This window comes from Rhyacophila brunnea, unplaced genomic scaffold (genome assembly GCF_057557595.1).
Source record: "Rhyacophila brunnea isolate RB1 unplaced genomic scaffold, BYU_Rbru_1.0 scaffold_18, whole genome shotgun sequence".
Classification (NCBI taxonomy): Eukaryota; Metazoa; Arthropoda; class Insecta; order Trichoptera; family Rhyacophilidae; genus Rhyacophila; species Rhyacophila brunnea.
Window position 1 is genome coordinate 25,436,799 of NW_028232837.1, and position 1,153,433 is coordinate 26,590,231.

General features: G+C 33.3%; 15 protein-coding genes and 2 long non-coding RNA genes across 25 annotated transcripts in view; 10 read left to right on the plus strand and 7 right to left on the minus strand.

The window, feature by feature from the left end:
* Window positions 1-4,508: 4,508 nt before the first annotated feature.
* On the plus strand, window positions 4,509-72,349 carry cysu (peroxidase homolog). Its single transcript, XM_085945170.1, has 12 exons — window positions 4,509-4,585; window positions 8,222-8,312; window positions 39,771-39,962; window positions 40,144-40,340; window positions 44,386-44,559; window positions 59,939-60,017; window positions 61,058-61,203; window positions 62,500-62,741; window positions 62,847-62,979; window positions 64,017-64,479; window positions 66,977-67,123; window positions 69,179-72,349. The coding sequence occupies exons 2-12, from the start codon at window positions 8,281-8,283 to the stop codon at window positions 69,330-69,332; spliced, it is 1,959 nt and encodes a 652-aa protein (XP_085801296.1). The 5' UTR covers window positions 4,509-4,585; window positions 8,222-8,280; the 3' UTR covers window positions 69,333-72,349.
* Window positions 72,350-82,832: 10,483 nt separating this feature from the next.
* On the plus strand, window positions 82,833-92,777 carry mRpL1 (mitochondrial ribosomal protein L1). Its single transcript, XM_085945195.1, has 8 exons — window positions 82,833-82,960; window positions 83,179-83,231; window positions 84,902-85,032; window positions 86,158-86,371; window positions 86,831-86,998; window positions 88,788-89,021; window positions 90,100-90,197; window positions 91,176-92,777. The coding sequence occupies exons 1-8, from the start codon at window positions 82,942-82,944 to the stop codon at window positions 91,348-91,350; spliced, it is 1,092 nt and encodes a 363-aa protein (XP_085801321.1). The 5' UTR covers window positions 82,833-82,941; the 3' UTR covers window positions 91,351-92,777.
* A 3,693-nt stretch (window positions 92,778-96,470) lies between these two features.
* On the plus strand, window positions 96,471-96,827 carry LOC147073385 (protein CFDP2-like). The gene has a single exon (XM_085945642.1). The coding sequence runs from the start codon at window positions 96,471-96,473 to the stop codon at window positions 96,825-96,827; it is 357 nt and encodes a 118-aa protein (XP_085801768.1).
* Window positions 96,828-97,141: 314 nt separating this feature from the next.
* Window positions 97,142-98,002, plus strand: LOC147073386 (uncharacterized). Its single transcript, XM_085945643.1, has one exon. It carries the CDS (start codon window positions 97,142-97,144, stop codon window positions 98,000-98,002), a length of 861 nt encoding a protein of 286 aa, XP_085801769.1.
* A 3,902-nt stretch (window positions 98,003-101,904) lies between these two features.
* twin (CCR4-NOT transcription complex subunit 6-like twin) lies at window positions 101,905-620,813 on the plus strand. Its single transcript, XM_085945481.1, has 11 exons — window positions 101,905-102,026; window positions 106,020-106,329; window positions 114,440-114,615; window positions 598,145-598,213; window positions 608,452-608,609; window positions 610,486-610,640; window positions 611,867-612,018; window positions 615,508-615,771; window positions 615,857-616,034; window positions 617,793-617,932; window positions 619,308-620,813. The coding sequence occupies exons 2-11, from the start codon at window positions 106,028-106,030 to the stop codon at window positions 619,382-619,384; spliced, it is 1,671 nt and encodes a 556-aa protein (XP_085801607.1). The 5' UTR covers window positions 101,905-102,026; window positions 106,020-106,027; the 3' UTR covers window positions 619,385-620,813.
* Window positions 108,670-260,455, minus strand: LOC147073388 (uncharacterized). Its single transcript, XR_015070479.1, has 4 exons — window positions 259,102-260,455; window positions 249,996-250,109; window positions 109,145-109,517; window positions 108,670-108,766 (listed from the first exon to the last, which is right to left on the minus strand). It is a non-coding gene; the product is annotated as an uncharacterized LOC147073388 (long non-coding RNA).
* LOC147073389 (uncharacterized) lies at window positions 192,946-204,889 on the plus strand. The gene has a single exon (XM_085945264.1). It carries the CDS (start codon window positions 193,319-193,321, stop codon window positions 195,074-195,076), a length of 1,758 nt encoding a protein of 585 aa, XP_085801390.1. The 5' UTR covers window positions 192,946-193,318; the 3' UTR covers window positions 195,077-204,889.
* On the minus strand, window positions 268,878-271,252 carry LOC147073390 (uncharacterized). Its single transcript, XR_015070485.1, has 3 exons — window positions 271,177-271,252; window positions 270,623-270,828; window positions 268,878-270,198 (listed from the first exon to the last, which is right to left on the minus strand). It is a non-coding gene; the product is annotated as an uncharacterized LOC147073390 (long non-coding RNA).
* LOC147073391 (uncharacterized) lies at window positions 495,188-497,550 on the minus strand. The gene is made up of 3 exons (XM_085945491.1): window positions 497,435-497,550; window positions 496,455-496,549; window positions 495,188-495,570 (listed from the first exon to the last, which is right to left on the minus strand). The coding sequence occupies exons 1-3, from the start codon at window positions 497,439-497,441 to the stop codon at window positions 495,223-495,225; spliced, it is 450 nt and encodes a 149-aa protein (XP_085801617.1). The 5' UTR covers window positions 497,442-497,550; the 3' UTR covers window positions 495,188-495,222.
* A 10,867-nt stretch (window positions 620,814-631,680) lies between the features above and the next one.
* Window positions 631,681-634,073, minus strand: mRpS24 (mitochondrial ribosomal protein S24). Its single transcript, XM_085945486.1, has 3 exons — window positions 633,946-634,073; window positions 633,561-633,753; window positions 631,681-632,911 (listed from the first exon to the last, which is right to left on the minus strand). The coding sequence occupies exons 1-3, from the start codon at window positions 633,976-633,978 to the stop codon at window positions 632,622-632,624; spliced, it is 516 nt and encodes a 171-aa protein (XP_085801612.1). The 5' UTR covers window positions 633,979-634,073; the 3' UTR covers window positions 631,681-632,621.
* A 5,261-nt stretch (window positions 634,074-639,334) lies between these two features.
* Window positions 639,335-892,054, plus strand: Cad99C (cadherin 99C). Its single transcript, XM_085945473.1, has 31 exons — window positions 639,335-639,882; window positions 697,680-697,743; window positions 768,859-768,927; window positions 833,721-833,784; window positions 859,395-859,497; window positions 865,349-865,414; window positions 866,128-866,306; window positions 868,984-869,106; window positions 870,210-870,473; window positions 871,318-871,467; window positions 871,989-872,207; window positions 872,356-872,550; window positions 873,398-873,535; window positions 875,714-875,863; window positions 876,635-876,749; window positions 876,862-877,064; window positions 877,381-877,521; window positions 878,339-878,468; window positions 878,564-878,724; window positions 880,321-880,494; window positions 880,746-880,955; window positions 881,230-881,478; window positions 882,256-882,351; window positions 882,908-883,061; window positions 884,385-884,680; window positions 884,823-885,050; window positions 886,044-886,309; window positions 886,927-887,154; window positions 887,790-888,034; window positions 889,208-889,607; window positions 890,703-892,054. Exons 5-31 carry the CDS (start codon window positions 859,410-859,412, stop codon window positions 890,830-890,832), a joined length of 4,998 nt encoding a protein of 1,665 aa, XP_085801599.1. The 5' UTR covers window positions 639,335-639,882; window positions 697,680-697,743; window positions 768,859-768,927; window positions 833,721-833,784; window positions 859,395-859,409; the 3' UTR covers window positions 890,833-892,054.
* Window positions 892,055-903,225: 11,171 nt separating this feature from the next.
* On the plus strand, window positions 903,226-940,643 carry LOC147073394 (uncharacterized). Of its 2 annotated transcripts, none has more exons than XM_085945520.1 (25): window positions 903,226-903,445; window positions 920,271-920,478; window positions 922,891-922,980; window positions 924,010-924,078; window positions 925,572-925,697; window positions 926,734-926,945; window positions 928,427-928,553; window positions 928,902-929,026; window positions 929,142-929,348; window positions 929,930-930,028; window positions 930,180-930,476; window positions 931,277-931,744; window positions 931,846-932,007; window positions 932,116-932,313; window positions 932,535-932,679; window positions 934,307-934,567; window positions 934,791-934,924; window positions 935,120-935,389; window positions 935,710-935,925; window positions 936,087-936,375; window positions 936,689-936,874; window positions 937,026-937,256; window positions 938,563-938,732; window positions 938,966-939,187; window positions 940,185-940,643. In XM_085945520.1, exons 2-25 carry the CDS (start codon window positions 920,292-920,294, stop codon window positions 940,329-940,331), a joined length of 4,638 nt encoding a protein of 1,545 aa, XP_085801646.1. In that variant the 5' UTR covers window positions 903,226-903,445; window positions 920,271-920,291; the 3' UTR covers window positions 940,332-940,643. The 2 variants fall into 2 exon arrangements, with proteins under 2 accessions (XP_085801646.1, XP_085801645.1); XM_085945519.1 differs by having other exon boundaries at window positions 903,297-903,445; window positions 922,891-922,989.
* Window positions 940,644-947,286: 6,643 nt separating this feature from the next.
* Window positions 947,287-972,401, plus strand: LOC147073395 (AP-1 complex subunit sigma-2-like). Of its 3 annotated transcripts, XR_015070431.1 has the most exons (6): window positions 947,287-947,381; window positions 948,782-948,960; window positions 951,883-951,991; window positions 952,672-952,809; window positions 971,229-971,665; window positions 971,733-972,401. XR_015070431.1 is itself a non-coding variant. In XM_085945076.1 (5 exons), exons 1-5 carry the CDS (start codon window positions 947,379-947,381, stop codon window positions 971,271-971,273), a joined length of 474 nt encoding a protein of 157 aa, XP_085801202.1. In that variant the 5' UTR covers window positions 947,287-947,378; the 3' UTR covers window positions 971,274-972,401. The 3 variants fall into 3 exon arrangements, 2 of the variants coding, with proteins under 2 accessions (XP_085801202.1, XP_085801203.1); XM_085945076.1 differs by having other exon boundaries at window positions 971,229-972,401; XM_085945077.1 differs by lacking the exons at window positions 971,229-971,665; window positions 971,733-972,401 and having other exon boundaries at window positions 952,672-952,839.
* A 12,404-nt stretch (window positions 972,402-984,805) lies between these two features.
* On the minus strand, window positions 984,806-1,101,530 carry LOC147073396 (diacylglycerol kinase theta). 6 transcript variants are annotated; one of them, XM_085945474.1, is made up of 19 exons: window positions 1,101,180-1,101,530; window positions 1,037,180-1,037,259; window positions 1,030,556-1,030,658; window positions 1,028,347-1,028,567; window positions 1,026,294-1,026,462; window positions 1,019,983-1,020,204; window positions 1,013,134-1,013,412; window positions 1,010,036-1,010,291; window positions 1,007,973-1,008,193; window positions 1,006,236-1,006,448; window positions 1,004,721-1,004,855; window positions 1,003,514-1,003,688; window positions 1,001,988-1,002,136; window positions 999,472-999,642; window positions 999,083-999,224; window positions 997,602-997,763; window positions 996,713-996,869; window positions 995,624-995,731; window positions 984,806-986,369 (listed from the first exon to the last, which is right to left on the minus strand). In XM_085945474.1, the coding sequence occupies exons 1-19, from the start codon at window positions 1,101,316-1,101,318 to the stop codon at window positions 986,268-986,270; spliced, it is 3,204 nt and encodes a 1,067-aa protein (XP_085801600.1). In that variant the 5' UTR covers window positions 1,101,319-1,101,530; the 3' UTR covers window positions 984,806-986,267. The 6 variants fall into 6 exon arrangements, with proteins under 6 accessions (XP_085801600.1, XP_085801603.1, XP_085801601.1 ...); XM_085945475.1 differs by lacking the exon at window positions 984,806-986,369 and adding an exon at window positions 988,044-988,259; XM_085945476.1 differs by lacking the exon at window positions 984,806-986,369 and adding an exon at window positions 990,244-990,528.
* A 2,837-nt stretch (window positions 1,101,531-1,104,367) lies between these two features.
* On the minus strand, window positions 1,104,368-1,129,358 carry LOC147073397 (synaptic vesicle glycoprotein 2B-like). The gene is made up of 11 exons (XM_085945482.1): window positions 1,129,019-1,129,358; window positions 1,125,132-1,125,341; window positions 1,124,067-1,124,229; window positions 1,122,016-1,122,194; window positions 1,120,924-1,121,108; window positions 1,120,509-1,120,726; window positions 1,117,381-1,117,531; window positions 1,112,237-1,112,351; window positions 1,106,964-1,107,123; window positions 1,106,378-1,106,505; window positions 1,104,368-1,104,617 (listed from the first exon to the last, which is right to left on the minus strand). Exons 1-11 carry the CDS (start codon window positions 1,129,101-1,129,103, stop codon window positions 1,104,559-1,104,561), a joined length of 1,653 nt encoding a protein of 550 aa, XP_085801608.1. The 5' UTR covers window positions 1,129,104-1,129,358; the 3' UTR covers window positions 1,104,368-1,104,558.
* A 4,775-nt stretch (window positions 1,129,359-1,134,133) lies between these two features.
* Window positions 1,134,134-1,151,410, plus strand: LOC147073398 (WD repeat-containing protein 36). The gene is made up of 8 exons (XM_085945480.1): window positions 1,134,134-1,135,227; window positions 1,135,973-1,136,142; window positions 1,137,794-1,138,030; window positions 1,142,292-1,142,471; window positions 1,143,417-1,143,612; window positions 1,144,814-1,144,892; window positions 1,150,206-1,150,368; window positions 1,150,653-1,151,410. The coding sequence occupies exons 1-8, from the start codon at window positions 1,134,284-1,134,286 to the stop codon at window positions 1,151,354-1,151,356; spliced, it is 2,673 nt and encodes an 890-aa protein (XP_085801606.1). The 5' UTR covers window positions 1,134,134-1,134,283; the 3' UTR covers window positions 1,151,357-1,151,410.
* The window catches only part of Ndc1 (Nuclear division cycle 1), a 4,296-nt gene continuing 2,253 nt past the window's right edge, over window positions 1,151,391-1,153,433 (minus strand). Inside the window, exons 1-2 of the mRNA XM_085945484.1 lie at window positions 1,151,915-1,153,433; window positions 1,151,391-1,151,876 (exon numbers count right to left, since the gene is read on the minus strand). The exon at window positions 1,151,915-1,153,433 is cut by the window's right edge and continues 2,253 nt beyond it. The gene's annotated coding sequence lies outside the window, so the exon portion shown is untranslated. The remainder of the gene's footprint in view (window positions 1,151,877-1,151,914) is intronic.

Sequence of the window (1,153,433 nt, forward strand, 5' to 3'; positions counted from 1 at the left end):
CTGTAATTGAATACCACTTCTAAATATTTGCATAATTACTAACGTTTAGCTATTGCAGGTGGCAGATCAGGAATAATACGTAATATATTTTTTAGATACGTGATCTGCTTTAAAAATAAGCCCTTTGACTATATTATTAATTATCTTGTCTTTTTTTTTTAAGAAAATGTGTTTTGATACATTCCACTAACCAGGAAATAAGTTTATTTGAATGTTATGTTATATTTTTTTCTTAGTATAGTTTCTGTTTAACTTGCTTCGTAGGGTTTTCAGTTTTTTACTATTACATCTCTCTCTCTTATATCAATGGTTGGTTTTCACTATTGTTTTAGTTTATGTTATGCAATTATACCTCACTAATTCTTTCTTGACATTTGTCCTAAAAATGTAGATTTTACGGCGCGGAAGTATAGAAAAAACATCTTACAGTAGAGGTAGAATATATGCAATAGATATATTATAAGACTATAATATGAGCCTTTTCAAGTAAACCATGCTATTGGCACCCGTCCTTATATTTAACATTCTATTAAGTCGATTTTTCAAATCTGTATAATAAATAATTACCATGCGGACCTGTAATAATGCTAATAATGCGAAATAATCTGAGATGCTATAATATACATAACGTCATAAATTAAAATTGTGATAATATTGTTTGAAATAAAAACTTCTGTATTCAATTATTCTATTATAACTATTAAAATGAATAAATGTATTTATACATTAAAATATTAAATGTTAAGCAGAGATTGGTAACCTTATTATTAACATGAAACTGCATTTTATTAAAAAAAAACCTTGTCAATTATTGAAAGCTTAATAGTTAAAACTAACAGTTTAAATCCATTTTATGTAATTGCCCTAAATAGAGATGTGTACAACTTTCATGACTAATCGATTCTTGCATGTTGCTGTGATTTTTGTGACATTTGAATATTTCGTTCATTTATTCATCAATAGTTATTGACTTTTATACTTATTAATATATTTCATGTTACTAATAATCAGTAGTTCAGGAAGTATTGTCTTGGTATTGGTAGTACCAGAAAAATAATCTTAAACTTTAAAAAGTTTAGTGTAACAACTTCAAACAAAATTTGTCTTTTATTACTATCAGTTGAACAAATTTATTAGATAAAAATGTAAAAAATATGATTTTTTAAATAAGAATATTATACAAGATTTAATAGGAAAGTGATGAAATCAGTTGAGTTGAGTTTGGTCAAATTTAAGAGTGCAAAAATATTGTCTATAGAAAATTGATTATTTTTTACTACAGGCAACAACAAATCTATGTGAAAAGTGCAAAAAACACGATCTTTCATTAAAATTTACATTAAATAGAATTGAATCATAAAGTCGTGTTTTTTCCATAATTTGGCAGTTGAGGATACAATTCTCGTCTTATATACACCACAGGTGCCGTATTGCCGACCTCTGATTGTTTCATATATTAATAATATTTCGTTATAAGTTCATAAAGTGTAAACACACAACACAATAATCATCAATTATAATGAACCCTGATAAGAAAGATAAAAAACAAAAAGCATTTTTTCAGAATTTAGAAGATAAAATTCAGAGTAAATGTTAAAAAAGTCCATTTCATAATTTTCGAGTTAATTGAGGGCGCACCAGTGGACGCGGACGCCGAGTTTTCGACCTCTGATGTAAAGAATATTTTTTTATTATATGAACTAGCCAATTATTTTGTTATGATTGTTATGAAATAAAATATCACTTAGCAGCGGAATAATATTTAATTTTGTGTTATCACAGGTGTAAAAAAATGACATAGGTTCCTACAAAATAATAATAACATTATCAATTTACTTTGGCGCAGTCATTTCATTCAACTTACAAATTGTGACCATTGAGAAAAAAATTCGCACGACATTTTGTTACTGCACAACACGAAAGAAATTAACTTAATAATTTCCATAGCGTGAGGCCTATTAAATAATTATTTTGTTATAAAGATCACATGCTTATGACATGTGCGTGCCAAAAAAGTGTTACAAAATTTAACATTTTGAATGTCATCAAAATAGTCATCGGTTTCGTCATTCATAACATAAGCATGTCATACACGATATTATAAACCGTGTAATTAACTGTAATTTTTAAAATATCATGACATCACGGTATAAAATATTTAGGCTACATTTTTATCAATGTCCCAACACCATTGTTGTCTACTGTCGTTGACCAAAACATGCCAAACAGGGTAATAAAAATTCAGCGGAAAAATTCAAAATTCTCTGAAAATTAAAAAAAAAATCGAATTTATGTATTTTCACATCACCAAATATTGGCGCGAAACTGATGATTATGTTGTGCGTGTTTGCTTAATAATTGTCTCTCGTCTGTAGTTTACTACTTTCCAGTAGCTGTAAATTGCTTAAAAGAGGTCGACAGTGTGTAAGGGATCTAACTCATTCAAATATAAATATTTACATTTTTATATTAAGATCAACATTTTATGCATGTCACAGAGGTACTTACATATTTTCTACTACTCGATAAATGATTCTTGATTTCCCGTCGATGAAAATATTTATAAGATAATAAAAATGGATCTTAATTTATGTAAGTACTAACGAGCAACCTGATGCTCCTAGCGCGTTCTCGATCATAAAAACCGATTCGCCACGCATTTGGTTTACTTTGTAATTTCTTCTGTATATACATCTCTCCCGAGATTCCACGCCTTAGGAATCTCAAAAAATAATGATTTGTCATTTGGTAAACCCAAACAAATTACAGTTAATTATTATCATCTTGCTTGTCTGCCTCTAGCACAAGTCTAGCTGGACGATAGGTCTATAAGACTTCTCATTATTACATTTTGTTTTGAAAACTTGTTTTAATAATTATTTTATTCATAAGCATCGCATTATAGTATTATATTATATAATCTAAGGCATCTTTTTTGACTCAGCTGCCTGCTTAGTATTTTTTTTAATTATGCGTAGGAGTTCGTATATTAATCAATAAAAATTAATGATAGATACAGTCGAGATGTTTCAATAACTAACGTGGGTGTCTTTTTGTATTTAAGTATTACATTTAATAATAAAATAATATTATCAATAAAAAAACACTACTTATAATATTGCTAATAATGCAAAAAAGAAAATGCTTTGCTAAACGATCTGCATATGAAAGAATAATGGGCGTATGTCCATAATAATTTATTAATGTATTGAAAACATTTTTTTTAATTCTCCAGTATTTTACCTGAGTAGCTATGCTGGCTATTAATAATGAATTAGGATTGAACTACCGTGAAAAGCCTTCCACTGTAGGAAGTATAAGAGTCAGCCGATGAGGTACGCTTGTGCGGGGCATATAGAGTAAACACAATATCTAGAGGATGATTCGGCTGTCAAACCGTTGTAGTGGAGTTATACCACGAAAACGCCAGTTCTAATTAATACATAATCATCATCTACCCTTTTCAATCCACTTTTATACGAGGGCCTCCTCAAGTTCTCTCTACGACGAGTTTTATGTCGTTTTATATTTTTCGTGTATTATCGCAGTGATGCAGCGCCCATTCTGCCTGCAAACTATTATGTCCAGCTCATCTCAACTTAAGCGTTTTGGTAGTGGCATACTACTGTACATATACCCTTATTTGTTTCAGTACCATTACCTATACATAAAAAGTGCCGTAAAATAGATTATTATTACCCAATCAATCGGCACTTCATATACTTGTATGTATAAATTATTAAGAGTCCAGCAATACAATAATTTACTATTTACCGATATAACCGATATCAAGCAGCCATATAATTAAGTCGCATAATGTCTTATATTGTGTACAATACTTAAAAAAGAATAATATACAGGCAAAAGTAACTAACCAACCGAAGCAAGGCGTCAAAAGTGGCCAGTTTTATTTATTATTTATATGAAATGCATTATTTAATACCGACAATACTGTGAAATATTTCGTAATAATTCAACCATACTAAAATGTCCTGGATTTGGGTCTAGTACGGTTTGGCACCGGACAACTGGACGCCACGAAATTCGAAAATAAATAGACGTTAGGTACTTATAGGTACTTTAAAAAAAATATTCAATATTATTATTTATATTTCAATGATTATATTATGATTTAACAGTTGGTGAGAATGTAAATATGCAGACGTAAACATTGATTTAATCGTGCATATGTTTAAGTTCCAACGAAAATAGGGTTTTTTATTTTATATAAAGCCTTAGGCATGGTAATTCTCAATCCGCGATAAAGAATACATTATATTAAGAGTAAAATGAATTCAAACTACTAAGTAGTAGATAGAAACTGATTAAAATACCTCGTCTACACGTGTCTACGACAGTGCGGCGTCCAATTGTCCGGAGGCCAGTCGTCCCATTCCCCCTGGATTTGCTATCAAGACGTTTGACATTTGTAAATATTGACTGACAGGACTCTTTCTTCTTTGTTTTTAATAAGTTAATGTCTGACATGTTTTCTCTTCTTTTTCCAGTCCGTACGATGGCCAACACACCTGTATCACATATGACGCTGTCAATGCTGCGTACATCGAAGCCCGAAAAAGAATAAGTAAGTAATTCTGTATAGTATTAAATTGAAAGAATATGAGGCTTCGGTGAAGCCACTGCATTATGTATATATCGTAAATATATGTTTGCTATGGAAACATCATCTTTCTATCCTGGAATTTAAAGTTCACTCCTCAACTTACTAATTACCCGAGGAAAATCAACGGAATATAGCAGATAAAGACGACGAATTTCGTGATCGGAACGAGTACAGTTTCGTCAAATTATTCCGGATAGAAGACGATAGAGTGAAGATTGTCTTGATGATGGCTGATCTCCGATAGTGGACAGTATGAGAAGAAGATAGATCCATGCCCTAAATTTGAACACACTTTAAATAAAAGCATGTATATTTACTGGACCCAGAATTCAGAATCGAGACCGACGATAGTTATCTTTTATATATTATGATGTTTTATAATCTGATGCGATACAATATCATGCGAATTATAAGTACCGAATCGTAATAATATCTAAGACCAGTAACATTTCACACAATGGTCTGTGCGTATAATACATTCTATTGTAAATAAATTGTTTATTACTGTCGTTTTCACGCAGGTATTTAGGTTGAACCTATTTTGAATTTATTATGAAGCCAGCACCTACTGAACTCGAAATCTATATCCGTTTGTAGTTTGTACCTAGTAACTGATTCAATGGGTACTTACAGTAAGTTATTATTTATATTTGGCTCACGATATTCAAATGAGATTTGAATTATTATTAATTGCTTATTAACTATCATACCTCTTAAGTATATTATTATATATTATAAAAATAATAAATAATGTAACAATAACCAAATTCGATTAAGCCTCAATTACATTGAGCTTCTTTACGAGCTGTTTATTGGCGAATTTACAATCTGCCTGTAAAGTCGCCCAGTGTAATCATCGAACAAGCTAATAAGCAGGTTGTAAACACTCCACCGAGAAAAGTAAAGTTGAAAGCCGGTCAACTTGACACGCTGCACGCCGGCGTGTGGGCCTACTGCGTCTGCGCAGTAGAGCGCATTACCAACCTCCCGGTAAAAAAACGAACTACGTTCTGTCAAAATAGTCGCTGGCTTGTGGTTTCTCAGCGTATGAAAAGTTTTGTGTGTAATCATCAAATCGCAGTAGCTGAATCGCCCGCTTTTAAATTCGCCAACAAACGGCTCGTAAAGAAGCTCAATATTAATTGACGCTTTAGATAATTATACAAAATAGTTCCAAGACCAAAACTTTTGAGGAAATATTTCTTTTATATGACTGTTTCCCATTCCAATGAGTCTATTTTATACTTATCGACCGCTAAAGTGATAAAGTGATAAATATTATCAAACTTAGGGTAGGTTTGTATCAAAGTATTAGCACTTATTGTAACAATTACAATTACAAATATCTTATTGTATTTGTATACAGTTTTCTTGAAAATTTGTTCAACGATTGTAAAAAAAAGTCGAATATAATTTCATGACGGTTATAATATTGAAGCTCGATTTAATGTTTTATTTTTTAGAATAATCAAACATTAAAATTTTAAATTTTCATTTTACATAACTTGTTTCATATATTTCGCCTACATCTTCAAGTATAAGACGGTAGTGATCATCTGGATTGTATGTATTTAAAATTCGTAGTGCTTACTTATTATTATTGCCAATATTAATAAAGAATAACAGATTATTAAATGATTCATTCTCAATAAACTACTTTTGAAAATGTCGCATGACGTGTCATTGTAAAAAAAAATCAGAAAATAAAACATTGTATCATCCATTCAATATTTTTGTTGTCCAGAGGTTGGCAACCATGTTCGTTTCTCTTGTGACACAATAATTATTAGAACCTGTTATCTCTTTTTAAGTTTATGACAAACAATAATATAATGTGAATATAAGCTTTTCTCACTAAAAACTTGTTCACCGGTGAATTTGAAGAATTCTTTCCATGTTCAAAGTCGAGAGCTTTTTTGAAGCTTTTATTTTTCTCGAGCTTTAAAGTTCACCATTTCTGATTATTTCTCGAGACGGGTTATCTCGATCACAAGTTTTAGACGCAACTCACGCACTCACGGTTACCGCATTGCGGACCTCTGATTTTGTATTTTTTTAATATAAATTATATTAATATATACGCAGTGACTTACAAAAGTAATCTCTTTAATTATGCGAAATACGTTGAAGCAGGTATTAATAAATTAGCATAAGTCATCGCACTTTATGATGTTAATGGATTGCGTGGGTAGGCTACAATCCGCGTACACATTATCGAGAGCAGACCGATCATTGATCTTTGATTACCGTACTTAGATATTTAAATAAAACTAGCCTCAGGCGAGTCGATCTGGTATTGTTTAATAGTAATGACGTATTGAATCTTGGTCTGCAGAACTATAATTTGAAAATATATTATCTACATGGCATTGTTTCACTTTCAATAATTTGCGTGCCAGATGTAAATTTCTTTAATTATTATGTGTTCGATTGGTACTAATAAAGATGTTAAAAAATATATTAAATAAAATTGAGTATAAACGTATGAAATTAAAGCAGATAATCTCTGATATACTTAAGCGTTGGCCTATAGCGTCGTGGTCCCCAAGTTCAAATCCTGGTTCTGGCAAGTACACATATTGTTTTTCAATTTGTGCATGAGTCATAGTATGGATCTAATAGGTTGAGCAAGTGGCTGACACCCATTTCTCGTAAAAACCAAATCTGTTAATACAAAAAAACCTCCACTCTATTAGAATCGGACATGGTCGAAAGAAAAAAGAAAAGAAATATTGATTAAGTTAGCTATAATGGCATTCGTATGCTTATTTACAAGACGCCGTCCTCTTTTTCGATATTGAAAACCAATACATTAATCATTATTTTTGAATTGAATAATCATATATAAAAAAACTAGAAACCTAAACAAAGAAACATATTACTTCAAACTACGCAAACGCGAGCCGCCATTTTGTTTTCAGGCTTGCCAAAAGAAGAAGAAAATAATTAATATATTATCAGTATAACCACACAATATACAATCGTTCAATTAGAAAATCGAACTGCTTTCAAAATTTCTAATACGGAATGAGTCCAGATTATTTAGTACCCACAATATATTATGTTAACTATTATTTTTAATATATCGCCATATCAGTGGCGTGGGGTCCATGGATGCTGTAGATATGGAGGTTCTTCAGAAGAACTGAGGAATTAAGACGAGATACTATTATGCAGATGTGTATTATATTCGAATTAACTACATATTTCTTTTATTCAACGAATAATTTACAAGATTTTAAGAATGTACCATTCTAATTATTGAACATACATAATTTATTTTTTATTTAAAATTAATCGATTTAGATAATCTTATAGAGGCATTATTTATAATATATTTAGCAAAGAGCAATAAATACTGTTTACAATTTAAACAGTATTTATTGAAAAAAAACACACAAAGAAGCTTTACATAATTATATGTAGCATTGTGTGTATAAATCGAATACAGTAGACTCTCTAGAAGGATTATGACTCGGAAGGTCAAAGCTACTATTTTTCACCGATAAATAAAATATGTTAGAATCATTTAGTATAGAAAATAATATATACTGATGTCTAGAAGTATATTAACTTGTTGTTTTTTTTTCTTTTCAGATGTTGCAACACCAAAAGGAGATTGGAAAACCGAAGATATTGCCAGTGTTGGAGAATTAATGCTGGACATCTCAATCAGTCTTGCCAGAACGTGAGTTATTAAATTTATCAGTCATCTATTTTGACTGACAATTTTATTGAGAGAATTTATTGCATTGCTAACTATATTATTATCTTATGGCGTTACTTATACTATTTTAATAATATATTACGTTAAATTAATTTATTATGATAACAATCATTCAGGATACAGCTGCTGTGAGTATTTATGACTTATTTAAATAGCAACCGGGGTTTATAAAATTAATAACCGAACGACCTTTATAGTTGATTTAAAATAGTTGTATATACTTTATCTACTAATTCTAAATATAATTTATTTGTTCATTTAATGTCTAATAATATATAATACGACATCTTGTACAGGTGGCCAGTGTAAAATATGTGACTTAAAAAATAATTTTTACACAGCTATTTTTTCTGTCAACTATTGCGGATATTCATTGACAACTCAGTGAATGATTTAAAAAAACTAATTGACTAATAACTTAAATAAATTCAAAGTAGGTAATTAACCATAATAGAGAGCCATTTGAATAAATTAAAATTTAATAAATATTTTGTGGGTAAAAAACATTTGCAAAATAACTTAATTTGTGTGTGAAATATTCCTTCTCGTTCATTTGGATCTCATGATTGAAGATGACAACTCGGATGTTTCTTCAAGGAGCCTTCTCCAGTCATCTCGGTATTCACAGCACGCAGGATCTGACTAAATACTACGAAATTAATCCAGGTCATTGTTTACTCTGCGTTCTGTGTTCAAATTACTTAAAAGTACGGTGCCGGCAAACTGAAAATAGTTTGTCTCGACCATAAATACTCGTTAAAAATTGTGATAGTTCTCGTAATCCAATGTGTAAGATATAGTATTATGTAATTTACTCAAAAACTGGACTTTCCTATGATTATTTTACTTCTACTTTTTTACTACTATTTTACTATTATTCTCTTCTTGGTCATTCCCTTAAGGCCGAGGATGGTGACTACCCTGAAACTCAGTAATTTTCTAAACGACCAAGATTCTCCACCCTCTCGGTCCTGTGCTTTTATCAGGGTAGAGTGAAGGCGACTACTCAGTAGTATAGGCTCAGTACTACAGCATTATGGTCATTTGGTTTAATGGCCTGCTGTTGTGTTGTAAAATAAAAAGAAACATACAGTCCACTGATCATGAAGGGCGTTTTTTGTTAGATACGCCATAATATACACCCGAATGGGTCTGGGGATCTTTAATTCAATGATAGATGAATAAAACAATTGAAAATCGCGTTGCTATCATTAGCATTATATATGGAAAAGATAGTTATTAAATAAATTATACGTGTATACCATATAATAGTATAGTGAGTCCTTAAAATAATGAGGAACATTTTGCAAACCATGGTAAATATTCATAAAAGACATTCTGGCCATTTGGTTGACTTCATTAACTATTAATTCTTAAAACAATACTTTTATATATGCAAAAAATTTTCCTTGGTAGTGGTAAAAATATATGACATGATTAGGTACCAACTTTATAGGAGGACTTAAATTATAGTTTCCAGTTTAAAGTTCTTTATAAGGATTCCTCGCAGGATTCAGACATCTTTTCGTATATCGGATTGGATGAGGTTTCTACTTAGTATTCAATTATTTAAATTCAAATAGGATCCGAATCATTGTAACACATTTGATATCTATTGTTGCAATACTTTACAATGCGTGATATCATAAACAGTGTTGGGCAACAAATACAGCAACGGAGTATGTTCGCCGCATAAGCAAATTAGATGAACCGAAAGCAATTATATTTAACATCTGATTCAAACTTCGCAATACTACGTGATACTTCACGCATCAAGACTGGTTAATGAAACATGTTTTGGCTGCATATTAAAAGTGATTCTGACAGAGATGAACACTAAACTTACCGTATTGAGTAATAATAATTATAACATTACGGCGCGTTATCTGATCACAGGTGTTAAGCAGGTGGATTGGTTTGCAAACTGTTTAATCATGTAAGATGTAATATTTTAACTGATTATATGAATCGACATAATTCGCTCTGTTTCACAATTACATCATTTAACTTTTTAATAGACTAAAAAAATATTTCTACTAATAACGTTGATTTATAGAATACGTCGAATTTAGCCGTAATTAAATTAATTTAAACGTGTAAATGTTTGCATTTTGTTTTCTATATACTTAATGTATCTAGACACGAACGATACCCTTATGTCGTAATCAACTACATAAACGTAACTAATTCAGGTACATGCCAGTCCATGGCCGATTATGTTTAGGCCGTGGCACTGAATTTTAAATTATGACTGTAGTGCTAGTTATTGGTTATCTTCCAATGTAATGCGTTTACTTGTTTGCAGTTAATGAAGAGTTTCGATTGCATATTTTGTTACTTAAATTAATACTATTTATTTCATTATGCCACAATCACCATTTTCTACATATGCATATAATCAATAACTAGCACTGGCATAGAAGTTTACAGATTCGTGTCACGATTTGACATCAGCCATAGTATATTGGCCGGGGTGTCGAAGACCGCATTTCGGTGGTAATGCTGTCTATTTTGCGAGACATTTTCGTTGATAACTTTGAATGCAACACAGGTCACCTTAAATGAGAATATTCAATTATTATTTTCGTCTTTGTCTTAGTTATTATCTAATTAATAGTTAATTCATGATGGAAGTGTTTTTTTTATAAACAAATAGATGGGTACTAATATTTTAAGAAAAACCACGATAATATTTTTTTAAATTTATTTATGGCGAACTGTATACCGGGTTAAATTAAAGTAAATAACGAAAAAATCCGCGAAATAGACGGCACCAGGAACCATCTGAAAGCGCTATTCAGTATTCGGCAACCGGCCGACACATAGTATGGCTATGTCACCCGCATAGAGATGTGCAATTTCAAAATCGATCGATTCAGATTTTTTTTTATTATAATTAAATTTATTTTTAATCGACTCCTTATAAAACTTATTATACAACAAATTTCATGGAAAAAATAATAAAATCAAATTGTTTTTGTTTTTTAATTCTATTGAAAATAGCGTTTTAAGAGTTTTTCTGAGCAGTATATAAGTTATGATTTTGTATTACTTACTTATTAAATATTTATTTCTAATTTTGATCAATGATGTGTTAGATAAGCATGTATAATAATAATATAATATACAATCGTTAAAAATCAAATCGGCTTTAAATGAAAATTGTTTTTGATAATTTAAAAAATATCGTCTTTTTGAAGAATCGATTTCCTTACTTGAATAATGATCTATTTCAAGAATCGATCATTTTGTAGGAATCCAACAACGAACGCTTGTAAAAGAGCTTTCAGATATCACATAATATTAAGGCTATACCTCAGTTGAGGCATGGTCTAAAAAGATCGTGGCTAGGCGATGCGCGGATTGTGCAAATGACGCGTGCCGAACGAAATATAATTTGTCATATAAATCCAACATGCGTCCATTTAATGTTCTGTTTATTGTTCTATTAGTAACAATAATAATATATTCATTGACATGTTTTCTTTTTCAAGTAAGTGGGTAACGCTTTTTAGTCATCTTTACACGATTTAAGAATTAATACCCCCGTCGCCATCACGAAATAAATTGACGTGTTCACAGCTTGACGTTCGCTCTCGAAAATTTCGTCGCACCTATAGTTGAAAATTATCTGCCGTTTCACTGAAGTACCGTCTTAAACATCAATTTAAAATTAAAATACCTAGAATAGTCAATACCTACTTTAATAAATTAAATTAAACGTGATATGTTTTTCTGACCTTTAATCACCAACTGTCTAATAAATTATAAAACATTGCCATCGTCTAATTAATCTGAACCACAGTACTAAATAAATATCGACTCATCTTTTTTATCCATAGATTGCTCATTAATATTATTTTGTATCACGCTTCGGTAATTAAAATCACATAGTCTCCTCATTAGTGTAACAGCTATTCATTGATTTTATGGAGAAATAATAATGTTACTTATGTTATTGAAAATAAATAGCTTTTGTTAACCTTAACATAGATTATTAACAACAAACTATTTATTATCTGCCCATCTTAAAGCAATTACTATTGAGAAGATTCGCTTAATAATAATAATTCAATGAAATAATGTTAATATATAATTAGGTACTATGTTAATAAGTAAAGGATTAATGAGATGACGTTATCTTATTTAGTATATTATGTATTTATGAAACACTGATCTTGTAAAATCAATTATTCGTCTCTTAAGGTCTATAGAATAATTTAAATTATCTTCTGAAGAAATTTTCCGGAGGTCAAAGGTGGGATGTAGTGCAATTGGACGTCTGAAAAAAATATTGAATGTACATTCTTTTTAGAAAAAAAAACTTAAACTCGACCCTGTATTCGTCCTGTATGGTCAATATATCAGTGGCGAAGGGTGGAGGTAGGCCGATATAAATAGTGCACACTAAACTTTTTCAGTCATACATATTTGTTATCATTGAACTAATCCTACAATCTACACATAGTGTTCGTTAAGCCTCAATTAGATTGAGCTTCTTTACGAGCTGTTTATTGGCGAATTTAAAAGCGAGCGATTCAGCTACTGCGATTTGATGATTACACACAAAACTTTCCATTCGCTGAGAAGCCACAAGCCAGCGACTATTTTGATGGAACGTAGTTCATTTTTTTACCGGGAGGTTGGTAATGCGCTCTACTGCGCAGACGCAGTAGGCCCACACGCCGGCGTGTAGCGTGTAAAGTTGACCGGCTTTCAACTTTTCTCGGTGGAGTGTTTACAACCTGCTTATTAACTTATTCGATGATTTCACTGGGCCACTTTACAGACAGATTGTAAATTCGCCAATAAACAGCTCGTAAAGAAGCTCAATGTAATTGAGACTTTAATTTTTAAAATCTAATTAAGCCCTACGTAAACTAAGTCATTATAGATAATAGGCAAAATTTTTCGTCTATCAATAAAATATCTAAAATTATTCTATTGAATCATACATCATTTTAGCTATTTAATAGATAGATGTATAATATTTTTTTCTACTGTCGTTTGGCTTAGGCAGGGCTTAATGATTAAAAAAATTAACTAACACCACCTGTAATTCTTAATTCAACGAAAACAAATAAGTATGACTGAAAAAGTGTGCGATATTTTTGTCGGATCGCCCAACTATTATGGTTTGGTATGGCAGGGTTTAAATGAATTTTAAAAACTAACCAGCACCTTCTGCAAATTGTATTCTTAGTTCAGTGAAAACGAATAAGTATGACTGACAATATTTAGTGTGCACTATTGATTTCGGATCTTAACAGCCTACCTCCACTCTTCACTACTGCAATATATTACAATAAAGAATTTTACATTCCTTAATCTTGTGAATTATTCGTTGAATAAAATATTCTAGTATTTTTTTTAAATAAAATGCCCCAAGTTTCAGTTTTAATTATTATATTTCCGGACCTGCATGAATGAAATAATTATCGCGTTGCTTTTGTCTGCATTTGTTTATTTATCAATTAAAATTGGCACGTAGTATGTTTTCATATAACATGATACAGATACATTTAAATAATTACATGCATCTTGAATGAGATAATTTCGTTTTTTTTTAATTCAACAAAATATCCATGATATACGATTAATTCAGTTTACACCTCAGGTTCAGATTATCTGTCTATAAAATACAGAATGTGAGCAAGTGAGTAAGTAGCTATCCATACAATAAATACTCTGTCATTTTGACTTATGTTACTGCTTATTGTAGTAGAAGTAGAGTCTCGTGATTTGTCATTGGCAAGTAGTGAAAATTATGACACCGATACAAAATAAGATAATTGCCTCGCCTTTACTTTGTAAAGGCGTGCATCGATTCTGTCACCGACATGTCGATTAGTTGAACATCTTTGCGAAAATACACACGATGCAAATCTTTTGAGGGACTGATTACACCTTCAATATGAAGCCATACTATATATATACCGACCGTGGCGTCTATTTAGTAGGATTTTTCGCATTTAATTTCGAATGCGACCCGATATACCGTATATAAAAATTGACAATTATTACTTATATTTAAAGTATTCTGAAGGTATAAGATACTTCGACCGGATTGCATGATTGGGTTGGGATTTCGGCCCTCTAAATCTAATTCGCCGGACACTGACTTCTCATACCACGAGTTCCGAGGTACCGGTGAGATCACATTGTATTGACACTGATATGATGAATTGTAGTACAAAAAATGCTTGATTTTAGAGTAACAAAAATGGGCAAACGTTGAAAAAACAGTCTCTAAAAGACGATGCATTAATTCATAAAAATTAAGCTGAAAGTAATTCAGCATAATTTTAGATTCTCTCAATCAGTCAATACTATTTCTAAATACAAATAATGCTAAAATAAACCAGTGAAATTGGTTTTATTGTAACTAAGTTGTATTAATATGTTGATGACATATTGTATAGAATGATAATTTTGTATACATAACAAGCTCAAATTTTCCGTAACTAGATCACACTATACTAATTCAAATGTAGATATAACTTTCCGCAAAAGGATTGATACTGTCAATTTATTATAGATAGATAGATATACTTACTGTCAAAAACATTAAAGCATCATAATTTAACTAACAATATTTAACTAAATCTCATATCACATTTTTTTTTATTAAGGAAACAAACAATTACATATTGATTACAAAAATTTAAAATATAATAATGAAAAGTTATTGTATACATACGTAAAAAATAACAACGAAGTTTCAAAAGGCTGCACAAAGATTGCGGTTATAATCAACTCACCACTTTTCAATGAGCCAACGTACAGCGTATTTTTTTTACTCATTATCAAGTAGTGTAATAGAAAAATATTATGTACCCCTTCAATTATCTAGTCTTCAAAAAGTGAACTAATAATTTGAAATTAGTTAGAGCATCGAACCTCTTCGGAAATCCACCGATGTGTGAAGATTGCCTCAGTTATTGGGTAAAGACCATCATTCGCGAGGATGACTGCCCCCCGATTTGACACGCTCACGAGGCGCATGGTCTCGCGGTTGCATCACCACCGTCATGCAGAGCCGTGGCGAAGTGGTAGTAGGCACCGCGGAGGAACCTTGACATGGATAATCCCATTGAAAACAGACGTGATTTTAACTAACTCATGTGATCGGGAATGAGTAAACAAAACATACTAGATCTAGTACCAAAACGAATACCTACTTACCGGTGGTTTGACTTGGTAATTGGGCAACGATAATGTACACTGCATTATGTATCAGCAATAATTAGTATTCATTGAATATGCTTGTCAAGTTTTGACGTTAAAAACAGTTAGTAGGTAGAGCACTTAAAAAAATTGACTCTAATGAATAATGAGATATAAATAAATAGGTAGGTAGTAAAAATTGACGTGACTTGAAAACTGAACCAAAGAAAACTGCACCGGCAAAGTAATTTCATATAATTATACTATTTTATTTTATTAAATTGAAAGATAATGGATAATCATATTGTTTAATAAATTATATTTTTGTATTTAGGTCGGAAGAGATAGGAAAGATTATATTCTTGCTAGATCCGACCTGATGATGTTGGTTAACGATCGTTTGCGAAGGCGATGCCGTGGTCTAGCACATAGTATTGTAGAGATTGGAGAAAATACCGTGAAAGGATCAAAAATATACAAAAAAACTTTGCATAATATTAAAAATACAATATAGTCGTAAGACTTTTGTTGTAGGTACTAAAATGGCGAATTTGTGCGCTAAGGAGAAGCTGTTGCCTTTTACAATTTGATAACAGAGTACGATAATAAATTGATAGTACCATAATGTCGGCATTCGATACCCCGATCAGTATCCTTTTAATTCGATACCAGTACCAGATATCTTTAATAGTTATAATAATATTTAATTGAAAATTGCTCGCGTTGGTTACATGAATCGACAAATCGTCAAGACTTAGTGTAGTGACATAGAGCGCATTTGGGCGCCTTAATAGTAATAATTACAAGATAAATAGAACTTTTTATATACCACAATTTTAAATTTTCTGTAAAATCATATAAACTTAACAATTCTATGTATTAATAAATACTTTTTTTTGTACTTGATAGAAATACTGAATAAATATAGAATACTGAAATGTCATTTTGACATTTCCTATTGATTTCCATAGTAACGCACGTATATATTAATAATTTAGTTGCTAGGACCCCCTTAGCAATTAACTGAAAATGAATTCAATTCTGCTTAAAGATGGCTAAAAGTATTAAAAGAATGCATTGTCGTCGTTTTCTGATATATTCTTCAAAAGTTTCAAATGTCTAGCTAGTCGGGAAATTAGTTAAAAATCTTCAATCGTCCAATAAAAATCTTGGACAAACAAGAAAAAATTGTACTGGACAAACAATAATACGAGCTAGTAAAAACGTGGTAAAAATCTTATTCGTAAGTGACCCCTCATTGTATCTTAAACATAAAGCTTTCAACTCGTGAGTACTACCTGTGCTCACATTGCACATCAAGCAATATGGCACTTAACGTAAGAGATGATCGCAACGTGTATAATATGTATGTTGGGTGTAACATGGAAAGACAAAAAATCAAACCAATTGATTAGGAAGCAAACAAGAGTATGCGATCCGATTGGTAATATACAAATGTAATAGTATAGTGGTAAGTACACAAGAGACGCCTTTGAAGCCACTGTACCGATGAACTCGACAAAAATTCATCAGATTTACGTAAAATAAAAGAACTAGAAACCGATAAATCTAAGAAAAGCCTTCATCCGGCAGTGGATCACTCCCGGTTGATGATGATTAATACTAAATTGACTGTCGTGCTCAACAAAACTTTTGCGACGGTAAAACCATTATGAATTTCTCCGACCCATTTGGCCAACTGTTTCGTTTCATTGACATATGGAATACAATCGATCTAAAATAACGTGATATAATGCGGTGGTAAGTGCACCACAAAATGTCATTCAACGCGTTATTATTTAAAGTAAAACGAAATGTGTGTCAGTGAGCTCGATTAAGTGCCTCCTAAAAAGGTCAAGGTAGGCAGACCTTTGGTTTGGTGGAGTCGTTTCTACTCAGCTACCACTGGAAATACTTCTTTTTCCACTACTTGTAACGCGTGGGCTGGCTGTCAATATTGCCTTTGCTCTCATTTTTATTACCCAATGGTACATATATTATTATTAATATGGAAGGGCCAGTTTGTGTATTTTATCAATATTATATTACTCATCATCATCAGTTGGGTTCCACTGCTGAATGAAGGCCTCCTCTAGCTCCCTCTACCCATCCCGGTTCTAGCCGCCGCGTACAATCAGCGAATTGTATGAGTTCGTTTATCAAGCGGGTTTCAGGGCGTCCTTAAAACACAGACGTTCCAATACATGACTGATTTTTTTTGGCATAATTGTCTACTCGCCGAGCAACAAATTATTGTCCAACCTATTGTTATTTTATTTGCTTAGCGACCTCTAGCACATCGCTGTTATCTGTTTTTTTTTCCATTGGTTTCTTTTGTGGTCTTTCCGTGATATTCATAACATGCACCTTTCCATGGTATATTGCGCTACTCATAATTTTTGATTTCTCTCACATTAAGAGTTCATGTTTTACTCGCATACCTAAGTGAGTATTGGTAGTATACATTGGTTGAACTCTTTTTGCTCAAGGCATGGTGGGAGATCACTTTTGAAGATACTATTCAGGTGCCCAAATGCACTCCATGTCAGCTTGGTTCTGCGGACAATCTCGTCATGCCTACATATATTCTTGTACGAGTTAGACGTAGTTGTTGACTTGCTTTATTTGAGTGCCATTGATAAGGATCGCTTTTGGTTCAGCAAAGCAGTTCAGCATTACCTTTATCTTTGAGGTACTTATCTTGAAACCTACCTACTTTGCAGCTTTCATTTGGAAGCTCGTCCGCAAAGACAACAGTCATCGACAACGCCCACATGATTGAAGTATTTCCCGTTAATGGCAATTCCACCGTTCTTCCATTCATCTCGCTTGAATAGGTAGAGAGCTTTATTTTATAGATATTAGTCGTCACTAATGCAGTAAGCAAATAAATGACCCTCATATATTATGATAATTATGTATTCACAGTGGATTACATATACATAATATATTTTTTTGAAACAGTGTTTCACATTTTTCCTAATTAAGAGACACGAACTCGAAAAATATTTTTAGAGCATATTTTTGGCATAAGTTTGATTCTTCAGTGTAGTAATATTACCTACTCAGATATGCATCTTTGTAGTCTCAATGGTCTTGAATTAATGTTAAAAATGCCACGTTCGTGTGAAAATTCGGAAACAATATAGATAATAATATTATTTTCATAATATTCTAAGTGAAATCATGTGTTTTGGTGATTAAATCGCCAACACATTAGTTCGATAGTTCAATGCCGAATTAACATAAAAACTAGAATCTCCAAAGCCTTCGCTTATTAACATATGTTAAAAGAAACACGTGTTATAATGCACGTGCATAAAAAATAATGGCATTTAATAACAACTCTCATCAAAGATTCGATTTTCAAATCGGTGTACTCAACGTTTACATTATATGATCGGTTAAGCTGCGTCTTGTTAGCTGCTTTGAAATGTTAAACATATTTATTAATTTCAATTATTTTTGTGTTATTATTGAAAATAACGATAATTAACGTATTAAACTGGTCAACTAGTTATTTTAACGTTGAGTTTATTGATATTTAATAATATGTGTAGGCAAAGTATGCTTTCTATATTTCCACCGTCACGACTTTTATAAATAGTTTTATTTTATATAGGTGGTACTTATTACTTTGTCGGCTTATTTTTGTTACTTTGAAAATAGACGACATAAAGTTTTGGCGATCTCTGCACAAGGGTAAACAATATAACGAAAAAAATATTTGTATGCTGTTAGGCTCGAAGAAATAATTTACTAGGTACTTTAAGAATTTAATATAACATCTTTATTAGTTACATTTATATGGTGATGACAGATATTTAATTATAGAAAATTGGCAATAAAGGGATGAAATAACCTTTCTGCATTACAAAACATCAAAAACTGGTAGGTCTAGGACGATTCGGCGCCGGGACAACAGGGTGCCACGCAATCGAATGAAATTCGAAAATAAATTGACGTTCGTGAATTATAGGTACTTTTAAGATATATATTTAATAATATCATTTAATTCTTTGCGAGAATTTTAATATGCACATATAAATGATGATTTAATTGTACATTTATATTTAAGTTCCAGCGAGAAGAGAGTTCTTTTATTTTTATTTAAATAATCAATATTAAAAAAAACATTATGTTAAGAGCAAAATGAATTGAAACTACTAAGTAGAAGATAAAAAATGATTAAAACTCCTCTTTTACTTTCTGTATAAAATCGTAACGGACGTCGATTTATTTGATTCGACAGTGCGGCGCCCAATCGCCCTGGCGCTCAGTTGCCCAGCTTGATTAAATCACGTTATCTCATTCATAATAATGCATCGGCTTACGTTAAAATTGTTTATCATTAAATTAATTAATTTACAAATATAACAAATTATTATTATTATATAATATATATATATATATATATATTATTATTATTATTATCTCAACAACTGTCAATGGCTAGATGAGTAAATTAACTTGAATTTGCTTTACCTCTTTTAGCATATTGTATGCAACCAATCATGGCCCCCACAAGGGGGGGGGGCTGACAGGACTCGAGCCTAGGGGTCCGGGCTCTGGAGGGGCCCGGCGTGGCGCGACTACCTTATAAGTGAGATAAACACACATCACAAATTTGCTCCAATGGTAAAAAAAAATCGTCTGTGGCGCTATTCTACTTTATGGATATTAACATTTTAAGATATGTGATTATGTAATGCAAATTTTGATTATTGTGTGAAAACTTCATATCTCAAGTGGATTTATTCAAAAATACAAAAAATACACTGAATACCCTTACCTGGAACACTATTTGGAAAACGTTTCTGTAGAGCGTCACACAGCTTTTATCCCTAGCAATAGGTAGAGGGGCCCGACAAAGATCCTGACCTGGGGGGCCACTTCAGGATGTGGGGGCCGTGCAACCAATCGTGTTCAATATCTCCAATCTATCAATAATCGAGTCACACGGTCAAATACTTGAAGAGTTTATTTGAGATTTAAATTGCAAATTTATTATTTCACCTAGTATCTCAAAAGCTTCGATCTATTTTAATATTCCCTGCATTCTGCACCATGTTTCCGCTGCTTAAATTTAAATGAAAAAAAGTTCTGTACGAGGAAAGACGTAAATGGATTTTTTTTAAATGTGAGAAAGAAGCAACTTTATACGTGGCAACATACAACTCATATATAACACCTACCGATGATTGATGACATTTGGGCATGCGCTTCACGTTAATCTGTTATCATATTACAGATAATACGTACGTACGTCGGAGTGATTAGTGTCCGCTAGTATTTTGTTTGTTGTAACGGTTACAGCAAAAAATACCTTTCGATGCAATTATGCTGTTACGTAAAGGAGATATATAATAATATAATAGACATTGAGGTAGAACAAGTTCATAGACTTTAGGTGTTATATAATCGATTCTTTCAATCGCCAGAAACCATTTTACTTACTCATCAGTCACGTAGATATAATATCGCATTAGTTTTTTTTGTGAATGGAAACACTCTACAAGCTTCTGTTATATAACTGTATAAAACTACGAGTTTTTCATATTAATTTGACTTTGGCTTTCGTATTTAAAACCGTGTAGTTGGAAACGTTAAATTCTGTAGATAGTTACTAATGCGGTGACAAATATCAAATGCGGTGATAAATCATATAACATTTTGGGGGCGGTCCGGTTCTCCAAAGATAGATAAATTAATAATTGTATATAAATTCTGCAACTATATTATTATAACCATACCAAATTATTCATTCGATATAAATAAATAAAAAAAAATCGACCATGTCCAATCCTAATAAGTTCATATGGGCCTCCACAGAGTAGAGGTTTTTTTTACAAGAAATGGATGTCAGTCACTTGCTCAACCTATAAGGTCTATACTCTGAATCATACATAGATTGAAAAACAATATATTGTGTACTCGCCAGACGCAGGATTCGAACCTGGGACCCACGACGTTATAGGCCAACGCTTAAGCCGCGCAGCCATCGTGGGTTATTTTATACATATTATATAAATACATTAAAACTAAGAATTATTCATACATCGCTAATTCATGTTTTAGATAACTTATAAAACTATTATTAAATGGTAAAAATATTTATAAAATAATAATAAAAATATGAAATCATTCATTATGTTGTCTTTAAATAATTATGAGTTCATTTTCGAACTACGAATTATTTTAGTAGGTATTGATAGTACGTATTGATTATTTAAGATACTTTAAAATATAAAGTATCAATAATTCTAATAAAGTAAATGCATCGTATTATTGATTAATTTAATAAAACGCAAAAAATAGTAAATACTTATTCTACTTTTAATAAATAAATCTGGACCGGTTTCGTCCGCCTTATAGGGACATTTTGGGACAGTTGAAAATGTCCCTCTGAGGCGGACGACACCGATCCAGATTTATTTATTAAAAGTGGAATAAGTACTTAAAAAAATGGGTTTTATTAAATTAATCAATAATACAAAGCAGCCCCACGATTAATTGACAGTTAATACAATAAAAGAAAAATGAATGCATCGTATTATGTCGCAACATGCACCTAATAACACCACTTTTCCCCTTCAGTCATATTTAATTTTAAAAATGAAATGTATTTTTAATGGGCAGTAAATTTGTACTTGCAAATTCACCTTATTGCCCATCCTAGAAACTGAAATATTAATTTTCTTTAATATTTGATTGCAGTGTTAACATTAAAACTACTGTAATATTGAGTATTTATCAATGGAAATATTTGTTGGCTGAATTTCATGAATAGTAATCATCTATCTGAAATATCTATATATTTTGCGATAGTATAAATTTATGTAAAAGATAATCTACGCCACTACTACTTAATTGTTTTAACCAGTGGAGCGCATTTTTAAAATATATAACGTTTATTCTCAACATTATTATTAATTACTTATTTTTTAAAGTTGAATGCTTGTTCATTCAAATATTTAACGTCCGACATGATGAGTATTATGGAATAATGACATAATTTTTGCATTTTGAAGACCGATTACAAAGATTATATTTCGTCTAGTATATGCATAATTATGTATGCCAAAATAATATCTGAAACTTGCATTTGTTGCAAATTGATTATACTATGTTATCAATTAATTGCATTAGCATGGCCATTTAGAAATCGAAACATAACGTATGTCTTATACCGAAATCAAATCATTCACATAATAATGCACATAGAGCTTATAGCTTATAGCTGCCTGGGATACAATAAACCGATTCAATGAATGTACATATAAATGTGAAAAAATACGAGTGCATTACGTTATACTTCCTTAGAATATTTAAAAATGTATACTAATGATATTATACAATCTTACAGTTAACGAATTTAAACACATAAATAGTAACTAAAAACGATACTCCAAAAACTTGTCTATCTGTTCAAAAAGCATTCAAATAAATTGTTCTAGCTTCGTATAAAATTGTAGTCAGATATAATATATGGAATAAGTACCACATGGGATGTTTTATTTCAATTTTAATAGTAGTACTACTGGTTTATAAAACTTACTTTGTGTTATACACGTAATGTTTTCATGAAATATTAAAAAAAAAAAAAATACGAAACTGCACTGGTTTTGGTATCCTGAGGCATAATGTTGCGTATTCTATTACATCTTAATTCATTCATAACAGTGGGTTACAATTATATAAACAGTGCAATAGATTGATTTAAAATTTAATATTCTAAATAAAAGCAAATTTATTCAAATATACATATTATTAGATAGTTTTACATGCATAGAGTATAATAATTTACCATATTGTATTCTGATGACAGATATAATAGTGGCTATTTAAAACATACATTATCAATTATATTATATATTGAAAAGCGTGAGAACATGAATATATTATGGAAAATAAATTGTTTTTTTGATATGAAATGTCTTTGAATCAACATTATGTAAATAAGAACCGTATAAAATTAAGTAGTACATTTATCAAATACGTCCGAGGAAATTATTGTTTATAAACTATTATTGTTTTTGTATCGTATCAGTTAGTAGTGGTTATCTGAGCTGATAATTCTCACAATATAGGCAACTGTGATAGAACCCTTGGATTTTTTTATTAATCTTATTTTCAGCATATCCTTTTAATTATGTTTTTATATATTGATTATTTATAGTATTAGTATATAGTATTTGTTTTGGTAAAATCCTAGTGTTGATATATTTGTTATTGAAGGCAAATTTTTATGCAGACCTATCTTTCCAGTTACGAGTTATTTAATCCCATCTAGTTATAATTATTTTACAACGTTTTTATTAGCTCGTATTCCGAGTAGTTGTTTGTCCAGTACAAATCTTGCAATTGATTTTTAACTAACTTCCTGACTAGCTAGACATTTGAAACTTTTATAATATATCAGAACACGATGCCAATGCATTATTTTAATACTTTTAGTTATCTTTAAGCAGAATTGAATTCATTTTCAGTTAATTCTGTTTTGTATGGAAAGTTATTTCAGAAAAATCCGTAAAAAGTAAAATACTATTATTGGTATTATACGTGCGTTACTATAGAAATCAAAATGAAAATGACATTTCAGTATTATATATTTGTTTGTTTGTTAGTTTTTTTATTTACTTCATAAATCAAGTACAAGTTTGAGCATATTGAGCATAATGATTCAACAGAAAATTTAAAAACGTTGTATATAAAAAGTTCTTTTTATCTTGTAATTATTTATAGGTATTTACTGAAAATACATAATATATTATAGTAAAACTAAAAATATTCTCATTTCAAAATGCTCTCTTGTAAATCTTTTGAACTCGAGGATGTTGATTCGAAAGACCATAGTAGAAATTTCAGCGAAATTAGATATTTATGTGACTTTGTTTAGATTATCAAAATGCATCAGTAAGATAATTCAATGACGAAGTTACAACTATTGTTTGGCCGAGTAGTTTATGAAAAATAAATTATGAAATCAATAAAATGGTTATTTTAAATCACTCTGCAGTAATGTTGCCCTTTTGGCTTAAAACACTTGAAGTATATACCGCATATAAATGCCATATTTCTTTCTGCAAAAGATTAATGGTTTATTTTCCGTAGCCTGGAAGTTATGTACCTGTGTCCATTTCGCGTAATACATTGTTATTGTTTAATGACCATTTTGCACTATTGCACGAATATGTAGTAGGTATAGCGCGCTATCTTTCGATCCATAAAACAATAGACTTCCTGATCTATAAATTTATAACAAAACACCAAACATTATTCTATCACTGTTCATGTTCTATTTTGTATTCTATCTTATGCTCGGTCTACACTCACATACTGCAGCTGGACAATAGTTGCAGCAGTCAACTGCAATCTGCTAATTTTCCATACATAATTTCGTGATCAACGTACATAAGTAAAATAAAACAAACAACACACGTTATTGTTTTAAATCTCTATAAACCCATATACCGGTCCGAAAAAAATATGCTGAAATTTACACTACTAATTCAAAATAAATGTTATGGATAATACAACTTAGGTACTAATTTGAGACATTTTTCACAAGGTATAATATATTATACTAAGCAAATAATATGTTTTTGAAAAAAAAATTGAACAATAAAATATAATATGCACAGTCTTTTACCAATCTCAAGAAGCGCATTGGTCATTCTCGAAGCCTTCGCTTTTGGGGTCTGATACGCTAGACACGAGCATACAGTTTTGATGAGATTCCATGACTGCTACCACGCAGGCAATAATTGAGAGGTGGATTGAAATTCATATTTTTATAATAATGGAATTGGAAACTATGCAGTCAAGAAGAAGTGGCCTACGACCTTCAAGGGAGTAAAAATTGAGCCTGCTTTGAAGAAAGTGGGGTTCGACGCGTGTCGAACGAAACATAATTTGTCATATAAATCCAACATGCGTCCATTTAATGCTCTGTTTATTGTTCTATTAGTAACAATAATAATATTATATTCATTGACATGTTTTCTTTTTCAAGTAAATGGGTAACGTTTTTTAGTCATCTTTACACGATTTAAGAATTATTACCCCCGTCGCCATCACGAAACAAATTGACGTGTTCACAGCTCGGCGTTCGCTCTCCGATTGCCAGCGAGTCCAAAATTTCGTCGCACCTATAGTTGAAAATTATTTGCCGTTTCACTGAAGTACCGTCTTAATACAAACCTCCACGCTGTGCAGGCCCATATGATCTAATTATGATCGACATGCTTGAAAAAAAAAGTATTCTTTATTGAAATCAGGTAAATATGGCTGACCATATTTTGTAATTTTGACTCAAAACATTAATTAATTCATTTACAGCATTAGAATATCTCGAAATAATATGAAATGTTAACATACCTACTTGCAGAGGTTAAAAAAATATTTGGAAAAATACCTCAGTTGCGGATTGTTGGGAAATTTCGGCGATTAATTTGATAGCTTAAAAAGCACAGTGTGTGTTGTGTTTTTTTAATATGTGTATATCTGAAATACTTATTCTAAATCACGTATAAAATTAGTTACCTATTTATTATGTTAAAATAAAGACGTCTAAGAAAACTCTTCTGGGTGTGCTCTAAAATAAACTTGTGGAAAAAATATTGGGTCGCGATATGTCAAGTTTGTAAAATGCTGGTCTAGAGAGCAACAAGTAGATTAAGCTACCTCAGTTCAACTAACAGCGTACCTATAAGTCGAAGAGGTGAAAGTGCTTGCGTACAACTGCCACGGTTCACCGTTCGTTACCGGCCGCTGCAATTTCGTTTTTATTATGCAGAGCCTCAACCTCGCGAAGTTATTATAAATAGCATTATAAGCCAGGTGGCTTAGTTATATCACAACAGGTGTTAAATGTTACAAAATCATCTTTTTTAATATGATTGTGCAAAAAATGGCCGTCACAAAGGTGTTGAAGAAAATCTTCTTCTATTAATTGTGAATGATAAAATTGTCAGTCAAAATGTGGCGCTAGTTTGGCTTTTACAGCTGACAGTTCGAATAATATTTATTAAAAAATAGAGACTAAACATAAAACACACAGTGTTTCGAGACACTATTTTTCATAACTAAATATTGTTCGGGCGGCCCTCGTCGTGCAGTGCGTAAGGCGCTTGCCTACCACCCGAGAGTTCCTGGGTTCGATTCCCGGTCAGGACACACAATATTTATGTGTTTTTCTCAAAGCCTGGGTGTTTGTGATTGTTCAAAATTACTAACAACCACCTTGTACGAAAAAGCAAGGACATGGTTATTAATAATTCTAAAAAAAAAACTAAATGTGGTTCATTCGAATGGTATATTTACGAGAGTATTATTATGTGTATTTTAACATTACATAAATATTTCGTTATTAAAAGTTTTTTAAAAGACATGGCAAACAAAATATCATTTGGTTTGCAACGATTATGTCGAATTATCAAAGAAATATAAGTTGTTATTGTATTCCTACTGAGGATATTTTTGTGGGCTGTTATTATTGTATGGTTCGAATGGGGAGGGTAGACTAGGTAACTCCGGGCACTAACCTGTAGTTGATGGTGGGCAGAGGAAGTCTTACTCACCCACACACTATCATGAATGTATCACAACTTCACTCGTGGTTTTGGTGAGTATGCTCTACACAGGCGTGGGGTCACCATGTAGTTCGTGGGGCTTATTGATTTTGATGAATTTAATTGTTCAATTGTATCCTTGTGACGGTCAAATTGGCGCTATAAATGGCATGTTTTAGGATTTTTTTATAGGTATTTAGACATAATTGGGGCAAATACCTACTATATCCTAATAATATTCAACTATTAATATAGCAGCTGTGTTATATTTAATTCGCTTCAAAATTACATACTATTGCAGTTTTTTGAGACTATTTTCTCTTGAAGAGCATTGATTTCTCTAGATTTTTACTTCGTAAGTAAAACTTTGTGGAACACAGACGCTGGACATCAACCTGCACCATTTATTTTTCACGTGTTTGATTATAATTGTAATAGTAAAGTTTCAAAAAAATTGTTTTAAAAACTTAATTCTTGCACTATATAAGGAAAGCATATCAATATCAATGTCGAATCATAAAAATAATGAAAAAAATTGTGATAAAGTAACCATGCTATATCGTGTATAATAACGGCTATATATTGGCTATACGGCCGGTTACCGGTGGATTACTGATCATTTCGTGACTAGTGTATAGCCTTCACAAAAATGAACTGGATTAATAGATTATTAATTAATTGTTTTTCTAATCAACCTAATAAAAATAATACTACAAATGATTAAGGTTCAACCGGTGCTACTCTAGTGGGAACAATTTTTTATCATTTTAAAGTTCTATTGAACTATTTCAGTTCCGTGTTCAGTTCAGTTTAGTTCAGATTCCGTGGATATGTCCATAGATATATAAATATAAAATATATGTATATATACCCTGCCTCCATAATACACTGAGTTTGATACATTTTGCCGTTTAGAAATGCCTTTGTACAAAATACATTATTATATTAAGTATTATTATCAGGTGGTCTGACTGCGTATGTCACGCACTCAGCCAATTATATTATGAACTTACAAGTCTGACAACCATTCATGGCGTACCTATATTGTATTTTATGTCTACAGTTCTTAAGCACCTGGCTATCTACAGGTATAGCCATATTTTACCTGTGGTTATAGTAATAAAGAACAGTAAGATATGAGAATGGCAATACGATTTCCGAATCCGGTTAATATAAAATAGACGTTTGATTATTAGGTTGAATTGGAAAATTAATAGCTACTTACGAGCATTGGTCGCAGAAACTGAAGAATTACTACCTAGTGTACGACCCTGCTCACCATTTCTGTCGTCACCATCATGACTGAGGATAGTGATCATTCAGGAATACTGCTAGGATGAACTTTCTCCATACCTCCCTATACCCTGCAACCTTTGTCATCGACCAAAAGGTTTTGCAGCGAACTGTGAAGCAAAACAGTTAAACGCATTGAAAGCAACAAGTGAATTTTTCATGCGCCATTTTTTGTATTATACTTCAATCCAATCTTCTGACGTACACTATAGATACACCTCAAGAATATTTTTTTCCAACATTCCATGAATAACGGAATATCACCTGTGAAGGATCTTGGCATTAAGTTTGACAGTAATCCAGCGCTATAAATAATTGATTCCGTCTCGCATAATTTCAGAGTTTTTTCGGATGGTCGGTATAAAAGCTCTTTATAATACTTTAGTTTGAAGCAAGCTTGATAGTTTGTTGGTCTATTGTTTTGGCCCTGCATCAGTTTAAGTACACTCTTATGTTGGAGAGGGTTCAAAAAATGTATGAGACTCCTTTACTTAAGACTGTATGGATATTATCCGTAGTTTTATCCAATTGACTTTTTCTTAAGTTTTCTTACACACTGTCGGAAATCTAGGTGGATACGCCTGTTTTTTTACTAATGAGAACTCTCCCATTTTTAGTAGTTTTGACATATTGTGTGTTCCTGATAGTTATCTTTAAAATCGGGAGCATCAATTCCAATATGCAAAACTAATATATATTAATATATTATAATATTAGTATAATGAAAATTGTGAGGGCAATAACTATGTTCAACAAAATCGCTTTGGAGATTGATATATTCCAGTTGCGTGAGAATGAGTACCTATAGGAGGACGTTGTTTTATAAATTATTAAAATATAGTCTTCGGTATTCTTCCATGTACTTTGTTATATTTGTATTATTTACAATTCTGAGTATGTATGTTTTGTATAAATATTTTGAATTCTGTTATTGGTGCATATTTCTTTGTTTTTTTAAAATAACTTAATTTTAATGTGCAGTGTTGTTTCCATAAAAGCACCCATGCAATACGCAACCATGTGTAATAGTACAGTAGGTAGTAAATTAAAATACTTTGTGCAATATTTTGTCCTTTTCAGTATATACGTTGTATATGCACACCAATTTAATGATTTTTCCTATTTAAGGTATTTATGTAAAACTAGAATATATTTGTTACATTATGTCACATATATATAATGCATGTCGCAACAAAACATTGAGCTATAAACCTGTTATAATGTGCATAATTATTTTTAATATATGCACTATAAATGCCTCGGGATAGACTAGACACAGTGCCAGACAGTATAGAATTAATGGGAAACGTTAATCATATGTGTATGGTTAAATAATTTTAATTAGTGTCCTACTTATTGAGTATAATATAAAATTGTTTTGTACGGGGTCAAATTATTACATACATTAAAATTATTCTAAATCAAGATTGTCAGAATTGAATGACTAAACGTATAAATATCTACTGCATATTGTAATATTATTTTGAAACTATTTGGAAATTATTTCTTGATATTCTATTATTTTTCTTTTGTCGTGCGCTTAAAAGAGATGCGCCTAAGCTCTTTCCACCTATTGACCTCGTATTTTACACACGTTAATTGAAAAAAAGCAACATACTAAATTGATTTAGACGCAGGATTTAAACGCTAGACTCATGGAATATAATGAGTTCGTTCTAACCTTTCATTGTGTTCGTAAGTGGACGTAAGTATTCATTGTTAATTTATCGAGTCAGGGCGGTAGTTAGGGAATCCAATCCCGAGACAAAATTCTGATCCCGGGATTTTGGGATTACAATTTGACAATCCCCATTTTTTCCATTGTTAATATAAAAAAAATATATTTACAAATAACATTGATAAAATAGGTCAAAAATAAATCTAGTATAATTTATACTATTTAAGACATTTATTGTTAATATTGTATACGTTCAATCTTGGAAATACATAAGTTTAATGGAGTAAATAATATTGTAATATAAATAATAATGTGAATTTAATATGAGATTGCTGTTTCTGATAGTAAAGACTTAATTAATGGGTTAGCGAGATTTAAAACAGTAAAGTTAATCATGGTGTACTTATGGCCTTTCCGTTTCATAAATCTAATTAGTCAGCCAAATATGAAACTGCCGTAAAACGTATGAGATCACGGTGGAATTACTTTGTTAAAAGTGCGAAACATTGTTTTTTTTTTAATCTTTCTCATTTTTATTAATTTATGTGAAAAAATAAAATGAATCGGCAACTCACACTCATGGGTAATAAATCAAACTTCATTCAAACTTAGTTTATTTCTAATGTAATTATTTGTTATTAAAAGTATTTTTTCTGTTATATTTTCGTTTTTATTTTATTTTCCATAAAAATTGATAAAAAAATCAATCCCGAAAGTTTCGGGATTATGTTTATCAATCCCGGGATTCATATGTATCGAAATAGCTCAGGATCTCGGGATTGGAATCAGTAGAGGTAGTTAACTAATCCGATCTGGGAATATCAACGGCTATGGATAGATGAGTGACTCCATGATGCTGTCTGGAGGCTTGAGGATTAAATAATATTCTCTAAATTTGGACAGAAAGAGGACAGCATAATCTGTCAGTACCATAGAAAGGAGGATATCAGTAATCAGCTAATTATAGTATTTTGTTTACGTCACCAGTATAATATGAGGAAAACGGGAATTTGCTACATTGTATTCTTTCAAAAATTAATCAATTTATGATTTAATATCATTGATTGATTGGTCCAATATTTATCTAAAGAAATAGGGACCGAAATATCATGATGTTTTTAAATGACTATGTTTTCGATTGCATTATATATTTGTTATTTAAAAAAAAACTGTAATTCGCCTTCTCATACAGATTCTTGTGAATGGTAAAATTAATAATTGAAAATATAGTTGTGTTTTTGATTATCAATAATTGGAAAAATATCATGATATTTTGAAATAACGTAGGCCTGAAATATGTGTGCAAAAAAATGATTGAAATTAATACCGATAACTTGCAAAATAAATCAATAATAAAGATGGAAGATAAAGTGTTGTTAATTAAACTAAGACAAAATTTAATTTACTCCTAATAGTATTTATGACTTGTAAAAATATTAATTGGATGTTTGCTCATAAGTAATCAATAGATACGCTTATTTTAATGCTTGCCAAAATTTAATAACAGTCCACAAAGAAAAGTGAATAATTAAAAAAAACTCTTTAGGAACGTCGGCCTAATCATTAGTCAGCGAGTACAGACTATCTACGTAAACACAAACCAAAAATAATAAATACTTTTCAAGTCACAATAATCGTCGTTGTAGAACGGATTTTAACGTATTGATTAATGGATGGAGTAAACACGGTCAGCGTGTTGCCATTTTATTAATGAACATAAATTATTCTTGGTATGCTTTATCAGCGGTAGGTACGTCCGTTTACAATTAAAAAACTGAAAAAATAACGATTATGTAAAGTTTATATGGACTATTAATTTTTAATCACTATTTTATTGTGCACTCTGCATTACTTTTGTTTTATTTAAAAATGACAAAATTTTTAATCGTAGAAAGCAACGTTATCCTGTTAATCACTGTTTTTCTTGTACGTATAAGCATTGTCAACATTATAAAATGCATTTGGTCTTCAAAGCATATATTATATTATTGCATCAGTGTCCACTAAATAGATATTATAATGTAATGTTGAGACATGACGTGTTCTGAATCTAATCAAGGAATTGAAAGGTGAAGATGTCAGATCAATGTTAGATTTTTTGGGAAAACATTCTATCAAAACTCCATATTTGGAGCAATGGACCTCCCCAAAATTTTTATAGAATATTTTGGTATCAGTATTATCACATGAGAACCTATGTAGATTATATACTTGTACAAAATATAAGATTACCAAAACAGGAGAAATATAATATACTAGCTAGTAGCTAGGAAACTTACTTTATCGTATTATAGCAGGAAGGGTATTAAATGTTTGCACTAGAAAAGTAGGTACTTTTTGTGGTAAGTTATAAAATAGGTCAAAATATCGCGACATTTTTTAATTACTCACGTAATTTGATTGATATCGAACTGTGAAACGTATATAGGTAATTTATATTCTAATATAGATTATAGATGGCGGATAATTTATTGTAATTTATTATTAATTAATATTGTACTAGAACAAAATGATTGGTACTAATATTAATTATATTTTTAATTATAAGTAAGTATATTGTATATACGTATCTTAAAATACAAATCAAAACGTCGTGACATTTCCAAATTGGCCAGGACTAAATTCACAGAATTTGATTGACACAATAACGGAATATGTACTTACAAAAGTAATTGATATAACAGATGACAGAATGATAAAATTGTTAATTTGTCCTAGAAAAATTCGGCGCACTGCGGCGTCGAAAAGGCCTTGTCAATTAGGATTAGTAAAATTGACAGACAACGCAAGCCGTGACTCGTGACCTGTTGCTATTGAATGAATGATAGATTTATCGTATCGATAAATGCAGTGGCAATACTTACGCAAAATATGACCGAGTGTCAATAGACAATATAGAGTAAGTAATGGGCTGGACAGTGGCGTGTATTATTTTTTTTTAATAGACGAAAATTAATATTCATGAATTATCTACAAAATTTAAAAACTCGTACTGTAACATTTATTTACTAATTTCAAACAGTCATATACTACATTACATTTAAAATTATATTAAGAACTAATAAATTATTCTTATAAAGAAACAATATTATTAATAATAAAAGAGTAAAAATAAATAAATGACAAAAAGTGTAATTTAAGCGATACAAGTACCCACATATATATAAACTAACAAAACAATAATTAAAATACCTCCTCTAGTCCCCTGGTTATCTAAAGAGTACCCAAAACAGCGACTGCATTACTTCTTTGGATTTTTATTTTTATTCACTGTTTCGGGTAATCAGTTGAACGGTACTCACCTGTTTTATTAGCCAAGTGGCGACCAATCTCAGCCATCGTCTTCAAAGTAGACAGTGACCCAAGGTCCAATTGTCTCAAAACCCAGGGACAGGCAGTCATATTTTTTGGCGTTGTTAGACTCAATTTAAAATACACAACTTGTAACATCAGAAACAGAATTGGAAACCATTAGAAAAATCCATCCATACGAGTATTTTAATTTTAGCAATTAACTTCAAATTAGAAAAATGTGGGTTCGAATTCCACTCATTTTTTTATGAGGTTGTTTCAAGTTTTCAATTAGGAATTTTACATTTATCATTATGGTGTATTCAGTTATCAATAAAAATAATTCAATTAAAATACGTACTTCCAAATTAAACTATCTTTATTTATTCAATGAATAACTGATAAGATATAAGATTGTAACATTCTTCATTGAACACACATATTTGGCATCTATATTGAAAGTAAATAGTATATAATAAACCACTGATTTTAAACGGATAATTCACAAGATTTGAGAATGTAACATTCTATATTATTGAACATACATAATTTGAAAAAGACTCATGCATAATATATCTACTAAAAAAAAATAGAAAGAAATACAACACCTGACGAAGAATATTATATAAATAAGAAAATTAAAACTTGACAGTTAATCATTCGTTAGAATCAATAATTCCACAACTGCATATTTATTACACGTTTCAAAAACTTATTATGAAACAAATTAATACTTTAATCATAAATGGAAACTAAATGTATAAATAGGAAAAATTATCGGTGCTTTAGTTCTAATAATTATTACATTACATGTATTTATAATATAACCATAACACCAATAAAACAAAATGTTGTTAAGTATTTCTGATTTTAGTAATGTATTATGGAATAATTTCATATGGACCCCACTCAAAAACGGACGCCAATGGTACAGCATGAATGATTTTCCGACATTATTTGATTGAGAGGGCACGCTTGACCGATTTGTTTTCAAAATATTAATAAATTATTATTATTCAACGAATTTTTATCTCATATTAATCAGATAACTTGCACACCTAGAAATATATTCATGTTAATATTATTATTTCATAATCTAAAATATTTTAAGTGTAAATTCGTGACTGAGTTAGTTTCAAATTTTATTAATATCTATTTATCATCTAGTTCTAGTTTTAGATATTTATATTTTATCAATATTGGTTTTTGCAACACATAAAATATGTATTACATTTATTCTTAATTAAAAGTCATTACGGCCAAAAATAGTTCTGTAATAATCAAGAGTTTTTAATTATTATTTTAGTATTTATTGAATGGCTATGAATAGATCTTTGGCAAATAAATTATATTGCAATGTTTTCAAATTACGAATCAATTACAAACTACAAATTAAAGTTTTACCGAATATATTTCACTCATTAATTTTTGGCGAAGTTATCTTATGAAGATATTTTATATTAAGAAATACGGATTTATTCTAATTTGTATGGAAAATAGCAGCAATATAATACAGCTTAATAGTATACCTAAATAAAGTTATTCAATTTGAATATTATAATATTATGTTTTATTCTGAATCGATCGAAATCTGTCCTAATTGTTAAGCTCAAATTATACTGGCTCTCACGCTGATCATCTATCTATCCCGATCGCGAAATGTGGTTTTTGGATCGATCATTCCCAGGAGTCGTGAACGATTACCGTATTGTAATCTTTGACCCAACTACCAGTGACTGAGTTGTCCGCAAAGGATTTATTCTATTGTTATCCACCACTTCAGGGAACGATCAAAAATGGCAATTCACGATTGGGTTTGATCGGGGCAGGTGGTGTAGGAGTCAGTGAAATTTTAGTTTTATTAAATTGTGTGTATGAATTATATCTATACCAATGTCTTGATGATATGGGGTATATAATGTTAATACTAATATAGTGCATTTATGAGTCTGTAGTCTCTTGGTTACAAATAATACATTCATCCAGTGCAACTTTTACCACGTAAAAAATCACATACTTATATGATTTCTCGGCCCCTAAGAAAAGCGCAAGTTAAAAAGTCGCACTCAATATATATAGCGTGCATTGCAAGTAGGCTCTTTGAGTCAGTGGTCGACAAACTGTCAATTGCTGTATGGTGTAGGTAATATAAAAATAAACATTTTTTCTGAATTTATGCGGATTTTTTTTTCATAGCTTAGTCGTCAATTTTAACATAATAATGACGTATGCCACCGCTGTAAAAATACAGAGTCTCCTCGTACATCGTAATTTAGTCGTTGTGAATTACAATGCTAAATTTGCTAAAACAGTGGTCGTAGAGACATCAGAGGGGATATAATTATTATATGAGAGCCCCCAATAACAACAGCGAATTAAAACTTTTAATAAATTGTATTCTAATAATTACTATCCTTGTTTCTTGCTCTCTAATATCATATAACCATCAATAGTTTTCCTAGTGCATACAGATGAATAAATTGTCTTAAAATTTAAATAGGTATGCATTAACCAATTTATTCTAACTACGTGAATAACTGTTTTCAATATTCTATAAATCAGACATTTTTCAAAAATAATTCCATGAAAAATTTCGTATTATTCGTATTTATTAGTATAATAAATATGTATTTATTATTATATGGACGAAGTGTGTGAAAAATAGAATCACTAAAAAATTTTTGCCTGCTCTAAAGACTGCCAGAATAATTCCACATTTCTTTTATTATTTCGTAATAAACAGATAAATACAGATAAAAGTGACATGTGGGTCACCATCCAAATTTTATACGCCGATTTTATTGTTAATCTAATTTAAAATAAATTAATTGTATCGGATATTTTTTGAGAAATGATATAAATACATATTATGTGTATGTATTTATAACTGAACTCTGCCTACATTGTAATAAATATGATTATTACATAGTTTATATAACCCTTTCTGGAAAAAGTACGCAGTTTCCTGTTCATATAGAATGGTATATACTGTAAGAGCGTAGATATGTCAAAGGTGTGAAAGGGTATATACACTCAGATCAAAACATTTAAATATGATATGTTGCTATGAAAATAAAAACAATAGTAATGTATATATAGAATATAGTCAAATATTAGGAATAACGCTCGCATAATATAAAATCATATAAATCCATAACAGAATTTAATTCTTTTTCATAGATATGTGGTAAAATGTTCCTTCTTACACACTTCTTTAATTCTGAGTCTTTCAAATATATAACTTGTTACTTTTTTCCATAAAAATTCGCCTACTAAAAATAATTGCAGTTAAACGAGAGAGTTACTTCATAATGTATAACTTCAATGTCTGGAAAGCTTTAAAGTTTATCGAACACTGCTCCATATTATATATCACAGCCTCCATTTACGTCACAAGGCATCGAGTTTACGCAACATTCATTTCGGTGGTTCATTCGACCGCTACCTTGGCTCTCTTTTTTAAAACGCTTTACAATAATAATAAACAATTTACCTGCGGGCGGTTAACGCCGCGGCAAAACGCACCTGTGCGCCGCATTATCTGTACCGGTGGCCGCGAAAAATGCGACCAAGCTCGCCGCCTTTTATTTCAACAATGCTGTGTCGAATGTTTATTATAGTAATTGATCTAGTTACTTAGTGGAGATTATAGAATTTTGCCAGGTAAAAATAATTAATTACATATATGATGATTTGTGATAAAGCATTATCCATTTAACACGCAACGCAATGTAGTTAACTGCGCTAGTTATATTTTTGACAAGGCTATTAAATATACCTTCGTATTATTATGTAGGTATACATATTATATATAGATAGTGAATAGTGATAGAGAGACTTTCCTTAATATGGTCCTCAAATAAAATGACAACCTGGTGAAAGTGGTATTTATTTAGATTGATAGTTGGTGAAGATGCTCCCTCCAAATAAATAACTTAATGTGAGAAGGCCGTCGGATGGTCAAATGCTCAAATAACAATCCTCAGACATGAGAAAGGAGCGTTATGTAGGTATATCATTCTCCTCATCGTGATCACTCTGGAATATGTACTGCGAAATTCTCTTTTTAGAAAAAGATGTTATTAGCCATGAATTAAACAAATATTGAAAAATCAACATGTGGTTTTAGCCAGACGAATGCTATGTCAACAAATCCAATTAAAATTAATTAATTGCCATAGAGTGCCATTTATTAAAGAATTGTCGCGTTATAGGAAACTCACCTAGTGTTCTAAAAAATTCCAATATCTACTTAATATTTCATTGGCTGGCTGGGCAATAATGTTATTTTTTACATATTAATGTATTTAATTAGTAAGTATATAAACAGTAAGTAGGTAAATATTTTTATGTAAAATATTTCTATTGCTTAACAATAATTATTTTAATATGTGTGTGTCATGGCCCGTATATCCTAAAGCGGGCCCCCGGGCTATGATTTTTTGTGGGCCCCCCTAACTACTGCTAAGGGTAAAGTCAGTGTGATGCTCTAGAGTAGCGTTTTCCAAATGGTGTACGGGGTAAAATTAAAGTGTTTTTGAACGATTTTTTGCATTTGTTAATATATCCATTTGCATTAAAGAGTTGCCAAATATCGACACAATGCAAATTGCATTACAGAACAACATATTTTAAAATAGCAGTACTATTTAAGCAAAATATCTCCACAGGCGCCTTTTTTACTATTAAAGCAAGTGTGTTTATCTCACTTATCTGGTCGAATCGCACGCCGGGCCCTCAGGCTAGAGCCCTGTCAGCCCCCACTCTAGGTACATATTGCGTGAAAATATTGAAAGGCTATTCCTGGGTTACTAAATAATACCATTCAAATGAAAAAGTGCAAAACTTATATCAATTAAATAAATAAATCAGATGTTTTCTATGTTATAAAGCTTTTCGAAGCTTAGCGATTTCATTGAACATTCATAATAATAGCTTAAATATATTTAATAATAAATATGTAAGTACGTATTGCGATATAAGTAATTTCACATCTTCGTATAAATTAATTAGCCTGTTATTAGTATAATAATATCGCAATAAATATTTAGATTACATATAATCATCGGATTATTGATTCACATCGATTAGGTAAGCTCGGCCAATTAAAATCCGTTTTTGGATGCTTGTAGAGATAGATGTAAAAAAGTTATAGATTGTTTGGCACTAAACTAATTGGCGTTTGTCGGTTAATAGCGACTTATTGCGTTATTAGTATTACTTTGAATCTTTATTGAATTTCATCACACCCAATTTCTCATTTATTCATTTTTAACATCTCCAAAGTAATCATATAGTTGGCCATAAACAGTTTTATATAATCTTCCAAAATTAATTTACATCCATTCTGGGAAATTCAATTAAGCACATTTATATTAATAGTGTTTATAATATTATTATGAAATACTTATCGTGTATTCTTTGAAATATTACCTTGCATTGATAGTCTATAAAATGATATTAATGGTAAACAAATTTAAATAAAAACGATAACATAAAGGTAAAAATTTCTAAGATAAGTGTTTAGTAAAATTCGATCGTTAGGCTATGCAACCTACATAAGTGAATCAACCTTCATGACGTTTAGTAATGATGATCAGATACAAGTGGCTCAGGAGCCAGAACGTAGAGATTTACTGATACTTGGTCATTGAATCGGCACTAATAGAAGAACAATCGATAGGTAAAATAATTGTAATAATTATTAGTATTAATATAATTATTATTAGTATGTTTTACATCTGAAATCTCATTGTAAATACGTCATCGTCATAGATCAGAACTTTATCGTATCAGTGTCGATTTAAATTAAAATTTATGAAAAATGTCACGACTAATAATGGTGAAGAAACCTCTCGTCTATAAAGAGTCTCACGTGAAATGAAGCAAAAAAGGACCCCATATCTATTAATTTTCCCATACATTCTGAAGGAGAGTTTTTTTTATATTTCATTGCTTATTGCGATTCAACTATCTTTATTGGGAAACTATAGAAGCCTTCGTCGGGTTTTGGGCATCATATACAGTAACCACTCGTGAAATAATCTAGAAAAAAAACTACTAAAAGAAGTGAAGATAATAATATAAAGGTTGGTATCAATGTGACACACAGCTCCTGTTAAGTACAAGCAATTTATGTTGAACAACATGATGTCTTAGTCATTAACTCACAATGTACAACTAAAATGTGTAAACCATTCAGATAGACACGTAGATCAAAGAGACTTTACCAAAATGAAAGTATAATTTGTTACTATTGTCATCTCTTCCTTTACCTTCCAATTGCGCCTGGTTTATGTCTCGCTTCACAATGCGTACAAAATAATAACAGTCGAAGAGGCTTTTACATCCTGTTGATTGATTGATTATGTCTTTATAATAACTTATTAATTAATTGTATATTTATTTCTATTCCAGATATGGACTGACATACGAAGACATCGAAAAGGGTCTTCCATTGATCGACACGTCGAAAACTCTTATTCGTGAAGTATGTCCACCATTCTTGTCCCACGTGGAATGTCGCGCAGGAAAATACCGAAGGTTCGATGGACTCTGCACCAATTTGGATCACCCTACCTGGGGAGCCGCCATGACACCTTTCCAAAGGTAATATTGTTAACTATTTGTATAATTTGATTGGATGGCAGTCGATAGCAATTAATGCATTGACTAATGTTAATTCTTTTTAATAAATTTCATTTGTAAATCGGCCTGATGGCTTTGGTTAATTTTACGTAAAACAAAAATCCAAAATGGTGTATAATGTGATACTATCTTGACATTCTAGATTGATTGCTCCACTGTACGCTGATGGAATAAACGCCCCCCGTGTGTCAGTAACCGGGCGTGACCTTCCGCTTTCGAGGATAGTCTCCCGCACCATGCACCCTGACGATGGCTTCCACGACCATGCTGGCACCGTTATGGTCATCGCTTGGGGACAGTTCATGGATCACGATTACACCCTCACCGGAACGCCATTAGGTAAATGTTTGTTTAACTAATATTACTCACCCAGAATGGTGGCAACAGGGCATAACCATTCCTGTAGATAAAAATTCTATGGAAATTTCATAAGAAAAAATTGTACATATGTTTTTTTTTATTATCTAGTAACTCTTTCAGTAGGTAATTTTAAGCTATCCTTAAGTCCTTAGAATGTTGTTATGATTTGACTTAAATTAACATAACGATATACTTCATTATTAATTTAAAAAATAATAATAAATAATCTCGAAAACTAAATCAACGACTTCCATTTTTTTCATGAAAAATCTATTAGTTAAGGTTTTAGATCGATAGAATCATTAGAACCATGTTTGAAGTATCAGATTGTCTCCAAATTTTAATAAAAGTAAAACTTAGTAATCGTGTACCAAACTTTAAGTATCAAGGTATACAAAAAGTCAGTGAAAATTGAGTGAGACAGAAAAACTAATTATAAAAGTGTTACTGATTTTATTAGCTGTATTGTTTTATAATATAACAGGATTTTTTTCTCTACTAAATAATTTTTTAATTATATTTTATGCAATTTTCCCTGACCAACCCAGATATGATCTCGTTAATCTGACATCAGTAACTTGTGCTCATTATGAAATTTCCATATACTTTGAAAGTGAAGTGAAGTGAAAATTCTTCAATTATATTATCAGATAAAAATCTCCAAGCTATAAAAACAGCCTTCGGTTATCAATAATTATAATTTTCATTTGCTATGAATATTTTTGCAATACAACATTCGGTGTATGAGGAATGAATGATTCATCTCGCACAACACTACTTTTGCGCAATTTACGTACCGTATGCGATATACCCGAAGCAATTTTTACCACGAAATAAGTAAGTAAGTAGCCCATACTTAAAGCCTCGTTTTATAATTTGATAATTGGTTAAGTACGAGCAGGTACCTACGTCTCTTTTTACATGTAAATATATCAGTGACGTATATATACATAAATATTGAAAGGAGTACTACAGTTTTTTTCAAACTATTCAGATTTGGATAACATAGTAATGGATCGTTTTATCTTTTATTGAAAGGCATTACGAAATAAAATTGTCGAACAACATAATATATTTTCGCCACTGTCAATTAAATATCATTTATGTTTAAATATTTGAAGTTAACATAAATATAATAATTACAAGATAAAAAGAACTTTTTATATACAACGTTTTTAAATTTTCTGTTGAATCATATAAACTTGACTTGACTAGCTTAAACGATCAAAAAAATTTGTACTTGATAGAATATAGAAATATTACTGAAATGTCATTTTGACATGTCATATTGATTTCCATAGACGCACGTGTATATTAATAATTTAGTTGCTAGGACCCCAGACCCCTAGCAACAAATAATGGTGTCGAAATAACTTTTCATACAAAACAGAATTAACTGAAAATTAATTCAATTCTACTTAAAGATGGCTAAAAGTATTATAAAATGCTTTGGCATCGTGTTCTGATATATTATAAAAGTTTCAAATGTCTAGCTAGTTGGAAAGTTAGTTAAAAATCGATTGCAAGATTTGTACCGGACAAAGAACCACCGGACAGGTAAGACGGATGGGCGGAGGACGTAGGACGGATAAGAAAAAGATTGTAAAATTGAAAATTATTATATTAATAAAATTAATTTAATATTTAATGCAACTAAATAATGCGAATAAATCATTTTAAATTGACTGCTTTCGTTAGTGAGTTCACAGTAAAGCATCTTTCACACGGATATTCGAAGTGACTTTAAAATAACTAGTCATATTTTAATAAACCATTAATTCTTTTATTGAACGAAAAATTCACAAGATTTTAAGAATGTAACATTCAATATTATATTGAACATAAATAATTTCGAAGAAGGCATTTCATTTAGGACCAACTAGTTTAAATTATCGTAATTGAGTAGGAGGCCTGTAGCTTAATTGGTATAAATCATAGTGGCGCGATACCAGTGGATATACGGGTTCAAATCCCGTCAGGCGTCGTATTTTTTTTATATGATTTTCTGGTAGGTATATATCTTACGTGGTTTTAAGTTATGTATGTCCACTAATAACATTGTTTTACCGCTCGCATATATAGTATAGGCACGTGATTTATTATATAAACTAGAAGAGTCAATTTCAACCGTTAAACCTACTACACGACATTGAACTAAACATAATATTATCAAACGAAGGACCAACGATTGTGTAATACCTAGCTCTTAAATGATTACAAGACAAAAATAACTTTTTTTATACAACGTTTTTAAATTTTCTGTTAAATCGTATAAACTTGACTTGACTAGCTAAAACGATCAAAGAAAATTGTATTTAATAGAAATAATACTGAAATGTCATTTTGACACTCATATTGATTTCCATAGTAACGCACGTATATATTAATAATTTAGTTGTTAGGACCCTAGCAACCAATAATAGTGGATTGGATTACGGATTTCTTCCGAAATAAGTTTTAATACAAAACAGAATTAACTGAAAATGAATTCAATTATACTTAAAAATGGCTAAAAGTATTAAAAAAATGCATTGACATCGTGCTCTGATATATTCTAAAAGTTTCAAATGTCTAGCTAGTCAGGAAGTTAGTTAAAAATCAATTGCAAGATTTGTACTGGACAAATAAGAATACGACATAATAAAAACGTTGTAAAATACGAAATATCTAAAGAAAATATTTGTATTTTTGCAACGTGTAGGTACATGCCTGTTGTCAAAAGGATGTTTTTTTAAATCTTTTATATGAAAAAAATAAACCGATATTCGTATTATGTGGATCATTCTATAACATATTACCACACGACGAATTAATAAATTAAAATAAATGAATTGTACTAAATCATACGTACTTCAATATATTGTATTTTGAACGGATGTATTTCATATTCAGATAAGAATTAAATTATTTTACATTGATAATAAAATAATCACATTGCAACTAAATTCATGTGTTTTTTGAAAAATCTTATACTCGGAATAAAATATATCTACAATTTATATTTTCAAAATATAATAATTTTATTTTATCAGATGACTGCAATATTCTTTCACAATATTCATTGTAAAATAGTAAAATTAATGTCATGTAAATTCAATTATTGTAATCAATTTCAAAATAGTCACAACTTTAAAATGTACGCCACTGTTATTCACAGATTACTTATCGTTGCTATTGTGTTATTGATATTCACCATGACCCAGTGATGGGAAAACTGTACGTCACGTGGACTTTAAAGAAAAACAATAACAAAAATTTGAAATATAAATTATATATTTATAATGATTTGTTATTATAAAGGGCAACGTTGTATACATTAATGATATTTCATTCTGTGATAAAAATCATATTCACACGAATTTTCATTTAAAATGTTAAACAATCATATTAACTGACTTATCAAAACAATCTTCAAACTTTAATCTAATGACATGTTTTTATTTTGCAATATGATTAATTATTATCAATCAGTAATCAGTTGAAATTTAGTCTTACCCATTCGTTTGGTAAAATTTTACATTGCAAAATATTGATAAACTATTCTGAAACTTTCAAGTACTTACCTATATAAAAAACAGACCAAAATAAATTGGGTCTATTCAATGATTTATAATCAACTATTTCTTTTATTCAACGAACAATTCACAAGATTTAAGAATGTACCATTCTAATTATTGAACATACATAATTTTGAAAAACACTTTCTGAGAAAATATGTTATAACCAATAGAAAAAATCTTTTTGAAAAAAGTAAGCCACCCCACCCCGGCAGGGATCGAACTCTGCATCTCCCGGGTTTACGTCCCATCCGCGTATTACTTCTATGCTACGCAGTGACATACTAATTGCGACAAATTTTAACTATTGGCCACTCTTAATACATTATGTATGTAATGGCATAGTGTATGTTAAAGTATTCATTTAAAAAAATAATTGCAGATAGAGATATAACAATTTCATCGGTGTCATAGTACCAATACTTTTGAGGGACAAATATATTAATACTTCTGTTTTTTTTCACCAGATCCTTTCAATCGTAACGACCCTGAGGAGTGTTGCAACAGACCACCACACCAGAAGCATCCTTACTGCAACGAGCTGAGGATCCCAGACGATGATTACTTCTACCGACTCTTCAATATTAAGTGCATTGACTTCGTCAGAGGATTCCCATCGCCGAGAGCCGGCTGCAGACTAGGTAAGTTACTTATAGGCATGTTTATTTACAACATAATATAAAAATATCATCAGGTGAAGAACTATATCCGTCTAGTATATTATATTGTTAGATGAAATTATTCTAGGAACAAAGGTTGGCTGGAGTGCTTGTAGTCTTCTGAATATTGTCTTTGAAAGAGATCTCCTATTGTGCCTAAAACGTTTTGCCCGTAATTAATCAAATATGCGTGCAAACTATAAACCCTCAGTAAAAATGGATGCAGAAATATGGTTTGGAGAGGTACATACTGATACCGAGAAGAATGGGTGGAGAACTCACATGTATGCTGGCAGCGTTCTTCACGAGTATCACCTTGATTGAGGGTTGTGTGGACATCAGGACATATAATTCAAGATAAAACACGTCTTTGATTTGACAATTTCCCTGCACAGGGACGTTTAATTACATTAACTTTTCAGACATTGGTTGGATTACATTATTAATTACACTTAAAGGAGTCTTAGATTTAGCTATAGCACAGTCACTATGTGGGAGCACGTGTTTGAACACATTAGCCAAACTGGCGCGAAGGCGTTTTATCGAGGACGCGACGCGTGGTTTTGAGGTGGTTATAGGGATTATTATTAACACAATAACGGGGAAAGAGATTCACTAATTTATCATATTGAGACAAGCGTGGCCAGGCCACGCCGAGCGCGTGGTCCTAGACACCTACCACTCTCCCGGGAGAATTTGTACTGCCGGCAATTATCTACGACGGATCTATGGGTGATGAGACAAGAGGGAGGGGCAAAGGGATGAAACAAAATTACGGTAAATTTTTGTTTGTCTCTCGGCAAGTTACCATTTTCTAGTAGCTGGGCTTAGGTACTCGCCCTTTTCGCCGCTGTTGAAATGTGCCATGATGATGTTATTTCGTAAATCAGGGGTAGTGAACCCTAATTCGAAGGCGTTTGATTAGGTTGTGGATTTGTGATTTGAAACTGCGGGCCAGGGGTTTTTTCGTCTGGTGACAATACATAGTATAATAGTATAACCAACGTTCCCTCTAAATTTTCTATTGTGTGTGCGGATCACAAACGCATCTGTGCAGCGGCGCAACTAGGATTGGTGTCACCCGGTGCGGTAAATTTACACTCCCCCCCCCCACCAACAAACACAGATACAATAATTTTTAAGGTATTTATTAATTTCAGTGATTTTATATAATAATAACACTAACAACGATATTTTTTGAAGTAAATAAAACATATGAAATAAAGAAAATCGATATAAATATCCTTACTATCATCAACAATTAATGTTTGAAACCGAAACTTTCGTCATTCGTCAAAAAAATCTTTTTTAATCACTACATTAATGCATTCGCCCGCATAATTTTTACTTCGCCAGCTTTCGGGAAAATATATGTCATTTATTTTTATAGCCAATAGTACATTATCAATTAGCACTTTGACTAGATCGCAACCAGATTTTTTGCGCTCGGCGATGTCAATCCTATTCTTTCGTTCTTCGGGTGTTTCCGTCATTATTTTCAAAAGTCCACCTCTTTTCAAGAAAATTTCTTCCGAGAAATGAGTCGAAGAATTGTGCATGTAATAGTTTCGTGCATTCGAGCAAAATTAAAATCTGTCAAAGGAAACTTTCTTTTACAATATTTTTGTGAGGACTATGCGGGGGATGCAAACATTTGTGCGAACACATTTTGGTAGGTGTGCGCACGCACACGCGCACACCTTACAGGGAACATTGACTATAACGCGATAGAACAATATTGATTATTAGGAGAAGGAAATATACGAGGATAAAACGGTGAAATAGAATTCGCTAAAAATCGTTTTTCCAATAGTTTAACAATTGGATGTACCTATATAGCTTTTGCTACTCAATTATGTATACGTTTTTGTAATAAGTATAAAAAATAATTAAACTTTTAGATTGCAACCACGTTACGTAGTTAATATTATTTAACAGTCAAACGATAGTTGATAGCATTGAGCGCTGCATAAAATTGGTATGAAATAAACATATTTTTTGTAGTGGAAATGCCTAACAAAGATTGATTAAACGTGTCTAATGGTGAATGAATGTTTAGTTGCAATGATCAGCGATGGAGTGCGACTGTAATGCATCGGCCGTGAAAAGTGATACAAAAAAGTACATAACAATATTATAAATAAATCATTTTGACGTTTTATGGTGGATCACTAATACTATAAAAAGTTAAACTTTCAAAACAAAACGCATGGTTTATAATATTATATAATTAAAAGTATAATATAGAGGTCTATGCTGCGTTCTGAACATAACAAAATGGTTTTTTGTGACATTTAAATCATACAAAATATCCACTTTGTGTCTGCTGTGTTGGCTAATCCCTCAATATTTTTGCGATCTCGCAAAAAATGACATCTGGAAGGTCATAATACAATGGTGAACTACAATAATCACTGTATGGGAGTAAAATTCACACGTTCACTTGATATAAAATAAAATCTAAGGAACGGTGATTACTGGCAAGTCGCATTATGTACGCATCACTTAGGCCAAAAGCTAGCAACACAGTATTGTCACTTCACGTGACCACACGATAAGCTTGTATCACAGGCAAAAGACGTGTAATGTCGTTTTATTTGGTATTTAAATATATCAAAACCATACTGGAGTCACGTCATATGTAATAACATGTTTATTTTAAATGTTGGAAATGTACACATTGATCTTTGTTTTAGTGGTTTTGAAGGGAGCTACAAATGTTACGCAATTGATAAAATATTTTTGTAGGTTGTCAAATTTTATTATTAAATGTTTCGATGGTTAGAACTCATGTGACATGCTGATAATGTCTTTCTGCCTTAAGAGTAAAATAGTTTATGAAATGAAAAGAACTGATTTTGTATTAGGCATCTAATACATACCTAATATACTATTTTTAATTTATTGTAAATATAAAAAATCAAAGCTCCACGGTAGAGTCATGCTAGCGTGCGTTATTCTGTAACTAAGGGTGAGGGTTTGAATAAAAATACGTGTGGGTTTTTTCGACGTCCGTATTATTTACAGCATGTATTCAATAGGTTTGGTGAATGATTAACAACTGTTTCACGTAAAAAGTGTGTTAATATAGGAAACCTCCACTCTATTAGGAGTTAAAATAGTAATTTACTTTTACTAATAAGTACTTTCCTTAAGTCCCTACTATAAATAAAATTGTCTCGTCATATTTCATTTACAGACCGTGTTGTTTATGTTTTGTTTGATAATAACTTCTTTCACTGCGATATAAAATCGAAGGCGACCAAAATCTCTCCATTCTCTTTTATTATTTTCCCGTTAATGATATGGTTGCCCAGCACTGCACCTCAAAGTTTTTTGAGCGTTCTCCTTTACAGGGATATTCAATTTGGGGTTATGATATTATATTATTGAAGTATGTGTTGTTACTAACATAACAATGCATCAACAACACAATATGTGACGTGATGTGATATATTTGAGAAAAATTTAGCGTTCATTTTTGTAAATTTGTATTTGCACTATTCAGTGTACAAAGACTCCATGAGACCGCGTTCAAATCGTGGTATTTGGTATATATCTACTAACTTGGGATCAGTTGTCTGACACTTGCCATGATTGTAACATAAAAATCATTAAAATGTATCCCCTCGGTATTTTATTGGTTTGTAGGTTAGGATAAATATGCAATAATCCTCTTAGCTCCTCGTCTGTAATAAAGAATTTTATGTTACATTCTTGATACTAATATATACGATTGAAGAGATCGTGTATGAATAAATTATGTAATATCATTTCCCGCAATATTCCCGAAATTCAATAACGACTCGGAGCTTTCTGTCTATATGGCCTGTATAAAGATTTCAGCATAGTTCTTTCAATTAAGATTGAAAGACTGTTCTGACCACATTATCTTCACCGTATGAATGATAATAAACCTTTAAAATAAGTAATATTGGTTAATCTAATAGGATGAATTAGAAGGTGTAGATGTATACTACCGAACTGAAAACTAGCTACTTTGTATAGGGGAGTGTGTAAAAAGCTATGACCTATTCCAAATTGCCATACTCTTGATCGTGTCTAATGTATTTTACAATGCTTTTATAAGCTCGTATTCTTGTTTGTCCAGTACAAATCTTGCAATCGATTTTTAACTATCTTCCCGACTATCCAGACATTTGAAACTTTTATAATAGAACACGATGCCAATGCATTCTTTTGATACTTTTAGCCATCTTTAAGCAGAATTGAATTCATTTTCAGTTAATTCTGTTTTGTATGGAAAGTTATTTCAGAAAAATACGTAAAAAGTAAAAGACTATTATTGGTTGCTAAAGGGGTGGTCCTAGCAGCTAAATTATTAATATATACGTGCGTTACTATGGAAATGAAAATGAAATGTCAAAATGACATTTCAGTATTCTATATTATTTGTATGTTTCTTATTTACTTCATACCAAGTACAAGTTTGAGCATATTGAGCATAGTAATTCAACAGAAAATTTAAAAACGTTGTATATAAAAAGTTCTTTTTATCTTGTAATTATTATTCAATATGTTTTATATGATATAGGCAGCGATTTTTATTGATACACATTTTGATGTTCTAAAATTATTTTTTTTTCATGATTCTCATAGTGAAAAGGCCTGATGCAAATAAAATGTATACTGGATGCATAAATGTATCAAGTACCTACTCTCAAAGGCGTAGATGCATCGTTCCGAAGTGAAAGTAATACATCTACACGAACCATTCTATAACGAACCATTAAATTATATTATGGGTTTTAAAATTACGTAATCCTATATTATTATAAGGGATATTATGTAAGTGGGTACGTTTTAGCAGAGATAACGGCCAAGCTGTAATTATACTTATCAAATAATTTACAAACGTGAATCATATTGGTCACCAAAATATTGTTACCTTTCCTGTTGTCTGGTTTTCTTCGAGTAGGTACATAATGATGACTTTAACTTAAAGAGTTTGATTTTTTTAATTGAATGTAAATACCACGTGGACAGTTTATTGTGTACATTTTTTTTAAATGACAATTTTCCTCACTGTTATAATACATTGTTTGATAGTTTCATGGTTCACCATAATATGCTCTTACTCCTTCATTCCTCGAATTTTCGGGTTATATTCTCAAAATATATCTGAGAAAAACGAAGAATATAAACTACCTACATACATCAGGCCAAGACCAAGTTATGATAGTGTAAGAAACGACACAGTGTAATAGTAGTATATTTTTATGCATTGAACTACGGAAGTCACCACATATTATGATTTTAATAGGTGCATTATTTTAAAATACAGATATGGGGCTAAAATACAAGAGCTGTATGTCATTGCTACCAAAACAATGATTAGATGGATCAAACGTGAAAAAAAATACACTTTTAAATATGTTGATAGGATCGAACGTCTTGTTATTGACGGAGTAGATCAGAGAAAGCTCACTTGTACTTTTTTTTGGAATGGCCATAATGCTTTTTTGACTGTTATATCTCAGACCAAGTAAAATAAAAAGATGGAATGTTTCTAATGAGAAGATAGCGCTAGCTGGAGAAGGGCAATGGAAGAGGCCACAGCTCGAATTAAGCTGTAACGCCATCGAAAGAAGATGAAACATCTTCACAAAAATACTACTAAATATTTTTCCAGATAATTTAAGTCAACTCCAAGGGTTTACAAAAGTGAACATTTGCTATAAGACGTGCTATCCACTATTTTTATTATTTCAAACGGGGCAGACCGTTTTACAAGCATGATAATAGCATGGTTAAATATTTTTCAACCAATCTATGCCAATAATTTGAAAAAAAAAATACTACTACCACTAACTTTCAAATTATGTGTAAGTATTTCATTGTGCACTGCGGATAATTCCTAGCAAACTTTTCACTATTGTTGCCCGAATCTGTTGAAAATCCGGAAGCATTTCGACACAACTTTAAATTCACTCCAACAATCAAAACTTTCAATAATTATTATAAAATATTCAATTAATAGATAAATATTAAAACCATTTGTTAGATATCGATGTTATTTCTACTACTACATACGTGACCATTTTGATCATGGTTTACTTGTACCAAACTAAGCATTCACTTTATAATACAAATGTAGCTCTGTCCTGTAACCATAGAGTTACATTAATACTTTTATAGCTCCGGTGAAATGACATACTCTTTCAATTGTGTACATAGGTTAAATAGATATTCTACCCAAAACAATATTTATGTATAATATAGATTAACACTGCCAAAAATTTCGCCATATTAATATAAATATATAACATACATAATTGTTAAAATAGCTTTTAAAGATGATGGGATATTTCAATGCGCCGATTTATAAAATAATAATTATTGGGTAATTGTGCCGCAGAGGTGGACTCGAGCTTTTATAATTATTTTTTTTACAAAAACAGTTTATTCCATGCAGACAATTATAATAAATACATTTTTCTGTCGGCGCATCGGCTTTTCGATCCAATAATCGTTAATTGATAATTTGAAATTTGAAATCTTCATACATTTTGATACACCATTATCACAAACTAAGATTATATGAGGTTAGGGTAGCATAGATTAGGTTAGGTTAGGTTAGGTTGATTTGGTCTAAAAAGAAAGTTGGAAAATCTCATGTCCACCTCTGCGGCACATTTACCAATTATTGTTCTGTATTGTTCAATTCAACAACACTATGCTGTAATACTTATTGAAAGTTAATAAGACACCGAGGTGCTTGGTAAACTCTAAACTCTTTGCGGAATGCGTTAATTTAACACATTAAAGTTAACCTTTATATTATCTCTAAATTAGGTTACACGTTTCAACATGATTGCTATAAAACTTAAAACTTAGACTTCTTGCACACTGGATATCCACTTAATAATATATTAATATTATTATTATTATCGTAGGTACGTGGAGTAAGCTTGCATGTGTTAAATTTATAATATTTAGTTTCTACATTAGATATCCTCAGGCAAATTGATTTCTCAGCAGCCCCGCATTTATTACTGTCAACTTCTATAAACCAGATTGCATTACTTACTATTTGCAAGATAATTATTTATAAGCTTTATCTACCTTCCATACGCATAATATGTATGGTTTCACAGAATAATTTTGGTAAGGTATCTACTAAAAATAAATTCTAAAATATGTTTATTTAATTATAATTATTAAATTGTAAAGAAACAGATAAATAAGTTTTTAATTTTAAAATAATGATTACAATAAATTTATTCAATATTATTTACGCAAAATGCAGTAAATTATGAGAGTTGTCGGAATCTTTCCATGATGGTAGTTTTAAGTAATGTTCAATAGTATTTCCTTGTGATTTAGTGGATAAGCAAGTTTGCTTTTAGTAAATACATCGCTAGTATGTTGTGTTTTGTTTATACATATGAAGGAATTTATATATACCACACCTCCCAGGCACTAGGTATTTGAAAGACGGTGAGAGAGGACAGGGTGACGGTACACCTTTACGGTAGGACAGACAGGCACATATGACTGGGAGTAAATGGGCGTATTGTGTAGTAGTTGCACATAAATCGATGAATTAGGCATGTTAAATATGAAATACTATTGAATTTTTGAGGGTTAATTCTTTCTTTCTTTCTTCCGACCATGTCTGATCCTAATAGGATCATATGGGTCCCCACAGAGCGGAGGTTTGTATTAACAGATTTTATTTTTACGAGAAATGGATGTCAGCCACTTGTTCAACCTATTAGGTCCATACTCTGACTCATACACAAATTGAAAAACAATATGTGTACTTGCTAGACCCAGGATTCGAACCTGGGACCCTCGACACTATAGACCGGCGCTTAAGCCACTCGGCTATTGTGGGTGTTAATACTTACCGGTGAATACAGCCAACTGCAGTAAAGAATCCATCATACAGCGTCTAAAAATCGAACAGACAGAGGATTTTCGGTTATCGGTTTTGGGAAATTATGTTGAATAACACCTTTTTGTACAGAGATGGAGCTTAAATATATGAAAGGGGTGGTCAAAACAGACCACTATAAACATATCACATAAGCGTGAATGTTGATAGTTTTGATACGTGGGAGCAAGAGATACCAACGTAAAAGGATTGTTGTAATTAAAATCGAAACCTGCATAATTATTTCGCCCTACAAAAAATTGCATCTGCTTATATTTTTAAATAAATGGTTCCAGTATTATGACTACTAGATTTAATACAAACACAGAACACTTAGGTAGGTACGATTACGTCAAAGACAAATTAGAGAAATCACAGAAGACTACATTTGGAGGTAGATTGAACATCTCGGTTTTTGAATATTATTTTACGAATAGTCATTATACAATCAATATTATCGAAAAACTGGCAATGTGTGGATTTAGAATTATCCGAAAAATTGTGGTCAACCCAATAATTCCTTCACAATCAATGTAAAAAGATCAGATTTCTAACATACGTAATATTACGTCATATGCCTTGAGTTTCTTTTAAATGATTTTATTAACAAAGTTTTTACTGACCAAATGTCATGTCATATCACTCATAACCTACATAGTAGTGTTCGTTCCGAGTTGCATACATGTAAAACAAAATTGGATTGACTTAAAAGGGAATCAAGAAACATTATAAAAACATATTCATTCATGTACCTACCTACCGTTTTATTACAAGAACATTTATCAAATACCAATCTACTTTTCGTTATCTCTTAAATTTAATGTCGACTTGAACGGAATTTCATTTTAGTCACATTACAATATGATTATTATAAATATACCACATAAGTGTAAGTTTTAATAGAATATTGGGCATAGTCGATAGGGCGTCAAATCAGAGAAAACGATGCATCACTGTTGATGCAAGACTTGCAATAGTGTAATAACAACCGTATCAATAATCACAGTTTTCCGCCTAATTCCTGCACTAATTGCAAATTACATTATAGATGGTTAAATTTTATTATTTTTCTTTGTCGGGCCCTAAGGATCGTGACCCGGATAATTTAGCCATCGGTCAGTCTTGATAACAGCTGGGTTGACATTGATGATTTTAATTCCTCCATTTGAGTTACCAAGGTTGTCTTCTGCATGCTGCGGGCTGCATGACAGAAAATTGAAGCGTCCAGCGTAGGCAAGCTGAAGAGAGTCTGTCTTGAATCTGAAGTTTTCTGATGATTTATTTTTGTTTGTCCGTTCGGTCATACGAGACTGTCAAAATTCGATTCGAGCACCGTAATTTAAATGTAACTAGCAACTGCCTTTGCTTTGCAAAAATCGGCCAAGTCCCGAAGGCATATTATGTGTACATATACATATTGGGAGAGCAAGTGATCTTACTAGGATTCTAGAACAATTACCCCCTGGACAAACCACCCTGGACTATGTTCTAGGATAATTACCCCCTGTTCAAAAACCCTTCGCGCAAATAATCCCGTAGATATTAGTCCCTAGTAAAAAAATAAAAATTATTCAAATAAAATTTCCTTGATACATCAAACAATGGATACAAAAAAAAATGTTAGACCAAAATACCAACAAAGGCTTAATTTGTATAAAAATTTGACTGCAAACGTTTATTATGTGCACTGTAAGTGTATTTCAGAGTAAAAGAAAATATGATGGACACGCCTTACTTAAAATCTTAACAACTTGCTTAGTTAGATACATCATAATATTGTAGTATAGTAGGACTGTTATAATAAACATGTCTGGAAACTAGATCATTCTATGTCCGAACCTTTCCAAGTTATAATGCTTTATTAAAGTATTGGATAGCGACTTGTAATACAACTTTCTATAGTGAAATAGAGATTTATAAACACACTTTAAAGGGAGTGCTATTTTGATGCAGTATTATTAAATATGTACTTAGGTCTCTCTCGTAATCACTTTCAATTTTCTTTTGATATCGAGATGATCGACTAGTTTCAAAGAAGTAAAGTTAACGATTCTGGTCATAACGTAATTAATCTGTCAATCAGTTATTTTCAAGTAGATATATATCTTTTTAAAAATTAACTGGTATTTATCATTGATTATACTATACATGAGAAAAGTATTAATCATCGCTTGTCGTTTCAGAGAATTTTTCAATAGCAAAAAAAAACTGTGAGAATTGGTAATTTTTGAATTCCGGAATCCCGCGATTAATAAAAAACAAGTGAAATTTTCGATGTTTGACACCAACATTAATAGTAAGTAGTACTTTTTTTGATTAATGATAATGTTTATAAGAATTTTTGTGTATATTGCATATTATTTTTGTTCATATAACTCCGTGAAAGTTAGGTTTATCGTAAATATTTTACTGAAATTTTAATATTTTTTATCCTATTTTAAAAGCCAACGGGTTTTTTTAATAACACTACTTTAGTAAAAATATTTGAATTACATGACCACTCCCTAGTATACGGTATTGACATTAATAATGACATTTATTACATAAACTCAAACTGACACGGAGCGCATTTGGGCGGGCGTCTGAATAGAATGAAAAGTGACTTCCTATTGTGTAAAGTGTAAAATGTTCAACAAATCCGTATTACCCGATCTTACGTATGCATAGGTGGTACTCGTAGTCCAGTGCGTAAGGCGCTCCAGGTTCAATTCCAGGTGAGGTCACAATAATTATATGTATGCGATTTTTACAAATCGTGAGTGTTTATGATTGTTTCGCCTATATTACTGATTACACTACTGTCATTGGGCATCATGGCCTGTTGTAGTGTTAAAGAATATAACATATTATTTACAATAATTTTAAGTTATTTATATATGGTATGGAAAGTTGCATGTTGGGCATAACGCGGAAAGATCATAAAATAAACCAATGGATAAACGGGCAGACATGAGTACGCGATATAATAGAGGTCGCCAAGCTGATAAAATAGCAATGGATATCCACATGTACGCTTTAAAACACGATAGATCTTCGAACTTATAAAATTCGGTGGATGTACGTGGCAGAAAAACTAGCGATCTAGTGGAAGGAGGTAAGGAAGGCGTTTATCCAGTACTAGATTGAACGTAAACTACTGTACCTGTTGTTAATAGTTTAGCATGTGAGCGAAACTCGTGTAGGAAAGCAGCTTTTATATTACGTAATTATGTGTTAAAACACATTGTTTTTCAATTTGCGTATGAGTCAAGAGTATGGACCTAATAGGTTGAGCAAGTGGCTGAAATCCATTTCTCGTAAAAATAAAATCTGTCAATACAAACCTCCACTCTGTGGAGGTCCATTTATGATCTTATTAGGATCGGACATGGTCGGAAAAAAAATTACTTGGTTAATACTAAGTGATTTAATAACTAGGTAATCCATATTAACAATTATTATATTATACCATCCCAATAATTCTTACCGAAGAAATTATGTATGCCAATATTATTACTATAATAATCCTATAAAGTTTTCCAATAATTACAGTTAACTGACATTCGTTACACTTTGTCGGTATTAGAAATACGCCACGTTAATTAAGTAGCATATACTCAATATTAATTACGGCATATAGCCTGCAGTCCGCGGCTTATTTATCGATAGATAAATGTTATAAAATAATAATATTTGGGTAGTTAATTAAAGTGCGATTGGATCATACATAATAAATTGCGCGTAGCGAAACCTGATAAAACAATTATTTATCCTATGTGCAAAATGTGAGCTCGTTTCAACTAAGTGTGTGATTAGGTTATATGCTATTTTGTAATGTTATGGATTATGCCTTAAGCTCTCACGTATGCATTTATGTGCATTATAATATGGAGTTAAGCAATTTATGTGACATGAGCAATGCCTACTTACAATATAACATAGTAGGTATATTATAATGATTGTACAAAGTTTATAATATTATTCTTCGGAAAAATTGGTGACATAATATATAATTGACTGGTTATTCGTTTAAATTTAATAATATGAATTAAAAGGAGGCTCATAATGGTATCTATAAATACCTTAAATTCTACAGATTATAAATAAATACATAAGTCCGCTCTATATAAAACCGTTGAGACCAGAAGTATACTAAGGATAAAAAACGTGGGAGTAATTTACAGAAACTACCGTTTTTGAGTGCAGAATCTTGCGAAATGCGATGTCATTATAATTATTAGCTTTTTGATGAGCCTGGCATTGTCAGAGTTATCAAAAACTCAACGTCTGCAAAAGGACGAGCCTCGTTTTTCATAATATAGATGAACAACCATTAACAAAGCGCCTATAGTGTAATGAAAGATGATGACTTCGATGGCATGATGGCATATAAAGAGACTAGTGAACGCTGGGCGTAGCTAAGAGGAGATGAGAAGATAAAGAAGTAATTCTTATTAATAATCTAATAATATCGCCTGCTTCTTTGGCGAAGTCTGTATTAAGGATGTTTTGTTTATGAAACTACTTTGACAAATTTAATAAGAAAATCAAGAAATACCAATCGATAATTAATTGGCTCACACATATAGATTTGACGCAACGTTGTCCAAGCGGTAGATAAGTAATTTAGTTGACAAATTATGTAACTAAATGCACTGATGCATACAAGAAATAAATAGTTTGTGTGAAATTAAATTGAGAGCAACGCAACGCTTTTTGGCTGAATTGTCATTTGATAATCTATTAAATTAATAACATAAAAATCTAGGACGGTCGATGTAATATATCATTTATCCAAAAGGTTGATATTTGCAACAAACGATTTACTATGTAATAATAAAATTGGTGAATTCACCTAATCCCTCAGTTTACTGGTATAGTCTCATGTTTTTACGGAATTAATTTATATACGATTTGCCAGATATGAGTGTTAAATCGATATCAAGGTTCTGATTCAATGAATGAAATGTTGTTTGTGTGATATTGATAAAACAATTTTCTTGAGCATTTTGAGTTAATATTATGTTGAGGTCCCGTCGATTCTCGGTGTTTCCTCGGGGTTTTCTTTTCTGATATAATGAATGATGTATGTATGAAATTTTCGCGATGGAAAATTCAATGAAAATACCTTTAATTATTCAATTGTTGCGTTAACTAGATGTCAGTCATAACTATTAATTCATATGAAACTTCATTACGGTTAGTGCAGACCGCTTTATCTTCGAATTTTAGAATATTTAATCGTTTTTATTGTTCAGTTAAAAATCTAAAGATAAAGTTTGGTTCATACTCAGTATTTATATATATTTTTTTAAATACATACTTAATGTTATTTCTCACTCACTTTCAATAGTTAAGATCGATTAGCGTAGCATGTTTACTTCAATGCCGTCTAAGTATCGAAGTATGTTATGGAATTTATGCAATAAATTTGCATTTTACAATAATGTCAAATTTATATTCTGTTAAATTGTTTTATTAGAATTTAACCTCAATTTAATAGGTACTAGGCATAATTATTTAATACTCATGTAAATAATATGTGTAAGTGAGTACGGTACAGTATATTATTTATAATGATACGAGTAATAACGTGATATGTGGGTATTTTTAAATAAATCTTTCTGAATTGATTGGAGTGGCATGGATGAATTTGAAGGTACCTATATAAAAGGATGGTATTAATACGTAGGTTGATGATTGAATAATGAGTTTGATTGTATTCACGACGATATGAATTGAGATGGTCTAAAGCATGGATGGCCAACCTTTTCAGCAGCCGGGCCAGATTCTAAAAATGAGATTTCCTACCGGGCCGCACAACCGATTTTTTGTATTATACAAAACAAAAAAGAAATTATAATATATTATAAATAAATATTAATAAAATAAAACAAAAATCAGAATCAAACATATTAAATATAAAAATATAAATTTTATAGATTAGACTTTTTTTGAATAATAAAAAATAAACAAAATAACATAAAAATAATAAATTTTAGTGAAAAGTTTGATTTTGTGTGGCAGAACATCAATATCGATATCGAGTGAGGTTGTTCCTACACGCAAACAGTTTTCCAAATGCACATTAGTGATTCTTATTCTCACTTGGGATTTGATAATATGCTTCATTCGACTAAAAAGCTGTTCACACGTGTAAGTGTTTCCAAATAGCGAAGTCATCATTAGAGCAGATATAAACAGCATGTTTGGAGAATGCAAATATGTTTGGTAAAACTCTTCCAAACTGACCTGATGAAATTTCTCCTTTAACTGTTCATCGCAACATATTTCACAATGTTCTATTTGTAAATTTCCCGGTAATAAATTCACGTCTACGGAGAATGGCGTTGCAAATGCAGAAAAAGCACACGGTGCTTTTTAAAATCTTGAGCCAATATCGAATCTCAATTTGCGAAATTAGCACATCTAGCGGCAGCATATGAGATTATTTTTATTTTCTCACTGCTCCACGGGCCACAAGTTGACATCCAGAGGGCCAAGGGTTGGCCACCCATGATCTAAATCTAAGGACTCTAAAGTATATTTTTCAAGATAAAAAACCAATAGACATTGTAATTATTATAAGTTTGCGGATGGGTAGAAAGAAATATTCCTGTTTTATTATACCTATTATGTTCTAAAAACATGAGCAAAATCGATTTATTTAAAAACAAAAATTTTCGAAATGTAGAAATAGGTACCATAAAATATAACAAAAATATTTGTATAGGTTTTTTTAATACATAATTATTATTATATTCTCTTTTTACCACCACAAAAAGCCATGAGACCCAATGACATTATTGTAGAGAAGCAGTTATTTAAGTAGTAGTATTGAAACAATAAAACACCCAGAATACGAGAAATATATTGTGACTTCGTTGGGAATCGAACTCAGTGCCTTACGCACTTGACTACGAATCTACGATGGACGCTAGCCTACTAATAATTTTCATACAAACTGAGGGAAGCTGTATGAGTTTATGATTGCATATTATAAAAATGCTATTTCTATAATAATGGAATTTTCTTTAGCAATTTTGAGCTTCTATCATTTGAATGGTTTATTCGTCATCTTAGGACGAAATTAGTTTATGTTGTTCCTTTTTCAAATTTTTCTCCTGTAACGTTACACATTATTTCTATCGCCTATTCGATTAGCACTCTCGCCATAATAAACATTCGCTACGCCTTCTAATTGGATTGTGGTAGGCCCGCACAGAGCTACTGATATGATCACATCAACTAAATACCATAATACTTGTATGTCTACTTCAAAGATAATATTGTTATAAACTATTTATTGTACCAATACGATTTCTTTTCTTGGTCTTATCTCCCTATTTCCGCAGTACTCTGATCAATATCTGATCGTAGAGATCGACATTCACTTTGAAGAAATAAAGTTATTGCATTACCAATAATCGGCGTATCTCATCTCGGCAATGCAACTAATTCAATTTATTTTTATTTCCCCAGGCTCCCGCCAGCAGTTCAACACTCTTACCAGCGTCATTGATGGAAACACCGTTTATGGTGTAACGGAGAAATTCGCAAGGTATGTTATGTGATTTTATTATATCGCAATGTTTTCAATTAAAGTTATGTTAAATAAGATTATATTTAAATTGCATGCCCATAAAGCTAGTATACTAAACATCCTTTTACTATTCACTATGTTTACCACTCACCAAAATTGTACGTTGTAACTTTAACCAATGTCGACTATACTTAGGCCGGCGCACGAAACTGCAATTTAATGTCGTAGTGCTAGTTGTTGCTTATTCTTCGAATTCACTATGGGAAACTTTTAATACATTAATTAATTTGAACGAAGTATTCAATCTAAAATCTTCATTTACTGCGATTAGGTTACCGTATTGAATTCACAGTTAAGCAATAACTCGCACTTTGAAGATTATAGATTTCATATTTCGTTCATAATAATTATTAACGTATTACCATTTTTTTATAATATGAAACAATTATAATTTTTGTACTGCATTCGAATTATAAGTAATGATTATCACTACGTTCGAAATTCAAAATTTCTAAGCCTAAGTATAAACGGTCTTTGTCTGGACTTAAAAGATAAGTCCACGTCAATGGTTTCATTACACATAGTGTGGTACCTACACTATTTGTACAGGTATAATGGAAAAAGTCTTCAAGCTTACGAAACTAATCGTAAATCCATGTTGTGTCCTTTAGACTTATACATATTAGTGGATGTGTATGTCAAGATTTTAAATATGTTAAGGCTCATGCTAGAATATGGTTAAAAATGTGATTTTCTTATTGGGGAGAGCGAATCACATCCTTAAAAGAGACTTTTCTTCTATTGAGACCATTTTAGAGCCATTCCTTTATCTTTTGCATAAAAACGACTTGAAACGATAGCAAAACTACAGCTACATAATATTAGTATACGATAATGTTATTAGATGTTTACATTTGATAAAATATGGAGACATCGATGATTACAAAAATGCGACTTTTTTATTAATCTTATACTATGTATTACGTTAAACAAATTTGTGTGTCAGTATTAATGTATAAAACTTAATATAAAATCGATTGTTTATTATTTAATTTCAGGAAACTTCGTTCCGGATTCGGTGGATTGTTGAGGATGAACCCTGTATTCGAAGAGTACGGTCTTAAAGACTTGCTGCCACTTAAGCTTGACATTCCTGATGAAGGTTGCACCAGACCTAACCGATCCATGTACTGCTTCGAAGCCGGTAAGATAATAATACTTAATACATTGTTTTATTTTCATTAATATTCCTAATCTCAATCAATATTTTTTGCATGAGTGCATAAATCGAAATTGAAAATATTAAAAAATCAACAAAGAGGTGTTTAAATAAGAAATTAGTAAGTATGTCATCTATGAGATTTTTCAGTAACTGTTATATGGATAGCATAAGAAAACCTTCATCTAGCAGTGATTTGACGTAATGAAATATTATGCCGGGTACTCATTAGCGAGCCGTAACTGTGACCGTTGCAGATACCAGTGGCAAAGACTCCATACTAGGCGATTATTTAAAGCCTACATTACTAAGAAAAATATTTTTTAATTGCATATTGACATATTTATATACTTAATCACTTCATTATTTTATGTTATATAAAAATAAATTATTTTGCCAACGGGAGATGTCGTATATGTTGGAATGTATTACAGTATTACACAGTTTACAAAACAACTGCAAAGGTATTAAAAAATATACCACAGCGCGCCGTAAATAAATAATAAACGCCGCGACGTCTCGACGTAAATAAATCTCCGATTATGTGTGAAATAATTCTGAATTTTTTTCGTATGGACTTTACGTCTCGTAACCTCGGCAAGTCTGCCGATTTGTACGAAATAAGGTAAGCTCCTATCGCATAGCATAAAACATTCGCGCATAATAATGTTGTCATGACTGCGCACTTTGTCCAAAATCATTAATAATTAGATAATTAAAAAAATAATTTCAACGGCGTTCAATCGAATATTAATAAATAAGTAAGTATAGATTGTTTTTATAAATAAAAATATATTTTATCTAATGATTTTTGATGGGTGTACATGTTTTGAAAAATACGTAATTTAAACACATCGCTCATTTTTATGTCGTCAATGAGTTTTTGAAGTTTCATTGAATTAGTGTGTCGTTGTCATTTACTAGTGTGTACCTATTCATTAGTAGTAAATATTGCACTATTCTCGTAAGTATACCTGACAAGTGTGCTCGTTTTATCAGATCTCCACAGCCTACCTCTTTCCAAAAGTCACCCTTCGCCACTGGCAGATACAGTAACTAGTATGGACGCCAAATAATTAGCTCGCGACCCTAATAAATAATTATTTCGCACCTTTGGTTACAGTATCTGGAACGGTTTCAGTTACAGCTCGCTAATGAGTATCCGGCTTTAAATGTATAACTTTAACAGATTTGCTCGCATTTCTTTGATAATCTCATTGATATACTTACGTTTTTTTTTTAAATATATTTCGATACTAAGTCATTCTTCTTCTACTCCAGGTGAAATCCGTGTAAATGAACAACTCGTACTGACATGCATGCACACCCTGATGGCCCGTGAGCACAACAGAGTAGCGAGAGGATTGGTTCATGTGAACCCTCATTGGGATGACGAGACGCTCTTCCAGGAGTCCAGACGTATCATCATCGCACAGATTCAACACATTACCTACAACGAGTTCTTGCCCATCCTCCTCGGAAAGGAAGTCATGGAGAAGTTTGGACTTCTTTTGCAGAAAGATGTAAGTATATCGCCTGTCAGTTAATTTCGAAATTTATACAAAACATTCATATTTATATTTGTAATATATTTATCTTAACTGACATTTGCTTTTTTAATTATTCAGGGTTTCTGGGAAGGATATGACCCCAATATCAACCCCGCTGTCATTGACGCCTTCGCTGCAGCTGCTTTCAGATTTGGTCATTCTCTATTACCAACAGCTGTCGAGAGATGGTCCAAAGCCCACAAATTTATTGGTAAGTTCTTTATTATTATCTTCAGTTGAAATCGGAATTAAGCGTATTACGGGAACCACTATAACCTAAAATCATATTTTCACTATGTTAAACAAATGATCTGATGATCACATCCATCCCTATTATAGTGCACAAGAAGAAGGCACTTATACCAGGACCTTAGGTTAAATGAAAATGTTTGTTTTTCATTCTCTACCGAATAAATACAAAAGGGAAAAACATATCTCCTTCTTTGGCATGATTTCATTCATCTTGGAATCGTATCGCGTATAATTTTTAAGCCTTCTCTCTACGCCTTGGCTCCATTTCCTTGACCTGGCATTCATCGACATGCAGGGACTGTGTCAATGGATAATCAGTGGTAATTTGAGAAGCCTCAGAAATATACATAATGTCCTTTAGAAATATCTTCGACCGAGTGGAATGGTATCTGTCAGTATTGAACAACGGTCTAAGTTGGCAAAATTTAAAGTTAAGTTGGAGAATTCCTGACGCCATCTATGAATCAAAATTAGTACGTACCTACTATCGTTATCTGCCTTGATTCAAGTTTCAAAAAATGATAGCCATTATTGACAGAATACCAAAAACACCTCGGATACGTAGTTATTACAAAATATCTGCATCCATGATACGAGTACCTACTTGATTCAATGGTTATATTAGTTAAGCACTCGCTAATTATATTATGCTGTATGTGAGTTCAAATTCCACTCGACTTAAAATTTCACCAAACACTTTTCTAATAGATAGGTATGATTCTGATGAAATTCATTTTGATTTCGAGTATATATTTATTCTTTTTACCACTATAATAGGCTATGAGGCCCAATCACAATAGTGTAGTGAAACAGTAATGTAGATACTAATAGAAGTGAAACAATCACAAACACCCAGACTGAGAAAATATCATTAATGTATTGTGACCTCACTGGGAACCGAATCCGGAGCCTCCGGATGAAAAGCCAGCGCCTTACGCACTGAACTATGAGGGCCGATAATCATGCAATTAACATGTTGTATTATTATTCTTCCAGCCTCTAAGCGTCTTTCCGATTTGATTCGTCGACCCTACGATTTGTATCGCGCTGGTGTCTTCGATGAGTACCTCATGGGTCTGATGAACCAAGTAGCGCAAGCCATGGATGACTCAATTACTCAAGAAGTTACTAATCACTTATTCAAAAAACCCGGTGCAAGATTTGGTATGGATCTTGTCTCCTTCAACATGCAGAGAGGCAGAGAATTCGGACTTCCTGGCTACATGGAGTTCCGTAAATTCTGTGGACTCCCCGGAGCCAACAACTTCCAAGAATTGTTCGGATCTATGCCAAATGAGACTATCCAGAGATACGAATCGATCTTTGATCATCCTAGTGATGTTGATTTGTGGTCAGGAGGCGTTTCGGAAAGGCCTCTTCCAGGATCTATGCTTGGGCCAACTTTCGCGTGTATCATTGCTACCCAGTTCTCGTATTCAAGAAGAGGAGACAGATTCTGGTAAGTTATCAAACCTTCACATAATACCATTATAAATCCTTTTAATTGGACTAAATCATAGATATTGAATAAAACATTCCTGTAAAGAGGTGGAGCCTAAACGTATGCAAGTGTTGGCAAATAGAATGCCCAAGGAATACTAATGTTCACATAAACTTTCATAAACTACTATCGTGGAAATATAATTCCATACAAAAGTTGCATTTCCATTAGACGGTAATTGCCTTCAGCGATTGTTATAAGAAAATCACGTAATGTTCCATCTGGAAGAAAATTCAACATATTCTTTTGGACTAAATGGTGTTAAATAAAACGTTCTCTAAAGATGGAGCCCTAACACATAAGAATAATCAATTAAAATAAACACGATATTATATCTATAGTACCGATTTATTTCATATAATTTTATTAAAATCATGACCGGTATCGTTCGCTTAGCAGGACATTCTCAACTGATAATCTCTTGCTTAGCTTAGGACCATCCAACACGACACTGCAAATTAACCATCGCATTTTACGCAAATTTGCAGTATCGTGTAGGGATTGATGCTAAGCAGACTAAACTGGTATTGATGTTTTACACTGTACTGTGAGATAAGAATCTAATAAAATACATATTGTATGTTTTATTTAAATTGATGCGGTTTTTATCGAACAAGAATTTACAGCGAAGTGAAGCAGAAAAACAGTTATTAACTTTAATGTTTATTGAATTAGCTGCAAGTCATGTCGCATTTCATATTCATTTCTAGCAATATCCACATTCAATTTTGTCTGAGATTTGTTGTCCACGGACACACTGATAAAAAATCGTTAGCTATATTAATCATTAATGTATCAAGCCTTTTTTTTATAGAATAAACCATTTTTATTAAAATTAGTCAAAAAAATATTTAAATCGTGTAATGTCATTTATGTACGGCCGCCACACTCACAATTCCTTCTAGATATCGGTAATTAAAAGTTTAAATTCATAAAGATTATATCAATAAATTAAAACGTCTAATTTAGTTGAAGAAACTGACACCGATTTATTTGCTTGTAAACATGTATTTAGCAACGCATTATTTCATTTTCCAAACCTTCAATATTATTTAATTAAATCTCGGAGAAAGAAAACTTTCTCTATCATTTAGTTATTGCCCCATTCACATTGAGTTATCAAAATGGCATTTTTCATTAGAGATAAACTCAGGGATTGACAAGAAATAATTGTTCAAACAAGTAACTACACAGAATATGACGTTTACTATTCTATGAGACTATTTCATATTACTGACAGGTCTCAATGCAAGTACCTGTGTGTACAAGCTAGCTGTCGATATTTCAATTAACATGACACATTCACATTTAATAATAAGAAAGTGTGATCAACCTATTAGGTATATTATGTGATATTGTTGTAAACATAATTTCAATAGAGGAATTCGTTTTTGATTGAAATGCATGTATATACTTAACAGGTTGGTTCAGTGATTTCCGACCGGGGTTCTGTGAGCTGTGTCAGGGGTTTGGCGAGAATTCGCAAAAGCTTGCGAAAAAAGTATAAGTACTTGATTTTGATTATAGAGAAAACAAAGTTTGACTTGACCTATTTTTAAATAATGTAGTATTTTAGACGTACTGTTTCGTCAAATGTCGTGTCATAAAATATATCATTGCAGTAGCGGGAGTTTTACTCGTGAGGGGAAATTTTGAAGTAGCATGGAATGAAGGAACACAGTTTTCAGTAATGACCGACGCCGCCTACTACGCACTGCTCATTTTATTTTTATCAACGCATTTAACACTTGCATGTTAGTGTTACAGTTCTAGTATTATATAAACCAATTATTTCGGTGTGCAGATTGCAAGAAAATATATTCAAAATAAATATTTTCAAATACCACATTTGCATATAATAACAATCATGTGGTTCACGCCCACGGTGGCCGCGCGACAAAAGCGTTGGATTATCATGCCGTGGGTTCCAGGTTCGAATCCTGGGTCTGGCAAGTACACATATTGTTTTTCAATATGTGTGTGAGTCAGGGTATGGACCTAATAGGTTGAGCAAGTGGCTGACATCCATTTCTCGTAAAAACAAAATCTGTTAATACAAACCTCTACTCTGTGGAGGCCCATATGATCCTATTAGGATCGGACATGGTCGAAAAAAAAACAATCACGTGGTTAATATGAACACCTTATTTTTAATAAAAAAAATGTTATTGTACCATTTTTTATGTTAAATATTAAATAAATTATTGTCAAAAATCTTTTTTGATCATTAACATACCTAGATGCAAGTAATCAAATGAGAAGTAAGCCTACGTTAGCACATCTCCTTTTTTTGTGTTTTTGTGCATTGTTGTTCGGTACGAGTTTTCATCCTTAAGTTTTTTACTAGGTGCGTGTCTCTTGTGATTGTGACAGCGAAGCATAAACTGATACCTAAATACCTTTTAAAATCCATATCATCAGTGAGTATTCTAAATTGGGTAATAATTATTTTCAGGTATGAATTGCCAAACCAGCCATCATCATTCACACCTGAGCAGCTCCTAGAAGTAAAGAAATCGAGATTATCGCGTGTCATCTGCGACAACACGGACATCATTGACACCGTGCAAGTCTACCCCATGGTTCTGCCTGACCATGAAATGTAAGCAATGATAAATAATATTCTTCTCCTGAGCCACCATCATTATCAACGAGAGTCGATCCAGGACAAGATGAAAGTTTCCCGTATAAATTTATCATCTTTTCGATCCCTAGCAAATGACTGCCATGCACTTCCACTAATCAAAAAAAAAGTATAGAATACTGATTTTGAATTTAATTAGGTACCATCTGTTTTAAGTTGATTGTTCTTCCATTTAAATCGCGACTCAAGATTTGCATTTCTGAATTTTCAGGCACTATGTAGATAAAATTCACGTATGGTAACTATACAACTGAATAAATTAATACAGAAAGAAGCACTATTAAATTTTTAGGCTTTATATTATGAGACAAATTCTAATACCTAAGTGTCAATATACTAAATTTACGGTTTCACGTGGCTGCGACATGTGACCCAAATTCCAGAGACTGCGATACTCTGCAACCGTGTAGCACAGATGCACGAATCCCATCGCCGTGACTGGCCCTCCCTCACTCTGCATAAATCTGCGCCCTTCATATCTCATGTGGCATGGATTGCGGAACATGGTGTTGGACCTATGGGAATATCGGGACTTTATCCTTCCCCTGTGCAACGCTGCACATAATAAAAGAAAGTGGGGTTGGAATAACGATTGTCAATATCCCGGAACTATTTTATTAAGCACTACACCAGTGGTGGCGAACCCACGGCACGCGAATGTTTTATTTTGAAGAGAACAAAATACCCATAATAATAATGAATGACAGATCGCACTGTACACAAAATAGCAGGGAAATACTCATCAAGAATCATCATTACATTCATTATGTTTAATAAACATATAATTGTATTTATAGGTTGGTCCTTAGGAATTATGCGTCACATGTAATATTATCGCAGTAATCTCATCAGGCAGCGGGAGAAGCAGCTCTGCAAATTTCTAATTTTGATCGATCTACAATGCTTTAGTCTACTGTAGCCAGAGAATGCCTCATTTGATCGGAGCAATTCTGATGTCAATTTGTGCTTAAAGAACCAAACTAAGTAATATAGTAATAACAATTTCATTTCTACCCGCAAAAAATGGCTGTACCAAATAAGAAACAAAAACTTGGTGGAGCTAGTATCTAGTAGTAATTCTGACAGACAGTTTCAAAATTAGTGGACCAAAATATTTTTAATAGAATTCTTAAAAACTACTTTTTTCTTATGAAACTTCTCGGCACGTCAGAGATTCGAAAAATAATATTGCGAAATTTTGACACGCGTACGTAAAAAGGTTCGCCAACGCTGCACTACACCATTGGTTCTTATAAAAAGGGTCCACTATCATAGTATATCCCATTATTGTGGTATACCTACCTACCTAGGGATTGCAATACCGCTATTTCAAAACCGGTATTCCAGTATTTATCAATACCGAAATACCGGTTTTAAAAATCCAAAACACCAGAATTTTCGGTATTAAGAAAGCACACTCGTTTACGTTTTTGAAAATGAATTATAAATTATGTACTGCTATAATGCAATTATATTGAGTGAATCCATCAGAGGAGAAAAAATAATAAAACAAATTTCATCAAATATATTTATATGAGTAATTGTGGCGATGAATTATCACAATATTATTTCGAAATAGAAAACATCCCTGACAAAAATGGTCAATTATTCTATAAAAGTTGAATTTAAGAAGCTTTTCCTGAAGTCGGACTTATTTGCACTTGATGAACTTTTGAGGGCTTTAGTTAAAATTATCAATATATTCAAATTATTTGTAAAAAATCACTAGTTCTACAATTATGATCAACATATATTTTTCAATGTCAACATAATAAATGTATGTACTTATGTAGGTTTTTGCTACAAAATAATATTTTTAAAAGATTTTAATAGTTATATTTATTGATAAGCACCTACTTCTGTTTTTTTTAATGTTTAAGAAATACCGGTATTAATACCGGTGTTCAATAAGAAATACCGAAAAACCGGTATTGCAATCCCTATACCTACCGTTTGCATTGATCATTCAATCATTTATTAATAATCAATTCTTACCTGAAATTAAAATTCTAGCAATCCAAGAGTGCCATGCAGAAGTGGCATCCTGCCATCAATAGATTTCAGCAAATGGGCTGACTACAGCGGCCAGCACACCCCCGCAGCCAACCCCTACGTGAGTAACTTTGGCTTCAACAACAACTTCAAAAATTACCGGCACGGTAAATAGTAGACCGAGGCCATCGCAAAGAGATCGCACAATCATCGTGAAGTTAAATTATTTATTCACCACAAATCACATATGAAATAGAACACGGATTCTATACACGACGTCATCAGATCAATGAATTACCATTTTAGTTTTAAAAAGTCAATTTTATAAGTTTTTTCCTATTTCTTTTTAGCTAATCTTGATATAATCATAGTATTATTCAAATCCTTCTTTGCATTTTCTTTCTTCTTGGTTTTTCATTTCACTTTTTTTTTCTTTTTCATTACACTCTATTGGTTTTCTCAATACTGTTTCAAATAACCTCAAAAACACACATTATAATGTGGATATTTACTTATCGCTTATCAGCTGTCTGCAAATACATCTTCAAATTAATATATCAGTTACTTTCTGCTGAAAGTAATAACCCAATAATTTTATTGGGCTGCACACAACATAGACCATTTATGTTCAGGAGATCGCATCTAAGTTTTAATGTTTACGAAGTGAATGCAAAATGTCTTACCGGTGCTGATATGCGTTTTATGCCCCGAAAGTTAATTTATAACTAAAACATGTATATTGCTTTATTTTTTCTTCAAAACTATGTAGTTTTGATTAATTAATGCATCAATGGGTACACAAAATCTTGCTTACCTTTGCGTACAAATTGTACAGGAAATATATATTATTATTTTGATATCTTACCATAATTTAAATATCTTTTTTGTAGATGGAATAAACTCTCAATCTTATTTTAAATAAAAATATTTTTAGTTGTCTTTACCTGGGCTTCGTATATAAAATTATTGATACATTTCTATACCTTTATTCAATCACATAACATTGTCTTGTTACTTATGCTTATGAGCCTTTAAAACTGGCGCTTTTCCGAAGCACTCATTACACGGCGCTATATATGCGCGTGAGCCTAAAACGGTGACGTCACTTTCTTTACTGGAGAGTCAAGTATGAATACGTCTCAGAATGTATGTAAATAAGAAGCTTCAGCCATCTGATATTTTGTGCCGCCACCATATGGCGCTTTTTCAAACTCCTGTTTGAAATGGCTTCAAGTATCCAAAAACGGTTCTGAAATCTTTTCGTCACAAAATTTAACCATTTGTATCAAGCTTTTTGTACGCCTGGTCTCAAATCTAATACGGCACATAACATACCTGTCTTATAAGTTGCAAATTAATTTATTATTTTGTTGCATTATCTCTACCGATTCTATATTGACTGCTTTCAGTAATTAAAACGACAAACATACAGCATCATAATTAATAATACTGGCACTATTTGCATTCACTTCGGAAAAATTATCTCAGGAAGTGAACCCTGAAAGCTTGGCCACACAAAAAAATAAATATTGACACAATATTAATTCTTTCTTGGCACTGTGTAAATTTCTCGACAGCTCATATTTTCGTATCACAATAATATTCTCTTGATACTATGTTATTTTCGTTTTGATTTTTATTTCTTAACACAGGGTTCTTTTTTGAAATAATATTTTTTTCCTGAAACCATATTCTTTCCTTGACACAATGTTCTTTTCTTCACACAATTATTCTTTTACAGCAAGTTGTTGAGGAGGAACACGAGCCTATAGTTGTATTCAAGTAAAAAGCACGCTGCGACCTTCTTCTTCTTCTTCTCTGCTTCACTTCACCTTTTATTTTCTATTTCACTTTAAACTTGCACACTTCTGTAGCTTAAAAACATTATTTATATTACTGTAGACCCTAAGTTAATTGCTTCCCTTTTCCTTCTTCCTTGTTTTCTATTGTTTGCACGAAAATGCTTCAATATATTCTATCTCTATACTGTTCTCCACTAAATCTCAAAAATCTCAAGTTTTCACTCATAAACCGTTTTTCATAAAAGGCGAAATAAAATATGAAATTATTGAATGTCACGATTTCTTGGAGAATGGTATAGCTCATAATCCATCTCTACCTCTTTATATCGTTTCATTATTATTTAATGTCATCTTAAACATCGTACTTTTTCATTATTTTCTAATTTTATTATTCTCATTATAAATCAGCGATACTCAACCTTTTTTAGTCAAATCACACAACTATCCATGTGTGTGTAATTTCTGACAGTAAAACAAAGTTTACTAGTTTTATTGTTTCGATAAATTTATGAATAATAATTATTTATTTGTACGTTGAATTTAGTAGAAACCCCTATATATTGTAAAAATATTGGAAACATTTTTTCTTATGGGTTAAACTGTCTGATCCTAAAGGACCACATTAGCGCTTTAGACGAGCGGCAAAACGCAGTTACGTACGTACCTTAAAGACATAAAATAAAATCTATTTTTCATTATTATTATAAACTCAAAACAAGTTTTTTTTATACATACTTCACTTAGAATATGTAGATGAAAAATCACAAAATTGGACAGTATCGCATATTATAACCAAACCATATTCTGCATCTTGCAATATAGCCACAATTTTTTCAATTGCTTTTTCTATTGCAATCATTTGTTAAAATTAAAAAAAAAAAACTGTAATACTAAAAGTTTATACTAATCCCTTCATTTTACAGTCAAACTCTTTGGTAGCGTCTCAGCGAACTGCGGTTGTTTTAAAATTCTTTTTGAGTAAATAAGTCTTGTATGGTAACGACAATTACGACCGCAATTTGAGCTCGATGCGAACGCAAAATGTGGTCCGTGCGGGGTTTGCCTTTGCAGATAAAAGGTAAAAGGTTGAGTATGGCTGTTCTAAATACTCATCTATTCATTTTAAGGTTATTCGTAATATTTCATGAACACCCAGTGTACACACAAACATTTTATTATTTTAATTAGTATTTTAGAAACAAACATTACCTGCCATCATACGAATAGAGGTTGTGAATGACGCAAAAATTATTGAATATTATAGAGTTGGGCAGATTATAAATACACATTTTAAATAAATAATTAAAAAATAATAATTATTAATTTCGAATGTGTATTTTAAAAACACTACCATATTTTTTTAAATAAATAACTCCTTTGTGCATATTTTGCCCACCTCTGCCATTTTTTGTATAATTATTATTTTTGTGTACAGTTTTTTAAACATTTTATATAAAATACCTGCATTGTACATTATTTTACATAACATGTAAATATATTTTTTTAAATATAGTATTTTTAGATATGAACTTTGATTTTTATTTGTTGCACCTGTCAGTAACTATCTCACCTACACTTCACCATAGTTTTGTAGTAAGTAGAATATCACGAAAGGGTAAGTTAATCTCATTTCATCACAAACATAAATAGTACTTCACCAGATTTGTAGCCATACTGTCGCATGACGTTGTGCGGCCAAAGCCGGCCGTTTTGTAAGTAGTGACACAGTAAAATAGTGGCAGAATTGAAGAACGCATTCGACAGATTTCAAAATAATCAAGAATATCGTAAATACACAGAATTCTAATAAATGTATAGCAGCGTCCATGTCAAAGAATATTTTTTTTTGTAAAAAAAATCAAAGGATATTTTTTATCAAGTGTAAACAAATCGTAGTAATATATATTTTTAACAGTCAACTACAGCTATCGCATAATTATGTATTTTTTGTTAGGGTGCTTCTAAACCGATCGCGGCATTTTACGTTACTTTAATAGTATAATATTTCATTTGAAATTTAACAAGTTAGTGCTACCTGAATTTAACTTCCGAATTCTGTGTGGATACGCTAAAATAAATTTGACTATTTCGACAGATGCTACATGCATTTTTCAAGTCTGTCACATTAATTTCGACAATTCAACGGTTACATCTGACCATAATTATGTAGTATAGTATTTTCTGTTATTATATTGTAGTGTCACCATTAATTATATTATTATTTTTCCCACAGTAGTAGATATACAATAGCACGTAGAAAGAAATGAAACACCGAACTTATGTATACATGTTTTGGACAATATAGCATCATGTGGCCTACAGCGTATTTATTGGATTTATTTTAGGCCGATGAGACAAAGGCAAGTTTTGTCAACAATACTGAGGAAGCTGTCACAAAAGTAAACACAACAGAGCCAGAGCCAGTGACCAAATCTACAGGCCACGTCAAAAATGCCCTCCGCAGAAAACGTAGCATTATTCATTTACTGAAATTTAATGACACCGTCCAGAAAAATGCTACGACTAATAAAGATTTACATGCAGCCGCTATTGTTGTAACACAAGTCACAGGAACAAAAAAGAAGAAGAATAAATATATTGCAACGACGGAAGCTGCAGTACTGCAAGACCAAAGAGACGAGCTTACGCCCCAAGAGTTTACACCAAAATTGATTACAGAAAACGATGATTATAACTACGTACCGAAGACAGATGAAAAGAATAAATATGAGGAGAAGGTAAGTCAACTGCAAGAAAAGGAGCAATCGGACGACGAAAGCGATAAACCAAATCATTATAATGACGAAAAGTTTGTTCCAGATGAACAAGAAAATACTTCGAGCGAAGAGAATCAGGAGGACGAAGAGAGCTATCAGCCTCTATCCTATAATCACGGAGAATACTCAAGCCCGTCAAGTTTTGATAATGAAGAACTCGTTGAACAGCCGGTCCTGGGATACGACAGACCATCAGAGGGACAATCAGATATTCCATCTAAACCTGCCGACGAATCCAAGGACCTCAACGACCAACACAAGGAACGCTGCCCTCGAAATCGTAGAACCAGGCATGATGACGACGGCTCTGGATCTGGTGAGAAACTTGTTAGCAGGGTTTGTGAAAATAGTAGTGGAGGCCTGGAAAGGATAGACGACCACAGACCAACACCGAACGATATTCAAGTGCCAACGATAAAGCTGATAAAAAAGATAAAGTTAAAGAAAAATATACCTAATCCCACATCTAATAATGCAAAGGAACAATTTGAACATATCCCTCTTGACTATAAGCATGATATTGTGCAAAAGAAGGAAACAGAAAATGCAAAAGAAAAAGGAAAAGAGGAAAAAGAAGAAGTAAAAGAGAAAGAAGAAGAAAAAGAAATAGAAGAAGAAGAAGAAATAGGGGAAGAAGAGGAAAAAGAAGAAGAAGATAAAATACCTGACGGTTTAAATGAAATAATTTTAGAAGACACAACCGTTGATATCGATGACATAAAATTGCCTGAGAGTATTTTTGGTCAATACAAACACGCGTTTTTGGAAAACTTACAAGAAAAAGAAAATGATGATGATTATTCTGATGATGATAGTAATGAAAATGATGATGGTGATAACAATTCTGGTGAAAAAACTAATTCTGAAGAAAGTGACAGCAGTGAAGATGAATCAAAAGAACAAGAAGACGATACAGGAGATGTCACAGATGGTAATAAAGATAATAATAAAGACGACGAAAGTTCCGAGGTTGAAGATGACGGTTCTTCGATACCAGAACAATACGGCAATTACAAAAAAATCAACCAAAAAGATCTCGATGAATATGAATTTTACCCAGGTTACTTGGCGTTTGACGCTGCTAGGAAAAAAGAGAACAAAAAAAGTGAAGAACTAAGATTGGCAGTAGATGATGATGAGATTCGAAATGCACAGCTGAAAGATGCCGTTAGTGTAGTGTTGCAACAGAGCAAGAAAACTGAAGAAGAAGTTGGTTCCGACGATGATCCAAAATATAATTATTTCTGGACGCTGGAATACCAACAGCCGGCTTGATTAGATATTCGTTACTAAGTACTCGTACCTAAGTTCAAAATTGTTGTTACATTTTAGAGTGTTATTTCGTTTTAATGATTATGATTAATTTATTACCATTCGCTATTGTTCCTTAAAACATGACTTTAAAAAAATATAAAATTAAACACTTTGTATCAAGACCGTCAGTCAGTACAGGCCGTGGTACTGAATAGCGAATTCTAATGATAGTACTAGAAATTGATTATCTTAGAATGCAATGCGATAACTTGTTCGTAACAAATGTAGATTTTAGAATGCATATTTCATTCAAATTATTACCATTTATTTAAATATGCAACAATCATCATCTCCTACAAACATTTTACCATAATATTGCATGCAAAGTATGAGCAATAACTAGTACTGCGATCGAAGTTTACAGTTTCGTACGAGTGCCACGTCTTTAATATTAGGTATATTTAATACTCGCCCATGCTTTATGTATTGTGTCTATCAATGCCGCCATCAAAAACTCATGATATCATCAGAAGTAAACTATTCATTCATAAATTTTAATGATAAAAAATAAAAACCAAACATAGTACATATTCGAAGGAGCGTAGCTATGAACTAGCGCACCGAACCTAATACCTTCTCTATCCAGGTCGCGGCACGAAACTTTGATTTTTGTACTAGTTACTGCTTATACTTACTTCGAGTGCAAAATGGTAAACTATTTGTAGAAAATGATGATTGATTCATATTGAAAAACACGAAAAATACGAAAGAAATGCAATCGAAAATCTTCCTACCATTGATGCCCGTCATGCAATACCGCGGCAAACTACAGACGACCATGCACCCAACCAAATATTACCCTGCTGATCCATTGACGTGCAAACGTGCCTGCGATGTTTATCTTTATAATACCTATTATATTATCAACAAAATCTAATAAAATGTTTTTGGGTGAGCAATAATTTATTGATGCCATCACATTAGATATATTTTACTACGTTTTTATCAGCTCGTATTCTTGTTTGTCCGGTACAGATTTTTTCTTGTGTATCCAGTACAATTTTTTTTCTTGTTTGTCCAAGATTTTTATTGGACAATTGAAGATTTTTAAGTAACTTCCCGACTAGCTAGACATTTGAAACTTTTAGAATATACCAGAACACGACGACAATGCATTCTTTTATTACTTTTAGCCATCTTTAAGCGGAATTGAATTCATTTTCAGTTATTTCTGTTTTGTATGTTTCGGAAAAAATTCGTTAAAAGTAAAACACATGGTCGCGAAGGGGGTCCTAGCAACTGAATTATTAATATATACGTGCGTTACTATGGAAATCAATATGAAATGTCAAAATGATATTTCAGTATTCTATATTTATTCAGTATTTCTATCAAGTACAAAAAAAGAGTATTTATTACATAGAATTGTTAAGTTTATATGATTCAACAGAAAATTTAAAAACGTGGTATATAAAAAGTTCTTTTTATCTTGTTATTATTAGATAGTGACTTTATAAATTAACAAACCGACGATGGTTTGATGTACCTACTCACAACGTTTGTATAATTTTATTGAAATGATGATCCGGCTGTTAAAAAAATTACGTAAAAATGACACTTCTTCCTATACTTTTAAAATATAAATTTGTGCATAATCGCTAGTTTAAGTAGTTGACATGCCACGGTCTATATTTTTTGAATTACCCAATCGTTACCCATGCTGGCATATTTTAAGTCTTTCAAAATGCGTCAGATAGTCAAACGAACAAAAAATACGACCAAACTGCCCAACGACGTCAAATTGTTCTGAGCCTACAGTTTTAGCTCGTCGACATGAGTATTATTTATGTCACATTCTGAAATTTCATAATTTGTAAAATTGTTGTATGCTAGCCATTAGCGGCTGCAGTCACACTACCGCAAGTTGCCGAATGCACGCCGTAGATTGCAGCAGACTGCGGTAACTTGCGGTGAATGTTGGCGATTTACGATGTTGTGGGCGCCGTCCGTGAAGTCTACATAAGATAATAAATTTCGACTGATATTAAGATGTTAAAATTGTTCCTTTTCTTTTGAATAACTTCGCACGAGAGAAAAAAAACTAATAAAATACATGTATAGTCTCGCTAACATTTTGTTTTATTTATCACAATGACCTGATATTTTCTGATTTGGCGGCACTTCAAGCAGAGTTCAAGTAAAAATTGGCTAAGCTAAAATCTAGAAAACAAACCGCTTAAGTAAGTATGTAGGTACTTAATGTTAAAAAGTACTTTAATTATCGGACAGTGACTCTCGCTGATCTCATTGACAAAAGCCTATAAGATGACATCATCAGACGTGCTTATTGTCCTCGCAGGGGTGCTGCCCCTCGATATGCACGTCTCACTATGAGGATCGATCACCCTCTTGAGAAGGATCAACACCAACAACGAGGGCGTCCATATAACTTCTCCCCCGAGATCTGAAGACATACCTTACAGGCATACTGTCAGCACGTTAGTCTACAACTCTACAAACTAAGACCGACATACTGGGTGAGATAGTTCCTGACGGGCTGTGATGATTTCGTAGCCAAGCAGCACGGTTTTCGTTTGATAGGATATGGGCCGGAATGCACATGCGGGCACGACCATCAAGACGCTGGACATGTCCTTTGGGACTGCCTGCTGATGGGATCCGACCAAACGGAGCTGTTTGCCAGTGTCCGTCCACACACGGGCCCAATTGGCCACGTCGACTTGATATCGACCAAGGGCAACTTTGAGGCATTTGAAAAGTTTGCTTCGTCATATGGAGGACGGAATAATTCCGTTCCCTCCTTAGATACATCACTCCTGATTCCTCTGAGAAAGATAATTGACAGAGCAAGTCAAGATTCTTTTTTTATTTTCTAAACTCTTTCTTCAAGCACCAAGGTGCATGGTTGCAACATCACTACCGTACAGCTTCGTTTCGGGACAAGGAAGTGTGGCACTAAAATATTTTCATTCTGACAGGTTTAATAACGGAAGACGGCCGTGCACATATCGTGGCTGTATATAGGTACATGGCGGGTGGCGATAGTGTAACTCAAATCATGGAATAATTAAGTTACTCCAGATCATTACACCAGTCAATTCTTGACTGGACATGGTGGCTTCACTGACAGACTCTATGAGCTTAGTTAGGTAACTCAGAAATAATGGGGACTGAAATACCTAACGGGTAAGGACTGTAAGGAGTAGCAGGTAACCGATCTCGAGTAAGGAATAAACTTAAACACGTATCAAGAATACTGACAACTGCTCTCGGTTTATGCATTGACGCTCATTTAATATTGGTATATTACACACACTATTGCAAGTGCATAATGCGTGTTTCATTTTCGTAGGACACTCATGCATTCAAAACCCTTCATCAAAATGTGGTGTATTGAATATTGCTTATCGGAATTTATTTATTATCTGTTCTGTGAGCTTGATATTCTTACCCGTTCATGTTCATGTGGTGGAGAAATGCAGGATACAAACCACACCGTCTGGGAATGTCCTAAAAGTGTACAGAGAGGGAAAAGCTGCTCAAGTCGGTTAGTTAGATTAGCTTTAGGCATAAAGCCCACCAAAAGCATCGGATCGGGGCGATCACTGCGAAGTAGGCCCGTGAAGTGTAAATACAACCGAAATGACACTCCTCCCACCCGCGCATTACCCTTCACCTATGTAATAAGAGGCACGAGAAGCACAAAATAATTATTATTTTCAGCGCCTCTCATAACAAAGCAATACAATTATTATTTTATTTCTCGGCGGCTTGTAATTCACATTCACGATGACATACTTCTACTAGCAATATATCGCATACCCAGCAACTAAACAATAACTTCTTTGATATTAAAATAATGGTGGCGCCCGTCTATCGACAACGCGTCCAGAAGCGGATAAAATAAAATAGCGCACGCCCCTTTTAATTGCCGTGTTCAATGGGCTTTGACACGTTTAACAACGTAGTATTTTCGTTAATTCGTCCCGCTGAGAAGCCAAACAACGCGTGAATCATGGGGCAGGTGGGCACAGCGCTTCGTCAAAACCAGTGTGCTCTGTCATATTTGAACACGTTGTATTTTCGATGATTCACATTGAATATGCGCGAGCGCCCCGCACGCCCGATTGTACATGCCCGGCGCCTTAGGGCCCATCAAACCAGACCGCAAGACCTGTTTACCACAAAGGCCAATTTTGTTGCATTTAGAAAATTTACGGCATCAGTTTTGTATTAACGTTTTGTATTATCAGTCAAAGCACATTTTAGTACAATATGTCAACCTCGGTATTGGGTAACTGTTCTTGAGACATTCCCAGTCATTAAAAAAAGATGCTTTACATCCAAATGTAGGGTCCCGTGATACGTCCAATTAAAACCGGGCGTGGTGCTGGGTGGATGTCGTTTGGTGAGTTCATTCTTAAATGTACTAATTTCAACGATAAAACTTGGATATGTTGAGATTATATTTTACACTAACTACCTACGATGAGTGGATATTAAAAGACTTAGCCTTAGACCCTAGCGGAAACGACCTGGAGTCAGATAATAAAAGAGGTAGGTTATATGGAAGATAAATGGAAAGGTTTATAAAAGTGGAGTAGATTGGTGTGAAACATGAGTCAGTGGAAGATACTGTTAAGGAGGCTAAACACAGCCTCGATATGACGTGGCGCTAAGAAAGACAACAAAGAAATATGTAATCGATCGAACAAAATATGGATCCATTTCAAATCATTAAAAGACATAAATTGTAGAATATGCAGGTAGTATACATTGTAGGAATACCCTGTAGGGAGGTCAATACCCTACCATCCACATGACTCGGCAGGAAACCATTAATTTATAATTACAATGTATCTTGCAACATAATATTTGTTGAAATAGCAAAATAAGCGATTTATGTGAATCAATCAATTTTTAACAGAAAGCTAATTTAGCAAAATAATTCAACGATTTATCATGATATGCACAAAATTGTTTATATGAAAATCAATCTTGCCTAATTATTAAAACTGCTTAATTGTTCAAATTAAAATCAACTATTTATAAACGAGCCATGCATTACACAACAAAGCATGATTATCAAAATATTCAAGTAGTGATAGCAGCATTTTCTATTGTATCGAATCACTATAAAAACACTAAGTACATGAAAACAATATGTCAGTCAGTTATCAAAGATTTAACCGTAATGTTATCGTTCTGCTCCACCCGATCGACTTCGGAATTCGTCAGAACGCATAACCGTGATTTCATCCATCTAAATTATAATCTGTAACGTACCTGTAATAATTAAATTAATATTTATTTGGAAGGAGATAATAAAACCAGGGTTCATTTCATTCACGCATCACTCTTCTTATTATTGGAGTCAAACAAACCTACCCTGCCTGTTCCTTATTCCATCTCACTTCCGATAACCCTACCATCCGCATGACTTGGCAGGAAACCATCAATTTATAACTACAATGTATCTTGCAACATAATATTGTTAAAATTGCAAATCAAGCGATGTATGTGAATCAGTCAAATTTCAACAAAGCTAATTTGGCAAAAATAATTCAATAATTATATTAATCAATTATTTATAATTTACAAAACGATTTATCATGATATGCACAAAAGTTGTTTATATGAAAATCAATCTTGCCTAATTATTAAAAACTGCTTAATTGTTCGCATACTCGTGATTTCACTTAGCTAAATTATAATCTGTAAACATATCTGTAATAATTAAATTAATATTTATTTGGAAGGAGATAATAAAACCAGGGTTCATTTCATTCACGCACCAAATTCTGAGATATTCATTTGGGAGTCAAACCAACAAACAAACAATATAGCGCCACAAAGTCGATGATTTGAGGCAAGCGTTTATTTCATCGGCAGCGGTCGATCTTGGAATGACTGGTAATGTTTGGCGAAAATCGCCAGATAGTAGAATCATTGCGCCTCCAAAACATCTTAAGTCATTGCGCAGATTTTTCATAGTTCGATTGAATGCTTCCAATGCGCGTTTGTGCGCCATTGTGCATTCATCCAAGGTGATGATTTTACTTGCTACCAAAACTTTGGCCATTGCTGAGCGTTTCGTGATGTTGCATATCGGTTTTTCAGTCGTTTGAAGGTTTAACGGCAATTTCAACGCTGAATGAGCCGTTCGGCATCCTTCTAGCAACGTGGCCGCTATCCCAGAAGAAGCAACTGATACAGCAATTTTGGATCTCGCACGAACAGTGGCCAAAATCAATGACATGAGGAATGTCTTCCCAGTTCCACCGGGCGCATCGAGGAAAAATAAGCCACCATTTCCATCATCAATTGTCTCCATTAACGTATCGCACACTTCCTTCTGTTGGGGGTTCAACAGTGATACATTCGTTCGAACTGATTGGTTCAATGCATCTCTATCATATTCACGTCCACGTTCCAATTCTCGATTAAAAGCGTCGTACATTCCACGATGTGGCGTTGGCATTCCTAACTTGACTAACAAACTACCGCACATGAGGTAACACGTCATGTCTTCGATCAAAAGCAAAGCCTGGTTATGTACCTATCTCCTCATTCACCTTGAGATCGGGATTCCCTGAACTGCCACGAATTCGACGTAAAATGTCTTGTACTTGTTCCACAGTTCAGGTGGATTCGATGGGAAGCATGTCGAAATAATGATAGCAAATAATGTGCGTATCTGACTTGGAGATGCAGAAACAATTACTTCAGCGATTGTTATGTTCCAATGAGTATCGTTTTCAAGCAGTTAACATGCAGCACGAAATGTTGGGCACATTACACCATTGACAGTTCGAGGTGATTCAAATGATGTCGGCCCACGAACATTTACCAGGAACAACCGCAAGTAGAAGCATTCGTCATTCTTCGGATGAACTGTGTAAATGCGATCAAGAGCATCAATAGAACGCACATCCGGATGATCAGGAACCGCATCGCCTTGCTTCCAACGTTGAAATTTCTTCGATGAAGCGTTCCAATTGTAATAACGTGGTATCTCAGAGTAGAGCAACGTTCGTGCAAACGGATCGCTTTGGCAAATCGAAAAGAAACTGGTCAATGTTGTCGCTGGAGGTGTTTCAGCACGTTGAGCAATATTCGATGGGTTGAAATAAACTCGTTGACCATTATCCAAATGAACCACCAAATGTACGACAGTGGGATGACGTTCATGAATGGGGAATGAGAAAATATGCCAAATCGCTTCATTGCAGCTCACATATCGACCAACTTGATAGTGTGTGATTTCATCGTTGGTATTGGGAGTTTGAACGCCAAAAACCGCCATTATGCTGCCTTTGGTGACATATTTGCAAATCTTGCTGCTGTTAAAATATCGCACTTATTGCAACAATAAAAACCAACTTCGTGTAATTGTTACAATAAGTGCCAATATTTTGATACAAACCTACCCTAAGTTTGATACTATTTATCACTTTAGTGTTCGATAAGTATAGAATAGACCAACAGAAGTACTTTTATTGAATTAGAATACAAAAAATAATGATCATTCTATGTATATTTTCTTGGAAGTTATGAGTATTCGTTTAAAATAAAAATTGTTTTTTGGCTCTCCTGAACAATTGGGTATTTGGCATTTGCATCCGTCTGCCTCTGAGGTACAGATATATACAATGTAAAATAGGTACCAATATATTTTATGTCAGGCACATAAATTTCCACCAACTAGCCCATAATCAGAATTAAATTATAGGTAGGTACAAAAAATTAATGAGAATAACAAAAATAACCAAGTATACAAACTATTCTAGTATTAAGTCCTTCAGTATGTCAGATGTCTATGATTTTATGGTTATCTATGGTATTCCTAACCTCCAATATAAGCTGTCAGTGAAAATTTATATGAAAACATTATTTATTTTATAATTGTAATACTTGTTTGTCAGTGAAAATGTCTTCTCTACTATTGAGTAAGTTATAAAATCAATTGGCATATTTAAATACGTATCTGTGTATTTAATATCTTCGACCGGATACTAATAACCTAACTTATATACATACAGTTTTTCATTTCAGTAATTATTGTAAAATCATCAATGTAGGCTTTCACCTAAATTATAAATTATAGTAGGGTTTATTTATCACTGTGTAAAATGTGTAGTTTAGTTGTATTTTTTATTATTTCCAGGAAACATATCAGCTCTAACAAAGGCGTTAACCATAACGAATTATTATCCTCAGGTAAGATTTTTATAATTTTAATTCTTTCTAAAATGTTATAGACATGCCTCTATAGAGGAGAATTAACGATCCGGGTCCCTGCTGATGTTGATAATTGAAATTTAACGTCGGTCGTCACTCACGGAATCACTGTATTCAAATTAGTTTATTCCTGATACTGTCCTGAAGTAAGAATTACCTGAAGCGGGCCCCCAGGCTAGGATCTTTGGCGAGGCTCCCTACCTATCGCTAAGGATAAAGGCAGTGTGACGCTCTACAATAGTGATTTCCAAATGGTGCACTCGGTAAAATTAATGTGTACATTTAGTTTCTTTTATTGTGTTAACTGTCAATTGATGGTGGAACTGCATTGTATTATTGATTAATTTAATAAAACGCAAAATTTTTTAGTAAGTACTTATTCCACTCTTTAAAAAAAAAACAAAAAACGTGTCGTACAACCACATAATTTTAAATAATAACATTGAAGGAACGACGACTTTACTATTAAAGAAAATTTGTAATAAGTGTTTATCTCACTTATCTGGTCGACTCGCCACTCCGAGCCCCTCCTGAGCCCAAGACCCCAGGCTAGAGCCTTCTCAGCCCCTCCCTTGTAGGGGCCATGCTATCTACGCATAACTATTTGTTAGTTGGGAAAGATTTATTCATTCTGTCAGAAAAGAGACATGTTTTAGCACAATTAAAGGTAATTTTATAGTACTCCATATCGTCATTGTGGCTAAGGTATTTTGAGACCAAATACCAAACCTACTTATTTTTGGGGTACAGTAGGCTGTTAGGTTTTTGTTTGATTTTTGAATCGAAAGATCTTAGTTACAATGTTACAACATTGTTATTTCTGGTACTATATCTGGAACTGCACAATTGACCCCCAAGCATTCCAATCGTAAGCTGCCTCCCCAAGAGTCTAAGGCAAAGTTTTCTCAGGGCTTAAGTTGTTTACATTCATCGATTTGATTTTAGAAAAAGAATATGAACCAAAAGTAAGAACAAAGTTGAAATTTTTTTTTTACATTATAACCCTTTTTTCTATCTCTTTCTCTTTATGCTTAAATGAAATGAATGCTTAAGAAAAATAAATGAAATGAATGCTTTATGCTTAAATTAAAAGCGAAAATGAAGCTGAAAAATGGTTGAGTATTAAGGCGAATGATTCAATTTTTCATTTTTATCGATCTTCACGCTTGTACTCTGAGAATTATTTGGCAAGGTCGTAAAACCTCCTTGCATAAATGTTATGCGCCTTAAAAAAGCATAATATGATCTATCATTATTTATTTTAGAATAAGTAGATTAACAATCATGAAGTAAGTAACCAAAGCAAGATATTAAAAAATGCTATTATAGCAGCGTGCCATTTTTATTTTTAAAACCATGTATAACGCTGCCTCAGAGGGTATTTTTTTTACTATACTATACCAAAAACATTCTGAATTCGCTATCAAGTGTTGTAATATGAAAATTATATGCCGACACATCACCATGTTGGATCCAATGAGGATCATTTCGGTCTCCGTAGAATGGAGGTTGTATTACAAACTGTGAAGAACAGTGAGCTCACGCAACGAAACTTGCTTCAGCGATTTTGATTGGCAAACGACAGAAGACTTCATCTGCCAGAAGAAGGGTTTCTCAGCATCTTTGTTAAAGTTTAATTTTTATTTTAGAGATGCATTAGCCTATCAGCAGTTGACTTAAGAGCCCGCAAAGGAACCAGGGAAAAAGCCTTGAAGAAGAAAGTTAAGGTTGAAGTAAAAAAAGTTGGATTTATACCACATAATCAAAGATACAACAGAAAGTAAGCACAGCACACCTTTGATTTTACTATCAATTATTTACTTAAAACTTATAATTGCATTATATAGTGAACTATGTCAATGTGTTCTTTCACCTTTTTGAGAATGTTCCTTTGCTCTTGAACTTACAATGTTTCTCTGAGACAATTTAAATGGGTGTCGGCAACAAATGACCGTAACATTCAAGCCGTGCAGAATGACAAACCACCCCTATAAAAATCACCCAATAATCACATTGTGTAACCGTGACTTTGGCCACTGCAGATGTGTCTATTATTAGACATGCACACATACGTCATACAGTGAAACCCCAATTTTACGTGCCCCAAATTCATTTTTTCCCATTATTTCTGTATAGTTTTTGCAGCCCGTTTCACTTTACTACATTTAATTACAGGCTTTAGGCTTTTATTTCCTGCAATTTACAACTGATCTATTCAAAATCATTTAATAAAATTAATAATTCAATTTTTGCTCACATTCAATCAAAATTAAATGCATGGCAATCATTAAAATGAACATTAAGGCGCAGACACATAATATTAGCATTTCTTTTTATATATATGTCTGCAGTGTCCAAGGTCAAGTTTACACAACATAAGTGATTACTTTAGCCATCATGGTTACACGGTATTGTGCCATTCCCCATTTTCGCTCAAATGTTAGTCGCTTATTGCTGACATTTTTTGTTTTTATTGTTTACATATTTTTCATGTTTTGTTTGGTATTTTGTGTTATATTTGTTGTTGATACTAAGTATTGATGACGTACAAGATGAAACCTTCAAATAGTTTTATAATATTGAAAAAGTTGTATATAAACAAGCCAAAAATATGCATCAAACCAATTAGTATGATTTTTTAATAAAAAAATAATTAAATTATTAAAATTTTTCAATATCCCCATTTACATTTTCCCGTATTTATGTTTTTTTTTGCCAGTCAATCCTAAAATGTAATATTGGGTTTTCACTGAATTTACATGGACAAGCCATAACGGCGATGCTCTATTTTGTACACTAATGCCTGCATCTTCCTGATCATTGCTAAATTTAGCCTTGCAAAAAATTCCAGTTCTTGTAATAATATGTCCTTTGTTTCGCAATTGTCATATTTGATTTATTACAGATTAAAGATCCACCAGTTTGATAGGCATTTGTCAGATGACCTCATGCCTTTACCGATAGATGATGTGTGGATGTTCAAACATTACCGATCGAATATGTACTCCATCGCTGAGGCAATCCAATGCCACAAAGAGACACATCACCCGACAATGTACTTTACTCCAAATGCGTATCTTGATGTACATATTGAGCTTAACATGGCTGGTGAGAAAAAGGTTTGTATTTCTGATGTTAGATGGAATTAATGTGTCGACTGAGGGTACTTAATGAAATTTGATTGTAAATTAATTTATGTCTTGTACATACCATTAATTTCATTTAAATCTAAAATGGATTATAGTTACTTATGTAGTTTTACTAGATGAGCTAAAGTATCAGCTATTTCGATAGAATTAATTTTTTTCCAAAGAACGCGGTTGATTTCGTCATGTGAAACAGTTAATTTATTTTAAGAACAAAAATACAATGCACAGATACTTGGAGGTGCGCGGGTTTTAAAGATTTTATCGGAAAAGGCATTTGGACGCCAATAATTCGCGGACCACCGGTTGAAAAATACTGCACTAAATTACAAACAACACTATGAAGTCCCAGCCAAGTTATAATGGTTCTGGATTAAATCTATTTTGTAAATGATTGAATTTAAATATTTTAATGAAATTTCTTTCTTTCAGAACAAATTCGTCAATAATTTTAATCGCATCTGTCTGATGCCACACGCCTTCACACAAGAGGAAAACAGGAGCATTCTTGCATTCTGCAAAGACGCAGAGCTGCAGGAACAAGCCATGGCTGCTGGAGCCAAATATTCTGGAGGTCTCGAATTAGTCAAGCGTATTCAGGTAAAATATTCTTCATCATTCATTGCTAGATTAAGGCATCTCCATCTTAATATTCTTCTCAGTTATATTCAATAATCGGTATTTGTCGGCTGGCGCAATAGCTGGCCGTTGCTAGTAATCTTTGACATCTCAGGTAGTGTAATTATTCACCTCGAAAATTGAGTCGGTAGCAATTGCACTTACCCACGATTTTCCTTGACGCAGAGGACGCAACCAATTTGTCAGAAGATTGAAAAGGGGCCTTGAAACAGTTCAAACCAGTCACACTTATTAAATTATTCCAAAAAACATCCGAATGTATTTTTCAGAAATTTCATATAAAATAATACGCAAAGCATAACAAAATCCCTGCAACTCACGTTAAAAAGACTGAAAAGAATTTGACCACTTATATAGATATGTAATTACGTACACAAAAAAATAAACCACTCATATTATACTGTGGCATCTTGTTACTAGGGAAGCGATGCTACTTTTAGCAGGCATATTGGAAGTTAGAATTTAGGTAAGTATGGTTTTTATTTTATTTTTAATCATATATGTCATAATCATATGTCTGTTGGAATCCCACTTGTTTCAACTAATATTATGTTTCTACTTTTGAGCTTTGAGAATTGGTCTCGGCCGAATCTTATAGGTACATTGCTACAACCGCGTTAGTGAGCAGATATGGCAGCCTTCGGTGATTGAAGTAATCATGAAAAGACGCTTCACGTTGTTAGGACAAGTGTTCTGGATACCGCCAGCGAGTAGACATTCCGTACCCTTGTGACACAACCTCAAGGGTTCCTACCTCACCTAGCGCCGGTGCTACAAAAGCGATCTACGCACTGCAGGTCTCACATGGCGGGAGGGACTGAAAGAAGTGAAACAACCTTGTGCCTGCTCTATGCCCTAGCACTGGGGCTTGACAGGGTGAATTAGTAGTACAGTACACTCTCAGTAATCCGCCGCTCGATTATCCAACAACTACTATAATCCGCCGTTATTTTTACTAGTTGAAAGCACAAAATCAAGCTCTATAATTCGCCGGTATTCGATCGTCAAATTCAGTAGTCCGCCGGGTACAAGTATATAACGCAGATGAAACGGGCTTATTTTGGAAACTTCTTCTTCGTGTACTCACTTCACGAAGAAAATGTACCAGGGAGGAAAGTGCCTAAGGACCACATCACAATTGTCGTGCTCCAATGCAACCGGGACACACAAACTGAAGCTTTTGGTCATAGGGAATGCCAGGAGTCCTAAGCCATTCGACAGTATCTGCGTCACTGAACAACTGGTTATATCAAGTTATTTACTGTTTAATATTTAGTTAATAAACTAAGTTTATAAATAATATTGTATAATTTAGTAAATACTTGATTTTGATTACAAATAAAACCGTAATTTGCTAGTACATATTTCCCAAAAAAATATTTTTACGAAATAGGTACCTGTTTTAATGTTTACCATATTTTGTATGTATGCACTATAATCCGCCGTTTTCACTAATTGGACACTTGTCTGGTTTTTAGGGTGGCGGATTACTGAGAGAGTACTGTAGTAGTATATTACTGAGGCTTTTCAAAATTTTGTATTTTCAATTACAGGTTTTCAAATAATGAATCTCTTGCCTCTATCGTTGTCTATCCAGTATGAAGTCCCTCCTTTTATTTAGCCTTAGACAACCCGACTGTCATATCTCCATTTTTTATCCTGCTCTTCAGCTGAAAAGCCTTCTTCAATGTCTTAATATCGAGTGTAAAAGGAAGCTGTGACGCTGATATTATAATGTTGTTATTTTCAGAATGGTGACATGAAACTCGACGAGTATGATTTCATTATCGCCCATTCAAATATCCTGACGGATCTGGTTCCTCTGCGAGGTCTGATGAAGAAAAAGTTTCCTAACCCAAAAGTCGGAACCGTTGGCAGCGATGTCATCAACATGGTGACTAAGTTTTGCAACGGTGTACGATATGCGGCCGCCACCAGTGAATACCAAGAGAGCTTTGCCGTGATCGATGCTCACATCGGGCAGGTATATTTTTCGAACATTTTTATCGTCATAATCAAATTGCAGAGCATTTCCTTAACTCATTGATTGATATGACACATGATAACTCGCTGGTTGATTTACTCTGGTAGAGATACTTTGGTCTATCATTCTCATCCATCCCATCATGCTGAGAATATTAGAATATTATAGTCAACGTGATTCAATAATCATGGATGAGTGACAGAATGTTTGCTTCTGAACCTGTGGCTAGCAGGTTCGAATCCCACTTCTGCCAAATTCACATTATCTTTTAATGTATTTGGATATAGAGCAGGGTACGTGTACCGCATAACATGTAATATTCGCTAATTTGAACAGGGAACAAGAGATACACAATGTGACAGGTGCCTAGGCTTTACAATAGGCGCAATCTAAACAGATTCTGCTATAGCAAGCATAATCAATTAGCCTATACCTACTTCATGTGCACATAAAAAGTTCTCATCTGTGTATATCGATGGTTAAGTGGTCCGATTATAATACAACAATGGCGAACCTTTTCAAGCTTATGTGTTAATAATCTGAATTAATATTTGTAATTATAGGTGCTGTGCTAATATATGGATATTGGGGGAAAATATAAATTAGGAACATTACCTTAGCTGCCCTTTCCAAAATCTCAAAGACTTTTTTTTGATGTGACGCTCCGAGCTACCTGTTAAATATAAATCGGGGCAGTGGACTTACATGAAGCTATACATAGAATATGTACCTACATATCTTTTGTTCATTTGGAGGACTTACCGGATTTTAGAAATAGACTCTTCATATCTAAAAAAAAATATTTTAAATGACAGCTTTGGGTACACTGCTGAGCTAACCAAAGTTTTGAATTGTGCCCCATTGTATTGATTGCACACATGATATTTCAGGGAAAAAAACGCTTAAATCGAGTATCTATTACAGTTCTGTGAAAATGTTGCTACATCTATAATTAATGTATACATAAATAACTGTCTGAATGTTCTCCCATATGACAGATTAAATATCTTCATAGCTGATCTATCTTCACTTACTATTATTGTTATGAATTCAATTATGATACGTATCTCTATTTCAGCTAAACATGGACAACACACAATTAGAAGAAAACATAATAGCATTAATCAAAGATGTCAATGACGGAAGACCGAAACGTGCTGGAAAGTTTATCACAAGGCAAGTTTTACAGCGTAACGAATAACTCTTATTCATCTAAAAAAATGTTTTTTTAGTACAATTTATTACATTGTCAACTAGTTATCTATTTGATAAAATTGAGCAAAAGACAGAAATACTAATATTTTTTTTTCGACTATATCCGATCCTAATAAGATCTACATACATCAAAATTGCCTATGTTCAATAATTAGAATGTTACACTCTTAAATCTTATGAATTATTCATTGAATAAAAAAAATACTTAATTAAAAATTATTAGCAAGTTCAAGTAAGTTGTAAGTAACAACAAAAAATCTTGGAGTGATCCGTGACGTCGGTTAGTAATTAAAGTAATACCTACTTTGATTTAAAATACAAAAGCTGATCGCCAATAGTAGCTCAATTTGGAAAGCTCTTCAGTGAATATTAAAAAGCCAATAGTTTAAATTTGTCGTAATTAAGTATGACTACTTTAGCATAGTGGATTATGTGCATGGGCGCGATACCCGAGAGATGCAGGTTCGATTCCTGCGTCTTACTTTTTTCAAAAAGATTTTTTCTATTGGTTATAATTTATTTTTTCAGAAGTGTTTTCAAAATTATGTATGTTCCTAATAAGATCATATGAACCTCCACAGAGTGGAGGTTTGTATTAACAGATTTTTGTTTTTACGAGAACTTGATGTCAGCCACTTGCTCAACCTATTAGGTCCATACTCTGACTCATACGCAAATTAAAAAACAATATGTGTGTGCACCCACGATGGCCACGTGGCATAAGCGTCGATTCATGGCGTCGTGGGTCCCAGGTTCGAATCCTGGGTCTGACAAATACACATTTAGTTTATCAATATTTATTGGTCCAAATAATTCAATGACATCAATGTTACTTTCCTAAAATGAACTAATTATATATTATGAACCCTTTGAATAATAATTGATGTTCCATGTTATCTGTTTGCAATCGAAAATAATTTTCTTGTATGTTTTGTTCAGATGCTATTTGAAGTGTCCACCGGGCGACGAACAACTGAAGATTGATCCATTCCTGTTTGTGGAGTCAGGAGAAGTATCCGAATTGCCACCTCAAACGGAAGAAGATCAAGAAGACAGTGATGCAGAAGACATTGAGGAAAAAGCTAAACAAACGGCGGCGGCAGCAAACGCATAAATTTTTATAAAATCTGAATTTTTAATATGAATGAACTTAGTTATGAATAAAAAAAAAATTTGAAACACCGTTTTCTTCATTTGTTATACTGCCGTACTAAGCACAGAGGCCGTAACTGACGTATTTAGGTATTTTCATGTTTTGATGAATTTGGATTCAGCAGAGTTTTTGTATAAGATCGGTAAAAAAAAACCAGCCAAAACTGCTATATTTCCAGAGAAAATTGAGTTTTTTAAAAGCCGTATATACGCAGTATGAGGAAAAACACGATAAATACTAAGCGGTTCGGTCGTAACTAGCATTTACTAAAGGATTTAAGACGTATCTGACACAGATACGGCTAATATCCTTTAGTTTTTTGGACTTAAAGCCGAAATGGCCTAGTATCGCTGTTGTTACGGCCAAATTGCTTTAGTAATAATACCATATTTCGATTGCTATTGCGTGACTGCAAAAGCCGCATTCAACATTTGACTGTTACTCAGTGTGAACCTAATGATTCTATAACCGTGTATTTGATTCGTTTTTTGTTGATAACTGCAGTAATAATATCTTATATTTGTTTTGAAGTGTATTATTATATATTGATTACTTCGATTTTGGTTGATTTACGCAAGTAAATTTTATATTAATTTATGAGTTACAATAACTTCTTATAACAAATACATCTCACGGTCAAGTTTAAGTTATGGTGCCTCCGGTTGCGACTAATAAAAAAATATTATGAAAATGGTTAGTCATCAGTTAGTTTCATCTACTTGACCTCATTTTTATGTTTTCGTGGATTGGCACTGGGATTATTCTATATTATGAAAGGTGGCAGCGAACCTATGTATTTATTGTTTTCATAAATAGTATTATATTAAATGTAATAGGCATCATGTTTACAAATAGAAATTGTTGAAAAAGTAATCTTACTTTCAATACATAAAATAAATAAAAAGCACACGGAAAGGCCATATTTGCATGACATGGTACAAGTTATCGCAAATAGAGGACGAAATACTTTAACATACAAAAAGACATTTTACGGACCACTGATTGAATTGAACTTCTTATCTGCAAAAGTATTAAAATCCAGTATACCTTTTCCTAGTATTATTAAAACTTCAATTGGATTAACTAAAGAAAAAAAAGGTAATATTAAATCTAAATTAATCCACTCTGGAAAAGGTATCATTCCAAATAACCGAATGAAGTTTTGGAAAGATTTGCCTGTTAACTCTTAACAATTTTTAGACAAAATACTGATTCATATGATTTTCAAATCATTTAAGTATATTATATTGTTTTAGTTCTGTTTTTACTTATTTTAGACATTAATTACAACTAATTACTTTCAACTTATATGACTGCTTTTCTGTTGTTTGCTATTTTTATATTTATTTTAAATAAATTGTCTTCCAATATAATGTTAAGATCATAAACCATATTATTTTATTATCCTAAAGGAATACTAAATATTCTATCCCATTTACTCCAGAATTCTTGTGTGAAAAAAAGATATCTGATATTAATGGAGGGGAAATGTAGATACGGCCATATTACCTTAGTACGCTCTAAGAAATGCTTTGTATGAAGGAGGCCGTAAGTGCATTATTTATGTGAAAAATGACAAATATGGGATTTTTAAGGGATGTTACACCAAAATAAAGCATTATAGGCTTATACAATAAACCAAAAGTTCTACAGTAGAAGCAGCAAAAGTAAAATAATGTGTGAGCTCGTTTCTCCCACTTGCCTAAAATGCAGATACGGCCTCTGTGCTTAGTACGGCAGTATATTCTTTCCCCAAAATGATTTGCATGTTATTGACAATAGACAATTAAAAATACGTAAACATCACATTATACTATACCAGGTACCGATAGCGAAGGATGTAAACTGTTAAGATCCAACATATATAGTGCACACTAAACTTTGTCAGTCAAATGTTTGTTTTCATTGAACTGACTACAATGTGTAGATGGAATTTCTTAGTTTTTCAAATTCAATTAACCCCTGCCTAATCCAAGCCATATGTTGTAGATAATAACCAAAAAATATTTATTTATCTATAAAATATCTAAATACCATTAAACCAAACTTAATTTTAGATATTCTAAATATAGAAGAATACTTTTTTTATCGATTATGATTTGGTTTAGGCAGGGTTTAATGAATTTAAAAAAATTAACCAACACCATCTCTAATATGTATTCTTAATTCAACGACAACCAATAAGTATATATGACTGAAAAAGTGTCCACTATTTTTGGGGTTGAATTTAAAAACTAACCAGCACCAGCTGCAAATTGTATTCATAGTTCAATGAAAACGAATAAGTATGACTCACAAAGTTTAGTGTTTACTATTTATGTCTAATCCAGCCTACCTTACCCCTCGCCACTGCCAAGTACATAATATTATGTCAAGTAGGCAGTGATCTACTTGTATCAAAACTGGCAATAATCTACCACACTCTCCGATTGCCATTTTTCAACATACACGAGCATATTATAATTATATTTGGTTGAGCTTATGGTAAAAATAACAAATGATAGTAGTTCTTCTTTAGTGCTGAAATCTTCAAAGACCTTATGAACAAAAATTATTATCTGAGCCTTGTCACTGTAGATTTGTCCCTTTTCTCTGCCAAAACTCTACTCCGCGATGGTAAGAGGAATTAAGCCTCAGTTTAAAATGTGAGGATTCACATTATCTCTTTCTCTCACTCCTGTAACAGACCGTGAGTGATACAGTACGAATCAAATGATACAAAGAGTTCACATGCATCCTCACCGTTAATTTTAAAAAGACTTTCACGTAAGCTGGTTAGGGAAATAAAAATAGGAATGGTTAATGCTTCCCTTCCAAAATCTCAAAAAAAATATATCATTACAATTGGACTATCACGACTCGATTCTTTTCCAATTTCATTTAACTCATCCCATCCCACTGATCCTTCTTTTGTGTTGCTTCAACTTGAATGACCCTTTCCCGTCCCATCAATTTGGGTGAAGAAAACTGAGAGGCACTTAAATCTTCTTCTATCATCACAATTCCGTAAAAAATACAATCCTAAAATACTTTAAATCTTACTCCACTACAAAAATACCACAAACAGTCTTGAAAAATACTAAAAAAAACAATCCTAACGCGTTTAAACGCAAGAAAGATGACCAAACACGACGCATGGCACATAGCTCTGTTGGGATTTTCAGACGGGGAGGACATATAGCTAGTGCTATCTTGCGAGGTCTACCACAGTTAGCCAAAAAGATATAGAAACGTCATAGCTCTAGTGGCTTTGCATTGGCGTGTATACATACATTATTTATTTTTCTCATTTCCTCAAAAAATGGCACTTAGCTCCATTAGTTTTTCCAGTCTTCAAATAGTAGTATTAAAATAAAAATTGCTGTTTTCGACCGCTATTCCGGTGTTTAATTTCTTCACTTCCAAGTCCCAAATGACAGACAATGTCCAGCACCAGCATACTGAGCGAGGAGAGGAATGAACGAATTAGAATATAACAATATCGCTCTTAGGAAAATTCAAAATGATATTAGAAAAACATTAAAAGATTCCTGCAAACAAACCATAATCACAAATTTTCTTAATAATAAACACCTATTAACATAATCACTGCTGACCTTTTAATTACCACATTTAAATAACACGTTAATTATACCTAATGGCCAAATACTCCAAACGTGCCAGTCACGGGTTAGCACTAAATGAGTTTTAAACATGTTGAAATAATTGTCTACTTTAGAAATGTATAATAATATTATGTAGTAAGGTGAATCGGGGTAAGTGTAACTTTGGGGTAAGTGTGGCTACTAAGATATCTCAGTATCTACTACGAATTGGATGATGCCATATATGTAAAAGTGATAGCAAAGTCACTGATTTATAAAAATAATCAGAAATGGTGTCGATACCATGTTTTTTGAGGTGAGTACACGGATTATTCTCCAGACGACATTTTGAAGTTGACGAGCGAGATGGTAGCTGTTACTAAACTATTTTTTAAAACACGGAAATCGGCACATTGTGGTTGTAAAATTTTGTGAGTATATGTGTTTTGGTACCTTGCTTCACGTATTGTTATTGTTTTACTTATTGATAAGCATTTTAAGGCTTTAATCGAGTAGACACACTTTCCCCACGAAAGTAAACGCGTGGGGTAAGTGCACCTTTGTTTTGTGTCACACTTCCCCCATATATTTTCTATGAATTCGCATAGTCATTATTTTAACTAGTGATGGGACACGACGCATTATTTATATTGATCGAAAAAATGTTCGTAATTGAAATAAAATGCATATAATTTCATTATTATAGTTTTATGTTAGCTAAGTAGGTACTAGGAAGAGTGAATGTGTTTCAATTTAAAACATAAATTTTTTAAATAAATGCTTATCTAACATGTGATAATTAATGAGCATTTTTTCCACATGTAAATATAAATGAAAGACAGATAAAAGAGCTTACGACCAAGAAAAATTACAAAAAACATGTGTAAAAAAACAACCTTTTGACAGGATATGAAGCCTCTCGGTTGGATCTCCAACTTGTCGTGGTGAGGAGGCTAGCGCGTTCCGAGGATTCGTACAGCTATGCTGGCGGTGGTTTAACTACCGGAAGGGTCTCCCAAGCCAGACAGGTCTATGATGAGGAGCTAGACTAAGAGGGATCCACTGGAGGAAGGCAGCAATTTCTTTAGTACTGACTAAGGGTAGTGATCAAGGGGATTGGAACAGCCTTAGAACAGACACTTGAAGGCGATAATGAAAACATTATGAACGGTTTCAATATTGCGATGTGGAATGCAACGGGAAACCACCACATTAAAATCCCACGAAAACCCAAACACGCAACATCAAAATCGTAACAGTACGTCAGGTGATCCGGCTGACACCCGGCGCCACGCAGGGTCCAGGCCGCGTGGTGTGAAATTGGTTACTGGGCACACGGGTGTGATTTATCAGGCAACGTGTGGGAAATCAGATACTGGTAAATCGGTCACGAAAATCACAAATAAAATAGGTACATGGAACGTAAGGGGACTTGTATAACACCCCGGAAAGCTCGCAATCATCGAAAAAGAGATGCAGAGATACAACGTAAATATAATGGGTTTAAGCGAAACACATTGGGAAGGATCCGGACACTTCGAGACTGAACTCGGCAACATGGTATATTGTTTAGGACAAAACGAAAGTCGAAACGGAGTAGCTTTTATTGTACCACGAACTCTCCGAGATAGTGTCATTGGATACAATTCGATTAGTGACAGGATAATAACAATAAAGCTCAACGCCCACCCATGTTTGCTGAACATTATACAAGTATATGCGCCTACAGCTGCATCAACAGACGAGGAGAGCGAAAAATTTTTCATGGTGCTAAGAAGCACAATCCAAGAAATACCCAAAAGAGAGATCACCGTTGTTCAAGGCGATATGAACGCCAAAGTCGGAATACCATGAACGACAATCATGTCAGAGAGTTTATCGGTAAATTTGGACATGGCAATCGCAACGCAAGAGGTTATATACATGGATCTCACCTGCTGATCGCTATAGAAACCAGATTGATTTCATAACAATAAATAAAAGATGGCGGTCATCAGTGTTTAATGTACAAACCTACCCAGGTGCAGACTGCGGTAGCGATCACCAACTTCTTGTTGCCAATTAATATGAGACTAAAGTTGAAAAAGACTAAACGATGTGAGAATACTCGACCGTTTATATTTAACGATACTACGACATCGCAATTTAGCGAGGAGGTGAATCGTAAAATGGCATCACTATACGTAGACCCCAGCGACAATGTCGAAACAACATGGAATAAGTTGAAGGAAGCCACCTTATGCGCGATGGAGAAAGTCCAGAAACTCAATAACAATAAGGAACATACAAAACGTCGCAAGATCTGGATATCTGATGAAACATGGGAGGCCATACAAACAAGAGCCGATCTTAGAAATAAGGGCCTTAATTCAACTATACAATATGCAAGGTACTCTGAACAAAACAGAGTTGTTCAGCGACTCTGTCGGCGGGATAAGAATCTTTTACTCAGAAATAAGTGTGAAGACATCGAAACCCATGCTGTCAGAGTAGAAACTCGCGATCTTTTCCAAAAAGTGAAAGAAATTACAGGGGATCTCAAGAAAATGAACTGGGCCATCGAGGAAGAGGACGGCACACTACTTATGGAGTTGGATAGGGTCACGGCAAGGTGGAAAACAAATTGTGAAGCCCTATACAGAGATAGAGAAGAGGATGATGAGGTGGTTGACGTACGTATCGATGAGCAAGAACCTGAAATACTTTTTAGTGAAGTGATAGAGGCGATAAAGAGACTAAAAACCCACAAGTCACTAGGTGGCGATGGCATAGCTGCAGAAGCCTTAAAAAAAGTCAATGATGACGGAAAAAGAATCAAACATCAATTATGCAACATGATCTGGAAAAGTGGTGTATGGCCCAAGCACTGGACAGAGTCAATTTTGGTCCCCCTGCACAAAAAAGGTTCCTCACGTAAATGTGAAAACTATCGAACAATCTCACTTATTCCACATGCAAGAAAGATCTTATTACATATAATCAGCAGACGTCTGAAGAATTTCATCGACCGACAAATACCCAAGGAATAAGCAGATTTGTTATGGGCAAGGGAACTCGAGAGCAAATTCTGAACATCAGACAACTAATTAAAAAATGCAAAGAGTTTAATACCCCTATGTGTTATGCTTTATTGACTATCAGAAGGCATTCGACTGCGTAAGATGTAACTGTATGTGGAAGGTACTTCTGGAAATGGGAGTTCCATCACACCTTACCTGTCTCATCAAAAACTTATATAACAATAGCTACACAAAGGTAAGAGTAAATAGTGCGTTTTCTGAGAGTTTCCGAACCGAGAAGGGAGTTCGTCAGGGTTGTGTTTTATCTCCCCAGTTATTCAATATATATAGAGAACATATAATGTGAAGAGCCCTAGATCATTGGCAAGGCGGAATAACAAGTGGTGGCCAGAAAATAAATAACTTAAGATTCGCAGATGATACCACACTAATCGCTGCTGATGAAAGAGAGCTCACAGAGCTGCTACACCGGGTAGAGGAAGAGAGTCGCAAATACGGCCTCCTTATTAATAGGAATAAGACCAAGTTAATGGTTGTTGATCGGGCCAACCTTCTACCAACACCAAGTACACTCCATAACCTCGAAACAGTCGACGAGTTTGTATATATTGGATCAACCATCAGTGGAAAGGGCGGATGCGAAGCGGAAATAAGAAGGCGCACAAAGATTGCAAACAATGTGATGACACGCCTTACCACTATATGGAAGGATCGGGGAATTTCGATTGCCACAAAAATGATGTTCGTGCAAACATTAGTGTTCTCGATATTTCTATACGGAGTCGAGTCGTGGACCCTGAAGGCAAGAGAACGGAAGGCAATTGATGCCTTTGAGATGTGGTGTTGGCGCCGAATGCTTCGCATTTCTTGGACGGAGCACAGGACGAACCAGTCAATCATCCAGAGACTGAAGATAAAGGAACGGCTCTCGACGATATGTCTGAGAAGAATTCTGCAGTTTTTTGGACATATTGTCAGGCGCGGACCGGACAACCTAGAGAGACTGGTAGTTTTGGGTAGCCTCCAGGGAAGGCGAAGTAGAGGAAGAGCGTCTGCGCGATGGAGCGACCAAGTAAAAGAGCTGACTGGGGGCACCATCCATTATGCCCTGAGAGAAGCGGAAGATCGAGAAGGATGGAAAGTCTTGGTCGCTCAAAGGATGGCGAAATTTAAATGTGGTCACGATCCTCAGCCATGAGTGCACGACCAAGAAGAGAGAAGCTGCGAGAAAATACGGCATCCACGATCTACAATTATTATTGCTCATGTTTACAAAAGTAGAGAAGACAGTTTTAGCAGAAGTACAATATCACCCAAAGAGATTGAAACATCTTTGGCAGAACATTTGCATACGTTGGAAAAGCATGTCTCACAAAAAAAGTAGTCCTCGAATTAATTGGACAGTAAAAAAAAATAATATTAACACACCGTTTAAAAACGAGCTACCCGGACACAATTGGTTAGGGTATCGATAGGCTTCATTAAAGGAAATAAGTTATCATTTAAATATGATGGTTACTTAAACCCTGACGGCTAAAATTATTAAACATGGAACATACTTTGCCCACTGATTCTCTGAATTTAAGTTGTCCAAATTCGAAGGAAAATAAAATAAAATGCGGGGCACGGGCCACACATCATTCCCGAAGCGCCGTTCGCGGCCGACTGAAGCCACTCCGGCCCACGCCCCGCTGCTTTCGTGACTTTATTATTTTGTTTTCGTTACCACTGCCAGTGCGATGTTTTCGTTACGAATCCGCCCGGGCGGTCAAGACAGAAGCATGTTCCATGCTAAAAAAAGCAAGCAGTAGAATATGTTCGCAAAAAGTTTGCGATCCTTTTGTAATCAATTGGTACTATAACTTGTCTTATTAAACAGTACAATCATCAACCTGAATTCAATAGATTGTCCACAAAGGATATTATATAATGTTGACATAACAAGTTTTTCCCATGATCCTTCAAAAAGTAAACTCGTTAGTTGCACCGGATTTCCGTCAACTAGGATAAGTTAGTTAATAAAAATACATCTTTTTGTTTCGGGACATCACTATCGCTTCATACATATATTTTATTTATGAAGCGATAGTGATGTTATATTTTAGCCCATTTTTGTTGAAATTATATACTGTAGTTTTAATTCAAGACTCAATACCCATTAAATGAAATATTACCTTTTTATGCATGTAATAGGTTATGGTTTTGAACTACTTTTGGAATAAAGATCAATTTAGATACACTTACCCCAATATTGGGGTAAGTGTAACAAACTGACTAGTGACCAGAAAATATTAAAATGTCATATTATAGGAATACATACAGTGGGTTCCTTATGTACCTATTAATTGTAATGCTTTTGTAGATCCTATGCTAAAGTATTAACTGTTTAAAACACCCCTATTCATCATGAACCAGGTTGAAATTCATCTCATTGAATTATATGTCATACTTACCCCTACTCACCTTATTTCAAAAATAAAAAACCATTGTTTGGATTATCCGTGTTTTTCATTTACCATGCCGCCACTCCCCACCATTAATTACCCCGGATAATCGGGAGTCCACAACAATAACAAATACAATAACAGGTGGACACAATTATACTATTGTTAATAGTAAGTACCTAGGTATCACAATATACAGTGGAGTGACAAATCATAATATTATGTAAGTAGGTAATGATATGAATACATACAAAAAAAAGTTGGTAGGTAGGTACTTACCTCATCATCATCATCAGGGGCGCAACAACCCGGTGTGGGTCCTGGCCTCCTCCAACAGCTCCCTCCGCCTGTCCCTATCCAGTGTGGCCGCTTTCCAATTTGGTACCCGGCAGTCACTGGCAGCTCCATCCAACCAGCGAATCTTTGGCCTATCTCTTCTTCTACGTCCTATTGGATTGCTGGGCATCACTCTCTTTGCCGGTTCATTGTCATTCATACGGTGCACATGACCTAGCCATCGCAGTCTCCCAATCATAATTGATTGAACTGCGCCAAAATTTAATAAATTTCAATAATTGACATATTTTTTGGGTTTTGTTAGCCTGTAAATATTATTTAACAATATTTTATCATTGTTATTTGCAAATATTTTTACCTGTTCATTTTTTGTACCCTATGAAGAAAATAAAATTAAAAAAATTAATCATACATATTAGTTTTATTTCGTAGTTCTGGTCTCAAAATGGTTAAGTCATTAGTAAAAGTATGTTGAAGTGCAAATCAGCCACTACCACAAACATTCAATAACATAAGCGCCACTTTGAAAAGATGAGATGCAAAAAAATAATTGTTTTTTTGCAGTAACAGAACTTAAATTGCTTGATTTTGAATTGCAAATCTAAGAACAAATCTAATAGGATGTGAATACAATTGAAAAACACTAAAAAAAGTGTAAATGGGACATTAAAATCGTTTTTTTTTAATACTGAACAATTTGCATTTGTGGATAGTGTATGCTTGTATACCCCTCACTTGATCCCTCTAATTATTTTGTAGTTTTCCAGAGTCGAGCCACCAGATAAAAAGGAATTTTATAACGATTGTCTTAATAGAGATTCCATGAATTAATAATATTATAATTCAAAATAAATCATTACAAATCCATCAGTCTTCAATCTTTTTGAAAGATAGGTACCTAGTATGTTATTTGCATTTTTCGATGTGGTACAATGTCACCCCTTTTTACTGTTATAATTTTATTATTTTATAATAGAAACCGTAGCATCGAACGATAGTTTATTAGTTTTATTGAAAACATTTCATTTATTTGTTTATTTCAAGATGTTTTAATCACATGATTAAAACAAAATGTTGTTTATTAATTTATGCTGTTTTACGATAATCTGCTCACTGCTCGGCGAAATGTAGTTACCGCGAGTGGCCGTAACTAGTCGCTGTCAGCGCTGCAGTCGGTAAATGGACGTTTAGTGTAGTGTTTGTCAAGGCAGTGCCGTTGTGTGTTTACTGTGTCAATTTTCGTATAATATCCTCCTGATCAAAAGTTTTAAGCATTTTAGAGGTAGATGAAGGTATGTTGTATCCAAAAACTCATTCCCGACCTCTCAATGTTCTTATAAGACCCTCAAATTCGATTTCCCAAACCATCACAAAACACTGTTGTATCGAGTCAGCTGTACGGTTTCGGTGGATACGCACTTTTCTGTTGCTCTTAGCATTCTATATTTCACTGGAAATAAACACACTAAATGTCTACGTAGATACCACAATAGTTTATGTGGTCAAAAGTTGACATCTTATTTTCCCGCACAAGCGTCGGGTGGCCACTGCGTCAAGTCAGAGGTTATGGGAATGCTCCACATTTTCTCCTTGACTTGTTTTTACCCTATTTTTAAATAAAAATTGTATAAAACGTACCTAAATAGGTTACCGCACGAGCAGGGCACGACATTCACCCTCCCTTATCTCATATTTTTCTTTATTATATCAATTTATGTCCTTAACCTTTTCCCCCCAGGTCAATGGTCTCTGATTATGAAGCCTCAGGCCATACTCTAGTTTGTTTTTCTTCAGTTTTTATGGTAATAAACCATCATTCACGCTTAAATAACCATTGTTTCGTGACATATAAAAGATATTTTCAATACATAGCAAGCAAAACATTCAGCTCGGTTTGTTTATTTGTTTACTTAATGTACATGTCAGAACTTGAGGTTATGCAAATTTAAACAGTCTCTTTTTATGTTTAAACAGCTATAATTACACACGTCACATCTTTTAATTGCAATGAGTCTATTTACAATCATATTTCACGTTTTAATTGGGATTAAAATACATTAAATTGTGACCTTTTTGCCATGTCAGAATAATAAAAATGTTTACATTGATTGAAGAATTATAACCATTAAGACTTGTTCCTTCAACTGTTCACTGATACTAATTGATGTCACATAAGACCCTAAGCACCATAAACTCTAAATGAAACCAATTTTGTTAATAAAATTATCCAATGACTTTTTTTACATATATTTTGACCAATGAGCAATTCCCCTAAATTCATTGACAGACTGCACTGTCAACTACATAAGTATGAATTGTTTGACTTCTTACATTTTGTACCTATAATAAATCCTATCCAGCTCATTGCCATTTCATCAGCTTGACAATCCATCATACCTACCTATTATAAGAAAAGAAAGATAGAAAAATATATAATATACCTACATACAGTACTCAATCAGTAAGTAATCCGCCACCCCAAAAACCAAACAAGTGTCCATTAGTGAAAGCGGCGGATTATAGTGCATATATACAAAATATGATCAAAATTAAAATAGGTATTTCGTAAAAATAGTTTTTTTGAGAAATTTGTACAAAGTACCAAATTACGCTTTTATTTATATTCAAAATCAAGTATTTACTAAATTATACTATTTATAAACTAAGTTTATACACTAAATATTAAATAGTAAATCACTTGACACAGCCACTTGTTCAGTGAGGCAGATACCTATTCTTGAATGGATTAGAATTCCTGGCTTTCAAAAGCTTCAGTTTGTGTGTCCCGGTTGCATTGGAGCACGGCATAATTATTGTGATGTGGTCCTTGGGCACTCTCCTTCCTGGTACATTACTTTATTCGCGATGAATGTGCGTTTTACGAAAGAGAAGTTTCCAAAATAAACCTGTCTCATCAGCGTTGTATACTTGTACGCGGCGGACTACTGAATTTGACAATCGAATATTGGCGAATTATAGAGCTCGATTTTGTGCTTTCAACTAGTAAAAATAACGGCAGATTATAGTAATTATCGGATAATCGAGCGGTGGATTCTTGAGAGTGTACTGTACATATAATTAATTACATTCTTTTTAACACTACAACAGGTCATGAGGCTCAATGATAGCAATGTAGTTAGTAATAGAAGTGAAACAATCAAACACCCAGATTTGAAAAAATCACTTAAATATATTTTGACTTCACACCGGGTTCCGGAGCTCCCGGATGAAAGGCCAACACTTCACGCACATACTCTTGTCTACCTCCTTTTCCATTTGTATCTTTTGTGGACTATCTACGTTTTGCCTAAGATGTACCTTGAATGCCATTTTGTGCTACTACTTATTTTTGGATCTCTTACATTGACGCACACGTTGGTCTGACACTTTACGATCAATGGACAGTTTGATAATGCATGATATCTTATACATACCTTTGTATTCACATTCGTCTGAGATAGACGTAGTTGTTGATCCACATAAATTTCAGTGGCATTGATGAGGAGCATTTTAGGGTCAGCCAATTAGTTCATCAATACTTTTGCCTTCTTGTTATCTTTAAATTTACTTTGCGGCTGCTATTTATAAGCTACTGCATCCTTTCCTATCCTAATGGCCTTCATAGACTCTCATCCATCAGCTCCAGGGCTGATTCCCGGTGACATCGAAATACATTATGTGATTTACTCAAAGCCTGGGTATTTTTATGATTGCTTCACTGCTACTACTACATAACTATTTCACCATTATAAGTATCATGGTTACGGACGGCTTAGTGGCGATCTGTGTAACTACAAATCCTGCACTTTCAGGTATATATATATATATATGCCGTGACATATATACAGCCCTATGAAATCGAGGACGCCACGACAGATTGGTTGTAGAATACTTTTAGGTTTTGGAAAATTGTGAGATATTTGCTGCTAATGGATATTCCTCTTTTATCCCAGTCTAATTTTCTGAATAGATATTTCAGTAATTAATTTGTATGAGATCGTATTGCCCCACTGTGAGTACTTTGCCATTAGGAAAACTTACTTGAACGATCTCAAATTAACTCTTTGAAGGAATGGCATTTCGGTATGATTTTCAAGTAAATTTTTACGAAATGTTTGACACTATTATAAATATTATTGAGAATAATTATTATTGCACAAAAATTTGTGTTGTACAAGCAAAGCGACCTAATTTAATTAAAAATAATAATAAAGAAATTACTAAGTGCAATATCTGCATCTTTTATTAAATTTAAGAAAGTTGCTTTTTTTTCAAATATTGCCAATTTCGTATTATGGGTTACTTATTGTTATTTTATAAATTGTGTTCATGTATGTATACTAAATTAAGGCAAAAATAGCCCAGTAGGTCAAAGTATACCCACTCAACAAGAAATGAGGTAGAATCAAATGTTTTGAAACATTGTTTTTGTAACGCTGTTGAAACTGTGTTATTTTGTTTACACTGTATTTTTATTGTATTGCCAATGTCTCATTGTATCCGATTTAAACTTGAATATTTTGACTGCTTCAATGAAACTAAAAATGTGGACATATTATACCATTCGAGAGGTTTTCAGATTTTTACACTAAATTACTGTTTTTTCTTCCTTCAGCTGTTAGGAAAAAAAATATATTAAACTACTTACTTAATTCATTTGTTTAAAGAGCAATACACTTAATAATACAGAAATAATAATATTATAATATCGTCACTGTTCTGGCAGAAGACACTAATTTGAAAAAATGACATATTGAGTTAGTTATACCAAAATGTTCCTTATTTCAAACTTTACCGTCTGGAAACCTTCTTAATAAATAAACAGTCTTTATTTTAAAGTCATCCTTTTTACGATTACTTAATAAACTCACATGATAGACCATTTCAAACATTTTAAGAACTTCAAAGTCAAATTACTCAAAACTAGTATTCTCCAGTTAGTGTGTTCTGCCAGAGCAAAGACGGTATAATATGCATGAGAAGTATTAATAGATACCTAAACCTTTAAAATAAATGGAGAAAGCAGATGTAAAAACAGTAAAAATTTAACAGTAGATTGTTACAATGGTATAAAAAGTGACCTGTTTTAGTCCTTGGATGGGAACATTCGTAAATTACCCCATATTGGGTAAACATATTTTATCAAAAATGAAATAACACCTATTTTCTGTGAGTGATAATGAAATGCTGGAATGCCTCAGTTCAATCTGGTTTATTAATTTTTGTCAATGGCGATTGGCAACACTTTTGCAAATAATAAAGACTGATCGTTGACGTGATTGCAGGTACTAGCATGTCCCGCAACAAAGACAAATACGAGGCGGTCAACCGGCGGGCGTACAGCATCATGTCGGAGGGGGAGCGGGCGGGGGGCAAGCGCTCGGCGTGGAGCGCCCTGGAGGTGACGGGCGGGGTGCGCAGCCTGGCGGCCCCCCTCTGGCAGCTGGCTCACCTCACGGCGCTCTACCTTAACGACAACTGCCTGCAGCGCCTGCCGCCCGACATTGCGCGCCTCAACTCCCTCCGCACCCTCGACGTCTCCAGCAACAAGCTGCGCAGTCTACCCGCCGAACTCGGTGACCTCATACAGCTCAGGTGATACATCATAAATTCTCCGGAACATATCCATCTACAGATGACTTGACAGTCTTGGGATGAAATAATTTAATAATAAGAGAAATACCACGTTGAGTCATCAGCGAAATACAATTATTTATATTTAAGCCCGATTTGATTCAACTATCGGTGTGAAAGATTGTGTCGAAGACTTTACGTAACTATGGTTGCTGTGTCAATACTGTCAGTTTGACATTTGCCGCTATAGTGACAGTCACCTGATTTTATTCACTATTCGAAAAATAATATGTTAGTGAGTACAATCAGCGACTTGTTATCCAAATACTATTTCCAATAGCTTCCACTAAAATATGTAGGAAGACTGTTTAGTGTGCCAAACTAACCAATAGATATTTTTTTGTTTTAAATACTTATATTTTTTAACATTAGCAAGAGCCACACAACATAATATGCTATGAACAATTCTAAAAAAACGTCGAGACGATCGATTCGGTACCAGAATCGCTATGTGTAATTGCTTTTTAAGGCTGACAACTGCTCTCGGAAATCGGCGTGAGGCGTTGGGTCTACGAATCTACCCATGTAATCAGGACATACTTTGTATGTAAATAATTTGGAATAGTTTTCGGAACATATCTACATATTTGAAGAAATTCTTGAAATAAACTTGGACCAAATGCGAATTGAACACATATAAATCGCATTAGGGTCGAGACCTTTACCAATTAAGCCACCTGTTGATCTTTATTAACAAATACATAGCTGAGGTATTATTCATTTCATCAATTGCATCCAATTTTTATAATTATAAACCAACATAATAATAATAATATTACTTCTAGAAAAATTAGAGAATTATACAGAATTTTGGGGCGGATATGAGCAAGAAGAAGAAGAAGAGAAACATACATATTATTAGAAAAAATCTTGTCCAAGGTACTAATTTATCAAATTTATTAAATCAAATCAATATTGGTGACCATTTTTTGTGATTTTTTTAATCAATGTATTGATTCGTAAACAACAGTGTCAGGATCACTTGAAATTTTAATCTAAAGATACTTGCATTTGCTAATAATTATTTTAATAATCATGCGCCTATGTTCAATAAAGAATGCTACATTTTTAAATCTTATGAATTAAGCATTCATTACATAAAAATGATATATGAAAGTATCTAAAAGTCAGTCATATTTTTCCTTTATTAATTCTTTTTATTTTTTTCATTGACGCTACAATCTGATGTGCATGTTGGGCACCTCACAAAGAGGTTTCTAAACAGATTTTTTTTAATGAGAAATAGATGTCGGCCACTAATTGCTCCCGTCTATTGGGTCAATACTCTGGGACCAAATGCACATTGAAAAGTGACATGTGAATTTTCCAGACACGGGATTCGAACCCTGTGTCCCACATCATCATAATCAGACATGTACCCTGAGTCCACTAAATTGCACGCAGACGTAATGCTCTTTAGTCTGGATGCAGTGAGATAACTGCAATATATAATCTGAAATAATTATCCAGTATGAGTATATTGTAATAAAATTAGTCGTAGATAAATAAACCGCTGCATATTGATTGGTTATAGCTCAGCAACCGATGTATGTGTAGTATTCGACCCCTATCGTTTACTTGCAAAGACGTGTAATCTGTTAAGTAACTAGGTAATGTAATTTACAAACTCCAGCTATCACGTTGTTCGTACAATGACAAATTATGACGGTACAAGTGAATTTTAAACAAACTACTTCTACTTAATATTGACAATATTATGTTAACATACTTACCTAATTAAAATTTTAAACATTACAAAATTAAAAACAATTGTTATATCGTAATAAAATTAAATTTCAAATATTAGGTATGACTCGGCAACCCAAGTACATATTGGTTGTTTTGTATCTAACGTTGCGGTCTCACGACAGTTGAACGTCGGCCTATAATGCTTCAAATACATTATGAAGCACGTCGCGTACTGTCATGGCGACAAATTTAGTCTATGGCAGGGGGGGGCAAACTTTTTGGATGGAGGGCCAAATTCAAGAATTCAAAATGAGTGGCGGGCCGCAAGTAAAATACCATTTTTAGATATACACTATTTATTATCACGAAAAATAAACATTACAAAAAAATTAATTAGAAGAACGAAACTGTTTTTTTTAACATTTTTTAAATTCAGGTGTTAATTTTGTAGTTGATATTCTCAAAACTGCTTGTAAATGGGCATCGGAGATATTTGATCGTAAAGAATTTTTATTGAGGTTCATGATCGAAAATGTTTGTTCACATATATAGGTTGATCCAAAAATAACGAACATTTTTCTTGCATAATCTTTAAGTTGGTCGAATTTGTCTGAATTAAGGGCTTTGTAAAATTTGGAGATTTCTTCACGACGATGCAGTTCTCTTAAATCAGTGTCACACTGCAGATCAATAATCTTAAGTTGTAGCTCTGTCGGTACACCATGCCCCCCACATCTTGACGCGGGCCCCAAAGCCAGGGTCTTGGGCGGGCCCCCTACCTATCGCTATGGTTAAAGGCAGTCTGACGCTCTCCAGTATTGTTTTTCAAATGGTGTTCGAGGTCAAATAAAATTCAGTGTAATTTAGCGATTTTTTAACACAGTATTTCTCAACACGTCCCAACAACTATATGTTTTAAAATGGTAATAAGTTAGAAGTAAGCTAGCGCCGCAGGCGACTTTTTTTGCTATTAGAGCAAAATTAAGATGTGTGTTTATCTCATTTATCTGGTCGACCCGTCACGCTGGGCCCCCCCTGAGCCCGGGCCCCTAGGCTAGAGCCCTGTCAGCTGCCCCCTTGTGGGGGCCATGCGGTACACTATCAATATCTATTGAAAATGGATTGCGTACTATTGCTAAACTTGTCTCAATTTTTTGGAAGTCACCAAATCTTTGTGAAAAATCGTCTTTCAGAGCTTTAATAATTTTACCATATTATTCAAATTTATATTCTGGTATATTCAGCAACTTCAAAGTTGGAAAGCGGTCCACGTTATTATTCGATATTTGTCGAAGGATTAACTTGAGTTTTAATTGAAATCCAATCAAACTTTTTACCATATCATGGGCATATATTTTTTTTCCTTGCAACGCGGAGTTAAAAGTATTTAAATATGTCACGATGTTCAACGTCGAAAATATTGGTTACATAGTGTGAGACGAGACGCAAGGAAGACGTACCTACTGAGATAACACATTTACGAAACAACAAATTCTTCAAATTTTAATCTATTTATTGTCAATATTTCTTAAAAAATTATAAAAAAGTTATTCGTAATCAGAAGTACAATTAAAAAGAATTTTTCCATAGAAGGAACACGGTGTAGGATTTTTTTACCTACCGAATGTTATTCAAAACTCAAAACCGCCAAATGGGGACTTACGCGGTGTTGTTTCTTAAAAGACGATAATAATTTGCATTGACTTTATTGCTTGCGCGACTACTGGGCGACCAGGTGTGGCATGCTCCATATAACTGCATGCATCGGTCTGGTCTCGGCGACTGGTCTCGAGACCAGAGTCGCCTGGTGTGGCTCGGCTCTAAGTGTCAACTGGCTTCGATATTATTTGTTTTCTAGCTTTCTAACTTCTACTTTGTTAGCCCAGTTAATTAAATTAAATTCTGAAAACGGTGTTAATCTCGTTTGTAGTCTGATGAAATTTTCATTTGTCATCCTCCGAAAAGGCAAAGTTATCATTTGAGTGTGGAAAGAAATTGAAGACAAGTCATGTGTATTCAACCAATTTTATAAATAAATTTTTGAAATATTATTCTGTAAAACACTGGTGGCCACACATGAGAACCACTGTTCTAGAATAAGTTCTGTGGAGTTCTGGATTATTGTTTGTTTGTATATCATTGTGATTCTTTTGGGAATATTATGGCAGTGGTTTCCCATTGGGTTTTGCACTGCGTTGCACCACACCTTTTACAGTGTGACACGAGACATACTGCTACCCACTGCTACCCACTGCTAAGATTTAGTTTTATTGAGCTTTAACTCTTCAACCATGATCTGCCACAAAGCAGTAGTACATGTTGATGGTCTATGGGAGGTATTTTATTTCTCTCATACCGGTCATTTCTGACGAAGTTTCTATTTATCATCCGGGGCGGATTCTCTATGAGCTACAGGTTCCCCTGAGAGTTGTAATTAATAAACTGAGAAAAACTAGCCACTGTTGGGGACAATTGTAAAGTTTGCATTTTTATTATCTTACTGTGATTGGATACTACCATTTTATTTGTAATACATAATGTTAATGGGTCAAAGATTTATTTAAATAAAATAAGCCATAAAATATAAGATTAGTGCTTGTTGTTTATTGAATGTTTTATTAGCAAGATGATATTATTACACTAAAGGTCAATCAAATTGATTTGTTTTTGTTATTTAATAAGTGTTTTTGTCAAAAAATTTACTAATAATTTGTTTGTCTGTTTGCATGCATGCAAGATAGGAAATTCAAATCAATTTTAAACTGTACCAATAAATAAATCGACACTATTCTGACTTATGTCACCCATCATAGAGCCGAAGATAAATAACGCATTGCGTCGTGGGTTACGGGTTCGTTGAGTGAATATCTAACAATCAATCGTCATGAAATATATCGTAAGATACTCCACAGTATCGACGTCCATTTATACATACTCTTCCATCCTGTGATTTACGTATTACATATTAAGAATTGTTAGTTTAATAGAAATAATAATTGCAATAGTCGAAATATCAATTAAATAGACTGCGGCAAGTTTAACGTGAAGCGTGGCCGTTTCGAGACCTACAATACTGACAATCCTTTCATAATACACCGCAGCGCCACGATGGCGGCCATGACACTTCAACTTATAATTTTCGCACTCTACTTAATCCGTATTCGTTTAATAACAATCAGGACGAGTTTCGCCCACTCAAAGGGATATTGTTCTGATCATTATTAAATTATTACATTGTAGTACTAGAAACGTTGATTGCTGACCAATAGTTTTCATGTCGTTGTAGAAACCTTCCATTATACCTACTTATTATAAAAAAACTGTATATAAATGTTTATTTGGATGAACCATTCATTGTATGGAGCGACAAAAACCTTGTTACTATGCGAGTTCGTTTCCTCGTAATTCTATATACTATTACATGAAATTTTTGAGTAAACTATTTTTTTATTTAATGAATGTGTTCCGCTCCATACATATATTTTTTCAAAAATATATTTCTTATATCGACTGCATAATCTGCAAACCAGCTAACTGCACTTTTCACCAAAATGAGATTTTGATGGCATTTTCTTATAAAGCATGTTTTCTATGCTCACACAAAATTTCAGATTCGTAAACTTATAAATAAATGCATTATCGTTCTTCACACGAAACAGCCAACTGCAAATATGGATAGACGCTGCATAAATTGCTCTTTATATAAATATTGTTAAATTATTAAGTTTTTTCTCCGGTTAGCCAGTTTGCAGGTTAAGCAGTTGATATGTATGTTTCTGAGAGCAAACCTGAGTTTTTATTTCCCTGAACAGTTTCAAAAATAGTTCTTTTGCAGTATTGCAGTTACACCGATGATATAAATTCTTTTATTTCGAATACTATGTCTTTCCACCATGAGTTGGCAGTTACCACCATTAAAGTAGTCAATTTATTCATTGGTTACTTACTATTATAATAATTAACAATACAATTAAACATAATATATATACATGGTATTTAAACCACACAATTTAATAGCATCTGAGGTGTGTGTTGTCATTTACATAATTTGTAGTCTGCATCTATGTAGCCAGATTTTCTCACCTTGGTGTTGAACTGACCTACTCTAATTTCAAAGATATTGGCCTAAGTGACATTAAGCTATGCTGAACATTACGTCGTAATCGGCGACTTAGTGGAAGTGAGAAATACAACTGATATGTTTATTATTAGAATGTCTTAGTTAAGCCTAACTTAACATTGTCATCTCTACGTTTGGCCATTGGATATTTACCATACAATTTGGTGTAATAAACAAATATTTTTAAATACGCCTGGCATAGGTCAGTTCACCTGTAATGTCAGTATAGTTTATTTCTTTTTAAAAATGTCTGCTTTATTAAAATGAACAAAAGACAATCTACTCAAATATCATTTCTCACTCAGATTGAATGAATCATCAATGAGTTTGCTCTAGTATTATTATTGTTATTATTTTTTTTAAATATAAATAATAACACCTGTAAGTTAAGTACCCAGTGCAAATTTACACTGCAACATAAATCAGATTTCTCCTGTGCTTTGTGATTTATTTTTGATCCATATTTGTTCACCTGAAACCAATGACATTATTAATAGACAACGCACTCAGTACAGTAGCTAGCAAGTAAATTTGCGCATAGCGACATTCGCACATGTATAGGTAGACGTCACGCAATTTCCATTATGCGATATCACGCATAGGGAATTTATAGCAATATCACCTTTATTGTAATGGCATTAGAACAGTGTTTCTAGTGTCAATGTTAATTTGAGCGACCCCGTTCGAACCGAACCATTCGGCAGACCCGACAAAAAGCACCGGGAATTTATAGCAATATCACCTTTATTGTAATGGCGTTAGAACAGATTATGCCATTCGGCAGACTCTACAAAAAAGTGAGTGTTATTTTTTTTCCAGATGCTTCGTCCATATTAATGTCATTGCCTGAAACGGACTATTATATTCCTTTGTAAAATGAATACTTACGTTTCATTCAATCTCTTTGAAATATAATAGAATTTCTCTTGCAATTCAGCTGTTTTGAATTTATATTGTAATTATAAATATATCGCCTTATAGATATAATAATAACAAAGCAAACTTAATTGCACGATAGTGAGGGTTTTTCAACATATGAACAGGCCAGAGACCAACGCCCTCATATAGGAACGCTACCTCTGAAATGGATTGATCCTAGTATGTGCTCAGTAAAATTGTCGATGAATGCATTATGATCTTATTTGGAATTCAGGTGATTCTAGGTTTGCAATCTTTGAAAATATTTGAAAGTGAAATTGAATTAAAACTTGAGGTGCAGTGGTTTGGAGAACTAATAGCACGCAATACATTGGTAATTCTCACATCGCAACACTAACACCGAGGTCGTGTCTCAAGTAATAGTTGTCGGTCTCTAAGGCTAATGACTAAATTACCTATGTTTTATTTTACATTGCATCATTTTGTCAAAAAATGCAAGATGTCAACAGAATTTTAAATTTACGCAGAGTCTATTCCATGAATTGTTAGTTTGCAGAAGTTGCAAAAATGACTTCTGAACAGTTAGCGAAGCATTGACCATTTCGAAACATGGTTGACTTTTATCGAAACCAAAACATTCAGATTATGATGTAAATAGCTATAACTGCGTGCAAAAGGACAGACCGCATTGATTATTTTACATACATACCGGTCAAGTATACTGAAACATAATTTTAAGAATATTTAGATGATTAATCACAAAAATGATGTACACCATACCTACAAAATATTTAAACATCAATTCCAAAGATGCCGCCAATTTACAACTTACCAATTACAGTAGTGAAACAATCACAAAATCACATAATATTGTATAATATATTGTGTCTTCACCGGAAATCGAACCAAAAACCTTTGGTGTGAGAAGCCAGTGCCTTTCGTATTAGACTACGAGGGCCACCAAATGATATTCACTCTGGATAATCGTACAGATTTGATATGAAATGTCTCATCTATATTTAACAAATTATTATCAGTGAGGTTTGAAATTTTTTCTCTGCACTTATGGAAACACCTTTATGCGCATTATACAAAGCTACTTTCAGGTTTAACCTAACTCACTGCACCTTGGTGATATTGGCGATAGAGCTGCAAGAAGAGCCCAAATTACCTTACGAAGTGTCAATACTATGTTTGGGATAAAAGCCTATCCTATATTACGCTAAAAGTAAACCAATAATTAATTAATGCTGATAGCATATTAAAAATATAAATTATTATTATTAAGAATACAAGTAACTTAATTCTTAAGTATTTTCCCATTTACTAATCATAATTTTATAAAATATCAACATAATAATTTTGTTCGACTTTTAATTTCAGAGAGTTGCTATTACACCACAACTACCTTAGAGTGTTACCTTACGAACTGGGCAAGCTTTTCCACCTTCAGATCCTGGGCCTTCACGGAAACCCGCTCTCCAAGGACATCTTCTCCATCTACGGGGAGAATAACGGCACACACAAGCTGCTTACATACATGCTGGACAATCTGCAAGGTAAGTGATCTAATCTTTGTATACTACTTCATATTGTTAATCAAATAAGTAAAATATGTCCGTTTCAATTACATGCTGGATTTAAATGAGTCCATTAATATCATTTTCCTCTGACTCCCACGATTTTACTACTGCCAACAAAAGTGACCCCGAACATCGAACATGATCATAAGTAATAATATAAAATGGTTTTATGCCATAACAGACACTTTTTTTACCTTTTCACTCTGTAATTCATATGGATAAAATGATGTTTTCTGGTCATAATCTATAGGCGTTTACAGCAAGCATTGCCTTTAGGGAGTAACTGATTCAGATAAAGAAATATCTTTTTTTCTATGATTTAACCGAGGCTTTGACTGCGACTCGCTGTCATATCACCTCTTCTCTTCTAGAAGGGGATCGGCCGATCAGGTCCTCACTCCAATTCTGTTAAAGAACTTTACAATTTTGCCAAGCTCTTCCATCTTACCCACCGCCAGGGCACCTTTCAATTCGTCGACATTCTCAAAGATATCCGCAATTCGCAGCTGTACTCTGTGTCGTTCAGATTTAGGGCATTGTACTGCTATATGGGTGGTTCACAATAATTATGGATCAAGTCCATCAAATTGGCACCTGAGATATTTGGACCTATAGTTAAAACTCCTTTTGTAAAATTCATGAATATTTTCACTGTAAATACCATACTTTGATAGTACATGGATCAATTAAATTAAATAGTCGAAACATAAAGTATATTCAGGTTTTATTAATATTAGCAAATACCTCTTTATACTGCTGAAGGAACTATCAAAATGGACATGATTCACATTCAATTTGATGTCTTCTCAACACTAGTACCTATTGCCATTTATGCGAAAAATTGTAAAGCTACGATTGTGATATTAACACACAATATAGAAATCTGTTTTATCTAGCCACTAAAATAAAAAAATCGAATTTTATGAAAATTGTATTTGATCCATTATTATTGTGAAACACCCATATGTACAATGTTCCCCAAAACATCACATTCATCACAGAGCTGCGAATGTGACTTGCTCCAACGACTATCTCCATCTGGATTATCCAAAGTACCCGCTCTCCAGTTTAATACCTCAAGCATGTGGCAGTTTGTTCTGATTCCTTTTGCTTGTTGATGATTGTCCATGTCATCCTGCTAATATAACCAGCATTCTCTCCCAATCATACATGTTTGAACTGTGCTGACAAGATATAAACCATAAAGCAAATATTCGTTTGGCCCAGTTGTATCATCCCTGATAAGCCCATAGGGTGGAGAATTTTATTTCGTAAAAGTTTCTTCATCTTTTGTCTATGTCCGTCTCCTAGGTGAAACATGCACCACGCGGTGCCTCCATGTAATGCTCTTAATATTATGTTGCATGTGTGCGTAAAAAAATCCAATTGTAATAATATTACGGCTCAACTGATTTTTACAGTGTATTATATTATAATTATAGTCATCAAAAAAATCAGAATTGAGATGACATAGAGTTGCTAGATATATAAATTAAATCTAGAATCAGTCATTCTATTTTATTATTATAATTTTACAAATGAGGCCATTATTTAAAAAAATTAATAATGCGAACCAATTAAGTTTTCAATTCTCTGCTGAGAAGGAATATTGCTTACAACAATCCCTGTCGCTTGGCCAGCCTTCTTGGGTTTTCCAAGATCATGCCAGCATCCCATAGGTCTGTGGTATACACGCTGGATGATATTTAGAGGCTTTGCAAGATGGCGGACTCTGGTTGACTTAAAGAACAGGCAGGCCGGGTTGAAATTCTCTTGAGGCATCCATAGCATGTGGCCAAACTAAGTCCAACGTCACTTCTTCACTCACAATGTGATAAGAGGTTGCATGGTTTTACTTTGTGCAATGAAATTTGATCTTCAACATCCCGCTGCTTCAATTTTTTTGTTTAATCGATAATCCTTATCATGTGAAATTTTCAGTACCTGCCTTAGCATTGCACTAATGATTTTAACACATTGATCACAGTCTTATTGTGTATCGTAATCTTTTCGTTTGCTTTCTTTCATCTTAAAAGCAGTATCTGCCACATAAATCTGTTCTTGAAACTCAACCTAATGATAGTTGTCAATCCGTGTCTGCTCCTTAGTTGTTTGGCTGATATTTTGTTTACATGAGAATGTAAAATTGACTATCGAATATTGATTAGGTATGTCATGAACTCTGTACACTCAACCTCTCCGTAGGCCTCTTGCCGTTGTCCCCGGTCAAACTGAGCGTATTGTCCTACATTTATCTGCGGTCTTATTTTAGTCACAGTCACGGTGGCCGCGCGGCTTAAGCGTTGGACTATTAAGCCGTGGGTCCTGGGTCTGGCAAGTACACATATTGTTTTTCAATTTGTGTGTGTCAGGGTATGGACCTAATAGGTTGAGCGAGTGGCTGACTTCCATTTCTCGTAAAAATCAAAATCAGGATCGGAGTCGGAAAAAATAAAATATTTTAGTTATTTTTTAATAACTTCTGCACCATTTTGGATTGAAATCAATAGTAGCACATTTGAATTATTGGTGATATTACGATTTTGATTGTCCATGTATCAATGGTCTGATTTCTTGTTGGGTTCCTTAGAATTATGAACTATGATAACTATAACTATATACTTAGAGTATTTTCTCTTCTGACCTAATATGCCTGAAATTCTTGAACTGAAATATTCAACGGATCTTTGCAACGAAGACATCAGATTGATCCATTGTGGACTAGTGGACAGTATACAATTAAAGATTATTAATTTGAATAAAATTCCATGAATAAGTAAATTTTTTCTGATATTATTCTGATATTCTGTGCCGGCTAGACGTCAGCGACCTGCCTGCGCAGTATAACGATTTGCCTGCGTGGTATAAACTTTTACAGCGCTTTTCGGTGCTTCCGTTTCCCGTGCATACACGCGGGCTTCCCGATACAAACCGGTTTGCGGAGGTAAGCTTGTCGTAAAGTATGAGCGTCTAACCGACGCTTTAGAGGTTTACTCATGGAGCGATAACAGATAGTATTTATATAACTTAATTTTATTTTCGTGAAATGAAAATATGGGTAATTTAATTGTAATTTGTTTTTACTATTATTGACATGTAAAACTGGAATTAAAAGGGGTTCGATGCCTGTTTTCTTTTTAAAAATATAAAAATAAAATTATTTTACCATTAAATTAGTTTTGCTGAATTAATATGTGTATAATATAGACCTCGTTCTGACAAACTCGATAAAGTATTCATCATTCTCTGAATTGCATCTTCTTTTTGAACTACCCATTGCGTTTGCAAATTAAATTGATGAAACGATACGATGAGCCAGCTGCATTACAATTCAAGCACCCATGCAATGATAGTATAAGCAAAAACGACCACTGCGATGATCAAATTTTGATATTTCAGCCATTATGCGTAGTAAAATGCATAAAACATAGAAACAAGTTCGATGATCGTATGCGATTCACAAACGCACTAGTACAATCACTGTCATGTAATAACATTGATTCAATTTTTCCTGACAAGTAAAAATGGTATCATTTGATTGTACACATTCAATTCGGTTGTGATCATCGCATAAGTAAAATCATACCTTTACAATAATTCCATTAAGAAAAGATGGTCACAGTTATTATTTTGTTTATTTACACAATATCGAAATAGTTCTAGCGAAAAGGATAGTGTGTTTTTAAATTATCTTCAAAACAAAAACGTAAAGAAAAAATATAATAACATAACGACGATCTGTGAGAAATAAATGTACAAAATTTTGTGGCAGTAATAAAATGTATTTTTTCTAGACCCGGGATTCGAACCCCATATCCACCCAAGACATACCCACGGCTAAAATACATTTCTTGTAAAAACAAAAATCTGTTGGAACATTCTCCACTCTGTAATATATATATATATATATAAATATGATCTTTTTGCGATCGGACATTTAAAAAGAAATGTTGGTTTTTTAGTATATTTAAGAAAACTAAAAATCTAGTATCACGTCATACTGACATACTATTTTTGACAAAAGGTTTGAAACATTTATGCGGAGAAATTTTTACACATGTGTGCGTCCTCACTTTGGAGAGAACGTTGTGTAACATGACGTCTCATCACATCTCCTCACGGGGAACGACACCGATTTTCACTTGGGGTGTCTATTTTCTGTTTACAATTTTTTTATTATATTTCTTTACTACGGGTTATGGCGGATAACCTCCAGGTAAATTTTAATGATCCGTTTATTCTCCTTGTGTGTTTCACATGATTCACAACAATAATCTAATCGAAAGTGCGCCAAATTCGAATATCTGTATTATTTCAATGTTAAGTAGGTACAATGATTTTTGGCGTCGATATGGTTTTGCAAATATTTTGATATTTTCGTCATGCGCTTTAAAAACAACCCAAAATGACGCATGATGGTAACAATGCTTATGAAAACGAAATTACTTATGGTTTAATTGTTGAATATAATATGATAATACATAGTTGGTATTAATATTTATCATGGGTTGTTGATATTCTGTAGAGTGTAGGTATACAATCCATTTTTTCAGTAATTCATTTGAATGATATTTGCATCAAATGGGACATGACCTAATAATCATTACATTCAGGCGCTGTGCATCACAATTTAAGCTACGTATGCACTCACTAACCAATGATGAAATTTCCAAACATCTGAGGTGTCATATTAACTTACATTAATATTGGTGAACTTTTGTAATTTTGAATTAAACTATTAACAATAAAATTGTATTCATTAAACATTCCTTAAACTTGGTAGACATCCAGTCTGGTCTATACTGGTCATCTACTGATCCAGTCAGTAGATAGCAGTCTGGATGGTCGGAGTTGACTGGCAGGTTGAATCTTCGGTGGTTACATATTGTCATCTAGAATACTAGAGCTGCCAGTACAGATACTGGCACAGGATAGAGGGAGGTTGAGGAAGTTCTTGGAGATGGTAAGGATCCACCCTGGGTAGTTCAGTTTCCTAGACAGCGTCAGGAACTGTGCAATTTTTTATGTAACAAAGGTACTAGTATTCGGTATTAATTTTATAATTGACCCATTTTTTCAATAAAAAATGCGACATTCTTAAATCATGTGCATTATTTGGAAAAATAATAAAAAGATATTTTGTAATATATTGTTTGAAAAGGTCATTGAATAGTGTCAAACGGGCTCATTAACCCGTAACCGTTCCAGATACTGTAACCAACTCTAGGTGCGAAATAATTATTAGGTTTACGAACTAATTATTTGGCGTCCATACTGGTTACTGTATCTGCAACAGTCACAGTTACGGCTCGCTAATGAGTACCCGACATTAGAAATTTGTCTGACACTGACCAGAATACAAGATATATAAAATGATATCTTATCCTACGAATTATTCATACTTCACTATTCACTTCAGCCTCAAAGTGCAGAGTAAGTATAAAGTCATACCATTTATCTTTGTCCTTTGCATCCTGGCGTTTCAACCCTATAGTACTCCCTATTGATGCTCTGGTAACATCAGGGTAAGAAGGGTATTGTGAATATTATTTCTCAAAATTGTCGATCATGAAATGAGCAATCGGTTTGATATGTCAAAATAATAATTCTTATAACACATTGAATAACCAGATGGATGTTTAATGAAGTTTCGAATTTATTTTACAAAAGTTTTCTAAGAATCACTTGTAAAAGCCAATGGCCACCAGTGCAATATAGTCAACTGACATGCATCTTCTTGGAAATATTCTCCATCTACCAACATAATATTATTTCACAACTAAGCTGAGGATGAATCATTAAATTATGTTTTGTTTGCAACTAAATAATATAGCGCCGTGCATGGATTTACTGGCACCAATAGCGTGTAAATTCAACTATCGCGATAATAATTGTTAACATGTAAAAGTTCTGACTGTCTCGTCCATCTCATTCTTCAAGCGTAAGTGAGTCGCGTTTTTGTCGCTGTGTGGCGCTATTTGACTGGTTCGGACAGGACGTAAAAATCGGTAAACATCAAAATGCTTTGGGCGGTTTGGTTCGTTTTTTTCCCGGCAGGTTCGCCACTCGTTCTACTGTACAGGCGTACAAGTTCCAACTGTTGCGTGAAAATTCAGAAGATTCTGAATTTTTTTGATCCATGCATGCAATCTTGCAACTTGCACAATAATACGTGTTTACACGTCTTGCATTTTCTTGTTATGGCCGCGATAATACATACTGTCGGCAGTAATTCCATGCACATATAAACGATTTTTATTCAATAAATAATACATGCACAAAATTTAAGAATATTCCATTCTTTAGAGTACATATATAATTTGGAACACCTCAGAAACATACCGATTAGAAATAATATCAGAAAAGTATTTGTGCCGAACGGGACTTGAACCCATAACCATCGCAATCCTGGTACTGTTTTACTCTACCAATTAACCTATCACTCCAAAATTAATGTGTTTTTTAAACTTAGACAGTATTGATGACAGTCATTTTAAGTTTATGGACAATTATTGGTATTAATCTTGTTTCATAGATGGTGTCTGGATTTCTCTAAATTTTAGTTTTAACTTACTTAAGTACTTACTAGCAGTTATTTAATACATAATCAATTCTTCCAATGGTGGCCGTAAGCTGTCTACAATCTCTACCTAATTTTAATTTCTTATAATATTTTTGCTACATCATCAGTAGTAAAACCGTGGGTAAAAATGTGGGTCTCTGTCAACCCCGGGAAACGTCTCCTCTTTCCTTCATCTGTCGCAAGCTCCGTCCACTGTCTGAGTCTTGGTGATGCTATGTCTCTGTCTACACAGACTAACCACCCCAGTTAAGGTGTTCGAATTCTCTTCTTCCATTTTGGTCAGAGAACAACTTCTTGGGAGTTGAAGTATAATCCATGCACATTGATGTTTTAATCAACACGTATATCTGCGTATTAAGACATCCGTATTTAGGACGGTTTCTTCTCCCTCTTTCTTATGCCCGTTGAACGGAGGAGTTTGTCAATGCACCACCATACTGTAGCAACTAAGTTTGAAAGTGGATGGTATGTGTCTGTTACTTACAGAATCAAACTCAGATATGTATGGATAAAACTGCAATAAACCACATGGTTTGAAATTTGGTTTCAAATGTATGAAATTGATTTTACTGATGATTTGTGATGAATGATTTCTGATGTACGTTATGTTATTTTACCTACCCACTTGGGTTGTTAATAGCTAGTTGGGTCTAGTTAATTAATTAAATTGGTGTTCTTGATCTACATTTATGGATAATACTTTATTATGTCACTGACAACTGTAGCCAAGGCTTCAGCGAATTATAACTCAAGTTTTTTTATACCTTTCTTCTTCTTTGACCATGTCCGGTCCAAAGTTGGAGTATATGGGCACCACACTGCGCCTCCAAGAATGCATATCGCTCGTCAGTCTTCGTGCGCCTTCCCTCATATCAGCACCCCGTGGCCGAGTCAGGTCTCGAGCGTTGCTCCTTCACTCTCAAAGTTCATCATTCATCCAGTCATTCATTCTTCCCACACCTTTCTCATCAGATCAAACATCGGGTGCCAGATTGCCCTCAGGCTGTACTTGGGGAATCTTTCTCCCGGTGTTTTTTCCATCCTTGGGCATTTACACATCCGATTTAATCTCGCGTGAATTAGCGAGCAGTCAGAAATATCAGACGGTTAGGGTTCAGTGGGGGCGGGCGGTTTAGAAATGATTCTTCCAAATCTTCAGTCAGATTCTTTTGCTCCAATGGGGCCGCGAACGGTTTTGGAAGTCAGTGATCGCCTGTCGCAGTTTCGCAAGGATTTCCAGATATCGCTTCTGCTCTCTACCTCCACCTTATCTACCCATCTACCAATTTGTCTGTTTTTCTGGCGCTTGTCAAGCCGTGGATCGCTTGTTTATCATATCTTAGTCTGCCAGTCAGTCCGGCAGGTTCTATTTCCTCGTTTCTCAGGTAGAGTTGGCAATTGCCATTGATAAGGTGTGAAAATAAGCAAGTTGGTTAATTTTTATGATTTAAAAAAATATCTAGAAACCAGCACTTCATAAAAATAAGTCTTTTAACAATGTTTTTCTTAGCTCGTACTCTTATTTGTCCGGTACAAATCTTGCAATCGATTTTTAAGTAACTTTCCGACTAGCTAGACATTTGAAACTTTTAGAATATCTCAGGACACGATGCCAATGCATTTTTTAATACTTTTAGCCATCTTTAAGTAGAATTGAATTCATATTCAGTTAATTCTGTTTTGTATGAAAAGTTATTTCGACACCATTATTGGTTGCTAGGGGTCTTGGGTCCTAGCAACTAAATTATTAACATATACGTGCGTTACTATGGAAATCAATATGACATGTCAAAATGACATTTCAGTATTATTTCTATCAAGTACAAATTTTTTTGATCGTTTAAGCTAGTCAAGTCCAGTTTATATGATTCAACAAAAAATTTAAAAACGTTGCATATAAAAAGTTATTTTTATCTTGTAATTATTTAATATGGTTATGCGAGAACACGATATTATATTGATGAATAATTAATTGCTTCGAAACTTATAAACCATAAAATAATATATGGTACAAGAGGCCGGCATGTTAATTTTTAAGGAAACAATATACGTTTTTTATGAAAAATTTTAAGCTGTCTGCGTTGTCGAAAAACGTTAGAGTTGAGTTACGCCAGATGCGTATTTTGCTGGCAAAGAAAACACCAAGTTTATACCGTTGCTCTCAGGACTTTCAGTCTGGCTCGCTTTCCAATTTCGTCCCAACGTTTCTCACTTTTATACTTAGCTCGATTTAATCTTTTTTAATATTCGTATTTTTACAATAAACGAAAGTTTTTACTGATAAAAATAAAATTGACATTAGCACAAACGAAAGTGCTAAAAACGGGTTTTCATTTATCAAAATAAATGTAAAATTCTGAATCAAATCAAATCTGAATAATATAGTATCTAATTATTTATAAGTAGCACGTGCCTAATAAATTATTTATCGTAAATTGATAGCCACAGTAGAGTGGGTTCGAATCCCGTCGGATTGGTAAAATTCATGTTTTTTTTTTTTAAATCAAAATCCACGTCTTCCCTAAATAGCGGTAGGGCTAATGGCTTTATGTAGAATTATGTAGAAAAGTCAACTGCCAAATTTTTGAAGGTCTGCCTCTATATTGTGGAGAAAGCGAAGGAAAGTAAAAATTGTTTGTTAATACATTCAATGAGTATGTGTCTAACTTTTTGATCCAACCTTTTTGTTTGTAGGAATTCTTGAAACATTCTGTAAAATATCGGGAAGTCCCTACCCTAGCTGACACAATAATATATCAAGTTCGACAGGGGTAAACAAATGACAGACATTTCCACTTAACGTCTAGCTTACTTGTCGCGAATAAACATTGTAATAATTGTGAATAATATATTCTTTGTTAATTTAAAACAACTATCAAAAAATTGTCTAACCATGCTAAACTTTCAGAATGTTTTATTAATTTGTCGCTTGAAAACCTTGATTATTTTATTTTCACTCAATTATAAAACAATGGTCTTTACTTTTTTCGCACACTTTCGAAAATTTACGACTACGTATTTGTATATACGGCTGCTTTACATGTGCAGACCGTGTGCATAAATCCTAAATATGGAAGCTGCATTATATAGTTCAGATAATTTTAATAATCTGGGAATGGCCTAAACCAGGGGGGGGGGCAAACTGCGGCCCGCGGGCCGCATGTGGCCCGCCGGGTATTTTTTTGCGGCCCGCCATCATTAATTGTACTTCTGATTACGAATAACTTTTTTATAATTTTTTAAGAAATATTGACAATAGATTAAAATTTGAAGAATTTGTTGTTTCGTAAATGTGTTATCTCAGTAGGTACGTCTTCCTTGCGTCTCGTCTCACACTATGTAACCAATATTTTCGACGTTGAACATCGTGACATATTTAAATACTTTTAACTCCGCGTTGCAAGGAAAAAAAATATATGCCCATGATATGGTAAAAAGTTTGATTGGATTTCAATTAAAACTCAAGTTAATCCTTCGACAAATATCGAATAACAACGTGGACCATTTTCCAACTTTGAAGTTGCTGAATATACCAGAATATAAATTTGAATAATATGGTAAAATTATTAAAGCTCTGAATGACGATTTTTCACAAAGATTTGGTGACTTCCAAAAAATTGAGACAAGTTTAGCAATAGTACGCAATCCATTTTCAATAGATATTGATAGTGTACCGCATGGCCCCCACAAGGGGGGAGCTGACAGGGCTCTAGCCTAGGGGCCCGGGCTCAGGGGGGACCCAGCGTGACGGGTCGACCAGATAAATGAGATAAACACACATCTTAATTTTGCTCTAATAGCAAAAAAAAGAAAAAAAAGCGGCGCTAGCTTACTTCTAACTTATTACCATTTTAAAACATATAGTGGTTGGGACGCGTTGAGAAATACTGTGTTAAAAAATCGCTAAATTACACTGAATTTTATTTGACCTCGAACACCATTTGAAAAACAATACTGGAGAGCGTCAGACTGCCTTTAACCATAGCGATAGGTAGGGGGCCCGCCCAAGACCCTGGCTTCGGAGCCCGCGTCAAGATGTGGGGGGCATGGTGTACCGACAGAGCTACAACTTAAGATTATTGATCTGCAGTGTGACACTGATTTAAGAGAACTGCATCGTCGTGAAGAAATCTCCAAATTTTACAAAGCCCTTAATTCAGACAAATTCGACCAACTTAAAGATTATGCAAGAAAAATGTTCGTTATTTTTGGATCAACCTATATATGTGAACAAACATTTTCGATCATGAACCTCAATAAAAATTCTTTACGATCAAATATCTCCGATGCCCATTTACAAGCAGTTTTGAGAATATCAACTACAAAATTAACACCTGAATTTAAAAAATGTTAAAAAAAACAGTTTCGTTCTTCTAATTAATTTTTTTGTAATGTTTATTTTTCGTGATAATAAATAGTGTATATCTAAAAATGGTATTTTACTTGCGGCCCGCCACTCATTTTGAATTCTTGAATTTGGACCTCCATCCAAAAAGTTTGCCCCCCCCCCTGGCCTAAACTGTGTACGTAAAGGGAGAGCTACTCAAGTCGGTTAAACCTGCTGTTGGACCTATCAGACCTTTCCGACCTGGTCGCCACAAAGGCTAGTTTTATTGCATTTAAAAAAATGTGACTTCATACGTGTCAATGTGTATTTACCATTTTTTTTTTTTTTAATTTTGCCTCATGTAAATTCAGTCAAAGCACACTTGCATATATGGCGTCTTGGGTAACTGCTTGCGAGACATTCCCAGTCATAAAAAAATACCGGTGCTTTATATTCAAACGTAGGTGATACGCCCGATTAAAACCGGGTGTGGTTTGGTGGGGCCATTAAGTTTAATGTCAAATTTTCATTGATTTTTCTTCGTTTGTTTTTTAATAGTTTGTCTGCAAAAATTATGTCAGGTTAATGCGGTGGCACACTAACCAGAAAATTCGTTTTGCGACTGTTGTATCTGTACTCTTATAATATATCAGTTAACTCATAGTGTATGATAATAGTAATTGTTATTTTCCTCGCAAATGACATTTTTTCACTCGAACTTTGCGAGTGGGATTTTGAAGGGATGCTGATTTAACCACGGCATCCGCCCGGAGTTTAATGCAGCAGTAATAAATAAAACCCGAGATAAACCTTCCGCCCGACCCTTGTCCGTCCCGTTACGGAGACGTGATCCATTTTGTTTTTCGCCTCTCATTCTCCGAGACGGCGGGTCAGTTTGTCAATGTCCGTGTTCTCTTCTCTGGCCTTTGTGCGCGCTCAATGGGATCGAGATTGCCCGCACACGTCCTCGGGTTGTTACGCCACGGCACACGTGAGCCGGCCTGCGACGCGTGCGCAGGGCCGGCTTCGCGCCACCGGCCGCCTGTGTTAATGATTCATAGAATATAATAACATTCTTCTTCCATTGTACTAGAGGTGGGAAAACTGGTCGATTTTGAAGACGAAGCATACTTAGGTAGATACTACCAGTATAAAAAAATACTTAGTATCGAAACTTGTTCCAAAATACTTATAAGTATAATATAAGTTGAAGTGTCATGGCCGCCGTCGTGGCGCTGCGATATATTATGAAAGTATTGTCAGTATTGTAGTTCTCGAAACGGCCACGCTTCACGTTAAACTTGCCGCAGTCTAGAACGTTTGGCGTCACGCGAACTTGTCACCATTTCTGTCCTTCACTATACCAACTTTACAACGAGGGAGGAAAGTGTAAACCGGCAAGAACCGTGTTTTATTTAAACATATTTTTTTTGTCAGTACTATACGACCCAAAGCCATAATATATTTCCGATACAATATTTCACGGTGAAGTATGATACGGCGAACTGCATACGTACAAGTTTCCGGACACGCATTAGGTCGGCATTTACCATCGATATGATACTACTGTATGAACGATTGTTTTGTACACAAATTGTGCGTCACAAAAATCGTTTTGTGATAAATAGTGCGATCAACGTGATGCATTCTAAAATTTCATCTTTTCCCGAGTTATCAACTGTAAAAAAGTTTCACATAATTCTCATAAGTGGCGATAAGCTTGTTTTGTTTGAAAAGGAAAATGGACACGCAGTCTACAAACACTATATAGACGTGAGCTCCTTACTGTATTTTAAAATTTTATTATATTCACTGTCTTCAAATAAACTTCGCATCTCAATTAAATGGCAACTGTATTCAAAATCATCTGTAATCGGTATTCCACATTGTATTCGTAGGTATACTTGTTTTTGTATATTATATTAATACATTTAATCTATTGTTGATACAGACGTTATGAGATCTTCGACTGTTTTTCTCACTCAGGTTAATCATAGACAACATGGATACGATACCCTCCATAAAATAGCTATTTATACCGACGGGTTACGACTGAATTTAGAGAAAAGGTTTTATTTTCCTTCCTTCTAAACATTACCCTTTTAGTGTCCCCTAGCGGCGGTCCTGGATGTATGCGGGTATGTCCCGTCACGGGAAAATCGCTTTCACACGACGAAGGGTTTACGTATTCTATGGACGTCCGTCACGGTGTTATGCGACACAAAGACCACTTTTAATCGCATTAATTTATTTTAAAATGTTCCTATTATATTAAATACTTTTATTCCCGTCTTATTTTCTCGGAATCGGTTCCTATTACGTAAGCATTTTTATAACGAGTAGTACGATAGGAACTTTCTGTATAGGTTCTTGTATACTTGAAAAAATATCAGAAGGAGTCCTAGGTTCTTTTGTACCTAGAGGCCAAATTGGACTGCAAGTTTTGATGGCTCGGAGACTTGTCTTTCTGAGGGACGGTCATATCTAAGGTTTATACAATAATCATTCCAACATTTTTGTCTTTCACCGTCATAAAGAAATACTCAATTTCCCATTCGTCTTAAAAATTATCGTGTCCGAGAACTTGTGCATATGCAGTTCGCCGTATCACACTTCACCGTGAAATGTTATATCGGAAATATATGGCCGTACATTAAAGACAGTCTAACCTCTGTAGTACCTACCTACTGACATAAAATTCATGTCTAAATAAAATACGGTTTACTCTTTACAGGAAGATAGCAGCAAACAAATTTTGAAAATAGCCGATATACCTACTGGATTATTTGCTAAGTTAGTTAGGTTTTCATTAATAAATTCATGAATTTTGCCAAAATCAGCTATTAAAATTGATTTAATGTTCTTATTGTATCTAATAAAATTGGAGGCCTTATAGTATACGGTTATCTCTTTCCGATAAGAAAGCTCACGGCGAACTGTGCCACGGTGAAATGTTTCACGTACAATTTACATGTAACCAAAAATTATAAGTTTTGCTCATTGCACTCGTTATCAAACTATTCTCCTACTGTACAAAGAGCCTACTGGGCAACAGTAATGTAAAACTACGCTTACATTTAAAGCGTGTTTACATGTTATATTTCTCTCACTCCTGCAGCAGGTCGTGAGTGACACAATACAAATCGAGTGATATGACGAGCTTCCTCGAGGTTAATTTGACAACTACTGTCACGTAAGGTGATCACACGGAAATAAACATAGAAATGGTTAATGCATCCCCTTAAAAATCTCACTTAAGTCATATTATATTGCATCTGAATGTTTAGCTACACTTTTTATGTATTGCTTCAATTGCCATCGACCAAAATCCATTCCGTATATCCATTCCATATTGGTATCACTTCCAAAACCCGTCAAAAGCATATGAAAAAATATTACGACTTTCAGAAACCGATGAATTAAAAAGCTAATGTCGATTTTATTTTGCTCGTATTAATTGCAAATAAGAGTTTATCGCACAGAACATATTAATAAATAGAATTCCGATAGGCCATATCCCAATACAGTACATTTTGACGCAGGGTTTTGAATCTGTGATTGTCCAACGAAAATGAACCAAGCAGTATTGACGTGCAATATTGAGTGTTCCAACCATGTTCCAACCTTCAATACACCAATATTAAATGAGCATCAGTGCATAAACCGAGAGCAGTTGTCAGTATTCGACGTATGAAGTATTCTTGACACGTGTTTCTGTTTATCACGTATTCTTCCACACTCGACATCGGTTGCCTGCTTCTCCACGCATATTAGGTATTTCAGTTCCCATTATTTCTGAGTTCCCTGGTGTTTTGGCGAATAAAGATAGAAGCATTGTTTTATTTTGAAAATAAAATACCATGAAAAAAATTATGAGTTCTGGACATTTGGAAATATACGCCTTTTAATGTAATATCCGTACACACTGCACAGACAATATAATAAATTTATAGTATACATCTACATTAATTAAATATTGTATGTTAAAATTCAAAAACATAACTAGCTCTAGCTATACCTAAATATTTTTGAAAATAAACCTATACATATATCTATTTTGTCTATTGAGTCCATCCTCATGTAACACAATATTATTGGGTATTCTTCGAACCAGGATTCCATTTTTAGGCAGTATTTTTCAAAAGTAAAACTATATAGCATTAAAGAACACGATTCTTGTCGGTTCACACTTTACAGGAAGCCAGGAGCAAATAAATTTAGAAAATAACCGATATACTGGATTATTTGTTAGATTAGGATTTTATTCTTGAATAAAATTGATGAATTTTGCCAAAATCAGCTATGAGCATAAATTGAATTAATGTTCATATTGAATCTAATAAAATTGTAGACCGTATAGTTTACGGTCATACTAACGTACATATGTAACGTAACATAGGTATATACGAACTGTGCCACGGTGAAATAGTTTACGTACAATTTACATGTAACCTAATAGAACAGGGCATGCCCTGTGCAGATACACTTAACATGCATATTCTTCGATTGAACAAAAATATAATACTATTAACCGTGATTTATCATTTTGTTTAAATCTAAATTGTCGAATATTATGTAAGTAGTCTCAAAAATATTGATGCCTCGATGTTCTCTCTGTCGGACAATCGAAGATGGCCGGCAATAAAATTTTGAGTAAAATCCCGGTTTGAAATAATAAGAGACGCGTGAAAACCGAATCGTTCCTCTCGGTACTCGCCCGCCTCACAACTGGGCCAATAGAAAGTTAAGTTACCGCTTTCAGATTTTTTTATTATCGGGCACGCGGACCGGGTGCCTACAGTTATTTCGACCAAGCCTGAGATATGATTTATTCATTTCTGCGATCGTGGTTCCGTGCAGATTAGGAGCATATTTTTTGCGTGAGATTTATCGGATGACGCCTCTGTTGCACTGTTGTGTGCCATTGATTTTACTTTTGATGCTATCTTCGGATGTTATTTGGCCTATTGGTAGTATCTTATGAATAGGGCCCGGATTTATATGCTAATGCATATTTTGTTAGGGTGTCTGCACAGCTACGAGAGATGCGCAGAAATCCGTTTTGAAAGACACAGAATCCAAAAATGCATATTTTAGGGATTTTGCATTTATAGTTTTTTTTTTTTTTTAATTATTTTATCGAAATATAACTAAATTAGGTAGGTAAATAGTTTAGATGCACTTGCATTTTTTTAATGGCATCCCCGAACTGTGGATTTATCAAACAGTCAACTCGGGCACCTTTATTTAAATTTTGCCCAATTACCTCTGTGGACGTTGAGAGGTTGTTATTCGCATATAAACGAAATACTGACCGATTTGCGGAAAAATTTAATGTCTAAACACATTGAAAAAAAATATTTTAACTTATTTTTTCGGACAAAAACACAGCAAATAATATTTAGGATTAGTTAAGTGTATCGTTTTTGATTTTTAAGCGGTGTTTCGTTTACATTGCATTTCTTATTCAATTATTTTTAGTTGTAAACAAACTTTTTGAAAATTGTAATTGATTAACTTTATATTGATTACTTGTGTTTTTTTGTTATTGTATTAGGTATATTGATTAAGATTATTATTATAGATATATATTTATTGTTATTCGATTTTATATCAGTAATATTGGGTAAAGTGAATATTTACATTTTTTCCCATAAAAATGTACATTTTTAACTGCATATTTCTTCGATTTTAGTGCATATTTTAATGATTTTAAGGGCATACGTGCATGCATATAATCATGTTTTTCTTGCATATAATTCCGCTCCCTACTTATGAACGTTATACTCTATTTGTACGGAGTTGCCGAATTCTAGTGGTTTTAACGGTAACACTCGTCGTACTCGACGACCACTGCATGTTTTATAGATAATATCGCCGTAGTTTAGTGCAAGATTCGAATGTGAAAGAATATATCATTGACATGAGTGTATATAGAGCACTGAAAACTATTGGTTACTTGCTGTTTCAAGTCGTAACGTAAAATTTCATTAATATTTACCGGCGCCAAGATGCCACTCGTCCAAATCTGCCAAATCGTCCTTTACCCGCCTTGGTCTTTCCATATCCTTTTTTCGTCGCGGCATATGCGAGACATGTATGCATCAGACATTCGTTAAGATGATACATCGGTGAAACGGCAAGATACATCGGTGAAACGGCAAATAATTTTCAACTATAGGCGCGACGAAATTTTGGACTCGCTGGCATTCGGAGAGAGAACGTCGAGCTGGGAACACGTAAATTTGTTTCGTTATGGCGACGGGGGTATTAATTCTTTAATCGTTTAAAGATGACTAAAAACGTTACCCATTTACTTGAAAAAGAAATCATGTCAATGAATATATTATTATTGTTACTAATAGAACAATAAACAGAATATTAAATAGACGCATGTTGGATATATATGACAAATTATATTTAGTTGGGCATGCGTCATTTGCACCCGTAATCCGCGCATCGCCTAGCCACGATCTTTTTAGATCATGCCTCAACTGAGGTATAGCCTTAATATTATGTTGTAAGCCATAACGTACGCGTATTTATTCGGCGCCAATATGACAATCGCACAGATGTCTAGGTGTCCAAATGGCGGCAGTGATAGATGTCACCAAGCATCGTAAGATGGAAGTGTTTTGTCGTATCTCTCGAATCATAGCTCTCGTTTGGCGGACGCTCGTAACAATTCCACTCTAACGCTCGCTCATGTTGAACGGGATGACTTGTTGAATTCTTTCGGCTCCTCTTCGTCTGCATTTCTACGAGGCGCGATGATTTCACGTTGGCGCAGGTAGCGTTTGTAAATCGAACCGTACGATTTACCTTTACGTAATTCGATCTTTTTCAAACACTGTCAACTGTTACACGGTATTATACTCATCGTATCAGAACGCATTTTCATTGAAATAAATACCAATGAATATAGAAACGTAGATATATTTGAAAAAAAAAACGACAAAGATAAGACTTTCGACGATTGTATTCTTTAATTCTAATAGAAATGCAAATTAATGTGTAAAATCTTGTCTGCCATAGGTTTCTTAATACATAACCATTTGTATATAGTTATTTAATTAGATACTGTGGACTAGTTACCATATTATTTAAATAGTAATGAGAAGATGTCAAACTTTAAAATGGCCATAATTTCACAGCAGTAAACATCATGATATTTAACCTGGCGGACGAGCGCTCTAACATGAACAGTTTAAACTGACTCACGTATTCTTCCTGCAGATTTTACACTCAATGTTATATGATAGGGTGTCAAATAAAGTATTCAAAATATTGTTTAACAGTGTCTACCAAGTAGGTAGGTACCTACCCACCTAAATGCGAGGTTTATTATTTTTATTTATTTATTCAAGACGTTCATAGCATGGGATTTACATTAAGACAAAAATATTACCCTCACAAGAGATAAAAAGAGAATATATTATATAATTATAAACATAAGTACAATTTTATACAGAAAAATAAAACTTCGAATACAAATTACATAGCACGTCACTGAAAATGTCTACGTCTTTGGGCAGCGCATTGACTAGTCTTGCACCTCTCGCTAATGGTGCCTGATGGGCTTGACACGAGGAAACGGTTCCGATCCAGAAAAAATCATGACTGCGACCACGTAGATAATTGACATTCGCATGTAAATTCAAATTCTTTCGGACACCAGGATTGGAAACCATCCCTCGCGATAACAGGCAAACATGTTTCAAGAGCATAAGTGACCTACGAGATTCAAGTGAGTGAAAAGTAAGCATGCCTTGTAGAAAGGAAGTCGGAAAATAATCATTTGACGAATGAATCTGGAAGTCACCCAACTATGGAAGATGCTCCTCTTTAATAGACCGAATGGGAAAATGATCAGGCGATCTAATTTGAGGTTCTTAGATTGTGTTGAAAGAAACACAGCTTCTCTGAGGCTAAGGCAATGAAGGTAGTTTGGGCCAGACTCGAGTAGAGTCGCTTCCTGCAAGTGGCCAAGACCCGCAGTGGGTTGTAATATCGATACATGGTGATCCAAAAACATTGATCCAGTCACGGGATTTAAACATATTATATTATATCGCACGGATTTACGGGCATATCGCCTACTGCCATTATTATATTATTATTATAGTTAATGGGTTCGACAAAAAATTATATTGATAAATTATTTGTTTTTTTAAGTGAAATTTAAATTTTAAATTGGGTATATGTATATAAGAGTATAATCGTATATTCCGCTCGATTTCAAGGCCTCAAACTAGTCCGACCGATACCAATGGCCCGATATCATTCTTCTGCGCTGAACAAAAGATGTGTTTTTTAAAGATTGTTTGTTGTTCATGCTAATTTTTCTTTCATTACCTCGCTGTATTGAGTATTCTCATGACGTCCGCAAAAACAGTCAAATCCAAAACAAATAATTGCCCCAGAAAATCGCGCTCGGGGATAATGCACAACACAGTGGTCGGAAAGTTTTTACTTAAGAAGTATTAGTATTAACTGTTACTACATCGTAATTTGGACGTGCCGAATTGGCACGTACCTACGCAGCTTGATTTGTGGAATTAACTTCTTTTTTTTGGAGAAGCACATGAATTTCTATTTAGAAAATTATTTTGAATGTTATGGTAGGCGGGTAGTAACAAACCGCCTTCTGGTTCCAGGTGAATACGGGAGTAATTGTAAGGAACGGTTAGTATCGGGATAAACATTAATGTTTTGGAGAATTTTTATACGGTGGTAAATAAATGTTAAATTTGAGTCACTTGAAATGTATTTCGATGGGGAGCGTCCTAAAATGGCGGTATCAGTACTTATGGTATTTTTTCGATAGCAAGTCTTCCTTTTAAATTGCTTTTCCAAGATTATTAACGACTTAATTATATTTTTCATACATTAAGCGCAATAGAAAGTAATAACAAAATCTTCATCAATATACCTACTCACTAAGTCAGATTCTGCATTTGAATCAAATTATGTTATCGTCTATCGAGAAAATAATACTTTCTCGGGAGATAATAAAAAGACCTCACTAAGTCAGATTCTGCATTTTAATCAAATTATGTTATCGTCTATCGAGAAAATAATACTTTCTCGGGAGATAATAAAAAGACATGTTACCGAACAGTCAGTGCAACTAAACGTAGACCATCCGCAAGTGATGTAAAACTGATTAAATTTATTTCGTTATATTGTAAGATTGCAGTTCGAAATATATGCGTGTTAGTCAACAACAGTCAACACGAAATATACGCCTGTGTGCCAACCCAAAATAAAAAAAAATGTAATTGAAGGGTGGATTACAAAAACATTTAGGTAGGTACATCAGTTTTTTCATATTTGAGATAGGTATATGTAATTTTTTTTAATGTTGTCTATATCCTCTCATTAACCGTTATTTCAAAAACAGCACATAACACGAGTTAAAAGGTGTTTCTAAAGTTCTAATGATCATTATTTGTCATTGAAAATAAGCACATATATTATCTAGTATCATGTCAAAAGAAAAAAATCACTATTCAAAAGGAAGAGATTATATTAAGTTTTTTTGCTCTCCTGTAAAATTGTTCAGTTCTGACATTATGTTGTTTTTGTAATCCACTCTTCAAAAAAGGAGATTTTATTATAAAACAACTACAAATGGTATTGTAAATAGTAATTGACACCCACGGTGGCCGCGCGGCTTAAGCGTTCGACTATCACGCCGTGGGTCCCATGTTCGAATCCTGGGTCTGGCAAGTATACATATTGTTTTTCAATTTGTGTCTGTCAGGGTATTGACCTAATAGGTTGAGCAAGTGGCTGACATCCATTTCTCGTAAAAAACGAAATCTGTTAATGCACACCTCTACTCTGTGGAGGCCCATATGATCCTATTAGGATCGGACATGGTCGAAAGAAAAGAAAGAAGACAAATGGTAACCTGGTAATGATAGAGAGTGAATAAACAACTACATAATCATACATCTCTTCGTATATCATGCTGCCCTGATTATTTATGAAATTTCCTGGCGAATTATTATCCAATATTATAACTTGCCTTTGGGTTCAAGTTTCGGGTTAAAATATTATAGCAGTTGGTTTAGTTTTAGTTTGAAAACTCTGCATAGTTGCCGCTTGGTTGCTAATCTGTGGTCTGAATAGCGAAATGTCAGCCGCTACATCCAGAGCCGTGAAATCGGATTCGCTCGGCGAATGTCGCCGATTGTTGCCGGCCGATTGTCTGCCTCATCTGCATATTATGGACCGTGAATACGAGTGCGACTATGATTATTGTATTTTTTTCCATCTGAGACGTTCGCAAATGGTTGACATATTCTGGTACCTAGTAGAAATTGCAAGATGTTTTATATGTATTTATTTCAATGGTACCTATATGTTATATGATCGTGGATCGGTCAACCAAACCAATATAAAAAAATGACTATTAGTTTCAATGTCGGTTATCTCTAAGTCATCTCACGAAATAAATATACATAAGTATTAAAAAAAATAGATTACACGCAGTAGATGGTTCTCGGAAAATTCACTGCCGCAGCAGTGGAGCACGGACAAATAACTGTTTTTTTTTTTTTTTTTAATTTAGGGATTGCTTAGTTGATTAGTTTCTTTATTTATATACTTATCTATTCAAACTCAAATCATTCAATCGCATCTAAACTAAAATTATTCAAAATTCTAAAGGGTAACCTCAGTCATTGGCTACAACGTGATATTAAAAATAATCCTGAAATCCCAGGAATCCCCTACATCCTGAAGCGGTCCCCCAGGCCAGGATGTTTGACGAGTCCCCCCCTACCTATCGCTAAGGTTAATGGCAGTGTGGCGTTCTACAGTAGTTATCCTCAAGTGATATTCCTTGTATTTTTAGCTATTTTTTGTATTTTTATATAAATCTACTTGAACTATTGAGTTGTCGGAACTCGGCTTCTTATTATAAAGTACTGATTGCGACTCCCTTTTGTGGTAGCCAAGTAATAAGCGACCCTCCGCCATATTGCTTAAAAAGCCATTTTTATTAATCAGGCAACACACTAAAAATAATTATAAAATAAAATTATACGCGCGAATTATCATTTAGTTGTCAGTCACATATTTTAAAATGTTAATAATCTTAAGACGGTACTTCAGTGAAACGGCAAATAATTTTCAACTATAGGTGCGACGAAATTTTGGACTCGCTGGCATTAGAAGAGAGAACGTCGAGCCGTGAACACGTCAATTTGTTTCGTGATGGCGACGGGGGTATTAATTGTTAAATCGTGTAAAGATGACTAAAAAACGTTACCCATTTACTTGAAAAAGAAAACATGTCAATGAATATATTATTATTGTTACTAATAGAACAATAAACAGAATATTAAATGGACGCATGTTGGATTTATATGACAAATTATATTTCGTTTGGCACGTGCCATTTGCACAATCCGCGCATCGCCTAGCCACGATCTTTTTAGACCATGCCCGAGGTACCTATAGCCTTAAGTATAATACCACCGCAGGGGACTTTTTTACTGCATACAAGCTGCATAATATTTCAATGCTCAGTTGTTATTTCACCATTCGGACAGTCGTGAATTGTTAATTATTCTTCAATAAATGCATTTAATTTATATTTTAAAAACTGGACGCGAATGTGTTATGGTAATACGGTACCTGTGCATTTCCGTGCCGATGAATCGATTAGCGAGTAACTTTTTTCGACCTACGACTATTTTGCATGTTAAATTTTCTGTTTGACTTTCACAAATCGATTGTAGGTAATTGCCACTTTTCACGTTCCTAATTTATTGTTGTTTGTACTCAAAATTCTAGTACGGAACAGTTCTCATTTGTAACATAGGTAAGCTACTTTTAATGATGTTATTCTAAATATTAGAATACAAATTTAAAATTATAATAATATGATCTTTTGTTTTTTCACTAAGTTTGTTTAGTTAGATTCACAGAACAGACGAATGGCTACCTACCAAGTAAGCTTACAAAGGAGTCTGTTAAGAATTGTATTTGGGGTACTTTTGAATACTGTAAAGCTCAAATTCAGACTCTCAAGCTGATCGTTTGTGCTGATTGTCCCCAATCGTGAAATGACACTTTGGATCTTTCACTGTAAAAGTGGCTAAAATAGATTAATTCCTTAATAATTTCCATCGTTCATTCACAGTTAACACAATTAAAGAGGTTCATTCATATTTTTCACTCATCACTCAATCGACGGGTGACAGTTGGTTCAACGATTACCTCGAACTGACGGTAAGAACTCGGCGGATTTTAGGCCGTACCCGTGATCGTTTATTGCCCCTCGTATACCTACCACGGTATGTCGCTAACTCGCCTCGTGTGCCACATAGCCATAGATCAAACCTTCCGAGAACGGCGACCCAGTGTTGCTTGTGAAGACCGCGCACCTAGCGACAGTCGCGCGTAGCCTTCGAAACGTGTAGATATTTGAATGCGGCGATCGGCGAGCCGGTATAGGAATGACCAATTCGTAGGTGCTTGTATGCGACTTCGACTCGGAGCCCGAGAAGCATGCAGCTTGTCGATTGCAACAACAGATGTGTTTTTTAAACGAAATAGTAGCATTCGACCAATCTGCAGTGCTCCATTTGGCAACGTGTGTTTTGTGAATAACGATGACGTCACATTGACGTATTCAACACGTTGTAGGCGGACGAGTTTTGATGTGAGAGCCGGCTATGACTGCATTTTTCCACTCACCGATCGACATAACCAACCCATTAGCTTAACCATCTATACTGCCCTCCTTAGTAAAAGACAGAGTTTTTGGTTTTAGTGAAATGAGAACCCAAGTTTAAAACTACCGTTTTCTCTTATATTATGTAAAATAATTGCATTGTTTTGACATAATATAAGAGAAAATGTAGTTTGAAACTTGGGTTCTCATTGCACCAAAACCATTGTCTTTTTAATTAGCAGGGCAGTATATCACATTGCGAATTCTTGTCTACCTCCTTGTCCATTGGTTTCTTTTCCGGTCTTCCCGCGTTATGTCCAACATACACCTTTCCATGCCACGTTTGGTTCACTTACAATAATTATCTGTCAGCGATAAAATAACGGAGAGTTCACCACCTACGGTGAGATTTGTCTAACTACATAATAATATTGGTTATGATTTCTTTATGTGTTCATTCAGATCATAACATCGCAATATTCATTGTATGTATTATTATTGTTAGTGTGTTTTAAAATGAAGATTAATGATTCATTTTATAAACAATTTCACATTGCTATATGATCGGGCAATCTATCATAATCATATCATTGCTATCTTCGAATTATGCTACAATCCATCAAACATGAAATTGCGGAGACTCGATTCATTGAGATTGGGGCCATGTGTACCTATGGATAGACATATGATAATGCCTGCGAATCAAACGCGCTGATAAATGGCCGGCTTAATAAAATGCAATAGATATTTGATTCAAATTATTCCGAATATTGGCCCATTTAACTGAATTGATGTCGTAAAAATGTAAATTCAAATAATCAAAAGAAAGTGAGATATAACGTTGTGTTTGGTTTTTTAAAACTTAATCTACTCTCCAACAAGAAGATTTAGGCAAAAGCCGGAAGGCGCTGTTGTCGACTAAATGGGAGGAGCTTGTTAGTTCACAGTTTTAACACGTAGCCAAGAAGATGTTGTTCGAGTATATACACATTTATTATGTACAAAATTCAGAACTATTTCATTTCACGTTTTAAATATTTTACGTGAGAGTTCTTTGAGACAGTTTACCTCAATAATTACCTATTCGGTAATTATCCCACGATGGACGCGCGGCTTAAGCGTCAGATTATATTGTCGTGGGTCCCAGGTTCGAATCCTGGGTCTGGCAAGTACACATATTGTTTTTCAATCAGGGTAGGTACTTTTGTATTTTGAATTTAAATTCTAACCGATTTCAACGTATCGATCACAGTTAACATATAGTATCAGGGGCCATTTTATACCTATATAAACAGGCTTAAGCGTCGGCATATAGCGTCGTGGATCCTAGGTTCTAATCCTGGGTTTGGCTAGTACACAATATATTGTTTTTCAATTTGTGTATGAGTCAGCGTATGGACCAAATATGTTGAGCAAGTGGCTGACATCCATTTCTCGTAAAAACAAAATCTGTTAATACAAACCTCCACTCTGTGGAGGCCCATATTATTCTATTAGGATCGGACATAGTCGAAAAAAATAAATATTTGTCTTAATTTATCTGTATCGCTTATATGTAAATGTGTAGCTATGAGAGAGCAAGACTGAAAGAAGACGTATTAAATGGTGTAAGGTGAAAGAAAAGTTATACGTAAATTCTTAATTTGAAAAATAAACTGATTACTGTCTTAATAGTTTGACAGATATTTACACTGCTGTACTAGCATATCAAGTATATGAATATATAGAAAATAATAAACGACATTACAATTAATTTATGTTGCAGAACTAAGCCAAATCCAAGAAAGTTGACAGGTGGCACTGCTACTTGAATTATTTTTTTGGTTATTTGTATATTTTTTATATTGAATGTAGGTAGGTACCTACGTACAAAATTTTATTAGAAATTTTTGAATATTGGTCTCTTCAAAATTTCATTTATTTGAAACCCGTCGCACATCGACACCAGATAATATTGCTATTAGGTACATGCGCGTCTTAATGAATACCACAAGTTGCTACTTCCGATGAACCAATAAAAAAATTCCCCGAATATGGCCACGCTTTCTTGTTTGTCGGTCCATTTGTACCTATATGTTTTCGAACAGGGCACACTGCACTTTTTCTACAATTAAGAATAGGTACATAATATTGCTGATGTTGTTTAATTAGTTAGATTTTTTTTTAAATTTCATTAAGACCTGCCGAACCAAACCATAATTGATTAAAAAATATTCTTCTATCTATAAAATATCTAAAATTATGTATAGCTTAATGGCATAATTTTAAATATTTTATAGATAAATGATTATTTTTGTTTGACTATTTATCTACTATGGGCTGGATTAGGCAGGGTTCAATTGAATTTTAAAAACTAACGAACACTATCTACAGTCTACACATTGTAGTCTAATTTTAATAAAAATAAATACGTTTGAGTGACAAAGTTTAGTGTGCACTATTTATGTCGGATCTGTCGGAACACCCTACCTCTATCCTTCGCTACTGGTATGCAGAAATACGGATAATTGATCGCACACTTATTGTTTTATAAAGTATTGGTGATTATTCGTTATAGTAATATTCTGTATTACTGTTACACGCTTTTTGTTCAACAGGTAATTAATTACATAGGTTACTACACTCATTCCTTAGTCACACCCTACGAATAGGAAAGCTAACAACTAATACTTACCTGAAAACTGAATATGTTACCATCAGCCGTATGAACGTCCAAATCCTCCGTGTAGAAAAAAAGGCATTACTTATTATCATGGCCTCTACACCCTGAAGCGGGCCCCCAGGCCAGGATCTATGGCTGCCCCCCCTACCTATCGCTAAGGTTAAGGACAGTGAGATTTTCTAGAGTAGTGTTCCCCATGTGGTTTCCACGGAACCCCCCAGGGTTGGGTATTCCGTGTATTTTTAGCGATTTTTAAATATATCCAGTTGATTTACACTGATCGTGAACTCCTTTTGTGGTAAGTACCCAAAGAACATGAAACCCTGCGGCATATCGGATAAAAAGCCATTTTGTAAGTATAGTCAGGAAACACACTTCAAATAATTATAAAATGAAATTCTACACTTGAATTATCATTTAAGTATATCAATCATCATATCATATAAATGTTAATAATCATAAAGGAAAATAGCGCCGCAGGCGAATTTTAATATTAGAGCAAACTTGTAGTGTGTGTTCTTCTCATTTAGCTGGTCGACTTGCCACGCCGGGCCCCCGTACTAGAGCCCTGTCAGCCCCTCCCCCTTTGTGGGGTCATGCATATTATTACCAATTGAAAAAGGGTATTGTTTTATAAATCTTCAAGCATTTATTTATTTATAAGTTTTTTTTTGTTCCTATGTTGGTCGTTCGATAGTAAATTTGAATATACTTAGGTACATAAACTCGTAAATTTTTTCGTATTCATTTAGTGTCTCGTTTGGTTGCTTCTTCACTCGTCGCGCAAGAAAGTGTCTTCTCCAGGTCGCGATGGCAGACGGAGCTTCTTACTCTTGCCTTAATAAACATACCAGGAAATGTCAACTATCTTCGTATGGAGTATTATACATATTGTTAGATTACCGGTCACTCCGATACAGGTTTTTGTCAATTTTATTATATTTCAATTTTAATGCAATTAATATTTTACACTTGACCGAATTACAGGAACCGATCCCTATCTCGCAGACTGATTGCAAAATATTAGAGATCAACAGGGATCGCGTCGGTTCCTTTTGAGTATTCGTCATTTTTTATCACTACGATACTCGACGGGTATTGGTCTTCTTCAGACACTTTATCCATCCCGGACGATTTCGTATCGCCGATGAATTTTAATCGTTAATTTTTAATTTAAGCTCACTTTTAAACGTCAGTCTTGTAATAGTCATGTTAGTTTTCCATGCTCCTCACTCACATGGGCACATTTTTACTGAATAATTCAATTTAGACGCAGTCAACGCACACTTGATTGCGTGGCGACCTCAGTCTTGAATAACTGCTCCTGAGATATTACCAGGCGTAAAAAAACTGCCAGTGATGTATGTCCATTGTATTCATTTATTCCGTGAAACAGTAGGTATTTTACAATCAAGATATTTTACATACGAACAGAATTTCTTGAATCAGTTTACAAATAACTGTCTTATTGTTGTTTTTATTTAATAAAAACAACAATACAATGCAGTTCCACCATGAATTGACAGTTAACAAAATAAAAGAAAATAACTGTCTTTGGTGATAAATACTTACATGATAATAGTAACTGCCGGCTACTGCTCCATATGAGAGCACATGTGTAATGTGGGACATCCTATTTGCTAGTGAAAAATAATAATATTAAGATATTGGGAGTTTTCAATATTCGTTTCAATATTAGGTACCTACCTACTACATAAAAGTGGAAAATTATCATATTTATCACAGTTTATAACAGATAACTTCTAAATATGTATGTTAATACAATTTAGGTTGCCCAGTCCACACGCAGGCTTGTTAGATACGCATTTAAAAAAAAAATATATGTTTCACAAGAAATTTGATGATATTTGATCATAAATCGTGTTATGAATAGGGCCACATCAATACATTGCATATTATGTAGAAGTATGAAGATTTAAAATTATTATAATTATCCAGGTGGCCAGAATGTCATTTGAAATTTGTAGACAGTTTTAGTGAAGCAACAGCCTATATGCATGTATAAAAATGAATCAGGAACTAATTAATCTAATGATAATGATATAATGAGTGGCGAAGGGTGGAGGTGGGCTGTTAATATCCGCCATAAATATGCACATGAAATTTTGTCAGTCATGCATCAGTATTTGTTTTCATTGAAATAAGACTACAATTTACAGATGGTGTTGGTTAGTTTTTAAAATTCAATTAAACTCTGCGACACCAAGCCATAATAGATAATAGTCAAACAATACTCGTCTATCTATAAAATATCTACAACTATGCAATTCAATCATTCATAACTTTGGATATTTTATAGATAGAATAATATTTTTTATCTAAATGAATTTAAAAAAATGACCCAACAATACAATGGTAGTAATATGTATTTTTAATCCAACGAAAAAAAAGTGCGAATGAAAAAGTGTGTACAATTTTTTCGTATATTATTGTTTGTTTTAGGCAGGGTTTAATTGATTTTTAAAAACTAACCACCACCATCTGTAAATTGTAGTGATGGTTCAATAAAAACAAATACGTATGACTAATAAAGTTTAATGTGCACTAATTATGGCGGATCTTAGCAGCCTACCTCCACCCTTCGCTACTGAATGATAGTAAGATTATATTTATTTGTTATGCAAATATAATGTAATTCATTAAATGTTCATTCGGTAAAATATGAATAGCGCATTTAAAAAATTAAAGTTGCATCTCAAAATACTGATTTTGGTTTAGAATAATGTTATAAGTACTTAAGTATGCAGTACGACATCCTATACCCGCGGCTCTTGTATTGAAAGCATGTGGCCCGCGCTAGTCCGGAAAGTGTGCCATCGCCCCACTTACCATCATAGTAAAAGAAAAAACAACAATCAACCATCGAGCTGCAGGAAGCGGCGCGAAGAGATCCAACGGTCGCTTTGCTTCTTTTACACGTTCCATCTAGCACCTTCGGTAAATACAACACTTTACCCACAGATAGACATTTTTGTATTGTTCAGTATTAATGCATTCATTCAATAGATATTGTTTGACGCCACAATTCGGCATTGTAGATAGATCTGTCAGATTAATTTTGCTATTAGCCGTTATGGTATTGGTTTTTTTTTATTTCAGCGTGAGAATTGGGCTACATACTAAATTATAGAGAATTTATCTATCGGTAAGCGATATCTATGCAACTATATTATAATGAGCTCAGTATTAGGTATTTATTTTATCGTCTTGTTATGTAGATACAATGGAATAAACCAAAAATTTAAAAAAAAATCACACATTCTAAATCTATATTATGAAATGATTTGAATAAATCGCTGGCGTATAATAGTGGCGTACGGTTCGTAGATGCCTTGAATACAGTTCATCCTAAACATATTCATATAATTCTCGTATTACTAGCTGTTTTGATGAATTAAATTATTTGAAGAGTCCGTCATTGTCAGAACTCATTGCGGCATGTCTCTGGAAACTTGTACGTATGCAGTTCGCCGTATCACACTTCACCGTTGTTCAATGTTGTATCGGAAATCATAGCCCTCACATCCTAAAACGCCCCCCCCCCGGCCAGGATCTTTGGCGCCCCCTCCCTACCTATCGCTAAGTTTAATGTGTGACACAAAACAGAAGCGTTTTCAAAATTGTGTTAGAGGTAAAAGTAAGGGCCTTCGGCTTATTTTTAGAGATTTTTGTAGTTTTAATACATCTACTTGAATTATGTAGTTGTCAAGTATCAACACAAAACAAGCTGTCCAAAAGAGACTGTCCAACCTCTTTGGGTCGCTTAGTACTGAGATAAAATTCATGTCTAAATAAAACACGCTTCTTATCGGTTTATAGGAAGCAGGAAGGTTAGGTTAAGTTAGGTTTTCATGTGAGGTGATTCAAGTTTCTGGTGATACACGAAAATGTGCACAATTGGGCAGCCATTATTACAGGATTTATAATAAACCGTCATATGATGGGGCGGATATGGCCAAAGAAGATATGATGTGTGGTATGCATGGCCCCCACAAGGAGGGTGGGGCTGACAGGGCTCTAGACTGGGGCCCCGGCATGGCGGGTTGACCAGTTAAGTGAGATAAACACACCACAAATTTTCTCTAATAATAAATAAAAGATTAGAAGGTATTAAGCGACGAAGACATCATTCTGTTGGGCGTTAAAAGAAATATGGCGAATCGAATACGATATGTAAGAAAATGTGGATTTTAGACGTCACGTTTCTCTGAAATAATCAGATATTTCACAAATTTGTTCAATTCAATCGGTAGATAATTTGGCAGCGCACATATCTAGGTGAAGATGTAAAAATAACAATAAATTGTCACTTAATGAGCAGTTGGTGCGTTTTCCAAAATTTCTTAGGGTAAGTACCTATATATAGGAGATAATCGTCACGATTGGAGTATCATACTATGGCGTAATGGTAGTGCGTTCTTCTGATAACCGAACAATCGGTGGTTCGAATCCAATCGAGTGCGTTAATTTTTGTGTGAAAAAATAAATTATGTGTTACATGTCACACGCCAAAAATACACTCTGATCTGATTTTCCAAACGCGCCTAAAGAAGTATAACTTCAAAAATTCTCATCCGGCGCTATTTCACAAGTGTTTCCTGACTAATAAAATTGACTATTTTTATCCAATGTGATAAGGGGTCGCATGTTACTTGGTTATCTTATCACAAAAGGGGGTCGCGATCACTGCTTCATAATGTAAAGGTGCCGAGAGCCGACAATCCGAGTGGATTTATTTAAGAATACCAAAAATCGCTAGGAATACACGGAATACCCTTTATTTTACACGGAACCCTGGGATTCTACGGAATACCATTTGGCGAACAGTACTGTAGGTAGAACATTACACCGCCCTTAACCTTCGCGATATGTAGGGGGACCTTCCAAACATCGAGGCCTGGGGGTATCTTTTTCGTCATGTTAGCTACTTTCTGACTATTTATCCTAAGTATTTTTTCAGCTTCACTTTCACATATTATTTAAAAATGAGTTTCTTCAACATCTTTGGTACCCACCAAATTAATTATTGGAAGCGAAATCATGGTCAGTCATTCGTCACCGTAATGGCCTGGTTAAGCCACTTAAAACTTTAGATATACGCATACCTATATCCTCGATCCAGACCGCTTTTTGTATAGGAGCGTACGCAGTATCAGGATTGAAAATCAAAACGGGGGGTTGAGCGGCGAGATAGGATCGCGGGGTCACGGTAAATGAGCCCGTTTCCGGCCGAAAACACGCCGAGTCGCGCGACCGATCCGCTTAATAATGTCCATGACTGTCTTTAGCCATATTACACGTGGCGATCCGGATTAAGACCATTTATTGCTCTCTCGTGTGGAAGCTCTGTCCACTCGCAATACGAGACTCGTAAATTATAATAATAAAATACGTTGAAGTACATCCGACACTGGTGTCTGGACACCGGTATCTCTGGACACTGCATATACATATAAATAAATGCGACACACGTGTGTCTCCATCTGAACGCGCCGATTCTTTTATGTGTAAATGCAGCCTCGCGAGACACCGGTGTCTCGTGTGAAACGGCTCTTAGGATGGAGAGGATTCAGAAGAATTTCGTGAGGCTCCTTTACTTGTAGAGTAAGAATGCTATCCTTGGCTTTATCCTACTGACTTTCTGTTAGGGCTTGTTTACACGGACTTACTTATCATTAGTACTCGCTAGTCACCACTAAGCTAGTTTAAACGCCGAGTTGAGTAGAGTTTACACGAGTTGGCAACTAAAAGTGTATTAATGGCACGATAGCAAAATACAAAATATTAATTAGGTATATAATTCTTATTTGTTACTGAACACTAGTTGGGCAAGAGTTGTGACAAGTTGCGAATAGAGTTATGGTGGGGGTACGTACTAACGATTTGTAGATTTGATGTGTTTCTATTCCTTCCATTTTTTACTAATGATTAGTAGTATTCGGTCTGTTTATGTATATCGGTATTAGTGCGAGTAGCGAGTACTGATGACTAGTACTAAGCCGTGTAAACAAGTTTATATACTGTAGTCGTGTAGTCTAACCTGGAGAGCGCCATGAACGAATTAACTCGCCAAAGTTTGAATGTACTGTCAATCCACATGCGATAGGTATAACTCGCGAATTCATTGTCAACATCACGTATATTTTCTGTCTATTCGTGTATATTTTTAAGGCAACATGTGTTTTTCGTATTTACTTTATTCCAAAAATAGCAGTCCTACAGATATCCACATGGTAATAAATTTAATTTACTTGATGGTAATATTATCAGAAGAGATCTATTTGGCTATGTATCTTTCGCGGACCCGATTGACAATCACTGTTCTAAGCAAATGATTTTGTGTCTAAAAATCATTTGCTCGTGTTGAATAAAAACGATTGAATCTGCCAGACGCGGAATTCGAACCCACTACCAGATATTCTGTCACTGCGGGTGGTTTAACCCTTAAAAAGAACTTCATTACCGTCGTCGCACAACCGGAGTCGCATCCTACCGTTCAGTGCGGTCTTCCACCATAATAATGCCCATCATGGCTTTGAATGTGGCCGCTCTTTCCGTCGTGGCAGCGTCAAAAACAAAGGAAACGTACCCACCGGAGAAAGTCGGCCGGCTTTCGAGCGCGGGCGGATCACGCAATGGATTTCGAGTCCCTTTTCGCGCTGCCGGCCGGATATTGGCGCCGCTAACGAAGCCCTTTGTATCGCCAACTGCCTGAGAAGTGAAATTTCGTTAAACTCGACGTGTCCATCACGCTAACAATAAGTACAATCGAAAAATAATAATGTAAAGTCAATCAGAACTTACTTTTTCATTGTGTTTATTTGCGTTCCTCTCCATATCGGCCATACCTACCAGTGGCGAAGACTCTCATTATTAGGCGATTATTTAAACTTTAAAGCATACCTTAATAAAAATTAATTGTATTGTCAGTTACAGAACAGAGGCATTAATACGTAATGTAATAGTTGTCACAATATATCTATTTACCTACAGATGCGCTGCATTGTATATTTATCACCAATGTTCGTGAGTACAAAGGTTGTAATAATCTGTGCGTAAATATATATATATATTTTAAAATATAATTTTGTGATATCCAATCGTAGACTTTTTATAATCAGTCTTCAAGTAAATATGATTTAATTAAATTTTAGAAACACTCATTATTTATTTTCTTTATTCAACGGTATTATTTTACTATATTAATACTATCGACTGAAGGTACTTGATGGAATTTGAATTTAAATTCTAATGGATTTAAGTTTTGTATTATTTTGTACTTTATACACTCACCAAAGGTAAACACACACTGATCGTGTGTTTACCTTTGGCGAAGATGCCGAAAGGCGAAACCCGAGTCCCAAAAAACGACTGAAATGGAATAGTACAAAACTTAAATCCGTTAGAATATTATTTTACGTTGGCATTGGTGTGCACCTACCTTTTCTATGTTTTCATTAGTAGTAATTATTAGTCTTCTTCTTATCGTGACATCCCCTAGCGGAGATCGGCCACTATCAGGGCAATGTTTGCCTTATCATCTGCTACTCGGATATTAGTTTTAGTATCATCTTCAAGTCCCGTATAACTAATAAGTAGATACCTGACTACCTATCTATGCAATGTGACCCACTATTCCAGGGTTTCTCAAATTTTTCCTGCGATAGAACACACAAATCCTGAAATTGCTCGGAACACCTTGTTTATTATGTGAGGTAGGTAAATAATACATAACTAATTAATAAATTTTAAAGTTCTTAATGTTTTCGATCCTTGAATTGCAAATCTTCTTGATATCGGGCATAATATTAGATTGTTGGATTCCTATATCTGGTGAGACGTCCAAGCCAGTTCCTGTACTTTGACTTCGTTGCAGCATAATAAGAAAATCCTCCTTTGCATAAATATGTCGGACCTAGTACTTAAACGAACGTAAAACAATAATAGCTTGTTTTGACACACTGGGATAGGTACTCTTCTGATAAATTCGCGTAAACACCAGTGGTCTACGGAACATAGTTTGAAAGCCCTACACTAGCTTACTTCCTTTCAGAAGTCACTCTTTACCACTTCGTCATAGAAGCGTACGCCGTGGCGTGACAAATGTAAGGTGGCCTTTCAAGTTGGAATATTACTCCTTCTTTGTCATGATCTCGTGACTGAGGATCGTGACACAAATGATTTAACCGTTGAACAGCCTTCTCTCCTATCGACGTTCTATTCTTCGAAATACAATATCTGTGTAACTGATTAATTACTGCAATCATCTGAAACATCCATCTTTTGCTCTAAAATTCTGACACGGCACGTCTAAAAGGTAAGATAGCGCAGACTACACATACGAACACCAGCAACCCTTATCACCGTTAGGCCACGCGCATTCGATAACCACTCGTGGATGCGGCAGGTCGTAATAACTCCGGCGAGCACCCGTAGTTATGTACATCGCCCGACTCAAAGGGCGGAGTGTCTGGGAATTTATCCGAAAAAGTGCGGGGGTCCACTGTCGAAGCGACGAGAAGTTATATGCCGAATAAATACGGAGGTCAGTGGCGCTAAATTTAATAATAAAGGATTTTGCATGTTTTTACAAATAGACCCCATCCCAAACCATTTTTCTGTGTGCGCGCCTGTGGCTGCTATATTTGTGCAATATTCGTCCAATAATGTATGACCAGGCAGAATGCAAATAATATTGTAGTCTGCCATAGTTTCATACATTTCGTACCAGCCAGCACCATGTCATAATGATGGATTTACAAACACAATGTACTTGTTCAGTAATAATTTATGAACGCATGGGTGGAAAAGGCGATTCGTTGCACGCACATTCCTCGTTATTTCACTCTGATTCGATCTAATTGAAAGGGATCCAAGGGAATGTCATGGCGTTTATATATATTTATAGCGACAGGTAACTTTAAATTCTGGCAGTTTAATTTTTGTTGACATATTGCGTGCGGTATCTTTTGATGTAACATTTTTGGTTACAATTAAATTGTACGTAAAACATTTCACCGTGGCACAGTTCGCCGTGGGCTTTCTTATCGGAAAGAGGATGATCGTATACTATACGGTCTCCAATTTTATTAGATTCAATATGAACATTAATTAAATTTTCATAGCTGATTTTGGCAAAATTCGAGAATTCAAGATTGAAAACCTAACCTAACAAATAATCCAGTATATCGGCTATTTCCTGTAAAGTGTAAACCGGCAAGAACCGTGTTTTATTTAGACATGAATTTTATGTCAGTACTATACGACCCAAAGAGGTTGGACGGTCTTTAATATACGGCCATATATTTCCGATACAACAATTCAAGGTGAAGTGTGATACTGCGAACTGCATACGTACAAGTTTTCGGACACGGAAAATTTTTCACCACAACTTTCAAATATATTATTTTTACTGAACACCTATTCGATAGACGATTTTTAAAACTATTAAATTTACTGTTGTCATTAATTATTGTTCCAAACTAAAATATACGTTGAAATTGCTGTTTTAATGGAAAATAGCTTGCTTGCAAAGCTTGAAAGAGATACTAACAAATAGCTAGTCCCACACCTTAACACATTTGCTCTCATGGAGAACAGTGACGAGCAGCTAGTCGTGTCATTCAATTAATGTATTGTTTATGTTTATACTATAATATGAATAGCTTGAACTAATTGATATGGCATGCGTCGTATCCACAGCATCTATGGACCGCACACCACTGATACCCACATTTTTTGAGTCGTTTTAATAATGAGCATCAATTATTATTTTTTCTCTCAAGGTGCATAATTAACCTGACGATCAAAATGTCAATTGTGATGGCAATATCTTGTCGAATATAATTACTTTAGGTATCGATATATTCCACTAAATATGTGAGAGTGAGGGTAGGTGGACGTTGTTTTATAAAATTCTTAAGAGGATTGTGTATTTTCTTGTACCTTTTATGACTTTCTATAGTTTGTTTGCCAATTGAAAAATTGTGATAATTTGAAATATTTCAGCCCATCTATTCTATACACAAACCTGCTATCGGCGGCTATAGATTTATATAAGTTAACCGTCTGAACTGTCTAAAAGTGCTATTTTAACAGCACCTCTCTTGGCTGTGTTAACTTTTAGAGCGAGGTAGTTTTGACAGTCTAGACGGCTAACTTATTGTAACAATTATAATACCTCAATACATAAATAGGTAAACTATCCTCGATAGAAGAATAATTACACTGGTTTTTTAATGTAAAAAAACGCATTTTACCACGACCGCCCGGCTGTTGGTTCCATGCTATGGATCCAAAGACACGTTGAAAATAATTATATGAGATCGCTGGTCCGCGATCCACGGCTTCATACGCGGACACTTTACCACGCGTCTCTTGAATTTATTGCAAATTATGTATCACTGAATAAAATTGTCTACGCATAACATGGACTCATAAATTACACCATAAGCCTCTACCGCTATCCATTTTCCACTGCAATAAAATATCCACTATCAAAAGGAAAAACGAAAAAAAGTTAAAATTGCTTTCGTGTATTGTCTCTCATAAAAAGCTTCCACGAGTAACGCGAGCTTTAAAATAGCTTTCATATGAATGGAAAGTAAAAGCAATAATTCTATATAACAAAGGAGGCGGGTAATAAAATTAATCTCGGTAATTCATCATTAGGCTGTACGGGGAGTACATTATTATTAGAAACTTAATCCCAATAGAACTTGTAACATGGTGAAGCGACCAGTGGCGAAGATGCAATAAGATATTTTTGCGAATCACTGCAATAGGCGTAGCACTTGATCACGTATTGTGTCAGTTATAATATAAATACGACATCCGCGTCGTCGTCGTCGTGACGTGGCCCCAAAAAAGATCGCATCGCCATGCAGGCGACGATGCGTCAGTCCGCTAATCAGTATGCGCATCCTTGTCGCTTGACCGTCGAGAGTCGAGACCGCGCGGTCGCCAGGCGTCACCCGATACACTTTCTCCGATCGCGTCTTTCTCTTTCGTTTCGCGACTGCCAAACAACGCAAAGTAAACATGTGATTATATTATCATTATATGTTTACTAAACCAGTGGTGTTCCGAGGAATAAATATGTTCAAAGTTCAGAGTAATGATATTTAGAGAGCGCCTATTTTTTGGCAAAATGAAACCGTGTTTCTTGCGTACCTATAGCGCACAGTAGAACCTCGATTTTATTATTATCAACTTAACTATGAAACGTTATACCATCGTGTTGCTTCTCAGTACGGCTACCAAATTTAAACACAACAAAGTTAACAATAATGTTCTACTAAATCTAAAATAACTAAAAATAATTACTACTAACTTTATATTTAACACAAAAACAATAAATGTCAGCAACACGTGCTCGCAGTTTTCAAATTAATGTAATCGGTCAAATCCATATTTACCGGCGACGTTTTCAAAAAGTATTTATTTCAGCCGTAGACATTCTATCGTAATATAATACATATAACGAAGATACGAGTACAACCGTGCCGAATGCTTACTCACTCGCACTTGTGGTTCGTTTTTGTTCAGGCCCCGGTTCAAAGTCATTTTTCATATATTTTTTTTTATTATGTAACACTACTTAGCCGGGTCGCATATACAAACTCATCTCGATTGCAACATGTCGAAATTGTCGATATGGTTTTGGTGGCATTCACAAAATACTTACAAATTACTTAACACAGTCAGTGAGTGCTCAAAACACGCCTGGCACGTAGCCATTAGAAACATATACATTCACTGCTGACCAGTTAATTATCATGCTAATTGCTACACGCCAGGCGTCTTCAGCACTGACCGAGTTGTGGTAATTAACTGGTCAGCAGTGAGTGTGTTAATGTACTGCCGCATACAGCGTGAGTGCAATATTTTTGATTGAAAAAATCTTCTGTTGCATGCAATATATTTCGAAGCACACAGCATAAATGTCACATGTGTGTAGTTTAAATAGACGCCGCTACCACTCAGAGTCCATAAGTACCTACTATCTTCCATGCTATTACAGTAATTCACGTGTTCGCCTCATGGCTGCGTGGGGGGGGGGGACTGTAAGTGTCAGATCACGAGCAAAAATGACAAGTATGATCATAAATTGCACCAAATTCCAATTTTTTGGATGAGCATGCTTTAATCTCCTGTGGCGCAGTCCAGGTATCTCAGACTTAGCCGTTCAGGTATTTTCTTGCTTTCGGGGATTGCGTACATACGAATTGCAAAAAAAAAATGCCGAATTAAGGTTATGGTTTTTTTCTATTCATTTTATTTTGACTTTTTATGTGCACGTCTCTGGTGCGATGATCGCTAGACTGATACCGGTCGGTCAGAGGAGAAACTTTCGCGAGCCGATATTATAATCCGGTGACCCGATTTCGATCGCAGGAGACTTGACGCTTGTTAGTAATGTTTATTTTCCTGTACCAACACTGGCGCCTTTGTTTGCTTCCATATTGCATTATTTGCCTTCGCAAGAACGGAAGAGAGCTTATCTCTCTACATCCGTATCCAAACGGAAGAAAGTCACGAGAGTTGTCTTATAAATTAAATTATTTGATTGCATTTAGTGCATTTATTTATGTATATTATTTGCTGCATCTTTTATCCGTGGGTCACTAAACTTTACTGCCAATCTTCCAATAGTTTGGCAACTCTTATTTAATTGTAATATGCATTCATAGATAAAGGTATATTATTAAAAAAAGAGATAAGCGGCTAGTAAAACTTTTGCAATTCAACAGTCAACAATATGTTAGTTCTTTGCGAGAGTTTTGTATGAAATATCATTGTACCGATTGAAGAGTGTACCTATTACAAAAAGAACATAATAAATGTCTGTACTGAACAATTTTATAGGAGAGCAAAAAAACTTAATAGAATCTCTTCCTTGTGAATTATGATTTTTTTCTTTTGGTGTGATACTACACAATGTGTGCTTATTTTTCAATGAGAAATAATAATGAAGTAACCTATCAGAAAAATATGTAATAGACAGATGTCATTTGACTTAATTCTGATGATTTGCTGAATTAAAAAAAAACACCTTTGACAAATCTCAAATATAAAAAAAACTGACATATATTGTTTATGTAATCCACCCTTTGATTGCTTACATAGGTACATTATTTGCGAAAAATGCACGCACGTAAGAAAGGGTTCAGGAGGTCTCGCTGCTGTAGCGACGAGGTGCGGCAAGGTAATCAGCGTGGGACATGCTGCAGACACGTCATTCCGGGAAATCTAGCTGCTGGAGTACCGTTCCTTCCCGTTTCTAGTGTCTACTGTTTTGACTTCGGACCATTACACCAGTCAATTCTCTACTGGACACAGTGTCTTTGCTGTCAGGATCTATCAGCTTGATTATGTTTTAGTTTTTGTTATTTATGACAATATTTAATTTTGCTTCAATGCCCTCCATTCTCAACTAAAAGTCTTCAAAATTTAGTTAAAGCACACTCGGGAGTTTGACGACTTCAGTATTGAGTAACCGCTCCTGAGACATTCTCAATAATGAAAAAAATACTGATGCTTCACACCAAACGTTGGTTCACATGATACGCCCGATTAAGACCGTGTGTGGTTTTGAGTGTCCAGAGAGTTCGGGCAATGATATGTCGCACCCGCAAGTGGTAGTCGTGTACGAGCAGCCTAACATTAGCAGCATTTTGCAGTAGACTGCGGCAACTTTGCGGTGAATGTGTGGGCCGAGTTTAAGCGTGTCAACGAATAGAATTTCTCTATGCTTTCATTTTGACAATAATACTTAGTAAATGTCGCAAAACATTTCCCACACGTTGTGTGCTATTTTCAAGTTGACATTTAATAAAATACTGCATCTTCTTGTGCTACGAACGTATTAGAATTAATGTGAAAACGTCTTTACAGAAATATCTTGCGCAAGAATGGTTCGACCTATTTTGAACACCGTTGTACATGGTATATTTATACAAAATAAAGTCAGTTATTTTCCACCCCTATTACATTGACTATGTTCTGTATATAAATGATAAATTATTTTATGTTCAAATTGTCAAGTGTGTATTATTTTACAGTACATATTATAATAATAATGTGTTATGTGTACCTACGTTATATACTTTGTTGAAAAAGAAATTAAAACACAACATCTATATTACATAACTTACTAGTCACAGTTAGGAAATCCAATCCCGAGCCAAAATTCTGATCTCGGGATTTCGGGATTACAATTTGACAATCCCGGGATTGGCATATTTTCCATTGTTAATATAAAATTTTGATAATTACAAATCACATTGATAAAATCAGTCAAAAATAAATCTAGTATAATTTATACTATTTAAGACATTTATTGTTAATATTGTATACGTTCAATCTTGGAAATACTTAAGTTTAATGGAGTGAATAATAATGTAATATAAATAATAATGTGAATTTAATATGAGATTGCTATTTCTGATAGTAAAGACTTAATGAATGGGTTAGCGAGATTTAAAATAGTAAAACAAATAATCATGGTGTACTTATGTCATTTCCGCTTCATAAACCTAATTACTCAGCCAAATATGAAACTGCCGTAATACGTATGAAATCATGGTGGAATTACTTTGTTAATAGTGCGAAGCATTGTTTTTTTCCAATCTTTCTCAATTTTATTAATTTACGTGAAAAAATAAAATGAATCGGCAACTTAGACATGGGTATAAATCAAACTTCATTCAAACTCAGTTTATTTCTAATGTAGTTATTTGTTATTAAAAGTATTTTTTTCTGTTATATTTTAGTTTTTATTTTATTTTCCATAAAAATCGATAAAAAAATCAATGCCGAAAGTTTCGGCATTATGTTTATCAATGCCGGGATTCATAGGTATCGAAAATAGCTCGGGATCCCGGGATTGGAATCCCTAGTCACAGTAGAACCGGTAAGGCGTCAATCCACGCAATAGTCTGGTGTACGGCTGAAACTCCTGCGGGGAAGACATACGTGTTACATGACTCCACGATTTGCTTCGTGGTATAAATCTCACCACACTCGCAAAGTAGGGACTCTTATCAAACCCCACTTGTGTATCATAGAAGTTCATCTGGAATGCCCTCACCGAATTTGGGTCAGACACCCGCTATATTTCCGTGGAAACCCAAAGTCAGGAACCTCGTCCAGCGGATCTTCAATTAGACAGGAGTTACTCACGTATTTTCTTAATGTGAAGCAGCTCCTCTTCTACAATCCAGAAAAGATTTCTCGAGCGAAGACGCTTCGTTAATAAAGACGTTATGTTAGCATAAAGCGGGAGTTTGCGTTTTTAAAAACTTTTTTTATTCTACCTCAATGTGGCCATGTTTCGTCTTTAGTATCATTGAACGCACAAGCAGACAGGCACAGAACCGAAATATACTATATATATAAATTATATAAATATAGATACATTCAGATTAGGTACTGCTTAGACTAGATTACGATTTATTGTGTACTAGTATCATGAATAAAATTGTGATGTTCACATAAAATCCATAGTTTATGATGTTTTTGTCCAACATCTGCTGTATAGGGGATCTAGATATTCTCACGGTGACCCTAGTCCGTGGGAAGATATCGCAAGTGAAACTGATCCCTTTGCAGTATTCAACCTATATTGTGCATGTAGTGAATGTAAAAAAACTCTTGATTCAGACGCCATACCGATAAGTTATGTAAAATACCTGATTTTACAATTTTCAATTAATTGAATCCAATATAAAGTATTTTAATTAGATATTTAGAAATTAATTATTACTAATTTTAGATAATTATAGCAGCCTGGTCAACAGTGATATTACAGTGCTTATCACTCGGTATTCGTCAGATTTTTTACGACACGTGTTTCGATCTCATGATGAGTATTATTAAGTACCAAGTGACCGAACTACAACTTGTCGAAATCAATAAGTATATCGTTTGGTATTTATCCAAATAACGCTGATTCTGTTATTACTGAAAAATGGAATTATTAAATACCTTTCAATTAACGAATATCTTGGTTAATTGTCTACATTCTACGTGTCTGTATGAGCACTATTATAGCAAATCTGTACAGAGAGTACGGTGAAAATTTTCCGTTCAAAACGCGTTAATTATGGCGTAACATCCAATAATCGCTCATTACTATTCACGCCACTCCGATAACAATCGAAAGAATTCATGTCGCTCTGCAATCCGTTTGTCTCGGTCGCAACAACGCGACAAGAGGCATCCTCATTAACCCACTGGGTACTGCGTAAAAAGCGACATTGATTGCAATTATGTCATTAGAGGCTACTACATAAAAACCACCGTAATTGCGTGAAACGCGAACGTCTCAAGACAAACAGCCATATCATTTAACGGTTTAGCACGTAACAGGCACTCGGCCATCGATGGAAACTGCACTCGGTTAGATGTCATATTGTGCCTAATTGAGTATCGTAAAGTAAGGTCAATTTTTATCGTAATGCAACTGAAAAATGCGACTGAACATAAAATTGTATTATGCATAATACTATTGCACAATAAATTGTTAGTAGCGAATCATTTTTCGGCATATTGCGCAATCACTTTCAAACGGAATTTTGATCGCGAGGGATACGTGTTTGGACATGGTCGCGATGAACGGAAGATTAAAAAAACAGTTTAAAATATGCAATAAACTGATAAAAATAATTACAAGATAAAAAGAACTTTTTATATACTTACAACGTTATTAAATTTTCTGTTCAATTATTATGCTCAATATGCTCAAACTTGTACTTGATATGAAGTAAATAAAAACAAACAAATATAGAATACTGAAATGTCATTTTGATTTCCATAGTAACGCACGTATATATTAATAATTTAGTTGCTAGGACCACCCACTTAGCAATCAATAATAGTGGATTGGATTACGGATTTCTTCCGAAATAACTTTTCATAAAAAACAGAACTGAAAATGAATCTAAAGTATCAAAAGAATGCATTGGTATCGTGTTCGGATATATTCTAAACGTTTAAAATGTCTAGCTAGTCGGGAAGTTAGTTAAAAATTGATTGCAAGATTTGTACTGGACAAACAACCACCGGACAAACAAGAATACGAGCTAATAAAAACGTTGTAAAATACATTTTGTTGTGCGTTGCAAAAACTTTCCGTTAGACGTATCGGTTTAACGCTGACTCCACTCTTTATAACGATTTCTGGCACGTGGCACGTGTCAAAACAAGTGCGGGACAAAACATAAAATTACAAATCATTCGCGATTATAATGAAATCTCATTCGCCTGGGTCGCGATCTAATGGAGTTACTTGTATTACACTAACCTTCAATATAACGATCAATGTGATTGTGCAATATTTGTGAATGTTGTCTAATCACAAAACTCACTTTGTTATATTAATTATAATTAGACTTGCTTGTCTACTCAATGGTTCAAATACATGTTTCGCACATTTCATTAATTTGTGCGGCGCCGAGATGTCCGTAGTCCATTTGTACTGGCGTGGCGAATCCTCCTAGGTTGCATAATCATCCATAGTGTTCAAAAAAATCTAAATGTCATAGATCTGTTTGAAGCATGAGCTTCACCAAGAATAGTAGGTACCTACTGACCTGTGTATTTGTTCATATTTAAATAAAACTCCTAAAATTAGTTTAATAATATATTTTTATAATTTTAACCGGGATTAAACTTGTGCGAAATATATTTACGATTTGCTGAGTCAGAATATCTCTGATCTGTCATACTTATGCATCAGAATACCAAACAAGAAAAAAATAAACGCTCGATTTTTTACACATGTTTTACCGCTCTCTCTATCTTCACTTCACTCCAATGATTCTATTAAACAAACATTACTGCGTCCTCATAAGTTGTAAAACAGTGATCATATTACTATTATCGTGACGTGCTTCAACGGATTTACTAATAATATGTTTTCTCCGTAGATACTATTAGGTACACTACATTGTAGTGCAGTGAATGCTACTTAATATGAACATCGGTGTTTTCTAAAACTATTGTGGCTATACCCATACACCCCATTTAAAGTGTCAATATAAGCGGCCTATAGCGAAACAAGAAACAATTCAATCTTGAACTTGCGCAGATGCGATTTCTTCTAGTACATACGATTACATTGGGCGAATTAAATTTTGTAAAAACTATCGCATTTCACTCGTATGTGGTAGTTTATATGTTGATTGATGTATCTTATATGAAGGCCCCTCGTGCTGTAGGTATACTTTACGGTCGAAAATCATTTATGTATACGAGTAAGCCTGAATAATCTGTAGGGTTTGTAGGAAATGTGTATATGTCATTAACATTGCATGTTCACATAAAGTATATGAATGCCATGGAAGAGTACGTATTATTATAAATCGTCACCGTTTTAGCAAAATCATCTATGTGTCACTTTTATCAAAAATGACTTTTAAATACCAAGTCATTCCTTATTTTTTTCTCTATATGCCAGTAAAATGATCTATGTGTTGGGTAAACTCGCTCCGAAGTTATTTCAAAAAATAAAAAACAGCTATGTGTAAGGTTCAAAAACCACGGTTCACAAAAACAACTATGTGTATATTATAGTAACATATAAGTAAGATGGTATTTTGATATCGAGAGTGTAATGTTTTTTTACAGTTTGGCTACACATAGTTTGTTTCTATGTTATATGCTATGCATTATGGTCTTGCACGACGGTTTGAAAGATGCTTTCTCAAAAAGAGAGACAGGAAATATTCAATAATTTCTGGAAGATGCCTACATGGTCAATAGGGTAGGGTAAATTAATTTAAAAGTTGGATAAACAACTACAAACGTCTCGATGACAGTGGCCAATTGAAAGCAACAATGACAGGTAATAAGAATCTGACTGAAGATAAATAATTGGTAGTGCAACCAAAACTCAAAACGGAGAGATTTGTGGAAAAATGTTACATTATGGTTGGATCTAATTCCAAAGTTCCCAGCCATTATTGCAGAGAAAATACCTCCAGGGTGTATGTGGAATCGTGTTTCCGATCCAAAATACAAATGCATGATGCATATAAAAAATGGTCTCTGGAAAATGGTCATAAAGCAGCAGAATATACTCCAGTATATTTACCACCAAAAAATCAGTATCCACCAACTACGTAAAGATCAGTGTGCCATCACTGCCATCTGCTGTAGTTATAAAATGAAGAATGTTTCAGAAATGGAATACAATAGCCACATTATTAAAAAAAAAAAAAGATGCTAGAAGACCAAAAATGAAATGAAGGAGAGTACCAGAAGTATTACTGGACGGTTAGTAATCACAATGGATCTCCAAAGTGTGCTGCTATGTCCAAAACACAGGCACAAATGTATTATAAACAAAAGCTGCAACTACACAATTTCACCATATACATTCTTCATAATGTATCTTCTAATGAATTTGTCTCATCTCATCGAAAGCAGGACAATACAATGAAATAATTCTAATATCGGATGGGTGTGGATATCAAAACCGAAATAAATTATTCGCTACTGCTCTAAGTTATTTAGAGAGAAAAAACATCGAGATTCAACAGCTTTTTCTGGAAAAAGGCCACACCATGATAGAGGCTGATAGTGCACATGCCACCTAAGAAAAGTATTTTAAGCCTCCAATATATTCACCATCTGATTATATAGCACGTATGCGGCTAGCAAGACCAAAACAACCTTATAAAATTAATGTCATTGATTTTTAATTTTTAAGAATTATGGATAAGATTAAATCTGGATTAAGTTCAATCAGACCAGGAAAACGAATCGGAGATCCTGTTGTATATGATATTAAAATGTTACAGTATCTACCAGATGGAACAATCTTTTACAAACTCAACTTTATCAGTGCAACCGTTTGACTGCCTTTGTAATATATATAATGAATCATTGCCAATATCGCAGTCGAAATACATACATCTTCAGGAATCACCACTATTTCTACGATAACCTAACATTTAAACCTGCTAATAGAAAGTAAACGAACTTATAAATATAATATCATCTCACTATTGCATTAATAATTAATAAAATGATATTGCAATTTATCACTAACGCACTATGTATATTTCAACTATTATTTATGTAACAGTTTTTCATGAATTTATTATTATTCAGATTTTGATGAATAAATTAAACTATGTGTATTTACAAAACGGTCAAAACAACTTATGTGACATCACAAACTGTATTTTTATTATTTTTGTATTAAAAATAAAAGATTTTTGTAAACAAAATAATAATCTTAGACCATTTTCTTATTATAATAAAGCATTCTTCATAATTTTAATGTTTAAATGTAACATTATTTTTTTATTCAGTTTTATCCTTCTCCTGCACAATTTGAGAAAGTGCACATAGATGCTTTTGCTAAAACGGTGACGAAATATCGCCGTTTAAAAATTGTGAGCTAAACAATCCTTGGCTATAATACTATAATACCACTTTTTTACTTTACTTCACCCTGTCACGCCCCAGTTGTTGGGGTATACGGCAAGTATAAGGTCGCGCCACTTCTTTCGGCCCATCGCTACGTCTCGCGATTAGCGTCATCGCGTCGCGTAGCAGCGCGTAGATCGCTTTTGTAGCATCGGTGCAAGGTGAGGGAGGGTCGGCAACAGCGACGGAACCCTTGAGTTAGTACCACGAGTGTTTGTAACGCGGTTGTATCAATGTACCAATAAGATCCGGCGGAGACATCGATTCTCAAAGCTCAAAAGTCAAGACTTTTGAAGCTTGTTAAATACCATGTCCCACAGCCATGCATTGTCACACGGAACACGCGCTCGTTATACAAACGACACTTCGTTCTCAGCCTTGCTTTTTCGTATAAGGTGGTTAGTAATTTTGAATAATCACAAACATCCAGGTTTTGAGAAAAACACATAAATTTTATGTAATCACCGGGTCGAACCCAGAACTCTAGGGACTTTAGCTTTAGATTTTTCCATTTCTTAGTGTTAATAATGCCAAGTGATTTTAAACGTATACCTACATCTGTATAAAGAAAAATAGATATAAATCAAAAATCACTGTAAACCTTGTAAAAATCATTTCCATAGTAAGTAGGTACTTACTGAACGGTGAGATTTACAGAATGGAAGCCGGATCATCCATCTAGTTTAGTGAGTAGACGAAATATAGTAAATAATAACGCCTTTGTCATTGTAATATCGTAATGTAAATAGATATACCTACAGGTAGGTGAGTAGGTAAGTACTGGCCCAGTGCAATGTTTTGAATTTCTCACCTGACTTGTTTGTGACTCAGAGCCGCTCTAAATACTGCCGTGAGCCACTTCACGAAAATTTCCTATCGACACGGATGGTGCCCCCTCGCGCCGTGTCATATCTACCTTAGGTACATATCGTTGCGAAGACTGCCCGTTGGGCGGGGGTAAACAAGTATACATAACGAACGGAATAACTATACACTTGAATGCAATAACTTGGATACCAATTGGGAGGGCGATAACTATGTTCAACCAAATTGCTTCGGGTGTTGATATATTCCACTTGCGTGAGGGCGAGTTTAAGTGGACGCTATATTATAAATTCTTACAATGGGTCTCCTTAGCAAACTCGGTGTACTTCTTTGAATTTCTATAGCTATATAATTGTATTTTCACTGCTTTTGTATATGTTTATATTAAGTATGTTCTCTTTTTATATTTTCATTTTTATCGCTTTTATTACCTTTTTCTTCTTCTTTATAACAATGTTTCATGTCATGTTGTGAACGTCTTAAACTTATAATTTGTAATGTCCACAATATGCTAAAAAATAAATTGAATTGAGACGATCGTTTTATTCCGAAAGTTTCCGAATAAAAACTAGGTATTTAGGTAGGTATCTACTGCATATTATTATGTTCGGTTCATTTTTAAATTTTCAAATGTTATATTGTATACACGCTTCTAAATCTTTCTAAGTAGGAGTTGGTTATGTTTATGTCAATAAGAGTTACGCTTACAAACCAATAATTTAATTTTGTTTAAAGATGATTTTATTTACGTTTATAATAATACATCATTATTGCACAGTTTAATTATTCAATTGTATTAGGTATGGTTAGCTAATTCTTGGGTTTATTTTTAGTAAACGTTAAATAATCGTTTTGTATCGAGTCTTCACTAACTTCACACTTTAGTTAAGATTGACTATTATTATACATGAAGAAATATGAGTTTTTTTACATTAGATATAACACTTGCCAGCGATCCCAGAATGCGTATCATATAGTATGGTTAATTTGGCATGTATAGTAAACTTAGTTATCTCTGCACGTATAAGTGTATGAATAATTCGTAAATAAAAAAATTAACTAAACTGTATTTCTGTCCCGTCGTCCAAAGATGGCATCACACGTTTTTGGGTATCCCCCCCCCCCATGGTCACATTGCATGACACAATATCCTCCCCGCTTAAACTGTGTCGCATTTTAACCCTCCTCCATTTCTTAAAAAAAATGTTGAAACTATAGATTTTAGTGTGGGATCTCGGTGTTTATATTTTGTTAGTTTTATGACGAAAATTTTTCTACAACAACCCCCGCCCCTTACCCCCTCGCCGTTAGGACATAAGTTTATCCGACCATGTCCGATCCTAATACGATCATATGGGTCTCCACAGAGTGAAGGTTTGTATTAACAGATTTTGTTTTTACGAGAACTGGATGTCAGCCACTTGCTCAACCTATTAGGTCCATACTCTGACTCATACACAAATTGAAAAACAATATATTGTGTACTAGCCAAACCCAGGATTAGAACCTAGGATCCACGACGCTATATGCCGACGCTTAAGCCTGTTTATATAGGTATAAAATGGCCCCTGATACTATATGTTAACTGTGATCGATACGTTGAAATCGGTTAGAATTTAAATTCAAAATACAAAAGTACCTACCCTGCTCAGTCAATAGTAGGTACTTATTAATTTTCCAATATGTAAGCATTTACTGAAGCATTGTCAAGTAAAATGTAATACTTATTTTAATTCACTTGGCCTATTGTTTCTTTTTAACGCGATAATCAGCGGTCTGTGTAAACATTATCATCACAATGACTATTCGCTTGATGGAAAGTTGGCTTCTCAAAAAAAGTCTTTGTGAAAATTAAAAACGTATCAGTGCGCAAAAGAACGTGAGTGAAATGTATGTCTACGATAAAAATTAGGCAGGCACTTACTTTTTGGGAAAACGGTGGATAATTTCTGTTTTTTTATAAGTTTTAAAATCTATTGTCGATCATCGAAAAGTACGCCACATCTGTTGGATTGTCTGTTCTACTCTATTGTTAGAATCTAACTAATTTGACACTGTAAAATCTAATGCTGCCGAATTCATGACAACGATATTATTTCCTATGAATTTGTAAAATCAGTGAAGAATTATGGGTAAAACATATCAGGTGTAAAACAAAATGCTTTCCCAAAGTAATCTCTTATCAACGTTCATCTCATGTTGCTTTATTTTATTTCTTTTCTTATTTTATTACTTATTTTATTATTAAGTCACATCTCTCTGTATTTTTATTTAAAAAATTGTTAACACTTATTTTATGTCATGTCGTGAATGTTTTAAATTTGTAATTTGTTATGTTCATTATATGTAAAATAAATAAATAAATTTGATTTGATCTCTCGTAATTTACGCAAAACCAAATTATTGTCTTCAGATAGTGCCGAATTAATGAGATGTTACTGGATATGTCGGATATGTCTACGCCTACGCCATCCATTCCAGAGTTGTATTTATTTATCCAGATTTGAAGACCCATTGTGGTGGCATATCTATACACGCAGTCAAACCATCTTATCTTGGGTCATCAAAATTTTCTTTTTTTCTATCAGAATGTTTGGGTGATACGTTTCATCCTTCCATCTCACCTTAAACAAATCCGCTATTCTTGACTTCGTAAAGAAGCGATTCGCCAGACACAATTTTCTTATGCTTTTTGGGTTCTTCCTTTTGAATGTCTGTCGTTCTTTGTGGGGCTAACATTCTGAGCCAGAATGACTGTCTTATGTAATTATATAACTGACGTTTGGTCCTCCTTCTAATATGACTTCACTTGAAGTGTTTTTCGAAAACTAATTGATTATTTTTGTTTTGTTACAGGTAAGATACGTTCCATCTATCCACTGATTAAATTTGGCATCTTTACTGATAAACGGTAAGTCATAAACATAGTTTTATGAAATAAATTAATATCGTGTTATTATTATCTACTTACTCTCATCAGGGTCTTGTGAAATTTCTCTTAATTTTTTGGAATGAATCTTTTAGAATAGTTTTTGTTGACACGTGGAGTTACTTTATTAGGGTGGCTTTAATGGTCTTTTTTATACATATATATTTGATGTAAGTAAAGCATGAATATTTTTTATGCCTGAATGTCTCAGCAGCAATTACCCAAGACTTAGGTTGATATGCACTCAAGTGTGATTTGACTGAATTTACATGATTAAGTTAAAAGTGCCCACGAAAGATAGGAACACATAGAGGCAAAATTTAAAGAAGAAAAATGGTAAATGAAAAACTATTACAAAGGCCTATAGTTTAAATTTGTCGCAATTAGTATGTCACCTTGTAGCATAGAAGTAATGCACGGACGGGGCGTAAACCCATGAGATGCAGGGTTCGATTCCCTGCATCTCCCTGGGGTGTCTTTATTTTTTCAAAAACATATATATTTTCTATTGGTTATAATATATTTTCTCAAAGGTGTTTTTCAAAATTATGTATGTTCAAAAACCTATTACAAAACTGTCGAACAATCTAAGTAAAGAGATCTTCACGTTGACATCATGACATTCATGACGCCACATTTTTTTTTAAAATGCAACAGTTCGATGGTCCGATTACGAGTCATTTGCAAACTCCAATATAATGTTTTACCAAGTATATTTTACTATGTAATGTATTAAGTGAACTTTACATTAAATGTATAACGCGCGCGATGACAGGATAGTTTTAAAAAGTGCTACAACCGCGGATATCTTATGAAATGAAATATGGTTTTATTATCAATTGTACAACAAATAAGTTTCAAGCGATACTCCTTTGTGGTAAGTATACAAATATTTTAACTGTATCGAGTTTGCCACCATCTTGTTAACTTTTCTTCCCTTAAATATTTCGGGGTAACTTCTGGAGTATCGCCGCACAGTACCGGCGATGTGGAAAACGAAACAAAAACGTATAATAGCGGGAGGTCGGAGGGTGAGTTTTCGCGGCGGACATCCATCACGGTGAAACAAACAGAAAACAGACAACCCGTTCTTTTATTCCCTTGTTATACCTACTACTTTGCTCGCCGCACACTGTATTATACTCTCGGCGCGGCGACCAGGACCCTTTCAGCCGCAGAATAACAAAAGTAGAGAATGGTTACATATTGTGTATTTTCTTTATGAGAATAGACTTTATAAGCCAGTCATTAATGGGGTGAGACATGCAGTCATGGTAATACATACTACGAGTTTTGAGTAGTTACTTTAGTCAAATAATATACCTACAACGATTGTGTAGTATTGTTAGAATAAGTAAAAACTTATAACTGTACCACATACAGTAGTGTATGATGGGTTCGTATGGGGACGTATTCACAAAAAAACGAGTATGGAAAGTCTACATAGAGAATATTACCATAGTTTTCTTGGGCCAATGGGCGGGTGCTTTTAATATTTTAACTATAGAGCTTTTCCAACCAAACACTTGAAAGTTTTACGGAACATGATATACTTTCCCGTAATGAGCAAAAGTTTCCAAATATTAACTCTGTAACAATGGAAAAGATGATATTTGATAATTGCCACCAGACGAACAAGATGCACTTTAAAATTGTATATTTTCAACCGTTTTATTATTATACTGACTGCAAGACTAGTTTTGGAAATGTTTATATAACATGTGTGTGCCACCTTGGATAAGGAATAAAATTGCATAATCAGTAAAATTTTGGTGAAAACTGGACAACATGATTTTTGGAAATGTCCGAATCATATGTAGTATATACTGTCACCACCATGATAATACGCCGGTGAGATTTTTAATCCGATGCATTGTTATGTTTGGAATAATTATTTCAACTAAACAGGCCATCTTTAATTTTATAAAATTTGAGTAACATGTAGTCGTTTACACATAGGGCACAAAAATGTGAACAGGGCCAGGGCGAGCCAAGTCGGCCGACACGTCCCTGTCAACAATAGGTAGGATAGATATTTGAATTTATAAAAAAAAATGTAAGTAACTTTACATTAGATTCAGACAACAGACACTTTGTGCAACTTCGTTTCGGAACAAGGAAGTGTGGCACTAAAATCTTTACATTCCGACACTTTTATAGCGTCATGGAACGCGGCCGTGCACAAATCGCGGCTGCATATTATACATGCCGGGTGTAGATGGGGTAACTCGAATCATTGCTCCCCTCCAGTTTTCTAACAGTATAATCTTCCCACCGACGCTCAGTCTTTCCATCGAGCATCTTCTTTGAGATAAGGGAATTCCTCATCAGTTGAGTTTTCCTATCTAAGTCAGAGCATTTTTGCATAAGGCCCAAGTGGCAACTATCTCGTTTAAAGGAATTTAAACAAAACTACATTTCTCTAACCATGGCTTGTAGCATACCTACTTGTTATCCGTTCTTATCAGTTCGAAGTATGTTAAGGGCTTTCCATGCACAATACTCAATCAAGACTGACACCGGGTAAAGTAAGGTTACCCTTCGCAAGTTAGTATTACCACCAGCGATGAGTTGAAACTTGAAACGTTTAATACTCGTATATTTGTTAATAATACTTTCTCGTTGATTTATCTCCAACCTACGCTCAGCTGTTCGTCCGCCCATCAAGACACGTGAGCCACTCTGAAAGTGCCCACCCCCACAGTAATACATAATTTCTCTCTTTCTTCTATGCTAAGTCCACTCTATTATATTAGTCATGTGGAGCGCGTGAAATCAATGATGGAAAATATAACTTATTTTACCTCCCGTCTGTATAGACACTCGGCTACTTTTGATTAGTTTTCCGTAATCCCCGTGAAAAGCCACCCCGGCTCTTCGCTTGATTGAATATTACCTATGTTTCTACGTAAGACGTTCGTAATCCATTGAAAGTATTCCTCAGTGAAAAGGGAATTTTTTATTCAGTTTTTCTTTCCCACACATAATATATTTTCGTGCATGTATGTAGGTTGATATGTATATAAAATAGTATCCGCGCGGGTGATGTTTTTATACGGATTTCCAGTATATTATGTCTTATTTTTTAAAGACACTCAAATTTATTAATCGAGGTGGCATTACAATAATTTCACACAATACGGTTTTAACCGTACGGAAAAAAATCGAACGCTAAAAATCCGAATCGGCAGCAAGTTCACGCTATTTTCACACTATACGGTTTATGCCCGGTTTTTTCCGTCACAAACTCATTTTGTGGTTGAGTGTTGTGCTGATCGTACGATTTAAAACTGTCTAATCTGAAAGCGTGCATTAGGTCACGTACACTACTGAGTCATTGGTGGCCGTCCGGGCGCCGTATATATAGTGATAATGGACGGCTGCTATACGGCGCCGTTTCGGTTTTTAACCGTCGCCGTGTAATGTGAAAAGGACCATGCTCTTCTTCACGCTACTAAAAGAATGTCGCCGTACGGTCAAAACCGTATAATGTGAAAAGAACGTTACTTTGTAAAATTCAAGGGAAAGGCTTGTAAATAGGTACATAGGTAAAAAAATAAGTACAACCATATCGTATAATTTATATATAATTCTGTTAGGTTCTCCTATCAAATATCTGAAAATAATGATATCCATCAATATATAATTAATGTTCTTATTGAGTCTAATAAAATTGGAATATTACTGTAACAGGAACGACTATACGGCTATCTCTTTCAGGTGGGACAGCTCATGGTGAACTGTGCTACGGTGAAATGTAATACGTACAATTTTCATGTAACCGTTTCTGTGATTACTACTGCTATATTGTGTCACTATCAACACTACACTACTAATTAGGCTTCGTCGTAGTGTTAACACTCCGTACATAGAAAGCCCTAAACAGACTGAGAATCATGGTAGGGCGCACACGAGACAACATGGTGAAGTGGCGGTTCTCCGATGACCAAACCTGCGAGTGCGATGAAATGCAAAGTTTATCTCACTATCTCATGCAAGGCTTGCCTAGTAAGCTGCAATTTCGACGAGATCCTACAAGCCGAGGAAAATGGTATTGCCTTCGCTAATTTTTGAAGGGACACATTGCAGCTATTGAAGAAGTAGTGTTAAAAATGGTCCTTGGGACGGAAACGGTGATAATTTAAACAATTTTTTGCAAACTAAGTAATTACTTCCACTTGACCATGTTCCATTACGATGAATCTTCCTATATTGTAGACGTAGAGCTTTGTCGTGGCGTTAATGTCATACCTAGGTAGGGGTTATACGCTGGACCGAGCCAGTGCTTCCACATTGATGCCCTGCGGCCGCCGAGAGCTCCGCTGGCTTTATTAAGTCTGCCATTACACTTTCAAAAGTCATTCTATACTTTTCAAAAGTTAAATCGTTTTTTTATTATTCGTACTTGGATTCTTTTATGAATATAAATTGCTTTCGTTAATTTCTCTATCTCTCCAGAGTGGGCGCTCATTTTCGTGAAGTGTTTGGTCTTTTCGAAGCTTTAGTATTGATTATCAACTTCAACTCGGTATATATTCAATTAAATATCTAATACCAGATAGGTAAACCAGCTCGCCCCGTACACATTGCGCGCATTCATGTAGGTACATGTGAATTCATTGAGGTGTCCACATACACCCACGGCGACACACGCGCCATGTGTACAAGGCCGTATTCAGCCGGCGCGATCCTTCAGTCATCGACGAAAGGGTTCTTCTTCCTATAATAACTTAGGGATTGAACTGAGTAATAGCTTTATTCATATGTTTATGCCCAGTTTTCGATTGTTTTCAAGGTAAAAATAACATAATTTTATTTGTTGACAAACTACTCTCGTGGCGCAGTGTGTAAGGCGCTGGCCTTTCATCCGGCAGCTACGGGTTCGATCCCGGTCAAATCACAATAAATTTAATTGATTTTCTCAAAACCTTGGCATTTTGAGATTGTTTCACTTCTATTACTAAATACACTGCTGTTTCATTACACTACTATCATTGGGCTACTTCGCCTGGTGTAGTGTTGTACAGAATATATCGATGTTTAGTGCAAAGATATGTTTCAGTTTTGTATTTTTTCAGAAAGTCTTATTTTAAAATTTTAGTTTCATGAGAAATGGACATAATAAATTATGTATTTGAAAGATAGAATATCTTCTCAAATATTATTTCTATTTTGACGTACAATATTTTTACAGAATAAAGATACGATGCACGTTGACGTTTTGTGTATGTTAACTCAATTTCGACAAAAAGTGGACATACAATATCTTTGCATGTATGCATGCATGTAAATAAACGAATACATTAATAATATTGACGAAAACTATCTGGAGAAGTGTACCTACTTATCCAAACTCGCTGTGTATGTTGTAATAATGCTGCGATAGATATGGATTTAAAAAGTTTTACATTTGCTATCAGATTGTACCAGATGTAAAAAAATATTTTAATTTATAAAGTAACGTAGGTACATATTATTATTATGTATACGTCTTGTCTTTTGTTATTATTTGAATTTCGAATGTCTGTACTGTTTTCTCTTGCGGATTCAATTGTCAGTTTCTCTTTCTCTTGTTTCTTTGTTGTCAAAAAAGAATGTCACCGATCATTACAGCCGTCTCATCATCATCATCCGATCCCATTCCTCGAGAGACGTTTATTTGCTCGTGACGTAAACATTTCACGACCGCCTAATCGAATTGAAGTACTCAAAATCGGGGTTGAGTCGTGTAATAGTGTCTCCACAGCAATCTTCCGCAAACTCTATTATTGTACACTAAGTAAGTATTTCGCAAACAGAATCAATTACTGCATTTTCCTGTCAACAAAGTAATGCCTTCGAAACCCGCGGAGTTATATCAATTTGTTGATCTACATTTGCGGAGTTAATTGAATAGAACTCAGTGGATAATAATGTGTAAGTGTTCGTTTGAATTGAAATTATCTGCCAACTAGATCACGGTTAAGATGATAATCGTTTTTATATATTATTATTCTTATGAATGGTGAAATGAAATTTTCTTTTTTTTGTGTGTCTGAATTTATCTGCCATTTTCATTTATTGTATTGATCAGTATTCTTTCTCAATAGTTTCGACTATTGTTTGTCATTGGTTATCTATAATACGTACACATCTAAACTATGTAGTACAGCTTCTGTATCTAGTTTAATCGGTATTGTTATTGTTATACTGTGGCTTTCTCTCTAGCTGCATATTGACTATCTCATCGGAAAATTGTGCAAAGGGCTAGCCAGGCAAGGGTCCTTTAAATATTTTCTTATTCTTTTGACCATGTCTGATCCTAATATGGGTCTCAAGAGAGTGAAGGTTTTTATTGACAGATTTTTGTTTTTTACGACAACTGGATGTTAGCCATTTTCTCAGAATATTAGGTCCAAACTCCAAACATAAATTTAAATACAATGTGTGTATTTGCCAGACCCATGATTAGAACTTGGGACCCACGACATTATAAGCCGACACGCAAGACGCTCAGCCTTAAATATAAGTCCGATATTTGCATTTCATTTATTGTACTTAATATTTTAATTACTAGTTATTAAACGACGAAATATTAATGAATTTCGTCGTGATTGGGTATGGTGCTGGTGGTTAAATTGTTGAAGCACATTTGTGCGAGTACGATGGATATGGGTTCGAGTCTCACCCGGCATCAATATTTTTTAAAGTTTCTCAGGTGTTTCTGGATTAACAAAGCTCCCAACTTTAGTCGGACTAATGGTTTTTCTTAGTAATCTTGATAATTGTGTTACAACCGAAATAGCTATGGAATAAAACAATATTGTTAAAGTGAATATTATTGATAAATAAATCACAATAGTTAATAATTGATTACATGTTTTTTTTCTGAGGTGTTATTCAGTAGATATTTAATAAAGAATGCTACATTCTTAAATCACGTGCATTGTATTTTATTTGAATAAAAATAGTTTAATTAAAAAAAACTAATTAATAGTGTTTATTATTTTGCACGATCTTGGTTGTGCAGTTAAAAAATGCTTCAGCGATAGGGAAAAAATGTGAATGTTCGGTGTTCAATATTTTTCTAATTTTGCCTAATATTACAGTCTCAATTAAAGTAGTCGAGTCCATTCTGGATATTTTTAATATAATCGTGGCGATCATGGCACAAATGTATATATTTATGGTTTGAGGGTTGGAAACCTTTCTTTTGCACTGCGGCGTTAGGTCATTTTTACATATTAAAAAATATACACAATTGAATTAAACTGAATTATAATCGATATACTTACGTATTATGGTACCCACAGGCCATCTCGTTTATTGCTCGTCGGATGTGAAAGTGATGTATACAGTATACATCACTGGGTGAGAATTTTCTCGACCAGTTTAACTCTCTTGTGTTCAATAATAACGTCGAAGTTCGTTCATGAAAGTGATTCGAAAAGTAGCGACGGTCAACTAGCTGGATGGAAACAGTTGTTTTAATCAACGTGGTATTTATATTATGATAGTTTTAGTTTTCACCGGTAGAGGTTTTGATCGAATATAAATCGATTTCGAATTCCGATCGCATTTATTTAACATGGCATAAATTATTCGCATTGTGTATTGAATGGGTCTGCTTTTATCACCTATATCTAAGCTAAGTAATTTCTAGATTGTATCTTTGGTGCAATTTCACTCCGTTTATTTAGTAATATTTTTTTATTCAACGAATAATTCACAAGATTTAACAAATGCAACATTCTTTATTGAACATAGATGATTTGAAAACACATAAACGAAAATATATAAACCACTGGAAAAAATCTTTTTAAAAAAAGTCACCCAGCTGGATACGAACTTGAACTTTTCAATTTTGTTCCGTCCTGTTGTTATTTCTGCTGATGTAAAAAAAAGAAACATAATGACCTCTCTTTGATCGGCCCTTCGGGTGAAAGTCACTTGATCACTTTTAATAGTTGTATTTTGGTCGCCGGTGTGGCGAGAATTAAAAAAATATTTATCCCGAATTTTTTTCGTTACAACCCTAAGAAGTAATATGAGGGATATATTAGCTAAGTATGCATTTTCTAACAGCATGCCTGCAAACAAAAGTCACCACACGTCTCTGGTATTTACACTCAATAAAGTTTACTTACTATTCTATTATGAATGAATATCAAGTAATTGAGTGTGGCGAGTATTAAGAAGTATTTATCCCGAATTCGCTTCGATACAACTAGAGTTGGGTATTTCCCGAGAAAATCGCAATCTCGAGATTCGGGATTTCCAGAAAAGAATTCTCGAGAAATCGGGATATTTAAAATAAAACTTGTAAAAATCCTAAAATCTGTGAAAAAACAGACTAATTCCAAAAACATATGATTTTTTTTTATTTATGTAAGAAGAAATAATTTAAAACATTACTTATTAAAATAGAATTTCAAAAAACACAGACTGTAAATCGCTGCGTCTGACAATCGCGTACGCTTTTGAGACACAAAATTCACTGATTCCAAAAATTGCGCTCATTTTTATTCGACATTGGCTTAATTGTGTTAAATGCCCCGATCAGTCCTTGAATTTTGTGTTTTATGTACACTTTTTCCATATAGAAAATCGTTTTTTCAATTAATATTTTATAATAAAGAAAACCCGAATCTCGAGAAAAAATTCTCGAGATACGGGATTTCCCGAAATGTTAAAAATTACCATTCTCGAGATTCGGGATGGAAAATCCCGAAAATTTCTCGAGACTTCCCGAAACCCAACTCTAGTTACAACCCTTAGTAGTAATATGTGGCAAATATCGGCATGTATGTATTTTCTAACAGCATCCCTGCAAACAAAATTCAGCACGTCCCTGGTATTTACGTATATGAATGAATACCGAGTGATTGATATTTTTTTATTTATAAAAATACTCTGATATAATAATATAAATCCATTAAAAACTCAATGTGTGATGGGTTAATGGCGTGCATCCGATAACATAGTGCGATTTCTCAAAAGCGTTCACTCCAGTTGTCGCCCGGGCTGTGAATTATATGCACTACTTTCTCCAGTGCTAAAATGTCACGTAAACTACTACTCAACCCAACTGATAAGATTCGCGTCGGTCGACTTTCTCGCATCAACATTTTCTCTTAATTACTCACAGCCTCCCATTGTATAGCTCTGGGCTCGCCAAGCGTTGTTGGCCAAGGGCCGTATAATAAATTTAGTTATACATTTTCTCAAACTCCTATATTTTTAATACTTTCAAGATGGAATTATTGACCTGATGTCCGCGTAGCATTAGAAGGGTTTGTAGCACGTCTAGGCCCATCTCAATAGTGAAGTATACCTGGTAGCTACATTCCGGCGTTGGACAAAATTTGGCGCCAAAATTAGGTAGTTCTATTACGTAGTTCCTTAATATAATATATATTTTTAGTGGTGTATAAATACTTAATTAAAGTAGATTTTTGGAATTATCAAATGTAATAAAACACATTTTCAGTCTTTGTGTGTAATGTGGTGTATTATATTGGTATTGATACTTCAATACATTGTGTCGTTTGTTAACAAATATTACCCTCACAAGAGAGAAGAAGAGAATATAATATATACATATAATAATAATAAAACATAAAAAACCATACTTAAGTACAATTTTATACAGAAAAATAATATTTCGAATACAAAATACATAGCACGTCACCGAAAATGCCTACGTCTTTGGGGAGCGGATTGACTAGTCTTGCACCCGTTGCCAATTATGCCTGATAGGCTTTACACGAGGAAACGGTTCCGATCCAGAATAAATCATTGCTGCGACCAAGTAGGTAATTGACAGGCGCATGTAAATTCAAATTCATTAGGACATCAGGATTGGAAACCATCCCTCGCTATAACAGGAAAAAGTGTTTCATAATGTGTGTAATATAGTTTGAGGGACCGAAATCTAAACGGTATTTTATAATCGCCACTTTAAGCCCTCACGATTGAGGTATCTATTTATGAAGAGCTCATGGCCCTCGGTCGTCGGTCTGGAGAGAAAAAATTATAATACGAAATTATACATTTCACAATTGCGACGTATAACTAAACTTCCTATTATTAGTTGGCCGATAGTCAATAGATACTTTGTGTATCGTTTTTTTTTTCTTTTGATAGTCAATAGATACTTTGTTTATCGTTTTTTTTCTTTCTGTAATATTATATGACATTTCTTCTAGAAATATGTTGTGAGTGGATCGCGGGCCGCATTTAGACGAACCATGTAAAATTTACCTTGTCGGATTGATGTATAGTTATTTTTTTATTAGCGGCCACTGTGTAGATTGCTAATGATTTTATTCAGTGAGATTTTACGCCACAATTGTGTGAACTTAGGGAACATTTCGGGCCATTGTTTTTAAAAAATATGAAAGGCTTTATATTATATTAGGTCCATTGAACGTTTCAATTATGAATTGTCTATTATTTAGAAACAGATTTGACGATTGTTTTGTTTAATTCTCAAGTCTGGGAGATAGTTACCTAATTTAACAAAATTAATTAACATGATAATAATTAAAGTGAATAATTTATACATTCTGAATTCAACAATACATACATAAATTTTTCGTGATTTTACAATGAAGCTTAAAGTAGTAAGTCCAAGGAAATGGCAGACTTTTTGTGTCATTACACATTGGCGTTTTTTAGAGGCGTCACGAACGCCTTAAAACGCTGGCATACGCGTGAAGTCCCAAAAGTGACGCCACTTTTGCGTCAATTAAAAAAATGTCAATATCTATGGAATCTGAGGAATAGTTTGTAGTCATTCGCCCAACCCATATTACGTGGATCTAACACACATGGCAAGCTCTATCAGCTTGGTATTGTTAGCTGTTCAACATTTCCATGTGGCGGAGAAATACAGAATGCAAATCACATCCTCTGGATATGTTCTAAAATGTTTTCGAAAAGGGAAGAGCTATTTAAGTCGGTCCAACCGGCCGTTGGGCACATCCGGGGCACTTTATTGTATTGTCTTGGTGCTTCTGTGATTGTTTTATTACTGTTACTACTATAGTTGGGCTCCATGGCTTGTTGTAGTGTTATATAAAAAAAACACAATTTTTCGTAAAATATTTGCTTTTTCTTGTGTCACGTAAATTTGTGTCGAATCTCACTGAAGATGTACGGCTATAAATTGTATGTCTAAAGGAGTATATTGTACTAATGTATTGTGAGTTAGGGAAGCACTGAAAGTCTATTGTTTTAATAATATATTCCTAAATTTCGTGCAAAACTGCCAACGTTGGAAATGGGAATGTTATACTTACCTATTTCTTTTCCACGAAAATAATATTTTGATTAATGTAGGCACCCATGTAAATAACTGATTTTCGAATTGCATGTGTGCTGATACTACAATAACATAGTATAATATACGAAAATCGTTAACACAATACAAATTCTTTGCTAAAACTTTGCCGCACGGTTTAATATTTGCGGCCGGATCTTGCACAATAATCGAAGCGTTTTGTAAATAATATTAGGTACTACATTATTGGTCTTTGTGCGCGTGGGCGCAGTAACTGCCCGATAAGAAATTGATCGTTCGCGTATGAACCGTTCGCCGAACACGTGGGAAAGTCGTTTCCGATTCGACTGCGAGCGCAACGCTATTGCCGTGGGCCGGTCGCGTTGGAAAGCTTTCTTGCACGTGCAAAGGAAAATTATTATTGTGCAAGTCGTTCATTGGTTGTTGTGAATCTTCGGTTACAAGCGCCATTGTATAACAATCATATTCTGAGAATTCAATTGAAGGTGTTGGGTGGGTCATGGCTTACTTTTATATAGGGGTATTAATTATGTAGGACGCACGAAGGTCAATATTGGTAAAGCACATTGACGCGCATCCGGTGGATGCGGGTTCGAGTACCGACGGGCGTTGTATATTAAAAAAATGTTTAGAGTGTTACATTTTCAAATCTCGAAAATTAATCGTTGAATAAAAAATAATTACCCATAGAAAAATAAAATATTTTGATATATGTGTTTGGCTCACATAATCAGCTTTATCAAGTGTGAGTAGATTGGTAGGTACCATTATTTTACATTTGATAAGTACTGTTGTCAATGTTGTGTATGGGGGGGGGGGGTTAGAACAAGTAATGTGAGAAAGTAACAGCTTATACAATTTATATGAGAATATCGCAGTCAGGGGAGTAATTAACAGAATTTAAAAAAAAAATATTTGTATTTAAGAATTTTAAATTATTATCTTTTAAGCCTATTTTATTCGCGTGTAAAAAATCAATTAAGTACTTATCTATCTACCTACCTAAGGCCCACTATAATAGACCGTGATGCAAAACTGTAAACTTCGATGGTAGTGCTATTTATTGCTCATTCCATAGTTTAAAAACTTATAATTATTATGATTAGGTGGTTTACAAATTCTGAAAAACATAAATGTTTCTATTTCTTTATTGAACATAGTTTTCTTCTGGCAGCGCACGTGATTGTAACCTACATTTAGGGAAGGTGTGTTACACATTCAATCTAAATCGCGATCCAGATTGAACGTGTATGCCTGCATTATTTAAATATTTTTAAATAATATCCTGTATGGGTTTATGAAAAAAGGACCTAATACTACCGCACTAAGTTTCAAAGCTTTTTTAAGTCGTAATATGTTTTACTGCCTTAATAAAATACCTATCAGATAGTAGAAAACTAGTTACAAAACTACCAGAGATTTTCCGCGAACATTTACCATGAAACCGAGAGACCGCAATAGAATTGGCGTTGTTGCCGAATGTTTCAAATTTCTTGGACAAGAGCATCGAACGAATCAGTCAATTATTCAGAGGCTCGAAATAAAGGAACGGTTAAGAACAATATTTCTAAAAGCTTTGTTTCATTTTATTAAATACTATGTTCTCAGCGAAGAATTGACAGCGAAGTATTGACAGCGAAGTTTACATGCGATTTGCTATAGTAATTGAATCGGTCAAGTAAAAATAGCGCAGCTCCATTTATTGAAATGTGACGTATTGTATTAGAATTAGGTTATTCAACAACCTCAGATGTTTTCATTGCTTAGATTGAAAATTGTGTAAAACCTAGTATATTCATTTTAAATGAAATTATTAGTTTAATGAAACAATTGTGCTATGAATAGGCGGACTATTGTATTAGAATTAGGTTATTCAACAATCTCATATGTTTTCATTGTTTAGATTGAAAATTGTGTAAAACCTAGATACTATATTCATTTTAATTGAAATTATTAGTTTAATGAAACAATTGTGTTATGAATAGGCGGACAAATTAAAAATCCCGTACGCAGCAATAAATCCCCAGACATTTTCCCGGTTGCGCAATACGGAAAAAATATTAATCTCCACGCCATGGCACAGTCCTCGAAAATAATCCTCTAGGGATTACTCGTGAACGCAGAGTATTTAGTAGTTCGTGATTTAAAAAGAAATCCCGAATACTCATTTTGAAATACGCATAAATCTTTTAATATCTAAAGCTCGCCGGGATATAAAATCTTGCAATGATTTTGTATACATAGACTGCGGTTTTTAATGTAGTTAATAATATAACTCGCAAAATCCTTTTATTCAGTAATTCGTAAATAGCTTATAATATGGCTAAGCTTTTGCGTGTGGCTTAACTAAATACGTGATGAAATTAACCAAAGCTTTTAAATAATAACTCATTCCTCCGCGGGGATTTATGCACGTTTTCGAATTAGGGACAGCATACCCGGGATTAGTATTTTCGTCACCGGGATTGTTAAAAATATAATATATAATTCTATAAGTAAAATATCTATCAACGTAAAATATAACTAACAATCTCGGACGATACTTAAGTACTCTTCACTCGGATTATTATTAGATTATAATATTCAGTCGATATCAGGGACGGCTCTTGTATAGGAGCAAAGGTGCACTGATCTCCCAAATTATTACGTAACTATGTAATAATAAGTACGTATTCAAATACCTACATATTGTATGAATTAATTATTGTAAAATATCTTTAATTTGTCGCCCGTCTGCACGCATAAAATGCGCGTAATTTCTGGCGGCCTGCATGTATGCGTAGGTACGTCCTTCGTAGTATTAATTGTGCAGGAGAGAAATCGAACCGCCTGGCGATGATTTTTTTTTCACGCTGCCGATAATGTGGGCTCAGTTGTGATCTTTTTTTATTTCCGAACGTGCAATATTTACCTCACTTGGGACACTGTGCCTCCCAATCTGAGCTTACGAGCGCAGACGACATTTCACGACAATGCTGTGTTTGACTGGCGCGAATAATAACAACTCACAAACGCTTTTGAAGTCGGTACAAGATTCCCGCGTAATATTTCAAATTATTATATTATTATTTCGTACGTTATGAGGTAAATGCTACGTTGTTTGCCATATAATATTGAATCGATCAAAATATCGATTAGAGTGATATTGTGTTCATTAAGTTAGGTGTAGCAATCTCAACATACAAATACCAACTTTATAATTATTTTACCTTTAAAAATGAAATAATTTTATTATGCCTAGAGCAGAGTAAACTTGTAAGTAAGTAATTGATAAACTATTAATAACCTTTACATAATATAATATACATACTACAATTTTTTACGTACCTACTTATACTACTCTAAGAGAAGTAGTTATTTAACAAAAGCGTTACATTGTAACAATTTCTACAATATTAGGTATTTCAATAGTGTATGTGGAGTATGAGCGTTATTTTGAACGTAAAAGAGGATAAAATATTTTTTAAGAAGATGAACAAAGCAATTTTCCAATGTCAATTATTGAAGAAAAGAAATATAAATTATTCTATCAAATACAATATTCGTGTTACCGAAGTATTTTTCATTTTGAATACGTCTTTCAAATCAGTCCCATTTGGAGTGCAATTCTGGAGTTGAGGTGTACAAAGTATTAGCAATTTTTTAACAGATAGTAACTATATCCCGTTGAAAAATCACCGATCCGTAGTATTTATCAAAATGATACAGCGCGTAGGTATATGCGGAGAATGTGGGATGAAAATAACCGAAAGGGGAGTATAAGATATGCCCAAATTGCGTCAGTATGTGAACTTCAACCGACCATAACCCGCGTACTACCTATCGGAGCTACACAAATGAGGAGTTTACGGCTTTGTACCAATGACATATTGTCTAAAATACTTGCATCAGTTATAATTTATGGAAGTTAGGAGTGTCAAACGTGGAAACTACGTTGGCACATATGAAATGTATTACAATAAAAATCGAAAAGAGTTTGTATGCCTTTTGCATCATACCTATCATATCCAGAAGCTTGGACTTTATAACTTTGACAATAAATAAATGCTGTCGGTGAATGTGAGCGTCGTTTCGTTTCTCAACCCCCCCCCCCAAGATGTATTATATATTTAAGCATAAGCCTACCTCCACTCTGAAGGCTATTGCCGATTTTTTTCAATACCACAAAAAGGAAAATGCATGTCTTTGCATGCACTCCCTAATTTTATGATCACCGGCCGCCACTGGTCGATATCAAACAGTTCACAATTAACCTGTCAGTTAAAGTAGTTCCACTCATATTGTGTTAAACCTAATATGACATTAAACTATTAAATAAACATAGATAATTAAAATTTTGCGCATTATTTTTTGTGTACCAACGTTGTTGTAGTAGGTACTTATATAAAAAAATGTGCATACGAAACATTTTGCTAAAAGACATTTAATTTTTTTTTGCAAGTATAAAAAAAGTTTTACTACTGTGTTTGACCTTAAAAATAGTAATGTACATTCCTATAGATACCTATTCATTCTTAAGCGCCGGCTACGCGCTCATGCTTTACCACAAGCTTACCTGCGCAAACCGGTTTGTATCGCGAAGCTCGTGTGCATGGACGGGAAAACTGTAGCTCGCGCAAACCGAAAAGCGCTGTAAAAGTAGTTTGCACAAACTGTACCGTGCAGGCAAGTCGCTTCCGTTATTTTACAATTTATGTTAACATGATAATCGTAATTTCTATCATTTTAACGTTCTTTTAGTCGCTTTATTTGTGTTATATTTATATAATTAAACAAAAGTACGCAAAAAAATTGAGAACTCCCAGCATTTCGAAATCAATAAATCTAGCGGGATTCCGGGATTGCACGCCCTAATTTAAATGCATGTCTACTGGGATTCGAATAATCCACGTGGGCAGGCTTAACATGTTTGAATTCCTATAACGTAGTCCCAGACTCGATTAGTCTATTATATCATGATGTATGCTATCAGGTATGGATTTAATTGATCTCTCTTTAATCTCGTATCTCTTATATCATATTTGATTTCCAATGGATATGTTTTACATTTTAATTGGATTATGAGATAGGGCACTACCCACTGCCTGGGTGTGTGATATGTCGATGCTCGGAGGTAAGTATTATTTATATTCTGTTTGTAACTGTTGTTTGGCTTTTGATTTACAAATTAAAAATGCACTAGTTGTCTCGTTCTCACATTGTGATACTATCTTCCACGCCTATTTGCTTTAAGGCCATGCATTAGTTGAGGCACGGTCTAAAAAGATCGTTGCTAGGCGATGTGCGGATTGCGGGTCGCGGGTGAAAATGACGCCTGTCAAACGAAATATTATTTCTCATATAAATCCAACATACGTCCATTTTATGTTCTGTTTATTATTCTATTAGTATCAATAATAATATATTCATTGACATGTTTGCTTTTTAAAGTAAATGGGTAAAGTTTTTAGTCATCTTTACACGATTTTAGAATTAATTGGCCCGTCGCCATCACGCAGCAAAGTGACGTGCGTCCGAATCCACGTTCTCTCAATGAATGCGAAGCAAGTACAAATTTTCGTCGCGCGTACAGTTGAACATTATTTGGCGTTTCACTGATGCGTCACCTTAAGCACAATGCTTTATACAGTAATATCACGATATTGATTTTAATAAATTGCACCACATAATAAACTATTTTTATTCAAAGTATACTTCACAATATTTGAGAATATAACATTCTTTATTGAATATACGTCAATTGGAAAACACCATAGCGGGACTGGTTGAGCTTTTTAAGTGGACTGTAATTATTTTAAGGGAGGTTGAGGTGGTCGGATCTAGTGGTAGGGGCGATGGAACAGAGTGGCAGACACTGACCTTTGTGATGATATATGATGGCTCCGTGGTCTGGTTTCAACTATTACTCGGGCGGTATCGTTGTTTTGGATCACCCGGTTCGTACACTCACGCACTTTGTGATACAGCTTTGTGGATTATATGCGAGGGTGTATGAATGATGATGATAGATGATGAATCAATCTGTATATATTGAGTCAATCACTTAAGCGACGGAAAGCTATTAGAAACCCGCACGCCTCCGCTGTCGAGATGCAACTGAATGTCTCTTTGCAACACGGTCTCTCATGACCCGTAATTGCTTATTGATTGTCTTGTAACAATAACACTGGGGATTAAGAGGTGGGTGAAGAGATAAGGAGTGGAATGGGACTTTAAATGGCCCAACCAGGGACTATTATATACACACGGCGGCTATCGACGGTAGTTTATCATATGTATGTATTGAGGCGGTTAATTGTTACAATAAGTTAACCGTCTAAACTTTCAAAAAGTGCTATGTTTTAACAGCCCTTTTTGGCTGTGTTAACTTTTAGAGCGAGATATACAGTTCTGACAGCTTAGACGGCTAACTTATAGGTATAGAATATACCCATAGCTATAGGTATATAATATATGTACATAGGGTAGGTAGGTAGGTAGGTACTTTTCATATTAGGTAGGGTAGGGACCATATATGAGAAAAATAATGCTACATAATTAAACACTAAATCAATAAATTTAAAAAATATATATTTAATTTACATCATCAACGGCTTATAGCCTGCAACAAAATAGCAGTTCTCTAAATAATATGCATTTATATGGCCAGTTACGGTTAAAATAGTACTGCAAATTAAATAAATAAAAAATAATAACATTATCATAAGTGTAATGAGAAACAGTTAAACACCCAGATGTTATGCTTCGAATCCTACAAACACGTGACGTGTGAAATTATATTCGTTTGAATAACTTGATTGGTATTAATTCTCTTGCCTTGCTCATAATCATAAGTAAACTCTTGTAATTATTTCGTGGAACAATACGTATCTTCTTTAGGTCACGTAGCGATATAAATAATCGACGTACAGTTGCATCTGGACCAGTGGCGAAGACTTCCTATTTGTACGATGTAAACGATTCGTAACCAAACATATTTTACACTTGGACTGTAAACTTATAGGTTGATAACAACAGAGTTTAGGTTCCCTATCTCCACCCGCCATGCAGGACGCCTTCCATGTCGCTTAAAACGTGTCTGGAGAAAGGCCTGGGAAAGGGTCTGGCCCAGCTAGTCTCGGTGACATTAACTGTCCTCTGTATCCGCATACTGAATATCAAGATTTGAATTCGATTGTGATTCTACTGAGGAATCTGGATCAACCGGATTAACCTCCTCTCCGTGTTTATATTAACTACCTCTCCAAACCAATCCGCCCCCGCACCACACTCGGTCTTAGTCAAGCGCTTCGTTTGGTGTGAAGCATCAGCAATTGTTTACGCCTGGGGCTGTTTTAGGAGCAGTTGCCCAAGACTGAGATCATCACGTACTCAAGTGAGCGTCGACTTGAGTTTACTGAGAGTTAATTTAAAAAGTTATCAACTGTGTATAATATTCGTATCTGTAGCAAACTATTGCCGATCCATTTGCAATTGAATGATAGGGAATTTCGGTTGTTTTATGTTAGCATCGCCATTCATAACGGGAATTTTTTGACAGAAATAATCTAATCTAATTAAAATTACATAGAAATCACTATTTGTACGCGTACAAGTAAATCGATTCGCATTGTTTATAACATTGGCTAATGGTGATTGCTCGATTCATTGAAAAGTCAACGTAAATGCTAAAAATCATATACCTACTATTGAGCTTCGAGGCTGATCTGGACCTGACAGGTAAGATGGACATATTGAAAAACAGAACTTTCGTTTTTGTCCGTCATTCGTTTACGTTGCTACGAATATTGGTGCGTAGTTTGTTACGATATAACAATGATATCTATAATATTATATATTATTATATTTTTAATTAAAATTATTATCTTTTATTTTTCTATGACTGGAAAAGTTTCAGTTTGCGATACTTTACGACTTACGTCAAAGGACCAAATATGTTATCGGATTTTTATATTTTTGTTAAAAGTAAGTAAGAATATTATAAGATACATGTATTTTAAAATGGGCGACAATATCTACTATTTGCGGACCGCCAGAAATTTTCTGCAGATCGAATCTGAAGGATTTTATTGTATGATAAATGATAGTTGTAACATTCATTATTTTATTTAGAAACTTATCTTTAGAGCCAAAAAACTATCTGAAAGGAAATTGCGAAATCAAAATTAACTGAAAAAATCAAAATGCTCAACACTTATGAGAAGCGAACAAATCGCTTTATATATTAAAATTAATGTTGCTCATCCTTTGTGAAATCCTATTATAAATAGTCGACATGATAAAATGTATTATCTTAATGATAGTTACGTCCTGGACGTTTAATCGCACAATATTAATGTATACATCCACAACTTACATGTCATACCTACATGTCACAATATAATGTAAAACTGAAAGTTACACGAGCACCTATTAAAAGGCGCTCATGGACGCTGGACGGTATTGTTGGGGGCCTGGAAAGCACACTGTTGTTTACGTCATGTTTACGATAACGTGCAAGGAAAGTGTTTAATCTAAACCAGTGGTCGGCAAACTCATTAGTCAACAGAGCCAAATATCAACAGTTCAACAATTGAGATTTCTTTTGAGAGCCAAATTTCCTATGTAGGTACACTGTTTATTAACTTAACAAACTTTAGTTAAAGATTTAAGCTTTATTTAAGATTTATTTAAACTATATGTAGGTACACTGAATGAAACTTGATATCATACTTAATAATGATCTTATTTATTAATAAAAATTAAATTGTACGTAGGTATCCATAAAATTAAATCATGACAATGAGTTACAAACACTCAATGTGAATAATAACCTTGCATCACCATGGAAAGTTTGGGTAAGTCAGGTAGGTATGTATGATTATGTTTTTAATTTTAAGTCTTATTGATGATTCCAGGTTCTCATCAATAAGATGACTTCTCAGTTTACTCTTGATTTCCTCTCTTAGAAATCTCTTTACTAACTACAAAACATGCAATATTAACATTGTTGGAAGATTGTATTCAGTAATTAAATACAGAACTTGACTCTTCCAAAGTTCCTGCACTGCTTTCTTCCTTGCATCACCGACAGGATATTAAGTGCTAAATGACGCATGTTTAGTTTGTAAAGTGTCCCTCCAAATTTGACTTCTTGTTATGCGCCAATTTTTACCGACAAATAATACAGGTCGGTAGGTAGGTCATTTAAGTTTTGAATAAACGCGAAAGTCTCGGTCCATTCAACTTTAAATTCACGGTTTTCGTATTTTTTCCGTTTTTTTTTTGTTTCTTCTTTGTAGCCATGTAAAATAGGGCAGAGGGCATTTGTGGCAGAGCCGCACTCAAGGGGCCAAAGAGCCGCATGTGGCTCGCGAGCCGCGTTTTGCCGACCACTGATCTAAACTAAAGAAACGGCTGTATGTCAGTAGATGTATGAAAAATAACGAAGTATTCAATTCAGTTTATATCAACATTGACTTGTATAAAATACATATACGAATGCACGAAGATAACAGTTTTCTAAGTTGTATGTAAAAAAATGATTGGACCACGTTTTGCATTTCTAGAGCAAACGATTTATCCCAAAAAATGTGTTATTGGCAAATACTGATTAAAAAAATAGGCAAATTATAGTTTATGTGGTAATACCTACTGTTAATAGCTACCTACTTATATTAATCGGTCATTTTGTGGCATAACTACAAAAATGCATGTTTTGAGTTAACACTAGTTTCGATAATGCCGTAATCATATTTATGCTCTATGTCGTAGGTACTTATATTTCAAGATATAATTCAGTAAAATATGCCTTATTTAACGAGTTTCATAGCAGCAAAATCTTTATTTGCGTTTATCTCAAAACTCTGTTATTGTAGATAGGCCCCTGTGATCCTAAACCCTTGAATTTGGTTTGAAATATTGCTCGCATATGATATCAACATAAGTGAAATGAAGATGGAAGATACACGGTAAATTTAAAGGAATGATAAACACATGGGAAAATACAAATTGTGAAGGGTGGAGGTAGGCTGCTTAGATCTGACATAACTAGTGCACACTAAACTTTGTCACTCGAACGTATTTGTTTTCATTGAACTAAGACTACAATGTATATTGTAGATAGTGTTTATTGGTTTTCAAAATTCAATTAAATCCTGCCTAATCCAAGCCATAGTACATACCTAATAGTAAAATCATATTCGGTTATCTGTTTATTGCATTAAATCATACACAATTTTAGATATTTTATAGATAGACGACTATTTTTATCGATTATGGTTTGATATATACAGGCTTAATGAATTTAAAAAAACTAACCAATGCCATCTGTAACATGTATTCTTAATTCAACGAAAACAAATAAGTATGACTGAAAAAGTGCGCACTGTTTAATATGTCGGATCGCCCATAGTGTACCTAAACTATTATGCTTTGGCTTCTGCATGGTTTAATTGAACTTTAAAAACTAACCAGCACCATCCATCCGCAAATTGTATTCTTCGTTCAATGAAAACAAAATATGAATGACTGACAATGCTTAGTGTGCACTTTTTATGTCGAATCTTAACAGCCTACCTCCACCTCTCGCCACTGATAAATACCTACCTCATCGTAATAGATGGGGACATTTTATTTGCTAACCAGTGTCAAGTCACATATATTTAAGAATTTATCTAATATGCCAACACTTCATATGTAACATGCATAATTTCGAAAACATAGGTAGGTATCTACTTATAATGAAAATATTTCGCAAAAACGCTGACGCCGAGGGGGACTCGAGTCCGCATCTATCGGATCCTGGATGCTGTTACTCAACATTTGCATGGTAGAATTATATGTATTATAAGTACATACATATATTAAATTCCACAAATTAATTATTTAGTGATACTTACCTTGTTTTAATTAAATATAAGTACCCCAACTTATTATCACATTAAATTTACATGTTGAAACGATTGGAGGCAATTTCAAATCGATTGCATCAGTATAAGAAGAACGTTGTATGGGGGAACCCATACTTGGAGCTCAGGACCGCTCATAATATGTTTGAATGGAAAGTAATGTCATCGCAATACCTGAAAATCTACTGTTATCAATGTTATCATTTTCAAAGGTTCATATTGCCTCCTCACGCTAAATGTAAACATTTAATGTTTTGACATATTCACAGTTTAATTTTTAATGCAGGAGGGACTGGTGTAAAAAAATATTTAGAATTTTTTAAAAAGAAGACTTTTAGAGTACCTACCATTCTTATTTAGTATCTTACTCACATTTGAAAAAAAAGTGAGTGGCGAAGTTAACATTAAAATACTTTCTAATATAGTTGAATTAATAGCTATTTTATTTATACAGACTTGAAATTTTGTATTCATAGTATTTTAATTAATAATCTAAATTTTAGGAAACCAATTTCTACACCAGTCAAAACCGCTTGAATACACAATAAATTAATAAGCATATTATTAAAACTACAATAGACTAGCTGTGCTGTCACATTTTATATCTGCTCGTCAAATTTCGAAATTTTACCAAGTATTTCTCATCAATATAATACTGTCTCTAGAACTGAACTCCCTATGACTTGTATTATAGGATTATTATTGAAATAATCAATCTTAACATAACCCACGCGTCAATAAAAAAAATTGAATCCACTTTCACTCGTCAATAATCAATAAATCATTTATATAATTTTATTATGTATTTATTTATAAAAACAAAACCATTGGTATTATATTTTATTGTCAGGGTTTAGTTAGAGATAGCCACCTTCTGGTGAGAAATCATTCTTGTACTTCAGTGTACATTTTTTTTTAAATCTTTGTTGTTGTTTTTTTAACATTTCGAAAGTAGAGTATCCGTGTCTCGTTATGCCCCGTGGGTTTTATGTTTTGTTGTCGTTCTTTGTGGCATATCTGCTTGTTGAAAATTATTGGATTTCAATAGAAGATAACAAATGTGTGTGGACATGTTCGAACATTGCCTTAATTTTGCTACGATATAGTCACCATATTTTTAAATTATATTATACTTACTGTAAATTAACTTATGATTATATACAGTACATAAATTTACACGTGGTTGTAGTTTCTGTCTTATAAATGCATCAATAAATTTTTATCATCATCTGCCTGGATTTACCCACTGCTTGATGAAGGTCTATCTAAGCTGGTTATACTTCTCGCGTTGCCACATACTTCCGAAGAAGTTAATTATTTTGTCGGCCAACTACGGCGTCTATGTTTACCCTTTGAACATTATTTTATACCTATTGGGGTTGGGTAACACTAGATGACTCATAGAAAAGATTAATAACATACAAATGTGTAAACCCCATGTTTTGAAACAGCTTTCGCTGTATTACTTTAGGAACGTAAAGCGTTCAAATATGGAATGCGTGTTTTGTTTACCGGACAAACTTTAATGCATATTATGATACATACGTAACTATTGAAAATAACATATTCTTTAACACGTGTTTAAGTTTATCTCATATTTCTCCATATTCGACATCTGCAACCTGTTATGCCACACCCGGTAGGGTAAGCCAGTTTCTATTAAGTTTGTGTTCTCTGGAATGACTAGATTTGTCCAGCGATCGTCCTTTATTAAGAGAACATTTCCATGTGGGATTTTTAGCGAACTTGCATATTTACTATTTCCAACAATTCCGTTTTTTGTCGTTACGCCTTATGTCCAGCATGTCATATCACTCTGTGCAACTTTTCATTTTCTGAATCTCTCTTTTACGAAAGGTCCATTATTCGCACTTATATGCAACTACGGAAAGTACAAACTGGTTAAAAATTGCGTTTTAGGCACAATGGGACGACTCAGTAGGATACACGCATGAGACAGTCAATAGATACCAATTTAGCGTAGTTTTGTTCTGTGAACAATTTCATCAATTATATTATGTGGATTATAGTTTCGGCTTTTTATGTGAATTTTGATCAACATTACTAAGATCGTGTATATTCTTGGGATTCAGAATATTTCCAATAATTAATTGAATTGCCATGTAGTTACTGTAGGTACGTAGAAGAACTCTGTTAACTGGCAAGAGACAAAGTTTTGCGTTAAATCTACAGTTTTGAGTTTGTGACTAAAACTATTCTGATGATAGCTTTATATCCTGAACGCCATTAATTATTCTAGTAACTACCTATACTTTAAGTCAAACAAACGTTTTTCAAGTTGCGACTCTCCGCCACATTACATTTGGTTTACTAAACTCAGTTTGATTTCTAAATGCTACTACTTTTAAATTAGCATTTATCATTTAATTATTATTTTAATACATATGTATAATGTAAGTTGCACTTTTATTAATTTTATACTGAGGTAACTAGTTACCTCAGTTAACATCTAAGAAAACCCACGAGCAGGGAACCCGTTCCCCAAACGATACAAATAAATAAGTACAAATTTAATATCACATCATTTGAAGTTTCGTTAGTTAACCTTGTACAATATATTAAGGATCCGTCAAGTACAGTAATTTTTCGTGTAAACAATATTTATTACAGGATGTAAATAAATTCATAGTTAATGGGAAATGCTTAACTGGATTTATGACTGCACAATACTTTCCATTAACAATTTTATCCCGTGTATGATAAGATACAACTACTGTAAATATTGGGACTAAGTATGAATAGTTAATTAATAATGGTCGTTTTTTTCTTTTGTCTATGGAAAATGTCCAACGTTCCTCGGTAGTAAATTGTTGTGGCTCACTCGTCGGCTGACTGGTGACTGAGAATGCTTTCATTAACGGAGGAGCTCAGATCGAAGCATATTCGGCGTTCCATTTTGCTCAGGTGTCGTAAACAGCGGGACGCTTTGAAAAAATAATGCTACTTGCAATAATTATCTCGAGGACTCGTAATTAATTATAAATATTCTGCTTTTTAAAAGGATACAATATATGAACATAAATAAATTAACTGCAGGTAGCAGTGGGTTCCTAATTTATTTGTATAAGATTGTCTGTGTATGGTCTTATAACATCACCATAGCCTATTGAGATCCTAACCTAAAAGATTGTTTTTTTTTTTTTAATATAATGAACAATCACATATAATCGCACAAATAGAAAGTCAGTAGGTAAGAAGTACGTAGCGAAAGCAAAGACACGAAAAGCTGGTCATTTTCTTTTTTATTTGCGAATAATGCTGCCAAAGCAGATAATATTAGTTTCCCTCTAGTTATGTATAATTTCAAACCATATTATAATCGTTTTGAAGTCGCTATTAAAACACACACAGTATTCATCAATTGTATTGTACAGTCACATATTTTAAAATGTTATTAATAGTGCTGCAGGCGACTTTTTTACTATTAGAGAAAATTTGTGAAGTGGGTTTATCTCATTTATCTGATCAACCCTTATCCGTGCCCCACTTGATCACGGGCACCCACGCTAGAGCCCTGTCGCCCCGTGGTCCAAGCCGTTGAATAGTCAATGAGCGTCTACCACCAGTACTGGTCATATGCACCATCAACGAAGAAGACACTATTATTGAATGTTATCAACTCTTAAAGTGGCAAACAACAGTATCAACGCGATATGGTAAAATCACTGTAACGCCGACGGACTATGTGGTTCAGTGAATGACCACTCGTGCAGGGCTCGAAATGGACCGGAACGCACCGGAGCGCCGTTCCTGTTCGTGAAATCGGTAAAATTATCGCTCCGTCTCGTGGAATAAATAATTTGACCGTCTGAGCTGGATAGGCCGTGATAACTTTACTACGAGGGTGGGTCAATAAGTCCTTAGAAAAGCCGACAGGTGGCGCGACTAGTACTGTAAGCGGTTTGTTTTCATGCAGCGGCACTACCGATTCAGTATGCTGCGAAGTTTCAATCAGATTGGTCGGGTTGTTGTGTGTTTCTCGTACATTTAAAAAAAAAAATTGCTTGTGGAAAATGGAAAAATGGAAAATGGAGAAAATTGAGTTTAGAGCTGTTATTAAACATTTTAATATAAAAGGGTTAACAGCAAAGGAAATAAAAAATGAGTTGGATTTAGTTCACGGCATATCTGCTCCTTCACCTGCAACTATTTATAACTGGTTAAATGAATTTAAACGTGGTCGTACATCAACAAAGGATGAACCACGCTCAGGACGTCCTGTAGAGGTGACTACACCAGAAATGATCAATAAAATCCACGATATGGTGTTAAGTGACCGAAGATTAAAGTTGAGTGAGATAATTGAGGTTACAGGGATCTCAAAAGGTAGAGTCATTTCTATATTACATGACAAATTGGGCATGAAAAAAATTTCTGCAAGATGGGTGCCGCGTTTGCTCACAGTCGACAATAAACGCAATAGGGTGGTGGCCTCTAAAGCCCTGTTGTCGCTCATGCAACGCAATCCGGATGAATTTTTTCGTCGCTTTGTGACTGTAGATGAAACATGGATACACCACTATACTCCCGAGACGAAAGAACAGTCAAAGCAGTGGATTGCGAAAGGCGAACCATGTCCAAAGAAGGCGAAAACCGTAAAATCAGCTGGTAAGGTTATGGCTACTGTATTTTGGGATGCACGTGGAATTATTTTCGTTGACTATTTGGAAAAAGGAAAAACAATAACAGGGGATTTTTATGCATCTTTATTGGACCAGCTAAAAAACAAAATTGAAGAAAAACGGCCTCATTGAAACAGGAAAAAAATCCTCTTTCATCAGGACAATGCCCGTGTTCACACATGTTTACAATCAATGGCTAAAATTGAAGAATTGAAGTTCGAATTGGTCGACCACTCACCGTATTCGCCAGATTTAGCCCCCCCAGTGACTTTTCCTTTTCCCAAACTTAAAAAAATGGCTAAGTGGACAACGTTTTTTTTCAAATGAAGAAGTCATCGATCGGACAAATGCTTATTTTGAGGACCTTCCGAAAACTTATTTTTCTGGCGGTTTAAAAAAAATTGAGAAACGTCTAACCAAGTGTATTGAGCTCCAAGGAGATTATGTTGAGAAATAAAAAAAAAATACAAAAATAAAAACTGTTTTAATGCTTTTTTCTAAGGAATTATTGACCCACCCTCGTATGTAAAAATCTTCAGAAAACTGTCGAGCGCTCCGGTTCGTAAATTTTTCCATTTCGAGCGCTGCACTCGTGGTATCCTTAGTGTTTAACGAATGCGTCAAGCGACTCAACTTATTCCTCGTCGTTGATGTAGGTACTATTAAAATACTACTAAAGTACTAAATTGTACTATTCCATTTGGGTCGTTTTTTGCTTGGCAATTCTCAATTGGCAACAACTAGCAATTATTAATATTCCTTGGATTTTTAACCCTTTCGTCCTTTGATCGAATTAAGGCATTGCATACGGATCTCAGTCTACTTAGGTACTACTAATTAAAAAAATATTTTAAAAGTAAAAATTATTGAGAATATCTGCTACATCGAAAGCGGCGTACGCATGCTGCAGAAGGGAAAAGAGGGGAGACAGCGGTCTTAAGGGTGGGAAGCGGGGGGAAATCGAGGGGTGCAGGCGGCAAGGCGGAAAGTGTGCCGCGTCTGACAGGCCCACTTACCGGCGCGCCGCTCAGGTGGGCGACCGCTACAGCCCATTCAGTTTACCGCCGGCCGCCAGCCGCGACGGTCCTCATTTTACGAAATCCCACACTCGAATGTTGACGCTTGACGCGCAACAACAACATCGCGCGCTACCTCAACATAAACAAGTTCGCGGGAGTTACTCGGTTCGGTTCTAGTCAACGCAGTGGGACGATAGATATCTAAACGGACAGAGATTAATCCACAAAAGTTGAAACCGTCAAAATTCGTGCTTTGTGAAAAGTCCTCAGTTAGCCGAGAAAGTGAACGGAACTAACAATCATCGCGGGATCAGATACGCTGCAGAAAATGGGTTAAGTGACTCGATTCGACCCGCATCTACAAAACATGAGCCCCGCCTCCCAGACGGGTGGTCTTCACGTCGAACGATACATCGGAAGCTGTCTCATCTCCAACTCTTCCCGTGCTCACGCCTCACCCCATAAATACGGCCCAAATTATGGCAACAAGATTGATAGGCGAACATCGCCAAAACCACCGCATTTCGTCCCGGGTCCTGGAGTCTATCGCCCCGGGTATGTCGCATCAGATGGTCTCTTCAGGCCGCCGCCTTACTGCCAAAACCAAAATAATTGGGCAGGCGTACCTCTCATATCGACTGCTGGGCGAAGAAGTAAGAAACCTCAGCCGATGAATCAAGGCCCACCGTTCCACCGGCAACCTATGCAACCGATTAATGGTGGAGCTTGCGGATCAGAGTTTGCTGAAGGAAGACACCTGCCACTTTCGAGATTGGCTTTGCATACGCAAGGCGCTCCTCTAATTCTTTCCCGTCGATACAACACCCGAAAGCAGAATCAGTACCAGCATCATAATCTTGGCCAGTATCCGGCGTCCCCCGCCTGCCGTCCTCCTCCTCAGCAAGATTTCACCACCAAAAAACTCCGAGAAGGAAATCTGCCGAAGGAAAACAGATTCGAGGGTAAAGATCAAGCCGTGGTCGTTGCTAGAAATAATGCACATCTTGCTTTGAATATGGATTCGTTGAGCGTAACGAGTGATGAGAGTTCTGGCTCAGCCAATTCGGAAACATGTTTACCGCGCATTATAAAACCGAGAAAAAGGCGGAAGAAAGACAGGAAGCCCCTCAACGGAAACTCGCAAGAGAAAGCGGCCGACGAGGGAAAACCCGACGAGGATCAGGTCACTGATCTAGCCGGAGAACCCGCCGTGTCCTATTCGCCGATTCGGTATGACAGATCAGACTCTAGTGTTTTCAGTTGCGTTGCTGGCCTGAAATCAATCGACTTTGGCCAGTCTTTCCGTGATAGTTCAGGAAATAGTGACCGTCTCGAAATAGTGAAATCTGAAAGTAGAACTGATGATTCTCAGAGATTGCGCGATGCCTGTGACGAACCGAAGTTGCATCACAGTTTCGAAGAGGTCGACGATAACGAATCAGACGATTCATCGTCGCTGTTTGAGGCTATTCGGCTATGTTCGCCGGCCGTCTGTCAGTGTAGATATTGCGACCCATCAGGACATTCCATCTGGGATATAGACCAACACTGTTACTCTCCGTTCCTTACGCCTCCTGCTGGTATAGAATACTCAGCGAATGGCAAGAATCAGTTTCCTGATAAGGATACGCTTTTAAGGAGAAGTTGGAGCGAACCGTGCTCAGGATATTCAGTCGAAAATCTACGCATTTCTGAATACGATAGGCAATCAACTCCGCATAGATCTGACACTGATATACACAGAGATCGATCTGCGACTCCTGGTGTGGGTGTTATTGGTGGCGGAAGACGAGGAATTAAGTCTTTGGAATCTCCTGAAGTTATGAACGACTGGAAAGAAGCAGAGCCACCGTGGTCTGGATCGATTCCGGACGCCTTATTCAAATCTTCGTCCTCGCACGGAGTCAGTCTAGAGGTGTCGTCTGCTATTGTGACTTCGTTGAATGGACACAGGGATTTGGAAATCAAGTTCTTTTCCACGTCCCCTTCTGCAGTGACCAGCGAGCGTACTTCTTTCTTTTATCCTAATCGTGAACAGAAACCGTGTGAAACAGAAGTGATTGAAAATGTTTTGAAGTGTGGTGAATCGACGACGGACCTACAAGCGGCAGTGACTGTCCAATAGGCTTATTTCTAAAATTAAGTGACGAGAAAGAGTGATGTAGATTTTTTTATTGAAAGTATAAACAAAATTCGTACACGCAATGTTTGTCGACAAAGTACCAGACTTGGCATGGTTTGTGATGAATTGATACAATACAGGAGTCCGATTATTTCAACACAGCGTCTTCAAGTGAGTTAAAACATTAGGATAGTGCATCTATATCTGCTAACAATGCAAACAATATTTATAATACAAACATATTAAAAAAAAAATGTTAAAATCGTTACTAGCAAGAAAAAATTATTAAATAGTTCACTTTAAGACGCAGATCACTACCTTAAAGCAGACAAAGCCTAATAACCAGACAATTATTTAAGTGTTCATGAAACCGATTGAAAATTTACTTAAAAATATGTCATATTTTAACAAATGTTATTTGATAAATGTAAAGTGATATTTTTGTTATAAAAACATTAATTTATTGATCAATTAGATCTTTCTGTACATCGTCGGAATTTACACATTACAAGTTTCCTCATACTAGACACATTTTTAGATACAATTTCACTTAGGGTAATTCTGTATTAAGGTAGTGAGAAATAACCGAACGAATTCAGTGATTTAATTAATCAATTAGCTTACTACAGGTTGATTTTTAATTAATATAACATATCCCGTTTTATAATCTGGCCGATTAATGATAATGTCACCAGTCATCACCGATATACTGATGCATCCGTAGACGGTTTATCTCGCAACTTATATCCGTTCCGTGAATGAAGAGCTGCCTTTTCTCTCTAGTTCAGTAGGTAAAATTAACAACTCGTTGAACACCGACCCAAATCCCACTGCTAGTTCGAGTTTCAACTGCGGATACGATGATGTACGGTGCGCGAGGTAATTATTAACCCATCGCATCTAATATCCAATTGAATACAGTCTATTATTTAGCGTTCGTATCTTCGGAGTTATTGTATTTGCCTATTTTGCAATCTCTCATGCCGACGTCGATGTGAAACGGTTTACCGTACTTACTTCTTGCCCACCTGGCCCGAATAGGTGTACTGTCGTAATAAATCTGGAGCCGAGAGGTGAAGTGGGCTGTTTTAAAAAATTCAACTTTTCCAGTTGTGGCAATTTACTTAATTATTTTGAAAAAAGAACAGAAAATTACTACAGTCGGGGATTCCAACACGCATCTTTCACTTTTCGTGTGAAATGTCATTGCGAATGCGTGAAATTAATTCAAATTCCGATACTTATTTATAAGAATGCCACATTCTTAAATGTTTTGTGTAATAAAAATTTAACCCTGACGCCATCTAATAAAACATGTTTGCGATATCATTTCTATGATTTAAAATATTTAAATAAATAAATAGGGATGTGTATTGTACCTAAATAACAAAAGAATATTAATCTATGTCACGATTAGAAAAATGGCATTTTAAGATTAACCTAATTTACCTCTCGGGTGCACAATTAAAGAAAGCATTATTGAGTATTTTTTCGCAGGAACTTACAAATTTTCCAATCGTTACGCTACACAATTTTTCAAGTTGCATAATACATCTTGAATCTAATATAAAACGAATTGTCTTCCCAATAAATATTTTCAAAATCTGTAGTTCAAAGTTTCTCCTGTATATTGTGAAAAGAAATTTAATGGTAAAATTACCGAATCTGACTATGGAATTCCATCATTAATAGTATGGATTGACCAAAGGAAAGATTTCAGATAACTATGTGAAACTGAATAATATACCCATCTCGAAATTATCAATTTTTCACTATCTTAAATTTACCTCAGATTACAAATATTGAATGGCCAATAAAAATGTGCATGTCACCACAGTCTAATAAGTATGCGACATTGAAACTACTTGTTTTACAACAGATCAATACATAGAATTACATAACATCTCAACGTTCAATTCTCGGTAGAAAAATATTTCCCACTAAGCGAAAGAAAATTGTATTTTAATTAAAATATCCGGACTTAGAAGTACACAAAACCATGCATTATTATTGAAATTTCAACTGATTTGTGTAGTCTTATGAAGACAGCTATTTCTAGCGTCGATGTGTTTGAAATAAACACGAAACACAGTGAAATATGAAATTGTTTGAAATCAGATACATTCATTTTTTTTTATATTAGTTTACTTTCTCAGGCCGCTTACGATAGTTTGAAAGTGTGTGTAAAGTATATAAGCATTGAAAATACATTTAAACGTAAAGCTACAGCAATTTACATCAATTTACATGCATTATTTTTTGGTTTAAATGCACAGCAGTTTTATTAGAATAATAAAATTAGTTATTTTATATTTACCGGCTGATTGGCATGAGTGGATTGCAGATGGGCGAAATAAAAAGCAATGATTACATACGGATATATTATTATCGTATTTGCATACCATACGTGGCAGTAGTTATCTTGTAGGTATCAATTTTGGAAAGCCATGCGGAATAGTTTGGCTCACCTGTGACCCTCCTCTTGGCAATATACCCCCTGCGTGAAAATTAAGAAATCTTTCTTATTTCGCGTTATGCATGCACTGTGCGTTAGATAAGACTAAAAAATGATTTACACTATCACCAGAATTTTATGTAACGCATTGACATCCTTGGTTATCAGGCGAATGATTTAAATTTTAATACTTATGTCGGAAATGCACTGTAAAAATCATTTGATGTCATTTTTCGTTCTGTATTTTGGTACATAAGTCATCAGTAAATTTAAAAAAATGTGATATTTTCGACATACATCATTGAGTAATAATATCGCAAAGAAAACTAAATACAATACTTCTTATTCGTTAAATTGAATTTATATTTAATTAATCCAAGTGATAATGGATATCAGTGAATTGAATGAACCATGCGAAGGTACATTGCAAATATAAATTTCTCTGATATAAAAAAATTTTCTCGTTTTTATTGTAATATCATTTAATTTGGTTAACAGTCCTAGTAATATGAATCAACGTTGTGTTACAATTTATTACCTATATGGGACATTACATACAATGAATGTTTTCCGTATATAACAAATCGCATGTTAAAAAAAAATATTATTAATGGTTAGGTTAGGAAAAATGTACCTTGCCAAGGGAAGGGTTACGGTGTTTTTCTTGATGGGTAAGAATTAAGTTTCTTTCGATCGAGTCGAGATTTTTTCCCGCGTTTTTTTTTTTACAAAAAAATGTTATTTCACGACATGCTCACAGCTCGCGGGATTTTTTTTTCTATTTGTTTTTAAATATTTTTATTCTTTTATTATTTTGTAGCTTGTGGTTTTTTCGTTATTTACTTCTTAATATATTTTTTTTGTTTATTCTTTGGTAGGACATTTTAATTTTCTTTACACTGACGTGGGCACGTCATATTATACGCGTAAAGCGCTTGTGATTCGAAAATAGTCTATTATTAATAATTAATTATGCACCTAGCAAAGTATGATAATACTTCCTAAGTTAATTTCATTAAAACTTCATAAGAAATACATGAAATATATGCATAGTTTTCGTATAGGTATTGAGTATATATGGTTGCATACAAATATGTTTTTAAAATGTTCCATTATATTTAATATTGGAATGCGCACGTATCTTTTCTAAGGTCTTGAACACACGGGCGATTTTAATGATAGATTATCGAATCACAAGCCTTTCATTTTATTTAAGGTGTTTGTTTAGTTTTATTATTGTTTTTTTTGTTTCGCTTTAATATTCCGCGCACGCATTGCACTGGTGATAATAAAATGCCACACTTATATATTATAATATATATATGGCGGTAGAATTTTCACTTTCGTTTTGCTAACGGTGAAGTAAATGAAATGGTTTACAAGTTGGCAATGCGAGTAATGCAAAACTACAATGTCATTTAATCGAATGTTTAGGACGCAAAATATACGATGGAATGGGAATATTTGATTAACAAATGCGCATAGTCAGAATATCTATCTAGTTTTTTTTGTTAGTGATAAAAATCATTTTAAACTTTACGTTTTACGAGTTAGACTGCTATATGTTTACAGATCAAGTGACATCTCAACAGTGAAAAAATAATAGTTATTTAAACATATGCATTTATGTATGTCTCTGAGAGTGTGTTGAATTGCAATCACGCTGCTTCTTGACGAATATAAATATTAAAAGTTAAATAAATATTAAAAAATACAGTCTCGCAATAAAACTTTCAGTTTAATCATCCTTTGAGAGCATTTTGAAATTAACGCTGTTGCGCGAATTGCGTAGGGGAAAGTCTGTACCCTAGGGAAACACAGTATTTCCCATTATCTAAAATTGTTTTATTTTGATATTAAAAATGCCAATAAATCAGTTCAAAAATAGTAAATATTTATTATTGTAAATAAATCCACGCATTGTACCCACCAAGGGACATGGCATAGTATTGTGCCTAGGGACATATTGAGGTTTACTTAAAAATGTTATATTTTAAATATATCAGGAGTCTCCACATGTTAAAAATTACAGCACAAAACTTCAGATGGCTTTACGTTATTTTTGTCCCCCCAATGTCTATTAGATCTGGTACTTTACAAAATATGTATTCGGAGTGACGTCAATAGTTCATATTAATACATGAAATAATGTTGGGCTTCAGTCTTTAGGAACCTATTTTATTTAAATCATAATTAGTTATCTTTAAAAGTCCATTAGAAGACAAGACCATGTTTTCAGCAAATAATATTTTTTACATTACGCTAGTTTTAATTATCTACAATATTAAAATAGCCGCACGCGTAGTAAAATAATTTTGTTTAAATAAATTCATTCACAAAATGGTAAAAAAATCGTTTTGAGTTACCTATTTTTTACTTCCTTTGTTACCAGCTAACTCTAACAGTGGCATTGACTGTGGGGTTAAAAATATTTTCCCCATGCTCTGCAAGTTACGATACTTAGGGTTTCTATCACTACGATATATTTTTTCCCTACATATTTAAGAACAATCAAGAAGGGACGTAACTTGAAAGTTAATTTTTTCGGTTTAGAAAAAAATCTTGATCTGTAAACATATAACAACATGTACATATTATTGGTGTTGTGTACTTATGTACCTACATTCTGAATTCCTATCCATTTTAAATTCACAAAACATTTCAGAGTTATTATTATATCAATTCATTTATCAAATTCTGTTGCTATTGTATTTGCTAGAAAGTTTTTTTGTTGGCTCCAGAGTCTCTGATCCAATGGTACGTTATTTTATTATTCATCTGTGGCCGTTGTACTTACGTACACACTGCAGTGAAGATTTATTTATCATTAGTCATCGACGTTCAATCAGAAACCTGCGGTAAAAGTCTAAAGACCGACGCGATTAGAAAAAAATCTAAACTATTTGTAATTGGTTTAAAATTTGTAAAGATAACTACTTTCCATTTGTTCCATTCGGTGCGTGTAGTATCACATCGGTGTGTTATTTATATAGATAGGTACTTTCTCCTTGTATATTGAAGGCGGTTATCTTTAAACACTTAGGTACCTACTGAATATTTCCGTGGGATAATATGAGCCACTGGATTTAATACCTTCTACCTCTACCATGTCAGATTGCTTTTGTAGCATCGCTTTTGGATGAGGGAGGGTTGGCCACAAATACAAAGACGAAATTCTTACTCACTCTCATAATTAATAAAAATATTTATAAATCTTTTTTCGAAAACCGGTTGTAAATTAATAACGACATTATTTTATTTTGGCTTTTGCTATTTTAATAATTATGTATTCCCACCATCGTTCTAACTTAAATTAATTGACATTGTAAACACAGCGATAACCTAACGTTACAAAGCTGAGTTTTCAGGACTTGCACTTTGCACTTTCGGCTGGCGAAAGTGACAGCGATTAATTATAAATGCTTAAACGACCTATATTATTTCCTCAGCCGAGCTTTCGCAGTGAAAAAGCTCTCGCTTGGAATCTCGCCGCGACACGATCTCTTCGGACAGACAACTATTCTGTTGCCCGAACTTTACTAAAACTTAGGAAATAGTATTTTGCGAGAGATGAATACTTGTATTTTTTATATTATTATTATATATGGAAATTAATGGTAAATATTATACGGGTGGCTCGAGGGATATCGAATACGTTTTCATTGTGGACTTCTCGTTGAGTGGTGTTAAGTGTATTTTGTTCGCTTCAGTACGTGTGAAAAGGTGACTGTCTCACCAGTTACAAAGTGAAAGTGTGCATCGTATTTTCACTTGTGCTCTCATTTTGAACTTTAAATATTTTACTCTCACCAATTATCAATACCAATCGCCTTTTTATCAACTATAGAAACTTCTCTAAAAGCGTCCATTATACCTATGCTTTTTTGTTTTGTATTTTTTTTAAACTATTGTGTAACAAATAACAGTAAAACCACAACTCAGTGAATAAAATAAAACCATGGATTTAAAATCTCTACATTCCTTTAAACATTTGTAAGAGCTTTTGGCCTCTTAAATCGACTGTTATATCGGTCTATGGTGCATATTCGTGAGTATAAGCTGGTATTATTCTCAATTCGCCTAATAGTTTCACAATGAAATGGATATAAATATACATATCACACTTATTATTTTAATAAACATTGCTTATGTTGAAGAACAATTTTTTTTTTAAATTAACATTTTTTTAATTTAAGTTTTTGTGATATATATATTTTTATGTCAAGCCGTCATCGATTTGGTTGATAATATATTTAAAAAAGTATAGGTCTAATGCATACTTAACGAATGTCTTGATATATATATATATATATATATATATATGTACCTCAGAGCAAGAGTGCCTCAAGTCCGTTTTGGCCGAAAGGTACTTAACTACTTAATTATAATCATTGGATTAAACAGAAAACCTTAAAATCATATAGCCGTAAATACAACATTAAGTACCTACATAAAAATCTTACATTAGCATTTTCCCTAAAGTGTTTATCTTTAGAGGCTCTCATGTACACGTAGGTATTATTATGGAGTTATAACAAGTTACTATTGAAATAATTTATCAATATCTTTTGCAATCATTCTTACCTTCTCGATATAAATAAGTAGGCAGTGTTATTGCACATTTCCAAATAAGTTTATTATATGCATTTTTAAATCTAATCGGTAGAAGGCGTTCAGTTTAATACCACCTTACGGTAAGATGTTATGCAATGAAAATGTATCCGCCAGTTCTCGCCATGTTTCGCTAGACCCATGTTGCAACTTAGAGCATATTTGCAAAGGAAGATTCGCACGATAATTCCTTTTGACATTTCGCCTGTTTTACAATATGAGCATTTGAAAGCGGAAAAGGCGTAAGTCAGTTTGGTTAACATGAACATGGCTGGTTTTCACAATAATATTATGTATACCGGAAACATTGAAAACTGAAATCGTTTCATTCAACTTCGCACAGTATTAGCATGATGACATTTTCATCAATTTTATTTATTTCATTTAACGCTTTGAACAATATTATGGGATAGTTTAATATTTTTTATTATTTTATCAAACTTTTTTTTGTAATATATATTAATATACGTGGATCAGTCGTATCCATATATTATATTGTTTCTCGTTAAAAATCTAGTATGCTGAAGTAATTTTACATGTTTCCTTTATTCGAGTATGTTGACATACATGGTTTCAGTTTTCAACGAATCATCTGTACGGTTTATTCTATTGCATTCGCGTTATTTTTTGTGTTAATTGGAGCGATGTAGATGAGTACTAAGTCGGCAGTGTCCACACAATGGCAACATTTGTAAACTATTAAGTTTTATATAATTATATGTTTTATATTGGTTTGGAAAGAAAGTTTTGGTGTATTGTACAATATTAAAGTTATTTATGCTGACCATTTTGGGTTATATTTTGATTCTCAGAACGATCCAATTAAAAATGTAATTATATTTGTATTGCCAAATAGATGTCAACATAAGTAATTCAAATATTATACAATTAACATAATCGTTGTTTTCAAATCATTATAATGGAGTTCTACCTAGCTTAAAAAAACTTTTATCAATACATTTTTTCTATTTTAATTTTGCTGTAGAACCACTCTTGGTTGAAAATATGTATTTTATTGATAATTTGAAAGTTGTATCAGTATATAAATAAATGCGATTTGTGGACACTGCTGATTTTGTTTTTACATTACCCAAGTGATATTTTGTGTGGTAATTTCAAAAATAATATTTATAGATAAATACTCCCAACAATTATTACTCATCTTTCATTATGGATGGACTTCCACGGTTTCAGTTTTCAAATGCTCACTTTTTTAATAAGCTGTATCATATTATTGTATTCGGGCTACTTTGTGTATGAATTGTATGGATGGATGGTGAAAATTTTATCATAAAAATGTTGTTAATAAGAAGCGAGGGAGGTTTTAAAAATACTTCCGTGGACGTGTACGACTTAACTTTTAATTATAATCCAATAGCCGTAGTGAGTTGCGCTTAATGCAGAAGATTAAAATGTATATAAATAAACATACAAGTTATTAAAATAATACCTCGTGAAGTTTTATTCAGATATTAATTCGATAGGTAAGTGCACATTCCTTGTATGTCCAGTTTCTTATGTTTTGGGAAAATCGAATTTTTGAAGATTCGAGTCGATTGAAAATTTACGGTGAAATGGACATATTATGTATTTTAATGAGTCAATACCTTCCCAATTTCGGCGATATTAACTCACTTTTGATAAAAATTGGATATATAATATTTGTGCACTAACTCATCATTATATTCGATATTCTGATATAAAAATAAACTTCATTGTATAATGCATTTATTTAGTACCTAATTAAAAAAAATATATTACCTACTCTTTACAAAAAAATTCAGTAAAAAGCAAAGTTCGGCCAACCAGAGTTTAGTATGACTTGTCACAAAAATTACCCTTGAGTACTGGAATACTCTATTTTCAATGTGATATAAGATGGAAATAAAAATGTCACTAATTGAGATTTAATATTTTACTGATGTAACGAATTTCTCGCTGGCAAACCTTTATAAAATGTTGTCCTAAAGAAATTTTAATGTGGGAAACCAATAGAATTTTATATTATCACCAATTTGTATGCATGTTGTTTGAATTGATTTTTTGATACATCTCCGCTCTATTTGTGACTGTTAAAGTCACAGATTGGCTTTGGATAATTATGCATTTGAAGTAATCGTAAGGAATTTTTCTACTTATTTCAATTATTATTCGGGTCTAAAATAATATTTTTGATAATAAAAAATAATTTTAAGCTTTTGACTAAATAAATATTCATATCATAATCTTTCTTATTGTAGATTATATCCGAAATACAAAGCAAACCTCGCAAGTCCTCGTTTGTATGCAGTGGTGAATACGATGTTTCCAAAATTTAATAACATTAACCCATTGGCATAGTAATAATGTAATTACTGTTGGTGTAACATTGTATTCGGTACCTATCCTATTATTACTTAGTCAGTATCTCTTTCGAAAATCTTTAGCGTCTTTTTCGTCTATCTCACAATGTATAGTACATAAGTTGAATTTAAATGCATAATTGTCATTAGCCTAGTTGTAAAAGCGAGATTTGAATTAATTTTTATTTTCATCGTATGAGTAAGTACGGTCCACGGAAATTATTAACTGGAATTAATTGATTGTCGCTATTATTTGTGTTTGTTAATAAGTGTTATATATGTTTAATTTACGTAAGTCCTTACGTTATTTATTGTATCTACATGTCGTTTTTAATGCTCTTTAACGGCCTGCGGCTGTTAACAATAAAAATAATATTTTGTTGAAAATAAACCCGTTCGTTCATAAAATTGTTGTTTCAATCACTTCCCACCATACTTGCTGTTGTGTATCATTAATTTAAAATGCATTTTCTTGCATTTCCTTGTTTAATGTTATTTTACCTGCGGCGTTTCTTTGTAATGCTGTTTGTAATTAATACTTACTATTATGCACACATTTATTTAATGCTTCTGGTATATAATATGTCATTTTCCGACAATGCTTGTAGGTACATTTCTGATTTTCAACTAATGATAAATGTTTTAAAATTGTCATTAGATCTATGAAAAAAAATCTCATTAAACGACGCGAACATTATTACCTGATCGGCAGTATTTATGTCGTTATGACTAGGGATTGCAATACCGAATGAAAATATCAATACCGGTATTAATACCGGAATTCGTTAAAACGTCAGTACCTACTTATCAGTAAGTAGGTATAGCTATTACAATCTCTTTAAAAACATTATGTTAAAGAAAAAACCTACCTAGGTAAGTACCTACATTTATTATAGTGAAAATTACAAATATGTATTAATCACAATATTGTAGAATTGGTGATTTTTACAAATAATTTGAATATATTAATAATTTCAACTAAAGCCCTCAAAAAAATAAGCGCGGCTGCAGGAAAAGCTTCTTCAATTCAACGCTTGTAATTATAATAATAATACTTAATTGAACATTTGTTATTTCACCTATGTTGGATTCAGTCAATATTTTGCATTTTATCAGCACATAACTTATACACTCAATTGAAAAAGAAATACAGTACAAACTAATGAAGAAATAATATTAAATTCATCGTCAAAAACGTAAACGAGTGTGGTTTCTTAATACCGAAAATTTCGGTATTTTGGATTGTTAAAACTGGTATTTCGGTATTAATAAATACTGTAATACCGGTTTTGAAATACCGGTATTGCAATCCCTAGTTATGACGTGTATTGAATCACCTACCCGACTGAAGTTTTAAATATTTAATTGTTCGAGTGTTTAATAAAATAAAAATTCAACATTAATATACAGTTGGGTACATTAAAGGAAAATAAAATTAAGGGGGACGTATTACGCAAAAAGATCAAACTACATCGATACCTATTATCGGTATCGGTACGATGGGAGAGGTAAAAACATTGGGAATTTTAATTTAATACATTGGACGCTAAAGACGCGCCTAGCGCGTAACGATTAAGGTGGCCATTCGATATAATTAGCATGTTATTTTAATGTGGTAATTAAAATTCGCGATGATGTTACTCCTCTCTCCTTCTGTAGTTTGACAGAAAGTACATAGCCGGTTTTGACGACACAACGGTGATACATATTTAAATTTAGAATTAATGACATTAAAGGAAAATAAAATTAAGGGGGACGTATTACGCAAAAAGATCAAACTACATCGATACCTATTATCGGTATCGGTACGATGGGAGAGGTAAAAACATTGGGAATTTTAATTTAATACATTGGACGCTAAAGACGCGCCTAGCGCGTAACGATTAAGGTGGCCATTCGATATAATTAGCATGTTATTTTAATGTGGTAATTAAAATTCGCGATGATGTTACTCCTCTCTCCTTCTGTAGTTTGACAGAAAGTACATAGCCGGTTTTGACGACACAATGGTGATACATATTTAAATTTAGAATTAATGCCATCTTATCTGAATATTTTTTTTCTAGGAGTTGGTTCTCTATATTAAAGATACGCTAGTTCTATTTCCCGTAAGTAAACTATATAGTTCAGTGCATAATATTAAATAATATATACTTACTATTTACTTGAAATAATGGAAAAACCAGTGATATTGTTTTCTAATATTAATACTATCGACCAAAGGTACTTGATGTAATTTGAATTTAAATTCTAATGGATTTAAGTTTTGGCTGATGGTTTGCTTGTTGTTTGATAGCTTGAATGAAAGACCTGGGTCCCAAGATGAGTGTAAAAATAAAATTTATTGTATACAACCAAAACAAACTATATGCTAAACTAGGGATTAACTAGATTGAGGCTATAGTCCGAACAAGCCACTAGTTTAGTAAGTATATATTTTTGACAAATCAACTAAATTTATTAAATATACGCCACGTTTCAATAATAATATTCTTCCATTCAAAATTAATTAAATTGGAGGTAATTAAAAAAACTAGTAAACGGGTAATTATTTAATTAATTTGAATGTAAAATTTTCACTCTGCACCTGTGTGGCTGCGTCGTTATTTTCAATGCGTTTATTTCTAGATTCAAAAATACATCATCATGACCAAAGAAAGCTATCTGCTTCTTACATAATTTGATTACATAACTCCATTAACTCTTGCGCGATAAGCAAATTGAGATTTTTGTGCTTACGTATTTGTAAAAGAATGTTTTTGCGGAAAATTTTATCGGAAGAAGGTTCGCGCAAAAAAATATTATATAAAAAATTATGTTTATGAGAAAAGGATTCAACAAACTCGTCTGCAATAATTAGTGTGTTTTGTGTAATGGACAGTTGAAATTGTATTTTATTACAATCCCATCCAAGATGTTTTTAAATGTATTATCTAAATATTTTTTAATTAATTTAGTTAGATAACAATTTAAGATTGAAAACAGAAATTGTCTGAACCTAAAGCTAACCTATAAAGTTGTTATCTAATACCATCTTCAGTTTTTTTTCACCCCTGCCAAGGAAAATGTCTTACGTAGGTATGTAAAAGTATTGTTTCCACAATTAATAATTGTTGAAATCATCCAAATGACAAGAATGTGTCTTCTAAAACCTTCTGTTGCCCATTATTTTAAGGAACCACCGTACTATAATATATTAATATCTACGTATAATTTAATGAATAACTAATTTTTCACTTGCGTCCTGTCCTAAGAGTACTATTATTATTCAGTAAAAAAATATAAACTCACTTAAAAAGTCAGTAAAATTGTGTGTAGCTCGTTTCCGTCGTATTGACATTTTTGTTTGCATTGATGTGTACTTTGTATTTCTGTTTTTACTATCGGAACCAGATATACATAATAAATATTCATCTTCGATCCCATTATTTTGAGTTCACTGAATGACCAATTTGGTAACCGCTATCAAATCTGAAAACACGCCGCCGAATTCGGAATAATACTGTCCCAAATTTGATCATCACGAAGAATAATATCACGTGTGCACGTGTAAGGCGGCGGCAGGAACTCCTAATTTACTAATGAGGTTTGTATGTTGAAACCTGTTTTTAACGCCTTTTCAGGAAATTATTTACAACTTACTAACACGATTGATTTATATTGCATAATCCCGGGGTGAGTTATTCTTCTCATTTATTATATTGTCACCTATAGTGAATTACGTTGAACGGCAGATAATTCGTTATAATTTCGATTCGAGGAGTGGAGTGGTAAGTAATTAATTGATAATAGGTACCTACTTCACTTTCGATCGGATCCGACCAAATTCATTAATTATTTCGATACTAATTTACACATTCGTCAAAGCACATTTATATGATAATTATTCAAGGTTATGAAATTGATTTTTGGCTCATTGAAAGGGGCTCGAGTTGCGTTGGAAAGTTATATTTTGAATTGGATGCTCGTTAGCTTGGTTAAAAGATGACAGGTTCCTTATCAGGTATAAGAATGCGAAAGCGCATATGTTAACAGCTTTGCTAAAAACCACGAATTTCAAATAAAAATCAAATGGGCTCTGCTTATTACGATGGTAACAATGTATTCGTATTTTTTGTTTATAATTAATTACTAATGATCTATTATTAGGTTCGACAATTTATTATACACTAATTATTGAGTGTATTAGTATTGATAATATAGGGGGTTTCTTTTACAAACACTTTAACTATGCATAATTTGTTTGTTATATTTTATTTTACTGCGACCCTTGACTTGATGGGTAGGTAATGGAATATTTACCTACTTTATTGTATTGATTTGTTATATAAGTTAGAATTAATAGTATTCGTGGCCAGTGTGTATTTGCCTTTTGGCCATTGTACACAGCGCCTGAAGATGCCGAAAGGTTAAACCCGGGTCGCAAAAAACGACTCAAATGGTAAAAAGGGTACAAAACTTAAATCCATTAGAATATATATTTTCTATAAATTTAGGCAGGTAGTATTGTTCCCTTTTATTATTGCTCTCTCATTTTACCTACAAAACTATGTATCGATAGAAATCATTCGTGACGAAGACGCAACTCGCCTGTCTACTCGGCAGACTTTCCACATGTCTTCTGTACTTATATTTGGTTCTGAAAATGTCTTTCTTAAATTTATTGACACACATCGTACGTGACGAACCAGTTAATTCCTTAGGCCATCTTTCTCCCAGTGAACCGTTGAACTGACGCAGGTCGCGGGATTATTTCCGTTTATCTGACAGGTGAAAGAAGACGTGAGTTAGTTAGGACAACTCAGACACCGCAGTGACGGCGACGATTTGAAACTGCCTACCTTCAATCGATATATAAATAATATAATATAACAAAATATAAATAAATACTCTTATGTGTCTTTATTTTTTGTATCGTTGTGGCATTTGAACAAAATATTTAAATTAATTTCCTGCATATGCACCAACTTTTTCATGTAGTTATAAATGTGACTATATAAAGAATACGACAGAATTAGATTGTTTCATTGATTCTTCCACATTATTTTATAGCAAGATCGCTTCATATGCATAAACAAATTTCGCATTAAATATATGGAGATAGGTGTATAAAATATTTCTTGAATTTCCACAGGAAACAGTTTAGCAGATAACATACTTAAATAACGTACAGCAAACAATCTTTCAGTGGCCGAATTGGCAGAGCGAATATCGGTCGCAGAATAGATCCCGGGGCTGGGCGAATAAAAATACATGTTACGCTAACAACAATTCCACGAAAAAATGTTAATTTAACTTTCACGTGTTAATTTACTTACAGCAAACAATCTGAAAAATATTGTCTCTGACGTGTAGGGGTAGGTATACATATCAAAATGGACTATATTTTTTTTAAATGCGTATAATACCTAATGTCATTTGTTTATTTTGATAACATTTCAAATTATTGTAGTTTCATCACAAATAATAGCATAGCTGTTAATTTAATCATAAATTTTTAATTCAGGACTCCTTTTAGCTATCTGTGAATTCTTTCAGTTTTTTATAATAAGTATACTTATATTGGCTTATATGGCTGCGAGACGTGGACCCTCGACACGAGAGATGTCCAAAGGCTAAGAGTCGCACAGCGAGGCATGGAAAGGTATATGTCGGGCATCACGTGAAAGGACCGTAAGGGAAACGAATGGGTAAGGAAGCAGACAGGAGTACGCGATCTAATAGACGTTGCCAAACAGCTGAAATGGAGATGGGCGGGGCACATTGCTCGCCGAAAGGACGGCCGCTGGACAAATGCTGTCATCCAGTGGTACCCAAGGGGCACGAAACGGCCACAGGGTCGTCCTAAAAGCCGCTGGATTGACGAACTGGTAAAGTTCGGCGGAAATACGTGGCAGCGAACGACACAGGACCGAGAGCGTTGGAAGAAGCTTGGGGAGGCCTTCATCCAGCAGTGGATTGACCCCGGCTGATGATGATATTATATAATATATAATGTTTTTACATACTTTATTGTATTGATTTGTTATATGAGTTGGAATTTGATGTGTTCGTTGTCGGTGTGTATTTGCCATTGATGAGTGCACATAGTGCTTGAATATACTGAAAGGCGAATCCCGCGTCGCAAAAAACGACTCAAATAGAATACTACAAAACTTAAATCCATTAGAATTTAAATTCAAATCCCATCAAGTATCATCGGTCAATAGTATTAATATTATATATATTTCAGTTCAGGTAACAACTGTTCTAGTATTGTCACGCTCAAGAAAAGTTTGGCCAGGCACTGTATTCTTTCTGTTCATCTTCTTTTTGTAACCCTATCCGTTACCGAACGTAGTCGATGATATTGCCAATATTTTCCATCTACTGCTGAACAGTAGAGAATACGTTTTATAACTATGTACTTTTTTGTACTTTTTACTACACTGATACGCCTCTTTGCCTCTTGAGCCAGGACGTTTTTCTTTTATTAGTGCCTCGTTTCCCAGAAATCTTCTATTTTATAATAATATACAGAAGTGGATACTTCTCGGAACTCTCTACCATGTGACTTATTATACACGAAACAAGTTATTATTAATTGAAGAATTACATGTGCAATATGAATATTGACCAACATAAACGATGCGTTTATTTAAATCTACCACATGGATAGTATAATGTGCAAAATCTACGTGGGTATTCGCGCCTATAATATTATTCGCTTTCTCACATGTTTATTTTTTGTCGCATATTAATTATTATTCAAAAAAAGTCACGCTCGCTTCGCCACTGGGTCAACCAATGTTAGCCGACCCGCTGCATTTAATTGACGAGCTTTCACTGCTCGAGAGAGATCTCTCACCTGGGTCGCGCTAGGCACTGGCCACACGTGGATGTGTGCGTTCCGTCTATGTGCATAAATGTAGTTGTTTCAATAATATTTTATAGTATTATTAAATTTATTCAACACAATCATTTATTTTTTTACTTTTTTCTATTTAATACAAAATACGGACAAGATTTAAGAATACTAAAATGTTATTATTGAAAAATCCAAGAAAACTTACTGCTACCATCGTAATAATACATCGATAACACGTGTTAACCGACGTATTATTGTTATCGCAATTGATTGACCAAAACAGAGCCAGTTTGATTTTTGTTTGAAATTTGCGCCTTTTTAGCAAGTCGCTAATATGAATTCTTCCGAATTATTATACCTGATATGAGGTCAGTCGTCCTTCGACCACAGTAGCAGCGTGATTTTTTTTGGGCGAAAAAGCGTGTTGTGATCTCGAGCCCCTTTCAATACATATAAATATGCTTTGTCGAATTTGTACATTGGAACCGAAATAAATCCCACCATAAATTAATTAGGTAGGTACCTATTGTCAACTACCTACCCCTCAAATCGAAATCATGTCGAGTTTTACGCTATTTACCGTAAACTAATATTTTTACCAAGTGTCACACTATCTATTAGTAAAAAAAACTAGAATTAATGTACACCAAGTGGGATTCTAACCTGACACCTTTCACTGTCCGGATGAGTGCTGTTATTCTTAGCCCTATTAGGGAGTATATTAATTACGCAAATGAAAAACACATTTTGTTGAAATCTATTCTTATTATCTGATCTGTAAAGAGTTTTTTAGTTTCCGATTTTATATTGTTGATCAATCCCATAATTGCAAGAAAATCAAGGCAATTTTTGGCATAATTTATACAAAATCTAATCCCGAAACATATTTTAACATTTTCAATACTGGAAGGTATATCGGTCCTATATGGAATGTAGGCGTAGACACACATAAACAAAGCTCCAGTTTACAGATGTGCATGCTTTCTATCTGCTAGAGCTAGAAAGACAAATTGGTCACATCCATGGCCCCCATAAGAGAAGGGGGCTGACAGGGCTCTAGCCTGGGGGCCCGGGCTCAAGAAGGGCCCGGCGAGGCCAGTCGACCAGATAAGTGAGATAAACACACAGCACAAATTTGCTTTAATAGTAAAAAAAGGCGCTATTTTCCTTCGATAATGTTATTACTTAAAATTATATGGTTATACGATACAATTTTTAATTGTGTATCGACACTCGACAACTCCTTAATTCAAATGGATGTATTAAAATATACAACAAAATACACTAAATATACACATTAATTTTACCGCGTACACCAAATGCTACTGTAGAGCATCACACTGCCTTTATTCTTAAAGATAGGTAGGGGGCCCGCCAAAGATCCTAGCATGGGGGCCCGGTTCAGGATGTGGGGGGCATGGTCACATCATACGGCATCCCAAGAGATATATTCTGCATTTTACCGTTCAATGGAAGATTTCTTTTAGGCGAGACCGAGACCTTGGCAGAAGAAAACCGCACTAGATTAAGAATCTCATAAAGTAGTTTGAGCTCAGAACTACATCCCTGCTTAGAATAGCGTCAGACAGAGAAAATATGACCAAATTATCGCCGACGTCTCCGATAACAGATAAGGTACAGAAAGAATAAGTGGAAAATTCATCGTTTTCTGATGTCTAATAAATTTAGGAAGGGGTGAGTACATTAAATTTGGGGAGTTCTACCGCTAGCAGTGGTTTGATTGGCAAACCATAGTACTTGGTACTTCCGTGAAGAAAACTTTCATTTTACCGTTGGTAAGTGAGTTGTATATATCCATAGCAATGCATTTCTCATAGGCTGTGGTTACTTTCTTTCGAAACAGGCCCTTGATACAATTTCTCTTGTCGATACGTTATAACATTTTTATTAACTCAGGCAGTAGGAGTTTCTCTTATATCACATCGGTGCGTTGGATAATATTAATAAATATCATTTGAAAAGAACGTAATTTAATCACCGAGCGGTACGTGGCCACGACTGCGAGCCGTCATTAAAACAACCTGCCTCTTGGTCATTAAATGGATTTTTATTAAATCCGGATTATACAGATCTGCGATATATAAATACGAGGATGATTTTTTTCTTAATTAATTGTGGCAAGGGTTTCATCCTTATTATCTACTCACCAAAAGTTTATTTTACGGTTTTAATCGTTTTAACATTTTTGAAGTAGGTACCTAACTGTAATCTTTGTCAATTTAATGTACATTCGTTATAGATACATACCTAACAACAAAATTGGGGTTGCTAATAAAACCCATTCGTGTGGAATAAATACGTAGGTAGGTACACAGTGTTCATGAATCAGAACTTTATATTAAAATTTCATCAAGTACTGTCAGTCTGTACTCTTGTATTAATTTACTGCCACGAAGTGCAATATTCGCCAGCAGCTAACTTTGACCTCTTATCATACCTCTAATAGTTTTCTAACAATATAAAGAAATGGAAATACTCCGATGATCCTTCTGAGGAAACTGCGGAGCATGTGATGCTCTGTTCACTCTTTTTACTAATCAGCGCCATTGATCGTGACCCCCATACCCTGAAGCGGGCCCCCAGGCTAGGATATTTGGCGCCCCCCCTACGTTAGGGTTAAAGGCAGCGTGACACTCCACGGTAGCGTTTTCAAAATGGTGTCCACAGTGAAATTAAGGGTATTTAGTATATTTTTGTATTTTTTAATATCTACATCCACTTGAACTATTGAGTTGTCGACTATCGACATCGACACACAATTATTATAAATTGCGTTGCATAATCACAAATTTTAATATATGAATATTATCGATTTAAAATAGCGCCGCAGGCAACATTTTTCCCATTAAAGCAACAATTGTGATGTGTGTTTATCTCACTATCTCATGCAAGGCTTGCATAGTAAGCTGCAATTTCGACGAGATCCTACAAGCCGAGGAGAATGGTGTTGCCTTCGTCAACTTCTGGAGCAACACATTGTAGCTATTGAAGACCCGACACGATGAAGAATATCTCACTATCTGATCGATTCGCCATGCCGGGCCCCCAGGCTAGAGCCCTGTCAGCCCCCTCCCCTTTGTGGGGGCCATGCCATCGATGATATGTTTAAAGCGAATGTCTTAGAAAATTTATCCTTTTCTGTCGTGTCATTGCGATAGATGCGCCTAACCTAACCACACCTTGACCACCATCATTGCCGCAATTTTTTCGTTTTAAACATATCACCGATTGTGCAGCTGGATGCAAAAGAGCGGACAGATCACCAGAGTGACCACATTTCTTCAAATTATTTTTAGGTTTAGTTACTTCGGCTCGTATCCGAAGCTGCTAATCCTGCGTGTCCCCAGGTGGTAGCTTCTCGTCGGGCACCACTTGGAGGTTACATGTAAATTGTACGTAAAACATTTCACCGTAGCACAGTTCGCCGTGAGCTTTCATATCGGAAAAAGATACCCGTATACTATACGGTCTCCAACTTTATTAGATTCAATATGAACAATAATTCAATTTTCATATCTGATTTTGGCCAAATTCAAGAATGAAAACCTAACCTAACAAATATTCCAGTAGGTATATCGGCTATTTTCAAAATTTGTTTGCTGCTGGCTTCCAGTAAAGTAAAAACCAACAATAACCGTGTTTTATTTAGACATGAATTTTATGTCAGTACTATACGACACAAAGAGGTTGGACAGTCTTTAATATACGGCCATATATTTCCGATACAACATTTTACGGTGAAATGTGATACGGCGAACTGGATACGTACAAGTTTCCGGACACCTCATTGGGAAGGCTGTATAGTCGTATCTCTTGCTCCACCTCGCTGAATAATAATTGCATTATTATATTTAATGCCACATATTAGTAATAACTGTAGCAAATTAATTATAACGCAATAGTAGCCACCTGGTAGCTTTTTAAGTTTAACTAATTTGTTAATATTATAATGTTGTAAAATATATATTTTTCAATAAATAACTAATTTAATACTGCTGGTTCTTTATCATCTGCATAAATTAATACCATTTCATGAATAATTAAAACTTTCTTATTGAACTCTAAAATCAACTTCATTTGAAACGACATAAATAATATTGAAAACGTATTTTGATTAAGTGAGAGTTAAGAGGTAGGTTTATTACACTTGATTTCTTGCAAACTTTCCTGCCATCTTGCTAAGACACTGATGGACAACCTTTTTGATAGTAGAGCCGATAGCCAGAGATATATTATAATTAAAATATATACTTACATAACTATATATAAGATTGGTATTTTCTACTCTGTTACGATGGAACTTAGTATCAACGTTAGTGAGATTGCTGGCACTGCATGCTGGTGACAGGTGTCATGATGATGGGTTCAATATTTCTGGTTGCTATCTTTCATGCACCAGGTTTTCGACACATACATAACTGGTCTTATTAGAGTTTGTGCAAGATTCCTTTCAAGTGTCGGTTCAATGTCTTGTAAAGTATCACTTTGGTTTGGACAGAAGCGACATTATTTGTTGCTTAGCACAATTTTTATTTTGATTTCGATTTCTATGCTGCACTTCATGTTTATAGAGAATCTCAACTAGGAAAATTAACCACACATTATAGACGTGCAATAGTGTGTGTTGCAACCTTCAAATACACCAATATTGAATGAGCGTCAGTGCATACACCGAGAGCAGTTGTCAGAACGAAATATAAGCGCATTCTTCACACGTGTTTAAATTTATCCCATATTCTTCCACACACGAGATCGGTTGCCTGTTACTCCACACCCATTCGGTATTTCAGTTCCCTGGACTCGCAACAAAATCCAGTCTAGTCATAGGTACCTTAGTAACAGGTATTCTAGGATTATCTATATTCTGGGTATTCGACTTATTCGGTTGCTTGTAATAAATTTCATGACATGCCGCCGGTTCTGCACCACTGTGCTAAGAGAAATGGTCAGCGGCGATGTGTCTGACAACAGTCATTAATTTTATAGTAAAATGATGGCTATTAGCATTTCATTTTGGTTATGTTTATTTTGTCTCAATATTTGTCGGGTTGTCATACCAACCTTGTGCTGTACATGTTAACGAAGCTACCTACCTACTGTCGATCACTATCGTCGTTAAGATTCAAAGGTCAGCAGAAGGCGAAGAACAAGTTTGGTGGGTCAACATCCTTATATGGTGAAAACTATTATGGAGTTCCTTCAGTTTGGATCACACATGTTGTTAATTGAAAACAGTAACCTTACATTTTGATTTGTCTTGTTTTAGATATCGTAAAAAGATTTATGGTAAAATTAGCAATACGCCCACAATCATAACGCATAATTCCATGTTAACCAATTAGGCATTCGAGAATCTTCGCATTGGTATATTGTTTGGAATCTTTGTAAATAATTTGGTGTTTTCGCCCTCACCAATTCGGTTTTCCTAATTACGAATGTTGATGTGATGTCGAGGATGAAAAGGGCCAAAGGACTAAACAAATAATTAAAACCTAGAAACTTGGCATATAGTTGATCCAACAGTGCGAATGGTGGAGGAAGGCTGTGGAGATCTGACATAAACAGTGCATACTAAACTTTGTCAGGCATAGTTATTTGTTTTCATTGAACTAAGAATACAAGTTGTAGATGGTGTTAATTAACACCTGCCTAAAGCAAACCATACTAGATATTAGATAAAAGATATTCTTCTATTTATCAAATATCTAAAATTATGCCATTAAATCATACATAACTTGACGTATTTTAAAGATAGAATAATATTTTGTATTATTATAGTTTGTTAAGGGGGGACATGCTCGTCGAAGGTCAAAATTGAGTTTTTATTGTATTTTCAAACCATGATCCTGGACACTCTTTAAACGTTGTAGATAATCTATTTATATAATTTTGAAGCCTTATTATCCTTTATAGTTATTTTAAACATTTGATGACTGCGTGAAGTATTTTTGTTACATAAAATAGTATTCTTTTAAACCTCTCGCTCTAATGTTTTAGAATATAGTCATATTTCAGTACATAACTGTGCAGTGGTGTTAAGATTTTTTACATTTATTAATTTTTAAACGCATTTAATAAACCATTAGCATAATTTATTACGAGATAATTTTTGTAAAATATTCACGATAAAAAATTATTTTAATAATCTCTGTGATCCCAAATTTGACAAGAATTAGGCATTTTATTATTCAAAAAATCGGCAAGATTAACACATTTGAAGATAATTCTAAAGATACTTATTATAAGCTATGTCTTTGACCATTCAAGTGTGATAAACATCTTATGAATAATGATTGCTTTATAATAATTATTGACCTAAGAATAAGGTAGTGTTTTTTTGAAATACGCCATTTCTTTTGTCATTCTCCAGTGGTTAAGCTACAACATACGGCCGTAGCCATAAATTGACAAACTATAATTGAAGTAAGGAGTAAAATGATATTGACGCGCGTGTTTGAACATGTACCGTTTAAAAAAAAATAAAAAAAAATCGGTTAGGTACATGTTCAAACACGCGCATTAACATAATTTTACTTCCTACTTTAATTATAGTTTGCCATTTTATGGCTACGGCCGTATGTTGTAGCTTAACTACTGGGGAATGACAAAAGAAATGGCGTATTTCAAAAAAACACTACCTTATTCTTAGGTCAATAATTATTATAAAGCAATCATTATTCATAAGATCTTTATCACACTTGAATAATCAAAGACATAGCTTATAATAAATATCTTTAGAATCATCTTCAAATGTGTTAATCTTGCCGATTTTTTGAATAATAAAATGCCTAATTCTTGTCAAATTTGGGATCACAGAGATTAGCAATATAATTTTTTATCGTGAATATTTTACAAAAATTATCTCGTAATAAATTATGCTAATGGTTTATTAAATGCGTTTAAAAATTAATAAATGTAAAAAATCTTAACACCACTGCACAGTTATGTACCGAAATATGACTATATTCTAAAATATTAGAGCGAGAGGTTTAAAAGAATACTATTTTATGTAACAAAAATACTTCATGCAGTCATCAAATGTTTAAAATAACTATAAAGGATAATAAGGCTTCAAAATTCTATAAATAGATCATCTACAACGTTTAAGGAGTGTCCAGGATCATGGTTTGAAAATACAATAAAAACTCAATTTTGACCTTCGACGAGCATGTCCCCCCTTAAGGGCAGGGTTTAGTCGAATTTTAAATCCAGCTCCAATTTGTATTTTTAGTCCAATGAAAACAAATAAGTATTAGGTAATAGAACTGGCGTTTACGTTGTAGAATTCCATTATAATGGTTTTGAAACAAAGTTATTTTGGTTATTTTTATTTATATTTAACAAAAATAACTTTGTTTCAAAACCATCACAAGTAATTATGACTGAAAAGTACACTTTCTACACACTACAGTGTGCTCTGTTTATGGCAAATCTCCACAACCTACCTCCACTACGCATTTCGAATGATATGATCTTTACTTTCGTATTATTCAAGAGAAGATTTAAAGTACCTGTGTTTGGGGCTTCACAGAAGAACGTGCTGCCTCATGAATGTCAAAAACGGATTTGATCGAAGCACTCCATAAAATCAGTTTACAGTAACGACATACGACGAAAATTTGACCAAAATCATCGATAACGGACATGGTACAGAGAGAGACTTTATGTCTTAGCAGTATACCAAACAATGATGTATAAATTTTTCAAGAGATTCCTCGTTGACTTTGTGGAAAAAATCACTTGGTATTTTCTCTTCATGTATGCAAATATTATTTTAAGACACGTTTTTCTTTCCTAAACTTTATCAGCTGATACACGAGCGTACAAAACTGTTTCAATTTATAAAATTTTTCATGAAGCTAATGTAATTTTCATGTTCTGAAAAAATGTTAGTTCTGGGCTAATCTAACGATATTGTTTTCATTCACTTTGGTATTCAATGTTCACAATCTTTGCATACTTATTGTGTATCAAAATTTAAACGTTTATTCTAATATATTTTTTCATTCAACTAATAACTCACAAGATTTAAGAATGCAACATCCTTTATTGAACAATATTATTGGTACATTGATTCAAGCCACAAAAGCCAATATCACCAAAATTGGAAACAGCGATACAGTTGCATGGCTATTAGTTAGTTGCGTCGGTTACAGGTGGCAAAATTGGTAAAGCGCATTCTCTGGAATCCGATGTAAGGAGGTTCGAGACATATACATATTATGTTTCAGAGGTGTTTCCGAAAGTTTATTCTTTTGTTTAATTTATTTTATTCGGAGTCTGTCATAAAAGAACTTCTTTTTGCCATTAAAAGTTTTCTTTGATTCCTAGATTATACGCCGCCAGACGTAGGCGCAACATACTTAAACATTATGATAAATAATCATCTTCCCGATCAGTCGTTAAATATGAATGCTTGCGGAGGTTTCCTATACACTTATCTTTACGATATGTCAGGTATTGGAAAAGACATCCATTGAAATTTCATGCCCCATCAATAGTAATGTCTATATTTTCCACACTCGCGTCAGTACTACAACAGACTAGAGATCTTTATCGGCTTTTCGATGCGCGAAACTTAGTAGTCAGTCAGTCGGATCGTATTACACCGGAAGATCAAACCTAGCTCGATGATAAATCTCACTGACTCATAGGATTGCAAAAAACGTATGAACTTTTGTATTAAAACTGTTGATGACGATTTCAGGTACTTTTTAGTGTGGTTGAATTGGCGACCATAGAAAACTTAATATCGTCCTAACCAATTGTCGTAACCCTCGAGTATGAAACTGTTCAGGAAGTGAAAAAAACTGTGGCATTGGATTTACTTATTATTTTATTACAAATTGAGAATTTTCTTTTATTGACACACCAGTGGCTTACGTTTAGAGGGTTTTCAGCATTTGGCTGGAATAATTTTTGTCAAGTTACAAATGGCTTAAAAATTATTTTATTTTGATATGAAATATTTTTTTGGGATTTACGATAACTGGGATGTACAGTGACGATATGTTAGGCATCAAGATCAGGCATAGACGACGGCATAAGTACATAATGCGGCGGCCTATTTTGAAACGCCCAAGATGGTCGAGCGGCTTAAGCGCCGGCTTATAATGTTGTGGCTCTAAAGTTCGAATTGTGTCTGGTAAATACACATTGTTTTTTTTTAATTTGTGTTTGGTGTCAGAGTATGGACCTAATAGGTTGAGCAAGTAGCTAACGTCCACTTTTCGGAAAAAAATCTGTTAATACAACCTCCACTCTGTTGAGGCCCATACTAGTATGCTCTTCTCATACTTTACCTATTGTTACTTGTGATTGTTTTATCTAAGCATTCTAAAAAATGGTTTGTGCATTGTGAAAAAAACTTTTTTTTATGCTTCTGTCACTAATATGCATTCGTGTTTTTAAACTAAATCTCACACCTAGTCTATCCTAAAATACGCATGTACGTGAACAAATGAACATTGTCCAAGTACGTTGTTGACTGCCGTAGTGCAAAAGTGTGATACTTTCTACTAATTAATCTGCACTGCGAAATGACTAACTAACTTAGTTATGTAGGAAAAAATTAAGTATGAGCAGACCCAGCTGTTCAAATTCTGTCTACATTATTTATTTAAGAAAACAGAACATTGTGAACATAGCACATCAAAATTTAGGACGTTCACAACATGACATTTATATTATAACAAATATTACTCTCATAAGAGAGAAGATGAAAATAATAATTAAAATAATAATAAAAAAGAAACATTTTATACAAAAAAATAAAGTTTCAAAAATAAAATGCAAAGTACCTACATCATTGAAAATGTCTATGTCTTTAGGGAGTGCATTTATTAGTCGTATAACACAATCGCAAGGCACTGAGTTCTCATCCGTGGGCTCACGGGTTCGATTATCGGTGAGGTCACAATACATATTGAGTGGTTTTCTCAAAGCATGGGTATTTCACTCTTAGACTTCTGTCATTAAGCCTCGTGAGTTGTTGTAATATTTCAAAAAGAATATCGTGAATAAATTGTCTTCATCGTGTAATACGTCCGTCCCATCAGACAGTCGACGCGGCTCGGTATCCGCGCGGCGATTTCTCGTTCACGTATTTAGAAAGTTGCCTTACCGCTCTACATTTTTGCTCTATGTCTTTTTTCTCGCTTCGTATCTTGTCATTTTGCTATCAGTGTGATTGTGATTACTGTTCGAATATACCTCACCGAAAACCGCGAAACCTGCCTAAGAAATTATTAGGCAAACGCGATGTCATAAAAAGTGTCGCCAAACCTTTATTGCTTACCGATACATATTGGGTAAATTATAATTTTACGATAAGACAATTTCCATTATTTATTTCTATTATATTATCGTTTATTTCATCTTGCATTTTTTTCTTTCTCACAATTTGTTGTGTTTGTAGTAATATGTACAGTTTTTTTTAACCTTTTCTTCTAACTGAAACCTTGTGGGGTCTGATAGGCAGACGTCGGTTTCCTGGCTAATTATATTTCTAGGGTTGGGGCTTGTAACTACATTAATGCCCTTTCCCACCTGTAATTTCGCTTTTCAAACAAGTCTTTCAAGGGAAAACCCTCTTTTGAATACTGTCCTTATGAGTCAAACAAATAAAACGTAAGCGGCTCTCGTGGTGCAGTGCGTAAGGCACTTGCCTTCCACCCGAGAGCTCTGGGTTCGATCCCGGTCAGGACATAATATTTATGTGTGTTTCTCAAAGCCTGGGTGTTTGTGATTGTTCAAAATTACCAACAACCACCTTGTACGAAAAAGCAAGGACATGGTTATTAATAATTAAAAAAACAAACAAAACGTTGATCATTTGACGGGATGGTCGGGTTGATTGAAGTTCTGGTAATCCTAGAATGTTCGATGAATTCAAACATGTTCGCGCTGTTGCATCAGCAGTACTTATTGTGTCATGAATCTCCGGGTGATTTCTCATGTGTCCAGAAGGACCGTTTTTTGAATTGCTACCCACTGTGCGAACAAATGCTTCTTCAATGTAAGTGGCATTAAGGTGTCGCTGAAGACACTAATGGCCTTTCCGACCTTTTTGACTTGCTACAGTTTTTCATTTCACCGTAGTACCTAGATTCAGGTTTTTATGTAGTTCCTCCACAATAATTTAAAAAAAATGTTGCTCATCGGTATAACAACTTGCACAAATTCATTCAGTCGCGATTGACTAGTCCTTGGGTAAACCATGCCAGGTTAGCTAGCCAATCCAGAACTAGCTGATACTTGTAATCCAAAGTATTTAACAGTATCTATGTAGGTATAGCATTTACGGCTAATTCTTGGTGCACCGTTTTTGTCATGCTATTACGATGCTTCAAATAGCTCACACCAGCTTCTAGTTGGACATCCATCTCTGGTTATTATAGTATTTTTCAACATCGTATTATGATAATATATTTGTTGTAGTTACTGGATGCGATAACTTTATCTTGGATTGCAATAGCCGTGGTACCGTACCTGGTGTCCATGAGTGTCGAGAAGTTCCGTTTCTTTCCCATGCTAGGATGATAATATCGTCGGTTACTCTCTTGGTGTCAAATGCATGTTGTGCAAGATTCAGACGAGTGTGAAAATTGCTCACAAGCTAAATTTTATTTCCAAGGTTTTTTTAATTGGGTAGATACTTCATTATTTACGAATGGATTAAAAGAAAAATGTTGTTTTGTAAATATGACATTATTCACAATTTACAAACTAGACAAACCGATTGTATTAAACGTCAATTTATGGTGAAATTAAGTGGTCATGCACAATAATTATTGTTTTGTTTTAATGTCAAGGTGATTAGTTTTTTTTCACTATCACAGTAACTTAGTAGTACAAGAAATAAATGCTAACTTAATTAATAACTTAGTAGTAGTTTTGCTTGTGGATTTATCCGTACGGTAAGTAGTCATTGTCCCGGTATGCCATATTTGTTTTATTTCCCATCTCGACTGTGCGCTTATCTTCATCTGGCATTGAATTTATTTAATAAATTCTTAAATATTTTCATGCCGGCTTTTCATATTCGACATTCCATTAAATTTTCCCTCCGCTTATTCCAGACCCGCCCACGCATTCATCATGCGACATGGAGTTTTCGTACATTTTTTTATATCCGTTTCAGCTTGCACTCTCGCCGGATTTGAAAATTCCCCACTGAAAAGCCTGTCGTTTGGCGCCCGCTTTGTTTGGCGCACTTTTCTATTACTCGCGTCTTCTTACTTCTTTTTATTTATTATTTTTTCAATACGGGAGTACGGTCCTTTCACTTTTGTACGGACCTGTCGTCATTCACGTATTTTTAATTTCATGTAATTGCTGTATTTTTTATTACTAGAAAAAAATATTACAATTTTCCCCATTATGTGTTTTATTTAAGATTATATTGGTTATGATTGTGAATATAAAATTATATATTTTTTGTAGAGAAGTTACGTGAAATATTTTCTTTAATACTACAGCACATCTTATTACGGGAGTGAACTGTATCACAAAAAATGGATTCTGACCAGAGCTGTTGGAATACCCAACATTTTTAAAGGTTTTATTCCGAGATCGGTTCTAGTAGAAACATCACATTGGGTTAGGTTACATCAAGTAAAAAAATATACCTCCAGGGTTCGGTTCCGGTCCTAATTATACTTAGCTATATATGTAGGGTTTATTATGGATATTTTATTTTATTTTAAATCTGAAAAGATACAATTTTAATTGTTCGTGAATGCACGTAGTGCCTGAAGACGCCGAAGGGCGAAACCCGAGTCGCATAAAACGACTCAAATAAAATATTACACAACTTAAATCCATTAGAATTTAACACCAAAACTCAGATAGGTTCACACTGATAACGAATACAATTATATAATAAAATAATACAATAAAGTTTTTACCTACTTTATTGTATTAATTCAATATATAAGTTAGAATATTAGTACATAGTGCCTGAAGATGCGGAAGGGCGAAACCCGGGTCGCAAAAAACGACTGAAATGTAATAGTACACAACTTAAATCCATTAGAAAATAAAATAGAATTATAAAAACAAAATACATAGCGCATATTTCACAAGAAAAATACTTCCCATACCTAGATACTAACATGTGTATCAATCATGCACTTCTAATCGTACGTCCATTTAAGTAAATCTCTTTCGGACATTCTTCGCATTTTATCAGTTTTATTTAGCGCTCGTCGTTTTAGGCGTCCGTATGTCAGTGATTAATTATTTCGCAAAATGAAAAATAATTTCTCCCTTACAGTTGTGCGCCTAGTAATTATTTAAAGCGAGACCCATTTACACCTTTACGGACCCACACACGTTTGCCATGGCAAATTAATCACAGCTCTAGCTTCGCTGCCAGCAATTTGCCAATTTTGATTCCGCAACTAGGGTTGACCAACGCATTTTTGATTTGATTGCATTATAAATACATATTGTAATCATGCAAAATCGGACTATTTCATTTTCTTGGCAATCAGATGACAGTACCTACAGCTCCCTAACCTGGACGGATCGTTTAAATGCCTTGGGCATTGGGCCATTTACGGATGTTGCGTAACTGAAGAGAATCTCATTCTGCCTCCTCTACTCGATGCAGTGTGAGCTGGAGTAAATTTCTCTTCTCATTGCGGTAAATGTAGCCGAAGTTGCATCGTTTTTGCTCTTAATGGTAGCGATATGTTCTCTTGACATTTTTCCTGAGATCAGCCCAAGAAATCTTCCAAATAGCCACATCTCGGAAACCTCCAGTTTTCTGATGGCCCGTTTTTTTAATTTCAAGGTTTACAATTCGTAAAACATACGGATGCAATGAACACCTTTCTCCCTTCTTCCAATTCCCAGACTCATGTCTTGGATGCAGAAGACGTGTTTAATATTTTGAAAAGTGATTCTTGCCATTATCAATTTTGATCTTCATCTCATGGTCTAGGATCCAGTATTCCTCTCTAGAGTCTAGACGGCAGCCGACATGTATTACATGGGAGTCTCAATCTATATGATGCCAGATTACTGACATGTGGGAAATGTTGACGCGCCAAACGATCCAAATTGAATTCTCACGATCGGGGGTAATCGGTGCGGACGATTGCGAGGACGGGCGATCGGATTGTGAGTATGCCAGTGTAATTTGGCCTTAAATGATCTAATCCCACAAATACCTAATAAATCTACGAGTTATGTTGTTAGGAAAAACGGATGTTGTGCCGTAGGTGCACCAAAATTATAGTGGGTATATCCAGGAAACGTGGCTAGAAGAAGGAGCCTTCGCTGAATGTCATAAGATGGTATGTATTTAACAGGAGAATTATGAATGCTCTTCCAAAACAATTGCAGAGTGTCGGCGCTGGATCTCCCAGGATGAAGGAGATTTTGAAGAAGGCTATAATTATTGATGATTACGTAATCCCAATACACTTACAATGTAATATACAATAATATAAAATGATACATTTGAATACTACCGCCAAAGAATTCATATTGCTAGGTTTCAAAATGATTTAATATGTCTGTTATATGAACTTACCTAAACTCTTTTTGTTTTTATAGCCCATCTTATTTTATCTCTCCTTCGTGACTTTATCGAATACTCTGCCCATGTCGAAATAGTATTGTGAATTTGACTTTTATATTACTGTAACCCTGGTTTTTACTCTGCGCGGCATTCTCGAGATGATTGGTGTTCTGAATATCTATTTCGGAGGTGGAACACACACAAACTGTCAGAGGACCCGCCGTTTTGGGCTTACGTTTTGAATAATGCCGTGCAATCTTCGCCAACTATTCAGACGATAAATCATAACAACTTTGCACAATAAGACTATTACCAAAGCGGCCGAAACAAAATTCGTAGCATTGTCTGTTTAGTATTAGCACAAATTTATAATTATTATGTTTTGACTCTTTGGATGCTCACGTTATCTCTCGATTTTGACGAAATCGTTCACCTAGCGATACAATATAAGAAAATCATTTTCTCCCTACGATTCAGCCAAGGATTGGAGTACCGAATGAAAAATCAATACCGGTATTTTGGTATTTCATATTGAATACCGATATTTTTTGTTAAAACTCCGTCAACCGTTAACTTTACGTAAAGTTTTATCCAGAATCGAATGAAAGCATATTGTAGTTATTGCCAAATTTTGTACATTGCAAAAGATAGATTGTTTTGTTAATATTTCACTTTTGTCGGATGATTCATCAGATATTGTTTTTTTAAAATACCGGTATTTCAAAATTTTAAAACCTGTATTTTGGAATCTATGAATACCGGGATCCCGGTTTTCCCAATACCGGTATTGAAACCCTTACTCGTAGTGTTATCGCTACTACCCAAAAACCATTTTTTCTCCTCTTGGTTCTCTACATATCCTTATCAGTCATCCCTCTATTTTTTCTTTGTCTGCGGATCATAAAGTCATGTCAGCACACAATTTTGTACACAAAGAAGTACGTACATGAACAAATAATGTTTACCATTTATGCGTAGCTAAATGAACTCGTATAAATGGTACCTATATAATAATGGAGTATTTATTTGTATATAAATTGCATAATATTTTTACCTGATTTTGGTACATCACTTCTGTTCCGACGATTTTGGAAAGCCATTCAATTTTTAACTGATCGCAGGTTTTATTGTAAATGTTGGCGTTTGACAAAGGACAATGTATTTCAAACAAAAAATGTGAAGATTAAAATCGTCCTGCGAGAAATGAGTCGGTGGGAAATGTGCAAAATTTGGTCCCTGTAATAAAATGTTGTTCATCATCGTTTAGTATATTTAGGAAAAACAAATATCTGGCATACTATAAACGGAGGGAACGCTGCTCTCTATCCCAAACCACCAAAGCCTAGGACTAGTCGACTAGTTGTTACTCACTGATGATGTGTAGCCACGATATTTGTTTCCTGTCTTCGGCTCGGATGCCGTCTACATTTTCCTGCATTATAAGTTGGAGTCAATTATATTTATCTTTGCTGAAATTATGGATGAAGCATGCAGCTTTTCTGCGTTTGATGGTAGCTATACTTTTTCTCAAATTCATTCATTGTCTTTTGCATATGGAATACTGTTTGATTGGATAATGTGTACGATATACTTTGACACCTTGTCACTTGTGATTCACAATTCTGAAATTAAAATGTGGCGTCTAGTAGGTGCCTAACTAAACTGCAGATTTCGGCGAGACAGTTCAGGCTACTTGTCAACATAAATATGACAACTGACAAGGCATCTGGTAAATATTACTAGGTATATAACACGACGACACCGTAGTTAGGTTAACTAAAGCGACACACCTGTTTCTGGCCTATATCTATTAATTTTTTTTTTATTTATAGTAACACAAAATAAATGATTATGTTGCCAACATGGTGGACTACTGGCATTAAATATTGTGTTTATTATTTTTTGCGCGTTCCTTTATTGTCGTAAAACTATGGGAACTTATATAATATTATTTTCATGTTAGATGCTCTTGTATTATTAATAATATAACGATAATTTACCATGTAAATGTATAATTTTGCTAAAGCGTGACATATGATTCATTGTTTTGTCGCACACTGGTAATTTAATACTTAGGTACAAAAGAAACTTGACGCCGTGTATCTTATTTTGTCTCTAGTTTATAAAAGATATTATATCAGAAATGGCATGTTTGCCTAATGCTATTTTTTGTTATTTTTTATGGTTATGTTAAATGTGATGTTTGAGATGTGGGAGCCCTGGGCGAGTAGTTGTTGAAGTCCTTTTGATATCTATCATACTCTTAAGTTTGGTCTGCAATGAATCATACACTCGACTTTAGCAGCTAGATGTTGTCCAGAATGGTCTATGTTAAGTTGAGGTCGTTTATGAGACTGGCAAAGAAGAGATGATGGGTGATAACGCTGCCAAAATGCTACTCTGTACTGGAAGGTTACATGTAAATTGTACGAAAAACATTTCACCGTGGCACAGTTCGCCGTGAGCTTTCTTATCGGAAAGAGATGACCGTATACTATACGGTCTCCAATTTTATTAGATTCAATATGAACATTAATTCAATTTTCATGGCTGATTTTGGCAAAATTCATGAATTCAATAATGAAAACCTAACCGAACCTAACAAATTATCCAAGTATATCGGCTACTTTCAAAAATTGTTTGCTGCTGACCTGTAAAGTGTAAACCGACAAGAACCGTGTTTTAATTAGACATGAATTTTATGTCATACTTAACGATGCAAAGAGGCTGGACGGTATATTTTCGATACAAAATTTCACGGTCAAGTGTGATACGGCCAATGACAAATGTTATTGGATACGGTTAACTGCATACGTACAAGTTTTCGGACACGGTACTGGATGGGTCCAAAAGTAGCTGTACCCAATTTATTTTCATTCGCGTTCCAACGCGTGCGTGCTACCTGTGTTTCTGTATGGCTGGGTGTGTGATTTGCCATCTTCCAATAATCTCGATTTTGAGATTTGTGTCTCCGCCTAATTTATGACCGGTATATTAAATACATGACGTATGACATACTGACAATAACATTGCGATTATATGTGATTGTTTATCTACATATTTTAAATAGTGATAATGGTAATGTATGCAATTAGCTTAGTAACCGCTTACATATTATTTAGACTCTGTCTCTAAAATATAAGGGGTCCGTAGAATAGACGTATTTTATCCCAAGTGTCGTAAACATAATCTTGGGTGTTATGAAAACTTAATAAATATATAAAGAAAATTGCACTGTATTATTTAAGAAGCGAAACGAATCTAATATTGGCATGTTGGCAATAATGTCAATTCAGTTTCAGAGTTCAATTGACATCCAGAACAAAGCAGGTCTGTCCTTTTTTTGGAGTCATAGGCTGCGAAGATTTTCAAAACTGCACACGAGGAAGCGACAAAAATGCGACTGCCGTATGCAGCAATGACCTTCTTTAACTTGGCGAACAAGTATTTTACACTGTCATGATTTTAAAAACATGGTAAAGGAATCGGTTGGACCCCGAAGGCAGTATCTAAATTGCTCTGACATTAAAAATACCTACCCAATTTTGATGTTGTATTAAAAATAAAAAATAAATTTTTGCTGCAAAACCTAAAGTGATAATGTTTTCAATGAATTTCATGAGTTGCCTAACAATATTTGTTTGAGCCAATTTCCTGTTAGTAAGTCATGCCCATATATCTCCCGGAGACATTTAATTTAGTGCTGATCTAACCGAAAAAGCAACAACAATAAATAGTTAAATCAATAAATAAGACCCACAGGGTGGCCGCGCCTGTACAGACCGTCCGCTCCAAAGCCACGAGTGACGTTGCGACATAACCGTGACAGTGCGTGAGTGAATGTGAGGTAAGAGTGCAAGACTTCAGCTCACCATAAACAAGGTTGGTGCCCGGAGTTCACACGTCAACCCTACCCATCCGAACAACTACAATAAATTACAATCCACTTAAATTCTCGCCAATATTTCTATTCATTTGTGTAATATTTACTAGTTACTACGTTTATACATTGTTTATTGTTTCACATACCTACTTACATACTTTTCATGCTTATATTCTCTATATAAATATGGATTCTATAAACTATTTTCATAGTAAGTAAATGCTATTTTTTTGTTATACGAATTCTGTAGAATTTAATAAAAAATCTAATTTTCAATTGTAAGTAAACAAATATATTTTTTTGGGGTAAGATCCAAAAAAGTTCCCCGACCGCTGCTATATATATATATAGTAGGTTTATGTGCTATAATAATATATAAAACAGGATTTTTATTGTGCTACTATTTTCCTTAATAATTGTGATACGTAATAAATAACAAACAAAAATAGTTCAAATAAAGAAACTCACGTGAAACATCGAATTTAAATGAGGAATCCGTGTATCGAATGTTAAGGCCAATAATATCACAATATATCAATACGACGGTTTTATCGAGTCTCATTGATGAGTTCCTCATGGCTGATATTATATGCTATGGATAATGTTGTTCGCATTCTATTCACTCTCAATTTTGATCAAAATTTGTACGTAAGATTTATTGACATTTTCCAGTGAAAACCGGTTTGAATTAATATTAACACTATCAAATTTATCATACATAGTTTTATGGGCATTTATGACCCGAGAACCGTTTGCTGCCCAGCGTCGTTTGGAATCTACAATGTAAATTTATTTAAATGCTAATGATTTTTTAGGACCAAAATACTTGTTCTCGAAAACCTTGAATTTATTGCTACTACTTACATAACAATATACATAATATTTAAGCTGACGTTGACCATAGTTAACTGGACCCTAAACGGTACTTAAAATACATAATATGTATTGAAAATCCTCAAAAAAAATGCTTGATTTTTTTTTTGAACGGATTGGGATGCAAAGTCACACTGTTCGGGTGAGTTGCTCTTATCCTTTGAGTTATCAAATTAATTTTAATAAAAAAACGCTATTTGAGGTGTTTCAAACTCACAAAACAGATAATAAATAGAATTCCGATAGGGTAACCAATACAGTAAAGTTTGACGCAGGGTTTTGAATGTGTGAGCGTCCTACGAAAATGAATCACCCATTATAGACGTGCAATAGTTTGTGTAATACACCAATATTAAATGAGCGTCAATTCATAAACCGAGAGCAGTTGTCAGTATATTCGACGTATGATGTATTCTTGACACGTGTTTAAAATTATCCCGTATTCGTCCTTACTCGAGATCCGTTGCCTGCTTCTCCTTACCCGTTAGGTATTTCAGTTCCCATTATTTCTGAGTTCCCTGTTCAAACCCCTCCAAGGAAAGGCAACAAGCTGATTAAACCAAGGCAATAATAACTAATGAACTGGGGAATGTTGTACTTCTGTCCTATAATAATGAGTCCGAGGTTCTTGATTTTCTCTCCACTCTTGACACTAGTTGTATACCGTGGCATAAAGAACGTCGGACGACCTTCAAGTTGTGCAGAGAGTGTCCCACGAGCAACTTCCCAAAACATTGGTTGGCATGCATCTTGTGTGTGCGTGATTCCTATGTTGATGTAGTTTATTAAAAGACAGCATACTTTTTAAAAGCTGAGAAACTTTCCCTTGTAGATACCAAGTCGCAACAGCTGACCGGCTCTACTGAGGGTCGGACCAACCTGGGAGGCTCTTCCCTGTCCGAGTTACTGTAGTTTTAAATTTTTGGTGCCACGTATAATATAACATTGTCAGTCCATGAAATTTTGAGGATGCGTTTATTTGCATGGTTATATTATAGTAGTACCTATATACATTTGTATATTTAGAGGATGTTTATACAGGATACAGTACTATAATGGTAAGGTGCTATGTTTTTTTGGTCCTAGTATGTATAGGTACGGAGTGGACGTATGAACGCTTGCAGAAACAACAGCGCCCAGAAAAATTGAAACTGTCAATGTCCATATTCACGCGCCGCATCAAACGGAATGACAAAGTTACGAATGTCGGGATGATGTCGAGGATGAAAAAGACCAAAGAAATAATCAGAGAAATAAAAAATAAAAATATTACATTAGTAAACATGAACTCTCAGTGGCGAATTTCTTTGACGCATATGACGCAACCGGTTCGTCAGTAAAATAAAATATTTGGAAGCTACAAATAGTTTAAAATCAGTCATAAAGTTATTAAATTATACCAAATAAGAAATAAAATGCGTTTCTACCTATTTCTCATAAATTGAATGTCAAATATTAAGTACCTACCCAAAGAATAAAAATTTATGAAATCTATTTGTCAAATACTAAATTATTAAGAATACTGCTGTATGTTTGTGACTTGTATAAAAAGAGTCAGCTCCTGTTAGTAGTTGGTCAGACAATCAGACAGTGCGTCACTAAACGCGCCACTGGAACTCTGCCATTCTTGGTCGTGTTGACATGTCCCTTCCTCAATTATATTTTAGAAATAGGGAACATCAGTTTGTTCTTTCAAGGCACAGAGCTAACCTGCCATTGGTAATGCCAATTTGGCGGCCAATAACTGTTTACCACCAAATCGCTTATAAATTGTTAAATTAGGTTCTACTTAGCTTCGGCGTTTTACTTTATATTATTTTTCTAATACTGTTTATTTATTTTACATGCCATGTTGTGAACGTCTTGACATTGTTATTTGTAAAGTTTACTATATATATATAAAGAAATAATTTTGAATTTGAAAATCATCGGCCACTACCTTCATTCTCAAAATATGTGTTAATCAGTCCCAAATATTTTGTTTCTGATATTGTCCGCTGAAAACGAGACCTATGGTCATCCCAGTGAGAATTACAAGCAAGTAGAAGTACGATTTTTTTCCTGTATCTGATATCAATCTGTTTTTTCTCTCTCGTATTAGAATTTAACGTTTTCATTAATGTCTCTCTCATTGTAGCTACATGTTAAATTTACGCTTTGTTTGTTTTTGATCGAATCGATGAATGAGTATTATGTTACACGAGATTAGATCAGTTGTTCCCGCCATACAAAGACACTGACTAGACTTACAAAAAAGAGATTTTACTTAGATAATAAATAATAGCTGATACTCGTGACTTGTGGTCTCACGGAATCTTAGGATTTGATATTTTATAACACACAATATCAATTATTCTTGTGAAATACATATTTGATTAAATAGGCTGGTTGTTACATACTGAGAACGCATTTTGTGACGGGCCCTCATATCTGGATACACAACCGATGTACAAATATAAATTTATTCAGTTTACATTTAGTGAAGTTAGTGAACGTAACAAATCCAAGACGTTAACAACATTAAAAAAACAAAGAAATAAGTGACGATATTAGTAATACTTAGAATTTAGATTAATTAATCAGAAGAATAAATACAAACACCATAAAACATAAAACACATAAAATCACTTCATAGCGGAATGCTTTATCAATACATGAAGCAATTTGGTTTATCATTCTCCGCCAATTGGCATTATCAATATGAGGTTAGTTCTGCACTTTGGGATAACAAATAACTGATGTTTCTGATTTATATTCTATTCCATCAGGAACGCCAAAAGTAACAACGTTACCTACCGAGAATATTAGAGTTCTCATTTACACCGCGTAAAAAACGGTCGGAGAAAAACGTAGTCATTGATAGATAATATCTTCTATCTTCAAAATGACAGTGTGTAAACATACCTCTTGCAGAAGTCAGTCAGACGAAGTCATGAATTGTATCTACATACTGTTCTTTCCTCAACTCAATTTTTAACTACATAAAGCCGTACTTCAACTGATGCGGGACCCAAAAAATTTACCCAATCTCAAGTACGCTTTGCAATAATAACTTATAAAGAATTTGTAATACCGTAGTACACGAGAAGTACGCAAAACGATGCTCATCATTGGTATCAGATACCTATCACCCATTGGGCATTATACGAAAAAAGCCCACACCGGAGCGTAGAGGCAAGATAAATAATACAAACTAAAATATTAATGGTTCTATTAAAAATAGTAAACATCGTCATGTTATTACGCATTGGAATAAACTCGTGTAAAATTATAGTCAGTTAACGTGTGAGGTTCATGAATAAAAAAGCTGGTGCCCATAATTTAAAGACGATTTCTTTTTACGGAAATCCGTTTTCCATGCGCGGCAATTCCGCTCCCGCTGTTTGATCGCGCATTTAACGGCCCCTTTATTATTTTCACAAAAGCTTTAAAATTAACCAGTGGTGTAGGTAAACTTATACACTATTGACTACACTGTCGTTCTTAAGCACAAATGTATATTAAATTAATGTGCGTGTGCCCTCCACGCTCGGCAGAAGTAAAGCGTATTTATTTAGAGTGCAAAAACGGTTCGAATGAATTTTGTTATAACACAAAACGTGTAAAGATTATCGACTTCAATTCTTGAGAATCGAATTCAAGAATATTTGATTCTTGAAATTTTCGCGATTGGTTTATTTATTTCTCGAGAAATATAAATCCTTACAGTCCTGTTTTTTAATCTTCTATTCCGACCTTAATTTTTATGCCTGGTAACAATTTCTCGAATTCTCGAGATATCATCGACGATTTGTCAAGAAATGAGAATCTCGAAATTTCCGAAAAATGTTTTTCGAGAAACGAAATCTTTTCTCATTATTTATTTATCACAACCTCTAAAACATGCCTAATAAAATACGAGTACATCAACTTTTATTTTACGATTTCCACTGATTCGCAATCTATAGACGAAACGATTAGTGGTAGAATTGCATTGCAATGGTTTTTAAACGATATTTGAGATTTGAATGTTTACAGCTGTTTCGGGTTATAAATTCACCATCTGAACGTTACTGTAGGATCTACGGGTTAGAACGTTCCGAAAACAACAAAAAAAAATGGTGTGTGTACTTATGTACGCGCGGTAGAAGTTATACTTCTTTCGCGTAACAAAACAAAATATTATTGCAGAATGTACCTACTTTGGAAGAAAAAAAATCTCAAAACCTCTATTTGAAAAACTTAGCAAACCACTATTTCTACCACCTTTGCTTAAACAGATGACTGTACATCTATTTTCGTTAACAATAATAATTTATTACAAATCAAAAGTAAAATATAGTCTATGCCCTATTTAATAGTTTAGCTGAAACGTGATATTGGCTTTTGTGATGAAATAATTATTATTGTCTTCGATTATTATAAACCGCTAATAAATAAATTGACATGGGATATCTATACGACAAATATTATCCTAAACTGTAAAAATATGTATTTTTGTGTATGAAGTGTTTAAATATTGTACATTTACAACATACCATTGTTTGAATTATTTAGCAACTCAACATTCACAAGATTTATTTATTTATCGATACATAATTTTACTCATAAATAAATGTTGCATCATTCAGTCTTTACCCAACCGGCCCAAGCCACAGCCCTCGATATCACAGCTGAAAATTACACACCTCCAGCATTTAGTGCTCGGCCGTCGTGATTTGGCGGGCGCGGCGTGGCGGCGTCTTGCGAAACTCAAACGTATAACCGTGTGTATTATGCACCAAAAAAGACACTGTCTGCGAATATTTCACACACGGTTATACGTTTGAGTTTCGTAAGACGCCGCCGCGCCGCCTCCGCGCGACCACTACGTTCTTGCACTTAGAACACCCGAACGTCGCCGCGCAAAATAAATTATGTTGCATCGGCGGGCAAAACTTCCGTCCCACGCCAAATTAATGTGTTACATTTGCGCGCGCAACTTCGTCCCACGCCAAAAATACACTCTGATCTGTTTTCCCAAACGCGCCTGAAGAAGTATAACTTCAAAAATATATAAGTATTCAAATCCTCAAAACGATTAATTGACAATTTATAACATATAATAGACCGAAACCGTGTTATCTCTTTCGAGATAAGTTTTTGTTCGTCTTCCGGTTAATTTGAAGAAGACAAATAGTGTATTATCTAAGGTTCTACAGTCATAAGATCCTTATGTTGTACAGACCAAATTTAACGTTCAGTCTAGGTAGTTGATACCATAAACTTGACATATTGTGTGTATGTGTATCGACGTCACTGATAATGAGACCCCCTCTTCGTTCCCGCCTCTCTCACTTTGCATCCCGAATGCTGTTTGCCGACCATTAAGGGCGAGTGGGTGGATATAACCGCTTCCGCCGCTATCTGCCGCGAGCAGCTCGCCACTTGAGACCCTCTCTAGCGACGCACCGCTTGTTCAGCAAGTGCCGAACCGCCCTAATCGCGATTTATTAAGAGGTCGTTTCGATGGAAAACTACGTATGGAGTGAGTATAGACGGATGGATTGGAATTGACGATACAGCTTTGAAGGGTCTATGTCCTGAGGGGTAGCAAAAATATGGCTAAATAGGATTTTGAAGATAAGCCACATCATAGTTCACGCGATGAAGTTTCACAATATCTAGTTTCAGGTGAAAATATAACCTAGCAAGGAACACAGAATTAATGGGAACTGAAATAAATAACGGGTGTGGAGTAACAGACAACCGAACTCGAGTGAGGAAGAATATGAGCATGACCCCCATAAGAGAAGGGGGCTGACAGGGCTCTAGCCTGGGGGCCCGGACTCAGAAGGGGTCAGGCGTGGCGACTCGACCAGATAAGTGCGATAAACACACATCACAAATTTGCTCTAATAGCAAAAAAAAGTCGCCTGTGGCGCTATTTTCCTTCAATAACGTTATTATTTCAAATTATGTGCTAGTACAATACAATTTTTAATTGTGTATTTATAATACTCGACAACTCCACAATTCGAATGGATGTATTAAAAGATACAAAAAAACACTAAATATACACATTAATTTTACCGCGTACACTTTTTGGAAAACGCTACTGTAGAGCATCAAAATGCCTTTATCCTTTGCGATAGGTAGGGGGGTCCGCCAAAGATCCTAGCCTGGGGCCCGCTTCAGGTTGTGGGGGGCCATGAATATGAGATAAACTTAAACACGTGTCAAGAATACGTCATTCTAAGCTTGTCCTTCGTTCTGACAACTGCTCTCGTTTTATGCACTGACGCTCATTCAATATTGTCGTATCTGAAGGTTGCAACACACACTACTGCACGTCTATAATGTTTGTTTCATTTTCGTAATACACTCACACATTCAAAACCCTGCTTAAAAATGTAGTTCATTGGAGTACCTATATAGCCTATCTGAATTATATTTATTAATCTGTTCTGTGTAACATAGTCACCCGATGCAAAATACAGAATTTTGTCTTTTTTTTTGTTTATATGGCGACGAATATTTGTCGGAATGTGGTTTGTTGCGGTGGGTACATGTACATTGTACTTACTTATTCTTATTACGTTTCGCCGTATCACAGTTAACAGTAAGCTGTCGTCCCGGAAAAATATGGCCGTATTGCAGTGTGATCAAAAAATGATGCATTGATTTGTTAACTATATTGCAGACAGTAATGTTTCAATTTTATTAAGTTAAATAAGAACATTTATTTGATATTGATTTGAATCAAAAATCTCATATTAAGAAATTGATATCTACGTACCTACCAGAATTTTATATAAATTATACGATACGATTATAATTTTTATTTACTTACTATATAGGTACCTGTTTTATTTATACCCTTGTAGATCGGTTGTTTTTATTACGTTTTATTTAGACATTGATTTGATCTCAATACTATACCGCCATATAATTCCATACAACACCTCACGGTGAACGATGATATGGCCTACGTAAAAGTTTTCGGATACGGTGTTGACGTATAGGTAGGTACATATTTCAAATAATAACACGTGTGCTTAAAATGAGATAATCGAAGTTGTGAGGATTAAACGAATTAATAGGCCGACTATATTAAATAACCCAATATTACGCCGCCTTATATTTTATTGCGATACTTAATCTAAACCTTGCTGGAAGCGTTTTACCCAAAGATGTTGAAGAAACCCTGGAGCCTAAACATATAAAAATCAGGAAAAAATTACCTGTGGTTCGTGGGACATTTGATCTTATAATATTCTATATTTTAATAATATTCTATCTATGTACCTATAATTCATGTCGTTATGTTGGATTGATATTAATCTGTATAATTAAATTAAAATTAATACTAAAAAAATGATGAATTCAAACAAAAAAGGCATTGATTTGTATTGATATTGATGAAACCTTCTTGGCATGTTTTTATTGTATCAGTTTTATTATTCATAGATAATTTGATGTAAAACGTAAATAATGTTTATACAAAATATCTGAAAATAACATGTTTTTTAACGCGTTCAATTTTCTCTATCGTTACAAAATGAATATTTTAAATTATTTTACAAGATTTCGTAACCTCGTGTTCAAATCTGCAATGCTTAATTATTGCGGACCACCTTGGCGGAGAAATAGCCAAAGGTCATCCCTTATAAGGTACTGAAAATTATCAGAGTAATTATATTCATTTAACCACCTCAGTAAACCTGATTTAGACTGTTAATTAGATTTATATCAAATGTCAAGCGAGAAATTGTATTTTTGCGCTGCGTATATTTCGTTCCTCTAGAATTATGAGTCCTTTAATACATTTTGACAAGAAGTTATTCAAAAGTAAAAGTGTTAAGAATAATTACCATTTCACAAATTTGATTCGAGTTACAGCTTCACAAACAGTTAAAGTTTTCCACCCCCTTTAGAACATTTTCATTTTGTAAATTGACAAGTCAAACACAGGATCACACCACAGATTCTCATTGAGGAATGAAGGAATCCAAGTGAACCAGTAACCAAGTTGACTAAATCGACTTCAAAGTTAAATAATATGATGTAAATCATACATACCTACCTCATCGTTTTAAACAAGGTAACACAAAAATAAAGGAAGTGGGTTATTTTCTGGTAAAATACGAAGTTTGCAAGTTTTGCAATTTGAGACATTTTTGATAATTTACAATTTAAACTGTATTAATTAATAAATATGTATCTGAAATCATTAAAATGAAAAATATATTTTTATTTTAAGTCAAAGATAAACTTACAATTAAAAAAAATGTTATAAACTGTGAATTTATTAAATGATCCCATCTTATTATTTATTACATTGGTATTATTTTATGGTCATATTTATTGTTAAAATTTAGTTTATTAAGTTTTCTGTATTGTATCAATGTATCAAAGAGATTTTTGACTAATTCAGTTATAATATTTTTTTATTTATTTAAAATTAAAAACGATTTTTACAAAAATATAAATGTGTATAACTTGACATCCTTTTATTTATATCAAATCTGGATGACTTTAAATCAAGTGTTTTAATGACGACAACTCAGATCAAGACATTAAAAAGATTCGTACGTTGATGAAAATAGTGTAATTTTCAATAATTTTTATGTTGTTTGCGATGTTTAAAAAACATCACTTTATGCCAGGTGCGTATTTCGCATGCTAGAGCTAGATGCCTGCCTAAAAATACTAGATCTGCCAAGAAAAATGCCTAGTTGGCAACGCTGAATACACTGATGATTCCGTGATATTTAACAATTGATAAGATATATTATTCTTTTATACATGCGGAGACTCATTAGATCACAATATTACTCCGTGATACATCTGTCCAATCGTGTGTCAAATTAATCAAACGAATGTATTACCCAATAATGAAAATGGTAATTGAAAACCACAATACGATTCTATTTACTGTATTTAGATGATTTAGAGATTTTCGTGACTAATATACATAGTAAGTGTAGGAGACGTTACTTTCTCAACGCCCATTCACATTAACTGGTTGTATGTACATTCTACATGTTGCCTGATGCTTAAATAACGATTAGGAATGTATTTTTATTTAATTCTCAACAATTAATCAACACTTCTCTTCAACACCGTTGTCTACTTCAGGAGTAATTTGTTATAAGTGTGACAAGGCAGCCTTCGCACGTCTAGTGAATATATTATTAAATGGACGTCTTGCCGCTTTATATATATAAGTATATATTTTTTTTCATATTTGGTGCGAATCTGCGCGGATAAGTGGGTCAGGGAACGCACATGGTCGGACTGTGATATACTGGCCTCACGCACTCACTGCAGTACCATGCCCAAAAAACTCATCCAGTCATCAATCAGTCAAACTAACTAAATCATGCCTATGATAATCAATTATCAGGTCTTCAATAGCCAATCAAAATATTTCCCTAAATATAAACATTCCTATACAAAACGTACTAAAAGATGAAATACTACCATTATACTAATTTATACATAAACACGAAATAAAATAGGCACTAAGTGCCCGTAAATCGAATAAAAATGTGAGTAGGTATACAGAAATTTTCTAAGTTCCATCGCCAATATCCTAAATGCATGTCTGATACAAAACGTAGGTACTAAAAGATGAAATACTACCATTATATTAATATATAAGTACACTTGAATACACAAAATAAAATAGGCCTTTATGCCCGAAAATCGAAAAAAAATGAGTATGCAGTATTCAAAATTCATGTCTAAGTGCGAAAACAATATATTATTAGGCTTCTATGGATATTGAAAAATGGCTTTGGGTGTAAGAGGCAGCGTGATTATTTAGACTTATTTATGTATTAATTATTTAGACTTAGGTCTTCGTTTTTTATATAAAGCGAGGCACTTAATTCATTTTTTTTTTTTTTTTTTAATGAATCGGTATTGCGACGTAATGCTTTTCTAACATATCGTTGTTCAAACGTGTATTTCTTACAATGTTTAATGATTATAAATTGTATTTTTCTTCTTCTAAGGACATTAAGATTGTATGTTAAATCTATTAAGAAAGTTATGAAAGAGTGTTTTTTTTAAAACCCCTCTAGGTATGTTACATTCTGCTTTTTGGTACTTAGTGCCTATTTTATATTGTGTATTCATTTGTTAACATTGAAAATAATTCATTAATTTTTTTTGTTTGATACCTACGCACCAACCGAACGGTAAGTCATATTATTATTTTGTGAATTGTCAACATATTTGGCCGCCTCCAGCAGATTCATCCACCCTGCCCGTTCCTCCACTCGTAAGTCCATTTGTAGGACATCAAGCCACTGAAACCGTGGTCTTCCGCACAACGTTTTCGCAGACGGTGAGTTTGATAAATGTGATCATAGTATCGTCGCCAGGTGTCTTCCAACCTAATCCAATTCCAATTATCAATTATTATACTACACTAAACGCAATTCAATGCTGTAGGTATTATAAGTTCATTAGTTTTCCTCTATGTAATAGTTCTAACTCTTTGTCTGACACTGATTCGCTGGACAGTAGTACAAATATCGTCTCACTCAGTTATTAATGTGAAAGTGAGAACGCATTAATTTTAAAGTGGTTGCACTTTCATTGTTTATTTGTCTCACACTAAGTGATTTGACATTTCGCCACATCATTCCGTCACTCAGTGAGACAAGAGAGATCGCCTCGTTCCGGTGTGGATGAATCCGATACTCCAGAGCCCGAAACGAACGGAAATGGCAATCTAACTATCTTTGTTGTTTTTGTATACATTTTTTTTCACCTCGCACAAAACGAATCATCGATTTCGTGCTCACTTGACCAACATTTCTGTTTTTTTTGTGTGTAAAAAATCTGGGCCGTGATTTGAGATACTAAAATCTGAGCAAATTTTCTGAATGTCTCTCCGGGAGACAATAATATTTCTCAAATAAGCTAAGCTGCTCGTACATAACTCGTTTGATTTCGTTCGTAGATATTCAAATTGTTTTGCCAAAACGGAAACTGATCGCTTGACAATCTCATGACGTCCATCATGTTTTGCTTCGTAATTTTTTTTGTTTGTAATTTAATATTGTTCTTCTATTGAAACCATTCAGTAATACTTTGTCCAAACGTATAACATGAAACTAGACAACAACTGAAATATTAAAGTTCCTTTGTTTTTTACAACATTCATAGCGAGTAAATAATTGTAGATATCTTAACAATTTTCTTATTTTTAATTGTGTACTTACAAAATTAAAACGATTCCAATGTGTAGGTACATGTCTCGTCAATTACATACGTCGTATAATATGTTTAAATGAATGGACATGCCTAGTTAAATCCGAAATCAATCACAAATAAACCATCGAACCTGTTTACTGCATGTGCGCGTCGCGCTCTATTTGTCTCTCTCTAGTGATGCATACTGTTGTTTATTTTTTTTGCAAGCTATTTAGCCGTTCGCTATTTATTTATTATTAGGAACCTTTTTTAGCATCAGTTATTATCACCAATTTTCATATAATTTGCACACGTGAATTATCTACTATCGAATTAATAATCATCCAGTGTCCTGGCTTCCTTCTCTCTCCATCTATCATTATCCAAAGTGGGCGCGTTTTAATTTGGTACACTGAGCATACAAGTCATGGGTAAGCTCCGTCTAAACAGAGAATTTTTGGCAAGTATAATTTTATGCTTTTTATCGGTTTGGTTTCATGGATATCATCAAGTTCATTCTCGTCCATAACTGTAATTGATTAAACTGCGCTGCAATCTTCGTACAATTAGTAGAGCTCGAATTGATTGACCTATAGAAGGGAAATGAAAGTGTCAAGGGTTGGCTCGTTTTGATGAGTTAAATGTCCAGATGAGGACAGTTTTTTATTGCGCCTTTTAAATGGCTGTGATGGACCTAGAACCAGAGCGTTGGAGCGGAGCTCGGAGCAGGAGCACGGAGCAGTGGAGCAATGTGGTTTTACCCGGAGCACCGAAAATTTGTAGTGCTGTTTATTTTTTTTTATTATTAAATTTTCGTCCTATAATCCGATGAAAATATTATATTTGACACTTTGCAACACTGTAGTTATTTAAAATACAGCAACACTGCCGAGTGATAAATAACCTCACTTTTTTTATAGAAGAGGCAGATAATGAAAGTCGATTTGCTGCCGGAATTTTTGTTTAATATAATTAATAATGAAAATTACGAATAATAAACATTATTTCAAAACTACTTATTTTTTAAAAAAAAATTAGCATTAATTGTATATGTACATATAACACATATTAAAACTTTTAACCCGGAGCGGAGCGGAGCAGACCCTGGAGTGGAGCTGGAGCAAGTATTAGGTCCCGGAGTGGAGCTGGAGCGGAGCAACTCAAAAAAGGGTCTGCTCCAACGCTCCGCCTAGAACCATATTTTAAATGTGTTTAATCTTTGGATACATATAATATACAACTTATGAAGAAAGGAGATCTTTACAAACTTATTTTATTTAGCCCTTCTAAATTTGGTACTGAAAAATTACAATTCTGGTGAAGTAAACTTACATATTATCATTCGTTACTCAAAATAACTCCATCGAAATTCTCCCATTTCTCGTAGTAATCCCGGGGGCTGTAAAATTGCGCCGAGCTTACGGGTGATATTTATTCCATGCTCAAAGTGTTTTACCGTCCTAGAAAATCTGCGGTCGGTCCGTGTTTCTGCATAAAAATAAAAGTAATTTTATATTCTTCTTTCTCTCTTTCGCTTATTTCCGCGAGCCACAGGTGCGAAATTCAGCCTGTCGTTGGACGAACTTAGGCGCTATACGCCAGTGATGTACCACAATGTTATCAGTGGGCCAATTTTTTCTATTTTTATTGTTCGCGGACCGCACGTGAGTAGGCACAAGTAAATGGCGCGAATTACATTATATTTTTTGATTTATCTATCTGTCTATCTGATAAACTTAGATCAGTACTATTTAATGCATGATAGAAAACGTATCATATAGAGAGCAAAACATGGAGAGGACGTTTTAAAATAGGTAAGGTGAGAGAGAACAATATTACACATACATTATATACATATTTTGTTGTAATCGAGTCGTGGAAAAAAAATCATAGGTAGGATACTCTCATAATAGTTTGAAAGACGCTTACAGTGTAGTACTAACATATTGAGTAAATATTATAAAGTATTGAACGACATTGCAATTAATTTGTGACAGATTGGTGGAAAGGTATAAAACAGCATGGTGTCATATTATATATAGGACTCACGAACATGCTCGATTGAAATTGAAGAGATTTCGGTAGTGCATAAATCGAATTAAAAGTGTTAAAAAATCTACGGAGTGGCGTTTGGATAAAAAAAAATGTGTGATCCAATACTCAACAAATAAAATTATTATGAATGACAAATGAACGAGTTTGAATCAAATCCAAGCATGTTGACAGGTTTGCACTGCGACTTGGTATTTTTTTCTAGTTATATAACCTATATTCTATCTGGCTGTCCATTATCTTCGAAGCAGATATATTAACAATTTTGCACATTCATCGTTATATGTGCCGCGTACTAAACTTTAGCGAAAGCAATGTTATTCCATACTACATCGTATATCGTTATCTCTTGGAGTATAATAAACTTTATAAGTTTATAATTGATAATTAAAATCATTTTACCATGTTTCACTAATAACCTATTAACAGTAATTATTGTGATTTGCTAGGATTTTTACGCATATTTAACCAAGTGGGTGGGCCGAGAGTTGTGTATTACTGCTCTACGCATATTTGGGATGTTTCCTAAAAAATAGCTTACTTGCAGGAATCTATATTACCTACAATGTAATGTCTGTCTAGATTTATGGTCGGTAAATATATATTTTTTTTTTGAATTTTCGCTTGCGTTGGACTAGCTGGAGAATATCAGGGAAGCCGTTGGTTGTAGGTTTGATTCCCGCGTATTATGGCGAATTTATATAATTACTTGTTTTTTTCTATGCGTATTGTTGTTTTTATTTAATAAAACGCAATTTTTTATAGTACTTATTCTACTTTTAATTAATATATTAGGACCGGTTTCGTCCGCCTCAGTGGGACATTTTCAACTCTGAGGCGGACGAAACCGGTCCTAATATATTAATTAAAAGTGGAATAAGTACTATAAAAAATTGCGTTTTATTAAATAAAAACAACAATACAATGTAGTTCCACCATGAATTGACAGTTAACAAAATAAAAGAAATTTTTCTATGCGTGTTTAGATCAAACAATAGTTGAGTGAATCGTTAAACATTTCTTCCGATATATTCCATAGAATACAGTTGCTACAATCTACGATGCGAATTGCCTTTAAGCTAAGTTAATCGTTTGTCTTACTAGTATTTTTACTTTCATGTATTCAAGCTCTATCCTACATTATGTATAGTAAAGGTCCTCTCAGACGATCATTTTAGTCATCCGTTCAGTCTCAGTTGACAGTTCAGTTCGGTACGCTAATGCATATTTACGTATTTTTTTATCCACTAAACATGAATATTATTTTTATAATAACTTTATAAACATTGTTATAATACAGTACTTACCTATATTTGAAGAAATAATAATATTTCAATTAGTAAAAAAAAATACGGCAACATAGTAATTTATCCATCAACTTAAATGGCAACTCTAAAAACGGATACGATAACGGCCGCTTCAGTTTTGCATTTACGTCAGTTTAACTGACAGCTCAACTGAAACGGAGACTGATCGGCCAGTAAAACTGATCGCTTAAAAGTATAAAATATGCGATAAAATAGCCTGATTTATAAATTCACAATGGGGGTCCACTTTACATATCCCTGTCATTTGGCCATCGTTGACGAAGAAATCTCACCTTACCTCAAGGAAGGTTAATATTATGTTTAGGTATATGTTAAATTGCCGCCCACCGTCGTTCTACAAAATCGAATGAACTATTTTAATCCACAATAATATCAGATGTGTTTCTTATTTAATTGAATCAAAGAATAACCCGTTACGGCTTGCGATAAATCTTCATAAACGTGGGTTAGTTAGCGCACGTCTGAGTGTAACTGCAATTAATTTTCAATTTCACCTCCACCGCGCTCGAGGCCATTTCACTTACTCGTGTGTAAGTAATAATAAAATGTATCGCGCTAAAAATATTAATCTACATATACTCCCGTACATATAAGGGTTTGCAATACCGGGATCGTGAATCCCGTTCAACACCATTTTACTGATATATCGGGATTAGTTTTTATAAATAAGTATAATTTTTTGTTCAAAAATAATCTCTACTGTAACCTATAAAAATATTTTTTATCGAAGTACTACGTCACCATGTTGTTTTTAATTTATCATATCAATAATAATGTGTATGTGTGGCTACTTTTATAACCTCGACAATGGCTTTCAACGTGTCTTCCAGTAGTACAGTTGGACGCAGAAAGCAGTGATTAGTGCGCGGTCGGTAAATTATATACTATTCTTCATATTGTTATCCTAGGTTTTGGTTATCCCCGTATTAAAAATGTGAATTTGGGAAAACGGACATGTTCTCGTAAAATAAAAGTGTTAAATCTAACACAAATGTCATCAATATACTTTCACTAAATTGTACTTGATCATACCAATAAACTGATATATTATTACCAAGAGTGTGTTATTTAATGTGAAATTACTCGGAATGATTTTTATACAATTGTACCAGACTAAAAAATATATTTTGGGTGAAATTTCACTGATTCTGTAATCCCGGGACTGAATATTCTGACCGGCATTGCAGTCCCTAGTAATATCGTAATTGAGTTGTGTGTTTATTTATTTTTTATAGCGGACTCACCAAAGTAGTGCTGTTAATATTATTATCGCTGCGGAGCGTTTAGTTAAGAGTATTTTTTGTGTGCGAATGAACGTTTATCACAAATTGATTCTATAAGTTTAATATGTAATAAAAACAGTTATTGCTGTGTGAATACTCACAGGTTACAGCAAATTGGACTTTCGATTGGTGTCTTGTGCGAAGAACGACGAATAGTAAATTTAATTTTATCAACTATAACTGTCAATTATTCTTGGTGTAAAGCCATGATGACATGATATAAGAAGCTAAACAAAATTTATTATAACCTATAGCACTGATACGTTTGTTAACATTCCTATTTTTGATAGATTCTGTCGATGCGATGTTTCTAGGTATTGACAGTTTTAAGGGTGGAACTTAGAACAACGTTTCTCAATTTATTTTAGTCGCAGAACAGGAAATAATTTCTCGCTGCGATTTTTTTTTCTTTGACTTCAAGTCTGAATTCCTCTAGAAAATCAGCAAGTATTGGAATGGAGTCTTATTATTTTATCTACGCAGATTGTGTCAGAAACATACAAGTCTATTTGCAGAAAATATGATCCCGGACTTTTGAATGTAAAAGCACGACTGTGTGGTGATTACACATATCATAACTTATAATTTTAAATCATCGCAAATTTTATGGTCGAATTTTAATAAAATCGCTAAATCTGTTCACCTTTTAGTTAGTAAGTTTTATGTGTGATTGAGATATATTTTATACTCTTCTTCAATTCTTTTGTTGAAATCATAAAACAGCTACACTCACTGAAACCCCTTTGGGGATCGCTGCCTTAGAGAGTATTGTGGAAAATCGACATTTATCGAAAATTTGTGTAGTTTTCTTCTCTTTATGTACGAGGGTGGGTCAATAATTCCTTAGAAAAAAGCATTAAAACAGTTTTTATTTTTGTATTTTTTTTTTATTTCTCAACATAATCTCCTTGCAGCTCAATACACTTGGTTAGACGTTTCTCAATTTTTTTTAAACCGTCAGAAAAATAAGTTTTCGGAAGGTCCTCAAAATAAGCATTTGTCCGATCGATGACTTCTTCATTTGAAAAAAAACGTTGTCCACTTAGCCATTTTTTAAGTTTGGGAAAAGGAAAAAGTCACTGGGGGGGGCTAAATCTGGCGAATACGGTGGGTGGTCGACCAATTCGAACTTCAATTCTTCAATTTTAGCCATTGATCGTAAACATGTGTGAACACGGGCATTGTCCTGATGAAAGAGGATTTTTTTCCTGTTTAAATGAGGCCGTTTTTCTTCAATTTTGTTTTTTAGCTGGTCCAATAAAGATGCATAATAATCCCCTGTTATTGTTTTTCCTTTTTCCAAATAGTCAACGAAAATAATTCCACGTGCATCCTAAAATACAGTAGCCATAACCTTACCAGCTGATTTTACGGTTTTCGCCTTCTTTGGACATGGTTCGCCTTTCGCAATCCACTGCTTTGACTGTTCTTTCGTCTCGGGAGTATAGTGGTGTATCCATGTTTCATCTACAGTCACAAAACGACGAAAAAATTCATCCGGATTGCGTTGCATGAGCGACAACAGGGCTTTAGAGGCCACCACCCTATTGCGTTTATTGTCGACTGTGAGCAAACGCGGCACCCATCTTGCAGAATTTTTTTTCATGCCCAATTTCTCATGTAAAATAGAAATGACGCTACCTTTTGAGATCCCTGTAACCTCAATTATCTCACAACTTTAATCTTCGGTCACTTAACACCATATCGTGGATTTTATTGATCATTTCTGGTGTAGTCACCTCTACAGGACGTCCTGAGCGTGGTTCATCCTTTGTTGATGTACGACCACGTTTAAATTCATTTAAACAGTTATAAATAGTTGCAAGTGAAGGAGCAGATATGCCGTGAACTAAATCCAACTCATTTTTTATTTCCTTTGCTGTTAACCCTTTTATATTAAAATGTTTAATAACAGCTCTAAACTCAATTTTCTCCATTTTTGTAAACAAGCAATTTTTTTTTAAATGTACGAGAAACACACAACAACCCGACCAATCTGATTGAAACTTCGCAGCATACTGAATCGGTAGTGCCGCTGCATGAAAACAAACCGCTTACAGTACTAGTCGCGCCACCTGTCGGCTTTTCTAAGGACTTATTGACCCACCCTCGTAGTATTTAGAATTTAGGTGATCAATGGAAACGCGTGTGTTATCCATATCGAAAGTCATATGGTGGTTAATGGCTATAAACACGCCGTCATGTTTCATTTTATGTTAGGAAACTCAAATTTATTAATTAATCACACTAAAAATGTGCTTAAAACGCCTTTAAATATTTTAATATAAACGTTAATCTTTGATAACGACGTTTGTTTGTACCTTCTTTTGGTCTAGGAACATTCTTCGCCCACAATTCTTCCCGGTCGTAATTCTTCGTCGTACCTATATATTAAAAAAATATTTTTACTAAATGTGTACATAAGAATTAATTAGCAACTATTACTGAATTCGTATGTTGGATGAGTAAGATTATTTACTTTCGAATCATATATTTAAACTCTTATAACAAAAGCATATTTATATTTTATATAGGTAAACACATGGTCAATAATCCCAAGTCACACTATTTATGTAACATGATGTATGTACACGAATCAGCTTTTGACAAATGTAAAACAATCGGTTATAGTTACTATAAAAATGACAACGGTATGTACCAACTTATATTCATGCGGCGACGAATTATGACCGAGAAGAATTTCAGACGAAGAATGTTCCGGAAACAGCTTAAACATGTCTGATTTGTACATTATAGTGTATTATCGCTCATCTGTCACAAGTCTACGTCAAACTGTGCTTGTTAGCAGCTGATTGTGAAGAAGCCGAGTGGCTTCTATCGAATTGAGATCTTGGCATTAATTTTTATCTGCTCGCAAAAAATCTCCGACGCCCCTCATGCGAGACGAAATACAATACAATCCAGCGCCTTACTTTCGCGCTAATTATTCTTTCTTATATCGGTGTTAATAAACGTTTTTACTTAGGCCACGGTACGTACTTATTTATGCGTAAATATGCTTCCATTTTAATAAACTTATCTTAATCCTAAACCCTTCCCACGGCTCTGTTAGCAAATATAACAAATGTAAATGTCTATATATATTTATATTCTTATAACACTACAACAGGCCAGTGGCAAAGGGTGGAGGTAGGCTGTTAAGATCCAACATAAATAGTGCACACTAGACTATCAGTCAAACGTATTTGTTTTCATTTAACTAAGACTACAATGTGTAAATAATAGTGTTTAAATTCAATTAAACCCTGCCTAATCCAAGCCATTGTAGATAATAGTCAAAAAATATTCGCTTACCCATAAAATATCTAAAGTGATGTCATTAAACCATTCATAATTATTTTAGGTATTGTATTGATTGAAGAATATTTTTATCGATTATGGTTTAATAAGGCAGGCATTAATGAATTAAAAAAAAAACTAACCAACACCATCTGTAATATTATGTATTCTTAATTCAACGAAAATAAATAATTCAATTCAATTTCAATTCAATTTATTTATTTTTACATATTGTGGACATTGCAAATTATAAGTTTAAGACGTTCACAACCAGTGGCGGCCGGGGACAAGAATATGAGGGAGTGCAAAAAAAACTCACCTATTTATGCAAGAAGTCCCCATCTTCCATCGATTTTGAAAACACGTCGATAACACGAACATTAAAGTCTGGTGTTGACGATATCAATTGTTTTTCTATACTTAACATCGCAAGAGCATTTAGCCTGTCTTGAGTCATTGTATTTCTCAAAAATTACTTAACCTTTTCTAAAGTTGAGAAACAACGCTCACTTCATACTGAAATCATCGGGATTGTACAAATTATTTTTAATAGGGTAACACTTTTGCCAAATACTTCCAGTAAATTATTATTAGTGAAAAGTTGAAGTAGCAATAATGCTCCAACAGTAACGTAGAAATCTTCTCTACTGTATAAGACTATTAGTTCATTTTTAAGTTAAAATTTGTCACGTTAATAATAATTATTCATTATTTATAATTAAGTATTAAATTACCCGATTTAAAAAAAATTCATTTACTAAAATATAAAGCCAGCCGGCTAGGTAGGCGGCTAGCTCTCTTCAGTACACATTTTAAATATACGTATGATTTTGAAATGATTAATGCGAAACATAGCTGATAATTTGGCATAATTCGGTCGCGTTGTTTACGGAACTCTAACTGTGACCACCGATTTTTAAAAATTCATTGCGTGCAGCCGCATTGTAGATATGTTTCAGACAATGCATATTTACATATTCCCCAAAGTTTTAACGTTGTCCATCGAGTAATAAGATAGTTATAATAAAAGTTATAAAAAATAAATGTCACCTCCGCGCATTGCCAATCTGCCCCTATGTTAAACGTCGAACTGCAAAAAATGATATAAACTTTGCAACGAAGGAATTTCGGCACATTTAACATGATGAGTGACATGCTTATTGAACATATTTAAGCCGAAACGTCGATATTGAGTGGGAAAAATCAATATCTTCGGTATTTTCTTTAAAATCAGCCCATGTCAGATTCAAATCGCAGAACGTTCCCGCGACACGACAGTGCTGTGATCTGTCATATAAAATCGCAACTTCGTTTAATGAATGCATTGTCACGATACCTACGATGACGTTATTGCATTGAATCGTCGATTTATGCTCTAAATTCCCATTGATGACATTCTGCCGCTACGGCAGCTATCCAAGGTAGGGTTGTATCAAAGTATTAGCACTTATTGTGATCCGAAAGCAGTATTTATACTTACCCACCTATAGAATAGATGATGCGCCGATGTGAATAATAATTGCTTCATGAATTCGACTCGGAAAATTAATTCCCATTAAACTATAGGACAGTGGGTAGTTATCGACATACTACCTACACAGTTACCTACCTAATGATAAGGTTAATGATACCTACCTAATCTCAAAATGACCACGAAAGAAATGGGGCCTTTTTATCGTACTTACTTACCTATCAAAATAGGTACCACCTAATCTCAAATCGACCACGAAATAGGGCCCCATTATCGTTTCAAATAAGAAAAATTATAAATAGGTAGATAGGTACCGTTCAATGAATGAATACCTGGCTGAGCTAATAATGTCGGCCAATGTAAACTGTCATCCGTCTCGATGTGAATCGCTCATTAAAATAACGATGAACAATAATAATTCCACTTGTAAAATTCTCATTCAACGACAGTACCTATGCTCCATTTCCTTCTTATTGAATAGATACCTACCTACCTATCTGTACAAAATAAACGTAATAGTAAATATTATAAGTCCTATGTAACTAGGTACCTACTTCAATACGACAAACACTAGGATAATTAATTGTTTAAAGCTACCCACCCACCTACGTCTACAATTCTACACCTAAGTACCTATTTATTCTCAATAACAGCGTTTCTGTGAAATACCCACCTGATTAAAAAAATCAACAAGCTGAACTGAACTGTGTGTACATCAAATTTAAGATACCTACCTATTGAAACACTAATAGTAATAGGGTAATCTCAAAATGAAAATAAAAAAATTAATCCACCAACGTTAGCATAATAATATCGGCGAAATCGGTGAAACCGGGAGCGGTTTACGTTGAACTAAACTTACTAAACTAACCGTTTGATAAATAAGTCGGGAATATGTTTTTATTTTTGCACGGCATGCATCGACATGACATTAGTCATCAATAATTAGGCTTCCAACTATATCTCGACGCGTGGCCTAAGCGCTTGTGTTGGAATATTTATATCGGCCAGTGTATGGTTTTATTGTCCGAACGCCGAGTTAAGCTTTGTGTACTATGGCATTAGGTACAGGCAACCTCCTGAAGAATTAACTTGGAAAACATCATTTCCAACGAAGATTCATGTAGTCTTATAGAACTTTGTTGGTTTTGATTCTACTAGCCTCATTTGCTGTTGTGAATTTTTAAATGTATGCGTGAAAAATAGTGTAAACTCAAGGTACACTTTGAATTTTGCTCCTTGCCATGTCTCACCGATGGAGGTATGTGTATTAGTCGCGTCTCATTGGTGTAGTTACGTGTGTATTGGTAGACGGTGGCGTTGCGCGTCGAAATCACTATTGCCCGAATGCGCGCGGAATTTAAAATGATTGATTTCGTATAAGTTTTCGATATCGCATTTTTTGGAATACATGGGGGTTGTATATTATATATTTTTATTTAATCGATGATGGGAGTGCAGTGCACACTTTGCTCCTTTACTAGAGCCGTCCCTGTTCACAACATGACATAAAAAAGAGATAGATAGTATGTTATTTAACAAATATGTACACACAAAAATATTAATTATAAAGGTACATGGAAATACACCGGATGAGCTAAGCAGACCCTATTTTAAAAATTTATAAAATAACGTCCACCTATACTCATCCTCACGTAGGTGGAATATATCAACACCCGAAGCAATTTCGTTGAACATAGTTATCGCCCTCCCAATTGGCATTACCAGTGGCAGGTTGGTTCTGCACCTTGGGAGAATAAACAGCTGATGTTCTCTATTTCTAAGATAGTTATCAGGGACACACAGGTCAACACTGCCCAGAATGGCAGAGTTCTCATTTATACCTCGTATAAGTCGAAAAAAATACATAGCTAAATAAAGATTTCTTCTAAATTGCAAACTGCAGTATGTAAGCATGCCTAAAAGAAAGTCAGTTGGATAAAGCCACGGATAGTATCCGTACAACCTCAAATAAAGGAGTCTCAAGTTTGACTGTGCACTATTTTTGTCAGATCGTCCATACTCCATAGCATGCCTAAACTATTATAGTTTGGTTTAGGCATGGTCTTCCCCGTTTCCCTTATTTTTGTGTTGTTACCTGGAATGAACGAAGGCAAAGTCGACTACATTCAAGCCGGGGCACGAAGCTGCAAATTTCGATCGTAGTGCTACTTGTTGCTAATTCTTCGAATGCAATATGGTAAATGATGACTGTTGTAAAATGGTAATAAAATTCATTAATCAATTTTAACGCAATATTCATTTACCACATTGCATTCTAAGATAATCACTAATCAGTAACTAGCACTACCTACCATCGTAATTCTTTATTCAATGCCCTGGTCTGACTATAGTCAGCTTCGGGTAAATGTTATGCCGATTAATATTAATTACTAACTTACATATTAAAAAAAAAAAATGGCACCTATGCCTGGCTGTAAATAATACACTTGTAAAAATGACGTTAGTTACAAGTAAGTAAAATCGTCCAATTATTGGAAAGTTGTTAATGCGTTAGTAATAATCTTGATGTATTTAGTAATAAGCACATCACTGCTAATGTTCAAACAAAAATCCAACACTTAAAACTTTCTAATAGGAACCTGTGCAATTCGTCCGTACTTATAACTGATGTCATTTTGATGATATTTTCATCTGATAATTTAGTAGGTACAACATAATAGCCAACCAACTGTAATCATTGACAGTTGTATGTACTCTACACAATGACATTAACATGGACGAAGCACCTGGAAAATAAAATGACACTCACTTTGTGTCGGGTCTGCCGGATGGCGAAATTCATATTTTAATATCGGTATCCTACGCTCAAATGAACATTCTGCTTGCAAGCGGTCTGGCGACACCGCTGGGTCTGCCCATACAATCTACAACGTCTAATCTCCGAGAAGTCGTAAGTAACCTAGAATCTGTTTCTAACGCAATGAGTAATGACACTAATACGCCATTACAATAAAGGTTATATTACTATAAATTCTCGAAGCTTGTATCGCATAATGGAAATGGATACGTCATATGGTCACGTGACGTCTACCTATACATCTGTGAATGACTTTCATGCACAATTTCTCGTGCGCGCCGATATGAAGTGAGTCGTCCATTTAATATGTCATTGACTCTACATGAAGATATAATAATATGTAGCAGGTATAGCCTGAAGATGCCGTCAATAAGCGAAACCGGGGTCGCAAAAAATCTTACTACAAAAATTTCAAGTAAAATTTAGTATCAGTGGTAACATATAAATCATTTTTTTCCAATATTGTGATATTACTACTTCGTAATTCACTGCATTTACACGGAACGTATTGCGATAAATTGTAAACTTTATCAATTATGCGCACAGCAATAGTAAAATTATTAATTATTTTGATAGTATGATAAGCTTGTTAAAAACTCCAATTTAAAACTACTCGGAAGTTCGTAATAATAATTTAGCTCTCGTGAGAATTTCTTCATCACTTAAAAGACTTTGACCGCCTTCAAAAAACGTCTTCACACCCCTCTGTCTCGCCACAGAGATCCTCTGTCTTTTTCTATACTATCTTATCACCTCGGTTTAGGTTTTTTTGATGATATATTGAAGATGAGCTTTTTGGGTCGTAATTAAGACATGGTCTACCTACGCAACGGACTAGTCCGGCCCGTCCAAATTACATACGGATTTAAAAAGTAGACCGATTTACAGAGTGAAGACATGATTCGTTTAGAATGTTAGAATGTAATTTATCCACATTCACTTGTAGATTATATTAGTTAGATGTAGGCGCGTGAACTTCCACACGCACCTCACCACTCCACCGCTGCCAACCGGCCACTTTACCTCTTCCTCAGTGTAACATGCATCACAGAGAATCGCGGTCACTCCGGAATTGGTACTGTGACATTCTGGATCTGCCTTCACCAAGTTCCCTATCCACTGCAAGCCTTGTGGTGGATTCTATCGGTTTCTTACTATTTGTTTTTCACTTGGCCACTCCACCTCACCGGTGTTCGCCCTTTTGCTAGGCACATTGCCAAGAACCTTAGGTACCTATTCGTGATGAAATCTTGCAAAATTTTTGAGAATCTTTATCTTGCAACTTTGGATGAAACTCATCTAAATCTGCATCAATAATTGAAGTCTATAAGCTTTACAAATTTCCATCAATATTGGTCCAGTATTTTTTTTAGTAGTAACGGAACAATAAAACCACAGAACAGATTAATAAATAGAATTCAGATGGGCTATACCCAACACACTACTTTTTGAAGCAGGGATTTGAATGCGTGAGTGTCCTACGTAAACGAAACACGCATTATGCACGTGCAATAGTGTGTGTAATACACCAATATTAAATAAGCGTCAATGCATAAAATGAGAGCAGTTGTCAGTATTCGACGTATGACATATTCTTGACACGTGCTTAAGTTTATCCCGGATTCTTCCTTACTCGAGATCGGTTGCCTGCTTCTCCTTACCCGTTAGGTATTTCAGCTCCCATTATTTCTGAGACCCCTGGTTATTTACTATTTTGTTTCACTTGGCAACTACACATCACCGGTGTTCGCCCTTTTGCTAGGCACATTGCCAAGATCTACACATTCGTGTTTTATCTTGTATCTAACTAAATCGGCACAAATATTGAAGTACTTATATAAGCTTTAAAATTTTAATTAACGGCCCACATGCTCAGCGTAGGTCAAAATTGAGCTTTTATGGTATTTTCAGAGCATAACCCTGGATATTCCTTAAACGCTGTAGATAATCTATTTATATAATTTTGAAGCCTTATGTGAGCAATCATTTGTGATCCCAAATTTGACAAGAATTAGGCATTTTATTATTCAAAAAATTGGCACGATTACACATTTGAAGATAATTCTAAAGATACTTATTATAAGCTATGTGTTTGACCATTCAAATGTGATAAACATCCTACGAATAATGATTGTTTTATAATTATTATTGACCTATTTCCCAGTGGCTAAGCTACAACATACGGCCGTAGCCATGAATTGACAAACGATAAATGAAGTAGGGAGTAAGATCATGTTAACGCGCGTGTTTGAACATGTATCGTTTTTAAAAAAATATTTTTTTATCGTAAATGTTTCACTATAATAATGTCGACATAAATTTTACTAATGGTTTTATAAATGCTTTTAAAAATTAATAAATATAAAAAATCTTAACACCACTGCACATGGATGTACTGAAATATGACTATATTCTAAAACATTAGAGCGAGAGGCTTAAAAGAATACTATTTTATGTAATAAAAATACTTTATGCAGTCATCAAATGTTTAAAATAAATATAAAGGATAAAAAGTCTTCAAAATTATATGTACCTATAGATTATCTACAACGTTTAAGGAATGTCCAGGGTTATGCTCTGAAAATACCATAAAAACTCCGCTGAGCATGTGGCCCCTTAAGCAAAAAGAAAACTATATATTAAGTAGGTAGGTACTGTGTTTAGGTATGAAAAGGCAAATATTTAAATATCACTGACAGATATGTATTTATTAGTACTCATCAGCAACATCTTCTTGGCTACGTGTTAAAACTGTGAACTAACATGCTCCTCCCATTTTTCCATTATAAACTAACAAGCTCCTCCCATTTAGTCGACACCAGCGCCTAGAAGCGTAGCCATGAAGATGTTGCAGAAGAGTAAGGATAAAGATTAAAACAATTCTATTCTATATAAGTTTCTTTTGCGAAGAATGAAACTCGAAGTGTGATAATTTACAATTTTGGCGATTTATGCCGCTATAGCCTCAACCAATTGGCAATGTAAACTGTTACACATTGTGCTCATGAATAGTATCATGATTCTCGTTGAAACCCGTTGATTTTCTATACCCGTTAAACTTATTTAGGCAGAGTTAACTACTTCATAGTACCGAGTGAGATTGCGCTGTGCCCGTTTTATTCGGGCAGTCAGTTATTTTCGGTGACCACTGCTCTGCGGTCTGGTGGTTGCGTCTCGTTTGCCGCTATCTCCGGCGTTATCTGCCAACAGTTGAATTACGTTGGATGCGGACCGTTCGTCGCCAGCGGGGATTTAACGCATTGATTTATATTGTTATTTTAATTAAAAATGCTATAGTTGTGTACGGTAACTTTTCAATGAATAAATTGTGGTAAAACAAAATGTTCTACCGATTTCGCCTAATACGATGAATAGCGTTTATTTTGATGTTTTAAAATCTGCTTTTTTTAAATTTATTTATATAGTTATTTAAAAAAAAAAAAAAGACACGTTGAACAAATTATTAATTCAACACGTTCACAACATGACATTTAGAATAAAAAGTATCTACAAGTAAATCAACTAGAGAACAAAAAGCAAAAAATAATTTTATAGAAAAGAAATACCTACAATTAAAAAAAAACAACAATAATTCAAAAAAAATACAAATTAAACAATAAAATAGAATTTGCATCGCTGAAAATGTCTATATCTCTAGCTAGGGAGTGCATTGATCAGCCGCACAGCCCTCGCTATTGGTGCGCCTGGTGAGCTGACATGAGGAAACAGCTGTCACCCAAAATGAGTCATGGCTGCGACCACGCATGTAATAATTGTCGGGTGCATAAAAAATCATATTTTCTATAATACCACATGAGAGCAAGGAAAAATGCTTTAAGAGCCGATTGACCTACGTAGAGTGACCTATGAGCTTCAAGAGAATGAAAGGCGAGCATGCCGTGAAGAAAGTTAGTCGGAAAATACTCGTTTGAGAAGCTGTCAAAAGGAAAATAATTATATACTTTAAAATAAAGATGTCGAATAAATGGATAATTAATGATCATATTTACTATTTAGCTTAGATTGTCAATACTACGACAGATTCCTAAACATAATACAATCTAGTTAGCAGTTGGCACTGTTAGCTCAAGTTCATTTATTATTCCATACATAAGAAGTAAACAATGAAATTGCGTGTGAAACTATCGACATCTTGCAATATTGATTTTATTGGTATGTACCTAATCGTAACTTATTGTATGATAACAGTTAGCGCCGCACTTTGGATCTATTCTGCTACCCGAAAAAGTTCGGTTCAGCTGCACTTGTCACAACGACGACATCAGACGCCGTCCTATGATACGTTCATGGTTGATTTTCCTTGGATAACGAGTTAGAGAACTTTATTTGTCCTCTCATGTGCCACTGTAGTTGGTTAATTTTGATACTATGCATAAATAAATATGAAATAGAAAATATGTATGATATGGACGTATTCAGTTTACTCTGAAATGTTCAGTTTATACCTTCCTATACGAATAAATTACTACGCGTTACTTGGGAGTTACTGTCACTTATACTCAGTCTTATATACCTACTATACAATCTCACTTATTACACCAGAATATGTCAACTACATGAACGTGAATTTGCTAAATTTACTTCTATTGTCATGTAGGTACTTAAATACATAGGCAGAATTTTCTTTTTTTAACGAAAACCGATAATGATGAATATTCTATGCCTAATGGGTATTTAATAATTTACAGGTAAATTTGCATTCCCATAACTTGATAGATAGTTAGATACGTTTACAACATAAATCAATCATTCTACTACACTAATTAATTCATAGTGTTATATTTAAAAAATAACCACAATATTGCTACGTCGTATAAAATGTTGCTCTCAATAGATTTCAAAATCGCGTAGGACAGATCGTCATTGTGTGTGTTTAGTCGCCTTCTGACGACGTATTATTTGCTAATGAAATCAGTTTTTCATAATCGATATTTGGTAGTTGTATTGCAGCGATCGGAAGTGTCGCCCACCCGACCTGTCCGAAGCTCTTTTTGCCACTTAATTTTTGAATATTAATTGACAGTTCATTTTCAATTCGACCATTCATAAAGCGATTTTTGAATTTAAGGGGGAAGGTGTTCCATGTCAGCTATTTTCTGGTATTTTCAGAGGTTAAGCCTGAATAGTACGTAAGATTTGTAGAAAAACTATTTATATCATTATGAAGCTTATTCATCGTCAAATATTTATGTAAAACATTTGATAACTACATAAAGTATTTTTATGACGTAAAATAATATTCTTTGAAACCGTGAAACGTGATAATTGAGAACGAAGCCATATTTTTGTGACATTAATAGGCTGTGATGATGACAAATTTTTCCCTTAATTATTATCTCAAACGATTTATTATAGATAGTTGTAATGTTATAAAACATAATGTAGTAAAATATATTCAGTATAATTATAATATTTGCAGTTTCTATTGGTTCTAAATCTAATGGAAGCGAGTGGACATTTTGTTATTTAAATATGCTACAATTATAGACATACGAAATAATATAAAGCTACGTATCAGAAGGTTTATCATTAATCATTGAATAAATGATGAAATATCTTGTTAGTTATAAATTTGTAATACTAAATAGAGACCTTTTTAAAACAACTGTTTCCACGAAATATTCGACCATCTTGATATCCGCCAGACCCACCTGCGAATTGGTGTATGATGTATGGAATCTTTAGCTGGTATTATTTTAACTTTATATGACCAAAAAAATACGCCAACACACAAGTATTGTACAAAAATATGTTTATAAAAGTGAATGCTACAAATTGAACACAAAAATAGGCGAAACAAACACAAATTCGAACATATTATTCAAAAGGAAAACATATTTTGACATTTGAGGACAAAACAAAAAAAAATCTGAAGAAATTTGTATTTGCGTCAATTCTACGTTATGTCATACTAAATCATACATTATAATTTTTAACACTGTTGCAATCTATTTTGCCTAATATTGCAACATAGCAATCAGTTTTCTGTCCCTTTCTATAACTATCTCCCTCTACATTCAAAATAATTATGATTGTAGTAGGTATGTATTTTATAAATTGTGATAGATTTTATTTTATTTCAGTGACATATATCGGGTCGTCCAGTATTGCCATATCTACTAAAATATTATTGAATTGATATTTTAGTAAATAAGAGAATGAAGTTTTTCACCATTTGTATCTACTATTAGTTTTACTATTTTTATTTAATAAATAATACACATGAGGTTTTACGAATTTCACATTTGTTATTAAACATACTTACATAATTTAGAACACCCCAAACACATCGCGAAGTAAAAATATCTATATTTTTTACTTAGCCAAAATTATGAATCAACATAGGTTAGGTACCTACTGATGTTTATATTACAGAAAATTTAACTTTTACTAAATTATGAATTTGCGAGATTATAATAATACAGATGATTTTAAAGAATACTTTCATCAAATAACATAATAATGGATGCCTGTACTTACATAATATTTTCCAATGTAATTTTTTTTTTAAAAACTAACTTTAATTTCGAAAGTTTAGCCTGGCAATACTATGAACGTCATTTATTTCAGCGGGAATGCGAAATTTTCATCCTCGGTTTTTGACATAGGTACCTAACAATATTATCACAATTATTTATATCGATTGTACTTACAAAAAATGCCACGAACTCACTATCCGATGGCTGGAAGTTCCAAAAAAAGACGTAGGAGAAAAGATGGAAATATTAATACATTAAAAACACAAAGGTTTGAAATTATTATTTTATAATTTGACATAATTATACATAGTTGAAAAAACCACATTTCACAGAAAATTTTGGTTCACAATATTTATTTATCTTGCAAAAGGAAGTTTTGCGTATTACTTATTAATACACACAATTAAGTATAATGATCATTTGTACTTATATTATTTTTATATTATGTTTGTGCCATGTCTTATTCGAAATTAGTGTGTCTGTGACAAAAATTATAATCTGGTACAATAATTAATAGCAGCTATACATTTTGTTTTCTGTTAACTATCTACTAAACTAATATTTTTGAATGTATTATAGTATTGATATATTGCCGAAGACTATGCCTGAGCATGGAAATCCTCAAAGCATACTACCTGAACCAGAATTTCATCCCACATTTGAACACGAACACGAAGAATTTATTATAGAAAATGAAATTGAAGATTCAAGCCCTAAATTCCGTGTAGAAGGCCGTAGAATTATAGACTTTTCATATTTTTTCCAACAACTTCAATTAATTAGCCACCATGATTCTCCATTTAATTGTAATTTATCACATTTAGAAATTTTTGGGGAAAATCGGGATAACTTTAGTAGTACATTTTTTATTCAATGTAAACTTTGTGGTAAAAAATTAAAATTATATACCACTGAAATGAACAAAAACAAAATGAATCTGTGTGACGCATTTGTATCCAGTATAATCAGTATCGGCAGTGGATTTTCAAATCTGGAAGAAATGTGTTCAGCAATTGACGTACCATCGATTACAGCAAGAACATACAGAAAGAGTCAACAGAAGGTGTACGAGTGGTTTGAAGAAACCAAAAATAAGAGTATGGAAAACGCTGCGAAAGAAGAGCGACAACTTGCAATCGAAAATGGTGACGTCGATTCTTCTGGTATTCCCATGATATCAGTTGTTGCAGACGGCTGTTGGTCGAAACGTTCATACAGATGCAATTATTCCGCAGCATCTGGCGCTGCCACGATCATTGGTCAAAGAACCGGAAAGATTTTGTACATGTCAGTGAAAAATAAATATTGCGATTTGTGCGCCAAAGCTAAAAATAAAAATATCCCTGCTCAACAACATAAATGCTTTTTAAATTATACCGGTCCGTCAGGTGGAATGGAATCTACAGCAATATTAGAAGGCTTTAAAGAATCTATTAATACACATGGATTGATTTATTCAAAATTGATTGCTGATGGAGATTCCAGCACATACAAAAAAATTCTTGATTGTCACCCTTATCCGAATGTAACTGTCGAGAAAGTTGAATGTAAAAACCATTTAATTAGAAATTATTGTGGCAAAATAGAGGCATTAACCAAAGACACAAGATATCCCTTGAATGTAAGAAAAATCATTGCGTCAAGAAAAAGACGTCTGCGGAAAGCCGTCATAGGTGCAATCAAGTATAGAAAACTACAAGATAGTACTTTCGAAGAAAAGGTTATCGCTCTGAAAAAAGATTTATTTAATGGACCGCACCATGTTTTTGGAGACCATACTTCTTGTCTACCATATTTTTGTACAAATGAACCAAATACAGAGGACATGCTTGATGTAAATTATGTACCAGCATTAAAAGAATGCAGTCTATTTTCTCAATTAATGATATATAATTCTCGTTTGGTGCTAAATTCAAAAAGTTTAATTTATAATTTTTCTACTAATATTTCAGAATCTTTTAATAACATGATTGCAAAATTTGTAGGCGGCAAGAGAATTAACTACTCTCAAAGACAATCGTACATGGGACGATGTGCAGCGGCGGTAATCGCATTTAATACAAATAAGTTACATTGCACAATTCAAAAACAAGTTTATAAAAATAGCCCAAAAGCCTTCATAAATCGCTTAGAATCAAGAAGGTTGAAAATAAATAAAAAAAAAATAGGAAAATCTTGGCGAAAACCAATACATACTGTTCCTTTATCTAATCCAGATTATGGAGAGAGTTGCCAAAAACCTGATATGGACAAAAATCAATATCAATTGTTAAAAGAAACTTTTTTGAAAAAACTCAAACTGACAAACTATGAGAGGAGGGATATAGAAAGACGCACCGTATTACAATCTGAATGTGCAGAATGGCTAGAAAGGCGACGAAACCTTCTTACTGCCTCTGTTTTTGGTAAGGTGTGTAAGCGGCGAGAAAATACAAAATTTGGGCCTTTGGTAAAACGTTTATTATATAGCCAATCATTAGCCAACGTGAAAGCGGTAAAATATGGTAAAGAAAATGAATCAATAGCTTTACAACAGCTTAGTGTACAAGAACGGATTAAGATTGAGAGATGTGGATTGTTTATCGATGATGTGTATGATTTTATCGGTGCAACGCCAGATGGCATCAGCGATGATGATACAATTATTGAAATAAAATGTCCTTTCTCAGCTGCTGGAATAAGTGCAGATGAAGCTATTGTACAGAAAAAAATTAAATTTTGGAAAGTAGATAAAGACAGGAATATGGTAATAGATAAAAATCACGATTGGTACTTCCAGATTCAGGGGCAGCTTCATATTACTAAGAAAGATGTCTGTTTATTTGGAGTTTGGACGGGACATAATTTTCCTGTTAAAATAGAATTAATCAAAAAAGACGAGACATTTTGGATTGAAAAGATTGAAAAAAAGATATATCACTTTTATATGAATTGTCTACTGCCAGAAATAGTAGATCCCAGAACCAGTAGATCTATGAATATTAGAGAACCAGAAAGGCTGAATTTCTAAATTTTTATTTTAAATTTTATTATGCTTAATATATTTTCAACAAGTCTATATTACATCACTATTTTATAGTTCATCAAGATATATCTAATTTACTAATATAGTTTACTGTTACGAGACACCCAGAACGAGTGTAATTTTATGAAATTCAAAATAATATGTATACTTACATCTAAATAATGATACCTGATCTTGCTGGCGATTCCACTGCGCCATATTTTGTATAAGCATTCGTCTCTGCAGCCGTGAGTTTTGGTTCCGTGTAAAAAGTACATTTTGTTCTCAAGGTCAAAAACCAAATTGGTTGTGCCAATGGCTTATAACCATTCCTCATAAATGATTATAACTGATATCACCTCATGATCAGTGCCACGCACGAGTTAACTCGCGGGATCTTTTAAACGTCATAACTTCTGAATGAACTGTTTGTGTATATTTTCTTAACAATATTTATCATTTTAGTGTGAAAATATTCACGTTAAACATGTTGATTTGGTAAATTTTCACAAATATTTATCATTCTATTCTTATTTCATATTTTTTAAGGGATTCATTTTATTCCAAAAATAACTGACCTACAAGTACCCACCTGGTAAAAATTGAATTTGGATTGGATGGAATTTCCTAGTAGATGTTCCAACTAAACAACATGACGCTTTCTATATATTATTTACTGTTAGTTTTGAAATTATTGTATTTGAAATAAATAATGTATCAATAATACACATAGAAATCAATAGATATATAAAATAGATATCACAGTTTAAAAATCAGAAAGATCAATGCATATTACCATTGTTTATGTTACAATATAAAACAACATTTATCATTGAACGTAGGTACCAAGAAAAATAGACTTCATTAAAATGTGTCAATATAGTATATACCCGATATAATTATATAAATTATTATATTGTTAATTACTCTGTGGGGTCCATATATACTGCTTCAATTGTAATTTAATTTTACAGTATAATTATTTATGTTAAGTACTTGATTTACTTATTATATGTACAAATGTAATATACTTACCTACTTATTAGGATATATCTTGGTGAATTTTAAAATAAGAGGAAATTAAATGGAGGTCATCGTGTCTAACTAGATGTCTAACTAGACGTTGTTAAGTCTTATATAAATATTTATACATTATTAAATTGTTTTTCTGTTTTTTATTGATGTAAAGACATGGCATGTATTATACATTATAATTTTTAACACTGTTGCAATCTATTTTGCCTAATATTGCAACATAGCAATCAGTTTTCTGTCCCTTTCTATAACTATCTCCCTCTACATTCAAAATAATTATGATTGTAGTAGGTATGTATTTTATAAATTGTGATAGATTTTATTTTATTTCAGTGACATATATCGGGTCGTCCAGTATTGCCATATCTACTAAAATATTATTGAATTGATATTTTAGTAAATAAGAGAATGAAGTTTTTCACCATTTGTATCTACTATTAGTTTTACTATTTTTATTTAATAAATAATACACATGAGGTTTTACGAATTTCACATTTGTTATTAAACATACTTACATAATTTAGAACACCCCAAACACATCGCGAAGTAAAAATATCTATATTTTTTACTTAGCCAAAATTATGAATCAACATAGGTTAGGTACCTACTGATGTTTATATTACAGAAAATTTAACTTTTACTAAATTATGAATTTGCGAGATTATAATAATACAGATGATTTTAAAGAATACTTTCATCAAATAACATAATAATGGATGCCTGTACTTACATAATATTTTCCAATGTAATTTTTTTTTTAAAAACTAACTTTAATTTCGAAAGTTTAGCCTGGCAATACTATGAACGTCATTTATTTCAGCGGGAATGCGAAATTTTCATCCTCGGTTTTTGACATAGGTACCTAACAATATTATCACAATTATTTATATCGATTGTACTTACAAAAAATGCCACGAACTCACTATCCGATGGCTGGAAGTTCCAAAAAAAGACGTAGGAGAAAAGATGGAAATATTAATACATTAAAAACACAAAGGTTTGAAATTATTATTTTATAATTTGACATAATTATACATAGTTGAAAAAACCACATTTCACAGAAAATTTTGGTTCACAATATTTATTTATCTTGCAAAAGGAAGTTTTGCGTATTACTTATTAATACACACAATTAAGTATAATGATCATTTGTACTTATATTATTTTTATATTATGTTTGTGCCATGTCTTATTCGAAATTAGTGTGTCTGTGACAAAAATTATAATCTGGTACAATAATTAATAGCAGCTATACATTTTGTTTTCTGTTAACTATCTACTAAACTAATATTTTTGAATGTATTATAGTATTGATATATTGCCGAAGACTATGCCTGAGCATGGAAATCCTCAAAGCATACTACCTGAACCAGAATTTCATCCCACATTTGAACACGAACACGAAGAATTTATTATAGAAAATGAAATTGAAGATTCAAGCCCTAAATTCCGTGTAGAAGGCCGTAGAATTATAGACTTTTCATATTTTTTCCAACAACTTCAATTAATTAGCCACCATGATTCTCCATTTAATTGTAATTTATCACATTTAGAAATTTTTGGGGAAAATCGGGATAACTTTAGTAGTACATTTTTTATTCAATGTAAACTTTGTGGTAAAAAATTAAAATTATATACCACTGAAATGAACAAAAACAAAATGAATCTGTGTGACGCATTTGTATCCAGTATAATCAGTATCGGCAGTGGATTTTCAAATCTGGAAGAAATGTGTTCAGCAATTGACGTACCATCGATTACAGCAAGAACATACAGAAAGAGTCAACAGAAGGTGTACGAGTGGTTTGAAGAAACCAAAAATAAGAGTATGGAAAACGCTGCGAAAGAAGAGCGACAACTTGCAATCGAAAATGGTGACGTCGATTCTTCTGGTATTCCCATGATATCAGTTGTTGCAGACGGCTGTTGGTCGAAACGTTCATACAGATGCAATTATTCCGCAGCATCTGGCGCTGCCACGATCATTGGTCAAAGAACCGGAAAGATTTTGTACATGTCAGTGAAAAATAAATATTGCGATTTGTGCGCCAAAGCTAAAAATAAAAATATCCCTGCTCAACAACATAAATGCTTTTTAAATTATACCGGTCCGTCAGGTGGAATGGAATCTACAGCAATATTAGAAGGCTTTAAAGAATCTATTAATACACATGGATTGATTTATTCAAAATTGATTGCTGATGGAGATTCCAGCACATACAAAAAAATTCTTGATTGTCACCCTTATCCGAATGTAACTGTCGAGAAAGTTGAATGTAAAAACCATTTAATTAGAAATTATTGTGGCAAAATAGAGGCATTAACCAAAGACACAAGATATCCCTTGAATGTAAGAAAAATCATTGCGTCAAGAAAAAGACGTCTGCGGAAAGCCGTCATAGGTGCAATCAAGTATAGAAAACTACAAGATAGTACTTTCGAAGAAAAGGTTATCGCTCTGAAAAAAGATTTATTTAATGGACCGCACCATGTTTTTGGAGACCATACTTCTTGTCTACCATATTTTTGTACAAATGAACCAAATACAGAGGACATGCTTGATGTAAATTATGTACCAGCATTAAAAGAATGCAGTCTATTTTCTCAATTAATGATATATAATTCTCGTTTGGTGCTAAATTCAAAAAGTTTAATTTATAATTTTTCTACTAATATTTCAGAATCTTTTAATAACATGATTGCAAAATTTGTAGGCGGCAAGAGAATTAACTACTCTCAAAGACAATCGTACATGGGACGATGTGCAGCGGCGGTAATCGCATTTAATACAAATAAGTTACATTGCACAATTCAAAAACAAGTTTATAAAAATAGCCCAAAAGCCTTCATAAATCGCTTAGAATCAAGAAGGTTGAAAATAAATAAAAAAAAAATAGGAAAATCTTGGCGAAAACCAATACATACTGTTCCTTTATCTAATCCAGATTATGGAGAGAGTTGCCAAAAACCTGATATGGACAAAAATCAATATCAATTGTTAAAAGAAACTTTTTTGAAAAAACTCAAACTGACAAACTATGAGAGGAGGGATATAGAAAGACGCACCGTATTACAATCTGAATGTGCAGAATGGCTAGAAAGGCGACGAAACCTTCTTACTGCCTCTGTTTTTGGTAAGGTGTGTAAGCGGCGAGAAAATACAAAATTTGGGCCTTTGGTAAAACGTTTATTATATAGCCAATCATTAGCCAACGTGAAAGCGGTAAAATATGGTAAAGAAAATGAATCAATAGCTTTACAACAGCTTAGTGTACAAGAACGGATTAAGATTGAGAGATGTGGATTGTTTATCGATGATGTGTATGATTTTATCGGTGCAACGCCAGATGGCATCAGCGATGATGATACAATTATTGAAATAAAATGTCCTTTCTCAGCTGCTGGAATAAGTGCAGATGAAGCTATTGTACAGAAAAAAATTAAATTTTGGAAAGTAGATAAAGACAGGAATATGGTAATAGATAAAAATCACGATTGGTACTTCCAGATTCAGGGGCAGCTTCATATTACTAAGAAAGATGTCTGTTTATTTGGAGTTTGGACGGGACATAATTTTCCTGTTAAAATAGAATTAATCAAAAAAGACGAGACATTTTGGATTGAAAAGATTGAAAAAAAGATATATCACTTTTATATGAATTGTCTACTGCCAGAAATAGTAGATCCCAGAACCAGTAGATCTATGAATATTAGAGAACCAGAAAGGCTGAATTTCTAAATTTTTATTTTAAATTTTATTATGCTTAATATATTTTCAACAAGTCTATATTACATCACTATTTTATAGTTCATCAAGATATATCTAATTTACTAATATAGTTTACTGTTACGAGACACCCAGAACGAGTGTAATTTTATGAAATTCAAAATAATATGTATACTTACATCTAAATAATGATACCTGATCTTGCTGGCGATTCCACTGCGCCATATTTTGTATAAGCATTCGTCTCTGCAGCCGTGAGTTTTGGTTCCGTGTAAAAAGTACATTTTGTTCTCAAGGTCAAAAACCAAATTGGTTGTGCCAATGGCTTATAACCATTCCTCATAAATGATTATAACTGATATCACCTCATGATCAGTGCCACGCACGAGTTAACTCGCGGGATCTTTTAAACGTCATAACTTCTGAATGAACTGTTTGTGTATATTTTCTTAACAATATTTATCATTTTAGTGTGAAAATATTCACGTTAAACATGTTGATTTGGTAAATTTTCACAAATATTTATCATTCTATTCTTATTTCATATTTTTTAAGGGATTCATTTTATTCCAAAAATAACTGACCTACAAGTACCCACCTGGTAAAAATTGAATTTGGATTGGATGGAATTTCCTAGTAGATGTTCCAACTAAACAACATGACGCTTTCTATATATTATTTACTGTTAGTTTTGAAATTATTGTATTTGAAATAAATAATGTATCAATAATACACATAGAAATCAATAGATATATAAAATAGATATCACAGTTTAAAAATCAGAAAGATCAATGCATATTACCATTGTTTATGTTACAATATAAAACAACATTTATCATTGAACGTAGGTACCAAGAAAAATAGACTTCATTAAAATGTGTCAATATAGTATATACCCGATATAATTATATAAATTATTATATTGTTAATTACTCTGTGGGGTCCATATATACTGCTTCAATTGTAATTTAATTTTACAGTATAATTATTTATGTTAAGTACTTGATTTACTTATTATATGTACAAATGTAATATACTTACCTACTTATTAGGATATATCTTGGTGAATTTTAAAATAAGAGGAAATTAAATGGAGGTCATCGTGTCTAACTAGATGTCTAACTAGACGTTGTTAAGTCTTATATAAATATTTATACATTATTAAATTGTTTTTCTGTTTTTTATTGATGTAAAGACATGGCATGTATTCAAAGTAATAACAAATTAGCTGTGTACTATTTATTTAACTTATATTAAAACCCCAAGATTGATTTCGTCTTACGACATATTTTATTCTTCTAAGTTTTACTATGACATTGTAATATGAACCATGGATATAGTATAGTACTTAAAAAAATCAAAACTGGTAATATATTATTTCAATATTTAATAGTCAATTTTCATTTGAAGTCAGCATTTAATTACTGGTATAACACATAATTATTAACTGATATCTACAACTTCAGATGGACAAATTAATTGATATATCATATTATCAGTTTTCATTTCCTTTCAACAATGTATTCATTCTAGCAGCTATTTTAAATATCTTACTAGTTTTTATGTCATGGCACCTTACAAAGGCTCCGAGCAACCGTATACTGAGCTTCGAGAACAGATGTTTACGACGGATACTGGGTGTGCGGTAATTTTAGAAGTAACGGGAGATAAAAGAACGCACCAAATAGCCTCGCATCACGTTGAGAGTGAATACGCAACTTTGTACCTGGCCCGGCCACGTGCTGCGAGTGCCTGAAGAGAATCCCAATCTGGTTTGCCTGTTCTTCAAGCCAACCGGATTCCGGCGTCCTGGATGGCCGCTAAATACTATCTATATAGCATATCTGGCGGAGTTACGGGCTGCTAGTATGACCTGGAACGATGCAAAAAAACTAGAGTGACAGAGATTCTTGGAGGCGCCGCATTGTATCCATATGCTGCAACTAAGATGCAGATATAGCCGAAGAGAAGAATTAATATACAGCATCTAGAAAACTTAAAGTCTTTGAAATGGTGTTAGAAAGACAATGTTTCTAATATCAAAGTGATATTGAGGATGAAAAAGAAAAGACTTGGAGAGTAAGCTCTACCAAATGACATACCTGATATGATACAAGTAACTGATATGCAAAATTATATTATATTTTAGAATATTATGAATCAATTTAGCAACTTTTATATCATTATCGATAATAAATTTAGTGCAAAAATGTAATTATAAAATTGTTTTATTTTTTAAATATGTATGCGAGATAGACATAGCTATAGGTTACAAACATTAGTCACTTTATATTTACCTTTTGTAATTGTACTATTAAATCTATAAAATGGGTATATATGCTTGATGGTCTACGTCATAAATAATATTATATGAATCACGCCATGTTCGGATCGTACGCCGAAAGTCGGATTTATTTCATTATTAATTAAAAGATTTATTTCATTCCATCTTATTCATATGAAACCGTCGACAAGCAAAGATCTCGGTAGACATTTTCTCCATCTGCAAAAAACATAACATATGAACTGTTAATAGTGTGATTTTTAATCTTTTATAGTGTGCGACTGTTTGAAGAATGGTAATTAAAACGGATTAGTGATAATACAAAGCATCAAAAAAGATTGATTAACTAAAATAAAGTAATCAGGTAGGTAACATGTTTAATAACAACTAGAACGCCTTAGATTATATCAAACAAATAAATATGAAATCACAGGCATTCTCGCAATAACCTCTAAACTAACCACGCAACTAATGTAGACTAAGAAAACAATAAATTAACACTTGAATAATATATGCAAAACACACAGAATACTACTACAGTAATAAATAACATAATATTGTACTTACAGATAGTGTTTCTTATTCCTGATATAAAACACAATTCCTTCGTTAGGTATCTTGCAATTTGCTATCAACATAATCTGACAGCAGAGAGTTTTTTCTATTAGTCTATGGCCAAAAATACGGATTTACTTGGCCGGCTAAAAAAAAGATTTTAATATAGCAAGAACATTTTGAATATGCGACAAATAAATAAAAGTATATATAATATAGTTGTTAAAAAAATCTGTGTACATTATAAAATATATTTAATATTATAAATACATATATTTTTTAAATTCATGTTATAATTTGTAAACGACGAAGCACGTCAGCTAATACGCATAGTAAATGTTTAAACTTTGGTAATCAAATTCGAATGTGACAGAAAGAGAAAGAAAAACTTTTTAATCATATTAGCATGCGTAAAAGAGATGTAACATAATATCACTTTCACTTTAAAAATCATACCTAGTATTCAATGTCATAGTTCAACTTTAAATGAAAAAACAGAAACTCTAGGTAAGCATGTGTGCCCTTAAACTATTTATAAAATCGGATTGTCTGTCTTGGTCCGTTTGTTCGGTTCGTTTGTTGAGACTCGCACAACTTGTAGACTAAAATGTTTTTACGAATTTAGTAAACTTTCATCTCGCTTCCCGATATCCAAAGCAGTCTATAGTCAGGCCGCGGCGCTAAATGGTGAGATCCGAATTTAGTACTAGTTATTGCTCAACTTCGAATGTAATGTTGTAACCTGTAACGACATCAGTCTTGGGTATCTGGTCCGGAGACATTCAGACATCAAAACGCTCAATTAAGACCGAGTGTGGTGCGCGGCAAATTGGTTTGGATGGGTCTACATTTGTATTGTTCGCGATAAATAATGTTTTTCGCTTGTCTATTTCGTTCATATTAATAATTATTATGGTATTACCATTTTTTTTCAATATAAAATATTCATCAATTTTATACATATGGTTTACAATCATTATCGCAAGCGATCGAAATTCACAGTTTCGTGGCTCGGCCTGCATATAGTGTGTCAGTGTGTGCCTTTTCGGATATCTCGAAAGAAGCTTCTCGGAAATAGCGCACTTCAACAATATGAGGTGAGATGCGGGTAGAGAAGTGCGCACCTAGAAATCGAAAAATTAATAATACGAATCAGCTTTTTCTCATACCTATTAGTTGTGTGTAACAGCGGAAGATGTTCTTCTATATATACAGATGGAGCCTAAATGTATGAAATAGAAGGAGGAAAAGAACCACTTTCCCACTGATAACAGTTAGCTGCAATTGACTTATCATTGCACGTTCATTCGCAGCGAAAATCACACTACTGCTATTACATTTATTTGTTAATTTTCACGGTATATAAAAAGACAATTCGTCACGATGAGTAGATAAGCAGCCAATAATTTACACTTCGGCATTATTATATATTTGAAAAATCCTGTAAACTTTGTGTTAAACCGTTTATAACTGCACTTGAGTAAGTAATCACAAAAATGACCGCCATTGCTTGAGTAAAAAAATCGGAATGGCAACTGAGCGATCTTAATATTATTGTGGAGTTTACCATTTTAACTATGCTGCATGCGCTTGTCAAATAATTTCAAATGTCATAATAGAAATAACGTATAAGACTCATTTTATTTATAGTGAAAATGCTTTGGTAAATGCAGACCTATATTGATATTTTGTCCGAGTATACATTCTCCCATACAGTAAGATAGATATTAATATTAAAGTGGCCACGTTGGTAAAATAATAGGTCAGCAGAGGTATGTAACAATCATCTCCAATAATCTCCATAACATTCTACGTGCATTTTTACAATACAATTTGCACATCCACCATATTCTCCCAACGTTCTACAATCAAATTATCATATTTTCCGCGGTCTACAAAATCATTTTTATATGAAACGGTTTAGTACAGAATATTATGATCTCCGAATGAAGTTTGATTAATTCTTTAGCTTAAAATCGAGAGAATTCTATCGCTAAATAATTGAAAATTCATAGACAAGATGAGAAGAAATCTTAAATAAATAATAATTTTAATAAATTTGGGGATGACCCAATTCTAATAAATACATTGACGTATGCCATTATTAAATAGGTAGGTACGTAGTTTCAATCTTCTGGCGGTAGCACTAACCGAATTCATATATTATTATTAGTCAGCTCTTCAGTGTAATTCGAACATTTTTTGCATAACATCTAAAAGGTTGAACTGGATTCGTAATGTCCATAGTTTCTCATGATTGCGAGTAAAAGTCCTTTTATAAATTCAAACCTCGCTCTTCTCATCTACCTAATATTGTATGTGTGTCTGCAAGTGCAGAAAGCCCCAGAAAACATTTATCTTAATGTCGTACAATTGTAATGTATCAGATGCTACCGACTTCCGCATTTACCCCGCAGGACGCAGACACTCGTACTTTTCCGGGTACTTAAGGCCGTGCATTAGTTGAGGCACGGTCTAAAAAGATCGTTGCTAGGCGATGCGCGGATTGCGGGTCGCGGGTGCAAATGACGCCTGTCAAACGAAATATTATTTGTCATATAAATCCAACATACGTCCTTTTTATGTGCTGTTTATTGTTCTATTAGTAACAATAATAATATATTCATTGACATGTTTTCTTTTTAAAGCAAATGGGTAACGTTTTTAGTCATCTTTACACGATTTTAGAATTAATTGGCCCGTCGCCATCACGCAGCAAAGTGTCGTGTTTCTGGCTCGACATTCTCTCACTGAATGGCGAGCGAGTCCAAAATTTCGTCGCGCCTACAGTTAAAAATTATTTGGCGTTTCACTGATGCGTCACCTTAACATAATACCCAGACATTCCTCACATTTAGTCTAGCGATACACACATTGCCTGCAGCTAAAACTACTAGTGCTTACATACGAGTTATTGCGATATGTCGCACGAGTGGTTACGTGAGTGCGCTCGTGGCCTATCGGTTATAGTTTGAGAGGAGTGGAACCAACACTTTAATAAGGCTATTTGACAGCTAAATCATCCGGGTCACGAGTCTCAGACATGAAGTCTTGACTAAGAGGAAGAAGAAGTATCATTCCATTCACTTAAATAATATGTATTTATTCTTTCTGGGTGGGGGGGGGCGGTCCGAACCCGAAACCAATTGTATGCGCGCCTTAAAAGGTTATGTTTAGTTGAAATTGTTACGCCTTGGTGTAAGTCTACGCTTACGTTGTGCGCGGTAACTACCCGCTGCGGATTTCATTTCCTTTACTGTTTGTATGGGACGACCGCACACTCTGCATAGCGTGCTATGGATTTCCGAAAATCTTCAGGTAGCCGATGACACTTTAACTTCCACTCGTGACCCACCTATTACTTACCGCGTCTCGTCATTTTAACCGTAACCTCCCGCACTTTTCGCCGGGTACATTCCCTGATCCAGTCATTTCTGTTATTCCAAGTTCGATTCCGGGTGATATCACAATACGTATATGTGATTTTCTTAAGTCTGTGTGTTTCTGCGAAGGTTTCACTACTGTAATTTGTATTTGGTTTGTCATTAAAAACACACATACCTCGTCTGTCTTGCCTTGTCCCACTGGTGGGATGCTCACATATGAGTCGCTGCGATTAGTTGCACATGCAAATGAATATCGTGTGCGTGTGGCCTTAGTTGTGATTGATAGCTTGAACTATTTTAACGTATTCGATAATAGAATTGAATTTAGGTAGGTACGTATTTAGTATTTAATTGAATTAGCGCAATAATACGCAAGGGTGAAAATGTAGCGGTATTTACTTAGTGTTAGATAAAAAAATAAAGAAAAAATATATTATATTCGACGTTAGTTGATCGATGATATAACGCGGCAATTTATATGTTTCGTAAATATTTAATTTAATCAATGTCTACTCTTTAATAAATTTCTGAGCCCTGCTACATTTTACTTTGACTAATAGGACAGTCGACACCCGGCGTTGCGGAGGGAGTATGATATTTCGAAATTGTTTCCTCAGCACGCCGCAGCCTTATATTCCGGCAGGCATAATTGACTGCTGCAGTCATGCATGCTTCAATTTAGAACCTGAGAACATTTGCCACCCGAGAAATGGATCGGCAAACCGCTAAACAAAAGGATCTGAGTATACTACAGTTTACTCTCGGTTTACCCGGGGTGGATGGGAAAATCGATTCACCCAATACCTAATCAATTTCCCGATAATCGAACACACCAATACATTTATTCAAATATGATTTTTCGTTTACTAAGTCGAAACCATTCACAGTTTCTAATCGTTATTTTCTAACTGGGAGAAAATATTTATTGGAATGCTTTCTTTTCCGAGTACTTACTACTATAAAGTTATTCCATGTAATTTTACTATTAAGTAAGTAGGTAAGTACTTATAATTACAGTGAAATGAAAAAAAAAATGGTACCTAGGTAGGTACATAGTTTGTGTCCCGCATCTGATGAATGACTTATTCCATTCACGCGGAGGAATTCTTTTTATATAGCTATAGTAATTATCATCACCTTCAGCTTGAATCTATCCACTGCTGTGTGAAGGCCTCTCCAAGCTGATCCCACTTCTCTCGGTCCTGTGCGTTGCGTTGCCACGTACTTCCGCAAAGCCTAATCATTTCATCGATCCAGCGGCCAATAGGTCTACTTTGCGGATTTTATGTACCTCTTGGGTACCACTGGATGACTAGATTTATCCAACGATTGTCCCTTCTTCGACCTATGTGCAGCCCATTTCCATTTGAGGTACCTATATGTAATAGTACCTTGCAGATTTTTTGTACCTCTTGGGTACCACTGGATGACTAGATTTTTCCAACGATTGTCCCTTCTTCGAGCTATGTGTGCAGTCCATTTCCATTTGAGGTACCTATATGTAACAGTAATAGTCAGGGAAAATACAGTATTTTTTTTCAATAATAAATCGAATTGGTACGTACATAATATGTTACAATAGATTAATGTAGTACCTACCTAGGTAGTATTATAGTGAAATATTTTCAATAAAAAATTATATTGATAATCTCTGTGATCCCAAATTGGACAAGAATTACGTCCGTATGTTGTAGCTTAGCCACTGGGAAATGCCAATAGAAATAGCGTATTTCAAAAAAATACTACCTTATTCTTAGGTCAATAATTATTATAAAGCAAACATTATTCGTAGAATGTTTATCAAATTTGATTGGTCAAAGACATAGCTTATAATCAGTATTTTTATAATTATCTTAAAATGTGTAAATCTTGCCCATTTTTTTAATACTAAAATGCCTAATTCTTGTCAAATTTGGGGTCACAGAGATTATCAATATAATTTTTTATTGTAAATATTTCACTATAATAATGTCGACATAAATTTTACTAATAGTTTTATAAATGCTTTTAAAAATTAATAAATATAAAAAATCTTAACACCAATTCACATAGACGTACTGAAATATGACTATAATCTAAAACATTAGAACGAGAGGTTTAAAAGAATACTATTTTATGTAATAAAAATACTTTATGCAGTCATCAAATGTTTAAAATAAATATAAAGGATAATAAGGTTTCAAAATTATATAAATAGATTATCTACAACGTTTAAGGAATGTCCAGGGTTATGCGCTGAATATAGCATAAAATCTCCATTTTTACCTACGCTGAGCATGTGGGCCGTTAATACAAACTTCCACTCTGTGCAGGCCCATGATATGATCTTATTAGGATCGGACATGGTTGAAAAAAAGTTTATATATAGGTATTATGTTTATAATTAAAGTGTTCACTTTCGTATTTTCATTACATTTAATCAGCCGCCTAGGTAACGCGACTCCGGTAATTCAAGAGGCAGCTGTATCCAAGTATTCTTATGCCATACCCACGTCTTGTGTCTTGAAGAATCGGTCGTGTGCGATGGTGATTTTGCAACATGACGTTTCAAAACTGCTTATTGCTTCCTGAAACCGACATAATGATCGCAATGATTGTCATTATTGTATCCATTATCTGTCCATAAAACAGAAGTTGAAGCCAGTTTGTCTATTAAAATAATGACTTTCAATAATTACATTAGTGATATGGTAAATAATCAAACATGTTTAATGATAGATAATATCAATTTAGATCATAATGTATTTAACTCAGCCGAAGTAATTACAGCATCGTCGCTAAAATTATTGATGTGCTACTATATTTTCAATATTAGTTTATTGGTATTTTCAAGATAGATGTACTTACAGCATTTACTTGGTACTCGGTAATTCATAGTATTTTATAAAATAAGTTTATCACTTGGTATTCACCATACACTAATTATCAAGTATACATAAACTACATCTTTTATTCAACGTATATTTCTCAAGATTTAAGAATGTGATATTATTAATTATTGAACATATTTAGTTAGGTACATAATTTGGAAACACATTTAGAAATACATATTAGAAACAAAATTGAAAAAATAAGGTGCCGGACAGGACTCGGATGTCAATGTGCTTTACCAATTTAGCCACCAGCACCCTACACAATAATTACGCCGAAATTAACTTAACGGTAGGCTGTTAAGTTTCGAAATAAATAGTGCACACTAAACATTGACAGTGATTTAATTGAACTAAGAATAAAAATTGCAGATTATAATATGTTAGTTTAAAATTCACTTAAACCCTACATAAACACCAAGCCATAATAGATAATAGCCAAAAAATGTTTGTCGATCTATACAATATCTAAACTTATGCCATTAAGTCATACATAATTTTAGATATTTTATTGATAAAAGAATATTTATTGTATATTATGGTTTGTATTAGGCAGGGTTTAATAAGTTTAAAAAAATAAACGAACACCATCTTCATTCAACGAAAACAAAATAATACGAATGACTGAAAAAGTGTACCTACACTATTTTGTCAGATCACCCATAGTATACCTACGCTATTACGGTTTCGTTTAGGTAGGGTTTAATTAATTTTTAATAAAAACTAGCACCATCTGCAATTTGTGTTATTAGTTCAATGAAAACAAATAAGTATGATTGGTAAAGTTTAGTGTGCACTATTTATGTCGGATCTTAACAGCCTACCTCCACCCCTCGCCACTGAGTCATAGTCCCTTAACCCTGCCGAAACTGGGGAGTTACCTATTACTACATATGGTTCCGATTTGAGATCCCGAACTCCCGAACTATTTTCGATACCTATGAATCCCGGAATTAGTAAAGATAATCCCGAAACTTTCGGGATTGATTTTTTTTATCAATTTTTATGGAAAATAAAATAAAACCGAAACAGAAAAAAACAGTGTTTCGCACTTTCGTGATAAGAATTTGAGAAATGGAATAAATAAATCAAGAAACATTTAGTTAGACGTTTCTACCAGAAAATGTTATTCTGGAGACCCACTGATCACGGGGGAATCACCTGATAATAAATAACCATTTTTTGCTACCTTACGCAATCGTAACAACATCAGAAAAAACTAAAAAAACTAACACTTATTGTCATTTATTGTCAACACAATATGTTATTTTTTATTTTAATTGAACTTGTATTTGTTATCTTTTCATAAATAAATAGAACTGTTTTGCTCTCACATTATTATTTATATTACAATATTATTTACATTTACTCCATTACACCTATGTATTTCCAAGATTGAATGTAGATATACAATATTAACAATAAATGTCTTAAATAGTATAAATTATTTATTTATTAATTTTTGACCGATTTTATCAACGTTTTTTGTATATATAAAAATTTTATATTAACTATCGAAAAAATGCCAATCCTGGGACCGATCCCGGGAACGTCAAATTGTAATCCCGAAATCCCGGGATCAAAAATTTGGCTCGGGATTGGATTCCCTACCGTTCTGATCTACTGGGGAACTACCATATATGGCGATACACCCAGCGATAGAGCTCTCAGGAGCCAACCTCCCCAAAATACATTGTAGGTCTAAACAGACATCCATGTGCGTATAACTAACTGTATAACATGGAGTTAAATTCCTATCCTTTATGTGTGTGCGTAGAACTGCAAATCGCTGAGGATGTTGTTTAGCCATGCAAACTGTATGTCTTCCCTGGGGGGCTTATCCACCAAAAAGATGAAAGCGTTATTATGCTATTCCGGTACTTCTACAGTGCTGTTGTATTGGCGATGTCATGTTGAGTTTATGACAGTGACTGATGCTGTCGTCTATACCCAGTGAATCAATAACACAATATCATTTTGAAACACTCAAGTCTCTGAATTTTCTAAGACCACTGCGCTAAATTAATATTTTTCTTACAGATAATAATGTTTTGATTTAATAACATTGTTTGCCAAACCTAGATTATCATGTACCGGAAAGCGAATGATGGATACTTTCTAAATCGTGTCTGGCTAACACGATTTTTTTTTATTTTCCAAAGTAAGTCAATGCGATATTTGACACAGAGATGAGACGACTCTTTAATTGTTTGCATAAGCTCTATTTGCGTACCTATCCCGACTTTCTAATCGACACAATTATTCATCCAATTTGAACCGACTTCTGCTCTGTTTATTAAATTTTGTCATACTTTCTTATGTCGTATTTATTTTTCGCTATCTATTATTTCAAATAAAACAAAATATATTATAGTATTTACTTAAAACACACAATTTCATCTAATCGACACAAAAACCAGAGAATTAAGTAGGTGTCAATAGTACATATTATATTTTGTTTTATTTTATTTAAAACAACCTAATAATATTCCAACACCAAACACCAAAAATCGCCATTTGTTAATAGCATTAATGTGATACGGTTACTTCTTAAGAGCATACAGCAGTGAAACGGAAAATAATTTTCAACAATAGGTGGGACTAAATTTCGCACTCGTTGCCAATCGGTGAGCGATAGTCGAGCTGTGCGAGCACGTCAATTTGTTTTGTGGTTGCGTCTGAGGAATATATTCTTAAATCGTGTAAAGATGACTAAAAACGTTACCCATTTACTTGAAAAAGAAAACATGTCAATGAATATGTTATTATTATTACTAATATAGCAATAAACATAACATTAAATGGACGCATGTTGAATTTTTATGATAAAATATGTTTTGCGTCGTTTGCAAAATCTACGCGTCGCGTAGTCACGATCTTTTTAGACCATGCCACTTCAGATGTAGTAACCTCAACTTAATTGACCCTCTCTTTGTGGATTAGGCCGAAATCGATTTCTGGCGGTCTTATCGCAAGGAGTGGCTGCAGCGCTGACAAATATTATATTATCAAGTTTTATTTAAATAGTAGAATCAAATCATTGCCCAAACTAAGCACACAGTGTATAACAAACATTTTACCTAGTCTCAAATTCCATTTACAACCACGATGGCCGCGTGGCTTAAGTGACGGTCTATAGTATCGAGGGTCCCAGGTTCGAATCCTGGGTCTGACAAGTACACGTTATATTGTTTTTTAATTTGTGTACGAGTCAGAGTATGGACCTAATAGGTTGAGCAAGTGGCTGTCATCCATTTCTCGTAAAAATAAAATCTGTTAATACAAAGCTCCACTCTGTGGAGACCCATATGATCCTATTAGGATCGGACATGGAATAATAAAAATAAATTCCAAGAGACAATTCAAACAGGTCATTCAAAATAATTATACCAAAATCTTAAAATAACTACAAAATCACTCCACCTCAACATCAAAGGGCCTTTAATATTATAATCCATTCAACAAATACGCACTTGTACGCAAAAAAATAAATTACTAGGTAATATATATTATACATATTCTTCAATAATAATTGTTTATAGAAGGGTAAGTATATTGTTGTTTTTACTAAGTACATCGGTAGTAAGAATTTGCGGATTTTATTTTTTATCGTAGGGTGGCTCAGAATCAGTTAGTGCCTCGGGATTCCAAGTGCCACTAGCCACTGCACTTTTTTACCGTAGATTCCACGAGAGGATGTATTAATGAACGTCATATCATCCCACTGCAAACCCAGCATCCGCCGCAAGCATCTGTTCTTGAAGCATTTAATACTGCATTCTGTTGAATGCTTATCGAGATTAAATTTATAAGTGTCATACCTTGTGATTTCCGTACTAGGTATTGAAACTGTCGACACTCTCGAAGTTCTGTACGTAGCTGATCAAAGAGAAATCTGGATCGGGACATGTGCTATTTTTCACACAAATGCGAGACGGATATCATTATTATTATTTGCTTGCAGCGTGTGTATTAGCTCTTGAATATTCTGAATATACTCGAACCATAGATGTGACGATATATCGTTTCAAAAAAACTTACCTAATCAACTGAACTAATGCAATAGTTGTAGTGGACAGTGGACTTGTACGGTCGCGTCTAATACGTAAATATGAAAATGGAATAAGTATACAGTGTATACATCAACATTTACTCATTAGATTAGATTAATGTATTCTACTTTATATTGCTTATATTCCTTGTTTAATATTTTTACAGAAAGCTACGTTCGGCTTTCTCTGTCGTAAAACATTTATATTTCGCAATAATCTGTTTGAATCTTATTTTATTAAGTATATTATTCCCTTGTAAAATATGAAAGTCTTTCTCATTTTTCGTTTTCCCATCTGGCAAACATAATCAAACCAAATTGCATTGGGTACAATAATCTACCTTGTTAGCTTATATTTCATTTTTTTTTCACTTAATAAATTGTTGATTTTGCGATACTAACTCATAAATGAAAATTTTGTCTTGACGATATTGGGGTAGTGGAAAACTGATTTTTTTCTGCATACGGTCGCTATCTTAATAAGTTGTATTGTTTTTCTGAAAATTAGTTTAATATGTATGTCATAAGAATTATAGTTGAGGACAACGTATGCATGGGATACTTTTTATGCCCCAGACAGGTCTATAAGATTGTCTACAATTAACAGGTTTTACTTTGACACTATATAAAAATTCTTATTTAATCTGTTTTTCCGACAAGAAATATTTTCAGTGGGTACTTTTGCGAAAGCACTTGTATATAATGACTTAAAGGTAGTGAGTAAGTACATATCCTAACCTAACCACTGGTATTATCAAATATTATATATTTCCAAACAATGTTCAATTTCCTAATTCAATCCAAGTTGCCCAATTTGTACCGATTTTCTCGAAATACCTATTTTGTTGCCAACAAGAGATATATGTAAGTAGGTACTCTGTATTTATATAATATGTAGGTATGCATATATTTTTAATTTATTTTAATCATACAAATTCAAAAAAAATGAATGATGGGACGTGTCAGATCAGTTCTTATTCAGTTTTGTCTTCCTATGATATTGAGGTTTTGGGACATATCTCTTTAAATATTTAACTCTAATTCAAATACACTCTACTTTGTTTTAATTCGAACAGATTACCGTTTCGGCAAAATGTTGATCGATGAAAATTCTGTTTATCTCAACTTTCTATCGTATAAGTGTTTTCGTACAAATTATTGGGGAAGATTGATTTTATGATAAAAAATTTGGAGACGGACGCAGAAGGTTTCACAGTAGGTAGGCGATGATATCCATGCTTATACCAGAGTTCATGTTAATATCGCAAAGAGAACGATTATATTACTAGCAAGGTGGGCCAATAGTATGTAACATAATACACTAACTTAATCTCTCATTTTTATCAAGGGATAACAAACCTGGGCAGCGAAGGTTTTCAGGATGAATTATTGTTATAGCGACCAATAACCTTTTATTAGCAATTCGAATAGCCCTAATAAACCACAATTTGACCCGAAACGATAATTCAGGAAACTGTATTACCGACACACTATTTCTTTTCTCTTTACGATTGTCGAATTTCTTCGTTTCTTCATAATAGCGCTTTATAACCCGTGTTGTGTTTATTTTGGAACTGAAATATGTTACGGGAGCGATAATTACGCACACTTAAAATGTGGTGCGTGTAGTGTACCCAATACGGCGCTTTTAAAACTTTTACTTTGGGGCAAATGGGGTGATTCTTATTCTCAGCAAGGCATACTCTCCAGTCAGTGGTGTAAATATTGCCGGGATGCTGTTTTTTGCACACAGTACATTCGATGGCCACCGCCAGTGATAGACAAACAATAAGATTTCTTTTTCTGGTGATGTTTTATTGTCAGTAACTGTGGGAAACCCATTTTTTTAAAGGCATTTAAAAATTTCTTTCTTTTTTTTTACCTTGATAATATCATATGGACTTCCACAGAGTGGAGGTTTGTAACAGCAGATTTTTGTTTTTATGAGAAATGGATGCTACCCATTTGCTCAACCTATTAGGTCCATACTCTGACTTCAACCACAAATTGAGAAAAAAAAAACAATGATATGTGTATTTGCCAGACCCAGGATTCGAACCTGGGACCCACGACATTATAAGCCGACGCGTAAACCGCGGTGGGACTTTTGCACTCCTGGCACAGTGACTTGGATTCCGGCGTCGTCGCCGACGGATGTGCGAATGAAATCTAATCAGAGAAATACATATTTTGGTCTCATCGATTTTACTCGGTAACTAATTGAATCTAATCATAATAGTTTTTACAGTTCTCATGAGAAAATATAGGATTACCAACCAGTCTACTTATAAATGATTTTTTTAAAACATATTTTTCATAAATCACTTTATTACAATGTTGTTTTTTATTTATTTATTTAATAAGGAAACAAACAGTTACATTTTGTTTACAAAAATATGTTAAAAATAGAATAGTGAATAGTTTCCATAACAACCAGCAAAGTTTCCATAAAAGTTAAAAAGGGTTCAAAATTCTGCTAAAATTTTATATGAAACATGATTATTTCTATGACTTTTTCAATTTCAAACAAATCAATGCTTTGTTTTTAACTTTTTGTAGAATCGAAGTTTTATTAGTATATACATACTTAAATCGAATCGATCTTTTTACAAGAATCTAACGTCTCCATCATGTCTGCCTCGCCCTGCAGCATAATTACACGGGTTTCTAAAACAGATTTCTGTTCAACAGTAAAAAAATCGAAATCAATTACAGTTTCAATTTTACTTCCATCAAGTAGATACATAACGTCGATAGTATTAATTTTTATTGAATTTTATCAGTATTTTAGTAATTTTCAGCTGTTGCTAGTTGGTATTACTAAACTCAATGAAGAAGATTTTTTCCTCGAAGGTGTTTAGCCTTCGCTATCAGCATCACACCTCATGCACAATTTTTTTTTAGTGGATCGCAGTTTCGGAAACGCTGGCGTAATCAATAAGAATGTTTTCCAACGTGCGCCGCTATTTTTAGTTACGACCTACGACGTTTGTCGAAATTTCGATCCGGAGTGCGTTTATGTGTTCAGCACTAAATTATTACAACCTGCCACGAACTACTCAAGAAATTTATATTATTATTTTAGAGTTTCCCCCGTAAACTTCGTTGTGCTTTTTGATACAGCATTGAGCACAACTTGACGTAGGTACCTACTAAAGTTTTTTTGTGTGAATTTTGGACTTATCTACCCAGTATCTATCGATGTAAGTACCTATAAAGTTTGCCAAGAATATACAACTCCCATAATATGAGCTCAGCGTGTATAATATCACCAACTATTGCGTATATAGTTGGTACCTACCCCGTAAATTTATCTGAAATATCTGATATTTTACAATGTTTCTCTGCTAAGTATTATTCTGTTAATCAAACGTTAAATTCGAATTCTACTAAACTTTGATGTACTATATTCCCATTAGTATAGTTAACTTTTAATACAAATTAACATCGTCACAAGTCTTCATTTTAATTAAATAAATAATTTTATTACCTACTTTAATTTAAATCTACTTATATAAATAAATCTTTCTCGTGCAATAAATGGCAAACAATATCGACTACGCCACTGTTGAGAGTAAATCGTGAGGCAGATATCAAAATGTAATGGGTGTTTGTTGTCTGATTTTTAAGAGTAGTTACCAGAGATCGTTCTGAAAATAGATTTATAACGCAAAACTATGTGTCAATTAACAAAAAAACTTTTATTTGAACCATTGTACTTAATGGAGTTCTACTTCATTTTCAATTTCATTAATTTTCAAATAGAAGACGTGTATTGGGAATAAAATCATATTATAGAAATTGGACGGATTCGTAACATTTTTTTTCCCTCCGTGAAATGGATTTTGGCCATGTACTCAACCTATTAGGTCCGTCATATTGATAAAAACATGTGAATTTTGATATACCTTGGATTCCAATCCGTGACCTACGACTCACCAGGCGGATGCGTTATCACCCAAAGTAAATTGGTGACTAGGTACATACAAATCATATCATTTGATTTTTTTCATTTTGCTACATATGAACATTATTTTTCTTCTACGTCATTTACTTTTTCGATATATCATGCTAAAACCTTGTCTTCCTACGCAATCTTGCGATCCTTCCGTCTAAATCGTATTTTACTTGATTTTCCAAACAAGCTTATTAATTGATACGACCTCACAAGACGGGAATATCCAACATCGTTTACTATAGGTATTACGTGTCAGATCTTTGTAGAAAGCTTTATAAAACGAAAACTTACAATGTAGCCACCTATTCAGTGAAAATTTAGCTGAATATTATAAAATGGTCAAAGAAATGTCGAACACACTAAATTTAAACAGCTGTCAAAAGTGAACGACACTTCCGAGTGATGTAATTAAAACATTCAAATAATCGATATTGATACAATGATATATTGCTACCTGCTAAGTAACCTATTTTTCCAACCCACTTAAGATGCTATAAAAAGAAAAGATGTCTCATAACAAAACGAAAAACGGTCGAATATATTGTTTGGTTTTGGTGATAGTCCAATCGCCGTAAATATCGACGTCATCAATTCAAGTTTAGATGGACACAATAAAAGGTTGTTTAGAATAAATAATAATATAATATTAGTGACATCTGTTTCAATATTTCTTTACGTGGGTATTGGTGTTGCGCGATAGGGTAGTTTGCGAGACGCTGGTGGAGGTTTTCCATAAATAAGTCGACCCGGTAGTTATTTATAGGCTTTTCCGCTAAACGATTCGATTGTTTTTCTTTTTCTTTCTTGACCGAGATTACCACGTACCTATGTAGCAATTCTTCGAAACTAAATTTACTTGCTGCTGCACTTCATCAAATTTTATTTATCCGTGGCAAAAGTGTAACTGAGTGTAACTTTTTTTCGCGCGCTGCAAATATAATATTTTCCGAATCACATATAGCTAATGGCATCGTGTTACAGGGGTTCTGGCTAAAAATGCGTATTAACGTGCCATTTTATGTGTATAATAAAACTTATTTACATTTTGCGCGAGAAATTGGATACGTCACGTATACATACAAGTCTACTGCTACTGCCGAGAATACTGCTCGTGTTTTTCTCCATTTCATGATTCGACGTTTTCTATTGTTTCGTGATAGTATTTTTTGTTGCCATAATAATCGTCAGAATTGACCGGATTTTTTTGTATTTATCCTTGTCGGTGTGCCATTCTTTTCTTCTACGCGCTGTTATGAGAGCCACACGAAGAGAAATCCACAGGATTTTCTCTTATTACTGGGAGTTGGGAGCTTCCTGTTTGTTCAACGATTCTCCTCTGACTTTTAGTCTATCCAAATTACCAATAGTCTTCTGCGGGTATCATTGATAGAGAATCGGTGGTTTTATGTTGAGCCAAAGTGGCTGTGAAAAACTTCGGAAAAGTTTACAAATGAAATAGGATGCACACACGCCTACGTGTTATTTATATTGTTAATGTTACGGTTTAACTTTGGATCAAGACCTGAGGATACCGAAAGCAATCGCAGGTTTTAGTCATTTTACAAAATATTGGGGAACCCCTACCTGGCTGACACATTTAAGCTATAGAAGTGTGAACTACAAAAATATGTGTAAATAGTTATTGTAAACTTGGAAAAGTTCTGCCATTGAACAGACTCAAAATGCCGTCACGTACCGTTTTTATTGTCAAATTTGATGTTACTTGCGTAAGTATGCGTTACATTTTACTATTTTTGCGTACCTAACTATATTTTAAATGACTACATGCAAAGAACACGCTTATGTAAGAATTTAATATTTTGAAAATGTATTGGATCGTAGAATATTTTCTCAAGTTGTGTTATAATATGGTCCCTAAGCAACGCCTAACCTGCTTTCCCACGTGTATTATTTTAAAATACCTAACGTCACATTAAACATTTTTACAACGTTTTTCTTAGCTCGTATTCTTATTTGTCCGGTGGTTCTTTGTCTGGTCTTGCAATCTTGCAATCGATTTTTAACTAACATCCCGACTAGTTAAGACATTTGAAACTTTTAGAATATATCAGAACACGATGCCAATGCATTTTTTAATACTTTTAGCCATCTTTAAGTAGAATTGAATTCATTTTCAGTTAATTCTGTTTTGTATGAAAAGTTATTTCGACACCGTTATTGGTTGCTAGGGGTCTGGGGTCCTAGCAACTAAATTATTAATATATACGTGCGTTACTATGGAAATCAATATGACATGTCAAAATGACATTTCAGTATTATTTCTATCAAGTACAATTTTTTTTGATCGTTTAAGCTAGTCAAGTTTATATGATTCAACAGAATTTGAAAAACGTTGAATATAAAAAGTTATTTTTATCTTGTAATTATTTTATTTTAGTTTCAAGTTGTATCTTTTTCGGAAGCTTTCGCGAATTCTCGCGGAACCCCGGGCATACCTCGCGCAGTCGCAGAGTTCCGCGAACCCGGTTAGGAATCACTGGTCTAGGCCCTGGATAATATTTTCAAAATATTGAATTATTGGCATAAATAATAATATTTTTGGTGGTATTTAGGTACTTTTAGTAGGTACCTACGTATGTATTAAAAGTGATAGTATACTATAAATAAGTATGTACCAACAATGAAAGCCAGCTGAACGTGATGGTTCGTAAGATTCTGTTGTTGGGTAGGTAGGTACTTGTGAAACCATCATCTATCTATTCCTATTGGCTGTTGCAATAATATTTTCCGATATGAACTCTCATTGTTTGCGAAATGGCAATTATTGTGAAAGTTGTATGATTTCAAACAGACCATCGTTTTGTTTTGACATCTCGCCCTTTTGTATCAGAGAAAAATCTGACCAGTCATTTTGTATGTAAGTTGTAAGCAGTCATCATGCTTGCCATTTAATTCTTGCGAGAGAAAAAAAAACTTTACAAAGTGCAATGGTGAGAGTTGAAAAATTTCCTTTCTACGGCCGAATGTCGTGATTTACAATGCCATCGTCACTTTCGGCTTCGTGCGTCTGTCAAGCGATTTTTTTTTAGATTTTTTGCCATTCACTTTTTTATGTGAAAACACTCGTTGGGTCAATGTGACAGTATATATTTCCTTCTACAAATTGTAGATGTAGAAATATTGAAAAAGAAAGCGTTGAATTTAAATACCATTTAAGCTGCTTCAAAAAGATGGAGAGTGCGGCACAGACAAATTAAGGGAAGTCCAGCTCAGTGGTTCTCACGTGAAATTTTACTGTGGCCACACAATAATTGACATTGACAGTTAGTTCTATGAAACGTCTGGTGGCCTGCCAATTTTTAATTTTATTTACTAAAATAATGGATCAATTTATTTATAGACAAGTCCATTTAATAAAAGACATTTGAACATCTATCAATCTATTTATTATGTATAATATCTATTTATTTAAAAATAATGCAAAAGGAAATTCCTCTATACTCATTTTTCCCAATGCGAGCCGCATGACTGCTTCTAAGTTTACGTGTGTCAACTGGCTTCGATATAATGTTTTTTTATGAAGTGCTTTCACAGTATACAGTAGCAGGAAAAATCGACAATACTAATAAAGCAATTGTTGCCAATTCTTTGAATTGACTTGATTCTTGGTCAATGTATAACTTCAATATTGAAATAAATACATTGAAGACTATATTAGAGATTGTACAGGAGTGTTTATTAAGTTTTATACTTAACTATGTCTTTTATTCAACGAATAATTCACAAGATTTAAGAATGTACCATTCTAATTATTGAACATACCTACATAATTTTGAAGAGCGCTGATGAGCAGGTATTAAAAAGGCCAATAGATAAAATTAGTACGTTGCCTTGTAGCATAGAGGATAATGCGCGGACGGGGCGTAAACCCAGGAGATGCAGGGTTCGATTCCCTGCCGGGGTGGGGCTTACTTTCAAAAAAAAGATTTTTTCTATTGGTTATAATATACTTTCTCAGAAGTGTTTTTCAAAAATTATGTATGTTTAAGTTTTATACTTTCTTTGCTTCGATGTGACGTGTAGTGTTTTGTACCGCGTGGGTTCTGTATACATAAACGTACAGTAACCGAGATGTAATATTTCAACACGAATTCCATTAGTTTTTACCAAGTATTACCCAAAACCAATTGTACGCAGCACGATAATCGTCCATATAAACGTGTATTTTCCCTTTCGCTTCGGTCTTATTATTTATTATACATTATATTTATTTTTTGCATGTGTCATTATTGAAAACCGCCGATTTCTTACAAATAATAATGAAATATAAATACACCGTTCGGGGCACAAAAGCTCGCGTGCCCGGTTAATCGTAATCGTTTCACCTGAGCTGTATTACCAAATTCAACTACTGAAAATTACTACCTGCGCGGATTATAATTGACTTTGTTGTTTACAGTAAATACTATGGTACAGTTTTTTTTCTTTTGTATATTTTTTCCTTTATAATTTTCATTCTTCCATCACGCGCCTAGTCCAGCGTTTCTCAAACTCATCTTTGGAACTCACCGGGGCGACGTCATTACTTAAATCCAATTTTCTTCAATCTTTAAGGAAAATCGACACTACTCTATATAAAACCCTTATGCAATCAGTATAAACATATGGATTAGAATGCTGGTCGTTCAGCAAACAGGGAGAGTCTTGAGTAGAATTTTTGGGGCAGTTCAAGAAGTTAGCATTTGTATAGGTTATGAAGTATACTGCCATTCTAAGGAAGAAGGCAGTAATTGACTCTCACACACTTTCGAGATAAATGACATACTTAATGTGTTTTTTTCATACTTTAGTACTGTGCATTGACAAAAATCTAGTAATTTTTATTAGTAGGATGTTAAAATACAAATAAATAAATAATAAACAAGCGGTAATTGCAATAAATAGGTGCAATTACTGGCTTTTTGCTAAGAAATTTGTATTAATTTAGCAGATGTCCATTTTTTTATTAAGGATTTTAACGGTATTTTAGTGATAATACTGATTTTAAAGTGAACAGAATATATAGCTTTCAAAATTACCTAACGATTGGCATTCATAACTCAATTTCACAAATCTTGCGAGTTACTTACTGCCTTCTTTCTTGGAAGGGCAGTATAATGAAGAGCTGTAGATATATACTTTATGGGGACGAAAAGTTTACTTGGCATATGAAAATGCACACTGCTCTGAATCGGCCACGTGCATGTAATGATGAGTTGTAAGTAAAGCGGATTATGTATGCATTCCTGACGGCAAGAGAAAACGTAGACGTAGGAGATTTAAAAATGATAGGCGGAAGCAACTGGAAAGTGTCGGCACTACATCGTTAGGATGGAAGAAGAGTTTGATATAGGTCAAAACTCCTACCCGCCAAGGGTAAGGGTTGTTGTTCCATAAAATATGATTTTTGTAGAGAAACGGCTCAACGCGTTTTCATCGGCTTGGTTGACAACCAACCACCAACATATTCCGGCAAAAGCAATATTCTGTGACAGAATCAGAGTATTCCGTCAATATTACAGTTTGGGAAACGCTGGGCCCCGATCCATATATCTCAGCCGAGCGGCAATAACAGTTTTGTAATGTAATTATTATTTTACCTGTGCGCATACCTGCCTCGCTGCTCTCCAGTATTGCCTATGATAAATTTAATAATATTGCATCGGGCCTACACAACTGAACCGACTAATATTCTGCGATGGTTAACCCACTGCACGCGATATTTTTGTCACTTGGTTTTTGTTGCATTGCTTTAATCTAGTTTGCAGTAAATTACAGCTCACAACCGTTTAGTTTTAAGTTAGTCGTGACTAGGTTTATCGAGAGATTCGGCGAATGCTTGGTCGTAATTCATGTACATTTATAAAATGATTATTTCACTGGTATTCACCCCACATAAATTGCTTGTCTGTCGCTTTCTCACATTGAATAGCGCCTTTTCAACCCCCACCATAGAGTAGACAATTCAGTAAATCCTCGATATAACGAACTAATGCGGGTGAGTGGGTGTCCGTTAAAGCCGAGAGTTCGTTATAGAAAAACAAACAAAATCCTGTTTATTCGTCTTCGGATGATAATATATCCTGATACCCGTTGTGGAGTGACGTTAATGTTCAATGAGGATACGCTTGATTTCGGTAATCCTGTTTTATAAAATAATTAAATTTTGTGTGCACTTTTGAAGTCTGCTCTTTTTTTTAATCAACCCTTTAAACTTACGAAACTGTAATAGTTAAATTTCGTTATCTGGCGTCAATAAATGTTATGAATGTTATTAGACCCTTGGATTTAAACATGTATAATATTAACAGGATATTTTTAACAACTTTCACATTTGACCGGATATTTTGTCCGTTACATCCGAAGTCCGTTATATCGAGGTTCTACTGTGATCTTATAATTTTACATTCCAAAAAAACAATAACCATGCGCATCTTCGGCGCAGTTAAGTAACAGGCAAATCTTATTTTAAATTCAAATTTTTTTGAGTTTTGTAATATAGTGTGTACCATTAATAAGTGCGCATAATGCCTGAATTTGCTGAAAGGCGAAACCCGGATCGTAAAAATTACTCAAATGGAATATTACAAAACTCAATTCAATTATAATTTTTATTCAGTTTCCATCAAATACTCCAGGTTAATAGACTTATTTTGATATCAGTGATAGATAAACAAAGCAAATGAAAATAGCATTGCTGTCGTTCGCATTATGCATTGAAATATACTTATTAATTATATTATACGTGCATATTTTATATTATGGTGGTTCCTTAAAATAATGTGAAATATTTTGAAAAGCCTGACAAAGATTTATTGGAACTAAAAGACCTTCTGTCCATTTGAATAACTGTATTAATTTCTCGGCAGTGGTAAAATAATGATGAGATTAGGTACCATCTTCCTAGGGGAACTTTAGTCAATCTTTTTCTATTATTGTTACATGAATAATGTTTCTAAATAATGAATTAACAAGAATATAGATATCTATTCATAGGCATTCTTTGATGGGCTTTAGGCACATACTAAAATATTATTTTCATTAGTAGATTTATCCAACCGTATCTTGCAAACGACTGTATGTAGGATATATAGTTTTGTATTACCGATTGATATGATAACCTTAATTAAAATACGCAGTTAGGCCCCTGTAATCCTGAATCCCATAAAAAAAAACATCTAATTTTGATCTAAAAGATTCTCATTCACTGAGGATCATTCTCGCCACACCTGGTTTGAAGAATGTGCTCACTTACCATTTTGTTTCGTGGCCGAACTCGTTTTGTAAGGGCAAACTGGTACAATTGTCAGTATTAATGTTATTCATGGAGTCTCCTTGGGTAATTTATTTGTTGTGCATCCACTGATACGATTTTATTCCGTTCGCACTTTTGACAGATCGCTTCGTGCTATGAATTTTTATCACACACAAGCGTGGCCTTAATTGACGAAATCATTATTTGTAAGCGTTTAGCTCGCTTTGTGAAAATCTTGCAAAACGTATCTCTCATTATTTCGTTTTTTTTTAAACTTCAATTCGAGTATTTCATCACGCCAGTCTTTTCGACATTATTTTTGACCGACACTTAATTCAGTATATCGAATTTCTACAATATAAGGTACCTACCTATCCATCGAGTTGTACCTATATGTAATCTTAAATGGTCCTCCATATACAACGGGTCCGATATAATTATAATGTTTTGTGAAGAGGGGTTGTAAAAAAATATGACATCACAATACCAACAAAATAAAACTCATTTTTACGTGACTTATTATATTATGGAGGCCGCGTCAAAGATATCTAAACCCGTGTGATGTCATTTATGGACGATCCCTTAGCCGTATACATCGAGGGAAATTTGACAACCTCATTAAATATGTGTTACAATTATCATAATTCATTTTACCTTCCATAAATCGTCTTAATAGGTTCTTGCGTTAACAACGGCATCGTTAGTATCTACTAAATTTAACGCGCTAATCGAGCCGTGTTGCGGTTCTTATGATGTTGCCAACTTCACTGTGTACATGGCTTATGTTCCCATTCAGCTTTGCCAAATTGAAAGGATACGCAACTGCCGCCATGGATAATTTGGGCACAATATTCAAACAACCAATCAACTCATGGAGATACGCCAACTTACACCGATGCGATGAACAGGTTATGGCACAGTGGTGAGGTTCAACCTGAGGGAAGATGGTGGATGTTCGTAAGGACCGCACCACATCACAAACCGTCAAACGCATAATACAAGAATACCAGGCGACACCGACATGGTGGACCTTCAGCAATTAACTTGCTGAATTAAACATGGTCATAGATAGACTTTATATAACCTTAGCTCAGCGTTTCTTAAGGTGATTCATCAGTGAAACGGCAAATAATTTTCAACCATTGGCGCGACGATATTTTGCACTCGCTCCCATTCGGAGAGAGAATGTATAGCTGGAAACACGTCATTTTGCTTCGTGATGGCGACGGCCGTAATAATTCTTAAATCGTGTAAAGATGACTTAAAACGTTACTCATTTACTTTAATACTTTGGACGCGGAAGACGCACACGGTGCGTAATGACCAGGCGGCCGATCGATGTAATTAACGTGCATTTTAAAGGGGGTAATTAAAATCTCATTATCTCTTCAGCAGCGAAAGCGTTAAAAAGAAAACATGTCAATGAATATATTATTATTGTTACTGATAAAACAATAAGCAGAACATTAAATGGACACATGTTGGATTTATAAGACAAATTATATTTGGTTTGACATGCCTCATTTGCACCCGCGACCCGCAATCCGCGCATCGCCTAGCGACGATCTTTTTAGACCGTGTCTCAACTAAGGTATGGCCTTAACGTTTTTGATCTGCGACCCAATTGGACATAGTTATGCAGAAAGTAGCCAGTCCACAAAAAATAAAAAAAGAGATATGATATAGGTCAGATGCGAAAAGGTTTTCTCTACGTTCTGCTGAAAATAGCCAAGCCGCAAAAAAAATATTCTTGAAATAAAATACTTTTTACATTTTTAATATCATGGTTGTTGCTAAAGTGCCATTATTTCAGCTCGACATTATTGTGGACTGTCTACTTTCTGCATAACTTCGTTCAATTTAGTTAGGGTAATAATTTTGGTTCGCGACCCGAGATAAAATAAATAAAATAACACGTACTGACAAAAAATTATGTTATTTTAATAATATATACTAAATACAGTTTTGGTAAACTCCTTGGTAGCTCCTAATACACGACACAAAGACTGGATCACACGACATTGCATTTTCAAAACAATCACCAAAATCGATACGTACAAAAAATAATACATTGAAACATTTATTTACAAATTACATACAAATCTTGTATGCAAAAGAATGGCAAACGAAATGCAATAAAAAAAATACGACTAAATAATAATATGTATGTATATTTTGATTTGTTTGTCAGTTTGATTGTATTTTAACAAAACGCGATGTTCACTTTGGCAACATAACTTCTTCAGGTGAAAGTAATTACTGGAAAAACTACTTTTCTTATTTTAATGAATGCTTCCTCTTACATTCACCTGTAACCGGAGTTAAATAATACACAGTACACTGTTCTTTAACTGCAAGTAATAAAACAACAATAATATATTATCTAGTATAGATTTTAATAATATTTATGAATTTACCTAGTTTCGATTCATTTATTCATTATCAAGCAGTAAGAATAGTAGAAAATTATAACACTTTTCATCAATAAAATAAAAGTTTCTTTGTAATTAATTATAATTGAATCAATTAGCAATGTTATTTAAAACTAACTTAATAAATATAATGAATATTCATGGATACAGCGCAGTACTGGCATATCGAATAAATTTATTATTATTATTCCATGTCCGATCCTAATAGGATCATATGGGTCTCCACAGAGTGGAGGTTTGTATTAACAGATTTTATTTTTACGAGAAATGGATGTCAGCCACTTGCTCAACCTATTATGTCCATACTCTGACTCATACACAAATTGAAAAACAATATGTGTACTTGTCAGACCCAGGATTCGAACCTGGGACCCTCGATACTATAGACCGGCACTTAAGCCACGCGGCGCATCATAGTAGATTTTAATAATATTTATGAATTTACCTAGTTTCGATTCATTTATTCATTACCAAGCAGTAGGAATAGTAGAAAATTATAATACTTTTCATCAATAAAATAAAAGTTTCTTTGTAATTAATTATAATTGAATCAATTAGCAATGTTATTTAAAACTAACTTAATAAAGATGATGAATATTCACGGATACAGCGCAGTACTGGCATATCGAATAAATAGAAAGTAGTAAAAACATTACAATGTGACATTTCTGTTGCAGAACTTAATTACACCCACGAATGTTGATGGGTGGCACTGTCATCTGGTCGTTTTTTCTAGTGATGAATAACTAATTATTAAAAATAAATAGATAATAAATTCTGATTCAAACGTACCCGTCATTGCTGCAGTGTCAATAATTTTTACATGGATTATTTTTATACTTTTACTATTTTGCCGAAACACGTAAAAGATTAAAAAATCCCTACTTAATGTATAACGGAATACCATCGAACACTTCCTGTTTCCGTATTATGATTTTCTGCAATGAAACTATGTAAGTAGGTATGTCAAAGAGAAGAATAATTTATATTGCTAAATATTATTCGGACTTATGCAATAACTGAATAAATTTTCGTTGCATTTCCGTGATTGATGCATATTTTTTGTACTCATTGACACCTAGCGTATTGAGTAATAATTTCCAATCGTATTTTTATCGCTTTTAAATTTTTACTAATTTTAAATTTTTTTATTTTATGTTTTTTTTGTGACTGGTAATTTATGCAAGTCAAAAAAGACACATCAATTATGATGGCGGTTGGCATTATCCACCGGTGAAAGTTTTCGCGGTACTTTAAGCTCGTTTGTTTAGTATTGTTGCGAAACTACGTCCGATCATTAATTCGAGAAGAAGACAGTATAATGAAATGATTCAGAAGATGGGAAATGTTGACATTAATAATTTATGTCTCTGATTATGTGTTGTGATGTATTATAATATTAACTCATGATTTCGAAAAGCCTATACATTGCTACCAACCGAACTTTGTTTCCCTTTTTTGAATGATCCCTAATTACTAGGTATCTGAAGTGTTCAAAATACAGTCAAGTATTTAACGAATGTAGGTCAGGGACCCGAATCATTCTGCAACAACATTACCAAATCTGATCCCGTATCCGGAAACTTGTACGTATGCAGTTCGCCGTATCCACACTTCACCGTGAAATGTTGTATCGGAAATATATTGCCGTATATTAAAGACCGTCAAACCTCTTTGGGTAGTTTACTACTGACATAAAATGCATGTCTAAATAAAACACGGTTCTCGTTGGTTTACACTTTACAGGCAGGAAGCCAGCAGCAACCAAATATTGAAAATAGCCGATATACTTACTGGACTATTTCTTGGGTTAGGTTAGGTTTTTATTATTCAATTCATAAATTTTTCCAAAATCAGCTATGAAAATTGAATTAATGTTCATATTGACTCTAATAAAATTGGAGATCGTACAGTATACGGTCGTCTCTTTCCGATAAGAAATCTCACGGTGAAATGTTTTACGTACAATTTACACGTAACCCTCTTATCCAGCATCCCATCGATTTGTTTATGGCGACGATATTCTTATTGATGCTGAATGCATCCAGCAATACTCGATACAGCAAGAGCGGTTGAATGTCTTGTCGTAATCCACGTAATGGCACTGTTCAGCTCTTGGTTTTGCTGGCGAAGGCATCGAAGGATGTGGATTTGGTCAGTTTTCAATTTTGATTTTTTAATTAACACTTTATTGAGGATACACGCCGACGTTTTTATTTATTGTCACCTGCCAACAGTAAATTAAATCAGGTATCTAATAAAACACGAATTCCGCCGTCAAGTTACCTGCCAATAGCTGTTTATTGACGTTCCACCTGTGAAATTATCGACAGCCAAACTGAAATCGATCCTTATATGAGCCATATAAATAAATAAATAAAACGTGTAACCTGACAGGTGCGCTTACTACTTATAGATAGACGCGTTATAAAATTGATTGTCTCCACAAGACTTTTTATTACGTTAAATGAATTAATCTGTGATTTTAAAATCAGTTTGTAGACAGTTTAGCTAATATGTAATTAATAAACATGCTCAAGTTTCATAGTCAACAGATTGATATCCTTATCCCGGTATACCCAGTCTGGGTTTCAAAAACTCTTTCGGGAGCTTCTTGAGAATTCACACAAGCTTGGCCAAAAAACTCTTTAATTACGTCTCATTTTTCATTTGATTTTGTCTATTCTCTAGGGCCTAGGCTCTGGTCTGATTGAACGCCTTAGTAAGATTGTATTGTATTAATAAGCATTTAATTCAAAATTAAAGCAGATAAGACCTCGCAATATAAATTATTACTTGATAAGTGTCTCATTGGTTTCTGAAACAATCGTTTTCAGGTTTATATCATTGTAATTTTTCACACGTTAAATATAAAATAGTATAAACTATCAACATACTATACCGTAAATAGTGTAAATCGTTGGAAATGATTGTGTGATCTTAACAAACATTTACTGGCAGGCACTGCGATGTATGTAAGATATAAGACATTGAAGGATTTACTTGTTATTGAAAATAGTTTCACACAGTTTATTATATATAATAAGTAGTTACGCCAATTTTGTTAACCATGTCATTTGGCTTTACACATTATTGCTAAATCATGTTTGTTACAGACAATGGAATTCTCATAGTTATACGATGCATACTTTTTACTATATTATTTAAACATTACTTAATAATATATAATTATTATACACTTTGAATTACATTGTTTACAAACCTTCGTATCTGAAATGGAGTCATTTAAAACGATTAGGTCAAGAAATTACTATGTCAATCTGTCACGTCCCAGCATCGAAGCATAGCGCGTTTTACCATGTCAGATCGGCAACGCGTAGATAGTTCTTGTAGAATCGCTGCAGGGTTAGACGGGGTCAGCGAAGACGCCGGAATCCGTGACGCTTTGTAACTAGGGCGCGGATTGGCATACTCTCACAGCCAGCCGCCGCGATTGAGAACCGCTCGTACCCCGTATATTCCTTACTGCGTTTCGTCGCTTCCACGTCTCGCTTGGATTCCAGTAATGCACATTGGTGGGATGCTCTTACGAGTCGTTGAGTAATTGATACAATATTGATACAATAAAATAATAACATCAGTAATTGGTTATCGAATGGCTTTATCTACTTTCGAGGACCAAATTCTGGTTGTACAACGCGTGCATGCTACGTGACTCCTTTATATCTGCTGGATGAGCAACGCAAAGCCGATCTTACCAAGGTCAAGCAACGATTATAATTTTTTTACGTCTGTCCTAATAATCGTGGATCAATCAATCATTATCCTAGGGGTTTTTTTAATATAAAATAACTGTTTAGTTTCCATGCAAAGCAATAATATAACGTGATTTTTTATACAAAAAATGTTCATTGTAAAATGCATAATATTATGAATCATTGTGCAATTTTTTTGGAAAGAAATCAATTCAATTCAAAACCCAATAAGGATGTCGATTGATATCGTAATTTGGAAATGCAGAAAATAATAATTATAACTGTGTAATAATATGTAGACAGGTACTTATATTATGAAAGATTTATACTAAGTATTTCCTGTTATATGAAAAAGTTCGCTTCTTGAAGGCCACATTAATTTGTAATCTAACCGCAAACTAGTCAGTCCTGGCTATTACATTATACAAAATATCATTTCGTATCATCTGTAGGTACATTTCTATGGGATTTATTTTATCCATTTTATTCTTTATTTATGGTGTTGATGTCAATATTGGGACCATACCTAAATTTGATTTCATATAAATAAAAAGGATTTCAAGTAATACACATTTATATTTTTATAAAAATCGATGTTTTTTAAAATAAATATAAAAAATATTAAAACTGAATTTGTCAAAAATATCTTAGGTACAGCATAGAACACTCTAAATTTTAATAATAAATGTGACCATAAAATATAATATGTAAAATAAGTGGGATCTTTTGACTTAAAATAAAAAAAATATTTTTCTTTTTAATTAATAGATAGGTTAGAAATTGTAAATTATCAAAAAATTGCAATCTTCGTATTTTTCTGCTAGGTGCCTCTAGGAGGTAAAGACATCGTCTTAAATAAGTCGTCTTTCTAATGAAGCGACCACATCGCCTGCTTCATGGAAAACAGCCACTGCACTCAACAGTAAAGTTGTAGTATTTGTATTGTTCCTTCATTCGCCGCCCCTATGCAATGCACTGCTACTAATCACACTCTAGTCCTAGTCACTGATAATAGGGTCAGCTTTTCCTCGGTTTTGCAATTTGCCATGCGTGGATAGTTAGTTCTTGTACCGCGAAAAAAGGCTTTTCTACCGTGAATCTTGTTTATGTCCCAGAATCTGTACGGGTCACTTTTAAATTTTGATAGCATTTAGCTCTCAGTACATTTTCGGTGTAACTACTCACTAGAAAACTTGTATACTTACATAATATTTATTTATTGTGATGTCATAAAATTAGCCGGCTTGATCAAACTGAGCGAATTTTTGAAATAAAATAAGACTAAACTAAATCGTGTGAAACAAGATTTTTTCAACTTCTAACTAAATGGACGTGTTTATTGATTACATTTCAACGGTGAATTGATTGATATTGCTATCTTTCCTGTACCTAAACCGGCCATTATCCGTTCACGGAAAAATGTTTTAACTTTATTAAATAAATATAATCAAGAAATTTCGAAATACACCCGGAAGTTACCGAAAAATCATTAATTGGTGCATGTTTTATTGGTTTACTTAACAGTGCTAATAAATAGCGCTGTTACAATCGATAAACAAACCTGCCCACTTGCCACATCATACCAGAAACGGTGTAATTAATATTTTGTTTAATTGACCTACCTAATATTAACATAATATAGTTGTATTTATATTGAGTCATTTTTTTAAATTTAGAGATAACTATTGCGTGCAGGAAGCTCAAAATTGCTTCATTTTATTATGTGAAATATTTTTTTTTATATTATAGCTGTAGTTTTAAACGGTGGTATTTACTGAAACCTACCTCTTCTGGTTTCCTTATATGCTGAAGAAATACACTTATGGATAATAATTGCAACATGCGGCAGATCTAGTATTTATTAATTATACTTTTAATGGCGTTAAATTTGGCTTTTTGGGATACCGTTTAAACAGTTTAAAATTTCTCATAAAAGTTGCAATTGTCACAAAATAATAATATAATTTATATAAAACAATACAGACTGTTTTTTTAAGTTGATAGTTATTTCGGTTGTAACACCATCATCAAGACTACAAAAATAAACGACGTGTCTACGATTACGTATAAAACTCATAGAATGAGATTAAATGATTTCTTTCCCACCTTAGAACTTTAACCTGTAGAATGTAAACTAATTGTTTTGAATAGTCTTAGAATGAAGGAGAGAGATATTTCGTCTCATTCTATAAGTTTTATACTTAAGCGTAAACACGTCGTAATTTTTTGTACCCTTGATAATGGTGTTATAACCGAAATAGCTATCGACTTAAAAACACTGTAACATTTAATATAATTTATAGTAGGTACGATAATTTTGTAAAATGGAACTCTACAAGGTAAATCCCGACTCAATTAAATGTAATTCTTACTACACCAGATTTGCTTAAAAATTGACATGCTCGACTATTTTAACGAATACAATAACTTGAAAATACGATATTTAAACGACTCCTAATTTTTGAACCTTCATTATTTTCTAGTTGAATGACTTATTGAATGACGAGAAAATGGTTTTTATCTCGTGAAAATAGTGTTTATAATATAACGCTTTTTTTTTTAAATTTTAAGTCAATCTTGCATTTCGTTATGGCAATTATATGTCAACATATTTTTGTCAATGACAGTTCGAAACACTTATTGAATTTCAAGCATTCGGTTACCTATTTATTTATTAAAGACCATTACCACACGCACATTGACAATTACGACAACATCGCATATAGTTCAAACTGTCACCGATGTATCAAAAATAAATATAGGCTGAAAAACTAGTACTCAATTAAGAATTTTCTACACACTTTGGCATACGATTTTCATTCGCTATACTCCATCTTTAAAATGATTCCATATAATAATAATAAAGTACTTATATTGAAAAGCTTTCTGCTGCATATACCGTATACATATTGCGCTGTGAAGAAATAGCGAGTCATCACTTCCGCTGTCGCGGAAGCTCACCTCCTTTCTATATTACAGGTAGGCTGTTGCACTGGTACTTCTTTTGTTGTGAGATAACGCGTGGAAACATGCCTGCATACGTACCGAGTGGGCAGTCATTACCAGGCAGGTTACATACAGTTTATATGCAAGTTATGGAAACTGGGTCCCCCGCGGTGTATTGTTTCGACTGCGCCCTCATCCGTTCTTAAGTATAACGTGTGGGTTTTAAATATAATATACTACATTATTAACTTAGTCTGATTTCACATCAGTCAATTTTCATGTGGCCATCTCTGACTGGTCTTCAGAAATCACCAATTTTACTGTATTGTGTTGATTACCAATTAGGGATTGCAATACTAATACCAGTATTTCGGTATTCCCTATTGAATACCGGTGGTATTAGTGAAATATATTGAAAAAAAAACAGAAGTATATACAAATAAATATATCTACATATATATTTATAAATCTCTAATATTTTATAGCACGTGACATTGCTGGTCTTCAAGGGCGTTGAAGGGCCACGGAAGTAAATCAGACATCGCGTAACCCGACAAAAAATACAGTCATGTTAAACATTCTACATTAATTAATTTGTTTCCACTTTCAATACCGAATATATCGGTATTATCTGATTTTTAAAACCGGTATTTCGCTATAAAAAAAATACTAGGATACCGGTATTGTAATTCCTAGTACCAATCATGGTTCCCGGCTGTTAAGGTGGGGAGTAACTTTTTTGCAAAACCTATAATTTAATGCATTTTCAATGGATAGTACTTTTCATTATTTTTTTTAAATTTTACCTTTATAATCGAGATCTATTTTAGCTTTTCCAAGCTGCCAATCGAAAGTGTCCCCTATCAGTCAAATTAATACGCAGTTGTTAGGTATTAATTACTATGTCATTTTTATAATTATATTATTGTCATGCTTATAATGTATAGGTATTTCACGCAAATTGTATTCATTATTTTGTTTTCACATCTGACACAGGTATTTAAAAATAAATAAGACCGCTTAAAAACGTATTTTTACAACGTTTTTCTTAGCTCGTATTCTTATTTGTCCTGTGGTTCTTTGTCCGGTACAAATCTTGCTATCGATTTTAAACTAACTTCCCGACTGGCTAGACATTTGAAACTTTTAGAATATGTCAGAACACGATGCGAACGCTATCGCCATCTTTAAGTATAATTGAATTCATTTTCAGTTAATTCTGTTTTGTATGAAAAGTTATTTCGACACCATTATTGGTTGCTAATTGGTCTGAGGTCCTAGCAACTAAATTATTAATATATACGTGCGTTACTATGGAAATCAATATGACAAGTCAAGTACAATTTTTTTTGATCGTTTAAGCTAGTCAAGTCAAGTTAATATGGTTCAACAGAAAATTTAAAAACGTGGTAGGTATATAAAAGTTCTTTTTATCTTGTAATTATTTATTTGTCATCATCGCTAATAATTATTCTCAATATTTTTAATAATCATTGTTAAACTGTGTAGCATTTTTCTCTAAAATCAAAGCGATAATTCTATTGATCTTTTTTATACAACGTTTTGTTTTACATTATTTTCTAATATGACAGGATAATAATATGCCAGCAGTAATTAATCTCAATAACGATCGAACATCAGACTGCACACGTCGTAATATTTTCCGCCAAATTTTCACACAAGGTGACCTGCCCTCGACCTATGTCTGAAGCAATACTCCTTTGTATGCGATATGAATCTCGAATTTATGAATAATATTACGTGTATCATCTTTGACATATAGCACGTCTCGCATTGCTGCACAATTGCGAGCGCAAGGACATTTTTTTTTGCTCACTCAGTCAAGTGCAAGTACCCGCCTACATGGGATGCCAGTATTCAACTGTGTTTTCATATGCGGTGTAATATTTCACGTTATAATTAATTCCATCGCGAGCTATAAGGAAACGCACGCGAAAAAGAATCTCTATATAGGCTTTATGGCGCATTATGCGGCATTGGCAGGGCTGTCACTATTCCTGAGTTTAACAGGGATAATGAGATACTTGCATACTTGCTCGTATGCATATACCTACCGATTTTTCCTTTCAATCATTTTTTCTACTTTGCTGTTAACTGGACGCAGTGGTGAAGGGTGTATGTAGGCTGTTAAGATCCGCTATAAATACTGCACACTAAACTTTGTCAGTCATAAGTACCTATTTGTTTTCGTTGAACTAAGACTACAATTTACAAATGGTGTTGGTTAGTTTTTAAAATTCAATTAAGCCCTGCGAAAATCAAACCATAATAGATAATAGTCAAAAAATACTCATATATCTATAAAATATCTAAAATTAGTTTTAGGCAGGGGTTAATGAATTCAAACAAATTAACCAACAACGTGTGTAATATGTATTTCTAACTCATCTAAAACAAAGTTAAGGTTTGGCAAGTTTTAATTGATTTTTAAAAACTAATTAATACCATCTGAAAATTGTAGTCTTAGTTCAATGAAAACAAATACATATGACTAAAGTTTGATGTGCACTATTTATGACATATCTTAACAGCCTACCTCCACCCTTCGCTACCGACTGGACCAGTGCACTTGTACCATTCACGGAGGTTCTTAAGCTACTAAATACAGCGTCGTCCTCGACTACGTTTAACATTGATCTTTACATGCATAACAGGTTGGGGAATTCTGTACTTTTGACTTCTCATAATATACAACTTCTCGGTCATTTCTCATTCGTTTGAGGAAGCCAAATTATTTTGTCACCCGGTCAGTCCTAAGAATTTTGGGGATGCGTGTATACCTACTGCCACATCTCGAAAGCCTCAACTCTTCGTGACCCTGGTTTAGTCTCCATACCTGCATATCATAGAAAAGGATTTAGAAATCGCAGTCTAATTTTTAGAAAGGCTCTAGGAAAGGAAAGAGAGCAGAATATTCTTATGTCACATGTAGGTACTTAGTATTGAATAAAAATATGCAATTCACTCGGTTATAGTTCAATTACTTCAGACTCGTACGCAGGAGATCCGTTGTTGCCTTTGAATGAGTTGTCAACCCTATCAGGATTCTCTGCAGCATCATAAAGTTGATGTGTTTTTTGGCACAGCAAGTAATAATAAAATGAGAAGAAAGAAATGCATACACGTCTTTTGTGGTGGTCATAAAGATATGGGCATCGCTCGAAAAGATTTTTATGTGTGTTGAAGATGTTACGTTCTTATTGGTTTCATAAAATAATATAATGCTTGAGGATTCTTTAATAAAATATATATGAATAATGCATTAAAAGGTAATTAATGTATGTACACAAACCTTATTCGCCATACGACACACCAAATAGGAACCGCAGCCAATCGTTTTTTATAGTTATATTTTATTATTACCGTTTTAATAATGCGTTTTCTTTTATTTATTGCAGGTAAGAAAATGGTGGACATGTGCCAAAAATTAACGTCGGTTATTCATTCGAGACTTCTGCAGAAATGCTTATTACCAGGTATGTAAGTATAAAACTAATAATGAATCCAAATAGTACCCACTCACATGGTTATAATTAGGGATTCCAATCCCGGGATTTGGGATCCCGGGATCCCGAGTTATTTTCGATACCTATGAATCCCGGAATTGATAAACATAATCCCGGGATTTCGGGATTGATTTTTTTATCAATTTTTATGGAAAATAAAATAAAAGCGAAAATATAACAGAAAAAATACTTTTAATAAAAAATAACTACATTAAAAATAAACTGAGTTTGAATGAAGTTTGATTTATACCCATGTGTAGGTTGCCGATTCATTTTATTTTTTCACGTAAATTATTAAAAATGGAAAGAATGGAAAAAAACAATGCTTCGCACTTTTAACAAAGTAATTCCACCATGATATACGTTTTATGGCAGTTTCAAATTTGTCTGACTAATTAGATTTATGAAGCGGAAAGGCCATAAGTACGCCATGATTATTTGCTTTAATATTTTAAATCTCGCTAATCCATTCATTAAGTCTTTACTATCAGAAACAGCAATCTCCTGTTACATTCACATTATTATTTAAATTACAATATTATTTACTCCGTTGAACTTGTGTATTTCCAAGATTGAACGTATACAATATTAACAATACGTGTCTTAAATTGTATAAATTATACTAGATTTATTTTTGACCGATTTTATCAATTTTATTTGTAAATATAAAAAAATTATATTAATAATGGAAAAAATGCCAATCCCGGGACCAGTCCCGGGATCCCGGGATTGTCAAATTGTAATCCCGAAATCCCGGGATTAGAATTTTGGCTCGGGATTGGTTTCCCTAGTTATAATATGTGAACATCGGGTCTTTGCGTCTTAATATAATATACGTAATGTATCTTCACGATACTTTTTAGGATAGTTCATACTCTCATGTGCAGTCAATTATATATCACAATAACGATGCCCGGGATTTTGTCACTAATTATTTTCTATCACTCCGCGGAGAAATTCACCTATCCCCTCCCCGGTAGACCTACCTGTTTTGCACGGCGTTCACACAATATAATATTCTAATTAATTAGTTCAACATTTTATTTTCTTATTATCCCAGAGATAAGTGAGTAGGTAAATGAATTGTTATTTAATGTTATCGATAAATTGATCATCATTCGATAAATCACAATAATTACAGTGTTATGTAATAAACAGCATAGGAAACGGCGCTTTTAAATTAGAGCCTTGCATCGAAAAAATATATGGTTGGTATTTCCTATTATATGAATCATTTCAATATACCAGCGGTCAAGGATTATTCATTCAAGAGGTGCAGCCTAGTTCTTCATGCAATTAATATTCAAAATGTTTAGATTATCGTTTCTACGAATACGAATTCGTGTTACAGCTATTTTTTTTACTCGCCCACGCTTTTGTAGTTTCACACTACACACAACGACGTGACGTGTCGACCACTATATGGACGTCGCACTGTAGTATTGAACGATTATTGGTACTATATTATAATTGAAAGACATGTCGGAACGATCTTGAACTTGAAAGTTTGTGGATAAACAAGATAAAATTAAGCCCTGCCTAAACCAAACTATAATAGATAAAAAATATTATTCTATCTATACAATATCCAAAGTTATGTATGATTTAATTGCATATATTTTTAGATAGACGAGTATTTTTTGACTATTATCTATTATGGCTTGGTTTCGCTGGGTTTGATTGATTGATTGCTATAGTATAGTGAGCGTCCGTTCGCTAGGATATTTATTTATTTAAGAATACAAAACATTGTAGACATAACAAATCTAAATTCAAGACGTACACAACATGAGATTTACATTATAAGTCAAACATTACCCTCACAAGAGAGAAGAGAATATAGAAAAAAAATAATAACAATAATAATAATACCAAAAGAAATCATAACAGCATATCAAAACATACTTAAGTAGGTAAAATTTAATACAAAAAAACATAATTTTTGAAAACAAAAAACATACAATTTTATACAGAAAAATTCAGTTTCAAAAACTACTTATAGCAATTTATTTATATACTATATAGCGTAGAAAACTAGAGTCTTCTCTGTGTTATTGCGGATAAACAAGATAAATATTCTTGTAATATACAACGGGTGACTTACAAAGTGGAGGTATTTAGAAACAAATATTTATTAGGAACAGTTTTACATCATTTTTTAGCTTCGTCCTAGACTCAGTGCTATTTCGCTAGCTTTTGCTTCCACAATTTTTTCCCGTCGGTAAGTACCTAGCCTATTTTGTTTTTTGTCCGACCTTATAGATGGTATTGGTCGAGATTATATAAAAAAAGTTGATTTGTCAATTCTCGAGTTATGAAATCGTTAATGAGAATCACGATAACTGAAGATTTTTTACCAGCAATATAATATAAAAACATTGAGTCTCGTACGTCGGGATTTAATTTGACAGATTTATTTTTTGGAAGGAAAAAATGAGAAAGTTCTCGAATTTGATTTCGGGCGGGAAAAGATTTTTTTGCTAAGAAGCAATTAAATAATCGAGAATCAAATAATTAATTAAATCACAAGCTCTTTTTCCCGGCCTACATTTTTTTTCTTATCTTTGTTTCCAGATTCTTACCAGTCGTCAAAAATTTTCTTGCATCTCAACATATTGTAATTATTCTCCTTTATCTCGTTTCAAGCAAGTAGCTCTGCCATCCAGACCCTCGCTAAAAACGTCTCGCCTGACAGTTCATATCCTGGAATAATTAACTCTCGGAATACTACATAGCATATTTATCACTTTTTTATTGATTTGTAGATACCTAAGTGATATGTTAGAATAGCCCTGCTGGTATACTGCGTTGAATTTTTATCGCCCGAAGAAAAGAGCCACCGATGCATATATAGGTCTGTCATTTTAGACAGGTATCGGCATATTAATTTTAGATTATCTGGAATTATAAATAAACACGAGTATACTGCGAAAACCTCTGGTTTACAATGTTTTTGATTGATTTTGAAAATTTGTAGATTGTTTTAGCCACGCCAAACTCCTGTCATGAATCATCCGCGTTGGCACTGCGTAAAATTTGCATCACTTTTTTTATTATTGTTCCCCTTTGTTCGCACTTTCATTCCGATGTTGGGGCATTCATTGTTTTTGTCCGTAAAAAAGTGCGCTCACTGCCTTTACAAAATGTATGTAAATTATCATTATTGTCGAATAGTATGGAGGTGGAATAAAAGAAATGTACAGTTACCCCGACCGTCGAGCCGCAGCGCATACTGCCACAGAAGACAGGAACCTTTTTAGAGATTAAAACTATATCATAAGAAAACCAACAAATAAAGTTTTACAGTAGGTATTAAGTAGATTCATAATATTATCTTCGTTTCTCATTTATTTATTTAAAAAAAAACTGGTTCTATTTAAACGAGTTCGATAAAAATAAATATACCTATCAAGAGAGAAGAAAACAAAATAAGAACACAGAACATCCCCGACAATGTCTTGGGAAGCGCATTGACTAGTCTTACAGCCCTCGCTAATGGATCAGTTTTGACCCAGAAGAGGTCATTGCAGCGACCAAGTAAGTAATTGATTGCTGTATATAAATTCAAATTATTTAGGATGTCCGGATTGGAAACCATCCCTCGCGAGAGCAGGCAAAAATGTCTCAAGAGCAAAAGTGACTTACCTACGAGATTCAAAGGAGTGAAAAGCGAGCATGCCTTGTAGAAAGGCAGTCGGAAAATAAACATTTGAATGATAATTTAAAATAAAGACATCGAAGAAAATTCTTCTGGACGTATGACGTTTGGATTCTTAATGGTTTAGCTTGTCGCATGATACATCTTAGAAGCTTACTTGCACGTAGAGCTGCATACGTTATGTACGAGTGAAAAGATAATGAAGAGTCAAAAATTATGCCAAGATCTTTTACCGCAAGTTGACGTTTTAATGAGTTTTTTGGCACATAGGGGTGGAACGTATTATGGGATACGTTCACCATATCGGATAATGTGTGGTATGGCTCAGACGTGTATCATGGGGATGTAGTAATCATAGCCCCGACATCCTGAAGCGGGTCCCCAGACTAGGATCTTTGGCGGGCCCCCCTACCTATCGCTAAGGATAAAGGCAGTGTGACGCTCTACAGCAGCGTTTTCCAAATGGTGTACGCGATAAAATTAATGTGGATATTTAGTGTTTTTTTATTTATTATAATACATCCATTTGAATTATGGAGTTTTCTAGTATTGATACACAATTAAAAATTGTATCTTACAACTACATAATTTTCAGGAGATTTTTTTTTACTATTCATATTTGTGTTTATCCCACTTACCTTGTCGACTCGCCTCGCCGGGCCCCAGGCTAGAGCCCTGTTGGCCCCCTACCCCCCCTTGTGGGGGCCATGGTAGTAATCATTACATTCATCGAAAGATTACCTGCATCGACTGATCGATTTGAATTTGCCAGTGCAAGTTATGCGCTTCTGTCTTTCACAGTTTAAATGACATTAGCTTTTTATACACAAATATTGAAACTTGAAACTGACATCTTCTTTAACACACGTTTAAGTTTATTCCATAATTCTCCAGACTTTATTTATACCTTTTTACGGCCTTGTCTAAAAGGTAACCGACTTACTTTTATTATTTTTGTCCTATAGGACTTTTTATCAATAGATTTCACTCTTATAGGATGTGACCAGCACGCTACTCATCTTCTTGATTATTCTCTTATAATAGAGCAAGCGATGCCGTAATTCCATAATCGAGTAATGTTGGATGCGGACAGGACCCGAAAATGAACAATTTTTTCCAGGGATGATGAAGTTTTCACCTGATTAGGTTATAATATGCAGCTCCGTGCCCGCTGGTTCTCAAACTCTAGTTCGTTCGCTGGCTAATATTATTTCGGCGAAAGTCACGGCCGTTTCGAGCTCGCATCGCTTGCAAGGCCTTCTCGCAAGCTGATTTATTAATTCTTGATTTTATTTTATTATGTAAAACATGTCACGATCGGAGCGTGCACCGCGCCAAGTTAACACGGCGTGCATGTTTAAAAAATGTCTAAATGCCTCTTTTCCGCTCGGGCTGAAACACTATTTTCATACACGGCCGAAACGCTGCTTTGTTATGTGTAGGTTATACCTATTACACAAAATATGTTCAGGTGTCAATTTTTATTCTTGTAAACGTTATGTTTTAACTTATGTCAAGCCACTGGTGGGAATGTCAAACAAGTATCTATACTTTTCATCCGATGAAAAACCGCTATTGATACTCTTAATTTGATACCGGTTTTATGTCACTAGCAACTGGTATAGTCAGGAGGTTTGAAGTAAATCTGTGGCTATTCCTATGAAATTAGAATCTAAATCAGTGAATACACAATGTTCTGTAGACCCACCATTTATTATTATATTTTTGTTAGGTACCTATATATATATTATTACTGAACCCAATTTTAGTTAGGTATATAATATATGTTTACAAACGACACTTGCACATTTGGATACAGTTTGATAAAAACAGTAAAAACTTATAAGTATAATAAAATAGAACCATCTCCAAATATTTCAAAGTGCTTACTGTTTGAGATGAAATCAGCATGTTATGAATGGCAAAAATATACCTACCTTTATGGATTTATGAATAATTATAATACAATTATTGTAACCGGTTCTACATCGGTAAGACCCAGAGGGTCTTTAATTAATATATTATGATTAACGAGTTCCTATTTAGATTTTGTAAACCACTTACTTAAGGGTACCTCATATTTAGAAACTAATAATAGTAATATTAATAACATATCTATTATTAATTGCCAACATTTAAAAAATCTTATATAGGTACTGAATGAATAATTGGAATTTTGGAAAATGGATTAAACAGTGTGATGCATAAATATTGTAATAGATACCTACATATTTTTTTTATTATTAATTTATCCAGACCCTGGTTGAAACATTGGGCGGGTAGTAATTTATGTTGATATGGCTTGGTGAAAGGTCTATTCATTCCTGCTTAGGACGGCCGATCTTTTTCGTTGGGATTTTTATATCGAATGCATGAAAATTTTGCGTGAGCTGAGACTGCGCCTGCGCCGCAATATGCGCTTTCACATGCGTAATGTGTACATTTTCGATATCGGCGGCACATTTTATAACTTCATACACTAGAAAAACCTTTTCTACAATTTTCGATTAAACTATTCCTAAGGGTACAGATTCAACTACGTTTTTGGAAACACCACAGTGTCATAGTACCTAAGCCAAACTCTATTAATTGAACTGGCGTTAACGTGGTAGAATTCGATTGTAATAGTTTTTATTAATGAATGTCGTTCATTTAATAACAAAATGGTTTCAAAATCATCTAGATTGCTCGTCTACCACGTAAACGCCGGTTCAAATAATTAACAGAGTATTTGTCTTAAATGTCATTTGAGTAATGTTTGAAATATTATACAACCGAGCTTGACATTAATAAAACTTTAAGCTTTTCGGAGTCCGGTTTCGAGGTTTATCGAAATAATTAAATGAAAGCATATTTTGTGGTTTTGACTTGTCGGTTATCTAGGTACCCAGTAGTTACAAAAACAACGGTATTGGTAACGAATAAAAGAAATTTTGTCATTGTTTTCAAATAATTATTGTGTTGATCATTTATTCAATGGAGAAAATAACGTAGGCACACACGTCAAAATCTGTCATTCATTATTATTAACATGTACCGTAGCATCGTACAATGCGCGATAATTAATTGTTACTAATTTATTATTGTGTATGGATAATATGAAAAATGTTCATATAACTATTTCGTACAGCGCGTGCCAATTGATTTCCATTGTCGAGATGGCCCACGTGAACGATAACAAAACACGTAACTGTCCCATTGTGCGGCGATAATAATTGTAATCGGCAATTGTCAACCTTTTGTGTTTTCCCCTGCCTATGCGTTTGATGGTTGAAACAATTTGACGTTTCGTATAGCCGATAAAGTCTGCCGATTAACGAGTATTTGATTCGTGGCTCTCTCCGCATATTACTGCCATCACTTATTTTACGTTAAACTGTTAAAGTTACATCAATCAAAAATATCTTTTCATACCAATAATATCTGATTAGTCACCAATTCTGGCCGATAGTAAATACTAATCCCAATGCATTGCTGTAATGCATTATATGAAATAAAAGAGACTCATGAAAATGTAAATGAAAATTTTTTGTAGGTATTTCCAGCCATAAGAATGTCACACCATACTTTGAGGTATGTAGGTACTGCAGACGATCAATTTTACAACGTTTTTCTTAGCTCGTATTCTTATTTGTCCGGTGGTTCTTTGTCCGGCACAAATCTTGCAATCGATTTTTAACTAACTTCCCGACTAGCTAGACATTTGAAACTTTTAGAATATATCAGAACACGATGCCAATGCATTCTTTTAATACTTTTGTCCATCTTTGAGTAGAATTGAATTAATTTTCAGTTAATTCTGTTTTGTATGAAAAGTTATTTCGACACCATTATTGGTTGCAAGGGGTCTGGTGTCCTAGCAACTAAATTATTATCATATACGTGTATTAATTACTATGGAAATCAATTTGACATGTCAAACTGACATTTCATTATTATTTCTATCAAGTACCTACATTTTTTTTTGATCGTTTAAGCTAGTCAAGTCAAGTTTATATGATTCAACAGAAAATTTAAAAACGTTGTATATACAAAGTTTTTTCTATCTTGTAATTATTAGTTATGATTCTTTAGGGCTAAAATAGATTCAATCGTAACACGAGTTTTCTTTTCCTACTCATGTTTCTCATTGTTTTCATGTACTCGGAGACAATTTCAATTAAATAATTCGCCTCTCCACGAGTGTGATGTTACCAGAGGTTTTCGAGTTAACTGCGTATGATATATTCTTCCTTAACTGGTTATAGATTGATTCTATATAGACACTGTAGCAATATTGATATACAAATACATCATTGGGTGTGAAAAGTTAACTATCAGGAAATAAACGAGAAAAAGATGCCTGCGTGCTTAATGGGCGCAATCTACGCCCATCAAACGAAAGTTTTGTGTTCAAATATAATAACAATAAGTATTTTTATTGGGTATTTTATGCATGTAGGTATGTCAATGAAACGAAATCCTATCCTGTATGTATGCATGTATGCAAGTATATTGATTTGACTGCTGACTAGATAATTACTTTTTAATTACCACATTTAAATTGCATGCTAATTATATCGAATGGCCACCTAATCTTTACGCGCTAGGTGCGTCTTTAGCGTACAATACGTACCTAGCAGTGGCGAAAGGTGGAGGTAGGCTGTTAAGGGGGGACATGCTCGTCGAAGGTCAAAATTGAGTTTTTATTGTATTTTCAAACCATGATCCTGGACACTCCTTAAACGTTGTAGATAATCTATTTATATAATTTTAAAGCCTTATTATTCTTTATAGTTATTTTAAACATTTGATGACTGCATGAAGTATTTTTGTTACATAAAATAGTATTCTTTTAAACCTCTCGCTCTAATGTTTTAGAATATAGTCATATTTCGGTACAGAACTGTGCAGCGGTGTTAAGATTTTTTACATTTATTAATTTTTAAACGCATTTATAAAATCATTAGTATAATTTATTACGAGATATTTTTTGTAAAATATTCACGATAAAAAATTATATTGATAATCTCTGTGATCCCAAATTTGACAAGAATTAGGCATTTTATTATTCAAAAAATCGGCAAGATTAACACATTTGAAGATGATTCTAAAGATATTTATTATAAGCTATGTCCTTGACCATTTAAGTGTGATAAAAATCTTATGAATAATGATTGCTTTATAATAATTATTGACCTAAGAAGAAGGTGGTGTTTTTTTAAAATACGCCATTTCTTTTGTCATTCCCTAGTGGTTAAACTACAACATACGGCCGTAGCCATAAAATGACAAACTATAATTAAAGTAGGGAGTAAAATTATGTTAACGCGCGTGTTTGAACATGTACCTAACCGAATTTTTTTTTATTTTTTTTTAAACGGTACATGTTCAAACACGCGCGTCAATATCATTTTACTCCCTACTTCAATTAAAGTTTGTCAATTTATGGCTACGGCCGTATGTTGTAGCTTAACCACTAGGGAATGACAAAAGAAATGGCGTATTTCAAAAAAACACTACCTTATTCTTAGGTCAATAATTATTATAAAGCAATCATTATTCATAAGATGTTTATCACACTTGAATGGTCAAAAACATAGCTTATAATAAATATCTTTAGAATCATCTTGATATGTGTTAATCTTGCCGATTTTTTGAATAATAAAATGCCTAATTCTTGTCAAATTTGGGATCACAGAGATTATCAATACAATTTTTTATCGTGAATATTTTACAAAAATTATCTCGTAATAAATTATGCTAATGGTTTTATAAATGCGTTTAAAAATTAATAAATGTAAAAAATCTTAACACCACTGCACAGTTATGTACCGAAATATGACTATATTCTAAAACATTAGAGCGAGAGGTTTAAAAGAATACTATTTTATGTAACAAAAATACTTCATGCAGTCATCAAATGTTTAAAATAACTATAAAGAATAATAAGGCTTCAAAATTATATAAAAAGATCATCTACAACGTTTAAGGAGTGTCCAGGATCATGGTTTGAATATACAATAAAAACTCAATTTTGACCTTCGACGAGCATGTCCCCCCTTAAGGTTCGACATAAATAGTGCACACTAAACTTAGTCAGTCATACGTATTTGTTTTCATTGAACTAAGGCTGCAATGTGTAGCTTGTGTAGGTGTATTTTTAAAAGTCAGTTAAACCCTGTGTAAACCAAGTCGTAATATAAATAGATAATAGTAGCAGATCGCCAATAACATACCAAAACTACCATGGTTTGGTTTAGACAGGGTTTAATGGATTTTTAAAAACTACCCTACAGTGTCTTCACATTGTAGTCTTAGTTCAGTGACAACCAAAACGTATGACTGAGAAAGTTTAGTAAGAAAGCACTATTTCTGTCGGATCTTAACAACCTACCTCCACCCTTCGCCACTGCTACAGACAAATAAATACCCCCGGATAATTGCAAACGTCTTTGGCGGAGAGGGTAGGTAATTAAAGTGAAATAAGCCACCGAGTTTACCAATCGTGATTAGTTTCCTCCACTGCTTAACCTTTTCCACTCGCCTGTATATTATGCAAACCATCTATCTTATTAATTTTACCTATCTATAGATATTCAATGCAATGTATGTATGTCCATTTTTATATTTAGCTTTACGTGTTGTACTTAATCTTTTATGGACCTGTTTTGAGTTGTATCATTGTGTGTGCGCTTCTGCGCGAGGCAGCGAGGAAACGGAAGCCCGCGTCGACCGATTAAATTATTTAAAAGCCGACCAAACAAAACTCTATAAGCTTCGCTCTGGATACTAAACCATACATACAAGTACTGTGCTTTAATAGTTGATAACTAATAAAAAATATAAAATTAAAAAAAAATATATTTTCAATATTAAGATTTGTTATCTAATTTATTACCTTTGAGTGTAATATTTTTAAAATCCTTGTTGTGTTTATATCACATATAGGTATATTTATAATTATGTGAGATACATAGGTCCAGAGATCATATTATAGTCCTTAACTCCACTATTTTGTATTTAATGATACATTTTCTTTATGTATACCCAAATTTAATATTCCTTTCCAAGATAAATTTTGAAACGTGAACTTGAAGTCGTGGAACTTATATTGTGAAAAAAAATTAAATCGCGTATTCATGTCTAGATTATAAATCGTCACCTCAATATTACAACTAGATAACTTGATTTTTACTGTGTTGAGATAGATAGCTATTGAATATGATTCTACATTTCATTTTCTACAAAATGATAAAGCTAGGTAAGTCAGAAGTTAATGGGAACTTTATTAATTTTGTGTTTGAAAATATTAGATAACTTTAAAACCATAAATGCATTAAATAAATAAAATAATATATCTACAATATTTTTTCATACAATTGAACATTATTTAATTCTTCCCAATTAGACAAGCACAATTTTCCATTTTTATTTTAAATAATAATTATAACCTAGATTTCCAAAGAAGACCAAATCAGAGTTATCTAGTTCTAGTATTGAGGTGACGAAATGTACTCCTGTTAAAAACAGGAATCCATGATGAAGCTTTTTCTGAGATTCTAACTTTACAAAATTAATAAGGAAATGTACCCTTGATAGTACGTAAGCAATTTAGAAAACTTATACAGATTTGCATGTACCTTATGTACCATTAACCTTATGTAATTCTACCTCGGACGATATTGTTATTAGATGAGTTATCTTAAGATAAACATTTCGAATATAATTATCAGTGTACCCGGAAACAACAACCGTTTGATTGGGTTTGATTGAACTGGGCTTGATTTCAAAACATTATTCACGTAATAGGGGTAGCAAGTAGGGATAGCATCCCCGAGGGCCGAGAGTTCGGTATTACATGCTTATTCTTGATCTCGAGATTTGTGGAAATAAAAATTGCATGTTCTCGTAACAAAATTGTTGACATTTTACACAATTTGAGACATTTTTTTTATTATTATGAATAATTCAGATGTGTTACGATTTCCTTCATCTGACTAAAATAAATACGTAGGCACCTATTTGCTTTACCACCACCCGTCACGTTTCCATATACCGTGGCGTAAACATTATGCCGTGTCCACACTGGCAACCTAATTAAATTTTACGACAATTATCATAATTGCTTAAGAAATTTTACGATAATTATCATAATTATCGTAAAATCTAACGAGGTTGCCAGCAACTTGTTGCCAGTGTGGACACGACATTGCGCCGTTGAAAGTTGTAGGTGAGAGATGCGAGTAGTGGCGCGTTTACTGGCGTTGACTGCTTTTCAGCCTGAATCCAAGCTATCTACTATAAGAAATGTAGATATATAATATTCGCAAATTAGGTCGTAATTTGCTGTCTTGCAATCCATAATCTGCTTACTCTAACACTAACGGGACGATACTGATTTCAACATTGTTAAATGATAGTTGAACGTTTGTTCTGTGAAATCAAAATCGATAATATTTTTAATAAATCATCAAATTGTTAGAAATCTTCTTCTTCTTCGGCCATGTCCGTCCTTTAGCTGGAGAATATGGACACCACACATCGCCTCCAAGAATCCCTGTCGCTCGCCAGTTGTCTTGCGTCGTCAGGTCATACCAGCATCCCGTAACGCCACCGTATAGGTACACTCTATAGATAGTAGTAAGAAATGCGCATCTTCTATAGATATTGTATTTATTTAATAATTTTATAACTGGTTTGTAGGCTCTATTTTAAAATTTTCAACGAATCGATAGCGTCATTTGCGTCAAAGAAAATCGGCGCCGCCTTCAGCACCACGTGTGTATCTTATTTATTTCTTTTGCTTTGTGTTGGTATGATGGAAATTAAAACATTCATTTAAACAACCATCACGTCAAATCTTAAAATATTAGAGGCGACGATACATTACCGTCATCTTGAAAACAGAAGGACTCACTAATTTAATATTGTCATTTATGTAGAAACTGACAGTTTTTTGGTAAGTATAGATACTGTTTTAGTTCACGAAATTATGATTTTTTTTGAATAACAAAATATCGCAAACTGGTTTTTCCTAATTTTCATTCTCTGGCGCAAAGGTCAAGCGGGATCCCGGGATTGCAACCCTTGTAGCAAGCTGTGTGAGCAAGTAGTCGGGGCAATAAAGATTACGTATCATACAGGTATTATCGTTCGGTTAAGCATTAGGCTAATCATAACTTTATGTCCCATAACACTCCACTCGCATACGGTTGACGCCGTGGAAATTGTCAGATACCATCTATGATAGGTTTATATTTTACGCTGTCGTAAAATTGCGTGTTAAATTAATTGCACTAACAGTGAGATAGGTACTTAAATTTACCTCTGAACGCTTACGAATCAGAAAAATTGGAATACTCAGGTGAAGGATAAATCATAAAATGTTATTAATAATAAGTAGTCATTCAAAAATTATGTTACACGTTTTTCGACTCCCCTGTGACAATCCCGTCTGTGTACGTACCTGTCATAGTATCACCTTTAATAAAATTCTTCCTTCATTTGATCGCTCCAGCGCATCGATGCTCTTCCTCTTCTTCTCTTCCCAAAACCACCACTTTCGACATGTCCAAAAAACTGAACGAGAAGAACCACAGCAGTTTCAAGACCTGGAAAAAGTTATCACTTACTTATTATGTAAACAAAAAACAACAGCGGATGAACTTCGATATAAATTTATTTCCCAAAATATTGGATCTAGTTTAAATTTCGCGAGTGGAGAACTACAGGGTTCTAAGTGTTTGTCCTTGGAGAAACAAAAGTAACAATGAGGCAGCTTAGAATACTACTTCATTGTTGGGTTTGTTTTTTCAAGGACGAACACTTAGAAACTTGTAGTATTCGGCTCGCGATTTGTCAAGAGTGATATGAACATATGATTCATTGTATTTACATTGTTTAAGGGCTTCAGCACAAGTTTATTTATGGAAAAGCTCATCTGATCCACTATTTGAGCCTATTGATTTCCTACAACTTGGCTATGAGTTACGAGAAAATAATTTGTATCCAAGACAAATGACGAATGAACCTCTACCAAATTATTTAGTTAAACCATGCAAATGTAATTCTAACTGCCGTACATTATCATGTAGTTATAAGAAATCGGCTTTGACATCTATATCATTGTGCAAATCTGTAAGTAGTGTTTGTAAAAAATACTTATAACAGTTTGAACACTTGACTTGTTTTTTTTTTTAATAAAGTGCACTTAGTGTGGTTAGTGGTTATCGTTATTTCATTTATTCACCTACCTATATGTGCAACCTAAACTGTTTCAGGATTGACCATTATACTAAAACTAATGTCATATGCATATATATGGTAAAGAAACCAATCTGGGTGATTCTATACATAAATATTACTAAATAAAATAATTTAAGCCAAGGAGGATCCTAAGAATCGATAATTTTGAACACATTGCACTACCTGCTATTTTTATTTTTTCAAATGCGACGAACCGTTCTACGACCATGCCTCAATCAATCCCTGATTCGGTCTTGGTTTTATTAAAGAACTCAACAATTTTTGGTGGATTATAAGAAAAAAAATTGACCACTAATATCGCCTGGCAACATCGACATTATATATCTTTGTGACCCCAAAAACCCATTCCAATTGTCAGAATGCGTTCCTCATATTATGTATACGAAAAGTTTATGGGATCCTGCACTATTATCTAATTATTACGTATCGTCAGTTGTTAGTTTAATTTTTTCTTCTTAATTTTGAAATGGGTTTCTGGGAAAATGTGGTGTTGATTTTTACACTTTTTTCGATAGGCAAAAAGGTAAGTGTTGAAATTTTATTTTGACAAAATCTAGCGTTTTTCCTGCCAATGAGCTTGTTTTTGTACCCCGCCTGGCATGTATTTGTCAACGACATGACAACACTGCCGATCAGTCGTTCGCTCACCGATTTCAAGTAGTAAGATTCTCGATTACAAATATTATAAAGGAATCGTTAAAAATTATACAAATTCGAGGTACACCATCATAATAATATTACAGTTATTATTATAAGAGTGTGATAATCAGCATATTCTATGAATATTTTTTATTATATTGAACCGCTTCAAAATTTACCCATGAACCTCTGAATTCTAAAATGGTGGAGAAAATTTCAATGTTCAATAATTACCGTCTGATTTAATTGATTTTCGATTTGGGCAAGTATTTTATAATGTTGAATACTAATTCTAAATTTCTTTTATTGTGTTAACTGTCAATTCAGTGGAAATGCACTATATTGTTAAGTTAAATTAATAATTGATACTAATTCGAAACTAAACTTGACACTTTATATTCCATTCCAATTTCATACAATATCACGATTGTGGCTGAAATATCAATTTTCTATCGTCTATTTTTGAATACTATTCCAAATTTAAGACAGATATTTTGTAGTTTTATTGTAGTGTATCCGTGAGTTACCAAAATGCCGGCGAAAAAATAGTATTTAGTTTTCTGATTGGATTGATTAGGTTTTAAACAATTACAATTATGTGAATAAAAATCTTTAATATTGCTTAAAACTTTGATATATTAAAGGATTTATATTATTTCGGAGATCCTTTTTGGGAACGCTTTGTGTATAGATGCGGTAGGTACATCTAATGCTCGTGAAGGTGACGCTACACTCTACAGAAATGTGCCATTCTGATATAGTAAAGCTGAGGACTCAGCTGTTGGGGTAATTAAATTATAACCGGTAATTAATATTATTACAAAGGTGAATGATGTGTGTTATTCAAATTCAGGTAACGGTCATCTTCGAGCGCACGCGTCGCTGCGCACTGCTGTTACGCTGTGCCGGCATAATGTTTTCGATTTCCACCGTATTCAGTAGGTAATCTACCTATTGTATTATTCTATAACTATAATACATTATTATAATAAGACAGTAAGCTGGGGTAACTATTTCGGCTGGGCTTTGGCCGAGGTAAAAGTTTTGTAACAATAATCAATTTAATTTGAAAATAAATACATATTACCTTTAATAATATTTGTTTTTACACAGTGATTCGGTTACAAGGTCTTTACATATTATATCCTAGGACCTAGGTCTTAGAGCATGCTTAAAAATATAATAATAATATTGTATTAGCATGACATTTTTTGGATTTCAATTTGCCGAATATCGCTAAACTTTAGATAGTAGAGGGAGTTAAAATCCCAGCGTGATCGATAGATAGTTGAGAAAATATTTAGTAAATTCTTGTACCTATTTAAATTATATTTTACGAGTTAAGGTACGCGTTGAATAACCGTTTAATATCGAGTATTTGACATAGCATAATACACCTTTACGCACACAAATTATTATACAATCGTTTTGGCCCTACACAATTGCAGGCTATACCTGGATAAATTTACTATGTAGTTTGGACAGTAGATACACATCGTAAAAATTTGCGCGCTTTAATCAAAGCAACATTTTACAAGATTACGCATCGCTACCAATGTCGAATGATGTCGGTACATGTAGGATACCTATCACAGAGGAAAAAAAACTTTTTAAATGGTTTTCGATGAACTATCTATAGGTATATTGTATGCCAACTATAATGGGTAAGTATGTACAACTAATGTTATATGCCATATTATACCCGTACAGGTGTTTTAGTACTATTTACCAGACACGTTATCCTTCCGGCCCGTGTGGCTGGCGGGTGTCCGTCGCCGCTCGACAAACGGGAAATCCTCGGAAAAGATGCGTTTCCGCGATTGGCCACCGATGACGTCACACGATGAATGACCGCCGCTTTTTTTATTGTTTTAACACAATATTGATAGCTGTTTTATTTCAATGCAGTCAAATAACTATGAGGTCATTAACTGTGCCACAGAATTGTTCCGAAATTATCGTTATTTGGTTATTTTATAATGTTCCGTTATTTTCTAGTAGATACTTACCTGCACATTTAAAATATATTTCTGATTATCTCATTATAAGATATTAATCATTAGGACCGCCATTAAAGAAATGCCCGTAATGCTACAGTAATTCTGATTCGATTATTTTAACATATTTTTCTTTACTTTAATATACCGACTTAATAGTGTTATTTTTTTCATGAAATTATAAAAGATCACGCGGAAAGCCTATATAATGTACGAAAAAAATCTGAATTATTGTTAATTATTAGGAAGTTTGTGCCCGTGCCACGCAGATAAATATTGCTTAAAGTTCCCATATAGAGTTTGGTATATACCTAATCCTATCATTATTTATTTCCCACTGTTAAGGATTGTCTTTCCTGCCCATGTAAAAGTATGATTTCCGTGTATCCAGGTCTCAAAAAATTTGTTATCTAAAATCTATCGAATAAAAATAATCATTATTCTTAAGTTATTAAGAGCATACTTCAGTGAAACGGCAAAAAAATTTCTACTATAGGTGCGACGAAATTTTAGACTCGCTGGCAATCGGAAAGCGAAAGTCGAGCTGTGACCACGTCAATTTGATTTGTGATGGCGACAGGGGAATTAATTCTTAAATCGTGTAAAGATGACTAAAAAACGTTACCCATTTACTTGAAAAAAGAAAACATGTCAATGAATATATTTTTATTATTACTAATAGAACAATAAACATAACATTAAATGGACGCATGTTTACTTTTTATGACAAATTATGTTTTGTTCTGCACGCTTCGTTTGCACAATCTTCGCGTCGCGTAGTCACGATCGTTTTAGACCGTGCCCCAGCTGAAGTATAGCCTTAATGTAATTTACCTTAATTGATCGTAAAGTAGATTGCCTCTTGATTGGCGGAACACGAAGTATCTCAGGTAAAACGTAGTCATTGACGAACCGATAGCTTAATAACGAACGCACTCACTCACCTGGAAAGTGAAAGACCTAAGTTCGAGTCTCACTAGTTCCAACTATTTTTCTAAAATTATTACTTACATTCTTGTTTCTGACATTTTTTATGCAATACAAATGTGTTGTTGTATCTACGCCTTATTTGATGATAGGTATATTAGATATATAACTAGATAGCTAAATTATCTGTAAATTCGTAATCATAGGTATACCGACTCGTGTGTACTCAAACCCCAGGTAGATGATGGCAATATTGATTTAATGAAGTTTTCAAGAGTGTCTTCTACATTTACAGACCGAAGTTTCTTAATACGCCGGTATCTATATCGCGAAGTTTTCTTTTGTCGTGTTATGCCATAGGTCAAAATCCTCGGGAAACTAATAATAAATTCGTTGAAATCAACTCGGGGCGTATCATTTGCTCGTTCGCTTTCTATTTTTGGAAAACGGAGCTATTTTTTTATGCGGGGTAGAATTCTGTGGCATTGATTTCTTTTTCCGCCATATATCTTTTTGCCCTTTGCGTAACATTTTGTTGAATTTATTTTCGGGGGCAGCGAACAAATGTTTCAAAAATAGGCAATTGAGTAAAAGATTAATGAGCTCATTTTTTTCTGTATCAATATAAGCCTCGCTTTTCGGAAGGTATTTTTAAAATATGTGGTATTATTTTAGTGTATTTTTTTAAATCTGGAGTTATACTGCGTCATTCCGTAAAATGATGTGCATATTGCAAAGCCAGCAAGGCTAAAATCCAGAAAAAGCTTTATGGCGATAATGACGTTAGAAGATCGACTGTCCGCATGGGAGGCGAACCTAGCCTCTGAGGGTCTCGAAGATTGGGTAAACCCAGCAGAGCATCTCCCATCCGGAGCCAGTCTCAGGTACTGTACATAAATAGCCCTAAACAGACTGAGAACCATGGTATGACGCACCCGTGACAACATGGTGACATTAATGGGGGGGGGGTTCTCCAATGACTAAACCTGCTATTGCGGCGAAATACAAAGCATGGAACACCATTTTCTTGCAAGGCTTTCCCAAATAAGCTGCAATTTCGACGAGATACTACAAGCCGAGGAAAATGATATAGACTTCGCCAACTTCTGGAACGACACATTGTAGTAGCTATTGAAGATCCGACATTAATTCCAAAGGCTTGTGGTATACGGTATTTAAATGATTATTATAAGTCGTCCTGGCAGCACAGGATAGGGACCTGACAAGTTAAGTTACACATACTGAAAGTATAAATTGTTTTGCCTTGACCCCTGTCGGTATCAGTGATATTTGTATCGGGTGTTTTATTTTGGGGAATGGGACGATTTGGCACCGCGAACTGGCCTCCGCCGATTGGCCTCCGGTAATTGGCCGCCGGTACAATCGGACGCCGGCCCAATTGGACGCCGACCCAATTCGACGCCGACCCAACTGGCCTCCGGGAGATTGGACGCCGCACAGTTGAATTAAATGCGCAAAGGAATAGACGTACGTTACGATTTGTTGGAGTAAATAAGCAAGTCAGTTTAATATGCTTCTATCTTCTCAGTAGGTGTACCTTATACATTTCGCGCTTGACACATTTTTAATATAGATTGAGAAAAATTATTATGTTTGATGATGTTTATTAAAAGAAAATAATTTTTCCCTCGCTAAAACTTAAAGATGTGCATAATCAATTAATTTATTGTCTATACATGGGTACTTATTTATATTTACAACAAATATTTAAAATAATGTTAGATGTTAGAATGAAAATTACATTATATTTCAGCGTTTTATCGACTTAATATTATAATCAAGCTTAAATATGTATATTATTATGCATAAATGCGTATTTTAAGATAGTATGAAATTACAAACAAAATATTAAGTAGGTAAGTTATCTGCTAAGTATAAATGTTTCAGTAGTTTGATTGATAAACTACTTAGGTACTGGGTGCCGGACGAAATCCCGAAGGCCGAAATCCCGAATGCTGAAATCCCGAATGGCCGAAATCCCGAAAAATGAAAAAATACAAACATCAATAATTGCGCAATTTTTGCAAGAGAGACAAAACCCATTTTTTGTGGAAATATAAAAAATGTAAAATACAAACATCAATAATTGCGCAATCGTTAGCGCAATTTTTGTGAGAGAGACAAATCCCATTTTTTCGGAAAATGGGTTTTTCTGATTGCGCAATTTTTTTCAGGAGGACCATTTTGTAGAACGAATGGATTTTATGCATCTTACAAAAATTGCGCAATTCACGATTGTGCAATTATTGATGTTTGTATTTTACATTTTTTTTATATTTCCACAAAAAATGAGTTTTTGTGTCTCTTGCAAAAATTGCGCAATTATGGATGTTTGTATTTTTTTTATTTTTCGGGATTTCGGCCTTCGGGATTCCGGCCATTCGGGATTTCAGCGTTCGGGATTTTGATATTCGGGATTTCGGCTTTCGGGATTTAGGCTTTCGGGATTTCGGCCTTCGAGATTTCGTCCGGCACCCAGTACCTAAGTAGTTTATCAATCAAACTACTAAAACATTTATACTTAGCAGATAACTTACTTAATATTTTGTTTGTAATTTCATACTATCTTAAAATACGCATTTATGCATAATAATATACATGTTTAAGCTTTATTATAATATTAAGTCGATAAAACGCTGACATATAATGTAATTTTCATTCTAACATCTAGCATAATTTTTAATATTTGTTGTAAATATAAATAAGTACCCATGTATAGACAATAAATTAATTGATTATGCACATCTTTATGTTTTAGCGAGGGAAGAATTATTTTCTTTTAATAAACATCATAAGGCATAATAATTTTTCTCAATCTATATTAAAAATGTGTCAAGCGCGAAATGTATAAGGTACGACTACTGAGAAGATAGAAGCATATTAAACTGACTTGCTTATTTACTCCAACAAATCGTAACGTACGTCTATTCCTTTGCGCATTTAATTCAACTGTGCGGCGTCCAATCTCCCGGAGGCCAGTTGGGTCGGCGTCGAATTGGGTCGGCGTCCAATTGGGCCGGCGTCCGATTGTACCGGCGGCCAATTACCGGAGGCCAATCGGCGGAGGCCAGTTCGCTGTGCCAAATCGTCCTAGACCTAGTTGTAATAATCATTTGAACCAAACAGGTTAATTTTAACATGAACTAGAATTAAAAATATATGACATATAAATGTTAAACATATCGTTATGCACGCTTTTCCAGTTATTCCTCTACCGCGTTATCAGTTGACTGTTATCTGTCAAAATAATAGCTAAGAGAAACATAATATACTATTTTAGAAATGTGAGATACTAACCGGTTTTACCGCGGTCTTTTCTGAACGTTTTATATACGTAATGTAAATTCAAATAAAAACATTGTCACCACGTTGAAATTTCTGTTTTTAAACAATTAGTGCAGGAGGATCCCATAGATTTTTCGTATACATAATATGCGGAACGCATTCTGACAATTGGAATAGGTGTTTGGAGTCACAAAGATATATAATGTCGATGTTGCCAGGCGATGTTAGTGGTCAATTTTTTTTTATTGAGGTTTTAATTATTTTTTCTTATAACCCATTGAAAATTGTTCTGTGTTCTTCAATAAAACCAAGACCGCATCAGGGATTGATTGAAAATGCAATAATTGTCGTAGAACGGTTTGTCCCATTTGAAAAAATAAAAATAGCGGGTAGTGCAATGTGTTCAAAATTATCGATTCTTAGGATCCTCCTTGGCTTAAATTATTTTATTTAGTAATATTTATGTATAGAATCACCCAGATTGGTTTCTTTACCATATATATGCATATGACATTAGTTTTAGTATAATGGTCAATCCTGAAACAGTTTAGGTTGCACATATAGGTAGGTGAATAAATGAAATAACGATAACCACTAACCACACTAAGTGCACTTTATTAAAAAAAAAAAAATGTTTAAACTACTTTAAGTATCATGATCACACTTTTTACAAACACTACTTACAGCTTTGCACAATGATATAGATGTCAAAGCCGAATTCTTATATCTACATGATAATGTACGGCAGTTAGAATTACATTTGCATGGTTTAACTAAATACTATGGTAGAGGTTCATTCGTTATTTGTCTTGGATACAAATTATTTTCTCGTAACTCATAGCCAAGTTTTAGGAAATATGTTGTGAATGGCTAAATCGGATTATCGTAAAAGTTTGTTGAGATAACTAACTTCAAAGGTTTTTTTAACAATAAACAAATCGAAATCGATCTCCGGTGTAAATTTAATGAGGTTGCAAGCAACTTATTGCCAATGTGGACACGGCTTTACGATTGAACGAATTTTCTACATGATTATTTGGAATGTAACCAGCGATTACATGGCAATGATCGCTATTGAAGTTGGTTTATGTATAAATTGTGGAATGCACTGGAATCCTACAACGAGGAGATCAATTCTCTTATCATAGATATTGTGCACACGTTAGAAATATTTGAAGTTACGGGTTCTCCTAATGTGAAAATATTAAGCGACGCCGTCTTGTTTAGTGCACTCTACGTAGGTATTGAAAGATGAAAAACATATCATATTCAACCGACTACAACAAATCATTTATTTATCTCTGCCAGACGTCGAAATCCGAACTACGGTGCGAGGGATATCTGACTGAGTGTTGACAAGAGAAAGTTTTGCCAAAAATTATAACAACGATGGATCATTATGCTAAAATGAAAAAGCACGTCGTCCGCACTTTAATATACGTTAAAAATATCAATGGTTAAACAGAAATTGTACAGTATGTGGCACCCGGCTGTCTTCGTCTGGGAACAGTATGTATCACTATATTATGCTACCTTACCTTGTCATATGAGCTCTTATTATCTACTGATGCAATTATAGGTCTAAAAAATATAGACACAAATTTGAAATTCATTGTGTTTTTAAGGAATTGTGTAATTTTTGTGTCACGTTGTCAAATCTAAAACGAGCTTTCGTCAATGTCAAAATTATTCCAACCGCCACTTTCCGAGCTTTCGTTTTGTTTAATTTGTTCAATTTAAATGAATTAGATTTCCATGTAATTTCGTATTGCGCTACGAAGCTACTGTTATGTGGGTCACCCAACTATATTTTGTTTCGTGGCAGCAAATCACAACACTGAACGGCGTCGCGTGCTGGGGTAGAAACAACCCTCGCCGAAATGTCCAAAATAAATAATACGAATTTATTTATTCGATACCTATACCTTTGCCTCTTTCTCAAACACGTTTATTTCGTCGGGCGACCCGCTCAAATGTTTTCTTTGTGTTTTTTTTTTTTTTTTTTTACTTTTACATAAACGATTTACTGCATAATCAAAGTGGCTCGGTTTTATTTTGTTGACTATGTCGAAGATTACATACATATTTGGTTTTTGGATATGTTTACTTATTTATCGTCGGACTGTGAATAAATTTGCATAATAAAGTTAAAACTATCCACTGAGGGCATTTGACTGAGATACGTAATAGTATGTATAGTAAAAGATAAATGTCTCAAAGACAAAAGTGATGAGGAACTGTTTTCGGACAATGCGATTATCTGTATTTTTGGCACCCAACTCGAGCAAGTCAGCAGCTACGTCTATCTCAGACAGCAGGTGTCCATAGACGGAAGCATGCACGATGAAATTGCTCGAAGAACAAAGCTGGGATGGAGTGCTTTCGGACGTCTGCATGGTATCTTCAAGAGTGACCTACCATTATGTCTTAAGCGTAGGGTGTTCAACCAATGTGTGCTACCCGTGCTCACGTATGGCTGCGAGACGTTGACCCTCAACACGAGAGATGTCCAAAGGCTAAGAGTCACACAGCGAGGCGTGGAGAGGTGCATGTTCGGTGCACGCGAAAGGACCGTAAGAGAAACGAATGGGTTAGGAAGCAGACAAGAGTATGCGATGTAATAGACGTTGCCAAACAGCTGAAATGGAGATGGGCGGGGCACATTGCTCGCCGAAAGGACGGCCGCTGGACAAATGCCGTCATCCAATGGTACCCAAGGGGTACGAAACGGCCACAGGGTCGCCCTAAAAGCCGCTGGATTGACGAACTGGTAAAGTTCGGCGGAAATACGTGGCAGCGAACGACACAGGACCGAGAGAGTTGGAGAAAGCTTGGGGAGGCCTTCATCCAGCAGTGGATTGACCCCGGCTGATGATGATGATGTATAGTAGTAGGCGATCAATGACCTTTTTTCGTCAGTGTAAGAATTAGGTAGCAACTCATTTAAACTATCGCACAATCGTTGTATCTATAGTCAGCATATTCTACACGCGTGACATTATTCGATGGGACCGAAACGTTCGAAGCGCAATAATGAAAAGGCCAGCAGATTTCTTTAATTGCAAACTTCATCAACAATGAATGACTCGCAATTTACCGAATATTCATGCATATAATTAGCGGGTTCATAGTTGATGAGTTAGTCAGTCTAAATACAATCAATCAATCAAGTATACATCTTAATATCAGTCCGATCAGTAAGCTTAGTGTCAGTCGCTCCACATAGTATTCTATTCCACCAAGCTAGTGTATCCGGAAACTTGTACGTAAACAGTTTACCGCAGGACACTTATTCGTGCGTCGCAGTACGTGAAACATGAGTTTGTGTAACATGTAATCAAATGACGAGTTTTTCGTTGAACATTTCACCGTGGAGAATATTTGTACGTATGCTACATATGGCGAATATTATGAGATGTCTTTACTAGATTAGGTATGGGTTAATCTAATTGAAACGGTAGGTACTATTTGCAAACTATCGCCGCATTTTGTAAGATACGTACAAATGTATTCCACGTAACTTACATGTAACCCCGAGCTCGGACCTCGGAACAGTATAAGTATTGTAACATAACGCTTTATACTGTTGTACCGACTGTTTACGTCTGCAAATAAAACTCGCTCCTTCATCCATCGGAGCAACCACCGAATCTCGACTTCTCATCTCTTCTCCTGACGACTCCATCTACACCTCCCTTATCATCATTCCCAAAAGTATATTATATATTAAAACGAAAATGAATTTTTGTGGTATGAAAAATTGCTCGTAATTTATCAAATCTTGCCAGAACCGGAAGCGAACTATGGCAGCGGGATGTATTTTGATCGATAATCGCACCGTAGACTCGTAGGAATTGAGTCGTCAAAATTTACCTACATCCAGTAAAGTTGTAATATAATACTGTTTTTTTTTTAAGAGGAAACATTAACCGTTTCTATTTGTATTTCCTTAATCAGCTTACACGAAAATCGTTTTCAAATTAACTACGAAAAATCCCGAGTGACCTCATCGTATTACTTGATTCGTAATGCATCACTTACGACCTGCTGCAGGAGTGAGCAAAAAAATGTGAATCCCCTTACCGTCGCGCATTAGGCTCTTTGCACAGTTTGGGAGTAGTTTGACGATGAGTGCAACGAGACCCAAAAGAAAACCTAAACTTTCACGACGAATTTCGGGCAACTCTGGTCTCTAGCTCGACGGCGATTTGTCAGTTTGGTGTTTTATTTGGTTATTTAAAATTATAAAAAAACTTTGGAAATAGAGATTAGTCCTGTTGATTTACTGTGAAATATCATTGAATCGTTCTGATGTCTAACTATGCTAGGGGACGATATTATGATATTATATTGTATTTGAAATGAAGATTTCACCGCGATAAACGTAAATTATTGCTTCGTAGGTAGTACCAGTAGTACCTAATTACCATTTTTACGTCAACACCTATTAATAATAGCGTAACAGATTTACCATATGCACTGTTTCGTGCAAAAACCAATTTTTTTACCGTATTTTTAAACGCACCGAATATCTACCTACCTTCGCGATTAATAAGTAGCTAGTTACTGTAGTTAGTGTATTTGAATAGTATATTATATCTTTTTGTGTAACTATCGAAATAGCTACCCAATATTTATTTTCATAGTTTATTGATTTGTTCATGAGAGTGGTCCATGTTTCGCATGCTTGCATGATTACGGGGAATACCTACCGTGTTTTAGGCATAATGGGAAGTCACCTTTGAATACAGTATTCAAACGGCCAAAAGTACTCCAGTGGGTCTATTCTATGCTTATCGACCGCTAAAGTGATAAAGTGAAAAATATTATCAAACTTAGGGTAGGTTTGTATCAAAATATTAGCACTTATTGTAACAATTACACGAAGCCGGTTTTTATTGTTGCAATAAGTGCGATATTTTAACAGCACCTATCTTGCTGCTGTTAAAATATCGCACTTATTGCAACAATAAAAACCGGCTTCGTGTAATTGTTACAATAAGTGCTAATATTTTGATACAAACCTACCCTAAGTTTGATACTATTTATCAATTTAGTGTTCGATAAGTATAGAATAGACCCACAGCTCAGCGTTGATGTGCGAAAAAAATATCAAACATGCATATTATTATGCATCCATCTATGTAGGTATGTGTAGCAGTGGCAGTTGGCGCAGGTAGGCTGTTAAGATTCACCATTAATAGTGCACACTAAACTTTATCAGTCATACGTATTTGGTTTCATTCAACTGAGACTATAATGTATAATGTACAGACGGTTTTGGTTTGTTTTTAAAATTTAATTAAACCATGCGAAAACCAAGCCATTATAGATAATAGTAAAAAAGTATTCGTCTATAAATAAAATATCTAAAATTATGCCATTAAATCATACATAATTTTGATATTTTATAGATAGAATAATATTTTATTCATATTGAGTATACGAGTATAGTTTGGTTAGGCTGGGCTTAATGAATTTACAAAAAAAACAGACATGTTTAATATGTACCTATTTCTAATTCAACGAAAACAAACAAGTATCTATGAATGAAAAATTGTGCACAATTTTATCGGATCGCCTTCGGATTTTCTTAATTTTTTTTTAAAAACTATACAAAGTATTAATGACAAAGTTTACTGTGCACTATTTATGTCAAATCTTAACAGCCTACCTCCACCCCTCTCCTATGATGTGTAGTGGTATTGTTTGCTTGTATTGAATCAGGCATTTTCGCTGACAATTCCAATACACCCGGAGTCGCATATGGTGCCATTGTATACTGATCTACCTATACCTTGCCGGATAACCGAAACATCGACGTTGATTTGTTGCATTCGTGTAACATATCCTATTAATCACGCCGTTGAGAGGCAATAGAAATAATGCGAACTGTGAGATTAAGGTAAGGTTTCCACACCATTGTCCCGAGATTTAGGCCATCAGCTGGCAACAATATCTCTGAATGGATGTTTTACTTTTCGCGCGATTCCCACGCCCACCCTCCGTCAGCTGTTGGGCCTGTGCTGCCTCGTTTTCCTGTTACTTTTTGTTTTTCGTATCGAACAATATCTCTCTCTGAATGGTTATGATAAGTTTAACCTTTTAAATTGTACGAAGATTGGAATGTATATTTTAATTGGATTTTGGATAAACTAAATCGCTTCGTATCTCGACGCGGTTGCTTACAATAGTGTATAATAAATGTGCCCATCTAATTTTGTACGTCTTTAATGTTGTTATCATCATTAACATTAAATTTACGCCCATCTTTTTCCCAGTTCCTTAATAATTGTTATTCGGGACCAAACGATCAGGCACGCAGAAGGTCTCACGGATAAAAGAAAATTAATCACTGTGTACTAATTGAAATCAATAAAAGTGTATCCAGGCACCTAAGACGCAGTGTGTTCAAAAAATAACAAGCGTTTAATGTTTATATTGTAAATATACCTACCTACCTACTCGAAATATGAACTACAGTCGAACTTGGTTATTACGATCACGGAAATAGCGAGATCTCGGATGTAATGAGGAAACATTCGTTGACATTTTATTTTATGATTTTCTCGATACATTTATTCAATTTTATAACGAGCTACTCCTCGGTATACCGAGGAGCAAAACTGTTAATGTATCGACCGTTTAAAAACATTTTCGACTCTAAGCAATAAAATCCGACCGGGCAGTTAACTAGACCGATGCCATCGGGATCGGATTACGTTTATGATGACACTGGTTAAGTGTCTAAGTACCTAATTGGTGTTTTCGCCGACAACATTGAAAAAGTATCCATATATGGTTGAAATTGTATGTAAAAAATCCAAGCTTTGTGAAGTCAGTAGGTACCTACCAACATTACAATAAACAACTTGTTTTGTAGTTTATGAATGCCATGCTTGTTTCGGGGATTTTTACGATGGTTTTCAGATTTTTTTATGTTCTATGCTTAAATAGAACGTGGCGCGAAAATGTTGTATAACGAGTAATGCTTATATCGAGCAAATTCAGTCGGTCCCATATTCCTCGTAATAGCCAAGTTCGACTGTATTACTTACTAATCGACCAATTTTCAGAAAAATGCGCTTGAATTTGAAAACGTCAAAAAATGTGAAATTAAAAAATTTCATTGAAATATATATATGCTTTTGAATTAAGAAGGTCTCCACTAGCCACTTCTATTTTTACGCTTGTATCCCATTGTGTGGCTGTTGTTTTTGGCACATTGCATACTTAAATTATTTTCAAGAGATATTGTAGTAAACTTTTTAGTATTAATACCAATACGAACGCCGCTCTAAATATGACGAAAATTGCTCAGTTTAGCAGACAACGAATATTGCTCATAGTAAAACGGTTGATACTTAATTTAATCTTTAGCATTAGTAAGCTTTTTTCAGCTTCACTTTCATAATATAAAGGCTACAATCTTTTTATAAGAACCTTTTAACTTAAAAAAATGTCACTCCATTCCGATTCATCACCATGAAACTCGCTCCGCTGACCTATATTCTCATTTCTTCGCTTTTTTCACGCTCCGGCTGCCTCCGCATAACCCGCACGCCTCACGTCTTGCCGTCCTCGCAAACTGCACGCGGTAGCGAGTAGCGAACTGGGACGTCGAATGCAGCGCTGAATCCGCCGTGTCACTCCGAACTGGTATTCCGTGTCTACGCGAGACGTTTGAATCGGTTGACGGGCGGGGCGTACTCTCTACTTGCGGTAGTGACTTACTAGACACGGTAAAGCAGTCTGTTACGCTGCAGTAATGTAACAGTTTTCGTGATAGGCAGTTAGCTATATACGTATTTATAAAATCACATAAAGCTCTTAATTGACACCTATTAATTAACTTACCTAGATAGGTACTTTCTTCACCCTGTTACGCTCCAGCATCGTAGCATAGAACCAATGTCGAGCCGATTTCATCAGTTCATCGTATGGTGCATTCCGCCATGTGAGACTTGCATGGCCCCCACATCCTAAAGCGGGCCCCCGGCCAGGATCTTTGCTCTACCTATCGCTAAGTTTAATGGCATGTGTGACGCACAACATAAGCGTTTTCAAAATTGCTTTACAGGTAAAATACGTAATGGCCTAAGTTTATTTTTAGTGATTCTTTGTAGTTGTAATTGAAGTAAGGAGTTGTCGAGTATCAACACAAAAGTATCAATAATTGCATGTTACAACCTCATTTTTTTAAAATGTTTTTTTTTTACTATTAGATCAAATTTGTGATGTGTGTTTATCTCACATATCTGATCGACCCGCCACGCCGATCTCCCCCCCCCCTGAACCGGGCCCCTTGGCTAGAGCCCTGTCAGTCCCCTCCCCCCTTGGAGGTCGTGGAGACCTGGGTTGGCTATGGCGACGAATTTCGACAGCTTTATCACGATGTGCGGAATGAGAACCGACGTTTTAGCTCATGAAATCGAATGTTTGTAACGCGGTTGTAATAGTGTATTCCCAATATTCGGTGTAAACATCGATTTTCAAACCTGAAAAATCTAGATCTTTGGACCTTGTTAAGGTACCACGTCTCGTGCCTCTTGTCATGTTAATCTGCAATGCGGTAAATCTATTTTAAAGCAACTCTGAAGGGTGTGCCAGGGTTGCCATGATGACGGAATCCGTCCGGTTGTGCCCCGTCAATGTATATATCGCACCGTGAGTGTAAAACCATAGCAAGTGCAAATTTTTCAATTTCGAGATTTAAATGCAAAACAACTGCAAAAGTCATAAACTTGATAATGTAAAATTGAAGTTACTGCAAACTTAAAAATGTTCATTAAAAAAGACAGATATTTGGGTTTTACAATACAAAGATTTACTTCCATTGTTAATGTAAAACCATAGTATCTGCAAATGATTATCCATGACTAATTGTGAAACCCGAGCATCAGACGCATTCTTTTGGTGAATGCAATGTGGCATTGTTTTTATTATTGTGATAGCAGGCAATTATTGAAATGATTCAGTGTTAAGACTTTGATAACGCATCCAGACGTATTCTACAACACATTATTGTTTCCTTTGATTCAAGTAATGTAGTGCAGTGTATTTTGTTTTTATCAAATATAAGTTTAAGGATTCGAATGATGGTGGAGTTAGCTTTAAAAGCTGAAAAACTTCTAAAAAGGTAAGACTTTGTGATAAATATTATACTAAAATGATATACAAAACTAACCTTAATATTATTATTGTTATGAAACTTATTATTATCGACTTATCTTATGTACCTATGTATTTATTTTATGCACCTACAATAATAAACTCTTTCAATTAACACAACAGTATATCAATCAGATCCATGATATTTTTGTTTTTGCAATGTTACAGATTTTCAAAAATGTGACAAGTACATTTCCTGATGCTGAAGAACCCATGTTGGATATAGATAAGGATGCTGCTGGTTTGCAATAGGAACAATACCCATTATAATATAGGCTTTTTTCAACCAAACAAGGACCTATGTGACTTTTGTGAAAAATATAAAAATTGCAGTAGCGAAGAGAAAAATATAATTCAAGTTAAATAATATATGACATTCATCAAAAAAAATAAACAATTATCGAGAACACAGAAGGCGAAAGACGAATAAAATAGTATGTTGCTATAATCTGCAGGCCGTATTATCAACACCAAATGCCCAGATATCAGTGCTATATTATAAAAGAAAGCTTTCAACCTATAATTTTACCATCTTACACACATTAATAATAAAAATGGTTACTGTTTTGTTTAGCATGAAGGGACTACAAACAAAGGGGCCAATGCAATTGGTTCTTGTGTTGTAAAATTTTTGGAAGATAAATCAATTGGGAAGGAAGTCATTTTTTATTCGGATAATTGTGCCGGACAGAATAAAAATAAATTTATTACAGCAATGTATTTATACGCCCTCCAGAATTTTAATATCCCAAAAATCACACACAACTTTTTGGTCGTAGGACACACCTAGAACGAGGGTGACTCTATAACACTCTTGCATAGAGAAAATAGTCTTAAAGTCAGGTCCAATTTATATACCAATACAGTGGATTCCAGTGATTCACTGGAAATTGGCACTGACGAAATTTTTGATTTTCACAAGTTAGCAAATGAAATGGGCAATAATTTTCAACTCAACGAAAATAGTAAAAAGGTTAGTTGGGTAGACATTTGCGTTATTGAAGTGAGGAAAAACAATCCTTATTGCCTGTTCTATAAAAATAAGTATGAAACAGAAGTGTTTGATGTAATAAATATTAGAAAACGTCAGGGCGGACGTCAATCAGTACAACCTCAACTACACAAAGCATTTATAAAACCACCTCGGATCTCCGAAGCAAAATTAAATGACTTGATTTCCCTATGTTCATCAAAAGTGATACCAGAAATACACCATAATTTTTATAAAAAAAACTTTCATCTACACATTTAAATACAGATTCAGATAAAAATTGACGTCGATAAAATTAATTATAAAAACATTACAATTATTGTAATTTGCTATTTTTATTTTGGTTTAAAATTGTATGCATCTATTTTAATAAATTATAGTTAGTAAGCTTAAAATATCAAAATATTATAGGTAAATATCATTCTTGATTTATTTAATAATAATATAATATATTATATTATAATGGTATTACCAAAGTTCCCAATAAAAATCTTACTGCAATTCAGGTAACTGCGAAATATCAACATTTTCTATGCATCATGAAAGTGTAAAACCATAGCAACTGCTAAAACTTGTAATCTTGATGGATTTATATGAAAAAAAATAAAATTAATAAAAGAACATGTCATAATGTATACATACACCAAATATTATCGTTTTATTTTAGAAACTCTATTTATCCTGACCAAATGAAAACTTCAAACCCTTATATCTCCAAACTATGTAATTTGCACATACGTTGGTTTTACACTCACGGTGCGATATATGCACTTTGTCATGTTTGCCAGGTCCTCAATAGCTACAGGATGTCGATCCAGAGGTTATTAATTAAAACACTTGCACAGCATATCGTTGAAATCAGCTTTATAAAATACAATAAAAAAAACTGATGTAGGTATGTGCTAAGTAAATCATTTTCTAGTTTCCGAAAACAATGGCGGGGTAAATTTACAAACTTAATTATTTATAACATGGTGTTATATCGAACGCGAGTGCCGATCAGAGAAAGACTGTCACCTCTCTCTAGTTATGAAGTTTTTTTTATGAAACCTAGCATACTAAAATGAAACTGCAGGAGATATCTGATTTTAAAAATTAGGTTACATGTAAGTTGTACGTATGCAGTTCATCGTGGGACACTTATTCGTGCGCCGCAGTACGTGAAACATGAGTCTGTATAACATTTTATCAAATGACGAGTTCTTTGTTAAACATTTCACCGTGGAATACATTTGTAAGTATCTTACAAAATGCGGCGATAGTTTGCAAATAGTTCTGTTCCAATTAGATTAACCCTAACCTAACCTAGTAAAGACATCTCCACATGTTGTAGCATACGTACAAATATGCTCCACGGGTGAAATGTTCAACGAAGAACTCGTCATTTGATTAAATGTTACACGAACTCATGTTTCACCTACTGCGGCGCACAAGTACCTAAGTGTCCTGCGGTGAACTGTTTACGTAGTACAAATTTCCAGATACGAAAAAATTAAGCCCTTACCATGATGTTTGTTAGGTGTATGACCCTTACCGATGCAATACAAATAGTATGTATAATATACGACTATATCCGGATTATGTGGTGTAAGCTGAATTCTAAAATAATCTCATAGAAAAACAATATTGTGAATATTTTGTACAGCTGATTGATAGTTTCCTGAGAATATAAATTGAAAGTTAGTCTTAGCAACCTTGTTAGCAATAGTTTATAATAATAGACCAAAACGGTTTTGTATATTTTAAATTTAAACTATAAAAAAAAATTATTACTGAGACTCGTTAAAGCATTATTATTATATCACTATATTCAAGGACTTCTATAGAATTGTGTCTAGATTTAGCGATTTCACACTATATAACATTTATGTATACTACACATGCCGTGGGAATTCGACGATTATGTTATTATAAATTAGATATGCAAATACTATGCTAAAATTTGTATGCAAAGCGCATGCATACTGGCCGTGAACCGTCAAAAGATTTTCATCTTTCGGTTTTTTTTTTTTTTAATTTTATTGGACAAAGAAAAGTAAATCTTTTTGACATTTACAGACAAAAGACAAAATGCTATTAATCTTCATGTCGACTGCGTAAGCATATAGAAAAATATTAATTGTATACCTACATACGGAATACGGATCTAGATTAGTAAAATCGTAGAGAAATCGCGTCAAAAAACTAGCATCATTAATTCTAGGTGCTAATAATGAAAATCGATCTGTTCACTGAGATCTATCCAATTTCACTGAATTCTATGGATTATTTCGAACATAATTTATGACTTTAAGACGTGTGTTATTTGTATAATTACAATGGACCTACTCCAGAGTTCAGTGTGTTAATGAAGGTTACATGTAAATTGTACGTAAAACATTTCACTGTGGCACAATTCGCCGTAGAGATGACCGTATAGTATACGGTCTCCAATGTCATTAGATTTAATATGGACATTAATTCAATTTTCCTATCTGATTTTGGCAAAATTTATGAATTCAAGAATGAAAACCTAACCCAACAAATAATCCAGTAGGTATATCGGCTATTTTCAAAATTCGTTTGCTGCTGGCTTCCTGTAAAGTGTAAACCGACAAGAACCGTGTTTTATTTAGACATGAATTTTATGTCAGTACTATACGATCCAAAGAGGTTGGATTGTCTTTAATATACGGCCATATATTTCCGATACGACATTTTACGGTGAAGTGTGATACGGCGATCTGCGTATGTACAAGTTTCCGGATACGGTTAATGAATACGTATGATGGCGCCCTAACTTTAAATAATTAAGTACCACGTGGACGCTGCGATGAAATACAAAAAGGGTGGCTGAAACCTGAGGTTCTATTAATGATTCTGCGTGAAGGTCTTCATACTTGAGAGAAGAAGTAAGTTTTGTATCTTAAGATGGATTTAGGTTCAATCTAGTTATCATTATCATGCTAGGTAAAATTTTCCTATCTGTTTTTTTTTAATAAGATGAAAAACTAATTTATTATATACCTACTAATAACTAAGTCAAACATTTGTCATGGATTACACCGAATCAGTTATAAATAATTCATTAAAACTAATTCATGGCATTATTTGTTACAGGTAAGACACTTCTGATCCTGCGATTAGGTCTAATACAACTACTAGATAAGTCGGTGTGGTCTGCTCCTAAGCAGTAAGTAAGTTATATTTATTCAATTACATGTGTATCTGTATATTATTAATTACGTAATTCACGCGTTTGAAACATATTATGAAAAGCAGTAGTGAAGTGACGTGAAAATAAAAATATATCTAGAATTCCATATCATTTATTGCAAACAGATCTGCAAATAGCTACTAACGCGACTAATATACCTACGGTACTAGAGTGTGCCGTGCTCATGATTTTTTTTTCATGCAACGCGATCGATTTCGGGTTTATGCCACGTGTGTGGCATATTTTATACAATTTTAATAAACTATTTTGTTATTCAACGAATAATTCACAATATTAAACACCTTTCAACCATAGTTTATTAAATTATTAGTAAGTATGTAGGTACACGTACGTTATAACTATAATTTGGAGTGTTCCTGATACCGGTCAGTAATTAAAGTTATTGATAAGTCCTTTGATTTAAAATATAAAAGCCGAATGCCAAAAATTGTAAAAAAATTAATCTGAAGCGTCCCAATTAGATAGGACGTACGTTACTTTATTGGTAGAACGCGGGCTTCGAATCCCGATAGGCTGGGCCTCGTATTTTTTTCTACTTTTCTCTATTCTTTTTCTATATTATGTTTCTGAGGTGTTTAAAGTTAAATTATGTAAGTATATACAATTGCATAATATCATTGTCTGATGTTTTAAACGTGTATAGACTTCGTTTAACGTACATACCTACGTATTCTGTAGCGTAGCAATGTCATCTTTATGTTTACATACGAACTACATAAGTACCTACGTACGTACTGAATAAAAAAAAACCCTGGGTACTTACTTACTGATATGTTTCAAATTGTTATCTGCCAGGTATATACTCTAAAGTAGGTTAACGTGAACGCCGCAATCTGCTTCCCGCATTAAAACTGTCTGTCAAAGTGACGTCAGTAAATCTGGATTTTCCTACATATATTATGGTGTTAAGCAGTGAATAGGTATAGAACTCGAGTAGTTTCCACGAAAAATATTTCACTATCAAATTTTGTTTGATTTACTAGTTATAATAAAATCTCGCTATCATCTCAGGAAAGTCAGGAAATATTATGGAAATAATGCCTTTCATCGCTGACTAGTATTCGTTGACTGCTGAGTAGGTACAGTATTTTCCCGTGCCCTCCACTCTTATTCTGTTGTCAACCATAAAGACCGCATTCCTTGGAATACTCGTTCGTCATCTCTAGGTATTCCAATCCCGGGATCCCGAGCTATTTTCGATACCTATGAATCCCGGGATTGATTAACATAATCCCGGGATTGATTTTTTTTATCAATTTTTATGGAAAATGAAATGAAAGCGAAAATATAACAGAAAAAATACTTTTAATAAAAAATAACTACATTAGAAATAAACTGAGTTTGAATGAAGTTTGATTTATACCCATGTATAGGTTGCCGATTCATTTTATTTTTTCACATAAATTATTAAAATTGGAAAGATTGGAAAAAAACAATACTTCGCACTTTTAACAAAGTAATTCCACCATGATATCATACGTTTTACGGCAGTTTCATATTTGTCTGACTAATTAGATTTATGAAGCGGAAAGGGCATAAGTACGCCATGATTATTTGCTTTACTATTTTAAATCTCGCTAATACATTCATTAAGTCTTTACTATCAGAAACAGCAATCTAATATTAAATTCACATTATTATTAAAATTGCGTATTTCCAAGATTGAACGTATACAATATTAACAATAAATATCTTAAATAGTATAAATTATACTAGATTTATTTTTGACCGATTTTATCAATGTTATTTGTAAATATAAAATTTTTATATTAACGATGGAAAAAATGTCAATCCCGGGACCAGTCCCGGGATCCCGGGATTGTCAAATTGTAATCCCGAAATCCCGGGATCAGAATTTTGGCTCGGGATTGGATTCCCTAGTCATCTCTTATTTTTTTTAAACCACAGATTTTATTCAAAGCACTACATACGTAGATTTTTTTTTGTAAAATGTAGTATATATATATGCCGGGAACACATTAGTGGGAACTGGCCTACTCTACTAGTCTACTGGTTGTGTTATTATAGGCTACAGATCTGCCACTGGGACAGCTGGACGGCGCACTGTCGAATTAAATAAATATACGTTCGTTACGATTTGATACAGAAGGTAGAAGAGGAATTTTAATGATTTTATATTACTTAGTAGTTTTAGTTCACTTTGCTCTTAACATAATATATTTTTTTTATTGCGGATTGAGAATTACTATGCTTGGCACTTAATATAAAAATAAAAGAACTCTCTTCTCATTGGAACTTATACATATGCCCAATTAAATCATATTTACGTGTGTTTATTTAAATTCTCAGAGTATTAAATCCCCAACCATGCCCGATCCTAATAGGATCATATGGGCCTCCACAGGGTAGAGGTTTGTATTAACAGATTTTGTTTTTTACGAGAAATGGATGTCAGCCACTTGCTCAACCTATTAGGTCCATACCCTGACTCACACACAAATTGAAAAACAATATGTGTACTTGCCAGACCCAGGATTCGAACCCGAGACCCACGGCGTGATAGTCCAACGCTTATGCCGCGCGGCCACCGTGAGTGTTAAATAATAATATATAAATATTAAATATATATTTTAAGTACCTATAATTAAGGATCGACCGTTATAAAGTACTCTGCTTCAAAATCGTTTCCATGGCGATTGCTTTTACATTAAATTTATATCGTATTAATCTTTTCTGTGGATATATATTTTAAGAATAATCAAAAATAAAAATAAAACAACGTGAAGCGTACCTACCTACATCTTGAGTTTAGAACGTTTTCTAGTATTCTTTGAATTAACTTTTTAGTATATTAAATAATTACAGATGAAAACGTTCATAGTTTTTTTCTAATTTTATCTAGGTACCGTATATAGATACTGATTAGGTACTTTGGCAAAAATAAGATATTAGTAACAGGTTAGTGTTTCCAAATTAGCAGTTCCTTTCATACTAGGTACATAGTGATTACAGAAATGCAACGCGCTAATTTTTTATACACATGTACACGTTGGTGGTTCACATAATATATTTACATAAATAATATTTTTAAATCTCTGCTGCATGTTAATATTTAATTACTTCATAACGCTTACAAACCATACAGGTATCAATCGGCCAGCATGTCCTTGCTCGTTGCAAATTTTGTATTAATTTTTTTCTCTTGCCTGTACTCTGTATGTGCAGATGATAATGTTTGATTCTCATATTATCATTATAATAGTTGCAGGCGCTTCGATAAACCGATCACGTATCTGGCCTTTCGCTCAATTTTATTGCAGAACACGCCCATGTCCAAAGCTATAGTAATTAAGTCGAAGCGAATATGATTTTGTATTCCTTTAGATGTAATTGGAAGCGAGAAGAACTCAATGCTCGAAGAGTCCAAAAGTAGATACCTATGGTACGTATATTCAGTGATGTCCCGTGGGGGTAGGCAGATTGAGCGTCGCTTGAGGGCGGCATTTACTTGAAGGGCGGCAAATAGAGGAGAATCATTCGGTATATATAGAAATAGGTACCCGAACTAAGTAATAACAGAAATATCTTTCCATTAAAAAAATCAGCTGAATGCTTGGAAATAAAATGTATAGACATATATGACATAGAAGGTTTAACAGGACTGTAATTTTTTTGTCGGGTTCGCGATGTCTAGTTTACTTCCGTTGTACTTGTACGTCACGTCCTTGATGACCTGCAATGACACGTGCAGATTTGCGAATTATATTTTGAATTATAGATAGGTACATACTTACTTAATTAATTTATCCAAATATTTTTGCCGGTCACTCGCGAATTTCGAAAGTTTTCAGGTGTATTTTTAAATGTAAGTATCTGAAACCGTGGACTCGCAATACTGTCTATTGAAGTAGAGTTGGCATTTAAATTAGATTTAGTGGTATTATATTTTGTTAGTAATGTTTGTATACAACACACTTCTTAGATACTGGAGTCATGAAAGGATGATAAAAAATACTGTAAGTATAAAGAATGGAGCGGCATTTTGGCGCTGCCGAGGGGCGGCATTTTCTCTAGGGACGTCACTGCATATATTCTCCAATTTCGGCATAACCTGAGATAGACAATATTACGATACTATTGGAGACAAACAGTTTCTTTATAAAATTAATTAAAATCTAACAGAATATTCACAAACAAAAATTATCGATGCAAAAGATAACAATGAGTCTTCAAGAGATTAGAAATTGTGTATTGTTTGGTAATAAACTGTCAGTGAGAAAGTGAGTGAAAAGCTCATGATTACGATAATCCACGTGAAAAAAAAAGTAGGTACCTAACGATAATGAAAATACAATGATTGCCAATTCACGTGTAAACACAAATTGGTAGAAAAATAAATGTGATGATTGATAATTCATATAAGATACCTATAATTTGATTGTATGATTATCTTTGGTGTTTTCATCGCCCCAAGTATTAATATGACTATGCAACTGTATTAGGGGGTTATAAATAATTGGCTATACATATAGAAACAGGTCGGGACGCGACTAAAGTCGGAAGCCCATGCTCTATATTATACGAGGGTGGGTCAATAATTCCTTAGAAAAAAGCATTAAAACAGTTTTTATTTTTGTATTTTTTTTTTATTTCTCAACATAATCTCCTTGGAGCTCAATACACTTGGTTAGACGTTTCTCAATTTTTTTTTAACCGTCAGAAAAATAAGTTTTCGGAAGGTCCTCAAAATAAGCATTTGTCCGATCGATGACTTCTTCATTTGAAAAAAAACGTTGTCCACTTAGCCATTTTTTTAAGTTTGGGAATAGGAAAAAGTCACTGGGGGCTAAATCTGGCGAATACGGTGGGTGGTCGACCAATTCGAACTTCAATTCTTCAATTTTAGCCATTGATCGTAAACATGTGTGAACACGGGCATTGTCCTGATGAAAGAGGATTTTTTTCCTGTTTAAATGAGGCCGTTTTTCTTCAATTTTGTTTTTTAGCTGGTCCAATAAAGATGCATAATAATCCCCTGTTATTGTTTTTCCTTTTTCCAAATAGTCAACGAAAATAATTCCACGTGCATCCCAAAATACAGTAGCCATAACCTTACCAGCTGATTTTACGGTTTTCGCCTTCTTTGGACATGGTTTGCCTTCGCAATCCACTGCTTTGACTGTTTTTTCGTCTCGGGAGTATAGTGGTGTATCCATGTTTCATCTACAGTCACAAAGCGACGAAAAAATTCATCCGGATTGCGTTGCATGAGCGACAACAGGGCTTTAGAGGCCACCACCCTATTGCGTTTATTGTCGACTGTGAGCAAACGCGGCACCCATCTTGCAGAAATATTTTTCATGCCCAATTTGTCATGTAAAATAGAAATGACGCTACCTTTTGAGATCCCTGTAACCTCAAATATCTCACTCAACTTTAATCTTCGGTCACTTAACACCATATCGTGGATTTTATTGATCATTTCTGGTGTAGTCACCTCTACAGGACGTCCTGAGCGTGGTTCATCCTTTGTTGATGTACGACCACGTTTAAATTCATTTAACCAGTTATAAATAGTTGCAAGTGAAGGAGCAGATATGCCGTGAACTAAATCCAACTCATTTTTCATTTCCTTTGCTGTTAACCCTTTTATATTAAAATGTTTAATAACAGCTCTAAACTCAATTTTCTCCATTTTCCATTTTTCCATTTTCCACAAGCAAATTTTTTTTTTAAATGTACGAAAAACACACAACAACCCGACCAATCTGATTGAAACTTCGCAGCATACTGAATCGGTAGTGCCGCTGCATGAAAACAAACCGCTTACAGTACTAGTCGCGCCACTTGTCGGCTTTTCTAAGGACTTATTGACCCACCCTCGTACCTTTACTTATATATAAATTTAAATTAATATTATAATTAGTCACTTTAGACTGAATATAATATGACTGTTAAAATACAACGTCAACATTGATGAAAAGAAAAAACCTAAAGCATCTAACTAATTTTCGGCTAGGTACTAAGGCTTCTTATGGCAGAACATTTTTCTTGTCCAAATTAGGTGGATATAGTTTTTAAAATGGGTATCTACCTTCCACCATATATTATAAATAATTAAAAAAACTACTTTTGGTCAACTCGCGATGAAAAACAGTTTAATCTTATCCGCTCCGATTTTCTTCTCGCGCGTAAAGTAAAATAAATAAATAAAGGGAACATTTTAACTGACAAGGTGTGTGAAATTATATGAAAAATTATGTACGTAAGGTACGACTGTATATTCATTTATCCAGATAATACATAATGCAAACATTAGTTTTAAAAATATAATAGTAATTATTTGCATATTATTATAAAAATCGTGACCTCAGTCGTAAGCTAAAAAGAGACCCGCTGCAATACAAAAGACTGCATTATTATTAATTTAAATTTTAATATGCGGTCCGCCATCTTGTCTTTGTTCGCACGCTTTCCAGATCTGCGTGTGCACGCTCCAATCGTGATGATAATTAATAAACAGCTTGCGCAGATCAAAATGCAATTTTCGCACCGTCTCGCTTTATAAATTCATTAAAATTGTCGTTTTTTGCTTATCTTATTTTCTATCTACCCACTGACTTTGTGGCAAAGTTTACGTGGCCACTAAGAGTAAGTACCTAGTTACTCTTGAATAACGTTCTGTTGTGTGCACTTGAGAATCTGCTACTGTTGCTTTTTTTAGTAGTTATTAATTGGTGCCCGCAGTAGCGTGCTGTTCATATAGACAAAAAACACTGCCTGCCCTTGACTTGTGATATTTATTTTCTTAAAGGTTGAAACTAATATATTATGTCAGTTTAGGTTGCAATTGTGCGCAAAAAAATCAGACGGACATACACAAATATTAGGTTCGACGGCAACTGTGCATAGGAACATAGTTCCAGTCACTCCCGCACGCACAGATGCGACTTAAGGGGGGACATGCTCGTCGAAGGTCAAAATTGAGTTTTTATTGTATTTTCAAACCATGATCCTGGACACTCCTTAAACGTTGTAGATAATCGATTTATATAATTTTGAAGCCTTATTATCCTTTATAGTTATTTTAAACCTAACCTAACCTAACCGTTTTTTTTTAAAACGGTACATGTTCAAACACGCGCGTCAATATCATTTTACTCCCTACTTCAATTATAGTTTGTCAATTTATAGCTACGGCCGTATGTTGTAGCTTAACCACAGGGGAATGACAAAAGAAATGGCGTATTTCAAAAAAACACTACCTTATTCTTAGGTCAATAATTATTATAAAGCAATCATTATTCATAGGATGTTTATCACACTTGAATGGTCAAAGACATAGCTTAAAATAAATATCTTTAAAATTATCTTTAAATGTGTTAATCTTGCCGATTTTTTGAAAAATAAAATGCCTAATTCTTGTCAAATTTGGGATCACAGAGATTATCAATATATTTTTTTATCGTGAATATTTTACAAAAATTATCTCGTAATAAATTCTACTAATGGTTTCATAAATGCGTTTAAAAATTAATAAACGTAAAAAATCTTAACACCACTGCACAGTTATGTACCGAAATATGACTATATTCTAAAACATTAGAGCGAGAGGTTTAAAAGAATACTATTTTATGTAACAAAAATACTTTATGCAGTCATCAAATGTTTAAAATAACTATAAAGGATAATAAGGCTTCAAAATTATATAAATAGATTATCTACAACGTTTAAGGAGTGTCCAGGATCATGGTTTGAAAATACAATAAAAACTCAATTTTGACCTTCGACGAGCACGTGGGCCGTTAATCAATATGTATTTGAAACGTCAAAAAATTTAAGTGTTGTGTTAAGTAATAAAAGTACATTTATCAATTGGAAAAATACCAGAACAGTGTTTCAATTGAATGGTTGAAACGTTGTAAGTCTATACTCTATACTAGTCTATACGGTCTAAGTGCCACAAAATTCTATAACATTGTTTTACTTCAATACAATCTATATGCCAAGCCTAGTGATATTCTGAAGGGTCTAAGTTCCTAACATCATCATTTTTGTCACACAAATACATTGAAATATAGGCGGGGTATATGTGTCCCTACATACCCCTCTACATGTTGCTGTGGACTCATTTCGGACATTCGCTCGCTACAGTGTGTCCAGTAACCCCCGTTTCACACGCAGCTAGTTTTATCGCTGCGATAGGAATCCGCATGACGATATTCCGTCAAGCGTTGCTGTGGAGTATGGAACTGAACAACCTTTACATTAGATCGACACGAAGCGGAAAAAACCCCCGCTTCAGTGTAATGTGGAAGCTACTATTTCATTATTCCATTTTCCACTGCAACCGCTTGACGGAAAATTATCGGGGCGATAAAATCCGCTGAGTGTGTCGGGGGTGACTGATAAAAAGATTATACTTACATACTAATTATATTGATTTCTAAGTAAGTTCTGCATCTAATATAATTATAATAAATATGCAACTTTCATATTCTACTAATTTAGAAATGTTCTTCTTACGACTTTGTCTTAAAATTCTCTGCACCACACTGGGCAACGGTGTAGCAATGAGTTCTTATACGAAGGTGGTGTTTTTTTATAGTTTGCTTCTCGCAAGTGTTATTTGAATATCATAATTAATTAATTAGAGTCTACAAATTGCACACTTACTGTTATAATATGAGTCACTGAAGTTTATAGGACTCTCTTCTTTCTGTTCATACTATACGATATCGAAACTTTTGAATTCATCCAATCATGCAATCGCTATGTATGAAGTTCTTATTACTTAAGTAGGTGATTGGATATTTGCATATAGAAAAATAAAATTATAGATATAGGTATTTATAAAACAATAGGTGAAGCCGATTTCTGAGAATGGGTGCAGATTGCTTACAGTAGACATAGGTAACTAATATCAATTAATAGAACAATTTTCTCAGAATTATTTATCAATCTAAAAGTACGAAGAGATCGATTGAAAATGAGGTAATTTTTAGTGTTATCATTTTCATTGACTAATACTTATAGTAAGTTGTATTAATTAAAATAAAACTCAATATACCTATAGTAAGCTCGGTAGTTTTAATTGAAAATAAGTCATAGTCTGAGCGAGAGAAAGCGATGGAATAGGTTAGGGCTAGACGTAAGCGAAGTCGGGAATAGAGACCGTAACAATAAACAAATTCACGATGTGTAATTCAGTCGCACTAAAATAAATCATATCTGCGCCAATTCAAATTTGAATTGTTCCACTTATTTTCAGTCAGGAGTCAGGATTGATTTCGTTCGCTTCAAAGGGACACTGTCAAGCGGACGAAACCGGTCCTGACTAATATTATAATAAGTGGAACGAGTACTAGGTAAATACACACATACACTTATGTTTTATTTTAAATTATACAATGTATTACCGTCATGAATAGACAGTTAAGTTAATATTGTAAAATAAATTATAGGGTTGTGTGACGAATTGTCCGTCTTGAAAAAATAGCACCATGCCGTGTTCGGTATTTACCTACTATTCTCGGAATTGCCTTAAATTTTATGGTGAATTATTTCGGTACATTTTTATACAGAAACACTATACAGAAACCATACACCTGTTAATTGGACTTAATCTGAGTCCAAGTTAAATGTAATATATTTGAAGGGCGTATGTACTGACGCATTGAAATATGCTATATGTACCTCAGGAACAAGAATGGGTACATAAAATGTTCAATGGCGAATCGCTTTTGCCGTACTGATGGTGTTACTGTCAATGATTGATTCATGGCACCTAGGCACAAGGCATGTATCCCCTTCATATGATGGAAGTATCTCTATGAGTGTTTGGCGATACTATGTCGACCTATGGAGGTTGCGCGACCGCCAAAGGCCGATTGAAACATGTTTGATGGTGACTTTGTCACATGGACCGTCGTCGATTCCTTTCAGGGTCGTGGCGCTGATTGCTAAAACAAATAAGAGGATAACAAGAAAACATAAAGTCGAATAATATTGCAAAAGAAAGACCATCCTCTGAGAGCAGATTGCTCTCGGGAAAGATACGCGTTCTGGTTCTCGGCTGATATAGTTCCCTCGAGTAGCATTTTATCTTTTATTACAATGATAGGTACCTATATAAAATGCCGGAGGAGATAACGCCAGGTACAGAAGCGCACAAGGGTTATAGGTTTACAATTATCCTGCCATTTGTAGAGTAGTAACGGTAATTAACGCTTCGGATATTTTTATATTTCACTTGCATCGGTGTGAGTTTAGGACGTTTAGGTAGACCAGGCAACTCAGAAATAATGGGAACTGAAATACAGAACGGGTAAGGCGATAGCAGGTAACCGACTCGAGTAAGGATGAATCCGGGTTAATCTTACACACGTGTCTAGAATACGTTTAACGTCGAATACTGAAAACTGCTCTCGGTTTATGCATTTACGCTCAGACACTCACACATTCAAAAGCCTGCTTCACCATGCGGCGTATTGAATATAGCCTATTGGTATTCTATTTATTATCTGTTCTGTGAGGTAGACGTTATTTTAATTCTCTGTATACTCTTAGTAAAATAAATTTGAATTTAAGACGAAATGAATTTACAAATTTTCACAAATATAGATAGGTATATGCGATTAATTTCACGTAAAGAAAATTACAGATGATAGGTATCTGCCTTAGTTTTAATTAAAGTAGTCTACCTGAGTCTCTCACGTGTAATAATATCAAATTAAGCGACTCGTTTGATTTGAATCAATTACCCGTGTGATTGCGCGATGGAGATTCTAATATGCAGATTCGTTACTAGTCATTGATTTTCTTTTCTTTTTTTTGTACCATTCGTTTAATTTATAATTTATTGCTTTTCGTGCAATGGGGATTTAGCATTAAGTACCTATCTGGTTGGCATTAAAGCTGCTCGGCCCCATTTCAATCTGACGATCCGGTCTTGCTCTATTTGAGTATTTGGGGAAAGAGAAACAAAACAAAGAGCCACTAATTTTCATTCGTTAAATGGTTATATAAGTTATATATAATTATATAGAAACTGGTAAATACCAATGTCTGAGAAGAATTCTGCAGTTTTTTGGACATATTGTCAGGCGCGGACCGGACAACCTGGAGAGACTGGTAGTTTTAGGTAGCCTCCAGGGAAGGCGAAGCAGAGGAAGAGCGTCTGCGCGATGGAGCGACCATGTGAAAGAGCTGACTGGGGGCACCATCCATTCTGCCCTGAGAGAAGCGGAAGATCGAGAAGGATGGAAATTCTTGGTCGCTCAAAGGATGGCGAAATTTAAATGTGGTCACGATCCTCAGCCATGAGTGCACGACCAAGAAGAGAAATACCAATAGCGAAGGGTGGAGGTACGTTGTTAAGATCCGCCATAAATAGTGCACATTAAACCTTGTTCGTCATACGACTCATACGTATGTGTTTTCATTGAATTAAGTCTACAATTATTTACAGATGGTGTTGGTTAGTTTTTAAAAATCAATTAAACCATGGCTAATCCAATCCACAATAGTTTTGGTATACTTTGGGCGATACGACAAAATTATGCACACTTTTTCATTCATAGGTAGGTACAACCTACTTATTATTTGTTTTCGTTTGATAAGAATACATATTCATATTGTTCGTTCATTTTTTTTAAATCATTAAGCCCTGCCTAAACCAAACTATAATAGATAAAAAATATTATTCTTTCTATAAAATAACCAAAGTTATGTATGATTTAATTACATGATTTTAGATATTTTATAGATAGACGAGTATTTTTTGATTATTATCTATTATGGCTTGGTTTAGTTGAATTTTAAAAACTAACCAACACCATCTATAAATTGTAGTCTTATTTCAATGAAAACAAATACCTACGTATAACCAACAACAATATGTAATGTGCATTATTTATGGCGGATCTTAACAACCTAACCTACCTCCACCGTTCGCTACTGGTATCTATGTAATTTTTGGTTATCAGAAATCTCCGCGGCAAAGATCTTGAAAAAAAACCTTCTTCTATCTATAGAGATGGAACCTAAATGAAATTTAAGCAGAAAAGGGATAATATATTTATATGTACATAAGTATATTTAAAATATATACTTCAGTATATAAAAAAGATTGATTGATACTTTTCGGATAAGAGTTGTTGTGATAAATAAAATCAATTATTTTGAAGACCATACCTCATATCAGATCGTCACTGTAGGATTGGTTTGTCGAAAAGACCAAATGTCAAATGTTCAGGAGACGAAAAACAAATTTGAGTATCCTATATTTAAATACATGAAGGTATTTAAATTGTTGTTTTTACAGCATATGAATGCTGTTTTCATTACAAAGCAATTTAAAGAAAAGGATGGTTCTGGTCCATTTAGATACAAAAAATCATTCTGCATTAAAATGTCGATTTCGGCAAAAACGGATATTCGACAAACCAATCATATAGCGACGAGATGTCACCGCACCCTACTGCTGCGTAGCTACTCGTATCTTTGTCTAAACTAGGAATAAGTTTACGGTTGACGGTTAATGTGTATTATATTTATTTTACAATGATATCATTAGAAATCGCACACATTTTGATTTAAACATCCGGCAATAGTGTCATCGCAAGTCGTAAACACTTTATATTGACTTTCAAAGTGTCAATTAGTTCAAAATAATATGAACTATTGATGAAACGCCCGTCCGTTTTTGGTTACCCATCATTTTTTCTCGCTCGGCGACGAAGAGACTCCGACGGGCGGTCGTTAGCGAAACCTGGCTCATGTGCGTGATACGAACAAGTTGGCGCGGATTTTTATCGGTTCCTAATATTATTAAAGTAGCTACCTATACATTTTTTTTTAAATGCAAAACGACATAATTTATGAACCTACTCGGATATTAAAGACTATTCACACTGAAGTTGGCTCGACTCCTTTAAATCTCGTAAGGCAGAAAAAAATGTTATGATTATTTTTTTTTTCGACCATGTCCGATCCTAATAGGATCATATGGGCCTCCACAAAGTAGAGGGTTGTATTAACAGATTTTTTGTTTTTTACGAGAAATGGATGTCAGCCACTTGCTCAACCTATTAGGTCCATACCCTGACTCACACACAAATTGAAAAACAATATGTGTTCTTGTCAGACCCAGGATTCGAACCTGAGACCCACGGCGTGATAGTCTAGCGCTTAAGCCACGCGGCCACCGTGGGTGTTTGATTATTACAAGTAACTAATAAATATTTTATGAACTTATCAACTTTTTCTTCGTACCAGTGGCGAAGGGTGGAGGAAGGCTGTTAAGATCCGTTATAAATAGTGCTCACTATATTTTGTCAGTCATACGCACCTACTTACTTAATAATATTTATGTTGTTTGTTTGGTGTCTGAGCATAAATTGTGTAGGTAACTATTTGCATAGAAACAACAATGGAGATTTTTTATTCCCTAAGAATATTGCAAAAAAACCCTGGAGCGTTATGGATCTTCATAAAACTTTTTGAAATATTGGCAGGTAGGTATACGATGTTTTTAATATAAACATGTTTTGTTAATATAATCCAATTAGGTAGGCACCTACCTAATATTTGGTTCCCATTACCCACTGGGTACATGGGCAAATCAGAGGCACGTTTTTTTCATATATGTAAGTATAGTAACTTCATACGTCGTTTTACACAATCACTGCGTACCATTTAATTAATTTTTAATTACCACATTTAAATAACATGCTAATTGCATCTAATGGCCGCTTAACGGGGACACGGCAGCCGTGTCGTCCGCGTCCAATGAGTTGTCGTAACGTCACCCTTCTCTATTTCATTCGATATATTGTCTTAACTTCGGCGGGGACTTGTCCGCGCGGCGCTAACATCATCTCATCATCCGCCGCTCGGTCAGTAGGGCAGTGGAACGACGCCGGCTGGCGAGTAGAGCCGGTACCATCATCGTCCACCACTTACCAGCCGGCCGCTGCAGTAGGTGAGAGAGGCGAGTGCAGGCTTAGCCGCTCGGCCGCTCGGCCGCGTCCGGTTCTCTTTCTTCGCCGGTGGACGCGAGACGCACTGGCGCACGGGACTCTTGTCTTTACCGGTCGTCGGTGCATGATGCATCCGTGGACCGTGTATTATTCGCCTCCAATCGGCGGTGTCTTCGTCATAGTTTGCTGATGGCTTATCGCTTATCGATGCAACATATAAATCAAACGGGAAGAAAAATCTTGAATAAAAAGATATGTAGGTAGGTAGAATGTTTATTAAGGAAACTTGACAACCTAGGTATAATATATTATGTCAGCTCTATATAATCAGTGACGCCCGTAGACAAAGTGCTGCCCTTAGGCATATTTAGAATGCCGTCCCCTTTCATATTTAGTCTCAAATTGTATGCAAAATTGCTCGCCAACAAATACAACAAAAATCTTGAAAAATACATCCATATCATCTACCTACTGAGTATTAGAGCATTTCTACGAAACCTCCTCTCAAACAGCCGTGGTTTTAGATATACGTGGAGGTCTGAGGAGCTGACAAGTTTGGAGGCACCCTTGTGATTTCTTTGATCCTATTAATTTGCCTCCCGTTACAATTCGCCGACCTCAAGCAATGTATGATCTGCCTACCTACGAGACGTCACTGTATAGTGTATATAAATAATCTCATATTTATTAGGTATATTAAATAACGTCAGCGCAAACTAGAGTAGGTACCTACCTAGGTACTGTTACCGCCTAAAGCATGGCATCCTCCGAGGTTCGACGGCCATGAGGCCTGAATCATCATTGGGCGGATACATGCAGACATGAGCAGATCGACTACGGAACAGAATTTTTTTATACGCTGTAACTTTACTGTAAATGTACCTATTCCGAACAATAAAAATGTAAGCATGTCCCCGAAAGAAGAAGCCAACAGACGATAACCTTGACATTACTTCATTACGGGGGGGTCCAGAGCAACCTACGCCCCCCCCCTCTTTTCGGAGGTGACAGTACTATACGCTTTATAACGTTGCACTTTTTACTCAACGTACCTATACCTCTCTGCCTGATTACCTCGCATAAAATTTGATCAAATTAGGTATATCCACTTGTATTCATACATATAAATGTAGTAATAAATAAATAGATTATACATATAATATTATGTAAAAAAAATTGAATATATTACATCATTTTCATCCAAGAACCGGACTACACAGTTATAAAATGGCAACTCTAATTTCTGACCCTGAATATAACATTTAAATCTCTCTTTAAGAAATCTCATTTCTTGACATATGTACGTTTCGTCTTATGTCACTTCATTTAGACTTTGGGTGCCCATAAAAATATCTTATTGGGGGTCTCCGATGACCAATTCTATAAGTGCGGCGAAATTCAACGCATGGAGTCACAGAATGGATTAATAAGAAAAATGTTATATACGAAAACCGAAGGCAGTTTTGTATTAAGTCTTTATGGAGGTCGGGGCCGTAGTTTCATTTAATAAATACAAATCTCCCTTAATATCCTCAAATGTAACCAATATTGGACGCCCATTTTCGTTTACGTAACAAACTTAAATGCATGTTATCCATAGATGTTATATACAGACACAAATATCGAAAATAACATATTTAACACGTATTTCAGTTTGTCTATTGGGTAACCTTCCACAGGCACATCCAGAAGGTAACCCATTTCCCATATTTTCATGTTTCCTTCTGGGGCGACGCCATGTAGGAATTTAAAGGAACCCGGCGCGACGAAGTAGAATTGACATAAAATCTTATAGCTACCCCAGGGTTGTGTCTCATACTTTTTGTTTAGCATATAATCGATACCTACAATACAATTCTTCTTCTTATTGTGCCATCCCCTAGCGGAGGTCGGCCACCATCAAGGTGATCTTAGCTTTGTCGTCTGCTACTCGGAACAGTTCAGTGAAGCTGCACTCATACCAATCACAATACAATATGTCACGTAAATACAAAAAAATCCTGTACAATGCCCATATTTTACACTTTTACAGTAGGTAGGTATACCCATGATGATCCCTATCGTAGTGTCAATCGATGTCTAGTCGAGAGCCCAAAATTACCTACGTCAATATTCGAGACGGCGGAATTAGTTTTCGAGGCCTATCTATTTTGTTTGACAAGAGAGAACTTTTGAAGTCTCAATAATAGTTGAAAAAATCAAAGCAAATTATTGATATTACAGTCGGTGATATTCATGAGAGCGATTTAATATTTTCAAATATTTTCATTCAGTAGGTGCAGACGTGCTTCTCTCCTTTACTTAAATTATGCGATTTTACAGGTTTGAATATTTAAAATATTCAATTGGTAACAATTATAATGTATACGCCTACTTCTGTTAGATGATGACATATTCATACATATATATGTATACCTACTTTATTATACAATTTCATTGATTTCGGTAGAATATTTTCATCTCATAATGTATTTAATTACCTGAGTATTCATGTTAAAAGAAATATCCATTCACTATCATTATTCATTGTGGTTATTTATATCTGCGACTGGATTTATTTATTTATATTTCCACAATAAAAAGCAATACCTGTTATTAAAATGATGTAAAAAATGACAAACGGCTCCGGCTGGTGCAATATTAAATTTTGATACGCTCTTCGAGTATAAAGGTTAATCGTTTAAAAATGGACGGATTTTATTTAAGTATAAAAGAATCGAAATGAGTCAGTCGACAAATTCAAGTTTATCTTTATGTCTCCATTTCGGCAATTATTGTGCATATTAAAATACTCTTCGATTGAAACATGGCTACTAATAATTGAGGTTTCACACACATCTTAAGTTCACCGGTTAGTGATATTCACAAAGATATCTAAAGATGTTTCGGAAAATTTGTATTTTTATACATTTTTAAAGTACTTTATCCCTAAAGCTACTATCAGTTTTCTATGATAAACTTTATCGAGTATTTCTAGGTAGGAGTGAAGATTTTAAGTTTAAAGTTATATAGGAATATTAGGTTTATTATAATATTTGTATGTACCTATGTCTTGATTTAACTGTCTGTAACGCATGAGAGAAAACATGTTAATTTGTAGAAGAGAGCGAGAAGATAAAAAGGAGAAGACGTATTAAAATTAGTAAGCTGAGAGAAAACATACACGTATACTTACATGTTAAATTTTAAATATAAACTTACAGGCAAATAAAGGAATCGTTTAATTTGATCAGATCGTGAAATAAAACAAATCATTTGAGAATCCCATAGTAGTTTGACATATGCTTACAGTGCAGTACCTACACTACCTACTAGCATATCGACTACTATATTATTATAGAAAGTATTTAACGGTATTACAGTTAATTTCTGACAGATTGACGGAAAGGTATATCAAAAGTATGATTTTTAATAGGAAACACGATTTTGAAAATGATATAGGTATCTTTGAAAATATCAAAATTTCTATATGAATATGCTTGATTCAAATTTAAGAAATCTTGGAATTGGATAAATCGGAGTGAAAGACAAGAAATTCGTGCGTGAAATAGTACTCGTACATAATAATATGTTAAAAGGACAGCTGATGAACAACCAAATGATATTTTTTAAGTAAAAAAATACTAAATAAAATACAGGTTTGGAGACCTCTTTGGGTGTTGAAAATACAGCAATAGTTATGCATTCAGAATATTTTTACACCTTAATTGACGCTTCGGTTGATTTTTTACGGTCAGATTGTAAAATTTTAGGATGTTGGTGCTTTTTGAATAAGCGAGACTGCCTAGTCTGCATCATAGAAAACTGCCATTGATAATAATTATGTTTTTTCCTGTGGGTTAGGTTATAGTGGTTAGACCCAAGACCATGGCCCCCACATCCTGAAGCGGGCCCCTAGGTCAAGATTATTGTCGCCCCGTGTAAAAACAGACGCTCTACAGAAACGTTTCCCAAATGGTTTTCCAGGTCAAGTTAAGGGTATTCAGTGTATCTTTAACGATTTTTTTGTATTTTTCAATAAATTCATTTGTGTTATGAAGTTTTAATATTCAAAATTTGCATCACACAATCACATATTTTATAATGGTAATACTCTTAACATAAAATAGCGCCGCAGGCGACTTTTTACCATTATAGCAAATTTGTGATGTGTGTTTATCTCACTTATAATGTAGATGCACCGCGCGGGGCCCCCCAGAACCCGGGCCCCCAGGCTAGAGCCCTGTCAGCCCCCCCCCCCCTTGTGGGGGCCATGCCCAAGACCCATTATTTGAAAAAGAAACTTCGCTGTAAATGGCAATTTACTTTTTTAATTTGCCTAATAATAGATTAATTTATATTTTATACTTTATTTTGGTGTTCCCTGCCCATCACAAAACATGACTTCGGCTGAATCATAAATGTAATATAATAATTGATCAACTTAATGCGTGATTTTCAAATGCGGAGATTTCCTCGTTAGATATGAATTACTGCAAGTTCCATCATTCAATCGCTAATTATTGTAGTGTTATTATTTTGTTATTATTTCATATAGGTATCGCCTCAGCGTTCGCCGATAAAATCCAGTCGTGTGAATCGTACATGTGCCGAACATATTATTATTATATTATTTGTTATTCTAGGTTTCTTTGTGGGCATGCTCGATTCACAGCTACTGATTAGGTGCCTACTCTCTCTTCGCGCGGATAACTGTTTCCAATTTCCCTTTCGCTTGTGCCAGAGTTCGTACATCTTCGACTAGCGGTACTGGGTACTTTTGATTGTATCGTTTTAATTTACCTAATATTCGCTACCGTATACTGTTGTAGAACCATTGTGGATTAAATTAAAATAATTACAATACGATTGTGTAGTATTATAAATAGCAGGGTGCAACTATTGAATTTTACAGTATCCACTCACCATTATAATTGTATCTCAGTGGCGAAGGGTGGAGGTAGGCTGTTACAGTGCAAACTAAACTGTATCAGTCAAACGTTTTATCAGGAAAATTTGTTTTCATTGAACCAGGACTACAAATTGCAGATAGTATTGGTTAGTTTTTAAAATTCAATTAAACCCTGTCAAAAAAGTTAAGTTAAGAGCTTAATTATAAAAAAAAAACCAATTATTAACAATATGAAATTCTACTTCAATGCCTAGCTATTTTTGTTGTGGTAGGTACCATTATCAAGACTATCAATTTGATAATGGTTTTGCAATACAACTGACTTGTAACGTATAGTTATAAAATGGAATTCAATTAAGTAGAGAGACCGAAAACTATAACTTGAAGTGCGGCAGTTTGGAGACTTCATAGGTCGTATTGCACCGGCAATACTCTCGTCGCGACAGTAGTGCCATGGGCGAGTCTCTAGTAATCTCAATTAATCTGAGCCTCAAAAACACACATAAGGTAGGTACATGTAAGAAATTTTACAGAAATAATCTTGAACCGCCTGGAATTTGAATATACAACTTTCACTTATCGTACGATTGCTCTATCCATTAAACTACTAAACATTTAATTGCTAAATACGTTTTCTCAGGTATTTCCACAAGTTCATAATTAGGTGTTCATATAGGTATATCACTGTGAATAATTATTATTAGTCTAAGTCTAACATAATAATGAAAAACTGATAGAATATCTATAATTCAATACCTCACTAAATTAACATTATGTAAGTAAGAAAACATCAAACATTAGAAGAAGGAAGGTGTTATGTTGTAGATAATTTGTCCTCACATTTGCCCCACCTACTATTTGGTTTCCTCTACACTCTACAGGTATGTATAATGATACCTTTATATTGTGACCAACTCGTCATAGTGCGGGATGTGGTGTGAAATAACTAGATACGAGGGTGGGTCAATAATTCCTTAGAAAAAAGCATTAAAACAGTTTTTATTTTTGTATTTTTTTTTTATTTCTCAACATAATCTTCTTGGAGCTCAATACACTTGGTTAGACGTTTCTCAATTTTTTTTTAAACCGTCAGAAAAATAAGTTTTCGGAAGGTCCTCAAAATAAGCATTTGTCCGATCGATGACTTCTTCATTTGAAAAAAAAAACGTTGTCCACTTAGCCATTTTTTTAAGTTTGGGAAAAGGAAAAAGTCACTGGGGGCTAAATCTGGCGAATACGGTGGGTGGTCGACCAATTCGAACTTCAATTCTTCAATTTTAGCCATTGATCGTAAACATGTGTGAACACGGGCATTGTCCTGATGAAAGAGGATTTTTTTCCTGTTTAAATGAGGCCGTTTTTCTTCAATTTTGTTTTTTAGCTGGTCCAATAAAGATGCATAATAATCCCCTGTTATTGTTTTTTCCTTTTTCCAAATAGTCAACGAAAATAATTTCATGTGCATCCCAAAATACAGTAGCCATAACCTTACCAGCTGATTTTACGGTTTTTCGCCTTCTTTGGACATGGTTTGCCTTCGCAATCCACTGCATTGACTGTTCTTTCGTCTCGGGAGTATAGTGGTGTATCCATGTTTCATCTACAGTCACAAAGCGACGAAAAAATTCATCCGGATTGCGTTGCATGAGCGACAACAGGGCTTTAGAGGCCACCACCCTATTGCGTTTATTGTCGACTGTGAGCAAACGCGGCACCCATCTTGCAGAAATATTTTTCATGCCCAATTTGTCATGTAAAATAGAAATGACGCTACCTTTTGAGATCCCTGTAACCTCAAATATCTCACTCAACTTTAATCTTCGGTCACTTAACACCATATCGTGGATTTTATTGATCATTTCTGGTGTAGTCACCTCTACAGGACGTCCTGAGCGTGGTTCATCCTTTGTTGATGTACGACCACGTTTAAATTCATTTAACCAGTTATAAATAGTTGCAAGTGAAGGAGCAGATATGCCGTGAACTAAATCCAACTCATTTTTCATTTCCTTTGCTGTTAACCCTTTTATATTAAAATGTTTAATAACAGCTCTAAACTCAATTTTTTCCATTTTTCCATTTTCCACAAGCAAATTTTTTTTTTAAATGTACGAGAAACAAAACATCCCGACCAATCTGATTGAAACTTCGCAGCATACTGAATCGGTAGTGCCGCTGCATGAAAACAAACCGCTTACAGTACTAGTCGCGCCACCTGTCGGCTTTTCTAAGGACTTATTGACCCACCCTCGTATATTAATTAAATAATATTGCTCGCGATCAACAGTTTGGCCGTCGGTATTAAACGCTAAGATCAATAATCATCAGTTGCTTTACGACTGTTCGATGAGCAATGAATCCGTTACTCCGTGAATAGCGAACCGAACTGCTCATACCTCTTCTGGTCAGATCGATGTCAGCATTATCAGCTGAGCGTGCCAAATCACGATGGTTTGCTTGCAATACCTACATCATTTCTTATGATTTTGGCATACATTTAATAACATCTACGGTTTGTGTCTAATTTTTGAGCCAGTTTCTGCGAGAGACGACGTATCTGTAACATTGTTGGTTATATTTTGTATTGTATGAGCTTCCCATACGATGTATTTATTAATAATAATCTGCTCTACTAAACCCAAATGGAAAATACCATCAAATAAACCAGAATATTACTTCTCTTTGTGTTTCTCAATGGCTACTTAAATTATTTGAGCTTTTTATTCACTTTCTGAAGAGGTTTCTTAACAAATGTTGTATCGAGAAATATGTGTTGGCAATGTCATGTATTAAATTCATAGTCTGTCATATGAATTTACTCAACCCGGACTCGATCCCAAGACACAAAACTTTATAATTGGACACCACAGTACACAATTATTGAAAAGATAAACATGTGAAATCCACACCCCATAGACTAGGCCTTCAAAACCAGATTTAGTTTAATTACTTTAACATTAAGCACGCTGAGTGTCCGAGTGTTGAATGTGCGTTTCGTTTACGTGAAAAACTTTATTACGTATAACACAGACGTAACTATTTAAATTTAAAATCACATATTCTTTATCGAATTTCGAGAATTAAACCTAACAGCCACACCCAGAAGGCAACCCACTCCCTTATTGTTGTGTTTCCTGGTGGGCATGTTCTCACACTCGTCTATCGCGGATATAAAATTATTTTTCATGTATTTTTATCATTAATCAATACTCGATATAAGTATCGGTACTCAAGATTTAATATTGTTTCATTATTTTTATTAAACATATCTAAATAATATGTAGCATCCTCAGAAACATACATAATACTTATTAAGACCCTGGAAACAACTTGAACCGAGAAGGATTTGAATGTACCTACCAAAATTCGCATACCTACCTACTAAATAATCCATGCAAAATCTGATGAAATCGCATCAACTTGTCTAATAAGTAAACAACCATTTCATTCCTTATCGGAGCGTATGGGCCTATACAGAGTAGATGTGTACTAGATCAAACACAAATTGAGCAAAAAAACATGCATCTCTTATCCAGTTGCGGAATCGAATCTGCGATCTACGTCTTGAGGGACGGTCGCTCTAATTTTACATAACGCAAACAAAATAACATTAACTACACTGTCCCGTAAAGTTTAATGACATTCATCATCATCAGCTGAGATCAATCCACAGCTGCGTTAAATGAACAATATGGTTATTTGGTGCCCTTTGCTACCACTGTATGACTGCATTTGTCCAGAGATAGAAGCAATATGTCTAGTCCATTGCTATTGGTTTCTTTTGTGGTGAATTCGATATTTTTCTGTTATAAATATTCATTAATTAAAATCAAACACAATGTGTAGTACTGATTAGTTTATTATTAACTTCAGGACATTGTCAACTGGTTAAGAATATACAATAATATAGATATAATACTTATATACCTACAAACTAATCTTAAAAGGTAACCTATTTATTGAGGATATAATAATTAATTTAAATTCTAAGAAATTCACGGATCAAAAATAAATCAATTAAATTTTATCTATTTTAATTTTGAATTGTCAGCACATAGATTTTTACATTTTGAAACCATCACAGTTTTTATATTTATGCTATCTTTACACAAAAAACACACGATAAAGTATCCTGAAATTCCGGGTCTTCAGCATTTTCAATTCCGGTATTTGGAAATCCCTCGGGGTGTGATTAGAATAGTATTTTTTTTTAAATCGATGAAGGGAAATTAATTAATAATTGGACACCTTTACTATCTAAATTGACTGTTGGTATTTACCGACAAACTTACCGCAGTATTTTCTTTTATTTCTGACGCCAATTTACACCGGAATCACATTGAAGTCGCCAAAAATAACACGTTGTCGAAAATAACAATTCCTTTTCTGGAAAGTAATTATCAGGTCTCGACGTCGAAAATAGCATCATCAGAAAGTCATTTCGATTTCATGTGTAATTTTCAGAATTAATTGGCAAATCTCGCATCTTCTTCCACGAAGCACCTTCTATTTACATGTTGTTGTTTAGCTTCATTACCACTCTTAAAAGTGTAATGAAAGGTACTTTCTCTTTGTTAATAAGTAAGCAGTTATATGGTCGTTTCCAATCTCCCTTTCTCCACAATACTCTTCGGTACCAACTTATAGTAATGAGTGCAATACCTATATTTTGTATGAATTCTTGTTTCCGTGAGATATCGCAATCATAAACAACCCATGATGCATATTATTACAATTGTACCTAAACACGTTAATCGCAAATACATACGTATCATTTTCTTACACTTAGATGAAAGCCTTTCTAAGTCGATTCGATTCCTCTTGGTTATATGCACCTATTGCTTTGCCATATACTTTCGCAGAATTTAATTATATCGTCGATGCAATGCAGCCGTTTCCAGATAATTATTTTTCCAAATCGGGATTTAGGTGCAAAAAGCCGGACAAATTAATGAAATTTCACTTAATGGATCTCTAAATTTTTTTTCATTAATTTTAATATAATCATCTTTTTTTATTGATTATTGTTTTCGTACGTGTCGTTTCTGGATACTCACAATTAATTAATTTAATAACCTTTGACTTTCTAAACTAACAAAAAATGCAAACATAATATTTATTTTTATACCATGTAAATGGGTATAATTATTTCCTTTGTTTTGAATTATTGCATCTGTTGCGAATCACGAATACCAATTGACTGATGCGAGAACATAATCATAATTCAAAAATTGATGTTATTAATCACACATAAGATTATATTATAAAATGCAAACATTGATGCTCTCCTCTGTTGCATTGAAAAAAAATAACCACCAATAAAACATTTTCATTTAAAATGTCAAAACATTTACGTCATTAAAATTATTGAAAAGGTTTTTTTTTGTATCGCGGTTAGAAAATTCTTGACAGAATATTTTAATAAGTACATAAGATTTTTTTGTTAGATCGCTCAAGGGCTCTTGGCCAGAAATAATTATTATTTGTTTGTACTATTTCCTAAATTATTGATCTCAAGTATTTTGATAGTATTTCGTTTTGATGAATTAATCGTTTTGCATTCGGTAAAGTAGTTTTTTTATGTTGTTATTATTAAGTTCTTAATTGAATATTTGAAATGAAAAAGGGCCCAAGCAAGGAAACCGTATTTTAAAAAATAATTAATTAATAAGTGTGGCCTCACAAAACAGATTAATAAGATATACATGTGAAAGCCAGTTGCCATTGACCAAGGTTTTATTATTTTATGGCTGTCAGGACACAAATCGCGCCGACTGTCCTCAAATATTGAATGCGCGTTTTATTTACGTGACAAACTTTAATTCATATATTTATCCACACTCGAAATCCGTAACCTGTTATACTCGTACCACACACAGTAGGATAAATCAGTTCCTGTTACTAATATTATGTTCCCTGATTTAAAAAAAAAGACTTGGGAAGAACGGATCTTAGAGTCAGTGAAGTAAAGTTGATTTAACCAAATGATTGATTATCTACTTTTTAAAAAGTTCCATTTTATATGAAATATACCCATGCTCTTGCAATAAAACACACTACATTTTTTACTTACGAAAACAGTACATTCTCCCATAATTATAGTTTTCGATCTGTGCTGTGTCTTTCGTGCAATATTTTCATTATTTGTTCATATAACGTTGGATTGCCATATAATTCAAGGTTTTAGATCTCGTTAACTAATAAATGAGTTGACCCGAATTAAAGAGCTAACCTAATTGTATAGTAATTCTCAAATCTTTATTTGATTATAACCTGACTTTGTTAATGAAGGTCTTCATCAAAAATGCCACGAGTGCAATGGCCACAATTATATTATGTTTTTCTTATAGTATTTTCATTAATTTTCGTCTGTTTTTTGTTCGTTCATATTTACAAGGTAATTTTATAGTAGGAGTATTACGTATTTTTCCATGTAAGGAATATACAGATTACATAGACTTCTGATATTGTTTGTAGCCGAGTCTGAAAATATAATAAATCAATTTTTTGACTATATGAATAGTTTTCCCCGCCGAGCATTGCACTACAGTAGACATATCAGCAGTCGCTATTACGTATCATCAGATATGAATATTACAATAATGTACGAATTTTACTTTGAAAGCCTGATATGTAGGTACAATAAGTTTAAATCGGGACTTAAAGAGGTTTATAAACTCTGGTCACCGAAGATGAATAAAAATATTTTTTTATTATTTTGGAGTATTAAAGATCTGGATCGACAGCAGTTTTTTTGTTGTTATTCTAATTTGAAGTTATGGAATCTTTAATACTCATACGAGGGTGGGTCAATAATTCCTTAGAAAAAAGCATTAAAACAGTTTTTATTTTTGTATTTTTTTTTATTTCTCAACATAATCTCCTTGGAGCTCAATACACTTGGTTAGACGTTTCTCAATTTTTTTTAAACCGTCAGAAAAATAAGTTTTCCGAAGGTCCTCAAAATAAGCATTTGTCCGATCGATGACTTCTTCATTTGAAAAAAAACGTTGTCCACTTAGCCATTTTTTTAAGTTTGGGAAAAGGAAAAAGTCACTGGGGGCTAAATCTGGCGAATACGGTGGGTGGTCGACCAATTCGAACTTCAATTCTTCAATTTTAGCCATTGATCGTAAACATGTGTGAATACGGGCATTGTCCTGATGAAAGAGGATTTTTTCCTGTTTAAATGAGGCCGTTTTTCTTCAATTTTGTTTTTTAGCTGGTCCAATAAAGATGCATAATAATCCCCTGTTATTGTTTTTCCTTTTTCCAAATAGTCAACGAAAATAATTTCACGTGCATCCCAAAATACAGTAGCCATAACCTTACCAGCTGATTTTACGGTTTTCGCCTTCTTTGGACATGGTTTGCCTTCGCAATCCACTGCTTTGACTGTTCTTTCGTCTCGGGAGTATAGTGGTGTATCCATGTTTCATCTACAGTCACAAAGCGACGAAAAAATTCATCCGGATTGCGTTGCATGAGCGACAACAGGGCTTTAGAGGCCACCACCCTATTGCGTTTATTGTCGACTGTGAGCAAACGCGGCACCCATCTTGCAGAAATATTTTTCATGCCCAATTTGTCATGTAAAATAGAAATGACGCTACCTTTTGAGATCCCTGTAACCTCAATTATCTCACTCAACTTTAATCTTCGGTCACTTAACACCATATCGTGGATTTTATTGATCATTTCTGGTGTAGTCACCTCTACAGGACGTCCTGAGCGTGGTTCATCCTTTGTTGATGTACGACCACGTTTAAATTCATTTAACCAGTTATAAATAGTTGCAAGTGAAGGAGCAGATATGCCGTGAACTAAATCCAACTCATTTTTTATTTCGTTTGCTGTTAACCCTTTTATATTAAGATGTTTAATAACAGCTCTAAACTCAATTTTCTCCATTTTCCATTTTTCCATTTTCCACAAGCAATTTTTTTTTTTAAATGTACGAGAAACACACAACAACCCGACCAATCTGATTAAAACTTCGCAGCATACTGAATCGGTAGTGCCGCTGCATGAAAACAAACCGCTTACAGTACTAGTCGCGCCACCTGTCGGCTTTTCTAAGGACTTATTGACCCACCCTCGTAACTTGTACATATCAATCACATACTTAATCAATAAAATAGAAAATACATATTAAGAAATCATGTATCCTTTTTTTTAAATTTATAAATCATTTTTTATTGATGTCAAGTCAAATGTAAAAAAGGGAGCTAGGTAGATCTCTTTTGTTGCAAGGTCTTTAAATATGATTGGCATTATCGAATACGTGGTTAACTCAAAACACGCATTTTTGTAGTTATGCCCCTTTGATCATAAACCCCCCCCCCCCTGATTGGTACTGAAAGGGTACTAGACGACTACAGAGATGCACTGATAGACGATTTTATTAAGTTCGATGGATGTCCGTGGCACCGAAGAAATAGTGACCGAAAAGAGTGGAGGGAACTAGGTGGGGGGCCCTTATCCATCCGTGGATCGACCCCGACTAATCATGATGACAAATAATATTTGTTTGCTTTCGTAGTAGAATTTTGTTATTTCAAATTGCTTGTAATGTATTCTTTGAATACCTGGTGTTAATTACTTACTGAGTTTTAATTATGGTATGATAATTTAATGTTGTTATTAGTGTTATTGCTAAAGGTAGGTACTAAAGGCGAAATACAAGTAGTAGTGTCCCGTTAGAATCTTTAGTACTTCATAATATCTCCATGCAACTGTGTAAATACATGAAACAAAATAAATAAATCTGGACCCCAGAGTTAAAATGTCGTCACTGACAAATTTGTGTTTTTAGTTTTTATGTATTTTACGCATTAGGTTGTCTGTTTCTATCAATTGTTATATTTACATCACAAAACATATTTGTAATAAGCAATGCATGTCCGGTATACTGACTGTCGCTTTTTGTACTTCTGTTTTAGGACTTGACAAGATATTTGATAATAGTTATTTATAGCTTGATCAAATCCTTATTATGTTTGCAAGATGTACGATTAAAATTATTAGAAATATATTATCAACTATATTAATAAAATAGTTATTTGCGATCTAACATAAATAAATTGATAAACCAGAGATAAAGCAACCCTTATTTTGGTTCAAATCAAATGAGAATGGCGTCTAAGAGAATCACCTCGATGCTATTTGTATGAAATAGAAACTGATTTTAAATTCGACCAATAAGGGCGTTTTTGGATTTAGGCATCATTTCATCTAAAAGTATTGTAAATTATTAGCGAGTGCAAGCACTTTTTAACTAAGAATTGAAGCGATCCGGATGTCGGTTAGTAATTATGGCACTTAATTAATACCTTGATTTATAACACAAAAACCGAAGTCAAAATAAACGCAATTTGATGTATCCAAGAAAACATTGGTTTATGCAAGTACGATACTTTACCTGTGGGGTCCGTCCATAACTACTTAATATGATAACATCGGAACTATGCCTGCATTATTATTGTGAATGGCAGAACAAATAAATACTTAAAAACTGCGCTACTGTCTGTTGAATAATGCGCTGCATTAATGCAGTGAGTAACTCGCCACTCTATACAAACCAGTCACTGGAGTGTGTGTTTAAATATTTAATCATATTCATTATTAATTATTGTGGATCTGTGGGAATTCGGGTTCTTTCTTTGAGTTGGCTAATTACGGTGGCTGAATGTGTAAATGTAAATGTTGGATCTCACGCTTTCACCGTATCAACACTGTATGTAGTACGTAACTTACTTTGCTTTTACTACGTTGTCTAGTGCATTCATTCATGCGAGGTATATGGTGTTATTTTTCTAGAGCATAAGCTCTCAACATTTTCCTAGTCGCGACCCCTTTTATTATGTCATAGTATTTTGCGAACCGCAGTCACGTTTTCGTAAAAATATATTTATGAATAGTGTAATAACGGTCAATAAAATAGAATTTTACCTACATATAATTATCACATTTATTCATTTTATCAGTATCCGTTTGTTTACTGTCAAGCAACATGTGCAGTGAGTGACTTTGAATTTTTATTCTAATTCATGAAAGCTTGTTAGTTTCTACTACTCCATATACCAGTGGCGAGGGGTGGATGTAGACTGTTAACATTCGACGTACCTAAATAGTGCACATTAAATTTTGTTGGTCATACGTTTTTCTTTTTATTGAACTAAGACTAATTTCCGGATGGTGTTGGTTAGTTTTTGAAAATCAATTAAACCTGCCTGAACCAAACCATAATAGTTTTTGTATATTTTAGGCGATATACTTACTTATTTGTTTTCGTTGGATTAAGAATATTACACATATTGTTAAATTGATTAAACCCTGCCTAACCCAAACTATAATAGATAAAAATATTATTCTATCTATAAAATATTCAAAGTTATGTATGATTAAATTGCATTTTATTATTTTTATAGATATAGTATTTTTTGACTGTATATTATGGCTTTGTTTTCGAAACTAACAGTTTTAAAAATTAACAAACACTATGTACACACTGTAGTCTTATTTTAATGAAAACATGTATGTATGACTGGCAATGTTTCGTGTGCACTATTTATGGCGGATCTTAACAGCCTACCTCCACCCTTCGCCACTGCCATATTATACATTCCCATGTTACGAAACTACAAATTCATGACTTTAATTGTTTTAACTGATAATTCAAATTGTGCAATGAATGGGTACGGTTATTTTATTCACCATTAAATTTTATAGAACTAATTTGCATAACTTATTAAATATTACTTTACTTACATATATTATGTAGGTACATCTGTTTTGTGTACGCAACGTTACATAATATTATATACGTAGAATTTATTTAATGGGTAAATAAAATTGTATTGGAATCGATTTTCTAATAATTAATTATCATCGTAAAAACAATAAATACGAGTCGAATCAGTCGTCCCTAATTGGCAAGGTGTTAAATAATCTCGAATAGGCACCTGTTCAATGCGTAAAATGACTTGAAATGAGAAATCATATCATTGTATTCTTATGATATATTTCGCAATCTCTGTAACAAAAGAAACCTTCTAATACGTAATGAAAGTTATTTTTACTTAGCGATTAATTGTGTACTCAGTTTTTTTACAATCACCGACTGACATTGTCTTGGATCTGATGCCGAATTAGGCTTTGATAATATCCCTCATAGTTAAAAGCCAATCTCATATTGTTTTTTTTTTGTTGAGATTAATAATAATGTGATTGTTGCTAATTAAGAAATAAAACTATCGGGTTTATTATTGTCGTGAATGGTAGGGGTTACGTAAATATGCATGGTTCACATTTTTTTAAAATAACGAATGGATTACCTATCGTATTGTCTTAAAGAAAAAGTTACCTATTATGCATTGTATATATCAATCATAGTTGATATAATATACTTAATACTTACATTACACTTTGTACCTAACCGTTACCCACATAATTATGGATCAGTAAAAGATATCTTATATATTGCATTATTATATCAAGGAATTTAGAGCCGTTTCACCTGTGGCAAGCCACCAGCGTACATATAAATCAACGCGAGACTCGTGTGTCCCCGTCGAAACGGGCCCTAGTCTTTGTGTAGTGACATAGCATTTCATTCTTCCCTGATTGTTTTTCAGTTACCGCCCGACCAAGTTGTTCCGCTGACCTTTATACTAATAATTTCTATTAATTCCAAATTGTAGATTCAATTGTTATTTTTTACGGGGGCGAAAATCCATGCAGCCCTTTTGTAGGCGGGTCTCTCGCTGTTGTAGGGGGAGACCCCTGTTACAGAATATTTTTTAAATCTATAAATTTCATTTCACAGATCTTTTGTCATATATTATAAATAGAAGAGGGAGACGCCGTATTGTTTGGCTCAAATATGTTCGAGGTTGGTACGAGTGCATCGTCACCGAACTGTTTCTGGCAACTGTCAATAGACTGAAAATCGCTTTGATGGTTGCGTACTTTTTATAGGGGATAACAGACTTGCTGGATAATCATCGTGCTGGCTTTTTCGTACTTCCGTCATTTTTTTTTTATCCCATGACTTATTTATTAGTTGCGAAATAGTACCTAACTTCTGTCAATTTTTACTGAAAACGATGATCATAATTATGATATTTTGAAATGTTTAAATTTTATTTAATTTTCAGAAAATCTCGTAGTTATGTACCTATTTTACGTTAGATCACTTGGTTAGTTTTTTACCCTATCTGCAGGGCTATTATAACTACTTAACACATAATTACGTATTCAAGGCGAATTCATAAGCGAATATTTAAGTTGGTACGCATGTCGTGTGAACCGCATCTCTTTTTTCGCAGAGCTCGGCTAACTTCGCGTGGACTCGTGCAAAATCGCCGCATCTCAATGCTCAATATGTAATTGTCGTACTTTATCTCGCTCTAAACCAGTTCACGCGATCATCTCGACCCGCGTTAAAAAAGATCACGCCTGACAGTTAATATCCCGGGATAATTAACTGTCGGAATACGACATATAATTTATATAGGTTTTGGAGTTAAGTACTTCTATTGCATACTTTTATCAATGTGTATCAATGTATCGTGTGAACTATGAAAAAAGAACGACGAAACAATAAGAAATAGTAAAAACCGTTTTGTTTTGTAGTATTTTGACAAATAAAATGACACTTTCATTTTTTTCGTATTCTCCGCTTAACTGTTAATCAATTGTTATTTTATTCGGGAAGTTTATCCACCGTCGCATTTTGAATAGCAATACAAATAATGTCTTGACAAAGCGCAGTCACTGGCATCCGTTTATTTTTATTGAGCAATTACATCCACTGATTGTTTCTTTCAATTATTCGTCTTCCGTCCTCTAGTTAGTTGGACGTTGGACTTTGTCTGGGCGAAAACAGGACGTTCGGTTAATTGACTGCGCCACTGGGAGGGTGCATTGGCGCGACAGAATATCACAGGTAGGACGATATTTCCATAAAAAATATTTGCATAATATGGAAAATATCTTGTAACATAATTAATATTTTTAGTAATTTGTGATAGTTATGTTAGTTTCCTCATAATCAATCATTTGTCTGTTATCAGTACTGGCATGCTCCAATTTATATATTCTTTCTTCTGTGTCCTTTTTATCGGAACACTGTTAACATGCATAGAGATGAAGTAAAAGAAATTTTCTGTTTGCTATGTTTGGTAATATACCTAATGCCTATTTTTCAAAAACTACGATATGATTTGTGTGTATGATTAATTAAACCCTGGTATAAATTAAAATAAAACACAGTATGTACCCAGTTTTAATTCTACATTTATTTTATGTATGCGTATGATAATTTTTACCATGTTAAAATTTAATTTTTTGTTCTAAATATCATGATAAACAACAGTAAATCGTAATACTTTTAATTTAAATGTGAAACATTATAAGTAGGTCTTTGGAAGTAATCCTTAAAAAACTCATTTTTGACATTTAAAACCTACCTAGCTTAAATCTTATCACTAAAATATACAAATCACTATTAATTTGCCGCTCCTGTAAATTTGTCTATATCTATTGACTTACGATAGTTTACCTTTAGCATACAGATCGAATGATCGGTACGGGTTTCGTCCACGTCAATGTGGCATTCCTCAAACAATAATTCTTCATAACTTATTCTCACGTTATATAACTTAAAGTGCAAAATTATTATGAGTATATTAAGGCTATACCTCAGTTGAGGCATGGTCTAAAAAGATCGTGGCTAGGCGATGCGCGGATTGGGGGTCGCGGGTGCAAATGACGCATGCCGAACGAAATATAATTTGTCATATAAATCCAACATGCGTCCATTTAATGTTCTGTTTATTGTTCTATTAGTAACAATAATAATGTATTCATTTAAGTAGGTACATGTTTTCTTTTTCAAGTAAATGGGTAACGTTTTTAGTCATCTTTACACGATTTAAGAATTAATACCCCAGTCGCCATCACGAAACAAAATGACGTGTTCACAGCTCGACGTTCACTCTCCGAATGCCAGCGAGCCCAAAATTTCGTCGCGCCTATAGCTGAAAATTATTTGCCGTTTCACTGATGTATCGTCTTAATGTTTTCTGAAAAGCTTGATAAATTTAATTGACTTATTTAATGGTTTCTTAGAATATTTAATAATTGTTTATCACTATTTTCTTCAGTAAATAACTTCTTTTCTTCTTCTTTAAATCTGTTATTATAAATAACCGTAAAATCGTATGCTTTGTTTCAGTTGAAAATGCACCATTGAAACGAAACAACCGATTGTGATCATTCAAATATTTTGATTTACTACCTATTACACATTCTGTTTTATTTTAATTAATACATTGTCTTTACACTAAGAAGTGGCAGTAAACAATATATAAAGCTTTTGATTAATGTTCGCTAAAATCTCAATATTTCCCCATGGTACATCAACTCTGTCGATTGACGACAACGTGTATTCGCCACATTAAAGTAACAGGACGTGAATTTTCTATTCAGCTAACGCAATTTTTCTTCATTCTTCAGATTTTATTTAAATGCTGTTTTCATTTACCAAATAATTATTTAATCAATTCTTCGACGAAAACTGTTTGACAAATGGATATAGTGGTTATATGTAAATTGTACGAAAAACATTTCACCGTAGAGCATTTCGCCGTGAGCTTTCTTTTCGGAAGGAGATGACCGTATACTATACGATTTTGACAGCTAATTTTGGCAAAATTCATGAATTCAATAATGAAAACCTAACCTAACAAATAATCCAGTATATCGTCTATTTTCAAAATGTGTTTGCTGCTGGCTTCCTGTAAAGTGTATACCGACAAGAACCGTGTTTTATTTAGACATGAATTTTATGTCAGTAGGTACTATAACAAAAATAGGTTGGACGGTTTTTAATATACGGCCATATATGTATTTCCGATACAACATTTCACAGTGAATTGTGATACGGCGAACTGCATACGTACAAGTTTCTGGACACGGGATATTATTAACTACGTCCCTGATGAAATTCTCACATGTTCATCACAATATTAAAACATCTTAAATAAAATTCTTATTTTTCGCACGCCACTTGGGGAACGTAATGTACCAAGAGAAGACAATAATTATTATTACTTAGTTTTCTGTTTCCCAACTCGTCGTCGAGCGCCATAACAACCGACTACCGTCAGCCAAGACATCTTGCGACACGAAACACTGGCTTTCTGAAATAATCCGCAACAGGTTAATTTAAACCACGGTGTAGCTACATTACCTGCAGACTCTACATAGAGGTCGATTCACCTAACAATTCCTCCCACTCACGAAGTTTGCTGAAATACACTTGATAATATTTTTCTTCTGAGTGGCATAATACTTCAACCGTTCTTTGGATTAGAATCACTTGTTTATAGTTGTTTGTCTCCGTGTTCCGCCATATGTAATCCACCCGTCAATCCAGATTCAACGTCGCATCTTCGTCTTCGATTTGAGGAAGGGCTGCATGGTTCCCTTTTTTATCCCCTCGTTACTTTTACATTCATGCCCCACCAGTGCTGGTTTACGGTCATGGTCAAGTCATGGCACCTTACGGAGGCTCAGAGCATCCGTATATCAAAACATATATTTGTGACGAATACTGGGTATGCGATAGTGTGGGGTTAAATTTCCTACATGAAACGAAAACATGCAACTCATTACAAATGCTAAATTTTAATACGTATGAGATAAAATTCTCCTCAAATGCTGCAAACTTATAAAATATGTATATTAATTCATGTGCATGTATCGTCTAAGCCTGTTGGGCAGTTCATTCATACGTTTTGAAAAGTACACCGAGGGATTCATACATTTTTTTTATATCGAATATATTGAAAATACTTCCCTGCGTTGATGGGGAAATGTGGGTCTAATTTAGGATAATATAATATTTACTTTTTAAATGCTGACATACTTTAATTACAAAACAAAGGGAGCAAACAATTAGATTTTACGTTTTTGTATTTCTGGAATAGTTCTCTTAATGCGGTCTTTATTTACATATTAATTTATTTATAAAAGTAAAGTTTATATAACATATATTATTTTGAAAAAAAAACACTTTCTGATATAGTATATAATAACCAATAGAAAAAATCTTTTTTGAAAAAAGTAAGTCACCCCGACGGGGAATCGAACCCTGTATCTCCCGAGTATGCGCCTCATCCGTCGCATTACCATTATGCTACGGCGTGACATACTAATAGCGAACAAATTTTAACTATAGTATAGTATCTATATTATACTATTTTAGCTACATCTATAAAAATATTGGAGAAATTCCACGACGTCGGTTAGTAATCAAAAGTAATAGTAATATATACCTACTTTGATTTAAGAAACAAAAATCGATTGCCAAAGTAGCTGATTTGGAAGGAACGCTGATGGGTAGGTATAGTAATTGACCAATAGTTAAAATTTGTTCGCTATTAGTATGTCACGCCGTAGCATAATGGTAATGCGACGGATGAGGCGCATACTCGGGAGATACAGGGTTCGATTCCCCGTCGGGGTGACTTACTTTTTTCAAAAAAGATTTTTTCTATTGGTTATTATATACTATATCAGAAAGTGTTTTTTTTTCAAAATAATATATGTTCAATAATCAGAATGATATATTCTTAAATCTTGTGAATTATTCGTTGAGTAAAAGAAATAGTTAATTATAAAGTTTATATATCACTGATGTGAAAATCATGTCTGCAAGGTTTAATGAGGCGAACTGAGTATCAAGTAATAATAAACAAATTTAATATATTTTGAATTCTAATGGATTTAGAATATTCCATTAGAATTTAAATTCAAATTCCATCAAGTACCTACCTTCGGTCGATAGTATATTTTGGTCTACTGCAGTATGGAGATTTATATTAAATCGGCAGACTAACCACAATTACAAAATTCTGTATACGTAACGTTTTTCATTTTTCAACCGGAATCATTCCGTGAAACGGAGTCTACAATTTATTATTATTAACTTTCTATTTTATTTACACCTTTGTTTGCTCTGGCCAGTTAAAAATGTTTTGAAATAGATACCATTTAAAAGACGTCAGTAAATCATAATCATCAACATGCTGTCAATCCGGTCTTGCACACATGCCCTCAAGTTAAATGTAATATTAAATATCACAAGTCAGTTTGGTTGTTGAAACAAATCGATTTTTGAAAGATGAATGAATCTTCTGTCTATTACATTGTTGCAACTTCAAAATATTCTTTATCTTAAATGACTTTCGTTCAGTTTTCATTACGATCGTATGATCTGTAAAGGTGAGTCATGAGTCAAAATTATTGATGGTATTATTATGATGTGTACCTAGGTATATTTTCTCCATGGTGTATATATAATTACTGGATGAAAGGCTTCGCAATATTTTATTTGGGAATTTTTACACCTAGGAGCGAGGACTGTCAGAATCGTTCTTAGCTATTTAGCGGTGGAATTGCTGTTGTTACGAATTACGAAAAAAATTCAACACACGTACAATAAAAACGAAACAATGATGCGGTTCATCGATTGTATATGTACGTTATACGTACGAATACGCGGTCATCGGCTGCCAGGCATTTATTACGGCTCTCCATACGCACGGGCACTATCGACCGACCGCATTATTGTTTCGTTTTTACTGTACCTACGTGGTAAAGACACGAGTCATTCGCGAGTATTCACGCCAAACCAACCAAAAATCCGTGCAAGGATTTGAAATGTTTACAATTTGTACGTACGTACGAAATACATATTATATTAAATTGTATTCATTGTGACATCTAAAACATAAAGAACGTGGTGCCATTTCGAAACCTACTAATTTTATTGCCAAATATATTTAAAAAAAAAATGACCAAGTACATACCTACATAATAATATAAGTACGCGCAATGTGTTAATTAATTATTCAGTTAACAATTAAATTATTTGAGGTTTATCTATCATTATTCAATTTATATTGTGCCGTTTTGCATAGTTTTACAATTCTGGATATTTTATTAGATGATATCTATCGGGAAATGGTAATTAAAAAAAAAATAGCCATGCTAGTGATCGAGTGCGACTAATTAAGAGTTTAAGACCTGCCATTGTACTTTGTTTTATGGGTGTAACCATGTTTTCCGGGCTTTTATGTAAACTTCACCTTTAAAATCAATCCAGGATCCAATATATTTATTTAAACACACCAATCACCAGGCACAGAAGCACCCACGCATGATAAAATCATTTATTTCGTAAATCTTCTGAAACACATAGATCCCACGTCATACTAAAGGTCGCTCTACTTTTCTTGAATACGCTAGTAGGTATTATTGAAAATCAACATTTGTCGTGAGCCTCTTGCACACATAACACGTCTAATCATTTCAAAAACATAATTAATTCACAAAAACCTCAAAATCTTGTCTATACAATAGTAAATTTTAATACTAGAAATCATACTTTTTTTTACGTAAATTAAAACTTGGTTTAGTAAACATTGTAAAAAAAAGCGAGATGTAATAGTGACAATAGCTAGAAGCAGGACAGGGCATTACAGTCTCAACGAATCATTGTACAAAATTAAAGTGGTAGCTAGCCTTCCTTGTCAGTGTGGGCATCCCACTCAGGGTCATAATTATCCACATTGTCTGGCAATGTGATGCCTATGACCTGGAGAGAGAGGTGTTAATGAATAAATTGGGAAAATGCAGGTTATACCCTCCTTTCACGATTAATTCGTTCCTGGCAAAGCCAAATATTTTAGTTATGAAAATTGTACATGAATTTCTCCAAAAATGTAACGTAAATGTCTAGTATATTGTGTAACAAAAATGTAATTCTGTATTATTAATAATGTAACTATTTATGTCTGTAGTTAAAAAAGTATATGTATACTTTTGTAAACCATTGTAAAGCAGAATAGCCTTCCATTCATAGAAGAGCTCAATTACTTCTAAATAAAGAAAGAAAAGAAATGCCTCTAGGAAAAAATAATGTTTGGCTTTATGTTTATGACGATGAGAAAACATTGCCTTGCGCACTGTATTACGAGGACTGCCAATGGACATTGTCTTATAACTTTATCCGTATAAAAATCATTCAACTTGATACTTCAAACTTTTCAATCTTCAAAAAAATGTTATAATGTCTTTTTTACTCGACCTCTCAGGCCAAGTACCTCCCTACGTGCTATTTCGTCTTGTGTTTTTTTTTTATCTCAACCGTAATGAAGGGTGAAAATCTGTGAGGCCGGTCACTCTGCGTTTGATATGCAGTACGTGCCGCGTTTGAGTGTGCCATAGCATGTAAGGCGGTTGGCGCCCTTAACCTCGCCTCTCCTTCTTCTTCACCGCTTTGTAGTCAGGACGGTGTGGCTCCACATGGCCTGCACGTCACATTTTTATTGCAGCCGCGCCTAACACCGCTTTGCCTTCATCATGCCAATCAAAATACACTTGTCTTTACTTCAAAAGAAGGCGTCTAAAGTTGTCAATTTCTGTGTTTCCCTGGCAAGTCGTCAGTTTTGTTATAACCGAGGTAATCACAATTGTAATATAAGTATTACTGTACTCTTTAAAATTATATCTTTTAACAGAGCTACCTATTTAAATTTTGAAATACTAATTTTAAACATTTCAGTTGACATACATAATTAATATACATGAATTGTCCAGATAGTTTTCATAACATAAAAACCTTTGTATTGTAACTTTTGATCGAATCAATTGTAGATACATAAAAGTATTGTTTCTATTAATTTGTTGTGAAACAAATGCCCACAAGAAAATCACTGCATACCTAATTGCAAAACAGTTTTATTTTAATTTCGTATGTCTAGTTTCAGGTTACAATATCATTATCAAATTTGTCCAATAAACGTGCCGTCATTTGAATTTAGTATCGGCCCTTAGTTCCTGTATCAACATGACATCATTATATTTACCTATTATCCTAAATCAATAGAATAAAATTATTACGTATATGTTATGTCTTTATGTCAACTGGTTTATCGGAAAAACGTTGATAGCTACTTCGGATATACATCCGTCACGATAGTTTTTTTTAAAGCAAATATTTAATAACTCTTTTCAATTTCAGAAATTTGCTATGATATGCCGTCTTATTTTCGTGGAAATGATGTTACGGGTAGGTAGTCATTTGCTTTCTATATAGTTTTAGAATACTTAAGGCTATACTTCAGCTGGGGCACGGTCTCTAAAACGATCGTGACTACGCGACGCGAAGATTGTGCAAACGACGCGTTTAGAACAACACATAATTTGTCATAAAAATTCAACATGCGTCCATTTAATGTTATGTTTATTATTCTATTAGTAATAATAATAATATATTCATTGACATGTTTTCTTTTTCAAGTAAACGGGTAACGTTTGTTAGTCATCTTTACACGATTTAAGAATTAACTCCCCCGACGCCATCTCAAAACAAATTGACGTGTTCACAGCTAGACTTTCGATTAGCAGCGAGTCTGAAATTTCGTCGCACCTATAGTTGAAAATTATTTTCCGTTTCACTGAAGTATAACTCTTAATGCTTATGACATGACAATGTAACATTATTAGGTTGATTGTTTTGTATGTGCACACGCTTTAGATACAGACTTTAGAATATAACCAAAGTACAATTATTATTATAAGAATGATACTCATGATTTACATTCCTAAACGATATATTTTACATTTTTACAACTAGATACCTCTATTTTATTTACAAATTTAAGTACCTACGTATTATATATATATATATATATATATATATATATATATATATATATATATATATATATATATATTATTCAATCCTTCCAGCAGTGACATGGACGCAGTCTTTGATGTATCTTGTTGTTTTCGATTAAAATGCTAGATTTTTCATTCTTCGAATCGTATTCCTATGCAAATGTATGTTATCATGTCGCCAGCATGTCACTGATTTTCCCTGTCTGAAGCGCGAGTACGTCTCCCTATGTATTATTCAAGATTATATCATACGGCAGTGGTATTCGAACAGTGAGCTGCGACGACCCGGAGTACCACCACCAATTTACATGGACCCCGCAGGCCGTATCAAAAATTGTATAATTCCTAACAGTCTTAAAGTGCCAATTTCGCAATGAGAGAATTTAGTATATTTGCAGACATTCCACATGCAGCCGATGTAGGTATGTCTCATCAAAGTATCGAAGTGTAGGAATATATTGTAATGAAAGAGTAAATGTTATATTAACTCAACCATTAAAGACTGGGGAAAAAAATAATAATATAGTATATATATGGAAACCGAATACCTACACATTTTTTGTTGTTGTTTAATACTGGAGTTTGCGGTAACTATTTTTTACAATAACTCTAGATATATCTTGAAATCACATGAGTTATTCGTGGACTAAATTAGCATAGGTACTTAGTACAATATATATTTGATAAATGGAATGTGCAAACTAACACGTAGGTACATGTTGAAATCGGGGGAGAATTTTAGCCTTCAGAAAAAACAATATTACAGTGAAGTTATGAACATGATTTGATAGGGTGTCGTTAGAGATTACGTCACTTATTTTAGGGTTAGAAGCATTTAGAAGTCATTAGCAAACTGTTTTTTTTCGATTTATTTTATTTTATTAGTCTCGTGCCAACGATACGTTGTATTCAAACAATAAACAATGCGGTAAATCAGTCTTGAATTAAAATTTGTAATCTGGTCATCCGTGAACGATTTTATTAAGAACACAATACTCAATTCACTCTTGAATAATGCAAAACGGACTTATACAGTCCAGAAACTATTGCCGTCTGTATAATATTAAAATTGTATTTGCCATAGCTGTTATATTTAATTGTCATGTTTAATTCAATTGTTTTGAAAGAGTTTTCTTAGAGATTTATTGCTTTATGTACCTGTATTTATATTATTCAGAAGGGAATTATAAGATCAATCAAGATGTCTGTATGTTTTGTGTTGAATTGCGTAGTAACTAATCGGTCTCGCACATAGGCATCCAACGCAACCACAGATCGTCAAATTTATTTAGGTATGTAATTTAGTTGATATCCCCGATCACACGTTGCTCAATTCATTGGTGCGCGTTGAGGCAATAGAATTGACACTTGGATTTATATTAGTTTTGTGGTGGACGCGTCACGTTTGTCGCTTCGGGAAATGCAACATGTCGAACGACCGATACCTACCTACTAGTTTGGCATAATTTTATCAAATCGATGACCGATCGATGTGAGATGTCTGACAATTACATAATCGGCTTTGACGGTTTACTCTATTGTTTTACGGCGTTCTGACAATACTATTTTTTGGAGTGGGTGAGCTGAGCCCGTGTTTATCACACAGTTTCTTAAATCTGAGAATCAAATTTTGATATATTTACCCTCTCTTTTTGTTCCTTTGTTAAGTTCCTTGCAATAGTTGGTTTTTATTAAAACTACAAACGAATCCCAATTCCACAGACTTAAGTTTTTGTGAATAGGGCCACGGTCTGCTGAGCTTTCCCTACTTTCTTAGGAAAAGATTTTAATCGTTTACTGATGTTCAAAACTCAACCAGATTTGATGATCATATTTACCAAAATATATCTACATCAGAACTTGTTCTATTACGATGGTGTGAAGTGTAGGTACACGTAGACATATTGTGTTCTACAGAATTATACGTGATATCGACGGAATTTAATCTAGACAATTTTGTTGCGTTGACATCGTTTTGATTGATTGTGTGAGCTATTCTCTTTTAGGTAGGTACAGATGATTTCTTTAGAAAATGTATTATTAATCTATATCTATAAGTATGGATGTTTGATCAGCACGTGTATTCACAAAATGAATATGTATGTCGAATCGCAAATGCCTGTTTATAAGCACGCCTATTTCACATAGATAGGTACGTCAGTTTTCCATGAAAATGATTCAAGACCGCTTTAATATTGATTCAACCCAACATGCACGATTAACTTACGTGATTTATTCTCCTGTCTTCATTCGAACGAATCTCATCAATTCGTAGGAAACGTATTCTCGATAATAACACTCGAAACAACTTCCGCTATTTGCGTTTGCCTTATTTTTTGCAATAGTTTTATCTGCAGATAGGAGCGGGGGACCAGTTGTTTTAGCGTACAAAGCAAAAGTAATGCGCCCTTTATGTGATTTTTTACATAATATGTAGTTAGGTACCTATAATACTTACATATTTATATTAAGGTCGATAGTGCACGATTTCTATTACCACAATTATTATAATTTACAAAATATATATTTTTAAACATAATAATGCTGCTTATCTATTTACCTACTCATCTTACGTACGCTCAGTTTACAAATTCCATTTCCATGAGTCCATTTTACGTAAATATATATATAAACATGTGGATGGTCAGCTGACTGTCGCTCAACATGGTTTTCGATCTACTCGATCAACAGTTACCAACCTCAATACATGTGTCATTAGTGCGTAGCATTCTTGAATATGGGTCGATTATCTGGTGTCCCTATGAGGTTTCCTATAAGCTTATTTTAGAACGCGTCCAGAAGAATTTTCTTCGATGTCTTTATTTTAAAACATTCAACTATTTTCCTTCCGATAATTCGTCAGATGATTATTTTCCGACTGCCTTTCTACAAGGCATGCTTACTTTTCACTCTCTTGAATCTCGACGGTCTCTTCTGCTCTTGAAACACTTTTGCCTGCTATCGCGAGGGATGGTTTCCAATCCTGGTGTCCTGATGAATTTGAATTTACATGCGCCTGTCAATTACCTACGTAGTCGCAGCCATGATATATTCTGGATTGGAACCGTTTCCTCGTGTCAAGCCTATCAGGCACCATTCGCGAGTGGTGCAAGATTAGTAAATGCGCTCCCTAAAGACATAGACATTTTCAATGATGTACTTTGCATTTTGTTTTTGAATCTGTATTTTTCTGTATAAAATTGTACTTAAGTATGTTTTGATTTTTTTTCTGTATTCTCTTCTTCTCTCTTGTGAGGGTAATGTTTGACTTATAATGTAAATCTCATGTTGTGTACGTCTTGAATTTAGATTTGTTATGTCCACAATGTTTTGTATTCTTAAATAAATAAATTCACTTTGAGAGCTTTTACACTAGCAAACGTACAATATTATTAACGATTGTCTATTTTATTGATAATATACCCAAACCCGATAAGCACTTTCGTTATATTGGTAATTTAAGGTTGTTTTAAATTATTTTTGACTTGCATAAACTGCGTCCAGTTCAAGCTCCTGAACGTTTTGTCCTGAACACTAAATTTTCGCTGACTCTCGACATATAAGGGAATTATCAGTATTTATTTTTTTGGCATTCATCTTTTGTTTTGCATCCCAACTCGGACTACATGTGGCGACTGTCCCTCTCAGAGACCCCGTGATTCGCCTCCAGATTTGTGTCTTTGTTGTCACCGTAATTAGCCGTTTCATTTGTATATACATATTTTACATTTTGATTTTGTTGGTTTTGTGACGTCACATTTTATGCATCCTCTTCCCTCATATAATTTCATCACAACTATGTTGCAGTGTGTAAGGCGCTGGCCTTCCATCCCAGAATTCTGGGTTCGATTCCCGGTAAGGTCAAAATATATTTACATAATATTATAATATGTAAATTCTTCAAGTCAGGCATTTTTACCACTATTATTGGGCTTCACGGCCTGTTGTGGTGTTTACTTAAGAAACAAATTAAAATAATATTCCCCCTAGGGCGTGACGTTATATATGGATGACCCCTAAGGAAATTGGCTTTGATACATAATCAATGCTTGTATTATTGTGCATAAGACATAGGTATAGCTAAGGGTCTCTTGATTTATAATATTTTTATTCCTTGGCCCCTTACTCTTTATTAATGGTAATGTCTTTCGTATTGACTATTTGCCTGCGTTTATTTATTGAGGTTTAAATTCGGTTTGCGGAAAATGGCCTCAAAAAAGGTATTCCAAAAAAGAAATAAAAGCCCGGTCACGTATGACCACAAAAGCGTACGCCGAAAAATAAGCGTGATTTGATACCAATGGCAATATTTTACTGATTTGGCGTAAATATAAATTTTCCACATCGCAAAACGTTACTAAAATAACTAGGTATTATGATTTGTTTTTTTTTTCGATAATTTTCCGTTCGACTTCTTTCGACTATGAACTTATTTTGGGTTGATATTAGATACGCTGAATAACCGGACGAATTATAGCATGGCGGTAAAATTTCAGAATTAAGTAATGAAAAACAATTTCACCTAAATTTAACTCAGCATGGTGTTAGCGGCTTCCAGGATACGTAGCCGCTCCTCTCTGCTGCAGGCCCGTTCACTACTTTGGGTTAAGGGATGTGTACCTATATCTCTTTCTACAGTGTATCAACCGCAGTTTAAGTTTACCGACCCTATTTCACTCTTCTGGTATACTCAACACCTAGAGGCGCCTCTTAAATGGTTTGAATCTGGTGTCTTCCATCTTTCAGCCGGTCGCACATCTAAACTCGTCTCGACTCTTAACACGTACTCGAAGTTTGTCGTTTTTATTTTGTCGGTATGTATTCACAAAACACATGTAACGTATACTTACGCACACATTTAGAATACGACATTTTAGTTTGAAAAAAAAAAACAGCTGGTGTGATACTCCGAGGTTGTTGTAAACGAACCAATTTTACTCGACATATGACATAGGTATAATATTAAAATGTCGCATCGGCACATGTAAAAAGTCTGCTTTTTTCATTCGTTTCGGCTAGCCGAATGACATCACTGTCCCGATATGTCCTCACGTGTGCGTACGGAAGACGGTTGCAGTATTTTGCCCGATTACATTATACATACATACCCACTAGAAAAAATCACTTTTTAAAAAAATACGACGCCCGATGGGATATAAACCCGTATATCCACTGGTTTCGCACCATAATTATGTAGTTACTTACGGAATCAGAGAAATAGTGACAGTGCAGCTTTTATAGAGAAAACATTGTGGGATATAAACCCGTATATCCACTGGTTTCGCACCATAATTATGTAGTTACTTACGGAATCAGAGAAATAGTGACAGTGCAGCTTTTATAGAGAAAACATTGTAATGCATGTATATGTAATAGTAGAAGTATTAAAAAGTGCGCTGTTTTCTTAGGTGTAGAATTGTAGATTGATGAACGACTATTCGGCAGACAGGGAGAGAAGTGAAATCAATGGGTCCGTGGTATCAGGTAGGTATATGCACTACGTTAAAAAAAGTGTTAACTTATGAAGAAAACTGCCACTAAGCATTGAATTACGATTGCAGTCATTAGATACTATAATTTTCAAATATCCTGAGATGCCCGCTTTGAACGTCTGTGTACGAGAAAGCTTGATTGATAAAATAATATTAACCGTAAGCCATTTTTTATGTGAGTCTTTCTAATAAGTCATAAACATTTACAAGTGTGCTGCCGAGTAGTTTATTTTCTGGTCACGGTCTACCGACTACGGACTTCGTATAATGTTATTTTGTTTGAATGACTTTTTTCACCTGAGCGAACGTTTTGTTTCCACTGCCGACGTGTCTCTCTTCATAATGTCTTTCTTGTTGTTTGTTTACATCTGAGAGCGTTTTGATAACATACTCAGTGATACGCTCCTCCGGGAATCGGGCAGCCGAACCTTCGCGTCATCATGATATGGTATGATCCCGACAGCTGAAATCACGAATGAACAACTTTACAATTGATACATTTCTCGAAAGCCTTATATCGTAAATGGTCAAAATACGTTAAATAAACGAATGGAGTGTTAGTATGAGTAAAGGGTATCGGGAGAAAACAATGATAGTCACATTTTTTTGTGTTTTGAGTTAAGTATGCAAATATGTATATTTTCATTGTGCATTTAACAGACTTGTTGAAAACCATGAATGTTGATACAAAAATTACCAGTCTGGCCGGGGGGCCCGCTTTAGGATGTGGGGGCCATGACCCATTCATAAATTATACCTATGGGAGAAAACAACAAATTTCTTACTAAAATTATAAGTAAGTATATAAATATGCTAATACTATCGACCGAAGGCACTTGATGGAATTTAAATTCTAATGGATTTAAGTTTTGTACTATTCCATTTGAGTCGTTTTTTGCGACAAGGGTTTCGCCTTTCAGTGCCTGAAGATGCCGAAATGCGAAACCCGTGTCGCAAAAAACGACTGATATGGAATAGTACAAAATTTATTTCATTAGAATATAAATATGAGTTTTTGTTATTCTGTTAAATAAACCTAATCATGACATAAAAATGATTAATTTGTTTTATTTGAATAATTCCCATATATACCTACAGTTTTATACTATAAAATTCAATTATCGCAATAATTACATTTTTGGACAATGATTGTTTTCTCCCGATACCCTTCAAGTACAGAAATACTACGAAATAATTTGCTACGCTGGGTGGTACTAACTACCATTTTTTTATATAATATATTATATTACAGACAATTCTATATCTGTATACGTCAGTGCAAATGGCTCGTTTTCAATCGATCTATGATTTTGTTTTTAAGATGGTCAGGAAATTGCTTACCATGCCTCCCTTGGGGATACGTGGATGTATCTTCTGATGTTATGACCGCTCGATGCATACAGCTGCACCATAGATGATAATATGTTTAAAGCCAATGACGCAGTCATCACGGTGGCCAAAGCGTGGTTGGGAAAGATTTGGGTGCATCGCTCGCACGGACATGACAAGAAGAAGAATCGATCGATGCTGTTTCTTCTTCTTTTTGTGACATATCTGTCATCGGACGTCGGTGATAAGTTCGGCCATTTTGTTTTAGAAGTGCCAGCACAAATTAACTTTTTCCAATTATCTTCGTTTGCTAAATTAGTTTTTATGGTTGCTCTTCGTGGTTTTTCTTTGCGGAAATGGCGTCGTTAGTAAAAATTTCCGCGTAGGTGGCACAATCGAAGGTTATAATATAGATATATATATATAAATATATATTACAATAGGTACATACCGGTTTGGGAATTCCACGAAATGTATTCTAGTCAATATTTTTGTTATTTGAAATATCCCATATTACGTATTAAGTCATGCTTTTGTTTGTAGTCAACTTAAAGTAAGAGATGTTTGTTTTTTGTCTCGGCATTTTTATTCGTACGTTCTGCGTATTTTTCAATCATTATTCCCTGAATTTTCTTTACAGTTTTCATTAATTACTTACCCCTTTTACCATTGTTTATACTCGTATTCCTCGTATTCCTATTCACGGAGGATCGTGACACATATAACCCCCCCCCCCCTCCACCAACCCGTCGTTTAATTACTGCCATTCTTCATTTTGATGTTGCACTGATTTTTTGTCAAACTTTCATTGACGCGTTTGCGATAACTAAAAGTTTTTTCTCTTCTGTTTCAGGTAAGAGATGTTCTTCTATTTCTGTTTGATCTGAGGTGAGTTGGCTTATTGTAAGAAATTCCTATTTCATAATTTTATAAAATTAATATATTTGGTATAGCTACCTAGCACCAACTACACCTATCTACATTTTGCAAATAGAAAATTGTTTTTCTCTCTCTATGGCTATGGTATTGAATTGAATGCGTTGCTATACTCTTCGTTCTCCAAAACGTTGTTTCACCATATTATTATAAACATCTATTATTTCCTTTTCTTCATTTTTTTTTATTTATCCTGTGGCTACCTATCCAAATAACAGTTTTTCATTATTCAATACAAAAAATGGCCACATGAAACGCAATTTCGCAAACGTGAGTGATACACTCTGGCAATGTGTCTAAAAACCTTGCAATCTCTTATTCAATGATTAAATTCAGGGAATCGAAAAGATATGATTATTAATTGTAAGAGTGTTGATCGTCAATTTGCATCCTATATTGTAAGGCACTGGCCTTTTATCCGGGGGCTCCGGGCCAAATTCCTGTAGAGGTTACAATACATTAATGTGATATTCTCCCCACACTCATTGAGACGTTCACATCGGATAAAAATCCCCATCTCTTCTGGGTTGTCTTGCATCTTGAGATACCGTCCCTCAAGACTTGCTTGTCCAAACGTCAAAAGGCAGGTTCGTGCCCTGGTGAAAGTTATTTCCACTTTTGGGTAAGTACAACTGTCTTCTATATGACAATACACTTCTGTCACCTTCTTGAGAAAACTTGAGTCTTATGTGTTTTGAATAAATATAATTCGAATTCATAAAAAATCGAGGGTGAAATTTATATATTAAGTATGTATAAGTAGGTGGCCGCGCGGCTTAAGCGTTGGACTATCACGCCGTGGGTCTCAGGTTCGAATCCTGGGTCTGGCAAGTATACACATTGTTTTTCAATTTGTGTGTGAGTCAGGGTATATACCTAATAGGTTGTAAAACAAATCTGTTATTACAAACCTCTACTCTGTGGAGGCCCATATGATCCTATCAGGATCGGATATGGTCGGGAAAAAATGTATTTGAATCATAGCAGACAGTATCTTCTCAAATACCTCATTTGGTTGTTCAATGTTTGTGGTTGTATTGTGTATAATAACTCAATTTAAGTCAAAACTGCACATACAAGCCCATTGATCGTGCGAATACTTTGTATGAGCCTTAGTCAGATTTTGGCAGAGGTTATTGGAATGGTAGGAAAACGTTAGAACGAATAAAATATTCATATTACTTTGAGCTAAGCGATTTATTACATAGAGTTGCTATTATCTGTCCACTTTTGTGAAACGTTGTATACGATCTAAACCAATATCAATTTCTAATCGGGCCGGTGTATTGTCAAGCGGATATGGAATTATGTATTATTTGTTACGTCAAATGGACCTCAACTGAAAAACTGCCAAAATCTTGTCCAGCTTTTTATAATGGGTCTCGTTTTCCATTACATGATTACAATGATGAGACGCCGCAATATTTGATATACATATATTGTTATAAATTATAATTTTATTTTCTCTACCCATATTTTAAAAACTCTATCGTTTGTAAGCTAAATATTCTAGTTATGCAATAATAATATCTATTCGACAAAACGTAAAACGTGGTTGGTAACTATACCAGATAGTTCTACGTGTATTTTGACAATAAATTTCAATACAACATATACTTATTTTTGATAATTAATTTACATTATAAAAACCAATGGAGGAATTGTCAAACTCTTCCATAGACCGGAGAAATAAAATAGGGTGATAGGCCTACTTCAGCGTTTCCCAATTTATTTTAGTTATTGACTTTATTATTTTATCCAGCTCAGAGGAACGCTTTAAATATTTTAGCATAGTGTAATTTCTTTTTCGGTCTTTGCAAATTTCTTCTTCATGTTGGAATTCTTCAAGTGTGTTGTATACTCGAATGTTGGAAAAGAGCCTTATTTTGCTTCATAGTTTCATTCTATCGCACGCATTAAAAATGTTCAGCTTTTTCCATTGAGTGATAAACATAACAACTTCATTTAATTTTGTGAATATGTGATGATAAGATAATATGCAACTTTATGTAGCCATTTTTTTTGTTAATCGGTCATATAATCAAAATTGTCTAGAAAATATGCCGGCAGTGTTCAACGAGGACTTTACTTGTAAATGCAGAATGGTGATTACACAGATTTTCACATATTTATCCAAATTGTCGTGTCGTATGGTCGAATTTTATCAATTATCAATAATCGAGACCGCTTCGTCCAGCAATGTGATTGAAACGATTTTAGTTCATCTCTTTCTTCCCTTGATTTTTAATCAAATCTTATTTATTATCTAGGTAACGCTGACCCATAGATAAACAAGCCGAGGACAAAATAATGATCATAATATACCTACCTACCAAACAAATATACTCCCATCAACGGCAAATATGGCCACCGTACGGTCTTGAAATAGTCCACGATTGGTTGCCCTTTCTGATTTCTGTGTAAATTAAAAAAAGGGTTGAATTAATTGAATATGATTGGTGAAAACTCCATGTTAAGGAGAAATAAATTTTGTAGAGGAAACGTACCTACCTACAACTAGAGTTAAACACACTAAAAGCGTTTCAGTACGATCGCTTAACTTCTACGTGTGCCTTTATGGCGTGGACACTGAAGGTAAGATAAAGGAAATGGGTTGATGTTTTTGAGATGCTGTGCTTGAAGAAAATGCTCTATCCAATTTGAATACGGCAATTTAATTTTGTGGACTGTATGTATTGGGGGTGCAATTTCGACTACAATGAAAGGGGTTACGGGGAGTATGGACTAATGGATAGACCATGGGCTGGCACTAGAGTCTGTCTTCTATAAGCTGGCGTGCCGGTTCCCCCCCCCCCCCCCCGCTTCAGCGTCCATCTCGTTGAAAACTGGCAACAGTTGAACGCGATGGCACAATGCTTTCCGTGTGACGTGTACGCCGGTTTATAGAATACAGACTCTAGTCATAAAGATGCTACTTGTATGCGGCGATCGCGCTGATTCACCTCAAGAGTCCTTACGACAAGGTGTTGAATATGTGAATTGTGAAGACATGTGGAGAATTTAATTTCTGATTTGATCATCTCTGGCTATATTGTTAAACAGGTTGCTCATCTCTGGTATACACAGTACCTACAGGTAGTCCAAATAAAATTTAGTTTTCAAAACTACAGTCAAATTATATTTTTTTCTCAATAAGTAAATAGTGCGGTTAGCGTGATAGGACATTTAGGAAGTTGCTAGTTGAAATCACCGGATGCTGTAATATTATTTTAGTGCAAATAATGACAGACTATTTTCGGCAAAGCCAGGAAAGTTTCAGCGGAAAAAATCGTAGACAGCTTTTTGCCTACACCGCGCGGCACTTTCTGAGGTGAATGCCACCACAAATTGTAATTAGTAATTATTATTAGGTATGATAAAAAATCCTCGCAGCTAGGATTTTACGCAGGTAGGTTGTTTTGATATCAGGCTTTGTGAATATTAGAGAAAATGATTAATTTGGACACGTCAGTGCTGTCGTGCCGCCTTCAATATAAAGGCCTCACCTGGTCGTAGTGTACTGTGATTTTGGCTACCTTTACCTCTCTGGGCTCTTGGGTCATTATACCCTTGATTAAGTGTGTTTATTTTGTGTAGCAGATTTTAAAGTATGCGCAAAAGATGTGTTTCAAAAATACTTCAATGAAGATAATATCTGAAGTCGATAAATTATATTCTCTAGAATAATGCAAGAAGAACACATACCTCGATGATCCAAGTATACGTATAATATGTCTGGCATGCAGTCCTCAATACATAATAATTAATTTAATACATAAGTTATTAGCAAGTGCACGGACGCTAACACTAATTTTGATAATAGTGATGCCATCTACGGATCAAGTTAGTAATGTTGTTTATTTAAATTACAAAGATGGTATATACATAATTGTAACATTTTGAGAGATATAGCTATTGTTCTGACTTAGGAAGACAAGAAAATGTGTGGTAAAACAAAAACTCGTAAATCTCGAATTCTCGAGATTTTCATTATTCTTTACTCTCTGAATTCGAAAATTGAAAAAAAGACAAGAAATGATCACCTCGAACCATTATTGGCGGAATTTAAAAATATAGCGCAGTTATATCATAATGCAAGGTTAGTAGTTATTTCGCTTGCTTACTGGTAAGAGCTATCGCCCGGCAAGCAAAGGACATATTGTGTTTTCTAGTATTTTATATGATTCTGAGACTTTTTAAAGTTATTTTGTTCTATTAGTTTAGTTCAAAGGTTGTCGTAAAACGGAGGTAACTATACAATTTAGATCATGTTAAGTTGATAACTCAATATATCTCTTTCATTTTTGAATCCGTTTATATAAATATTGTAAGAAACATTTCTACGAGTGAAGTCTATGATGATTTAAAATAGGTGTATGGGTATAATTATTATTTGAAAAAGAAAAAAAAACTACTTGTGTGATAGTTGCTTATTCTTGGTTCTTTTGTGTAGAGATTTATGATATCATCTCGTTACACACCTTTAATATCATATGATTATTTATATGACATTGCATTCTCTATAATATCCTGTTGTCTTCTCACAATATGATCCCCTAATCTCACCTCAAGAGACAAGTCACACTGCAAATTCTATCCGCCCGTCACTGCCGCGTGATTAATGATATCGACTTAAAAAATATATTAAGTACGCCTAGCTTTATAATTGATAGGTAAGGATAAAGCGTGACTGTACAGACAGGTGAATCATGAGCCTAACATAGTTTAGTAAGTTCAGGTTGTTGTCTTATTTTATTTTATTATAACATTAGCAAAGACTTCGCTTGTGCTTGTCGCAATTTATCAGACTGCGATCGTTTTGGATTCGCTACTATTTAACCATACAACGTCGTTATTTAATTAAAATTTTAATTTACGTATTATTTTTTGACATCGTTTACTTTTTGATACATCAATCATTATTGCATTATGTTTTTAAAAGTATGCGTAGATACCTAGCGTTACGCAATGCAGCAATTCGAGTAGGTACCCACTCATTTAGTGCTGACAACGCAACCGGCGCGTTTGCATTAGTTGGCCATTAGATATAATTAACATGATATTTAAATGTGGTAATTAAAAAGTAATTAACTGGTCAGCAGTGAATGTATTAAGGATGCCTATTGAATTTGGTAGGCCGTGGGCCGTGGCAGATAAATGAAAGAAAGTCCTAACACAGCCATATTTACAGGATTTGAATTTGAATTGTGTTCATCTTCAGTATTTTACTGGACACAAAATATTGAAATTTACTCTTTTATAATATATATTTAACGAAAAAAAGACAACGTGCATTAAAATTTATGTAAAAAGTATTGCTAAAGCGCGGTTCCAACTCGGGTTAGAATATTCTATCTACTGTCTCGGTAGTTTTGCGTTTAGCGTTTTATCAAAGAGACCGTTTTGCATCTAGTTCAGCGCGAAAAAAATAATGAATTTAGGTACTTATACAAAAATACGTCACTGTAAACATGTCTGCCTTTTATACTTACAGCCTCAGGTTTTTTTGACAATACGTGTTTAGTCATTTGTATGTGTTGTATGCATGAAATGTACCTTACCCAAAGCCTTTGTTAGATTGTGTTATGTACCTATTGCTCGTTACGTATTTGTGGAATTGGCTACGTGCCGTCTGGTTGACGAAGTGGACAATTAATTTATAATACCTACAGACGTGTCGTTGCTAAATATATAATATAAAATAATGAAGTTATTATTCAAATACGTTAATAGTTGATCGTGATTATCCTGAAATGCAGTCATCTTCTGAGCAACTGTTTCTCTCGGGGTATAGTGAAGGTTGCCCCCAGGAATCTTCTTCATTTGGTCGCTCTTCGTCTGCTTCGCCTTATGCTAATGCACCCACAGAACAGATTTTGTGTGCCCTGGTTTCACCATATAAGGATGGTATCTTGCGACCAAAATATACACATTACCTCATTTGAATCAAGATACTGATTTTCTGTAGCATGTGAGACTAGGGATTGCAATACCGAATGAATACATCAATACCGGTATTTCGGTATTTCTAATTGAATACCGGTATTTGTCAAAATATTATAGAAAAAAGAAGTACCTACCTATCAATAATTATAACTATTAAAATCTATTTGAAACACTATTTGATAGCAACCTAAAGTACCTATCTACCTTTATTATATTGAGTATAGACGTTTGTAAATAATAGATCATAATATTTTAGAAGGGCCAATTTTTACAATTTTTTTTTAAATTACAGGAAAATTTCTGTGATATTCAACGTTTGTTGGATGTACTATCAATGTTGGATCAATAGATAGAAAAAATTTAAATATTTGCCACGATTTTTTTCTTTTTCGAAATATGTTAGCATATAAGAGGATTTTGTTTTAATGTTATTTAACTTTTATTGGTTTCAGTCAATATAGTTTCGTTTTGGCAGCATACAATACGGTAGTAAGTAATGAAAAATAACATAAAATTCAGTCTTGAAAAACATATACGTGTAGGTTGCTTTCTACTGAAAATACCGGTATTTTAGATTTTTGAAACCGGTATTTCGGTATCGATTAATAATTAAATACTGGTTTTGAAATACCGGTATTGCAATCCCTATGTGAGACCACGATATTAAATATCTAGAATTAAATACCTTATTGATAATAGTTTTGAAAGTGTAATAGGTACGTTCAATCAATCTTACGTTTTTAATTAACCTTCGTGTATTCCTTACGGGGTGCTTAGAATCCCCAAACAATCTTTCTTGTGTGGCTCACATATACCGATCCAATCACGTACGTATGTCGCTATTAAGAAGTTGATACTTTGTCCAGAGTCCTATGATCGATCTGTACGTATTCGAAATCGTGTGCATCTTTTATACTTCGGTTTTAATATTCTCGTCCGAATAAGGAGTGGTTCGTAGGAGTTGTGCATAGGTTCCATTAACTATACCTATGACTTGATGAAACAGAGGGTATTTTAAGGGCATATGGAATTATAGAGAAGAAACAATAATAATATGATGATTTAATAGAATCCACAAGTACTTGTAATAAAATTAAAGTGGCCTAAATACCAGTGGCGTGCTGTGACTTTTCTTTGCAGGGATACTGTTGAAGAAAATACACTATAGTATACCTACTATTTCCTAGATATATCTATTTAAAATCTTATAACTAATTGAATCTTGGCGGGTGGCCGATAAAATATAGTGTCTACAGTTGCAGCATGGTGCCTATATTATGATATATTCTAAAAAATATTTAATTTTTTTAATTTGAATAACTTTTAGAAGATGTAACGACGACCGAGCAGCTTACGCATCGGCCTTTAATGTCGTGGGTCCCAGGTTCGAATCGCAGATCTGGCAAATACACATTGTTTTCCAATTTGTGTTTGGAGTCAGAGTATGGACCTAGTAGGTTGATTGAGCAAGTGATCTTTTTTTTCGTAGAATCAAAAAAAAAATCTGTTAATACAAACCTCCACTCTGGAAGGCCCATATGATCATATAAGAATCGGACATGATCAAAAGAAGAAGTAAAGTTAAATCAAATTTACCGTACGATTGCATATTAATATTTATTACTTTATCGACTATTTCTGGGGGTGCACCGCATCTGCTGCATCTATGAACCGCACTCCACTGCTAAATATGCATAAATTAATAGTTGAAATTGCGATCTTATAAAAACTCTTTATATTTATTTTTTATTTGTTTTACATAAAAATAATATGACTGTGGTCTGGTCGGGAGAGCGGGCATCTGTGACGCCTTGAATTGCACGTTCGATCTCGCGACTGGCCACACTTTTTCAATGTGAGTTTTAATCCAGTGCTAGGACCTAATGGGTGAAAATCCGCACCATTTTGTGAAGTCATATATCCTCAGCTTTTTACTGTAAATGGTTTTACTTCTCACTTTATGACACACTTGAGAACGAGAGTGTTTGAATCTTATTATGTACCTATTTAAAATATCATTCTTATCACTTACTCTCACATTCACAAAATGTATCGTTAATCTTTAATGATTAATTAAAATAGTTACTTATTAAAATTCGTTCGTCAATTTGGCGCACATTCAAAATGTGCCACCCTTAGGTAGGGCATTATCTGCCTGACCGTCCGGGACGATATTGAAAAAAACTAATACATTGGCTCCTTGTATCCGTATTGCAAGACTTTTCAATTTTGTCCAGTGATCCATCTGTCATGACTCATGATATTAACAGTAGGAATTCTGTAATACGTATGATGCCCCTCCCCTACCTTTACCTTATTCAGCGCACACCACTAGCCCACATCGCCCACTACTTTGATTTTCCTAATAATTGTGTTTTGTATAGCGTTAAATCACGTTCTCCTAGTATTGCTTAGTCATTACAAACCGCTCTGTTTATCATTTATGTACGAAAAATTGTTTTATTTTACCACGTTTTTATTAGCTCGTATTCTTGTTTGTCCAGTACAATTTTTCTTGTTTGTCCAGTACACATTTTTTCTTGTTTGTCCATGATTCGTATTGGACGATTGAAGATTTTTAACTAACTTCCCGACTAGCTAGATATTTGAAACTTTTAGAATATATCAGAACATGATTACAATGCATTCTTTTAATACTTTTAGCCATCTTTTAGCAGCATTGAATTCATTTTCAGTTAATTCTGTTTTGTATGGAAAGTTATTTCGGAAAAAAATCGTAAAAGTAAAAAACTATTATTGGTTGCTAAGGGGGTCCTAGCAACTAAATTATTAATATATACGTGCGTTACTATGGAAATCAATGTGAAATGTCAAAATGACATTTCAGTATTCTATATTTATTCAGTATTTCTATCAAGTACATAATAAAGTATTTATTAATACATAGAATTGTCAAGTTTATATGATGCAACAGAAAATTTAAAAACGTGATATATAAAAAGTTCTTTTTATCTTATAATTATTTTTTCTTTAATACTATAAAAAATATATATGAACGTACAATCATATTTACCTTTATAATATCATGGGTTGTGATATTGAATGGTTAGGAAAATCTTGAACAAATATATCAATTCACACGAAAATTTATAAGGCTTTGGTAAGTCAAATGTCAGAACACACGGCAGAGAGCTTTCTCCAGACGCCATTCCCTGTTTGTCGCGGAATGCCGAGAGAGAGTGAGCTAAGCCGTGGAAAAGACTAAATAATCCAACTGTTGATTTATATCGTGAGGTTACAGCGAGAAGAATAATAATGCGCTAGTAGGATTTAATGTCATAAAAAATAAAATCAATGAAATGCTTACAATAATTTGTAGGTGGGGAGATAGTGCTTTTATCAATTACGTTTTTGTGGACATCGATAACTTCATTTTGCGCCGGTATCGACATTAACATATTTTCGAGCATAATTACAGCTATTATTTAATAATCCCGGATTAAGGAAATACTTATAAATTAATCTCTGGATTTCAATTCCTAAGTATGTGCATCGGTAATTTGTAACTAACGAGCTTTCGCTGTTATCTACACTTATAATACATTTATATATTAAAAAAAAAACTATATGCCATTGCCGTACTTTTTAAATAATTGAATTTGAATAACATTTAACTGATTTATGGTACCTAGGTGCTGTCGAATAAATAATAATGTTAATATTATTATGTCGTTGTCCCTACATTAGTAATTTCCTAACGTTCAATATTACTTTGCCTTTGCGTCGAACGTCGTTACAGCTTGTAATATTATTTTGTCATGTATTCTAATTTACAAGGCACAGATAAGTAAGTACCCAATAGTAAATGACAACGTGGTTTCCTTTTCGTAACATTAGCTAGGTAACTCTCAGAACAAACATTCATACAACACCGTGGGACCAAATGCATTTGAATGCCTTCGCGTCTGTTTTTGTGTCGTTCATGTAAAACCAGATTTAGATTCTAGTCAATATTGTAAATATATGTATGTACTAAAATAATTAGATTTACCTGAGGCTTATGACATAAATTTAGTCAGATTCCAAGCATTAAAAATACACGACTTCTCATTGTCACACTGTCCTATGATATATAACGTTCTTCGGTACATGGCATTATGAACACGGCGCGGCGCCTTAAAGAATCATTATTACTCGCTAGTCTTGTGTGTTTTCAGGTAATGCCAATATTCGTTAGTTGCGATGTATACACTCTGAATTGTATTTAACGACCTTCTAGGGCGCCAACTCGGATGACTCGTAACAAAATGCAAACTCTCTCGAGGCTTCTGTAGCAGCACATGGCTGCGCCAAGTCCAGCGTCGTTTCTTCTTCGACGATGCAATGAGAGACTGCAGGATCAGTTACTGTTGTTATCTCCTTATAAATCTTAAGTGACACAGCTATTTTTATTACAGTGGAGAATAGATACATTATCATTCTAGGTTTTGTGTGCAGATACTCAACTCACCAGATTAACCCCTTTTTAGTGAGACTCTTCTGAGTTGTTCTGCCCCTCTCGAATTATATTGGAGAACTTGACAATTTTAGTAGATTCTTCCATTCTCCCCGATGTCTGAACACATTTCAGTTATTTGGCGTTTTTAAATATATCTTCTGCAAGTCTCAATTATTGTATTCCATCGTAATAAAATTTGGTGGATTCTACTGTATCTATTCAGTTTTATGCCAGAGAGTTAGCCATCTGCCAGGCTCCTCCATTTGTATTTGAAACGTGGTGTTGGTGACAATCGCTTCGAATTATTATAAGGCATTGGCAGAAGAGAGTGAATTTCTTCCACTACCAATGTTTTCATATTCCTGAATAAATAATACATACATACCTATAAATATTGTTTAAATAATTTAAATCATCTCTGTAGGTATCTCATATGCATTGACTTCGGTAGATACTTACCCAATAAGTCATTTGTAACTGTTAACAGCAGGGCTTTGCCTTTCACATCTTCACAACTTATAAATCAAGCCATTCTTCAATGCAACAAATCTTTTAGTACCTACTGAGTTCCCGAAACTTTTTTTTTCATCTTTGATGGTTGGATTTATCCAGCCGAGATAGTTAATCAATTATTCATCAGCTGCTCCATAATAATTATCGTCAACACTGTCAGCAAGAATGTTAATGTCATTCAAAGCTTCTTCTGAAATTGATCATCCTCCATACGTGGGATTACGACAACGATCTCACTTGCCTTATGTATCGCTATAATATCCGCCGTCCTTATTTAAACTCTGAATTTCTTAATGATTAGTATTGTACCTAATTAGGTCTTACCTACCCAAAAATTCATTCATGAAATCGAAATCGATCGTAATTAGTGGCATCTGACTCTAACCGTATCGCCAATCAAATATCTCTATTTTCAAAGTTTAATATAAATTATATTAAATTCTCTAGATTGGTTTATTAGTGGATAGCAATTTTAGTTGACTGTTAATTCATTTTAAGTCCCGCTTACTATCTCGCCGAACTAAAAGCACTCTTTACAAGACACTTGTAAAGCCAGTGCTCACCTACGCATCGGAAATCTGGACATTAACTCTGCGAAATGAACGAGCCCTGAATATCTTTGAAAGAAAAATTATCCGCCGTATATATACACCGATCAGGGATGGCACCAATTGGAGAAGAAAATATAATGCTGAGCTCTACGGGCTGTACGAAGATTGCAGCGCAGTTCAATCAATTAAGATTGGGAGACTGCGATGGCTAGGTCATGTGCACCGTATGAATGACAATGAACCGGCAAGGAGAGTGATGTCCAGCGATCCAATAGGAGTAGAAGAAGAGGCAGGCCAAAGATTCGCTGGTTGGATGGAGCTGCCAGTGACTGCCGTATTCTGGGGGTACCAAATTGGAAAGCGACCACACTGGATAGGGACAGGTGGAGGGAGCTGTTGGAGGAAGCCAGGACCCACACCGGGTTGTCTCGCCCCTGATGATGATGATGAATTTTAGTTGACACACCATTTATCTAAACGAGTTGTCCTTTCTTTTAATTCGCAGAAAGAGACCAAAATCTTTTCTCCAGCAATTATTCGGGTATTATTAATACCATACCGTATTGTGTGGGAACCGTTTTAAATTTAATTCAAGTGCAAGTACGTTGTAATAAAAAAAAATGGTGAGATCCTGATATCGGTTAGTAATTAAGGTAATATTACTACTTTGATTTCAAATACAAAAGCTGATTGCAAAAAGTAACGCAATTTAAAAAGCGCTACAGAGAATACTAGTAAACTCTGTCGCAATTAGATAGGAGCTATACCATTAATTTATCATTGTTTTGGAAAATTCTTTATTAATTTAAAGCTGTTCTAATAAATTTAACTCGTGTCCTTTGTTACAGTATGTAATATAGGCATATTTCAGCCCCTATAGTGTGTGATTTTTATCATTCTGGAGTTTTCCAGGGTTTCCCATTCGTGTTTCAACCGAAAATATTATTTTTATGTGAATCATCTAAATTCGCGTATATATTTATGAGCATGCATAAATGTGATGAAAATTTAAGACGTTTACACCAATACATGAAAAATATTATTATGTTTTAATAAAAGTAGCAATTTAAACAGCGACATAATATACATAACCAAAAAAAGAGAGTAGGTAATACAATTTTAAATAAATTGATATTAGATAGGTACATGTAACACGTAAGTAGATATGTACACCGAATGAGGTGAATATGGGTAGGTAGCATGTTTTAAGATTATATTAAAACAATATCCTCCTCGACTCAATTGGATTTATATGCGTAGGTACCTGTAAAAAAAATAATACTCCCTCCCAATTCTCTTCTGTTAGGTCTGAACCTTAATAGAACAAACATATAGATTAAACCTTACACCAATAAAATATCATCTGCTATTATAGGTCCTATTATATATACCAGCACATGTCATATTTTCTCGGTTGGACGACTTCGGTGGGCGGGATACGTGCAGCACGTGGATTACTGAGAGTCCTGTAAACAAATATTTTGTGAAATCCCAAAAGCGAAAAGTCGTTAAACGTCCTAGGATTCGACAGTTGATGGTGTAAGACGTAGGTATATTACGTTGATGCTCGGTGCATTGTAGCTCCAGGAGTCCCGTAGGTACTTGTGACGACGGGGACTTACCATGGATTGTGGAACTAAAAACGTACAGTAACAATATTGTGTATATTATAATATCTCTACCAGTTTTAGCGTAGGTAAGTAATTTCGGCTAATTTTTACTTATCCCTTGCTTTACTACCGTTTCGTGAAATTCTTAGTATGTAGTTAAACTATACTTACCGCTTAACACCCACTCTTCATTTTACGACCTCCTTGATTGGCGGTCTTAATAGGTCACAGGTACTACATGTCTACGTAATATATCTTACAAATTTGTGGTTAATGGGTATTATTCTCAGCACTGCTAAGTTTTTCTTGCCAGATCAAGTACTTTTGAATAGGCATCTTTAGAAAATACGCATATAGCATAATAATATGGCGGTATATCTAACATTTTCAACATGGCAATAGCTTAAAAACTAAAAACTCAAAAAGGCTAGAATATTATTGTGGCGATCAACGGTCCTGTGAGAGCAAGCATTATCAGCAAAATCCGTGACATACGAGTACGAATCGATCGCGGAAATATTAATTAAGTAATTATTTTTATATAAAAGTTTTGAAACGTCGACAGCAAAAACTAAGATTGTTTAGTACATACTCTTTAGCATACAGATTTCACACGAATCTAATTACCAATTTCAAATAATAACTTTTACCTCAGTAATATTTATTATGTTAAAATGAATTTCTCACCTAAGGCATGGGATACTCGTTGTCAGCATAATTCAGTCATGAGGACTTCAATAAATAAGCCATCACGATTGAATGAATATTTCAATCTGCTTTTATTTTGATCGTGTAACAGTCACTCCATATCACCAAGCCTCGGATTCGTTATATGAAACAGGGGTAAGGGTGATTTTTACATAAAATTGTTGCTCAATAATTCCATTTAAATTAATCATCGGATATATTATACTATTATTAATACGCATCTGAATAGATTCCGTATTATATTTTTAAAAAAAAAATGTATTCAATAATATAATGTTTACCAAGGTTTTTAAATTTATTGACTCTTTCGCATAAATACGAAAGTCGCTTTTCCATGTTTGTGTTTCCTCCAAAACACATTAATTACTTAGCAGCATTGCATTTAAATTCAGAGATAAATTTATATGGTCTCATATACAACCGAGCTCTATTATTGATTTTTAACGGCCTGCGAACAGATAATGAAAGCAAATTTATTCCGCGGAATAGTGGGTAAATAGTTTAACAGGGATTTGCGTTGTTCACTTCAGCCGTGTCCCAGTAAGCCTTTAATCCATTTCATTCCATAGCTCGTATTATAAATAGTTTGTGCAAATGATTTTACTAAATGAATCGCATCTAAATGTATATGCGGGCTAGCTGTTTCGTAGTTCCAGGTACATACATTTAACTGGTTATTAATAAAATTTATCTACACTTGGTATATAAAAAATATTGTCACTGGGACAATTGGACGCCAGGAAAAGTGGGCACCGCGCTGTCGAATGAAATAACGTTCATTAATGAAATAAATAGACGTTCGTTACAATTTGATACAGAACGTAGACAAAGAATTTTAATAAGTTTCTATCTACTACGTAGTAGTTTTAATTGATTTTTCTCTTAACATTTTTTTTTACTGCGGATTGAGAATTCATTATTCATATAAAAATAAAAGAACTCTCTTCTCGTTGGAACTTAAGCATATGTACAATTAAATCATTATTTACGTGTGGATATTTAAATTGTCGCCATGTATTAAATAATATATATAATTATTAAATATATATTTTAAAAGTACATATTGTATTATAATTGACGAACGTCTTTTTATTTTCGAATTTCATTTAATTGCGTAGCGCCGAGTTGTCCCGGCGCCGAATCGTCCTAGACCCAAAATATGTAATACAACACAGCTTGTTTTCATAGTTTATCAAGCAAGTACACATTAATTTCATGAATTTTCAAAAAAAAATGTTTTATTTTTACAGTCGACCGTGTTACAAATTGCAATTACTATTTTCTATTCAACATATAATGTGCAAATAAATATATGACGAATATTATGAAACTTTCAGTAGGTATGTGGAGAATACACAATACACATACCTAACTACTCAATACCACATTGACCACATCTGTAAAACAGATAATTCCGTGTCTAAAAAAATATGAATTCTTTTGTTCCACAACGCGTGTGTAATTAATGTGTCTAATTTATTTGACTTGTAGGCAATAATGAAATATTTCTTGATGTGGCTTAGGTATTTTGTTTCATCCCCTCGGCGTAGCGGTACATGGCTAATAAGCTTGTTTTGCCAAACGCGATTACTATCCTAAAGTATGTACGTTCAGATCTGCACTGTAATACAAAGGCGATTTCACTATCTAATTATTAGCTTTAGGAATATGCCAAATTATGCAAAGTATTTGTTTATCTCCAAAATCCTAGACATTCTCCGAGGGGTGTTCATCTTCGTGATGGTGATTATTTGTTATCGTAGCTAATGAAACAATCGAAAGGAGCATTAACATACTGTTTGAAACTTCAACTCTTGCCTACTTGGTACAATTTAGATTAAGATAGCAAATTAGATGAAAGTTTCGAATTTCTAGACGTTCCCCCGAGAGATATTCGCCGTTAGCTTCGAAAAGGTTGAGACCTTCTCTCTCGGTGGTTAAACTGTTATTGTGTGGCGCAGTCGTCCTACGCGTTTCACTAAATCGTTGTTTGGTTTGTGTAATCGAACCAACAATCAGCGAGATAATTTAACTACCAACACTTATCTACTGTGTAACTTTGCTTTACTAAAATACCTGCTGGCCGAAAGCCTCCATGCCGTTCACTTGTTTCATTGTTATTGCGTTTAACCTGCTGCGACCTATGCAGACGCCGGCGATTCGTGCCCGATATAATATTACGCATTTACATGCGATTGTTAATAACATAACTAACATCAATCAACCAAATTGAGTCGGCGATCAGGCTGGAACTAGCCTTTGACTGTCATTATCGGGATTAGCTGCAATTTAGCTAAGATTAATACATATATTATTTTATGTTTCTGTACATAATTGATCACCTTTACGAATTGTAAAATCAACAGGCAAAATGTTCTGCCTGTGAGCCGTTTTTGAGAGGGGAATACGGCAACCCCCAGTCTTAGCAAGTAGATACCTGATTTTAAAAAAAATGCCGGAAATACTTTCACTAGGTACATTTTTAAAGATGACGGTGAGTATTTTTTGTCACCAACATTTGTTTTTTTTTTACTTAATTTTTAATAAGTTTTTGAAGTGAAACTTGTTTAGGCGTGACATGACAAGCGCGAAAAAGGCGCGTGCATATATACAACCGTTATCGAATAACGCACGATATGCAACGATTTATCATTATTAAATAAAGTGGTCAGATGCGAGGTTAGGTGCGAGAATAGGGGTAAGAATAGTTGTCTCAATTTTAAAATCTGAACAAATGGAAGCTGAATAAAATTTTGGTAATTGTGCCGCAGATGCTCGCATGAGATGTTATGACTTTTTTTTAACGAAACAGTTTATTCCATGTAGGCAATTATATTAAATATCTTTTTCTGTTGTAGCAGATGCTTTTCGATCCAATAATTGTTAATTTAAAATTGGAAATTTTCATACTTTTTGATGCATCATTATCGCAAACTAAGATTATATTAGGTTAGGTTTGGTTTGGTCTAAAAAGAAAGTTATAAAATCTCATGCGGGCATCTGCGGCATATTTACCGAAAATTTTTATTAAACACAAATAATGTTTCACTTCTGCCGCGTATGGTTTTTACACTCATATTTTATATAGTTTTTTTATTTTATTGAAAGGCGAATTGTCCTGAGGTGCTGCGAAGTAATGTGCTAGCGGGAACGGGAACCCAGCCGCGATCGATATGTCCATTGATAGGCCGAGCTACGAGGGTGGGTCAATAAGTCCTTAGAAAAGCCGACAGGTGGCGCGACTAGTACTGTAAGCGGTTTGTTTTCATGCAGCGGCACTACCGATTCAGTATGCTGCGAAGTTTCAATCAGATTGGTCGGGTTGTTGTGTGTTTCTCGTACACTTAAAAAAAAAATTTGCTTGTGGAAAATGGAAAAATGGAAAATGGAGAAAATTGAGGTTAGAGCTGTTATTAAACATTTTAATATAAAAGGGTTAACAGCAAAGGAAATAAAAAATGAGTTGGATTTAGTTCACGGCATATCTGCTCCTTTACTTGCAACTATTTATAACTGGTTAAATGAATTTAAACGTGGTCGTACATCAACAAAGGATGAACCACGCTCAGGACGTCCTGTAGAGGTGACTACACCAGAAATGATCAATAAAATCCACGATATGGTGTTAAGTGACCGAAGATTAAAGTTGAGTGAGATAATTGAGGTTACAGGGATCTCAAAAGGTAGCGTCATTTCTATTTTACATGACAAATTGGGCATGAAAAATATTTCTGCAAGATGGGTGCCGCGTTTGCTCACAGTCGACAATAAACGCAATAGGGTGGTGGCCTCTAAAGCCCTGTTGTCGCTCATGCAACGCAATCCGGATGAATTTTTTCGTCGCTTTGTGACTGTAGATGAAACATGGATACACCACTATACTCCCGAGACGAAAAAACAGTCAAAGCAGTGGATTGCGAAGGCAAACCATGTCCAAAGAAGGCGAAAACCGTAAAATCAGCTGGTAAGGTTATGGCTACTGTATTTTGGGATGCACGTGGAATTATTTTCGTTGACTATTTGGAAAAAGGAAAAACAATAACAGGGGATTATTATGCATCTTTATTGGACCAGCTAAAAAACAAAATTGAAGAAAAACGGCCTCATTTAAACAGGAAAAAAATCCTCTTTCATCAGGACAATGCCCGTGTTCACACATGTTTACGATCAATGGCTAAAATTGAAGAATTGAAGTTCGAATTGGTCGACCACCCACCGTATTCGCCAGATTTAGCCCCCAGTGACTTTTTCCTATTCCCAAACTTAAAAAAATGGCTAAGTGGACAACGTTTTTTTTCAAATGAAGAAGTCATCGATCGGACAAATGCTTATTTTGAGGACCTTCCAAAAACTTATTTTTCTGACGGCTTAAAAAATATTGAGAAACGTCTAACCAAGTGTATTGAGCTCCAAGGAGATTATGTTGGGAAATAAAAAAAAAATACAAAAATAAAAACTGTTTTAATGCTTTTTTCTAAGGAATTATTGACCCACCCTCGTATTTGCGCGATGCCATAAACAAACTCGACGATTCGCTCGCGTTATTAGTTATCCCATGTGATACAGTCTTCCGTGCAGGCGAGCGCCGTTTGGGAAACGTATTTTCGTGCCCGCGTTTTGTCGAAGCCTGCTGTAGGTAACCAGTCAAATGATATAGCTGAATTACCTATTTATGCTAATGTCTCTTGTTCGATAAGGGCTTTCTGGCGAAATTTACGCGCAGTATCTATCTACCAATGTTCAAACATGCCCATAAAGTTTGTGTGGCATCGGAAAACTATGGAAAATTTATATTCTTGGAGTACTTAGATATCTATTTCCCGATGAGCTATCCTTAATGGAAGTGTATACGTTGCAATCATTGACTTACTAATGTACACTCTTAAGGCAGAGTGCCTACGATGACTGGTAAACGTTAATTATTCTAATGGATTTAAGTTTTGTACTAAAGTTTTGTACTTTGTACTTGCGACCCGTGTTTCGCCTTTCTTCATTGTTGCTTCCACATTTACAATTAGGATCATTTGTTATACCTAAGCGTAGGTACATGGTAACCGGACAAAACAGCATGACAAAACAGAACAGCCAGGGGAAAAATGAAACATTAATTGTTGTGGATTCTATTTAGGTTAGGTTAGAGCGAAGCCACACGGGCGCTGCGTCGCGAGACCGCTGTATAACGACTGCGAGCGGAAGTGAGAACGTACCGCTGTTGCGTACTCACTCCCACTAGCAGTCGGAATACAGCGGTCTCGCGACGCAGCGCATACGCAGCGCGCCCGTGTGGCTTCGCTCTTAGATTAGGTCATAATTTCGTTGTACCTAGTCACCTATTCATTTTGAACATATTATATGTATTAAGATGAAATATCCTAAGCTTGAAGGCAACACCGAGTTAAGTCCCGTTTATTTGAGGCTTTCTTGCGATTAGGAATGCAGAAATTAGGTACTTATATAATTTGATTTATTATGGCGTATTGAAAATCTGTGCTATTAAAAATCTATCAACATAATAGAGGTAGGACAATTTCAATAATAGATTTATATTTTTCCTGAAAGGTCATAGTTATATTTATCGTTGTTCTGTTTTGTCATGTAACTAGGTACACATAAGCAGGATAAGGATGCTGCATATAAACGCTTTTTTGCAATATGCACCCTTAATTATTGCAATGCAGTGTGAATACGATTTGTAATCTGTCTATAGGCAGGGTTGTTTACGAGAGCCCTTTTATTATTCATATTATGTAGTAGCCATTAGTATGTCAATAGTTAAAATGGTTAATTTAATCAATACTAGAAAGCAATCGTGACGTCAAATATTGTTTGATATTTTTGTTTGCAATTGATTGCCGCATGTCAATATAAAATATCGTTCTTTTGAACAATATCCCGACCGCGTTATTTGATTATAGATGATATTGATGAGTATTGAATGCCCCAACCGATAAGAATGCGACAAACACGAGGAATTAGTAGGTACTAAACCTAATTCATAGAGGAAGTAACCTAAGAATAGTAATTTATTTTGAAGTTATACATTAACATTACACAGTATATAATTAATTTATGTTTGGATGTTACTTGTCTTTTTTATTATTTATTAGGAGTCACGAAGATATTTGGCAGTTTTAGTTTTAGTGAGTTTACTTCACAGCTCGGCCGTTCGGCCCGAGAAATGCAATAAACATCGATACAACATGTATCGATCCATTCAATTGAGATTGCAACCTAATGGGCAATAAAGACTGTAGAATAAATCTTTTCACACCGCATGACAAGTGATCATAGCAAAACACCTTTTATTATTCATATTATTATGTATGTACCACAATAAAATGCAGCGAATTGAAGTTACTAATTAATAAATAAAATAAAACAATATAATACTCGTATAATATATTTATTGCACATATTTTAATAACAATCTGTTTTCGTACGCTTCCACGGAAATAGGACACGTCTACCATGGCCCCCACATCCTGAAGCGGGCCCCCAGGCTAAGATGTTCGGCGGGCCCCCCTTCCTATCGCTAAGGGTAAAGGCAGTGTGACACGCTGCAGTAGCGTTTTCCAAATGGTGTACGTAGTAAAATTAAGGTGTATTTTTGGCGATTTTCTGTATTTTTAATATGTAGGTACATCAATTAAAATACAGTTAAAAATTGCATCGTACAACCAAATATTTTAAATTATTAATATCAATGTAGTAAAATAGCGACTTTTTTACTATTCGAGCAAATTTGTGATCTATGTTTATCTCACTTATCTGTAGACTCGTCACGCCGGGCCCTTCCTGAGCCCGGGCCCCCAGGCTAGAGCCCTGTCAGCCCCCCCCCCCCCCCCTTGTGGGGTCATGCTGTCTACTGATGCAGACTATTTCTTAAAAGTTTTAATATTTTTTTTATAGTAGTATAAACTATAAATATCTGTAATATTGTATACGTTGTATACGTTGTATCAGTTGACAATATCCCATTGATGCGGGTGAAACCGGTCCTAATTATTATTAAATTATGTACCTATGTGCAATGTGTACTATTTGCATATTGTGTTTTTTATGTTATGTAATACAATGTCTTTCCACCAAGAAGTGACAGTTAACACAATTAAAGAAAAAAATATATATAATCCCAATGTTAAAAATACGTTAAGGGCGGACGTGCTCAGCGTGGGTCAAAATGGAGCTTTTTTTCTCTTTTCAAAGCATGATCCTGGACATACCTTAAACGTTGTAGATACTCTATTTATATAATTTTGAAGCCTTATTATCCTTTATATTTATTTTAAACATTTGATGACTGCATTAAGTATTTTTATTACATAAAATAGTATTCTTTTAAACCTCTCGCTCTAATGTTTTAGAATATAGTCATATTTCAGTACATAAATGTGCAGTGGTGTTAAGGTTTTTTACGTTTATTAATTTTTAAACGCATTTATAAAACCATCAGTATAATTTATATCGACATTATCATAGTGAAATATTTACGATAAAAAAATATATTGATAATCTCTGTGATCCCCAATTTCACAAGAATTAGGCATTTTATTATTCAAAAAATAGGCAAGATTAACACATTTGAAGATAATTCTAAAGATACTATTTATAAGCTATGTCTTTGACCATTCAAGTGTGATAAACATCCCACTAATAATGATTGCTTTATAATAATTATTGATAAATAAAGTAAACGATAGGAAAAAGAGGAAAGTAAGAAATAAACTTCTGATCTCTGAAAAGAAAATCTGAAAAAAGAAAAATCATAATATATATACATATTATATTATTAATACAATTGTGCAGTTTTCGTTTGTCTGCAAAATTGTATGCTAATGCTTTCGTCAATCTACGAGTTTAATAATACACAATAAATATAATAATATTTTGTCTTGCCAGAATGTCTATCCTAAAAGAATTGATACTTTAGTGATCAAATTTGTTCATTAATTTAACATTCTATGTCGTTGTTTATTTTTATTAACACCATCATAAAAATGTTGACAAGTAAATATTTCGTTTACAACATTAGCATCCTGTCTTTTATACACTGTAAACAATCGGTCTTGAAAATAATAGTCAAATTATACGATATTGTTATTACCTTCCCAACGACTTTTTGTAGGTAATGCTGAATCTTGTCTTTTTTGTTATATCGTACAACCTTAACTATTATAGTTTTACGATTCCGGTCGATTCCGCTAAAAAACTGCCAAGGTTTTGCAACATTAAGTTTCTGCGGTATTCTACTTTAAGGATAAACCCGTACGTGAGTTAAGTAAGTCCTCTACGCGGTTTGGTAATATTAAATTCGCGAAGGCTAACGAGTTCTGTCTGTTTTATCGCGCGAACATTCCACCCGTGAGAACGAAAGGATTCGACGATGCCCTGCCCCGTTTTGTTACAAAACAGTGAGAGTGCCTGTTATATAATACTAAATATACATATTCAGAATATTAGGTAAAAGATCTCGAGTTCTTCGATTCCTCGTAGCCGGACAATTTCAGTCAATACACCCTCCTCCATCCGCCGTGTATGTACAGCCGTGGATTATGCACGGCCGCCTTCCACATCGCTGTATTGCAACATAATGAATATTTAATTGCTTACATTTCGTCCTGAACGGAGCCGCACGGGACCGATTATTTGCAACCATGCACCTCGGAGCTTGCTTGTATTCTTCTTTCAGTTAATGTCTGCTCTTTAGTTGCATCATATCAACACCACACCACGCCTTCAAGAATCCCTGTCGCTCGCCAATCTTGTTGCATCTTTCCAAGTCATGTAATTTAGCGGTCTATCAGGACACCGGAATCAGGCTGACTTGAATAACATGCAGGCCGGGTTAAAAAAAAACCTATCGAGATACCCGTAGTAACTAGTCGAGCCAGGTCCAACGCCGCTTCTTCACTTTCCATGTGACGAGAGACAACATGCACAGCACTCTTATTTCTTGGTTGCTCCTGAGCCTTCATAAGGTATCATGAGACTCACTACGGTAAAGCAGCAGGTGTCATTTGGTTTTAATAATCGAGAATAACCATACGTCCAGCCACTCCCATTCGGATAGTGAGCTCTTTTTACGAAATGTCTCATCTCTCGATGTTTTTTAGCCAGTCGCTAAACAGAGAAAACCCCGGATAGGGACATAATAAACTATTACGCAAAACGTTGGTTTTCTTTGGGTTGATTTTCAAACCTACTAATATTTTTATTTATTTATATGAATTCTACACTACTAATTTTTAATCCTACTTTATTTATACGGATAAAGTTTTTAAATTACCATCATTAACAAAGTTATACCTAATCATTTTCAATTATAACGACTGTTTGCAACTTCTGAAAAGTCAGTTAAGTTTTCGTTAACTGTAATATCGATGGCCCGATGGGTTATTTCAACATAGACTCGGTTATAGTCACTGTGTGTTAATCCTATCGTATGCTTTACCATATTTTAAAAACCTTGCTTTACATAATAGAGATTGTATTTTTATATTACACTTCACATCGGTAATCGAAAAATGACAGGCTGATAAGTCAGTTTCATTAAAATCGACCTGAGATAAAAAGCATCCGGGTGATTTCAATAATAAATCATGAATAACACTCACATTTAATTTTATTTACTGTAGTTGGAATACAAATCTAAATAAAAAGGAATAAATTAAATTCTAGAGGACGTAGTATAGTATAATTTACATGTTAATAATAGTATTTGTCTGTTTCTGCTAGCCAGAGCGTCGTTAGGAATGAAAACTTTGTTTCATTCAAGTTATTTAGTGCCCAGAGTAAAAAGCTTATGTTTACTTACTTGAATAAACACCGACAGTTTGACATTGGACATTTAGCACATGCTATTGCGCTGTATATTTGAGTAGCCTAATAAATACATCTAAATTGTGTAAATGCATTTTTTTGCAATTTATTGCATTGATTATATATAAGACCGTCGTCATATCGAAATTAAAGTATTGATGCCAAGCCAAAGTATCGAAGTATAGAAAATTACGAAATTCTTTATAATCGAGTCGCGAAAGAAAACAAATGACAATCATTTGTATTAGTTTGACAGATAAGTAACAGTGTCGTGTTTTTAAATTATATTTTCGATGCAATTATTGAGGAAATATGCTTTTGATTCTTCTTTTTTAATTCTCTACCACTGCCCTGTTTAAGGATTTAAATATTTTGCCAGAATAATAATTCTTTTTTTTTGTTAACATATCGAGTATATAGTAAGTATTAAGGGGAGGATTATACCTACAGAGGCACCTAGCGGAAAAATACGAAGCTTGTAATTATTACATTATATTTTATGGTCATATTTATTATTAAAATTTAGTTTTCAGTTTTTCATTGTGTACATTTTTGACTAATTCGTCGTTTTAATATTTTTTTATATTTATTTTAAAAACATCGATTTTTATAAAAATATAAATGTGTATAACTTGAAATGCTTTTTATTTATATCAAATTTTATTTTAGGTATGGTCCCAATATTGAAGCTAGATTCACCATTCGGCATCTTAGGGTTTTACTATATAACAATTTATTAATATAATAGTACATGTTTTATTTGTTGCTAAGAAGTCGGTAGGTATGCGAAATATCTTATTTTGTATTCGTAATATTTCAACAAAGACATTTATGTTTTTTGTTAAATAAAACAGTAAACATTACGTTCAACTTAATATACCTATGTTGTAAAATAATACTAGCGATACGTAGCAGGAATATCTTTTTATTAGATTGGCAATTAATAGATGTATTTTCAAAATTTGCTGATAAACATAAATGTGAGTTAGGTCCAGTTACTGTTTTTCATAGAAAAACTGAAACGTCAGAATTGTTAATTTGTTGATTTCCTTAGCAATCGCGTTGGTATACCATTCAGAGCTTTCCATTATGTATATTATATAACATCTTTGGATTAGCAAAGGATAATAACAACACCCCCTCAACGATACGCCACTGCGCACTTCGTTGATGAATTTTCCTAGCTCAGTCGGTGAGGGGTTATTAATAATAACGATGTTTCCTTTTGAAAAAAGTCGGTAATGACTCGGTTTATTTTCAGTATATATCGTCCAGTAGATAATATTTTTACAGGCCAATGTAGGTGAAGGCGGCAGACAAGTGAACGTGACGACCGATTACAGCGAACGCGAGAGATATTTCCCACCCGTAAGTAAACGGGATGCGAAGCTCTCACCGGGGAGTACTTCGGCGTTCAAGAAGCGAAGAGATGAGCGGCGAAACTGGTGCGACTGGTCCAGAGTGTTTGAAGAGAGGCTGCTAGTAGAGAAGATGTTGTTCCCGAGAGATGATCCGGTAGACTGATAAAAGTCTCTCGGATGCGCCCTCTTTTATAGCAGCCTCCCTTATTCTAATTGGTCCAAAGAGATAAGAGGGGGTGACCAAAGATTCTAATGTGTCCGTTAATTCGTACTGCGTAATATCTCTTGTTTATTTAATAGGAATTTACTGGTTTGTCAGAAGGACCAAGTATCAAGAGATAATATATTCTGCGCACGTGGATGGATATATTGACGTTATAAAATATCGTCTATCTAATTCTATGGATTTTATATGAATTTATTTAGAGCATTTAAATAGCTATCTCCGGCATAAACTCGCGGTTTTAGTCTTATGCCAGGAGTAAACACACGATTTGATTAGCGTTTAAATTACATGCATTTACAACTACTTACTAGGTACCTATTGACATAATAATAGGTCCTGTAATTATCCTCCATCAACCCTCACATAAATATTTGTGATTTTACGACGTAAACCTGTCTGTTGCCTTTACCTTTTACAATTTTACATTTATAATGATAACAATTTATTCTTAAAACTACGTCTTATATAGTAATATGAAATAATATTTTATTATTTCCAACAAATAGCAAAATACTACTTCTCGCAAAGGAAATTCGGTTTCAATGTCCAAGGGTATATCGATCGGCGATATGCCCCCACCTTGCCCGATTTACATCGCTGTCTCTTTCCCGCGCAGCTATATAAGGTCATGATTTTAATTTATTTGATCAGAAATTGGCGAAGCCCGCGCTGGTTGCAATCAAGAATTTATGCGTTCTTAAATATGCGAATTTCCTCATGCTTTATATTACAGACGATAACTATACTAATTATGAACACAAAAATCGAATAATATTTCATAAAAATTAAATTTAAAGGACTCTAGTGAAGTAATAAGTTTTTCTTTTTCGTGCGCGAGACATTTTTGCGTACACACCGACGCACACACACCAACGCGTTGGCTGGTGTTGCCATGTTATACATTAAGTATGGCCATTTGCAGCATTCTTACATACTTACACCGACGCGCACACATACCCGCGCGTTGGCTGGTGTTGCCATGTTATACATTGATTCTATGATTATTAGTTTAATTATTAACGAGTTTATAGATGGAAATATCATTCGATTAGTGTGTTCCACATAACATTTTATACATCTTATTATTACCTCTCGCTACTGCATTCGTCTCTTTATTTTGACAATCATTCTGGCCCATTTATACTAATATACAATTACATAATAAACTTATATCTAACATTTTATATTACATAATCACAGGTTTTATCTTATGGAACAAGGCAATTAACATACGTCATTCTTGCATACTATATTACCTTGTTCGTAGCTATCGACGCCCCGTTCGATATGTTTATATACCGAACGGGTAATACAAAACCTGCGAACAGACAAACAATTATATATGATTAGACAAGGAAGCGTCTTAGGCGTTTTACTAAGCCGTATAGTTAGAGATCAGGTTTACATGTCGGCTTATTACTAATCAATTTATTAGGCGAAGACACCTACCTACAGGTAGGTGGTGACAATAACTAATATTCAATATAATTTTATTTTATTTCGAGCTTTTCTCATGCATGCATGGGCATGCATTCTCAAGCATGGGCTTTAAGCTTCCAATGCAACTTCCGCTATTAAGACTGCGCAAACAAACTTATTTATTGTATTTACGTTATCCTGCAGTTGCATTCGCAGTTTATCGTTATTTAAATGTCAGATCGGTAGCAACACTTTTGAACTACTCGCTCGTTTGTTTTGTGTTAACTCAACTGCGGACTTGAAAGCGGAAATCATTTTGCTTCATTTAAAAAATATGGAATCACGTCTTTTTTTTCAAAGATTGATTCATGTTAATTGTATTATATCGCATTTTTTTTATTGAGATAACTATTTAGGTTGTCATACCATTATCACGATTATGCATAACGAATGTATTTTATAAATTGAAATGGATGTTTCAAGTGATAAGGAAGTCAAGGTGGCTGTGTAGTTCTAGTTTTTAGAGCAATAGAAATATATGTATTATTTTTTTCAGTTGTAGAAGCAGTGGACAAAGTGAATGTTACCGTCAGACGGCGTCAGGGGACTATAATATTATATATTAAAAAAATAACTGTATTTTCATTAAAAAAATATATTAAATTCTATAGGATATTCTTAGCCCATTGGAGACAATCGGCGCCAATTTGAAGCCGCAATATGGAAAATGTTTTATTTTTAACTTTTAAATATTTCTTAAAACCCCACACATTTACCTGCATATTATAAAAAAATAGTTTCAATACACAAGTTTTGAAAAAAAATATTTAAATTAATCATAATATTAAAGTTGTAGCATTTTTAGCACCTAAACTCTTGTTAATTTACTACAAAATTTAATCTGGCTGTTGGACTTGGTCCACGTTTTCCTCCTTTTCTGTCTGTATCCAATGGGTTAAGTCGATATCTATAACAGTTTTAACACCGTTATCAAGACTACAAAAATAAACGGCTTGAGTATACCTAAAACTCTGAGTGGCAGTAGGTACATTAAGTTACGTGTGTTTTGTGAATGACAACAAAATCACATCGACAAATTCGACGTTAAATGCCCTTTAATGATATCCTTACATATCTTCAATTAGCACGTCGATCCTGCGCGTTTTAAGGTGGCTTTGTGGTCCCTCTCTTGAGTACAACGATAATATGTCTTGCACATTGCCATTTCATCAGATCGGCGACCTCTCTAATATCATTATTTACTGCTTCGTTATCCATTGCTTTATTTTATAGTTTCTCGTATAACTGTCATGAAGGTGTCCATGCCACCTTGCGCTACTCTATAGGTATTCCGTCTAGATTAATAATATAATTTCATATGAAAGATACGATGTGTTTTGAACCTGTGTGTCGTAATGATGCTGATAGCTAAAGGTTTTCACATAACGTAGGTTTTACTGTTTGCACTAACCGGCTAATGAGGGCATTGTGGCCGGTCATTCGATCATTTGAAATCCTCCTTTACCTGTTTGCGTCTAGGCTTTGTGCTAAGGATTATTAACGCGAATGCAGAATATTAAGTAATAAACTCGTAGCTGCAAATCTACCGATGACCTTACTGTTTGGTTTTGCCTGTAGGCATACATACACTGGTATAGAATATGCACGGCTATTCACGCACCTAACAAAGCCTATGCAAGTCATATTAAGCTGACTTTACTGCAGTGACGATTTATAACACTACTTAGTATTTACCGAACGTTTAAATTTTCGTAAAGATCCTAACACATCAGTCCTGTTTGAATTAGTTAATTATGAAAGTATTGATACTCTTTTTAATGGGAGTCTAGTGACCAGGTAATATCTAATGACATAATTACGAAATATGTAATTTTCAATTTCAATTTCAATTTTCAATTTCAATTTATTTATTTTTACATATTGTGGACATTACAAATTATAAGTTTAAGACGTTCACAACATGACATAAAAAAGAGATAGATAATATGTTATTAAACAGTAGAAATATGTACATACAAAAATATTAATTATATAGGTACATGGAAATACACCGGATGAGTTAAGCAGACCCTATTTTAAAAATTTATAAAATAACGTCCACCTATACTCATCCTCACGTAGGTGGAATATATCAACACCCGAAGCAATTTCGTTGAACATAGTTATCGCCCTCCCAATTGGCATTACCAGTGGCAGGTTGGTTCTGCACCTTGGGAGAATAAACAACTGATGTTCTCTATTTCTAAGATAGTTATCAGGGACACACAGGTCAACACTGCCCAGAATGGCAGAGTTCTCATTTATACCTCGTATAAGTCGAAAAAAATACATAGCTAAATAAAGATTTCTTCTAAATTGCAAACTGCAGTATGTAAGCATGCCTAAGAGAAAGTCAGTTGGATAAAGCCACGGATAGTATCCGTACAACCTCAAATAAAGGAGTCTCAAGAATTTCTTCTGAACCCTCTCCACCATAAGGCCATACTTCAACTGATGCGGTGCCCAAACAATAGACCCACTCTCAAGTCTGCTTCGAACTAAAGAATTAAATAAAAGTTTTAATACCGTAACATCCGAAAAGACCCGGGAAGTACGCATGACGAAGCCCAACATTTTAAGCGCCTTGTTACAAATGGTAACTATATAGCTAATAAATGTCAGTTTACTCTCAAACGTAATGCCAAGATCCCTTACAGATGATATTCGTGACAGAACTCTGCCATGCATCGAGTATTGGAAAAACAACACTTTTGAGGCTCTGGTAAACGACAAAAGATTGCATTTATCAATATTGAATTCTAGTTTGTTACGCCTGCCCCAATCTAATATATTATCTATATCAAGTTGGAGCTGAAGACTCCATGTGAGTCGGTGGGTACATTATTAGATGCGATGTATGTAGAACTCTCCGTTAGGTTTACGATGGAATCCTGTCTACTCCCGGAGGATATGGGCGGACAACATCAAGAGGAAGAAGGAGTTGCTAAAGTGTGACTGACTGGATAGAAGAAACTCGAGATAGATATTCCTGGATACTGTTGTGCAGTAAAAAGTTACTAAAACATAAATATTTAAGTATAAATTAAGCAATACGTACCTACCTATTGCTTAACAAAAGTTGTAAAGTTAGATTTCTTTGGATCCTTTCGTCTTATTATTAGTTATTTTTAATATTTAAATATGGAAGTGGTCACAATACTATGGTGGCGAAGGGTGACTTTTGGAAAGAGTTGTTTTGTAATCTGTATAATACTTACATTCCAACATATTATACGACATCTGTCGTGGTAAATTAAATTATTTTTATAAAATAATCAAGTGATTATGTAAATATTATGTCAATATGCAATTAAAAAATATTTTTCTTAAGAAGGTAGGTTTTAAATCAGGTACGGGCAAACCGCGGCCCGCGAGCAATATTATATTTTTGAAAAAGATTCACGTTTTTATCTTTTAACGCCTTTTTCAACTACAAAATTAATACATGAATTTAAAAAATGTTAAAAGACCTAAAACAGTTCCATTCCTCTCATTAGATTATTTTTTTCATGATAATAAATAGTGTAGATATCAAATAATGGTACTTTGCTTGCGGCCCGCCGCTCATTTTGAATTCCTGAATTTTTACCCTTCATCCGAAATTCCCCCCCCCCCCCTGCTTTTAATAATCGACTAGTATGGCGTCTTCGCCTCTGCAATTTAAACTGTGTATGTATGTACACGTGCACAATATAATACTATATAAATTTAAAAGAATTAAAATCATTCTTTTAAATGTTTTTTTTAAGTTACATTACAATTGTGAATTATTCAAAAAACTCATCTACGCCTTCGAGGGAACTCATTAAACTACATTACTATTATAAATAGTCATCGATAATATTGAATTGATTCCAAATATATTCGATAAAAACACTTTTATATTATGTAGGTACGTTTCCTGCTGATGTAATAGGTATAGATATCCACATCTGAATTTGATATTAATAGGTCGGGCATTTTCCATAAACTAAAACGTTCAAGTATATTATTATTTCGTATCTGTGTACACAAACATCCTCAAATATCCGGCCGGAAAGTCGGGACTAAACACTATTATCTGAAACTTAACTCTCCCATTGTGTTGGCGAACATATCCTCTCGTGTTTTAAGTTTTCCATTGAATTTTCTCCGCTTATTTTAGCAGCGAACAACGAAATCGCATCCTAAATTGTACTAAGATAGCTACTAAGCAGAGTTTTGCTACAAATAATTTTGTGCCATAACTTTCCTCTTACAATCTTGCAGGATCATAATGGTTTCTCTATCACAGATTCAAGTCGTTGCCACCTGCATCGGTGAGAAAAGGCTTAAATGCAATGCCCACTGCTCTCTGGGCTATATTGCACCGGACGATCCCAATATAATAATATATACCTATACGAAGTATTAAAATATCGCGAATTAAAGTTTTATTTTTAACATTGAATTCATATTACGAGAGTAATACTATGGGATTGGTGTTTATAAAATTGTGATACTTTTTCTTAATAAATAAAACACAAAAATCCAGATATACAAATACTGCTAGGTCAGTTATGGATCAGAATGTTCGGTCATCAGCACCAAGTTAACGCTCTTTTGATGTTCGAACGAAAGATCCTGAGTGCCACATTTGGAGCAAGGAATGAAGATGGAGTGTGGCGTATACGTCACAACCGCGAAGTCTACGAGGAATTTGGGGAACCCAACATAATCCAAACCATCCTAATTTCTCGACTAAAATGGGTTGGTCATATTCAACAAAAATATACCTGAGCCGAGAATCCCGTAAAATTTGTAATGCGAACTGCGAAGCCATTTAGCTAGGGGGAATATTGGAAGACCGATGCTAGAGTTAGATGGCGTAAGTCAGGACGAATGAGTGATTGGAATTCCGGATTGGAGGAGGCCAGAGCGCATCCCGGGCCCCACGAATGATGATTATACCCTTCAGTAATAAGTTATATGCCTTCTTTTTCGTCATTTTTAAGATGGTGATTGTTATTAAATGTCCCGGTTACATCTCTCTGGCGTTCTTGGGTATAACTGTTCAAAAACTGGTTTTGTCAATCTTTCTGTCTAATCATTCAAATACTAGGGAATCGCGTCGTCCTGCTTAATACAGGCACTGTGTGGGCTCGCTTACAATTCATTCAGCCCTCTTATCTTACGATTGCGCTCAATACATTTGATCGGCGGCGATATCTTGGTCGTTTCTATGCGACTCGTAAACTTCCATCCCTATATTATTAACAAACGCACCGCGATACGTTTTATATGATTTCACATTTCAATTTATTGTTTCTTATTATATTTTTATTTGAATGTTACATTGTTTTGTCTTTCATATTGTAAAGTTACTCTAACATACATTTTACTACAACTAAGCCAACATAACTAACGTAGTCACAACCGTCGAATGGCTTCACAATCACACCCAAGAATTGCCATAGGTACCTACTATCCTTTGTGTTATTATTATAATATGGTATTTTACCGAAGCTATTTTGTGTGATTCGTGTTCAATAATGCTGATATCAGATAGTTCAAGGAGTGGTCGTAATACGATTGTAATGACAGGACAAAATTCTTATGCAGCCAGCCCTTTGTGTAGTGCTATGTGCGGTGTGCAGGATATTTTAGTTGTGATTTATTCAAAGATACTAAATTACGATTTTAACGTTTGATAGTGACACATAGATAATAATACAGAGATAGGTATTGAATTGTATCAGAGTTCAATATATCGCGATAATCATGTGACGTGAAACTACATAATATAATTAATGTATATTTATTAAAAATTCCGTTAATCATAAATAGTTTTTGACTCAAATGAAATTGGTTGCGACTTATTTGAAATGCTATTAGTTGTAGGTACCTACTAACACACCAGTTCTCTTGTCGGACGAATGCGGTGTAGAATCGAGGGAAACAGGCTTGTAATGTTTTTGGTAAAGGGTTTTTTTCACGATGAATAACTGTTTAGATAAACTTGGTTAATTGAAACAGTAGAAATTACAAAGTTATATATAATATTTTGTTTACACAACACCTGTGCGGGGAGAAGTATTAAGCTAAGAACGCGTTTTATTGCTTCTACAGGGAGGTCGAACTATTTGAGCTTCGTGACATTGCGCGTCTAAACAATGTCGGTTTCAGAGTATTTCTCTCATTATACAACGCGTGTAGGTAGAGTTGGGTATTTCCCGAGAAAATCTGAATCTCGAGATTCGGGATTTCCAGAAAAGAATTCTCGGGATTTCGGAAAATATAAAAAAACCTGCAAAAATCCTAAATGTAAAAACAGACAAATTAAAAAAAAAAAGGTTTTTTTTTTATTTATGTAAGAAGACAAACAAATAGAAGTAGGAAAACTAAAATAATTCAAAACATTACTTATAAAAATAGCATTTCAAAAAACACACTCAATCGCTGCGTCTGACAATCGCGTACGCTGTTGTGACACAAAATTCCCTGATGTTGTAAAATTGCGCTCATTTTGAGTCGACGTTGGCTTAATTGTGTTAAATTCCCCGATCAGTCTGAACGTTTTGTGTTTTCTGTCCACTTTTTTCATATAGAAAAATCGTTTTTTCAATTATTAATATCTGATAATAAAAAAAATCCCGAATCCCGAGAAAAGATTCTCGAGATCCGGGATATCTCGAAATGTTAAAAATTTCAATTCTCGAGATTCGGGATGGAAAATCTCGAAAATTTCTCGAGAATTCCCGAAACCCAACTCTCTAGGTACAGGAGAGGAGTATTGATTATGAACGCATCGTAATCTTGCGACTGGATGGCAAATACTGAATCTTAAAAACACTGTTCAAATGGGGGGAAGTGAACTCTGAATCCTGGGTACATCGTAACCCGAACTATTCGGTGAATCGGCTTTACTGGGCTGGAAGTGCTTACTCCAGAGATGTTGACAGAAGACAAACCTTATTATTTTCTGATAACGCTTTTATGAGTGAAAATGGGTTACTAATGATATGTTATACCTACTAGCTGCTAGACACTTCGCATTTCTGGTTCATCTTTGTTCATGAAATTATTTTTTCCAGTTTTTCATAAACGACCGATGATTACAAAAATGACGACAACCATGCTACTTAAACCAGAGCGTTGGAGCGGAACTCGGAGCAGGAGCACGGAGCACTGGAGCAATTGGGTTTTAACCGGAGCACCGAAAATTTGTAGCGCTCCACTACTCTTTTCGTCCTAAAATCCAATGAAAATATTATATTATATGACACTGCAACACTTGAATTAGTTGAAATACGGTAACACTGCTGAGTGATAAATAACCTCACTTTTGTGACAGAAGAGGCAGATAATAAAAGACGATTTGCTGCCGGTATTTTGTTTAATATAATTAATAATAAAAAGAACGAATAATAAACCTTATTTCAAAAATATTTTTTTAAATTATTAACATTTATAGACATATATATGTTTTACCCCGAGCGGAGCAGACCCTAGAGCGGAACTGGAGCAAGTATTAGGTCCCGGAGCGGAGCAACTCAAAAAATATTTCTATGCCACAAGTACTTAAAGTCTGCGTTCCAAATACGTTGGGCCGTTAGTTGAATTTTAACCATACATACAGTCACTGCTACAAACCTTTGAACAAGGTCTACTCCGCGGAATCTTCGGACCAATCAATGATGTTTAGTCAGGGTAGGTAAAGGGTGCAACGACAGTCTCTTGAATTATAAAACGATCGGTGTATCACCGATACCATTATTCACATGGGACGTCTTAGGTGGTTGGGTCATGTAAACAGAGTGGATGGGACACGCGCGGCAAAAAAACTGACATTTCGAATCATCAGATGGCGGAAGAAGTATTTGCCGATCACGTACGAGTTGAGTGGATGATGTTGAGGGTGACCTCGGGATACTATAGTCCAAAACTGAATGTTTACCGCCCGAGACTGGAATTTTTAGAAGTAGATCTTGAGGAGAACAACACCTATACGGTATTGTAATGTCTGGAAAATAAAGAAAAGTCTCACAAACACCGTATGGTTTATAAATATAAGCTCATAGGTAGTTAATTAAAAATTATTAGCAAGTTCATGTATGTTATAACAAAAAATCTTGGAGTGATCCGTGACGTCGGTTAATAATTTAAATAATATCTACTTTGATTTGAAATACAAAAGCCGATCGCCAATAGTAGCTCAATTTGGAAAACGCTTCAGAGAGTATTAAGAGCCATTCGTTAAGCTCATAAAAATACATAGGTAGTTAATTAAGAATTATTAGCAAGTTCGAGTATGTTACAACAAAAAATCTTGGAATGATCCGTGACGTCGGTTAATAATTTAAAGTAATATCTATAAGAACATACATAATTATGAAACACTTCTGAGAAAATATATTATAACCAATAGAAAATTGGAGTGATCCGTGACGTCGGTTACTAATTAAAGTAATACCTACTTTGATTTAACATACAAAAGCCGATCGCCAATAGTAGCTCAATTTGGAAAACGCTTCAGAGAGTATTAAGAGGCATTCGTTAAAATTTGTCTCAATTAAGTATGGCGCCTTTAGCATAGTGGTATATGTGCATGAGCGCGAAACCCGAGGTATACAGGTTCGATTCCTGCGGGGTTATCTATTGGTTATAATTTATTTTCTCGAGAGATGTTTTCAAAATTATGTATGTTCAATAAGCTCATACTGTTGACTATACATAATGGAAGTATTGAATATTATTAGTAGGAATATATAGGGTTATCATATCGGAATAAAAAGTTTCGACACTGGTATATGGCAAATGTATAGATTCTTTCAACTCAGCCCATTACACGGTACATAATATTTATTTCACTATGCTATAAAAAATCATACTGCGGGGGTTGGATATTTTTTTGGTCCCTTGTCACAAACACTGATAACACCCTCGCTAACACGTGCTATTTTGGTCTCCAAAAGCTTCTAAAGAACAAAGCATTCAAAGAAAAATAACAACCTTATATAAAACTCTCCTGCGTCCGGTATTAATATGGATCAGAATACTGGGTAATTAGTATACCTACACGATGAGAGAAATATGAATATCTTTGAGAAGAATCTTTGGGGATGTTCAAGAAAGTGGTATTTGGAGGTCAAAGTATAATGAGGAGCTGTACCTACACACTTTATGGGGGCAAAAAGATCACGTGTTATATGAAAATGCAGAAAGTGAGAATAAACCGGCGAGGCGGGCTATGTACGTATGAACGGCTGGACTTAAAAATGCTCGGCCAAAGCAACTGTAAAGTGGCGCTGGATCATCCAGGAAGGAGGAAGTTCTTATAGGTGGCCAAGATCCGCCAAGGGTTGTATTGCTATAAATGATAATGACTAGAGAAAAATAATATATGTACCTAATTCGATATTGACCAAAAAATATCTAGGTAGGTATACTTTTATTGACTGCCAAAGATTGTAGATACATAGCGATCGACATAAAGTGACAATTCGGTCGCCATGTAATGTACCTATCATTAAGCCGCCCAAATTAATTATGTACCGAAGTACAAGGCCTGAACAAAAACGAACCATAAGTGCGAATGAGAAAGCATTCGCCATGCTTATGTCTCTGCAATATGCGTTAGATTAAAATAGAATTTCTACGGCTGAATTAAATATTTTTTGTACGCGTCGCTGGTAAATTAATATTGATTTGAATGACTACATTCAAGCATGTCTTGCGGAAATTTATTGTTTTTGTGTTAAATATAAAGTTACTGTTAATTATTTTAGTTAATTTAGTAGAAAATATTGTTAACTATACTGTGTTTAAATTAATTAAAACGAACATGATGGTATGACGTTTCATAGTTAATTTAATGATTATAAAATTGAGGTTCTACTGTGCGTTATAACGCAAGAAAGACGGCTTTGTTTTGCCAAACAATACCGACTCTCTTTATATTATTACTCTGAGTGTATATTGTATAATCATGTTTAAATATGCAATTTTTTACTCATATACTTACTAACATTATGTTTTCTTCTTTTTCAGGTATGTCTTTTTTAAATTCTGAAACAAATCTCCTGCGGACACCTCAATAATTCGTATGTAAGGTAAGCAATGGAATTTATATGGTACAAATGTGGTTTTATGCGCAGTTATTTAAAACATAAATTACGCTTCATGTCACATAAATTATATGTTACGTAAGTCACCCTATTCTTTTAGCAGAAACGCGCGTTGTAATTCTGCCGCGTCATACTCCTCCAGATCTAATCCGGCGAGGGTCAGGTTCGATTCCCAGCTAGACAGGTGGTCGCCTTTTCTCCGAGAAAATTCTCTGCGTATCTATCTGATGGTACGCATGCGTATGCTTATCTGTGCAAATAATGCAAATCGATACAGCACTATTGAGCAACGTGCAACTTAGCAACGTGCTTAATTCGCAGCAATAATTATTATTGTTGATATATGCGGTCGATATGTCAGTATTTAATTTTATTTACGTATTTTACAAACTTCAATTAGCAATTATTTTGTAGTAATTACATTATTTTTGAAATTTAATACCTATTAGAAAAAATCCAAAAAAAAATGACTTCTATTCTAATTCGAACACGGGATTTTAAAATTTAAAAACTATTCAATTAAATTCTTTTTTTTTTTTTTTTACATATTGTGGAAATTACAAATTATAAGTTTAAGAAGTTCACAACATGACATGAAACATTATTATTAAGAAGAAAAAAAAAGAAAAGTATAATAAAAGGGATAAAAATGAAAATATAAAAAAGAGGACATACTTAATAATTATAAACATACAAATGCAGTGAAAATACAATTATACATATATTATAGTAGTTCAAAGAAGTACACCGAGTTTGCTAAGGAGACCCTATTTTAAGAATTTATAAAATAGCGTCCACCTAAAGTCACGCTCACGCAAGTGGAATATATCAACACCCGAAGCAATTTGGTTGAACATAGTTATCGCCATCCCAATTGGCATTACCAGTGGCAGGTTGGCTCTACACCTTGGAAGAATTCTAACACGGGATATATTGGGAGATACCCCTTTACTATCGCATATTTATGACAATTATTTACGTAAACGCCTTCTAAATTTCGTTATTCTATGAACTGTAAGAACCGCTAGTTAATTTCCTCACAATTAGATAGGGCACTTGCAGCTTAGCGGTCAAAGCACGTGGGCGCGAATCCCACAGAGTACGGATTCGAATCCCGCTGGGTGTCGTATTTTTCTAGTGGTTATATATTTCTCACAGGTATTTTAAAATTATCTATGTTCAATAAAAAATGTTAAATTTTTACTAAATCTTGTGATTTAAATTAAATAAAAAAAAAAAAATAGATTTTGAACAAATCCGGAAATAGGGTATACAACTAGTATTATTGTGAATTAGAATGTTGTGTATTTATAATAGAACAATAGAATAGTAGGTAATAGAATTTTTCATACCTATAACAAAATTACTCTATCGTCCCTACACTCCACATAATATCGAATTCTATTAAACTCAACAGTAATAAATATGTCCGTTTGAGCAATGAAATCTTCTTTGGCGTGATTTTATTATTTCGCGATATATCGCTATATGCGTTAAAGTCATTCTCGGTTGGGGGTTAGTTGCTATCGGCTTATCTTGCATATAAATATTCCACAATGCGACACTAATCAGTGATCCATTCGGTCGTTTTATTGTGGTCACTTGTATGCAGCATCATTTGATGATCTTGTTTTTTTCTACAGTTTATAGCCAAATATTTTAATGTCGGTATCTACTTTTCTCACATTCTAGTCGTTAAATACTATATTTAATATTTTCACGGTCATTTATTTCATGACATAAAACGTTAAATGGACTGATAAACTATATATTATGAATATGGTTAAACTATATTTTCGTAAAAATAAGGTACGCAAATAGATAATAAAAAGTATCCGGTAGGTAATTTAATCCACATGGTACGGAAGTGCATATACGCACCTTCTTAGGTTATATGTAAATTGTACGTGAAACATTTCACCGTGGTACAGTTCGCCGTGAGCTTTCTTATCGGAAAGAGATGACCTATACTACACGCTCTCAAATTTTATTAGATTCAAGAATGAAAACCTAACCTAACAAATAATCCAGTATATCAACTATTTTCAAACTTTGTTTGCTACTGGCTTTCTGTTAAGTGTAAACGTAAACCAACAAGAACCGTGTTTTATTTAGAACACGACCCAAGATGTTGAACAGTCTTTAATATACGGCCATATATTTCCGATACAACATGTCACGGTGAAGTGTGATACGGCGAACTGCAAACGTACAAGTTTCCGCACACGACCTTTTTATCGATGTCCACAGGGGTGGCATAATATTTTCTATACGATTACAGCTACTGGAATACGCTGATGATATTGATAATATCATCGCCAGAATCCGCACTGAAAACGGCATCCACTGTACTGGAAAAGTTAGCCAAAAGAACGTGACCGCCCCACACCACAGCCGGACTTTCTTAGGCTTATCATTAGACTCTACGGTTGGATCTGAAGCACCAGTTTTTTTTTGACTGGGAATGTCTCGGGAGCAGTTACCCAAGACAGTATCCTGAGTTATTTATATCAGATTCCCAACGCCTTGGACATTCGGCCACTTACGGAGGTTGTGTAGCCAAGAGAATCTCATTTCATCTACGCTTATGCCGCCATCTACCTTACTCTGCATTATGAGTTGAAGTAAATTATACTTCTCATTCCGAAAATTATGGCTGAAGTATGCAGTTTTTATTCGCTTGATAAAGTCCAGCTATAATTCTCTTGTCTTGTTGGTTCATGTTATAACCTCTTCATTGGATATCTCATCACCCCAGGATAGCTTCATAGTAAATACGTTTTAATCCCGACATTAAGCACAAAGCGATTAGACTATAGTTAAAACTTTATATTGATTATGATTAAAACTAAACAATCTTGAATATTACCTTTATCTGCATATTTTTTAAAAATATATTATTACTAGTGGTTTAATAATTTGTCGCTCATTGCAATACAAACTTTATCAAAACGCAATAATACTTTTAATAAAATATTTAATTTATTTACTCTCGGTGCAATCTTTATTATAAGCATTAATCACTTAATGCTCTAATCCCACGTGCTTTATAGCTACACTGCACTCTCTGGGCCACTCATCATGGGCTGCGCGACACTTCTTGGGCACGGAGACACCTGACAAACCCACCTGGGAGCGGCTATCTCGCATCTCCGGCCGCGCGTAAGATCTATATCACGGTATTCATGATCGTGCCCGGGTCATAATATCTCGCCTTGATTCGATCTCATTACGCCTAATGATGTGGGGAACGGAATCGCATTTTCCTTGCTCAGAGGGCGTACTTTATATTCCGGAAAGTTATATTTGACATTATTCATAGCTTTAGGGTTGGTTATCTGCTGTGAATTTTGATTTAATTTTTAATAACATTGATATCAAAATCACCATCTAAGCTCGTGACAGGTCGTCGCTGTAGAATTGGTTTATCGAATAGACCATATTATGTCAAATGTTCAGGAGACAAAAACAAATTTGATTATCCTATATTTAAATAGATGAAGGTATTTAAATTGTTGTTTTTACAGCATATGTATGTTGTTTTCCTTACAAAGCAATTTAAAGAAAGGGATGGTTCTGGTCCATTTAGATACAAAAAATCATTCTGCACTCAAAGGCGATTTCGACAAAAACGGATATTCGACAAACCGATCCTATAGCGACGAGGTGTTATGAATCTCGACAGCTTGAGGTATCTAAAAATAGCCTTTAAGTTTTTAGTATCAAACCTCGCTCTTATTTTGACGAATACGGTGTGGAATCGCGGGAAAGAAGGGGTTGAATGTTTTCTGGAGGGTCATGAACATGAACACTTGAAAAAATCTATTATTAATTAAATTTTTTTTTATTCAATGAATAATAATTCACAAGATTTAAGAATTTTAATTATTGAACACACATAATTTTGAAAACACCTCTGAGAAAATATATTATAACCAATAGACCTGCATCAATGCATACACCACGGGTGTAGTGTAATTAATCGTATGTACCTACCCAATGTTTTGTGTTACAATATACCAAGCCTACTCTTCGTGGAGATTTAAACATTTCAAGCCCCCAAGTGTGATCTAAACCCCTACAGAAGTGACCCTCCACTCTAATCCCAAAACGAAGGACTCCCTGAGCATATTCAAACAGGTTACAGCCTGGAGCAGTGTCAATAGATACATGCATCGGTTATTACTCATTCGCTTTCCGGAAAATGTAACTACGAAAGACGTCGCTATCGATAAAGCATCAATGCATACACCACGGGTGTAGTGTAATTAATCGTATGTACCTACCCAATGTTTTGTGTTACAATATACCAAGCCTACTCTTCGTGGAGATTTAAACATTTCAAGCCCCCAAGTGTGATCTAAACCCCTACAGAAGTGACCCTCCACTCTAATCCCAAAACGAAGGACTCCCTGAGCATATTCAAACAGGTTACAGCCTGGAGCAGTGTCAATAGATACATGCATCGGTTATTACTCATTCGCTTTCCGGAAAATGTAACTACGAAAGACGTCGCTATCGATAAATACTCCCAACTTTTGACAAAGAAAAATATTTATCATCCCTGTTGGTGTTTGATCGGAGCCGCATAATATTTCGCTGACACTCGTAACATTCGTAGAGGATGCAGCCCACAAGTAAAGTTTCTCTCGCCTCGCTTTAGACAAGTAGAAAGATTGATTGGCCGATAGTGTTAATGTTTTACTTTGCGTACCTCTACAACTAGTTGTGGTTTGTATAATACAAGCTGTACGGAAACCATGAAGTTAATGTTTTATTTTTTAAGTGATCTGTCACAGCTTTTTACTAGACATTTGATACCCAGTGACACACCCTTTTTATGGCATGCAAAACATCTGGATGCTTCCAGCCCGCTATCGTTCATAAAACCGATTCGCCACAAATTTTGGGTTAACGATGCACAGAGGTGACTCCTCCCATTTGAACAGTGTTTTAAGATGTAGTATTAATTTCCCTTACATTACGCGTTCGTAATCAATGCTACTCTCATTTACACACATTGTATAGGGAAACACATAATATGTAATACATTGTTCCGACGCGCGACGTCGCAAACCTCTAATAGTACCTACCGACCACCATGTCGAAACGCGTTGTTTTAACAAAATAGTATATGTACATTACTTTTTCAGTTTTACCAAAACAGTGTTCATCCTGAAAAATCATCCCCTCCCTTCTCACCAAAAACTTTCAGCCCCTTTTCTTCCGCGATTCCCCTACGTATTCGTCCGCAGTAAGAGGACGGTTTGTTACTACATAAAGAGTAACAATTTTTTTGAATCATCAAACTATTTTATCGAAAATAATCATAATTCCATTCTTCTTCATTGGTATATCACGACTGAGCATTGTAACCACGATTATTTGCCAACCCGCTAGCCTTCTCCATGGCAAAATAAAAATTCGAGATTCCGTTGCAGGAAACCGATGATGGCCTTCAGTTTGCTGATGATGGACTTGTATGTCAGCTCGCTACATTCCGCATGCGCCTCCAGCGCCATATTTTAAATGCGTCTAGTGTCTTCCTTTATTTTGTGATTACCGCTCAAGTTTCTGAAACATTTCCTATACAAATAATTGAAAAGACGTCTTACTAAATATATGGATTTTAAAATTCTTCACCGAAAACTAGGCTATAACATAATTTAAAATTCATACAAACCTACCAATAAATAATTCACAAAATTTAAAATGTATCATTCTTTATTGAACATCATTCACAATTTGGAAATGACTAAGAAACATACTTATTCGAGAAATGGTTTTAAAACAATATGTATGTTTCTGATGTGTTTGCAAATTGCATTCAACCACATGTCGGAAAATATTCGCTTCATGTGGTTGTATGCAATACAGAAAAACGCCTAATCTCTTGTAAACAATAATTTTTCTGTTGTGGCTACTAATATTTTCACAATACGTACCTAGACATTTTCTTACCACCGTGTGCTCTCTGCATTCAATAAGGACTTGTAGGAATCATAAAATGACTTCGTCTGCAGACATTTAAAGTAACTTATTTCATATTCGAACAAGAGACGTAATGCGGCGATATTTCTTGTAGGCCTGAGAGGATTATTATTGCACACAGAATTGTCGTAAAACTAATCTCTATTTTTCAACATACGTACAGTAAGATATTTATTGTAAGGTGACTGCTTTATCGAGTGGCTGTTTCATTGCTTTCGACTGTCGTATTATTGTTTATTGTATAGGACATAGGTTATACGGTTTGCTTACTAATGGACACTGCTTTATTGTCAAAACCTTGTCCTAACTTGTGTAAATAAATAATTTGGGTTGAATGCGTTTGTCGTCGACTTTCGTATAATTAATGCCTTCTCTATTGTCGGAATTTAGAAAAAAAAGTGGAATTGTCAAAATAAATATGTAAAAAGAAATATATAGTTGGTATACCTACCTACATATAGGTATGTCCTTTGGGAATCTCCTAAAATGTATACCTAATTGGAGGAGCTGCTCAAGTCGCTCAGTTAGATTGGCTTTTGGGTCCATCGAACCGGACCGTTCGACCTGTTTACCACAAAGGCCAATTTTGTTGCATTTAGAAAATTTGCGATGTCATACTGCCAACGTGAAGATCTCTGCAATTAGATTGTTCGACATTTTTGTATTATTAGCCTGTGTTACTTAATACAATTTTTAATTTTGCCTCTACGTACTACTCTCTCACATGGGTGGGCTCTCAACTTAAAGTCACGTAAATTCAGTCAAAGCAAATTTGAGTGCATGGCAACTGAACTAAACAATAATTTGACTGACATAATTAGTATACGTATCTCTTTGAACACATCCATATGTTACCGCAATAATTAAATTCGTATGAGCAGACCCATAATATGTACATTTAAGAAGGTTCGTTTGCGAAGGTCTTTTTCTTCAAATGCTACGTATCTGTGCATACGTCAAGGATTTTAACTCCACAAGTTAGAACCAGTTCGTATGTCCTAATAATACATAGTTTAATTGAACAAAATGATACTCGGTTTAACATAATATTTGATATGTTAAATCACTCCGTGTGTAATAACAATAAGTAATAACTGATAATTTGAATGCATAAGAGCCATTCCATGACTACTATGTCATCTATACGTGAATTTATCTGCTTTTGATTAGAAAATTGATGAGTCAAATGAATGCTTAAAAAACAAATCTAAATATGAAACACAATAGAATTCCAAAGCTATCATTACCTATTATCTTTGTTAGTCATTAATAAGGAAAAGAATGATTAAGTTTTTGCATATTATGAGTAGGTATGTGACATCTTCTATGTCCAGAAGTGATGTCAATCAAATATTCTGATTTCTGCTTAGTCCATGCCCACTCTTTGGTAAGAGCACTGCGAATCCGTGTCCCAGGTCTGGAGAGCATCTCGTAGTTCCACCCTTTACATATTGTGGATAGCATTAAATGGCCTTCCAGTACGCTATAATCCGGTTGGCTCGAAGAAAGAAAGGTACATGGAATTAATAATGACGATGCTTTTCAAAGCAAAAAAACGAAGATTGATAGTCACGCTTTGCACGCTTGGTTTAAGTTTTAATTGTAAAATTTAGTGTGTTTTATTATTTGTTGGAAACAAAACCAACTAACTGTATTCATAATTAGGAAACACCTCTTGAAAAAAATTGACACATTCACCCTACCTAATTTAACGAAATTAACTAATATGCTTAATAATCAACCAACATTATCAAGTGTTTCTGTGTTGTAGGTAGATGTTCATTAAAGTTTGTTACATTATTAAATCTTGTGAAGTAGGTAAACATTCCTTATATTAAATAATAATTTATAACACAGAATAATAATTAGAATACCGATAGGCTATATTCAATACGCTGCATGTTGATGCAGGGTTTTTGAATGTGTGAGTGTCCTACGAAAATGCAGCACGCATTATGCATGTGCAATAGTGTGTGTAATACACCAACATTAAATGAGCGTAAATGCATAAACCGAGAGCAGGTTTCAGTATTCGATGTACAACGTATTGTTGACACATGTGTAAGTTTAACCCGCATTCTTCCTTACTCGAGTCGGTTACCTGCTATCGTCTTACCCGTTAGGTATTTCAGTTCCCATTATTTCTGAGTTCTCTGGTTTATACTTTATATATTTTTTTTTTTTTTTCGACCATGTCCGATCCTGATAGGATCATATGGGCCTCCACGGAGTGGAGGTTTGTATTGACAGATTTTGTTTTTTACGAGAAATGGATGTCAGCCACTTGCTCAACCTATTAGGTCCATACCCTGACACACACAAATTGAAAAACAATTTTTGTACTTGCCAGACCCAGGATTCGAACCTGGGACCCACGGCTTTGTAGTACTTTATATAGTGGTTTCCTAATTCGCAACATTTAATAGTGATCATAACCTGTTTCATCCGTTTATTCGGACATCTTCAACGGTATCGATTGAAAGTGTCTAAGCGGACGAGACTGGTTCTAATTGTTAATAAGTATATATGTGAATAAAATACCATTATCAAAGAAAAAAACATTCATAAATAATACATTAAATGTTTATTATATGTAATTAATTAAACAGAACGTTTTATCACTTTAAAACACATAAGATAAGATACCTACATACCTACTGGTGTAAAACCACTTAAATGATTTAATTATGCATTTAAATGCACAAGAAGCCACGTACATTTGGAACACATCAATCATACAGGTGAAAAGCTAGAGCTATCGATGGGTAGGTACCTACTTATTCTCTGATAACTTGATTTCTAATACCTTTGTACTTTCGCATAAGTAAGTTGCAATTTTATAGCGTAATGTCAGAACCATAAAATTAAACAATATCATCCCTTGTTTTTTCTCACTCCCTCTACGGCTTTACAATCTTCTTCTGTCGTGTTCGTCGCGATGCGATTCTTCCCAAACATGCCTTGACCACCGTAATGGCCTCGTCATTGGCTTCAAATATATCACCGATGGTGCAGCTGGATGGAACGGGCGGAGTATCCCCACTTCTTAATAATTGTTTTTGGTCATAGTAACCCCGATTCGTATTCGATTGATTCTCCGTTCAATGGTTTCTAATAATAATATATTTTTATTACTTATTCAAACTATTTTGCCGATTTTGACATCGTAAGTGAGACGTCTATCCTTCCGTTTAGTATTACACTTCTGATTTATATTGTGATCATTCGATGGGATCGTATTGATTTTTAAATTGTTTCATCTCAGCGGTATCTACAAAGAACTTTATAGCTGTGAAAATTACTAAATCTTACTAGGCTTCTCTTTATGGTATTTCACGGATAAATAAATTTATCATTTACTATAGATCTTTAATTGCCGTGTAGTTACCGGTTAATGGTCATATCGTATGTGAAAATGTAGCGTTAACTTTTCAATTGTCTGATTAAATAAAGAACCTACCGCTGAATCACTTTCACATTACAGATGCATCGCAGTGTGCAACCTGTTGGAGGTTAAAATCCCGAGACAGAGTTTCAAATCCTGCGATTTCGGAAGCAATACATACTTAATATGTTTTTAACGACGAATTTTGTTAGTAACAGCGAACATTTTTTTTTTATTTGGTTCTACAAACCGATCTTGATTTTGGCCGCGTCTGGTCTACGCTCTGGGGCCTTATGTTAGAACTTGCGAGTCCAAGTCGCCCGATCGACATGACGTCATATGACATCATTGTGACGTACTACCGGAGTGATAATAGCATTCGAGAAATTAACGCTGCTCAAACACTGGCGTTATCCATTGTCCCCATACACAAATAGGTGTTTCAGCATGTTTGAGCTGTGTGCGTTGGGCGGCTTGCCTCGACCGTGTATTGGCTTACGTCACAATTACGTCATGTCGTCGGGTGACTTAATGTCACAAGTTAGAACATAAGGCCCCTGGATTCAACACACGCATTGAATAACAGTATGTCAATTACTCAGCAGACCACTATACATATTTAGGAATATGGGTCAATGAGAAATGGGACCAGTCTTAGGGAATAAAAATAAGAATTGAGATAGCAAGGTGTGCTCTTCTATCGAGACCTTCGTTTAGATCTGAAACTGTGTTCACTGTTATGTTCTATGAATCTTTTTGTGGCTTAAGAACCTCCGTGACTAGTACGAGTGCAGGTCCACCGAACTTTTCCGGGTAACGGATGTATAGAGCGGACCTCCGTCAGGAGATGACAGGGCAAGAAGATGTTACAATACTGTGATTCTGGAATTGGTTACAATTAACTATTTTAAGTGACATCTTTTTATTGTGTTTGATTAACGGTAAATTTAATAGTAGGTAATTGTTATATCCCGGGACCTGTGGCTAGCTCGGGATGTTGGTGGGACCCGGGATTCACAAATATTTAAAACTAAATTGGTGTTTTTCTCGAATTTTATTTGTGTCACTCTGAGTCGTGAGGGTCGGATGTCACCCCTTTGGCTCGCGGCCATAGACTGACCAGCAGTGTTGCCATCCTCCCCTCACATACTCCTTATTATTAATTAAATACAATAATTCTTACGTGCTAAGTACAAGTTGAATATTTTGACAGTTAATCAAGGAATAATGGACGTACGTACGCCCATTGTTGACTAGGAGGTCAGGTGACATGGTTATACCTAATAATTAATTTTATCTATCGGGAGAGACCCAATGATCATGGGTATGACATAATCCCGTATCCCTTTGACAATCCATGCGTTGATCTGATTCAAGACATTTTAACATATTTTTACAATAAAAAGCTTATCGACTCTGTTATTATGTTGAAAGGGACGAATGGCCTATGTGTGTTTACATAAATGGAAATACAGTTATTTATTTAATAAACCGATATGTTTACTCTGACAATGTGGATCCAAATGTATATACAAAAATAATGATTATACACCATTCTAGTGCATATTATATAGGTATTATTTAGAAACTGACATATTAAATAGTTGGTTACTTTTTTGATTACTCAATTGAACTGTCGTTTCCGTGGCAAAACTTTGTTATACGACCAAATAAAATCTAATCCCGAAAGTTGTCGTTTTCGATCACCGGATTTCTTTATCGAGCATTTATGCGGGGTACTCCGGGACTGCACTGGCAGGTACCTACTCACATCTCACCGGAGATTATCACGTCATAATGTTGAGATAAAAAACAACTTGACAGTTTTATATTATATTATGTCGTGTCGTCTGGTGTAACTTTAAAAATTATCGGTGTTATTTTTTGTCATTGAACTTTCTCTTAGTGGCATCACCAACTATAACTTCGCTAAAAATTGCATAAGTGATCGGTGAATTTTGGTTTGCATTTTCATAATACGCTTCATTATATGTGGTATTATGGTTATATTCTTTTATCTGTCATAAGTCGATAATGAAAATATGAATCTGAAGATGAAAAATGATCGCGTCGCATGTTAGATAAGGATCACATTTACGCGTGCAGATGACAAAGCTCGATAGCAAAAATGACGCTATATAATATGTGTGCATAAAGAAATGTGGGATAATTCTGAGATTTTTTAAAATGAGTCTACGTCAAGTCGATCGTAATGCATGTGTGAGAAATGGGACGCATCGAATCAGCGTCGCCGAATTACTAAATTTCACGAATGAAATAAATACATATAGAAACTCATAATGTTGTGAAAACTCAATTCACTCTCCTATTAAAACAAACAAAATTATTATCCATAATAGATAAGAATTTTCTATATGAAATGATTTTCACGCAAATCGAAAAAAAATACAATTTATGAGGAGAAGTATTCTATCTCCGTTTTCATTAGATTAGACTATTAGAGCCTCAAACGTAGACATATCAAAGTTGAATCTTCTTGATGGAACCTTCTGTGGTTTATATATATATACTTACTCCAGTTCTAGTTTGACTAAGTCCCATTGTTGTATGGATATACACATTATATGAGAACAAATTTCAGAGTTGATATGAAAGATAGAGGTTCTCCAGAAGCCCTGTTTGCTTATTTTTCAAATCTTTAGATACATATAATACCTATTATAATATCAATTTATATTGATTCGCTTTATCCCAAGTAAATGATAATATTATATTATCAATATGCAAAATTATATATTATTGTTTATATGTTACACTCTACGCATAATTATAGTGATTTACGGATATGGGCGACGTGTCGCGATTCACTAAAGCAGTGATGCTCAAATCGCGCACCGCAGCGCCCTGTAGCGTTTCTGAATGTTCGAAATTATAGAATCTTAATTCAATGCGCCGATGCAGGGTCACAATGCTGTATTAGTTATTTATTATCAATCACAAATCGACGCCTTTTAGCAAAGTTGTTTATTTATAAGCTGCTGAATTGTGATTTTTAATGATTTGTATTGTGGCAGTTACTGAAATAAGGACTCGTCGTCAAAGAACAATCCTAACAAAACTCGCACACAATGTGTGCATATTACAGTTTTTGAACTATATTACACTGTTTGGAAATCCGTGAAACAAAAAAAATCTTTGAAAACCATCGCACTAAAGCATGGCTTTATACTTGTGGGTGTTATTTGTATACCCAAAGCTGATTGCTACAAATTTGCAATATGGTCAGGATAGATTTTTAGGTACCTAGTATAAAGTTTTTTCAAGATTATTTCAATACTGTACAAATGCGGGTGATTCACACTTCACTTGTTGTAAATTGCCTCTCGCATATCTCCATCCTTTTGTAGGCAATGTAATGGAAATATAATAAAATAGCAACCGGGCCTAATGGATTTGATACACACGATTCGAGTCGAACCAATATAGACCGCGTGCGAGTGACTTTCTACTGCTTACAATTGCATTACCGGTGGGTACCTTCACTTTCGTACACATTTTCTTCTGTTTTCTTGATCGCTTCGCAGTTACTGCCATTTATAGGTAGATATGTTGCGGTTTCGTTATTGCCTCACTAACTTCCAAATAGCTTAGAATATCGATTTCATAATCTTCGAAATAACCATCAAAGTATTTTACGTTTATTATACGTATTTAACAGAATAGGAGTGAGGACCTGATCGACGGATCCCCTTCTAGAAGAGAAGAGGCGATATGATAGCGAGTCGCAGTCAAAGCCTCGGTAAAATCACAAAAAAAAAATTACGTTTCTTTAGAATTCAAATAGTTTTATTCGGTCGGATTTAGATCATCAATCTCCAGCGAAAACTGCCTGTTGGGCATCGGTAAATGATTATAAGTTATTATAACAAACAATAAGAATAACAATACACACTCAGACACTGATGTAACCATTCACAAAAAGGTTCACAAAGGAAGGCTTAAATTGTGTCAAATAAGTTAATTATTTTTAGTTAATTTCCTATTACATAATAACATAATTTGTCTCTATTATATTGTTTCACATTTATGTATGTTCAATAAAAAGAATGTTACATTCTTAAATTTTGTAAATTACTCATTGAATAAGAAAAGTAGTTAATTAAATTATTACCAAGTTGAAGTAGGTTACAAGAAAAAATCTTGGAGTGATCCGTGACATCGGTTAGTAATTAAGGTAATTTAATACCTACTTTGATTTAAAATACAAAAGCCGTTTGCTAATAGTAACTCAATTTAGAAAGAGCTTCAGAGAGTATTGTAAGAACCATTAGTTAAAATTCGTCGCAATTAGATAATATCCCTATATCATTGTAGTCTATGCGCATGGGCGCGAATCCCGAGAGACGCAGGTCCAACCCTGCTGGGTTGTCGTATTTTTTTTCTTCAAAAAGATTTTCTTCTATTGGTTATAGGTACCTACTATATTTCTCAGAAGTGTTCTCAAAATATTAAATCTTGTGAATTATACATTGAATAAATAATAGTTAATTGTTTCACATTTGTTGTCATCGGTATTTTTTTTTCTATTTCATGTTTACTTTTTATAATTGTATTGGTACCTACTTAGTATTTTACTGTGTTTTATGTCGTATTGACCAATAACAGTAACGGCCATAATGCCGTTTTATCTAAATAAATATATCTGCAGTATATACCTACTATAATATACGTAAGTCGTAAGTAGTGACAGTTATAAAATTGTTCTATCATTTTCGATTACAGTGTAAAGTTAACTTAATATTAATACTATCGACTGGTTACATACTTGATGGAATTTAAATGGAACTGAATTTGTTTAGTTAATTTTAAAAATTACTGTGTTTTATTTTAATTAATACAATGTCTTTTCACCGCGAGTTGGCGGTTAATTCCATTAAAAAACTTACTTTTAAGTACATAAACTATCTGTTTTTCTTGATTTATCGTAGTGTAATAAAAATAAATTTCAACTGCGATTTCAATCAATAATTTCAGAATATTTTACGTTGTCACTTGTTTTTCACGTTGTAATTTTATTAGACTGGTGGAGTAATAAATCAATTCACGCTATTTATTCGCGACAACTGCTTTGTAGGTATTATGTTAAAAAAAACCTGGTATGTATTAATATTATTTTCAAAATCATAAAATCTTCTTTGATGTTCCCAACCCAGGGCATTAACAGCTTCCTTACTCCTTTATTTTCTACCAATTTCTCTACGAAGGCTTAAATAATTAAAACTAAATATCAATTTTAAGAAAAAATATATACCAGCGTTTACTAGAGGCAATCAACAGTCGTTTATGAATGACCTGCCTCAACCTTCATCTGTTGCCCAAGCTAAAAATCGCCGGACCACGCCTTCCTGCACCATCTCATTTGGCGCAGTAAATTATTCACAGTACGGTGTATTTTTACCCGGCATTAGAAGCTATACAAGTACCAACCAACAACTCGATAATACAACATTTCAAAACCGATAGGTCCAATCTATCGCCTCTATCCGGCCGTCCGTCTTTATTGTACGACCACGTATCGATTTGATGACCGAAATGCATTAGCCATGTATAACCATTGTTCATTACAATCGATAATCCTCGCTCTGTTTGTAGTTTAACTTATGGCTTGACCAAAAATAAATTTTGTATGTGATCAAGTTTACGTACCTACCTATATATCTATTGCTTTTTTTCACAGATTTATTAATTATAATTATTTTACTTGGTGCATAATATAATAATGAGTGCCTTACCTGCTGGGTGTGGTTTTAAGAATGTACGATGTTCTAGTGGAGAAATTTAATAGATATGCAATAAACTTAAACACGTAAAAGAAAAATAAGTATGTTAATTTCAATATTTACATTTATAGTAATGTGTGAGGACATTCATAGGGCTCTGTATTTTTTGCGTTTAGTAGCTTGCCTCTTATTGAGTCATTAATCTGTTCTGTGTAGGGGTATATGTACACCATACGGTGCCTCTTAATAATCGTTCACCAATTTTCTTGCGTCTTTCTCGGTCGTGATATAATCTCATTATTCTACCGAATACACCCACCCTATGGGTATTGATTTGAGTTTTCCCATCTCCACCCGCCATGTATATGCAGCCGCGGTTTGTGCACGGCCGCCTTCCATAACGCTATAAACGAGTCAGAATGAAAAGATTTTAATGCCACACTTCCTTGTCCCGAAGCGATGCTGTACGGGACTTATGTAGCAACCATGCACCTTAGTGCTTAAAGAAAGAGTTTTAGAAAATAAAAAGAATCTTGACTCGTACCTATTATGTGACCTTGTAGGACGCTGAAATCTGCCTAGCTCTAAGAAACGACAGGCCAGGTTAACCAACTGTATCACATGGTCGAGCCAACGAAAAGAAAATTCTTGACGTCTGTTAGAGGGGTATCCTGGATCAGCGATACTGTCCTCCTGCAACACGGCTTGCAGGTAATAGGGAAAGTAGGAGAAAGCTGATACGGAATTCCGCAGTACATATTCCAGTATGATCACGATCCTCGGTCATGTGGTTAACGCCGAGAAATAAAATCCGAAGTGTTTACCCTCTTTCTGATATCAGCCGTCGACGACTGATATTTTGTACTGCTTCCTTACTCTCGTGCTTCTTACATGCCACATTGTGATGAATGTCATAACTCAATCAGGGAGTCCCGAGTCTACCTGACCATCCTTTTCTACAAGCAAACCGAACCCTGACGTCATGGCAGGTCGCTATTGGCCTTCCGGGACGTGGTAAAACGCAAGAAGACAACGAGAAGAAACCATAGCATTTCTTGGACGCGAATGTATTTGTATCATAAAACTAAATTGGTAAAATTATACATATTGTAATAACTATGAATTTTATGAAACTTGTGAAGACGTCTTTTACATGCTTCAGTTTGTACACAGATTGGCGATCGTTTGTATGAGAAATAGTCAACTGGTCGTGCAATTACGATTGGCGATGGCGTGCGTTAATAGATACGAAATGCGTTTCGCCGTCAATAAATTTGTATATCAGGCCTAGGTGTTAAAATAAGTGGTGATTTCTCAGACCAGCTGAGACGTTCATACGTATTGCCTTTCCTTTACGTACATACATACATACCTACAATTCACTCGCCCATTCATATGGAGAATGGGCAGTCGGCAATCTTTCACAATATTGGTTTTGGTTTGGATCATTCTAAAGTGGCCGTTTTATTTAATATTTTTTCTGTCCAATCATTAAAGCTAAAAAGTCGTCTTTTGTTTTTCAAACGTGACGTGAATCATACTGAATCGATTTTGATTCGAAGCATTCAATTTGAATCATTGTTTTGTATTGAGTGCCTATTAGAAAAAGTCCAAATTATCGATAAACTGTTTTCAGCGCCAGTCTCATTAGTTATTATGTGTATATTAATTAATTATATTAACTCTTAAAAGGAAAAAGGACCTAACCCACACAAATCAAATTTTACAAGGCCCAAAAACTTTTGTTATGGTTTTTGTTCAAAGTTAAAATATATAATAGACACAAACATTAAGTGGTTGATGATTATTAATTTGGTGTTTTATTTTCCCTATCGAATATTAATTATTTAAGTAATTAGAGAAAAACATATAAAAATGATGGTTAAGTCTTTTCCTCCTGTTTTTTTTTTAATTTAGATAAAAAATTTGGCATTTTCAGCTTACATTCTTTGGACACCGTATATTTAATTAAGTCGTGTTACATGTCCATTATCCAATAAAACCTATTTTGAAAAGTCCGAGACTTAACTCCTTTTTCCATTCTACAGTCGATATGTATTTGAAATGTGGTGCATGGAATATCATAAGGCACACCACATAACTAATAATAAGATAATGTAGGAACTGCATAATTTAAAACTTGACTTCTGTGTACCTGAGCCGTATTATACGAGTATACGATACGAATTCACTGATCGCCGAGGTCCATAAAATATCATAAGGTTTATTGTGTTGTCAAGTGTGCCATGTACACGGGGCAGATGGTGAACACTGGTTGGATGCTGTGACCAGGTGAAGAAATTTAATATAAAACTCATTGCGTACGTCACAAGTCTTGCGGATGATCAGGGAAACGGAGAAAGTTGATCCAGAATTCTGTAGTATGTTTTCGATAGTCGAGTCATGAAAGTCTTGGGAAGATTAGAAAATACTGGGTGTATATTAAACTTTAATCATAGTATTGTGAATCCGTGCAGTTATCTTCTTCTAATTAAGCTTCTCTGCGCCCACAGACCCTGTTGATATTAAGCTTGAAGCAGTACCGGGAAGGGATGTCACTGGTGGCATTAGTTGCGATATACTGGATACAACTTCTTCGTCGTAACTGGGGACCACGAGGAACCCCACAAATTTAATTCCGGCTCCATAAACGTATCCAACAGACACGACGTGGCACTCTTAATTTGGTGCGTCCATCACTTCATCGTCCATCCGTCGAAAGTTTTATTATGTAGGTAGAATTGAAGTAAATAAATAAGTTGCTACTGGCTATAACATTTGCATAGCGTTTGTGAGACTTAGAATATACGAATAATTTGACGGTTCATTTATATGTTCAATCAGTGCTCTTGTTTATTCGTCGGTTTTATGTTGCTTTTATTCTACGTGTTTGTATAATCTTCAACTTTATACTGTTGGTTGGGCATTGGGTTGCTGGCTCCTGCCGCGAAGTGAGTAATACTTATAGGATTTCCTATGCCTTTTATTTATTCGTCTATACTTCTTCGAGTCGAACTCCAAGACGTTACGACTTAAATTATTTTAGGAGCAATAATTTATCACAACACTTTATTACTAGCTGTCCTGAAAAGTTAGAGCGCTCTCTCACTGGTTGTGATTTACAGCGGTGCTATTGAACGCTTTTATAATGTGTTTATCCATTTGCTCTATCAGTCCCTAAGTGAAAAGCAAAACACTTTCCATGCATATATATTATTAGCAATTTATTCCTTGCTAATTTAGTTAAATGTCTTGTTTAAATTTATACTTCGTCTTCAGCACTTTGATCGAGTTTTGCGAACTGGGTTTTTCAGAATATAGGTATAGACTTTAATTTTTAATATGTACTATCAATTGAGACCAGTATTTCACTCAAGCACAAGTTCGTGCCATTTCCCTCAGTCCAGTGATCTCCCTAGGCAAAATGCCGCCCCTAGGCAGTGCCAAAATGCCGCCACATTTTTTTATACCGTACTTTTTATCATCGTTTCATGACTCCAATATCTAAGAATTGTGTTGTATGGGTACATTACTACTCATAACAAGATATAGGTACCTATACTAATAAATCTAACTTAAATGCCATCTCTGCTTCAATATACAATATTGCGAGTCTACGGTTTCAGATAGGTACATTTAAAAATACACCTGACAACTTCCATAACTCGCGAGTGACTGTGAAGAACGTGACGTCCAAGGACAACGGAAGTAAACTAGACATCGCTAACCCGACAAAAAATAATGTCCTGTTGAAGATTTTATAGTACCTACTTACCCAATTAATATATTTTGTTTCCAACTAGTGAGCTGATTTTTTTAATGCAAAGATATTTCCGTTATTACTAATTTTAGGTAGCTTTCTAAATATACCTAATGATTTTCCTCGATTTGCCGCCCTTTGAGTAACTGCCTGCCCCAAGCGACGCTCAAACTGCCTACCCCCACGGGACGTCACTGCCTCAGTCTATGGCTACATCTTGTGCATCCTGCCATGTGAGACCTGCCGAGTATATGTTGCTTTTGTAGCAGAATGAGGGAGAGTCAGCTACAGATACAGAGTTGACATGGCTGTGCCTCAAGAGTGTCACACTCTTGGGCGGTATCGGGTGCACGTCATGACAACTGTGTACAAAGTGTTGTAACACGGTCATACCGGTGCACCCCTAAGATTACGGCGATCGTCGGGGTCTACTTGGGTTAAATTGAATTTATCTGAAATGAGTATAATATACTTATAACTTACATGTAAATACAATTTATTCTAACACATAGGGTAGCTTTAGGTATATATCAGTTCGTTTTGATCATACTTCTTAAGGGATGATATTTAATTGAAGCGCTGTCGTCTTAAGGTTGTGGCGATTTGCTCGTTTTATTAGACGTCTTGACGGAAATGTATATCTTCCAAACGTATGTAAAACTAAGTGATGCCTATCAATTTGTTTTTAAACCTCAGATTTCTCCGTAAACACAGCAAATAAATCGAGATGTTCAAATTTGGCCAAAAACCCCATACGCCTAAATTTATTATTAAAACTTAATAAAGTCGATGTTATGATAATGAAAATATTTTTTAAGAGCATACTTCAGTGAAACGGCAAATAATTTTCAACTATAGGTGCGACGAAATTAAAATTCTTAAATCGTGTAAAGATGACTAAAAAACGTTACCATTACCCTTGAAAAAGAAAACATGTGTATGAATATATTATTATTATTACTAATAGAGCAATAAACATAACATTAAATAGACGCATGTTGAATTTTTATGACAAATTATGTTTTGTTCTGCACGCGTTGTTTACACAATCTTCGCGTCGCGTAGTCACGATCGTTTTAGAGCGTGCCCCAGCTGAAGTATAGCCTTAAGTCAATTGACTTTTATAGTATAGTTGAAATTTTGTAAGTAATAATTTTTATAACAGGCAAAGCACATTTGTGATTTATATACAATTTAGGATTGTTGTATTAATAAATTAACACAGATTAGCGTAAAAAAAACTTGTGAAATATTTTATTGTGTGTACCTACAGCGAATTAGTGAAATAAATTGATTTCATAATAATAACAACAACAGAACGATTGTAATCTCGCTTGGGAACCGCTTCAAAAAAAAAATGTTTTTGTGTTTTTTTTTTTAATATTTGCGAAAAAATCTCGTGGAGTTTCATCATATCGTAATGTTGTTATAATATTACTGTTCGGCCGCCTATTTGGCAAGATTCTTTTGGCTCTCGTTGCGTCACGGTCAGCGAATTTCGACGATATTATTAAAATTATGCCACAGTAACAATTCCCTAAGTGCGAAACACCATAGGGCTCATTATGTTATTATTGGGAAAAGTAAAAGTTGTTTTTTTTTGTTCTCGCGCATTCTTGGCGGAAAATTTCGCAACGGCCCTCTTAGCTTCGACAACCTATGCGAAATATTGCCTCGTAAACTTTTTAATTTCTTTATTCCAATACTAAGATACTTCCTATCCGATATTGATTACATGTAGCTTATAGCCTACGTGTCTAAAATAACTTTTTTTATTATCAAGTTGTTGTAATGCAAGGTAACCCTAAAGATTTCGTAAAATAATGAGACCGAATCTTTATAAGAACCATTATTATTATTACTGATCTTGCTGACGATTCTGTTTTTGGTGTGGATGAATTGGTAGCCACCGTAATGCCTGCCATCAAAAGGATAATAACCATGTCGATTTGGAAAATCAATTAATAAGGCGAATAACTAGTAATATAGATTGATTATCGTGCGTTAATAATACAAAATTTTAAATAAAAACATTAGTGAAGGAAAATAGCCGCAGGCGACTTTTTTTACTATTAGAGAGAATTTATGATGTGTATTTATTTTATTTTATTTTATTTTTTTATTTTTTTTATTAAGTAAAACAAACAGTTACATATTGATTACAGAAATTTATAATATAATAATAAAAAGTTAATGCAACCAGCAAAGTTTCCATATCACTTATCTGGTTGACTCGCCATGCCGGGCCCTTCCTGAGCCCGCCCCCCCCCCCCCCCCAGGCTAGAGCCCTGTCAGCTTTGTGGGGGCCATGCTTAGACCCCTTGGGATTGCACACATTTCTCATAGCGGGCCCACGATTGTCGGAAATATATCTGAAACGCCTCTTTGGAAATGGAGTTAGGTACATCTAGAAAGTCGCGTTGCATGTTTTCTCGTGATTCAGATCTAGTCTCTTTCAGCTGCTGGAGGAGTGCTGTGTTTAGCTATGCAAGTTTAATCAGATGCGATGGTTAAATATATCACGCAGGAATGGTGACAGCCTAGAAAATTTCATGTTATTTGATCATAGAGGACGAGAAAGAGTTACCTTCCAATGGATAACCAAATCAAGAATAACACTGGTGGACACATACTCTATGAACCACTAACTGCCGAGAGGTGTTCTTGTACATCTAGACCGCGAAGGCTGCCTGACCGCTAAATCATCCTGGCCATTGACATGACCCGGCTCACGGCTAGCTCAATAATGCTACCGGGCCGTCACTGAGGAGACTAGTGATGAATTAGGAGAGGTGGATCTCCTTTGTAGTATCACAACTTTTGAATTCCCGAATAAAACTCTCAGCTGGTGTGGTGCCGAATTTATTCAGGTACTAGAGTTCACGGTCACACAATAAGGTTAACTGTCATTGTTCCCGTAATTAAATCTCATTAAAGTATCAGCAAACTATTTATTTGTTCACTATAGGATCTCTGTGAAATCTTTCACAAATTCCCGAAAAGTCACACCTAATTCAGAGAATGTATACGCAGATATTCTTTGGATATTTTTAATTCATGAAATATTTTCCCATAAGAAAGAAAATATAAATTATTCTTTGGTCACACAGTATTAGGTTTATAAAAGAATAGAATTATTTTATTGTTGTTTATAAAGTTTATTTATGTTCACAGTGTATTTACAAATATTTATTTGTGTTTACAGACTTGTTTACAAAAGGTTTGCTTAATGTTTACAAATTTATTTACTAAAATTTGTTTTTATGTTTAGGAATTTGTTTACTAAAATTTATTTTATAATTATGTTTACTTAATAAAGTTTCAAAAATTTATTTTATAATCCCGAAAAGATTTGTAAAATTTATTATTACAGACTGAGTTTATTAATTTGTTTTTATAAAACAAATCCGATCACGTAATTTATCCCGATTACGTCACCTCGTATGATGAGTAATGAAAAATGAAATTACTCCGCGAGCGCGTTACTATCGACAGATACGTGGTATTCGAGCTACGTTTTAGCGGTCGACGTCACTACCGACAGATACGTGTTATTCGCGCTACGTTTTGCGGCACACGTCACGACCGGCAGATACGAGATATTCGCGTTACTTTTTGCCCGTCGATGGGGACTTATTGTAGGTAAATTTCACGAATGTTACTGAGAACCGTATCTCGTATCCGCGGAAGGACTGCTGCTTAGTAGGAGATCGCTGGTGAGAAGTGTAGAAACTAATGATTTTACGGAAAAAGGATGTCACCTTTTATACCCTCGGGATGGAGGTTTAACAGGAAACAGTCCGTAAGGGATAGCAGATGTATATCTTTCTCTCACGGGATAAATTTACGTATATCTCCCGTTCCTGGTAACTTTCTAATAGAGATATCTTCTAATTAAATCGGGTTAAATTTACTCTACTTTATTTCCGCAAAATTAAGACTTAATAGGGGTGTTTTAAGCACCCTCTAGAACATGTCCTTTAAATACGTAGTTACGGTGACGTCAGCAAAATAGTTGATTTTATATGATTTTTCGTGTTCAAACGAAGGGGAAAGTTTTTAGCTTTCCAACGAGGTATCAGAATAGGTACTCGTGTACTAAATAAGGGAATGGCAGTCTTTAAATTTAAAATGTCAAAATGAAAGGTTGACACCCACGTACTAGTCCTTTCCACCACTCTTGGCCTTTTTAGGCCAATAGAATTTTACTAAGTTTTAATAAAACTATTTGGAGCCGCAGAAAACGTTTCATTCGATATTTACCTTTCGGACGAACATTATTACGTGAAAATACTATAATATTATACTTAACATTTCAACTTAAATATATAAATGCTTAATCCTAACAAGATGTTATTTACAAGCGACTACAAATTTATTTCGTCCTTAATAGTGGCTTTTCCATAGTAATCTAAACGTAACCTTGAATCTATTTTTATCTGGCAACTCAACACAGCCGGGCCGTAAATTCTAGTCGAACAGAATTCAGTTAAGGTTCAAGGTCACGCGCCAGTCTGTGTTTTTAGTCGCAGTATTTGATTCTTTTATTACTTAGGAGGCAATTAAGATTTATTATTGTTTATGGGTAGAAACCCATCTATACCAGAATCTCAAGTTTTTCCAATTGTTACTTTTACAATATTCATTATAGTCAGCAAGTTATAGCATTAACAAAATCTATAATTATAATTACGCGTCTATAGATATAGATACGCGTTTACAATATTTTTATAACGGTAGTTAACTCCTATCTTGTATTGATAAAATTAGTATTAAAATTCCTTATTCATAATTATACAGTATATAAATTTATAAATATTCAATTTTCTTTTCCAATTTTCATACACTTCCATTATAGCTATAAAAGTTATTGAAGCATGTACCTGCTTAATTTTACGTAAACAATCTCTCCCATAACTTATTTTCTAAGTTTAATGGAGATTTCCCGGAAATTATTTCCGAAATAGATCGATTTGAAATTTCATGGCGTGTCATTTCGAGGTCTGCGGTCACAGCGTTCCAATTACACTTGAACAGTCTCGATTCTCCGAGGCGAAATTTTTTACGTAAAATTTTATTACATTTTACAAAGAAAAGGTTAACAACATACATTTTACTTCCTAATACTAAACGATTACGCTACTGGTTACCTGTTCATGGTCTTTTTCGACCATTTCTTCTCTGCTTCTTCCATAGTTTAGGACCATGGGACTTATATATTCTGTTTGTACCTCGTCGTGAGGTTGTCGCACGGCTATTTGAGAAGTAGAATTGACTACAAGGCTAGATTTGTATAGTTATGTCGTTAAACCATACTCTGCCATAAACACTAACTGAAGGTCGGCGTTTTTGTTTGTGTCAAATGCCCACCCTTAATAAAGACATAACTGTATATGTCTAGTCTCAATTCACCATTGCCACACCTCAGGACTCAGTAATATGCAAAGCGATAAAGCAACAGTAAAGCATATTCAAAATAAAATATACAAAATCTGCGCATGCACACAAAGTTTTTCTTTTACTTTTTATAATTAATATTCGCCCAGATTCAGGTCTTAAAATTCTAATTAATAAAAGAAAATTATATAATTCAATAATTCTAAAGTTAAAAATTTTATTTTGAGGACGGTGAGTGCTGTATGGGACGACTACTGCTTTTCCTGCCGAGGGACAACCGCAAGGAAGAGGACTCACGGAGACGCTCCCTTTACGACCCATGGACAGAAGTAGAGTTCGACTTCCCGTCGCGAATCACGTTCCCGCTTACTAGAAAATACGGCATAGTACCATGATATGCCAGGGAGACTCCCCTGACAATACCTTTAACATTAAATTACATAGGGTCATTTAAACCTATTCAATCTAACGCTCAATACTCCTAGCTATATATTACATTCTACAAGAATTTGAAATCAATCCCAATCAAGAGAATTATTTTTCGCAGCTCCGAATACTAATAAGGACTTAGCGTGAAAGTTACGAACTTCCCCACGCCTAAATTAGCAACGCTCTCTTCATTTCGCAGCTCCGAATACTAATAAGGACTTAGCGTGAAAGTTACGAACTTCCCCACGCCTAGATTAGCAACACGTCTTCATTTCGCAGCTCCGAATACTATTAGGGGCTTAGCGTGGAAGTCAAGGACTTCCCCATGCCCTAATTAGCAACACTTTCTTCGTTTTGCTCTCCCCGAAGACTTATTTCTTTCTCGCTTCGAGAAAAGACTCGTTTGCTTCGATAATAGACTTATTTCTTTATCGCTCCTCTCGAAGACTTGTTGTTTGCTCCGATAATAGACTTATTTCTTTATCGCTCCTCTCGAAGACTTGTGGTTTGCTCCGATAATAGACTTATTTCTTTATCGCTCCTCTCGAAGACTTGTTGTTTGCTTTGATAATAGACTTATTTCTTTATCGCTCCTCTCAAAGACTTGTTGTTTGCTTCGATAATAGACTTATTTCTTTATCGCTCCTCTCGAAGACTTGTGGTTTGCTCCGATAATAGACTTATTTCTTTATCGCTCCTCTCGAAGACTTGTGGTTTGCTCCGATAATAGACTTATTTCTTTATCGCTCCTCTCGAAGACTTGTTGTTTGCTTCGATAATAGACTTATTTCTTTATCGCTCCTCTCGAAGACTTGTTGTTTGCTTTGATAATAGACTTATTTCTTTATCGCTCCTCTCAAAGACTTGTTGTTTGCTTCGATAATAGACTTATTTCTTTATCGCTCCTCTCGAAGACTTGTTTGTTTCGCAGCTCCGAATACTAATAAGGACTTAGCGTGAAAGTCACGGACTTCCCCACGCCTTAATTAGCAACACGTTCTTCGTTTCGCTCTCCCCGAAGACTTATTTCTCTTTTGCTTCGAGAAAAGACTTGTCTTTCGCTTCGATCAGAGACTTATTTCTTTATCGCTCCTCTCGAAGTCTTATCGCTCGCTTCGATAATAGACTTATTTCTTTATCGCTCCTCTCGAAGACTTATAGCTCGGTTTAGTTAGAGACTTAGCTTACAGGCGATGGCGGTAGCGATCGCTTTGAGCGACGCTTACCTGATCGGCCTATACGCTGATACTGACGTTTGGGGGGCGCATTCCGGATGGGGGCGTCTCGTAAGACAGCGTCCAACGCATCCCGCCACTCGCCAAAGATAGTACCTTGATCTTTGCTCCCGGACGTCGGGAAGTCGGTCCTCGCAGGGCGCCGCCCTCCCGATCGTCCCATCCTCCTAAATTCTCTCTTGGGGGGCGCTATCTTGATGGGGGCGTCTTGTAAGACTGCGTCCAACGCATCCAGCCTCTCGCCAAGGGTCATCTCTTCATTAGATATTGTCGAGTCAACAATTCTTTCCACTTCAGCTTCCCCATCGCTAAGTTCGGAATCTGTTCCTGAACTCGCCAGTAGTTCTTCCCGCGCACATTCCTGCGCATCCATACGACGTTCTGACAGGGCGTGCACTCCCTCGTCTCTGTCGCTGGTAGCTTTGGAAAGCGGCGTAGGTGATACCACCGGGTCGTCTGCTCTTTCATTAGCCAGATTCTTCTCAAACTATTTCGCACCGCAGCTCCGAATACTAGTAAAGGACTTAGCGCGGAAGCCATGCGCCTCCCCATGCCCTAACTAGCAACACTCTTTCCGCTATTAATTTAAAATATATTACACTTAGCACTGATATGTATATCACGCTTATCATAATCATATATATCAATTTAACACTAGTATTTAAAACACTTTTAACACTAACATTTTTATCAAATTTAATATTTAAATCTTTATGAGGTAAACTATTTTTATTACGTGCAATTGCAGTAGTTGGCAATTTCTCTTCACCCGACGCATCCAACGTACTACCTACAATTGTCCACGTACTTCTGACTACGCTATTTGGACGGTCTGTAGTCGTTACAGATGGTAGTGTCTTTTGACACGCCGCAAAGTTCTGTCCCCGACTACACCTGTCCCTAGGATCTAAAATATTTACAGAACCGAGAAAATCCGTAGATATTTTGCTTTGTTGGTCATGGGCCGCCGTAGCTGAGTCCCATAACTCTTGTTCTCCGTTATTGAGTATATCACCGCCTTTGAGACGATGATCATACACAACAACTCTTTCGTCACTATATCTAGCTTTATCTATATACATTAAGTTCATATTTCTTAGTTCAAACTTAACGCTATCAAAATTAATCTTATTAAGCTTACGTAACTTATTTTTAATAATCTTAATACTAAAGGACTTACATTTACTTGATTTTTGTTTAAGGGGGGACATGCTCGTCGAAGGTCAAAATTGAGTTTTTATTGTATTTTCAAACCATGATCCTGGACACTCCTTAAACGTTGTAGATAATCTATTTATATAATTTTGAAGCCTTATTATTCTTTATAGTTATTTTAAACATTTGATGACTGCATGAAGTATTTTTGTTGCATAAAATAGTATTATTTTAAACCTCTCGCTCTAATGTTTTAGAATATAGTCATATTTCGGTACAAAACTGTGCAGTGGTGTTAAGATTTTTTACATTTATTAATTTTTAAACGCATTTATAAAACCATTAGTATAATTTATTACGAGATAATTTTTGTAAAATATTCACGATAAAAAATTATTTTGATAATCTCTGTGATCCCAAATTTGACAAGAATTAGGCATTTTATTATTCAAAAAATCGGCAAGATTAACACATTTCAAGATAATTCTAAAGATATTTATTATAAGCTATGTCTTTGACCATTCAAGTGTGATAAACATCTTATGAATAATGATTGCTTTATAATAATTATTGACCTAAGAATAAGGTAGTGTTTTTTTGAAATACGCCATTTCTATTGGCATTCCCTAGTGGTTAAGCTACAACATACGGCCGTAGCCATAAAATGACAAACTATAATTAAAGTAGGGAGTAAAATTATGTTAACGCGCGTGTTTGAACATGTACCTAACCGAATTTTTTTTTATTTTTTTTTAAACGGTACATGTTCAAACACGCGCGTCAATATCATTTTACTCCCTACTTCAATTATAGTTTGTCAATTTATGGCTACGGCCGTATGTTGTAGCTAAACCACTAGGGAATGACAAAAGAAATGGCGTATTTCAAAAAAACACTACCTTATTCTTAGGTCAATAATTATTATAAAGCAATCATTATTCATAAGATGTTTATCACACTTGAATGGTCAAAGACATAGCTTATAATAAGTATCTTTAGAATCATCTTGAAATGTGTTAATCTTGCCGATTTTTTGAATAATAAAATGCCTAATTCTTGTCAAATTTGGGATCACAGAGATTATCAATATAATTTTTTATCGTGAATATTTTACAAAAATTATCTCGTAATAAATTATGCTAATGGTTTTATAAATGCGTTTAAAAATTAATAAATGTAAAAAATCTTAACACCACTGCACAGTTATGTACCGAAATATGACTATATTCTAAAACATTAGAGCGAGAGGTTTAAAAGAATACTATTTTATGTAACAAAAATACTTCATGCAGTTATCAAATGTTTAAAATAACTATAAAGGATAATAAGGCTTCAAAATTATATAAATAGATCATCTACAACGTTTAAGGAGTGTCCAGGATCATGGTTTGAATATACAATAAAAACTCAATTTTGACCTTCGACGAGCATGTCCCCCCTTAAGATAACGATTATAGTCATCTAATGCTATGAGCTCTTCTTCATTAAGTTTATTTCGCCTTAATTTACCGAAGGTATTAATGTTTTGTAGTCGACGATTAGTTCGACTCTTCCTAATAATATTCTTAACGTCAGCCTCGTGGGGTCTGTTCGCTAATTTAAAAGGTGAGTCCCTTCCTAAAGTTTCGCTGCTCGATTGCGACGACGATCGACTATCTAAACTACATACATCGCTATTAATATCAAGTAAACTGCCAGCTTCGGCTTTAGTATAATTAGTACTATTAATATTTTTACACAAATGGTTAGCGGAAGCACAATAATTCGTTAGATTATTTGTTACAAGAGATCTGTCGTCAGTATCGACGAGACTACAGTTACTTACGTTTGCCGATGTTCTCAGCACACCAAGAGCGCCACTGCTTACGCCTTCGCCGCATCCACTGCTAGCTGTCTTTAACTGCTTATCTTGATAACCTTCTTCCTTGCCGCCAACATTTATTTCATAACTCCCTAATTCTAATTTATCTAAAAACTTTTTATATTCTATTTCGCCGCCGGTAAAAGAATTATTAGCTCGCGAAGTCTCAACATTGGACAACGTCTTACCGCTATTCTTTTTATTAAGATTTTCTACTATTTTACTAGCAGAATTATTAATATCGCGTTTGCGATAATTCTCCGGTCTTACGCTGCTATCCTTTACAAGAGGACCTGTACAAAGATTAACTTGGTTACTGGGGCCAGCTTCGACCTCACAGTGAACCTTAGGGTTAAATGATTTCACCGGAAGGGTGTCCTTCAGTTCACTTTCACAGTTAACCCTATTCGCCAGAAGAGCGTCTATGTCACTAGCTAGAACTCGGCTGAACGGCGTTCGAAGAACGTTCGTGTCACCTTCTTGAGTCTTCTCTTCGGCGGTCCGCCAGTGTTCGTCGTCTTGGAGCCATCGACGATCAACCCGGCCCGCGAGCCGTCTTCATGGCTCCTTTCTGGTCTGCTGAGCTGCTTGCCTGTCTGGGCAATCCTTGTTTTCATGGAAGCCAGGACAATGTTGACAACGCCTTTGTCTGGCACTGCCTCGCTCTTCAACGCGAGGACGTGGGCGGTACGCAGGTCTTTCCGAATCGTTTTGCTGGTCTGATTGCCGTGGAGGCCTTTTATCAACAGCCTCCGTGGTCTTATCAGATTTCGCGTTAGTCTCTTGTACCGAACGCGGCTTCTCGCGCCAAGTATTTTGCTGAGCGGGCCTCTTTTCATTATTCGCCTTGACGGCATTTGCTGGAGATGGCACGGAAGCCAATGCCGATTTCAATGGTCGAAGTGTATGAGCTACTTCAAGCAGCTCGTCCATCGTCTTCCATTTCTCTTGATTAACCCTTATCTGATCGCTCACAGTGAGTAGGTCATAAAAGGTCGAAGCCAGGGTTTCCGACTTCATCTCTGGAAGGAGTACCTCGGCTAACTCCATCTTCTTCAGGAGGAAACCATAAGCTCCCTCTTGAGGTCCTTGCTCTTTATGTTCGAGCTCCGTTCGTTGAGCACGACGCCTTGAAGGTGATTCGAAGTGCTCTTTCAGGTCGTTACTAAACGACCGCCAACTGTCCGATGTGTCAATATTCTTGGCCCAAGTCTTGGCCTCTCCTCTGAGCTGACGTATAGCCAACTCTGTCCAATTCTCAGCTGGGTACTTCACAGCTTCGCAATATTCTCTGCAGCGTCGGAGAAAAAGTTCAACGCTCTGCTTTGGGCTACCCTCATAGGTGGAATGGAGTTCCGGCTTAACATGGCACGGGGTACATACGGCTGGTTCTGGTGGTGCCATTTTTTTGTTTGGGATCCGACGTGCTTACTTGCAAAAATGAATCCTCTTCGGGGAATACTTGCGCGTTTTGCAAGCCTTCTTCCAATATGAAGTCTTCTTCTACACTCGGACCCGGAACAGGGTTCGGCATAATTTCTTCGAATTCCTCCGTCCCCTGGAGTTGGAAGAAGCGGACCTTCGACCGTAAATTCATATAAAAATTCAGCTATCGATTGCGCCGGTTTTCAGCTTCCTACGACCACCCGTTCGTCCGCAATCGACGTTTAAAGTATTTTGAGGGCATGCGCTGCTTGTCGCTGATAACCCTGAAGGCTTGCAACTCCTGTTACAAGCGTCCAATCTTCTCCGTTTAAAATCTTATATTGTAATAGGTACAGGCCTTCATGTACCTATACCCATGACGTCACGGTAGTTATGATAATTATCGAGATTTTAATATACAAAGTAGTATAAATTTATTTTTTTCAAAAATTTTTTTCTTTGTCTGGGTTCTTGTACCTATACTTGTATGGTACTCAACTTTATATTAGAAAAAAGCTTAAAAATTCACACGAAATTTTTATTGTGCATTTTATTCTTAATTCTATTATTTCTGTTACGGTGAGTAACACAATTTATTTTTATACTTTCTTTATGGTTTAAAAGGGTCAGAGAGATCCTTTGGATAGTCTCATCGACATACTTTTGCTTAATGTCGGTATCTGACTCTAATAAATTACCAAAAGTATTTATTTTATTTATTCTTTCCTTTTCCAAGTAAATCAAGAAAAGTATTCTATATATAGTTGCCTTTACGTATATATTCTTCTCCAAATTATATTTTTCAAAAGTATTCATCACTGGTTCCTCGTTAATGCGAGTTACACTTTATTTCATTGTACTCACATTTATAAAGTTGAGGTAGATCGCTCTTGTAGCTCCGGTATAAGGTTCTTAAAACCTCTCAGGTAACCACAATTCATTGATACACTTCACAATATATTGTTTTTAAAATCTTTTAGTAGATCTTAGTTGTAGGATCGTTCAGGTTTTCGCAACCTGAAGATGCCGCACGCATTTGGGCGCCATAATGACATGACCCGGCTCACGGCTAGCTCAATAATGCTACCGGGCCGTCACTGAGGAGACTAGTGATGAATTAGGAGAGGTGGATCTCCTTTGTAGTATCACAACTTTTGAATTCCCGAATAAAACTCTCAGCTGGTGTGGTGCCGAATTTATTCAGGTACTAGAGTTCACGGTCACACAATAAGGTTAACTGTCATTGTTCCCGTAATTAAATCTCATTAAAGTATCAGCAAACTATTTATTTGTTCACTATAGGATCTCTGTGAAATCTTTCACAAATTCCCGAAAAGTCACACCTAATTCAGAGAATGTATACGCAGATATTCTTTGGATATTTTTAATTCATGAAATATTTTCCCATAAGAAAGAAAATATAAATTATTCTTTGGTCACACAGTATTAGGTTTATAAAAGAATAGAATTATTTTATTGTTGTTTATAAAGTTTATTTATGTTCACAGTGTATTTACAAATATTTATTTGTGTTTACAGACTTGTTTACAAAAGGTTTGCTTAATGTTTACAAATTTATTTACTAAAATTTGTTTTTATGTTTAGGAATTTGTTTACTAAAATTTATTTTATAATTATGTTTACTTAATAAAGTTTCAAAAATTTATTTTATAATCCCGAAAAGATTTGTAAAATTTATTATTACAGACTGAGTTTATTAATTTGTTTTTATAAAACAAATCCGATCACGTAATTTATCCCGATTACGTCACCTCGTATGATGAGTAATGAAAAATGAAATTACTCCGCGAGCGCGTTACTATCGACAGATACGTGGTATTCGAGCTACGTTTTAGCGGTCGACGTCACTACCGACAGATACGTGTTATTCGCGCTACGTTTTGCGGCACACGTCACGACCGGCAGATACGAGATATTCGCGTTACTTTTTGCCCGTCGATGGGGACTTATTGTAGGTAAATTTCACGAATGTTACTGAGAACCGTATCTCGTATCCGCGGAAGGACTGCTGCTTAGTAGGAGATCGCTGGTGAGAAGTGTAGAAACTAATGATTTTACGGAAAAAGGATGTCACCTTTTATACCCTCGGGATGGAGGTTTAACAGGAAACAGTCCGTAAGGGATAGCAGATGTATATCTTTCTCTCACGGGATAAATTTACGTATATCTCCCGTTCCTGGTAACTTTCTAATAGAGATATCTTCTAATTAAATCGGGTTAAATTTACTCTACTTTATTTCCGCAAAATTAAGACTTAATAGGGGTGTTTTAAGCACCCTCTAGAACATGTCCTTTAAATACGTAGTTACGGTGACGTCAGCAAAATAGTTGATTTTATATGATTTTTCGTGTTCAAACGAAGGGGAAAGTTTTTAGCTTTCCAACGAGGTATCAGAATAGGTACTCGTGTACTAAATAAGGGAATGGCAGTCTTTAAATTTAAAATGTCAAAATGAAAGGTTGACACCCACGTACTAGTCCTTTCCACCACTCTTGGCCTTTTTAGGCCAATAGAATTTTACTAAGTTTTAATAAAACTATTTGGAGCCGCAGAAAACGTTTCATTCGATATTTACCTTTCGGACGAACATTATTACGTGAAAATACTATAATATTATACTTAACATTTCAACTTAAATATATAAATGCTTAATCCTAACAAGATGTTATTTACAAGCGACTACAAATTTATTTCGTCCTTAATAGTGGCTTTTCCATAGTAATCTAAACGTAACCTTGAATCTATTTTTATCTGGCAACTCAACACAGCCGGGCCGTAAATTCTAGTCGAACAGAATTCAGTTAAGGTTCAAGGTCACGCGCCAGTCTGTGTTTTTAGTCGCAGTATTTGATTCTTTTATTACTTAGGAGGCAATTAAGATTTATTATTGTTTATGGGTAGAAACCCATCTATACCAGAATCTCAAGTTTTTCCAATTGTTACTTTTACAATATTCATTATAGTCAGCAAGTTATAGCATTAACAAAATCTATAATTATAATTACGCGTCTATAGATATAGATACGCGTTTACAATATTTTTATAACGGTAGTTAACTCCTATCTTGTATTGATAAAATTAGTATTAAAATTCCTTATTCATAATTATACAGTATATAAATTTATAAATATTCAATTTTCTTTTCCAATTTTCATACACTTCCATTATAGCTATAAAAGTTATTGAAGCATGTACCTGCTTAATTTTACGTAAACAATCTCTCCCATAACTTATTTTCTAAGTTTAATGGAGATTTCCCGGAAATTATTTCCGAAATAGATCGATTTGAAATTTCATGGCGTGTCATTTCGAGGTCTGCGGTCACAGCGTTCCAATTACACTTGAACAGTCTCGATTCTCCGAGGCGAAATTTTTTACGTAAAATTTTATTACATTTTACAAAGAAAAGGTTAACAACATACATTTTACTTCCTAATACTAAACGATTACGCTACTGGTTACCTGTTCATGGTCTTTTTCGACCATTTCTTCTCTGCTTCTTCCATAGTTTAGGACCATGGGACTTATATATTCTGTTTGTACCTCGTCGTGAGGTTGTCGCACGGCTATTTGAGAAGTAGAATTGACTACAAGGCTAGATTTGTATAGTTATGTCGTTAAACCATACTCTGCCATAAACACTAACTGAAGGTCGGCGTTTTTGTTTGTGTCACCATGATACTCGGGGTCCCGACGAGAAGAGCAGAAAAAATCACCGCGTTGGAAAAGTATGTCACAATTCTTTGACACCGACACTATCGAGAGAAAATGAAGAATTGCAATTAATTACTACACTACACTACACACAGTCAAAATACATCTTTTTTCAAATATAAAAAATCTATTACAACATGTACCTACCTATACAAAATAAATAATATAGTCAGTTAATAAAAATCGAATATCCGCATCGACAGGTTTGATCTATGGCCTCAATGACCCAAAGACTTAATGAACATTGTGATATTAGTGATATTACCTACATACAGCCAATGCAAAAAAACATAATACAATATCAGCTGTCATTGGCCAATCCATGCAGCTAAGCGTGGCACATTAATAAACATTACCTACATCTTATTTTGAAACATTATCTTGGTGACAATACGCGCTCCTTCATTGTCTCATACCAAATTTTAGTGGTGCACTTTCCATAATACTATTCAGTGCATGACTTCTAAGTGAAGCAATTTTTTAGATCTCTATTTCGATAGTAACGAAAAAATAATTTTATATATTAATTTAAGTATATATTTTCTTCAGATTTAGTTGGAAAAAAATTGAAAAGTTTGGACTGTACCTACAAAGTGCGAGTTTTATGAATTTTTATAAAAATCTAAAACTATCTATTACAGTTTGGTTAAAATGGCATAGCTATAGAAAAATAATATACTACATGTTGGCGCAGGTAAAGATGACTGAGTTTAAACATTCTTTACGGCGTGTTGACATTTCGTTATCATGCAAGTACGACATTCGCGTTTTTTCTTTTTTGTGATTGTAGATTGCATATTTAAAGTAACGATAGTTCTCGGTGCATTTGGTTCGCTACCCGAAGATAGCAATGTTTTGATTCCGATAAAAATCTAAGACGACTAGTGTTCTAAATCAGTGTTTCCCAACCGCCTGTCGTTCGGCAGTGTTTTTCTACCGTTCCGCAAATAATAGTCTCTCATTTAAAAATGCATACCTATGTCAAAAATTCCAAGCAAATTGTCGGTTTAAAAAATTAAATACCTGTTCATTTTTTGTCTAATCAGTGATAAAAATGAAACAGATACCAAATGGATGTCATTGCAGCATTGATTCTCTTCGAAACAATACCGAAGTTACGGTTATCAATTAGTCTAGAAAATCTGCGGCTTCAGACTTCACACTTTTTTTAAAAACTATACATTGGTTTCTTAAAATTCCAGAAGTTAAATAATTAACAATTTATTTACTTATCGGGCTCTGATAATTTCAATTAACAGTAGAATTTCCATTTTATGTTTTTTTAACGCGATTCAGACCGTTGTACCTACATACATAATATTTCTGTTATGAAAACTAATATCCTATATAAATAATGTTTGTTTCTGGGTTAGCGGTCCACGAAATATTTCTCCTAATTTTACCGGTCTGCAGATAAGTATATAAAGGTTGGGAAAGACTGATTAATATTCAATGAATGTATAATGAAATTATAATTGATAAAACAATACCACCAATAAAACAATAATCAATCTTAGGTATGGGCAATAAATATACATTTAATAATTTGCAGAATTTACTTAATGGCTGAATCTATAATTTAGTGAAAACTATTTTATCTTTCTCTGCGATAGTAACGATGTCTGCTACTATCGGCCTCCATAAGTCGATGTTATATTATTATCTCATTTTATGAGGAATAACTTTTCGCTATCCGTCTAACCGTCCTAACCCATCACTTGGGTCCTGGCGCTGGATTGAAGATACATTGGCATAAACATGTATTTTTTCTAGATACGGTATTCCATCCAGCACCTCTAGTTCAGAGGCACGTGCTCTACTATGTAGGTAGTACACTGCGGGACGAAACTAATACAAGTTATTAATTATATCTAATAATTTAACATTGAATTAGTTGAAGTAATTGCTTGTAGAAAAAAATATTTCTTTGTTGCTTGTATGCTTCTATGCTTCATTAAAATATTTAAGTTTTTTTAGTAATTCGTCAGGTGTGTTTTTTGATCAATTACAAATCGATAGAAAACGACAAAAAATAATGGTTTTACTACTTACTCTCTATTAGATATGTACGTAATTTAATACCTAAGTAATGAGTTTGTATAAACTTCTAACTATGTTTATACAACTAATCTATCAGTGACAAACACTGTTTTAAAACAATGATATTGCGAGGCACGATCAGATTATAGCATTAATAACTACTAGCAAAGCTTTTCAAACATCGACGATATGTTTACTGGATTCACGCATTTATTTAGGCCAGAGCTTCCCAAACGCTTCGGCGACACACTGGTGTCTCGCGACACGGTGACCGCAAGATATCGTTGGGTCTATTAAAATGTATGCTACTACTAATTTTCGCGAGGTTCGTTGCGTTTGGTGCGATGTTATCGATATTAAAAATATTATTTTTAAAGAGATGCAAAAACCAAATGAAAATATATCGACTATCATTGTTTCTAGATACGTTTAAAGACAATGGATTTGTAAATAATATTGTGATCCAGCACCGTTGCATGTTATTGTTATTCAAAAGGGGTCAATTAATGAGAATATTTAATACCTACATTGTATTAAAGTTTTATTTATTAACACCACATTTTGTTATATAATGATTTGACAGTTCCACTTATTGTTATAATGTAGTATTTAGTGTTCCGATAATAACCGATGAGTTTATAGAGAAGAATTACACTGTAAGTTTTGAATTGTGACGTGCTGTCAAGACAGGGTTTGTCATCAGTCATCACTAGCAGAAATTGTGCACAGTATGAATAATTATTATGTAAACTAGGTATATACAGATTTAAATCTATAGTTTCACTATGAAATAAGTTAATGATTGCTGCTTTCTTTCAATGTTTGAATAGTAAATAATTATTAGGAATAGTATGGAAATATCTGAACATATTTGGGGAGCAGTTCCATTATAATTTTGACAATACCGACACTTATAAGATCGATTGGATTTGAAATATATTATAATATTGTATCGAGCGATATTCCAATAAAAATAAACGTAGAGCTCCTAAATTTCTCAGTTCCTCGAAGTATGTACGCTTTATAAATATTCAATTATTTGATTTCTTGTGGACTACAAAAAAAGTTTCCGTATATTGAAAAAAATACAAGTCTCGGTTTACCGGTTGCAACTGAAAAGGTCGTCATTAAAATTTATTCGACAAGAATTACAATTGGCTCTTGCAAGCATTGGCGTAGTAATAACGAATCACTTAATATTTAACAATTGTAAGCAAGTATGCCATGTGCCACGGAAACTATATATATTTTAAAATTTGAAAAAAGTGTGTCGTGACGCGAACAAGGTTGGGAAGCACGCGATCACTCCCACTGCTGTGGACACTAATCTTCCTCTATGACGCAATATGACAGACATCTGGGAACCATCAATCAGAAATATAGTTCCGTTGCACTGAATGCATCTTGGATTAATTTATTAGCATGCGCACTCGGATTATGGTACAAGATGTAGCATACTTTATTTACGAGGATCAGTTACCTATTTTGTTATCAACCTATATGGTTTTATTTGTTGATATATGAATATATCGTCACTGTTCTGGCAGAAAACATTAATTCGAAAAAATTACATATTTAGTTAGTACCAAAATGTTCCTTATTTCAAACTTTACCGCCTGGAAACCTTCTTAATGAATAAACAGTCTTTATTTTAAAGTCACCTTTTTTACGATTACTTAATAAACTCACATGATAGACCATTATTTAAAACATTTTAACAACTTCAAAGTCAAATTACTCAATACTAGTATTCTCCAGTTAGTGTGTTCTGCCAGAACAGAGACGATATATTCTGCTCGGGTTTTTTGTGAGCTTTAAGTGAACGTTGTGTTATAAATGTTTAAGATATGGTGACACGTACTTCCAGTGGTTTTGCATTTTTTATTTCACTGTTTTTTTTTATTATTACTTAACATATTCGGAATCATGTCATTTCTCATCAATATATTGCAGCGGAGATTGTGTTGCATTGAACTTCAGCTGGTCCGCTACATTGCATATGATAGCGATACGCGGGTAAACCAAGTTATGAGATGTCCTCATCGATTAAACTGCCCCACATCTACTGAAATCATTTTTATTTTTCACCCCATTTTAACAGTGTTATTCTTTTGCCTACTTTATATTTTTTTATCCCTGTCAATTCCATTTTTTTTTTGTTTTACCTACAGTGAACATTACAAATTATAAATTTAAGACGTTCACAACATGACATTTAAAAACAAAGAAATAGTATTAAACAGTGTAAAGAGGAAATAAATATATGCAGTATTACAAAAACAGTGTGAAAAGTAAAGTAAAAGGTACAAAAATAACAAATTATAAAGCATGGAATCATACCGAATGAGCTAAGTGGACCCTAGTTTAAGAATTTATAAAACAACGCCCTCCTTATACTCATCCTCACGTAGGTGAAATATATCAACATCCGACGCGATTTGGTTGAACAGAATTATTGCCCTCCCAATTGGCATCACCAATGGCAGGTTAGTTCTCCTCCTTGGGAGAACAAACAACTGATGCTCCAGATTTCTAAGATAAATTTTCAGGGACACAAGTGAATACTACTAAGAATGTTCTCATTTACACCACGTGTAAATCGAAAAAAATACGTGATCAAATATTGATAGCTTCTAGCATTTAAACTACAGTATGTAAGCATGGATGTCAGCCACTTGCTCAACCTATTAGGTCCATACTCTGACTCAAACACAAATTGAAAATCAATATGTGTATTTGTCAGACCCGGGATTCGAACATCTGAACAAAATCTGTTAAAACAAACCTCCACTCTGTAGCCCAGTTATGATCCTATCAGGATCGGACATGGTCGAAAGAAAAGAAAGAATCTAAGCATACCTGAGAGAAAACCAGTTGGTGCCACGGATATATGCCACGGATAGTATCAATATAACATCAAATAAATGAGTCTCAAAAAATTCTTTTGAACTCACTCCATAAGGTCATATTTCAACTGATGCGGGGACCAAATAATCGACCTACACTCAAGCCATGTTGTGAACATCTTATTCGCTCATGAAAATTTTAAAATAAATTGATTTCTTCTACATACTTAATCTGAATTAATTTGATCATCTTTTCCATCGTCGCCAAATCACTTCATCGGAGCGTGGCGTAATATTCCATAGCGTCGACGCGCCAGCACATTAGCAAACACATTACATTCCGGACTATTGCATTACATTGCAACGCTTTGCTGCGATAGTTCGCCGGCAAGACAAATTACGCGGAGATAAAATTGACGGTTCGATCGTTGGTTTATTGCCGTTCCGGGGCGGGGGGCGGTCCGGGGCTCGCCTCCCAGTTATCATCTCATAAATTGTATCGATCTCGTAACTTATAAGCCAAATGTGGACACAGCCTCCATTTTCCACTCAGCAATATCGCCGAGTGCCGCTGAATTATGGGAAAATAAACGAGGCAAAGTATTCAGCCAACAACTCACGGTTTGTTTCATCTCTCGGCCAACGTTTGAAAATTCCACTCGCCAGCTGGAACGTGGAAGGAACCCCTGTAGGTACTCGGTCCCTGGACGATGAGCGGATAACATGGAGAGAGAGCTTGAAATAGAGGTTGTACATGCGGCCATGGACCTGAATGGTCTTTACTCTGTAGTGCGAACCGTAAGTATATAAGCTGGAACGCAATCTTAACGTAGTAACAAAAGTCCCTTTGCGAGTGACTCCTTGAGATAATTATTTGTAGAGCTTACAATGCCCATTGACATACAACCAGGGTATTTGGATGTGTTTCATGACCCCCACGGTATTCTTTGAATGAAGCAATATCCAAGCTATTCAAGCTGCCTGCTTCGATCTTGTATGAGATTTTTTTTTTACAAGTGCAAAGTCGCGGAGGCTTTTGAGTTTCAAACGCATCGGCGCTAGAGGCGCTAGTTTGTGCTGGCTGTCTTCCATTTTAATTTTGACAGATCGAAAACAGTTTGAATGTCGTAACGTAACGTCGTAAGGCTCTATTATTTATTTTTTAGCTTTTAAATATCGTTGGAATTGTTATTTTTTATTTTATTTCTTATTTAAGTAGGTATTTTGTAATATAATTACATACTTACATAGTATATTATTATAGTTTGTAAAATACATCGGGCGTTCTGTTCACATTCTTATATTTACCAGTGTAGTATCAATGTTATGTTAGGTTAATAACTGTACGTAAATAATTGACGTAAGTGGCTTCTGCTACGTACGTTAAGAATAAGTAAGCCGTTTTATGAAAGCTTATTGATAAAATATGATAATGGCATTACCATATTTTAGGTTTTTTTCTTGTTTACATTGTAATGTGTGTTGTCATTGGCTGTCATGGAGACCACAGACTAAAATATAATGCAAACTTTTACGTGATCATAATTCCGTTCCATATTCGGACACCATTCGAAGCACCATGCTTACTTTTCAAGCTATTTCACGTTTTCAAGCAACTACTAATATTTTATGATATTGCTAGGTTGAAAAATTGCGCCTCTGAGAAGGCGGCCAAAAGTATGCCAAATTGCAAATGATAAAAATAATGTGTATCCTCGATGAAAAATCAACCATGCACAGTGAGATACAGTCTTAAACACCCACCTATTTCATAACGCGCTGTGGAAAAATGAATTCTTACGATTCTCGAGATATATGTACAGCTTGTTGTGTTTATGCGATGCGGCGGCGCATTAGTCGTGTCGTCACTATCACCCTTTATATCTCGCCAATGCAATGCTATTTCATCCATTGTAGGAATTCAATAACCGGGGTCTTTCGGACTGTACTGTAATATCTTTCATCTGCGTTCAGTCGGCCTTTAGTTTTGTGTAGAGTTGCTAACCGAAATGTAGTAGGTAGGGGAGCGGTACCCATTATCGGACACGTTCGTAATATCGGATATCGGCCTTAAATTCAAAGTCTTTATTATATCTGTTTCGCCAAAAGATATGTAGATACCTACATAATCTTGCTGATATGTATTGAAAACAGATACATACTGTACTTACTAAAAATGTACGGCCTCTTAATGTGTTCATCTAGTACCTAGATAATGTCGATTTTGTCCACACGAATCCTATAAATAAAAATTAGATATTAATACGTCATAAGAGAATTTGATGACTAAGTATTTGATTTGATTTTTCTCAAATCAATGAGATGGATAATTCCAACAATCGACCCGTTCTCTTTCCATAAATACCTACCCAGTGAGTGTCTTTAGACATGTACGCTATTTTGACAGTCGACTGAATACTCTTGTGAGCCGGCACGTTCGTCAACGGTTGTATGTAGCCGCGCCTCCCCCACCTCACCACCCCACCGCTGCTATATGACCACTTTGTCTAGTTGTAATGGATTGTAAGTTGTAAGTGCGTTGTTTTCGAGGACTGTTATACATATTTAAGTTCGAAATCTTTGGAAAAATCGAGGTGAAACTCTAACTAAGTTGTTACCAAATAACATTGGCTTTGCAATGCAAGTCTCATCAACTCTAAGTCTTTCCTCTCAACATGAAATCCAGCATTTATAACAGAACGAAGAAAGAAGAAGAAAAATAATTAAAAAAATATCTATATATATTGTGCTTAGATGCCTCTGTCGAAACACTGATTTGCTTGCGAATAATTCTATTTTACAATCTTTTATACATACCTACTTGTTTTAATTCAGAATATAGTCAGTTAATAATTATAATATACGCAAAAATGTCAGTGAAACGGCAAGTAATTTTCAACTATAGGTGCGACGAAATTTCGGACTCGATGCCAATCGGAGAGCGAAACTCGAGCTTTGTTTTGTGATGGCGTCGGGGGAATTAATTCTTAAATCATGTAAAGATGACTAAAAAGCGTTACCCATTTACTTGAAAAATATAACATGTCAATGAATATATTATTATTATTACTAATACAACAATACACATAACATTAAATAGACGCATGTTGAATTTTTATGACAAATTATGTTTTGTTCTGCACGCGTCGCTTGCACAATCTTCGCGTGGCGTAGTCACGATCGTTTTAGACCGTGCCCCAGCTGAATAAATAATTTAAATAATATATAAATTATATAATAAATAATTATATATGTAATTATAATAAATAATAATAATAAGAAATACATTTATAATTATAAAATTAATTATATAATAAAAAAAAAATTCTATAATAAATATATAAATTAAATAATGTAATGATTTAAATATTATAAAACATTCACCAATTAGGTAGGTACAGATAATATGTTTACAATATTGTGATTAAACGCTGTTTACAACATATTATTAGCAATTACGTGGCATGATAATATTCTTAAATGGACACTTGTGCTCGACCTTCCTGGCCACCCATGGGATTACTCTTTGCATCGAATGATCTCCATAGTAAGTCATCACATGCATAAATAATGTGATAATTAAGGGTACTCGTCCAATTTTTCGCTGTATGTACGATATTTCAGCATTTATGTAGTGAGTAATAGAGATGGCAAAGGATTCCTTCTTTATTTAGTTAGACGAAGCCTTACTATATTATTATGAAAGGTAGCTATAAAAAAATTCTTCGGCCGATAATTTAAATAGCTTAAATTTATTTGTTTTCTTTTGTGCATTTATTAGTCAAGACCGGTTTCGTTCGCTTTATTTCGGATTGCAAATGCGCTTGTAGCAAACTTCACATTATTATCGCCCACATCTGTCAAAAACTGTAAACATTTTAACACATTTTTACCAGGTTTTTCTTAGCTCGTATTCTTATTTGTCCGGTGGTTCTTTGTCCAGTACAAATCTTGCAATCGATTTGTAACTAACTTTACGGCTAGCTAGACATTTGAAACTTTTAGAATATATCAGAACACGATGCCAATGAATTTTTTTAATACTTTTAGCCATCTTTAAGTAGAATTGAATTCATTTTCAGTTAATTCTGTTTTGTATGAAAAGTTATTTCGACACCATTATTGGTTGCTAGGGGTCTGGGGTCCTAGCAACCAAATTATTAATATATACGTGCGTTACTATGTAAATCAATATGACATGTGAAGTACAAATTTTTTTGATCGTTTAAGCTAGTCAAGTCAAGTTTATATGGTTCAACAGAATTTAAAAACGTTGTATAAAAAAAGTTCTTTTTATCTTGTAATTATTTACATTGACTTTATCAAGTGAATTCCATAAATTGCTGAATGTGCAAATATTATCAAGATAAACTGCGAAATATATTTTTTTGAGATGAACCTTTATTATTTAGATTAACTTTCTTCGATAGGTGTCATAGATGTCTTTCTTAGGTTCTTAGTGGACTCCACAACTATCATCAGGGTATATATTATAGATTTAAACCGTTTAGATAACCAATCATACATAATCGCATATTGTATAAAATATTTTAAATACTGATTCTTCGTCAATATGAGTTAATTTTTCATCCATTTTTTTCGTCGGTATGTATCTGTTCTTGGCACAATCATAATGGTTAATAGCCAGATTAAGTATGTATGAGCAGGCTAGTTTAAAAATTTTCACTCACTTCATTCATATATATATTATGAATGTTAGGAATATACATAATATTTTCTTCGCTAAAACAACGAGCAAATGGGATGAATCACCTTAAGCGGGGTGATACCTACGGTACGTGTACACACATGTATGATAACGTGCCAGTTCACACTCGACACCTAGGTCCTAGCGTCAGTGGGCATAGTTGAGCGTTAAACCTTAACGATACAGTTACGCTAATCTAGGAACACAAGTGCCGCGCTTAAATTATTATCTTAATCTGACTGACCTTTCCAACATCTTGTGCAGATTGCGGTAAATTACTTTTTGAATAGTTTTACTGGCAGTGCCGAACGGACATAATGGATCTTTGATTTTCATATTGTTACTGAAGGAGGCTTAGAATCGCGTAGGTACTTTGCAAGGAGGAAAGGGGTATTTTAGAGGGTAAACTTCCCACATACCGCAATGAAATTAAAAAAATATATATAACAACTAGGTATATCTGCCATAAGACATTTTTTACAACCATATGAAATAATATTATCTGAATAGTACGAATGCCATTTTAAATAGGTGTGGCAATGGCGAAGACCTAGATAAGTACATAATATTATTATTTAACGTTTACTTTTTTTCTAAATTATTGTATCTGTAATAGTAAGTAACTAATATTTGTTTAAACTTACGTAATTAATATTATAATCGTAATATATACATAAGTACCTATTATTTGAAATAAACTGAACGAAGAAGTAATTCTGTTTTTTTTTTAATAGATTGTGTTGTGATTGGGTTCTGTAACGAGCCTGAAACGTCGAGGATAAAAAATGAGGAACAACACCCCGCGGCAATCCAATAATCTATAAACAACCGTGAAAGTCCCAATCAAAATGTATTGATATTCTTTTTGTTTGTTAAAATCGTTTACAACCATTCAATAAACATTCACTTACGGTTAGGGTCAAGGTACACAGCGCTGCAAATTCACGTTTTGACTAAGTAAGATTACCAAAATACTGTGCTTTTTGAGAAGGATTTTTTTATTATTATTTTGTACTTAAGTACATAGTATTGTATTAATACCTTCACGGTTGTTCACTGGTCACTATTTTTCGCATAAATATTGATATCGGTAAACCTCTTCAATTATAGCTATCTTCTTCGTTTTCTGTTAAAATTAATCAATAATATTTTCCACGAGTAGATGCCTACTTATGATTACTTGTATTTTTCTAACGAACTGTTAAATCTTACATGGACTCAACACACTGGATCTTCCCTTGTATGCTCATTTGGAGCGATCGGTACATTTCGTCGCACATCATCTCCGAAGATACGTTTTTTACAAACTACAATACATATAGGTAGGTATATTGAAAGGTCGCTGGCTTCATGTTTTGTATTCGAGATTATCATATTTTTTCTACGCCATTCGGAGATGAATACGTTGCTAACAACTATAATTTAGTCATGCCAACACCTGCTGAGGTGTTTGTTTCCGTAAGTCCTTTATGATTGAGTCTATATGTATAACACACCTTTGTGTTTTCGAAATCATTTGTCACACGTCCACGGCAGAATGGGGAGCGTTCAATATTAGGTATACCTATATCTTTTTTCTCCTAATCCTGATTTTCGGCGATATCACAGACTAACAATCTCATTAATTGTTGGTGTCAAGTCAAGGACCTGTCATACTCATTCGGCAGCTCTGAGCGACATGCCAGACCAATAATTGATCTAATCCATTGGAGCACTAGCCAACATTATAAATAAAATAACTACATGTGTTCAAAACAATCTTTTATTGATTTATTGGTATCAATGCCCTGCATGTTCACTGAGATATATGGATACTGACTTTAAAGAGCCTAGATTTGTGAAATGAAGATGGTGTCAAAATGACCAGTTGATGTCGGTTTTGGCTGCCGCGTTTCAATGGATTTTTTCAATTAAACGTATTACAACATTTCTAAATTGTATTAATATACAATCAGGCTCCCTTCGGGGTTACATATTTTTTCTCAAAAAGAGAACTATAAGTATCTACTTATATTTGGAAAAATCCTAAAAATATAGTTCGGCTTATCTTTCACTTTTCGGGTGTGCTCTATCCACTATGCTCAGCATATAAAAGATAGAGCACTCACCCGGAAAGTGAAAGATGTGAGTTCGATTTTTGAGGTTTTTGAAAAATTATAATTCTATACGTAATGAATAATATAACATTCTTAAATATTTTGTATTAATATTATTAATAGGTACTATCGACCGAAGATACTTGATGAAATTTGAATTTAAATTCTAATGGATTTAAGCTTTGTGCTATTCCATTTGAGTCGTTATTTGCGACCCAGGTTTCGCATTTCGGTATCTTCAGGCACTATGTACACATACCAAAAGGCAAATAATACACCGTCAGTGTATTTAAATCTATTAAAAAATATATTTTATGTTATTTGATTTTCATCCAATGTCAGTGATTATCATTTGAATTACATAAATACCCCTTCTGACTGACATCCGAGGGTGGGAAATATGTGGAGATAATAATATTATCGTCGTATTAAATCATCGTCATCTGCAAATAGGTACTCTACAATAAATAAACCGTGAAAGTCTCAAATATTGCGAACAATCTGAATCAAATAAGTACATATTCGTAATACTGAAATATTACACAATGACATTTCGTATTCTCTAGTGAGTTTGCGCTTTCCAAAAAACATAAAGCGATACATTCAACTCGCGGTGGGTACATACAATAAAGCTGCCGGACACAGGGTGGCTTAAGATAAGCAATATGGAGGCTTTCATCAGTATCGACTTCATGGCGCAATTTGATCTTTTTTAATATATCATCTTCTCAATAGATAAGTTGGTAGCTATTAGATGTGACATCCCTCGTTATATTTATCAGGTGATTGTGTACTGTGATCAAGAAGTCGCGCGCGTCGCTCCGAAGTTTGAGCCTCGTTCTTGAATTCGGACATTCCCCTTGAGTGGCCGTCACAAAAAATTATATCGCTCTACCCAGTGTCGAATCCAGTTGTTTGTTACGCCTGGCATCAATGCCGTTGCCGCCAAATCATAGAATTATTTATTATTAAATCCAGATATCTTTTTTGTTTTTCATTCACATATTAATATTTTTCCGTGTTGTTACCGTGAAAAAATCTTAAGAAACCTGTTCAGGGGCGCCCCAAATCCATGCCGGATCTGATGCTCCTGTGTTTACATAGTTTTGCAAATAGTTTCAAAATTAATATGTATTTGAACAGTGATCCAATTGACAGTGCATATGCTAAGTTATGATATGATAAGTTAAATTGCCCTCAAATTAAATCATGAAAATTAAAATTGTTCTTGTATTTAACCATGGAAAATTACTGAACACATCAAATCAATTTTCACTAAAAATGAAGTCACAGGAATTTTGCGTGTTTTATTTAATATCGGTACTATGTAAGTACCTACATATTTGTGTAAACTGTAAAGTAAATTAGGTAAGTATGGACTATTTTCGTCGTCATGCGTATGGGCCTGCACAAGTGTAGGCTATTTTAACAGACTTTTAGGAGGAATGGCTATTAGTCTTTCGCCCAATCCAGAGGGTCATTACATCGACTTAAGACGATACATCAGTAAAACATCAAATAATTTTCAACTATAGACGCGACGAAATTTTGGACTCGCTGGCATTCGGAGAGAGAACGTCGAGCTGGGAACACGTCAATTTGTTTCGTAATGGCGACGGGGGTATTAATTCTTAAATCGTGTAAAGATGACTAAAAACGTTACCCATTTACTTGAAAAAGAAAACATGTCAATGAATAATATTATTATTGTTACTAATAGAACATACGTTTAAGTGCCTACCACCACCCGTCATATATGCACAGCCGTGGATATGCACGCCCGCTTTCTATGACGTGTCTGAAAGAAGTGATTTTAAGTGCTCATTCCGTCCCGAGACGGAGCCGCACGGGACTGATGCTGCAACTATGCACCGTAGTGCTTAAAGAAGAAAGTTAAGAAAGAAAATTTTGTTACTAATAGAACAATAAACAGAACATTAAATGGACACATGTTGGATTTATATGACAAATTATATTTCGTTCGGCATGCTTCATTTGCACCCGCGACCCGCAATCCGCGCATCGCCTAGCCTCGATCTTTTTAGACCATGCCTCAACTGAGGTATAGCCTTGAATACAGATTCAAAATAACTTCTATTGTTTTCCCAACCGCGGGATCAAACCCTCACCCAGCTTCAACTTGCTTGCCTCCGTTGGTGTAGAAAATATCACATTAAAAATATATATTTTTTGTCATGGTGTCAGTAAGAACTTACGTTAAAATTTAATTTTTTTTTTTCATTGCTTGCACCCTACCTACTGTGGATTGACGTTATAACGCGAGGCATTTTTAAAGTTCTACCTACTACTAACTTTGTTTGTCAATCCAAATATTTTAAATGAAAATACTAATTAAACTATACTAAGATCTATTCTTATTGTGCCATCCCCTAGCGGAGGTCGGCCACTATCAAGGCGATCTTAAATTTGTCGTCTGCTACCCGGAACGGTTCAGTGGTGCTGCACTCGTACCAATCACGGAGGTTCTTAAGCCACGAAATGCGGCGCCGTCCTCTGCTACGCTTACCAGTGATGTTTCCTTGAATGACAAGTTGGGGAATGCTGTATTTTTGTTCTCTCATAATATGGCCGAGGTACTGTAGTTTCCTGGTGTTGATACTACGTAGAACCTCTCGGTCCTTCCCCATTCGATTGAGAACTTCAACATTCAAGATCTTTGATATCATGAAAAATTATATTTTTGTTCCTTCATCTTTATATTCGATTGACTTTATATTCTTAGTTCGGAACTGGATATATTTATTTATTCCTTATTAGTCGCGCTGTTTGTGGCCCTCGCAAAACCGCGCTGAGCTACTATTAAAAAAACTAGCTTACTACAATAATGCGTCGGGTAGGTACTAGCTAAAGTGAGTGGACTTTTTGTTTTTTTTTATTATTGCCGATGGCCCTGCCTATAGTCCGGCCATACACGATACATCTTATTTTTAAAAATATCCATCATGACGTACCTGGTTCTTTATTTGAATTTGTATGGCGTAGCTGTTAATATTCATAAAATCGTTTTGGCGTAGACCTGTAGAGATAGTGCTACGACAGTCTTCTGCTTGTAATCCAACCATACACGACACATCTTATCAGTGTTAAATTAACCACCAGGATATAATATGTATCGTGACATGGAATGGACTATTTGTTTTTGGATTATCAGAGCCTTGACTCTTACTCGTCGTTTCGGTCTCATAATTTAATCATTTAGTGGATGCTCAATATATTATTATTTATTTAACTGCAATGTTAGTTATATGGATGCGTTCTGTGTAACTGACAGATAACGCTGCTCAAAGAACAGGGGAGTGGTAGTTTAATTTGTCAGTCAATGCCGACCATATACTGGCCTGGGCCACTGAATTGCGTATTACGATGGTAGTGCTAGTTATTGATTTTATTCGAATGCAATGCGGTGACCTGTTCGCAATAAATAAAGATTTTAGATTGCTTATTTCCTTCAAATCATTACCGTTTATTTGAATGTGCAACAATCGAAGTATGAGTAATAACTAACTCTACCATCGAAGTTTACAGCTTCGTGTCAGTCAGTTGACCCGAGAAACGGCGACAATCCAAAAACTAAACTCGTAATACTCATTCCCACATAATTTAATAACAACCTGGACGGGCTTCGTTCGCTTTAATTGATCTTTTTAACTGATACAATTATAAAATCATATTTTTTTAATATACATACTAATAAATTTTAAGATAAAATAATATATAAGTATTAAACATTTTTTTCGTTATGCCCTAATGTTTTTTTTTATCCAATAGTGACTATGCACAATATTTAATTAAGAACATTAGATTCTTATTATTGATAATACAATTTTTTTTAAATCTCATGCGCGATTATTAAAAAAAGATAGGCTCGGTGTTTCACGTCATTCACTTTCCGGTGAATTCTCGTATACTTTAAGCCAGTGGTTCTTAACCTTTTCGAAGTCACGGTGCACTTTTCATCAAGAGAAAAAAATGCGGTGCACCAAAATCGAACGGTCAGAAAATAAAGAAAAATATTCGGACATTTACTGCTATTACACATTAAACAGATTACCTATGTACATAACAGCCAAAGAAAAAAAATGTTAAAGAAAAGATATATATACCTACATATATGGAAAAACTGTAACTAAAATTACCCTTAACGAAATGGAATTTATTTAATGTGATACCCGAGCATGTCGGATTTCGCAGATTTCAGAAATATTAGGTCGAATATTTGATATAGCTAGTAGCCACCCTCAATTCTTCGTCTAAATTCGTAAATTAATCTTTCCCGTGAAAAGGCAAACATTTGTACTTAGCTTCCATAGAAATGCAAAGTTATTAATTTTGCGAAGGACTTTTTCGGTTTTCACGATTTCGCGGATTTTTCTGCTTTAATAATTTTTTCGCGGTGCTCTTGCAACATGCTAGCGATGCACTGGTTTAGAACCACTGCTTTAAGCTAATCAACCCGTTCAAATGTTTAGTTTTACTCATACAGTATATTAATATAAAGTCAATACCGGTTTCATCCTGGTAAGACATTCTCAATTGGAACATCAGGACGAATGTGGCCATGGATTTTCATTATATATTGTGGAAGTAAATACAATTAAAACTATAATAAAACATTTAAAAAGTTTAAACATTGAAAGTAATTAATAATCTATATTATTTCCAAAATAATAATACACGTAAGTCTACGTCAGCAATCCTCTCGTGTGTAGGTGGAGATTCGCAGAATACGCCTTTTTGGTTTATCATCTATCTCGCATTGTATAGTTAGTAATTAATACCACCTGACTGACTAAGTGATTAACAAACTCCACTCTGAACAGGTTCTAGGAAAATTTACCTTAACGCGATTTAGTATGGTAGTTAACGGTGTTAACATCCCCGAGAGGGAATTAACCGAATCGGTTTTAATTGTGTGTGTAACCAGATAATGAATTTATTCTTCCACCCGATGTAATCTTCTTGTTTCAAGAAAATCAATGCTTTACTAGCAATCTTGTGATGAATATATTCTCAATTCTATACTGACTGTAAAAGATAAGATAAAATTGCAACGATTTTATGTCAACCTACTTTCCGTATATACAGAGGCTAATGCGGTGGTTACCATAAATTATGTTTAAATTTTGGACTGTCCAGTACACGTTTTTAAAAACACTAATAGATTCTTCATGGACGATTTAATGGTAGAAATGAAGGAAAGAAAACATGGGTGTCGTCTATCTAATTTTCGGAATCATTTTATCTAAATATTTCGTTAGTGCGTGTTCTCGTTTTCCGCTTATAGCGAAGGGAGGGTAGGGACTCTGCTTGCGGATGGAGCTCTACTAGTTATGAATTTAAAAAAAAAACACAAATTGTAAGTAGGTACTTAATTCAATAATAAAACAAAACTATCGATTGACGATATCGTCCGTTTAAAATTAATATGTCAACTGATAAAAAATACAAGACCAATTAGTATATACTTTAGAACATTCAGTAGTTATTTAGCCATATACACTCGTAGTCTTATTAAATACACATACATAAGTAGGTATACTGTATGTCGTAGTCATCAATTATTTTTGATCTAGACCTTTTACTGCATTAGCCGTTTATGTAAGTAAATGCACTCATGTGCATATATATTTTCAAGTTAAACCTGGCGTAGACCCTCTACGCCAGTATATTTGTATGTCTACAGTTACACTATTACAAAGTACAACGCCTTAAAAAACACATATACGAAACCGATACTTAAAATTAGATAATATTGACGTGTTGTTTGATTGTTTGAACTCTTAAGTAGGTAAGTGATAGTACAATCAACTCTCGATAATTCCCCGACCCGAACGAGTAGCGAAAGACATTTGGCGACTGAATTTATTCAAAATATAGGTAATCATAATATAAGTACATATCTCATAAATGTCTCATATTTCGGTCTTCTTTTCGTGCCACCCTATCGGAAACAAAGCCGACAATAAGTCAGGTCGCGGAACCGAATTGGGAGTTACGATGCTAGTGCTGGTTATTGATTATCTTCGAATGCAACTTGTTCGCAGTAAATGAAGATTTTTGATTGTATATTTATTTGCACTACGATAGAAATTTACAGTTTCGTGCCGCGGCCTGACTATAGTGTGCCTTGATCGGAAGTCCGCCACCATTAAAACTATCTTTGCTTTATCGTTTGCTACCCGGAACAGTTCGGTAAACTGCAATCGTGCCAAACATATTTCTGTATGTTTTAGGAACAATCTTAAAGTGTGTATAAACTTATAACTGCAACCCAAAATTATGACGATTGCAAATACGGCATGTTCACGGTCACTCCAAATTATTATTATATGTATTAACACGATTAAAATCTGTATATTCAATAAATTTAATTGGAAATTTAATAATGTCGTCACTGATCTTTGCTTTCAAAATTATTTAATTTATATCGAAAATAATAATAATTATTGTATTTATAAGTAACTTGTGAGTTTTAAGACATTATTAACGACGTGAAACGTCGGACACTCTGAAATATAAATTACACAAGATAATCTCGGCTGTCAAGTGTACAATATAATTACGAAATCAGCAACGTTTTTTTCGTGTGTTTCTCCAAACATCTTGTCACGTCCCAAATGAGTAAACGATTCTGACTATGCCATCACGTGTAGAGTCGGCCGCCCATTGTAAAAATCGCCGGTACTACTTCGTGATTATTGTTTGATTGTATGCAAGCAGGTGCGATTTGGCACTGTGTTCATTAGGCAAAGGGCATTAGTTATATTATATTGATCTTACCGTGTTTACTTATGGAAAACTGCACCGTAGAATATTATATTACGTATAAAATATTTTGCGTCCTGACTCCAGAGAATGACTGTCGACTGTTCGATTACGTTAATATTTTGTCATTCACCAATCGCTTTATACCACGCTATTGTGGCACACCCCCAAGAGTTATGTCGTCGTGGCCGACCCTCCCTCATCTTGCATTGGTGGTACGAAAGCGATCTACGCGTTGCAGGTCTCACAAGACGGGAGGCGCGAAATGAGGCGTTGACCGAGGAAAGTGGCGCGACCTTGTGCTTCCCTATGCCCCAACACTGAGGCATGACTGGGTGAAGTATATAAAGCATTGGGGATACGCCCTTGCATACGAAACCGTAATATTGAAATGGATGTGTTAAATGAAAATTACGCTTATCGTAATGTGGGTAGAGGACATTTTAACTACAAATCCTCCCCCCCTCCAAATGCTTTCAATTTTTCTCGGTGCTAAGTTCTTCATTGTCGCCTACATCCGTTGAACGTGGTTAGTTCGTCGATTCAGCAGGTTGTATGGCGAGTAATCGTTTAGTAAGGCTCTATGACAGTATTTTTCCAGCGGGTTATCCACTCGCCGAACGACATGTTGGCTCATTGCCATTTTATGCCATATTATTATGTATTTTTACAAACAATATTTAGCTGTCAGCCGTATACGGCGTTTGGAGAATATGACAAAAATGATATAAATATTATATTAAAGCAGATTTTTTTAATAACGGCCCTTACTGCAATGTGGGTGAAGCTAATTGTACATAAACTTTAACTGTATTTATCTTTAGATCGTAGATTAATAAACCATTACACTCGCCCAAACTGCGGATAAATATGCACGTGTTTATCACATAGATATAATATCAAATATGAATGTTAACTGATCGAAAATAGAATGCCTTTTTTTAATGCGAACTTGGATTTGAACGAAGATTGTTGCCAGAACGTTAAAGCGTAATGTTTACCACTGGACTATGGATTGTCGAAATTGCCGGCACTTAATAATTATAATTTAACGTTAACAAGCAGGTGCGATTTGGCAGTGCGTTAGGTAGGCAGGGGGCATTAGCGATACGATCAGCTGATATCTCGAATGGCCGGTGGCGAAATGTTTCTCAACGCCATGAGATCAGAGGACGTAGACCTGTGTTGAAAATTATCATGATACATCGGTACCTACTACACTTGATTTGCGACTTGTTTGAACAATAATAGTGATTATTAATATCGCGAGAATTGCGATGGTAATAATATGTAATACTTGTCTCGGGTGCTGGGTAAAGGCCATAATTATCATCATGACCACATTTTTTTGTCCGATATGTAAATCCCATACACGGTCTTCTACAAGAAATGGCATCCTTATTCGTACCCCATCACTGCAATTATTTATAGTGAAGCGATTTTGTTTTTTTTTATTTAAATTATTATCAAATGTAGTTAAAATTATTAGTTTTTAGTTGTAAATTATTATCATAAGTAGATTCTTGATAAACTTTTAAAGTTTTTGCAGAAAACCAATCCCACGGTTGAATCATGCAGGTGTAGCAGTTATATTATGAAAGTCAAGTTATGGCTAATCATGAAATTAGCTGCAAGTCATTTCGCATTATGGAATAATTCGTAATAATCATCACTTGTATTTGAATTTTTTTTCCAGGAATGCACTACTGGGATTTAAAAAAAAAAGTGCATTGCTATTACATGGCGGCCGTCGCTGTCCAATGCGTAGTGCACTGGTTTCTCATCTGGGGACCCCGGGTTTGATCCCGGTGAGGTCACAATGCATCTAAGTATATGATGTTATCAAAGCCTGTGTGTGTATGTGGTTGTTTAATTGCTATTACATTATACTACTACGTTATTCTGCCGCATGGCCTGTGTAGTGCAAAAAGGAAAAATGCCTAAATTTATATATTCAATCGGGCTTCGTTATATCAGTAAAAAAATATTAAAATCACATACGTAACAATATACTACCCCCATATGCCAAAGCCACGTTTTGAGATAATAGACATTCACGTTTTTTCAACAATTTTCAATAATGTGGATGAATCTCTTGATTTTTGGTATAAGCAAACACCTGTGTATTTTCAATCGATGCTGTGTTTTTGCTTATGTAAAGATGACTAAAAAAACTTTACGTATGTACTTAAAAAAGAAAACAAGTCAATGAATATACTATTATTATTAGTAATATAACAATAAACATAACATTAATTGGACGCATGTTGGATTTTTATGACAAATTATATTTCGTTCGGCACGCGTCATTTGCACAATCCGCGCATCGCCTAGCCACGATATTTTAGACCATGCCTCAACTGAAGTATAGCCTTAAAATGGACTGAGAGGAAATTCACATAGTTAACAGCATGTGTGTCCCAGTTACCTAGTATTTATTACGATAGTTAAATGAAATATTTTCCGATAGCATCTAAATCAATAATTTCACCTCGACAGTAGTTCAACTTTAGGTTCAACAGTAATAAAAAAAAAAACATTCTCATGCTACTAAAACATTTTACTTATTTGTTGGTGTACCTACATAATATAATAATATTATGCATTCCACCGACAACCCGATTGATTACTTGCGAAATGTTATTCCGTAGGTAATGTTAATTTTATCGAAGGAATACGAGTTGTTGAGAAACTCGTCGATAACCAAGGTCTTGTACAATTCAAGTCGTATGTTAAATACGCATATTATACTGGACGACGCGATGCAAGTCACTCGACGGCGTTTAATAATTAATTCTACGGCCGTTACAAGTTACTGTCATGTAGACCAGTATTAGTTACATGATCGACAAATATTGCCTTTTGAATATTTTCGGCATTCTTTATCAAATATCGCGCAATCGATTATAACGCAGTTTGTTTTGTAATATTTGGATAACGACGATACATGTGATTTAAAATTCTGCCAGCCGACGACACCCTTTTTGATTTGTGTATGGCAGGTATGTCCAAACACGTTGATCGCACCGTAGGAACTGAGTAAGACCATATAAAAAGCACGTAGACACATTCAGTTGTAATATAATATTATGTATAATGATTTCATTGAGATTTTGAAAAGGAAGCTTAAGCGTTAACCCTTCATATGTTTATTTCATTTAATGGAGATGGGCTGGACACATAGCTCGAAGAAGAAATAATCGTTGGACAAATCTAGTCATCCAGTGGTATCCAAGAAGTACAAAACGTCCGCAAGGTTGACCTAGAGGCCGCTGGATCGATGAAATGATAAAGTTCTGCGGAAGTACGTAGCAACGCAATTCACAGGACCGATAGAAGTGGACGCAGCTTGAAGATGCCTTCATCCGGCACTGGATAGATTCAAGCTGATGATGATGTTTATTTCGTTAAATTACTTGAAAATGATTTTCAATTTACCACGAGGAATCCCACGTAACCTAGTCGTTTCACTCGATTCATTTTATTTCAATTAGGGCATGTCGCAGGAGTGAGAGAGAATTGATATGCGAATCTCAACGATTGAAACTGTGAAGTATTTCCCCCTACCGTCGCGCAGTAGGCTCTTTTTACATCAGAATAGTTTGACGATTAGTGCAAGGAGTAATTAGGTGAATTGGAAATGTGTTATTTATACTTATATATGTATACCTCGGGTGTCATCAGCCAAATATAAAAACATTATATAATTTTTTTAAGTTGAAAAATGACTATGGGAGGTAGTTTTGAAATTAGGCATGCTTATTGCGGTTACACTAATTTTTAGTGCAATTTTATGAGGATCCAATTTTTTTTTTACTAATAATCAATATACAAATGCAGCATAGATAAAAAATATACTGTTAATTATAATGCATTCGTGGTCTTTGAGATTTTCAATATATGCCTTCATTGGACGTCTGGAGTGCTGAGCTCAAACCAGCTGAAAACTAGCTAAGACGTTCTTCTACCAAGACTTCGTTTACCGAAAATCTTTATTCTAATGGTACGATGCAAATGTTAATACATTTAGGGATGCTAACCTTCTAGTTTTGACTTATTTGATTATTTCACCTCGACCATTCGTCACGTCGTCTTTCTCGTACTCATATTATTAAAATAGTACACCTACCACCGCGAAGTAGAAATTCAAATCCGTCTTCGGGTCGAGTTGGATTGAGTTAGATCGCGTGATACCGTCATATAAGGGTTACTTAACGAGAGATCGCAGCTTCGTGTCAGTGTCAAATAATTGCTTCTGTGTTCGATTGATTTTAATCGAGACTTCTCAATGGACTATGATTGATCGTCGAATCATCCTCGGTTATTAATGATTGATCTTCCCAACCATGCGATACATATTATTTGTATTGTATCAATTATTTCAGTATCTAACGAACCGGTTAAGTAAATTTCAAGAATTGTTTTGAAATTGACTATTGTTGTTTGGATGCCTTATCAATCATCATTAATCGTAACCTTATATGGTTGACGAATGATTTCATTATGTATTGCTTTATAATAATATTACATAATATGTATTATTTAATATTTGAAGTGTTTGGAATTAGCTCCATAGGTTTAGCTTAGATAATTTATAACACTATTATGTATTAATTAAGACAGTTTTTAGTTGTGCATTTGATATTAATACTAATTCATTTATCTCAAAACCTCGTTTCACACTTAACCAACGTATCTCTCAACTTAGTCCCAAAAAGATATAATTTGTAACATTTTTACAACGTTTTTATTAGCTCGTATTCATGTTTGTCCGGTGGTTGTTTGTCCAGTACAAATCTTGCAATCGATCTTTAACTAACTTCCCGACTAGCTAGACATTTTAAACTCTTTTAGAATATATCAGAACACGATGCCAATGCATTCTTTTAATACTTTTAGCCATCTTTAAACAGAATTGAATTCATTTTCGGTTAATTCTGTTTTGTATGGAAAGTTATTTCAGAAAAATCCGTAAAAAGTAAAAGACTATTATTGGTTGCTAAGGAGGTGGGCAACTAAATTGTTAATATATACGTGCGTTACTATGGAAATCAAAATGAAATGTCAAAATGACTATAATATTTTTTTGTTTTTTATTTACTTTATAATATCAAGTACAAGTTTAAGCATATTGAGCATAATAATTCAACAACAAAATTTAAAACGTCGTATATAAAAAATTCTTTTTATCTTGTAATATTTAAATTATGTTTCTAAATGGGTAGGTACTTATGAAGTTTTTATGTAATATTCACCTGATACTATAGTATTAGGTATATTAATAATATCGACCGAAGGTACTTGATGGAATTTGAGTTTACAAAATTTACAAAACTAAAATCCATTAGACTTGTAGTAGGTATTATATTATTTAACAGCTCAAAAGCAAAATAAATTTGTAAGACGTATACGTACCTAATAACAAAATCCGTTGTCCAAAATCCAAAATACATCATAATTATAATAATACATAATATATAAATAAATAAAGTTGACTCTTTAATATATCACTGACCTAATAAAGGGACCAAAACGTCGGAAAATATTATACAAGATATTGGCCCAAGTCACTAAGTGTATTCATTGCTCAGTGAATCAATAGTTGCGAGGGTGATAATACGGATAATAAATAAAATCATGAATAAATATTAATAGGTATACGAAGGTGTGGCATTTTGCCTTAATTAAGATTTTGTCAAACACTAATATCGTTGAGAAATCTCCATTATGTGTTGGAATACAAATAAAAATAATTCATAAAACTTCCTCGATTTTCCTAATCGCATAATCCATTCAGCATTAAGTTAAATCGTTAGGATGTTTTATAACCAATAATTATAGACACACAGTGAAAATGTACTGGCGATAATTTAAGTGGACTGTAAGTTTGATTAGGATCAGTAGTGTGAACTGGGTAACTCCGGGAACTAACCTTAAGTTGAGGAGAGCAGAGCAAATTCCGCACTCTTGGTTTTCAGTCGCCTACGCACGCACTATCGCAATTGTGTCACAATTTCACTCGTGGCTTTGGAGCGCACGGTCTGTACAGGCACGCGGTCACTCTGTATTTCGTGGTGTTCATTGCTTTTGATTGCTTAATGTTATCCTTGTGGCTATCAAATTGACCGTGTCCGGAATTTTGTACGTTTGCAGTCGCCGTATCACACTTCACCGTGAAATGTTGTATCGGAAATATTTGGTCGTATATTAAAGACCGTCCAACCTATTTGGGTCGTATAGTACCTACCTACTGAGATAAAATTCATCTCTAAATAAAACACGGTTGTTGTCGGTTTACGTTTACATTACAGGAAGCCAGCGGCAAACAAATTTTGAAAATAGCAGATATACTGGATTATTTGTTAGGTTAGGTAAAATTTGAATATTATTGTCTGCAATGCAACAACGCATATTTTTTCATCTCGGTGCTATAGAGATGATCGTATAGTATACGGCCATATCTTTCCGATAAGAAAGCTCACGGCGAACTGTGCTGCGGTGAAGTGTAATACGTTTAATTTACATGTATTCCAAAGTGATACCAATTTAGGATGTGCCCGGGAGAAATATGGACGGGCATTGTTTAGGATTGTAAGGTGAGGATTTAGAAACAATTGGCGCTAACATGTACCCACCAATGCCATTTACGTTATCTTTGGAACCTCATATGTCAGCCAAGTACGGGTAAATTTTTGAAATATTTCGAAGAAATCACTGCTATAAGATGATTTATAGTAGGCAGTGGCGAAGACTCCATACTAGGCGATTATTTAAAGCCTACCTTCTTAAGAAAAATATTTTTTAATTGCATATTGACATATTTATATACTTAATAACTTCATTATTTTATGTTATATAAAAATAATGTATTTTGCCAACGAGAGATGCCGTATACATATGAATGTATTATAGTATTACACAGTTTACAAAACAATCTGCAAAGATATTAAAAAATATACCACAGCGCGCTATCTATCTCGACGTAAATAAATTTCCGATCATGTGTGAAATAATTCTGAATTTTTTTCGTATGTACTTTACGTCTCCTAACCTCAGCAAATCTGCTGATTTGTATGAAATAAGGTAAGCTCCTATCGCAGAGCCTAAAACATTCGCGCATAATATTGTTGTCACGATTGCGCACTTGTCCAAAATCATTAATAATTAGAAAAAAAATAATTTCAACGGTTTAATCGAATATTAATAAATAAGTAAGTATAGATTGTTTTTAAAAATAAATTTTATCTAATGATTTTTGATGGGTATACATGTTTTGAAAAATACGTAATTTAATTAATCTAATCAGAATTAGTGTGTCGTTGTCATTTATTAGTGTGCACCTATTCATTAGTAGTAAATATCGTACTATTCTCGTAAGTATACCTGACAAGTGTGCTCTTTTTATCAGATCTCCACAGCCTACCTCATTCCAAAAGTCACCCTTCGCCACTGATAGTAGGTAGATACCTATGCAAATTTACGTAAAACCTTGGTCCTGCCTGTCAGTGGGTCTATTCTATACTTATCGACCGCTAAAGTAATAAAGTGATAAATATTATCAAACTCAAGGTAGGTTTGTATCAAAATATTAGCACTTATTGTAACAATTACACGAAGTTGGTTTTTATTGTTGCAATAAGTGCTATATTTTAACAGCACCTATCTTGCTATCCCTAAGTTTGATACTATTTATCACTTTAGTGTTCGATAAGTATATAATAGACCAGGGGTTCCCAACATTTTTGTACTCTAGAGCGCATTCTAAAATATCGTTAGGGTGGGCGGGCACCACTTATTTTTAACCGACAAACTCCTTCCATAACTTCTCATTTTCCCATAATTTATTTTCTTATATTCATAATTTATTAACAAATAATAAACAAAAATGTTTCAAAATAATAAAACTATTATTCAAATTGCATACACACAGAGAAATGTATTTACAAAACGTAAACAAAGTAAACAAAATCTGCAATACACGCGGCCATTTCCATTACATTTATTTGGCAAGTAAAAGGATTGATACAGAAGGAAACAATTGGCTCGATATCTGTAAACTGCAAAAATCTCTCTTCAAATTGTTTTTTTAACACTTGAAGATGCTTAATAAATAATGACCCGTTTAATTCATTGTTACCCAGCATTTTATTCATAGTGGGAAATGCACGAGAGAATTGATCTGCAGATGTGATATCAACAAATCCAATTTAGCTTGAAATGACTTTACGGAGCTTATCATTTCAGCTATGTTTTTGTCTTTCCCCTGCAACTCCAAATTTAAAGAATTCAATTTTTCCATGATGTCTGTGAGAAATCCCAAATCAATCAGCCAGCGAGAGTCAGCTAGTTCATCATAATTTTCCCTAGGCTAAGTTCGTGGCGTTCGTTCGCTTCGGGTTTTCTGCGTGTGTCAGGCTAGCGTGAAAATTCTGTCTCTGTCGAATAGTGGCGGGCACATACGAATCGTTACGCGGGCGCCATGGTGCCCGCGGGCACGGGGTTGGGAACCCCTGGAATAGACCCACTGGTGTGTTAATACTAGTAAACAATATTGTTGTTGTTTTTATGAACGATAATGTGTTTCTCTTACTGTGTAAATATGCGATGTCTTATTATTTTAAAATCAAATATTACTTCCTTAGTAACATTCACTCGAGCATATTATTATTAATTGCCCAAGTAATTGCATATTTTACATGTATAGTAAGGAACTGATTTAATGTATATTTAATTTGTGTACTTGTAGTTGATCTAGAGATAAAAGTAACACAACGTGGAATGGTCTCATGCATTGTGTATGTTAGGCATAGCGCAGAAGGGCTACAAAAGAAAGCAGTGCATAGTAGTGAAGAATAGTGTAGTAGGTATTTAAATGATTATAACAGAGAAGAATAACAATACCCACGTGGACAGTGTGTATCATATTTTAATTTGATATTACGTCCAACTACTAAGTTTATTTTTTTTTGGTATATGGGTACATATTTGATTAATAAAACGGAACTGTTTTATGGTTGTCTATTTCAATACTACATGATTGGATGGCTTTATTATTTTGGTAGTTTTATGTATATTGCGGACAAGCACAGTATGGGAGGAACGATTATTCAATTGAGAGATTATTTGTGAACATTGATATTTATCTACATATAAAATTGCCTTCATTGCTATCTAAGTAGAGTAGATTTTTAATGTATTTGTACAACAAACATCTAGCGATAATCTAAACATAAACACGAAATAGTAAAATTTGTATGAGTGTGCTCGGACAGACCCAGATATCTATGGGAACGGTCGATTACGGAGCCTCCTTATATTAAATACAGCTGGCCATTTAACGTATTCATTGTAAACTAAACATTATCCTTCCAAAATTCAATTCAACTCTCACTGTTGTCGAACGGTTTTTCGCAACAACAAAAAATAATAATAAAACTGAAAATGAAAGTTCGGGAAATCGAAAGAAGGTAACTGAAAAAAGGGGGCGAGGAAATCCAAGTAAGCTCATAGCAGGGGGGTCGAGTTTGAGGTTTAATGAAAAAACTTTGTTGTTTTTGTTGCGCATAACGCGCCAACTCCCCCCCTCCTTTGCGCCTTCGTCTCATCCCTTCCCCTTCGGTCAGGGTTTTCGAACGCCTCTTCTACGTTTTAATTTATTGCAGACAATTTCGTTCTCATTATATCCGGACACTGTGATTAGAATAGATAGTTGGTGTAATTGCGTTGAACTGCGTCAAGAGAACTAAGTACCTACCTTAACAATTGGCGAGATTGTGACCTTTAACTTTGCATGAATTTGTGATGTAATTTCTGTTATTCTCATCGCGCCATCCCCTAACGAAGGTCTACCTACCTTCTTTGTGTTATCATCTGCTACCCGGAACAGGTTAGTGAAGTTGCTCTCGTGCCAATCACAGAGGCTTTTAATGCTGCGAAACCATGATCAATTCACGTGCTGTTACATGCTGGCACGGCGACAAATTTAGTCTATGGTTTCACCATTTCGCAAAATATTTTGAATGTTTGTTATCTCTATAAATTCAATTATGGAAACTGCCAATTCTATTCATTAGTATTTTAACTTATTATTCATGGTAATTTTAATTAATTTTAACAGTTTCAACGTGTGCGTACGTTAAAATTACTAGCGATATTGCATCCATAGATAATATTTTGAACAGAACCCAACCAGCAGACCGTAGATGATAGACGTAACACCAGATATAGATAATAATTTAACAGACAATCAATAAAAACAAAGAGCACGCGTTTTAACGTAAGACTAAAATGTGTTGGCACGTTCATTGAGTCATGCGGTTGGCGATGTAGTGCAATACGTGTGACGTGACCTCATTGTTTTTCTGGCCATGTCGGCAGATTTTACTAACTGACAATATTTTCGTTTAAAGGTTCAAAATGTGCTACGGAATGGGAGCATCAGTCTGATAACATTTTAAATACCAAGACAAACAACATTACACATTTTTTCCCGTAACGGCAGCTTACTGAGGCACCACGTGACAGCACATAAACGTGATGGTAATGACCCACAAAATGCGGCGTCGTCCTCTGCTATGCATACTGTTGATCATTCCTTGGATTTCTTTCTTTAGGCGGCTCTCGTGGTGCAGTGCGCAAGGCGCTGACCTTCCGTCACGGAGTTCTGGGTTCGATTCCCAGTGAGGTCAAAATATATTTACATAATCTAATATGTAAATTTCTTAACACGTTGATCGCCATGGGGGTCACCGGTGACCGGCATTGGATTACGTTCAGGGGGCCATGGGGGTCACCGGTGACCGGCAAAGAAGACCTGCCTTAGAGTTGTTCTACAGCGCCGGCGGGCACGCGCGCAGTGCATTTTTCGATACGCGGTGACCGGCATGGCCCTTCTGTATATTACTGCCACTTGGCCTGAAAATATGTCTTCCCAGTCACAAAATATAGGCTCACTAATGTAAAGAATGTACATAATGAAAAAAAAAGTTTTCCTTTTAAATTCTAAATGTGTTTTTATTGATATAAAAATAAAAATTAAATAGATTTTAAAAATGTAAGTTATAAAAAATATGTAAATAATAAAAAAATAGAACAACAAAAATGATTATAAGGTATGTATACGTATATTTCCAGTTTATGTGTATCCAGGTATTATACTACCCAATTTGAAAACTTTTATTCCGTATTTGTGCCTTTTCTGTTTATTTTACTATCTAAATCTAAATATAATTCCACCGCGAAATGGCACCATGCCCTCGTCAACACATATGGACAGGTGACCGGCGAAATGGCCGGCACGGCGCAATAGAATAAATTAACTTGTTGGCGCCGCGACGGACACATGTGGCCGGCACATCATAAAAACCAATATTTACGTAAAAAAATCATCAAAATGAAAAAAAAACATTATATTCTTTCATAACCTATCAAATAATACCTTAAAAACAAATAATCATTTTTTAACTATTTTATGTAAAACTAGTTGGCGATCAATGTGTTAAACCTGGGTGTTTTCCCACTATTATTGGGCTTCACGGCTTGTTGTGGTGTCTAATAAAGGAACCAATAATAAAAAAAAATGACAAGTAGGGATCCCTGTACTTTTGACCTCACATAATTTGGGCGAGGTACTGTAATTCCCAGGTTTTGATACTACGCAGAACTTCTCAGTCTTTTCCCATTCAATGGAGAACGTCAATATTTGACACCCAGTCAGTTTAAGAAATTTTAAGGATGCGTCTATACAGAAACATCTCGATACCCACCATACCATAGAAAAGAATTGAGGGAACATACGCAGCTTCAGATCTTAGTTAAGGTCTCAATTGGGAGGCGTCCCATTTTGAGATAGACACTCCTTTTCATGATCACCGATGATCTTAAGGGGGGACATGCTCGTCGAAGGTCAAAATTGAGTTTTTATTGTATATTCAAACCATGATCCTGGACACTCCTTAAACGTTGTAGATGATCTATTTATATAATTTTGAAGCCTTATTATCCTTTATAGTTATTTTAAACATTTGATGACTGCATGAAGTATTTTTGTTACATAAAATAGTATTCTTTTAAACCTCTCGCTCTAATGTTTTAGAATATAGTCATATTTCGGTACATAACTGTGCAGTGGTGTTAAGATTTTTTACATTTATTAATTTTTAAACGCATTTATAAAACTATTAGCATAATTTATTACGAGATAATTTTTGTAAAATATTCACGATAAAAAATTATTTTGATAATCTCTGTGATCCCAAATTTGACAAGAATTAGGCATTTTATTATTCAAAAAATCGGCAAGATTAACACATTTCAAGATGATTCTAAAGATATTTATTATAAGCTATGTCTTTGACCATTCAAGTGTGATAAACATCTTATGAATAATGATTGCTTTATAAGAATTATTGACCTAAGAATAAGGTAGTGTTTTTTTGAAATACGCCATTTCTTTTGTCATTCCCTAGTGGTTAAGCTGCAACATACGGCCGTAGCCATAAATTGACAAACTATAATTGAAGTAGGGAGTAAAATGATATTGACGTGCGTGTTTGAACATGTACCGTTTAAAAAAAAATTTGAAAAAATTCGGTTAGGTACATGTTCAAACACGCGCGTTAACATAATTTTACTCCCTACTTTAATTATAGTTTGTAATTTTATGGCTACGGCCGTATGTTGTAGCTTAACCACTAGGGAATGACAAAAGAAATGGCGTATTTCAAAAAAACACTACCTTATTCTTAGGTCAATAATTCTTATAAAGCAATCATTATTCATAAGATTTTTATCACACTTGAATGGTCAAAGACATAGCTTATAATAAATATCTTTAGAATCATCTTCAAATGTGTTAATCTTGCCGATTTTTTGAATAATAAAATGCCTAATTCTTGTCAAATTTGGGATCACAGAGATTATCAAAATATTTTTTTATCGTGAATATTTTACAAAAATTATCTCGTAATAAATTATACTAATGGTTTTATAAATGCGTTTAAAAATTAATAAATGTAAAAAATCTTAACACCACTGCACAGTTCTGTACCGAAATATGACTATATTCTAAAACATTAGAGCGAGAGGTTTAAAAGAATACTATTTTATGTAACAAAAATACTTCATGCAGTCATCAAATGTTTAAAATAAATATAAAGGATAATAAGGCTTCAAAATTATATAAATAGATTATCTACAACGTTTAAGGAGTGTCCAGGATCATGGTTTGAAAATACAATAAAAACTCAATTTTGACCTTCGACGAGCATGTCCCCCCTTAAATATTTTTATAGTGGGTCATACGTTCAATCGTTTTTCTGTTAATAACAAAACTTGTGTTCGTGTTCGGTGTCGCTATTTATGATGCTGTTAATAATTTTGTTTTCTTGAGATTCATTTTAACACCATGAGATTTGTTGACCTCATTAACCCTTTCTAATATTTTATGTAAACCCTTTAACAGCAATCAGTACTGTATGATCAGTATACCGTATATTGTTATGAGGTTTCTTGCTAAATACAATTAATACCTGCCAATTCACCTTGTAACTTTTTTTATGTAGCTCCGAGTACAAGAGGTGATAGTATACACCCCTGACGTACACCGCGACGAATTTCTATCTCCGCTGATTTCGTTGTCAATCTTAATATTTTTGCTGTCTGTTTCCAATATAGGTTAGCTATCAGTTGAATGTCTCTTGCATCGATGCCTTTCTTTCATTAATTCTGTCGAACTCTTTCAAGAAATTGACGTAACAAATATAAACATGAACATCAAGGCATCTTTGCAGTGGCACATTCAAGTTGAAAAATGCTTCAACCTCTTTCTGAAGTGAAATTGTGTATAATTCATGTCGAAATTCGGATTATGAATAAAATCATTAGCACGTGGCTCATCAAACTAATTAATTACATAATTTCTGTTACATTTGTTCTAATAGTCGACGTATTATAAGATGGTTTCACGGCCAATACATTTTAGATTTTTTTTTAGCACAATTGATTGACTTAATATGATCTAGTAGTTCAGTATCACACGGTGCAATACAAGGTCACTTAACAGGTAGCGTTGAAAAATCAACTTGGTAAAGATAAAATGACAGTTCAGGGTCAATATTGTGTATTGAACACTCTTGTTTTAGTGACTGTATGAGAGAAAATATTATATTATTTATTATATATTTTGATTTACATGTATGTTGGAAGGGCGTCAATGAATAGGTACGTATATATTTTCAATAAAAAGAATGTGCGTTTCATTCAATATTGAATAAAAAACAATTTATTTAAAAAATGATGCATAATAATATATAAATTTTGATTTGACGCTACGTTCGTGTTCGCTGTTTTCAATATATTATGGAATATTGTATTCTCAAATCTTGTGAATTATTCGTTGAATAAAAGAAATGGTTTATTAAAAATGTTAGCAAGTTTAAGTAGACGTTATAATTAAATATTTTGCGAGACCCGGACGTCGGTTAGTAATTAAGGTAATTAATAGTCCTTGATTTAAAATACAAAAAACTGATAAGTAGTCAATAATAACGAAATTTTGATAAGCAACATCATGTAGGACCTACTAGTTTAATTTATCGCAATTAGGTCGGAGGCTCGTTGCTTAATTGATTAAAGCATATTGGCGCGATACCGGTGTTCAAACGAGTTCAAAGCCCGTCCAGCATCGTATTTTTTACAAATGTGATTTTTTCTAGTTAGTATAATATTTCAAAGGTGTTCTCGAGTTATGTACCTATGTTCAATATAATAATATAGAATGTTACATTCTCAAATCTTGTGAATTATTCGTTCAATAAAAGAAATGGTTTATTAGAAAAAGGATCTGTCAGTCAAGCGATAGTTGTGTGTGTTGGAATCCTATTCGGTAAAAGTAAAGTGTATCCGATCGACCACTTACACTTATCTACAATGTGTACATCTGTAATAAATTTTTGGGTTTTCGCCGTGTATCCTTCCTACTTCTTTCCTCAAAGTTTCAGGCTCGTTGCATTGGCTAATCTCAATACATAATGGCGAAGAGTGGAAGTAGGCTGTAAATATTCGAGATAAATAGAGCACACTACTAAACTTTCTTATTCATACTAGTTTGTTTTAAGAAGTTTAAAGAATACAATTTGCAGATGGTGATTGTTAGTTTTTAAAATTCAATTAAACCTCGCCTAAACCAAACCATAATATTTAAGGTATGCTATGGGCGGTCTGACAAAAATAGTGCACACTTTTACGGTCATACTTATTTGTTTTCGTTGAATTGACAATGTATATTAATGATGGTGTTGGTTAGTTTTTTTAATTCATTTGGCCCTGCCTAACCAAAACATTAAAAATATTCTTCTATCTATAAAATATCTAAATTTATGTATGGTTTAATTGCACAACTTTGGATATTTTATAGATAAACGAATATTTTTTGACTATTAGGTATCTACTATGGCTTGGATTATCCAGGGTTTAATTGAATTTTAAAAACTATTAAACACTATCTACACATTGTAGTCTTAGTTTAATAAAAACAAATCCGATTGACTGATAAAGCTTACTGTGCACTACTTACGTCGGATCTTAAAGCCTACCTCCACCCTTCGCCACTGAAGTGTAGTATTTATAGTTTGTCTGTTATTGTTACTTTGGTCAAACCTATGCGAGGGGTTACCTTCTATCTCATAGCGCTCACATTTCAAGTTACATAACATTAACTGTGTGGAGGATTCTAATGCCAAGCTGTCAGAACTTTACGGCGAAGCGACTGTGACCGGTTAAACTATGACAATAGCATATCATAAAAGAACATTAGTCAAAGAGTCTACAACCTACATAATTATGCAAGTTATAATGGGACAATATGATGACTATGCATACGAAAATGGTCCTAACTATAATATTATATGAACTGTTAGAAGCGATGTTTTAAATAATCGTATGTTATAGAAACTTAGTTTTTTTCGTAATCATATTTTAGAAGAAAAGATTAGTTTCAACTAATTAAACAATAACCCTAGCTTGCAAATTTCTCTCCCCACAGTATTATCGTTTTAACGTTTTTATTAGCTCGTATTCTTGTTTGTCCGGTGGTTGTTTGTCCAGTACAAATCTTGAAATCGATTTTTAACTAACTTCCCGACTAGCTAGACATTTGAAACTCTTTTAGAATATATCAGAACACGATGCCAATGCATTCTTTTAATATTTTTAGCCATCTTAAAGCAGAATTGAATTAATTTTCAGTTAATTCTGTTTTGTATGGAAAGTTATTTCAGAAAAATCCCTAAAAAGTAAAAGACTGTTATTGGTTGCTAAGGGGATGGTCCTAGCAACTAAATTAGTAATATATACGTGCGTTACTATGGAAATCAAAATGACATTTCAGTATTCTATATTTGTTTGTTTGTTTTTTATTTACTTCATATCAAGTTTGAGCGTTTTGAGCATAATAACTGAACAGAAAATTTAAAAACGTTATATATAAAAAGTTCTTTTTATCTTGTAATTATTAACATTCATTTTATAATTCAAACAAGTTGAATACCTAGTTCCATATAGAAATTATTGAAAATAATACCTACTTAGTCAGTGGATACTGCCTTTGCTTCATATTATACACTGTTAGCTTATAAATGCCTGTCAATAGAATTTCTCTGTTTATTGTTGCAATATGTGGGTAGGTAGGTACATCTCGCCATATTCAGTATTTACTGTACTCCAACTTCTAATAAGTATTTCTTCAGCAAATGTATTTTATATAGGTACATAATTTGAAAACACTTCTGAAAAATATATAACTAATTACTAAAAAAAAATTTTTGAAAAAATATCACACTCAGCAGGATTCGAACCTTTGCCCCTTCGGATTCGCGCCCATGTGTTCTAACCACCATGCTATACGTGCCTTATCTAATTACGACGAATTTAACTAATCGATTTTATACTACTCTCTAAAACGCTTTCTAAATTGCCTTATTTATTCACTCCTTTTTGTTATAGAGTACACTTGCTAATTAAAGAATGTTATTTTGATTTGTGAATCATTGTGAATTTTCCGTTGAATAAAAAAATTGTGTATTAAATATAAGTACGTATCACAATATACTAAACATTTTGAGACCAATAAGTCATAAGTTATAAATTTATTTTCTCGTTGAATCATTAGCAATATCAAAAAAATATTATTAGCTTAACGGGACATGTAAAGTTGCATACTGGGCAAGACGCGCAAATGCCACAAAATATAGCAATGTATAAGGAGGCAGACACGAGTTCGCGGCGAGATATATGTCGGCAAACTCATGAAATGGTAATTGACTGGACATATCGCTTGACAAATAGATGACTCTTGACACCCAAAAGGCAGTGCTCAAACCCGTTGGATAGTCGAACTCATCAAGTCAGTAGTAGTTACGTGGCAACGTGGAGTGGAGCTAGGTGAGGCCTTCATCCAACTGTGGACCAACCTCGGCAGATGACGATAGTGACGTCATCACGTGGGTGAGAGTCATATAGGTAGGTATATTCTAAAATACGACATTTTTATTCACTTCTGAATGTATCCAACATAAGGATCGAAATGTGTTAAGAACATACATAAGTGAAACGGCAAATAATTTTCAACAGTAGGTGGGACGAAATTTTTCACTCGTCGCCAATCGGAGACCGACAGTCGAAGTGTAAGCACGTCAATTTGTTTTGTGATGGCGTCGGAGGAATATATTCATAAATCCTGTAAAGATGACTAAAAACGTTACCCATTTACTTGAAAAAGAAAACATGTCAATGAATATACTATTATTATTACTAATATAACAATAACATACTATTAAATGGACGCGTGTAGAATTTTTATGACAAATTATATTTCATTCGGCTCGCGTCATTTGCACAATCCGCGCATCGCCTAGTCACGATCTTTTGAGACCATGCCTCAACTGAAGTATTATAGCCTTAATTGTAATGCCAGCGCTCCATTGGCGAGCCAAAAGTCCGACGACAATAAGTCTTCAGATTTTTCTACGTTCTGCTACTGGCCAACAGACGTTCAACGAAACGAGTATATAATTAATTTGACGAGTAAAACAGTCGACTTTGACAGCATAGATAATATACGTTGACAGTTAAATCGTGATGGCGTTAAATGATACCGACGTTTTATGTTTTTTGGGTTATTGGGTGGCAGATAATGTAATAACGAAGCAAAGGGTACACAAATACTGGGTGAAACATTGGATAAGGAAACGAACGACATTATCCCACACAAATTTAATACGAGAATTGCGTTTGCAACCGAGCGATTTCCGCAATTATTTGCGAATGTCGGAGGATGTATACACAGAACTGTATAATTTGGTCTCCCCATTTATTAAAAAAAAAAATACTATGATGAGGGAAGCTATTTCTCCTCATGATAGATTATGTGCAACCCTGCGATTTTTGGCTGCCGGCGGAACATTCACCGACTTGCATTATAGAACTGCGATTGGAAGACAAACTCTGGGCAAGATAATTCCCGAAACTTGCCAAGTCATCATTGACGTTTTGAAAGGAGAATATTTCAAGGTGTGTATTATATTATACGTCATCTAATAAAGTTGGGCAAATTTACAAATATATCATTAACAAGTAGACATTGGTTGGTCTTATAAAGTGAACGCTTAGTGGATTGTTTTACCTATATAAATCATAGACGGCAACATCATAAGAATGGCAGACAAGATGCATTTGAGATAGGTATATATATAGTCACAAATAAGGCCATCGTTGACATGCTAAATATTCAATAGACCATTAGAATGCTGTACCTAGCCAGGACTCTCCATATAGGCTGTAAGCAAGCTGCTTAATTATTCCTGTTGAATGTATTGTAATACTAGTCATATTCTTCGAAAAGCAAGCATGGAATTTGATTTCTAAATGAGGCCACATAATAATATAGGTTTGCTAACATAGCTCAAATACTTACCATTTGTTGTATCGCTTAAGCTAAGGTTTATAGGCATAAAAACAAACAAAAAAACAAATATTTTTACAAGATATTTATTCATACAAAAAACATTAATTTATTATACCGGCTTTTGTACATTTTTGCTTAATATACGATAAACTGGTTGAGTATGAACAGTAGTTGCTGGCATTATTTTGTCACTTTGTCCCATAAAGGCAACTTCATGCATCAGCTTCTCGGCCAGCAATCTTTGTCCCTGTGACATCGATCGTAGTTTCATGGCCATCATTTTGCCAAAAACATCAAATTCATCTTCAGTCTTGCTTAGTTTGTCGGTGATTAATTCTAACACTTTGTTGGCGCTATCATTCGATTTTTTTCGTTTGAACGATGGGGGTTCTGGTGCTCTATTGAGATTCGACCTTGGAGTAGTCGACAACGTGGATGTTGAAGGCGAATATTCTATCTGTAAATAAAATGTTGATTATTTTTTGTTGCAGTTCCCTGATACGCACGAAGAAATGGAGACGATTGCAGAAGAATTTAATAGTAAATGGCAATTTCCAAATTGCCTGGGCGCAGTTGATGGGAAACACATTGCAATCGTGCCACCTGCAGGCGCCGGCTCCCACTTTTATAATTACAAACATTTCCACAGCATTGTTTTGATGGCGATTGCAAATGCTAATTATGAATTTATTTATGTTGATGTTGGAACAAATGGACATATTTCTGATGGAGGCGTACTGAGAAAATCTGATTTTTTCAAACGTTTAGACGAAGGCAGATTAAAAATACCTGCACCAAAAAAACCTACTGCTAATTCTGATGCACTGCCATTTGTTTATATTGGCGATGAAGCCTTTGCATTACGTAACGATTTCATAAAGCCGTATTCACAAAGGCAATTAAATCACAGTAAAAGAATATATAATTATCGGACATGCAGAGCCAGGCGAATTATAGAAAATGTTTTTGGCATTTTAGCTGCTAGATTCCGCATTTTTCAAGCTCCAATAAACATGAAAATTGAAAATATCAATACAGTTGTATTAACTTGCTGTGTGCTGCACAACTTTCTTCGTCGCAAATCAACACATACTTATACTCCTTCTCATGACCTTGATAGGGAAAATCCTGAGACAGGTTTAATAGAGCTCGGACTGAGGTCACAGGACACCTTAGCGCCTTTGGAAGCAACGACTAATCGGAACTCGACTGCCAATGGTAAGAAAGCGCGAGGAGATTTCGAAAAATATTTTAATACTACCGGGGCTGTCACATGGCAAGAAAGTATGATAAGCAATAGATAAATTAAACCAATGTAACAATTTAGTTAAAATGTTTTACCTCAATACAATCTTCGTTGTTTAACGAGTTGGAGTAACTCTCATCAGGAGACATGTTTTCCAAATCGTCCACCATGCTGGATATTGAGCTCGATTCTGTAAAACAAAATGTAAATTGTTAAAATACAACATAATACTCAAACTTGTTTTTTATTATCTCTCCCCTAAGTACCCATTCCTTCATACGGTTAATATTGATATTGGTATAATTGGTGTAATCCAGTATATCGGGTATTTTCAAAATGTGTTTTCCGCTGTATTCCTCATAACCAAACTGTACCATTAATTTTGATTGATGATTGACGATTTATTGATTGTCTCTGAAGGAACCTAACTCGAGCGATTTTTGATTTTATGATCATTTCTTTTCTTCTTCTTTCGACCATGTCCGATCATAATATGGACCTCCACGGAGTGGAGGTTTGTATTGACAGATTTTGTTTTTACGAGAAATGGATGTCAGCCACTTGCTCAACATATTAGGTCCATACTCTGACTCATACACAAATTGAAATTCAATGTGTACTTGTCAGACCCAGGATTTGAACCTGGGACCCGACCACGACTCAATAAGCCGCGCTTCCACCGCCATGATCGTACCTATATATTATTATTTCTTACCTACCTCAGCAAAGAATAAATAATTTTATTGTGACTAGAAATGATTCATAGCTGTATGTTTTAATTGCTTAATAGTAGCTAATCTAATGCGATGTCACTTTCAGAGATACGACAATGTCATAGTCTGCACGTGTATAATAAATAGCTTTAAAGCATTCCCTCGTACCTATATATTATTATTATTTATTACCTACCTCGGCAAAGAATAAGAAATTTTATTGTGACTAGAAATGATTCATAGCTGTATGTTTTAATTGCTTAATAGTAGCTAATCTAATGCGATGTCACTTTCAGAGCTAGGTACGACAATTTTATAATCTGCACGTGTATAATAAATAGCTTTAAAGCATTCCTACGTACCTTCCATTTGGTCGTTCAAGAACTCCAAATTTTTATAGTACCACAGTTTGGGTAGATAAACTGCGTCTGTGCCGGCTCCGCTTCGATATGATGTCCTTACTTTATTTCTCTCCTTTCTGTAACCCGACCTCAATGTCTGTATTTTCTTTTTAACATCGTCGACCCTTGCCTGCGGCTCCACCTTGATTAAAATCTCCAAAAGTTCCGCATACGCCAAGGACTTGGCATCACGATTCTTGTATAGAGGGCTGGTCGTCTTCCACAACGATGGGTTGTCTTTAAAACAACTAATAAAATCTTCCAAGAAACTTTTCGAATGCACTCGTAGATCTACCATTGTTGTTATCGATGTGAGATGTCCGAACACTTTGAATGACAGTAAAATAATGATGGCGCTGTCGTCCGTCGGCATAGATATAAATAATGTGACGGTAAAGCGTGGTGAACGTACGAATTTCAGCGGCTCGGCGAGTAAAATATCAAACATGTTTGAAATCCAACGAGCCTGGTCTGCGGATTAAAAAGTCCGCAGCCCTGGGGTGCTCCACGCGAAAAAAAAGTCCGAAGACTGTAAATCGTCTGACTTGCGTGCCAATGGAGCGCCGGCATAACACAATGCGATCCAGAGCCTGTCGGTTAACCGTAACTGTTCGATACCATTCCATATAACCCCTGCGAAGGATTGCGAAACTTTGTTTCGATCTGGGATACGTTTTTTCCACTTCTATGTGATATTCATACATGAGTTTACTGAAACGTTATCGGGCCACCACACCACTCGCCGGGCGCCAACTTTACTTGCGGATTGATTCCGAGCGGAAAATGTGTTTGTTTAGATGACACCTGTGGCGTGCTCCACGTGGTATGCCTTGTATCCATAATGTATTGGATATTATTTATTATAGTAAACAGTGGCATGTATCGCAGGGACGGCTTGCTTATTGTAGTTTGATAATATTAGTGAGTAGTGAGATACTTATTTGTTTTTTTACAATCATGCGTACATTACAGTCTTGATAGAAGTAGATTGAATATCATATTATTTTAGTACCTACAATATTTTTCACTGACGTGAACTTACATTATCTAGGATGTGTTTCTTGCAAGGTCGACGAATTCTGAGTTACTATGGTAGTGCTAGTTATTGATTATTTTCTAATGCAATGTTGTTCGCAGTAAATAAAGTTGTTCGATTGTATGTTTTTCGTTCAAATCAAATATTAGCGTATTACCATGTACCTACCTATTTCAATATGAAACAAACAGTCCACTACTGTCCGACAACAAGACTTCATCGATAACCGGAAGTCGCTGTAGTCGCATATGGAAGACTTCCCAGTGACGTACCTGTAATGGCGGCAACGCGTGTTTAAATAGTATATGGGCTCTCTTTTTAGATGCGACTCCTTTTCTTCTATGGAATAAACGAAAAGTTTACTAATAATAATTTTAATATCACTCCTGATCATTTTATATACCTACATTTTTATTATAAAAAGCATAAAATTACGTAAATTGATAAATCCGTACACCACGGAAGCGTAAAATGTAAAGATAAATTTAGGGGCGTTCCTCATTTGAAACGGAAGTACAATTAACTGCAAAGGAGGGACTTGTTAGTTCACTGTTTTAACACGTGGAAGTTCTTGTTCAACAATATGTACCACGAGGTATGAGCAATAACTAGTACTGCGGTCGAAATTTACAGTTTCGTGTTTCGGCCAAACTATATTTTATACTCAAAAAAAGTTTCAAGAGATGGAAATAGATTGTTGGCAGTTCTCGGGAAATGATATGAAAAGATCAATATTTAATTATGATACGTTTTATAAGAATAAAAGCAGTGACTTGTTTACCGTTTATAATATTGTCATATTGTACAATATAAACATACATATTTTTATTTTTGAGCTGTCATCATGTACCTTCTCTTTCTTCTTCTCTCCTCGGCGTTCTTTCCTGCAATGAGTCCGAAACATCAAGTAAAGAGGAAAAAACAATAATACACAGTGACAGCTGAAAAACAAAAACAAATAACCGTCAAAGTCTCAAGCAACCTATATTTTTGTTTATTTTTTTATATCGTTTCGCAGAGATAACATTGAAGAATCCCGTGTAATATTTAGCCACACGTTAGCCCAGGTGAGTCCCAACGTACACGGGGATTACGTGCGCCACTGATATTTCATGAAAGGAAAAGTTTCATCTCGACCTTCAACCGCTGCTTCATGCAGAAATTTTGCTTTCGTTTGAAGAAATCGAATTATTTTTTGTTTTCGGAAAAGCGGCTTATGTATTATTTTCAACATATCAACTTACTCAAATTTCGCTGTCACAATGTTTTTTTAAAATTTGTTGAAGCACTTCTTATAAGTTGACAAAATTAAGGAAACAAACTTATAATTTTTCTTTAGTTTAAATAATATTATTATGTTTGGTGTCTTTCATTTTGATCGATTGCGGTATTTAAACTTTTCAAGTTTACTTCGGTGGCTATACTTGAAGAAGTTTACCAACTGAGCGAAACACGTGACGTAGAAGCAATGTCTATAGGAGGGAACTCAGAAATAATGGGAACTGAAGTACCTAACGGGTAAGGAGAAGCAGGTAACCGATCTCGAGTAAGGAAGAATACGGGATAAATTTAAAGACGTGTCAAGAATATGTCACACATCGAATACTGACAACTGCTCTCGGTTTATGCATTGATACTCATTAATTTAATAATTGGTGTATTGCACACACTATTGCACGTCTATAATGCGTGGTTCATTTTTATAGGACGCTCCCACATTCAAAACCCTGCTTCAAAATTTACTGTGTTGGTATATAGCCTATCGGAATTCTATTTATTATCTGTTATGTGGTGTTTGGTTATATGGTGAATATCAAGTGATAACCCATTTTATAAATTTAGTATTTAAATGTCAAGAGATACGATTATAGTATTAGTATTATCTGGCCTACAAATATTAAATGCGACTTCAAATAATAAAACATCATTAATCACAGGAATGTCACCATTTTTTCGAGGAGTATTAATGAACGACCATTTCAGAATGAGGCCCGTGTACAAATATTTAAAGTAGTTATGTAATGCACAATATACTATCACATAAAGGTACTATAACTTTGATGCCAATTTACTCTGCACTTCAATTATGAGAAACTAGAGGTGATTTTCGTAAATCTCCAGAAATACCCAGAAAAAGCCAATTTCGAATCACAAGAAATTAATTTCCCAAAATTTCGAGAAGAAAAATCGAGGAACTGTTAATGCTAAGCAGCCAACCACAACAATAAATTTGGCGGTAAAAAATAGATAAGAGAAAAATGGCTCTTGACTTTGGATTCTGAACATAATTTCTTAAATTTCAAATAAAAAGCGTAAATAACTTGTTGACCGGAAGAATTATCCAAAAATAATATGTTTGATTTCGGAAATTCTCGAATCTCGAGAAATGGAAAAAGTCTGAAAATCACTAGCTCTATGAGATACCAACTTTCTTGTTAATTCTACTGTTTCAAGTCTGTTAAAAACTGTTAAAGCCGGGCATATTTACTTTAAAAATAGTCGATTTCTGTAGGCCCAGTAGGTAAACGTTAATTTTCATATGCCCATTCGAATTGATTCATCCTTGACCAAAGGAGATACTAATCACCGCAGGCGCAGTAATTTAGAAGGTAAAAACGTGAAAATCACATTACACTACAGCTTGTGAAATTTATATTGGTTTTGATAATCGCTTCGCAGCATTATTAAGTCTATCGATTGTGATGGCCTCCAAGAGCTACTGTCGGGTCTCTGTTGCTGTTATCGCCGATTGGTTAATAACGCACGTGTTTTTTTTTATTCCCTTCTCTTCGCTGACGTGATCCTTGGAGTCTTCGTCAACAATGGATGCGAACGGGCGGCATGTGGTTTCCAACATCTCGAAACAGGCTCAGGTGTAATAATATTTCGGTACTTTTTTCACACTAGTGGCTGGACGCGATTAGTATTAACATATTGTCGTTAACAAAATAATAAAAACTGAAAAATCGTTAATTGTATCTAGTTATTGCTTATACTTCGAATGCAATAATATGGTAAACTGTTTGTAGAAAATGAAATTGAACATCATTATTTACTGCAAACCGGTTTCGTAACACTACCATCATAATTCACAATTCAGTGCCGCGGCCTGAATATAGTGTTGTCCATACGATAGATTGGCTCTCAGAAACAAAATATGATATTTTGTATAGAAACGATAATGATATATTTTTATTATCCGGATTTAAATAACTTTATTATTAATCGACGTATTTGAATATAGGCATTCTTAAGTATTAAAAAATAATTAACTTAACATTTTTTTCTACACGCAAAGTTTTTAATTATAGTGTACACAAGTTAATAATTATTGCCGCAGAATTAAAGCCGGATTACACAATTCAAGGATATTTTATATACACTATAAAATTTTGAAATGGGTATGTACTTATCAACGATCTATTTTAATGGGATCTGGTTAATACAATATTAATGGAAAATTATTATGTTTGGTTCAATCATAATGATCATGAAGTGTTTGGTTTAGTGATCATTTTATGCCATGTTTTAATATGTATATTTTTTAATGCTTAAAGAATCAACTAACCATAAAATGTAATATTGACGCGTTAAAGACGGCATGATTTTCCACAGACTTGTGTTTGTTTTGTGTATTGTTACTCTAAGTTTTTTAACCTCCTGAATTTAAGGTGGATACACCGCAGAAGTGGAGATGTGCAGGTTATATCGCTCTATGAACAGTTTATTACTGAACACGTCTATTCAATCGGTGGTAACTTATTTAACTTATCCGGAATTACCTAAATTAATATGTAACTTCTCCCTGAAACATTAATTGCATAATATGACTCCGATAAAGCAGCTCAGCATAATATGACTATGGCGTCCTCACAATACATTCACGTGAGATGTCTTTAGTTGTTCTTTTTAAGTTTGTTTTTGATATTGATGCCCAAGCGAATGAGAACCCGCTGAATCGATCTGTTAATCAAGTTTAGCGAAAGTACATACGTAACAAAAATAATACCAATGAAGCCGAGAAATGCGCATGGGAGAAAACTGTGTGAATTTTCAATTATCGCATGATATCTTAATTTCGTTTGATTGAGACGTTGTAAAAAATTGTTTAGATTTTACCATCTGTCGATAGTAGGTACCTACGTGCGGTATTACCTATTGATATATCAATTTATTTCATATATGTAATATTCACTTCGTTTCCAATACATCCGAGTATAATAAATTACAACTATGATGTTGGACAACTTTGATTACAGCCGCTTTTAACATTAAATATTTTATACTTTTATAGCAATGATGTTATACATATATAGTGCATAATTTAAATATATCATACTAAATTTCTTTTCTTAGTCCTAACGGCATGTTAAAACTGTAAGCTTTTTCTCACGTGTCTCTGACTGAAATATTAATGTAGTTCTTCGTATTTCTTCGAGGGTTTTCCCTATTGGGGTTTTAAAAAGAATAGTTGCATACCTTCTCAAATGGAGATTTAACTAGATGTATTATTTTTTTTGCTATAATGGCTTATTCTGTATTAATATGTATGAACTGGAACTGTTTTATCTCTGTTAGGGGAATGAAATTTTTTATATACTGTCTCAAAAATACAATACTCACGTATGTTAATTATAATAAACGTAACAATGTACGTAAAACTTAGAACTACTATGTTTTATGATTTTCGTATGTAGCTACTGAAGACAATGTGCCGTGAATGCCATTGTTGTACTTACTGTGTGGTGGTGTAGTGGCAAAAGCATGTAGATAGGACCACACCCTCCGCATCCTCTTTGGTAAGACAATACATGCCGGTAAGTACACACGATATTAGGTACCTATGTAATTTCTTAAATCTTGATTTTTCGTCGTGTATATTGTGATTTCACTATTTCGTTCAGGTGCTAACTAAATATTAATTGGGATGATTTGTTTTCCAGCTTATTATCCGGTGTGTGAAAATGTATGTCACATGACTACAGAATCTGATACACGATTGGACAGATGTCTTGCTGAAGATTTAATCGTAATTAGTTCCGGCATTTGCAATAAATAATTGATGGCCCTGCTACCTATCTAATTTCGAAGTGCATAAAAAACAAAATAGCTTAACTATAGTTCAATATCTGTACGATTTAGTAGGTGTAAAACTGTAAAAGATCAGATGATTGCCGAAACTTTTGATATTTTGTTTGCGTTATTAAAAATACTTAATATTCATATAAACATATCATATCTTTCGAAGGAATCATATATTATTTTATTCATATCATGTTTGTTTTGAAAGAAGTGTCTCGAAAACAGTCAACGGATTCCATTTCATATTTTTAAAAGAGTCGACGTTCACTCGGTGATAATTCTTGGTGATTTATAAAATGTTTATTTCCTTCTTTGTTTTGTATGATATGGGTAACTGTATACTTCAGATATACCTACCTCATCAATACACCCCCCGAATACCACTGTCAAATTACTCGATCGTCGTTGTATACAGTTAATGGTGATTTTCTGTTACCACAGTTGACAAAAGTGCATCATAAGTAAAGATGTTATAATATATGTATATAAGAAAATTGTCGATTTTAAAATATAAGATAATATATCGGCTTGCAAATATCTTTTTTTACACCCAAGATGAAAATATTGATACAAAATTATTAAAGTAGGTATATCTACTATAAGTATTCTTGTTGATGCCTAATTATTACACTTAAGTGTGGTTTCTGTGATTGATTGCATTAATGTAAATATTTTAATAATAATATTTGGATAAATCTCTATGTTTGACCATGTATAAATTTCTGCATTTTCTTAAATCATGATTATTTGTTTGTGTTAAAGAAAACAACAAACTCACTTAGGAAGAATGAGATATCTATTCGTACACATAAGGTACGCAATATTAAAAGCGTGTGTTTTTGTATCTAAACAGTTTATTTTTTTTTATGTTTTTAATATTGCACTACTGTGAGTTGTTTTTATCGTTTTTGATTTATAGAACTTAATTTAAATGCCCAATGCCATGCCATACTAATGTTTATTTCTCTTCTGTTACAGGTAAGGCATTTTCAAAAATCCAATACAACTCTGACACGGACATTTTAATCAATTTCGTCTAAGGTAAGCGATTTAAATATATTAATATAATTTATAAGTAGTTGTGTGAACCATAAATATACCGCACCGATATCTACTTATAGAGGAAATTATAACACGTAATTAATTATATTGTATTGCAAAATACTTCCACCAATGCAATACGTGTGTGATACTTTTCAACCTAGATGTATGTATGTCTACGATAATTTAATTTCAATAATATCTAGTAATTCACCGTTTATGAATATTATTAAATAATATGCGACATTAGCACATTACATACTCTGGGAACACCATTCCTCAAAACGACATCAATTAAGAATTTGATAGAATAATTTCATTAGCAAATTGATCCTACTACGGCTCATGGACTCTTCGCCTAAGTTTCTATCTTATATGCATATGTATATGTAAATATATGCACAACTATTCTAACTCACATTTGAAATATTTTACTGATGTGTTTTTGGAAACAGCCTACTTAAGTTATTTATTACTTATATAAACACATGTATAGGTTCGTCATTTTATCTTTTTCAATTTCAAATTTTATTCTATTTAATTACAAATTATTAACTTAAGACGTTTACAACATGACATTTAGAAGAGAAGAAATATTAATAATACTTTATTATATATATGTAAAAAAAATAGACCAGCATTAAACAGTAGAACAGTGTAAATACAAAAATACACCGAATGAGTAAAGCAGACCCTATTTTATTAAGAATTTATAAAACAGTGCACACCTTATACTGATTCTCACGCAGGTGGAATATGTCAATATCCGAAGTGATTTGATTGAACAGAGTTATTGCCCTCCCAATCGGCATTACCAATGGCAGGTTAGTTCAACCGTTCGACTAAATTATGATTTATATATTTATTTATATAAATAATACATATTTGAAGTAGGTACTCCCTTCTAAATAAAATCAAATGTGAGTTTGAATAGTTCTGCAGTCAGCTGACGAAATGATATTAAAAGATTTTTCTCATAACATTCTGATGAAGATACCCACGGCCAACGTAGAAAGTACCTACCTACGTATTCGTACACAATGTCATTCTCATAATAATTCCTTACGAATGACAAGTTCAAGTATACTTTGAAAAACTTTTAGCAATGCATGATAGGTATTAACAGATTAGCTAGCTATTTTATGATTTGGATTTCCAGCATATCACTCAGCCGATAAATCACGAAGCCGTGCTAATCCCGTAGCGCTAAGTAGGCTTAACATATCTGTCCTCTTGTCATACATTTCAGTCCAATGTCACTGTCTGGATTTGCGTGACGGATTCGTAAGAGACCACTATTTTGATTTTAAAACTGTACTTATTTAAGAGACAAGCGAAGAACAATGGGTAAGTAAAGCTTATTGTTTCGACGCACGTGATTACTTGACGAGTTGTATATTAAAGTGGACGTGATTTTATGCAAGCTCAGCTAGCTTCAACATGCATCATAATAAAATGTTTAAATTTACCTGCTTAGTGGTTATAACTCTGAAGTTGTTTAACCGGATAGTCAGAAGAAATTATGACATTTTTCTACAGGTTTATTATCCTTGGTAAGGAGCTTTCTATACATTCTAACGTGCGGACGGAAAATTCAGAGATGTTATTTACTTGTATAGCAAATCCTTCAAATCTTAAAAGTTAATCACACCATCAAGTCTCGCCAGACGAGAAACCATTAACACAATCGATTCTTATTATATGAATCGCAAACTTGACGAAATGAGCGTCACTCTTGGCTTGAACCTCTCAGCAATCACTATCATCTAAATATAGTGACTATAATTTTTGGTTAAGTAGTGGACTGAATATATATAAATTAATATTGTTTTTGATATCCGCAACGCCATAACAGAGTCACGATAGCCAACAATGACAAATAGAACAATAATGGAGGTGAAGTACCTACTTGCTTATGGGAAGTCTTGGGAGTGATGCCATGAAGGTGCTTTCCTGGACATGAATAGTAGTTGTATTCGACCATGTCCGATCCTAAGAAGATCATATGGGCCTCCAAAGAGTCGCGTGGCTTAAACGCCGGTCTATAGTGTCGAGGGTCACAGAATTTCGAATCCTGGGTCTGGCAAGTACACATTGTTTATCAATTAATAGGTTGAGCAAGTGGCTGACATTCATTTATCGAATAGTAGTTAGAGCATTAACAATCCTTGATACGATTAAAGTTTAAAAGTTATGCCTGCGTCGCTGATTTAGTTACGATCTCTAATTTAATTAAGCTACTAATTTAAATAGGCAATAGTCAAAAATTACAACAGTATTTTAAAGGAAGAGATGTTTCGTTTGCCTGCACAAAATGTTGCATACCACTGAATTACCCCAGTCAGAATACCAAATATATTATTTAAATACTGGGAAAATATTTCAATGCGTTTACGATTCTTCAACAATTTTGGGGGGCTCAGACAGACTCTTGAAGGCTGATTCTTCCCGGAGTCAAAACTAAATCTGGAACCGACATGTAATATGTCATAAATAAAAACAACGCATTGTCATTATATTTAGATAATGCTTTAACAACTCATGATCAATATTTATTATGTTACATTTCACTTTGCTCCAGGTCGATACAAATCTATCCTATTCATTGTTTAACTAACTTTCTCATGAAAATCATGGCGTGAAACATTTCGACCCTATCTTCAGGTTGGGCTGCTTTAATTCCAATGACAATTACAATACATTACTAAATTACTTGTTACAAATGGATTGTTAGTTACGTACCTAATGATCTGAATCGATTCTATCATACTAGTAATTATATGTATTACCTACACGGTGCCCTTAAACCAATCTAGTGAAAAAAAATGTGTATTGGTTTCACGTGTACTGGTGTACCAGTGTTTTTTTGTAATCTTTTCTCTTATCATCCACAATTTCCAATATAATGTTGTTGAAAAAATCTTCTATAGAAATGGAAACTAAATGTATGAACTTGAGCAATAAAAAGACCTCTGGCCTACTGATCACGTTAGCTACAAATCACTTCGCATTTCAGGTTGATTTTGAAAAGAACTTCACATTTATACCATGAAATTCTATTATTATTTCAGCTTCACTCAATTAGTTAATCACATACATGATTATATGTGCAGATATATTAAATCTTCAATTTGACATTTCGTGCACCTTCTGATTTGGTCGTATTAGTGCAGACATAAAATTGTATTTATTATTTATTTATTTTCCTGTGAATTGTATGTAGGCAGCCAAAAGTAATCCATTGTTACCATTATTTTTATGATAAATAATAAGTTAATGCATGCAAAGCAATATACTTTAAACCAGAACGCAAGTAACAATTATGTTTTGAGTATAAACATATTTTATTTGATAATCAAATGCTCGTTCAAGTGATTAGAGAAAAATGGCGATTCCAACTAGTGCTGCAATGGTTAAATTGTGTAAACAAAGAAACATCTGCACGTAAACAATGTTTTCCATCCGCTGTGGGACACAAAAAACATGATCATTTCTATTAAAACATTTTAAATAATCTTATCGACATGTTTATACAATGTTCATTTGTTCACATACAAATGTATATTGGTCTGGACTCTGGACGAAGCATTATGATTATGTACGTCTAGCTATTTTAAGGCTGACTTTAATATATTCGAAATTTGTTATCTGTGATCATGAATGGACATCTCATTACGTCGTGTACATTTATTTAATAACATAGCACATGCACGTGGTAAAGATGATGTTTACATTATATATCACGATGATTGATTGACAGCGTGAAAAGGCGCCTTTACTCGAGCATACACCTGACGAATGCCATTCGGAATTTTGTCACTGAGAAACGTACTTATCGCCTCCCTGATTATCTGATGAATTTTAAAGCGAGCTAACATTTAATAGCTTTCGCAAAAGCTTAAGGATTGATCAGCCCCTAAATTTTTGATTTTCGATGTGTTCAGTTTCTCAATACATACTATTAAGGGAGTAACTCCTTTATCACTCGATACATACACCGCTTGAATGGGTAGTATTTTTCGAGCATAATGCGAGATTACATACACCGTGTGTTTTACAAAAAACTAATCTCCCTAAGTGCAAACATTGTTATCGACAATACTCTGCTCCAGTACTAATTTACAGGCGACTTGGGAATTTCGTACGTACCTGCCTTAAAACGTGGAACGTAATATATTTGGGATCGTCATGTCCACGTAAGCAATATCCTATTATATTATGGAAATAACTTACACGATAAACCTCTAGGTACCTACATACTTGGTCTTGTAATAAAATTCCCACAATGCTAAAGCCCACTCAATGAATTACATGAAGCAAATCGTTGACTCTCAAGCTTTTGTTAATAAGGAAGCTTCAATGAAATAAAAATAAATGTTTTGATACACTTAATATAGTAAAATGTAAGAATAAAGGAAACTATTTTAATTCTTTTGAATCAATCATATTATTATTTACGATCAAACGATTTTAAAAAAAATGATACTGAGGTGTTAATTCGCCACTACGTGCGGTATATTCAATCTCATAATTTAACCAGTCGCATGTAAATTGTACGTATTTACATTTCACCGTATCACAATTCACCGAAAGGAGAGCATTGAGAATGACGTTTAGTGGAACATTACAAACAATAATGTACCAATTTTATTATATTCAATAAGAACATTAAGTTGATATTGGATAGGTACCTACGACTTAATACTTGCTAGCCCCGTCTTGCTAATCTACCTTTGAATCATTCATAATTCTATATAATTAATATATACAATACGATGGTAATTCTAATTTACTTACGTATTTTCATTTGTATTTCCCTTGAATTCCGGTGCTTTTTATTACGTTTTTTTAAGTGTTTTATTTAGATATGAATTTGATCTGAATGCTATAAGGCCATCTGTTTCCGATACAGCATCTCACGATCTACTTACTACTACATACGTACAATTTTCCGAACACGATTTTCCCTAATATCTGCCAGTGTTGCAATCTTTTTCCCCACTCAATTATAGGTAGGTAGTACCCGCATTTTACAAAATATCAATCTATTTCTGCAAAAAAAGTGTACGCGTTGGCGCTATTTTATAGCGACGTGCCCCTTTTCATCTTCTGAACAGCAAATTGAAAATTATCTCCTCGGAACCAGGTTCAAGACGTTGTTTCCGAGTGGCCAATAACTTTTCCCCTTGAATATCACACTTAGCATTTTTTTTTCAATGTTTCCGAGCCGTCAATTGAAAAATATTCACTTTCAGAATCGTTAAATTGTAGTACCTTGGGTGTAGGTACAATATTATGTTTTAAATCTCCATAGTACGCGGACCAAAGTTATATTATTAAAAGTACGGCATTAACCAACTTGTTATCCAAGGAACGGTCAATGATAAAAGCAGAGGACAACGTCGCATTTCGTGGTATACTTTCGGGTAGCAGATGCTAGATCAAAGATCATCCTGCTGGCACAATAAGAAAAAGAAGTGATTACTCTTAGTGGCAGGATATGTCTCAGCGAGTGCATACTTAATTGTCAATGTTTTTCGCATTGCATAAACTTGTATTTTAATAATATAGCAATGGGAACAATAAAATGTTTCGTACAGGTTACACAAGCTTGAGTAACGCTGTCTCAATTCACCTGTACTTGTGTACTCAGTCGTTATGAGCTTTCCATGTGACTCTTGCATTATTAGGAGGCCTGGTCGCTGGTAATGTTTCGATCGGGCCGAATCGATATCTCGGACGGACAAAGCGATGTTAGAGGCCCTCCCGTCGCGGTTGCATGTTGGAGCTGCTTCCATAGTCTTCTTTCTCCTCTTGCATAGGATATTAGCGTTATTACCCTTACGAGGAAATACCATTCATCATTGGCCGCTCCCTCTCTTGATTATCGATTGTTTCACATATGGCTGTCACTATAACGATTTTTAACTTTTTTTTATTCAATTTGAATGAGGAAATTAAGACACCACCAATAATATGTTGGATTAGTGAATGGTGACGAGCCTGAAATCATTTTTAGAAAACTCACCTGTAATTGAATGCTGTATTGCTAATTTAATACCTGGACGTGACCCCTTTCGTTATACAGCAGTGGTGACGACTAATTACAGGTAACCCTCGTCAATCGCGACCCCGGGGACTGCTAATTCGTTATATCGCAATCGACTTTTTAATAATATTTTTTTGTCCCGCACTTGTTTTGAGATGCCACGTGACAGGTATTGTCATAATGAGTGGAGTGAAGTCAGTACGATCAGATTATTTGACAGTAAAGTTATCGACAACTTTTAACAGCAGATTTTTTTTTGCAACGCTTAATATAAATGTTATCGTTTCAGTTTATTGCAAAGTTATATTACTTATATTTTATGAATGACATTTATGTCGTTTTGTTTAGTTTATTATTAAAGTGTTTTCTTATTTAAAATTACTTTGTTATTCAGATCCTCCGTTGATCGCAAAATTTTGGTGGTCGTAACCATGTTCTAAATGTATTTATTCCCCGCGATTAACCTGTACTAAGCGATTATTTAGTGCTTATCTTAAATATAGCAGTAGCGAAGATCCGATTATAAACACTTTGATTAACATTTTAACGGTTATCTTGTCTCGCAATGTAATTATTTAATTAGGTACTAAATAATGACTAATAAATAATTACAAGATAAAAAGAACTTTTTATATACTTACAACGTTTTTAATTTTTCTGTTGAATTATTATGCTCAATATCCTCTAACTTGTACTTATGAAGTAAAAAAAAGACAAACAAACAAATATAGAATACTGAAGTGTCATTTTGATTTCCATAGTAACGCACGTATATATTAATAATTTAGTTGCTACGACCACCCACTTAGCAACCCATAATAGTGGATTGAATTACGGATTTCTTCCGAAATAACTTTTCATGAAAAACAGAATTAACTGAAAATGAATTCAATTCTACTTAAAGGTGGCTAAAAGTATTAAAAGAATGCATTGGCATCGTGTTCTGATATATTCTAAAAGTTTTAAATGTCTAGCTAGTCGGGAAATTAATTAAAAATCGATTGCAAGATTTGTTCTGGATAAACAACCACCGGACAAACTAGAATACTAATACTAATATAACTAATAAAAACGTTGTAATGTAAAATAAAATAATGAAAATCTGTATCTATGTACCTATGTCAATTTTTATTTCCGGTGAGGAGATAGAGTGTTAGACGGTGTTAATAATTAATAAAATTAATATCGATTAATTATTAATAGATACCTACTGTCCAACTTCTCTGCAGGACTCTTTATTATGCTGTGACATATTATATCTAACTTCAAATAAATATATGTATTATGCAAGCTTATTTGACGCGTTCAAAGTGATAGCTTCATAAAATTCATTGATAATTTATAATTATTGTACACGTGAATAAAGACACGTGTAAATAAGAATTTAGTTTTTAAATTCAAATTAGTAAAATTCTGTTGCAAGATGAAACAAAAATTAACTTTGTCACATAAATGATATGAGTGTATGACTATTCAACTTTGCATTTTTTAACCTTAGCTCACCTCCCTCCAACGGGCACTCTTCGCTACTGTTGTACATAGATAGTGCTAGTAGTATTAAATGAGGTTTTTGTCACCTTCGTCTTAAGTTTGTACAGCTCATGGACTATCTATATTCTATACACTAGAATAACCGCGTAGCGTACGTTCTGAGTTCTGACATTGAATTTATTGGCAATACTATAAAAATAAATCATTCGACATGGCTGGAATATTTTATCGTACAGAAAGAAGAACAGGTGTCTCTTCAGGTGATCTAATATTCCATTGGCTACAACAAAACATTCATTACTATGCTTTGTATTATTTTTGTAGTGGTGATAATATAATATTGTAAAAAATTATATCGTAGCATTCTTGAATATGGGTCGCTTATCTGGTGTCCTTATGAAGGTTTCCTATAAGTTTATTTTAGAACGCTTCCAGAAGAAATTTCTTCGATGTGTTTATTTTATGACATATAACTATTTTCCTTTCGAATTATCGTCAAATTATTGTTTTCCGACTGCCTTTCTACAATGCATGCTTACTTTTCACTCTCTTGAATCTCGTAGGTATCTTCTGCTCTTGAAACACTTTTGCCTGTTATCGCGAGGGATGGCTTCCCATCCTGGTGTCCTAATGAATTTTGAATTTACATGTGCCTGTCAATTACCTACGTGGTCGCAACCATGATTTATTCTGGATCGGAACCGTTTCGTCGTGTCAAGCCTATCAGGCACCATTAGCGAGGGGTGCGACATTAGTAAATGCGCTCCCTAAAGTCATAGACATTTTCAATGATGTACTTTGCATTTTGTTTTTGAAACTGTATTTTTCTGTATAAAATTGTATGTTTTTTGTTTTCCAAATTTTATTTTTCTGTATAAAATTGTGCTATGTTTTTATTTGTTATTATTATTATTTTATATATTCTATTCTTCTCTCTTGTGAGGCTAATATTTGTTTTAATATAATCTCATGTTGTGCACGTCTTGAATATATAAATGTTATGTCCTCAATGTTTTGTTTTCTTAAATAAATAAATATTTCGTTCGAAATATAAAAGACAAAGATATTATTCTAAAATATCCAAAACTTGAGACTTTCCAATACCTGAGTAATTGCTTTTCTTACGATTGATATGTTAATTTCGTATATATACTTATATATTATATACAAAAACAGTAAGAAACTTTAATCTCTCTCAGGCGGCAATATTCTGGTCGCAAACTCCGATTTCAATGGCATAGTAGAAAATTCGTATCAATTAAACTCTGTACTAACTCAATTAAAGGTTGTCTGTCCACCGTTTTGAAATTCTGAGGATTCTCTCAACTGATAAGAGAGTAAGAAATATGAATAGAGAGAGGATATTGTCCGGCTTTGTGCGGCCGTTTTCTTTGCGTATTAATACGATTAAATTACTACGAACTTAGTAGAAGCTCAATAATTAGGTATTATACCTATTAATAAATTGGGACGGAAGTACTCCCGAAAAATATCAATTAAACTTATTTTAAATTCGGAATAACCGATTTTCTGTTATTGCCAATCGTTTTTCATTACGCTTTTTAAACATTGTATCCTGTCTTAGTTACCTATATGAGTAACAGAACAAATAATAAATTAGCAATCGCGCTACTAGTCGCAATTGGGCTAATATGGTCAATATCATACTGAAATAGTCCCAACATTTTTGACTCCTAGATCAATGAAGACTAGATAGGAGATAACATCTCTGCCGTCACTGTACAATTATAGTTTTACCCAGTTCAAACAGTGATATCAGTTTACGTATTTCATGCAGTTTCAAATGTATACAACGGATACGCACACAGTGTTTGCTGCAACGTGCTTGCTCCTTTTACCATAATAACTCGTCCTTGTATCTACAGAAACCCGAGGTATTTTCTTTAGTTTGTAGAAATTGGACTAGTTGCACCTAATAATGAAATAATTATTTTTATGTTAACTATTTATTCCACAGAACAGATAATAAATAGAATACCGATAGGCTATATTCAATACGCCGCATGTTGATGCAGGGTTTTTGAATGTGTGAGTGTCCTACGAAAATGAAGCACGCATTATGCATGTGCAATAGTGTGTGTAATACACCAACATTAAATGAGCGTAAATGCATAAACCGAGAGCAGTTTTCAGTATTCGAGGTGTAACGTATTCTTGACACGTGTGTAAGTTTAACCCGGCTTCTTCCTTACTCGAGTCGGTTACCTGCTATCGCATTACCCGTTAAGTATTTCAGTTCCCATTATTTCCGAGTTTCCTGATTTATTCTTTATAATATACTATTACGTTTAACAAGACCGTTTAAACGGGTGTTGGACATTATACTCTCCGTGTTTTTACTTGACAATAATTGATACTAGTGTTCTCGTGTTATTCCCATGTCGTGTCGTCCCGGTGAAAATGTACTGTCACTTATTCCTCTCCCACTCTCTTGAAGGAGTGCTGGACTGCTTGTATTAAATTGTTAGGACGCGATTGTTTTAAGAAAATCCAAACGATTACGAAATATCTGCAGTCGTTTTTTTTTTTTAATCGTCTTGCGAGTAAAATTACCGATGCGCGTCTTCTTCCCCAGCGCGTGCGAATGGCGAACTCTTCTTGAATAAATTAATGTCCATTAACTTTTATCGCACGCCCGCCGTACGTACAAACTATACGCACCCACCTACCTACAGTGCCTGTCTTCATTTTTAAGATTACGCTACCCAACATGGCAAGGGTCCTTCAATGCCAAACAAAAACAACTATATAACCCAAGACTCGTAACCGGCTTGCGGCAAGGGTTGACCTTTATCTTTATAAATATGTAATTACGGTGCGGAATTTTTCAACCCTGGCAATTATTGGCTTTACATTTTTTTAAATGTGCTTCAATTCACAATTGTAAAATTATGTATCTACAGACAATAACAATCTGGTGTTTACGCCATGGAACTTACCTATTTGTTATTTTGATCGAAAATTTATCTTGGAAAGGGAAGCATAATGTAATGTACTTATTAATAAGTACTTAAGGCTATACCTCAGTTGAGGCATGGTCTAAAAAGATCATGGATAGGCGATGCGCGGATTGCGGGTCGCGGGTGCAAATGACGCATGCCGACCGAAATATAATTAGTCATCATATAAATCCTACATGCGTCCATTTAATGTTCTATTTATTGTTATATTAGTAACAATAATAATATATTAATTGACATGTTTTCTTTTTAAAGTAAATGGGTAACGTTTTTAGTTATCTTTACACGATTTAAGAATTAATACCCCCGTCCCCATCACGAAACAAATTGACGTTTCCACACCTCGATGTTCGCTCTTAGACTGCCAGCGAGTCCAAAATTTCGTCGCGCCTATAATTGAAAATTATTTGCCGTTTCACTGAAGTATCGCCTTAAGTAACTACATAAAAATACTTAAAAAATGATAATAAAATATAAAAAAATATTCAATTAAACCACAAGATTTGGTTACCATTTTTACATATATAATTAATTAGATGAACGCTTCTAAGAATAAGCGCTTGATTAGACACTGTGCTTGTGTATTAGTGTGTGTGGTTCTGTATTGTATTCTGTACTCTGCCGCCATACGAGAAGAAGAAGATTTAGATAAACAACCGCAAAAATCACGCATTTCATACGCACATGGCCGAAATGTCAACATTTCTCTTATCCTGCTTGCTAAATGGATCCACAGTCCACAGTATCGAAAGTATCGCTTCCTATGATAGAGTTGCTATTATCATAATGCAGCTATCAAGTGAACCTCCCAATGTTGATATGTAAAAACAATGTCGCTTACTTTCAATTAAATTTTAATTAGATAACTCCTCGAACTGTTATTTATTGTGACGTTAGCGATAGCACGACATCATATAACCAACATCGTCCGAAGCAGACACGAACTGTGCACGAGGTCGAAAGGAAAATTCGCCTTATAGATAACCGGAGATAACCGTTGTGAACATATCCATCTGGAGTTAGCTCGGCAATATAATAAAAGTGTGTTATTGGGTGTTATGGAGTTACGTACCTACTTGGAATTGATCTGTAAGACCTGTAATAACTAATGTTTGGCTGAGCTTTAATTTACTCACGTGAATAAAACAGTCATCTCAATAAACCATGCATTTTTTTCGCAGTAGGTACTAATAAAATATACTGTTGCTAAATTATCAAACACGTGGTTGTCAATAAAATACGTATTCGCCGGCTTAACTATCAATCTTCATGCCAAATGCTCAACTTAATGAAATGAATTATTCCCATCACGTTTCTGGCATATTCTTCAACGTGCCTCGAACGTATCCACATGCCTGGGTACGTACCTTCTATTATTTATTGGTTTAATAGCAATATAAATCCATTTTCAATTGTGTTTGTTTTTTAAATAAATTTTCAACTATCGCTCGTAATACTGTTTACCATCATTCATTTGCGTCACGTTTTAACTGTCGATAGTAAACTTTAGTTATTTACTAGTTTCTAGATTTATAATTCAATATGACGTATATACCTACTGGATTTAGTGATGTGCATATTTCTTTCCGAGGTGGGGTTAATGTAGATAGTACTCAATTAATATCAAAAACCAAATCTTGTTTATTGTCTGAAATTAAAAAAAAAACATATAACCAAGTAAAGACCTACGAGAACGTCACAACTAAAATTTTGAGCAATATTTACGATACAATGAATCAATTTTTTTAATGTTATTACATTATCTTTAAAAAAGATGGTAGACAAATGATGCCGGAAATTGAAAACAAGTATGTATTAAATAATAATTATAGCCTAGATTTATGGTAATCAAGTAAAGTTTAAATTTCATTTTCCCAACAATGACCAAATCAGAGTTATCTAGTTGCAGTATTGAGGTGACAATATGTTTTGTTAATTTATACCGTAGGTTTTTAATCCTTTTATTAAAAGTATATTAGTTTACTACAGGTTTGTGTAATAGGTACATAATATCATATAGAATATAAAGTGCTATCATATGATTTAATACAATGTGTATGCTTCCACTTATTTCTTCCATTATACGAGGGTGGGTCAATAATTCCTTAGAAAAAAGCATTAAAACAGTTTTTTTTTTTTTTTTATTTCTCAACATAATCTCCTTGGAGCTCAATACAGTTGGATAGACGTTTCTCAATTTTTTTAAACCGTCAGAAAAATAAGTTTTCGGAAGGTCCTCAAAATAAGCATTTGTCCGATCGATGACTTCTTCATTTGAAAAAAACGTTGTCCACTTAGCCATTTTTTTAAGTTTGGGAAAAGGAAAAAGTCACTGGGGGCTAAATCTGGCGAATACGGTGGGTGGTCGACCAATTCGAACTTCAATTCTTCAATTTTAGCCATTGATCGTAAACATGTGTGAACACGGGCATTGTCCTGATGAAAGAGGATTTTTTGCCGCGTTTGCTCACAGTCGACAATAAACGCAATAGGGTGGTGGCCTCTAAAGCCCTGTTGTCGCTCATGCAACAAAATCCGGATGAATTTTTTCGTCGCTTTGTGACTGTAGATGAAACATGGATACACCACTATACTCCCGAGACGAAAGAACAGTCAAAGCAGTGGATTGCGGAAGGCGAACCATGTCCAAAGAAGGCGAAAACCGTAAAATCCGCTGGTAAGGTTATGGCTACTGTATTTTGGGATGCACGTGGAATTATTTTCGTTGACTATTTGGAAAAAGGAAAAACAATAACAGGGGATTATTATGCATCTTTATTGGACCAGCTAAAAAACAAAATTGAAGAAAAACGGCCTCATTTAAACAGGAAAAAAATCCTCTTTCATCAGGACAATGCCCGTGTTCACACATGTTTACGATCAATGGCTAAAATTGAAGAATTGAAGTTCGAATTGGTCGACCACCCACCGTATTCGCCAGATTTAGCCCCCAGTGACTTTTTCCTTTTCCCAAACTTAAAAAAATGGCTAAGTGGATAACGTTTTTTTTCAAATGAAGAAGTCATCGATCGGACAAATGCTTATTTTGAGGACCTTCCGAAAACTTATTTTTCTGACGGTTTAAAAAAAATTGAGAAACGTCTAACCAAGTGTATTGAGCTCCAAGGAGATTATGTTGAGAAATAAAAAAAAAATACAAAAATAAAAACTGTTTTAATGCTTTTTTCTAAGGAATTATTGACCCACCCTCGTATATTATGTTATTAATCCGATCTGACTATCTGGCTTTCTGGCACTCCACTGTTAATTGCGCTAATCAAGAGAATCGATTCGCATTTTATATTTTTGATCTACCAATAAAACAAGGAAGCACTTTGCTGCTTTAAACTATTTATGGTTTTATCTCGTTATTTATTGGTCTCACTAAACGTTATTTAATTATGTTGAGCGAATCATTACCTATTTTTTTTAAAAGCCGATTTGTTAATTGCAGTTCCTACAGACCAAGGACCATTACATTACATATACCAGATAGATTACATACATATAGTACCTACAACGTTGATTTTGATTAGATTTATGAAAATCGTGTCTAATAGGTAGGTACTTAATATTAACAGGAAACTTTGCTAACTGATAAAAACGTAAAATCTGTATTTAAGTATAGGTACAAATAATTAATAAAGAATGATCTGTCTATCTGCGTTCTCGAAATATTTGCCTTTTGATCAACGATTTCACTATTTCCATAATAAATACCTAAACACAAAATAATATAGTCTGCAACCGTAAGCGATCTCTAATAATTAATTACCAGTGGTCGAGTGGTGAGGTGGGTGCTAATAGAGGCGCACGCCTAGATCCACCTGTTGTTTGAATAAGTTTATAAATTACATTCGCATTGAATCAGCCTATTTCTTCATTGTGTGTAAGTATTTGTCTACGTTTTATTTCCGTATGACAGACACGTGATCGTGTGACAGATCGCTACTTAGGCCCGTTTCAGATGGGACACCGGTGTCGCGCTCGATATAATATAGAAGGCCTTTGTATTATGTTTATGAACGCCCCAGAGCTAATGAGTCAACTCATAATTTCGCGTGATAAATTAGAACATAAAACTGGCTGCGGTAATAAAAACAGGTGTATCGGCGGCTTGAGAATGTAGCGGCCGACGGAAAGGTGTACCGGACACGCGTTGACTCATTAGCTCTGGGGCATTCATAAACATAATACAATCGACCCTTTATTCGAATACAAAGGCCTCCCTATTATATAGGAGTGCGACACCGGTGTCCCTTCTGAAACGGGTCTTAGTGGTCAATAATCATGTATTGTAGCGGCCCGGGCAGTTTTAATTGCACTTTCTAGTAACTTTGACGTCCCAAATTAGGTAGGTATTATAAGTATGAACAGCCATTGTTGGTAGGTGTGTATTATGTTATGCCATAGTATGAAATAACAGGACTTTTCTCGCGGTGCAACAGATTCTTTCACCTTTTAGTAGGTCGGGTTAAGGTTTAGTAAGAAAGTTTGAACAAGTAATTGATATTGAACGTCTTCTATGAATATTAAAATTGAAAATTATACACTATTTGTCTTTGCGTTTGCATCGGACCGTTTGTGCTATGCAGTTTTCCGCTATCAAAGGTTTACTGCATTTATATTCATGAGACATTATAATGTGATTTCAAGAAAACACTGAGGAAACTTTGGTCTCACGTATTTACGGCATATTAATAATAGACAATTATTGGCAAGATATGACAATTTTGACTTTTGTCTTATTTTCGTGTCGTATATTATATACCTATATATAATATAATATTATATAACGACGATTTTGGCTATAGGTACTCAAATGAGTATTTTCCGACTAGTTTTCTTCAAAGCATACACGCCTTTCATTCATTAAGTTAAGTATTGGCAGTGATAAGATCAATATTTCGAGTTTATAACTGCTTACAATCATTAGCGGCTTCTCCCTTAGGTCATTTGGTCATTGACCTTCCAAAAATAAATATCTTACAATCTATGTAGGTTATAATCTAAGATGTAGGTACAATGTCTTATAATTATCGGTTAACTCGTCAACTCGGGACGCACGCTAACCGTGTGTATAAAATTTAAACAGAAGGAATCACGATCGGTTGCTGTGTAGTGTATACCTTGGGTCATTTCGGAACCTGCCGGGATAAAATATTTATAAATATTTCTCTTTCTCTCTCATTTTTCCTATGTCAGACGAAGAGAAGAACAAAACCTTTTTCTTTTTCTTCATATTATTTTGTCGCCGTATTAGGCGTGACTTTGGTCATTGCCAGAAATGAAAGAGATGTAAATTTTCAATGTGTTAAAATGAAACAGGTATAAAATTAGCGAGCGTGTTTTGTTTTGGTAAACCTTTTTATACTTATTTGTTATCGCTTCCTATTGTTTAAAATTTGCATTTGCAATTTCAATGTTTGTATGCAGTTTAGTTTAAATCCAACCTTTGAGTAATACGCATTGATTGGATTCATTGTGTTAAACCATTGTATACAAGTTATCGCTTAAAATGTCATCTGCCATATTTATCATAAAATTTACCTTCTAATAAAATCAGTGGAAATATAAAAAGTGTTTTATATATATAAATGATCCCGCCGTTCCATATCAGTACACAACACTTTTTCTGACAGTGACAGTTAAATGAAAAATGAAGCTAAAAAGCTACGGTATTTTATTAAATGTGTTTGATTGTTTGATGTGAAATGGACATTTTTTGAAGAGTAAGTAGGTACCTATCTATAACAATTTCTAGCACTTTTTTTATAATGTTTAAAAACCCAATTTGCAATACGTTTTTTAAGTATACAACGAAAAGCCAAGCTCCAATAATATTATTACTTATTTAAAAATGACCCCCTAAGTGTTCTACCTAGGGCCGCCAATGCTTACAATATATATTCTTGCTCCAAATAAAAAAAACACAAAAGAAATTTGACTGACATTGTTATATGATGAAGACCGTTATAGTTGCATACAAAATAACTTAATGCGTGTAATGCATTCCATGTAAATATTCACTACGTTTTATTGTGTTCCGACGCCCTACGCATTCCTGCGTTGGGCTAGGCTAGTCTCGAAGCCGTGGACCATAGGTTATGGGCCCTCCCAGAACCTTTAGATGGATAGATCTTACTCAGTTGTCACTCCCCCTGATGATAATGCGACACTCCTGCTATCATAATACTAGCAACATGAGTGGAGTGTATTGGTTTGAATTTATTAGTGTCACGTGTGATATGTTATAATATAACATAGTTGAGATTTAATATTTGCCTACTATTCTATGAGGTCGTTTTCCAAATTAAATAGAAATAATTGAACTATTTTTATTCAATGGGATAGGTTCCCAATACCAGTGGGTAAGGGTGGAGGTAGGCTGTTAAGATCTGATAGAAATAGTGCATACTAAACTTTGTCAGTTATACGAATTTGTTTTCATTTAACTAAAACTATAATTTACAGATGGTGGTTAGTTTTTAAAATTCAATTTAACTCTGCGAAAACCAAGCCATAATCGATAATAGTCATAAAATACTCGTCTATAAAATATCTATAATTATGACATTAAATCATACGTGAGGCTTGGTTACTTACGCAGGGCTTCATGAATTAAAAAAAAGTCACCAACAACATGTGTAGTATTGTTGTTTTTATTTAATAAAACGCAATTTTTTTTATAGTACTTATTCCACTTTTAATTAATATATTAGGACCGGTTTCGTCCGCTTCAGTGGGACATTTTCGACTGAATACATTTTTTTTTATAAAACAATATTTATCAAACAAAATTCAAAGCGATAGAAATAATATAACAATAGGTACATAATAATTATCCGTCCAATAATACCTTCCCAATAACAGACTAATTTAAAACTAATGAGGTTGGACATTAATATTTCATACTACGTCAGGGGCATTAAACAAATTATTTAAAATATTAACAAACCACAAAATATAAAACAATCTACACTTACAATAACATTAATATCAACAAATAATTATAATTAGTCAAAATTAACAATAATTTTTTTTTTTTTTTATAAAAAAATAAAATAAAATTATCAATTGAAGTGAGATGGAATAAAAAACAAATACAACCAAAATATGAGTCAGAATTCAATAAAAATTCCATCTCACTTCAAAATTATTCCATCTCACTTCAATTGATAATTTTATTTTATTTTTTTATAAAAAAAAAAAAAAATTATTGTTAATTTTGACTAATTATAATTATTTGTTGATATTAATGTTATTGTAAGTGTAGATTGTTTTATATTTTGTGGTTTGTTAATATTTTAAATAATTTGTTTAATGCCCCTGACGTAGTATGAAATATTAATGTCCAACCTCATTAGTTTTAAATTAGTCTGTTATTGGGAAGGTATTATTGCACGGATAATTATTATGTACCTATTGTTATATTATTTCTATCGCTTTGAATTTTGTTTGATAAATATTGTTTTATAAAAAAAAATGTATTCAGTCGAAAATGTCCCACTGAAGCGGACGAAACCGGTCCTAATATATTAATTAAAAGTGGAATAAGTACTATAAAAAAAATTGCGTTTTATTAAATAAAAACAACAATACAATGCAGTTCCACCATGAATTGACAGTTAACAAAATAAAGGAAACATGTGTAGTACTATGTATTCTTAATTCAACGAAAACAAATAAGTGTGAATGGAAAAGTGTGCATAATTTTGTCGGATCGCCCAAAACATAAAAACTATTAGGGTTTGGTTAGGCAGAGGTTAATTGATTTTTTTTTAAATTAACCTATTTTTTAGTAGTATTATTTAGTAGTGTTATTTTCTTTTGTAGTATTACAGTATTGTAGTCTTAGTTCAATAAAAACAAATTCGTATGACTGACAAAATTTAATGTGCATTATTTATGTGGGATCTTAACAGCCTACCTCCACCCTTCGCACTGCCTAATACTGAATACTTACTTTTTTTGAGGCAATGTTATCTACGAAAGAGTTTATAAAACGGTTGCTACTAGGAAGCTAAGATATCTGTTGTGAGAAATGGTGACAAGAGGTAGTAGGTACCTAGTTAAAATATTTTTTGTCTACAGGTTTTTTGAAATATCTATGTACCTACTTAGTGGCTTTTTACACGAAAAGATTTATGTTGGACAATCTATTGTAATAGATATATTATTATTTTTGCGTAAAACAGTGATTTCCAATATTTGATTCATGCTGTTGCCCTATAGGTAGGTATGTAGGTTGTACTTGGTGTCCAATATAAAGACACATTTTTTTCTCAACTTGTCTCCAAAGGCTTCTTATACGGCTTGATTGATATAAAATACTTAAAAGGTGCTCATGTTAAGTACAATTTATCTATATTTTTAATTGTGTATTTTTTAACAAAAACTATTCAGTAATCGATACAATTCCTTAAATAGTTTTAAGAATGTAGTTATTTTTTGAATACATATATCGCCTAATGGGCCTTTTTTCTAATATGTTGCTCACTGCAAATTATTCAGTTATCGTTATTTCTTGTAACGCAATTAATGCCTTTCTCGATAATAATATACCTATTCGGAATTTAAATACACAGTGGAATATAATTAGTATAATCATATAATTTTAATCAGTTATAGATTTAATTGACTTTGTAAAATTGCACTTTCCATAGAGACGATATCATACCTAGGTAGGTACACTGTTTTGGGAATACAATAAAATTAAGTCGAGCTTAGCATTCAAAGCCTCTTCGCGGGGCCTAGATTCACAGTAGAGTGTAGACCAACTGTAGAATATAATATGTTTTGTATAACTTAGACTTATATTGATTTCCATTTAGATAGGAAAATTATTGATAACTTCATATTAATATATTGTTGGAAGTATTTGATATACGTACCTACTTATTTACGGGGCTTATTAAATTTATGAAAATCATTGGACACGGTTGATTGAAGTCAAATTCGATTTGAATATTTATTCGTTTAGTCTCTGAACTTCCACAAAGTCGTGACTTTTCTTGACAAACATCACAATAGCTCGGCGCCGGTTTGTCGCTCTTCCGATCTGACGTTTTGATTTATAGAAATTAAACACGTCAGAATTAGAATTAAATTTCCACCATTTCACGCCGTAATGACTATTTTTCAATATATATTCCTATTCTGTACAGAGACATTGTAAAATTGTTTCCTTATTTTTAGTAGGTTTATAATAAACTAAAAAACATCATTAGGTAATAATTATAAGTACAATAATTTGTTTCATACTCATTTTAAAATTTATTTCCAAAGTTCAATACAGCTTAGTTAGTAGTTTTTAAATGGATTAGAATACATGATATGTACCTATACCCACCCATTCTACGACAAAATAATTATTGTTGGCGTCTTGTGATTTCGATTAATAGCTACCAATTTTATTTTCCCGGCTGAACGCTTGCGTTTCTCCCACCACTCACCACATCTCTACACACGTTACTAGGGCGTAGATTGTGACGTGACGAGCGTTAAGATCCCACTAAAATTATGCTAACAGTACATCAGGAGGGAGTCGCGTGGGGCGATTTGGCGCCGCCAACTGGACGCCAGGACAACCGGACGATGGACGACTGGGCGCCGCACAGATGAATGAAACATGCAAAATAATGTACGTATTAGGTATATTGCTATTTGAAATAGTAAATAGACATGGAGGTCTTATGTAGATTATCCATCTATGTGATAATTGTTAATACATTTGACGCTTGGTATGCCGAACGCTGTTTATAAAAAATATAAGATCTCTTTCTTAGTCAGAATGTTTTTTGTATTGCGCAATTGCTTTAATGCATATTATGATATATACATAACTGTTGAAAATAACATATTATTTTCTACGTGTTTATCTCATATCTATTTCTCCACACAATATATTTACAAGTTCTTACAGCCTTACGCAGACGGCAACCCAATTCACATATGCTTGTATTCCATGGATTACGAATAAAAGTGTCAAAATAATCATACCTAACGTCTACTGTTAAAAAATTAATACTATCGATTGAGGTACTTAATGAAATTTGAATATTAATTCTAATTGATTTAAGATTTGGATTATTCCATTTAACTATTTTTGCGACCCGGGTTTCGCCTACCAGCATCTTCAGGCACTATGCCCACTCACCAATGGCAAAAAGAAACACCGACAACGAATATAGTATTTTTTTTATTATTTATATAGTAATTTAATACAATAACTCAAATTGAATAGTATAAAGCGTAAATCAAGCAGAAACATTAAATCATATCAATATGAAAAACTGTGAATTAAATTAATTTAATTAATAATCGCTTATCATTATTTTAAACACCTAGTGGATATCATATCCTTACTTGTGCCAGTCTTGCTCTCGCCTAGGGAGAACTTTAGTCAACTCATTCGTACTTCGAACTAATAATCTGTTGACGCACGTCGATGTTGAGTTGAGGTGGTGAGCGGTGAAGCCTCCCAAGTTGTTCTCCCGTCTCACTGTGACACCCAGCAATTATTTATATTATTGTTGTTTGTTGTTCTTCCTACGAATGCGCATGACGTATCATTGTGATCCGCGCTGTACTAAATGCTTATAATTAATTTAATATCCCAGATCGCGCCTCGTTGGCTTGCCAATGTGCGAAGTGTTATTGTATTATCGTTACCAAGTGGAAACTTCAGTGAAACGCATAAAATCCCAGGGTATCGAGACAAAATTAAATTGAAATATAGATCTTCTGAAAGATATATAATATATCTCTGTAAATAGTCACTTAATGTGTTGTTCGAATCTTCGTTTTAGTTTTTTTTTTAATACATAATATTATGTCAAACGAATATCAATAGTTTGCGTCATCGAAATGAAAAAACGGCTATCGTAAGTTTTATATACTGACTTTACCATAGTAATTACAATATAGGCAGGTTTTTTATTCATTTACAAATTAAATCGCTGGGACATTATTACTTTCCTGGGTACTCTTGCTTATCCTACAGACAGACCATTCAGGTCCATGGCCGACTGCACAACGAATCTCTATCACGAGCTCTCTCTCCAGTTGGTTTCTCTTAGCCTTTTTTGCGTCCTTCTTGACGTTATCCGCCCATGGCATCCCAGGGCTCAAGTGCCTACAGGGGCTCCTACATAAACTTTATGGAGAGCTCTAGCTATATCCACCGTTTCTAACAACGTGACCGGCTCATCTGAGTCTAAGATCCGCCAAGACTTGGACTACTTAATTGAAATTTATCAGGAATATCCTACGCTGAATGATTACTTGACCTACTACTACTACTACACTACTCATAGTGGCAACCTGAATACTCCAAAGGTTTCTTTGTACTACACTTCGCTGCTAAGTAAAAAACAATGTTTTTGGTTTTAGTGAAATTGTTGTAGGAGAACCCAAATTTTAAACTACCTTTTCTCTTATATTATGTGAAATTTACTTAACAGGCAGTGACGTCCCGTGGGGGTAGGCAGATTGAGCGTCGCTTGGGGGCGGTAGTTACTCGAAGGGCGGCAAATCTAGAGAATCATTTGGAACGTTAGCTACCTAAATTGAGTACTTAATAAGAAAAATGTTTTTCCATTAAAAATATCATTGAACAAAATGAATTAATTAATATAAAAGTTTTAACAGGTCTGTATTTTTTTTGCGGTGTTCGCGATGTCTAGTTTACTTCTGTTGCCCTTCGGCATCCTTGGTAATCAGAAACGACACGTGCAGATTTACGAATAATTATTACAGTATGCCGTTAAAGTAACCAGTACGAACGGAAATTGCGTTAGCCGTCGAAACTGAACATGCACCCCTCTTACAGAGCGTCCCATCTACCGCTCCTCATCAACGATTTAATTTTGTTTTCAGTGGTAAATATTTTGTTAGTAGGTATTGTATCCATACAACACATTTCTTAGGTATTGGACTTATGAAAGGATGATAAAAATACTGTATAAAAAAGGGGCGGCATTTTGGCGCTGCCTAGGAGCGGCATTTTGTCTAGGGACGTCACTGTTAACAAGGCAGTATAAGTAGTAAGTAAGTATAGTAAAATTTCAAAAATATTATTGGAAAAAAATCTGCCAGCTTGCACTCGAAAATAAAATCAATAGTTACCCCAGCATGAAAATTCGCATTTTCTACGGTGGCGTATTATGAATGATTTCGCGACTAGCGAACATCTTTTATTCAAGTTGTGAGAAATCGCTGTTCGTCCACCGAGATACTTCATACACTCTACAGAATTTGTTCAGAATACAAAGTGTTCAAAGTAAACTCCGTTTATAATATCAACTTCGCAGGAGAGCATTTTAACCTACACACATGAAACTAAATTAAATACACCCTTATCTATATAAAACGATATTTCCAACAAATTATTTTGTTTATTTAGTAAATTTGGGTGGTTAACATAGTGTAAACCAATTTATGCTCAACATAATAGTTATACCTAGGTATGTATTTATGTAAAATATATTTATCACTTGGTTCTCACTGCGTATAATAATAATCATCTGGTGAATACTAAGTGATGAGTAAATTTTATAAATTATTATGAATTACCACCAAGCCTGAATCTCTTGAAATTACAGTATGTACATATTTAGTATTATCATCATAAAAATACATTGGTAAGTTGTGTAAACCGCTGTATTATTATAATCGTGTTTTAATTACCAAAGCTGAGCCAATTTGATTTTTCTTTGAAATTGTCCCCCATTGAAAACGTGCAACATATTATAATGCGCTTTCATATTCGTATACCTGAATTGCAACCAGTCGTTTTCAGCCGAGCTAGCAAGTAGCTGATTCAAAATGTAACTTCTTCAGTTTTGTTTTTTGAACAAAGTAGCGTGTTGTAATCTCGAACCCCTTTCAATAAGTTAACAATTAATTCCATAACCCGTATGATTACCATATACATCTGTGAATTATAATCAAACTGTGTTTGCCGTATTCGACCGTAAATGAAGTGCCTATTATCAATTACCTACCACTTCACTCCCTCGAATCGAAATCATGCCCAATGCGACAGTATGTATCTACTATTTCAGTTACTACCTACCTACGCATTGTTTCACTTTCATTTTTAACAGCTTAAAGTTTACTGAAAGGTAGGTAGTGAGAAATATACTATCACTGCAGAAATAGAATTATCTATTTATACATTCTATATATTATTATAGAAGAACCGATTGCCAATAGTAGCTCAATTTGGAAAAGAATTTCAGTGAGTCTACTAGGTAAAATTTGTCGTAATCCTACTTTATCATAGTGGACTATGTGTGTGGGCGCGATACCCGAGAGTTGCAGGTTCGATCCTTTTTCCGTCTTACTTTTTTTTTTTTTTCTATTGGTTATTATATATTTTCTAAGAAGTGTTCTTCAAAATGATGTATGTTCAATAATTAGAATGTTACATTCTTAAATCTTGTGAATTATTCGTTGAATATAAAAAAATAGTGAATTAAAAAATATCTTATAAATTTTCGTTTTTTTATACGTGATGTATAGATAGATATAGGCAACATCACACTCTTGCGGGGCAATATGCGTTTGTCTCCGTTACATGCTAAAGCCACGGATCGACAGCAATGACCATGAATGATGATCTCTTAAGAATATCAACAAAGTATTTCGTACGTACTTCTGCGTTTCTGTCGAATGTTAGTCATGTTCGATACGCATGTAGGTACACTTCGCAGTCGTAAATCCGGTCGACGGTAATTCCGCAAATCGACATCTAGTGTGACCGGTAATCTGCGGAAGCAGTGAATACTTTCCGGTTAAATTTCGTTCCGCATGGCACAGTGTGGCCAGACCTTTAGGATACATTGATGGATACTCGTAATGCGTTTTCTGCTGAGATGATATTCACGTGGCGTATTTACGTAGCTCTAAATATCAACAATAAACAATAATGAGACTAATTCCTTCACGCAGAAAAAAACGATAATATTTCGCGTCGCGCGTGTTTATTGTGTTATTATTATTTTCTAAGTCTATTTGGCAAATTTTAGCTACATATTCTAAAATAAATGCGCAATTCTCAGTTACTATATGTATATGATCAAGCATTCGTGGAAAAGGCGGATGTGAAGCAAAGATAAGAAGGCGTACACATATTTCGAAAAATGCGATGACGTCTTACCACTATATGTAAGGATCAGGGGACTTCAATTGCCACGAAGATGATAGCTGTGCAAACATTAGTGTTTTCCATTTTTTTGTACTGCGTCGAGTCATGGACCCTGAGGGTAAGAAAGCGGAAGGCAATTGATGCCTACGAAATGTGGTGTTGACGCCGAATGCTTCGTATTTTTTGGACACTGATACACAGTACGTACCAGTCAATCATCCAGCCAGATACTAAGACAAAGGAACGGCTCTCGACAATATGTTTGAGACGCATTATGCAGTTTTTTTGGAATTTACCGGATAACCATGGGTAGTGAAGGCCTCCGACTTCCTGACTAGCTCAGGCACTTGGAAGTGGAGGTTCATCAATGTGGAGGAACAGGCAGGAATCTCATAGACGTGGAGTAACCAAGAAGTTACGGTAGAGAAAGAAAGTCGATAACTCAAGAAAACACTGGTTAAATTTCAGAACTGGTATATTATCAATGTTGTTACACAATTTAACTTATGGTCACTCTTTATTCAAAAGTTTATAATCAAATGTCAATGAAATAATTTTTATATGTAACTAGATTCTCGTTAAACAATCACAATAAGTCGAATGTCAAAATTATTTAACGTCCACAAGTCACAATTATCCAAAAGGAAAAGGTCTGAATTGTTCGCATCCGAAATTCACAAGTAAATTATGAAAAGTCATTTATTTCAATCTAGAAATTCAAAAAAAAACATTTGAAAACGTCTGATTTATTTATATCTCGAAGTCCACAAAAATAACCACATTTATTACTAATTAATTAAAAATTAATTCGAATATTATTAATTAATTATTTTAAAATTAACTTGATTATTATTAACTAATTCTTTAACATTAACTTAATTATTTGTAATTAGTTATGCAGACGAGATCGCGCGGGTCCCGGGGCAACAAAGTGTCGCAGAGACGACCCCCTGAATCCACAAGCCGACTGATATCGGATTTTAGAATCTTGCTTTTTTATTCAGTTAGGGGTGGTCGCATTTCTTTGTCCGACGCTCGACCTTTTCTACCCTTATAGCTACTCACACCGATACCGCCATATGCTACACGTTTATATCCGGTTGACGGATGTCAGTCTATCAACCAAACATATAGTGATATCGATGTACATGATTAATATTAATATTACCTTAATTACATTAATTACCATTTACCATTAACGCCCGTCAATACGTCTCGCTTTACTATTTAACTAACCCATTGCATATTATATTACATTTACTTATTACATTACAATTTTATATTACAAATCAAATTACAAATTACATCGCACTCTATGTTTACTCTATCTTAATTAACCCCTTACCTAATATGAATTTATTTGGATTTTTAATTACATTACCTTATTCCCTACATGTATATGGTCTGAGACCGACTTATCTCCTCCACAGCTCACCTTGAGGAGTACTACCATTCGACAAGGCAAACTGTGGGACTCATTTGCATATTTCGGTTATGTTTGGCTTTATCGAGGGGCGTCTATCGTATATCCAGTGGTCGATTTGGCTATGGAGGTGAGACCAAAATGGTTGTGTCTCCAACTACTCAACCAGGGGAGCACCTACTCAAGGCCTGCGAATTGTGTTCGCGTCAGTAGCCTCCAGAGAAGGCGAAGCAGCGCAAGAGTTTTTTGGCGTTGACGCGCTGGAGTGACCAAGTGAAGTAACTGATTGGGGACAGCCTTCACTCTGCCCTGACAGAAGGAGAGTATTGAGAGGGGTGGAAAGTCTTGGTCGCTTAAAAGATGACAGAATTTCAAGGTAGTCACGATCCTCATCCATGAGGGAACGACTAAGATGATAATAATATGTATAGGTACCTACTCGATCTGTTTATCTTTAATAATATACTAATACTTTTAAACTTTCTGATAATGCCTTTAAATCAGAAAAGATTAAACTATCTACCTATGTAAAGATGAAACACATTATTATAATTCCACCTTCGTATTATTTCACCAACATAAAATAATATTGACATTTGACACGTTTAAAAATATTGGCCTATTTTTCTTCGCAACAACGTCAATATTATATTCTCTATTTTCCCGGTAATACTCTGTGCGCGTCTTTGACACTAAGTAAACACCCACGCATGGGTGGACATCGATCCTTTTGCCTCAACCTTACGTGCCCTTGTCAGTCGGTTCAAAGGCGAGAAGTCGTAACGTTTCCCTGTTAAAATCATTATCGTCGTATCGGAGGTGAACGTGATAATAAAATAATTAATAACAATGCAATGTCCAGAGGAAATTTTTCACTTCGTGTACAATGTATTGAAAGGGCTCGAGATTACAACACTCACATGCTCAAAAATAATCCTGGTGAAATTACATTTTGAATTGTGTGCTTGCTAGCTCGGTTGAACGATGACTGAACTGATCCCTGCATGATTCACTTCAGCGCAAATTTCAAACAAAAATCATACTGGCTCTGCTTTTGTCAATAATTAGTCACGATTATTGTAATAATTTTCATACTACTATTACGATGGTAACGCAATTCAAAGAGCAAAATAATCTTAGCTCAGGTACTTCAGGCTTTTTCTGAATTTACTCCCTGGTTTTTATTTAAGTACAGTATTATTTATTTTAGCAATTAGGCATACTTAATGTATCTTACGAGTACCTACGTAAGTATGTAGGTTAGTATTACCTACATGAAATGGACGAATTTATTCCAATTGATTATGTTGTATTGAACGCGTCATGGATTTACAATAATATTGTTATTTTATTAATGTTTTCACGGTCGCTGGTTCGGCATTGATTTGAAATCACGGCCATTCAAAATCGCCGTTCTGGAAACGAGTGTTGTTATTTTTGAATTAATTAAATGCCTTTGCTTATTGAAACGTCACACCGTTCGCGATAAAATAATAACTGGAAATATGAAGATGCTCTGCTGTCATTTAGAGATCGCGATGTCGCGTGGGAGAGACGCGGTCGCGCTAGATCCCTTGACACTGAAGTCCCACGTACAAATATTATTATCTCGTCAACCATATCAAACTCCACTATATATTAAAATAATCTTTAGTGACAAACTAATGTTGTTATCGGCCACCTACCGAAGAGGTTTTGTATCTGTAAATACAGATCGAGGAGGAGGACCCCAGCCAGGACAGATAGTACGTCTGTTGAAGTTGAATGGTAGGTCTTTGTCACAACGGCGCACTGCGTTGTCCACTTAAAAGTTATTCACTGATGACAACACTTTTTGGGATACGTATCTATAATATAGATTATATATTATACAATAAGTTTGCAGGGTGGGTGGCGATCTTCATAAAATGGCACGGTAAGCAATTTTATGCGCGATTTAGATGACTTTATTGAATACCTTAACGCTGGTATCTCCTATAATAACTGTGAGTGATGGGTAGAATCTATGGCTTCGCCAACATCAGTCTCGATATTCGCCACGCTTTTGGCTTCGACCATTGTCATCACATCATCTGCGGAGGCGATGATACTGCAGTCGCTTGGAAACGGGATCTTAATCAGATTACCGTAGCCGCGTAGAGGATCCAACTCGATTCAATAGGTCTGTTGATAAAAATAACTCCAAATTGACTCGACAAAATATTCTGGTAATCTCTTTGTAAAGCGCGAAAAAGATATATTTAGAAATATAATTAAGATATAGGTAAAAATAAATAAAAAAGTAGTACTTTGGACAATCTTTTGTTGTTACGTGAGACCCTTTCCTACATTCTTAGATGGTCTTTGCACCAGTACTTATATGAGAATGGCACAGAAATTTCAGTGAGTTATTCTTGTTCTTATTTGTAAGGTTTAGCATATTTTTCGCGATATTTAAATCAGTGAGAAAACTAACATGTAAATTTTCATCACAATGCTAATATTATTACTACTAAGGCCTTTTTGGCTTTTGCAGTGCTTGATAGTGTATGTTTTTGCATATCATTGTTTTTGCTTTGACAATATTTTGCGGCGACTGTGTTTTTTGTTTGTTTGCATGGTGCGAATCCCACACGCGTGACATCCCAATGCCATGTTTAGTTTCGGCACATGCTACTGCGTATATAGCAGGGATTGATTTTTCTATCCCGAGATTAGTATTTTTTTTATGCCGGTATCCCGCCATATTTTTTCGTTAGTAGTAAATATTATTGATTCCGTTTAATAACTATGAATGAGAATACGGAATATATCTACGATAATTTTCATGAATGGAAAAATCAACCGTTCATTCACCGCATACAAAAATATTTAATATTACCTACGCCACATGTTTTCTCCATATTACTTACAGGCAGTAATCTTTATCAAATAAAAAATAGGTTTATTTAATAAATCACTTCTTTTATCCAACGAATAATATTATTCACAAGATTTGAGAACGTACCAGTCTATATATTATTGAACATACATATTATTATAAACGCAACTTGACAAGCATTTCATGTAAGAACTACTAGTTAAAATCATCTTAATTAAGTGGGATGCCCGTTGCTTAATTGGAAAAGTACACTGGCGCGAATCTAGCGGTTACATGTTCAAGTCTCGTCGGTGTCGTATTTTTTTCTAGTAAGTATATGCATGAGATATTTTTAAGTTTTGTATGATCGTGTTTATTATTTAAAAAAAAAAAACGATTCATACCATATAAAAATGTGGTTAAAATACTCAAACGAAAATAGATTAATAAAGAGTAAAATCTCAATTTGCTTACGTTTTATTTATGAATCACAGTGCTACCGCTCATTCAATACTTTTTAACGCTGAAGGCTGAAAAGGGGTTGCGCAGGATCCCCCTGGCTGAAGAAAAATGGTGGACATCAGGAGTGGTACCGCTTAGTGCTAATATACTGTGTTTGCAGAAAGTATGCGCAGCTAATGTGTGTTTTGTCCGTGGTCACTATCGCCTTCAGTGTTTTGATTGTCTAGTCTCGTTCGGCTCGCCTCCCACTTTTGTTTGTTCTCTGTACAAACATCGAAGCGTTATACTAATGTGGTACATTTATCGTCCTTTAGAAGCGCCATCAAAAAACGCCGGCATACGCGTGAGCCTCGAAAAGTGGAACTACTTTTTAAGTATGTAGGTATGCGTTACATCTAAATGTATGTAAACGGAAAGCCGGCGTGTGTGACGTGCGTTTGTGGCGCTTCTAAGAAACGCGAAAGAATTCTTATAAAGGGCTCTTATAGTTCGCAGACGGAGCTAATTTGTATAACGTCGCTGATAGTATTTAATTCGGTCCTGTTGTATCGACCTGACTTGTTTGGCCCCCTCCTATTTCGCTCTTGTATTACCAGAACGTTTGAACGCTTATTCTCAATTAGGTACCTACATGTAGTCGTTTACTCAGGTAAATATACACTGATTAATGTACCAAAATACGTTATTTTAGGTGAATATCATATCGACTTCCGGAATTCTTTAAATTCGAGCGTTTTCCTGGAATTGCACCCCTAATATAAGTAGCTATTCTCGTATGGATTCCCATTACATGTCTTCGTGGTTTGACAGAACGTTATCAATAAATAATAAATCTAGAGACATCGCATTGGTGCTGACACTTGGGACCATAAATCAAAAAGAAAAAGTGAGATTGATGCCTCTGAGAAGTGGTGTGTTGAGGAATAGGTACTAGGTAAGTACTCTCTTCATCTGGAAGAAATAAAGATGAAAGACTGGCTCTTCAAATCATGTCTACGGATGTTCTTCCAGCAAAGAACTATTCTTTGGTCACTCACTCTGAAGAGATTTAAATATGGTAGTTTTCAGTGTAACTTTGAAAGGTCTACGCGTCTACGTGAAATGGGGAGATTCTCCAATCTTATCATTTTATAAATCATGTAATTTCTCATATCTAATTCGTACACGCATAAAGTAAGGTGTTATGCCGCTAGAAGGGACAATTATAATCGCCGTATATTCTTTCAATGTACCAACGTACAAAATATTAAAATTTTGTATGCCCACCAATTCAGTCACTCGAAAAATGTTGAAAATATGATTTAAAAATTTCAAATGATAAGCATCACTTTATGTATAGACCAAATTCTTTATATTTTCAATTGACATGCGCCAAGTAGGTACTAAGCCGGAAAAAGTTTGTGCCCCAAAAAATATATAATTTGAAAAGTACGGCGCGAAAGAGGTTTGGAAAATACTGGTCTACGATCAAGCCAAGTGAAGGAGCCTCTCGACAACTTCAGCTAGGCGGACGACTGAATATTGATATTGCGACATTGATCATTAAGAAAGTTGCCGACCGCTGTTGAACGAAATATTGGAAACCTTTTCAAGAGATTCAGTGTGACTAGTCTGGTTTATTCATGGTGATTTATAAAAATGTATTTATCAATATCTCGGTACCAGATATTCACCGCATACATATAACAAAATATTTTATGATCCATGTGTTTCGCTCACCGGTTGAGATTTATCAGGTACCTATCAATACTTACCAAGTGGCGAATACATTAATTGAATGTAAACCTTTTCTCTACCAGCCGGACAGACTAGTTGAATTCATTCGTTTGCGTCGCAATCTTAAAGTATGTACCTGGGTATCTATCAATGTGGTAGGTACGAAATTACCATAAACGTCGGAAGCCAGTTGGTGAGTTTTGCCGTCAATATGGATTTGGGACGACATATTCTAATGTGGACTCTACAAGCTATGGTTATTTCCATTTATTTATACCTACTGAGAAAAATTACCTTATTGGGTGACATGTACCTAGTTGTTAGCATAAATCTTTACTAGGTACTCTCATGTTTTTTTATTTACTTTATTATAACTATCGAGTGATTTAACAGGGTCAGAAGGGATTTTTTTAATGGATTCTATTAAGATTCAGCTTGCATTCTTTTATTACGAAACAAGTACTTGCCTACGTGAATGAATCATCCGTAACTTGTATATTGGTATCTCATATGTTTCACTAAATAATACGAATAAAAGCATAATTTTACTCTCTCTGTAGACGTTTGTGTGTGTGGATTGCGTACGTACATAATATTTTTTTTTGTATCTTAAATTATATGACTTTCCACCAAGAATTAACAGCTACATACCTCACTAACGCAATATTGTGGACTTGTACTGTTACCATCGATAAATATATTAGTAAGATGTATGAACCGATGTATTTGTAATCGTGATTGATTGGACAACACAGAGCTAGTTTCATTATTGTTTAAAGTCTGCGCCTTTCAGCAATGCGCCCTGCGATTCTGCGAAGGCGACTACTGTCGGCACGGTCGCACTATTATTATGCTTGATTAGGAATCCGTCGTCCTTCAACCGAGCTAACAAGCATCTGATTCAAAATGTAACTTCCCCAGATTTTTTTTTGGAGCAAAGGTGCGTGTTTTAATCTCGAGCTCTCTTCAATAAGTTTTAAATCAATTCCACAGTCGCGTAGAATTATCAAATAACTAAATGTGCTTTATCGAATGTGTCAATTTCTAATATCGAAATAAGTATATATGTTTGGTCGGATCAGTCAATCGACAACGCCAAAGTTTTTTTGTATATCTATCGGTAAAGGTTTGCAATTTATTACAGTTTTTTTCACGAAGGAGATAATATGGGTAGATACCCAATGTAGTCTATGGGCTATACAAGTTCCATCTATATTAATCCAGTAGCTTTTTAACCAAATAAACAGACATGTCTACGGTCCAATATAGTTAAATCATCTTGATAGTAACAATGGTTTAAGCGTCAATTACATTGAGCTTTTTTATGAGCTGATTATTGGCAAATTTAAAAGCGGGCGGTTCAGCTACTGCGATTTCATGATTACACACAAAATTTTCCATTCGCTGATAAGCCACAAGCCAGCGAGCGATTTTGACGGAACGTAGTTCGTTTTTTTGCCGGGAGGTCGCTACGCTCCATAATAATGTTTCCATTAAACGTCAAAAAGGTAAATTTCAAAATGAGTAGTTCGTTTTTCCACCACCACGCTCTACTGCGCAGACGCGATACGCCCACAAGCCGGCGTGTAGCTTATAAAGTTGACCGGCTTTCAACTTTTCTCGGTGGAGTGTTTACAACCTGCTTATTAGCTTGTTCGATGATTACACTGGGCGAATTTACAGGCAGATTATAAATTTGCCAATAATCAGCTCGTAAAAAAGCTCAATGTAATTGACGCTTTTCATACTTAATATTGTTTTTATCGAATTACTATGTAAAACTTGCCATTTTATTCGAATCATTAGCATTTTTTTATTCAAAGAAACACTTTCAGTATCTCGAACAGTGTTTTCCTGTGTATACATGCCAGTGTGTCAGGAAATAATACAAGGCTGTTTACGAAATGGTTAGGAAGCAAAACAATTATCGGACGCTCGTTAAATGCAACTTAGATGAGCGTCGCCTTGTACGCCAAATCTACTTTTCGATTCGACACATGTCGACAGGTAATTATTTACTTAATTGTTGACAAAATTACCTTAACTCGTGAGTGTTTATTTTGTTTGTTTGCACGAAAATACTGCCGACAGGTAAAAAAAATAACGATGTGACATTGAATATAATATTCATACAAAAATGTGCTGTTTACATTCTCAGGCCTTTAACATGTTTTAAGGTTAGACGTTCAATGAATGTATGTGAGTAGAAAGAAGTTTATCGCTACCAACCATAATTGCCAACTTTGTGATTTTTTGCCAGATCTAGTATTTTTATAATGAAGACTTGCAAAATACGTATCTGGCATACGGCGACATATCTAGCATTTTGTCCACGAAGTCCTAAAGTGTTGTACATACGTCTTATAAATTAGAAAGTCCCTTTTTAATGTATTTAAAATAAAAAATGAACACTTTCATGTATTAAAAATCTATAATTATTGTTCTTATAAAAATAATATTACTTTTTAATACTCAGTTACTTACTTTAAAAAACCTTACAGACCATTCATTTATATCCTGGTCACACTCGGTCTTCCTGTGTCCTTCTTGATGTTATCCGCCCATAGCGTCCCAGGGGTCGAGTGCCTATAGGGGTTCCTTCATAAACTTTATGGAGAGCTTTAAATCCATCGCATCTAACAACGTGACCAGCATAGCACTGTCTTCGAGCCCCTGATACAGTGACTATATTTGGCTTAGAGGCCATCCATGGACTGAAACCGTATGCCATACTAAACTTATGATTTTTGTTCATGAAAATATAATTTCACTAAATTTGTAAGTGTAACTGTATGGTATAAACAGATACGATCAGATGCTTATAATATACTTTGTGAAAATATGTTTCCATGAACAGAAAATATAAGCTTAGTATGGCACACGGTTCGAAATCGCATACGGTTTCAGTCCATGGATGGCCTATTAAATTGTTCACAGATCTCAGCATATCACTGCGGACTTGCCACCTTTGGTTTTGTTTAACCGCTTCTTCGAATACTTCGATAGCCTTCTCTTGATTCTCTGTTGGACTCCAGGTTTCACAACTCATGGTATATTGCGATTGGTTTCACGGTCACGTTGTACGTCCGTAATTTTGTTATTTTTTTGCCAGTATCTTGGACCTGTGTCCTGATAGACTCTTCAGTGCGAAAAACGCTGCTTAAGTATCCTATTTCATTTTACACCACAATCTACGCATTAATTAACGAATATACTATAGTAATATAAACAGCTAGTCATCTATTTATTGTGTATTGGGAGTATTTAGTCAGACTTTCAATTTTGTATTCCATATTTAAATATGAGTAAATATTGTCTCTGCCAAAACGTGCCGTTTCGTCATACGCAGTAGACTACGAAAAGGTGTAGGTATACTTAATATAGATCCTAAAATGATGTATGGTGTGATTTATCACGTAATTTTTTCACGTCTCGCAAGTTATTGATGAGGGGACGTGACTTGGTACTCATAATAGGCGAGATATTGTATCGCGGATCGAACAATACCTTTAAAGAAAATAATATAGACGAGCGGTGTTCATAGATAGTGCGTTAATATTTCGAAGATTTTTTTTTTGTCCTCTATTAAATAGTCATTCTTTTGTTATGACAATTTTTTTGTTGATACGTATTTCGCAGTGTCTTTTTTTGAATAATTTAAAAGTGGCCTATATTACCTTATTAAGGCTATACTTCAGCTGAGGCATGGTCTAAAAAAATCGTGACTAGGCGATGCGCGGATTGTGCAAATGACGCGAGCCGAACAAAATATAATTTGTCATAAAAATTCGACATGCGTCCTTTTAATGCTATGTTTATTATTATATTCGCAATAATAATAATATATTCATTGACATGTTTTCTTTTTCAAGTAAATGGGTAACGTTTTTTAGTCATCTTTACACGATTTAAGAAGTAATTCCCCTGACGCCATCAGAAAACAAGTTGACGTGTTCACAGCTCGACTTTCGCTCTCAGATTGACAGTGAGCACGAAATTTCGTCGCACCTATAGTTCAAAATTATTTGCCGTTTCACTGAAGTATGCTCTTAATGTTTCATGAATATAGAAAGAAGTTTGCATATTTGTCAATGCCAATCGTCTTTGCTAGTTTAGCGTTTTTTGAAAAGATATAATAGCTTACTTATGTTTAATTAAGATCTAGATTGAAAAATACGCATCTGGCATATGACGTTAAATTGTTTTTTTATAAAACCGCAAGCAACATCAAATGAACAATATTGTATACAATAATTAAACCATTTATTTGATATTCCTGCAATATAATTAATTCATTGTGCGTGATTGACAATCAAAATAAAGTATTTTGTTCATTTGCATAAGAAAGTTTACATTGCTTTTATTACTTAAAAGATAATTTACGAGTTATTTATGACCTCCTCGATTGTATTTATATAAATTTTCACACACACACGTTCATGGGGGGAGTGCGGCAACTTTGTGTATGTCTAAATAATATGTTCAAAACTGTCTGTCTACTAATTATTTCTCACTAACTCAATTTTCTCCATTACTAACTTGATAATTATGTTGTTTTCTATGTTATTTATCTTAATGTCTTATTGGAATGACTCGGAAAATCGGAAAGGAAAGTAACCCAGAAGATCACCGCAGCAAGACAGTGTACCGCACGTGTCATCCTATTCACCTTAACCACTTTCTCTAAACTATTACTGTTAACGATATGTGTAAAAAACGAGAGTAGGTATGGTTTTAAATTTAAAGCTTACATTTGAAGGCATACCATGGATATGTAGCTCCAGAATTGAGAATATAGAGATTATGTCCTAAAAATTCAAGATAATTCGAAGCGAAGATTTTCTCAGAAAATGTTTTTCAAAATTATGTATGGTCAATAATCAGAATGTTACATTCTTAAATGTTGTGAATTATTCGCTGAAATAGTTAATTATAAATTATTAGCTAGTAAGTTGCATCATAAAAAATAATGGAGAAATCCACGACCTCGGTTAGTAATTGAAGTAATATGTATCTACTTTGATTAATAAAAACAAAAACCGATTGCCAAAGTAGCTTGATTTAGAAGAACGCTGATGAGTAGGTATTGAAAAGGCCAATAGTTAAAATTTGTCGCAATTAGTATGTCACTGCGGAGCATAGAGGTAACGGACGGGGCGTAAACCCAGGAGATGCAGGGTTCGATTACCTGCCGGGGTGGCTTACTTTTTTCAAAAAGATTTCTTCTATCGGTTATAATATATTTTCTCAGAAAGTGTTTTTCAAAATTATGTATGTTCATAATTCGAAGCTTTGCACTCCAGCACCACATCTTGAATAGTTTTATTATTTACGCCTCTCATAACGATTTTTCTGCACGATTTTAAATTTTCTAGCGTGTGGTTGTATTTTTCTGTTCCAAAATCAGTGACCAGCGTTCGCCATAGCATTTTTTCCATCCCTAGTCTATCAGTAGACAACTCCCATAGTATATTAACAAAAAATTTAACGATTTTAGTTCGCTATAATGTACCTATGTGGTATAATTACTTATTACAAACTAAATTCTTCATAATTTAAGGCGATACTTCAGTCAAACACCACATCTTGAATAGTTTTATTATTTACGCCTCTCATAACGATTTTTCTGCACGATTTAAAATTTTCTTTTAGTGTGGTTGTATTTTTCTGTTCCAAAATCAGTGACCAGCGTTCGCCATAGCATTTTTCCATCCCTAGTCTATCAGTAGACAACTCCCATAGTATATTAACAAAAAAATGAACGATTTTAGTTCGCTATAATGTACCTATGTGGTATAATTACTTATTACAAACTAAATTCTTCATAATTTAAGGCGATACTTCAGTGAAACGGCAAATAATTTTCAACTATAGGCGCGACGAAATTTTTGACTGGTATAGCCTTAAAGAACTCAAAATAATTAATTATCCAACACAGTACATATTTCAGTGTTTTGGTTTATACCTACTCGTGTTAATTCCTTTGATATAATGGTATTTAAAACCATTAGACATTATATTCACTTGATCAGTTCTGATTTATTACTTAATACCGCATTATATCGGTCCTTTATAATTTATATAGTATATTAAATGTATTATATAGCTCGCAGTTCATATTATTTTATTATGACTCGTGAAACAACTCTTCGTGAATGTATAATTATGCTAATGAACATCTAAAACAAAACTACGTATCGGCAAACAACGTTCCAACTGTGCAAAAACTTTGTATTCAAATTTTGTCATGTGACTGTTTTGTTTTAGAAATGAATAAATGTACTTACCTACATGAATATAATATGTACCAACGTACATTTCCTTCTATATACGTATATGTTAATTATGTAGGGATTAATGATTAATGTAATACAGATCAATGGAAATAACCCCTACGGATATTGCTTGTGTCAGCTATGATAAGATTGTACGTATATGTCGCTCTAATTATTAAGTTCCCTACATAAAAGGTACATTATGATTTCTGCTCAAAACAGAGCCTACATACCTACATGATTAGTTATTCGCATTGAGCTCACAAGCTGCATTACTAAAAACTGATCAAGAAGCAAGCATTCCCGTATCAGAGATTATCAATTCTAGGGATGAGGAAAATAATATAACCATTGATGTCATTCATGTTTGTCATTTCCCCATTTTAATAAGTCAAGTTTTATTTCCTAAAGTATTTACCTACTACAAGGACACAGAACCAAAACTTGGAACAATCCTGACGCCATCTACGATTACATGAGTTACAATAATGTTTTCTTTTTCTTTTTATTCCTGAATAATATAGATAACAAATTATTGTAAAACATTTTAAAATTAAAATATAGCTTATTTTATCATCTGCGCTCAATTGATCGTGAAGGTAAATTTTCCGTAAAGCAGTAAAAGTGACCAAGGATAGTTTATCATATTTTTAAATATGTACTCGTATGTTATAAATACCTATCTATAAATAACCAGCTATCCATATTTAGATATATATATAAGATTCACACACTTAAATAAGTTTACCCCATCATACCTATGCCGGCAATTAAGTTTTTATTTCGCGTCAAGTACTTTGGTAATTTAGTAATAGCTCAGGTATACAGTTTTTTGTCACGATATCGAAATGTTTATTTGAAATTCTCATTACTGGTGTGTGGTGTCCCCGGTGCCGCATTAAGGAATGGGCATTAGGAGCTAAAATCCATGGCCCTTCACTATCTAAAGGGCATCCGTATAAATAGTAGGTACAGAAATTATTTATTTATTTAAGAAAACAAAACATTGTGGAGATAACAAAACAAAATTCAGAACATTCACGACATGAGAAAATATTATCCTCACAAGAGAAACGAAGAAAAAATAAAAATCATACTTAAACAATTTTATATAGTAAATTAAAATTTCAAAAACAAAATACACGGCACATCACTGAAAATCTCTGTCTTTGGGGAGCGCATTAACTAGTCTACTAGTCCATGCCTCGTGATAACAGGCAAAAATGTCTTATGAGCAGAAGTGACCTACGAGACAAGATACTAAAAAGTGAGCATGTCTTGTTGAAAGGCAGTCGGGGAAGGTAATCGTTTGACGAATTATTGAAAGGAAAATAATTATATGTCTTAAAATAATGTTTCTTGTAGGAAACTTCATAAGGACCGTACGTATGACATTTTAGATTATGCTAAGATTAAGTTTTGGAAATGTCTTAGTGAAAAGTCACTCTAATCGGCCATCTGACTACTTTATTTTAAAAAAATATTGGCAATCCAAATCCAGTCTTTGAATTTTTTATGTAGATATCTACTATATATAATTCACATTTGGACTTAATTTCAGGAAGTTAAAATCAGCAAATTCTGTGATATATTATGATAAGCGTAACTCAGTACGAGTTTCATTTAAACATCATAATTATGAAACTGTATATTTCCCACACTAAGTTATAAAACCTTCATATATATATACTAGTGAGTTCCGCCCCCCTGGTATGGAGAAATGCAATCATTAAGATCCATTCTTTCGAAAAGTTCATTGACGACGCCCACATTTTTTACATTTCTATATAAAACCCGTCCATAAGTAACCTATCATTGAAGGTTGATCTAATCTAATAGATTGTAAAGGATTATTAACAAAAAAGTTTTTTTTAGAATGTTTGAATGATTAGGTACCCGACCAACGATTTAAATTTTAATAGAATGTATTGTCCCATCATCTTTTTATTTTTTTATAAGAATTGATATATTGCTGGGTAGGGGGTCACAGTACCTGCACCCCATGGGCCCACAAAGTGTTCATGCGGTGCTGGCTGTCTCGAAATTTTAGAATTCAAACCAAAAAACGTGCGTGTTGGCGAACGTTTACGTATGGATAATTTAACCATTTTTTGCATTATCGACAAGACGCCTTTTCAGCGTTGATTTTTTAGCAGCGTGATTACTTTGTTTTATGGCATTTTCTATGAAATCTAACCTAACACGTCTCAATGATTTATTGTTAAAATTTTGTGGCAAAGTTGTAATCCTGTCAGTTATTTGTTCGCAAGTCTATTTATTTTGATCGTAGTAATATTTTTCATTTTCTGACTATTGCTAGTTACGTGCTTACAATGGTTTTCAAACTTTTTCGTTGCACGGCGCTTTGAAACTACTGATTAGTGAGATAGGTAGTCCAGAAAACACAAAATTAATGGGAACTGGCTTACCCAGCTGGGTGTGGTATAAGAGACTAGGATCTCGAGTGTTGAAAAATATGGGATAAACTGAAACACGTGTAAAATAATATTTTATTTTCAATATCGTAATAATATTAAAGTTTGTCACCAAAATGTAACGCTCATTCAATATTTGAGGTCAGTCGACTAACTTTGTTTTACTTTGGTTGTATGGCCTGGCAGAGAAAGAGAGCGAAGATAATTATCCAATTCGACTAATTACATGTATGCGATAAGGGAAGCTGTGTTAAAATTTTGTTATTAGATACACACATTCAATTAAAAGTCCTTGGATTTTTAAAAAAATATACGTGTATCCTGCGGACATCGAGGCGCATACTTTGAAAACTTGTGTTACTATATTAACCCACTATTTAAATATTTGATATTAAAATTATGTTGGACTACACTTACATAGAATCACATAGAACTTTGTTTTGTACATGGAAATAATGTTATGCAGGCATCGGCAGCATAATTTGTAAATAAAAACGAAAATGGCAGTCTGTGTTGACGTTTTGCTTTGGTTACTCAATTACTGTTATTTGTGATTTTAAGTATGTGTTTCAATCATGGGTTATTGAAGTAAAATAGGTATATATAATTATTATTGCAAGGCGTTAAATCTCAGTGCGGCTATGGATAATGTTTTTCAAAACATTTGTATAAATTCTGTTACAAACATTTCTGCAAAATCCGCCTTGATAACCCTTTTTCACCTTAATTTTAATAGATATAGGTTCCATCGTAATATAAGAAGGTTTATTCAACATCTTTGATTATTATATTATTGTACATACGTGCTTACATTTTTTAAATATAATATGCCCCATGCGCGTTGCATTATAAGATTTCTTTATTATATTATATATATTTTTCTTTACGCATTTATAAAACCATCAGTATAATTTATATCGATATTATTATAGTGCAATATTTACGATAAAAAACTATATTGATAATCTCTGTGATCCCGAATTTGACAAGAATTAGGCATTTTATTATTCAAAAAATGGGCAAGAAATAGCCATAAATTGACAAACTATAACTGAAGTAGGGAGTAAAATGATGTTATATATAATAAATAATATAATATATAAATAATAAATAATAAAATGCCTAATTCTTGTCAAATTTGGGATCACAGAGATTATAAATATTTTTTTTTAATCGTAAATATTTCACTATAATAATGTCGACATAAATTATACTGATGGTTTTATAAATGCGTTAAAAATTAATAAATGTAAAAAATCTTAACACCACTGCACATTTATGTACTGAAATATGACTATATTCTAAAACATTAGAGCGAGCGGTTTAAAAGAATACTATTTTATGTAATAAAAATACTTTATGCAGTCATAAAATGTTTAAAATAAATATAAAGAATAATAAGGCTTCAAAATTATATAAATAGATTATCTAGTCCTAGTGTCCAGGATCATGGTATGAAAAAAGAATAAAAGCTCCATTTTGACCCACGCTGAGCACGTCCGCCCTTAACTGATCAATAACTCCGGATTGATTTAGATGACATCAACCGTCGACATCTTCACAATGTAGCTGAAAAGTAGATATAAAATATTATTTGCAGTATAATACTACACCTCAACTATGTGCCTATGAATAACTTGCGAGCCGTTTATTTAGTGAGAAGTTTGGTTACAGTACCGACCCATATGTTATAGATATTTTTCGTAAATACTTTAGCCGTTCAGAATTAAATTAACTTAGCCGGTAGGTAGGGGTGGATTGACCCAGTGGGACACCGGGAGAAACTCAGCCGTTTGTTTTTTAAACATTTTTATTGCATATCTTGAATTTCGCACGTGTTTATAGATTCTAAGTATGATTTGAATGAAATTGTAATCTGTCGAATGACAACTGTTGTTGTTGAGTTGAACTGTTGGATTAAGTGACAACCCTTACTTATTGTGTTGTGTTTATTACATTTGTATCAACCTTCGAGATAGTATTAATTATTGTAACTACATCAAAGCTCGATTCGGTATAAATAAATAAAATAATCCTACAACGTTCTAGAGAACTCGTTTAACTACTTTTTCATCATAAAATAATATGTAACAATAACATGACTTGTTCAACGAATGCACATTTTATAACAGCTTTTTTTATTTATTGAAGTTTTCGCATTCTTTCTCTTGATGCATTATGCCGGGTCCACACTGGCAACCTCGTTAAATTTTACGATAAGTATGATAATTATCGTAAAATTTAAGTTGCCGGCGACATGTTGCCAGTGTGGACCCGGCATTACGCTCATCCTTAAGTGCCAGATAATTTTGTTATTGTGTCAGACAATAACATTCAGGCCATTCATAATAGCATAGGCCATATACTGATTTTTAGGCTCGTGACATCTGAAAACACCTCCGCCATTTTGCAGAGCTGGCGATTCAGGTTCAAAAGTTTTCAAACCGCCGACACCCACCTATTAACTCCTAATAAAAATTGTGTCTCAAATTGTCGGCCAATAAAAAATATCATTTTTAATAACTATGTATAAAATTGGTAAGCAAAATATCGCTTTATTGGTGCTCAAACTGACAGTTATATGCAACATAATTCTTTGCTCATTTAAATAATATGTAACTCAATATATGACCCGAAAAAATGTCACATCTTTTTCATTCACACAATAAAAGAAATGTGAGCTTTCTTAACACTTGTTATATTTATTTGTTTTACCCATTTGAAGAAATGTTTAAATTTCCGATTCATCCTGTTCGCTGTCATATTTTTTTATAATGTGTATGTTTCAGAAGTGTTTTAAAATAAAGTGTGTTCAATAAAGAATGTTGTTTTATTCTAAAATCTTGTGAATTATTCGTTGAATACAAAAATACTCCAAACGTTTGATCTAACGTGCCTAATATGTATCTACAATTTTATTTATCTACTATCATCGGTTAACTTTCGCGGTCTTCCTTAAGCACTCGACAACACGCCGTGTAAGTGAGAGAATGATGAGCCCTGCCCACATCCAGATCAATGGACGCATTCGCGTTTCATAATGACAACATGGCGTTCGCAAAAAAAACAACATGAGCTTATTATTATTTGCGATTGTGTTGTTTTTTTGCGCTCGAATGGGCTTGCAAAATAATAAGAAGCATCAGACAAGTTGACATGACACCTGTGTACAGTAATTACTTGCCATGACTAATTTGACACTCATTAATTAATAGTGTAATACTTTATGTTATATGCTTCTATCGAATATGGCCACATCATGTGATCAACCATCGTATCGACAGGTATATCAGTAGCGTTTTCAACGTTATCTCTTTTTCTTGCCAGATATAGCATTTTAATTAATACGTATCTAGAGTACGGCGTTAAAACAAGCGTTTTTTCATACTGCAAATAGCTTAGAACTTTCGCCAAAAAAAATATTACACCAAATTTGATAGAATATAATTGTTGGCCTATTGTAACTTATAATAATATTATCTTAACAATCAAATAAACATAGCATACGATGTTTGAGCGACGGTCAAATTTTGTCGCTGCATTATTTTTAGTTACCTATGTCAATTATTTCGTCACTGTTCTGGCAGAAAACACTAATTCGAAAAAATGACATATTGAGTTAGTTATACCAAAATGTTCCTTATTTCAAACTTTACCGTCTGGAAACCTTCTTAATAAATAAAGTCTTTATTTTAAAGTCATCCGTTTTACGATTACTTAATAAACTCACATGATAGACCATTTGAGGCGTCTAATTACAAAAACCTCCCAAATGTCCACAATTCAATATTTTCGGGAAACAACGTTTTTATGTTTCTAGCTTCAATTATTCGTTTTAACGTGAGATTTTTTTCTGTTGTATTCTATGTCAAAATTAGAACCAAATGCAAATGGCAATTTGTTTCAGCCGATAAACTCTTAAATGTAATAAATATAGGCAAAATAAAATTGGACTTAGCGCTACTTGTATTTCACTTTTTAATTTATCCCGCATAAGGCACATATTTCCGTGGCACTGGCATACCAGATGCTACAGCATCGGAGACACCCTTTTCAATATTGAACGTTCCCTTATTGGTTGACTTAAACACGCGCGAAATAAACCAAGCTTTAAATAATGTGAAAAACGAACTTGGCGCTTTTTGTAATAAATCGAGACTTAGAATATTTTTTTTCGTAGGGTTATGTCGCGTTTTGGAATTTATAAATCAATACATATTGTGTAAAACTATACAAAGAATACGTGCGTATTTTTTTCTCGATTTTGATTAAATATGGACTTATTGCTTTTTGGAATTAGACGCCTCATTTCAAACATTTTAACAACTTCAAAGTCAAATTACTCAAAACTAGTATTCTCCAGTTAGTGTGTTCTGCCAGAACAGAGACGATTTATTAGTTTATATTTACAGTAAATGCTTTTTTAAATTTTGTTTTCGATAATGACTTGGTTTTTGGAGGTTCCTTTTTCAGAGCTAAGGCATACGGCGACGCAAGTTGACGGAAACTTCGGTGCTTTAACACCGATCAGATCCAATTGTAATCAGGTAGCATTGTGGTACATAGGTACCATAGTTTGCGATGTATGTTCATTTAAATGCTAACTACTCAATATCTAAAAATCCGCATATTAAATATAGGTACCGCTGAAAAATATGCAATGTGAGGTGTGGTCATCTATATTCTAGTGACTAGCATTTCGATAATCCGAAAAAAATACGCATTCTGAGGAAAGTCAAATCATTGCGATGTGTGCTCGTTTACATTCCCGCTGATGTTTACCTCAAAACATATCTTCAAAACTCATATAAATGTGATGTTTGCTCATTTTAATAGATGCACTTTTTATACACAAAGCAGCCAGGCCACAATTTTGGATAAAATGAGTTGTTGTGATTTCCATAATCTCACACGTTTGTTTTATGTTCTGCTCAAAAAGTTTCCTAAATTATACACGGGAGTTATCATTTAAGTATATCAATCATCATATAGTTGTTTTTTACTATTAATGAAATAATGTGAAAAGTGCATTAGCAAACTAACCAAGAACTCAGTAAATATATTTTTGTTTGCTTCAATATATCTGGCGCAAAAATCATTTAAATGTGGAAACATGGCGAACTTATTTTTTCCAAAGCCCCAATTTTTTATGAATGCCTTCACTTTGTCTTTTTAAATCGGTGAATGCATTACTGGTCCTTGCATTGATTTATTCACTAATTTTTTTTTTTTAATTTAACCAAATAGACTAATTTAACAACAAAATTATCGTTCCTAAACAAAATTGCCTCAAATTTCAACATTATGATTTGACCCTTTTATTTCATACGAGATAGCTAGCGCGCTTCACAATAGTATTGAAGTGAGGTATTATGAAATTAGTCTCCATATTTTCAGACATGTTTGCAAACAACCTTTTATAGGATTTTTTTTTATGTAGTCTATAACTAGCGGCCGTTTTATAAACCATGCATTTGCAAACTGCAAACCTGTGGCTACATTAATTGTGTTAAACTTTTCGCGCCTCCCTTTGCAACCCTCCGCGCCTCCCAGTTTGGAAATCGCTGCTATAAACCATCAAAACATTATCTACGACCGATTATTAGATGGAAATTAAATTCGATCTTCGCCTTCCCGAAAGACTCGCCTTCCCGAAAGACTCGCCTTGCTCTCTCGCAGCTCGTGACATTGCCGCTCTAGTGACTAATCGCCAGTGACGCGTGACTCGACGTGACATTATGCAACCTTGGCGCCCGCTGCGCCACACCAGTGACTGGACACATCATACCTTGAACGGACCATGAGTCGCTCCAATTTCGTCTTCCAGGAATGAGGATGTATTTGGATTGTTTTCATTCATCGCGCACGCCAAAGACCAAAAGGTTAAGGTAACCATAACCAAAACGGTGAACTACCAATCGTAAGCGATCAGATTTTTGTATTTCCTGTGTTGACAGCCTGCAGTAATTTAATTGTTTGTAAAGAGGAAAGAAAAAGACGACCCGTTGTCATTTTGATTTTTTAACTTACTTATTCGGCCTACAACAGGGCTCTGAGCCGTATCTTATCATTTTCAGTATGCGGTGTAGGGTGAGTTGTAAAAATCAATTTTATGTACTGTTGCAATATATTAATTACAGCGTCGGAATTGTGGCGGTCTAGCAGATATAGCCCTTGTACAACGTAGGCGTTAAAGTGCGAATGACCCAGCCCAGATATTGGGTCCAAGGGACTCGGATATCGAAACGTTTTTAAGATAAGGGCCAGTAAGTTTGATTTTACTTTGTCCCACAAATTTCCTATTATCCCGAGGTCTTTCTGGAATATTGGATTTTATTAACGCTTTAGGCAGTAATTTTACAACGTTTTTATTAGCTCGTATTCTTGTTTGTCCGGTGGTTGTTTATCCAGTACAAATCTTGCAATCGGTTTTTAACTAACTTCCCGACTAGCTAGACATTTGAAACTTTTAGAATATATCAGATCACGATGCCAATGCATTCTTTTAATACGTTTAGCTATCTTTAAGCTGAATTTTCAGTTCATTCGGTTTTGTATGGAAAGTTATTTCAGAAAAATCCGTAAAAAGTAAAAGATAATTATTGGTTGCTAAGGGGGTGGTCCTAGCAACTGAATTATTAATATATACGTACGTTACTATGGAAATCAAAATGACATTTCAGTATTCTATATTTGTTTGTTTGTATTTTATTTACTTCATATCAAATACAAGTTTGAGCATATTGAGCATAATAATTCAACAGAAAATTTAAAAACTTTGTATATAAAAAGTTCTTTTTATCTTGTAATCATTTATTACAATTCTAAATGCAGATTGAAACACAAAATAACTAAAATGTAATATTAGAGATGTTGCAGCTAACGCCACATATTTTGCCGTCAAATGTCGGTTCTGGCTTGGTTTTTTTTTTTAATTAACCACTTTCGCTATTTATTCCATTTTTACTTACAGTTAGTTACACATTGAAATACGAGTCCGTGAGTTCTGTGTCTCACCGATTTGAACCCCAAAGCTCTCATCAAAAAGTATCTAAATAACGCATTACCAATAAATTGATCTATCATTGAAAATTGACTTCCTACATTTCAATACAATATTTAGTTATAACGCACTACCCTCGGAGCACAGGGCGAGCGCCTCTTACCATGCTAACCCCACATCGCGTAGGCCGTAGAGCACTCTCGTAGCATGTTTTCGGGATTAATGATGATCTTGTACGACGCTGAATTCCGTCATATTAAATAGCTAATATCTGACTATCACATGAAAACCGAATGACATACCCAAACCGATCAAAAATTTAATAAATTATATTTTTTTATATTGAATATACATAATTTGAAAACATCTCATCCATATAGGTACCTACACACTAGAAAAAATCATTCTGTAGAAAAAATACGACACCCGACGGGAATTGAACCTGTATCTGCTGGATTCGCGCCAGTATGCTTTTCCAGTTAAGCTACGGGCTTCTTAGTTAATTACGACGATTTTAACTAGTAGTTGTTACATGATGTTTTCTACAGAATGTTTTTTTCTAGTGTGTATGTATATGCATGACATGTTTTCAAATTATGTATATTCAATATATTATAGATATAGAATGTTACATTCTCAAGTCTTGTGTCTTATTCGTTGATAAAAATATATGGCTTATTAAATTATTAGCAAGTCTAAGTACGCTATAAAAACTAAATAATGGAGTAATCCGCGATGTCGCTTAGTAATTAAGGAATTAATTGATACCTACTTTAGTTTAAGATACTAAAACCGTAGCCGACATTATAACACAATTCGATAAGCATTTCATGTAACAACCACTAGTTTAAATCGTCGTAATTAACTAAGATGCCCGTAGCTTAATTGGAAAAGTATTCCGGTGCGAACCTAGCATATACAGGTTCAAGTCGCTTCGGGTGTCGATGCATGAGATGTTTTCAAATTATGCATATTCAATATATTATATAATGTTACATTCTAAAATCTTGTGTTTTATTCGTTTAATAATAAAAATTGTTCATTATTTTTTTTTATATTGTTGTATTATAATACCGACGTTTAGATTCGCAACTATGCACGTCAGTGGTATCATAGCAATAAAATAATATTAAATTATTGTATCTATACAATACGTTTTATGATCTACGAGTATGTCCAAATACGTTCAATGAGACATAACAATAATATTATTGATTCACTGAGTCATAAACATCAACGGAGTGTATTATTCATTAACAAAATAAAATTAATTATTCACCAAAATTACATTCATTTTAAATTATTTTCGTGGTATTCTGTTAAGGGGGGACATGCTCGTCGAAGGTCAAAATTGAGTTTTTATTGTATTTTCAAACCATGATCCTGGACACTCCTTAAACGTTGTAGATAATCTATTTATATAATTTTGAAGCCTTATTATTCTTTATAGTTATTTTAAACATTTGATGACTGCATAAAGTATTTTTGTTACATAAAATAGTATTCTTTTAAACCTCTCGCTCTAATGTTTTAGAATATAGCCATATTTCGGTACATAACTGTGCAGTGGTGTTAAAATTTTTTACATTTATTAATTTTTAAACGCATTTATAAAACCAATAGCATAATTTATTATGAGATAATTTTTGTAAAATATTCACGATAAAAAATTATATTGATAATCTCTGTGATCCCGAATTTGACAAGAATTAGGCATTTTATTATTCAAAAAATCGGCAAAATTAACACATTTGAAGATTATTCTAAAGATATTTATTATAAGCTATGTCTTTAACCATTAAAGTGTGATATACATCTTATGAATAATGATTGCTTTATAATAATTACTGACCTAAGAATAAGGTAGTGTTTTTTTGAAATACGCCATTTCTTTTGTCATTCCCCAGTGGTTAAGCTACAACATACGGCCGTAGCCATAAATTGACAAACTATAATTGAAGTAGGGAGTAAAATGATATTGACGCGCGTGTTTGAACATGTACCGTTTAAAAAAAAAATTAAAAAAAAATCGGTTAAGTACATGTTCAAACACGCGCGTTAACATAATTTTACTCCCTACTTTAATTATAGTTTGTCAATTTATGGCTACGGCCGTATGTTGTAGCTTAACCACTAGGGAATGACAAAAGAAATGGCGTATTTCAAAAAAACACTACCTTATTCTTAGGTCAATAATTATTATAAAGCAATCATTATTCATAAGATATTTATCACACTTACATGATCAAAGACATAGCTTATAATAAATATCTTTAGAATTATCTTCAAATGTGTTAATATTGCCGATTTTTTGAATAATAAAATGCCTAATTCTTGTCAAATTTGGGATCACAGAGATTATCAATATAATTTTTTATCGTGAATATTTTACAAAAAATATCTCGTAATAAATTATGCTAACGGTTTTATAAATGCGTTTAAAAATTAATAAATGTAAAAAATCTTAACACCACTGCACAGTTATGTACCGAAATATGACTATATTCTAAAACATTAGAGCGAGAGGTTTAAAAGAATACTATTTTATGCAACAAAAATACTTTATGCAGTCATCAAATTTTTAAAATAACTATAAAGGATAATAAGGCTTCAAAATTATATAAAAAGATTATCTACAACGTTTAAGGAGTGTCCCGAATCATGGTTTGAAAATACAATAAAAACTCAATTTTGACCTTCGACGAGCATGTCCCCCCTTAAATGTCCAAATATGACACATTTTATTAGTACATAGTAAACTCCTAATGTTTTTTTGAAACTTATTCACATGATGCGTGTTTGAAAGAAAATTCCCTTTTTGTCAGTCGATATTTTACAAATTGCTTTCGATGTTCCGTGCCAGGTGTTTTGTGAACTTGTGTCAAATTTGTTGTTAGCATTAATAAAATAATACGCTATGACAATAATGCTACGTCTATGTTTCTCTATTACATTACGTAGTGGCGTATTAGAGTTTTTTTTTCACGATAACCGACTACATTATTAAAATTACTATTTTTATAGGTATGTACAATAAAATCGCACGTATTTCTCTTTTTACAAGGAAGATAATACTACTATATACTATAATACTACTAATACTATTAATACAGTGATAATTTAGACATACCTATATGTAATCCTATCCATTAAAATTTTAACAATGCACTGGTTTGAGTTTACGCTATGTTATAATTATTTTCAATATTGTGTGGTAGGGGTGGAAAACGCTATGTTATGTGAGACATGGATGGTTGCTAAAATTCCAAGTTTTAATTATTGAGTAGAAATAATGATCGATTTTTAATCGGAAAATTGTGAGGATTCAGCAGCAATTCAGCGGCAAATGAGTTGCCTAGAGTCCTAACATAACTCACATACTTATTACAAAAATCGAGTTTTGAGATAATCGCAAAAAACACTAGAGCACTGTTTTTTTGTAATTAGAAGAAAGGTGTTGAACTCCCTTGAATATTAATGAGTGAGTGAGTCGATTTACATTATTTTTTTTATTTTAATATATATACATACTCCTAAGGCTGCAAACACAGGACATGACAGGAGGAGGATTAGAGCTCCCTTATTGATTAGAAATGCCTTGGTGACAGAATATTATTCATTGAAAAATATTTTACGATACGATTTTCATATGGTCTAAAATGACTTTTGATACCCAACTATTTGTTTTTAGATAGATTAATCGCTTGGTACCTATATTAAAATAAAAAATGACAAAAGTGCAAAATGTAAGTTACGAGTATGACTCTAGGCGACTCAAATTTAAACATACCTACTTTATTGCTGTAATGAAAGATTTTTAAATTACTCAAAAATTGTTCCGTTCTGGTATTTTAGGTTTATTGGCTCCATTGGCTTGTCCTACGTAAACCCTAGCACAATCATTGCCAGTTAATAAATACTGTTATCTAAATGAGATTAAATATTGTTACGTTTTTTTAGCTTTTTCAATGTTTTCTTGTAATCAGTATTCAGCCGTGAAGGTGTGTATTCAATGGAAATATACTAGGTACACGGTAGGTATACGTACTATTAAGTTGAACGTACCAACATAGTTATATAGGCTCGTCTACTAAAAGAATAAATTATTATAATCAAAAAACGTTTCGCTTATATATTATTAAAAAAATCTATAAATCATTAATCATCTCAAAAATCGAAATCCCAATCAATACGCGCATCATAATCACGGTTTCATAGTTGGCGGATTAATTGCTCCTTTTCTCATAAATAATTCGCAATCCGATTCGTAGATCGGTGCATAGATACACCTTCCTACAAACTAAACGAATCGTTTGAAAAATTCGCTTAATAAAAAATGATGAAAAAAAAAACACTTGTGTTTACAATCTTCGAGACCCTGAACTTGGCCTCATGTGTCATGACACGCTCGCCGTACAATGAACGTTTTTACGGCGGACATGATCTTCACTCTTGTTTCTATTGTTGGTCGAGAATATGGAAATAATATAGTCATCTTTCTCGGGACCAAGACTAAAAATAATATTAAGACGGTACTTCAGTGAAACGGCAAATAATTTTCAACTATAGGTGCGACGAAATTTTGGACTCGCTGGCAATCGGAGAGCGAACGTCGAGCTGCGAACACGTCAATTTGTTTCGTGATGGCGACGGGGGTATTCATACTTAAATCGTGTAAAGATGACTAAAAAACGTTACCCGTTTACTTGAAATAGAAAACATGTCAATGAATTTATATAGTATTATTGTTACTAATAGAACATTAAATGGACGCATGTTGGTTTTATATGACAAATTATATTTCATTCGGCACGTGGCATTTGCACAATCCGCGCATCGCCTAGCCACGATCTTTTTAGACCATGCCTCAACTGAGGTATAGGCTTAAGTCCACTTTCCAACCTGCCCCATAGGTACCAGACTATCTGGACGGACGGTTTTAGACCTTTGATTGTTTCGGAGTAGTTATCCAAGACTTCCGTCAAATGATGAGGAAGTAGAGTAAAGAGAATGGTAAATAACTAACTCACTGGTCGTCTACTCCTCGCAGGCCAGAGTGAAGGCTGCTCCAAGTGAGCACCTTCACTAAGCTGATCCAGCGCACCGACACTCTTTCTCTGCGTCGCTTTCAATGAAGACTACCCAAAACCAGAATATTCTCCAGTCCACGATATGTCCGAAAAAAACTGGTCTTAAAGACGACGATTATCCACGAAGCAGATAACTAGGTCGCTTAATCAAAGTGTACCAAAATCCTGAAAATATTTTACAAACTCAGTGTAAAAAATTAAAGAATTTAAAAATCTTACAAGATATTTTTGATATTCTATTGCAGTTTACCGCGCAAGTATGATCTTCGGGAGGGTGTGTGCAAATGTATTAACGCCTCGGGTTACGGCATACTTAAAACCACCACCATTCAGTCACATTGTCGACAGCCGTGGTTTGTCCAAAGGATTCGAGGCATTCGACAGCAACAATTGACTTACGCTCTGTTTCCTTCAGGGCCCATAACTTAAAATCGTACAAAAACACGTGTCCTAAAATAGTTTTAATGTGCGGTGAAAACAAAACTGGTTTGGATCCCAGATTTTTTTTACTGGGCACAAATCTTCCTAGTTTAACGGAGTCTAACCTGTCATTGGTAATGCCCAAGGTCCAATATTATAGTCAGGCCGTATTATTGTAAGTATAAAATTACTATATGCAGAAGAATTAATTACTGTATTCGTATGTATTTTCCATTGGTGAGTGCGTATTATAGTACCTACCTGAAAATGGGCAATGGCGAAACGCGGGTCGCAAAAATCACTCAAATGAATCAGTACAAAACTCAAATCAATTAGAATTTAAATTCAAATTACATCAAGTATCCTCGATCGATAGTATCAATTCGCTATTTTAAAACGTTTTTATTCGGTCGTATTCTTATTTGTCCGGTGGTTGTTTATCCAGTACAAATCTTGCAATCGATTTTTAACTAACTTCCCGACTAGCTAGATATTTGAAACCTTTAGAATATATTATCAGAACACGATGGCAATGCATTTTTTAAATACGTTTAGCCATCTTTAAGTAGAATTGAATTCATTTTCAGTTAATTCTGTTTTGTATGAAAAGTTATTTCGACACCATTATTGGTTGCTAGGGGTCTGGGGTCCTAGCAACTAAATTATTAATGTATACGTGCGTTACATGTCAAAATGACATTTCAGTATTATTTCTATCAAGTACAAATTTTTTTGATCGTTTAAGCTAGTCAAGTCAAGTTTATATGATTCAACAGAAAATTTAAAAACGTTGTAGATATATAAAAATTTCTTTTTATCTTGTAATTATTTTGGTTAAGTATTGATAATACTGTGAAAGTCTTAATTTTCATTATGTAATAATATTAGCTGTTTTAATTTGATTCTCTCCATCCTCGATGTAAGTAAACTGCGTTTGTGCGAACTACAAGTCGGCAAACTATATAATTAATACCATACAATATAGTTGTCCCACGCGTTTTATTCTGTTGTTAGTTATTATGTTTTAATGTGTCATTAATGTAGTCCTTTCTGCTCGTAGTGATATTTGCATAATTGCTAGATAATCACATTTTTTTCTTGTAGCAGTTAAGTACAAGCGTCGTGTTAATAGGTTTGAGGTTACGAGATTTTTCAGAAGGATGATCGCAAATACATTACACAATCAGAACAACATTTAGTAAATAGTTGATATTTTTTTATTACTACGTACTTACAGAACGAAAAAATCGCATGGAATCAAGACAATTTTTCGGATAGTAAATGTCTAATGTATCTTTTGAAAGATACTTATTTAATCTCCATGGAAAATGTCGCGTATCTATCAGAGGCGAGGTTGGAGGAAAGCTGTTAAGATTTGACATAAATAGAAAAGAAATCAATATAATCTATAATTGTATTGTATTTATTGCACGAAACTCTGTTGGAATTGATTCAATTTTAATACATCAATTTGTTGATTATTGAAACAACGACTGCCTAAATTCTTATGCCGGGTCCACACTGGCAACATGTCGCCGGCAACCTTGTTAAATTTTACGATAAGTATGATAATTATCGTAAAATTTCTTAAGCAATTGTGATAATTTATTATCGTAAAATTTAACGAAGTTGCCGGCGACATGTTGCCAGTGTGGACCCGGCATTACATTCGTTACTTACCTACCCGTCGCACATGCCTACTTGATAATGTTTATGAGACTAAGGAAGAGATTTTTAGTCTTAATAATGATGTTATCACCGAAATGCGAATGGTTGTATTATTTCATAATATGATTATTAAACTATTGCAAACGTCAAATTCAACAAAGAGATCTCAAGATTTCAGTTTATATATTATTACATATAATGGTTGGGATGTCGTTCATCTTTCGTGATACAAATCTAATTTACTATTAATTATTTGAATTATGCTTGTTTGCCCTTGACCGTCAAATTGTTGACTTTGACTTATTTTGTTAGGTATAAACAAATACTAATAGTCCCAAAAAAACGCTTTTCAAGTAGAAAATATGTTTTTAAATGCTTATGATTTGTTATGAAAATACCAATATACATATACCCATATACTTACATACTATATACCTAAAAGATATAATATTATGATGTAAAGTAAAATATTTACAATTTTGTACCACTTAACAAAAACCAATAAATTGAAGTTTAAACCTTTGTACTTATGTAGGTATTTTATGTTCTATTGTAAAATCATGTTTCCTCCTTTTCGTTGAGTAGGTATCTACCTACTTTTTTTGTAATTAAATTTTGTTTGTAGTAAATATTAACTTTTTAAATCTTAGCACAGTGCGAAGTGGTTTGAATAAAAATCACTTTACCTTAATGTAAAACGTATGAGATCAAAGACCCGTAAAATTATTTGTAATTGTTTGAACATTTAATGCAATAATAATAAAAGCAATGTGAATTTTAGTTTGGTATTTTTTGTAATTCATGAGTGTTTCCTCAAACAACTAAATTATTGGGAAAACTATCCTAAGTGTCAACCATTCTTATTATGAATCTTGCAAAACAATAGTAAAATGTTGTATTATCTTCGCTCGCTTTGCGCAAAATATATAATATGGTAAAAAAGTTGACTGTGGGCAAATTTAGTTTTGTTAAAATTCATGTAATTATACATTAAATTTGTAGGTTTACTGGCCTATTGCACTTTTTTCATTTTTTAAATTCCTATTACAATTCGTAATCTTGTTTGCTTCTTTACCTTTTGGTTTCCGTTTACCTTTTCGTGTCACATTGCACTGCGCTACATTTTTGGATTTCTCGTTCATTAAGTGCCATATTTCATCCAGCCCTATATGTTAACGCCCAACACCACCTCTGATAATGTAGTTACATAACGATAATCTGTTTTTTGTTTAATAATTAACTCTCTGTGACTATCTTTTTTCCAACTTGATTGCATATTGCCTATTATCTGTGTTTCCACGTGATTTCTTCAATCATCGCACGATTGAGAGGTTTTTTTTCTTATATGGATTCGGCATGCCGTAGAGATTTCTTTTAATTATGCTTACGACTACACACTTATTGTGGATTTATTGGCTATTGACACCGTGAACGGTTATTTTTTTACACTCTTCATACGAGTTGATGAATGATCTTTTAAAATAAGATTGATTTAGCGAAAAAAAAACTAACACCTGTTCATGTATTTTTAACGTATAAAAGTTAGTCAAATATACATATTTATTTTTTGCTGTTCAAATACACTTAAGCCTATGAACATCGGCTGTCTGGCAATATTAATGAGCTTTGGATTATCTTATACCTACCTACATATCTAATACTAAATTATATAAGTAGCTGTATTTTCCTCATCGCCTCCTTCATGACTGAAGATCGTGACTTAGGAATACGGAATAATTCTATATCGGCATTCTTCACCTTTCCCAGTCTTCTGTTACCCTTATGACAGGTGGTACGAGTTTCCCAGTGAATTCCTTATTTTAAGTAATTTTCACTGTCTAATTATCCTTTCGATATATTCTTGATCTCAGCGAACCGAAGTATGTGTCCGAATAATAGCATAATACGAGGCTGGTACACAGCATAGCCTCCCACTGATTCTCAGCTATTACAGTACCTACCTATGCACTTGGATTGTTTTAATCCCCATCTACTTGTAGTACTATCATAATATAATTTCTCTTTTTCGTATTGATATAATCTAACATTTTTTTTTGTAAATGCGTATAAAAGATTTCGTTCACTTAAATTTAAATGTATGTTTTTTTATTATTTTATAATATACATATGTTTTTTTCTTTTTTGTTAAGAACACAAGTTTAAGTTATGAACACAATGCGTGCTTTAGGCGTATACCGAATATTACACGACTCTCCAAATCAAGAATCGATTGTAAATAATGCTAATCGTCCTACTCACGAATTTCACAAAATTTGTTAATCTTATGATATCATTCAGCGTCTATTTAAAAATTGCGGGTTCATTGTCCCTTTAAAAATGCAATATTTACATATATTCTTTTAACTATTCGATTTGTTTTTTTGCTGATTATTCAAATATAAAAATATACTACAACAGGTATTTTGAAATAATTAATGTCTGATAGTGATTATCATTTTATTGAAAATTTCATTGTTTATTTTTTTATGGAACATGCTATTAGAATCAAATATTTACTTATCAGATTAGAATTTACTCGAAACAAAGTATGTAGGTATGTAGGCGTAGGCATGTACATATATATTTAAACATATTATCTTTCCTAATGCACAATCACAGTCATATACCTATGCATCTATGAACTACCCGGCACGTATATTTATTTGTTTTAGTATAAGTATTTTTTTATAATAATTTAATCAATTCTAGTCGTTCGAAGGGTAGACATAGAAGCAGCTGAATCGACGAAATAGTTCTCTTCTGCGGAAGTGGATGACAACACAATGTACCAGACAGAAAGAAGTATAGCTAGCTTGGGGATGATTTAATTTAGCTGTAGATAGATTTAGGCTGACGATGATTTTATTGTTTGTAAATGAATGATTTCATTAAATGACCAGATCCCAGATATTTTTTATATTAATAACTCAATCGTTTCTTCTACTTTTATTTTCTAAATAAATCATCAAAATAAATTACCAGCAAACGCGACCGTTATTGATGTTAAAAAATAGTATTATAGATTGAGGGTGAGTACTTGATGGAGTCTGAATTCAATTTCTAATTAATTTAAGTTTTGTTCTTTTCCATTTGACTAGTTTTCGCCTTTTGACATCTTCAGGCACACAACAATAACACACGCATAGAATATAGTTAATTACATATTGCTTATATACGTTGGTACTAAATCATTATACCAATGTACTAAAGAATCACGAAAGTACGTACGCGAAAGTATATTTTTTTAAGGAAAAGGAATATTCAGGCTCCGAATAATATTGAAGTACTATGTACATTAAAATTGCTTGAAATGATAAAATACAAAACTTAATCAATTAGATTTTTTATTATTCTTGTATTTAAAAAAAGTAAACGTGGATTTTGTATATAAAACATAGAAGAAATTTTCTTTTTTATTTAATTAGTATAACCTTCTTCTACATTGAATTGAAAGCAAACAAAGTAAACCATTATATGTTTTATTCGCATTATATCTCGTGTGTTTTATATGGGTTTTGTACAGGTCATATTCCTACTTAGTTATAGTACGTAATAATACGTGAAAACGCACGACTGACTTCGTTATATTTGGCAAAAATCTTTTCCTACCTAGCTTTGAAGCTTTACTTAATAACAAATAAGTTTCAAAACATCCCTTGACCATTGACGTAGGCATAGCAAACTCACGTTTATACTAAAATAAACACCAACAGCTTTTATTTCATGTATTCTTGGGTACCTACACAATATTATGAAAAATATCAATTTATTCACAATAGTATACCTAATATTAATAATATTAAACACTATGTTTTTGTTGGGTACCTAATTTAGTTTTGATACCATGCTCAAGAGTACAATATTAATTTATAAAGTTTTTCATATTCATATTACATGTAGTGAGTAGTGACCATGGTATCTTACAGTCAATGCGTTGAAACAATGACTATAAAATCAAATAAGATAAGTGTTAACAATGTTTAAACAATTCAAAATATAAAAATCTAAAATCATAATAAAGTAGGTGCATGGAAGGAAGTACGAGTGAGCCAAGTGGACCATTTTAATGATTTATAAAACAACTTCCACGTAAACTCGCCCACGCAAGTGGGATATATAAATGTGTGAAGCGATTTAATTCATAAATAAGTCAAATTTTTGGAATTTATTTTTATTTGCTCATCTTCGTGTATTTTTTTTATCCTAACGTGTATCCTAAAACACATAAATCAAATAGGTACATATTCCTAATAAATTTGTCCTTAATTAATTATTCTTAAACACACGAAATAAGATTCGTCAAATACAACGCAAAACTGTGTACATTTTCCAGAAGAGGTTATAATTTTTATTATAGGTACTTTCATTTTTTTTAAATCACATTTGTTGCAATATTGATAGAAGTGTAGTTTTAAGTACACACAATGTGGCAGAAAAAAAGCAATTATAATAATGCAGATTGCAAATGCCATTGTTGCACTGCAGGTAGAGTTGATTTTTCTGTCACTTTCATGTGTTAATTATTACAAAAAATATTGTGTCATTACAAAAGGATAACATTTGTATGACAGGATTTTGGTTGACTAAATATATGCGGCATTATATCATTCTATTTTTCATACACTTCGTCAGTGTTGCCAACTTGTCATTCATAAAAATATGCCTGATATGGTAAGAAAATAAGTTAGTTTGGTAGAAAAAGTGTTAGATTTTTACAAAATTTAAAAAAGCAAGCTTTTCAAACGGCACATTTGTTTTCATGAGACCAAAAAAATTGACAAGCATTTATTGTTTCGTATCTAACAATTCATAATACATATAAACAAAAATTATCGTATGTTCATTCGTTGTATGTATGTTACATTTATTTTATTGCTAAGTTAGGTCAGCATGTTGATTTTCAAGCAAATGTAGTTTAATATTCCATGTTTTTTGCGAAAATATAAAAGCTATTTGCGATATCGAAAAACGCTAGATTTAACGCCATATGCCAGATGCGTATTTTGCAAGCTAAGTTCAAAAATACAAGATCTGGCAAGAAAAACGATACGTTGACTACGATGCACTTCGTCCATTTAACTTTTAATACGTCAATCTACCGAAATACACCCATCGTTTTTATTAAACTTAGCGTGAACTGTACAGACCGTAAAACCTTTTTTTTTTAAATTGTGTATGATCATAAAATTTTATACCAACTGTGTTTATTCTGAGTTCTTGTCTTTGTGGCATTTCAGCTGGTAATTCCCAGCCCCCTTGCAAATAAAATTTAAAAAACTCGTCGCTGCCACTTGCGCTGCAAACTTTCAATATTCGTCTTCCCACGTAGTTTCCCGAGTTTCCTCCCGCTTCCGGTCGCCCCTCCCCGGCGACGCCGCTGACGTCCATCCTTTGATTGCGGTTTTCTACATCGCGTGTGTTAGTGGGAACCGCCCGCCGCCCCCGGCCCACCCCCTGCGCTGATTTCCCATCATTTTCCTCATGCGTCAATGATACTGCCGCGGCAGACAGTTACGCTGGTATTTATGAAGTTAATATGAAATCTATTTATAAATATTCTATATTTAATGCGGATCCGTGAGATGACGCATTTTGTGTATTTTTAGTATTCATAATATTCATAATAGGTACGTTGATATTTGATTTTACATTTTCATACTTTTGCCTATTAGCTACTCTATGAAAATGTTAAACGCATAATTTTCCGTTAGTAGTAATACTGGTAGAACTCTCATAAAATGTATTTAAGTAACTAATACTGCTATATGTTTTTAAAATTTACATTAATTTTATTATCATTTTGTTCCTAAATAAACCTCCATATTCAATGTTATATTATCATACGTTTTTGCAAGGAATGTTTGAATCATACCCATGAATCGAATCTATGTATGCATATGTCAAATGTTAATATTATCTAGCATACATAATTTGAAGACACAAATATATAACCACTAGAATAAATATAAAAAAAAAAACGGCACCCAGAATGATTCGAACCTGCGAAGAAGTTAACTAATGTTTTTACAAAACTTTTTTCTATTTTTATATTTTGTATATTTCTTAGAAGTGTTTTCAAATTATGGCCTGTGTTCAATAAAATAATGTTACATCCTTAAATCTTGTGAATTATTCGTTGAATATAAAAATTATTTGTCATTATTATCGATTGCTTGATAAAAATTCTGTTTAGATTGTAATGTATGTGAGTTTAATTTCATATTATGAATCCGTTTTAGCGACACAGGTTTAGTATTTCAATATATTCCGGCTATCCCACTAAAATTTGTTTCATTTTTGTTAGGTATGTACTGAATAAATAAATAAATAATCTTTAAAATGACCTACCTATTAAACCAAAGATATTAAAAAAATTTTAATGTTTTATTATGTTCGTTCCTACAATCAATTACAACAATCTTTAATTTTCAATGTCAATGTTTGAAAGTTAATCCATGTTGTAGTATAAAACATTATATTGAGAATATGTCCGTTTTTATATTTAATGTTGCTTAAACTTGTCTACAAACACAAGTGTTATGCGACGAAGTGGATAAAATTAAATGATTCAGTGGGTGAAATGGGCAATAAAAAGTTTCTACTTATTATAAGTGCCAAAGTTTGAACACAAGTTTTCCGTTTCTCAGATATCCAATAAACCAACAATGTTATTTGAATTCATATATTTCATCGGAAAGACGTAAAAATGCATTAGCCTGATATCATTTTCACGGCATAAAATATATTATATTTGAGCACGAAGAATTTCCCCGGTAAGTTTTAATAATATCTGATATCAAAGGTAGATTATCCCATATTTTATTATATGGGGATAGTTCTACCTTTGATATCGGACGACTCTTGTGTAATATTACTTCAATCACATCCTGGCAGTCGTAAAACGCATATTGAATTTGTTCGAACAATTGAATTTGAAAGCAGCGTAGCTGGTTATGCGATAAAATAGTTCATAGCTTTTTAATATGACGTTCTACTCGATTGAATATTCCTAACCTTTATGACTTCTTAAGGCCTGTTTACACATCTTGGCATACGATGCAAGGGTGTCTGTTTTTCCATATCCGTCTCAAAAATAGGATTAGGGATTACGAAATGTGTTATTAAATCTGATTAACACGTAAAGAAAGTCCAGGGACTGATTTAATCAGTCGATGCAATGCTAAAGTTTGGCACTGGGGTTTTTTCTTCTGTACAATCGTGGCATTTTTTTTAAATTTATTTAAGTCAACCAACGGGATCAATCATCACAGAAGAATATGAGATATAAAATAAAAGAATATGTGATGGTCCCGATAACATCCGGGCACCGAAAGCATTATTAAATGGTTACATGTAAATTCTACGTAAAACATTTCACCGTGGCATAGTTCGCCGTTAGCTTTCTTATCAGAAAGATAAGAAAGAGAGGAAAACCGTACACTCTAAATTCTCTAATTTTATTAGATTCATTATGATTCAATTCATTAATTCAATTTCATAGCTGATTTTGGCAAAATTCATGAATTCAAGAATGAAAACCTAACCTAACCTAGGCTATTCTCAAAATTTGTTTGCTGCTGGCTTCATGAAAAGTCTAAACCGACAAGAACCGTGTTTTGTTTAGACATGAATGTCAGTACTATTTATACGACCCAAAGAGGTCGGACGGTCTTTAATATACGGCCATATATTTCCGATACAACATTTCACGGTGAAGTGTGATACGGCCAACTGCATACGTACAAGTTTCCGGATACGTTATTAAATATTTAAATAAAATATTAAATACATTTTTAAAAAATACATTGGAGAGAGCTGTTAGAGATGATTAAACGAAACAAAACACAAGTACATAGTACCTACTCATGAAAAAGTGAAAAATAAAATGTATTGAAAGACTTTTAAAAAAGTACATAAGAGGCGAACATAGGTAATATAAGAATATAAAATACGATCGTCCAGTTTCAATGAGTGGTAAATTTTACACAAAAATATAATGCGGCATCGATTATTATATAATATGTTCTGCGTACCTACTATAAATAAATATAATCGTACATGAATGTACCCATAGTTAAAGTATGGTTTATATTTATATAGCAACTCTGACAGGAGCGTTGTGTTCCCGGTTGGCGCCGCGAAAGTTGTCCATGAGTTCGGAAGGGAATTAGTATCCGTTTTCGGCTACTGCATAATGCATGCGATAAGGGAAGAGCAGTGTGCTATGTTTACTAATAGTTATCGTCTGAAGATAACAGCCATCGAACCATACGAATTTAGCACTGTGTCCGTGCATGAAACTCACTGCACGTCATTGAATGAAATTGTATGGAATTATTATTTCTTATAACGGGCGCCCCTAAGCATCGATCGAGCATCCCTATGGTGCCGCGGTACACATTTTGAATACCGTTGATCTATTGAATAAAATAAAATATGGTAATTTTGAAAGAGAGGTGTAATTTGTATATTGAACCGGTGAAATATTAATGTAATTTTCTTTTTGTTCACAGGTAAGTGCCGCCATCTGCATTTGAAAGTCCAGACGTCAGACATATAATACGTAACTATTATCATGTAAAATAACTTACAATTCATAAAAGGTTAAGTAAATCATTATGTTCACTATTAATCGGAGCATATGGTCTGCACAGATTTAAGGTTATATTAACAGTTTACGAGGATTCGTTGTTAGCCATTCACCATACCCATTCGGTACTTGCACAGGATCAAATATACATATTGTACAGACACGGGCTGGAACCCGCAAATAAAGAGTTCATATTTTTATAGAGACGGCCGCTCTACCAAACTAAGCCAACGTGGGTGCTGCAATAAAATTGGTTGTTTCCATTTTAAATAGTTGATACGGTAAGCTTTTTGTCAAGTAGGTAGTCTTGTTGAGAAATGTCAAAAATTTCAGCATTGCGACAACACTTCAAACTAAATTATTGTGCCTGAAAGACAGACATATTATTTCCGTAAACAGTAACTAGTTTTTCGATTATTTTTTTTTAAAAATTAGTTATCCAAGCCTCGGAGGTTTTTTAAAAATTTGTATAGTATAGAATAAATAAAAACAGGTACCGTCTGTTTTTATACCTACTTATCGTTCTTAATATTTAAGTATTTAAATAACTTTTTAGATTTTTGATTCTCTAGATACCTCATAAAGCATTGTAATCCACTACCGGGACTATTTACACTAAAAATGTCGCTCCGTAAGAAGTCGCGCTGCGGCTATCACAGAGCTAGAACGTCAACTCCCTTTCACATTTTTAATGTTAAAATATGTTAGTAAATATTCAATAACATAACTCAAGAAATAAAACATTTCAATGAACAATTTTGACCCCAGCACAAAAATCACGATAGATCGCGATTAATACGAATCTAGTATGTACTCGAAAAAATCAATATTAATTGTGAAACTAATGCAAAGCCATAAGGATAGGCTGTCTCTAAGATTATCCTTTTTGACTACTTACTGGCCTTTCATAGGCCAGCCATCAGCACGGTACCTTTTCTAATTTTTATTCGCGGCAGGAATCACTATAAACGGGAAATGATGCACCCTGTTTATAATGACAGCATAATGCCGTATTATTTCTTTGATAATACCCGACAAATGACTAAGAAACCCTGTTTCGCATAGCTTGTATCATATTTTGATAGTCAATGATGCAACTCTGGCCACCTATGACAACTATGATACGATACGGGGATATGCAATTAGTTCTAGTAGAAACTTGGCATTAGAAAGCTCTATTTTCACCGTATCTATAACTGAGACCTTACTATGAACTCCGCATATGAATTTATAGGCACACCGTCTTCGGGCAATGATAGACTTGTCTTGGCTTTCCTTTCTGTAATAATATTATATCTCGCTAACAACAAGCGACAAAGGCCACCTAGAACGGTAGGTGAATTACTGAATGCACAAACGGCGTGCTAATAGACCCCTATACGAGTATACGAAAATTAATTAAATAAACTGATATTAGTGGCAAAGATTCGATATCAAATGATTACTAGTTTAATATTTAAATTGAAAACTAAGTTAATTTTTCACATTGATTTATTGCCCAATTAATTAATTAAATTCTACATTGATCATTATTTTATTTATTTATTTTACATATATTTCCGCCGAACTTTACCAGTTCGTCAATCCAGCGGCTTTTAGGGCGACCCTGTGGCCGTTTCGTACCCCTTGGGTACCATTGGATGACGGCATTTGTCCAGCGGCCGTCCTTTCGGCGAGCAATGTGCCCCGCCCATCTCCATTTCAGCTGTTTGGCAACGTCTATTACATCGCGTACTCTTGTCTGCTTCCTAACCCATTCGTTTCTCTTACGGTCCTTTCGCGTGATGCCCAACATGCACCTTTCCATGCCTCGCTGTGTGACTCTTAGCCTTTGGACATCTCTCGTGTTGAGGGTCCACGTCTCGCAGCGGCAGCGAACGACACAGGACCGAGAGAGTTGGAGAAAGCTTGGTGAGGCCTTCATCCAGCAGTGGATTGACCCCGGCTATTATATTAACATGGCAAATTATAAATTCAAAGCCTTCGCGACATGACATAAAATATAAGTGTTAACAATATTGAAATAAAAATACAGGTTAATATGAGTAAATAATGAAATACTAAAAATAAAAGTATACGAAAGCACACAGAGTGAAATCTTAAAAACAACGTCCACATAAATTCGCCCTTATACCTACGTAAATGGAATATCAATCAAAATCCGAAGCGATTTGATTGACTATAGTTATTGCCCTCCCAATTGGCATTACTAATGGCAGGGTAGTTCTGCACCTTGCGAGATGGTCTATGTTAGTACATAACTTTAATTTTAAGTCATCAATGAGCTTTTTAAATTACACACATTGATTTCTTATGTTGTCAGTACCTAATACCACATTTGTATTCGTATCGTCTTAATCCGTAAATATGAATATCCAATTGTGCACTATTCTTTACGGTTACCCATCGCTTACTTCCCTCCCTTTCATAGGCACTCTTCGCCACCACCGTGTGTTGTGCACTGCACACATTTAAATACCGTATCTAAAAATAATTTCTTAACTGTAATAATTTGGGAATCATTATTAGGGAGCACGCCACTGCTTCGCCAGTAAACCAATCTTGATGTCATGTGATACTGTTGCGGCGACCCCTTCGTTCTTCACTCTTCAATACTCCTTACGTACCTTCTACAATTTCCACCTGACTATTGTGGCGCGGTCCTTCCTAGGCACTCTTTATTCGAGATACATTGCAGTTGCATTGTTGTGTTATTTCACTGCACTTTAAGGATATAGTATCCGTCTACCAACGACTTCCAATCTTGATCTCAATAACCGCTATAAAATCTACGGGTAGCAAAGTACGTGGCGTATGTGATTAGGTTGTAATTTTATCTCGAAAAAACTACCATACAATTTAATATTGAATCTGACAGCTCGAGTGAACATTTGTACAAATCGCAAATAGCTTCGCGTATATATGTTTGATTTGGAGAAGACGGAATCGCACATTGAAAATCGTCTCGATTGGGATATGGGCATTATGGTCATAAATCAAAATTGAGCGTAATGTTGCAGCTGTCTTCCGTGTGCACATGCTAGGGCACGCCAGGTTACTGTCACGCGGCTAACCGAAACGTATGAAAAATTAGCTCCAGCAAATGTCGCATTCGAGCTGTGTGCCGTGTTTCATGAATAAGAAGAAAATCACATTAATTCGTCGTCTGGCTAGAATTGCTTTCATCGATGGTTGTAATTGTATTTGGTTGTTCGGCTATCTCCGTGTTTTCTTCTTTCTCCTTCTTTCCTCGACGTTATTCGATGTTAATGGTGACGACGGACTGAATTTTAAGACGTTGTAGCTTCCGGGTCTTTCTGCAAAATTCAATGTCCGATATGGCATCCCTGGTCGCAATTAACCCAGTAAACTATCACCTATCACCCTACGTTCGCCATCAGCCAACCCTAACACTTTTATACACACTTTTAACGACGTTCGCATTAATACCCCTAACAGTACGCTTCAAGATTACATTATTATGATACCGGAATTAACATAACACGGCAAAATTGTCTAGAATTCAACCTTGTTTGGCTAACCTGAAAAGAATTGATCATAGAATTATCTCCTATTTCCTCCCACAAACAAAATACCCCTTTTAGAATATATACATACGTTTACTGTTATCTTATAATGACTTAATTCACTTGCCTTGTTTGTTATGGCATAAATTCCGTATAAATTGTTTTCAACCATGAACCGCATAAACAGTTCATGTTCAAAATATTATCTTACACTCTACACTGTATAAGCAGTCATGTTTATGCAGCCCTCGTTCGCGCTACCGCCCCCGGCACTCCAGTGATTGACCGCTGATCCACATCTGTCCGCATCCGCGATGCCTTAGTTACGAGGTCACTGGCGAGATGACAGACAGTTGTCACCGGTTGACCGCGACTATATACTACATCACACGTGAGAACAATCCGGCGCAGTTTTTACTGGTCCTTGGAAAAACGGTTTTAATTATTCTGATATATAAGTATACACGCCAGTGGCGACGACTCAGTGGTTGATGATTATTTAACGTTTTTCTTGACGTGTAAATAATTAATTTAGTGACGACTGAATTTTATTTTATTTCCACTAATAATGCAAATGAATGCAAACAAAAAAATGCTAGCACAGTGTCCAATATACATATAACTTCAATAGATTATGTGTATTATTCGAGTGTGTGTACTTAATTAAATACGTATCTATATAATTATTTTCCTTTTGACAGTTTCTCAAGTATTTTCCGGCTAATTTTCTTCAAAGCATGCTCACCTTTCATTATCTTGAAGCTCCTAGGTCACTTCTACTCTTAAAGCACTTTTCCCTGCTCTCACGTGGTATACTTTCCAATCCTGATATTCTGGACAATTTGAATTTTTATGCACCCGTCAATTACATGCGTGGTCGCAGCTATGACCTATTTTGGGTGAAAGCTTTTTCCTCATGTCAGGCTCACCAGGCACCAATAGCGAGGGATGTGCGGCTGGTCAATTCACTCCCTAGAGATATGGACATTTTTAGCGATGCATTATGTATTTTGTTTTTAAAATACTATTTTATTGTTTATTTTGAATTGTTGTTTTTTATTTTATTTCTTTTGGCATGAAATTATTCTTTGTTTTGATTTTTTCTTTACTAAGTTGATTTACCTGTACTTTTTATTCTAAATTTCGTGTTGTGAACGTTTTGAATTAATAATTTGTTATGTGCTCAATGTGTCTTTTTTAAATAAATCATCCTCGCGTGTTAAGTTAAGTGTATACAAATCGGTGGCGATCTACAGGGAGTTCTTCCTCGTCCTCTCAGACCTTCAACATGACCAAATATCACGAGTTTTCCGGGTAAAAATTATAACCAAAAAAAGTTGTGTCCAGCAAAGTCAAACCGAGTAGAGACAGTCTCGAATCTGGAAATTACTTACGTATGGGATAACAATTTAATTCGCACTTTTCTCGTATCTTAAGATTACTTAAATATTTAAGTCAATATAAACGTTAACATGTAAGCTTTTAGTATAGAGCTTTCGCCAATACTTTGTACCTAGTAAGTAGTATTGGTAAGTACTTATTGTAAAGCTCTCATTCTAAAGTGTGTATGCGTGTGAAGTAAATTAAATTATTCTGAGTACTTCCCTAATATTGTTTCCGATAAAGGGCGCGGAGAATTCCATAAATGTAATGTTTTATGTAATATTTTTTTACCGAAAATACAGTAATTGTCGCTTTGGGAGAAATCGACCGAACGTGCCCGCTTATTAATTAAACGAATAATTGCGACAGAATTATGCAAATAATACATTTTACGGTGTTTTGCATGTTTTTTTTTCGAACTGCGTTGCGGCAGGAATAAAATATAAATAATGGCTTTGAATTATTTTGTCGTTTGCCGGATGTCATCGTGAATTTATTTTAACACCTTTACGTGGTAATTAGTATTAGCAATCCAACGTCTTTGGCGCTGTCTGTTATATTTGCAAGAATTGGCATGAGGACAACATGATTTTGTTTCGCATTATTTCAGATAATATTTACATAGATTTTTCACATATCCATCACAGAAAGCTCACAATGAATAATTACAAGATAAAAAGAACTTTTTATATACAACGTTTTTAAATTTTCTGTTGAATTATTATGCTCAATATGCTCAAACTTGTACTTGATATGAAGTAAATAAAAAACAAACAAACAAATATAGAATACTGAAATGTCATTTTGATTTCCATAGTAACGCACGTATATATTAATAATTTAGTTGCTAGGACCACCCCCTTAGCAACCAATAATAGACTTTTTACTTTTTACGGATTTTTTTGAAATAAATTTCCATACAAAACAGAATTAACTGAAAATTAATTCAATTCTGCTTAAAGATGGCTAAACGTATTAAAAGAATGCATTGACATCGTGTTCTGATATATTCTAAAAGTTTCAAATGTCTAGCTAGTCGGAAAGTTAGTTAAAATCGATTGCAAGATTTGTACTGGATAAACAACCACCGGACAAACAAGAATACGAACTAATAAAAACGTTGTAAAACATAGAATAGTCTCATAGTTTGACCGGAGATAGACGAAGGATGGTAAAAAGCAGTTGTAAAAATCGTACGACAATAATTTTTTAAAGAAAATTTATAATTATTACATTATTAGGTGTTTAAACAATAATTATGTCCACGTTATTAACTGGTGTTGATTCACTGCTATGCGAAGGCTTCCCGTAGCTCTCTCCACTCTTCCCAGTCCCTTCTTCGCTACTGCGTACTTCCACCGAACTTGGTGAGTTCGTTTGATATAGCGGGTCAAGGAGGACGATTGGTGCCCCTTGGATACCCACTGTGTGACTGCATGTAGGTACTAAGCGGTTGTCCTGTCGCCGAGCAATATATAGGTACAGCCCATTGTACATTTTTATCTCCTCTCTTCTTCTATCACGGAACGATACGTAAGGAAACTGTACCGATTACTCGATTACTGGATGCATACCTACTTAATTTTTTTTTTAAATAAATAATTAAAAATGGTAGGTACATAGTAGGTTTCATGTAACATCTGCGCGTAAGCAAGAAACTTGATTTTTTTTATAAAATTTTGAAAAGGCGAAAAAAATGTTATAAAAATTATCTATAAAAGGTCATTGAATAAAATTGTTCATATAAATAATATACTTAACTATCTTCTTATACAGGAATTATCAATCTTTTTCGTTTTATGGCAGCCTTGATCTTGTTGGCTGTCTTCACCAGAATAATTACCTACGCACTTCTATAGACTGTTTTTTTTTCAGTGAACATATTTAAATATTCCGGAGCGCCCCATAAACCACTCGGCTGTGCATAGTTTAATAACTCATGGTGTAATAAAAAAACACCCACGATGGCCGCGAGGCTTAAGCTTTGGACTATCACGCCGTGGGTCTCAGGTTCGAATCCTGGGTCTGGCAAGTACACATATTGCTTTTCAATTTGTGTGTGAGTCAGGCTATGGACCTAATAGGTTGAGCAAGTAGCTTACATCCATTTCTCGTGAAAAACAAAAATCTGTTAATACAAACCTCTACTCTGTGGAGGCCCATATGATCCCATTAGGATCGGACATGGTAGATATAATATAAGTAATAAAAAAATCGTGTAAAAAGTCAATATTTCAAAAATTCTACAGACGAAAAATTGCTTTAAATCATTTTGGCCGTGACACGAAACTGTAAACTTCATTGGTAGTGCTAGTTATTGCTCATACTTCGTAGGATATATGGTAAATTGTTTCCAGAGAATGATGCTTGTCGGATATTGAAATAAGTGGCAATAATTAGAACGAAATATGCAATGTAATATCTTCATTTACTGCGGACAGGTTACCGTATTGCATTCGAATATAATCGATAACTAGCACTACCATCGTAATTCGCAATTCAGTAACACGGCCTGGCTTTAATACTTACCATATATTTTCGTAAGGTATTTATGTTAGTAGTTACCTAGTAGCAATCGCTTCATAAATTCTATTCTGAATAACAATATCTTTCGGGAAGTCGAATATCCAATTAGCTTTACAGCTCCCCATCCACTATTCATTAGTGATGTTTCGTTGATCTTTCTGCGTTATAACATTCACATTTCGGCGCAACGTATGCCTACGAATAGTTAATTCATGTTCCCTTTTAAGTAACTAACACACATCGTCTTACGCAGTTTCCATGGCGGTATGAGATCAGATCACTTATTTTCTCGACACAATTGTCCATTGTTCAAGAATCATTAAGATTATAAATATGATTTTCTCAGCGTTATTTTTAAATATGCGGAAAACTTTTTGTAGTACACACTCGGATCTTGTGATGTTGATGTGACTCCTCAGGAATATTAAGTGTTATGATTTGATGATATCAGCTGCAATGAATCGTCGTTTTCATCATTTGGACCTCAATTGATGACAATGCGGAAGCAGTTCTGGTGTCCAGAATTTAAATTGTTTTACTTACTATATAATTAAATTTATTCATGGTAATGATGGGAACAATTCAAAAGACCATTTACAGTGCTTCCGAATCTTTTTAGCACCCTGACACATTATTAAAAGTATCAACTTTTTACGGCAGCTATTTTTAAAACATTTTTAATTAACATATTTTGCGTATCTTATCTAAAAATAAATACTGTGTTGCCTACTGGTATATATATATAATGGTATATATAAAAACAACAGTAAATTATGAAAATTTCATGTCGAGAGGCTTATTTCATAATATAAACAATTTTAAACGTTATGGTGGATAACTGTCACCCATTACCATTTTTTATTGGACATTTTCATTAAAAATAATCACACAAATTAAATGATACCTAGGTAATCAATATTGTTTCAATCTAATACCTGCTTTTGTTTTACGCAACATTGCTTTTTTTACACCTGGGTCGATGCAATGAAAGAACTACTAGTACCTAATTATTACTGATTATTTATTTAAGATGGTTTTTTTTTTACTTAATAATGATCATCGACGGGGAAGATTTCACACACAGGCGTGGTGACAAATGATATTATTTTTTTTAAACCACATCCGATTCTAAGAAGATCATAATATGGGGTCTCCACTCCACAGATTGTAGGTTTGTATTAACAGAATTTTGTTTTTACGAGAAATGGATGTTTGCCACTTGCTCAACCTAATAGGTACATACTCTGACTACACAAAAACATAAATTGAAAAATAATAACTGTATTTGCCAGACCAACGATTCGACCCTGGGACCCACGACACCATAGACCGACGCTTAAGCCGCTCGGCCATCGTTGACGTTATATTATTACATATTCTTAATAGACGAAAACTCTTTTTTTTTACAGACGATGATAATTATGACAACTTAATATCTTTGACCTGAACTTCCAATGGTATTTATCTTTTTTCAAATCTAAAAGCTCGAAACAATGCTGGATATTAATTCCAAAGGTTTTGCCAATGACCCAACTGCAATAAAGCATGCGACGTTGTGTAGAGGCTTGCAAGTTTACTAAATTGGTTCCTAAACACACCGGTTGGGAAGCTCTGGGCACAAATCAATCGAATGAACAATCTGACTGAAAATATTTTACATTACTAGGTGTCATAAACACTGAGTCACATAAACGGTATTGGGAGACCGTATTGACAAACTAAATTTTACTAGCCTCTGAATTCAAGATTACTATCATTCTGCTTATCATATTTCTATACATTGAGCCACCGGTACCTCACTCCTAGATTTTTATAGAGAAACGCCTCTTGTATTTGCACCTGTGTCTGTCGAACCACAAACGGAAACTAACAAAGTAAACCCAAGCCTCCATGCTAGCTTTTCAATAGTAAAATTGCCTCTTCGATAATAATAGGTGCTTACGATTCTCTGGTGAACGTATCACGCCCTTGACATTCTCGTCTTGTTGCATATTTTCATATTTTATGGCCACAAGTCTATCACGAAAGTTAATTTGGATTTATGATCTGTCGGAATTTCGGTCCACTCTAATAGATCTAATTCCGAGAAACGTATTCATTCATTTCGCCGGCTTACAATAATATTATGAAACCATTATTATCTATTTTGTAATAGATTGGATCGAAACGAAATCGAAACCTGTTCAGTACCTTTGCTAAAAATAATGATACAATATCTTCATCATTCTGTTTCCTAGTATCGAAATAATATTGTTTATAATATAATAATAATATGTAGGCTGACCGTATATTTTGCTTTTAATGGGACAATCCCTTTCTTCGCCGATGCCTTAAAAGGACGATAAGGGTAAGTGTAGTACTAGTGGGGTATATAGAACTTGAGCTAGACCCCATAGGAGTCTGCGAGGAATTTCTCAGCGCTCAAAAAAGGTTTTACTTAAAACTTTTACCTGTTATTATCTCTCAAAGTAAATCGACTGCATATTTTTTTTTTACATTTCCATCTGAAAACCGACCATAATGAATAAATCGACGTACATTGCAGGTCATTAGGGTCAATAAAAAAGTAAGGCAATTGGCGTAATTGACCCAGCCTCTAGCGGTGCAACCCGAGCGCCACATTGCCATACTTAGTTGGCTCTGTATATTAGGCTGTCCTCCCGTGATAACTAGACGTCGCTGCAACTTACCGCCATATGTACACCGCGCAGCGCACACTCCACTTTATGGCTCCTACAATCGCTAAGGTGGAAAGGTGAACAGGCGTGCATGGGGTCGAACGCAACGATTCTGAGGAATTTCAATTATTATAATTCATGTCATTTTATACCGTTACGAGCAGCGGGGGTTTTCTTTGATGCATATAATGTAATCGATTCGTCCAAAGATCTAAAAGGGGGCCTTCAAATCAGTCATAATTTATTTTTATTTATACGGTAATCTAAAAAGTTGCGTATTTTTCACAAATTGACTATAAAATATTACCCAAATCATTACAAAAATCAGATGGCTTTATTCTTTATTCCATAACCTCTTAAACAGAATAGATAGGTACGTACTTGTACACAAAAAATAAACCACTAATATTATTATGAGTCATCACCGTCGGTACTCTTTAATAATATCTAATTGGATATCGCCCGGTCGACATAACGTCATATGACATCATTGTCACGTACTACCGGGGTGATAATAGCATTCGAGAAATTAACGCTACTAAAATACTGGCGTTATCCATTGTCCCCATACACAAATAGGTGTTTCAGCATAATAATATCTATGGTGAGCAGTGTGCGTTGGGCGGCTTGCCTCGAGCGTGTATTGGCTTACGTCACAATTACGTCATGTCGTCGGGTGACTTCATAAATCACCAGTTATAACATAGGCCTGCAAGTCCCTAAATCCGCTAGTAATGACAACTACGTACCTACCTATCCATCACTTGGATGAACGAATGGGTGACGAACACAGTAACAGTTTTATTTTTCTCGCACTTCGAATAATGCAACTTACTTCCAGGTTTAACCTATTTGGAAAATGTGTTTAAAAATATTCTCCGTGAATTGTGTCTCCCCCGTGTTTAGTCCCAGCATTGAAAATGGTCAGCCTATATTATTATATATGCCAAAGTTGAGCACAGTTACATTTTTCATTCCTGCCCGTCTCTCATCCTTGAATGAAGTATTATTTTATAATATACTTTGTTACTAGGCATATAATAGCCGACATCTGAAATCAATTGTGAATATTGTAATACTGACTCACATTTTTTTTTCTATTATGAATCGTTAATGTTTTTGTTATGATGGGAACTGTACAGCGAGAGAATCAGATTTTTGTATTATTTCTCGTTTGTTCTGTTATAATGATGCGTGTGCTTTATTAGTTGGGAAATATGGCACCCACTTTACTGCAATGGGAATTTTAATTAATTCGTTTGTATTAAAATTAAACGAACGCTTTAGTCAGTGGAATTATTTATTATAATTATTACCTTTCTTATATTACTTTAACTGGTTTTAATCTGAAACATTAATTTAATAAACAATTTACATACTTATACCTATCAATACATTTTCTTGATATACTTGGCATTCATTTTAATGTTTTTAGAGAAGTCGCACAACGAGGAGTTTTCAAATATTTACAATATATCACTACCTGCATACTGTTTGCAATAACATCCGTGTGAGCCAGTTGTGAGGGGTGGTGGTTGGCTGAAGATTCGGCAAAAATGGTGCACACCAAACTTTGTTACGTACCTATTTGTGTTCATTGAATTAAGAATACATATTAGGTACCTACATACCTATGGTGTTGGGTAGTTTTTTTTAAATTCATTAATCCCTGCATCACCCACCAAACCATAAACGAATATTTTTTTACTATTACCTACTATGGCTTGGATTAGGCAGTATTTAATTGAATTTACTACATATCGTAGTCTTCAACGAAAACAGATACGTTTGAGTGACAATATTTATGTGCATTGACTTCAAAGTCTCGGTCTGTGGCGACTGGGTATATCCAAATACATATTTATTATTTTAGCGACGTAGCAAGATTTGAGAGCAAAATGCAAAAATGCAATAGATAATCAGTGAATCACCGCTATACGCTTGTAATAATGCTGATTCGTATTGATACATTATTTTTATTATGTTTGAATAATAATTAACGAAATCAATCAATTACCAATACTGCTGATTACAAGTAACTGTGAATAGCATTTACATATTATTATCCACTGCTTGGTCGGTTCTTATACAAACATTATTATTTGCCTGTTATTATAGCGTAGATGCGTCTTATACCTGCTCACTTTATCTGGTACGATTTATTCAATAGTTCAAGGCGGAATCATATTGTAAAGCACGACTGTCTTGTCAAGATATGGAAAATAGTTAATTGGATTAATAGCTTGGCGTTTATCATAATCAAATCATACCTATAATGTGTTTTCCGTGCGATGGATTATTCTATATACAGTTTGCCCTGTGATGGAAATTTTCCGTTTAATCAAGTGATGAGGAATCTTGATTTTTAAGGTTTTATTTTTAAACTCGCATTGAATCTACTCTTTTTGAGAATATGTGATTCAATCAGGTATATTTTACAAAGTTTTTCTTAGCTCGTATTCTTATTTGTCCGGTACAAATCTTGCAATCAATTTTAACCAACTTCCCGACTAGCTAGACATTTGAAACTTTTAGAATATATCAGAACACGATGCCAATGCATTTTTTTAATACTTTTAGCCATCTTTAAGTAGAATTGAATTCATTTTCAGTTAATTCTGTTTTGTATGAAAAGTTATTTCGACACCATTGTTGGTTGTTTGGGGTCTGGGGTCCTAGCAACTAAATTATTATTATATACGTGCGTTACTATGGAAATCAATATGACATGTCAAGTACAAAATTTTTTGATCGTTTATCGTCGTTCGTTCGTTCGTTCAAGTCAAGTTTATATGGTTCAACAGAATTTTAAAACGTTGTATATAAAAAGTTCTTTCTATCCTATAATTATTTAATACTACCAGCTATTATATATATTTTTACATTAATAATATCAAGTATATTCTAATTGATTCGAGTTTTGTGCTATTCCATTTAAGTATTTTTTGCGACCCGAGTTTCGCCTTTCGGCATCTTCAGGCTCTATACGCACTCATCAATGGCAAATACACACTGGAAACGAAAACAGTTAATTACTGTATTTATTATCACCATCATCAGCCGGGGTCGATTCACTGCTGGATGAAGGTCTTTCCTAGCTCTCTCCACTCTTCTCGGTCCCTAGTTCTTCGCTGCCACGTACATCCACCGAATTTTATGAGCTCGTCTATCCTGTGGGTTGTATGGCATCCCTATGTTAGCGACATATCCATTAATTTCCTTTATGATCTTTACGCGTTATGCCCAACGTGCGCTTTTCCATGCCACGTTGCGCTACTCGTAATTTTTGAATTTCTCATACATTAAGAGTCCATGTTTCACATGCATACGTGAGCGTTCGTAGCACACATTGGTTGAACATTTTACGCTTAAAACACTTTGGGAGGTCATTTTTGAAGATACTATTCATACGCCCAAATGCACTCCGTGCCAGTTTGGTTCTGCGAGCAATCTCATCATAAATACCATCCACCGTCAATGACATTTGTTGTCCAAGATAAATGAAGTTGTTGACTCGGACGATTCGAGTGCCATTAACTCATTCGCTGCTGACTATATAATATTTTTTTAATTACCACCTTTAAAATGCACGTTAATTACATCGATCGGCCGCCTGGTCATTACGCGCCAGGTACGTCTTCAGCGTCCAAAGTATTAATGAGGATTGCTTTTGGTTCAGCAAAGCAGTTTATCATTACTTTTGTGTTTGAGACATGTATCCATAAACCTGATTTACGGCTTTCATTTGCAAACTCCTGCATCCTGTTCCGAGGGTCTTCTTGGCTGATTACAAAGACAACATTGTCGTCTGCTAAACGCAGGTGACTGAGGTATTCGCCGTTAATTGCGATTCCACTGTTATCCCAGTCATGTCGCCTAAATAGATCTTACAGAGTAGCGGTGAATAATTTTGGTGAGGTCGTGTCGCCTTGACGGACACCCTTGCTAATAGGAAACTCGCAAGACGGCTTATGAAGCTTTACACTGTATGTTACACCAGTCTACCACAAAACGTACGTACGTGGGTACTTAGTTGTTATATCAATTTAACAATAATGCCGTTTTCGATAGCCATCTTGGCATCAATACGTATACCTACTCTTTTTAACTTTGAACCGGTTAATGTGGATTTGGACCATGTAATTTCTAACTCTAAACATTATTTGTTATCTTTTGACTAGTGAACAAATAATTTAAACTAATTAAAGCTGCATTCTTTCAATCAACCACCGATAATCAATCTATCGGTTTAATTAGAAGTGTAAATATGGTAATTATAAATTACATTTATACTTTTAACCTCGTGACTTTTCTTCCACGGCATGACTGGCAACTCCTCGCCGGATTATCATACCATAACACATACCAGAAAAGAAATAGTAACTAATGATCTCACGGAAACTAGTTTCTTTTGATTCGGCTTAGTTTTGGAAGAGCGACAATACAAAGAGGGAAGCGAAATCTCGACCGTGAGAACGACTATTTTGTTTGCAATTTTGTATCTAAACTAGACTACGTTTCACTGAAGCCTTCCTTTTGTTACCTGGAAACTACATTTAAATTTTACTGTGTTTAGCGTTATTATTACTAAGCGATATGTAGGTATATTCATATAATATTATGATCGATATTAGGTACTATTAGAACCAGTGAAGAAGGGTGGAGGAAGGTTGTTAAGATCCGTCATAAATAATACACACTTAACTTTGTCAGTCAAACGTATTTGTTTTCTACAATGTGTAGTGTAGATAGTGTTTGTTAGTTTTTAATATTCAATTAAACCTTGCCCAATCCGAGCCATAGTAGATAATAGTCAATAAATATTCGCTTATTGATACAATATCTAAAATTATTCCATTAAACTATACATTATTAATACAGTTTAATGAATTTTGAAAAACTAACTAACACCATAATTATTTAATACATATCTATTATTATGTATTCTTAAATCAACGAAAACAAATATGTATGACTGAAAAGGTGTACACTATTTTTGTTGGATCGCCCATAGCATACCTATACTATTATGGTTTGGTTTAGGCAGGGTTTAATTGAATTTTCAAAACTAACCAGCACCATCTGCAAATGTTATTCTTGTTCAATGAAAACATATAAGTATGACTGACAAAGTTTAGTGTGCTCTATTTGTGTCGAATTTTAATAGCCTACCACCACCCCTCGCCAATGATGTATATCCATATATTTATATGACCGATACTACTATGAGAACTATTTGTCCTTTTTAATTTTATAAAATTCATCCACAATAGGGCTCAGACACAGCACTGCAGTTGCAGATCATCGACGCAGGTCTTACTTGATTCTAAATGCATTCGATTAGAATCTCCAGATACATTCTCTCTTAGATACATTTGGAATCAAGTAACTAATACCTGCGTCGACGCGCTGCAACTGCAGTCATGTGTGTCTTAGCCCATAGTGGTGTGATAACCAACGTTAACGAAAAGTCAAAAGATGACAATAAAACCCGTTGAATCGATAAATTCATCTACTTCGACGGAAGTAGGAACGCAGAACTGGGGACCGAGGAGAGCTAAAATACGTATATAAGGCTGGACGTCCGACAGGAAATTAATTCAGGTTGATAATGATGATGAATATTGTCAAAGGTGAAAAAATATTTTACACGATTAATTGCTATTATATTACTATTAAATTTAGAAACTACTTAGTGGTTTACTCCTACCGCATGTCATGTTTGCGGACTACAGTAGGTTAAAAAGTATGTTGTATGTGTTGAGTGACAATGATGCTTGTGTAAAATGGACTGTACGCGTACCGGTTTCGTCATTTTAACTGGAGCAGTAAGGCGAAATGTAAATCTAAGAAGATTACGAAATCAGGCCGGTAATGTTCCTCACTGTTCGTTGTTTGACTGATATGTTACAATATACTGTCAAATTATTTAGAGCCGGTTTCGCAAACACGCTCGCTTTTTAGCTGTATTATAGTATTATTATTTATACTGATAGCATAAAATTAGTCGTAGTTTGGGAAAAGTCTTATTATTTCGAAAATTACTTAACGTACATCTTACTTTTGACAGACATAATTATGTGTTAGATACAGGGAACTCGGAAATAATCGGTCTGAAATACCTAACGGGTAAAGAGAAGCAGGAAACCGATCTCGAGTAAGGAAGAACACGGTATAAATTTAAACACGTGTCAAGAATACGTCATACGTCAAATACTGACAACTGCTCTCGGTTTATTCATTGACGCTAATTTAATATTGGTGTATTACACACACTATTGCACGTTTATAATGCGTGGTTCATTTTCGAAGGACACTCACACATTCAAAACCTTGCGTCAAAATTTACTGTATCGGAATTCTATTTATTATCTGTTCTGTGGTTAGATATAATATGTAATCGTTGGGGAAATCTAGTCACCCAGTTGTAACCAAGAGGTAGAAATCCTCTCCATCAACGAAATAGTTCGTTTCTTATGAAGTACCTACGTGGCAATGCAACTCACAGGACCAAGAGGAGTGAAATAACCTCGGCGGGACACTTATCCAACAGTAAATAGATTCACGCCGATGATGATTATGGTGTCAATTTGTATGATAAAGACGTAATTGTCGAATGTCGGTGATGATGATCGCTTTTGGTACAGCAAAGCAGTTTATCATTACTTTTATCTTCAAGAAATTTATTTTAGAAAATTAGACGTTTGCAAATAGCTCATGCGTTTGTTTGACGAATTCGTAATTCCTTTTTTCTCCCAGTAAACTTTCCTGAATAAATCTTCCATAATAGCAGTGAATAATTTGGGTGAGATTGTGTTACTTTGCCGGACACCTTTGCTAATAGTAACCATGCGAGATATCTAACGAGGCTTTCACTCAGCCGACTATCATCGACTCTAACTGATTATGGTGATATTGTGAAGACGCTCTACTTTAAGAGTTGGACATGGACAAAGCAGAAGAAGATGTTAAACTACGACGGTACAGAACAAATAAGAAGTATTAGTACCAACTGCTTATGATTAACGCAACGTTTTTTTTTTACTATTCCTTTTGACAATACTTTCGTGTTTTTTAATAAAACCCGCTTTCAATATACAAAACCAACCTTGATACTTAGGTACTATAAAGTATAAATAAATCTGTGTAAGAGGGCTAATGAAGTGATATATTGTATCCTTCTTTAATTACGATAGCCTTCCACCGCGAGTGAACAATAAACCAAATTATTTAATTGATACTGTCGAATAAGGAGACTTGATGGAAATCGAATTTAAAATACAACCCCTGGTCTTGTGGTGAGCCCTATTCCTATGGAATAATACCTATATGTATACACCAGCTCAAATGTTCGAATTGAATTTACCTAATTAAATTTATGTATGGACGTTCCTACTTAATTATTTAGCTGTTTAATGGTATGAAATTAAATTATAAAATGTATTATTATTTTATTACCAAGTGAAATATCTACAATCAATTTTAATGAATTGTAATGAAATGATCACAGAATGGAAAGCTGACAGTGTGTCAAGCTTTTCATAAATGACGTCATACGCTTTTTTACTTTTAATCTCCCTCACACTTTGATAATCCCCCTTTCTAAATTACGTCACAATTTTTAACTCATTAAAAACGATCGATTTCACAACAATGTGTGATTCTCAGGAAAAGTGAGTTTTTATTTTGTTGGTTTTGCGACGTCATAAATCGTCACATTAATTTAAATTTTGGGTGTAATGGCGTATATGGACGACTCCTTTGTGGCCATGTGGTAGGTGCATAGAATTTTTGTGAATTGTAAAAATGCTTTAAATGAGCGAAACGTATGTCGTAAAACAATGTTTGTATATTGTGGTGCACACAATGTGACACATTTTACTGTCATGACTTACCATGATATAAATACTGAATCTCTTGAAGAGTTACCTTTATCTTTATATACCTACTAGCTTAGGTGCATAGTTAACGGCTGGCAAAACAGGTATTCTTTGTACATGTTTCATATTGTTACTATATTATTGTTAAAATTTCTCATGAATTACATTTTAAAAGTGATTCAATACAAATCCTGTCCTTATTATAGTATTATTAATATGAAGATTGCAAGTATGTAACCAATTTCGAACGATCCAAACTGGCTTTGTCGCATTATGTTTAGATATGCTATTGTTAAAACTCTTCCAAGTCAGTATAATTTTGAATTTAGCTCACTGCAAAAATTTGCTACTTACAAGAAGTTACAATGTATTGTCGAAATATGATACTGCCGCACCGGCAGACAATTTCGGTACGTATTAAATTAACTTCCCCGTGTTGATGTCTGACCTTAATTCAAAACCACGCCTGCGAAGGACTTTAATTACAATATGGAGTGGCGGTTCACCACCTTGACCACAAATTGTATTGTCTTACAACCCTCCTCCCCATAACCTATATCGGTTACACGGTTACAGCATTTCGCCGTCTACAAAATTTACGTAATTAACATGGATTCATCAGTGAGTGGAATTAGCGGCTATTGGACTATTGCTCTACGAAGCATGCTTTTGAGAAAAAATGATACAGGTGCCTGTTAGTAAAGCATTACTCAATGAATGAGTCATTGTAGAATGTATTTTATTTCATTGCAAATGAACGTAACATTATATCGACCATGAACTGGTAATATCGTGTAACTTGAAATTTTTTTTTATTTAATAGTAATTTCAACGTAATCGTATAACTTTGTTTTTGAAATGCTTTACATACTTTGTTGTGATAAATAGCTCACATGGTATATCAATGCTCGAATTTAATATTTTAGTAGCAACTAGGGATCGCAATACCTAATGAAAATATCAATACCGGTATTTCGATATTTCTTATTGAATACCGATATACGTATAATAATATTATGTTGACGTTTAAAAATGTGTAAACATAATTATATAATAATAATAATGTGATAGAACCCTTGATTTATACAAATACATTGAATTTGATTACGTGATCGGATTGAATATTGCTGTATTACATAAAGACATCTGTGGGTCTATTCTGTACTTATCGACTACTAAAGAGATAGATATTATCAAACTTAGGGTAGGTTTGTATCAAATTATTAGCACTTATTGTAACAATTACAATCCGTTGGTTGTAATTGTTGCAATAAGCGTTACATTTTAACAGCGCCTCTTGCTGCTGTTAAAATATAGCACTTATTGCAACAATACAACCGACTTATTGTAATTGTTACCTAATACTTTGATACAAACCTACCACAAGTTTATTCAAGGAAAAGCTCATCTGATCCACTATTGAGCTTATTGATTTCCTACAACTTGGCTATGAGTTACGAGAAAATAATTTGTATCCAAGACAAATGACGAATGAACCTCTACCAAATTATTTAGTTAAACCATGTATATGTAATTCTAACTGCCGTACATTATCATGTAGTTATAAGAAATTGGCTTTGGCATGTATATCATTGTGCAAATGTGTAAGTAGTGTTTGTAAAAACTGTGATCATGATACTTTGCTTAAAGCGGTTTGAACACTTGACTTGTTGTTTCTTTTTTTTAATAAAAATGTGTACTTAGTGTGGTTAGTGGTTATCGTTATTTAATTTATTCACCTACCTATATATGCAACCTACACTGTTTCTGGATTAACCATAATACTAAAACTAATGTCATATGCATAGATATAGTAAAGAAACCAATCTGGGTGATTTTATACAAAAATGCTACTAAATAAAATAATTTAAGCCATGGAGGATCCTAAGAATCGATAATTTTGATAACATTGCACTACCCGCTATTTTTATTTTATCAAATGGGACGAACCGTTCTACGACCATGCCGATGGCATGGTACAATTATTGCATTTTCAATCAATCCCTGATTCGGTCTTGGTTTTATTGAAGAATTCAGAACAATTTTTGGTGGGTTATAAGAAAAAAATTAAAACCTCAATAAAAAAAAATTGACCACTAATATCGCCTGGCAACATCGACATTATATGTTTTGGTGACCCCTAAAACCTATTCCAATTGTCAGAATGCGTTCCGCATATTATGTATACGAGAAGTCTATGGGATTCTGCACTATATAATACGTTAATACTTTCTGCCATGCAAAAATATGACCTGCCATGAAGGGTAAAATGGTTATACTAAATACGTACTATGAATATAATATGTCTATTTACTTCTAAAATTAGGTCATATCATAAGATAAATGTTTATACATTACTTCTGAGCCGAGATTATGAGAGTTATTACTTATTACAATTTGGTCAGCAGTCTTTGATGAACTATGACATGATAAGAGATTGTTGATTAAATTGTTCATTCAAGAAAAATACGTGCATATCAACATACAATAGTTATATAAAATATCTAAGTATACCTGTAATACAGTAAGCAAACGTAAACATTAGTGGATTATATTCAATATCAGCGCCATATATTATGTACACAAGATTGCTATCGTCACCTCTCTTGGCTGTGCTAAGTTTTAGAGCGAGATTGACAGTTTTGACTGTTTAGGCGGCTAACTTATTATAACAATTATAATAAGTACCTACCTCAATACATAAATATGATTAACTATCCTCGATAGCCTCCGATAGCAGTCTTGTGTATAGAATATTTGAGCTGTATCGATAACCTTTCCCTAGTTGTAATATTTAAATTAGAGATTGACTATATTACATTCGAATTATTTTGCAATATTTTATACAGCGTCGACAATCATATGAAAAAATACCCTCGATAGCTGCCGATAGCAGTCTAGTGTATAGAATATATGTGCTAACGCAAGTTGGTTGAACATAGTAGCTATTACCCAATTTTCATTACCAATGCTAGATTAGTTCTACAGATTTTATTAACAAAAACAGCTGATGGTTGTAGTGCGCATACGAGTGGCGAAGACTGCCTATTGTTGACGACTGAAGAAAAGAATAATGATACACGGGGCCGAGAGGAATAGTATTAATTTAGTGCGATGACTCATGCCCGAACTTTTCTCTCCAGTTGAGTTCATTCAGCCTCTCTGCATAGCCATCTTTAGTCAGGCCGCGGCACTACATTTCCAGTTCCAATAGTACAGCTTGTTATTGCTTAACTTCGCATGAAATCCCGTAACTTTTTCGCCAGAAATGAAGAGTTTCGATTTCCTCTTGACATGACGGTGTCGCTCAGGGACTAAGGGCCTTACTGTTTTTTTTTCATAAACCCTATGGAGAATTCCCGGTCCATTGTAACCAACGATTATATTATTACGTTAAATAATTATGATATTTACTGTTTACATGTAAGTTATAATAACAGACGTGTTGTCACTACTTCTGAAAGAATGTGTTTATGACACGATTTACTACGAATAAATAATAATAGTATATCTTTGTGGTTTGTTTGCGGTGCCATATCGTGTATCTTACTCTCAATACTCCGTGTTTATAGTCGCCCCTGTAACACAGTGTTATTCTTCAGATGCCCACAATGTTGTCTCGGTGGCCGATTAAATACACGTTTTATTCCCTCATGAGCGACGACGACGTAGGTACTCCAGCCTCTTCGGCGATCACAACTGCTCCACATTCGCACGCCTCGTTGCTCGTTGTGCGCCTCTGTTTATTATCTTGTGCCACAATACGTGTGTCCCACGTTCATTTAGAATTGTGCACACACCGATGTTTCTTTCAGTTGTAAGAATTCGCTACGCTACAGGACGCTACGGAGTAAGTAAATTAAGTGACGTTGAAGACTTTGATGGCGTTATAGAAAAGGTGGATCGCTACCATCGGTATTGGGTAATAACGACTACTGTCGAACAAGAACTTCTTTTCCACGTGTTAAAACTGTGAACTAACAACTAACGAGAAGCCCCTCCTGTTTAGTTAATCGTGCTTCCGTTTTCAAATGAGGAACACCCCCTAAATTTATCATTTCATTTTACGCTTCCGTGGTGTAGGTGCAGATTACGTAATTTGATGCTTTTTATAGTAAAAATATGTCTAAAACGATCAGGAAAATTATTTAAATTATTATTGGTAAACTTTTTGTTTATTGCGAAGATCAAAAAGAGTCGTACCCAAAAAGAGAGCCGATACATTATTTATTAAACCCGCGTTGCCGCCATGACAGGTACGTCACTGAGAAGTCTTATATATGCGACAACAGCGACTTCCCGTTAACGACGAGATCTTGTTGTCAGACGTCGGACAGTATGTATCAAAATTTTCTAAAATGTTATTTGCCAGTATTTACGTACCTACTCTGATCACAGCTTTGAAAGTACGCACGTGTTTTTAATCACGCTAATAGATACGCGTAAATTAAAGGTAGGTAATGAAAAATTTGAAAAATTGGTTTGGTGCATTAATATGACAACGTATTCTTTCACCTTTTCGAGAATGCTCTTTTTCTCTTGAACTGACAATATTTTTCTTCGCTAATAAATTATTTGAACGGCTGTAAACAACATCATAAAAACAACAAAAAAAATGTCAGCAGCAAGTGACTAAACACAGATTGCCAAACAACATCAACAACCACCCTTAATTATCTAAACGGCCCACCAATAGCGTTTTGTAACCTTAACCTTGGTCACAGCAAACGTCTAAGTATTATAAATAGAAACGCTCACGTGCTTCTGCAATTCATCTCAACAACAAAAATATTTAAATAAAATTTTAATTGGATCTTGAATATTTCAGACGTAAATTGTGAGAAATACAATAATGTAAAACCGGGAATTTAATGTACTAAGATCCCGATACCACGTTGGCCGAGCAGCGGCATGTTAGATTATACTGTATTCGTAGTGTATGCCAGGTTATTCACTTTATCTTTTTAAATGTGCATTTAAACCCAGAATAAGGACCTAATAAGTTGACCAAGTGGCTAAAATCCATTTTTCAACATATCTTCCACTTTGGAGACTCATATGACCCTCTTAGGATCTAATATGGCGATATACTAAAATGAAACGGGACTGCATAAACTACACGCGAATAGCGGGAAAACGTGAATTCCGGGCACTTGAAATTAGGGTTTCACTTATTTAATGTAGTTTTTATTTACTGTAGTCATTGCCGATCGCAAATCATCGTTTTTTTATCAATAATTGATCATACGACTATAATGGTCCCTAGTGTGATAATATAATAACTCCATAAAATATGTTATTTATGAAATCGATCTCATGGTCTCGATTTAAGGGATTTTCTTCGAAAGAGTAAGCGACTAGAATCAAAATAGTCGTTTTTTTAAATATACTTAACTAGGTAGTATTTTGGGGTACCACCTACGCTTAAAAAACTCTAACCAATCTGATAAGGAACATTTTTAATTGACAGTTCAGAGGAAATAAAAAGTAGCCATAATTTGATACACAATCAATGAATCAGATAATGTCACCAACGGTGAAATTAATATTAAACTAGTAAGTACTAAGTTTAAAAAGGCGATATTTTCAACAATCATTTCCAAGAATTCAAGATCTCTGGCGGCCGCATTTAATGTATCCTCCACTATGCCTAGAGTTGGGTTTCGGGAATTCTCGAGAAATTTTCGAGATTTTCCATCCCGAATCTGGAGAATTGAAATTATTAACATTTAGGGAAATTCCGGATCTCGAGAATCTTTTCTCGGGATTCGGGATTTCTTTATTATCAAATATTAATTCAAATAACGATTTTCTATATGAGAAAAGTAGACAGAAAACAACGTTAAAAGACTGATCGGGGCATTTAACACAATTAAGCCAACGTCGACTCAAAATGAGCGCAATTTTTGCAACATCAGGGAATTTTGAGTCTCGAAAGCGTATGCGATTGACAGTCTGTGTTTTTTGAAATTATATTTTAATAAGTAATGTTATGATTTTTTTTTTGTTTTTTTACTTCTATTTTGTTTGCCTTCTTACATAAATAAAAAAAACATGTTTATGGAATTTGTCTGCTTTTACATTGATTTTAGGATTTTTACAGGTATTTTTTAAATTTCCCGATATCTCGAGAATTCTTTTCTGGAAAGCCCGAATCTCGAGATTGAGATTTTCTCGGGAAATACCCAACTCAACTATGCCTGATGAATGTATGTTTAATGATCGGTGTCCTATTTCCACAGTAACCCATCAACGATCTTACCTCATGATCGTGACCCGTCTTCTTTCCGGACTGTTAAGATGTATCTTGTGTGGTTGGGTATCTTCTATCTCACCTTAAAACTTTCGCTGTATGCCCAGGTGGTGCGTATTTTATTTTTCACAGTAGCTCTACATTAAGCCGCCTGAAGTATTTCTACGCGAAATATGATAAACACAATTGTCCACAACTCTTGCACTGCACTCTGAGTGCTACGGCTTTTTATTTTTCATTACACTTGACTGTGCGGTATGCTAAATCACACGTATTTTTGCATTTTTCATACATTTTAGCCCCTTTTGCGCGGGTCACAGCTATATGAGCATACCGTTGTTACTTCTTGTGTAGTATGAAAATGTGAACTAAATTATTAGGTACTCTTATGAGATGTTCATTTGTGTGGAAATTTTTTTTTGTAATTAAGAATTTGCCACCGTACAGCTATGTGAATTATTTATACATAGTATTTTCTCGTTCTTCTACTATATTTCGTTTTATGTAGGCAATCCAAGGATGGACTGATTATATTAGGTAGTTCCACTAGAAGGTGTTTCATCACTAATAACAAGATTTTAGGTCAGTTTCATTATGCAGGTTTGCTACAAATCAAAACATTATAACATTGCTGCGATAATAATACCTACGACTTCGTTGAGATTTAATAGAAAGCATAGCATTAACTATTACTTACTATTAAACTACACACACTAATTTTTGTTAGTCAAGCGTATTAGTTTTCATTGAGCTTCGACTACAATGTGTAGATAGTGTTTGTTAGTTTTTAAAATTCAATTAAATCTTGTCTTATCCAAGCCATAGTAGATAATAATCAAAAAATATTCGTTTGTAAAATATCTAAAATTATGCCATTAAAAACCATACATAATTTTAGAGTTTTTATCGATTATGGTATGGATGAATTTTAAAAACTGACCAACACCATCTGTAATATGTATTCTTAATTGAACGAAAACAAATACGTATGACTGAAAAAGTGTGCACTCTGTTTATCGGATCGCTCAGAGCATTAAACAGTTAGGCAGGGTTTAATTTCAGTTTAAATCTAACCAGCACCATCTCCAAATTGTATTATTAGTTCAATGAAAACCAATAAGTATGACTGACAAAGTTTAGTGTGCACTAATTATGTCGAATCTGAACAGCACACCTCCACCCCTCGCAGGCTCTCTTCACATTGGGATAACATTTTGAATGTAATGCTAATGAGTGTCAAATAGAAGATCAAAACCTTTTATTTTACGACGAATGGGAAATTGGGTATGATGCTGAAAGATTAGTGTTGTTTAATTTGTGACACTCGATGGCAATATTAAATGTTTATTCAATTAGAATAATCTCATTTTTAGAGTGTGGTTGATCACTGCCAGTTTTAACATTGGATAATAATTAACAGTATTTCTTGAAGTTGGACATACCTGATTAAGTCAATTCAATAAGGCGGGTAGTTATAGATAACAGAATTCTGCATTCTTGGTAGTATTGACCTGTGTCTTCTTGGTTACTATCTTAGAAATCGGGAGAATCAGTTGTTTGTTCTCCCGAGGTGCAGAACTAACCTACCATTGGTAATTAGCCAATTGGGAAGGCAATAACTCAGCGTTCAACCAAATCACTTCGGATATTGACATATTCCACCTGCGTGAGGATGAGTATAGGTGTATTGTTTTATAAATTATTAAAATAGTGTCTGCTTAGCGGGCTTAGCCCATTCGGTGTAGGTAGGTACTTCATTGTATCTAATTTATAATTTTTGTATTTACACTTTTCTACTGTTTAATAACTTTATGCTGATCTATTTCTATTTGACTGTATTAATATTTCTTTTTTTCTAAGTCATGTGAACGGCTTATATTGATAATTTGCAATGTTCACTATAGGTATGTAAAAAATGAATTTGAATAACTAGAACTGCCTTAAGAGTAAAGTTTTGTTTTTCTCTCTGCATATCGTCTTCTATGCATCTAATCTTTTTCGCGTCTTTACAAGTCATGTAAAGTTTCTATATGCATGGCATATGCTCCCTGCCTCCGGATCTAGACTACTCCTCCGAATTTTTGAAATAATGTAAATCGATGCATTTTACTTGTAGATGATTTTCATTCCTACAAACATGTTGTACTTACATTTGTCGCCTGATAAGGATACCAGGTGTACGCTTTTCACTGCTCCACCGGAGATAATATGAAACATGTTTCATTCAAACTGCTTATTTACTTACGTTTGTATAACCAGCACAATCTTCTGTGATATATGCAGGTATTGTTGTGCGTTACTTGCCGGAAACAATGGACAATGTTAACCTAGAAATAAATAGGTAGCTCTGGTAAAGCGATTGTATTCATTCTATGAATGAACCATGTTTACGTTTATGATACTATCAATCAATCATTATCAACCATCCCATTCTAAGTTCATTCTAGGGGCAAAGACCTATCCTAATGAAGGCAATGTATACCTACCTATTTAAATTTAAAATAAGAACTAAAATGCGTTACGTATATTATTCTAAAATGCGCACTTCATAAAACCGCATTGTGCTCTTAGGGGGCTGCTGCTGCTGATTGGTCGGAAATAAGGAATTAACGGTACTTCTATCATCATATTTTAACCTCTTTGTTCTAAAATCTGGAATAATGCCATTTTTATTATTTATTTTATCCCAACAGAATAATGTTTCGTAACTATAAATGGTAATACTTTTTATTGGACTTTATAATTTACTCGTAATTTGAAAGAAATTTGAACATTGCACAATTGATTGATTTAGTATATTAATTGAATTTATATTCCTTATCACTGAAAGTCAGAAAAGATCTATATTATCATAAGTAGGTATTATAAGTATACAGTATAACCCCTATTTTACGTTTTTTAAGGGACTGAAAAAAATAAACCTAATTCGAGGGAAAATGTAAAAGGGGGGTATTGAAAAAAAGAACATTTAAGTTGTATGTTTCTTAAAAAATAACGTTTTATTAAAAAACCAACATTCAATATAAATTTTTGCGCCGAACTCAGGCCAATCACAGCGTCGTTCGCCGACCAATCACCGTGCGCCGTTCTAAAGACACGGAGTTTTCCCTCCAAACACCTTACGCCGTTCGAATGTCACGACCCAATCATTGTCAAGCGCGCGTAACTCGCATATTTTGAATATTTCCGACGTAAATCGCGGGAAAGAAAAACGTAAATGCGGGTATTAAATGTACTGAAAAACATCGGGACTGAAAAAATTACACGCAATTGCCGGGAAAACGTGAATTCCGGGCACGTAAAAACGAGGTTATACTGTATTTATTTTAAATTTCTTCTTTCTTTCTTCTTTCACCCTGTCACGTCCCAACATTGGGGCATAGGGCAAGCACAAGTTGGCGCCACTTCCCTCGGTCCATCGCCAACTCCTGTGCCTCCCGCCATGTCAGACCTGCAGCACGTAGGTCGCTTTTGTAGCATCGCTGCAGGGTGAGGGAGGGCCGACCACGGCGACGGAACCCTTGAGGCTGTGCCACAAGGGTACGAAGTGCCGCACTCTTTGGTAAATTTACTTTAACTAAATCATTTACGTTGATTGTCATTTGTTTTCCATGACAATTTGATTTAATCTCCTAGCCAGCAACCACCCCCTTACCCTTTAGTTTTTATTCAAGTTTTATTAAATTCACTAATTTTAAAAATCTAGTAAGGTCTTTCGTTTTTCAAATTTGTATGTATGCCTCCGAGACTTGGATCGGATTAGCGGAAGAGAACGACACATGTGAAATCTGGTCCTGAAGACAGATGTTGAAAGTCTCATTAACGTAACGGACAAATGAGTTATCAGCGAATATAGACGAATTATCGGCGAACTCCAGATTCGAGACAGACTCTTCAGTTTGCTGGGCTATCCAATGTTTCATCATAAATCATTTAGATCGCAAGCATAATGACAACCTGAAAAAGAATATTTGGCCAGGTAGAAAGTCGGTTAGGTCTAGGAAGAGCTGTCTTCGGAAACACGGACCTAATCAAGAATTGCATCTCCACTGACCCAGCCCCATGCATATCGGTCATGAAGTATCTACCTTCCACTTATATCATGATCATTTTGAATTCGTATAATATTGAATGCTTGATAGTGTAGGACGTTTTGGTCGTAGGATCTGCGAGGCATATATTAAACTTTGACATAGTGAGCTTTCATTTTTAGGTCAAGTCTTTATACTTCGAAAGGAAATGAGACCAAGCGCAGGCGTTTATCATATCATCATGATATCAATAACACATCAACCACTTAATGTTACAATACTGTTATTCCCCTGTGCTATTTTTTTCAACATTAAAAGCAAATATGTACCCAACTGAGTAACTGTGGCAGAATCCGTAACTGTTTCCCCATTGTCGTGGGTTTTGGACATAACCTGTTTTACGGCATTGCTTAATTCGGCGGGACAAATGTTTTAAACCGTCCGATATAATTTGAATATCGAATATTACCGTCTCATTAAAATCCTAATCGGAATGAGCCGTTATTCGGAAGTGCTATCCGATATATTTAGAGCACTATATCATATATTAATAATTGTGTCTTCTATTCTTTTTTTGTAATATTTCTCTTGTATCGTATATGTAATATATATCAACATACAAATTAAATAATGCTTTTTCGGCTTAAACCAGTCAAACAGAAGCGCAGCCCACTAACTTTGACGTACAGCATTCATAATAGTATAAAGAATAAAAAAAAATATAATCCACTCTTAATTTACGTAAATCTTCTAACAGACAGACTATAGGTGCGATAATAGTAGGTATGCAGTATTATCAAGTCAGTCTGACCCTCAGTTGAACCAATCGGCCATTGCGATCCGGCTTTCAAAAAGTTTCGAGCGAAAAGGCCTCTTCCCGTCGTGGCTTCACCATAAAAGATTAAATCATAACAGGAATCACGCAATTAAAACATATCTCCTTGAATATTCTAAGTACGCATAACGCTCGTTACGTCATAGTATACACCCGCATAACGGGTGTGGAAGGAAAAGCAAATGTTATCATTACCACGTTTTTCTTAGCTCGTATTCTTGTTTGTCCGGTGGTTGTTTATCCAGTACAAATCGTGCAATAGATTTTTAACGAACTTCCCGACTAGCTAGACATTTGAAACTTTTAGAATATATTAGAACACGATGCCAATGCATTCTTTTAATACTTTTAGCCATCTTTAAATAGAATTGAATTCATTTTCAGTTAATTCTGTTTTGTATGAAAAGTTATTTCGGAAGAAATCCGTAATCCAATCCACTATTATTGGTTGCTAAGGGAAGGGGGTGGTCCTAGCAACTAAATTATTAATATATGCGTGCGTTACTATGGAAATCAAAATGACATTTCAGGATTCTATATTTGTTTGTTGCAAAATAGCAAAAAAATGATTTGTTGATAATTGCCTTATTTGTCCTAAATTAATAATAGGAGAATTGTCAAGTTTATACGATTCAACAGAAAATTTAAAAACGTGGTATATAAAAAGCTCTTCTTATCTTGTTATTATTTTTGACACAGATTCGGTTAAATTGTTGTTTAGTTCACAACGCGAAGGAGTATTATATTTTCATACAATAAATATTATTCGTCGTTGTTACATCTCATTTGAATGTGACTAGTGTCTAGGTATTTCAGATTTATCATTTGATTACCGTTTTAATTGGGTCTGATTTACTATTCGTATGTCTTTTAAGAGTTGTTTAACATAGATACCCATGTGGGCGTGAATATATTTCAAATTCGCTAGAATAAAATCATAATAATATCATCTTCTATCGAAAGTTGGTGACCGTGCCCCAGAACACTTCCTTGCTCAGCTTTTTACCAGATCTAAAAATTTTAATACCTAGTCACCTGATCGAAAGCTTCCAATTTTATAATGTTTCTTATAATCGTACGCTTTTTAATTATCAAATAAACTACGGATGCACTTAGAGTTGGGTTTCGGGAATTTCCCGACGGGAATTCTCGAGAAATTTTCAAGATTTTCTATCCTGAATCTCGAGAATTTTGAAATTTTTAACATTTCGGGAAATCCCGGATCTCGAGAATCTATTCTCGGGATTCGGGATTTTTTTATTATCAAATAGGTATTAATTCAAAAAACGATTTACTATATATTATGAAAAAAGTCGACAGAAAACACAAAACGTTCAAAGACTGATCGGGGCGGGGCATCACAATTAAGGCATTGTCGACTCAAAATGAGCGCAATTTTTGCAACATCAACAATTTTGTGTCTCAAAAAGCGTACGCGATTGTCAGACGCAGCGATTGACAGTTTGTGTTTCTTGTCTATAATCTTCTTCTTAATTCTTGTCTTAATTCTATTTTAATAAGTAATGTTCTGAATTATTTTTGGTTTCCTACTTCTATTTTGTTTGTCTTTTTATATTAATAAAAAAAAATCATGTTTTTTTGGAATTTGTATGTTTTTACGTCGATTTTAGGATTTTTACAGGCTTTTTTTTAATTTACCGATATCTCGAGAATTCTCGAGAACTCTTTTCTGGAAATCCCGAATCTCGAGATTGAGATTTTCTCGGGAAATACCCAACTCTAGATGCACTTACCTAAGAAATTTAAGATCAACTGTCTATAACATTTGTTTTTTTTTGTTACAGTAACGGCCGCCCACCCACCACAGCGCCCCTGGATTCCACTCACAAGGCCCAACAGGACTCGACCCACCTGTAAGTATATAAACACCTCAGCGTGTCATTACACTATTAATTTTGATTTGAACATTTCGAAACAAATTCTTAACAACTATTTAATCAATGATGAAATATCTTTAAAAGTATATACTTGCGTATTTCCTTGCCATCATTGGCTCTACAATCCGGTGTGGATCCTGACTGCCTATAGGTCCTAGATATCACTCCACGCCTGCCTGTCCTGTGATGTAGAGTGGTTTACCACTTTTCAGTCCTCATTGTGATTGCGTCTCTGTTCGTGTGGTCAAACCACCTCAATCTGTGTCTTCCAATTTTTGTTCGTCCTGCCGAATTTTTTGTTGTCGTTAATATGTTTACGTTTTTTTTCCACCTTTGCGACGTGGCCGGTCTTCGCAAGCGTCTTACGTTAAAACGCGCTCTTTACTGATGATTTCATCGCATTAACTTACAAATTGATTGGGAACCCGAAGAATAAAAGAACCTTTGCAATCGACCCATCTCATTGACGTAGGCCTTCTATTTATATTAATTTCATTATTTCGTTAGCATATAAATAAGTACAGATGAGTATGATTGAAAATTAACTCTACTGACACTATCATATTATGGTAATATTAATACTATCGACCGAAGGTACTGGATGGAATTTTAACTAAAATTTTAATGAATTTTTGGTAGGTATGGAGTTTAGAAATTAACTCTATCCACATTGCGATAAAGATGATTATTGCAAATTTTCGTATTCATATTTCTGACCTGCTGATCTGACCACTTAGCCCGTGGCTAGCCTACAAGCGGCCAGATCGAGCGGAGCCAAAAAATGTATGGGGACCACCATGAAAGCGCGGAGAGTGAGCGGTAGACAGTCTGGCCGCTCGTCGAATTTGCAGCGTTTCGAGCGGCTAGCTAGCGGTGTGTCAAACAAAATTGACTGTTCCCCTCGCCCTTCGTTTCCCCGACTTCGAAAAACGTCTGCAATCGGTAGCATTGGGCGGCCGCTGCTACATTTCATTCGGATCACAAAACATTTTGTGTTTTACGCGCGTCTTAGTTTGCTATTCATTTTTATTTGACGGAAAATACCTACTAAACCCATATTATTATAAATTACACTAGCATGTACCTATACTTTAAGTTTTTTTTTTAAATATGTATAGGTATAATTAATAATCTAATGCATTTAAGTTTTGTACTATGTATTCTATTTGAGTCGTTTTTTGCGACCCGGGTTTCGCCTTTCGGTATCTTCAGGCACTATGAACACTCACCAATGGTAAACACACGCTGTCAACAAATGCAGTTAATTATAATAAAATTAATACAATAAAGTAGGTAAAAAGCTTATTACCTACATTTTGCCTGAAGATGTCGAAAGGCGAAACCGGGTAGCAAAAAACGACTAAAATGGAATAGTACAAAACTGAAATCCATTAAAATTTAAATTCAAATTCCATCAAGTAACATAAATATACATTCATTACATGAATTATTCTTGAGTATGTACATATTTATATAAAACCTTTATAATATTTTATTATTTTATTGTATATATGTACGAGTACCTAGTTTCATTAACGAAAGTGATATTTACGAGATATCTACTCGGAATGTTAGCTATTTAGTTCTATATTATATTATTTGATTAAGTCATTATGAATACTTATTTCTAAAATAGGCAAGTAAATAATTTTAAGTCTAGGTACAAATAGTTATGAAAAATATTAGCAACGGTCCTTCAATTGGTAGGTACGAGGGTGGGTCAATAATTCCTTAGAAAAAAGCATTAAAACAGTTTTTATTTTTGTATTTTTTTTTTATTTCTCAACATAATCTCCTTGGAGCTCAATACACTTGGTTAGACGTTTCTCAATTTTTTTTAAACCGTCAGAAAAATAAGTTTTCGGAAGGTCCTCAAAATAAGCATTTGTCCGATCGATGACTTCTTCATTTGAAAAAAAACGTTGTCCACTTAGCCATTATTTTTTTAAGTTTGGGAAAAGGAAAAAGTCACTGGGGGCTAAATCTGGCGAATACGGTGGGTGGTCGACCAATTCGAACTTCAATTCTTCAATTTTAGCCATTGATCGTAAACATGTGTGAACACGGGCATTGTCCTGATGAAAGAGGATTTTTTTCCTGTTTAAATGAGGCCGTTTTTCTTCAATTTTGTTTTTTAGCTGGTCCAATAAAGATGCATAATAATCCCCTGTTATTGTTTTTCCTTTTTCCAAATAGTCAACGAAAATAATTCCACGTGCATCCCAAAATACAGTAGCCATAACCTTACCAGCTGATTTTACGGTTTTCGCCTTCTTTGGACATGGTTCGCCTTTCGCAATCCACTGCTTTGACTGTTCTTTCGTCTCGGGAGTATAGTGGTGTATCCATGTTTCATCTACAGTCACAAAGCGGCGAAAAAATTCATCCGGATTGCGTTGCATTAGCGACAACAGGGCTTTAGAGGCCACCACCCTATTGCGTTTATTGTCGACTGTGAGCAAACGCGGCACCCATCTTGCAGAAATTTTTTTCATGCCCAATTTGTCATGTAAAATAGAAATTACGCTACCTTTTGAGATCCCTGTAACCTCAATTATCTCACTCAACTTTAATCTTCGGTCCTGAGCGTGGTTCATCCTTTGTTGATGTACGACCACGTTTAAATTCATTTAACCAGTTATAAATAGTTGCAAGTGAAGGAGCAGATATGCCGTGAACTAAATCCAACTCATTTTTTATTTCCTTTGCTGTTAACCCTTTTATATTAAAATGTTTAATAACAGCTCTAAACTCAATTTTCTCCATTTTTGTAAAGAAGCAAATTTTTTTTTTAAATGTACGAGAAACACACAACAACCCGACCAATCTGATTGAAACTTCGCAGCATACTGAATCGGTAGTGCCGCTGCATGAAAACAAACCGCTTACAGTACTAGTCGCGCCACCTGTCGGCTTTTCTAAGGACTTATTGACCCACCCTCGTATATACGGTATAATTCGTCTTAACCAACGTGAGAAACGAATAATTCATTTTGAGATAAGAGATGGATAATGGATAGAGATGTTAATAATAATTATTTAGGTTCATCGGAACAGCGCTACGCTTACCAACCGGTCTGCCAGAAGCAATTGAGAAGACAGTATGCCGCAGCATTTTACTCCGTTTCTTTCATTAACAATGTTATAAACTAGCGATCACCCGCGACTTCATCTGTGTGAAATACGGACATATGGAATGAAAACTGATTCGATTTGTATTTGTTGAAATCCATGAGATAAACAGAAATTAGATAAAGGTGTTCGACTCATTACCCGCACCATACCACCCCACTCCACCACTGATGTAGGACTACTATACCGACATATTCGTGAGTAACAATATATACAAGTGTGTTATTCGACAATGGTTGAATATAGACGTGCGCCATTTATTCCGTATCTCACCCCACCCCTCCTGCTTCTCAACAACAGGTAGTCAATTTAAAAAAACAATAACATAAGTATTATGTCTATACTAATATTATGTGTCATCAGTCATCACTCAAATCTTCAATATTTATTGAATAGGGAATAGATACATTGTTATTTTTACTAAGTACGTTGGGAGTTTGAATTTGTGGTTTTAATTTTATTCTTTATTATGGGGGGCCTCAACATCGATCAGTGACTCAGCCCTTCAAGTCTCTATCATAATCGTACTATTGTTTTTTAGATTCATATCTGGCAACTGACTCGTTCAAAAAAATCTTCCAAAACATTACCTATTCCAAGAGAAATAGAATGATAAATAATTAACTACTAGTAACTTAAATATTTATGATTGGGTGCGTGCTGATAATAAGAAAAACTTGTAACAAACAAAGGTCCCAATGAATTCGGCGAATGGCTGATAACCGTTCCTCGTAGGTAACCAAGTTTCTTTGCCAGTTTCTTAGCCTAAGTCGGAGTAACGTTTTTATCAAAACCTGCAATTTGTGACATTTTACTGAGAACTTTTATTTTAAATAATCAATACACGGGAACATTTAAATATACTTTTTTTTTAAATTAAAAATACTAAATTTGAATGATAAAAATATTTACAAAATATCATGAAGGTACCTTACAAATAAAAACCTGGCTTCTGAAGAATGCACAATTTATTTTTATTTTTTAGATACGTATAAAATGAAAATCGTCAATAAATGCATTAAATTTATTGACGCGAATTCTAGAACGAGAATTAAACTCGCAGAAGCATCGAGATCATTTTTATCTGAAATGTCCATCAATCGAAGATGTTACGTTATACACCTATTACCTACTACATAATATTGTACGGTTTTTCAACCAGGATTGGCAGTTTAAAAAAATGTGTCTATATTTTATTTTTGTTTATATATTTATTACAGCTTTGTACTAACAAAGAAACAACACAATCATTCGCAATGATACCGATCTCATAACACGTCCGAAAACGCCTAGTAATATAGCATAGTGAATTAATATACATTAAACTCCGCATACGACGTGCTGAGCCACGGTAGATGTATCGATTGCCGGTGTCGATCGATTAATTTCGATACGGCCCTCACCGGCCTTGGGCAGGTATCAGTCATAACCCGTGTTCCTAACCTCTCTACGATCTCGCTTACCGACCACACCATGACATGATCGGCCACAATATTACCTTTTGCAGGAGCGACAAACTTTCCGCGGACATTTTCATTATTTTCTTTAACGATAATTCATATTATTATACCCCAAAGCAGTGCTGTTATAACCGGAACCAAACCCGGTTATACAGTCGCCCGCTTAATTATTTTGGAACTTTGAAACCTCGGGACTGGCGGACTGGAACTCCGTAATGTAAACATTGATTCAATGAAATGATGTTTATATATGCTTTATTAAAAATCATTTTGTGTACTAAAGGAAAATGGAGACACGTTGGAAATGGGACCTACATAATAATATGTTTTCTATTGTGCCAAATTAACCATAGGAGAAAGCGTACGAGTATCGAATCGATGCCGCACAGAAACTCATAGAAATTCACATACGTTGGTACGAAGTTTTCCAAAAGTCAATTATTGATTTTACCACGTTTTTATTAGCTCGTATTCTTGTTTGTCCAGTACATTTTTTTTCTTGTTTGTCCAAGATTTGTATTGGACGATTGAAGATTTTTAACTAACTTCCCGACTAGCTGGACATTTGAAACTTTTAGAATGTATCAGAACACGACGACAATGCACTCTTTTAATTTAATACTTTTAGCCATCTTTAAGCAGAATTGTATTCATTTTCAGTTAATTCTGTTTTGTATGGAAAGTTATTTCGGAAAAAAATCGTAAAACACTATTATTGGTTACTAAGGGGAGGGGGTCTTAGCAACTAAATTATTAATATATACGTGCTTTACTATGGAAATCAATATGAAACCGTCAAAATGACATTTCAGTATTCTTTATTTATTCAGTATTTCTATCAAGTAGAAAAAAAGTATTTATTAATAAGTACATCGAATTGTCAAGTTTATATGATTCAACAGAAAATTTAAAAACGTGGTATATAAAAAGTTCTTTTTATCTTGTAATTTTTAATCTTGTACTCGTATGTATATAATATTATTATCTATACTATAGGATTATTAATATTCAGAACTAACCTGCCATTAGTAATGCCAATTGGGAGGGCAGCAACTATGTTTAATGAAATCGCTTGGGTATTGATATATTCCACTTACGTGAGGGTGAATTTAGGTGGACGTTGTTTTATAAGTTTTTAAGATAGGGTCTATCAAAGTTCACTCTGTGTGCTCCCATCTACTTTTATTTTGTTACTTATTTTATTTATTTTCTTATTTTATTACTTATTCTCTGTATTTTTATTTTTTTAAATTATTAACACTTATTTAATGTCATGTCGTGAACGCTTTGAATTTATAATTTGTTATGTTCATTATTGTAAAATAAATAAATTTGATATAAATTTTAATTTGATATAAAGATTTCTTAATCTTGAAAACCTGATCTAGATTTAATTACTTATTTAATTTATTTAATGGTGTTGTTAACTCTGTCAATTCGTGGTGGAAATGCATTTTATAAAATATAATAATTATTTCGTAATTATTCTACATAATGTAATAATCGTCAGGACCGGTTTTGTCTGCTGTAATGGGACATTGTCAACTCATACAATTAATTATACAATATCTCATATATTAATTTTTTCCGAAAATTAAGGAAGAATCTCAGGGGTCGAAATGAACCGGAGCGGACCAGAACGCAGCTCAAGAACATAACGCCTTTTCGTCAAAAAATATAAATTTCGTTCTGGTTTGTGAATTATGAAAAAAAATATTAATCATTTCCAACACGTCATAATACACAAATTCTTTATTAGAGTTGAATACTAAACGCACGTCGATAGATAATAAAATAACAAAAAATAACACATTTCAATATTTACGGGAAATTATCGAGCTCTCCGGTTCGAAATATATTCCATTTCGAGCGATGAGAAAGTTTACGGACGCATAGAATTTGGCGATGAAGAATATTTTATTGCCGATATGTTTCAATACGCCGACTTACAGATTATTTTTTCTATGACTACTAATAATTAAACCACAGTAAAAACACCATGTTCAATCATCAGAGGATAATATGGGCCTCTATAGGTTGGAGGTTGTAATAACTGTTTTTTTACAAGAAATGGATGTTAGCCACTTACTTAACCTATTAGGTCCATACTCTGATAATAACTAGTGTTGAATACTATAAGACCACTTACAATATTTCCCTTTATTGGTCATTTATTTGGCGGTGAACTTTATTATAAATACTTAAGTAATTGAACCTTCTGAATCTCTGACTATATCAACTAAGGACATACCTTCTGCTGAGATCACATACCCACCTTCCTCTCACCACTCACCACTGCATAGTGAACGTTCCAACATTCCTTACGTCGAGCGGATAAATCATTTTATACCAAATACCTACATAATAAATGCCGTTTACCCATTTGGTATTTTTGACATACAAGTAGCTATTTCGTGGCGTGCGTGTTGTTTGCAATTTTCATAATATCCACTTTTCTTGTGGCGATACGTTTTGCCTACTTTTCAAAGACTATTGCCCATTAGCTGGGTGTACATACTTTGTTTTGTATTAAATTTTCAAAATTTGTTCTCATTGTTAAAAAACAATTTTATGCGTCGTTAGCGATGTGTTTCTACATACCCACTTGCCTAATAGTTTTGTATGTACAATAGTAATGAATCATGTATAATCATAACGAAATCTCTCTTAAGGCTGTCCCCTAGTCGTCAAATACATACATTTAAAATTGCACGATATCAAAATTAGATTTCGAGTCAAGCGTAGTTTTTACCTTTTTTTTGTTTTTTTACTATTATGATAATTACAATGGAACACATGAAAAAATGTGAAGCGGAGCTGTCTTTGAAATAGACGTAGCGTGATTGGTTACATGTAAGTTTGTACGTAAAACATTTCACCGTGACACAGTTCGCCGTGAGCTTTCTTATAGGAAAGAGATGACTATACGGTCTTCTATTCTATTAGATTCAATATGAATATGAATTCAATTTTCATGGCTGATTTTGGCAAAATTCATGAATTCGAAATGAAAACCTAACCTAATCTAAAAAATAATCCAGTACCTATATCGGCTATTTTCAAAATTTATTTGCTGCTTGCTTCCTGCAAAGCAGGGGTAGTCAACCCTTTTATACCTACCGCCCACTTTTGTATCTCTGTTAGTAGTAACATTTTCAGATCGCCCACCGGTTCCACAGTAATAGTGATTTATAAAGTAGGGAAGTAACTTCACTTTCGATTTCCAGGAAGTTAAAGCATGTTGTAATAATTACTTACCAAATACTTTGGCAGAATATTAATCTTTATAAAACAACTTACTGTAGTGAAATCTATCTTTTTATTTATACTTTGCATACATATAGAAGTCTAATGAAACTAAATTATTAATGAGATACCTGAGGCTGATGCTGCGAAACTAAATAGGTACTGGATATCTGGCTCAATTTTTGTGAGGAACAGAATATTTTTAAAACCCCTACCGCCCACCATGAAAGCTGGAACGCTCACTAGTGGGCGGTAGGTACGAGGTTGACTATCCCTGCAGTGTAAAGTGTAAACCGACAAAAACCGTGTTTTATTTAGATATGAATTTTATGTTAGTACTAAATACAACCCAAAGAAGTTGGACGGTCTTTAATATACGGCCATATATTTCCGATACAAGATTTCACGGTGATGTGTGATATGGCGAATTGCATACATACAAGTTTTCGGACACGGCGTGGCTTACGTATCTGATAAAGTTCATGTGGAGGATTTTTTTTATGTAAATAGTCCGAGCTAATTAAAATAATGCAAGTGAATAATAAACTAAATAATTCGTTTATTATTATTGCAATATAATACATATTATGTGGATGAAGAAACATTGGTATGACAAAAACAAGTCGCATAATTTTGATATTTCGTCTGACACGACATTTAAAATACCTATCTTTTAGAATTAAAAAAAAAATATTTAGTTAGGTACCTACTAGGTATTCACGAAAATGTGTATAAGTATTACTTATTTATCTTTCAAAATAACCGTAAGTAAGTACTTTGTTTTATTCCTGAAATGTTTAGGTACTACTCGAAAGGATATCTCGAACGAGTTTTGCGTTTCAGCGAAGCTTCCTTTTCAAAGAATAAACTCCGCATATGTTTTCATCTTCCAGCTCTAAACGATCCATAAAATTTAAATGGATATAACATACTGGTGGAGTTTTCCGAGGGTCGACTTTTTTCCAATTTTATTATCGAGATTTTGCAAAAAAAAAACTTTCATCAATATTAAATTGGTGTGCAGAACTGTGCGTTTGTTTTTTTTACAAATGTATAAAAGCGATAGATAGTCATCTACTTTTCCATACGATCGTAGGACGTAGATAGTAGCTTATCTAACGCATCTTCATAAATCAATTAATTTTACTTTGTTTAGGACTTAGATATATGTCAGTATAATATGGATAACGCTTATAGATAAGCATATGTCTAGAATACTTTTTAGCATCAGAGCAAAAATGATATTTTTAAATCGGTTAGGCAAGAAATATTAATGAAAATTCAGAATAATTATCCATCTACATAAATCATAAAACGTAAAGTTTTCAATCAAATATTTTTGAAGATGCCACATTCTTCCGTGGATGGAATTGTTTAAATCTGAAGTCAACTCCTGATAATTATCCAATCAATCAAATATTCCTACACAATATTATGTAAACACTTGACTGCAACAGCTATTTGTTCGTGTGGGCATATTGATTCTCAATGCTTGTTTAGGATACTCGTAGTTCAACGATCGGCTAATTTTAAATTGGAGATGTTTGGGTTGTCATAAATGTAACAATAGATAATAAGGTTTGCCAATTTAGCGTTTTTCTTGCCAGATTTATCATTTTTAAATATACATTTAGCTTTCAAAATACGCATCTGGCGTTAATTCTTTCGACACCGCTATCAGTTTAAAATGTCTCTCAATCAAGCTAATAAGTACAAATTTGCTTGAAAATCAACATGCCAGAGACGTACAAGTTTAACGTGGAGCCTCACGTTAAACTTGTCGGTCCGTATCTTCTTGTACAATTAACATACGATATTAAATATAAGGACTGACCAAATTTCGTACCTATTTTTTTATAGTTATATGACTAACGTATTTATTAGTTGCAAAACAATTATTCTCCTTTAATATATTTTGTTCTCGCAAAATAATGTTCAAAAAAAAATTTTTTTTTGGTTATAAAAAAATCTAGCATTTTTTCTGTCAACTGGCTTATTTTTTTACCATCCCTAGCATATTTTTGACAGTAGCAGTTGTCAGATAACTTTGAACCTATAGTTAAAGGTGCTTTTAAAGCGTATTTTTCCCTACTTTTCTAATTTCGATTAAAATGTTATGCATTATACCAATCAATATATTATTTAGAAAGTTATAAAAACTATATTCATTTTTAATGGATTAAAAATGCGTAAATATACATCGTTGTTTTCCTACTGAACTGTCATTTGAGACTGAATGGATAACTGAACGGATCGTCTAAATACACCGCCATTTCTAAACTTAAGACTTCGATTGAACAGACAACAGAACTGACGTGTAAATGGACCCTTAATGTGTTCTGCCAAAATGACTAATGAATACTTAATCTGTTTTAGGTATATTCACCGTGATGTGCTATAACGTGCTATGCGACAAGTATGCGACGAGACAAATGTACGGCTACTGCCCCAGTTGGGCGCTAGAGTGGGAGTACCGGAAGAAGGGCATCCTGGACGAGATCAGACACTATGCTGCGGACATCATTAGCTTACAGGTAATGAAAATGCTTCAATCAATATAGGATGAATAGTCCATTAAACTGACTCATTAACACAACTTCGTTTTGCACTAAGAATTAAATATCGAGGATTTATCTAACCCCATATCCTGTAGGTATGGAAAACACACATTATGATTAAACTTGTTGCGGTTTGCTATAACTGTATATAAATTTTCAAACCTTTGAATTAGAATCGTAATTTCTTGACTTTTTTCGTTTCTTGGTTCTTGAGAATCTCAAAACAAAAATCGAAGATTTTCCATTTAGAAGCACATTAAAGAGTTTATTTAATTCAATTATAAACATTGTGTATTTTATATACCTACACATGACATGAAAAAAATTCTAAAATCTCATTGGCAATTTCTCGGGAAACGAGAATCGTTAAATTAAAAAATTCAAGCAACGAGATACACGACAATAAATAAATAAAAATTACAAGATAAAAAGAACTTTTTATATACAACATTTTTAAATTTTCTGTTGAATTATTATGCTCAATATGCTCAAACTTGTACTTGATATGAAGTAAATAAAAAACAAACAAACAAACAAAATATAGAATAATGAAATGATCATTATTTTGACATTTCATTTTGATTTCCATAGTAACGCATGTCTATATTAATAATTTAGTTGCTAGGACTACCACCTTAGCAACCAATAATAATCTTTTACTTTTTACGGATTTTTCTGAAATAACTTTCCATACAAAACAGAATTAACTGAAAATGAATTCAATTCTGCTTAAAATGGCTAAAAGTATTAAAAGAATGCAATGGCATCGTGTTCTGATGTCTGATGTCACCGGACAAACAAGAACACGAGCTAATAAAAACGTTGTATTAACATATTTTATCGAGAATTCTTATGGCAACCTGTGCTCAAACATATATTCGAAAATGCATCTAAACCAGTTAAATTATACAGTATAGATAAAATAGGTAGGTACCCTTTTTTGACGGGATTTGACGCAACCGAAATACTTTTGTGCGAATTGTTTTCGGTCGAAGATTTTTCTAATAGATATGTTTTTGTGACGATTTATGTATTTTCAATGATTTTTTTAGATTCAGTCTTGAATAACAAAATTTAATATGAAAACAGTAATATGTAGGGTGACAAGGGTTTTCTATTCGCATTTTGTACGTAAAGTAAATTTTGTTTATAAATTGAATTATGGTTGAAATCCTCTTCTATCCAACGCTTTGATGGAAAATATCATTAATATTCTACCTACTTTCTACAAATTTTAGGAATATGGAAATACCTACTCGTGCTTATAGTATTTCGTAGATTGTTATGCACTAAAAACCAAGAGATATTGTTACGATTTTGTTGCGAGAATCTTTTTATAAGATTATCGTGCAAAGTAGCAGAGTGTTGTCGGTTTCAGATAATGCATTTACTTTTGTAGGGGATATTTATTTGAAACTGCTTGACAATGTATTCACTTGTTTTCGTAAATTTGAATGGTTGTATTGGTCACCGCAGTTCTAACTTGTTGTAAATGCGATGTTTTATTTTCGTGTTAATCATTTTTTTAAGATTGAATCCAAATATATATTCAGCAGAGTAGAGTTTCGGGTACTACTCCCATTTCACAAGTAGCGAATTTTATCGCCGCGATTATTTTCCGCCAAGCGGTTGCAGTAATGCAAGGAACTCTATAGCAGCTTTTAAGCTGTAAACATAATGTACCTTTGTCCAAATGGGGTAGGTATTTGAGTAGATATTATTGCCTCATTCAAATACATTATAATATATCCAATTTTGCTTGAATTCTTTATTTTTCAAATTCGATTTTCTCAAAACATACAACATCTGTGCACTAACCCTTAATTATTGTCTCATTTGTTTTCTTTTATAGGAAGTAGAGACAGACCAGTTTTATCATTTCTTTCTACCAGAATTGAAACAGGACGGTTATGATGGAATCTTCTCCCCAAAGTCTCGGGCGAAGACGATGGCAGAGAACGAGAGGAAATACGTGGACGGTTGTGCCATTTTTTTTCGGTCAGCCAAGTAAGTCTATCACCATTTTCTTTTATCAATATTATAATGTGGAAGATTGAACTTAACAGGCATTGCTAGAAAGATCCTTTCGGCTATAGGTTTAACCTTAGAAATTGTCTTAATGCAGGAGGCAAAGAAGGAGATGTAGGGATTAGGGACTGTAATTTTATCATCAACCATTGTTAAAAGCACCCCATAAAGAAGATAATTAAATCAAACAATAATCATTTTGCTAAATTAGGCTAAACATAATTTAATGTGAATGAATTATTTATATTCATTCTTGTTCATTGATGTTTGTTTGCAATTGATTATTGATATAGTTAGTAAATTACCCAATAATAAAATAATACATGTTATTAGATTTTCATATGCCTATTTGCTTTCCTCTGAGTTTCAACATTTGGGAACTGTTACAGGTTCGACTGTCAACGGTGAAATCTTAGTTATTGTTGAAAAGTAAGTCTTCATACAGACACATTACAAAAATATATTATTATATTTTATTCGTATTAGGATGGCATATACCAGGAATATATGCTGTTCCTCTTTGGCATTTCTCTCTGTAGTACCAACGTGGTACCTATCTAATATTTACATGTTTCGGTGGCATTTTATTTTTAACGTTTTATATTTTTGATTTGTAGTGTTCTTGAGATGTGTTCAGATAATAAGATCAATTAAGAATAAACACATTATAATCGTAAATTCATAGTTATACTATAAATTTACAGATTCATAGATCAGATTGACTGATTTATGGATGTTACAGACATCAAAGATACGTACATACAATTTTACATATCTCAAAAGACAAGGACAGCATGTCTGATTTCATTGTATTTAAAAATTTATATGATTTTTGTCAAAATGGGATAGTTATCCTTTGAGTTTTCTCATCTCATTTATGCCGTCAGCTCTTAATTTAAAACTCTGTAAGAGTAATATTATTTATTATTTTTGCATGTTTCAAATTTTATACTGATCTTTTTATTGATGGGATGGCAGTCATAATATAATGTTGATCCATTCACGACATGTGAAAGAAAAGAAAAACTCTTAAATAAAATTACATTAGTCAAAAGTTAAACTACAGAGAACTGACTGAATCTGGATCTAAAATGTAATGTGCCTGACTATCGATATCTAAGTATGTATTATGAAATAATATTACCTGTGTGAAAATTTGATTAACCGTCGCCCTTTTCTCATAGTGCTCTTCTAATGTGTTTCAGGTTTTTATTAGTAAAAGAACAACTGATAGAATTCAATCAATTAGCTATGGCGAATTCAGAAGGGTCAGACAACATGCTTAATAGGGTAATGCCAAAGGACAACATTGGTTTAGCTGCTCTTCTTAAAACCAAAGAGGCTGCCTGGGAGAACGGTAAGTAATCTTTTGTACAAATTATTATTTTATAATGTACTACATGAAATGAATTTCTTAAGGGGGGACATGCTCGTCGAAGGTCAAAATTGAGTTTTTATTGTATATTCAAACCATGATCCTGGACACTCCTTAAACGTTGTAGATGATCTATTTATATAATTTTGAAGCTTTATTATCCTTTATAGTTATTTTAAACATTTGATGACTGCATGAAGTATTTTTGCTACATAAAATAGTATTCTTTAAAACCTCTCGCTCTAATGTTTTAGAATATAGTCATATTTCGGTACATAACTGTGCAGTGGTGTTAAGATTTTTTACATGTATTAATTTTTAAACGTATTTATAAAACCATTAGCATAATTTATTACGAGATAATTTTTGTAAAATATTCACGATAAAAAATTATATTGATAATCTCTGTGATCCCAAATTTGACAAGAATTAGGCATTTTATTATTCAAAAAATCGGCAATATTAACACATTTCAAGATGATTCTAAAGATAATTATTATAAGCTATGTCTTTGACCATTCAAGTGTGATAAACATCTTATGAATAATGATTGCTTTATAATAATTATTGACCTAAGAATAAGGTAGTGTTTTTTTGAAATACGCCATTTCTTTTGTCATTCCCCAGTGGTTAAGCTACAACATACGGCCGTAGCCATAAATTAACAAACTATAATTGAAGTAGGGAGTAAAATGATATTGACGCGCGTGTTTGAACATGTACCGTTAAAAAAAAAATTTAAAAAAAATCAGTTAGGTACATGTTCAAACACGCGCGTTAACATAATTTTACTCCCTACTTTAATTATAGTTTGTCATTTTATGGCTACGGCCGTATGTTGTAGCTTAACCACTAGGGAATGACAAAAGAAATGGCGTATTTCAAAAAAACACTACCTTATTCTTAGGTCAATAATTATTATAAAGCAATCATTATTCATAAGATGTTTATCACACTTGAATGGTCAAAGACATAGCTTATAATAAATATCTTTAGAACCATCTCCAAATGTGTTAATCTTGCCGATTTTTTGAATAATAAAATGCCTAATTCTTGTCAAATTAGGGATCACAGAGATTATCAAAATAATTTTTTATCGTGAATATTTTACAAAAATTATCTCGTAATAAATTATACTAATGGTTTTATAAATGCGTTTAAAAATTAATAAATGTAAAAAATTTTAACACCACTGCACAGTTCTGTACCGAAATATGACTATATTCTAAAACATTAGAGCGAGAGGTTTAAAAGAATACTATTTTATGTAACAAAAATACTTCATGCAGTCATCAAATGTTTAAAATAACTATAAAGGATAAAAAGGCTTTAAAATTATATAAATAGATTATCTACAACGTTTAAGGAGTGTCCAGGATCATGGTTTGAAAATACAATAAAAACTCAATTTTGACCTTCGACGAGCATGTCCCCCCTTAATGTTATAAATTTTGTATATGGCAATTGGACAGTATTATGCAACAAGGAACCAAACCTCAACTGTTTAAATATGAGTTAGTGCTGTAATGTGGTTCTTATAAGAGTCAATTTGTTAGGAAAAAAATGTCACGCGTGTAAGTGAACGTTACTTTCATCTATCGTTGTAAGAACCAACCAACATTCATCCATGGACTGTTTCAATTTTGCAACAAAGAACCAATCAACATTTTTTTTAAAAAATGCATTAATTTCCTCAGATAAAGCTAAAGTTATGTAGTCAATATAAATCAATAATTACTTTAAATATTTTTGAACTCCCAAAATATTTGTTCATGAATACCACATTGCTTACCAACACATAAAACTTAAAGGTATTTATTTATCTCAGATGTATATGTTTGTGGATTGATTCTTTGTTGCATAAATCCGTTCAATTATGTAAAGCACAGGGATGATGATGATGAAGGTAGACAGTGTATGGTAAAAAAATCAGATGATTACCGCTTTTATTTCTTCGATATTTCAATGCAAGCTTTTTATGTTTTGTTTTCGTTGATATTTTATAAAATGCCTCTGAATATTGGATAAATATAAAATGCTTTATATTCACATTTCGAAAGAATTATAATTTTGGTTTTTGGAAATGATGTTTTTTGTTATGTAAACAGGTGTCTCGAAAACTGTACTTTTTCAATTTTACCTCACGGAACTGATTTGAGAAATGCTGCTTAATTGGGTTAACTTAACTATATTAAAAATATATGTCTGATTGATTATTTTAATTGTTAGTTATAAGCTAATGTACAGTATTCCGTATCATAATAGTCATTCCACTAACACGCTTTTAATTAATTATTTTTTTCTCCAGTCTCTTTGTGCTGCAGTCAATCAAGCGCGAATCCCACTAACCTTAATAAATAATTATTTTTTAAATACTCACAGTTTGGAAAATCTCAAGGTGATAATTTGTTGTTGTACTGATTGATCAATTACTATTCCTCTCTATCCACCTTACACAAGACGCGTTTGTGCAGAGGTGTAGCTAATCTGAAGACAATTAACAGGTAATAAATACCCAGTTGAATCTCTTTGTTGGCATCTATACAAATTTTTATTGTGCGTCAATTCCTGGTACATACTTAACTATCTCATTCATTCCATCAGAGGTGGATTATTAATAATCGTATGACCTTTTTGAAGCTGTCTTTTTGTTTTTACAAAATTGTTTTTAGAATGTAATATTCTAAAGGTTTTTTTTACACCTCATTATGTAAGCATTATGTACATAGGTAGGTAACATATTAAACATATTCTATACTAATGTTAATATCTCAATGATCAATGAATCATGATATTTTTATTTTATGTAAAGATCTTTCAACAATGATTTGTAGGTAAAGACGTTAAAGAAATCCTTCTCTATATATATTATAGACTAATGATTTAATTCCAATGCAAGTAATTTTACATTGCAGTTTAATTGGTAATAAACTTCACTAAATCAGTCAATTCCATTTATTAATAAATATACTTACATAATATTTCCGAGATAAACTTGAACACGAAATACTTGTTTCATAGCCAAAGCTTGACATTATAATTCAAATGTAGTTATACCTGCGTGTGAAAGGGCATATTACATCGTCAATTATTGTATAAGTATTGATAGGCAGCCAAATACACTGATCAATCTTAGAAAATAGGACAATCACAAAAATTGCTTATGTCATATGGATATAGTTGTTCTGAAATATCAAAATAGCCAGCGTGTGTCAATAAACCAACATACAGAATATTCATTTTTTTTCAATGACTACCAACACAACCATTCTAAAACTGTTTTGGAAATTGTTATGCTGTATTTTGCGACAAATGTATAAGTCTTAATTGTCTGCATTAGAATAGTGATTAAAGCACATGTTTACGATCGTATGGGTTGCTTCTTTATGACATGGGACCAGATATGTGTTATTCCTTATATAAAATAAAATATTCGCAAAATCTCATTTATTTTTATTGTGTGAATTGCAGGCGTCCCGTCGGACACAGCGCAAATAGCACAACCCCTTCTGGTCTGTACAGCGCACATCCACTGGGACCCGGAGTACTGTGACGTAAAGCTCATTCAGACCATGATGCTGAGCAACGAGCTGAAAACCATTCTGGATGAGGCCACGCAGCTCACCCGTCCCTCGCCTGTCATGCAGGCTGGCAAGCAAACCATGCCCGGCCACGAATCGCACACTCCCGTTCAGCTACTGCTGTGCGGGGATTTCAACTCGCTACCTGATAGCGGTAAGTATTCATTGAAACAAAAAACCTCGAACAACAACCTCTAATAAACAGTCGATAAATAATCAACTCATTCTACTTCTTCCAGGGGTTATCGAATTTCTATCATCAGGTCGGGTCCCGTCTGACCACCGGGATTTCAAGGAGTTAGGCTACGCATCAAGTTTGCAGCGTATCTCAGGAACGGAGAGGCCCAATGAATTCACCCACCCCTTTAAGCTTGCGTCAGCGTATAGTGAAGATATCATGCCCTATACGAATTACACGTCAGTATAATTTTATTTTTTACTGTAGTAAGGTTTTCTAATGATACCCGCCATGTATGCCGGTGATTGCCAAGTGGCGTGAAGCCAAGACTTTAAGTAGTTTTAACTTTTGTAACGATTTGGTAAAAAATGAACAATCACAAATATGTCATATACGTATGTTATTTGTATGGAAACGTCAAAACAAAGATAGATAAGCTGCCATCATTGAAATTTGTTCCGTCAAATGACAAAAATATTAACTTTACTCAGTGGCGAAGAGTGACTTTTGAAAATAGGCAAGTTATGGAATGGGGGGCATAGTGTATAGGTAGGTACTTGTCACTCATGGTTACGGGACTTAAGAAAATAATAATATCATACTTACTACTGATAAATAGGTACACACAAACGTCAACTTTGAGTAATATCCTAAAAACCAAAAATAAAATCATTTTTTTTAATTATGTCAAATTAAATATGATTTAATGGTATAGACCAGTGGTCGGCAAACTGCGGCTCGCGAGTCACATGCGGCTCTTTGGCCCCTTGAGTTCGGCTCTGCCACAAATGCCTACAATGGCTACAAAGAAGAAACAAAGAAAATGGAAGACAAAAACCGTGAATTTAAAGTTGAATGGACTGAGATTTTTGTGTTTAGTCAAAATTTAAATGGCTTACCGACCTGTATTATTTGTCGGGAAAAATTGGCGCATTCAAATTTAGAGAGACACTTTACAACTAAACACGCGTCATTTGACACTAAATATCCTGTCGGTGCTGCAAGGAAAAAAGCAGTTGAGGAGAAGAGTCAAGAAAAATGAAGTTCTATATTTAATTAGATACTGAAAAGAATCTTTCAACAATGTTAATATTGCAAGTTTTGTGGTTAGTAAAGAGATTTCTAAGAGAGGAAATCAAGAGTAAATTGAGAAGTCGATTTATTGATTAGAACCTGGAATCGTGCTTAAAATTAAAAACAACTACTTACAAACCTGACTTACCCAAACTTTCCAAGGGGATGCAAGGCCATTATTCATATTGAGTGTTTGTCGGTCATTGTCATGATTCAATTTTATGGATACCTAACTTACAATTTAATTTTTATCAATAAATAAGATCATTATTACGTATGGTACTTACCTATTCAGTTTTATTCAGTGTACCTATAGTTTAATTACGACTTAAACTTTAACTAAATATTATTAAGTTAATAAACAGTATACCTACATATATAATTTAAGTTTAAGAAATTTGGCTCTCCAAAGAAATCTCAATCGTTGTACTGTTGATATTTGGCTCTATTGACTAATGAGTTTGCCGACTACTGGTGTAAACAAATTTTTTTTGATGTGATCTGATTTTTAATTATTTGCTTGAAGACTAATACTGAAAAGCCATTCTAGTGCAATTTGTTACAAAAAGATGTCCAAGATATTCCATACAAATACTTGATACACATACAGATTATTAATCTTTGAATGCGATGGCGCAGCGCATCTGTAGACAAATATATTATTGTGACAACTATATTATATTACGTATTGATGCCTCTGTTAGTTCATTATAGATAATATAAATTTGATTTTTATGAAGGTAGGCTTAACGTAATCGCCTAGTAAGGAATCTTCGCCCGCTGCTATCAAAGCAACGAGACTAAAAACGTTCCAGAACTGCCTACAAGTGTTTTAATACTAAAATTTTATCTCCCCCTCGGTACTGTCAAACTTCATGGTGCCTGTATGATATTATTTAATCATTGTATTTTCGATTCACCAGGTTTGACTTCAAAGGCATCATCGACTACATATTCTATTCAAAGCAGAGCATGACACCGCTCGGTTTGTTGGGACCACTGTCAGCCGACTGGTTTCGGGAACACAAAATCGTCGGCTGTCCACATCCACACATTCCCTCAGGTAACTTAACATTTAAATGGCTCTCTCTCTATACAAGTAGCGCTCGTTCATCATGACTATCTTTCACGCTCGCACTCACATATAAAAAGTTATGAGTGCGAGTGAAACAAAAAAAAATCTTGTCAAATTTACTTCATTTTTATATCATTTGGTCCATTTTTTCCCTCTTTTAAATTTGTCCTCAATGGGTTAATTACATCGTGATCTCCCTGGTGTTGGGAAACGGTGCCTTAGAGGAGGGGTCTCTCTCTATAGGTACTCTACCACGGGTAACCTTTAATGGCATACCTTCACTACAGGACACAAGATGAACTGTCTAATATAATGTTCTCAAAAATGTAATGGGTGTTTCAACACATCAATTTTATTCGTTGCATTTTAACAAGTAGATATTGCCTGTTTACGTTAATGTATTCAGATTATTTATAATTATATTCTTTTTAACACTACAACAGGCCTAGAGACCAAATGTCAGTAGTGTATTTAGTAATAGAAGTGAAACAATCACAAACACTCAGGCTTTGAGATAACCACATAAATATATTGTGTCCTCACCGGGAATCGAAACCTGGAGCGGATGAAAGGCCAGCGCAGCGCCTTACGTACTGCACCACAAGAGCTGCCTAGTCAGTTTAATTGCAACACTGCGGAAGGACCAATATTTTCTAAACCAGAGTTCAGACCAAAGTCTTCCATTAAATGTGGCGAAGTGCCTCAATTTGGTGTATTAAAATTTCCAAATAGTTTTCGTTTTTCTGCACATGTTAATTTTCAAAAATAATATATTCGCGGTAATACACTTACCCTGACAATATACTGACTATTAAGAAATTATTTATGGTCAATATGATCCATCCACCCTGTGATGATATCGTCGGTCCCTATTAAAAAAGTCGGATCTGAAATTTTGTCATTTTCGGATTATTACGTAAAAGTTATTTAAACACTTTAAACATTTATACCACAATCACAGTTTTTTTTGTTTGTTTGAAAAATTTCGAGATATTCAAGTTAAAAATGACGTATCTACCGACAGTGTCCGAATAACAATGTCGGTTCTTACCAACCGACATTGTTGGCTGGGCGTGGGTGATCAAGATGCGTCAAATCTGACAGTTGCTGTTTAGAACGTTTAGAAAAGTTTCTATAACCCGTATTTTTATTCATTATGGCAAGCAATAGGTCACAAAGGATATTTGATGAAACATCTTTGATTGCTCGTACTGAAAAATAGCATTTTGCAGATCCGACTTTTATAATAGGGACCGACGATATGATCGCCCTACATTTATTCAACAGTATGCTTACGAATGAATTTATGGGTTTTTTTACTAATGTAGGTAGTTTAATTAAATTTCAACTTGCTCTTTTTCAGATCACTTTCCGCTATTGGTAGAACTGGAAATGGTTCCGGCCAATCAGCCGACCAACGGTCTCATCGCCCGACGGTAGCAGCACTCCTCGCCCGCCACTCTCCCCACTCACCCACACCCATCCTCGATCCTCCCCTGCAGCCCCCCATTACCGAGTAGTGTGCGGACATAACCTCACCAACTGTTTATCAATAGACTCTTAATCATTACGTTGATGAAAGGAAAGGAAGAAGAAGATCAAGATGCTCGACCCAGAAGCCACACGGATATTCACGAGAGACACTGCTTTTGTAACACAGAATACAATTATAAGTAAAACAAGGACACTCGATAAGTACAATCGTAATAATGAAGACCCCCCCGATATTCTGAGCAATGATATCAATCGTGAAGATTTTAACTTTGATAATGAATTACACCGAATCTCTCATTTCTATATGGTTTATACAGTCATGAAAGTCGAGGTAATATTACTAATAAAAATTAATAACTCATTTAGATTTCATAATAGCTTTAGTTTTGATACGACTTATAAGATCACCTTTAATGCGGTCGAAATTAATACATATTGTGCCTATTTTACTTGTAATTTTTTATTCTGTGAATTTTTTAATTATTGCTGTTTTTCGATAATGTTTTTTTAATCAAATTGTGAGCTCAGTAAGGAAAAAGCAAAATTATTCAGAAGCCACAGTTTATTTTTGTACATCTTTTATTTCACACCGTTTATTGCGGTTTAGGCATACTAATTGTGCATTTATAGCTTGTTAATAATTGAGATTTCATTTTATTTATGATAAATAAACATTATCTTTTCATATTATCATGTACTCTAAAATCATCACAATTTTTCAATTCAAACATCGTATGTGTTGTAGTTCTAATCATATTTTGAATAATGTCCCTTTTTTATCCCGGGACTTTAAGTTACTTAAACAAATTCTTTATTCCTAGTGTATAATTATTGTAGGACTGTGTTTAAAAATTGTGATAATTTTTTAGTTCGTTATTAAATTTGTCGTCTACAAAAGCGTAACACTATGATGACATAACTGTTTATTTATTTATTAATTAATTTGTACAATAAATAGATTAAGATTTTAACTCTGTGGTGTGAGAATAATTTTGTTTTTCCGTACAATTGTGACAATTAATTATTTAATAATGATATGTACAATAAAATTCTCTAGAAATGTGTTTGAATTATATTTGTCGCAGTAGACAATTAACTGCGGCAGATATTGTATTATAAAAAAATCATGGATCGGTACATACTATGTATAATCAATTTTTTTAACACTGTTATAGACCGGCCATGTCTTTTTGGCAGCGCGGGCAGTAAGTTGTGTTTACTGTAAAGCGGCCGAATAAATGTGGTCGGAGTGTACATGACATAAAGTGTCTTTTGTGAATATGATTTTTTTATTATGAATTTTCCCCCCATTTCTGTTGTAACATGTATATGTGCAAAAGTGAATTTTTGCAATAAATGTGAAACACAATGTATGCAAGGAACAGCATTTTTTATGGATTTGGCGTTTTAGTTTAATTTTTTTTAATGATATGTAAGTTTTTTTAGATTAGGCGATTATTTCACCTCTCGTACACTTAATCATTTCATCCATATTCGTTTTTGTTTTCTTTTACGAAAGTCAAAGAAAGTCATTATTCAATCCTCATTTTAATACATAGCTGAGAGTACTATCTATTATATATCTATATATATATATATTATTTTTTTCAATCATTCATAGTTATAATTTACAAATTGACTTTTATTGCATAGCTTGACAAAACAAAATAAATTAAACAATTACTTAGGCGAATATATATTTTTACAGTTATAATTTCTGAGTGTTTAATCGATAATATCTAATTCGGGTACCTTGATGAATATTTCAAATATTTTTATAGTCAATTTTTTTCAGTCATCTTATTATGTATTATTTTAAGACATTGTCCGCCGCAGAACATTAAGACTTTGCCAAAATTAAGATTGACCGTTAGTATTCAATTAATATCAAATAAATATAGACGTGTGCAGAGGCCAGAGATGCATGCCTTTATTATCAATAATAATTAATCGTTTTTGTGTAAAATACTGTTCAAATAATAGTCATATCCGTATATTACAGAGATGGATTGAGGTGAGGAAAGTGCCTTTATCTTACCTTACAGGACATATTTCAAACCGCACTTTTATGGAGATTTCAGGCATCTATTATAGCTTTCAAAATTCCATAATAATTTGCCTAAAACTATTCTCTAATACAGGTATTTCTTGACTTACGGCAATACACACATATTATGCCTACAAACCACTACATACTATTAAAAATTAAAAATCGTTTATTTTTTTCTTCTAATATTCAAGGTAGAGTGGAGGTTAAAGTATTCGTCTTTTAATCCGTGGCTCGCTCATTTCATTTGGATCCATTACACAGTTGGAGAAATGGATAACTTAACAAATAAAATATCTGTAACTGGTCACATTATGCGGTCCAATCATGATAAATCAAATTAATCTAATGTCTAATTGCAGATATCTGAACAAGATTTAATTCATATCCATTTAATTGAACAAGCCAAATATAAATTGATGGTCATACGGTGAGTACATCACATTTTATAATTGACAATGTTTTAGAAAATTGGATGTATTTTATTGTTTTACTTAATTATCAATTTAAATTTACTAAACATGTTTTTAAAATTATTAAAATCTATTACTGTTAGAACTCCCACTATGGCCGATCGGTTATGTGTCAGGTGTATAATGTCATGTGTCCCGGGTTCGTATCCCGAATCTGGCAAATTCTTGTAATTAAAGTATTGACCTAATAGGTTGAGCAAGTGGCCAACATCCATTTCTCGTAAAAAACAAAAATTTGTTAATACAACCCCCACCCCGTGGAGCTTAGGATCGAATATGGTTTCAAAAAAAAAAAAACTATGTTGGATTCACAATATGAGATTCTACTTAGAAATGTGTATTATTAACTTTTAATCGGTTAATAAAAACATTACGCTTTATCGTGACCTTAAATATTTTACTATAAGAAACCTAATTTAATAATACTCTCATACAATATGCCGTACGTCTAGAACTATCTGTTTGTTCTAATTTTTGTTTGCATTAAGTAAATAGCAGCGCTGTTGTACATAATTGACATTTCATGAAATATCAAGGCCCGCTATGCATAGTTATGTTGAAAACTAAATGTGTCTTTAAAGGGACTCTGCATATGCAGATATATTCTTACATTCTCTCACAAAATTGTTTATTGTTACGCAATTGTTTTTTTTTTTTGTTTTCATAATGGATGCACTGTCGAGTGGAGAAATATGAACAAATCCTGATTATCTGTACAAGTTCACGATCCGGGAACACTCATTGCCGTGATCCGCGAGGCATTTAAATAGAGATCGGCGAATATTTATTATATTATTGGTACTGCCATTGTATAAATAAATATTAATAGTGATTTATATCGTTACGAATCTGATCCTGCCACAATATATAACCACCATCGATATTTTGAAACAAGAAAAAATAAATTAACATAAAAATATTTTTAATATGAAAAAGAAATAAGGCAAATCTTTATAGCTGTTACGTAACATAGTCAAATCATCGAGTTATATATTAATAAAACTTTTATCGGGTAAATCTACCGGAATATGAAATATCTTATCCATAGTTTTGCTGTCTCCAATAATAATTTATCTGTAAAATTTGCTTTATTATAATTATTTTTCTTTAGATTATTAGAATTAATATCTCATTTAGTACATATTTTTGAAAAAGTGTTCATTTTGCTTATCCTTGACTGCTAAAAAATAATAATACGTAAATAACTTTCTATCACACTTTATATAAATAAAAAAATATACTTATGCAATTATTTTGGTATATCATTTTTTTTTTTTTATTAGTTTGTGCAATTTAGTTTTATAATTGAATTAACAATCTCTGCGTTTTCTTTGTTTAGTTATTGCAATACAATTTTCCAGTCAACCTAAATGAATATTTTTTATTACGTATGAGAAAAGAATTATTTATTAATTTAGATTGTCATGTGGTGATATTGTAATCTTGTGTGAAGTGTTGTATGTAGTAGAGTGGCGGAGAGTAATTAAAAAAATGTATGCAGGTCTTTCTAATGCGCTTAAATGATGAACTTTGAAGTGATTTTAAAACTTAACTACATAATATGTATATTAAATTATATTATCGATCACCAAATTCCTTTCATATTATTTTTTCTCATTGATGATTTTTTTAAAATAATATTAACATTAGGGTACTCTTCCGATTACTACTATATATTAGGTCTTATTCAATTAGATTATATTATTATGAAAGACATTCAGACAAGAATAATTGATATTTTTTTAATTGTAAGAAAATCAAGAGTAAGTAATTAATTCAAATTAATTGTACGGCACTGTGATGCGAGTCAGATGGCATTTATGTATCTATTTTAATGTGAATATTCTTAACCATTGTCGTAAACCGTGCTAATACATTTAAAATAACTCATATGAGTATATCTTTACACATGCCTATTTATTATTAATAATTTTTTTAGGCATTTTTTTACAATAGATTATAAAACCATGACAATTAAATTCAATCGGTTCCTATATTACAATTTATCGATCCCATTAACCCTCATTTCAGTGTAACCTTTTTTGTTGTTTTGAGGAATCTTTAATATACAATAATTGTAGTGGAACAACATTCTGAACTATAATTTAAATGATTATTTTTTTGTGAACAAAAATTAATTAACAATAAATGTAATTTAATTATCGTAATGTAGAAGTCAATATAATTTTATTCCTTCTTCTCTATATAGTTTCATTTTAAATATCCACTGACAGGCGTCTCTTGTGGTGCAGTGCGTATGGAGCTTTCCTTCTACCTGAGAGTTGTGTGTTCGTTTCCCGGTGAAGACACAATATTTATGTGTTTTTCTCAAAGCCTGGATGTTTAAAAAATATGCACTGATTCGTCTATACAAAAATAAAAATCTTTAGAACAATTCAGAACAATTAATAATGTTAATTAAATTTCAAGACTTGTTTGTTTTAATACAACACCACGTCTCGACACTGGTTAAGTATGTTCACAGTAATTAATTGGCGGTCTCCGATGATAAATTTAATGTAAAATACTTTCTTTGAGTGTGTAGAAAAATTGTGATATTATGGATCTTTTTCATTGAACTATCAAGTGAATGTGTCGTTATATATATATATATTATAATTGTTTTAATCCTATCCTATTTTGAAAATATTTCATCGCATTCTTTTAGTCAAATTAAGAATACTGTGTTTAAACGGAGGTATGCTAAACAGCCGCGTTCTAGCCTCGACACTTCTCAATCATGCTTCACCGTCACTATTATAATAAATAATAATTCTGATCCCACTATTTTCTCTTAAAACTATATTCTATCAGTTTGTTATTATTATCCAGAAGCTACCGGAGGCTTTCCCTGCTAAATGAAAGCCTCCCTCTAGCTTTTGCCACTCTTTTAGCTCACCAGTTCATTGCTACCACATATTTACAACAAAACTAAACTAGTCTTGTGTTCGTCCAGGATTTAGTCTACCTCGATTTAAACATTGCAGTACCAAATTAAGTCCACATTCGATACGTGTATGTGTTTAAAAAAATTCTCTACACAAAATGTAAATCAATTTGTTTTGGAATATATTTATACATAAGGTGCAAGTTACATTTATTCAGACATTCTTACAATGATAATAATAATATTATCTTTATAATGCTTTATCTTAGTTTATTTTATTATTATGTATAATTTTCTGTATCGTCTGCGCAACATTTCAATAACATAATGATGTAAGTATTTTTTCGGTTTGATTCAATTATATGCTGTAAGGAGAAATAAATAATTAATTAATTTCGCTTTGTTTATTAGGTGGATGAATACTTTTGATACAATTTATTTTCAATTTTAATCGGTCTTATGACAAAATATAACACAAAACATTTCCTTTTGACTTGTGCACTTGTTGAAGTTATTCGTAGGTTTTATTTTTTTTGAAAATGGAGTATTATTATAAACCCGAACCGTGTTCTAAATTTAAATAATCATCATCGATATTTTCGTAATTTTTCCATTGGTCAAATCGATTCCTTACGGTATGCGCGTCATTTATTTTAATGTAAAACCAAAATGAATGTGTAAAACCAATGACCAATTTCAAAAGTATTAAAAAAATATTTTTACCTATTTATTTTGAGTGATAATACGTAGATTTTACAGTTTAAATAAATCTCATAAATATAAGTTTCAAAACTCGTATTTTATATAGATGTGAAAATGTTAGATAAGATTCATCGGGCCTTTAAGATTATGACATAGTTTTATTTGAAACGCACCTTTTCACTTGATGTTCCACGGTTTTTCTTAGTAAACAACAATTTATCGTAATTATTAATATTCAGCCACTTTTGTGACATTGAATGAATATTTTTTTAGTAAACTTATCCTAGCGTAAAGTTAGAAGTACATCTAAACTAATATTAAATTTATAAGACATGCTGTTAAATTCTAAGTTCATCTCATTCGTACACGACGTTACGGGAACATTTATTGCACATTGTGTACAAAAGAAAGGATAATGGAATATAAATGTGTCTTGTGTTTTTAATTTTATGTTACGAAGAACTTCTAATATCTTACCATAGTATCAACTACATATTTATAAACCCGTCTGTTTCCTAAGCCAAAAAAATTACATCGTTATCAATATACTTGTTCCGTTATAAATTAGGACTCCATCTTTGGACTAGTATTAATAGTGTCTTTTAAATTATTCGGTTAGATATTTTGTAAAATAAATTATGAACAATGAAATCGTACCTTGCGTGTATGTATCGGGTAACCAAAATATAAACAAGAATGTGTTGTTTATATGTAAACTAATATGGCAAAAAAATCGTACAAAGTTCTAATTATATTCTGGTATCAAGGCAAAATAGATTATAAGTTGTATGCAAAAGCTAGTTTGTAATTCGATGATCATTCTGCCAGACATTTATAGATAATTTTAAGAGATTTTTATAAAATACACGTAGTTAAAATTTTATTTAATTTCGGTTTGTTCGTGCTTTATTTTTTTTTCCGTGTACAGTTGATTCTTGATTTACCAGGTGACTGATTAATTCGCAAGTGCGTTTGTAATCTGCAAATGCTGAACACGCGAAGTGAAAATTATCTAGGAATATTTTAATACTGTAATTTAAAAAAATTCCATTAATGTTTTGGATGTTGAAATGGGAAATCGATTATCCGGGGAATAGATTTCCCCATTTAGCCTGTTAAATTGAGGGTAAACTAACTGTACATACGATAATTATTACAATGTTGATAATTTACAAAAACAAGTGAGATTAATTTCCATTCAAAAATTAATTCAGTTCAGTTTTCTTTCATTTGCGATTCTAGTTAAATATTTCCTTTTTTATAGAAAGTGTATTGAAAGTTATAAAATATTATATAAAAACAATATATATTATTATTATAACTATTGTATTATATTATATTGAAATAAATCATTTATTATTGTAGCGATCCTGAATATTACGCAGTTTAGTTAATCGGTGAATACTGTAAATAGTGATGCAAATATAATTTTCATGTATATTTATGATTTTACATTATCAAAATCTCATTCATTCGTACTCAATTTAGGTGAATACTAATATGTATTTTAGTGTACAATAGAGTTATCAAACCAATATTTTCATACGCGAGTATAACGTTAGCTCGGTGATCTATAATAATTAATTTATTTCATAATTCTAATTGGCTAATTCATCAGAATGTTGGAGACAGCAAACTTTAATATAACAATACGCGCATAGTCTATGAAAATTGACATGTTACGCACATTTTTTTTAATTTCAAACCTCTTAAACTGAATGATTCGTACTATTTTTAACATGTATCGTTAAAATTTTACATATAACTAATATATATACCGAAAGCCGCTATAAATAGGTAAGTATATAAAAATAAACTTGTCAAACCCATACATACTATTTGATTTAGAAAAAGTTAGAATAATAGCTTTAATGTGGCATTGTAATTGAGTTGTAATTAACCATTTTGTTTTTATTGTCGTTTCAAAGATAAAACTCGCTAAGTTTAATATTAACCTTTAATTGAAAACTATTTTAAATGTTGTTTATCACTTGCACCCGAGCTGGCCTGGTTGGTAAAACGACTGCTGCTGACAAAGATGTATGTTTTTCAATGTATCCAGTATTCCTTGTAAAAATTGTTAACGCCATTAAGTTTTCTAATAGATTCTCATGTAGAATTGATTCATAAAATGATAAAAGATATTTTTTTCATTTTGACACTTGGTGAGTTTTACCAACGGCATATAACTAGTTTTAAATTCTAATTTTTTTAATGTGTGCTTAACAGTATAAAATCAAGTTTATAATAATATATTTGTATGTAACTAATCCAATTCAGTGCAGTTTATTTAAATCATCGTCAAACTGTGATAAAACATAATATTAAAATAATCAAGTTCATCCAATTACTTAGTGCGGTAAAATTCCTTTAATACATTGACATTGAAATATAATAGGGTTTAGTGCGAAACGTTACAGATATGTGTTAAAAATAGTATTAGTTGATTATTTTGTTATTTCAATATGTAGATAATAAATAACATGTATGTTGGGAATTTTTTTTTTGAGTGAACGATTTGAAAGTATTTAGGATTAATAATTTAGTATAATGCCTGAATGCATTATGTTTGTGGGGGTCAAGAGAAAACATTTTAAGTGAGAATTATTTTTGTGAATATGAATCAACAACTGAACTTGAGATGAATGCGTGTTTAGTTTGAATTATTGTCGGTTTTAGCTGTATAAATACTTAAATGACGTATTACTCTTGATTAAATAAATTAAGGTGTCGTGCTAGAACAAAATGAGGAAACTTAATGGTTTGAATACTTTAATGGTTACATCTCGAATATAGGATTAAGCCATGTTCGGGTCAATCACGCGATTAGCATAATTTTTATACAATTACACGTGTAAATAACGACAGAAATTAACACTTCTTATTACATATGAGTCCGGTTACGTCATAAGCTATAAATAGTTTTTTGCAATTATTTGAGTAGGTCAATTCGGTAAAATTCATAACATAATAAAAAGGCTGACTATATATCCTATCTTCTTTGTTTTTGCAATTTTCTGACTAAACCTTAATTTTAGGGAACGTGTCATTTTTATTCTTTTTTTACCATAGTGTTTATTATTGAATTATCAATTTACCCGTACCGTCGCATAAAAAAAAACAGTAAATGTGATGTATTAGATTACAAGATATTCTTTTCATTTACTCAACAGTCGAGTACCTATTTATTTATTAGTTCCAGGTAATTTTATAGTCGGCCCATAACTATTCGTTTTTTTTTTATTTCTAGCAATATTGTCGACAAATAATAATTTATTGTATCACAGATAAAACTCAGTAAGTGCAATAGTTTAACATTGCATTTAATGAGTTTTACATCTGATATAACAAAATAAATTATATTCAATTCTACAAATATTGCTGGTCAATAGCTATTTTAGTTGCCACACCATTATTACTGATAGCCTAGGTAATGGTGTGACAACCACGTATTGACTATAAACCAATATGTTCAGTTTAATGTAAATGCTAATTCAACTAATAGTTTCATTTACTCTACTAAGTGAAGTAATATAAATATTTTGTACTTTTCACAGTACTATCTTGTTTGATGGCTGTTTCTTTTTAATTCGCTACTACAATTTTATTTTGATTCATGTTACATGATAAGTACATACCGACTACAAATCAGATACTTGATATTTATATAACTAGTATAATAATTAATTAATGAATATGAAATGTCACTTTGATCGAGATGCAGAAATTTATATCGACGATGTGAACGAATTTACCTCCCCTAGCAAAAATATCTGTCATATAAACTTGTATGTGGAATGTAATTCTATTTTTGATAGGTTTATAACAGAATGTTGTGCTTTCAAACAAAGTCATAACAAGGTTTATTACCGTATAGGGCTGGTGTCTTATGTATGTGTGTAAATATTGTAATTTCTACACAGCATGTTTGTGCTTAAAATGAATTTTCGAATGAAATATTATATAATAGTACAAAGGTCTTTGAGTAATTATTATTGTTATTTAATATTGGGTAAAATGCCTTTTCTCCCACCCCACTTTTTGAGTTGAAATGTACCTACCTTGATGAAAAATTTAAGTGAAAAATAACACTGCTGTTTTAATTTTACTAGGTTATATGTAACATTTTCAGTTTTAACAGTGTCATATATTTATAATGAACCATAATACCACTCCTGCCTATATAAAAAGAAATATGTTGTATGCCTATTAAATTTTGAAGTAATTTTCTCCACGTTGCTAAGAAATGTAACATACAACCTTTTACTTTTCAGTGACTTGTGTTAGTATTTCTTTGTCAACTGCCAGTTCACTATGTTTTTTTTATGTCCATTATGTTAAGATATATTTTCATAATCATTAAAAAAGTGATATTAATTAAAATTAACAAGTTTTCTTTAGTCTGTATAAAATATTCGAAAATTCCCCCTTTGACGTTTCATAGCAATTATTAAATTATTTTATTTTAATACAAGCTGCAATCATAATTATAGTCAAACCAAAACATTTTAATACAATAATTAACAATGCGTTACATGCCTGTCAAGTGATCAATAAACGCAATCTGTAAAAACGTCCTATAATAAAATTTGAACTAATTGAGTAAACTGCCTTGATTTTAATATTACAAGTGACATCTTTTATGAAACCATGTAAAATGTTTTGGTTAGATTAATTAATCATGTTTAAATTTTTAGCGAAACAATATTTATGAAATATCGTTGATACTTATTCAATTCGATACCTTGTTTCAATATAGATCTCAAAAATAGCTTCTAACTAACTGAACAGCACTGATTAATAATCCTTTAGGTTTTATGATTTTGCACAAATACCAAAAAACAAAAAAAATTTACAACATTTCTCTAATAATAATTTTTGATAATTTATTATTATATTCTTTGTGAATTATTAATTTAGTGATAGGCATCAGCTTTTTTTATCGTATCGGTAGTATTAAATTTAAAAATGTAAGTTTCATTTGATTCAGTGTGCATGCCATTACATTTAATAATCAAAGGAAAAAAATCAGGGTGAAATTTTATATTCTGTTATTGAGGTGACATGTAGAGTAAAAAAATCATTTTAAATTACTTAAATTGTAAATTTGTTAAAAGTCAGTCAATCAATATTAAGGCATCTGTAAAACAGTAGGATAAGGATTTACGGACATCTGTTAATTATTGTAAAAAGCTTCAATATAATGCAATTTTAAATATTCTGTTAAAGTCGACCAGACATCTGTAATTTAAATAATGTTAACTACTTGAGTTTTGGCCATTCAACTTATTAAAAAAAAATGTAATATTTAATTAAAATAATGTTCAGGGAATGTGTGGGAGAAATCTGACAGCTTCCGAGCACTGATTATTATGTAATATTACGGTTTCCGTCAGATCTCTCTCCGACGCTTCCATCGTCGGTTAAGCGAAATGTATCATTGGAAAGTTCACGATTAATAATAACATATTCCAGAAAGGTATTTAAATGTAGCTCAAGAATAAAGACTGCACAATGTTAAAAATAAATGTACAATATAAAGTTAAAGATGATGCGAGCGAGTTTGGGCGTTCAGGGAATGGCACAAGGACCGGTAACGGAAAGAATATGCTTTACATCACTGTGATAAAGACAATATGCATTAATACCTGAACATACACCATATTATGTAACTAAAACAAAAAAAAAGTGATAATGAAAAGTAAATACTTACTTATTATTGTATTTTGTCTACATCATCTATTATGAAACTTCATCTACCGAGAGTACAAAATAATTATACTTTTCGATATAAGGTGTCTGGCCGACGGTATATAGGTACGATGATCTTATTTGAGAAACTTCTTCGTAGTATAAGAAAGTGTAATTGTCAGATGCCACGAGAGCTACCTGTGATTCCTGATTCCTAGCGTGTATTTTTTGCTTTATCGTTTCTCCGACGGGAGGAGTCTTGTATTATGAATTTTTGACCACGGTGGTGCTTTTAATTTATTCTCAATATCCAATCTGTCCTCTTGTCACAATTTATTATTGTTTTTGTATGAATTTTTGCGAGATCGTGTGTTGACATATTTGTAACCATTGTGAATACACTTACATCTTTCTAAAGGAAGGAAAAATAAAATATTATGGATGAAAACAACTTTTTTATTTACTACTATCTTATGCCCACCCCAGACGATACTTTGACCAATTTCAAGTGAGTATCTTCCGCACATTGTACTATTTCTTTGTTACAATATTCAGTGTACCTAATTCAATTGGCTGTTATCTCGAATCGTTCAAAGGAGATTATCCAATCCCCATTATCATATGTTTGTGTTGAAACAAATTCTGTGTGTGAAAAGAAAAGTGAGATCGGACTAGCAATTTTAAAATAGGTTGAATATGCAAAATTAATTAATGGACTTTTACGTGTAAAGAATAAAAGTCAAATTAATGCCAATGAATTAGTACATTTCACACAGAAACATACATATTCCACATACAAAATTGTCTTAAATCCAATCTTTGCTGATAAGTAGTGATTTTACATTTTTCACCCACAGAATTATTACTTTAAAATGCTATGTTTTATTATGATCATGTCCGATCCTAATAAGATCATATGGGCCCTCCAGGAGTGTAGGTTGTATTAACAGATTTTGTTTTTATGAGAAATGGATGTTAGCCACTTGCTCAACCTATTAGGTCTATACTCTGACTCATACACAAATTGAAAAACAATATGTGTACTTGCCACACCCAGGATTCGAACCTGGCACCCACGACGCTTAGGCCGCGTGGCTATCGTGGTTGTCAAATTCTATAGCAATTATTAATTTTCATCAAGACCCTGTCAATTTTTACAATTAACACTATTCAAATGTAAAGCCCTTTTTTACAAAAATGAATCCAAATTAACACACTGTCTGAAACTGGTAATATGTGAGAGTTGCCTTGAGGGTTATCAGTGAATATAGCGCATTACAATACATGCAAAGTACTCATGCAATGTTCGAAGAGCCACATTTTGGATATTTATAAGAATCAACGCATCGTTTAGAAGTGACATTACATCTACACATAATTAAGTTAAATATATTTAAATACGACATCCTCCGGGTTCTCGACTGTTTGTAATTCTAGCGTCACCGGGCACTGGAACCAGTTTGCCAAGAGTTCTTCTGAATATCCGATGAGGAAATACATTTTTGTGGGTGCCAGGCTTCGTTTGATGAGAGCCGCGACTCTGATGTGGTTGAATTGTCTTTTGATGATAACTTCTGAGAGGACAAGAGAGTGCCATGTGGAGGTCATGAATCTGCGAATGAATATATCTTCGGTGGCTGTTTCGGACCGCCTCAAACCGCCTTCCATATTTGCTACAAAAGAAAGAGTAATTGTTAATTAAACTATTTTTTTTAACACTGACTACACAATATTTAAGATTGTGGCATTCTTTTTATTGAAAATATATCATTTTGAAAAACCTCATATACCTACTCGCCAAGAAGATTTAGGCAAAAGTCGGAAGGCGCTGTTGTCGACTAAATGGGAGGAGCTTGTTAGTTTATAATGGAATTGCGGTTAAAAATGGGAGGAGCTTGTTAGTTCACAATATTAACACGTAGCCAAGAAGATGTTGTTCGAGTATAATACACAAATTCTAGAAAAAATCTTGTAATGAGAGATTCAAACACAAATCTTTTCCTTTACAGGCAAATATTATAAACCAATTATTAAACTACAGACCCAAATATCCATCTTGCATAATATAATTTCTTACAACCACATACTCTATCTGAAGTATTTCATATCTGTAATTTAAAATTTGAATTACTCAAGTTTGTCATTACCTTAATAATTTTAATTGATTAAGGCATCAAGTATAGATATTAACAATATAGTGTTCAACCCAGATCTAGTGAAATATAGATATTCCAGAATTTGGCGCCTTCTAACTCATGGCACTATGGGCGGTCGCCCTATCCACAGGCCGGCCCTGCATGAACAAATGACATTTATACTCACAAGTATTCCAGGAGTTCCATGATTTTCGATGTGCAATATAGTATGGAAAGTTTGCCATTTCATATGTAAGTGGTTTATTTCGTTTAGGGGTAACTCTGTATTTTCCAGATTGAACGCGGCATGATACTGCGGTGGTGTGAATGCTATTTTCGAAACATTTCGAGTAATTGCTTACAATTCTTGACAACAGATTCTGAAAAATAAACAATGGTTGGATCAATTTGAAGTTCATAAAAATATTGGCTACAGTACCGCACATAATATCATAACAGTATGAGAATAAAATAAATTGTGTGCAGTAGAAAATTATCGTGAAACTTCGAAGTACCTATACCAATATCTAATTAAACAAGGTAAGCAACAAGAAATAAAAGAGGTTGTCTACCGGCTTTAAAAACTGGGATAGTTGTACACTCATTTTTAGCAAAAAGGTTACTTAAATACTTCTAATATTATTTATTTTAATCCAGAAAAAAATATACAGGCATAGACTAATACAGGTTTTATAACCTCAAACCTCTCAAACTAACTGTCAAATATGTAGACAGTGCTGCCAGTAATAGTTTATTAATATACAATATATTATTATGATGGATATTCGAGCCATCTTTATACTTGAACAAAAATGATTCATACAAAAATAATATGTAAGTATCGTCTTATGCAACTTATATTACTAATAGCCTAGTGCTCTAAATTATTAATATTATCTTTAGTTAATTATTAATAAATTTATTTGTTTTAAAATATTTTTATAGCAAAATTCTTTTTTTGACAGGCTGTTTCGGTCTACAAACCCAGCTTCGAAACGATCTACAATAATCATTACTAAAGTTATGTCAGAGATTCAGGTAACCTTGCTGTCGTGATGTCGTGATAGATATAGAGCGAAAGATACAATATTAAATTATGAAAACATGTAAATAATATTTTTTTTTGTAAATATTATAATATAGGTTCAGTTAGCATTTACTTTGTTTTTAATAATATTGTTAATTATTAACATTAAATATTATATTCAATTAAGTGTCTTAAATTGAGATTGTGTACTTAGGTACCAATAAAGGGCGGTAGGCACTATGAGCTAATAGATAATATTGATTGAATTGCATTTACCAAAATTAATAGTGGCAATGTCAATGAATAATAATCGGGAAATAGATAGGTGCCTATCATAACAATAGAGTACCTTGCTATAAAAAATTCTGCAAAAAATATATCTTTGTACGGAAAAACGGCGATAAATAGTAGAAAAAATTAAATTACCGTGTTAGATACCCACTAAACGGAGTTTATGGGTCTCCTCAGGGTGAAGGACTTTTATTTTTACGAGAAATGGATGTTAGCCACTTGCTCAACATATTAAGCCCAAACATAGATTGAAAAATAACATATTGTAAATTTATTAGATCCGGGACCTGCGCTCGAAATGGAAAATTTTACGAACCGGAGCGCTCGATAATTTTACAAAAATATCAACTATATTATACTATAGATACTACATTAATTGTAAATGTGATTTATAAAAATAAGTGTTATTTTTTTATTATATGAAATATCTAGCTCAGACGGTCAAATTAATATTTCCACGAGACGGAGCGATAATTTTGTGGATTTTATGAACCGGGACGGCGCTCCTGTGCGTTCCGGTCCATTTCTTGTCCTGTCCGGGATACACGGAATTATAAATCTCAGTGAATTTTTTATCATTAATTTGTTTCGTGGATAGTATAAACATTATTATTCAAATATATTCGAAATTATTTTGATTGTACTTAGGTTTCTACTATAAATTAATATACTTACTTAAGTATAGATGAAAATAAAATAAATATTTAATCAGCTGTTTATAATATTATACTTACTTAAAAATTTGTGTAAGAGGGGTGGTGGTGCAGAAATTTTCGGTTGACCCCACTCCTACATAATAAATATAGGTTTATGTTTATTTATTTTTACCTTTTTTATTCTAATTTTTTTAAGGTTCCGATTCTATCAAGTCAAGCCACGTCAAAATGTCGCGAGGGATGGTTTGGCGAAAGCGAGTTATTTGTAAAATTTCTTTAAAATATAATTTTCTGTGTCACAAAGTAACATGAATACTTACCAGATATTCCGTGACTGATGGTAAATATATCACCAAAATTATTAAAATTATTATTTGCCGATAATAAAAAGAGGACGTATTTCATAATCAGCAGCAGTCCCATAGTCCATCAGTCCGGCGTGGTGGATCAACAAGCTAAGTGATACAAATACACATCACAATTTTGCTCCAATAATAAAAATATCAGACACAGACACTGACTTCAAAAAAAAGAGAACATTTCCGGGTGAAAGGGGTGTCTGGGAAACCCCTTATTTCATTTCCTACCTCTTTTTGACTTGGCAATCTCACTGTATTGAACAATCTCCTATTCGTCCTTTCTCCCCTTTGAAGTGAGAAGACCCTACCTGTTGCTCAGGCCAATGATCAGCTGCGACACGTTTGCACGTAGTCACCACTAACACCAACAAGACACACAACCGCAGTAAGTACCTACCCACTAAGTTGTAAAATGTAAATGAAGATTGGAATAAATAATACCTATTATATTCTTTTATTTGGAACACCCACGCATGAGGTTAGCATAATATTAAATTCTTGATTAAAAAAACGAATGAAAAAAAATTGCCACGTCCAAATGAAAGAACAAAAGAAGGTGCGTAGATTTATAAGTAAGGGTTTATGTCGGAGGGTTTGTTTTGACTTTAATTAAAACCACGGATTCGGCGTAATTGAATATTAGATATTATATTTTACTTTTCATACACGATAAAGACAGGACATAGATGCTTATATAGGTAACAAAAACATACGTGAAAATGTATCTTATAATTGCCAAGGTGCCACAGACACTTTGTTATTAGGGGCGATACACAAGGTATTTTACTTTATGCAATTATTTTCGCAAGGATTAATAATTATTATTGTAATGTAGGTATATAAGATTCGAAAGCAGTCAAGGGCTAGTTGCCGACTAACTGTTATCTTTTTTTTTCAAGTCACGCAGGGGTAAAAGTATGCGAAGTCACTTGCCATAATCATCATGTATGTCACTACAACCCTTGAATGAGGCCACGACCCGGCCTCCTTCAAAAACTTCCTCAATCCTAGACGATCCAACGCCGACATTCTCCAGTTGATTTGACCGTACAGGTTTTTCTTGCCCTCGGGGGTTGCGTACACAGCCTGCCTTGTTGTTATATCCTCCGGCATTCTATGCACGTGGTCGATCCAGCGTAGTCTCTGCATTTTCATATGCCACGTGATCTTCATAAGTCACTTGTAGCTAATTTAATCATCGTACCAGCGTTCGTTTTTTTTTTTGCTTCAATTTCCTTCATTTATGATCCATGTCTGTAGGAGAATGCAGATAACTCAGAAATAATGGGAACTGAAATATCTAACGGGTAAGGACTAGCAGGCAACCGATTTCGAGTGCAGATGAATACGGAATAAACTTAAACAGGTGTCAAAAATTTCACACACGGGTAAGGCGATAGCAGGTAACCGACTCGAGTAAGGAAGAATCCGGGTTAAACTTTCACACGTGTTAAGAATACGTTTTACGTCGAATACTAAAAACTGCTCTCGGTTTATGCATTTACGCTCATTTAATGTTGGTGTATTACACACACTATGGTACGTCCATAATGCGTGGTTCATTTTCGTAGGACACGCACATTCAAATCCCTGCTTCAAAATGTAGTGTATTGAATATAGCCTATCGGAATTCTATTTATTTCTGTTCTGTGGGAGAAGGTTTTCAACATTATCTTTGGTGCCTATATCACCATTCCGCTGAGCAGACAAAATATAAAAGACTTGGGCAATGCCAATAGGTACCTAATAATATTATTATGATATAATATTATTTAATAATAATTTACGATCACCATTGCAAAGCTGCATGTAAAAATAAAAACCCGAAAAAATTGAGTCATTGGCTAAAATTTCCTGCGAAAATTCGCTCGATCGCAATCGGCTATCGTCGAATAAATTCTGTCGAAGAAAAAATCGAACAAGTTAGTATCGAGATTGAGGCAAGTAGATATTAAAAGTACATTTCGATGGAATCAAGTCTTGCCACACCTTTTACATGGTGCCGCAGTGCTGAATGGCCGACAGAGGCGACTGGCGGTGGGTAGGTGCCAGCAGCCAGGGTTGCCCACAAGTTTTTTTTCTAATACAGTTTCTGGGGAAATCATATTTTTCTATGTCCTATCGGGACTATATCGGGACAACGGGACGTCACACACGAAGTCGCAATGACACGAAGCCAGTTCAATGACCAATCAGAGCTCACCCATCGTCCAGCCAATCAACACTCGAGCTGCGACACTATTTGTTACTGATTTCAAGTTAATTCTTTTCAAATTTCATGTCAATTCTACATGATATTTTCAAAACAAAAGCAATCGTATAATATTTTTCGAGTTGACATTTGGTGTAAATATAATAAAATATTATACATAGTATTATGTAATAGCGTTTTTAAACCGTATTGATAAAAAGGTTTTGCAATTCGTACAGCTTAATGGGTAAGTCTACTTTTATTATATTCTGTTTATATACGCTTGTACGATTATGTCCCTTGAAAATTCTTTGCAGACGTGGCGAAATATTGACAGTACGTATTGAAATTTTCACATTTGCAAATCCACCAACGCTAACATAAACATATAAAGAAGTTTTCGTTTTAGTAAAATACGTATTTAAAATGTCTATATTATATTTGCGCATTCTTACAAAGGTAGAAATGGCCACCATTGTCATTTTATTTTTTGACAAACATTTTAAAATTATTGTTTCAGAGTCTACATCGTTACGTTGTCGAATGTTGGGCTTTTGACTGCGCAGAATAACAGCAAACGATGAAAATTTATTATGAAATCTTCAAGCTACACATAGGCAATTAATGAAGTCATCAATCTGACAGGAAGTGCTGACAAATCATTACCACCAATTATTATTATAACATAATTATGTCCTCTTAAATTTGTATTGTTATTCATAATGTTAATATTATTATCATTGCAATAAACTGTATCTGACTTGAAATATTTCAAATACTTGAAATATATGTCGACTTATATATATTTTTGTCACAATTATAAATACTTTTTTCGGTCCTGATCTAGATACTTCTGGATGAAGACCTGTCTCCAATTGTAACTGGTAAGTATTTCGTTGCCACGTACCTCTAATAAACAGGGCTCGAATTGGACCGGAGCGCCGTTCCTGTCCGTGAAATCGGTAAAATTATCGCTCCGTCTCGTAAAAAAAAATAATTTGACCGTCGTTGGTTGGTTGAGTTAGATAGGGCACATAATAGAAAATCTAACACATTTATTTGTATGAAATACACATACAATTTGATAACTAAAACTGTCAAAGAAAAAAGAAAACTGTCAAACGCTCCGGTTCGTAAACTTTTCCATTTCGAGTGCTGCCAATAAACTTAATTTTATCATCATACCAGAGGTTTGGTCGCTCTTTATGTATTTAATGATGTGTGATTTATCCAGCGATGGTCTGTCTTTTAGCATCTGTATTTATGGCACATTCTATTATGTTCACTCCATTTTATTTTCCGTCTTAATTTGATAAAGATAAATAATACAAATTCAACCTCTATTTAATTGCCAGCCCTGCCGAAAGACACCTGTGCGGGGTATCTCAGGTAAACCAGCGGCCGCGGGGAAAGGGGCGACGGTACCTCAGCGACCCCACACAGAAAGGCAGTGCGCTCGCAAGCGCCGAAGGTGGGAGGTTGTTGTATTAACGTAACGAGTCCGCGAAAACTAACCTACAAACTAAAAAGTCCGTATACGTATACTGAAACAAAAGTGCATTCTATCGAAAGAAAAATATACGAATGACTACAACTTCAGTGGAATTGTATTGTAATTAATCACAAACTTATTTCTACGCGAAATAATACTATTGTTTGATTTTTTGATCTCATTTTGTGGTATTAATAATAATATTAAGTTACCAACAAGATTTTGTAAACTGGAATAAGTACCTAACTACTTGTCTACATCTTAGTGAGAACTGCATTTTCTCGAGTGGTTTCTAATAATTATTTAGTGTTTGTGTTTTTGCCTTAATGATTTTAGTTTATTTTTTGCAAATAATTATACTACTGTGTCAGTGATTTATTGTAAGATATTCATAATAAAATAATATTCAGTTTGTGTACCTACCCGAGTTTTTTTACCTGTGAAATATATTTATTACATTGAAGGATTTCAGAATTGGAAAGTACAAGAAGCCGTGAGTATTTTTTTGTACTTATTTTTTTATTAATAATATTTGGTTTTATTCACAGATTTCCGTAATAATTCAAGCAATATTGTAACAACTGCGTGATTGAACTTTTTATTTATACGTTAACACTTTTTTCGTATCTGTTCATTTCTTATTGAAGTGTTTCGCTTTGTTTATATCGACCTAAGGTTAGAATGTCTTACTTTTTATTTAAATTTTGACGTAGTCATAATAATATAATATGTTATGTAGATATATTGAAATCATTGGCAGCGTTTGCTGTCTATACCAGGCGGCAGTTTTAGGTAGGTACCTACGTACCTGGGGAGCTGACAGGTTTTGAGGAGCCCCTGTGACAAGTATTCTAAATAGAGAGCATTCAAATATATACGATGCCAGAATTTTAATGGGTTGATTGATTTTTTTTAACTTTCGGTACTTTCTGATAAAGCTCTCCGACATACTTCGTGAAAGACCACCAATTTTTAATGTCATGTTTAATTTAGATATTATTAACCAGGGCTGCGCCAAGGGTGGCAGGCGCCCAAGTGCCTGCCCAAAAGTTCCATGAAAGAGAAAATATGAGAGAATTATTTTATTTGTATCAAAATATTATTAGGTATAATAATATTATAACAAAAGTTACGACATATTTTTACTAAATAAATATATAACATTACGAATCAATGTGAAAAAACGATAGGTAAGTATGTATCAATAAAGGAGGGGATCACAATTTATAATAGTAGATATATTAAATTTAAGGGCCATCCATGAAACTAACTCGTGAGGAAAATAATTAAATGTTGTACCTTTTGACTTAGGTAATTAATTTTCTGGCTCCTTTTTTCGGACAAAGAATTATATATATGAATAAGTGTTTAATCTATCATGCCACGGTACCTACTCAGGGCCGGATTTCCATTTGGAAGGGGCCTCGGCTAATCCATATTGCCTCCCCTGATAAACCTAAACTATTATAACCTAATTTAAAAAATATATTTTCTTTCATCCGGGGGTCCCGAGTTCGACTCGGTGAGGTCACAATGATTTTCCCAAAGCCTATGTGTTTGTGATTGTTTCACTACTAATACTACACTACTGTTATTGGTACTCATAACCAGTTGTAGTGCTAACATATTATAAAAAATAGGCAGGTAGGTACTTCAAATATTTCACCTTAAGATTCAATTTATCTAATTGTAGGTACAACATATATTTTTTTTAATTTAATCATGAAATGCTTTTTTCTAACTTTTACCACCCCCTGAATCCTGCCACCCGGGTATTTTGCGACCTTGGCACCTCCGCTTGGTACGCCCCTATTTTAAACTAATGGATGAAAGCCTCTCCTAACTGGAACAGTAAACACAAAGCCTTGTCATCTGCGTCCATCTTGGAATGTCTATTATTTTGAGCCATCACCCACGATATTAGTTGTCCTTCCAGAGTAATTCTGACTCTAAGGAACTTCTATTAAACCCACCAGCCGCCTCTTCAAATATGAAAATATTATATTGTGCAGTAATCGCCTGTCTGTTTATCAACTAGAAACGTCACTTTATATACGTACATATTTTTTCTAAAAAAATCCAATACATAATTATCTTATTACAACCTAGTATGGTTATTGGTCGCCTATCTATTTATAGGAAACGTCTCCACTTTCAGCTCTGCCTACCACAAGCTCATTCCATTCCAGTACATAATTCTCAAGGGTGCTTGCTATATTAATTTCTGCACAATATAACTACCTCAGTTTTACTCTTCCAACCATCTTTTTTCTTTGTGGTCTATAAAAAACGAGTCATTTAAATCTTAATCAATTAATTATCCCAGCTGGGTACTTAAGGTGACTCTATGGCTGTCTAATTCCACTTGAATATCTTCTACCACATACTTATATGACAGGAATTGATCGAGCAACATCCCAGCATAACACCAGCAGCTTAACGACAACTCTATCATCTCACGTAGGTACTCTTGGCTACGTTTTTATCCATAGATTTTTTTATGATTGTTATAAATATTGTCACATCTCGTTAAGTTTCTCTTACATAATTTTGAAAAACACTTCTGAGAAAATATTTTATAACCAATAGAAAAAATCTTTTTGAAAAAAGTAAGACACCCGGCAGGAATCGAACCTGCATCTCTTGGGTTTACGCCCCATGCGCATTGTCAACTATGCTACTGACATACTAATTACGAGAAATTTTAACTATTGGCCCTTAATACCTGCTCATCAGCGCTCTTCCAAATCAAGCTACTATTGGCAATCAGTTTTTGTTTATTAAATCAAAGTAGGTACCTATTACTTTAATTACTAACCGACGTCACGGATTTCTCCAATATTTTATGTTGTAACTTACTCGAACTTGCTTATAATTTTTATTTAACTATTTCTTTTATTCAACGAATAATTCACAAGATTTAAGAATGTACCATTCGAATTATTGAACATACATAATTTTTAAAAACACTTCTGAGAGAATATAGATGTAGTTGTCATTAATTATACAAAAAGAATTTGGTATAATTTAATAATTTTGTGACTAGTTTGAACTGTTTCGAGGCCCCTGTTTAAATCTTCTGACGAATCGATTGCGTCATCTGCGTCAAAGAAATGCGCCGCTGTACAAATATGTAACTGACCAACTAAATGGAAATTTTGTCACCTATCCCCAATTATTGAAATCTGGCCTGGTGCCTTCCTGCTTATTAGTGTAAGGCCTAAGAAGACGAGAGGTTTCAATATCTACCCGCGTATCGCTGGCGTATTATTATTATAAAGACGTAAACGTGTGGCATTAAGACATAATTATCTACTTAACTTAAAATGATTACAAACGGCGCTTAGATTCGCTTTCACTGTCATTTTTTCTGTTTAGCTAATCCAGTTTTTCGCGGTCGTTGCACATTGTTCAAAACATTGTCCATATTAGTATATTTTTTACTCACACGCCTCGAAGAAATAATAATAGAAATCTGCTTTACCACCTCCGATATCTCCAAAGCTTGAGAGTGATACAATAAAATTTAGTTGGACAATAATTATTATTTTACATCGCTAACAGTGACCATGAAAATCAAACGCCAGGTTGAATTAATCTAATAAAATTCGTTCTTAATGTCGTGACTTATATTTTATTCTGTGAAACAATAAATATATATTGTGACACGCTTCGGTGTTAATAAAATTCTTTTAATAATTATTACAATATAAATAATAATTCGTCTGGTAATAATGTGTGTGACTCAATCGTGGTCTTTCGCCATGTTGGTTTTGGGACCGGTTTGTTTTTAATACCGGAAACGTATGCTTAGTGTCTAATTGTCAAATATTTATTGCTTATTGACATTTCATATTTCGGCATTTAATAGAAAAGTAGCTAATAAGTATGTACTTACTACTATTGCATAATTTATTCATTAATCTTGCATTTACTTTAAATAATTGAAGACACCCCCTGAACAACGATAAGGGGCACAGTTCAATAAATTTGAGGATTGAAGAAAAATGGGTTTTCATTTTGACATTACTCCAATTTTCGATGTTATTATTCTTCTTTTAGCCTTTATTTAATTGATTTATGCCACTAGATGACTTATCTGACACCACTAACGTCCGCCATCTTTGTTCTGCTTACCGTTGTTCTTGGATAAAGCAGTTTTAAAACAGCCTCATCTAGGAATGAAGGATAAATCTTTTAGATACATTAAAACGTTTACAAGGATCTACTTATCATTGTTCTATACCTAACTCAATATGCGAAATATGTGACGATTTTTCGTTGTTTGGGTGCCTTTAATTCCATTTTACAATGTCATAATGTTTATTATTAAGTAACTACTTATATTTATCGTCAAATCATAAAAAGAATGAAGCCAAGAAAACGTTTCAATCAGGGAATCTTACTTTAGGTCACTTTAGTTAGGAGTTACCTTCTGGCAGTGACGTCCCTAGACAAAATGCCGCCCCTAGGCAGTGTCAAAATGTTGCCACATTTTTTATACATTACTTTTTATCATCCTTTCGTGAATCCAATATGTAAGAAATGTGTTGTATGGATACCTTACTAACAATATATATAGGTGTACCACTAAATCTAATTTAAATGCCATCTCTGCTTTAATAGACAATATTGCGCGTCTACGGTTTCAGATAGGTATCTACAGTTAAAAATACTACCTGATAAATTCCAAAACTCGCGAGTGACTGGCAAACATATTTGGATAAAAATTAAATTAGGTATGCACGTGTCATTGCTGTTCTCCAAGAACTTGATGTCCGAGGACAACGGAAGGAAACTAGACATCGCGAACCCGACAAAAAAGTCCTGTTAAAACTTAGTTGTTAATTTTAGTAGCTAATAAATACATTTTGTTTCCAACTAGTAAGCTGATTTTTTAATGGAAAGATATTTCCGTTATTACTAAGATTAGGTAAATATATATTTTATATACCTATAACTAATGATTCTGCTCGATTTGCCGTCATTTGGGTAACTGCCACTCCCAAGCGACGCTCAATCTGCCTACCCCCACGGGACGTCACTGCCTTCTGGCTATAAGCACGATGCAAAATAATCTGGATTAACTTGACAATAAACACTATTTAGAGTTGCTAATTTAGCTCGACTTGGGCGTGTCTTGACCTATTTTAAATGGTTTAAATGGTTCTGGGCCACTGCTCTATCTACTATAAGTATAATATAATTATGGATACTGTACTATAGTTTTCCTGTGATGGAACACTTCACAAATCCTGAAACGGAACACCTTGTTTATTTTGTAGGGTAAGCGTCTTAAACGGCTTAAGCGTACGCCTTTAGCGCCGTGCGTCCCAGGTTCGAATCCTGGGTCTAGCAAGTACACATATTTTTTTTCATTTTCTATATGAGTCAGAGTAGGTATGTATCTAATAGCCTGAGCAAGTGGCTGACATTCATTTCTCTTAAAAACAAAATTTGTTAATACAAACCTCTACTCTCTGGAGGCCCATATGATCTTATTAGGATCGGAGATGCTCCGATGATGAATAATTAAAAATAAAATGAGAAAAATAATACTAAATTATTTATACCTACCTAAGTGAAAGAAGTTCTTAACAATTACGAAAATTTTCAGTCCGTGAATTGCAAATCTTTCTGATATCAGGCACAATATTAGAACATTGAATCCTTACCCATGTTTGGTGTGGTATTGAGCCTGTTTCTGGACGTTGACTTCGTTGCAGGATAATAATAAAATACTTACTGCTTTGCTTCGTTGTATTAAACAGAAGTAATATAATAATAGCTTGTTTTGGGATTTGGGATACTGGTGTACTCTTCTGATAAATTTGTAGAACACCTATTCACGTTCCGCGGAACATATTTTGGGAAATCCTGCTGAAAGCAACCCAATCATCGACATCTTAAAGATAGTTGTGTAAAATCCAATAACAGTCGTATCTATGTATCTACCTTTGATCCATCTTTGTAATCCATGGAACAAAAGACGAGCGCTCTATTCGCTGCTGTACTATGGATGATTGTCTTCTACGGTGACTGTTATTTGGAAATTTTATTTTACCTAATTCAGGTATCACGGATACTACCATTTTGATGCTCAGCCATGAATCCATTTCGATAACATAATAAAACGCTTCATCCGCGATAGGTGATACAATAAATCTTCAAATGACACCTTTATCGACCCGCGTCGGAATCTCGGCCGTGGATTAATTGCCCTCGACGAATCAAAGGTATGCTCAATCGAGGCCTGTGAGAAAAAACTTAATTGCAGCATGTTTCGACGGGCCGCATCTCGAGAATGCGTCGGAGGTTATTATACCAATCCCACTTTAATACTCGTAACATCTGTTTTTAAATTCGCACTGTAATCAGTCAGCTTCTGATACCGGATTTCAAACGCCTACTCAATATTTTATAAAATGCCTAAATCAGCACCTAGCATCTAATATTGCCGTATGTAGAGTTTTTTTGCCAACACCGTGTCGATGTAACGTATCGACATGTTAAGTGTAAAATCATCACGAATGACTTTACAGATTTGCAACTTTCAAGATCATCCGCCTTACAAACAAAATCTTTTCAAAATATTCAGCGTTTACTTGGTGCCCTTGGAAGTAACATCCACGATGATTAATCAAATTAATCAAACGTAAAATTTGGCACTTACATAAAACTCACCGTGTGAGCGAAACACATGTCATTAGATATAAAGCAAATTGTTATATGTGGTGAATATCAAATGATCAATTACCTACTTATATAAAAGTAATCTTAAAAAATTATGGATGTTACACAAAGCGTTGGAGCGGAGCTCGGAGCAGGAGCAAAAAACAGTGGAACAATAGAGTTTTACCTGGAGCTGGAGCACTAAAAATTTGTAGTGCTCCACTGCTCCGGATGTTTTTTTTTATTATTATTAAATTTTCGTACAAAAATCCAATGAAAATATTATATTTGACACGAATACGAATTCAAGTGGCATGTCAAGTCGTATCCAGTATGCCCACTACGCAAGCGAGTGTCGAGAAGATATTTTCAGCAACAGACAGATAATGAAAGACGATTTGCTGTCGTAGAATGTGCTGGAATTTTGTTTAATAGAATTAATAATGAAAATGACGAATAGTAAACCTCGTTTTAAAACTACTTATATTTTTATTTATTAACATTTGTTTATTACAATACCTATTAAAACTTTTACGCGGAGCGGAGCAGACCCTGGAGCGGAGCTGGAGCAAGTATTAGGTCCCGAAGTGGAGCAACTCAAAAAAAGGTCCGCTCCAACTCTTTGATGTTACAAACCATTCTTGGCACTACATACTTCGGTGAGTCTAGGCCTTCTCCAGATACATTGTCCACCAAGGCCTTTAATTCTCAGGAACTTTGTGTAGTTATAGCCCACCGTGATAGCTCTGTTTCACCGCCTTATAGTGCCTATATTCAGGTATATTTATTCAGTATACACGTAGACGTTTCAATATCATTTTATTTAAAAACCTCAAAGATACTTCCCAGAATCCTTCTTTCAAAAACAACCAACTTTCAAACTTTTGGAGTTTCCAATATTTTGATCCATACGTTTACCTACTAAGTCCAGGAACGTTCTATATTTTGTTTTTTGGCATATCTTTGTTTTTCGTAACCTTTTATAGATAATAATTATAAGATAAAAAGAACTTTTTATATACAACGTTTTTAAATTTTGTTGAACCATATAAACTTGACTTGACTAGCTTAAACGATCAATTTTTTTTTAATTGACATGTCATATTGATTTCCATAGTAACGCACGTATATATTAATATTTTTGTTGCTAAGACCCCAGACCTCTAACAACCAATAATGGTGTCGAAATAACTTTTCATACAAAACAGAATTAACTGAAAATGAATTTAATTCTACTTAAAGATGGCTAAGAGTATTAGAGAGTAAAATGCATTGGTATCGTGTTCTGGTATATTCTAAAAGTTTCAAATGTCTAACTAGTCGGGAAGTTAGTTAAAAATCGATTGCAAGATTTGTACCGGACAAATAAGAATACGAGCTAAGAAAAACGTTCTAAAAATAGCACTACTTGTTGCCGATGTGGCTTTGACGATATATTTACTGATTGTGTTCTTAGTAATCGTGATATGGAACATGAGATAGACAACTGACTCCACATTTTCAAATGCATTCAATTAAGTTGATAGTATTTTATAAAAAAAATGTGTATTTTATGGAAGATGTTCAATTAAAATATGTATTTTATTTTGGATAATATTTTTTTATTAATTAAATCGATATAATCCTTAATAATTAATAAAATGTGAAATAATAATATTATTTTTTAGATTTTTTCAATTACGTAGGTAGGTACATATAAGTCATATAACATTTGTTTTATGATAGTGTCGCGAAATGGCGTCGAATAATTTGAATAAGTACGTATCAAATCAACAGCGAAATCAAATAATTCACCTGTTTATTAGTAATCACGAACGTACAAACAAATTTAAAGTTCAAATTTTTCATTGAGCCCAAAATGGTCAGGCGAAAAATACTTGAAGTAAAAATGTCTCAACAATTTATTAGTGTTGCCTATCGCAAGAATTTAGAATGATTTAAAACCGCCACCAAGGTCTCGTATTCCAGTGACATTCTATTGATACAAAAAAAATTAAAGATATAACAATTCAATTGAGCTGTGGATTGTTATAACACACACATAAAACAACCCACACATATTTTATATTTTATATTACCATTGTATTTTTTTCTAGTAGTATTACCTACTATCATCTCAACAAATTATTTAATATGCAGGTAAGTACACTATTCTTTTTAATTTAAGATTTTGATATAATTTAATTATTTTATGGCTAGTTTGACTATTTGGAGGCCCGATTTAAAATTTTCTGTACTAATCGATAGTGTCATTTGCATAAAAGAAAATGTTTTATCTACCTATGGTATGTTTACTTTGTACCTATTATTATGGAAGCACTCTATATTTTACTATGTACCTATTAAGGCGCATTGGTTAATAACTGTAATTCCATAATATTGTTTTCTAAATAAATATTGGTGTATAAATATATAAACTATATGCTCAAATTCGTAACGTTTTTCTGTCAAGTTACTGAAGTTGTTGACACGTGGAAACTTGTAATTCAATGCACATGTACTAATTTTCACTAATAGACATTTTATAGACGGTTTCCAAATATAAATAAACGAAAAAAATTAGGTTCATCGATCTGCTTTTCGAGATGAAGCTTAAACATTGCATTTAAAAATGCTTTTTGTAAAACGGGCAGTAATAATAATTGTGGTTTGATGCGAATGATACTGCAATACAAAATGACATGGCTCCATTTATTTAGATCATCATCATTATGATCAGCCTGAATCTATCCACTGCTGAATGAAGGCCTCTTCAAGCTGCTTCCACTTCTCTAGGTCCTGTGCATTGCATTGCCATGTACTTCCGCAAAACTTTATCATTTCATCGATCCAGCGTCCTCTAGGTATACCTTGCGGACGTTTTGTACTTCTTGGATACCACTGGATGACTAGATTTGTCCAAAGATTGTCTCTTCTTCGAGCTATGTGTCCAGCCCATCTCTATTTAAGGCTTTTAATAAACTCTATTACATCGCAAACCCTTGTCTTCTTCCTTATCCACTCATTCCTCTTTTTGTCCTTTCGCGTTATGCCCAGCATGCACCTCTCCATACCACGTTGTGCTACTCTAAGTTTCTGGTTCTACTCTTTTACTCAATGTTTCACACGCATATGTGATCACGGGAAGCACACACTGGTTGAACACTTTTTAGGCACAGTGGAAGTGTTAGTATATATTTTTTAGATATTCTATTAAAAACCTCATTTGGTCTAACAAAAAAATAATGACAAAATGTTTAAAACAGACTCTAAAAAATCAACAGTTACGTTTCTGATAAATTAATGTTGAAAAACGAGTTTTGGCAATTTTTGTCAACATGTTATTTTACAAAATAATATATAGTATTCCGTGATAAGTACCTATCCACCCACTTAATTAAAGCGTGGTAGGTATACCTATTTTTTAATTACCTTAATTTTAGTTTTGTATCATAAAGCTACCATACTTAACACGTGTGTGGTCGTAGAGAATGTATTTGTAAAGAAATAAAATATACACCTTAAACTATAGATACATAAAAGGATGCACATGATTGTTTTGTATTTCTACAACAATGTATGGCAATTCCACAACATTTATAAACGTAATTATATTGTTAGTCATAGGCTTAGATTTTATGTTTTGGCGCACTGACAGAAGCCTGCATAAAAAGAAGGTTGACAGTATTGGTGTTATTGTTCATACTGCACGCATGAAGCACTATTGTTTGTGATTGTTCATTTAAATTGTATTCTAAATTCAGTGGGTTTATTTTACAAAAAAAATGATTTACGATTGTTAGTCTAGGCGTTTATAATTCAAAATACCCCTGCCAAGTAAATCCCATATCATAACACGTGATCTCTGCAAATGAATCTGCAATGCGAAATAATTCGGATTCACTGCGACCAACGCAACTGGTGCGTTACCCATCAGGTGGCCATTATATATAATTAGCATGTTATTTAAATGTGGTAATTAAATATTAATTAAAAGGTCCGCAGCGAATGGGTTTTAAGCATTTACCTTAGTAACATTTTTCTTCAACTTAACTTTCATATTATTTCTTCACTTTTTTTAAGAGCCAGGGATTTTATTTAAGCCATCAACCACCGAAATGAAGAATTCAAATAATGTACATAATTATAATATAGGTATAACATACTTACATAATATACTTTTAGGTTCTGGAGCGTAAATTTTTAACATTCACTTGATTATATTAGCACTTTGCGAAGCTAAATGCTGCATATACCTACAGACCTACTAACAAACCATTTAACACAATCACTGCTGAAGTTTTAATTTCATTTTAATTACCACATTTAAATAACACGTTAATTATATCGAATGCTCTAAACCGCGCCAGTCGCGGTGTTAGCACTAAATGAGTTAAGGGAATTCCACTCCTTCGTTCTCTGTGCGTTCATAAGTATCTATGTAGATACTACCCAGTTAATATGAATACCTACATTTGATTTTGAATACCAATTCATAATTTGAAAACATTCCATGCATATACAAACACACTAGAAAAAATCATTTTGTAGAAGAAGAAATAATACGATACCCGACGGGACTTGAACCTGTATTTGCTGGATTCGCGTCAGAATGTTTTTCCATTTATGTTACATACTCACATGTCAATAATGTTACATTCTTGTGTCTTATTCGTTGAATAAAAGAAATAGTTTATTACATTTGATTTTATTGACAACTGAAAAAAATATTTAGTCTGCAATTAATAATTGCACAATTTAAAACTTTTCCGGAGGTAGTAAATTCAATTATTTAGGCACAATACCCAAAAGCTGTCATAGCGACTTTCGGTTCGCTTGGAACTAATGACTCCAACGTGCGGGCAAGAGCGAAACCTTGAATTTTCGTTCCTCATTATTCATTATGGCCTCTCTTTGTCGCGCGTTTCGTCTAACTTCGAATCTCTGCCACAATCTTAATTACAGAAAAAAATCTCATTTTCAAATTGCCTCGACTTGTCAATCTACATAAATTATTTATAATACCAGATAACAATGGGAAGGGCACGTTTCTGTGATACCTATCACATAGCCTTGGAGATATTATATTTGTAATAGAAATTGTATAGATAAAATAGTGTAATGCAACTGACAGGTATTTTGATTAACTGCCATAATGACATGTATTACAATTTATTGGTATGTAATTATTATCACAGAGAAGTTAGTAAAATATGTGTTATTCATATCTTGAACACTAGGCACATTATTTATTTATTTAGAAAACAGTTTTATGGGTATTATGACATTACAGCTATCGGCCAATGCGTCATAATACATAATACATAATAAAATAAAATATTAATAGATATTTAAGTGAATTTTACTTTAGAGGTCATCATAATAATTATTTTAAGTTATTTGTTTTAAGGGAGTGCGGCTAGTAGTATATGAAGTTGTTTATTTGAAACGTCTCATTTTTTGTTGTTCGTTGATACGAGTACTTTTAGATAAATTCAAACTGAGCTTTTAATCAGAAAGCCCGATAGGAGGCGGCGAGGCGAGATTTTGAATTCGCGATTTACATATCAATAAGGCATTGTTCAACATACATAAAAGGCAGACGCTCCCGCACTGCCCTTCACACTTCAAGTATTGAAATGTTTACCTTTCATTATCTCGGAAAGTATATCGACACATATTTTTCTATCTGAATAGGTACTTACCACAAAAAATGCACGATATGTATGAATTTAAACACAAGTGCAATGCCTACAAAATAATATTATATGTTATCGTATTTATAACTTTACAATGCTATAGAATTCAACTAAGTACCTATGTAGGTACAATATTTTTCCAGAAGTAGGTACCTAGTTGGTGAGATTTATGATTTTTTTTTAAAAATAGTTTTACACAATTCGGAAACACGTTTGAAACACACCCATTTGCGGGACTCAACCCCGCATCCATCGGATTCCAACCAATGTGCTGTACCAATTTAGCCACCTGCACCAAACCTAATTATGACATTTTTTTTCTAATGGGTGTGTTTCAGAATTGTGAATGTTCAACAAAGAATGTCACATTCTTAAATCTTGTGATTAATTTTTTGAATACAAAAAATAGTTGAATTATATTACCTACTTTTAGGCAGTAGGATTACTTTTGTCTTTCTATTCTTATAATTATATTTTTCATTAGTTCAATTTACGTAAATATAAAAAGTGACGAAATTACCTACACATATTATCTAGATAATAAAATGTCCAGACCTTAGACTATAGAGACAATCGAATTCCGAATAATTAAAATATATAGTGGAAAAAATTAGACAATATTCGATTAATCCGATAGTCATATTTTAAGAAGAATATATTTCACGAACGATGAAATTATCCATTAACCGAATTTCCGGATAATCAGTTATGTAGTAAAATATAATTTATGTGTACCATAGTAGTAATAGAGTAATACACTCTTTTTGGTGCCTGCAAAGGCAGTTTAATCACTAGCCTTACTGCTCACGATTGATGATAATGGTTGTTTATTTTTGTCGCCCCGGATACACTTGCTGTGGTGTGCATGACTTTCTACTTGCAGTGTTGAATCTTTCTCACACATATTGGTGCACGAAATACACAGTGTCCTCAAAATGTAAGTCTTATTAAATTAAACAATAAATAAATATTTTTAAAATATCAGGATTACCTATTTCCTAGTTCTTATACGGAAAATATATAGATGTAAAAGTATCGATTTGATTTTTTTATAATTCAGTGAAGATACGAGTCAAAAATTCTTGAATGTAGGTATCAGAAATCGAATAATCCTTTCAGGATGCTGGAATCTGGTTATTGAAGAGAAGATAGGCCAGTTTAAGACTCTCTTGAGGCATTCGTACCATGTCGCTAGGTCTCACGCGGCTTCTTCAGTTTTAAGATGCTGTATGGTCTATAAAACTATAAACCATATATGTTCTCGAGGGTCTAGGACGATTCGGCGCCGGGACAATTGGGCGCTACGGAATTGAATGCAATTCGAAAATAATAGACGTTCGTGTACTTTAAGGGGGATCAACAATATATTTAATAGTTATAAATTATTATATTATTTAATACTTACTTGGTGAGAGTTTGAATATGTCTACGAAAATAATGATTGAATTGTGCTTATGTTTAAGTTCCAATGAGAAGAGAGTTCTTTTATTTTTATATTATAAAGCGTCAGGTAGGTATAATAATTCTTAATGTGCAATAAAAACATTATGTAAAGGCCAAAATCAATTAAAACTACTAAGTACCTATAAGACAGAAACTTATTAAACTTTATTGTCTACTTTATCAAATCGTAACGAACGTCTATTTATTTCATTAATTAACGTTATTTCATTCGAAAGTGCGGCGCAAATTTGTCCTGGCGTCCAGTTGTCCCAATAAATTGTCCATACAATTTATATGTCAATAATGAGTCTTCTATAATATATTTACCATAGATTCAATTATGTCATTATGTCATTATGTAATTCACTCAATAAGGGACATTTTTGTATTGTAAATATTTTAAAACGCAAAATAGATGGTTGATATTAATAAATGGTAAGTTTGTTTTCTCAAATACACATTCCATATGCGTTCATTAGTTTTCTGTCGCGCTGTAGGTATATACAAATATGAAAGAATCTCTTTACAATAGCAACGGCATGCACGCACACCACCGCAGTCCTAGCACCTGTGATTTTACCTGTCGTACCAACTTATATGGCTTCCGGCAAAATATATCGCGTGAACTTGTTTCAACGGTTGATGGTATTGCCCCTGTTGTGTGACTCAAATTATTTTGACATTACTCTTTATTAAAAAACTTTGATTTAAAGCTATCTCTATGAATTTTATTATTACAGATACATATTATAAAACACCATATTTCGTCATTTCAGTTCTAACACATTCATTTTAAGTTATCCTAGCTTAAAACACTAATTTTGATTCGGTTCCCGTGGCACACTCGAATAATATTTGGTTCCGGGATTCAATTCCACCAAGTCAAATATTGGAACGCCGGTTCCAGGGTTAGGTTCCGGTTTTTGAAAGATCTACATATTCTAATACCTATACCCACGAATCTAGATTAATTATAGTAGGTATAGGTATCATGGATACTCAAAACGTTGGTATTTTTAAAGGTGAAGTAGGTAGGTATATGGACACCATAATTTCAGGGTCCATTTTAATGGACCGGAGAGCACCGTAGCGCCGTTCCGGTTCATAAAATCCATAAAATTATCGCTCCGTCAAAGTGAAAACATTTTTTTATAAAATACACATAAAGTTAGATAACTATGTATTTATATAATGTAAATATGTTCGTAAAATTATCGAGCGCTCCGGTCCGTAAAATTTTCCATTGCGAGCGCTGCATAATTTGTAAATTTTCAACTAATTATTAAAAAAAACTTGATCAATATTATAAAAAACATATAAATGACTATTACCCTATATATATTTATATGGAATTATCTGTAACACATGAGAGTAAAATGTAATAAATTTGAAATAAAAACTGACACGAAAATAAAGGAATCACTTATTTTAATAGGGTCGTGACTCGTGACAGAAAACAAATGATAGGATACTCTCATAATAGTTTGATAGATGAAAAACTAAGTCTTATCCAAATATGTTGACAGGTGGTCCTGTCACCTGGTATTTTTTTCTAGTTTTGTTTTAAATAACTAATTCCAGCATTAGTGAATGATGACCAAAAATAATAAAAAAATTAAAATATCCGGAACTCGGATTTGTAACGGGTTTCAATTCTTGTTCCGGTTCCATTTTCGGCGCTGGTTTGGAGTTTGAATACAAGTGGATACCGATATACGATATTCGTATATACGGTAGAATATAATTCTCAGAATGACATAATACCTAGTTCAATGCATTGCCCATGGCCACCAACAAAATTCCCAACACAAAATTCGTACAAATTTTGAATAAATATTTATTATGTATGTAGGTATATTATGATATGAAAAACAACTATGAATGGCACATTTACGTACAAAATCAATATAAGACTACACATATTCTATATAAGAACAATTACATAAACTAACTATTATTTAAACGCCAAGTAGTTACAATACTTTATAACTACATATTTAAAAATAATTACAAAATAAAAAGAACTTTTTATATACAACGTTTTTAAATTTTCTATTGAATCATATAAACTTGAGTTGACTAGCTTAAGCGATCAAAAAAAATTGTACTTGATAGAAATACTGAATAAGGAAATGTCATACTGATTTCAATAGTAACGCACGTATATATTAATAATTTAGTTAGTAGGACCCCAGACCCCTAGCAACCAATAATGGTGTCGAAATAACTTTTCATATAAAACAGAATTAACTGAAAATGAATTCAATTCTACTTAAAGATGGCTAAAAGTATTAAAAAAATGCGTTGGCATCGTGTTCTGATATATTCTAAAAGTTTCAAATGTCTAGCTAGCCGGGAAGTTAGTTAAAAATCGATTGCAAGATTTGTACCGCACAAAGAACCACTGGACAAATAAGAATACGAGCTTAGAAAAACGTTGTAATAATAACTTAAAATACATATGAGATAAGGTATGAGATTGAAATACACATTAGACGATACGAGAAATAACTTCACCAAAAAGTCAACCATTTTACGTCAATAACGAATTTTAATTGGATAGTTAATTATTTAATACCTACGTACATTCTAAATTCATTGGATTGCTTAAATTTCTAATAAACCACGACGTATCGGAGATTGTCAATAGGTAATTGAATTTATTTACTTACCTATGTATACGTAAACGTTATTTGGTATATGAAAAAACGTGAGTTTAAATTTTAACGACAGTCATTAAAATAATTAATGACGTTTCGTAAATAGAAACATAGATAAGCGGGAACATAATATATATATTTCATTTAAAAGACGTATTGCGTCATATATTTGTAGCCATACAATAACTGATTATGTATGTCATTCTTTATGTTAAACGTCTTATATTTTTTAACTATTTACCAGGTTTTTTGTATCGAAAGAATAAGTATTATCTCTTTGTCCGCAGATGTATATAAATAATTACAAGATAAAAAGAACTTTTTATATACAACGTTTTTAAATTTTCTGTTAAATTATTATGCTCAATATGATATGAAGTAAATAAACAACAAACAAACAAATATAGAATACTGAAATGTCATTTTGATTTCCATGGTGACGGACGTATATATTAATAATTTGTTGCTAGGACCACCCCCTTAGCAACCAATAATAGTGGATTGCATTACGGATTTCTTCCGAAATAACTTTTTATACAAAACAGAATTAACTGTTAATGAATTCAATTCTACTCAGCCCAACTATTTTGTAGTATTTCTATATACAAAAACTGCATCTGAATATTTAGTATTTACTATACCTACCTATGATGGGTACATCATGTTTAAAATTAGACTAAAATGCAAGAAAAGCTTTATGGCTCTACCAACAGTCAACCCTTTGATCGAAGAGAGTCCGCTTAAGAACCCTGAGGGTCTTGAAGAATGATTGAAGTCGACAGAGAGTTCTCGCAGTTAGTCTGGAGAAATAAACACAGTAAGCCTTCAACCGACTGTAAAATATGTTAGGGTGCATTCGAAACAACTCAAAACAGGCACCTGCAAGTGTAGTAAATGTGTTATTCTCATGCAAGGTATGTTCACTCACTATAATGCAACTTCAGTGATGTCCTACAAGCTAAAGAAAATGATGCTATCTTTGACAACTTCTAGAGCAACACCCTGCAGGTAGAGTTGGGTATTTCCCGAGAATATCTCAATCTCAAGATTCGGGATTTCCCGAAATTATGAAATTATGAATTCTCGAGATTCGGGATTTTCAGAAAAGAGTTCTCGAGAATCCTCGAGACATCGATATTTTTTTTTAAAAAACACCTGTAAAAATCTTAAAATCAGTGTAAAAACAGACAATTTCCAAAATAATATGTTTTGAAAAATATAATATGATATGACAAACAAAATAGAAGTAGGAAAACAAAAATAAATCAAAACATTACTTATTAAAATAGAATTTCAAAAAACACAGACTGTCAATCGCGTACGTTTTTGAGACACAAAATTCCCTGATATTGCAAAATTGCGCTCATTTAGTGTCGACGTTGGCTTAATTGTGTAAAATGCCCCGTTCAGTCTTTGAACGTTTTGTGTTTTCTGTCCACTTTTTTCATATAGAAAATCGTTTTTTCAATTAATATTTGATAATAAAGAAATCCCGAATCCCGAGAAAAGATTCTCGAGATCCGGGATTTCCCAAAATGTTAAAAATTTCAATTCTCGAGACTCGGAATGGAAAATCTCGAAAATTTCTCTAGAATTCCCGTCGGAGAATTCCCGAAACCCAAGTCTACCTGCAGGCATTGAAGACACGGCATTAAGGAGAGGGTAATGAAAAATATTATAGTCATCGCATTATAGTATATAATGTACGTACGTATATATCAATTAACACACACTCTCTCTCACACACACAATCTACACTCTTTACTATGATTAATTTAAATCAATTCATTTAACTTTTATAACGGTAAAAATAGAGTGCACAGAAAACATCTTCACAGTAATATTTAAAGTTTAAAAAAAAACTTGCAATCAATGTCAAAGCCTTCTGCTTACAAGTTCAATCGATTGTCTAATACACTAGCCACGTCGGTCGACAAGCTTTATTGTGAGAATGTACCTACTGTAGTAGTAATTAATATATCCATGAAGCATGATGATGCATAAACTTATATTAATTAATATTTTTTCTACGCTGGGAACTTTTTTAAACCTTGAAACTAAGAAAGCGAAATATACATTCAGTTGATAGGTAGGACCGAGTAGGTATAGAATGTGCCAATTTCCATGTAATACTGTATTCTAACAATTTCTCCTTAGGATAAATTCACAAGCTCAATGACATATCTATTACCTACTCATTGTATTGCTTAGGAATATTAATAATGTTAATAATAATATATTTTACTACAAATAACATTTACTAATATCGATTGGAGTATCTCCTTTATAATTTTAAATAACACAAAATTACGCTGAATATATTTTAAAATGGTCTTTGAGCCAAGTAGTATCCGAACAATGGCAACCACATTTATATTAGGTGCATACCAATCCCCTAATAGAATCTTTAAATAGGTAAAATCATTATAACAAGATACCAGATACAATTACAGTCATGGTACATATAGCCAGTGTAGATTCATGAAAGTTTGCGAGTTTTTTAGCGCAGATGATGAAATCGATTCGTCAAAAGATTTAAAAGGGGGCCTTGAAACATTTCAAACCAATAAACAGTTATTATTTTTTTTAAAGTTGCATATTTCTCAAATATTACCTAAAGAATAACAAAATCTCTGAAACTAAAATCAAAGGGGCATATAAATATAAGTACCCACGGTGGCCGCGCGGCTTAAGCGTCAGACTATGACGCCGTGGGTTTCAGGTTCGAATCCTGGGTCTGGCAAGTACACATATTGTTTTTCAATTTGTGTCTGTCAGGGTATGGACGTAATAGGTTGAGCAAGTGGCTGACATCCATTTCTCGTAAAAAACAAAATCTGTTAATACAAACCTCTACTCTGTGGAGGCCCATATGATCCTATTAGGATCGGACATGGTCGAAAAAAAAAATATAAAATCTACCAATAATATTATATCTCATGACTGCCATCTTTAATAATAATTATTTTTTAGTAATAGGATGGGATTCTAGCAAAGAGGTACGTGGTATGTTATAGTTGAAATTTATGGTTTTTGTTTTATTTTTTATGTTATGGGGGCTATAAATACTTGTCAGTGTTTTCCCGCCACTGGAAATACTTATGGAGTGGAAATCGTGATAATTTATATTGTTTTAATCTGTAGTTCACGTAGAATTGGCCAATATCAGCGCTCGAAATGGCAAAGTTTACGAACCGGAGCGCTCGACAAATTTTCTGAAGATATTTACATAGTCATCAAATCGTATGTGTATTTTATGAAAATAAGTGTGTCAGATTTTCTATTCTATGGCCTATCTAGCTCAGACGGTCAACATATTTTTTCTACGAGACGGAGCGATAATTTTACAAATTTCACGAGTCGGAACGGCGCTCAGGTGCGTTCCGTTCCATTTCGAAGCCTGGCCAATATGTACATATATTGCGTTTGAATCTTGCATTCAAAATTTGCATCCGGGATTACAAACGGGGTTTCTATTATTTCGATGTCCCAAAAGCTTGTCTATTAATTCTCGTTTCCTATTCGAGTTGAAAAGCAAGCCGGGTGAATGACTCCGGAATGAATGGATGGAAAAAATGCTTCGTTTGTCCAATTGAGTGGAACACTAGATAATGCTATTGAGAAATAATGTTTACGTAGTTGGAAAAAACTTCAGCACAAAATAAAAAAAAATACGAAGATGAATATTACTGACTGACGTATTTTTTTATTTCGTCTCAAAAATACGAGACTTGATTAATCTACTTAGTTTAAAAACTATATAAGATAAATGCTTTTAAATGATTTAAAAAAAATATTGAGGTACTTCTTTATTGACCTCTGTTTTTATTTCAATACAATAAACAAAAATGTATACGAAAAGTCATGATAATATTTCCCAGGTTAAGAAAAACATTAGTACTTATATTTTTTGCTAATACATTCTATGATATTTTAGATGTTAATATGTTGACAGCTTTTTTGGACTATAAAAACATCCCCGTAATGATGTACTAAGCTAAGACCTTTCTTAAAAGATTCATCAAACGTTCAGGCTCAGCGCATTTATTCTATACACAAGGGTGCGTTGAAGCGATTAATTGTTGCCATAAGTTAACCGTCTGAAATGTCAAAAAAGGTTACATATAAGTTGTACGTACGCAGTTCATCGTGGGACACTTATCTGTGCGCCGCAGTACGTGAAACATGAGTTCGTATAACATTTTATCAAATGACGAGTTCTTCGTTGAACATTTCACCGTGGAATACATTTGCACGTATCTTACAAAATGCGGCGATAGTTTGCAAATAGTACTGTTCCAATTAGATTAGGGCTTGCGCAGACAGAGAGCGGTCGGAGTTCTGCGTTCAACCGACCGTTGACCGCTAACGTTCAGGGACAGCAGACAGGTGGCGGTCATAAATAAGCGTTCCATTTGTTTACAAACGTTGTACTGACACAAGCGCTGCATAATGCTTGACCGCTATATTCCGACTGCTAGTGGAAGTGAGAAAGCACCGCTGTTGCGTACTCACTCCCCCGTGTGGTGTCGCTCTATGTTGTGTGACTGCTCAGCGGAGGTACGGCGTTCTTTGTAATTCCGGGCATAGAACTCCAGAACTCCAGCGTTCCAATTGACCGGCGCGGTCTGACCACCGGCTGTGTACCCATACAGTATGAAGTCCATACAGTACAAAGAACGCCGAACTCCGAACGCGGAACGCAGACCGCCTGACCGCGCTCTGTCTGCGCAAGCCCTTAACCCTAACCTAACCTAACCTAACCTAGTAAAGACATCTCATAAAATTCGCCACATGTTGTAGCATACGTACAAATATACTCTACGGTGAAATGTTCAACGAAGAACTCGTCATTTGATAAAATGTTACACGAACTCATGTTTCACGTACTGCGGCGCACGAATAAGTTTCCTGCGGTGAACTGTTTACGTACAAACTTCCGGATACGGTCAAAAAGTGCCATGTTTTATCAGCACCTCTCTTGGCAGTGTTAACTTTTAGTGTACGTCCTGAGTGGCAGCGTTCTGCGCAACTCAAACGTATAATCGTGTGTGAAAATGTTCATAGACAATGTCTTTTTTTGGTTATACAGTTATACGGTTATACGTTTGAGTTGCGCATAACGCGCAACGCTGCGCCGAACGCTGGCACTGAGGCCTCACACTTAGAGCGACAGTTATAACAGTTTAGACGGCTAATTTATTGTAACAATTATAATACCTCGATACATAAATATGATAAACTACCCTCAATAGCCGCCGATAACCGCCGAAATAAGCCTTGTGTATCGAATAGAATAGATGCGCAGGCAGCCATAATAGAATGGGGTTTAATATGTTAATATCGGCTCTCATATTCGCTATCGTATTCCTCATCTGTTTACGTACGTTGTTTTTTTGTCAATTTTTATTACCATCCATTATACTTCTTTTTTTTACGCTATATCCGTTATCGGACGTCGGTGATGACTTCGGCCATTTTCTCACCACCCATAGCTGTTTTAAATAGGGATAAACAGGAAAGAGCTCAAACCAGTCTCTGAGGTTCTTGAGCCAGTGAGTTTTTCTTCTAAAAGAGTCTCGCTTGCTGGAAGATTTATTCAACAAATAATACACAAGATTTAAGAATGTAAAATTCTAATTATTAAACATAAGTACATAATTTTGAAAACTTTGAGAAGATATTTTATAACCAATAGAAAAAATCTTTTTGAAAAAAAGTAAGACACCCTGCAGGAATTTAACCTGCATCTCTCTAATATCACGTCCATGCACATAGACCACTTTGCTAAAGGCGTCACTCAATTGCGGCAAATTTAAACTAATTTCTTTAATTTATCTGATTATTTCTTTGGTTTTTTTCTTCCTAGAAACCCATATTTGTATCCACGCCTCTACTCCATATATTAAAACTGAAAAGACGTATCATTTAACCGTTCTCAGTCCCAGGTTTATGTAGTTAATCCGTTATAGTAGAAAACATATGTATACCATGTGTTTAAACATTTTTAGGTGACAACTATAAAACATTATTAATACGGTAATGTCAATACCTTTTTCAATTAAAAATTTAGTTAAGTTACATGGTATTTAATATCTTTCAAATATACGTACCACAGAATACAAGTTTGGCTTTCGGTAAAAAGCCATATCTTGGTTACATACTGTACATGTATAGGTAATATATTTAAAAAAAAAAAAACAGAATCGGTTGTTGCCAATAGATCGAAAAGGAAAGCATTATTTATGTATGTGAAGTATATCTTGCGCGGTTTCGCTTTTGAAATAAAACAATGCATTTTGAATGGTCGGTGATCCAAACAAACTGCCTGCCTCAAGTGTTACCAATTTTGGACATTATGTTTGTATTTGGCAGACATTTCGAAACATGACCTGGTTCCAATAATTTCCAGTACATACTACTTACTTGTAAGACCCGTATGCGTTTACGCAAATAATGTGTTTTTGCGATAAAGTGCTTACTAATCGACACGATAATGGATGACACACTTAATTAACAACAGGTTGTATTGGAAAATAGACTGATAAATTGGCGATAAGTACGAGTATTTACAAGTTGGTTGTCCATCCGCGGTAAGTAATGTATTTAATGCTAAACTTATATACAATCTAGATTCTAAGCAAAATCCTCTGAAGGTTGCTATATTGCATACAGCAAATATAGTATTAACTACTTTTGTATATAAAAACAATGTGCATGCTGGATATAATGCCGAAAATTATTCAATGGATAAGGCAGCATACAAGAGTAGGCACACGGTGTGATAGATATCACCAAGCTGATGAAATGCCAATGGGCCGGTCATTGCTGTCTTCGAATGGATACCAAACGACCACAGGGATGCCCTAAGGCCTAAACCGATGCACGGTGATTTCTAAGCCGGCTCTCACATCTAAACTCGCCTCGTCTACGGCACAGCCATAAATAAAATTTTCCAAGAAAGTCTATCCGGTGTTGCATATGAGGACCGCTCACATCTACCTAGCGATGGATATTTGGTTGCGGCGATTGGTGAGCCGGTATAGGAATGACCAATTCGTAGGTGTTCGTATGCGTCCTGGCGTCTTCGACTCGCAGCCCGAGAAGCAAGCAACTTGTCGATTGCAACAGTAGATTTTTTTTTCAAACTAAAAAGCCGCATTTAACCAATCTGCGGAGCTCCATTTGGCGAGGTGTGTTTTGTGAATGAATGTGAACGATGACGTCACATCGACGTGTTCGACTCGTTGCAGGCGAGACGAGTTTTGATGTGAGAGCCGGTTAAGAGGTACAGGACCGTCAAAATAGTATCAATACTTTGAAAAATCGATACCTACTCTTTGAGCGATACTTCGATATTTTTCCATCCGACATGGCGACCCTAGATACGGGCCCGTCTTCTGACCATCCGACACTGCGAATAGTTTTTCCGTCATGGCTTACACTTTCTTGCTATCTAGAGATACTACAATAGCGATTTACATGCCGTAGGGCCAACCAGTGCTGTAGGTCGTGGCAGAAGTTGTCCTTAGCCTTTTGCCCCGAGGCAGGAATTATAAAAAATTAATTATCATGTGTTGATACAACGTAGATGTGAATTGAATTCCTACTTAGACAGAGCATTACTGAAAGTTCACCATAAAGATGACTTTCGGGCATGTCATCTGCCATTTTGACTAACGGTTGGCAACATTAATATTTGAAAGTATCGTATAGTATAGAAGTATCCACGCATGGACAGATCACGGGTTAATTCTAAAGGGTTTTGTCAGGATTAGTCCATCTATAAGTAACAGTATTCGAACCGACGGTACCATAGGCACCGATTCTTTACGCATGCGCAGTAGTCAGTAAGATGGTCAACAATGCCAAATAGAACAAACGTAATAGTATTTCTATGAAGACATGACACAACGTACATAATAAACATAAATAGTCTGGCCTTCGAAAACACTTATTTTTCCACGATTTTGTAATCATAATTTCTGATTGGCAAATACACAATTACTTGGCAGAGACGTTAATTTCATTTTGTATACGAAAGAAAAATAAATGCATTTTGGATTGCTGTAAGTCCACACGGGTCAATGTCGTTATTGCAATATGTCGAGGCCAGCGAAGTTATTAAATAATCGTATTATTATTATATTATCCGGTAATAATAGTTTACTCGTCTTCAATTGAAGGCCGTGCCAAGCCCATTTTTGTGACTGATGATATAAACTTTCACGATTAAAAAATATACTTATATACAGGGGCGGCTCTACCTTAAGGGTTCATAGGGACCATCCCCACATCGTTATCATGTGGAGAATGCGTAAAAAATGTCCGATATTTTTATCATTGTCATAATATACCTACTTAATTAAATGATTAAATAAATTATTTAATTTATTTCATCTATCTAAACCCGTCGCAATTTTAGTGAGATATTTATTATTATTATTATACAAACAAATAAAGCAATAATTGTAAATTATGTAATAACATAATAATGATAACGCGGTATTAAAATAACTTATTAAATTAAATATGCCCTATTTCACGGTGACACCTATGTACAGATTAAGAAAGCTATTGCGTCTATTTTTCGCTGATGTGGTCACTCAGTCCCATCCCGTTGCTGCGGTAGAAATCTCTTTCTACAAAGTATGTGAATGCATCAGCGTTATTATACGCATACTAGGGACCGAATAGAATGACCCCATAGGTGAGTAAAAACGCTCGTTGTATGTTATTGTTCAAAACTGATGATGGTAAATTTATAATAATTAATATTATTAATTAAGTTTATATTTTTAAGCACGATTTTTAGAAGTAACGACTTAGATAATCATATTATTTATTCTGGAAAATTACTTATTTCCCCATTAATAAAATCATATTATTATAAGTAGCTTCGTACATAATGTACCTATAATAATATGAGAATGTAGGTAGGTACATACTTGTACATATATTTGATAATTAATGACTAAACCCCCACCACCTAGAAAGTCGTTGAGCCGCCACTGCTTATATACATAATAAAATGTAATACGTACCTAGCTAGATTTATAGGGATTGATTAAAATCCTTCAAATATTTACGTGGAATGTTATTTTAACAATGCATTTTTTAGTAAGTAACATTTATAATAATTTCATCATCCACCTAGATCACGCAGCCTTATTTAATTTGTACTAAGCAACGAGTCACAGTAGTGCAGACCGGCCAATCAGTGGATGCAAAAACTATAACTGATAAAAGTCTGATGAACTTTTTGTATTATAACACTTGATATTGATTGTGAAATGTTTTTATTGTAGTTGAATTGAAGTGAAATACGGTTACTATAAAATAATTTCTATAGGACGGTGTCATCTTTAGCGACCATTTTAACGTTTCGTTATTACGTTTATGACGAATGGTCAACGTATGTACCTATGAGCTAATTGAACAATACCATCCATTCATAACAAATTCCAATTTCAGGGTTTATTTGAATAATTTTGTACTTATTCACATTTATTAATAATTAATTGTATTGTAATAAAAGGAATTGACTTTTGAATCTAAAATTGTAAAAAAATGTAATTTTTTACATAATGATATGTAAACGATACTGACATGTAGTTTACTACAAAAAAACTGCAATGCGAAACTGCTTGCAGTTCATTTCATCGTTAGTCTCGGTAATATTTTTTTAGCATTATTTTTATAGATTTAGGCTAGATAAAAAAGTTTTTCTCCGAAACATGTTTCTTTCCTGGCTATATTCGTAACGAACGTGGATTTTTTCGCACGTCATGTCATTCATATAATATGCGTCTCTCAGATATCCGTCGTCCAATTGTACTGGCGTCTAGCCGACGACGCCAAATCATCCAAAAGTATTGAATATCGAAGTCGAACTAGATATTAATTATTGCTTGTCATTTTTCAGTTCAAACTACTTGTAAATTCTATGAACAGTATTTCTGTAATTAATAAACGTCAAGTAAAAATAATTACTTAGGCTTTGTTTCATTCACATACATGCTAAAGATCGTGTCATATTATAATCTCGGTCAATGCGGAAACTCAATAATAAAACTTAACCATAATATTAAATATATAATATAATATAATACTTATTCCATGTGTGTGTTTGGCTACCGAATGCATTAATAAATAAATGATTTATTGCTTAATAATACCACACGCAGAAAGGAAATATAATTCAAACGATCAAAAGCGGAAGAAAAAATAATTATTACCAATAAAAATTCGTGCAAAATCTTGACCCTGATTTATATAATAGAAATAGATAATGAGTAATGACGTCTTGCAGTAATTTATTTACTTACTGCAATTTACCGATTACATACGGAAGTAATAAAATAATGTAAGTCGCTATAGATTTGTACATACATATGTGTTTTTTTATTAGGTATTCATTCGTTGTGTTTATTGGTGAAAATTGAGTAATGTGTATTTAAATGCAAAATAATTACAACTCGATTTGTTTTTACGCTCCAGTAAATGGTTTAATTGGTCGAGTAAACGGTCTGTGAACTAAATAACGTTAAGTGTATCCGAATTAATACAAGGTTAAAAAAACTCGCATGTCAAGTTTAATTGTTTCTTAAAACGTAATACAGTTTCAAGTGTAGATATGTAATTACGTGTTTTGATTTAAAACATAAATTATTAGATTTTGAACTGCCTGTTTTATGTTATGCTAAATGTGTATAATACATTATTACATATTAAAGGTAAGAAAGTATAATACATATATAACTACATATATACGCGGTCACGATCATCAATGTATCCATTAATTATTGCTACGGCCAAATTATTAAAATTGGTATACATAAAGATTATTTGATAGAGTAGCTCAAGACTAGACGTCATTGAATATCACGACAGGCTAGCAGTACATGTTATTCTTTCAATGTGTATATTTGATCCAGACCAAAAGTGTATTACATGGCCTCCGTAAGGATGGGACTGGTGTGGCGTATCGACCTAATAAGTGAGATAAACACTCATCACAAAATTGCTCTAATGTGCCGGCTAGATGGCAGCGACTTGCTTTTTGTGCGAAAAATACGGAATGTTTTACAGCGCTTTTCGATTTGGGCGAGCTGCAGTTTTCCTGTCCATACACACGGGCTTCCCGATACTATCCGGTTTGCTCAGGTAAACTTGCGGTAAAGCTTGAGCGTGTAGCCGGCACATAATAGTAAAAAAAGTTGCCTGCGGCGCTATTTTCCTTCATACGTAACTATAATCTAATAATATGTTGTTGTGAAAGTAAATTTTTTATTTTTATATATTAATACTCGATAACCCCATAATTTAAGTGAATGTATTAAAAATACAAAAAAATCGCTAAAAAGAATACCCTTAATTTTACTTCGAACATCATTATTTGGGAACCGTTACTGTAGAGGTGTAGAGTATCACACTGCCTTTAACCTTAGCGATAGGTATGGAGGTCCGCTTAAGGATGTAGAGGCCATGGTGTGTTATTGATTGTTATCAACTATCGTCAGCTGGGCTTAATCCACTGCGGTCCATAGCTTCTCTTACCAGATTCCTAACTCTTTGCAGCCAGCCACACGAGCAAGATTTTGAAATATAAACCATGACTCAGTGTATATGTGGGATTACTGTCAAAAGTTGCTAAGTCCCGAAGTCATGTTATGGAGCAATTGCAATTTAAAAGTTTGGCATGCCCTATAAAATCAGGCATACTTCTAATTTCGATGTGCTTTATGTGCATGTTCTATATATTGGATGGCATTGAATTTTCTTTCTAGTATACGTATTTATATATATATACATAATCCCATATCGTAAGATTGCTACCAAAAGTTGGTAAGTCGATAATTTAAGAATTTAGAGTTAACAACGGATTGTGTGTCTATATATAAATGCGTATGCTAGATAAAAAAATTGAAGATCATCCGATATATAGAACACAAAGAAATGAGCATTATGCCTAATTTTAGAGGGCACGTCAAACTGCAAATTGCAATTTACTCCATAAGATGATTGATTTGGAGACTTACCAACATTTGGCAGTAACCCCACGAATTAAATTTAGAAACAATTACAAGATAAAAAGAACTTTTTATATACAACGTTTTTAAATTCTGTTGAACCATATAAACTTGACTTGACTAGCTTAAACGACCTAAAAATTTGTACTTGACATGTCATATTGAATTCCATAGTAACGTTTGTATATATTAATAATTTAGTTGCTAGGACCCCAGACCCCTAGCAACCAAATAATGATGTCGAAATAACTTTTCATACAAAACAGAATTAACTGAAAATGAATTCAATTCTACTTAAAGATGGCTAAAAGTATTAAAAAATGCATTGGCATCGTGTTCTGATATGTTCTAAAAGTTTAAAATGTCTAGCTTATCGGGAAATTAGCTAAAAATCGATTGCAAGATTTGTACCGGACAAATAAGAATACGAGCTAAGAAAAATATAAAATAAGAACTAACGGATTAATTGTTAAATGCTATTTTATAGTACGTGGCAGATATATTTAGGCATCTTGGATTAATATTATCAACTAAGGGTCCTTAATGGAAATTGAATTTAAATTCTAAATGATCGGAATGTATAAATAACATAAAGTATACATGTAACCAATTACATACAGGTATAATTCAGTATATATGTACTTACCTATTCATTTAGAAATCAATGCATTTGTTCAATTTTCTTTTTCTTATCAGTTGTAAAGTAAAGTAAACTAAAGTCTTTTCAATTTCGAAACAAGTTGGTAGCACTACCGATTGACTTTTACCGCAAACCTCCGACTTTCACTCGTATTTATTTCGATGTTGCCTAATAAAATAATCTGCGAACGATTCATAATGTACATTTAATCGGATCCCATGTTGTTACCTCACCTGGCGAAACTTGGCCAACAGTAATATTAACTGACTACAAATGGTAGGCACTACAGATAATGGATTATAATGCTATTCGTATACGTCATCTTTACATATTTGTCACGATTTATATTTATACGGTTGGTTCACAATAATTATGGATCAAGTCCATCGTTTTTTTATTTTGTTGATTACTATCACTATTGATTAAAAGTGGAATAAGTACTACAAAAAAAATGCGTTTTATTAAATTAAAACAACAATATCAAGTCCATCAAAATAGATCCTGAGATATTTGGACCTAAAGTTAAAACTCCTTTTGTAAAATTTAAGAATTTTTTACTGTATATACTTACCATATCGACTGTGTTCAGGAAAAAGGGCGTAACCCTTGATTTTTTGAAAAGTGCTTTTATTAAATATTAACAATGTATACAACTAAATACACGTTCTATATAAAGGAAGTAAGCCACAAATGCGGAATTATTATCTAAATTCAGGTTTTAATTGAGATAAATTATTTTTTAATTTATGGAAAAAAGCATTTATCCTCAATTTTAATGATTTTTCTGTAATAACCTCTTTAATTATTATTAGATCGAAAATATATTACACCAAATCATCAATCATCATGCATCCAATGTCTGTACCTATTTTTTTAAAAATATTAAATTAAAATTACTGAAAAAACGTTTTTTGCCTCTCCTGTAAAATTTGTTTTGTGAGGGTTACGCCCTTTTTCCTAAACACAGTCGATTTTTTGATAGTACATGGAGCAATTTAAATAAAAAATAGTCGAAACATAAAGTTTATTCAGGCTCTATTAATATTAGCAAATTAATGTTAGCGAATGCCTCTTTATACTGCGAAGGAACTGTCAAAATAGACATGATTCACATAAAATTTGATTTCTTATCAATACTAGGATTGTCATTTATGCGGAAAATTGTAGAGCTACGATTATGATATTAACACACAATATAGAACTGTGCCACGGTGAAATATTTTACGTACAATACTTAACATGTAACCTGAGCAGACGAGGCCGTCGCTTCGTCGGAAAGCACCAAAGTCTGAATGTCAAATAAACTATCAATAATTGAAATAAAAATTGGGAACATTTTTGCTAGGGGACCTCCAAACCTGGATTTGCCTGGTGCCTCCGCGTACCTACTATCAAGTATCAACTGTGTTTATATATACATCAATAATTATGCTGGTAGATAATGCATAAAAAGTTACAATTAGTATTTACCTTTTACTGAGATACAATAAATTATCGACTTAGCCTTTGACTCACTGCTTGGCGTAAGATAAAATTTAATATAAATAATCCGACAAGTGTTATTATTTTGTTGAAACTTATTTTTGGCTATTGTCTAAATCGAGTTGTGTTAGTTGCAGTAATTGAATGCGACGATTGTGTTTTATGACATAATTATTTTTGATAAAAATCTTTTTCCGAAAATGCAAGTCATGTTTTTTTTCTCGCTTGCAATCCGGTATTGAGTTGTTTAGCGAATTTTGCTTCTTATTTTTGAACACAACATCACTCAGTTATAGTCCCATACACTAAAAGTTTTTCTATTCCTTGCTGTTAAATAGAAACGGTAATAATTATTTTGTTACAATGTTACTCAAATCTTACTTCTTCGAATAATTTTAATAGAAAATGAACCTTCAAAATATTACGTAACTACGTATACTAATGAAGTTTTCTTAGATTAAAAAAAATTAGTTAGGGGAAGGTTTAAGTGATATATAAAAGACATAAAACATAATTTTGTACATTCGGTTAGATACAATTATAATAATTGCTAACTATGGCAGTCACAGAATAGATTAATAAATATAATTCAGATAGGCTATAACCCAATACACTATATTTTTAAGCAGGGTTTTAAATATGTGAGTGTTCTGCGAAAATGAAACACACATTATAGACGTGCAATAGTGTGTGTTGCAACTTTCAAATACGCCAATATTGAATGAGAGTCAGTGCATAGACCGAGAATAGTTGTTAGAATGATGGACAAGCGTATCATTTACACGTGTTTAAGTTTATCCCATATTCTTCCACACGCGTTAGGTATTTTAGTTCCCATTAATTCTATGTTCCCTGATGGCAGTACATATATTTAATTATTGGTAGATTTATTTAATGGTCATAGTAAAGACACCTTCAGAACGATGCGTATCGTTAAGATATTTTTAAAGTCAAATATAAAATAAGAACTAACTGATTTGTTAAATGATATTTTATAGTACGTGGTAGATATATTTAGGCATCTTGGATTGATATTATCAACTAAGGGTCCTTGAATCTAAAATTGAATCAATTACTGTGGAATATTTTAGAAATTTACAATAAAATATTTGCATTATTTAAAAAAAAATCGTTTGTTTTTTAGCATTTAAATTTAAACAGTAGATAAATTTTCTGTTATTTTATATTATACTTACCATACTTACTTAACAAAGTACCTGAATATGCTAAAATATGAAAACCTAGGTGGCCGAAACCGATTCCAATTATTAATACATAACTCTCTTTGATAGCAATAAAATCGAATTGGTTTTGAATTGTAAAACGAGGATACATTAAATTTAGGCTTCGATACTATTAAGCGCGTTTTTGAGAAAATAAAATAATAAAAACTTTAAATAGGCAGGATACATAGTTCGAAGACAAGATAGTATCTAGACACATCAAGTCATCTAGTGGCACCAAAGAGGTGGAAAGGATTTAAGGAAAACATACTGGTGTACGGGGAAACTTCGCTAATAGTGTAGCCCTATACCCAGTAACCATAACTTCTTGTCCGTTATTCAATTAATAGAAACGACCAAGTCACGCATTCTAATAATATTAGGTACATCTAATATACATTATCGAGTAATAATTTTGTTCCCATTCGCCGCCCGCCGGCTGAATGCGCTCATTAGACGTGCATTTCAACATTTACTTCAGTTCCGACAGATCTGATGTGACCGGACCAGTGACGTGCTAACATATCGCACCACTTTTCATACTTATACGTAAGTATACCAAAACCTACAAAAACCGCGTTTTATTTAGACATGGATTTTATGGTAGTCCTATACGACCCAAAGAGGCTGGACGGTCTTTAATATACGGCTATATATTTCCGATACAACATTTCACGGTGAAGTGTGATACGGCGAACTGAATACGTATACGTATCCGGACACTTAAAGTCGCTCAGTAGAGCAATTTTCCAATACCTGCGTTGTTCCACACTAGAGTTTGATTGATTTCTTACCTTCTACACTCAACCTCACTCACCGTAAGATGACATATTTATAATGAATACATGTTTTTTTTGTGGAATCCAATATAAAATGGGCATCCGATCCAACAGTGAGTCGCACCAACTTGTAAAGCTCTTCCCTTTTAAACGCCATACTCTCCTCAGAGCATGTAATTTCTATTAGGCCATATTGACAAATATTAGAAAGATTCTCTTCAATATTAAAATTTTCAAGATATTCAGCTTCATAATATTTTTTTTATATTTCCCAGCATTCCGAACAATAAAACAATATGGAGTAGAGTTTTAATTATTGGTCACACTAGTTCTTATTAAATATTGAATTCACATAGGTACATAATCTATTTAATCAATTATATATAGTTTTTTACAATATTTACCTAATAAGTTAAAATACATGGCAATACATAAATGTGATATTGTTTTTAAATTACGCTTATTGTAACTTGATAGTGTCTTATCAGTGAAACAATAATAAAAACAAAATTAGGTATATATTACGCATATGGAAGCAATATACACCTCAGTAATATAATATGCTAGAACGCATATCCGCGAAACTTACAGGAATTTGCTTTTGTAGCGGATTTCTAAGAAAATTGTACATATTATATACCTACGAAGACATTGCTGATAACAATGACGTTATAATTATTGTATATTTTACAACGTTTAAAAAAATAAGCAAGTAGGCATAATACTAAGTAAGTAATGAAATTAATTTATTTATCAGATAAATTTCTTAATTAGATTTTTATCGTAAAACTAGATACTTACCTACGTTATATTAAAAAAACTATACATTCAAATTCATTATATACTTACATAATAACTTATCCGATCTAATAAATGTATTATTTTTTATTGAGGATTGTTTTACCCCCTTGTTGTGAAGTTCTGGGTGCGCCACTGGCAAAAGCGCATTACTGAATTATTTGAGTTGTGACAGGTATGAATGAATGACCTTTCATTTCCTTTGTGAACACCTCCACTAATTGAAAAGGATCAAAATAATAATCATGTTTAGCTAGAATTCGAATCTTTTAAAACATTCAATTACATTCTTACGCCCTAGCATTATTTCGTGCTTATTGTGTGGGTGAGCAAATCGTAGGTATTACCTACAGGAAGCTTTAACATTGCCCGCAGACAAAACCACTAAGTACACCCACCGATGGTCACCATATGCAGTAGATTGCATTTTCCACATAGTTTGTATGGGAAGCACGTATAAAAGGTACGACTACGCTGCGCAGTTCAAATAGTCTATAGCTAGCCGGCGTAGCGTGACTGTACACCGCTTGTATTCCCTCACTACGTACATTCCTCATACCTAGACACCAGATTAACCACTGATAGATATTTTTATTTGCCAATCGTTGCAATCTTTTGCACATACCTACAAGTGGTTAATATGTATGTTTATCTTAATAATTGATAAAACTGCATAGACAACACTTGGTAATTTAATATTACCTACCTAAGTGACACAGCCCAAAATTTCAGCGCCAAAAGCGCAAAAGCATGATTATGTATATACTTATCTATCTATAATATACTTATTATTAGTATCTACGACAAAACCTTTTTTTTAATCGTATCTCTATGCATTTTTTATAATGGTATTGGAATAGGTATATCCAGGGAACTCAGAAATAATGAGAACTGAAATACACAACGGGTAAGGCGATAGCAGGAAACCGACTCGAGTAAGGAAGAATCCGGGTTAAACTTACACTCGTGTCTAGAATACGTTTTACGTCGAATACTGAAAACTGCTCTCGGTTTATGCATTTACGCTCATTTATTTTAATGTTGGTGTATTACACACACTATTGCACGTGCATAATGCGTGCTTCATTTTCGTAGGACACTCACACATTCAAAAGCCTGCTTCACTATGCGGCGTATTGCGTATTGAATATAGCCTATTGGTATTCTATTTATTATCTGTTCTGTGGGTATATCGAATACGGGAACCTTGTGACCCAGATTCCAGGGATTTTGGATTTAGTTTTCATATGATTTTTATAAAAATATACTTTTTACTACCTGATGGCCGAGCGGTTACTCATTCGCTTTTACTTTAGATCGTCTGGCAAATTCATATGTTGTTTTTCAATATGTGTACCCAGAGTATGGACTTAATAGGTTGACCAAGTGGCTGACATCCGTTTCTCGTAACACAAAAAAAAAACTGTTAATACAGTCTCCAGTAGGTATGTGTAGGCACTTATGATCTTTTAAGAATCGAACTGGTAAAAAAAATCTTAATTAATGCATAAATAAAAGACGAAAATAATTAAATTGTTATATGTATTACCAAAAAATCAGAAAAAAATGTCCTACCACTGTTTACCTACTAAATCATAATAAAACATTTGTATTTTTCATTTTTCGGGATTTCGGCCATTCGGGATTTCAGCATTCGGGATTTCGGCCTTCGGGATTTCGTCCGGCACCCAATACTTAAGTAGTTTATCAATCAAACTACTGAAACATTTATACTTAGCAGATAACTTACTTAATATTTTGTTTGTAATTTCATACTATCTTAAAATACGCATTTATGCATAATAATATACATATTTAAGCTTTATTATAATATTAAGTCGATAAAACGCTGAAATATAATGTAATTTTCATTCTAACATCTAACATTATTTTAAATATTTGTTGTAAATATAAATAAGTACCCATGTATAGACAATAAATTAATTGATTATGCACATCTTTAAGTTTTAGCGAGGGAAGAATTATTTTCTTTTAATAAACTTCATAAGGCATAATAAAATTTTTCTCAATCTATATTAAAAATGTGTCAAGCGCGAAATGTATAAGGTACACCTACTGAGAAGATAGAAGCATATTAAACTGACTTGCTTATTTACTCCAACAAATCGTAACGTACGTCTATTCCTTTGCGCATTTAATTCAACTGTGCGGCGTCCAATCTCCCGGAGACCAGTTGGGTCGGCGTCGAATTGGGTCGGCGTCCAATTGGGCCGGCGTCCGATTGTACCGGCGGCCAATTACCGGAGGCCAATCGGCGGAGGCCAGTTCGCGGTGCCAAATCGTCCTAGACCCCCCGCTCAGCGTAGGTCAAAATGGAGCTTTTATAGTATTTTTAGAACATAACCCTGGACATTACTTAAACGTTGTAGATAATCTATTTATATAATTTTGAAGCCTTATTATCCTTTATGTTTATTTTAAACATTTTATGACTGCATAAAGTATTTTTATTACATAAAATAGTATTCTTTTAAACCTCTCGCTCTAATGTTTTTCAATGGCTTCAAAATTATATAAATACATTATCTACAACGTTTAATAAATGTCCAGGGTTATGCTATGAAAATACCATAAAAGCTCCATTTTGACCTACGCTGAGCATGTGGAAAACTTCCATAATAATATTATGTTTTCACCTTTCCCTTGTTCGCAATACCTCTACTATTTACAGCCTTCAATGCATCCCAACTCTTAACATCTTCGTCGTTGTAACAAACAATGTATAACTGTTGATGTTTCACTATAATATCCATTTCAGATTCAATTGAAAACAGAATGCAAATTTTATTCATTAGATAGTGCTCCAATAAGTTTTAATGGATTTATGTCTCCGTTGTGAAATGGCCAATGAGGTACAAAAGGTATTCAAAAGTGGTACCTATTCTGTTTAAACCATGAGGATAATTTATCAAATGTATGATTTCTATATACGACTCGTCGTCAGTTTAATGGTTAATAGAATGGCTACAAGAAATCCAACCATAAATGGACCGTTCAGGGGTGGCATAAAAAGCGCACTACCAACTTTAATCGCGACATTATGTTATACAGATAAACAGTGGCGGCTAGTGAATTCTGACATTTATTTTATAGGGAGTGCACTAAAAAATACTAACCGTTTAAATGGGAGATCTTTTTAGAGTTATTTTTTTGATCGACGAAAATTTCTACATTGTATATCTATAATGTTATATCTGCATAGCTCACTTTTAGTTATCACAATAATTATTATTTTAGTCTTGATAAAGAGAAGTCAAAATTAGGTATAAGTTTATCAATGTACAAACTAGCAGTTGTACTGTCAGACCAGACTCTTTTTACTAACACTGGTCATTTGATTAATTATGTGATGCTGGTAGTTTTAATTACTCGCTATTATATGATGTGAAATAAAAAACATAGTTTTATGTGCTGTTCACCTTTCACTTTATTTCACATACCTACTGGTATTAGGTATTTAATAAAATTCAAAAATTTGTGGTCACATATTTCGGTGTCACAAAAAATACTTGATATTTTTTATGCATAATACCAAGGCCTGAACAAAAACGATGCATGAGTGCGAGTGAGAAAGTATTCGGCACCCTTATAATCTCTGCGACACGCGCTAGAGTAAGATAAAAGGTCTACATATTTTTGAGTCAGTTTCCAAAAGTATCGCTGGCAAATCGTGGTGAATCGCTTCACGTAGCATCGATAATCTGCGAGTTCGTGTTGCTAAATTTGCTATTTTTTGTGTTATAAAGTCAGTGGTATATATTTTTAGTTAATTAAGTAGGAAAGGTGGTTCTACGTGTTGTATTAAAATATGGTAGCCGTACTGATAAGCAAGAAGATGGTATTACGTTTCATAGGTAATTTGATACATGTTCGTGACAATTTATTTATATATTATTATTTATTTTAATATCAGTGACCTAGTGTTTCTTTAAAATAACTTAAATTATGGATATCTTTACCTAATGGTTGCATTTTGACCGCTTAAAAATACTATATAACGTAAAAAAATAGAGAATTATATTTTAATTTTGAGCGTCTAGTGCGAGCACTTTGGGCGAGCACTAGCGAAATGGTCTATGGTCTCGAACATTCGTAGGCAAATGCGTTTGCTCGCCCACAAACCAAACGCACGGCACGTAGCTTCATTTAGCAATGCAACGGGTGGCGTCTAGATGTATCTATAGTCTATGCATAATACAGTTATTTGTTGGCAACCCTATACTTTACCAAATATAATCCATCGCGAGCGGAATGTTGAGCAAAGAACGTGAGACCGCTCTGCAGTCTCCCTCTCTCTGGCGAAGTGAGGTGAGGCAGATGTATTAAAATTAAAACTTTGCAATTATATTATTACTTAAATAATACACTGAGAGAAAACTTAATTACTTATAAATGCTTCTCAGATTAGTTTAAGCACTTCAGTTTACTTCGTGCTCACAATTGACAATGGACTGAGAATAGTCATTACTCATTACCTACGGGAAAATGTACAACTCTTGTATTACTCAATAACAATTATTATTTGCAGTTTTTTTTTTTTTTTTGTGAAAGAACAAAGCTTTATGGGAAACTCATTTAATGTGGTGATGTGTTAACATTCGTAAAATGATAAAGAGAAGGGTTCCGGAAAGTCCCAAATATAATGTAAACCTCAGAGTAATATTATAGAGAGTGTGTGTATTATTCAGCTATATGAAGCCGTATTTCTTCCGAAAAATGCAAAGTAGAACCTCAATTTTATTATTATTAACATAACCATTAAACGTTATAGGTACACATCACATTTCTTTTCAGTGTAACAAATTTAAACACAAACATTTTAACCATATTTTCTACAAAATTAACTAAAAATAATTACTTTTCACCAACTTTATATTTAACACAAAAACAATAAATTTCTGTAAATAAATTTTTGAATGAATGGAGACATAACCATAATCTAACCAATATTTACCGACGACGTGTACAAAAAATATTTATTTCAGCCTTACTCTAACGCAAATTGCGGATAATATAAACATGCCGAATGCTTTCACATTCGCACTTATGGTTTGTTTTTGTTAAGGCCTTGATGTAAACAATAGTGGTGTAATGGGGGCAGAGCATACATTATAATGGGGCAGCGCTCAGCGACTTTTCTTCAATGTGGAGTGAGATCTTAAATATTTTCGCTATATTAACACTTTAGGTACATGCAATATTAAGTGTTCATAATTATTTATATCTAACTACCTAAACTGTTTTTAAATTGTCCATTTAAACAATATGTAAATAATTATTATTAACATTTATACAAATATAACTTAAAAACTCAGAATGATTAATGAGTGTATTTTCATAGGTAATATCGTGCGTATTATTAGGCTAAGAGAATTTGATGAACCCATTTTCATTTACATTTTATAAACACCCGCGAGTTTTTCTGAAAATTTTTTGATTTTTTGTTGAATATATTTTTGAATAACTTGACACTTTCAGAAAATATATCGATTGTTCACAATCGATATTTACTTACGACACCATACTTTTTTTCATAGCTTACTCTCGATGTATCAAAATTGTGCCTTCGTCGCTTACGACATTCTAATACTTAATAATATTGTTTAAATTTTCAAATGAAACATTTAAATTAGTTTCATTACCATGAAATCGAACAATTTGTGTAAGAAAACAATTACAATTTACCTTTTTTTTTAATTTTTTTAAATATAGTTATTATTGACTAATTTTATTGTCCTTTTTTTATAAATTTTTGTTTTCATTGGAACAAATATTCAGATTTCAAAAATCTAACTGTGTACCTAAATGAAAATTTTGGAAAACCATGACATAAGATAATTAGATTTATAGAGTAAAAAATAAATGACTGAAATGAAAATAAATATAAATTAAGAATAATTACAAGATAAAAAGATTTTTTTATATACAACGTTTTAAAATTTTCTGTTGAATTATTATGCTCAATATGCTCAAACTTGTACTTGATATGAAGTAAATAAAAAACAAACAAACAAATATAGAATACTGAAATGTCATTTTGATTTCCATAGTAACGCACGTATATATTAATAATTTAGTTGCTAGGACCACCCCCTTAGCAACCAATAATAGTGTTTTACTTTTTACGGATTTTTCTGAAATAACTTTCCATACAAAACAGAAATAACTGAAAATTAATTCAATTCTGTTTAAAGATGGCTAAAAGTATTAAAAGAATGCATTGTAATCGTGTTCTGATATATTCTAAAGGTTTCAAATGTCTAGCTAGTCGGGAAGTTAGTTAAAAATCGATTGCAAGATTTGTACTGGACAAACAAGAATACGAGCTAATAAAACGTTGTAATAAATAAATACAGTAATATTATATAAAGTATTCACAATTTTATTTCATAATTCTATATTTTTTCGTTGACTTTTCAAACTATACGCTAAGTCTAGTATGCAATCATTACAGTCATATTATTATTATATATACCTCTGGAGTTTAAAATATTTCACAAACTGCACCCAAATTCGTGTAACATGATTGATGAAGTAACTGCTTAATAAATTTACTTTTCTGACTGACTTCAAGAACAATATGTCATCTCACTTGATCATTCAGTGAACCTAATCAAGTTTTTTTTATCCGTCGCTATTCGAAAGTAAGTTATTCCGAAAAATTCACATTCCTATTCCTACTACAACGTGGGCAAGTAACTCGTTAAACATCTCGCCATAAAAAAATAATGTTTACTATTTTATTTATATTTTTTTTAATAAGCCATTCGTAGTCTTACGGTTTTGTCTATGGTATGTTGGTTCGAACGAGGGGGTGTAGATGATCATAAGCTGCATTCACTATATGTATATTTTTTTGCCGGAGTAATGCTCAATGAATGTCATCCCATCAAATCTTCATGGCCAAACCATTCAAACTGACAACTGGTGACTTGTGGTAACGTCTAATAGTTGTTTTAAGAGCGCAGTCTTAAGCCGGGTACTCATTAGCAAGTCGTAACTGTAACCGTTCCAGATATTGTAACCAACTTTAGATGCGGAGTAATTATTTATTAGGTTTGCCAACTAATTATTTGGCGGCCATACTAGTTACTGTATCTGCGACAGTCACAGTTACGGCTCGCTAATGAGTACCCGGCTTTAAGGTGTAAAAAGGATTGATACTTTTTCATTCGATATGACGCTCCAAGTGTACCCCGACTGATAACCACTAGTGGGTGCGTCAGGTCGCAACGACTCGCAGTAGAGAATGCCGACAAGTGGTTAAAAGCTGTGATTATCTAAATTCCATGGTGTATACGCATTAATAATAAATAATAAGTGTAGAAAAAAAACTTTCTGAACTCTGTAGCAAGTTGTAGAGTGGAAATGCATGCAGTATCACTTTCTGTCGTCAATTATTATTGTAGATAACCAGCCAAATATATCGAAATATTATTATTTAGAATATTTAGATGAACAATCACAAAATATAATGTACTTAATTCATACGTAAATAAAAACGATACAACTGTTAAAGAGACTACTATTAACAATATTTTATGGTAGATACCTTTCAAACTACACTAAAAATGTTGAGTAATCGTCATCAAGTGTTGCAATATAAAAAGTTTGTAAGTTTATAAACTCTTTACTGTGGTTCGTTGTTAACACATAGACATCGCGAAGGTATTTGAGATATATCTCTCTTTGATTTATATTACCAATAAAGAACAGGTTATTTTTCTTCAGCTAGATAATAATTTTATACTTCGGCTATATCATTTAATAGTATATATTTTATTGGAATGCCTCAATCAATACTATTCGATATTAAAGCATGTAAAAGCTGTTTCATATTGATATGATGTATATACAGTTATAAATATTTGATATAATATATTAGATCAGTGACTCGCTCTATAAGAAACTTCTTTTTATAACGGTGCGTTTTTCTATAAAAAGGTTGGAGACCAAATTGCAATACATAATAGTATTATGTTCACATGTCACTATCCTGGGCCAATCATATCAGCTCACGAAGGTTGTATTGTAAGATAACCTTTTTCTACCTTCATCTTTTCCTTGTGGAAAAAATTGGAAAATGTATGCAGGTTTTCTTCATTCGGTAGTTATAAGTTTCCTTGGTTTATTTGCTCTTAGCGTCGTGGGTCCCAGGTTCGAATCCTGTGTCTGGCAAGTACACACATTGTTTTTCAATTTATGTTTGAGTCAGAGTATGGACCTAAAAGGTTGGGCAAGTGGCTAACATCCATTTCTCGCAAAAACAAATCTATTAATACAAACCACCGCCCTGTGGAGGCCCATATGATCTTATTAGAATCGGGCATCGTCAAAAAATACAGTTCAATATAGGTAGTAGAAATAAATTATAGCTTGTTTCATACCATTATAAAGGAATTTTCCCATTTAAATGTCAGTTTTATTTATAAGTAGTACAATGTGCCATGATGCTCAGTTAATTACAGTCGTTTCCTGAAATTTGTACGTATGCAGTTCACCGTATCATACTTCACCATGTTGTATTGGAAATATTTGCTCGTATATTGAAGACCGTCCAACCTCTTTGGGTCGTATAGTACTGACATAAAATTCATGTTTAAGGGCTTGCGCAAACAGAGAGCGGTCGGAGTTCTGCGTTCAACCGACCGTTGACCACTAACGTTCAGGGACAGCAGACAGGTGGCGGTCAACAATAAGCGTTCCATTTGTTTACAAACGTTGTACTGACACAAGCGCTGCATAATGCTTGACCGCTATATTCCGACTGCGAGTGGAAGTGAGAAAGCACCGCTGTTGCGTACTCACTCCCCCGTGTGGTTTCGCTCTATGTTGTGTGACTGCTCAGCGGAGGTACGGCGTTCTTTGTAATTCCGGGCATAGAACTCCAGAACTCCATCGTTCCAATTGACCGGCGCGGTCTGACCACCGGCTGTGTACCCATACAGTATGAAGTCCATACAGTACAAAGAACGCCGAACTCCGAACGCGGAACGCAGACCGCCTGACCGCGCTCTGTCTGCGCAAGCCCTAAATAAAACACGGCTCTTGTCGGTTTATAGGAAGCCAGCGGCAAACAAATTTTAGAAATAACCGATATACTGGATTATTTGTTAGGTTAGGTTAGGTTACGTTAGGTTTAAATTAGAACATTATTGTCTGCAATGCTCCACGAACAACGCGTATTTTTTTAGAGATTACCGTATAGTATGCTGTGATGTCTTTCCGATAAGAAAGCTCACGCTGAAATGTAATACGTAAAATTTACATGTAACCTATTACAGTAGGTACCTACTATCACAGATACGCCGAGGCTTGAAAAATATCATTTATTGTGACCTCAGCGGGATCTAACCCGGAACCTCCGGTATTTTTATGCTAGTATCTTACTTAGTGAACTTGATACGAAGGCTGCTGCTTGCCAGGTAAATCGATAAATAAATTGATTATTGAAATCTTCTACTTAGCAAATACTTTTGGCGTACTTATCTTATCTTGCAAATGCGTAATGTAAAAAATTATCTCGTTGAAATTGATTAATATTGGGTAATTAATGTCATGTCATGACTTACTTATTCACCGCATCGAATCGGCTTACCCATCAATTAGCCATGGAAACGAAATGCCAAAAGGCAAGCGTAATAATTCTTTAAAAAAATATTTCCGTAATAATTCTTGCAAGGCGCCAGTGAAAGGCTATTGGGTTTCCATAATAATTTATTTAAAACAGGCGTTTCGTAATTAAATTTTATTATTATTTAATAATATAAATAATTGTTTCTATGATTTAGTAGGCAGAGATATTTAATCTATTTTATCTTAACTACCTACCGTCGAGTTATAACTAATGCATTATATCGAGTGGTTAAATAGCATCTTCAGAATTAATTAAGCTAAGTTTTAGGTTGTACAAATTGGCGCAAAATCATTTATTTAGTAATCCCGTTTACAAAAAAAAAACATATAGATAATATAGATAATAACTTATGAGAAAATAATTCCAAATAGCAAAGAAGACAAAACTCAAATACTATAATACAGTAGTATAAATTAATAATATGAAATAACTGTGACGGCATCTACATTGGAAAGACTTCACGCAGTTTCGATATTAAGGTTAATGTATATACCAGATGCCTTAAAACCGACATTTTTTTAAATTTGCAAAACGTATTACGCTTTTAAAATTATACAAATTAGTACCAAATTAGCGTGAGGTTCGATAGTTTTGGTACGAAACCAGACACAGCCAGGGGGAGAAAATCGATGCAATAGGCTTGATTTAAGTATTTACATTCGAATAATAACCGTACAATAATCACATTAGTCCAGCATTATTCTTACTTAGGTTAAAAAATCGTATCTGGATAAATATATTCATGGTTAAATGGTTTCAATATAGTAGAAATTCGCATTAATAATAATAATTATAAATATTATAAAAACTCAGTAGTAAAATGTTGATAGAATTTACCATATGAATGAAACATTCCCGTCTACGGTGAATAAATAAGTTATTTAAATAAGTGATAATTCAGTGAAATTTGTTAGTAGGTATTTTGAATTCAATTCGAATGGCATGACATTACAATATTGACGGTATAACACTATTAAAATAGTAGGTTCATATATTAATTTAGCTAAATTAAAAGATATGTGTACAAGTCGTCTCTCGTAGCAGAGTGTAACTATTAATTCTACTGCATGGTAAAGGATTTCGGTCTCAATGGAATGACAAGCATTTAAGATTTAAAAATGAAATTATTTTTTATTAAGGTTGCATTTTTTATAATATTATCGTGACTGTCTACAAGGTTATATCCGACATTAACATGAAAATGGAATAATAACCTTTGAACTTTTGACATAGGTGAGATAAATAATATAATTCATGTATGTCAATCAGCGAATGGGTGTTTATATATTATTATTTTGTCATTGAGAATTATAAAATTAATAATACTGATTATGATTGAGCTAAATTCTATTGTTGTATAAGTTTAGTATATACGAGTAAATAGCTACAACAAGTTAATTTAGGCAAATAATTGAGTTCTCGAGTCGTAAAATCCGCTCTGGAAATTTTTCAAATTCTTTCTGGACATTTAAAGAATATCTTTTTTTAAATTAGATGATAAATATAATGAGAAAATAAATTTATATACTCTTATATTAACGTAGTAAGTAGAAAGTGAAAATGGTTTTCTGTGATTTTTGGCGTCTCAAATGTATTAATTACTGAGATCCATAAAATAAATAATTGTCAATTAAGATGATTTGAAACAAATTAAGTAAGTATATATAGTGTATAGCGATAGTGAAGGGAGCCTGTGGAGATCCGACAAAAATAGTACACATTAAAAATATTGTCAGCCGTACTAATTTGTTTTCATTGAACAGGTAATACAAACTGCAGATGGTGTTGGTTAGTTTTTAAAATTAAAATAAAATCTGCCTAAACCTTATCATAATAGATAAAAATCTAAAAGTATGCAATTAAATTATACACTCATAATTTTAGATATTATGTGATACATTGAAGAATATTTTTTATCTCTTATGGTTTGGTTTATGCTGGATTTTTAACTTTTTAAAACTAACTAACACCAACGGCAGTATTTTGTATTCTTAGTCCTACGAAAACAAATAAGTATGACTGATAAAGTATGTACAATTTTTTTCGGATCTATACAGCCTATCCCCACTATTATATCATGGCTTAAGAAGGGTGTAATTTAATTTAAAAAATTAGCCAAATACCATCACCAGTTTAACTTCATAAATTAAAACAAATATGTACTTATAACTGAAAAACTTTAGTATTCACTTTTTATGTCGGATCACTAAAGTCTACCTCCACTATTCGCCACAGGTGTATAGGCTTACTCTTATATATTCAGAACTAGACAAAAAATATATAGAAAAACAATCAATTGATGATGTATGAGTCATAATAATGATGATGTGTCAAAATTACCGCCCCATTTATTAACGCGCCCTGGTGCGAGTGTGGGCGTTTGACACGCCTGCTTTATACTGGCTCTACTTTGCAATAAGATATTGAAAAACTGTATAGTTTTAGATTGATGTAATTAGAAAAAAACACACTTTATTGATAGACGTACATCCGCAGCAAATATAATATTGTATTTAAAAAATGATGAGTCATTTTAAAATAAATGATGTCGAACTCGCCACCCCGTGTATTTGATCGCCCTGATGTGAATGTAGGCGTTTATCGCACTGCCCTGAGGCCGGCTCTGGTTTCCAAGAACTCGTATCGGAAGTGAAGTGGAAAACTGAGAGCGTGGGAGGGCCAACATGTACACCGGATTACCTACTTGCACTTGCTCGTCATACATGTACACCTACGCCACAGCACTTTATATCAATTTTCTGATATCTGTCTATGTTGTATTTGACTGGCATTTGCAAAACATAAACAATGGCATTTAATAACATACGCTAAAACGGCTAAAAGATGCCGTCTTCTATTCTAAGATTGGCGATCGAATAAATTGCAGTAGGTATCCTATATCATTCTATCCCGGTAAGAAAGAGTGACTTTTCGGTACAGGCAGGTTATAGTGGAGATCCAAAAAATATTTCAGAGGTAGTTGTTAGTCATACTTGAATATACTAAAAATAATATTATAAGTTATACTACTCTTATATAAGTATAAGTTATATTACTCTTATATACTACCCTTCTGCAACATCTTCTTGGCTACGCTTCTTGGCGCTGTTGTCTACTAAATGGGCGGAGCATGTTAGTTCACAGTTTTAACACGTAGGCAAGAAGATGTTGCTGATGAGTAGTGATGAATTTCTAATGTCAATATCGTAGAATTAAAAAAATAAGTTGTACTAATTAAAAATAATGTAAGTAATCCTGAACAAAAAAAAAGTTTAAGATAAAATTTCAATTCAATTTTTAAAAATATCTTAAATTAAATATGACTTAACGATTTTTTTTTTAAATTATTTGCATGAAGGCTGATAGGTAATGAAAAGCATTCAACTCTTTCCGATCTGTTTCGATAACTTTACTGTAGATGTCACGATATTCCATAGATAAACATGATAATTTATGTGTTGATTATTACAGAATTTTAACGCATGACTACAAGGGGTCCTCGTTATCCGAGGTTAATTAGTACCGAAAAAATACCTCTTAAAGCGATTAAAACGGGGACCAAAATTACTTAGTAAATGGGTTTAATCTGGATACGTTTAGAAAAAGACACGTAAACGAGACATAAAAAGCGTGGGAGTGTAGAATTGAAAGATTGAAAATCACAGTTGACGACTGTGCGCTATTTCGCTTTTATAGGTTTTTGTATTTTTCTGCAAATTCATACTACGAGGACTCGGATAACGAATGCTCTGATAATGAAAACCCTCTATACTTATTGGTACTTAGTAAATATACGGCACATATATAGGTAGATATATTGCAACTATAACGATATATAAGGTAGACTCTTAACTAAATAATAATTGAATAGCAAGGAGTTTTTACCACAGCCCATCCTGGGCAGTTTACTAACGCCTAACATGAAATATCTCTTACGGAGGTTGCGTAGCCAAAAAAAATATACATATTGCCTACACATGTGCTACTTTCTAGCTTTCCCTGCATTATGAGCTGAAAGAAATCATATTTTTCATTGCGGAAAATGTGTGCGAAGTGTGTAGTTTTTCTGTGTTTGACGGTGGCTATAATTTTTCATGGCATATACAGTGGTCTTCTTAAAGCCTATTTCTTGGGAACGTTGTAGAACTGCGTAGATATTATACCAGATTTTGGGTCTAATTGTTGTCAGCTATTAGTTGTATGCTATACTTTCAATGAAAAGATTTTATCCTGACTCATAGAGTTTCAAACCCGCATTGCCTGCTATTTCACTGCAGTCGCCAAAATATGACTTAAAAATAAAATTATATTTAATTGACTTTAAGGAAAACAACCGAAGTCTTGAACTCATCAACTATCATTGATTAGAATCAGTTAGAAAGTATAAGTTGATAGGTCTATACCCTCATATGTAAACTCATATATTATAGAATATAGAGAATATAGTGAAGATACGTATGTATAGAAAAATCTATTCATAGCGTAAACGTTACGTCATGGTACCTATATTTCCGAAGATATTCATGAAAAAATATTATATACACACATTATCTTAAACGCTCAATAGATACATAAACAAAATATATTAAATTCGAATGGCGATGTTGCCTATTAATAATAGTGATAAAAGGTATATCAAATCGTTAACAGGTCAATAGAAAATATTCATTTTCTGATTTATAATTTAAAAAAGAATAATTATTATTAAAATTAATATAATGCGTCAAGTGAAAAAAATGAATTATGCAAAATAACAAGACGAATAGGCTCATTAGCATAGTCGAGAAATTTCGACGAAAATGACTTATTAATCATTAGCGCGAAGAAGACTTCGACGAATTATTTTGTATGTTTTCTAGTTTTATTTGGGTGATTATCTCATCTATAAACGTTTCTTTTTTACACCGTAGCTTTCTCAGGCCTTCACCTGATTATCATGTCATACTTTTGTAAGTTACTTGATACTAATTATCTTACCAGGTATATTATGAATCACTGACAAAGGGTAGAGGTAGGCTCTTAAGAACCGACATAAATAGTGGACACTAAACTTTCTTAGTCATACGAATTTGTTTTCATTTAACAAAGACTACAGTGAACAGACAGCGTTGGTTAGTTTTTAAAATTCAATTACACCCTGCGTAAACCAAGCCATAATAAATATCTGCCAAAACCAGTCATATATCTATAAAATATCTAAAATTATGCCACTAAATCAAAAATAATTTTAGATATTTTATACATAGAAGAATATTCTTTATCTATTATGGTTGGTTTATCAACTGCTTAATGATTTTCTAAAAACTAATCAACACCATCTATAATATGTACTTATTCCTAATTCGATGAAAACAAACAAATATGACTGAAAAAGTGTGCACTATTTTTGTCAAATCACCCATTTCATAGATACCGAAAGTATTATGGTTTGACTTAGGCAGGGTTTAATTGATTTTTAAATACTAACTAACACTCTCTGCACATTTTAGTCTTGGTTCAATGAAAACAAATACCTACGTATGATTGACAAAGTTTAGTGTGCACTATTTATGTTGGATCTTAATAGCCTACCTCCACCTTTCGCCACTGTTATGAATGATGAATAATTAAGATATCATTTATTTAGTAGAATTATTTTTTTCAATGCTAGGTAAGTAGGTACCTATAGTATTAGTAAGTAATATTAAATTTCACAGTTTAAGATTAATAAGGGTAAACATAAGACGTGAGAAAGCTGCATACGTTTGAAAGGAAAATATTAAGGAGGGTCTACGGAGCCGTATGCGAGGATGATATGATCACGAACTGCATGAATTGTTCCATACGTGAAAACAAGCATTTGGCAGGCCGTGTCTCAAGATTGTAAGTCACGTAATCAACCAAGAGACTTCTCTTCAATAAACCAGAGGGGAAAATTATGTTTGGGAGACAAATTTTATTCCGATGGTTGGACAGAGGATAGAGGCTGGATATATAGAAGTTGGATAGAGGCAAGTAGTGACGTTTTCTGGAAGCTGCCAAGTCCCGTGTTGTGTTAGGTTAGGTTAGAAAGTAGGAATCAATTATTGCTTTGCGTTCCCTTGCCTTCAAGGTCCACGGCAAAATTTGGAGAACGTTATCATTTGAAAGTCATTATATTTATATACGTATGTGCTTATGGTATAAACTCATTCAAAGATTCTGTAGAAAATCTGTGTTAAAATTATAATGCATTATTGAAGTACTACAGCTGGTAACCCTCGTTTATCACGACCCGAATGCGAATTCGTTATAGGTATTATCGCGATAGTTTTATAATAATATTTTTTTCTCCAGCACTTATTTTTATATGTACCACGCACAGGAATCCTTACAATGAGGAGAATCACGTGCGTATAATCAGATTATTTGACAATTATCGACAATTTTTATATAACACCTAAATGCAGACAAGCCAAGCTGGTTAAACATTGTAGTTTCTTTTTTGTAAGGCGGAATAAAATTATTTTGTTATTGTTTCTTTTCGTTTGTGTATGACATTTATTAAAAAAAGCATTTTCATATTATTTTATCTTGTTTCGTTTCTCTCGGTTGATCACGAAATTTTGCTTATCGCGATCTTGTCCAAAACATATCCCCCGCGATCAACATGACTTCTGAAAGATTTTAATACTGTGATTCTAATAGTATTGAAAAACGTACAAAATAACCACTTATTAAGTTGCTTTAATACGAAATTAAGCTCCATTATCGAGACGATTAAAAGACATGAAAAAACTATCAAGATCCTCAATAGACAAAAAACTCAATCGAAATAATTCTACGGTCATAGACACGGGGCATAAGTAGCTCGCTTTGTAGACTTTTAAGATGGCAGCCATGCTTTTCTTGGTCTTTTATTTGAAATGTTTTTTACACTTCAAGAAGTATGAAGTATCTTCCAGGTATTACGGAGCCGGCAGCGATAACCCGGTATGTTTTTTCTTATTTTTCTATTAAGACGATTGTGATATTAAGCATTTTTTTTTATTGCAGTCGCATCGTTGAGATCGCGAATCTGATAGCAGTTTAATGTCATATAATGTATACTCACCGTCGTTGGGAAGAAAGTTATGGCATCCATTGTTATTTATTATGTTAGATGTGGTAATGTAAAATAATATTATTATTATGGTTTCCTTATAGATAGCTCACCGGAAACGGCATCTTAGATAATAACAAGACACTAACAATGTTACGATCTAAGCATGAAACTCTATTTATATTTCTTACCAATTATTTTTTTTATGTCTCAGATAATAAAAATATTAGTCCAGAAGACAATTATTGACATAAGCTTACGTACATATTATTTTTACCGTATTTAAATAATTCCACTTTTATAATAAACGGTACTGCATATAGCTTTATCATAATTGAGGTACCGTTTAACGTGAAGGCCTGTAGTATCAGAATATGGCTGTAATTAAATATAGTTTTCTAATAATTTACGTTTTAAAATAGGTGTTTTAAATACCTAACCCTTAATAGCATGGTGTTGCCTTTCAGCAACAAAGTTTATTATTTTTAATATCTGTTGTGTGAATGAAATTGTATTTAAAAACTTGTGACTCTCTGCACTAAACAAAGTTTGCTGAGAGAATTATTGTTATATGTAGTTTTTACTCAATGGTATTACTGTTAAATTATAATAATATTAAACATTAAATGTGAGTATTTAGAAACGTTATAATATGTACGTAGCTACATTATAGGGTTCCCACCATGAATTTAAAGATTAGTAATATTCATAACTTGAAAACACCTCATATAACCACTATAAAAATCTTTTTTAATAAACATCCAGAAGGATTCGAACCCGTGCCCACTGGATTCGCCTCAGTATGCTTTACATACTAAGCTACGTGCGTCCCATCTATTTGCGTCAAAATTAACTAGCAGTCTTTAATATCTCTCCGAAGCGCTTTTGTATTTTAAATCAAATTATTAATTACTTTATTCACTGCCCGGTGTCAGGATCTTTCCAAATTTAGTTGTAACGTAGGTACTTGGATTTGTTAACAATTAAACTATTTTTTTATCCAACGAATAATTCACTAGATTTGAGAATGTAATACTTTTTATTGGACATACATAATTATTTGAAAACACTCAGAGAAATAATATAATATTATAAAACCACTTATTACTAACCGATGTCAGGATCACTCCAAATTTTAGTTATAACATAACATACTTGCACTAAACTTGCTAATAATTTAATAATGACTTATTCGTTGAATAGAAAAAATCCAGTTTAGAATAATATGACGTATTTATTCATTAAAAATAAAGTATGTTAATTGAAAAAATTCATCTTGTTAATACGTATTATTATTTTTATAACACATCACTCGTTGTGCACCAGCCTAGTGTAGAACCTGGTGTAGTCAAGTACTCTTCTTCATTCCGTTCTATCTCCCAACACTCTTCCATCCAGACGGCGTTGCGTCAAAAGTTTCCAGACTATTTGACTCAGATACATTCGTTGAACATAACCGGCTCATTTTAGTCGAGAAAAATTTGTGTTTTTATTGTTATTTTTAACCAAATCCACAATACCAAAATTACTCTTCCAATTGGCATTGTCAGTGGCAGGTTAACTCTACTGTCTACGCATTGGCAAAAAAAAACCTAATACTCCCGAGGACACATAATAATATATATCAATATTTTTATAATATTGTAAATGACAGTTTTAATTTACACCACGTAATACAGTAACATCCGGAAAGATCCGTGAATTACTCAAGATTATACCCAATATAATATATAACGTCATCTTCCTAGAATGGTATAAACACAACACATTACTGTCAGGTTAGATAGTTTTGGTATAACACAAGACAAGCGAAAGAAAGCGATACAATTCGCTTCATATAAATACACTCGATAATTTAACCATGACAATAATCACGTTGACCCTGTCATTATTAATTATTATCCTGCGCTCGAGAAGAAATCGCATCTCTGTATATTTATGTTTGAAGATACATTACATCTCGCTTTTTCTGTGAAAACTTATTAAATAATCAGTGCTTTAATCAATCATATATTTCATTATTTGCCTCTTCAATTAAAGACGCAATCATATTATAGCGACTCAACCACACGTCAGTATAATAAAATACTTTATAAGATAACTACTCCAATAAAATACCATCACGATTATAATTCACTTTTAATTGGCGATTTTCGCCACGGATTCTGTGGGTTAGAGACAATCGCGTGCCGGCTTTAGTACTCGGTGGGTTTTTACTTATTTGATAATATAATTTAATTGATGCCATTTTCCTTGTGCATTTCAGGTTTTTGATATGACGCATTCGTGCCAAGAAGCTCCGTGATATTGGTGCTTATATCAATCTTGAGAGAGGCTGGAATCGTCGTGACAATCAGAAATAAAGATTGCTCATCTTTCAACAGCTCATGTTGGCATCAATATCATTTATGATCTGCAAAAAGAAAAATAAATAAATGAATTAAAACACGTTTTCATAACGAGACAAAAAAACAGTTAAGATAATATTATGTTTCTGCTCGTTGAATCAACACGATTTAGATATAGCCTAAACACAAATTAATTTGAATAATTGTGTTAATCCAACGTCAAAGACTAGAATTCTTACATCGTTCATCGCATTATCAGAATGAGAATTTTGTTCCGATATTGCATTTAAACCACAGCCATAATATTATTATACTAAGATATCTTGAAACTAATGCAATTTACAACCTATCTATGTATCACTTTTGTATCGTTGAAAAGTGGGGAAAAATATTTAACAATTAACCGTTTACAATAATTAATAGTCGACGAATTCTCAAATCATTTATTTACACACTTTTATTATTTTACTCTAAAATCATTCCAGATGATATAGAACATTTTTTTTAAATATCTATACTTACTTTAAATATGTAGGTAAATATTAATATATCTAGGCAAATGAATTTCAATAGGGTTCCACGAGCCTTGGCATGGAATTATTTATTTTTCACTACCAAATCGCAGTTTCCACACCATATTTGCTCCCATAGGAAGCAGTACCGGACAGTTAGTAATAATATGCACTCATTAATTACCTACGTGTTTACAGCCATGTCCTCCTCTAGATCAGAACTATTTTCTCGTGTCAGGCGTATCAGTGGGTCTATTCTATGCTTATCGACCGCTAAAGTGATAAAGTGAAAAATATTATCAAACTTAGGGTAGGTTTGTATCAAAATATTAGCACTTATTATAACAATTACACGAAGCCGGTTTTTATTGTTGCAATAAGTGCTTTATTTTAACAGCACCTATCTTGCTGCTGTTAAAATATCGCACTTATTGCAACAATAAAAACCGGCTTCGTGTAATTGTTACAATAAGTGCTAATATTTTGATACAAACCTACCCTAAGTTTGATACTATTTATCAATTTAGTGTTCGATAAGTATAGAATAGACCCACAGGAACCATTTGCAAGGGCTGCGAGACCAGCGACATAGATATTGTAAGTGATGTGCTGTAGGTATATTTTGTTTTTATTATTTTCTTATTACATAACACTGTTTATGTTTTTTTCTTCTCTCCCCTGAGGATAATATATGGATATTAGATATGTATTTAGTGCTTAGAACCAATAATTATTGTTAAATTTATATCATCCTGAATTCCAATTTGTTATTTCCAGAATGTTTTGTTTTTAAATAAATAAATAAATATTATTATTTTAACAAATTTGCCCGTACCCGAGGTCAACTCAAGTCAATATCAATAATCATATGCCAATAATCACTGCATTATAATACGCCGTCGAAGTGGTGTGACCGGAGCTTCTACTCACCTGTTCCTGGACAACTTTAGATAGTCGCATAACCCCTTCACTATTAAATATATTTCATTTTACTTTATAACCTTGTTTGCGCGATGCAACATGGCGGTATATTTATAAGGACCTGCGATAATAATGTTAACCCGTTTGTGTGCTATGAACGTGCATCTGTGTTATTCTTTAATACGACCATTCGCAAAGATTAATGAAGTTAATTTTTCTTATAACGCCGGACTGAAGATAAATACATAATATTATTATAGCAATGCAATATTTATCACAACTCTTTCAAGCTAGTTATAGATGTACTTAAATAACTTATTAAGAAATTGCCTCTTACCGATTTTCTAGCCAATATAATAAATTACGTTCTGAATGAAAGTCAAAAGCTTTTTTTAGCTCTACCGGTCAACAAAAAAAAATAGTGTATAATCTAAGAAATTCCGTATTTTTAAAAATTGCGGTTGTGATCGGCAGCTTATCCTAGTGATAATTTCTTGATAACTCTAGAATTTTAGAAAAATTGCTTTCTCGAGATTGGCCATTACTTATTATTTCTCGATCACAACCTTTATTTACTTAGCCAAATATCATTGATATTAGACCCTACCTATTACGTTACATTTAATATACTTGAGGGTTTTGTGCATTTCAAGCATAGCACTTTTGTGAATAATTATTATTTTAAATTGTTATTGGAATTATAGAAAATATTCCTATTAGAAAAATCATTGTATACCAAGTGGAGCTCATACCTCACACCTTTCACTGTCCATTGAGCTATAGTTCCGCCTATGACCAATGCGAACTATATCTAATATTCACGCCATCGGAGGTATATCAAATTTCGTCAAGGTAAAGCGACCAGCTTTGTGATTAAATCGAGGATATTACTAATACGGTTGGTAGATGATGTGAGGCATCAATCAAATTTATTCGTGACCTGTTTATAGGTACTTGCGGACAATTATTAAAATATTACTTTTTTATTCAATATAATATGTAAGTATAAGAATGTTGTTTTATTTTTTAAATCTACTTACCTGAAAGATAGAAAGAATTCTTGAAAAAAGTTGGACCGAGTGGCATTCAAACTCACATTTTTCAATATCGGAGTGAGTGCTCGTATCCTTTGATCTCTTTGAATTTGAGCTCAATCCTATACGGCTATTGGTTTCCGATACAAAAGCTCACGGTGAACTGTGATACGACCGACTGCATACGTAAAATATTCCTAACACTATGAATTATCGATAACAGAAAATTATTATCCATATTATACTAAGTAGGTACTGAAAATGTTTTTTTCAGTATTTTTGCAAATGTACTAAATAATCATTGGGTGTATAGGTATATTTTTATAATGTCAAATGTGTTTTTCAGTCAATTTTATTGAAATGCATGCCTCGTTATTTCATAAATATATATAGATATATCTAATATATAATAATATAACAAGCCGAATCAGTAATAAGCATTAGTATTCAGCCTGTTTAAGTGTCGGCATTAAATCGGGAAGCGAGCACTAATGATTAGTACTAAATTCGTGTAAAAAACCCCTTACAACGAAATGTAGTGCTACCGTGGTAGTCGTAGTACTATTAGGGACATCTAGTAACGGATTGCCAAAAATAGAATTACATGCATACAATTTAGTGAAAATGTACATTTAAATGTAATTTAATTAATCCAAAAACATTAGGTATAAAAATATTATATAACGTCTGTTGGTCGAACGGTGTCAGATAATTATTATTGTTTAAATACTTATTTAATTTTATGAAGATTAAAAAATAATGCATGGTTTTAATGTGTTTAATTAAAAAACGTGGTTTATTTAAAAAAGGAATGTGTTTGTAAATTTTGCAGTATAATAACACTTACAATAGTGCAGCGTGTATACATTTTTGTTTTTGTAATATATACACTAATTTGTAATATATAAACTATATACACAATAGTTTGTTATGCTTACTACATGATTTCTAATTTAGCTATTGAGGAAAATTAATATTGTTTAATGAAGTAGATAAGCAATAATGCTAAATGGAAATGCATCTTATACAAGGTCTAATAGACTTCAATAAGCAATAATTTATCGTATTACGTTTCCAAGAGGAAAGTTGCAACACGCAATATTGCATGTCAGATTTAATGTTACTTATTGTTTTGTCGGAATATAACTATACAACTAATAGATGAACTGCAAAGATGAGAAATATGACCATTTTATGATAAGTGTCATATTTTTTACAACGAGAAAATAATGGTTAAAACTTTTGATGCTCTTGTATTTATCACAGATGAAATTGATTCAGTGACTTGTACATTTAAACATGGAACATGTTTTACTCATGATCTCCGACGCAAAATCGTTACGAAAAATAGATGTAGAATAGCTGTAGACGCGAGACCCGCCCGCCGCCCGCGCCCTGCCCCGATTACTTACGCGCGCCAATTATTCTCATTTTACGTTCAGTAGCCCACATTCTGTACGACGTATTGTTCGTCTGTTATTATTACTTCTTTAGTTTTATTATTGTAATTACATAATTTTCAGAAAAGTACAATTGTTTGAATTCTTTGGATTCGGTTACTTTGACAAATAAATTTTCTTTCGAATTTGGACAACCAGTATTCAGAGAATCAGTAGGCTAATCATGTTCCATGTTTAATTACTTATACCATTATCAAGTGGAAGCAACAAACATCTGTATTTGAATTAAAATATATTAATACTGTATTCTTTTAATTAATGCAAGCGGTGACGTCCCGTGGGGGTTGGCAGGTTATGCATAGCAAATGGGCGGCACATTATAAAGGGTGGCGAACGATGGAACAAAATACAAATATCCATGATCTGTATAAGTAGGTAACTAAATATAATATCCTAATTCATGTTAGGAGAGGGTGTATTCTCTAAAATCTATATAGGTAGGTATTTCACGCTCTGAACACTACAGCAACGTAGTGATGTTTTATTTTATTATTATTTACCAAATAATAAAAACATATTTTGGTTGAGGGGTGAAATTGAAACATTAGAGTTTTTTAAACTTAGTTTTGCTTCTTTCACTAAAAATACATTAATTTTAATGTTAAAAGAAGCATCTATAAATTGAAAATAATCGCATTATTTCTATAAAACAAACAAACAAACCGTAGGGCGTAGAAGATGGTAGGTAGCAAAATGTATTTCGTTAAATCATATTCTATCGGACTACATTACATTGTTATACATAATTGTACCGGGTCAAATTTACAACCTTATTCAAAAAATATTAAGTACCTATCTAAGTTTTCACTATAATCTCTACACACACCAATATTAGGTATAAATTAGTGTGTATTGATTGATGACGCTTTGTTTCAATACAACATATTTTTATCCATATCTGAATAATGAAACACGGATTTATTTATGCCTAATCATCCGTAGTAGTAAATTTTCCGTGAATTCTATAATTTACATATTTATAATCAAAGCAAAATAGTAGCTGTGTCAGGTATGCGGATGCTCGAGACACTGACTGGTTTGACGGTCCCCTTGCGAAGGTTTTTCCGAGCAATACACATCCATTGAATGTCATGCCTAGGTAGTCAGACCCAGAATATCTATACGTGAACAATGTTTTCCAGTCGTAGCGGAATACAAAAACAAAACATTTGTATCAGAACATTTTAAATGTTCGTAAATGTTTGTAAATAGTATTTATACTGTATTCGTTTGTTTATCTAGGTATTAATAGCAACATGGCAAAAGCTGAATATTGCAGTGCACGTCTTTTTGACAAAGCGCTACCCCATGCTCTCATATGCAGATACAGCATGGAAAACCGCCACTGGTTTAAATCATTATTAATAACAATGAGAATCCCTTTTTAAACTGTTCACATGTTGATAGATCACTCGTAGTGAAAATGACTATTCTTTGACCAAGGTGCAACAATTAATGAGTCGGATGACTAAACTGCAGGGCAATAAATAAAATCGATTTGCTTCATTGTCAAAAAAGCGAATAACGACCGCATTACAAGCCAATACGTTATAATACCTACTTTCTCGTTTAAAATTATAATATTTTTTTATTTCAAAATTGATTTCAACATTCTAGCCAACGCAGAAACTCGTCTGCGTACTTTATTACTTGTGCCGCACTATCAAACGATGCTTATATAAATTTTTGAATCCATTAATTTGACAGGTTAGGTTTTATAAGCAGTGTTGCCATAGCAAAAAGCCATAAATAAAAAAATTAGGTTCGAGTATACACAACGCCCAAATATTATATGGGTACATTATTTACCTATAAACTTTAAAATAATATTTTTGTGTGCACAAAATTATCGTGCTGATTTTATTTAGATGATTTCTTTTTCTGTTTCAGATAATCTATTGTGGGATAAACCCTAAGTGCACATGTAGCTGAACATACCATTGGACTTAATACTGTAAGTACACGTATACTTATTTTGGAAAAGAGGAAATTACCACGATCTCTCCTAGCGAAGCGTATCGGAGGTTATATTAACAACTATTTTATAAGGGATAATTGCTTACCATTCGCAATATTTATTGGGTTTTTGTACTGAATCCAACGATTTGATTTTTTTTTGTGAGTAGCGTGATCAAACCAGCAACTACTGTGGCTATACCAATTAGGACACCATGATTTAATGTTCTATATATGTATAGATATAACGTGTTCACGGTGAAGTGGTGGCAGAACTTCCGCCTCAAAATCTCGTAAGCTAAGAAATTCATATAATATTATGTTTCACTTTGAATCTAGAGTACGAACGTCATGATTGTCAATCCACCAATAATTGAGCGAACAGCTAACAACCGTTCTTTTTCATAAAACTATGCTTATCAAAAATCTTTAGGAGGCTGCCAGTATCTATACCTGATAGTGGAGCCAAACGAGTTATATATTATGGCTATACTTATTGTTTTTATTTTGACCATTCATCTTTTCAATATTATAATAATTAAATAAGTTCAATTAAATTAGATAATTCATTTAAACTCAATGGGATATTCGTCGCTCGACGTTCCCTATATTATCCAATTTTACTAGATAATATCTGCAGTTACTTACTGACAACACTAATATTTTAAGATACCTACGTAATTGTTATCTATTACAGTAAAGTTGCTACTTACAGACCTACAAACTTATCTAAAGAATGGATGGGGGAGCCACTGTCGAAAACTACCCAAGCAAGACTCGCAACTGTACAGAATCTGACATTCGAATGACGTTTTCAAAATGGCGTCCATATGGTAGTTCGTAGTTAAATCCTGTACAGTCCTTCAAACTTATCTAAAGAACGTCCAAAAATGACACTACGAACTACCATAGGACGCAATTTTGAAAATATCATTCGAATGTCAGATTTTGTCCAGTTACGAGTCTTGATAGGGTAGTTTTTGAGAGTAGTGGCTCCCCCATCCATTCTTTAGATAAGTACGTAGGTCTGTACAGTCCTACAAACTTATCTAAAGAACGGTCAAAAATGGAACTACTAACTACCATATGGACGCCATTTTGAAAACGTCATTCGAATGTCAGATTCTGTCCAGTTGTGAGTCTTGATTGAGTAGTTTTCGACTGTGGCTCTCCCATCCATTCTTCAGATAAGTTTGTAGGTCTGTACTTTTGACATTTTTCAACATTATTGAATATCGTCACATTAATGAGATTTAAAAACTTATGTAAGTGTCTATTAACTCATTCGCTGCTGAGTAGATAATGATTTTTAATTAGCACCTTTAAAATGCACGTTAATTACATCGATCGGCCGCCTGGTCATTACGCGCCGGGTGTGTCTTCCGCGTCCAAAGTATTAAGTTTTGAATTTAATTTCCCGATAAAGTTTAAATCGAAATTATCAAATTATCGAAGTACTGAGGTGCCGAAAGGTAGAAATGAATAATTTAAAAATATTTGCATATAATAATTATTTCTATTTTCACCATCACTAACTAATTTATGGAATTAGAATTAATACTAATTTAAAATAGAAAGCATTTGAAATTAGGTGATTTGGTGTTAACCACACTACAATACAATACCTGAGCATTTGAAATTTTACCGCCTTTTATTATTTTCTATTTGCCAAATTGCGTACCTACTTATAAAATAATAGCCGCCGATAACAACACTTAATGATGTCGTTTTGGCCTAATCATAATTTGGTTAGAAGAAAAAAACTTTCAAAAATTTAACCAATTTAAAAATAGTGCCTAGTTACCCATATACTTTGCTTTGACTTGTGACTTTTAAAGTAATAAGTGTTTGAACATATTATTTGAAAGGTAAATTAACTTTCTCGAATTCACCGTTTTTATAAAACAATGTTGGTACCTACTGCCTAATACTAATAATTACTACTTACCTGGTTAGCTTTAGGTAGCACTATTAACAACTAGATAAGCTTAGCTACCTATACCTAACTAGATAACATTCACATTGATCTAATTTAATAATGAAACAAGTATTTTTTTCTCTTTTATAGCAATTAGACTGATATTATACTACGAGTATCAAAATAAGTGTACATACACTTTTTCAAACAAAACCGTTATTTATTGATATAAAAAACCATAAACCATTTCCAATTATATTGAAATATTATTTTTTCCTATAATTTTACATTGGTAATATTAGAAAGCATTTATTTGAGGAAGTCCGAAATATCACTCTTTTAACTTTTCATGTCCCAAAAAAAATGCAGTAGGTACTGACTCATGCACATTGCTAGGGGCAAGTTCTTACCGTACTAGACAAGACTTATTTAATATTATGTATCCCTCGTAGTCCAGTGCGTAAGGCGCTGGTCTTCTGGGGGCCGCGAGTTGGATTCTCAGTGAGGTCACAATATATTGATGTGATCTTCTCAATGGGTGTGTGTCCTTTTCTATTACTAAATACACTACTGTATCACTACACTACTGTCATAGAGACTCATGGCCTGTTGCAGTGTTAAAATATTATATATGTATGTATACAATTATACAATACTTTTAAAACGTCTAATAATAATAATATAATATTTATTACACGTAATTTCATGAAGGTTGGGACCGGTTACGCCCACTCAGATGGACATTGTCAACTGATTTAAAATACAATATTCACAGCTGTTAATACTATGAATGTATGTATTCAAAGTGCCATGAGAAACATGATAATTCATATTGGTACAATGCCCACCTAGTTGTGTGGCTTAATTAATATTTGTAATAAACTATTTATTTTATTCAACGAATAATTTACGAAATTTGAGAATGTGTCATTCTATATATTGAATATACCTACATAATTTGAAAACATCTCATGCATATAACCACTAGAAAAAAATCTTTTTAGAAAACAAAATTCGACACCCGACGGGATTTAAACCTGTTACTGCTGGATTCTGGCCAGTGTGATTTTACAATTAAGCTACGGGCATCCTACTTAAATACGACAAATTTAATTATGAACTGATTATCAAATTGCGTTAATAATGTTGGCTATCGGTTTTTGTATATTAAATCAAGGCAGGTATCAAATAAATGCCTTAAATTAATATACATCGTCATCATCTCATTTCCTCGTGTCTCTTTGCTACACCCTTTCTTTTTGGTCCATAATCTTTTGTCGCATTATGTCCAACACTCGATGTGATGTGATAAAATTATATCTTTTTTCCATATAAGCGTCACATAGTAAACGATGTCGCTAAATTCGAGAGACAAAAAATTGTAGAATAATGAAATAGGATTGTAGGACACTCCTACAACATGCAGTCAAAATGACGGAGAATATCAACTAACAAAAAAATGTTACGTTATGATTATTTCTAAAATAAATAATAGTACATTTGTATTATGCCTAAATCACGTAATTTAGGTCGACGACCGTCTGCGACGAGTGCACTGGACACCTGGGCAGACGACGAGATCCGTGACTGGAAAATTTTGGCTATCGGAAACAGATATCCTAAGTAACATAATTGATTGAGTCGGCGAATCGAACTGAAACTTACCGGTCCGGAAACTTTAAGATTTGTCGCGGTTCATGTCTTTGACTTGAACGTTTTAATTTAGATATATACTCTGAATCATTAGTGTCCTCCGAAGATATTAGCATTGCACCTTTTATACAATTTGCATTTTTTTTACTAAATACACATTTATTTACTTATACATAACATCAATGAGAACATGTTAAGTTTATACGAAACTTATCGGCCGACAACACTATGCCCTAGTCTTGCATGCCACAATATTGTTATCCCTCTTATCGATCTTGGCAGGTAAGTATATAAAAAATCTAATACACTTATTTTGTATACATAATACATAAAATTATTACATAAATATAATATTTTCGGAAAATTATCGAGCGCTCTGGTTCGTAAAATTGTCCATTTCGAGCACTGAAATAATCCTTCTTGAAATGGGGGTTTTGGAATTTATCTTTCACTTAAGTACTTACATAAGTATAATATGTTTTGTACAATATATAATAAAACAACAACACTGTAACGAGAAACTATGCAAACTTGTAATGATAATCCTTGTTGCAATGTACCTACTTTAACCACATTCATATATATGTATCTACTTACGAAATAAGTAGGTTTACATAAGCAGATCCAGATATCTATGAGAAGTTTCATACATGAGTGTTTTTTTATTATTCAGACAGATTATAGATCTATTGATAAGTAATCAAAAAGAATATTTAATCAGTCAGTATCAAATGAAATAAGTTATACCTACACCTGGTGTGCATATAATATGCATAATCAGGAAATACACATGTATTATGCGATATACATACCTGTCTGAGTGCGGAGAAATCTAAAACATTGAGAATATTGTTGAAATCTACGTTCTGTACGACCTTATCGTCGGTGGAATAATTGTTGTCCACCAATACATGACCAAGCTCATGACAATGCGCTGGTATGGATTAAAGATATATCTGTACATTTTTAGTGAGAACTATGTTTTACTCACAATTATTGATATTATAATATTAATATTATCGATCAAGGGTACTTAGTGGAATTTGATTTTAAATTCTAATGTATTTAAGTTGCATGCAGGATCGCATAAAAATACTCAAAAATCTATTAGAATACTGATATTGTATTTGGTGAGTTGTTTTTTATGTTCAAACCGCTTTATAAGTGAACGAATAAAAGTATTAAAAGTTTTTTTCAATTTTCAAATATTGGAAAAAATGGTAAAGAAGGTTAAATACTATAATTATGAGTGGATAGATTTAGAAGAGGCCTTCATCTCAGTGTATCGACCCTGGCTGATGTCATAAGAAAAAATGTCAAACAAGTGTCACGGCAATAACTACTTTGTCCATATACCTATATTGTTATGAAATGAATTTAAATCAAAACATAAGTAGGTAACATAATAATAATATGATTGCATTTAGTTATCTACATACTATTTAACTTTACAACTGGACTACATTATTCCATATAACTTTTACAATAAGCATTGTAACTATTTACAATACTTATTGAGCAAACAATCGAATTATTATTGTAAAAGTCATTGTGCTCTCTTGTAAAGCATTGAATTGTTACTTCTATCTGTCAAAGTACAGTTCGAATTTCGAATTCAACGATTGAAACTATCACCAGTTGAATACATAGATAAAAAAACACTGTAATTTCAAGTAGGTACCCATTACTTTAGGTGGAATTAGATTCATTGACATATAGGTACAATAGAAACGTAATAAACGACATAAAACATGGCAGTTATTCATCAAATAATTTCGCAAATACACATAAAGACAGCGATGCACCAATAAATCGACTAATAAGGTCAACAATAAAAGCATCTCAATTTTACTTAGAGCTATAAGACACGAAGTTACATAGCTTTAATCGAGCGTAAAACTAGATTTTAATATTAATAAAAAGTCAATGGTTATCGCGTTTTTAATATATTCTTTAGATATACTGTTACGTTCAGAATGGAACTATTAAAATGCAGAAGTAATTAATTAATGAATTTGTTTTATCGATTCTATAATATAAATAGATAATCTAAAATCTGCAACGTTCTTTAGATCCGCTCAAAAAACCATTTCGTATATTTATTTTCTCTTATACCCAGAGACTTGAAATTCGGTACACATGCTAATGCAGTGACAATTCATTTTATTATAATTTGGGAGTAGTCAGGTACTCCAAAGTCCAAACACCCCCGTGAAATGTTTTTAAAGTACTAACTTTTTGTTAATTACTCTATAAATCTGAAACAATCACTGATAGATTCCTATTGGACGGTTTCCAATTAAAAATGTAAGTGAGTATGCATAGTTGTCGATTTATTTTTCGAAATAATGGAACTTAAATATTGTCATTATCATTAAAATAGTTATCGTTTTTTGACGGGAGGTTGATACGACGAAGGCAGCTAGGAGACGAAGTTAATTAAGAGCATACTTCAGAGAAACGGCAAATAATTTTTAACTAAAAGCGCGACGAAATTTTGGATTTGCTGGCAATCAGAGAGGGAAAATCGAGCTGTGAACACGTCAATTTGTTTCGTGATGGCGACGGGGGTATTAATTCTTAAATCATGTAGAGATGACTAAAAAACGTTTCCCCTATTTTTTGTTTAATACTATTTCATGGTTTAAATGACATGTTGTGAACGTCTTAAATTTATAATTTGTGATGTTCGACCGTATTTAAAAAAAATGAATTTGAATTTAAATTTGATTTTTTTTTGCATTCGCGTGAATGACAGATCATTATTTCGCGATTTTTGGGCAGCCCTAAAACGACCATAATTCTTTAATACCGACTCTCTATGTAGGTACTTACCAGTTTAAAACATGAAAAAGCGAATCCGCAATTATTTCATTAAGTTTGCCATTTAGCCGCAAATTGAGTTGTCGATATTAATGGACGCATTGACGTACAGAAATAATTTGTCCGTTACGCAAGGAGAATGATCGAAACTGGAGAAAGAATTTTGCAAATAATAATTATCTAAAAAGCCAATCTTTCCACACCGTCTTCTATTCAAACACGCCCTACCAATTTGGCTTTGGATTTATGGAGTGGAGGCTCGTAGTCGTGACCAAAAGTTTCTTTTATAATTATTGCCGAAAATGGCTATGCTAAAACCACTAAACTTTGACACGCTGTAATTGAACCATTTTTTAAACTATCAATCGTTGTTTTTTATAGTTAAAATAATACTACGCAATGACGTGCTAAGTATTGACTAAAAGGAAGAAATAAAGTGAAAGGGTCTAAATAAAAAATGACAGTTAATACTTTTGTGAATCGAAATCGAATACCCAATTTTGTGAATCGAAATTATGTAGCAATTTATAAATGCATAGTAATTTTATTTTGCATTACGACTGCATTTACATGCACTTGCATGGTCGGTATCGCCGACAGTGTTTACGTCGCTCCAGTCGTATCGGTTTGCCTCTTCTCGGCCAATTTTCTTACCGAAACACATTATCTGTATGTGATTACTTCCAAGTTTATAGTGCAAAATTAAACGTAAAAAGTGTAAGTAAACTAGCACCATCTATACGTATGATTTCAATCAATGGTTACAATAATTTTGAGATTGTGTGTATTTGTGTTTAAAATAATGAAAAACGGTGGCGTCTGCCATTGATAAAATAAAAATATATTAATATACACGTAGACACAGTACCTATATTGTAAATGGGACCATCCAGTATTATTGTGTGATTGTAAGAATATGTGAGTTTATTTACTTTTTCAAAGCCACCGTCGACGTGATTTCGGGTTTATGTCACGTGTATTTATTCATTTATTTATTTAAACACAAGTTATTTTATATCCCATGTCATATCGTTGTCATATATGCGAGATGTAAACCAAATACCAATAAATATTTTAACTTAGGTTCTTATTAAGCTGATTGAATGCCTCAAAATGTTAAACCTTAGCGCGCAACTGATCAAAAAAACGAATTAATATTAATCCTTCGATTGCCGGTCACGAAGTAAACCGGCAGGCCATGAATAAACTCCCTTCCCCAATAAAATAATATATTATTTGAATAACTAATTCAATTGTGCGCCAAACGCAATGTGTAACTACTGGCAACATTCTATAAGAAAAATAATTATAATAGATTAACAATCTAAAACGTTTTATCTAGATTATATTAAATTGTATCATTAATCTGAATTAGGGCCGTCAAAATAAATATCTGGTTATTTCAACATAATTAATTTTGTACGTACTTATTAATTAATAAATAAAATTATACTTACATAAATGGTCATATTATCGTGCATTCACTATTTTAATCCTGATTTGCATGTACTCGAAACATTTTGTTAATCAATTGATATTATTAGTTGCCAGGGTCAAATCCTGGGTCTAGAAAAGTACACATAATATTGTTTTTAATTTTGTGTGTGAGTCAGAGTATGAACCTAATAGGTTGAAGGCTGTGGAGGCCCATATGACTTTATTAGAATCGAACATGTTGGGAAGTAGATTATTAGTTCTAAAGTCAGTTTATTCCACTTTTCGTCACAATGTTTCTAGCTTATAAATTTTGTGAATATCAACTTTTTGAATTATTTTCGGTTATTAAAATGTTATCTAGTATTAGTCCAACTCAGTATTCCCTGCCCTATCAAATTAACCAAAATCAAAATTTGATATTCGATTATTTCAACACTAATAAATCTTACAGTTAAAATTGGATTAATCATTCTTTTGGTAGATACTATATTGGTTTCTATCAGTAAGTACTTTTCTGCAATATATTAGCTCATCAACTTTACAATCAACAGCATCAACCCCAGATAGCAAAAATGGGTTAAAATCGGAAGTTAGTTTCAAACTCGGTAATATCCATCAGCTACTGATTTAACTTGACTATTTTTTTTAAATATTAATAACCATGCCATTACTTTTTCGTAAAAGGTGGTTGGGTGGGTTAGTTGCATTGGTGTGGGTCGAATTAGGTTCCTCCATTTATATCTTTAATTTTCTTTATGGCCAGGATTAAATATTTTGTGTAGTGTTCTTGTGTTGTTCTATTGCTTTGTACTTCGTGAGGCTTTTGGAGGTCAATTTCATGATTATGCTGTCTACACCGAGTCCTGAGAGTCCATCGCTCCCTTTCTAGTATAAGGCAGTCGTTGATGATATGCCAAACAGTTTGAGATGTGTTGCCGTTACATCGACAACAGTCATCATCCCTCAATTAAAATCATTGTAGATAAGCTCGCACCGCTCCGTGGCCTGTTAGTATCTGTGTGAGTTCGTGTGATATTTTTATGTTCCTGGCAAGAGTGATGGCAGAGTTTATGTTTGGAATAAATTTCTGCGTTATTGATCCTGTGGCGGATGTTGTACATCTGTTGTTCCATAGCTCTATTGTGTCTTCATTTAGTTTTTGTTTTGCGTAACTTAGAGGGAAGTGTGTGTAGGTTGCAAGTCTTTTATCTGTTGTGGCTTGTTTAGCGTATTTGTCAGCTTCTTCGTTTCCGGTTATCCCTGTGTGACTTCTTATGCAGAATAATCTAGGGTTTATTCCTATAATTCGAAGCTGTGTTAATAGTTTAAAATTTCCCTTACTAGTGGGTGTGTGGATGATGGGTTTTGGAGAGCTATCAGACTGATTGCAAATTGTGGTTTTTAATAATTAGATTATATTTCAGGGCATTTTATTTTGCTATTCACAATTATAATTATCTTATAATAACTTATATACTTTTACTTTTGAAAAACCTCGAAGACATATTTTAAAAAATCTATAAAAAAGCCAGACCAACCGGGGTCGAACTGAATTTTTTTCACTATCCGAACGAGTCTATCCATCTATCATGTATGCGAATTAATCCTGACAACTACGATATGTGAGGTGTTTCAAATTCCGCCAACGGAGAGTCAAATAACGGAATGTACCTAATTAATCAAAATTATTATGTATTATATTACTATAACACGATTATAGATGGCGTCAGGTATTAGCCGACTTTATTGACAACGCCCCTGTACTTGCGAATGATTTTTAATTAAATTATTGTTATTTTTTTATTCGATACTGAATTAACAATATTAGATTACAGGGAGTTCTCGTTATCCGAGGGTAATAATTGGTACCGAAAAAAATTCTCTCAAAGCGAATCCGTTTAAAACGGGGACCAAAATTACTTAGTAAATGGGTTTAATCGGGACACGTGAACAAAAGATAAATCGCGTAGGAGTGTGGTATTGACAGATTGAAAGTGACTGCGGGGACTCTGATAACGAATACTCTGATAATGAGGACATCCTGTACTATATTGGTCAATACCATATTTCTGCGAGTATAACAGAAATATTTTGTTTGGTTCATTCTTTTATATTATAGTATTATGGTCAAGGGCTGAACAAAAACGGTGCATAAGTGCGAGTGAGAAAGTATTCGGCACCCTTATAATCTCTGCGACATGCGCTAGAGTAAGATAAAAAGTTTACAGATGCGTGAGATGATTTGCTGTGGTGTCGCCTCCAAATCTTAGTTTGTTGCATAGCTAAGCGTCGATGACCTGCGAGCGCGTGTTGCTAAAATTGATATTTTTTGTGTTAAACATAAAGTCAGTGGTAAATATTTTTAGTTAATTAAGTAGAAAAGATGGTATTACGTTTCATAGGTAAGTTGATACATGTTCGTGATAATTTATTTGTATATTATTATATATTTTAATATCAGTGACCTAGTGTTTCTTTAAAATAACTTAAATTATGGATATCTTTACCTAATGGTTGCATTTTGACGTCTTAAAAATATTATATGACGTAAAAAAATAGAAAATTATATTTTAATTCTGAGCGTCTAGTGCGAACACTAGCGAAATGGTCTATGGTCTCAAGCATTTGTGTACGAATGCGTTCGCTCGCCCACAAACCAAACGCACGGCACGCAGCTTCATTTAGCAATGCAATGGATGGCGTCTAGATGTATCTATAGTCTAAGATTATGGTAGTATTTGTTCGCAGTATGTAAACAGCGGTCAGCTGCAAAAATCTTGTTGAAACTTAATTATAGTTATCAGCATTTAAAAGTTGACAGAACTTTTAGCCGCCCCCTAAATTTGGCCGCCCTCGCGCAATTCACATCCTGTACACATGGACAGGGCACGCCTGATTCCAAGCTATTGTAACTAACAATTACAAATATTTATTACAGGAAGCATCTGCACATAAAATTTACTAAGTATATTTTATTTTATTATATTGTTGACTCCTGGCCTATGTAACGTAGTGTGGCGAGCCGATTAAATCATACTTTGACCTTTTCTTTATGCAAATACTAAATGTATTAGTTCCTTAACGGTTTACCTGTGCAGTCAGCTTTGCGCGGAATGGCAACACCAAAGAATAACAAATGGCCGTTTTGTAAAGTTTTGCATTAAAATGATTATTTGTTATTTTAAGCGTTATCGATGCGGCTTAGTGCTGGCTATTAAAATTATTTTTTTAGAAATCTTGAAACTTGATGTTGCTGTATTATTTTATTACTACGTTGCTTTGTGAAACATCTTTCATTTTCATAATATCAAAGTCGTAAAGCCTTAGTACAGTAATAAGAAACCTTTCCTTTCACGAGGGCCAAATTGAATACACAAACACAATGGGGTTGCAATTTATATGCCTACCTTAATACTTTTAATTTCTCGTTTAATTTATTATAACCGATTATTTTTACGCCCACGATGGCCGAGCGGCTTAGGCATCGGCTTATAATGTCGTGGGTCCCAGGCTCGAATCCTTGGTCTGGAAAATATACGTTATTGTTTTTAATTAATTTGGGTTTGGAGTCAGTGTACCAATAGGTTGAAAAAGTGGCTAACATCCATTTCTCGTAAAACATAATATGAATGCAAACCTCGACTTTTACAAAACCATAAAATCTTATCTAATAATTATTATATTATATAAATAAAAATCTTGCTGGGCGGCATGCGGCCCGTGGGCCACGAGGTATCACTTATTTGACATGACTGTAGACGGAACCGGTACAGAACTAATTAGAATCATACAATATGTTGTTTGTATTGGCGTTCCCACAACATTTTTAGCCGAATTAGTAGTTATATTTTGTATATTGGCGCATTGAACGACGACGACATAAATATTGTGACGTTTTTTTTAAATTTACGGATGATATTATGCTATTTGCGATTTGTTTATTTCGCGTAGTCTGCGTCATAATTTTTAGATTTCGTGTTCCTCACTGTTGACATTTTAAATGCCTTCGTTGTATCTCTCCAGCAATCTCTGGATTCCGTCTTCTGATCTTCGAATTTTCCGGTGACTATGAGCTTCTCTAACTTATCGCTTTTTCTTTTGGTCATGTGGCCAAAGCTATTTTAGAGAATCGGTCCTTTGCTTGTAGGTAAGTACCTATTTCTGCCAGAACGGAGATTTACTCAAAATTTTGATCCATGGAGTCTTTATAATATTAAAATACCATAATAATATTATGGAAACTCGATGGATTTTGTCCATAACTAAGTACTAATATTAAATTCTTCTAAAAATATAATATGGATTCGAATAAAACGTAGTATTTTATTTATCATAAATTTTAATACTTTTAAGTAACGATAGTTTGCCTGTGGACTCTTGATAAAATTGATCTGTTGAAACTTTGCAATATCTTTAACGTTACGTAAGTTTTGATGTCATTGTTACTTAATTTAATTGAGTTATTTGAAAAAAAACCACAAATCCACCAGTGTGGCAAAATGAAATTGCTTTTAGAAATGATCGCTGTGTCAATAAGCAAGTTTCATTGCATATCGATTAATTGAAAAGGTATTTATATTTTTTACGGTGGCTGTATTCGACTCACTGAAATTTGATATTATGACATTATCTGTTTTATTGGTTGTCTTTTTTAACATTTTGTTTTATAATGATAATTTTAATTACCTATCTGATCTTTATATACCTGTCTCAAAAAGGCATAGTTGAACTTAAATTGTAGAGCCATACTGCATAGCCACACTTATTTAAATAAGTGGGCTTATGTTTTATGTATCAATTTTTGTGCTCACATGGCAAGTGACAGATGTTAAACGATTACGTAAGTAATATACTATTTTGTTATTCAAGACTTACGAATTTAACATGTAAAATTTCAGATAGATACAGATTTTTTACTTTTCCCGAATTTTCATTAATTTTTCAAGATTTTTCTATTGTCGTTTCTGAGCTGTTATTTTCCGCATTAGAAGTCTTCAATAAAGAATGTTAAATTCTTAAATATTTTGAATTATTTGTTGAAATCAAAAATAGATTATTAAATTATTAGCAAGTGCAAGTACGTTTTTGGAAAGATCCTGATGCCAAGTAGGAATTATGCAAAGTACTCACTTATTAATGGTACTCGTACATACACTGATTGAAGCCACAAAACCGGTTGCCAATATGAACAAAATTTGAGAAACGCTTCAATCGCATGACTATTATTAATATATTTTTTTCTATTTTCTATAGTACCTACCCAGGTATTAAACCTAAAGAATCTAAACAGCGCCCGAATTGGAAAATTTCACGAACCGGAGCGCTCGATAATTTTACGATAATATTAACATAGTTATCTAATTGTGCGTGTATTTTATAAAAATAAGTGTGTTCGATTTTTATTATATGGCATATTATCTGGCTTAGACGGTCAAATTAATATTTCCCTGAGACAAAGAGATAATCTTGAGGATTTTATGAACCGGAGCGGCGCTCCGGTGCGCTCCAATCCATTTTGAGCCCTGAATCTAAATAAATATAGTGTCGGATGGGGCTCGAATCCACATGCATCAGATTCCGGCTAATGCGCTTTACCAATTTATCTACCTGCACCCTAACCTACCGGACCAGTGTTGATTGTGATGTCATTGAATAAAACATGTCAGACATAATATTTTCAATACTTGGATAAGCTCGGATCTGAGTACACTCTTCAGTGAAAGAACTCTGCATTCCCACTCTTAAGTCTGTTGGCAAGTTCATGGTGCATCTGGTTCATTTCGAAGATTCTGGTTCGGAAGAATTTTCCAATGTAGAGAATGTTAATAAATACCTACATAATATTACCGCGATCAAATCTTTATGAGAAGTCCAATTTAATCCCAGGTATTTTAACTGAATGTAATACGTGTAGGTAATAACTTGACATATTAACAACTAGCGTACATTTTAATTTATTTATTACCATCATCAAATCGATTTTCTTGATTCAAATCATAAATGTGTCAAATGTAAACGTTGTATACCTGCATACCTAATAACCGCCTTCGCAAAAAGGTTTAACGGTAAAAGAGTAAATATTTTTAACCGTTGTCGTTCATTATCGTAAAAATGTTTTTCAATCAACGGAAATAGTCAAGAAAAAAACCTTCAAATTTACGGTAAACAAACAAACTGTAGATCACCTACAAATTAGCAAGATTCTTTAAACGTGGTTACTTTTAGATGGTTGTAATTAGTTCCCACTTTTACTCACTGTGTATTAACGATATTCTATAATATATATGGGTGGTTCACAATAATTATGGATCAAGTCCAATTCGATGTTTTTGATTCATATTGTGTGTTAATATCAATCTTAGCTCATACCTCGATCTCAATAATACAATTGTAGCTCTACAATTTTCCGCATAAAAGGCAATTCTAGTATTGATAAGACATCAAATTGAATGTGAATCATGTCCATTTTGACTGTTCCATCAGCCGTATAAAGAGGTATTTCCTAACATTAATTTGCTAATATAAATAAAACCTGAATATACTTTATGTTTCGACTATTTATTTAAATTGATCCATGTACTATCAAAATATTGTATGTACCTATATTATACAGTGAAAATATTCCTGAATTTTTGAAAAGGAGTTTTAACTTTAGGTCCAAATATCTTAGGCTCCATTTTGATGGACTTGATCCATAATTATTGTGAACCACCCATATATTGAGTAGATTAAAAGCAAAAGGTTATTCTCCATTTTTCGAAATGCACAACAGTCACTCCTGAATTGTCCAAATTAAACATTAATCAAAAAAAAAATGTCCCTAAAACCCCCTCAAAACTGTGTCATATAATATAACAAAAGATAATATATATATATATATATATCTGCTATATAATATAAAAAAAGATATATTACTAAAATCTGCAAAGTTTTTCTTGCCGGTTCAATTTTTTTTTTCGCCGAATGTTGTATAGATACACAAACAGGGGCGATTTTATTTGACGCAAAAGCGCAATCGATTCATCGAAAAAAATTAAAGAGGCCTCGAAATAGTTCAAACCAGTCATGCAATTGTCAAAGTATATTTACCAAAATCTTAAAAAAAAATATTATATCCCATTGTTATCTCTTTGATTAAAGCATGTGATTCTGGTATTTATCGTATTTTTTCTTGGGGGATCTAAAAATCAGCCAGTGCTTCGGGCTTCCACGTCATAAACTTGCCAATGAATACAAACTCTTGAAATTCGGTACACAGGTGCTAACGCGGCGACAATATTTTCTTTTAAAATAGTCTTCGTACAAAGTTTAGTAAACAAATATTTTTTATTCGATAGGATATCGATCTGAAGAAATCTTCAGTAACATAAGATTCACCTTGGACGTTTACAGATAGAAATTTAAATACTTGAGTGTCGTCGATATAGTTTTTGAGATAATGGTATTTAATTACATTAATGCGAAACAACGTTTTCCGCCTATAGCAATGTGATAGATTACTTAACTTGTTATCTTTACTATTAAGCCGGTTCTCATATCTAAACTCGCCTCGTCTGTAGCACAGTCATAAATCAAACCTTTCAATAACGTTGATCCGGTGTTGCATATGAAGACAGCGCAGATTTATCTAGCGACAGTTGCACGTAACCCTCGAAACGTATAGATGCCGTATAGACGTCGATCGGCGAGCCGGTATAGGAATGACTAATTCGTAGTTGTTTATTTGCGGGCCCTAGAAGCATGCAATTTGTCAATTTCAACAGCAGATGTTTTTTTCAAACAGTCGCATTCACCTATCTGCGGAGCTCCATTTGGTAACGTGTGTTTTGTGAATAACGATGATGTCACATTCGTATTCGACACGTTGCAGGCGGGCGAGTTTTGATATGAGAGCCGGCTAACTAAATATGGCATCGTTTTCACATGAGAAACGTTGCTATTCTGCATTAATTAAAAATTTCATTTATTTCTTTCTTACTCTAGATGCGCGCTTGTGAAGTATTTTTTTTTTATTTAAAAGGAGCAAGAACAAGCCAAACAATAAATAAAATGATATAATCTCAAAGTAACCGATAAACGTATTGAAGCGGCATACTTTTTAATAACAATAACGAGATAAAAATCTTGGCGGCCATTATAACGGTCGACCAACAATAAACAGAATGAAATCGAAATCAAAATGCCCGACGAGCGGTTTTTTTAAATTTCCCGCCTGCGCTTTAACCGGGATGACAATGGCCGACGAAATTGAATAACGGATATTGTCAAAGATGCTTCTGCATTTTTGTTATTAAATACATTACTTCTTTTTTAGGTTTTTTCTAAGAATCTTAAATCGTATTAAAATTTGGCTACTAAATTTAAACGTTTTTACCGCTCTTTCGACCGAGTGCGATAGATAGCTGTTGGAAAAAGCAATTAACGCTATTTTTATTTTCACCAATGAATTTCTTAACTGTAATATCATTTAAACATAATAAGTAGGTTTAGATAGATATACATTTTGAATATCATAACTACAATTAAATGCATTTTCTTCTTTGTGTAAAAATAAATAAATAATTTAGTACAAAAATTTGTTAAAAATAACATTTTATAAAGTTGATTGGCTAACTATGTTGAAAATTGAATTCTATAGACAACCATATAATTACTTAAAAATACAACAAAAATGTCAAATTACAAAAGTATTCCATTTTTGAAAAATTCTTTGTTTATAATATTTTATAATAATATATCTAAACATTTATCTTTTGGAAACGGAATTTCTTACTTATCGTTGTATTTGTGGTATGAAAATATAAAGCATGTTCGAATAATCTTTGACATTTTGACTTACTTGTTAGTAAAGTTTCCTATCGTGGGCTTCTTGTATTAATTGCTTTCAAGATAAGGTGTGCATTTCCTCGAGTATTTTATTTTTCGCTAGTGTATCGCTAAAACAGTGCGCGATATTATACCGGCCATCTATATCTATCCAGTAGCGTAGCAACAGCATTAAAAATATGTATCTATATAATTTATATAGTATCTATTATATTTTATTGGATATTTCTTATTTTGATTGATTATTTTTCGTATAAGTGACTTTATGTATACCTACCCCTTGTTTTAAAGGGATTTTACACGTAAACTTATATATTTTACTTACTCTTATTCCATCAAAAAAAGCAGTAGTAGATGAAAGATTCATTTACATGGCTTTTTTAAACATTTATTTGTTTACCTCAAGATCCATGTTTTCTTCAAAAACAGATAATGCGAAAAATCTACCTGAGTAATTCATTTAATTGGCGGTAAATTAGAATTATTCCACACGTAGTTCAAACGTTATTTGTGCTATAAAACGTAGTGGTGAATTCCCAAATATTTTTTTAAAAATCATCGCGGTTACATAATAATTTGCTTTCAATATTTTAGTGAATATGTTTTTTGAATAAGCTCGGTTATGTTATTTGATAGATACCAATATATTATTAAGCCTTCTTGAATTTGTTCATATTTGATAAGCAAAAACTACAGAACCGAAAGATGACTTCATAAACCAGCTTAGGTTAATGATTTAATTACAGTCAGGCCATAAAAAGTAAGATATACAAATCTGCCGAATGTCTTCAAATATTGCTAATAATAAACGTGCATTTAGTTTACATGACTGACATTAATGCATAGTATGATATAGAAAATAACATATGTTTAACATTATCTCATATTTCTTCACACTCGAAATTTGTACCTTCTTACAGCCACATCCAATATATCACCAACTATTTTTTTGTGTTCGTTGGTAGGCACCTACTGTCAGATTGGATAAGTCTGCTTTTACAAGAAATGAAAATATAATTAATATTAAATTCTACAGGTTTTTAAAAAAGGTTTGTCGATAGCTATTTCGGTTGTAACACGATTATCAAGACTAATGATAATGGTGTTACAACCGAAATAGCTATCGACAAACCTTTCTTAAAAACCTGTAGAATTTAATATTAATTATATTTTCATTTCTTGTAAAATGGAATTCTACCAAGTAAATGCTTACTCAATTAATAAGTCTGCTTTTGATCATAACAACGGATTTGTTCATTTCTATTAAGCATCGCATGTGGAATTATTTTTGTTTTTGTTTCTGTACTGTAGCAATGTTATTATGATTTCGTGCCACCATTGCGTTTTCTTCTGCTGCCGCGTTACTTGGCCTATGATTTAGTAGTAACCAAAGCCAGGTTCGTTGCTTGCCGCTCTAATTTCTTATCGCTTCGCCAAACGGGCGTGTGTTTTTGCATTCAAAGGACAAATCAACTGGCACGTTCGCCATATTAAAATTACCGGTTACCCTCGTTAGAGTGGGCGGAGAAAATAAACAAAGAACACGGGAGACTACGAGCGGCACAAGTGCTCAGGTTCTGTGACTAACCGGATAATTGCTCGGTGAAGTAAATGAAGAGTTTATCGTACAATTATTAATAGCCGACATTTATGAACAGGCAAAGACACTATATTCTAATTTTGAATACTTAAACAGGAACAAAAGAACAATATAAATTTAATTCCGTCACTTCAAATTCTATTTTTAAATAAGTACGTCCAAGAGGTATTATTATATTTAGTTTAGTTTAAATATATATGTAGGTACTTATATCAAAGTGACATAACTTAATTATTAATATACAGAATATGTATTTTATACATCATACATATTTACATCAATAGTCGCATATTTTTTATTGCAGATTCATGTGTAGCAAAATTCACACTGTTATCGCCCGCATCTGTTTATAACCGCAATGATTTTAACACATTTTTCGATTCACTCAATTAATTGATTCCATAAAAATAATTGAATTTGTGTAATTACAGATGCCTAAATCTTGAACTAAAATTTGTGATAAATGGATTGTATTTTATTTTAACTTTTCGACTTCTACCGTAATTAATCATTTACATTATAATACAAATTTAGTTAGACGTGCATGTGAAAGGACAATAATCTAACCATCATAATTTAGAATATTTAGATGATAATCACAAAAAAACGCGTTTATCAAACGTATTCAATAACGAAACGTCAAAATATTCCACCTATCTTTCAATGCGCCTACGTACAGAATATTTGTTTTTATATGACTGCAAATTTTACTTTTATACCTAATAGAAAAAGTACAAAAAACTCTCTAGGTCACGTGTGAAGTAAGTTCTTATACCTAACACTATTTTCCTATCAATAATTATTCTTCTAATGAGGATTTTTCAATTGTCGCTTTCATTCTGTTGGATCACGTTGGTCACTTCTGCTTTTATACAATTTTTGTGGGATCTGATGGTTTTCGATCAACTTCTGGAATAAAAAATGAATTTGTATGCATATGTCAATTACCTGCACATACGCGCAGCCATGACATATTTTATTTAAATATAATTATTTACACATATCAGGCATGTCTGTCACCAATTATTCATAACGAGGGCCGCAAGCAGTGGCAAAGGGTAGAGGTAGACTATTAAGATTCGACATAAATAGTGCACACTAAACTGTCAGTCATATTTATTTGTTTTCATCGAACTAAGAAAACAATTTGCCCATGGTGCTGGTTAGTTTTTAAAATTCAATTAAACCCTGCCTAACCAATCCATAATAGTTTAGGTATGTTATGGACGATTCGACAAAAATAGTGCACATTTTTTCAGTCATGCTTATTTGTTTACGTTGAAATAAGAATACATATTATTACAGACAGTGGTGGTTGGCTTTCAAAATGCATTAAGCCCTGCTTCTCCAAACCATAATCAATAAAAATATTCTTCTTTCTATAAACTACTTCAAATTATGTTTGGTTTAATGGCATAATTTTAGATATTTTATAGATAAACGAATATTTTTTGACTATTTTCTACCATGTCTTGGATTAAGCAGGGTTTTTAATTGAATTTTAAAATTAAAAAACACTATCAACACACTGTAGTCTTAGTTCAATGAAAACAAATACGTTTGACTGATAAAGTTTAGTTTAGACTATTTATGTCGAATATTAACAGCCTACCTCCACCCTTCGCCACTGGATGCAAAACTAGTCAATGCGTTTCTTAGAGAATGAGACACTTTCAATTTATTACGTGATGTGTATTTAAAAAAAAATGTTTAATTTCTTTTTCGTGTAATATTTATTTTTATTACAACTTTCTTTATTATATCTGTTTTAAAAAAAAATAGTATAACTGACGTAATATTTTGAACGCCTTGAATTAATGATTATTTATGTAGTAGGTATATAGTATGCTTTATAATATTATATACATGTATTTGCACTGTATATTTTAGCGTATTGGCCCAAAACTTCTTATGCCACGATATTAAAAATACTCAAAAAGTGTTATACTAATTCAAGCAAAGACGCCTTGTTTCGTGTACTCTTGCGTCGCTCCGTTGCCCACACAATTTGCTATAATGGGTACAAAATGGCCAGTTTAACGCTGTAATCGATTTACACCGTATTCCTACTATTAATTATGTACCCACCAATTATAACTTTTAATTAATATTGAGAAAGTTTCTGGCAACACATAACCATTATATATAGGTAAGTACATACATCAAGTAATATTATGACTCTTTCATGCGTAAAAATGGTTTTCAATATCCAAAGTGAAAGGTGAAATCGATAGGAAGATTGATATGTTTAAAATATCCTATTAATTAACATAAGTAGGTATATAATGTGTTCAATCCTAGGTATTTACACAGGATCTTATTCATTCTATCTTGTATTTAAGTACGGTGGCTTTTAGATGTATTTTATTGTGTTCCTTTATTTTGAAAGCTGTCCATCTGGATTTTAGATTGTTTTTGAAGAAGAGCTTAAAAAAGATCTCAATCCTGAATCGTAGAAGATTTTTTGTTCTTTTGGCCTGTAAACTGAACAGACGGAAAAACGGTACACGGAATGCAGAAAAGACTTTTTAAAATATTTTGTGCGACCCATGAAAAATGTAGCCAATGTGGCGCAGTGAAGTCAAAATGTTGGACACCTATGATTTAATAAACTATTTCTTTTATTCAACGAATAAGACACAAGATTTGAGAATGTAACATTCTATATATTGACACAATTCGAGAACATACCTATCAAGCATATTTATATACACTCGAAAAAATCATTTTGTAGAAGAAAAAATACGACACCCGACGGGACTTGAACCTGTATCTGCTAGATTCGCGCCAGTATGCTTTTCAAATTAAGCTTCGGGCATCTTATTAAATTACGATGATTTTAAATAGTAGTTGTTACTTGTTACATGTAGTTACTATGATTTATAGCAATACCTACTAAAGAAAAACATAAACAACAATTAATTATTGTGACTGATGGAAATTCAAAAATTCATTTTCTCTTATGGTAGGTAAGTTGGAGACAGAGAGACGGACTTCAATTCTCACAACTATTTAAAAAAAAATTGTTCCTAGGCACTAAAATTTATTATGACGGTATAACATCTATTTTTACAACGTTTTTCTTAGCTCGTATTCTTATTTGTCCGGTGGTTGTTTGTCCGGTACAAATCTTGCAATCGATTTTAACTAACTTCCCGACTGGCTAGACATTTGAAACTTTTAGAATACATCAGAACACGATACCAATGCATTTTTTAAATACTTTTAGCCATCTTTAATTAGAATTGATTTCATTTACAGTTAATTCTGTTTTGTATGAAAAGTTATTTCGGAAAAAATCCGTAAAAAGTTAAATTATTATTCGTTGCTAAGTGGGTAATAGCAACTAAATTATTAATATTAATATATACGTGCGTTACTATGGAAATCAATATGATATTTCAGTATTATTTCTATCAAGTACAAATTTTTTTTGATCGTTTAAGCTAGTCAAGTCAAGTTTATATGATTCAACAGAAAATTTAAAAACGTTGTAAGTATATAAAAAGTTCTTTTTATCTTTTAATTATTGTGACTAAATTCAGACATGTATTGAAACAATGAGTTGGCTATTGAATTCAATTTTTTAATTTCAAATATTTTCTCAGATATAAACTCATTTAAGTATTTTTAAAACAAAGAACTTTTCAAGTATTCATGAATTCTATACAGATTTACTCGACGAATGAATAATTTTACACGGTTAACCGTTGACCCTTATTACCTATTATATAAGATACAATATAACACGAACCTCTTAATTTTCACCGCAATTCGGTGTAAGTAATTACATAGCAATCAGTAATCACCATTTATACAATGTATGTGAGGTTAGGATTTCGTATAACCTTTTCAAAATGATTACAGTGCATTACTCGATGCGAAATTATTGTGAAAGCTATGCAAAATAATACGGAGTACATAGTCGTATTAAGAGTTACCTCACTTTAGCACAAAACAGTAATTTCCATATAATAATAAACTGTAATTTAGTCTATACGCGTCTTGTAGCCAGTAGCGTCCACGATTTGTGATAAACAGTTTTAACACTTTTGCAATTCTAAAAAAAGTCTTCCAAAGTCTTGTTTCACTTTTATCAGCCGGAGCCAAAAGCCATACTACTGCTGAATAAAGGTATCGCCCAACTTATTTTATTATCCTAATCATTTTATCTTTAGCGTATGATACTCGTACCTATACGAGGTATAAATGAGAACTCTGCCATTCTGGGCATTCTGTCCTTGATAACTATCATAGAAATAGAGAGCATCAGTTGTTTATTCTCCCAAGGTGCAGAACCAATCTGCCACTGGTAGTGCCAATTGGGAGGGCGATAACTATGTTCAACGAAGTTGCTTCGGGTGTTGATATATTCCGCCTACGTGAGGATGAGTATAGGTGGACGTTGTTTTATAAATTCTTAAAATAGGGTGTGCTTAATTCATCCGGTATACTTCCTTGTACCTATATAATTTATATTTTTTGTATGTACACATTTTTACTGTTTAATAACTTACTATATAATATATCTATTCTGATCTATCTCTTTTTTATGTAATACTGTTTTATATTTCTTTGTTTCTAAATGTCATGTTGTGAACGTCTTAAACTTATAATTTGTAATGTCCACAATATGTAAAAATAAATAAATTGAATTGAAGTTGAATTGAATGAGTAGTGGTGGGCTTAAGGGCGTGGATGCCAGAGGTACTGATCAATTCTGAGCCCTTCCCACAATAAATAAATAAAAACTACGAATTCCAGCTATCAATGTACGTGGTAAAAATATCAATACATGTCTGTGTGGGCATTGGACACTAAATCATCACTATTAAAAAGGCCAATAGTTAAAATTTGCCGCAATTAAGCATGGCAGTCGTAGCATAGTGGTAATGTACAGGGAGCGATACCTAAGAGACGCAGGTTCGATTCCTGTCGGGTGTCTATTGGCTATATTTTCTCATGAGTGTTTTCATAATTATGTATGTTCAATTCGATATGTTTTTATTAAAGACATTTTATTCAAGATAATATAATATGTAGGTACTTCCCCATCTGAAAAAAATATTGTAAGCCTCTGATACATAATCTATTACACTATATTATATTTTGTTGAATATTATGTATCTCCCAGATAGTGCACTTATTGTAATGCATGTATGGCTAATAAATAATTAATTTGAAATGTCAGTTGCTAACAAAATTACTTTACGTTGGGGCCATGACAATAATAATAATTAGCACTTACCTGCCACGTTCAAATGGATAATAGGAGGCAAAATGAATATTTTCCTGCATAAAATTATCAATAGTTGCATCATTGATTATGTACCTACTTATTACACTGTTGAATAGTATTGAAATAATATGTAATAATAGTATTTAATCAGTGGCTTCCAATTCATTTTAAACAAACAGAAACATTAAAAATAGTCAAAATATATAAAAATAAAAATAAAAACGCTATTAACCTTATGCCGAATATGGGAATTAATTTAAAAATTATAACAAATAAATCGTTGTCATAACTCACTACTTTTTTCTAGAAAATTGCACATGTGCACACCGTATCAGCACAGTTCACCGTGAGATGTTATATCGGAAATCGATGGCATAGCATTCACATTAAATTCATGTCTAAAAATATAACTACTGGAATACAAGGGAAAGACCGAAGAAAATATTTACCCAAGTAAATTATAAATAAAATCGTTTCGTATAATATATTTATATAATATTCTGAATTATTCAAAAGTAAGTTAGCATGTAGGTGTTTGTGGGTATAGCTTTAATGACAGCGTTATTATCAGATATTTGTTACCAATCAATTTCAAATTTATGTTCTAATTTAATCTAATAACAATATTAAAACATTACTGCCAACAATGCTCTACGAATATCGCGCCATTTTTTATCTCAATGATATGCGGTCATTACTTTCCTGTACTACAGCTCAGGGTAAACTGTTATACGGCGAAATTTAATAAGTACAATTTACATGTAGCAAATCTGTACACGGTATTTTGACGTTACTTCCATTTAACATAACACGGCATTCTAAGCATCTCGACCTTAGTTATTAATTAGTACCCATTTAAAATTAGCTACCTATATTAGTTGTCCGCTAACGACTTCTGCAACGAGTCTGTAATGTGGAAGAAGAAAGGAGAAGGCAGAACACTCATGGATAAAAATATACGTTTCTAGAAAAATTTCAGTGCCACCTGTCAACATTGATGTAGCGATATGCTAGTACTGCACTGTAAGCGTCTCTCAAACATTTATGAAAGTATCCTATCATTTGTTTTTTTTTCACGATCAGATTAAAATAAATGAATCCTTTTTTGCAATGTCAGCTTATTTTTCAAATATAGAATTTTTGTTTTTGTGTGTCTTTTCTTCGCTCTCTCCTACATATTTACAATATATATTTTCTCTCATTTCTCACATTTCAAAATTTTAAGGGTAAAATATATTGTTTTCATTTGCAAAATATGTGTGTAGTTCTAATTTATCTACAGTAGGCACTATGTACTATATTTTATCAATCATGTAAAATATTATTTGTTACCTGGAGTTCTGCCTATTACATTAACATCGCATATAAAATTAAATTCAAATTCAATTAACCCAAAACTAATTAATTGCACTTGAGTTAATGTGATAATATAACTATTATTCACTATATTGTATTATGATATTTTCACCGTGATGTGAAAGTTATGTGATTTCTTGAATGGAAAATGATTTGCACTCATCAAGCGTATTTTATAATAAAACAATAAATAAAACCATTAAATTTGATACATCCCATACAATGAGTCGACATAAAATAATGTTGCAGGTCTTTTATCTGAGGTGCATTACAAATATACTTACCTTGTAACTTGCGATCCGCGTAAAATACGGAAATAAATATACTTAATAAATATTTTTTATATCATTAATATAAACAATTTGATCTAAACGCGCTCTATCAGTGCACTACTCCTCGCCACACCATCGCTGCTATCTTAGCGTGTTATTTTAGAGAAGTTTTATCTTGTAACTCTGGATCATTTATATCGGAGATATTGAGATAAAATTATACAAAATTGATACAAACAATGAAGTGTATTATCTGTGCAAGTTTCGTCAATATTCTATTTAATTGTTTTTTAGGTTATAAAAAGCTTCAATTATTTTATTATTAATATAGATGCACTGGATAATGGTTGTAGCTTCCAAAAACGATGTTTGTATATTAATTTATGTCGTTATTATACTTACCTACATAGTTTATTGCATTTAAATATGTTATTAATGGTAATTAGTAATATTAACCCGTTTTATATGTTTGACAACTGATTTAAAGAATCTGTGTTTTTCTGAATTATATATACAATTTAAACAGAATATCCTAGGATGTTATAAATATGTAAAATACAAATAAATATTGACACCTGTTACAAACCGTTTCTTAACAATATAAACAACCAGGGTTTTTAGCTTAAAACGAATATGATTTTTTTTATTGAATTATACAATCATTTTTTGTTTAATCTATTATTATTTTTAATAGAAAATGTTCACTTATAGTACATTGATATTGCAGTGGAAATTTGACTAAAATACTTAGTTACTGGACTCTATTATGCTCTAGAATTCTGAACATACATGGGTTGGATACAAAGTCACTATTTAAAATCTTTTTATCGAAAGAATAATGTGGCGGTTAAAATTCACGTCACGTTTAGAGTATTAGACCCACAGCATGGACCCAAAGATTTAAGAAAATGACTCGAAAGCATGTCTCGTAATGCCTGCACACATGCATGGACTTACTGGCAGCAATAGTGTGTATTTTAAACAATCGTGACAATAACTGTTTACACGTAAAAGTGCTGACTGTCTCTCCAATCTCATTCTTCAAGAGTAAACGAGACGCGATGTTGTCATTGTATGGTACTATTTCGTACTATTTGACAGGTTGTAAAAATCGGTAGCCCTCGAAATGAGTCTCTCCGCGGTGTAGCTTGTTTTTTTCCAACAAGTTCACCACCATCATTCCACTGCGCTGAAAATTCAGAAGTTTCCGATTTTTTTGATCCATGCATGCAATCACACGTGCATTTTCTTATTATGGATTGATAATACGTACTGTCAGCAGTAAATCTATGCACGTGTAAACGGGGTTTTAAGTTGAGTTAATTTTTTACAAACTATAAATAAGTTACTTTATTTAAATGGAATATAATTACACACTTTAATACATTTAATAATTTCAATTAATAAACAAATTTACTTTGCAGGAAAATGCGTAATAATTTAAAATAGGAAAGTGCCTACGTTATTTTAATATCAATGACAATATCTATTAAATTTAACGAATTGTTTTTGATGTATGAAATTACAATAGAACTATCAAAAACAACATTACAATAAAGTTGTATGCGATCGTGAGAAGTCTATATAAGAAAATGCAAATAAATTTAAATGATTGAATTCTAGAGCAAAGTAGTTTAAATATTCATATTCATTGTCTGCCTTTGAAATTTCAGACAAGTATATGTTACCATTACAAAGAGAATAGGTATACTAGGTGTATTAAATACTTACCTATTTCATGTAGTACTTAATAGGTACCTACGTATTTTTGCATACCGAAGGAGCTACAATAAAATCACTAGAGCCTTTACTTTTTAAAATGGGCCGCATTTATGATTTTTTTTTAAATAAGAACAATCAAATCATTACTTACATAACAGTACACAACATTTTGAAGTAGGGTTTAGAATGTGTGAGTGGATATGAAAATGAAACACATTTTATAGACGTGGAATAGTTTGTGTTGCAACCTTCAAATACACCAATATTGAAGGAGAGTGCATAAACCGGGAGCAGTTGTCAGAACGAAGAACAAGTTTACAATGACGTATTCTTGACACGTGTTTAAGTTTATCCCATATTCTTCCACACTCGAGATCGATTGTCTTTTACTCCAAATTCGTCAGGTATTTCAGTTCCCACTAATTCTGTGTACCCTGAGCATATAAGTACCTAAACATAAAAGTACAGTAAACACAAAACAATGATTGGGTTGGTCGATGGTGTGCGTGTGGATGTTTAGCCCTATTAGTGCTACTAAGCGCTAAACAAACTAAGCTACGTAGTGCTGACGATGGTATTCGTATTCGTACGCATACAATCCACGAACCGAATCATTGTTTTGTTTTTACTGTACCTATATGCTTTATTTTTACGGTAATATGAGTATAAGTATTTTATTAATAATTGTTTTTTTAATTGTATGGTAAGTTTAGTTTCTAAGCCTGCTTAGTTATATTCTTAAAACGGCTTATTACATTTTAGTGGTGTACCACAGTTTTTATAATTACTTACTTTTTTATGGGAGAAATTGAAATTTTTGCAGTTTTATCATTTTTATGCATTCGGGTCAGAAAAAATAATATTTAAAATTTATATGCGATCGGCTATGCAAATTTTTCTAAACCGATACGATGAACTCATAACTTTTTATTCACATTGGTTTGTTAAAACTACAGAATTATTAAAAATATATATATATATAAAATATTGAGAATTAATGCAGTATTTCGTCTGAAACAAATAATAATAGTACCTAATTCTTCGTAAAAATAGAATTAGAAACATTTTCAATTTATAGCGGTATATTATTAATAATATTGAAATTTTAATTTCACAAATATGTTTGACGTAGACCTTGTTTTGATAGATATTAAAACATAGTATCATTTGCGAAGTTGCAAGCTCTATCCGTTTGCATAACATCTAAGTCATGATTTTTTTTCTTTTTTGGTATTAACTATCAATTCTTGGTAGAAATATATTGTTAATTAACTATATGGAATTAGTACCTACTAAATATTGTGTTTTATTTAAATTTCAGTATTAAAATATGGAAACTATAATATAGAGGTATTGTTTTATCAAAAGAATTTATATATTTGTGATGAATTCATTTCAATCACAGAACAGATAGTAAATTGAATTTCGATAGGCTATATAGTATATACAACAGAGTCAATTTTGACGCAGGGTTTTGAATGTGTGAGTGTCCTACAAAAATGAACCACGCATTATAGACGTGCAATAGTGTGTGTAATACACCAATATTTAAAGAGTTTCAATGCATAAACATAAAAAGAGAGCAGTTGTCAGTATTCGACGTATGACGTATTTTTTACACCTGTTTAAATTAATCCCGTATTCTTCCTTACTCGAGATCGGTTGCCTGCTTCTTCTTACCCGTTAGGTATTTTCCATTTCCATCCATTATTAGGTATTTTAGGTAGTTCCCTGATTTAAATATATACATAGTTATATATTTATATACCTATAACTTCAGAGTTTCGGGAATAAACTCATCTTCAAAACTATTGACTGTGTTAATTAATGAATACGTAATGTTGTAATACAACTATATAAAATAATGGCATAAATTAATCATTTGAGAAATCTAGTTTTAATGCTATATTCTTCTTCTTCTTCGGCCATATCCGCCCCTTAGTTAGACCGTATGGATACCTCACGGCTCCTCCAAGAATCCTAGTCGCTCGCCAGTCTTCTTGCTTCGTCCCAGCATCTTGTAACTATAACGTATACACTCTATAGATATTATTTAGCGGCCTTCCAAGACGCCGGCATCCGGACGGCTTCAAGAACAGGCAAGCCAGATTGAGGTTCTCTTCTGGCATCCGCAGCGCATGGCTTACCCAGCTCCAGCGACGCGTCTTCACTCTCAGCGTGATGAAAGGCTGCTTGGTGCGTTCTCTTATCTCCTCGTTACTCCTAAAGTAGTACCACCGCACACCCAGTATCCGTCGCAAACATCTGGTTTCGAAGCTTAGTATACGGTTGCTCTGAGCCATGATTCGCTACCGTATGTTATATACCTATTTACATATTATTTAAATGTATAATATTAGGTGCAATAAATTATTGTTTTAGATTCTTCCACCTGCTTTTTTTAGTTATATTTAAATATCATTAAAATAATTAGTTAATTTTATAAAACAATTAAAATGTAAATCAGATATATTTATGTTTTTTTATATACTGTGATGTTATTTAAAAATAAATAAATCACTTCCAATGTAATTGAACTTTAGTAAATTATACAAAAATCAGGTTCTCCAGAATTAAGTATTAAAATTTGCATGGCTTTGTTTGATTTTAATGCAGCTCTGTTTTAGTTCATGTCTATGACATCATCACCTATAAAACCTGAGATAATAATGACGAAATATTGTAATAGAAACCATTACGTTATCTTTTCATAAATTCCCAGATTGAATAATAACTCTCCATTGTTTGAAGTTGCTAAAATCTGCTACACTTAAATAACATAATGACTTCGATCATTTATACGCCATTCTGTTTTGTACGTATCTTTTTAATTTTAGTGCAGGTGGTATCTTGGCCGATTCAATAATCAGGTTAATCTCTTTTCGAGATCAAAGGTGCTTCTTTTGACAACTGGATTCAAGTGAGAAGCTAGTACAATAATTTTTAATTTATTAACACCATTGTTTTGGGTTATAAATAATGTTTATTAGCCGTTTAGAAAGTTTAAAAATGCTCGTAAATTATTAAATGTTAAATGCCTAATAGTAATTTATGTCCTTAGCATTTAGAAAATCAATTAATTTCATGGACATTAAAATTAATTATAGTGGTTTGTACGTAAATAATGATATTAAACTGATTATGGCTCGAGCATAGGTACACTCCCATATATTATGTCATTTGTGGACCATCGCTTTGCTTCCGATATCGTGAAATCTTTTAAATGATTTAAGTGTGTATGTAGTCTTGTGATACAGCAAGATCTAGTAAATGCCATTTATTCCTTTTTATTGACTATTCCATAAATCTGTCAGTAATATTATGTATTTACATGTTCTTATGAGCCGGCTAGATGCGGCGCTTTTCGGTTTGCGCGAGCTACAGTTTCCCCGTCCATACACACGGGCTTCACGATACAAACCGGTGTGCGCAGGTAAGCTAGTGGTAAAACATGAGCGTCTAGCCGGCGCTTTAGCTACATCACCGTCGAAGACTTACGATTATTTAACGTTCACCATAAATAAATGTTCTATAATAATAATATAATACTTAACGAAAAACAACTTTATACGAGGAATAGTTGTTCGCCATTCACCCAACCGATTAAGTCATTGGATATGACATGTTAAGAAAAAACAACAATGTTGTATGTCATGTATTTTTTCTTGCTTTGTATGTATTTATACAGAGACGGCCGCTTTACTAACTACGCCAACGTGGGTGTAAAATATGTATCATGGCATCTATCTCTACTGAATCAATTAATTATGGCAGCTTATTCGATGACTAAAAAAAACATATACCTTAGAGTGCTGTTACGTCATGCTGGTAATAAGAATGATGCGTTTCTCCATAGGAAAAGTTGTGTCCGGAAATTTGTACGTATGCAGTTCGCCGTATCACACCGTGAAATGTTGTATCTGAAATATATAGTATAATAAATACCGTGCGGAAGTACGTGGCAACGCAATGCACAGGACCGAGAGAAGTGGAAGCAACTTGAAGAGGCCTTCATCCAGCAGTGGATAGATTCAGGCTGATGATGATGATGATGAAATACCGTTCAACCTCTTTGGGTCGTATAGTACTGAGATAAAATTCATGTCTAAATAAAACACGGTTCTTGTCGGCTTACAGGAAGCCAGCGGCGAACAATTTTTCAAAATAGCCAATATCTATATTGGATTATTTGTTAGGTTTTAAGTTAGGTTAGGTAAGGATAGATTAGGTTAGGTTAGGTTTTCATTCTTGAAAGAAAAATATTATCTGCAATGCTTCACGAACAACGCGTAATTTTTTCATGTCGGTGCTGTGTGGCTCACGGCGAATTGTGCTACGGTGAAATGTACCTAATACGTACAATTTTACATATAATCATGAAAATTTCAATTTAAAACGCTTCTATCTTTTTGCTGGTTTAGTCCATCTGCTGTGGAATTTGTATATGCTAAAAAATGTATGTTTCAAAGAAACATATGAAAATATCATTCTAGCGTTGATGTTTTATCAATACCTATCAGTTTTTTTGAAAACTTAGATTTTCTTTTACTTTTGTTCATCTGCCAAAAATTCGACGTGAAAGATTGGGTACCGATCTTCTTAATAATAACTGAAATAACATAGCAAAAAATTGTTAGCATACCAATCACATTATTATTATTTTGTATACAGAATTCTACATCAAAAAAAAAATATACCATCTGACCAAACAAACTAAAAGAATTCGAAAAAATCGAATCTTTATAGTAATATGGCATTATCAATATTTGATACAAAATACTTTTGTAATTTATTACCTACCTAATCAGAAATATCTTTAGCATGACTAATATATTATAGAATGCAAGTAACAGTTTAAAAGCGCTAATCTTGCCAAGCCAAAAAGACATTAATGACAATTTTCTTATAGGAAATTAAATTTAAAAAAAAATGGTTTCATCATAGTACATTTTCCACTAACAAAATAGTTACTACTTCTAATAAAATAGTTATCACCGTAACTTCATCATGTAATAACTTTTGTTAGGACGATGAAAACGACATTTAAAATAATGTAAATGTAACTTAAACTCATAATAATTAACTTATTTGTAACAGCATGTCAGTTGCGTACTTTTGGCTTATTCACAAGAAAACAAAAACATGTGAACTTTTTAACATTCCTTATATAAAATAAGATATAACAGTGGTTTCTAACCTTTTTTTGAGGAACCCTAATTTTTTTGTAAAATATATATTATTAATTGCCTATGTATATATTAGGTTTGACAGGGATTAAAAGAGTCATAATTATTTTTACTTTGACTTACCGGTTACAAACAAACATTATGTATTCTAATACTGAGTGTATTTTTTTTAGTTTCTCTACAATCGATGTTAGCCACTTGTTCAATGTATCACGTCTATGCCCTAGGTCCAAACACGTATTTAAAAACATGTGAATTTTGCCGGACCCGGGTTTTGAACCCGAAAACCTTGACTTACCATCGCAAGAGTTTTATGTTGTCATATTTGACTCAACAACGCACTGCTCGGAGACATAGATAAATATATTCAGTGACATGTGTATTGTTTTTAAAATTTAGTTTTGATATTGTTTTTATGCACTTATATTTTATTATATATATACTTAGGGGTCGTCTATAAAAATTATGTCAATGATATTCTTGACCTTCCCTTCTCTCTCTTTCCTTCACCCCGTCTAAATCTAAATTGCGTCACATTTTTGAACCCCTTCATTCGTTAAAAAATAAAGAAGAAATGAGTTTATATTATTAAATTTAGTTGCCTTTGTGACGTTATACTTTCTACATCCCCTACCCCTTTTGTCATAAATCATCACATTATTTCAGAACACCACCTCCCCTCAGGGCAGTGAGATCATATATGAACGACTCTAAATGTGTATGTATTATAATAACTAATAGGTGTATTAAAGATCTATTTATATAATATACGTCGTTTTGGAGTTTGCCCACGGCTTGCTGCCCGTTACCTTTTCCTGCATCATAAACTGGAGTAAATTATACTTATCACTGTGGAAAATATGGATAAAATATACAGCCTTTCTGCATTTGATAGCAGATGTAAGTGATGTTGTTTCAGTTATAGGCTCGTCTTAAAACTATTAGTAATGTAATCAGATCATGATATTGCTTTGTATTCTGATACAGCCATATCTCGAGACGTCGAGTTCTATAGTAAATGGTGCCATGTCTTGAAAAAATTGAGAAGCACAATTATTTCGGAGCGTCGAAATTAATTTTGTTTACACGTTTTATTTGAATTCTTTTGTCAAAATGCTCATGTATATAACACAGTCAAGTTTTTTATGTTGTGAATCCGTGATGTCATGTTTCAAAATAATTATATGCTAATTTTAAGACGGTTACGATATGCTCGTGTCATTGAGCGTGCACAAACATAGTCTTGTGATTATATCATAGTGTTAAGAGTAAATTACACTGAAACGCAAAAAAAATGCAACATTTAGATACCTATTTTCACTAGTAAACGACTAAAAAATAAAATGAAATAATATTTTTTTCAAATATAGATCGAATAATAACTATGTAAACATTTTGTCCAATTTTTGTTTTGCTATCTTTATTCAGAGGCATTTTAAAAGCTAAGCCAAATAAAATAACCGAAACAACGAAAATAAATGAAATCCCATAATTCATGCCTCTGCTTTCTAAAATTAATAAGACAGTATGAATTTCACATTTAAATATAATTATCATGTGTCAAATTTGCCCTTTTACATAATAATTATATTAGGTTTTAATTGGGTATTTCTTTCACAGGTGCACGGGTTGTTTATAAACAAATACATAATTAAATAATTCACTAATAATAATGTATAATTCTAAGGGACAAACCACACTGCGAGTGGCCGTGTGACGCGCACAAAGTAGTGCGCGAAGCAAGTGTGTGCAAGTAGTGTGCTCCGCCAGTAACGGAATGGAAACTCATACAAATATTCATAATTTAAGCCATACATTACTTAATTGTATACTTAATAAACTCCTTTTTTTATTTAACAAATATTTGTTTCAGTTAGATAGGACATGTATAACACAGTGGTCGTAGACATGGTCGTGGATTCTGAAGGACGCAGGTTCGTATCCTGCTGGGTGTTTTTATTTCTTATACGTGTTTTAAAATTATGTACCTATATTTAAAAATACGCTAAAGTAAATTTAATTGAGTTAATAGGGTTTCCAAAAATACAACGTATTCCTGAATAGTTACTCAAATGAGTGAGAGAGAGAGAGTCATCAATGCCATGGGCGGCAGTCTTTAAAATATCACGCCTGACAGTTAACTTTCCGGGATTACTAACTGACTAAATATAACATATCATATTAATTATCACCCGTTTTATTTATTTTAGAGTGCTATGATAGAATAGCTCTGCAGGTAGGACAAAAAGTTGTATGATACACTCTTTTACCAGTTCATACCACCTCACACATAATATCCATCACAAGAATCTTTATTCTCGAAATTCAGCATATTATATGGTTACTCCGAGTCTTTGCAAGGTGCCATGACTCGCTACAGCACCATCAGAATCCCACCTGTTCAACGTTTGCAATACGGTGGTGCTGCTTTACGGCAGGCAGTAATGGCACCATCTTACGTTTTCAACAAGCAACATTAAATTTTCAATGCGTCATGATATCGTCATAAAATATTAACTATTCACCAATAAAATGATTTCTCGCAATATTGGTAAATTTCGCAGTAAAACTATCTTCATGCAGGCTAACAACAAAACTGATATTTTACTACCACAATAAAATGAAACAATAAAATTCTGTTCCTGTATAATCAAATACATAGCTATTTCCACACCTATTTTCGTGTGATCTATTCAAGTGCTTAATAATATGGTGTTTTTCATACATTTGAATTAATGATAGTCATATTCGTATATAATATAGTCTCTGTTCTGGCAGAATACACTAACTGGAGAATACTAGTTTTGAGTAATTTGACTTTGAAGTTGTTAAAATGTTTGAAATGGTCTATCATGTGAGTTTATTAAGTAATCGTAAAAAGAATGACTTTAAAATAAAGACTGTTTATTTATTAAGAAGGTTTTCAGACGGTAAAGTTTTAAATAAGGAACATTTTGGTATAACTAACTCAATATGTCATTTTTTCGAATAAGCGTCTTCTGCAAGAACAGTGACCATATTATGTATGTTTGTATTGCACCCGCAATGATCGAGCGGTGACGTATCGACGTATCTATAAAATCGTGAGTCTCAAGTTCGAATTCCGGATCTGGCAAATTTACACGTTGTTTTTTCAATATCTGTTTGGAATCCAAAGAATTTACCTAATAAGTTAAGCAAATAGCTAATATCCATTTCTTGTAAATCAAAAATTTTGTTGCTACAAACTTTACTCTGTGGAGGCCGATATTATGCTCCGCTTAGAATCGAACATGTAATTTAAGTACTATTGTTTAGAGATGTATGGAAAAAAAATTAAAGCCTGTTTGTAAAAAATGTATTAATATTCGCAACGTGGAATGGAAAAATGCATGTTAGGCATACTGCGGAAAAACCGTAAAATAAATCAACGAATGGGTATGGAGGCAAACGGCCGTCGTAAACCAGTGAGGTCACAATATATTTAGGTAAGTTTGTGATTTTCTCAAAGTCTGGGTGTTTGTGATTTTTTCATTTATATTACTAACTAGGTACACTACTATCATTGGGCTTCATATATATTATATTTAAAATCGTTAAAAAAATAAACAATACTAGATGCACGCTTCAGTGGATGTGCGTGGCAGATAAGACCTTAGGACCGAGAAAAATGGAAAGATGTAGGGGACGCCTTCATCCTGTTGTGCATGTTAATTATGATATGCGATGGTAATAATAAAGTCTTCTGTTGGTCGCCCTTGGAATTCCTCATTCACCACAAACATGCGTTTGTAAAATAATTAATACATTCTGTATCTGGTTTTCGATGTATATAAGCGCTTAACTGATATAAAAGTGAATAAGGAATATTTTGGAAGGATATGTAATCAGAAGATTCATTTTGAACGTATATCCCAGTGACGTACCTAGACAAAGTGCTGCACTAAAGCAAACTTGGCATGCGCACCCCTTTCATTTTAAGTCTCAAATTTTATGAAAATTTGTAACCTACCTATTTATGCAAAAAAATATTTAAAAATAAAATAAAAAGTTTACATACACATCATCTACTGATGATTAGAGCCTTATCACGAAACTTACCCTCTTTCTTTAGGCGCCTACGTGAAGGTCTAAGCATTTGACAGGTTTATAGGCCTCCTAGTGAACATATTGCCTGTGCGTTAAACTGTCATTTTCAGCCGATTTCGACACGTTCTGAAGAAGTGACCGACGAAAAACCGCCAATGCTCTGATTTTTTTGTAATATTTTCATTCAGTTCTTCATTTGTCAACTTTTACCAACCTTTACAATGAGCCGCCTGTAAGCTACGCATGACCTGCATATCCCCACCGGTCGTCAATGGCATATCCTAAAACTTTGATTCAAATGTCACTATTAATTTTGTTATGGCAAATATTCATATTGTTAACATCTAAGGTATAAATTATATGCGGTTTTTTGATAGATGAAGAAAGAAAGAAAAACATAAATGATATCATGACGTGTAGGTCATATTCATAGAGGTATTAAATAAAAAGAGGGGCAAGAAATCGGCTTTCTCATGCAACTGAATGAAGCAGGCCAACAATAGCCGTCAACTTACGATAAATAACGATGCGATAAAAAAATGCAGGGCATAATATAATGTTAACGTGGAAATTTTGCCGCAAATTGATTACCAGCCTGCCTCACCATACTTGCCTGCTTGACCATACTTTCATATAACCTGCCGCCCCTAGGTCATATTATTATAATATACCTATTTTTAAGGCGTGCATTTTTGTACTTACCAATAATCCTTTTTTACTTGCTGTTCATATTAAATAATTCCCAACTTTTAATAAAATACTTGCTAGATTTTTTAATAAAATACTTGCTGTTATTGCATATATATACATACCAAATAATTTGAAGCCTTTTTTTAAATCTTAGATCGGAAATTCTTCGAATTTCGACGTGACTCTTAAACCGCATGAATTTATTGGCTTTAATATTTCATCCACACTATTATTATTATTATGTAAATATTTCACAAAAAAAAAACACTAAAAATAAACAATAAAAACCATTTGCGACTAGTCCCAAAGTATTTAAAAGGCGCGCGATCAAAATGAAATGTGGACATTATCGATTTACGCCAGTGATGATCCGCATTAGATAAGCGTACGAACCAGTTCAAGGAATATATTATTATTCGTCCTAGGAAATTGGTTGTCATAATATTTTCTCAGCGACATTTTTGTTTATAAAATATAGGTGTCCCCACAGAACAGATAATACATAGAATACCGATAGGTTATATTCAATACGCCGCATATTGATGCAGGGTTTTGAATGTGTGAGTGTCCTACGAAAATGATGCACGCATTATGCACGTGCAATAGTGTGCTTAATACACCAACATTAAATGAGCGTAAATGCATAAACCGAGAGCAGTTTTCAGTATACGACGTAAAATGTATTCTTGACACGTGTGTAAGTTTAACCGGGATTATTCCTTACTCGAGTCGATTACCTGCTATCGCCTTACCCGTTACGTATTTCATTTCCCATTATTTCTGAGTTCCCTGGGTGGCCCATTGTGTCTAAAGCGTAAAATGTTCAACCAATGTAATGTAGGCTATCAATGCTCACGTATGCATGTGAAATATGGACTTTTAATGCAAGAGAAATCCAAAAATACGAGTAGCGCATTGTGCGGCATTGAAAGGCACAAAATATACCAATGAATTAGGAAGCAGGTAAGAAAGAGTACGCGATGGAGGTCGCTAAGCAGATGAAATGGCAATGGGCTGGACACCACACTCGGCGAGTAGACAACCGCTGGACGAATGTCGTCACACAGTGGTACCCAAGTGGCATTAAACGCACACAGGGACGCTCTAAAACACGCTGGATAGACGAACTCATAAAGTTCGGTGTACGTGTCAGCGAAAAACTGAGTGGAGGGATTGTAATATCATAATCGTACCTGTAATATCATAATATTATGTTTATTTTTAACGGACGAAACTAGTCTCAAACATTACTAGAGTATAGCGTAATATTTAACTATAACGCATACGATGACCAAGCGGTAACGTGTCGGATTATAATGTCGTGAGTTCCAGGTTCAAATTCTGGGTCTGGAAAATTTACATTTTGTTTTTTTTTTCAATGTGTGCTTAGACCTAGTATGGACAAGATAGGTTGAGCAAAAAACAAACGTCTGTTAATACAACGTTCACTCTGTGGAGGTCCATATGATCAGAATCGAACATGGTAATGTAATGTATTTTATTATAATATTATGTAGGTACATACCTACGATTTGTTTTTGTTTTAATATGTTTACGACATAGAAACTCAGCTGGTTCTTGTCGGCTTAAGGGAAGCCAGCGGAAAACAAAATTTTGTAAATAGTCGATATACTGGATTATTTGTTCGGTTGGGTTAGGTTTTTATTCTTGAATTTTCCCAAAATCGGCTATGAAAATTAGCGCGTTCCTGCTTGGCTTTTTGTAAACCGACTTGTACCGCTCAGCTTTATACAGTGACATCCCGTAGGGCTAGGCAGATTGAGCGTCGCTTAGGGGCGGCAGTTACTCGAAGGGCGGCAAATCGAGAATAATCATTAGGTATATATATAAATATATAGCTACATAACTCAATAATAACGGAAATATCTTCCATTAAATAATTCAGCTCACTGGTTGGAAACAAAATGTATTAATTAACATAAAAGGTTTAACATGGCTTTGTTTTTTTATCGGGTTTGCGATGTCTAGTTTACTTCCGTTGGCCTTAGACGTCACGTCCTTGATGACCAGCAATGACACGTGCATGAATTATAGGTAGATACATACTTACCTAATTAATGTATCCAAATATTTTTGACAGTCCTCGCGAGTTTTGAAAGTTGTTTGTATTTTTAGTAGGTGTATTTTTAAATGTATCTAAAACCGTGGACTCGCAATATTGTGTATTAAAGTAGAGATAGCATTTAAATTATAGTTAGTTCATAGTTGTATATATTTTGATAGTAATGTATCCATACAACACATTTCTTAGATATTGGAGTCATGAAAGGATGATAAAAAATACTGTGTAGAAATGGGGCGGCATTTTGGCGCTGCCTTAGGGTCGGAATTTTGTCTAGGGACGTCACTGGCTTTATAATAATTAATGTCGAGGTAATTCAGTTGGATAGGTACCTACCTACTAACTTTTTGAAAATATAATGTTTAGGTTTAATAAAAATGAATGTAACATTTTTAAAGGTTTCAAATAATTAATTACCTACGTATATAAGTAGGTACTGATATTTTTTTATTTTACATTGTCTTTTGAAATTGAATGATATTTAATTTCTAGATTTTTTTTCCGACCCACTTGTTAGAATATTCATGGACATCATTGATTTGCCCACGACTTAGACATATTATCCGAGTTGATTTACGCCGATAATACAGCTACAGACACCGATTCCGTCAAGTCGCCGCGTTTGTTTTGTTGGCTTATTTTGTCTATGCCACTCCGCGTCTGCCTGCATTACGAGCGTAGTTTGTCTATGGAGATGGCTCCGCGCCTCTGCTTACGTGTGGTCCGATTTGGCAGACCTCTCCTTGCTCTTGTTGCTTTGAGAATAAAATTACTTGACGTAACCGACAACCGTTGTTAGTTATTTTTAAGTAGGCACAACTGAGCTTCGCAAACTGTCAAACTATTGTATTTAAATTAAATACAGCCACAAACACAAAAAAACACGCAATTATAAAAAAAGACAATGCCAAAATGAACGTGAGAATATTTTAAAAGATGTTTGTGCTATTTAAATGCCTACACTGTTAATTATAACAAAAAACGAGATAAGCAGATAAAATTAATTTGCACAAACATGGTATAAGAAGGAATCGATAGCTCAGTTTTACCTTGATTTTTATGTGTCAGAATAGGATGACCAAAAATGTAGATGAGTCAACGGAATACCTAAAATAAATCACCAAGTGGCAAAAAAACCAGGGGTTGGAGCGGACCCTTTTTTGAATTGCTCCGCTCCAGCTCTGTTCCAGGACCTAATATTTGCTCCAGCTCCGCTCCAGTGTCTGTTCCGCTCCTGGTAAAAAGTTTAAATAAGTTAGCATTAATTATGTAATATACAAATGTTAAAAGATAAAAAAATTAGTACCCAGTTAAAAATAATTGTCATTTTTATTATTAAACAAAATTTCCGACAATAAAATCGTCTCTCGGCAGTGTTGCCGTATTTCAATAACAGGCATCTTAGTTGGACAACTACTGACCCACAGCCAGAAGGCAAAGTTAACGTCAGCCGTATTCCATACGCGTAATTTGAATATAAATTCTACTCACGAAGGCATGCCGGCGCGACGGACGCTCTGAAAAAGGACAGAATCGACCACGCGAGATAACTGTTCGACGATAATTACGGCCGGTATCAGGTGAAGATGATCTCGGAACATGGAACGTAGGTATTAATGAAAGACATACATTAGGATTTAAGTATTGTCTTTCCCATATATTGTTAGATAAACAGATATCCTTTAGTTAGTCAGTTATTAACAGTCAGCGACGATTTTCTTTGACGTAGATGACGAGATCGATTTGTCAAAAAATTCAATCATACATTTATTAAATTATACCAAAATATTTAAAAATACGTATTTTGTATTTTTCTCATAAATTCTGTATAAAAAAGGCATAACTAAATTCCACCAGCCAACATCAAAGTAGTTCATAACACAGCCACTCAAACAGATACGTACCTACTTCTATACAAAAAATAAACACTAATATTACCTATTATGTATCATTGTCATCTCCAATAATAATTATTTTAAATTAAAGGATTCTAGAGATAAATTAACAATTATCTTTTATTATGATCATCTCCGATCGTAATAGGATTATTTATGGGCCTCCACAGAGTGAAGGTTTGTATTAACAGAATTTTGTTTTTACGAGAAATTGATGTTAGCCACTTGCTCAACTTATTAGGTCCATACCAAATTGAAATGCAATGTGTGTGTTTGCCAGACCCAGGATTCGAACCTGGAATCCACGACATTATAAGTCGATGCATAAGCCACTCGGATATCGTGGGCATAATAACTTTACTGGGTTTTTATTTTATTCTTTGGAAACAGTTTTTAAATGATGACAATTAATGAATTCGAAGCAGACTTTAGAGTAGATCGATTGTTTGGAGCCCATTTCAGTTGAAGTATGGTGATTTTTTGGTTTTGATATTTATTTACATAGATAATAAGACGTATCTATGGCTTTATCCAATTAACTTTCTTTTGCACATATTTAGGTATTTCTATAGCATACGTATATGTATATTTTCTATTACGATGTATTTTTTATAGTATTGAATAGTATATCTATTATATAAACTTGTAATCTGTATTTAAATATATATATTTACATGAAAATAAGTACATTTAGATTTTAATTGAATTAACATACAAATTCATAACATACATTAACCGGTGTCACTGATACGAAATCATTATTTGGTCTATAGCTTCACAATTTCACTACAGTGGCAACGGCAAATCCTCAATCCAAAAGCATTTTCATGTGTTTGATATATAGCCAGGGAGTAAAAAAGTGAAGGAAGTGAGTTACCTTCTGGGTGTGGCTGTAAGAAAGTTATTTTTCTATTTAACTGGGTTCTTGCAAGGTTATCGTTTCAGTGAGCAAAACGTGATATTCTGAAATAGGAAAAATATCATAAATCAACTGCTATGCTTGGTCTATGCTCTGGATATAAACACAATGAAAAGTTTAAACAAAGGTGTGAAATATCAGCCAGACCAACAATATATTCAAGAGTATCAATTTCCTTCATTTCCTTTAAAACAAGGAAGTGAAAATCTCCGTCGATTGTTTCTTGACAGAACAGTAAGTTAAGCTCTAATAAACTAATGAATTAATTAATACTATCGATCGAAGGTACTCAATGAATTTTACTTATATTTGATTTGAAACTTTTTCTATGATCTGGTTTTTGCCTCTCGTCATCTTCGGTAGTCCAGTTTATAGGTACATATTATTAGAGTTGTTCTTACAAACAAAATAATTTCAGTCAGGTTGATAGTCCGTGTGCGCATGTCCAAAAACAAAACAGTTGATAGTTCCAAGTATACAGTTTGAAACAACCATTTATTCAAATTTATTATTATTGTTACATAATTATAGTGAACTTTACAAATTATAAATTTAAGACGTTCACACCATGGCATTTAAAAAATTAAAAAATAGTATTAACACAGTATAAAGAGTAAATATGTACATAAATTATAAAGTATATACACCGAATGTGCTAAGTGGACCCTATTTTAGGAATTTATAAAACAACGTTCACCTATACTCATTCTCACGTATGTGGAATATATTATCAACATCCGAAGCGATTTGGTAAAAAAAAATTATTGCCCTCCCAATTGACATCAACAATGGTAGGTTAGTTCTTATTCTCACCTTGGTGGAACAGACAACTAATGCTCCCGATTTCTAAGATAATTATCATGGACACGCAGGTCAATTAATACTAATAAGAATGGTTTTCGTTTACACCGCATATAAGGTGAACAAAAATATTATGGATGGCTACCAATACCTAATATTACTTTTGGAAATGTCATCTGCGAATTTAACCATCGATTGGCAATAGTCCAAGACATCAGAAATCAGTTCAAGTCTCCGAACATAAAAATATCCTTGATCGTGTCTAATCATTTGGTCTGACTTTGTCGTTGTTTAGACGAATTGTAAGAACGGAATATTCATTTCGTAAATACGCAATGCGCATGCGCGTGATACGAATGTCAAAATACTATGTAAGTACCTACAACGCATGTTGGAACCAACAAATGAACACAGCCTATTTTTTATTAGCGTTCAAATCAATCTTATTCTCTTACAAAATAATATTGAATTAATTATTTGAACGGAGAAAGGAAGGAAAACATAATTTAATTACGATACTTTTATTAATTAATAAAAAGATTATAGAGTTAGTAATAAGCTTTAGCTATTCTCATTAGATTTTTGCTCCACTGAATCATTTCCAAGCAGTTTCATCATTGCACACGGATGTTATAATAGTATTCTGCCATTTTGCAACGTTCAATTGTCTATGATGGCTGAGACCATTAATTATTTACCGTTCGCATAAACGAGACAGCCTCAATCTCAAATCGATAACGATGTCTATGGCAACACCAGGAAGACGTTAATTAATAGTTAGCTACGGCAATATACTTCCATACAAATCATCAACGATCATACGAGAAAATAAGCGTACATTATGATCACGAAATATTTAAATAGATCATATTCGCAGGACTCCAATAGAATTTCCATCACCACGTACAAACATTGAAGATTGATTTTCATTATCTGCATGACATTAATCGCCATCTTGTGTGGTCAATCCTGCCGGTCATCAAAAGCTGTTATTTTTTTTGTTAATTTCTGCAACATCCGGTTTAACTTTACATGAATTTATTATCAGTAGGTACTTATAATTTATTTTGTTTGTGGTGAGAAATAATACACATAGGTAATAAATAATCACAGAACATATTATTATTAAGACATAAATGGAAAAGCCAGTCGTCATGGACCAATGCTTTGAAATTCGTTACGGTTTAATAATGGTCACAATTAGGGATTCCAATCCCGGGATCCCGAGCTATTTTCGATACCTATGAATCCCGGGATTGATAAACATAATCCCGAAACTTTCGGGATTGATTTTTTTATCAATTTTTATGGAAAATAAAATAAAAACGAAAATATAACAGAAAAAATACTTCTACATTAGAAATGAACTGAGTTTGATTTATACCCATGTGTGAGTTGCCGATTCATTTTATTTTTTTACATAAATTAATAAAAATGAGAAATATTGAAAAAAAACAATGCTTCGCACTTTTAACACAGTAATTCCACCATGATCTCATACGTTTTATGGCAGTTTCATATTTGGCGGACTAATTAGATTGACACCCACGGTGGCCGTGCGGCTTAAGCGTTGGACTATCACGCCGTGGGTCTCAGGTTCGAATCCTGGGTCTGGCAAGTACACATATTGTTTTTCAATTTGTGTGTGAGTCAGGGTATGGACCTAATAGGTTGAGCAAGTGGCTGACATCCATTTCTCGTAAAAAAAAAAAATCTGTTAATACAAACCTCTACTCTGTGGAGGCCCATATGATCCTACTAGGGATCGGACATGGTCGAAAAAAAAATTAGATTTATGAGCGGAAAGGCCATTCATTAAGTCTTCACTATCAGAAACAGCAATTTCATATTAAATTCACATTATTATTTATATTACAATATTATTAACTCCATTAAACTTATGTATTTCCAAGATTGAAGGTATACAATATTAACAATAAATGTATTAAATAGTATAAATTATACTAGATTTATTTTTGACCGATTGTATCAATATTATTTTTATGTTAACAATGGAAAAAATGCCAATACCGGCACCAGTCCCGGGATTGTCAAATTGTAATCCCGAAATCCCAGGATCAGAATTTTGGCTCGGAATTGGATTCCCTAGTCGCAATATTTTCAAATATTACTAATATTGAAAGAGAGTTTCGTCGATGTGACAATTTTTAATGTACAATAATATGACACTGATTAAAAATAATATTAGGTACATATATCTCATATTTTTCCACATTCCATAATTTTACATTGTTACAGCCTCACCCAGAAGGCAATTCACTTTCCATTGTTTTTGTGCTACCTCGTTATAATGGTTTTGAAAGAAGTTTTATAATCAAATCAAACAAATTTATTTGTTTTACATATAATGAACATAACAAATTATAAATTCAAAGCGTTTACGACATGACATAAAATAAGTTTTTTTTAAACAACATAGTAACAATTTAAAAAATATATATAATAAGTAATAAAATAAAATAACAAAAATAAAAGTAGATGGAAGCACACATAGTGAACTATTGATAAACCCTATCTTAAAAACTTATCAAACAACGTCCACCTAAATTCACTCTCACGTAAGTGGAATATGTCAGCTACAGTTACATGACAATTTTATTGATAATACAAAGGGTCAACTATATACGTTTCAGATAAATACGTAGCATATCGTGGCTTAAGGATCTATGTTATTTATACGAGTTCAGGTCTTCACCGAACTATTATATGTAACAATAATAATGAGAAAATCATCCTGACGGTGACTGATCTTTGATGACACTAGAAGAAGAAGATAATCAAAAAATAGTTTTCCACAAATCTACTTACTTAAAACACAATAAAAATTAAAAAAAAAAATATAGAGTATTTGGCAGAACTTCCGTATTAAAATCCATAAATCAACTGTTTTCTTTAGCTATTTGTGCTTTGATCCAGAGTATGGACCCAATGGCTCTCAAAAATAGTATTCACCATTTTAATAAATACGTATTTGGTAAAAAAAATGTCTATGTCGTTTCGTCTAGAACCAGTCTAGTTGAAAGATATAAGAGATTGTAATATTTTTTTAGTACACACGTTTTCATCAAATGAGAGCGAATGGATTCAGAGGAGAAACAATTATTACAAATATTTTGAATCAATCTTCGTTCATTTCTACTAAAGATAAATTCGACTATTTTTGAGTCACATTGTATAAAATAAATACACTCTCAGGCAAAGATAAAAATCTTCATATACGTGGCTAATGTACCAAAAATAACTCGAACGTTTGTAAGTTGGTTAAGTAAGTTTGTAAGTACCTGTAATAATGAAATAAATGTGTGTGTGTATTTTTTTTGTTGTTGAACACATTTCAATTTTCAATGTCAGTGTGTCGGCAGTGAAATGTACTGGTCTGTCGGATTCATGCTACGTTCAAGAACAGCTGGCATATAAAAAATGTCTTAACGATATAATTATAATTGCATGGTATTATTTTATTTGAAATATTTTTAAGTGAGCTTTAATCCATTGAAATGCCTGAAAAGTGTTATAATCTTTAAAGGTTTCGTCTATTTACTTAGTTATTTTAACAGCTGTTATATTATTATACATATTCCGATTAGCGTACCGTACCACTCTTCTAATTGGCTGGTCTGGTATGGAATTTGAGTCAAATTAATGTGTGTTTTTTGACCAAGCCATTGCCTTACAATAGAGGTCAGCAAACTCGATTTTTTTTTCTTAAACGTAACAAAATATTGCCAGGAAAATAAAGGTTTATTAATTCAGAACAGCTATTATTAATTCAAGCATAAGATATTTTCTGTAAATGTAATGTTTCTGAAATTCAAGTATACTCAATGAAACGATGATTACAAATTACAAATTCTCTCTATGTCAATGTCACCGAATTAAACTAGTATTCATTAAACAATGACACGAGCAGACACAGTGGGTACAAAGTGGAGGTTATATTAATACTGTTGTTTTTTTTTTTACGAGAAATGGATGTTAGCCACTTGCTCAACCTATCAGGTCCATACTCTGGACCCAAACATGTATGTGAAATTGACAGACCTGGGATTAGAACCCGGGAACCACGAGTTTACAAGCCTTACGCATAACCGCTGGGCCATCGTAATCCAGTACGTAAGGCGTTGGCCATTCATCAGGGGGCTTCAGGTTTGACTCGGTGAGGTCACAATATATTTATGTGATTTTCTCAAAGCCTTGGTGTTTGTAATTTTTACTCTACCCTTACTAATTAGACTACTGTTTCATATATATACGAGTATACGAGATGGGATTACAGTAGTGCACCTACTAAATATATTTACATTGTTTATATATGATATACTTATATTTTTTTGATTTTAAAAAATCCATATCAAATTTTCTTATTTCCAAATTAATAAATGTCCAATTCGCATAGGTTTTCAATCTATTCGATGCAAATTCGGCTTTTTCAGAATATAAAAATTTACAGAAAAAAAAGTTTTTATTGTAACAGTAAAATTATTTCTATGAATTATGTTTATGTCACGCCTTGCAGCCGGGAACGCCACCTGTCACGTATCTTATTTTTAATAATGCATATTACAATCTCCGTGTATGGCCATCATAAGAAATATCTCTATGTTCAAAGCAAAACAAGCAATCGTACGAGTTTTGAATTCCAGTACAGCTAACCAACAATTCATATTATGAACAATATTTCAATAGAGCATTGGGAGTTGTAGAATGTAGTACCTACACGGAATATGAAATTACAATATTATTGACATGTAAATCTTTCTTTATGTATAAACCTTCTCATTACTTACAAGTAATTTTTTTTCGAAATAATAAATTTTGGTAATGCCACAACCGTAACCAGGGATGCATTTGGTCTGGGCTCAAACACCCTTTTATCCTTTGAGTAACGATTGTATGCCTATTGACGAAGACCTCATGAGAGTGGTGAGGGGTGGAGGTAGACTGTGAAGATTCGATATAAATAGTGCACATTAAACTTTTCCAGTCATACGTATTTGTTTTCATTGAACTAAGAATACAATTTGTAGATGGTGCTGGTTAGTTTTTAAAGTTCGATTAAGCCCTGTCTAAACCAAACCATGATAGTTTAGGTATGATATGGGTCATCCGAAAAAATAGTACACACTTTTTCAGTTATGCGTATTTGTTTATTATTGGTGTTAGGTAGTTTTTTAAAATTAATTAAGCCCTGCCAACCAAACCATTATCGATAAAAAACTTTCTTAAACCATACATAATTCAAGATATTTTTAGACTAACGAATATTTTTTGACTATTATCTACTTGGATTAAGCAGGGTCCAATAATTTAATTTAAAAAAAATACTATCTACACCTTCTAGTCTCAGTGCAATGAAAACAAATATGTTTGCCTGACAAAGTTTAGTGTGCAATATTTATGTCGAACCTTTATAGCCTGCCTCCACCTCTTGCTACTGGCTCATAGACCTTGATTGTGAATTTTTTTAGGAAAATAACTGTATATATGTACTTATACCATGGTTTTCGAGTTAAGTCAATTTTTGCTAACTAACTAAATATGTAACTGTATTTTTGGGTAACATTTTAAACTGTTACCGATCGATGTAAGTAAAAACAATGTCACCTTGAACATTGATATCTACCAATGTATAATAAATAAATAAAAAAATAAGTATGTAGGTATAACATGTCACATTAGCGTATGTAGTTCGATAGTTTTGACAGGAAATACGACAAGTTAGAGCGACGCCGAGCAAGAGAAAACGATGCAATTAATTAATAGGCGTCATGTAAAAACAGTCAGAAATAATAACGGTGACAATAATTAAATCTACCCTATGTAATTCGTGTGTAGTAGAGTAAATCGCAATCTGCGTAATTTCCAGGTTAAGTTGTTCCACTATAGTTAGTTTAACTATAATGAAATTGCATTTAGCAGTGACATTAAAAAGGTGTGTATTAGAAAAAAGTGCTTTAGTTACAAGACTATCATTTCAATTTATAGTTTATCGAGTTAATATCCGATCTACACATTACTACCATTTGCGGCATGGGCTTTATTTAATTCGTATACCTATTCGTATATTATGTCGCTGTCGTTAGAGTTGGGTTTCGGGAATTCTCGAGGAATTTTCGAGATTTTCCATCCCGAATCTCGAGAACTGAAATTCTTAACATTTCGGGAATTCCCGGATCTCGAGAATCTTTTCTCGGGATTCGGGACTTCTTTATTAACAAATATTAATTGTAAAAACGATTTTCTATATGAAAAAAGTGGACAGAAAACACAAAACGTTCAAGGACTAATCGGGGCATTTAACACAATTAAGCCAACGTCGACTCAAAATGAGCGCAATTTTTGCAACATCGGGGAATTTTGTGTCTCAAAGCGTACGCGATTGTCAGACGCAGCGATTGACAGTCTATGTTTTTTGAAATTCTATTTTAATAAGTAAAGTTTTGAATTATTTTTATTTTCCTACATCTATTTGTTCCGTCTTCTTACATAAATAAAAAAAATCATATTTTTTTTGAATTTGTCTGTTTTTACACTGATTTTAGCATTTTTACAGGTTTTTTTAAATATCCCGAGTTCTCTAGAATTCTCGAGAATTCTTTTCTGGAAATCCCGAATCTCGAGGTTGAGATTTTCTCGGGAAATACCCAACTCTAGCTGTAGTTAGTAGTAGGTCCTACGATATTCCAGAAATAGAGTTCAACGAATGGGTACAAGCTAAACTTTTATATATAAAAGCTTAGCAAGTTGGTAAGTATACAGTAAAATGTATTTAAATGGAATTTACATAAAATTGTATGTAGTTTTAATTACCACAAAATCAATTATTAAACATTAACTAACTTAAATCTGGTCACGTTGAATCAAAGGCATTTATTAAAACGGATATTATACAATATAGGAAATGAATGAATATCTTATTTCATGTTTGAATTTAAAATAATATTATTAATAATTATCGTTTATCATGGAGCTAAGAGTGATATCACCTCTTATAAAACGGGCGCGTTGATAATTAACGAATTTATTTATATACGGCGGTTACGTGACCATATTTTGTTTTCCCACACATAGGTACTATAAATAAATGCAACCTTCTATTTTTTTTTCAAATAAAAAATATGATAACGCTTTTTTTGAATTTTAAATTAACAAAATTTGAATTAATTATTATCAGTTTCCTTGAGCGGCATTGAGTCCAATACTATATGAAACCTAAAAAAATATTTAGCATATGAAATCGGCTTATCAGTTTTGGAGACTAATTATTAATTTCAATCAGTTTTTATATTACGGTTCCCAAAATGAATTGCTGTAGTATATATTTTAATGGCAAAATTCGGTTTCGAATAATTTTTAATTTAGATATTAAAAGGGAACGGACGAGATGCTCATGTCGACTACATTTTGGGAGCGCTCTATGACAACTGTATCCATTTTCGTTGCGTTATTGTCTATGCTCTACAAACGAGCATAGACAATAACATGCCAGCTGTAGGTTAAAGAAAAAAAACGATGACGTGTACCGACGTTCTCGGCAATTATGACAATTATTTTTACCATGTTCGATTCTCATAAGATCATATAGGCGTCTACGTTGTGGAGGTTTGTATTAACAGATTTTTTTACGAGAAATTAATGTTAGTCACTTACTCAACCTATTAGGTTCATACTCTGACTCCAAACATGCATTGAAAAGCAATCTGTAAATTTAAAAGACCCAGGTTTCAAACCTGGGATCCACGACATTACAAACCGACGCGTTAGCCTGCCACTTGGCACTGTTGGCATGCCACTAGCAGTGGCTTTAATTTTATGGCCGATTAATTCGTAGCATTACTGTAGTTATAATAACACTCCATCTGAGTATTTACTATATCTATGAATGTCGATTTATTATTTCGGATAGTATTCACTTAATATTGTGATGTCCGAAATGGCTATAGACGAAACAATTAATTTGTAAAGTTAAATAAATATGTATACCTACATAATTATTATTATACTGTTCTTATACTCTGGATATATTTTACAGTATTAATCACATCCAACAAGTGTTACCTTAGTCGAATAATGCCTAAAATGGAGATATGACGAGAAATGCATACAATATTATATAACTAAGGGGTACTAAATGATCAAATACTTTAAAACCTGCCAGGATCTCAACAAGTTCGGTGAAATTGCGAGAAAATGAAGAACTAGGGATTGTGAAAAGTGGAAAGAGATAGCGATGGCTTTTATCTAACAGTGACTTCGGCTGATAAGGCTGATGTGATATTTCAACAAACATGAAGTTATTTATGGGTATAATAAACCAAAGTTATTAATAAAATGTCTATATTTGTTCATACAAAGTAGTTACAAGTAGAGTTTGCGATCTAGAAATCTAACCTCGAGAATTCTCAAGAAATAATAAAAGAACAAAAGGTTTTTCATTTTAAACAGAATTTGTTAATTTTTTCGAGAATCTCGAGAATTTTTGAGAAATAAAATGAGCAATCTTAAATTCTCGAAACAACAAATAATATTGATTTCGAGAATGTTCGTCTCTCGAGAAATGAAGAAATGTAGAATCTTGTTCCATGCACACATGGGTGGTGATGTCAAAAATGTTCCTTACTAAACCTAAAAATAATGTTCTAATCATAAATGTCTCTTCAATCTCTTTATATACTCGTATTATTAAACTATACATTATCATTGGGATATGTGTCGCTAGATTTAAAAATCAACCAACTCCATAACAGATGAATAGAAGAAAAACAACTTTTTGTTTTCTCAAGTTTATATTATTTCGAGTAAGTATAGAATATTTAAAAATAATAAATTCCACATTTTGATAATGCAGAAATGTTAGAAAGCAGTAATTCTTCAGCAATTCACAAAAAAGTCAAAAATACCTAAAGATGGACTTGGCTGACTTTGAAATGTAGCGACACATATGTAAGTTTGTCAAGACCTATATTTTCAATATTATAAGATGTCCTATAATGAGTAACAAAATAAACCTGTGTTTATTATGAGATTATTTTCCCATCCTTTTTAACGTAGATCACAGGTACATCAACTTAACCACTGACATAATAGGCATTCGTAAATTGCGTACGAGGTCCCGATTTTTTTGGCTATTAAAAATGATTTTGAATGATCAAGGACAAACCTTTAATATAAATGATTACTTAGCAGCGAGCCTGCTATAAACACGGCACAGGTATATAGATTGTCGTAAGTATGTACATGGTATGGAATAGGTATTTGGTATGGTCTAGGAAAGGTACTATTATAGGCAAGTTGCGTTGAATAGAATGTCGCCCCATTATGTGCCGGTAATTCTTAGTCGCATACCGACCACACCACCTTTGAGACGTGTGCAACCTTTTTTGTGATGAACACATTATTAAGTCAACTTAATATTAGAAAAAAACTACTAATGTGCCTCAAATATCTTATTGTAATCGAGCTATTAAAAAATGCATTTTAATACTTTCTGAGCATTTATATTAACACCGTATAGTTTGAAAAATATAGGTAGGTATACCACCATAATTTAAATATTAATATCCAATTTCCTCCAATTTCTATAGTAATCTTATCAAAACTATCACAATCACAATCACTCAAGTAAAACAACTCTTTTACTACCTTTAGATTAATTAATCTAGTTATTCACAGCCCCATAATTGACAATGGAGAGTATTGCAGTATTTGCAGTATTGCAGTATTTTGTCTATCGGGTAAAATTTTGTCACATTGCAGGTTTTAACACCTCAATAATGATGTATTTACGTTTTATTAGTACCTATCGCGTTGTTAATTTCAAAAGAATATATTGGTTTATAGTAGGTTGTACTGTTAAATTTTATTAATTAATGTGCGTTACCTGGTTATGCACGTTATTTTTTTGTGAAAGTGAGTAGATTATTTGGTGTATACAATTTTACAATAATGCTTCATATTATAGGGTATTAAGCACGTTTTCTCGAATATTGAAAAGCCTATGTCTATAGATAACTGTTAGTAGTTAAACATATTTAAATAATAATCGAATTGCAAATACTTAAGCAGTATGACTGACTGAAATTTATATTTTTTAAATATTTATCTCCCCCCCATTCGTATCTTTCGTAAATACTTAATTATACTTAAATTAAAAATTATATTGTATTAGAAATATTTTTCAATGAAGGATTTAATTTGTATTACAAAAAACTTTTAAAGTTAATAGTAAAAGTACGTTCATTAATCATTTAATATATTATGACGTAAGAACTTTTTACATAATCTATGTTCAATCATTGTACCTACAAATATATATATATATAAATATGGACCATATAATATATCGTCACTGTTCTGGCAGAAGACACTAATTCGAAAAAAATACATATTGAGTTAGTTATACCAAAATGTTCCTTATTTCAAACTTTACCGTCTGGAAACCTTCTTAATAAATAAACAGTCTTTATTTTAAAGTCATCCTTTTTACGATTACTTAATAAACTCACATGATAGACCATTTCAAACATTTTAACAACTTCAAAGTCAAATTACTCAAAACTAGTATTCTCCAGTTAGTGTGTTCTGCCAGAACAGAGACGATATTATAGTCGACAGTTATGAATCTCTGGCATAGACACTTTACGATAGAGACATTTAAATTGAGCGCGAACAAATTTATGGTCTCTCCAAGCCAAGCGGATGAAAAAATATTAAATTCACCTTTACAATATAAAAAAAAAATAAAAACCCTGGAGTTTTAACCGTCAAAAGCTCGTCCAGTGATTTGTCAAAGCTCAGCGCATAATGCCTCCCAATCTTTCAAAAGGACCTTCTAGCATCCGCTATCCATTTATTTTGGTTTTATAGTTTCATCGCCTTTAGGACCTGACAAAAATAAAGTATGAGCTTTTTATTTTATTAATCTGACAAAATCTGTGAGTTGTTGATGGCTTATTTTTGTAATTTATTATCAAGCTTTCGAACCCGAGTCATCTGGACATTGCTTAGTGACTCTAGGTATATTTTAAACTTCCAAAACTAATAAAATTCTACATAGACCTTTATTACACACCATCGTGGTATGGGCGTTATTATCTTTTTAATATTTCAACACCCTAATTCAGTGGTAGTTTTCCATGAAGCAGATAAGACTCGATTCACAACATGTGTGTAAAAAATCTTAGTAATATAACAATCGCTATATTTATATATCCAACGGCGGTTTATTGCACACCAAATTTATTCGCCAGGGGCCTCCAAACCTGTCAGCCTATTTGTCTTCCACGTACAAAAATCGCAACTGCTTTAATATATTTTTCTTTGCAGTATCTGGTATTCAATGGTTACATTGTGTTGCTGCAGAAGTTGGGAAAAGCAACACTATTTTTTCAGATTCTAAGATCTCGTTGAACTTATAAGTTTAGCATGAAAACAATGATTGTCAAGTGATTTTGAAAGTTTCAGAATATTTTATTTAACAAAAATCGTGTATTATATTTCAATGAATATCCTTCTAATTTTACAAAATACTACTGGTAAAATATAATGCTTATTATTTCAGTTTAATTTTCAAGCTTTTTCAACTTTAACACCATATAATTTGTATTACAAATATTGATTAACACATAATGTAACCATTCATGTGAATGTAGAATAAAGAGAAAGATCATTTAGCGGCGGTAACCACCTACTGAAAAATAATTTAAAATATCTGCGATAAACAATAAGTCAAGAGCGACTACGAATGCGCTCCGACATAACCACGAGGCATTGAGTTACCCCGTACAGACGTATCTTACACTTTTTGTGAAATATGTGTGTGCGGAGTGTGGCAGGGTAAAATACCAGACAACCAGACGTTGTAGTAGGCGGGCAGCGTAAGTAGACTGGTGATGCTAAATATATATGTCACGTAGGTACATTCGATTATTCCGAAAAAATCAATAAATTGATTCATTTAATCAAATATTTGTATAAAAATTTAAAAATTTTACTTTTTTGATTAGTAATGAAATTAAGAAATATGTACTTATAAATAGGTAGATAATTTAGTTTCCGCCTTCCAATTATTAAATTTAAAACGGATCTTAATCAAAAACATTACAAACTGTCGACCAATAAAAGATTAAGGTATACGAAACTACATAATAATATTAAACTAAATTTCTAATTACCATTATTTTTAAAACAACGTTTCTTGATGGAGTGATCTATGCAGGTGTAGGTGATTGTAATAGGTAATAAACTTATAGAGATCACGATCGTAATTTCGACACTAATAAGTGTGCTTTAGCTCATTTTGAAATCACGGTAGGTGCCCACCTATTTCAGCTACTCACAAGTAACATTCCTTATTTAGTATTGAGGTAAACTGGATACATATTTATAATGCTAGGTAATACTCATCTACAATACTAACAATATGAATTTCAGGTAACATCTTTATTGGATACCTACATTCAAATGTACATTAGTATTGCGTTTATATTTGGATACAAGTAATTTATAATGACGTAATCAAATATACTATAATTATGCAATAAGATATAGATCTACCATCATAAATTGGCATTTCAGCAAGGGCGCTAGTATGACATTGATAATGTTGCCATAACTAACAAAAAATGATAATTTATAATTTTTTAATGGTAGTAGATATAGGTACAAATATTATTAAAATAAAAAATTAACACAATCAAAATAAAAACGTGTTACTTCTTTTATAACCATGAGGAAGAAATGCATAGTTGGAAAAATCAGAAATTGGTGTATATTTTAGTCATGGAAAAAAATATAATAAAAAAAGCGAAAGTAAATTAAATTAACTCTAAAGACAGTAAAATAGTATCAACATAAATGGAATTTTAAATGAAACCCGATAACTATAAATTACACAAACAATGTAGAAATTATATAACTACTATAATGGTTCAATTCCAGATAGACTATCATCCGATTCTGTGTCACTCTTAGGACCATTTACAGTAAAAATAAAACCAGTCGAGGTCATATTATGGAATTCAAACTTGTAAATGTCAGTTTAATTAATACACTAAATTTCTTTATAAATCCGTTTACATACACAAATAATAAGTAAGTATTCATTTATATTGCTATCCGACATTTATTTTTATTTATATCATAACTTTGAACAAAACTAAAAAAAATAAGAAATTACTTGCGTTGTAATATAAATGCAACTCGGTAACACTGAACAACTGTCATGGCGACTTGCCGTTGTATTCCATTATCGATATAAATAATCATTTCGTTTTGTCCTTTTTTGTCATCGCAGAATTGCCATACTTTTAGAATGATGTCTCTGACATTTCCACGAACTGTTTTAGAACTACTTGCCATTATGCACTATACTTATTTCTTCTGTAATTTCAAAAACAAAATATATACCCCGAATCCTGCACACTGACGTTTCAAAATGTAAACATTTGACTCAGTCTGGAATAAATTTGTCATAACGCCCAATCGCCCGGAGTTATTTTCGGATGTCTACATTAATTTCTTCGTGGAGACATAATTCGTTGTTGATTATATTAAAATATAGCTTACTTTAAATACTTACCAAATAATTGGTGCTAAGTAGCTATCGAATAATGTCAAATATTAAAAGGTCACATTCGTTTATTAATAATCTAAAATGCTCTTTATGTTTTCAAATGTACAAACAATAAAAATCTTGCCAGCAAGAAAAATAGCGTACCTACCTAAATTAGCAACAAACACTCATTCGATTATAAAATACTATATCAAATATAAAATTATGTATTAGGTACATTCCTTATTTAAGGAAAAAGGTTTTTTCACTTGTTGATCTCTTTTTTTAATAGGTAGGTATATTTTATTTATCAACACTAAATATAATGTGATTTTGATATTTTGACGCCATGAGAGCTAAATAAACGCAAGCGCAATCCATAATTCGAGAAACATGTTGTAAAATTAAATGGCATTTGTGACAAATTTATCCTCGATAGACAATTTTAGTTTCAAATTCGACCGGCTGCCAATTTACGATGGTAGATCTATACAGATTTTCTTTTACAAAATTTATTATTCAATATTCTTACACTATTAAATTTAGAATAAGTTATATAAATGTAAATTTATTGAAGCTAGAAATTGAAATAAACCGGACTGATAGCCCTCAAAACTAAGAAAGTGAAGAATGAGTGCGGCCGTTGCGTGGCGCGCGTTTCGGTTCCGCCTTGCCATTGATTTTTGGGATTACCTTATCTTCTTAGATTATAGACAAATATAGATTGAGTTATTGCAAGTGTTTGTCCCTCAAAACATGACGAACTTTTTCACGCACTTGCCTCGCCCCCTCCACGATCCTTTCCTGGGTTATTCGAAAATATATGTGACTGTGTGCGTGTCGTAGTGTTGCCAGATATCGAATATGTATTCCAATGTTATAATTTTACAAGCGATGTTTTTATAAATTATATTATGGCAACACTTGCGTATTGGCTATGCACTTGGTAAAACATTACTCACTAAAATCGGCTCATGCGGAGGGCTTGCTTATCTTATAGGATCTATGATTCCCCAACTTTCCATAGTGGGTAACTTTCTTAACTTCCCTCAAGCACCACAATGCATGGTTGCATGATCAGTCCCGTAAAGTTCCGTCTCGGGATAGAATGAGCACTTAAATCATGTTTTTCAGACATGTTTAAAGCGTCATGTAAGGCGGCCGTGCATATCCACGGCTGTAAATACATGACGGGTGGTGATGGGAACCTAAGTAGTACTATGCATCATTATTATTATCACCCGATAGCAATCCACTACCGAATGAAGACTTCACATAGCTTCATCGAAGCTTCTTAGTCCCTAGTTATTCGCTGCAATATAAGTATATACATCCACAGAACTTGATACATTCAACCAAAAAAATGTCTCGAAGGCAAAAGTTGGCAATTATAAACGGCTTCGCTGGCCGACAAGAGATTCTCGTCAATGGATTACCAATTTACGTCTACCGAATTGCTCAAATAACGAATTTCTATTGATGGTATTAATTAATTAATATTATCTTCAAAAGAAACTTCGAATTATACCTAAAGCATTGCAAAGTGTGCTACGAGTGTCTGTGACCAAAAAACAGAAGACTCTCTCTTGAATGTCACTCATTTGACTCCCAATATAATACCTCTAGCTCCATATTTATTCAAAATTCTTTAGTCTCTGTATTAAATTTTTTCTCACCGTCTATGCCTCGAGACATACATATAAATTGGGAAGACAATATAATATATTACAATAATATGCATATTGTTTGCTGTTTTTGCTCTTCTAAATTGGTTGCAATTTCGACATACCGTTTTTTTAATCGTATAAACTATTTCTAATTGTTTATAAAGCACTTTTTCTTTCTTTTATATACATGTTTTTTCGTAAGCCGTTCTTATGCACCTACCTGAATATACTTTGTAATATAATTTTATTCATGCATACAATAATACGTTCACATTTATATAGTATTTAATATTTATTTCAAAACACGCTATTATTATCAGACTATTTAAAAATAGTATGTTTTATAACATATTTGTTTATAGTCTATAAACAATGAATACATCATTTCGTAATTTTCTCTCATTTAAGCAAAAACACAGCTTCTGTCCGTGAGAAGTGGCCCAAACGATAAAAATCTTAACAATATTTAATACAAAACTGCCCGCTATCAATCTAAGAAAACTCCATACGATTTTATGTGTGCTGTTTACTGTATTTGATTGTGAAAACGTATTATGTGTTATTATTATTCAAACGATTTTCTCATGCTTTTAGAGCGGAAAAGTTAATGCGATTTTTATCTTTTCATATTTTTATCAAATTCACTGAACCGATTTTGTTTTATTCTTACAGTTTTACGAGTCTCCTACTGATACACATTTAAATTTAATCTCTTACGGTTGTTAAATTATTCAAATAAATATTCAAATTATTGTAGCAATCTTTTATTTATTAATGTCGTATTTTGCATAATATCGTACCTAATTACCTACATTTATATGAATATTTTAGCAAGAATTTATGGAATAGAAACTTGTAACTACTTCAATTGATTTCTAAGGCAATAACAATTATTCATGTTTTTATTTTTAATTTATATTTTTTACAATAATTGGATTCGATTAATCATTTATTTTTAGCAATTAAAAAAATAGAAACGCGGTAGGTATACCCACGTGCAATCTTCGATCAGTGTTTCCTCTAAGTTGTGTGTTTGTGTGCTCGTAGATATGCAAACCTGCAATCTTGCGCACATGAAATTTATTACAACACAACTAAATAAAATGTGAGTTGAATTTTTTTTCAGAATTAAATACTATTTGTAAAATTACAGGACGAATGAATGCCTATAGAAAGTTTTCGTGTTTCCATTCTGGTAACTCTAAGTCAATTTAGTTCTGACATTTTCATGTCTGTTTATATTACTTCAAAGTAACTTTTTATAGAGTACTTTCATCCCTAAAAGGTTGAACTATAACAAAAGGAGTCTTATGAAGTTGTAATGACTCTTAATACTTTTACTGTGATCAAATTGGTATACCATTTAAAAATAATATTCTGTACGTTGACGCATTTAAAAGGGCATCAGTTTTGACAGTTTAGTATTATTTGATTCTTTATCATTGAAATATTCTAAATAATGATGGTCTTGTGAATTTGTCTGCCTATTTGACGCGGTCTGCCTTTTCACAGGCGGTTACATTTTGCATTATATTGTGAATGTATTGAGTTTGGGTACAAGTCAAAAATGTTTCATGTTTTAAACAATTAATTTATGGAGTAATTAATAACTTAATCTAATATATTCATAAAAAATAATATTGTCATGGATTATCTTTGTAAAACTACGCATTTAATATTTTAAGGAATAGACTGTTGTGCTTGCAATTTAAAATTTGTTTTACCATGTTCGATCGTAAAGACTTGTTGTGTTAATAGATTTTTGTTTTTACGAGAAATTGATGTTAGCCACTTGCTTAACCTTTTAGGTTCATACTCTGGGTCCAAGTAGGTACTTACACATTGTGAAAAAATATTATTTTTTACCAGACACGGGATTCGAACCCGGTACATAAACCAACACGTCACCGCTCAGCCATCGTGAGCATAAATAAAAAAACAGTTTATTAAACCATTAACTTCAATAGTTTTATTTTCATAATTTATTTAGCCTTCGTCTTTGGTGGATCCTTGAGCAAAAATGCTATATAGGAATTATAGAAATTTATTTAATTCAAGCCTTTGCTTCTTTTTAGTTTAGATATTTATACAATTAGCTTTTACTAATAATAAAATATACAAGACTCTTTGTACCTACTTATGTATAATACTTATTTAAGTTTTTGTTAAATGACTAACGACCTTTATATTCCACTCAATTAAGCTAGTGTAGGCTATTATAAAGAAAAATTGTTTATCATTAAAAGTGCTCATTAGTATTCTTTGTAGTTTTAAAACGTGGTTAATAGCAACATACAAAATTGTAAGGGCTCATTAAAATACTAACTTGATATATTCAACTCGGCTGTAGGTAAATAAAGACCGTTTTATAAAATTCCTTCAAAACGCCCGAAGTGAAGTCCCTTGAAAGTCTCAACAACCCTAAATTAAAAATGATTTAATGAAAGCTCCGCCGACAACCCTATCATTTTATGATATTAATTATCGAATTTAGTAAGCGTAGGCTCTCAGGGTATAATTAATTCATTTAAAGCGAACGTAAACAAGAATTTTGATTGCAGGCCGCACAATTTGTCAAGCTTTTGGTCGTGATTTGTAAGATATAAACGTTCACCTGTTGGATAATAATTTTATAGGTAAGAAAACCGATATTCATTTGATTGTATAAACCAATTATTAATGATCACTTTGCAAATAGTTATAGTCGATTATTTCGATAAATTCAACTTGCAGTTAATCCAGATTAACCACATATATTGCAAGTGGGCATACAATGGATTGTTTATGTTCCTTGTCTAAACAAGTTAAATGTTCATTGCATAAACATATCATTATTTTTAGTGTCCGAATCAAACTTATTTATAATAATATATAATAATATTTTCAATACACTAATTCATAACACTTTAAGTCATATTTTTGTCGAGACAAACAAATAATTAGTGATGTGTTGGAAATAGTGAAAAAAATTGGTTGATTGGCTGGGCTCCTATTTGGTACCAAGCGATTGGATAAGAATATTTTAAAATTTTCGTAAAATTGTGTGTTTTGGGGAGGGGGAGGATGTAAATTTACCGCACTGGGTGACACCAACCTTAGTTACGCCACTGCTCTGATGCGTTGATGATCCGCACCATTGCCGACTCAAGTAGAAAGCCGATATATTCACAACGACTGGTCCTAATTTTTCCGCCCCTCCCGTTGTTGCCTATGGATGACCTGTCATTGTTCTATAGAGTGCTTATACTGACGCGTCTGTCGTGTTCACACAAGGAATGGTTTGATTTGGATAGATGAGTTACATGAGAAATAATACACTAGCATTAACATACCTTGTACAAATGTAATGCATAGATCAATACTACATATTTTTTGGAAATCGATATTACCACTGGTTTTTGTGTGAATGACTACTCTCACGTTGACAGCTGATGAATAACAGGAATGTATATTATTTATAAATAACACTGATAGTTCAAATATTTGATTTGAGAATTTTTATAATTCAATTTGAAACGAGAAAGGGCGAATCAACATGCCAAGCAATCTGGCATCTGTTTTTGACAGTTGAAAAGTGGACCACTCGTTGCTTGTTCAAAAATATATGCTCAGACTTTATTAATCAAAAGATGGCGGTGTCCGCACACATAATAGAAAAAATAGAGGGAACGTTGGTTATAGATAAGTAGGTACCCATTTTAGTCAAAAAAATTAATACTACTTTGGTCTAACACATTTTAATCTCTCACCTACTACGAACGAGCTCTAAACAGTTTTATATGGGCCAATCACACTTTGACAAGAAGATGCAATTCTGAGCTCTACCGTAGGTATATACTAAGATCTCATCACCTTCCGAACGAATTAATATTAAGATTGGAGTCCTACATCCTACATGATATCGTTTCACTTACCAGAAGAGTAGCTAGCGGTTTGTTTGGCTTACTCTCCATTTTTAAATCTTGCTGGAGATAGTTGTAATATTTTTCTTCTAGAATTTTGTCCCTTTAAGTGCCATGATCGAATTTATTCGCCAAAGTTTTTATGTACTGTCAGGCCATAAGCGAGTTAGCTCGCAAAACCATACCGACGTCTTTGCGAAGTTTTGATAGTTCATGTAGGTATATTTTCAAAATTATATTTATTATTTTAGTGTGAAAATGAGGACAAAATAATTACAAGATAAAAAGAACTTTTTATGTTCAACTTTTTTAAATTTTCTGTTGAAACATATAAACTTGCCTTCACTAGCTTAAACGATCAAAAAAATTGTACTTGATAGAAATAATACTGAAATGTCATATTGATTTCCATAGTAACGCACGTATATATTAATGTTAATAATTTAGTTGCTAGGACCCACTTAGCAACCAATAATAGTTTTAATTTTTACGGATTTCTTCCGAAATAACTTTTCATACAAAACAGAATTAACTGAAAATGAAATTGGCATCGTGTTCTGATGTATTCTAAAAGTTTCAAATGTCTAGCTAGTCGGGAAGTTAGTTAAAAATCGATTGCAAGATTTGTACCGGACAAACAACCACCGGACAAATAAGAATACGAACTAGGAAAAATGTTGTTTTAATAATAATAATTACAAGATAAAAATAACTTTTTATATACCCACAACGTTTTTCAATTTTCTGTTGAATCATATAAACTTGACTTGACTAGGTTAAACGATAAAAAAAATGTATTTGATAGAAATAATACTGAAATGTCATTTTGACACTCAATGATTTCCATAGTAACGCAAGTATATATTAATAATTTAGTTGTTAGGACCCTAGCAACCAATAATAGTGGATTGGATTACGGATTTCTTCCGAAATAACTTTTCATACAAAACAGAATTAACTGAAAATGAATTTAATTCTACTTAAAAATGGCTAGAAGTATTTAAAAAAAATACATTGGCATCGTGTTCGGATATATTCTAAAAGTTTTAAATGTCTAGCTAATCGGGAAGTTAGTTAAACATCGATTGCAAGATTTGTACCGGACAAATAACCACCGGACAAATAAGAATAGGAGCTAAAAAAAACGTTGTAATAATAATAGTAAAATAGAGAAACGTGTTAATTTGATAAGATTTCACAATTTTTCATCATTCTATGCGTATTTAATATTTTTTACGTGATTTATTTTATTCCAAAAAGAGGTAGCCAGAGGCCTAGTAAAATTTGACTAGCAGAGAAACGGATATATTATATTCCAGGATGATCGGTGTTGGTACAGTGCTACTGATTTTTTTTTCAGTACAAAACCGATTTTAATCTAAAAGGCGTTTGACAAGGTAGATATTAATTAGTCAAACTTAAATCCCTAGTAGCATACCTGGTATCATAATCATAAAACCGTGAGAAAATATTATGACATGATGTTGTTACGTCAATTGAGTGAATCTATGACGTTAATTATCGCGTAAACACATGTGATTTTTATCGGCTCTATTAAAATTCGTCACCCAAATGCCACCTGCAATATTACACCTAGCATTAATCGAAAAAGAAGAGCTACACCCGGTATGTAATTTAAAAAAATAATCATGTTAATGTGTTAGTTTATTTTTGTCTGTTATTGATAATTCTCAAAAATTGCCATTTTATGAGCTGTCCCGAGCATTCTTCATAAATTGAAAATATTTTTTATACAATTATTCATATGAATTCGTGAATGCTTGTATGAATTCAATAGAAAACTTATAGAATCCACTACATGGCTTAATTATAATCATCATCATCAGCCTGAATCTATCCAATGCTGGATGAAGGCCTCTTTAAGCTGCTTCCACTTCTCTCGGTCCTGTGCATTACGTTGCCACGTACTTCCGCAGAACTTTATCATTTCATCGATGCAGCGGCCTCTAGGTCTTCCTTGCGGACGTTTTGTACTTCTTGGATACCACTGGATGACTTGATTTGTCCAACGATTGTCTCTTCTTCGAGCTATGTGTCCAGCCCATCTTAATTTAAGGCTTTTAATAAACTTCAAAACCGACCTTCCACTGTGCCTAAAGCGCAAAGTGTTCAACCAGTGTATGCTTCCCGTGATCACATAATATGCGTGTGAAACATGGACCCAAAGAGAGATCCAGAAACTTAGAGTAGCACAACGTGGTATGGAGAGGTGAATGCTGGGCACAACGTGAAAGGACAAAGAGTGGAATGAGTGGATAAGGAAGCAGACAAGGGTTTGCGATGTAATAGAGCTTAATTATATAGTATAAAAGGTTGGAGAAAATTGATTCATGAAATCACAGTTTCTATTTCAGAGTGATCACAATTCTCTCAGTAATAAATAAGGGTTATGACAAGGAAGATATTCACGGGAATATTTAGGATTGTTTTCACGGTCGAGAAAGTATTTTTAACACTTTTTGATTCAGTATTTTTTGTATTTTAATAATAATCCTTTATATGGATATGTAGAGTTCGTACAAATCGTTTTGAATCATCGGCTATGTTCGGTGTTCGGCTATTATCGGTATGTGCATACGGTCAGTTAGGTAATTGGTTATTGTAAAAGTTACAATTACATTGGCAGATCGCGTCTGGCCCGATCGTCTGCCACGACTGTCAAACTCTATTCTATATGGTCTTCAAGGATCGTGAGTGATCGGGAAAAAAGTGGGAAATTTTCTATTATTCTGTCGTGCGATCCATTCATTAGCAAGCGAAGATTGCCGAAAGCGTACGAAAATAGCCGAATACGCGCCCTCGCGAGCTACGCAAACGGTCGTTCATTCTACTGCTCGATTTCAACAACTACAAGATGGCGAAATATCAAAAAAATGTATGGACTAGCGCTGAGGACACGGTCCTCGTCGAATTATACACGCCAGTTGAAATATAGCCATACTCGCTACAATTAGTCTTAATCGATTGGCTTGGAGATTCAAGCTCGCCCAGTTATTCATGATGTAAATTAACAATAAGTATACAAAACTGTCTAGTAATGTCAAACGGCTGCGCAAATTAAAAAAACAGATGCTCGCTAGGTTTGACAGCTCAGTTTTTTGACGTAAAATTGCATGGAAATACGTTCAGTGTAGCCACCAATCTAAGAAATATCTAGTTTTCGGTCAACCTATATTTTTAATAACAGCAACACAATGTTTATTTTAAATCAATCAAAAGCAAGGACCAACGCGATTGAATCGTTGTGTGTAATTGCAAATAGTGTTAAAACATTGGCCACGACGGTTGTAGGATCGGGTTGGGTCTGCGCGTCTGTCAATATAATTAAGCCTATAGTATCAGCTGAAAGGACAATGTTACGAATGTCGAGGATGAAAAAAGCCAAATACATAAAAACTATAAATATAGGTAGCTACCTAGTACATGTTAGCCACAATATGCGATATACCGAGAGATGTCACCTTATCGTTCGTACATAAAAAAAAAACATTTTGACTCGAGAATTTCAGAGACTGGTTTGACAAGGAAAAGATGGCCAAAGACATCACCAACGTCTGATAACCGATATCGCACAGAAAGAAGTATTGTGTAATTCTAGCACGTACTCGTACATGCGTAAAGCTCCTTTCAAACTAATATTCGATTAATAATAGGTACGTATTTGTGTATTTTTCTCTCTATATGACTTTCTTAAATTTCTTAAAATTATCTTAATATACTCTCTTATATAATTTTATATTTTCAAAAAAAAAATAATCTGAAATTCTCACGGGTATTTTACACAGGTCCAATTTTTAAAACATTATTTTGAAGTCGAATATACTGTTACTGTCATTCGCATTAGGCAATGAGAAAATAGTTAAAAATTAAATTATACATGCATATTATGTATTATAGTGGTTATTTAAAATAATGTATAAAAATGATTTATTGAAAGATTTTAGAAGATATTTTGGCCATTTGGATGACTTCATTAATTGACAATTGTACATACAGATGACACTTTTGACAGTAGGTAGTAAAAATATATGATTGAATTAGGAACCAACTTTATAAGGGGACATTGGACAATTTCTGTTCTTTTACAGGAGGCATATTCCTAAATTATAAATTCCTAACAATTAACAAAAATTTAGATGTTTTTCGTATACCTTAGATAATATTTGTATTCTCAGTATGAGTTATTTATGCATACCTCGATCACAAATAAATATCTCTTTAAGAAATGTACAAATAATACAATATACCTTAGTTATAGACTAAAATATATATTATATTATTTTTCCCTACGCTATATATCTTCCACAGCCGATAGAACTTCAAATAAGTTATTCAATCGTGGACTGCGTTTAAAATATTATCCCATATGCTAATCCGAACGGTATATCTTTGTTTACAGAGCAGCCACTTTTCTCATGAGATCAGAATGCTATGCAATGCTATGCATGTACTTACACACGCCTCGTTTTGCCCACCTCTGTATCAAGTGTATAAATTACCTATGTACTCACCTGGGTCCTCGATACGCAACGGGTATTTGTTTACACTGTCTTTGCAGGCAGGGTCGAATTGGTTTTTATTTATTAATAAATACAAATTGATAATTTTATTATTCGTTTATTAAATAAACTATATTGACATCAAACAGCTTTTTTATATCACAGGATCATGCATCTGATAACATGTTTACCTATTCTAAATATATGATAGTATGACACAATAGAACAATAATTACAGCCACATATTATGGAAATTGTGATTTTTCGACTTTCGATTTCTCGATGAATCAAGGATTAATATTTTGGTGTCTCAAGAATATTTATTAATATCTATAACAAAATCTAATTGTTACTCTCTTTTAAAATTTACGGAATACATGTTTTAGTTTTACTATGATGCAGTGTTACCATTTTTTGTTTTTACGTTTATAAAAAAATACTAAAAATATACTAATTTTTTTATCTGTGGGCATATTACTAAAATATTCCTCGAGTTGTGTATGTTTCTATAATATATACATAGTAAACACATTGACACAATATCAGTTAAAACAACCTCAAAACATTTTACATAAATATTGTAGGACAAACAATGCACCAAATGATAGATACTTGAATCCACATCCATCTCAATCCAAATGTAAATCTATACCATTTAACCTCCCACTACAATCACGTAAAACATCCTCACATTTTGTGATTTAAGATATTTTTCAATGGTTGCGTAATATTTGGCACTTTTTTTCTGCGATTTTTAGATTTAATAAATAATGTTGTATTCTTGATTATAAAAAAAAAATAATGCATATCCATATTAAAAACATCTTTTACGTTGTGACCATATTTGTGATTATTATTGCAAATCACTGATCGTTGAAGCAGTTAAATCGGATAATGCTAAAATTTACACTGTTTATAGGAAACTTTATGTTGTATTTATTCAAGTATCATATATCACGTTGTTTTCGTATATTGTTTTAGTAAAGTGAAAAAAAAGAAAATCTGTGACTCATCCTACAGTCCAATGCGCCCCTGTATAATGTGGGCGGCGAAATCATGACGCGCGGACCTGTTATGGTCGCTGGGATGAAGAAGGAGACCTCAGACCCTAAAACGCGATCATTCGATTCGTGCCGGTTCGATTTTTTGGAGTAGGTTGTTATTTTTTGTTTTGTCTTATCTCTTTATAAAGGCAGCTTTATTATGCTCGTAAGCCATGTATATTAGTTGTATTTATATTTGGATGAATATGACATTCACACAACCTTATAACCTTGTTGATGCTAACTGATTTCGCAGAAATAAATTATTTAAATACATATCCACTTAGTACCTGGTTACTAACTTAGCTAATTGTAACAAACATTTTTAAGTGTAAACAGTTTTTTAAATAAATATTTTTTAAATTAAGATTGAATATACGTAGTGACCTAAACAAAATTTAAGAATGTAGTATTCTTGTGTAAATAATATTATAATGTACTTAATAAATAATATTAATACATGCAAGAATGTCAAAACTAAAATTTGGATTACTCTTGATTTCATATGTAAAATAAAACAAATTGCTAATGCATGCTAACGCCCACAATGGCCGTGTGGCTTACGCATCGGCTTATTTATGATTCCGAGTGTCCCAAGATAGAATAGCCCATATTATGATAGTATAAATGTATTACCGTAAGTTTAATTACGAGTACAGTGGACAATGAATTACCTCCGATAACGTAGTTATTATAAATTATTCGCAAAGATGACACTTGAGTCGATAGTTTAATTAGTATATGTCTTCAAATACCACCCATTTCAAGATTTTTCTACGATTTTTTTAATGGTTATATTCATGAGACTTTTCAAAATTATGTGTTGTGAAGTTATGTTTTAAGTTATTCTGTACAAATAAATCTTTCACATTCATAAATTATTGAAGTGATTATAAAGTAAACATTTTTTTTACATTAACTGTTTGTTAACTTTTGCATACAACGTTATGTATTAATTTTAAGTTAATTTGTTTTGATGATTGAACCAAATTAACATAGTTAAATACGCCAAAATACAATTCCAGATAGCAAAGACTTAATCGACTGATAAAATTATATGACAATGCCTTACTGAAGATATACCAGAACGACACATTTTTATAATAACTGATGATAATTCAAAGCCATCATTTCTTCTTACAACAAGATAGAAAATGATGTGACTAAATGTTTATAATGTATGCTGCTAAATGCAGCTTAATTAAACAAACATTCTTGTGACTGAATTGCGCTCAAAACCTTTCAGAAATAATTAAGTGTATCCGGTATTATTTGACTATTAAAAAGATAAGGAATATCATTTAAAAATATTTATTTAATTAGTCTATAAAATATAATCATATGGCTTTGTAACACTAAACATTTACATAGCACCTTGTAATATCAGTGCAAAAATATATTTACAGAGCACAAAATCTATACTGCGCTATTTACTCCCGTGTCCGGAAACTTGTACGTATGCAGTTCGCCGTATCACACTTCACTTTTTTATCATCGGGAAATGTTGTATCGGAAATATATGGCCGTACATTAAGGACCGTCCAACCTCTTTGGGTCGTATAGTACTGACATAAAATTCATGTCTAAATAAATCAAGTTTCTTGTCGGTTTACAATAGCCAATATACTGGATAATTTGTTAGGTTAGGTTAGGTTTTTATTCTTGAATTTTGCAAAAATCAGCTATGAAAATTGAATTAATGTTCATATTGAATCTAATAAAATTGGAAAACGTATAGTATACGATCATCTCTTTCAATATTAAGCACACGGCAAAATGTGCCACAATGAAATGTTTTACGTACAATTTACATGTAATCATTTACTCCATATCAGTGATTAGGTAGAAAACGGGTGTATTGTTTTAGATAATATAAATATGCACATATGCTTTAATATAAAATAAAGTATTGTAATATAATTCATTTGTATTTTATAAAGACAGTGTAATGTGTAAGGATTGACAAACACTGTCCTATAATCAGATGGTATGCAGTTAGTTTGTAGTATCACTTCGCATTGCGGAGGAAATACAGGTAAAGTATGAATATTGCTCTCGAGCGCAGGTGCCTGTGACCATTGGAATTTCACATTCAATACGTTCGAATTGAATACGATTTGTACAAAGAACTAATAAATTATTTACTTATTATGCGACAGAGTTTTGTCGCTTTGCTTTGTTATAAACCACAATGAATAGTTGCATGTAATCTGCTCGAAATCTAATGAATTCAATACGGTGGAGATAGTGCTACATTTCTGTACGTTGGTTGGTTTTCGAAATATCAACCAGATAAGTCCGTCAAATAATACCGAATATCGTGAACGCAGGATTACAAAGTTGTAAGTAGCCAATGTGACTACTGTAAAATATAACCAACAAAAAAATCCAAATATTTTTTTTATTTGTAATCACTGTAGTATTGTATAATATGTATTACATAATTAGTGGCTAAGTAAGACTGCTTGTTGGAAGGAGGTGAACGATAAGCAAAGGCAGTGCTATTAGCTTTTTATGTACTTTTGTAAGGTTTTACTTTTTGGTACCATATTTTTAACAGAGGAATTATATTGATATACAATATACTATATTATAACCAAATATATATAATATATATACCAAATAAGGTAAGAAAGTAAGTTAGTTGACAGAAAAAAATCTAGTATTAATCAAAATTAAATGATTCTCATAAAAAAATGAGAAATTGGAATTTCAAAATAAGTATAAAAAAGGATTTTCCCAAAATTAAAAAAAAACTGGAATTTCAAAAAAAATATATTATTTCTCTACTAATTAATATATAAGTAATAAAATATTAAAGATTAAATGAGGTACAAAATTTAGGCACCACATAAGTATTTTTTTTTCATTACTGAATCGTGGGGTTGCTGCCAAAAGTTGGTAAGTCGATAATTTGGGTATTTAGAGTAACAACGAATTATGTGTATATAATATAAATAATATGTATGTTAGAGAAAATCACATTGAACAAACACACATAAATTAACATTATGTCTGATTTTAGAGGACATGTCAAACTTCAAACTGCATTTGCATGATTTCCAGACTTACCAGCTTTTGGCAATAACCCCATGACACAAGGTGTTTTATTATAGAAAAAATATAATTTCAAAAAACCTCAGACACAGGTATATAATTAGAAAAAAACTTTGAAAAAGTAAGTAAAAAATAGCTTAATAAGGGAGAGCACTCATCCGGAAAATGAAAAATGTAATTTCGAATCTCAGTCAAGTCCAACTTTTTTATAGGTTTTTCAAAAAATGTTTTTTTTCTATGTTCATTTTTTTGTAAGTTTTCCATGTGTGCATTTAACTATTTTTTTCATATCTAACCATATTCTCAAATTTTTTGTGATCCCTGAATGGTTTGCCTGAGATGCATTTGAGTGTTCCCATTTCTAGGTTTTCCAACAATTTTAGGTATATGCTGTTCGGGCTGCGTAGCCTCGATTAGGTACATAATATATTATTTTACTATTGTATAACTGTGTAGGTAATTTTAATATATTAGTTACCGTATTAATAGAATGACACGTGAAACATTTTTACCTAAACTATTTTGCATTACCTACTTCACATATATTTTCATAAAATAATTTGCATATCATATCAAAATAAATCTGTCAACTTTCCCAACAGTTATTCACTATCGCATTTATTACCGGAAACAACAATACTGGCTAGATGTCTATAACATTTTATAATTTTCAGTGATAAATAAAATTGTGCAAATTTATTTTTTCCGCCATAGCCAAGCGATAATTTATTAGATCCTCAAATAATATTACAATATTGGAAAGGAAAGTTGCTATAGAAGCATCTTTTACTTAAGTTGCATAATCATATTGTTCCCTTTTATGATTCAATTGTTATTCATTGTTTTTTTATCGATTGTTTCAGATAGCAGCGGTACTTTGGATATATGTTTTTTTTATGAAAACAAAACTGCAATCCTGGCATCAAACACCTGTAAGTAAATTATATACTTATTATATTGCAATATATAAACATAGTTAGCTACATATTTTTCTGAACTTAAGGTCCAATATCACACGTACCGGATTTTTCGTTTATTTATACCTTCGTTCCTTAAGACAGCTGTAACAGCTGATAACGTTGTGAAAAATAATTATTAAGTAAATTTTAAATATGATACAGTTAAAGGTGTGTGTTTTGTTGGTCAATTAATTTGCTACACGTTAAAGAATGCGTACGCTAGTTATATTCTTGGTTAGCATAGTCGATATACTATTGTACTGATTAATGTACGCCAATTTAAGTGCCTTTTTATTTGCAAGATTTTTCTTCTGATTAAGATTCCCAACTTTTTTAAAAAGTTTTTCTGCCAAATTGAAAATAATCCGATTAATTTGGTAGTTTTTCTTGGCAATCGAAATAAGCAGTATGCTTTCTCAATAACAAATAAATGTAAAGTTAACCGAATCAATATATCTATATACATATCATCATCATCAGGGGCGCGACAACCCGGTGTGGGTCTTGGCCTCCTCCAACAGCTCCCTCCACCTGTCACTATCCAGTGTAGCCGCTTTCCAATTCGGTACCCCCAGAATACGGCAGTCACTGGCAGCTCCATCCAACCAGCGAATCTTTGACCTGCCTCTTCTTCTACGGCCCCATTGGATTGCTGGACATCACTCTCTTTACCGGTTTATTGTCATTCATACGGTGCACATGACCTAGCCATCGCAGTCTCCCAATCTTAATTAATTGAACTGCGCTGCAATCTTCGTATAGCCCGTAGAGCTCAGCATTATATCTTCTCCTCCAATTGGGGCCATCTCTGATCGGTCCATATATACGGCGAAGAATTTTTCTTTCAAAAATGTTCAGGGCTCGTTCATTTCGCAGAGTTAATGTCCAGGTCTTGTAAAGAGTGATTTTAGTTCGGCGAGATAGTATGCGGGACTTAAAATTTCTTAACAGGCCAAAGTTTATTTATATATTTATTCGCAGACATGATTCTCTTGTTGATTTCTTCTGTAATATTTTTATGTCGAATTACAAGAGAACCAAGGTATATGAAACTGTCGACCGTATCAAACTTGTATGCACCAATATCTAACTTTGGTGCACCTTCTCGTGGTGTGACATAGACAGGCATGTATTTAGTTTTTGCCTGGTTTATTTGTAAGCCCATTCTTTTGGCACAGGCTTCTAGTGTTGTGAATGCCTTTTTCATCGCCAATTCTGATATCTATATATCGCTATAAACACAGTATGCAAAATATTGTTTTATGTAAGTAATATTACGTTATACCAATTATTTCCAAAAGCAGTTTTCAAAGAAAAATCAATCTAAAAAGCATCGCACTAAAATAAATAACTGTCATCTTAAATAATGTACAAAACGTCACTGTACATAATATTGACTTGTTTTTTTTTTATACAGTAGCATTCAATAATATTACAATTATTAATTAATTAATTATTTTTATCAATTAATTTTAAAAAAAAACATTACATTTATTGCCCACACTCACTCAAATCTAGCGTTATATGGCTGGACCCAGAGCATGAATGTAATGGATTTACAGAATAGCTAAAATTAATTTCTCGTAAAAAGTGTAGCCAGCACAAGATGGATTCTAAAGCTAGTGTGAATAAAACATTGTCCTACGTCCCTACAACAAACATAGTTTACCAAAACGCGATAGCATTCGCTATTCTGCGGCTCGAATTGACCAAAAAATATGACCCGTGTGAGGCAGGTAGGATTGCAATAGCGGTATTTCAAAACCGGTATCCCAATAATTTTCGATACCAGTTTTAAAAATCAGACAATACCGATAAACCTATTCGGTATTGAAAGTGGAAACAAGATGTATTAACATAAAAAGTTTTACAGACTGTATTTTTTTGTCGGGTTACGCGATGTCTTGTTTACTTCCGTTGCCCTTCGACTTCCTTCGTAACCAGCAATAACACGTGCAGATTTGCAAAATACATTTGCATTAAAGGTAGGTAGGTACCAACTTCCGTAATTTTTAATTTACCTAAATATTTTCGCCAGTCGCTCGCGGGTTTTAGAAGTTGTCAGTTGTATTTTTAAGTAGATATATATATCTGAAATCCTGGTTAAATACTGTTCATTTATATAATCATGAAAAAAGTGCCAATAGTTCAACTACTAGGTGTTTATAAATATCAGCATCTCTACCATATCTTACCTTTCATTCCGACCATATCCGATCCTAATAAGATCATATAGCCCTCCACAGAGTAGAGGTTTATATTAACAGATTTGTTTTTACGAGAAATGGATGTCAGCCATATGCTCAACCTATTAGGTCCATACGCTGACTCCAAACACAAATTGAAAAACAATATGTGTACTTGCCAGACCCAGGATTCGAACCTGAAACCCACGACGCTTAAGCCGCGCGGCCATCGTGGGGTACCTTTACCTAATTTTAAAAGTTAATAATAAAATTTAAATATTTTTGCTATAAAATAGTAATAATTTAAAGATATTTTTATATATACTTATATTTATTGGTAGATGTTTTTTTTCATATATTTCACGAATACCGGTATTGATATTTTCATTCGGTATTGCAATCCCTAGGGGCAGGTTTATGTTGACTATCTAAATATTCAATACGTAAACTTGTACTCACAAAGAGTGTTTTGTTTTTATTTTTATTTGCCGAAAAAAAATAATTTCCTCGTTCGTTTTTAAAGCCAATTTCGAAAGCAAATAATGTACCTAAGTATCGGCCTACGGTATTAAATATTAAAACAAATATTGTATGTTGTCATAATAGTGTAGTGGTTCTATCAAAATAAGCTTTTCGGTCGTGGGCCGCAAGATTGAAATACAAAAAAAAACTGCAATAAATCTTTGCAATGCAACAAGGTGTTTTAAAAATACGAACTACGTATCTGTCAGGTGTTTTTTTGCGTAATATATTTTCTAAAAAAGGCAACGCCTACCCACGGGCTGTGTGAGAACTTTATCACGGTTTCGCGTATTTTGATTTCGTTTGATTTCATTACTACTTAAAAAAAAAAAACTAAAAATATCGGACAGGATCTATCCTAACATTAATTATATATTGCACTAAAATGTATGTGTAGTATATTGTGTAATTAATATTAAATTTGATAGTTTAATTAGATAGTTACATAAATAATTAAATATGTTCATATAGCATAACTATGAACGTTAATATTATTAGTTTCAACAGAGATACAATATTTTACAGGTAAGTACATATATATATATATATATCTCAGATGAAGTTAAATAAATAAACTGAGAAAAGAACTTTTTATATACAACGTTTTTAAATTATCTGTTGAATTATTATGCTCAATATGCTCAAACTTGTACTTGATATGAAGTAAATAAAAAACAAACAAACAAATATAGAAATACTGAATACGGTGATATTATCTTAACTAAGTACTATCGCTACATATTTCATTAGAATCCCAGCCAGAAGGGATATGTGTATAATTAAAATGATATGTACTTACTGCTATTGTATTAAAATCAAAGAACTTGCTTGAACCTTTTGACATCAGACCATTACAAGAAAAAAATATTATCAATTTTAAAACAAACGTAAAATAATCTAGTCTTTGCAATCTTAAGCGAAACCTTTATGAAACAAATTATTTGGAATCGCAAGTAACATTTAAATTTATTCACAATGTAATTAATACAATTATTTCTATGTACTATTTGACGGTAAGATGTATAATATTACGAAGGAATGTTATCGTGGCCTACAACTGGTGGCAAAGGGTGGAGGTAGGCTGTTAAGACCCGACATAAATGGTGCACATTGTTAGTCAAACGTATTTGTTTTCTTTGACGTAAGATTACAATGTGTAGATAGTGCTTCAAATTTAATTGAATCCTGCCTAATCCAACCCATAGTAGATAATAGTCAAAAAATATTCTTTTATCTATAAAATACCTTAAATTATGCGATTAACCCATACATATTTTTTGAAATTTTATAGATAGAATACTTCATCTTTTTTTATCGATTATGGTTTAATTTAGGCAGAACTCAATGAGTTAAAAAAAACTAACCAACACCAGCTGTAATAATCTTAATTCAATGAAAACAAATAAGTATGAATGAAAAAGTTTGCACTATATTTGTCAAATCGCCCATTTTTTTTTTCGACCATGTCCGATCCTAATAGGATCATAATATATGGGACTCCACAGAGTAGAAGTTTGTATTAACAGATTTTGTTTTTTTTTTCGAGAAATGGATATCAGCCACTTGCTCAACCTATTAGGTTCATACCCTGACTCACACATAAATTGAAAAACAATATGTGTACTTGCCAGACCCAGGATTCGTACCTGAGACCCACGGCGTGATAGCCCAACGCTTAAGCCACGCGGCCACCGTGGGTGGTACAAATCGCCCATAGTATACCTAAATTATTATAGTTTGATTTAGGTATGGTTTAATTGAATTTTAAAAACTAAAAGGCACCATCTGCAAATTGTAATATTAGTTCAATGAAAACAAATAAATATGACTGACAAAGTTTCTTTCTTTCTTTCGACCATGTCCGATCCTAATCGGATCATATGGGCCCCCACAGAGTTGAGGTTTGTATTAACAGATTTTATTTTTACGAGAAATGGATATCAGCCACTTGCTTAACCTATTAGGTCCATACTCTGACTCATACACAAATTGAAAAACAATATGTCGTCTCTGTTCTGGCAGAACACACTAACTGGAGAATACTAGTTTTGAATAATTTGACTTTGAAGTTGTTCAAATGTTTGAAATAACGGTCTATCATGTGAGTTTATTAAGTAATCGTAAAAAGGATGACCTTAAAATAAAAACTGTTTATTTATTAAGAAGGTTTCCAGACGGTAAAGTTTTAATAAGGAACATTTTGGTACTAACTCAATATTTCATTTTTTCGAATTAGTGTCTTCTGCCAGAACAGTGGCGATGTGTACTTGCCAGACCCAGGATTCGAACCTGGAACCCTCGACAAAGTTTAGTGTGCACTATTTTTATGTCAAATCTTAACAGCCTACCTCCACCCCTCGCTACTACCTACAACAGAGGTCGCAGAAAAGACTAATAACAAGTATAATACAGACCTAAGAATAACCCACTTTTTCCTTCGGATCCAAATACAATCGTGTGTTAAAAACAAGAGACGTGATACTGCACTTCAAAATTCGCAGCGTGCATACACTTATTGCAAACAAAACAATATTATCTTGCATAATCGCCAATACACGCACACTATTGCGAAAATAACAGGTATCTGTAATATCGACATCCACCATTACACTATAATACGGTCGCTTACATGCATATACCTCTTTCGTTACAACCTGTCTCGATGTTCTCCGATTGGTTGGTATTTTATTGCTCTGAAAAAGTGTCCGGTTTTATCCGGATTCATTTGTATAGGTCGATTTAGGAAAAACAATCTCTGAAATATCACTATACTCTACAGCGATAAAAGGTAATTGCGTCGATAGGGGGTTTGCGGATATTTGGATCATAATTTTACATATAACTTTTCTAAATCACAAGATTTTCCTATGGCGATGCTCGGCAGGACGTTATTTTTTCACTACACTAACGAGCGACGTAAATCATACTTCTTATTCTTGAAGTATGACCGAAGTATGCAGCCTTTCTGTATCTTGAAAGTAGCTTTAAGTTCTCGTGGCTTACTGATAAAACCTTTCCATTGGTAATCAACTCAGGGAATCTGCTGATAACACCTCAGAATCTTCTAATCATCTTATGGTTAGTTTCCTTAAAGTAGTTTTAAAATGTTATTTACACCAAAGAAATAGCGAATGGAACAAAAAAAAAATAATTGAAATAAATAAATTTATTATACCTACACATTTTTCTATTCGTTAAACTGTCATATTATATGGTTTAGAAGCAAACATATGTTTAAATCATATTTCTTGTAATGAGTTTTAAGATTAACTTATTATGCTATTAAAATAATTGAAATAATGATGATGGATTCTAGCACTTACCAATATTATATTACTGACACATCTTATGTCGTCCCCCTATTTTGAGGCGGATTTTTAAGCTCGTTAAAAGTTTCAATTAAAAACAATTTACGATTTCCGTTACAGATTAGTGGTCTAAATGAAATGTTTACAGGCACCATAAAATCAACAGATTTGTAGTAAATAGGTAAGCTATTATTCTACCATTAAACGTACAGCTGACTTCGTATTATGAATAGGCGTTTACAGATCAATTATGATTAAACTAGTATTCTAACAATATTATACACTATTTGGAGTAAAGTTTGGGTACTGAGGTTTGAACTAATAAATTAAATATGCAATTGTAAATTCTACACAACTGTTGTTTTTATTATTATTGTACCAATCATGGAGGTTCTGCGGCGTCGTCATACACCATCAATGTACCGATGGCTTAATGTTAATATCCCGTAAGTGACTTTTTACAAATTGTGCAGGAAGCTAAAGAAAACTAAATACTTACTTAATACCCTGTATCTGACTGTTAATAATTCACACATTTTGTAACTACATAGCATGTCAATAACCCGTGGTTATCCAAAAAGTGGTAAAGCAAAGCACATAACGCCTAAAATAACGATAACATCCAATAAAATGTGACATATATATAAAGATAAACATCCAAATTTGTTATATTTCTTTTTTTCGACCATGTCCGATCCTAATAGGATTATATGGGCCTCGACAGAGTAGAGGTTTGTATTGACAGATTTTGTTTTTTACGAGAAATGGATGTCAGCCACTTGGTCAACCTATTAGGTCCATACCCTGACACACACAAATTGAAAAACAATATGTGTACTTGCCAGACCCAGGATTCGAACCTGGGACCTACGGCGTTATAGTCCAACGCTTAAGCCACGCGGCTACCGTGGGTGGTTACTTACTGTTTTATCTTTTAAATAATTCGAAAGTGACATTTTGAAGATGAATTCAACATAATATGTCATGCAAACGCTTGACAGCTTATACTGGCTATTACAGGTTAATTCTTGCAATTTTCAGATACTTACGGAAAATTACTAAATTGGCTGTACCATTTTTGTTAAAATAACTACAGATATGGGAATTTCGCAGTCGATGGGCAGTAGTTTTGTTGTTTTTAGCACCTACATAAAAAAGTAATTTTCGTCACATATGTCAGATACGGGGTATTGACATTAGACCATCAATACTTAATATACACTTTAAACACAGAAATTGTGTTATATGTTATATTAATGACAGACAAACCGATGGACATGTTCCCTGGACACGACGCATGTTTTTTTCGAAAGTTTATGACAACTTGGATAAGCTAAAAGTTAGAATAATAATACAATTTGGAAATTTTCGTTATTTTTTTATTTCCCACAACGCGTCGCTAGTAATTTTAATATATCTATTTTGAGTTATTACCATATTATCATTGTGGAGAAAACACGCTGCTACAAAGTACAGGAAAGAAATCAAGCTTAATGTGACCGTCGATTCATCGTATCGTCATTATACGCAAAATCATTTGAAGTTAATTTCATCATTAGCATTAGTAACCCCTTTTCAGCTTCACTTTCATAATGTATTTAGGCTTTGTTTTCTTAGAACAATGTTTTCTTTTACATCGATGTTTTTAATTTTATTTTTGATAAATTATATTTTAATCACTGATGTAGAAACTATGTAAAAGATTTACCCAAATACCGCTGTAATACGGTAACGTCACTTATAGAGTCGAGAATTATTAAATCTATTAGAAGAGAACTTCATCTAGCAATGATTTTATCTAGGTCGTTGATGATTAATAATTTAAAAAATAATATTCCGAGTGTATTAAATCAGGAGTTCTCAAACTTATTAAAAGTGTATTTAAAAAATACAAATAAAAAAAACGAATGAACATAATATTATTTTATTAGTGTTGTTTTTTTTAGTATGGCCAAATATTTCGCGACACGCCTAGCAATTTCTTATGACACACCACGTGTCGGGTTCGGAAATGGCTACACTAAAATGATTGATTTGATATTTTTTTTTATAACAGTTTAACTCTTCAAAATATAAGTAGGTATCACTTTCTTAAACGCTCCAGGCGTTTCCTCTGTATAAGTAAGTCGCTATAAAAGTGTTTATATATATATTACATATATATACGAGTTTTTTTAAAAGAGAGTTAGTTGCTCATTTCGCATATATTATTCGCAGTTTCCGCGCCTTCGATGTCTTATCTTGTAACGGCTCTCGTCGGATTTGTAATTTTTAATGGCTGACAGTATAATTTCATATGCAAACGTTTTAATGGTTCGCTCTATTGTTTTCTCTGCCCATTACTTTTCCGTTTACACTCTTCCGAGGTGTTAAAAAATAACTAAAAAAATCAATTAGGTTCTAATAGATTACGTATTTGGGTCGGCTATTTTAACTAGTGGTATTAACTTTTCCATACGCGTTCACGGTTAGGTTAACTGTAAATGGAAAACGTGCTCATACGTTTCAGAGTTACCTACTTTCACCCTATCATGCTCGAGCCTCAGAGCATACGGCGAGCACAAGGTCGGCACAATACTGTTCCGCGTAGATCGTTTTTTTGCAAGCAATCTCTACACAGAAGAATTTAGCGAAGTTGAACATCAATTAATGTTGAATAAAATAATTATTTGAATCGGTCTATATAAGTTTCTATAGACTTCACGTTTAGGTTATATTTAAATGGAAAAGTTCACTTGTTTTCACATGTATCCGGTAATTTGTACGTATGCAGTTCGCCCTATCACACCGTGAAATGTTATATCGTAAATATATGGTTGTATATTAAAGAGCGTCCAACCTCTTTAGCTCGTATAGTACTGAGATTAAATTCATATCCAAGTAAAACACGGTTCTTATCGGTTTATTTACAGGAAACCAGCGGTAAATTTTGAAAATAGCCGATATACTGGATTATTTGTTAGGTTAGGTTATCATTCTTGAATTCATGAATTTTGCCAAAATCAGAGATGACCATATAGTATACGGTCATCTCTTTGCGATAAGAAAGCTCACGGCACTGTGCTATGGTGAAATGTAATACGTACAATTTACATGTAACCGTTTTCACCCCCGTTTACGCTACAGCTTCGGATCATAGACTAAGCATAAGGTCACGTCATTTGTCTGCGTCCACCGCATCTCGTGTCTATTGACATGTCGATCGTGTACCATCACTCCATGATAAAACCCAATAGTCTGCAGTGTCAGTCAAGTTATTTCAATGCACCACTTTAAATTAGGGGGAAAACAAATATTACCTGTCCTCAGTAAATACGGTCAATATATCTCTTCATATCAGGTCATACATCACAGATGTACGTACGTATACAGGCACTTTTCGTTGTTAATGTACATCATAATATAGAGAATGCAAATCAAAAAGGGCGTAATAATAAATTTGTGACTTTACAGGAGAGATTACAACTAACTACACTTAAAAATTATGGTATTTGGTCAAGTCCAAGATCAAAGAGAATAAGCAAGAACCACCTCCAAATGGATCGACCAAATCAAAAATCAAGAATATCATGACCTTTTCATTGACAGTAGGGATTGCAATACCGAATGAAAATACTAATATCGGTATTTTGGCATTTCCTATTGAATACCGGTATTGACACCGGTATTCGTGAATATAAAAAAAAACAGAAGTGTCTTCCAATTATGTAAATATATACCGATATTATGAAGCTCTTTAAAATATTACTATTTTATAGCACGTATCATTGCTGATCTCCAAGGGCGTTGAAATGCAGTGGAAGTAAACTAGACATCGCGTTAACCCAATAAAATATAGTCATGTGAAACCTTGTATGTTAATTAATACAATATGTTTTCACTTTCAATACCAAATATATCGGTATTGTCCGATTTTTAAAACCGGTATTTCGGTATCGAAAAATACTAAATATACCGGTATTGCAATCCTTAATTGAAAGGCCTTGTGTACTATTGAATACCGGAAGGGGTGGAACCATTCCGTAAAGATGGCTGTAAGATGGCAAGACGATTTTAGGAAGCTGAAGATTATATTCTAAATAAACTAAATAACTCTCTTTCGCTAAAATGTCCCTACTTCTTTTGTTCTATCAATATAATATTTCTTTAAATAATAATTACCGATAAACATGCGAGGAATAACCAGTGTTTTCCATCTTTGTAGCGGAATACCTGCTGCCTTGCCGACAGGAATATTTTCTCAGAACGTGTTGTGCGAAATAGCTTTTCTGGTATTTAGCGATTAATTTGTAAAGCTGAGGCAGGGCAATAAATCGGCGTCAGCGGGAGCGTGTCGATGCCTATCTCGATGTGCATTCAATAAAAATGTCGATTGAAATCCTTCATTATCGCAGCGGGTCGGTCCGAGTCGCGCCGCGCAAGTCTTGCACTACACCACTGCACTTTTCTATTCGCTGCAACAAGTGCACTCTTTTCTACTTTGCGTCAGAGAAAGTGAGTGATATTTTGTAAAAAAAAAAAAATTTTTTTTGAGAATAAAAACTCTGATGATAATAATGTGTGAGATAGGGTGATTTACGGACCCATAATAAATCGAATTTGATTTTTAAAAGTTCAACAATACATTATTAATAAACTATAAATTCATATCAAGAGAACCCAACATTATATTTTCGAGAATATGTGTTACAATATTATTGAACTATTTTAAATAGTTAAGCTAATTTATCAAGATAAAGAACTTGTCTTTCTATTTGAATCTATATGCTTAGATTAGATTGGGTCCATATTCTGATTTCGTTTTATTTATTCTAAGTCAAATATAAATCAATATTTAGTAAATCCTAACTATACTAGCTTTGTCGTCTTAGTATTTTTTACTGCAAATTTTGTGAAGAAGACATGATTTTTTATCAACTTTGTGATAATATTTCCTTCTGCCCACGATTTCCGAGCGGTAACATGTCAGATAATAATGTCGTAGATCCCATATTCGATTACCGGATCTGGAAAATTCACATATTGTTTTTCAATGTATATTTGAGCCCAGAGTATGGACCTAATATGTAAAGAAAGTGTCTAAGATCCATTTTTAACCTCTACAAGCTATTCCCAAATATATATCAACCTTTTTTTATAAAAAAAACAACCAGTCTTTCTTATAATCAAGAGCGGTTCTCTTTGACGCAGATAACGCAGTCTATTCGTTAGAAGATTTAAAAGGGGGCCTCGAAACAGTTCACAGCATTCATACAAAAACCTAAATTATATAAAAATCTTCAAAATATGCGTATTTCTTATAAATTGAGTAGTATAAGATATTCCCCAAAGCATAACAAAATCCCTTCAACTAACATCAAACGGGCCCATTACACAACTACTCAAATATAACGATAAGTACCTACTGTACACAAAAAAGTACATCACTAATATTATTATGTATCACTAAACAATGTTGTGACTTCTGGGGTCGATTGTCTATTTTATCGTGGATGGGGACTCAAAATCATTCAGTGCGTCGGGCATCTACGACCCTAAGCACGCCACCGCAAGTACATATTATTATGTATATCAAGTCACAGTTCCATAGCTACTTTGAATCTAAATCAATTTGAATATAGATTATATATATACGTATTTCTTTTCAACTTGAATATTGTACGCATAATAATAATAATTCAGATTTTTTAATTATGTTTTCCGTCCGATTGAGTTTATTCATAAATCGTGTCATTACTTTTCAATGTGTATAGTTCTCGGTAAATTTTATCATCGGTCGACTTATAGTTAGTTATTCGTAAGAAATCTCACTGTAGGTTTTATAATATTTTTTGTTAACTTTTGTGGTCACTCAACTTTCTCAAAGCACACTAAAAAGTACAGGGCATTGCTCGCGTTTTGCTTCCCGGCCCACCTGCAGTCTCGATACTAGTGAGCGATCAATTTATATGAGAAGAGAAAATCAATACATACAGATACAACTCAGAGGAAATGCTTTACTGGTTTCTAAAAGACGTATCTTAGAAAGTGAGTCTAACATAAATTTGAAGATAGAAAAAAATCGTTTAAAATTTCACTCTTATTACTTATTTTTCATCATCGATTCTATAACAGACTTTGGGTATAGTGGATGACGCGAGCAGTACCTACCTGGGATGAAATTCCAAGTAGCTAGATCAGTAGTTCTTAACCTTGTTGGAGGTACTGACCCCCACCAGTTTCATATGCGCATTCACCGAACCCTTCTTAATTGGAAAAATAAAATATGATTTTTTTTCAAATTCAAAACATATGTATATATTTTACTGGTGCACAAAATGAACCGTGCATCAACATCACTGCGTTTAATGAACAAAACCATTAAAACATGATTTTCACACAAGAACAAAAACATAATAATGAATTACTGCAAATTAGTGTGACTTCTGCTGTTGCCTTTCAGAGACTAGTTCAGAAATGCGCGGCTTCACCTTGGCAAGTGCTACTCTCATGTCATTTTCGCAAAAAAGTCTGTTCCTTTTCTTCGTTTTTATGTCCAGCATCCTCGAAAAGGATTGCTCGCAAATATATGTTGTAACAAACGGTATGAAAATCTTCAGAGCTTTCTTAGCAATAACAGGGTACGTTACCATTTATTGACACCAAGACGTTGAGAGCGTTGTTGTTCTGAAGAGTTGCTGTTGATGTAGTTGATAGTCTTCGCTAAGCATCTTTTCTTTCAATGAAACTGAAGAACGCCTTTAAAATAAGAATACGTCTTTAAATTCGGTCCCATATGAGGAGTTGGGGTGCTAAATTATTAATAACAATTTAAACAAACAAACAAAGTTTAAAAAATCTAACGTTATCAACAGAATCCATTGTGCAAAGTGCAGGGCACGTGAGGACGGGGTAATATAAGCCTGAATTGTACCGATATGTAAACAACAGCCGCCCGTAACGCACGGATCACGTATCGAAACTATACTAGTGCTAAGGATCCACCACATGCTAACATTTGACATATTATCATTAAATACTTTTTATACTGTTATGAGCTTAGTTCTAAATTCAAACACCGGACGATTTATGATGGTGTATATATAAGACTCCGGTTGCATCGCCACTCTCTATCTAACACAGTTGTGTTTATGAAAATCGTTTAGGATTATGGAAGTTATAGACGTTAGAAGTGTTAAAAGTGCCAACTATGTCGACACATAAAAAATCTATAATCAAAATCAAATAATTACAAGATGAAAAGAACTTTTTATATACAACGTTTTTAAATTTTCTGTTGAAATATTATGCTCAATATGCTCAAACTTGTACTTGATATGAAGTAAATAAAAAACAAACAAATATAGAATACTGAAATGTCATTTTGACATTTCATTTTGATTTCCGTAGTAACGCACGTATATATTAATAATTTAGTTGCTAGGACCACCGCCTTAGCAACCAATAATAGTCTTTTACTTTTTACGGATTTTTTAGAAATAACTTTCCATACAAAACAGAATTAACTGAAAATGAATTCAATTCTGCTTAAAGATGGCTAAAAGTATTAAACGAATGCATTGGCATCGTGTTTTGATACATTCTAAAAGTTTCAAATGTCTAGCTAGTCGGGAAGTTAGTTAAAAATCGATTGCAAGTTTTGTACTGGACAAACAACCACCGGACAAACAAGAATACGAGCTAATAAAAACGTTGTAAAATAGTTCGCATGCTGTAGTTGTTATACAACTTTGACAACATAAAATTAATGCAGTCACGAAATGTAACCATCGTTTTATTCTTCAACCTCTTATAATTGCAAGATGTATTCTACATTCAAATAATTATAATAATATACCCTGTGTCCGCGAGTTATGGTACCATCGATTTTTCTCTCACACTGCTCCAAGGACCATGAACTTTTTGTTTATATCCATAGCGAGAACTAAAGATGAGGAAGAAAAAACTCCGTTTGATTATGATTCATCAGATGGTGCCTAGGTATATATAATCGAATCGAATTTATAAAATAATACAAAACCAACTAGATATCGATTGAGTAATATTTTTGTTTAAAAAATCTTATAAGATCAAAAACTATTCAGTTGTAATAGACCATTGAACCTGCAGTTTTATAAGCCGTGGAAGTCAGATTCTTCACGGCAATATTATTGTATATTTGCAGTAGAATTTTCTTCACGCTTAATTAACTACCTGTACCTGTTTACCTATTGATTGGTAGATAACTGCGTAAAACGTATTGTTTCAGCGTCTATCGCGCTAATTGGTGTGAAAATATATTTATTGTAACTACTCGCGCAATGGGAGATCATTAGCACTTGAGTGCAGTTCAAATACCTCTTAAAGATTGTATATTGACAAAAAACATAAAGGAAATTGATATAGGTACCCATATTATATTATATATTATGTGGAAAAAGAGTGGATTAGGTATTTTAATTCCGGGATCTGGCTAGATTCCTTTATCCTAATCCGTTTTCGTTCATTTTACAAGATTTTACGATACAGTTAGTTGTTTTAATATATCAATATCAATTTAGCAAATATTATAAAATTGTAGACAGATGTGTCAACGAATATTAATATATACATCTATTTTTAAGTTTTCTCCTCGCGCGGTACCTACACCCATTTTTCTACATTAAGTTTAACTGTTGCTTATATCAAATGAATTTTATTTCTAATGTTTTATAATTATTTAAAACATATACCTATTTATTTGTTGATGTTCAATTACCTTCTTGATATTTATATGCGCCAGATCATGGCCCCCCACAAGGGAAGGGAGGGCTCACAGGGCGCTAGCCTGGGGCCCGGCCTGGCGGATCGACAAGCCGAATGAGATAAACACACATCACAAAATTGCACTAATAGTAAAAAAAAATGTCGCCTGCAGCGCTATTTCACTTATAGCATAATAACAGTTAAAATTATATGGTTGTGCGATACAATTTTCGATTATTGTTTGTCGATATTCGATAAATCCATAAATTATACTAATGGTTTTATAAATGCGTTTAAAAATTAATAAATGTAAAAAATCTTAACACCACTGCACATTCATGTACTGAAATATGACTATATTCTAAAACATTAGAGCGAGAGGTTTAAAAGAATACTATTTTATGTAATAAAAATACTTTATGCAGTCATCAAATGCTTTAAATAAATATAAAGGATAATAAGGCTTCAAAATTATATAAATAGATTATCTACAACGTTTAAGGTATGTCCAGGATCATGCTTTGAAAATAGAACAAAAGCTCCATTTTGACCTACGCTGAGCATGTCCCCCCTTAAAAAAATACAAAAAATTACTAAAAATACCCTAAATATTACCTCGAACACTATTTGGAATACGCAACAGCTGTAGATCTTCACACTGCCTTTAACTTTAGCGATAGGTAGGGGGCCCGCTTCAGGATATGGGAACCATGCGTTGCATACTTTAATAGTCTTATAAACAGTATAAAGTTAAGCAAAACGAATCAATAAACAATATGTATTTTATTTTAACGTGATATGTGTTAAAACAATGTGTCATTCCAGCACTTATAGAAATGCGTGCCCTGCATGCTCACGCACTTTTTCGGAATTACAGAATCAGCAAAGTTTTTATACATAACTGTGAAAAAAATTTAAAAAAAATTAAAAATTTTATTTTTACCCTATTGAAAATATCCGAATTGAAAATTATAATCGAGATTACAATCCCTGGTGTGGACTGTACCGGTCCACTAAATCATATCTAAATATGTATGAACAAGTTACTCAAAGCTGTCTAAATATTTATGATTGATAGCTTCCTCTAAAGTTTTCCGTCTATTTGTAGGTTGTCATAGTAAATTTCTGGTGGGAAAATGACAAAAATGATTTTTCCAGTATCGTATTGCCGTCTGTCTATGCACCATTTATCGCTTGATTAATTGATCGGACGTCGAGCTGTATCCAAATGAATGAACTGTCACAATATAAAATAACGTAATAATATTAGTATGATATAGTATCTAGTTGGCTAATTTCCTTGAATCTCAATTTGTATTAATACAAACGTCATAATAGTGATCAATTAGCGGCGATTTTATTTTACGCAATCGATTATTCAGAATATTGAAAGAGGTCCTCAAAAAACTTCAAACTTATCATACAATTATTAAATATATCAAATCATGATAATAACCACTCAGATACGTACTCGTATACATAAAAAAAAATATTATTATGTATGTGATATCACTGTCATCTACAACAACAATAATAAATTATTATGTTTGGTTAGGTACATTTGTGATTTAGGAAAGAGATAGGTATATTGATATTTTGAATGTATGATTTTTATTTTATTATTTGTTTTGGGAGGGCTCAAATTCAACCAATGCCCCGGGACTTAACTCCCTAAACTTCCCACTGTGATAAATGAATAAATACACAAAAATGATATCATCCAATCACAATGACCATTTTATAATATATTATGCTATATCTATTGTATATAGTAAGTATATATTTCGTACTTTGGAGAAGTGAAGGATGGTGGTTATAACCATACCTACCGTTATTTAGCTTTTTATAATTATTCATCTAAATTCTAAATATTATAAAATGGTTCATTGTATTTGACTGCCTATCGACTTACAATGAAAGTATATCTATTTAGAAGCAGTTATATCATAATTTCTGGTTTCGGTACAAGTCGAACACATGTTTGAAATCGTCAATATGTATTGATTAATAAAATAAATACCATTCAATCATGATAAATCATGATAAATTCTAGTTTAATGGTATTGGCTATTTTGAATATTTTTTTAGTGAATGTTGACTTTTGTTAAAATGTATCTTAAACAGTTTGAAGTATGGGCGAATAGAACAATTATAATTTTATGCCAGTGATAAAAATATATTTCCCTGAAAATTAAGTATTTTTGTAATGTTTGTGTAAAACTGAAACTAACTGACAATATTGCCATAAATTACCATTTTTATATAAAGCAACTTTACTCTTGTCAACTTTAGAGGTTGTGATCTATAAATCTCGTCTCGAGAATTCTCTTAAAATTGTCAGAAAAGTCCAATCACGAGAAATCAATAAAACAATCTTGAATCCTTGAAAAAATTTAACATTCTTGATCTCGAAAATTCTCGAATCTCGAGTAAAGAAAAAAGCCAAGAAATCACGAGCTTTGGTAGATACTGCTTTTCTGTATTACCAAAAGAAGCAAGCTCCATCATAGACGATGACGTTTTTACAGTGAGCCAAACATTGTTTTTTAATGTAGGTACATCACTAGAACAAAACATCAAGTATGCAAACTATCACATTAATATTGGTCTGTAAGACCTTGTTGTACCTAGTTGAATTTATGATAATAGGTGCTTTTCTAAATGAAAAATAATTTCGCAGAATCTGCAATGTCCTGTCGGGTAACAATCTATATTCGAGCAGCTCTATACTGAGAGGCGAGGCGGTTTGTTAGAAGTGCCTAGGCGGAGAGGCGGGGTGCGGGGGCGGATTCCAGGTCCGCCCACGCTCGGATGCCACCTGCCGGCCGCAGCCCTCCATTAAACATTCCCGCACTATCTTAAAGGCAATGGTCGTATTATTTTATTTGCTGCAGGGTTGGATTATAGCATAGCACCAGTGTTAACTCCAGTCGTAATTTAAAGGGATACACGAAAAATTATATTTATATATGTGGAAATGCTAACAAATTCACATGCTTATTGAAGAAAAAAGAAAATTGGACATTACAGTAATTATTGTGTATTGATAAATTTTAAAAATCTCAGATGACGTTAAATAATTATGTATATATTTTAGAATTTCGATTAATTCTAGTTTACTGGCAATGAATTTCTTTTTTCCTGAATGCAGTAACTCCAAAATAATCAAATAAATATTGAGCCCGGAAATCAAAATAAAATTTAGTTTACGATGAAAAATTGCTCTTAATTTAAAAAAAGGCGTATCTAATGTAAATAATTACAAGTTAAAAATAACTTTTTATATACTTACAACGTTTTTAAATTTTCTGTTGAATCATATTAACTTGACAATTTTATGTATAAACTTGACTAGCTTAAACGATCAAAAATTTTTTTACTTGATAGAAATATTACTGAAATGTCATTTTGACATGTCATATTGAATTCCATAGTAACGCACGTATATATTGATCCTTTAGCAACCAATAATGGTGTCGAAATAACTTTTCACACAAAACAGAATTAAATGAAAATGAATTCAATTCTACTTAAAGATGGCTAACAAACAAACAAATATAGAATACTGAAATGCCATTTTGATTTCCATAGTAACGCACGTATATATTAATAATTTAGTTGCTAGGACGACCCCCTTAGCAACCAATAATAGTGGATTGGATTACGGATTTCTTCCGAAACAACTTTTCATACAAAACAGAATTAACTGAAAAGGAATTCAATTCTACTTAAAGATGGCTAAAAGTATTAAAAGAATGCATTGGCATCGTGTTCTGATATATTCTAAAAGTTTCAAATGTCTAGCTAGTCGGAAAGTTAGTTAAAAAACGATTGCAAGATTTATACCGGACAAATAAGAATACGAGCTAAGAAAAACGTTGTAAAATAGGAAACGTATGTTTTGAGACCCTTTATTTAAGTATTCTGGATATCTTCAGATATTCATGGTCCGTATGCCCCAATATATTTATCGATCCACAAATCCATTCAAATAAATAACTTAAGTTATAAGTATATAAAGCAAACGTATCTTATTCAGTTTTTATTAAAAGTAAAAGATAAACCATGAACTGGAAAACCTAGTGAAACAGCGAATAATTGGGAGAAAAACAATAATATCAATGCGAATATTGATATTCGGAGATATTTATGCATTCCGGTTCATATTCTCTGACTCCATATATATATACTTAAGTATAGTATAATAGCCGGGATCCAATGACCACGGATTCGATTCCCGTCTGGTATCAATATTTTTTCTAATAGATAAGTTTCTAAGGTATTCCGAATTATGCATGTTCAAAAACGAAGGCATACTAAATTTTTAAATCATATTATGTATCATTCAATAAATAAAAAATAATACTTAAAACGGAATGTCAGTATGTTAATCGCATTCAATTCGCTCCGTTTTAGGAACAGACACGGTTGTAAAACATCAATAAATACGGTCCACAAAATAACCACTATTAATAATTCTAAATTAGGCCCTGCATGTTTAGTCAACCTGCCATGTTCGAATATTCAAATGTATACCTCTTTATTGCAATCTTTCGTTGTTCGTTTTCTAAAAAGTTTTATTTAAATCGACGCAAATTTATAATATTATTATTCAGTGGCGAAGACTCCATACTAGGCGATTATTTAAAGCCTACCTTCTTAAGAAAAATATTTTTTAATTGCATATTGACATATTTATATACTTAATCACTTCATTATTTTATGTTATATAAAAATAATTTATTTTGCCAACGAGATCGCATATGTAGGAATGTATTACAGTATTACACAGTTTACAAAACAACTGCAAAGGTTTTAAAAAAACCACAGCGCGCCGCGCCGTAAATTAAATAATAAATGCCGCGACTTCTCGACGTAAATAAATTTCCGATTATGTTTGGAATAATTCTGAATTTTTTTTGTATGGACTTTACGTCTCGTAACCTCAGCAAGTCTGCTGATTTGTACGAAATAAGGTAAGCTCCTTTCGCAGAGCCTAAAACATTCGCGCATAATATTGTTGTCACGACTGCGCACTTTGTCGAAAATCATTAATAATTAGATAATTAAAAAAATAATTTCAACGGCGTTTAATCGAATATTAATAAATAAGTAAGTATAGATTGTTTTTAAAAATAAAAATAAATTTTATCTAATGATTTTTGATGGGTATACATGTTTTGAAAAATACGTAATTTAAACACGTCGCTCATTTTTATGTCGTCAATGAGTTTTTGAAGTTTCATTGAATTAGTGTGTCGTTATCATTTATTAGTGTATGCCTATTCATTAGTAGTAAATATCGTACTATTCTCGTAAGTATACCTGACAAGTGTGCTCTTTTTATCATATCTCCACAGCCTACCTCTTTCCAAAAGTCACCCTTCGCCACTGTTATTATTACACATTCTGTCTTATAGAAATTTGCTTGAATTGCTTACGATTCTTTGCACTTCATTTTAAAGTGCAAAACATAAATACTTACTTAAGTATTTTTATTACTTATCGTAAGTAAAATAAAGAAACTCGACTTTTAATCGAAGTGTGAAAATGGAAAATATTATTGTTTCTAGACAAATAATTACTATATCAATTATCCACTCTATTAGCGATGGTAAAATAATGGGACGCGGGCTACCTGTGGTACTCGTCGAAAGTCTGCTGGCACTCGAAAGAATTATAAGTATATGAAATCGATCTCATAATATAATACCAATACAATATAAATATTTTTTCAGAATACTAATGCTAGTTTGTCTTCATCGCACTTGTAGTAATAAAAAAGGCCGTCATTAGGATGAACAAGCATAGTTTACATAAGTAAAGTAACGATTTTGAGAAGTCGTAACTTTTACATTAATTTTTAATGATTTAATCTGCATGTACGTAAGTCTTCGACTTACGTGATTAATTTATTCCTAAGATTTTCATGTAAGTCGAATAGAACTTAAAAGTATGCATTTTTTTTAAATAATAAGTACGTCGTTTCGTTGCGTTAGTTTCGAAGGATAATTGAAAATAAAATGGACCTACATACATACAATTAAGAAAATAATTCTCCTCTAATCCTCATTTTGTATGATTTCTGCTAGACTCGTAGCTCCCTCTGTGTCTGCACTGGCAGCCTCACTTATTACTTTGATGTAGTATAGTTTATTTGGCCTTTAAATTTTTGAAACCATCCGTCGCTTGCAGTGAATGTATGAGTATCAACACTATCATCATTTTTACATTTTAGGTTTTCAAAAAGACTCAAGGTTTTGTCTTATATTAACATAAGACTTATTGAAAATTGTTGTTGCTGTATATTATCTTCTATCCATTTTACAAATATTTTTTTCCATTTCTTCTATTTATATTTTCCTTATCTTGGATATTATCGTAGATTGCATTGGTATTGATTTTTTACATTCGAACTCTATCGATTAATTGTTGTAATCGTACACAAAATACACTTTTTTTAAAACTGCGTAAGTACGAATTCACATAAGTCAAATTCACGTAAGTTGGGGACTTACTGTAGGTATATATGTACGACCATCACTTTTAAATGGATTTTTTTCCGGTGTCCGGAAACTTGTACGTGTGCAGTTCGCCGTATCACACTTCACCATGAAATATTGTATCGGAAATATATCGCCGTATATTAAAGACCGTCCAACCACTTTGTATCAATAAAATTCATGTCTAAACAAAACACGGTTCTTGTCGGCTTACACGTTACAGGAAGCCAGCAGCAAAAAAAAAATGAAAATAGCCGATATACTGGATAATTTATTAGGTTAGGTTAGGTTTTCATTCTTGAATTCATGATTTTGGCCAAAATCAACTATGAAAATTTAATTAATGTTCATATTGAATCTAATAAAATTAGAAACCGTATAATATAGAAAGCTTACGGCGAGCTGTGCTACGGTGAAATGTTTTTCGTACAGTTTATATGAAATTTATAATTAAATGTAATATTATATTACCACCTTATTATATTACATTACATTATATTACACTTACTACATATTTCAAATACCCACTGTTTTTATTATGTCTAAATAACTATTCAATAACATTTTGTAAATTTAAAAATGTTCTTCTTAAAATGTCCTGTTATTGACTTGTACTTTTAGTATAGCTATTGCATTTTATTGTTATTTTATGTAATATTACATTAAAAGAGATTTTGTTTCCTATTTCAACTGGACTGTCACATAAACGTATTATGGCCGAACGAAAACAGTTCATAGTATTATTATAAATGTGAAGCAGTCGTGCGTACAGTAAAATGTCGGGATAAAATGATGTCCTTTTCATTCCGGTGTTTGCGGCCCCATTGCTCTGTAGTCAAAGGTATATTATTATATATAATATAGGATATATGTATGTATCTATCTACAATATACAACAAATAAACCGCCTCATAGAGGTAATATGAGACAATATTTAATTTTATACAGTGACTTGCTTAGGAAAACTAGAACCTACTAATATATTTGTAAAGATTCAAAGTCTTCCATATGCGGAACATGTGGAAAAATGGACGATGTGGACATATACCAACAATATTTAGAGAGACCACAGCCCTTGTGACTGGAAGTACCTAATGGAAAGGACACCCATACCCCCCGATGTGTCAAATTGATGATCCAAGGTAAAGTGTAAAACAATGGACTATAGTGCCAACAATTTGTATATTTAAAAAAAATAACATACTTCCAAAATTGAAAAAGAAAAGAATGACTTAGGTACTTGGATAGTTTTCGAATTGGAAAAGATTATTCAAATTCGGCTTTTGAAAGGCAAAACCGCACAAGTGATTTTTTTTTTTTGATTTTTGTTTTGTTTAGCTCTTGCGGTCGGAAAAATCAACATACCACAAAATGTCTTTGTTTATCTGTTTTTTCATTCTTAAACATATAATACATGAAATGATTTCAAAGTCAAATTGTTTTGTTAATTTATTATTAATTATGCTCTTGTGATAAATCAATAATAGCTACTTGCGTGGTTCTGCCTCTCAACAGTCCTAATCGTCCACCTCAAGATACAGTGTTAAAGAAGAAGTACTCCAACAATTATTAGTCTCTGTACCGGCCGACAGGTTGAATTAGTGCTTGTGATTTCTCGATTTTATTCATTTATCGAGATTCGAGAAATCATGAAATCAAGAATACAGATTCTAAAGACATCGACATCATTACGAAATTACTTCTTCGTGGCGATTTTTTATCCATTTTTTAGATCTTTCGTCGATTTTTGTTCCTAGAAATTTAATAAAATTCTGTTCAGAATCAAAAGTTAAGACATTATTAATTTTACCGAGAAATTAAATTATCTTAAAAAATTCCATTCAGTTTCTTTTAAATTTTGATTGGGGTTGACAGTTTAACCTAGTGACAATTTCTTATTTTTTCGAGAATCTTGTTGACGATTTCTTGAGGTACCTACCTATGAGAATTAGCAAATTTTCTGAAAAATAATTTTTCGAGATTAGCCTTTTTTGATTATTTCCCGCGAATTCCCGATCACTTCTCGGTCTCGATTGTGGAACGTACTTTTAACAACCAATCATTGTTAATGGCTACTAATATTCGTTTACGTTCTAAAGGTCCTTAATACTATGGTCAGTATTAGAGCGGAAATAGAGATTTAACTTTTATCAGAGACTCTTGACTATGAAAAATACACGCCAATGGAGCAATAATGGACTTAGTTCACGTTAGCATCTGACATTTAGTCCGCAAGTCTCAAGACATAATAGACACAAGTCCAATGTAGGCTGGCGATGCGGAAATCTTGTTTCAAAGGTTTTTCCCTACAGCTCCGATGAAGTTTAAAGATTATTAACTTCAATATTATTACTGTTGCTCTTATTTACTTTCACCTGTAACGAATTAAAAATGCAATATGATTTTGTATAATGATAAATGGATTTATGTAAGCAGATCAGGTTCAAAAGTGAATTAACAAACATTATGTTAACAGGGACTACGCCCACTACCTATGTATAATGTTGGTTGAATATTAATTCAATTTTCTGTAATTATTTCCACATAAAGTGACTACTTTCAAAATTTGTTTACTGTCAATTATCAATTCAAAGAGCCGATATATTAATAAGTTCTACATAATTACGAAAAATTTGGTGTCATTATGTTAGGTATTATTAAAACTGCTGGGTTATACAAAATTTTATAACATTTCTATCAAGTTTAATGCACCATGATCGCATAGTTGGTAGCTTCTGAAATAGTGGATGTTGATTTGTTTCCGCGTTTGTCAAACATTACAATTACATATTATATTTTCAATATATGTTTGATCCAGGACATGTACTTCTTAATAGTTGGGTTAATGATTTACCAACTTCTGTATCTTAACATTGACAGGAAAATCTCCGGTAAGCATGACCCTAGAAGAAGAACGACCTGACTCAAGAACTTCAGAGACTGGTTGAGCTAAATACTCCATCCCTATTTTGCGCAGCAACGGGAAGGGAGAAAATGGTCTGATATGACGGATATGACAGAAAAAGAAGAAAATACTTTGCGAAACTACTGAACTGTCAGTGGATTCAAATGTCACTCTCGACGAGTGGATATAATATGCTGAATAAGCTAGTATCGTCATGAAGTGGAACCCAAAGCGTATTATATGATCACTGAGTTGCCCGGAAACCTAATGGGCCGTCAGAGTAATTAATATTGTTGGAAGTACGTGATAACTAAGAACTGAGGACAGAGAATAATGGAATGAGCTATTTGGATACCTTTATCCAGCAGTGGAGAAACTCAGTTGATGGTGATGTTTGTCTTTAAACACGTTTGGTTCATCAGGCTGGCTTGAATCTAATTGCTAGGCAATATTGTGCAGGCATATCCAACTTCAAATAGGTTTTAACCAACTGTCCAGTATCAAAACTGACAGCAATGTATGTTATTTGGAGGTTACTGAGGCATTACAAATTAAACAATACTTATCTTTTACTATCAAATAAATACCCAATTTTTCATGTTGTGGAAATGAGTTGGTCTTTTTTAGGCACTCATTGCATCAAACTATTAATTCTCCTACTGTGCAAATAGCCTACTTCACTTAAACAATGAGGATTTACATCTTCTCTTTCTGTCACATCTGCGACAGACCGTGAGTGATGGAATTCAAGTCAAATGCAATAAAGAGGTCACGCAGACTTCTGGCTTCCTCGTGGTTAATTTTAAAACGACTTTCAAGTAATCTGGTTAAGGAAATAAAACCGGAATGGTTAATGCTTCCTCTTCAAAATCTTACTAAAATTGTATTAGATTACTACGAAATATACACGCTTTTATATTTTTATGGCTAGTCCAATAGGTATGTTGGACATAGAGTATCTAACTCAGTTTAAACCGAAACCGGGTAACCGCGCTTTCTAAACTAACTGAAAATCGGGTAATTTTACGCGGTTAACTGACCGAAATTTTATATAGGAACAAAATATAGAATGATGTAAAAATACACATCAACAACTGTACACCGCGTCATAAAAACATGATTCGACTGTGCTTAGGAAAAAGGCTGTAACACTCGATTTTTCGAACAGTGTTTTTATTAAATATTAACAATGTATACAACTAAATACACGTTCTGTAAAAAGGAAGTAAGCCGCAGGTGCCGATTTATTATCTAAATTCAGGTTTAATTGAGCTTTAATTAAATTTTAATTTAAGGAAAAAAGCATTTACCCTCAATTTTAATGATTTTTTGTAATAACTTCTTTAATTATTAATGGATCGAAACGATATTACACCAAATCATCAATAATCACCACCCAATGTCTGTGCCTATTTTTTATTAATATTAAACCAAAATCATTCAAAAAACGTTTTTTGCCTCTCCTGTAAAATTTATTCTGTGTGGGTTACGCCCTTTTTCCTAAGCACGATCGATATGCATGTCTAACATAATGGTCAGTAAAAAACCTTTTTGGAGTGCAAATGGGATTTTGTGATGAGGTAGGGTTTAGGTGAGTAAATTGGCGAAACGCATTGACCGGAATCCGATGGATGCAGATTCGTGTACTGTCCAGCACCATATATTTTTTATAATTTTTCTCATATGTTCTCGTATGTTTTTGAGATGTTTCCAAATGTTATCATTTATGTAAGTATAACACAAATATTTTTTTAATTATGACAGTTTAAACTAGTTAGTTATTTAGAGAAAAAAAACCGCTAGTCTGGTAGTATTTTTGCTTCGGTTAATTGGATGCCCTTGTTAGACATACCTGGTTTATAGTATTACAAGAAAAATATGACCGCAGAAAATACAGTGAATACTGAAATAATAAATAATCAAATGCAGTCTGTATTGTTTTGATCATAGACAAAGGTTTTAATTTTTAATGATGCTTCTCGTTGGTTTAATGATAAATAATAGTAATAGTTTTATTCAAAGTTCAACGGTAATACCAAAGAGAAAACAAACAGTAGATAAATCATCCACCGCAGACAGGTACATTTTAATTTATGGCTTATTGTAGTTGGTACCTTTCGTTTTGATAGATTCGCTATTACGTGTAAATAACGAACCAAGCCCCCTGTTCAGTGGACCAAGAATCGCACAACAAAGAAAGTATGGTACACACAAAAATATAACAAAACTTTTTGTATCGTTTTATATCCGGACGACTCAAAGGGCTGACATTGTATCGCTAATGTCTCTTTGTCTGTTATATTATTATATTATGATTCTCTTCCCATTTCCCATGTTAAAACACCACTCACAGAAAACTCATGGTTAAATTTACGTGGGATCATTTAATATTTTATCCTTATTTGCTTTTTTATTTTGCAATACTGCTGTATTTACGACTTATTGTATTCGATCAATCAGATAGCATTTACTTATCTATAGAAATAGTTGATAGTTGTTTCGGTTGTAACACAAAATTATTAAGAATCAAGAATGTATGAATAAACGGTATATATATTCCAGTGGCGAAAGGCGGAGGTAGGCAGTCAAGATCCGATATAAATAGTGCACACTAAACTTTGTCAGCCACAAGTAATTTGTTTTAATTGAAATAAGACTACAATTTATACACGGCGTTGGTTAGTTTTTAAAATTTAATTAAGCCCTGCGAAACCAAGCCATAATAAATAATTGTCAAAAAATACTCGTCTTTATATTCTAAAATTATGCAATTAAATCATACTTAACTTTGGATATTTTATAGATAGAATAATATTTTTTATCTATTATAATTTGGTTTATTCAGAGCTTAATGAATTTAAAAAATGAATGTACCCTATGTGTAATATTATGTATTCTTAATCTATAAGTATGAATGAAAAAGTGTGCACAATTTTGTCGTATCACCCAAAATATATCAAAACTATTATGGTTCGGTAAGGCAGGGTTAATTTGATTTTTAAAAACTAACCAACACCATCTATCCATAAATTGTAGACAAGCAATAAAAACAAATAATACGAATACCTAACAAAGTTTAGTGTGCACTATTAATGGCGGATCTTAAGATCCTACCTCCACCCTTCTCTACTGCAACTTTGTATTCGATCAATCAGATAGCATTTATTTGATAGTTTTTTCGGTTGTAACACAAGATTATTAAGAATCAAGGCTGTATGAATAAACAGTTTGCACGTGTAAATATATTCTGCTTACCCGAAGAGAGAAGATATAGTAATTGTTTCAAAAATAATACCTACTAGTATTTTGGAAACCTTCCTCAAATAAATGTCGCGTGTTTTTTTAAGTTTTACAAATTACTGCTCTATATAATAGATCGCACGATCAAGATCCCATTCGTTCTGGATGGTTTTCTCCCTTTTGTGTATCGGACTGATATTTCCGGCTAAATTACATCAGAGCTGTTTGAAGTTCTATTTTCAACTGGTTCAATTCAGGGTTCGGTTTTAGTGGAAACATTGTTTGAAGTTTGTTCACGTTTTGTTAAAATAAAAATTGGTTCTCAGTTTGAATCCGGGAGCAATATATTATATCTTATTAGAAGGTTATACTGACTTTGAAAAATAGCCCTCTTACTCGACTTACCAAACTACCCCTGTATCACTACAATTGTCCTGTACTAGTTAGTTTATTATTATCAGTATATCTGCCACCATAAATTTTTCACCAGACTGTAAAACTTACTTACTTAGGCTGGCGCATATGCTGTTAATTCATAATGTTATTATTGTTTGTATTTGTCAAAACCGTACACATTTAAAGACTACTTTAAATTTCATCAATCAGTACATTTTATCCTTACTAAATCTGGCGCTAAGGACCATTCATGTCCATGGCTAACTGCGTAACTATCCTCCAGGAATTTCCATCCCAAACTTTCTCTCTCCAGTCGGTCACACTCAACCTCTCTGCATCCCTCTTGACGTTATCCTATCATCTCCTATGGGGCCGAGTGCCTACATGGATTCCTTCTGCCCATCTGAGTCGTCACGTCCTTAACTGTAAAATAAATCTTTTTATTGTGGTTCTGAAGATAGTTTTATAGTCCAAAATAGTATCCTGAAACTTATCTTCTTTGAACATCTCTGTGGGTGGAAGGCCTAACTACAAATGTTGTGAATGAACTAAAATATTTGCCTGTTTTCAGAAAAAAATCAGTGTATTTCTTTTACATAGGTATGTACTAGTCAGTTAAGTAATCTCGTATGGAAAACGATCCCATCAGAACAGACGTTCAATGTAAGTTCACATTAATTTATACTTTTGTCCAAAACAGTGCAAATGTCGTAGAAATTAAAAAATTCAAATTTTTGAACAATTATAATTGAGTTTTACCGCGTAATTGCTAATTCGATTAATAATGTACCTAATTTAACGAATATTAGAACAAAATGGCGCTTCTAGGGTTCAGTTCTGGTTCTGTTCCCAGCTCTGATTTTCACTTGAAATAATGCTTTCGTACAAGTTAACTAGTATCATTATATTTTGTTTGTTTAATCAAAACGTCTAGATTTTAATATCACGTCCATCCCATTTGGCTGGTTGACATGTTCTCGAGTTCCCAGTCGACATGCGCACGCACGTTTTACCGTGGTTACCCGCTTAAAAGGTCATAACATACGCGAGATTGGATAATACACCGCGTTATCCTACTAACTTGCAATGGCTGACTTGTAAATCTGTCATCGTTAAATTTGCATGTGAACCAACATAAATATCATTTCTTGCAAGAAGGAATGCATAACTAAGTTTGCTTCTAAGTTGATAACGTTTAAACTCACCGGGTAATAAATAATGTTACGTGAGTTATTAATCAGTTATATTTCGAATACTTTCACTTGGTTTTAAGCAAGTAAATGGTGAGTACCTACTAATACCACATCGTTTAAAACTTTATTGTTGTCCACTACACTTTTAAATCTTGCTAGCGTGAAAAACATTTACTTAAATAGAGCTTTTTCATTTCGGATTCCACCTGTAATCAACAACAGAAAGCTCGTAGCATAATTGGTTAATGCACAGATTGCACGACACCAATGGTTATACGTAGTGAATCCAATCCTGAGCCAAAACCTTGATCCCGGGATTCCGAGACTGGTCCCGGGATTGCCATTTTTTCAATAGTTAATATAAAATTTCTATATATACAAATAACGTTGATAAATCGGTCAAAATACATTTAGTATAATTTATACTATTTAAGACATTTATTGTTAATATTGTGTACGTTCAATCTTGGAAATACATAGGTTTAATGAAGTAAATAATATTGTAATATGTATAAATAATAATGTGAAACTAGAACAGTTTTATTTATTTATGAAAAGATAACAAATACAAGTTTAATTTAAAAAAAAAATGACAAATGCATTAAAAAACATAGTGGAATCACTTTGTCAAAAGTGCGAAGCATTGTTTTTTTCCAATCTTTCTCATTTTTATTAATTTATGTGAAAAAATAAAATGAATTGGTAGCACATGGGTAATAAGTCAAACTTCATTTAAACTCAGTTTATTTCTAATGTATTTGTATGTTATTAAAAGTATGTTTTCTGTTATATTTTCATTTTTAATTTATTTTCCATAAAAATTGATAAAAACACTCAATCCCGAAGGTTTCGGGATTATGTTTACCAATCCCGGGATTCATATTTATCTTAAATAGTTCGGGATCCCGGGATTGGAATCCCTAGTTATACGGGTTCAAATCCCGTCGAGTTCCGTATTTTTTTTCAAATATATTTTTTTCTAGTGGGTATATTATATCTGAGGTGTTTTCAAGTTATGTATGTTCAATATGTATTATACTTAATTTTTTTTAAATCCGTACTAATTTGTTGTTATAAATAAACGATATTTATTAATCATGTCTTAATTGACGTGTCTAAGTTCCTTGGCAGTTTCTTAAAATGCAATAAATGCCTCATTTAGGGGTGGTAACGAGTTTGCCATTATATCAATGGCGGTGATTATATACGATTATGAAAAGGTGTGTATTTTTACATATATACCCACGATAAAAAATGCTTAGATAAATATATAATATGTTATGCCGCATTACGATATTTATGACGAATTGTAGCCATAACTCGAATAGAATTAATAGTGGCAAAAAAGTTTATCGAATTGTCATGTTCTTCGAAGATCTCGTTATAGACATTATAAATGGACATTAGTTACTCGTACTATATCGACTGGAAAATTTCACCTTAATTCGTACAATACCTGCAGAAGATTCGATTTTGTCGGCATCTTTAAAATATTGGGCAACAAAAAAATCGTGCGAACCTATTAAATGTCTTGTAAAAAACTGGTGCATATAATATCTGCTCAGTTTGTTTGTGCATTCTTCCATACTAAATTATATTCATTCATTTTGCTATGCAATACGTACTTATTTTCAGATCAAGCCATGCGATTAGTTTTATTTCGTTGATTATGGATCAAGGATAAATTATAAAAGTCAAAAAAATAGTTAAAAGTAGGTTCTAACATTTTACAAAAGACAATCGAAGTGAGCATGTATCTATATGCTAGATGGGAAGTAGTGAAGAAAGATACACATTGATATAATAATATACTTCCCTATACATAATCTCAACAATAAATTGGGTACGTTTTGCAGAATAGTAAAGTTCAAAGATATCTAACGGAAGTTCGCAAAAACCACTCTTATTCTTATATAGGTAACCTGCGTAACTTATGTATTTTATTACCACGTTTTTATTAGCTCGTATTCTTGTTTGTCCGGTACAGATTTTTTCTTGTGTGTCCAAGATTTGTATTGGACGGTTGAAGATTTTTAACTAACTTCCCGACTAGCTAGATGTTTGAAACTTTTAGAATATATCAAAACACGACGACAATGCATTCTTTTAATACTTTTAGCCATTTTTAAGCAGAAATGAATTCATTTTTAGTTAATTCTGTTTTGTATGGAAAGTTATTATTGTTGGTTGCTAAGGGGCTCCTAGCAACTAAATTATTAATATATACGTGTGTTACTATGGAAATCAATATCAAATGACAAAATGACATTTCAGTATTCTATATTTATTCAGTATTTATATCAAGTACAATTAAAAGTTTTTATTAATACATAGAATTGTCAAGTTTATATTATAATTCAACAAAAAATTTTAAAACGTGGTAGGTATATGAAAAGTTCTTTTTATCTTGTAATTATTTATCATAAGCATCTATCGGTAGGTATATCTGTAAACATGTTTTAGAATAAAACAGTATTTATGTAATATTCTTTATTTGAAATTACCTCAGATATAAGTACCAATCCTTAGGAGTAAAAATCCTTCTCAAAGCTTATGAATTATTTGTTGAATGAAAAATAATTTCTTAAATTATTAGCATGGACAACTCTGTTATACATAACTAAAATAAAATTCATCCTGATACTGGTCAGTAATTAAGGTACCTAATTGATACTTTGATTCAAAATCCTACTGCCAAAAATTAACACAGTTTGTGAAGCGTAAAAACTAAGTCGCACATAGCTGAATTAGTAAAACACATTGGCTCTAATCCAGTGGATGCGGGTTCAAGTCCTACTGGGCGTCCAACATTTTTTCTAGTAGGTATATATCAAGTGTTTTCAAATTATGTATGTTTATAAAATTACGTAGATTTGCAAAGATATTCATATTAATAAGTTAATTTTTCAACAATCTTCATACGAATTTATCTCGGACGTTTAATTTTCATGGAAACTCTTATTATTTTTTAAATAACTGCATAAAAATGGCACCTAAGTCAAACTTGAACTGGGTTCAGCTATTTTTATAAGGAAAGCACAGAATCCTCCATCTGGAAGAAGATGTAATATCTCTGGTTTATACAAATAAATAATAATAAATAATTTATACAAATTTTGTAAAAAAACATCGATCTCAATTTATTTTAAACCACAGATTCATGTATTAGTAAATTACTCACAATCTGAACGTCATCTCAACACGCCATGCATTATTTGAAAATTCTCACAAAACTGTTTGTCTATTTTTAGAGTTTGACTTTAATAACATTCTTGCGTAAGTTTGCTTCTAGTGTACTTATCTCTAAATGGTTGAATTGTCCATCAATCATCTGATTTTGGAGCAAGAAAACAATTTAATATGATAGCCCCTCACGATTCTGCGAATGCATCAATCCTATGCCTCGGCTATTCTGAAATTAAACAACATTAATTTTTCTACCAAATTACAATTGCATACACAATACAATTTAAAATAATAATGTGTAAAACTTGTTTTACTGAACGTTTTACAAATATTTCACAACACCAATTTATTGTCTTTCTATTTGTATTGTTTTATTTGCCTTTTGGTGAGTGTACATAGTGCCTGAAGATGCTGAAAGGCAAAACCCAGGTCGCAAATAACGACTCAAGCGGAATAGTACAAAACTTAAATCCATTAGAATTTGTCAGTTTTAATTATTGAATAGTCTGATGTAGATATATATAGCATATAAGCTCACGCGACGTGATAACCAGGTGGGCACACAAAAAATTACTACAGGGGGTCAATTTCGAAAGAAATATCCATGAGTATTATTAATGTGACGGCATTTTTAAGGGGGTTAACAAAATCTACCAGATGCCACTGCTTCTCGTCTTTTCAACCGTGCAGCCCCGTATTTCCGGGTATATTCCCCATACCCAGAAGCTCCACAGCTTAAGTCTAGCGATAAGCTCCTGATGCTATAACTTCGCGTGCTCACCTACAAGTTATTGTAACCGGACGCATCCAAACGGTCATCAGAACATTTGAGAAATCATCGGATGCCTCTGATGTTTGCATCAATTTGTGAGTTCCACCGACTCAAACCGTGCATGTCGAAGAATGCCGAAAATAAAGAGGACAATCTGTTAAAAAGGCTATTAATTTGACAGTCAAATCATTCGTATCACAATCTTTAACCATGAGATCATAATGAAAAAGAAGTGCATTCATATCTAAATAATTTGTATTTTTTTTTAGTTCCTGGAACAATCTATATCTGGCCTTAAAATTTATATTTTAATACTTATTTCACTCGTTATGAGTAAGTATTATAATAAATTACACTATATTATATCGTAAAAGGACTTATATTATGTTGAATCTATATCACCTCCTTCGTTGTATTTTTTTCTCATACACACACATGACCATTTATGTCTTCTGATATCCGATTTAAAAGAACCGGTCAAGACAGCGCGAAGGCTCTTCCGCGTGACTGGAGAGGGAAACACCGCGCGCCAGTCATCGCCAGGCGGAGGAAGTGGGGTGCCGACGAAGGAATAACGCTGGAGTAACGGTTTACGAGAGCCTCGGATTCCGCTCACTCTAGCTAAAGTCTGCATTGATGTTCTTTCACAGCACGCGCTAAGCTCGTGTATTACACTGAAAGATTCGACACAATCACACCCGACGTGGCGACGTGAGACCGTTTTGGGTTGTAACACCTCACATGTCATACAAATGCCTAGTGAAATGAGTATAATAATTCGATGTAGGTACCTACTTACTAATATTATCTATATTTTTTCCATTAGCTTTACAACCCGATGTGTCGAAACACACATTGAATTTGTCAAGCCATTGTGGGTAGGTAATATCCGCATTATATAGACGTAACCTAATCTTGTTAGTAAATACAAAAATTATAAATTAGATACAAGAAAGTACACCGAATGAGCTAAGTAGACCCTATTTTAAGAATTTATAAAACTATGCCCACCTATACTCATGCTTGCGTAGGTGAAATATGTCAACACCCGAAGCGATTTTGTCGCACAGAGTTATTGCCCTTCTAACTGGCATCACCAATGGCAGGTTAGTTCTGCGCCCTGAGAAAACAAACAACTGATGGTCACGATTTCTAAGATAGTTATCAAGGACTCGCAGGTCAATATCACGAAAAATGGCAGAATTCTCATTTACACCGCGTTTAAGTTGGATAAAATACGTGGCCAAATATAGATATTTTCTAGTTTTTAAGCTACAGCATAGAAGCATATGTAAGAAGAAGCCAGTTGGATAAAACCACGGATAGTATCCATACAACCTCAAGTGAAGAGTATCGGAAGAAAACAATCACTGTCCACAGATGTAATTATTGCGATAATTGAATTTTAAAGTTTAAGACTCAATAAAACATATTAATCATTTTTATGCCATGGCTAGATTTATTAAACAGAATAAAAAAAAATATATATATATATTATATACTTATAATTTTCTTTTAAATAGAAAGGGGTAACACATGACGTATTGTTTTCTCCCATATTGGTAATTTTTGTATCAACATTTACTTGGAACCCTCATGATTTTCAACAAGTCTGTTAACGCACAATGAAAATATACATACATGTTTGGCTAACACAGTGCATACTAAGCTCAAAACACAAAAAAATGTAACTATCATTGTTTTCTCCCGATACCCTTAAAGTAAAGGAGTCTCAGAAATTCTTTTGAACTCGCTCCACTATAAGGTCGTATTTCAACTGATGCGGTGTCCAAACTATCCAACCCTAATCGATTCGTCGAATACCCGCCAATAGCATTATCGAATAAAACGTCAATTCGCATGCTTCTATGAATTCAATCCATGAACTTCTTTCGGGGATTGTGTTGTAATACGTCCGTATGTGTATAGATATATATTTTAGATATATCTATAGAATGCCACCTCGCGATGTTGTGAATAAACTACCGTTAGCTTCGAATAAATGGGTGTTATTTTTTGCGAAACTGGACCGACCGGGGCGCGGAGGTGTATAATTAAAATTAGCATATGATTTGAAAGATTTCGTGTCAAGTTTTGACACCGATAAAAACAGTGTCATTTTGATATGACTGTCTGCTAATATTAAGACGTAAAGTCGATTAATAAATTAGCTGTGCCAACTCAAAGTAAGTGACAACAGGAAGGGCACATTAATCGAATGTCAGAGCAATATTATACTAAATTAGTTAGCCACCCGATTGCAGTTGCGAAGCGTGGAGGTAGGCTGTTAAGATCCGCCATAAATAGTTCATATTAAACTTTGTTAGTCACACACATGACCCCCATATCTTGAAGCTGGTCCCCAGGCCATGATCTTTGGCGGCCCCCCTACCTACCACTAAGATTAAAGGCAGTCTGACGCTCTACAGTGGCGTTGTTTAAATGGTGTTCGAGGTCTGTAAAAATTCAGTGTATTTTTAGCGATTTTTAACACATTATGGAGAACACACAATATCCTAAAATTGCATCGCACAACCATATACATACCTATTATAAAATAGTAATAACATCGAAATAAAATAGCGCTCATGCAACTTTTTTACTATTAGAGAAAATGATGTTAATTATGTGGTCGACTCGCCACGCCCCCCCCCCCCTGAACCCGGGCCCCTAGGCTAGAGCCCTGTCAGCCCCCCCTTATGGGGACCATGGTCACACGTATTTGTTTTTATACGTATGACTGACAAAGTTTTTGTGCACTATTTATGGCGGATCTTAATAGCCTACCTCCACCCTTTGCCACTGCCCGATTGTATTGTAGAAAAATCTTGATTATAATACCAATAGATACAATTTATTCTTATTGTGAGCAATGGCTAATACAAAATAGAAATGAGTAAATATGGAAAGTCTATGCCTGTCATTACTTAGATATTATGCAGCATCTCACATAAGTAGATGATATACATTTTAATGTGGATTAGTATTCGTCATTATAAGAAGTTGGTATGAGATTGCATGTTATTTTATCTCTCCCTTATTTTGGAACCAGATTATAAGATCAGTTGATATCAATTCAGATCATAGGTATATTTATTATATTAATATTATCGACCGAGGGTACTTGATGGAATTTGAATTTAAATTCTAATGGATTTAAGTTTTGTACTATTCCATTTGAGGCGTTTTTTGTGACCCGGGCTTTGCCTTTCGACATCTTCAGGCACTATGTACACTCACCAAAAGGTAAATACACACTGACAATGAATACACTTAATTCTTACTTATATAATACATTAATACAATAAATTAGATAAAAACTTTATCACCTACCTATTAAGACAAGGATCACAATAAAGAAATATATGGTTTATTTTATAATGAAACAAACTTTTAAAATCATTATTTTTACTGTATACTTATATGTAATTAGTATAATTAACTATTCAACGAATAATTCGCAAGATTTAAGAACATTCAGAAGTAACATTCTAATTATTGAACATACAATTTTGAAAACACTTCTGAGAAATATATCAATAGAAAAAATCTTTTTTTGAAAAAGGTAAGACACCCAGCACGAATTGAACTTGTATACCTTGGTTTTCGCGCCCATGCACATATACCACTATGCTATAGGTGCCATACTTAATTGCGACAAATATTAACTAATGGCTCTCAATACTCTCTGAAGCGCTTTCCAGATTGAGTTACTATTGGCAATCGGCTTTTGTATTTTAAACCAAAGTAGTTATATTACTTCAATTACTAACCGACGTCAGAGATCACTCCAAGATTTTTTATTGTAAATTACTTGAACTTGCTAATAATTTTTAATTAACTATTTTTCTTGTGAATTATTCGTTGAATAAAAAAACAGTTAATTCAAATTTATTATATATATTAAGATAATAATATCAGTTGATATCAATTCAGATCATATATGTATTTTATAATGTAACAAACTTTTAAACTCATTATTTTTAACTGTAAACTTGTATACTTATATAAAATTGGTGTAGTTTCGAAATAATTCTTTAAGTAAGGTACTTCTAAAAATCAGATTATGTTTAACAAAGAGACATATAGTATATACCTGATACCTGTGACATACTTTTGCCTTTGTGCATGTTTTTATGGTTCAATCTTGAATCGACGATAATCCTCGGAACGAGAACGATCGCTCATCACGTTTCCACGTAAGATAATCTCTATGAGACTTCAGTTCTCTTGCGGTAAGAAGTATTCAGTTTTATATAAAGCCTTATAATACCTCGTGTACTGTTCTGTGCGCCTGATACATTCAACGTATTATAATCTTATATAATATGTATGAAATTATTTCTAATATAAAAAGTAAGCATAATCTAATATATATAGTAGGCTTACAACCAGCTTTGTCAATTTGGAGTTTTTCTTACCAGATCTAGAATTTTTGATAGGCATCCAGCTTGTAAAAAACACGTGGCGTTTTTACTAGCATTTTTTGATGCCTCCAACAGCTTTAAATGTGTTGAAAAAACACGAAATAATACGTACTTTATTTATTTTCATACACATCAAATTTTTGACTATCAGATACATAGGGTAAGTGTAAGGATTATGGAATATCCTTTTTATTTTTGACTCTAGTAGCCAACATTGTTAAGTACTTTAATCAATCTATTAATTGAGTTAGTATTTACTTGGTAGAATTCCATTTTACAAGAAACGGCCTATCTGAATAGTCTTGATAATGGTGTTGCAACCGAAATAGCTATCAACAAACCTTTTTAATAACCTGTAGAATTTAATATTAATTATATTTTAATTTCTTGTTTAATCAATCTGAAACATTTGTTTAATAAATAATTTAATTGGGTATATGTAGTGAAACGCTGAATAGTGTATAATATAAACTTTATTTTATATTGAATTAAATTTTAAATAATGAGTAAATACCAGAATACCTGCATAGTGAAGGTAATGTGGAATAGTACTTCAGATGTTACATAGTTCAGTCAAAAAATGATTAACAACAATATTTGCAAATAAAAGGATTCAGTTTAGTATTGGAACAAACCTCATGAGCCCAATTCTGATAAACTACACGCCGTATCCATACATCTCCTTCAACATTTTTGAAAATGGTTCAGTGCAGAACATGCACGAGGCATACACTGAATTTTTTTTGTGCTTGAAGTCTTCGTAGGCTTTCGAACTAAAATCGGATTCCGTTTCACTTTTAACCTTTTCTGGGCGTCTATTTTGTGTTTTTTTTTTCTTAATTGATTTCACTTTATCCTGACCCCGTGCTTTCCCCGTCGTGTTTTTTTTTCAATAAGCAATTTGAACTTTAGAACAGCTTCCTTCTTCTTCTTCTTCTTGGTCGTGCACTCATGGCTGAGGATCGTCACCACATTTAAATTTCGCCATCTTTTGAGCGACCAAGACTTTCCATCCTTCTCGATCTTCCGCTTATCTCAGGGCAGAACGGATAGTGTCCCCAGTTAGCTCTTTCACTTGGTCGCTCCATCGCGCAGACGATTTTCCTCTGCATCGCTTTCCCTGGAGGCTACCCAAAACTACCAGTCTCTCCAGGTTGTCCGGTCCGCGCCTGACAATATGTCCAAAAAACTGCAGAATTCTTCTCAGACATATCGTCGAGAGCCGTTCCTTTATCTTCAGTCTCTGGACAATTGACTGGTTCGTCCTGTGCTCCATCCAAGAATTCCAAATTCCATTCGGCGCCAAAACCACATCTCAAAGGCATCAATTGCCTTCAGGGTCCACGACTCGACTCCGTGTAGAAATATCGAGAACACTTCCTTATTTTACAGCTTCCTTATTTTTTTGCAATTCCTTTACTTCCCTAATCAAAATCGTCGATTCAGCTGAATTTTTGCTAATGCAGATAGGTCGGAAAATATTTTAGTAAGAAATAAAACACGATGAAACAATTTCATGCATTATGTAATGTTTTTGTATATTATTCCGAATTTCTGCGTATATAAAATAATAATTTAACAACTATTATTCATCTAAAAGTTATGTTCTTTAATTATCTATGTTTATCATATAAGAAAAAAGCTCTCGTCTTCAAACATTAAACGAAATTTTAATGCCGTTGACACAATATAGGTAAGTATTTGTTGTTATTTTGAAATATATTTCTGTTAAAATGTGTGGTTTTTACACGTATCAACATTTTTTCGATTTGCGCACCTTTTTCGATATGCGAAAGCTTCGTTCTTGGTAGAATAAATAAATTTACTTGCAATTTTATTTTCACAAAATCTATCGTTGTTTCATGCAAAATAGCTTGTTTTGATACCCCGTCTGGCATGTTTTTGTCAACCACAGTTGGCAGCATTGCTTACAACCAGTCTGAGTCCAATTGTTTTTTTTTTCTTAAAGATATTTATATTTATAACTTCATCGAATGGCAAATATATTAAGTATACTTACAGTTAAAAATGAAATTTGCAACCGTCACTTGATTTTTACAAATGGAAATTAGTTGTAAAATTTTTCTTCGTTTCCTATGAGCTTTAATATATTGAATAAAGTATTGTCTATCTATATAATACCAAATCACGCAGGAACCGTTATTTACTACTTCTTTGGCATATTACATTTATTTAAATTCAATATTATGGAACTGAAAATGAAACAGGAAAATATAGCAAAAAATATTGCTGTGACACATAATATTTACGACTAAATAATGTGTTTTATTTAATTTTAAACGATGTCTTTGGGTCAAAATTAGATATTAAACGCTAGAAAAATATTCAGCTGATATCATAACTCAATGAAAACCGTTCATATAAGACTTTTGAAATAGTGACATTCCTAGACAAAATGCCGCTGCTAGGCAGTGGCAAAATGCCGCCACATATTTTTATACAGTATTTTTGATCACCTTTCATGACACCAATAACAAAAAAAAATGTATTGTATGGATATATCTAATTTAAATGCCATCTCTGCTTCAATAGACAATATTTCGAGTCCACAGTTTCAGATACATTTAAAAATACACCTGACAACTTCCAAAACTCGCGAATGACAGGTAAACATACCTATTTCGATAAATTTTGAATTAGATAAGTATGTAATTCAAATATAATTCGCAAATCTGCACGTGTCATTGCTGGATGTGACGTCCAAGAACAACGGAAGTATACTAGACATCGCGAACCCAACAAAAAAATATAGTGCTGTTAAAACTTTTATTGTAATTCATAGATACATTTTGTTTCCAATCTGTGAGCTGATTTTTTTTAATGGAAAGATATTTCCGTTATTACTAAGTTTAGGTAGCTATTTGTATATATTCCAAATGATTCTCCTCAATTTGCCGCCTCCAAGCGACGCTCAATCTGCCTACCCCCACGGGACGTCACTGTTTGGAAAGAACTGATGTCTGCCAACGTCTGCATACAATAATACCTATTAGCATTTATGATATAATATATAGTAAATAATTACAATAGTCGGTCCTAATTGGAGCATATGGGCATCCAGTTTGGGATATAAAGGTGTTGCACAGTTGTTAAAATTTACAAGATAAATGAATATTTCCATAATGAAGTGGCAATATATATTAATTTAATTAACCCAGGGAACACAGAATAAATGGGAACTGAAATACCTAACGGGTGTGGAGTAACAGGCAACCGATCTCGATTGTGGAAGAATATGGGATACACTTTAACCCGTGTCAAGAATGCGTTATCCTAAGCTTGACCTACGTTCTACAACTGCTCTCGGTTTATGCACTGACGCTCATTCAATATTGGTGTAGGTATTTGAAGGTTGCAACACATACTATTGCACCTCTATAATGTGTGGTTCATTTTCGTATAATAATCACACATTCAAAACCCTGCGTCAAAATGTAGTGTATTTGGGGTATTTTTCTATCTGAATTCTATTTATCAATCTGCTCTGTGAATTAACCTCTAGATGCGGAGAACTTACTAAATTTAAAATTCTATCTCCCAATGTCAAAATCGAAGTGTAAGCAGAAAAATCAAAATATAGTTCATAATCGTCATCCTGGATCGATACACTGCTAGATGAATGCCTTCTCTAACTATTCCAATCTTCTCGGCTCCTGATTCTCCGCTTCCACGTAGGTAAAGGTAAATCATTCTACTATGGCATCATAGGCGATTCGCGAGTGTATTCAATTGCTTGCGACAATGCTTGTTTCAATGCTAGCAAACAATACCACTACAACTGCAAGCCGCGTTTGTCCTACCCATGGTGTCACTGTATAATGATTTACCTGTATATTCGGCGAGTTAGTCAATCCAATGAGTTTTCAACAGGCATCTTTGCAATCGTTTAATGTCCCTTGGCCCTTATGTACCACTGTATTACTGCATTTCTAATTCATTATTGAAGTTATACTTCTTTAGGCGCGTTTGGAAAATCAGATCAGAGTGAATTTTTGGCGTGTGACATGTAACACATAATTTATTTTTTCACACGAAAAAAATCGCACTCGATTGGATTCGAACCACGATTGTTCGGTTATCAGCCGAACGCACTACCTTTACGCCACAGTATGATAATTCAATCGTGACGATTATACTGTGTAATATTATAGTTTAGAATTGTTCCGTTGCCTAGGCAGCGAATTTATTATTATCAGCCATTTGCAATTCCTTACGTAAACAAACTATTAAACGTCATAGTGGCAATTGTTACTTTAAAAATAAAAACAACGATAAATAATTATATAATTTAGTAATATAAGTTAAAGTGTATAGAAATAAACCAACGGCGTTCCAATAAGCGGTCTTTTTTCTTGAGTGTGTAATTTAACAAGATAATTAAGAGCTAGTCGAAGAATCTAGGTTATCACAAGTTTTGTTTTTGTTTTGTTACGCCAAAGAAGTATAACTTCTAACGTGCGTACATAAGTACACACACCGATTTTTTTTTATTATATATATATATAATAACTAATCTATTTAATAATCATTAATTATAGCAATTGGAATAAAATCCACATAAGAAACATATGGATTCATACACTTACATATTTTACGGTCAATCTACGAATTAAAAATCAGTAGGCAATACTCTCACAATATCTTGTAAGTATATATAATAAATAATAATATATTAAAAAAATAATTGGCATCTACTCTACTCGATACTGCTCGATCGGATCATCGTTTTTATTTTTAGTAGGACCGGTTTTACACGAAAAATTGGGTCGCCTGTCCATACTGAAATATTACAGTAATTGGGTCGTACCTACAAAGCTCGACCGAGATTCGGTCATGTGTGATGTTATTATTTTTCAAGCACATTAATCTTGTTTGAATCAATTTTTTACGATGGAATAAACGTTACAATCTTTCAGTCAGATTGTATGCGGTGAGTTAGTATTGTGCGAAATTACCTTGTAATAAATATTTGTTTTTTTTTAGTTGCAAGATATAAAAATTAGTACTCAATGCCCATACTTATAAACCTACCTTAAAGCTGGTGTATCACAGGGGCAAAGGGTGGAGGTAGGCTGTTAAAATACGACATAAATAATACACACTAATCTTTGTCAGTCATACTTAAAATTATTTTAATTAAACTACAATAATTTACAGATGGTGCAGGTTAATTATTAAAATTCAATTAAACCCTGCCTAAACCAAACCAGAATAGTTTAGGTATGCTTTATTATAATATTATGTATATTTAGGTGCACACTTTTTCAGTCATAATTATTTGCTTTCGTTGAATTAAGAACACATATTTTTACGGATGGTGTTAGTTAGTTTTGTGAAATTCATTAAGCCCTGCCTATAATAAATCATAATCAATAAATATTATTATTATATCTATAAAATATTTTTTGGCTATTATATATATGGCTTTGATTAGGTGGGGTTTATTTATGCACTCTACACATTCAATTGTAGTCTCAGTTTAATGAAAACAAATACGTTTGATTGACAAACTTTATTGTGCACTATTTATGTCGGGATCTTAACAGCCTACCTTCACTCTTTGCCACTGGACTGTGTCATATTATGTCGGTACTATTTTACAGACAATTAGTTAGTACAAATGCTATACCTAAACAGCCAACTCACGCTTTAACTATGTTCATAAAAGAAATTAAAATTCCTATAAACAAAAAGCCGAAGTTCATAAACATCAAGCGCTTGAAAAATCTTAAATTCCGTTTTCCGTTAGTAATATTTGGACATAATATTATATTATATTGACTCTCAGTTACAGATTTTACATGCATGGCCGTCAAAATTAATATTTGGATTACTTCTGAACAGCGGCGATTTTATTTTACGCAAATAACGCGCTCGATTCGTCAGAGAAATTAAAAGGGGGCCTCAAAACAGTCACAACATATTACCACATTACTACCGAAAAGTAAGAGTGAGTGAAGCTAGACCTACATAATATTATTATAACACTGAGATTAAAAAAAAAAAAAAACAATTTATGTAATTCCACATTTAAAAGAAAAAATGTCACTTGCATTAGTTTGTTAAAATTGTCTTGTAACTTCAAATCAACAGTGGAATAAGTGAGATAACCCATTGATAATAATGGTATATAAAAAATCCTACCATCATCATCTATTATAAACTGCAGGAAAATAAAATTAACACAGTTAACCAATGACATTAATATGGACGAAGCATCTGGAAAAAAAATGACACTCACTTTTTTGTCGGGTCTGCCGAATGGCATAATCTGTTCTAACGCCATTACAATAAAGGTGATATTGCTATAAATTCCCGATGCTTTTTGTCGGGTCTACCGAATGGTTCGGTTTGAACGGGTTCGGTCAAATGAACATTGACACTAGAAACACTGTTCTAATGCCATTACAATAAAGGTTTTTTTGCTGTAAATTCCCGATGCGTGATATCGCATAATGGAAATTACGCGACGTCTACCTATACATGTGTGAATGTCGCTATGCGCGAATTTACTTGATAGCTACTGTATTGAGTGCGTTATCCATTAATAATGTCATTATATTTAACAATTTCATTAGAATGACACAGCCATTAAAGTTCATTTATATAGAAACTAGTATTTTTGGCTTATTCCACTGTTGCTTTCAGTTAGCGATATTACGTTGTGAAACAAATGTAAAACTCATATTACATTATATGTATTTATTAAACATCTTAATTACAATGTAATGTAATACCTCTCATACAAATAATAGTTATTGTTGGTTCACGGTCAGTGTTTGTATTTGTTTGATCTGATAAGTATCTAATTTAGATTGTAGTTTTACTATTTATTACAATATAAATAATATATTCATCATATATGTACAAATTATATTGATAGATAATATAATAATAAGTCGTACAATATAACGTAACCTCCAATCTTCGTGATCGGTTTTGATTAATTATAATTCTATTGTTTGCTTATTATTTTTTAGATATTTTTCTATCGCTGGTAATGTCTATCAGTAGTATACCGACATGCCTAGAGAAATGAACTGGTAAATAATAAGTACCTGTGTAATATTATAATATTGCAGCTATCGACAACTTACCGAGTGATAGAGATTTTTTGTAAACACATCATTAAAAGCTTGAAGTATAATTTTACGTATTATAAAATTACAGAAAGTATTTTAGAAAATGTTATCACTTTTTTAATATTAACGCAACTGTTTTTATCTTCATATATTCTGACCATTTCCAATCCTAATAAGATCATATGGGCCTCCACAGAGAGTGGAAGTTTGTATTAACAGATTTTGTTTTTACGAGAAATGGATGTCAGCCAATTGCTCAACCTATCAGGCCCATACTCTGACTCATACATGAATTTAAAAACAATATGTGTACTTGTCAGACCCAGGATTTGAACCTGGGACCCACAACGTTATAGGCCGACGCCTAAGCCGCGCGGCCATCGTGGGTGTTCATCTTCATATATAATTATATAAGATTTCCTATTGCTTTTTATCCTATTATGTTCAGAAGTAGGTATCCATTTCAACAACTACAATCCAACGCTATTAAAAAAAAATGATTTAACTACCTACGTTGGGCGGCTCTCGTGGTGCAGTGGGTAAGGCGCTGGCCTTCCACCCAAGAGTTCTGGGTTCGATTCCCGGTCATGACAAAAAACATTTATGTGTATTTCTCAAAGCCTGGGTGTTTGTGATTGTTCAAAATTACTAACAACCACCTTGTACGAAAAAGCAAGGACATGGTTATTAATAATTCAAAAAAAAAAAAAAACACCTACGTTGAAGCTTTTTTATGTAATTTTTTTTCAATGTCCATTCTCTTCCATGCGAGAATGCAATATTATCTAAGATCCAAAGTTCATTTTTTATTATTATTTACAGACTTTTAATTAAATAATATAACATATTTTATAGACCAAGAGTTTACCACTTTCAAAGACGTTGAAGAATACTTTCACTATATAGACACCCATGATAGCCGAGCGGTTACCGCGTCGGCTTTATAATGTCGAGGGTCTCGGTTTCAAATTCTGGGCCTACCAAAATTCACATGTTATTTTTCAACGTGTGTTTGGACCCATAGTATGGACCTAATTGGCTACGAAATTGGCTAATACCCATTTCACGTAAAAAAAAAAAACAAAAATCTGTTGTCCATATGATTTTCTTAGAATCTAATATGAATACATAAGGAGTCAACAATATATGAAAGCGAAGCATTAAAAAAAGTTACTAAATAAATAAACTACAAATAATTTTGAATTGCTGATATTTGTGTATCAAACTTTACACTGTTATCCCTCGCACCTAAAAAAATATATTTCATTAAATACTGAAAATCGTGTTAGGCATGTCATTTATTTTATTCTCGACGTTGTATTCGGTAAGTTTTTTTATTAATTTTAATTTAATTGGGTCGATGACGGTTACACTGTTAAAAAGATTTAATATCCACTTAAATCTTACAAAAAACAAATGTTTCTCACCACTATAATTATTTTATGAGCATTATCAAGAGTATACAAATAACACACCAATAGTTGCCTACCGCTGAATAATAACAACTATCATTATTCATCACAGTGTGGCAAGTCAAAAAAATATTTGCATTGCTATTAAATCTGACCAGAATATATTTTAATAAAAAAGATATGGGTCATATTTTATATTGGACAAAGTAGTTACTAAAGCGCGTACTAGATTCGTCTTGTATCGATTCGATATCCATGTTTTATTCAGTTAGTGTAACAAATTCATACACAAGGTTAGGAAATAATGAAATAACATTTTTATTTGTAGATATGTGACATGACTACGGTAATTTTGAAGTCGTAGTTATTTATTACATCATGCGTGGGAAACCTTTTTACAATAGTCTATCATTGATTCACGTAAATTTTATTATATTACAATGTCAAGATTGATCATAATAACTTCTCATGGAAGATGATAGTTTTATTTTTAAATTAGGTAATTTCAAAATCTTTTTATAAGTTGTATTACTTACTTAGCATTAAAAAACGTAGGCATAATTGGCTCAAATAAAGGAAGTAATTTTATTGTTCAAAGATTTTTTTCTTTTCAATAAATCGTTGAAATATTTTTTTTTCTTTTTATGATTATGTTATGAGACAAAATTACTCTTCCACAAAAAAAATGTATATATGAAAATAGCAAAAGCATCAATCAAATGGACTGATTGTCTATGAACAAAAACTAAGTGAAGTTTTTTTGTAAAATTTAGATAATTGACTGTACAGTTTTCTATTCACTTATACATAGGTATAATCCAAAACTCTATCAAAAGAATATATTATTATGTACCAACGCATAATACTAGGCGATTATTTAGAGCTTACCTAAATTAAAATAAATTTTATATTTTCATTAACATTTATTGTCACATGCTATTGACAGTGACGTCCCGTGGGGTAGGCAGATTGAGCATTGCTTGAAGGCGGCAGTTTCTTGAAGGGCGGCAAATCGAGGAGAATCATTTGGTGTATATATAAATAGCTAAAATTATTTTGTTTACGTGTTGTACAATAATAGTATCGTAAAAATGGTGTGGAAATAATCAATCTCTGTATTGCTAAATGGTACAAACAAAATGTGTCAGAAATATCAACCTAATAAGACCTTAGTTCTGGTGATTTGGATAAATGTCTATTTATAATTTATAATATTATGTTTATTTGCTTTTTATATTTAAATTTAATTTTCTGTGTTTTAGTGGTTTATATTTTGTTAGTAAGGTATCCATACAAGATCCATCTTAGATATTGGACTCATGAAATGATGATAAAAAATGGGATGGCATTTTGGCGCTGCCTAGGGGCGGCATTTTGTCTAGGGACGTCACTGCATGCAGATGCGGTGCATCTTACATTTACGTGTTCAAAAGCTGTAATAATATGTACGTAAATGTATCATGTTTTTGTGTGGAATATCGTGACATCAGAAAATTATCGTAACAAATCGGTAAATTGCACTAGACTTTTACATTATTAGCATTAAATCAACTATTTCATATAATTTTAATACAAAAAATGTCCCGTTAGTATATCTAACAAGTACCTACATATTATGCACTAGTGACGAGGGATGGAGGTAGGCTTTTAAGATTCGACATAAATAGTACACAGTTTGTCTTATACTTATCTGCTTTCATTGAACTAATAATAGATTTTTCAGAAGGCGCTAGTTAGTTTTTAAAATTCAATTAAACCACGGTAATTCACTGTTTTAATGTCACAGTGTCCACAGTGTGGATCATGGCCCCCACAAGGAGGGGCTGACAAGGCTCTAGCTTAAGGGCCCGACGTGGCGGGTCGTGGAGGTGCTATTTTACTTCAATGTTATTACCATTTTAAAATATATGGTTGTTCGATGCAATTTTTGGTTGTTGTGTGTTGATACTCGACAACTCCATAATTCAATGTGTTTAAAAATCGTTAAAAATATACTGAATTTTATTTGACCTCAAACACTATTTAAAAAACGTCACTGTAGGATTAATTTATGGGCTGTGCATTAAAATATTGATTGAAAAATTGAGTAAGTAATTAATATTTTTTGTAAAAGTATTTTAGTAAATTTGAATTTAATGAAAAATATTGACATGGTAATTTCAATATACTTAAATAGGTTTCTGCTCTTTGATTCGTATCGATAAAAAATCTACCAAATATAACTAAAAATTATTTCATAACGGAAACATTAAATTTCAAATTCAAAAATATTATCACCTTTCGATCTATGTACTTATCGATTAATGTTATCAATAAATTCTTGCGTTGTACCATGTTTCGATTATCGGCATTACAGTATTATTAAAGTAGATTTTAGAGATAGTGTAGTCGATAATTTGGGTACCTGTTTATTTTGCGGCATTCTGTCAGTCATCAACGAAAATGACTACCAGGTTATGGTTACATTGTGTGCAATAGAAAGACATACTTCAATATCTGTTAGAAACTAGATTACAAATATTGATTTTAATACAGCGAACAATGAATAAACCAAATACTATGGAAAAAACGGAGTTTAAATATATAAACATTAAGGTAAAAAATATAACTACGGCTAGTGATTAAATTAGCTGCAAATTATTTTAGATTGCAGATTTATCTCTTGTTAATTTCACAATTTTATCATTTTCATATGTTAAAAACTGTATGTATTTTAAAATAACTTTAAATTTTATCATTCAGTAAATTTTATGCTTACTTACTTACTGGTGCTATAGAGCAGTGGTCCCCAACCCCCGGTCCGTGGATCAAATGGTACCGGGCCGTCGTCGATAAAATTGAAACAAAGGAATAGACTGGACGTTAATACAGCACTTCGTCTGTCAGAGACAGCACTGCAGCCAAGAATATCCAATATATTAGCAAAGATGCAACAGCAGGTTTCGCAGTTTTGTTGAAACAAACCCATTGTTTTTGTTAAATTTTAATTGTATCAGACTGTTATATGTATATTAGTTAGTTATAGTTATGGCCATCTGTCACAATATAAGATTAAAAAAATATTACGTAAAAAACCATTTTTATTTCAGTATTAGTGGTCCGCGATTTTTTTTTCCTTTTTTTACCGGTTTGCAGATGTAAAAAGGTTGGGGAACACTGTATAGTATATAGTATAGAGTGGAGAGAGTATAGAGCCAGTAGTGGCGAACCTATGGCACGCGAGATGATTTTACATGGCACGCGTTTGAAACGAAAAAAATATCTATAATAATCATAAATGACAGATCGCATTGTATAAAAAATAACAGGCAAATACTCTTCAAGAATAAGCATTACGTTTAATATAAATATAATATAATTGCATAGGTCAGTTCTTATGCCGGGTCCATACTGGCAACATGTCGCGCGACAACCTCGTTAAATTTTACGATAAGTATGATAATTATCGTAAAATTTAACGAGGTTGTCGCGCAACATGTTGCCAGTGTGGACCCGATATTAGGCTTTATGCGTCACATATAATCGCAATAACCTCATCAGGTGGCGGGGGATACCGTGCCGCGAACCTCTAATTTTGATCGATTTACAATGCTTGAGACCACTGCAGCGAGGGAGTGCCTCATCTCATTGGAGCAATTCTGGTATCAATTTGTGCGTAAAGAACCAAACCAATAAATACATTAACGAACAATTTCATTTTTACTCACAAATAAGAAACACAGACATGTTGTACACAATACAGCCATCAATAACATAGAGGGAATAAGGAAATAATACTCTTAATTTTTATGATATCAATATAAATAATTGAGAACCTGAAACTCGGATAATAAATTGTTGAACTCTTTAATTATCATGCTGCCGAGGCAGTCGCATTTAAAATGGTCTTTCTACCTACCTATAGTAAAAATAAAAATTTAATAATAATTGCGAAGAAGTTCGCCTAATCGGTGGTAATATAATGCTTGGTAAAAACTCGCCGTCGATTGACCACGGACAAGAATTCAAGATAGTATTTATTTATGTTCTTCAGCAGATATTATAAATGCTATAAAAAACGAAAACTGGTTAATGCTATACATCGAAGTTACTCACCGTTTCTAGACGTCATATTTTCTAAGTCCGCTTTTATTATAAAATAAAATTGTTTTCTCTTCATTGGATGGAGACTAATAATACTGAGGTCTACATTTATGTGTGTAATAAATTGTACACCACTGAATCATAAAAACGTAATTCTTCTAGAAGTAAAAATTTTCTGAGTCGACTTTTATAATAAAATGGTTTATACTCATCGCAAGGAAACTAATAATAAATGACAGAGACATTACATCCTTGTGTGCATTGTGTATAACCACCGCTATCTTTAGACTAATAAAGCCTGAGCATAACTTTTTGCACAAGCAACGAGTGGTCGACTTTTCAGCTGTCAAATCAGATCGCAGATTGCTTGACATTATTGATTCGCCCTTTCTCGTTTCAAATTGAATTATAAAGAAATCTCAAATGAAATAAATTAAATATCAGTGTTATTTATAAATAATATACATTCTTGTTATTCAACAGCAGAGCTGTCAAACTCAGACTAGTCCTTCACACAAAAACCGGTGGTAATATCGATTTCCAAAAAATATGTAGCATTGATCTATGCATTACATTTTTAGAAGGTGTGTTAATGCTATTGTATTATTTATCATGTAACTCATCTATCCAAATCAAACTATTCCCTGTGTGAACACGACAGACGCGTCAGTATGAGCACTCTATAGAATTATGACAGATCATCCATAAACAACAACGGGAGGTGGAGAAAAGGTAGGACCAGTCGTTGTGAATGTATCGGCTTTCTACTTGAGTCGGCAATGGTACAACGCAAACTGGCGATCAAATCAAACCAAGGGCTAAGAAAGGCGTTTTATATGTGGATAACGTAATTAATAAATGTGTCCTGTCATGTATTTAATGTGTTAAATGGAGACGGTAGTTTTTTATTATTCATTAAAATGCATAATTTAAGAACGCACTATAAAATAATCTTTTTAGATTAAAAAAATACGACACCCGATGAAATCGCGCCAGTGTGCTTTAACATTTATTAAGCTACGGGCATCTTACTTAATTACGACGATTTAAACTAGTAGTTGTTAGATGACATGCTTATCAAATTGCGTTATAATGTTGGCTATTGGTTTTTATATATTAAATTAAGGTATCAATTAATTCCTTAATTACTAACCGACGTCACTAATCACTCCATTTTTTAGTTTTTATCCTACTTGCTAATAATTTAATAAACTATTTTTATTTTATTCAACGAAGACACACGATTTGTGAATGGAACATTCTATATATTTTACATACCTAAAAATTTTGAAAGCATCTCATTCATATACTCACTAGAAAAATATGTTTAGTAAAAAATACGACACCCGATGGGACTTGAACCTGTAACCGCTAGATTCGAGGTGTGCTTTCCCCTGCACACTGGTGCGAATTTTGTGTCTTATTCATTAAATAAAATAAATAGTCTATTATTAATACATAATATACTATGTATAACTTAAGGCAACATAATATGTTTGTGCATACAGGCGGCGGTACCCCTCGCAGAGTCCCTGATAGATGTACTCAAATATGTAGATAGCCTTGTCGCACCTCATAATATAAACACGTTGAATTTATCAATATTTTTGTTGTCATTCACAAAACACATGTAACTTAATGTAATGTCGCACATAGCGTCGATGCGACTTTTTTTTTCATTGAAAAAAGATCGACTTGTGTGTAACAAATTTCACACGATATGGGGAGCAAAATAGCAAAATATCGCATCGGCGCATTTACAGAAGCTGCTTTTTCATTCATTTTCGATAACTGTGTGACGTTAATGTTCCGGCATGGTCTCGCATATGCATGCGTTGCAACATTGTCAGTGGCTTTTATGTATGACCATATCACAGTCGAGACGATGTTTTATGTGCTACCAGGGTTGTAAGAATAGAAATTGAGGTAAAATTGCAAATAATAACTTTGAAATACTTAAGTCAAGTTCGACAGCAAATGGAAAATCACCTCACTCGAAAAAAACTCAAAAATATACACACCTTCTGAATATACTCAAGAGGTGAATTGGGTCTGAAAGATGATCATTTACGTATAACATTAAATTTGTACTTAATTAATTAATGGTTCTGAGGTAAAGATAAATTATTTTTGAAGTTATACTTCTTTAAGCGCGTTTGGGAAAATAGATCAGAGTGTATTTTTGGCGTGTGACGCGCGCAAATGTAACGCATTAATTTGGCGTGGGACGTGGGATGGAAGATTTGCCCGGCGATGCAACATAATTTATTTTGCGCGGCGACGTTCGGGTCTTCCAAATAATGTTGCAACTTTTATTATGATTATTCATTAAGATTTGAGGCTATATTTATGTAAGTATTATTTATGAGTAAAATTATATATCAATAAATAAATAAATTTTGTGAATGTTGAGTTGGTAAATAATTCAAACAATAGTATGTTGTAAATTTACAATATTTAGACACTTCATACACAAAAATACATATTTTTACATTTTAGGATAATATTTGTCGTATGTCCCATGTCAATTTTTTTTATTAGCGGTTTATAATAATTGAAGACAATAATAATTATTATGTTTCATCACAAAAGCCAATATCACGTTTCAGTTAAACCAATAGGCTATGTTTTACTTTTGATTTGTAATAAATTATTATGGTTAACGAAAATAGTTGTAAAGTCATCTGTTTAAGCAAAGATGGTCGAAATAGCGGTTTGTTAAATTTTATAAACAGAGGTTTTGAGATTTTTTTCTTCCAAAGTAGGTACATTCTGCAATAATATTATTTATTCGCATACTTACGTAATATTATTGCTGGCGGTACCCATATCGATACCCTTGCAACCGGAATGAATATAATCATAATAACACGCCAATAAAATTTGATTTTTTATTAATTCATCATGGGCACTTCTGAATCGATTATAACCGCTGTATAGCAAAGATGAGTTTTTTTTTGTTTTGTTAAGCCGAAAAACTATAACTTCTAACGCGCGTACATAGTACACACACACCGATTTTTTAAAATAATATTTAGCGTGTCAAATTATGTAAGTTCAATTAATATTAAAAAATAACAACTTAGTTTTTTTCGTGCTGAAAATATATTATCTTTATAGAATCTATGAGCTCTTTGTATTTTAATCAGGACCGGTATCGCTCGGTAAAATATAATCGATACCTACAGCTCATGATTTATGAATTACGACAGTTGGTAATTTTGACGGATAATCCGCCAGCAATGTCAGATTGATTATTACGAAACTTACCTGCCAATAAAATTAATAAAAAAATCACACAGCTGTAATATGTAAATGCCTACACGAATTTATTTAAGCAAAATTTCTCTTTCAAAAATCTATCTGTGGAATGCAAAAATTGCATAACAGCTCCGACATTTTGTTCCCATACTATTTAACCAGTTAATTAATTAAAGGCAAGTATCTATAGATGGATGTATATTTGATGAAATTGTTCGCAGAGTAAAGCTAGGCTGGAGTGCTTTTGGCCGCCTGAATAATGTCTTCAAAAGTGACCTTCCACTGTGCCTAAAGCGCAAAGTGTTCAACCAGTGTGTGCTTCCCGTGATGACATATGCGTGTGAAACATGGACCCTAAGTAAAAGAGAGATCCAGAAACTTAGAGTAGCACAACGTGGTATGGAGAGGTGCATGCTGGGCATAACGCGAAAGGACAAAAAGAGGAATGAGTGGATAAGGAAGCAGACAAGGGTTTGCGATGTAATAGAGTTTATTAAAAGCCTTAAATGGAGATGGGCTGGACACATAGCTCGAAGAAGAGACAATCGTTGGACAAATCTAGTCATCCAGTGGTATCCAAGAAGTACAAAACGTCCACAAGGTAGACCTAGAGGCCGCTGGATCGATGAAATGATAAAGTTCTGCGGAAGTACGTGGCAACGCAATGCACAGGACAGAGAGAAGTGGAAGCAACTTGAAGAGGCCTTCATCCAGCAGTGGATAGATTCAGGCTGATGATGATGATGATGATGAATAATATTATAATTTGGTACTTAATATTTTTTATAACTAACGAGTTAATTTTGTGACTTGTTAAATATTTGACTTTTTAGTGTTTTAAAACTGTTTTTAGTTGTTATCTATTGTTTAATTAAATAATTTATTTATTATTTATTTTAAAAAGACACATTGAGCACATAACAAATTATTAATTCAAGACGTTCACAACATGACATTTAGTATAAAAAGTAACTTAGTAAGTAAATAATTCAAAAAAAAAATACAAATTACTTAAACAATAAAATAGAATTTGAAAAACAAAATACATAATACGAGTACATCGGTAAAAATGTCTACATCTCTTGGGAGTGCATTTACCAGCCGGACAGCCCTCTCTATTGGTGCCTGGTGAGCCTGACGGGAACAGCTAATATTAATTGTTTTATTATTACATGATCGAATGGCTTTATTATTTTGGCAGTTTAATGTATATTGCGGACAAACAAAGTATCCGAGGAACGATTAATGAGAGATTATTTGTGAACTGCTTGATTGAAAGATTTGATATCGACTACTCGATTACTAAGTTAGAGTGACGAGTACCTACTTAATTATCGACTGAGATCGTCAGTTCTATTTTATATTGATAGATATTACTATAAAATACTCCCAATAAACATTATTTTATAGTATTACCTATGTAGTGTAGATAAAATGAAATATTTTAATATGTGTTATCATATCACATAATTTTTCCAGTACTTACCTTTAATATGGCTTATCCCAAACTATTCGCTAAAATCCATCTGTTTTACATTTGGTATAATCGATAATCTCACGTTGTTAATATTTTGCAATAATCGGTGTATTGTATGAAATCACTTTTTTTTAATTGTCGTCAAAATTGTACATATTGTGTATAAAATTCTAATTTAAAAAAAATCTTTTTGACTGGTTATATTATTGTATATAAAATATAAGCATTATGAGAAAATACACAGAGTTCACCACGGAAGTTGTACATATTAAATACTCCATGAATTTAATTAACCAGTGATTAATTGTATTGTGACTAATTAATTAATTAACATATCTGGTTTTTCAGGCAAATCATACCTACAATATGCTTATTATTTTTTTTAATGACTATATAAATGGGTAATATGGATTCTTACATAAATCAGCGATGTTGAATAATATAGTATATAAATTATCAAAACGCAGAAAAGACATAATATGTATTAATTATTCAATTAAACACGTTATACATAAATTATAGGTACTTAAGAGTTACCCTGTAGATGGCGGTGTGTAGTATTGATTATACTACTACGATATATCGCTTTGTGGCAAGACGAAACTGCCACAAAAAAAGAAGAGCCCCGAGTAAGGGTGGGTTACGAAAAATTGACTGCAACAAACAACTAACATCCCAAATTCATATTCTCTGCGTTAAACCAGCATGATGTTTGAGAGATAGTTTGTCCTTGATACAGTATACCTAATAGGTATTTTAAATGAGATACGGTGTTCAACGATCGATGAATATTATCGCTAGTAGAGCTCGTTTTATTCATAAACGCCAGTCATCCTGTCTCGTTACATCTCATTCCGTTTAAATAATAATAATTTAACACTTCCAAAACAAGAAATAAATCAACTTTCACCATCTTTAGTACAAGCTATTCTGAATATGCAAGCATTCGGAACAGGTACCGCTATGTATTTATCATTATCAACTGGAATCTCGATTACCTACTAGGTATAATGTTGAATAAATATATAACAAAAATTTTGGGTAGGTATATTATAAATAACTGTAATATATTGAACAATACTTAGTCGAATTTCGGGTGAGCGTGTGAGATCTAATAAATGATGTTCATATACTTGTATCTTATCCACCGTTTCGACCAAGGCCCATGCATACTTTTAATGTAATAGCTTCTTCTTATTTCTATCACTACAACCCTGTGTGATCCTTGGCCTCCTCCGGCATCTACCTCCGTCCAGGTTTGTCCAGAGTCGTTTAGTTTCGGTTTAGGACGCCCAAAGTCTTTAAATCCAACTCGTTTGCCTTCCGACTTCCCGTAATGCCTGTGATGAAAACGATGATGGTTGCATATTGAACTAAAAGTTAATAGTTTGAACGAAATATTCAATCGAAAATATTCATTTATTGTGAAAAAGTTTCACTACTATCGTAATTTGTAATTAAGTGCCACGGCCTGAACATAGTCAGCAATGATTTTGACTATAGTAATGAAGGTTATAGGAGGTAATACTTCACATATGCCATTTAGTAGCCACTTAACCCGGGTTAACATTTCTCGTTATTTTCTTGAGATCATGAATGGAGAAATTGTAGTTAATTATTTATTTATGTCGGACGAAACTTATTTTAAATTATTAAGCTGTCTAAATAAAGATAACTTTTGTTACTGAAGAACTTCATCAACATCTTTTTTACAGTACACTTATGACTGTTGCGGAGTTGCGCACAAGGAGATAGAAGGTTTATTGCAATTTCAGAACGCGGGAAATTTCCACAAATAAAAATAGCTTTCAAATGTCTTTATAGTAAGTTGTAGTTTCAAATGTTTTTTTAAACAAATTTCGTACGGCGTAACTACGTTTACAACGTCGTCAGAATTCAAATTTACGCTGATTTAGTAGGTAAATTTTAAATTCACTTACTCAAGTATAATGAGAAAGTATATTATGTTGAAAATATCGACGATGTCATAAAAAGTACAAAGAAAATTAAGTATCGTATCATTATTAAAAAACATTGATATAATACATAATATGGATAAATAGAAAATATATATAAATATATCTTGGAAACAGACTGCAGTATCCTAAATGCGTTATTTAGTTAACTGTACAGCTTTTATCACTTTTTCAATTCTCTCTACTCTATAGTATATCCAATAATACAATACTGTCGTATTTAAATAAAATTCAGGTTCATTTCTAATGAAATTATGTGCATACAAAATGTTTACTACAGTTTAGACATGGCTGAAATTTTTTTTATTCAATACTGAATATATTATCATAGACGCATGAATCATAGATGGATCGATAGCTTAGAGGCCAAAGTACGCACCCGAAAAATGAAAGACGTGAATTCGAGTTCCACTCGATCCAATAGATTTTTTTACTAATGTAAGTTACTGAGATTTTTTAAATTGTTTTTTTGTTTAATACTTTTAATTTGCAACAGTCGTCAGACGTCAGAACAGGCGTCAGTTCTATTAATGTGGCATCTAGTCTATTAAATTTTATTTTATCAAAGTTTGGTTTTGTTTAGTAAAGCTAAAATGTTTTGATCCAATTATCTTACTACAGTCTGGTTCCAGGACTTTGATAATATATCAGTACTAGGAAGTACCTACATAAGTAAGCTATCTTAAAAATTTGTACAACATTCACAAAAACCCATCACGTGCAGGAGAAATAATATCCATATCTGAAGATAATTGATTGAATACGGCTATGGCCATCCAATCGACAACTAATATTAATTACTGTTCTCAAAATTGAGAGTTTCCAGGGTCCGAATGTATTGCAAATGACTTTTTATTAATTATTATCTCAGCCGTCTCTCTGTTTGATTGTCACCTCACCAATTATCTTTACCTTGAATATCTGATCAAGTGAATTCAATTTAATTTAATATACGATAGGCATTTAAATAAACCTGGCTTTAATTTTGCGGCGTAGTGTTTTATGTTATATGGATGGATATTATTAACTAATAATAAAAAGCGGTCATATTATTACAACCACCAGTAGTGGCTCTATATTTAATCTCATCTTGGAACGATCAGGCGTTGAAAGTGTAGGCAATAAAAATAGAAAGGCGGAGTGAAAAATAATCTAACATCAATTAAAAAAATCGGATATGTTTTACGCTATAACTCAGTGATCTCCAAGCTTTCTTGATTGACGGAATAATTGAAACACTTTGTAGAATTCTTTCTAGTCTATATTTAAATTCAGATAGTTACATCAAATAATTACAAGATAAAAAGAACTTTATATGTACAACGTTTTGTTGTGTGTTGAACCATATAAACTTGACTTGACTAGCTTAAACGATCAAAAAAAATTGTACTTCACATGTCATATTTATTTTCATAGTAACGCACGTATATATTAATAATTTTGTTGCTAGGACCCCAGACCCCTAGCAACCGACAATGGTGTCGAAATAACTTTTCATACAAAACAGAATTAACTGAAAATGAATTCAATTCTACTTAAAGATGGCTAAAAGTATTTTTAAAAAATGCATTGGCACCGTGTTCTGATATATTCTAAAAGTTTAAATGTCTAGCTAGTCGGGAAGTTAGTTAAAAATCGATTGCAAGATTTGTACCGGACAAAGAACCACCGGACAAATAAGAATACGAGCTAAGGAAAACGTAGACAGTTAAAGGATACCAAATTAAAACAAATAGTACATTTATTCTTTCATTCATTCATATAGCGGAAGGTTGCAGGCTTCTAGTATTGACGTCACTATCAGACTCATCGTCAAATAGAACGATCGTAATTATCACTGCCAGAGCCGAGTTAACACGTCAAAGCGTGTATGTCACGTCAGGCCATGGACGAGTTAACTCGTGCGTTGTTGTAAACGTCATAACTTCTGCCTAAACTGTTTGTGTATATGTTGTAAACAATATTTATCAGTTTAATGTGAAAATATTAGAATATAGAATATATTAATATATAATAGAATATACTAGAATATATTATATTAGAAATTTAATGACCACATCCCATTTTACCACAAAAAAGTATTGTTGTAAACGTCGTCGTGTAAAATTGAGAATAAAGAAATATTTGGTACATCACCGCATTTATATTCTATACACACGGCTCCTATCGGCGGCTATCGAGGGTAGTTTATCATAGTTATGTATTGAAGCGGTTAATTGTTAAGTTAACCGTCTGAACTGTTAATAAGTGCATCTTCCTTGGCTGTGTTAACCTTTAGAGTGAGATAGATAGTTTTGACAGTTTAGACGGCTAACTTAATTATTGCAACAATTATAATACCTCAATATATACATATTATTAACTACCCTCGATAGCCACCGATAGCAGTCTTGTGTATAGAATAGAACCCCAGATGTCCGTACATATTATATAACTTTTTCAAATTATCATTCTTTCAACATACGCATTATAATATTTTCAATTTAATAGAATATAGTTAAATATAATCGGTGAGGCTTATAACCGAGTCGCAACTTCCGAAAGGGTAATCGTTCATATTCTAAAAATGCAAATATTAAAATTAAACTTTTTCGGGTACATATTTTTGCATTGTAGAAAGTCAACAGGCAGCCAAATAAGCCACACTTAACATTAAAAATAAAACAACGTGTTTGATCATTTTAAAAGCTTCAATGGAAACAAAAGGAACAGTGCGTAGTAGGCGGCTATGGAATTTCTTAGTTACCTAATTTATATTTCTTCGTTAATTGCATGTTAAAATAGTCCAATTTTCGTCTCTAATAATAGCTGTAATGCGATAGGTCGAATTAAGCAACACTTTGCAGCTTAATTGCTATAGTTCCAAGATTAAAACAAATACAGTATTAAGTTGTGCTTTTTCCGCAAGCTTTTGCGAATTCTCGCAGAACCTCTAATACGTCTTGCAGAAATCTCGAAGCTTCCTCTGGTTGGGAATCACTGCTGTAACTTGTACTAAAAATATTATACGGACGTGTCAATAAATAGCTCAGTAAAATATAATTAGCCACGCTTTTACCTTTAATGACGATTTCGTTTTAATGATGGCATAAATTTTTATATGAGACATTTTACCTATCTGGTTAGTGGATATTAATAATGTGCAGAGATCTATTATAAACTGCGCTTGATGCTGTGATTTTTTTATATGATCTGTAAATCATAAGATAATTACTCTGGACTTACTTAGCAATTAAAGCTATTTTATGATATTAAAGCTGGTCTGTACTGGTCAGATGTATAAGAAATGTTTCAACAGACTCAGCATATAAGTACCTACGTACTTAGTTACAAGATAAAAAGAACTTTTTATATAAATACAACGTTTTTAAATTTTCTGTTGAATCATATAAACTTGACTTGACAAGCTTAAACGATCAAAAAAATTTGTACTTGATAGTAATACTGAATAATGAAATGTCATTTCATATTAATTTCCATAGTAACGCACGTATATATTAATAATTTAGTTGCTAGGACCCCCTAGCAACCAATAATGGTATCGAAATAACTTTTCATACAAAACAGAATTAACTGAAAATGAATTCAATTATACTTAAAGATGGCTAAAAGTATTTAAAGAATGCACTGGCATCGTGTTCTGATATATTCTAAAAGTTTCAAATGTCTAGCTAGTCGGGAATTTAGTTAAAAATCGATTGCAATATAAGTACCGGACAAACAACCACCGGACAAATAAAAATACGAGCTAAGAAAAACGTTGTAAAAAAAATGAAATGCTGGATTCCGATAGTCACTTTAAAAAAATTTAAAAATCCTAGAAAAACTGTTAAACCAATAATTTGGATTCAAACTCACATTTTTTTTCTTATGCGGGCGAGTACTAATATCGTTTACAGCTGCAAATTAAGCGCGACATAATATATTATGGTGCATGTCGCGTACTATCACGTGACGTCACATTAAGCTGCCGTTACGGGAAAAATGTGTGTAATGTCGTTTTTCTTGGTGTTAAAAATATTATCAGACTGATGCTCCCATCCCGTAGCACATTTTGAACTTTTAAACGAACATTGTCGGTTAGCAAAATCTGCCAAAATCACCAGAACAATAATGACGTCACTTCACATTGTACTGCACTGCATCGACACCTGCGTGACTCAATGAACGTTTATCATTTTCTACGTGTCTACACATTTTTGAATCATGTCAAAATCGCGTGTTTTTTGTTTTTAGCGGTTGGCACTATGTATTTTATATAAGAAGGTTGTCTATTATCTACGGTCTGCGGGTTTGGGTTAGTTGAAAATATTATTGAATTGACAGAGACTCATTACTAGGTTACTCCATCATTGAATTTACAGAGATGGTGTTCGTTCAAAATATTCTGCAAAATGACGAAACCAAACGCCGTGATAGCGTGATAGTACGCGACATGCATCTCAATATAATCACAACTTTAGTCACAAGGTTATCAGACTCTAAAAATACACAATATTATATGATTTCTTAAATCTTGAAATAGGACGTATTGTGATTTTTATTACATTTTTGGTTCTGGGATAAATATTCACTGAATTTACTTATTTCCCTAGTATTTATAAATCATATTTTAGTAACTTTTCTGGTGATAATGTATGTCGCGGAATCAACATCAAGCCATTTATGCATTGCACGAATGATAAATGGATAGGACAGAAGTTTCGCGGAGTAATATTATGTTCATTATCAGTTACCGAAATAGTCCCGGCTTGCGTAATAATTTATGTTATTTTTAAGTGCATCAAAATAAATAGTTTATCAACAATTATTATTAAAACTATACTATTACTTACCGCTTTTATTTCTTCGATATTTTGACACAACCTTTTGATGTTTTCTTTGTGTACTTCATTTTCACGTATCTTCAGTAGGTACACAGTCTATATTTTTTTGTCTTTTTCTCTCTTATACCTTCATAAATTATTGAGATGTTTCCAATTTTGCAAAGAAAATGCAACCAGTTTTGTAATTAAATTAAGGAAATTATGAAAAACAACGAATACCTTAGATCAAAATACCATAGATATTATTTTGAGGTTAAGCGTTGCACTCTTTTTCCGTTTCATTATCCTTCGTTATTTTTGTCTAGCAACAAATTCTGATTTCTTCTTCTTTTCTGATTATTTCTCTAGAATTTATAAGACGAGATTTATCGATCAGAACCGCCATTTATATCTCGGGTAGAGAAATATTAAAAATATTTATTTATCAAGTTAATGTAATCAGGTAATAATAATAATGGATACAATTACATTATCTTTACCTTTCAAAAATGTCATCGTATTTTAAACATTTCCACGCCTATTCTCTCTGTACCCAAGCAGATGATGTGCGAATCTGCTTATCTAGTGCATTTAAACAGCGCATCCGTGTCTACACAAGCTCGCCTTGAGACCTTTATCTGGAGAATGCAGCATTTCTAACGGACTGCAGTAAAATGGCAACACTGGCATGTCTAGCAAAGCCACAAACCTAACTAGGTATTTATTTCCTGGCTATCTCCGGATACGAAATAACTGTATCCATTTTCTTGGATCTTGCGTCTTATCTCGGGATGTTGTTGAATAGTTAACCCCTTCTTGTATCTAATTAACCTCTAACTATTTTATTCACTCTTGTCTTGATCTAAGAGATATGTAGGAATAATTAGTACGTAGAGGTATATAGTGATATACTTATCTGCTAATTATTGTTAGGCATTGTTATTTAAAGTGAATCGCTAATATTTATGACCAACTATTGTTAAATTGACATAATTACAAGTACAATAATTAATAGCTTCCAATCATTCTCTTTTGAATGAGGTAAATAGATATACATGTAATAATATATTAAACTATTTTTAAATATAAATAACTTGAATTCTAATGGATTTAAGTTTTGTATTATTCCATTTGAGCCTTTTTTGCGACCCTGGTTTCGTCTTGTCACAAAAAACGACTCAAATAGAATAGTAAAAAACTTAAATCCATTAGGATTGAAATTAAAATTCCATCAAGTACCTTCGGTCGATAGTATTAATAATAATGACATAACTTCAAAAAAAATCGATGCTCGACGGGATTTGAGCCCGTATATTCACCAGTATTGCGCCAATTTGCTTTAACCAATTAAACTACGAGCCTCATACCTAATTGTGATCATTTAAACTAGTAGGTCCTAACATGAAATTATTATCATATTGCGTTATTATTGACTATCGGTTTTGGTATTTTTAAATTAAGGAATGTTAATTTATGTTTATTTAATTTGATTTATTTGGTAAACTTACATATTATTTTACAATATTAAAACAGTTAAGTATTTGAAAATAAAAAGAAATGCATACTTCTTAACGTGTTGGCTTATGTGAAAATGTACTTACTATAAACACGGTCATTATCATGTATGGAAATGTGGCTTTATTATCAACTTTAAAACAACGACAGTTACAATAAATATTATTAATATGTTTTATGTGAATATATTCAACGAATAATTCACACGATTTAAGAATGTAAAATTCTTTATTGAACATACCTACATGATTTGGAAACACCTCACTGTCAATATTAGTGAATATAATATCAGTTGTTTTAGTAATTGTTTATGCCATCGTAATTACGTAGGTGCAGATTTGGTAAAGTACATTGGACGTAGTCCAATGGATGCGGGTTCGAGTACCGTCCGGCACCAAATATTAGTTTTTTTTCTAATAATTTGTATCCGATACGTTTAAAAATATTATATATGAGCATCAAATATTAATTTCTAGAATGAGTAAAGATAAATCATCATAATGATATTTTCATATTTCCTATAAAGTCTACATATTCCCTTAATAAAACAATAGATCTGTACTAATATTCACTATATACTAAGAAAATCCTTGGTTTAGTCATCAGGTGAACATTTGTAGTGAATATTCATTTAGTTATCTATGACTACGCATATCAAAATTTGCCGGTTTCTATTGAAACATACACATCTATTGCAAAAGAAACATGTCGTTATATCGCTGTTAATATTGTTAAATTTATTTTTCGGACATTAATTCGACAACCGTAGCCACATTTTATAAGTTTGATTGATACTTCCTTTGAATTATTTTTCAATCGAACCATTCGCAGCCATAAACGGAGTTCTGACTAAGAACGTGTATATTTTTTGCTTGCAATCTTAATGACAACCTTCTCCGTATTATTTCGATTCTAATACATTCTAATGTCGTGGACATACAGGTAAAACTGATTAATTATATTATATTTTCAACTCCCATAATATTTACTAATCTTACAATAACTTCACGTGACTATTTATGAATATTCTTTTCATTAAACTCCCAACTGTTTATTTATATGATTTCGTGTTCCAAGAAACTGAACTAATTTGTATAATGTTTGAGACATTCACGGTTGGTTTTGAATTCCGAATTACGATGGTAGTGCTAGTGATTATCTTTGAATGCAATACGGTAACCTGTTCACAATAAATCAAAATTTTCGATTGCATATTTAGTTCAAATTATTTATATTTATATATTTCGATATGCAACAATCATCAGTTTACCATAGTGCATCCAAAGAATGACCAATAACCAGCACTTCCATTGAAGTTTACTATTTCATATCACGGACCGATGGGCTTTTGTTGTCACCGTATGTATGCTCTTCATTTTACTTTCTTCGACATTTCCGTCGACTTTTTACTCTGAGCGACGTTTGCTCTCAGCTAGACAGGTCCTTTTTCGACACACTTATAGCGGCGTTCGTATTCATATACCCCACAGTACTCAAATACAGTACCAGTAAAAACACGTCATCACAGAAACACCCAGGCTTGAAAAAATCACGTATGCGAGTATGTTGTAAGGAGCCACAGTCATACATAATAGAGTATTGGACTACGGGGTCTGCTTTTTGTAACAATTTTCAATTCAAGATATCCGAGTATAAACTCTGATTTCTTAGTCCCCAAATAATCTATAAATTAAGTTTTTTGGAATCACCTATTTATTCAATGTTTAAATTTTAGTCATAAATTTAAATATGTTTTCCTTTTTTTGTTTCAGACCATTGAACCCTTTTCGGATAAAGGTGTATAGTATAACAAAATAACACTGGAACCAAGAAGTTGTAAGTACCTACTCATTCTAGTAACATTGTCTAACCTATCATGCTAATTTCTATTCAGGTATCCTTTATATCATCCGACCATGTGCGATCCTAATAGGATCACATGGGCCTCCACAGAGTAGAGGTTTGTATTAACAGATTTTGTTTTTTACGAGAAATGGGTGTCAGCCACTTGCTCAACCTATTAGGTCCATACCCTGACTTGCCAGACTCAGGATTTGAACCTGGGACCCACGGCGTGATAGTCCAACGCTTAGAGCAATGTTTACCTCCCCTCCTCCAATGTCAATTATTCTTGATGGAAATTAAAATAAAACACAATATAATATAGTGAGTACTAGTTCTACTTCTTTTGATATTAATAAGTCAATACTAGTTTCGTTCGCTTCAAGGGGACGTTGTCAAACGTTTGTTACGCGTCTATAATAATTGTTTTGATTGGACGTTTTTAACAAAAAAACAATGTAAATTTAAAATTCGAATTAGGTTGGAACCACTTAAGCAATGACGATTGGAAATGATTTAATTTGTATGCATTCTCCAAAACATATATTTATTTAAATATGTATCGCACAGTAGCCAATAATTGATTAAAAAACTCACTGCTTACTTATTTAGATTAGTTACCCACAGCTCATCATAATTATTTAATAACGAAAACAATCCAAATTAATTAAGTAGGTATCCATTGAGAAGATTAACAGTAAACAAAATTAATTCAATTTTAAAGACAGTTAGACTAGCGTTGCCAACTTAGCATTTTTAGTCATATCGAGCGTGCTTAAATGATACTCGTATCTACCTACCTTATAAAATTTGTTTCTGTAGTATTGCGTCAAATCTAACGTTTTTTGATATAGTAGAAACAAACACGAAAAAATTACACCAGATTTGTATATTAAGTATATTTTAATAATAAAATAATTTTGGTTATGAGGATTCAACTAATATAAGTGCACCGGTGAGTAAATTGGCTTCAAAGCTTTATCTGCAAATTTTTTTTATTCTACACTAGCTGAAATACCCGGCTTCGCACAGGGTCGCTTCGTGGTTATATTTATCTTAGATATTTAAAAAATAATAAGAGGTAATTTTTTTTTAATATTAAAATATCTGTGTTATACAATATGGAAATATGAAAATAATTCTAATAGGAGTATAGGTCAAACAAAAGACCACTAAATTAAAATCGAATCCAAAGTATGCAAACCAAGGCCTGAACAAAAACGATGCATGAGTGCGAGTGAGAAAGTATTCGGCACCCTTATAATCTCTGCGACACGCGCTAGAGTAAGATAAAAGGTCTACATATGTTTTCGTTAGTTTCCAAAAGTATCGCCAACAAATCGTGGAGAATCTCTTCACGTAGCATCGTAGCTCGTGTTGCTAAATTGCTATTTTTTGTGTTAGACATAAAGTCAATGGTAAATATTTTTTGTTAATTAAGTAGGAAAGATGGTTCTGTGTGTTGTATTAAAATATGGTAGCCGTACTGATAAGCAAGAATATGGTATTACGTTTCATAGGTAAGTTGATACATGTTCATGATAATTTATTTGTATATTATTATATATATTATCAGTGACCTAGTGTTTCTTTAAAATAACTTAAATTATGGATATCTTTACCTAATGGTTGCATTTTGACCGCTTAAAAATACTATATAACGTAAAAAAATAGAAAAATATATTTTAATTCTGAGCGTCTAGTGCGAGCACTTTGGGCAAGCACTACCGAAATGGTCTATGGTCTCGAACATTTGTAGACAAATGCGTTCGCTCGCTCACAAACCAAACGTATGGCACGCAGCTTCATTTAGCAATGCAACGGGTGGTGTCTAGATGTATCTATAGTCTATGATGCAAACGTTATTAATATGTAGTAAAAAAAAATCAAAATTGCATGGAACAAACAAACAATAAACGTTGTATTTTATATAATACTAATTTAGAAACCTTCGCAGGTGTACGCACAACAACTCACAAAAGTTTCATCGCAATCGGTTGAATGTTATAGGAACGCATACGAATAGAAGAAGTAGATGATTTTCTAATCCAGAAATCTTCGTGGGCATGCGCACAACAACTCACCAAAGTTTCATTGCGAATAGAAGAAGAAAGAGATGGTTATTCTAATTCAGAAACCTTTGCAGGTTTTGGCACAATTATTGACGAAAGTTTTATTGCAATCGGATGAATGGAAGAATATAAAATAAAAGAAGAAGATGGTTGTATTAATTCAGAAACCTTTGCGGGTGTTACCACAACAACTGACGAAGGTTTCATCGCAATCGGATGATTAGTGTAGGAACCATACGAATAAAAGAAGATATAATGAAGAAGAAGAAGAAGATGGTTGTACTAATTCAGAAACCTTTGCAGGTGTTGGCACAACCACTAACGAAAGTTTCATCGCAATCGAAAGAATGGTATAGGGAACATACAAATAAAAGAAGATAGAATGATGAAGAAGAAGAAGAAGAAGGAGATGGTTGTACTTATTCAGAAACCTTTGCGGGTGTTACCACAACAACTGACGAAGGTTTCATCGCAATCGGATGAATGGTATAGGAACCATACGAATAATGTATAAAGTATAAAGAATAATGTATAAAGTATAGGTACCATAAGATATAATGAAGAAGAAGAAGAAGATGGTTGTACTTATTCAGAAATCTTTGCGGATGTTGGCACAACCACTAACGAAAGTTTCATCGCAATCGGATGAATGGTATAGGGACCATACAAATAAAAGAAGATAGAGTGATGAAGAGGAAGAAGATAGTTGTACTTATTGAGAAACCTTTGCGGGCGTTACCACAACAACTGACGAAGGTTTCATCGCAATCGGATGAATGGTACAGGAACCATACGAATAAAAGAAGATATAATGAAGAAGAAGTAGAAGAAGATGGTTTTTCTAATTTAGAAACCTTTGCGGGTGTGTGTACAATAACTGACGAAAGTTTTGTTGCAATCGGATGAATGGTATAGGAACCATACGAATAAAAGAAAATAGAATGAAGAAGAAGAAGAAAATGATGATTTTTCTAATTCAGAAACCTTCATGGGTATGCATACAACCACTTACCAAAATTTCATCGCAATCGGATGAATGGTATAGGAACGCATATGGGACAGACACACAGACAGACAGACATACAGACAGACAGACATTCATTTTTATATATTAATATAGCCTATACTCTTCGCGAAAGTGCAAGCAATAAGTTGACAAAGTTTTATCGCAATCGGATGAACGGTATGGCAGTGCATTCAAAACGAACAAACAAACAAACAAACCCACAAACAAATATTATTTTTTATATATTAGATTGCTCTTTCTAACATTTTGTAAATGAAGCCTCCTACTTAAATGAGTATTATATTATTATTATGCCATGAAAAAATATTTCGTAGTATTAATTAACTAGCGAGATAGTTATGTTTTAATGCTTCAAGTGTTTAACTCTAGAATGCATTTTTTACTACCTACCATGTCCGTAGAAATCATATGGTCATCCAGAATTGAGGTTTTGTATTGACAGATTTTGTTTTTACGAGAAATGGATGTTAGCCACTTGCTCAGCATCAGGTCCATACTCTGACTCATACACAAATTGAAAAACAATGTGTGTACTTGCTAGACCCAGGATTCGAACCTGGGACCCATGACGTTACAGGTCAACGCTTAAGCCGCGCGGCCATCGTGTACATTATGGCGAACCATTAATGTGTATATTACTTTTCTAAATGATCACATAATGTTTAATATTATTATAAATTAGCAGTGGCATCTATGAATAAACACTATGACTATTTTTGTCAGCACACTTTTTTTTCATTGCAGAGAACTGCAAGTTTTTAAATAAAATTTCATTCACAAAAAATATTAAAAATAATATTTTAGTTTGTTGCTGAAGGGGGGGGTGAATTGATTGCCATGAATTAAGGGCGTAAGACAAGACAAACATTAAAATCTGTAGGGTTGCTAAATAATTAATAATGACATATTATGTCCATGGGATATACATATTAAAATATACCTTAACAACATTGTAACATACGATAATATTATTCGATGATAAAATAACATAGTTATGTTTCTAGTTGTATTTATGTTGTATGGATTATTTGTTAGTTACTAAATAATAGAATAAATTATTCTTAAATCTTTTTTCTCTTGAAAGCAACGTTTAAATATTTACGTATTTTTAAATACCGATTTCTAGACATTCTGTTTTTTAGAAAATCTATCACTTTTTTGCCAATTAACTAATTGTGGTCAGTTTGGTAAATTTTTGTCAAGAACAAGCTGGCAACACTTTTGCGTAGTTGAACCATGAAATTACGTTCGCATAATAAGTGAAACAGCTAGATAAAGTAATTAATTTCTGCAAATCAAAACAATAATAATAACATTACTTCAACAAAAATTCGCTAAGGCTTCGAACGGTTCCGGTTGTAGCTGTCACTGTTAAATAATAATAATCATTAGCAGGTTGGCTGAACTCGTGAGAATTTTTTAACAAAGTTGCACGTACGACGTGTTTCCTGTTGCACATGCATAACAACGTGATAAAATAAAATTATAAAAAAAACACATCATTAGAATTAAATTCCTCTCATGCGCATCTTTTTGGAATCTAATATAATCTTCGCATGCCATCTGTGAGGCCGTCTACCGCCTACAGAGCTAGACAACGCTAACCCTTTCGCTGACGTAATTAGTAAGTTGGTTTTGAATAATTTATATACGCCATACCTGTTAACAGTGACGTCCCTAAATAAAATGCCGCCTCTTGATACAGTATTTTTATCATCCTTTCATGAGTCCAATATCTAAGAAATGTGTTGTATGGATACATTACTAACAAAATATCAGACTAATTATTTGCAAATCTGCACGTGTCGTTTCTGGTCACCAAGGACGTCGAAGGGCAACGGAAGTAAACTAGATATCGCGAACCCGACAAAACCAGTGAGCTGAATTTCTTAATGGAAAAATATTTTCGTTATTACTAAGTTTAGGTAGCTATTTCCATATGTTCCAAATGATTTTCCTCAATTTGCCGCCTTTTGAGTAACTACTGCCCCCAAGCGACGCTCAATCTACCTATCCCCAAGGGACGTCACTGCATGTTAATAAACCAGGGGCGGTTTTCAAAGATGTACGACGAAACTTAGTCTTTCTTAAGAACCTTCACATATATATGTATATATACCACTGGCGTAGGGTGGAGGTAGGCTGTCAAGATAATACACTAAACTTTATCAGTTAAACATGTTTGTTTTCATTAAACTAAGACTACAATGTGTAGATAGCTAGTGTTTGTTAGTTTTTAAAATTTAATTAAACCTTGCCTATTCCAAACCATAGTAGCTATCGTCTGTCAATAAAAAAAAATATTCCATTGAATCATACACAATTTTAGATATTTTATAGATATAATAATATTTTTTATCGATTATAGTTTAAAATGATTTGTTGACCTTATTTGTCCTAAATTATTAATACATAGAATTGTCAAGTTTATATGATTCAACTGAATTTAAAAACGTGGTATATAAAAAGTTCTTTTTATCTTGTAATTATTTTAACATCGTTCATCAGTGCTGGCGCCTACGGAGGCCAAACTAATAGATCTGTTCTCTATTAAGCCGTGAGTTGTTTCCTTCATTATGTATTTTATCCATTTCTCATTAATAAAGTTTGTTTATGTATTGTATGTGTAATGTGTTAAGAATAAAGTGTAAAGAATGCAATTTGTATGACCAGATCCAAAAGTATATGCGCAGGGTCATTTACAAGAGCACTTTCATTGTTTAGTTACTGTGTTTATTAATATCTTTAATCTAACCAATAACGTCCATAACTCGATAATTTGTATGCATTTAAGCTACCGCACCATCACCTCAGTTTTATAGTGAAATTCTCAGTGAACTCGCGATGCAATGATGAGCATCTTTATTCTCACACCGATAATGCAATACGTTCAGTGGTTGCGAAAAGGTTAACACACTGACAGAGAAAGGTTATACATCTTGACTGACAGCCGCTTTTTTACGGAATTAACCAAATAATATTTCCAAAACCATCAATCAATGTTTATTTGTTATACTGCAACCAACGATCGCTTGAATGTGACGAATTATTACGTTACCACAAATCCAAATAATATACCTACATATTTCTATATAAGTATATATATTTTCTATACAAGTATTTTCAAATTATGTATGCTCAATAAAAGAATGCTACATTCTTAAATCTTGTGAATTATTCGTTGAATAAAAAAATTGTTTTTTTTAAATACTTAAGTATATAGGTACATCATCGCCTCGGTTCCCTTCTTTCCCTATGTTACCTTTTCTATACATGCAAAACTATGTAGCGCACTCATTTTTTAAGTTCCATCACCTCGAAAATTATATTGATAACACCCATGTTTTCCACATTCCCATCTGAAAACCGTTCGTGAGACCAAATGTTTGCAGTACCGGACCGCCCCCAAAATGTAATAGAATGGGTTGTCAACGCATAAGCATATGTGTACTGAATTTAAAAGAAAAAGGCGAAAAGATTTCTTGAGCAAAACAGATAAAAGTGACACAAAACTTAACACTAAAACAACTGAACAGAAAAGATTGTAGATTCTAGCTTATATTTTTATATAATATAGTAGATATAGGTATATTCTCAGATGTATTATTACTTTCGCAATTGGCATCGTCAATGACAGGTTAGCTTTCCAACATGAGAGCATAAATGCTTCAGATTTCTTAGATTTTTGGCTGTTATTAGGTGGAGGAGATAGAAGGTCGTTGTTGCATAGAAAGTTTATTGATCGTTACAATAATAGACTGATTAAAATAACAAGAATGATAACGTGAGATTATAATCGCGGGTAATGGTGTACTGGTGAGATCGATGTGATCAAGAGATTGATTATATTAATGAACTGAGAGACTTGATTCGAGTGGAGTGATGGTTAACTACATCGAATGAAAAACTCGTGACAATAGTAGTGCATCTCGTGACGGACTCGATGAGTTGAGTGAGGATTCAAGCATTGTCCTTCCAATTTATACAAATGCAGTACATAATATATTACAAGAGATATTGTAGCAATTAACAAATAAAAACAGGCCCTACTGATCTAGTTATGATTGAGGAAATACTGACGAATATTATCGCTCTATTGTTTTGTTTTGATAACAAAACGTATATATTTAAGTGTGTCACTCATTTAAAGCGTGGTATGATTGCTACATAATTATAGTTATCAGGAGTACACAGATCAATAATTTATTCTAACCAGGATTTCAGAGTAATCGTTAGAACATTCAACATTATTATTATTTGTCTACTTTAATAGCTTCATTGTTTTCCATACAAATAATTTTCCTTCATAAAGTGAACTCACATTTCTAAGAAAATATGGATTAGGTGTTGTTTGCTTTTCATAGTTTTGCATCGGTTATCATAAATTTAAATAATAGCTTTATGAAAAACCTATCTGTATAAATTTGTAGGTACTAGATATTTATAATGTTTTATAAGTGAACAAAATCAGTTCTAGAAATATCATTTTATACCATGTTCGATCCCAATAAGATCATATTATAGGCCTCTACATAGTAGAAATTTGTATCAACAGATTTTTTGTATTTAACAGAAATGAATATTAGCCACTTGCCCAACTAATTTGGTCCTAACTCTGACTCCAAACACAGATTGAAAAGCAATATGTGTATTTTCCTAACCCACGATTCGAATCTGGAACCCACGAAATTATAAGACGATGCGTAAGCCACTGTCATGAGAAACACCATATCGTACCATATTGTATATTATTTTAATTTAATTAAATTTCTCATTAGGTTCTTGTAGAAATGTAAGCATTTTAATGTCAAATCACCCTAGAGGCATTTATCTCATAATAACCTAATATTGAGTTAAGTTGGGAGGGCAATATGTATATAACTATGACTTACTTCATTTGAGAAATAAAATATAATATGTAGATAAGTATGTTTTATTTATATTTAACACATAATCTATCATTGGTCACACTATAGTTCTCATGTGAAAAGACTTGTTAGCGAAACTTTCCAAAATAACTTAATTGATTTGCATAATAATTATTGACACCTGATTGCATAGTAATTTCCCATTATGGTAATGCATTTTTCAATCGGCATCACGATTTGTTACCTATCCACTACTGGATGAGGCTAGAAGCTCGATAAAAAAAATGAAAAAAAAAAACTTTCATGATACACTTTGATTTTACTCCCGGAACATTATTACCTGTGGTACAGTGCTAAATAAATAATTACAAGATAAAAAGAACTTTTTATATACATCGTTTTTAAATTTTCTGTTGAATTATTATGCTCAATATGCTCTAACTTGTACTTGATATGAAGTAAATAAAAAACAAACAAACAAACAAACAAATATATAATACTGAAATTTCATTTTGATTTCCATAGTAACGCACCTATATATTAATAATTTAGTTGCTAGGACCACCCCCTTAGCAACCAATAATAGTATTTTACTTTATACGGATTTTTCTGAAATAACTTTCATACAAAACAGAATTAACTGAAAATGAATTCTATTCTGCTTAAAGATGGCTAAAAGTATGATAAAAGTAAAAAAAGTAATAAAAGTAAGAATGCATTGGCATCGTGTTCTGATATATTCTAAAAGTTTCAAATGTCTAACTAGTCGGGAAGTTAGCTAAAAATCGATTGCAAGATTTGTACTGGACAAACAACCACCGGACAAACGAGAATATGAGCTAATAAAAACGTTGTAAAATGTTTGGAGGAGCCGATAGTTTTTAATATTTTAGTAACCCTCCTAAATTCACGTTTAGTCGCGAAGCTCCAGCCTCACATGCTCCCTCCCAATGCACCCCTGATTATCGGTCTTCAGTTTAGCCTTTTTTACTTTAGTTGCGCTCAATTTCATCACAATTTTAACTACCTATGTTCTATATAACAGTAAGTAAATACTCAAAGAAAGATAAGTAACAATCAAAGATTTACGATGTATTTTGCAATCAGTAGGAACACACCTTTTACCATCGTAAAATCTTATTATGGTATGGGATTTTATTACTTGTATAATAAATAATTTAAAAATAAATTTTACTGGATCTTATAAAGGTGTTTAAACTTTATTGGCCATATCCAGGGTTGCCAGATTCATTACAAGTTTAAATATTTAAAGAATTTTTTAACTAAAGATTTACAAGAAAACCCTGTTCTGTAGAGACGAAGCATATTATGTTATGAAGGGTGGCTGGAAAACGTCGTGCTCGAAAAATTGTTGTCCCTATCACTGTTCAGCATGAGACGTTATGTCGGACACTGGTGGCCGTATAGCATTGAGATCAAAGTCACGACTAAATAAAACACATTTTTTTAATTAACTATTTTTTTATTCAACGAATAATTCACAAGATTTAAGAATGTAACATTCTAATATTGAACACACAATTTTATAACCAATAGAAAAAATCTTTTTGAAAAAACCGAACCTGCACCTCTCGGGTATCGCGCCCATACACATAGTCCACTATGCTAAAGGATTCATATTTAATTACGACAAATTTTAACTATTGGCCTTTTAATACTCACTGAAGCCTTTCACTTTCTCAAGGTCAGCTACTATTTGGCGATCGGCTTTTGTATTTTAAATCAAAGTATGTATTACTTTAATTACTAAACGACGTCACGGATCACTCCAAGATTTTTTGTTTGTAACTAACTTGAAGCTGCTAATATTTTTTTTTCAAGAAGTACCTAAATCACAAAATTTAAGAATATGTGAAATGGAGTAATCGGTGATTTTTGAGGATACGTTGAATCGTTGTATTCCAAACTCAGTGACGTCCCTAGACAAAATGCCGCCCCTAGGCAGCGCCAAAATGCCGACCCATTTTTTATACAGCATTTTTCATTATCCTTTCATGACTAAAATATCTAAGAAATGTGTTGTATAGATACATTACCGACAAAATAACTACCTACTAAATCAAATTTAAATGCCATCTCTGCTCCAATAGACATATTGTGAGTCTACGGTTTCAGATACATTTAAAAATACACCTGACAACTTCCAAAATTCGCGAGTGACTGGCAAAAATATTTGGATAAAATTAGGCAAGTGTGTACCTACCTATAATTCAAAAATCTGCACGTGTCATTGCTGGTCATCAAGGACGTGACCTCCAAGGACAACGGAAGTAAACTAGACATCGCGAACCCAACAAAAAAATACAGTCCTGTTAAATCATGTATGCTAATTAATACATTTTGTTTCCAACCAGTGACCTGACTTTTTAATTAAAGGATATTTCCGTTATTACTAAGTTTAATTAGCTATTTCTAAATCGTCACTGTTCTGGCAGATGACACTATTTCGAAAAAATTACATATTGAGTTAGTTATACCAAAATGTTCCTTATTTCAAACTTTACCGTCTGGAAACCTTCTTTATTTATTAACAGTCTTTATTTTAAAGTCATCCTTTTTACGATTACTTCATAAACTCACATGATAGACCATTTCAAACATTTTAAAAACTTCAAAGTCAAATTACTCAAAAATAGTATTCAACAATGTGTTCTGCCAGAACAGAGACGATATATGCCTATCGATTGTCCTCGATTTGCCGCCCTTCGAGTAACTGCCGCCCCCAAGCGACGCTCAATCTGCCTACCCCCACGGGACGTCACTGAATCAAAGTTATCATTTTAGATGAAAACTAAATAATAATATTGTTATTTTTTTTTGTCATTGCTAGATGCCAATGTAATGTTGTAAAGCCTCCAACTTTGCAACCCTGACAACAAATTTTTACACGGACAGCTTTATAATAATATCGTCATTTTGTGCAGTTATGTTACTAGGAAGTGAAATTAGAATGTTCGCTATGACATTTGACATTTCGTGAAGGTTAGATTATGAACCAGATGTATAATAAACACACTTGATCTACCTGGAAGCCGCACACGAAGCTTTAAACAAAACTAATGAAAATAGTTAACAGCGAGCGAAGTGTCTACATCGATTTTTTTATATACAATTTTGAATAATACATTTCGGATGAACGCCTTTAAGAGTGAGAACAAGTAATTTTGTTGTAACAACAGGTTAATTTTTCAATTTCAATTTATTTAATTTTTTCAATTTTTCAATTTTTTTTTTTTTTTTAACATATTGTGGACATTACAAATTATAAGTTTAAGACGTTCACAACATGACATTTAGAAACAAAGATATAAATATAACAGTATTACATAAAAAAGAGATATATCAGTAGATGAATTAGATAGGTACAAGGAAGTAGGTACACCGGATGAGTTAAGCAGACCCTATTTTAAGAATTTATAAAACAGCATCCACCTAAACTCATTCTCACGTAGGTGGAATATATCAACACCCAAAGCAATTTCGTTGAACATAGTTATCACTCTCCCAATTGGCATTACCAGTGGCAGGTTGGTTCTGCACCTTGGGAGAATAAACAACTGATGGTCTCTATTTCTAAGATAGTTATCAGGGACACTCAGGTCAACACTGCCCAGAATGGCAGAGTTCTCATTTATACCTTGTATAAGTCGAAAAAAATACGTAGCTAAATAAAAATTTCTTCTAAATTGCAGACTGCAGTATGTAAGCATGCCTAAGAGAAAGTCAGTTGGATAAAGCCACGGATAGTATCCATACAACCTCAAGCCCATATTGAAGACTGCAATGTTTATAATATATAATGTTCAACTCGAATTCATCTTAAATATTATTAATAACTCAAAAGTAAACCCTCAAACGGTGTATGACATCAGAAATCTGATAATTTTATAATTTTCCTGATTTTTCCACTGTATAACTGTTGAAAATAATGTAATTATTCCTATGACATTTTATTATAATAAATTTCGAAATTTGTATGTTAAGTAAATTATAACAATGTGTTTGTAGCAATTTTAAATATATAAAAAAATACAATTTTGAAAGCCTTAGAAACATACATGTTAGAAAAAAACGTTCAATTTAATTAAATTGAAATCATTTAATTTACATATTATAATGAACATAACAAATTATAAATTCGAAGCGTTCACGACATGACATAAAAATTAAGTGTCAACAATATTGAAATAAATATACAGTATAGGTATAATATAGTATGAGTAAATAATAAAAATACAAACTACACTTTAAAAACTTATAAAACAACGTCCACCTTAACTCGCTCACATGTAAGTGGAATATATCAATATTCGAAGCGCTTTGATTGGACATAGTTATTGCCCGCCAGTTGGCATTACTAATGGTAGGTTAGTTCTGCACCTTGGGAGAACAAACAATGGATGTTCCCGATTTCTAAGATAATTATCAGAGACACGCAAATCAGTACTAACAAAAATGGAAGAGTTTCAATTTAAGCCGTGTATAAGTCGAGAAAATATATACCTAAATGATGATCTCTTCTAAAATTTAAGCTACAGCATGTGAGCATACCTAAGAGAAATTCAGTCGAATAGAGCCACGGATAATACCCATACAACCAAAAATATAGGGGCCTCAAAGATTTATTCTGAACCCTCTCCACAATAACGCCGTACTTCAACTGATGCGGGCCCAGACAATAGACCCACTCTCAAATCTGTTTCTAACTAAGAAGTCATAGAGAATTTTGTAATACCGTAACATCCGACAAGACTCGGAAAGTTATCAAGACAAAGCCCAACATAATTATGTAGTGCTTTTACAAATGGTATCCATATAACCACTAAACGTTAATTTACTGTTAAACGTAATACCAAGATCCCTCAGATATGATTTTTGCAAGAGAACTCTACTATGCATCGAATGGTTCCATGACAAAATAGAACAGTGACAAAACGGAACAACGATAAATATAACTATGACCTTTCAGGAAAAATATAAATTAAATATTGAAATTGTCCTATTATGTTGATAGATATTTAATAGCACAGATTTTCAAAACGCCCTAATAAATCAAATTATATACCTAATTTCTGCATTCCTAATCGCTAGAATGCCTCAAATAAACGGGACTTAACTCAGTGTTGCCGGCAAGCTTAGGATATCTCATCTTAATCAATATACTATTATGTTCAAAATGATTGGGTGACTAGGTACAATGAAATAATGACCTAACCTAACCTAACCTAAATAGATTCCACAAAAATTTATGTTTCATTTTTCCCCTGGCTGTTCTCTTTTCTCACTGTTCTGTTTTGTCATGTTCTGTTTCGTCCGGTTACCGCATCAAATACTGGAAAAACAATACTCGTGATGTATACTTCTAACTGAGGTGGTATAAAGAAATTTTAATACTGAGTTTGACCGAGTGGGACTGGAGCTCACGTTTCGCTTCTGAATCAATCCGTTTATGATTCATATAAATTATTTCTTTAATCTACGTATTTAATTATTTATGTTTAACCTGATAATATGCTTTAAGTTACATTAATCAGGAGGCAATCTGCTTTATGATCAATTATTGACATAACTTAATCTTAACAAACGTCTGACGCAAGACAAATTTGATTATCGGCGTTCTTTTATCAACAATTGGATTGAAATTCTGCTCCAATTGCTAAATTAAATTATTTTTAAAAGGTTTAATTTACCAAAATTACCTTCTCTAACGCCTTCAAATTTAAAACGTTTTTATTAGCTCGTATTCTTATTTGTCCGGTGGTTGTTTATCCAGTACAAATCTTGCAATCGATTTTTAACTAGCTTCCCGAATAGCTAGACATTTGAAACTTTTAGAATATATCAGAAAACGATGCCAATGCATTCTTTTAATACTTTTAGCCATCTTTAAGTAGAATTGATTTCAGTTAATTCTGTTTTGTAAGAAAAGTTATTTCGGAAGAAATCCGTAATCCAATCCACTATTATTGGTTACCTAGTAGTCCTAGTAACTAAATTATTAATTTATACGTGCGTTACTATGGAAATCAAAATGACATTTCAGTGTTCTATATTTGTTTGTTTGTTGCAAAATAGCAAAAAATGATTTGTTGACAATTGCCTTATTTGTCCAAAATTATTGATACATAGAATTGTCAAGTTTATATGATTCAACAGAAAATTTAAAAACGTGGTATATAAAAAGTTATTTTTATCTTGTAATTATTTATTATAAATATACATAAACATTTAAAAAAGAAAAAAAAAAGTAAAAGCGTACCAACTTACTTTATTTATTTCGAAATGCCTCACATTTTAATGATGTGATAAGATAAACTGTAATTTGTCGACCAAGTTTTTCGCAATTTATTACCTATAATATTTCAATAATATACTTATTATTTTCACTAGACCAAAAACAACTTTCAATAAAATAGTAAAAATATAATTGTTACGTAAAAACAATATAAAGGCAGTGTACAGACAAAACGTTTCGGATTTTAAAATTGATTTGATTACATATTTACGATATAATTGATTCGTTTTAACTGTCGATAGTAAAACGACTGTAATTTAATTTAATTTATAATGAACTGTAATTAAAATGAAATGTTTCAATATTCCATCCGTATTTTATTACAAGCGCCGCACATAACCGACATAACTAAATCTGACAGTCAAAATGTAAAGTACAAAATAGTATATACACTATAGACTTATAGATGGAGCATTAATTGTTTTGATATAGGCTAGGTAGATTTTGTATTCGGTTAGATCAGAGTTCAATCAAAAACGATACGCTGGAAGTGAGATTTTAATAAAAAATCTATTTTATTATAGACAAAATACCATTGAAATGCGATATGAATACTTATTTTGAATACAAAAAGCGTCGAGACTGTCATGAGTCATTATTGACGTGTAAGTTATTGATTCGGATTCTTTACAGCATATCACCCCCTACTGTAACACCGGTTTTGGAATCACTGAACCTTTCAGACCATAACTCCCCATATCTTGAAGCGGGCCCTTAGACCAGGATCTTTGGCGAAGCCCCCTACCCATCGCTAGGGTTAAAGGTAAGTAGGACGCTCTACAGAATAGTTTTCTAAATATGTTTGAGGAAAAATTAAGGGTATTCGGTGTATTTTTAGCGATCTTTTTTGTATTGTGGAATAAATCCACTGGGCACAATAATCAAAAATTGCATCACACAACTAGATATATACTCTTATTATATATACTCTTATTATTATATATACTCTTCAACTAAAATAGCGCCGCAGTCGACTATTTTCCCATTAGAAGAAATTTGTGATCTATCTCACTTATAAAGTCGATCTGCCACGCCGCCTTCCCCCCAGAACCCGGGCCTTGAGGCTAGAGCCCTGTTATCCCCCCTGTGGGGGCCAGTTTTAGACTATTTAGCGAGCACGGTTTGTTTAATTTAGGTGTGTTGTGATGCAGTTATGATAATTTTTCTAATCTCTCTCTCTCTATCTGTGAAAATAATGTTTAATTCATTAGTATATAATATTCCATAATGTTATACTTATATAATAAAATATTTTTTTTTTTAATATTCATCCTTTTTATTTACGTTTCGGATCGGTTTCATTTCTTTTACTCAACTATCCAACTTATCATTATATTTCAGAGTAATTTATAATCAGTTTTATTGTGTACTTATACAATTTCGTCAATGTTCATAATTAAAGTTAAATGCTGTATTAGACTTCAGGTTATTTCTAATATTTTATTGCAGGTAACGTAAGTAATCCGTTTTACAGAAATATCAAAAGGAATAAGGTTGTAAGACAAAGTTATATTATATAATATTTTGCGATGCGGATTTTGCTCCTTTCCTCCATTTCCAGGCACTAATCAGCGCTCGAAATGGAAAAGTTTACGAACCGGAGCGCTCGACAGTTTTCTGAAGAACAATAGATAGATATCATAGTTAGAAGACATAGTTATCAATTTTAAGTGTATTTCATAAAATAAGTGTATTACATTTTCTATTATATGGCCTATCTAGCTCAGACGGTCAAATTATTTTTTCCACGAGACGGAGCGGTAATTTTACCGATTTCACGAACAGGAACTGCGCTCCGGTGCGCTCCGGTCCATTTCGAGCCCTGGCACTAATGCACTGTCACCAATGGCAAATTTACTACTGCACTAGGATGTAAGACGTCAGTTGTACATACGTCAATTAAAATTTATATTCAAATTCCACTGAGTATCTTCAATCCATAGTATCAATTTTAAATAGTTATATAATATTATTATATCCACACAATAGAAAACGATTTATTTATCTGAGTTTTATTTCTTTGGAAAAAGATTATTTTATTTTGATAAATTAGTGTTTATACTCAGCTTAGATTACAGCTTCTGCGAATTCCGATAAATAAATATATTGATTATAATTTAAGTATGTGTCTACGCAGATCGAATAAAAACAAACACTGACCCAACGCATCGTTTTATGTACGTATGTGCGTCGACACTTTGTTCTTTCTTTCAATTTCTAAAATGACTCTATTATTAGTCAAATGAAACGTATAAAATTTACATAAATACACACGATGGCCAGTGTGTGCTATTATAACTTATGATAAAATCGTAAAAATCAGCTCAAACTAGTTTTAGTACTTATTTATTTCAAAAATTACCTCGGAAATGTTTACACGTAACATTGGCGATACCTTATATACTTTAAGAAAGTTTCTTAAATAGGTGTTTTAATAATATGTGAAACACGTTTTCAAGATGACACCTTACCATAACGTGGCAGTAATGCGTGTCTTTACATTTTATCGATGACAGTTTTAGTGGCGTTAATGAAAAAGTGTCACAAACACATATTTTTTATCACTTTTAGTTTGTAAATTGAGGACCATACGATGTATTATTTTTAAATGTTGATAAAAATGCTTTATTTTCATTTAAAATGTCTTGTTTGGGAATATCAATTTACATGGCGTGTATAATAAAAATACATATCTATTACATGTTTTATAAATCAACATTTAAATGATAATATTATCTACAGCAGTGTTTCGCAAACTTACAACATGCTAATACCTACTTCTCTAAAGACCGTTTTACCAGCGTACCTCACTTTTGACAATGAAATTTTCTCACCTGTAATTTTGTATGTTCTTAGCACCCTTTTAAACTTATAATGTCGTGAGTCCCAGGTTCGAATCCTGGGTCTGGCAAATACACATATTGTTTTTGAATTTGTGTTAAGAGTCAGAGTATGTACCTAATAGGTTAGGCAAGTGGCTAACATTCATTTATCGTAAACACAAAAATCTGTTAATTAACGCACCCGAAGAATCCATTCAGCAATGTTTCAGTTGCATTCTTGGATACTTACCTCCTACACCAACCAGTATATGCCACTTATATTGCTATAATTGTCGTGTTTATGACTTGGAGTTTGCAATAATAATACTGTTAAGTTCGAAGATTGCTGAAATGAAATGCTAAAATTTGTAAGGCAATAATTTAAAATTCAGTTTTGTAAAAATATGTGCCTATGGTCAGGGAGCGCACCGAAGCGCTGTTTCGGTTCATAAAATCCCCAAAATTATCGCTCGGTCTTGTGGAAATATTATTTTGGCCGTCTAAGCTAGATTCGCCAAATAATAAAAATCTAACTCTAAAAATACACATACAATTAAATTTATCAAACTATATTCTCCGAAGCGCTCCAGTTCGTAAAATATTCCATTTCGAGCGCTGCATATGGCCTATGAACGTCTAAAAACGGCCCTGCATCCCTTGACTATTTTTTACATTCGATAGTGGTGATGATAATTTGCATTGAATATTTTTTTCGAATATATTATCATCGCTTACTCGTTGCGGGTTGCACTATGCATATGGTTGTAAATATTTTCTCGCAGAATACCTAAGTATCTTTCTACTTCGTAACGGAAATGTCGAAGATGCGCTGCAAAAAGCTGTATAATAATCCGTACCTGTAGCCATTAAACGATCGTATTGAGGACAGTTGGTTTCTCTATGCGCAAACACGTAATATGCCTAAGTACCCACTAATATTTTACCTGTTATTATGGGGTATTTAAGCTGCGATCTGCGAACTGTTTGGGTAATACTGTTATAATAATTTTCTTTTGTATATAACAGACAATGCAGATATTGTGTTAAGTTGTTATCTACATGTTTAATCCTTATTCATTAGAATGTATGTAATTATAAAACGGGAAAATAAACATATTATCACAATAGGTACCTACTCAAAAACCCATGCCGTACTTACAGGCGCGCGCACAGAAAAATATTATTGAGAGGTCCATTTCGACAAAATATCCACAATATCCAGACCCAACTAGCACTCAAAATGGAAAATTTTCAAACCGGAGCGGTCGTTGATTTTCTGAAAATATTAACATAAGTACCTAGTTATCTAATGTTGTGTGTATTTTATAAAAAAATAAGTGTTTTTGAATGGTCATTCTAGCTCAAATGGTAAAATTATTTTTTCCACAATTTTACGACCCGGAACGACGCTTCGGTGCGCTTCGGTCCACTTCGACCCCTGGACCCAACCCTCTCCCTTGTGTGGGATATAAATTGAATGTGATATAGGATTAGCCATTTGATAGTGGAACGTGAAATATTATTGTACATCACTATTAATTCATTGGACATGCCACTCGAATATAAATTTCCGGTCTGTTAGTATCTTAGTCTCTGTATCGCACCGCACAACATCTCATTCTACCGAAACTCGGACCTCGGAAAAGTACCATAAGTGAAAAACTCGGCTAAAAATCGCAGTCCTCGGTTACCAATAAATACGACAAAATATTCATCAGAATCACCACCGCCTTGCGCTACAAAGAATTTTCCAGGGTTTTTGCAAGGCGGTTTCATAGGCCCTGGCCGAATTTAAATTAGCAATACCCGATGCGGGTAGAAGAATAGTTTTCAATAAGGCATATTCTCTCAGCCGGCACAATTTTCATTTGACTAGCATCAAGTAGAGTAGGTAGTTTGCGTGCCAAAGTCTTTAAAGAAACCTAGATAGTAAATGCGAGGTATCCATAAAGGCATCTAGAAAAAAAAAGTATTTAACATAACTACTGTAACATATTCATGTGCCGACTGTTTACGCTACAAATAAAACTCGCTCCTCCATCCATCGGAGCAACCACCAAATGTCGACCTTTTCATCCACCATACATGAAACCCACGTGGTGTATGTTTATCACACACCTCAGATGCAGTCCAATTTTGTGGGCTGCGAAACCACGTGGAGTTTGCTGATGTGTTATTATGATTATAATATTGGAAACTTCTGAACAAACGTGTGCGATCTAGCATTATTTAACATAGCATAGCTATCTCTGCCAGCGTGGTTATTCACGTTTCTCTGTAGCATCTTCACATTGAATAGAATTTAACCTATTATGCGATTATGCATAATAATATTATATATCTAACCTACTTATCTGTACAAGTATTCAAGATATTGCATTAAAATCCCAAAAGCAACACAATAACTACCCACACATTTGTTCCTAACTGTATGAAAACTCTGATATTAACATGAATCATTTTTTGTTTATTTTTATAATTTAATTACATTTTATGATCTAATTAAAATTAAGTAGTGACATCCTGTGGGTATAGGCAGGCTATGCATTACATATAGATAGCATATTATAAAGGGCGAATGATGGAACGAATACAATATTAAAACTTTTGACTTTTGAGAGCAGATTTTCAGACAATTTGAAACTAAAAATGAAAGGGCGTGGCATTATCTGGTTATGGGCGGCACTTTTTCTAGGGACGTTACTGCAATTAAGCAATGCGATTTGTTGGCCGACATCTCGCCATGTTATGAAAAACATTCAAACAATCGAAATGTAAAATCGATTTTCCACCATCTTGGTACCTATGTTATCGGTTTTCAATTGCAACATGTTAAGTTTAACTTCAAATTGTATTCAGCACTATTAACTATAATATGTCCAAACTGACAACCAGCATTTATAAATAATCTGCCATTTTGGAATTTAGGTGCTCCTGGTATGGATTTCCCATATTTTTAACACCAGAATAATATAAAAATATTAAAGATGGTTCCGCGGCTTAAGCATCGGCCTATCTATAGCGTCGTGTGTCCCAGGTTCGAATCCTGGGTCTGGTAAGTAGTACACATATTGTTTTTCAATAGGTTGAGCAAGTGGCTGATATCCATTTCTCTTAAATACAAGATCTGTTAATACAAACCTCTACCTTGTAGAGGCCCATAATATGATCTTATTAGGATCGGATCTGACATGGTTGGATTAAATTAGTACATACATAAAATTTAATTCATATTGGTTTTGTACACACGGAATCGGAAATGGTGACACTTTCCGTGACGTTCTGTAGCGCATAAAGCTTTTTTTTAAATCATCTGCATAAAACCTACTGCCAAAACTTTTAATTTCATCTCTATTTTTTGTTTGCCACTCATAAGAATGCAGTGACGTCCCTAGACAAAATGCCGCCCCTAAGCAGGGCCAATATGCCGCCCCATTTTTATACATTATTTTTTACCATCATTTCATGACTAATTTAAATGTCATCTTTACTTCAGTAGATAATATTGCGGGTCCACGGTTTTAGATACATTTTAAAATACATCTGACAACTTTCAAAACTCGCGAGTGACTGGCAAAAATATTTGGATAAATTTATTAGGTTATTATGTACCTACCTATAATTAAAATATAATTCGCAAATTTGCACGTGTCATTGTTGGTCATCAAGGACGTGACGTCTAAGAACAACAGAAGTAAACTAAACATCGCAAACTCGACAAAAAATTACATGCCTGTTAAACCTTTCATGTTAATTATACATTTTGTTTCTCCTACCAGTGAGCTCATTTTTTTAATGAAAAGATATTCCCGTTATTACTAAGTTTAGGTACCTATTTCTATATATGCCTAATGAGTAATGATTCTCCTCGATTTGCCGCCCTTCGAGCAACTGCCACCCCCAAGCGACGCTCAATCTGCCTACCCACATGGGACGTTACTGATTACGTGCATATCTCCATTTATACAACTAACAAAATACAACATTTTGAAATTAGAGCAAACTTAATTCAATCTATAAAAGCAAAACGCTGTATATTATATTAATATTTCTCTTGTCATTAAAACCATCAGGCATGTAATATGCGCAAATCGAAATACATCTGTCATCTTCGTGAAGTTCGCAAGAGTAATGGTGTTTGTAAAGACAGGTGTATTGCCTTTTGGTGAATAATACGAGCCGTTTAGTCACGGTGAGTCGTCCCATTTATAATACTTCAGATTATCTTCTCATTTTTAAATGATATAAATCTAATTCACGATTTGCAAATTCAAATCGCTTTTACTACCCACCGTATCGGATTAGCCAACTCATAACACATCATCAAAAATTCGTCATGTATTTCTGTGTTATATTACGTTTACTGCCAACAATAAAGTTGTTTTTTAAGAATATTTTTAGTACAACAATATGCTAAGGCAATTTGTATAATAAAGATAAAATGAGGAGGCGAGGGGTTAATGCACCTAAGCGCATAGATTACCATATTATAGCAAATTAACCTCAAAGAGAATTATTACGTTCGAAATTCTACAAAAATATTGACAATATTCTGGAAATTACGCCTTGTTCTCAAATAATACAATGAAAACATTAAATTTAGATGCGTTGCTGTACAAATACGTTATAAATAGTATTTATTTTGTTCTATGCTATTTATTTATGCTCTGTTTTTTTGTGCAGTTTCTTTGTGACGCGATATGGTCCATGTGAAATATTGAAATAAACGTAGACAGTTAGAGTGATTCGATATTTTTTTTATTCACAAGCACGTTGTTCAGTATTATGAATATCCATTGTCCACGCAGTTCCTTTAGACTGAAAGCTCGAGTGAGGTCACGCGATTGGTAACGGTTGGACGTGGGCACGCACTCGTTTACACGCACCTCATATCACCATTCCACCGCTACTATCTGACCATTTTATCTACTCGTGATGAATTGATGCAATTGCGTTATTTTCGAGAAGTCTAGCCTTTAAATTCGGAAATTTTTGGTATATCGAGATAAAATTCAACGAAACTGGTAGCTACCAACAATATAGTCTATAAACTTTGCAAATTTCATCAATATTGGTCCAGTAGTTTTTGGCTTATAATGGAACAAATCGTCAGACAAACGTAATTTCAAAATTATATTTTTTGCCTAAATATCGTGAAAATAGTCAAAACGATTATCAAAAAATTTGGCAAATACTTCGAAATTACAAACATTTCAATTGTATAAAATATAGTATAATAACGTTTCATAATATAGCAGTGCACTACATTAAATGTAAATGAACAATATATAATTAATATATGAATCTTCTTCTCATATAAATGGCTTCCTACCTACTTATGCAGTCATGCGAAAACTGCATCTAATTCATGTTTTCCTAGATGCCACCTGTACTACCTATTTGAGTCATTAGCCCCTTAAATACAGCATTACGAAATAAAAAAGAATTAGTTAAGTCAATTAGATAGAAAGTAGGTGAAATTTCCACGAATATAAATTTGTGTTAGTTAACGGGTTTTTATTGATAATAATTTATTCTCATTTGGTTATGCGAACAGATTTTCCGCTTTAATCAAGCAAACAAACTATGACCAAAGAAAATAGAGTCATTTTAACAATGAGTGCGTGTGAATTTTACTTTTTACGGTCGCTTATAAAAAAGCCATGCGAGTAACATTCGAAAATCGTTTCATTTCTCTATCTTTTGTTCTACAAATCTATGGTTCAATGTTCCAAATTTGAAATACACACAATATAATGATAATATGAAACTGATGTCGCTGGTGTTATTCAAATTTTCTGTTTACATTTCTATTGAAAGCGCGGCAGTGTGTCAGTGATGCCAACCACGGTGCACGAATTTTACTGTTTATTGAATTTTCTCTCGAATAAATTATCTGACGTCCAAAATTATCTGTTTTTGTCGCATGCTGCCGATACAGTGTGCACGGACAATAAAAATAAATAAATATAATAATATTTTTAATTCGAACGATGTTCATCTTAGGTTTAAGTAACAAATAGTTTTGACCAAAGCTGCGGAACCTACAGCTTTAACATTGCACGTGGTCTGCCATTAAGTTTATTCTAATTAATATGTTTTTGTTGGATTAGCTTCGCTCATAAATTAAAAAGAAAAATAATTATGTTTCAAATTAATTTACAACGTGAAATGACTTAGCAGTTTAGGTAACCATTAGCTTTAGTACCCCTTTTCTGTTTCACTTCCATATGTTTTGGCTCTGTCTATATAGTCGGTTTTATGATCTATGAATCTTGATAGAACATAGTTTTTGGTCATCTTTTTGTTTGATGAACCTTCGAGTCATAGCTTAATATTTTACATATGTACGCATTCATTTACTATTCAGCGAGATGGTCAAATAATTTCTTAATTTTTTAACAAAAATTTAACGTTTATAAGGAAAATATAAATGTTACATTGTGATAATATGTAGGTAAGTACTGATATACCGAAGAGGTAGCAGTGAAGAATCTTCTTCACCTCTCCATGACTAACTATCGTTAGGAAACTTCTTCTGGTAATGAGTGGGAAGAGAATGTATGCAGCTCTCCTCCGAATGGAGGCCAGGTGTAATGTTACCTTGATCTTCAAGAGTGGGAGAGACAATAACTTTATAATTTTCCAATCTCATATCAATTTCACCCACCCATTTGTCATTTCTTTAAAATTTTCCATACCAAATTTATATTAATTAAAATTAAATGACACGTTAAATTTCTAATGACATTGAGTGTTCCAGTATCGATTTGAAAACGCCGCTCTAAGTAATCAATATTTTCATTAATTTTCAACAGCAATTTTTTCTGGTCAATCAACCTAAAAAGGATGCCGAAGTCAGTTCAATGGTACCCAAGCTAAGCTTGTTGCAGTACCTACGCAATTTTATTCATAAATCCTTAATTATTGTTCTTTATATTCTACACATATCTACAGTAGGTATGGTATAATTATTCTAATATTTTATTAACTCTTAACAAGCCCTCTTTCAAATCAATTGGATATTTAATTTCTTATATAAAATTAGATTAATATGCAAATCTTCTACGGCTAATTTTAAGCCAGTTTCTTCAAAGTAAACTATAGCATGACATTTTAATTTTAATCCAAAATGGTACGCGGATTATAAATTTATAACTGCGTGATATTATGAACACTCTGTACTTTTCCTATGACCAACAGCCTAAAAAGTACCGTAAAATGTTAATTAACAGTCCTGTTTTTGTTTGTTCAGTTGGTGTTAATGTCATTCATTTGAATTGCATAGAATCAAAAACTGCCAAATCCGCTTCAATTTAGTCTCCGTACGCAATTTGTTTATTCAATTGAATTTAAAGTTATGACATATCCGTTCAGTTTTCAGATATAATTGTCGAAAAAGAGTGGAAAATAGTGTAAGTATAGATATGTACGATATATTATATTATAATAGAATAATAGATAATAATATGTACCGAACTTGTATTTCATTTTACATGATAAGTTGGCAAGTATGAATTATTCGTAGCTTAGGAATTCTTGTCAAACGATTTAACATGTTCGATTTTTATTTTTAAATCAAATGAAAGATGGCGCTTATTGGCAAAGAATGAATCTACCCTTATTAGATTTCAATTAAATTTCAAACCTCCTTGAGAATAATATAGTTTTGCCAATAATTTCAATATTGTGACATGTATGTACCATACCTAACTATAGTATTTACTAAATGGAGACTTTTGTGTTTTTCTTGTCAAATCGCAGAATCAAGCTTGTCATAAATGCTATTTTTCAATGCAACCACCTTCCAAACTCCTGTCACAGTTTTTGTGTAAATTAGTAGAAATGTGGTCATGTTCTCGTTTCAATTTCATATTATGTTTAGACTCTATCCTCTATAGTATATAGAAGAAGGTTTTCTTCGATATATTTGGTATTTACACAAATATATTTAATAAATCTTTTGGACGAACAGACAAGCCTGATTATAACGTACAGATATACTCAAATCCATAATATGAAAGTGGTGCCTGCGAGTGGTGGAAAGAACGCCCGACTGTGGATCAAACGCTGTTGGATTTCATCATAGTAAGAATCATATTATGGATTAAGAATGGCTAACAACAATAATAATTGTTCAATTATTCCTCCTACAAATCTCTAGTGGGAAAACTCTACAGGATCGCCAATGCCTTATTGTAGTTATATAAAAAAAACGTAAAACAGTATTGCCAATTTTATGTTTAGCAATAAGTTTGTAGTTGTGGGATTATTTTTAAATGTTGGCGGTTTTGGAAAATGTTATTTCCGGAGGAAGGTAAACTATTCGGAAGACCGTTATTTCTGTTTAAAATTAATAATTAGGCGCATATCAATTCTATTGTTGCTAATTTGAGGATATATATAATATTATATCTGTGTCATTGATGAAAACCTTCTGATTCAACAGCTATAAATTACATAATAAAAAATGATTTTCAATTTTTGCATTGTTTCCAGGAAGGCAACTGAGGAATGTCGGCGTGGGCGGCTACTTCCGTAATGCGGCTGGCGGCGCTGTGCGTGATATTCGCCTCTCTTCACACAGCACGCGCCAAAGCGGGTGAGAAAGCATTTATTGTTCATTGCGCTTCGAATCGAGTCGTGACATACGATTGCCAACTTTAAAACAAAACAATTCTCTCGCATTATCTGATGCTGTTTTTTCCCGCGTTCCTAATTCGAATAAACAGAGAATTTTATGGCCGTTGCTTTCTTTCTGTCATTGGCGCTTTGTCTATGACATTTGACGTTACTTTAAACACCGTTTAGAATGAATCAGACGAACAATTATTTAGTAAGAGAAAATGTCAACTTTTACGACTCATTAATAACTTTGTTATAAATTATGTCATATTATCGTATTCTAGTAGGTACTTACCTACCCTTTTCACAATATAAAATAGAATGATTATTACAAACAATAAACATCAATAGAAAATTGGACAACTACGACATATACCTAGTTCGATATTATGTGACCTGAAAGTGCCCCACCACCGTCAAATGACGCTTCACGGATCGAACTCAAAACCCCTACTATAGAATGGTTATTAAAATGATCTAGGTACTTATCAACAATAACAAAAAACTATAGGTATATACTAAAACCGCGTTGACACGGTCCAAGTACGATCCAAGTACACTTGGATCGAGTGCCATACAAGTCACAGTTTCATACTAATTATTCCTATCCAAGTTAACTTGGATGAGTAAGACGCGGTCCAAGTAGCTTGGATAGGAATAATTAGTATGAAGATGTCTCATACGAGTGCACGTGGATGGCACTCGGTCCAAGTGTACTTGGATCGTACTTAGACCGTGTCAACGCGGCTTAAGGGAAATATATAGGGCACGCACAGTAGAAGTGTGTACTAACACCCTCATGACGGCACGGCACCCCTCTGTATCCGTCTCCCGCCTACGCGAGCTCGTAACAAGCAATTAGTCACAGATTTCGGTTAACCATCACCCTCGTTTGAACTAAATAGTTTTTGAAGCAGTTCCGGCCTTCCTGTCGAACTAAGAAGACGCGTTCATCAGCAAATATTTTTACCGCATATACGCTGTCTAATAGAACAACATAATATTGTACTTACTCATCTCTGTAATTATTTCTATAGTGCCTCAATAAGTGTTTCTTCTGAAAACAACCCCCCACCAAAACATTTCACCCTTCTCTTCTTTTGCGATTCGTTCCCGTATTCGCCCAGAGCCAAACGGGCGGCTTGTTATTACAGACCTACAAACTTATCTGATGAATTAATGGGGGAGCCACAGTCGAAAACTACCCAATCAAGACTCACAACTGGACAAAATCTGACATTCGAATGTTGTTTTCAATGTGACGTCCATATGGTAGTTCGTAGTTACATTTTTGACCGTTCTTTAGATACGTTTGTAGGACTGTTTCCTAACATCTTCGAAGTAAGTGATAAAATGAACAAATGATTTTTTATTTGAATAAAAACCTATTTTTTGAGTTTCACATATTTTTACAATCTGATCTCACACAAACAATAATAGCATCTTAATTAAAATGAGAATATGTATTGGCAACTCTAAAATCAATACACACAACTTCAACTTATACCTAAACTCATTTATTATCTCCAAACAAATGACCAAAACATTTATTACATTTTTTGATAAAGTAATTTATGTGAACCACAACTTATAATACTTAATATTTATTATATTCGCCAACTGAATCTGAATAATAGAGAACTCATCTTCAGATATTATAAAGATTGGTGGTTCGAATCAATGATGTTTGGTTCGAACCCACCCGAGGCGTTTTTTAAGTTTCCCTTCAAAAACTGTACAGTAGTTACACTCCCACTTCCAGGTAGATTTATATTATATTTAATCGGTATACGCTTTTCCAGTAAATTTAATTCACCGGATTCCACCGACAAGCATTGAAAAGTTGAACGGAATATGACATTTGCAAGGTGGTTGATCGTCAGCTATGAGAGAACGACTAGCAAGAGAACCAGTGCTCGAAATGTTCTGAGCCCACCGGAGTGCATCTTTGGTTCATAAAATCCTCAAGATTATCACTCCGACTCGTGGAAAAATAATTTGACCATCCGAGCTAGGTACACTATATGATATAAAAAATATATTACACATTGTATTATTCTAAAATATACGGAAAATTATCGAGCACTCCGGTTCGTGCTTTTTTTAAAATTTTGAACGCTCATAGCAGACGGACAGATACACCGATATATTGATATGTATTGGATGGTGGCCTTAAACACATAAGTATAAACATTTATTTAAAGTGTGTTCGTGTTTACACGACTTTAACTGCCACGAGAATAGTGTAAACTGTAGACTGTAGGTGGTAGCAGTAGCTAGGTAAAAATGTCAGTAAAATGTAAGTACCTATATATATGTAAAAAATTCTTTCTATGCTCTGTTATACAATATAAATGACTGACTTTTTTCACACAAATAAAAACTTCGTTGATTTATTCGACAAGCAACTTGCCACCTTTGTAAATCATTTTTTTAACAATTTCGCAACGCTCTGTGACTTTTCGAGGCTCATTTGTAGCAAGTAACATTTCCAAGAAATCTTTTCTTCTGTTTAATAGTAACATTGCTAAATCCGTTATTTATAGTTGACTTTTTTGACGATAACAAATCTTACCAGATACCTACCAAGTTTTACCCATTATTACACTTATTATACCAATTTTCAGAGAAAAGCCAACGAAGCATAGTGTAATACTTTTTTTCTTGATTGAATAATGCCTACATTATTATTTAAAAAAAAAGATTATTCAGTTTTATCGTTACCTAAGCATTAATACTAAAAATAATGTAGATACCTAATTGGTAATGCATTCTAACATGCACAAATTTCAAGGTTAAAATACACTATTAATAAAAACCATTAAAGTCGATTGGCGTCAACTTTTACAAAATAAAATGCAATATAATTTTGTATAACTGCTAAATTAAACTGTGCAAACGTACCTATATTTTCACCAGTGCCGTGCCTATGATCCATGTATGCGAGGATAAAACAAAAACATACCTACTATCTAAATATCTAGGACAGCGATTTTCTACTAATAATGTCCTTACGCACGATCGTATGCAGTGACTGACAAATTCAAGATCTAACTTTTAAGGGAAAGTTTTTTAATTTTCACCCCAGAAAAGTCTTTAAAAGTTGCGAATCTGTTTCTGAGGGGATAATATTCAAGTGTCCGCTCAGAACACAATAAAATTATGTTTTAATCAAAAACGTTCGTTGAACCACCGGTGTAAGTACCTATATAGTTATTTAAAAAATTGTGAAACTCTAGTTCAGTGATTCCCAGTCAGTGGGCCGCAACCTTCTAGGGTGCGTCCAAGGTTTAGATGGGACAGTATAGTACTGAATTAATTGTATTGTTATACCTAACTATTGTTATGAAAAACAATACAATACTACACAATATTTCTTGTGTTAGGGTAGGAATCTCACATTATACACGTGTTTAGGGTTAGAATCTTGAATTAGTCAGGTACCTCCATAGAATGGTCGAATAAATTTATAAACAATCCTCGTAAAAATATTTCACATAGATAAGGTACACAAGCTACGTCTGCAATCAAAACAAACGGAAGGCCAAAGTTATGTTCATAATATTATAATATGGTTATTTCGTTCTCTGTTTATCTACTTTCCATCTCATGAAGATGAATAATAATTAAACAATGGCTCACAATCAGTACTCTTAGAAAATCTTTTAACGTACATCCACATAGTGAGGATCGTGATGCTTTGCCTGAATTACAAACTGTAGATGAAAAACTTGTAATTGTTTATTAAAAGGACATCAAACATATTATTATTCTTAGGTGCCTGTATAATACCTAACTACCGTGATTCAACTTAGGTACCCAGCGCTCGAAATGGAAAAGATTACGAACCGGAGCGCTCGACAATTTTCTGAAGATATTTAGAAAGTTATCTAAATTTATGTGTATTTTATAAAAATAAGTTTGTTAAAAGGCTTATCTAGTTCAGACGATCAACATAATTTTTTCCACGAGACAGAGCTATAATTTTACCGATTTCACGAAACGGAACGGCGATCGGTGCGTTCCGGTCCATTTCGAGCCCTGTAGGTACCTATATTTACTATCGAACATGCAAACTACTCTACTTGATATTAATTAAAGAAAAGAAACTGCCGGTTGAGAAAAATGCGTTCTACGCCTATCGGGTATTGTTGATTGGAATTGGGTATTAGATCGTCTTGTAAAAACTCTGGAGAAATCTTTATCTCGCAATGCAGTGGTGATTCTTGTAAAAGTCTGGTTTGTCATATTCATTGATAACGCCACTGCTCCAATCTAGAATTTAGTTCCAATATGCTATTGGCCTTCAAATTAATAGAAATATGCAACCAGCTAGTCACTTTCGACTAAATGCACCAACGATTCATTTTCAATACCAACAAATTCACGTCATTTCTATCTAGAAGTGACTACAATCTACTTCATTCTCTACCTATAGATACACGACATGATAGTATATTATTTTACTACTAAACTTGTTATTAAATTCGTCATTGTTATTCTTTTTAATAATTTATGTAACACGGGTTAACATTCATCAACTATTCGATTGTTGATAATCTAAAATTATAATGATTCATGATGCATCGTCCAATTATTGCATAACTTCTTTTATTACGTGACTTGATCAAGTATAAGTATAGTAGGTACTACAGACAGTGACATCCCTAGACAAAGTACCGCCCTTAAACATAGTACTTAGAATCCATCCCCTTTCATTTTTAGCTTCGTTATGTAGGAACCTGCTAACCTATTTTATTATTAAACATACAATAATTAATACACCAAACATCTTCAATAAATAATTTCCACGAAGTCTCAAACGATGGTTGTTTTAGTTACGTGGTGGTCTGTAACGCTGACATGTTCGGAAGCACCTCTGTGAAAGTATTGCCTTTACGATAAACCAACATTACATTGTGTAAATCAATAGTTTATTGTCAGGATTTTATGATTATTTTTTTAACTAAGATGTCGATATTTTTTATAATGTGCTTCCCCCATGCAATGCATGATCTGCATACCCACGGGATGTCACGCCATGCAGGTCCATGGCTAACTACTGTACAACCGTCCTCCGGGAAACTCTATTTCGAGCTTTCTCTCTCCAGTCGATCACACTCAGCCTCTCTACGTCCCTTTTGACGTTATCTGCCCATCTCCTCTGGGGCCATGCATTCATCCCAACTCTATAAAGTTTAGACTTCAGATGTTATATCCCGCAATAGTCATTATAAATTTATGTTCAACGTACGCAACATGCCTACTCTTATAATTTGGATGTAATGTTTAGGTAGGTATAAATACCATGGTACACAACCATATAAATTTTGTTTTGTTTTTAACCGTTTAAGAACAATGAATTTACTATTTGTGAATATGTTTATACAGCTAGTTTTTTTTTTATAGATCAATTAAAATATCTTTGGAAAGTTGGCCAATTCGAATATTCAAATTAAAATCTCGAACTCTATAATATGACAAGGCATATTTTATTTGAGAACATATTAATTATGTATCAATTGAGTTGTCAATAGATTGCATTCTCTGCTGGTCGAGTAGCTACCTACTTAATAACTTTCAATTATTTTCATACTTATATGTACATGTGACACAATTCGACAACAGTAGCAATTAATTTTTATTCGATTCATATCAAGAATTCTAACTAGATTCCAACCACAATGAAAGGAGAAATACATACATATTACATATATGTACCTATTAAACTCTAAAGATATTGATAATTAATACGCTGTTTGGTTTATTACAGATTTATAAATCTTGTTTAATGAATTTGATAATAATATTTTTTCTTTCCTTTTCAGGTTTGTGTGAAGTAGAAACTGGACAATCTAGTATTATTGTAGACATAGAAGAAAGTAGAGGCAGTTGTAAGTATAAATATTTTTATATTTTTTTATTGCAATAAATAATCAACCATACCAAATACTATTACTCTTCAATAAATTGTAAAAAACATACCTACCTACATTTTTCCTTTTTGAAAAGAAGAGCAAATGGTAAAGAAAGTATCCCATATAATTAAATAATAATGAGGAATATTCATTTTTAATCAAATTTAGTAGAGTGGCAAGTATATTAAAATTAGTACTACGGAATTGCCACCAATTTTTGACAGTTGCAATAGACAGTAGCGCCACAATGTAAATATTATAGAAACACCATTTTCAAAATGGTGTAGGTACAGACACTTTGATAAATAATATTATTATGTAGTTAAATAATATATCAATGTACTAATGTATAATATACATCATCAGAAACTTTTACTGTCAAACTGTCTTGAACATTTAACTTATCAATTGGTTCATATATTATCATAAAAATATTAGAAGTACAACTTTGAAGTCTTTCATTTAAAAATTGTGTAATTTTGTACTATCCTATTCAATATAATATTATCTACCACAATAATTATTACAAAAAAGAATAAGTAGGTAGGTAACAAGCAATTCTAGCTTCATAACTGGCTCAAAGTAAAATGTTATGATATTGAGAAAACAGCATTATCTCAAAGTATGATGATGAAAAAGGAAATTATTTGCAAATTCTTTCATTTCTTAATTCTATTGTTTTGTTTCAGATGTCGGGCAGTCAACCATCCCTGCAGAGCTACCAATAGAAGGAGACCCGTTCTCAGAAATAATTCTCGACTTAGTTTTTCCCAAAGGGACCCCATTATTTATATTAAACGGAAAGAAATTACAATTGTTGGAGCCATTAGACAGAGATGCAAATAATTTGTCACATATCGTCTTTCAGGTGAAATATATTCTTATTTTTAGTATTTATTTCCTGAACCTTCGAACTGGTTTTGCCCTAGTATTTTATCAATGCCAATAAAGATTAAGGTTTTTTTGTATACTTGAGGTGCACAAAAGTTATAATTGAATGTAAATAAAGATACCACCCCACAATCTGTCGCAATGTGAATGTAATGCACAGATACATGGACTATTTTTCATTTTATAAGATAATTGGTCGCTTGTTTATAAACAAAAAATAAATCAATAATTCGTAAATTTACAGGGTCGGATCTCAATTTTTCTATTTATTACTTAACCCATTAATGACAACAACCTGATGGACCGTGAATTTCTATTAAAAAATTAAAACCTTATAAACATATTTTTTTAGAAATGTTTGACAAAAGACTAGTATTTCGGTGAAGTATTTCACCATGATTCCAAAAGATGGCAATGTGTGTACAATATATTAAATCATTAAAAACAATCGACCATGGCTAGTATAACAAGTGTAAAGTACAGCGTGTATACACGCTCATTTTCTATGCCAGCCTTACACAAAACGCACGTCCAAATATGATATTTGAGAAAATATTGTCTCGTATAAATAATATAAAAATGTCCATTTTGCCATAGATTCGAATCTTTTTAAATTGATATTCTCAAAACATACACATATGAATATAAAGAGTAGATAGATATTGTATGTCTTATAATATAATATCAGGGCTCGAAATGGACCGGAACGCACCGGAGCGCCGTTCCGGTTCATACAATCCCCAAAATTATCGCTCCGTCTCGTGTAAATATTAATTTGACTGTCTGAGCGAGATATGTCATATGAATACGTGTATTAATTAAGGCTCTAAGTACCAAAAAAATAAAAACTGACATTTTTATAGAAAAATGTTCTACATACCAACACCAATAACTTCAACTATAGTCTAAGTGCCTCAAGCAAGTCAAAAAAATACAGCAAAATAATTAAACCTGTCTACGTTGTAAGTCCGTTGGCGTGTTTTATTTATAATGGTGTAAGTAGCACTGTAATGGTCAACGGCATTCAATATAAAATGGCTGACAATGGTGTGTTAACACTTACGAGTTCTTAATACCTAAAATTATAGAAGCTGCCGTGATTGCTTCACAATGTAAAACCACATTTTTCAAAAGGTCTGCTTCATGAAATTTTACTGCAATGACTCGGTATTTTGTACCTACAGGCAATTCTACTTTTTGGTACTTAGAGCCTTAATTAATACACGTATTCATATTATAAAAAAATCTAACAAAATCTTTTTTTACATACATATATGTATAGAATTAGATAAGTAACAGTATTAATATTTTCGTAAAATTATCAAGCGCTCCGGTTCGTAAAATTTTCCAATTCGAGCGCTGTATAATATAAAGAAACAGATTTAAAACTTAAACAAAATATGCAATTTTGATTGTTTGCTCTTGTGGGATGAATACTTTCTGGATAATCTCATCTAATTTGACTTCTTAGATACAAGAAACAATTATGATACAATTAATGTTAAAATAGGATTATTTACACCGTATATTAAATTGTTTAAAACATAAATCACTTTTAAAACACATCAATTGTATTATTATTTAAATTTTAACATTTTTTCGGTTTTCGTTAATAAATTATATTGTAGTCTTTATATGGAAGTATTTTTTTAATTTATGGGATAAATTAGTAACATAATAAATTATTTATTTATTTTTAATGATTATCATCATAGTTTACTATCCATCTTTTAAAATGGTAGTCAGAAACCAATCTAGATTCAATTCACAAAGGATTTTTTCTATAAATCACTCTTATTATATTGAAGGCCTTACATGACTTCACATATTGTTATATTTCCTGTCTTAATACATTACCTCACCATTTATAAAAAGAGTGAACATGACTTCACGTTAAAATTATAATTTCGGATGTATTAACATAATAAGATAATGAAACGTTATGCCATAATGACATCAGAAGAAGAACATTTATAGAAAATATCATATCAATATAATTTTTTTTTTCCGACCATGTCAGATCATAATAGGATCATATGGGCCCCCACAGAGTGGAGGTTTGTATTAACCGAATTTGTTTTTATGAGAAATGGATGTCAGCCACTTGCTCAACCTATTAGGTCCATACTCTGACTCATCCACAATTTGAAAAACAATATTATGTACTTGCCAGACCCAGGATTTGATACTGGGAGCCACGACATTATTATAAGCCGATGGTTAAGCCATGCAACCATCGTGGGTGATAATATATGATATTTAACACCATAATAACCAAATACATTAAAGAAAACTTTCTTGCATAGAGATGAGATCGAGCCTAAGATCATGAAAGCGATGATAAAGCAGGAAGGATAAATAAAAGGACCAATAGGAGCACTAATTTTTACACAAACTCCAAACATGGTTCAGGGTCCTCTTTGTGTTTTGTTTACAAAAGTGGCATTACCGTCGAGCCAAAATTAACTTCAGCGATTTTTGTAGGGAAATCACAGACTCCATCTGCAAAAAGATTCAACATTTTTGATAATAAAAACTTAATTTCAATTAAAACTGTATGTACAATATCTGTGCACTTAACCATTGAATAGTCAATACAGTTCATGTCCGTTTACATCGATAGTTTTTATCAAAGTTTTTTTTTCTTTTTTCAGCTAACGTGTTTAGTAAAAGCTACAAAGAAGAAAAGGACGATACCTGTGATTGTGAGGGTATCAGATATCAACGACAATGCACCGGTTTTTCTCAACACGCCATATGAGACAACTGTATCAGAGGTAATGTAACAAGATTTCCGTGGTCTCTAAGAAAAGAGAGATAAGTCAAAAACATTATATTGAGGTGCATGACATTTTAAAATGAGTAATAAGGAAACAACTAATCTATTGTTATTCTCTCTAAATATTATTAAACATCAAATAGAAAAAAATGTTAAATTAAATGGTAATTTACATAACATGTACATAACTCAATCTATCATTGTTTTAACATCTATATAACTATCTCATTTTTCATGGATATGATATATTTATTCCTTAATAAATTCATATATTTATCACTTTTTTTTAAAATATTGAATTTACACAAGATACATTCGTGGACACGACGTCTATAGACGTCGTATTTTGTGAGATGTGATATGAAAGGACGTCCATAGACGTCCTGTACTGTGGAACGGAATACGACACGACGTTTATAGAAGTCGTATTATGGATTAAAACAATATGTTCCCTGCTACTTGTGTCACGATGCGAACATATTTCCATTAGATAGTGTTGTACCTTAATACTTAAGAGCGTACATAAGTGAAACAGCAAATAATTTTCAATTGTATGTGGAACGAAATTTCGCAGTCATCGCCAATCGGAGACTGATAGTCGAGGTGTGAGCACGTCAATTTGTTTTGTGATGGCGTCCGAGGAATATATTCTTAAATCATGTAAAGATGACCAAAAAACGTTCCGGAACAACTTGAAAAAGAAAACATGTCAATGTATATACTATTATTATTATGAATATAATAATAAACATAACATTAAAAGGACGCATGTTGAATTTTTATGACAAATTATATTTCGTTCGGCTCGCGTCATTTGCACAATCCGCGCATCGCCTAGTCACGATCTTTTTAGACCATGCTTCAGCTGAAGAGCCTTAACTCATTTTATACATCTAAATCGAAAATTTTAAAAATAAAAATTTTAATATGTGTTATATCACTAACATGTATTAGCTAACATGTGTCCGCGAATATGATATTAACTGTGAATTTTGATAAAAATACATGATTTTGAAATGAATGCTACGTTCTTAAATCTTATATCCTAATCCTACTTAGAAAAAAACCAATAGTTAACAATATTCTTGTTTTTTAAAACAGCTCACTCCTATCGGCACGACAATTTTCCAAAACATTAAAGCTGTGGATGCAGACGCCGGTGTCAACGGGCTTGCGGAGTACTTCATAGTCGAGGGTGATGGAAAACGAGTGGGCACCGATTCTGGCTTCGGGACCGACAGAATCAACACGGCTGATGGTTACGGCTACTTTACAATTAATCTGCCTCATCAGGGACAGGTGACGGTGAACAGAAGTCTTGATTTTGAGAGGACTCAAAGATATTTCGTCACCGTCGTTGCTTCGGTAAGTAGCTTAGTATTTGTTTTACAATGCACACTAAAAAAGAATTTACTTTATTCCATTTACCACTACCATAGACTGCCAATAATGTCTATTTTAAATGAATGTTCAGAATCAGTGAAAGTGAAGACATTGACAAAGAGTATTTTTTTTTATAGCATGAACAGAGTAGTTTTTCTGGTTTAATTTGTGCGTACTCGACATCACTGTTATGTTCACAATTAGTCTGTAAGAATTAGCATACAATGGTGTCGTTTAATCTAAATGAACATGTCCCCATAACTCTGTTAAGTTGGCAATTCTCTACATCTTACCATAAAATACCTCTACCTCAATTAACTCCAATTAAGCAGTGGTGCAGTAAAAGCGGATCGCAAGGGGTCAGCGCCCCCACAACTTAAACATTTTCAAATAATATCCTATATCATGTGCAGTAGCAATTACACAGAATTATAAATCTCATAGATGCAAAAATGTTCTTTGCAAAATATATTTTTTTTAATTGTGAAAGATTTAAAATAGTCAGTATTTACTCAGGATAAAAGTCGTAATAGGGTAATTTGTAGAACTTTTTCGGAGCGATTTAAATAACTCAATCATTATGTTAATTAATATTCACTGACGACAGGGCTAACTTCTGACTAACTTCCTTGTGAAATTATGTGAATTTGACACAAGTTAAATAATACTACATGTCGTTGAATACCAAAATATTATTAACTTATTAGAATCTCTCAGTAGCTACTAAAAATATTACCATTTATTTATCACTGCTGCAGGACTTTTTTAATTCACTTTTTACTCTTATATCGAGCTGGAATAAAATATAATATGTTTTCTTTTACAGGACCGTGCCCGGAATGCTTCTGAGAGATTCTCCAGTACGACAACGTTGACTGTCAATATCAAAGATGATGATGACCAGGATCCGTCTTTCATTTACCAAGGCTGCATGCTACACGATGGGGCTTGCATCAATCCAGAATATTTTTCTTCTGTAAGTCAGTGATAAGAAGTACTATTGTATATACATAACATGCTTAATCCTATTTGTTTTGATGGGAGCAAGTCTATTGTATTATGGGGGGGTTAACTGCAACCACATGGGTAAAGAATGCGGGTGAGTGTGGATTGACTGATTGGAGTCGCTGGCCCAGATCCCAAGATGTGTCTTTGAATTTATGATATATCACACAACACTTGTATTAGGGATGCGATCTGTACATGGAACAGCGATTCACTTTTACACTGAATTAACTCAAGTATTCATTCTTATATATTGGGCCGATATCAGAAAGGTACACAGGACATAATAGGCTCAAACAGTATAAATTTTGAACCGATACACGGATAAGCGACATTATATTTTTCAATATGATACTCAGCATGACGTCTATGATGAATCATTTATGTTCGAAATATTTGTATGAATTACCATCTGGAACCAACTTAAAAAGTGCATACCACATAACGCTGTCTTAAGTAATTTTAGATTAACTAAATGTATTTAAATTATAGGTGTCCAGTGGAATCTTGGCTGGTACTCTCAACGTCGTTCCGGAAAAGATTCAGGCTGTGGATATGGATACAATTAATTCTCCGATACGATACAGCTTCTTCCAGGGTAGCCCATCATCTTATAATGAATACTTTGAAATCAATCCAACGAGTGGCGCTGTCAGACAAATCAAAGCTGTGGACACGGGTGTCGCTAAAAAGTTTGACTTGATTATTAAGGTAAGAATAAAATCATCCTAACATTTTTTACGCCACAATATCTACTGTCATTACGAAATTAGACATAAATGGGTGATGGAGGGACTCATAGTATTAAAATTGAATACCGATTGATAGTGCGATATGATAACATTGTCTTATTTCACAGGCTGAAGAAGTATCAGAAGCAAAACGATTCTCGACTGCGAAATTGGCAGTGGTCATCAAACCGGTTGATGCCAATCCACCAGTCATCCACGCATCTTCAACTGAGGGTCATGTGAATGAAAATGAACCGATTGGCACGAGGGTCCTCGATATGAATGGGAATCCAATCAAGCTGACAGTGTCTGATGATGACTTGGTATGAAATGAAACTATTTCTATTATTTAAAAATATAAATATTCACTACGGTGCTCATGGCTCTCACAAAGGGGGGCTGACAGGGCACTAGCCTGGGGGCCCGGGCTCAGGAAGGGCCCGGCGTGGCGATTCCAGATAAGTGATATAAACACACATCACAAATTCTCTCTTAGAGTAAAAAAAAAATCTAGGCGCTATTTTTCTTCGGTAATGTTGTTATTTAAAATTATGTGGTTGTACGATACAATTTTTAATTGTGTATCGATACTTATTCAAATGGAAGTATTAAACTATACAAAAAAACACTAAATATACACATTAATTTCACCGCGTACACCATTTGGAAAACGCTACTGTAGAGCGTCACACTGCATTTATCTTTAGCGATAGGTAGGGGGGCTCGCCAAAAATTCTAGCCTGGGGGCCCGCTTCAGGATGTGGGGGCCATGACGATGCTAACCTTGTTTTTCTGATGTCAGGGCCTGTCAGGGTCAATTGAAGAAATTAAAATACTATATAATAGGGAATAATATAAAAAGTTTGTATTACAACACTTGATATCAATTCAAGAACAGAAAAAATATATTCTCATGTATTGGTAGCATTGAATGCTCTGTTTGTAAATAAAAACAAAACGGTGACTTAATAAACTTAGCTTGCTAACTTGTATACCTGTTTTTGTTTGTGATTTTGCGTGATTGGTTATTCTATGTATAAAAAAAATCTCTTTTAGGATTGCAACGACAATGCAATGTATTTTTATCCCTGGTAAATAAATCCTACATCACAAGTATGAAGAGACTTATATGTAGTAAGCATATACAAATACCTATTATCTGTGTTACAGGGCCCCAACGATATAAAGCCGAGTTACTCGTTCGAACTGACAACGAGCTATTTCCAAATCGACAAAAATGGCATCTTGGTTGTGAACGAAGAAAACCTCGACAGAGACCCTCCAAGTCCTGGAACTTACAGGTTTCAGGTAAGACGATGAGGGATTATTTCATTTGTAATTAATTACATATTATGCATGGTTTGTTTTTATGTCACATTTATTTTATGCGATGAATCAACTCTGTGACTTTCAATTTATTATACTTGGCATCATAATTCTGTCTTAAGCTATCTTTTACTGTGCTATTCTGCTTCGAAAAATATGTAAATATATATTATTTTTAAATACATAGAATACTGTTGAATGAATTTTTGGAGACTGATGGATTCTAATTCAAATTGTAATTCATTTTAATGTTTTTTTTTGATGAAATAATTTCAACGGTAAATATATTTAATATCTTTATTATAATTTGATTATATTTATTATAGTATATAATATACGAGATCTTGATCCCGAACCCCAGAAATGAAAATTATAGAATCCTTATATTTCGAAATTATCTTTTAAATATTGTTTATCAGCTAAAAAAGTCTAATTTAAATAAAGTGAATCGTTTATTAACATAAAATATTCAAATCTCAGATAATTACCATTCATTTCCTAACTCTAGTGAGATTCACAGATTTAAAATAATATGCATATTAATTATAAAACTCCAGTAAATGTCAAATTACTTATTTTTACCAAGAGTCCAAAAAATACTAATCCTGTAAATCCTCCAATCCGTGGATTGTAAATAATTATGTCCAGGATCTTGAGTGTAATTGAATTTAATTTGACCATTTATAAAGCCTTACAATAAATTATATTGTAAACATGTACCTACATAAATAATGTAAATAAATTATGATTGAAGTTTGTTTTAAAAAAAACAAATTTTTGGACATTCATTATAGCCAGTTCATGTGAAAAAGTAAATCCTTAATCATAGAAGGGGTCATTCATAAATTCACCCCCCCCCCCTTCCTCCTAATTGTTGCAAAATCTGTGACATCCAGTCTACATTATGTCACATTTTTAACTCTTGTCAAATAAATTCACTGAAAATGATTGATTTCAATGTGTATAATATTCTCACTAAATGAGTTATTGGTTTTATGATTACATTTTCTACAAGCCTTTTATCCATTTTATTACATTAGAACCATCCGACCCCCCTTATTGTGTGACCTTATGATATATGGATAACCCCGGTGTAAATTTATGTAGGTACTAGAAATTGATATGAAGGGCCCACGTGCTCAGCATAGGTCAAAATGGAGCTTTTATGGTATTTTCAGAACTTAACCCTGGACATATCTTAAACATTGTAGATAATCTATTTATATAATTTTGAAGCCTTATTATCCTTTATATTTATTTTAAACATTTGATGACTGCATAAAGTATTTTTATTACATAAAATAGTATTTTTTTAAACCTCTCATCTAATGTTTTAGAATATAGTCATATTTCAGTACATCCGTGTACAGTGGTGTTAAGGTTTTTTAGATTTATTAATTTTTAAACGCATTTACAAAACCATTAGTAAAATTAATGTTAACATTATATAGTGACATATTTACGATAAAAAATTATATTTTATAATCTTTGTGATCCCAAATTTTACAAGAATTAGTCATTTTATTATTCAAAAAATCGGCACGATTAACACATTTGAAGATAATTCTAAAGATACTGATTATAAGCTATGTTTTACATTCAAATGTGATAGACGTCCTACGAATAATGATTGCTTTATAATAATTATTGACCTAAGAATAAGGTAGTATTTTTTTGAAATACGCCATTTCTATTGGCATTTCCCAGTGGTTAAGCTACAACATACGGCCGTAGCCATAAATTGACAAACGATAAATGAAGTAGGGAGTAAGATCCTTGTAACGCGCGTGCGTGTTTGAACATGTACTGTTTTTAAAAAAAAAAAAAATTTCGGTTAGGTTTAAAGTCTTAAGTCAATTATATTCAATCAATTCGTAACTAAATGAATGCTAGATATTATAAAGTCTAAAAAGATCCATGAATTGAAAACCAAGATATAGGCAAAACAAAAAAAAATGCTGAGATTTTAATTGTCATCGTGTTACAATTTGAACCAAGTATGTAATATGATTACAATTATTATGTAACTGTTTATTTAGAGGGCATACCTAGTTTAAAATACTAAAATAATTTGTTCTATGTTAAAAAATGAAATAGGTTATGTTAATTTGAACATTATTGTGTATAAATTACATACTATATCTGAAACTGAATTAAAAGGTTGTTGCACGTGAAGCAAACGGCCAAGGCGCATCAGCACCTCTCTCTCTCCAAGTTGCACTTGACGATGTAAATGACAATGCACCTGTTTTGGCACTCCTTCCACACGTTAATGTTCCAGCTGGTGAAGGCAGAAGAGAAGTCGTCAAGGTAACCGTCATCAACTTTTTTATTACCTATCTTGAGATTGAACAACAACACTAATTTAATCTGAACGAATGTTATATTCACATTCAGGACTGACCTGTATAGTGTTTTGATTCTGCAATAGCTGCAATGTAATTATTTTGACAGTTTCAAGTTGTATACATTGGTGAATATATTTTTTCTTCGTCTGTCAAAATAATAACTAAAAAAGTCAGTAATATTCAATAACATTTTCCAATTCAATCAATGAAAAACCGTTACCCATCATTATAACGCAATTCGATAAACATTTCATGTAACAAGTACCTACTAGTTAAAATTGTTGTGATTGAATAAAATTCCCGTAGCTTAATGAAAAAGCGTACTAGCACGAATCCAGCAGATGCAGGTTCAAGTCCCGTCGAGTGTCGTATTTTTTTCTACAAAAATGATTTTTTCTAATGTGTATATACTTGAGATGTTTTCAAATTACTATGTATGTTCAGTATAATATAGAATGTTTCATTCTGAAATCTTGTGTCTTATTCGTGGAATAAAAGAAATATCTAGTTTACTATACTACCTTATTTCAATAAAGTATACTTATTATATTTTTAACATCATTTCAATGGCAGATTGTAATATAAAAAATGATTTATATTTTATTTTTATAGCTAAAATTGTTCTAACAATTATTTTATAGAGCAGAATTTGAAAGAGACAATTTAATTTTTGCATCCGTAGAATGTGAGAGATAAAACAATGTCATGTTCAATTTGAATTGCTATTTTACAGGTGGAAGCTACTGACAATGATTTTGGAGACAATGCTATTCTAACGTACAGCATTTATCATGTTTCCAATAATGGTGCCAACAAATTCAAGATTGACCCCAAAACAGGAATTATCGGTTAGTCATAATAACATGAATATTTTTAATGTTTACTTATGAAATTACATAATATAATACACAAATCTGAGTTAAGAGTAATACCTAACCAATTGAAATATTATTTGTCCAGAAACGGTTGGTAAACTTGACGCCGGCGAAGAGTACAGCATCACAGTGCAAGCTCAGGACATCGGAGGACTGGCGAGTCAAGGAATCGTCGAAGTGCATGTAGCTCCCGGACCAAACACGCGTCCACCTGTCTTCAAACAAAGCGTTTACGAAGTCCAAGTGTCCGAAGGAGCCAGTCTTAACTCTACTGTTGCTACATTACAGGTTAGTTCATCCACTAAATGCCCTTTGAGATAGATTCGATATACCATCAATTCTTTTTGTAAACAATTTATTATTCTATTTTATATTCTCTTAGCTTAATCCTGATGAAGATGAATAGCAGCTCATTAATAATTATTAACCATAATTTGGTGGCACTAGTGTCCAGATTTGAGTATTGCTGGTATATTACAACATTATTAGCTATCCAAACCGTCACACCTCAAATTATAGAGTTGTCTTTATTTAATAAGATATTTTTATAAGAAATCGTTACATCTTTACACTTTTTATTACAATGAAAATAATTTGATTATAGGCTGTGGACCCTGAGAATGACCCCATAACGTACTCCATCATCTCAGGAAATGACCTTCGTCAGTTTGCAATCGGATCGACAAGCGGTGTGATAACTGTCATTAGGAAGCTTGACAGGGAAGATCTTACAAGATACCAGCTGGTTAGTTGTTACAACTTTACATTATAACAAACATTCTTTCAAGTTGACAGGAAGGTGTTCTTTTTCACATCACATTCAAAGTCAAAACAACTACAAGAATAATAGTATAATCATCATGATGTCACCAATTATCTCATTGATGGGTTCGATTCCCAGTGAGTACACAATATTTATGTGTTTTTCTCAAAGCCTGGATGTTTGTGATTGTCCAAAATTACTAACCACCTTGTACGTAAAAGCTAGGACATGGTTATTAATAATTCTAAAAAATAAAATTATCCCATTGAAAGAGTGTTGCATTATTAGCTTATCGTCATATTCGAATTACATTATAATTCCAATTGCAGCATAATTCGAATTAACATGGTTTTACTGAATTAATTGTGAGCAAAAGAAAGAGGGCTATAAGTCTTAAAAATTGAAAAAAGAGTGAAATATGTCAAATAAACTATAATACGTATATGTAGAAATGAGAAAAAGGATTAGTCGAAGCAATTGCTCTGAATTATTAAATTCCACACAAAAACATTGGAGTCCCCATACAAAATGGTCCAAAAATCAATCTTTTTTTGGCTCTCCTGAAAAGTAAAGATTTTAGACTTAACACCTTCTTCCTTTCACATACAGTTACAAAAGTACATTACACTGTTCTCTGGAAACAGAATAAACCGGTTTATAGTTGTTGCAAAGTTTTCTATTTGGATTATTTTTCTTTTGGACTTGCTAATGCTTAATAAGTCAAATGAATTCAAAAATTTGACGCACTCACTAAAAAATATGATCATATATTTACTGTGAAATAATTTACTATTTTCAGTTGGTCCGAGCGGAGGATACCGGTAAACTGTCGACGACAGCGACGGTTAATGTAAAAGTCACCGATATAAATGACAAAAATCCTGAATTCGCAGACAGTGTACTGCCATATGTCTTCAAAGTGAAAGAAGGTATTTATTTTACCACTGATACATTATTTTTTATGGTGCGATAGAATTGTGTAATACAACAACCCCTGCTGATCACATTGGTTCTTATTTTATAGGGCTTCCCAATGCAACTATCGGAAGAGTTCACGCCATCGATTTAGATGAAGGAATAAACGCCCAAGTGACCTATTCTATACCGTCCAACCTGCCCTTCAAAATCAACAACCAATCTGGAGAAATTTCGACAAAAGTGTCTCTGGATTATGAAAAGAAGAACGTAAGCAATGATTTTGTAATGTTATTTTGCCTCTATCAATTCCAATTCGTCTCCGCGAGCTGTGGCTATCATGCAATTTTCTTTGAGTTTCTATATACACACCTACAAACTTATCTAAAGAATGGATGGGGGAGCTAGTGTCTAAAACTACCCAATCAAGACTCGCAACTGGACAGAATCTGACATTCGAATGACGTTTCAAAATGGCGTCCATATGATAGTCTGTAGTTCCATTTTTGACCGTTCTTTAGATAAGTTTGTAGGACTGTACATGTGTTTTACCATAGAGAATAATACAATAGTAGAGTGAAAGTGTGGTGTCTTTTTAGTATAATGAAATGAGGCTTATTGTTGAAATTAAACCGTGATCATTATCAAGCATTGAAATATTTTTTTTTCACCGCACATCAATAATTGTTAACAACAATAATATATTTTATCAATCTAAGTGAAATATATTAATAAGTTACTGCACAGATCTTATAATATGTCTAGTTATTGCCAAAATTGTGTTACCTACTATCACCGGCCTTCCGCGCGCTCTTAAGCGGAGATGGCAGGCCGTGATAACGTCAAGGCCAAAGCGGGGGTGGGAGACAGAAACGCACGGGGTATTTTGTCAAGGCTGGTATATTTTAAGTGGGTACAGGTTATTGTCGTGGCGGTGGGTTGGTCATGGCGATGCAGTCTTTTTGGCTGGCTGTCCGGAATGCTTTAGCTTGGTATCTTGCTTGGCGCCGACACGGTCCTTTTGGCTGGAGAATAGGGGATGCTGGCTTGGCTTCGCGTCCGAGGCGAGCAGAGATCCTGGTTGGTCGACGTCTGATACGAGAGAGAGCTTTTGCGGGTGATGCTGTTGGTTCGGCGTCACGGGAAAGAGAGAGCTTTTCGCGCGCGTCCCACTGTCAGATTGCCGGCATTAACGCGCTCTCTGTTTTACCGACGAATCGACTAGTGGCGGTGCGAGCGACCGTTTTTGACAGGCCGCGTCTGTGTTTGGCGGGATTCTGAAGAATTTGAATTTACGATTCTTTGAGGCGGGCTTCGCTCGGCAGAGGGTTGCGAGAACCGCGTAGAGTGGACGTAGGCTGTGGTATTTTGGGAAATATGATGGTTTGGTCTGCCCTTTGAGGTGGTCTCCTGTGGGAGACCTTCATCTGGTATCACTACTACTATACACAAAACGCCTATAACTATGTGTCATATCTTTGTGCTGTCAACATATTGCATTTCCAAATAGGTTAGGTACCTATTTGAGAAGGAATTATCTAATTGAAAAACATAATATGTATTTGCATTTCACCCTAGATTTTCAATCAATTCGATTCTATAAAAATCGATTTTCTCAAAACAAACAAAACTGGACATACTACACATGTGTTCTAATCTATCAACGTAAACGCATTCAAATGTAGCATCAGGAACGATTACCAGACTTACATTATTGTCATATATCTACCCCCTTGTAGTGTTTTATAAACAATAGTACCTAATGTTGAACCGTAAACTGACTGCTTTTTCTCAGCCATATGCACTTAGTATGTACAAACATTAAAAGCAACTTATATTGATGCTGGTTGAATGTATATTTTGTAGGAGTACGCGTTTGTGGTAACTGCAAAAGACGGTGCGATAGAACCAAGACTTGGGACAGCCTCCGTGACAGTCCAGGTTCTGGATATTCCTGATGAGGTGCCAACATTCCAGAAGACCTCTCATCGGGTTTCAATTCCAGAAAATGTTCCAGACTTCCTAGTAACTGAAGTCAATGTAAGCGAAGATATTATTAAATATTTAGACAAATTTATTAGTAACGCATAATTTTATTTACCACCAAGAATTATAATACTTAATATATATGAATTTTTAGTTGTCACTATGTATCTATCAAATTATTAATTATTTATATAAGTATTACGCCTAGTTTTACATAATGTCCATTTTACCAACTTGTAGTGTATATATATATATGATATTGTAATGCAACAATGTATATTTTACAATATTTTTTCTTGCGATAGGCTGAAGATCCCGATACGATGAAAGAAATAACTTACATCATCAAGCAAGGAAACACGGATATGTTTTCAATTGACAGGAAGACGGGAGTTGTGAAGACCATTCGAGGACTGGACTATGAAAAGGAGAACATGTACGTCCTGATCATCGGCACCGAAGAAAACAATTCCATGGCGGAGGGGTCAACCACAAAACTGATTGTTGACGTAGAGGTCAGTGTTCATTTTAAATTGATTCTCTACTCACCTGAGTTAAGTACATACCTACATGCCATAATATTTTAAATAAATATATTTGATACAATATCCTACAGTTTCATTCTTATAATTCACCATCTAAGTTGTGAAAGGACACATGTCTTTCAAGCAATGGATGCGGGTTCAGATACTACATCTGGCAAAAGAAATTTAATGGGAGGCTAACAAAAATTTATTATGAAGTACATATCTTGATAGTAATATTAAATGACTTCTTTATTATTCCTAGGACCGAAATGACTTGCCACCCACATTTACCTCAGTGCCTCGGCCAATAACACTTGATGATGAAGTCTCGATCGGGACAATTGTCACAACGATGATAGCAACTGACTCCGATGGGACGGCACCCAATAACAAAGTGCGGTATCAGCTCGTCGGAAGAGGAATGGCTTCCAAGTACTTCCAGATTGATTCCGATACGGGGGTCTTGAGGATACGGGATGATCTCAGGAAAGAGATTAGTAGCGAGTACCAGGTTTGTTACCAAAATTTGAAAACATTTAAATATTATAGAATTGCTTGTAAAATAAGCATGTTGTGGAAATAATAGTTACATCACAAAATATCATTTCTTCCAAATTACTAGTCAATTTTAAACTCCAATTATCAAGTATATTTTACTTTATTAATTAAATTAAATAATGTTTAATGAGTGTATCAACAATAGAATAATTAATGGAAATGTGCAATAGCCACGGATATCTTATGAACCGAAGTATGGCTTTATTCTAAATTTCAGAACAACTGGTTTAAAATAATACTATTTTATATGATCATTATGTGTACGTAACATATAACCAGTGACGATTTTATGTACATGGACACCTGAGGCGCTCACAAGTTTGGAGACTCTCCTGTGCAACTTATGCAATTGCAATAAACCGTCATTTGATGTTTAACATACATACATATAGAAATTGTTTAGTTTAATTTCCTTGGAAAATCATGATTTTTTTATACCAAGTGTAAGGCCTCAATGACGATGCTTTGCAGACCGGGTCCACCCCGCAAAACGCTACAATTGAGGCCTTATGCAAAGAGTATGATAAATATGATCCGCTTCATAAAAAACAGCCATCGCAGATGCTGAGAAAATATATGGCATCATAATGACGCAAATATCTTTCCTTTTCATTTAAAAATTGTTCAAATTTCAACCCACAACTAACCCGCACCATACTGTTATTTTTGACATATTTATATAATTTTTCCCCCTTCAACATTCAATTAAATTTTATTGTTCTGTTTATAGGTCGATATTCGCGCCTACGATCTAGGCGAACCACAACTTTCCAGTGTCAGTACACTCAATGTATACGTAAGACATGTTGCGACTGTTCCGCCAGAGGTATGAAAATAAACCATATTATATACAAATTCAGTTTTGTGTTGTCTTTGCCCTATCAAAATCATATATATACATCAAGAAATATTGCAAAGAATTTGATACAGTAGAACCTCGATATAACGGACTTCGGATGTAATGGACCAAATATTCAATCAAAATATGAAAATTGTTATATATATCCTGTTTAATGTTATACATATTTAAATCCAAGTGTTACTGCTTGTAAACAATGTTCTGTACATGATAATCTAATAAAATTTATTGACTATTCATCAGATAATGAAATTCAACTATAATTACATGTATTTTCGAAATTTTAGAGAGTTGATTATAAAAAAGCAGACTTAAAAAGCAAACAAAACACTTACATTCTAATCACTTCACAACGGGTGTGTTTGGGTATATCATCCGAAGACGAATACACAGGATTTAGTTTGTGTTCTTATATAACAGACACGCCCTCACCCGTATTAGTCCGTTATATCAAAGTTCTACTCTACTATAGACACTATTTAACATTATGTATTATTCTTATTTGTGTTTTACATTGTTATAGATTGGATTGAGTTTTGCTGATACTTCATATACGGAAGAGGTCCCTGAGAATACAGCGGCCAATACACTTCTGAAGACCATAGTGATAATCAATCATCGAGCACATAGTGAGAATATACCGCTCAAATGTGAAATAACCAAAGGAAATGAACAAAGTAAGGTTAAAACAAACTAAATATTATACCGTAAAAAGTGTAAAACCTACAACATCAACCCGTGTCAATTTTGTCAAAATTGTTTTTTATGTTTGTTTATATTGAACAGCATCATTTAGTAAAACCCTCTATGTTCTATTTAGGTGCCATCAAAATTAAAATAGTATTTTTTTATTTCGTCACATCGGAGGTTTTAACAGCTCAAAGACCATTTTGAGTTATCATTACCAGAAATAATTCCATTTTAGAATAGTTACATAAATTACTCTGGGCTAGTCTAACGGTTGTTTAAAGTTAAAAGCTACCTATTTCAGTTTTTACTATATCATGAATATACATTATATTTTGCATAACCGGATAATTGACAATTATTACATTTGGATAGATTCACAATCTTATTCAAAAAATTATTACCTACCCACTATGGTATTGGAGAAAATTAATATTCACCTTGACGTTACAAAATAATATTTGTGTATTGAGAATGAGGCTTGATTTTTTTCACTGGCTCATGGAGACAACTTTAAGCCCTGTCTGACAGTACGTATTATCGCGGTCATAACAAGAAAATGCACATGTAAACACGTATTATTGTGCCAGTTGCAAGATTGCATGTATGAATCAAAAAAGTTCAGAAGCTTCTGAATTTCCATGCGACAATTGGAATTTGTGCGATATCTGTGCCTGCGCAGTAAAACGTTAATGGCGAACCTACCGGAAAAAATACCAATTACACCGACCGCGTAAAGCATTATGACGTTTATAATTTTTCACTACCAGTCAAATAAAACCATACAATGACAACAACGCGTCTCGCTTATGTTTGAAGAATGAGATTGGCGAGGCAGTCGGCACTTTTACGTGTAAACAGTTATTATCACGATAGTTGAATTTACACTTTATTGGTGCCAGTAAATCCATGTACGTGTACAGGTGCTAGAGTCCAACTTCAGTTTGGGTTCACCTGCATCAGTGATATAAAATCATATTGACTAAAAACTGGTTCATACTAACCAGCTGACATCTCATTGGCTGCATACCAATAGGTCGACCAATGAACAGGGCCCCAATTGCCGTACGAACTATCAGAAATTGTGTATGGATTAAATCTAAAATCCTATCCTGTATGGTGAATCAATGTATCGATCAATCTCTTTGTTTCCCCACAAATAAATTTTAATAATACAGATTGGAAGTAATTGCGGCAAACATAAAATAAACAAATAAAAAAAATATATTGACCACATCGTCAAATTTCAGTGAAAATTAACTTCAATGTTGACAAAATATTGTAATACTAAAATTATTATTTTCACTCTTCAGAGACGTTCTACGCGGCGATGACAGACGATCGCAACTGTGCCATATACTTAAACGCTCCCACTTTGGACTATGAAAACCAAACCGATTACACTCTCGAAGTCCACCTGGACTCCCTGCAAGGCCTGGTGAATCCGGATCGGAGTTATGCCTCCCTCAAGTTCCACGTGACCGACATCAACGATAACTCACCAGTATTTATTTTCCCCAATCAACCGGAGATTAAGGCAGCCAGAAAGAAGTATTATGCCGTTATTTCCAAGGACTTCGATTTGGATACTAATATTATTCAAGTACAGGTAAGATATTAACATGTTTATTAGAAAATTAGTGATAGGTGCATAATAATATTATGAAGGTTTTGGTTATAAGTTGTAAAGATATTAGTGTTTTCTCATAGTAAACAAAATTAAATGTTAATTTATTGATTGCTTGTTTTAGGCTAAAGATATGGACAGTGGTAACTTTGGCAAAATCGAGTTCCGGGAATCCTCATGGAGCAATACGGCTGAGGAATACTTCAACCTCGATTCGAAGACTGGAATAATAAGAAATTCGCGAACATTCGAACACCTACCCGAAGATAAATTGCCATTCATCCTGAACGTGGCTGCCAGAGATAACCCTGGATCGAAAACAGACTACAAAACAGCTACTGCTCCAGTTATTGTAAGTATTCCGTAGAAAAAATAATATTTTAAGTGTAGGCATTTACCTAATTACCAACATCTGACTAAGAGAGAATTGTTAGAAATATTGTCAGACAACAAGAAATCGGCGATAACAGGAAGTCGCTGTAGTCACATGTAGAAGAATTCTAATGACGTACCTGTCATGGCGGCAACACGTCCTAGAGGCGTATTTAAATAATGTATCGGCTTTTAGATGGGACTCCTTTTTTTCTTCGCAACAAACCAAAGGTTTACTAATAATAATTCTAACATTACTCCTGAAAATTTCATACATATTTTTATTATAAAAAGCTTCAAATTGCGTAAATTGACAGATCCGTACACCACGGGAGCGTAAAATGAAATGATAAATTTGGGGGCGTTCCTCATTTGAAATTGGAAGTGCGCTTAGCTGCTCTGGTGGGGGTTGTTAGTTCACTGTTTTAACCCTTGGACAAGAAGTTCTTGTTCAGCAGTACATAGTAAACTGACTAAAGCTATCAATATCGAAGAAAAAAACCAACCCTGACCAACAGAAGATGTGTTATTTTTCATCATGATAATGCCTAAAAGAGCTTTCAAAAACTGAGACTTTTAAATGGGAAGTCATTACACATCCACCATTTTCTCCCAACCTGGCACAATATCAGATTACCATCTTTTCCGCAGTCTACAAAATATATTAATAGGAAATGGTTTAGTACAGAAGATGATGTCCAAAGGGAGCTTGAGTTTTACATTCAAAAGCCCAAAACTGAGAAAATTTTATCGCCGAGTAATCGAATTGAAATAATTGAAAGTGGAAAAAATCTTCAATAGTACATAATGGAAAATATATCTTGGAGATGACATTTGATACATGTTGCCTTTGATTCTTCCTCGAATCTTTTTGATTTTATCAAACATCTGTGCATTAACTCATCAATTTGACTTGCCAAGGAATATTTCTTTCGCAATTTCTGACCTAAAAACATATTTGTTTCTGTTTCAGATTAACCTGTTGGGCAAGAACAATCAGCTCATAATGATATTCAAAGACGCCCGACCAGAAGTGATCCGACTGCAATCCAAAAACATTACCAAAGTCATAGAGGAGAAATGCAATCTGGTGGTCGGCATTGAGAAGTTCACGTCCCGACAGTTCATCAGTGAAAATGACACCCTGGAACATGACCCATCGGGGACGGATGTCTGGTTTTATGTCATCGATCCTGAAAGTGGAAAAATATTGGAGAGAAATTCAACAAGAGTTCAAAGGTGGGGGAAATATTTTGTTTTCGATTGGTGCGATACATGTACCTATTCAATATTTTTAGCCTACTATCGATCAAATTGTTGTACAAAATTGATTGTTAAGGCTATACTTCAGCTGGGGCACGTTCTAAAACGATCGTGACTACGCGACGCAGAAGATTGTGCAAACGACGCGTGCAGAACAAAACATAATTTGTCATAAAAATTCAACATGCGTCCATTTAATGTTATGTTTATTGTTCTATTAGTAATAATAATATTATATTCATTGACATGTTTTCTTTTTCAAGTAAATGGGTAACGTTTTTTAGTCATCTTTACACGATTTAAGAATTAATTCCCCCGACGCCATAACAAAACAAATTGACGTCTTCACAGTTCGACTATCACTCTCCGATTGGCAGAGAATCTGAAATTACGTCGCACCTATAGTTGACAATTATTTGCCGTTTCACTGAAGTATATAACTTTTGTTGTTTCATATTATTTATTATATATATTTTTCATAATACACGAAAAACTTCTCTATATAGACTGGGTGGAGTTTCTTAACTTTTTGAGTCACGTTTGATTTCATAATAAATAACCCAATTCACATTATGCTAACTGTTTATTTTCAGATCAATTCTTGACAGTTCGGCGCAATCGAACCTGTCATTTGCCGTATCCGGCATAGTGAGAGCGACAGCGGAAGGGGTTCGATCCCCCCTCCCTCCACCCTCACCTCCTCGAGCCAGACTTTCTCCTGCGGCGCCAACTGCTCTACCCTACGCCTTGGTTGTCATCGCTTGCGTCATTCTTGTACTTGGACTGGCTGGAATCGTATACATCTGCGTGTCTTGGAATAGGTGAGGACTGTGTTATTGTGACTAGTGTTATTCTTTGGGCTACAATAATTGGGTTTTCGGTTGGGAAAATTTTTTGGAGGTGGCCTAAACCTAAATAAACCTGAATATAAAATAAGTACAAAGAGAGAATTATTGTTCCTTTACCAATCATCTTTTATCGTTAATTTATTTTTATATTCAAGACTACACAAGATTTAAGAATGTGGCATTCTTTATTGAAAATACATAAGTAACTCGGAGAAAACTCAAGAAGGTGCGTTTTAGAAAACCTATAGAAAAATTCTTCGACGAAATATTAACTGATTGAGAATCTGCTTGGAGAAAGTTGACGAAACTGGTCCTGAAATTATTAAATTATATAGAATAAGTATTGCGTATAGTGATTTATTTCCATCTAATAATAAATATGTGCTATTATATTTCCACCCACAGTTTTTTGAAATTCTTATTATGGCCACAGATAAATTCAGATAAGATGATAGCAGTGATTTTCAAGAGGGTCGTTTTCTTCAAGCTTTGCAGTAAAACTGATTACATTTTATTTTGTTTTTTACAAGAATTGGTTATCCAATAAAAATAATATGTATTAATATAGTTTTAGTTACTAAATCTTAAACCAATTGTATCTTTTTCAGATACCGAAACTATAAATCGAGAATACAGAACCACTACAGCAATGCCCCCTCGAGGTACGACCCTGTAATCAGCGGGCCAGCTCCGAGTATCGACACGCCAAGTCTCAAGGAGTACGAGACGCAGGTTCTGAACATGGCCGTCCCTCTGGACGACTGCGACAGCTGCAACGATTTGCAGTTAGACTTCAGTGCCAACAATCACACTTTCAGCTTGGATAATGTCAGCTACATTACAAAAGACAATGGTAAGAATATTGAAATAACTATTCAATCACATGCCCACCTGTACAGACTAGAATTCTCACCTGTGATTAGCAGCTGAGTTAATTTTACATGTTATTTTTTCGATTAATATGGGGTGTGTTTGTACGTAATAAGAATTGGTAAATTTTTCACCAATAACAAAGTCTTTTAACATACTTATAAGATACTTAATGCCTTTAAGCGTGAAATATATATATAAATGAAATATTTATTGACATTAATAGGTACTTACTCTATTTTAAAAATAGGTAGTGTCAGCGTGAATAAATAGACTGATACAATTTCCAATTGTTGTATCCATTTGGAAGTAAAATTACCGCTTTTCAATAATTGCGAAAAATGGAATTATGATACGTTAGCATGATCTTAACAAAGTTATAGGGTTTCAAAAATTCGCGAATTTCCAGGTTCTCTGTCTTGAGATGTTATTTTATTCACAGTACCTATTAATTCAATATTACTCATTGACACCACAGCCCCCTGTTATTTTTTTGAAAGCTTTGGAACATTATTCACAGCTTCAAACCATAAAAAAACAATGTTTCATAAGCTTAATCAAAGATTTCCCCATAGATGTCACTGTAACAATGCATACATAAAAATAAAATTAATATTTTTACTGATCCAATGTTGGCAATCAAAATAATAAATGAATTTATTATTACTGATGTTATATAAATTTAATTACGACTTATTGTGGTTAAGTTAGTAGTGGTTACTATAGAAAAGTTAATATTACCCATGTTGGCATTTTTTCATCATCATTGAATCAAAATGGCGGCTTGCTCTGATTGCTTTACAATTATTTGGAAATGTACCATTAAATAATGATGGTTCCAATATTAAAAAAATTGACTTGTAACATTAATGCAACTCATTTTTATCTCAGTGACTTGACAAATCTGTAAATAAATTTCGGAGCACGATTGCAATATTTGCTACAATTGAATCTACAATACAATATCACTTGCAGCTAATTTAATCATTACTCTTTGGCTCCATCTTATACTAGACGAAGCTTTTCTTTAGGGTCTTTGGTTTCGCTAGACTACCACCACATACAATAGTATATCTCAATTTAACCAAGCATTATCAAAAAATAAAATATGCTGAATCCATTGACTTATTTTATTTTTGTATTTTGGTGACCCTAGGTCAAAATAGTCCGACATCTTCCGAAGCAGCGACAACGGCCCGAGCGTCGAGCGTGGCCAGTCCAACAGACTACATGCATTCCAACGTGCACACACTCAACCGAAACAATGCAAACACGCTCTACAGGAACAACAACCATCATCTGTCCACTCTCCCGCGCAATGATCACCACCACCAACAGCAACAACAGCAGAACAACAGTTTTCTGGACACGTTCGGCAGGAACAATGCCAGGAACAATCAGAATAACACGTTCAACAGGAACAAAAACAACTTAAACATGCTGTCCAAGCCACTCAGCAAGGAAAAAAATGATAATAAAAATAATAACACACTGAAGAGAGAAGGTGCCATAATGGCTTACGATGAAATACCGGGACACAACTCTATTTTTCAAAGGTAAAATTATTTAAAACTACTTCCATAATATCGATATTATCGATTATCATTCTTGATCTGGGTTTTCACTTTCAATATCTTCAGGCTTTAAAGTAGCCTAGTCGGTAGTGTGCCTGTCTATCATGGGTTGCAGATTCGATTGTGCAACAACAAATTCTTCATAAAAATATTTTAATATAACCTCCACTCTGTGGCGGTTCATATCCTCCGCTTAGGAGCAAATTGGTATCTACACAATATGTATAATTATCAGCCATCCACCGATAGTTCCTCTCACTCATTAGTTTTTTCCTGGCACATATTTCCTCAACACTAAATCATTTCGTCAATCCAGCAGGTCTTAGGAAGGCCCTACGGCAGTTTATTGCCCGTTCTGTATAACTGTATCTATGACTGAATTTGTCCAGCACAGTACCATTTCAACAGTTTGTCTATATCTATCACATCCTGTACCGTTGTCTGGTTCCATATCCATTCCTTCCATGCCCAACAAGCACCTTTCCATGTCACATTGCGCGACTTTTCATTTTTGCATTTGAAAATAGTGGATCGCTGGTTCTAATCCCACATCTGGCAATTTGATAATTTTTTTCAATGTCCTATGCATCCAGAGCACCCACTTGATAAGTTAAGCAAAATGCTAACAGCCATTTCTCATTACATAAAAAAAACACATTGGATCCTAGACACGTAGAAAAATCATAGTGCATTTCAATACTGCATAATTTGTCGAAGCGGAGGTCAGCGAAATCCCCCCACTCTATGCCCCGGATACCCACATCACCTACATACACCATTATGAAATCATAGCCGTAACATCTTGGTTGTAGAATAGTATACCAGAATTATTGAGGGGAAAATTTTGAACGTATTTTTTGTATAGAAGAACCTAATAGCATTCAATCCAGTAGAAAAATCAACTTTAAAATTGGTGTTCATTACAAAAGCAACTTATTCCAATACAAAAAACACATGTAACATCAACACCGCAAACAGTTTTTTGGCGTTTGCCAAAAATTCTTTAAGTGGAATAAGTTCACTTTGAAAATATACCCACCAATTATTATTGCTAATTGGATTTATTATTATTTCCAGGTCTTCAGACGATGAAGGCATGGCCAGTCCATCCAATGATAACGTGACATTCGGGAAGAGGGATTATTCTCAGCTAGGTTTCTCCTACTTGAACGATAGGTCGCCGGTTGAAACCACAACGGAATTATAATTAAGATCTGACTCATCATTATTTATTGTAAGAAATATATATAAAGCAAACTGATTAATGTGTAATAAGCTTACCAATTTACCGTAATGTATAAAAAATAATGTATCGGTTGATTTTTAAATCATAATATTACCTACTGTCTAAATAATATGCGAAGGAACGATTACTAAATTTAAAAAATGTCTACAATGCCACTGAGCTTGAATTCTAGAAGGATTACAACTAAAATATCATTCCTGAAGTTGTTGGTGGTTTAACATACATGGATGCCACAGGCATTGGCTACCTCAAAGCCAAAAAATATTAAAAGTAACTCAGCAATCGATTTATTTTTAATTTTTATAAATTTGAAATAGTTTACATTTCAATTTAATGGTTCAGATTGATCTGTTTCATATCTTGTCCATACATTTAAAAACCACAGTTTGTGAAGTAGGCATCTTCTACACTTGAACAAAAACCACCATTGCCTAAAGTAAATCCTAACCATGTCTGTACCACTGTTGTATTTCTTATATTGTTTGCTTTCGGTCATCATAACCAAAACTTACTTACGGATACCGGTACAACCATTTGATGGTGACTGCAAACAATAGTTTATTACTGCGTGAATGCCAGTTAACTTTTTTAGTTAATGAATCGTGTGCGACCAGGCGAGCAAATTTTTTAATTAAATACTTACCCTAGAGCTATTCTATGTAGCTAAGCTGAATCAAGCTCATTGGCGTTAATTATATTATATTACCTCCATCCAACACACAGCAGTCTGAAGTTGGCAATTTTTATATAATTTAAGTTTATATATAATTATAACGTAACCTCACCTAACATGAATAGTCGAATGTTAGGTTAGGTTACATTATAATTATTATTTTTTGACCATTTCCCGATCCTAAGAAGATCATATTATTATGGATCTCCACAGAGTGGAGGTTTTATTAACAGATTTTTGTTTTTACGAGGAATGGACGTTATCCACTTGCTTAACGTACTAGGTCCATACTGTGACTCCAAACACACATTGAAAAACAATATGTGTATTTGCCAAACCCGGGATTCGAACCTGGGACCCACGACATTATAAGTCGACGCGTTACCCGTTTGGCCATCGTGGAATTGGCGAACATTATAATACTTGACAATAATATACTGACTCAACAATGTCTTAAGGGTAGTTGTATCACTATGGGCATTGCCATTAATATTTTTATAATAAGATTTGAAAAAATTAAAAAAAAAAAACTACAATATACAATGATATCATAATAAATTATTAGTGAACGACTGATAAAACTAACTGCCACATTATATTACATATATATTATGTAGTTAATTAATATTTTCAACTGTCGTATTATTACAAAATAGTTTTTTAAATATATTACATCGAAATAGCATTAATATATTATTATCTAATATTTTCCGTACTTAATTTATCAGAGCTATAGGGTCTTTGAATGTTAATGAATTGAATATTAAAATTTAAAAAAAAACCTGAAAATGTTAGTCGGTTCTTCTTGCACGAATGATTTTAATATAATATTGATGTTGTGATTTAAAAATTTACCGATTCAAAATGTTGTGTTTTTATAATAATGTTATAGTTTCTAAGAGAATGATGTATGCCATGACTGATAACTTCGACACATCTGTCCAATGTAGAACTGCTTGTATAGATATTGCCAAAAGTTCTGCATAACAGAGTGCAACAGGTTCTAAATGTTAATAATTATTATTCGTGTGTGTTCGCCGAATGTGTAGATGTGTGTGTGCCTGAGATATTTATTTGTTTTATAATTTGCTCATAATTCTAGATTTTTAAGAGTAACTTGTGTATTATATTTTTCTACAGAATAAAATGAAAGTTAATTGAGAAATAGCCATGTTTTTTATTTATTATCCTGTCATTTTTGTCTTCCTTACGAATTCCTTATTCAAACTATGATAGATAACCCTCGTTAACCGCCGATAGTTGTCTTGTGTATAGAATAGATGCGCTGGTGCTAAAACCCTACATGGATCATGGCATCTTCCAGCATCCGCCACCATACACACCTGCCTAAAGCAACTACACACCCAACTCGACACTATCCCTCTATCCCGTACGGGGTCAACCAAGTCTTCATTTTTGACTACGTAATTTTAAATAACACTTAGAGCTCGATGCAGATGCCTACTTAGACGTGTAAGTCCCTAAGATGTGCGTCTAACTTTAAGAGGCCAATTTCGACGATCTAAGTTCAGTGAGAAAAACATATAATATTATTCTTATTATAACACCTAAGTGGAAGAGAGAAAGAACATGTGACATGTTTCTTATTATTATTCTTGTTAGAACAGCCGTTCTAATGCATAATGCTCTGGCCTTTCATGCAGGGGTTCCGCATTTCTGATTGTTTCACTTTTATTCCTAATTACACTACTGTCATTGGACCTCATGACCGTAGTATAAAAAATAATATATATAACTATTTCTTTTATTCAACGAATAATATCACAAGATTTTAAGAATTTACCGTAACTCAATTTGGAGAGCAGATATTAAAAAGTTCAATAATTAAAATTTGTCTCAATCAAGCATGGCAGTCGTAGCATAGTGGTAATGAACACGGTCGCGATACCCAAGAGACGCAGATTCAATTTGCTTTTGCTTTACTTATTATTTTTATTACTATTTACTTATTACTTTTTTCAAAAAAAGATTTTTTTCTATTGGCGAGTGTTTTCAGAATTATATATGTTTAATACATTTACAGTCAAACGGTCGGTCTAAAGATAAATGTCTCAAAGACAAAAGTGATGAGTAACTGTTTTTCGGTCCCTGCGATTATCTGTATTAATGGCACTCAACTCGAGCAAGTCAGCAGCTACGTCTATCTCGGACAGCAGGTGTCCATAGACGGAAGCATGCACGATGAAATTGTTCGAAGAACAAAGCTGAGATGGAGTGCTTTCGGACGTCTGAATAGTATCTTCAAGAGTGACCTACCATTGTGTCTTAAGCGTAGGGTGTTCAACCAATGTGTGCTACCCGTGCTCACGTATGGCTGCGAGACGTGGACCCTCAACACGAGAGATGTCCAAAAGCTAAGAGTCACACAGCGAGGCATGGAAAGGTGTATGTTGGGCATCACGCGAAAGGACCGTAAGAGCAACGAATGGGTTAGGAAGCAGACAGGAGTACGCGATGTAATAGACGTTGCCAAATAGCTAAAATGGAGATGGGCGGGGCACATTGCTCGCCGAAATGACGGCCGCTGGACAAATGCCGTCATCCAGTGGTACCCAAGGGGCATGAAACGGCCACAGTGCCGCCCTAAAAGCCGCTGGATTGACAAACTGGTAAAGTTCGGCGGAAATACGTCGCAGCGAACGACACAGGACCGAGAGAGTTCGAGAAAGCTTGGGGAGGCCTTCATCCAGCAGTGGATTGACCCCGGCTGATGATGAATATATATAAATATGTAAGTATATATTATTATATTTTAAATAATAAAAAATAACGAAATTTATAAACAGCATTAGGTACAACGAACTCTCCTTTATGATTTGGTTATTTTTTATTCAAGACAAAATGTAACATTCTTACTTGAAAATACATATTCGAGTTGTTAACTTAACAACCAATTTACCTAGTTACCTGCTTGATTTAGGATTTTCCTAATGAGTACACAGCTTTTCATAATATGTATGAACATAATATTCCGTTTATTCTGTAGTTTTCGGAACGAGTATGCTAAATGCCGTACTACCTACCTTAAGTACGAGTAGTAAGTATGATTTTGAGACACTAAGTGAATTGATTATATCTTATAAATTGATACATTAAATTTGGTATGTTTGGCACAGGCTAGGAACCTAAACCAAAATCTTCTCTACGCTATACAAGTGCTTAACAGTTTAGCCAAATATGTGGCTTAATAAATAAAGGTTTCTGGTTGGTATATACCTACTATAAAAAAAAATCGGCTGAAATAAATTGCATATTAATTAATTTTATATTCGCTGTATTAATGCCATTGACCGTAACAATCGACCTATATGGAAAATACATTACTCTCGAAAAGTATCTGTCAAATAGATCAACTGGAAGTAAAATAATGCGACATACCAACTATTCATTCAAATCTTGATAGACCTTAGCATTATTGTTATAAAACTATTTTTAGTTGGCATGCGAATGTGTGCCTTATTTATTCACAATATATCCACTAAATAATCGACTAAATTGATCACCCTTCCGGGATTAGTAGGCTGACGGTGCTATAACTGAGATTAATATTCTTTTTATTATTTATTAAATTAGTGTTGTAAATGTACAACAATAGGCATAAGGTGTGTAACAAACATTTTACCAGATCCGACAAATTCTGAGAAAGCAGGCCACATATATTAAAGCCATTCCACCACGGCGCGTACTGGGAACCTAAATAATAGTCAGTTGGGAGTTCACCCCTCGCCAGATTTATTCAATTTTAATTTATTTAATTTTTTTTTTTTTTTACATATTGTGGAAATTACAAATTATAAATTTAAGACGTCCACAACATGACATGATGACACAGATGAGCTGTGTTATTTTAAATCTCTAAAATAGAGAATAATTATTGTGGTGGACTGTATGTTATCCAGGACTCGAAATGAACCGGAGCGCCGTTCTGGTTAGTGAACTCGGTAAAATGATTGCTCCGTCTTGTGGAAAAAATATTTTAACCGTCTGAGCTGGATAGGCCATATTATAATAGAAAATCTAACACTTATTTTTATAAAATGCACATAAAATTTGATACCTAACCGATTTTTTTTTTATTTTTTTTTAAACGGTACATGTTCAAACACGCGCGTCAATATCATTTTACTCCCTACTTCAATTATAGTTTGTCAATTTATGGCTACGGCCGTATGTTGTAGCTTAACCACTGGGGAATGACAAAAGAAATGGCGTATTTCAAAAAAACACTACCTTATTCTTAGGTCAATAATTATTATAAAGCAATCATTATTCATAAGATGTTTATCACACTTGAATGGTCAAAGACATAGTTTATAATAATTATCTTTAGAATCATCTTCAAATGTGTTAATCTTGCCGATTTTTTGAATAATAAAATGCCTAATTCTTGTCAAATTTGGGATCACAGAGATTATCAATATAATTTTTTATCGTGAATATTTTACAAAAATTATCTCGTAATAAATTATACTAATGGTTTCATAAATGCGTTTAAAAATTAATAAACGTAAAAAATCTTAACACCACTGCACAGTTATGTACCGAAATATGACTATATTCTAAAACATTAGAGCGAGAGGTTTAAAAGAATACTATTTTATGTAACAAAAATACTTTATGCAGTCATCAAATGTTTAAAATAACTATAAAGGATAATAAGGCTTCAAAATTATATAAATAGATTATCTACAACGTTTAAGGAGTGTCCAGGATCATGGTTTTAAAATACAATAAAAACTCAATTTTGACCTACGACGAGCACGTGGGCCGTTTTAACACTAAATGGGCATGGCTTCGTTCTGGCTAGCTTCATTATTTGTGTCCACCCATCTGATGACATAAACTGGGGTGTTCTTGGCATTTTGCTCGATTTTAGAATGGATATAATCACACTCCATGTGAGTGTGTCCTGTCTCAAAAAATACGTGATCAATCGTATTCACTGTTGGGTGATTTATTACTAAATAAAGAAGCATGCAGTAAAAATTTAAATTCTTTTGCTGTACCCCGAATTATCCGACATCATTCTGTTGTGGTATATCTTGCATACTGTTTATGTATTTATAGTACGGATATGTGAGATTCGCAAGTCGTCTGAAGTCAATTTTATTAATAACAAGCTGAAGTACCCGGCTTCGTACATGGTCGCTTCGTGGATACATTTATCTTAGATATTTAAAAAATAATAAGTAATTATCTTTTTAATATTAAAATATCTGAGTAATACAATATGGCGATATGAAAATAATTCTAATAGGAGTAAAGGTCAAACAAAAGAACACTAAATAAAATCGAATTCAAAATATGCAAACGTTTGGAACAAACAAACAACAAACTTTGTATTTTATATAATACTTATTTAGAAACCTTCGCAGGTGTGCGCACAACGACTGACAAAAATTTCATCGCAATCGGATTAATGGTATAGGAACGCATACGGGACATACAGGCAGACAGACATTCATTTTTATATATAAGATAAGAAGCCTATACTCTTCGCAAAAGTGCAAGCAATAAGTTGACAAAGTTTTATCGCAATCGGATGAACGGTATAGCAGCGCGTAAAATACGAACAAACAAACAAATATTGATTTTATATATTAGATTCATATTTTACAATTTTACACCATGGTAAATATTCCTATCTACTTTTTCGTAAATTTACCGTAGGTTGATTCGAATGACTCGTAATATATTTAAGTTTCGCAAATTTGTTAGTTTCGATATCTACGTAACCGCTGGAGATTTTTTCGTCGATTTACCACAGTGTGTATCATCAAATTTGGATTTGTTTTTCATCAACAAGTCGTTTTCGCGAAAACTGCAGATTCGCAACTTTACCGTGGATGGGACGAGGTGGCAAAAACAAATTGAACGTTATTTTTTCCAAACGTCTGCGGTGGTCAATTTATTTCCCATGAATCATATTAAGTATATAAATACCAAACTATCTGTAAAAACATTATTTTGACAAATTTCTTCTCTTTTATAATATGTACATAATGTCATAAAATCCATTAATAAAAAACAACATTATATTTTTTTCAAACCTTACGAAAGAGCAAAAAAGGAAAGTACTCGTAGCAATCCCCTCATTGAATGATAAAATGGCGAGACCAGTAAAAGGGTGACTAAGGGATGGCTTCACCCATTCCATAATCCATTGAAAATCGCATGCGCATTGAAATACAAACACCTCCCAGTGAACAATTCCTCATATCTCCCATTTTGTTATTAAAAAACTTCTTCGTTTTCATACAATAATTGTTTATGTTCTCTTTTATTTGCGCAATGTCATATTATTAAAGAGACTACTTACTTATATATTTATAATTTTTATTATTTATACGTATTCTTTGTCGGTTACTTTAAAACTAACTGAAAAACCGAAGAATATCTGATCTAAGTGTTATAATAATTGAGGAGTATTTGAACAAATATGGGTATAAACTTTACTATAAGTGCCAAATTTATTATTTCTAGGAATCATAGGAAATCGATTTTTAGTAAGTAGTAAGTACCTAATATTTTTTTGTCCCGCACTTATTTCGATAATGTGCCACGTCCCAGGAATCGACATACGAATAAAATGACTTTTCTTTTAAATAATTTTGCACATAGGAGTTGTTGCAATGGATAACAGAATAATAACATTATGGCGACTGAATTTTCGCTCTTAAAATCGTGTTTGAAAGAGCATGCGCACTATCGATCCATGCAATATAAATTGAATTACCACGCATATAAGTATTGCAAAAGTGTGTGGGTCTCATTGATATTTACATCAATGGTGGGTCTACACTCTACAGAATAGGGTGAATATTATGCCACGCCCTTTTTGTAATGGCCAAACGGGGGTGTCCATTTTGGAAGTGGCCAAATAAATGATGGGGCTCACGGACTATTTGGGTACTGTTCGGTTATCAGGAATACAGCGGAAAACACATTTTGAAAATACCCGATATACCTACTGGATTATTTGTTAGTTTGGGTTAGTTTAGGTTAGGTTGGGTTAGGTTAGGTTAGGTTAGGTTTGGTTAGGTTAACCTAACAAATAATCCAGTATATCGGGTATTTTAAAAATGTTTTTTCCGCTGTATTCCTCATAACCGAACAGTACCACTATTTGTCTTATACAAATGTATAAGACCACATTCCACGGCCATAATACCTTTTACGTTTATCTATTTTTTTAACCATGCCCAATCCTAAGGAGGAGGGTGCATTAACAGATTTTAATTTTTACGAGAAATGGATGTGTGTTGTTCAATTTATTAGGTCCATACCCGGTCTCACGACATGACAGGCCGACACGTTGCACGCTCAGCTATGGTGGGGACTAAATTTATTATTTTATTATATTATGGGTATTATATGTATCAAGGGTTACGATTAAATTATCTGCAATACATTTCGCAGTGAAAATTCACTGCACTCGTATTCTGACATGAATTCGCCTAGATCGAACTAAGATATCTATAAAAACGCTTGAGGAATGAAAATTGTGTGCATATAAGAAGTTTTTTTTTTATATAATGGACCCTTAGATGAAAGGTCATGTAAAATCGTAAGTAAATAAGTTTCCATGTTACCAAAACCATCCGTCTTTATCAGTGACGTCCCGTGGGGGTAGGCAGATTGAGCGTCGCTTGGGGGCGGCAGTTATTCGAAGGGCGGCAAATCGAGGAGAATCATTTGGTATATATAGAAAAATAGCTACATAAACTTAGTAATATTGGAAATATCTTTCCATTAAAAAATTCAGCTCACTGGTCGGAAACAAAATGTATTAATTAACATCAAGGGTTTAACAAAGCGGTATTTTTTCTCGGGTTCGCGATGGCTAGTTTACTTCCGTTGAAACGACACGTGCATGGATGATAAAAAATACCGTATAAAAATGGGGCGGCATTTCGTCTACGGACACTGGTCTTTATTTGTTTATTGACAAACAATGTTGCCAATACATAGATTAAAGATATCTATAATATGTACCATGTATAATAATACAAAAAGTTCATATGATGTCTTCTAGGTATAGTCCAAATGAGGGACGGGGAACTTTTTCCTGTTTGCAATTAATGTAACAGATGTAACCTAAAAATGTCGCATTCAAAAAACTTTAATTAAACATGTACCTACTCTTAAAAATAAACATTATTTTGATAAAAATCTAATACTATGTCGGTAGTAACTCACTAATTATAAAAATAGAAATTTGAGTTGGTGAGAAAAAATAATATCTACATATTAGTAGAATTCACAATATTTCAGACTCGATTTCCAGATGAATTTATTACTTACCGATATTTTTTTATGGGATGACGGTATGGAAACGTGCATGGAAGTCGTAGAAATCAATAAGAGCTACCGCCAGCTTCTCGGCCCACATTCAAAGTGTAATGGGTAGAGTTAGGTTTCGGGAATTCTCGAGAAATTTTCGAGATTTTCCATCCCGAATCTCGGCAATTTAATATTTAAACATTGCGGGAAATCCCGGATCTCGAGAATCTTTTCTCGGAATTCGGGATTTCTTTATTATCAAATATTAATTGAAAAAACGATTTTACTATATGAAAAAAGTGGACAGAAAACACAAAACGTTTAAAGACTGATCGGACATTTAACACAATTAAGGCCAACGCGACTCAAAATGAGCGCAATTTTTGCAATATCAGGGATTTTTGTGTCTCAAAAGCGTAAGGGATTGTCAGACGCAGCGATTGACAGTGTGTTTTTTGAAATTTCATTTTAATAAGTAATGTTTTGAATTATTTTTGTTCTCCTACTTATATTTTGTTTGTCTTCTTAAATCCCTGTCTTCCCGAATCTCGAGAATTCAAAATTTCATTATTTCGGGAAATCCCGAATCTCGAGATTGAGATTTTATCGGGAAATACCCAACTCTAGTCATGGGATATAATATTATTATGTTACCCTTGCCATGCATGGTCCAAAGTGTCAGACCGTGAAGAAGGTTGGGCACCCCATAAAGTCATATCCCTTACCAAGTGACGACTAAACAGGCTGCATATGCATCTTCATTGTTATATCATAAAACACCTTACATTTTGGTACTCTTATGAGGGTTACCTCGACTTTTGAGTACGTTATATTGTAGTGCTCAGCAGTGGCGCACCCAGGGGGGAGGCAAGGGGCCCTGGCACCCCCCAAACATAAAAATTATCAGAATGATTTTAAACATTGAAATTGAAAGCCAATAAACCCAATCCCTCCCTAATGGAACTGTCAAAAGATTCTCGGTGTCCACCCGAATTCCCGAGTGGTGTAGGTCATGGCTGGGGAGGGCTGACAGGGCTCTAACTTGAGGCCCAGGCTGTGGGGGGCCCAGCGTATCAGGTTGACCAGATAAATTATATCATAAATTAGCTTTAATAGTAAAAAAAGTCACTCGACAGCTCCTTTATTAAAGTAGATGTATTAAAAATCGCTAATAATTCACTGTATAGGTACCCTTAATTTGAACTAAAACACAATTTGAAAAACGTTAATGTAGTGTTTCACACTACCTTTAATCTTAGCGGTAGGTAGGGGCCCTCCAAATATCCTAGCCTGAGGGCCCGTTTCAGGATGTGGGGGCCATGGTGTAGGTACACCGAGTGCAATCGACAAAAAACCGATAAACGAGAAATTAGGCTGTGTTGTGTTGAGTATGTTTGTGTATAAGATGCAATAATACTTTCTGTTGTCCATTTTCAATTAATATTTTGTAACCTCAATATTAAAAAACCAAAAATCGACGATAAACATTCGGCGAAAAGAACTACTACACCCACTACAGTCGGTGGTGGTGTAAATCAAAAGAACTTTTATTTCAGTGGAATTCGGCATAAATATTGTAGCTCTCATCTAGACCAAGCGGGTAGCACAGCCGATATTATTTGAGTAATGTTTTAGTATAGGTACTAGGCGCACATGTCCAGCATGGTCGCTGGACTAACTTTGGCTAAACTAGTGAACGATACAAGGTATAAATGAAAACTCTGCCATTCTGGGCAGTGTTGACCTGTGTGTCCCTGATAACTATCTTAGAAATAGAGACCATCAGTTGTTTATTCTCCCAAGGTGCAGAACCAACCTGCCACTGGTAATGCCAATTGGGAGAGTGATAACTATGTTCAACGAAATTGCTTCGGGTGTTGATATATTCCACCTACGTGAGAATGAGTTTAGGTGGATGTTGTTTTATAAATTCTTAAAATAGGGTCTGCTTAACTCATCCGGTGTACCTACTTCCTTGTACCTATCTAATTCATCTACTGATATATCTCTTTTTTTATGTAATACTGTTATATTTATATATCTTTATTTCTAAATGTCATGTTGTGAACGTCTTAAACTTATAATTTGTAATGTCCACAATATGTTAAAAAAATAAATAAATTGAAATACTTACATCGTTTGAAAGGTAAAAAAATGCCTATTCGCTAAAACTACCAAAAGGCGGCTATTTCAAAATTATCTAAGATTTTCACACTCACCATCTAATTTTTTTAATATCAAAGCATTACAGATACATTTAAATATAAGTAGGTACACATAACAATTTATAAAAATACTGAAATAAAGTCCCTACCAAAATTTTTCTTTTGGCATACCTACTGAAAAAAAAATCGTATAACGTTCAACTTGTGGGCGTAAAATATGTTGAAACTTTTTCTCATCAAACTACAGCTTGGATCACAATACAGAGTACAACTTTGTGAATGAAAATAAAATCAATACCCTTGATCTCACTGTTGAGTAGTGGATAAATTACCTGCCTTCAAATCCATAGATAGCGGATTCTAATCCCAAATCTAAATCAAAATTATTTTCAATATATGTTTGGAACCAAATTATGAACCCAATTACTGGTTTAGCGATTTTTTAACAATCATCTCTTGTAAGAAGATTGTTACGATGACCTTCACCTTGTGAAGTCTCATATTCAGTGACGTCCCGTGGGGGTAGGCAGATTGAGCGTCGCTTGGGAGCGGCAGTTACACGAAGGGCGGCAAATTGAAGGGAATCATTTGGTATATATAGAAATTATTTTGTTTACATGTTGTATAATAATAGCATAGTAAAAATGGTGTGAAAATAATAAATCTGTGTATTGCTAAATGGTACAAACCAAATGTGTCAGAAGTATCAACTAATTAGAGCCTCAGACTCCTGTGATTTGGGCAAGTGTCTAACATAATTACCTTATTTATTCGATTTTTATATCTACATTTAATTTGGTATGTTTTAGTTGTACCTATATAGTTTGTTAGTAATGTCTCCATACAACACGTTTATTAGATATTGGCGTTATGAAAGGATGATAAAACATACCTACTGTTTAAAAAAATGGTACGGCATTTTGGCGCTGCCTAGGGGCGGCATTTTGTCTAGGGACGTCACTGCTCATATTACACATACCTATTCACATTTCAAGCGAAGCAGTATTATGAATAAAATATTATAATAATTATTAGTGATTTCACAAAAAAAAAATGTTAAAATAGTGACCAAATATATAATATATGAAAGATTTGCACAATAGCAATATACTGTTCTCCATTCCTAGGCGCTAGCATATTATGCGTACGTCCGATGTCCAAACGCGTCACTTAAAAAACAATATGTATGCGTCTATCAACGTTTTAATCAGTGTAATTAAAGAGATGCGGTACTAGGTCGAGAGGAACGGGAGTTAAAAGGAGATGCTTTGCAGAGTTCGGGCGACAGAAGCTGCCGCGGACACTGACGCGGCAGATCGTTGATAGCCTTCTTCACCACTGCACCAACACTTGGAGCGAGGGAGCAGGACCAGAGGGAATACCCTTTTGAAGGCGAGGGGTATTCGACGCTCGATTTGGGCTTTCGATTAAGGTCAGCTCTTTTTTTTAATAATTGATATTGCCATAAATAAAGAAAATATGTTTGTTCTATTTTTAAATTAAAGGATACTTGTCATCCGGTTTGAACTTTTAGTAATAAGTATTTGTTCCATTTTCAAAAATTAATAGTAGGTAAATTTAATGTTAACTACGAGCCGAACTTTTAAATATTCTAGTTCAGAATTTTATCTAGAATAATGATTGTACAATATTGGATCATTTGCTTTGAATATGTATTTGACAAATGTATTATTGTACAACGAAATGAGAGATAGATTTTGCTTCGTTTATAGGTATTCAGAATTCGATAAGACCAACCATTTCTAAGATTTTGAGCTTTTTATATATCCCGATTAGGATAAATTGTCTTGAATAGTGGGTTTTGCCTTCATAATTATTAATAATCTACATCGATATTCTGATATTAATCATTCGACATCGTACATTTTGATAAAGTCGATTTTCTTTTAATTTGGAACTATTATTAATTTATTTATTTATAAATGGTGCGTGCAGATATTAAACAATATATTATTTAAAATGCTACAGTAAAACAAACCACACAGATTAATAAAATAAATTTTACAGTCGGGTACAATTTAGGTACCTATATAACAACCAAATACAAATTATCGTTAAATTTCAAATAAAATAGAAGAAAAAGTACAAAGTATTGAACATGTCAATAGAGAAAGAGAATGAACCCATGGTATTGAATTTATGCTTTTAAACATAACGAAAAGGTCAGCTATATACCGTCTTGGTTTTACGTGGACATATCAGTTATCTCTAACAAATTACCTATAATATATTTTTGTATTTATCGATTAAATTTTAATTTTATTAAAATTTATTAAAACTTGTTTTTTAATTATAAGAAACAAGGGTCAGAATTTAGGTTGATCTACCAATACCAATACATGGTACGACTACCTACTTAATTGTATCGTTATCAGCAATAAACATTTTCATTTTATTCAACTGAAAGTAATCATAGAAAAAATCTTTATTTTGGATAATTGAAGACTAGTTTAATTTCATATAATACGTTTATTTTTCTATATAATAGGTAGGTATTGCTGAAATGATTTTAGTGCTACACACCTGTTAATCTATAAAATTAATTTATTTATGTACCTAAACTGCCCTTCTAAGTAAAAAGACAGTGTTTTTGGTTTCAGTGAAATGAGAACACAAGTTTTAAACTACCTTTTAACTTATATTATGTAAAATTTTAGATTGTTTTTAGATAATTCTTTCTAAATAGACACTGTACACTCACTACAACACTTGTTTTTCGGATTTGTCACGTATTTTAAATCATAATATACAACAAAATATTAGGTTCTTTTTCTTTTTGATTAATAATAAATTCTGATAAAAGGTCAGCAAATTTGTTCAGTAATAGAACAACATAGCGCATTCGGTCAATAAACTTCTGAAAATAGTATTCTCTGATTGGTGTCAACTAATTATTGTTAAGTTGTAACTGACACATGCTATTTATGTCAGAAACAGAATTATGATTAATTGGGTGAATGTTAAGTTATATATAAGTAACATATAAATATGTCATATGAAAAATTCTATTTACTTAATGTATAACTCTCTCGATTGGACTTCATTCTTTAAGCACTTTGTGTATTTATATACATACCTAAACAGCATCAATAACTTACAAATATTTTTATGAATTACCCACCGATCAGTGATAATGATTGTATGATATTATGTTACCTATATGGAATATAATAGCACATTTAATATGAATTTAGTATAAATAAAAGCAAATACATATTTTATAATTCGCACTGATTTGATCCCAGAAACAAACAGGAACACGCATATCTTTTTATCCCTTGTGGATATATTATAATTATAAAAGCGTTAAACTAAAATTCTAAAATAAATTAAGTAATTTATAACACATAGTAAAATTAGTGTTATAAACAATATACATAATTCAAAGTAACGAAAGTGGCAAAAATCATAATGTAATAGTATCATTCGATGTGCAAGTATATCTAAATAGTTGATTTTGTTTAAAAATTAATTGTTTTAATATTATTAACTTGCAACACTTAATAGAAAGATATGGTATTAAAATACAACACTTTTAAAGTATGCTCATTCTACACAATATGATTTAATAAATATCACAACCGGTTAATTGAATCAGCATTTACTCGATAGAATTTCATTTTACAAATGATAGTATAAATTAATTATTAAAATTCTACTGGGTGTTTTTAAGTCGATAACTATTTCAGTTGTAACACCATTGGCAAGACTACCTTGTCATTATCATTATCAAGATAGTTTTTATAATGGTGTTACAATCGTAATAGCTATTGAATTAAAAAACATCCTGAAGAATTTATTATGATTTATTTATGATAATTTGTAATATTATGATATTCTCAAGCAATACGAAAATATCCTGTAAGAATGTGTGTTTCGTATTAGTTGTGATTGTTGAGAATGACCTGTGAAGCGGACGAAACCGGTGTTGATATTTATTAAATTAAGTGGAACCGATATAATATTATTATATAGTTTTTTTTTAAAAATTTTAATAAATATAACATTATTAACATTAAAAATTAAATTAAGATCGATGTTGTACAATCTTGGAATCCACCATCAAAATATAATGTTTTTTTGTTTTCGTCCCTCTCACAGTTGAGGATTTTTGTCCTTCCAGCGATCCCTGTATTCCACCGTTTGTATATCTGAAGATATTGAGAATCCCGTAGCATTCTTCACGTAGTGTAGTCCGATTATCATGTAGGTGTCTTTTGTCTTTCGTGGTGATGAGCGTTTCCAAATTATTATTTTTCCTTCTGGCTTAGTGGCCAAATAATTGCAGACATATTTTAGACACAATAATTAACTGCATATTATTTACTAATATTTTCCAAAAAGTGTTATTTAATAATTTGTATTCTCGAAAAAGTGTTTTACTGGCAATCCGTAGACCTTCGTAGACCCGCTACGCCAAATGAAAAGCTTCGTGATTGCAAGTACTCCTTTACGGTGCTATAGCCAGACCACAAGCTTTTTTGCCAGTCTGAAATATAACTAGATATATGTATTACAGTACATTATAATATTGGAGTCATTGATAAAATGCAGTGCCGATAAATCATTAATAATTTTCATGTTATTTTCACCATCACTGCGCCATCATGATATGATAATTAACTTTGTACCTGTGAATATAACGTAGGCTATTACATTTTAAATGGTCAAGAAATAAATTACTACATGTCCGTTATATCAGAAGAAAATATTTTTTTATTAATTGAAGAAATATTAACTCTGTAGAATTTCATATTATAATGAAATCCAACGTCAGCAAGAGTTATTCCACGACTAAGTTACAATTATATTTATTACCTAATTATTTGTTATCTATTTCTATAATAAGTGTCCATCTATCGTTCTATTTGCTCGATAATCACACCAATATTAATTTATACTTATATAGTTTCTATCAATGATTCCAAACCGGTGTTCCGCGGAACACCGAGGCTTCGTGAGCTGTGCCAGGGGTCTACGAGAATTCTTAAAATCTTGCGATAATAGTGCAACTTGAAACCTTTTTGGTAATAGAATAATCACAAGATTTAGCGTGGCCTATTCTAAAACACCACAGTATGTAATAAATTTAGGTTAGAGAGCTTTACGTGAGAGAGAGATTATTGTAGCAACGATTAATGAATGAATAAAAAATGAGTTGTCAGTTAACATTATTGAATGTCACCACCTACTACGCACTGCTCATTCTGTTTCTGTCAAAGCTTTTAAAATGTGCACGTTAACGTTACAGGTACGACATATTATAATAATTGATGTACACAATATTATTTTTAATAATCCCATTAGCTTTTGACAATATGAAAGTATACTTTGAATCGTGTATCCGAAGTGTATGTAATAAATGGAATATATATTTATTTTGAAAATTGATAGTTACCTACCAAATAATTAATAAAAATAATTACCTACAAGATAAAAAGAACTTTTTATATACCACGTTTTTAAATTTTCTGTTGAATCATTTAAACTTGACAATTCTATGTATTAATAAATACTTTTTTTGTACTTGATAGAAATACTGAATAAATAATATAGAATACTGAAATGTCATTTTGCCATTTCATATTGATTTCCATAGTAACGCACGTATATATTAATAATTTAGTTGCTAGGACTGGACACACAAGAAAAAATTTGTATTGGACAAACAAGAATACGAGCTAATAAAAACGTAGTAATAAGGAAATTTCCTATGTGTTGCTTCGGGGCGATACAATTTAACAGGGCACAAAATTTAGGAAGGAATGCGACTAATTTTTTGGAGTATATTCCGCGTTGATGACATTTTTTTCGCCTGCGGTGCTATGTATATGTTACTTGATTGTTTTTAATACGAATTGTAACTAATATAATATAGTGGTATTTTGAGTGTATTTTGTAATTTTCCATTCTACACCAGTTAGGTAGATATTTCGCGAGATTTTCAAATGCTTCAAGGGTCCCGCTATATAAAAAGATTGGGAAGCATTGGCTCATGGCCCTTGCAAGGGGGAGCTGACAGGGCTCTGGCCTTGGGGCCCGGGTTCAAGAGAGTCCCGGTATGGCAGGTCGACCGGATAAATGAAATAAACGCAAATCACAAATTTGCTCTAATACGAAGGATTCGAGGATATTAATATTTGTAAGATTTCAGATTGTTTTGTGTTGATACTCGACAACTCCATAATTCATGTAGATGTATTAAAAACCACTAAAAATATACTGAATACCGTTAATTTTACCTCAAATACTATTTGGAAAACGCTACTGTTGAGCGTCGTACCGCATTTAACCTTAGCGATAGGTAGGGGAGCCGCCAAAGATCCTGGCCTGGAGGCCCGCTTCAGGATGTGGGAGCCATGCATTGGCTTATAGACTACCTTATAGATATATAGTTAATAGTAAGCTTTGTGTAGCCTAAAATAACGGATACACAACAAAAAGAGGTGGGGCACGGGTCGATCGATAAACGAGTGTCTAGAAATCGTACAAATTATTTGTCAATAATTTGCAGCAATATGGGATAAACCGCGGATAGAGAATCGCGTACCTAGAAATCAAACGATTAATTATAGCGGTATATTTCATCACTGTGTATATCTGTCTACTTTTTCCATACCCCATGCGGACAAAGTCGTAGATGGCCGCTAATATAAAATAAAATATTTATACCAATAGGCACTGACTGCATGCAAAATTATTAATGAATGTATGTAGGTAATAGAGCGATTTTTAGTATCTATTATTTGGGACAGTGGCAACTCTGAAATGAATTGATCTGCCCTAAATATTAATCAATTGATGTGTTTTGATTACATTGTATTAAAATAATGGTAACATTACGTATGCCAATTGAAATTGGATTGTAATGCCTATAACCTATAATACTTTCTGACTAGAAACATTCTATACTTTTAACCAACTACATAATTATTATTATGTATGAGTTATAATATTATAATATAAAATTTGTGAATGTCTATAATAATTGATACTGGGATATTACGTACATAATAATAAACAACATATTCTACATAATTTAATAAAGATGAGGACCGGTTTTGTCCGCTTACAAGGAGAATGTCAACCTATACAAACAAACGAATATTGAATGTTATTAAATTATGCATACTATTAATATATTTTGTTTAACTAAAAAATTTCACCAATTTGACAGTTGAAGTGTTCAGATAAATTACCTTTAGTCTGCCATATATTTATTATGCACGTTATCAAAATTGCTCTAAAACGCTCTCAAAGTAACAACGATCAATGTTGTTTCCTGTTTAAAATTTACTTTTTTAATCTGATGGTTTTACTGTAATATCTGAATAAATATGTGAATATAATAAAATTAATATAGCATCTACGGCAGATGAGTGGTAGGGTCTGCTTTTGTCTGAAAATTTTACATGTTGTTTCTGAATGTGCGTTTGAATCCAGATCATGGACAATTTCAAGATCAATATCTCGTAAAATTTGTGTCTAAAATCAGAACTTAGATATAATCTGACTTCATTACTTTACAGTAGTGTTGTCCTATTCTGCTAGCGCGTCTACAGCTGTCTGAATGTTCAATATTGTATTGTTCATTACATAATAATTATTTTACCTAATATGCATGCAGTAGAAAATTTAATTGGATTAACTGTGATTATTACTAATTTGCGTTCATGTATTTGACACAATAATTTGTTATTGTTGAGAATTTATATCTACGCCATAGAATGGAACAGATTGTTAGTATGAAATCACTATTATCCTCGATATTGTGCTATTTTATACAATATAACCATTTTTAAAGATTTCCATAATTTAAATCCATGTCAAGAACGAATACAGGCGCCATTTTAGACAGTTTTAATTAAAACTAATTAAGTAAAATTTGGTAAACGTTACTCTACTCTTTCCCTAGCTATAGCTATGCTGTATTACTACCATTGCCTATTGTCGTTGTATGCCTGTGTACTATTGCCGTAGCTATATCCTAGGGTAGGATTTGACCTCCTTCAATAGCTTGCTCCACTGACTCATTTTAGTCGCCCTCTACAGTTTATCCTGCTTAAGTCCTCTCGTGAATTTAGAATATCCATAGAATGAATCATTTTTTTAAATCTATAAACTCCCTTTCCTATAGTACAGTGGCGAAGGGTGGAAGTAGGCTATTAATATCCGATATAAATAGTGCATATTAAACTTCACCAATCATATGTATTTTATTTCATTGAACTAAGGCTGCAATGTGTATAAAGTGTTAGTTTTTGAAATTCAATTAAACCCTGCCTAATTCAAGCCATAGTAGATGATAGTCAAGAAATATTACTTTATTTATACAATATCCAAAAGTATACCATTAAACATAATATACCATACGTAATTTTAGATATTTTATAGATCGAAGAATATTTTTTATCGATTGTGGTTTCATTATGCAGGACTTAATGCATTTTAAAAGTTTAACCAACACCATCTGTAATATGTATTTTTAATTCAACGAAAACAAATAAATACGACTGAAAAAGTGTGCACTACTTTTGTCGAATCCTCCATAGCATACCTAAACTATTGTGGTTTGGTTTAGGCAGGGTTTAATTGAATTTTAAAAACTAACCAACACCGTTTGCAAATTGTATTTTTAGTTCAAAGAAAACAAATAAATATGACTGACGAATTTTAATGTGAACTATTTATGTCGCATCTTAACAGCCTTCACCCTTCGCCACTGGTTGAAAGTATCTTCTGAATAGTTTCCTTTCATAGACTGCTAACTTATTTTCTATGGACCATGTTTCATAATCATAAGTTAGTACCCTGCATACAACAGTACATCTGTTCGGTTACCATTTATTGTATGAATACGCTGCATAGGTCCAAATATTATTATTTTTATTACTTAGTGTACAACAGAATGACGTTATTCGAAGCCTTCAGAAAATTGGAACAGGCTAATTGCTTTTACACCCCTTTTTACCAAATCCTTAGAAAGGTGTAGATCAAAATATAATTGTATATTAGATCAGTTAGGGTTCACCTAAAGACTCTAGGAAAAAATATAAGAGAAGGAAATATTTTCAAATATAATTTGTGGGAATATATTTCGTAAATAATAAAAAAAAATGATATCAACAAAGAATTTTTATTATAAATAAAAGGAACCGTATAGGTTATTTCTGTTAAATTATATTTTTGTTTTTTTGACCATGTCCGATCCTAATAAGATCATATGAACCTCCACAGAGTGGATTTAACGAGAAATGGATGTTAGCCACTTGCTCAATCTAGTAGGTCCATACTATTACTCTGATTATTACACAGATTGAAAAACAATATGTGTAGTTGCCAGCCGACGCCGACAATCACTGCTGACCTTTTAATTAACTTTTAATTACCACATTTAAATAACATGTTAAATATATATAATGGCCAACTACTCAAAAAACTGTTAAATTATTTAGCAAACGCATTCAATTCCGATTTTCTTATTCACATAATTATTGTGATCACTTACTCGAGTGCAGTTATAAATGGAAATTTTACATGATTTTTCAACTAAATAAGTATGCCTAAATAAGTGCAGTATTACCGGCTGCTTGTCTATTCATATTTTTAAACGCCTTGCAAATCGGCATAGCAGTAGTGTGAAGGTCTTTGCAATAATGAACCTGCAATTCGAAGTCATTTGTAGCTAACTTTTTGCTTCAATTTAATACATCTAGGCTCCATCTCAATAACATGTCAATGACAGTAGATATTTTAAAAATAGAACACTAACAGATTGAATAACAATGTATGAAAAAAATACTATCAACAAAATATATTAGCTTTATTTTTAAGGTAGCAACACATTCAATTCATTATTGATGACATTGGGCCGATATACAAATAATATGTTTTCAATTGAACCTTATCTATCGGAACGAGCCATCTGCGACATTAAAATGAAATATCATTCGGCACACGCATTAATATTATTATGCCGAATGGACGAAATGTGAAATATGTTGAGTGCGATGAAGATTTGATTAATGGCGCTAGGAACTGTGACATAATAATATGTCGTTTGCCGCCAAAACTAGTTGAAGCAATTGTATTGGCTGATTTATGGCTTGGTGTTGCCACACGACCAAATCGGTCTTCCGCATGTACTTGATTTATTATTCGCCTCATTCATTTGCATGCAGACTTGTTTTTACCCTGTCAAGGATACTTTCTTATGAGATCATTTTAATGATCTAAACGCATCTAGCATTACATTCCATATTTAATGTTCTTCTATATTTGAAAAATAGAACACTTAATTTAGTATGCTAGTTTATTTTACGTTCTTACCTCACAACAAGGCTGGTTTCGTCGTTTCGAAATTCTCAACTGCATACTTACAGGCGCGATCACAAGGGTGGGGGATATCATTACTCTGAGGGTGGGGAGTCGGGCCCCTCACCCCTCACCGAAGAACAAAAAATATTCAAATGATTTAGGACTGAGGTTAAAATAATAATTCCTAATCTTCAAGTCATTTCAAGACCTCGTGGCTGAGGATCGTAACCCGGCTGATTTTGACGCGACTCATATTTCTAAAAGACAAGATAGCGCGGACGACATAAATGGACACTAATTTTATTATAACCATTAGGTCAGGCGCATTCGATAACCACTTGTGAATGCGATAGGTCGCAATAACTCGTGGGTGAGCAAGTCTCAAGTATTGCTGCAAGCCAGGTTGTCTATCGATAGACTCAAACTACGGAGTGTCTGAGTATGGGGTATGTACCCGGAAAGTGCAAAGGACACCTGCTAGATGTTGTTAATAACGCCTCCTCTCGCCGCCTTAAGTAAACAATTGCTTTATGGTTGCTGTATTATTCAAGAATGGATTTTGAAAACCACTAGTGTGACTTATGACTTTAAGCTCGGATCATTCAACATGATGAATAAGGCACTTCAATCCACGCACGTGATGAAACAGAATTATTATTTTGTAATATTGTAATATTATGATATTATGTTCTCTCTAATACCATATTATTATAGATTAGGTGAAACAAATTAAAAGCTTTTGAATCTATCCGCGTGTGTAATTAATTGCCTTTATGGTAAAATTATCCGTATCGATATCCTTTTTTCAATTATCTAAGTTAATACCCAACGTGTATTCAAACACAATAATTCGTCATTTGGACGTCAAGCAATTATTGAGGGTCTAAGTATTGCACTGACCTTCCCCAGCCGTATCCTTACAAAGTAAACAAGAATACATTATAATATATTTGATTAGATTATTGACGAATATGTAATACGCGACTTAAGTAAACGAAAGTTGAAATTAAGATAGTTTAGTTACATATTATGTTAACTCTTTTCACCATTGAATAGATGTTGAGCGAATGGTTATCAACCAAATCTCTTTTAAAATCGTAAAAATACTTCGAAATCGTAAATGTAAATAATTAATTACGCTCTGTTTACTTTTACAACACTTTAGTTTTTGGTCGTAGCACGAAATTGATTTTTTAGAATCAATAATATTCTTCTATTCTATATTCAAAAAAGAATCAAAAAATTTCATTTGCTGAAAAAAATATTAATTAAGTATATTTTTATGTGTGCTGAAGTGTATTAAATAAAAATGTTATGAATGATTATATTATATTATTTAAATTAAATGAGGAATACTTTATTTCACAATCTATTTTTATAATAATATCCTACTTGGTATTAATTATTGTAGGCATATAATCATGACAATAATAAACATTATCACAACTGACAATAATTGTTTCAAAATTTCTCGGAAATGAGACAAATTGGTGCATTACGTAATGACAATGTGGATCAACAAACTGTCTTCCTCACAACACAGGGTCGAATTTAAGCAGTATGCATTATTTTAATCGACAGAGAATAGACTAAAATAATAAATATATTATTATAGAACAGACTATGAACAAACGAAGAAATACATTATGAATGACAGACGATTGCTCAATTAAATAATAAAAATTTGAAGGGGTAATGCGAATTTCATAACTCAAGTAGGTATTTATATTTTTTCAATGCCAAGGGTTCATTAGGTAGTACAGTGACGTCCTTAGGTAAACTACCGCCCTTATGCAGGTTTAAAATATCACCTCTTTCATGTTAAGTTTCAAATTTTCTGCAAATTCGTTTGGTATGCATCTACTTACCTATTTTATTATTTATTTTCGGTTGCCATAAGCAAATATACCAGGAATCTATAAAATTACATAGAAACTGAAAATTAGAGCATTTCTACGAAAACTAATTTCAGACAATGATGGTTTTTAGGTACCTACGTGGAGATCTATTGAGACCATGTCGTCGGGATTATGTATGCTTCGATTATTTTTTAAACTAAGTTGTCGATAGGTACTTTATAATTAAAAACTTCCACTACTCTCAAAACTTGCAATATTTGTATTCGTTCCCTCATTCGCCGCCCCTATGCAACGCATGGCCTACCCCAACGGGACGTTACTGGTATCATATTCATAATCATTAGCGATTCTCTTGTGGATTAAGACATTTTCATAATTTTCTTTCCGCTGGTCCTCATCCATCACTAAGATCAATGAATCAATCCAAACGTTTTTGTGACTGGCTCGTATCGCGATATGAAGCCCAAGGCCCACTATATTTAGACCGCGTCATGAAACTTTGAATTTAGATCGTATTAGGTATATACTAACTATATAATATGGTAAACTATTTGTAGAAAACTTTATTTAAAAAAAATGGTAACACGTTAATTAATATGATTGAAATATTCTATCGAAAATCTTCATTCTCTGCGAATAGGTGACCACATTTGCATTCAAAGTTATGCAATGACTAGAAATACCATCATAAACCTCAATTAAGTTCTGCGGCCAGACTAAAGACGGCCTTGTATGAAGACATAATGATAATCACAGAGTTTCGTGTAGGTGTGTAATTCATTACCCACCATTGTATAACTTTGAACCAGTATATTTGATGATAGATTTATAGCTCGAAATAGTTGTTTTCTTCTTCTTATCGTGCCATCTCATATCGGAAGGCAACCACCATCAGGACGAACCATCAAAAGTCTATTTATTACCCATTGTCAAGCATTGTTTATTTCTAATAAATTATATAGATTCCGTGATTATCGATTCTACTTTGTTTTTGTGTCGTTCAATGTAAAAAATCTTGACTCGTTTTAAATGTTCTAGTTATGTTTTTCCAGCAATCCCTGCATTCCGCCGTCCTCATATCTGATGGTATTATGACCTCGATGTTTCCGCTGACGATGAGTTTTTCCAAATTATTGTCTTCCCTTATAGGTAGGTTGCCAAAAACTCTTTCGAGACATATTTTAGAAAGCCGGTGTTCATTTCATTTTTTGTTAAAGGAGATATTCGTCTTTCCTTCCATGGAATCCTTAGCATTCCACTTGACAATCGCATCTCTAAGGCACCAAGCTCACAAGTATAGACTAAATTAATATTGAATAAGGAGACGTCATTTTACGTAAATAAATCATTAGAAATTGCATTGAAATGGCTTTATAAACTACTTGCTTTTCACTCCACCACCCGCCACGCCTACACCACTTATGCAGGCGTATACCGAGGTGTAACAAACTTTAGGCGCTCTTCAAATTTGTGCCGAAAGTGTCCCAGGAGCAACTTCCCAAGACCTTGGTTGGCGTGCACTAGAGTGTGTGTGATGCCTACTTCGATAATATAATGTATTACGGTCAATTCTCGATGAGAAAAGACCTTCTCGCTCGTCGTAAAATGCCGCGTATTGTAAACTACTTAATTCACCTCTGCATCAATACGGTATATTTAAAAAAAACCATTGCTCTGAAATTATTATTAGAAGCAGTGAAGTGGGATTCTTGACCGCCTATGATTTCTAATACAATTCAATTGAAACAAATGCGAAACGTTTTGACATATGTTGACAGAGCCGGAGCCGGGACTTAGGTTCATTCTGCGTTATCAGGGTGGGCACGTAAAAAGAAATTTGCACACCTAATATTATTTTTATTCACGGTTCGAAGACGTTGGTTGGCTCGGAGTGAAGGGGTAATGCGAATGCAGTGCATTACATTCAGAGTGATCTGAATCTAGCCAGTCGGGAATCGTGCCGAGAACCTATCGCGTGCTAGTTCTGAAATATATTCTAGATTCTAGAAGCTATTCATTGCGATGCGCGCCTGCTAGAACATCTGGCCGTTGAGTTTTTACCAACTTCGCACGCAAGAAGTGTGGGAAACTGTCAGCATTGGACTAAATAAAAATTCAACGTCTTGTGGTTGTGTCGGTGCGCGGCATTGATACTTAAAACCATTTAATTATAAGTTAAAAATATCATTTTAAAAAGCAGCAGAGCTGCGAAATAATAAAACTGTATTATAAATTCAGGTTTCACATTATAAATAAATTCCAATACAATTTGCGGGCAGAAAACCATGGAAGAGTCAGAAGAAGGGAATAATATTCATAGCCAGGATAGACGCGATCTAAAGACTGTTGGCGATAGAGAATAAAAGTATTCGCATGGCCCATTATTTTGACATTTTCATGTGATTAGCAAACGTGTATGTAGATCGATCGGTAAAACTCACCGCTTGGATTACGATGGAAGTCTTATTTCGTGGCCGTTATTTTTCAAACTATTTTTGAATTCAACGCCTTTTTATGATGGCACCCATCTGGACGCATTTCAAGCCCCGCTGTCAGCCATTTTTTCATTTTTTATTTCATAAGATTTTCAAATCAGTATCCTCCTATTCATTCAAATCAGTGTTCATCCTGATACAGCCCCTTCCACAAAATATTCCACCCCTTTTCTCCCACGATCCCTCCCCCCATATCGGTTTGGGAGTAAAGAGGTGTTTGAATATATTATTGAAATGTATACTGTTCACATTTGTTTCAGTTTTGAATTAAGAATTCAAATTTATTATTCCCGCCACTGAAACAGCGGTTAAGTTCACGATCTTTGTCCAACATCATAACCGCGAAGTGCCTTATTATTCACAATTTAGTCGCGAGCTAGTTCATAATTAGTTGTAATAGACACCAACAAACAGCAGTAGCTCACAATTTATTATTTCGAGCACATCCACGAAGAAATTTGTGAAACGTCGCTTCTGGCTTCTTAATCAAAGGCCAAAGGGCTCGCACTGGCTCGTCTATCTTTTGAAACTAATATGGAACAATGCAATCACGTCAGAGATGAGATAATGTCGTGTCGGAAAAAGTGATTTCTTTTATTCGTCTCTGCAAAAGACGTGCCATACTTAATGTAAACAAACACAAATAAAATTATTTTTTATTCAAATTCATAATCAAATTTATTTATCTTTAGATATAGTGAACTTCACAATTCCAGACATTCACAACATGGCATTGGGAAAAAGTAATATGTAACGGTATTAAAAATATTAGGTTAGAAGTGTAAATAGAAACATCATAAAAAGAATACATGGAAGTAGGTACACCGAATGAGAATGCGAATGAACGAAAGTAGATTATATTTAAAATATATATATAAGTAAATATATAAAATAACGTCCACATAAACTCATTCTCACGCGACTGGAATATATCCGAAGCGATTTGGGTAAACACAGTTATTGTCAATGTCAATTATTAGAAAAAAAGCTATAGGTACGTTTTATAACTTTACACTTTTTTGCACTTTTTAGTACACTGATACGCCTCTTTGCCTGATTAGGTACCTCGCATAAAATTAGATCAAATGATATTCACTTGTATTAATATAGGTATGTAGTAATAAATAAATAGATACCTAATATATGTAAAAAAATATTTTTGAATATATTGCATCATTTTCATCCTAGAGCTGGAGTGAAAAGTTATAAAGCATACTCTCTACCAATGGAAGGTTATTTCCGGACCTTGGGAGAATAGACAACTGATATGTACTCACGATTTATAACATAGTTATCAGGAACACGCATGTCATAAGTCGGAAAAAAGACGTGGGCTAATAATATAGCTATTTCCTAGCCGCTAGCGTTTAAAGTGTAAAATCCAGCATTATATCTCAAGCAATGACATTAATATATGGACGAATCATCTGGAAAAGAAAATGACACTCACTTTATTGTCGGGTCTGCCGAATGGCATAATCTGTTCTAACACCATTACAATAAAGGTGATATTCCTATAAATTCCAGATGCTTTTTGTTGGGTCTGCCGAAAGTTTCGGCTCGAACGGGTTCGCTCAAATGAACATTGACATTAGAAACACTGCTCTGACGCCATCACAATAAAGGTCATATTGCTATAAATTCCCGATGCGTGATATCGCGTAATGGAATTGCGTGACGTCTTCGTAAACATGCGAATGCGCGAGTTTACTTGCTAGCTACTGTATTGAATGCGTCGTCCATTTAATAATGTCATTGATCTCAAGTATAAGAGTCTTAAAAAAATCTTTTGAAAACTTTCCAGCATATGGTCGTAATATATGAACTGATGCTGTCCCAAACATTATAGTCACTCTCAAGCCGGCTTCGAACTATGAACTATCCAGTTAATAGCATACAAGATTTGAAAATGCAACATTCTTTATTAGACATAAAAAAAATCCGAATGTTCCTAATATCTCTACATTCCGTACAAGTTTTCTCTATGATTTTTATGATTCTGAGGTTGATTCGAAATTATGATGTAGGTATTATAACCCACGTATAAAACAAAAATTCATTTTGTAAACTTTGGCAAATGAAACTGAAAAAATATACCTATTTAACATATTATACTGCCCTCTTAAAATTCTAATCGTATTAATTATTGAGTGATTACGAGAAAATTGCTGTAAAATTTAAAACATAATAATTACAAGATAAAAAGAACTTTTTATGTACAACGTTTTAAAATTTTCTGTTGAATCATATAAACTTGACTTGACTAGCTTAAACGATCAAAAAAATTGTACTTGATAGAAATACTGAATAATGAAATGTCATTCCATATTGATTTCCATAGTAACGCACGTATATATTATTAATAATTTAGTTGCTAGGACTCCCTAGCAAACAATAATGGTATCGAAATAACTTTTCATACAAAACAGAATTAACTAAAAATGATTTCAATTCTACTTAATGATGCCTAAAAGTATTAAAAAATGCATTGGCATCGTGTTCTGATATATTCTAGAAGTTTCAAATGTCTAGCTAGTCGGAAAGTTAGTTAAAAATCGATTGCAAGATTTGTACCGGACCGGACAAATAAGAATACGACCTAATAAAAACGTTGTAATAATAAAAATGCTCACATTTCTTCACATACTTTGATATAGTAATGTAATAACGTATAATAAAACATAGTATTTATTATTTATAGTTTTTATACCTACCTCCAAAAATTCCTATCGCTCGCTAGTTTGCATGCATTTTCCTAGTTTTATTTTGTATAGTTGTCAATATTAACCTCTGCCTTGACAGCTTCACATGCATTTTTTTTATAAATAAGAAAAAGTTTCGCTTTCTGTTGACGTCTTGCTTTAATTATACCAGATCTTATTAAAATAATTTTAATTCGAGCTAAAAATAGGTATATACATGTACAACGAGCCTTCCATTATTTCGTCATATAATTAGTGATCTTTTTTTCCCCTGATATCCCGTTTTTAATACGTAATTAATTATCCCTGGCGTATATAGGATTTTACTGAGATATTTCCTGATTGAAAAATATATACATATTATTAGGAACTCTTCCCAGTATTAACTAGCGCTGATTAACAGTATTGTATATGTATGTGTATATTGTGTATGTTGTATGCCTAAACCTTTTATGATGTACATATTAGTTAGTTATTCGATTATTTTCAACCTGTAATCAGCGTTAGAAATTTTACGAACCAAAGCGCTCGATATTTTCCCGAAAATGTATGTAATAATTGTAAGTATTATATAGAAAAATATAACTGCTAAGCTTTAACGGTTAAATGGTACCTAACTTGGCATGCAAGATTAGGACATATTGTTTTTGGCGTCACAGACAATAATCGAGGTTTTCAAAGTAAATTAATTTTATTACTTTTTAATAATTCATGAACCGGAATGCATTATTTAATTTTTCCACGACTCTGAATGATTATCTTGGGGATTTCACGAACAGGAGCTGTGCTCCGGTGCATTCCGGTTAATTTCGAGCTCTGCCTGTGATTTAATATTTTTTTTAATACAGTGTTTTTTTTCACAGGTTAACGTATCTATATCCAAAATGAGGCTGGTCACATTAGTGGCATGCCTCGCTGCATCAGCGGCAGTGGCGTCCGGGGCGAGAGCAGCAGGGACAAAAGGCGGACGGAGAAAGAGGGTCTCTACACATCCTCAGTCCGAGCAACCGCAAAGAGACGACTATGATTACCCACCAGAAGAACTAGACGAATATTACGAATATGGTTCAGGTAGATTACACATCTTCCGGAATGAACGTAGTATAGACAACACAGTAGGTAGCTGTACCTTTATATTCAATATAATACACATGTCGGTACTGCTAGTTGTCAGAAAGCGTGATATCCTGCGGCATGGCCCCCACATGTTGAAGCGAGCCCCCATGCCACGATATTTGGCGGGGCCCCTTATATATCGCTAAAGTTAAGGGCAGTGTAATATTCTACAGTAGTGTTCCTCAAATAGTATTCCGCGGAACTCCAGGGTTCCGTGTAAAACAAAGGGTATTCCGTATATTTTTTAGGGATTTTTAGTATTTTTAAATAAATCCACTTGAATTTTCGGCACTCAGCATCACATTATTATGAAGCACTGACCGCGACCCCTTTTTGTGATAGCCAAGTCACCAACGTTGCCTCTAATTTTTCTATTGTGTGTGCGGATCGCCGTCACCCGGTGCGGTAAATTTACACCCCCCCCCCCGCCCCCACAAACGCACACATATACAATTTTTCATTCAATCCACTTCTTTCGTGACTTTTCTGACGTGAAGTCTCTTTGCATATTTGCTGCGGATAAACAAATAAATCACCAACACATAGGTGGTCATTGATAAACACTAAAATACGTATCTTCTTTTTGACACGCGATAGAACGGGACGGATATAGTGATCCTGCTAGACGTAAAATTTCACTTGCGTGCTCGCGTTAGTCGCACTTGACTTTCGCCTTCCGAGAAATGAGTTGAAGAACTGTGCATGTGACGATTTCGTGCATTCGAGCAAAACTAGAATCTGGCAAAGGGAACTTTCTTTTACGATATTTTTGTGTGAGGACTGTGCGGGGGATGAAAACATGTGTGCGGACACATCCTGGTAGGTGTGCGCGCGCACACGCGCACACCTTACAGGTAACATGCGACCCTTCGCCATATTGGATAAATAGTCATTTTTATCAGTCGGGAAACACACTAAAAATAATTAAGTATAAAATTATATTTGTCAAGTACCTACCGCAGACGACTTTTTTTACTGTTAGAGTAAATTTTTGGTGTGTGTTTATCTCATTTAACTGGTCGACCTGCCACGCCGCCCCCCCCCTATGCACGGACCCACAGGCTAGAGCCCTATCACCCCCCCCCCCCTTGTAGGGGCCATGTCCTGCGGTAACTTACGGCATCCTGCTGTAGAATTTGGCTGGGTTTGTAGTGCGTTTATTTCGGCATTCGCAAGATACCGCGTTTTGTGCCAACTTTTACGTTACAAGTAGGTCGGCTGTTGATGCATTTTGATTAATATCTGGACTAGGTATTGTAATACGGAATAAAAACGTCAATACCGTTATTTTGGTTTTTCATATTAAATATCGGTATTCGTTAAAAAACATTTCATTATATCGCCCTAGTTTTTTTCAGCACTGTCATCTTTTCGCATCTTGAAAATTCCGTTCAAAACGTAAGTCGAGAGCTTTTTTTAGCTCTTGTCAAAAACTAATATTACATCCAGCAGAGAGCTTTTCTACCAAAAATAAATATGTGCTGTTTTTTTAATTTATTTATTAAAGAAAACAAACAGTTAAATATAATTACAAATAAATAATACAACAATAGATTAAAGAAAAGATATTGCAACCAGCAAAGTTTCCATATATAAATTATAATACCTACCTTAAATAACCTAACCTAACCTAACAAGATAGAAAGTAAGAAGAACATAGAATATTAAAAAAAATACATACTTAATAAAAATAAGGAAGAATATTGAATAACTATAGACAAAAAAGTAACATTTATTTAAATATATAATATATTACATGTGTGCTAAGATTTATTGAAATGTATACATACTTACACTATTGTAGGATTATTCAGTTATTTTAGATATAGTTTTCTTCTCTACTTTCTTAATACCGAAATTACCATTGTTTTAGATTTTTAAAACTGGTATTTCAATAACAATCTATTTTTCCCGCTAGCCACATGAATTTATTCATCTTTTCTACGCAGCGCTCGAAATGGAAAAGTTTACGAACCGGAGCGCTCGACAGTTTTCTAAAGATATTTACATAGTTATCAAATTTTATGTGTTTCATAAAAATAAGTGTGTTCGATTTTCTATTTTATGACCTATTTAGCTCAGACGGTCAAATTATTTTTTCCACGAGACGGAGCGATAACTTTACCGATTTCACGAACAGGAACGGCGCTCCGGTGCGCTCCGGTCCATTTCGAGCCCTGTTTCCACGTTAATTTTATAATATTGTTGTGAAGCAGCACAGCAAACTCCACAATCTCGGCTATTATTTTCTTTGTTTTATTTTTACTATGGATTACAAATTATATATAAAAGAAACTGTGCTATCTATAAATAGTACAAATCCAGAAGGAAAATAATATTCACAACAATATTGTTATCAAATTACAGAAAGATCTTCAACCCAGCAGCCCCCTGATGAGAGACCACGAGTTTACGCCGAAGTAACTCAACAACCTGATGATGAAATTCCTTCAACGGGTAAGTCAAGTAAGTTGCTATAAATGTAACAGAGGTATGAAACTATTATTGGGTATTTGTTATAATTTCTATGATTCTATATTTTAAAATATTATCAGGGTTGTCAAGCGACTTTTACTTACTCACAATGAATTTTAATTGCACCCTTCAATTAATAGTGTATGCCTCTAGCTTTATGGCTTAAAATACCATAGTTTTCAGTTAATTCAAATTGATTTATTTGAATATAGTGAACTTTACATAATTATTACAAATTCAAGCTGTTCACAACATGACACGAAAAAAACAAATAAATAGAAGCATAATTAATAAAATCTAAATACGTTACACGGAAGTACGCCAATTGAACATAGTTATGCGGAATGTAGCCAGTCCACAATAATGTCGAGCTGAGATAATGGCACTTTAGCAACAACATGATATTAAAAATGTATGTAAAATTGTAAATAGTTTTTTATTTCAAGAATAATTTGTTTGCGGCTTGGCTATTTTCAGCAGAACGTAGAGAAATCTTCTCGCATCTGGTCTATGTCCAATTTACTTAAGTTGATCTTATTTTAAGTAATTCACCTATACTTGTCTCACGAAGGTGGAATATATAAATATCTGAAGCGATTTAGTTAATCATCGTTATTGCTCTCACAATTGGCATCACCAATGGCAGATAAGTTCTGTACATTGGGAGAACAAGCAAGGTAGATGCATATATTTATTAGTACATACAAAATTGACAATGTGTTTTAAACATATAGCAATTTTATAACATCATGACGTATTGTTATTCGCCATTGGTTGTTAATTAATTGTGTTACGAATTAAATACATGTACGTATATAAATGCTTACAAACCATCTTAATAAGTTTTTCTATCCACATTCTAAAACAATTGATTTGTTATGACATTTTTTTGTCATCAGCCGTGATCGTGATTTTATTAACAAACTGTCTTTTCATTGGTAAGTTTATTTTAATTAAACTTAAAAAAAACACACACTTGTGTTATTTTTAATTATAAATTGAATATTGCAGAGAGATCTCCAAGGCGACCAGTATACCATACACCAACCGCACAACCAATTGACGTGGAAAATCGCATAGGTTTGATATATATATATTTTTTTATCATAATATAATATAGTACTAGTAGTAATACATATTTGAATTATATATCTCTATATTGGTAGCAATCATATTCAAATGCAGTATCATAATTGTGACGGTATAAATATTTTTACAACTATTTTCTACGCGGTAAATTTTCCGAATAACTGAGTTATTAGCTAAAAAAAATTACCAATATAGTAACCAATTATTTCCGTGAACCATACAAAATGGGTTACAATATTAATTTCTAGTCGCTCGTATTCTAGCGTTATGTTTCATTAAGGCTATACTTCAGTTGAGGCATGGTCTAAAAAGATCGTGGCTAGGTGATGCGCGGATTGTGCAAATTACGCGTGCCGAACGAAATATAATTTATCATAAAAATCCAACATGCGTCCATTTAATGTTGTCTATTATAATAATAACTAATAATAATAGTACGAGTATATTCATTGACATGTTTTCTTTTTTAAGTACATACGTAAAGTGTTTTAGTCATCTTTACACGATTTAAGAATATTTTCATCCGACGCCATGACAAAACACCTCGACTGTCGGTCTCCAATTGGCGACTAGTGAGAAATTTCGTCGCACCTACTGTTGAAAACTATTTGCCGTTTCACTGAAGTACGCTCTTAACAATGTCAAAAATGTTAAAATTATAAAAAATTTCAACTTTACCTTCATATACCTAGATGAATTAAAAATTACAGGAACGTACATATTCATGAACTTTGAGAGTTACCTTATATAATATGTATATATAAATTTATTATCTTTGTCTTGATCTCTCTGTAACGTATGAGCCAAGAGACAGGGAGATAAGGAGAATACGTTTTAAATGCGATACAGTGAAAGCTTTACCTTCATATACCTAGATGAATTCAAAATAACAGAAAAAAACATATTCATGATCTTTGAGAGTTACCTTATAGGTATAATTATGTACATATATTTTTTTTTCTTTGAAAATGAGATAGTGGGACAGGGTCGACAGGGTCGACAGGGAGAAGATTTTTAAAATGCGATAAAATGAATGAAAAGGTGTAAACGTAAATTAAAATTATAAATTTTAAAAATAAACTGACATGAAAGTAAAGGAATCCGTTTTTTAATTGGGTCGTGAAAGAAAGCATATAATAGCATACTCTCATAATAGTAAAGTTTGACGTATATAATATGATTTTAAAGAATAAATGAGATTTTAATCAAAATAATTTATGTTGCAGAACTAAGCCACAACCGATAATGTTGACAGGCGGCACTGCCACCCGGTATTTTTGTTATAGTTTTTAAATAAACATAATTGGTTTTATTTAAAAATCTCTCTTCAATGGCAATAACATACTCGTATTTAGAAAATTTAAGTGTTATATTATTTAAATTTCACAAAGTAGTTTCTTCTGTCTAATAATACATTCTGATGATGATTAAAATCTGAAATGTTTGTTAATTTGGAGTACCAATAGCTTTTTTTCTTCTTCCAGCTCCGTTCTCATGCCGTGTAGGAGACCAGTGGTACAGGGAAGGACAACAGTGGGACTCGAACGAGTGCAATCGCTGCACATGCAGCAGGGGAAGTATTTCTTGCAGACTGAAGGAAAGCTGCATGAGTTAGTATTTTTCAGAGTTATAAGAAAACTTTTTTTTAAATGCAGAGTAGGAAAATGTGTCCTAAATCTGTACCTTCACATTCAATGCAAGTTGCTGCATAAATGCCTCCTCAGTCAAATATAATACGTTTGTTCAAGTTGAAGAATGACAGTGGAAAAGTGTTACTGGATAGCAGTGGCGAAGGGTGGAGGCAGGTTGTAAAGATTCGACATAAATAGTGCATACTAAACTTTGTCAGTCACACTTACTTGTTTTCATTGAACTAAGAATACAATTTGCAGATGGTGCTGGTTTATTTTTAAAATTTAATTAAACCCTGCCTAAACAAAACCGTAATAGTTTAGGTACACTATGGGTGATAACCAACAAAAATAGTGTACAATTTTTCAATCATACTTATTTATTTTCGTTGAATTAAAAGAATATAAATATTACATGGTGTTGACTATTTTTTTTAATTCATTAAACCCTGCTATGCCAAACCATAATCGAGAAAAAATATTTTTCTATCTATAAAATATCTAAAAATCTGTATTATTTAATGGAATAATTTTAGATATTTATAGATAAGCGAATATTTGTTGACTATTATCTACTATGCCTTGGGTTATGCAGGGCTTAATTATTGAATTTTAAAAACTAATAAACACTAACTACACAACATTGTGGTCATAGTGGAAAAAAGTTTAATGTCCATTATTTATGTCGGATCTTAACAGCCTACCTCCACCCTTCTCCGCTGCTGGATAGTAAACCACATCCGACTTGAAGTTGGACATGTCTGATATAGCTAGCTGTATTTAACTGCCCCCAAAGTCTCCATATTATTGTATATTCGGAACACATAGTATGTATAATGTATATGTCCAGATTTCCAACATTTATGTTTTCTTCTACACAAAGTAAATAGGTATATATTATATCTTTTCTGAAAATCATAAATAATTGTCACAGAGAAGAATAAATTAATTTTAGATTAAGATTCCTGAATCTGAAGAAAAAAACAACAAATTCAGTTTCTTCTCTTTTTATTAGCTACGCCAAAACCACTTCCTACCACAACCGAAGCTGTCGGTCATGATACGGCGCCATCTGGTGGTCTGGCTGGCGAGGGCTCATCGCGAGGAAACCGTGGGGAGACCGGAAGACCCGGACCAAATGGTACTCCAGGAAACGGGGGCGATAATGGTTCTCCGGGAAGTCCTGGAATTCCTGGAAACCCTGGACCACCTGGACCACAGCCTGATGTGAGTAATCACTGCAATATTCTAGTTCTTCTTTCTTCGGTTAACACTCACGTTGCTATTATGTCACCTTAGGTTACCCAGCCCATTAAACAGCAATTTTTTCATTTAATATTATGTAATTCGGCAATTTCATATTTCTGGTCAATCTAGAATCATCAGTAACAAAATTGTAGTGTTCTTACTAATTAAAACTTTTATTGTGTATTTTCAGAAATAATAAAAACACAACTATTTTTAAATGATAGAACTAATAGGAATAAGTAAAAAAGTGACACTTGTTTGAAAACAAATGAAAACAATAAAAAATGAAAGCATAACTCTTTGTTTCTTAAATCAAATTAAAATGCAGTAAACTGCATTACCGCCCGAGCTTTCGTTTATTATTTACGTCAATTGATGTCACTACATATTACATCTAACTAAAATGTTATTATTTTGAAAATCGATAGCATTATCCAGTAAATACAAACAATAATTTATATATATCCATTAGATTTCATTTACCTATAATAAATTATAAATGCAGGTGACTGTAAGCTCGGACAAGATAGATAAAAGTATTGTAAATACTAAAGGGGACACCACAATCTAGAATATAGAATTAAATATTATAATATATTATGGCGAAATAATAATCGATTGATACACAGTAATTATTACTGTTTTTTAATATCGTAGTGATTAATATTTTTCGCGATTTGACCGAAAAAAGCTTGATTTAAAATACCATTCTTCATCGTATCGTTCCATCCCCTAACAGAGGTCGGCCACAATCACGACAATCTTTGCTCTAACATATGTTGCTACTCGGAACGGTTTGGTGGAGCTACACCAGTACCAATCACGGAAGATCTTAGCCCACGAAATGCTGCATTGTCCTCGTTACATTTACTATTGATCTTTCTTGGATAACGAGTTAGGGAATGCTGTACTTTTGTCCTCGCATAATGTGGCCGAGTAATGTAGTTTTCTGGTTTTGATACTATGCAGAACTAATCAGTCCTTCTACATTTGTTAGAGGACGCCAACATTTATCCCCCGGTCAGTCTAAGAAATTTTGAGTAGGCATCCTATGCAGTAACATCTTGAAAGTCTCAGCTCTCTGTGACGTCTCCTGATTTACCGTCCATACATCAATACCATAAAACAGGATTGAAAGAACATAACAGTGAACCGTACGCAGTCTCAGATCTAGGTTAACGTATCGATTGCTGAAATAATACCATTATTATTAGTATATTTCATAACTCCGTGGAATCCTTAGTCCGAAACACAAAATTATAGTCACTTGATATTTTCATGTACCTACTATAGAGTTCCACTTCTGTCAACATGTTGAAACAAGCATTGATCTCATACATATTTTGTTCCTCAACGTCCGATCTCTAAATTCAGACAAATATTATGACAGGTCTCTACGTGTTATGCTGAATGACCTACAATCATCAAGCTAATAATATATCTCTTCTTTTATTCCCTAGTTAACCCACTATTACCAACAGTTGGCTCTGGCATCTGCAGGAGGCGACAAAGGGCCAGATGCACCAGTTGACCCATTCCAATATTTTCAAGCTCAAGTCGAACCCATTGGCCAAAGGGGATCGGTCGGTAAGTCAACGAAAGTATCTCTTAAAAATACCAAACCTGGATTTTCATCTTCATTTTCCTTACTCTCTTCTAGATTCTTCTATCACACATTTAGATTCCTGAAATCCTATGCCACGAAATCCTCAAATCAAGTACAACTTACTAGGTACCGTACTGGATTAGTATCTTTTGTCTTTCAAATCATGGATTTTCATTGGAATCATGGATTCATTCATGTATGTTTAATTTCTAGTGTTCACCTATTGGAGTTGTGTTTTCATTATTCTGACTTTCAATTCATATCTTAATTTCTAGCTTCTAAATTTATTTTCGTTAAAATGAGTTTTTTTAATCCGTTAATTCTTGTAGGTCCTCCTGGGCCGTCTGGGCCTCAGGGATTCCAGGGATCAAGAGGAGAAACCGGAGAGCCAGGAATGAATGGCCCCTCAGGACCTCCCGGACCAAGAGGGCTTCCTGGACTTTCAGGGAAAGATGTGGGTGATATTCGTTATAAAGACTACCTATTTTAAAAGCAGTCTAGCAAAATTTACATTACTGATGGACAACAACTAACAATGAACTAGCGATAACTTTACTTCATCATTACAGGGCGAAGCCGGTGAAGATGGTGAGGCCGGAGCCATAGGAGGTGTAGGACCACCAGGTCCTCGTGGTCTACCTGGAGTACCTGGATTGACTGGAATTAAAGGACATAGAGGATTCCCTGGATTGGATGGCAGCAAAGGAGAGATTGGTCTACAAGGAGAGAAAGGATCTATTGGAAGCATGGGACCAATGGGACCAAATGGACCGACGGTAATTTATTTTAAATCATCTCTTTGAATAATAAAGTCACCGATCAGTGAGTCTTGAACCACTTGAGACAACAGATATAAGTTTTAAAAACTATGAACATCAAGTCCTGAAAATGATCGTTCAAGGAAACCGGTAGGAGAATGACTAGATGAATGGTCTCTAATATGAAACACATGGGATTTTATCCGATTAAACACATGTGTTTGAATATAAGTGAATAGACAAGACAAGTGGCAAATGACATCATTGTATTTAATTAAAAGCAGCTAAAATCCGCTTGGCTAAGTTGCTGAAAAATCGTCCATGCTTGCTAAGTTTAAGAATGGGTCAGTTGCAGCACAGAGCCTCCCAGATTCATCAAGGATAATGATGGCATCCAATTCTATAATGGAACTATAATAATAAGAAGAAATAACTGTTGTATCTACTGTATAATATAGGTATTGAAAGAAGGTTGTCTAATAATAAATGTTGTATTTGGTTACAACTCAGGTTTAAAAATTAAACTAAGCGTACATAATATTCATTAGGTATATTTTTGTTGGTATTTAATGGAGTAATATTATAATGTTATTTTTTAGGGACCGGCTGGACCACGAGGTGAAAGAGGTCGAGAGGGACCACCTGGCAATGCTGGAATAAGAGGACAAGATGGAACTGCTGGTCCACCTGGACAACCGGTAGGAGAAAGAATTATTAAATCTCTATAAGATAATATGGTATCCAAACATGTACCTACTATGTAATCTAGCTTAAAACCGAATTTATCAGGTATGTCATATTTCACCATTTAAAATTTTAAATGTAAAAATAATCATGTGTTTTCTTCAGGGAGCAATCGGAAAATCTGGAGCACCAGGATTCCCTGGAAGTCCCGGAAATAAGGGTGACATGGGATCCCAGGGCCCGAAAGGAGCTCTTGGACCACAAGGCCCCCGTGGTGAGGCTGGTCGACCAGGAGCTTCAGGTGATATTGGACCCCAAGGTATTGCTGGTAAAGATGGCTACCCAGGAGAAAAGGGAGGAACTGGTGCGTCTGGTCCTGCAGGTTCTCCAGGATTCCCGGGAGCACGTGGAGCACCAGGAGTCGCTGGTAGTGCGGGTATAGCTGGTGCCAAAGGAAACCCAGTAAGTTATCTTTGAATTATTTTTTTTAATCAAAAAATTGAGAGTTGGATTTCACAATAATTATAGTAGATGTTTTATCAAAAAAAAATTGTTTTACGACAAAACGATGTTAGCCATTTGCTTAACCTATAAGGTCCAGACTTTGGGTCTCAGATACACGTTGGAAAAACAATTAAATTTATCATATTACCTATGAAAGTAGTAGATATATGATCCGTGTTTACTATTGTTACCGACCAAATATGTTGAAACAAACTTTCTTATATAGAGAATAGATGGAGCCTAAACGTACGAAATCGAAGCAAAAAAGTGAATTCTGGTATACTAATTAAGTTAGCTACAAGTGACTGCACTGCAGGTTCATTTGAAGAGAACTTAGGTAATATAAATAAAGCAACAGATTTCAAAACAGAATGCAAGCCGCCATTTTCTTTTAAGGCCTGCCAATAGAAGAAGAAAAATAATGGAACTTGTTACCAATACACCACATGTTTGTTTGTTACCACTCGTGCAATCATTAAATTTAAAAATTGAACTGTCTTTAAAATTCCGAATATGGAATCTGTATAAAACATCTATATAGTTCAAATTATTTGTTACCGATTATGGCATTCAATGTTTTATATGTGACTTCCGTCTTCTTGATTTAATATTAAAAGTTAAAGTTTTTCAAATCATTATTGACATAATAAATATAATGTACCTACCTAGGTAAGGATCAGAAGTTCCAGTGAAGTTAATCATAATATCAATTATAATGTATAATTTATGGTATTAAGGTATATTTATTTCAATTTTAGGGAGCAACAGGAGATCGTGGATACAAAGGTGATATCGGCAACAAGGGTGAAACAGGAGCGCAAGGACCTCGAGGATTACCAGGAACAAGTGGCGCAGAAGGCAAAAGAGGCAAACGAGGAATGAGAGGACCGACAGGCCCAAGTGGACCACAAGGAGAACGAGGTATTGCTGGAATTACTGGACTTCCTGGACCGGATGGAGCCGTGGGACCTAAAGGCCATCCTGGAGACCGAGGTGGTGTAGGATCTCAAGGTCTTAAGGGATCTAATGGTGAAATTGGCAGACCAGGACCGCAAGGATTACAAGGAGTTCGTGGCCTCGTTGGAAGGCCTGGCCCTCAGGGGAAACAAGGTAACCCAGGAGAAAGAGGTATTCAAGGAGCTGATGGCAAACCAGGAGAACAGGGAATTCAAGGACTTCAAGGATTATCTGGACCGATGGGACTTCAAGGCGATAAAGGAATTACGGTGAGTATTACTTATAATTGAGATAAATATAATAAAACAATTTGTTTAATATCTAAATTAAAAAGACATTGCTTTATAAAAAACATAAAACCATCTTGTAGGGAGATGCTGGTAAGGATGGCGAGACTGGACCCCAAGGATCTCAAGGACCAAGAGGTGATGCTGGTAAGGATGGAGCTCCAGGAATTCAAGGGCCCCAGGGACCCATAGGACATGATGGTGAGCGAGGGGCTGCAGGACCTCCCGGACCAACTGGCTTCCAGGTAATGTCATAGCAAATTAAATACCTATATTATAATTTTATATCTAATATAAAAATTATTAGCAAAATGTGCATAATTGCATTCTAGTATTTTTTCAATTACGTTTAGGGTCTTCCCGGAGCTCCCGGACTTGCTGGTGCTACAGGAAAAGATGGTGAACCGGGTGCGCAAGGACCTCAAGGACAACATGGGGCGGCGGGTGCTCGTGGTGAAAGAGGATTCCCAGGAGAACGAGGACCAGTTGGACAACCAGGAATTGCAGGAAACAAGGGAGATAATGGCGCTCAAGGAGGAGACGGACTTCCAGTAAGTTGAATTTCTCGCCGTTACAATATTATTGTGCCATAACATGTGAATTTGGTATTAGTTAATACTTTAGCATTGTATCTTTACTTTGCCTATGCAGAACACAGGGATAGTATTAACGCCAGTGTGTCCTCGTTTTCAATTATAACCTTACATAGTATTGTTACCTATAAACAGCTAGCTACAATTAATATTTATATAATTAATATTGGAAATACTAGGGTCCATCTGGAGCTAGGGGAGACAAAGGACACCAAGGATCAGCAGGTATGATGGGCCTTCCAGGACTTAGAGGACCTACTGGACTTCACGGGGAGAAGGGAGAGAGAGGAACATTAGGCGCAGCAGGCCCCGAAGGACCGTCAGGTAACCTACCTTAATTTAATATAAGTACTAAAACCGATAGCCAACATTATAATGCAATTCGATAAGCATTTAACAACGACTAGTTGAAATCGTCGTAGTTCAATAAGATACCCATAGCTAAATTGGAAAACCATACTGGCACGAATCCAGCAGATACAGGTTCAAGTCCTGTCAGGTGTCGTATTTTTTTCTGCAAAATGATTTTTTCTAGTGTGTATACGCATGCAATCTTTTCAAATTATGTATATTCCATATATAGAATGTTACATTCTCAAATCTTGTGTCTTATTCGAAATAGTTTATTAGACCGTCAGGTAAATAATGAATTGACAAGATTGTCTTTGTTAAACTCAAACGCGGAAAGCAATTAAAATTTACAATATAGCTCCAATATATCCAATAATAATATATAACTCATAAAGTTTGGTGGATATACGTGGACTAGGGACCGAAAAAAGTGGATGGAGCTAGGTGAGGCCTTTAGCCTACAGTGGATTGACCCCGGCTGATGATGATATTATATGATGTTGTATGACAAAATAGCATGTTTTAAGAAAAAAATAGTAAATATCTAGGTATACCTACTTTATAATTCAAGCTACAAATTAAATTTTGATTAGCCAGTTAGCACAAGGAATCGTCCATATTTACGTCAAATTCGTATGTTTTGATCTCCACTCTCTCCGATCATCACAAAATCTTTTACTCTCCCGTCTAAATTAGGTCACATTATTAACCTCTTTGTTAAAAAAACTAATTAGTTGAAAATTATCAAGTTCAATATAATGATATCACGAAATAAGTTTATATTGGTTTTCTGATGTCACAGTTTATACACACACTTCCTATTCACTTGGTCAAAGATTATTACATTATATAAGGTTCCACCCCCTTATGGTGTGACATCATATATGGACGATGCCTTAGATTATATTTTCAGATTTTCACTGCACACTGTCTTTAGTAGTTTCTTGTCTAATACCAAAGTCGTGCTACAAATACTACCATTGGTATATTTAATTGAAGAGGTACTTTTGTTTAAACCACATAAAAAATATGTAAGGGCAATCCAAAAATTAAGAGTAACACAAATTGATATGAAAATTTACATGTCGGACATCACACATAAAAGCAACAAAATATACTATCAGAAGCCAAATAAGAATAAGCGATGGGATAATTAAGTTGCCAAGCTGATGAAATTAGCAATGGGCTGGAGACGCCGCACGTCAAGTGAATAACCACTGGACTGCACCTACTTGTGGCAATAAATGACCACCTCACAACCCGCTGAATCAACTACCTCATCATTTTAGTGGACACTAGGGGAGACCTTCACCCAGTAGTGGATGATTATAGAGATATCTATCTGACAATGAGTTTTTTCTCATCACACTAAAGAGCCAAATGGGGCGGTTTTTAATTAAATGATGATGAAAGTAAATTTTAATTAAATGATGATGAAAGTAAATACATCTAAGATCGTTGTATCATAATATGCGGATGGGTTAATTATCTAATTGCCATACATATGTACGTAGTTTTCGAATAATATATATTCAGGTTCTTCCTTAATTATAGTCCATAACAGCAAATTTATAATCTTATATAATAATTTCCTGTGCAGGTGTACAAGGAGAACGTGGACCACAGGGTCAAGTTGGACCAGCTGGTCCCCCGGGAGAACAGGCTGAAAGAGGAGATTCTGGGCCACCTGGACCCTCAGGAGAAGCCGGAGCTACTGGATCACCGGGAGAAAGGGGAGCACCTGGACAACAGGGTCTTCCAGGATTTGCTGGACCTCATGGATTGACTGGCATGCCTGGAACTAAGGGAGACCGAGGAAATACTGGATCTAAGGGAGACCAAGGAGCATTTGGATTGGCTGGTAAATAATCTATTAACTGAATAATTTTAACTTCGGCTTTAAAATCGGCTTAATCAGATTCTACATGGACTGACTCTGAGGTCAATTTATGATCACACCAATGGTACCAGAAATAGAATTGTTTTATAAAGACACTCTAAATAATAATTATTCTTTGAAACTGTCAATAAGGCCTTACATGTATATATTTACTTTATTTTATAAAATATATTATTTTCATTAGGCAAACCTGGAGGCATTGGTCCCAGGGGATTGACCGGTTTGACTGGTGCAAAGGGCGCTCGTGGAGAAGCAGGACCCAGAGGAGAAGTCGGTATGATGGGATTACCTGGAAGACCGGGAGAAATCGGCCAGGCTGTAAGTATTTTTGATTTTAAAACAATATTTACCATATACTTAGGTACTTATATTAATAAATTATTCAATTGGTACTCATGCCTACTTGTACATATGCAATAGTGAATGTAAGTTCATATTATTAGTGGTGTCGAGCTGTCCTGTCAATATAAATTTAGAAAAAAAATTCAATCCATATAATATTTTTTATAACAGGGCCAAGCAGGAAGCCCGGGACCCGCAGGCCCGGCTGGAGTATCAGGAACTAAGGGATCAACTGGTGACAGCGGTCGAGTTGGAGCACCAGGCTCACAAGGACCCGCCGGACCCCCAGGGTCTGATGGATCTAAGGGAGACACCGGGTCCGATGGACCACCGGGGGCACAGGGAATGCAAGGACCGGCTGGACAAGCAGGAGATAGAGGATTACCAGGGCTTCCTGGAGGACCAGGACCCCTTGGAGCTAGAGGACTTAGAGGAGCTGCTGTAAGTGAACTCCAAAATATAATCGTATTACAATGTAAATTTTAACCTACGACTCTTATGATATTATTATACATTCATTTTCAAAGTGAATACAACAGGAAGGACATTTTATATGTTATCCTTGAGTTCGTACCTATTATAGGTCCATGATTCTGAGATCTAAGTAATGAAGTTTTTATAGAATACACCAATCTTTATACCAATTACTGACGTTTGAAAAGTGGTAACGGAAATAATTTTTGCATTAATTTATTTACAAACTTTTTAATAGATACCTATTGAAACGTATTGGCATTTCATTTTTTCAACAATATTTTCAGGGAGAACAAGGTCAAGCCGGAAAGCCAGGGTCTTCTGGGTCTCCAGGACCAAGCGGCATTGCTGGACCACCAGGATCTCAGGGACCGCAAGGTGACCAGGGAGTTGAAGGACCATCTGGAAAATCTGGACCACCTGGAATTTCGGGCAGAACTGGAGACAAAGGCCCTACAGGACCTATGGGACAACAGGGATCTCCTGGTGCTCCTGGTCTTCCAGTAAGTGGATTAGTTTGAAATATTTCAGTGACAATTTTATTTAAATGTCCATTACTATCTACAGCAATGTCTGAACAACTTACAATGTATTACAAAATTTATTTATTATGAAGTTTAAAGTGAATCATAGATATTATATTAACCTCAAAATTCATTGATAGGGCCCACTAGGACCCTCTGGGCCATCCGGCGCTTCTGGTGAACGTGGACCTCGTGGAGAAACTGGACCACAAGGAGTTGAAGGACAGGCTGGAGCTAGAGGATTGGGAGGAGCGCCTGGTGCTGATGGGGTTCGAGGAGAAAGGGGAGAGGCTGGACCTAAAGGAGCCAAGGGACATCGTGGTCTGATCGGTCTCCAAGGACTTCCTGGACAACAGGGCATGGTAGGAGAGAGAGGATTAGCAGGAACACCGGGATCCCCAGGAAAAGACGGAGAATCTGGATCAAGAGGTAATTTATATACATTATTAGTGTTAATATATAGGTATTATATGCACATAAACAGAATATTAATATTTTTTCCATGGCTATCATCAATTCTGCCACACGCAAAGTGTTATACAATCACAAGCAAGTGTAGAATACTAAAATTTCATAATAATAATTATAGTCGTTAACCATTATGCATGTAGACAATGGATCATACAGCTACGTCTTGTTCACAGAAGATTTTCATCAATTCCTTTACAAAATGAAATAGGAAACATTAAGAGAAATTCAGATGTAGAAGAGGAAGATATAATTGATGATTTTTTTCTTCCAGGGTCACAAGGACGAGATGGCAGCCCAGGACCAATAGGTCTTGTTGGACCCGCAGGACCTCGAGGACCAGCTGGATCTGACGGACGACCCGGTTCGCCAGGTCATGCTGGACCCCCAGGACCCCCTGGACCACAATCAGACAACGTCGGCTATGATGCCGCTATGCTTGCCGCCATCATCGGATCAGGTAATTCTGACATTTTAAAATGTATACTTAATTAATATTACTTGGCAGAATTCATTTTTAATCCTCAGCAAACTGTCTTTATATATCTCAGTTATTTCATTTATCTGTTTTTTCACACAAAATAAACCATTATTAATGAATTCTTCATTAGGACAAGCCAACAACCAAAAAGGCCCAGATGACCAAGGAGATGATCCATCAGCAATGCTACCTCGCCTCTTCGGCAAGGATATCACAGAACAGGAGCGCCGTGAAGTAATCACCAAGGCTTACGAACAATTGAAGGCGTCGTACGACAGGTTCAAGAGGCCCGATGGACAGCAGACTTCTCCCGCCAGAAGTTGCCGAGATCTCAACATGGCTCACCCTCAACTTCCAAGCGGTTAGATTTTTTTTATTATCACATTACTTATTTTAAATAATTTTCTCTATCATGCTAAATGCTATAGTAAATATTATATTGCTATCAAAAGAAGGAATCTATTCTTGGTATCCGTACCTATCATATCGGAATAAAAGTGTCAGCACATTAATAATAATTATAATAATAATAATTGCAAGATGTAAAGTCTGTATTCTATAAACTGGCGTACAGGTCACACGGTCACACGGAAAGCATTGTGCCATCGCGTTCAACTGTTCAAGTTTTCAATTGGGGCAAATGAGATGGAAGGTGAAGTGGGGGGGGAAACCGTCACGCCAGCTTATAGAAAACAGACTCTACATCTTGCAATTATTATTCAAAGAAATGGTGTCAAACATACCTACTGTTTTACAGATAATATAGATTAAAATTTTCATTTGCACCACCTACCTATTGAAAAAACACAGTACTTACCTCTATTGTCAAAACCCAAAACCTAGTAAAGTTCATGAGAAGCAAAAAACATGTCTTTATGAATTCCATTACAATAAGTATCATCAAACAGCAAAAATTATATGAAGGGTTTCATACATTTTAAATGCGTGAAACTGACCGAAATAATCCATAGTTTCAATGAAATTAAATAGATGTTACCTATTAGGTCCATACTCTGACTCATACACAAATTGAAAAACAATATGTGTACTTGCCAGACCCAGGATTCGAACCTGGGACCCTCGACACTATAGACCGGCGCTTAAGCCACGCGGCCATCGCGGGTATAAAAATAAAATCTGTTAATACAAACCTCCACTCCTTGGAGGCCCATATGATCCTATTAGGATCGGACATGGTCGAAAGAAAAGAAGAAGAAATAGATGTTACTGTTTTCTCGCGCTATTCATATTTTATTTTACAGTGTTACCGATCAGCTTAGGCGTCGGCTTATAATGACGTGGGTCCCAGGTTCAAATCCAGGGTCTGGCAAATGCAGAATATTGTTTTTCAATTCGTGTGTTTGGAGTCACGAGTATGGACCTAATAGGTTGAGCAAGGCTAAGATCCATTTATCATAAAAACAAAAATCAGTTGATACAAAAACCTCCACTCTGTGGAGCCCCATATTATGATCTTATTAGAATCGGACATGGTCTAATAATAAAATAATAATTCATATTTAAATACACACAAATAATAAGTCTATCTGCATTATTAATTAAAGCTCTAATTGAAAATTGTGTTTAATGCTCATAATGATTAAATGATTTCTTTATAAATTTATACAACTCTAATTATATGATATCATGTTGTCTTTGGTTTTTAGGAAAGTACTGGATTGATCCCAATGCAGGAGATATTCGTGACGCAATTCTGGTGTACTGTGATATGGTCACCAAAGCAAGTTGCGTTCTTCCGATGCCTACAAGAACACAAGAGTTGACTCACGAAGGCGAGGAAGACGCTTGGCTCAGCGAAATGACAGGTGGACTGAAGGTACATTATAACAATAAAGATTTTATTTACTTATCTGTATTTGGTTGACTTACGGGATGCCGACAGATCCTGTAAAAGGTAAAAAGAGAGACAATGCCGAAGACTATCCACTGTTTAATTTTTTTTTTAAAAGAGATAAATCCATCCTATAACCGTGCTAATGACATGGGAAAAGCTACCATATTTTTAATAAATCTATCAGACTTGATTCATATTTATTATTTCTTTTGCAGTTGACATACAAGGCTGACAGCAACCAGATTAGTTTCCTGCAACTGTTGTCGACAAACGCAGTACAGAATATTACATACCATTGTAAAAATTCCGTCGCATATTACCACAATGAATACGAATCATACAAGTACGGACTGAGACTCCTGTCGTGGAATGACGCCGAGCTGACTCCAAGAGGAAGCCACAGGTTCCGATACACAGCGGAGATTGATGAATGTCAGGTAAATATATATACGAGTACTAACTTTTCATAGATGATTTCGAAGAAATTACTTCTTCTACGGAGATTGAGTTCTTATACATGGTCAAACCGTTTCTAATTTATTATTGTAAAGGAAAAATTACTTTTTGAAATTACCACGAGTTATCATAAATATGTTTAGTTTTGGACTCTTATTTTATCAATAGAATTAAGCCTTTGCTAACCCGGAATTCTATTTTGCCATATACTTACAAAATATGAATATGTGTATTAATTAAGGTGCTAAGTACCAAAAAAATAAAAACTGACATTTTTATAGAAAAATGTTCTACGTGCCCCAAGTGCTTCAAGCATGGTCTAAGTGCTTCAAGCAAGTCAAAAAAATACAGCAAACTATTTAAATCTGGCGACGTTGTAAGTCCGTTGGCGTGTTTTATTTATAATGGTGTAAGTACCATTGCAGTGGTCAACAGCATTCAATATAAAATGGCCGACGACGGTGTGTTGACACTCACGAGTTCTTAATTCCTAAAATTATGGAAGCCGCCGAGATTGCTTCACACTGTGAAACCACATTTTTCAAAAGGTCTGCTTCATGAAATTTTATTGCAATGACTCATTATTTTGTAATCACAGGCAATACTACTTTTTGGTACTTAGCGCCTTAATTAATACACGTATTCATATAATTATCGATATTATAAATATTAATTAATATCGTAATTTACTAGAGAAACAGCCGGTTATTGCCAGTAGTTGTCTAATATATATTAAACTTTAGAACAAAGTCTGAGATGTAAAACAATAAGAGAATTGGACATTCCATTCCAAGGCACCATTCTGAAGGGATGTCCAACCATTTAAGGTGATCATATCGATCAACAGAAATTGATGCATTTGGTTTTTAAGCCCGATAGATGTTAATCATCTCCCCACTCTAAAGATTTAATTATTTACTATATACAGTTTGCAGTTTTCTAATAAAATATTCTTATTAATTTCTGTTTCTTTTACAGTACAAGAGTCCTGAATGGGCAAAGACAGTGATCGTCTACGCGACTGATCTATCGAAGAGACTTCCAATTGTGGATATCGCAATAAAAGACGTTGGCAAGTCTGATCAAGCCTTCTGGGTGGAAGTGGGATCGGCTTGCTTCATGTAGTTTTAATAAATTGGCCAAAACAAAATAGGATATAACAATAATATTATTATTAGTTCAAATTATTAGTTAATGAAAAATGTGTAACATTCAGATTTAATTAATTAAGAAAGTCTCATATTCCTATTTTATACAGTATTGTGTTTTTTTTTTTTGATATTGTAATATATTTTTGTACAAAGCAAGGGTCTCGCATAATCAAATATTTAAGTCAAGATTGCATTTATACTTAATAATTTAAGTTAGTAACTGATGAAAATACTGCCATAGTACCATAGTTTTATAAGTTTTATGAATAAATGTTTTTAAACCCTGTCATTGTTTTATTTAAAATTAAAAATAAGAATTTAACTCATTTCATCTTCAGTTTTTTCTTTGATTATTCTGTGGAGTTTCTTGGGTCGGACATGGCTGCGAGCCGAATACTACAAGGTTCTAAGTGTTCGTCCTTGAAAAAACAAACCCAACAATGAAGTAGTATTCTAAGCTGCCTCATTTTTACTTTTGTTTCTCCAAGGACAAACACTTAGAACCCGCGATGGGCAGAATAAAGTACAACTTACAGTTATTTTATCTACTTAAAACTTAAACTAATTACATGTAAATAATATCTCTACAACACAAACATAGAACTTTCCAAACCAACTTGCCCCGCTCGACACTTGGTCTTAATTGAGCATATCACAAAGCCCTACATTTGGATGTAAAGCGGCAGCATTTTTTTTACGTGTGGAAATGTTTCAGGAGCAGATACCCAAGACTGAGGTTGCCACGCACTGAAGTGTGCTTTGGCTAAGTTTACCATGATGAAAAATGCCCATGGGAGAGAGGAGCTTTGTGAGCTAACTAAAATAAAAATGATTCTAATTAATATATAATACTATACAATACAAAAACAAAGCTATAACAATACGAACATACAAAACTGTATGAAGAGATCTTTACAAAATTCCCTATAGCTACCTACTAAAAACGTTTCCAAGCTGGCAGATAATGATTATTATGGACATTATTATATTTTAATTAAAAATACAGAGCCAAATTTAATATGTTAATAATTAGTAAATAATTTAGAAAACTCTTGGTCAAAGTTTTACCTTAATTATTTTGACGAACATTGACTTTATGACAACAATGTACTTATGTTAATTATATTGTAAAAAATATATAATCACCATTTCCATCTTAATCAGAGCACATGGGCCTTCACTCAACCCATTTGGTTCTTATGTTGGATCAAACAGACATTGAAAAACAATATGCAACCAGTTATTGGATTCTCAACCCATGGCTTTAGAGATAGGCACTCTACCAATAATTAGATCACAGTGGATACTGATTGTCTATAATTTAATTGCTAACTTTTTTAGTTTAAATAGTCATGTACCTATTTTTAAATTACATACACACTAAAGGAGCTTTAATGAATACATTACTGGAGGCGGTGCATTAAAGTCCGTAGACAAAATTTCGTTTGATTTATCCACAATCTTCTACTGGCTAATGAGAGCAGTGATGTCCCGTGGGGGTAGGCAGATTGAGCGTCGCTTAGGGCTGCAGTTACTTGAAGGGCGGCAAATCGAGGAGAATCATTTGGAATATATAGAAATTGCTATCTAAACTTAGTAATAACGAAATATCTTTCCATTCAAAGAATCAGCTCACTGGTTGTATCGCGTTCGCGATATCTAGTATACTTCCGTTGCCTTTTGACTTTCTTGATGACCAGAAACGACACGTGCAGATTTGCGAATAATTAGTCTGATATTTTGTTAGTAAAGTATCCATACAACACATTTCTTAGATATTGGACTCATGAAAGGATAATAAAAATACTGTGTAAAATAATGAGGTGGCAGTTTGGCGCTGGCTATGGGGCGGTATTTTATCTAGGGACGTCACCAAATGAGTCAGTAAAAAGGTTAAAAGTGTTGACTTTTTAACGGTAATAATTGGATGTAGTTAAGCAGAAAACATCCAACCCACAAATTGAGAATTTTCATTTTGTTACGTATAATGCTTCAAAAACATCAATATTTTAATATGGCGAAAACGTCCAACCAGAAATATACACCCAGAAAAAGTTATCACTGTTTTTTCTAACCCACATACTAACAATTTACAAAAATAATATCAAGAAAACGTTTTTATAATAGAGAGTTATTTCTCCAAGCCTAGATATTAATGCAGATATCGAGTCGGCTGTTTCCATGGATACAAATGGTGTGAAATCCTCATCTCTTGAAAATTCGTGACAAATATTTACCAGTTGTCCTAAAACAGGTCCGAAGCCAAAATATAGGCAATCAATGAAGACATCGAAGTTGAACAGAAATGCTAATAAGCCGTATTGTGACTATAAAGGTGTACTCAAATCAGGAAAATAATTTATTTACTATTACCTATTGTAATTGTATAATGAAATGCAATGAACAAATTACTGAAGAAGAATGTAAATTTGAATTCAACTGTTTTTGGTAATTAAGTTCTTATAATTCACAAACAACATTCATCACTACCCTTGTGACTGAAACACCCAAAAAACGGTGTTATGGTAGAAATTCTACAAAAAGACAATTCTCCAGGGTTTATACTCTCAACAAAAAAGAGTATACCGAATGATGTTTTGCAAAACAATCAATATAACTCCTACCAGAATTAACACTGCTCTTCAGAAAATTTCAGGCCGTAAGGAATTATTGGATCAAAGAGGGTTAAAACAAGGTGGGTTGAACAAAGTACCTGAAGAAAAAGTGAATGCTGTCATTAAGCAAATTAATAGACTTCCAAAATATACCTCACATTACTGCCGTGGAGACACGGAAAGCAATTTTCTACCACCTGACATGACATTGGCAAAAATGTATGCTATGTTCAAAACGGAAGTTAATAATCCTGTAACCTTTGCTATCTATAAACAGATATTTTATCCTAAATTCAACTTAAAAACAAAACCGCTAAAAAAGATACGTGTAACGTTTGCGATACATTTAAGGTGAAAATCGATAACGTAAGAGATGGTTTGGAAAAAGCACAACTTATCACAGAAAAAGAGAAACACCAGGCTTTAGCAAAAAATGCGCAAGATTTGCTAAAATTAGATCTGCTTACTGCCAAAAACAGAGACGACACAGAATGTCTCACATTTGATATGCAGAAGACCCTTCTCTTACTGAGAATTTCCACTAATATCATATTTTATAAACGCCAACTATGGCTTTATAATTTAGGCATCCATAGTGGAAAACAACAGAAAAGTTTCTGCTATGTGTGGTTAGAAGGCATTGCAGGAAGCGGTTCTCAAGAGGTTGGGTCATGCATATTAAAGCATTAGAGTCATATATCTTCAGCAGTTAAAGATTTAATTTTATGGTCAGACTCATGTGGGGGGCAGAACCGAAATATTAAGATTACCCTCATGCTTAAGGCATTACTTGAATCAAAGCCGTCCCTCAATACAGTAACACTAAAATTTTTGTGTAGTGGACATAGCTATCTGCCTAATGACAAAGATTTTGGTGATATTGAATGCAGTCTCAAGCACCAGCAACGAATATACACTCCATTTGAATATATAAACAGAATGGAAAATTGCCGCAAGAAAAATCCTTTGATTGTTATGCAAATGAAAAGCGTTGATTTCAAGGGTAGTTAAGATCTAGAAAAACATATTGTGGATATAAAAGTCGATATCAATGGCCAAAAAATTAATTGGCTCAAAATAAGGGCGATAAAGTTGATAAAGGAAAACCCATATTTAATTTATATCAAGAGCAATAGTTTTGAAGAGGATTTCGTGGCAGTAAATATACAGCGTAGGGGTGTGTCGACTGACAATTTTTTAAGTCTATTAACTACACTATGGCCAGAAGGAAAAGCAATTGCTCTTCCAAAATTAAATGATTTGAAAAGCATCATGCATTTAATTCCAAGTGATGCAAAAATACACTATGAAAACCTTACGGGTTCATCAAATATTACCGAGGATGTGTATGGCTACAATTCTCAAATATTAGATTTTGAACCTGAAATTCCAATATAACATTAAGTACTTACATATAGATTTATTTTGACCACAACTACCCTTACCTATTTTAAGTTCTAATGATTATCGCTTGATCCTTTTTATTAAACAAATTTCCAATACATATATGTGTAAAATAAATGTACTAATATAGTGTTTTATTTATAAAGAAATATTCAAATAAAGATGATTGTCCCAAGGTTTTATCTGCTAAGATCAGTACAATATTTAGGAAAATACAAACACAAAACAATCAGTTTTTAATTTGCAGAAAATATCCAACCCTCAAAACACTCAATAACTTTTAAATTAGTATGTTTTTCAAATATCTAATAATCAATTAATATGCACTATAATTCCATATAAGTATTTAAATTACAAATTCAAGCTAAAAAAAGATAAAAGTCATACTAAATGTTAATTTGTTACTTCAAAATTTCAAATGCGTTTTTCTCAGTTTGTAAAATTGTGGCTTGGATGTTTTCTGCTTAACTACATCCAATTATGATAGTGAAGTATATTATTATCGTAATATTGTTTATCCAGAAATGAAAACTTACACTAAATAATAGAAAAGTGAATACGATAAAAATATTGCATAAAAATTCATTATCTTTTAAAAAACACAATAAACCGTCCACTCTCTTTGCACAATAAAAATCTTTATTATAAATGACCTGGCCATAATTAGCTGCAAATTTTTTTAATAGTAAACATTGGCTTAAAAATAATGCATTTTTAGCCATATCAAGTAGAATACGTCATCTGTCAAAATGTAACTGGCACTTGGCAGCGGCAGCAGTGTTGCCAACCGTACTATAATTATAGTATTTGTACTATAATTTTGGCCCGCGTACTATGTACGATATAAAATAGGTATAGTACGCCCAAAATACTATAATTTTGCATTTGCCATTTCGCAATCGAGTGGTCTTCGAAAATTTGGAAATCTGCGGCCCGCGACGAAATATTTTTCCTAAAAAAAACGAGCCGACCATGAAAATTTGGGAACCTGCGGCCCGCGGCGAAATATTTTTCCTAATAAAAACGAGCCGACTATGAAAAATTGGGAAAATTTTCATTTTCAACAGATGACAACGCGTACTATATTTTATCTCCAAATACTATAATTTTGGAGGCTCTGTACTATAATTCCACTTTTAAAATATGGCAACACTGAGCGGCAGCCACTCACCACCAGTGTTGCCAACCGTACTATAATTATAGTATTTGTACTATAATTTTCGTCTGCGTACTATGTACGATATAAAACAGGTATAGTACGCCCAAAATACTATAATTTTGAGAAATCGGAAAAAAAAGTTGCTAATAGAAGAAAAACAACGCCAAAATAATCCGTGAGAAGCAAAAAAATCCCCATGTCTAAAAAAAGGTTAATAACTTAATATAACGTTAATACTTAACACAGCGATTTCCAAACTGGATGGCGGGAGTGTTGCAAAGGGAGGCGCGAAAAGTTTAACACAATTAATGTAGCCACAGGTTTGTAGTTTGCAAATGCATGGTTTATAAAACGGCCGCTAGCTATAAACTACACAAAAAACAGTCCTATAAGGCCATCCTCCCACGGCGCAACTGAAATCTGATGGAACTGGTTTATGAAGGAACTCATAAACTGACCAATGTGATGCTTCGCACACGGCGCTACTGAAACCCAGTTGAAATAATAATCACATAACCTCAAACTGTCAAACTCAACTATCAACCGTGCTGTACAAAAACTGACAACACGCACGCTGCAGCGTTTACATAAGGTTATTTTGATTTTCCAATTAATATTTAACCAATTTTGGTAAGAAAATATGATTTTTCACCGTGTCAGTTTCAGTTGGTACCACTGTTTTACGGTGACTGGAAACTTCAGAGACCACGCGACTAGCATGTCGCATCTCTTCCCGACCGTTTTGAAGCTGAGAGATTCCAGTCTCGCCGTCAGCGAGCCGCCATTGAAATACATTAGCTAGATACTGGCTGGAATTTTAGTTTCAGTTCCGACGGACATAAGTTGCGCCGTGGGAGGATGGCCTAAAAGGTTGTTTACAAACCTTCCTGCAAATATGGAGACTAATTTTATAATCCCTCACTTGGTTGGTGTGTTTCACGTGAATTTGGTTGCAATTTTAAAGAAATTGAGCGAATAAATTAATCCAAGGACCACTAATACATTCACTGATTTAAAACGACAAAGTGAAGGCATTCATAAAAAATTGGAGCATATGAAATCAAAATGACAAAAAAAAAAAGTTCGCCATGTCTCCACTTTTAAATTATTTCTATATAGATATATTGAAGCAAACAAAAATCTATTTACTGAGTGGTTAGTTTGCTAATGCACATTTCACATTATTTTATTAATAGCAAAAAAAGGCGCTGCTTTGCTTCGGAACTATTAAATATTTTCATTATGTGGTGGAAAAATCTTGACCCGGGCGGTCCATGATAGAACCCATTTGTCAATGAACGAAGATGAATTTGGATTGATTAATATTGAATTTGATTGTGCTAATAAACAAGCACATTCTTCAAAAAATTATGTAATATAAGTAGTAAAACCTTGTTTTTTTCCATTTTTGTATTCGTAAGTTGGTACATTGTTGACTATTTAAAAGGTGTATGTATTATTTAATGAAATAAGGGGGGGAGCCTAGTTTTAGATTTTTTTAAAAGGGAGGCGTAGTAACATAAAGTTTGGAAACCACTGACTTAACATTTGAATTTTGTCTAAAAAAACGAGACGTTAATTACCCTTCATGGTTATTTTGTTTAAAAAACAAGACGTAAATTATCCCACGTTTAATTTTTTGAAAATGCAGAAAATTATTGGTCAATCAACGCGTACTATATTTTTGGCCGAAATACTATAATTTTGAAGGCAATGTACTATAATTCCACTTTCAAAATATGGCAACACTGCTCACCACTGACAATAGATTCATAGACGCCCCAGGAGACGATTTTTACTATTAGATTTATTATAGTTTACGAAATATTTCCAACCCTTCAATATGGTAAGATTATCTCAAAATTATTACAAATATTTGTAGTTTTTCGTTATCCATAAACATCTACTATGTTTAAAACATTTACTTATTAATAACAATAATAACTGTCAGTTTACTGAATTCACTAGTGGATTTCTACATAGTATTATGTACTTATTTTAGAAAATATTGTAGTTTAAAAACTGTCAGAGAGACCTAGTGAAAATGTAATTGATTTTAGTTATATATTTGGTAGGTTTATTAAATGTATCTGATCATTTATGACTGCAAATTTCAGTTACAAAATATGATAATATTCTGCCTACATGACAATGTCTGTACGTAGGTACCAACTTACCTAACTATTGTTGTTGAAAGCTTGTGAAATCGCGTGAACAGGTTTAATCTCAGTTTACCTCACCTTTTTGAGAGATTTCAATACCTGTATACCTACCAATACTTATGTGTATATTGTTATTACAAATCAATGCCTATTCATAAAAATGCTATAGATAACAGATACATTAAAGGCAATTTATCATATATGTTTCAAAACCAAGGCAAATCTTTTAATAGATAGAATGGAAATGTCAGTTTTAGTCACTATTACGCATGGTGTCATAAGGTCTAAGTGTCACGTGACATTGTATGACTTGTTGCACACGTCCAAACTAATATAGGTACATCTACCTGAAAACAAATTATATAATTCTTATAAACTTTTACTGCTACACAAATGCATGTGAAAAGGAATTTTTTGAATCTAAGTCATCTCCATACCTGCGAAAATTACAAACAAATTAAAATGTAGTTTGGACAGGCCACACTGTATATATTTGAACGCTTTAATCAAAACCACACATTGTCATGCTCTCCATCTGCAGTGGAATACAAGAAACATGAACATTTGTAAACAATTGATTAGGTCTATTCTATATACAAGGCGGCTGTCGACGATAGTTTATCATATTTATGTATTGAGGCGGTTAAATGTTACAATAAGTTAACCGTCAAAAAGTGCTATGTTTTAACAGCCCCTCTCTTAGCTGTATATATAATTAACTACCGTCAGTAACGCCTTGTGTATAGAATAGAGCCACATATACGATATTTAAGCAGTTTTTGTGTAATGTTTATGGGCAGAAATATATCGGTCTGGATTAACCTTTAGTATCAAATTGTGAAAGAAGTCCCAGACCTCGCATTTTCTCTGAAAGACTATGCATGTATGTATTTGTTAAAATCTGCTTGGTATGGTACCTGTAGGATATTTACCCTGCTCCCAGGTGGAGCAGTTAACGCATCGTAGTGTGATGTCTATCTTAACAGACTTATTACGGGGTGCGGTTGTTGGCGATTACGTGTTATGCCATTACCCATGTTTCTAAACTTGTTTCAAAATGGCTGATCCTTTGTTGTGTTTTTAGATGCAGTTTATGTTATTATTCAGCCGCCAGGGAAAGTTGCGGTTACAAAAGTGGTACGTGGCTCATCCCGATAAACTAAAAAAGAAAATCACCAGAGAGCTCATCACAACAGTATTAGCGAGGAAACCAAAAATGTGCTCTTTTTTGGAATGGAAAGATGTCAAAGTCGTATATAAAAGGTAATTTAACATTTATCGGTTAAATGGTGGAATTATTTCTTCTTCTCTGCTTCTACAGCCCGGGTAAACCCTAGCCACCTCAAGCACTCAAGACTCCTCAACTCTGACTCATCCTCCGCTCTCCTACTCTAGCTGATTACTCCCAGGGATCGTAAGTCTATAGGCCGTCGAGTCAAATACTCCATTTTCGTTTTGGTCCACTACACATAAGACAAATAAATTTAAATGACCCAATTACCATGTGAAGATGCGAAACAGACTTATGTAAATTCTACAGTTTTACTTATATATGAGTTGGGAATGTTGACAGATCTTTTTAGCACTGTATTTAGGTAAAGGATGGAAGCGTAGCCGGGGTTGGTATATTATGTCTATGTTAAATAGAGGGTGTGTTTGTAGTTCTGCAGATCGCCGTTAATACATCCACAGCCATGATATAATAGTAAGTAAATACCTGTTGACATCCCTATCTCGTAATGTATGGAATTAACAAAACAGTTTATTTTTCTCTTAGTAGGTACTTAATGAGGTAATTGAAATTAATTTTATGCATAAAATTCGCACTGAAAAATTTCTTACCTTCAAAGTAAGTATTTATTAGTATTACTAGTTTGAATTTGAAAGTTCATGTGGTTATTATCTATTGTCGTTGAATAGCCATTTTTAAAACAAGATTTCAAACTATTCTAGATACGTGTATTGTACTGATCCACATATTATTGTAATAATGATCAGAACCAATTTTATTTACCAGCGACTAGCAAGCAACCTGTGAGAGTTCAAATGAGTTAAAATTTCCACGTGTAATAAAACAATGAACCGAATTGAAGATTTAGCTTGGCTATTAACACAAAACATGTTTCTTTGTAAAGAAAATGCTGAACGTAAAGTAAAAAAATGACCCTGTTGCACCTGACAATATATGTCAGTGGTTCCCTAAGATTTTACAAAATATTTCAAGGGGTTCTCTGATCAAAAAAGATTGGGAAATGTTATTTATTCTTATTCTAATTATCTGCCATAATTATGTATGTACATAATTACATAATTATTGCATGCTAATCTTTTATCCAGCTGTCAAGAGACTATGGTTTCTTATGTTTGCATTTCTGTTTTCGACTTCTGTGCATAATGTTATAACGACTGGTTAAATAATTGTTCATTGATTAACACAAGACTATTGGTAACTCAGTATATATAAATGTAGATGGTTCCCTTTTGTGTAGATAACAAACAGATATAGTAGTTATCGTTTTTATGTCCCAATAATTACCTAACGTCCAAATTATAACTGAGGCAATTTCAATGCGCTGATGCACAGTCACAATGATAAATTCCTGTGCTTCGGTGACTTTTCTTCAAACTTTGAATTGGTATTAATATTTTAATCGGGCATACCTCCGAGAGTTGAAAGGCGAGTGCGTGTGTTGTGAGTGTATTATGTCGTCTCTGTTCTGGCAGAACACCAGTGGCGAAGGGTGGAGGTAGGCTGTTAAGATTCGCTATAAATAGTGCACACTAAACTTTTATAGTCATATGTATTTGTTTTTATTGAACTAAGACTACAATTTACAGATGGTGTTAGTTAGTTTTTTCAAAATCAATTAAACCCTACTTAAACGAAACCATAATCATTTTAGTCTAATTTGGGAAATACGACAAAATTATGCACACTCTTTCATTCATAGTTATTTGTTTTCGTTGGATTAAAAATACATATAACACATATTATTGGTTAATTTTTTTAATTCATTAAGCTCTGCCTAAACCAAACTATAATAAATAAAAAATATTATTATATTTATAAAATATTCAAAGTTATGTATGATTTAATTGCATAATTTTAGATATTTTATGGATAGACATGTATTTTTTGACTATTATCTATTAAGGCTTGGTTTTTCAGGGTTTAATTTTATTTTAAAAACTAACCAACACTATCTGTAAATTGTAGTCTTATTTCAATGAAAACAAATATGTATGTCTGAAAAAGTTTAATGTGCACTGTTTATGGCGGATCTTAACAGCCTACCTCCACCCTTCGCCACTGCAGAACACACTAACTGGAGAATACTTGTTTTGAGTAATTTGACTTTGAAGTTGTTAAAAAGTTTGAAATAATGGTCTATCATGTGAGTTTATTAAGTAATCCTAAAAAGGATGACTTTAAAATAAAGACTGTTTATTTATTAAGAAGGTTTCCAGACGGTAAAATTTGAAATAAGGAACATTTTGGTACTAACTCAATATGTCATTTTTTCAAATTAGTGTCTTCTGCCAGAACAGTGACGATGTATTGTGTACTCGATGTAATGGAAAATTTTGATACGGAAATTTTTATAGCCGATGTTCAAGATCGTCCGGTCATTTGGGATGTCGGTTCAGATTTATATTCCGATAGTGCCTGGTGTTAGCAACAGAGAATCCATTTTCACAAACGTCTGCCTTTTTCTCAATGAACTCAGATAGTGGCTGTCACCGGTGGTTCGACCCAGGCATTTGTGGCTCGACCCAACCGCTAGTGGCCGTGTTTGGTGGCTTTGTGTGCGGAGGCTCTTAGGGTACCAATCACAGTAGTGAAACACGTCACCGGGAATCGAATCATGAACTCCTGGTCTGAGAAGCCAGTGCCTTATGTATTTCACTACATGGTATATGACTTCACTTCATGTAGCTGTGCGATGAATGACATGCTTACCCATCCCGTTAATTGGTATTTTTTAAGACATGAAAAAGTCTTTGTATAGGTACTAAGCTACCTGTAAAACGGAAAAAATTAAAAACCATTTTATTATGTCTTGGCTTCTAGAATTATTGATCCTTTGTTTTGTAACAAATAATCAATATTTATTTTAACACTTAACCTATTTTTTTTGTTTTTTAATAATACATTAAACTATGTTGTTTTTTGATTTGTCTCAGATACGCCTCGCTATATTTTTGCTGTGCGGTTGAACAAGGTGATAACGAATTACTAACATTAGAACTCATTCACCGATATGTAGAACTTCTCGATAAGTACTTTGGAAGTGTGAGTAACCGATTTTAACCTCATCTGTAACAATTACCTTTTTTTTACCTGGCAATTAGGCTCACACAACACATTCACAAAACTTCACATCCTGTAAAACCACATTAATTAGAAATTGATAGGACCTGAATTCTAAAAAAGATTATTAAAAAAAAAAACACTTTATAGTGGATCTTTGAATTAACCGTATTCGTATCAATGTATTTCAAGGCCGACTATATTCAGACTTGGGCAGGGAGCTGCAAATTTCTGATGCCCCCGATTACTAAGATTAGTTATCGTAAGGTGTCAAAGACACATGTTATTCCTATCAAAAATGGTTCGATTTATACCCCATAAAGTAAGAAAAAATACGTAGCCAAATATAGATCTCTTCTGACTTTTAGACTACAGTATCGAAGTATACTTAAGAGAATTCGGATAATGCCATAATATCCATACAGCCTCAAATAAAGGACTCTCAAGAATGTCTTCTGATCTCTTTCTACCATAAGGTCGTACTTCAACTGATGCAGTGCCCAATCAATAGGACTCAAGTCTACTTCAAACTAAGGAATTATAAAGAATTTTTATTACCTTTTAGTATCAATGGTAATTAATTCTTCTGTGAAAGCCCATATTTTGCTCTGCGTAGGAGAGAACATAGTTATTTACTTTTTACCTTTGTATTATTATTGAAGGTCTGCGAACTAGATATAATCTTCAACTTTGAGAAAGCATATTTCATCCTGGACGAGTTGGTGATTGGCGGAGAACTTCAAGAGACTTCCAAGAAGAACGTGCTGAAAGCCATCGCGGCTCAAGACCTGCTCCAGGAGGTCAGTAGTCCCGCTAACGAGCTGCTATAGTCATATCATCTCTTTCATTCATGTCTTTTTCAAAACATATCCTTAGTGCCTGATCTACGTGTCATATTAAATTATTGAATGCCTTGTCATTTTAAAATTAATTCTAATTACTATGTAGTAAGAATTCTTACATAAAATTATCCTATCAGTGTAGATGCTTTTGTCTATCAGTCTAACATTAATTCAAAATGGCTTATCTCCATTTATATATATACAAACATAACAATTATATTGGATATTATTTGATGTGGTTATGTACCTATAATTAAATTTAATAAAAAAAATATCGTGGGCCAATGTTAGACTGACTTAGTTGACAAGGTTGAGTAAAGAAAATCATATAGTTTTACCATGAATATCAAGTGACTAAAGGTTTTATCTCATAATTGAGATAACATAGAACCAACCTTCAAACTTCGGTATATCTCTTGTACAATGGATAACTGAAATATTATGTTTTATTTTTCAAGTAAACATCACTCGTTTTGTTTAATTGTTTGTAACTCACATCATTGTTTGTAACAAATTTATAACAGCTTCACTAATACTGTGCTAACAAAAAACTAAAAAAGGTTTTTTAATATCTATTCGCTTTACTAATATCTAATTATAATCTGGATTTATTTATTATGGATAATGTGCCATTAAATATTGCCCTACAAGGCTTGACATGCTTATTAAATATCAGAAAAAAGTAATAAAAACGAAGCTCTTGCGCTGTGTTTTCGCTGTGTGGACAGAGTTGGCAACAGAAAAATCGCCAACATTGTTCAACAGTCCATTATAATAATTATTTATTGTGTAATAAATTATGATATTTAATTAGGTTGACAACTTTTTTCTCTGTGCGTACAAATCTTTAGGTATGATAAATATAATATACACAATATTGAAAGGATGTTATTGCATACAATTCAATTAAATCTATATATCCTTTCTATACCATTTACCTACACGCTTTAAAAAGTGGTATTATTTGAGTATGGAAAGCATACTTAATTCTAAAGAGAATTATATTAATATTTCCTGTAGGTAGCCAATACAGTTGTAAGCACAGCTTTATTTATTTATGTTAATTAATACTGAGCTTTATAAGTCAAAACGGTTTATGAGACATATAACTGCTGACAAGTCCTGTCAGTATGAGTAATTCCATGTTTAAATTTAAAAGTTTTTTGGTTGTCATTAGTAAAAAAAAATGTGTAAAAGACCAATAAAAATAATTCTCATTGCTCTCTTGTAAATTTATAAATAGTCACGTACATCATTTTGACTTATCAATCAAGGTATTTTATTGCACAAATATTTCAATTGACACGTTTGAAACAATGTTCATAACAAATGATCGATGAACAGCACAATAATAATAATGAAACAGTTGCTTTTGCACTTCTTCCATGTGATTTTTTTTTTAATTATTCAAACAAAATTCAACAGATTTAATCAGCTTGCAAAAAAATGCTACTTAATTGCATTAGATAAGTAATTTTTTTTTGTTCAACATATTGTGGACTAAAAGAGTTCTATGAAAGAGATGGGCTCCATTTTTTGATGTCAAAAGGCTTAACTACCAAAACATCTGAGAAAATTGTGTTTTTGTAGGTACACCTTTTGATACCACCTATTTACTAGTCGCTATGAAAAGCAATATAATATTTCTGGCAATCAAAACTTTGTTAGCGGATTTAGTAAAATTATAGTTCAAATTACATTAGGTTGTTTTTTATGTTTCGTTAAGAGTTCATTTATTGTGTAGTGTTGATTTTGTTTTTATGATAAATGGGGTATAAGAAATACATAATGATAGGGTATTCGAAAAATATAATTAGGAATTCAATGTGCTTTATAGAAAATTATTAAAATAATATATATACGTAATATGCTGATGAAAAATTCCACTGTGCCTTCACCGCGCTTAGTCATATTTATTCTAGCACATTAATAACAAAATAATATTTTATAAAACATCATATTATAGTTTATAATATTTAATGCGCATGTTACCTTATTTTTTTTTTCAATGTACGTAATAAAAATATTCTTTTTTTAAATAGAAAGCATTTTAATAGCTTGATATGATAGATAGCCATATTTCCGCAAAGCCTAATCAAATATACCACATACAGGTTCATTGTCATTTTTACAAAAATACGATTACCTAGTTTACAAAAATACACATGAAATGTATATTTAATAGACATTTTCTCTCTCCTTTGTTTATTGTTTTCATAATGTGTGTTTGCTTGGTGTTATGTGTGAAATAACTATGCCTTCAATTGTGGTATCATTGTTTTAATTCACGTCTGACACTCTTATCTGTAAAGTATTTTTTTATACAAATGTCAGAAATAGAATTGCGGTAAATGTTGCTAGAAATTTGTAGGTGTCGTATTTACACGTATATCAAATATTTTCTATCTAAAATCTTATAAAATCGTTCATATCTCTTGTATTTTAGAGAGGTTACAAAACGTATTCATAAAAATAACTGGTCTATTAGGCAATATCTGGTACAAAACTGAACATATAAGGTATCTATTTCGAAAAGCCGATTACACAGTTCACATATCAAAGAAAAGATATACCCACACACTATGTTTTGATTTATAGCCTGTAAAAAGCATAAGAAAAAAAAAGGTCTATAAACTTAAACGTAAATTATTTTTTGCTTATCGAAATTGTACAATTATATTATATACAATTGGAATTAAGAGTTGATAGACCATTAATTATTATAAAAAAAATATTGTTGTAATTTAAAAATCTGTTACATTTGAAAAAATAAACTAAAATCATATCCAATCATCTAAAATTACGCTCAAAACACATAGATATCGTTTACGATAAATATTGAAATGTGGACATATCTGTAGTATTTGGAAATAGATGCCTCATATTATTATCAATTTGCAATGATTGATTTCAAAATGGCTGCTTTAAAACAGCTGATAGTGATACAAATGTCATTCATTCATCCAACTCATTACAGGAACCACAAAAGTAATTACAGAATATAAACATGACTTTGACCATTTTTTATGATTCTGTGTCTGACATTTGACTCTATACCTATGTACAGATGGAAATGTCCATTTTAAATGTGACGTTAGGTTTGCTTTATGACACACGTAGCTTTCTCTCTGATTAATGTCGCCATTTTGCCCTTCTCTGCCCGTCCACTATAGATCTGCATCGGCGATACTTATTGAAACTTCCAAGAGGCTTAGCAATATCACCACAAGTTGGCCGCGCCCTACCACTCAAAATACATGATATAAACATTAATTTTAAACTGTAATTCATATCACTGTTTATTGTACATACAGCACTCACTAGCGGCGAGATTTATTACACCTATATCTCTTTTCACTGGCGATCTTTTCGCGCATCAAACTAACTTTTGGTTGATGGAAGCACGTAATTTTGGAAAATGAATTTATTTCGAAATCACAACCATGAATTATTATTGTAAATCAGTGATTCATAGCTGTTTTTGAAAGTAATTCCGATCGTAAGTGATCATTATAGATACACTGTGATTTGCATTAACAAAACAAGCAATATATTCAACACAAATAAAAAAAAAAATATTAATATTACATGGAGAGGGTTTTAAAGTCTATTAAAAGAAACAGCAAATTCATTAAAGATAATTATTTTTCCCGAAAAACGTTACTTGATTTGTGAATGCAAACGCCATCAAATTAATCTATTGAATCACTACTATGTAGCACTGTCTCTCTTCATCATGATTATGAAAATATATAGGAAAAAGGATATAATGTCATGATAATGATAGTGCGAGACAGTACTTCGCTGTCTCCCTATATCATTATTATGAACATCATCATTATCATCTGGTGTGTGTTTCTGAAGGGGTATCTTTAACAATTGAAGGGCTTTTTGACAGAGACAGAGTCAAAATTGAGTCAAATTAACTAATAATGCAGATTCGTAGATGGCGTTGGGGAGCATATTTCTATATTCAGAAATTTTTGATAAAATATCACATGTCCGGAATATAACGCCATGAAAAAACATTGATTCTGACAAAACACCACTTGTAAACAACAGTTTGCTGATAAAATCCCACTTGTCAATGAATTCTGGGATTGTGTCGAAAAACTAAAAATAATCATATCAAACGATAATCATAATAATACTAAAACGATAATAAAACTGGATGAAACAATATGCCTGTGAGAAAGTTTTTTCTCCTGGAAATGGATAAATTTGACAAACGGGATTCTGTCAAAAAGACCTTCAATTTTTTTTTACTTGAAATGCCAGTCAGCCATTTGGTTAGTTTGGTTCACACTCTCGATTCAAACACACTGAACAAAATTCGCCAAACACAGGATTCGAACACACAATCTACAGTTTCAGAAGGAGACATTCTGCCATTCGTGTATAAATATGTAAAGAATAAAAAATATAATACCTATGTATTGTCGCTTTCATTTTCATAATAATGATGGAGAGAGACAGTGCCAAACTACGGATTCAACAGATGAAATATAAAACATTTACATACATTTACCATTACATTTTTGGTTTATACAATACGAATTCGGGAAGAAAAACTATTTTTTTTGTTATTAAATTACACGCTTAAAGCAAGAAGAGTTGCCAGAAGTATACCAAACTATTCCCCAAATACGAGGCAAAATAATATTGCCAATTGGAGGCCAAATTTATTACCCGGTTCAAGATTGATTCGTGTTCTAGTATTCCTTTAGTGAATACAATCAATGATACCATATTTTCTGATGTATGTTACTAATTTTATCACTTGTTTTTCTCTGTTTTACCACACGCCTGACAAAAGGATCTCAAAGACAATCTAAACCAATAAAGGTTCTTTTTTAGTGACTGCTTGGTCATTTTGTTTGTGGTAGCCGGTAGTTAGGGCCTGATGAACCGACTAGTGAGTTTCGCGAGCAGCCATAGGTCAATTTACAGACTCAATACTTGATGATTTACCAAGTTCGTAGCTCTCTTTTGACTTTTGTTCGATGGCTCACGATACTATCTCGTCTGTCTATCACCCCCTTTAGCATGACCTGTTTATTTTAGAATGATCCCACTATATTCATATACGTAGATTATTCCAGAAATATGCATTTATTTTTAGGTTGTTGATGCCTATATAACAAATTATATTCCCATAATGCATTGATTATAAGACACCCCAGATTATAAGACACGCACTCATTTTTTTAATACAAATAATAAAATTATAAAATCTTCATTACGACGATAAAAGTTATAGTATACAACTTCTTTTGATTCAGTTTCCGATTTTTCTGAATCACATTTAAGAGTCGTTGATTTCTGCGTTTTCCCGGTAAGTATTGTTTTTATCAGCCATTCTTTGACATCGATTACAAGACGACAGAGACACCAAAATAGGAAAAACCATGTCTTATAATCAATGTATTAGGTACAGTATAATTTATTTTTGAACCTTTTTTACCAATTGTTTACACAGGCACATTTTATCTGCTCACAAAAAAATCATTCTTATACCGTTTGTCAGTATGTACCATGGTGACAAAAACTGTCTGCTAGATGTAGGTAAATAATGATTTCACATGAAAATATTAACAATACACACTTAAACAGTCTGTTATAATATATCTGCCGTACATAATCAACTCCAAAATTTGACAATAAACTGAATATGTTCAGTTGATTTGAAATATTTTTTTCACACATAAAACGCGACGCTTATCACTTATGTTCATACAAATACAGATAAACCCCGATTCTACGATTTTCAAGGGACCCTAAAAAAAATTATAAATGGGGGATATATAAAAAAAACTCATTTTCTGCAGGATTTTTTTTGACGTCTTGAATTATTTTCAGTTTCTCAGCTAGAGTTCTAGTTTTCTTCATGGAGGGCTTTTTAGTTGCGACTTATAAATTTTTTTGATACGAGATGTGAGGCAAGCCTGAGCGCCCACCGATGTCTGTAAACAAAGCGATGCGACTGAAAGGTCTGTATGTATCTCTCTGTAGTCTGTATTCTACGAAAGCGAAATGAAAAATATTCAACAAAAACGGTCAATCGGGATAATATTTGTGACAGGGCCATAATATTTAGACGATAGATCTAGGAAAACGATAAATCGGGGAACGGTTAACGGCCCACATGCTCAGCGTAGGCCAAAATGGAGCTTTTATGGTATTTTCAGAGCATAACCCTGGACATTCCTTAAACGTTGAAGATAATCTATTTATATAATTTTGAAGCCTTATTATCCTTTATATTTATTTTAAACATTTGATGACTGCATAAAGTATTTTTATTACATAAAATAGTATTCTTTTAAACCTCTCGCTCTAATGTTTTAGAATATAGTCATATTTCAGTATGTCCATGTGAAGTAGTGTTAAGATTTTTTAGATTTATTAATTTTTAAACGCATTAACAAAACCATTAGTAAAATTAATGTTAACATTATATAGTGACATATTTACGATAAAAAAAAATATTTTAATCTTTTTGATCCCAAATTTGACAAGAGTTAGGCATTTTATTATTCAAAAATGGGCACGATTAACACATTTCAAGATAATTCTAAAGATACTGATTATAAGCTATGTCTTTGGCCATTCAAATGTGATAAACATCCTATGAATAAAATGTTTGCTTTATAATAATTATTGACCTAAGAATAAGGTAGTATTTTTTTGAAATACCCCATTTCTATTGGCATTTCCCAGTGGCTAAGCTACAAAATACGGCCGTAGCCATAAATTGACCAGTGATAAATGAAGTAGGGAAGATCATGTTATCGCGCATATTTGAACGTTTAAGGAATGTCCAGGGTTTTGCTCTGAAAATTCCATAAAAGCTCCATTTTGACCTACGCTGAGCATGTGGGCCCTTAATGCGGGATTGTTTAACATTGTTCTTATGGGTGTTTGGCGGGACTTTCAAAAATAACGATTTATGCGAGAACGGTAGATCGGGGTTCCACTGTATTAATAATGATTACAGATCCAATAATTTTATCATATTTAAAAATGTCGCTTGTTTTTCATGTTGTTGTCATTACTTACCGATGTAATAATATATATATATCAATCCACTTCCCTTGCTAGTTATGCGTTGTTTAGGAAATTCACCTATTTAAATTATTTTAATGAGTCATAGTAGAAATAAAATAATATTGTATCATCGATTGGTATGGCTATATAACGTATATTTAAATAAAAATAATATACATTGCCATATTTTGAAAATAAATAATAAGTAAAATGAAATTGTTTATTTTCTATGTATATATAATGCTTTTGAAACATTTTAAAATCTCAGAACCCCCCCCCCCCCATCCGGCTGACAATCTGTTGAACGGTTTCAAGTTGTAGTTTCTAGCAATCTTTTACAAATTCTCACAGAACTCCTAGTTATCCAAGTACCTCGTAGTGATTGAGAAAACAAATTGTGAATTGGTACCTTATCAACTATAGTTGCGACTCATTTTTTATTATGGAAAACATTATTTAACATGTCACATTATACTATTCATGTTTATTGTTATGCTTTCATTTTTAAAAAAAAAAGTCTCGATGATGACAAAACGCTTTTGATTACAAAAATGTGTGACATACAATATACCGACAACCATCTTTAAAAGCATATTTCTGGTTCCACATTATTTTTTATTCTTATTTTAGTCCCGGTGTTCACTTTATAAACTGTATTCTTAAATGACTGATTATCTTTGATGATATTTTATATTAGAACTCATGACTATTTTTTTTAAACACATTCTACAGTAGTGAATTTTTCATGAAACTATTTTTTCGTTAACATCTTTTGTTTTAATATATCATTTCATCAAAGAGCGATCTCACACTTTGCCAAGTAGTTAAGTTTAACAATATTGTATATATTCTAGATTCAACTAATCTGACTCGCATTTTAACGCAACATGTGAGTATTGAAGTGTTGAAATCTCTTGCCAAATTCAAGTATTAGTCAATAAACTATTTTACTAACTGGAGATAGGTTTTATATTTATAAAACATTGCCTTGCATAGTTTAAAGAAACGAAAGGAAACCAACTAATTAATAGAGGGGTTGAGGATTAAAGGGATACGAGTAACATAAGTAAAAAATCAGTTTGGAATAGTTTTCACACCGTTACATAGTTATTTATGTACGTAAGATAGGAAAACATTCACATGTTTAAGTTTGTATGAAAAGTTTTAGTATACGAGTTCTTTTCAGTAGAGCAAAAACAATGAATTCACAATGACATTCGAATTTGAAAACATGTTTGCTTAAGACGTGAAATTATTTTGATGTGCTGATTACACAGATCGCAAGAGTTAACAAAACGTTGAAGTGTTGTACAAAAAAATGAATTAACCATTTTTTTGTATTCTGTCATGAGTGGAAAACGCTGTTCGCATACAGATGTTCTTGGTCTGAACGTGATATTATTTAAAAATTGTTTTCGTGAAAAGTGCCTATAAAACACTACTTAACTTGGATCCCTTTAATCCTCACTACCTTAATTATTGTTGAATTTGTCGAACACATTTTAATGTGTACGAAAAAAATAGGACTTTAATAAAATGCCGGAAAAAATAATTAATATTTGTGTATGATATAAACTATAGGACTGGTATCAAAGTGCCCTAAATGCAAAGAGCTTTGTATTTTGGCTGTTACAAGTTTTTTAGATACATTTAATAATGTCTTTTCTGACATAATGTGTGTGTACGATGAAACATAGTAATAAATATTTCATTCCTAGATTTGAATAAACAACATTCCATTTTTATTGACAAATATTATTTATTTGTCGATTACAAAATTGTTTAATAACAAAAATTTATAATTGCTGTATTTATCTGTTAAATAATGTTATTTAAAAGATTTGATTTCACATAGTATTTTAAAACGGAAAATTAAAGCAATAAATTTTACATTCGACTGATTTATAGACAAAATTATTATGGTAGAACTTCGATTATTTGATTGCCAATAATAAAGATTAATCCAGAAAATTATCTGTAAAAATAAAAATGGTGCCATTCTTTGAAAAAGTCACCGTTCATCCTGAATCTGGATAATCGAGGTTTTAATGTGTATAATAACTGAGTATCGTCGTTTCCATTGCAAAATTGTATATCTGCAAAATCTCAAGTTTCTCAGGGGAGCATAAACAGTTTAAAAAATGTATGGCACTTGAATCAATTCAAAAAAGGTTTTCATAATTTCAACAAAAATGCAATTTTTGTAAATTGTGTTATTTTGCATCTGCATAAAGGCGATTTTCGCGGTTTTAATTATACAAAAATGTCAAAAACGCATATTTTGCAATGGAAACGACGGTACTTATTTTAATTAGTTCTTAAAATATTAGGTACGATTACTATGTGAATTGAATCCTTTGTATTATTTTGTTGGTGGTTTATTTAATTGTTACATAGTTACATAATTAGCATTATTTTGTTTTTTAAACTTTTCATATTATTGTAATTATAACCTAACAAATAAAACATTTTATTATGAGGTGTATGGGGGGTTTCATCTTCTTTATTATATTATTATCATTTGTTAATTTTAGTGTTTACACATAGTAATAAGTTATATTGATGTCAAAGAAGTATCAATTGTTTTTTTTTTCATAATACTTTTAGTTACACAGTTATAATCCGTGGTATATCTACTATTATTTATAACCATTGTTATTATTTCTTTTGACTGGAGACATTAAGTAGCCTCCTATTCTTTTGTCCACAAAGTATTACCATTTTTGTACTGACTATTAACTATAATAATATTACATTATAATTTTTTAGTTATAATAAATAAATAATTTAATTATTGATAAAAGATTTTTCATCTCTCCATTTGTGATAAAAGCAAGAATGAATAGTCAAAATTTTTGAAGACATTTTTCTTATAATATTTGACATTTTTTTAAGTACCTACCTAATAATCAAAAATACAATTTTTGAATAAAATCATTTTTTTTTTAATAAATAATAAATCTAATTATTATGTACCTACTATAAAAAATAATGAATTGTATATAGGCAGCTGTTCTGTTGGTAATTACAGAAATTGTATTTCTACAATTTTTTTGTCAATCATAATGTCAATTTATTTTCTAAAAATAATAAGTCTTGGGTAAGGTTGTGTGTGTAATTTTTTTATTACTAAAAATCTGAGGAATTTATAAAACCTGCGTTTTTACATAATAGTTATTTCAGTAAAAATATTACCCACCGATCTATGAAATGGACATTCGTTGTTTCACAATATTTAACTTTGTATTGTTACAAATATGCGGTAGCGTTCTTTTGGCTTTGACAAATGGTTCCCGAACCAGTCATTCTATAAGTTACCCGAAATAAACGCTGCCAAAATAATTGGACTGAATAATTTAATGCTTTTAAATCTTACAGTTTCGACAAATATTAACAACCTGCCGCTATACGAAATAAACATATAGTTGACTCTCAATTTACCTGGGTTGTGTCGATGTAAATAAACTTTAAACATTATCATTGTTTTTGCACTTTGAAAGACAAATTTTGAAGCAATATATATGGTGGAAAAAATAGATTTAAATTTTCTATTTATGATTTTACCGAGAAATGCTAAATGATGTTTAAATTTATATATTCTTTTTAACACTACAACAGGCCATGAGGCCATGAAACAACAGTGTAGAAGTGAAACAATCACATACACATAACATGTGTGACCTCACTGGCAATGAAACCTGGAGCCCCTGCATGAACCCTGTGTTTTATTGGAGTGTACGAGTGTCGTCTCTTATTATATTTTTAATAAAAAGTAAAATTATTTTGAATATTTTCATTGTCCATCTACCGAGTCAACTGTATTTATACTTACCGCTTTCACCCATAAAATAGTTATTAAATTTAAATAATCCGATTGGAGTCTTGTTTGGAAGTTGAATGTTGGAATGTTTGATTAAATTTTTGGACCCAATATTAAATTATAATGAAATATTTGCAGACGCCATTTCTAGAATAATTCTATTGCCATCGCATGTTCCTTAAAATCCATACTATTTTTACCACCTTTATTTACAAACTAAATATTTACAAAATATATATTTACAAGCCACATAATAGTTTATTTTATTTTGCTTCAATTTTTAATGTGTGATGACATTTATTGGTTTGGGTAAAATAATATTCTCATATTATCTTTAATTCCTTGAATGCAAGTTTAATTAGGACACATAATATACAAAATTAAAACAATTGGATTAATTATTAAATTTATAACATGTTTAATTAAATATAACTAATTTCGTAAAAAAAACACCTTTATGCTTAAAACATTGAATGTATGGTGCCTTTAAATCAGTATCATGTACCTATAAAACAATCCCTTATAAAAAAATTATAAACCGCATTTAATATTAATATTGCTTTGGAATAATAATTAAATAAATTTTCTGTTGATTTGTTTTATCCAGTAAAAAAATACATATTTTATTTAAATTGAAATTCCATAAGTAACTACATTTTATACTTTTCTATGACTATATACATTTAAAATAAATATTATAATTGAGGAGTCGGGTTGAAGAATGGCGTAAGTACTAAATCACAGTTTTGAGAAATGTGTATCAGTATGTTATTATTATACATATTGGACAAATCAAATATAAATGATTTTTGGTTACACGGTAAAGAATGGATGAAGCATTCAAAAAACACCGTCACAATAGTATGCTGCAATTTTACTTGGACATCATTTCTATACCCGCTCTTCTCAACTGTAAAAACATTGTTTTCATAAAATTAAGATATTTTTTAATGTTTGTTATTGTCCAAATACAATTTTTTTTTCTATAAAAAATGACAACCTATTTAATTTACTAATATGACGTGTCAAATTAAATATACTTACCTAAATGAATAATAATTAAACAGAGAGTACATTTTATACTGTTTGTACAAATTATAATTAATTTTTAAATTACCTGTTTTTTTAACCATTGAATGTTATGCGTCAACGACATTGAGTTACTTTATAAGCTGTTTGTTGGCGAATTTAAAAGCGGGCGATTCAGCTATTGCAATTGTGATGATGACACACAAAACTTTCCATTCGCTGAAAAGCCACAAGACAGCGACTATTTTGACAGAACGCAGTTCGTTTTTTTACCGGGAGGTCGCTACTACGCTCTACTGCGCAGACAGCGTGTAAAGTTGACCGGCTTTCAACTTTTATCGGTAGATTGTTTACAATCTGCTTGTTAGCTTGTTCGATGATGACACTGGGCGACTTTACAGGCAGATTGTAAATTCGCCAACAAGCAGCTCGTAAAGTAGCTCAATCTCATTGACGCTTTAACCCATCATTCATTCATTTTTGAAAAATGTACCTGGAACGTTGAGTACCTATTAATTAAAAGTGATAACAATATTTTTATGATTTTGAAACAAAGTTTTTTTTAATTCTATTTGAGTTATGTATGTTTACAGCTATTTTGGGCTATAAACCCATTGGCAGAACAATCCAAATATTAATGTAGTACCCACAGTGAAAGTTCTTCATTACATATAAGATCGTTTTATTATTTTTTAAAGAAATCATGTTGAACAAAAATATCAAAATGATTGAAAGGTATTTTTAATTTCATTGTTCTCATGTATTTATTATGTCACTTTAGTGATCTGATCTAATAAATTTCAGAGACAGTGTTTAAAAAGTTATCAATCAACACGTCTTTACATTTGAATAATAATATTTTTCAACTAATAAATATCAAAACATGACATCAATCTCTACACTACTATAAAATGTTAAGTTTTTTGTGTTTGGCCAAATAAAATCTCTTTTTAAATATATGTGGAATAGGTCATTTGACCACCAAGGCCACAATTATATAATAGAGAAGTTTCACTATATTATAATATATTTTCGTTACATACATAATATAATTAAATTTGTTATTGTTAAATTTCTTCATTTTCCTTAGTATTATTTTATAATATATATTTGAATCCCCAAAGTAAAGGATTTATTATACAAAAAATGTGAAGCTTAATTCAAATTTAATGATCATGATAATTATATCTTGTTCTAAGATTCTTTTAATGAATCCTCATTATTTATATATATTAATTAATACCTGTACAAGATATTATTTTGTAAAATATCTTTGAAAGAAATTATTATAAAATAGTTTTTTTGACATGGAATATCCTTCAAGAAAATTATTGTCAATTTTTAAATGTTTTTTCGATAATATAACATTGCATGTGTTTACTTATATTGGTATCAATATGCTCACATTGAGATAAATGGTTATTGTTTGGACTTAATGAAAAACATCAGAATCAAAGTTGCATGTATTTTATGAAAAATTTCAAAGATAACATTATTACAAAGATAACTTTATTTGTATTTTGTAAGCAGGTACAATCTAAGATTTTTGCAATATAATTTTATCATTTTGATCTTTGGACTTACATAACGTCGGTGTTTTGTAAAAAGGGCGAATCAACCATTTTGGCGAAATCTAGATTTTAATGAAAATACAATATGTACCCCCACTAGCTTTGTTGTGTAAAAACAGCGAATTTTTATCTCCACAGGATAGTACTTAAAAACGATAATCGACTAAAATTAAATTAATTAAAATTACGAAATAAAAAGCAAATGTGACATATTAGGCCTTTTAAAATATTATATAATAATACCTATTATAATGACAATATTCTTTCTAAGCTTTATTATAAACTTGTTAGATATTTATAATCATCTACAGGTAAAAAACAAATAAATGTCAAAAGTTAAAAATCCTCCTCCTGTAAAGTAGCATTTTGGTTAATTCGCCCTTTTTACAAAACACCGACGATAATATGGGCATTTAATGTGTCTCAACAGATATTTTTATCAGGATTATTTGATAGCGGTTCTGATATATTTCTGTATCAAAGTAATTAAATATACTATGGTGACATGCACACAGACATTCGACGTGATCCTAACTGCAGAAATTCTGATCTAATTGCAGAAAAAGTCTACAAAAGTGCTTTTCCGATCTCGAATATAGATGTGATTTATTCATAGAGTCAAAACGTTTATATCAACTTGAATGTCACTCAAATTGTATAAATATCATTAAAGAAAATGGAACTGGGACAACTGGACACCAGGACAAGTAGGCACCGCACTGTCGAATGAAATACCGTTCATTAATGAAATAAATAGACGTTCATTACGATTTGATGAGGAAGTTTAATAAGATTCTATCTACTAAGTTGTTTTAATTGATTTTGCTCTAATATAATGTTTTTTTTATTGCGGATTGAGAATTATGCCTGACGCTTTGTATAAAAATAAAACTCTTCTTGTTGGAACTTAAACATATGCATAATTAAATCATTCTTTACGTGTGCATATTTAAATTCTCACCTAGTATTAAATACCTTAGTATTTTAGTAACTATAATTCACAAACGTCTATTTATTTTCATTCGATTGCGTAGCGCCCAGTTGTCGCGGTGCCAAATCATCTTAGACCCAGAAAAAGTCATCAGACGAATTAAGCAGTAAGAGGAAATATTGGAAGTATTCATCAATGCATAGGAAGATTATGTTATTACGATCGTCCGCCTTTATCGTGTTGTACATTTGACAGATGGCAATAGCAGTAACTTTAACCAAAAGTGACAAGCATGCTGCGTCAACTCTGTATGTCTTTGTATATGTCACTTAAATTAGAATGGTAGATAAAATTGATGAGTTGCGGTTGCGTTGAGTTTGTATGTTCGAGGCCTGTTACTCATGAATACTTGTGTTGTTTCATGATGTTCATTTTGTTTGAGGCTTACAATGTCACGGGTACAGTATTGTCAAAACGTGTCGTACTGCTTGCTTTCTTTATTTCATATAATTACTAAATAATGCAAATGTCTCTTGGTAAATGTTTGTCTCAATAGTTATCAGCATGTGTTTTTGATTGTGGTTCTTTTTTCATAGTGTTTTTGTTTTCTATCTCTATTTTGAAATATATAATACTGGAATGTTGCGTTTTATCAAAACTCTGTTTTAATTTCAACGTAGTCGTAGACGCCTTTTACTTCCTTTTCCCTATAAACATTTTAACACTCAACTTTAAAGTAGGGAGTTTGGACATTAACATCAATGGGTATTTCGCAATTTTACAAATAATATGTCATCACCTTGGTGATAAACTGATCTTACATTTTAAAATTTCGAAGAAATCAGCTTCCGTAAATAATAATATTTCAATATAGTCAGTTATCCACCAAGGCGACGATATTAATTATGTGACAATTTAAAACCAACAACAAAAAATTATTAGGAAGGTAAAGATACATAAATAAGGGCCTTACTAATTCATTTTTATTACAAAAGAATTATAGTTTTTTTCATCTGACGAATTTTGGAGCTGAGAGATAAAGAAGTGTCAGGTAAACATACCAATAAATGAATTCTTTTTATAGTTTTTATTCATTATTCCTTTATTTGGCGAAGAGTATCGGTACATAAAAGTACAACAAGGTAAATGGGTTTTAAATGAGATAATTTCATGTTGACATGATTCTAAAAGTAACTTACTTAATTGACGACACTTTACCCCTCTCTAAATTCCAAAACTCTAATAGACTGGCTTAAAAGCGTACTTCAGTGAAACGGCAAATAATTTTCAATAGTAGGTGCGACGAAATTTCTCACTAGTCGCCAATCGGAGACATAGTCGAGGTGTCCACACGTCGATTTGTTTTGTCATGGCGTCGGATGAAAATATTCTTAAATCGTGTAAAGATGACTAAAAAACTTTACGTATGTACTTAAAAAAGAAAACATGTCAATGAACATACTATTATTATTAGTAATATAACAATAAACATAACATTAATTTCACGCATGTTGGATTTTTATGACAAATTATATTTCGTTCGGCACGCATCATTTGCGTACTTCGCGCATCACCTAGGCACGATCTTTTTAGATCATGCCTCAACTGAAGTATAAGCCTTAAGGAAAACATGGGTTTATTACAAAGTCACTATTTATAAATTGGCTAATAACAAAATAAAGCAAAAATACATAGACGTCAAACTGAAAATGGTTTTATTTAACAACTAATTGATACTGAATAGCTACAGTTTATCTGTAGACTAAAAATTACTGGAAAGATTAATATTTTTACTGTGGAAATTTTTGTCAGGCTTTTATTAACATTTTTTTTTGGTTTTTATTAACAGAAAGCATGAAATTTAACGTTTATTTAATTTTTTCTATAATGTTTAAAGTATAATCTTTGACACAGGATTATGGACAAGTACATCCTAGTCATGAAACCAGCTATTTTTTTTTATAAACACAGTTGATTCTCGATTTACTGTGGTCATATTAATTACCAGGCAGCGGATTAACTGTGATGAAACAAAACTTTTATGCTGGCAAAATAGTCCTAACTTTTTCTATGCCTTACGATATTACTATGGCAGTATCTGACAGGCTGCAGACTTTTAACAACACACGTTGAATGTAGAGCGAAGCTCGCTGTAATACCGATAATTTTTGGCTTAGTATTTCATAATTATTCAAACGGATGTCATTGTGTGTTTCATTTTTTAGATTATGCAAATCAATCAACAGTGGCTAGTAATTTGAGTTTAAAATCGGATGAGATAACTCGCAAAATTTGTATGTGCGGCCTGTCGATCACGGCCTTCGCTGAAGACATAGAACCGGTTAATTAATGTATTTGAATTAAATTTTATGTTTGCGGTGGCCCAACTGAGAAATACTAAGTGATCCACTATTATTATTATACATTTATGGATGACTCATTTCCTGCAATTGCAATTTATTGTAATCTACATCTTTCAACACGTACACGTGCACCAAGTTGGGTAAGAATATTATCGTTTATATTCTGGATTATCCAGGCAATAGATTTTGCCATCTATCTTGGTAAATCGAGAGTCAACTCTACCTATAACTGAGCTTGATTTATAGAGAGGGAATGCAACTATAACAATCTGACGTTTTTTAATAAAAGCCTATAGGTATTTTATTCATCATTCAATTTGTCATCACTGCAACGAGCTAAAATATATACTAGATCCGTGAATATGTAGGCAATTGACAGTGACAGCAAACAGCATTTTTGTAGTTCACGAATTGTACCATCCGCTGATACTATAAGTCTCAGGCAAAGGTCTCATTCGAAATTCTATCTCTATGTAGCGAAGCGGGGGTGGAATTCAGTTGTCAATATATGCATTTTTTGTCAATATTTATAATTTATGGGATATTGATATACCCACTTGAATATTTTCATTAAATACTAGATTGTTTGAATCACTCTAGTTTAATACTTACTTGCGTTTTTTATTATTAAAAAAAAATTCTCTAAAAAATAAACATTTTAACAAAACATTTTTTTGCCACAGGGGTCATTCGTATATGATATCACGCCCTGAGGGGTTGGAGGATTTATGATAAAGGAGATAGGATGCATTGAAGATTAAATGACATCCACTAAACCAACAAACTATAAACTTTTTCAGATAATAAAATATTCTGTGGAAATATTATACTGAAAATGACCACTTCCAACGTATTTGTTTTGTAACAATGGTGTAGTTAAAAAATTTCATTACTCATTTATTCAAGACTGAAGAATATACACAAGATTTGAGAATGTTGCATTCTTCATTGATAATGCATTTCTTCGAATAACCTCAGAAACATACCTACCTATTAAAGCCAGTGAAATTCGAACACTCCTAAATTAAGCTTGTGGGTCTATTCTATTCTATACACAAGGTGGCTATTGACGGTATATCATATTTATGTATTGAGTATTATAATTGTTACAATAAGTTAGCTGTCAAAACTGTATATCTCGCTCTAAAAATTAACACAGCCAAGAGGGGTTTTAAAACATAGCACTTTGTGACAGTTAACCGTCTAAACTTTAGACGGTTAACTTATTGTAACAATTAACTGTCTCAATATATAAATATGATAAACTACTGTCGATAGCCGCTTTATGTACAGAACAGACCCATTGAACCAGTCCCAGAATCAGCTGGTAATTTGATTTAACCTTGATTTAAATTACAAAGGTAGCCAATATTTGACAGAATTTAAAACAGTGCAACGTGATAATTGAATTGGTGGCCTAATAGTTTAGAGCCCTTGCCTGATGAGCGAAAGACATGTTCGAATTCAAGATTTTTTTTTTTAATAGGTAGGTATGTTTTGAGGCTTTTCCGATTTATGTATTAAAAATATATTCACACAAGATACAATTTACTATTAAAATTGATATATGATACAATCAAGCTAAATGAATATTTATATATATCTTCTTACATCAGGATGAAGCTGTTGACGGTGCCTTAAGGGACATTGGTCTCTTGTAGCTGGAACTCTTCAATCATCAGGACATCTTCCGCTCTTACCGACTACCCATCCTGCGGAATACTGAATCACACTTCACTAGTATTGAAAACGACATACTTCATTCTTTTATCTAAATGCTATTATTTACACTGGTTTTAAAGTTTAACGTCCTTGATAACATGAATTATTATTTTTTAAAACGTTATACAGCGGCTGTAAACCTTGAGTCTCAAGGAAGTATTAATAATTATTACATATTTTTGACTAAGGGCAGAAGCTTTTAAGGGAAAGCACATTAGAAATTGATTACCACACATGAGTCAATTGAGAGTTGAAAACCTAAATAAAATTTGTGAATTGAAATATAAATTGGTACATGTATTTTTTTTTCAGTACAATGTTAGAAACAATGATCTCCACTGGAAAGTTTAAAAGTATTACTATGTTTTTTCAGTTTTTGGTTTTTTACATATATTAACCAAACAAGGACTTTATACAGTTGCGCATACATAAAATATAAACCTACAGGAAACATTGCATATCGTCACCTCAATACTACAACTAGATAACTCTGATTTAGTCATTGTTGGGAAAATGAAATTTAAACTTTACTTGATTAACATAAATCAAGACTATAATTATTATTTAAAATAAAAATCGAAAATTGTGCTTGTCTAATTGGGAACAATTAATTAATGTTCAATTGTAAGAAAAAATATTGTAGATAGACACCCAGCGTGGCAGTCCGGCTAAGCGTTGGACTATCACGCCGTGGGTCTCAGGTTCGAATCCTAGGTCTGGCAAGTACACATATTGTTTTTCAATTTGTGTGTGAGTCAGGGTATGGACCTAATAGGTTGAGCAAGTGGCTGACATTCATTTCTCGTAAAAACAAAATCTGTTAATACAAACCTCTACTCTGTGGAGGCCCATATGATCCTATTAGGATCGGACATGTTCAAAAAAAAAAAAGATATATTATTTTATTTATTTAACGCATCTATGGTTTTAAAGTTATCTAATATTTTCAAACACAAAATTAATACAGTTCCCATTAACTTCTGACTTACCTAATTTTATCATTTTGTAGAGAAGGAAATGTAGAATCATATTCAATAACTATCTCAAAAACAGTGGAAATCAAGCTATCTAGTTGTAGTATTGAGGTGACGAGCTACAAAATAATCTTATAGGGAATGTTGCATACATGCAATACTACCGACGATTTTTTTTTTTATTAACCCTAAAACAGGATAGCAAGTATTATTTTTATGTAACTTAATACCATAAGCACACCTGCAGTGAAGTAGAAACAGAATCTCCGCCTCTCAAGCCGTGGTTTGTCAGTTCGAATACTGTCTCTGAAAAATGTTGCTGTTTTATCCAAAACCCAATGCGTAAAGTGAATGAATACCATAGTGTAAAATTAATCTGTTAATAAAACCTCCAGTTTGCGAGGTCATATGCAGGTTTCCCTTTTTTTATGTAATTTTTAAGGTTTTTTTTTTTAAATTGTTTTGGAAGTTTAAATGGCTAAATGGTTTACAGTTGCTTTTTTGTTACCGCTATCTGTACTGTCAATATTGATTGAGGCTGATTATTATTTGTTATAAAATTAGGATTTCTATTATCCTGACCTTGGTGGTGGATTGACCTATTCCACATTTTTATTTGACCAAACTTCAACAAACAAAAAATTCAAATTATATGCTTGTGGAAGTTTATTGTTTATTGTATAATAATATAACATGTCCAGTGAGACATAACTGTTTTAAACTCTTTACCTCTGAAATTTATGAATCAGTAATAAATAGTTCAATTCACCATCAAGTTTATGTTGTGTATTGCCCTGCCATAAAAAAAATATTTATAATAATGTATATTTATATGCAGGAAATTAAAAAATGTCGAAATTTATAGTAGGTACTTACCCTGCTGTTAAAAATTTGTTTCTATGTCTAAATACATATATTATCTTTTTGGAACTTTTTAAAATAAGTTACCCATAATTAGCCAGAAATACTTAATTATAGAATAAGATTAATAATAATTCTTTGTGATACGCAATATTATTAAAATGCCAAAATATTCAATAAAATGTATCTCTTGACTTCCAATATTCATTAATTCATTTGAATATACGAATATTAAATTTGTTCAATGACTGTAACGCCTAACGCTTGCCTAAAATATTGTTTCTCCGATCTGAGTTTCAATTCCTCTGGCTCGACAGCGTTTTAACAGGCCTATTCTAGAATACACTTTAACTTTTTAGATAGGATGTTAAAATGTGTACTTATTTGAGAATACTGATAAAGATTATGGGCATCCTGCCACTAAAATTCTCAGTCATGTTTATTGCAATTTTAAAGTAGGTTACATGATTTTTTTTTTTGACTATCATTTCATATATCTGTCCCCTGTTTACATAATTATGTTGAAATTTTATTTGTAAAAAAAATTATGACATAATTCATGATTTAGTATTTGGGAAGAAACTCAGTTTTGTTTCGTGATTTTACGATGTAGGTATTTAAGAGTTTTTTCATACTATAAATTACAAGAACTATTTTTAATTGTAATAATTAAAAGGGGTCGTCCATATATGACGTCTCGTCCTAAGGGTCGGGAGGGAGTCTGGTATAATGGAATGATTTGTGACGCAGGGGATAAACAGGTAACAAATTTTTAACTCATTTCTTTTCAGAGAATAAAATATTTCATGCTAACACAATAATGATTTCGATCATTTTTAATATATTTTTTTAATAAACCTTGGGAAGAGTTAAAAATTGTGATGTAATTTAAACTGTGGTTAAGTGTGATGTTAGAAGAAGGAGGGGGGTCAAAAAATAACCGAAAATGGTGGCAGGTCATTCATGGACAACCTAAAGAAGTACCTTCAAATGTGGACTTATTCGTTTTCAATTTTACGTTATCATTGGATACACAATTTATTACTTACCAATAATTAATTATTATACTTGGTCATTATATTTTGAAGACATAAGATTAATCTGTATTTTAATACAAGTCTGTTACAATCTAATCAACCCTATTTTTATTAGTATTTAAGATATTATTTTTATAAGCTTAGTCTAGTGATAAAAATAATTATACCATACTGTCAAATCTGAGTGTTCAATAAATATTAATTAAATAATATTATATATCTAGGCTCATTGAAAGCCGCAATATTTACAACTTATATAGTAAATATCTTTACTTTAAATAAGTTTCTAAGCTATTTACACAATTGGACTTGTGGAAGTATGAAAATTATTTACCTAAACACAGTGAAACTCAAACTATCATTTTTGTGAAATATTAAAAGTACTTTTTAAAAATACATTTTTACTAGCTGCTAGCTAGATTGACACACAAATATATCGAGTTAACTAAGCCAAAGTAAGTGACATTTTGCAACTTTACTGAAGAGCAAGTGTTTTATTTATTTACGTCAAATATTATCCAATTCGTTCAGGAATAATAAATATTTGCAATGTGATAGTTTGACTATTCACCTATTTAATATCTGGCGAGTGGAGTGGAGAACTACACAGATCTAAGTGTTTATCCTTGGTGAAACAAAATTAGTAACAATGAGGCAGCTTAGAATACTACATCATTGTTGAGTTTGTTTTCTCAAGGATGAACACTTAGAACCTTGTTGTATTAGGCTCGCGAATACTGTCAATATTATATTCAGTCATACAAGTACAAACGCAGATCGATTTAAAACATTCCTACCATGTTCTTTATATTGTTTGTTAATGTTTGTAAAATTTTATTTCTTTACTGTTGAAAAGAGTAGATTGGGTTAACAGTGAACACAACGTATTTTTCCTCATTATTGTTTGATAGCAGCTGTCTGACTGATTTTTTTATTACAAAATAAACTTATAGTACCTTGCATACCTGTTAAAATATTAATAAATCCATATTATATTATTAATTGAGATAGCATTTACTTTATATATATCTTTACCTCCAAACTAACTTTTTGAGATTAAGCCATTGTTGTACCCATACATGGTATCTATTTATCAGTGGCAAAGTGTGGAGATAGGCTGTTAAGATCCGTCATAAATAGTGCAGACTAAATTTTATCAGTCATACGTATTTGTTTTCATTGAACTAAGATTACAATTTACAGATTGTGTTGGTTATTTTTTAAAATTCAATTGAACCCTGCGAAAACCAAGACATAATAGATAATAGTCAAAAAATACTCATCTATCTATAAATCTAAAATTATGCCATTAAATCATACATAATTTTGGATATTTTATAGATAGAATAATACTTTTTATTTATTAATAGGCAGGGCTTGAATTTAAAAAATTATCCAACAATGTGTAATACGTATTCTGAAAGTGTGAACAATTTTGTTGTATCGTCCAATATATACCAAAACTATTATGGTTTGGTTTAAGCAGGGTTTAATTGATTTTTAAAAACCAAAACCATCTGTAAACAGTCTTAGTTCAATAAAAACAAATTCGAATCACTAACAAAGTTTATGTTGGAGATCTTAAAAGCCTACCTTCACCCTTCGCTACTGCTATTTATAGGTACCGTTAAACCAACATTATCAGAACTAATTACAGAGGAAGGTAGTCCGGATAATGATAAATCTGGATAATCGAATGAATTACAAAAAATTGTTTTTATCTCTGGAATACACATTTATACATGCTTTATGATCATAATAATATCCCTACTGAATTAAAAAAATATTTTACATCCTTGTTCCCCCACATTACCAAAAAATTATCCCAGTCTACTCTAAAATGTACTAATAATATAATCGCTCAAATAAATTTTATTAATACATTTATTTTTTTATCACCAAACTATGACCAAAATCTATTAACATTTTAATTGCAAAAGTAAAATTGTTGATAATAATATAAAAAAATTATTTTCGCTTACTACCCACTTGTTTAAAAAAAATGTTAATAAATGTGCAATATTAGTTGGTGATGAATTTATTATCAATTTAAGTACGAAACCCATTATGAATGGTCGTCAACGCATAGCACAGCTTGACATGTAGTAAACCAATCTGTAACGCTCAGTACTGTGTCTGAACTGCCAAAATTAGCAGATGTTTGAAACAATCCCCGTTATCAGTTGCAACAGAGAGGTAGATGTATTGGTTACCGACAAATTGTGAAGAAGAGAAAGAATGGAGACTACACCACCGGTGACATAGATTTTGGGCACATAAGATATTTAAAAAGAGGAAAGAATTTAGTGAGTTTTCCTACCCTTTTCCAAGCTTGTTAGAAGATTGAGATTTTTTCTTATATTTTTGCATGTTTACGCCCACTTTATGTAGTGAGTTCCAGGATCGAATCCTGGGTCCGGCAAACACACATTGTTTTTCAATTTGTGTTTATAGTCGGAGTATGGACCTAATAGGTTGAGCAAGTGGCAAACGTCCATTTCTAGTAAAAACAAAAACTTGTTAATACGAACCTCCACTTTGTGGAGGCCCATATTATGATCTTATTAGGATCGGACATGGTCAAAAGAAGAAAGAAGTAAGTTTTATGAATTCCGAAATCACTTTATTTGTCAAAGAAATTTGGATGAGCCGAACAGATTTTATTCTTGGAAAAGCATTTGGGCCGTTCTGTTAAAGTGCCAATACGGATTACGTTCCATTCAATAGATGTAAAAGAATTTGGCCGTGGCCTTGCCTTGCGGTGCTAACTGTTCATAATGGGCTTCCTGCTTTAGAGGCATTTAAAGGTATCTTTTATGCAAACCAATTCAGAGGTAAATTATATTAATATATTTTTTATGTTTGTACATAAATAAAATAAAGATTATTTGTAATAAACAAAAAAAAAATCTCTTTCACTCAATAGGTAGTGCCCTATCCTTTTATTTTATTGCATTATGTAGAAACCTATTAGTATAAAAAATACAATTTCTAATATTGTAGTTTGGTAATTCGGTTTCATCCGAGACGTTTTTAACCGGTTTTGTATGTCACAAGCAATATATTGTACACACAAGTGGCGAAGGGTTGGAAGTAGGCTGTTAAGATCTGACATAAATAGTGCCCACTGAACTGTCATAATATGTATTTTTTTCGTTGAACTAAGACTACAAATTGATGGAGCTTTTCCTTTTAAACAGGTATATATTGATATATTATTTTTGTTTTATAAAAATATATGGCCTACTAATTTATTAGTTAACAGTCCTGTCAATTTGAACATACATAATTTTGAAAACACTTCTGAGAAAATATATTACCAATAGAAAAAATCTTTTTTTGAAAAAAGTAAGACACCCGGCAGGAATCGAACCTGCGTCTCTTGGGTGTCCGCCCTGCGCATTACCACTATGCTAAGACTGCCATGCTTAATTGCAACAAATTTTAACTATTGGCCTTTTTAATATCTGCTCACAAGCGCTCTCCAAATTAAGTTACGGTAGGCAATCGGTTTTTGTATTCTAAATGAAAGTATTTATTACTTTAATTACTAACCGACATCCGATTTGTTGTGAAACTTACATTCAATTTATTGTGGCAATGACATTAAATTGTATTGTGGAATCAAATCACTTCACTGTAAACGTTTCTTATTCATGAAAAACTAATTTACTCTGGTATTTTAAAATAGCACATAGAAGGTAAATACTGATTTCCATAAATGGTTGTGTAAACAAAAAATAAGCAATATTTGTTAAGTGTTATGTATTTAAGTAGGTACTGACTCTTGAGTTATAATATAGTCGAGACAATATAATGTTAGATTTTCTTGTTTTTACGGCAGTTGTAAAAATCTTGTATACTTACATTATTATTTAACACTATTTGAGTTGTATTTATTAAAGCAATGTCATGCATAACATCACGTAGTGATTCTCAATCTTTTTTTATTGAAAGAATGCTTACAATATTTTGCTGTCCCGTCTTTTAGAGTTAGTTGTTCCAAGCAATATTAAAACCAAACATTCTCTTAAATATCGCATTCCATTCTGTGGTACCCAATATTTTATTTACCTGAATAATTAGTGTTTATTTTTATTCCTGGAGGGATGTCTGGACCCAAGGATCCTTCCTTGCCTACTAAAGTTGTGATTATATTGAGATGCATGTCGCATACTGTCATGGCGACAAATTTAGTCTATGGTTTCATCATTTTGGAGAATATGTTGAACGAATACGATCGCTGTAAATTCAATGATGGAGTAACCTAGTAATGAGTCTGTAAATTCAATAATATTTTGAACGGAACCCAATCTACAGACTATAGGCATAGATAATAGACAACATTCTTATGGAAAATACATGGTGCCAACCGCTAAAAACAAAAAACACGCAATTTCGACATGAGACATGCAGGTGTCGATACAGCGTGAGGTGACCTCATTGTTGTTCTGGTGATTTTGCTAAATTTAAAGGTTCAAAATCTGCTACGTGAGGAAACATCAGTCTGATAACATTTTAAATACCAAGAAAAATGACATTACACACTTTTTTTCCCATAGCGGCACTTACTGCGTCGTCACGTGATAGTACGCGACATGCACCTCAATATATTTTGTCTTTTAGAGTTAGTTGTTCCACAGCAATATTAAAACCAAACATTCTCTTAAATATTGCATTCCATTCTGTGGTAACCAATATTTCATTCACGTGAATAATTTGTGTTTAGTTTTATTCCTGGAGGGGATGTCTGGACCCAAGGATCCTGCTTAGGCTACTAACAATCATTTTGTATATCGCCATATTCCACACAATTTTAAAAAATGATTTTATTTGACCAAATGTCTCTTAAAAGTCCAAATTTTATGATAGTGGAAAAAACTAAGAAGACACTTTTATTAATATTGCCAAAGGATCTAATACCCCAATATATATATGTGTAGTAAGACTTAAAATTTTCGGTAATTGTGCTGCAGATGCCGTCATGAGCTTTTATAATATTTTTTTTACAAAAACAGTTTATTCCATGTTGACAATTATAATAAATACTTTTTTCTGTCGGCGCATAGGCTTTTCGATTCAATAATTCTTAATTTAAAATTTTCATACATTTTGATGCATCATTATCCACAAACTATGATTATATTAGATTGGGGTAGGTTAGGTTAGATATGGCTTGGTCTAAAAAGAAAGTTAAAAAATCTCATGACGGCATCTGCGGCACATTTACCAAATTTTCAATTGTCCATATTTCTGAATTATGCAGATCTGAAATAAGATGACAGTTCTACAGTTGAGTTGGCAGCACTCTTTTGTTCTATTTTTCAAATAATAATACGCTTTCTTTTGTTTTCCTTGTTGTTTTTGAAATCTCAATATTTTGTAATAGTTTTGTGATGGTTTTGTGTTAATATTGTTATAAGATTGTTCAATAATAAACCAACATACAAAAATGGTTATAGTGCCGCAGATGACCGCATGACCTTTTATGACTTTCTGTTTAGACCAAACCCAACCTAATCTAACCTAATCTAATCTTAGTGTGTGATAATGATGCATCGAAATGTATGAATATATCAAACTTTAAATTAACAATTATTGGATCGAAAAGCATTTTCGCCGACAGAAAAAGGTATTTAATATAATTGTATATATGGGATAAATTGTTTCCACAAAAAAAATGATAAATGGTCATGCGGTCATCTGCGGCACTACTGCCATCTATTCCTATCGCCCATTCGATGCTTACATTTTGATGGTGGCTCGGGTGAAAGTTCGGGCTTCGAACTCAAGAACGGATGTTTGCGGCGGATACTGGGTGTACAGTATTATGACTTTAGGAGTAGCTAGGGGATCAAGCAGCTTCTTATCACGCTGATATTGAAGAGGCAGTGTTGGATTTGTAAAAAATTTAAACCTGTCTGTTCTTCAAGTTAACTTCCTGGAAGTCCGCTAAATACTATTAACAGAATGTATACGGCAGAGATACGAGATGCTGGCATGACCTGGATAGATGCAAGAAGACTGTTGAGTGACAGGAATTCTTGGAGGCGCCGTCCGGTGTCCTTATGCTCCAACTACGTTGCAGACATGGTCAAAGAAGGAAAATCTAATGCTTCATTTGTTGTTTTAATAAGGTCTGTTATATAATTTATATACTATTGTATACTCACTCTTTCGGTACGATTCCTCGGCTTAGACATATTTAGTTTCTTAGTTTGATGGCATTCACTGCAATAGTCGTCTCGATATCCAGTTTGCATTGAGACTAATGTAACAAAAGAGTAATGAATTGTTATTCACATGGTCTAGATCCGGAGTAAAGAGTCAGCAGCCTTGTAGGCGATAATGTACAACTTTTTGAATGAACACAAATTTTGCAGAACAAATCCTTTTATTATTTAAATAAAAAGGATTTCAAGTTATACACATTTATATTTTTATAAAAATCGATGTTTTTTAAAATAAATATAAAAAATATTAAAACGATGAATTAGTCAAAAATTTTAATGTTAAAAAATTGAAAACTAATAAGTTTATTAAAACTAAATTTTAATAATAAATATGACCATAAAATATAATGTATTAATAAGATGGGGCCCTGCAACAAATTCAGATTTTTTTACAATAATTGTGAGTTTATCTTTGACTTAAAAAAAAAATCTTTTTAATGTTTTCAGATACCTATTTATTAATTAATACAGTTGAAATTGTAAATTATCAAAAATTGCAAGCTTCGTATTTTTCCGCTAGGTGCCTCTGCTGGCATGCCTCTCCCCCTTAAAACGAAAATATCTAAAATACCATGGTGTTAAAAAAGATTCAGTAAAATAATCCTCCTTGATTGACAAGCACAAATAAAACATTAGTAAATCATTTTGATTGTAGTTGATTAGTATTTAAAATTCAATTAAACCCTTCCTAACCAAACCATAAAAAAATTCTCTTTTATCTATAAAATATCTAAAATTATGTATGATGATTTAATGACATAATTTTAGATATTTTGTTGAGAAGAACATTTTTTATCTTTTATTTATTTGATTTGGTTAGGTATTATTCAACTAAATTTTGAAAACATGACTGACAAAATTTATTGTGTACTATTTTTGTCGGATCTCCACAGCCTACCTCCACCCTTCACTATTGGTTAGTTCATAGCAGTTTGATTTATATAAAATAATGTGTATTTTGAAATAGGCGCGTCCAATTGAAGTTTAGGTTACAGCTAACATAATGCGGCCTTCCAACATGAAAATGTTCATCGCTCCTGACTTAGAGGCCATCCATAGACTGAAACCGTATGCGGTTTAGAACCACGGTGCCATGCTAAACTTATGATTTCCGTTCATGGAAATATATTTTTTTTTATCTCCCTGTAGGTCCTGTTTTGTCGTTAAACAGTTACTGCAATGACATCTAGTAACTGGCGAGGAAATAAACATACTTAGACATCTTTCCCTATCAGACTTCATCCCCCACTTACCATATATTGGTAGGCAGTGTCCAATATCTAATATATTAGATATCCCTCATCTACCTAAAGAAATATTTATCTGTAGAATCTTTTCTAGTTATTGAATGTATCTGCATATCGTACAAACTTATACCTGGAGTTGCCTCATCGTACTGTCGCACTTCATGACAGCAAGCTATCTCTGTATTTACTAGTACCCACAATGTGTGTTGCTCCTACTTTCTACCTTTACTCGGGTACCTCCTTTCACTGTGGCGGAATATTCTTTTCCTGTCCATAATAATAAAATCAATATACATTATTGATTTACCATAAATATAGGATAGGCTTTTCACTAGCTAAGCTCCATTTGATAATCTAAAAAAGGGCTAATAAATTTTTAGAAATTATAGATAGAATGTAGTATTATAAAAAGAACATAAAACTTTTATCAATTTTCTGAGGTCACGTCAGGCTTCTCTGTGTTTGTGTGATAAAATCATCACGTTCGTGGTAAACAGGTTTTAAAAAGAGGTCTAAGATTATTTGTAATTTATTTGATGAAAGATATTGTAATAAATCTACGATCTCGATCTATCAAGTAACGCGGTGGAACGGCGTTCTGGCACCTTTTTTCAAGGTATTTTTAATGTTTCAAAAGCAATTAGACAAAACAATTTTCGCGCTTAAATAGTACAAGTTAATTTTCCTGAATCATCTCATATGAAAAGACGTATTATCCTAAAAAACTATTGCGTTTGATATATGCATTGAATTCTATTACCATTTCTTCAAGTGAGTGTGAATGCGAATTTTCGCAAATGAATCTAATTATTACCCCCAATAAGAGCTTCGTTGAAGACCAAAACAGTTTCCGCACTATTGTTCATCAAACTCGTCGGACCATCTTTGACACTTTTCGAATCTTCAAAATACGTTGATCGGTGGTTACTCAGTGGAAGACATTCGGCCATAGACTCGAACTCTAAGAAATGGAATCGAGACGATTTGCCAGATGAAATTGGACAGAACTTTGGAAATCACCATGGTCCCCACAAAGTGGGGGCTGACACGGCTCTAGCCTGGGGGATCGACCAAATAAGTGAGCATAATAGATAAACGCACATCACAAATTTGCTCTAATTGTAAAAAAAATCGCCAGCCGCGCTAATTTCCTTTAGGCGTATTAACATTTTAAAATATGTGGCTGTGTAATTGCATTGTTGGTACACTGAATACCTTTAATTTTACCTCAAACATCATTTGGAAAACACTACTATAGAGCGTCACACTGCCTTTAACCTTAGTAGGGGGCCCGCCAAAGATCCTGGACCGGGGGCCCGCTTCAGGATGTGGGGACCATGGAAATCACTAAGTATATACTTTTATTCAAATATATTACAATTTTATTTGTTTATTTGTATTTTTTTGGTTGTTTTTTATTCGCTTCGTGGCATAGGAAAAGTTGCTTTAAATGATATTTGAATGTAATTTTCTTTAGTAGGTAAGAAGTTTGGCAAGAAGTGAGTTCCGGCACCTTTGTTTTTTAAAAAAAGCCCTGTCGTTAAATATCTTTTATGCTGTGATGAGCTAAGTTAAGCTAAGCTAATTTTTCTATAAAGATGATGTGTTTTGTAAGAGATATAAAAAACTTAAACCTCCTCATTTACTAATTTGGAATAGGAGAGTTTGCAACCAACGCGACAAAGTGTTGGGGGGCTATATTGACAGGGAGCAAATGAAAGATAATTTTTTTTGATACATTTATTTTCACTATTATCAATCTTTTTATATAATTTTTTATGCTAAATAATATGTTTTATGTTTAATAAACATTTTACATGTACAATAATAATAAGATAATATGTAATTGTTAAATTTTAATGTAATAGTTACTTAAAAGAACGAAAAGTAAAATAGTTTTTGTACGTTAACTTGGCAACAATGGTGGGCGCCACCGCCGCCCGGCAACAGGCAAAACGTTGCCGCTCTGCGTCCATTACACATCAATGATTGCTCATTACGCATCAAATATGACACTCACTGTGATTAAATATGATCTTTGAGGTTGATGACAATTTTTTGATGCACAATTTGCAGACATTTTCAGACGCAGAGCGACAACAGAGGGCGCAGTCATTCCATGACTCTGTTCACTTTCTAACCTCAATTTTCAATCGTCCGCAAATCCGACGACGATAGCCGCCGATGAATTCTCTGTGGACGATACGTCAACGTATTTGCAGGTTAGAAAACGTTAACCGCGGCAGAGCAGCGCCCACAATGATAAAATAAGAGATCCGTAGGCCCGGGGGCCCCGTTTCCTTTTATGAGGCGATAAAAAGACGTAAAGGATGTCAGGCCGCGCAGGGGGCACCGCGGAGGCGCCCCCTGAGCCCGCGCGGCCCCCGCGGTCGGCCCCTGTGCCGCCGTGACGACTCGCGTCCCGCGCGCCGCAGAGGCCTGCACCGAGCGGCAAGATATTCACTTAATGAAATGATAATGAATGATGACGATGCGATGATCGAGGGGCACCTCGGCGAGCGGCGGAGGGGTTGTCACAGCCGACCGCCGCATCGTGCCCGTCCCGGTAGCTCCTGTGACCGCGGCGTCTTCCAATATTACTCGGTGACTCTCAAATTTGACCAAAAATTGTTCAAAAACGAACGAGTCAATGGTACCCGGTAATTCCGGGCACCGACTCGGTAATATTATTCCACGGAGCGGAATCAAATCGACATTTCGATCACGCCGAATATCAATATTTGGCGCGGCCACGTCGGGGAGTCTTCGGGAACGTTGTTTATATCGGAAGATCGGTTGGTGATGATCTTCCGAAGAATTTAGTGGACGACTCGCGAGGGACACTTCTGATTTTAAATTTGTATCCCTTCGCTCTCAGCACTCATTTTGGCGACGTTTGAAGTTCATCGCAGAAAACACATCTTTAAGTACTCACATTTTTATATTTTATATTTCATGTCTCCTGGAGAGATTTGGGCGGGTACCGCACGCTATATTACAATAGTCCATCACGACGTACTGACGCACTCTTTGTAAGACGATTTTTAAACTCTTCGAATCGTTGCGTTTGAACGTTTTTCACGTTCCGCAGACCCGTCGTCTGATTGAGGATTTTTTTTCACATAAATCATAAATGTTTGTTCATTTAACCTAAACAACAATATTGTAGCTTGTGTTGTATCCTTCGCCCTAAGGACGAACATTTGTTTTACTATATTATTAATTTAAGAGACTAGATTTCTCTGAAGCGATCGCCCCGCCGTCCGAAGACGCTCGGGGCGAACGCCTCCGGAGAGTTACTATGGTCTTTAGCCATAGGGCCTCCCTATACCTTTGGTAAAATACCATACTTTTAGCGTAACATGTTCAACATTACAGTTTACATTATAGAAACTTACACATTTTCTTATCTAATATTATACTTATACACGTAACTATCATAAAGTATAAGCGTATCGTCGTCGAGATCCACTATGGAGGGACTTTGCCCCCGGGATCCACATTAAAGGACGACATTATATGTAAACAAGTATTACTACTGTTTTTCTTTAAGTACGAGTGAGTAAACGATAAACAGAATATTAATTAGTCGACAATAAAAATAAAATTGATGAGATCTTCAATCGAAGGACGCCTAATAACTCTGCGTCCTGCTCACCGTCTCACCGAAACAAAATACTAATTCTGCGGCATAAAAATGACATCATTAATTTTAATTATTTTAAAATCAATTTTGCTTTTATATCTGACTAGATATTTTTTGATAACATTAAAATAGAAATAAAAATAAAAACAATAAATATACAGTTTTTTCATATTTTTTTAAACTTTCAAAACACTTCACTTCGACGTGCGTTACAGTTTTGCCCACTTGTACTTTTATTAATCACCGGAGTCAGATAAAACGAGCGGCTGTCTGACCTCATTCGACCGCTTTTACTATTCACAAGTCTTTACTAAATATATTCATATCGCCGGCGGAGTCGCCGTCTTCGCCGTTGACCGCATTGCCGTGCTTAACCCCCGTCGACGCCTCATTTTTAATCACTCCGTATTTACAAGCATACTTTCTCGATTCGCGTGAAATTCACACGACTGACCAGATGTTATATATGAGCCCGAAAAAGAAAAACCGCAAAACGGTAAGTCTTATAATTTAATTTTGGCCATGCTGTGCGAATTCAAAGCAAAATCAACAGACATTTTTAACAGATATTATGATATGGTAACACCGATAATTGCTTATATATACTAACCATTAAAAGGATATTTATTATCAATGATAATTCTCGTCCCGTGAGGGAAAAAAGTTATATTTTTATTATTGTGTTTTATTTACTTGTTTAATTTCACTGAAAGAGTAACCTTAAGCAATTATTTGTGGGGTTACTATATCCATTCAATTCAAATGTATTTTTTAAGTAAAGTTAATAATACGATATCATCATATTTGAAGTGATCGTCGGAGGCGATGGGGGTTTACGGTGAGGCGTGAGGCAACAGTGGGCGCGGGCGACATGAGGGTAGCGTAACGGTATTGTGGAGTGGTCCAGGTTAGATCAAGCGCTCGCTGTACCAGATTCAAAAGTCCTCCGTGTCGGGATGCGGCGAGAGTGCGCCGCCCATCGACGGTTCCGTGTTGCGTCTCTTCATCTTGCTCTTCAGTTTCTTCAGCATTGTTGCCTGAAGGACGCGAGCGAGGTCAGGAAAGGGCAAACAAGTCACATTCAACATCAATGGCAGCCATATCGTTCTCCGTTATCATATAATAATATTATATACTCTTACTTTAGTTAGATATATCGTAAAGAGAGTAAAAATTACTTTTAAAAAAGAGAGGTCGCCCCCTTCGGATTGCGTTGCGATCTTTACGATATTAATTGTATTCTTAAGTTTTGTGCTTTGTAAATATACAAATAGTAATTATATTTTGTACATTTTGATATTTTTTTTTTATTAAAAATTAGTATTATTCAACAACTCAATACCGTCCCCCGTCCCCTCGTGTCGATCGACTGCGTTCGGGGGGTGGGTGGATTTCGGTGAATTAATTATTTGAGCGTAAAATAAATGCAATATTCTATGAGGCGATTGAAAGAAATTTGAAAAATAATTACAACCCGCAAAGTAAGTAACCAAAACGTGTGAGTATACAAAATGTAGATTAGCTTTTATAAATGCGTCGAACAGACAAAATATATCGTAACTTGAAAAGAAATTCTCTAATTTGTATATAAGAAAATACTTTGTATTGTATTAATAAAATATAAATGTGAGATACTAAAAAACAAGAATAAATTTTGATGAAAGCAAAGGAAGAGAATACGACAGTACATAGATACATATTTATATATACAGCGTCCCGGATGAGGGAACTTTAAATTATAGATGAATGCAGTTAGAACACACAAACAACTTTAAATCTAAAACTTAAGGTGTTGCCTTTCAGCAACAAACTACATCATTCACTAAATATATTTTGCAAATGAGATTTTATTTAAAAACATTCAGTTTGTGTACTGTCAAAATACTTTTTATTCAGTTCGAGTTTTTATTCACAGGTGTCACTGTTGTTTATACTATTATAAATTAACAGTGGCACCCATGAATGAAACATATAACTATTTCGTGAGCATATTTTGTCCAGTACACTGCAGGTATTTAAATAAAATTTCATTCATACAATAAAACATAGTGAATAATAATATAGTTTCTTGCAAAAATGCAATACCATGTATTCAAGTGTTAATTCTAAAATTATTAAAATTATGCAAAAGTAAGAGTAATCTTGTAAGCGGCCGACAACTCAAAATGTTAATTTTTGTTAGTTGGTAAACCTTATAACTAACTGTAGCAGATCACTGTTAACATTTTGAAAGGCGCCTATATACTAAAACTTATCTCTACTAATATTTGAATTCTTTGACACTGTTATGGCAAACACATTAATGATGTATAATAAAATTCAAAAATCTTGGAAATTATTGAGTTTTCAAGACGTTATGAGTATTCACTTATATTATATTACGTAATAACCTATTATTTCCTCTATAAACACACTAAATTACATTTACTTCACACCAATGTGCTTAGAAAAACCGCCTGTCATACATATTTTTAAATAATAATAATGTACAGGTTATGTTAAAAGTATGTTTCAAAACGTTAACATTCAAATTATGTCTACAACAAGCTGACATTAAATGTAAGTTTTTGAAAGATTACTCGAACATTTCGATATTTTAACAGTAACCGTGAAGTTGTTTTTGGTTATCGAGCATTGCACCCGACAGATACTAATCGTTACCCATGGAGCAGACGAGGGTCTCGTCATGTGATATATATATAAATATGTAATATATGCAAGATATATATATGTAATATATACGCATGCCAATAATGCCAAATGGCGTGATGTGACGATGGAGGGTGACGGGTTACGGGGCGGACATAAGTCGGGCGGCGGGAGGGTTTGGCGGAGGGGGGAGGGGGTTAGTCACGCGCGTCCTGCCCCTCTGCGAGTTGAGGCTCCGTCATTCGCCGCTTGGCCTTAATTTTCTTGAGCATCGTCGCCTGTTATCAATACACCCCCACAAAAAAATCATTTTCGGAGCTCAAACGATCACCCTTCGGCGGCGGAGTCGAATTCGCCCCGGCGCTTTTACCCGTAAAAGGCGTTACCGATACAAGACCGGGGGCTGTTCACCGAGCGACGGAAGCGTGGTCGTTTCACCTCAAAACCGTTCGGTACCGGCCGCTCTGTTATGTTACTTGTGCTTAGATTTTTATTACAACTAATAACAATAATCGTAGACTGACAGCTTCCATTTGTTCATTTCACCAAGAATCACGACCACAAAGAAGCGCTTATGTACTTATATCTTTTTTTCTTCATTCGTCAATTAAATCTTTTCAATATCCCGGTTGCCTATTTTATTGAATAAGTAACGTTGTCGTAAATATAAGAAAATTCAACATTTTTTAATAATATAATTAATAATTAGGTACTCGCGGCTTTTGTGCTACTTCAAAATATTAACTTTGTTTATTATAATAAATAGTATGAATAGTTAAATTTAAAATTGCTTCATATAAATAGCTACTAATAGTGATTGCATTGTTGATATTAGCAAATAGAAATCCATTTCTCTGAGGAAATCCGTGATTTCTTGTGTATTCATTATATATCATTGGCAGTGAACAGCTTTTTGTCTTAAATACTATGACAAAAAAATAGTAGGCTCGAAGCATTAAAATTTGTGCACTTTTTTGAGGTCGAATTCTTGTAAATTGACAAGTCAATGATGTTTATAATAACTAGGATTTAACGAAAATCTTAATTCACATCAATGTGCACATTTATAATATTGTAATGTGTTAAAGTTCCGTTATGTTTTCTAACAAATCTTGGTTTGATACTGTTTTTAACAACGCTTTATGTCATTGTAGCCTACGCCACAATAATTCTCCACACGTTAAGTGTAGAAAACATTCAAACCACAAAACGATAACAACACAGAGCAAATCATCATAGCTTATAAGTATATTAACTTTATTGAATTAACCATTTACATAGTAAAGTCCCATTGTAATGGTAAGAATGAAATTTATGTCAATTGTACAACTGTATTAAAAACATTGTCAAATATTTAAGGCAAACCCACTGAACAATTCGATGAAATTTATTGGATTCGTCAGATTGGACAGTCGTTAAATAACCATAAATAACTGGCAACATTTATAATAATATGGTATATCGTAGAGCCGACATAAGATTGTGTCTTAACATAATTGTTTTTAAAACATACACATTGATAGGAGACCTTAAAACAATAATATTTGATATCAAAATGATTTGAGTTCATAGTTCATCCTAAGTACACAAATTCCGTGTCGATTCATATTTAAAAATCTAATATGAAAAAAATATGATGGCACAAAATGATTTTTTTGCAAATTTGTTACAACTATTTTTTTAACTTTAATTGACATGTATAACCCTTAATTTTGCTTACGCATTGTAATCTAAAAGTATTTAATATGTAACCATTCTGTCACTAGTAAAGTAACTATTTTGTCACTCGTTCGGTAACCATATATATATGTCACTCAATAGAAAAAAAATAGCAAGTTTTCGGCAAGATGCATATTTGACTAGAAAAAGTTATCACTTAATTATAGCATCTTTCAAGCCAGAAAAATATTTAAGACTCGGCATTCCGTAACGCTAACGGAAAAATGAATCACACAACTGCCTTGGTTGCGGAAATCACCCATCCGTCCTCTACGGAGTGCATCGTCCCCTATATTAATTTATATCTCATTGAGAGCACACAAAAATTCCCCCTCAACAGGGGGCTATTTCCCAAAATATAATATATTATTGTGTGTATAAATAAATGACAGTTAATAATCTGAACGGGCAGGGGGGCACACGAGCAACACGCAACGTAAAGAAAAAATAAATATATAATAATAATAATAATCATAAGGGAGGGGACACTAAAGGACACCAAGATAATTTGTAGTAAAGTTTTTCACGCAATTTAAATTTTTTCCTCGTTTCACTTCACTTTTTTTTTTGTTCAGTCTCTTCTGATTAGTACGGGATCGCGACGCAACGGTAACGTTGCCCGCGCTCGTTTTCGATATTATCGGTTTTATTTATTTTTGAACGAACATCATTGAAACGGTCCGCGATCGTTTGCCGTCCGATCTATTCCGACCGTGATGTTGACTTTTTTTTAATCTGTTTGCGGAATTTGGGTTTCTGCTATCACCGATGCGACTTTTCTCATGTACTGACGGCCGTCGCACGCTTTGTCTTCTTCAACATAGTGGCCTGCAGATATGTGAGAGTGAGAAATGAATATATTACAAAGTAGCATTACAAGTAAAAAACACAAACATCTACATGCAATATATTGCTTGAGACTTCCACGGTTATTTGTTATTGTATTTTGTTTTTGGGCTGTCACTGTGTATTCTTCCTTCTCCTTCTTTTCTCGGCATTCTGGGCTCTATAGCACCCCCTACCGAACAACTTATCAATGAATAAGTAAACACTGTGTACATAGTTATGAATTTGAAAGGCCTGAATATGGCGTAATATTTTAATACTTCGTAATGAATATAATTACATGTTGACAGATTGACTTTAAGATGGAAAATACGTAGTTTGATTCATTACCAAGTATTACAATAACACGCATGTTCGAGTCTTTCAAATCAATAACTTTTGACATAGTTGATATTCATTTACATGTTGTTTGATAGGGAACGTTACAGCCCATTACATATGCTATTCTCAATAGATAATGTGGTAAATTAGATAATATCCATTTGAACGCTGCCCTAAGAGATGTATGTGTCTAAAAATATAAGGATTAGCTGACAGCCATTGCTGAAAGTAAAAAGGTAATAGTTACTGCGTTAATTGGATTCTGGAATACAGGCCACGTATTTGACATTTGACACCAAGATATTGAGCCGGAACAAAGGGTACTTTTGGCCCACTGAAGAGGAAGCCATGAAAATACATTAGAACCCAAAAATATTAATAACAACAATGGGTTACGTTTGAAAACATCATGACTTCCAGCTTTTTCAGCAAAATCTAATAAAAATAAAAAATTGTTTATTTAAAATTTAAATGAGCGAACATTACAAATTAAAAGTTCAAGACGTGCACAACATGACATAAAAAATGTATAATCTGGCATATCTAGTCGAAAATAACATAGTAACTATCACCTTTTTTCGCTGTCAGTTAACCGTTAAATTTTTCGACGTTATCTTAAATTAGTGTACGCATTTGTACACCTAACAGTACACTTTACCGTGCTATATTTTGAGAATGGTCTATGCAAAGAGTCCGAAATGTCGAGTAAAGAAAGAGCAGTATGAATGCAACGTGACAGCCCAAAAACAAAATATAATCTACATGCAAAATTATTCAACTTTCGCTATATTTAACATAGCTTGAATAAAATATGTATGATAAAAATTGTAACGTTAAAACTTCCATACAATCGACGTTGTACATCTTCAAGAATCAAGCATGTCACATTTTTACAGAGAAATCAGCAAATGTTATGCTTTATAATTATTATTACTTTGAAATGAAATCCGTAAAATATTACTATCACTTAAAAATAAATATTTTTAGAGCTCGAAACAATCAAAAACTAATTATTTTTCATTACCTAATACATTATGTTATGTTAACTGTTAACACTTTGTAATAATGTAGATTTTTTTTAATAATAATTAACATAACTGTCCATTGTCGGCTATTCTTATAATAAAACCTAATATGTAAAATACTCTGCCAATGTTTCAGCGTAGTTTTGGGTTAATATCTTATTACCCTAAATAAGAATAATTAACTTTGTAATAATATACTAAAACTGGATTTATTATTTGAAAAAGTATTATATTATACAGTTTTATTAAAGTCATTTTAAGTATTTTAAATCTTTATTTAAAAACATCTTTTGTTTGATCTTGTATGAAAACTTCAAATGCCCTAATTTTTTCTCTCATATTATTTATACATTATTCTATTTTTTATGTATATTAAATCTAATTGTTAATTTTTTTTGCCGACTATATTTAGGCCGTGGCACTGAATTGTGAATTAATCGTACAATGGTAGTGCTAGTTATTGATTATCTTCGGTTACAATGCGGTAACCTGTTTGTAATAATGTTGGGTTACTGCCAAAAGTTGGTAAGTCTCGAATTCATGTTATGGAGTAATTGCAATTTAAAGTTTGACGTGTCCTCTAAAATCAGGCATAATGCTAATTTCTTTGTGTTTTATGTACATGTTCTATATATCGGATGACTTTGATTTTTTTTTATAGCATACATATTTATATATATACAGATAACCCGCTGTTAAGTCTAAATACCTAAATTATCGACTTACCAACTTTTGGCAGCAATAAAGATTTTCGGTTGCATATTTCGTTCAAATTATTACCATTTTTATGTAAATATGCAACAAACATCATTTTCTACAAACATTTTTACCATATTGCATTCAAAGTATGAGCAATAACTAGTACCACTAAGTATAGAAGTATACCTTGATTTCTAGCATATATTAGTTTTTTTTCATATTAGCTGACTAGAAACTGAATGTTTTAAGTCAATATGAAGCACGTATTGATTCACACCTTCCGCCATATTCTGGAGGGTCCATAATAACTTAAGAGTGATAGAGACACAACTAGTAGATAGGTACTTTATAATAGTATTTTAGTTCAAATAACGACACTGGTAAAACATCTTACAAGAGTTCAATCTAAAAGTTTTATAGTTTTGTTTTTGGAAATTAAGTAAGTACAGAAAACAGTTCAAGTAGATTTTGTTTTTTTTTTTGTTTTTTTAACCATAACTGGGTCTGGCGGTAGAAATAAATTATTGGTCAGGTGTTTGTAGCCTAGCCTTAACATTTGGTGTCCTTTAAAATAATCAAAATAAATACTAGTAAGTATAATATTGACTTTGAGAAAATGTCAGGAAGAGAATTTGGTTAAGAGATGGGATTATCAAATAAGAATAATATAGAAATAAAGTCATGCAGAAAGGATTTGTAAATGTGCAGATTTGTAACATTCATCTAATATTTTGCATGCTGTAAGTATTATGTTTTTTTTTTAATTATTATAAATCAACTGTTGACTTTCTACATGATTTTAACAATTTACATTTACGTTGGGTGTATGTGTGTGTGCGTGAAAATAAAATGTATCTTTGCATGATATTATCATGACTACATATTGAAAATTCTTACATTCATAATAGTACCTAATGTGAACTCCAATCATTATTAATTGTTGCGTTTATTAATTGAATTCCGTCAATTGAATGTGGATATTACATTGATTTATCAGACCGTGTGACGGTTTTACTGTAATAATTTTTTTTCGGCCATAATTTTAGAATGATTAAATTAAATTTAGAGTTCCGCATTCGTGAGAAAAATACTTTTACTGAATTCGAATAAAATCTTCTATTTTCCTTAGTAAGAAATGGTAAGTAATTCACTATTATTGTTATATTTTTATGAACGACTCATTTTCTATCGGCACGATTGTAATCTGTAAACGTACAACACGTGCAGTGAAATTAGGTAGGTAAGAATATTATGATAATTGCGGAGTTTTCAATATTTCCAATGTTGTCGTGTTGTTGATTACGGGTGAATAGATTTTATTCATCTACCCGACAAGTCTTTTTAATGCCAAAATAAAATGTCTGTCAGTTATAACTAATTCATGATGTAAAAATTGCAATAAATACGTATAAGAAACCAAATTCATTTAATGCCATCATAATTTTACTGTTACCTTAATACTAACTAGTTAAACAGTTTATTAAAATTTAAAAAAGAAAACGTATTAAAACATTCCAACTCAATAAAATAATTAAAAATTACATCATTATAATAATCATTACAAATTATTATCCAATTCTTGGATGCAAAAAATAATAACATATTGTAAAATATGACCCATCGGGATGCGAACCTGAGGCCAAAACTAATATTTATACCAAAACAATTTCGTAATCTTTCAACGTTTGATTATTTAAATTTTAGCGTATGTTATTTTGAGTTTGTATGTTGGTATTGCTTGTGAATTACTAAAGATCAAAATAAAAAAATATTACACTCATGCGTTTGTTTGAAGAAAAACATGCTCGATTGTTTTTAAAATACCCAACGACAGGTGTTCAAAAAGAATTCTTATACTGAGGAAAAAAATAACAAAGTCGCTTTCAGAACCAACTTACACAATCTGTAATAATTTTTGAACACTTGACGTTTGAATTAATGTTATCTTATAAGGACTAGGGTATTTTTATACAAATATTCTTTGGACTTAGTAAGTTGTGTGTATAGATGTATAGATTATTTAATTACATTACAACAATTTGCTGTTGACATTATTTTATTTATAATTTAAATTCAACTAAATTGTAAACTAAGAATAGAGGAAACTAATATTTTAATCTGTTTTGAATGATTTTATATCTGAGTATAGAATTAATATTAGAGGATTAAGCAACTCAAGGCCAACAGCAAATTTTTGTATCAGTTAGTAATGATGGTTTGGAACACTGTATCACTTTGAAGGGATTTTAGACAATATCACATAGGTAACGACAACATTATTGGAGATAGACCGGGGAGAAAGAATTTGATTGGCTATTTTTTAACATATGGACCATTAGAAACTAAACAATATAAGTCCATACGTGTACATACTGACTTATACTCTTTGGCTACTAAATGATTCAAACTTTCATAATCTCTCTTGACTGTTTTCACAATATTTATTATTGAATACTAAATATTTTTTTAATACCTACTAAGCTGCTCGAAATATTTAATATTTTACTGTTACAATTGGACAGTACTTGCTTAATTTATCACTTTATAATATCACACGTTCTGCTAACAATTTTTTGTTGTTAGAAACTTTATATCACAAAGTAAAAAATTTTCATACTTTTTTGCTTGTATTTAACAAAATTTTGAAAACGTGCTGTTATTCTTGTATAATAAACCTTTGATATCCTCTCGAAATGATACTGGTTGATTGATATGTAGACCCAACTGTTAAATAATCTCAAAACATTAGATGTAACGTTCGTTGTGTTGGCACTTACCACTTTTTTGCGATGTGAACATAACAAAGTGTTAAGTTCCAAAAGCAAAAGTATCAGATTCTATTTTCAAATGTATATTAGTAATAATTCTATTTGTTTTCTGTGACAATTTGTGTTTACTTTATATATATATAACAATTAGTGGAGTTAGAAGCCAGTGTTTAAATTGTTACTGTCAGATGTTGTGAAGTTGTGCTACAACACTATCTGTTGACTTACGGATTCTAAGCTACAAAAATGGCGGTTGTTTTTTACCTTTAGAGCTGATTTGAGAACGACTACTTCTCCTGGCGACTGGACCCAAGGTTCCCCGTCCACCTGAACGGGTATGTCTGACTTGAGGTGGATCTTTATGTGACCTCCCTGGAAGGTTATGTCGGTAAAAGGGTTAGTATTTTTTTTCGATTATCATAACACTATTACATCCTGTTATCCAATAACTTATTCATTGTCAATATTATTAAAGATTATTTAAGCCAAAATAAGTCAGATATGTCGTTATCGTTATGGTAAGTCATAGACAACATTATTGGAGTATCATAGAAAAGGGTTGTGTCAAAAACACAGTTTCAGAAGCAAAAAATGACATTATTTTTATGACACATTAATAAAATTTTGCTTAAGTGATGTAGTGTCTATATAATATATCTATATCCCAGTGGCGAAGGATGGAGGTAGGCTGTTAAGATTTGTCATAAATAGTGCACATTAAACTTTTTCAGTCATACGTATTTGTTTTCATTGAAACAAGACTACAATTTACAGATGGTGTTGGTTAATTTTTATAAAGTCAATTGATCGTATTGCATCGTATTGTACCAACACCGTAAATTGTAGTCTTAATTCAATAAAAACAAATTCATGTGACTAACAAAATTTAATGTGCACTATTTATGGCAGACCTTAACAGCCTACCTCCACCCTTCGTTACTGGTATATCAATTATGAAATTACTATAATTATTGTGAAATTATAGGTATGAATCTATCTGTTATAGATAATTTTATCTATCAATTTTATACCATTTCAATTCTGGCTTCAATCATGTTTGTTCATAATAATGGACAAATACATTTTTGTAACAAATAACGTATGCACTGTATTGCACATCCATAAGAGGACTGCGGATAACATTTCTTATAATGTTACATTTTTTTTTATAAATTGGCTTGTGCATGCATACATACCTACAACAGCTGAAATATCAGTTTTCTGTCTCTTTCTAGATTAAATTTGTCAATGTCTTTTTATTTGTATTGTTTATGACAAGATAATAAAAATAATTTTATTATCAAAGAAAACTTTGACATTTTATGATCTTGTATCGATGATTTGAATTGTCACCTGCGCGATTCTCATAGCAGATCGTAATCCTGACTGAATCTGTCCAAGATGGACGACCCCTGTAACTCCCACGACTTCGAGCATTCCGTCCCAATGATTGGGTTTGCTGAAGTGGTCTTCTTTCTCAGGACCCCACGGATTCGCTCCAGAGCCCCAGCTGCACAGAAATTTTAGCATTACATGTTGTATAATTCACAAAAATGAGACTTGATTGATGTTGTACATATATTTTGATTTTAAAGTTGAAGGCGATGTCGACATAATTCGTCGCTATAGGATTGGTTTGTCGAATATCCGTTTTTGTCGAAATCAACCTTTTCATGCAGAATGATTTTTTGTATCTAAATGGACCAAAATCATCCTTTTCTTTAAATTACATTGTAATGAATACAGCATTCATATGCTGTAAAAACAACAATTTAAATACCTCCATGTATTTAAATACAGGATAATGAAATTTTTATTTCGTCTCCTGAACATTTCGCACCGTGAGTGTAAAACCAAGGCATCTGCAAATTTTTCAATTTCAAGATTAAATGCAAAACAACTGCAAAAGTCGTGAACTTGATAATGTAAAAGTGAAGAAACTGAAAGAACATGCAATATAATGTAGATAAAATATAAACCAAATATTATGGTTTTTTTTAGAAACTCTATTTCTCCTAACAAAACGAAGACTTCAAATCCTAATATATCTAAAATATGTCTTTTGCAGATGCCTTAGTTTTACACTCACGGTGCGATTTGACATTTGGTCTATTCGACAAACCAATCCTACAGCAACGATATATTAATATGTAATTGAATGAGACAATATCGTCTTAAATACCATATTGACGTTTTTACATGCAAACGAGTGTTTTGTAATAGAAAAGAGTTAATGCCGTACCTTAAAATATTGAGAATGATGATCCCCTCGACTGGCGGAAGTTCAACATGTCTGCCGTCCACTTCGAGGCGCAGTTCCCTCTGCAGATCTCTGCACAGCTTGCCGCAACGCCCCACCATTTTCCGTAATCCCATTTTCACATACACACCTTTATTGCGTAACCTAAACACATTACAGTAACAAAACAATTAGTTTATGTCACCGTATTATACAAATAGTTTGAACTGTAACCTAGAGAGAGTTTTATCAACATTTTCTATTACCTCAACGATTTTAGTGTTGTCAAATCGGTAGCCATAGAAAAATTAATATTTTTTACGTTGATGTTATGCGATCTGTTTGACTGTTTTGTGATTATATACATTATTATGTTCAGTGTATTTTGCTACCTAAATTAATGTAATTATTGATGTAGTGTGTTCTTTCACAAGCGGTTTTATCTAATGACATTTGCGCTATGGTTTCGAAACAAGCAAGCAAGTTTACAAATAAACTTATTTATTAGTCTTAGTATCCTTTCTTCAGCTACACTTTCATATATTTATGCTCTGTATACATATAGAAGGCTCTCTTCAATGTGTACCTATAAATTTCATTATATTTTGGAGATATCACCTTATAATGATGTAAATTGAGAAGGTATACATGGAAGTAAGTTGCTGGGTTGAACAGACATGAAATTCTTTCATCAAATTGAACAAGATCCTATCCAACTATGTATGTTACATTTAAGGACTCGGTTGACTACATGCTATGTTTTTTCTATTATTATGTGTTGCACAGAGTTACGGATTCTCACCAAATCAATGAGAAATAAAAGTTATTTCAGTTGTTTATTAAAGAATCGTTAGAATATGATCACAAAAGATAAGTTCGGAGCATAGAACAATCAAAAGCAACCCTTAGCATGGATTGGCACTGTTCTACGAACGATTGTGCCTTCAGATAAAAATTAAATAATAAGTACCTACCACAATGAGTGTTGTCGATTCTTTGAATTGGTTTAAATTCCCTGGCAAACTGTTTTGTTGGTGGTATTTCTGTATAGAAACACTCCATCTGTTAATTTACTACATGATATGTAATAATAACACTCTAATACTCAAAAAAATGGGTTTAAATACCCAGGAATCTTATCAAATGTAAGTGAAGGAAAACGTGAAATTTTTTGTCATATCAAATGACTTGACAAAATAATATGCACTGCTTCAGTCAATCGTACAGGGGTAGATAGAGAGCAAAAGAAGACACATTTATTGGCTGAAGAATATGCGTCAGTTGTTTAACCCAAGTCTGCATTGAATAATACAAAGTTTTAAACAATGATAGCTAATCTTCGTGTAAAATATGGTAAGTAGTTACATAAAGATGAAGAATTTCATGTAATGTTGTTATTTTTTCATGAAAGTTTCTCAAAATACTGTTACGTAAAATAATTATAATATTATAGGTTATGTTATTGTTCTGTATTTTTCCCTTACCGGCTGTTGAATTTGTTGGGGTTTTCCTCCCGAGCGTTGTGAAAGTCAAGGCATAGATCAGCATCAATACCGATGCCAAAGTAATTATTCATCACAAAGATTTGTGAGTTGTCTTCACTCTGTGAACCGGCTGTGGTGACAGCTAAAACAAAACAGAGACATCTGTGGTTAATATTTTGTTACATAAAGTACTGTGCAGTGTGCACCTATCAATGTGACCAATTTATAATGTAGTATTGTCTAAAATTCAGTATTGAGAGTGACTGCTATGTAGAATTTGAGAAATAACTTTGTTTTAAGTTGTTAATTAACATTGAAAGATTAGAGCTGACATAACTGTCAGTCTTATTAGTCCAATTTCTCTGAAATAAGATTAGGAAAATACTCACTAGGCAGCTGCTTGGGCAACTCCTGGTCAGGCTTATCTTCTGGATGGAAGACAACGGTCCATCTGTCGAGGCGGATTTCCTCAGCTTCGATAACATCTCGTAGTAACGAGAGCGGGTCTTCTCCACCCGTGTAACCTGGACCCCAACGCAGCACTCTGGCCAAATCATTTCCTAAGACAAAAACAATGCGTGATCAATGAATACTAATTTGGTTTATGCAGAGTTTAATTGAATTTTAAAAACTAACCAGCACCATCTGCAATTTATATTCTTAGTTCAATGAAAACAAATAAATATCTATGACTGACAAATTTTTTCCGACCATGTCCGATCCTAATAAGATCATATGGGCCTCCACTCCACAGAGTAGAGGTTTGTATTAACAGATTTTGTTTTTTACGAGAAATGGATGTCAGCCACTTGCTCAACCTATTAGGTCCATACCCTGACTCACACACAAATTGAAAAACAATATGTGCAGTTTGCCAGACCCAGGATTCGAACCTGAGACACACGGCGTGATAGTCCAACGCTTAAACCGCGCGGCCACCGTGGGTGTATATAAATTTTAGTGTGCACTACTCATGTCAGAACGTAACAGCCTACCTCCATCCTTCGCCACTGGTACCTATACATCACAGTGATCCCATGACATTTTATACTGAATGTGGGGTGACTGTCAGATAGGTCTAGATGTCTCAATGATTGAAATTCAAATTTATTTATTTCATATCGTAACTTTACAAGACTTCAAGACATTCTTAATATGACATGGAAAAAAACAAAGAATTAGGTAGGTAGGTACTTAACAGTATTAACACAATGCTTACAGGCCCTTTTAATTAATTTTGTAATTAACGTGTTAATTTGCATTTAAAAAGTAATTAGCAAAAACACAATTTTCTGCGGCCTGTAAGCTATGGGTTAACAATATTTTATAGAAGAATTAGCGTAATTCGAAGACTTGATATAAAAATTATACAAAAATTACATGAAAGTAAATCATTGCCGACTCAAGTAGAAAGCCGATACATTCACAACGACTGGTCCTACTTTTTCCGCCCCTCTCATTGTTGTCTGAGGATGACCTATCATTGCCTGTCATTTTTCTATAGAGTGCTCATACTGACGCGCCTGTCATGTTCACACAGGGAATGATTTGATTTGAATAGATAAGTTACATGATAAATAATACACTAGCATTAACACACCTTCTACAAATGTAATGCATAGATCAATGCTACATATTTTTTGGAAATCGATATTAACACCAGTTTTTGTATGAAGAATAACAGATCCTGGTGAATAACAAGAATGTATATTATTTATAATTTGATTTGATTGATTTTGACAGCTGAACAGTGGACCACTCGTTGCTTGTGCAAAAAGATATGCTTAGGCTTTATTAAACTAAAGATGACGCTGAGTAAGTACATCAAATGAGTATACTAGATTCTATTTTATGAATTTATGAAACAATGTCGTCCTAAACTAATCCTCACGCAAGTGTGCTATATTAACACAATGCTTACGGGCCATTTTAATTAATTTTGTAATTAACGTGTTAATTTGCATTTTAAAAGTAATTAGCAAAAACACAATTTTGTGCGGCCCGTAAGCTATGGGTTAATATCTAAGATGTTTGGTTGAACACAATTATTGTCCTCACAATTGGCATTACCAATGGCAGGTGAGTTTTACACTTTGACAGAACAAACAATCGATAATCCACATTTCAGTGGTTAACTTTCAAAGCTGGATATGTCCATATATACCAAAAATGAGTTATTATCGGAAAATCATTCTATAACCTCATACACACTTTGTTGACTTTCAAAAATAGCCACAAAACACCAATTTCATATTGAAAAGAGGTTTCAAAAAGTAGGTTGACATTCAGATAGGGACACGTCCAACGTTGTTGACATTCGAAGTGAGACATGTCACTTTCAGCTAATGGCGGACTGTATTGAGTCACGTGACCAAGTATGTTGTCATACAATCTGACAGTTTGGTTTTTGTCACGTGCGTGTTTTCGCTCTGTGTTTTTATTTGAAAAGTTCGTTTATCTCTGAGGAGTGAATAGTGGACATGTCCAGTTTTGAAAAATAACCACTGATTTCTTAGATTATTATCAGGGACACAATATAGCTCAATGTTACCAAGAATGACAGAATTCTTATTTACACCGTATATAAATCGGAAAGAATACATAGCCAAAACTTTCAAACTATACTATGTAAACATATCTAAGAGAAAGTTAGTCAGATAAAGTCAAGGACAGTATCCATAAAGTAAATAATTGAAAGATATCCAACCACCCAAGACTTTCTTCTTCAATAAACTGAAAGGGAAAATGAGATTCGGGAGATCTCGACTGAGGTGGTTGGACTGTGGAGGAAGCTTGTGGCAGTCAAAGGGTAGGTAGTGGGGAAGAAAAGCTTACATTAGATTCCACGGTATCTTTATGGTATCTCGTTTATTTAGTAAAATAGAAGTGTTTCTGTTTGACTGACCTGTCCCCAGTGGTACAATGGCACAAGGCGGACTTGAGCACTCGCTGTCTTGACCAACATTGTCCAGACACTGCAGCACCCATCCGATCGTCCCATCTCCACCGCATACTAAAATCTTGTAATCTTTTATGTGACGGAACACGTACAATCTGTAATAAATACATCAGAAAGAAAATCAGAGATGTTCTAATGTTCCTAGTAGATACCAAAGTAAGAAAACAATAATAAATCTATGTAGATAACATATAATATTTTATTAACCCAAAGGGTTTTTGAAGAACCGGTCAAAATAATGATAGCTAGCTACATCAGCACCACCTTTGGGCTATAAATATACTTATTAAACCTTCCTATTGTAAAGCATTACCTACCTATTTAATTTACCAGTCGGTGGTACAAAGAAAAATCACTTAATAAACGAATATTAAAATATTTTATAGACCTTCACATTATTCATTATAGTGTACGACAAGACAGGACACCGGAATACAGGATACAGGACAATGGATTTTTTTGGACTTAAAAATCTCTACTTTTCTGGAAATACAAAAGTCAGATGACTTATATTAATAGGTATTAATCAAAATAGAAAATCCTTCACAGCAAAACAACATGATTAGGCCACCATGCTAGTATACTGTAGAACAGAGAACAGTAACCTTTTCCAAATGGAAGAAGAATACAATACGTACTCCACGTGGAAAAGGTTGTCAACCTCGACATGATAGCCTAGTACGGCTACCATGTTTTTTGACCGCATTTATTTTACTGTGAAGGCTTTTTATTTAGATTGGTATTGTCCTAAGTCGCCTTACTCTCTCGTCACTTGTACTTGCCTGTATTAAATTCGCAAAAGTACAAGTTTGAGAATGTGATTTTTGGATTATGTGGCGATGGACCGAGGGAACTGGCGCGATCTTGTGTTTTCCCTATGCCCCAATGCTGGACCGTGACAAGGGTAGTAAGTAGTAGTGATCAGATCCAACAAAAACCTCTGCACTTTTATAATAACTTTGAGATCATAATTTTGTAAAATTCTTAAAAAAAACAAGTATGGCGGTAGTATTAATACAATTTTTCAAAAAAAAAAAAAAAATACACATAATAATAATATCTACTTTATAATATAAAAAGATAAGTTAAAACCTACAACGTTTTTCTGTCGACAACACTCGATTGTCATCTACTTCCCATATAATCAGAAACTTGAAATTCAATATACAGGTGCTATTACGGTGACAATATATATATATTTTATTAAAAATTGGGCGCGGTCCAGTACCTACTCCAAATATGGGACCTTCATGTCGTCATCATTTTGGGCTGCTGAAGGTGGCCAGGGGACGAAGCCCCATTAGTAAATTATATAAGTAATTAAGAAGTTTACTTTTTATATAATTTTCAATAATATTTAAATGAATGTAGTTCGAAATACGTAATTCCAAATAATCAACGTTGATGTGATTAGTACCTATGTCCAAACAACATGCCATTGTATTGTAAAAGTAGTTTTGTTGAATATTTACCCTGGCAGAGGTCCTCCGTTATCCAGGTCGAAGACTTGGTAGGGGTTGAGCAATTTTCGGAAAGACGAGATAAGCTCGAGACCCTGGCATCCGCCAGATTTTACGTTCACGAACACCAGCAGCGGCTTCACCCCAGCCGGCACCATCGATGGCTCAATGTTTGGAAGCAATAAAACTGTCAAAGAAAAAAACGAACAATTATTAATATTGGTTGCCAGAAAAATTAAGTTTTTCTACCTTAATTAAAAAAACACGTATTTCTGGAGGAATGTTTCTCAAACTTTTCCGTATTAGGCACTGCTCTCTAATTCTAAAACAAACAAATTGTGACTCTCCAAGTTTGTAGTGATCAGTACCTATATAAATATTTAACCTTCCTCATTATTATAAATTATTTTTACTTAAAACAATAGAACACTTTCATACCTTATGTATAACCAAAAATAAAACAGTGTATTTTCACGGAAAAAAAATCATCCAGACAGAAAATGCTAATTCTAAATACTAAAAATACTAAAACACATTTTAAAGAAAATATTTACATTATTTTATTTCCAAATAGATAAGTACTGAAATATTTCGCGTTCGTCTGGAAGGAGCTCGGGATACCCCAAAGAGCCGCGCCCTACTGTTTAAGTACCACTGATCTAGATATTACAGATTGAACTCTTATAATAGAGTAGTCGGTACATTGAGTTTATAGTCTTGTTTTTATTTGTATTAGGAGCATACATAAGTGAACCGGCAAATAATTTTCAACAGTAGGTGGGACGACATTTTGCACTCGTCGCCAATCAGAGACCGACGGTCGAGGTGTGAGCACGTTAATTTGTTTTGTGATGGCGTCGGAGGAATATATTCATAAATCGTGTAAAGATGACTAAAAAACGTTACGCATGTACTTTAAAAAGAAAACATGTCAATGAATATACTATTATTATTACTAATATAACAATAAATATAACATTAAATGGACGCATGTTTAATTTTTATGACAAATTATATTTCGTTCAGCTCGCGTCATTTAAATAAAATAATAAACGAAATAATAAAAAATAAACTAAACATATCAGTATTATTCTGAAAATTCGGCTAAATTTGAAATTGACTTTAGCTAAAATTTATCTCGGCGTATAATTGAAGTTAATTTACCGTAAACTAATAGGTATAATATTCGTTATAAAAATTACGTAAGTAGTGTTGTTACCTAAAAGGGTTTTGTCCTCCATTCGTGCCTCCCTCAGGGCTAACAATGCCTTCACAGCGCGATTAGCATCTTCATAAGTGATCACCATTGATCCGTACTCATAGTATATTGGTCCAATTGATGAGAATTTGTTTTCTGTAACAAAAACAATTATAAGTCCATACAATTGGGATATATCTACATTGTGTAATAAGCAATGACATTATTAATGAACAACGCACTTAGTACAGTAGCTAGCAAGTAAATTCGCGCATAGCGACATTCGCACATGTATAGGTAGACGTTACGCAATTTCCGTTATGCGATATCACGCATCGGCAATATCACCTTTATTATAATGGCGTTAGAACAGTGCTTCTAGTGTCAATGTTCATTTGAGCGAACCCGTAAATGGCGTTAGAACAGATTATGCCATTCGGCAGACCCGACAAAAAAGTGAGTGTCATTTTTTTTTCAGATGCTTCGTCCATATTAATGTTATTGGTAATAAGGGATCCAGTGACGTCCGTAGGCGAAGTGCCACCCTTAAGCAGACTTAGAATTTATTTTATTTTACCATGTCTGATTCTAAGAAGGTATGGGTCCCGCGTGGTATTGTTCGTTTCTATTAACAGATTTTTTTGTTTTTACGAGGAATGGATGTTAGCCACTTGCTCAACCTATTAGGTCTATACTCTGACTACAAAACATTATTCCCTATTATTTAAAGCAGTGACGAAGGGTGGAGGTAGGCTGTTAAGATACTTCATAAATAGAGCACACTAAACTTTGTCAATCATATGTATTTGTTTTCATTGAACTAAGACTACAAATTGTAACTAGTTTTGGTTAGTTTTTAAAATTTGATTACTTAAACTACGATAGATAATAGTCAAAAAATATCTATCATGGTTTAGTTTAGGCAGAAGTAACATACATAGTAAAGTAAAAAACCTAACCAACACCATCTGCAATTTGTACTCTTAATTTAATGAAAATGGCAGACAACGTGTACACTATTTTTGTCACCGCAGCCTATATCCACTATGATGGGTTTGTTTATGCAGGGTTTAATTTAATTTTTAAAACTAACCAGCACCATCTGCATTTGTTATTCTTATTTCAATGAAAACAAATAAGTATGGTTGGCAATGTTTAGTATGCACTATGTATGCCGGATCGAGCCCACTTCCACCCTTCGATTTAAGTAACGTATACTGGGACCAGTTACTGATTTAAGTACTTACATAAATCTAAGTGCTGGGATTTTGTAATGGTGAGTATAATAGGTATTGTACACACTATAAATATGTCGTGACGAAATTATGAAACAGTCAATATAATAAAATTCACAGAAAAACTACATGGGGTGTATGTGAGAGAAAATTTATCATGTAGGTATATACTTCATTGGTATTTTACAACACTTTAGCCTGAAAAATAATTTCAATTATTGTCTATTAAAATATCACTTGAAAGAACTTTGTTCTGAGAAATTTAGGGGGGTATAGCTAGCTGCATTGGACAAAAACTCACCCTTCCCAAGAAATTCCATCAGCATATTTTCATAGTTCCTCTCCGAGAGTCCAGGAGGAAGATTGCCGACGAAGAGCGCCAACTTGGGACCGTGTGGGTCTCGTGAGGGCTGCAGGCAAAATCGCATCAGCTCCGCCTGTCGGATGCTTTCCCTTCCTAGGCGCTTCACAATCTCCCATGGGCGCTCTTCGGGGCCTAGCACCCGTTCCGTCACTGATAGATAAAAAATATTCAAATCAATTATACGTTAAAAAGAACCAAATCTAACAATGTATAAAACCATCAAAAATTAATTTTCACCTATTTTAGATAGTTATGTATTTTTGTACCTAAGTATTGTATGGAAAGCTTTTAACTAGATGACAATTAAATTTTAAAATAGTCTTGATAGTAAATTTTACCAAATGCCCTGAGAAGGTAGTATTAATTTCAAAGTCTACAAATTTGACAGATGCAATGCCAAAAACCAGAATAATTAAATTAATTGGAATTCAATATTCATAATATTAACAAGTGAATTTAAACTCACTCATGGCTTTCAGAGGCGGATGTTTTACCACTACTACACTGCGGAAGCCATAAAATGCTGACTACTTTATAATATGAAATATTGATTATTTAAAAAAAATCTAATCGTCATTTAAAATACTCTCAAAAATTACAAGATAAAAATAACTTTTTATATACCACGTTTTAAAATTGTCTGTTGAATCATATAAACTTGATAATTCTATGTACGAGTATTAATAAATACTTTTTTTTGTACTTGAAAGAAATACTGAATAAATATAGAATACTGAAATGTCATTTTGACATTTCATATTGATTTCCATAGTAATGCACGTATATATTAGGTAATAATTTAGTTACTAGGACCCCCTTAGCAACCAATAATAGTGTTTTACTTTTTACGAATTGTTTCCGAAACATACAAAACAGAATTACCTGAAAATGAATTCAATTCTGCTTAAAGATGGCTAAAAGTATTAAAAGAATGCATTGTCGTCTTGTTCTGATATATTCTTAAAGTTTCAAATGTCTAGCTAGTCGGGAAGTTAGTTAAAAATCTTCAATCGTCCAATACAAATCTTGGACAAACAAGAAAAAAATTATACTGGACAAACAAGAATTCTACTTATACTAATAAAAACGTGGTAAAACACAAAAATCTGCGACTGAATGAAAAAGTAGATAAGTCAAAAATATGAAGTTAAGATGTTTCCCTATGACATTTAAAAACAATGGTAGTAAGGACATATTAAAGATAAGAAAAAACTACACAATTCAGTCTCATCTCTCTGTCCCTTGCTTACGTACCTATCTACAAAACTAATTTCACATTGCTTTTTTTAGATTGAAAGGATCTATAGACGAACTTCTATAATATCACGTCTTCTACGCCATAGTGCTGCATGCGCTGACACTGTTATGTCACGTGCTCTTTGCGTGTGTCGTGTCATAGCAAATACTTTATCTCTGACACTTGAGAAGAATAATTAAAAGGTTTCTTTTCTGTTTATTTTTCACACACGACTTCTGCATTCGAAATAATACTCTTCGTCTGCTTCTGCAAAGGTTCATGCTTGTTAATGTTATCAAATACGTACATACTAAATTGTGGGGATGATTTTAGTACCAGAAACGACCGTAGTGATGTAGAAGACTTGATATAATAGAAGTCACACTGTACCTTCATTTGTATTGACACCATAGAAGCAAGATTGTGAGTAAACGTACCATCGCCGCCCCTATCGAGCAGCATCTCGGAGCATCTGTAGTCGTCAGGCCTGGACGGAGGCCCCAGGCCGAAACGGACTAGCGCCTCGCTGACGAGGTCCGTCACTGTCGTGCTGCCGTCCACAGGAATGTTGGCGCAGGTTTCTGCCCCTTCTACACTAGCGCTGAGGGCGACGCGTCCGGCCCACACGCGGACCGATCCTTCCATGTTTTCTTTGTCCCTGTAAAATAAGAGAAACATTTAATATTTGAGAAGACTTGGTTCTGTAAACGCAAACATTATGTATATGTACAATCCATCATTCCAGCATTAAATTCAGGGGTTCCCAGCAGTGGCACGGGTGCGCCGCCGACACTGCTTGAGCGTTTTTGCAGCAAAGTATTGATAAACGAAAAGAAATTAATAATATATTGTTTATAAAAACATCTTAAATTCATATTCATATCACCCTCACGATGGCTGAGTAGCTTACGCGTCAGTTTATTATGTCGTGTGTCCCGGGTTCGAATCATGGGTCTGGCAAATACATGTTTTTCAATCTGTCTTAGGAGTGTGCACCCAATAGGTTGAGCAAGTGGCTAACATCAATTTCTCGTAAAAACAATAATCTTAACATATGATCCTATTAGAATTGTACATGGTCAAAAGAAAAAATATATTTTGTGTATTGACATTTGATAATATACTAGGCAGGTAAGTTTTACCATCAGTGCCTGAGTACAAATGCAGTGACGCTTTTCTTTTACGCAGATGACGCAATGGATTCGTCATAAAATTTGAAAGGGGGCCTCGAAACAGTTTAAACCAGTCATACAACATAATACTTAAAAGATGCTTATTTCCTATTGAGTATAAAATATTTCCTAAAAACAGTTGTTAATTATACCAAAATATTAAACAGATGTTTGTGAATAATTTTTTTAAGTTACATGATGTGATTCCAGGAAAGAGATCTATCGGTTAGTTGACAGCTGGAAAGTATGGTTTTTATTCATGATGCCTCAAATTCAGTCAATGCCTCGGGCCTTCAAATCCTTAAAACAGCAACCGTACAAAATGTCTGAATCAGTTCAACCCGATGGAAAAGTGGAACTGAGGTAAGGGATGTGTGAGATGGGGTAGGTAGGTTCCAATGAGTAGAAGGATTTGTGCGTGATAAAGTAAAAACTAGTTTTTTTTTACAACGTAACATAGTTTTAGAGTATTAAGATGCTAACTTAAACTTTACACTCTGCTTGGAGATCTGTAAGACACTTACAGAACAAACAAATTTTTATCCACAAATGATGATCTATGAGAAAAAGAGCCTCCATGGAATTTCTCACATTTCTCTCCTAAATCTTGTAAATTCCGATAAAAAATCATATCATCATCCAAAGATCAGTCTGGAAAATCAGGGTTAAATTCTTGGATGAATAAGAAAGTATCTTTCCTCTCCTCAAATTTAAAGCTGAAGGTCACCATATACATTGTACATATTATTCTCGATACAGCGGTTCACCAACGAATGTCTAACCCCAACGGAAACACGACGTGTTTAACAGTGACAAACACCTTATTATTACACTATGTTTTCGTAGGGGTGTTTTCAACGGCGATTTTCTTTGACGCAATCGATTCGTCAGAATATTTATAAGGGAGCCTCGAAACAGTTCACATCAATCATACAACATCTTTAAATATGCGTATTTCTTATAAATTGAGAATAAAATGCTACCCAAAATCCCTGCACCTAAGATCGAAGGGGCCTATCTATATTATCAAAATGTCCAGTAAATATAGTGAACAATAATTTTTACGCTGCGAGGGTCTCGCACACATGCTCTGCCAGTCATACATACATCTTTAAAAATTGTGTTTATCTTATAAATTGAGTATAAAATATTAACCAAACTCTGCACCTAAGTTAAAAGAACCTGCCCACATTATCAAAATTTCCAGTAAATAATGTGAACAATAATGTTTACGCTGCGTACCTACACGAGGACCACGTGGTCTGATGGAGCCTCGCACTTACTAGGACTAATCCTGATTATGGTTTTCGCAGTTGGTGGGTACTCACCTAAATCTGAGGAATACGGCAGGCCGCTTGTTGTCCCTCCTCGTAAGCCGGAGCAAGGGGTGCGGGTCCTGCAGGGGCGGCTCGTCCGCGTGCAGGGCGTCGGTGAGGCGGTAGCACGCAGGGCGCCGTCCCGCCAAGTGGAACGCCGCCAGCGCAGCCCTGACGCACGCCTCCGACCCTGCCGTCCGCGGCAAGGACACCGTGCGGAATATATATCGCCGCAACGATTGATTTCCATCGTACACTTTTATCACCTCTGCACAATCAGAAAGAAATAGTTTTGTCAGTATAATGTAAAGTAAAACACTTTCTACCTTAGCGTATTCAAGATTTCTAAAGACACAAATGAAGCGCCTAGTTTCAAATCCCCTTACATTACATGCGCAGACCCAATCCGATCCAACGATTCACGCCGATCGTCGTGGCCAACGTTTTTACACCATTTGCAATTGCACGCAATGATTCTATCGCATTGGTCCTTGTTTTTGATTGGTTTTAAATAAACATAGTGTTGCTATTATTAAAAACATAGCTTGAACGAAAACTAATTCTTCGTTAGATTGGTGGCAACACTGAACAGTATTCCCGTACAAATTTACATCAAAACTGAGCTGTCAAACCTAGTGGGTGGTGCTCGGATATCTTCGTACGTTCTCGGCAATCTTCGCTTGGATCGAGACGACGGAAAATAGAATTTATCTCACTTTACCCTCGATAGATTTTGGCAGTCGTGGCAGACGATCGGGCCAGACGCAATCTGCCAATGTAATTTGAGCTTAAAACTGTTTTTGAAAATGTTTGGGTTAGATACCTATATTGTATTTAGATCTTAGACTATATATACATACTTAGATGGATATTTTTGTTACCTATATGATAGCAAAAGATTGAACTTTAAAGAACGCTAAAATCAATACGTATATCAAAAATAAGGGTAAATTTCAAAACCCGCTAAAATGGATGGGTGTACTTTTCAAATACCCCTAAAATGGATAAGCCAAAATACTCTTTAGAATGTACGAATTAAAAAAATAAATAAACTACCTAAAATCGTTTTAGAAGCTTTTGAAACTAGGAGCTTCAAATATAATAATATGTCCTCTTTTTATTTTAACACTACAACAAGCTTCGACGCAAGCATAGTAGTGTAGTAGTATAAGTGAAACAATCATATAAACACACAGGCTTCGAGAAAATCACATAAATGTGTTGTGACCTCAGTGGGAATCGAATCTGGAGTCCCCGAATGAGCGGACTACGAAGGCTAAATAAATACGTAATTATTCTGAATTATTTTGTTTTACCCTTGAATGACCGAATTATTAAACCCACTATTCAAACCTATCCTGTATCAGACTTAGTCCAAAACGGGCGTATCAGGAAATTCAAACAATGTGACATGAGTCGGTTTTTCCGCACAATTTTTTCTGTCCAAAATCAGTGATCCAGGGGGTTATTAAAACTAATTAACACGTTTCTGTTATTTTTATTGATCCAAAATAATACTGATATCACTCGAGGCAATTCCTTATACATGGCTTCTACAATAATTATTGGTAACACAGTGACAAGCGGACTAAGACCCACGGCACTGCGTCTTACTTAATTCCTCATGCGTTCGATTAGAATCGAGTGTGGTGTATTTAAATAATTACAAGATTAAAAATAACTTTTTATATACAACGTTTTTAAATTTTCTGTTGAATTATTATGCTCAATATGATCAAACTTGTACTTGATATGGAGTAAATAAAAAACAAACAAACAAATATAGAATACTGAAATGTCACTTTGATTGCCATAGTAACGCACGTATATATTAATAATTAAGTTGCTAGGACCACCCACTTAGCAACCAATAATAGTGGATTGGATTACGCATTTCTTCCGAAATAACTTTTCATACAAAACAGAATTAACTGAAAATGAATTCAATTCTACTTAAAGATGGCTAAAAGTATTAAAAGAATGCATTGGCACCGTGTTCTGATATATTCTAAAAGTTTCAAATGTCTAGCTAGTCGGGAAGTTAGTTAAAAATCGATTGCAAGATTTGTACTGGATAAACAAACACCGGACAAATAAGAATATGAGCTAATAAAAACGTTGTAAAATATTTTGCGGTATACTCAACGAGATACTTAACAGCTCGCGGTAATTTTTTTAAATCACTGCATCTCAATTTGTAATATGTAATTGTCGTACCTCGCTCTAAAGCAGTTGTCGCGGCCATGAGCGGTTATGTTAAAAAACATCATACCTGAAAGTTTACATCCCTGGATAATTAACTGTATGAATACGATACAGCATGTTTATCACTTTTTTATTATTGATTCTGTAGTTAAGTGATATGTTAGAATAGCTTAGCTTTAAGGTGAATGTGCTAGGACCTCGGTAAACTTTTTATCGTAAATTAGCTCATTTATTTAGGTACTTTAAAAAAAACTAGATGTCATTAAAAGTAATTTTTGCTCACGTATACAATAAATAAACAATTCACCTTGGTATTATAAAATAGAAAATTCATTAATAACACTATTATGCTGAGATTTTGGGCCTCTTTTTCAGCTGGCCTCCAATGCATTACATATTCTTTCGACGAAATAGCTACGTCATTGATTTTAAATACATTATTTTTAGTTGTATAACAAAAAAATATTAGAATACCGTAAAACGGAGTGAACAAAAAAAAATAGAGTGTTGCCATTGGCAAAATGGTACTGTTTGCATTCCAATATGTATACAATGTTGCTGTATTTAATCGTGTTTTTTTATTAAAATTTGCAGTTTTTCCTTTATATTTATTTGATGTTCCTATTCACACCGTTTCGCTGGTGAATAGGAACAGACCATAATTTTGGGACAGCTAGTGAATAATGAGGGTTTTCTTTCACCAAATCATACTGCTGAATTGTAAACACAACTTTTGGCAAGCGGATTTAGCTTTTCAGTCATCCAGTATATGATTTAATCTGAAAATGTTAATATTAACCCCGTTTTGTTTTTTTTTTCTGCCAAATAGTTTATTTTATTACCCTATCACGCATGTTATTGTCAATGGTATAATAATAAAAACAATGTTAATTAAAACATCTCACCTTCATCCCTATCTTCTTTCTCCCTATTCTTGTGGTCGCCTTTGTGGTCACCCCTGTGGTGCGAGGACGAGGACGACGCGGAAGCCGATGCGCATGGAGGGACGTCGTCCTGCTGCCGGGGCGACGGGGACTGGTCAGGGGTCGTCCCTCCGCCCCCGGACGTCCCCGACACCCCGGCGCCTGTCCCTGATCCCGCGGCCTGGCCAGCGCCTGTCCCCGTGCCGGAACCGCTCCCTCGGGCACTGCCGTCACTGTTGAAGTCGTCGCTGATGCTACGCGCTGCGGCACAAAACCGTAACTGTCACTAAGCATTCAGATAGTCCCCTAGCGGTGGACACTCTCCCAGAGTTTGTCCCTGATTTGATTACTGTGGTCATTGTCTCGTTTATAAAATAATGTCGCCTTTTTGCACCCCCCCCCCGTTAATAGAACGTTAATCTTTAATTAGTACCCGTTTAAAGGAACATTTTGGTCATTGTCTCGCTTACAAAAACTTAAAAATATGACGCAACCCTATTAGTTCCTGATTCAATAAAAAAATAAAGTCACAGTACCCAACTACATAGATTCGAACAAAAATAAAATCCCATAATACTGCGAACATAAAATAGAAATGTAACCTCATTAGAAAAGACCCTGATTTAAATAAAGTTACTTTGGTCAGAACAATTACTTACTAATGGATACTGCCTACGATTCGCAATGAAGGTATTCATTCATTTTCCAACCACATAAAATGTAATCTATTTTTGTGTGTGGCGAACACGTGTAGACTCGTTAGCAGAATAGGACACCAATGGTGTAGATACATGAATGCAAATTATAAAATGCACCATTATAGTGATGTAATTAAAGTTAATTTTTCAGCCATATAAATTCACCCGTAAATATTCATATTTTTGCGTAAAAAGAAAACTATAATATAATATCTCTTATGATAATTAATCAATTATCAATCATCATTTGGCCGAAATAAATGTACCATTATTATAAATGGATAATATCATTTTACACATTTTCTATTTTAGGAAAACTTCAAATTATAAGATAATATTGTCATATTATACGTGGGTATTTTCAAAATCTTATTCTAATTTCAAATTTATACTTGTATTCTAATGTGATGTACTGTTGTAGTAAACGTAGTCAAAATTTATATTTTTCTGATTTCTGATTTCAGAAAATTAGGTAGTGATAACTTTAAAAAGAATTTAAATTACATATTACTAAGCTCGAAGGGAACTATGCATATATTATTGTATGTATAAGTATTTTTCTATCTGGCAGAGTATTGGGCGTATACATTTTCCGAGTGACCAGTAAATACGTGCAAGTATTAATTATAATAATAATATTATTATGGGGATGTTTTCAAGTGGGGAGGTGTTATAGTACCCTAGAGAGACACTAGACCACGAGTAATTTCTAATTTAATGAAATTGATTAGGCTTGTGCGAAAAATAATTATTTTAGCATGACCATTTTCTATTTAAAAAAAGTTAAATAGCTGTTCTTATTAAAGTTGTAAAACTTCATAATATTATATTTTATATCGGAAATTAAGCTCCTGTACCTGAGTTGGTAATGGTCTTATTTCAGTTTTAACAATGTCACATAAAAGTGTTATTATAACAATTTATATTTTTGATGTTTATTTACAATTACAAATAAAAATACTGCTTTTTGACAATTATTGTATGCATGTTTTTTTAGCATAGCTAATAAATGAAATTTTCGACATCATATTAACATTGCCAGTACCGTCTCAGGTAGGTAAATTCTCTTTAAATATTAAAATATTGTAAACATATTTCAAATCCTGCGTAAAATATTTCGCACACATAAAATAAAACACGATATAAAATCCCAAAAAGTAAAACACTATAAAAACCAATTAGTTTTGAATAAAAACAAAAATTATTATATCAATATTGTTGTTATCAAAAAAAAAGCAAAAAACAAACATTTAGGCACATAGACAATTATATTATGTGAATAGTCAATAGTCACACTGTAATAAATTGAATAAAACACATTAAGTAAATCTAAATAAGATATTTTTCATACCACACATTTTCTAGACTACCTAATTCTTTACATATTTTTTTTATTCGTTTGAACGTGTTAAATGCTTATTTTTTTATTGGGAGTCAAGCTTATCTATTTTTTTTATTAGTTATTTTTTAGTTGAAGTCGTTTTAGCCAATTTAAATTATTTAATCTACAACAAACATTAATGTGTCATGCAATAATAGTTATCTAAATTTATTATTTAGGATTGTGGATGTTTCTCTAACCAGGTATAGTTTTCTAAAAATAATACATCAATAATTAAAAATTAAAAACCATCAAAACATAAATATTACATATAGTGTAATTAAGATTTACTGTCAGTGGTTTTTTGAATGTTATTAAAATTTTGTCTATAAATTCATTTTTAGACACACAAAACTATATTTTTTTTGTATGGTTATGTAAAAAATACAACATAATGTATTCGCATTATTGCGAATTTTTTTATTAAACAACTTATTCTTGTTGTCTCGTAATAGAATATGATACAAAAATAATCAATCGCCCTTAAATAAAATTTGTCGTCAACATTTTAAGCAATTTTGTTACATTCCTACAAAACCAACTATCCAATTACTTACACACATCTTTATTAGTCTTATTTTTATGATATTAAGAGCCTTTCCGGGTCCGTTATCAACTGACTATGTTACTTAGTAAATGTCTTTTATTTATTATGAATATTTTTTATAACACTCTTGTTCGTTTTCTGGTTTAATAATTTAACTATACATATGAACTGTCTTATAGTTATAATAATTATAGATAGTGACCAAAATATGCATTTAGCGTAAACGTATTGTAATAATTAATAACAACAACATTTATTATCCTGATCAATTTCTCAAGTATTCTTAAATGTATAATATAACTATTTTCTTAGATCTTAAATAAATGCATAATTAAGCTAACTAATCGTCATTTTGCTAGCTCTACGCTGAAGCGTAGAACTAAGCAATAGCTTCTTTCAATGCATTCTACAGAAGTCTACGATAATCCATTATAATAGTTGCAAGTTTAAATTTTACGACGTCAGTATTACTCTATGTCTGCTACCTATATATTGAAAGATGTAGTTATATTAAAAAATATATATGACTGGATTATTTCGATGGTAATATAGTAATGAAATACATAAACATTTTCTCAAATACGTCATGGCGAAGTGTAGTAACCTTGATTTTAATATATCCTATATTGTATCACAGTCCAGTTTTGTAATAAACTTTCCAATATCTAATCTAGGAAAGACCACATGCACCCTTATAGTCGTTAGCCGCTTGGAACCACATCCTGAATTATAAATCTTTCACACATCGATTTAAGGAACAATCGATTAATTTTATTTCAGAGGGATTTGAACCCGTGACTAACCGAAAATCTCTGGCTCTTGGTATGTGGTATCTATAAAATAAAAATATAATACCTGTTTTCTCCGTGAAAATTGCTAAATAGTTTTCATTAATATATCATCAATTTTCTAACAAATATAACATTTTAGATATTTTATGGTCGTGTTTCAAATAAACATGGAGCAATACACCCTAATATAACGTGGATACTTTAATATGATTATAATAATAGTTTTCGTTATTTAAACACGTTATTTAAGTAAATATTATATTTGATAATGTTGCATTGTCATTTTTTTTTCATTTATAATTAAATTTCTTGTCAATAATAAATTGCAGTGTATATTTTGATAAAATGAGTCATGTGAATTGATTATTAACCTCCATGCAGGTGAAGGGTTAATGGCTAACACCAAAAACATAAAAATAACAAACAAAACAAAAATAAATAAAACAATAAAAAAACAAGCAAACCCGTCACATGCCTATGCAGCTAAAACCAATCTAGCAACATTAATGGTTAGCAGGTGTCGTGATATCTTTTTATGATGAACCATGCAGCTTTGGTTTCATAAAATCACCTCTTACCCTGTTAAATAACAAGTACAAAGTGATTGACAGCTAACATCTAGAAATTTTATTATTATATATGAGAAGATACCAGCACAAAATGAATATGTCCACGCACTAGAGTTTGACAATTATTCTTAAATGCAATAGTCCGTTAAAACCTCCGATGTGACAACGTTCTCAAAAAAAAATTGTTACTTATTATTTCCTGTGCATATTAGACAGGATAGTTTGATTATTAAACCTTCAGTATTATATGATATTTCACAAAAATTGAAACAGTTAATTACAGAGACGTCCGATATAACATTTTAATAAGACTTTATGTAGTACATAATCATATGGAAGATATTATAAACACTCAATGACAAAGACTCATCACTACCTTTTATTTAGATAAATGAAATTTTTTATTACATTTTTCATTATTGTCGTAAAAAAATAGTTTTTTTATGTTGTCACATCGTAGGTTTTAACAGCTTATTCATACATATTTTGTACTGAATTGTCTTGTTGTCCAAATAAAACACTACATAATGACTATATTGTGATATACGTGCTCGCTCAGTATTTTTCATGTTGTGCTTTCAATCTTTCATATATGTATTTACAAAACAGCGTTTCTTCAGATTACATAAATTACTTATAAGTTTTTTAACAGCTAAAATATATTTATATAGATACAATTGTGTAGTCAAAGTTCAATAATAAAGAAACAAATTTGTAGGTTATCTATCAGTCATAACTTGTTTGGTTTATTTCGAATTTAGCAATACTTTTAATGACAGAAATGTATTTCGAATATTCTTTTTTAACAAGTGAAATTTAAAAAAATACGAATGCTGTTTTACAAGATTAGCTAAACTTGCAAGTTTTTTTCTTGTTATAATGAGTTGCACAAAATCAAAATCAATAATATTCTGCCAGGTTTTAATGTAATAATAAGTATGTTTGTCGTGGGTTTCGGTAAAAATGTCAAAATATTTCCAAAAAATTCGAGAGAAAGAAAGAAGAAACGCTGCTCGATTCGTTGAATACTAAATTAAATGCGATATAGCCGAGTTAGTTATAATCATAATATTTATTTTAAAATATACAAGTATCGAAAATTGCACGTTATATTACAAATAAAGTTATTTTTGTATCAGAGTATTTAATTATTTTTGAGAGATTTTTCTGTCACGACACGCTGCGTAGAACTAGTGGATCTACGAAGCACGACGTAGACATGGGTCTACGACTAACAGCGTAGACATAGGTCTACGAATTACAACGAAGGCGTGGGTCTACAATGAAAACATTGACAATTAATCTTATACTATGTAATAAATGTTAAAATCATTATTAACTGTTGACTTGGTTCCGGGAATAAAGGAAATTCGTTTAATATTTAATGTGCTTTTTTCAATCCTTGTCTATTTCGTCATGTTTAACATAACATTTTGTTGTTGGGTGATTTTATAGCGAAGCAATGGGACGTGTGGCGTGTCATAATAATCTATGATCTTCATTTTCGTACTGTTTTTGTTTGCATGATGAGAGAATCACAAGCGAAATATCATATAGCACGTCACGTATCTTTTGGAGTGCCTGTGCACAGGAGTTTTTGTTGCACAAGATAACGGAGAATATCTGCCAAAAGGAATCAAGTGTTGAATCATTACTAGCTTCAATAAACCCGAAAGTTTTGTTGTACACTAAAACAACTAGCGGGAATTTTATATTTGAATTATATAAAAATATTATAAGTAAAAATTGATAAATGTTAAGTACTATTTAAGTAATACTACGTGATTCTGTTAACGTCAGTGCAGATAACGTAGAACAATTGCATTTAGATACAGTGGCTCACACTAATTCACTTTTTGAGAGGAAAAGTGCAAAAATCATCCCCCTGTTGTACATGGACAGTGCAAAAGACTCGTGCGAGACACGTATCGATGGTGGGCACAGCAAAAGCAAAAAGCATTGCGGGAATTCCGATCAGCCAAAAACCGAGACACACGCACACACGCAGACACACACGCACACACACACACGGGCGCACGCGCACACATACACGACTGCGACGTCTCCCCTCTACCCTACCATGAGCCTGCGCCCCAAGCCAACTTTCCCCCCCTCCCGATGAGACAATCACTTTTAGGACATCTTACCGATAACGGCATATTATCAACATTGTTTTTATTTCGGCTAGGATCACTGGTTGTAATGAGTAGGAAACCTCAGTTAGTATTGAACTGATATGTAATATTTACAGGTAAGTACTCCGTTTATTGTGAATTAATACTTTGAATTCGTTGAAAATATTTCAGGCTCCTTGTGATTTTTGATATATTTTTAGTAACCACAGTGCATATTTATGGGAGTAATCTAAAATTAATGTCAATAACTTTTAATAAAAAAATTTATAAACATTTTAGATGATTTGATGATACGATTTAAAAAAAATATAATTTGAACAATTTGTAAGTTTCCTGAAATTATAATTCTAATAATATGTAAACAAAAGTATTACTTCGAGGAAAATTGACAGCATATGTGATTGTTTTATTTTAAAATTTAAATTAGTATCAACAACTGGTTCGTTCATTTTTGTTTGAAAAAATCATTTGATGGTTAATTTTGAATATAGGTACTATTTTGTTTAAGTTTCTTGGGTTACAAGCGCGACATAAAATTATAAATGTTAGATTAAGATATTTGTTTTCAAAAAACCGTGTACTTTGGTTAGTGTAGATCGGTAGATTGGTGTGATTATTAATGAGTGATTGCCATCGAGCTAAAGAGGGGGCCACGTGTCTGGTGCGGTCGGGGGCGCAGGCCGTGCCGGGGGCTCGGGTTCAGGCCGTACCTCTGGAATAGGGGGGCGAGTATTGGCAGTGGGGGGCGCAGGCCCTGGGCAGCATGCGGCGCAGCACCGCCGGCAGGGCGAAGCGGTCGAAGAGCGGCGGCCTGGGGAGACGCGGGGGGCGCGGCCGGCGGACGTCAGGGGCGCTGCGCCGGCAGCCCCCGACGCCACCGGGCCCCCCGACCCCCCCTCCCAACCCGCAGCGCGACAGCGGCCGCAGTTCCGCTACGCAACATACACATTACACTCTCTCTCGCATCAAACTTTACTCACTATTAAGTTAGGTCTTTGAAGTCGGCGACCACGACATACGAAAGCGACACGCGACACTACTACGCTGTCGTGTGTCACGGTCTCCGATTTCAAAAGGCTAGCTTCAACAAACTACTCACTGCCAATGGCTTCTTTCTCTATTGACTATTTGACTGACCCACGCCCCCTATTAATTCTTCTTGATCATTTTCGCCCATTTTTTCGTTTCCGGGAAATTTCAGCATTTTCTTGATTCAACTACACAATATAGTAAATTCTGCTTAGTAGTATAAAACTGTCCAGGTGCGCTCAAAAAAGGCGTTAGCCCCTTTACCCTGAAATACTGGTTCTCAGTTACAGGGCCGGATTTATGCCTAAATAGACTAATACATATTGGGGCCCCCACAACCTTTCGAAAGATATTTGAAAAATGTATATTTTTAATATCTTCTTAACTCTTTTCGTTTTCCACAAATTTTTCACGAGTTTTTCAAATCCACTATAATTAATATTTTACATTAAAACTTTATTAATATTGGAACATGCAAACTTGATCAGGTTGGAAATTTCCATTCGTCTTGGCATTTAATTGTAGGTACTGATATATGTATTCTCTTGTAAAAAACTCAAAGCGATTTAAATATTTGGAAAGCTCCGCAACCTTTACAAAATTAATCCCCTTTAGTCCAATACTAAATCCAGCCCTGCCTAATTATCATAATGAACACCAAACTATTTTAAGATTATGTTTTATTTAATTTATATCTCGATGAAAGCATTATTATGTATATAAAATGACTGAGCTAAATTTTGATGGGTCATATACAATTTTCTATCAGCTATCTAGGATGTTTGTATGATTATATTATTTTTAGTGATTATGTATAATCTAAAATGAATCAATGGTCACCTAACAAGGTAATATACATACTTAGTACTAATTCTAAATTCTAACACTTTCATTCAGTCCATAATCACTGAATGATGTCACTTAAGCTCAATTATTTTTCTTATTGCAAAACCTTGTAAGTACCTAAATACGCCGTTTGATAAGCAGTTACACTACTACACTTACCGCATACCTAATAAGCGATGATTCTCAATGTATTCTAAAGAAAAATTAACCTGCATGTAGCTAAAAATAAGCGAGCCCAGTGTGAGTGTTAAAAAAACTGTTCAAATGCAAAACGGTGTAAGTCAGTGATCGCACGGACACCATTTGGCACTTGGAATGTTCTATATTTTTCACTGCGTGTAGAACTGTGCATATCACTCTTGTATAGTGTCACAATCAGAGAAATTAAAGTGTGTTTTGATGGTCGCTGATATTTGTTATAACAGTGCGAATGATCATCAAATAAAAAGTAAATAACCACTTTATATAAAGATTTTTTTTTCGTAAATCTTATTAAACTTTCAGTCGTCGTAAAAAATTACGATGTTTTGTAACGATTTTGTAAAATAAATCTAATTTTAAGTAATTAATAATATCTTTATTGCACCTTACAGCCGAGACATGCCAGATTCAAAACAAGATCGAACTATAAAAACACTACCGCTGTCGAAAGGCTGTAATTTTTTTTTCGCATAATTATAATATGTATATAATTAAATATACGAAAGTATTCTTCTGGTCTATATCGACCGCGATTTGCGGCTGGTGTGTCTCGGCCCTTACCCGTAAAGTAAATTTGACTACCACATGACAATCTAAATGCATCACAATAAAATCTCCACACCCAATGGAATTTTTATTATTTATATTAATTACTCATTTATCAAAAAAAATACAAGATTTTAACCACAATTCATATATCTAATCATGACGACTATATATATTTCAAATTCTTTTTATAATATATTGTTTATTATTATTAATGTCATAGGAAAATTGTGAAAATATATTTCACTATGTTGACATCTTTCGTGAAAAAAACAGACATATTATTATGTATTATATTAAACAGTAAATCCTAAAAACTTAGAAAAAATTTATTACTGCCTAATACAGTGAAACTGTGAATATTATATTTTTTAAACTGTAAGATAAAACAATTGTTTAATTTTTGATTGTTTTATATGGAGTTATCGACGTTATAATTTAAGTTTTTTATCAGATTAATGTTTTATGTATCTAGAATTTTTCTGAACTGTAAAATAATTCAAACGATGCAAATGAAATATAATCAGTTGCTCTCAAAATTCACAATTATTAATGTTAAAATTTTTTCGGAGATATATCAGCCGACGTATATTTTTTTAAGAACACCTGACGGTTGTAATGTTTTTGTGGCGTTTGCGTGAGATAAGTATTAACCCATCTAATGCCGTGGGCCGAAATGCATAAAGGTGAGGCACACGGAAAGCAAGAATAGATAGACATTCAGTTCCACTGTTTTGCATGCGCATACAATGAGATTCACAAAATCACGGCTTGTGTTACTTAAAAAAAGAAATAAAAATAAAATAAAACAATATTCACGTGGAAGAACACTAGTTCTTAATAGCATTATCGAAATTTATATAAGTAATAATAATAATAAAATGGCGTGCCTAAAAGTTTACTTGAAAATATGATGAAAAGATCTATGTAACATTTTTAAAAAGTCTATAAGTATTATAATTGTGTCATGCGCTCTTAACAGGTTATTGAAATTTGCCTATGTGCCAAAACGTTTGTCTCGTAGAGTTTTTGTACATATTATTATTAAATACTAGAGAATTTACCAAAATTCTCGCTTGGTATTTTGTAGGTGTACGAACTTATTGTAATTAACTTTAATACTCTAGTATAAAAAACCTTAATGTCTAAAAATTATGAAACCAACTGAAAAAAAATCTTTATAATAATATTATTTTTATATCGCGAACCCTAAAGTTAATTAAATAATTTAATAAATAGTAAGTAGGTAATTAAAATGCATGCAAAATTATATAAATATAGAATTATATGAATATAATCGTTTCTGTAATTACCTACATGTAATCGGTGTTTTGTGTACACTATGTTAATTATTTTATTTTAAGAAAATATGTTCAAATTATAATTTCAAGTAAATATAATAATATGCCGAAAATACTGTGTTTTTGCCACAATACATTTTTTTTAAACGGAAACAATTTAGCATATAATATGTACAGCCCACCTATTCATTTGTTTCCGCAGTTGCCTTTCCTATATTTTATATACAAATAAAATTTATTTATAATTTCTTATATATATGATTTTTATAATAGGTATATTATATTACATAAACGCAAGTAAAAGCTTTCCTAACATTTTTTTTTACAAATCCTTACATGCAATTAATAATCTCTATATTCTGTTTTAAAGAAATATATTACCGCGTTTAAATAATTGTTATGTACGTATATAAAAATATTTTGTTCAGATGTTACTGGGGTTTATTTTTATCCTAGATATTTTAGTCAATTATCTATGACTTTTAATATCCTGAAATTGACTATTTTTATTTAAGAATTAATTCTGATTTTTTTTTAATAAATCCACCATATTTATAATTTAAAAAAATCTATAGCGGTAAAGGCCTTCATATCAAAACAAGGCTATTAAAAAACATTTTATATGAAAATAAGAAAATTTCGTTGCAGCTTATTATTTCTTGAATTACTTTTTAAAGATGTTTCAACTAATTTCCTATTTTGGTCTGCATAATAGAGTTTTTAGAAGCTTCCAGTTTATCACTAAGTATAAATTGATCATACATAACCAACGAGGAGGTAAAATAGTTTGGTATTTTTTATTAGGTGAACCATAATCACATTACAACAACAAAGTGAGGTAAGGTTAAACATCAACACACATGGCTAAGAGTATGGTCAAAATATCTGCAAATTCTACACTTATTGTGATACATTGAAAAATGATAGATAAAGGTATTGTAAAAGACATTCAAATATTACAGGAATTTTGTTCATTCACAAAATGTATCACAATGCCTAATATAAAATAATGATTAATCCCATTCGTCTTTGACAAATGATTATTTTTCTTACGTTAATAATTTGCGTATTTTGCGATAACTTTTAAGAGAATCGTCATTTTAATAAACGGTTTCTAAAACAACATCCTTTTTATGAAACATTGATCGATTCATATTTATAATACATCGACGATAGTTTTAAGATTATATATTTTTGTTTTTTATTGGCTTTACAATCCTTTTCGGATCTTAGCCACCTCTCGATGGATTGTTTACTAGAAACAGTTGTTTCTATTCGAACCGTTCCCACACGTGAAAAAACAACGTGTTAATTTGAATGGTGTAATTTTCGTGCTCCGCAATCCATTATTTAATCAGTGGATAATTTGCCACTCGGCCACCGTGGGCACATTAAAAATATCATATAATTATCGTCTGAAATGTAATACAGATATTCATTGACTTACGACCCCACGACTTTGTTTTGACACATTTAATTATTCAAAAAGTTTTTCAAATGGATAATTATTTTAATATTTTGTATGAAGTACTTAAGTTATGACTAATTTCAATATCTTAGTTCAAAAGGAAAACAACTCAAAAACCTTGTTCTAAGATTACGACGTTTGAAATTTTTGCAGAAATTCTCACTTCAATTTTAATGCCTTGATTTCTTAGGTTTGGTTTATTTTTATAATTATTATGCACAATACAATTTTACAGTGTAACCAGTTAATGTTTTATAATCAACCCAGACATTTCAGTTTATAATAGAATTAATGATAAAGGGTTAAGTATTCGATCTTATGAGTCGTTAAAGAAATGTTTGACTGGTTTTTTTGTTGAATTATAAACACTTCTACGTCGAATTATCTCAAAACCTTGAAATTTCGAGTTGTTTCCCTATAAAACTAGGATATCGATTTGTATAAACGGTCGTAAGTCAAGGAATACCAGTACAACAAAAAAATACAACTTACGTCAAATAACCTGGAATTGTTATGTTCACATCGATTCAATTATTTCTTATCTATAGTTATTTGTTATCCGTCTAATCTAATGTTTATATAGTTTGCGTTGATTGTCAATGTTATTTTAAATAATTCTACTCCAGTTTGTACGGTGTAATAAAATGTATATTTGACAAGCAGAGAACTGTAATCAGGTAAGTGATATTTTTATTGAATTTAAGGTAAGTTAATTTTTACATAAAGGTATGATTAAAAAATATACACTCTAAATTTGCTCTACTATATCGTTTGCTCATGTTTTCGTATAAAAAACTACTAGTATGTACCCATAAGATTGTATGAAAAAAATTCATACAAAATTCATATAAAAAGGGTAATTGCATCGTCAATTTACACGCGTAAAAGTTGAACATTAATTGACTTAGATTTGTTTCACCCATTTAAATGAAATTTATCAAATAAAATATAATCAAGTTGTAATAGCGTTTATATATCGCTACCTGAAAGCAACAGTGCGACAAGTCGAAAATACTAGTTTCGAAATAATTGAACTTATTTCTGTCATTTTAATGAAATAGTTAACCACACGCTTATTTTATTTTTTATGCAGGTTATAAAAGACGATAATCGTGGGATTTGTTATATATCATTATTAACAGTGAGTTATATCAGTTATCCCACTGGTACTTTGAAGTTGCAGGACATTTTTAATAAATTCAACAGTGGATTTTTTTCTTTAAATGGGGTATTACATTTTCTTTGAAATCTCAGTAATTCATGATGTATCTTCCGGCAATCGATTGGCATACTTATCTCAAAATCGTTTTTTTTTTTCACTTTATCTCATTGTTGCTTTCAGTTATCGATATATACTCGTATGTATAGATATATATATTTCATTTGTTTAAATCTAAGAGGAAGATTTTGAAAGTTATATATTTATTAGATTAGCTAAAACCGATTAAGGAATAATACAAAATATTCAACAATATTAGAGCTGAAATTCAATTTCTGTGATAGTATTGATTGTCTAAATATCACTTACTTGACTTCCGTTCTGAACATTTTATATTAAATTGTACGTAATACGTGCTAGGTTAGAATATATAGCTATAAAAATGAAAAGCTTAGGGAGTGGGTTACTTACGACAGGACTGTTCTCGTTGAATAAGAGGAGGCCTCGGCTGGACGCCGATGAGGGCCTCCAGGGGTACCGGGGCCCTTGGCACGGAGACGGCGTGAGGGGGCAGATAGATCGGCTGCAGCATCCCGAACGTGCACTCCAGTGACACCAAGCATCGACAGCCGCCATGGCACTGCTCACACACGGAACATTAATGAATAATACTTTTTCTGCTTTGTTAATAAAAAGATTTGGTTTGATCATCCATCAACTCCATTATTTTATTAATGCATGTCTGACACTTGAGAACCATTAATCTACTTATTACGTCATGGTCCCACATCCTAAAGCAGGTACCCAGACCAGGATTTTTGGTGGGCCCACATATCTATCCTTAAGGTCAAGGGCAATCTGATGCTCTACAGTACCGTTTCCAAAACTCTACAAGGTATTATCATTATATCCTATATCAAGCAACATATTACATCAAAGTATAACGCACTTTTTAAACTATTAGAGTAAATTTGTGATCACTGTGATCGGTCCCCAGACTAGAGCCCTGCTCCCCCCCCCTCTCTCTCCCTCCTTGTGTGACCCATGAATTACTATAGAATTATGACGAAATCGTTACGAAAATTAATTATTATTTGTACTGTCCATTTCAGCAAAAATGTGAATTAAGGCTATTGTATAAGGGTAGTATATAATAGTGATATTACTATATATACTTTACGGATCTTCAAGCAGAGTGTATGTTTATCACCCATCACATCATCCATCCCTTACAACAGTAGTAATATGAAAACCTAAGTTTTTTTGGTTAAAACACTACCATTCTAAGTTTAATTTTTATAAGAGTAAATTTACAGGAGAGCAAAATGAATAATAATGTTATTGGTTTCGTCAATATATTTCGCAATACGATAAGACTTTTGAGACGTTGTTCATATTATTTTAACCGGTTCCATATAAATTGTACGTAAAACAATTCACCGTGGCACAGTTCGCTGTGAGCGTTCTTATCGGAAAGAAATGACCGCATACTATACGGTCTTCAATTTTATTAGATTCACTATGAACATTAATTCAACTTTCATACATAATTTTGGCAAACTTCATGAATTCAAGGATGAAAACCTAACCTAACAAATAATTCAGTATATCGGCTATTTTCAAAATTTGTTTGCTGCTGGCTTCCTGTAAAGTGTAAACCGATAAGAACCGTGTTTTATTTAGTCATGAATTTTATATCAGTACTATACGACCTAAAGAGGTTGGACGATCTATAATATACGGCCATATATTTCCGATACAACATTTCACTGTGAAGTTCTGATACAGCGAACTGCATACGTACAAGTTTACGGACACGGCTATTATGTACTTGTTACCGTTTTATATAACATATTACGATACACAAAACCCCTTGCCATATACGAGAAAATAAATGTCGTATTGGTGGTTTATTTTAGAAAGCTTTATTTTAATTTTAATAAAATATCCAGCTTAAAATATATTTATTGATAACAATTCTGTGGGTCTATCCTATACTTATCGACTGCTAAAGTGATAAATTGATAAATATTATCAAACTTAGGGTAGGTTTGTATAAAAGTATTAGCACTTATTGTCACAATTACAATACGTTGGTTGTAATTGTTGCAATAATTGCTATATTTTAACAGCACCTCTCTTGGCTGTGATAAAATTTAGAGTGAGATAGACAGTGTTGACTGTTTAAACGGATAACTCATTGTAACAATTATTATAATAGGTACCTCATGTAATAAATACTATCACTTTATCACTTTAGCGGTCGATAGTCGCCTTGTGTATAGAATAGACCCGCAGGTGTCCATTTCGTTCACTAAGAGCAGAGTTTTCATAAGAGATGCAAACCGGTGTTCACTTTGCGTAATAATAATTTTAAACCACGTAAGTCGGTAATTCATTTTTATTAAAGTATCCCATACATCCGTTTGACTTAGCAATCTTGTATATTGTAAAGGGTTCATCTCCATATTTATTCTGCAGCATCTTTGGTATTGGCTATATAATTATTTGTATGCAGACTTACGGTGAGTCCACACCACTCGCATCGGTAGCCCGTGAAGCACTCTGCCGACCAGCAGGCCCTCCTGCAGGCCACGCACTTGGAGCTGGCGGGCAAGTTCCCCTCGCGCCAGTGATGTCTGTGCCGAACCTCCGTCAGCCGCACTTCGGGGGCGTACGTCGCGTTCTCGCGGCAGTCGGCTGCGGCGAAGTCTGCGCACTCACCGTGCACGTAGTACTCGCAGACTGGCACAAGGAAAACGGGGGAGTGAGTACGTGTCAATCAAAAGGTTGAACCAAACAGTTATCACTAATGGAGAGTAGGTATACTACAATACTATATCGATGGTGCAGATCACAAACCTTCTATGTCAAATTTTATGATTTTGACTTTATGGTATCAAAAAATCAACAAAAATTTAACGGATCTGTTGAACTTTACCTCCTATGTCAAAGAGAAATATAGCCCAGTTTATTGATCTTTTAATTAAAACTCCTATGTCATATTCATCGTATTATGCTGCAAATAAATCAGTTTTAACCTTCCCCTATAAAATCGTATTTTTTGACTTAGAAGGTTTGTGATCTGCAGCATCGATATAGCAGTGGTTAGGGGTGGAGGTTGACTGTCAAGATTCGACATAAATAGTGCATATTAAACTTTGTCAGTCATAATTATTTGTTTTCATTGAACTAAGAATACAATTTGCAGATGGTGTTGGTTCGTTTTTAAAATTTAATTAAACCCTGCCTAAGTTAAACCATAGTAGTTTAGGTAGGTATGCTATTAATAGGCGATCCGACAAAAATAATGCACACCTTTTCAGTCATACTCATTTGTTTTCCTATGAATTAAGAATACATATTACAGATGGTGTCTTTTAACTATAAAAAAGTTATATTTGCAACGCTGAATACACGACGTATAATACATTACTGCTGAAAGTTTACACTACTGCTTTAGTCCCATTAATTCTGTAGGTATAATTATCTCACAACTATAAGGTCGAGAACCTTAGTATATTGTCTTTTGGTCTACCCGTTCTGTGGTTCAGTATTTTACATATATTTTTGTTTAGTTAATATTTTATATATAAAGTACAATAATTGTCAGTTAATAGTTACACTTAAATACATTATCATTATTAGTGACAGTTTTTGGTAGATGGACGCCCCCTGGAAAACATTTGTTTTTAAATTGTTTCTATAAGTGGGTTCCTAATTAGATATTAAAACAGAGCTTATAATTAATTTATGTAATACTAAAATATTATTTATTGTCTTTAAAAAGTATGTCATTGATTTTTTTTTTAATCACAATACACTTTTTTACACAATTATGAACGGCATTGTTACTTTAGAAATAAATTCATACTATTCAAAAAGGTGTATGTATTTCTAATCTTGGTTTTCCTTTTAGAGATAATTTTCTTTTTAACATACAACATAATTGAGACATTTTAAGCATCATTAAGGCTTACAGAGCCTTGAAAAGTCATGGCCTATCTTTGTGAAAGAAGGTATTTTTCAGCATCTTTGTTTGGATCAATTTTCACATCATCACATACCTATTTATCTGTAATCATATAACTGCTTTGTATTAAAAAATGAAGATTTGATTCCTAACGTTGTATTATATACCATGAACATAGTGTATAATATGTTGTTGTCATTTTCATTTAAACGTAACCCTCCTTTAAACACTAAAAACATAGCTAGAAACAGCTGTCAACATAAATAACTCAATTATCGAGGGATTAACAATAAACATTGTTTTAAAACAAATTTTATTGAATTCTACCACGTAAACGCATATTCAGTTAATAAACATAAATGATGATCAAAAAAAATAAGTAATAATAAACCTTTATAGTACAAGGTATCATTAACAGAATATTTAAAACAGTAATTTAGAATCTATAATTGCATTTTTAACTTTGAAGTTGATTTACTTAACTTAATAATTGGTGCACTTGTATTAATTTAATCCTCAGTATGTCAATTATTATTATTATTGTAAGAATGCCGCAGATAATAATAATAATATAATTTATATTTTTTTCTGCAACTTTTTTTCTTCAACAAAGGAGTCTGTCGTTGAAACGATTATTTGAAACCACACGAAAACTAACTTAGTTACTGAATTCGTAATATTTAGCATTTTCCTGAAACCGTATGAATAGACTTTCCGTAAGTTGGTGCACAAATACAAAACGGTACATTGTGAAACTTACTCATGCAGTGCAGGGATGGGGTTTCGTCTAGGCGCTTCCGGCATACTGTACAGAACTTCCGCTTGTGATGCGCAGGTTCTGACCAACAATGCGCGACCGGGTTCTGAAAATATAACATACAAGAAATTATTTTTAAAAAATACAAACATATTCACTTGACTCGATCAGCAACGAAAATCGATTAAAATTACAAGACCTTCTGCCCCACATAGAACATAATAAATAATATACTACTGATAAAGGTACTAATTAATAATTGAATCAGGGATGTTTTTTTACTACCCCATTCCCTCTAACTTCAAAGTCATCAAAATAACCTCACAAGGTCAAGAATGAATAGAAAACTTAAAAATTCACACATACTGTAATAAGAATATCACACATACAAAATAAAAAACAAGGTTGAAGCCACAGAACAGATTAATAAATTAATATAAATCTGAAAACCATCACCATATTTACGTGACAAACTTTAATGCATATTTTTATCGTACAGGTGTAGTGATTGAAAATAACACATTCTTCACTGGTTGAAGTATTTCATTAGAATAAATCTTCACTCAGGTTTTTGAAAAATGGTTATATCCCATTTTTTTATAATCATAGTAACTTGGATGCCAACCACGGGGTCCAAGACATTTCTGTATTTAAATTTCGAATTCACATTGGTAGAAAAATCTTCGTTGATAACAGAACATATTTTTAATCTTTCATAATAATAAATAAAAAAATAAATACTTCGCTACAGTATTTTCTAAAAAGGTGGACAGATGCATTCATGAAAACGCAAAGATGCATCTCCTAATCATGAAACCTTGTTCCAACCAAGAACATATATTTGTATTTTTTCAATGTTCCCCATCCGCGTTGGAAAACAAAAATCCAATGTCATTTGTATTAGGGTTTGAATGTATGTTCGAAAATAATTTTAATGCAAGTTTCAAGCAGTTTGTATACAATGGCATTATATTGTGAGAAGCGCCGGAAAAGCAGTAAATACAAATAACTTAAAAATTGTAGAATTACCAAAAACTTTGTTGCAAAGCCTGTATGATTGAGTTCTACCACGTAAATGCCAGGCCAATTAATAAAAAAACCTTGTTCATTTAGTCTATTCCACATTGCAAGTTTTGTACTATATGAAATGGTTTATTAAATTATTCGCAAGTGCAAGTACGTTATAACTCAAATTTGGAGTGATTCGGGCATCAGTTAGTAATTTAACCTCGATTTAAAACACAAAAACCGATAAGCAACATTAACGCAATTTGACAAGCGTTTCATGCAAGAACTACTAGTTAATTTCGTCGTAATTAAGTAGGACGCCCGTAGCCTAATCTGTAAAGCACATTAACGCGAATTCAGTGGTTACAGGTTCAAGTCCCGTCGGGCATCGTATGTGTTCAAAAAAAGACTGCCCTGCTAAGTAAAAAGACAGTGTTTTTTTTTTAATATACTATATTTAGATATTACCTATGTCAAAACATTTCAATATTTTTACGCAAAATTAAATGTAGCTTAAAACTTAGGTTCTCATTTCACTAAAACCAAAAACTCTTTTTACTTAGCAGGGCAGCATATGGGTGGTTCACAATAATGTCAATAATTATTAATCAAGTCCATCAAAATATAACCTGAGATATTTGGACCTAAAGTTAAAACTCCTTTTGTAAAATTCAGGAATGTTTTCACTTATATACTTACCATATTTTGATAGTATGTATATGGATCAATTTAAATAAATAGTCGAAACATAAAGTATCTTCAGGCTTTAATAATATTATCAAATTAATGTTAGCAAATACCTCTTTATAAGGCTGAAGGAACTGTCAAAATGGACATGATTCACATTCAATTTGATGTCTTATCAATACCAGTATTGTCATTTATGCGGAAAATTGTAGGGCTACGATTGTGATATTAACACACAATATAGAAATCTATTTATCTAGCCACTGAAATAAAAAAATCGAATTTTATTAAAATTGGACTTGATCCGTAATTATTGTGACCCACCCATTACATCGGAAGTGTTTTCAAATTATTCATATATTCCTCGAATGTTGTATTGAACGTGTGTGCTGTCGCCGTATGTGCATATACCTATCAGTTTTTTAATAACCAAAATAATTTAATATATTAGAAATAGCACGGGCAATGATAATAGTTATCAAAATTATTAACACTAATTATTCACTCTTAACAATAAATAGATTATAGGTCGTGACTATTCCACTATAAAATACATTTCGCTATCTACTTACTATATTCCGCTCAAAAAATCGCTATCTTGGTGGTCACCTACACCACAAATATTTTAAAACAAAAAACAATTGAAGACTGCAGGGTAACATTAGCGAAGAGATCTTCACGTTCGCATTATGAAGCCGCAAAAAACACTAATAAACATACAACATTTGAACAAATCTTCTCTTTTCGTTCACATTTCAGGACATTCTAAGAGGATGTGGTTTGTATTCTGTCATATGATTAAATAAGACAGTTCAACACGTAGGCACAGAGGTGTCTCTACCTTAAGGGTTCGTAGGGATCATCCCCACATCCCTAGGTGGGGATGGTACATCCCATGTCTTTTGTGACTATTATAATTTTATCATTTTCATAATATACCTACTTAATTACATGATTAAATTAACTATTTATTTTGTCCATCTAAACCCATCGCTATTTATAGAAATATTTATTACTATTATACAAATATGTAAATAAAGTACTTAATGATTGTAAATTATGTAATAATATAATGATGATTACGCGGTATTAAAATAATAAATTAAATTAAATACGCTCTATTTCACGACATTTGTGCCACTATGTACAAATTAAGAACACTATGGCGTCTATTTTTCGCTGACCGGGGATGACTCGGTCCCATCTCGTCGCCGCGGTACAAACCTCGTTCTACAAAAATAATGTGAATGCATTAGCATTAGTATATGCATACTGGGGAGCGATTCAAATAACCCCAAGGTGAGTAAAAGAAGTTCGCTGTATGGCGTTGTTCAAAACCGATAATGGTAAGTCTATAATAATTAGTAATTAAGTTAATATCATGCTTTTTAGATGTGATTAAGACGTAATGACTCAAATAATCATATTATTTATTCTGAAAAATTACTCTTATCCCATCAATCATATTATTATAAGTAGCTTGTACCAAGGTACATAATTATTATATGAAAAAATATGTAGGTTTGTATATTTAATAATTAATGGCTAAGTCCCACCACCTAGAAAGTCATCGAGCCCTCACTGCGAAGGCATATATTCTATGTCTGACGTTATGATAATAATGACGTACCTATTCATCGCCATTAAAAACAAAATGCTGTCAAGCCAAAAAAGGGTAAGTAAGTCAAAAATTAGTCTAGGTATAATCAAATGCCCTCGCAGTACAGGTGATAAAAACATAAACTCACGAGCCTGGGATATTGACAGTAAGTTGCGGAATATTTTTTATCGTCCATTAAAAAGTTTCTTAATTTAGAGTTACCTATACAGTTTACTGACTTTCATAAGCCGAAATACATATCTGGTATTATATTAATTTATGGCATCCATAGAAAATCAGTGGATAATGATGGCATCATAAATAAACTGTAATGTTGGGGGAAATGTAATGAATGCTAGAAACACATTATCATTGCGTCATGTGAGCTCACGTACTTTGACCATTAGAACATTCAATAATATAAACTGACAACTTATAAAAACACTATGTCAACTACCTGACATTAATATGTAATTCCGTTCCAAGCCATTGAAATGAAAAATACGTGAGATCACATGATTAAATACGTGTAAACTGTGGCGTGATACTCATGAAGTGAATTCATTGTGCTACGGGATAGGAGCATCTGTCTGATAACATTTAAATACCAAGTAAAACTTTTTGACCGTGGAGCTGTTTACAGCAATAGGGGTCATTCATATATGATGACACGTCATAAATGGGGGTGGAATCAGATATAATGTGATGTTTTGTGACACAAAACTAATCGAACGTAATACTCTACTGAAATCGACCATTTTCAACGATCTATATTGGACGAATCGGGGGGAGTTAAATGTGTGACGTAATTTAAACAGGGGAATAAAACATGTTGTGACGAAGTATCACGGAAGGACGAAAGTGTTATTTAATATTGTAATATATTAAATAACACTTAATTATAGTCCACTATGGTTATTTTCTATAAGTAAGATGCAATAAATTTCTTGTTCTGGACGCAATGATTTTTTAACATGGAACATATTTCATGGACTCATGATCTCCGACGCAAAAACGTTTCGAAAAATAGACGTTGAATAACTATAAACGCGCGGCCCGCGCCCCGAGCCGATTACTTACGTGCGCCGATTATTTTCATTTTACGTTCAGTAGCCTACATTATGTGTGACGTATTGTTCGTCTGTTATTATTACTTCTTTAGTTTTATTATTTTAATTACATAATTTTCCATTGCAATTGTTTGAATCCTTTGGATTCTTTACTTTGACAAATAAATTTTCTTTCGAATTTGGACAACCAGCATTCAAAGAATCAGTAGGCAAATCATGTTCCATGTTTAATAATTTTAGCCGTCAGAGTTTAAGTAACCATCATCTGAGGGGCCCAGGAGGGCGAAGCCCCTCCGCGAGGCACAAAGCGCCGAGTTAAGTATATCTTTTTATTGAAATTATAATTCGTTTTTGCCCTAATGCATTATTTACTAATGTTCAAATACTGTATTTTGTAATCATATATCTGTTTATTCTTCTGCAACATCTTCTTGGCTACGTGAAGAAAGCGCTGTTGTTGGCTAATGGGAGGAGCTTATTAGTTTATAATGGAAGTTCTGTTAAACATGAGGGGAGCATGTTAGTTCACAGTTTTAACACGTAGCCAAAAAGATGTTGTCGTACTAAAGTTATGAATTCACTGACCTCAATTTTTGAATAATGTTCTAAATTTAAATACCAATGAAGTGACGTTCTTTTGTTATTTTTCTGTCAATTTTAAAAATAGAACAAGATTTTAAATGGGACGAAAATTAATGAGATATTCGCTATCCATTTGTATAGTGACAATATGACAGTGTTCTTTTCTTCGAAGAATACTATTTTCTTGTCATATTTCATTTTGACAGGTGAAAGAACGAGTCATTGTCTTGTGTATAAAATGCATCTAGAATGACGTCAGAGCGTTTGATTGTATTATTATGAAGGGATAACAATCAACGCGTGACGTCATATCGTCGACACGCGATGCACACAACCACAAGGAAACACGGTTTTCTTTGCACATTTTTTTCGAAAGGTTTTTCTTCGCAACGAAAGTTTGTCAAACGTCACTATAAATTGAAATTTCCCTGCTGTACCCACTAAACTTGATTAATTGAAATTTTGTAAACACCTACCTACAGTTGGTTTTTCCATGCAATAGCGTGACTTTGGGGTCTTTTAAGATTCATTGATTACTTTGTGATAATTCATGAGCAATTTCATAACATTTTAAAACAACGTCAACTAGATATTTATCTTATAAAAAAAATATGTTTACTTTATGTACCTACTTCGTCAACACAAGAATCGTTTTCAAATATTACCTAATACCAGAACTGTTCGAATCAAAATATATAAGATTTTCTTAGGGTTCCGTTTCGGTTTTGTTCTCAGCTCTGACTGTACTTTTAATAATGCATGACAGTATCGAAGGATGGAGGTAGGCTGTTAAAATCCGCCATAAATAGTGCACACTAAACTTTGTCGGTCATAATGATTTGTTTTTATTGAACTAAGACTAGAATTTACAGATGGTTTTGGTTAGTTTATAAAAATCAATTGAACCCTGCCTTACCAAATGTTTTGGTATACTTTGGACGATACCACAAAATTGTGCACGCTTTTTCATTTATACTTATTTATTTTCATTGGATTAGGAATACACATTACACGTATTGTTGATTCATTTTTTAAATTCATTAAGCCCTGCTTAAACCAAACTAGAATAGATAAAAAATATTATTCTATCTATAAAATATCCAAAGTTATGTATGATTTAATTACATCATTTTAGATATTTTATATATAGACGAGTATTTATTGACTATTATCTTTTATGGCTTGCTTTCGCAGGGTTTAATTGAATTTTAAAAACTAACCTATTGGTTATGGTATTCCATCTGTAAATTGTAGTCTTATTTCAATGAAAACAATTACGTATGACTGACAACGTTTAGTGTGCACTATTTATGGCGGATCTCAACAGCCTACATCCGTCATTCGCCAACGATGCATGATACTATGTAGACGAAACACGGGGCGTCAAATAAAATCATACAGATTGAAGTTATTTTACCATTTTTTTTAAACTTAATAAATTGTGTGTTTGATTGAAATGATTTTGTGTTTATGGACACAATTTTCTTCTTAACCTGTCGTCATGTAAGTTAATGAAACTAACCCAGAGGAAAGTGCACATGCTAATTTACCATGATTTTCTTTTTACGCAAACATCACACAAGATGTCGTTTAGACGTTTCCTATTTATTGGCGCTTTGGCAAGATAGTGGTGTTAGTTAGCGCGTTTTGTGTTTGGTGTCGCGATAAAAGGGGGCTTACCTTGATAAGACTTGTGGCGATGCTAGAGCAAGCAGTTACCACCTGACTCACGCAGCGTTCGTGGACTATAAAGTTGCACACTGAAACAATGGAAAATAAACACATAATTAGTTACAAGTAATTAATTTTTAATATTGTAATTGTGAGTTAATCCATTTCTCCAGTATTTTGTAATTAAAAATATATTAAGTTATTATGGGTTACAACTAAATTGTACGTAAAACATTTCACCATGGCACAGTTCGCCGTGAGCTTTCTTTTCGGAAAGAGATGACCATATACAATACGGTCTCCAATTTTATTAGATTAATATGAACATTAATTCAATTTTTATAGCGGATTTTGGCAGAATTCAAGAATGAAAATCTAACCTAACAGATAATCCAGTATATCGGCTATTTTCAACATTTGTTTGCTCCTTGCTTCTTGTAAAGTGTAAACCGACAAGAACCGTGTTTTATTTAGACATGAATTATTATTATGTACTTGTTACTGTTTTATAATATAAAATATTACGATACACAAATCAACCCCCTTTCATACCCGAAAAACGCCGTCTTGATGGTTTTAGTAGTTAGCTTTATTTTAATTTAAATAAAATATCCAGCATATATTTATTTGAAAACAATCCTGGTGTCCATTTCGTTCACTAAGAGCAGAGTTTTCAATAAGAGATGACTTTTATACATTTTATGCATCTACTAATTCATACATATAAAAGTAGTCTTAGGTACGAGTATTATTACAGTGATTGGTTGGACATTGCAGAACTATATGAACCATCATAGTGATCGAATGAACCATTTTGTTCTCATGCTTCTTTAAAATCAAGTTATTCTTTAGCTACACATTATTAAGCTTTCACAAAAAAAAACTGAATAATGTTTTTTTATCTCATTTATCCTATCAATTTATATTTTTTAAATTTTATAATGACTTCATTGTATACAAATAAATGTATTCATATGAATTTCTTCATCATCCACTATTGCACGAAGCCTGCTTTTATTTTTATCAGTTATTTTAACTGATACATAAAATACATTATTATAAACAATTAAGTAAATCAATTATTTAAAAAATAGGTTACTCTAAAACAATCCGTAGTAAATCTTGATATATTACAGTTGGCTGAGGGCTAGTTTAGGTGGGTGTGTTTTATAAATTCTTCATAGAGGATAGGGAATATTTAGCTCATTCAGTGTAGGAAAATTCTTGTATGTATTATGTAGATGTAGTATATAAATACTTTTCAAACTGTTGTTTTAATATATTATTTTAATTATTTCATCGTGTTTTAATAGTTTTACTTATATGTACTATTTCCTGTCATGATTTGAACGTATGTACTTAAATAAATTTCAATTTAAACGTCTCGACTCAAAATTTGTTTTTTTGTGAATTTCTAATCTAAATCTATCGATCCATCTTGTCATTCTTGCGAATAATTAGGTTGTAATAACTAGATAGACTAAATATATTTTAATTGTTTTTGCTGAATTTAGGCGCCTATCTGCCCAATATCGGTTTCCATTCAGATGTTATAATCATAGTGAACATCCACACGGCAAGAGTTCGAATCCCGATGTAGCAACGGCGGTGAAAGGCTGAAGATATTCCTCAGACAATAATACACCAGGATCGCGAGGGCCATCGCGCTCGGCAGATCGACTGCGCGGGGGGCGACGGGGGATGGGAGCACCATGCCGCTTTGACGTCACAGGCGTCGCGCGTGACGTCATCAGTGCACGCGGCAGGACGCCGACCTAGTTTGCCCTCGATACTCCCCTCCCCCACTCCTCACCTCGTACACTGCCCCATGCAAACACTGTGGATGCTACCGTGCATTGTGAGAATAGATACGACTGTGGAAAAAATATTTTCAAGTTTCAGAGAAAACTTAACCAGGTATGCCGGATTTTAAAATTAACCGTGGGAAATTAACCGTCACGATCGAGAAAAAAATGACACTTAGTAAGACCGTACATTTAATAAATAACTACTAAAATATATTTTAAAAATGTAACTGCACTATAAGTGCAATTGTAAAGTATTTACGTATTTCAGTAGCAATTTTAAGGTTATAATTATTATTTTCTTTTTTTATTGGTGTTACGATTATAATAGCCACAACACAGCTTGTCACTTTGCAAACACGACTATCATTGTCACTTCCCTCCACGGATTGCTCAACATAACGTGTTATGAATGTAAAAATAAGATACTATATTATTTGAAAGCACATGATACGTCATATAGTATCTTATTATTTTATAGATGCTCTCATCGTGAATGAGAGATTGAAAATCCGTTTCGCGAAGAGACATGCTATAACAATAATTTGACTATACATGTAGATATTGGGCACCTCACGGAGAATTTTGTTAACAATATTATGTTTTTACGATAAATTAATGTTAGCCACTTCAATAAATCCATGCTCTAGGTCCAAGTATATATTGAAAAATAATATTTTGTGAATTTTCCATATCCGTAATTTGAGCCTGAGAACCAGGACTTCATAAGCAGACATATTACCACTTGTCCATCGTGCGTAGTCCGAAATCTTATTATTATTTTTTATTCTGTTAAAATATTTACAATAATAATATCTATTAAAATTATTTTAAAGATAAGAGTGAATGGTGGAATTAATTTTTAAAAATATAATTATAGTACTAAGTACTAATACTTTCTAGAGAATCCAGAATTTTATCACAGTCATGATGTTGGAAATTATTCTTCGGTTATGATACAAACTTTTTATTAACTTAAAGATACAATAATGAAGTTCTACTAAGTAAACAATATTTTAATTGACAGTTTTTTTTATTGATTGCGATAAATTGAATAAATAAAATTGATATCCATATAAAGTAATCGCAATTATTTAACATATTTTTGGTATATTATATAATATATTTATTTAAAAATAAAATGTAGGTACATAAGATCATCGTTATTAAAAAACAAAAATATTTCCACTTTTGTTGTTGGGGCCTTCTGTTGAGAGAGTATTTTCTGAATAATTATCCTAGACTTATTCTTTGCGAAGTCATGAAATTATTTTAAGCACTGGTGATTAATATATTATCACCATAGTGACATTCATTATTTTTGATAATTTTTTAATTTATCGTTACTACAGTTTAACATTTTAGCTCTTCTTCTAAACACCTTCTCAGTAATTATACGTGTGACAAGAAGCTTTATTTCAAAACCACCTTTAATTGTACAACTCAAAAAGATAGAAATATATTTTCCCCGATGAGACACAAATCAAATTAAAAAAGAAAATGCATTTAATCCAATCAATAAAACGACATTACATTATATGGAAAACTTGATTAGAAGCTCTTCGTTGTTGAAAAAACATAAATAAATAAGTTAGAGATAAAAACATGCCTGATAGAGTAACTATGTGTATCACCCAACCCTATATAATATATTATAGATTAACAATATGCTTACATACCTATGTGTCCATGCATATATTATAGATAGATTTATTTTACTATATTGATTATCTAATCGTGATATTTATAGAATGGTGGAAATCTATAAATATATATTATGACAATTTATTTTTATCGGAAGTTTAGATTATCTAAAAGGGTGTTAGATTCAATGCGTTTAGTAGTTGCTTAGATACTAACTAAGTTATCTTTTATACCATATTAAGCATAGTCCTGACCGACATCCATCTGCACGTTTTAATTAGATGCAAGACATTTCGCACTATAGATTCATTTATAAGAAAACTTCACACTATAAATAGTCCGTATCTATCAAAAATCACAAACATTTTAACATAATTTAAAATTCACTCCAAAAGCCGATTCTATAAATTATGAAATGTACATATATTTCTAAGATAATTAAACTATCCTGAAACTTAAATTTGGTAAGAATTCATGATACTATTTTATTATATAAGTATATATATCCGTTAGTTTACGTATACCAGAACCAAAACATTTGCGTTATAATGCTAATGTAATCTGTTGAAGAACAGACTGTGTCAATTATTGTAGATAGAAAGCCAAATACATAGACAGAACAATATGTTTTTATAATATTTATATGTACGATTGTACGATCACATACATGTCGTATGTACGCATAGGTAGTACCGAAACATCAATTGTCAAAAATGGCGGTTATAAACAATATTTCAATAAGGCAACTTACAATTTTTCGTTTATTACCAATTTAACCACACTAAAGTGTTTCATATATTATACCATCATTTATACTGTAGTCATGCCCCCCACAACGGGCGGCCTGACAGAGCTCTAGCTTGGGGCCCGGGCTTAGGTGGGCTGTCATGGCAGGTCGGCAGTTAATTGAGATAAAAACACATCAAAACTTCCTCTGATAGTAAAAAAAATTTGCTCCTACAGTCATAATATATTTAAATGTGGCTGTACAATACAATTTGATGCGATGTGATGATTGATATAATGAAATAATAATTCACCTGTCGAATTTAGTATGTTTCCTGACTAATAAAACAGCTTTTTGGCTACTACAAAAGGGATTCGCGATCAGTGTTGCATATGATGCCAAGTGCCGACAACTCATTAATTTAAGTGGATTTATTTAAAAATACATGGGATACCCTAAATTTTACTTTCCGACGCCTCTAAGCACCGCTGAATACCATTTGGGAAACTTTGCTGTATAGCATTTCACTGCCCTTAACCTTAGCGGTAGATATGGGGACTGCCAAAGAACGTGACCTGGGCGGCTGCTTCAGGGTTTGGAGGCCATAGCTGTAATACTAAAAAAATATAAAGCCCCTTCCAGGTCTAGTTATAGTCCAAGCTCTTTGATTCTTTACGAATACATTCAATCGAATTGAAGGTTTAAATCCAAAACGCACTGTGCCCAATAAATTTACGATAAACTATCGCGACAGATGTGCTGATGCTCGGCAGTGCTAAAAATAAAAATGGAAGGGTAAACCTCTCAATGAATCTGTGACGCTTAATTGTTGGCAGATCTATTTTGAAAGCACTCTTCCGTACACTTATGACGTGAGGGTATATTTTATGTTCTAGCAGAGCTTTCTAAACTGACAGGACCTATACCTGTAATTTATGATGCCAATTGGAAGGATATATCTGTGTTAAATCGAACTGCTTCGAATATTGATATATACTCGTACCACATACGTTAGGGTGAATTTAGATAGACGTTATTTTATATTTTTTTAAGATAAGAACTGTTCAGTTCACATGGTGTACCAACATCCTTTTTGGTACTTATCATCTAGTTATCAGGCTATGTTTTATACTTCTATATTAAATTTATTATATTGTATCTCTAGTATGTTACATACTTATTTCTTCTATGTATTTTGTCAATCAAGGCACTCTTAAGGTAAACCGCAACAACTATATAAATAAACTATCATGCGTCCAGTATTAACGTATGGATAAGAATGTGTGGTACTCAGCAAACAGCATGAGAGAAAAATGGATATCTTTGAGAGCAGAGTATTGATAAGAATTCTTGGGGAGGACCTGTACACAATTTATGGGTATAAAACGATCACGTGACATGAAAATGCAGAGCCTGCACTGGATTGGATACGTGGATATAATACCGGAAGAGATACCAACAAGGCAGGCTATGTACGTTGAAATGACAGCTGAAACTGATATAGCTGGACTGCGGCACAGGGGATTTAAGAATGTTTAGTCAAAGCAACTGGAGAGTATCGTCATTGTATCGTCCAGGATGGAGGAAGTTTTTAGAGGAGGCAAAGAACCGGCAAGGGGTATACTGCCACAAATGATGATGATGTTGTGAACGTCTTAATCTTGTAATTTTAAATTAATAAGAAATTGAAATAGTTAAAATATATAATAAATTTATGATTTTGTGGGTACTAGCTGTGTCCGATCATATCAATTTATGTCCATCGAATTAGAACCATTGTCATTGCTAAGCTAATAACGCTAAATAAATAAACATAATAATTGTTTCATTTACAACAATAATTATTGTGGTATATTTTTAATGCTGATTTTGGGTTCACGGGCAGTTGAGTTGTGGCGAAAAACTAAATTTTACTTTTGAATTCCGGGATTTTTTGACCAATTCATTGTTTACTAAAAAAAGAAAAATTCACTTTTGTAACTCATTCGATTGACAGTTAACTGTATTTTTACAACGTTTTTATTAGCTCGTATTCTTATTTGTCCGGTGGTTGTTTGTCCAGTACAAGTCTTGCAATCGATTTTTAACTAACTTCCCGATGCACGGAACACGATGCCAATGCATTCTTTTAATACTTTTAGCCATCTTTAAGCAGAATTGAATTCATTTTCAGTTAATTCTGTTTTGTATGGAAAGTTATTTCAGAACCCTAAAAAGTAGAAGACTAAGGGGGTGGTCCTAGCAACTAAATTATTAATATATACGTCAGTTACTATGGCGAAATGTCAAATGACATTTCAGTATTCTATGTTTGTTTGTTTTTTATTTACTTCATATCAAGTACAGGTTTGAGCATATTGAGCATAATAATTCAACAGAAAATTTAAAAACGTTGTATATAAAAAGTTCTTTTTATCTTGTATTTTTTTAATTCTAAGAGTGACATAAACAAATTTATTGTCATAATGATTAATAATTTTCTTGAATATTGCAATGAGTAGGTAATAAGTTTTTTTTAATACATTTGTGATTTAGTGGCGTGCAGGTAAATTGTTCACTTTGATGCAAAAAAAAAGATAAACATAAGTATATATTTTTTCTGATCAAGATCATTTTTATTAATACTAACTGAATTTAAATCAAACTGTCATTGAAAGTTTTGCTGTTAGCTGCGAAAGGACGAAGTATTTATTAAATTATGTCGTGGTCCATTTATGGAAACTATTCCATAAATGGACCAGGCTAATGAAAGTTTGCGAAGGCCTGTTCCGTGTATCGGCTAGCGTTCATCGAATAAAATACCTGAACTGTGAATTGATTCTAATTATAGCCAACCGTTGGGCCCGATGAGTTTGTTTTACAATAGCCAATAGATACACTGCCGTAGTTCCTGTGAACAGGCTTAAAATCATTACGGAAACTTTCAACATAAAATATCTTGTATTTAATTTTACATGTTCCAAATTTTTAAACCGAAAATGCGCACGTTCCAATTTCAAAAAATATTAATTTGAAGTTAAATGATGACATGACAGATTAACAAAACAAATGAACATAACATTGCTGTCATTATTATGTACTGTGGTGGTTCCAATACAAATAATATTTATTGGAAGGTCTTAGAAGACATTCTGGCCATTCGGATGACTTAACTAGTATAATTGTGTAAATCCTTCTATATAACCAAGATAATATTATATTCTTTGACAATTTTTTTCAATTATTTTATATATTGACTATGTCCGATCCTAATACGATCATATGGGCTTCCACAGAGTAGAGCTTTGTATTAACAGAATTTGTTTTTTACGAGAAATGGATGTCAGCCACTTGCTCAACCTATTAGGTCCATACCCTGACTCACACACAAATTGAAAAACAATATGTGTACATGCCAGACCCAGGATTCGAACCTGAGACTCACGGCGTGATAGTCAAACGCTCAAGCCGCGCGGCCACCGTGGGTGTAAATTATTATTTTACATTAGTATGTATTTTATTTTATTCTATTATTTTACATGATGCATAATATTAAATATGTCAGCATAAAGTTATAAATAATAATTAACAAGAATTTAAATATTTTTTCTAGCATCCTAGAATGAGCTTTCTACCTAATATATTATATTTTTTTACAACTTTTTTATCTGAGTACATTTCTTTCAGTTTCACTTTCATGTATTTAGGCGCCGGCTACATAGAGGAGTGTTTTCCTCAATTTCCTTGTATCTATACTACCATAATAAGATAATCGCTCTATTTGTTGTGCTGTCTTGACTAAAACGTGTATATTCCAAACATCTTCATGCATATTAGCCATTTTACTTTTTAAGTCATGACACGTTAGCATAGTATTAAGATTGTCAGTATTTTACTAAATCAACTAGGTAGGTTGATGTTCCAGATGACCTAGTTTTAAATTTAGCGCGTTGAAAAGAAATCATTTTGCTGAAACATTTGACAGAGTATAAAAAATATAATATCATTAAATGCATTTAAAAATGCAACTTGCGAGCTTTAACTGTTAAAGGTTTGCTGGATTTCGTTTAGTACATAAGGAATTCAAGTAAATATAAATATAACAGACAAAACTTACTTAGTGAATCAACAAAAAATATATATAATCACTGAGTTTTACTTGTAAACGTTCATGATAACAATATTATTTTCGTCAACTGAGTTTAAGTTTAATATAACAGGCAAATCTTACTAAGTGCACTTTTAAGTTATAACCGTTAAATGAATATGCTATTATAATAATACTATCGACAGAAGGTACTTGATGTAATTTAAATTTAAATTCTAATGGATTTAAATTTTGTACTATTCCATTTGAGTCGTTTTTGCGACCCGGGTATCGCCTTTCGTCATCTTTAGGTGCTGTGTATACTCACCAAAGGCAAACACACACCGACAACGAACAATCTTAACTGTAACTTATATAGTAAATCAATACAATAAAGTAGGTAAAAACTCCATTACCTACCTATCAAGTCAAGGGTCACAATAAAAAAAATAATAAACAAATTATGAATATTGAAGTGTTTAGTAAAAAAAAATGTTAAAATATATTCCACTGAGTACAATAATGTACCAGGTAAATCTCACTAAATGCATTTAATAAATTTAATTACTTAGTGAGTTCTACGCGTAAAAGTTTGTGAATAGTCTTATGATATTATTTACGTTTAGTCCAAAATGCATTCAACTTGTGGCAGTCTCGTGGTTTGGAAAACTCGAAGTTTTAAAGAAAACGCGACAGAGTGATTTAATTTTATGCTGCACGCGCCAGACGCAGTGTATTTTAAGCATTCAATTTTACTATGACGGAGTATAATGGCGATCTCCAATAACTGAACACTTCAGTTATTTTAATTTAAATAATCAAGAGTGGAAAGTGTTCGTTTACCTTTATATTAATTGTATTTGTTGTATTATTAATGTATTATATTGTATTGACCAGTGTCGATGCTGTTACGATCCGTCATAAACAGTGTATACTAAACTTTGTGTCAGTCATACGTATTTATTTTCATGGAAATAAGACTACAATTTATAAGAACCAAGACATAATAGATAATAGTCAAAAAATACTCATCTATCTATAAAATATCTAAAATTATGCAATTAAATCATACATAATTTTGGTGATTTTATAGGTAGAGTAATATTTTTTATTTATTATAGTTTGGTTTAGGCAGGACTTAATGAATTTAAAAAAATTAACCAACAATGTGTGTAATATGTATTCTTAATCCAATGAAAACTAATAAGTATGAATGAAAAAGACGTATGCACTATTTTTGTCAGAACGCCCATATCATACTTAAACTATTATGGTATGGTTTAGGCAGGGTTTAATTGAATTTTAAAAACTAACCAGCACCATCTTCAAATTTTATTGCTTGTACAATGAAAACAAACAAGTATGACTGACAAAGTTTAGTGTGCACTATTTATGTCGAATCTTAACACTGGTATTGACTTATGAAGAAAGACGTGAAGCAAAATAATGAGCCCCCATGAAAGTCTAACCATAGATATTCAAATTTCAGTATTTCGCAAACAGATAAATCTGGTGGAAAATTAATTAATCGGAGACATTTTTGTAAATTTCACGTTCATATCCTGACAGCATTGTTTTCTTTCTAGTATTTATAATAACGTGGCTGCAGGTGTCCACTTCAATACTACGACACATTGTACATTACAATATTATGTGGTTTAAAAATCAACTCGACTTACAATGCAACATGGGTAATTATTTCAAAGTCACGTTTATATATGTGATCTATTTTGCTATCATGTTCACTTTTTTGTTATTACGTTAATCATTTTGTCACTTGTTGTTTATTTTGGTGATGCCAATTGGGAGAGTAATAAGTAATCACGTCGGGGTCACCACTGTTGGTGTCACCACTGTGGTGTTCGATGTGTGGGTTATGGTGTTGAGGATGATGATGAAGAAGTCGAAGATGTATGCAGGAGTGAGTTTTATTTGCAGCGTAACGATCGGTACAATAGTATAAATACAACGACAGTACATAATATCTACTGAAATAGTTACGAGCCAGGTACTTAGATTCGAGTGACATTTTGATAAATCATTATTCGTTATGTATACAGTCAAAAGTAATACATAAACATTATATTCCCGTACATATATTGAACGAGTCAGCGGTTTAAATACGAGTAGCTTGTGAATTTTATTTATTATTACAGTCATAATATAATATGATACTATGGGAAAGGATAATTCGACTAATTTTCCATTGCGATACCGTATTTGATATCGCCAATCAATCTGCTGATCCAGCTAAACAGTAAACTTGTTTACCAATATATGAGTCGCTGAGAAATTATTATTGCGGTCGAATAATTTGATACATTGATAAAAGATATTTAATCGCTAATATTCTGACAGCTACAACTCTGTTCAACCAAATCGCTTCAGATATTGATATATTCCACATACGTCAGGATGAGTAGTATAGGTAGTTTTTCTCTCATCCACGTGCTGCAGATGCCAGAAGAGAAGCTCAACTTGGCTTGCCTGTTCTTGAAGCCAACCGTATTCCAGTGTCCTGAAAGGCAGCTAAATACTATCTATAGAGTGTATACGGTGGAGCTACGGACAAGGATTCTTGGATGTACCGCATGGTGTCCATATGCTCCAACTAAATGACGAATATATCCGAAAAAAAAGAATAAGTTGTTTTAAACTATATTCTTAAAATACGGTTTACTTAGCCCATTCAGCGCACTTCCTTGGACCTACAATATATTTTTGTGTATTTAATCTTTATACTGTTTTTATAACACGGCTTCTATTTATATGTATTTTAATACAATTTATTTGCTTTTTCGTGTCATGTTGTGAACGTTTTGAATTTTTAAAGTTCACTTTATGTAAATAAATAAATTTAAATTTGAATTTAATATTGAGATTCTATGTGAGAGCGCATGTCCTGGCGTGCACTAAAAACGTTCAATAAAATCTTAGATAGACCGTAAATGAATGAAAGTGAACCTGAAAAATGTTACCAGTACGAATGATTACATGAGCTACAATTCACACAGATGTCCCCCACAAAAAATCACTGTTGTTTTAATAGTTTTAACATACAACAACAGTACAATTTATGCATGGATAATGTATCAATATTGTATGGACTGGCAATCACGTAAAACTGTAAAAAATACACGTAAATATCCAGAAGTGTCAATGCTAGATTTATTTGCCAGATAATACGATTTGCCTCAGTGTTACAACCATAGAGGTATTAAATAAAAATAGAGGTAAAGAATCGGCTTTCTTATACAACTGAATGAAGCAGGCCAACAATAGCCGACAACTTACGAGAAATAGCGACGCGATAAAAAAATGTATGGCATCACGGAGGATTTACTTTTGTCATTATAATGTACCCATATAATTAATAATGTTAACGTTTGCCGCAAATTGATTACAAGTCTGCCACACCATACTTTTTTATATAACCTGCTTGCTTCACCATAGTTTCATATAACTTGCCGCCCCTAGGTTACAACTGTAAACAATAAAATTAAAAAGAAAGTTATATTATATAAAAAAAAAAAAAAAATCAAAACTGTTCACTATAGAGCTCTCGGGCTACACACATACTCTTATACACACTTTATAGCGAGCATCTTTCAGCGCATCAACGGATATTATATTTTTATATGGGTAGCTCAACACGTTGTGAAATTGCCACCAAATATTCAAAATAGCACCTCTAGTTTTCAAGCACATTGCCATATAATGTACATTACAAATATGTAATAAGGATTGTTTACATGGGTTTAGTGCAAATCATTAGTACTCACTACTCGCACTAATGCCAACACGCAGTGGCGAAGGCGAAAATCAACCCTGCCAAAACCAAGCCATAATAGATAATAGTCAAAAAGTACTAGTATATCTATAAAATATCTAAAATTGTACAATTAAATCATACATAACTTTGAATATTTTATAGGTAGAATTAGGCAGAGCTTAATGAATTTAAAAAAAATCAACAATATATGTAATATGTATTCTTAATCCAACGAAAACAACTAAGTATGAATGAAAGAGTGTGCACAATTTTGTCGCACCGCCCAAAATATACTAAAACTATTATGGTTTGGTTTAGGCAGGATTTAATTGATTTTTAAAAACTAACCAATACCATCTGTAGATTGTAGTCTTAATTCAATTAAAACAAATAATTATGACCGACAAAGTTTAATGTGCACTATTTATGGCGGATCTCAACAGCCTACCTCCATCGCATGTAAACAGGTCGAATTAGTATTCAGACTGTTACCACGAAGTGTCGATATTAGTGCGAGCATGGACCCCACATCTTTGGCAGGCCCCCCTACCTATCGCTAAGGATAAAGACAGCGTGACGCTCTACAGTAGCGTTTTCTAAATGGTGTAGGTACGCGGTAAAATTAATGTGTAGGTATGTTTAGTGTTTTATTGTATATTTTAATACATCCATTTGAATTATGGAGATGACGGTATCATACAACCACATAACTTTAAATATTAATATCATTGAACGAAAATAGCGCATTATAAAAACGCCCTAGAAATAGATTTTTTTAGTATTAAAGCAAATTTGTGATGTGTGTTTATCTCACTTATCTGGTCGACTCGCCTCGCTGGGCCCCCGGGCTAGAGCCCTGTCAGCCGCCCCCACAAAGGGGGGGGTAGTATTAAGATGATGATGGATGAGTGCGAGTAGTACTAAGGCCGTTTAAACGACCCCTTAATCGCATTATTAATAATCGTTTATAGAAAGATATTCTACGACATCAAATCAACAGGTAAATAAACATGTTTTCATTGAATACCTAAATAGTATTATGTTATGATAAAAGGTTTTCCTTATTTATTCTAATCTAATAATGCATCGAATAAATATTATTAAGAAGGCATCACCTGTGAAACGAAGGTTGCTATCAATCAATTCTGTTGCCTTGTAGGTGTATTCCCCTGTATGATTAACTGATTCAGGACATATTAGATATTTCGCATGATGTGCCCAAATTATTTAAATATTCGTTTCCTTATAATGGATAAAATTTCTGGAATTTGTTTCCATAATAAAGTCTCCGGAAACCCAACACTTTAAAACCCATTATTTTATTTCCCATTGCTTGAGTGAGACTCTATTACTGTGCGCTTCTTACGAGGATATAGGGCAAACTGAGCTAACTTGGTGATACTAAGCATAAAGCTCAATTTCTGGAATTTCTTATATACTTACTTTATCTTTGATCTATTTACTAATTCTGAAGAAGTTTTCTTACTAGATACAACGATAACTCATCAAAAAAATGTCATGTACTACTATTTTAGGATACTTAAAATTTTGGTGCTAAATCGAGCGTACTTGGTGACATGACATGACAAGGCTCCTACGTTTGAATATACACATTAATCGTTTTTATAATACATGCGGTACTTATAATGTTTGCGCAATTTAAACAATTTTCTACAACAGATTTTGAAGATAGAATGGGTTTTGCATGTTGTCACCTGAATGTTGTATCAGAAATGTGTGTTACGGTGTTGGCTTTAAAGCATGTCCATGTATTGAAGATTCATACCAATGTATGTAGAAATTCAATGGTTTTCATCTAGATTGTGCCGTTTATTAAAGAGAAACCGATGTAACTTGGATATTGACAAAATACAAACTATCACCAAGTAACGGCTATCACCGAGATAGCTCAGTTTACCCTAATATAATAGTAGAGTACACGTTTTATAACTTTGCACTTTTTACTATACTGATACGCCTCTGCCTGATTATCTCGCATAAAATTAGATCAAATAATGATATTCAATTGTATTGATATAATATGTAGTTATAAATAAATAAATAAATAAATAGATAATATATGTAAAAACATATTTTTAGAAAGTGCAAAGTTATGAAACGTATATTCTATTTGGCTAATCGTGTCCTTATGTGTTCATTTAAATCTCGTTTGGACAAGATGTTGCTCAATTAGGCAACTCATTTCCACGTATACCTTCTTAATTTAGATTATCATAAGGTGATATCTTCAAAACAGAATAAATGCACACGTGTTTAGGAACACCATGTGTGTGGGTTGTGAGTTTACCGGATGTTTTTGGATGTATTCACACATCTAAAACGATTAGTGTATTACTAATTGTTTGATTAACTAAATCGGTGAATATATTTGTCATCTCGCATAATACATTAGGTAATAAGAAAGGTTGTTGGTCGCATAGTAGTCATAAAACGGTGAGAATTAGGCCCATTTTAGACGGGACACCATTGTCGCGCTCGATATAATATAGGAGGCCTTTGTATTTGAATAAAGGGGCATTTGTATTATGTTTATGAACGCCCAGAGCTAATGAGTCAACGCATAATTTTGCGTTATAAATTATAACATAAAACTGGCTGTGGTAATAAAAACAAGTATATCGGCAGCTTGAGAATGTAGCGGCCGACGAAAAAGTGTACCAGATACGCATTGACTCATTAGCTCTGAAGCGTTCATAAACATAATACAAAGGTCCATTTATTCGAATACAAAGACCTCCTATAGTATATCGAGCGCGACGCCGGTGTCCCGTCTGAAACGGGCCTTAAAAGTAGAAGCGGATTATATTTATATAGCTAATGTTGTTGTGTATTTTATAGTGTACTTTATGTGCTACGCTCAACCTTGTATATTATATATTGCAAATAATACGCCCTACATTTTAAATTAAATATATTATTAACGTTCTAACATACATCACAAACAGCTTATTTTGTGTGTCTTATTAACGACATCCATTTTCTTAAAGGTTTTCGCTTTCTATACAAATCTTCACTTTAGCCGTCAGATTCACTCTTGTACTTTTAACAGCAATAAATTTAATATACAAAATTTGAAAACATCTCATGCATTTACACACTAGAAGAGACCGTTTTATAGAAAGAAAAAAAATACGACACCCGACGGGACTTGAACCTGTATCTGCTGGATTCGTGCCTGTATGCTTTTACAATTAAGCTACGGGCATTTTACTGAACTACAACGATTTTAACTAGTAGTTTTTATAAGAAATGCTTATCAAATTGTGTTATAATGTTGGCTATTGATTTTAGATAGGTTTTCTAGTGTGTATATGCATGAGATGTTTTAAAATTATGTATATTCAGTATAAATAATGTTACATTCTAAAATATTTAGTCTTATTCGTTGAATAAAAGAAATAGTTTATTAAATTAGAAATTGATTGTTATACTAAATGAAAGGTAGATACCAAAAACCTATTTTAAAATAACTTTGTCATTAACAATATATAACTCAAATATTTTTTGATCACTTTAAACGTAAAAAAAAATATTAGCAACTATTCGTTTTACTATGTGTAAAAACAAAATGAGAAAAATGATCCGCAACATGTTATGAAAAGTAATACGAGGGTGGGTCAATAAGTCCTTAGAAAAGCCGACAAGTGGCGCGACTAGTACTGTAAGCGGTTTGTTTTCATGCAGCGGCACTACCGATTCAGTATGCTGCGAAGTTTCAATCAGATTGGTCGGGTTGTTGTGTGTTTTTCGTACATTTAAAAAAAAAATTTGCTTGTGGAAAATGGAAAAATGGAAAATGGAGAAAATTGAGTTTAGAGCTGTTATTAAACATTTTAATATAAAAGGGTTAACAGCAAAGGAAATAAAAAATGAGTTGGATTTAGTTCACGGCATATCTGTTCCTTCACTTGCAACTATTTATAACTGGTTAAATGAATTTAAACGTGGTCGTACATCAACAAAGGATGAACCACGCTCAGGACGTCCTGTAGAGGTGACTACACCAGATATGATCAATAAAATCCACGATATGGTGTTAAGTGACCGAAGATTAAAGTTGAGTGAGATAATTGAGGTTACAGGGATCTCAAAAGGTAGCGTCATTTCTATTTTACATGACAAATTGGGCATGAAAAAAATTTCTGCAAGATGGGTGCCGCGTTTGCTCACAGTCGACAATAAACGCAATAGGGTGGTGGCCTCTAAAGCCCTGTTGTCGCTCATGCAACGCAATCCGGATGAATTTTTTCGTCGCTTTGTGACTGTAGATGAAACATGGATACACCACTATACTCCCGAGACGAAAGAACAGTCAAAGCAGTGGATTGCGAAGACAAACCATGTCCAAAGAAGGCGAAAACCGTAAAATCAGCTGGTTAGGTTATGGCTACTGTATTTTGGGATGCACGTGAAATTATTTTCGTTGACTATTTGGAAAAAGGAAAAACAATAACAGGGGATTATTATGCATCTTTATTGGACCAGCTAAAAAACGAAATTGAAGAAAAATGGCCTCATTTAAACAGGAAAAAAATCCTCTTTCATCAGAACAATGCCCGTGTTCACACATGTTTACGATCAATGGCTAAAATTGAAGAATTGAAGTTCGAATTGGTCGACCACCCACCGTATTCGCCAGATTTAGCCCCCAGTGACTTTTTCCTTTTCCCAAACTTAAAAAAATGGCTAAGTGGACAAGGTTTTTTTGCAAATGAAGAAGTCATCGATCGGACAAATGCTTATTTTGAGGACCTTCCGAAAACTTATTTTTCTGACGGTTTAAAAAAAATTGAGAAACGTCTAACCAAGTGTATTGAGCTCCAAGGAGATTATGTTGAGAAATAAAAAAAAAATACAAAAATAAAAACTGTTTTAATGCTTTTTTCTAAGGAATTATTGACCCACCCTCGTATATTCGAAAAGAAAAATATGTATGGCAATACCTGACTATCTAACCTGACGATGAATTGTCTGCAAGGAAACCAAATTTCGCTTCAGCGAGTATCCTCAAATTGGTAGAATCAGCATAGCGTTTTCTACCAATAACCAGAATCGAGTATTCTATACGAATAGTCAACAGACTGGGATTTATGACAGGGCGTAGGTACTTGCTATAGCCGGCAAGTGTAACAAAGTTCAAAGTGTTAAAAACACTAAAATGTAATTCTTACGTTATTCTACAAGGCGAGGAAAATAGTTTGGTGTTCGCCAATTTCTACAGCTAAACCTGTGGTTTCCAAACTTTACGTTACTACGCCTCCCTTTTAGAACAATCTAAATCTTGGCGCCCCCCCCCCCCTTTATTTCATTAAATACATTTTTACACAAAGTTCTTTTTTCTACTAAACGGGCTCGATATATGGACTTCATTGCATCTAATGCAGAAAATTCCGTTTCGCATAAATATGATGTTACGAATGGTAGCAGTACCTATACGCATTGCCTTTCTTGACAAAGTATTATATTATTCTTCAATTCGATTCAACCAAAATTGAACAAAGGTTTTTGTTTCCATATAGCCATTTTTATTAGTCAGGAATTACAATACAAAGCATTACAAAATAAAATTCTACATGTGAATTATCATCAATCACACAGACACATATATGAAAAAATGTTAATATTTTGTAAGCGAAACAGCGCCGCAGGGGACTTTTTTACTAATAGAACGAATTTGTGGTGTGCGTTTATATCACTTAACTGGTCGATCCGCAATGCCGGGTCCCCAGGCTGGAGGCCTGTCAGCCCCCCCCCCCCCCCTCTTGTTGTGGGGGCCATGCACAATAGTATTGAAATGAGATAAGTATAATAAAATTAGTCTCCATAATATCTTCATACAGGTTTGAAAACAACCTAACTTTTATAGGCTTGTTTTTTATGTAGTTTATAACTAGCTGCCGTTTTATAAACATGCACTTGCAAACTGAAAACCTGTGGCTATTATTGTGTTAAACTTTTCGCGCATCCCTTTGCAACAGTCCGCCCCCCCCCCCCCCCCAGTTTGAAAATCGCTGAGCTAAACCATGTAAGCATTGAAAGTCTTTTAGAAAAGAAATTAAGAAACGAAAGAAATTATAGAAAGATTGGTTATAGTAAGGTAAGTGATTTTGTTAAAATTTTACATATTGTATTTAATTAAACTTTAATTTTTAATAATGTAGCTAGCACTCGCTTTTTGTGTGCCGCGGATATTCTAGTATTGCACATCTCAGTTGAGAATATCGGTATAACCTTTGAATTAGGAGAATAAACACTGAACTACGTCATAGAGAACTGATTTTCCTTCGAGAGCGAGCGTTTTCGTGCGTCTGTATCGACTCAACATTAACGCCGGTTTCATTTTTGCACGTTATTGATAACAATTTTGTAACATCTGGAAAAATGCCATGTAAATAGAAGGTATCTTCCTATCTGGAATATTTCTTTATTGAACTACTCATATGATAAAATATCGACGAACTGTAATAAAAAATGGTTAATATTTTTGATTACTTTCAAGAAATTTCCTTTCAATATATTATGACACCTTCATGTAGATAATCTTTTATAAGTAGTACTGTTATACATTGGCATTTTTATAATAGCAATAGGTATTCATCTGGATATAATATTAAGACGAAATTTAATGTGGTTGCTAATGCCATCGAGTGACGGAATCTCGAAACATGCAATTGATTAGCATTTACTAATAAAAGTGTTTTAATTAACCAATATATAATAAACATAAATACAAAGTATTTATTTATTAATGAATATGTTATATCATTTAAATGCACTTACTCTATAAAATAATATAAAGATGCATTTAAAATAATTCTTATTTTATTTGACTTAAAAAACATCGATATTTTTTGTACAAATTGAAAATGCCATTGCAGTCCAAGACTGGTTTCTTAACATTTTTTACGAGTAATTAGTATTAGCCACTTGCTTAACCTATAAAGTGTCAGAATATATACACATATTGAAAAATGAAAACCATTTTAAAGCTGTCATAAAATAAAAATTGTAGCTATTCTAGTATAACAAAGGGTGATATAGTAATGCAGCAGAATCGAGAGAAGACATTCAAATAATACTGCAAAGATTTCACCCCACAGTATAAAAATTCAATATGACAATGTTATCTATTGAAAAACAAAAAGCTTAATACTTTAGAGTGAAGCAGTAAGGTGCGAAACTTGAATTCATTTAAAATACACTATTAGAGCAGGTTGTAATTATTTATATATCTGCTTAGATATCAATAAATCAATAGTGAAATTATATTAAGTACCTATAATAAAATAGAGTAACAGCCATATTAAGATGTATACGAAATATTGTTGAAACAAGAATTTATAAAACGTGTAATGAATAATTATACGGTAAGTTTTGTTTTGATTAAAAATTACATATAAGTTACAGCATTTTCTGCATAAACCTAAAAATATATTTAACAATTTTCGTTTCATTGTAATACATGAGTAAAGTTCAGGCACTGCAGTTATAAATTGAAGTCGAATTTTCAAATAAATTGTATGCACGTACATGAAAATGTAAGGTAAATAATTTATCCAGTCATATTTGATATTATAACATAGCATTACATTTTATACGAAGATGTTTTCAAATCGGTTTGAGTGCAAGCTTCAAAAATCCATATATAAGTATGCAATGGACTGCCTGTTTCATGTATCCTTGAATACATACTGCAAGTTTATCTTATTGTTTTTTACATTTTTCGTACATAATATTTATGATGACAATTTAAAAAACTGATAATTGAAGAAACTATATGCATTTGTAACGAAGTTGAGTAAATCAACAATCACAATTTAAATATACGAATGCGGTTCTACCTAAAAGAGTTCAACATTAGTTCAAACGAAGTCTTATTTACAAATACGTATTTATTTATATTTTAGTGTAGTGTAGTGACAGTAAGAAACATTTTGGCTAAAATGAGTTATTTATAGAGACGGATTGATTTCAAATTAAAGTTAACAAAAGTTATTAAATGTCAAAATTACAACTATTTTTGGTAGGGGTGGTTATGACTATTATTACTAATATTGAAATGAAGTTCTTATTTCAAATTTCTCTTATATATTGCCCCTTCATCCATTTTGGTTTAGGAATCTCGACATGTTTTTTTCTTATTTCAATTATATTGATAACGTGTAGAATTAATTACATGGTAATATTATAATCAACAAAATAAATCTTTGTATTAAAATTTGTACTGAGATAAAATACTGTTCTTAACAATGAACGAGCCCGCGTAGAAGCAACGTAGAGGGTAAATATCGGCGTAGTGGGTCTACGCAGGCACTTCAAGGACTCGAAGGTTTCGTAGCGTTGCGAAGGACATGCCCCGACAGAATTAGTCTGAAGCGAAGCACTTTGAAAGCGTACCAAATGCAAAATTCGCATTATAAAAAATACAAAACTTCGTAATAATAATTATAATATATATGTATCGTATTTACGGAAACTGTGTATTATTTAACAGTATGTAATGAATTCTTAATAATACTTTTTTGTAACGGATTTCTTGCATAGCTATTATATTCGTTTTCCGAATTAAATCGTAGGTACATTCAATTTTCAACCACTGGTGATTATTAATTTTATTTGTCATAATTATAATAGTTTTTGTCAAACGAACCTTGCTAACATAAAATTCAACATTTTTTTTAATTTTAAGAAAAATACTTGTAAGATTTTCATATGCAACATAGCATTTATCCAAAGGTATTGAAAAAGACAATTCTCTATTAATATTAAGCAAGTATATAATATTACAATGAGTTCGGATAAAAATAGCTAAATTATCTGCAAATCATTTCGCATTTGAGATTTATTTATAGACATTTTTATATTTGAGCTCTGGGACTTATTTGTAAGGGTCACATTGATATAAAAATGAATTGAATTAATTTCACAAGCCTACAATATTTTTTATTGTTATTAAATGAACCATTAAAATTGAGATGAAAATACGTAAGTAAGCAAGTATACATACTAATTAGTCTATTATTACCAATGTAACCATACAAAAAATGTTCAGTTATCCCTATGAAGTGTTTTAATTTTTTAAAAAGTTCTTATTACTCCCTCAATTATAGTGGTTATTTTTTTTTTTTTGCAAACGTCACGTCAAAATTAACTACACACATGTAGTACAGTAACTAAAATCGTTTTGATTTTTTAAAAAATCTGAAATATCATAAAATTTCTACCGGATATAGATAGACAACCGTATTTAGTATAAATCTTTAGTCTAAATGTATTTTTTAGTTTTTCAAAACGTGACATAGGTAACAAAAACACTGCATGGGGAAATTTAATGTGCATTTTATTGTTTTTCTAATTAGTTTCTTATGTAAGTCTTTTGTCGTCTTTATTCCTACAGTGCCCGTGCATCAATTAAAAAATATACTTACAAGCCTATAGCCATAGTACCTAACTGGTAATACAAATCAACCATATTAATGCTTCGTGTATAAATAATTATACATAATATATAATACAGAAGTAGTTTATGGAATGCTATCATTGTGATGTTACAATGACAATCAACTGTTAATTGTATGATATTATGTATAATTTATATAATGAATAAAATCATAGTTAAGTAGTTAAATTAAAAATATAAATTTTAGCAGATATAGTGTTTTGAATTAACAGATTCTTTAAATAGTTCATATTCACAAAAAACGTTTCTTGGTCTGTAAATGACATACTTTGATAAATAAATTTTATTTTACTAACCTTATAATTTTAACAATCTATAGTTGCTATATTTTATTATTACATAGTTATAATTTTGTTTCTTATATAAAATATTGAATTGTAATAACTAATGAGATTTGCAACCCCATTAATTCATAAATTTATTCGTAATTTCAAAAAAATGCCACAGCTTCATATAATATTTAAAAAATAGCCCATATCTATTACAATGGGTTTATATTAAAATATATATCTTAGCCTTTATTCGACATAATATTCTGAGTTAATATTCATATATATTGATTTAATGAATAATATTTTACCTTTAGTTTCAAATTCAAATTTATTTATTTTACATCATAATATAAGCTATAATGAACATGACAAATTATAAATTAAAACCGTTCACGACATGACATAAAAATAAGTGTTAATAATATTGAAATAAATATACAGCTTATAAAAAACAACGTCCACTTGAACCTACGCTCACGTAAGTTGAATATATCAATATCCGAAGCGATTTAATTGAACATAGTTATTGCCCTCCCAATTGGCATTACTAAAGGCAGGTTAGTTCTCCACCTTGGGAGAACAAACAACTGATGCCCCTGATTTCTAAGATAATTTTCAGAGACAAATACGTCAATACTACTAAGAATGGCAGTTTCCATTTACACCGCGTAGAAGTCGGAAAAACATATTATTATTTTTTAACATTTTATTCCTGTTATAAGCTTACTTTTTATAATTTTGTTATTAGGTCGTATTCTTATTTGTCCGGTGGTTGTTTATCCGGTACAAATCTTGCAATCGATTTTTAACTAACTTCCCGACTAGCTAGACATTTGAAACTGTTATAATATATCAGAACACGATGCCAATGCATTTTTTTAATACTTTTAGCCATCTTTAAGTAGAATTAAATTCATTTTCAGTTAATTCTGTTTTGTATGAAAGGTTATTTCGGAAGAAATCCGTAATCCAATCCACTATTATTGGTTGCTAGGGGTCTGGGGTCCTAGCAACTAAATTATTAATATATACGTGCGTTACTATGGAAATCAATATGAAATGTCAAAATGATATTACAGTATTATTTCTATCAAGTAAAAATTTTTTTGATAGTCAAGTCAAGTTTATATGATTCAACAGAAAATTTAAAAACGTTGTATATAAAAAGCTCTTTTTATCTTGTAATTATTATTTATTATAATATTACTTCATATTTTACTGTAGCAAAATAAAATATAGACTTTCACAAGAATTGTCATCAAAACCGAGGTTGTACGAGTTAGCCTAAAAATAAAGTAAAATATAATCGAATATGGAGTTGGAACTGTCGGGGCAGGGGGGTTGCAATCTATTTTTAGATCCAAGCCGCACACAGCCATGAATCCGTGTAGTGGTGGTCGTGCCGTGTTTATATTATACATTTGATGCGCTATTTGGGTCGAGCCGGGCTGAATGGAGCTCCACGGATCGGGGGGAGGGGCGCAGAAGGCCGGTGCAACGTCCCCGTATGACCTACATTGCCATCCATTGATCAGGTTCAATTTTCTCCCTCCCTGGTAACTCCGTCATCCCGATCCCACCCTGAAGAGGCGAAGCGGCGCCCCCCGTGCGTGCGTCATTGGTTTGAAGCCGGGGGCCAGGTGAGCGGGGCCCCCCGATGAACGCGGGCCCCACATTGACAGAATACGGGACAGCGGATACCTGGATTTCCTCGAAGCCTATTGAATTCAGTTTAAATGTCAGAGTGCACTTTGGGAAACTTTGCGACCCGTTGATAGTAAGCAATATTGTTAATGAAATGCATTTTATTTATCAACGCGAATTACTTATTTTGTATCTAAATTCATAATATTATAACTTTGTAAATATTATCAAAAATACGTTTTTTCAACGGTTGCAGTTATTAAAAAGGTGTTGTTTTTCAAATACTTAAAATTTCCTACACTATTTTTTAAAACTAGTTGCTTCTTCATTTATTAATAAGTTTTTCACGTTCTTTTGTTGTATCAATTTATTATGTAAACGAGAATTCAGTGTATTCTATGTCAAATTTTTTTTTTATATTCAACGAATAATTCACAATAATTAAGAATGTAACATTCTTTATTGATAAGGCATAATTTGTAAACACCTCAGAGAAATATATAACCACTAGAAAAAATCATTTAGTGCTTATATATCTCTCTGAGGTGATTTCAAATCATGTGTATTGTCAGTGTCAGTGTATGCATGTGTCAGTGTATGCATGTGTCAGTGTGCATTCAACATTAGTGAGTGCACATAGAAGATACCGAAAGGCAAAACCTGAGTAAATTTGGAATATTACAAAACCTAAACCATTTATAATTTATATTCAAATTCGTCGATAGTATTAATATATAAATATATATTTTTAAGTTGGTAAAAAATATATTAAATCTAGGTATATTAGTAAAAAATAAAATTTATCTTTTACACTAAGCAAAAAAAAATGAATATGTATAGAGTGAAAATTTATCTGTAATAAATTTGAAATGCATTTTACTATACTTAGATATAATATAAGTTAAGTTAGAAAAAAAACAATGACTTAATTAAAGAAACGCCATAGTTTCATTCATATACGACCCATTGTGGTCTATTTGGTAGAGCACTTGTCTCTGAAGTCGTGAGTCGCAAGTTCAATCTCGCGACTGTTAAAAAATGCATTTTTTTGTGCATTTGAACCAGTGCAAGGACTTAATGAATTATATAGAATTATTTACAAGAATTACTCATAAAAAATTGTGTATTCATATTGTGCTCTGCTTTGGAGTAAAAATGGTGATTGACTTTATTCAATGAAACGGGAAAATGTATACCATGGGAGGTATTAAATTTACTGAAAAATGAGATTGAACAGGTCAATCTTCCTTTAAAAAGTTTAAAATGACAAAATTTCGATAGATTTGAGACATATGATAATACCTACTTGATGGTTATTATGGAATAGTTTTGATTTAAGTTTATGTGCTTCGTTTATTTTTTGCATCGTGATTCCCTTGTTCTTGATTGCAAAGATTTGTATGTAATTTGTAGATAGATTCCTGTTGCATTTTGTTCTCTGATAATAATTAGTAATATTTTTCTCTAAGTATATATAAAGGGTATGCATAATATAATTTCAGTACCGCTACGGGTGAGGTAGGGTCGGCCACGGTGATGGAACCCTTAATATTGTTCCACTAGGGTACGGAGCGTCGCACTCTCGACGGTATCCGGACCACGTGTCCCAGCCACGTGAAGCGTCTCCTCGTGATTACTTTAATCACCGAGGACTGCCATATCCGCTCATTATCTGCAGGTCTCACAAGGTGGGAGGCGAGAGACGTGATGATGTACCGAGGGAAGTGGCGCGACCTTGTGCTTGCCTTATGCGGCATTACGGCGTGACAGATTGAAGTGAGTAACATAATTGACGTAGTAAATATTATTATAGACAAGTGTAACCCATACAGAATTGTATGCAAGATAAAATGAATTTCCTTTAAAATTCAATGGAATTATAATAATATACTTGATTTAATTCTGTATACTGTTATTTCTGTTTCTCAACAACACTATTTAGTGGTGTTGTCAGTCACTAAACACCAGATTTTTGGCACATTGCGTAAAGCGACAGTTAAGTATGACAATCACCTGTTCTATAATATGTGGGAACTCTTTTTAAATGTTTTTAGAGTACAGTATAATAATTATTACAACAATTTTATAAGACGTGATTACAAATTAATCAAAAAATAATATTATAATTACAGTAGGTATGTATTTATCTTTTACCACGTTTTTCTTAGTTCGTATTCTTGTTTTTCCGGTGGTTGTTTATCCAGTACAAATCTTTCAATCGATTTTTAACTAACTTCCTGACTAGCTAGACATTTGAAACTTTTAGAATATATCAGAACACGATCCCAATGCATTCTTTTAATACTTTTACCCATCTTTATGTAGAATCGAATTCATTTTCAGTTAATTCTTTCTGTTTTGTATGAAAAGTTATTTCGGAAAAAAATCCGTAATCCAATCCACTATTATTGGTTGCTAAGGGGGTGGTCCTAGCAGCTAAATTATTAATATATACGTGTGTTACTATGGAAATCAAAATGACATTTCAGTATTCTATATTTTGTTTGTTGCAAAATAGCAAAAAAATGATATGTTGACAATTGCCTTATTTGTTCTAAATTATTAATACATAGAATTGTCAAAAATTTTAAAACGTGGTATATAAAAAGTTCTATGTATCTAATAATTATTTATATTTATTATAAGTATCATAATTTTTTACACATTCAAAAATAATATATTATTCTTTTATTCTTAGAGTTCGTTTACAATTTCTCTTTGTGAAAAGCAACAGGGTTGTGTACAATGTTCTTTGTCGGCCTACCGTTTATGTACTAAGGAACAGAGAAAACTTTTTCCACGAGTTGTTATTTTAAGCAGAGTTAACACACTCAAAATGAAACGTCCCGAGCGCTAGTTTAGTCAAATAACACAGGTATGAATGCAGTTCCGACTTCCGACCTATTCTGGAAAACGCGCTGAGCTTAGCTTTACTGAATGAAAAGCGAATATTCTTGTATAGTTTGCGCAATTAAAGTTATGGTAAGTACATTAAATATATTATATTACTACCATACCGGTAATTTTTTTTTAATAATTAAAATTTATATGAAACTCATTCATTTATTCTAGCAAATTCGTTTGATAATAGTGTAATAATGCAGTAATATATAAATTAATATATTATTAATACTATCGACCGAAGGTACTAGATGGAATTTGAATTTAAATTCTAGTCGATTTAAGTTTCGTACTATTCCGTTTGAGTCGTTTTTTGCGACCCTGGTTTCGCCTTTCGGCATCTTCAGGCACTGTGTACACTCACCTAAAGGCAAATAAACACTGACCACGAATACGATTAACTTATAAACAAATTAATACAATGAAGTAAGTAAAAACTTATCACCTACCTATTAAGTCAATAGTCATAATAAAAAAATATAACAAACAAATTATGAATAGTTGAAGTGTTTGTAAAAAAAACCCCTTACCTTATCAATGCTAATACACTCGATAAGTGTATAATAAATCGTCAAAGCCTAATAATAGATCATTAGTAATAATTATAAACAATAAAAATGTGTAAAATTTTAAAATTTACAAACAGTTCAACTATTCATAATTTGTTTGTTATATGTTTTTCTATTATTCTCTCACTCCTTTGCGTTACTTTGCGAGGTACGTATCGTAGAACCTAACTATACTTCCTACATTTTGGACGTTTTCTACCTTTTGTATCCCACTGGATGAATAGATTTATAGTTAGAAAATTTCATTTAACGTTGTTAAAAAAGACTACAATATCGCACTGCTAAATCGTTGTCTGTTCACTCCGAGTAGAACAAAATGATAGCTAAGAAGTAGTAGGTACCTAAGTGTCAATGTTCGAATGAGTTTTTCCAAGAACAGCCTCTGTCATAACTTTATTGAATGAAAAGCGAAGGTTGATATTCTTTTTTACTTCTAGGAACTGAATCGTTAAGATCAAGTAGGTACCAATTTATTATATGTATATATTATATATATTTATTTGAGGATATTTTTTCATGCTACTAAATTATGTATTTATTATTTAAGAATAATAGATTAACACAGTCATGTGTCTACAGTTATTCTTGCAAAATTGTTAAAAATCATTATATTGTTAATTCTATGTTAAACAGGTAAAACTATATACTTATTTAGTTCGATTTGTCTCAAAAATAAGCTTTAAAATCATTTGATACTATTTTTCATTCTACCTTTTGATACTACATAAGACAAATAAACTTAATTACGCGTTGAATACTAATTGACTCCTATTCAAACTCACTAAATTTAATTAAAATGCGAATAGTGTATAATATATAGGTACGAATGTAATTATGTTCATTGCACATAATATGTAAAATTGCATCTTACTTCTTTTTAATGTTTTTTAGTTAAGTTGATATTTTTGTCTAACACAATTTTAACTGCATAACTTTATTATTAATAAGAAAATAAATATTTTGTTCTTTTTTTCAAATTAATAAATAAACTATAAACATAATTAGATTTTATGGGTTGATCGTTAATTCGTGCAATATTTTATTAAGTTGAAACACCTAAGAACCTAAAGAGATTAAAATGTGCTGAAGTAATAATTTTGATTTAAAGATGCATGCATCACAAAGCAGCGGGCATCGTATTCATTCGGACAAAGTATCGTCTGCGAGGCTCGCGCGCCTGTAGCTCGGGGTCGAGAGGCCCCGCGCCACCGTGGTGGGCCTGGGGCGTTGCGCGGGGGGCGCTCGGGGGGCCACGGCCTCCCGGGGGCGCCGCTCCATTCAAAAAGCCGTCCCGGCGACCCAGTTACGCGCCGTGTGACGTCCATTGATGAAACTGGGACGCGGGCTCATGACGTCACAATGCATGCGCTCCTCCGGCGTAACTGCTGGCGCCTTGGATCAGAACTACGGAAGTACACCGTGTACATTGTTAACGGTCCGGTACTGCCAGAAAATGCGCGAGTATGACGCTTACCTACGCTATACCACACTGTAACTATACTTCTAATTAAAACTTACGTATAATATCGACTCTAAAAAGGAAAAAGGACGTAATCCATACAAATAAAATTTTACAGGAGGCACAAAAACTTTGGGATTTCAGTCAAAGTTAAAATACAAATAAGGCATAACCTTAAATTGCATGATAATTAATAATTAGTTTTTATATTCCTAATCTGTTATTAATTATATACTTATTGCGACCATGTCCGATCCTAATAAGATCATATTATGGGCCTCCACAGAGTAGAGGTTTGTATTAACAGATTTTATTTTTACGAGAAATGGATGTCAGCACTTTGCTTAACCTATTAGGTCCATACTCTGACTCATACAAAATTTGAAAAACATACTTGCCAGACCCAGGATTCTAACCTGAGACCCACGACGCTATAGACCTACGCTTAAGCCGTACGGCCATCGTGTAGATCGTGGTTTTCCCACTTCACTTCCTTTTTTTAAGTGTCAGCTAAATTTAGATAATAAATCGTCACTTGCAGCTTACATCATTTGGATACAACTTGTATTTAGTCGTGTACAACGTTATTATCCAATAAAACCTATTTTGAAAAAAGCAGTCGATATAAAATATATCTGTTCCAAATAGGTAGTTTTTTGTAGTATTACTACACCAGTGGGTCTATTCTATACTTATCGACCGCTAAAGAGGTAAAGTGATAAATATTATCAAACTAAGGGTAGGTTTGTATCAAAGTATTAGCACTTATTGTAACAATTACATGTACAAACCTACCCTAAGTTTGATAATATTTTTCACTTTAGCGGTCGATAAGTATAGAATAGACCCACAGCGCATCTATTCTATACACAAGACTGATATCGGCAGCTATCGAGTGTAGTTTTTCACGTTTGTATCAAAGTATTATAATTGTTGCAATAAATTAGCCGTCTAAACAGTCAAAACTGTCTATCTCGCTCTAAAATTTGCCACAGCCAAAAGAGGTGCCGTTAAAACATAGCAATTAATATAATTGTTACAATAAGTGCTTAAATACAAAAATATTTAATAAAAAAAAAAAAAAAACTTCCATCGATAGCTACCGATACCAGTCTTGTGTATAGAATAGATGCGCTGGTGGCGATTCTACAACGTTTTTAGTGTGGTTGAATTGGTAACCATAGAACAAAAATATACATTAGTGTCGCCAAATTTTAGTAGGTAGTTGTTTTGATATTTCAGTAAGTATAATATAATACTATTTTTGCGATTGTTTTTCCAAAAATAATGATATTTGGTGTATTTGGCTGCCCATCTATATAACTATGTACATACACTAATAAAAGCGGTCTGTTCTTTCACAGGCAGCTATATTTATTATAACGTTAATTTTCTTTTGTTTCAGCACAAGTTGAACACGTTTTATATTCAAAATTATCATTTTAGTAACTATTCATAAATAAACAATAGGTTCTTGTCGGCTTATAAGAAGCCAGTAGCAAACGAATTTTGAAAATAGCCGATATACTGGATTATTGTTAGGTTATGTTAGGTTTTCATGCTTGAATTCGTGACTTTTGCCAATCGGCTATGAAAAGTGCCTCAATTTTCCTGGATACCTTGGCAATATCTGCATATTTCATAAATTATGGATTTGACTGATTGATTGAATCTAAAATTGTGTTGAAATCTTTGTTGTTACAACGTTTTTATTCGGTCGTATTCTTATTTGTCCGGTGGTTGTTTATCCAGTACAAATCTTGCAATCGATTTTTAACTAACTTCCAGGCTAGCTAGACATTTGAAACTTTTAGAATATATCAGAACACGATGCCAATGCATTCTTTTAATACTTTTAGCCATCTTTAAGTAGACTTGAATTCATTTTCAGTTAATTCTGTTTTGTATAAAAAATTATTTCGGAAGAAATCCGTAAAAAGTAAAACACTATTAAAATATACGTTATAATTAATATATACGAGCGTCACTATGGAAATCAATATGAAATATCAAAATGACATTTCAGTATTGTTTCTATCAAGTACAAATTTTTTTGATCGTTTAAGCTAGTCAAGTCAAGTTTATATGATTCAACAGAAAATTTAAAAACGTTGTATATAAATATTTTGATAACTTGTAATTATTTTGATATAATTATGTGGTCGATAAAAGTCTGAAGTTTACTGCTAATGAATCTATAAATCGAAATGACTTGCAGCTAATTTAAATGTTAGGCTTACTGGTACCTTTTCTTCTATTTATTTAGCATCCATCGTCTGAAGAAGGTATTCTTCAACGTTTTTGAGTTGCCCGATTTACATTGTAAATATCTCAGACGGCTGTGATTCCATATAATAAACTTTCTGCGTTCAAAATATGAATGCAATTGTAATAATTTAATTTGATCAGTATTTTAATAAAAAAAATATCAATGTCCAAATGTCCAATCCTACTAGAATCATATGGGTCTCCACAGAGTGGATGTTTATATTTACAAATTTTTTTACGAAAAATGGATGTTAGCCACTTTTTCAACCGATTAGGTCCATAATTTGACTCCAAACACAAATTGAAAAATAATATGTGTACTTGCCTGATCCATGATTCGAACCTAGGACCCACGACACTTTTAGCCAGTATACAAGCTGCAATAATTAAATTAAATTGACTGCAATATTATATCTTAAATCTTGTGAATTATTCGTTGCATAAAAAAATAATTAATTTAAAATAAAATTTAAATGAAAAATTTAAGCTTATTTTACCATGGGATGATTTTAACTTATTTAGAAAAGAAAGTGTAATGTTGCAATTTACTGTCCATCAAAAATGAAGAAGAATATTGTGCAAGTCTATTTTTAGATTCAACATCCGTGATGGGCGAATGGTAAAATGTTCCCTTACACCATGGATCTCAGGTTCAAATCCTAAATCTGGAAAATTCACATTATTTAATAAACTATTTCTTTTATTCAACGAATAAGACACATTATTTGAGAATGTAACATTCTATAAGTATACCGGATATACATTTTTTGAAAACATCTCATGCATATACAAACTAGAAAAAATCATTTTGTCGAAAAAAATATGACACCCGACGGGACTTTAGTTAAACTTTAGTTTAAATCATCGTAATTCAATAAGATAGTAACTTAATTGGAAAAGCATACTGACGCTAATCCAGCAGATACAGGTTCAAGTCCCGTCGGGTGTCTTATTGTCTATATGTCTCGGGGTGTGGATTTTTTTTCTACAAAATGATTTTTTCTAGTATACAACGTGCATATGTTTTCAAATTATGTATATTCAGAATATAGAATGTTTTATTCTCAAATCTTGTGACAAAATAAATAGTTTATTTAATTATAAGCAAGTCTAAGAACGTTATAAAAACTAAATAATAGAGTGATCCACGACGTCGGTTAGTAATTAAGGAATTAATTGATACCTACCTTAATTTATTATACTAAAACCGATAGCCAGCATGATAACGCAAATCAATAAGCATTTCATGTAACAACTACTAGTTAAAGTCGTCGTAATTCAATAAGATGCCCATAACTTAATTGAAAAATCATTCTGGCGCGAATCCAGCAGATACAGGTTCAAGTCCCGTCGGGTGTCGTATTTGTTGTATATACGTGTATACGCATGAGATGTTTTCAAAATCTGTTTGAACCCGGCGCATCGATAATAGGTTGAGCAAGTGGATAAAATCCATTTCTCGTAAACCTCATCGCAACCCAAGTCATACAGTTAACATGATTGTATAAAAATGAAATGATTAAATAAAAGGGAACGGAAGGCAATTGATGTCTTTGAGATGTGGTGTTGGCGCCGAATGCTCCGTATTTCTTGGACGGAGCACAGGACGAACCAGTCAATCATCCAGAGACTGAAGATAAAGGAACGGCTCTCGACAATATGTCTGAGAAGAATTCTGCAGTTTTTTGGACATATTCTCAGGCGCGGACCAGACAACCTGGAGAGACTGGTAGTTTTAGGTGGCCTCCAGGGAAGGCAAAGCAGAGGAAGAGCGTCTGCGCGCTGGAGCCACCAAGTGAAAGAGCTGACTGGGGGTACCATCCATTCTGCTCTGAGAGAAGCGGAAGATCGAGAATGATGGAAAGTCTTGGTCGCTCAAAGGATGGCGAAATACAAATGTGGTCACGATCCTCAGCCGTGAGTGTACGAACAAGAAGAAGAGTAATAAAAGTACATACTATCATAAAAATCCCATGAGATGTTATGTGAGATTTCTGCTTCAGTAGATTCTAAATAAATAAATCTCACAAAACCTCTAACACATTTTTTGGGAACCCTGCTAGAACACTTTCTAATGTATTCTATATTCTGTTTTTCAAAAATTTTACTGTGTTTAATATCTATAAAGTAAACCTTATTCGTTTAGTTTTCGCGCATTCCATTCATTAGAAAAAAAAACAATTAAAACACATATACCGCTCACAAAATAGCGAGAATTTATGAACACGCTTCGTGTACTGCATGTTTTTTCGAAAGCCTGTTCACAAGCGGAACATTAAAAATGCATCGGGGACTTTTGACATGAATGCAACTCACTATACAGAAAAACAAACGGTGTTTTACTTAAAACTGCCTCTACTAAAACTGGAATATTTGAACAGACCTTACGTATCCACCCCTATTTATGTATGAACTTGAGTTACATCAATGAACATTATCTTACGTCTTGTGAGTAGACATACATACTACATAATACTATGTTATTTAGTATATATTCAGTTAATTTGTAACATTTTGTTATTGAGATATATAAATAACAGTGGCAAGGGGTGGGGGTAGGCTGTTAAGAGTCGGCATAAAAAGTACACACTAAACTTTGTCAGTCATTCTTATTTGTTTTCATTGAACTAATTATACGATTTTCAGATGGTGTTGGTTAATTTTTTAAATTCATTTAAAACCTGCCTAAATCAAACCATAATAGTTTAGGTATGCTATGGGCGAGCCGATAAAATGGTGCATACATTTTCAATCATTATTATTTGTTTTCGTTGATTAATATTAATACTATCGACTGAAGGTAGTTGATGAAATTTTAATTTTAATTCTAATGTATTTAAGTTTTTTAATATTCTATTTGAGTGGAATAGTACAAATGGAATTGTACAAAACTTAAATCCATTTAAATTTACATACTTTTATGCTGCAAGTAGAATTTACTGTTTACGCGCAAAACTATGAACAAAACCTTTCATTCATTGATCGTGCACGAAAAAATATGTAAAAAGGCCCATATGTTGTCTGTACAATTTTAATGTATAAGGTATTTTTAAGGGTATACACTTATAAACATTATGCAATGGTTTTTAGTATGCCACATTAAGAAAAACTAACAATAAATTGAAAAAAAAACATGTTTTTCACACTTTTTTCTAATTACCAACTGTTTTTATGCGTTATTAGATTTTTAACTATAATAAAGTTACAAAATACTCTACTCTAATAAGCCTTATTTATTAAATAAGTTTTAGTAGATTAAAACATACACATTGTACATACACCAATGACAAATAAGCTGAAATCATTATGTTTTCATAAACAATCTCCTTTTCAAAGTCTTCGTTGGATAATAAGTCAACGTTTTTGAATTTGATTCATTGATTATCAATTATTTAACAACTAGTATAGGATATCTCAAAATAAATTTATATGGTGTAAATGAAATAATAGTCAAATAAGTGCCCACAGAAAAGTCAAAATCGTAATATTTGTTGAATTACTGTGGCATTTCACAACGGGGTATTTAAAATGATAATTAAATAAACAGAGTTAATAATATTTAAAATAAATAGTTATGAAAACTAATGTCTAAGAATCCTGTAAAAAGGTCTATATAAAGAGTAATGTTTTTATTGATAACATTGATTATTGAGGATAAAAAAATAAATTTGTTAAGTATCTATTATGTTCATTAAAATCTTAAAAATATGAATAATTACAATGTTAAAATTTGAATTATTGTGTGTGTAATACTTTGTTAGAAGTATGCATTTGAATAAAAATGGTAAATTTCCTGTATACTAATTTGGTTAGATATTTCGTTATACTGCCTTACAAAAACTTGAATTATTGTACGTATCAAAATACTTTTTATCTATAATCATTAAAAATTACTTACAGTTAGTGCTTATAAACGCTTAATCTACTCATATATATTAATTATAAATTATAATTACAATATTATCAGTCTATCTTAAAAATTAGCTGCACATTTTTAAATATTAGTAAATAGGTATTATACTTAACTACATAACCCTTCTATATTATAATAATGATGAAATTAGTCTATTTTTTGGGTATAATATTTTTTTTAAGCGTGATTATGCGATGTAATAGAATCTTCTACAAAAAATTGGCATGATACATAACTTGAAGAAAACATAATCGCTAGGAAAATCTAGTCTAGAGACCGCTGGATCGATGGATTATTTGAGTTTTGTTAAAGTATGTGGAAACATTACACACATAATCAAGAGAGATTGAGTAATATTGGAGATGTCTTCGTCCAATAATGAATGGTTCCAAGAAAATGGTAATGATGTTATTTGACATTGTTTTAAATGATTACTAAGAATGCTTATTTGCATTACGCTATTTTTACCTGTTACAATATTATTAAATTTCCTTATTACAACGTTTTTCTTAGCTCGTATTCTTATTTTCCGGTGGTTGTTTGTCCGGTACAAATCTTGCAATCGATTTTTAACTAACTTTCCGACTAGCTAGACATTTTAAACTTTTAGAATATATCAAAACACGATGCCAATGCACTTTTTAAATACTTTTAGCCATTTTTAAGTAGAATTAAATTCATTTTGAGTTAATTATGTTTTGTATGAAAAGTTATTTCGGAAGAAATCCGTAAAAAGTAAAACTATTATTGGTTGCTAAATGGGTCCTAGCAACTAAATTATTAATATTAATATATACGTGCGTTACTATGGAAATCAATATGACATTTCAGTATTATTTCTATCAAGTACAATTTTTTTTGATCGTTTAAGCTAGTCAAGTCAAGTTTATATGATTCAACAGAAAATTTAAAAACGTTTTATTTAAAAAATTCTTTTTATCTTGTAATTATTTTTATATTAGTACTGAATAAGTAGGTAGGATTGTTCAATTTATTATGGTTTGTTAGGACTCAAAAATGCGAGTAGATATGACATATAGCTCAAAGGAAATGCAATTGCTAGACAACTCTAATCATCCTGTGTTCTCCAAGACATGCTAAATGTTCAAAAGGTAGACTTAGAGACTGCTGAATGAAAAAATGCAAAATAAATATACAGGATATAAAAAAAATTAAATCGACTTATATATACTTTCATTCGACAATGGATTAATCCAGACCAATGGGTATGTCTTAAGAACCCAATACTGACGTCTTAAATCATTAATAGTTAGTTTGGTAACATACTCCTTGAACCTTAAATATGTAGGTACCTGATTTACATAACAATAGTATGTGATCTTTGAGACAAGTTTAAAAACCATTATTATATAATCAACCATAGAAGGGTGTCAAACTTTTATATATCTCTGAAAACGTAGAAAATAAACTGCAGTGCTTAATTTTATAAAACTAATTATCAATTGAAACCATCATAATTTTGGATTGATCAAATGGAAGAGCGAAAAATACTTAGGAAAACTGTATGCCTACTATCTCTAAATTCCTAATATCGCACTTAAAATAATTTAACCAAAGGCCACATTACACCTGTTTTATTTATATGCTCTTCGTTCGAATATACTAAAAATAGTAAGTAGTTATATAATAAATTTTAACATTTATCATAAGTGGTTCTTTTGCCCCATTTTATCAATGAAAGTTCACTTCCACATCTCCTGGAATGGTCCGATTTCGCGATCTAAAAATACGCACAAAGCATTGCCTGTTTGTGCAGTGCCGAAGGGGGCGCCGGCCACCCAAGTCGGGGCGCTATCCCGCTACGGGACGTCATAGCGCCCCAGTCGCGGGCCTACGTGAGACCCTACCCCGCCTCAATGCCCCTCCCGAAATATATAGGTTAACGATATTTGAGGCGGTTATTCTCCTGCGTCGTGACGTCACGGAGGGGATGAAGCCTCCCTATTTACACTTTGTTGAGGCGCCGCGATCGTCATAGCCCCCGCCCCGAACACTTTCTACGGGACGTCGCCTTCAAATATATTTTTGTTAAACGAAATTTAGTCATTAAATTTAGAATATTATTATCAGTTGTAACAGGGTGAGAGAAAGGTGGATATTTTTGAAACAACTGTCTATAGAAAAAGCTTTGAGGCTATTAAATAAAATGTCACCTGGAAGTGGAGGTAAAATTAGAAGTGGAATATTGGTATATATATACAGTGGTAGAAATTAGAATTAGAGTGGCGAAGGGTGGAGGTAGGCTGTTAATATGCACACTAAACTTTGTCAGCCAAACGTATTTGTTTTCATTCATATGTAAATAGTGTTTGTTAGTTTTTTAAATTCAATTAAGCCCTGCGTAATCTAAGCAATAGTAAATAATAGTCAAAAAATATTCGTTTATCTACAAAATATCTAAAATTATGCCATTAAAACATATATAACTTATTTACTTATAGATATTTTAAAGATAGAAGAATACTTTTTATTGATCATGGTTTGATTTTGGCAGGGTTTAACGAATTTTAAAAAACTGAAAACAATAAGTATCACTGAAAAACTATGCACTATATTTGTTGGATCGCCCATTGCATACCTAAACTATAACGGTTTAATCAGGGTTTAATTGAATTTCTAAAACTAACCACCACCATCTGCATTTGTATTATTAGTTTAATGAAAACAAATATGTATGACTGACAAAGTTTAGTGTGCACTATTTATGTCGAATCTAAACAGTCTACCTCCACCCCTCACCACTGAAACCTATACATAGTCGCTTCATGAGTTTTCAATTCCCTGTGTATTCTAATTAATTGTCTTGGAGTTAGTCACATTTATATATGTATATATGGAATTAGAGTTTTATGGGACGCTAATTATAAGGGTAGTAAAGACTAGTTAATGATTATATAACATTACCTTAGAAACCAGAAGTTTCTAAACATAGTACAATGGAATTGCGACAAGTATCGCGAACTAATTTACTATTACATCCGAAAAAGAGGATAGTAATCATTTTTTTGGTAGTTAGTGGTAACTAATATGTTTACGAAGACAACTACAGGTTTTATATAAATAATTACAAGATAAAAAAGAACTTATTATATACATAGTTTTTAAATTTTCTGTTGAATTATTATGCTCAATATGCTCAAACTTGTACTTGATATGAAGTAAATAAAAAACAAACAAACAAATATGTAATACTGAAATGTAATTTTGACATTTCATTTTGATTTCCATAGTAACGCACGTATATATTAATAATTTAGTTGCTAGTACCACCGCCTTATCAACCAATAATAGTCTTTTACTTTTTACGGATTTTTCTGAAATAACTTTCCATACAAAACAGTATTAACTGAAAATGAATTCAATTCTGCTTAAAGATGGCTAAAAGTATTATAAGAATGCATTGGCATCGTGTTCTGATATATTCTAAAAGTTTCAAATGTCTAACTAGTCGGGAAGTTAGTTAAAAATCGATTGCAAGATTTGTACTGGACAAACAACCACCGGACAAACAAGAATACGAGCTACTAAAAACGTTGTAGAACGATATTTAACATAAACCAGCGTTATACAGTATGCGTATTAAGTACTTAACTTAAGATCAATTATTATACGAGAAACAAATAATTAGGTACTTGGGTAATCAGTAAATATTATATGAAGTGATTTTCAATTTTCAATAAAGTTTTTCTTTCAATTCAACTAAGCGAAGTCTTGCGATTACATTTCATATTAGCCTTTTATAAGTCAAACTGATAAATCATTTTTTTAATAAACCATTTCTTTATTCAACGAATAGTTCACAAGATTTGAGAATGTAACATTCCATATATTGAAACACCTCAAATATATACCCACTATAAAAAAAAATCACAACTGATATCGCGCCAACATGCTTTAACCAATTAAGCTACGAGCCTCATAGCTAATTGCGATAATTTAAACTAGTAGGTCCTAATTCTTATTAAATTGCGTTATTATTGACTATCGGTTTTTGTGTTTTAAATCAAGGAATATTAATTATCTCAATTACCAACCGACGTCCGGCTCTCGCCCAATATTTAGTTATAACGTCTACTTGAACTTGAACATACATAACTTGACTACTACATTAACACCCACTAGAAAAAAACACATTTGAAAAAAATATACGGGTGGTACAGTGGATATACGGGTTCAAATCCCGTCTATCATCGTATTTTTTCTAGTGGGTATATATTTGATGTGTTATCAAGTTATGTTTGATTAATTATTACTTTTTAATTCGATTTTAGTATCTACATTGCTCGAAACATTAAGAAGTTCCTTAGAAACGATTTTTTTATATTATTTAAATCCCAGTAAGATTAAATCAAGACTTTGTGTAACGTATCAAATCATTTTAAATCAAAATCCATCAGTACACCAGACGTTTTCAATTGAATTTATTATGTTGTTTTCTTCTAACATGGCCGTGTTATTGTACTTATATAATTTACATATTGTTTTAATAACGATCATGACTGGACTATAAACGAACGTAACTGTTCCTGTGCACGAGAATATTATGTGGATTTATAAATATAAATAATGTGAAGCTATATAAATCTATTTAGTAAAAATATTGATAACATAGGGTATATTATGTGATTTTTGCCTTCAGGAAACATCTCCATCTGCCTCAAACTCACTCTACTACAGTATAACCACTTCAGTTTGGTTACACGTAAATTGTACGTAAAACATTTCACCGTGGTACAGTTCGCCGTGAGCTTTCTTATCGGAAAGAGACAACCGGCTACTGTACGATCTCCATTTTTATTAGATTCAATATGAACATTAAATCAATTTTCATAGCATATTTTGGCAAAATTCATGAATTCAAGAATGAAAACCTAACCTAAAAAATAATCCAATATATCGGCTATTTTCAAAATTTGTTTTCTGCTGGCTTCCTGTAAAGTGTAAACCGACAAGAACCGTGTTTTATTTAGACATGAATTTTATATCATTATTTAGGTTGGATAGTATTTATTTTACGGTCATATATTTCCGATACAACATTTCACGGTGAAGTGTGATACGGCGACCTGCATACGTATAAATTTCCAGACACGCTTTATTTTACCTTTCAGTATATTGAAGAGTAACCTTCCATGTAGATGGTTTCCATGCCTGAGATATGGCCTCCCACAATCAAATATCAGACAATGGATGGCTAACTTCTTCATATTTTCTTTTCAGAAACGTCCTTCCATGCTTCCTCTCATCTATTTTGATAAGGCCCAGCACTCAGATACGTAGATCATCTTGGACATAGGTATGGAGGTTTATTTTAGTTTTCTTTGAAAGCAGTTTTGGTCTGAAGCACATTTGAAAACTGTATTATGTAATTAATAACTATTATTCACTTATCTATGGACGTTCGTCAAATTATGATAATTATTGCAAAATTAATCATTTCTAGATATACACTTTTATAATATGTGGGTAGCCGTGGCGAGGGGTGGAGGTGAGCTGTTAAGATTCGACGTAAATAATAGTGCAAACTAAACGTTGTCACTCATACTTATCTGTTTTCATTGAAATAAGAATACAATTTGCAGACGGCACTGGCTAGTTCTTTAAAACCAATTAAACCCTGCCTATACCATACCATAATAGTTTAGGTATCCTATGCGTGAATATTAAACAGCCTAAAAATTCTCATAAAAAGCAAGAAAGAATATTAGGTACATAAATTTGTTTGAAAATCAACACGCTTATTGCTTGCATCTTTTTCTTACCAACAAGTTAAGATCAAATTTTGTGCCTGATTATTTTTAGTAATGCATTAACCAATTAATTATCCTTCAATATAATTTTTTCTCGCAAAAAATGTTCTACTACTTCTCAATACTAGCTCTATTTGGTATATTTTTGTCAATGACAGTTGTCAACACTGTCTGTGTACATTGAGAAATTAAAGGTTCAAACTCTTCTCATAAAAATAAACCAGTTTTGCATGTATCATAAATTTAACCAATATTTACTTATTTGTGTACTAATTTATGTTATTTTAACATCGTATCTAATGCTTTGAATATCTACTTTCTGTATGAAAACAATAAAGACAAAATTGTCAACCGTAACAAACTTAAAGATATCTTATTTAGGTGCAATTTCTCGTTATGTGGTAGGCAGGGATATGTTTATATTTTTCCTCAATTCATCTCTAGGCAGTGACGTCCTTTGGAGGCACTCAGACCATGCGTTGCATAGGGGGCGGCACTTAATAAAGGTCGGAACGGAGGAACGAATACAAATATTACAAATTTTGAGAGCAGTGGCGGTTTTCCATGAAATATATGATGCGGTCTCTTCATTTCATCAAATGGTGTCGACATCTTAATTTAAAAAAAATAATTGAAGTATAAAAATCATGACAATATAACCATTGGTGTATTATAATACGTCATATTGTTATAGCGATTTTTCAGCAGTGTAGACCTCCACGTAAGTACCTAAAACCATCATTGTTTGAGAGTAGATTTCGTGGAAACGTTCTAATTCTCAGTGTGTATTAGTGTTGCCATCTTTTCAAAGTGGAATTATAGTGCAGAGCCTCCAAAATTATAGTATTTGGGGGAAAATATAGTATGCGTTTTCATCTGTTGAAAATGTATAGGTTTTTGTTTCTCAGAAAAAAAAATAACGGAGAATTTGAGAAACTCCGACACCCAATTTTATTTAGGTACCTCTTCCGACCAAAAATGTTTACCGAAGAATTCAAGAAATTTCATTTTAAGCCATAGTCAAGGGATTTTATTACGTTTTTCTAGCATTTTTTTCCGTGTTCTCCAAATCTTCTTATATTGAGAAATTATAGTACTTTTCACCAATTTATCGAACGGAAATATCGAAATTTTAGTACTTTTTACATATTTTTTCTGATCTTTAAAATTATAGTATTTTGGGCGTACTATACCTGTTTTATATCGTACATAGTACCCGGACCAAAATTATAGTACAGATACTATAATTATAGTACGGTTGGCAACACTGGTGTGTATGTAAACATAAGATATTTGGTTTACCTATTTGTTTACTTAACGGCCCACGTGCTCGTCGTAGGTCAAAATTGACTTTTTATTGTATTTTCAAACCATGATCCTGGACACTCCTTAAACGCTGTAGATAATCTATTTATATAATTATGAAGCCTTATTATCCTTTATAGTTATTTTAAACATTTGATGACTGCATAAAGTATTTTTGTTACATAACATAGTATTCTTTTAAACCTCTCTCTCTAATGTTTTAGAATATAGTCATATTTCGGTACATAACTGTGCAGTGGTGTTAAGATTTTTTACATTCATTAATTTTTAAACGCATTTATAAAACCATTAGTATAATTTATTACGAGATAATTTTTGTAAAATATTCACGATAAAAAATTATATTGATAATCTCTGTGATCCCAAATTTTACAAGAATTAGGCATTTTATTATTCAAAAAATCGGAAAGATCAACACATTTGAAGATGATTCTAAAGATACTTATTATAAGCTATGTCTTTGACCATTCAAGTGTGATAAACATCTTATGAATAATGATTGCTTTATAATAATTATTGACCTAAGAATAAGGTAGTGTTTTTTTGAAATACGCCATTTCTTTTGTCATTCCCCAGTGGTTAACCTACAACATACGGCCGTAGCCATAAATTGACAAAGTATAATTGAAGTAGGGAGTAAAATGATATTGATGCGCGTGTTTGAACATGTACCGTTTAAAAAAAAATTAAAAAAAAATTCGGTTAGGTACATGTTCAAACACGCGCGTTAACATAATTTTACTCCATACTGTAATTATAGTTTGTCAATTTATGGCTACGGCCGTATGTTGCAGCTTCACTACAAGGGAATGACAAAAGAAATGGCGTATTTCAAAAAAACACTACCTTATTCTTAGGTAAATAATTATTATAAAGCAATCATTATTCATAAGATGTTTATCACACTTGAATGGTCAAAGACATAGCTTATAATAAATATCTTTAGAATCATCTTCAAATGTGTTAACCTTGCCGATTTTTTGAATAATAAAATGCCTAATTCTTGTCAAATTTGGGATCACAGAGATTATCAATATAATTTTTATCGTGAATATTTTACAAAAATTATCTCGCAATAAATTATACTAATGGTTTTATAAATGCGTTTAAAAATTAATAAATGTAAAAAATCTTAACACTACTGCACAGTTATGTACCGAAATATGACTATATTCTAAAACATTAGAGCGAGAGGTTTAAAGGAATACTATTTTATGTAACAAAAATACTTTATGCAGTCATCAAATGTTTAAAATAACTATAAAAGATAATAAGGCTTCAAAATTATATAAATAGATTATCTACAACGTTTAAGGAGTGTCCAGGATCATGGTTTGAAAATACAATAAAAACTCAATTTTGACCTTCGACGAGCATGTCCCCCCTTTAGGTGCCTGACAAACTTTGAGATAATTTGAAACAAAAAAATAAATAAGACTGCATTTTAAGTCTGTTTAAGGGTGGCATTTTACCTAGAGACGTCATGTGTGTAGGCCAATTTTTTTGACAAGTCTTTCGAATGCCTTTTTCATCCCAATGCACTACCACATACCTACTTTAAATAACGTTTCATTGACTTTGTTTGAGAACACGTATTTAAATGCTTGATCAGCTTACCTTATCTATGAAGCATATTATACCTATGTAACCATTCAGTCTGACGGTAGAGTAGGTGATCTTTAAATAGAATTCCCAAAGTAGCGTTTACACATGCTATGACGCAAACAGGAGGAGATTTCCGCACCCGATGCTGTCGATGCAACCAGCTCGCTTTTGTAACCGTGCCAGAACACACTAATAAGCGTATTAAATCAGAGCAATTATTCAAAATGTCAATAACCTAATTTGTTTTTTTTGTAAACTAGAAAGTTTAATATATTGCGGTAATCAACATTTTTTTATATCTTATATACTAAATAACACACAAATATATATTACGCAGTTCCATGACTGTATCAAGGTAAATCATATTTTCTATTCAAAACGTGACATATGTATTTAATATTATAATGAAGTCTCACAGTGAAGATGTTAAATTAAAATATTTGTTTGTTAGTTAGTAATTTTTCCAAATTCATATAGATTTTATTATGGATCAAAATCACGCGGGAAAAAACATAATCTAATTAGTAATTAAAAATTAACCATGGCGAATTTCGTGAATTCATCGGTACCAGAGACTATTATGTGAGGTTGCTGCCAAAAATTGTTATGTCGATAATTTAGGTATTTAGAGTTAACAATAGATTATGGGTCTACATAATATGTATGCTAGAAAAAAAATACAAAGTCATCCGATTTATAGAAAATGCATATAAAGCACAAAGAAATTAACATTATGCCTCATTTTAGAGGGCACGTCAAACTTAAAATTACAATTACTTCGTAACATGATTTCGAGACTTACCAACTTTTGGCAGTAACATCCACATAATAGTCTCTGGTACCGATGAATTCACGAAATTGGTCAATGGTTAATATCATTGTTGATTAGATTGTGTTTTTTCTCGCGTGATTTTGATCCAGAATAAAATTTAAATGAATTTGGAAAAATGACTAACTAACAAACAAATAGTTTAATATAACATCTTCACTATGAGACTATAATTTACACGTCACATTTTGAATAAAAAATGTGATTTACCTTGATACAGTCATGAAATGGCGTTATATATATTTTTGTGTTACGTACTCGTAGTATTTAGTATGCTGGGCACTTAGCAAACAGAGTGGTAGACAGATGGATATCTCTGAGGAGATTCCTAAGAATAATCTACAGATATGTTAAAGAAAATGGCATTTAGAGAAGATAATAATATGGACAACCGAAACTGAGGTTGGTGGACTGCACCAAGTGAATACCGTGCCGAAGGCCGTGACAATGAATTTCAAATTACGATGGCAGTATTAGTTATCTATTATCTTCGAATGCATACTGTAACGTGTTCTCGAACAAATGAAGATTTTCTATTGCGTATTTCGTTAAAATTATTACCATTTATTTCAATATGTAACATCTTTTAAGTATGAGCAATAACCAATAATACTACGATCGAAATTTATAGTTTAAAATTTTGTGTAAGTATATGACTATTATTGTGAACCTTAGCCAAAGCAACTGGAAACTATCGGCTCGGGATGGAAAAAATGGTAGAGGCCAAGATGTGCTAAATATTTTAGTCTCGTAAATTTAATCTTTTTGCAATATGAATTAGTAGGTATAAAACAAATGTGTGTTTTTATTCAATATCACAATCATTGCTGACGTTTTAATTACCTTTTAATTTAATTACCACATTTAAATAACACGTTAATTATATATAATGTCCAAGTACTCCAAACGTGCCAGTCGCGGTGTTAGCACTAAATGAGTTAAACAAAACGAATTGCTCAATATATAATTAGAATCTCTCCATCTATTAGGTATATAGTTTTTTTTTCATAGTTGTCATCATTCAAATTCTCAATATTTAAGTTGACACGTTATCAAATTAGAATAACAAGCTATTCCTTTCAAATTTAATGATAATTATTATATGTTATATTCTAAAGCCAATGAATCAATTTAATTATATTCAAAGTTATTTATAAAGCAAACATTACAAATTAATAGGTTTAACACGTCATGATAAAAAATAAATCTAATTAAAAGCGATGATTACCCATGAAGAGAGTTGAATTTTTTTAGTTAAGAAATAAGCATATACACTTCTAACGTATCCGGAAATTTGTACGTAAACAGTTCACCGCAGGACACTTATTCGTGCGCCGCAGTACGTGAAACATGAGTTCGTGTAACATTTAATCAAATGACGAGTTCTTTGTTGAACATTTCACCGTTGAGTATATTTGTACGTATGCTACAACATGTGGCGAATTTTATTAGATATATTTACTAGGTTAGGTTAGGTTAGGTTAGGTTAGGGTTAATCTAATTGAAACAGTACTATTTGCAAACTCTCGTCGCATTTTGTAAGATACGTACAAATGTATTCCACTTGATAAAATGTTATACGAACTCATGTTTCACCTACTGCGGCGCACGAATAAGTGTCCCACGATGAACTGCAAACGTACAACTTATAGCTATGTAACCCATTTCTAATGTATCATTTTAGACGAAATTGTCTGTGGTTCTACTAAACTGGGATACAGTTTATTTGAACGTGCGTTTTCGTGTAGTCCCGTAGAAGTTGGTACTATAATCTTTAGTTATACGTATTTTTTTTAAATTGTATGAAAATAATAATTAACATTTATTTTTAATCCTGGCGGTATATCGGAAACGCAAAGTTTTCTCAAAAAGGCCTCCAAACCTGCCAAATTATCGGTCCTCCGCGATCTTAAATACGTCACTATACATCTGTAATAGTAACATAGAAACGTAACGACGTGTTCTTTCAATATGTAAGTATGGCATGTTGAAAAATGATTTAAAACTAAGAGCATTAGTTACTCGGTGTTAAAAGAAAATATATTAAATAATTAACGTACGCAGAAGCACTTGGCAATGCATGATTAACGATATAGAAGATTGGAGACAGGAAAGAGAGGCCTTTATCTAGCAGTGGATTGATAATTGCTGATAACAATATAATCATGATGATAGTTTAACATCTTAAAAGATGTTATATGGTAAAAAGTGATTAAAATTATACAAAAATTGAGAGCGAACAATTTCTAATTCAGAAGAGTCGTTATATAATATCATTATGGTAGAGTTGTCTAAAAAAACCGGGAGGCAATCGAGTCGTCCGTTTTCGCAAGTCATCGTCAAGCACAACAGGTTGACCTCAACCCTCTTGCGTTTCCAAATATACCTCCACCAAGTTCGCGGGAGGTGATCGTTCGTAATCGCCGTATTTTTAGAAACGGTCATTTATATTTTATGTTCACGCCAGTTTTGAAAAGAGAAGACCTTAAGGGCCCGCTGAAGAGCCCGCCGTTCAAATATAATTTAGTATAAAAAGGACCTCGGCGTCGTAACTACGTCAATTTAAATCGATCTTTTCGCAAAAATCACTAATCATCGGAGATTTTATTTCAAGAAATATTATTATTATTACTGATAATTTCTGCCGCGCGGAGAATTATTATTATTTTATGAACACCTGCGACATGAAGCCGATCAGAAAACAGGGCTGTCAAAATAATATTAAGCATTCATATTTTTTAAATGTTAATTTCATCATGGTTTTTAATCAAACCTGTGCAAGTACGTACTGATAACTTGGGTGGATTTTGTAGCAAACATACTATTGATATATATACGGGTATATTATTATTATAACCCAATTCAAATTGAACATAGGTTGATACTCAAATACTATTATAGTATGTTTATGATTTCGAGAAAATAATACGATGGTATAATTAATCCATATCAATTATTTGAAAACATTACATTCGCACTTTGCACAAAATTACAAACACATTCGAAGTTTGCCGCACACGTACAGACCACGTGATATTTGTTTACGCAAAATCGTCGTTTTTCAAAATGGCGAATTTGATTACCAGATTTTACTGCGATGAATCAGTATGTTCCTTTTTGTCTTTTTTTATTCGTAGGTTTGTTTACTATGTACACCGAGAAATTTCCATTTATAAACTCGGAAACGATTTTTACAGAAGAGTTTTGGAATATAATGCAACCAAAACTGGAAAAAATTCTATCATGGGTGTTGACTTCCTGAATTAGCTATCCCCAGGTCCATGCCACTACGTGAACCACAGTGGATATTAAGCCATTTCCACACTGGCAACAAGTTGCTGGCAACCTCATTAAATTTTACGATACTTACCATAATTGCTTAAGAAATTTTACAATAATTATCGTAAAATCTAACGAGGTTGCCAGCAAATTAACTTGTTGCCAGTGTGGACCCGGCATTAGATGCACAAAACTTAAATAATATATATTATAAATAAAAATTTAAAATTATAAATATATATTATGATTTATGTCTTCGACAGCCCTGATGAAATAAATGTGAAATATGAGTCGGATCAGTCACAGAGCAAATTTATTAACACAAACAACTTTGACACGACCTTTTTATATTAACTAGTAGACCAGATATTATGGACCACATGTTAAAAAATCATATTTTCAATTCTCAAGGCCATTTCTGTAGAACGTCCTCTTAATGAAAGCGTTACTTTATTCTTATAATATACTCTGAACGAAAATACAATAACTTCTAACCTATTTATATAAAATAGTTTATGTATATAATATAATACGCTGTATGCAAAACAATCACCTTATCAAAATAATGCACATCGAGTTTTTATTCTTAAAATAAATTGGGTATCTAAGAATGAGATATTGAAAATGGAATGAAAATGTTCGAATTTTGACTCTTTTTATTTTACAACGTTTTTCTTAGCTCGTATTCTTATTTGTCCGGTGGTTCTTTGTCCGGTACAAATCTTGCAATCGATTTTTAACCAACTTCCCGACTAGCTAGACATTTTAAACTTTTAGAATATATCATAACACGATGCCAATGCATTTTTTAAATACTTTTAGCCATCTTTAAGTAGAATTGAATTCATTTTCAGTTAATTTTGTTTTGTATGAAAAGTTATTTCGACACCATTATTGGTTGCTGGGGGTCTGGGGTCCTAGCAACTAAATTATTAATATATACGTGCGTTACTATGGAAATCAATATGACATGTCAAGTACATTTTTTTTGATCGTTTAAGCTAGTCAAGTCAAGTTTATATGGTTCAACAGAATTTAAAAACGTTGTATTTATATAAAAAGTTCTTTTTATCTTGTAATTTTTTAATTAGAACTTCTTCTAAGTAAAAGATTTCATTATTACTTGACTCCAAGCCTAGATTTTATCTAGTTTTATTTATTTTTTATTATGTCGGCCTGGGCCTAAAATAGTGGGATATAGGTGTTTATGTATGTGGGCATAATGGTATTTTGTATACGTTCTAGTTTGTGATAAAATTGCTTTTTATACATGACTTTTCAAAATTACGTAATTTTAGTGAGCTTGCCAAACTTCTATAGCATTTTTAATATGTATTTGTAATTTTTACATTACGTACCTACTGCATTTTGTATTTGCCAAGAAAACCCTTATTGTATGCATATTGACGTTTTCTTATATTTATAAAAGTGATGCTGAAAAGTGGTTACTAAGACAAATGATTAAATTACCTATTATCCAATTCGCATATTCTTCAAACTTCGTGACCTCTTCCGTAAAAGACTTGAATTGATGCATGAGAAGATATTTTATACTTTCAGTATGTCTTTAATCAATTCGCGTGCAGAATGCCAATTGTTGATGAATATGCTCGTACTTCAATGTTATATTACATACAACCGCCTGACTTGGCTCATTCACAAAGAATCTTTAGATATTGACATAAAAATAAACAATACATTGAACTCTAACGATATACAATATAAAGCATATCATAGTATGCAGGAAAGAAAATTGTTGTGACAGTTGTAAAAAATGTGACATTTTGAAATGACGTACTACAGGATAATGTTTATAAATCCCGAGTGTTCAAATCTGAACGGACGGAAAAAATACAGGTTTTGAATGCGATCAAACGGGAGGGAAATATGACGTATCACTTAGCTAAAGAATTTCCATGGATTATACGAGTACATAGAACAGCCGTGGACAAAGTGAAACTCTCATAAAAACTCTAAAAGAGGGTAATTACATTGAAATAAAAGTTAAGTACGGTAATTCTTCTTGAAATCAAAAATAAATTTCATCGCACCAACCTGAACAGTTTAAATAACTAATAAGTTATGAAAGTTGCCGATAGGAGAGTGGTCAGGACATGGATTCCTGGAAGATGGATGTGCTGTTGGGCATGGGCCTGAATGGTTTGTACTGTCATTCTAACTTGACTCAGTCCATCTCTCATTTGCGTATAGGATATTATATATACATTAATAATAATAGAAATAACTTAAGCAGGGTAATTCTTTTTTAAATCAAAAATATGATAAATTTCATCGCACTATCGCAGCCCGTGAACAGTTTAAATTTCTAATAACTAATAAGTTATGAAAGTTACCGACGAGAGATAACTCAGGACATACTATAGGTGCCTAGAAGATAAATGTGCAGTTGGCCTGAATGGTCTGTACTATCATTCTAACTTAGAATTTATTGTGTAGCTCAAGAAAACCAATGACAATATATTATAAAATTAATTTAATCAACAATCTTTCCCTATGTTAAAGCTTTATTTTATTGCATTCTAACAACGTTCTACACTCACTGGAATTTTCTATAGTGAAACTACATTTTAGTCGTTGATGTATTTTTTACTTCTGAAACTATCTTTTTAAATTTACATTGACACCTCGAAATAACATCTAGAATTTTTATTTCTTCGTGGGTTCATTTACAATCCGTATATACTGGCAAATATTAATTTTCATGTTCCCACCAATATCACTCGAAACTCTACGGTCTTCAAGATACCTCGACGCAGGACAAATGTTATGTTTCATGATGCTGTGTATCGTGCGATTAACTTATTTGATGGCACCACAAAGGTTGATTTTTTTTTTATTAACTATATAATGTTTGTGTACGTTTTAAATAGGTTTAATTTATAATTGTATATATTATCATGTTTCTTTAATATTTACATAAACACATGCTGTCTTTTCTACTTTTTTGTTATATTAGTTGTTATTTGTAATTAAGATATTTTTATAATTTGGAAATTTATTATGTATTATGGCGCATTGGCCAATCGCTGTAATGCTGTTATACTCTTTTTCTAAATAAATAAGTCATAACAAACATAAATTAACAAATTATAGTCTGATCGTCTGACAAATTCAGATGACTGAAGTCTAAATGTTGATTGAAAGTGTTTTCTATGATGTAATACTATTTTCAGTTATTTACGACTGTTTATTAGTTTGTCATTAAAATAAATGAACTGAAGCTGTGACCAACTAATGCTTGTCACTTTCTCGGTTATTTTTGGCCAAACAAATTCTTGTTGGCCAACTCATCGACATCATAATAGATTTACGCTACCCAGCGCACGTGTGTTTAAATGTGCGCCTATCCGTAGTAAAGCACTTGTATCATTCGTAATTATTTATTTATACTCAAATAATAATTATAATCAATACGCTATATACTATAAATGCACACTAAAAATTGCCAAGCATTTTTTTTTAATAATTACGTATTTTAATGAAGTAAAAATTTTAACTCGTAAATATTTTATTGTATAATGCCTTTAAGTGAGTTCCCTTTTTAAATTTGTGCATAAATTTAGATTATTATGAAGATAACGTTAAATTTCTAACTATTGATACAATCAATTTTCAAAATTTATATCGTAAATTAGAATTCAAAATTTGTTATTTTTGATTGAGTATTTTTTTTTCTCGCATGCATTTAAACCACTATTACGTTGGGTTTTGTAGGAAAAATATTGTTAAAAATGGTCAAATATGTAAATATTTTAATGACGTTTATTTATGTGCGCAAATTTAATTTATTTTTTAACTACTTTATTGTTTACTGAATGCCTTTGAAAAAATTTGTGATTCATACAAAATATAATACTAGGTATCATGAACAGTGCAGATTTTTATTCAACAAAATAGTTATTAGACAGTTTTGAGTGCAATTTATTAGTTTTGAATAAATCTACTTTAGAGAATGAATCCAAATATATGAAATTTTGGTATATGTACCAGTAGCGATGGGTGGAGGTAGGCTGTTAAGATCCACCATACATAGTGTAGGCACATTAAACGTTTTTTAGTCATACGTATTTGTTTTTATTGAACTAAGACTATAATTTAGAGATGGGTTTTTTTTAAATCAATTAAACCCTGCCCACCAAACCATAATAGTTTTGGTATACTTTGGGCGATACGACAAAATTGTGCACACCTTTTCATTACTCACTTATTTGTTTTCGTTGGATTAAAAATACATATTACACATATTATTTGTTCATTTTTATTAATTCATTAAGCTCTGCCTAAACCAAACTATAATAGATACAAAATATTATTCTATCTATAAAATATCCAAAATGATGTATGATTTAATTGCATAATCTTTATGGCTAGGTTTCCGCAAGGTTTAATTGAATTTTAAAAACTAACCAACGTCATCTGTAAATTGTAGTCGTATTTGAATGAAAAAAATATGTATAAGCTTAGTGTGCACTATGTATGGCGGATATTAATAGCCTACCTCCACCGTTTGCCACTGATAAGTCCGAAAATCAAAAAACAAAATACATTGTTTCTATAAAAACACAAACTATTATATTATATGTTATTGCCTCCTAATATTTTATTTTGTATTATCCTTCTCTTGACCGATTTCAACTGCTCATTTGTATTTAATTTGGTATGTATGTTATACATTTTAGTGTAGGTAGACTTACATAGTACCTACATTGTATTATTATGACGGTATATTTTATGTGTGTGAAAGGAAACGGAAGACACGCTACTTTTTAGAATAGCCAAAAGAAGATTGTGTTTTATACAACGTTATAAGTAATGTATGTGTATTTATAGAACTTGTGAACTTCTATATTTTTGTGCAAAATTTACTCATTTAAAACCGTTGATTCGGCTCAGTCTTTTTTCTGATTTGCGTATAAGATACATATTAAAATGTTACTTTGGGATAATCAACTAATTTTTCGGGTTTTAAACATACTTATCTCCGTTCTTCTCTCACTGAATGATTTATTTATAACTTATAATATGTCTCTCCATCGAAAAGCTTTAAATAATATATCATTCCTGTTCAAACGACCAAAGAAGTTTTGGTTTAAAAAAAAAACTAAAGATTCAGGGCCCACTTGCAGTATAAACGTATAAAACAATGGTAACCGGACAAAACAAAACATGACAAACAGAACAGTGACAAAACAAAACATGACAAAACAGAATATGACAAAACAGAACATGACAAAATAGAACAGTGACAAAACAGAACAGCCGGCGGAAAAATAAAACATTATTTTTTGTGGAATCTATTTAGGTTAGGTTAGGTCATTATTTCGTTGTACCGAGTCAACCAATCATTTTGAACATATAATATTGATTAAGATAAGATATCCTAAGCTTGCCGGCAAAGTCCCGTTTATTTGAGGCTTTCTAGCGATTAGGAATGCAGAAATTAGGTAAGTATATAATTTGATTCATTACGGCGTATTGAAAATCTGTGCTATTAAAAATCTATCAACATAATAGAGATAGGACAATTTCAATATTAAATTTATAATTTTCGTGAAAGGTCATAGTTATATTTATCGTTGTTCTGTTTTGTCACTGTTCTGTTTTGTCATGAAGTAAATAAAAAACAAACAAACAAATATAGAATACTGAAATGTCATTTTGATTTCCATAGTAACGCACGTATATATTAATAATTTAGTTGCTAGGACCCCCGCCTAAGCAACCAATAATAGTCTTTTACTTTTTACGGATTTTTCTGAAATAACTTTATATACAAAACAGAATTAACTGAAAATGAATTCAATTCTGCTTAAAGATGGCTAAAAGTATTAAAAGAATGCATTGACACCGTGTTCTGATATATTCTAAAAGTTTCAAATGTCTAGCTAGTCGGAAAGTTAGTTAAAAATCGATTGCAAGATTTGTACTGGACAAACAGCCACCGGACAAACAAGAATACGAGCTAATAAAAACGTTGTGATAATGCGAAAGAGGTTCTTTCCATCACTTGCACATTGAGATTTGCGCATAAAAATAATAACGCAGTTTTAACGAATTTTAAGTACATTATAATAAATAAGTAGATATTCTGAGCTACGCTGATCATTGTTTAAATTAAAAACAACAAAGCTATGTCATCTAATTTGAACACTTCAGAGAGTTAATATTGTGGATTCCAAAAATATAGAGTGATGGCCAATTTTAATCTCCAGCCACAATCATTTTTACCACGTTTTTCTTAGCTCGTATTCTTGTTTGTCCGGTGGTTGTTTATCCAATACAAATTTTGCAATCAATTTTTAACTAACTTCCCGACTAGCTAGACATTTGAAACTTTTAGAATATATCAGAACATGAAGCCAATGCATTCTTTTAATACTTTTAGCCATCTTTAAGTAGAATTGAATTCATTTTCAGTTAATTCTGTTTTGTATGAAAAATTATTATGGAAGAAATCCGTAATCCAATCCACTATTATTGGTTGCTAAGGGGTGGTGCTAGCAACTAAATTATTAATATTTACCTGCGTTACTATGGAAATCAAAATGACATTTCAGTATTCTATATTTGTTTGTTTGTTGCATAATAGCAAAAAAATGATTTGTTGACAATTGCCTTATTTGACCTAAATTATTAATACATAGAATTGTCAAGATTATATAATTCAACAGAAAATTTAAAAACGTGATATATTATATAAAAAGTTCTTTTTATCTTGTAATTATTTATAAAAGATCTTCAATCTTTGTTTTCGTGAAAATAATGTTCAAAATTATGACTTATTTGTTTATAATGCTATTTTCTACGCATTTTTATTTATATATGTCTACTGGCCATTTTTTCCTGTCTGTCATATTTTTGTCAACCACCGTTGGCTACACTGCTACTTTATGCCAATGCTGTCACATCTACACTCGCCTCGTCTACCACACAGCCATAAAGTAAACCTTCCAAAACCGTCAATTCGGTGTTGCATGTGAAGACCGTGCACATCTACCTAGCGACAGTCGCACGTAACCTTCGAAACGTATAGATTTTTGGATGCGGCGAGCCGGTAAAGAAATGACCAATTCGTAGGTGTTCGTATGTGTCCTGGCGTTTTCGACTTGCAGCCCGAGAAGCATGCAACTTACCGATTGCAACAGTAGATATTTTTTCAAACTAAAAAGTTGCATTCGACCACTCTGCAGAGCTCCATTTGGCAACGTATGTTTTGTGAATAACGATGATATCACATCGACGTATTCGACACGTTGCATGTGAGACTAGTTTTGATGTGAGAGCCGGCTTATTTAACAGCTGATTCTAATAATCAAAGCTTTTCCTAGTGTAGGTAACTTAAATTGTATTAGTTTTCTATGTAATTTAATAAAGAGAGAACATAATATATTGATTTATTTATAACTTTACCAACCAGGAAGTCTAATATTTTTCATTCATGAAGTAAACAAACGCGTACCTAATGTATTATTATTTTTATCAGCAGGAAGGTAAAAAAACCGCAAAACGCTTGTTCATGAACGAGGCAAATAATGTAATCTCTTGCCGGTAAATATGGCCGCGCGAAACAATAAAAATCTCGATAGTTTCTTATTTAAACTAACTGCCACATAAACATAAGCGATAACGCGAAGCACATGGCCTAAATTCACTTCAAAGGTAGGTACGTAATCAAAATGACGCTACGCAAAGTCAATGTCTTCGGGAACTATCCTAACTGTTTCGCGATCAATTACTATTGTTGCGAAATATTCACTATTATTTTTTTTACACAACTATTTAAAAAAAAAATCTAATACCATAAAGATAACATACCAGAAATACCATAAAATGAAGCTAGATCTCGTCATATAAGTACAACAGAGATCTTTAATTATTTATTACAAAGAATTATAAAGGATTAGAAACAAAGACTATTCGTCTCCCAATTATTATAATATAACACTGGTCATCTGTAATAATAATAATGGTTTATAAAACTATTTTGGCCTTTAATTATGAACTATTTCGCAATTTATATCAAACAATTGTGTGCAAAATATACCCTAGAAATATGTATAATATTATCTATGAATATGTCACATAACAAATGAATCTATATTAACGTTTTTATTAGCTCGTATTCTTGTTTATCCGGTGGTTGTTTGTCCAGTACAAATCTTGCAATCGATTTTTAACTTACTTCCCGACTAGCTAAACATTTGAAACTTTTATAATATATCAGAACACGATGCCAATGCATTCTTTTAATACTTTTAGCCATCTTGAAGCAGAATTGAATTCATTTTCAGTTAATTCTGTTTTGTATGGAAAGTTATTTCAGAAAAATCCGTAAAAAGTAAAAGACTATTATTGGTTGATAAGGGGGTGGTCCTAGCAACTAAATTATAAATACATACGTGCGTTACTATACTACTTCGTATATTATATTCACCTATTATGATATTTATATCATTATACCCTTCTACTAATTAATATAACGTTTGGTGAAAATTGGTAGTTATAAAGAATGTTTTCATATTAACAAGAATTTACTTCAGTAAATTACTCATTATTAGATTTTTGTCATCTACTTTGACTAATTTGTCCTGAAGAGTGAACTTTATGGAATTTTAACTAATAGTATCAATGACATTAATATGGACGAATCATCTGGAAAAGAAAATGACACTCACTTTATTGTCGGGTCTGCCGAATGGCATAATATGTTCTAACGCCATTACAATAAAAGTGATATTGCTATAAATTCCTGTTGGCTCTGCCGAATGGTTCGGTTCGAACGGGTTCGCTCAGATTAACATTGACATTAGAAACACTGCTCTAAGGCCATTACAATAAAGGTCATATTGCTATAAATTCCCGATGCGTGATATCGCATAATGGAAATTGCGTGACGTCTACCTATACATGCGAATGCGCAAATTTACTTGCTAGCTACTGTATTGAGTAAGTCGTCCATTAATAATGTCATTGAATAGTATACATAAGACTAACGTGGTAGGTTCCTATCACAGAACAGATTAATAAATAGAATTCACTACATTTTGAAGCAGGGTTTTGAATGTATGAGTGTCCTACGAAAATTAAACACACATTATAGAGTTATTGACTTTTTCTAACCTTCAAATACACCAATATTGTATGAGTGTCAGTGCATAAACCAAGAGCAGTTGTCAGAACGAAGGACAAGCGTATTCTTACCACGTGTTTAAGTTTATTCCATATTCTTCCACACTCGAGATCAGTTGTCTGTTAGAGTATACGTTTTATAACTTTTCACTTATTACTACACTGATTTTCTTAATTACCTCGCATAAAATTACCTTAATCAAATTATATTCACTTGTATTAATATAAATGTAGTAATAAATAAATAAATAAATAAATAAATAGATAACATTATATTATATATTACATCGTTTTCATCCAAGCGCCGAAGTGCAAAGTTATGAAGCGTATACTCAACTCCACAACCGTTAGGTATTTCAGTTCCCATTGTTTATGTATTCCCTGGTTCCTATTTATATTGGTAACTATTGTAATACGACTTCTTCTTCTTCGATGGCGCTACAGCTCAAGTCAAGCCCTGGCCTCCTACACCGCCGTCCTCCAGCCGGAACGGTCCTCCGCACGTCTTTTCCAGTTCCTGATTTTTAGCAGCTGGTTGGAATCTTTTGTAATGTTATCACCCCATCGTGTGGGTCTCTTTCTCACTGGCTTTTTCCCCCCTGGGTTTCCTTCGAGGATCTTCTTCTGTATCCGTGACTCAGGCATGCGGTGGACATGGCCTGCCCAGTTTAGCCTCTGGAGTTTTATGAAGGTGGAAAGTTTTGAATCTTGGTATAAGCGGTATAGTTCCGTGTTGTACCTAATTCTCCACTCCCCACCATCATTCATGGGTCATTGGGTCCGTATATCCGCCACAGGATCTTTCTCTCAAATCAGTCCACCATTTCAGCTGCTTTAATATTTAATTAAATTTATTGTAATACGACTGTATGGTAGTAATTCTGTTTTTTTTTTATTCTCAGATATCATCAGAGCTATTTATTTCTCCATAACTGCCTAATCTAATATTTTAAAATATATTTTTCTTCGTCTTCTGTGTTCGTGTCGTGTTATATTAGATATTATAATAACGACCTGCTTGCATTAGAAAGTGCTTTGGAATACCAATTATTACTAGTTAAATTATCTTTACGTACACACATCAATGCGATATAATTATTATGTTACACTTTGGTGATGATGTAAATTCTTACTGAAAAGGGATTAGCTTAATTAAAACAATAAAAAAGTATAATACATTAATACTTTATTAAAATAATTTAATTGTGATCAGAACATGATCATGTCATGATTAAATCATGTCAATCAAATTATTTATATCTCGATTTATTTTAATTATTAGTATCCGTTTTCTTGCATCTACTTTTTTGCATCATTCCTAATAACTTGAAAAATTATTTAGAGATAATAAATATTTACTATTTCATCATTTCCAATATATTTTTCTTCTTCTCCTGATTATAAGCCTCATTTCGCTTGGTATTGCTAACTGTTTTTGACACAAATATGCTAGACGGGGCAAAAAATGAAGCTATTTGACAAGAAAAATACTCTAAATATCGCTAACAATAAAATAATATTATGAAAGATTTTGTTTCAACTTCCTACTGAAAATTTATGAACTTTATTAAATATTTTTCAGTATATTGTTCAAAATATGTTCTGAACAAATATAAAAGTATCCCTTCAGTCTCCCGATAGATTTTTTTCTTTCAGAATCATTCTAATTGGTTTATAAAAAAATATGTTACTTACATATTTTGTAAAAATGCTAGATGCAATTTTTGCCAGCTAAATGATTAATCTGACAAGAAAATTACTTCTGGCAAGAAAAACGATAAATTGACAACGCCGGTCTCATTTTTACATAACCATCTTCGAAAAATCTTTGTGGCATCAAATAGTAATCAAAAAATATATTTACTTGTAAATGTCATGTTTGTTTCCCCGAAAGTAACCACTAGCTTTCGATCATGAAATTGGTAATGTATGCTAACCAGAATTTTATTTAGGTAACTAATATAAAATAACAACAGAAAATGTGTTAAAAATAGTTGTGTATATTTTTTTGATTTATTGACATATCTTAAGAAAATTATTAAGTACTATGAAGACTCATCTGGGATTCATCTCAATTACGTTTTAATGGTTTCTCTCATTACAACGTTTTTTTTAGCTCGTATTCTTATTTGTTCGGTGGTATCCATCACAAATCTTGCAATCGATTTTTAACTAACTTCCCGACTAGCTAGAGACATTTGAAACTTTTAGAATATATCAGAACACGATGCCAATGCATTTTTTTAATACTTTTACCCATCTTTAAGAAGAATTGAATTCATTATCAGTTAATTCTGTTTTGTATGAAAAGTTATTTCGACACCATTATTGGTTGCTAGGGGTCTGGGGTCCTAGCAACTAAATTATTAATATATACGTGCGTTACTATGGAAATCAATATGACATGTCAAGTACAAATGTTTTTGATCGTTTAAGCTAGTCAAGTCAAGTTTATATGGTTCAACAGAATTTAAAAACGTTGTATATAAAAAGTTATTTTAATCTTGTAATTATTTTTCTTTGATACCGCAGAAATAAGTTCGTATATTCAACATTTTGAAACTGTCAATGTGTTTTGACATAAGAAACAAAATATGCTTTTAGACCGCTTAAACTGCAAACCAGCTAGCTCCATTTAGGCAAATGGTTCAGGAAGGAGAAAAAACTTAATTGTTTAACTATCGAGCGGAATTTAAAAACTCAAAAAATACACTTGGATTTTTATTACAAATAAGGTGCACTATAAATTAATACACTATTTTAGTTTCCCCTTTATATATAAAGAAAATTTATACAAAGAGCGGAGTTGTTCCATTTACGATATTGGAAATTTGGCACCTGCAGTTGGCTTTTTTATATGAATAACGATAATGCATTTATTTGTAGGTTCATAAATTTTATGAAAACATGCTTTATAACAAAATCTCATCAAAATCTCATTTTTGGTCAAAAGTGCAGTTACTTGGTTTGCAGATTAAGCTGTAGATTTGGTATTTTTAATGAAAAAGATGAGAAACTATTGCACAAAATAGTATCCAGATTAGTGATCTATATTTTACTTGTGATTTTCACAATTCTAGTGAATTTTTCGATGGGTACTATTGCGTTGTAAAACTATTGTCACCAATTGAAAATCTCAGTTAGTATTAAACCTGTTATATTACAATAATTATAGAATATAAATACTAAATTAAATATTTTAAGTAAGTATTTGTTATTTATAATAACATAATACCAAATCAAAGTTTATTTATTTTATTGTATTACCTTGAGATGAAATTTTGGTCAAAATTTATTTAGATTGTAAAATAATTTATTTACAATAATATATTGTATTTTCATAAAAAAAACAATATGATTGATAGTGAAATAAATACAGCATCACAAAAAACATGTTTACACCAAAATCCAAAGCATCTTAAGTATGATAGATTTAAATTTTGATTGCAAAACAATTCTGATTAATCATCAAATTAATTTTAGTTTAAGTGGGTACTTATAATAATAGGTACCTACTTAATTTACTCAGAACAAAATAACTAACTTAATGTGTCTTACAAATTCATCATCAAGTAGAATTTACCTTAATAATTGGTAAGTAACTATGTAACCTATCTAACCTATGTAACAAAAATATGTACACTCAGCAATGTGCTTGCTACTCTTATTAACAGATGATAATGTAAGTACATTATTGTTTTTAACTACGTGTTAATCGACTGAATATATTCATAAAATACATCAAAGTCATTGATTGTACAATCCGACGGCTTGGCCGCCTGAATGATAATTCCTCACGCCTACCTGTCCTGGCTGCGATTCCTTCATCCTTAGAACATGCCCCTCTCGTCGTAAGTATTGTTATTTTTGTCTTCACATGCAAGTGATAGAGTTCTACCTTGTTTTCCATTCTGGCTTCTTCGGGGTCTTCCTCTCGAATGTGCTAAGTTTTCTCAAGTGCCTAACATTTTGAGTTATAATGCTCTGATACTTTGATGGGTGTCCTGTGTAGCTGACATTTGGTCTTTCTTATGTGTTGCAGTGATTTAAAGATACCAGCATGAATTACATATTACTCTAGAAGTGTGTAGTACCTATCTGAACTATTACGACGTTACGAATACGCTAAAAAAGTTATTATAAAAAGCTACTTTTCGTTTATTTTTTATTTAACTGTTAGTTTCTTCATCTGTAATATTTCAACATATGTTTCTAAGCATCACCGATGATGTTACTAGCATATAACAACTTACCTTTGTTAAAACGATTCTGTTATTATTGGAGCTGATATGTTTTTAATATTATCATTATGCATTCAAATAGAATCCAGCAATATACTAATTATATGGTGCTGGTTAATTCATTAATGGAATACCTTTATGAGGATTACATTCAAAGGTTATGCTACTGTTCGGGGTTGCTACCTCGAAGAATGAAGTAAATAATATGTTGATTACCGACATAATAATGACGAATAATAACGAAATTGTTATATCATATTTTTTAAAGATGTAGCCATATTCTGACAGGTGTTTTAGGTACTTATAGAGATTTCAAAATATCCATATTTTTTTTAAACACCTATCGATATATAAACATGTGGAAGTTAAAATAACTGTTGTTTTGTACCTTCTATAAAATATTCTAATCAATCTATGTACATTTGAGTCGTATAGTATCAAAAGTAGATCTGTGCGTTATTCATCATTTCGAGAAAATGACGAAAAACGTTTTGTTGGGTTTTTTAGTGTTATAATAGCATGAAATATGTTTCTACATTTAGAAATTAGAAATTCTATTCAAATTCAACAGTTCTATTTTTGTTTCCAAAGTATCGAACAGTTCTAATTCTGATACCAAGCCCTATTTTCCATCACAATTTTATACCATACAGATATGATTTTGATTCAAATATTTATTGCTAGTCGTACCTACATTATGGTCAGAAGAATAATTTGGCATACTTAGTTAAATTTCGATATATTTGCGATTGTTCTACTTTTGATACTATACGACTCAATTTAATTTTTTTTTATGAATTTCACTTAATATACGTATATGATTTGATTTAAATATAAATCTATATAGAATATTATAATATCTACAATCAATTGAATGGTAGATATTAAATCCATCGGCTATTAAAAGAAACCTTCGACTTCAATGAGAAAAAATATACATCATTTAATTCTGCGTCTGTTTTGAATTAATCGCTATGTCACTGATTTAAATACAATAAATTGTGATGCTAAACGTATGCATACATATAATAATAACATTATTATCATGTAGGTACTATTATAATTCCTCTAGCAGATAAGAAACACTTTATTATCAATGATTTCCGTATATATATACGTGCATACAGCACGTGTGTTTTTTCAACTGATTTCAGAAACAAATTTCATTAGTCAATGCAATAAAAATAATTACAAAACGACACATACAAATATTGTTTTCATTATTTAACCAAGATATATTATTTGTTGTATAATAATTAATTCCATTACAAATTAATTCGGTCCCCTTGGGGAATATTTTACTACATATATAAAAGTCCAGGTAGGCAGTATTACCATAATAAACAATATGTAATCAAAATACGTGGAAAAGTTTCTCCAGAATATATTTCTACGCCGATTTTTGGTAATTGATAATATTTTTAAATAAATAAGGAAACACGTTTTGTTCAATACCTTAAAATCCACAAAATGGAACTGCGTTAGTTATTAGCATATTATACTTACTTAAAATGTGATAGTTTATTAATAAACAATAAGGTCTTAGTTACATATATAATAATCCGCTTAAAACTAGTATTAATTTGTGATATTACAGTCTTACTCATGAAGAAATATAATCTAATAGGAATTACCTACACATCAGATGAATGCAGGACTATTCTATCACACATTTGAAATATTTTACAGAATATTCTTTGAAACATCCCACTTAAGTTATTTATTATTTATATATACTTACATATCTTTGCATAATTTTTTTCTTCGATAGTTCTACTAAAACATGATGTATAAAATGATCTATACAATAACAAATAATTTAAATAGATTGTTTCAAAGAACTCTCTTCTAAAAGTCTTGTTTTTTGCTATAATAAGTAAAACAACCCGAAAACTACCATTAACAACAAAATATCAATTGTGACTTGTATATAACGTCATTTAAAATAATAATTTTATGTTTTGTTTTATTAAATAGTTATTAGAAACACTAAGTATGCGAAATCAATATATTATATTGTTTTCTAAAGTAAAGTATTTTTCTGTATTCCCGCCAAATTTATGATTCATGATATTTTATATTCAATCAATATTGATATTTTTATTCGTTATCGAAGATTGCTGAGTTTCTATAAAAATCTACGTAAAATAATAAGAAAGAATGTACAGTCAGTGTTGAACATTTTATTGTGTATATTAAATACTTACGTAAATTATATTGAAGGCATTTCATTTATTTTTGCGTATTAAGAAATTTGCAGTTTTTACTGCCGACTTAAATACAATATTTTACCTGTATCATACAAAATATCAACTGGTGAACTTAAATAATATTATCCGAAATTTTACAGGTGTGTTACAGAATGTGTTTTTTTAAAACCGCAAACGGTTAGAAGGTAAACGGATTTGAGGCCATAAGTAAAAATGTATTAATTTTACTTGGATATTTATGCCAGCACAATGAGCGGACATTGTTGAATTTGTCGGCAAGTTGAACTTGAACTGAAAAAAAATACGAGAAAATTTTCGCTTCCACACACACATTGAGTATTTTAGTTGTACGTTTTACTTAGAAACGAATATAAATCTCGAATTAATATTTTTATCCAATCAAAATAATCGATAACTGGCTCGCTCGTACATACAGACACCCTTTTGATTAGTACAATTAACAACAAATTGTGTTATAAATAACGTGAAATACGATAGAAGATACGGGAGTAGCTAGATTTTCACAGAATTTCCTCTGGTATATAGCGGCAGACGCTGTAATACGCGGATTTTCTACACATCGGGAGGACATTGCAAAGCGGCGTCGGTATATAGTAATATACAATACTGCCACAGATATACGACATTTTCACATTATTTTCATTTTAAAATATAACATAACTATTTTTTCGTATTAAATAATATATTTTTTATGAATATTTAAATATATAACATGTTGGTTTATTTGAATGTAGTTTTAATGAAAAAGTATTTATATTAGACAGTTTATTGTGATATTATTTTTTAATATTGGAAAATTTGATGTTTTAGTTTTTTTTTTTATTGAGGTGGGTTTTGTAAGGATTAGGCGTCGTTTTATTGTGCTTGATATTTTTAGATAGTATTGTAGGTGTGCTCGAGTGTAATTGATGTGTGGTGTAAAGGAAAAGCTTCGGCTTAAGTTTATATGGGGGTTTAATAGTAATTTTGTCGGGGGTAGCGATGATTTCGGAGAGGCGATGTGCGTGTCGGGTGAGTGTGAACGCGAGAAAGGGTGAGAGATCAAGGGACCGTTACCTTCGCAGTTGTAGCCTTGGCCGATAAGCCCCCAGAGCAAGTCCGAGCAGTGGTGGCAGTAGGTGGGCTTGTGGAAGGTCTTCTTGGCGAAGGAGTGTCCGCGAGTGGAGAGCTCGTCCGCCGAAGGAGCGACCGCCATCTTCCCCGGCCTCGCGGTCTCTTTACACTTGACAACTCACTCACGCGCGCGTCGCACTCATGATTCAGAGGTTTACGTGACGTCTGATCCGATCGCGAACATCGTAGTGTTGGAGGCTCGGGCGGGAGAGGCCTGCCGCGCGCCTACGGGTCATTCTCAGACGCCGAGTCGGGTTTCTCACGGCTGTCGACCATGTCGTCGGCGGGTTCTGCGATCTGGCTCGCGCTGGCGGCTAGGGCGACGGAGGGAGGTGCGCGCGCTGCCGAGACCGACGCCAGCGCCGTCGGACTTTTCCGGAGTGACGCCGCGGCTGCGTCCCAGCGAAGCGTCGCGCGCACCCACCGCGCCTACTGACGTCGAAACGCAACACCGCCGTCGCTTTCCTAATGTTGCCGCTCCAAATAATATTACTCCGATTTCAAATATATTTCTGTTCGCTTCAACATTATATCAATGGTGCCATTCAAATACACAATAAAAAGACTTTTCTTCTATCAGTTTGTAACGTATTTATTTTAGTAGTTTTAGGTGTTGCAAAAGTCGGTTTTATTTATTTAAAAAATGAGGTTTTAAAACCCATTTAATAGCATTCTTTCGATTTACTTTTATCTATTTTAAATCGATGTGAAATCAATATACCCAAGTAATGTCACTTTTAGTGTAAATTGAATTATGTTATTAGTAATTGTGCCGCAGAGGTGAACACGAGCTTTTATATTTTTTTTTTACGAAAACAGTTTAGTCCATGTAGACAATTATAATAAATACCTTTTTCTGTCGGTGCATCGGCTTTTCCATCCAATAATCGTTAATTGAAAATTTGAAATTTTCATACATTTTGATACACCATTATCACAAACTTATATGAGGTAACAAAGATTATGTGAGGTAATATTAGATTGGGTTAGATTAGGTTAGGTTAGGTTAGGTTAGGTTTGGTCTAAAACAAAAGTTGTAAAATCTCATGTCCACCTCTGCAGCACATTTACCATGTTATTTTAGCCGAGCACTAAGTAATATACGTTTTATTCGTTGTGGCTTTATATTTTAACTCATTTAGTGCTAACACTGCGACTGGTGCGTTTGGAGCATTTGGCCATTAGATATAATTAACGTGAAATGAGGTAATTAAAAGGTCACCAGTGATTGTGCTAAACGAACAACCATCGCAAATTGTTTTTTTTCGACCATGTCCGATCCTAATAAGTTCATATTATATTCAACCTATTAGGTCCATACTCTGACGCATACACAAATTGAAAAACAATACGTGTACTTGTCAGACCCAGGATTCGAACCTGGGACCCACGAAGCTATAGGCCGACGCTTGAGCCGCGCGGCCATCGTGGGTGTCTTCAGCCAATAATTAATGCGTCCAATAAACATATGACTAATAATTATTGAAGTGACTCGAAGGTGTATAAATTTCACGCCGAAGTACCAAGATGTTTATTTTATAACCACCTGTAATTTACCTGTATCAAATAAAATATTTACCAAAATATGTCATGATTTTCAACAGAATATCATTCATCATAGTATGGAGTTACAGTCTTAATTTGATGTTTTGGCCGAACATGACGTCATCAACACTGTAGTGAAGCAGGAATCGATGGATATAATATTTGGGTATTCGCGACCTTTAATTATTCTCCTAGTAGCCTCTATTACGTATCGGCCAAAATATAAATCGCACTGTAGGACTTCAAACAGATTTTTTACGCGGATTGGTTGGTAGCTATTCACTTGACACCTTTAGGACATGCCAAGTCGTGGCGACGTAGGTATCCAACTTCAACCTGTTAATTGAAACAACGCTATTTTAATTTTACTCAACAAGCAGGATTTGAACAAGTCAGCCCTCTGGTCAGACGCGCAATACGTGTTTAACATCAGATCCTTTTTATTTATATCTAATCGAGTAGGTATAATAATTGTAACAATACCAAAGTTTTTAAATTAAGTTTATTTTTGAATTCAAAACATAATTCTTTGTAATATAACAAATTTCTGGTGTGTGTTTATCTCACAACTGGTCGAGCCGCCACACCGGACCCCCTAACCCCGGGCCCCCAGGCTGAAGCCCTGTCAGCCCCCCCTTTGTGAGGGCCATTTTTTGTACACATGCTAATTGTTTGTGATTGATTAAAAAAGGTTTCGGGATTATGTTTACTATAGCTAAACAACTTAAAAACGGACCTGCGCAGAAGCACGCGTACTTTTGTGCGCATATAGTAGGTGTACATCAAAAGGTTTAGTGTTATGTTGTCGGACTATAATCCCGGGATTTATATGTATCGAAAATTGTCCGGGATTCCGGGATTGGATTCCCTAACCGTTAAGTATTTCAGTTCCCATTATTTCTGAGTTCCCTGGTTAAAACACTTCTAACTCAGTGGCGGCTCGACGACTTTCTAGGTGGTGGGGTTCAGCCATTAATTATTAAATATACATACCTACCTACTTCCTCATAATTATTATACATTATGTACCAAGCTACTTTTACTAAAATGATTTTATTTAACTTAAATGAGTAATTTTTCAGAATAAATAATATGATTATCTGAGTCGTCACTTAATCACACCTAAAAAGCGTGTTTAAAAAACTTAATGAATAAAATAATTATTATAGACTTACCATTATCGGTTTTGAACAACGACATACAGCGAGCTTGTTTATTCACCTTGGGGTTATTTGAATCGCTCCCGGTAGGTATGCGTATACTAACGCTAATGCATTCGCATCCTTTGTAGAACGAGATTTTTAATTTTAATCATGTAATAAAGTAGGTATATTATATCTAATAATAATATTGAACGTGTATTTTTGACATGATTTGAATGTGGGGATGGTCCCTACGAACCCTTAAGGTAAAGCGGTCCCTGTTCTAACTGCATATTTCGTAAATTCGTCAGCATATGTCGCTAGTGGCCCTAAACTTCACCTTAATCATAAAATTTTACTTAATTTGGGTCCTGGGTATTTTTTTTGGATCAATTATAAGTTTATTATTTGTTTTAATTTAATTGCTAGAATGAAAAACAGTTTGACATAAAAAAATAATTTATTTCATTTAGGTACTTAGGTATCTCAAATAGTAAGTATAAAATAATACAAATATTACAAAAAAACTTCATCATATAAAAAATCATTCCTTAATTAACTGCATGTAATGTAGCTAAACTATAAACATGAATTGGGAGATAAATGTTCTAATGATGAATTAATAGGTTGATCTGTTAACTCTGTGAAACAATTTTCTTTGGAACTGGTATCAACAGGGCTAAAAGTGCACCACCTGTGAAAAAATAATTACTGTAATAAAGGTATTAAAGGGGAGTACAGTGCTACTACGGCCACTACGGGCATCTAGCGGCAGAATACGAAGCATGAAATTTAATATATTTTACTGATAATTTACATTTTAAAGTATTGTCAATGCTTATCTATGTATATTAGAGCTAAAAGTATGGAAGTCACATTTTTATAATGTCTTCTCATCGTTCTCTTTATGTTGAAAATTTGGACGTCCAATCTCACATGGTTTTCAAAATACTTACTTCTAAAACGACATTAGTTCAATTATTATACTTTAGAGGTGAAACAGTGGATTTCCAATTTAAGTCATTTTTGGTTTAAGCTATAGCAAAAAGATTAATTGCAAAAGTGTAGAAGTACAACATACGGAGTTTTAGTCCGAACGCGAGTAAGTATTTTAACTAGATTAGATGAACTATGTTAAAACTACTCTCCTGCAAAATATTGAATATGTGACTTCCAGACTTTCACAAAAAGATTAATTGCAAAAGTGTGGAAGTACAACATACGGAGTTTTAGTCCGAACGCGAGTAAGTATTTTAACTAGATTAGATGAACTATGTTAAAACTGCTCTCCTGCAAAATATTGAATATGTGACTTCCAGACTTTCAGCACTAATTTAGATTCTAAAAACATTGAAATGAAAAAAAAAAAATTTGAATTTAGAGAAACATTGACAAAAACAAAAAACTTTTATTTATTTAGGTGTATAAAATATAAATATTGTGTATATTAATAAAATAGTAATTCAAGACGTTCACAACATAACATATTTTACATGTTACATTCTGTGTTGAATGACAGTTAAAAATCAATTGATAGCATTTCAACAAAGTTGTCATCTTACAAGTTGAATTAAAAAACGTTGAGGTAATTTCTACTTTTAGTCGTTCAATATTCGAATTAACCGGTTGCCTAGACACCTGGTAACCAAGGTGATAACAACTTGCATCAACATATCAATTTTGTCTCGACTTGCACAAATTGTTTGACACTGTTTTAGTTTATAAATAACGTTTTTATGATTTTAAACAAATATTTTCAAATATCAGAACTAACAAATTCATTTGACGCCGCCATTGGTTCAACTTAAATCGATATGTGGGACCATACCTTTCTTATGAAACATTCAAGATACCATTGGATGACAAAAATGGCCATGTGAGTACCTATGTGGTACCTATAATCACATATTATTTTATTGTTATTTTTATTAATTGAATTGGTCTATATACAGTAGAAATTCATTATTATGGTTTTAAAAACTTTTTTTTAAATTCAACAATATTATAGATATTTCAATTGATAGCTGTTGCAGGCTTTAAATCGATTATCTTATTGGCTTTCTGAAGATGAATTTATCAGTAACATCTGAGTGATAGCTGACAACTTAATTATTCAAATAAAATGTAGTTTAATAAGTTTTCTCAAATGTGTCACAATTAATTATAAAAATATTTATATTTCTTTTTAATGTTTTTAGTTCTACATAAATTATCAGTTTACAATATAAAATTGTATGGTTTGTAGTCTGTGGCTAGATACCCATTGATGCCCATTGATTGCACTACCATTATATGCAAAGATAAAACAGATTTCTGTAGGACAACTGGAATAAATTCTGTTTTATGTCACAAGACGGCGCCACAGAAACTTAAGTTTCTAACAATAATTTGTCAAACAATGTTTCTATATATTGTGATAATTGAATGCATAGAAATAAACGTGTTCCTACTTACATCCAAGGATGACCCCCATAGTCACAAACGGTGAAAGGCATCCTGATGCCAAGAGAGCCGGGAACGCAACGTTTCCTATTATGGACCCAATTCTGCCAACCATCATTGTGATTGACACTGCCATTGATCTATAAATAAGTATGATAATGGTTTATTACAATAAATTAATCTAACAAACTGTCTACATTTAGTTATCGATAACCCTTTTATTTCATTTTTTCACGAGATAGCCAGCGCGCTTCACAATAGTATAGAAGTGAGGTATTATAAAATTAGTCTCCATATCTTCAGACAGGTTTGCAAACAACCTTTTATTTTTTATGTAGTTTATACCTAGCGGCCTTTTTATTAACTACGCATTTGCAAACTGCAAACCTGTGGCTACACTATTTTGTGTTAAACTTTTCGCGCCTGCCTTTGCAATACTGCCTCCCAGTTTGGAAATCGTTGCTTAACCATTAACACATAATTTGGTCAAATTGGGATACAATTCTGTTACATCATTCTTATTCAGTGTTATTGCCTATTTGGTTACTACATATTTAGTACAATAGGTAATATCAATGGTAGGTATACAATTTGTTACCTGAGTGCAGTTGGGAAGAGGTCAACGACAACACTCAACACAGTGTTGCTGCTGATGGCACTGAATGATACAGCAACCGCCGCCACCATCCGGGCCTGGTTGGCTCCATCGCACCAGTATAGACCCAACGTGCAGATACCCGCCAACAACAGGGTTACTCCTAATCAGTGTTCAAACAAATGACAACATTATAAAGAAGTCTAAATTATATAATACTAGCTGAAGTACCCGGCTTCGCACAGGGTCGCTTCGTGGCTATATTTATCTTAGATATTTGAAAAATAATAAAAGGTAATTATTTTTTTAATATTAAAATATCTGTGTAATACAATATGGCAATATGAAAATAATTCTAATAGGAGTAAAGGTCAAACATAAGAACACTAAATTAAAATCGAATCCAAAATATGAAAACGTTATTAATGTTATTAATATGTTGTAAAAAAAAAAACAAAATTAGATGGAACAAACAAACAACAAACTTTGTATTTTATATAATAATAATAATTTAGAAACCTTCGCAGGTGTGCGCACAACAACTGCCAAAAGTTTCATCGCAATCGGATGAATGGTATAGGAACGCATACGAATAGTAGAAGAAGAAGATTTTCTAATTCAGAAATCTTTGTGGGCATGCGCATGACAACTCACCAAAGTTTCATTGCAATCGGATAAATGGTATAGGAACGCATACGAATAGAAGAAGAAGAAGATGGTTGTACTAATTCAAAAACCTTCGCGGGCGTGCGCACAACAACTGGTCAAAATTTCATCACAATCGGATGAATGGCATAAGAACGCATACAAATAGAAGAAGAAAAAGATGGTTGTACTAATTCAGAAACCTTTGCGGGCGTGCGCACAACAACTGGTCAAAATTTCATCACAATCGGATGAATGGCATAAGAACGCATACAAATAGAAGAAGAAAAAGATGATTGTACTAATTCGGAAACCTTTGCGGGCAAGGGCACAACACTTGATCAAAATGTCATTGCAATCGGATGAATGGTATAGGAACGCATACGAATAGAAGTAGAAGATGATTTTCTAATTCAGAAATCTTCGTGGGCATGCGCACGACAACTCACCAAAGTTTCATTGCAATCGGATGAATGGTGTAGGTACACATTCGAATAGAAGAAGAAGATGATGGTTGTACTAATTCAGAAACCTTTGCAGGCGTGCGCACGACAACTCACCAAAGTTTCATTGCAATCGGAGGAATGGTATAGGAACGCATACGAATAGAAGAAGATAGAATAGAAGATGAAGATGGTTGTACTAATTCAGAAACCTTCGCGGGTGTTGGCACAATTACTGACGAAATTTTTATTGCAATCGGATGAATGGAATAGAAACGCATACGAATAGAAGAATATAGAATAGAAGAAGAAGAAGAAGAAGATAGTTGTACTAATTCAAAAACCATTGCGGGTGTTACCACAACAACTGAGGAAGGTTTCATCGCAATCGGATGAATGGTATAGGGACCATACGAATAAAAGAAGATAGAATGAAGCAGAAGAAGAAGAAGAAGAAGATGGTTGTACTAATTCAGAAATCTTCGCAGGTGTTGGCACAATTACTGACGAAAATTTTATTGCAATCGGATGAATGGAATAGGAACGCATACGAATAGAAAAATATAGAATAGAAGAAGAAGAAGAAAAAGAAGATGGTTGTACTAATTCAAAAACCATTGCAGGTGTTACCACAAAAACTGACGAAGGTTTCATTGCAATCGGATGAATGGTATAGGGACCATACGAATAAAAGAAGATAGAATGAAGTAGAAGAAGAAGAAGAAGAAGAAGATGGTTGTACTATTTAAGAAACCTTTGCGGGTGTTAACACAACAACTGACGAAGGTTTCATCGCAATCGGATAAATGGTATAGGAACCATACGAATAAAAGAAGATAGAATGAAGAAGAAGAAGAAAATGATGATTTTTCTAATTCAGAAACCTTCATGGGTGTGCATACAACCACTTACCAAAATTTCATTGCAATCGGATGAATGGTATAGGAACCATACGAATAGAAAAATATAGAATAGAAGAAGAAGAAGATGATGATTTTTCTAATTCAGAAACCTTTATGGGTGTGCATACAACCACTTACCAAAATTTCATCGCAATCGCATGAATGGTATAGGAACGCATACGGGACAGACACACAGACAGACAGACATACAGACAGACAGACATTCATTTTTATATATGAGTATCGCCTATACTCTTCGCGCAAGTGCAAGCAATAAGTTTACAAAGTTTTATCGCAATCGGATGAACGGTATGGCTGCGCATTCAATACGAACAAACAAACACACAAATATTAATTTTTATATATTAGATATTATATATTTCAGGAAGCCATCTTTAATTTTTAGTAAAGCAATAAAACTTTCGAAATTCTGGTAGCAGAAAATGAGAAGTCCTTAATTCTGCTTGGTCTCTCACTCTTCTTCTCCAGTTTATCCCTCCCAGCACTTACAAGCCTTCCTGGATGCCATTTATACCTAATTTCAAGTAGACTGCTCAGTATTAAAATTGGCTATGATTTACCATACTTTACTCTCACTACTCTCTCGACGAGCTCATAATCATTGTGATGATGTTGATATAAGAGTTTATAAATTGAGCCCTTCTCCAGAAAAAGAGTAGTATCGCGATAATGTTAATTCAATGAACTACAACTCGTCGCTATAGGATTTGTTTCCCGAATAGACCAAATGTCAATTTTTCAGGAGACGAAAAACAAATTTCATTGTCGTATTATGAAATATCAGTAGATGTATCAATCATTTTTTTTACACTGTATGATTGCAACATTATCTAAGAATAAATTCCAAGAATAATATACTGGTATAAATCAGTAAATGCACAGAAAATGCGTTTTATTTACAAGTACTCGTTGTGGATATTCGGGAAATTTTTAGCTCTCTCTCAGAATAATGGATATTCGGGACAAAGCAAGGACGTTCGGGACTTAAGACCGTAGCGTATTGCTGCACGGCCCACGGATTACTGAGTGGTCAAAAAGTACGCACCTCAAATGTTATATTTATTTACACGATAATTGTTAATGATTACTTTTACTATTTAAATACCTAATGATCGTAATAACCCAAGTTCGTAGGTAATAATAACATGCGGCATTCGCTTTTTTCGGTTTTTTTCATAATAAGTAATTAAATAGTTTTTAATAATCTTTTTTTTTTATTCAACGAATAATTCACAAGATTTAAGAATGTACCATTCTAATTATTGAACATACATAATTTTTAAAATCACTTCTGAGAAAATATATTATAACCAATAGAAAAAATCTTTTTGAAAAAAGTAAGACACCCGGCAGGAATCGTCCCTGCATCTCCTGGGTTTACGACCCAGTCCACAAATTATCCACTATGCTACGAGGTGACATACTTATGACGACAAACTTTAACTATTGGCCTTTTAATACCTGCTCATCAGTATTCTTCAAAATCAAGCGACTATCGGCGATCGGTTTTGGTTTATTAAATAAAAGTAGGTATCTACTACTTCAATTACTAACCGACGTCACGGATTTCTCCAATATTTTATGATGGTACTTATTCGTACTTGCTAACAATTTTATATTTCCAAAAAAAAAAAAACTATGTATATATATCTGTATATTATTATATCCATATATTTCTATAATTAACAATTAAACTTATTACAAACCACCAAATAAATATTATATATTAACTATTGGAATGACAATACAAAATATTGGCATCTATAAATTAATTACCATTGGCTGCTAATATTAGGTAGGTACCAATATCCTAAGTATATAATATTTACCAAATAAATAGTTACTAACATACATATTAAATTAAATTAACTATCAGCGCATTCAAAAATAAATAATAGCATCGCCTTTATTTTCATAGAAATACCTAGATTAAAAGTAAAATAAAGACAAACAATGTTTATTTTAAATTTGAAATAATAATTATTTTTTACGTCATAGTAGTTGCCGGGTCACACTGTAGAATTCATATAACCGTTGGGATTTTGTGTCATTTATCAAAACAAAATGCAGTTATTTAGGTTAAAATACTCACTTCTATAACTTTACTATAAGTTCAGGGCGAACTGGTGATGTATCAGCTATAATGATCTCTTCAAATTTGATGAATTCACTATTAAAACAATAGTAACTTTAAAAACAATATCAATAAGACGAAATTTGAAAGAGCATTCCGGACGGCCGAAAAATATGAAAGTGGGCGTGATTGTTTTAGAGCTGGACAGCGTGAATGTGGGAGCGAGATGCACGGCGTCAGCGCGGTTTGATTGGCTAAAAGTCATATTCGGGAAATAAAGACTCAGCCAGAGATTTATTTCGACCGAAATTAACTTGGATATTCAGGTACGAATAGTTGGACATTCGGGAGAACAACACGGAGTAATTGTAACTTAACATGGCGTATTCGGGTTTTTCAAAAAAATATCTCTGTTCCTAGATAAAAATATATTGTTTTTATAAACGATTTCGGTAGAGTTCGATAAAAGAAATTTAACTGCATTAAAATGTCGATTTCGACAATAATGGATATTCGGGAAACAAATCCTATAGCGACGAACTGTCAACATACCAATCAAATTCTTTATTTAATCACGGCAACAGATTCCGCTAATAGTATGGTGATGCAGAACACATTATATCACATGATTTTCGAACTGACGTGTCATGTTTAAGCACTATTATCTCTAAATTAATATTTTAGAATAACGTTACTTTTTTAAGGGAGGGTTCAATCGTAGCGATATCATTGGTTGCCATCCTTGCAGATGTGGCCAAAGATCTTTCACAAGATTCCAAGCTGCGCTGAATACGTTCAGTTTGTTTCAAAATAATATTTGTGTATTCTTGTAGTGTACCTAATTCTTATTTTTACAAAGAACGTCGCTAGTTATTTTCATACAAATATTAATTACAATTACAGACCAATAATTTCATACTATTCAAAGATATCTTTAGTTTTTCAAATTATAATTATTTTATTATTAGGATCGGACATGATCAAAAGAAAAAAGAAATAATGTTTAGTGTCATCTCCGTCACTGCCAATAAAAGTATTGTAGAGTAGTTACATTTAGTTATGACATTTGCAAGGTTTCTTGAATAATATGATTTGAGTTTTTTCCCCACGTTCAGTCATCCACTGAAAAACGACCTTGCAAATGCCACGACTAAATGTAGCTACTCTACACATTAATTAATAGGTACTTACGCAGTAGTATTCTATTTCCGAGAATCCCAATCATTAGACTGGCAAAAAAACTGAAACCCACGTGCACCCCTGCTACGATTGCCGAGTTTAAGTACATCTCTGCCTTGATTGGAGTCTGAAAAAGTTTGAATTTTATCAATCTATTTTGCACCAATGCTATAAAGCTTTACAGTTTACACCAGGGCTAGTCAACCTAGTCCCTACCGCCCACTAGTGGGTGTTCCAGCTTTCATGGTGGGCGGTAGGGGTTTTAAAAACATTTTACACAGATATCCAGTATTTAGTTTCGCAGGATCTCATTAATAAGTAAATTAAATCTAATTTCATCAGACTTCATGCTTATAATATGTATGCAAAGTATAAATAAAAAGATAGATTTAACTACAGTAAGTTGTTTTATAAAGAATTATTCTGCGAAACTTAGCAAAAGTCTGACATAAAGTATTTGGTAAGTAATTATTATTATATGCTTTAACTTGCGGTAACTCTCCTTTATACATTTTATAAAGTGAAGTTACTTCCCTACTTTATAAATCACCATTACTGTGGAACCGGTGGGTGGTTAGAAAATTTTACTACTAACAGAGATACAAAAGTAGGCGGTAGGTGTAAAAAGGTTGACGACCCCTGGTTTACACAAATACAAAAAAAATACGTATATTATTATTGACAGGATTGAAATAAAAATAAGTAAAATATTATGTCACACAAATGCCAGACAAGTTAATATGGAACAAAATGTGTATTATATCTAGGCTTACCATAATAATTATGAAACTCTAAACCGGGACAAAAACGGGAGATTGGTCAAAGAAGCAAATTTAACCACCAAAAATTGTTTTATGTATAAAGTATGTATAAAAGAAGAATGCAGAAGTTCTGCAGCATATGATATGAACATGAACATATTTGTATACTTTCACAACAAGAGCTTTAATTTCGATTGCCAGACCATTCACAGCAGATTGAAGTATATTGTGCAGAATGTGTGCGCCACATCCTTGGGCTATAGATACATCTAGACGCCACCCATTGCATTGCTAAATGAAGCTGCGTACCGTGCATTTGGTTTGTGGGCGAGCGAACGCATTCATACACAAATATTCGAGACCATAGACCATTTCGCTAGTGCTCGCCCAAAGTGCTCGCACTAGAGCTCAGAATTAAAATATAATTTTCTATTTTTTTACGTTATATAGTATTTTTATGCAGTCAAAATGCAACCATTAGGTAAAGATATCCATAATTTAAGTTATTTTAAAGAAACACTAGGTCACTGATATTAAAATATATAATAACATACTGATACCGCCTAAACCATGGCATCCTCAGAGGATCCAAGGCCACGAGGCCTGAATCATCATTGGGCTGATTCATGCAAACATGAACAGATCGACTGCGAGGCAAATTTCTAGCCCGTAAGCAAATAGTAATATTAATATCATTTTTTTAATATTATTTATTACCTACATTTCATCCAATTTTGACCAATATTGGAAGCAAAGTTCCCAGCCATACAATGTACCTAGCACCTAGAATATCTGATTTGAGATTACTTTAAAAAAAATATATATTTGTACCTAGTTCAAATATTTCAAAATATGTACCTACCTAGCAAAGAAATACAGCCTTTTCAAAGCAGGTACCTAAAAAAGGTCTAGCTGACTATTTTTCTGTGGTGAGCGAAATTCTCAGAAATAAGCCAGGTACATAATATGCAGTGTTTTTGTCATTTTTCAGTGACAGAATTTAGAGGTTTTATTTTATTCTTGCCTAGAGTTGACCTGCTCTCCAAAAAGGGATTCATTCGGTTTTTGGTCTCTCAGGACGCCGGCCGCGCTCGCCGGCGTCCGCCGCCATTTTAAATTTATTTATTTTTTTTAAAAATATTTTTGTTAAATATTTGTACGCTGTACTTTACTGTATTTATATTCCGAACAATAAACGCCCTGTTTTCGCCTGTACTTCCACGTTGTCAATCAACATAAACATGTCCCCGAAAGAAGAAGCAGACGATACCACCGTGACTGACATTACATCATCATCAGGGGGGTCCAGCGCATGCTCATCCTACACCCCCCCCCTTTCGGAGGTGACATTTGGCGCCCAACGTGGGGCGCCATTGTCACCTCCGAAAGGGGGGGGGGGTAGGTATTAGCGCTGGGCCCCCCTGTTGATGGCATGTCATGTCAAGTCACGGTGGTATCGTCTGCTTCTTCTTTCGGGGACATGTTTATGTTGATTGACAACGCGGAAGTACAGGCGAAAACAGGGCGTTTATTGTTCGGAATATAAATACAGTAAAGTACAGCGTACAAATATTTAACAAAAATATTTTAAAAAAAATAAATAAATTTAAAATGGCGGCGGACGCCGGCGAGCGCGGCCGGCGTCCTGAGAGACCAAAAACCGAATGAATCCCTTTTTGGAGAGCAGGTCAACTCTAGGCAAGAATAAAATAAAACCTCTAAATTCTGTCACTGAAAAATGACAAAAACACTCTGCATATTATGTACCTGGCTTATTTCTGAGAATTTCGCTCACCACAGAAAAATAGTCAGCTAGACCTTTTTTAGGTACCTGCTTTGAAAAGGCTGTATTTCTTTGCTAGGTAGGTACATATTTTGAAATATTTGAACTAGGTACAAATACATATTTTTTTTAAAGTAATCTCAAATCAGATATTCTAGGTGCTAGGTACATTGTATGGCTGGGAACTTTGCTTTCAATATTTATGTAGGTAAGTGTACGAATTTAATACCTATTGGTCAAAATTGGATGAAGGCTAATGTAGGTAATAATATTAAAAAAATGATATTAATAATTACTATTTGCTTACGGGCTAGAAATTTGCCTCGCAGTCGATCTGTTCATGTTTGCATGAATCAGCCCAATGATGATTCAGGCCTCATGGCCTTGGATCCTCTGAGGATGCCATGGTTTTGGCGGTATCAATACAAATAAATTATCACGAACATGTATCAACTTACTATGAAACGTAATACCATCTTCTTGCTTATCAGTACGGCTACCACATTTTAATACAACACACAGAACCATCTTTTCTACTTAATTAACTAAAAATATTTACCACTGACTTTATGTTTAACACAAAAAATATCAATTTTAGCAACACGCACTCGCAGGTTATCGACGCTTAGTTAAGCAACAAACTAAGATTTGGCGGCGACACAACAGCACACATCTGTAAACCTTTTATCTTACTCTAGCGCGTGTCGCAGAGATTATAAGGGTGCCAAATACTTTCTCACTCACACTTATGCATCGTTTTTGTTCAGGCCACATCTAATGCTGAAGATATTAGTTCTTGTTTGAGTCGGCTGTAACCGTTATTTTGCCCATCCACAATTCGTATTACAATTGTCACCAATTGTTACAATAGTAAAAAGTATGGAACAACAACAGGCGCTAGTTTTACTTCTTTTCTATTTCAAGTGTCGTCAGTATAACTTATAAAATGCGTCTTCTGTCTACAGTCAATCATGACATTTTATTATTGACAATCATTCATACGTGGAATAACACCCGGGACAAAATGCCAAACCAGCCGCAACGCCGGAACCAATGTGTGAAACCAGGATGGATGGTAAGCCTAATTATATCGGTGTCCAATATTAAAATGCTCTAATGTTGTATATGGGTAATGTATTTATGACAATAAAAATGGGTAGGTAGTTGTTAATTGCATGGATGCCAGTTTTGACATTTCAACATTATATCAAACGCACTTGATGTATTCAAAGCAATATCAATGTGTAAAACAAAAATTTGCCGTTTTGAAGTTTTAAGACCATGAACATAATTATTTTGATTCTTTATAATTATAACTTAACGACGGTGATCTGACAATAGTAGTTATCTGACATATTATAGTCAATTTTTCAGGGGGTTCAAAAAACTGTTTTTGTCGGTATCAGTATTATTTTATATAATAAAAGAAATCATGTAGATAGTATTTCTTTTTAGTTTCTAGACACTTCTTCGACCTCATAAATGAGTCGATGCAGATAGACACTATTTTCCGCGTCAAATTTGAACACTTTAGGATTTTTTTCATAGAACAATAATATTTCCATTCGATCTGTCGCCAAATTTTGTACAAAATTCACCAATAACCCAGAATTCGCCAAAACTGGAGATAGATACTATTGTCAGATCACCGTCGATTGACCTACAACGATGTAATAATAACAAACTATCAATGTTGCCCTGATTCCCATTGACTTATACTAGGACTCCTTGCATACAAAATGTCAATATTAAATTAGACATGTTATCAGAATATGTCAAAGACGTGAACGTCGATTTGCAATATGCATCCTTATTTCAATGTCAATAGAGTTCATTTTTCAACCACATTTACCTGTTTTAATTCAACTTCTTACACATACTTGTGATTTCTGGTAAGTATGTCTTGCTTATTGTAACAGTGGGAAAAGTCACCCGAAAACAAGACTCATATTTTAGGCGGTCAGAGCAGAAGTGGCGTAACCCACAAAAATGTCTAAACTGAGTTAACCATTGGAAGTGGTTCTCTATTACCTCTGGAAACATCTTCCAATGGTTAACTCCATTTAGACATTTTTGTGAGTGCCAATTCTGCTCTGACCGCCACATTTATAAGTTCAATAAGATCAGTGACGTCCCATGGGGGTAGGCAGATTGAGCGTCGCTTGGGGGCGGCAGTTACTCTAAAGGCAGCAAATCGGGTAGAATCATTTAGAATATATATATATAGCTACCAAAACTTAGTAATAACGAACATATCTTTCCATTAATAAATCAGCACACTGGTTTTGTCGGGCTGGCGATATCTAGTTTACTTCCGTTGCTCTTCGACGACTCCTTAATGACCAGAAACGACACGTGCAGATTTGCGAATAATTTGTCTGATAGGTATTTCGTTAGTAATGTATCCATACAACACATTTCTTAGATATTGGGTTCATGAAAGGATGATAAAAATAATGTATATACAAATGAGGCGGCATTATGGCGCAGCCTAGGGGTGGCATTTTATCTAGGGACGTCACTGAATAAGATTGATCTAGGACCAAAAGAAGGTGAATAGATGAGCAGACAAGAGGAATGATAAATGTGCATCATTTAAGATATTCACGTACCGGTTCGCAGGCACCAGACTCAGGAAGCATAGCGTGAATGATACTTGTTGTATTTTTCAAAGAAATCATTTCGCATAGAGATGAGTCGGTGTCCGTGTGTTCACTCATCATTTTAAATAGTTGTGGAAGCCATAACCTCAATGTATTACACCTAAAAAATAAAAATTAGTCTTACGTTATTTATTCCAACTTGTCGCATTTCGCATATCAATAAAATTGTTTGTATAATAATAAATTTGATAACAACTGTCACTGTTGTCTTATCAGGGTAGAGAGAAAATGGTGTTTTTGAGAGACGTCAAGATGTAGAGGGTAAGATAAGGAGATAAAACGTGGACTATGCAGCCTCTCGTTACTTTGAAAGTGAAAAGGCAACGTGCTAACAACATGTGCTACGAATACTTCTAAAGTAGTGGTTCCCACGTAAAATTTAACTGTGGCCGCACAATTGACATTGACAGTTCTATGGAAACGTCTGGTGGCCGCACCAAATTTCACTTTTGTTGTGATTGAATTTTATTTACTAAAAAAATGGATCTATTTATTTATAGAAAAGTCCATTAAATAAAAAACATTTTAGTACATATCTATTTATTTAAAAATAATGCAAATGGAAATTCCTCAATACTCCTTTTTTTCAATGCGAGCTGCATGGCTGCTTCTAAGTTTACATCTGTCAACTGGCTTCAATATTAATTATTTTTTATGAAGTGCATTACACTGAATGATCTTTCACAGTATACAGTAGTAGGAAAAATTGATGTACCTACGGACTATTTCACACATGATCTCATCACAAGAACACATTATGGATCATTTGAGCGTGGAAAGAAATTTAAGACAAGTCATATTATGTATTCAACCAATTTTATAAGTAAATTTTTGAAATATTATTCTGTAAAGCGCTGGTGGCCACAGCAAAATCCTCTGGTGGCCGCACATGAGACCCACTGTTCTAGAGGGTTCAATCCAACCGGATTCCGGCATCTTGGAAGATTGCTAAATACCATTATGGTATGCTGGCATGACCGTGGCAAGCGAAATGGATTCTTGGAGGCACCGCATGGTGTCCTTATGTTCCAATCTACGAGCGGACATCGGCAAGAAAGAGAAGAAGAAGATGGTAGGTAAAAAATTGGTATGTCACCATTTGCTGTAAAGCGTGGCATGTGGGCTCCATTATAGGTATAGATTTTTTAATACATGATAAAAGTAATATATACATGTAAGGAAAGATGCAAGATAATCATGGGAAATGAGTCACTTAATTGTGAAAGTCTTTACACCCATTACATAATATTTCCATGTATCATTCTGATTGATTAGGTCATTCATATGTCACGAAGAACAAAATTTTTCCTCCAACGCCTTCACGAGAGCCCTTCGACTCTCTCCTGTCTTCAGAACGTTCAAAAATAAGATTGGCTGGATAGAAATGTAGCTATTTAACTTTGACGTCCAACGGTGTAGTGCCATTTTTTAATCCTTATTAACCTCTTTCACCCCCCACTTTTTCTAAACCACATTTTTTGTTATGGTAAAGTAGAAACTTTAGTAACACAATGACAATGACAACGATCATAATATATTATTATATTCTGTACTTCTCTCTGCCGTGTTGATGCACGTATGGGACACTTCACCCATGTTAAAACTATCCATGCCCCAAATACCTGACTCGCAACGTATAGCAGTTGTCATGTACACACAACTGAAGAAAAATATTCACTCAAAAAATCACTTCGGAATTGAAATGACTAATTATTTTCCTCGCGTTATTATGCCCAGTTTACTCTCTAAATATTTACATCCGCTCCATCCATTCAAAATAATTAATATCCGTAACACTATATTGATGAGAACTGTTTGAAGAAGTGCCGAATAAAAAAGGCCCTGGTTGCCGCCCAGCGCACTCCGCTTCCACTACACCATTGATGACGTCATGAGTCAGTCATGGTGTACAACTGAGTTATGGGCAGCCTCTGACTCACATGTTCCAAGTCAGCCGTACATGAATGATGCATGTCTAACGTAGAGCATGACAAATAAAACAGTGAGAAAGGAAACAAACAGGATTAAGTACCCATAAATAATTGTGTAAATTTACTAAAATGTCAATAATAGCGCCTGTACACAAGCATGAATTTACTGGCACCAATAGTGTGTAAATTCAACTATCGCGATAATAACTGTTTACACGTAATAGTACTGTGTGTCTCGACAGTCTCATTCTTCAAGCGTAAGCGAGACGCGTTGTTGTCATTGTATAGTGCTATTTGACTGTTTGTGAAAATTGGTAAATCTCAAAAATGCGCTGCGTGGTGTAGTTTGTATTTTTTGCGGCAGGTTCATCACTATCGTTCTACTGTCATCATGCAAGTTCTAACTATCGCGTGAAAATTCAGAAGCTTCTGAACTTTTTTGATATATTTCTGCATGCAATCTTACAACTTGCACGATAATACTGTCGAACAAGAACTTCTTGTCCACCTGTTAAAACTGTGAACTAACAACTCCCGCCAGTGCAGCTAATCGAACATCCGTTTTCAAACGAGGAATGCCACCAAATTTATCATTTCATTTTATGCTCCCGTGCTGTACGGATCTGTCAATTTACATAATTTGTAGCTTTTCATAATAAAACTATGTCTAAAGCGTTCAGGAGTGATGTTAGAATTATTATTAGTAACCTTTTGGTTTATTGCGAAGAAGAAAAAGAGTAGCGTCTAAAAGAAGAGCCGAAACATTATTTAAACACGCCTCTAGTACGCGTCGCCACCATGAGAGGTACGTCTCTAGAAGTCTTATACATACGACTACAGCGATTTCCTATTATCGACGATTTCTTGTTGTCAGACAATACATGTTTATACGTGCATCTTCTTGTTATGGCCGCTATAATACGTACTGTCAGCAGTAAATCCATGCACTTGTAAAGGGGATATAACGTCGCTCGGCAAGAGAATAACCTCTGCAAAGCTACCGTCATAAAGTAGTACATAAGAGACGTTAATCGATCACAAGGCTATCGGCTTGATCGAAAAGAGTGAAAAAAATCTTGGGGAGGACTTAAAACAGACCTGAGCTGATGATTATTATGACAAAATAGATGTATTTTTCTCACATACCCCAATAGTGTGCCGAATTGTATACTTAATACAAGAATTACATTTGACAGGTGAGGCATGAAAAATAGTGGTCGCAGTTGTTTGAATCCGCCTTTCAACGCAGACAGGGGTACCTCTTTTACAGGTCTGCGTTCGACATCCGCTGCACAATCTTTATCTTCATTTAATTTTATTGCATCATCCAAAGATGGCGGACAGACAATTGTTAACGCTTTCACCTAAAATATTAATAAAACATTAAACTCAGTTTTAAAAATAACTTACCTTGTACATGTTCTAATTAAGTAAAAAAATTTAATTATCTTTTCATAATATGGCATTTACAGATAATTCCCGACACCTTTACACCAGTAAAGGTCTTCCAAGCATAGACTATCTTCTATATATAGTATCTTAATACATTAAGTTTTATTACCGGAAAAGTATCTTGAGGTAAACCAGTGTTTATTTCGTAGATACGTCTTAATACTGCCAAGGCTTCATCGGTTCGTCCTCTTGATGCCAAAAATCTTGGACTTTCTGGCAGTAGCATGGAGAGAAGACCGGCCAATATGGAAGGTAAGCTGCACAGAGCAATGAAGCTCTGCCAAGCATGGAATACTACAAAAATAAAATTATCCAGTTATGACATTAATACAAACTTATAATGTTATTGGCACAAAAAATTTATTTATGTTAATTCTATAAACAAGATGGCGGTCTGTTTTGACATTTGGTTATAATATTTATATTATAACATAACATAGGTACTGTTAGTATGGATACATGCTTTTGTCTTGACCTTACGGGCGGATTCATTACAAAAAATCGCACAGGCGTAACGAAAAATAAAGTCACAAAAGTAGCGCAGCCGCTAGATACTCCGGTCGGCCGCGAATGCTTCAGGAATGATGTGTAAACCCGCACCCCGCAATTTATTTTATTTTTTTTCGAATTTGGACAACCAGTATTCAGAGAATCCGTAGGCAAAGCATGTTCCATGTTTAATAATTTTAGCCGTCAGGGTTTAAGTAACCATAATCTGAGGGGCCCAGGAGGGCAGAGCAGGCTCAGGCGCAAAGCACCGAGTTTATTTGTAATTTTTTGTGATTATCAATCTAAATAATAATACTTAGTCTGCGAGTACAAAAGTGCAATATTTGCTACAAATGAACATGTAATGCAAAATAACTTGCAGCTAATGTCATCATTAGTCTTGTAACCTTTTTACCAGCGTCACTTTTATATACTTAGACTGCGTCTTAAACGAAGAAAAAATTCTTCAAAATCTTTGGTGCAAGCATAGTTTTTATTTCTACACGTGGGCCAAATGTATAGTCATATTTAAATGGTTTTAAACAACGCTTAACATTATGACATCTCGGCATTTGACCATAAAACTGGATTCTCATAGTCAAACAAAAGAGAGTTGTTGAAACAATAGAAAAAGTTGAGTTGATTAAAGTAAATGATGTTTATTAATGATTCAATAATAATATGTTCAGATTAACGAGATGTTAAGTCCTACCATAATTCGATGAAATGACAAAGTCCAACGGGTTTGACAAAATAAGGAGTGCCACTAAAGGAATTGTTAATGATGCTAATGAAAAGCATATTCCACTAAACATGATCATCTTTGGTCTTACAGAGGATGAATGGAACTCCGCCAGACATGTCAAAAGAACTGTGCTTGGACCACCAATTCTAGAAGAAGAAAAAAAATTATTAGTTGCATAGGATCAAAATTAGAACTATCCATAAATTAGGTTTAGCTTAAAACTTGAAGAATTTATTAACCATAGTACCTACTAAGTTATATTAACGTAAATTCCAAATTATTTCATTTCCCATAGTTAGCCGTCAAATGTTCGATTATAATAGAGTTATGCGGTAGTGAACTACTTTGAGAATTGTCCTCTAGTAGTGTTTCCCAACCTTTTTACTGCTGCAGCCAGTGAAAATAGAAGAAACATTTCGCGGACCACTGACACAAAATAAAAAACTATTATTTATCATTTACATTTACCAGAAATACAACAGTCTGATTGTGAATACATAAAATAGATACTGATACTCCGGAAAAGGTGGATGATGAAGATTTGAAGAGTTGGAGTCTTCATTTCTGTTGTTTGTGTGAGAGAGAGAGATTTGCTAACCTTGGAACACATGGCTATTTTTCAATAAACGTTAAAACAGAACTTGGAATTTAAATCTGCACAGATTGGGTTTATTATTACAAAAAATTATCATTAAAGGCTTATTAATACTATAACATTATGAGCACATTAAATTTATAAAGTGAGCCAAGCTATTGGCCGAATCCATCCTATTGAGGGGGCAATCTTTCATCTAAAGGTAGAGCTAAAATTCTAGGATCCGTCGCGTCTCGGCAAACTAACTGTGAATTTGCTTGTCTCTGTCTTCAAGGTCGGATATTTGCTACCCCAAAGGCGATCAGCTATTCTATACTTATCGACCGCTAAAGTGATAAATATTATCACTTTATCATATTTATATATTGAGGTATTATAATTGTTACAATAAGTTAGCCGTCTAAACAATCAAAACTTTCTATCTCGCTCTAAAGTTAACACAGCCAAGAGAGGTACTGTTAAAACATAGCACTTATTGTAACAATTACAACTAATTTATTGTACCTGTTACAATAAGTGCTAATATTTCGATACAAGCCTCCCTAGATAGCTGCCGTAGAGGCCGTGTATAGAATAGACGCGCAGGTATATTTATTTGTTGAAGGGACTCTACGACAGCATGCAATTGCTTTTGCAAAGTATTTGAAATATTTATTTGCAGGCAGGGCTGGTAAATTGGCGGGATTGAATATTACACTTTTAGATAAGATTTTTGATATTGATTTGGAGCCATTTTTATTTGCAAATTTGGTGTTAGTACCTACGATGAAAATTTTATTGTAAACAGAAATAATCAGAAATCAATCGTTAAATAAATTGCTAATAATAGTGTGAAATGTGCTGCTGAATCTTTGCTAGAATAGTTGATAAACATGGTTGATAGCTTCAATCTTGTTTCGGAGATACGAAGTGCTGCATTGACATCCATTCGGTTTCTCTATTTAGTTTTTATTACTGACATGGTCGAAAAAGTCTTTTCACATAAAAATCTGAACAATAATTTAAGTTGATTTTAGTGATATCTAAAACTAAAGCAAAGTTTGTGTTTTATGTCTGAACAACAATTTGCTGCACACTGCTCTTGATGATGTTGTCGATTTCCATATAAATGTATTCTCGTTTTTTCTTATAATATATTGTATACCAAACTAAAGATATTGCCAGTATCCCGGTGATTTAAAAAATATATATTATAGAAACTAATTAATCTGCACAAATGTGATAATTGGGTATTATAATATTAAATATTCTTTTAAGGTTAGTAAGTCTTCTCTACTAACGGCTATTCAACAGAAACAAGTTAGTATTAATTAAACCCAGATAATAGATATTCCGTTACATGACATTACAGACAAAAAATTAAATGCGATGGATTTAGTGTCGTCAACCAGAATCTGTTTTTATTTCAAATTTGAATGCTCACATGAATCCAGCACAAAACTTCAAAGTTGCCAGCATCCAAAAATTATGACTGAACGATGAGGTAATGTTTATAATCCCATCCAGCAGGAAACCACATACGAGAATCTTTTTCCGCCCCAAAGTGTCTGCCAAATATCCAACAAGGAAAGCGGATGCTATCATACCTGGAATCATTACAATTGAATTAGAATCGAAACTTAGATAAGCTGGATGTTGCCAAACTAATAAAAAGGCAAGAGGAAGGAATGTTGCTCTGCGAGTGAACAAAAGCAATCATTTAATATGCCGGGCTGCCCTAAAACGCACTGAATCATCAAACTCGTCAAATTCAATGAGTAGAGATGAACTAAGGACCGAGAAGAGTAAAAGGATTTATGGGACAGCTTTCATCCAGCAGTAATTCGACCATGGCGACATGATAATAATATTGGGATTCATTATGTAATGTAAAGGGTTATAATACACTTGTGCATTATGACCTAAGTCTTGGGTAACTGCTACTGAGACATTCTTAGTCATAAAAAATACTTGAGTCATGGCCTCCCCAACGGAGTTGCCCCACTTTTTCTTACCATAGACAAGATAATATTTTGAAAAGTGCTTTTCCAAAAGACATTTCATGTGACCGTATTCTCAATTTATACATTTACAATTAATATTTCATGCAATCATGAAAATGTTGATTTCTAGGATGAAAAAAATGGCATCAAAATGATATCTTTCCTACAAAGTTTACAAATTATTCAGTCTTAGCTTACAAGTGTACTCCAAATTCATAATTTTAGATTTTTACTCAACACGTTTAAAGACAGTAATATGATATTACATCTGAATACATGTTATAACTGATTCAAATCAATTATTCTAGAGAACCCTTATTTTATTTTAAGTTGTCAAAAATTAGTTGGTTTTATCATGCATTTAGAAAATGCCAGAAGACTGGCGAACGACAAAGATTGTTGGAGATGCTATGTGGTGTCCATACGCTAGAACACAGATAGACACTTCTCTATTTCAATTTGAAAGTTATGCACATTTGTAATTATGTAATATTATTCATATAAACCTGCATGAGTGATAACATTGAGGACCCCTTTGTTTATAAGGCTTAGTTCCAAGTCACATTCTGCGCTGGGCGATACAAAAGAGTTGGTAGTGGTATTGGACATGCAGGCAAAACACGATGTCAAGGTGAGGACCATTAGCATCATGTTGAACCTTCCAAAGCCTACTGCTGTAATGGCATCTTCATATTCCACCGGACCACTCGGGAGTTCTATTTAAAAAATATTTATTTAGCAATTCCATAAAATATTTTAAAACATGATTTCAGTAAATTAATCGTGCTTAAAAATGAATAACAATATATCGTCTCTGTTCTGGCAGAACACACTAACTGGAGAATACTAGTTTTGAGTATCATGTGAGTTTATTAAGTAATCGTAAAAAGGATGACTTTAAAATAAAGACTGTTTATTTATTAAGAAGGTTTCCAGGCGGTAAAGTTTGATATAAGGAACATTTTGGTATAACTAATTCAATATGTCATTTTTTCGAATTAGTGTCTTCTGCCAGAACAGTGACGATATAATGTAACATCTGTATGAAGACAAGCCTAGTCCATACTGACAAATAAACATTGTATAAACACTCTTTACAAACATTTCATCGCTCTTGAGCAATGTTGTTTTGAATAAATGTGGACTATTCAAACAACATTAAAAAATTTGACAGCAATGTTTGCAGGATTCAAACAAACGACAAAATGCATAATATTATAGTGTGTCTGGAAATTTGTATGTATATAGTTCGCCGTATCACACTTCACCGTGAAATATTGTATCTGAAATATATGGTCATAACATAATATATTAAACACTGTCCAATCTCTTTGTGTCGTTCGTATAGTACTGAGATAAAATTCATGTCTAAATAAAACACGATTCTTGTCGGTTTACGTTTACAGGAAGCCAGCGGCAAATAAATTTTGAAAATAGCCGATATACTGGATCATTTGTTAGGTTAGTATTTCATTCTTGAATTCATGAATTTTGCCAAAATCAGCTATGAAAATTGAATCAATGTTCATATTAAATCTAATAAAATTGGAGACCGTATAGTATACGGTCATCTCTTTCCGATAAGAAAGATCACGGCAAACTGTGTCACAGTGAAATGTTTTACGTACAATAATTATTCTGTATACAACGTATTCTGGAGGTTAATTATATAAAAAAGTTAACTATCTGAACTGTCAAAAGGTGATATCTTTTAACAGCCCCTCGCTTGGCTGTGCTAACTTTGAGAACGAGACAGAGTATGTCAATTTTACATATCGAGTACTGAGACGCAAGATCCGACTATTTTGCTATAATCGCAATGACATAACTAATAAAATTGTATGTTATGTTGATATTTCTGACGTGTCAATACAAAATTCTTGTGTTCGGCTAATTACCGAATAGATGTCGCTGATTCGGCTTTATCCGCTTGTGTTCGGTCTTATCCACTTGGGTTCGACAGTACGAACATATCCGAATTTGACCGACATGTCTACCAACCTAAATTTTTGCCGTATTATGAATTAGAGATAGCGGCCGATAACTGTTTTGTTTATAGAATGCCTTCCGTGCTAATTTTGACCAATGAAAATAATGGAAATGTGCTAAAGTGATAACCGTTAAGAATAGACCTGCTGGTAAATAAATCTCGTTACACAAAAGTGTGATGTTGGCTATAATTTGGAATCACTTGCAGCTAATTTAATCAATTGTTTTTAAGTTAGACTTTCGTAATATATTTAGGCTGTCTCTTTAGAAGAAAATTTTCTTTAACGCCTTTAAGATAGATTTATATTTTCTTTGTAGAATGATTAACACAGGATACCAGTGGCGAAGGGTGACTTTTGGAAAGAGGTAGGCTGTGGAGATCTGGTAAAAAGAGCACACTTGTCAGGTATACTTACGAGAATAGTACGATATTTACTACTAATGAATAGGTACACACTAGTAAATGACAACGACACACTAATTCAATGAAACTTCAAAAACTCATTGACGACATAAAAATGAGCAATTTATTTAAATTACGTATTTTTCAAAACATGTATACCCATCAAAAATCATTAGATAAAATTTATTTTTATTTATAAAAACAATCTATACTTACTTACGAGGGTGGGTCAATAAGTCCTTAGAAAAGCCGACAGGTGGCGCGACTAGTACTGTAAGCGGTTTGTTTTCATGCAGCGGCACTACCGATTCAGTATGCTGCGAAGTTTCAATCATATTGGTCGGGTTGTTGTGTGTTTCTCGTACATTTAAAAAAAATGGAAAATGGAAAAATGGAAAATGGAGAAAATTGAGTTTAGAGCTGTTATTAAACATTTTAATATAAAAGGGTTAACAGCAAACGAAATAAAAAATGAGTTGGATTTAGTTCACGGCATATCTGCTCCTTCACTTGCAACTATTTATAACTGGTTAAATGAATTTAAACGTGGTCGTACATCAACAAAGGATGAACCACGCTCAGGACGTCCTGTATAGGTGACTACACCAGAAATGATCAATAAAATCCACGATATGGTGTTAAGTGACCGAAGATTAAAGTTGAGTGAGATAATTGAGGTTACACGGATCTCAAAAGGTAGCGTCATTTTTATTTTACATGACAAATTGGGCATGAAAAATATTTCTGCAAGATGGGTGCCGCGTTTGCTCACAGTCGACAATAAACGCAATAGGGTGGTGGCCTCTAAAGCCCTGTTGTCGCTCATGCAACGCAATCCGGATGAATTTTTTCGTCGCTTTGTGACTGTAGATGAAACATGGATACACCACTATACTCCCGAGACGAAAGAACAGTCAAAGCAGTGGATTGCGAAGGCAAACCATGTCCAAAGAAGGCGAAAACCGTAAAATCAGCTGGTAAGGTTATGGCTACTGTATTTTGGGATGCACGTGAAATTATTTTCGTTGACTATTTGGAAAAAGGAAAAACAATAACAGGGGATTATTATGCATCTTTATTGGACCAGCTAAAAAACAAAATTGAAGAAAAACGGCCTCATTTAAACAGGAAAAAAATCCTCTTTCATCAGGACAATGCCCGTGTTCACACATGTTTACGATCAATGGCTAAAATTGAAGAATTGAAGTTCGAATTGGTCGACCACCCACCGTATTCGCCAGATTTAGCCCCCAGTGACTTTTTCCTTTTCCCAAACTTAAAAAAATGGCTAAGTGGACAACGTTTTTTTTCAAATGAAGAAGTCATCGATCGGACAAATGCTTATTTTGAGGACCTTCCGAAAACTTATTTTTCTGACGGTTTAAAAAAAATTGAGAAACGTCTAACCAAGTGTATTGAGCTCCAAGGAGATTATGTTGAGAAATAAAAAAAAAATACAAAAATAAAAACTGTTTTAATGCTTTTTTCTAAGGAATTATTGACCCACCCTCGTATTTATTAATATTCGATTAAACGCAGTTGAAACTATTTTTTTAATTATCTAATTATTAATGATTTTGGACAAAGTGCGCAGTCGTGACAACATTATTATGCGCGAATGTTTTAGGCTCTGCGATAGGAGCTTACCTTATTTCGTACAAATCAGCAGACTTGCTGAGGTTACGAGACGTAAAGTCCATACGAAAAAATTTCAGAATTATTTCACACATAATCGGAGATTTATTTACGTCGAGACGTCGCGGCGTTTATTATTTATTTACGGCGCGCTGTGGTATATTTTTTAATACCTTTGCAGTTGTTTTGTAAACTGTGTAATACTGTAATACATTCCTCATTTATGTAACATAAAATAATGAAGTGATTAAGTATATAAATATGTCAATATGCAATTAAAAAATATTTTTCTTAAGAAGGCAGGCTTTAAATAATCGCCTAGTATGGAGTCTTCACCACTGCAGGATACTTAACACAAACACTTACCTCGGTTAGATTTATCGCTTTTAATACCAATAACTTTCTGCTCGCTCTCGGAAACATCATGAAAAAAATTTGTATTGAACTTCATGCTTTAAAAATATAAAATAATTTAACTTTTTTCAGTGCAACAATTTCCTAATTAAACTGTGATTTTTTTTTGTTTTATATAAATATTACTATCTAACGTCACAATGATATATATTTTTGAAACAGTATAGTAATATTTTTTAACGTATATCATCGCACTAATAGAGACTTAATTATGTAACTATGATGAAGTAGGTATGTGTCAAAGGAAATCTTTTTACACAATACAGTTATCACGGATATCATCTGGTCCATTGATGTCTTTCGTTGTTTACTCTTCATCATGGGTATTATATTTCAATCTCAATATTATGTTATGTATATTAGACACCTGTTATCTTATTTAGAGGAAAATTTATGTGTAAATAAGAGTGAAAAGACACGGTGCATAAGAAATGGTTTCACATAAGTAATATAGTATTTTTATTGCAAATTTAATAAATAACAATATTAGATTATTAATTTTGCCACGAACAAGGCATCATTGACAATTGCTGTCAACTAAAAGTAAGTGCATATTTCATGAAGACACTACGTATGTAGTGACGTGTTTAGAGATTTGAAGGCCTCCTAATAGGATCATATGGACCTCCACAGAGTAGATGTTTGTATTGTCAGATTTTGTTTTTTACGAGAAATGGATGTCAGCCACTTGCTCAACCTATTAGGTCCATACCCTGACTCACACAAAAACAATGTGTACTTGCCAAACCCAGGATTTGAACCTGGGACCCACGGCGTTATAGTCCAACGCTTAAGCCGCGCAGCCACCGTGGGCATTACTGTCATTGATAAAATACAAGCCATAAATTCCATGTGCCAGTGTGCCTAGTAAAAGTAACAATGTATCCAGTGGTGGCTCGTGGATAAGATGTCTGGGGGTGCTGAGATGGATTAAAAATAAAAAAAATGTTTTTTTCGATTATATTTTACTATTAACATGAAAATTAAATGTAAATAATTAATTGTATTAATAAATAATTAAAATAAAGAACTTTGCATAAATTGGTTGCAGAAATTAACTTTAACATTAATAAATCATTAAAGTTATATTTCTTTACTCCGCACGCGCGCGGGCTCACGTACAAATGCAGATACGGTGATACACTGTCGGGCCTGCACTACCGATCAAGCTCCCAGCTGCGTGCTCCGCTCCCCGCACCCCCCTGCGAACATTCGAGCATATTCTTTTAAAAACGGTACTGCAGTACCGTGGTGTATGATAATTATTGGATATATCGGTGCACAGGTGAGCTTAATTCACGCTTAAATAATATTGATATTTTCATATAATATACATAAATTTATATATACTATAATATTACATTTTTCTCAATTTGCTTGGGGGTGCTGCAGTTCCGCAGTGCATAAGGACGAGCCGCCACTGCAAATAGGTATGTCACGGAGACTGTAAGATGGAAAGGTTTACAGATGAGAATTCCATATACAGTTGGCAGAGATTGAAGATTATGAAAATGAAGGATAAATTAGAAAGTATGTTTTTAGTCGTTTTTTAATAAACGGGTAAGACATATAGCTCAAAGAAGAGACTTGTCACTGTACAAATCTTGTCATCCAGTGTTACCCAATAAGTAGAAACATCCAGAATATAGATATTATAGAGACTGTTTTATTGACAATATAGATGTTCTGCCAAAGTACTCGCCTGGCAAGTGATGCGAGTTTTGTGTTCTTATCACGATTGGTCAAAGATTTTTCTAGGATCTTATAATGTTTATGTTTCAGAAGGTGTTACAAGTTATGTACCTATTTTCAACAGTATACAATGGTATATATTATATTCTTAAAATAACTTCTATATATTCAATATTGCTTCTATATAATATATATGCACATTTTGGAATCAAAGGAACAAAATATAGCAAAAAAATTGTTTCCATGAACATTTTTCTAGTTGTGGTAATACTTTACATTTGAAACTAGTGTGTTAAATATCATTAGGTATCACTCTTATTTTTGTTTTTAAAAACCTGTTATTTAAAAGATAAAATTCATGTCTATTATCTTAAGTAAATATAGCCTGATATCGCAATTTTTAAGTAAAAATTGGAAAACTAGACATTCTTTATTAGATATTATACCAGAATGGAATTCAGGAAAATTTATATAAGGAATATCTTTTTTTCTCCAATAACCTAATAAGCTAGGTTAAATATATATCAGGGCTCGAAATGAAAGGAACGCCATTCCTGTTCGCGAAATTGCTAAAATTATCGCTCCGTCTCGTGGAAAAAATATGTTGACCGTCTGAGGTAGATAGGTCATAAAACAAAAAATCTGACACTTATTTTTGTAAAATACACATAAAATTTTATAACTACAGTAGGCGCTCGGTAATCCGGCACCCATATTTTTTCACCTATGCCGGATTTTCGGAAATGCCGGATTATTGGATTTTTATAGGAAATAATAAATAATCTGTCAAGGTCAGGCACCGAACTGCCGGGCGAACGGCTCTCCGTTCTGTAATCCGGCAGTTGGATGTGAAGCCTGCCGGATTATAGAGCAGGAGAGCTGAATTGCAAAATGCCGGACTATTGGACGTGCCGGATTGGTGAACGCCGGATTACCGAGCTTCTACTGTATGTTAATATCTTCAGAAAATTGTTAAGCGTTCTGGTTCGTTAACTTTTCCATTTTGTATTTGATATATTGAAAAAATTAAATGTTAAGATTCAGAGTGCCTCTGATGTGCTGTGCACACATGAATACGTGTATTAAATAAGGCTCTAAGTACCAAAAAGTAGTATTGCCTGTAGTTACAAAATACCGAGTCATTGCAGTAAAATTGCATGAAGCAGACCTTTTGAAAAATGTGGTTTCATAGTGTGAAGCAAGCACGGCAGCTTCTATAATTTTAGGTATTAAGAACTCGCAAGTGTCAACGCACCATCGTCAGCCATTTTATATTGAATGACGTTGACCACTGCAGTGCTACTTACACCATTATAAATAAAACACGCCAACGGACTTACAACGTCGACAGGTTTAAATATTTTGCTGTATTTTTTTGACTTGTTTGAGGCACTTAGACCATAGTTGAAGTTATTGGCGTTGGTATGTAGAACATTTTTCTATAAAAATGTCAGTTTTTATTTTTTTGGTACTTAGCGCCTTAATTAATACGTACGTATTCACATGATGGTCTAATGATGTGATACAGCACGATGCCCTTGGATACCTAGCTGCTATTCAATAGAGGGCTGTAGAAAGTTTCTTGGATATGCTGACGATATAGATATTCTGGCAAGATCAGATCCACCCCAAAATAAAGCATTTACCCAAAGCTGTCAAAAACCTCCTTTTATAGAGATACAGCCTAAAGCTAAATGTATAAAATTGAAACAAAAAGAAGGACCACTGCCACTGGTCCCCTGATTAAATTAGCTACAAGTGACTTTGCATTTCAAGTTCATTTGCAGAGAGCTTCACACTACTGCCATGAAATTTATTTGCCAATTTGCAAGGTGTATAAAAAGACAATATGTCATGATGAGTAGATAAACAACAAGCAATAGGTACTACAATTTGGCATTATCATTAATCATATAAAATGTGTGTGAAACGGTTTCCAACTCCACCCGGGTAAGTACCACCATGTAATCACAATGAACATAAAAATGGCTGCCATATTGCGTGAATACGAAAATCGGAATAGCAACTGAATGATGTTTATAATTGTGGAGTTTACCAACTTAATGAGATACCCGGGGTTCCAGCGGCTAGCTCAGGTGTCCATCGAACCCCGGATTCACAAAAAAAAGATATTTTAAATTGAGGAGAAATTAAATGAAACCACGTCTGTCTCGTGCGTAACTTGGTATAATCTTATATTTTACATTTTCTTTACACGTTTACATATTTTGTTTTAACAATAAGTTTCGCAGGTCCGTACATGTTGGAAAAGGGACGCTCACTACTTTCTTTTTCTTTTTCAAACTTCGCGTACCCACGCCGTCCAACAAAAAGGACTCTCGTGATTGGCCAAATTTTATCGCGTCATGTTTTTGATTTGACGAATCACGAGGACCACCCCGGCGCAGGCGCGTGGAAATTTGAACGTTGCCGGCAAGCGCGGCAAAATTTATTATATTTAAATAAGTACCTACTTATATTTAATCTTAAAATTATCTCTTTCATCCATCATCATTTATACTTTTTAAATTAAATTAAATTTATCTTAATTACATCTCTGCCCAATATGTGATTTTCACACACCGGACAAAGGCCTTTACTTATGAATAAGAAAAATTACGTAGTTGAGCAAGGAATCAGATTAGATGTTTTATGAAGCCGTTTCTAGAGGTCAGGGTTACGTTTCGACTTATGACTACTAAATGATTATTTTACACCGGGAGAAGCCCGCCTGTAACAGGAGTGTATCATTAACCAAGTTTCAAATAAATTTTAAATGTCATAATAGAAAAAAACGTATAGGTACCTAAGGTTACCGCACTGGAAAGAACTGCCAATGAAAGGGACTCCAAGTCTATCAAGCAAAAACAAAGTACAGAGAGTTGGCAAGGTACGGAAGCACAATAATTAATAAAAAAAGTGTTTAATGACATCAAACGTAATTGCGCCACAAGCGACTTTTTTACCATCCATGAAACAAGCTCATGAAAAAAATTGCCTTTTCTTCATATTTGTCAAGAGTTATGATATTGACCAACCTGTTGAGACTTCGAAAGAATACTTTACGTAATAAATAACCCACAATTAATAAAATCAATTTTGAACATTTACAGATAACATTACACAGGTGTTGTCAAAGAGACTGTGGGTGTTGTAATAATATTTTTTAGTAAATACGATTAATTCATATAGATATGTATAGTACCTATATAGACATAGCACAATGTCCAATCTCTTTGTTATAACTAGGTACTACCTAGCATTATTTTTATGTCAAATATATTTTGTGATTGAGTATACCTATTACTTGAAAATAATATTCAACTGGCTAAATATTATTCCGATATACTATGTAGCCATTTAAAAAATATATGAAACATCAAATTTGACGTTTGCCCGCGTTGTTTCTCACGTGTATAGAAATTTACTGTTTGCCGAATATAAATTTAATTCGAATATTCATCAACTAAATATGAACAGTTTTTGATTATATTGTTCAAATATTACACTACAATCAACTGTCAAATGGCTGAAATCGATAGAAGCCGTATATTCTTGGGATGTCGTGCTTTAGGTTATATCAGCACCCATGTACCTTTGATAGCAAGGTACATAAAAAGAAGACGAGAGACACTCTTGGTGACTAGCGTAGGAAAATGGTTTCACACGTACGGCTGCAACCATTTCAGTTTATTGAGCGTAAGCGGCGCACATCCTGGACCAATAACATGTCTTTCGGGAGATACCTATCACATTTACACGGCAAGCGAATGTAATATTTACGCCTGGCGGAGAGGCTCAGAATTGAAACATACATATAAAGGACACAAATCGCCCGTTCATTTATTACTTCCTTTCGGAATCCAGCTTATATCAGTAGATGAAGACAGTACATTAAAAGTTTGGGAAATAAAAGACGAGGAGGAACAGCTTGAGTTGATTTTTAACAATGCAACATTTCAAATAACAACACTGTTTCATCCCAACACGTATTTGAATAAAATACTTCTCGGTAGTGAGCAGGGATCTTTGCAGTTGTGGAATATTAAAACATCAAAATTGGTTTATACTTTTAAAGGATGGGAGAGCAGCGTGACCGTATTGGAGCAAGCCCCCGCTCTAGACGTTGCAGCGATAGGTCTTGCGAATGGCAAAATAATCCTGCACAATCTGAAAGTCGACAAGACAATCATGCAGTTCACCCAAGACTGGGGACTGGTTACTTCAATATCATTCCGAACGGACGGTCACCCCATTATGGTGACCGGGAGTACGGCCGGTCATCTGGTGATGTGGAACCTCGAGGAGAGAAGGGTCACGTCACAGGTGGAGGCTGCTCACTTTGGTCCTGTCGCCGGAGCTATCTGTTTGCCCAATGAACCGATTCTGGCCACTAATTCCTCGGATAATTCTCTCAAGTTGTGGATATTCGATATGCCTGACGGTGGAGCCAGATTGCTGAGAATACGGTATGTATAATGTAATTCTCCATTTTATTTTCAAACATTGAATGCTTTGGTTGTGTGATAAAAATTAATAGAGATCAAAGAGATGCACCGTGCAATGTCTTTGATAGAGATACTTAGGGTGATTGTTTCTGAAGACAGCCATGCTCAAATCAGCCTTTGTAGTTTAAAACTTATATAATAGTGGAATATTACTCAGCAGTATTTTAACCCAATGCTTACGGGCCGCACAAAATTGTGTTTTTGCTAATTGCTTTTCAAATGCAAATTAACACGTTAATTACAAAATTAATTAAAAGGGCCCGTAAGCATTGGGTTAATATTTTCTAAGTAGCAGTCAATCACTCACTATTATGTTTCTGTACTATGCTGATGTATCGAGATTTTAAAACAAGTATTTGTTAGGTTTATTTGTTGCTATACTTAGTGAAGTTTTCTAACAAAAAACTTACTACTTACTATAGGATATACCATCATAAATCGTCAGGTGTTCGAATTTAGAACTAAGCTCATCACAGTATAAAAAGTATTGAACAATATGTCAAATGTTAGCATGTGGCGTCCTCCGATGGAGTGCTGAGCTCAAACCAGTCTTAATTTGATACTATAGTTTCCCACCTAAACTAGATCTTAAAAATAATACTTACAGCCTCTCACCAATATGAACATATTTGTCTCATAAAATGTATTTTATGTGTTTCCAATCTTCGTGGATAATGTAAATTAAAAATAAGTTTTTCTTTTAAAGGGAAGGTCACAGTGCAGCACCGAGTGTTGTCCGGCACGCAGGTCCTGATGGAAAGACAATTCTTTCTGCTGGCGCCGACAGCTCATTGCGGGTCTTATCTTCGGCAGTAGGTCACCATCCCGCCAGCCTTGGGAGAGCATCTTACAATAGATCTGCATCTCGAAAGAAGAGTAAGTAAGACATGTGTATTACGTTGTACTCCAAAGGGACTTTTATCCATATTGATGACATCCTGAAAAATTGTCCAATATCATCCACCCATCGTATTGGCATTGGGGACATTGTTGCCAAAAGAGTAGGAAGGTAAAGGACACAATTTTCTTCGGGCGGCGGCTAATTTCCGGGTTAAATTATAGAGCCAATGAAAAAAAATCCAATCTATAAGTAATGAAATTAGCACAACATAAAAAACTAACAACATCTTTAAATAGTATGAAATTATTGGTTTGTAAATTGTAACTGATATTTGTATGAAAATAACTTTCACAACACTTTTGAGTAATAACAAAAATTGAGACAGACGTTGGACTACAAAGCCGTGGGTCCCAGGTTCGAATCCTGGGTCTGGCAAGTACAAAAATTGTTTTTCAATTTGTGTGTGTCCAGGGTATGGACCTAATAGGTTGAGCAAGTGGCTGACATCCATTTCTCGTAAAAAACAAAATCTGTCAATACAAACCTCCACTCTGTGGAGGCCCATATGATCCTATCAGGATCGGACATGGTCGGAAAATATTTACTTAATACCGTCATGGGTCCCAGGTTCGAATCCTGGATCTGGCAAGTACACATATTGTTTTTCAATTTGTGGACCTAATAGGTTTCGCAAGTGGCTGACATCCATTTCTCGTAAAAACAAATCTGTTAATACAAACCTCCACCCTGTGGAGGCCCATATAATCTTATTAGGATCAAACATGGTTGAAAAAAAAATATATATATATATTTAACAGATTCAGTATATTATAAAATTTTCGGATTCAACCGAATACGCCTGAACAAAATTTCCACGTGTTACTATCTACTGTGGGTACTGTGACACCCCCGTATGGTCCCCATTTGGGGATGTCTTTGTGTATCTTGAGAGGCCCGAATCGGTATCGAAGCCAACAAATAATAATGGCTGATTGCGAAAATAATTAAATAATAATAACAGAGCCGAGCCGGCAATGCCTTAGAGTAGATTATAATATGTTGAATGGCAACAATGCCATAATATAACCGTTGACGATTTGCAACGTCGCTTTTTTTTCGCCAACGGCTCTCGTTGGAAAAAATCACAAGATGGCGCTCAGAACGCTGCAAGCAGCAAAATCGCGAACGCGTACATTTCGCCCTCCGTAGAATTAAATTATTAAAAATGTAACGATGATAATATTAACTAAATAAACTCGCCGTTTTCCATCACAATTCCGGTGTCTTAATTATCCACCTTCATCCCAAATACAGACGATAAAAAAGAAAACAAAACACAAAGTGACAGTTGAGAAATTTTCACATACCCAAATGGAGGGGAGTGATAGTACCTATATTGTAACACATTGATCACAGTCTAAGTGTGTATTGTTATAATTTTATCTCCATCCAACTTAAGAGTGTGGATATCCTTGCCTTTTCTAACCTCTTTCCTAGGGAAATCATGTTGAAGAGGAAGATGTCTTCTCTTGATAAGCTTTCATCAAAACTCACATAATTCATTGTTTAGTTTTATGGATAACGCGTAAATAAGCATATGTTTATTGTTTTTATGTTTCTATGATTTCGATTGATGATTGCGATTCCTGTTGATTGCTTAATAAATATTTATTTTGTGTGTTATAGAAAGAACTGTTGAAGATACCCTAATAATGCCAGCCATAACCGAAATCAGCAGCTGCATGCAGCGTGACAAACAGTGGGATAGCATAGCTGCTGTACATTCTGGTCTGAATATCGTCACGACTTGGTCCTATGATAAGAAGCGCATGGGGAAACATAGATTGTCACCAAAGTCAATGTCACAGGACGTATTTGCGACATGCATCACAGTCACACACTGTGGAAACTTTGTATTCATCGGTAAGCCAATTGCTACTCAATTGTATTGAGAAATTATAATTTTTTTTAACACTAACAGGCCATAAGGCTCAGTGACAGTAGATTAGTAGTGGTGAAACTATAGTATGATATAAACATACCACATTACCGTGAGGTTTAATTGTTTTGACACAAAAAAAAACATAGTTGGACGGACGAAGAGCAACATTCCCTCTAATTTTTCTATTGTGTTTGTGGATCATAAAGTCATGTGAGCAGTAAATTTTGCACAAAAAAATATGTGTGCAAATAATCACAATGAGTAGATTACCAGCCAGCAGGGACGGCTCTTGTATAGGAGCAAATGTGCACTGATCTCCCAAATTATTATGTAATAATATGTACGTATTCAAATACCTACATATTGTAATAATTAATTATTGTAAAATATCTTTAATTTGTCGCCCGTCCGCTACGCGTATCCACATACGTATTTCTGGTGTATTTTAACCGGCCGCTGAGCTGGATGCCTGCATACATGTACGTCTTTCATAGTATTTGTTGAATGTTCGAAAGAGGATCTGTGCTGCCCGACCGTAGACGATTTTTTTGCATGCTGCCGATATGTACCTCACTGAACGTACAATTTTTACCTTGCTTTGTGCAATGTCCTCCCTCCTAGTGCTTCAAGTATAACCAACAGATGTCGCGATTTACTGGCGCGTTTATAATAATATTATTGTATGTACGTATGAAGTAGGTAAAAGGTTCCCGCGCAGTATTTAAAAATACTAGGCTTATTATTATTTCATACGTTATGAGGTAAATGCTCCATTGTGTGATGCGCCATGTTAATATTGAATCAATCAAAATATCGATTAGAGTAATATTGTGATCATTAAGTTAGGTACAGCCATCTCACCCTACGAATACGATTTTATAATTATTTTCCATTTTAAAATTAAACAATTATTTTAAACTAAATAATTTTAATATAAATCTACAGCAAATTAAGTCAGTAACATAATACATAAAATATACCTACTTATACTTACTATTATTTTTGACGTTGAATGTCTTTCAAATCAGTCCCATTTGGAGTGCAATTCTGGAGTTGAGGTGTACAAAAGTAGCAAATTTTTAACACAAGTGATATCCCGTTGGAATTAATGATCCATGCCTAGTATTTATAAAAATGATACAGCGCGTATATGAGAATAATGTGGGATGACAAATGAGGATTTTGCGGCTTTTCTCAATGACACATCGTCGCTATAGGATTTGTTTCCCGAATATCCATTTTTGTCGAAATCGACATTTTAATGCAGTTCAATTTCTTTTATCGAACTCTACCGAAATCATTTATAAAAACGATATATTTCTATCTAGGAACAGAGATATTTTTTTAAAAAACCCGAATACGCCATGTTAAGTTACAATTACTCCGTGGTGTTCTCCCGAATATCCAACTATTCGTACCTGAATATCCAGTTTAATTTTGGTCGAAATATATCTCTGGCTGAGTGTTTATTTCCCGAATATGACTTTAGCCAATCAAACCGCGCTCACGCCGTGCATCTCGCTCCCACATTCACGCTGTCTAGCTCTAAAAAAATCACGCCCACTTTAATATGTTTCGGCCGTCCGGAGACTTCTTTCAAATTTCGTCTTATTGATATTGTTTTTAACGTTACTATTGTTTTAATAGTGAATTCATCAAATTTGAAGAGATCATTCATAGCTGATACATCACCAGTTCGCCCTGAACTTACAATAGAGTTGTGCAAGTGACTATTTTACCCTAAATAACTGCATTTTGTTTTGATAAATGACACAAAATCCCAACGGTTATATGAATTCTACAGTATGACCCGGCAACTACTATGACGTAAAAAATAATTATTATTTCAAATTATTATTAATCAAACATTGTTTGTCTTTATTTTACTTTTAATCTAGGTATTTCTATGAAAATAAAGGCGATGCTATTATTTATTTTTGAATGCGCTGATAGTTAATTTAATTTAATATGTATGTTAGTAACTATTTATTTGGTGGATATTATATTCTAAGAATATTGGTACCTACCTAATATTAGCAGCTAATGGTAATTAATTTATACATGCTATTATTTTGTGTTGTTATTCCTTACAATAGTAAATATATAATATTTATTTGGTGGTTTGTAATAAGTTTAATTGTCAATTATAGAAATATATAGATATACTAATATACAGATATATATAAATAGATTTTTTTTTTTTTTTGGAAAAAGTATTAATATAAAATTGTTAGCAAGTACGAGTAAGTACCATCATAAAATATTGGAGAAATGACCGTGACGGCGGTTAATAATTGAAGTAGTAGATACCTTATAATATATTTTCTCAGAAGTTATTTTAAAAAATTATGTAAGTATGTTCAATTATTAGAATGGTACATTCTTAAATCTTGTGAATTATTCGTTCAATAAAAAAATAGTTAATTACTTAAAAACTATTTTATTACTTAATCCGAAAAAAAACCGAAAAAGCGATTACCGCATGTTATTATCACATACGAACTTGGGTAATTACGATCATTAAGTACCTATTTAAATAGTAGAGGTAATTATTAACAATTATCGTGTAAATAAATATAACATTTGAGGCGCGTACTTTTTGACCACTCAGTAATCTGTGGGCCGTGCAGCAATACGCTACGGTTTTAAATCCCGAACGTCCATGTTTTGTCCCGAATATCCATTATTCTGAGAGAGCGCTAAAAATTTCCCGAATATCCACAGTGAATACTTGTAAATAAAACGCATTTTATGTGCATTTAATGATTTATACCAGTATATTACTCTTGGAATCTATTCTTAGATAATTTTGCAATCACACAGTATTGAAAGAATGATTGATACATCTACTGATATTAAAATATACGACAATGAAATTTGTTTTTCGTCTCCTGTAAAATTGACATTTGGTCTATTCGGGAAACAAATCCTATAGCGACGACATGTCTAAAATACTTACATCAGATTTATGGAAGTTACGAGTGACAAACGTGGTAACTATGTCGGCATATATGAAGTGTAATTAGGTACAATAAAAATCTAAAAAGATGTGTAGGTACCTATTGCCTATTGCATCATACTTATCATACCAAAGGCTTGAACTTTGTAACTTTGGCAACAAAAAAATGCTGTCCGTGAATGTAAGCGTCGCTTAGCATACGCCTACCTCCACCACGAAGGCTATTACAGATTTTTTTTCAATACCATGAAAAGAAAAATGCATGTCTTTATTTGCAATTTTATTATCACCGGCCGCCACTGCCAGCCAGTAATACTACACTTTGGCATTATTATTTATAGTAAAACCTCGTTAATACGAATTCCACGGGACCGAAAGTCGAAAAAAACGAATTATGAAATGTATGGGGGAAAATATTACAATTTAAAAAAAAAAAAATTGATTATAGATGTGCCTACCAAATTTCTGGTTTCTGCATGTGTTTATGGGTCATAAAAAGTCAGGATTATTTTTATTACCTTCTTAAAATAAGTAATTTATGATGTTTTACGAAAAGTCTGTCACAATTTTCAATGACTGGCTCATGAAATAGTGTACTTTATTACGATTTATTGAATATTTTTATATGCCAGGACTAATACGAAATAATTTCGATTTACGAAATTCGAATTAAATGTATGGTTTTATATGAAAATAATGTTCAAGGGACTTTTTTTTCGCGAAAATTTCGAATTATGGCAAATTTAGAATTATCCGTGTTCTTATTAACGAGGTTCTACTGTAGTTGAAAAATCCTATAAATTTGTGTAAAACCGTTTATAATTGTATTCGAGTAAGTAATCAAAATGAAGGGTCTTTTAATATTCGTGGAGTTTACCAACTTAAGCGGTTAATCCATTAACGGAAGACTCCTTGTATAGTCCAAATTCTTTGGTCTCGTTGGATTACATATTTTCTCTTATTAGTCGAATAAAACGATTTTTACTCTTGTCGAATAAAACGATTTTTACTCTTGTCGAAAATATGAACATTTTTACGATGTGATCTGTCCAAACTGCATTTAGTTTGATATAAATAATTGTGTGGACATACATTTGTGCACTGGCAAAAGATTATACTCAATTGTATAATTTGTTTGTGGGTAGTATTATGTTAGCCTGTACCAGGCTATAGTCCCAAATATACAATCATGGATTTTGATTCTAAATATGTAGTTCATTTTATATTGTTGCATTGCCTCGGTAATGTTGCCAGCATTAATGGATATTATGTAATTTTTATAGGATACAGCAGTGGTGAAGTTTACAAGTTCAATATGCAATCGGGACTGGATCGAGGAAGGTGGGGTGGTGAAAATGGTGCACACAAAGGCTCCGTTCGAGGAATTGAGACCGACCACTTAAATAGTTGGCTGGTCACCGCTGGACAAGACAACCGACTCAAGTTCTGGAATTTCAAAGAAGGTGTGAATGTTTGTAAATATTAATTACAGTCAAACTTGGTTACTACGATCACGGAAATAGCGAGATCTCGGATGTAATGAGGAAACATTCCTTGAGATTTTAGTTTTTGATTTTCTCCATACATTTATTCACTTTTATAACAAGCTACTTCTCAAAACTGTTATTGTGTCAATTGTTTAAAAACAACATTTTCTGTTGCATCATCACAACAGCCATAAAATCCGACCGGGCAGTTAACTAGACCGATGCCGCTGTGATCGGATTACGTTTATGACACTAGTTAAGTGTCTAAGTACCTAATTGGTGTTTTCGCCGACAACATTGAAAAAGTATCCAAGCATATGGTTGAAATTACATGTAAAAAATCCAAGCTTTGTGAAGTCAGTAGATCCCTACCAGCGCTGGCTGCTCAGCATTTCATTACAATAAACAACTTCTTTTGTAGTTTATGAATGCCATGCTTGTTTCGGGGATTTTTACGATGGTTTTCAGATTTTTTATGCTCTATGCTTAAATAGAATGTGGCACGAAAAATGTTTTATAACGATATAACGAGTAATGCTTATAAAGAGCAAATTCAGTCGGTCCCATCTTCCTCGTAATAACTAAGTTCGACTATATTTTATAATTTCTGATCGAAAAATTACGATTGCTTGAAGAAAATAAAATCTTTAGGGTAAAATAACCAAAGATTTAAGAATGTAACATTCTTTATTGATCATGCATAATTTAGATACACGTCAGGAATACACTCATTAGAAAAAATATCGGTGCCGGGTGGGACTCCGACCAGTCCTTTACCAAGTTTAATTTAAAATTAATTTAATAACAAAACGTTCCAGCAATGGCATCAAATGTTTCAACACTAATATTTTATAAAGCTCCCTTTTGTCATAGTGAAAGTCTTTGGAATATAATAATACAATATTTTTCTTATCGTTCCAGCTAAACTTCCAATGAAGATTCTCCGATTAGAAGAGGCCGTTTCCTTCACAAAATGTCACCGAGAGAGTGGTTTGATAGCGCTCTGCAACGAAGACTTCTCAATCGCGTTGGTCGATATGGACTCAACTCAAATCGTGAGAAAGTTTGAAGGACATAGCTCCAAAATAAATGATGCTTGCTTCAGCCACGATAGCAGGTTTGTGTTTTGTGAACAAGTTATTATGAAACCGTTTTTTTAAATTGAATATCTGATATAAAATAAATAAAGCGCCAAGTGCCAAAAAACAGATATTGAGATATATGGATTGTTATCATCAGCCTGATTCCCTCCGAGCTGGGCCCATTCCTTGTGGTTGTGTGCATAGTGTTACCATGTACTTTGTCAATCTAGTGGCCTCTAGGTCTATCCAATGGATGACAGAATTTATCTAGCGATTGTCACTTCTTCGAACTATGTATCCTGCCCATTGCCATTTAAGGACTTTATTTCTATGAATAAATTGAGTTGTTGGAGATTGAAAGTACACAAGTGCACCACTGTTATCATTCTGTAAATGTGTAAATGAAGTATCGTTCTCAAATGAATCAATATCCACGAAAAAATGTTGATTTTATTTTATTTTACAATGTTTTTCTTAGCTCGTATTCTTATTTGTCCGGTGGTTCTTTGTCTGGTACAAATCTTGCAATCGATTTTTAACTAATTTCCCGACTAGCTAGACATTTAAAACTTTTAGAATATATCAGAACACGATGCCAATGCATTTTTTTAATACCTTTAGCCATCTTTAAGTAGAATTGAATTCATTTGCAGTTAATTCTGTTTTGTATGAAAAGTTATTTCGACACCATTATTGGTTCCTAGGGGTCTGGCGTCCTAGCAACTAAATTATTAATATATACATGCATTACTATGGAAATCAATATGACATGTCAAGTACAAATTTTTTTGATCATTTAAAAAACATTGTATTTAAAAAGTTCTTTTTATCTTGTAATTATTTATTAATCTTTTAAGTGTTTTAAAGTGTTTGAGGGAGGACAAGTCAGGCCAAAACATTCAAATTATAAAAGTAATGTACTGTTTCTATGAAAATAATTATACACCATAATAATATTATCCAATGTTGGGAATAAGATGCTTATATCTTTTTTTACACAGCAGTTAAATACATGCTTGAATGTGGTGATGTAAATTATGTCATTTGCATTCTTTTAATCCTCGGCACAATTATTTGACTGAAATATTGTTTTCTTGGTTTTTTTATAAGCGATCACATCACTCAGCTTATTTCCGTGCTCTTGAAATGCTGGAGTTTGGACTTCACTATTTAAGTTAGCTAATGAATGATCTTCTGTTTGATGCCTAATGGCTTCTATTTTTCTGATGATTACAGATGGCTCGTGTCAACTGGAATGGATTGCACAATACGCACATGGGATATTCCCACGGGGCAACTCATTGATATATTTAAGGTGAGGGATTAACGTAGGCCTTTTTTTACTTATCTATTCATTCAGAAAAAATATTGTGGCCCAACAGTTATTCACTAGCCCGCCACAATACATAATATGTATTATCACCTCCGAAAATAGAGGAGAAAGTGCGTATTGGCGTGCTTTCTCGCTTTGTGTAGTGTTTATGATGAAATATAATTATTTCAACAGAATTCGGTGCGAAATGAAACTTTTATATTATTTAATAATGAATAATTACATTTTTAGATTAAAAATTGCTATGCATCGCAATCAATGTTGGTCATATTAGAGTCGATGCGATAATGGTCACGGGCTCTTTAGGGTTCTGGGTAATAAAATCCTTAGTGCTCAGCCGTAGTGGTTTGGCGGGTGCGGCACAGCGACGTCTTGCGAAACTCAAACGTATAACCGTGTGTGAAATGTTCGTAGACAGTGTCCTTTTTGGGGCATAATACACATGGTTATACGTTCGAGTTACGCTGCCGCGCCCGCCAAACCATTACAGCCGAGCACTTAGTGGATGATACCCTTTGGAAGGTGTCTGTATGGATACGTAAATGCAACAAAATAAACAAACCATAAATGTTGCTAGTAATGATTATGTACTATGTATTATAAATCCATACACTTATTATATTATGTTTTATGTTCAATAATTTTAAGCTCACTATTTAAGGCGATGTCTTCGGCCTAAATAACACATATAATGTGACTTTTACGCCATCTATTTATATTTAAAGGCATCTACCATGAATTTCTAAAAATCTGTTACTAAAAACTTTGGTCAGTTTCAATCAGATGGCAGTGAGTTACCATAACTAATTTTAAAAGTAAATTAAAGTTGCCAATGGAATGGAATTCTAGATGAATAAAATTGCTAGACAAAAATTCATTTACATATTATTATTTAAGAATATAATAATATATTCTAATATAACCACTTGAGACCCGAGGGAGAACCAGCCATCAAAAAAAATATTTCTTTGATTTTATGGAAGAGAAGTATTAGTCTATTGACAAAAAAAATTTTTTTACGTTTTTTTTATTTTGTAAAGTAAAATATACTATATGCACATACCAGGTAACACTGCAGATGAATATTACCTACTCTATAAACTTAGGGAAGGTAAAGAAAACAACTTGTCATAGGAATGGTCAATTTTAATAGAACATTACACAATAAAAACAATACAAAAACATTATAAATAGGATAATTAAATATATTTACACTTAAAATTAGTTAAAATTATGAAATAAAACCCTAAATATCGTCGTTGAAACTAGAAAATTGTGTAACTCCGTTTTAATCGAAAATTGACTTTGAATGCCATCTAGTGGCCGTTGATAATATCTATCCGTCTTGCAAATTTTGTAATTCCAGAAAAATTGTATCATTGTTAAATCATGGATGATTTCACTCCAAAACCATACATTTGTATAGGAAACCATAATGTTTTTTGTCTCTCCTGTAAAGTAGTGTTTTTGGAGTTACACAATTTTCTAGTTTCAACGACGATATGTACTTTAAAATTGCTTTGAGCTGCATCCTATACTGTGTGATACAGCTCAAAGCAAAATTTTGTGCACACGTATATATTGCATTTTATGCAAATATACCTGGTGCGGGACTTGCATCCAGGGTATCTGCACACGGATGCTGAATGGTGGCCAACGCTGTCCAAACGTACCTCAGCGATCGGTTGGGGGAAAACCGTTCTCCTGCGAGCTGGTGGCTCTGTGTCTACCTGCGATGTCGACATGTTTCTTGGCCGACCTCGTGCTGGCAGTGTTAAAATGTTGGCTACCCGATCTTCATACCGAATCATAGCTTTCGCTAATCTGATTCAGTACGACAACAGTCTCATAATATCCTTTCGGGGTACATTTTCTAGTTTACAATTCCGCATATACATTAGCCAACAGTTTACTACCGCCAAGTCCACAAAGTGGTTAAAAACCCTCACAGGCCATTTGCATGTCTTCATCGCAGTCCTGTAATAAGCAATTATCCGATCGCCGACATGCCCTCTCGCCAACAAATCTTCCTCCAATTCCGGACCAGCATTCGGCATACTGAAACAATAGGAAAAAAATATTATTACATAATCCATATTTCCTCATTAATTCAAGTATTTAGCAGTAAAAATACAAATAATGATGGGTAATAATATGTTGTGATTGAAGTTTACTATTCAAACCATCAACTCCTCATTCGAGACAATCGCTACATCATGTGTACAAGATGTAATGAATTCTTGTTTTTATGCCAAAGCATGTAATGAAAATGAATCTAGTGTATGACCGGATGGTATATAAAACCAATAAATATATTATTAAGAAAATTGTAAACCTACCATTTTGTGAGCCAGGGAAGCACCCTGGATTGTGATGTCGAAGGTTGTAAATGTCGAATGTAAATGTCGTCGCTGTTGTCGGACTCGTAACCGTCGCCGACTTCGCAGTCTGTCGTCCAATATTTCGTCGAGTTCATCAGTATTAAAAGATTTATCTATATGTAAACAAAAAAACATAACCTAATTACATTCATATACTCGTGTCAAACTTATCACTGTAGCATTGTGAATAATTATAATGATGATTATGAGATACATTTTCGAGACAAGTTTCAGTAATTTTGAATGAAATTAAAATTTTATTTTATTAAATTCGGTTCTACAATCATAATATGCGAATGAAAGAAATTCACTATCTATTAGATAATTTACAAAACGTACAAGATGGGCTCGATGACATTTGTCATAAACATAACCTCAAACTAACGTAAAGTATTTATAATTTTACGAAAACGATGAGTCTACGCCTAAAATAATATATATTGATGATAAATGCATGATGGTGATTGAAAATACAGTATATGTAACTCTTTTCAATAATTTTTGAATGTTTGTTTGACAATCAAAACTGCGTGACATAGTTTGTCATTTTGATGTACGATTGTTTTCAAACAATATACCTAATAATGGCCAAATAAAAAAGAATTGTCATAAATCCGATATTAGATCGAGAGCACGAATGCTACCATAGACTAATGCTACCATATGTTAAAATGCGAGATTTGTTTATTTTGTTGATTATTTTTATCATAAATAATGATAAAAAAACAGTTGTAATTTAAGCAAATACTAATTGGAAATAATTCGCAGTTTCAAATTTTGAATATAGGCAGGTTTATACGTAAATTAAGTTAATATTGTAATTTCAATTATTAAGTTATTTTTATTCATATGGCAATTTCGCCTCAAACTGATAAACTGATTTTTGTCAAAATGCAGAGAAATGTTATTTTGTCTTGTCTATGTGTGAGTTTCATTTTCAACGTCATGTTATGGTATGTGTGTTTTGTATGGAGATATTTTGTTTCCAAATAATTCCACAACGGCAGCACCATACAGACAAACATGTTGCCAATTTGAGCAATTATTATGGTTTCGATTTCTATCGATTCGTTAATATACAAAAATACAAGATTAAATTTAAATAACTGCCGTAAAAATTAATAAATAATATTTTTAATAGAAACGCTAAGCGTTATTCGCGATAAATTGCGTGTAAGCCGAGATTTTTCGATTTTAATTGCGTGCTTTCTAACCTCTAAATCGATGTTTTTTAAATTTGAAAAAAGAGATATAAGGATATAATAAATTCCAATTTTCGCTTAGCGTTTCCCTGGGTAATAGATTTACGTACATTTTTATCGTAATTTTGATAATAAATCTTATGTCATTCATTCTTACCACCCGATAGAAATGTACCGAATTTGACACTTATTTTTGGTATATAGAACTCCATGATACTTCTTAATTTTTTATTTTATTTTTCTCATTACTTTTGAATATATATTTACCGATTAATAAACTTTTCTAGCTATTTTTCGATAACAACTTTACCTAGAGACATCACCTTAAAAAAGAAATTTCTGAAATAATTCCAGTGAAGTTGTTTTCTCTCATGCTTGACGAAATTGTTTTTATAATCAAAAATATTTTAAATATTGAAGTTCACGTTGATTCAAAATTCATTTAGGGCCCAATCTCCATCTACCACTACTTTACAACTACCGAGGAAGAGCTCTAAATTAAAAAAAAATTTGATAATATATTATATGGATTCCCAGTGGTAAGTTTGTAATAAAAACAATATATCACCAATGGAAGTGAGGCTTTCTAGTTTAATTCCGAAATTTGAGAAACTGAACAGTAAGCGGTCACCCATTTGGAAATTTTTAGGACGCCATAAAATAATTATTAAGGTGATACTTCAGTGAAACAGTAAATAATTTTCAACTATAGGCGCGACAAAATTTTGGACTCGCTCGCATTCTGATAGAGAACGTCGAGCTGGAAACACGTCACTTTGTTTTGTGATGGCGACGGGCGTATTAATTCTTAAATCGTGTAAAGATGACTAAAAACGTTACCCATTACTTTAAAAAGAAAACATGTCAATGAATATATCGTCACTGTTCTGGCAAAAGACACTAATTCGAAAAAATGACATATTGAGTTAGTACCAAAATGTTCCTTATTTCAAACTTTACCGTCTGGAAACCTTCTTAATAAATAAACAGACTTTATTTTAAAGTCATCCTTTTACGATTACTTAAGGTGACGCATCAGTGAAACGGCAAATAATTTTCAACTGTAGCCGCGACGAAATTTTGGACTCGCTCGCATTCAGTGAGAGAACGTCGAGCTAGAAACACGTCACTTTGCTCCGTGATGGCGACGGGCCAATTAATTCTTAAATCGTGTAAAGATGACTATAAACGTTACCCATTTACTTTAAAAAGAAAACATGTCAATGAATATATTATTATTGTTACTAATAGAACAATAAACAGAACATAAAATGGACGTATGTTGGATTTATATGACAAATAACATTTCGTTTGACAGGCGTCATTTGCACCCGCGACCCACCATCCGCGCATCGCCTAGCAACGATCTTTTTAGACCGTGCCTCAACTGATGTACGGCCTTAATAAACTCACATGATAGACAATTATTTCAAACATTTTAACACTTTCAAAGTCAAATTACTCAAAACTAGTATTCTCCAGTTAGTGTGTTCTGCCAGAACAGAGACGATATTATTATTGTTACTAATAGAACAATAAACAGAACATAAAATGGATGTATGTTGGATTTATATGACAAATTATATTTCGTTTGACAGGCGTCATTTGCACCCGCAATCCGCGCATCGCCTAGCCACGATCTTTTTAGACCGTGCCTCAACTGAGGTACAACCTTTAACAATAAGTTTGAAATATTCTATTCTTTTGTACAGATTGATTGCCCGTGTACATCGCTGAGCATGTCACCAAACGGAGACTTCTTGGCCAGCACTCATGCTGGAGAACTAGGAGTGTTTCTGTGGGCCAATAGAACTTTGTATGCTCACATCAATCTTCGACCTTTGGACCCTGACAACTTGAAAATACCAACATTAGGTAAATTGATTTATATATTTTTTGATTGTAAGATTCAGATAAGTTTGTAAGTGTGATAGTATACCTGTATTTCTTACCCCGTTTCGCCATTGTAGATTTTGAATGTCATTACAATTGTTGGATTATTATATCTATAAGATGAAATGTATTTCTTTTAATAGATTTAACGAATGATCAATTATTAATTTCTTATAAAGTACTTTGCAGAATTTTCTTTTTGTAATTGTGTTTGTTGTACTGAATATACTTACTTATCGATGATTTTGTTTACTATTTTTGTATAGGTCTTCCTACATCAGCAGACGATGGCCCCAAAGAGACACTGGAAGAATTCGAAGCTCTCAATTTGGGTGACGAGCCGGAATTTATGTCTCCCGAACAGATAAGCAATGAACTCATCACTCTATCCAATCTACCGACATCTAGATGGCAGAATTTACTCAATCTGGATATCGTTAAGCAGAGAAACAAACCCAAGGCACCCCCTAAAGCACCCAAAGCTGCCCCATTTTTCTTGCCTACGATTTCTAACCTCGAAGTTCATTTTGATCTTTCAGATGTTAACAAAGATAATAGTAAAATACTTATGCCGGAATCGTTTGTTAATCTAACAGCTTTTGGTAAATTATTAGACGCAGCAGGAAAATCAAATGATTATTCAGAGTGCATAAACAAGATTAAATCTCTCGGTCCTTCTATGATTGATTTTGAAGTTACAAGCTTATCTTTGGATAGCGGCGGTTCGGTAGAGGTATTGAAACAGTTTCTTAAAATGTTGATAAGTATTTTTGATACAAATAAAGACTTTGAATTGGCGCAGTCATATTTGAGTCTGTTTTTAAAGACACACGGCATAGCCATCGTAGAATCGGCCGAGTTACGTGATCTTATTGAGGACATTGAGAAGTCACAGTCCAGAGGATGGGCAAAGCTGCAAGATATGTTGTTTTACGACCTATGTGTAGTCAAATCTTTGAAAAATATGTAAATAATCATTTTTATGGAAAATAAAACAATTCTTTATATAAATATGGTGTTTTATTTTAATACAAAACATGTTTAAACCAAATAACGAGTATATTATTAAAGAAAGGTATTTACAAATGCATTATAAATAACGCAGTCTTAGTTCTTAGTTACAAAAATATAATAAATTTAAAAAGCAACATTATAAACATGTCCACTGAACATATTTTATTAACATAATGAAATAATCACCATTTACACTTTTAAGACAAAGCATATGAACCTTCAGTCTTGAGATATCTCAACAGGTTTTACGAGAATTGGTTGTAAGCCATTTCTTTAAACGATATGCTGGATACAAACTTACATATTGATTAAAATAAAAAAAAATATTAATTTGAATAAGGGATTCGAACCCGCAATCCACCAGACAAATGTGATTAACATAATAGTAACAAATTAAACTATTATATCACTTTGCAGACGCAGTCACAAAAATCATGCTGTCAAATTAAGTCTAGCGCAGACATGACCACATGTACCTTACTAGTTTAAGCACGCGGTCACATTGACAAGCTACGGATACAATGATTAGTTTAGCAAGTTGCAAATATATAACACAGCGATGTTGTAAGTACGAACGCTCCATTACAAAAAAGCAGTTGACAGTATTTGGTAACCATAGGTAGCTATAGTTAGTGGTTGTATCTGCGCATTGCCATATATGAATTACATAGATATGTTAAGCAATGTCTGAAACGAATTATATTATTAAAGAAAGGTACTTTTTAGGAAAAAAAACTTTTCACAACATATCGTTTACTAGAAAATAATATTTACATAAAATTTTGCATAATTCTATAATTTGAATTAACTTTACTTAATTAAACCTAGTCTTCTAGACCAGTGGTTCTCACGTGAACTTTAACTGTGGCCGCACAATTCGGCCCTTTAGAGTCAAAGAAACGTATTTCATTTTTCTCTACTTTACAGGAGACCCCAAACAAAGTAAATTTACATTCCACAGATATTAACAAGAAAGTGTTTGCAGGAGATATGTATTGACATATTTTTTATCCATTGAATTTTTTGATAAGTTTCTTTGTCACATAACATATCATTTAATGTCCAGTACCATATTTACGTAACTCAAAATTGTTAAAAATTAAGATAGGTTTCTTTGACTCTAAGGGGCCGAATCGACATTGACAGTTCTATGGAAACGTCTGGGGGCCACACCAAATTTCACTTTTTTTGTGATTGAAAAAATTAAAGCTAAATTTTATTTACTAAAAAAATGGATCAATTTATTAATAGACAAGTCCATTTAATAAAAGACATTTGAACATTTTATTACATATCTATTTATTTAAAAATAATGCAAATGGAAATTCCTCAATACCTACTCCTTTTTTCCAATGCGAGCTGCATGCCTTACATCTGTCAACTGGCTTCGATATGTTTTTTATGAAGTGCATTACACTGAATGATCTTTCACAGTATACAGTAGTAGGAAAAATCGAGAATATTTATAAAGCAATTGTTGCCAATTATTTGAATTGACTATTCTCAGAAATGGACTATTTCACACTCATGATATCATCAAATAATATCAAAAGCCACCAGGGCCGCACATGAGAACCACTGGTCTAGACCAATATTACATACATATGTGGGCAAACAAATTATACATAAAGTTTGCCACTACACAAATACATGTGTACAATCAGTTCTTTGAAACCCAACGCATATCCCAATTTGTGTGCTTTAATCAAAGCATTCCACATGACCACGCATCGTTACTTCCGATTATACTAAAATTTCCCCCCCAAATATGGCCACACACATTTGTTTTGTCAGCATATTTGCACATGTTTTCTGCCGTCAAACATGGTGATTTATATAAAAAACATTTCAAATGCCTGAAAACATACAATGTTTATTTGTTTACAGACAGATGATGTTGGTTTGGACTAGGCTTTAGATTTGAAGGAACTTGAGAAAATAACCAACACAATATCTAAAACATCAGATTATTGACAATCAATGTTCAATGCCTGTATCACACTATACATACTAGAAAATATGGCTATGTCAAC

Coding starts and splice junctions, on each gene's coding strand:
- LOC147073394 (XM_085945519.1), top strand. CDS start 920,292: ATGAGGCTGGTCACATTAGTGGCATGCCTCGCTGCATCAGCGGCAGTG. Junction 935,926..936,086: donor CTGGTGCTCCTGGTCTTCCA/GTAAGTGGATTA, acceptor ATTCATTGATAG/GGCCCACTAGGACCCTCTGG. Junction 936,376..936,688: donor CGGAGAATCTGGATCAAGAG/GTAATTTATATA, acceptor TTTTTCTTCCAG/GGTCACAAGGACGAGATGGC.
- cysu (XM_085945170.1), top strand. CDS start 8,281: ATGCTGGACATCTCAATCAGTCTTGCCAGAAC. Junction 60,018..61,057: donor GTAACGGAGAAATTCGCAAG/GTATGTTATGTG, acceptor ATTTAATTTCAG/GAAACTTCGTTCCGGATTCG. Junction 62,980..64,016: donor CAAAGCCCACAAATTTATTG/GTAAGTTCTTTA, acceptor TTATTCTTCCAG/CCTCTAAGCGTCTTTCCGAT.
- LOC147073391 (XM_085945491.1), bottom strand. Junction 495,571..496,454: donor ACAACGAAGATTGTATTGAG/GTAAAACATTTT, acceptor TTTTATTTACAG/ATAGAATATTCGCCTTCAAC.
- Cad99C (XM_085945473.1), top strand. CDS start 859,410: ATGTCGGCGTGGGCGGCTACTTCCGTAATGCGGCTGGCGGCGCTGTGC. Junction 859,498..865,348: donor CACAGCACGCGCCAAAGCGG/GTGAGAAAGCAT, acceptor TTTCCTTTTCAG/GTTTGTGTGAAGTAGAAACT. Junction 880,956..881,229: donor AACTGATTGTTGACGTAGAG/GTCAGTGTTCAT, acceptor TATTATTCCTAG/GACCGAAATGACTTGCCACC.
- twin (XM_085945481.1), top strand. CDS start 106,028: ATGTCCCGCAACAAAGACAAATACGAGGCGGTCAACCGGCGGGCGTAC. Junction 106,330..114,439: donor GGTGACCTCATACAGCTCAG/GTGATACATCAT, acceptor TTTTAATTTCAG/AGAGTTGCTATTACACCACA. Junction 608,610..610,485: donor CGGACATCATTAGCTTACAG/GTAATGAAAATG, acceptor TTTCTTTTATAG/GAAGTAGAGACAGACCAGTT.
- LOC147073385 (XM_085945642.1), top strand. CDS start 96,471: ATGGGTTTAAGCGAAACACATTGGGAAGGATCCGGACACTTCGAGACT.
- LOC147073397 (XM_085945482.1), bottom strand. CDS start 1,129,103: ATGAAGTTCAATACAAATTTTTTTCATGATGTTTCCGAGAGCGAGCAG. Junction 1,122,195..1,124,066: donor AAGTTTTGTGCTGGATTCAT/GTGAGCATTCAA, acceptor TTCTTCTTCTAG/AATTGGTGGTCCAAGCACAG. Junction 1,104,618..1,106,377: donor TATGGGGGTCATCCTTGGAT/GTAAGTAGGAAC, acceptor ATTTTTTCACAG/GTGGTGCACTTTTAGCCCTG.
- LOC147073395 (XM_085945076.1), top strand. Junction 951,992..952,671: donor TCGATAAGTACTTTGGAAGT/GTGAGTAACCGA, acceptor TTATTATTGAAG/GTCTGCGAACTAGATATAAT. Junction 952,810..971,228: donor CTCAAGACCTGCTCCAGGAG/GTCAGTAGTCCC, acceptor TTCTTACATCAG/GATGAAGCTGTTGACGGTGC.
- LOC147073396 (XM_085945474.1), bottom strand. CDS start 1,101,318: ATGGCGGTCGCTCCTTCGGCGGACGAGCTCTCCACTCGCGGACACTCC. Junction 1,037,260..1,101,179: donor CCAAGGCTACAACTGCGAAG/GTAACGGTCCCT, acceptor CCATTGTTTCAG/TGTGCAACTTTATAGTCCAC. Junction 1,004,856..1,006,235: donor GATGGAATTTCTTGGGAAGG/GTGAGTTTTTGT, acceptor TTTTTGTTACAG/AAAACAAATTCTCATCAATT.
- LOC147073398 (XM_085945480.1), top strand. CDS start 1,134,284: ATGGCTGAAATCGATAGAAGCCGTATATTCTTGGGATGTCGTGCTTTA. Junction 1,136,143..1,137,793: donor ATCTGCATCTCGAAAGAAGA/GTAAGTAAGACA, acceptor TGTGTGTTATAG/AAAGAACTGTTGAAGATACC. Junction 1,144,893..1,150,205: donor AACTCATTGATATATTTAAG/GTGAGGGATTAA, acceptor TCTTTTGTACAG/ATTGATTGCCCGTGTACATC.
- LOC147073386 (XM_085945643.1), top strand. CDS start 97,142: ATGGCATCACTATACGTAGACCCCAGCGACAATGTCGAAACAACATGG.
- mRpS24 (XM_085945486.1), bottom strand. CDS start 633,978: ATGAGTGTACAACTATCCCAGTTTTTAAAGCCG. Junction 633,754..633,945: donor TATCCCAGTTTTTAAAGCCG/GTAGACAACCTC, acceptor TTTATTTTTCAG/AATCTGTTGTCAAGAATTGT. Junction 632,912..633,560: donor ATGGAACTCCTGGAATACTT/GTGAGTATAAAT, acceptor TTTCTTTTGTAG/CAAATATGGAAGGCGGTTTG.
- mRpL1 (XM_085945195.1), top strand. Junction 85,033..86,157: donor AATCAAAGATACAACAGAAA/GTAAGCACAGCA, acceptor GATTTATTACAG/ATTAAAGATCCACCAGTTTG. Junction 90,198..91,175: donor GCTGGAAAGTTTATCACAAG/GCAAGTTTTACA, acceptor TGTTTTGTTCAG/ATGCTATTTGAAGTGTCCAC.
- LOC147073389 (XM_085945264.1), top strand. CDS start 193,319: ATGAGCCCCGCCTCCCAGACGGGTGGTCTTCACGTCGAACGATACATC.